Source organism: Macaca mulatta, chromosome 3 (assembly GCF_049350105.2).
Source record: "Macaca mulatta isolate MMU2019108-1 chromosome 3, T2T-MMU8v2.0, whole genome shotgun sequence".
NCBI classification, from domain to species: Eukaryota; Metazoa; Chordata; class Mammalia; order Primates; family Cercopithecidae; genus Macaca; species Macaca mulatta.
Genome location: NC_133408.1, coordinates 193,464,409 through 194,617,841, shown reverse-complemented (window position 1 = coordinate 194,617,841; position 1,153,433 = coordinate 193,464,409). Strand labels below are relative to the sequence as shown.

The 1,153,433-nt window shown below is 44.0% G+C and overlaps 3 protein-coding genes, 1 long non-coding RNA gene and 1 pseudogene across 15 annotated transcripts; 3 read left to right on the top strand and 2 right to left on the bottom strand.

The window, feature by feature from the left end:
- Positions 1 to 21,310: 21,310 nt before the first annotated feature.
- Positions 21,311 to 25,623, top strand: LOC716177 (zinc finger protein 532 pseudogene; annotated as a pseudogene).
- Positions 25,624 to 49,937: 24,314 nt separating this feature from the next.
- HTR5A (5-hydroxytryptamine receptor 5A) lies at positions 49,938 to 136,827 on the bottom strand. Of its 2 annotated transcripts, XM_077995212.1 has the most exons (4): positions 136,390 to 136,827; positions 130,594 to 130,702; positions 62,476 to 64,481; positions 49,938 to 51,604 (listed from the first exon to the last, which is right to left on the bottom strand). In XM_077995212.1, the coding sequence occupies exons 3-4, from the start codon at positions 63,214 to 63,216 to the stop codon at positions 51,272 to 51,274; spliced, it is 1,074 nt and encodes a 357-aa protein (XP_077851338.1). In that variant the 5' UTR covers positions 63,217 to 64,481; positions 130,594 to 130,702; positions 136,390 to 136,827; the 3' UTR covers positions 49,938 to 51,271.
- Positions 136,467 to 196,518, top strand: PAXIP1 (PAX interacting protein 1). Of its 7 annotated transcripts, none has more exons than XM_077997790.1 (22): positions 136,467 to 137,139; positions 141,493 to 141,627; positions 147,205 to 147,248; positions 149,871 to 149,934; positions 154,826 to 154,988; positions 157,667 to 157,780; positions 164,599 to 165,234; positions 172,094 to 172,838; positions 173,335 to 173,429; positions 177,228 to 177,323; positions 178,561 to 178,698; positions 179,280 to 179,401; positions 179,836 to 180,020; positions 180,976 to 181,019; positions 183,419 to 183,489; positions 184,983 to 185,085; positions 186,206 to 186,374; positions 192,532 to 192,632; positions 193,719 to 193,853; positions 193,945 to 194,020; positions 194,102 to 194,166; positions 196,338 to 196,518. In XM_077997790.1, the coding sequence occupies exons 4-22, from the start codon at positions 149,876 to 149,878 to the stop codon at positions 196,347 to 196,349; spliced, it is 3,129 nt and encodes a 1,042-aa protein (XP_077853916.1). In that variant the 5' UTR covers positions 136,467 to 137,139; positions 141,493 to 141,627; positions 147,205 to 147,248; positions 149,871 to 149,875; the 3' UTR covers positions 196,350 to 196,518. The 7 variants fall into 7 exon arrangements, with proteins under 7 accessions (XP_077853916.1, XP_077853914.1, XP_077853918.1 ...); XM_077997792.1 differs by having other exon boundaries at positions 136,876 to 137,139; positions 154,826 to 154,949; XM_077997791.1 differs by lacking the exon at positions 136,467 to 137,139 and adding an exon at positions 137,333 to 137,445 and having other exon boundaries at positions 154,826 to 154,949.
- Positions 196,519 to 263,438: 66,920 nt separating this feature from the next.
- DPP6 (dipeptidyl peptidase like 6) lies at positions 263,439 to 1,116,583 on the bottom strand. Of its 5 annotated transcripts, none has more exons than XM_015135213.3 (27): positions 1,115,903 to 1,116,348; positions 699,168 to 699,282; positions 670,117 to 670,215; positions 609,364 to 609,458; positions 584,096 to 584,170; positions 509,207 to 509,259; positions 485,068 to 485,149; positions 428,360 to 428,480; positions 390,460 to 390,614; positions 387,145 to 387,242; positions 364,021 to 364,144; positions 362,333 to 362,371; positions 356,621 to 356,728; positions 354,186 to 354,277; positions 352,143 to 352,190; positions 349,967 to 350,085; positions 344,939 to 344,989; positions 302,663 to 302,710; positions 288,164 to 288,262; positions 283,398 to 283,467; positions 279,979 to 280,173; positions 275,469 to 275,523; positions 271,901 to 272,012; positions 269,942 to 270,000; positions 268,344 to 268,416; positions 268,163 to 268,236; positions 263,439 to 265,375 (listed from the first exon to the last, which is right to left on the bottom strand). In XM_015135213.3, exons 1-27 carry the CDS (start codon positions 1,116,140 to 1,116,142, stop codon positions 265,229 to 265,231), a joined length of 2,646 nt encoding a protein of 881 aa, XP_014990699.3. In that variant the 5' UTR covers positions 1,116,143 to 1,116,348; the 3' UTR covers positions 263,439 to 265,228. The 5 variants fall into 5 exon arrangements, with proteins under 5 accessions (XP_014990699.3, XP_014990701.3, XP_014990700.3 ...); XM_015135215.3 differs by lacking the exon at positions 1,115,903 to 1,116,348 and adding an exon at positions 840,474 to 840,811; XM_015135214.3 differs by lacking the exon at positions 344,939 to 344,989 and having other exon boundaries at positions 1,115,903 to 1,116,583.
- LOC144340030 (uncharacterized) lies at positions 1,066,584 to 1,073,789 on the top strand. Its single transcript, XR_013415724.1, has 2 exons — positions 1,066,584 to 1,066,729; positions 1,071,764 to 1,073,789. It is a non-coding gene; the product is annotated as an uncharacterized LOC144340030 (long non-coding RNA).
- Positions 1,116,584 to 1,153,433: the final 36,850 nt, after the last annotated feature.

The window sequence follows — 1,153,433 nt, the reverse complement described above, 5'->3', positions numbered from 1 at the left end:
AGATATCCATTGTAGTTATCAGGATAAATATTTAGGATACATTTAGGGAACAAGTATCATTTTCATCTATGACGCCGAGCACTAGGCAGGCGTTAGTTAAAGCTGTGGAGGCCACCTCTCTCCTCCTTCACTCTCGCAGGAAGAACCTGAGCCATGGGGCTGTGACCTGCCCACAATGGGGTTGCAGATGGTAGTGCGGAATGAGAACCCAGCGTTCCGACTCTTCCTCTCTGTGTTGTGTTATTCCATGAGGACCACTGGTAAAATTACTGCAGTCAATCAGAAGCCCTGAGTCCTTATGGTTTAAAATTTTTATGGGTATCTTTGAGATGATTCAGGGTAAAGCTGAAAAAGCAATGAAGCATATCTCCGGATTTATTTGTTTAAATGTGTCCAAGGATATTTCTTTACCATTACAACATAAGTCTATCTCAACCCAAAACCTAGCACCATGCTTAATGTAAAATGCTCAGTTCCCATTAACATAGGAAGAAGACAAGGAAACCATGATCACTGCAATTATATACTCGTCTTCTACTGGGATTAGCCAAAATTGTTACGAAAGAGACACATATTAGAAATATAAAACTGATTTTTATTTGTAGGAGAGATGATTGTATAACTGGAAAATCTAAAACCACAACCCAAATCTAAAATCAAACAATAGGAGAATTCAGTAAGAGCCAGTAAAAAGTTATACTGTAGCAATCAATAGCTTCCATGGATCAAACGCAATAAACAATTAGTTGGAAGAAATGACCCTACTGAATAACACAAAACTTAAAATTATTAGAAATAAGCCTAACAAGAAATGTGTAAGATCTGTACAAGAAGTGCCTTAAAATATTCTTAAGGCCCAGCACTTTGGAAGGCCGAGGTGGGCAGTTCGCCTGAGGTCAGGAGTTCGAGACCAGCCTAGCCAACATGGTGAAACGCCGTCTCTACTGAAAATACAAAAATTAGCTGGGCGTGGTGATGGGTGCCTGTAATCCTAGCTACTCAGGAGGCAGGATAATCTCTTGAACCCAGGAGATGGAGGTTGCAGTGAGCTGAGATTGCACCATTACACTCCAGCCTGGGTGACAGAGTGAGACTCCATCTCTAAATAAATAAAATAAAATAAAATAAAGTAAAATAAAATACTCCCAAAGGATACAAAAGACACTTCAAGTGCAAAGTCGTATGTATTCTTGAGCAGGAAGAACTTCCATAAAATTCTGTTCATTAGTGAGTAATGAGGTCCAACCTACAGACTGAATGAATTAGCCTCTACCTTGTGAGGGAGGGAATATCAAAGAATATGTGGCAATATATTTTTAAATTTTGATGACATATTTTGTTTAATCAAAAATATTCAAAATATTGCTATTTCAATATGTAATCAATATAAAATTATTAATGTTGTAGTTTACATAATTTTTTAAAGTCTTTTTTAAGAGCAGTTTTAGATTCACAGCAAAATTTAGAGGAATGTACAGAGGTTTCCCATGTATGCCCTGCATGGTCTCCCCCAACATCAACATCCACACCAGAAGGTACATTTGCTACGACTGACAAATCTACAGTGACACATCATTGCCACCCAGAGTCCAGTTCACATTTGGGTTCCCTGCTAGTTTTGTACACCTTATGGATTTAAACAAAATAGAATGACATGTACCTATCACTACAGTGTACAGAGTGGTTTCACTGCCCTAAAACATCCTCTGTGTTCCATGTGGCGATTTTTTTTTTTTCCAGACGGAGTCTTGCTGCGTCACTCAGGCTGGAGTACAGTGATGTGATCTTGGCTCATTGCAGCCTCCGCCTCCCGGGTTCAAGTGATTCTCACTCCTCAGCTTCCCCAGGAGCTGGGATAACAAATGTGAGCCACCGCACCTGGCCCATGTGGCAATGTTTTAAAGCAACCACAGAGGGCAAATGGTAGGCATTTGTAAAACAGTTACATTGGATTTGTAGCCCATACCTGATTCTAGGATAAATTCCAAATGAATTTAAAACCTAAACGCAAAAATATTACCCTTGAGTGCTAAAAGAATTGGTGGGAGATTTATAGCCTGGAGCGTTAACATGAAACATAAAATCCAGAAGGCACAAAATTAAAGATTAATAAATGTGACTGTGTGTGGTGCTTTTGCCATGCAGAAATTTGTTTCTTTACATATAGTCGGAAGACAAAATGGGAAAAACACTGGTTACTAATACCCCAGGCAAAGGGTTAATTTTTCTGATACATACAGAGACCACAAGTTGATACAAAGATCTATAACCCAATGGAAAAATGAGAAAAGAGTAAGAAAATTTCACCAAAAGGAAATTGGAAAGGCACTTAAGATTGAAAAAGGGGTTCAACTTGATTTATAATAAGAAATGCAAATAAAACTATTTTGAGATTTTGTTTTCTACCACTCAATTTGACAGAGATTTGAAAGTTCAACAACTCTTTTATTTTATTTATTTTTATTTTATTATTATTATTATCTTGAGACAGAGTCTCACTCTGTCGCCCAGGTTGGAGTGCAGTGGCACGATCTCGGCTCACTGCAACCTCCGCCTCCTGGGTTCAAGTGATTCTCGTGCCTCCGCCTCCTGAGTAGCTGGATTACAGGCAGGCGCCACCACGCCCGGCTAATTTTCATATTTTAGTAGAGACAGGGTTTCACCATGTTGGCCAGGGTGGTTTTGAACTCCTGACTTCAGGTTATCCGCCCGCCTCAGCCTCCCAAAGTGCTGGGATTACAGGCGTGAGCCACCGCGCCCGGCCCCAACTCTTTTAAGTCTCATACCTGGTCCATTGGCTAAAGTAGAGAAAGCAGCACTCTACCTGCTGGACTATTGTATGATTGTCTGTGTGTGCAGCTCTTGGAGGACGAGCCAGCAACACTTATTACAATAATCAATCATACTCTTTGACAAAGAATGCTACTTCTGAGAGATGTAGATTATTTATTGTGTTACTGGTTGTAACTGCAACAGATGAGAAACAGTATAAATATCCAACAACAGAATGAATAAACTAACAGGACAGAATACCCCACTGATCCCCACCCCTCACATACTCACACACAAAGATGAAATTCTTATATGCTGATGCAGAAAGAGCGTCACAATATGCTGTGTAAAAAGAAAAACAAGATGCACAGCAGTGTAAACTGTGTGCTGCCTGTTCTTGTCCTAGAGTGGGTGAAGGAGGTAATATGTGACTGTTGTGAAGGTAAAATCTGAGACGTGCATATTCATCCACAAAGCTAGCTTGGCTTTCTTGAGAATGAGACGCTTCCCGGTCCACTTCAATGTCTGTAAATCACTACTCACGTCCTACGTCACATTTCTGTGAAGGTAAAACCTGAGATGTGCATATTCATTCACGAAGTTAGCTTGGCTTTCTTGAGAACGAGACGCTTCCCGGTCCACTTCAATGTCTGTAAATCATTACTCACGTCCTACGTCACATTTCCGTGAAGGTAAAACCTGAGATGTACACATTCATTCACAAAGCTAGCTTGGCTTTCTTGAGAATGAGACCCTTCCCGGTCCACTTCAATGCCTGTAAATCATTACTCACGTCCTACGTCACGTTTCTGTGAAGCTAAAACCTGAGACGTGCATATTCATTCACAAAGTTAGCTTGGCTTTCTTGAGAATGAGACGCCTCCTGGTTCACGTCAATGTTTGTAAATCACCACTCACGTCCTACCTCACGTTTCCTTCTAGACAAGTAGATTGTCATTGAAATCATTCCTCTTTAAGAGGAATTATAGCCTCCTGCTTGAGAGCCATCCAGCTTGCTCCAGAATAAAGGGCTAACTTTAAAATGTGGCTGGACACGGTGGTTCGCACCTGTAATCCCAGCACTTTGAGAAGCCAAGGGCAGATCACTTGAGGTCAAAAGTTCGAGACTAGCCTGAACATAGCGAAACCCTGTCTCTACTAAAAATACAAATAATTAGCCGGGCGTGGTGATGCATGCCTATAATCACAGGTACTTGGGAGGCTGAGGCAGGAGAATCGCTAGAACCTGGGAGGCGGAGGTTGCAGTGAGCTGAGATCGTGCCATTGCACTCCAGCCTGGGTGACAGAGTGAGACTTCGTCTCAAAAACAGTAAGTAAATAAATAAATAATAAAAGTAAAATGTGCACCTATCTATATCTCTGATGTTGTCCAGACACTACTTGCAATGCCAAATGCCTCGGGCTCAGTAAGAATGAGTAAGAGCTAGACTGTGTTTGCAGGAAGCAGATGTTCCCAGAGGAAGGGACAGAAAACTGAGAAATAATGATGCACACTGCACTTGGGGAGATCGCATCACCCCTCAGACCCCTCCCCAAATAAAGCCTTCAAAGCACTGCCATCTGCCTGGTGTGGACTTGGCGGACCTTGTATAGGTGGGCAAACTTTGCAGACTTTCGACCCTGGACTGTCGGGACAGGAGCCACAGTTCCTCTCTCTCATTTCCCTGACGGAGCTGACGGTCAGCTTCAATGTCCTTGAACCCAGATAAAACATCTGTCGACTGAGCCCTCGAGAAAGTGGGCTCAAATTCAGAACTATCAATGACGGTAGAATTGGCATTTTGCCCCCAGATCTGTAAATAGAATATGATTTTGGACTGAGGCTGAACAGCTTGGCTTAAAGATTTTCTTCCTCTCTATGCTGCGATGGAGTCTACAAACTGACACAAAGAAAGACTAATGACTCGATGTTTAAAATAGGAAAAAATTAGAGAAATTTCACAGAAAAACAAATAAAAATGTCCCTTAACACCAATGCCGGTCTTCAGGTTGTAACTTAAGCCCACTCCTTGTGCTCATTATTCTAAGCGCGTCTTTCAATACGTACTCCGTGATCAACTGTGGAATTGCTTGAGCTGTTTCTTCTTTCAACTAAGCACGATGTCAATCCAACCTTCTCAGCTGGAGGTATGTTTTGGAGGAGAAAGCTAAAAAAAAATAGTCTCGGCTAGGCGCAGTGTCTCACTCCTGTAATCTCAGCACTTTGGGATGCCAAGGCAGGCAGATCACGAGATCAGGAGTTTGAGACTAGCCTGGTCAATATGGTGAAACCCCATCTCTACTAAAAATATAAAAATCTGCCACGCATGGTGGCACACACCTGTATTCCCAGCTACTTGGAAGGTTGAGGCAGGAGAATCACTTGAAGCCGGGAGGCGGAGGTTGCAATGAGCCAAGATGAAGGCACTGCACTCCAGCCTTGGTGACAGAGAGAGACTCTGTCTCAAAAAACAAAACAAACAACAACAAAAAACAAACAAACAAAAACAGTCTCTGTATGCCACCCCCACTCTCCATCCTCCCACCTCACCTGCACCCCCACAGGGCCCGTGTGCCCTGACCCCCGCTGCACCCCATGCCCCAGTGGCTGGTGCCATGCTGCGCCCATACACAAGAGATTCAGCCACTCCTTGCCCAGAACTTCCAGACCAGATTGGGTCAGGGGCCTCAGGCAACAAGACCGCCTGTAGTTGCCCCCCAGGAGCTGTCTGGGTGGTACCCTCGAGAAACCAAGGCCCTCAGGTGCATCAAAGAATCCCACAGCCCAAGAGAGGGGCAGGGCTCAGCAGAAGTCAATGTGGAAATGTGAGTCTCTCGGAGGGCAAGAAATATGGATGGTGGCAGAGCCGACTCTCATGTTTTGACCTGAAGCCAAAAACATGAATAATAAACCATCTGTAGTAATAATAATGATAAAACTAGTAAAACAAGCATCAGATACCCCTGAGGGATTTTAGCTACCCACAGTTAATAAGTTAATATTATGCCATATTTGCTTCAGAGTTTTCATAAATATGTATGTTCTGTTAACACAGCGTATAGCTTTGTGCCCTAACAATTTATGTAAATAGTACAATGAGGCTAACTCTCTGTGATTTGTTTGTTTCTCTCTCAACATTAAGTTTAAGCCTTAGTCATGTTATCAGGCACAGAGTACTTCATTCATTTTGATAGCCATGAAGTGCTCTGTCGTAGGTATGACTATCCCACAATTTATTTGTCCATTTCCCTATTGACAGATTTTTCCAGTTTTTCACTACTTCCAAGTGAAGGAACATTCTTATATGCAAGGAAGACTCTTAGCTTCTTTCTTAGGCCGGGAGTTTCTTTAGGATGTGTGTGCGCTGGGTGCCCAGGTTGGGGTTCCTGGGAACAGATCCTGGGGTGGAGAAGAGGATATGGGCATTTGGGGTATGTACTTGGCATCAACAAGTGTAGGAGAGAAAAGGAAGTGGGTTGGGCATTAGGGGCCGGGGAGCTGCAAGGAGGTAACCACAGAGAGTCCACTGATGCCACAGGGCACTCTGGATCCCAGACGGCCCTGCAGAATTGGCCTGATTTGGGGCTAGTGTTTGGAGGCAGATGCTTCTATGCCCACTGCAGTAAACAACTTAACCTTACCCAAAGGGAGGGCTGGCCTTTGCCTCTGGGATGCAGAAGCCCTTGGATTGTCCCATCTGGTAGGATACCTTTCTTTCCCTGGGGCCCTGGGCCAGGCCAGATAGTGTGTGCTAACAATGTGATTTATGGTGGGACCTTGGGTCACACGGCATCAGTCTGACTTCTGGGGCGCTGGAGACGGAAGGCCAGCCACACCTAGAGTCAGTCAGGTCTGTGCGACAAAGCTCCAATAAAGACCCCAGACCGCAACCCCACATGCACTTCCCTGGTTAGCAACGCTCCCTGGTATTGCCCCAGGCTGCTGCTGGGGAAGTGGGTGCCACGCGCACAGCTCCACGGGGAGAGACGCAACAGTTCCACGCTTGGAGCTCTCTCGGGCCCTGGCCACACACCTCCTTTCTTGACTGATCTTCATTCGAATCCCTTCACTGTCAACCATAAGGACTAGAGCCGCTTACAGGAAGTTCTGCGAGTCCTTCTAGCAAATTATCACACCTGAAGGTGGTCTCAGAGCTCCCCAAACTTGCAGTGGGTGTCAGCAGTGAGGGCGGCCTCTGGGCTTTCCCTAACTTCATGCTCTACCTTGACCAATCCTGGCAACTGCTACCAGGAATGAGGCATGGCCATGGGTCAGGCAGCGACTCGTGAGACCCAAAGACACTCAGCCGGAGCCTTCAGCTGACAGCACGGGCAGCAGCCAGCCAGAAGGATGAGGGCTTTAGTCCTACTGGGAGGAGCAACAGGGAGTGTGGACAGTGACACAACATCCACGTGTGCGTGCTCATGCATGGGTATGTATATGTGTGTGCATTCATGCACAAGTACACGTGTGGGTGTGCATGTGTGTGTGTGCACGTGAGTGCTCCTGCACGGGTACACGTGTGCATGCATGTGTATGTGAGTGCTCATGGACAGGGATGTGTGTGTGTGTGTGTGTGTGTGAGAGTGCTCATGCACGGGTACACGTGTGCATGCATGTGTATGTGAGTGCTCATGCACAGGGAAGCTTGTGTGTATGTGTGTGTGTGTGTGTGTGAGTGCTCATGCATGGGTACATGTGTGCGTGCATGTGTATGGGAGTGCTCATGCACAGGGATGCATGTGTGTATATGCACACGTGTGTGCGTGCGCGCGTGAGTGCTCATGCACAGGTATGCGTGTGTGTATGTACGTGCGTGTGTGTGTGTGTGAGTGCTCAGGCATGGGTATACGTGTGTGCATGCGCTTGTGTGTGTGTGTGTGTGTGTGTTGCATCTGGTTGTCGAGTTGTTGACTCAGGGATCCTTTGTGTGACTCTGGGGTGTGGTTACAAGAGAATGGGGGTGGCCGAAATGACAGACGGAAGTTTCCACCACCCTTTGGGGACAGAGGCTTGGAAATGCATCTAAATTGATTTTGAAAATTAAACGTTTTTGGAGGAGGTGGGTTGGAGAAATTGTAGTTACCACCTCTGAGGCAGCTGGAGTGTGAGGGAAAAACAGCTGCTACTCAAAGGCTTAGGGGAGACAGTGGCATCAGGGAAGAGGCAGGTATCAGGTTAATGAAATAAAATACCCTATTTGCTTGAAATTAAGTGACAATTTTTGTCATTTTGAGAATCTGCATTAAATGCACATCTAATCCGATTGTTGAACTTGGGAGGAGAGAAGTCTGTCCTGTCCTACCACCCTTCTCCGTGAGAGGAGGCTCACCGGGTACCGCGCCCTCCTATTCCCACTTCCGACCTTCTCCGTGAGAGGAGGCTCACCGGGTACCGCGCCCTCCTATTCCCACTTCCGACCTTCTCCGTGAGAGGAGGCTCACCGGGTACCGCGCCCTCCTATTCCCACTTCCGACCTTCTCCGTGAGAGGAGGCTCACCGGGTACCGCGCCCTCCTATTCCCACTTCCGACCTTCTCCGTGAGAGGAGGCTCACCGGGTACCGCGCCCTCCTATTCCCACTTCCGACCTTCTCCGTGAGAGGAGGCTCACCGGGTACCGCGCCCTCCTATTCCCACTTCCAACCCTCCCTGTAGCCACGCTGGCTTTGGCCCGGGTGGCCTGCCCCATCCTTGGTGCGGTCACATCCACGCAGCCCACCTTTCCACCCCTCTCTGTTTTGTGACCTCCAGTGACCTGTCTCCCATCCCACCGTGCCCACACACTCCCAGGACCACACCCTTTCCCGTGAAGAACTGAATTGCCCCTGAAATCTTTACTTTGAGCTTTGAACCCCTTTGTTTTGAACCCCCACCTCCTGTCCTTCCAGCAGTGACACAGACGTCTCCACTGGTGATTCGGGCTCAAGAAACCTCCAAGTCACTCCCCCTGTGACCTTCACTACTGACCTCCCTTCTCTCCCAAGGGTGAGGCCATGGCCCACCATGTAGCACTTCATGCAAACTCTTCCAAAACCGAAGCTGATATTTAGAAATAAATTAAAGTTAGAAGTGAACCTGATCTTACTTTAAAAGTTGTTTATTTTTTACTATTAAATCCAACACCTGCATTTTGGTTTCTGAACACTAAAGAGCACAGCCAATCACATCGTGTGGCTCCACCACCGCTTGGGCCTTGCTGGCGGGAGTGCGTCCACTCGGCACTCTGCCCACACCCCTCACCCTTCAGTGCGTGCTGCCTTGATGTCCCCCTGCAGAATCCCAGTTCTCGCGGGAGCCTGGGGTCTTCTTAGGGCCTGATGGGCTGCTCCTATGGCAAGTCAGAAAAAGCAAGGACAGGTCCCAGGACAGGTCCCACAGGGACTGAGGTTCCTCTCTGGTGGGCTGCGTTCCACTCTGGCCCAGAGCCAGGCCTGCGTGTGAAGCTCTGTTGGCCCCATGGTGGCATCCTGATGACACCGTCTTCATTGTGTGCACCTCCACCTGTCCCACCTTCCTACTCCGCTACAGGGCTTCCCGGATCATCTCCCAGATGAAGGACACGCACCGATCCTTGTCTCACGTCTTATTTACAGTTTCTGTTCACATTCAATGTATAGACTTGTGTTGTGGATGTGAAAGAATCAGAAACAAAGGATTTCCCCAGCTTCATGTTTATTTTATTACGCTTCCGGTATATGTTTAGATCTAAGTCAAAAGAGGTTCAAGAGAAAGGTTCTTTAATGCAGTTCAGTGATACTCATCTAGTACTTGGAAACACAAGGTAGCACCAATTTTCTCTCTCTTTCTCTCTGCATACATCCTAGGCTCGTGCTATTCAGGAGTTATGTGCTGGTTAGGAAGGCACCCTGATACAGTGCTTGGTGATGTGTTCAAAGATGATAAACCAGTGAGTAGCACAAGTTTCCAAAGGATATGAGGGCCCCTAAAGCAAGGGATCTATTTTAGTTGGGAAGGTGTATCAGCCCATTCTCACACTGCTAATAAAGATATACCTAGGACTGGGTAATTTATAAAGGAAAGTGGTTTAATTGACTCACAGTTCCACAGGGCTCAGGAGGCCTCAGGAAACTTACAATCATGGCAGAAGGAGAAGCAAACACATCCTTCTTCACATGGCAGCAGCAAGGAGAAGTGCAGAGCAGAGCAAAGGAGGAAAAGCCCCACATAAAACCATCAGGTCTCATGAGAACTCACTCAGTGTCATGAAAACAGCATGAGAGTAATCACCTCCCACCGGGTCCCTCCTATGACACGTGGGGATTATGGAAACTACAGTTCAAGTTGAGATTTGGGCGAGGACACAGCCAAACCATATCACAGTGTAAACGTTTAACAAGGAAAAGGGTTTTAGGGTTGGGCACAGTGGCTCACACCTGTAATCCAAGCACTTTGGGAGGCCAAGGCAGGTGGATCACTTGAGGCCAGGAGTTCAAGACCAGCCTGGCCAACATGGTGAAATTCCCCTCTACTAAAAATAGAAAAATTAGCTGGGTGTAGTAGTGCATGCCTGTAATCCCAGCTACTCAGGAGGCTGAGACAATTGCTTGACCTTGGGAGGCAGAGGTTGCAGTGAGCCAAGATCGCACCACTGCACTTCAGCCTGGGCAACAGAATGAGATTCTGTCTCGAAAAATAATAATAATAATAATAAAAGAAAAAAAAAGAAAAGGGTTTTAGGGCACTTAAAAATTCATACAAAAATCATTTAATATTCATTGTAGAAAATACAAACTTCTAACATTTTTAAATGCCCATAGAACTAACCACTGTTAATTTTCTTGTACATATACTTTTATCCTTGTTAAAATAAAAATACTCAATATATGCGTATTTCCTACGAAAAGAGCATAATAATGTTGATTTTCTTCATTCTACATGATAGATAATGCCAATAAACCCTCATCTTCGTCTGTTGCTTTCATGTTTTGCTCCTTAGGGGCTGCCACAGAGGGAGGCAGCATAACAGGGCTCTGGGCCTCACCCCAGCCCCGCCAGAGGAGCTCCACTTTCAGCTGTTCTCTGTATTGGGATTCCACTTTGGGTTTTTTAATTCAATTTTGTTATTTGGTTTTTAAACAAAAGTTGCCATCTTAAAAATGTTAGAAATATAACTAAAAATAATGTGTTTGAAAGCTTAATAGTATTTTTAAATGTCATAATTTAATCAATCCATGGTTTGCTGAATATTTGTATTGTTTTCAACTTATTTTTACTATTTTAATAAAGCTATAAACAGGTTGAATTGCTTACTAAAGATATGCACATATTTTATGTTTGGAAGCACATTTCTAAATTGTCCTCTAAAAAATGTGTATTTTCATTGTTAGCGTGCAAAATTACCTGTCCTTGTTAAACTTTGGCAAACTCTAGGTAATCTTATCTTTAGTTTAATAAAACATGCTGATTATGTACCTATAAAGCCTAGAGAAAAAGAAAAATCATGAATCAAAATTCCAGTGCCCAATGGTAACTATCATTAATATTTTGGTGCCTTGCCTTTCAAACATCTCCAATTCTCAATCTCTTGAAGTTTTAAAAATTTCACATGATACAAAAAACTAGCCGGGCAAGCTGGCGGGTGCCTGTAGTCCCAGCCACTCGGGAGGCTGAGGCAGGAGAATGGCGTAAACCCGGGAGGCGGAGCTTGCAGTGAGCCGAGATCCGGCCACTACACTCCAGCCTGGGCAACAGAGTGAGACTCCATCTCCAAAAAAAAAAAAAAAAAAAAAAAAAATTTCACATGAATATACACAGGGTTTTGTGTATCACGGAAAACACCTTTCTCTTCTCTTCAAAGCCTTTGCCCTCCACTCCCTCCACTGCTCCTCCACTCCATGTTGGCCATGAACTCTGTCTGGGGGGTGTTGTGCAGCCCCCTACCTCAGGGTCACACAGAGATCCATGAATACTGAATTATTGCTATGCGAGTTCACATAAGGGCTGTGTACTTTGTTTTACAGAAGACTGTATGACACATTTTTCTGCACACTCTGCTATTTTTGCAGAACAATACGACATGGAAATCCCTTCCAGTTATAAATCCGTCCTCTTCTTTCCAGTGGCTGAGACTGTGTGGTACTCCACGCGATGACTGCATCATCACCCCGCCGTGTCTGTCGAGGTCTCTACGCCAGTGTGAGGTGAGGGGTTCTACTGCCAAATGGGTGAAGAGGGTTCAAAGGGATTATTTATGATCATGCGATAGTAACCAGAAAAAATTAAAACCACAAAAAGAATTGTTAACTTTCAAACTGAGAAATCAAACAAGCCCTGGAAGATATTTGTGTATGACAGAGCTCATTTTCTGACTGTATAAAGACCTCTCAGAGATCCTAAGTGGTAGCTATTCATTTTGCTTATGGTGCTCTTCAATACATAAAAATTATATGTTGTATGGTCCTATCCATTTTATAATGGGTTCTGTCCTTTGATTTCATGTTTGCAAAGTCTTCCTCATATATATATACATATATATATACACATATATATATATATATATATATATCTGAAGTTTGATGTCATGTTCTAATTTGCTTTTTTTCTAAATTGACAGGCAGTTGTCCCTGCTGATCCAAAATGCTGGATTGATCACAGATCTCAGCCCTAAGTGCCTGCATCTGCTTCTGGACTTTCATAGAGTGCCACCAACCGGCTGTGATCTGCACCACACATTGTCAGTCACTGGGGGCTGTGTGAAGCCAGGGTGATGAGTTGGGAGGCCATAGAAGATGCATAGAACCTGAGCCCAGCCCTCAAGGAAAGAAGTGCCCAATACATACTCAGTTTAGTTCAGCTCACTCGTTTCCTTGCCAGGATGGGTTGAGCCCTTGATGGGTTGAGCCGTTCGAGACCCAAGAGCCATGTGGACTGTTTCAGCACAGAGAGGTCAGGACAGGGTCAGTGATGGGGTTGCAGGGATCATAGTGACCATCCCTTCACAGAGGAGCTTCCAACCCTATTTACCTGGCCTGTTTGCTGATCAAAATCCTTGATGGATCCAACTGTGGTCTCAGAGAGCTGCAGTGAAGGCAAAGCCATCTGCATCTCCCAGTAACAAAGCTCAGATGCTCCCTCTCGCTGGAGAAGGGGTCACAAACACTGCTGGGAGCCGGGCAGGTGGAGGTCTCATGAGCTTCCCACTGTCATCGCATAACGCACAGTGACTTCAGGGCCACGTGGGAAGCACATGACCATTTAAAGGTATTTTGATTCACTTTTTCTTTTTTTTTTTTTTTTTTTTTTGAGACCGAGTCTTGCTCAGTTGCCCAGGCTGGGGTGCAGTGGCCCGATCTCGGCTCACTGCAAGCTCCGCCTCCCGGGTTCATGCCATTCTCCTGCCTCAGCCTCCCGAATAACTGGGACTACAGGCACCCACCACCACGCCCGGCTAATTCTTTTGTATTTTTAGTAGAGACGGGGTTTCACCGTGTTAGCCAGGATGGTCTCTATCTCCTGACCTCGTGATCCGCCCATCTCGGCCTCCCAAAGTGCTGGGATTACAGGCGTGAGCCACCGCGCCCGGCCGATTCACATTTTTAAAAGGCATACAACATCCCCAGGTAGTCAGTTCTCTTAAAGTGAATATGGGTCTCCATCCAGACTTTCAATAAACAGAATGAGATCTAATTAATAACATCTATGAGTTCTGGAGGAAAAAAAAGTCTTTCAATTCTTATGTGTAATCATTAGAAAGGGTATAACACTCCCATGCACCCTGTGTGTATGTTAACAAGATGAACTTCAGTCTCTCTTTCAGGGGTGAGGCTCTCTAGTTAGGAGGGCAGAGTGCTGCTGTCAAGAACATCACCCACAGCATCATTTAGAGAAAGGGGAAAAGCCACACCCGGAGTGCACCTGCAGTCAATGCCCTCAGGCCTCATAACAACCTCCGAATCCTGGGTGAACATTTTTGACAGTTTGTACCCGATTAAGAGTCAAAAGCCCCTGCCTGACAGCTGGGAGTGCTCTGTTCTTCCACGTCTGCACTTTTCTGGGACAGTGCACTTGACTTGAGGGAGATGGCTCCCCAGCCATTTCCCTGCCTCTCCCGGGGGCTGCAGTGGACTCCCTGGCCTGGTTGCCCCAGAGACAGCCAGTTATAGGGACTTGATGTCTGCCCTCCTTGGGCGCTGGGTGGCCTCCACCTCCAATCTTGTGTGTGAGACCCTCGTTGCCACCATTTCTTCCTCACACTTCACTGATGGCCACCCAGAGTTCTATCCAAAACACAGTGAGATTCGCTACCCTACGCACCACAAGAAACAAAAAAGGAAGGAAGGAAAGAAAAGTATTAGGCATAATAGGCTTGTACCATATGACTTAGTGAGTTGATCAAAATGTAACAGTTGGTCATTTGGTTTTCTGTCATTAATAAGCCACAGGGAGAAATCAGCGGGGCAGTTTGGCAGCTCCCCTTAAACATCTAGTTCTAGAAAAGAACTTTCAGCTTTTGGTAACTTATAATAATATTCATTAGCATGTTTTTCCCCTGGACTTTAAAAGTATGTGAAACATCACCCAGTGAGCAGTACAGAGATCATTAACTGCACATGAATTCCAGTTTAAACTTGTTTCTCTGCCTTCAAAACCAGTTGAGAACAGATTAAAAAGCTTAAAAAGGAAGATAGATCAAAAATATTTAAAATAAAGGCTTCATTTTCAACTGAATTATTAAGCATAAACCCACCCTGTGGGAATGCCCCCCAGGGACATTTGGAATTCCTGGAGAAAAATGTTGGGGAAACAGTTGCTTCTTTAGAATCTTAGCATAGTTTCATATTTCTGTGCTTAATTGGCTTCAAAATAAGCTGGGATAGAATTAAAGAATCAGGACACTCTGATCTACTGTTTATATTGATTCAGGACAGCCCATAGGACAGGTTTGGTCTTGTACAGCAAAGTTCTATTAACCCCTTTTTTGTTTTCTTAAGTCAAGAACATTTGTGTTTTAAAAAGTATTGGGTGAAAATAATGTTTGCAAGCAACTAGAGCTAAACATTTGTTCTCTGCTGTCTTTTCCCCCAATCATGTCCCCTGAGACTCCCCTGAGAAGTGCGTCTTTTGCGTACAGGTGCTGATTTGTGGGCTCACCTCTGTCTCAGGTCGTCCTTCTCTCCTAATCAGGATGCCTTACCTCCCCCTCACGCTGGTGCGAACATCAGTCTCACAACATCCATACAGGTCTGCAGTGACCTCATTTATGGCCTCTTCAGAAGAAGTTCGACTGAGGAGGCAGAAGGCAGAAGGAGAGACCAGCTGAGGCAAGGTTTAGAGCAGGAGAGAAAGTTAATTAAAAAGCTTTAGAGGGCCAGGTGCAGATTACACCTGTAATCCCAGCACTTTGGGAGGCTGAGGCGGGCAGATCACAAGGTCAGGAGTTCCCGACCAACCTGGCCAACATGGTGAAACCCTGTCTCTACTAAAAATACGAAAATTAACCAGGCGTGGTGGCGTGCACCTGTAATCCCAGCTACTCAGGAGGATGAGGCAAGAGAATCGCTTGGACTGGGGAGGCAGAGTTTGCAGTGAGCTGAGATCACGCCGTTGCACTCCAGCCTGGATGACAGGGAGAGACTCCATCTCAAAAAAAAGTAGCTTTAGAGCAGGAAGGAAAGTACACTTGGAAGAGGGCCAGGCAGGCGACCTGAGAAACAAGTGCACGGCTTGACCTTTTGACTTGGGGTTTTAGACACTGGCATACTTCCAGGGTCTTGTGTTACTTCTCCCCACTCACCCGACTCCTGAGACCTTATCAGGAGGCTGCTGATGAGTTCCAGGTGTTTTCTATCTGTTAGTAGACTGCCTTTTCCTGGCACTGGCTGCAACCAGTTATCAGTTTAGAAAGAGGGTTAACAACTGCCAGACCCTCACTTGATGGTGGCCCAACACCCCTGGTGTGTGGAGGGGAGCCTTCTCCTGCCCCACTCACACCCGACCAGCTACCTACTGTGAACATTCTCTTCTTCCAGTCTCTTCCACACACAGAACTCCTCCTCTTCTTCAAGCACAGTCCCTCGCCTCCCAGTTGGTTGTGTTTTGTTTTGAGGATATTGGGCATTGAGTTATGAGATCTTGTGTTCTGCAGCCCTTAATACCTGCTTAACCATTTGTTAGGTTTCCCTGGAGTTCGTTGCTAGGCCTTCTCCAAATCCTTCAGGGCTCAGAGCCTCATTCACATGTTTGGAGGTGAACTCTGCACTGCGTGCTGGTGAGATGGAGAGGGCAGGAGCTGTGTCTTTGAGAAAGCTCACGGTCCGCGGAGATGGTGCTACCATAGAAGCTTGATGACGTTTCGGAAGCGTGGAGGAGGATCCCACAGAGAAGTCTGCTGGGGAGAAGGTGATTCCCCAGTGGTCTTGGGGGAAGGAGAATTACCCACGCAGACCCTTTACACACTTCACATTAGCCTGGCATGTTCTCATCCCCTTCAGAGCTGAGTGCAAAGGCAGCGTTTCCCTACCTGTGCATTGTGGGACACCATTGAGATGTCTGAGCGGGGAGGCTCTGGGGTGGGATGGAGGTTTTGTCTTCAATACACTTAGGCCAGGGTTTCTCAGCCTCTGCACTGCTGACCTATAGGGCCGGATGGTTCTTTGCTGTGGGGGCTGTCCTGTGCACTGTATGATGGTCTTTGGTTTCCCTGGCTTCCACCCGCTAGATGTCAGTGAAGCACCTCCACCTTCCCTTCCAGTCACTGCCCTCAATTTTGACAGTAAAAAATGTCTCCAGGCATTCCAAGGTCCCCTGGGGGCATTCCGTTAGGGTTTTATTCGCGGTCCTTCAAGACTTACAAGGTAAGCTTTTGTAGGTCTTCTCAGAGATGTGCAAAGGTCTTTTTACTCTGCACCTCTTTCTGTTCACATAATATCTGTCAGCATTCTTGGAAGTTGTGGTTTTATGGAACACGCCTTGGAAAGGCTGGTTTAAGAAACGCTCCTTCTGTGGGAGTCCTGCTGGAGGGTCCCATGCCGAGAAACAGAATTGCGCGCGTTCTGTGAGCAGCACCAGAGAATTCCTGAAGCAGGTGCAGCCGGAAGCGCTTCTCTTCCGCTCTAAGTGCACTTTCCTACTCACTCTGTTTCTTTGATTATCTGCTTCTGAAGATGAGTGTTGGAAGCAGAAATACGCCCTGGAGATGGAGACATTGACATCTGCATAGGTTTTAATCTTCCCGGGGTAGAAAACATGGGAGGAACCGGTGTTGCCAAAGTCCTGGTGGGTCCCAAGCCCTCCATTCTACACCTGCTGCTCTCCTCCACCTGCAAACTCCCTTAGAGGTGCTTCTATCTCCTTTGTCCTCTTCTAAGTCTTCAAATGATGTTCTGAAATGCCGTATTCCCCTCCCCTAAGTCCCAGCAGACAGCCTCACATCTACTAAGGAAACATGGCGACATTGTCAGCTCACATGGTCTCTTCCAGGCTGAACCCTGCAGATTCCTCACACGCAGTGTGTCCCAGCTGGACTTTTATGTGCAGTGTCAGAAGATTCTTTTTTTCTCCTTGTAGTGCTTGGGTTCAGGCAAGCAAGAGATTTGGGGTTGACAAGTTGTTCTACTCGGTAAAAATGTACTTTTTCTGCCTTACACGAAGCATCAGGGAAACCAGATGTATCCCCTTGAATATTTATGGTCTCACAGCTTCTTCTATTAATAATTCATCACACACGGTAGTGTCTACCCATCAACAAGGGCTACACAGGCAAAGAGAAGGAACAGAGAAAGTCCCCCTCCTCCCTCACACTGGAAGTCCCTGAACCCTAACCGGACAGATGGGGAGCCACACGTCTTGCTGGGCTCACCCTGTGAAAGATAATAAAACACACTTTGTTGGAATTTTCCATAACAAGCCTTTATTACTTTAATAAATCACGGGGGGAAATCAACAGGAAAAGCATTGCTTTTCCAGCCAAATGCCTAAAAGGAACAGTAGACCTCTTTTGTCGCGTTGGGGCCAAACATCGTTGCTAAATTAGTCTGTTTGAAATACATAAAGAAGCTTTTAGCCTCATACAAGATAGCTTTGCCTTCAGCTCATAGAACTTTCAGGATTATAAACGCCTTTGTTTCTGATTATGTTATATTCACTGTAAGAGTGGCAGACAATATTAAAGTAAACAGATAAAGTCACCTGGAATCTTAACACATAGAGACACGCTTTGGCACCTTCATGTCTTGCTTTGTAATCTAGGACTGGCGAGCCTGCATGTATAAATATGTACTGAAAAGCAAAAGCGATCTCACACTCCAAATTCTTGTTTTATGAATTGCTTTTAGTATAAACAAATTGTAGTCCTCATTTCTTACAATGTATACACATAGGTGCACACATGCATGCACACACGCACGCACACACACGCACACACATACACACGCACGCACATACATGCACACACACGCACACACACTCATGCGCACACACACACATGCACAGACGGGTGCACACACACATGCACACACACACAACGATGACTTCTTGGCATTTCATTATACGTATTATTCTGTGACACAGTTCACCTAATTCTCTAGTGGTTAATATTAAAGTCGCTTCTACCTTTTTCCTATTATTTGAAACAAATGCTGTGATGAGTATTCTTATATTACCATGGCTTGTGGCTAATTTCCTTTTTGTCTCTCCCTCCCCTGTCCCGCCAGAAGAAGGTCTGTGCCCACAGATCTCTCCTTGTCGAACCACCTCACTCCAGTCAGTGTGGAGCAGCAGGTGACAGAGTCTCCAGCGTTCTGCCGACACTTCAAGTTTTTCCTTCTCCGCTCAGACACAGCCTCGGGAGCCATCAGTACAGACCGCAGGAGAGCCGTGCCCAGACTGATCCCTGCAGGGCGGTCTCCTGCTCAAAGAAACAATTGGGAAATTAGTCACAGAATCAACCTGCAGGGGACTTAAAGCCTCTGTGATGGGATTTATTGCACTGGAGATTTGAGAGCTCAAAAACCTAGTGCATAAACATTGGATTTTGACGTTATAATAAAATAAGCGCGGGGTTTTCCCGAGGTTAGAGGCTTCCCAGGTTGTTTTCTCGGGGACGACCTGTCACAAAGTGAGTGTTGGAGCGTTCAACAGCAGAGGCAAGCTGCACAGCAGGGTCACGCAAGTCCAAGGAAGGGCTCCGCATGCAGCTGGCTGCCCCTGCCCTCCTGCAGCACACTCCCCACTGTGGCATCTGTTGCCCCCGGGGACACTGGACATCCTTGGTTCCTCAGGTCACAGTCAACCGGCTCTAGCAAGCTCTCCGGTGTCTCTTCTTATAAGGACACTAATCATAACTCAATCATATGATGACTTCTTCTAACCCTAATCACTCCCAAAGACCCCTCTCCAACTACCATCACATGGGGGTCAGGGTGTAAATGTATTGAGGGGAGCACGGTTCCTAACGGTGGGGTTTGCACCTTACGAGAAATGTTTGAAATCAATGTTCACACAGACTAGAGGATATAGACACAGATGAGATGAAGGAAAAGCTGTATTTGGGTAAATTTTTATTCTCTTTCCTTGGAGCCAGCTCTAATGACCTCTAACACAAAACAGTTTTCAGTTTGTTGTTGAGTATCAGTAGATCTGTTTCTTTCCTTTTACTTCTTTAAACTGTCTGCTTTTATTGTCTTAAAGACCCCTGTGCAGATGTGATTAGTTCAAAAACAACAAGCCCATCATTTTACAAACAAAGATTCAATGTGTTAAATTCTCTGATTCATTAAGAGCTCCTTTAGCTCTGCAAACCCTGCGAACTAGGCTGCCGGCAAGCTGTTTGTTAGAACAACAGGTCTGTAAGGCATGTCCTAATCTCTAATTAGGGCCTCAGCCAGCAAGAATGTTCTCAGTTTCTGGAGAACATTATCTCAGCTTGGGTGCCTGGGGCATAAACAGGACCTGCCGCTACATTGGTTGTTGTCCTCGTACCTACAGGAGGGAACTCAGAAATTAAAAGGCATTTAGCTCCCAAGCAGAAACCAACCGACCAACCCGAGGAGTAGGAGTCAGCTGATTTTTCCATACCAGGAGTGAACACTGGCTTCCCATGGTCATGAGGAATATAAAATTATGGTTCTTTTAGACCAAAATGAGTTTACTGGAGTTAGGCACCCCTACGTGGGTGCGGCCTGAACACAACACTCTACGTGACCAGCAATAGCAGTAACAGCCCCCTCAGCACAGTATGGGCTCTTGCTGTTCACAGGGTCTGCTTGGATGCCCCTGACCTTATTTCCTTTGTACTTCTTAGTGTGGGGAGGAGTTACCAGGCTTCTTGGAACTTGGGAAGAGAAGTAACCATGGCGGTGAGCTGAAAAAATAATTATATTTTCAGAAAAGCAATTATTCCTGCCAGACATTCTGATAAGTCTCCTGAAGCGCATACAGGTTTTATTACAACAATTATTTTATTGTCTTGTTTTCTGAGAGGCTGCCTCAAAATCTTCCAAAGACCAAGAAGGGAACTAACAACTTTGTTGTGAACTTCTATTAGTGTGCAGGGGCACAGCTGGGGTGGAAGTGGTGAGGGAAATATGTTTATTATTTTTTGAAGTAGGCAGTTTACACCATGGAGAAGGTACCAGTTGAGCCCAGTTCTTCCCTTCCCGAAGCATTTCTATAGAAAGCTGTGTTGTGCTGTTGATCAAGAGGAGATACGCAGCTCTCAGGGCCTCCTCACCTCAGAAAAGTCCCCATGGGGATTGTGGCCACATGGAGGAGAGAGTAAATTCAATATTCATGAGGCAGTCACTCACATGAGCCAGCATGCTTTAGGGCTCCTTGTTACCCAGCAGAGGGAGGAAAAGGCAGCTCAGCCTCTGAGCCCCACACCTGTCACTGGGCTCTGCCCCGACATCCTCTAGAGAACGCATGCACTGAAGAAAGGCTCTGTCACCAAAAAGAGTCAGACTCTGTAAAATATTTGAAGGGATTTATTCTGAGCCAAATATGAGTGGCCATGGCCCATGACACAGCCCCCAGGAGGTCCTGAGAACATGTGCCCGAGGCGGTCGGGGTACAGCTTGGTTTTATAGATTTTAGGGAGGCAGGAGACATCAGTCAAATACATTTAAGAAATGCATTGGTTTGGGAGGCAGCGGCGAGGCCGCTCCACCGCACACGCACACACAGACCCCGGCAGTGGGGTCGCAGATGACAGGCCTGTCACATGGAAGCCCCCGCCGCCGCCGCCGCCGCCACCGCTGCTCCGTCGACAGCAGCAGTAGCCACAGCAGCAGCCCTGGGCAGCGCTACACTGAACAAAGGCCATCCCAGCTGCGGCCCAAACGCCCAGGCTTGACTGCCGTGAAGGCCAGCCCCGGGAAGGGGGTATGTTCTGTTTTGTGCTTTTTCTTTTAGAAGCTACTAAAGGGTGTCGGGGATGCTTCTGACTATTATGAAGGCCAAAAGGCCTGTTGACTGGGGCTGCTTTTAACCCTTTCCCGTTTGCTGATAATGCAGCTGTGTGACAGTAATCTAAGCTCTTTCCAAAAGGTCAAGTTTCACAAGAACATCTCCTCAAATTCATGACCATGGGGGATAGGAAGACCCCAGACTTTGATGACCCCCTGGCAGCATTTGACATCCCAGATATGGCTGATCCTAAAGCAGCTATTGAGAATGGACGCGATGACCACGAAAGCCACATGAAGCAGAATGCTCACGGAGAGGATGACTTCCACACACCATCGTCTTCCAACGTGGATGTCAGCATGATCTTCAAGAATGTTAGGAATGTCGGCTCCTCGGAGGGCGGGAGAAAGACGGTTACAACCACCAGCAATGGCCGACATAATGGGTTTCTCACAGCGTCCTCTCTTTACAGTTACGGTAAAGATGGAGCGAAGTCCTTGAAAGGAGACATGCCTGCCTCCCAGGTGACTCTGAAAGACGCGACGTTCAGCCAGTTTAGCCCGATCTCCAGTGCTGAAGAGTTTGATGACGATGAGAAGATGGAGGTGGATGAACCCCCTGACAAGGAGGACGTGCGATCAAGCTTCAGGCCGAAGGTGTTGACGGGGTCGGCTCCCCAGCAGGACTGCAATAAGCTGAAGGCACTTGGAGGGGAAAACTCCAGCAAAACTGGACTGTCTACGTCAGGCAATATAGAGAAAAACAAAATTGTTAAGAGAGAAGCCAAAGCCAATTCTATAAACCTGAGTGTTTATGAACCTTTTAAAGTCAGAAAAGCAGAGGATAAGTTGAAGGAAAACTCTGACAAGGTGCTGGAAAACAGAGTCCTGGATGGGAAGCCGAGCTCCGAGAAGAAGGACACTGGCCTCCATGGCATTGAGCCACAAAGACAAAGTCATCCTCCAAGCTCTCATCCTGTATTGCTGCTATCGCGGCTCTCAGTGCTAAAAAGGCGGCTTCAGACTCTTGCAAAGAACCAGTGGCCAATTCCAGGGAATCTTCCCCATTACCAAAAGAAGTAAATGACAGTCCGAGAGCCGCCAACAAGTCTCCTGAATCCCAGAATCTCATCGACGGGACCAAAAAACCATCCCCAAAGCCACCGAATAGTCCCAGAAGCATCTCAAGGGAGAACAGCAGCAAGGGATCCCCGTCCTCTCCCACAGGGTCCACATCAGCAATCCCCAAAGTCCACATAAAAACCATTAAGACATCTTCTGCAGAAATCAAGAGAACAGTGACCAGGGTATTGCCAGAAGTGGATCTTGACTCTGGGAAGAAACCTTCCGAGCAGACAGCATCCGTGATGGCCTCTGTGACATCCCTTCTGTCATCTCCAGCATCAGCCGCCATCCTTTCCTCTCTCCCCAAGGCACCTCCTCAGTCCGTGGTCATGACCAATGCAGTTTCCCCTGCAGAGCTCACCCCCAAAACAGGTCACAATCAAGCCTGTGGCTACTACTTTCCTCCCAGTGTCTTCTGTGAAGACAGCAGGATCCCAAGTCATTAATTTGAAGCTTACTAACAACACCATGGTGAAAGCCACACTCATATCTGCTGCCTCTGTCCAGAGTGCCATCAGTGCCATCATTAAAGCCAACAATGCCATCCAGCAGCAAATTGTCGTGGTGCCAGCATCCAGCCTGGCCAACGCCAAACTCCTGCCAAAGACTGTGCACCTTGCCAACCTTAACCTTTTGCCTCAGGGTGCCCAGGCCACCTCTGAACTCTGCCAAGTGCTAACCAAACCTCAGCAACAAATAAAACAGGTAATAATCAATGCAGCAGCCTCGAAAACCCCTCCCCAAAAGATGTCTCAAGTCCAGGTGGTGTCGTCCTTGCAGAATTCTGTGGTGGAAGCTTTCAACAAGGTGCCAAGCAGTGTCAATCCAGTCCCTGTTTACATCCCAAACCTCAGTCCTCCTGCCAATGCAGGGATCACGTTACCGATGCATGGGTACAGGTGCTTGGAGTGTGGGGACTCCTGTGCACAGCACTTTGGGAGACCAAGGCAGGTGGATCATGAGGTCAGGAGATTGAGATCATCCTGGTTAACATGGTGAAACCCGTCTCTACTAAAAAAAAAAAATATATATATATATATATATATATATACAAAAAATTAGCCGGGCGTGATGGTGGGCTCCTGTAGTCCCAGCTACTTGGGAGGCTGAGGCAGGAGAATGGCGTGAACCCGGGAGGCGGAGCTTGCAGTGAGCCGAGATCCCGCCACTGCACTCCAGCCCGGGTGACAAGGCAAGACTCTGTCTCAAAAAAAAAAAAAAGAAAAGAAAAGAGTCTGACCCAGAGCTGCGACAGATGGATCGTGTGCATCAAAGTAATGTGCAACCATTGTACAAACAACCTCATTTTTTACAACAAATGCAGCCTCCTTTCCTATGCCCGTGGGCATAAGGAGAAAGGGGTGGTAATGCAGTGCTCTCACTTAATTTTAAAGCCAGTCCCAGCAGATCAAATGACAGTTTCTCCATCAAGCAATACTTCCACTTCAACTTCCACTCTTCAGAGCCATGTGGGAGCCGGCACACACACTGTCGCAAAAATTCAGTCTGGCATAACTGGGACAGTCATATTGGCTCCTTCAAGCACTCCCATCATCGCAGCCATGCCCCTAGATGAAGACCCCTCCAAACTGTGTGACATAGTCTAAAACGTTTGGAGTGTAATGAAGTCTTCCCGGACGAGACGTCACTGGCTACACATTTCCAGCAGGCTGCAGATACGAGTGGACAAAAGACTTGCACCATCTGCCAGATGCTGCTTCCTAACCGGTGCAGTTATGCATCACACCGAAGAATCCATCAGCACAAATCTCCCTACACTTGCCCTGAGTGCGGGGCCATTGGCAGGTCTGTGCACTTCCAGACTCACGTCACCAAGAACTGTCTGCACTACACGAGAAGCGTTGGTTTTTGATGTGTGCATTGCAATATTGTGTACTCTGATGGGGCTGCTCTGAAGTCTCACATTCAAGGTTCTCACTGTGAAGTCTTCAATAAGTGTCATATTTGTCCAATGGCATTTAAGTCTGCCCCAAGCACACATTCCCACACCTACACACAGCATCCTGGCATCAAGATAGAAGAACCAAAAATAATATGTAAGTGTTCCATGTGCGACACCGTGTTCACCCTGCAAACCTTGCTGTATCACCACTTTTACCAACACATTGAAAACCAGAAAGTGTCTGTTTTCAAGTGTCCAGACTGTTCTCTTTTATATGCACAGAAGCAACTTATGATGGACCATATCAAGTCTGTGCACGGAACATTGAAAAGTATTGAAGGGCCTCCAAACTTGGGTATAAACTTGCCTTTGAGCATTAAGCCTGCAACTCAAAATTCAGCAAATCAGAACAAAGAGGACACCAAATCCATGTATGGGAAAGAGAAATTGGAAAAGAAATCTCCATCTCCTGTGAAAAAAAACCAATGGAAACCAAGAAAGTGTCCAGGCCTGGGTGGACGTGTTGGGAGTGTGACCGCCTGTTCATGCAGAGAGATGTGTACATATCCCACGCAAGGAAGGAGCACGGGAAGCAAGTGAAGAAACACCCCTGCCGCCAGTGTGACAAGCCTTTCAGCTCGTCCCACAGCCTGTGCCGGCACAACCGGATCAAACACAGAGTCATCAGGAAAGTGTACGCCTGCTCACACTGCCCGGACTCCAGAAGTACCTTTACCAAATGATCGATGTTGGAGAAGCATGTCCAGCTGGTGCACGGCATTAAGGACCCTGCCATGAAAGAAATGACACGCCACCAAGGAGGAGGAAGCAGAAATAAAAGAAGACACCAAGGTCCCCAGTCCCAAGCGGAAGTTGGAAGAACCAGTTCTGGAGTTCAGGCCTCCCCGAGGAGCCATCACTCAACCACTGAAAAAGCTGAAAATCAATGTTTTGCAGGTTCACAGGTGTGTCGTGTGTGGCTTCACCACCGAAAACCTGCTGCAGTTCCACGAACACATCCCTCAGCACAAATCGGATGGTTCTTCCTACCAGTGCTGGGAGTGTGGCCTCTGCTACACGTCTCACGTCTCCCTGTCCAGGCACCTCTTCATCGTACACAAGTTAAAGGAACCTCAGCCAGTGTCCAAGCAAAATGGGGCTGGGGACGATAACCAACAGGAGAACAAACCCAGCCACGAGGATGAATCCCCCAATGGCGCCGTGTCAGACAGAAATGCAAAGTGTGCACAAAAACTTTTGAAACTGAAGCTGCCTTAAATACTCACATGTGAACACATGCATGTGAGTATTTTTTGGATTCATCAAATCCAAAAGGATGAGCTCAGCCGAGAAACAGCCACAGATGCTCCATGAGGAAAATCCCTGTCCACATTGGAATAAAAAAGACATTTTTGTTACAAAAAGTTTGCAGTATAATAGAGTTAACAGTACTGTGTAGGCTGTTGCAATATATTCTCTTTCAACATACCTTCCTTCTTCACCTCATCGTATATATCCTCAATAAGTATTAATTTAAACAGTATTTGAGTTTCAAAGAGTTTGTATATATTTAAATGAATAACTTTTTATACTCTTTGCTAAACGTTTGTGTCAGTATTTAGTGGAAAACGATTTTAGTTGTTTTGGGTTAGAATTTTTCTTTTGGTACTGTTTCTTTAAAACAGAGTTCTTAGTAACAGGGGCAGTTCTGAATTCAAATAAACCATTTTGTATGTTTGGATTTTGAATGGGTTAACTAAAGACAGGCTAAAATAATGCCTTTTTTAAGTGTTTTCAATTTTTAGAATTCACTACATAAATCGTAAGTAATTGTGGGTCTCAGAAACACTAGGAACTTTTAAGTGTCTTAGCACTTCCTGGATATGCCTGCCCTGAGGGAGTGAGTTTGAGACAACGGCACTCCAGTGTGGGTGCAGCTTTGCCTTCAGGCCACCCCAAAGGGTGTTTAAAGCAGCCTTGCAGGTCGCTCCTTTCCCAGTCGTGGATAAAAACTGAAGCCAGGAATCTACTAAGGAATGCTGATTTCCTCAATTCCATTTTGAGGAATGGGGAAGGCTATTCTAAAGGAAAAAAACATGAGGCTGGTTTTCTGGGCAGATCTGCAAGGCTGGCTTTAAGAGCGCAAGGCGGGAAAGTAACGAAATGGCTGGACTACTAAGTTACAAATACGTAGTTAGACCAATAGATTTATATAGTCAGGTTTTTGTCATGCCATTTATTAACTATTACAGAAACGCAACTAAGAACAACAAGTATTTCTCTGGCTCTTGACAGAAAAAATACAATCAGTTGACTTAACCCTTTGCTGTCAAAAGAGTTGGCGTTTCCCGTTCGGTGTGCGGCTGCCAAACGTTGTGTGTCACGCGCGTCCATGTGAGGAGACCAGCAAACAGACTTTGTGTGAGCAACAAGGCTGTTGGTTTCACCTGGGTGCAGGCGGGCTGAGTCCGAAAAGAGAGTCGGCAAAGGGTGGTGGGATTATCATTAGTTCTTACAGGTTTGGGATAGGCGAACAAAGTACCTTCTCAAGGGCGGGGAGAGAATATTACAAAGTACCTTCTTAAAGGCGGGGGAGAATATATCGTATCAGTTAGGGTGGGGCAGGAACAAATCACGATGGTGGAATGTCGTCAGTTAAGGCTATTTTCACTTCTTTTGTGGATCTTCAGTTGCTTCAGGTCGTCTGGATGTGTACATGCAGGTCACAGGGGATATGATGGCTTAGCTTGGGCTCAGAGGCCTGACATTCTGGTACTTGTCTTTTGGGAGGCACAACGTCAACCACCGACTTATCGGTGCAGCCGCCTGTGTGTTGCAATTGGCGGTTCCCTTAAGCACTGAGCCACCCGGGTTTAATTCAGCCATTTCAAGAAGTATATTTAATGTCCGTAGTTCTGCTCTATTAAAATGCAGCAGAGGTACTCTTCGGCCCCTTCCGTTTACAGTCCTCTGAGACAGTTCTATTTTTTGGTTTTGTTTTGTGTTTTATTTCGCATTTTATATTTTGTATTTATCCCTGAACATGTTTTGTACTTTTTTTTTAAGAAAAGGAATTATTTTGTGTATATATAGAGACTTGCATGATATACTGTAGTCAACGTTCGGTTCCTCGAAAGGTCTTGCTGCTGTCAGGTGTTATACACTCCATCCATCATAACTATATGAAACACATTTCATATGTAAATAAATGTGGGACATTTGGCAAAAAAAAAAGAAAAGAAAAGAAAAGAAATACATTGGTTTGGTTCAGAAAGGCAAGCCAACTCAAAGCAGTGGGGAGCTTCCAGGCTATAGGTAAATTTAATTATTTTCTGGTTGACAATTGGTTGAGTTTATCTGAAGACCTGGGATCCATGGAAAGGAATGTTCAGGTTAAGATAAAGGATTGTGGAGACCAAGTTGTATTGTGCAGACGAATCTTTCAGATAGAAGACTTCAGAGAGAGCAGATTGTAAAATGTTTCTTATTGAACCTAAAAGGGTACCTGTCTCTTAGTTGATTATCTCCAGGATCCGGAAAGAAAGGAGGGAAAACAAAGGGGGAAGGGGATTCTCTACAGAATGTGGATTTTTCCCGCAAGAGAATTTGCAGGGCAATTTTAAGATATGGCAGAGAAACATGTTTTGTGGCAAAACTTTTTGATTTTTTTCCTTTGTTATGCCAGAGTCAGATTGGAAAGTAAGTCACGATACACAGGATTAAATAAAACCCATCTGATGAGAACGTACGGTTTGTAGCGCATGACTCCCCAGACCCGTTAGAATTTGGGCAAGATAAAAAAATCGGAGCTTAGTCCTCGGGTTTCATGGCTCAATGAGTTTGAAAGCAGCCCACCTGGGATATTAGTCTTCGGTCTAGTAAGTACACACTGAAATCACCCCAGGAAGAGAAGCTGGCTTCCCTGTGAATGGAGAGCCCCTTAGTTGATTGTCCCTTCACATTCGACTCAGCCTGGACTTCAGGAAAACTCTGGGCTGGGGGGTGTGAGTGGAATTCCTACACACATGCTTCACCTCCTGCCCTCTTCAAGTCCACTAATAGTTGACTTTGGGTGAAACTGCAGGGGATGTTTTAAAAACGGCTTTTATTTCTATTTGTATAAACAAGCAGAAGTCAGGCTCCTATTGCCAATCCAAGCCTTTTTGGGAAGTTTTCCTCCAGCCCCAAGTCTTCGTGTGTCCTCCAAGGTCAGAGTCACCATTCTTTGGAGCAGCCCCAGAGGAGTGAAGTCTCCGCCTACCTGGTCTTCTTCCCCCCGAGGGATAAACCTGGGCCCAGCGCCCAGCTGCTGTCAGGGCAGAGTGATTATGAGCCAAGGAGAGGAGGGTCCCTGTAACACTGCATGACCATGCCTTCGTGGGTGGGGGGCCTCTGGCCCTGCCCATCACACACAGTTGCTGGGAACGCTTTGGCCAGCATTTCCTCCCGCAGTGAATTACCTTGTCGATTTCCAAATTCAATCAGTCAGCCTTCAGGCTGACTGGTCTATGTGCCCACTAAGCCACATGTTAAGTCCCATGTTCTCACTGCGGACGCTTACCAATACAACTTTGAAACTCTGAAGTGCTTCCCAGAAGCAGTGCCAGGAGGAGACACCAATCCTAGGTGGGTTTGTTTGTCCTGAGGCTAAGCTGTCCTCTCTACCCATGTTGTAGTCAGGGAGGTCCTGGCGTCAGTGAGGTTGGTGCCCTGCCCCATGTCCTCTCAGCCACCTCGAGTCCACCCCATGCTATAGCGGACAGTCCACATGCACACTAGAAGCTTCCCTGTCTACGTCCTGCCTCTGTCTGTGGCTCTGCCTATTTTTATCACACCGGGCTGAGGTGGGGTGGGGGACAGTTTACTTAGCCTGGCCTGGAAGTGACAAGGATTAAATGCCCTTAAGGGTACAGAGTTATGGATAAATAGCCCGTATTCCATGTTTCTTGGCAGGTCAGTTCTGAGCCATATTCTACACAGTTCCTCAGAGGGTCCCCAGGGAGACACCCAGCTGCTCGCACGGGCAACGTGCTCCTGAGTGCACCCTGTAATAGGTCTGCCTCCCTCCCTCAATCTTCCTTCCTGGGATCGCTTCCCAAAAACACATAGAGGCCAGGTGCTGTGGCTCATGCCTGTAATCCCAGCACTTTGAGAGGTTGAGGCAGGCGGATCTCCTGAGGTCAGGAGTTCAAAACCAGTCTGTCCAACATGGCAAAACCCTGTCTCTACTAAAAATACAAAAAATTAGCTGGGCTTGGTGGCACATGCCTATAGTCCCAGCTACTTGGGAGGCTGAGGCAGGAGAATCACTTGAACCTGGGAGGTGGAGGTTGCAGTGAGTTGAGATTGCACCACTGCACTCCAGCCTGGGCAACAGAGCAAGACTCCATATCAAAAAAAAAAAAAAAAAAAGAAGCGTATGGCAGCCAAGCCCTTGTCTCAGGGTCTGAGACAAAGACAATTATCAAGCCAAGCATAGCAATCACATTTCTTTGACGGTGATTGGCTTAGTAATGGCCATGTGACCCCATCCGGCCAGTCAGGGGAAGTCGGCTGACCGGTGGGAAGAGAACTGGGGAGAGTTTTCTCACTTCTGAAAGAGATTGTCCCTCTTTTCTTCTTCGAGTCGCTGTTGAGGGGACTCCAGCGATGCTGCAGCCCCCTTGGCACCTCAAAGGGAAGCAGTGTCGGATTCAGCAGAGGCGGAGAATGTGTGAAAGAACAAAGCTCTCTGGGCATTCCAGGCTTCGTGAAGAACAGAGGCTTCCTAACTCCAGCGTGTGGAAGACAGCAGAACTCCCACTACTTCAAAACCCCAGAGGCCGCTGCGACTCAGCCTCAGAAGGGAAAGGTTTAGCTTGAAGAAGGGACGGAGGTGGAGGGGATGCGGAAGGCTTGGTAAATTTGTGTACAGTTCAATTACATCTGGACTGGAAGCCAGCACTCCTGGAGAATCCGAGCTTGGGCTGTGACTTTTCACAATGACCGAAAACATGTCTTACAAACCTTGATGTCCTCATGACTGAAGATGACATTTGAATGGGTAAAATGAGGCAGGCAGAATCATGGCCTCCCAAAGATGTCCAGGACCTAATCTCCAGAATTCGGGATTGTGTTACAGGTGAAGGGGAATGGAGGTTGCCAATATGCACATAGGGAGACAATCGTGGGTTATCTGGATGGGCCCAATGTAATACATGGATCCTTACAAGTGGGGCAGGACAGAGTGACTTATGCTGTCATCCTAGCACTTTGGGAGGCCGAGGCAGGTGAATTGCTTGAGTTCAGGAGTTGGGAGGCTGAGGCAGGTGAATTGCTTGAGCTCAGGAGTTCGAGACCAGCCTGGGCAATATGGTGAAACCCATGTCTACAAAAAAATACAAAAATTAGCTGAGCATGGTGGTGCATACCTCTAGTCCCAGCTACTGGGGAGGCTGAGGTAGGAGGATTGCCTGAGCCTGGGAAGTCAAGACTACAGTGAGCCATGATTGTGTCACTGCACTCCAGCTGGGGCAACAGAGTGAGATTCTGTCTCAGAAACAAACAAACAAACAGTGGACGAGGGAGGAGATGAGAGCTACACAGGGTGTGACTGTGGACAAAGGCAGAGGGAGGCAGCGCTACTGGCTTGGAAGACGGAGGAAGGGCACCAGTCAAGGAATGTGGGCAGCCTCTAGACCTAAAAATGTCATGGGGACAGATTCTCCCCTAGAGCCTCCAGAAAGGCCTGCAGCCCTGCAGAAACCTCCATTTTAATCTAATGAGGCCTGTGTTGGCCTCCAGAACTGTCAGGTAATCCAGGTGTGTTTTAAAGCCACCAAGTTTATTGCAATTTGTTATGGCAGCCATAGGAAGCTAACACAGCACTCATGTATTTTTGTCATATGGAGGATACCAGAAAAACTGTCCGTGGGACGGACTAGATCCAAAACATATCACATATGTCTCGAGTCCTCTGCTGCAGACTGAGTGGTGGGCCTGCCAAAGTTTTATTTTGTTCACTAGGTTGTGGAGTTAGCCTCTTGTGTTAGCATAAACACAAGCTCTGAATAACTGTAAGGCTGGGCGGCTTCCTTCCTTGCTTCCCCTTGACTAGAAGGTGGTTCCCTCCTTCAGGGAGGGAGTCATGTTTCTGATCCATGCTTTTTTCTCAAAGAGGGGACGGATTGTACTCTGTTTTCATGGATGGAACAAACTGAACCATGATTCTCATGTCTGAGGCCCACTTTACCTCTCAAATTTGCATTCAGAGATCCTATATTTTCCCCACTTTTTAAGTGAAAGTTTGCATGTTGATATTTGCAGTCAAAAGCATTGTTTAGTGAAGTGGCAGCTTTCATAATTCCTGATTCACAGTAGAACTCCAGATTTCTCATGTAATGATTTGTTTTCCTTTTAAAAACACATAAAAGGATTTTTTGCATGAATTCTACTTCCTTTGCCATCAATGTTTATGAAGCTACAGTAGGGTAGGCCCTATAGGAAACGTGATTTGTCACATAGAGAAAACCAAGAACACGTCCTGCATGGGCAGCAGAAGTGGAATTACACAGGGGCCCTCCAGATAGGGCTCCATCAGGAACTCAGCTGAGCAGAGAGCTTTCATAAGGGTCTCATATTTACCTATTCCTAATGGGCGTTTGATGCCTCAGTCAGCACCCAGGTTCCATAGCAGCCCAACCCCTCGCGGTGGTAGATGCAGCCGCAGAACCTGCTTCAAGAGAGGACTGACTGCCCACTGCAAGGGATGCAGGCAGCAGGCAGCCTGCACTGTCAGGAATCCCAGGGTCTTCCCAGCTGCAAGGTCCTCAGCCTCCAAGGTCATGGCTATCCCTGGGTAGCCTCTATTTGCTGACTAGGTCAGCTGGGGGGGACAATGGCTGAGCCATATTGACCCAACACTGCACACTTTCAAAGGGGCAGCTGCCATCCTTTCATGCAAAACTGAGGTGACGCTAGGGGCATGCTGGTTGTGTCTTCAAACATACCCTCCCCTTATGACCAGCAAGGACTGCTGGGCAATGCCCTTGCCAGAGACCAAGTCCAAGTTGACCCACCCATCAACATTGGCATAATGGGTACATTAGCTCGAGAGTAACAAGGATTCGTGCATCAGATGTTCAGCTTTCATAAGAGCTCAGTAGAAGGCTAATGGCTGCCCCCCTTTTAAAGAGGGGTGCACTTAGTAGCTATGTCAGGAAATCAATGAATCCAAAGTGTCAATGTGTGCCTCTGAGTGGAGACTGCCTCCCTTCCCCAGAGAATTCGATCAGCAAGACCAGCAGTCACGCAACTCGTATCTCACTAAAGAGGACATTAGAGTTGTGCAGACCCAAAGGTACGGAGGGGTGCCACAGCTCACTGGACAGCTTCCTATGCCACTCACTGGATTGGACCCCACTTAGAGGTGCTGGTTTATGAGTTAGACGATATAAAGAACCAAGTAGAATGCCCAAGAGGGCATATTTCTGTCTCCAGTTCAAAGAATCCCCCTACAGAGCACTGGGCTTCCTTTTTGGAGGTGGGTGTGAGAGGCACAGAAGTTTTTCTTAAGGGCTAGAAGGCTCAAAAGCAGTGTATATGCACACACAGTCCTGGGAAACTTCATGTGTGGGTAAGTATCAGCCACCCCTGTTGATAGAGGTATGATAACATCACAACTGGGTTCTTTTAGAAGGAGCTACTGTCTCTTGACCTGCAGGGCAGTATCTGTACAGTGGGAAGTATGGACATGAGAGGGCAGGGAGGCTTCTGCTGGATCTTAATGTATGCCCCAGCCCCCAGGGGCAAGTGGCAGTGCAGCTTGTCCCACTTGCAGCCTTCCACCTGGAGCTCCTCCCCAGCTGGGAGGATCCCCTCTGGCACTGTAGGGATTGGGATGTTCAAGCATGTACCACATTAATTATTTCCTCTTCCTCCTTCTCCTCCTCCTCCTTCTTTTTCTTCTTCTTCTTCCTTGAGACAAGGTCTCGCTCTGTTGCCCAGGCTGGTGTGCAGTGGCACCATCAAGGCTCACCGTAGCCTTGACCTCGTGGGCTCAAGCAATCCTCTGACTCTAGCCTTCCGAGGAGCTGGGACTATAGGCACACACCACCACACCCACCTAATTTCTGTGGGTTTTTTGGGTTTTGGGGTTTTTTTATAGACAGGGTTTTGTCACATTTGCCCAGCCTGGTCTGGAACTCTTGGGCTCAAGCAATCCTCCTACCTTGGCCTTACCATCTCAATTTCTAGATTTGGGTCTAGAAGCAACAAGAGTGGCACTTCAAATTGGCCCAAAAGGTACACTCACAGATCCCTTTAGCTTCCCTTCCTACAGAGGGTTTTGGCCAGGCCCATTTCCTCCTGTGGGAACACAGGCAGAGGAGTTTAACATGCACACTTGGGATGTGTCAACAGTCACAGGGGACCCGGAGCTCAGGGAGAGAAGATGCCAGCCCGTGGGGCTGCTGTGGTGAGTGGGGAGGCTGCTTTTCTTTGGCTTCTCACTCTAGGGTGGGCATCGCCCCATCTCGCATGTCTCTCCCAGTGCAAACCCAGCGTCTGGCAAGTCCATGAGCTCGGGGTGGGGACCTTCTGACTTCACAGTCACATGTCCTTTGCTTGGGACCTTGAGGCTTGCTGTTCACGGACACAATAGCATCTCTTTCTCCTCCCTCCAGAAGAGACAACAACCCTCGAGCACCATTTGGGCAGCTTATCACAATCCTAGTTCCCACTGCTCAGTCTCAGTCTCCAATAGGCAGGCAGTGGAGGACCCCCTTCAGCCCCAACCTAGTCCATCATTTGTTACCAGATCCTGGGGAGTCTTCTCACATCCCCTAACCCATGTCACAATGGCCCTTGTCCCCTCTCTTCAGAAAGTCACGTCTGTATCCTCACTGTATGCACGATATCCTCATCTCCCATCCTCACTGCCTAAACTATCAGCAACCAGAAAGGGTCTTATACCCCAGGAAGCCAGCCAGGGACCGTTTCTGGATGCTGGTAGAAGACATGAGACTTGTGTGTCACAGACAAAGGACTTTTTTTACTTTTTTTTTTTTTAAAGAAGAAATCAGTGTGGTATATGGCAAAAGTAATAGCCAGAATTTTCTGTTTCTTTTTCTGCTGTTCTAATACATTCCTAACGTAAACGTACTAGCTTAAAGAGTGAATATCTGGCAGCTCTTATATGTCCCATTAGTAGACTGATGATAATTCTCAGTGTTTTGTGGTATTTAATATAAATCACACTGGCTTATGTTGTACAACAGGGCTTGTCTAATAGTAGAGAGATATTGTCTTAAATGCGTTTTAGGTTTTCTATAATCGTCTTTGAACTATTGCTATGGTTGAATGTGTCTTCCTGTAAACTCAGGTGTTGCCAGTGTGATGGTATTAAGAGGGGATTCTTTGTGAAGGGATTAGGCCATGAGGGCTTCTTCCTTGTAAATAAGACTAAGGCCCTTGTAAGAGAGGCCTTATGCAACGTTCGTCTCAGAAGGCACCATCTTGGAAGCAGAGAGCAGACAGTAAACCCACTGGCGCCTTGATCTTGAATTTCCCAGACTCCAGACTGTGAAAAATAGATTTCTATTCTTTATAAATTAACCAGTCTGTGGTATTTTGTTATAGCAGCACAAACCAAGACAGCTACTAATGTAGCTAATTTATATAAACATTTTACAGTCAAGATTATTTAAATGTATATGTTAGGGTGTGTCTTAAAGCAGGTGTAGTATTTGCTGTTGAGATACATTTGCTTACTTAGTCTTCTATATTTTATTGGGACTCCGGAATTGTAAAGTCCTTGCTGCTCTGTAAAAACGAACATGAGCAGCATGACAAAATAAATAATTTGCATGTGTCCCATCCATAAAGTTGTATCTAATGTATACTATGATATTTTAAATTTGCATTATCTAGAAAAGTTTAAAAGTCATATTAATTTACAGATTAATATGGATTCAAATGTATAATTTATATGCATTCAGCCAAAAAGGTCAATAAAATGGGTAATAGATTGTTTTAAAGTTCCACGGGAGCAACAGGTGAGCTTGGGTGGATGATGCCCATGCAAAAGGTTGGGTTAGAGGAGAGGATTATTGAGCTTGGAGAATCAACTGCCTTTGTGGCAAGTGGAAGCAAGCCTGTTCCTTGTCCGGGGCCAGTGTTACCTTTTCTCTCAAGGATGTTCACTGCACACGCTACCTTGAGAAATGGCCCAAGTAAAGAGCATAAGAGTTCAAGAAAGAGGAAAGAAAAACTAGAAGTGGCTCAACAGTCAAAGACAGGTTTGTTTCAGAGAATAAACCCGAGAGGGACTTCTGGCCAATCTCCGTCAGGACCATTGTCTCTTACAGACTAAGGATATTTAAGGGTTTTGGAAGATGGGAGCTTATAATAGGTTCTGAATATTTATATATGAGGGATAGTCTATTGCGGGGTTGAAATGTCTCTGGTTGGCATGTTTCTGGCCAGAGAGGGGTTTATCTCAGGGTTGGAATGTTTCTGGTTATGCTGATATTAGCCATTAGGCTGATGTTTGGAAGCTAGATTTAGGCAGTTTTTTAATCAAGGGGGACTTAGAATGGTGGTGTTTGTCCAAGATGGCAGTGCTCCTGCTCTGTCAAAGAGGAGGAAGGGTCTTGCATTCCTGGTATGGTCAGCAAACTTGTGCAGGTGTGCTCAGGGACCATGGCACATTGTGCCCAACAGGCAGTAAAGTACAAGATAAAACTGGCGCAGGAGTGGCTAAGAGGATAGTGGAGGAACAGGGGCTTGTAGAGGAGGCTCCTGCAGGTGGCCTGCAGGTTGGGGGAGAGGTTGTGCCACCACCACGAGGCAAGATGGCAGCCTCTGACTCTCAGGATGGAGAAGGAAGATACCCAACCCCTGGCTCCCTGGTGAGCACACTGAAAAGGTGGCCAAGACAGGAGCAACCCCAGGCCAGGATGCTGTGCTCCAGGGGAAGCACTCTGGTGGCTCCAAATACCACTCACGGAACTAGATACCATGTTTTGGGTTAAGTTTCATTCTGTGCCTATAGTCCATGTGCAAACTTGCTATGTAGGAAGCCTACCTGCTTCAATGTAGTAAATGTTGCCAAATCGGCACTGATCTCAACCCCACCCCCACATCGGCAGAAGTTTCAAGATCACCAGGTGGCATAATAACAACATATGAATGTGCTTCCAGGATCTTAGACTCATCTTTCAGAATGTGGTCACCATGGTCTTGTAATTGAACTGAAGTTATTTGAAGTCGCAATACTTCAGATAGCTCTCGTATTCCCACAGAACCATAACTACTCACATCATTAAAAGCAGTGGGGGATGGGAGAAGAAAGTCCCTGGAGTTGGGGTAGGAGCGTGGGGACTGCGTGCTTGCACATAGTAGCAGCCAGACGGCACTGAGGCCTCAGGAGCCTCAGTCCTCTCCAAACCGCTCGGTGGGGGAACACTGCTCAGAACGCCACCGTTCCCTAATGCAAAGAGCAGCGAACCTCAGGAGGACAGAGCTAACACCTTCCCCAATTCACAAAACAATGACTGTTTGCCTTTTGACGATATGAAAGGATGCAGGATTTAACAGAAGGGCACCCGCTACCTCTATTAATGTCCTGTGGCTGCTGTGATAAACTACCACAAACAGGGCACAGAAATTCATTATCTTCCAGCTACAGAGAATTTGCGTCTCTGACTTTTTAGGGTGAAACAACAATTTCTACAGTGGGCTTTTGGAGCAAGAAGCCTTGCAGAGAGCCTGGAGTCCGTCTTATACTGTTGTGGTCCTGGGAAAGCCTGAACCAGTGTACAATTATATAATGCTCCCTAAAGCTGTAAGGGAAAATCTCAATGACACTAACCCTGTCAGGAAAGTTCCGGGTATAGCAAACCAATCTCTGAGGGAAAAGAGACAGGGTCTCACTCTGTCACCCAGGCTGGAGTGCAGTAGTGACGTCACAATTCGCTGCAGCCTCCATCTCCTGGGCTCAAGCAATCCTCCTACCTCAGCCTCCGGAGTAGCTGGGACTGCAGGCGAAAAGAGAAAACTTCCTCTAGAAATAGGTCCTATGTTGACAGCTGCCCATGATGGGGGACTTCATTGGCTCTCCGGCTTTTCTAAGCAAGGCTGGCCAGGGTGGCACCCGGTTGGGGATTCATTCGGTCTTAGATTCCATTTCTTCTTCTGCTCCTGCCAGGAAAGATTTAAGGTAAGAGAACCCAGTATGAGGTGGAAGCCTATGTTCATTAAGAAGGCTTTGTTCTTGGAAATAAATGCTTGCTGGAGGATTTGATCTGAACGCTGCGGTTAGAACTCTCTGTTCTCCTAAACCACAAGACATATGAGTAGCCTGACTGCAAGATAAGCTGGGTTAGGGAGTGATAAAGAATGAGGGTATTAAAACATAATAAAAGACAGCCCTGCTTCTTGGATAAGATGATCCAAAAGATTACAGTTTGATTTAGGCATTGAGGCATTTAATATAATCCAATAAAAATGCCAACAATGTTGTATCTGGAGCTAGACAAGTTGATGATGTTTAATTGGAAAATATTATTTAACAATATTAGAAAAGCCATGCCGTGAAGAACATGAGAATAATAACATGATATGGAGATGTTTAATTTTGTGTGTCAACCTGACTGGACCACAGGATGCCTACATATCAGGTTAGGCATTATTCTGGATGTGTCTGTGAAGATGTTTTCAGATGAAATTAACATTTTTTTTTTTTTTTTTTTTTTTGAGACGGAGTCTCGCGCTGTCACCCAGGCTGGAGTGCAGTGGCCGGATCTCAGCTCACTGCAAGCTCCGCCTCCCGGGTTCACGCCATTCTCCTGCCTCCGCCTCCCGAGTAGCTGGGACTACAGGCGTCCGCCACCTCGGCCGGCTAGTTTTTTGTATTTTTTTTTAGTAGAGACGGGGTTTCACCGTGTTAACCAGGATGGTCTCCATCTCCTGACCTCGTGATCCGCCCGTCTCGGCCTCCCAAAGTGCTGGGATTACAGGCTTGAGCCACCGCGCCCGGCCGAAATTAACATTTAAATGTGTAGATACATGAAGCAGGTCACCCTCCCCAGTGTGAGTGGGTCTCAGCCAGCCTGTTGAGGGCCTCAGTAGAACAAAAAGGTGGAATAAAGGAGAGTTCCCACCTCTGCCTGACTGTCTTCAAGCTGGGACATGGGTCTTCTCATGACTTCGGTCTCAGACTAAGATGGAACTTACAACCCTATCAGCTTTCTAAGTTCTCCAGTCTACCAACTGAACCTCTTAATCTCTCTAATTGTTTAAGTCAATCTCTTATAATAAATCTCATAGATAGATACATACATATATACATACATACATAGGTAGATAATATAGCCATGGCTATAGATAGATTAAGACAAGTATGTACTATGATATGTACAATTTTGGTTTTGTTTCTTTGGAGAACACTGAAGTCTTATCCGTTTCTGCTGCTGTAACAAAATCTCAGACTGAGTAATTTACAAGGAATAGAAGCTTATTTCTCACAGTTATAGAGGCTGAGAAGTCCGAGATCAAGGTGCCAGCAAATTCAGTGTCTGGTGAGACCTGCTCTTGGCTTCCAAGATGGTGCCTTGAATGCTCTGTTCTCACATGGCAGAAGGCAAAGGGGCAAAAGAGACAAACATGATAGTAGAAGAGATGGAAAAGCAAAAGGGCCTGGCAGTCCACTGAAGCCTGTATTTTTTTTTTTTTTTTTTTTTGAGACAGAATCTTGCTCTGTGGCCCAGGCTGGAGTGCGGTGGCGCGATCTCAGCTCACTGCAAGCTCCGCCTCCCGGGTTCACGCCATTCTCCTGCCTCAGCCTCCCGAGTAGCTGGGACCACAGGCGCCGCCACCTCGCCCGGCTAATTTTCTTGTATTTTTAGTAGAGACGGGGTTTCACCGTGTTAGCCAGGATGGTCTCGATCTCCTGACCTCGTGATCCGCCCGCCTCAGCCTCCCAAAGTGCTGGGATTACAGGCTTGAGCCACCGCGCCCGGCCTGAAGCCTGTATTAACAGGACACAAATTCCACTCATGAGAGCTGCACCCTCATGACCTTATCGCCCAAAGACCCCACTTCCTAGCAATATTGCCTGGGTTATTAACTTTGTACACTTGAATTTTGGTGGGACCCAAACATTCAAACCATAGCATATGACTAATACAAAGGCCTACTAAGTATCATAACAAACTCTAAAGCCTCTGTTGGTAATTTTTTTAAGTGGCATAGATAGTGGTGCATGAATACACAAACAGCCGAGTGGAGGGGAATACAGAAATCCAGAAAAGGAGAGAACATTATGATGTTAGTGACCATAAGCTGATGACGTAGTGTGACAGAGGCTGAAGCTACTGTGCTGTAATGAGACCTCCTGTATATTCTACCTTTTGGTTCATTTTATTTATTTATTTATATACATATTTTTTTGAGACGGAGTCTCACTCTGTCTCCCAGGCTGGAGTGCAGAGGTACGATCTCAGCTCACTGTGACCTCTGCCTCCCAGGTTCAAGCAATTCTCCTGCCTCAGCCTCCTGAGTAGCTGGGATTACAGGCACCTGCCACCACGCCCAGCTAATTTTTATATTTTTAGTAGAGACAGGGTTTCGCTATGTTGGCCAGGCTGGTCTCAAACTCATGACCTCAAGTGACCCGCCTATCTCAGCCTCCCAAAGTGCTGGGATTACAGGTGTAAGCCACAGTGCCTGGCCCTACTTTTTGGTTCATTTTAAACTCACAGAGTCTAGGGTACACACACACACACACACACACACACACACACAGAGTGATCTCCAAGCTGGTTTTTGTTTTTTTAGCATATTTTCTGTGACACTAAGAACCCATTGACCCAGTTCTCTCATATGCACCTGTTGGTCCTATTTAAATGGATCAAAGAGCTGGGCTGTTCTTCTTGTTCTATCAAAAGTGGTTTTGGTTGCACTGACAGGCACTTTCCTCCAGCTGCACTTGCGAAGCATCACAGGGCACAGCCAGAGTTATTCCTCTAGCCATTCCCCCTTCTCAGCCTCATTTAAACATTAACTTGGACCTAGAATACATAAAAAATTAAAAAAAAAAATTAAGCTCAGCAAGATAAACTGAATCCTGTCAAAAAGATTCTAAAATGCCATATTTGGTTACATCAAAAGGCAATCCCTTTTGTTGTAAAATAATAAGGGAACATACTGGTGCCAATGGTGTGGGTTATCATTGTTGCCAGGCCAGGGGAGTCATTTTACACTGTGTTTGCTTGTTTTGTCTATCTTCCTTTCCCTGCAGGCCGATTGTAGGAATAACTTTATCAAGGGGAAAAAATCCAACTCTCTTAAGGAGTGGGAAGGATGAAGAAAGCAAAGTGAGAGACAGCCCCTTTTATTTAACTCCATCCCCCCACCACCTTCATCTCATCGCCTTCACTCCTAGACCAAGGTCCCATTGCACCTTAACGGTGCCGGGACAGGACAGAGGCACCCTCAGTGAGGGGACAGGAAGCCTGTCGATGGCCAAACAGGAAGCTGGGGGCTCGTCTGTCTTTGTAAATCAGACCACCTCCTCTTTCAGCTATGTGGAAACTCTGACTTGTCCCATGTTGGGAAGGTAACAATCCAATGGGGCACCAACTGTCTTCCCTTCTAATCCCCCAAGTCCGGTTTCCAACTGAGCTGAAGGTGCACATGGGATCACTGGAGCAGCTGTTGAAGTCCATTTCCAGCTGAGCTGAAGGTGGAGATGGGATCACTGGAGCAGCTGTTTCTGTAAATGCCACAGTCTCAAAGTTTGTCCACCTGTGCACAGAGGGCTTGATATTCTTCCTTCCTGTTAACAGAAACCTTTGGGATACAGCCTGAGGTGATAGCTCTGTGCACAAAATATGACTCACTAAATCAGTTGTGGGGGAGGAGGCCTCAAATTAGGTGGCTTTCCGGGGTCTCGGCAGCCGTGGGCAGGGTTCGTCACATTAGGTGATGTGTAAAGGCCTCGTAATGAATTCTACCTCCCACTCCTGAGTCAGGAAACTCCCGCTATGCCATAGGCTGAGACACACCGGGCTGTGCCACTTAGGCCTCATTTTGATGATGACACCTGGCTGATTTGTTTGCAGCGTTGTTATTACGGCTGAATGCTTGATGGAAATCTTCTGTATGCATGCATACATATGTGTATGTGTGTGTGTATATGCATGTACACACACACACATGCACACACTCTCTCTCTTCCTGTTAACCGGAGAGAGATACCCAGGTTAGTGGCACCAAACAGGGGAGCAGAAAGGAATGAGAGAAGCAGTCTGTTTCCATGTGGCCACTAATGCTTTGTGTGTCTGTGCTCCAGGCAGCAGCCTGATCCAGGCTGGGCAGCCAAGGGCTGAGTCTTCCTCCTGCCTTGCCCTCCCATCCATCACATGTATTGGCTAAAACTCTCAGCAAATAGAGTTCCGAGTGCTCTCCAGATACATGAATTGAGTTTTTATAAACAGAAGTCTGTTTTAAATCTGCTACCTTAATCCTAAAGCGATGCCTTATAGTTTGATGAATTATATTTGTGTATTAAATTAACCCAGTTTGTGTAAATTCATATCTAGTTTGCATGAAACAGAGTATAGCAAAATGGAATTCTATATCCTTTCTTTTCTGTTGAATTTATCCTTTCTTTTCAGTATTAGATTCAAGTTCCATACTTAGTTTGTTTTAGGTTAAAACAACAATAATCCTTTGTTATCTCATAGTTTCTGTAGTTTAGAAATTTGGGAGTGGCTTAGTTGGGTTCTGCCTCGGGATCTTCCATGTAGTCAACTGTAGTCAAGACACCAGCTGGGGTTATAGTCATCTGAAGGTTTGACAGAGGCTGGAAGACCCACTTCCAAGATGGTGCACTCAATGGCTGGCAAGTTACAGACTCACTTCAATTTGCTACCAAGTTTCTCCTCAGCTCAAAATCCCTTCCTCTTTTTTTTTTTTTTTTTTTTTTTTTTTGAGATGGAGTCTCACTATCTCCTAGGCTGGAGTGCAGTGGCACGATTTTGGCTCACTGCAAGCTCCGCCTCCCAGGTTCACGCCATTCTTCTGCCTCAGCCTCCCAAGTAGCTGGGACTACAGGCACCCGCCACCATGCCCCAGCTAATTTTTTGTATTTTTAGTAGAGACGGAGTTTCACTGTGTTAGCCAGGATGGTCTCCATCTCCTGACCTCGTGATCCGCCCACCTTGGCCTCCAAAAGTGCTGGGATTACAGGTGTGAGCCACCACGCCTGGCCCTCATCCTTTTCTTCTCATGCAAAGCCCCATTCCCCTTCAACCTATTCTCACCACATGTAGATGTCATTCTAAATACCCAAGATGACCTCCAGGAAGACATTTTTTGTTGTCAAAATTCTTACTATTTTAATTTGAAGTATTTCCATTTAAGGTTCTGAGCAGAAGAACCAAGACAGATTTCTTGATTTAAATTTTCACAACTATGGGGCTTGCCAAATGTCAAATTCTGTCCCCAAATTCCAGCTCCTACCCATTCCTAGTTAATTACTAGGAATGTTAATTCTAGTTAATTCCAGCTCCCACCCATTCCCAGTTAATTACTAGGGTAATTAACTCTTGGTCACTTAAAAATTGCTTCCTTTCGGCTGGGTGCGGTGGCTCACGCCTGTAATCCCAGCAGTTTGGGAGGCTGAGGCGGGCAGATCACGAGGTCAGATCAAGACCATCCTGGCTAACATGGTGAAACCCCGTCTCTACTAAAAATACAAAAAATTAGCCGGGCGTGGTGGCAGGTGCCTGTAGTCCCAGTTGCTTGGGAGGCTGAGGCAGGAGAATGGCATGAACCCAGGAGGTGGAGTTTGCAGTGAGCCGAGATGGTGCCACTGCACTCCAACCAGGGCGACAGAGCAAGAATCTGTCTTAAAAAAAAAAAATTGCTTCCCCTCATCTTCAGAGAGTATTTCTATACTGAGAAGCATCACAAGCATCAGGGCCCAGGCACAACCCCCGCAGCCCAGGTCTCCCCTGCATACAGGGTTCTTTCCGACTTATAAAGAGCAGGAGCGTTGTCCATGCTGGGAAAATGATACGAAGAGAAATCATCAACTTGAAGACCCTGAGCACTCCTTAAATGCCTGTCTGGTACCGCAGCCTTCCCTGTCCTCGGAGTGAATCTGGGCACTTGTTATCTAAACAGCCATATCACTCTTCCTCTTGGGGCATTAGGTCGGTTGTCTATGTCGTTCTTCTGCATTGTCATTTCTGATTGCCACTGGAATCCACCGTAGAGAAGCTCCAATGGCTGCCAAAAAGTAAAACAAAACGAACCTTGAAATTGGAGAGGGAAAAAAATACCGCAGTAGTCCCTGAGGAAATCTTGGGCAGTGGCCGGTCGTCCTTCGCACCCCCTGAACCACAGCCAGAGGGAAAAACTTCCACCTATATCTGGCTGCAGAGCCCGACGCCATTAATCTCAACTGAATCTACTCTACCAAAAAACCTCAAAGGCAGTTAATTTGTTATTTTACATGCGTTTATTATTTGTGCTGGCAAACTGTTTACTCACAGGTAAGGTAGTCAGTTGACAAACTGAATAAAGAAAAAAAGGTGAAATCCTAATATATAAGAGAGGAGAGAAGGGGCAGAAAAACCTGCAGGCCGTGTAGAAACAATAGCACCACCATGGACCCCATGCCCTTCCACTGGGGGAATTCTTGAGTAGGATCAACCTCCAAACCCTCTTCCAGCTCTGGGATGAGATGGCTCCACTCTTGGTCACAGGACCGTAGATGAAGTGGTGCCGCTCTCCACAGCGAATGGTGTGGCAAACAGAACATGGTGGTTGCTGGGGCAGACCCTATGGCAGCCAGACATGGCTGGCCGTCCACAAAGGGTCTGATCCCCATCAGGGCTGTGGCACCCTCGGACAGGAGGGGCTTCTGGGAGCTGTGCAGGTGCAATCTGAGCATGAGGCATGGCGGCTGTGTCCCCTTTGGGTGTCCAGAGTCTAGCCAGGAAGTAGATTTAGTTAATGTTAACAGAGGGATTTAATACACAGATCTGTGAGTCAGCGATTAGAGAACTGAAGAGGGGAAAGTGAGGCATAGCGGCGTTATCTCAGAGACGGTCCTGAGGGAGGCAGCTGCCACCGCCAGGCCAGAGGGAAAAGAGGCGGCTTTGAGAGTTCTGAAATCTAGACGTTCAGGGGAGAGGCCCAGTCAAGGTGCTGCTGAAGCCTCCAAGAAGGGGCTGGTGCCTGTCTCCAGGAGCTGGGAGTGAGACCCATACAGGGGAGAGGCTCATCTGCCCCAAGAGCTTGGGGATGGGCGCTCTGCTGAGCTGGGTCTAAGGCCCCCCAGGTTGGTGCCGGCATCTTCGAAGAAGTCCAGACAAGGATAAACGCAAACTAGAGGCCAGGTGCGGTTGCTCACGCCTATAATCCCAGCACTTTGGGAGGCCAAGACCTCAGATCACCTGAGGTCAGGAGTTCAAGACCAGCCTGGCCAACATAGTGAAACCCCATCTCTACTAAAAATGCAAAAATTAGCCAGGCATGGTGGCCCGTGCCTGTAGTACCAGCTACTCGGGAGGCTGGGGCATGAGAATCACTTGAACCTGGGAGGCAGAGGTTGCAGTGAGCCGAGATTGCGCCACTGCACTCAAGCCTGGGTGACAGAGTGAGACTCCATCTCAAAAAAAAATAAAAGGCAAGCTAGAACAACCTGCTACTGCTGAGTGCACACTTGCTGCAGTGACAGCCGGTATTGCAGCCTCTCTCCAGGTCCCCATGGCACAGCCTGACAGGGAGGAGCTGGGAAAGCAGACATGTGTCTGCAGGGGCTCAGCTCCAGCCTTGCAAAGCAGGGCATGATCCTTCTCCCCAACAGCATGTTTGCATAGTGAATGATAATTTAAAGATGGCACCAGGGAGAATCTCAAGCCCATTGTTTTATAGATCATGGGAAGGGCAGCACAACACACTTGCCATGTACGCGTTCACTGTATGTATCGTCATGTGCTGCGAATAACGACTCTTCTGGTCAAGGACGGACTGCATATACCGCAGTGGTACCATAAGATTATAACGGAGCTGAAACCTCCCGTCCCCTAGTGATGTCGTAGCCATGGTAAAGTCATAGTGCAATGCATTTTACTCACACAAATCTAGGATGAAAATAAAGGAACAAACCAAGCAATCCACCACGGACATCTTTCTGAAAAGAGTGACATATCTTCAAGAAAAGCCTCAGGCAGGTCCTTCAGGTGTCCAAAAGAAGGCCCTGTTCTCACAGGAGATGACAGCTCCATGTGTGTTATGGCCCTGAAGACCTTCCCGTGGGACAAGGTGTGGAGGCGCAAGACAGCGACATTGATGATCCTGACCCTGTGTGGGCCTGGGCTAATGTGTGTATTTGTGTCTTCATTTTTTGTTTGTTTGTTTGTTTTTTGTTTTTTGAGACGGAGTCTCGCTCTGTCGCCCAGGCTGGAGTGCAGTGGCGCGATCTCGGCTCACTGCAAGCTCCGCCTCCTGGGTTTACGCCATTCTCCTGCCTCAGCCTCCTGAGTAGCTGGGACTACAGGCGCCCACCACCGCGCCAGGCTAGTTTTTTGTATTTTTAGTAGAGACGTGGTTTCACCGTGGTCTCGATCTCCTGACCTTGTGATCCGCCCGCCTCGGCCTCCCAAAGTGCTGGGATTACAGGCGTGAGCCACCGCGCCCGGCCTGTGTCTTCATTTTTAACAAAAAGTTTAAAATGTAAAAAAATAAAATAGGAAAAAAGCTTATAGAATAAGGATACAAAGAAAGAAAATACTTTTGTATAGCTGTATAATGTTTGTGTTTTAAGCTAAGTGTTATACAAAGAAGTCAAAAAGCTTTTTAAATTAAAAAGGATATAAAGTTAGAAAAGTTACCGTAAGCTAAGGTTAATTTACTGTTAAAAATGAAAAATATTTTTTAGAATTTTAGTGTAGGCCAGGCATGGTGGCTCACGCCTGTAATCCCAGCACTTTAGGAGGCTGAGATGGGTGGATCGCCTGAGGTCAAGAGTTCAAGACCAGCCTGACCAACACGGTGAAACCCCATCTCTACTAAAAATACGAAAATTAGCCGGGTGTGGTGGTGAGTGCCTGTAATCCTAGCTATTTGGGAGGCTGAGGCGGGAGAATCACTTGAACCCGGAAGGCAGAAGTTGCAGAGAGCTGAGATCGCACCACTGCACTCCAGCTTGGGCGACAAGGGCAAAAACTCTGTGTCAAAAAAACAAATTAAAAAAAGGCCGGATGCAGTGGCTCACACCTGTAGTCCCAGCACTTTGGGAGGCCGAGGCGGGCAGATCACGAGCTCAGGAGATCGAGACCATCCTGGCTAACACAGTGAAACCCCGTCTCTACTGAAAACACAAAAAATTAGCCGGGTGTGGTGGCGGGCACCTGTAGTCCCAGCGACTCGGGAGGCTGAGGCAGGAGAATTGCTTGAACCTGGGAGGCGGAGGTTGCAGTGAGCCAAGATAGCGCCATTGCACTCCAGCCTGGGCAACAGAGCAAGACTCTGTCTCGAAAAAAAAAAGAAAGAAAGAACAAAGACAAGAAAGAAGAAGTTGCCTAAGTGAACAGCGTTTACAAAGTCTACAGTAGTGCACAGGAGTGTCCTGGGCCCTCACACTCTCTCTCCACTCACTCCCTCACTGATCCACCTGGGGCTACTTCCACTGCAGCAAGCTCCATTCACGGCAAGTGCCCTGTACAGGTGCGCCATTCTCAGTCATTTTTTACTGTACCTTTTCTACATTTAGATACGTTTAGATACACAAACCCATTACCATCGTGTTACAATTGCCTACAGTATTCAGTACAGTAACAGGCTTCACAGGTGTGCAGCCAAGGAGTACGAGGCTACACCGTACAGCCTACGTGTATAGCGGGCTGTCCCCTCCAGGTGTGTGGAAGTGCACTCTGTGACGTCTGCACGATATTGAAATTGCCTAATGATGCATCCTCGTGGTTATGCATCCTGCAACTGTACATTAATCTCAGCCCCTCCCCTTATTAGCACCAGGGGCCAGAGATGTCATCTCGCCTGCTTCCCATCTGCCATGGCTCAACTGCTTGTTAGGTCACCTGGGATTGGTGCAGTGTAGATCACGGTTAGGTTATTCCTGATCTCTGGGGCAGATTTGGTCTGGGAACTGGCGCCACACAGAGGTTGACCTCCAGTCACCAAATATCAAAAAGGAAAAGGGCACTGTTCAAAAGGTGTCCTGTGAAAGCTGGTGCTTTTGCAGCTCTATGTGGGCTGTACTTGGTGGGGATGCCAGAGGGGAGGAAGGGGTTGTTTTAAGTCCCTGCAGTCATCTGGCTCCTGCAAATCATTTCTTATCCTTTAGGAGTTGTTTCTGTGTTAAAGTACAGAGACCAAGAGCCAGAGTTTGGAGCCGGGTTCTAGGGTTCTGATCCTGGCTCTAATTTTCTAGCTGTTTCATCTTGGATGAGTAATTTAATTTTCACAAGACCCAAATGACTTTTGTGTTAAATCTCCATAGTACCTCCAAGGGTTATTGTAGGACCAAATCGGGGTGGCTTTGAAGGGCATAGCACAGTGCGCTGTGTGGGGTCAGGGATTAATAAATGTTGACGATCATTTGCTTGGTTGTGGGGAAGCTGATTAAATTTGCTGCATGTTGTGGTGCATCTTCCTTGATTCCTTCCCCCTGTTTGCGGAGCCTTGAGCCAGACCTCAGTGAACACAGCTAGCAGCCGACCCAAGCTATTGCAAGGGAGGCCATGACAGAAGGGATAATGAGTTTGAAAGATACACCTGATGGAAAGGCAAATCCCTTTCAGGAGGAGAAAGAGGAAGACGGAAGGCCGGGTGCAGCTGGACCACAGCACCCTAGACTGCTAGAAAAGAACTACCTGGGGCTGGCAGTCCTGACAGAGCCATTTAATCAGCCAACAGTGGCCAGGCTGGACCTCCATCCTCCTGAAGCCGGCCCCTCCCTGGCACAGTGGGGACGGTGGGTGCCAACGTCCTGACGGGGTTGCCTCACGAAAGCAGGGAAGACAGCTGCAAACCACAGACAGCCCCAGTGAACCATCAGGGCCCAGCCCATGAGCAGTGCAGAATCTCTCCTTTCCTGATATGGGACAGAGGCTTTGAGAAGCCCACCTGTCCCCTCCTCTGATCCCATTTCCCAGATGCTACCCAAATCCCTGTTTGGCAATCACTTTCACTCAGCACTCGAGCTGTGGACTCAGTCTTTATCTTCTCTTTAAAAGAAACATGGCAAAGTGTTGTCCCTACAGCCTCTTTGGCTATAAGCAGGGAACTGTGAATCCAACAGACCAACATAGAAGCAAAAATGCTCCTCCTGGGAAGAAGAGACAAATAACAAGCTTTTTATCAAGAATTAATCCCTACAATATGGTCTGATATCAATACAGACTCAGGGACATCTTCCGCCTGTCTTTCACTACCATACAATAAAAATGTAAAACTGATAGTGACCCCAAGAGGTCCAAGATCACTCATCAGGAGAGAATTATCTCCTTTGTACATTGTCTTTAGGCAGGAGAGCAGAGCTGTGCGTTTTGTTCGACATATTCTACAAGAGCTGAAAGGAGAGCTTTGGATTGGTTCACCTCAGTCACCCTACAGACAGGGCTTGCAGGAAACCCTCCAGCCTTCTCTGGGTGCACCGTCTAATAAAGGTTGTTGTTGCAATCTGGCACGGAAACAGGATTAGGTATTTTGAGCAATTACTATTGTTTATGATTCATATACATTTCTAACCTGATAAAATATTAGCAGTCAAGCGTAAACAAAAGTGTTTCACAAATATTTGATTTGCATAATAGAGACTCAAAGTCAATGAATGTCTACATTTCTTACCGTGGTATAAACAACGTTTGCTATTGAAATGGAAGCAAAATAATTCATTAATTGCCACTTCTTCCTTCTCTTATATGGAATGTTTCTTGCTCTAGATAGCATAGGCAGAGTGTGTTGTATATAATGTATAATTTAAGTGACACCTGAGAGGTGTTAAATACATACTGAGTGACAAGAATAACGAGGCTTATTCATCTTATGAAAACATTAATAAAACCCTCAGCTGGAGATTAAATTAATATTATAATAACATTGTTCTCCAACTGGGGTATACAGAATCCTGGGAGAGCTGGGGAGTATTTGAAGACACCAGAAAAATGTGGCACATCTTCCTCAAGCTTCGCTTTACTGAAGACTATGAACTTTTTTAAAGAGTAAGACACTCGCGATTTATGGAGTAAAAGTTTTCACATGGATTTTCAGGTAGAATAGACTTAAACTTTTACCCTTGATTCTAGTGTCACCTCTCCAGACTCCTCTTGTCTGAATTTTTCTTCTCTGCCATGGAGTACTTAATAAAGCTTTTGAAGCACTTCCCTTATTAAAACACTAGAATACGATAGCATTTCTTGTTCTCTCTGATTTCGAGTAATAACAGGGAAAAGTAACTTGAGTAAGTGAACAGTCTGTATTTTAAAATGCTTGTGAGTTTAGCACTTCAAGTGATATATAAAGAAGTAAGAAAAATCTAAGGATGTTTCTAAATAAATTATTCAATTCTTATCACTAAATTTCTCAATGAATCTGCTTGAATGCATAAAGATCTGCATTTAGCATATTAATGGTGACTTCGCAGGTGTCTAACATTTCTTTATCTGCTCACATTCTTTTGATAAAGCTAGTTTTGCAATAAAGACAAGACTAAACTTCAAGCCAAGACCACATATAAATTATCACAAATTTCCTATGTTTGAACTCTTAATTGATATAATTTATTATATATAACATACTACATGAATCACAATAAATCAGAGATTATTATATCATTCTTTAATTCATGCATTTAAAGAGTCAGGGACATAGCAGACCACAGGCAGTTTTATTGCCTAGGATTGTTTTTAAAGTTTTGTATAATGGCACTGGTTTTACATGATCATCCAAATGCTGCATCATCACTTAACTGCCTCACCTCACAAACTATACTGTCAATTTGTAGAGGACTGGGGCTGCATTTTACCATTGTTCTATCTTTTTCATTGCCCGCTAGCCTTGGCTTCCTAGCGGGTATTCACATATCAACAAAAAAATAGCAATTAGCAAATTAATCAAGGATGCCCTTAAAGTGCCTGTGTTTGGTGAGTGTGCCTTCATACTCATTGGTCATGAGATGCCCAACTCTATAGCAGTTGTTTTACTCTAATCTCATGATTTGAGGATAAAGGTCTTTGCCTAGAAACACTCGAACATATTCCACACATGTGAAACCAGTAGCAAATTAGCAAATTTGACAGATTCTATGAAACCAGTAGACTTTTTTACTGTTTATAAACTGTTGCTTCAAAATGAAAGGAAGTAGTTGACCCTCAGTGCCTGCTTCATGTCAAGGGATTGGATTTTGGAATAAACTAGTCAGCTAGAACACCTGCCTCTTTTACAGTTGTGTGTGTGTGTGTGTGTGTGTGTGTGTGTGGTTGCCACAAACAAAACCTTAAAGTTAATATTCCCTGCTTTCATGGATAGGACTATGTACTTTAATATATTTGGAGATGGTGTTTTGTGGTCAACTATTGGGACATACCCCATCAGTATGAGGGTATATGTACTAGGACCATATAGGAGAATATTTGAAATACGGGCTGTTCCAGAAAGCCTGGAACTATGGTCTCCTATCCCCAGATGTCTACATCATGACTTGTTCATTCTTTTCTATCCATTCTCAACCTGCCCATATTGTTTTACCTCTTCCTTCTTATCTGCCTTGTTTGACTTCTTTAGGACAATGTCGACCACCATGCCGGAGTGAATCTGGGGAGGAAAGGACACTTTGTGGGCAAAGACCGTGGCTGTCAGCACAGAGAAAGGGACAGTAGGTGAGTTAGATACATCATGTCACCAAAACTCTGTGAGGAGTCATATTCTTACTGAGGAGGTGGAAAACAGGCCAGTGCAGTTCTGAAGATGACCCTGGAGAATGGTGAGGATTCATCTCGTCCACATGGCTGTTGGGTGGGGATGGAAAATGAATGAACTGGGAATTCCATTGAATTCTGGGAAGAAACTTCTTTCAATCCTGGTCCTCTCCCTCAGTGTTGCCTAGAAAAGAAGTTCTTGAAGGCGCTGTTGTAGTTCTTGTTGAAAGCCGTATAGATCAGGGGGTTAAAGAAGGAGTTGGAGTAGCCAAGCCACAGGAAGATGCTTTTCCAGATGGCGGGGATGTCACAGGAGCAAAGAGGACTGATGAGCTCCGTGAGAAAGAAGGGGATCCAGCAGAGTGCGAACACACCAATGAGGATGCCCACCATGAGGGCGGCACGCTGCTCCTTCTGCTCTCGCCACGTGTCCCCTTCTGTCTGGAAGGTGACGGTGGCATGGCGGACCGTGAACACCATCTGGGGCTGTTGGGCAGAGTCCTTCACCTGGAAAAGACAAGCAGGAGCTTTATGAGGAGACACCTCAGTCTACCTCCAGGCTGAGCCTAGACACTGACAGTCCTGGATTCCGCACATCCACTCGAGGGAAAGTCTTTGATGGATAGGTGTGGGAACCTGAAGGCCTGTGGCACTTGCTCTCAGATATAGAAACCAGGCAACAGAGCTGGGGTGTTTGCTTACATCTTAGAAATGAAAGGACCAGATGTGATGAAATTGACAGCATGAAGATGGACTCCCTGTTGCTGTCTGTTCAACAGAGGCACTGGCAGAAACGAACAGGCAACTTGGCCTGCACAACTTAGTGGCAGAGGTGCACACATCGTCAAAAGTGTCCTAGGTTCCTAGCAAAATCCTGTTCGCTTAGGACCACGTTTTCTACCATCTTTATAACCTTATAGGCTCATGTAAGTCCCCTCTATAATGTTAGGACTTTCTAGAACTTCTCCTCTGGCACAAAGCTGTGCCCCATAGCATACTCTACTGCTTGATGCAGTCTAGTAACCAGGACACCTCTCTCTGGGTCTATTCTTCTTCTACCCCTGTATGTATGTAAAACTGAGACCCCAGTCTTTTAGTCTCACATGGGTGCCCCCAAGGCCTCCACAGGGCAGGTTCCCACAGAATCAGGCTCTCCAGTTCACTTCCTTCTGTCAAGGAGTGGAATTCCTGGGAAAGGAAGCTCCTCCTCCCTTCTGGTCCTATTTTTAGCTCTTGGGAGAACTGACATAATGAGTGTCTACTGATGAGGCAGCCTTAATATGAAGCAATCATAAATTTACTGAATTAGCAAATTAATCGATCTAATCAAAATGTGGGACAGTTTCTGACTCAGTCATTCTCTGGTGGGTGAGATTGCATTGACATTAAATAGTATTCTTCCCCTCGCCAGCATACTGTGACTCTAGTACATTTAAAAAGATATACACAACTTGTTCTCAAAGAGCATATGATCTTTTAGGCAAAGAATTGTCAGGTTAATCTAACCCACTTAACTAATTCTTGGCAGCATTTATAAAGTGGACTCAAAAGGAATTGACTTACTGTCATATGGAATAACAGGTGGAAATAGGAACACTGTGGATAAGGCAATGTTAGTTGATGAATAAATTACCAAATTTGTAGAATAGCCTTGCTGACATTTATTTGCAAAACAGTATAATATCAAGTCCGTACACTAAATTAAATTTAAAAGAAGATAATAAATAATGAAACCAAAGGTCCGTGATAGTGCAACCTTTAAAAACACGTATAAAATAAGCACTGAAAAAATCCCTCTTTCTGTACCTCTAGATGAAACCAGAGTTACCTTTGGCTACTGATTTATCAATGCATATCTGGAAATGCATTTGAGGGAATTCATTCATAGAAATCCAAACCATATTTAGCTTAATTTTTCAGCATAAAGCAAAGAAGGAAAGCTACCAATTTCCTTAACAGAATTCAACCCCATAATAATATCAGGGAAGCTGTTTTCCATATTGTCCCAAGACGCCAATAAAACAAGAATTGTAGCTGGACTCTTCAACCCTCTGGAAATTCTCCTTCCCCTTGGCACATTTTTATGAGTGACAATGGGGACACTGGTAACACTGGTCATACTTGAGACATGGTCACACTGTGGAGGCTGATCACATTGGTCACATAAAGGATGCTGGTAACACTGGAGATGCCGGCTATACTGGAAACATCATGGATTTTGATCATACTAGAGAAGCTGTTCACACTGGGGATGCTGGTCACACTGGAGATGCTATTCACACTGGGGAGCTGGTCACACTGAAGATTCTGTTCACACTGTGAATGCTGGTTACCCTGATGATACCATGGATGCCGTTCACACTGTGGATGCTGGTCACACTGGTGACACCATGGATGCTGGTCACACTGGTGACACCATGGATGCCATTCACACTGTGGATGCTGGTCACACTGGTGACACCATGGATGCCATTCACACTGTGGATGCTGGTCACACTGGTGACACCATGGATGCCATTCACACTGTGAATGCTGGTCACACTGGTGACACCATGGATGCTGTTCACAGGGTGGATGCCATTCACACTGGAGATGCTGTTCACACTGGGGATGCTGGTCACACTGGAGACACCATGTAGGCTGATTACACTGGAGATGCTGGTCACACTGGAGATACTGTTCACACTGGTGATGATCACACTGGTGATATCAGTGACACTTAGGGCTTGATTTAGAATTTTTTTATAGTTTAGTCATAGAACTTTAGTTGTTCAGAAAAGCATATTTTTCTATTACCTTGTGAAATGTTGATTATTTTACTGGGCCATCTGGCCATCTTTGGGGCTGTATTCAACACCAACTCACTTGACAGAAGAAAGAGTGGCATTGATTTAAAATGGTACCCCAGGGACAATAGAGTCTCCAGCTGCTAGGAGGATCTTGGTTATCTGTGGAGTTTCAGGTTTCTAATGCCCTCAGATGGTGGATTTGTTTGCTCTCTATGGCTCTCGGACTTATGGACTCCTTAGCTCTTTGCTCTCTTCTAATCAATGATTGCAATAAAGCACTTAATTGAGTCTGGACAATAACACTCTATTTTCAACCTGGTCATTAGTAAACTCACAGAAAGAGAGCAAATAGGGTTAAAAAGTGAACAGTTAAGCCAAATTAATTTTTCCTAATAATCTCTGAAATGCACATAAAGTACATACCTCACAATTTAAGATTCATATATAAAGTTTTTTCTAAATGAACACTTAGCCTCATCTCCCCCAGCAAACAAGTTCTTTGGAGACAGGTACATATGTGTTAGAGCTTTCATCCTTCCAAAATGATTGCATGCTAAATAATTATTTACTGGTTAATCACAAATCTGGTATGTCCTTTTATTTCATCCAAACACTCTGCTTTGCCTCTCTAGTAATGTCCTAGATAATCAATGGATTACCATCAATAATGGGCATTGAAATTAAGGGATAAAGACTCTTACCCTGGAAGTGTGGTTTCAGGTGATTTGCATGTTAGACCACACCACTGTCAGAATGAGAGATGGGTCACAGGAGCCCGATGGAACAATACAAATGTTTAAGCTAAAAATGGCCTTACCCATTAAGGAAGGCTCCATGAGGGTGTGAATAAAAAACCTCCACAAACTTAAGACTGATTGTTCTGTAACTGATAACAAGCAGCTTTCTTGCTTAAACCTCTTCAATCAATCAAGCACAATGCAGTTTTGGAATATACATTTGTAAACCAATTATTCTGTGTCAGCCCTCACTTCTGAGTCAGCCAGTTAGGGTCAGACTCGCCCCAGTAAACACACCTCTGAACACTGATCACCCAAAGAAAACCCCGTTCCAGCAGAAAACCTCATTCCAACAGAAAACCCCATTCCAACAGAAAACCCCATTCCAACAGAAAACCCCATTCCAACAGAAGACCCCATTCCAACAGAAAACCCCGTTCCAGCAGAAAACCCCATTCCAACAGAAAACCCCGTTCCAACAGAAAACCCCATTCCAGCAGAAAACCTCATTCCAACAGAAAACCCCATTCCAGCAGAAAACCTCATTCCAACAGAAAACCTCATTCCAGCAGAAAACCCCATTCCAGCAGAAAACCCCGTTCCAACAGAAAACCCCATTCCAGCAGAAAACCCCGTTCCAACAGAAAACCCCATTCCAGCAGAAAACCCCATTCTGAGTAAACCCCATTCCAACAGAAAACCCCATTCCAACAGAAAACCCCATTCCAGCAGAAAACCCCATTCCAGCAGAAAACCCCATTCCAACAGAAAACCCCATTCCAACAGAAAACCCCATTCCAGCAGAAAACCTCATTCCAGCAGAAAACCTCATTCCAGCAGAAAACCCCATTCCAACAGAAAACCTCATTCCAGCAGAAAACCTCATTCTGAGAAAACCCCATTCTGCAGCTGATGTCAGCCTGCTGCTACTCTGAGTGTCCTCCAGTCTCTGAACCCCACACTGCCCCGAATCATGGATGACGGGCATTCCGCTCTGCTGTGGGAGATTGCTGACAAGCATCGCTTCCTCTCGCTATTCTGAACAAAAGATTCAGCTTTGTCTTTCTATCCCAGACTCTGAGCAGTATTGGCATCACCTCTGGACAATTCTGGAGGTTCCACTGAGCTCATTTTGAAGACCCTCCATGGGAACCTTGGGCCACAAGTGCATTCACTGGGCCCCAAACTCAGTTGCCCTTTGTGTCTGCAGTCAAGTGCATCAGTCTCAATAAGGATTTGAGTTCCACCTAGTTTCACTGGGCTCTTATTGCTCAATGTATTTTGTTATCCTGGGATTTGTGACCAACTATGTCCTTGGATAAGGTTGCAAGGTTGAGGTGTTTGTAATATGTAACTTGATCTTTGACTGACAGATCTACCATTAGGTACTTGTCTTCGATCTATGTGTAAAGCTTTAAACCTCTCGCCACGAAGGTGTATCATTTGGCAAATATTGTCATGCCATTAATCTACTTATCCTATGGCCTCTTGCTTTGCTTGTGTGTTGTTTACACGTACAAAGTCTTGTTGCATCGGTTTTTGTTTTGTCCTGGAACTCTTTCTGTTGAATACAGAAGGAACTATTCTATAAGGCATTGGCTTGGTAAGTTTCCAATCTAATTCTAATTATTAGGCCAGTGACCAATTTATGAAAAAGCAATTGATCAAACTTTGCTTGGGGTCCCCTACAAAACTTTTATGAGGGCACTCCTGACTTGTCGACTTGTGAAAACATGTCACTTTGCCCTATCATTTTCCAGCTTAATGACAGCTGTGTGGACAATCATGTGTACCCTTCTCCATCTGTTTGGTCCAGGATCCTGAGACACTATTCACAAGCACGAACTGTTGATCAACCACAGTTGCCTCTTCCTCACGTGCCATGGCTTGCTTATGTCCAAATTTCAATCCTCTTTTTAAAGAATTTCTATTTCCTATTTAAAATTGCATTATGATCCTAACTCTTGCAATTTTCTTCACAAATGCCAAACTTTTTTTTACTTAATGAAAAACATCTGATGAATGAAAAATTAATAAAATATTTAGAAGAAGCTCTAGAAAAATTAGGAGACAAACATCAAATGGCTAAAAGTCAGCCTCTTTAATTGGTATTTTGAGGCCTTAAAACAAAATCCTAACCCTAAAATAGTCTCAAAGATGTTGTAACCTTCCCAAACCTGCCCTCTTTGCAGATCTCTATCTTGCATTTTTCTATTCAGCTTTATCTGACTTCCTAAATGAATCAGGATTTTCTCAGAAAAAACACAATCACATTATAAAATTACCAGAAGAAAAATCAGATTTATAGAATTTAAATTAAAACCTTCGTCTAAAGCTAAGTTAAGAGCTATAATTAAGAAATTTTCTAGGCCAGGCATGGGGGCTCCTGCCTGTAATAACAGCACTTTGAGAGGCCAAGGTGGGAAAATCATTTGAGGTCAAGAGTTTGAGAGCAGCCTGTGCAATAGAGAGACCCCCATCTCCACAAAAATTGTAAAAATTAGCCAGGTGTGGAGGCATAGCCCTGTGGTCCCAGCTACTCGGGAGACTGAGGTGTGAGAACTGCATGAGCCCAGGGTTTCAAGGCTGCAGTGAGCTACGGTTATGTGACTGCACTCTAACCTGGGCGACAGAGCAAGACCCTGTCTCAAAAACGAAAGGAAAGAAAAGAAGAAAGGAACAGAAAGGAAAGGAAGAAAAGGAAAGAAAAATTTTCTAAACTTTTGTTATAGAATTTATAATTTTTTTAGATTATCAAACAAAATTTTTATTTTCTTGAACTACAGATGTGTACTAATTAGTTAAATTAACTAAAATCCTCTCAGATAAGAAAAAAATGGTTAAAAGAAGAAGCATAGAAAATAGAAGAGTTATATAACCCAGTTGTGAAAATTTAAATAGAAAATATATTATGTAAAGTAATTTTAGAAGGCTTTCTTTTAAGGAGAGGTTGAATAAAGATTCAAAGTAAACTAAATAAATCTGGGCATGGTGGCTCACTCTTATAATCCCAGCACTTTCGGAGGCCAAGGCAAGAGGATTATTTGAGCATGGGAGTTTGAGACCATCATGGGTAACATGGCGAGACCCCATTTCTATAAAAAATACTAAAAACAGCCAGGTGTGATGGCTCACACTTGTAGTCCCATCTACTTGGGAGGCTGAATAAAGACAGAAAGAGACATCAGAAAACCTTCAAGCAGCATATTTGTGTATACCCAACAGCTGAAGTATAGTCTTCTCATGTCTTTCTATAAATGGACTTAAACCTGAATTTGGGAATTTAATATGAAAAAATAAACTGAAATGTGAAATTGCCAATTTGCAAAATATCCAATGTAGAGCTAGACATTTCCAGATAGACTTAGAAAGTAAATGCTAGAAATCAATACAAGATATGGCTTTAGACATTTCCAGATAGACTTAGAAAGTAAATGCTAGAAATCAATACAAGATATGGCTTTCTAGATAAGGCATCCAAAAGGGCCTCTGTTCTCAAAGATTTGAGAGCTGAGATAAGGATCCCTATACACATTAGTATATTGCTAGCAGAAGGAGCCTTGAAAGAATGAACATCTCGTGTTGGCTAAAAAGCAAAATGACAACGATATACAATCTATCTAATAAAGCCACTCCAAGGAAGGTATTTTCACTCAACAATTTCTTTGTTTTTTTTAAACTTTCAAGGAGAATTTTCTATAACTAGATGTATAACTATATAATGTTTTTGTTTATGTGGGTGTCAGTATAACTACCAGTAACCCCACTATTATAGAACAAGAGATCATTCCATGTACATTTTTAAAGTTGTCTGAAAAACAGAAAAGCAAATTGACTTGTAGCAAGTTTTTAAAAATTAAAAACAAACAAAAAATTTAATAAAGCTATTGGTGGCTGGATGCAGTGGTTCACGCCTGTCATCCCAGCACTTTGGGAGGCTAAGGTGGGCAGATCACCTGGGGTCAGGAGTTCGAGACCAGCCTGGCCAACACCCTGTTTCTACTAAAAATACAAAAATTAGCCAGGCACGGTGGCACACACCTGTACTCAGGAGGCGGAGACCGGAGAATTATTTGAACCTGGGAAGCAGAGATTGCAGTGAGCTGAGATCAGGCCCCTGCACTCCAGTCTAGGCAACAGAGTGAGACTCCATTAAAAAAAAAAAACAAAAAACCTATTGGTTATAGGTGATACCAGGTAGTGAAACAAGATAATGAATGACAAATTGACAAATTTCTGGCATATAGTAAATTTTTCAAAAGCTTGAGAGAAAATCAACTTTATTTAATGAAACGATTCAAGTAGTAACAGTCTTTAACAATCCTGTATGCCAACTTATAACTGATATTTTCAGATCATTATCAAAATAATACTTCTTTAACCTATGACATACCTGCAATAGGTAGGATCTGCTTCCAAATAAAATGTGCTGCAGCCCTTGTTCATGATGAGATTATAACTGATCTAGATGTGAGAATGCCTACACCGCATGTAATTTTAAAAATTACTATATAAATTCTGATGGTCTTAGAATCTCTGTGGACAAGAGACTCCACAACTAGAAAATTTAATTGAAGTAGAATGCATAAGAGTTAAGACTGATTCTTCCTAGGTTATCATGAACATTCCTTTTCATGCAAATATGAAAATACGGGGGGGCCATGCTCTGGGTGGATTAAGGTGACAGCATAGCACCTGTTAAAGAACATTGCTTATTTTAAGCTCACCGCTTAATTCAGTAACCTGGATCAAGGGCAACTCATCTCAATCAAGATTCTTTTAAAATTTTCTTATCTTAGGATTTGTAACCAAGTGTGTTCTTGTATAAGGTTGTAAGGCTGAGGTGTTTGTATTGAGTAACTAGATCTTTGATTAAGAGATCTACCATTAGGTAATTGTCTTAGATCTGTGTAAAAGACTTCAAACCTCTTGTCATGAAGCTGTACTGTTTGGCAAATGGTGTCATGCTATTCATCTACGTAGCCTAATGATGCTTGCTTTGCTTTTGCTGTTGTTTGTCTACATGTATAGTCTTTTTATATAGGTTGCTCTTCTAGGTGTAGGTCTGCTGCAGGGATCATATAGGAATCAAATATATGCATAGTTTCAGTATCATTGGTGGCCTATAATTTTGAGAGTCAGAGGGTTATTAACTTTGTCTATTATATATAGAATGAATAAGGATAGGAGGGCAATTAGGGTTAGATTAATAGAAGGTAAAATAGTTCACACTATCTCTACCTCCCAGATGTCTACACTACCTGTGGAGATTATCGGTGTTAGCCCCTCTGTTGTGAAAGTCAGGCCACCAGAGACGGACTCACTTCAGTAAATACCCATTGGACGACAACCAATCAGCAACAGCTTCTCCTACAGAGGATGCCATCTATCCACATCTCAACAATCCACCAACCCCTGAAGCTCCATACCTCCCAAAAGCGCTGTTTTAGGTCAGCATTCTGCTCTGCTCAGGCAAACTGCCTGGACAGCACAGCCCCTACTCACTCTAGTAAGGAAGGTATTTTTCTTTGTCATTTTATTTCAGATCTCTAGCAGTGGCTTTCTTGTCCTTTGACAAGGGCAAGGCTTATCTGTCTTGTGTTGCCAGATCCCAGCTCAATGTCTGACTTAGGTTAGGATTTCATGGCATGTATTTGAATAAAACCCAGCAGATAAAGAAATGATAGAAGTGTTGTGGTGTCCCTAGGGAACAGCTAGCTGGTGGTAGAACTCATTTAGAAGCTTTGACACCCACTCCCACTATCACAGAACAATCAGGAGGCCTGGTTTGTAATTAACCCTTCAACATAACGTAAGGACAGAGGCAGTCACATATTATATTTAGAGTAGTGAATTATTTAGAGTCCTTTTGCTAAGTCAAGGGACCCATTTTCAAAACTGATCTGGGAGAGGTAGAGAGAGGAGAGAATACACACACACACACACATATATACACATATATATACACACATATATACACACACATATGTTTGTGTGTATCTATATAAAAAGCACAAAGATGTTATAATGCTTTGCTTCTGCTATCACCAAAGCAGAGAAATGAGAGTGCCCTTCATCCTTTTACAACAAGCCAGGGATGGAATTGTAATTAACTTTCTCCTTCTAAAGCTGTGTTTGAGGTTGACTGTAAATCATATTTGCCTGAATAAACATCAGGGGAGAGGAGGATTCATAAAAGGAGGACCCTTGGAGGTGACCAGTCTCCTTGTTCCTGGCCTGGAATTTGAGTGGACGCTCATATGCACGGAACATATCTTCAGGTGGTCTGATGGAAGCTTCAGTGTTCTTACCCATCAGCACTCTGTTCAGCTTAGAAATTGAATAGTTCAGAGTTTCCCAAATTCAGTACACTTGACATTTTGGTCTGAACAATTCTCTGTTGAGGTGCTGTCCTGTGCGTTGTACAGTATTTAGCAGCATTCCTGACCTCTCTACACGACATGCCATTAGCACCCCATCCTCAAGTCTTCATCATCCGAAATGCCTCCAGACAGCCTAAATGTTTCCTGGGGGGCAATATCACCATTCGCTGAGAAGTGCTGCTGTAGGTAAAAGAACAGGTAGCCTCTAACCCCTCATTTTCTTCCTTCCTCTAAGATGATGTCCTTTTTCCTCAGCTACACCTCTGGTCCCTCTGAGTTTGACTGACTGGGGATGGTTAGAATTAGCTACTGAGTCTAGAAAGCACATACAGAGCTCAGGGTGCATGTCTATTTCCCTCCCTAGACCAAACTCTTCATGGGCAAAGACAACATCTCTATCATTTTCTTACTTCTTGCACTAAGCCTGTAGTATGCGCTCCATATGCTTGTTTCAGAGCCAACAACAGAAAATGGGGACTGTGTAGACTTCTGCTCTAACTCAAATGTGTGAATTAGATTCAAGGAATCTTCCTTGGTAATGAAGGGGAGCAGTCTTCAGAATCATGAGTCATAGGGCCAGATTATTAACAGTCAACAAAAAAACAGGAGTGGGAGAAGATGAGAAAAGCTCCTCGCTGTTGCTAAAGTGGTTGTCATGCAATAAATACCTCTCATAGAGAGCTGGGGAATTCTCTTTCCTGGATTTTTAATTTCCTTCTGCAGCTTTTCTCATGTTCAGGAAGGAAGACAAGTAGTCTTCAGTTACACCTACAACCTAATAGGGCTGTGGGGGATAGACCCAGAAAGTAGCACCCCAAGGCAGTGGAAGCAGATAACAAATGCAGGCTCTGGGACCAATGCAGGCAACATCTTCAGTCTTACGTCAGGATGGGAGGTTGCCACAGAATGACAGTAACCTAGGCGATACCATATTTTTAATAAATCGGTTGCTGTAATTTGCAAAGAAAAAGAATAGACTAGGATGAAGTGCTAATCTGCATCGCCTGACACACGGCAGTCTTCTTATCAAATCGTGCTCCCATCCCTGCCTCCCCTCCTCCTGGAACACCCCCATTCTAAGTGCGGGAAGCTGCTAGTTTTTCCAGTATACTGAATCAGTGTACCCCAGATACCAGTTTATCCAGATGTTCTAAAGAGTGTTATAGATCCATAGAATTTGGGGGCCAAAGGGGACCCTGTAGAATGAGGCAGTCCGAACTTCTCGTGTTCTGTATGCTTAACAAATAACTCATTAGAGAAGGAAAATGATGTGATTAGCTCTGTGAGAGGGAACATGTCAGAGCAAAGTATATCTATGATGCTTTCTTCCAGTCTCCCAGTTTACTCCCCTAACTCCCAAACACAAAAAGTTCCATTTTCTACAAGTGTGGGGGGTGGGGCAGGTGGCCTGGGGATATAGCCTGTACAGATGCAAGTCGAATACTTTTAAGGATTGCTGAGATACCCACCTCCACAGCTTCGGATATGGGTGAGACGCTATTGGTCTTCCTGGAGCCCACGCGGAACTTGGCAGCCTTATAGATCTTCCAGTACACGAAGAGCACCACACAGAGCGGCAGGTAGAAGGCGCCTACGGTGGAGAACACTGCGTAGGAAGGCTCGCGGCTTACCTGGCACTCCTCGCTGCCCTCAGAGTACGTCTCTCCCCAGCCAAAAAGCAGCGGTGCCAGAGAGATGACAGCGGAGAGCGCCCAGGTGAGCGCAATCATGACGTTGGAGATGCACTTGCGGGTGCGGAGCGTGTATTCCAGGTGGCGCGTGATGGACCAGTAGCGGTCCAGGGCTATGGCCGTCACGTTCCAGATGCTGGCCGTGCAGCAGAGCACGTCGCACGCGATCCACAGCTGGCACAGCCGCCGACCCAGCTGCCAGCGGCGCCCAGACAGCTCGTGCACCAGGCTCAGCGGCATGACTAGCGCAGCCACCAGGACGTCCGAGATGGCCATGGACGCCACCAGGTTGTGGGGCACGCGGTGGAAGGTGCGTACACGGAGGATGGTCGCCAGCACCAGCAGGTTCCAGGCGAACGTCGCCGCCACCAGAAAGCCCAGCAAGGTGAGAATGAGCACTCCGAAGACCGAGAGCAGGGGCGAGCTGGGGCGCAGATCGTCTTTGCCGAGGCTGCGGTTGGTCTCCAAAGGGGAGGGGGTGGAGAGGGAAAAGGAGGTTAGGTTCACAGGTAAATCCATCTCTGGGTCAGGAGACCGGCCTGGGGTACTTGCAGAAGGGGTGTTCCGGAGAACTTAAGGTGGCCGCTGTGCCCAGAGCCAATCCGGATGTTTGCAAACTCTGGCCAGTGGTGGAGTTTCTGGAAAGTGCCTGTGAATTTGACCCCAGTATCCTGCTAATGAGCATCCGTTGGAGATGGTGTGGTTGCAAGCGCGGCAGGTCTGAAGCTCTCAGAGGCTAAGGAAGCAGAGGCGAGGGGCTGCGTGTTGCAGCCAGGGCCCGCCTAAGCTGTCAGGAGCCCAGGGCTCCTCGCCTTGGTGGAAAAGGCTGTCTGGCCGCCCAGAGCCAAGCATCTCCCAGATCGGGGAGAAGCTGGGCGGCCAGCCGCGTGTGGGTGCAGGAGAGGGGCTGGTGCGTCAGAGCAGTCGCTCTCACCGCGTTGCCTCCCTGCCCACCCTTCTCTCTAGGCAGCCGGCTGCAGCCTTAACTCCGTGCTAGGGAAGCCAGTTTTGGGGGGACCTGCTTTCTGGGACCTGCCTTCTGTCCCAGTTGCCCCCGCCACCCCGTCTGAGGCTGCGGCTCCGGAGAGCGAATGCTGGCGCGCCCACCGAGACCTGCCTTATCCAAGCGGAGATCTAGCCCTACGTAAGCCATCAGCTGATAAGGCCGTCTCTCCCCGCCTCCTGGCTCGGAGTGCAAGGCTTTGAGGCTGTCCGCGGTGCTGCCGCTCTCCCCTTGCCCGGAGGCTCCCAGTGCGCGCCCCCACTTGTGGTGCTGTCCGCGGTGCTGCCGCCTCTCCCCGCCCGGGCGCAGGAGGGTTGGCGCTGTCCACGGTGCTGCCGCTCTTTCCTGAAATGGGTTCGCCACGTGGAACAGGTTGACCAATGAACTTTCCTCAAAACGTTCCCCTAGCCATCCACACACGTCCCTCTAGGGGTGGTCTGGAGGCCCTAGATACTGCTTTCTCAGCTTTCCGTAAGTATTTGCTCTTCCTACAAGAGTTCCGAGTTAGGGGTCTAAGATAGTTTCACTAACTTTTGTTCTCTGGAAGATTTCAGCACATGATTACTTTCCTCTTGCCCAATTCTCAGTTGTTTCCCTTAAGGGTTGTTTTCCTTAAAGGAGGAGAAGCAAGATAGCAGTTGCTGCTGTTCCGAGAGATGGCTGTCGTGTTGGAGCTAGAATGCTTCACCTAGCTCCAACATGAATGGCTGAAGAATGTTTTCTCTGCTTAGAGTCATAAGGCAGCTGGGTAGTCTCCAGTGGTCCCTACTAAATTTGCTTCCTGAGAAGGAAAAATTGGAGCATAAGTTATTATAAGAGCTCCATCTCACTCAAAAGAAAGAGGTTCTCCCCTCACATATGCACACAAAACAACCACAGAAATTGAGAAAATATCAGAAGCTTCTAACCAGAAATTATGATTTAAAGCACTTCACAAATAGACACAGGATATAGCAATATAAAAAAGCTGAAATTTTAAAAATGATGTGATAGAAATGGCAGAAAAAAAGTAAGGTGTTAATAAACTTTGTTTTTAAGTATATAAAATGAGTGTCGTGAAATCCTGTGCATTTACAAGCAAATTTAGTCAGAAACATTTTGGCTGTTTAAAGATTAGCAACATGTGTTGATATAAGATTTTGTTTCTTGCAGAGTAAAACAAGTATCAGGCGAATGCACTGAGAAAATAGAAAGTCCTCCACTGGATCCCAGAAGATGGGACAACATCATTAAATACAGGATTATTCACAGGGCTATTTCAAACACCACTTAAAAACAGCTGACGGTGACTATCTGCGTGCAGTGCAACTGTGCATGGCCCCAATCAAGAAGCAAGCTTGTGCTTGTTTAGGGCACATCACCTTCTTGAGGCCATGGAACTAATGGGAATGGATGTAAACTATGATTCCTCTTATTTGAAAAATGTTCTGCTTCTAGTCTCAGGGCCTGTGACCTGGAGGAATGGATGAGCTGTGTTGCCCACAGGCAGGCCTCAATGGATCTCTCTCTACAAATCTCGAAAGGCATTGTGGGCTGGTGATTGTATTTCCTACTGATTCCCCAGGCCACAGCTGTCTGTATTGATAGCTAAGTGAGCAGCAGAACAGTTAATAGGAACAAAGCCAAGGATAACTGAGGATAATTTGTGAAAAATAGAGTATCATAAAGTTAGGGCCTGAATAGAATATTTCCACAAAGAGGAGATCCAATGGAGCATTTCAAGAGGGGATAAACCTTGTTCAGAAAGTCTGGTTTATCTCTTAAAACTACACAAATAAAAAATCATAATATTTCAGCTTCATCTTAAAGCATAGCCCCAATTTTATCTTGAAAAACACTGAAAAGGAAAAAATCTGAAAAGGTATAAAACTCCCATCAGCCATATGGTACCTCTGAAATGGCAGTCTTGGGAAATATAATTTCCTGGGTTGTCACCTGATATGGGTTAAATTGTGTCTCTCCCTCCCGCTCCCTTACCCCCTGCCAGATTTATATATGGAAGTCCTAACCCTGAGAACCTCACAGTGTGACTATATTTAGAAATAAGGTCTTTAAAGGGATGATTAAGTTAAAATGAGGCCATAGGATAGGGTCTCATTCAATCTGACTGATACCCTTATGAAAAGAGGAAATTTAGACATGCAAAGAGACACTAAGGATGTGTGTGCACAGGACAGACCCTGTGAGAATAAAGTGAGAATGTGGCCATCTACAAGGCAAGGAGAGAGATATTAGAAGATACCAGAATTGGAAGATTAGAAGATATCGGGATTGGATTTCCAGCTGCCAGAACTAGGAACAAATAAATTTCTAGTGTGAGCCACTCAGTCTGTGGTACCTTTTTATGGCAGCCCTAGCAAGCTAACATACCATGCGACAAAAGATACTAGCAAAAGATACAACCACATAACTGAACGAGGTGCTACACTGGGGGCAGAGGGAATTATAGACATATAAACACATCATGGGACATCTACTAAAACCTTTCCTTTACAAAATGTAGTTTGCAGCCATCTAGCAATCATTCGAGTGCAGAATCAGTTGTCTATTGAGGTTACCTATGGTTTGTAATCAAGTAATGTCATTGGCATATAGAAAAATACTTATTTTAGATGTTCTATAACGGGAAGGTATGAATCTATTTCATTCAAGTAGGAGCTCATTTTGTTGTTGTTGTTTTCGCTTCTGTTTTTGAGGCAGAGTCTCGCTCTGTCGTCCAGGCTGGAGTGCAGTGGCATGATCTCAGCTCACTGCAGCTTCCATCTTCTGGATTCAAGCGATTCCCAGCTAATTTTTTTGTAATTTTAGTAGAGATGGGGGTTTTACCATGTTGACCAGGCTGGCCTCGAGCTCTTGACCTCAAGTGATCCACCCCTGTCAGCCTCCCAAAGTGTTGGAATTATAGGCCTAAGCCACCACGCCTGGCCAAGACCAATGAATTTTAATCTAACAGCATACAAAACATGCGAGACACAATTTCAGATCCCACATCACAGCAAACCTTTAAGGTACTACCACTCATTGGGTTTTAATACAGCATCATAGAAAAAATATCCATAATTATCTGAAAAGAGTATTAAAATACTCTATTTTCAGCTGTATATCTGTATGAAAGTAGATGTTCTTCACAATCTTAAACTAAAATAACATATCCCAACAGATGGAATGTAGAAACATTTGTTCCAGATGTCTTGAAGAGATTTGCAAAAATGTTAAACAATGTCTTTCAGAAAAATTTTTTGGAAAATAATTATTTTTCATAATAAGGTGTCATTTATATAACCATGTAATGGGTTTATTATTTTATGTTTAACAAATAAATACACAAATACATTGAAAATGTCTCCGGTTTATTTTCCAGTAAATATTAATGTGTATAACCCATGTAAACAAAAGCTTTTTGGGGTACTCAATTTTAAAGAATATGAAAGGGTCCTGAGACCACAGCGTTTGAAAATTGCTGTCATCAGAACATCACACTGATCCACTGTGTTGATGTGGGATGTTAATAAGACAAGCAAGAAAAGAAGTCTCAAGTTTGTTAGAGTCCTCGGTAAAATACATATGCTCCAAAATGTGAGAAATAATTTTGTCTTTGAAGAATCGGACACCCACGACGTCATTGATGATGTTAGGACTTCAGTGGCCCGGAGTGTGACAGGGTATTCCTTTCATTATAAAAAATATACATATTGCATCTGGTACCTCCCCCTACTGGCAAGGAAACCTAATGCTTGGTCAGCACTTTGAATGCCAGAGGCAGCTGCTCTGATTCACATCCTGGTGATGTGGAAAGGCTGCCAGGTTCGGTTGGGGCTAAGAGCAGGAAATGTCTCTAGCAGAAGTCCTGGCTGCAGTGAAAGCAGTCCTACTGCTTGGGCTTTCTGATTTGCAAAGCTTATGTTACTAGGAGTACCTATAATGAGAAAAAAATTCCATGAGGATTTTATGATAAACACTAGTAAAAGAGTCACAGTATAGACCTCAAGGGTTCTGGAGGAAAGTCACCCCATCTACAACAGGAAACATTACACTGTTGGAAAAGCAGTTTGTGTAAGCCAGGGCTCTGGCAGAAATAGAGCATCTGAGTATGAGACATTAAGTGACGCTGGAGCAAAATATAACCACCAAGATGTGGGATTTTGCAGACCCACCCACAAGATTAGGTGGGCTCAGCAGCAAAACAGCATGAAAGAGAAGTGGTGCAGAGCAGAGCTGGAGGGTGCAAGCCAGCTCCACAAGAGGTGGCCCAGGCCACCCTGCTGCCTGTCATCACTGTACAAGCATCTATCCCTCAGCTCAAAGCCCTAGCTGCATGTCCAGCTGATGGGGCACCAGCAGGGCGGAGGTGGATTCACAGGTGGGTCAGCCTGCTGTGTTGGTGCAAGTCAGAAAGAAGACTGCTGCTGTCTCGTGTCTACTCTGGGTGGCCTTGGGAGACAGCAGTCAGGGGAGACCCTTCCAAGGGGCAGAGCTCTAGGTGCTGCACCTGATCTTCCATTTTGTGTGGAAAGGGGAACACCCTGAAGGAAGACTGGATACAGACTCATGAGCAGTGGCTAAAGGTCTGGAAGGTGAATGACTGGAAGGAAGGAGGTCTGTGAAAGAGGCTTGTAGATGAACCAAAGGGAATAAGGACAAAGTGTAGATTTTTTTTTTATCACTTTTAACAACCCCCAGAGAGCATCTACTGCAGAATGGAACACTGGCGACAGGATGGCTCAGTCCACCAGTGACAGTCTGTCCCTTGTCCACCCCAGTTCAGCACAATAGTTGAGTGGAGTAGCCATGGTGGCTGGGAGGGAAGCCATGCACGGCTAAAGCAGCATGGTGTCTCTCAGCAAGCATGGTCTAGTTACTGCTGCCTAACATCCAACCTGCCAGTCATGGAGACCAGTGCTGAACCCCCAAATTGGCATATCCCCTAAGGAGATCGTCAGCCACCTTGAAGGGCGGCTATTCATTGGCAGGGATGGATCTGCCTCTCCTGCCTGCAGGGTCTCAGCCAGATCACTCTCCAAGGACCTTTGTAAGTTTCCATCCTCTGATACAGGATTGCATGCAGCATCCTTGTGGACCAGTGACCCCACTTTACAGCAATGAGCACACGGCCTTGGGTCCCTTCACAGACCACTTGTTGCAAGTCGAGCTGCACTTCTCCCCAAGTGAGAAAAAAGAAGTGTTGAAGTCCTCACCCCTGGTATCCATGAATCTGACCTTCTCTGGAAATAGGGTCTTGGCTAATGTAATCAAGTTAAGATTGTACTGGATTAATGTGCACCCTAAATCCAATGACAGTGACCTCATAAGGAGAGGGAGATGTGAAGATTCAGACACAGAGAGCAAAGGTCATGTGAAGACAGAGCTGAGTGATGCTGCCACATGCCAAGGAACACCGAGGATTGCCAGCAACACCAGGCACCAGAGAGGCCAGGAAGGACCCTTCCCTGGAGCCCTCAGGGAGCACAGCCCTATCTGCTGCACCTTGATTTCAGATTTGCAGCCTCCACACTGTTGGAAAATTGATTTCTGTTGTTTTAAGCCCACAGTTTGTGGCACATTGTTACAGCCACCCTGGGAAATTAATACACTATTTTATCCAGAAACTGCCAGTCTGATGGAGTGGGGGGATGGCCTCTCAAGTATGCTAGGGAGATACTACTAGGGGACACTACTCTGCAACACCATCCCTCTACATATAGTGATACCATAAATCAGTGTCATTTTATGGAGCTGTCCTTAAGGTAGACTATACGGACAGGCCTAGAAACCACAAAATAGAAGCACATCGTCATGCTTCCCGTCACAATCAGTGACCACCTGGCAATGTTGTCCTTCTTGTCTATGCAACTTTAGGCTCTGTGGGTCTAGAGGTTCTGGTTCCTAGAGAGACAGAGCTCCCATCAGGTGCCATAGCAATAGTTCAACGCAACTTGTTCACTTTGGGCTGCTCATGCCAAGAGACTAGCAGGCAAAGATAAGAGTCATCAACCTGACAGGGATAACTGATAATGAGGTGGCAGGGTGCAGCTATGGAGGGAGTAGAGAAGGATGTTGCATTAGCCCATTCTCATGTTGCTATGAAGAAATACCCGAGACTGGATAATTTATAAAGAAAATAGGTTTAACTGATTCACAGTTCCGCATGTTTGGAGAGGCCTCAGGAAATGCATAATCACGGCAGAAGGGAAAGCAAACACACCTTCATCACAAGGCGGCAGGAGAGAGAAGTGCCAGCAGGGAAATGCCAGATGCTTATAAAACCATCAAATCTTCCGAGACTCACTCACTATCACAGGAACAGCACAGGAGAAACCTCCCCCATGATGAAATCACTTCCCACTGGGTCCCTCCCACAACATGTGGGGATTATGGGAGCTATAATTCAAGGTGAGATTTGGGTGGAGACACAGCCAAACCATGTCAGATGTGTTTGGAAGCCAAGTGATGAGTGTGGACATGTCATTCTCCAGAATATAAATACATAGATGTGGCAGTCCTGGCATGAAAAGATCTCGGTAACCAGTGGGTCAGATCCCTCAGGGATGAGGGTCTTACTTCATGGATGATTCTGACATCAAAGTCAACAGAGATGCTAGCACAGGTGCAGGAAAACACAGGCAGGTAGTAGAGAAGGGAGATGATGAGTATCTGTCAGACTTGATACCAGCTGCAACAGTGAGGGTCATGCCTTATCCCACCAACCAGAACCCTGGATGGGAAGAACTCACTGTGAGAAGCAAGTGGGCTTGGGAGTATAAGGAGTGGACTGCAGTGGACGCTATGGTATTTTGTCCAGGTTCCTCCCTCTGCACAGATTCTTCCTTCCCTAGATTCTGAGTATCAGCTATTGATGGCTCATAGCTACGTCCTTCATTGGGAGTTGAGCTCTGCTGCATAAAACAGCCTTGCCAATGTTGTCCCATCCCAGCAGGTGACCTGAAACCAGTGACTGACTGATGCAGGGATACAGATTCTCAGCTTCCTTGCCTCAATCTAGGACAGTTCCGATAAGCGACTCCTCAAAGCCCCTGAAGGATCGGTTGAGGTCTCGATTGTAAACACACTGAACATCTATTGCAGTATTCAGCAAGTTCAAATGCTTAGATAAACATAAAATACATAGCCTAGGAGAGTTCATCTTCTGAGGAAAAAAATCAAAATGCATGTGCCACAAAATGACGTTTCAGTCAACAATAGACTACATACACAATGATGGTCCCATAAGATTATGATGGAGCTAAAAAAAAAAAAAGTCCTATCACCTAATGAGTCATAATAGCACAACATATTACTCACCTGTAATGCTGATGTAAATAGTAACATTGTACACCTTCACGGCATAGGAGCAATAGGCTATCCATGCAGCCTAAGGTATAATAGGTTATCCCGTATAGATTTGTATAAATACACTCTATGATGTTTGCACAACAACAAAATCACTTAACCATGCATTTCTCAGAACATACTCCTATTGTTAAGTGACACATGACTGTACCTATTTATTGGATAAAGTTACTCACTAGCCTAAACTGAGTAAATTATTGAGATGAGATTACTTGAAGTATCTTATTCTAGAATAGAAATTATTTGTCTCTACTTTCTTATTTGTCTCAACTTAGAAATGTCCCACGATGTAAGAGGCTAAACATGAATCTTCAAAGAGTCATTATATTCATAACATTAAATTATTATCTTGGGAAGTGTCTAACAGTGGGATATGTAACATTTCTTGTTAATAGCCAAGTATCTTTTACTCATAGACTAGGTGCACAAACCACAGTTATTCTTGGTTTGCTTTTGCCCCTAGCATTCCTCAGGTATCTGAATTAAAGTGAAAGAAAACAGCAATGTGTGGGGAAAGGGCTGGGAAATAACCAAGGCCCTTTTTCCCCTGCCTCTTTTTAACCAGGCCAATAAGCTGCATCTGCAGTTTACCAGGCACATTTCAGAAAAGCTACTTTTATAATAGGCATTTCCTCCTCTTTGGCAGTGGGGTGAAAGCGAGAACGAGTCTGGCATTTTGTGAGGTCAAATCTGTCTTCAGTTACTAGAACCATCTGGCTTTTTGGAGGATGGCCCCAGTACTCAAATGGCTGACTATACTGTTGAGGGAAAGCCATACAGAGAAATACATTTTTACATAAGCTGTTTCTTGCAAAGAAAAGAATGATGGTCCTTGAGGACACCCTGAAGCCCAGAGCTTGCATAAGTTTCTCCCACCCCTTCCCTAGCTCTTCCTCCAGCCTGGGAGCTGTGGCAGGTGTCTCTACCCCACTCCACCCCCAGGCGACAGCCACTCCCTCAGGGTCTGCTCCCTCCCCTTCTCCTGGCTTCAAGACTAAAACCAGGGTTAAGGGGTAGCATTACCTGGCTAGGCCTGATAAGGGGGAAAATGTCTATAACTGAAGGATTTGCAAGGAGTGTCTACAAGATCCCAGCAAGAATGAAGGGAGGACCCCAGGGACGAGATTTCGAGGGAGATTGACAAATGTCATCTGCTGGAGCAGATATAAAACTGAATAAGGAAGAACTTGTAGATTTGGGAGCACTCTCTCAGGACATGTTTATGGCAGCACGATTCACAATTGCAAAATCGTGGAACCGATCCAAATGCACATCAATCAATGAGTGGATAAAGAAACTGTGGTGTATATATACATGATAAAACACTACTCACCCATAAAAAGGAATGAGTTAATGGCATTCTCAGTGACCTGGATGAGATTGGAGACTATTCTTTTTTCGTGTGTTTGTTTGAGATGGAGTTTTACTCCTGTTGCCCAGGCTGGAGTGCAATGGCACGATCTTGGCTCACTGCAACCTCCACCTCCTGGGTTCAAGCGATTCTTCTGCCTCAGCCTCCCAAATAGTTGGGATTACAGGCACCTGCCACCACTCCTGGCTATTTTTTGTATTTTTAGTAGAGACAGGGTTTTAGCATGTTGGCCAGGCCGGTTTCAAACTCCTGATCTCAGGTGATCCACCCACCTCAGCCTCCCAAAGTGCTGGGATTGCAGGCATGAGCCACTGCGCCTGGCCTGGAGACCATTACTCTAAGTGAATTAACTCAGGAATGGAAAACAAACATCGTATGTTCTCACTAATATGTGGGAGCTAAGCTACCAGGACACAAAGGCGTAAGAATGACACAATGGACTTCGGGGACTTGGGGGGAAGAGTGGGATGGGGTAAGGGATAAAAGACTGCAAACAGGATGCAGCATATATTGCTTGGGTAATGGGTGCACCAAAATCTCACAAATCACTACTAAAGAACATACTCATGTAACCAAATACCACCTGTACCCCAGTAACCTGCGGAAAAATAAAATAAATAAATAAACCTAAAAAAGAAAGAACTTGTAGATTTGGGGGCACTCTCTCAGGACACGGAACCAGGAAGGACACCGTGGGGTTTGGCATTTGCCACTAGTGTGGCTATCAGCAGCCTGGGGAAAGTGATGGGTAATTAGTTGTGGAAATCCTGAGCTGCCTTGGCAGATGGGAGAGGAAGGAATAAAAGGCTGAGGGAAGTGGGCTTCTGGGACAGATAGATTATGTAAGGCTGGAAGATTCAGAGGATTACATTCCTGGGGGGCCCAGAGGAAGCCCCCTTCACCGAGGTCTTCAAGAAAGAACTAGTGAAAAGCTCAGTGGTAGATCCCCTTGGAGGCCAGGAATAATGGTAAGCGGCTGATCACACACACCCTGAGATCACAAATATCCACGGATCACACACACCCTGAGTTCACAAATATCCACGCATCACACACACACTGAGTTCACAAATATCCACGGATCACACACACCCTGAGTTCACCAATATCCACGGATCACACACACACTGAGTTCACAAATATCCACGGATCACACACACCCTGAGTTCACAAATATCCACGGATCACACACACCGTGAGTTCACAAATACCCACGGATCACACACACCGTGAGTTCACAAATACCCACGGATCACACACACCGTGAGTTCACAAATATCCACGGATCACACACACTCTGAGTTCACAAATATCCACGGATCACACACACCGTGAGTTCGCAAATATCCTCGGATCACACACACCCTGAGTTCACAAATATCCACGGATCACACACACCGTGAGTTCACAAATACCCATGCAGATGTGTCAAGCGGCAGGGGCCAGGCAGAGGCACTTGGTCACCAGAAGCTAGAAGCTCACGGTGACCATAATGCCAAGGAGCTGTGGCCAAGGGGTCTTGACCCCCTGGGATATGGGGAGAGGATTAAGAGAGCATGGCACCCCCAAGGCCAAAATAAGCCGGCCAGCAGCCAGGGTGCTGCTTTGACTTCTACCACCCAAATCAGGAAAACCTAAAAGCCACAATCCCTTGCAGACTGAGACCAATTTCCAGAGCTACAACCCACTGACTAAAAAGGAGGTCGGGTCCTAGCGGGAAGGACCCGGCAATATCATGTCTCGTATATGCCATCACAATTCCCCTAGTCCTTTCCCAGAGAGACCCACAGCCATCTCCTCAAGTGGCTGAATACAACCAAAAGCAGAATGCCCACACATGTTGAGGATTAGTATACCCAGGATCACCCATTTGTTATTAAAGCTTTCTAAATTCCCCTCACCCTCAGCTCTCACCTTAGCAGGTTACCTGGTGGTGTCCGTTGAACCTCAGTTCCTGAGGGGTCTGGACTCTTGGGAATCATACCTGCCCCAGCCAGCAGCACCTGCCTGTTCTCAGGTACAATGAGGACCCAGAAGGGAAGTCCTTTTCTTTCCAGCCCCGTGACCAGAGACCACCAATCCACGCATCCTCACATCGGGCCACACTCAGTGGATTGCTAGGTACTTTGGTTGCCTCTTCTTCACCCCATTGATGAGAAAGTGATAGCCTGCCCTAAACAGTATAAGATGGCAGAACACGTGACACCTGGCCCTGGACAGACATGATCAATGGCAGTTTCTCAGTCACATAGACTCACAGCCCAGGGAGGAGGTCCCTGTGCCACATGAGGCCGCACTTGGGAGCAGAGTGCACTGGTCGGGGGAGGGGGAAGAAGGCTTTGTAGTGACAGGGGGTGGGCCGGTTGATAAGGAGGGTATTGTGGTGGCTCATTCCAGGAGGAGAATGTGAACAGCCTGTTTGAATAATTACAATAGTTGGCTGGAAGGTGGAACCCATTATGTTGAGGGCCAGGTGGGATGCAGCCCGCCCACCTGCTGGGAGAACTCCCTGGGTAGGAGTCTTTCCCACTGGGGGGTGGAGATGGTGAGTATCTGGGGAGAGAAGAGGACCTCAGGGGTTAGACCTTGGAGCCCTGGAGGCCCAAAGGTGTCAAGGCAGCATTTGAACTTATATGTCTTACAATATGCCAGGTGTCCTACTTAAATAGCTTCAACCATTGGGGAAAGTTCTTCTATCTGCAGTCTTTCAAGGGCATCCCTGAATGTGACTGTAACACAGCTGTCATGCATTTGCACCCATAAAATGAGCCAAGTGAATCATCAACCAAGCTCAGGTTTCTCCTTCCTCCTCCTTCACTGATCATATGGGAGCTCCAACAATGCCGTAGCAGGAACTGGGGCAGTGGCTGTGGTGGAACTGTGATGGGCAATGAGGGGGGTTGAGCTACCTGCTCATGCAATCAGGCCCCTGGAGCTATTGTGGGTCCATACCTCCACCTACCTTTTCTTTCAGGCAAAGCCAGCAAAGAGATTAACTTCTGGAAATTTTGTCCCATGGGAAGATGGTCATTGATTCCTGTGTTTCAGAAGCACACCTAATTGGGGCCTTAAGGCAGCAACGGTCCTCTGCCAGCGGGTGCCAACACATGTCACAGACCCTGCAGTGAAGAGGCTGCACCTTTTTTCTATTAACTGATCAATAGTGAAAACGCCATGAGGCAATGGGTGTGAGTGGAGGGAGAGGCTGTGGTGATAGGAGCAGGCAGCAGGGGGGCCTGAGTCATCTGCCCATGGCATTTGCTTAGCATTCTGATGTGCTCAGTGCCTAGTCCCCCAGGCTATTTCTGTTTAATAATTGAATGCTTCCATGCGTGCCACCTTGATGATTCTGGCGTCTGATCGATCCACCTGTTTGCAATGATTAGTTAGGTTGCTTTCACTGCAATTTGGACTTACTGAAGAGCTCTCTTTTTCTCCTTCCCTTAAAACTGGCAGCCCTATTAGTTACTTAGGGTAGATGCACCTGATAGCAATAATGTAACTTAAGCCGACCCTAAGAATGACCCCATATGGCAGACACACCTGAATGTGTGTTCAGAGTGGTGAGTGAGGACAATCTGGAGATTCATTCCTTGGCTATGAGGACTATCTGAGCACCTGACCTGTCCCACAGAACGCAGGCAAGGCAGGGGTTCAAGCCCCTTTGTTTTGGGTTAAATGGAGGTTTCTAGGTAGAAGTCGCTAGAAGGAGGTGTGAAGGGAAAGTCTGGGGGCCCAAAAATGACTAAGCTAAAGGGAAAAGTCAAGCTGGGAACTGCTCAGGGCAAACCTGCCTCCTACTCTATCCAAAGTCATCCCTCTGCTCACTGAGATGGACGCATGATGGCCTCCTTTGGAGAGGTCAATCAGAAACTCAAAAGAATGCAACCACTTGTCTCCCACCTACCTGTGACCGGGAAGCCCCCTCCCTGCTTCGGGTTGTCCCTGCTTTTCTGGACAGAACCACTGTACTTCTTACATATATTGATTGATGTCTCACGTCTCCCTAAAACGTATAAAACCAAGCTGTGCCCTGGACACATGTCATCAGGACCTCCTGAGGCTGTGTCATGGGCAGGCATACTCAACCTTGGCAAAATAAACTTTCTAAATTAACTGAGACCATCTCAGCTATTGGGGGGTTCGCAGAGGGTGTTGTGAAAATGTCCTGTAAACTGCATGCTTTCCATGGGCAGTAGCAGTTCTCCTCCCTGCCTGCAACCATGGGCCACCCTGTATGTAAGTTCCCCTCAGTAACCCCAACTCTCATTTGCTGGTTCTTGGTCTCATCTTTGGCCTCTTAAACTTGGTGCCATTCCTATTAAGTTAACAGGAGCCTGGTGCAACAGTTACCTGGAAAATGGGCTAGAGAAATGTAGCCCCAGTTCCAGGACAAGCATTGTACCACTTTCTTCAAGGTGGTGACCTTTCACTTTAGAGAGGATATTCTAATATACCCCATGCTACTAGATGTCCTTCCAGAAACATCTCTTGGGGCTCATGTCCCGTCTTCTAGCGGGCATTTTTTTTGGGATTTCTGTTGAATTTGCTAATTCCTCCTCAGCAGGTGCAGTTGGAATCGCATTATCAATATAACGACCATCTGGTATTATTTGGGATGTCAAGTTCCTTCAAGATGATATAATATGGAGGGCAGAAGAATTGACAAAGCCATGACATAACAAAATGAAGGTCAAAGTGGGTTGTTTCTGTTTGTTGTTTGTTTTTGCCCACTCGGTTACTGCATACCAGGTTCCAGGGTTTATGTTTATTTACTCCACCAAAAATAAGGCATCTGGGACGACAGCTGCTATCACCATAATCCACATTGATTACCCAAGACCCATTCACTCATCTTTTATGCCAGCCAAGCAGATGATTTAAATAGTGATACCTTAGGAACTGACCCCTTGCACTCTAATCTCCAAAATTCCCTCAGGATTACAGGGGTGCTACAGGGAGCTGTTTCACAGAATTTTACTTAGCCCTTCTTTTCCACACCAATTTTTACTTCACAGATGAGGGAGCTGATGTGGATATTCTGCAGCTGATTAAGCGTCTCTATTCTAAGCATTCAGGAATGGCGTGGGGGCAGCCACGGTTTGAGTCCGTGTGCTCACTGGGCCCACAGCAGGATAGACTTGGGCCAAGATTTTATCTCCTGACTTCCACAGTCCCCACTCTGACTGGCACAGCGTGGTGGTAGGCAGAGGCCCCAGAGAGCCACGTTAGTGCAGATACAGTTTCTTATTTGAGTCACCCTGCTCCCAGCAAATTATGAGACAGAACATTGGGTATAAGCAGTTCGTTTGGGAGGTGATCTCTGAAAGCAGGAGCAGGGAAGCAGAGAGAGTGGGTGTGAGGAAGGAGGAGCCAATAAAAAGACACTGGAGAAGGCCACGTGCGGTGGCTCATGCTTGTAATCCCAGCACTTTGGGAGGCTGAGGCGGGCGGATCACAAGGTCAGGAGTTCAGGACGAGCCTGGCCAATATAGTGAAATCCTGTCTCTACTAAAAATACAAAAATTAGCCAGGTGTTGTGGCAGGTGCCTGTAATCTCAGCTACTTGGGAGACCAATTCAGGAGAATCGCTTGAACCTGGGAGGTGGAGGTTGCAGTGAGCCAAGATCGTATCACTGCACTCCAGCCTGGGCGACAGAACGAGACTCCATCTCAGAAAAAAAGACACTGGAGAGCTGGTGTCCACTGTGGACAAGCTGGGTGTGCTCCCCCTAAAGTCCATCCCTGAAGGGCAAGAGGCCACAACGCTCGCCTACTGGCTCCTGCACCCCATTGGTTGACGTTTGCTCCCAAGGCGTCACCACCTTGCTTCTGGGAGGCTTCTGCGTGCAGGTGCAGGCTAAGTCCTCAGTCCTCATGGCTGTGGAGCAAGCCCCGAGGCAGGAGGGTGTAGAAAGTGTGGAGTGCCACGCTGTGGGGTGCATGAAACTGTCCTGCTGAGCCGCAGCTGAGGTCAGAACCGGACCCCAGAGAAAGGGAACTTCCCCACAGCCAGTGCCTAAACGTCCTGCAGGGGTGTGCATTGCCCCTGCACACTGGTAAGGGGCCAGCAGTCTCCCTGAAGACTTTTGAAGGGAGACATGTAGTTTGCAGGTATGGCCACATTGTAGGGAATTTCCCCAAAGGGGCCCAGCCTTCTATTCAATCAAGAGGCCCCAGGACCAGGAGCAGGTCCGGTGAGGGACTTTGAAACTCAGCTGTAGGCCGGGTGCAGTGGCTCACGCCTGTAATCCCAGCACTTTGGGAGGCTGAGGCGGGCAGATCACCTGAGATCAGGAGTTCGAGACCAGCCTGGCCAACATGGTGAAACTCCATCTGTTTGTACTGAAAATACAAAATTACTCCAACTTCATTTTGTACTGAAATACAAAAATTAGCCAGGTGTGGTGGTGTCTGCCTGTAGTCCCAGCTACTCAGGAGGCTGAGGCAGAAGAATCGCTTGAGCCGGGGAGGTAGAGGTTGCAGTGAGCAGAGATCGCGCCATTGCACTCCAGCCTGGGCAAGAAGAGCAAAACTCCATCAAAAGCAAAAACAAAAAACAAAGATCAGCTGTGGCAACTTGAGTCTAATTTCTGTCCACCAGACCCAGAAACATTTTTATTATTATTATTAAAGTTAACACCTTATTAGATTGCCCATATGTTCTATTCCTAAGGTTCCATAATTGACAAGCTACCTCCTGGGACCCTGGGATCAAAATGCTTTGATTGTCTCTTTCCCTAGAGCCTATTATATAAATTTTGTCAACCATGTCTCTGACAGTTGTTTCCTCTCTGGGACCCCATGATTTCCATTCAGAGCAGGAGCCCAATTCAATGTGTCATTTTTCTTTCATCCTCTCTATCCTACCTACCACAGCTTCCAACTTTTCAAGGATGGGCTGGGTGCGGTGGCTCACACCTGTAATCTCACACTTTGGGAGGTGGAGGCCAGTGGAATGCTTGATCCCAGGAGTTCAAAACTAGCCTGGGCAATGTGGTGAAACCCTGTCTCTACAAAAAATATATATGCACAAAAATTAACTAGGTGTGGTGGTGCGTGCCTGTAGACCCAGCTAGTCAGCAGGCTGAGGTGGGAGGATCATTTGAGCCTGAGAGGCAGAGGCTGTGGTGAGCCAAGATCACGCCACTGCACTCCAGTCTGGGTAACAGAGCAGGACCCTATCTCAAAAAAACAAAAACAAAAACAACAACAACAACAAAAAACTTTTCAAGGGTGTTTCTGCTCCCTTTAACAATGCATTTCTGATTTTTTTCTTTTTTAATTTTCTATTTTGGAAAATTTCAAACTTACATAAAACTAAATCGACTGGCATAACACAATTTCACATACCACCATGACACATGGTTCCCTTCAGATGACACCTATTCAGGGGCAAACTCATAACTTATTTTCACATTTGTTCTCTTATTCTTTGGAAAAATTGCTGGTTTGTGAAAGACTACAGACATTAGGAAGTGACATTTGGCCCTGGGCCCCAATGGACAGAAAGCCTCTGGTTCTTCTAAGCATAGATATTGTGATTATATCTAGAACCCATTCTATTCTAGCAATTATCTTTTCCATATCTCTTCCTTCAAAAACACTTTTTAACCAAAATATACTTTAATATATTTGGTATCAACACATGAAAACTTTTTAGATAAAAGATTCAAAGGAACAGACGCACGTAGTCTGTGGAGACTTGTTCTCATTAATTCTTGTCATCTTCTCCCTTGAACAAGGTTCAGGCATATAAAACACACAGACTGTGCCCTTGGGAAAGTGAACAGAAACAGTCCTGATGGGGACAAAGCTCCACGTGACATGACCACGAATCTGGGCAAAATTTCTCTCCTTCCACAGCCCAGAAGACAGCACTGACCTAAGACTAGACACAGTACTACCAAGACACATCACCGATTCTGAGTAATGAGAACACACAGACCCGTGGGGGGAACAACTCACACTGGACCCTCTCGCAGGGTGGGGGGTGGAGGGTGGCAGGAGGGAGAGCATCAGGAAGAAGAGCTAGTGGATGCTGGGCTTAATACCCAGGCGATGGGATGATCTGTACAGCAAAGCACCATGGCACACGTTTACCTATGTAACAAACCTGCGCATCCTGTACATGTACCCCAGAACTTAAAATAAAAGTTGAAATCAGAGTGAATCAAATATCTTTACACCCTTGAAGTTTCAAAGCACAGGCCGGGCACGGTGGCTCAAGCCTGTAATCCCAGCACTTTGGAAGGCCGAGACGGGCGGATCGTGAGGTCAGGAGACCGAGACTATCCTGGCTAACATAGTGAAACCCTGTCTCTACTAAAAAAAATACAAAAAACTAGCCGGGCGAGGTGGTGGCCGCCTGTAGTCCCAGGTACCCGGGAGGCTGAGACAGGAGAATGGCGTAAACCCGGGAGGCGGAGCTTGCAGTGAGCTGAGATCCGGCCACTGCACCTCAGCCTGGGCGACAGAGCAAGACTCCGTCTCAAAAAAAAAAAAAAAAAAAAAAAAGAAGTTTCAAAGCACAATCAACAGTTAAAAATGTAAGCCACAGAGTGCTTTGGAGTGACCTGTATTCTCTGAGATGTGTGTGTCCAGCAATCGTAGCTCAGCACGTGACTTATTCGGAAGGGGTGACACCAGAAACACCGCCGAGATCAGGAAGAAAGCTGACTCTTTGGACTCTTACTCCAAGTCTCCTTGGGCCAGATTTCCAACAGTTGCTCAACTCACTTCTCAGGTTGGAAGTAGCACCTGGCGTGGTGGCCTATGCCTATAATCCCAGCACTTTGGGAGGCTGAGATGGGCAGATCACTTCAGTGCAGGAGTTTGAGACCAGCCTGGGTAACACGGCGAAACCCCATCTCTACAAAAAATTAGCCAGGCATGGTGGCGTGCACCTGTAGTCCCAGCCACTCGAGAGGCTGAGATGGGAGGATCCCCTGAGACCCGGGGAGGCCGAGACTGCAGTGAGCCGTGATAGCACCACTGCACTGCACTCTAGCCTGGGCGACAGAGTGAGACCCTGCCTCGAAAAAACAAGAAACAAAAACAAACAAACAAAAGAAGAAGTAGCATGTTGGCAGGGAATGGGGACTGGCACCTAGGGGGAGGCAACTGATGGATGGTGTGACATGATAGTGACGGGTGTGAGGAGAGGCAGCAGGCTGGTGCAGTGCAAATATGCATGGAGTCCATGCAGGGTGAACGGCTTTAAAAATGGGTCAAGTTCAGATCCTGTAGGTTGTGAATGTGGAAAGAGTGATTAATCATAGTTCAATAAGAGCTCCAGATGAGCACAGCTTAACCCCAAAGCACACGTTACTCTTTAAGAGGCCAAGCTCTATAGGGAATGGTTAGAGGATTGCTGTACTAATGTCATGAGTCATCTCCACTCAACTGAGAGGGTGCAACTATGAGCTGAGTTTTTGAATCCCTCCCTGGATGACTCCTCTACTTCTGCTCTCTGCATTGTAGCCATGGCGCTGATTCCTCCGGAAGTCAGCACTGATGCATGGACGGAGCATCAGCCCTGCAGCCTGGATTCCAGTCCTGACCCTGACAGATTAGCTCTGTGACCACTGCTAAATGCTCTCCTCTCACTTACAAAACTGGACAACAGTGTCCGCCCTGCCTCGGAGTCACAGCGTGGGGGTAAGGATCAAATGCTTCTGCGGACAGCAATAAGCATCGCAGCCTGAATGCAGCAAAATCTCATCACAGTGTCCTAAGAAACGGACAAAAGCACAATGAGCTCTGCTACCCTGTTCCTTCTAATGAGGTTGATACTGCTCTGTTCTCAAGGTGCTGTGATTTTCCTCAATGCAAAACTCTTCAGAATACGTAATATGGCTCACCAATGGTTAGTGGTCTCTACACTTTAGCCACATTTTCCAATAGTGGGGGTGGGTTTCATGGAGTCCATTCATGCTAAGACCCCAATCATATCCTAAGGAGTTGGCCATCTGCATGCGCATATCACACATGCAAGGGGGTGATATCTGCCTAGTTCTTTAAGGCACCCTGACCTCTGACAGCACAACCTGTAGGCTCTTCTACAGGTTAAGCTTCTAACATCACAGACATAAAAGCAGTCATCCAGACTCACAAGACTCCCCAACGCTGACTGCCTCACCTGTCTCAACTGCTTCATTTTAAATCTTCCCCAGACTCAAGACTTCACTTTTGCCCTAACTGCAGTCTCTGTCTAGTAAATGTTCCTTCCCACGCTCACACGTTGGCTTTCCCATGAGAATGCCCATTTCATTCTCCCCTGCCATTCCTGGCATCCTTTGTTGCCTTGATGTCCCAGTTCAACGCTCAACCCGGGCTTCACTGGTGCACTTCCATACCCAGATGTTAGGCAGCCGGGTGTGGAAAACGTTGGAGCCAGGAGCACTGCATTGGGTGAGCCGGCTCTCTTATCCAAGAGGACCCAAGTTTAACCATCTCTACAAGTAAAGTTGGACTCCAAGAGTATGTTTCAGATTGTTTTCTGAGGGTCCCTAGTGTCCAGATGTGGAGATTCTGATCAGAATAGGCTTCAAGCAAACACGCTCACCGTCAACAAGAGCATTTTAGTTTTTGTCCGTCCATATAGGAGTTCTACATAAGATCTTGTTCTTAAACTAATTGAAAACCATTTTCCGGCCGGGCGCGGTGGCTCATGCCTGTAATCCCAGCACTTTGGGAGGCCGAGGCGGGCAGATCACGAGGTCAGGAGATCGAGACCATCCTGGCTAACATAAGGAAACCCTGTTTCTACTAAAAATACAAAAAATTAGCCAGGCGTGGTGGTGGGCACTTGTAATCCCAGCTACTTGGGAGGCTGAGGCAGGAGAATGGCGTGAACCTGGGAGGCAGAGCTTGCAGTGAGCCGAGACTGCGCCACTGTACTCCAGCCTGGGGAACAGAGCAAGACTCCATCTCAAAAAAAAAAAAAAAAAAAAAAAAAATTTCCAAAATAATCTGTTGTGTCTCTTCCATCGTCAGTGCCATGAACAAGGTTGACCTCAATATCACCAAGCTTCCCCCAGCCATGCTGACTGGCAGGAACCACAGCCCTGATGCTGACTGTGTGTGACAACCTTGAGTGGCCATCACCAACTTGGGAAGAGCTGTCTGAAGACCTGAAGACCTAGCCATAACCACAAGGCAAGAACAGCCTCCTCAGGCAGGAAAAACCTGCTACACCCGCCAAGTGCAGGCCCAACTGGTGGTTGCAGTTTGGAATTGGTTCGAAAGACTAATTAAAATAAGAAAGAAAATAAACACTGACTCGGCCCATGGCTACTATAGGTAGTGTCGCCCCACCAACATTTGGCCCCCACATAGGCAAGAGGATAGCTAAGATTTCTATCTAGTAGAGTATTTCTCAACACCTAAATCATGCCTTCCTCTGATGACTTTTACATGTTCATTTTCATTTCTTATCCTCATCCCAAATAGGAACATCACTGCCCCTTCATCAATAAATGACTGAGTTCTGACTCTTGAGCCAAAGAAAGACATTGCATCTGTATCTAACGTTCTAACCTTATTTTTGTCTCATTTAATCTTATCCCATCTTTTCACTGTCCCGCAAGACTACCATCCCCTCATTCATGACAAGTATTAGGACAATAGTAACTTTCTTATTTTTGCCCCTAACTGTCCCTTTTATCTAGATCTTCCAGGAGGAAGCAAACTACATTCTTTGAGGCCCATGAAGCAGTGACTAATGCTCATCTGAATAAAAATGGAGTGAAACCATGAGACTGGGTCAAGGTCTCATATTCTACCCCTGAGAATTATGAGATTTCTCCAAGGTTAAGCTCAGTCACTCAGGAAAATAATGTAATGGCATAGCTAAGTGAATGCTGTATATGCTCTGAATGTATGTATGCAACAACCATCTGCTGCCCTGTGTATTATTTTGCAGTCATTTTTAACCAAGAATGCAGTTGGCTGCAAGGATGGCAGGTGAGCAGTGATTCCAAAACAAGATAATCTGGCATAACAAGAAGCCTGGGGACAGAAGGCCTAGGGCTAGTGTAGGGGCTTGGTGGTACCATCGTGTGTGTGTGTGTAAAATCCATGCAAATATACATAAAATGCTTGAGAAATTGAATTGTGGAGTATTTAGGTTCAATGTCTCCAGAGTCCCCAGAACTAATGTATTTCTCATAATACTGTATTTCTCATGTATTTGAAATGATTATGTATTATCATTTCAAAAATGCACTTTTTATAGGAAAAGCATTTGAGGTTTCCATAGTTCTTTTATAGAATTTGGTGTGCTTCACCTAGAAAAATAAACCTATGTAAATGAAAGCAAGGCCAGGTTCGGTAGCTCATGCCTGTAATCCCAGCACTTTGGGAGGCCAAGGCGGGCTGATCACGAGGTCAGGAGACCGAGACCATCCTGGTTAACAGAGTGAAACCCCGTCTCTACTAAAAAAAAAAAAAATAGCCGGGTGTGGTGGCATGCACCTGTAATCCCAGCTACTCGGGAGGCTGAGGCAGGAGACTCGCTTGAACCCAGGAGGCGGCGGTAGCAGTGAGCCCAGATTGTGCCACTGCACTCCAGGCTGCAGGACAGAGTGAGACTCTGTCTCAGAAAAAAAAAAAAAAAGAAAGAAAGCAATGGCATTACTATGGAGAATATGACATCTCAAACTTTAAATTCCAAGTGCTTGATGTTTTCCCTGCTAGTTCTACCCCGGAATCAATTGTAAAAGAGAGAAAATACCATGGATCAAGGTCAAAGGCATTTGAACCAGACACAAAAATGCAATAGAGGCTCCGATGCCAGGTAGAGAAAATGTTAGGGGAAAAAAGATTCAGGTGAAAATGTGTCCTGAGTCCCTCAGAAATGTGACACCCAGAAGGTGACACGGACTGAAAACTTCAGCAGCAGTTGCTAGGCCGGAACCCCCAGGGAGAAAGTCAGGTTAATCAAGGAAAGACAGGCCCCTGTCTCCATGCCAGGAAGCTATTAGAAAAAAAGATACTTTTTTAAATGAGCAAAAATACAATAGACACTTCATGTGTGACATGTATAAACATACGGCAAAGCCCTCAACCCCATGAATCAAAGAGATGCACATCAAAATTACAGTATAATCTCACTATTCATCTGCCAGAATGGCTAACATGGAAAAGACTGGCAATACAACTCCCATGGTGGCATGAAGCAGTACAACCACTTTGGAAAACTGGCAGCATCTGTCAGAACCAGACATGTGCATATCCTACAACCCAGCAATCCCACTGCCGGATCTATATCCTATAGAAATGTATACATCCATGCACCAAATGGTACGTACGGAACTATTTAGAATCACATATTTGTAATAAGGAAAAACTGAAAACTGCCTAAAAGTGAAGAATCATGTATCTGTAATACGGAAAAACTGAAAACTGCCCATCAGTAGCAACATGGATAAACCACCGAGGTGCCGTTACTCCACGGAACGCTGTGTTACAGCAGTGTGGATGGAGAGGCCACACCTGTGCAGCAATATGGGTGGACCGCACAGATATCATTTTGATCAGAGGACGCCAGACACAAAATACGACCTAATATGTGATTCCATTTGTATTAATTCAATAACAGGGAAATGACCCTAAAGTATCAGAAATCAGGACAGTTTGTTATCCTGTTGGGGAAACGGTGACCAGAAAAGGAGGCAGGTGAGGTTCTATTTCCTGCTGGTTACACAGGTACGTTCTCCCTGTGAAAATTCTTTGAGCGGTACACATGATTTGTGCACTTTGTTATATACCATGCCTTATCATTATGTCCTGCTTTATATATTATACCTTCATAAAAACTTCAGCAATAAATGCAGCTCAGTATTGTCCAGTTTAAAATGGTTTCATTCAGATTCATGACCCCCTCCAGCAACCTTTAGCCAAATGAGGAACTCGTGATTATTTTCAACCACTTATTTTAAAATATGAAGAATACTTCGGCAGGCTGAGGCAGGTGGATCACCTGAGGTCAGGAGTTTGAGACCAGCCTGGCCAACATGGTGAAACCCCATCTCTACTAAAATTACAAAAATTAGCCGGGCGTGGGGGCATGTGCCTGTAATCCCAGCTACTAGGGAAACTGAGGCAGGAGAATCGCTTGAACCCAGGAGGTGGAGGTTGCAGTGAGCCGAGATCACACCACGGCACTCCAGCCTGAGCAACAAGAGTGAAACTCCATCTCAAAAACAAAACAAAACAAAACAAAACAAAAACAAAAACAAAACAGAAACAAAAAAAAGAAAAAATTTCAAGCTTCTCGAAACTTTGAAATAATAAAATGAGAATGTGAATATCATAACTCAAAACATTTTGCTACACTATCTTTCTCTCACTTTCACACACACTTGCGTATGTATGTATGTGTCTTAGTCCATTTGGGCTGCTATAGTAACATACCATAGACTAAGTGGCTTATAAAGACAGAAATTTATTTCTCACAGTTCTGAAGACTGTGAAGTTCAAGATTAAGGTGCCAGAACATTCAGTGTCTGGTGAGAACCTGTTTCCTTATTTATAGCTGATGCCTTCTTGCTCTGTGATTACACGGCAGAAGAGTTCTCTGGGGCCTCTCTTCCAAGGACATTAATCCCATTCCTATGAGCTCCACTGTCAGGATCTAACTACCCCCCACTACCATCACCTTGGGGGTTAGGATGGCAATGTATAAATTTTGAGGAGACACAAAGACTCAGACCATACCATTCTGCCCCTAGCACCCCAAAATTCATGTTGTTCTCACATGCAAAATACATTCATTTCATCCCAATAGCCCCAAAAGTCATAACTCATTCCAGCATCAACTTTAAGGTTTAAAGTCTAAAGTCTCATCTAATCATCACCTAAATAAAACATGGTAGTCTCAAGGTAGGATTCATAACGAGGCAAAATTCCTCTCCAGCTGTGAATCTACAAAATCAGTGTATGTGCTTCCAAAATTCCATGGTGGGACAGGCCTAGGACAGACATTTCCACTCCAAAAGGGAGAAATAGGAAAGAAGACAGGAATAACAGGAATTCTGTCTTATAGAAATAAAAGCACCCGTTCTTATGGCAGTACAAAAACAAAATGCTTATTGCAGTGTTTGTGGTGGCAAAAACTAATCAGCCCTATTGGTGAGCATTCAGGTTCTGGTTCAATTAATTATGGCAAAGCCATGTTGTGGAATTTGTAATTATTATTTGTTTGTTTGTTTATTTTTGAGACAGAGTCTTGCTCTCTCATTCAGGCTGGAGTGCAATGGCGCAATCTCAGCTCACTGCAACCTCCGCCTCCCAGGTTCAAGTGATTCTCGTGCCTCAGTCTCCCAAGTAGCTGGGACCACAGGCACCTGCCACCATCCCCAGCTAATTTTTGTATTTTTAGTAGAGGTGGGGTTTCACCATGTTGGCCAGGCTGGTCTCAAACTCCTGACCTCAAATGATCCACCCATCTCGGCCTCTCAAAGTGCTGGGATTACAGGTGTGAGCCACTGCACCCAGCCTATAATTATTTTCAAATTTAAATATATCCATATTAATTTGGTGACATGCCATGATATTATATGGAAAGAAAAAAAACAATTTTCTCTTTCACCCTTCATGTGTTCTTAGCTGAGGTTCCACATAACACAACACAAAAGAAAAACAAATGGAAGTTTTAATAACATATATCCATCCTATACACATGGGAGATACCCAAAGAAATTAGTAAACCTCTACTGATGGTCCCCAACTTATGATGGTTTGACTGAAAATTTTTTTACCTTGGCCAGGTGTGGTGGCTCATGCCTATAATCTCAGCACTTTGTAAGGCTGAGGCGGGTGGATCACCTGAGGTCAAGAGTTTGAGAGCAGCCTGTCCAACATGGTGAAACCCCGTCTCTACTAAAAACACAAAAATTAGCTGGGTGTAGTGGCAGGTGCCTGTAATCCCAGCTACTCGGGAGGCTGAGGCAGAAGAATCGGTTGAACCTGGGAGGCTGAGGTTGCAGCAAGCAGAGATCGCACCATTGCACTCCAGCCTGGGGGACAGAGTGAGACTCCATCTCAAGAAAGGAAAGAAAGAAAGACAGAAAGACAGACAGACAGACAGAAAGAAAGGAAGGAAGGAAGGAAGGAAGGAAGGAAGGAAGGAAGAAAGGAAGGAAGGAAGGAAGGAAGGAAGGAAGGAAGGAAGGAAGGAAGAAAGAAAGAAGGAAAGAAAGAAAGAAAGAAAGAAAGAAAGAAAGAAAGAAAGAAAGAAAGAAAGAAAGAAAGAAAGAAAGAAATTTCCTGACATTATGATGCTGTCGATGCTGTGAAATCATTCTGTTTTTTACTTTTAGTACAGTGTTCAATAAATTATAAAATATATCCAACACTTTAGTGTAAATAGGCTTTGTGTTAGATGCGTCTGCCCAGCTGTAGACTGATGCAAGTGTTCTGAGCAGGCTTAAGGTAGGAGAGACTGAGCTATGATGTTGGTAGGTTAGGTGTATTAGATGCATTTTGGACTTAAGATGTTTTCAGTTTACGATGGGTTTACTGGGAGGTAACTTCATTATATGTCAAGGAGCATCTACAGATTTCAAAGAAGTGGCATTGACTTCAGATTTAAATACTATTGTTCTCTGAAACAGAAAAAGAAGGTTGCAGTGGATGGGAGGGAAGCCCACTTAAAGCAATCTGGCTAGGAAATGCACCTTAAACAAGGGAAAGGTTTGTTCTGCGTATTTAAGGTGGTGCCTTTTCAATTAATAAAAAGTCCCTAGTGATTTAGTCATCCTTCTCTTCCTAGTGCAGTGAGGAAGACACCCTTACAACTGCAAGTTTCCTTTGCAGACACAGATATCTCTTACAAAAGCATCACTTCTATTCTGCTTTCCAGTGTCTCCTGGGTCCGCTGCTACTCAAAATGATCAGCTCCATATAATCTGTAGGCATAAAAGGCATATTTTGGGGTGGCACATTCTGGTCTCCTATAGTCATATTTTTGGGTGGAATATTCTGGACCTCATTGTTGTATTAACTGGGGAACTAGTTGTATATTTTTGTAAATAAAAGGGAGCCAAAATCTTTATGTTTTACATATCTGTATAAACAGAAAGAAAGGTATAAAAGATACACACACACACACACACACACACACACACACAGACAAATCGCAGTTGTTGCCTCAAACCACTAAGTTTGACAAATCAGATGATCTTTCCAGTGACTTTGAATCTTGAAAGCTTGAGTATGGAAGAAATGCTGTATTTTATTTAGGCCAGTGTCTCCAGTACTGCTTGTGTAGTTGAGTCCAAAGCTCATACCACGCCCTGCACGACAGCAAGTCAAGAGACAAGGTGCTGGGGGCAAGGAAAGGGACTTTATGTTGGAGAGTGAGCAAGCTGAGAAGATGGCGGATGAATGTCCTAAAGAACCGTCTTAAAAGGCAGGAATCTCAAGCTTCTTTTTATATTGGGGAAGGGGGAACAGGTAGGAGGTTGAGGTCAGGAGACAACTGGTGACCACACACACCTGGGTGTCAGCAGGAGTCCAAGGAAGTTGCAAAATTTGTCTTTGGTCAGGTCACAATGCACCTTACCAGCAGCGAATCCATACAGGTCTACAGCAAACTCAGTCCTTGCCTCCTTGGAGGAAAGAATTCAGCCAAGAGGCAGAAGTATGTTTAAGGCAGAGGGAGGGACCAAAGCAAGTTTTAGAGCAGAAATGAACGTTTATTAAAAAAATTATAGGGCAGGAATGAAAGAAAGTAAAGTACACTTGGAAGACGGCCAAGAGGGTGACTTGGGAGATCCAAGTGCCCTGTTCAGCCTTTGATTTGGGGTTTTATACACTGGTGTGGTTCTGAGGTTTGTGTCTCTTCTTCCATGATTCTTCCCTTCGGGTGGGCTGTCTGCATGCACATGGCCTGCCAGCACTTGGGAGGGGCCCCATGTGCAGTGTGTTTATGAAAGTCGTGCACACGCTCACTTGGGGCATTCTTCCCTTACCAGTTGAGCTTTCCTAGAGGAAGGTCATATGCGGGTTAAGCTCTGCCATTTTGCCTCAGTTCACATGCTTCAGCCTGCTCCTCTAACTCCTGAGATTATATTGGGAAGCCGCTGACCACCAGCTCCAGGTATTTGCTATCTATTGGAGACTGTCTTTCCCTGGTGCCAGCTGCTACCACTTACCATTTTAAAGAGAGGCAGCTTAATAACCAACTGACCATCACCTAATGGTCGCCTAACATTCTTGGGTGTGGGGGCCTCTCCTGCCCTGCTCTTGTCTGCCTAACTACCTGCTCTAATACACTCCTATACATTTTTAACAGAACATTGCTATTTGTATGTATAGCCTCCTTATCTCCTCGGGGGTTAGTTTTGGGAAGCGACTATAATATGGTTTGGCTGTGTCCCCACCCAAATCTCATCTTGAATTGTATCTCCTATGATCCCCACATGTCGTGGGAGGTAATTGAATCATGGGGAGGGTCTTTCCCATGCTCTTCTCATGATAGTGAGTAAGTCTCATGAGATCCTATGGTTTTAAAAAGGGCAGTTCTCCTGCACACGCTCTCGTCTGTCGCCATGCAAGACGTGCCTTTGCTCCTCCTCCACCTTCCACCCTGATTGTGAGGCCTCCCCAGCCATGTGGAACTGTGAGTCCATTAAGCCTCTTTTTCTTTATAAATTGCCCAGTCTTGGGTATTTCTTCATAGCAGTATGAAAATGGACTCATACAGCCTGTTATCATTCTTGCTTTAAACTATAAACTAAATTCCTCCCATAGTTAGCTCAGCCTACATGTGGGAATGAGGAAAGGCAGTTAGCTTGTGAGGTAAGGAGCAAGATGGAGTCAGCTACGTCAGATTTCTCTCACTGCTACTCTTGCATGCTGGCAGGATCCGCCCCTGGTTAGTTTTCCTCACCTATTGAGAGCTGGCTTTTTTCCTGTTTATTTTCATGCTTGCATCTCCAGTTTTGCATTTCGTGGTGAGATTACATTGCAGCAACAGCTTGAAATCACCGTGGCTTACAATCTCTTCTGACACACATTCCATTTCCATCACGAGCTGCTCCAGGTAGTCACTCAGGGATCCAGGCTAACAGGGGCTCTATCTTCACACATACTTCAACAGTCACACAGGCAGGGAAGGACAGCATGGCAGCTCCTGCACTGGCTCTTATGGGGCCTCCCCAGCAGTGACATGTGTCAACTTCTCTCATTTTTCATTGGCCAAAGAAAGTCAGGGGGCTACACCTGAGGTCAATAGGGTGGGGACATATTCCACAGGGAGGGACACTGATTCCTGGGAACCAGTAACAGCCGACCACATCACCCCATCCATATGATCTTCCTTGATTTGTATAACAGCCACAACATTTATTCTTGATCAATAGAGACCTGTTATGAGCTATCCTAGGAGTCATGACCAATCACTTAGTTCCCAGAAATTATTGAATTTGCCCAACCAAGAAGTATTTAAATAAAGGGGCAGTTAGGTAAACTTAAAGAGACTCTCTGTTTTAATAATGCCAGAGAACTATGACTCTTTCTCTTAAATTTCCTCCAAAGGAAGCTGTGGATATTGGTTGAGTAACTTTGTATAAGGGAAGGGGAACTAGCCACAAAGTTAGAAGGGTTCTGGGATACTGCTTCTGAGCTGACACTGATTTCTGGGGACCCCAGGAGCCAATAGTGGTTCACTAGTCAGAGTTGAGCTATATTGGTAATCAGGTGATAAGTGGAGTTTTATACAGAATCTGCCTCAAATTAGGCCCCAGCGGGCCCCTAAATCCATGCCATGGATGTTTGTCTGAACACTGACTGTTCCACTTCAGAATCCCCAACGTGAGCTCCTTGGCTGATGTCAAGCCTGTTTAGTTAGATCAAACAACAGGTTCTGGAGCCTGCCTACTTTATTTAGACAGTAAAATAGAGCAGTTCCACATCCTTGGAGAGTCACACAGTTTAATGTCACCAGCAAAGCCTTGAATAATGAACACTCATATTTTTATTAATGAAATTTAAAAAATGAAATTCAACATATATACCGAAAAACATACATCATAAGTGAATACCTCCACGTAACACCACCCAGAACAGAAAATATCACATTACCATCACTCCAGAAACCACCATAATGATCCCTCCCAGTCACTACACCCCAAGAAGTAATCACGATCCTGACATCCAACAGCAGAGATGAGTTCTGTGTCTGGCTTCCTTGTTTAATGTTATGTTAGTGAGATTCATGGATGCTGCTCCACATAGAAGTTGTTTGTTCATTTTCATCATGATATAATATTCTGTGGCACAAATGAATACTGTTTATCCATTCTGTGGCTTGTGGACATTTGAATTATTTCCAGTTTATGTCTACTAAGAAGAATGCTTTAAGAAAATTTGTGCATAAGTCCTTTTGTGGACATGTGTAGAGAGTTCTGTTGGGCACTTGGCTGGGGTGGAATTGCTGGGTCACAGAGTATAGTTACACTGCGCTTCAGGGACATGCTGTTTACAACAACTCCAGCAGGGCACAAGAGTTCCAGTTCCTCCACATCCTCATTAACACTAGGTAGTATGATTTTTTTTTAATATCAATCATTCAGGTGGAGGAAATCATATTGCATCTCTCACTGTATCTTCTTGATACCTGATGAGATTGAGCATGTTTTCCTTTGCTTATTTCAAATCTGAGTATCTTTATTTGTGAAGTGCCTGTTCAAGCCCTTTTCCATTTGCTGTCTTTTTCTTTTTAAGTGTTCTTTGTATATTCTGGGTTAAAGTGTCCTCTACTAGTTATAGGTATTATAAATATATTATCCTGCTGTGTAGCTTGTCTTTTCATTCTCTTAATAATCTTTTTCTAAGTACAAGTTCCTCATTTTAAGGTATTCCAAATTGTCTACCTTTTTCTTTACAGTTACTGTTTCTTTCTTTTTTTCTGAGATGGAGTCTTGCTTTGTCGCCAGGGTGGCGGCAGTGGTGCGATCTCGGCTCACTGCAACCTCCACCTCCTGGGTTCAAGAGACTCTCCTGCCTCAGCCTCCCAAGTAGCTGGGATCACAGGCATGTGCCACCACGCCCAGGTAAGTTTTGTATTATTAGTAGAGATGGGGTTTCGCCACATTGGTCAAGATGGTCTCAATCTCCTGACCTCATGATCCACTCGCCTCTGCCTCCCAAAGTGCTAGGATTACAGGCGTGAGCCACCATGCCCAGCCTACAGTTACTGTTTCTTGTGACTTGTTTAAGAAATCTTTGCCTGTTCTGATATCATGAAGATAGATTCTGATCTGCTAGTCGCTTTATTACTTTACCTTTTAATGTTAAGATCTAGAAATCCCCCGGAATTAATTTTGGTATATGGTAAGAAATAAGGGTCAAGATTTAATTTTTCCCAAAGGAATATTTAATTGACCTAGTACCACTTATGAAAAGACCATGAACAGCATGTAACCCAACAGGCAGCAGTGTCTCCTTCATCACAGGTTAAGTGACCTGCATAGAGAGTTGTTTCTGGAATCTCTCTCCTGTCCCACTGGTTGTTATCTATCCTTTTGACAATACCACACTGTCTTAGTAACTATAGCTTTATAATATTTCTCATTATCTAAGAGCATTAGTCCTCCAAACTTGTTTTTCTTTAAGATTGTCATGGCTATTTTTAACCCTTTGCATTTTCTTTTCTTTTTTATTATACTTCAAGTTCTAGGGTACATGTGCACAATGTGCAGGTTTGTTACATATGTATACATGTGCCATGTTGGTGTGCTGCACCCATTAACTCGTTATTTACATTAGGTATACCTCCTAATGCTATCCCTCCCCCCTCCCCACAATAGGCCCCAGTGTGTGATGTTCTCCTTCCTGTGTACAGGTAATCTCATTGTTTAATTCCTACCTATGAGTGAGAACATGCGGTGTTTGGTTTTCTGTTCTTGCGATAGTTTGCTGAGAATGATGGTTTCCAGCTGCATCCATGTCCCTACCTAGGACACGAACTCATCCTTTTTTATAACTGCATAGTATTTCATGGTGTATATGTGCCACATTTTCTTAATCCAGTCTGTCATTGATGGACATTTGGGTTGGTTCCAAGTCTTTGCTATTGTGAATAGTGCCGCAATAAACATACGTGTGTATGTGTCTTTATAGCAGCATGATTTATAATCCTTTGGGTATATCCCCAGTAATGGGATGGCTGGGTCAAATGGTATTTCTAGTACTAGATCCTTGAGGAATCGCCACACTGTCTTCCACGATGGTTGAACTAGTTTACAGTCCCATCAACACTGTAAAAGTGTTCCTATTTCTCCACATCCTCTCCAGCACCTGTTGTTTCCTGACTTTTTAATGATCGCCATTCTAACTGGTGTGAGATGGTATCTCATTGTGGTTTTGATTTGCATTTCTCTGATGACCAGTGGTGATGAGCATTTTTTCATGTGTCTGTTGGCTGCATAAATGTCTTCTTTTGAGAAGTGTCTTTTCGTATCCTTTGCCCATTTTTTGATGGAGTTGTTTGTTTTTTCTTGTAAATTTGTTTGAGTTCTTTGTAGGTTCTAGATATTAACCCTTTGTCAGATGAGTAGATTGCAAAAATTTTCTCCTATTCTGTAGGTTGCCTGTTCACTTTGATGGTAGTGTCTTTTGCTGTGCAGAAGCTCTTTAGTTTAATTAGATCCCATTTGTCAATTTTGGCTTTTGTTGCCATTGCTTTTGGTGTGAATTTAGTGTTAACTGGTCAACTGTCATCTCACCCCCCAAAAAAAAAACTTCTTCTGAAGTTTGTATTGGGAATGCATTGAATCTTAAGATTAGTTTGAGAACAATTTACATCTTTACAGTATTGTTTTCCAACATAAGCATAGTATAGTGCATATGTTTAGAGATCTTTCTACAGGTATGTGTTCACGTATTTAATAGTTTCCCTTTTTAAATTCAATTTTTGAATTATTTATTGCTGGTATAAAACATAGTTAATTTATTATGATCCTCTATCCAGTGAAATTGCTAAATTTCCTTACTGGTTCTAGTAGGTCATAGATTCCTCTTAGTCTTCTGCATAAACAACCATGTTATCTGAAGTTAATGACAATGTAATTGTTTCCATGCTAATTCTTTTGCTTGTATATATCTCTGTCTTGTGTTAATCAGTGCACTAGTGGCCGGGTGCGGTGACTCACGCCTGTAATCCCAGCACTTTGGGAGGCTGAGGTGGGCAGATTGCTTGAGCCCAGAAGTTCAGGAACAGCCTGGGCAACATGGCAAAACCCTATCTCTACAAAAAATACATAGTCTGGGTGTGGTTGTGCATGCCTGTAGTTCCAGCAACTCGAGAGGCTGAGATGAGAGAATTGCTTGAGCACAGGAGGTGGAGGACGCAGTGAGCTGAGATTGTGCTACTACACTCCAGCCTGTGGAACAGAGCCAGACCCTGTCTCAAAACAAAAAAATACATAAATTAGCTGGGTGTGGTGCTGTGCACCTGTAGTCCCAGCTACTTGGGAGGCTGAAGTGGAAGAATTGCTTAAGCCTGGGAGGTTGAGGCTGCAGTGAGCCATGATCCTGCCACTGCCATCCAGACTGGACAACAAAGTGAGATCCTATCTCAAAAAAAAAAAAATAAATTTAGTGCACTAGGACATACAGCATAATGTTAAGAACGTTCCCCTCGTCTCCACACACAGCTTGTACAGTCAAGCTACTCCCTGTCCAGTTTACTTCCTGAAGAATGTGACCCAGAAGGACTCCTGATTTGGGTGGGGACACCCTGGAAACTGAGGTAACGGGCAGGAGAGTACCAAAGTGTCTGCAAGGCCTCCTTGTTCCTTGTGTACCTCAGTTTTGTAGCCAGCAAGAATCTGTCCAAATCTGTGCTTGCAGGAAGCACCTTAAGACACTGAGAGTCAGAGGAGCCTTCGCTTTCAGGAGCCTCACTCACAGAGACTCCAAAGGCCTTTGAGTGCTCCATGGTGAAATACGGGCCGGCAGCCAAGGATCATCAGCTACCTGGACAAAGTCTCCAACCCCTAAGAGAGGAGCACAAACAGGAAAATACAATTGATGATCAAGAAAGATGATGCGGGAAAAAGAAAAATTAATGAAAACTCCATTTTGATATTTACAAATAAGAGAAAACATTGTATCCATACAAACAATAATAAAATGCCATTTTACAAAAGGAAAAAAGCTGGGTACATTGGCTCACACCTGTAATCCCCGAGGTGGAAGGATCACCTGAGGTCAGGAGTTCGAAACCAGCCTGGCCAACATGGTGAAACCCCATCTCTACTAAAAATACAAAAATTAGACAGGCATAGTGGCGCATGCCTGTAGTCCCCGCTACTCAGGAGGCTGGGGCAGGAGAATCGCTTGAACCTGGGAGGCAGAGGCTGCAGCAAGCAGAGATCGTACCATTGCACTCCAGCCTGGGTGACAGAGTAAGACTCCATCTCAAAAAAAAAAAAAAAAAAAAGGGAAAACACATGAAAATGGTATTCTGGGTTGTTTTCAGTCTTTATCTTTTACAGGTACATGCTGAAGTATTTACAGATGAAGAACTTTCAAGTCTGGCATTGGCCATGAGTTGATCATTGTTGAAGCAGGATAATGGGTACCTGGTGCTAAAGATTTTAATTATGTCATTTTCTCTACTTTTGTATATGTCTGGAAATTTCCACGATAAAATTTTAAAGGAAATTCAGTAGAAGACAAGTTTTAAATATGTCTGGAAATTTCCATGATAAAATTTTAAAGAAATTCAGTAGAAGACAAGTTTTTAAAAATTCTCCAAGAAAGTGGAATAGGGACAAAATTAGAAAACAAAAGTAGAGCCAAACACATTGGCTCACACCTGTAATTCTAGCACTTTTAAGAGGCTGAGGCAGGAGGATTATTTGAGGCCAAGAGTTAAAGACCAGCTTGGTCAATATAGTGAGACCCCGTTTCTACAAAACAAATTTTTGTAAATTAGCTGGGTGTGGTGACATGTGCCCATAGTTTCAGATATTTGGGAAGCTGAGGTGAGAAAATGGCTTGAGCCCAGGAGTTCAAGGCTACAGTGAGCTGTATCACACCACTGCACTCCAGCCTGAGAGAGAGAGAGAGAGAGAGAGAGAGAGAAAGTTAGTTCAGGAAAAAGAAAGATGGTGAAGGGAGATTCCAGAATGGCAGGTGCACATCAGGCCTAGAAGGCAGCAAGTTCAGATTGGAGCAAAAGCTCCAGGCTCTACGAGAGAGGTATCAAAAAAGATGGCCCTGGTAGAGCACTGGATATATTCACAGGAAAGCTGCACAAAAGACAAAGTCAGGCTAGCAAATTAAATCCAGGGGAAATAATGTTATACAAGAAATGGAGGCCAGGCATGGTGGCTCACATCTCTAATCCCAACACTTTGGAAGGCCGAGGCGGGCAGATCACCTGAGTTCAGGAGTTCAAGACCAGCCTGATCAACATGGTGAAACCCCATTTCTACCAAATATATACAAAAATTAACCGGGCAAAGTGGCAGGCACCTGTAATCCCAGCTACTCGGAAGGCTGAGGCAGGAGAATTACTTGAACCTGGGAGGCGGGGGTTGCAGTGAGCCAAGATCGCGCCATTGCACTCCAGCCTGGGTGACAAGAGCAAAATTCCATCTCAAAATATTTATATATATAGAGAGAGAAATGGAATGGAATATAAACCCAGTATATTTTGTGACCCAGCTAGGAATAATAATCTTCACACAGCTCTAATAATAAAACACTGAATATTTATTATATAACTATATTGAGAAGTGAATGGGGGGGCGGAGTGAGGGAGGTATAATCTGTCTTCATTTTCCATAGTTAGGAGTCAATAATAAAAGTGAAAAATTGAGAAACAACAGCATAAGCATGCTATTTAAAAATATACAAGTAGGCTGAATGTGGTGGCTCATGCCTGTAATCCCAGCACTTTGAGAGGCCAAGGTGGTATCAGAAACGTTTGAATCAGAGCAATTCCAACTTGAATAGGAGCTGGGTAAAATGAGGCTGAGACCTACTGGGCTGCATTCCCAGACAGTTAAGACATTCTAAGTCACAGGATGAGACAGGAGGTCATAAAGACCTTGCTGATAAAACAGGTTGCAGTAAAGAAGCTGGCTAAAACCCACCCAATCCAAGATGGTGACAAGTGGGACCTCTGGTCATCCTCACTGCTACACTCCCACCAGCGCCATGACAGTTTACAAATGCCAGGGCAATGTCAGGAAGTTACCCTATATGGTGTAAAACGGGCAGGCATAAGCAATCCACCCCTTGTTTAGCATATCATTAAGAAATAACCATAAAAATGGGCAACCAGCAGCCCTCGATGCTGCTCTTTCTATGGAGTAGCCATTCTTTTATTCCTTTACTTTCTTAATAAACTTGCTTTCACTTTATTCTACAGACTCGCCCTGAATTCTTTCCTGTAGGAGATCCAAGAGTCCTCTCTTGGGATCTGGATCGGGACCCTTTTCCTGTAACAGTGGGAGAATTGCTTGACGGAGTTTAAGACTAGCTTGGGCAACATGGGGAGACCACGTCTCTAAAAAAAAATTTAAAAATTAACTGAATGTGGTGTCATGCACATGTGGTGCCAGCTACTCAGGAGGCTAAGGCAGTAGGGAACACTTGGGCCCAGGAGGATGAGGCAGCAGTGAGCTGTGATTGTGCCACTGCACTGCAGCCTGGGTGACAGAGGGGGACCTTCACTCAAATATATATGTATGTGTGTGTATGGATAAGTGTGTGTGTCTGCATATAGATACCTATAAACACACATACACACACATACACTCATATGTACACTCAAAATATATATGTATACAGATACATATACACACATATACACACACATACACATAGATACATATATACATGTATATAAGTATATATACACACATACCACTATATATACCAAAAATATATATGCATATAGATATATATACGCACATACATACACACATATATATACTCGCACTCAAAAGTGTGTGTGTGTGTGTATATATATATATATATAGCCCAGCACCTGTAATCCCAGCACTTTGTGAGGTTGAGGCAAGTGGATAACCTGAAGTCAGGAGTTTGAAACCAATTTGGCCAACATGGCCAACGTGGTGAAACCCCATCTTTACTAAAAATACAAAAATTAGCTGAGCGTAGTGGAAGGCGCCTGTAATCCCAGCTACTTGGGAAGCTAAGCAGGAGAATTGCTTGAACCTGGGACGCGGAGGCTGCAATGAGTCAAGACCACGCCACTGCACTCCAGCCTGGCGACAGAGTGAGACTCCGGCTCAAAAAAAAAAAAAAAAAAAAAAAGCAAGATGGAGTTGGTTAAGTCAGATCTTTTTCATTGTCATAATTTTCTCACTTGTATGAATTTTGGTATTTACAAGTAAATGCCAAAGGAAATAACTACTGGAGTTTTTTTCTTTTTTTTAATAGATTGTCTTTCAGATCGGGTAGACTGCTGATTTTTATTGTACATCTTGTACAACTTATTAAGCTTTAATAAAACATTGATTTTCAAAAAACGTTCCAAAGTATGGATTACAAAGCCATCACCTGAAAACAAGCAAGCAATTGATTAAGAAACATTATCAGAGTCAAGAAATTGAAGGCTAGGTGCGGTGGCTCATGCCTGTAATCCCAGCACTTTGGGAGGCTGAGGTGGGCAGATTACCTGAGGTCAGGAGTTTGAGACCGGCCTGGCCAACATGGTGAAACCCCGTCTCTACTAAAAATACAATAATTAGCTGGGGGTGGTGGTGTGCACCTGTAATCCCAGCTACTCAGGAGGCCGAGGCAGAAGAATCAGTTGAATCTAGGAGGTAGAGGTTGCAGTGAGCTGAGATCCCACCACTGCACTCCATCCTGGGGAACAGAGCAAGACTCCATCTCAAAAAAAAAGAAGAAATTAAGAAATTGAAACCACCTTGGCAAAATTCATAACAGTGAGAAAATAATGGCAGTGAAAAAGATCTGATCTAACCAACTCCTTCTTGCTTTTAACCTCCAAACTGCCCTTAGTCATTCCTGAGCGTGAGCCAAGCTAGCTTTGGGAGAAATTGAGTTACAGTTTACATGCTAATAGCCATTCCCAAAAATAAACCACCTTTGTAAAACCAATGAAAAGCCACCAGGTGAGCAGTGAGAGAGGGGCCTGAATTCTGCTAAGATGTGGACATAATTAACCAATTACCAGCCATTGTTCCAGAGGTCACTAGATCTGTAACTTCTCCAACTACCCCTGTAAATAACGTCACTACTGTAGAACCTAAGATTTGCCTTTTGAGATGTCTTTTCAAGCTTTCGCATTTTTGAAGACCAGATGGTCCCACCCGGACCAGCGACTCCTCTGTGGACCCCACCCAGAAGCAGCTGGCGCAGAACAGCCGTTTTCCACACCTCTATGATTGGAACCCCAACCAGTGAGCATTGCCCCTAACCCCAGCCCCCTGCCCACCAAACTATCCTTGAAAAACCCTAGTGTCTAAATTTTCAGGGAGGCTGATCTGAGTAATAATAAAACCCCAGTCTTCATTTTAACCAGCTCTACGTGTATTAAACTTTTTCTTGATTGCAATTCCCCTGTCTTGATAAATCGGCTCTATCTAGGCAGTGGACCGGATGAACCCACTGGGCAGTTGCATAATTTTAAAATTCTAGTCTTTGCACGTAGACATAATATAAGTCTTCAGTATTAACAAGTAGAAATAGCACCAAATGAGAAGATTGGAAAGCCAAGTTACAATCCCAATCTATGGAAAAATTTATGGAAACTGAAACATACTCTGATGACTATTAGCTGGCAGAAAAGGTACAATTTCACTTTTCCACCCAGCCTAAGCTCTATGTTTAGGCGGAATTAGTGGCTGACATCAATGTGAGTTCAGAAATAGCAGTGTAGCAGGCAGCAATCTCATCTACAAATGCAGGTGCTTGAGAAATGAAGCTGTTTTAAAAATTTTTTTTTCTCTCATCAGTGGTATGGCAGAAACTTAAGAAAAATCATTCAGGTTTTGTGCCCCTTATGCCATGTCTAACCTTTAATGGTGGGTGGCAGGGTGGGAGTCAGGTAAGGAAGTTATCTTAGCGATTGTTCCCTTCTGGTTTTTTACTGTAAGTCTCAATAGTTAACTATTGCATTATGCTCTTTTCCTGCCCAAATCCACTTAGAATCTGGCACTTTTTTTTTTCTTTTATTGACGAGGTCTCGCTCTGTCACCCTGGCTGGAGTGCAGTAGCAGGATCACAACTCCCTGCAGGCTTGACCTCCTAGGCTCAAGCAATCCTCTTGCCTCAGCCTCCCAAGTAGCTGGGACTACAGGTGTGCACCACCACACCTGGCTAATTTTTTGTTTTTTGTACAGATAGGGTCTCACTATGTTTCCCAGCCTGTTCTTGAACTCCTGGACTCAAGCAATCTTCCTGCCTTGGCCTCCCAAAATGCTGGGATTACAGGTGTGCCGCACAATGCTTTTTCCTTTGCATCTTCCCTATCACTCTTGGAAACATGGCTAACATCTAACTGCCCCATGGCCTAGGGAACTCTAGGAAGGTGTTTAAGACACAATCGGGGCCAGGCGTGGTGACTCACACCTATAATCCGAGTACTTTGGGAGACCGAGGCAGGTGGATTACTTGAGGTCAGGAGTTCATGACCAGCCTGGCCAATATGGTGAAACCCCATCTCTACTAAAAACACAAAAATTAGCCAGGCATTGCAGCATGTGCTTGTAATCCCAGCTACTCAGGAGGCTGAGGCAGGAGAATCACTTGAACCCGGGAGGCAGAGGTTGCAGTGAGCTGAGATCCCACCATTGCACTCCAGCCTGGGAGACAAGAGTGAAGCTTCGTCTCAAAACAAACAAACAAACAGACAAACAAAAAAACCCACTATCGCCCTATACCTGAAATCATTGCAGGTAATAGTCACAGGGTATTATCAGGTAACATAAAAGAGGGAAGAAGGTGAGTGTTGACTGTTGTGAGCTGGAGAGAGTGTTGGCTCCACCTAGAGGGGTGACAACTGCTCAGCTCCAGACGAGCACTATACAGCAACGTCCCAGATGTCCCAGTTGTTCGAGAAAAGCCAAACATTCAGGTGTCTGTGTAAAAATCCATTCTTTTTTTCTCTTTTTTGTTTTCTAGAAACCATATCACATTTATTCATCATTAAAATAGACCATTTGAAAATACAAATCAGACAGGTGATTATACACGTGTCCAAACCCATCAAATGTACAACACCAGAAGTGCACGCTAATAAAAGCTATAAACTTCAGGTGATAATGATGTGTCAGTGTAGGTTCACTGCTTGTAACAAATGGACCATTCTGTTGGGGGATGTTGAGAACGGGGGAGGCTATGAATTTGTTGGGGTAGGAGGTATATGTGATATCTTCATACCTTCATACCCCTCTCAATTTTGCTGTGAACCTAAAACTGCTCTAAAAAATAAAATCTGTTAAATAAATACAAATCATATCATGTTACTCCTCTGCTCAATCTTTTCCGAAGAAATCCAAATCATATCTGTTATTTCTTAAAACATAAAAAACATTTATTAGTAGAAACTGCATATGGAGATTAGAAAAACAATAGCCATGTTTTTGAGGTAACTTGTTCACAGTAAAAACTGAATCTTTTATCATTTAAAAAAATCAACTTTACTGGCCAGTCGCAGTGGTTCACGCATGTAATACCAGCACTTCAGGAGGGTGAGATGGACAAATCACCTGAGGTCAGGAGTTTCAGACCAACCTGGCCAATGAAACCCTATCTCTACTAAAAATACAAAACTTAGCTGGGTATGGAGGCAGGCATTGGTAGTCCCAGCTACCCAGGAGGCTGAGGCGGGAGAATCACTTGAACCCAGGAGGCGGAGGTTGCAGTGAGCCGATATCGCGTCACTGCACTCCAGCCTAGGCGACAAGAGTGAAACTCCTTCTCAAAAAAAAAAAAAGAACTTTATTAAGATATAACTGAAACACAGCAAAATGTACCCCTTTTAAGTGTCTAGTTTAATAAGTTCAGACAAGTGTCATCATCCATTAACAGCCACATCAATTGTGATACAGAATATTTCTATCACCCCAAAAAGTTGCCCCTGAACTCAGGCAATTGCTTATCTTATTCCTATAACTACAGATTCATTTTTTGCCTATTCCAAAACTTCACATAAGTGAAGTCATACAGTTTGTAGTCTTTCCATTGTATGGATATACCACAACGTGTTTATCATTCCTCTGTTGGTGCATTTCATGCTGTTTTCATCTCGCAGCTATTAGGACTAAACAGATCATGAACATTCATGTACAAGTGATTTTGTGGGCATATGTTTTTATTTCTTTTGGGAAAATATACATAGAAGTGGAATTGATGGGTCATATGGTAAACATGTAACTTCATAAGAAACTCTCAGATCCCTTTCCAAAGTAGTTATACTATTTTCCAATGACTCCACCAATGCATGAGAGTTCCAGTTGATCCACACTTTGCCACATTTGGTGTTATCTTAATATTAGCTATTTTGTTGGACATGCTCTAGCATCTTATAACTTCAATTTGCATTTCCCTAATGAATAAAGATGTTGGATAAGTTTCCACGTGTTTACTGAGGTGTTTACATGTCTCCTCCTGTAAAATGTGTGTTCTAATGTTTTGTCCACTTTTATAGCTTCCAGTTTGTTGTCCTCTTATTGTTGAGTTTAGGAGTCCTTCATATTTTCTCACTACAAGTCCTCTGTCAGATACATGAATCACAAATATTTCCTCCCAGTTTGTGGCTCGCACAATTGGATGACGATGTGCCTTGGAGTTATCTTCTTTGGTTTATTCTTCTTGGGGTGTGCTTGCCTTCTAGTAGGTTCACATTAGACATCAGATATGGAAAATAGCCATCATTTCTTCAAATATTTTTCTCTCACTACATGTATGTGAGGCTTCTTGATTTTGCCTGACAGGAACTAAGGTTCTGAGGATCATTGTTTTTCAGTTATGTTTAAATCCATGTTTCTGTTTGGATAATTTCCACTGTTGTTTGGATAATTTCCATTGTTGTGTCTTAAAGTCCACCGACCTTTTCTTTTGCACTGTCTAATCAGTTGCTACTCCAGTGGTATTGTATTTTCCAGCTCAAAATTTTTCATTTTTTAGATATTCCATGCAAATGGAAATCAAAAGAGAGCAGGAGTAGTTATGTTGATATCAGATAAAATAGATTTCAAGAGAAAAACTATAAAAAGAGACAAAGAAGGTCATTATATAATGATAAAGGGATCAATTCGCAAGAGGATATAACAATTGTAAATGTATGCACCCCAACACTGGAGCACCTAGATATATAAAGCAAATATTATTAGGGCTAAAGAGAGAGAGTGACCCTAATACAAAAATAGCTGGAGACTTCAACACCCCACTTTCAGCATTGGACAGATCTCCCAGACAGAAACTCAACAGAGAAACATCAGACTTAATCTGCACTACAGATCACAGGGACCTACAAAATATTTAGAGAACATTTCATCCAATGGCTCCAGAATACACATTCTTCTCCTTAGCAATAGCACATGAATCATTCTCAAGACAGACCAGATGTTAGGCCACAAAACAAGTCTTAAAACATTTTTTAAAAATTAAATCAAGTATCTCTTGGACCACAACAGAAAAAAATTAGAGATCAATAACAAGAGGAATTCTGGAAACCATACAAACTTATGGAAATTAAATAATATGCTCCTGGATGACCAATGGGTCAATGAAGAAATTAAGAAGGATATTTAAAAACTTCCTGAAACAAATCGTATTAGTCCATTCTCACACTGCTATAAGGACATACCTGAGACTGGGTAACTTACAAAGGAAAGAAGTTTAATTGACTCACAATTCTGCAGGGCTAGGGAGGCTTCAGGAAACTTACAGTCATGGTGGAAGAGAAAGCAAGTACATCCTTCTTCACATGGTGGCAGGAAGGAGAAGAATGAGAGCAGAACAAAGTGGGAGAAACCATCAGATCTCATGAGAAGTTATTATCATGAGAATAGCATGGCAGAAGCTGCCCCCATGATTAAATTACCTCCCACTGGGTCCCTCCCATGACACGTGGATATTACGGGAACTATAATTCAAGATGAGGTTTGGGTGGGAACACAGCCAAACCATGTTACAAATGATAATAGAAATACAACATACCAAAACCTATGAGATATGGTAAAAGCAGCACTAAGAGAAAACTTTATAGCTATAAGCACCTACATCAAAAAATTAGAAAAACTTCAGATAAGCAATATAATGATGAAATTTAAAGAACTAGGAAATCAAGAGCAAACCAAACCCAAAAATAGTAGAAGAAAAGAAATAATGGCTGGGCGCGGTGGCTCACGCCTGTAATCCTAGCCCCTTTGGGGGGCCGAGGCGGGCAGATCATGAGGTCAGGAGATCGAGACCATCCTGGTTAACATGGTGGAATCCTGTTTCTACTAAAAATACCAAAAATTAGCTGGGCATGGTGGCAAATGCCTGTAGTCCCAGCTACTTAGGAGGCTGAGGGAGGAGAATGGCATGAACCTGGGAGGCGGAGCTTGCAGTGAGCTGAAATTGCACCACTGCACTCCAGCCTAGGCGACAGAGCGAGACTCCATCTGAAAAAAAAAAAAGAGGAAGAAAAGAAATAATTAAGATCAGAGCAGGAATAAATGAAATCGAAATGAAGAAAACAATATAAAAGATCAACAAAACGAAAGTTGTTTTTTTAAAAAGATAAAATCAATAAACCTATAGTCAGACTAAGAAAAACAAGAGAGAAGACCCAAATCAATAAAATTAAAGATGAAAAGGAAAGCATTGCAACTGATACTACTGAAATGCAAAGGATTGTTATTCAAAGCCTCATTAAAGACTGCTATGAGCAACTATATGCCAATAAACTGGAAAACCCAGAATAAGTGGATAAATTCCTAGACACCCAGAACCTACCAAGATTGAACTGTGAAGAAATCCAAAACCTGAACCATCCAATAACAAGTAACAAGATCAAAGCCATAATAAAAAGTCTCCCAGCAAAGAAAAGCCTAGGGCACGATGGCTTCACTGATGAATTTTACCAGACTTTTAAAGAAGAACTAATGCCATTCCTACTCAAACTATTCTGAAAAATAGAGAAGGGAATACTTCCAAACTCATTCTACGAGACCAGTACTACCTTCATACCAAAATGAGACAAAGGCATATCACAAAAAGAAAACTACAGGCCAATATCCCTGCTGAACATTGATGGAAAAAAAACCTCAACAAAATGTTCGCAAACCAAATTCAACAGCACTTTAAAAAGATCATTCACTGGGCATGGTGGCTCATGCCTATAATACCAGCACTTTGGAAGGGAGAGGTGGGCAGATTGCTTGAGCTCAGGAATTCAAGACCAGCCTTGGCAACATGGCAAAGCCCTGTCTCTACAAAAATAGAAAAAATTAGCCAGGTGTGCTGGCACACACCTGTGGTCCCAGCTACTTGAGGTGGGAGGATCACCTGAGCCTGGGGAGGTCAAGGCTGCAGTGATCCATGACTGTGCCACTGCACTACAGACTGATACAGGTGATAGAATGAGACCCTGTCTCGAAAAAGAAAAGAAAAAGAAAAGATCATCATGACCAAGTGGAATTCATCCCAGGGATGCAAGGATGGTTCAACACATGCAAATCAATCAGGGTGATATACTACAGACTGGGCGATAGAATGAGACCCTGTCTCGAAAAAAAGAGATCATCCTGACCAAGTGGAATTTATCCCAGGGATGCAAGGATGGTTTAACACATGCAAATCAATCAGGGTGATATATCATATCAGCTGAATGGAGGACAAAAATCATATGATCATTTCAACTGATGCTAAAAAGTATTTGACAACATTCAACATCCCTTCATGACAAAAACTCTACACAATAAAAGCTATATAATAACAGACCCATAGCTAGTATCCTACTGAATGGGTCAAAACTAAAAGCCTGTCCTCTAAGTTCTGGAACACAACAAGAATGCCTACTTTTACCACGGTTATTCATTGTAGTACTGGAATTACTGGCTAGAGCAATCAGACAAGAGAAAGAAACAAAGGGCTTCCAAATTGGAAAGGAAGAAGGCATATTATTCTTGTCTGCAGACTAAATGATCTTATATTTGGAAAAACCTAGAGACTACCAAAAAAGTATAAGAACTGATAAACTAATTCATTAAAATTGCAGGATACAAAATCAACATATGAAAATCAGTGGCATTTATATATCCCAACAGCAAACAATCTGAAAAAGAAATCAAGAAAGTAATCCCATTTATAATAGCTACACATAAAATAAAATACCTAGGAATTAACCAATGAAGTGAAAGATCTCTACAATGAAAACTATCAAACGTTGATGAAAGAAATTGAAGAGGACACAAAAAAATGGAAAGATATTCCATATTCATGGATTAGAAGAATTCGTATTGTTAAAATGTCCATACTACCTAAAGCAATCTACAGATTCAATGCAATCTTTATCAAATTATCAATGACATTGTTTACAGAAATGGAAAAGAAAATCCTAAAATTTATATGGAGCCAAAAAAGACCCAGAATAGCCAAAGCTATCCTGAGTAAAAAGAACAAAACTGGAGGAATCACATTACCTGAATTCAAATTATACTACAAAGCCATGGTAACCAAAGCAGTATGGTGCTGGCATAAAAACAGGCACATAGACCAATGGAACAGAATAGAGAACCCAGAAACAAATCCATACATCTACAATGAACTCATTTTCAACAAAGGTGCCAAGAACATACACTGAGCAAAGGACAGTCTTTTCAATAAATAGTGCTGAGAAACTCAATATATGCAGAATAATAAAACTAGACCTTTATTTTTCATCATATTTTTAAAAATCAAGTCAAAATAGATTAAAGACTTAAATCTAGACCTCAAACTAAAAAACTACTAAAGGAAAACATTGGGGAAACTCTTCAGGATATTGGACTTGGCAAAGATTTTTTGAGTAATACCCCATAAACACAGGCAACCAAGGCAAAAATAGATAAATGGGATGACATCAATTTTAAGAGCTTCTGCACAACAAAGGAAACAATCAACAAAATGGAGAGACAATCCACAGAATGGAAGAAAATATCTGCAAACTATCCATCTGACAAGGAATTAATAGCCAGAATATATAAGGAGCTCAAATAACTCAATAGGAAAAAATCTAATAATCTCATTGAAAAATAGGCAAAAGATCTAAATAGACATTTCTCAAAAGAAGACATACAAATGGTAAGCAGGTATATGAAAAGGTGCTCAACATTACTGATTATTAGAGAAATGCAAATCAAAACAATGAGATATCATCTCACCCCAGTTAAAATGGCTTTTATCCCAAAGACAGGCAATAAAGAATGCTGGCAAGAATATGGAGAAAGGGGAACCCTTGTACACTATTGGTGGAAATGTAAATTAGTACAGCTGCTACGGAGAACAGTTTGGAGTTGCTCAGAAAACTATAGAGCTACCATATGATCCAGCAATCCCACTGCTAGGTATATATCCAAAAGAAAAGAAATCAGTAGACTGAAGAGATATCTGCACTCCCATGTTTATTGCAGCATTATTCACCATAGCCAAGATTTGGAAGCAACCTAAATGTCCATCAACAAACAAATGGATAAAGAAAATGTGGTACATATACATGGTGAAGCACTATTCAGCCATAAAAAAGAATGAGATCCTGCCATTTTCAACACTATTGATGGAACTGGAGGCCCTTGTGTTAAGTGAAATAAGTCAGGCACGGAAAGACAAACTTGGCATGTTCTCACCTATTTAGGGGAGCTAGAAATTAAAACAATTGAACTCACAAAGAGAGTAGAATGATGGGGCGAGGGATGGTTAATGAGTACTGAAATAGAGATAGGAATAAGATCTAATATTTGATAGCACAACAGGGTGACTATAGGAAACAATGATTTATTGTCCATTTAAAAATAACTCTAAGAGTATTATTGGATTGTTTGTATCACAAAGAAAGGATAAATGCTTGAGGGGATGGATACTTCACTTAATCTGATGTGATTATTATGCATTGTACACTTGTATCAAAATATTCCATGTACTGCATAAAGATATAAACTTACTATGTACCCACAAAAATTAAATATTAAATTTTTTTAAATTAAGGAAATCTCAATAAAGTACAAATCAGTTGCCCAAAAATTATAATTTTTTTTTTTTTTCAGACAGAGACTCGCTCTGTTGCCCAGGCTGGAGTGCAGGGACACAATCTTGGCTTACTGCAACCTCCGCCTCCCAGGTTTAACATTCTCCTGCCTCAGCCTCCTGAGTAGCTGTGATTACAGGCATGCACCATCATGCCCAGCTAATTTTTCGGGTTTTTTAGTAGAGACAGGGTTTCACTGTGTTGGCCAGGCTGGTCTCAAACTCCTGACCTCAAGTGATCCTCCCTCCTCAGCCTCCCAAAGTGCTGGGATTACAGGGATGAGCCACCACGCCCGCCCCAAAAATCATTTTTTAATAGTTTCCATTTCTTTCTTCATTATATGTACATTTTTTAAAAAGTCATTGAATAGACATTTTTAAATGCTTATCTGTGAATTTCATAATTTGTCTGATTTACTTTTCTGTTTCAAAGGATTGATTTTCCTTCTGGTTATGGGTTACCATTTTCTGCTTCTTCACAGGCCTAGTAATTTTTATTGGATGCTGGGCATGATAAATGTCATATCTCCAAATATCTGGATTTTGTGGGGTTTTTTTAAGACAGTGTGTCTGTACCCACAAAAATCAAGAATAATAATAATAAAAAAAGACAGGGTCTTGCTTTGTCACCCAGGCTGGAGGGCAGTGGTGTGATCATAGCTCACTGTAACCTTGAACTCCTGGGCTAAAGCGATCCTTCTGCCTCAACCTCCTGAGTGGCTAGGACCACAAGCATGCACCGCCATGCCTGGCTAATTTTGTAATGTTTTTGTAGAGATGTGGTCTTGCCATGTTGCCCAGACTGGTCTTGAGCTTGTGACCTCAAGCGATCCTCTTGCCTTGGCTTCCCAAAGTACTGGGATTACAGGCATGAGCCACCATGCCAGGCTAAACTTTGTTTCTGTATTTAGAATACTGAGTTTTGTGCTGGCTGGCATTTACTTCACTTGCAGATCAGCTTGATACTTGCAAGGCTGGAAGTTTTGTTATCTGCAGAGTATTGAAACCAAAACCTCAACTTATAAAACAGGTCTAGCGTTCAGCAAAAGAGAAAAACTCTACAAATGTGTACAAGTCAAGCTATCTAAGTTCCAACTGCTTTAACAGCAATTTGTTCGATTTCATATATTCCAAAGTAAGATCACAGGCAAAGTGATTTAACAGTAACTCCTCATGAACTCATAGAGAGTTGGATGCTTCTCCAGTATTCATTTATTTTCTAATTTTTACTCCAAACCTACATAATATTAATGTTTCAATGCACTTCTAACAAACTCTAATACGAAGCAGGCGGTTTACTGTATGACACACAGTATGCTTGGACAACATAAGAAAAGAGGTGCATCTGGTAGGCAAAAAACACACACAGTAGGACACTGACCAGAGGAAGGACACAGGTGTGCTTTCTCATTCAATCATTAGTTTACCAAATGAAGTGGGTGGAAAAGTGATGCTTAAATAACATGTTTAGGAAGCTGCCTAAAAGGTGACATTCAATCATGAATGAATGAGAAAGAGGCAGTCATGGAAAGAGCTGGGATCAAAGGCTCAGACATTTACAGATCCTCTAAAAGCAGGAAGAAGGGGTTGCAGTTGTTTTTAAAGATGGCAGACACTGGGCCAGGTGCGGTGGCTCACGCCTGTAATCTCAGCACTTTGGGAGACCAAGGTGGGTGGATCATGAGGTCAGGAGATTGAGACCATCCTGGCTAACACGGTGAAACCCTGTCTCTACTAAAAATACAAAGAGTTAGCCAGGTGTGGTTGCGGGCACCTGTAGCCCCAGCTACTTGGGAGGCTGAGGCAGGAGAATGGCGTGAACTTGGGAGGCGGAGCTTACAGTGAGCTGACATTGCACCACTGTACTCCAGCCTTGGCAACAGAGCAAGACTCCATCTCAAAAAAAAAAAAAAAAAAAAGAGATAGCAGACACATGCCTGTAATCCCAGCACTTTGGGTGGCTAAGGCCAGTGGATCACTTGAGGTCAAGAGTTCAAGACCAGCCTGGAAACATGGCAAAACCCCGTCTATTAAAAATACAAAAACTAGTCAGGTAGGGTGGTGCACACCTGTAGTCCCAGCTACTTGGGAGGCTGAGGCAGGAGAAACTCTTGAACCCAGAAGGTGGAGGTTGCAGTGAGCCAAGATCACACTACTGCACTCCAGCCTGGGCAACAGAACAAGACTCCATCTCAAAAAAAAAAAGAAAGATGGCAGATACTGGAGGATATTTGCATGATGGTGGAAATGCTCTCATGAAGAACAGGAGTAATGCATGCTAGAGAGAAGGGAAGATGGAAAGAGCCAAGGCATTGAAGCATTTAGGAAATAGTAGAGTAAAAGACCCATTCAACATTCATTGTTTTGGTTGTCAACATCCCTTCCTCCTTCTTAACCGGGCTCCCCAGTTTCCTCTGGGGAAAATACCTCAATGCTCACCCCATGCGCATTGTGTGAAGCACTGGTGGGACTCTCAATTAAGGTGCCTGCAATCCTCCAGCCAGGAACATGCCTCAACTAGACCCTCTGTCCCCTGACTTTGATTCCTGCACTTACTAAATGGTTGGTGTGGGACTGTAACCCTTGGAGGATTTGACTGACTAGTTCCTGACACCTCCTTATCAAGAGCTGCGCTGGTTCCCAGATGTTTCTGGGAACCCATCCATTTAGTGAGATATCCAATATTTCTCAAACTCCCTTTTGGAATAAGTTAGCCAGCATGTGCTTCATTGATATAGAACTGACATATAAGCACCTACCATGTGCCAGACTCTGAGGCAGGAGCTGGAGGATACATTATTGCAAAAATATTAAGGCATCCTCTCTGTTTTCATGGCATGTAGATTTAGCTAGGCGAACACACATTAATTAAATCATCACACAAATACATTAAATGAGAATGGGTCAGGCGTGGTGGCTCACACCTATAATCCCAGCACTTTAAGAGGCCAAGATGGGGGGATCTTTTGAGTCCAGGAGTTCAAGACCAGCCTGGGCAACATAGAGGGATCCCGTCTCTGTTAAAACATGAGAGGGGCGGTAGGTGCTCCAGCAGAGGAGCTGAGAGAGCTCAGGGGATTTAACTAAACTGAGAAAAGTTTCCTTCAGTAAGTGCTTTGCATAATTCTTTTTTTTTTTTTTTTTTTTGAGATGGAGTCTCACTCTGTTACCCAGGCTGGAGTGCAGTGGTGCGATCTCAGCTCACTGCAAGCTCCGTCTCCTGGGTTCAAGTGATTCTCCTGCCTCAGCCTCCCAAGTAGCTGATATTACAGGTGTGTGCCAGCACACCTGGCTAATTTTTGCATTCTTAGCAGAGACGGGGTTTCCCCATGTTGGCCAGGCTAGTCTCGGACTCCTGACCTCAGGGGATCCACCCGCCTCAGCCTCCCAAAGTGCCAGGATTACAGGTGTGAGCCACCGTGCCCATTCTGAAAGACGACTAGAATTAACTAGTCATGTGAAAAGGGGAGGGAGGAGCATCTGGGGATGTGAGAAAGCATGTTCTGGCATGGGAAGTAGCACAGGAGGTATTTGGAATGACAAGGAGTGTAATACGACTAGAGTGAAAGAAATAACAGAGACAGTGGGTAGGAGATGTGGCTGGTGCAGTCTATAAGGACCGGTTCACTCATAGCCTTTGGGCCACAGAATAGAGGACATCACTGAAACAGTTTAAAGCAGGGGCAACATGATGAGATCTGTATTTTAAAAATATGGTCTGGTGGGCCAGGCACAGCGGCTCATGTCTGCAATCCCAGGACTTTAGGAGGCCGAGGCAGGCAGATCACCTGAGGTCAGGAGGTCGAGACCAGTCTCCTGTCGAGGAGGTTGAGACCCCATCTCTACAAAAAATACAAACAAATAAGCTGAGCATAGTGGTGTATGTTTGTAGTCCCAGCTACTCGGGAGGCTGAGGCAGGAGAATTGCCTGAACCTGAGAGGCAGAGGTTGCAGTGCACTGAGATTATGCCATTGCACTCCAACTTGGGTGACAAGAGCGAAAATCAGTCTCAAAAAAAAAAAAAAAAAAAAAAATGTGGTCTGGCTCTGCGTGGAAAATGTATTGGAAGGTGAGAGTGAGGTTACCTCACCTAGCCAGGTGGAACGGCTAGGAGGTCACTGTCATAGTCCAGGCTCACAGTGATGATAAGAGTTTGGACTATGAGCGCATGGACAGACAGAGATGGGTTGTAGACCACCCAAGAGATATTTAGGGCAAAATCATTAGGAACAGATGGTATAGAGTCCAGGGTGGGTGGGAGAGGTAGAGGCGTCAAGGTCTAAGTTTCTGGCCTGCATAACTGGATGGAGGGCTCCTTTCATAGATACAAAAAATACTAGAAAATAGCAAGCTTTAGCGTAAAAATTAAGTTCAGTTTGGGGCATATTAAGTTTACAGTGCTTTTGAGCAAGAGGAGATGTTAAATATCAAGTGGAATAGGACTACAGCTCAGAAAGATGTTTGAGCTGGACATGTACTTTTGAGAGTTGTGTGTGTATGGGTGGTGTCTTATTCCATCTGGGCTCTGCTATCACAAAAATTCCATAGACTGGGTGGCTTACACAGTAAACATTTATTTCTCACAGTTCTAGAGGCGGGGAAGTCCAAGATCAAGGTGCCAGCAGATTTGGCAGCCGGTGAGGGCTGCTTCCTGATTCATAGAGGGCCAGCTTCTCACTCTACCCTCACGTGAGAAATAGGGCAAGAGAGCGCTCTTGTGTCTTTTAGAAGGGCACAATTTCACTCGGAAGGGCTCCACCTTCATGACTTAGTCATCTCCCAAAGACCCTACCTTCTACTACCATCACTTTGGGTGGTTAAGATTTCAACATATGGGCCAGGCGTGGTGCCTCACACCTGTAATCCCAGCACCTTGGGAGGCCAAGGCCAGTGGATCACAAGGTCAGGAGCTCGAGACCAGCCCGGCCAATATGGTGAAACCACGTCTCTACTAAAAATATAAAAAAAACTAGCCAGGCATGGTGGCGCACGCCTGTAGTACCAGCTACTCAGGAGGCTGAGGCAGGAGAGTCGCTTGAACTCAGGAGGCGGAGGTTGCAGTGAGCCGAGATTGTACTACTGCACTCCAGCCTGGGCAACAGAGAGAGATTCTGTCTCAAAAAAAAAGATTTCAACATATGAAATTTAAGGGGATACAAACAGGTAGTAACTGATACTGCAGCATAGTAGACAGTTTTGGAGAGAATACAAAATAAGAACTGAACCTTTGCTGAGCTGCATAGGGAATGAAATATCTGCAAAGATCACAGAGGAGGTGTGGCCAGAGAGATGGCCAGGAGAGGGTCCTGTCCAGGAAGCCACAGAAGGAGAGTGTTTGAAAAAAACCAGCAAGGTCAACAGTACCATTGGCTGCTGAGGGACCAGTAGGACAAAGGCCGATGTTGTCTGTGGATTTAATAATATGGAGGTCCCTGTGCCCCTGAGAACTGTGTTAGTGGATCAACGGAAGTCAGATTAGCATGGATTGAAGAGTTGGGAGTGAGAAAATGGAAACAGTAAATATAAACAATGCTTTTGAGAAATATGACTATGAAGAAAGAGAGAGAAATTCGAAGGAGATTTGGAGTGGAGGGGAAATCTGGAATGTATAAAGTGGGGATGTTTAAAAGCAGTAGCTTATTTAAAAGCTTTTTGGGGGATTCTATTAAGAAGTGTGGTATATGTAAGGGAGAAGGAATGAGTGACAGGCTCCTGAGGATACAGGCAGATGGGGGAAGATGTAAAGCTCTAAAGTTAGAAGTGCAGTTTCCCTATTGCACCCGGAGGGAAGCCAGGAGGGAAGTTGCAGATGTGAGTGAATTTGTGTCACAGGCCCTGAATCCAAGCTCAATTAGAGAAGCAGGGCACTGAGGCGATATACCAAGAATGTATTTTGGAAACGGAGCCTTATGCAGCTGATTAAACCATCTGAGTGAGGCTGTTGAGTCTGTCTGGGACTGGCACCCGAAGTCTTCAGGGTGGGCAGCAGGAAGGAAAGATAAGAGTGAAGCGGAGGAAGCCAAGAGGGTCTGGGCTGGAACACTCATCAGGCTCTCACTGCCTCCAGTACTCCTGCTTCGGGGCAGGGGCGGCCCAATGGTGAAACTGCAGGACTTAAACACTCACCTGGCCCAGGAGGTGGAAAAGCTTCAGGAGGATCCCACAGGAGCAGGAAGAGCTGTGGGCCCAGCTGCTGCTCAGCCCAGGCCCGGGAGCCACAGAAAAGCAACAACATGTGTGTGTCGGGGCGGCGCCTGGGGTCTCCGTGCCAGCCTCCAGAACGTGAAAAGAGAATGGCTGCTGCTCCACTTCTGCCTTCCAAATCTTCAACAAATGTCTCTGTGGCCCATGCTAACCCTAAACCACGCAGAGAAGGGAACTCGGGGAAACGTAGCTCCTACTTGGCTAAATGGACACAATACAATTCCAGCACCATCCTCCCTTTGTTGACTTGGCATACAAAGCCATCACTTTCAGCCATGCTTAACTTCCAAATATAGATGGTAGCAAAACCATGCTTCTGCCACCTATCATAAAGCAATTATCCTTCATACAACTAAAAACATGCTGATTCTCTCCCCCAAAACTGGGTAGAAAGACCCTTTCTTCAAAGTTAGATGCTGCTGCTTCCACTTCTAATTGAGTTGCATTCCCCTTTGGCATCCTGTAAGCCAGACACTGAGATATGAAGTTCATTACTTTACACACCTCATGTCAGATTAGAGGAGGATGGAAGATGAGAGAGGAAGAAAATGTTGGCTATACCAACATATATATATTCATAGTGAAATAAGGAAGAAACACCCATAGCTATGACAGCCTTTGTTTCTGCAACTAGTCATGTGGTCATAATTGGAATTTATTAATTTATTTACATTTTGAGACAGGGTTTCACTCTGTCGCCCAGGCTGGAGTGCAGTGGCGCGATCTCGGCTCACTGCAACCTTCACCTCTCAGGTTCAAACAATTCTCCTGCTCAACCTCCCGAGTAGCTGGCAGTACAGGCACGTGCTGCTACATCCGGCTAATTTTTGTATTTTTAGTAGATCAGGGTTTCACCATGTTGGCCAGGTTTGTCTCGAACACCTGACCTCAAGTGATCCACCCTCCTCTGCCTCCCCAAGTGGTGGGATTACAGATTCGAGCCATCGCGCCCAGCCCCTAATTGGTTTTTATAACTACTTTCTTCTGTTACACAGTCGGTATTTCCTTTGCCCAGAGCAAGCACCTGGACTAGTTATAGGTTGTAGTTTTCTACTGGCTTCAATTACAGGGCATAGGAGTAGTGTCAGAGGTGTTGGAACCAGAGCAACTCCATTTTGAATAGAGACTGGGTAAAATGAGGCTGAGACCTACTGGGCTGCATTCCCAGATGGTTAAGACCTTCTAAGTCACAGGATGAGATAGGAGGTCGCCACAAGACACAGGTCATAAAGATCTTGCTGATAAAACGAGTTGCAATAAAGAAGCTGGCTAAAACCCACCCAATGCAAGATGGCCACAAGAGTGATCTCTGGTCATCCTCACTGCTACACTCCCGTTAGCACCATGACAGTTTGCAAATGCCATGACATAGTCGAGAAGTTACCCTATATGGTCTAAAAAGGGGAACCATGAATAATTCACCCCTTGTTTAGCTTATCATCAAGAAATAACCCTAAAAATGGGCAACCAGCAGCCCTCAGGGCTGCTCTGCCTATGGAGTAGCCATTCTTCATTCCTTTACTTTCTTAATAAATATACTTTCACTTTATGGACTCGTCCTGAATTCTTTCTTGCATGAGATCCAATAACCCTCTCTTGGGGTTTGATTCAGGACCCCCTTCCGGTAACAGCAGTAAGAAGCCCCCGGAGTTGTAGGAAGAAGGATTAGGCAAGTGAGCTCCAAGGCAGCCTAAGATTATTATTATTGGAGGGAATTCAAGAAAAACAGGTCTGGGAAATTGATGTAAGCTCATAGTGGCAATAGTGGCCCATCAAGGCACAGGAGGGGCAGTGTAGAGAAGCATTTTTTTTTTTTTTTTGCTAGTAAGAGTGAATATCCTAACAAAATGCTTAATTATTATCAGCCAAATTATTATTGCAAGATGCAGGGTGAAAACAGTCACGTATTCACATCAAATTCTCCTAATTTAACTTCCTTTAGCATGTTTTGCTTTACCAGCTAAAATGTCTGCATGTCTCCCATCTTATCACAAAGGAAATGAGAAGGAAGAAGAATATTGAGTCAAGCAAGGTAGAAGAGAGGATTCGAAAAAAGAAAGCCAAGGCCGGGCACAGTGGCTCACGCTTGTAATCCCAGCACTTGGGAGGCCGAGGCAGGCGGATCACCTGAGGTCAGGAGTTCGAGACCAGCCATGGCCAACATGGTGAAACCCCGTCTCTACTAAAAATGCAAAAAATTAGCTGGGCGTGGTGGCGGGCACCTGTAATCTCAGCTACTCAGGGAGGCTGAGGCAGGAGAATCGCTTGAACCCAGGAGGTGGAGGTTGCAGTGAGCCGAGATCATGCCACTGCACTCCAGCCTGGGCAACACAGTGAGACTCTGTCTCAAAAAAAAAAAAAAAAAAAAAGAAAAGAAAAAGAAAAGAAAAAAAGCCAAGGAAAAAACTGGGAAGCAAGTGTAGAGATAGGGAGAAAAAAAGGATGGTCTTGGCTTCAAGCAGCTCAAGTCCCTGCAAAGTTTCCTGTTTTCGTTTGCCGTTTGGAATCTTCCTTTAGCATTAAAAAGGCTGGGATTAATAATCTTATACCTGAAACGATCTGACTGAGCATATAAGTAACTATTCTTATGATAGAGCCTAAGAGGGACTGCCCAGAATATCACAGGATAGCAAACTGGCAAGCACTGGGGTACTGAGGCTCAAGCATGCTAAACGCTGATGCATCTTTTTTAAATACTAGCACTAAAAAGAATAAGTAACACTTCTTTCTCTGATTCTACTGAGTGTGTCACGGATAAATGGAATGAGATACAGAAATTATAAAACCTAAAATAAGACATAAAATTCCAGTGTTTCTTTTTTTTTTTTTTTTTTTTTTTTCTGAGACAGAGTCTCGCTCTGTCACCCAGGCTGTTGTGCAGTGGCATGATCTTGGCTCAGTGCAACCTCTGCTTCCTGGGTTCAAATGATTCTCTTGCCTCCGATACCCGAGTAGCTGGGACCGCGGTGTGCACCTCCATGCCTGGCTGATTTTTTTGTGTTTTTAGTAGAGACATGGTTTCACCATGTTGGTCAGGTTGGTCTCGAGCTCCTCACCTCAAGTGATCCACCCACCTCGGCCTCCCAAAGGGCATGAGCCACCGTGCCCGGCCCTAGTTCCAGTTTTTATGATGTTTCTCTACAGTGGTGTTCAGGACCCGCTGCCCCAAAATAGGGCACAGTGAATATTTCAAGCTGCAGGCATTAGAGAAATGGCAGGAAGGAGTCTGACCTTCCCTCTTCTCCCCTGAAGAAGGTCATTAGCTCCTCAGGAAAAGAGAAAAGCTCCTCTTTTCCGCTAGACTCCGGGGAAAAGAGTGCTTTTACTGCCAAGCTCCCTGTGCTCAGCTCAGACCCTCTGTCCTCTCACTTCTCCCCTCTGTTGCTCTTCATCAAATCTAGCATAAAAATGCTCAGATTTCACCACTTCTTTGGGTCATTTCCTTATGAAGTCCCCTGTGTCATGTAAGACTTTTCAAATGTGTATACTTTCCTCTCGTCAGTCTGTCTTTAGCTACAGGAGCCCAGCTGAAAACTTAGAAAGGGAGAAGGGGAGATAATTTTCCTCCCCTTCAACACATATCCAATACATTGAACATTTTTGCAGGAATGGAACGTTCAACTCAATTCAACACTATCTGCATATTCCCCTGATTTTTTAAATACTTCTAAAGTTCACATAGCTGCCTCATATAGGTAAATGGATTAAGTAAATTCTCTCACTTAGAAAGGTACCAAAATTATTCAAGACTCTGTTAAATCCTCACTGAATCACCGGAATGCTGCCTGGACAAAGCGTTGTAAAAGTAACTGTTTTTTATCTTTGCTTTTCGTAGTTTTATTTTCCTTTCCCTCCACAACTATGGTGCAGATGCTGTCCTCTACGCCAGCGTGAGTAACAGGAGCAAGACAACACACCAGTATTCCTGGCAGGCACCCGATGAGGGCTTCTTATATGCCAGTGGAAATAGCAGAAAGTCCAGCCTACCCAATCAATGCACTTATTTATTTATTTATTTAAGACAGAGTTTCACTCTTGTTGCCCAGGCTGGAGTGCCATGGTGCAATCTCGGCTCACCACCACAACCTCCGCCTCCCGGGTTCAAGGGATTCTCCTACTTCTGCCTCCCCAGTAGCTGGGATTACAGGCATGCGCCACTACGCTGGGCTAATTTTGTATTTTTAGTAGAGACAGAGTTTCTCCATGTTGGTCAGGCTGGTCTTGAACTCCCGATCTCAGGTGATCTGCCCGCCTCGGCCTTCCAAAGTGCTGGGATTACAGGCATGAGCCACCGGGCCTGGCCTGCGTGCTTCTTTCCTGCGAGCTTCTTTTTGATTCATCCTTTCCCCTCCATACTCTTGACTAATAATGTTCCTTTTTTTTTTTTTTTTTTTAAGATAGAGTCTCGCTCTGTCACCCAGGCTGAAGTGCAATGGCGCAATCTCAGCTCACTGCAACCTCCGCCTCCTGGGTTCAAGCAATTCTCCTGCCTCAGCCTCCGGAGTAGCTGGGATTACAGGTGCCTGCCACCACACCCGGCTAATTTTTGTATTTTTAGTAGAGACGGGGTTTCATCATGTTGGCCAGGCTGGTCTCGAACTCCTGGCCTCAAGTGATCTGCTCGCTCGGCCCCTCAAACTGCTGGGATTACAGGCGTGAGCTACCGCACCCAGCCGACTAATAATATTCTTACTATGGTCTTTGTCTTTCTAAGAAGTAGTATGATTTTAAATGAAAAAAAATGAACCAATTTACCACCGAGGAGAGAATTACTTGTGAACCCTATTAATGAAATGTAGCACAGTGTTAGAATTTCTATATGGTTGGGCTTATAACATCTTTGAAAATTTGTCTTGAGAATTAACTGGGAATAGAAAGTTCATAGCAAGAAGTGACTCACAGACGCCCTTTTAGATTTGCAGTTTCTAAATTTGCTCTAAGCTTAAAGCTCAAATACTTATTGATGTAAAAAGACTTTTAAAAATGTATATTAATTCATTTAAGGAGCCACACACCTCATTTTGTGACCATTTTTTCTTTGGTGAATATGTTGTTCATTAAAATGGTTAAAATAGGCCAGGCATGGTGGCTCACGCCCATAATCCCAGTACTTTGGGAGGCCAAGGTGGATGGATTGCTTGAGCCCCAGAGTTTCAGACCAGCTGGGCAACATGGTGAAACCCCATCTCTAAAAAAAAATACAAAAAACTAGCTGGGCATGGTGGCAAGCACCTGTAGTCCCAGCTACTTGGGAGGCTGAGGTGGGAGGATCACCTGAGCCCGGGATGTTGAGGCTGCAGTGAGCCATGATCATGCCACTGAACTGTAGCCTGGGTGACAGAGTGAGACTGTCTCAAAAAACCAAAACTGGCCCAGCGCGGTGGCTCACACCTGTAATCCCTGCACTTTGGGAGGCTGAGGCGGGTGGATCACCTGAGGTCAGGAATTCGAGACCAGCCTGGACAACATGGTGAAACCCCATCTCTACTAAAAACACAAAAATTAGCCGGGCATGGTGGTGGACGCCTGTAGCCCCAGCTACTTGGGATGTTGAGGCACGAGAATCGCTTGAACCTGGGAGGTGGAGGTTGCAGTGAGCTGAGATCATGCCACTGCACTCCAGCCTGGGCAACAGAGTGATACTCAGTCTCAAAAAAAAAAAAAAAAAGAACTTCCCCCCAAAAAATTATTATAACATGTTGAAATATCTGCTTTTTTCCTAATAAATGGTTTCTATTAATACCTGTGAAAAAGTCCCTAAAATTCCTATATTTATCTTGCTAGAGACACTGAATGAACTCCTTTTAGATTGGTGCTTTTCTTTTATTCCGTGAGCTTCACTAAACAATAAGCATTCATATTTAACATACGATGAGCACATTTCACTAAGACTTTCTTCATTTTCACCTGTGCTGTGCTAATAAGTCTCAAATTAAACAGCTCCGTCCAGTCTCCGCAGCTGGCATTGTACCCCACTGAGTATCGCAAACTGGAAAATGATTATTTGGGGAGGCTTCATAATTATACTAAGATGAAAATCTTGGCAGCTAGGAGATACTTATTTTTCAAGATTTGAGAGAAAATTTAATGAAAGTGCCACAAATATATTACTTAGGATGATAGTTTGCACTTAATATGAGGCCCCATTTCTCAGTGGATTTCAAAGTCTTGACTAATTAATTAGCCCTAATTCCCTTGTTTTCCTGATGGTCAAGCATTCAGACAGACCTCCTGAGACCACACAGTTATCACAGTGAAGCAGGGAGAGTGCTGTACGGGGGTCAAGAGGCTCATTAGTTAGTGAACACCTGTTGGGTTTTAGTCTTTCTTTGTTTCTTCCACTTGCTAGTGTGTGACCTTGGAAAACCCAATACAGGGTCAGCAAACCAAGGCCCAAAGGCTAACTCTGGCCTGCTGCCTGGTTTTGTACATAAAGTTTTATTGGAACACAGTCTTGCTCATTTTTACACAGAGCGTCTGTGGCTGCTTTCACAGTGCAACAGCAGAGTCGAGAAGTCACAAGAGAGATTGTATAAACCACAATGCCTAAAATGTTTTCTATCTGGGCCTTTACAGAAAAATGTTTGCTGACCCCTGATCTAACCTTCCCAAACATGTGTCTCCAGCTGTAAAGTATAATGAAATAGAACAAGGAAACCTTATTAGAATAAGCTTTAAATCTGTATTATGATGATTATCTTTAAAGACGTCCTAAAAGGTGAAAAATCCCTGGCAGTGATGTTAATTCATTCAAAACGCATCCATCCACTCCTTAAAATATTTACTCATCATCCAGGCCTTGATATCAGGCCTCATACTAAATATGGAAGGGATATGAGTTAAGGGAAAGTAAAACTTGTTTTAGGCCAGGTGCGGTGGCTTACGCCTGATATCCTAGCACTTTGGGAGGTCAAGGCGGGAGGATGGCTTGAGCTCAGGAGTTCGAGACCAGCCTGGGCAAAACAGTGGACCCAACTTCCTTTTTTATTTGTTTGCTTTGTTTTGAGATGGAGTCTTGCTCTGTCACCCAGACTAGAGTGTAGCGGCACCATCCTGTCTCACTGTAACCCTTGCTTCCCAGGTTCAAGCGATTCTCCTGCCTCAGCCTCCTGGAGTAGCCGGGATTACAGGCACCTGCCACCACGCCTGGCTAATTTTTGTATTTTTAGTAGAGACAGAGTTTCACTATGTTGGCCAGGCTGGTCTCAAACTCCTGACCTCAAGTGATCTGCCAGCCTCAGCCTCCCAGTGTGCTAGGATTACAGGCATGAGCCACCGTAGCCAGCCTGAGACCCCATTTCTACACAAAATTGTAAAAGTAGCCGGTGGTGTGTGCCTGTGGTCTCATCTACTTGGGAGGCTGAGGTGGGAAGGTCGCTTGGGCCCTGTGAAGTCGAGGCTGCAGTGAGCTGTGATTGCGCCACTGCACTTTCAGCCTGGGCAACACAGCAAGACCCTGTCTTAAAATCAAAAACTTGTTTTAGTACTGGACGGGTTGGGAGTGGGGTGGTGGTGGTGATGAGATGGCAAAGTATTTTAGAATACAGTCTTTTTGATACTTTAAATATAAGTATTGGGATGAAGGCAAGCTCTCACGTTTGAGGCTCCCTCCAGCCTTGTTTGTACTCCTCGCCCTGAAAATGGTTCATAGCAGCACCACATCAGCCATTATGTTGGGTGGGATGAACTCTGTCACATGTTGTTGAGTTAGTCATCCTTGATCGAAGCCAAAGAGCTGCCAGTTACATAATTTATTTATATGTATGTAAATCACAAGTCAAAGAGACCAAAGAAATTCTTTCTCAAGGCATCAGAGATATTTCATGAAATGGGACATCTAAGGTTGGCCATAGAAGAGCAGGTGCGATTTGCACAGGTGCATGTGTGCAGAGGGTTGCTGGTGATGGAACACAGCCATGGCTGTGGTGGGAAAGTTCTGGATGTGTTTGGAGAGTCAAGTACTGTAATCTATTCTGCTGAGAGTGGGAGGACATGGGCCTGGTGTGCTCGGGCTATGGCGTACAAAAGTGGGGGTGTATGATGTAAAGCGACAGCTTAGAGAGTTCTCTGAAAGGCAGGCTAAGGTGATTGAACTTCAGTCTACAAGTGGTGGGAAACTATGGGACGTTTTAGAACCAAAGCAGTGAGTCAGCATTGTCTAGCTAGTACTTTTTTGGATATTGTGGAACTAGCAGCACTACTTTGCCTGCTATTATACACTGAATAGGGGAAGGCCAGGTACGGTGGCTCATGCCTGTAATCCCAACATTTTGGGAGGCTGAGGCTGGCAGATCACTTGAGGTCAGGAGTTTGAGACCAGCCTGGCCAACATGGTGAAACCCTGTCTCTACTAAAAATACAAAAATTAGCCAGGCGTGGTGGCACGCGTCTATACTCTCAGCTACTTGGGAGGCTGAGGCAGGAGAATTGCTTGAACCCAGGAGGTAGAGATTGCAGTGAGTCGAGATTGCAGCACTGCACTCCACCCTGAGCGACAGAGTGAGACCTTGTCTCAATAAAATAAAAAATAAAATAAAATAAACAGAATAGGAGCAGATATTTTCCAAATGGAATCAAATGGAATACCAGTTTTTACTGTCTCAACTTGAGCCTGTAAAATTTTTTGATAGGAATTTAAAATAGTAGGATTCTAATCTATGACAAATATGGACAGTCATTTCCTCATATAAAGCTTTTTCCTGAAGGTGTCCAACCTGCTTCTTTGTACGTGTCTCCTGCACTCCATTCTGCGACATCTTCCTCCAGGCAGGAGCTGACTGCTAGTCCTGCCACCCCACCATGCTCACTCCCAAGCCCAGGCCTCTGCTCAGGCTTGCCTTCCAAAGGGAACAGGCATCCTCCTCTTCCTGTTGATCTTCGAAAGTCTCTCAAGACCCCTCCTCTAAAACGACCTCCCGAAACATCCCTGTCTCCGTCGCATCCCACACTTCGAATTCCATTACCCTACACAACTTATGTTGGCATTTGATACACTGCTTACAGGCTGGAACTCAGTCATTCTATGGACGGGCCTTGACTGCAACACAAAGCCTGCATGCAATGCACCTACGTGCTCAGTACAGGTTTGTTCAACTACAGTGGATTTCCTATCATCAGATCACCTTACTGGTCTACAAGCACTGGGCTTGTGTTTTTAACTATACCAGTACCCAAGCTTTACTCACGTAACTTCTTGATGGATCAGGGCCTCTCCCAGGTAGTGCTGCTGTGGATAAGGGGCAATGCAGAGACAGGGAAAAATGGGCAACAGTGTCCTATCTCTGTCCGCGTCTGCCTGCAGAGGCCTGGCTGCTCAAATCTCCGTGCAGAGGCCCTTCTAAAGTGGGAGGAGAAGGCAAAATCAGCCATTTTGTAGATGCAGCCTCATTTTTGCTCTCTGAAAACACATTGCTACATGAAAACATAGTTATCCACAAATTGTTTATATTTATAAACATGGAATAATATGACTTATTGATTTCCTCAAGCCATATAGCTGTTAGGCTTATCAATCTATTATGTCTTCCCAAAAAATGTCATCGGTTTAGTCCACTGACAAGTCTGAGGAAAATCTAAATATTTTATTATGCCATATATACCAGATGATAGTTTCAGAAACTCTCCTTTTCATTATAATTTAGTATTATTTGATGCGTCATGATTATTTTATTGTCTATAACAGAGATCATGTGACAGGGCTATTTCTTATAGAAGTCTATATTCTAGGATGTATTTTATCCTTAAACAAAGGACATATCCATTGAGTTCAAATTGGACAGAAATTATGGAGTCTCAAGTCAAGTTTTTACATACATCGTGGTTCAAAACAAGTGAGAAATACCTTTGCAAGTATCTGATATCTCACCTAAAATTCCCCTTAATCTGTCTTATTCCTGCCACTGATCATAAAACAATAAGTGTAAGACTTGGCAATATTCCCTCTCGTCAGAAGCTTTCCAATTATTGAAAATTAAGTAACTCCCCATAGAGGAGAAATCATTAAATATATAGTAAATAATAAGGTTAATTAATTTAACCCCTTCTAATTAGGAAACTAATTAAATCAGAAAATTAAAACTGACACGAGACATTAAACATAAAATTGTCTCTTCCACTTCAACCAATTCCAAAAGAGAAATATATATTAGCTACAAAACATATAAATCTGTATACTCTGTTCAACCTTAATAAAGTTAGATTTCTCCATATATAACTATTACTTTTAGAGAGTTTACCTCTTTTCTATTTCTATTGTATATGAAATTAAACTCTTTCCTTTCAATGTTTTTAAAGAATGAATTAGAATAAGTCTAAAAAGGAGAGTATAACCCAAACTCTGCCAGTAACTGTGACAATGAGAAAGTCACTTGAATTCATTGGGCCTCACCTTCTCAACCTCAGTGTAGTCTCTGAAAGAGGTGAGATTGACTCCCGTTATCTTGGAGACGGACACAAAGTTAAACAGGAGCGACAGATCAGGCAGTTAGAGTTGAAGAAGCTGTTAAAATCTTTTCAGGGTGGTATGATACAGAACCAGATCTTGGCTTAGATTTTCATTAATTAGATGGTGAATGGTGAAATGTCTGAGATAAAATTAAAGAGATACTTTGCAAACAAGCCCAACTCTCTGTTCAACCCCAAACTGTCATGCCTGTCAACATTATTTTTGGATATAAATTCCTAACCTCTGGGAAATGTCTCAGAGCAACAACCAAATAAAGAATAAGGTTGTGTTGCTTGGTGCCATTACAAATACTTTTTCTTTTTCTTTTTCTTTTCCTTTTTTCTTTTTTTCTTATTAAGATGGAGTCTCGCTCTGCTGCCCAGGCTGAAGTGCAGTGGCATGCTCTCAGTTCACTGCCACCTCCACCTCTTGGGTTTAAGTGATTATTGTGCCTCAGCCTCCCAAGTAGCTGGGATTACAGGCACTCACCACCATAACTGGCTAATTTTTGTATTTTTAGTAGAGACAGGGTTTCGCCATGTTGGCCAGGCTGGTCTCGAACTCCTGACCTCAAGCTACCCACCTGCCTCGGCCTCCCAAAGTGCTAGGATTACAGGTGTGAAAAAATGATTTCTCTAAGCTTGAAAATATCTAAGCTGATATCCTGCCAGGAATATTTTTTTACATTGTTCTCAGGCTCCATGCAACTGACAAGCACATGGGGCACTCTGCGGGGTGGGAGTGGGTGAGCGAATATGGATTCCCAAAAGCCAGCGCTGTAAAGCATTTGCCAGCAGAGAATATCTTCAATAGACACTCGGTCTTGCTGACAGGAAAGTGAGTAAGTAGCCCAATTGGTAGGGAATCTCCCAAATGTCAGGACTCTCTTTCTTCAGAATGTATTTCCTACACCTGGGACCGATGAACTCCCACAGGAATTAAGTGTAGCCCATCTAATCGAGGTGTTAGAAAGCACTAGTAGAAGCGGATGGGGCACAATTTCTTCTCCAAAACTTGAATCCTTAATTCATTCAGATTTTAATTGCTGTAAACAACTGTGCTCAGTTGGCATGTTAATGCTGCTGGGTGTTTTTAATCAAATGACCAACACAATTCGTGACAACAGTTTTATTTTCACATGCTTCAAAGGCAATAAATGAAACAACAGAAGTCTTCAATCACTCTACAGGCTGGCCACTCCTGACTTAGAAAATATTTTGTTATTTCCTAGATTTGTACTTTTGTTTTAGTCCTAGGACTTGTCCATCTCTACGCTAGACCTACAAAGGTTAGGTCTAAATCAACTGTTTTGTAAAAGCAGCAGCTCCTCTGTGTATACACACCTCTTTCTGAGAAAATGCAGGTATGAGTCCCACGCTGGGCTGTCTCCCTGCTGGTTCATGGAATCTGAACAAGTTCAGCTTCTAGACGCCGCCTAATAATGCCACTTAAGCTTGTGCTCAGCTGTGTGTGCAAAGTTCCTGGGAGTAATTTAGCTGCCCCAGACAAATGTAGATAACACAGTGTAAAGAATCATTAACTTTAAAGAACCAGCAATTGGTGAACGTATTAATACTCTCTGGAAAACTGGAGGGAATTACTTGCCGGGCAAATTAAGCAGTTCTGAATAGTGAAAATCCACTGTTACATACTAGAAACCATGGCATTATCCTAACTCTTAAGATGCTCTGAGGACTGTGAACCTTGTCGTTAGCCACAACCAAAACCCAAACAAACAAAAGAAACAAGAGTCACACCACCACTTTTCCACGGCAGTTGCTTGTTGTGTATGGTTCCCCACCATGGGTTGCTATCCTGTAGGATTATAGTTCTTGCCCTGTTCACTGCGGGCTTTGCCTTGTCACTTGCTTTGGTTCTGGCTTGGGTTCTCCAAATTGCCCCTCTCAGAGCAGGGCCTGGGCAAGGGCTTGTGTGCAAATTGTTTAACTGGGAAAGTGACCCCAGGGAGCAGGGGTGCGGGTGCAGGGGGTGAAACAGGGAGGGTAGGATGTGTGACCAAACTGACCACCCAATGGGACTCAGTGCAAGATCAATGGGGCCCTTTCTGAGGAACCTGGCGAAATGTCTCAAAAAATGGGGCAAAGAAAGGAAAGCTTTCATCCATGGGTTCTCACCATGCAGTGATCAAGTACCTTCACAGGCCAACTCCTCGAACCTCACTCTTGTGCCTGTGAGCGCAGAGTCTTCGATTTGGAAGCTGTGTGTAGCTGCAATGTAATTTACTGAAGTTTAACTGGTAGTGACAGTTGAGGTGGGGAACCCTCCCTACATCCACCCACAGGGATGCCCGTCGCGCTCTGGACCAGCGACTGGGTCGGCCTGAATTCATTCTCCCTGTTCTCAACGGAGTGATCGTTCCCAGCTCCACAGCGTGTCAGGGAAGAGGGGCGTCCATCTGTTACTAGACTGAGAGAAGACACATCGAGAGTAGATGTAGAGGCCCCCATGAGCGCCTGCACTTTGGGCCTGATGCTATCATTGAGTGGAATTTTTGCAATTTCTTCTCAAAAGACACGCATGTGGAGTACAGAAGGGACATACGTTCACGTTTGTGACTGACAGGGAACATTAGTATAACACACTGCTGTCCTCAGTTATTTGCTGTATTCCCAGGAAGAGGATGACATACCCCTGCCCACTCTGCCATGACCTAGAGTGACTCCCTGTGGGAGGAACAGATTCACCTCCACATTGACATCAGGTTCGGCAACGAGACTGACTCTCAAATGGAATGTGTATGAATTCCAAAGAGAAGTTTTATAGCTATTGCATGGTTCTGCCATTCTTCTTTCCCCTTGGTCACCAGAACTGCCTATGCCTTCTGCAGAGGTTCCAGAAAGAAGAGCAGCAGAGCCATGCCTGCCCAACACATGAGTGAGAAGTGAGCTTTGTTTAGGCCACTGAACTTTGGGAGTTAGTTCCCACAGCATAACCTAGCAGTGAAAGCTTACCACTAGACCCACCTGGGCATCAAAAGTCCACTGGTTGTGTATATATTAATAGGAAAAAAGAGAAAACATGTAAAGAAATGAAAGCAAGGAACTTAAATAAGTTTATCTTAATAGACTTATCATGCAGTTCTTGGGCACTCAAAGTCAGTTACAAATCCTGGGGTCACTCTTAGGCTGTAACAGTTTCTCATTATTATAATTTTTAGCAGGGCACACATAGTACACTGTTTGGCTTAAATCAATTCCAAACATGGTCCGACTTCTTAATTTCTAGCTTCTTCTTGACTATACTTCAGATGTGCTGAATGTTAGTTTGCTAGGACTACTGTAACAAAGTGCCATGCACTGGCAGCTTAACCAATAGACATTCATTCTCTCAGTTCTGGAGGCCAGAAATCCAAGATCCAGGTGCTGGCCAGGCCGTGCTTCCTCTGAAGGCGTTAGGGGAGGGGATGTCCTGGCCTCTTCCAGCTTCTAGTGTCTGCCACAACCTTGGTGTTCCTCAGCTTCCAGACACATCATTCCAACCCTTGACGCGGTCATCACTTGGCACTCTCCTGGGTGTCTGTGTTCAAATTTTCTTCTTCTTATATGAACACCAGTGACTGGATTTAGGTCCTATCCTCATCCAGTAGGACCTCATCTTAATGATGTGGGCAAAGACCCCATTTCCAAATAAGGTCACCCTCACAGGTACCAGGGGTTAAAATCTGAGTTAAGATTCAATATGTCTTTTTGTTTACCCACAACATGAGTAAACAGTCAATCCCATAGCCAGCTTGTCACCAAGTACTTAACTTTAAATAGCTGGTAAGCAATTTCCTTTTCTGTTTTCACAGCCCCAGAACTATGCTAAGTCAAATGCAACAACCTCCTCTGATGAGGTCCCGAGATCTTCATACGCTAGACACAGCCTATTATTTCTTATTATTCCCCATTTCTACCTTAAATCATCAGTTATTTAATATCCCAAATGTGTACCCTTTTATTTGGCAGTATCAGTATTCTGACCTCTTTTCAGTGGCTTCTCCTCTCCCTTCAAGAACTATTCCCCTCAGCCCACTCTATCCAAGAGTCTTCCCCCAGCTGTTCTGGCACACGGGAACCTCTTTTCTAAATCTCTGCTGCATTTCTACAGAATCCCACTAGTGTTAGGTTTGTGCATCCAAATATTTGTCAGTTTTTTGAGAGCAGACACAATATTTTAAGAATTTCTCATTGTCCCTGTAAGATTGTCCTGTCCATCACAACAGGGTCACCACTGGGAGCAGCACACTCAAATTACAATCATCTGAGAAGGTTTATCAAGGGACTACTTACAAAGGTGTAGGCGGGATGCATGGAGAGTGAAGGGAGCTGGGGGGAGAAGCAGGTGCGCCCTCACCACCCGTAGGTCCAAGTGATGAGATGAAGGAAAGATTCCCAGGACCTGGAAGGAGAGAGTTGTATAGAACGGGCTCCTCTGCCAGCTCAAGGCAAGCTGACGAGGAACCTGGGAAATAAACACCCTAATACCTCTTTCCTCCCTCCCCTCACTTCCCAGCCTTCAGCTGGGACTCCCCATTGACCAAATTCAACTAGAAGCCAATGTGCAAGGGATCCTACTTATATAATCTGCTCAGGTCAGCACCCAGGGGCGGAGAAAAAGGTGGAGCAGGATGGAGTACAGATCTGACATGGGGAGTGGGACAAATGGAAGATATCTAACACATCACTCACATACCTCGGAGAACTACCTTGTGTTTGCTTTTTAAAAAAGAATGCTGTTTTTGTTGTTGTTTATTTTTGAGACAGACTCTCACTCTGTTGCCCAGGCTGACGTGATCTCAGCTCACTGCAACCTCTGCCTCCCGGGTTCAAGCGATCCTTGTGCCTCAGTCTCCCGGGTAGCTGGGATTCCAGGTGTGCACCACCACGCCTGGCTAATTTTTTTGTATTTTCAGTAGAGATGGGGTTTTGCCATTGGCCAGGAGGGAAAAATAATACACTTAATCCTCTATGTAACCAAATTCAGTTACAAAGCCAGTAACCTCAAATTCAACAAATATCTGTTGAGTAGCTAAAGGGTATTTTTTTGAAATTATCTTTGAGAATTTTGTGTTATATTACACTCTCTAATCTTAATTTATATAAGAATTTTTTTGAAAACCAAAAATGGCAAAAATTGGCAAGATACCATCGATGTCATTTTCTTTTCTTAGACGTGTAAGAAGACCACATCAACCAGCAGTCTCCTTTGCAGCTTACGGAGGTATCAGGAGACCAGGTCTGGCCAGTGGAAATGGCTGGAGGAATGTGTGCCACTCTTGCTAGCTCAGGCATAGAACCTGCAGCAGGGTTCTCTATGTGCTTTGTCCTCATCTGTACAGCTGGCAAAGCCCCATGATGACAGAAGCCAAGTCCCATTTGGAAGAAAGCTGTCCGAAGCAAGCCACCAAGGCGTTATGTGCAAGCTTTTTTTTTTTTTTGAGACAGAGTCTAGATCTGTCACCCAGGATGGAGTGCAGTGGTGCAGTCTTGATTCAATGCAACCTCCACCTCACTGGTTCAAGCCATTCTCGTGCCTCCGTCTCCCGAGTAACTGGGATTACAGGCACGCACCACCATGCCCAACTAGTTTTTGTATTTTTAGTAAGAGATGAGGTTTCACCATGTTGGCCAGGCTGGTCTCGAACTCCTGACCTCAAGTGATCCACCTGCCTCGGGCTCCCAAAGTGTTGGGATTACAGGCGTGAGTCACTGTGCCCGGTCGAAACTTTCAAAGTCTATTCCACTGAAATGTAGTTACAACATGATCTTAATCCAGGTTTCTCAACAGTGGCACTATTGACATTTTGCACGGGTCCTTTGTCATGGAGGATGGTCCTGTGCGTTGCATGATGTTTAGCAGCTTCCTATCCCCTACCCCCTAGTTGTGACAACCAAAAATGTCCCCAGACATTGTCAAATGTGCCATAGGGGCTAAATTGCCCATGGTTGAGAATCACTGATCCTGCTACCGCACTGTCCTCAGAGTGATGGGAGACAGGTATGGGACATCGTTTCTAACCTTAAAGGATGGAACATTATAATACTTTATACATGTATTCATATTTTAAGATGATTGCTTCATTGGAGTACTGTAATTGTTAAATTCAAAACAACAAATGTGCAACAATACAGAATTAAATAAAATATTGTACATTCAAATAAGGGAGTATTATGTATCCATTAAACGATATAGATATTTATTGACATGGAAAGGCAGTCTTGATTTTTCTGAAGTGGCAGAGTATGGGGTGTAATTTTTTTTAGGGAAAGAAATATATTTATATGGGACAATGTCTAGAAGGATTTCAATAGTGGTTGCTTCTGGGTATCCAATTTGGGGTAATATACACTTTTTCTTAACTTGTGATTTCTAGTTTTCTGACACTGAATAGCTACATGACACTGGTGGCAACTGTGCCCTGTAGGTCCACCGATGGAATCTTTCCTACAGAGAAGCAGTGCTCTTTTGAGTTCGCAGTTTCTCCTGCAATTGAACTATGGCCTGTTTGTGCTAGAAACTTGAGTATTCTGACCCTGTCATGAGCATGTTAAATGTTGTCTATAAATCCAAACTAAAGGTTGACTAAACATTAAAAAGATCTAATTTTAAGGGATGTATGGCTAGCTGAACTGGAGAGATGAAGACTGAGGCTGCTGTATACAATACAGAAATACATTTTTAAAAAGCCAGTTGGAAATAATCTAAATAACTGCCTCGAGTGTCCACCAGTAAGTGCAATTTGAGTTAAATATCCCCAACTCTTTTGTTTTTTTTCTAATTTTTTATTTTTCCTAGGCTTAGGTTATCTAATTGTGCAAAACAGAAAATGAGAAACATATTACCATATTTACTGAACTAGGATTGGCAGTAAGCAGGCTGTTTAATTCTCCAAAGGCCAATCACCAACAAAATCAACATTCTTTCAATTTACTTGGGGGAAGTCTAAAAATATTAATGCTGTGTCATATCTGGAAGTGATATGCTTCAAATTAAACAAATGCAAAGCTTCTGGTTAATAAACTGATAGTTATCACACTAAAATGGCTCATCCTTGAAGTGTCACAAAACCAGTAATAAGAATTTTATTTAACTGTGAATAAGATACAGCACTGTCGACATGATATTTTGTTCCTATAACTTTGCATATGGCCATTTTGGGAAGATAATTTCTACGAGTTTACCACTTGTCTTTTAAAAATTGACTTGCCATCTTTACGTCCTCTGCTAGATGGGTTACTCTTCATGATGTCAGGATGCTAGTTTTTTAGACTGCCTCAGAACATACTTTATCCACATGAAATTAACCTAATATAAACATTTTTATTTTTCATTACTGGCCAAGTAGTAGTATTGGAGACTCTGAGGTACATTTTCTTTGTGTGACACTGCCTCCAGGCCTTCCTGATGCTGCTGCCATAAAATCCACTTATGTGGACCACCTTGCACAGTTCACATGTGGTATTTTACAAATTCTGACTAGTTGATGGGGTTTTAAATAGCAGATTTATTTATTTATTTAGAGTCTCACTTTGCCGCCCAAGCTGGAGTGCAGTGGTGTGATCTCGGCTCTCTGCAACCTCTGCTTCCCAGGTTCAAGTGATTCTCCTGCCTCAGCTTCCCAAGAAGCTGGATTACAGGCGCATGCCACCATGCCCAGCTAATTTTTTTATTTTCAGTAGAGACAGGCTTTCACCATGTTGGCCAGACTGGTGTTGAACTCCTGACCTCCAGTGATCTGCCTGCCTTGGCCTCCCAAAGTGCTGGGATTATAGGGGTGAGCCACCATGCTGGCCTTACATAGCAGATTTCTTAATCCCAGTTTGCATTATTGACCATCAGAACCTGAAGTAGGGTACGCTTGTTCTTTTGAACGTTATGAATTGCTTTCTTAATTAACAAAATAAAACACCTGGTTGAGGTCCACTTCAGGTCTTTTCACATAAAATCACATGCTTAGTTTGTGTTTAACCAAGAAAAACAAAAGGAGGGCCAGGCACGATGGCTCACGCCTATAATCCCAGCACTTTGGGAGGCCGAGGCAGGAGGATCACAAGGTCAGGAGTTCAAGACCAGCCTAGTCAGCACAGTGAAAGCCTGTCTCTACTAAAAATACCAAAATTAGCCAGATGTGGTGGCACGCGCCTATAGTCCCAGCTACTTAGGAGGCTGAGGCGGGAGAATCGCTTGAACCCAGGAGGCAGAAGTTGCAGTGAGCCAAGACCACGCCACTGCACTCCAGCCTGGGTGACAGAGTGAGGCTCCATCTCAAAAAATAAATGAATAAATAAATAAAAGAAAAATAAAAAAAAGGATAAATAAGTTCTTTCACACAGGTCGATAAAAAGGCATGATCTGTATTTTGGATCTAACATATTTATTACACTGATATGTTCCCAACATAGAATTATTTTTCATAATGAAAAGTGTATACCAGAATATATCAAATATATTATTAGGTATTAAAAGGTTTCCTGATTACAAAGGATGTCATAAAAATTTTAAGGATGGATGATAAATTCTGGGTTTTTCCTTCAGGCAAGCACTTAGTGTTTTTATTACTGGTTGAGTAACCTTTATCTGAAATGCTTGGGACAAAAGTATTTCAGATATTTTTGATTTGGGATATTTGCATATACATAATAAGATATCTTGGGGATGGGACCCAAGCCTAAAAGGGAAATTCATTTGTTTCACATACACCTTACCCACATAGCCTGAAGGTAAGGTTATATATTTTAAATAATTTTGTGCATGAAAGCAAAAGTTGTGGTGGCATTTTTAAAAAAATGTTTTTGTTTTGTTTTGTTTACAGACGGTCTCACTGTATTGTCCAGGCTGGACTGAAACTCCTGGACTCAAGCAATCCTCCTGCCTCAACCTCCCAAGTAGCTGGCATTACAGGTGCCCACCACACCAGGCTTGTGATTTGACTGTGACCCAGTGTCACATGAGGGCACTTCTGGAATTTTCCATTTGTGGGGTCACGTCAGCACACAAAAAATTTCTAATTTTAGAGCATTTTGGATTTCAGATTAGGAATGCTTAACCTAAGTTTGTAAAAGAAATTTTTTAGCCTTAGAATAGGGATGTTTCAGATTGTTCAACAAATGAAAAAGACTAAAAAACCCAGAAAACATTGGAATGATAAATCATTAAGTATATTTAAATGTGTTGTTTACCTCTTGCCCGTACAAAACCACTCATGACATACATACAAATGTAAAGACAAAACTGTATTCACCTGATTAACAAGAGCCAGCGTTCACTGCATGCTGATCAAGGAACCAACACAAATTTTATCATACACTAAAAAAAGGTAGAACAAAGGCCAACTTAAAGCCTGGAAAGTGATCCAATCTGTCATATTAGTGTACCACAGAGTAATTTTGAAAGCCTTTTCTTTTTCTTTATTTTTGAAAAGACGGAGTCTCGCTCTGTCGCCCAGGCTGGAGGGCAGTGGCGCGATCTCGGCTCACTGCAACCTCACCCTCCCGGGTTCACGCCATTCTCCTGCCTCAGCCTCCCGAGCAGCTGGGATTACAGGCGCGCGCCGCCACGCCCGGCTAATTTTTTGTATTTTAGTAGAGACGGGGTTTCACCGTGTCGCCCAGGCTGGCCTCGAACCCCTGAACTCAGGCAATCCGCCCACCTCGGCCTCCTAAAATGCTAGGATTACAGGCGTGAGCCACCGCGCCCGGACTTTTCTCTTTTTTAAAACCAATTTCACTAACATTTACTAAAAAATGGTTTTCTGCTTTGCAGAAGAGACTTAAGGCATGTGGAGAAGACACTGCGGGCCTGTCTCAGATTCCTTTAGAAACCAATGCTCCACAGTTTTAGGACTAAGTAATATTCCGATAATCACCCAAGAGTTCCTGGTCTCCGGTTTGTTGTGAGATTGGAAATGAACGTGAAAGGCTGCGTTCGTCATCGTGGCCTTATTTCTTCTCCCAACTTCCGGTCGTGCAGGTGTCTCGGGCAGGTGATGCCGAGGCCACTCTGCCGTGTTTTGTGAATCTTGGCAGAAGGGAGGCGAGCTGTAAATAAAAGCATGAGCATTAGAATCGCCGCTGTGTAGTATTAACCTGTTGAGCGCGGGGCTTTCCGGGGCTGGAGCTGCACCGCGGGCTCTGCCGTCTGGGACTCTCCTCCAGCGCGGACCGGACACGACCCCAGGCACCAGGCCGGGCCCGGCCGGGACAGCGGGGTCTTGGGCAGCGGCGGGGCCGGGCGCCCCTCCAGCACGTCCCCAGCTCGGGCGTCGAGGCCTGGCGGAGACCCCAGGACTCGCCACGGCGGCCTCCAGTGCGCGTCTTGCGTGACGCCGCGGTCTCTGGAATTCCGTCACGGCGGAGCCGGGTCCAGCAAGGTGTAGACCGGGGACCCGCGCCTTGCTCGGCCAGAGCGGCTCAGCCACTACTCCAGGTCCGGCCGCGGCCACTGAGAACAGCCGGGACACCCAGCTCCACTCTGCCCGGGACCAAGAAGCCCGAGGAGGCCGCTGCCCGGGTCCAGCTCTCACTAGCGGCCCCGAAGCCCCGCCCCTCCGCCGGGCGCATGCGCAGCCCCCCAGCAGCCGCGTGTGGTGACGGGAGGGGCCTGCCCGCTCCCCTCCTTCCCGGGACCGGCTCACTCCGGCCCCGCCGAGGGGGGCTCGGGTTTCACCTCGTCCCCCGGGATCCCTCGTTGCAGAGCGGCGGAGATGGAACCGCAAGATCCAGAGCGGGCCAGCGGGCTCCAGCTCTCCCGGAGCCGTGGATGGCGGCAGAGGCGCGGGGCGTTGCTGGAGGCCGGGCGGCTCCTCGGCGCTCCCCCTCGGTGGCCGGGGCGGGATGGTGCGTCCCGCAGGGCGCGCGCGGCTCCCGCGCTTCGGGCGCTCGGCGCGGGCGCGGGCGGGGGCGCGGAGGGCGGGGGAGCGGACCCCGATTCGCAGGACCCGGCCCGGGCCGCGCGGGCAGTGCCGTTGGCGGGGCGAGCGGGGGCGCCGGGCGCCGCGGGGCCGGGGGCGGGGGGTGGGCGGGGCCGGGCGCTGCCGCGGAGCCTCCCGGGCCGCCGCGATCATGTCGGACCAGGCGCTCAAAGTTCCTGAGGAGATGTTCAGGGAGGTCAAGTATTACGCGGTGGGCGACATCGACCCGCAGGTACCGCGCCCGCTCCTGCCGCGGCCTCCTCCCGCGTCCGCGTCCCCGTCCCCGTCCGTCCCCGTTCCCGTCCCCGTCCCCGCTCCTGTCGCGGGCGCGCGCCGGGCGCAGAGCGTCGGGTCCGCCGAGGCCGCCGGCCTGACTGCGCGGAGGGCAGGGGCGACCGCGGGGTGGGCGCGGGAGGCCGGGGCACGGGGGATTGCGGGAGGGAGGGCGGCCGGGGCGGCGGGAGCTCTGTGCCTCGGTCCCTAGTGCGTGCCCTGAGCCCCCGGCCTGCGGCCCTGGGGTCGCCGCCCCCCACCCAACGGGCCCCCTCGCTCTCTGCTCCTTTGCTGAGCGGGACTGGCGCCGGGTCGCGTCTCCCCCTTCCCCGCGCCAGGCGTCTCGGCTCCCGGGAGAGCAGCTCTGAGGGCGGACGAGGGTCGCCGGGATCCCTAGCCGGGGCAGCTCGCGCGGGGGCCCCAGGCTCTCTCGGCCGGCGGGGACCGTGGCCGTGCCCCGGCGTGGCCGCCTCCGCCACCCGGGCAGCTGCCGTCCTGTGCGGGGCTGAGAAGCGCTCCTTTCCAACCTGTGTTCCTGCACGTGGGGGCTGGCATTCGTCTTCCTTGATTTTCCCAGTTGGACGATTAATTTTACGGTACCCTGGTAACACCATCCCATTACACATTTAATTTTGTGTAGTTTGGGCTCACGCCAAAGGACATTGTGGGTTTTCCTTATTATTCCTATAATAATACATCTGTTTGATGTCACACAGTTATCAGTCCGTGGTGGGAATGCATCTTAGTTGAATATCCTCTTCAGGTTAATCTTCAAAATATTTCCTTCCCAAAAGTTTAATTGTACGATTATGTTGCCTTGGATGTGACATCAGTGGCTCCCACCTTGGAGGATGGGGATGCCCAGTGATCAGATTAGGCCTGGAAGGGCGGAGACTCATATTTAGCAGATAAACTTGGGTGGTGTAGAAGGAATTGTAGAAGGCTGATTGATCTTGGCCTTCTTGAGGTTCGTCCTTGTATCTTAGTAACAACTTTTTTGGATCCTTTTTGCTCTGTAACTTTAGGGTAAAGAGACTTCAAGGCCGGGGTGGTGGCTTACGCCTGTAATCCCAGCACTTTGGGAGGCCGAGGCGGGTGGATCACCTGAGGCCAGGAGTTCGAGGGCAGCCTGGCCAACATGGTGAAACCTCGTCTCTACTAAAAATACAAAAATTAGCCGGGCGTGGTGGCGGGCGTCCGTAGTCTCAGCTACTCAGGAGGCTGAGGCAGGAGAATTGCTGGAACCCGGGAGGTGGAGGTTGCAGTGAGCTGAGATTGCGCCATTGCACCCCAGCCTGGGCAACAACAGCGAGACTCCGTCCCAAAAAAGAAAAAAAAAAAAAGACTTGTATCTTTGAATTTAAAGAGTAAAATGCTTGCTGAACACGGAGTGATCAAAATGAGTGCCTGTAACACTATGAGCTTTTTCGAGTATTGATGATGATTCCGCGACTCCCTCCTTTTTTTTTTCTATCCACCATTTTTCTCTTCCGCCTCCTTCCTTGCCTTCATGTTTCATTTTAGGACTTTGGCTCTTACAGGGGAGTTGAACCAAACGTTACTGAAAACCTGGAACAAGTTGAACTGGAACCATATTTACTCGACTATGAATGAAATCTAAGTGCCTAAAAATGTCCTTGGCAAACCGCTTTCATCTGAAACAGTATATTTTCTGAAGTTTTGAGCCTGGACATCTGATTCTCTGACTCTTGTGATTGTGAATTATAAGTTCACATGTTGACCATCTAGTATGAGGCAGGCATGGATTAGGTGCCAGGTATAACACAGAGGTGAAGAGGACATGGTACCTGCCCTTGAGCGCCCCTCATTGGTGGGGAAGGGAGCACACATCACAGTACAAGGTGTAGCAGATTTCCCCACTGGGGTGCAGAGTAGACGCCACTGAAATGTCATTTCAGTTGGGTTTTGAGATAAGCAGAAGTTAAGAACACGAAGGAATATTTTCATGTGGAGCTATGTGCTGAGGAATGAGGCATTCGTGTGTTTGGGATACATCAGGATGATCACTATATCTGGAACAGAGTGACTTGAGATAAATCTATTAAGATATTCATTAGTGTGGAGATTGAGGAGAAGCTATTGGTTTTGGCATCCTCAAAGTTCGTGAAAATCAAGTAAAGTGTTTTTGGTAGAGTGTTGGTGGAAGGGGCTGGATTGCAGGGAGTTGAAGAGTGAATGGAAACTGAGAACAGAAAGGTTAGACTCTTCAGGAAATTTGTCCTGAGAAGGAAATAGAGAAGGTGCCTGGGGAACAGAGGGCTGGGGAGGGATCTGTGTTGCATCACAAGTGCGTGGAAGGATGTGGGCAATTTCACTGTTTACGGGTGGTGGGAACATAGCTATGGACAGGGAGACTCATGAAGAAGGCAGTAGGATCAGAAACAGACTGGAGGATAGGAAAAGGAGGGGTGCCTTTTCTGAAGACCAGTCGAATGAATGAGTGAAGCTGAAAATGCTTAGAGGTCAAGGGAAGGAAGAAAGGTTAAAGTGGCCCATGGCCAGCGACCGTTGTTTTTTCACTTACTAAATATTGAGCCTCTTCTCTAGTTCATATCTATTAGTGGTCAGTAAAGTATTCTGAAAAGGTTTTCTAGCTTGTGGGTCACTTTATTTTTTTTTTTCGAGGTTGGAGCAAAAGTTTAATAAGTGAAAAGAGAAAGCTCTCTGCTGCAGAGAGGGGACCTGGAAGAGGGTGTTGCCCTTGTGGCACTTGAGCTTTGTGGGCACCATGTCACTTTGACAGTTGGTGTGCACTGTCAGCTTAGACACTCCCACCTCTTCTGAAGCACTTGACCGTCGGCTGTTCCTTAACCCTCACTTCCTTGGCTTGTGCTGATGCTCGTCTCCTGTGATACTGCACTTTCCTACCTGTCCCTGAAGTATCAGTTGCTGTGTCTGTTCTCTAGGTCCCCTGCCACTCTGCACCGCGACCACCTTCATGCTCATGGCTGTGGCTCCTGTCTGTGTAATATGCTGATGACTTTATGTCAGGGAGATCCACGTCTTTTCCTAGCTGCAACTGGATGCGTCTTGCCAGATATTACACATGGCCCCTCAAAAATGGCATGCCCAAACTAAAACATGTCCTTGCGTCCCCCACCTACTGGCCTTCTAATGTGTTCCTCAGTGAGTGGTACTTACCACCATTTCAGTATGGACATTGCTCTCGTGCTTATACCCCTTCCGGACACCAAGGCTTGCCGATTCTCTCACTTCTTCCTCCTTTCTGCCCCTCATGACATCCCTTTAGTGGATGCCTCTTTTACCTGGGTTATTGCACTTGTTTCTTAACGGGCCTCTTGTCTTTAGTCACCAGCCAACCAAACCCAGCCAGCCCACCCAATCCATTCTTTTCACATGGACAGTCATCTTTGTAGGAAATCTGTGCTACTTTTCCTGTGTGAAATCCTTCAGTGGCCCTGCATATACCCCAGAATGAAGCACAGACTTTTTTGTGTGGTGTGTAAGAAAGCCCATTTATGGTCTGCTCTGTATTCACCTGTTCAGTGCCTTCAACACTACTCCCTCTTTCTTGATGTATAGATTTTTGCCTGACACCCAGACGTTCACGAGGGTTCTGCTCACATATCTCCTTTTGCAGAATCTTTCCCTAATTATGGTGAAACTCCACATGCCCCAGCCTTTAAGTTGGAAGCTCAGGAGCGCCATGTGCGTGGCCCCACCGCAGCAGTGATTGTGCTGTCTTCTGGTTTGTCCAGCCCATCTGTCTTGAGGACAGACCATGTGCAGTACTTGACTCACAATAGCCTCCATTAGTTGGTCAGTGAATCAAGATTTGCTGCTTCTGATTGTCACCAGAAGTTTCATTGGCATATTATTCAGAGTAAAAGGCTGTTAATTTTTATGTGGGGAATATGGTGTGTTTTTATTAAAAATTGCTTTATGCCCAATAATTATTTCTGTAATTCAAGAGTGCAGTACAGTATTGCCCATTTTAATTTGTGTGGGTTTTCTTGTTTTTTAGGTTATTCAGCTTCTCAAGGCTGGAAAAGCGAAGGAAGTTTCCTACAATGCACTAGCCTCACACATAATCTCAGAGGATGGGGACAATCCAGAGGTGGGAGAAGCTCGGGAAGTCTTTGACTTACCTGTGGTAAAGGTCAGTAGTAAATAGAATTTGTTTTATATCTTTTCCTCACGTATCTTGCAGGCAGTACCTTGAAGTTTCAATATAGCTCTTTTTAGTATCTTTGCTAAAGTCCTATTTTATTTTTATTTTTTATTTTTTTATTTATTTACTTTTTTGAGCTGGAATCTTGCTCTGTTGCCCAAGCTGGAGTGCAGTGGTGCAATCTTGGCTCACTGCAAGCTCCGCCTCCCGGGTTCAAGTGATTCTCGTGCCTCAGCCTCCCAAGTAGCTGGGATTACAAGTGCCTGCCACCATACCTGGCTAATTTTTGTATTCTTAGTAGAGACAGCGTTTCACCATGTTGGACCAGGCTTGTCTTGAATTCCTAACCTCAGGTGATCCACCTGCCTCAGCCTCCCAAAGTGCTGGGGTTACTGGCATTGCCACCATGCCTGGCCCTGAAGTCCTGTTTTATGTGGAAAGTTGCCAGATAACTGTGGACATCTTTAACATCTGAGTAACTTCCATTAGCTTCAGGCCCTTTCAGCTAAACCAAGGTAGAGCATGGTTTCTGTATGTCATAAGTCATCCTAGGTCATCCTTTATGCCTGCTACAGAACTCGTCCCATGTTACCACTGCCTGGAAGTTTTCTGAGCCAAGGAAACCTGTCATGGGAAACAGATCTGAGGCCTTGAATCAGATGGGTGTTTGAATTATCATGAGTGTATTTCATTCCAAAAGCAGGCTAAGGCCTGTCAGGAGGTAACTCTTAGGACAGGGTTACTTTCCATCCCCACTGTGGCAAGTTGTCCTCATTTTCAGTTAGCGGAAGGGAGTCCCCCATTAACTATGTTGTTGAACTCTTTTCTGACAAGAGTCACAATGACCTTTAGGCACATTGTCTCCCCAGCAGCCGTCTGGGGTGTGTCTAGCTTGACCTATGGGTGATTTGTCACAGGAAATGGGGGATTCAGCTGGTGGGAGGATTGTTCAGATTTTGTTTATCCACCTACTGTATTATGTTATAGCTAATAAGTTAGTTGACATCTGTTAAAATGTATGTTTTAAAAATGTGTTAAATTTTGTAATTCCAATGCTTCAATTTTATTTCAGATCTTCTCTATTAAGTATTTGTTTTAAAATAGTTCTATACCACTACCATTTTTTCCCTTTTCATGTTATTAAATGCTTTGCCTTAAAAAAAAATCTGTATGAAAGTTACCGTGGTTTAACAATAACAGTGTTAGGAATTAAGAAAGATTGCCAGCCTGGTGCGGTGGGACTCACCGGTAGCCCCAGCTACTTAGGAGGCTGAGGTGGAAGGATTGTTTGAGGCCAGGAGTTCAAGGCTGCCATGCACTGTGATCACACCTGGGAATAGCTACCGTACTCCAGTCTGGGTAACACAGTGAGACACCATCTCTTAAACAAAAAGGAAAAGGGAAAAAAAATAGAAAGATTGCCATTAAGTCAAATTGCGGGGCCAGAGAAGCCGCCTGGCTGCTGGGAAGTGGTGACCTCCCCAGTACCCAGGGTCGGAAACTGCCTTGTAGTTTTACAAACTCGAGTTTCTTTTCTTTTCCTTTCCTTTCCTTGCCTTTCCTTTTTCCTTTCCTTCCCCTTCTCCTTCCCCTTCCCTGATGGTATCTCACTCTGTCACCCAGTCTGGAGTGCCGTGGTGCGATCTCTGTTCACTGCTCACTGTTAAAGTGATTCTCGTGACACAGCCTCCTGCGTAGCTGGGATTACTGGCGTGCGACACCATGCCCGGCTAATTTTTGTATTTTTATTAAAGACGGGGTTTCACCATGTTGGCCAGGCTGTTCTTGAACTCCTGACCTTAAGTGATCTGCCTGCCTCAGCCTCCCAAAGTGCTGGGATTACAGGTGTGAGCCACCACGCCCGGCCACAAACTCGAATTTCGGAAATAAATCTGCAAGTGGATCTGTCTCAAGACAAGCTGTTTATAAACCATACTTGAGACTGCTGTAGAAGTCAGAAAGACTATGAATTTGTGGTGGTAATGGTCATGTCCACGCACTAATGGGCCCGGTTCAGTGTGGCCCACTCAGGCTCGCCGTGGGTGCAGACTCCTTTGTGGAGACTGAGTATCAGCAGGTTTCCTGGTTCGTTTACCCAATGCCCCTTTGTGTGACTTACCGCAGGGATGAGGTCCTGAGCTGGGGCACCCTCTTCTTTGGAACATGTTTTTGTCCCTGGCTTGCTTCCTTGTACTGCTGTAGGAACAGTATCTGTCCCTTCCTTCCCCTTCCTACAAACTTTCTTTCTCTCAGAAAATAGCCTGGAGCTATTGTCTCATTAAAGTGACTTTGCATATCTTATGCAGATTTTATGTGAAAGGGTAATCTTCCTAACACATCCTTGGGGCCTAGGTGATTGTTGCCAGGCCAACTACCAGAGGTAGTTCTTAAACCTGCCTGACCCCAAACCCCCTCTTTGTAATTAATACTTTGTAGCACGCCCCTCATTATCCAGAAATGAATCGATATGTATTCGATTCATTTAAATACATGTATATATAAACCTTTAAAATATGTATATATAAACTGAAATTTGTTGCCTAAACTGAAATGTGAAGGTGAAATAAAAGGAAAGTAAATAATAAATATATATTTCAATGTGTAAACACTTGGGCATGGCTTTTGCTATATGTAGAGTCACTGCCTGTAGCTGCTGCAATTGCAGAATGATCTCATACCCCACGAGTGGGGTTACCACTGTGAGGTGACATTTCGGAATGGTGATCAATTCCTGTAAAGTTCTGAGCTAAACAAAGCAGTCTTCCCTCATTTTACACAGTATTCATATTCCTGGGAAAGTCAGTATATAAGGCTAAGTAGAAATACCCATTACTTGTACAATTAACAGTTAGCTTCTAGGATTATCATCATTTTGCCAAGGTAGTTTACTGTATTCAAACCCAGCTTTTTCCCCCTCTGGCTATAGTATTTTAAAATGAGTGACAGACGTATTTCATCTGTACCCAGTAGCATTCCAGCCTGCTTGTAATTTGTGGCAGCACCTGTATTGTCCAGGGACTATTGCATTACATTACAAGGTGATAGAGTATTTCAGAGCTGATCCAACAGTTTGCCTTCACTCTAAGATATTTCAAGTAGATCCTGATATTCTTAGTTTGAACCTTATGGGCCTGTCTTATTTTGGATCCTGCTGCTAATAGTTGAGTCCGAATTCATATGACTGAAGGCTGAGACCTGGTTCCCTAGAGGCATATCCGTTGGCCTTTACCTTGATAGGAAGTTTGACAATGCATTTTAAAAATAAGGCATCTTTATACACAGTGGCAGTTTATCTATCATTTACATATTTGAATCTTATAAATGTTTAAAACTTGTTTCTTTGAGCACCAAAACTTTTTAAATTATTTTTTTTAATTGAGATATTTTTCTCAGTGGCCTTTGGGTAGCATTGGAAATGTTAATTTTGCTGACTTGCAGTGGGCTTATTTTATTTAATTTTTTTTTTTTGAGACAGAATCTCCCAGGTTGGAGTGCAATGGTGTGATCTCAACTCACTGCAACCTCTGCCTTGGGGTTCAAGCGATTCTCCTCTCTCAGCCTCTCAAGTAGCTGGGATTAGAGGCGCAAGCCACCATGCCTGGCTAATTTTTGTATTTGTAGCAGAGACGGAGTTTCACCATGTTGGCCAGGCTGGTCTCAAACCTCTCACCTCAAGTGATCTGCCCGCCTTGGCCTCCCAAAGTGCTGGGAGATTTACAGGCGTGAGCCCCTGCGCCCAACCGGCTTAGTTTTGTATATTGTTCTTTGCCTTTAGGATAAATAGTTGCTTATTACTTTGCTTTTATAGCTTTCCATTTCTGCTTTATACTGTGGCCTACATCCCAATTTTGCATTATTTTATCTAAACTTAACTAAAGTAGGGCCTCAGTGATTCTACTCTGCCTGGATGGGACTCTATGATAGCCAGCAGTCTTTAAACTGGGGCATCCTACCCAAGCTCCCTGGAGGGAGATTTTCAGCATGTGTGCCGCGTGGATGGTTGTAAGGTAATAGATAACATTTCCAGACTGGCCCTTCCTAAAGCTGCCTGAGAACACACCTGTGGTCACAGTGGCCCCTCCCACTTTACATGGAAGAATCAAACCTTCACCCATCCTAATCTTATAGTGCATTGCCTCAGGCTCTGAAAATTCTCGTGGACAGCAGACGGAAGGACAACTAGAAAGACTGGTTTTAGGGACTCTTCCCTCAGTGCTCAGTCACGGCATCATGAGCAGAGAGGGGTTTCTGGGTGTCGCTGTTGAGAGGAGAGCTTGGTCCACATGAAGGTGTTCTGAATTCAGAAGTGTCAAGGCCAATATAGATTCCTGATGCTGGCCCATTTTTTAAAATTTAACTGGAATTTTTCTAGGACTATCAAAAAATGTGAAGATATGTTGGATAAGGCACATAGATAGAAAAATTAAGTGCCTTCTTTCAGATTTCAGATAACTAATCCAATAACTTACTTAAAACCTTTGGTAAATGTCAAATCATCATGAAATAATTATCCCAGGCACAGCGGCCAATCTTTATTTTATTTTATAAAATGTTTAATATTCCTCTTCTCACAGAAAATACGCTTATTTAGAGTTATGCTGAAAAATTGTAGATGTCATCTAAAACATGATAAGGGAGGCGTTTCATTGTCGGAAATTTATTTAAGGTGTACGTGACAAAAATGGCTTGAAGATCATTAGCTTGGAATATGAGTTGCAAGAGAGCAAAGACTTCCTTTCTCTTTTTCATTGTTACATCCCCAGCACCTTGCACCATCTCTGCATAAAATAGATTCTCAATAAATATTTGATGAATGAATTGATGGGTAGGTAATGAGTATGTATGTGTGTTTCAGTTGGCTGAAGTTTCTGGAAGTCAGCTGCCTTCCAGAATGTAGTAATGGGGGCATTACTACATTTTTAGATAGTAATTTTGTGAAGTAGAGCTATCAGGATAATGATTTGTGTAATTATAAAAATTAAACATAGAAACAGGATAATTTTTCAAAAATATAAATTACCCAGAAAGGTAGTAATTAATCTGTTTTATAATTAATCTCAGTTTTTAGAATTTATAAAAAAGATTTTCGGGCAGTTAGAAATCATTTTTATGGCTTACAAACATTGTATCTACTTGACTTCACTAAAACAAACAAACACCTCATGAATTTAGACTTGATTGAATTTGGGATTCAAGAAGGGAGCATATGAGGGGCTGACTGTGCCCTGGATGAGGCGGCAGCGGTGGTGAGGCAGGATGGGTGGCAATTCCCCTGTCCTAATCGTGGGGTCAGCAGTAATAAGTGTGTAAACCTGGAACTTAAATGTTTATACATAATTTTTAAAAAAATATGGTAGTGCTTCATTCTATAATTGGATTTTTCATCTTGGGTATTAGTAACTAATCTTTGACTATAATATTTCTATTTGAATATTCATACTTGTAATCTGGATGTTTTAAAATAGGTTATAACAGACTTTTAATTTCTAAGAACAACACTAGTAAAATAGTATCATGCCACTTGTAAATTGAGAATACTTTTTGATTTAATCTTTTCTTTTTCAGCCTTCTTGGGTGATTCTGTCCGTTCAGTGTGGAGCTCTTCTGCCGTATCCTTTTTTTTTAGTGGGGGAGGAGGGAAAGGGTAACTCTGGGTTTAAGACTGAAAGAAATGATAGTTAACGGAGTGAAAAGTGGATTCATTCGTTAGGACAGATTGTTTTGTCTACATCTTATATTCCTACTATTTTCCATCCTGTTTCAAATTTTGTGTACCTGATCCTTGTCATTACTCATGTTAAAAGGGGGCTTAGCTGTGACAAGTAGCTCTAGGCCAGGAGCTGGAGGCAGGAGCTCCGGTTCTCTTCAGCTTTTGGGGTGCTAGCTAGATGAGGAATATTTCTAAAATTCTAAGTCTTATTTGAATTGTTTGAAGAGTAAATTGGGGAAGAGAAATGAGAAGAAAATTTATAACATGCATTGTTAATCCTTGTAATTGCATTGGGTAGAAGGATTATTGATTCAGTGCACATGTGCTGTGGGTTGAGTATTGAATAATAGAGTGGTGAAGAAGACCATTTCTGTCCTCAGGGAGCTTCTTTGCTTGCATTGTTCGTTCATGGAGCATTAATGGAAGTGCCCCTGCCCTGGCACTGTGTCAGGAGCCAGAAATGATGCATTCTATAGGCCTCCTGTTTATTCTCCTAGGCCTGGTGGCTCCCTTTTCATCCTAAAAGGATGATGCTTCATGGGACTGTTATTTCAAGTGTAACTTGCTTGTGGAAATCATTTCTTTTGCAAGTACCTGATACCATACAGTTGCTAAAATTTTAGACCTGGCAAGAGATTATGTCATGTGCTCTATTTTATCTTGCAGCTATGCCAGGCAGTTCCCTTGAATGCACTTATTACCCATTGAGTCAATGCAGATGGAAGGAAACTTATCATGAAATATTTATAGAGAAATAGAGAAAACATTCCTCTACAAGCAGTTCGTCTTGGAGGATGTGTAGAACTTTAGCAACTCCAACTCAGAAGTTCTAATATTTTCTTGTACGTAGCCTAAAGAGTTGGAGAAAATTAGTTCCTGTTTTTATTTTGTTGTTATTTATTACTTTTATAAGAAGTGAAAAAGACTGGGAATAGAGCTAAGAGGCTGGTTTTGCTGTTCTACGTCATTTATTCTCTATACAAGACTCCTTAAGAAGCTGAGTTATTTTTTTTCCTTTTTTTTTTTTTTTTTTTTTGAGACAATCTTACTCTGTCACCCAGGCTGGAGTCCTGTGGCACGGCCTCGGCTCACTGTAACCTCTGCCTCCTGGGTTCAAGCAATTCTCCTGCCTCAGCCTCCTGAGTAACTACAGGCATACAGGGACTACAGGCATACGCCACCATGCCCAGCTAGTTTTTGTATTTTTAGTAGAGATGGGGTTTCACCATGTTGGCCAGGATGATCTCAATCTCTAGACCTTGTGGTCCGCCCACCTTGGCCGCCCAAAGTGCTGGGATTACAGGCGTAAGCCATTGCACCCGGCCACTGGGATCTTCTTTGAGCTCTTACTTGCCCATCCATAAGAACAAAAGATTGTACCACTGTGCTGCAGCCTGGGCGACAAAAGCAAGACTCCATCTCAAAAACAAACAAGGGAGCCCGGGAGACTCACTGGTAGACAGTGTGCTCTGAGATTTGCCTTTGTTAATATTTCCCCAAGTCTTTGGAAGTAGAAAATCCATGAGCTTAGTTAGGTTGGAAGATGGAAACAGATCTTGGGTAATGGGGCTGAAGATATCATTGCAATCTAGAGTTTTTTTTACAGCCAGGGAAGTCTCAGATGTTTATAAGATTCATCTGTATAACTGTATAGGAGACTTCAAATTTGGAATAGAATTTTTAAACTGATATTTTTCTTGATTCACCTATCTCAATCAGTATATTTTTCTCCTATAGGGAAAGAGAAGCAATACTTTAACCCATTTTGAATTCTGCACACTCCAGATTATTCAAAAAAAGTCATTGTTTGCTCTGAATAGCCTGTGAATTACAGGCATGTAGAGATCATGACTGCTTTGTGTCTTGTTAAATTTGCAGTGTGTGATGTGTAGTAAGTGCTTATTAATCATTTTGAATGAATTTTCAAGATCAGCTTTAGAAATAGGAAGGATTTTTGGAATCATATATTCCAACTTTTGTTTCAAAAAAGGGGAAGTTGAAGCTCACAGTTGTCTTGCCTAAGTTCACAAAGTTAGCGGAGATAATAAAACTAGAGCTCAGTCAAGCCCTTATGAAGGATTCTTCCTACCGTGCAACAGAAGCAGTCACAACGTTTCGTTCTAAAAGAAGCAAGACATTTTAATTTTGCTTTTAAAATAACTGCTATGCCATTCGTGTGTGTGTGTGTGTATATGCATGTGTGTGTTTATATGTGTGTATATAGTTAGCTAGCTATCAGAGATCAAAGGGCTTCCCCCTGTGAGTGTATTTTGCCCATTTGATTTATGATATAAGTGGAGAGATTGGATTTCAAAATGTACTTTACGGAAAAGCACTCAGTTCTTTCTGTGCCACCCACTGCTCTCTATTCCGCTCTGCCCTGTGCTCTTCTTTGTCTATCTTAAGTCTGTCTCTTTCTTAAATGGACTGAGTGGGGACGGAGTGGGTGGGTAATGTCTTGTTAGTGAAGTACAGGTTGCACTAATCTTATTTCATTGTAATCTTAATAACTATAAAACAGAGTAAATGGTTTTTCTCCAGAATCATGTCAGATTTTTTTTGGAATCACTGCCTGCCTTTCTCAGGTAAGCATGGTTACAGTTAGTCTTGAGTTATTTATATGTGACACTTCTGAGTTTTTGTATGATTGGATTTATGACCTGTTTGTTAACCAGTTTTAGAGAAGCTGTTTCCTAAACTGACTGTATATTTAATATGAACTGATGACACTTAAAATTATTTAAATATTTGTGCTTGCTTTTAAGATACAAAGTTTTTAATGAGTGAAAATGGTCTTTATAATTAAGAAAAACAAAGATTTAAAACTTGAATATGAAAAAATATTAAAAATGAAATTAAAAGATGACAAGGAAAATTCAGTTAGAAATACAGGCAAAGAATTTTCTTAATAAATAAAGGGATCATACAGATCAATAAGAATAAAAAAGACCTTAGCAGATAAGGCAGAGAAATGAATTTAGAATCTATAAAGAGGAATTACTAATAATAAGTGTAACAAAACATTTGATGCACTTTATACTTTATAATCAAAGACATAAACATTTTAATAGCAATGAGATAAGCGTTTTTGCTCATCGAATTTGTAACAGTGTGTTCAGTGTTGGTGGAGATGCTCAGGACAGACTCCTGCTTCCTGCTGCCAGGAATGGGAGTCAGCACAGCAGCTTCCTAGGAAAGGGGAGCAGTGTTGAGCCTTAAAATACTCATTTTGTTTTCACCTGCATTTCTTTTGTGTTCAGAAACTTATCCCAAGTTGGCCGGGCGTGGTTGCTCACGCCTATAATCCCAGCACTTTGGGAGGTGGAGGCGGGTGAATCACCTGAGGTCTGGGGTTTGAAACCAGCCTGGCCAACGTGGTGAAATGCCGTCTGTACTAAAAATACAAAATTAGCTGGGTGTGGTGGCGCACACCTGTAATCCCAGCTACTTGGGAGACTGAGGCAGGAGAATTACTTGAACCTGGGAGGCGGAGATTGTGGTGAGCCGAGATTGCGCCATTGCACTCCAGCCTGGGTAACAAGAGCAAAACTCCATCTCAAAAAAAAAAAGAAAAAGAAAAAGAAACTTATCCCAAGTCGATAGAAGGAAGCACAGAAGGTGCTCACATTTATTGATAAACATTATTTATAAGATGGTAAAATTGGAAACAATCAGATCATCCACTGTTTGGGAATGTTTAAGAAACCTATTGTATATGCTTACACAGTAGTCTAGCTGCTTAGCCATTTTTGAATTCTGTTTTATGAAAACATATAAAGACATGGGAAACGTTTTAAATGACAAAAGCAGGCCATAGCCTAGGTATGTACAGTATTACACCAACCAAATATATGAGAGCTATCCGAAATGAGGAACCAAAATGTTAACAGTGGTTAGTTCTGGGTATCTGAATATTTAATTTTTTTTATTGTATTTTGTTTTTCTAACTCCCAGCTAAGAAAAATCTCAAATCGTAATAAAAACTATTTGAAAAACATCAAATTGTTATTGTTTAAAGTCGTTTTACAAATTACGTGGAGTAATTTGTTTAAAATTAGTGGTCCTTAGGAAGGTAAAAGTGCTCTGTAGGATGTCCCATCTCATTTGACCTGACAGTCCTCATCCCAGGCTGTCATTTTGGTGCTCATACATGATACTTTTGAGAAAGTGTTTAGTCATCTTTCTCTATGCACACCTTTGAGAAAGGGGCACATTCAAGTTATTAGGTGAGATGGAAAGAAATTTGGTTATAATCTTGTTTTTCCTTTTGCCTTTGTGATAGAGGATTATGGAGCTGGGTAGTATTTGGTTTAGCATTGTTAGGTTGTTGGCCAGACTCAACAGTTAATACAAAGAATATCACCTGTCTGAACTTGATCCCTCCTCTGTCCAAGTAATAAGTAAATTTATCTGTGGTTACTGTGTTTTTGTTTGTGTCTCTTATATTCTGGAAGTTCTCTAAAATCCTGTTTTTGTTTTTGTGACATTAATTTGATGGAGATCCTTCAAGTAGCAAAGTTGGCTTATTTTTTTTCTCTTTAACAGGAATTTTGTTGGTATTTATATTTTGCAATGTTTTTTCATATCTGTTATAAGTGTATGTTTACATGAATGATCTTTAAAGTTGGCTAAAATGAGAAAACCTTTTAAATGCTGGGTGCTATGGTTACATGTAATTTTTATTGTTTTCCTCTACTTCTCTGTATGTTCCAAATTTACAATCAACGTATCAGAAAAGTTTTAAAAATGAAAACATTACTACTTATGTATAAACACAATGTACTTTGGCTAAAATGTGAATTTTTCATTTAATTTTATTTGCATCGGTTGGATTTCTGGGTTTCAGAGACTCAGAGCCGACTATCCAGAAATGATTCCAATTGAATGAGAAAGGGAGAGAGGACGAAGGGCCACGCTGAGTTTGGGACAGGGACAGAGAGTCCTGTGGGCATTTTTCAGAGATGAAGGTCACAGTGACATGGGATTTTGAAGACTTGATTTGGTGAAATAAATAAGAAAATCAAAAGTATGTGAGTATAAGATGATTATAGGGTTTCAAATGAGGTAATTAGATATTGTTAAATATTAACTATGAGTTTAGCACCAGAGAATATTATTAGTCTTCCAAAGAACTAATAGTTATGTTTATCAGAGTTTATATTTGTAATAGATTGTTATATAATACATGTAATAAATTAGGTATAGTATAGACATACATACAGGATACATATATGACCACTCGGGGGGCACAGGTATGACTGTATGAGCTTAGGAAGGATGGCATCAGTCTGGATTGCGAGACGAGGGAGGCCTTGATAGAGAGGATGTAAGGTTTGAGTGGCCCTGAAGGAATGGACAGAATTGGAGGAAATGGGAAGGGAGGAGGGCATTCTGCGTAGAGCAAGGTGGAAGGAGAAGTCAGGAGTACACAGACGCTAGGTAAGAGGAGACTGGTGTCAGCCAAGCGTGTGCATTTGCACGTAGAAGAAAAAATGGTCATGCAGGTAGATGGATAGAGACGATGGGAAAACAAGGTATAGGAGTTTGAACTGGCTAAAGTAGGTAGCAGGATGCTTCATCACCCTTTTTTCCTCGTTATTTGATTTTGGGTTACAAATACTTACCTCAGAAAATTTGGGAGACAAAAAGCAAACAAAATTAGAATCACTTGTGATCATTGCAGGTAAAACTGGTCCAGGAGCTCTGAGCATGACTTGCAGGGCAGGACAGAGGCTGGAGTTTTGACAAATGGAGATTGGATTCAGGGTAGCAGATACAACATGGGACTTAGCAACAGATGGGACTCAGCAGGTATTGGGGACGTGGGATGCTGTGGTGCAAAGAGTGAGAAGCCAACCCTCACTGTATACCTCCCTGCGCCAGATCCCATGGTGGATGCCAAAGATTATGTCATTGTTTCAGTTGGGGAGCACCAGCAGAGTGGCAGCATCGCTGATGGAGCTGGGAAATAGGGAGGATCCTGATTGGCGAAGGGAGATGGCAACACTGGTTTGAAACACACTTTGGGCTGTTGATAAGATTTGGAAGTGTAGGAACTTGGAGATCCTGTGGCATGAAGGAAATTCCCACAGAGCATGATAGAGAGAGGAACAGATAACCGGGAGTAGAGCCTTGGATAGCACGCATTGGTAGAGAGATTTGGGGAGAAAAAAAAAAGAAGGAGCTTGAAAACAGATGATACTGGAGGAGTAGGATATTATTTTTAGAAGCCAAGATAAAGTCAGATTTAATCATTTTTATTTTCATTGCTGGGAAGTAACAACAACCCAGGTAAAGATTTAGAGCATAAATTGATAGAAGATAATTGTACATAGGTGTGTGTGTACATAGGTCCTATTCTGTGACCCAGGAAGCGGAGGAAAAGGATGATAGAAAGTGATACAGGAGTATCAGCTGGCTCAGTGAGCATCACACAGGCTGAGGGGTCTAAGTACATCTTGGGTTCTCAAGTGAGAAGTCACCAGTGTAGTCCCTGTGGGAACAGGAGGATGGATATCCATAAAGAAACAACTGGGTGAGCAAACTGCTCAGAGAACATGAATATCTTGATTCTTTGCAGTGGAATAGTGTCATTCGATTGTGTGGTCTGGGAAGGGGCTCTGCTGGTGACAAACTGGGCAGAGGCCCTGCTCACCCACTGTCAGATGAAAAGTCGAATTTTACCTTGGTGCTAAACTTACCAAGGGGAGTGGCTGGGTCAATGGTGGCCAAAAGTTTAATTAGTTAGCAAGATCTTTGACAGTATTTTATATCCTTTTAGCAAATTCAGTGGATAAGAAAAATTAGAATCCAGAATTAGCGTGATCTTTGTGGGCCACTTGCTTTACTTCCTGCAGTTCATCACTTAACATGAGGAACTGGAATCCCCAGTGTGTCATGGGGTAAAATAAAAACATTTCTTTTAAGTTGAGAAAGATTGTTCAAATAGGGATGGGGAAGACTTTAATAGTCACTTCTATGAAGAAACCCTGGAAATTGTAGTTTAAGAAAAGTGCATTGGGAGCACTAATATTTTGTGGTTGCTAAAAAATGTTATTTTGGTTTTAAGATATATTAACAAACATATGTACAGTGTGCAGCTAAGGGACTTTGATCCAACAAATCCTTGATGGGTACTTCCTTTGTGACAGGAGCAATGCAAAGGGGTACAAATTAATTAAGATGCGATTTCTCTCTCAGTAAACATACCGTCTGTGAGGGTCAGACCTTGGGCAAATACGGTATGTTGCAACGTATGCAAAAATGAAAGTGGGCCCCGGGTACAGAAAGAGGAGGGAGTGCTCACAGTGGTTAGTCCTCACTGATTGGAGACTGTCAGAGGGATCTGCACCTTTTCTGCACACTGGAACACCCATGCGCACACACGCTCACATGCACATGCCAGGCAGGACCCCAGCTTTACAAAAGGACTGTTTCTTGGTGGTTCTCAGTGACCTTCTGTCTTTTCCCCGTCAGGGTGTTGATACAAGCTGGAGCTCTTTGTTGGAGTCTTCCAGAGCTCTCCCAGGGAGAGGTAGGGAAGGGAGCTTGTCCAGCAGAAGTTGGGAAGCACAGAGATCATCTGCCTTCTTCTGACCCGGTATTGATGCAGGCTGAGGCCTCTGTTGTAATGTGCTGGGTAGGTTTTGGGGAATAGGTCAAGAGTGTAATGGAGAGCCTGGCCAGGTCATGATTTAAATCTAGAAGCCTAAAAAGTCTGTTCCATTCTGTATCTCAACAACAGTATTTCTTGACTGCCTACCCATGTGCCTTGCACTGTTCTAGGTACTGTGAAAGATCTCAGAGGAGTTGAGGACATCATGTAAGACTCTTTAATAAGGAGTGTTAGAGTTCATAATCAAGACTGGACAAGGAGAAAATCCTGTAAGCTAGAATCAAGGAGTGTCTTATTGGGGGTGGTGAGGCCTGAAGAAGGAAAAGGGAGAGTGTTCCTGATTGGTTTAAACAAAAGCTTTTATTCCTGGGGGGCACAGACTTGAAATTCTAGTCCTCTGCTCCTGGTTGCTTTGGAGTATAGTTGGGAGGACAGATAAGCAAGCAGATAGTTGTAGAGTGTGAGAAGTATTTAGATTTCTGTCCAGCTTGCTGTGGGAGTACAGTGGTAATGCCACCTGAGCCGAGTCTACAGGAGGAGGTCGGAGGGTGGGCACGGCTGGGCACAGGAAAGCGGAACGTGTGAGGACGGCAGGTGCACGCGGGGGCAGGGCTCATGGGCAGGAGGAGGTGGTTAGGAGCCAGCCGGACAGGAAGGGCCTGGACACCACAGGGGAGCCTTTGGATTTTAGCCTTACAGCACTGAGGAGACATTATTAGCCAACATGATAACATTGGTATTTTGGAAAGATGGTTTTTTAAAAAGAAAAGCACTTTTCCCCAATTATAAAATTAATGCTTTTGAAAATTTGGAAAATACAGAAAAGTATAAAAATGAAAATAAAAATGTCCCCATAATCCTGTCACTAAGTAACTATTGTTAACATTTTGGTGTGGAAAGAGCATTCTTAATTATGCTGATGGAGATTCATTAAATGAACTGGTATGGATGTTCAAAGTCGTTTAATCCAAACGTACATCAGTGAAGAATCTGGGTCATGGAAGTTTTCCAAGTTGACATAAGCGAGTTATTGGAGGCATCGTATTAATTCCAGGTCTCCTCCATTCCTCCCTAGCTGATGTTCTTTCCACAGCAATCTACTGCACCCTGTTGAGGTCTACGCCTGTGACACAGGCCAAATAGGGTATAGGACTAGATTTACTGCAGTCAGTAAAATAAAATAATACTTAACTGAACATATAGGCAAATCTTGGTAATAAAGGCATATCTAGATTGTTTTTAATTTCATTTTTAATAAAGATTATATAATGACTCCTTGGATTAATCTGTATTATCATATAATTAAATCTCAACTCTCCAAATGCTGTAGGATATAAATGTTTTTGTGAAAGCCTCTAATAAAAATAACCTGGTCCAGTCTTCTGAAATGTGACATTGACTTACTAAATTAACAAGATAAAAAATAATGATTTGAAAAGTGATTTTTAGAAAGCTAACATGTTCTTGTTACTAGTTATAGAGTAGTGTGTAATACAAAATAATTTCTAGAAATGTTTGTAAAATTGATGAGAATAGATGGAGAATGCTAGATTATTTGCAAGCTGCATACTGGCAGTTAAAAAGAGATTAACACGCTATTATCAGTACTTTTAAAACATTAACTTGAGACAAAGTTCAGGATTCTTCAACAACTATAATCCTCAACTTACAATAAATTTATCCAGAAAAAATTTACTTGGTTAAATGATTATCTTAGAATTAATGCTTATATTTTTATTTTTCTTAAATGTTCTTTTGCTTTTCAGACTCTAAAATTTCATTTTTTTAGAAATTGTTTTTGACTTTCCCAGCAGTAACTGCCCTTAGAGAAGCACTACAGAACAGTGGAAAGTCCAGTTTGGAGTTAGACCTGGGTGTAGACAGACCTGGGTTTTAAAAGCCAGCTTTTCCATTATTAGGTGTAATTTAGCGTGTTTCCATATCTTTAAAATGGGGCGAATGATTCCTGTTTCACATGGCGGTTGGAAGGGTTAGCTGTATAGATAAAGCACTTGGCACAGTTCCTGGCACATAGTAGGCAGGCAATAAATGGTAGCTGTTTCTATTGTTACAGTGAAAGCCTGTTTGACCGCATAAGCCATTGTATCTGGAGTCGTTACTTCATCACTGAGCAAGCATAAGAATTATTCCTTTTATGCTTGCCTTCTTTCTTTCCTTTGTTAAGTAATATTTACATTTTCCCCTGAACTTATAAGCCACCATATTTTTATCTTTATTTTTATTTTATTCATTTCATAATTAGTATTTGTTATCCATTAGCATAAAGGCATTCCTAAAATACGATTTTGATATTGCTGTTGTATTTAAACATTTTCAAAAGTGACACAAATGGAAGCTGGAATGGTGTACTAGTTCTTCCTGCTTTTTTCCCCTGACTGTTTTTGTTATAGACTGAAATAATCCTCCATTCCGCTTTTTGGAATGTGGATATAAATATTTTTAAATTCATTTGGTGACAAGGCAAAAATAAGTAATTATATATGTAAAACTATTATGATAGGAGTGAAATTTTTGTTATAATAAGCAGATAGCTAAAAGCTTCTCTATTTTTTCTACAGATATTCTTAGGTTAATTTTATTAAGGGAGAAACAGAATTGTTGCAATATATTACTAAAGTGAAAATATAGCCATGCACAGATTGAAATGTATGGTAAAAGCCTTCTTTCTAACTTCCCATCAGGTGTCATCTGAAGACAGAAGTGCCCTGTGGGCTTTGGTTACGTTCTATGGGGGGGACTGCCAGCTGACCCTCAATAAGAAATGCACGCATTTGATTGTTCCAGAGCCAAAGGGGGTAAGCATTTCTTGTGCCGCCTTCTTTTTGTATGTCATTTAAGAATTTCTAGTAATCACATGTCTTTTTTGAGCTTCTTTTAAATTAATTATTATATTTCATTTACAAAAGCTGATTATATTGGTTTATATTATTTATATCCAGCTTCATTCCACAAAAGATGTCAGACGATTGTAAATTGTAAGCCAAATATAACTTCTAAATACTATGAAATTTGGCTTCATTTTATGTGGAAAATAGGAAAATGTTATTAATCTGAAGAATTTCCTTTCAAATCCAGTAAAACTTTGGTTCATTTTTATTTGTTTAAAAAAATGTATTTTTAGTTCCCTTCACCATTTTTTTTTTTTAAACCTCATACCAGGTATAATTATAAGCATGCGTTTAATGAAATTTTTGATATATTTTCTTCTTCATAATCTGGAATATATGAAAATGACTTTTGCCTTGATAAGCATGGGGCTCTCATCCCTGAGCAGTGGTGTGGCTGTACGGATTTTGTTTCCACAAGTAGGGTTCCTGGATCAGCAGCATCTGCCCTCCTTGGGTACTTGTTAGAAATGCAGTCTGTTGGCCAGGCGCAGTGGCTCACGCCTGTAATCCCAGCACTTTGGGATGCCAAGGTGGATGGATCAGTTGAGGTCAGGAGTTCGAGACCAGCCTAACCAACATGAAGAAACCCCATCTCTACTAAAAATACAAAAATTAGCCAGGCATGGTGGCATGTGCTTGTAATCCCAGCTACTCAGGAGGCTGAGACAAGAGAATCGCTTGAACCCAGGAGGTGGAAGTTGCAGTGAGCCGAGATCACACCACTGCACTCCAGTCTGGGTGACCGAGTGAGACTGTCTCAAAAAACAAAAAGGAATGAAGTCTGTCCAGCCTCTTCCCAGACCTAATCAAATGAGCCGAACAGTCGGTGTGTGATCAGGTCCTCCGGTGGGTGATTCTGATGCACACTAAAGTTTCAGAACCACTGTTCTATAGAAAGCATCACATAAAATGTATGATGTGACTCCTAAAATTTAAGTAAAAAACATATTTTCCATGACAATTTAAGTGATAAACAGTATGCTTTGGTTAAAATAGTGGGTTCTTTTTACATTAATGTTGATTTATAGCAAAAATTTATTTGATTTTTACATAGCTAATTTGAAGGGGAGATGAAACCTTTAACTTTTTTAACTGAGTTGGGATTATAATTTAAGAGGCACTATGTGAACAGAGTGGGTTTGTCAAAGCTGTTTTGAATTGTGATTTAACGTTTTAATTCTAGTGCCTTAATTTAGGGTTTTTCCCGCTTCCAAAATATTTTGATGATAAATCCTTAGTAACTCTTTGGGCTTTAGGTATAGTATGTATTTTAAAGTATTTATTGACTTTAGACTAATTTGTACGTGTATAGCTAAAAATGGAATCTTTTAAAATTTTTATTTGGAAGGAAAAACAAATCTAAGTCATAAGGTCTATATATAAATACTTTAATTGAGCTTTATTTATCCCAACAAAGAGGCACTTAAAAGAAATCATTTTCTTTGGCTAAAACATGCTTGTGAATAAGACAACAAATATGCTACTATAATTATATTTAGATAAAGCAAATACTCCATATATTTTAAAAGTTGATACTAAACATGATATTATGTATAATGTATTATGCATATATAGAGAGATTATCTTATCTAAGTCAATAGTGGAATTGTAATATTGTCTTATGTAATGTATTTGTTCTTCATTCTTGATTTCATTTATGGACTGGAAAAGATAAGTCTTTTTTTGCTTTTCCAATTTTAATTTCCCAGTTTTACATGAACTAATTCAACATAGGTAAAAATGAACTGCTATTTTAATGCTTACTGTGTTTCTTCTGCAACAGTAAATATTTGTTAAAAGCAGATTTTGTGTTTGCCAGTAATAAAAATAACACTAATACGCAGCCATTAGTGAGCACTTACTAGTTGCCAGTACCGTGCTGCTTGCGGCGTGCAGTGAAGGAAGTCCTGCTGTCCCCTTGGGGAAACTGAAACACAGACACCCACCATTTCTTTCTCTAACCCCGTTCTGTACACATTACTGTTCCTAAGTAATTTTTTTTTTTCTTGAGACAGAGTCTCACTCTGTCGCCCAGGCTGGGGTGCACTGGTGTGATCTCAACTCACTGCATCCTCCATCTCCCAGGTTCACACAATTCTCCTGCCTCAGCTTCCCAAGTAGCTGGGATTACAGGCACGTGCCACCACACCTGACCAATTTTTGTATTTTTAGTAGAGACCAAATTTTGGCCAGTCTGGTCTTGAACTCCTGACCTCAAGTGATCTGCCCACCTCGACCTCTCAAATTGCTGGGATTACAGGCATGAGCACTGCGCTCAGCCCTTAATTCTTAAGAAGTCATAATGCCCACATGTAAAGAAAGAGAAAGAGGGCAATTAATAATGAAAAACAACCAGAATTTTTAATGCTCAAGCATAACTACCCTAGAAGACAATGAAGTAGTAAGATATTACATGGGCCAGAAGTGGTGGCTCATGCCTATAAATCCCAGCACTTTGGGAGGCCGAGGTGGGAGGTCTCTTGAGCCCAGAAGTTTGAGATCAACCTGGGCAACAAAGTGAGACCCCATCTTTACAAAAAATAAAAAATTAGCTGGACGTGGTGACTCACACCTATGGTCCTAGCTACTTGGGAAGCTGGGGACGGAAGGATTGCTTGAGCCTGGGAGGTTGAGGCTGCAGTGAGCCGTGATTGCATCATTGCACTCCAGCCTGGGCAACAGAGTGAGACCCTGCTTCAAAAAAAAAAAAAAAAAAAGATATTTGTAAATGTGTAACTTACATATATGAGCATATATTTTTATGTATTACAGTCATGAATATGGCAGCTGCAAAAAAAGATTAATCTTGTATATCTGTTGTAATGATGACATAAAGGGTATAAGTGATCATTGCCCTTAGTGACATTTTCCAGTGAAATTCGATTAAAAAAAAAACTGACCAACTTGTAGTAAATTTTGAATAAGCTAGAAATAATTCCTTTGATTTTTTTTTTTTTTTTTTTGAAAATTAAGTACATACCTCCATACATTTTTAAATATGACTGATGGTACATTACCAGAATGTTTGCAGGATAATTCCTCGACTATGCAGCATTGTCTTGATCATTCTAGGACTTAGCATTGCCTCAACCATTTCCTTCCAGCCAGCTTTTGTGACAAATAACATGGGCTCTCACAAATTTCCAAAACTTCAGGGAGTGGTAACAGCTCTTCTTTAGTGTCAGACTTACTTTCAACCAAGATCACAGGATCAGAAAGTGACAGTTGGACTTCGTGTTCATGTCTGTCTGTTGTCTTTAAGGCAATAGTGTTTCATTCCTATTGGATCCTCGTAGGCCATGTACCCTTCTATGGCGTGGTGTTCCCTGCCTCACCTCACCTCTTCCCTGGTTCTTTCTAACTCACCCCTTGAAGGCTGAGAAGCACCAGTCTATAAAATGAACTGAAGGAGCCATATAATCTGGCATAGTCTGTTTATAAAACCAAAATGGTTTTAAGTTAATGTTAATTATAATTAGCCATTATGTTCTTGATTCATGATTATGTTATGTTTGTGGCTTATGTAACTCAATAACTACAAATATTTGAAAAACTAAATCCCTTTGAAAAGACTGAATTTTTATCATTCCTTTAAATTATTGTATTTTATAATCTATTCAGATATAAATTTGTAAACCTAATAGTGGTGAATTTAAATAGTTTCTTTTAATTTATAAGTTTTATGAGTGCTAGAGACCAGCTGACTATACACAAAAATAACATTTCTTTTTAAGGTAAATGTTTGTTTTTATTTTTTTTAATGAGCACATAGCAAAAGCTTGTGCAAATGGCATAATAAAACTACCTTTTATACTCTTGAAGTTTAAAAGTTTCAAATTGAAAAGAATGAAAGAATTTATAACTTAAAACCAACAGAAACAGGGTATGGTTATTAGTTGTTGGGTAGAGGGGACATGGTTGACCCTTGAGGTCCTTAGCACTTCGTGAGTTAGAAGTTTTGAGGATACAAAATTTAGAATAATTTAGTTGATAAATTGGGTCAGGCAAAGGCATCTAAACATTGTTTTCCTCTTAAATCATCTTTGTTTAAACAGTTATTGTCTTTCAGTGATTAAAAACTACCTATCTTGTGCAAAGCGAGAGAAAACTTGAGTGAAATATAGTAAGACTGTTTACCTAAATGTTTTACTTAGATTTCCATAGGAAATAGTCAAGTTATTTCTGAAATGTGAAATGCCAGCATTCTATACAAACTAGGAACTCAAGAGCCTACTGGATCCCAGCTTTTTAAATGTGAAATTACCTTTTTCATATCCAAATTTTTCAGTGACTCCTCTTCATGGCGATAGTTTTGTTTTTTGGTATTTGCTAAAACAGAATTTAAAATAACTTTTTTTGTATTTTATTATTTCAACAAATATCTTTTTAACTTGGAAAGATAATATGTAAACCATATTACATATAGTCATATGTTATTCAAACAGATGATATTTTTGTATTAATTGGTTTGTAAATATTTTGCTGTATACCTGGACTTCATATTTTCCTAAAATAACTCAGGTTTTTCTGGGATGGGTAGTCCAGAAATTGAAAATCTCTAGTAGAAATTTATCATCTGGAGAGATTTATATAACATTTTATGCTTTTAAATATTTAAGAACAGCATGATTTTTAGGATAAAGAATAAAACATTTTATTATCAAGGGTATAGGTAAATTGATGTACTCTTACATAGCTGTTGGAAGTGTGATTGCTATAGCCTTTTTGGGAAGGGAAGTGTAGTTATAGATATGAAACCTTATATCTGTATTTCTTTTCAAACCTCAACACCAAAACCTAGGAATAAGTCATAAAATATAACTCCAGTTTTTCATCGTAGTGAAACACTGGAAACAACTACGTGGCTAACACTGGGGGATGAACTAAGTTATACAGCTGTGCAACTGAAGAGGAAACTAAAAGCCTTTGAGACTATTGGGGAGATCTGAATAGGGCCTGAGGATGAGGTGAATCATAGTTCATTGTGCTGCTATGATAATTATGGTGATTTAGAAAGTCTTTATCAATTTGAGATCCATAAACAAAGTCCAGGAGAAGCAAGATTTGTAAAAGGCCAGTTATTGAAGCTGGGTGACAGATACAAGGGATTTATTCCACTAGTCTCTAATTTGGTCTGTGTTTGAAAATGTACATAAAAAAGTTAAAAACAAAAGCATAAAAGTGTACATATTTTCATAGGAGGAGGTTGTTCACAATATATTAAGTGAAAAAGGAGCATTATAAAGTATTTGTTTACTATGACTATGTGTTTTTTCCCTTTGTCCTTTTAATATATGTACATACATATTTATAACAAATAATTTAAACTCTACCCTTAAAATGTTAATCGTGGTTCTCTCTAGTCAGTGTGATTATGATTACATTCATTTTCCTTTGCTTAGCTTCTTATTCATGGGTGTCTCCCATGACTAGGTTTTTCTTGTATTTTAAAAAGGTTTAAGAAAGAACAACCTCACAAACACAAGTTAAGTCACTGAGCCGTGTGCAGAGCTCACTGTTTGCAAGGATGTGCATCTCCCAGATGGACAATGCCTGGCGTTTGCCGCCAGGACTGACTGACAGCTGTCCTCCCTGTGCTGCTGCCCCATATCCCTATTGCGTGTGACTCTTATTCTACCCAGAAATTGCAAGTGCCGCCTTGGGGCTCCACAGCAGGACATGGAGTTGAGTTTAGGGCCCTGAATATGTGTTTGCTAGAGAATTGCTGTTATGTGTTAGGCTTTTAGAAGCACAGCCAGATTTACAAACTCATTTATTTTAAAGTTACTTTATTATCGTATTACTCTTACTTAACATTTTTAATTTATTTCTTCTTTCTTTGTTATTCCTTCCCTTGTGCCTTCCACATTCTGCACCCTTTACCACAGTAGAGGCCTCTGTTAACTTGCCGTACATACTACTCCGGACACGTCTTTTCCATTGGGCTGTATTTTCTGCTTTCGTTCTAACTGTGCAAATTGTCATCATTTGTGCCCCAGCCAAAGCTCACCTTTCAATGGGGCTTTCCTCGTGTCCTCCAGCTTACCTTGATGAGATCACCTTCCAATCTGTCACCGCATCATTCAGCACTGGTTTTATATTGTATTTGCATTCCATATTTAATTTCTCTTTAGAACCAAATTGTGAGCCTTGTTAGGTCAGAGACTTGTTGCATCCTTTGTGTCTCCATCCCTTAGTGCTGCTTGGCATATAGCATGAGCTCCATAAATACTGGATCTTGAATAGAGCTATCCTGTGCAAGTCAGCCAAGTCAGCCACACTCCATGAGTGTATGTGATGAAATGGTGGCACTCTGCCATGCCGTTACTTTACTAACTGTTGTGGAAAAGCAAGCTTCTAAATATTATCAGTCAATAAAAACTTAGGTAGCAATTATTCGCTTCCTAATTTTCCATAGGATTACTAGCTCTACTTTTGTACTTAAAATATCATTTTAAAAAGTTAATTTTAAGCGAAGTCTTTTAAGACTCCTACTGCAGGCATGAGACCTTCCTACGGTCACTGCTGTATGGTTCCTTTTAACTTTTGCCTCATGTCCTCTGTCTTAAAGATCAAACTTTCCTTATGTATAAAAGTGTAATAATAGTTGCTCAACATTTCAACTGCATTCCTCTCCTGAGTTTTTTCTAAAATGCATAATTGTAGGAAATGTGATAAAATTCACAGCTTTGTTTTGTGTGTGTGTGTTTCTGCTTTCCTCATAGGAGAAATACGAATGTGCTTTAAAGCGAGCAAGTATTAAAATTGTGACTCCTGACTGGGTTCTGGATTGCGTATCAGAGAAAACCAAAAAGGACGAAGCATTTTATCATCCTCGTTTGATTATTTATGAAGAGGAAGAAGAGGAAGAGGAAGAGGAGGAGGAAGTAGAAAATGAGGAACAAGATTCTCAGAATGAGGGTAGTACAGATGAGAAGTCAAGCCCTGCCAGCTCTCAAGAAGGGTCTCCTTCAGGTGACCAGCAGTTTTCACCCAAATCCAACACTGAAAAATCTAAAGGGGAATTAATGTTTGATGACTCTTCAGATTCATCACCGGAAAAACAAGAGAGAAATTTAAACTGGACCCCAGCCGAAGTCCCACAGTTAGCTGCTGCAAAACGCAGGCTGCCTCAGGGAAAGGAGCCTGGGTTGATTAACTTGTGTGCCAATGTCCCACCCGTTCCAGGTAACATTTTGCCCCCTGAGGTCCGGGGTAATTTAATGGCTGCTGGACAAAACCTCCAAAGTTCTGAAAGATCAGAAATGATAGCTACCTGGAGTCCAGCTGTACGGACATTGAGGAATATTACTAATAATGCTGACATTCAGCAGATTAACCGGCCATCAAATGTAGCACATGTAAGTCACTCAGAAAAAAATGTCAGTATTGGATTTTAGAATTGGATTTCACAGTCTATTTCAACGTAATTTATTGGTTTTGCTTTTTCAGACCAAATAACTTACAAGCAATATTTGTATGAGAACCTTTTTACTGTTGTGTGTGTGTGTGTGTGTGTATATATATATATTTATTTATTTCAGGGTCATTGAAAAAAAGGTAACTGTACGTTAAGTTGAAGATTTAAAGCAGGTGAGTAGAACCAGGACATCAGTGATGGCGTACTATCCCTTGAAGGGTTTCTACTCTTACTTAGTTTAAAATTAGCAATGGCACCAAAGAGAATAATGAAGTTTACCAGCTGTACCTGATTTGCTTATAATGAACTTCATGGTAGTAAGTAAATAGCACAAATTCATGCATTTGTTGAAGAAGCCTTGATTTCAGGTTACAGTTTATATAGCATGGAGCTTATTGATACAGAGTGGATCTTAAGTTTTGTTGCTGTTGTTTTTTGTTTTTTTGTTTTGTTTCGTTTTTGTTCTTGATTTTTTTGAGATGGAGTCTCACTCTGTCGCCCAGGCTGGAGTGCAGTGGTATGATCTCAGCACACTGCAACCTCTGCCTCCCGGGTTCAAATGATTCTCCTGCCTCAGCCTCCCGAGTAGCTGGGATCACAGGCATGCGCCACCATGCCTGGCTAATTTTTTTTTTTTTTTTTTTTTGTATTTTTAGTAGAGACAGGGTTTCACCATGTTGGCCAGGCTGGTCTTGAACTCTTGATTTCTAGTCATCCACCCACCTCGGCCTCCCGGAATGCTGGGATTACAGGTGTGAGCCACCATGCATGGCCTTAAAAGTTTTAAGTAGATATATTTCTATTTAAGACAGAAAGAAGGTAGTTGAGGTGGTATATTGGCCACTCTTTGCATTTTTCTGGGCACTGGAGATAAAATTGTAAATAAGAAAACCAATTTAGGTAGAGAAGACATACAGTAAGAGGAGAAATATGAACAGACGCACTGTTGATGGTGAAAGGTGTTTCGAAGAAAATAATCAGGGTCCCATAATAGCAGGTGAAGGGAAGGAGGCTGTTTTAGACGAGATGATCAAGAAGGACCTCAGGCAGGAGGTGACTCAGATCAGGGTTGAATGACAAGGAAAGGCCATGCAAAGAACTGAGGGCACAGAGTTCCCAGGCAAAAGGAAGACACAAATGTGGGCATGAATTTGCTGAGTTCTAAGAAAAGAAAGTTAATAAAATTTGAACTGCATAAGGTGAATGAGTTCTAGGAAGGATTTAAAAGGGGCCTTGCCATATAGGGCCATAGTGAGGAGTATGGACTTTCTTGGAAGGAAGCCACTGGGTTTTGAGTTGGGGTGAGATGCACTCTGATAGGTATTGTGTAAACAGTGGATCGTAGAGGGGCAAGAGTGAAGCAGAGAGGCCCCATAAGAGGATATAGAGGTGGAGTTTGAGAGAGAAAAAAAATGAATGGGAGGATCCAGCTTTCTGGCCTGAGCAAGTGAAGGAAGTTGATGCCGTTTCAGAGATAAGGGACACTGGGAAAGCTGCAGGTTTGAAGAATCCAAGTTTCTTTTCAGATGTGTTGGGTTGGAGGTATCTGATCCATGCAGGGGCTGTCTGCTACACGGTGGAACCAGAGGAAACAAGGCTGACTGAAGCTATGGAGGTAGATGTGAGGATGTATAGTAGGCGGGACAGAGCAAGAGGAGGGTCTGGGACCAGGTCCTGAGGAGCCCCACCATTGAGAGCCAGCTGGGCTGTTCCATCTGATGGTGACGCCCCATCTGCCGCTTCACCTTGTTCTGGACACTTTCATTTAATAATAACAGTTCAAAGTCCCAGAAAAATGGCTCTGCATATAGGAACAGCCTGAAGCAGGATCCAGTATTCTCCACATCCACTTTCAGTAGAAAGGCTTGATGTTGATGAAGTGGGGAAATTCAATATGGCGTAGGTGTAAGGTGATGTTGACAAACAATGACCATTTTATTGGGTGTGATAATAGCAGTGGTTTAAAAAGTGTGTAGAAATGCTGTGGGACAGACAAAATCCTTGTCTCACCTCCCCTCCACCTAAGCAGCAGGTATTAGTAGTACACGATTCTTGGGATGATGGCAGCGGTTGGCTGGCATCCAGAATAAGGTAGAGGCAAACATGCCCTTTAGATGTTGGACAGCAGACAGTTAAGATGGTGGGGGAGAAGATGAGTAGAGAGAGAAGATCATCGGGTTTGAGGAGATTAGATTTTCAAATAGTTGATTAATAGATAGGGAAGACATTCTTCGTACACATTGGGTTTCTGGCTTGAGAGGTGGGTACCTGATAAAATGCCTAGCTGGCATTCCTCAAGTCCTGGGTGGTGACAGTGCCTTGTAGCTGAGCAGCAGCTGCCTGTTAGAGAGGGGTTCTCGGGCCTGCTTCGGTGCCCACCACTCCATGCTACCTTGCTGGGTCCTGGAGGAAAACAGGCCTGCCACTGACCATAGGTCTTGGGGGTGGTTGGGAATGTGTGGCTGAGGAAATGGGGAGAAGGCCACCAAGATGAGGAGGTCCAAGAGCTTCTAGGCCAGGGATTGTCCAAATGGGTCCCCATGAGAGCGCTGGGGTCAGCCAAGTTTAGGGAAAAGGTAGATGCACAGAAGGAGCAGCTCCAGCACCGCCCAGTGCTGAGGTTTCTGGCCCTGGTCTCTGCGCATCCATGTCCAGGCAGGTGGGCGGGATAAAGCCACAGGGCACAGTCTCAGCCACAGAGCAGCAAAGTGATGATCACACAGTCGTCCTGAGAACCAGAGGATGTCGTGACAGGTAGAAAGTAAAGGCCATAAAGAATGATAGGCTAGAGACAAAGAGAATTCTAGCATTTTTGACCTCAGACATGAGAAGAGTGATGATACTGCTGAGGTGGAGGAATTGAGGTGACCAGTCCTGGCAGGAAGACTGGGACCACACAGTGGACCTGTCCTGTCAGCAGTGGGGTATGTGGGACATGGGCCATAAAGATCTCTCATAGGGTTGGTGTGAGGAATCATGGATGAAGCCTCTGGCACTTTGAGAAATGCTACTTTCTCACTTCCTTTAGGTGAGAAATTATGGACAGAAGTCATCCATTTGAAATAGGAAATGTTCTTTGCTCTTCATTTATTTGTGGTATCAAAAAGTGTTGGTCAGTTACTGCTGGTTAGTTACTACTTATTCCTAATATATATGTTTTGGTTGTTTTTTGAGACAGAGTCTCACTCTGTCGCCCAGGCTGTAGTGCAGTGGTGCGATTTCTGCTCACTGCAACCTACACCTCCCTGGCTTAGGCGATTCTCTTGCCTCAGCCTCCTGAGTAGCTGGGATTACAGGTGCCCATCACCATGCCTGGCTAATGTTTGTTTATTTTTATTAGAGATGGATTTTTGCCATGTTGGCCAGGCTGGTCTTGAACTCCTGACTTCAGGTGATCCGCCCACCTCAGCCTCCCAAAGTGCTGGGATTATAGGCCTTATGTTTTTCAAATACAATGGATGTTGGTTTAAATATAATCTTCCGGCCGGGCATGGTGTCTCAAGCCTGTAATCCCAGCACTTTGGGAGGCCGAGATGGGCGGATCACGAGGTCAGGAGATTGAGACCATCCTGGCTAACACGGGGAAACCCTGTCTCTGCTAAAAAAATACAAAAAACTAGCCTGGCGCGGTGGCGGGCGCCTGTAGTCCCAGCTACTCGGGAGGCTGAGGCAGGAGAATGGCGTAAACCCGGGAGGCGGAGCTTGCAGTGAGCTGAGATCCGGCCACGGCACTCCAGCCTGGGCGACAGAGCGAGACTCCGTCTCAAAAAAAAAAAAATATATATATATATATATATTTTTTTTTTTTAATAAATAAATATATATATATTTATTTATAAAATATATAAATAAATATATATATAAATAAATAAACTTCCTTAAGTTTGTATTTGGATATAGAGACAAAATAATTTACTTTGAAACGGAAAGAATTGACTGCAGTAGGGGTTTGAGCACATCTCTGCAGTGGAAATTGTCCTTAGGAGATAAATTTGGTATACTCAGCTGTGTGCTCTAGCGGTGGAAAACGGAGAAGGCTCCATCCATTTCTAGTGAGTGAGTGGATTTGGTCACTAGTGAGAATCGCAGAGGTTTCTGAGAGACTTTCGTCAGTGCAAGAGAACATAAGGACATTTTACTGCTAGATGTGAGGAAAATGACTTTTTGAAACTTTAGAAATATGAGACAGATTTAGTTGAACTAATGTTGGTTGGGGGGGCGTAACTTACCATCAAAATCCTGTTTAAATTGCAAATTTATAGTGGTTAGAAGCCATGTGGTGTGTATCATAATGCATTCTGTATATGGAATTCAGTAACTCAGTATTAATGTAGTATAAATGAGGATTATGACAGTTGTAATGGAAAAATTTTAACTTGACATTCATTCAGAATTGTTTGTAGCATAGCACAATTATGTAATTGAGCAATTAAGATTTGTTTTCATACGTTCTTCAGGACTAACGTGTTTCCAGCCAGAGGCAGATCAGATGGTTGAAAAAGTGATCAGATGAATGTGGTAGGGGTTTTGGGTGGCATCTCGATGGCTGGTCTTGCAGATGCCTCCTCTTCAGTCAGGCCTGCACCTCTCGCTGCCTCAAGTGGAAAAGGTTCCAGGCCAATGGCTGTCTTCATTTCTAGCCGGGACTCTCATCCTGAATCTCCATCTGTTCTTCTCCCTTAATGGGCTGGGTTAGCAGTGGACGAGGACCCATCTTAACTGAAGCCTGTAGTAGAAACAGCTCCTGTCCCACCCAGGCCTCCCTCAGCCCTCTGAGATCAGATGGAGCACTTTCTGCAGGCAGCAGACCCTGCTGAGTCCTCGTGGCCAATCTGAAAAACAGGAGCCTCTGGCCTCTGTTCTGTCCTGATGTCTGCTGCTGTGTTTGTCTAGGTCCTGAGCTCCCTTTCTCCTGGAGTTGGCAGGTGTAGAGGCGCGGGGAGCAGCATGTGGTGAATGACTGGTTCAGCCCTGTCCACCTGCAGATGGGCATTTATTTCTTTACTATCCCTCAGAGTTCCATGGGCTGTTTACATATGAGGGTAAAAAAGTAATATGTGTACAAAATTCAAAAATTCAAATGATACCAAAGGACAGAGTGAACAGTTAAACTCTCCGCCCCCTCCCACCCCTCATTGCTGTTTACCTTCTCAAGAGGCAGCTGCTATTTCCAGCAGTTTGCCGTGTAGGGCTCATGGCTGGTGCCCACCAGGCAAGCAGGTGCCCCACACATGCATGCTTCTCTAGGGGGTGTTCGCACAGCACCAAATGCTGCTGGGCTCCGGGGGATGGCATGTGATGGGGTGAATTTTCCCCTCTTCTTTTCTGGATTTTTAAAAATACTTTTAAATATGGAGATGAAACAGTTGTCTTATTATTTTGTTTAAAAGACATTTTTCTGCTTAGAGTTCCACTCAGGTGTTTCTGAAGTCTTGAATCTCATAGAGATGTTTCATACATAAGGTGATTCTAAAGATGGTTGTACCTAAGCTCTTGATTTTGACTTATTTCAATTCTAAACACAATTATTTATCACTAAACCCAAAATCTGTTACCCTTGCAGGTCATATAACCTTTGCAATTTGGAGTCTGTTTAAGTGAAAGATACATGTTAGAATATGTTTGAGATTTTGTTATAGTTCTGATATGTGTTAAAATCAAATTCCTAGAATTTTGTTTACATTTTAAATGCTTTTATTAGGGTTAAAAGTTATATGGATTGAGTTTAGTAAAATCTATTTTTACTGATTTCCATGACCATAAGAAGTTGGTTTCAAATTTTTGTTGCTTGAGCATGTGGAACAAAATTCATTGTATAACATGTATCTTTTGTTGTATTCAGTACACTACAGGATATTAAAAAAATAACTTGCTCTTCTTGGTGGGCATCTGCTGGTCACCGTCCTTCTCCTACTCCTCAGTGTACGCAGAACTCTCAGCCTATTCCCTGTCATTGTGAAGCAGAAAGAGCTAGAAAACAAAGAGTCTGGTTTGAATTCTTTTTTTCTAGCTTGAAATATTTTTGTCCCACATGAAGAACTCAGTCATTTTTGAGGAAGCATCATTTCCCAACTCTAATGATGAGTTCTTAGTTGGGAGAAACATCACCATTGAAACAGCTCTGGTGGTGTCTTAGCTGGCCTCCTTTTCTGAAGAATGCCAGTGTACATAGCAAGTTGACAGTGGAGCGAAGGGCTCTTGGAGTCACAGCTTAGGTCATGCTGCTTTCATCAGGAAGGTGATTCACTGAGAACCTTTCTTTACTAGACTCTGGGCTGTAAGACAAGAGGAAATGGGAAGTGGCAGCTGTGGCGAGAAGGTTTGAGGTGAAGCTGAACCTGATTACCAGATGCTTTCACCACCTGTCATTCCTCAGTGCATTCTTGGGCCAGGAGAGGGTCTGCGGAGCTGATGTGGGCGATGGGCAGTGGAGAGGCGCTGCGGACAGTGCAGGGAGCACCGAGGCTTAGCCTCCAGTTGTGCACAGGACTCACACGCCTTGCTCTGGCAAGCACATCAGCCGTCTGAGTCTTTGTCACTTTAATTCGTTAGTTTACTCCATTTTACTAACGTAGTTTCAAATTTTGGTGGTCTCAATATGTGAATGTACTTTATGATATTGGTGTTACAAAATAAATACAAAAGAAAATGCAGTATTATTTTGAAGTTTCCAGTCATTTGCTGTGTCTGCTTGGTTGAATATTGTTAATAAATAGGATGGTATTATTCTCATGACTAAGAAATTATCATTCGTCTGTTTCAGGAACTATTGATAATGTTTCACCTAACTTGTTTTGTAGATCTTACAGACGCTTTCAGCACCTACGAAAAATTTAGAACAGCAGGTGAATCACAGCCAGCAGGGACATACAAATGCCAATGCAGTGCTGTTTAGCCAAGTGAAAGTGACTCCAGAGACACACATGCTACAGCAGCAGCAGCAGGCCCAGCAGCAGCAGCAGCAACAGCACCCGGTTTTACACCTTCAGCCCCAGCAGATAATGCAGCTCCAGCAGCAGCAGCAGCAGCAGCAGATTTCTCAGCAACCTTACCCCCAGCAGCCACCACATCCGTTTTCACAGCAACAGCAGCAGCAGCAGCAAGCCCATCCGCATCAGTTTTCACAGCAGCAGCTACAGTTTCCACAGCAACAGTTGCATCCTCCACAGCAGCTGCATCGCCCTCAGCAGCAGCTCCAGCCCTTTCAGCAGCAGCATGCCTTGCAGCAGCAGTTCCATCAGCTGCAGCAGCACCAGCTCCAGCAGCAGCAGCTCGCCCAGCTCCAGCAGCAACACAGCCTGCTCCAGCAGCAGCAGCAGCAGCAACAGCAGATTCAGCAGCAGCAGCTCCAGCAGCAGCAGCTCCAGCGCATGCACCAGCAGCAGCAGATGCAAAGCCAGACGGCGCCACACTTGAGTCAGACGTCACAGGCGCTGCAGCATCAGGTTCCACCTCAGCAGCCCCCGCAGCAGCAGCAGCAACAGCAGCCACCACCACCACCACCTCAGCATCATCAGCTTTTTGGACATGATCCAGCAGTGGAGAGTTAGTAATGGAGATTTTTTTTTTTTCCCTCTCTCCTAAAAGTCTTGTACTCACATAAATGCTTTGAGAGTGTTTGAGTGTGGGGTAAGGATTCATGTCAACACAATTATTACAACATGGAGAGTGTGAGTCTCATACCTAACAAAGAATATCGTTACCATGGGATAATTATGCTTTCTTTTGTACTTTGGGACATCATATGCTGAAGTGAATATTGGTGTCCTGTAGAACACCTAGGCTGCCACAGGGACTCCTCAGGGTATTTAATGGCCAGGCATAAGTTACGTTGGTTTTAGTTTTTAACGATTATTTGATGTAGACAGATAACTAGTATCTTTTTAGCAATATTCCCCATGCACTCTGATTACTGGTAGATATGTCATGGTCAAGACTGATTAACATAACAGAATCACATTGCAAGGCACCACTGTTTAACTTTTGTGCAAGCATATTCATAGGGTTTTAATTTTCTTTTTCTTGTATAATTTTACCCTAGTTCCAGAAGAAGGCTTCTTATTGGGATGTGTGTTTGCAATTGCGGATTATCCAGAGCAGATGTCTGATAAGCAACTGCTGGCCACCTGGAAAAGGGTGAGATTGTGCCTGGAGGAAGGACGACTGTATCTGAAGATGCTTCTTTCTTATGTAGATGTAACTATGTTCACTGAGCTGCATTCACTGAGCTGCACCTGCATGTGTTATAAATGTGTGATGGGCATTTTGATTAACATTCCCTGTGGCCTCAGGCACAGCACTTTTCTGGGCATCAGTTTTCTCAGCTGTTAGATGAAGATGGTAGACTTCTTATTTTTTCAGCTTGGAAATTCCAAGGGGCACTAATTATATGTGTATAATGGGGACGATGGGAATAAGTTCAGGTTTTTGGTGTCCTGGGAGAGGGACCATTAATTTGTGTGGATCTCAGTCATTTCTCTTTCTCTAGAGGTAACTGTTAGAAAATCCCAGAATCTCTAGGACCTCAACTTCTTCCAGCCCAATTGTGAAACTGGAGTTAATTTAATTATTTATTATTTTGCATGGTGGCCTTTAAAGAAAAGAAATACTTTTTCTTGCATTCCCCAAAACAAAACTGAGTCAAAAAAAATTTTTTTTATAAAAACTGAGTTTAAATGTACCTCTCATATATCTTGAATGTGCTTCACTATAAACATCTCTAGTGCTTAAACCCCACCTGTGTGCCAAGCATGCTGCAAGACCTAGGGAATATGTGGGAAATCACAGACGGAGAAAACCAAAGAGCAGTGCGAGAGGCAGCCACACAGCTAAGCAGAGGCAGGGTGGCAGATGCAGGCTGTTGTGAGAGCCTGAGAAAGGACCTTCACCCATCATGTTGTGGGGTGATGTGTTAAGAAAAGACTACTGGGGCCGGGCGCGGTGGCTCAAGCCTGTAATCCCAGCACTTTGGGAGGCCGAGACGGGCGGATCACGAGGTCAGGAGATTGAGACCATCCTGGCTAACATGGTGAAACCCCGTCTCTACTAAAAATACAAAAAAAATTAGCCGGGCGAGGTGGCGGGCACCTGTACTCCCAGCTACTCGGGAGGCTGAGGCAGGAGAATGGCGTGAACCTGGGAGGCGGGGCTTGCAGTGAGCTGAGATCCGGCCACTGCACTCCAGCCTGGACAACAAAGCCAGACTCCGTCTCAAAAAAAAAAAAAAAGAAAAGAAAAGACTACTGGGAGAGGTGATTCCTGAACTGCTTATTATAGGATGAGTAGGAGTGAGAATTAGAGGGGAGGATTTTCCAAATGGTGTAGCACGGCCAAAGGCATGTGATTGGGGAAACTGACAGGAGGGTGCAAAGGACGGTGCCTCAGTGGGATCCACAAGGCAGGGGTTGGGGCAGGAGCCAGGGCTGGCATGTCTTCCAAGACCTTGTTGATGCGCCATGTGGTGGAGTTTAGATGCAGGTGAAGTGATCAGCTGTGCATTTCAAGTAGTAAAGGGTTGAATCTGAAGGTGACCAGAGAGATGACTGTGGTTGGCTGAGGAAAGAGGCGGATGGCATGTGCTAGGGGGAGGGAGGAAGGGGGCAGTTCTGAGAAGGACAGCAGCAGAGATTTTTTAAAAGTCAGAAGTGTTTGAAGGCAGCACTGAGAAACTGTCTTGAGAAGTACGACAAAACTCAAAGATACCAAAGTTAGTGGAGGAAAGTTTGGGTTTTTTGTCTTGTTTTCAAGTTAAGGATTTATCCAAGAGGTCTAACATTAAATAGGAGCTCGGGAACAGAGAAAATGAAGGCAAGAACGTTATGAAAGAAAATACCTTTGCAGCTGAAGGCCATGTGCCCTCAGATAGAAAAGAAATATAAGGAGAGCCGTGATAAGGCAACTGGGAACGTTCACAATGCTGGTAGAGAAAACTGTTTTCTCTCAAAGACAAGCTCACTGGAGGGGAAACGTGGACAGATCAGGAGTCAGGGCGATTTCGGGAGCCTCCAGTCCAGTGCGCGGGGGCCAGCAACGGAGCAGCTTCTTCCATTTTTGAGGGAAAATAATTTCCAACCTAAAATAACCTATAGAGCCTGTCAGTCCTAAGACTATGGAAGGAGGATATTTGTACACTAATGGTCGAAAATGTACCTCCGTTATATTCTTCCTTAGGAAGCCACTATGCCAGCAGAGAGTGAGACCTGGTAGCCAGGAAATGAGGCATTTGACTCAGAGATGACAAGAGAGTTCCTAGGATGGAGGTGAAGGGAAACGCTAATAGATGAGAAAGTAGGTGTAGAGAGAACTAGACCTGGGACCGGAAGAGAGACTTCCTGGAGGAGCAAGCAAACAAAAACACTGGTGGATTCAGGAGAGACATGTACGGCTGACCCCTGAACAGTGTGGAGCCTAGGGGTGCTGATCCCCATGCAGTCAGAGATCTATACATCACTTTTGACTCCCCAAAGCCAGAATTACTAATAGCCTGGTGTTAACCAGAAGCCTCAGTGATAAACAGTCAATTAATGCATATTTTGTATATGTATTACCATATTCTTACAATAAAGTAAGCTAAATAAAAGAAAATGTTATTATGTTATTAAGAAAATCATACGAAAGAGAAAATATAAGTTACAGGAGACTCGCACTGTCAATTCCACCATATTCAATGACTAAGTCTAGACCATATTTAAGACTAGGGGAGTATACAGTAATTTGCAGACATACTATAAAACCGCCACATGTACATTTTTCATAGAGTTTGGGAATGAAATAGTGAAAAGTATATAGAAAACTAAGAAAAGGGCAAATTCTGGGGGGCTGGGATAAGGAAGTGATTAGCACCAGGGAAAACCAAAGTTTATACCAGAAAGGAACTCTCATCTTAGGCTGCCATATTAAGCCATGTGGCTGGGCTGCGTTAAGTCACTGATGACTGATGTAAACAAGAGTCTGGCTATAACCAAATCAGGAAGGCTTGAAGAGTGTGTGTTACGGTGGGGAAGGGTGTGCACTGTAGGAGGTCAGTAGATGGCCACGTAAACTAGAGAAAAGGAACTAATGTAAAGTGTTAGTAGAATATATTCATACTTTCGGAAGAAACAGCTTCAAGTGCTGAACGTGCTTCCGGGGAGTGAAAAGCAGGGATTGGCGAGGAACCTGTGGTTCTGTCCTGTGCCTCATTAAACTATATTTATGCTTAGCCGGAGGAAAAATAAACATGTACATCTTAAAAGTAGGAAGTGAAGCAATCGGTTTTTTTAGGGGGCAGGTCTTTTTAAAGTTTATATTTCACCCAATAGGCTGTCAAATTCTCCTTTTTCCGTGTACAATATTTTGAGTTCTGAAGAATGCCCGAGGTCGTGCAGCCATCACAGCCCGGATGCAGAGCAGTTCCTCCTCCCAGAAAAGCAGATCTGTTTTGAGAAGCAACTGTTGGGATTTACTAATTTCATTCTGATTTGTGTTTTATTTCCCTTTTCGAGGGAGGTGGATCTGCCCACCATAGACCTTTGGCAGTATCTGAAGATCTTTAGTAGTCGCGGCTAGGGGGCTGCTGCTGGCATAGGGTGGGTAGAAGTTGGGGACACTGCCAGACATCCTCCTCTATACAGGACAGCCCCCACTTACCAGAACCCCCTGGTCCAGAGTGGCAGTTATGCTGAGCTTGAGAAACCCTGGAGTGCATTCCATTTTTCTTCTCTTGTTTCCTGGAAATTCAGATTAAATTTAGAGTACTGGAGTTCATTTTCATTATATGGTGCTGGGTAGAAAAGTCTGTAAATAGAACTGTTACATGTCCTTAATACTTTGGGGAAATACATGATATAAATGTATGATAGAGTCTTTTAATAGCTGCCTTATTTGAAATTGGAATTCTCCTCTATTCTGAGTGATCGAAATTGATGACTGCGTTGGTCGGGTCTTTGTGTGTAGATAATCCAGGCACATGGTGGCACTGTTGACCCCACGTTCACAAGTCGATGTACGCACCTTCTCTGTGAGAGTCAAGTCAGCAGCGTGTATGCACAGGTAAGGAAAATAACCTTAGCAGCGACGAGGAGCAAGGTCTGGCATTTTTTATATGCAATCTTAAATGCTGGTGATTGATTGTTATTTTTGGAAAGGGGTTTTTTCTACCTCTGAAGATAGGAAAATTGCTTCTTCCTGTGATCAGTTCTTTGGTGGGATTGATACCTTTTGTGGGCACCATTGTCTTTAAGCGATGGAGATAGAAAGGGATGTTCCTAGGTGGTGGTAAGAAAGGGCGGACAGGAGGCCGAGGTGAGCAGATCACGAGGGCAGGAGTTTGAGACCAGCCTGACCAACATGGTGAAATCCCGTCTCTACTGAAAATACAAAAATTAGCCGGGCATGGTGGTGTGCACCTCTAATCCCAACTACTCAGGAGGCTGAGGCAGGACAATGGCATGAACCCGGGAGGCAGAGGTTGCAGTGAGCCGAGATTTCACCACTGCACTCCAGCCTGAGCGACAGCGAGACTCTGTCTCAAAAAAAAAAAAAAAAAAAAAAAAAAAAAAAAAAAAGAAAGGGCGGACACTCCCTGCAGTCACCATTCCAGCTGCTCTCTGCACAGTGAAGGGAGGCAGGATTCCGTACTGGTGTGTGACTCGCACAGAAGCGTGCAAAGACAGGTCCCTTACAGAGCTTTTCTAAACCTGCCGGGATGTGGGCTTTCTCCTGATACTACCTTCCTGTGCTCTCTGAAGTTTCACTTCTTTTCAAAAAATTATGCTTATTGTAGACAGATTATGTATATGTGACAAATGACCTCCAAGACACCCCTCTTAAAGAGGATAGCCGTTCACAGGGTCTGTTTTTCCAGTAAAAATGTGGAAATACTTCTGAGACTTTTTTTGTTTTCCTGTGGTTCATCTTAGGTGGATGGTTTTTTGTATTTTTTCTTATGTGCAGCCCTCTGTGTTCTTACAGGGCACTTATAACTTTGGTGGTCCTACGTGTAATTTCACTCATCACTAACGTTATTTTTGAGATTGTCGTAGAATTTGTTGCTTTTGTCCTCAGTCGTAGACTCTTGTTTGCAGATGGATAGTAACATTTTTAGGTTGTATTTCAAATAACCAGCTACATGGTTTTAATTTGTTACTTCAATCAAGTGCTAGATGTCATGAAATTCTTTTATAGGGCTTCTAATGAAAAGGGCATTGTAGTTATACAACCATAGAATTTTCTTTAATCCTGCAGCAGAAAAACAAAAACAACACACCTATAATTTTATGTTTGACAGGCAATAAGAGAAAGAAAGAGATGTATCACTGCGCACTGGTTAAACACAGTCTTAAAGAAGAAGAAAATGGTACCACCGCACCGAGCCCTTCACTTTCCAGTGGCCTTCCCACCAGGAGGAAAGCCGTGTTCACAGCACGTAAGATAGAGTCCTCGCGTTCCATTTGTTAAGCCATCCTTCGACTTTGGCGAGTAATCACTTGCTAGCACTTACCTGAGGCTCCCGCGCTGGCTTCCGAGTCAGAGCTTCTCTGTGTACTTTTGCCCGTTTTATAAGTGCCTGCTCATAAGAAATAGCTTGCTTTCTTTTAGTTCCTTGTAACAGTCACAACGTTCTGCACATAGTAGATATTTAATGGATTCTCCCGTCTTTGACACTATTTAAAATCCAAAAATAAATCAGATGTCTTGTACCAAAGGCAGCCCCTAGTGGGTGGAACTAATCAATAGTTGTGGGTCCTCCCACCCAAATGATCTCAGCATTTCATGTTCATTCTTTTTCTTCTTCCCCGTGAGGGATGTGTGTGTAACCTTTTGACCATTAATACAGTTCTGGTCTTGAAAGTTTTAGAAATGATATTACCAAATGTGTTCCATAATGCCAAAAAAATAGTGAAAAAATATATGTCAACTAAGAAGTAGAAGAAATAGTACTTGGTTTTGTTTTTTTGTTTATTTTGTGTTTATCTTATTTTCTCTCTTTTTTTTTTTTTTTCTTAGATTATTTCTGTGACTGGATTTGTTGATAGTGACAGAGATGACCTAAAATTAATGGCTTATTTGGCGGGCGCCAAATATACGGGTTACCTATGCCGCAGCAACACAGTCCTCATCTGTAAAGAGTAAGTAAATTTTTGAAACCGTTTTTAATCATAAATTTACACACAATATAGTGGCTATTTCAATAGTTGTGCATTTTTTAGTGTGCCATAGTTTTGTGGTAGAAATTTGTGGAAATCAAAGTCTGTTAAACAAAGTATGACAATGATATAGTAATGTTAGTAGAAATACCTAGAAAACATTTGAATTAATGAAATTTGAATTAACAAAACAGGAATAGGGTAAAAGTAAGACTCCTAGGTGGTTTTGTAATTCTATTTGAGCCTTGAGGTGTATATTTCATTGTCATTCAGGGTCACCCTCAACTTTGCTAGGATATGCCTCCCACTTCTATTATGAGAAATTTTTTATTGCCTTTTGTTGGAAATAAATGTACATTTGGACAGTTGACATCTCTAACATTTAATAAATATGTTTTCTCCTCAAAAAATAAAAGACCAACTGGTTTAAAGTATGAAAAAGCCAAAGAGTGGAGGATACCCTGTGTCAACGCCCAGTGGCTTGGCGACATTCTTCTGGGAAACTTTGAGGCACTGAGGCAGATTCAGTATAGTCGCTACACGGCGTTCAGTCTGCAGGATCCATTTGCCCCTACCCAGCATTTAGTTTTAAATCTTTTAGGTAAGTGAAATTCTACATGCTGCAAATCTTACTTAAATTAAATCATTAGCATTACTTCTGCCATCTTTTTATTCATACTAATTACTAGGCCTGGCTTGAGCTTTCTAATCAGTTTTTGACTCATTTCCAATTTCCTTTCTATGCTCTTTCTTCCTTCTCCCTACTCTGCCCAGGATTTTTGTTTGTTTGTTTTTGTTTTTGTTTTTTTGAGACAAGGTCTCACTTCGTCACCCAGGTTGGAGTGCAGTGATGTGATCATGGCTCACTGCAGTGTCAATCTCCTGGGCTTGAGTGATTTCCCCACCTTACCCTCCCAAGTAGATGGGACTACAGGCATGTGCCATGGTTTAGTATTTTTGTTTGCTTTTGATGAACTCTTAGAGATGGAAGGAGCGCTTGAAAGCTTTTTGATAGTCTTGCCTCTCAGGCCAGTTAATCTTTTGTCCAAATTGCTCCCTACCTTACAGAACGTTCCCTGCTTTCCTAGAATTGACGTCTGTCCTCTTTGTCACTGTTGAGCTTTGACTGACTTGCTGTTACATCTTGAATGCCATCATGGCTCCTGTGATAGGCAAGAAGGTTTGTGCCTGCTAGAGGCCAGACTATGTGAAACCCAGACTTGGACACAGGCCTAGAAATGTCTATCCAGACAACCAAACCAGCAGTGGGAGGGTGAATGCCATGAGTTTAGACATGGCATTTGCTTTGTTGTTTGCTGCCAGTGGTCTTAGTGCTACTTCACCCGGACAGCATGTGAAACGAACGCAGCAGCATTCCCTCACCTTGCCTGGAAAGCTTTCTTTAAAACTTCATTATAGTACTTACATTTATCCTTACTAAGTATTGTCAGCTAAGCCACCTGTCTGTTGAGGATTATCAGGGAAGACTTTTACAAAAAGGCCTTTTTATTTGAACAATGTATCTATCATAAAAAATAATGTGTTTCTTTCTTTAGATGCTTGGAGAGTTCCCTTAAAAGTGTCTGCAGAGTTGTTGATGGTATGTCAAATTAATAACCTTACTTTGGCTATTACTGTACTATTAAAATGCAGTAGGAATGTATTTGTAATAAATTAAAAATTAGTAATTTGTCAACATGATAACAAATGAATTATCTACTCCAGTAAATCCTAGGATTGATTTTTCTCTTGTTAGGATGTGATTGTCATTATTTTTATATATACATGTGAGGGGCTCATTTGCTTCAGAGAGCCGTGTGATTGCTTATAGAGAACAGTAAAATCAAAGATGATGTCTTGTTTTTCGTAGGGTTAGAAAGGCAAGAACTTTAAGAACCATTGGAAGCAATGGATGTGTAACCTACTTGAGGCTACAGATCAGAACTTAAGGAGTCCCGGGTCTCGTGATGAGGGGAAATGTTTTCATAGTGTCCTGAGTTGGGAGTCACATCACAGTGCTTGAGGTCTCTGCTTTTCAGGATAGGCCATTCTTGAAGTGTGAGGGCCATTGGTTGTTAGTTACAAGACAGAGAGGTGCTTTCTGCATTCTCTCTCATCTGTCAAGTGTGATGAATGGAAAATCAGTTGTCTTTTCTCTTTTCCCCACATTCATATTTCCTAAGTTACAGACAGGACTACTTCAATATCACTTTAGACTTTGTCTGCTGTGACTTCCCACTGTTTGGCTGAACATCAGCACTTTGAGAATAGCAGATTTTTTTACTGTTGGCCAATAGTAGTGTAATTTTAAGACTTTGGTTTATGTTCATGTTGTTATATACTAACCTTTGTTTTTAAAAATGGATTTCCATGTCATGGACCCACCAAGTTTTCACCACATTTCTATTGTATACGGAGGTAATTTAGGGTTTGTGCCACTTGAACAACTAGCTGAGGAGAATAGTGTCATGAGGATTAGCAGCTAACACCCAAGCCTGTGTTTCTGGTTATTTATCTACTGACTTACTCGTTTTTCAGATCTCATCTGGAAGCTGCTGATAATCATCCCGAGTCTCTGAGGAAGCCCCCCAAGCCACAGTCTTGTTTTCTTCTTGCTAATGATAATGTGATCGTAGATGTATTTTTTTTCCTAGCTTAAACTAGTAGTTATGATTTTAATTTTAAAGACATGACCAGTTTGGACACATCAGCAAAAGCAAATATTCTCCCAGTTCATTTAGCTGAAAGGAATTTTATGGTGGCTTTTAAGCTCACACTGAGAAAGTGGTCATCAGAGTTTTCCTCCCAAACTATATGGCTTATATTCTGAAGTTGTCAGGGGCTCCAGATGCCAGCTTCTCTGGTAGCTTTGTATCAGTAATTAAAAGCTAAAAATCTTAGAGACAAAGAGGCCCAGTTTACCCTTTTTGCCTATCCCACCATTTGTTTCTACTCTTGGTACCAGTGAATGACAATTTGGAGACTTAAATGCGATCTTTGGAAATAGAGAGTTGAGAAATTGTTTTCTTATAAAGACTATAATAAGAAAAAGTGTAATAAACTTTCCTGCAAATTATTATAAAGCTTGATTCTCTGTGTATGACAGGGCTAATAGATTTTGAATGCTTTCTGTAGATATATTTATTTTGGTTGTCTAGATACGGCAGCAATATTTAGAAAAAATAAGTTTAGTTAAAGTAAATTAATAAGATTGAGAGCAATTCCTTCAAGTAATAAAACATCTGGGAAAGACATGGTTGGTCCACACAAGTCAAAGAACCTCTGAGTTGAAACTGTGAAGGAGGAGTGAACGAGGAATAGGGTAGAATGGAGATGCTGACTGTGGTGGGGACCCCACAAGGGAATCCCATCTCCTTCCTGCTCTCTTTGTGCTTAGCATGGCTTCTGCTTCAGGGTCAGGGACTGGAGCTGGTCCTAGTGGATGTGACCATGTTGCTGAGGCAGAGTGTAGGTTTTGGTACCTTGTCTGGCTGTTGGTAGCAAGCAGTGTTGATTTGATTGTCATGTAACGTCTTTTGTGAAATCTCATAGGTGAAATTTCTCTTTTAGGAACAGTCTTAGGGCAGAGGTGTAATTTCAGTCATGTTTTCCACATTCTAAATTGGGACACAGGACAAAATATTTGAAATAAAAACCATTCTGAGAAGTTCAAAGTTGAGGGCTGCATGTATGTAACATGGAGGAAAAAAAGGAACAAAGATACTTTAAGATACCAAAAGGATTCTGTGAATAAAGAGGGAAAGAAAAAAACAAAAAATGAAAACAATACAGAGGTTCGCTCTGGAATATTAGCTTCTTCTCCTGGCTTGCATTGTCCTAGTGATCTTTTGAGGTGAAGACTAGTTCTGATGTGGTGAAGAAGAACATGATTCTTATATATGTTTAAGTAGTTTGATTATTCGACACTTAAATCTTTTGGAAGCTACTGTATTACTTAGTAGATTGATTGAATTAAAGTCGACAATATTTTAATTGCAGAGTGTAAGACTACCTCCCAAACTGAAACAGAATGAAGTAGCTAATGTCCAGCCTTCTTCCAAAAGAGCCAGGTATGAGTAATAACCTTAAATATTTTATTGCTGGCTTTCACAGGTCTGCTTTGGAAAATCGGTGGCAATTGAGGAACGTTTCTAAAATGTTTTGCAGTAAATAGGATTTGAAAGAGTTTGCTTTTTGCTTTACAACTTTATTTCATTTTAATGACATAGGCCAGTATATTTTTTATTTTAAAAAAATTCATTCTTTTTCTTTAAGCGACATATTATAAGAAGCCCCTCTCCACCATGTAAAACAGAAGCTACAGTGGTGGATATGGGGTGGGAGGTCTAGAGCCCAGCTCAGAGGTACACCGCGGAGCCCCAGGCCTCCTGGGCACGGCTGAAGAACATGCTCTAGGTGCCAAGAGAGCATGTAGGCTGTGACGTCGTCTTGGGTATGCTCCTTGGATCTGCCAGTTCTCGATGAGGACAGAGCAGTGTTGGCCATGGTGGGAAGGAGGATCCAGACCCAAAGCCTTTGGAAGGACGTGTGCAGTGCACATGGCATGTTGGTTTTTGGCTTGGAGTATGTAGATTGAGATGCATATCATTTTAGTGTCATGTCGGCCAGCAGGAGTCAATAATGATGTCCTGCCAATCATTTACTTAGTAAGGCATAGCAAATGCAGGAGCAAACCAACAGAGCTTTTATTTTCTTCCTTGATTCTAGAAAACTCTTCTTTCCAAACTGTACATGGTGAAATATAACTGCTTGAATTGTTTTTTGCAGTTACCAGTTTCTTCATCTTTTCTTTCCTGCTCATCCTCTTTCCCTCCTTCCATTCCCCACTTTCAAAACACAAACTGAACTGTTGACTTTTGTAATAAAATCCTAATTATGTGATATTTTTTGAGGCTGTCATCAAATTGCCACAAATAAATTTTAAAATAAATTTTTATTGGACTGTCTCAGAAAATAATAAGCTGAAAGAAAGATCTAAAAAGTTTAAGGGTTATGTAAAAAACAAAAAGGTTTAATTTAAAATGTGTGCTTGAGCAGAGTCGCGTTTTCATAATTTGTGGTTGAAGAGGGCTAGAATGTAAAAGACACGGGAAGCTCTAGCAACACTCGGCTGACTTATAGTGATGGTGAATGTGCAAACAAGGAGTGGCCTGAGTCACACAAGGTTATCTTAAAAACTTGATAGAAAAGAATGAAGTATAAAGCTAGCAAAATCAGTGATGTTTAGAAGCAACTTTGCTTTCTTCTGAAAGCCAATTAATTAATCAGGAGGGGATTGATGAAGAAGGAAGTATTGATCTTAACCAAAAGTGAATTGGATGCCTCCCTTGGAAGCTTCAGAGGTAGTCTTTTTTGGAAGGTGACTTTATGGAAATGGTGGAAAGAAAAGGAGGACAGATAGCTCATTGTATTTTTCCTTTAATAATAAAAACCACATGCAGTTAAAACTTGTTAAACTATTGAAATCCCTTGTTTTCTAAAGAAAATTTTCATTGTAAGTAAATATGAAATCACCACTATTTTATGTGTATTTCTTCCACAGAATTGAAGACATACCACCTCCCACTAAAAAGCTAACTCCGGAATTGACCCCTTTTGTGCTTTTCACTGGATTCGAGCCTGTCCAGGTTCAACAGTATATTAAGGTGAAATTTCATCTACTTCGTACAAGGATTTTTAGCAGTGTTCCTTTTTGTATATATTTACTTCAGATCGGCAGTTTATTAACTTACATAGTTTAGATAGTCAGGAATATCTTGTTGTAGCAGTCTTTATAGTGCATATTTATGAAGTATTTTTAGTAGTATTTATAGTAACAACTAGTTAAATGTTTAGTGGCTTCTGCCATGTTCTGTGCTATTATTTCATACTTAGATACTTGCTTTCTTATTAGCATAGGCCAGGAACCGTGTTAATAGTCACATGAACATTTGCAAGTCTCCTTCTGTGTCATATTCATAAAGACATGCAGCATGAAGGAAAACTGTCTTTTCAAGTTATCTGATTGAAACACAGTCTACCCAAGATTAGTTTTCTTGGGTAGAGTGAGGCCAAAGGGAGTTTGTGTATTTGTTTAGATGATAAATGGGCACAGGTTTTAAATATACTTTTTGAAATAACAACCCAAAGGATGATGGGATTTTGTTTTGTTTTGGTGAGGGAGAGGATGGTTAAGAGTATAAGTTGACCTGTATTATGGTGGATTCATACATTTCACTCCTGGTTTCCTTTTTAAGGAAAATAAACAATTATAAATGCTACTATTGTACATTTAGAACAAATTAATTTCTCCACCTTGAAAATGTGAGGATAGTTATTAGGAGGTCGCTTTTTTATATGCTCAAATCTTAGCCAGTTTTTATGCCATCATTTCAGAAAACGAAGATAGCAGGTAAATGTTCCTCATTAACACCAGTTTCAGCCTAGCAAGTCTTGGCTGTTTACTCTTCATTGTGACGTGAGCTGCATCATTCTCATGTCATTTAATTTATTCATGGAGATATGTTATTGATGTTTGATGGAGAATTCGTATTTTAATCTTGATTTGTGTGGATTTAAACTACAGAAATATAAATGATAAATTCTCCTTTTTATTTTTCTCCTGTAGTTATAGGTTTCATCTTACCTGTCACACTGTTTTCTGTGGCTGAGAATTACAGTCATAAACCTTGTCTTTAGATAGGTATTCCTCTGTGTTACTCTTTGTCAGTGTGGCTCTATGGATGCTAAACTTTTTCATTTCTGACCTGTGCTTGTGACCTTTAGAAGCTCTACATTCTCGGTGGGGAGGTTGCAGAGTCTGCACAGAAGTGCACGCATCTCGTTGCCAGCAAAGTGACTCGCACTGTGAAGTTCCTGACGGCAATTTCTGTCGTGAAGCACATAGTGACGCCAGAGTGGCTGGAAGAATGCTTCCGGTGTCAGAAGTTCATTGGTAAGGAGCAGCACCAGTAACTTTGTTTTTACTGCCAAATAAACTTTTTTTTCCTTGAATTCATCTCTTTCATCCCAACAAATATTTATTTTTTTAACTGTGATAGTTATTCATTTAAATTTATACATTTATTTCATATCCCCAGTGATTCCTTTGATTGATGTCTTTGCATTTTACCCTAAGTATAAAAGTTTTGGTAAATTGGACAATATTAGGGGGAAAACAAGCTCTATGTCCCTCTTTTTATTTTCTTGTTAGTATATTTCGTTTGGAATCTGGCTGTAAAATGAGATTTTTCAAAGTGCAGGGAAGTATAATTTTTTTCTTTATTTGGAAAGAGAGCAGGTGTATGTAAATGTCCTACTCAAATACACTTTGGATATCAGTTTATATAAGGAGGGAAAGACATCTATGTCCTCTTGCCCATCTTCCATTGTTCAGAGCCCCAAAAGAGAAATTCTTTTACCAACAGTCACATTTAGAGATGGCACGTAAAAGATAGTTTTTTCTTAGGTTGATATACACCTAAGTGTTTTTAGAACCTTGCTAGGTATAAAATAAGTATAAATTCTAAGCGATTTTTTTCTTCATGGAGGCTGTATAGCCAGGGGAGCTGTGTGCCCTTACTGTCCTGCATAGCAGTGGTGTCACCCTGTGTCTGCAGAGTTGGTGTTTCCAGTGCATCATCTAGGCCAGGCACCTCTCAGCTTCCCCAGCTGTGTCCTGCATCCTCCCCTGGGCCCTGTCTGGGTTGAGCAGTTCAGAGGCACATGCCCCATGACAAGCTTCACCGAATTCTCAGTCTTTTTTCTCATTTGGTCTTTCTGCCCCAACCACGCTGGCACTAAAACTGAACTCCCTGGCTACTCCATCATGTAGCAGTTATATTGATTACCAGCCCCTGATTTAGAGCATCCACATGCTCATTTTTCTGTGCCAGTGTTTGCCCTGTATTGACGTGTTCTCACACTTTCTCACCTATGCCTCCCTCGCCCCCGACCCCCTAAGCAGAAAGATATAGCTGCCAAAGGGAAGAGCAGGGCGTGTGGCTGTGGAGCAAGCAAGGCCTGCAGGGGGTGCTACTAGGTCCTGTTACACTCTTGTGGCTAAACTCACCTTGTTTATCACTTAACAGACACAAGTCATCATTAAATCCGTCTTTTAAATTTAAAATATTTTAGATTCATGTCACATTTTTGGCCACAGATTTTAAATATAATTCATGTTTATGAAAATAAATTAGAAGTGTATATATCTTAAAGTTCATGTAGTCTAATTTTACAGATGAGAAAACCCAGAAAAATGAAGATACTTAAGATTGCTGTTTATAGCAAAACTAGAACTAAAGTTAAAATTTTATGATTTTGTATCTAAGGCAGTAAGACACAGGAAAGAATAAATCATTAATCTGAAGAAAAAACTAAATCCTCAAGTATGATATTCAGGCAATTCTTGTCATTCAGGTAGTTATGCTCTATAAAGTTGCACAGACACTGAGTTAGTGAATGCTCTACTGTAGCCTCTGGGTAAACATGGGGTTAGGTTCCTGAGAGCCTCTGTTCGCTACATTTTCATTAGCCATTCATATATAACCTTGTTTTATGTGTGTTTCTGTTTAAAGACACCTTATTCAATGTATATTGTTAATTCATTGACATTCAACTCATGATCAGCAGCACTGTAGCTCATGCCTGCATGAAGCTTCCCTAACACACGTGTTTTCTCCATAAGGCACATCACAGCCTTCTTGCACTTAGGGCTGGGGACATTTTAAACAGCAAAATCACCAACATAAAGCACACAGATTTGAAAACAGTAGCCCTAAATAGATCACAAAGAGGATGCTTATTCACCATTTCAGCTGGAACAGGAAGGCAAGGCATGGCTTTGTTCCTCCTGGCTAGGAACGTTCATGTGGATGACTGATTCTTTTCCAGTCCATGTATGTCCACAAATGGCCACTGCAGTGCCACAGACACTGATTGTGGGTTCATAAATTTCAGAGGGGAGGAAAATTGGCAAATACGGAATCTGTGAATAATGAGGCTCGCATGTATTAAGTGGTATTTAGAAATTTTTTTAATTGAAATTTTGAAAATTTTTCGACACTAAAATAAAAAGATATTAATGAAACATAAAACTTAACAATGAAAGCAGAAGAAAAACATGGTAGAAACAATTACTACAAACATTTTAGTTTCCAATTTCGTATAATGTTATAAAATTTAGAAGGAGATAGTCTATTGGTTAATAGAAATAGTGAGTGTAATTTCTTAGCTTCTGCTGTGGGAGCATGGCATACAGCAGCCTGGGTTGGGGGGAAGGCGGGTCTGTAATGTTCCAGCCTCTGTTGGCTCTGTCTGCTGCTTTTGGGCAACACCCAGGCTTGGAGATCTTTATTATTACTTTCTGATTTTGCTTATTCTTTTTCTTTTCCAACCAAGAACATGCTAATTCTTTGAAAATTAGTTTGCCAAGCAGCCAATTTAGTGAATGACCAATTTACTTAATTTTTCAAGTTTCAGTTTGTGAAAATCTGGTTCTTTTATCTGTATATAAAGTTTACAGTTCATATTTGATGGGAAGTTTTGGTTGACTAGCTTTTATTTCTTTATAGCACTGTTAATAAGTGTTTGCTGTGTTATATTATAAACATTTAATATTGAGAAAATATATTTCATATTTTATCTTCCATATTTTAGGATTTCCTAAGATAATTTTTCCAGTTTATAATTTTTCCAGTTTATAATTATTCTTTTTAAAAAACATACAATTTTTAGGGCAGTTTTAGGTTCATAGCAAAATTACAGAAAGTACAGAGAGTTCCCGTATACCCCACCCATACCCATGCACACACACTGCCACCCCCACTACAGTCACCATCCCACACCAGAGTGAAATGTTTATTAACTGTTAATGAAGCTACATTGATATTTGGGTCATTGTCACCCAAAGTCCATAGTTGCATTAGGGCTTACTCTTGGCCTTGAACAGTCATTGGGTTTTAACAAATGTGTAAGGATGTGATTTTGCTATTACAGCGGCATATAGGGTTGTTCCACTGCCCTAAAAATCCTGTGTGCTCCACCCACTCACTCCTTCCTGCCTTCTGACCCCTGGCAATCACTGAGCTTTTATTCTTTCTGTAGTCTTGCCCTTTCCAGAATGTTACATATTGGGAATCATACAGTATACAGGATTTTCAGATTTGCTTCCTTTGCTTAGCAATATACGTCCCAGCTTCCTCCATGTCTTTTCCTGGCTTGATAGTGCATTTCTTTTTAGCACTAAATAATATTCCATTGTCAGAATGTGTCTGTTCAGCCCCTCACCTACATAAGGACATCTTAGCTGTTTCTAAATTTTCTCAGTTATCAGTAAAGCTGCTAAAACATCCATGTGCAGGTTTTAGTGTGGACATGTTTTCAACTCCTTTTGGTAAATCAACAAGGTGTGCAATTGCTTGATCATATGGTAAGAGTATGTCTAGCTTTGTAAGAAACCACCGGGCTGTCTTCTGAAGTGCCCGTGCCATTTCACATTCCCATCGGCAGTGAGTGGGAGCTCCTGTTGCTCCACATCCTCCTCAGCATGTGCTGGTGTCAGTGCTCTGGGTTTTGGCCATTGTAATAGGTGAGGTCCAGGTTACTTATTATTTCTTTCATGGATTGTGTCTTTGGTGTTGCATCTAAAAGTCATTGCCAAACTCAAGGTCCCTTAGATTCTCTCTTGTGTTATCTTCTAAGAGTTTCATAGTTTTGCATTTTACATTTAGGTCTATGTTCCATTTTTGGGTCAGTTTTTTTTTAAAAGAGAGTAAAGTCTGTGTCCAGATTCCTTTTATTGCATATGGACGTCCAGTTGTTCCAGCATCATTTGTTGAAAGGACTGTTTTCTACACCTGTTTTGGTAGGTGCATGTTTTTGGGATTTTATATTGATGTGTAATTTAAACAAAATTTGAGACATCGATATTATAATCAATTTCTGGGATACTCATTTCTTTTGTACTTCCATGAAAAGTTTAATGTTCAGGTTGAGTCTTTACATTGCTACTACTAAGTTAACATAACCCTGTTTGAAAAAACCAAAATCTCAATGTCTCATCTGTGACAGGATCGTCTTAGCTGTATTATTTTATTTTTCAATGTTACTTTCTTTTCTTTTTAAGACAAGAGTCTCACCCAGTCTGTTGCCCAGGCTGGAGTGGAGTGCTGCCATTGGCTTACTGCAACCTCTGCCTCCCGGGTTCAAGCCATTGTCCTGCCTCAGCCTCCCTAGTAGCTGGGACTACAGGCGCCCACCACGACCACACCTGGCTAATTTTTTTTGTATTTTGTAGTAGAGACAGGGTTTCACCCTGTTGGCAAGGCTGGTCTTGAACTCCTGACCTCAAGAGATCCACCCGCCTCGGCCTCCCAAAGTGCTGGGATTACAGGTGTGAGCCACTGAGCTCAGTGGTATTTTCTCTATCATAAACATTAACTACTACTTGGTGATCTCACACAAGTTCTTCAGAAGGCATATCAGCCTTCGTTTTTCCCCTAGAAAGTAACACTTCAAATATACCATCTCATGTGTGACAGTACTTTTTTTGTTCGTTTTTTAATTCATCATTTTTTCTTTCTCCAAATTTTAGACCTTTTTTATCTTCTTTCACCTAAAAAGCCCTTCTACCCGCTGGTTGACTCAGGGATTGAATTTGTATTTCTCACCGTTGGTGAACAGATCCCTGCGTTTCTGTCATGATGTGGTTGCTCCTGCCCAGCAGTCAGCAGACTGGTCTATACGCTGAGAATGGTTTTTCCATTTTTAAAATATTGCTTAAAAAAGAGAAGAGGAATATGCAAGAGAAATAATACATAGCCCACAAATCCTAAAATATGTGTCATCTTGGCAACCCCAGTTTGCCAATCCCAAATCACTTTTCCTTGTTTTCTGCTTTTGATGTATATATTATTGGCTTTGAGCTGCCTTATTGTGCTGTTTGGTTGGTAGGAAATGGAGGAGGAGGAGAAGAAATGGTTTTCTGAATATGAGACATATTTATAGGAAGATTGAAACATTTTGTGATCTTTAACTTTTGACATATTTCTTAAAATGTTGCTATGAAAACTCTGAAAATCTGTCAATTATTAATAATTGTCAGAAGTCTTTAAAAATTGATAAAACTATCCTTTATAAATTGCTGTGTATTTTTATATACTTAAAAGGAATGTATGTTTGGTGAATCTTTAAAGTTTGGTAAATTCACAATTGATTATCAGCCAAATGACTCCAATGTCCTACAAGTCCTTGAGTTTGTATGTGTGTGTGTGTGTAACATACATATAACATATATATAACATATAAAACATATATAACATCTTTTTTAATACACACACACACACACTGATGGGATTATTTAAAGCTTGTCTTTCTAGGACTGGAAGTTTTAACCTGAGATCTGTGGGCTTGGAAAGTTTGTGAACTTCCTAAAATAGTGTATTGAAATCACAGTTGGGGGCTAAAGAGGGGGAGGAGCAGCTATGGGAAGAGGGTTCATATTTTTCAGTAATTTTTTTTCTTTTTTTATACTTTTGTTGTTAAAAAAAATTATTACTATTATTTTGAGACCGGATCTCACTTTGTTGCCCAGGCTGGAGTGCATTGGTGCAATGATGGCTCACCACAGCCTCGAACTTCCCAGACTCAAGCAATCCTCCCACTTCAGCCCCCTGAGTAGCTGGGACTATGGGCACATGCTACCATGCCAAGCTGATTTTAAAATTTTTCTGTAGAGATGAAGTCTCACTATGTTGCCCAGGCTGTTCTCAAACTCCTGGCAACAAGCAGCTTTCCTTCCTCGGCTTCCCAAAGTGCTGGAATTACAGGCATGAGCCACCACACCCAGCCCTGTTTTTTTCAAGAGTTTAGGACCCCAAATGGTTAATTACCACTGATCTAGGAGAAAAAATACCTGCCTGTCTTTTTTTGGTCTGGCTGTTTTTAGAGGGAAGTAAATGAAATATAATGGTGAGATTTAAATATCCGAAGGTCGTGCAGGTAAATGTAGCTGTAGTATTACGTACCTGAATATGGGTGAGAATTTTGTGGGTCACACCTGCCACACTTCACGTGTCCACACTTTTTAGGGTATGTGCTGTTCTGTTTTCCAGATGAGCAGAACTACATTCTCCGAGATGCTGAGGCAGAAGTACTTTTCTCTTTCAGCTTGGAAGAATCCTTAAAACGGGCACATGTTTCTCCACTCTTTAAGGTACACTTTAAGGGAAAAGTAAATCAGTCCAAGTAAGCATAACACATGGACCTGCTGAAGGGAACTACCAGGTGATTTGATGGGAAGTGCACTTCCAGGGGAGCTGGGCTCACCCTGCATCCCGTTTACCACTTGGCTTCCTTCTTGGACATTGCCACTGGAGGTCTTCCTCCTGTGAACCACAGCACATCTCTAGAGAACTTTTCTTTACTATAACGTTTAAAAATAAGTACACAAATTTAATAAATACATCTCTGAGAAATAAGTTGTTCAAGGAGTAGGTTTTTGAATAATTGTTAAGAGGCATGTTCATTTTTCTGCTTTTAATAAATCTTTAGAGGACATTGCTTACTTCATACTATTGTCAATAAATGTATATTCAGCTGGAGAAGATACTTGGGAAAATATTCAGTGTGCATAGATATAATTTAGAACTAAAGATTTTTAAATGTTAGATAAGTGTTAGAACAGTTAGGAATTTTTTTTTGTATCAAAGAACTAAGTAAATCAATAAAGATAATCTGTTCTTTAACCTTCTTAAGGAGTCAACAGGAATTAGAAATGATTTGCAGTTTAAGAGAGAATAGTATTTTGTGGTATCCTCAGGAGCAAGCTTTTTAGATAATTAAATCTTAAGCATCAATATCATTTCCTGCTCTGAGTTCAAATAATATGGAGAAAATAAAGAAAAGGGATACAAGCCAGGCAGCATGCTACGCCAGAGGCTGTTGCTGGGCAGATAAGTGTGGTGAAATATAATGCTGATTTAAAATTGTATAGAAATTGTGAAAAATATTTGCAATATTATTGCTTATTCACAAAACGACTTGTTTTAGGGACTTAAGTTCTGGTTACTTTAAATCATCTTCAGGCATACTTAACATGTGAAAATGCTTAAATTCCAAATTTACATCGCTGGATTCCTCTTCCACTTCAGACTGAGTGCTAGCAGGAGAATAGTAGCTTCATAATGTCATAAAATTAGAAATTTTGTCAAAAATCTCAGGGCAGAATCTATGAAAATTATATACTCTAAAAATTAAAGCATTTTAAGAACACAATACATATATTTTCATTTAATTTTAGGCAAAATATTTTTACATCACACCTGGCATCTGCCCAAGTCTTTCCACTATGAAGGCAATCGTAGAGTGTGCAGGAGGAAAGGTGTTATCCAAGCAGCCATCTTTCCGGAAACTCATGGAGCACAAGCAGAACTCGGTGGGTAGAGCGGAGTCCACCGGCGAGTCCGTCGTTGCCCTGTATCAGAATCCGTGTTCGGTCACTGAGACACTCGTTTTCTTTTCCTTAGAGTTTGTCGGAAATAATTTTAATATCCTGCGAAAATGACCTTCATTTATGCCGAGAATATTTTGCCAGAGGCATAGGTACGTTTTCCTGCTTACGTATGTGAGTGTGTGTGCACACAGCAGTGGATCTCTCTAACAGTCTGTTTCCACCCTGTTCAGATGTTCACAATGCAGAGTTCGTTCTGACCGGAGTACTCACACAAACGCTGGACTATGAATCATATCCTTTTCAAAAGAGAATAAAAAGTAGATGGGTTGGATATGAAATGGATTTCCCAGATTAATAAGGCAGTAGCTTTCCTGTTTTGCAAGCCATTTTTCCTTTCTTTGCTATCGTGATTTATGCAGTGAACAATTCTTTTCTCTTCAGAATATTCATTTGAGTTGCTAGTGAAAACATTCTCTTAACTTGCTGAGAGTTCAGTTTTAATAGGTGATGTTAATTAGAAAGGATCTGTGCTGTCTAGTTTATGGAGGTATTAAAGTATTTGACAATTAGATAAAATAGAAAATAATTGCAAAAATAAATACATGTTCCTTTTTATCAGCTCATTTTTGAGTTTGTAGTTTTCAAAATGAAATTTAGTTCGTATATAGCCTTTGTACTCAGGAACTTTGGGATGGGAAATAAATTCTACTAAATAGAAGTGGCAGAGTGAATACTTTATCAACGTGTCAGGAAAATGCAAAGTCAGTCTCTAGAATAATGACACGCTTAGACTTTTTTCTATTTCAGACATTCAGGAAAAAATAAAGCTCATCATCTGTTATTTGAATTCCTATTAAAAATCTCTGAATTATTATTTTAATGTATGAACAGCCCATCAGTGAAGCAAAACATGCCTTACAGGTCATTATGGGAAAATTCTGTTTCAACTGCCGTTTCCCATTGCAGAGGGCCTTCTGCCAGGGTTTTCTCAGGACTTCTCCCTGTGGCTCCTGCAATGAGGCTGGAGGGCTGAGCTCCTCCTCCCTGTGAGGGTGGGAGCCTCTGCCACCTCTGACCAGTGTCAGCCTCAGTGGACCGTTCCTTACGCAGGGGAATTTTGTGTTTGGGATAGGACTGCTTCAGTAAGGCACAGAGGTCAGAATGATACCATCCTTGCCGAGTTTTTTTCTCTTTGTGTGTGCCTGTTTCATCCAGGTAATTACATTTAAGTATATTTACATTTAAATACACTGACATTCATCCAGTTAATTACATTTATCAAACATTTTCCTCTTAACCCTAAAGAGCTTATGGTTATAATAGTAGACAGAAGACCTTGATATCACTGAGAGAAAAGCCCTTTTAAAGAAGTAAAATTTGGCTGGACGCGGTGGCTCATGCCTATAATCCCAGGATGGGAGGCCAAGGCAGGCGGATCACCTGAGATCAGGAGTTCGAGACCAACCTGGCCAACATGGTGAAACCCTGTCTCTACTAAAAATAGAAAAAAATTACTTGGGCATGGTGGCGGGCACCTGTAATCACAGCTACTTGGTGAGGCAGGAGAATCACTTGAACCCGGGAGGCAGGGGTTGCAGTGAGCCAGTATCACGCCATTGCACTATAGCCTGGGCAACGAGTGAAACTCTGTCTTTAAAAAAAAAAAAAGAAGTAAAATTTGCCTCAGTCCCAGAAGCCAATGTCATGTTTAGCCATAAATAGCCTGTCTAGTTGGAATGAGGCTTGGTGCAGAAGTGCTCTTATCATTCATATCAGAGCTTGGTGTATTCCATACCGCCATCTATTAGAAAATTATTGCAGGAGCTACTGATAGGAATGATAAGAGGCATGCTATAAGCATTTGGTTTTTATACAATATGTACTCTTGCATGTTTTCCAGACTTTTTTCTGGCATTCATATTTGTATTTGTGAAAGCCTGTTCTATACTACATTTACTTTCGGAAGAAATTGCTTTAAAAGTTATATGGGTGACTTGTAAGTATTACCTTGGGGGCCTTTTTTCATATCTGTAACTTGATTAATTTTGCCCAAAGCGGACGGTTTAGAATTGCAGAGGTCGGCACCTGCTCCTGAAGGTATAGGTAGGAATCAGCTGTTTGTATTGGGGCTTTGGGGATGTCAGCTCTTGGGGGCTGTGTGGTGTACATGTTAATTAAAGGACACTTCAGCTATTGCTGGGCCTCAGCTCTGGCCGCATGATGGATCCCCTGGGGAGCTGGCACAGGTGCTGATGTCCCTGGGCTGAGCGAGCCTGTGTGCCAGGGCTGAGGCCCTCCTGTGATGTGGGTGTGCAGCAGAGCGATTGGTTTGAATGGGTAAGAAAGAGGCTGTAGCATTCCTACAAGGGTGTCCCTGAAACTGGGTGATGAATGTTGGAACCCTTGGTTTCATGTTTTTCTTTTGCCTTGTGTTTGAAAGTCGTTTTCCTCAACAAGCCTACATATAAGTTTAACTGATGGCGTCTAGGCTGCAGTGCGTGTGGACTCCTGCGGTGCGGGGCCAGCTGTCTGGCTGGCAAGGAGCTGCTGCGCTTCCTTCACGTGCTCTTGTTTTCCAGCTGCTTTCTTGGGGGATCAGACTGTAAAGCAGGAAGACAGATATAATAAATATACTGCATCTTTTTAAGATGTGCAATTTTATTCTGAGGAAACATAAATTATGTTTTGTATTATATGACTTTAAGAGCCCACATTAGGTTTTATGATTCATTTGCCAGGTTTTTAAATGTTTTCACAAAACTGTTATGGGACTTCAACTAGAAATAAAATGGTGTAAATAAAGACCTTGCTATCTCTAAATTATGGATGTTAAAGATTTGAAATGTTTTGTACTTTGATTATTTTTATTTCTTATACTCTGTTTTCTTTTATATTGATATCTTGCCCACATTTTAAATAAATGTACTTTTGAACTTAGAATTGAGTAATCCTTTATTATTCCACATTTTTTGCATAACTTTTATAATTTACATCAAACTGGATCACATTTAAGTAATTTCAAGACAAAATATTTTCCAGTAAATTTTTACCTCAAGAAATAATTTCTAGAAGCCAGCCCCTTTTTTGTCACCGTAATAAACTCCATCCCAGGCAGGGGCGGATTCAGATTATTTTGCAATCACTAAACACAGGCGCAACCAGTGAGAGCCAGTGACGCTACGGAACTTCCATCTATCCCGCTTCTTTCCAGACCCTGTTGCAGTACACGTCTTGTTGGATCATAGGTGTAATAAAATGGTAGGAGACCGTCGGTTTATTAAAGATGAGCAGGCCGGGCGCGGTGGCTCAAGCCTGTAATCCCAGCACTTTGGGAGGCCGAGGCGGGTGGATCACGAGGTCAGGAGATCGAGACTATCCTGGCTAACATGGTGAAACCCCGTCTCTACTAAAAATACAGAAAACTAGCCGGGCGTGGTGGCGGGCACCTGTAGTCTCAGCTACTTGGGAGGCTGAGGCGGGAGAATGGCGTGAACCCGGGAGGCGGAGCTTGCAGTGAGCCGAGATCACGCCACTGCACTCCAGCCTGGGAGACACAGCGAGACTCCGTCTCAAAAAAAAAAAAAAAAAAAAAAAAAAGATGAGCAGGGCAGTAACTGCTAATATCTTTAGATCGTGCTGACCAGTGCTGTCACAGACATTCAGAGCTGTTTTTTAACAAACATTGTGCCTCAAAATATGTCTACTTTTAAGCTTGTATTTTTGTGCCTAAATAAACTTAGAGATACTGACTTCTCTCTGAGTAGATGTGGAACTGACCTTTTCCCCTCATGTACCACAGGTAGAATTGGTGTTGCTGTAAAATATTTTAGATTCTGTAGAATCCTGGAAGTACCGAAGCGTTTCATAAATCAGAATTTTCATTTGCAAGTATTCAAAGTACTTCCCTACTACCTAGAAGCTTGAAGGCAAGTGACAATCATTACAGAATAAATGGGCCTTCTGGGTAGAGTATAATGCGTCTGTTAATCTTTGGTGGAGACAGGGTGTTTATATAACCAACATACAAATATGACTGATTTGATTAACCTTTCAATTAGTGCTTTTTTTTCAAAAGCTGCCAAGAAATAATCCTTAAAAACTCCAGGAGCTGTCTAAAGCCAACTGGCTTGCACAGCTGTTAAGCATTGATTTGGTGACTAAGAGGGACTTAGATAAACATATAAAAATAAAAAGATTTCAAGTAAATACTTCTTAGAAAAAAATGATTAGATTGGACAAATTATTTCTTACATGAAAAGAAAATCTCATTTAATCCTATTTTCATCTGGCTCGGTGTCATCTAATATATAATGGGAAAAACGTGTAATTTAAACATTTTTAGTAGCTACAATAAATGTTTTAAAATTAGTTATAATATGTAGACAATACATCCAAATATTGCTTCTGCCAGAAGTAATCAATATTTTTAGAAATTACTGAGATATTTTTACTGTTTGAGGGGTGCCAAGTCTTGAAAATCCAGTGTATATTTTACACTTAGACGACATCTCATTTCTGAAATTTTCATTGGAAATACTTGATCTGTTTAGATTTCACACCACTTAGAGTTGAAAAAGTACATCGTGTATGTTTATAAACTCAAATTATTCAAAACGTAGTTAAGTGGCTTCCAATAACCGAGTTAGTGCCAGTTTTTAAGTTAACATAAAGTGCAATTAAAAATGCAGGTCCTCCCTTGGACAAGGCACTTCTCCAGTGTGCAGTGAGCAGGGGCGGCTGATCACTGAGAAGATGAACAGCTGCCCTTCACTGTGCTGCCACCTCAGTTTACCCTGAATTCTGTAACACTGGCAAGTAAGGAACGGCAGGCAATGTGTATGCCAATGATGAAGACAGAGATATTCCATCCAGATCATCCCATGATTGTTTCTTCGTGTAGGATAATTAAAGTTATCTACATGATAGGTCACAAAAAGTGTATTTTTAATCTATCTAGATGCTAGGTATTGAGAGGAAACTCGGAAGAAATAATGAGTATCCTAGCTCCAGGAGTTTAGCCTCATTAGGAAAAGTTAAACAACATAATGTCAATCCAGCAAATATTTGGTAATTTAAGAAAATATTTGAATAGTAATAGTTGCACAACTTTAAGAAATGTTTTAGCACAGAAAATAAATGAAGATAATTGTATCCTCAGCTCTTTAAACCTCAGTGCTGCTCCCCATGAAGCTCTCCCAAATTACTTTGTTGAATTTTTAAAAAGTGCATAACTACGTACTAACTTTGTAGGAAGTTTAGCTACCTCCTGAAATGGACCACGTGTGTCCCCGAGGAGTTTCTGTCGCCCACCGCCCAGCCGCTCCATCTCTAAACTTCAGTGTTGCTGGGCTCACTCCTCAGCAGTTTCCACCCTCCAGGGGTGCAACTAAACACAGATCACCCCTCCTTATCTCCAAGGTTTGTTCCTCCAACCGCAGAGCTGTTCGTATCTACCTGTCCCCTCCCACACTCGCTGAGTTCATTTCTTTTCCTCTTGTAAATGTTAGCAAGGTTTACATATGTCTCCTTTTCTCAGTCCCTTTCCTTTCAGGTTGCCCTCTGTACTGTTCAGGAGTAATTTTCCTGAAATAAGATTCTGTTTCTCATATTAATGCTAAAAAGAAAACAGAGTCCAAGATGAGATGTTCCACATCTTTTTTTTTTTCTTCTTCTTTTGTTTTTTTTTTGAGACCAAGTCTCGCTCTGTAGTGCAAGCTGGAGTGTGGTGAGATGATCTCGGCTCACTGCAACTTCCACCTCCTGGGCTCAAGCGATTCTCGTGCCTTAGCCTTCCAAGTAGCTGGGACTACAGGTGTGCGCCACAATGGCCAGCATCTTAATCTTTTGTAATGTCACCATCCCAGCCCCTGACTCCCATTACTCACGTGGAATCAGATGTGATTACCCAACCCTGCCAAACACTTCACAGGCTTCTCTCACTTTATATGCTATCTCCTCCTATTAGAAGAACTCCCATTCCTACATGGCAAGCTTTCCCCTCATTTAGACTGTAAGGCCTTCCTGATCTTTGAAAACATTCTAGTTTCCTCCTCTTTGTGTCCTCAGCCCTCTCTGATACAATGGAATAGATGTCTTAGAGCTGAGTGGTTACTTTTTTGCAATCTGTTTCTCTCTGCCTTAATAAAGCCTCAGAAACAGATTTAGGCCCTCTTCACCTACGCTATCTGTGGTAGGCAGAATTATAGACCGCCAAAGATACCCTAGACCAGCAGTCCCCTACCTTTTTGGCACCAAGGAGAGGTTTCATGGAAGACAATTTTCCCGTAGATTGGGTGGGGGTTTAGGGGAAGTTTCAGGATAAAACTGACCTCAGATCATCAGGCATTAGATTCTCATAAGAAGTACACAACCCGGATGCCTGGCAGGTGCAGTTCACAATAGAGTCATGCTCCCATGAGAATCTAATGCTGCCACTCATCTGATAAGAGGCAGAGCTCAGGCGGTAATGCTCACTCGCCCACCTCTCACCTCCTGCTGTACAGCCCGTTTCCTAACGGGCCATGGACTGGTACTGGTACGTGACCTGGGGGCTGGGGATCCCTGTCCTAGACCTAATCCCCAGAACCTGTGGCTTCTACGTTAGCTTAGTGGCAAAAGAAACTTTGCAGGTGTGATTAACGTTAAGGACCTTGAGATGGGAATATGAGCCTGCATTATCCAGGAAGGCCCGAGCAAGCCAGGAAGCCCTCAGAGCGGAAGAGAAAGGCAGGAAACTGGGTCGGAAAATAGGACCTTAGTCCTACAGATGTGAGGAACTAGAGTGATTTTATTCCAATAAGACCCCACCAGACTTCTGACCTACAGAACTGCAAAACAATAGATTTTAGTTGTTCTAATTTAAGCCACTAAATTTGTGGCAATTTGTTACAGCAGCAATGGAAAACTGACAGTATCCCAAATTTTTGTAGACTGCATGGCATTTAATAAGCATTTGCTCAAAATGTGTTGAACTAAAATTATCATGGAGGGAAAATAAGGAATAGTTTTAAGCTTTTGGGGGGGGAGGGAGGGATAGAATCAAAACTATTCCAGAAAGATTAATTTGAAAGTAGACACATTGAAGGCAGGTAAGTGAACAAAACATGTTGGATTCGTCTTTAAAAGAAGTAATAAGACCTGGAGTTAGGATAGACTTAGGGAAAAAGGGGGTGTTTGAAAGGAAAACATTGCTTTGTTCATGATTTAAACTAAAAATTTTACATTTGGAGAAAAGAAAGTAGTCATATCGATATAAACAAGGAACTTGGTAAGGCAGCCAGAGAGAATTTTATAGTGAAATTAAGGCTGCAATTTGGGTAAGAGGTGTAGGCTGAGTTCCATTACTGGGGAGTTGTCATAGTAGCATTAGGTAATTGTAGGTCAATGCTCCCTAATTACCCTTTGTACTGCCAAGGACTGGGGCTTGAAGACCACTTCTCAGTGGTCAGTGAAAGATACCAAAGGAATGGTTGGCAAGGTAAGGTGAGAATCTTGATGGTATGAGACCTCAGGTTTCAGGGAGACATTTGTATCTATGGCAATATGGTGGACACAGCTGTCTTGACTAGTACTCCTTCTGAAAATGAAAAATGCTAACCTTAGGTAGATATAGAAAATAAATTCATGAGCTGGCAAGACAGGAGTACTCAGGCCAAGAACTAAGTAAAGAAGAAAACTCAGGGACTAGCTAAGCACTGAGGCCAGTGCCTTGAGAGCATTTGTCCAAGCAGCTGAACTTGAGTTTCACAGCCTCACTGTAGAGAAGGTAAGTGTTCAGGGCCTGTCCAAAGTGAAGAGTCAAATAGAAGATCCTCCTTCCCTAAGACTGGAACCCCAAAGGGCTATACCCCAGGTATAAATATGAAATAGAAATAAACCTAAATCTGCCCCCAACAACCCTGGGAGTCACTGCCAGTCTTGAACCTTAGGGCTGCCGCACTAATTCACAATACATAGATGGTCCAAAAACCCCTCAAGCTCAGAATTTAGGCTAGTAACACCCTAAAACAATTGCATAAGGAACTACAAATCCTCCTTGGAGAAACCGCCCTCCCCGTCTTGGACTAAACACATACTTATCCCACAGAGAAAGCAGCAAGAAAGCAAGGCATCATGAACAAAAATGGACACACACCAGACATAGAAATAGGAAATAGAGCCACATAATTTGGAATTACGAGAGAACACAACAGAGTTAGTATCTCCTGAGACAGACTTAAAATGTTAGCAGGAAATAAATAGGAAGGATGACCCAGCAGATTTGAAAAAGTATCAAAAGGAACATGTGGAAATAAAATATAATTAAAATATAAAACTTAATGGAGTAGTTCATAGGTGACATGATCTTATATGTAGAAAACCCTAAAGATACCACCAAAACAAAAACACCAACCTGACAGAACTAATAAAGCAGCAAACACAAAGTCAACACAAAAATCAGTTGTATTTCTACATACTAACAATGAACAGTCTGAAAAGGTAATTTAAACAATTCCATTTACAATAGCATTACAAAGAATAAAATACTTGGCAATAAACTTAACCAAGCAGGTGAAAGATACATGTGCTGAAAACTACAAAATATTGATGAAAAAAATTAAAGAAGATAACAATAAATGGAAAGACATCTCATGTTCATGGATTGTAAGACTTGATATTGTTAAGATGTCAATACCAACCAAAGCAATCTTTGGTTTCAATGCAATCCCAATCTCAATGACATTTTTTCCAGAAATAGAAAACTTGACCATAAAATTCACATGCAATCTCAAGAGTGAACAGCAAAAGTGATCTTGAAAAAGGAGAATGAAGTTGGAAGTCTTACTTCCTGATTTCAAAATATTACAAAGCAACAGCAATCAAGACAGTATGATGTTGGCATAGAGACTTATTGACCACTGAAATAAAATAGCCTAGAAATAAACCTTTGCACATATGGCCAAATGATTTTTGGCAAGGGTGCTAAGATTTTCAATGGGAGAAAGGACAGTCATTCTAACAAATGCTACTGGAAAAACTGGAAACCCACATGCAAAAGGATGTTGCTGGAACGTTACCTTTCACCATGTGCAAATGAACTCAAAATGAATCAAATTCCTAGAGCTAAGAACTAAAACTATAAAACTCTCAGAAGACAACATAGAAAAGCTTTATGATATTGGATTTGGCAATGACTTCTTGGATACAACACCAAATGCACAGACAATGAAGGAAAATATAAATTGGGCTACACAAAAATACAAAATGTTTATATATTAAAAGACAACAGAGTGAAAAGGCAACCCATCATATGGGAAATAATGTTTGCAAATCATATATCTGATAAAGGATTAATATCTGGAATATATAAGGAACTCCTATGACTCAACAACTAAGAATTAACTTGATTAAAAAATGGGTAATTGATGTGAAATAGACATTTCTGCAAAGAAGACATATAAATGGACAATAAGCACATGGAAAAAAAAGCTCGGTGTCACCAATCATTAGAGAAATGTGAATTAAAGTCACAATAAAATACCACTCCATGTTGGGAGAAAGGTTTATGGGATGCCTGCATAAACTGGCCATAAAAATATGAGACAGTAAGTTGCTGAAAACCACAAGAGGCCTCTGAACAAGAAAGCCTTCTTATCACCATTATGTTCCCATGCTCTGAGCAAGACTTGCTCTCTTATCCATAAACACTGTGTTCAAGGAGAAAGACACTCCTTTGAAGCATTAGAATGTGGTTAGATATGCAGGCTCCTAGTTAAGCCCAGTCCCACCGCTAACTAAAGATAAACTATTTGAGCACAAAGGAGATTTACTTAAACCGCCACTGCTATAGATTACGTGTATGATACACTGTCTGCCTTCCCCCGTTTCACTCCTGAACATCTGCTTCTCAGCTCTAAGTGATTGTACTCAGTAAATAGTGTGGAGACCAGAGCTCTGAGCCTTTGCAGCCTGCACATTTTGCACTGGCCCCCTGGCTCCCCACCTTTCACTCTTAACTTGTCTCTTCTCATTCCTTTGTTGCCACCAAACTTTGGGTACCCACAGTGGTGTTGAGACTGGACCCCAACAACTCCACACTCATTAGAATAACTACTGTCAGAAAAAAGCAGGAAATGACACATGTAGGTGAGGATTTGGAGAAATTAGACATTTGTGCACTGTTGTTGGGAATGTAAAATGGAAAACAGTATGGCATGCTCTCAAAAAATTAAAAATAGTATTAACATATGATTTAGCAATTCCACTTCTGAGTATATACCCAAAAGAATTGAAAGCAGGGGCTCCTTAAGATATTTGTAAGCCTATGTTTATAGTAGCAGCATTCACAATAGACAAAAGGTGGAAGCAAATCAAGTGTTCATCATTAGATGAATGAATAAACAAATGTGTTCCGTTCACACAAGGGAATATCATTCAGCCTTAAAAAGGAAGAAAATTCTAACACACACTACAGCATGGATGAACCTTCAAAATATAATGCTAAGTGAAAGAAATCAGTCACAAAAGACAGATAATATATGATTCCACTTGCATGAGGTTCCTAGAGTGGTCAAATGTATAGACACAGAAAGTAGAATGGTGGTTTCCAGGGACTGGGAGAAGCATGGAGAGTTATTTAATGGGCATAGAGTTTCAGTTGTAAGATGAAAAGAGTAATGGAGATAGGGTGGTGATGACTGCACAACAATGTGAATGTACTTAAAAATAACAAACCTCTACATTTAAAAATATTTAAGATGTTAACTTCTGTATTGTGTATATTTCATCACAATTTAAAAACAAGGAAATGCAGAGCCCTAGTTTAGCCAGTGAACTGGTGACAAGGAGGTTGGCCAAGGGGAGATTCTGTTGTGAATTCATATTTTGCTCTTCCACAGGACTTTCTTTGTACTTCTCTTGTGTTCAAAACCTGATATGGTCTGTCTTTGTGTCCCCACCCAAATCTTATCTTGAATTGTAGTCTGAATTGTAATCCCCACGTGTTGGGGCAGGGACTTGGTGGGAGGTAATTAAATCATGTGGGCAGTTACCCCCATGCTGTTCTCATGATAGTGAGTGTGTTCTCATGAGATCTTATGATTTTATAAGGGGCTTTTCCCCTTTTGCTCAGCACTTCTCCTTTTGGGCACTATGTGAAGATGGACATGTTCGTTTCGCCTTCCACCATGATTGTAAGTTTCTTGAGGCCTCCCCAGTCCTGTGGAAGTGTGAGCCAATTAAGCCTTTTCCTTTACCCAGTCTCCAGCAGTTCATTATAGCAGTGTGAGAACAGGCTAACACAATAAATTGGTACCACAGAGAGTAAGGTGCTGCTATAAGGATACCCAAAAAATGTGGAAACAACTTTGGAACTGGTAATAGGCAGAGGTTGAAACAGTTTGGAGGGCTCAGAAGAAGACAGGAAAATGTGGAAAAGTTTGAAACTTCCTAGATACTTGAAGGGTTCAGAAGACAAGGAGATATGGGAAAGTTTGAAACTTCCTAGAGACTTATTGAATGGTTTTGACCAAAATGCTGATAGTGATGTGGACAATGAAGTCCAGGCTGAGGTGGTGTCAGATGGAGGTGAAGACTTTTTAGGAACTAGAATGTAGTTGACTCTTGCTATAGTTTACCAAAGAGGTTGGTGGCATTTTGCCCCTGCCCTAGAGATCTGTGGCACTTTGAACTTGAGAGGGATGATTTAGGGTATCTGGTGGAAGAAAGTTCTGAACTTTAGGAATTTCTTTAGAATTCTGCTTTAGAATTTTGCCTTCTAAAGTATAGCATTCAAGAGGTGACAGAGAATAAAGTTTGGAAAATTTGCAGCTTGACAATGCTGTAGAAAAGAAAAACTCATTTTCTGGGGAGAATTTTATGCCAGTTGCAGAAATTTGCATAAGTAATGAGGAGCCAAATGTTAATAGCCAAGACAGTGGGGGAAACTGTTTCTAGGGGATGTCAGAGACCTTTGCAGCAGCCCCTCCTATCACAGGTCTGGAGGCCTAAGAGGGAAAAATGGTTTCATGGGCCAGGCCCGGGGCCCCTCTGCTGTGTGCATCCTGAGGACTAGTTGCAATGCATCCCAGCTGCTTCAGCTCCAGCTGTGGCTAAAAGTGGCCAAGATACATGCTCAGGCAATTGCTTCAGAGGGTGCAAGCCCCAAGCCTTGGCAGCATCCACATGGTGATAGTCCCTTAGATGTGCATTAGACAAGAATTGAGGTTTGGGGACCTCCACCTAGATTTCAGAGGATGTGTGGAAACACCTGGATGTCCACGCAGAAGTCTGCTGCAGGGGTGGAGCCCTTATGGAGAGCCTCTGCTAGGGCAGTGCTGAAAGGAAATGTGGGATCAGAGCCCCTACATTGAGTCCCCACTGGGGCACTGCCTAGTGGAGCTGTGAGAAGAGAGTCACCATCCTCTAGACCCCAGAGTGGTAGATCCACTGGCAGCTTGTACCATGCACCTGGAAAAGCCAAAGACACTCAATACCTGCCATGAAAGCAACTGGGAGGGGGGCTCTACCCCGCAAAACCATAGAGGCAGAGCTGCCCAAGGCTGTGGGAGCCTACCTCTTGCATCAGTGTGACCTGTATGTAAGACCTGGAGTCAAAAGAGATCATTTTGGTGCATTAAGTTTTAATGACTGCCCTATTTGATTTCAGAGTTGCATGGGGCCTGTAGTCCCTTCATTCTGGCCAAGTTCTCCCATTTGGAACAGGAGTATTTACCTAATGCTTGTACCCCCATTGTATCTAGGAGGTAACTAACTTGCTTTTGATTTTACAGGCTCATAGGTGGAAGGGTCTTGCCTTGTCTCAGAAAAGACTATGGACATGGGCTTTTGGGTTAATGCTGAAATGAGTGAAGAGTTTGGGAAACCATTGGGAAGACATAAATGTGTTTTGAAATGTGAGAAAGACAAGATTTCAGAGGGGCTAGGGTGTATAATATGGTCTGGGTCTATGTCCCCACCCAAATCTCATCTTGAATTGTAATCCCCATATGTTGGGGGAGGGACCCAGTTGGAAGTAATTGAATCGTGGGAGCAGTTACCTCCATGTTGTTCTCATGATATTGAGTGAGTTCTCGTGAGATCTGATGGTTTTATAAGGGGCTTTTCCCTCTGCTTGGTGCTTCTCCTTCCTACCGCCATGTGAAGAAGGATGTATGTGCTTCACCTTCCACCATGATTGTAAGTTTCCTGAGGCTTCCCCATCCCTGTTGAACTGTCAGTCAATTAAACCTCTTTCCTTTATAAATTACCCAGTCTCTGGCAGTTCTTTACAACAGCATGAGAACAGACTAACACAAAACCCAACATCCACATACAGAATTAAATAATAAGCCAATGTACCTCTGTGTATGTGTGTTTCTCTCTCTCTCTCTCTCTCTCTCTCTGTGTGTGTGTGTGTGTGTGTGTGTGTATGTGTGTGTGTGTGTGTGTGTGTGTGTGTGTGTATGCTTTTTTTCTGTGTCTTTTTATGAAAACAATTTTGGCCTAGAAAAGATTTAAAATTTACCATGGTAGAAAATAAAAACCACCACCCATAATGCCTGGAGAAGGATATGTGAAGTAATGGAGGAGGGCCCTCCAAGAATCTGTGCCTCCATAAGAGAAGGGACACAGCATAAGCTGTCAAAATCCACTTTTTCAGAACTCTGGAAATTAACAACAGGATTGGAACAATTCAGAGTGTTTGTTCAAGAAAATGGCTGAAACTCCATAAACAGCAGGCTTTATGGAATTTTAACTTTGCCTCTTCCCCACTCCCAACCCCTCAACCACCATCACCTCTGCAGCAGCCTTGAAAAAGAGCAGCCTTGGAACCATGGTAGTGTTGAAAACCAACAGCCTAATGGACTGGACTACAGGAGCAGGACAGCTTTGGAGCCCCCAAAAACCTCATTCCCAGAGAATCATCACTCTTTGCCCTGGGCTGGCAGCTCCTATTCAAGTCCCATTCACAGGGCTCACCTTTATTTGACCTGATTCAGATCTCCCAGTGAGGAAAGCCCCATCCCAGAGTGTTTGTGAAAATCAATCAGCACTAACTGTTCAACATCCCAGCTGTCAAAAGTGGTGGTGCCACTTAGGGCAGATAAGAAATTGGACATAAAACTTACAAGGAAAGTCTCAGGACAGAAATGTTCTTAGGGGCTTTGAAAACCTCCAACTTATTCCTGGGGTATTAGAAGGCCTCCTGTGTGCATGGCTGCATGCAGGCCCAAGAGAGACCAGGAATGCCCTAAGTACTTACTCCAGTGGCTCTTGAGGATCTGCTCAAGCAGGAGGGAAGGCTAAGGTGGAGTTGTGAATTGCAGGGACATTGAAGACTTACTCTAACAAACAGCCCATGAGCAAGGGGAGGCTTACTGGTTGAAGGCATTTAGGGAATTCTCTGTCCAATCATTGGCTGACCACTAAGCTAACCAAGTAAATACTTTAGTGGCTGCACACCAAAAAGAACACAGACTTTACAAAACCAATCCAGAAATATCACTAAACAAAGAAATCACCACCACAACAGCAATCACAAAAACAGCAACAACTCTAATTTCCAGGGTTGATATATTATTTAAAGTGGCTAGTTTTCAACCAAATTATTAGGAGACACACAAAGGAACAGGCAAGTATGCCCTATAAACATAAAAAAAGTAGTCAAAAGAAATTGTCAGGGGGAGATTCCAAGAAGGCCGAATAGCAAAAGCTATTCGGTCTACAGCTCCTAGCATGAGTGAAGCAGAAGACAAGTGATTTCTGCATTTCCACCTGGGGTACCAGGTTCATCCCACTGAGGCTTGTTGGACAGTGGGTGCAGGACAGTGGGTGTAGCTCATGGACTGTGAGCCAAAGCAGGGCAAGGCATCGCGTCACCTAGGAAGCACAAGGGGTCAGGGAATTCCCTTTCCTAGGCTTCCAAGGGAAGCCGTGACAGATGGCACTTGGAAAATGGGGTCACTCCCACCCTAATACTACACTTTTCCAACAGTCTTAGCAAACAGCACAGCAGGAGATTATATCCCATGCCTGGCTCAGAGGGTCCTATGCCCATGGAGCCTTGCTCACTGCTAGCACAACAGTCTGAGATCGAACTGCAAGGCAGCAGCGAGGCTAGGGGAGGTGCCCACCATTGCTGAGGCTTGAGTAGGTAAACAAAGTGGCTGGGAAGCTCAAACTGGGTGGAGCCCACCACAGCTCAAGGAGGCCTGTCTGCCTCTGTAGACTCCACTTCTGGGGGCAGGGCATAGCTGAACAAAAGGCAGCAGAAACTTCTGCAGACTTAAACATCCCTGTCTGACAGCTTTGAAGAGAGTAGTGGTTCTAGTTTGAGATCTGAGAATGAACAGACTGCCTCCTCAAGTGGGTCCCTGACCCCCGAGTAGCCTAAATGGGAGGCACCTCCCAGTAGGGGCTGACTGACACCTCATACGGCTGGGTGCCCCTCTGAGACGAAGCTTCCAGAGGAACAATCAGGCAGCAACATTTACCATTCTGCAATATTTGTGGTTCTGCAGCCTCCACTGGTGATACCCAGGCAAACAGGGTCTGGAGTGGACCTCCAGCAAACTCCAAGAGAACTTCAGCTAAGGGTCCTGACTGTTAGAAGGAAAACTAACAAACAGAAAGGACATCCACGCCAAAACCCAATCTGTACATCACCATCATCAAAGACCAAAGGTAGATAAAACCACAAAGATGGGGAGAAACCAGAGCAGAAAAGCTGAAAATTGTAAAAATCAGAGCTCCTCTTCTCCTCCAAAGGAACGCAACTCCTTGCCAGCAATGGAACAAAGCTGGATGAAGAATGACTTTGACAAGTTGAGAGAAGAAGGCTTCAGAAGATCAGTAATATCAAACTTCTCTGAGCTAAAGGAGGATGTTCGGTCCCGCCAAAAAGAAGCTAAAAACCTTGAAAAAAGATTGGACGAATGGCTAACTGAATAAACAGCATAGAGAAGACCTTAAATGACCTGATGGAGCTGAAAACCATGGCATGAGAACTATATGACGCATGCACAAACTTCAGTAGCCGATTTGATCAACTGGAAAAAAGGGTATCAGTGATTGAAGATCAAATGAATGAAATGAAGTGAGAAGAGAAGTTTAGAGAAAAAAGAGTAAAAAGAAACGAACAAAGCCTCCAAGAAATATGGGACTATGTGAAAAGACCAAATCTACGTCTGATTGGTGTACCTGAAAGTGATGGGGAGAATGGAATGAAGTTGGAAACACTCTTCAGGATATTATCCAGGAGAACTTCCCAACCTGGCAAGGTAGGCCAATATTCAAATTCAGAAAATACAGAGAAAGCCACAAAAATGCTCCTCAAGAAGAGCAACTCCAAGACACATAATTGTCAGATTCACCAAAGTTGAAATGAAAGAAAAAATGTTAAGGGCAGCCAGAGAGAAAGGTCGGGTTACCCACAAAGAGAAGCCACCAGACTAACAGCGGATCTCTTGGCAAAAATTCTACAAGTCAGAAGAGAGTGGGGGCCAATATTCAACATTCTTAAAGAAAAGAATTTTCAACCCAGAATTTCATATCCAGCCAAACTAAGCTTCATAAGTGAAGGAGAAATAAAATCCTTTACAGATAAGCAAATGCTGAGAGATTTTGTCACCACCAGGCCTGTCTTACAAGAGCTCCTGAAGGAAGCACTAAACATGGAAAGGAACAACCAGTACCAGCCACTGCAAAAACATGTCAAAATGTAAAGTCCATCGATGCTAGGAAGAAACTGCATCAACTAATGAGCAAAATAACCAGCTAACATCATAATGACAGCAGCAAATGCACACATAACAATATTAACCTTAAATGTAAATAGGCTAAAAGACACAGATTGGCAAACTGGATAAAGAGTCAAGACCCATCAGTGTGCTGTATTGAGGAGACCCATCTCACGTGCAGAGACACACATAGGCTCAAAATAAAGGGATGGAGGAAGATCTACCAAGGAAATGGAAAACAAAAAAAGCAGGGGTTGCAATCCTAGTCTCTGATAAAACAGACTTTAAATCAACAGAGATCAGAAGAGACAAAGAAGGCCATTACATAATGGTAAAGAGATCAATTCAACAAGAAGAGCTAACCATCCTAAATACATATGCACCCAGCACAGGAGCACCCAGATTCATAAAGGAAGTACTAAAGACCTATAAAGAGACTTAGACTCCCATGCAATAATAATGGGAGACTTTAACACCCCACTGTCAACATTAGACAGATCCACAAGACGGAAAGTTAACAAGGATATCCAGGAATTGAACTCAGCTCTGCACCAAGTGGACCTAATAGACATCTACAGAACTCTCCACCCCAAATCAACAGAATATACATTCTTCTCAGCACCGCATTGCATTTATTCCAAAATTGACCACATAGTTGGAAGTAAAGCACTCCGCAGCAAATGTAAAAGAACAGAAATTATAACAAACTGTCTCTCAGACCACAGTGCAATCAAACTGGAACTCAGGATTAAGAAACTCACTCAAAACCGCACAACCACATGGAAACTGAACAACCTGCTCCTGAATGACTACTGGGTACATAACGAAATGAAGGCAGAAATAAAGATGTTCTTTGAAACCAAGGAGAACAAAGACACAATATACCAGAATCTCTGGGACACATTTAAAGCAGTGTGTAGAGGGAAATTTATGCACTAAATGCCCACAAAAGAAAGCAGGAAAGATCTAAAATTGACTCCCTAACATCACAATTAAAAGAACTAGAGAAGCAAGAGCAAACACATTCAAAAGCTAGCAGAAGGCAAGAACTAACTAAGATCAGAGCAGAACTGAAGGAGATAGAGACAAAAAACCCTTAAAAAAATCAATGAATCCAGGAGCTGGTTTTTTGAAAAGATCAACAAAATTGACAGACCACTAGCAAGACTAATAAAGAAGAAAAGAGAGAAAAATCAAATAGACACAATAAAAAATGACAAAGGGGATATCACTACCAATCCCACAGAGATACAAACTACCATCAGAGAATACTGTAAACACCTCTATGCAAATAAACTAGAATTTCTAGAAGAAATGGATACATTTCTGGACATATACACCATCCCAAGACTAAACCAGGAAGAAATTGAATCCCTGAATATACCAATAACAGGCTCTGAAATTGAGGCAATAATTAATAGCCTACCAACCAAAAAAGTCCAGGACCAGATGGATTCACAGCCGAATTCTACCAGAGGTACAAAGAGGAGCTGGTACCATTCCTTCTGAAACTATTCCAATCAATAGAAAAAGAGGGAATTCTCCCTAACTCATTTTATTGGGCCAGCATCATCCTGATACCAAAGCCTGGCAGAGACACACAAAAAAAGAATTTTAGACCAATATCCCTGATGAACATCGATGCAAAAATATTCAATAAAAAACTGGTGGCCGGGCGCGGTGGCTCAAGCCTGTAATCCCAGCACTTTGGGAGGCCGAGGCGGGCGGATCACAAGGTCAGGAGATCGAGACCACAGTGAAACCCCGTCTCTACTAAAAATACAAAAAATTAGCCGGGCGCGGTGGCAGGCGCCTGTAGTCCCAGCTACTCAGGAGGCTGAGGCAGGAGAATGGCATGAACCCAGGAGGCGGAGCTTGCAGTGAGCCGAGATCGCGCCACTGCACTCCAGCCTGGGCAACAGCATGAGACTCCGTCTCAAAAAAAAAAAAATAAATAAAAAAAATAAAAAATAAAAAAATAAAAAACTGGCAAACCAGATCCAGCAGCACATCAAAAACTTATCCACCACGATCAAGTTGGCTTCATCCCTGGGATGCAAGACTGGTTGAACGTACGCAAATCAATAAACGTAATCCAGCATATAAACAGAACCAAAGACAAAAAAACCACATGATTATCTCAATAGATGCAGAAAAGGCCTTTGACAAAATTCAACAGCCCTTTATGTTAAAAACTGTCAATAAATTAGGTATTGATTGGATGTATCTCAAAATAATAAGAGCTATTTATGACAAACCCACAGCCAATATCATACTGAATGGGCAAAAACTAGAAGCATCCCCTTTGAAAACTGGCATGAGACAAGGATGCCCTCTCTCACCACTCCTATTCAACATAGTGTTGGAAGTTCTGGCCAGTGCAATCAGGCAGGAGAAATAAATAAAGGGTATTCAATTAGGAAAAGAGGAAGCCAAATTGTCCCTGTTTGCAGACAACATGATTGTATATTTAGAAAACCCCATCGTCTCAGCCCCAAATATCCTTAAGCTGATAAACAGCTTCAGCAAAGTCACAGGATACAAAATCAATGTGCAAAAATCACAAGCATTCCTATACACCAATAACAGACACACAGAGAGCCAAATCATGAGTGAACTCCCATTCACAGTTACTTCAAAGAGAATAAAATACCTAGGAATCCAACTTACAAGGGACGTGAAGGACCTCTTCAAAGAGAACTACAAACCACTGCTCAATGAAATAAAAGAGGACACAAACAAATGGAAGAACATTCCATGCTCATGGATAGGAAGAATCAATATCGTGAAAATGGCCATACTGCCCAAGGTAATTTATAGATTCAATGCCATCTCCATCAAGCTACCAAAGACTTTCTTCACAGAATTGGAAAAAACTACTTTAAAGTTCATATGGAACCAAAATAGCACCTGCATTGCCAGGACAATCCTAAGTCAAAAGAACAAAGCTGGAGGCATCACGCTACCTGACTTCAGACTATACTACAAGGCTACAGTAACCAAAACAGCATGGTACTGGTACCAAAACAGAGATATAGACCAATGGAACAGAACAGAGCCCTCAGAAATAATACCACACATCTACAACCATCTGATCTTTGACAAACCTGACAAAAACAAGAAATGGGGAAAGGATTCCCTATTTAATAAGTGGTGCTGGGAAAACTGGCTAGCCATACGTAAAAAGCTGAAACTGGATCCCTTCCTTACACCTTACACAAAAATTAATTCAAGATGGAATAAAGACTTGAATGCTAGACTAAACCCATAAAAACCCTAGAAGAAAACCTAGGCAATACCATTCAGGACATAGGCATGGGCAAGGACTTCATGTCTAAAACACCAAAAGCAATGGCAACAAAAACCAAAATTGAGAAATGGGATCTAATTAAACTAAAGAGCTTCTGCACAGCAAAAGAAACTACTATCAGAGTGAACAGGCAACCTACAGAATGGGAGAAAATTTTTGCAATCTACTCATCTGACAAAGGGCTAATATCCAGAATCTACAAAGAACTCAAACAAATTTACAAGAAAAAAACAAACAACCCCATCAAAAAGTGGGCAAAGGATATGAACAGCCACTTCTCAAAAGAAGACATTTATGCAGCCAACAGACACATGAAAACATGCTCATCACCACTGGCCATCAGAGAAATGCAAATCAAAACCACAATGAGATACCATCTCACACCGGGTAGAATGGTGATCATTAAAAAGTCAGGAAACAACAGGTGCTGGAGAGGATGTGGAGAAATAGGAACACTTTTACACTGTTGGGACTGTAAACTAGTTCAACCATTGTGGAAGACAGTGTGGCGATTCCTCAAGGATCTAGAACTAGAAATACCATTTGACCCAGCCATCTCCACTGGATATATACCCAAAGGATTATAAATCATGCTGCTATAAACACAAAGGCACACATATGTTTATTGCGGCACTATTCACGATAGCAAAGACTTGGAACCAACCCAAATGTCCATCAATGATAGACTGGATTAAGAAAATATGGCACATATACACCATGGAATACTAGGCAGCCATAAAAAAGGATGAGTTTATGTCCTTTGTAGGTACATGGATGAAGCTGGAAACCATCATTCTGAGCAAACTATTGCAAGGACAGAAAACCAAATACTGCATGTTGTCACTCATAGGTGGGATTTGAACAATGAGAACACCTGGACACAGGGTGGGGAATATCACACACCGGGGCCTCTTGTGGCATGGGGGAAAGGGGGAGGGATAGCATTAGGAGATATACCTAATGTAAATGACGAGTTAATGGGTGCAGCACACCAACATGGCACATGTATACATCTGTAACAAACCTGCACGTTGTGCACATGTACCCTATAACTTATAATAATAATAAATATAGTATAATAATAATAAAAAACAAACAAAAAGAAATTGTCCCAGAGTAAGCCCAGATGTTGGACTTATTAGACAAAGACATTAAAACAGGTATCAAAAATATGTTCAAAGAAATAAAAGCACTACACCTAAAAAATTAATCGAAGGTATGAAAGTGATTCCACACCAAACAGACAAAAAATGTCATTTGGAAATTATAATGAACAATATAGAAAATTTTGTTATATATATTCAGTAATAAATCTGTCTGTCTGTCTATCTATCTATCTATCTATCTATCTATCTATCTATCTATCTATCTATGTTGGACCAGCAATTCTACTTCCAACAAAAATGTGTACACATACTCAACCAAAGACATACAATGTGACTTCATTTATATAAAGTCCAAAACAGGAGAAACCAGTGATATTAAAAATCAGAGTTTTAGTTACTTTTGGGGTGGAGTGTGAGATTAGTGACTAGTAAGGGTGCAAACATAGTTTCTGGGATACTGGCAGTGTTTTCTTCACTTGGTTGGTGGTTACATGGGTGTAATCATTCTGTGATAGTTCATAAAATGCTGTAATGTATATACTTTTCTGCTTGCTGTACTTCAGTAAAGAGTTAGTCAGGACAACAACAAAACCCTTCTGTTTCTAGTATCTCAGGAATTGGAAAATTACAGTCCATGGGCCAAATCTGGTCACCTGCTATTTTTGGAAATAAAATGCTAATGCGACCCAGCCAGTCATTCATTTACATATTGACTATGGCAGCTTGCACACCACTACAATGCAGAGTGGATTTCATGGCCTGCAAAGCCTACAATATCTACTACCCAGCCCTTTACAGGAAAAGTTTGTCGACCAGTGCTCTAGCCAGGCCTTGTTCCCATTCTTCAAATTGGCTCTTTCAAGCCTTCGTTCTCAAACTCAAATGCCAATCTGACTTTTTTTTTTTTTTTTTCTCTCAGCAATTTTGAAGTAGGACATGGAAACTGACTGGGTTAGGTGTTGTAGAGAGCAAAGCTGGGAGGTCACATAGAATGGAGGGCTGAGGCTGCTAAGCATCAATAAACACGATAGGATGTGTGCAGAGTGCAGAGCGTCTCATGTACAGAAAGGAGGGTGAGTCAAGCCTGCAGGGCACAGGGAGGAGACCAAGAGCTCTGCAAAAATGCTGGAAAATCGGAGCAGGGCATCCTCCCTCTGCTTTCCAGGACCTGGGAGGCTCAGTCCTCTATTCCTGCAGCTAGGGTCATGAACTTTCCCCAGCATAAACCCCAAACCCTTATCTTTGTAATTCTTTGAGTGGCACACCTTGTTACTGATGATCGCTAAGAGGAACATGGTGTTCTTCAGGCCAGGGAGAGGGCCTGATGCATAGTACGTGAGGAAGGCAGTGCTCTCTAACCAACAGTAAACAAACAAAAATCAAAATATGGATGCTTTGGTTGCCAAGAAGAAATGAAAAATTAACATTAAGATTCAAAATTTTTTGTCATATCAAGACCTTCAATAAAAACCAATTTCAGCCAGGCATGGTGGTGTGCACCTGTAGTCCAGCTACTCAGGAGGCTGAGGCAGGAGGTTCGCTTGAACCCAGGAGTCCGAGTCCAGCCTGGGCAACAGAGTAAGACCCCTTTTCTAAAATAATGAAAAATCTAACAATAAAATTTTGAATAATTTCAGAATTACTTAATCTGATTAGCCTAATCTGTATATTGAGAGTAGTAAAGGTAGGTTTTGTTTTGTTTTCCAATCAGGAATCTCCTCCCGTCTCCCTCTCCCCTGTATATACCTAGGAGTCTGAGAAGGTATTTTAGTGCTACCATGGGAGGAAGGAGAAAGAATGAGTAAATGGTTCGTAAAACCAAAGAAATCCTGAAGGTTCAGGCCATTCTGCCCAGTGGGCCCTGTGGGACTTCGTGGGGCTTGTGGTTTAGGCTTCAGAGCCCTGGGGCTTCTGGGGTTTCTGTCTATATTATTCCTGCCTGGATGACATACTGAGGTCTTCACCACTGGAGAAGGGAGGGCTGGTGGGCCGGAGGGGAGACCCTGTAGGAGTGCGGCGTCTTTCTCTGCTGTCTGTCTCAGCCTGCCATGTTAGGAAACCAGGAGGAAGCCCTATCTGGAATGAAACAGGCGCCTAGAATGAAGAGGGTAAGGACAACAAGGTTTAAGACTGTGACACCTGTTGCTTAAAGAGACACATTTAGGTGTGTAGCCTGTAGATCCCAAGTGCCCATTTTGTAAAAGTTAGTTGTTGTTATTGTTTCACTTTGTTGTTGTTGTTTGTGTGTTTTGAGACAGTCTCACTCTCTTGCCCAGGCTGGAGTGCAGTGGTGCAATCACAGATCCCCGCAGCCTCAGCCACCCTGGCTAGAGCACTCCTCCCACCTCAGCCTCCCGAGTAGGCAGGGCCACAGGTGTGCACTACCATGTCTGGCTAAGTTTTCTTTTAATTTTTTGTAGAGACAGGGTTTCCCTATGTTACCTAGGTTGGTCTTGAACTCCTGGGCTCAAGCAATCCTCACACTTCAGCCTCCTAAAGTGCTGGAATTACAGGCGTGAGCCACACGCCCAGCCTGTTGTTATTGCTTTGAAGGAGTTCAGGAAACGCCACCCCCATGGCACTTGGGAGTGCTGATCTCTGTGAGCTGAGGGCACTTGGGGATCAGCGGATGCAGGCAGAGGTTTCCTCTGAGCTCCCCTTACCTGCCTGAAGACGGACTCTCCAAAAGGAACTCAGCTGTCATGAATCCTCTCCCCATGAATCTCATCAATCTGGGAAGATTAACACAGATCACAGGAGAGGACACTGGAGGTGACATCAGCCCAGATGACTATCACCCGTTCTGGCGGGCGGCTCTGAGATGTTTACGACCTCAGAGACACTTCATCCACGGAACAGCACAACGTTTACTCACCAGACATTCCCTCCTCAGGCTCTCCCATCACTTGTGTTCTCAGCTCCCCTGGAAGCCCCAGGAACTTTGATGTAGCCTTCCACGGACTCCTGCCACTTCATCCGTAGCTGGGGCTCTGGTACCAGCACAAACTGCTTGCATCCAACTGACTTCACCAGACATGTGGGCGTCTTTGGTAAGACTGCTCTCAGGTTCTGAATCTCCCAGGTTTGGGCTGAGATTCAGATTTTATTTAAGTAAACGAATTTCATGCTCAATGGGGGTGATATTGAAGCTACCATTTAGGGCTTTAAGGGAGGAGTTTCGTGTGTTATTTCGCTAAAGATTCTGCTATTGGCAGGTTTGTGGTTTCACTTTTCTATTAGGTTTTCATTTATCTTACTTGCTTAAGTTTGTAACCTTTTCTCTCATTTGACATTTGGTTAAAGAGAAAGCAGTTTTCTTTTTAAAAGGAGAAAGTGAATGTTTGCGGCTTAAGCTAAATTTGTGGCTTTAAACCAGCCAGGCTTTGGATCTTGGTTAACATTGAGATTTAAAGCTTCTTCTTGAGTGACCAAAAATTTGTAAAAGGCTTGGAATGAGGAAGTGATAAACTGAAGACAAAACGCATTCTTCCTCCCAGCTGAAAGGCACCTTAGGCAACAGGGGTCACACAAGGGTGTGGAAGCTCACAACAAACCCCAGAGAAGAACTCACAGGGAGAGCTGCTTAACCCCCAGGGCACACAAAACGCAAGGGGCTGGTCACCCAGTGCCTTGAAGCCCCAGAAATGTCTGGGCTTCTCTGAGGTAGGTACAGGGAAGAAGCTACTTATAGGTGACACCTCCAGGAATAATCCCTACTAAGCAGCACACTGGACCCCAAACACTTTTCCCTTTGAGCCTTTGGGCATTTTAAAAGAGAATCCAAATTATGAGCAATTATCCGTCTATAACCAAGCCCTCATTAAGCAACAATGCACCTTTGGAAACTCCAGCGGGGTTTATGTACAAGACTTATGGCGCCACCTCCTGTCAATAGTTGGAGAAATGGTCTTACTTGACCTCAGGAGATCCTAAATTACGGTGATCAAAGAGGAGTATCTTTGAAATGCCTAGATTAGTTTATTCATGTGCACAATTTTAAAAAGCTAGCCATAGAATCAAATAAAATAATTAAAGTTACTTCCAATGGCACCCAGAAGCATCCAAAAGAGGTTTTGACAGAATTCTTCCCTTAGAGGAAGAAAATGAAAAGCGCTCTAAAGCCATTACTGAATTTTAAAAAACACTGACATGGCGTCTTCTCTCCCTGCTGCCCTGTCTCTCTAAGCCTCCTCATCAGAACTACCCAGCCCGGATTGGCCTTCTCCTCCTCCTCCCGCCCCTTGTCCTGCTCCCACTGGTTTGGCTCCATTTCATCCAGCATCTGGTAGAGGGGAACCTGCTTTGTTTATCAATCATGGACAAACTTACAAGCATAGTTAAAAGAATTCCTTGATCTTCACCAGGTTCCTACTGCTTTTGCTAGGAAATTTGAATTACATATCCAAGCTTATGACCCTAGCTGTTCTGACTTCTAGCAACAAATTCACACGTTAACAGCAAAAATTAAAGCTAAAGGCTGGCTAGACAAAGCTCATTGGAGAAATCTCTTAGGCATCTTCACAAATGTTCAGAAGAGGACCGTAGACAGGCCTGCAGAACAGCAAAGGCTTTGCATCGGGCCATCCCCTCAGTTTTTCAGAGTAGTCAACTGGAACAAAATACAATATCAACAAAATTCAGATGAGTCGGTAATATACTTTGAGGGCTGTGAAAAAAGTTTTAAAGAATATTTAGTTTTATCTGAAGAAAGTTGTGCTAATCATCGAAATGATACGCAACTCTGGTTTTATAAATGGGTCAGATGAATTAGCACTAACAGTGAAAAGACAAAGCCTGAGTAGGGCCACTTCCGATACTCACGATTTGGTCAGTCTCATTGACCAGCTCTCTGATACCTTAACTGAAGAAGAAAGAGAGAGGGAAGCCAGACAAAAGGCCGAGGCTAATACAATTATGACTTTACAACTAAAACAACTCTTCACACAATTTTGGCCTTCACAATATCCCTAGAAACTCCCTAAAGGACCTAACCTTCCACTTTGCAGTTATTGCAAAAACCTGATTACTTTAAAAAGAATGGCCAAAAATGAAAAAGGAAAGAGTGTCAACCAGTGGAGGCAGAAAAGAAAACAGGGGTGCTCCAAGGAACTTCAAGGGGCCTTTCATTTCCTCCTTACTAACACTGGGAGAAATAGAAATTATTATAAATGGAGAACTAACACAAGCACTTATTGACACTGGAACCACATTATCTGGAATTAATCCCATCTTGTTACAAGGTCCCATTCCTTGCAGTAAACAAACAGTTCAAATGGTGGGCATCACAAGACTCCTCTGTTGGCATACAGACCTCAGCCTGTAACCTTTCAACCGCATTCCTTACAAGGAATTCATGCCCTCCTCTTTGTTCCATCAGACCCCATCCATTCAATAGGAAGAAACTCCTTAGGATTATATGATACCCACATTTCTTTCTCCCAAAGGAAGGAAATACATTTGAAATTAGATTATAAAACTCAACTACGAGACACAACAGATATTTTAATAAATTTTTCAAAATCTAATCCAATTGCAATCTATATTGCCATGAAAGACAATGAATTATTGCTTAATGAAGAATTATAAAATGTACTAAAGACAGTACCTGATCCATTTGGCAAAGGTCCTCCCTTGATACAGAAACTATCATCTCAGCTACTCCAATAAATATTCAAATATACCCATGGAAACATCTTCAAAATATAAGACAATACCCCTTGAGAACTAAAGCTCTAGGAGGGATAAAGCTCATAATGTCAGATTATATAGAAAGATGACTGATCATTCCTTGTACAAGCCATTGTAATACCCCAATCCTCCTGATAAGAAAACCAAGTAGTAGAGAATGGAGGTTTGTAAACAACATGGCAATCCCATGGCACCCTGTACTGCACAAGCCTACGTGACTCACAGCCATTCCATCTAATGTGGAATTCCATATAGCCATAGACTTTTGTATTGCATTCTTTAGCATTCTTGTAGACAAAAATAGCCAATTTCTCTTTGCTTTCACTTGGGAAGACAGACAATACACTGGGTCACACATGCCCCCAAGGATATATTGAAAGCCTGACTTACTTTTCAAAAATATTAAAAATAGGCCTCTCGGATGTTAATTTCCTGGAAATGCATGCCTTAATCCAGTAAATAGATGACTTCCATCTTGGAGAGCAAACAGGCTTCCATGAATGATGGGCTACCTTTATTACAAAAGGCAGCCCTAAGAAAACAAAGTCTCTAAAGAGAAACTTCAATTTTGTCAAAAACAAGTGAAATACTTAGGCCACCTAATATCCAAGGAAGGATGTTTTATTAATTCAGACAGACTAGAAAGGATCTCAGCTTTTTACAACCAATAACAAAGAGACAGTTGAGTGGGTTTTTAGGACTGGCAGGATATTGTGGAAATTGGATTCCAAATTTTTATGTAAAAGCCCAATCCTTATATGCCCTCTTTTTTTTTGTTTTTGAGACAGAGTCTCAGTCGGCTAATTTTTGTATTTTTACTTGAGACGGGGTTTCACCATGTTGGCCAGGCTGGTCTTAAACTCCTGACCTTCAGTGATCCACCCATCTCGGCCTCCCAACGTGCTGGGATTATAGGCATGAGCCACTGCGCCTGGCTTCTTTATATGCCCTCTTAATAGAGACCTTTTAACCCTCTAGGCTGGATAAAAGAAAATCAACTAACATTAGAAATGATTAAAAATGACCTTGCCAATGCCTCTTCTTTGGGGCATGTAAATTATAACCGCACATTTTCATTGTTTGTACATGAAAATGATGGAAATGCTTTAGATGATCTGACTCAGAAACATGAAGGCCAAAATAGACCTGTAGGGCATTACAACCAACAACTAGGCCCAGTAGCAAGAGGATTGCCTCTTTGCATGGGATATATAACAGCAATCACTTTGTTCATTAAGGCAACCCAAGGAACTGTGTTGGGAACTCCCCTTACTATTTTTTTGAGATGGAGTCTCACTCTGTCGCCCAGGCTGGAGTACAGTGGAGCTATTGTGGCTCACTGCAACCTCCGCCTCCTGGGTTCACGCCATTCTCCTGCCTCAGCCTCCCGAGTAGCTGGGACTACAGGCATCCGCCACCACGCCTGGCTACATTTTTTGTACTTTTAGTCTACTAAAAGTACAGGATTTCACCATGTTAGCCAGGATGGTCTCGATCTCCTGATCTCGTGATCTGCCCGCCTTGGCCTCCCAAAGTGCTGGGATTAGAGGCATGAGCCACTGCACTCGGCCTCCCCTTACTATTTTAATCCCTCATTCTGTGGAAGCATCACTAAACTCACACTACACTGGACATTATTCAATTAGTAGATGAGCTTCACATGAGTTTTACTTCTTTCAGCTTCTCCTATCACCATCTCCAGGTGTAACCTAAATCCCAACACTCTTCCGCCTTCATTTTCAAACTCACACCACACTGGACATTATTCAATTAGTAGATGAGCTTCACATGAGTTTTACCTCTTTCGGCTTCTCCTATCACCATCTCCAGGTGTAACCTAAATCCCAACACTCTTCCGCCTTCATTTTCAAACTCACACCACACTGGACGTTATTCAATTAGTAGACGAGTTTCACATGAGTTTTACCTCTTTCAGCTTCTCCTATCACCATCTCTAGGTGTAACCTAAATCCCGACACTCTTCCACCTTCATTTTCAGATGAAACACCGCATGGCCACATAGCCCCGTGACTGGCTTCTCTCTCCTCGGACTGACTTGCAGGAGACTCCACTGATTAATGCTGATGTTGTTTGAGTTACAGGCAGCTCTTATTTAAAGGATGGATCGGGGACTTACCGAGCAGGTTACGCAATAATAGTATCTTCAACTGAAGAAATAGTAAGGCTTACCTTCCAGAAGCCGCCTCACGTCAACAAGCAGAATCCAATTGATCGGCGTTTGTCAAGCGGCAAAAGGAATAATTGTTGATAATACTCATTCCTAATGTTTAATAGACAGGCTTTCAAAATAGCTCATGATTTTGGAATGCTATGGAAACAGAGAAGATTTTTCACCTCTTCTGGTCAATCCATAAAAAATGGACACCTCATTTCACAATTGTTGGAAGCCATATTATTACCAAAGTTGCTGGCCATAATTAAAATTCCAGGCCATTCCAAATCAAACACTCCAGAAAGCCAAGGAAATCAGCTAGCTTATAAGGTCATAAAAAGAGTTACTCTAAATGTATCTAAACAGGAAAAATGATCTTTAGTAATTTTAAAAGAAACACCTGCATTTGTATAAAATTAGCTCAATCTGGGCTCCAAAACCAGAACATAAAAGTTGGAAAGCAAAGGGGGGAACATACTCCCCCAAAGATGAGGTATGATGTGGACCAAACAACATGCCTCTACTCCCTGCTGAATTTTGTTATCTTTTTTTTTTTTTTTTTTTTTTTTTTTTTTGAGACGGAGTCTCGCTCTATCACCCAGGCTGGAGTGCAGTGGCGCAATCTCGGCTCACTGCAAGCTCCGCCTCCCGGGTTCCCGCCATTCTCCTGCCTCAGCCTCCTGAGTAGCTGGGACTACAGGCGCCCGCCACTGCACCCGGCTAATTTTTTGTATTTTTAGTAGAGACAGGGTTTCACTGTGTTAGCCAGATGGTCTCGATTTCCTGGCCTCGTGATCTGCCTGCCTCGGCCTCCCAAAGTGCTGGGATTACAGGCGTGAGCCACCTCTCCCAGCCTGTTATCATTTTTAACCTATGCACATGACATAACTCCCCAGAGCCTGGCAGAGTGATTGCTTGAGGGAAACACTATTTTGGAAACCTTTTCTGACTGTAACGCACAGGATGTACAGTGGTTACATTTGCCCCCAGAATAATCCAGAGAGGCCTCTGTCAAAGTATGGCAATTTCATTCCATCCAGTTGCCACCCTCACAAATGTACAAATATGTTTTGGTAATGATTTGCATGTTTTCTCTTTGGGTGCAGGTGTTTCTGTGTAGAAGAGCAATGGCCTTAGGGTGAGTACAATTCTCTTAGAAAACATTGTTGCAGCCTGGGGAGTTCCTCTGCAGCTTTGTAATGACAGAGGCACTGGGCTCACTGGACAAATCATCCAACCAGTAGGTTAAATTTGGCCCATTCGCCAGCATTTCCATTGTGTTGACCACCCCCAGTCATCTGGATTAGTGGACCACACCAACAGAATAATCAAAGCTCCACTGGCAAAAATTAAGAGGTCTTTCAGATTCCTTGGCTATAAGCTCTTCCACTGTTTCTGCTTAGTCTGAGGTCGATCCCTTTTGGAAAACACCAGTTATCTCCAAAATTACAACAGGCAGATCTACAGCCTTTAATAGTAAAGGAGACATATTTAGCTATTGCAATGGCTTAATGAAGCAATTAAGTAAAAATTATGAATTGGTAGAAGAATCTTTTCACAGTGAGCTCCTGGGAGAAGAAAATTTCAAGGACTATGGGCTTGACCCATGAGATTTCATCTACTGTAAACAATATTTCTTAAATAACTCTCTTTAACCAAAATGGTATAGACCTTATTGAGTACTGTTTGCTAAACTTTGTGCTGCTAAAGTAGAAGGCATAGACTCATGGATTCACACTTCTCATCTAGGGAAGACTATTAGTTCATTCTTACATTGCTGTGAGAAAAACTTGAGACTGGGTAATTTATAAGGAAAAGAGGTTTAATTGGCTCTTGGTTCTGCAGGCTGTACAGGAAGCATGGCTAGGGAGGCCTCAGGAAACTTTCAATCACAGTGGAAGGCAAAGGGGAAGGAGGCATGTCTTACATGGCCAGCAGGAGGAAGAGAACACAGAGGAGGTGCTACACACATCTTTTTTGAGATAGAGCCTTGCTGTGTTGCCCAGGCTGGAGTGCAGTGGCGTGATCTCAGCTCACTACAGCCTCCTCCTGGGTTCAAGTGATTCTCCTGCCTCAGCTTCCCAAGTCGCTGGGATTACAGGTGTGTGCCACCATGCCCAGCTAATTTTTGCATTTTTAGTAGGGACAGGGTTTCACCATGTTGGTCAGGCTGGTCTCGAACTTCTTACCTCAGGTGATCCGCCCACCTTGGCCTCCCAAAGTGTGGGATTATAGGTGTGAGCCACCCTGCATGTCAGTGCTACACACTTTTAAACAACCAGATCTTATGAGAACTCACTCACTATCACAGAACAGCAAGGACGAACTCTGCCCCGTGATCCAGTCACCTCCCACCAAGTCCCTCCTCCAACATTGGGGATTATACTTGGACATGAGATTTAGGTGGGGACACAAATCCAAACCATATCAAATGCTGAGACTCTAGTTTGGACTCTTTCCCCAGAAGGCGACATCTGACTCAAAATAATTGACGCCAGGCAGAGAAAAAGATGGCATTTGACATAGACAGCTGAAACCCAAAATACTAGACAAACATTTAATACTAAGTTGTTAATCCATGGAGAAGATTTTCTTTTTTCTTTTTTTCTTTTTTGAGACGGAGTCTGACTCCGTTGCCCAGGCTGGAGTGCAGTGGCGCAATCTCGGCTCACTGCAACCTCCGCCTCCCGGGTTCACGCCATTCTCCTGCCTCAGCCTCCCGAGTAGCTGGGACAACCGGCACCCACCACCATGCCCAGATAATTTTTTGTATTTTTAGTAGAGACGGGGTTCCACCGTGTTAGCCAGGATGGTCTTGATCTCCTGACCTTGTGATCCACCCACCTCAGCCTCCCAAAGTGCTGGGATTCAGGCGTGAGCTACTGCACCCAGCCAAAGATTTTCTTTTATAAGCTTCTACTGAACTTCCTTCTAGTATCCTTAGTCCTTATGTGATGGCATGACTGTCAATCTCTTTTTGCAGTGGGTCCCAGACTATGCTGGTAGATTACAAAACGATGCTTGCTGGGTATGTGGTCCCTTTCCAGTGGGTCTGGCCTACCATGGTGGGCTTTTCTCTTCCAAAGGCAAGACTGGACAGAATGTCAAAAATTTATCAAAACTATCAGACGGGCCACAAAATCAGCTTGATGTCCTTCACACTAGTCTGACTAAGGATAAGGTTCACCATCGACCTATTGATGATGCTTTACAGAATGAGGGACATGAGAAAAGCTTCTTGGTAGAAGAAACCAGTTTATTGGCTTTTACTCAGGCCCCACCCCAAAAGAAAGGGAAAACAATGATACCTATTTGACAGCAGGATTTCAGGATGGTATAATACAAGTTCGGGGTGGGTTTACTTAGCTCACTTCCTTTGTTTTTTTTCAGATGGAGCCTCGCTCTGTCGTCCAGGTTGTTGTGCAGTGGTGCGATCTCGGCTCACTGCAACCTCCACCTCCCAGGTTCCAGAGATTCTCCTGCCTCAGCCTCCTGAGTAGCTGGGACTATAAGCGCGTGCCACCATGCCCAGCTAATTTTTTGTATTTTTTTTTAGTAGAGACGGGGATTCAGCATGTTGGCCTCAAACCATGGTGGTCTCAAACTCCTGACCTCAGATGATCCATCCACCTTGGCCTCCCAAAGTACTGGGGTTACAGGCATGAGCCACCTCACCTGGGCTCATCTCCTCTTATGACCAGCTGAGGCAGCATCCCCCTTTGTGTTGGGAACAAAAAAAAAAATCACACCAAAGATAATGGCCCAACTGCACTAGAAATATGGGAAAGATACCAAAAATGCAGTATGCCTGCACCCTTGTCTTACGAAGGACTGATGGGTCTGCCACCAATTAGACACAAGGACTGGTATTTATTGGTTATAGCCCCAGATGGAACATCGCGGCTGTGTGGCACTAACATATGGCCATTGTTGCCCCCAGAATGGTAAGGATGATGTTGCCTGGGTTATGCTTGGGCACAAGGCTGTGTAGTTCATACCCTGTCAAAACCAGGACATTTTCCTCATTTACAATCTTGTTGGGTGTGTTCTGTGTTCCACTGGTGTGGTCATTTGGCTTCTGTCGTCCTACAACAGCTGGGTATTGAGGTTGTCCTTTGGCACATAGAGGCCCTAACCAGTTGTGCACAAAAGACCCTAAGTGACAGCTGCATGGGTATTTTGTTATTAAATCATGAAGTGGCTGTCATGAGAAAGGCTGTATTACAGAGCCGTGTGGCCGGAGACACACTCAGCGTGGCCCGAGGAGAAGCAGGTGCCATCATAAACACTGAATGTTGTGCCTGTCCTCAGATGAATCATATAACCTCACAAATGCATGACTCACATAAACCAAATAATCAGACTTTCAGATCGAAGACCCTCCCTCTGGGACTGGCTGAGGAGTTGTTTTGGCTTTTGGGGAACTTGCCGGCAAAAGCGGCTGCTCGTCCTAGGAATCGGCATCATGGTGGGCTTCGTCCTATCAGCATCATGGTGGGCTTCGTCCTAGGAATCGGCATCATGGTGGGCTTTGTCCTGTCCTCGTTCACAGCACTGCTACAGTGTTTGTCTGCAACTGAGTCAACATGCACCTGAGAGAACTAGAACCATGATTGTTCAGAGACTTGCTGTGATTGAAGAGGCAGCTGTGCAGCCTGACTCAGGCTCCAGCACTGCTCTCCCTTTGTTCCTTTGAAATTTCACCTTGGTCCCTTCTAGTTCCCCTTCCCGGGGAAGTGACTTCGGAGGAACGAGCCCTCCTAGCAATGTGGGATTTGATAAAATACAGGGCCTGAGCATGATTCCTCTGCAATACCAATACGGTTTGGACATTTGTCCCTTGCAAATCTCAAGTCGAGATTTGATCCCCAGTGTTGGAGGTGGGGCCTACTGGAAGGTGCTTGAGTCATGGGGATGGATTCCTCAGGAAGGGTTTGGTGTCCTCTAGGTAATGAGTGAGTTCTTGCTCTACTGGTTCCCACAAGAGTTCCCCAGAGAACTGGTTTTTCAAAAGAGCCTGGCACCTCCTCCTCCCTCTCTTGCCTGCTCTCTTGCCACATGATGTGCCAGCTCCCCTTCCCTGTCTGCCACAAGGAGAAATTTCCTGAGGCCCTCAGGAAGCAGACACTGGCACCATGCTTACTGTACAGCCTGCAGAACCGTGAGCCAAATGAACCTCTTCTCTTTATTAATTACCCAGCCTCGGGTATTCCTTTATAGTAATACAAATGGACTAAGACAAATGCTTTCTCTGAACAATTTTCAGGGAAAGGGAGAAATGTGAAAATAAAATAAGTTTCAGGAGCTTCTAAATGTATTTTGCCAAGGGGTAAAGTTAAGGTCCTGGAAACCAAGTCATGTAACAGCTGTGTTTCTTCTCTGGGGCACGACTGTAGCTGTCTGACCTTGGCGTGTTGAGATGTGACACATTAGCCAGGCTCCTGTTCTTTACCAGGCAGAATGCCTGGCATTGGGAAGTGGTCGACTCATGGGTTGGTAAGAATTTACCAACAATCGTATAGGTTTGAAAAAGGAAATTTTTTTTTTTTTCTTTTTGAGACAGTCTTGCTCTGTCACCCAGGCTGGAGTGTAGCAGCATGATCTCTGCTCACTGCAACCTCCACCTCCCAGGTGCAAGTGATTCTCCTGCCTCAGCCTGAGTAGCTGGGATTACAGGCACGTGCCACCACACCCGGCTAATTTTTGTACTTTGATTAGAGACGGGGTTTCACCACGTTGGCCAGGCTGGTCTTGATCTCCTGACCTCGTGATCCACCCGCCTCGGCCTCCCAAAATGTTGGGATTACAGGCGTAAGCCACTGCACCCGGCCAAAGGAAAGTTTTGTTAGAAAGAAAGAACGCTGCTGGAGAGTGCAGTGGGTGCTTCAGCTGGACAGGACTGAGCACGCCGCGGTGGATTTTTCCTTAGGGGTATTTATGGACCTTAAAGCAGGAGCTGAAGGGTGATTTGCAGGATAAGTTATTACATTTGTAGACATTTTGGTGACTCAGTGTCAGTAAGGGTTGCACAATATGTTTTGGCATGCATGCATGCGTTCCAGAGATGTATAGAAATTCTAGTAACTCACACGTTTTAAGTTGAGAAGAGGTCTGGAACCAGGTGCCTTTAGATACTAGGGGGGAAGTCTAATTACTTCTAAATTCCTCGGATAAGGAATTTTTGTCCCTGGGGGCTGCATGATGCTCACCAGGTGATTTCTGCCCTCCTCATTCTTCATTCACACCTAGACTAAATGACGTTGGAGCCAGAGACCCTTGTGACTGTGACCTCCTTACAATGAAATGTTAAGCAGTCCCGGAGAGTGTAAGCAACAGTAGCCAACTAAATCTTAGATCTGTGCGTCAGCCTTTCCATGGTAAATGGAATTCACCTGCGTTTTCCCTCTGTACACGATCCTTCCCTTTCTCGACGCCAGGAGCACTGGTGACCCATTCTTCTGTGTCTGTATGCCCCGGACAGCTGCCCTCATGCTTTACACCTGAGTAAACTCTTCTAACTGGATCCCAAGCCTTTTGATTATTTTAGCTTGACCATTAACAGCCCCAGTTAGAGTCCTCGAGGGTGTCAGTTGAGAAAAGTGACGAGACAAATCTCAATCATTTTAGGAGGTTTATTTGCCAAAGTTAAGGATGTGTGCACGGGAGACAGGTCTATGCCTTTCTCCAAAGATGATTTTGAGGGTTCCAAATCTAAAGGGGAAAGAGCAGGACGTTGGGAAGCACACAATTCTCACGTAAGAGGAGGTAGGGAGAAAATAGTCATTCACGCCATTGTCTGGCTCAGAATCAGCATTTTTACAGAACGTAACATGGACGGATCAAGCAGGAAATCTGCCCTTTTACATGAGATAACACAGGCAAATGGGGCAGGGGAACAGTCAGCTCTACATTCACGCCAGGTGGGCAGAGGGGTGACGGCATCTGCGAAGATAAGCTATCCATTTACATTGCTACGGTGAATTTTCACAGATGTGCTTTAGCGCAAGTATCTTGAAGCTCACTAGGAATTTCCTTGTTGGCAAAATGTGGGAAAGGTGTGTAGCTTTTCATCTTGTAGCCATCTTATTTAGGAACCAAAAAGGGGAGGCAGGCTTGCGTGACCCAGTTCCCAGATGACTTTTCCCTTTGGCTTAATGAATTTGGGATCCCAAGATTTCTACCCAAGGCTGGTTTACAAATTACAGCAAATGAATGAAGTACTGTCCATTTTCTTTTCTGTTGGCTTGTTTTCTTTTCCTTATAGCTGGTTTTCATTTCCTTTCCAATTTAAGAGTGTACTTAGCATTCCATCTTAAGGCACGTGATAGGCATGAAGTCTGTGTGAGAAAGGGAAGAGGAAGTTTCATCTATAATAAAAGTCAACAGTGGAGAGGAAAGAGGGTCTTACCTGGTGCCCGTAGGCCAGTGGTCCCCAGTCTTTTTGGCAGCAGTGATGGGTTTTGTGGAAAACAATTTTTCCCAGGATAGGGTGGGGGATGGTTTGGGGATGACCAGTGTGGGTCTGTGGCCCAGGGGTTGGGGACCCCTGCCTTAGGCCACTGACAACATTCTAGAAAACAATGCAGGTGAAGGAAAAAGGCTTCTCTGTCATCAGAGAAGCAAAAGCTTATAGCTTTCTGACCGGGCGCGGTGGTTCACGCCTGTAATCCCAGCACTTTGGGAGGCCAAGGCGGGCAGATCACGAGGTCAGGAGATTGAGACCATCTTGGCTAACGTGGTGAAACCCTGTCTCTACTAAAAATACAAAAAATTAGCTGGGCGTGGTGGCGGGCACCTGTAGTCCCAGCTACTTGGGAGGCTGAGGCAGGAGAATGGCGGGAACCCAGGAGGCGGAGCTTGCAGTGAGCCGAGATTGCATCACTGCACTCCAGACTGGGCAACAGAGCCAGACTCCGTCTCAAAAAGAAAAAAAAAAAAAAAAAGCTTACAGCTTTCTAGGTTATAGCTGCCTGTCACAGAGACTCAGGCCCTATAATTTACATTCTTTTAAGGTACAAAAATAACTTCCAGCTCCAACAACTTCGATTTTGAATGACCTATTTTCACAAGACACACGGTGATTGTTCTCAGGATTGGACGTTCCAGGTGTGAATTCTGATGGCCACTTCCTGTCTGTGGCCTTGGATGACATGGCTAATTTCTTGGTGACTCGGTTTCCTCCTCTCAGTGGAGATGATAGTAGAATGATCCCGATACTCTAGACTGTAACAGGTGCTCCACAAATGTCAGCTATTGCTACAGTCATGCTCAGCAGAAGGCCCTGTGGGGGATTTCTGAGGCTCTCCGCTCCTTCAGCAAACGCCAGCAAGGTACCCAGAAGCTGGCAGTGGCTGTCAAGGTGCAAAGCTTCCAGAACACACTCTGAGCTGCAGTGAGTTTCTGGGAGTTTCTAGAGCCATGCAGCTCAAACTTGAATGTGTGTCTGTCCCCTGGGGGGCATCCTAAAGTGGACCTTGTTGGTCCGGGGTGGGGCCCCAGCAATCTCCATTCTTCAATGCTTCCACTGCTCCCTGCACAGCACTGTGGAAAGCAACCAGAGGGTCCTGGGCCCACAGCCATGGCAAGGCATGATTGCAGGGACCAAGGTGGGGAAACAGGGCACTTAGGGGAGGAGCCTCAGTCCAGCGTGGGGAAGTAGAGAGTTGTGCCACGGGCTAGGCACTATCCCTGGAGACCAGGCCTGGTGAGGACAAGCTTGTGGGGAAGAGGCTCAAGAACAACAGCTGTCACCTCTTCCCACCTGTGGGGCCTGCAGAGGGCTGGGGCAGAAATCGATGAGATTCCTTTTCTAGCCATACACATATGAAGGGCTTGCCCTCTTCCATGGGCATGGTGGCCTGAACACCAGGATATTTTTCGTATATATATTGCTAAATAGGGAACACATACTCCAAAACTCAATTCCCTAAAACAAGAACCATTTTGCTATGCTCAGGATCCTGTGGATGGGGCACAGCAGGGGCTGCCCGAGCCTGTGCCAAAACTCTCTGGCCCCAGTGAGCACAGCTTCCCTGACTGGAGGTGACTGAGATGACCCCACGGGGTCGCATGACCTGTCCAGGCCATCCTTGTCTCCTAGGCTGGAAGATGTGAGCTAGCCCTTCCCCATGTCGGCTGGGCTGCACTGAAGGGAAGGGCTGGGAGTTGACCAGCATTGCTCTGCCCACTTCTCTCATCAGCGTGGGCTGGACTGTGCGTTCCCAGACATCCAGGTGGATGCTTCAAGGCTTCTGATCTCTGAAGTGACATGGGTCACCACCGTGGTGCTATTGGTGACACAGGGACAGGCAGCTCAGTGTTGAGGGAGCTTCCCAGGCATGACACTGAAGGTGTGGTCTCTTGGGGAGCCATCTGGAGACCAGTTACTAGTCATCTGAAGACTAGTTACTAGTAATCTGGAGATTGGTTACTAGTCATCGGGAAACTGGTTATTAGCCATCTGGAGACTGGTTATTAGTCATCTGGAGACTGGTTACTAGTCATCTGGAAATTGGTTACTAGCCATCTGGAGACCGGGATACTAGTCATTTGGAGACTGGTTACTCGTCATCTGGCAATGGGTTACTCATCATGTGGCAGTGGGTTACTAGTTATTTGGAGACTGGTTAATTACTAGTCATCTGAAGACTAGTTAATAGTCATCTGGAGACTAGCTACTAGCCATCTGGAGACTGGTTACAAGTCATTCGGAGACTGGTTACTAGCCATGTGGAGACTGGTTAGTCATCTGGAGACTGGTTAGTAGTTGTCTGGAGATTGGCTACTGGTCATCATGTGGTTACTGATCATCTGAAGACTGGTTACTAGCCATCTGACAATTGGTTACAATCAGTTACTAGCCATCTGGAGACTGGTTCCTAGTCATCTGAAGATTGGTTATTAGGCTTGTGGAGACTGGTTAGTGCACAGAAGCACTATCCAGAGGCTGAATCTCAGAAACACCAATTCATGATCACACACAGAGGCCAGAGCAAGTGTGCTTCTCTTCCAATGCCTGCACCTTGTCCCTGTTCCAGCCATCACACCCCATTAGCCAAGGACAGGAATGAGAAGAAGAAGAATAAATAGTAATGATGGGAAACAGTGCAGAGTTAGGACAGGTGCTTGCACTGTGCTTGCCCCTGTGCCAGATCCTGAGCTAAGTCCTGTGCATATACACACCCACTTTATCCTCAGAATGCTGACAGGAGACAGGTGCTGTCACCTCCTCCCTTCCACAGCAGAAGAAGGCAGAGCACAGTGGTTTCAGTAGCGTGATCACGGTCTGCCCCAGGCACAGGCTCCAACGTCGTGCCCTTAGCCACTGTGAGTTATGGCAGGTAGTGCTGGGTCTCCTTTTACTTAGGCCTGTGGACAGAGCAAGGGGCTCAGGTGACACTTCCCACCCACCAGCCATCTCTCTCAGCCGGCAACATGCAGGGCCCTGAGCCAGGACCCTCCTGGGGCTCCCAGGACAGCTTTCCTCTTACGTAAGCGTCCCCTGCTCTTGCTGGGCATACCCCACCTGCCCCTGCCTGCCCCCGCCTGCCCCCGACTTGGCCCATCTGTTCCCAGGCCCTGATCCCAGCCTCCAAGCCTGTTTTGCCAGCACACACGGAGAGGAAATGACGGCACCTTTAAAGACGCAATGCTTTTGTTATGGAGTCACCTATTGAGCCAAGACATGGGGACCTGAGCGACACGTAGTGTTGTGGATTGGTGTTAGGAAGGGATGACCTGGGAAGGCTGAGGATGGAGGCGAGGAAAAGGGAAGCTGCAGGCTGCTGTGAGGGGCACCCCTGGTCAAATGGCACTTTGGGGATGAGGAGACTTGGGATCCACTTGTAACGCCAGCCGCACACTGTGGGGGATCTCTGGGGACACTTCTGTCACTTGTGTTTTATTATACTAAGAGCCTAGAAGTTTGATCTAAGAATGGCTGGGAGTCAGCAGCCGGCGCTGTGGAGCCCTAATTTGTGGTAACAATATTGAAATATGGAAATCCTCCCACACCAGTTTGTAGTAGTGCTGCATGAGCCCCTCTCTTGGGCATCCCCGCCCACCAATATCACCTCATAATCCGGCATAATCTGGCACCAGGGGAGCCAAATACCTGGCATGGGGGAGCTTGGAGGGGGCTGTTCCAGCCCAACGTGGGCAGCCCCAGCGGGTGACTGGTATCCCGAAGCTGTTAGTGCTCTGAGCATCACCTCTGCTCTGCCGTGGGGGCACTGTTGGGTGTCCTGGGCCGCAGGTGTCCTGGGCTGAGGTCATGTGGTGTCAGGTGTGCTAGGCTGAGGTTGTGTGGGTGTCAGGTGTCCTGGGCTAGGTCATGTGGATGTCAGGTGTGCTGAGCTGCAGGTGTCCTGGGCTAGGTCATGCGGATGTCAGGTGTGCTGCAGGTGTCCTGGGCTGAGGTTGTGCAGTGTCAGTCATCCTGGCACTGCCTGTCCACCCAGGCCTGGGCCTGCTTCTGGAACCCCCACGGGTTCTCTGGGGCTTGGGTGCTCACCATCCTGGCCTGGAAGTGGAATGTTGGCACGGGTTTCAGAGCAAGGGCTCTGAAGCCACGTGGCCCTGGGTTTGAATGGTAAATACACTTTTAATGTGATCTTGAGAATTTTTCTTCAATCTCTGTAGCTCTATTTTCTTACCTCTAATAGGCCTATGGCAAGGATTAGATGAAATTAGCACAAAGTGGGATCTTCCAACCCCTCCTCCTCGTCTTAGGGTACCTGGGGGCAGGCTAAAAGTAGGTTCTCCGACACCCCTAAGACCTGCTAAGTCAGACCCCCGGGGGTGGGGGGCAGTGCAGCCAGCCAGGCCTGGGAAGCCCGGGCCAGGCCGCGTGCCTCCCCAGCATTCTCCAGCACCTGCACTGCAGCTGGGCTCCCTGGCCTGGAGCCCCGGGTGTTATCCCCGACCACCACGGTGCGGTGCTGGTGCTGGGCGACTCACACTGCTAGCTGTGCCCTGAGCAAAGCCTCCGTGATGGTTGTGCGCTGAATGAATTGTGTCCTCCAGATTCATCAGTTGCAGGCTGAACTCCCAGGACCTCAGAATGTGGCTTTATGCCGAGCTGGGGGCTCCACGGCGGCCATTAAGGTATAATGAGGTCATGTGGGTGGGCCCTGATCCAGCAGGACTGGTGTCCTTACAAGAAGAGGAGGACACAGCCGTGCACGCAGGGACAGTCAGGTGAGGGCACGGGGAGAAGACGGGAGCTAAGCTGAGGAGAGAGGCCCCAGGCAGAAGCAGACCTGCCTAGATCTCGCGCTGTGGCCGCCAGGACTGGGAAACGCAGACGCCCGCTGCTGAGCCCCCGGTCCGCGGAGCTGTGTTGTGGCTGCGGAGCTGACAAGGATACGGATCCTCCCTGGCTTTGCCTGAGGCCGCCCGTGAAGTCCATTTACCCGCCTCGTCTTGCCGGTCCCCAGGCCCCCGGGCACGGGTTCCCCTTCGGCTTCTTGCAGTAGCTGCAGCCCTGGAAGCTGCTGGGAGGAGGCGGCTGGGGCTGGGCAGGGCTCGGAGCTGACTTCCTGTCACCCGAGCGAGCTGCACAAAAGTCCCAAAGGCCACCCTTTCTACGTGTGCTGATGGTCACTCGGCAATTCCCAGGCACTGATTTTGTGTCTGGGAAGATCACCGTGGCCCCCACGGACAAAAGCTGCTGCTCTCCTGGGTCCCCCTGGAACCAAAGGCCCCAGAGAACCTGTGGGGCTTCCAGAGGCAGGCCCGGCCCTGGGTGGAGAGGAGAGGAGCAGGGCACCCGACCCCTGCGCGGTGGTGGGAATGCGGGAAGCTCAGTCCCCCGGGGCGCCCCCATCCCTCGCGGTGCACCCGAGCCTGACCCCGGAGCTGCCTTCAACGCCAGCCTGCACGCGACTCTCTCCGAGCTGATTTCTGCGGCTCCCGCTGCCCTTGGCTGGCTCACTGGTTCTTTCGAAGCCTGTCCAGTGTCCCCCCAGCCCCCCGGACCCCGCTCCACCTCTCCTCTAAAGAGGAAGCCAAGAGTTGGTTCGCAGCCTCTCTCGGCGCCACAGCCCGGGAAGTGTTTTCAGCTCCCGGGGCTCCTCAGGGTGCCTTTGCAACTCACAGTCCCAGGGCGTGCAATCGTCCTCCAGGCACCAGGGCCCAGCCCAGCCCGGAGGCCTCAGACCTGGCCAGAGCTGGGCCTTTGCTGCCATCTGCTGGCGGCTCTCGGATGACAGGTTGAAGGCCTGAGGAGTGGCCTCCCCGGGCCGGTCCAGTTCAAGTTCAGCAGGGGACAAGGCCTGAACTCTGCATTCCTGAGCAGCTCCGGGGGAAGCCCAGGTGCTGGCCACGTGACAGTTCTGCTGCGCTCAGATCTCGGACTGCAGAGGCCGACCTAAGAGTTTCCGCTGCATGGGAACCTGTGGCCACGTGGCCTGGTCTGGGTTTCACAGGTGTGGCCTCTTGGGGACCCTCTGACTGACCATCTCATTTCCCTTTGGCTGAAGCCCAAGAGGTTCCTGCGACCTGTCCAGGGTCACAGAGCTGGTTCCTGAATAATTGGGAAGAGATGCACCCCTTCCACGGCCCAGAAATGTTTTCCAAAGACTGTTCAAGAAAGGTGAGTTGGCGGACAGAGAGCAATGCCGGTGGGCAGAGGCCGCTGCAGGGCTGAGAGGAGGGGCCACATGAGCCGGGAGGAGAGTCTCAGGGGTGAACAGGGCTCAGAGCCCACCCGAGGACGCCAGCCGCCTCTGTCTCTGTCCTGCTGCATAGAGGTTGTTTTTGCAGCTGTAGAAATTTGTCACATTTCTGTGTGTGCCAAAAACCAATTTGTACCAGTTGACAAATTCAAAAGCAGGTGCTTTCAATTGTCCTTGGCACTTGAAAAAACTAACTTTCCTGTGATTCAGACCCACTTGTGTCCCTGCTGATCTTATATTTCCGATGCCGAGTTCACTTCAGCTGTTCCTGAGATCTCTGTGTCTAAATAGGAGGGAAGCTGTACAGAAATGTCTCTGCTGTCAAAGACAACAGGGTCGTGTTGGAGACACAATTTTGGAAGGAGTTTTCTTGGCAAACCCACTTTCCTCCAGCTTGGGGATTTAACATTTTTTTTCTTCTACCATCTGCTCCCTTGAGGCTTGGAAAGGCCTCAGCTCAAAAGCTCAGACCCGAGGGTGCTGATGAGCCGCACCTGGTCCCTGGAGGGGGCTGCCAGCACTTCTCAGTGTCAGCTTCACTCTTTATGGTCATTGCTCCACATTCTTTTTTTTTTTTTTTCTTTTTTCTTTCTTTTTTTTTTTTTTTTTGAGATGGAGTTTCGCTCTGTTGCCCAGGCTAGAGTGCAATGGCATTATCTCGGCTCACTGCAACCTCCACCTCCCAGGTTCAAGCGATTCTCCCACCTCGGCCTCCTGAGTAGCTGGGATTACAGGCACCTGCCACCATGCCCGGCTAAGTTTTTGTATTTTTAGTAGAGACGGGGTTTCGCCATGTTGGCCAGGCTGGTCTCAAACTCTTGACCTCAGTTGATCCACCTGCCTCAGCCTCCCAACGTGCTAGGATTACAGGTGTGAGCCATCATGCCCAACCTGCTCCACATTCTTGTAGTGCGCAAGGTGGTGTCGTTAGCCAGAGATCTATAATCAGGAAACGGGTGAGTGACTGGTTGCTGCTGAATCTAGCAACTTGCTGTCACATGGCAGGTTATTTAACTGTGGTCATCATGCTCCGGTGGACAGCTGGTTAGGCACAAAACAGGGTAGAACAGAGAGGCAGCCCACCGTACACTCCTTTCTGTGTGAGACTCACAGAAAGACACTCTTTCTGGGGTCACAAGATTTCAGTCTAGCTGGGGAAATGGAAACCACTCCAAGAGCAATTAGCAAGAAAAACAAATGTCATTATGTGCTGACCATGGAGTGCTGAGCCGATGACACTGGAAGACATGGCCCAATGACAAGAACAAAACTTGACCCCGTGTTGCAGATAAAAGGTGCAGGGACCTGCAGCCTGTTTCTCTGGCCCTGCCCAGGCTGTCGGGAACAATCAGATTAACATCAGCTGCTGCTCAGATTCCATTATCTGATATCAAGCTGCTGTCCTGCTGGTCATTGGGTTGCAGTTTGCAATTTTCTAAAATTAAAAGTAAAGGCCTTTGGTTGCGTATGTGATCCCTGGGCTGGGGTTTGAAGGAGAACTGGAGCCTCAAGGATGTGCTCAGGCCTACAGGGACCTGCAGAATTGTCTCAGTTCTCCAGCCCCTGAGGGCAGCTTTCTGGGCCAGGCCAAGGGAATTCATGGGGCCAGTGAGGCTGTCCAGACAGATGGTCTCCTGTGTGTTAGGGGAGGCAGGTGACTAGCATTTGGGATTGTATTAGTTACCTATTGCTGTGTAACATACAACCCCAATACTTAGATGCTTAACACCACAAACACTTATTATCTTCCAGTGTCTGAGGGCCAGGAATCTGGCTGAGGCTTGATTGGGTGGCTCTGGCCCAGGCTGTCTTGGGAGTTTGCAGTCAGGCTCTTAGCAGGGGCTGCAGTTATCTCAGGGCTTTGCAAGACATGCTGCTCAGGGCCCTCTGCTTAAGTGGCAGCTGGGTTTCCCCAGAGTTAGTGATGAGAGAGAGACATTCAGGCAGACAGACACACACACACACACACACACACACACACACACACACACACACACACACAGGAGAGACAGAGACTGGGAGAAAGAAAAGGAAAGGAGAGATGGAGAGAAAGAGAGGAGAGCAGTGAAAGACCAAGCACCAGCCTTAGAAGCCACAGTCTCTTATTACCTCCTCTCAGTTCAGCACTGACATGTGGTCACTGCTGGTCACTCCAACCAGCCCTTGTGCATTGTGGAAGGGGCCTCCACAAGGGTGAGCACCAGGAGGGGGATCTCAGGGGACCAGCTTGGAGGCTGGACACCACAGGGATCTTGGGCCAAACTACAGGATAGGGCTGAAGTTCAGGACTGACTGTTACAAGGCCAACAGGTCATAGCCCCTCTGTGCAGTCACAAGCCAGTGCACCAAGACAGCAGGGTTTGCAGCAGAGAAAGAGTTTAGTGGCGGCAGGACTCCAAGTCCTGAGGAGATGGGAGGATACTCTCAAATCCGTCTCCCTGGGGAGTTCTGGGCTGGGGTTGTTAAGGAGGGTGAGGGACTCGAAAACTGGGGTGCTTGATTGCTCGAGGTGAGGAGGATGAAGTCATCAGGAGGTGGAAACTGCATTCTCTGCTGGGGACTCAGCTTCTCATAGAGTCCTTCAGACCAGCTGGCGTCAGTAGTTGCAGTGGTACACAGGAACTGAAAGGATATCTCGGAGAAATGTTAACAAAACTTAACATTTCATTATTTCAACTTGTTGTCTATCGAGCAGTTCAAGGCATCTGTAATCTGTGCCAGGCTTTATGTGATTCTGGGGTGAGAGGCAGCAAACGGCGATGAGGAAATGGCTGCAGAGCAGGCTGACCCAGTGATTCATGCTGAGTATGTTGCAGCTTGGTCTATTTTCCTTTCTCCTCCTCCCCTCAGCCCTGATGAATTTTATAAAGTTCACAGGGACCGTTTCTGACTGGGTGGCTAATCCAGGGTCCAGCAGTCCAAGCTCTGCAGTGGGGCCTGGGCCAAGAGGAATGTGGGTGTGGGGATGCTGGTGCTAGCATGGGCTCCTCCTGGGCTGCATGGATGGTGCATAGGTTGGAGACAGAGCCTGGCCTGTGTTGAGAAGGGGCAGAGATGTTCTGTGACCACACTGCTAGACCCGGGTCCTGCTATCTGCCTGTTGTGGGTGCCAAGCACTCATCCATCTGGGCAAGTCCACAGGGACAGGGGTGGTTCTGTGGTGGCCCCTTGAGACAACAGGAAACTGTGGTGGGTGTGCACAGAGCCAGGAGACGGTGTGGCTCTGTGGCCTCCAAGGGGCTCCCACCCAGCAGGAGGGACGGACAGGTAGAGCCTCTCCCTCTGCCCCCGCCCCACTCTGGCCACACAGGGCTCCCTGGCATTCTGGGGTTGTGCTGGGGAGGCACTCCCTTCGGGCCATGAACTTGGGGTTCCTCTGCCTGGAGCCCCCTTCCCAGGCATCTGTACCACGCATTCCCTCCCCTCAGGGCTTTGTGTAGACTCCAGTTTCTCAGCAGGGCTCCCCTGACTCCTCCATGAGAACGATGCCTCCACCCCAGCCCAGCCCCTCCACATGCTCTGCTCTCCCTCTGCGTGAGTCACCCTCTCAGGCAATAGATTTCTCATATGTGTTGTTGGTCTGTCCCCACTGGACACATCTGTGCAGGGCCCGGCTTCTCTGTGCCGAGTGTTGCCACACTGTGCTCAGTGCCCAGGGCTGCGCCGGGCACAGATGCCAGGGTGTGAACTGGTAGCAGCAGGTGGGGAGTCAGAGGGGCCCATCTGGCTCTCATGCCACCCGGCTCTTGGCATCCACGGTGCCTCAGAGACCCCATTTTTAGCATCAGAGCTGGGAATGACCATCCCTCTCAGGAAGGCAGGGCTGGCCTCCCAGCTCCAAACCACCTGACAAGCGGCTACAGGTGACATTCAGGTTAGTCAGGATTGAATGAACTCTCACAGTAGGAACCCTGCGCGTCAGGGGATGTAATTCCCACTTTCCGAATGAGGAGACTCAGGCACAAAGTCACTAAGTAGTTTCTCCAGACCCCATTATACAGGAGAAGGAGTGAGTCAGGATTTGTGCAGAGGTCTGACTTCCAAAGCCAGGATCCGGTTTGAAAAGTGGTTCTCTTCCTGCTGAATCCTAGCATGGTGACCATACACGGAGCTGTGGGAGTTTCCTCACCTGCTTCCCCTCTCCCCAACACGCTCCGGACCTCGGAGGCCCCAACACCCATTGAGAAATACCTGGGCGTTTTGCTCCTGGAAGTGCGGTGCCTCCCTGGTGCCACCTCCTGTGGTCGTCCCGCTGAGATGTGGGAGCCCGTGACACAAACCCTTCCCGTGGCTGTCCCTCTCCAGTCCCTGCAATGCCAGGGAGCAGCATCACCAGGGCGGAGGCTGTGCGTTCTGTGATGTCTTCTGGCCCTACCCCCGTGGCAGGAGCAGGGCTGACTCATGGAGGAACCTGTCCATTGGTCTTATGTGGGTACCTGCAGTTTTCATGAAAATTGTGCGTCTGTGCCCAGCATCTGAGAACTGATGGGGAGAGACGGGCATGGGCGCATGCACGGGTTCCAGGGCCTCCTGAACTAGCGTCTGGCTCCAGATCTGGCTCCAGACCCACCTTTGTTCTGAGGACTGGGTCAGAGACTTACATGAGTGGAGACAGTGGCTCACTGGGCTCCCGTGTGAAGCTGGGGGGCCCCAGGAGCACCACAGGCCAGGGGCCTTGTGCTCATGTTTAAATCCTTTGCCAAGTAATTGCAGGTGGATTGGCGAGTCGTTAAGGCCAGCGTAGTGAGAAAGGACCTCTCCAAAGAGCGTCATGAAGACTCCGCATCCAGGTGTCTCCGGAGGAAAGATGCTTACACGGGGCCACCGTCCCTCTGCAGAGCCCAAGCCCTATACACGCTGCTGACCCCAGGCACGGCCTGAGCGAGGGCCCTGGATGCCTTCCAATCCCGGAGGAAAAGGGGCTGGAGAAGCATCGCTTGACTCTTTCTTCAATTTACACAAAGCAGGAAAGATATTTAGCAAACTAGGCATCACATTCTAAACATGCTCAACAGAGAGGCCCAAATACGCTCTGCTAATGTTATGACTCTTGATTAACCCGATTTATCAGTGTCTGGTTCAGAGGAGCCCCAGAGAAAGCCCTTTCTGCAAAGAAGAGGCTTCTGCAGAGCGTGTCTTCCTTGAGGACCCTCTAGGCCAGCAGCCCCCACAGCCTCCGCGCAGCACCGCAGCCCTCCCGTTTACACGCCATTCCCCCGGGAGCATGGGTCAGCGAGGGACGGGGTCCTTTCCACAGTGACGGCAAATTCCTGCTCTGGAGGAAAAAAGCAGCTTTTTCTCCAACAGAAGTGAACCCAGGCTGTCCCACGGTGGCGGGTTGTGGGATTCTGGGTGCCCCCAGCCCCTCCGGCTCGCTGCCCCGCTGGGCCCTCGCGTGGCTGGGGTGAGCCAGCTCTCTGCCTGTGTCGCTGTCCCTGCCCGTACGGATCATTCCTGCCTATAAATCCACGGTGACTCTATTGGTGTGGATTTTCTCCACTGGCCTCTGAGCTCCTTGTGGAAAGGACGGTGTCCTCTTTACCTGTTCGTTTCTAGTTTGTGTTACAGTGCTGTGCTCCGGGCAGATGTTCAATGTATATTTGCTGAATAAACGAGTGAATGAACAGTAAGGGAAACTCTGAATTGTACCCTCAGCTCTTTCCCACAGCGGAATGAGGAGGTTGGACTGCACACGGCGAGGATGCCACGTGGCCCAGAATTCCGGCAGGGAGGTCTCCGGCTGTCGTCTACACCCGGCGACGAGTGTTCCCAGGTACACAGGGCTGCGGAGTAACTGTGAGATTCTGGGCCTCTCTTTCCTTCTGACACTGGTTAAATGCCTCAGTGACCTGACAGTTTCTGGCGATCTTCAGCTTCCCAGGTCGTGCGTACACTCGCTGTGTCAGTCAGGACAACCTAGCAAACGCTGCAGTGACAAGGGACCTGCAGGGCTTAGAGCCTTAACGAGGGCTTCCTTCTTACCTGTGCTCACTGCTCCCCAGTGCCGGCCTGGGGCTCTGCTCTGCCTCCTCTGGGAAAGACTGACCGAGTCACCATCGGGATGGCTGACAGTTTTGTGGCTGAGAGAAAGAGACACTGGAGGCTGTGGAACAACCACTGAGATGTTCCAGCTCAGGGTCTGTCCCACGACTCCCATCCCAGGGCAGTGTCTGGAAATGGTTCTTCAACCACAGTGGCCAGGGAGTGCCACCCTCCCACAGGGCCCGGAAGGCTCAGGCCAAGCAGCCCTACTCACCGTCTCTCTTGCCCCTGCCCCGTCTCCTAGCACCCAGCTGGGATGGCCGTCGAGCAATGCCCTTGGACTCTGCTCTGGATAATGACCTTCTCACTATGGTGACTTAAGCCGGCCCCTGTCCCTACACACTTTGGCGCACTCCCATCTCCGCCCTGGGCCAGGCCCCCGTCCACTCTCCTCTTCACCAGTGTGGGCCCATCCTGGCCTCACTGCTGCTGGGGTAGCGGCTTGGCTTCACACCCTCTCCAGGTGGCTTGGCTGTCTGTTTCCCTGTTTTCTTTCTTTTTTTTTTTGAGGAGTCTTGCCCTGTTGCCCAGGCTGTGCAGTGGTGTGATCTTGGCTCACTGCAATCTCCGTCTCCTGGGTTCAAACGATTCTCCTGCCTCCTCTTGAGTAGCTGGGATTACAGGCGTGCACCACCACACCCAGATAATTTTGGTATTTTTAATAGAGACGGGGTTTCACCATGGTGGCCAGGCTGGTCTCAAACTGCTGACCTCAGGTGATCCACCCGCCTTGGCCTCCTAGACTGCTGGGATTAGAGGCGTGAGCTACTGCGTCCAGCCCTCTCTTTCCCTATTCTAAGGTGAGATTGGTCCTGAGGGCAGCCCTGTGCTGGGTCTGGGATGGGATTTTGCCTGTTTTACAGACCTGCGACTGCCGCATGGATGCTGGCAGAAGACATGAGATCCCTGGTCAGAGACTGGGCACCTTGTTACTCCCCACACAGCAGGCAGCACGACCATTGCATATTTGAGTCACTTTCCCCGGCCCCCAGGTCCCCGGGGTGGTGCAAGCTGCCCGGGTGGATGCTGCTCATTTGATAGGTCGCATCACAGGACGGGGATAGCTGAGGGTAAGTCATGTTCTAGCAAGCAGAATCGGGTGGCCTTCTGGCCCAAAGAAAGGCATGATCCCATTATTCAAGGTGACTCGCTGCAAGCCGAATCGTGAGAAGTGGCCAGAGCGAGGAGTGGCCAGGGCCCCGCATTTGTGGCTCGCCCAGCCGGCTGCGTAGGCGTGTGCAGACCCATGTTGGAGGCAGTCTTCCTACACACCCCAGACCGTGATTACTCCCAGTCTGCCTGCAACTTCCCTTGAATCTCTCGGGCCTGTCTGGTTTATTACTCCAATTTTCTTTTTAGCCTTTAGGTCACAAAGTTCATAGTTGGACAAAATCATATTTATCACAATCTGATACTGATGATGGGATACATCATCACAGGATGATGGTTTCAGCCTGATTCCTGTAGCAAAACGGACTCTTAGGTTCCTCATATGCTGGCAAGGGGACGGGACGCTCAGAAGAGCCTGGAATTGGGGTGCAGCTGGGCCTCACAGGACCTGGAATGGAATTTGAGACATGCTCTGCCACCTGCTGTGTGCTGGGTGGGACCCTCCCGTGGGACCACCCTCACCCCATCGCACCCCACCCCACCCAGCCACCGCCCATCACCGGAGCAGCTTGTCCGGGGTCTGTTCAGCACCTATGAGATGGCCTGACTTGAAGATATTGCTCAGGTAAGGACAGGGGCATTGCTCCCAGGAAGGCGTCACAGGGAACTCGGTGCTCCCAGGAAGGCGTCACAGGGAACTCAGACAGTAGACTGAGGAGGGGGCAGCCCACAAGGAGAACTGAGTCTGGGGTGGCTGGGGCCATCGGAGATGAGCACCCGAGTGAAAACACCGGCCCAGGGAGACAGACTACCTGACTCTTGGAGGTCCCAGAGTTCCCAGGCACCTGAGGAGCTGGAGGCAGTGATGGCGCAGGGCCAGCGAGGTGGTGGCAGGAATGGGGAGCATGAAGGACCTCAGGGGACCAGGGCTGTGCTGTTTCCTGTCTGGTGTGGGGTACCCCAGTGTCCAGGGGCGGAGATGGGAAATAAAGCTAAATGCAGTGGCTCCCTTGGGTCTGTGCGAGGAATTGACAAGGCAGTGACCCCACAACGCTGCAAACTAAGGAGGGCTCCCAGCCAGGGATTCCCGGCTTTCCTGGGTTAGAAAGTGGAGACACGAATGTCCCCTGGGCAGTGCTCCGTGTCCTGTCCCAGTGTTGGCCCCTCGGTGCTGAGGCCATGGGGCAGTCCCTGGCAGGGACAAGCACCTGCGGCAGAGGGCAGGGCCTGGCAGGGTGGGGACAGGGCGAGGATGGGGCGGGGCGGGGCAGGGCTTCACTCCCACAGTCAGGCTTTAGGGCACAACCCAGAAGAAGTGTAGGTGCCAGAGAGAGGAGGGGCAGAGGAGGTGCAGGTGGGCCAGGGCTGCCTGCTGAGGGACTCCAGGGTCTGTATATTCAGAGGTGGGGGGTGGGCTAGCTTAGAAAGTCTGGGAAGGGGTGAGTGACAGAGAGAGAGAAGAGAGAGGGAGGGAAGGAAGCAGGCAGGGGAGACGGGGAAAAAGGAAGGAAGGGAGGAGGGAGAGACAGAGAGGGAGCTGGGGTGCAAGCGCCCCCGGTTAGAGCCTTCAGAGCAGCGGCAGACTGTGCGCCCAGTCCTGCAGGGGCACGGGCACTCTCGTTTCAGAGGCTGTGACTGGTTGGAAAGGCTGGGGTAGGGTGCGGCAGAGACAGGTGGGTCAGACCAGGCAGGAGAGAGCTCAAGGGAGGAGCTGGACCAGCTGCAGCTTCTACAAACCACACCAGCTTCTCCGCACATGGCCCTAGTGCTTGTCCCTGCCCTTCGAGTCAACAGCAGGCCTGGGGTGGTCCCCAGCACCTCCAGGATTCCTACCAAGGTGGGTGTCAGAGACCCCTGAGGAAGAGAAAGACAGAGTCGCAGAATCCGTGAGCTGAGGATGGGGCAGCCGTGGGGCATACACCCCAGGTAGAAGCCTGGAGCCCGCAGTGACCACACAGGGAGCCGGAAGGGGGCCCAGGAAGAGGGAATGGAGATGGGTGGGTGTGGGCATGGGGAGGCCCCAGGAATGGAGCCGGAGGGTCTGGAAGCCGAGGTTGGCATGGCCCCAGGGTGGGGAAGCCAGGGGTGTAGGATCTCCACTACCACTGGATTCCCACCTTTCTGAGCCATGTGCCTTCAGTGATGGATCCTGATCTGGGAGTGGTGTCCAGAATGGAGCATTCACTGTTTCTGCTCTTTCCTTCTGCCTTGTATTCCCCCAGACTGTCAGGGAGCTGAAGATCTCACAGTGATCACTTAGGTGCACCAGGAAGGTTGTTAACAAGTTCTTCCAAACCTCTGTGTGAGTCCTTTTGACTCAAGTGTGTTCCTGGTCTCTCTTCAGCCCCTCAGTCTTCAAAACAGGGAAGGCGAAAGGGCAGACTGTCCTTCTGCCTCTGCAGCCATCATGCTGCTCAGGAGAATAGCACCCGTTCCCTGGTGGCCTGCATCGACTCCTCCTTCATCCCTGACATCACGTCACTGTGATTCCTGCAATGGCAAAGGGACCCCAGATGCAGGGCTGCCCCTTGCTCCGCGTGGGGTGTGAGCTGCATGAGGACGTCTGGCATGTCCTAGAGTTTCAGGGGCGTCCCAGTCCCATCCTAGCTTTGCTGAACTTTGATCCTTGCCCAGAAAATGATAATAAAATTTAAATCTACCCCCAAGGCTGTTGTGAGGATTTAGAGCTAATGCATATAAAGAGTAAGGTGCATGTCTCACCACCCTGTGAATGCTCCAGAATGTTCTAGAATGTTCTTGAATGTTCTTACCATCACTCCTTGTCATCTGGGGCGTGTGTGGGCTAATCAGCTGTGATGGCCCATGCCTGGGGCTCTGTGCTCTTTTTCCAGGAAGAGAAACTGCAGCTGAGCAGGGCCACCGTGAATGAGGAAACCCTGTCCATCCACCCAGGGTCGACATGCCGTGAGTGGTTCCTGCATGCTGGAGAAACCAACGCACGCTCTCTCGCCTCTGGGGGTGTGCTGAAAGGCAGGTGACAGTGACGTTATAAAATTGGAGGGGTGCCCTGTCACCTCCAGACAACATACAACTCACTTGCACGTTAAGCCCAACTGGCCACAGGTCACCTGAGCCCCACCTGAGGAGGGGTCACTGGTGGGTCAAGATACTGGGTTTGAAATCACTTTTCCAGTCAAATTCTCTCTCTTGCTCCACAGAGGACTTGGAGGTTTGATGCCTGAGAATGGGCAGCATCTTTCTCACGGGAGTGAAAGAACCAGCGAGGCAGCTCCAGTAGAGCCATAGGCAGGCCCCCCCAGGCATGGGTGGGGCAGGACAGGAGGGAGGAGGGGCAGCCAAGGACCTGGGAACACAGGCCCCACGGCAGCTGCAGTGGCCCCAGGAGGGCTGGCAGGGCCACTTCCTGCAGGGTGGGTGTGAAGAGGAGAGTTTGCCAACCAGGAATGAGACCTTCCCCAGCTTCCAGGGTGTGCCCCTCCCTCTCTCCTCCATCCTCCCCGCTGTGGAAGGATGTCTGGGAGGGCAGGTGACCCTGTCGCCTGTTTGCTTCACATGCGTTCCCCTTCGTGTGGCAGATCTCCCTGCAGGAGTGGAAAGGGTGGCAGTGCTGCCTTTCAGGGCCAGGGAAAAGCGTAGGAACCCAAACAGGTAGAGTGGGAAATGGCATTTGCCACTGTCTGCCCCCAGCCTTCGTGTTGCCAAGAAGAAGAACAGGGTGGGAGGCCGAGGTGGTTGCTCAAGGTCACAAAGAGGGTGAGTGGGGGAAGGCGGACCCCCAACCCTGGCAGAGATCAGGGGTGTGAAGAGGGTCCAGATGGGGAAGGGGTGTGGAAAAGTAGGATCAAGTGTTCCTTGTGCACACTGTCGGTGGGAATGTGGACCAGGGCAGCCACCATAGGGAATGCTGTGGAGGTTCCTCAAACATTTAAAAATAGAACTACCTACCACCCAGCCATCCCAATTCTGGGTATTGACCCAAAATAATTGCAGTCAGTATTTTGAAGAGGTGTCTGCACCCCAAGTTCATTGCAGCACTATTCACAATAGCCAAGTAGTGCAAGCAACCTTCATGTCCATCAACAAATGAATGAATAAAGAGTCCAGGCCATCACCACACCACGGAGTACTACTCAGCCATGAAAAAGAGGAAACCCTGTCATTAGTGACAGCATGGATGAACCCAGAGGACATTATGTTCCATGAGGTAAGCAGAAAGGCAGACACTGCATGGTCTCCCGTCTACAAGGAATCTGAAACAGTCAAGCTCATAGAAGCAGCGAGGAGGGTGGGGGTCTCCAGGGCTGGAGGAGGGGAAGCAGGGGTAGAATACAGTTTCCATTATGCACGACGAGTAGGTTCCAGAGATCTGCTGTTCAACACAGTGCGTCTACTTAACACTAATCATGAGAAAAGATCGGCTGCACTCAGGAGCACCTGCTTCCGGGTCTGATGGGCAGTCGTGAGGCTGGTTCCCAGAATCGGACCTGAGCTGTATGGGAGGCGCTGGTGCAGTTCGGCCCCAGCTGTTGTGCCTGAAGTGGGTCCCCAGGAGGCTCAGAGCGGGAAGAGGTGGAGGGCAGGGCTGGCTCGTCCTGAGCCCAGGAGGCTCAGTATCCAGGGCCCATAACCACTGTAAGGGGCTGGGAGCATAATTTAATTTCCATTAAAATCTAAAGAAAAAAAAAATTAATGTTTACATTGAAGAAGCTTTTAACATATAATATTAATAACCATAATTACTAACATAACAGTAATAATATCTTTATATCACTGCAGTCATAAAATACAATTTTAAACCATTTTTATGGAGGAAGAAATCCAAGAAAGTGACCGGCACCCCGACCCAGGTCCAGCCTTGGATCCACTCCCGTGGTCCGTCTGGCCTGGAGCTGGCCCTTTAATCTCTCTGCCTCCTTTGCATCTTGTAGAATGAGGAGGATGACTTTGCCCTGACCTTCTTCCTTTGCTCCGGTGTGCGTGCCGCGGGTGACATTGCAGCCGGGCGATGGGGCAGGGCTGCTTTGTGTCTACACGTGACTCTCAAGTCTCCCTAAGCTGCTTTCTTTCTCTCGCAGGCCCAGGACAGGGGTTCTCACCCCACAGGTGGAGGCGTTGTGGGATACAATACAGGGTGACCTGTTATATTTGAATTTCCGATGAACACAAATAACTTTTTAGGATACACGTGTCCCCACATGACAGGAGACGGACTAAAAAATTATTTGTAATATATGCGAAATTCACACTTAACTGGGTGTCTTGTGTTTTCATTTGTTGCCTTTGGCAACCATACATTTGGAGACATTTTTGATTGTCATGACTTCGGGGTGGGGGTGCCCCTGGCACTTAGTGGGTGGAGGTCAGGGACGCTGCCACACATCCCACAGTGCCCAGGACAGAAACGTCTGCCGAGCCCGAAAACTGCTGCCTACAAGTAGAGGTGACAGGCGAATGCACCATCTGTCCTTACTTGAGTTCTTTCCTTCGGAGGCAGGGGATGAGACCGTGTGATGCTCACGGCCCCGCCAATCTCCATGAGGCCACGACGGAAGCTGGAAAGGCCTGGCATGGAAAATGCCTCACCCTGCTCCTGTCTGAGGGTTCAGCTCTGCCTGTGCAGGCCCCAGTCAAGACGTGGGGTGTTCCTGGGTTCCCGCAGGTGCCATAGGGCCTGAGCTGCCACCCGACCTTGCCCTGCCAGCACCCACAGACGTGACGGGCTTGTTCTTGAACGCCAGGGCCACAGTGTGTCCTTCATTCCCTCGCAGGGGCTGGTTCCACGCTCACCCCTTCTGGCCCACAGCGCCCCCTGCTGGTCATTTGATCGAAGCCGCTCTCGTTGACTTGCTCCTACATGCAAATCACCACCAAACTCCCTTTGGCCCTTGTGGTTTAATACATCTGGTTACTTTATTCAGTGTAGCCACATGAGCGTGCATGTCCTGATCTTAAATAAAACTATCCAAGTGGCAGCTCATTAATCCAAGAGTACCTGTTTTAGTCAGGTTCTCCGGGAAACAGAACCGTTAGGGTGGTTCTCTCACATATATGAGAGAGGGATTAATGTTAAAAAAATTGGTTTTCATGCCTGTAATCCCAGCACTTTGGGAGGCTGAGGCAGGTGGATCACCTGAGGTCAGGAGTTCGAGACCAGCCTGACCAACATGGTGAAACCCCATCTCGACTAAAAATACAAAAATTAGCCGGGTGTGGTGGTGCGTGCCTGTAATCCCAGCTACTCAGGAGGCTGAGGCAGGAGAATTGCTTGAACCCTGGAGGCAAAGATTGCAGTGAGCCAAGGTTGCATCACTGCACTCCAGCCTGGGCGACAGGGAGAGACGCCGTCTCAAAAAAAAAAAAAAGAAAAGAAAAGAAAAGAAAAAGAAAGAAGAATTTGGTTTATGTGGTTGTGGAGGCTGGTAAAAATCTGCAAGGTAGAGCAGCAGGCTGGGGACCCAAGGAAGGGCTGGTGCTGTAGCTCGGGTCCAAAGGCTGTGGACTGGCAGGACTCCCTCTTCTTTGGGGAGGTCAGTCTTTCTCTGGAGGCCTCAGCTGATTGGATGAGCTCCTCATACACTATGGAGGGTGATCTGCTTGATGCAACATCTACTGATTTCAATGTCAACCTCATCTAGAAAATATTTTCACAGTGACATCTAGAGTGATGTGTAACCAAATATCCGGGCACTGTGGCCTAGCCGAATTGTCGTGTACAATTAGCCATCACGATGCCTGTTTGTTATTCTACACTGTACTTCTGTCCACAGCAGCAGGGCCGTGTGCAAGGTGCCCACCAGCTGACTGCCGTCCCTGGAGCACGCCCTCACGGATGAGAGTAGCCGGTGGTCACTTTGGAGAGCAGTGGTCCTGCCAGAGAGAACAGGACCACAGGCGGGACGTTTCACCGAGGACAGAGCCGGGCAGTGTCTGGAGCCTGAGGGGCGTGGTGGCCGGGCGTCAGTGAGTTCTGGAAACAGGTATTCCATGAGGTGGGAGCACCCAGAGGGAGCAGCGGGGCTGCGGTGTGGAGCCTGCAGTGGCTGGAGCTCCTGTGCTGCAGAGTCAGGGATGAGGTGTCTCCCCCTCCTTCCTGGCCTCAAGCCCATCGGTGTCTCTCCAGTCCCACCACCGTCCTGGCTCCAGGTCTCGCCAACTCCTCCCCAGCAGCCTCAAGGGGCTGCTTCCGATGTCAGGGCTTTTCCAGGGCGTCGCATCACCCCCAGCTCCTGCTGAGCCCTCCCTGCTCCCACTTCCTGAGCTGTACTCCTCAGCCTGCTGTCTTAGGCCTCCAGGACCTGGGAAAGACATCCACAGTTTACAGGGCATCTCCTGAGAAACCTAATTCACAGTCTCAGATGGGGGCTTTATTTTTGTTTTCTCCAGATTGCTCATTTGGGGTGTAAACAACAAGCTGGGCGCGGTGGCTCACGCCTGTAACCCCAGCACTTTGGGAGACCGAGGCGGGCGGGTTGCCTGAGGTCAGGAGTTTGAGACCAGTCTGGCCAACATGGTGAAACCCCATCTCTAGTACAAAATACAAAAATATTAGCCGGGCTTGGTGGCATGTGCCTGGAATCCCAGCTACCCGGGAGGCTGAGGCAAGGGAATTGCTTGAACCAGGGAGGTGGAAGTTGCAGTGAGCCGAGATCACGCCACTGCACTCCAGCCTGGGTGACAGAATGAGACTCCGTCTCAAAAAAAAAAAAAAAAAAGAAACAAGCCCAAGTATGGCGGGCGTGAGTGACTGACCCTGCAGACCAGGCCGCAGCATGGCTGACACCATCGGGAAGGACAGAGCCCTGGAGAGTCCAGGAGGCCCTTCCTGGGAGGACCAGGGACACAGTAAGGCCCTATCCCAAATTCACCCACGGGGCCACCTACTCCATAGCCGCAAGCTGCCTCAGAGACACAGGCCCTCCCGCCCCAGCCGTTCCTTCCTTCTCCCACCCAGGAGGCCCTGCTGTTGTGCTGGAATGGTGCTCCTCAAAACATCTGCTGAGCCCTAACCCATGGCACCTCCAAATGGGACCTTCCTTGAAGACAGGATCTGACCAGGGGTGATCAAGTTGAAATGCGGTCAGCAGGGTGGGCGCTAACTCCCTATGACTGCTGTCCTTATGAAAAGGGGGAATTAGGACAGAGGCAGACCCACACAGAGGGAGAGTGCCACGGAGATATGACTGCTGTCCTTATGAAAAGGGGGAATTAGGACAGAGGCAGACCCGCAGAGAGGGAGAGTGCCATGGAGAGTGTGGAGAGACCCAGCCACTATCCAGGGAGCGCCCCCCACCATCCCTGGGGGGAGAGCGCAGGGTGGGGGGACAGGCCCTTCCCTAGTGCTCTCAGAGGGAGCCTGGCCCTGCCCACACCTTGATCTCCGACCTCAGTCTCCAGAAGCATAGGATGATAAAACTCTGTTGTTGAAGTCTCAGGTTTGGGGTGCTTTGTTATGGCAGGGGCACCCCTGCACTCTCCCTCCTGATCCCTGCTCCCATCTCCTTCTCCAAGTCTGTCTGGTCTGCTCAGCGCTAGGAGCTCCACCAGGCTTCCCCTCCTCTCTGGATGACCCAGCCTTAACCAAGGCCTGACCACCCACCTGGATGGGGAGGGGAGGGCACGGGGAGAGACAAGGAGGGAGAGAAGGCAGGAGCGAGGGAGAGCTGGGGAAAAGACAAAAGAAGAGAGAGAAGGAGAGGGAGAAGGGGAGAAGAGAGATGGGGACAGAGATAGAGTGGACAGAGAGAGAGAGAGAGAAGAGAAAGAAAGAGAGACGACTGGAAAGAGAGAGAGAAAGACTGGGGTGGTCAGGGTTGGGGGGTGGAGTGTCCGGGCCTGGCAGCTCAGCCCTAAACCTTGCCGTAATTGATGCTTTGTAACAATGTAACTTTGAAGTAGTGGACTAGCTGGGTGTGCCTGGTGACTGAATAATTGAAGAAATGTTTGCAGGGCTGGTGTAGAGGGCTAGCAGCTGAGGCCTGCTCTGACATGTATGAAGACTGATAATGTATGCCTGAGCCGGCAGCGTGGCAGTGTGAGACTCCTGACCCCAGAGTCTGGGGTCCCAGGATGCTCTCTTCATGGCGTTTAACTTCCACCGTGCTCCCCAGGCAGCTTTTGCCGGTTGCTGAACTCAGTAGAATTCCTTGAGGCTGCAGTCTCTGAAAGTGCTCTAGGAGTGGGGGCGTGGAGCTCAGCTTCAGGGTGGGATTCCAGGAGCATGGAAACATGGGGTGGTCCCATCCAACGTGGAGCTATGACCCCCACATCCTCTTGCAATTCATTCTGTCCACGTCCCTCCAGTTGCTCAGAACTTCGTGTGAACCAGGCGCTGTGGATGGGGGAAGAAGGGGTGAGGTACAGGGGAAATACACCGTGTCCCTGACCCCAGGACCTTGTCATTTGGGTGGGAAAAAGTCAGTTTCCACTTGTAGAAGGGCCTGCTCGATGCCACAGAAGAAACCGTGTCCGGGATGGAGGGTGTGCATTTGTCAACTCCTTGGGTGGCATTCTCTGGCCATCCTAGAACCCCTGCCCCATGGACTAATAACCGGTGTTAGCCGGAGATAACCGGTGTCAGCCCGTGCCTGATGGAGAACGTCACACCTACTCACTGGAAATGGGCGGGAAGGGGTTTGGCTCTTCGCTTCCCAACTCCATTTTCAGTGACGGCAGCTCGGGTGTTTGACGTTGGCCGTGGTGGAAACACTTACACCACAGAGATCGACAGATTCTATGGTCGGGATTTTCTTTTCTTTTGTTTTTCTCTCCTTTTGTTTTCTATTAGGAAGGCCGATGCCAGCGTGCCACTGAGAAGGTCATCTAAGTCCAGCTCAAGGTCATCAAAACCCACGGTTGCTGCAGTCATAGAAGAGGACCCCAAGCAGTGGATTAGTTCTGCCTTCTTCCGCCAAGCGAGTAAACATCTCATTCACAGAACAATTGACTTTCAGACAATATTAAGATTTCCATAAAAATGGCTATTTGGAAAAACACACATCTGGTCTGAAACATAAAACTCCAGCAGTCTTGGTGCAGTTAAAAACAGAATTTGGAGACATTTGTGGGGCCTGTTTCTCTATTAGTCAATGAATTCATCATATTTATATATTTATGAGCTGGGCTTGGGGGCTCACACCTGTAATCCCAGCACTTTGGGAGGCCGAGGTGGGAGGATCACTTGAGGTCAGGAGTTGGAGACCAGCCTGGCCAACATGGTGAAACCCCATCTCTGTTAAAAATACAAAAATTAGCCAGGTGTGGTGGTGCACACCTGTAGTCCCAGCTACTCGGGAGGCTGAGGCAGGAGAATCGCTTGAACCCGGGAGGTGGAGGTCGCAGTGAGCCAAGATCACACCACTGCATTCTAGCCTGGGTGACAGAGTGAGACTCCGTCTAAAAAAAAAATGTTGAAAATACCACTCTTACCCACAGGGAATACTGGCAGTGAAATCCAGTTGAACCAGCTACAGTGGAGAGTCTTGCTTGCTGACCTTACTGGCCTCTGGGTGAGGGTGGGACTCACCACCACGGACGACCTACATTTCACCAACTTTGCCCCCTGCCATCTCAGGCTAGGACACTGGCCTCTGAGGGCTCCTTGCCAAGTGTGCTTGGACTCAGGGACTCCCACACAGCGGGAAATTGGCTCCTTTGTGTGACTGGCTCAGGACAGACAGCTGCTTCCATGGTATCCACCAGACATATGGGACCATCCTCCACCTCGGAGCCCTCCACAGCTCCCAGGTTCCAGCTGTGGTGACTGGCAGGAGGCTGCTGCAGACCCTGGGCTGCCCAGGTGGCCCCAGATCTCAAAGCTTCTCTGGACGGACTGCATGGCGCTCCCTCTGGGCCACAGAGCGTGCCCCCTGCCTCCCAGGCCAAGCCAACGCTCCCTTTGTCTGCCAGGAAGCGAGTTCTTCAGCTCTTGCCAGAGAGCCTCTGGCAGACCAGAGACCCCTGCTCACCTCTCCAGGCACCTGGGCAGAAAGCCCTTCTTCGTTCTCTTTCAGCCTAAACAAATCAACCTGCCGAGGCCAAGCCTATATGAAACACATGGAGGTCGCACAGTTCATCCGCTGTGCCCAAATGTGGGTAGACTCGGGTTTGGGACCTGCTAAGAGCCTCCCTTTGGAGAGGTAGCTGGTGGTGTCAGGACTCCCTCCCGAGCACTGACTGGCTTTGTTATCTGGGGCCAGTGACGGCGTCTCTCTGTTCCTTTTGTTTCCTGTCCACCAGACGTAAATAATGGCAACCCAACCTCATAGGGTAGTTGTAGACTGAAATGTGTTAATTGTGCAAAGATTAAATGTGTTTATCCATGCAGAATGCTAGCACAGTGCTTGATATAGAGCAGGCTTTTCACAAATGTTAATTATTATTATTAATGTGGCTATTGTGATCTTTGGAGTGAATGGACGCAGTCATCTGCCTTGTGTCCAATGCAAATGCTTAGTTGTCCTGAATAACTGCCAACTACGCAGCATTTTGCAGTGAGAGGCTCTGGGCCCTCGGATCAAGCCGCTGGCCTGTGTAATTCAGCTCTCACAGTGCAGTGTGCTAGCTGGCATCAAATTTGACTGCAAAACAGACAAGGCCAAGATAAAGAAGATAGAGAGTTCTAGTGCGGGACACCAGGGCTGGTATAGTGTGCCCACCTGCCAGGAGCCCAGGCGGCATCTGCTTGCTCTGTCACCCTTCACTCAGAGCTTCCACCTTGTAGACCAAGGCTCTGCTGGGCCTTCAGGATCACCAGAGGGAGGAGGGAGAAGATAAGACAAAGGATGCGTCCCTGCTGCCTTTTGAGGAAGTGTCTTGGCAGCTGCCATGTGGCATGTCACCATACATCTCAGTGGCCAGAAGTTAGGCTCAGCAAAGAGGCTGGAACAGTTTTTATTCTGGACGACCATAGGCCCAGTTAAAAATTGGGGGTTCCACTTCTAAGAAAGAGGGGCGGTAGTGCTAGGGTGGACTCTGGGTAGTGTCTGCAGGAATTTTTCTACCATCTCTCTTCCTGCCATTTGTGAACCCTTCCCGATGTAGCAGGGATTTGATGCTTGGGACTAGGAACCAGTGACCTACGTCAGATGGTTCAGAGTCTGTGCCCACTCTTGAGGGTCACGTATGCCCCAGCCTATCCCATATTTACAGAAAGGGGTGTCCTGCAGAGGCACTTATGTGGGTGCTGGCAGAGTTTTGGGGGGTGGATGTGATTTGTATTAGTTATCTAATGCTGTGTGACAAATCACTCCAACACTTACTGGCTTAAAACAACAACAATCATTTACGATCGCTCACAGTTACTTTGGATTTGGAATTTGAGAGTGCCTTGGCCAAGAATTCTGTCTGAGCGTCTCTCTTGAGGTTGCAATCAGATGTCAGCTGTGGCCATAGTCACGGGTGGGACCAACAGAGGATGGAGGATTTACTGACATGGTGGTTCCCCTACATGGCTGGCGAATTGCACTGGCTGCTGGTGGGAGGCCTCAGCTCTCTCAGCATGCACCTCTCCATGGAGCTGCTTCAACATCCTTGCAACATGGTGACCAATTTCCCACAGAAGGAGCCATCTGGCCAGGAGATGAAGACAGAAGCTGCAGTACCGTTAATGATCAAGCCTTGGGAGTAACACACTGTCACCTCTGCAGTATTCTGTTGTCACAGGGGTCAGGCCTGATTCCCTGTGGGAGTGGACTACACAACAACAGGAATACTAAAAAAGCAGATAGAGTTGGCCTCCTGTTGGTGGGTGGCTCGCAAAGTGCCTGTTTAATCAGCTTACCGTGACTGGCTGTGACTCCATTCATCCCTGTGGAAATTCAGACGAGCAGAAATTAACACTGTGAATCTTCACCAGTTGACTTTAGGTCTCCTGAAGGGTCTCTTGATCTACTGGGATAATTAATTTGGGAAATGGAAAATTTCCCCTTTTCCTTTCCAATGGAAAACGCTTTGGTTGAGAGGGTTTTAGAGCTGGTTCGAGGAAAAACTAGCTACATCCTCTGGGCAAATCATTTAAATTTTGTGCACCTTCTTTTTCTTATCAGTGAAACTGGAATAGTGATGTCCTTGCCTCATGTCCTTCCCAAGGATATTTTGAGACTCCAGTGGGAACAAAGGTGAAGATGCAGTGAACGCGTTCTCCTTGGGCTGAAGTTCATGGCTGCTACTCAGCTAAGTATGAAAGTCTTCTATGAAAGTCTCAAATTTGTTACTAGCCCTTTTCTAGAGAAAGAGAAATAAAACTCAGTGAGATTCTCACATTGTCTGGAGGTGCCTTGATGACTCTGCCAGGCCGGAAGCTGTCTCACAGAGTGAGATGTTTAAGGAAGTTTAGTCCATAAGACCCAAAGCCCTTTGGCACGAATGACTTGTGTTTCCAGGTGGCAATTGTTGGTGCCACCAGCATGGTATTAGATGTGTATGGACACACAACTTTGGCATGCAATTTCAGGGACTCATAGACCCCCTGAAGCCCATCCATGAATTTTCCTAATGGTCAAAGCTTCAAATTAAAAACTCTTGCCTTGCAGGGTGGTGTGTGAGAGTTACTTAGGTCAACTGTAAGAAATTAGACCATGTGTAAAAGAAATCAGGCTACAGGCAGGCAAATAGTTTAATTAAAGTGGACATTCTGACACAGGCCTCCTGCGAGGCCTCAGCTGCCCTCTGGGAAGTTGCTTCTCATTCTAACTTTGTTAACCTCGACTTGTCCTGGAGTCAGACCTGCAGACCGGTCTCTCAAAAACAGCTTCCTGGGGACTCCAGGGCTGGGAGGACCTGTGATGAAGGCCAGCCTTCCTACAAGGGTACAGCCTCAGGATTGAGACCCATACATGTTCAAAAGACAAGTGCATGGCTCTGTTAACGCAAACTCATGTTCACTGCTAGAAAATTAATTCCTACAAGGGACTGATCTAGTTCTTTCTTAACCCCGACAGTAATGAAACTTAGAGTAATCATACTCCACACGTGTGCAGCACACAGGTTAACGAAGGACTTTGTCATACAACGTTTAATTCGTACAACACCCTAAAGAGGCAGGTAGTTGTTCCATTTTAAGGATGAGAAAGTTGGGGCTCAGAGAAATGAAATGACCTGCCCGATGTTACACAGCCGATAGGAGCGTGTGGTCCCAGACCTCACAACCACAAAGACGTTGCTGTTTCTGCCTCGTGCCACCATCTTCCTCACCAAGCGGGTCTTGTGAACCCTAGAACTGACTGTGCAGGCTGCTGAAGCTGCCAGCACATGTTCCCACCAGGCTGACACAAACCACGTTAGATGAAATGAATAACCAGGTCATGGGTGGGGCTGGCCTCTGTCTGGAGAGCCATTAGTTATGATAACCAAACTCAAAGCCAGAGAGCCCCAGACTCCTCCAACGCAGGAGCTTCCCCTGCTAGGGGCAAGGCTGGGAGGGAGGGAGCAGCTTCTTCATTCAGAGGATGCTGGCAGTGGGTCCTCAATGCTCCTGCATTAGTCACTGGGCTTTGGAGTGAAAGTCCCACCAGGCCAGCAGGCAGTGCCTGGGGTCCGTGGCAGAGGCATGGGAGGAGCTGAGCTACCCCCAAGCGAATCCCCTGCAGGTCAATGGAGGGGTTCCAGGCGGGCCGTGTCTAGTCTGGGTGGTAACAGTTCCCTGACCGACATCATGAAAGCAGGGTGCAGGCTGTCTGCTCCGGCACGCCCCTCTGCGCAGCACACGGACTGCCCACACTCAGGGTGGTCGGCCGGTCTGATCTTCTCCTCCAGGTGGAAGCCAGCATCCCCCACAGGTGAGTGCCGCTGGGCTCGCCGAGAGTCTATTGGGTTTGCACCCACAGCTGTTCTGTTTCATTTCATTTGCAGTGATACTTCTCACTCCGGTCGTAGGTTACATTAGGATCCCTAGAAACAGACTCTGAGGGACCGCTGCCTCATGCAGGTTCACTGGTAGTGCCCTAGGGAGATGCACCAGGGGGCTGAGGGGGACGTCGTCCTTGAGCCTCAGCCTCAGCCTGTCCCCCAGGACGTCGTCCTTGAGTCTCAGCCTCAGTCTGTCCCCCAGAACCTTGCCCTTGAGCCTCAGCCTGTCCCCCAGGACGTCGTCCTTGAGTCTCAGCCTCAGTCTGTCCCCCAGAACCTTGCCCTTGAGCCTCAGCCTGCCCCCAGGCTGAGGCTGAGGCCTCTGTGGCTGGGATAACCTCTGAAATTGTCCTAAACTGAGACAGAGTCTTAAGACTGGGTCTTGGTATCCGAAGTCACACAGTCCTTGGCCATGTGGCACTCCTGGGAGGGGCTGTGACCTTCAACCAGGCAGGTCCCCTGCAGGTGGGGTAGGCTAGCCCGGGGCCCAGCTGGGAGCAGCTCAGCCCACATGCTCAGGAGCTGAGCCACGGTGGGGCCTGCGCTCTGAGAGGGGCGCTGGGTGGAGCACAGTGCTACCCACGGAGCTGAATTTCATTCAATCCCACTTAAACTCTGGATGGTGAGTATAAAAACAAAACGGTGTCATTCCTAGGAAAACGAAGTCGAGTGATTTGGAAAAATTCAGTAAGGGCAATCTACTAAAAAAAGAGTTGAAATAAGTTGTGGACAAGACAACCATAAATGACTAGGCATTCAGGTGGTTTCACGAGGGTATTTCGGGCCCTGTTCCATTCATGACGTGCATGTTTTTATACTACAGTACCTAAGCTTGTGGTTTACACATGGAAGCTAACAGAACTCTACCCACTGAGCTCATGACGAGGTTGAAGATAAATGAATGTATATCAAATTTAACGTTTCAATGGATTTAATATATTTAATATATTCATAGAATTTTGAAAGTGGTTCTCCTCTTTCCCAAACATTTTATTGTCCACCTGGCTCTGCACAGAGTTGAGAGGGCTTCCAGGAGCTTCTGAGCCAGCCCGACGGATGCACAGAGCACATTCCCACCGAGGGAACCACAGACACGGCAGCTCTGGTCACCGCTGGCATCCACCCTTTTCCTGCAGACCCCCAGACTGTGATGCTGTGGCCCAGGCGGGACCCTCCTCTTTCCTCTGATTGTGAACATGGTTCTACATGTTGAGGCTTCTGCAGTGGACAAAGCAGACAAAGGCTGTGGCTTTCTGGGGCTCCCTTTACTTGGGTGGGCAGTGCAGCAGGGCGTTCATTGCTGGCACACCCACGGTGGGCCAGGCCCGTGCTGAGTGTGTGGCACACACTATCACCTGGGCGGGGGTTACAGAGTCGAGTGGCTGACCCTGCTTTTCTGTGTGTTTACGTGTCTCCTTGAACTTGTGGTCACTTCCGATTCCAGGCTGGGAATCAGCACAGAGCTACTTATGGCCGTGCGTCAGATGCTGGTAAGCCAATCAGTAAGAGGATTGCTAGAAAGGATCCCCAGCTGGGCGGGAATTGGAAGGGTCCGTAGCTCTGTGGTTTTCTCAGAGCCTGGATGTGGACGCCCACGTCCACCGAACCGGGCTCCATGTTGGCTGGAGACTGTGCTTGGGGCACCCACACGGGTAAGGACGAGCACCCCAAGGGACCCTGCTAGACCCCCCCCTCAGCCCAACTCTGCGGAGAAAGGCGGCTGGCTACTGCTACGGCCCTGAGGCCAGGACTTGTGAGTTTATCATTAAAGAAAACCCAGCAAGGAAAAAGGGGGGAAGGAATGCAGGACTGTGAACGCTTCCTGCGTGGTTTGGGGCAACTTCCTTGCCTCCTCTGGGCTTCAGATTCCCTGTGTAGTGTCACTGGCTGAGTTCAGATGGAGAATGACAATTTTGGAGCCTGTGGTTTGCAGAGGGGAAGCCAGGCCTTCAGGAGCAGCCCTGGAGGCTGCCCATCTGCCCGTCTCGACTCCTGGGGAGCCCCCGCAGGGAGGTCAGTCTCCCGAGGCTCCGTCTGCCTCCTCTGCCTCACTCTTTTCCTGGCCTCAGAGTCCCCACAGGCCCCTCAGCAACTCTTCTCTGGAATGAAAGAACACCTATTTTCTCCCTGGAATGCCAGTGTGAAAATAAACAAAAGCCACCTGTGACAGACCGAACGCTGTGTGTTTCCCCAGATTCACTGCTGAAGCCCTGACCCCTGGTGTGATGGCTAGAGATGGAGCATCTGGGAAGTGATTAGGGTTAGAAGGTTATAAGTGTGGGTGCCCCATGATGGGATTCGTGCCCTTGTAAGAAGAAACGTCAGAGAAGTCTCTTCTCTTGCTTCCTCTTGCTCCTTCTCGCTCTGCCACGTGCAGACAGAGGGAGAAAGCGGCCCACGGTAAACCGGGGAGAGAACCCTCACCAGGAACAGAGTGTGCTGGCCCCATGATCTTAGACTTCTGGCCTCTAGCACTGTGTGAAATCAAGCCCTGCTATTTAAGGCCTCAGTCTATGGGACTTCACTATGGCGGCTAAGGCTAAGACTGCACCAAAATGAGTGTGAGCAGAGGCTGCTTATCCAGAGCTTTCTCCAGCAAGCGGCTTACTGCTTTTACCTGCGTATGGACAGGGGGGTGGGCGAGCTTCCCGGTGGAGGAAAGGAGGCTCCAGGGATGCTCTGGCTGGAGGCTGCTGGCATGGGCAGCTGGAGGCGCTCAGAAGCAGGTCGTCAAAGGAGATTGGCTGTGGGTATTTGGCTTTTCCCAGTTAGTCCTCAGTTAGAAGCAGGGCTGAGAATAAGAGAAGCTGGTATTTACCGCTCAAGTCCTGACCTCTGGGACCAACCGCTGCAGAGGCCATGCCTGGCCCCGGGGCAGCGTCTGCAGGTGCGGGTCAGGGCCCTGCCCTGATTTATGGCCTGGCCCTTGTCCATGGGCACATCCAGGCTCTCACCAGGCACCTGTCTGTTCCTCCGAACGCACAGCTGTGTGCTAGGAGGGGGCGCCAAGGGAGCTTCTAAAAATGTCCTTCTGGGCTTTTCTGTGACAGGGGGGATTTTAATAGGGGCTTCCCAAAATCAATCAACCCCTTAAATCACTGCTTCTGGGACGGTCGGGTCAGGCAGGAGGGAAAGGAGCATGTTTTCAGGCCTGTGGGGATGGAGGTCCCCCCAAGTGCACGTCTTTGTGAAGCTGGTGGCCCGTGGCCTCAGAGATGCCCCAGGCAGCCCAGGAGTTGGGCTGTGGACCTGGAGCTGGGTGCTGAGAAGCCTGATGGCGCTTTGGGAATTCCATAGCTGCCTGGTTGGAAGTTCAGTATTAAAACTAATTTAGGCCAGGCGTGGTGGTTCACGCCTGTAATCCCAGCACTTTGGGAGACCGAGGTGGGTGGATCATGAGGTCAGGAGATCGAGAGCATCCTGGCCAACATGGTGAAACTCCGTCTCTACTAAAAACACAAAAAATTAGCTGGGTGTGGTGGTGCTTGCCTATAGTCCCAGCTACTCGGGAGGCTGAGGCAGGAGAATCACTTGAACCAGGGAGACAGAGGTTGCAGTGAGCTGAGATCACGCCACTGCAATCTAGTCTGGTGACAGAGCAAGATACCTTCTCAAAAAAAAAAAAAAAAAAAAAAAGAAAACTAAATTAGAAACAAAAATAGCGCTCTACTATGCCACACATGTGCAGTTTGAACACACAGAGAAGGCTGCAGTGGGGGGTTTGAGCCAGACAGGCACAGCAACCACAGCTACAGGGGCCTGAGGAGGCCACACCGGTGTCTCCCCAAAGCCATTGTAGAGCTGGGGAAAGACCAAAGCTTCTCCAAGTGGGAACCAGAGTGGTCCCTGCTGGTTGCAGCCAATGCTTGTTCTCAGGGCCAGGCCTAGCTCGTCATTCCATACTCAGTGTTTTCCAAAGTGGGAAAATGCACCTTTTGGAGCAAACCATCAACTCCTATCCACAAATCAAGCCCCGGTCCAGGGGAAGGGACACAGGGATGGAAAGCTGGGATGGGGGCGCTGGCCTCCTTCCAGGGTGAGACCTGGGAGAGGGCCAGGGTGGCTCACAGAGATACTGTTTGGGGGAAATGAGTATGTTAGACTTAGATGGCCTCTGCTGTGTCTGGTTTTTAAAAATCTCCTTTTGCATTTGATTCTTTCTTTCTTTCTCCTTTTTAACTCCTTCTCCTTACCTGCCCCATTCTTTCCATGATTCTTGATCCACAGGGTGACAAGAATCAGCTAATTCAGCGGGGATGTCAGGACTGAGCCCCTGTCTCTGAGGCAGCAGCTGCTCCATGATCGGGTGGTATTAATTAATTAATTAATTAACTCAATCCCTTGGCTTTCAGGCTGGGCCATGTTTACATCAGACATTGATAACAGCAAATGAGTGGATAAATTTCCAACAGATGGAGACATTTTTCTAAAGTTTTCTAGGCCAGGCATGGTGGCTCATGCCTATAATCCCAGCACTTTGGGAGGCCAAGGTAGGAGGATCACTTGAAGCCAGGAGTTTGAGACCAACCTGGGCAACATGGTGAAACCCCATCTCTCCAAAAAAAAAAAAAAAAAATTAAAGTTTTCTAGTGGGCAATGCTATGGCTTCCAATGAGAATCAGTTTCACTCTCGGGGTTAGGGAATAGCTCTGCGTTTCCACCTTAAGACTTCTAAGACAAAATTCAATTTCATTTTCTTGGATTGATTTGGGGCTTTGATATATTTGACTGGTTGCCTCCTTCTCTATTACCCAGACTGCTGCTACCATGGATGCAACCTTCATTTGGCACACGCCAGGCTCTTGAGGTCGCGCATCCGTCTTGGAGGGGCCCCGTGGGTACTCTGAAAGTCTCCTGAAGCCTTGCACACTTTCTAAGGTGAGATGATGGAGGATGAGCAAGAAAGGAGCAATCCGAGTGGTAAAATAATGTTTTATTCCATGGATGAACAGACGCTACCATGCCACATCCCCACGTGCCTCCGACCAGGTGTCGTGGCCAGAGCTGGCTTCCCCTTCCAGACCGAGCTGGCTTTGTAGTCGTTCAGGCCCATTGAAATAGCAAACGCACAGTCACGTAGCACTCGGATCGGTCCTTTTGTCAGCACATTGGTCCTTTCACAAATGGTGGTGACTCACCTTTAAAACACCCGGTGACAGAGATCCTCCAATCACCCCAACTATAACGGACGTTCAGAGCTCGTGTGGATAAACCCAAAACCCCAAATGCCAAAATGCAACAGGGATGCATCTCCTCTGCTGACAGGATGCCAAGGACACCCCCGCAGGGCTGGGAGCTGGAGAAGTCAGTCCTGACATTCAGCTTGTCCACAAGCTCAAAAGGAAATGACAGTAATGGATATATTTCAAACTAGCACTTCTAGAGTCCAGATCAGCCAGAGTGTCAGCATGCAGGCTCAACACGGGGTTAGCACTGGCGGGAGGAGGTGGGGTTGACCGCACAGAGGTCTGACACACGTTGCTTCCTTTATATACAACAGAACGAAATATACACTGGGAACACCGGCCGCACATTTGGTGGGAGTGTATCTTACAAGGCTAACATAGCACTTCATCAACCTCCTGCTCGTGGCAGGAAGGTCACGGAGCCTCCCCCGACGATGGGAGAGGGAAGCGCGCAGGCCCACAGAACCCTCAGGACTCCCGTGGCCCGAGCACACACAGCAGACCTGGGGGTGGAGTTGACCCTTTGTCTTTTTTCTGTTTTGTTTTTTTTTTTAACCAAATGTCATGGGAAAAAGCTTGATACCGCACCAAGGAGGACAAGGATGGTTGTAAGGACGGATGTAAATAGACAGTGCACATCTACAGCCAAGCCCTAGCACAGCTCAGTGGGAGACAGGTTTTATTTACGTATTTCTTTTAATGGGTACTATTGGCTGTCCTCCCCCTCAGTGTTTAGGAGCGTCTCCAAGACCTCTGAAGACAGCCTTGAGGAGGGAACAGTTACTTCTGATCTGCTTCTTCATCCAAACAAGCGGAAAGTTTACACGTGGACTGGAGAAAGGAGAGCGAAACAAAGCCAAACCCAAAACAGCAAAACCACCCCGTGACGGAGACACTGGAGCATCAGGTTAAAACCATAGAAAAATACGAGTTAATTCTATCAGGCTAACCATTAGCGTAGCTACAGTAAGACTTTGTACAGAAAAGGGTTTCCTTGTAGCCCCTCACCATGTTGGATGTCCTAATGACAGGACGTAGCAAGCCCATCTATGAACGCGCACTGCTAAACGATTGTGCTGTAACTGCTGTGTCCGTGGCACTGTGACATGAGACAGGGTGTGATGCTGCGAACGGGAACACAGAGGCTCGTGGGCGGGTCTCATGCTTCCGCCGGGTGGCTGGAATCTAGGGGCCGGTGTTCTGTGGGCTCGCGCGGGCTTTGGCGCCACCATCCTTTGCTCGGTTCCTTGGGGGAGGGGCCACGGCGTGCCGGTCTCTCGGGCGCCAGCAGGAGGCGCTGCTGCGGGGACAGTTGTCCCTGGTGCGATGGAGGCCGCGAGCGAGGACCCCGGGGAAGGAGCTTGTTTCCCAAGCAAAACTGCATCCGAGACACACATGCTGTGGCACACCCGGCCCCGCCCCGCCCCGCCCCGCCCCTCCCAGGGAAGAGGGAGGGCAGGGAAATCCCTCAGTTGCATCTGGTTGTAGAAAGAGCCACGTTTGTGCTTAGAGCGACCTGAGGTTAGTCGTCCTCCTCGTCCTCTTTCGCTGTGACTGTGGGCAGTTTGTCCTGGATCCTGAAGCATTCCACGAAGAAGTTGATGATGGACCGGTACAGATGCTGTTTGAGGCTGGCGCTGTGAAAGTAATGGCTTTCGTCGGGGTAAATCTGCAAGGAAGGCACGGAGAAATTACTCTCCCCGGAACACCCTCCCCGTGGGACGGGAACGCACGGGAGGTATGGAGCCCAGGGAAACCTGGGCCCCGTCCAGGGCTGGATTTTAGTGGATGAAGTGAGTTTCCTAACCACGTCACTCCTGACGGAAGTGCCCCTTCCTCCTGGGACTTTTGCCTGGCTGTCCCAGTCAGAGGGGGTCCTCCCCTAGCGTGGAAATGCAGCACCCATTCATGAAGCCAACCAGCCTTCAAACACCGCCACTCCCCCGGGTGCCTATCCCTTGCCAGGCACAGCAAATGCTCCGTGGAAACTGGGTGAAAAATTTGGGAAGTTCTTCATTCAACACTCTAGACTCTGGATCTTTTTGCTTGAATTTGCAACATGGATACAAGCTTGGGGACTACAGAGCTGCAGCCCAAGGTTTCAGGGTGTCAGGCTCTGAAAAGAAATGGAAAGAATTCCATGCCTCTAATCCCAGTGCTTTGGGAGGCCGAGGCAGGAGGATCACTTGAGGTCAGGAGTTCAAAACCAACCTGGCCAACATGGTGAAACCCCGTCTCTACTAAAAATATAAAAATTAGCTGGGCGTGGTGGGGCACACCTGTAGTCTCAGCTACTCGGGAGGCTGAGGCAGGAGAATCACTTGAACTCAGGAGGCGGAGGTTGCCCTGAGCCATTATCACGCCATTACGCTCCTGTGCTCCCTGTTACACTCTGCCGCGGAGGGGCTGCGTGCTGCCCTGGGTGCCCACAGGCCGGCCCCACGGATTTTGCATCCTGGCTGCTCACTTCCTTTGTGACTGTGGACGGGTAACTTGCCTGAACCTGGGATTCCAGGTATGTCGGGTGGGGAGGATAATCGCAGTAGACTCCAGCTCATAACACTTTGTGAGAATTAAACAATCTTACAGCCATGATGTGCTTAGAATGAGGCCTGGAATGTAGGCTTGTTCAGTCCCAGATGCCAACAGGATGGTGGCTAATATTTCTACTGCCAGTGCAGTGACACCAACATCTCCTAGGAGCACCGTGAACCATCGGTACACATGCGGGAATTCAAAGCCTGCATCTTATTTTTTTCTTTTATTTTTCAGACAGGGTCTCACTCTATCGCCCAGGCTGGAATGCCATGGTGTGACCATAGCTCACTGCAGCCTCAACCTCCTGGGCTCAAGTGGTTCTCCCACTTCAGCCTCCTGTGTAGCTGGGACCACAGGTACACACAGCTAGGTCTGGCTATTTTCTAAAAACTTTTTGTAGAGATGGGGTCTTGCTGTGTCGCCCAGGCTGGTCTCAAACTCCTGAGCTCAAGCAATCCCCATACCTCAGCCTCCGAAAGTGTTGGGGTTACAGGTGTGAGCCACTGCATCCAACCCCAAACCCACATTTTTCTGTGACACTAGACTACCTCTTTCTGCCTTCCTTGTAATTTTTTGGAGGGTAAAATTCACCTTTATTTTGAAGTATTTATTAATGCTGTCATTAGGCTATGATATATCATTAAAACATCAAGTAGTACAAGAGGTATGGGGCAGGAAGCTTTCTCCTCCTGCCTCAGGCCCCCATCTCCTGTGCTCTTACCTGGGGCTGGGCCTGGCTCCAGATGCATGGGGTGCCTGTGAAGGCCTTTGCCGTGACCACATGCCTGTCCCCGGGTGTGTCCCGCTCCCTGATACCCGTGGAGCCTGCAGAGATGCAGGCTGCTGTGTACCTGGGGGGTTCAGCTCACCCCATATCTTGGGGAGTTGCCCACATGAGCACATACAGATGGACCTTTGGCGCTTCCATGGTCAGTGTGCTTAACACTGCCATGCAACTGCCACACTATGAAAAAGTCTGAAATCTGAACGTCTTTCACAAGGAAACTCGAGGGTGCTGTAACCGCGTCCTTCTGCCCCTCTTCATCCACACTGGGGTCCAACTCCCTTCTGGTTGGAGCTCTCCCTGCCTAATCAAGCCCACATGTGGTCCCTCCCTCCCACAGGCAGGGATGCTGGAGGCCAAGGCAGTGGTCAGCCCAGGGCAAGAGCTCTCTGAGGGAGGCGGGGTGCCTGTCATTTGTCTCCAAGGAGCTCTCCCATTCATCTCAGACCTGAGGAGACCATTGGGTCATACCTGCTTCACCAAAGGAGCAGAGGGCAGGAAGGAAATGGCAGAAGTTTCCAGGGACAGCCCTGTGCATCACTGGGAAGAGCCCAGGTTTGGGGCGGCTGGGTCAGCACTTGATGCTGTTGTGGATGGGCCATGGGTTGGTTCTGGGAAAGTGGGCTCAGTTCTGGGAAGGGCACCCCTCTTTCACTACTTCCCAGCTACAGATGGCCCCAGGACATCCTGCCAGTGTGTAGTAATGTGTGGTGTTGGTCAGAGGGAAGCAGTGGGGCAAGGCTCAGGGCCCGCCAGCACCTCTCTCACCAACCCAGGACAACAGTCCCACTCCCCACACCGGGATAGCCCCAGCCACACTGCTGGGCGGGGCGGGTGCTGGCTTGGTCCTTCTCACTGCCCAGAGGAGGGGAGCGGGGCTGGGGTGGGCGTACGGGGTGGTGGTTGTCCTAAAGGGATTTAAACCTGGCTGAAGTACAGAGCGGAGCTATCATTAATTACAAGAAAACGTTGAGCATGTGCTGATTTTCCAACCTGCTGGGACCCTGCTCATCACCGACCGCCACAGCACAGGTGTGTCTGCTGCAGTGGAATGCCCTGAACACCCGTCAGGTCTTTCTCCATGAAAGGAAAGTCTTGCTCCAGGTTCAAAACAGAGTAACATGGGTACTGTACCTGTAAGCTGTAATTAGCCTTTCCCCTAATTAGTTGTGTAATGAGTTCTGCTGTGTGCTGGAAATGAATTTTTTCTGTTCAAAAAAAAAGAAAGAGAGGAAGACGTTTGTTAAAACCCATGGTGCCATCAAGGAGGAGGTTCTCACCAGATACGCAGTGAATTAACATTTTCAGTCCTTACCATCAGCAGTGGGATGAATGATCAGGAACTGCTGTTCTTCCAGCGCGGAGACTCGATGGGCTACCTTGGTCATCTGCACGTGCGGGGGCAAGGGGACAGAGTTAGGGGGCTGCTCTGTGGGAAGCCAGATGTTCTGCTTGGAAACCTGACTGAGAAGGTAGGTGAAGTGTATTGAAAACACTAAGTTCCTGGAGAACCCGGGATGCCTTACATATGCAAAGAAATGCAGGGCAGATCTCAGAAGCCCAGTGATATGGTTTGACTGTGTGTCCCCACCCAAATCTTATCTTGTAGCTCCCATAATTCCCACGAGTTGTGGGAGGGACCCAGTGGGAGATGAATGAATCATGGGGGCGGGGCTTTCCTGTGCTGTTCTCATGATAGTGAATAAATCTCACAAGAGCTGATGACTTTGTAAGGCAGAGTTGCCCTGCACACGCTTTCTCTTTGCCTGCTGCCATCCATGTAAGATGAGACCTGCTCCTCCTTGCCTTCAGCCATGATTGTGAGGCTTCCCCAGCCACGTGGAACTGTAAGTTCTCCACTAAACCTATTTCCTCTGTAAACTGCCCAGTCTCGGGTATGTGTTTATCAGCAGCATGAAAATGGACTAATACACCCAGCTTTCTCCCACATTAACTCCCTTTTTGGAAGAGGAGGGGGTGGAAGAGAAGAAGGGAAAAAGGAAGAGTTTCCTCCAACTCCAGGTAGCCTCAGAGGGCCATCATTTCACCTGGAGCCACAGGGAGCTAACTCCCTGGATGGACTCAGTTCCTTTGTCCAAGTTTCCACTCTGAAAACGCAGTGCTGCCTCGGCTGGGAGCTCTGGCCTCCCTCCCTGCACACAGCTGGAGAAACGCGGTGTCTGACAGCTGCACCAAATCAACAGGTCTGACTCAGGAGGTCGCATCAGAGAGGCTTTCTGCTCCTCAGTGAAGAGCTCACTTTCGGGCCAGGTGCGGTGGCTCACACCTATAGTCCCAGCACTTTCGGAGGCCGAGGTGGGTGGATCACCTGAGGTCAGGAGATCAAGACCAGCCTGACCAACACAGTGAAACCCCGTCTCTACTAAAAATACAAAAATTAGCTGGGCGTGGCAGCATGCGCCTATAATGCAAGCTACTCGGGAGGCTGAGACAGGAGAATTGCTTGAATCTGGGAGGCAGAGGTTGCAGTGAGCCGAGATCGTGCCACTGCACTCCAGCCTGGGTGACGGAGCAAAACTCCATCTCAAAAAGAAAAGAAAAGAAAAGAAAAAAAGCTCCCTCTCCCCGAGCAGCACAGCTCTGGCTGTGGCGAGAGCCAGGAGTCCTGTGCATGGCAGGTATCTGTGGACGCTGGAGCTGACTCCCCCATCAAATATCCTCTTACATTCTTCCTCATCCCTCAAGTCCTATAATGGGAAATCAGGCGGAACCCAGAGAGGCCATGTTAACCTCAAGCCACGGTCTGGTGGAAGGATCCTTCGGAGGTTTCTGAGTGGACTTTGGTGCTGGTGGGGCTGGGGAAGGCACAGTGGGCCATAGAGCCAGGGCGGGGTTGGAGACTGGCAGAGGCTGACTGGTCTCATCACATTCTTTAGTTGTGCCCAAACATACCTCGTATGCTCTGTTGTCAAGTCCGTGGAGGCCCAAGTACCTCTCGGAAAATGCAGAGGCTGCACGGAAGCAAAGGGAGGGAGGTTACCTCTGGCTTCCAGGCCCTGTGAGTGCAGCCCCCAAGCTCTAGGGAGGGCCCTGGGCCAGGTGTGGGGAGGGGGTTCAGGCTCATTCCCACTTGTCACTTGCATGGCAGATTGTTGGTTTTTTGAAAACACCACCTAAATCATTTGGGTCTTTACAAGGGGCCTCAGACAGTACAACGGGAACCTTAACATGTGTAAGTGCCAGTGTTGCAATTTTCATCAGTACCACAGAACCTGAATTAAGCAAAACCCAGTTAATCTGATTCCTAAATAAATAGGATAACCTCCTCCTTCAACACTTAGGAAGGGCATGGGTGGTCAAGAGAGCACGTTTCCATCAAGATTTACTTATTTTTTAAAAAGTCCAGGCACATCCCTGCTCTTGGTTCTGCATGAGGCCCTGCGGTCACAGCTGGGCGACAGGAGGAGTGTGAGGGGCTTCTCCCAGGGCCGAGGGCGGAAAGGGCTCCAGCAGTGTCCCTGGCCTGCAGGGTAAGCCTGAGGGCGCCCAGGAGACAATGAAGAGGACTGGACTGGCTGGTTTTGGGCACAGTGACCCATCAAGACACGATGGCAGCTTTTATGTGCGTTTGAATCAGACAAATCTGAAACAGCATGGTGAAAGAATTAAGAAAGTCTCACTCAACTTGAAGGTGCCACCCGCATTCCCGAGGAAAACGTCCTCTTACATGATTCACATTTTGGACCAGGAGAGTTCGTGTGTAATTATGAGTTGAAATTTGCACTGGAGCGAGCCTGTTGTGAAGGTGCCGGGAGACTTGGCTGCACCAGCCAGGAGGCTGCTGGGCCCACCGTGGTCCCTGCCTTGCTGGGCGGTGTCTACAGGACTCAGCCAGCATAGCAGGGCTGGGGCTAGGTGTGGCAATGGGGGCTGGACTCGTTCCTCTAACCCGCAGGGAATGTCAGGCTCCAGCAGGGCTGCGGTGGACCAGCAGCAGGAAGGCCCCTCCATTTCCACCTCACTTGCCAGCGCTGCTTAGGGTGGGGACAGCTGGTGTGAACAGCCTGGCTGCCACGGAGCCCTGACCTGAATGCAAGTTCTCGGAGTCACAGAAAAGACCTCTCTGTATATTCTAAGAAATGGGTTCAGGTCACAGAGCCACTCCCATTCAGAGAAAAAGGGTTAGGTGATCATAAGGAGGAGAATGCAGGGGCCTGGAGCCCCCAAACACAGCAAAACTCTTCTGTGCCTGGACAGAGGTCTGGTTCCCACACCTGGGTGGGCTCATCTCCATCTGGTCCCCACAGCAGGTCACCCGGACCCTGTCTCTGCCTTGTGCCCACGGAAAGCCACACTCTCTGAGGACAGGTGCTGGCCAGGTGCCGTTTGCATGGCCAGGGAGATAGGAAGGCAGAGCTGAGCCACGTGGACCTCTGCTGAATCGCTCTCCGGTGGCCATTCCCTCTCAACCATCCCTTCTTTATCCAGTAACACCTGCCTACCAAATACCCATGCCCAGGCATAGAACGCAGGGCAGGGCCCTATCCGGATTCTGGGAGCAGAGAAGGAAGGTGGCCCGGCAGAGCCTGCAGCACCTGCTCCTCTCCTGCACACCCCGGCTTCCTCACCCCACTGCTCCCGGCGGAGCACTAGCTGTTTTCAACTCGTGGTCTTCTTCATTGCGATGTGATTTGTAGGCATCTGGGGGTTGACCACTTTCATTGAAAACATATCACCTGAGACCCTTCCCTCTCCTTGCCCGGGTTCTTCCGTCAGCCCAAGGTGGCGACTGTGGACTGGAGGCGCCTATGGTTAGAGGGACGGTGGTGCTGAAGGGAAGGCTGTGGGGCCACGCAGGGAGGGGGCGGGGCGGGGGTGGGGTCCGGCGCTTGGTTCTGCGGGGCTATTTACCGTAGAGTTTGAAGTCTGTTATTGGAGAGAGAGCAGAGCCGCAGGTGAACGTCTGGCCTTGATTTTCTCCCTTCGCTGGGAGGATGTAGGTGCTCAGGTAGCCACCGTAATCCTAGAGAGAACGCAGAAAGAAGACAGTTTGGAGTCCTGGCGGTAACTCAGCACGAAGCAGCCTCGGGCAGGGAGACAGCCCCAGAGCAGCCAGTTCCATGCAGGTTCTCTCGTTTTACAAAATGTGTCACTTGGAAAGTTGTTTACGCGGCAGTAACAAGAGATGAAAAGCAAACTCCCTTCCAACTCAGCATTATGTGATGTGCGCCTTCTCGGCTTCTGGGCCTTGGTGTCAAGGGACGTGAGGATAAATGCGACGGCGAATTGGAAAGGCAAGTGCGGACTGCACAGGTGTAAGGTGCTGTCCTTCCTGCTCAGTGTCTCTCTAAGGCATTTCTTGCTGCCTCCCTTATCTATGGGCGAGGCCAAGCCATTGCACACGATTCTGAGGGAGGGGCCAACAAGTGGCTTAGGGCGCAAGTCCTGGTCTGCACATACTCAGCACAAGGCCGACATGAGACGGACGCTCCCAGGTATTCTGTATACAGGTAAGTCCTAGACTCCTGCCCTGCCCTGCCCTCGGTGGGGATGAGGAAGCCATACTGCAATGCAGGCCTCCCCAGAGAAAAGTGCTACGTCCTCACCTGCTCGATGCCTTCAAGGCTGGATGCTCAGACGAGCTGCAGCCCCCAAAGGGAAGACCCCGAGGGAACCATGGTACAGCAAGGAACTGTGTCAGGTATGTGTGAGAGACAGAGCATGTGGCAGCATGTGTGTGAATGTGTGAGTATATGGGTGTGTGTGTGTGTGTGTGTGTATAAACGTGTGAACATGTGCATGGGTGTATATGTATAAGCACATGTGTAAGCATGTGTGTAATATTGTGTGTGCATGTACATGTATGTGAGAGCATGTATGTGAGCATGTGTAGGAGCATATGTGTAAACTTGTGCAAGCCTATGTGTGATCACGTGTGCCTGTGTGAGCATGTGTGTGCGTATGTGAGCATGTGTATGTGAGCATGTGTGAACATGTGTGTATGTGTGAGCATGTGTATGTCATCGTGTGTATGTGTGAGCAGGTGTATGTAATTGTGTGAGTGTATGAGCATGTGAGCATGTGTATGTAATGTTTGAGCATGTATGTGTGAACATGTGTATGTAATCGTGTGTGAGCATGTATGTGCAAGCAAGTGTATGTAATTGTGTGTGTGAGTGTATGTGTGAGTATGTGTGTGTGTGCATGTGTATGGGTGAGCACATGTATGGGTGAGTGTGTGTATATGTGAACATGTGTGTGTGAACGTGTGTGTGAGCATGTGTATGGGTGAGCATGTGTATGGGTGAGCATGCATGTGTATGTGAGTCTGTGAGCATGTGTATGGGTGAGCATGTGTGTGTGAGCATGTGTATGTGTGAGCATGTGTGTGAGCATGTGTATGGGTGAGCATGCATGTGTATGTGAGTCTGTGAGCATGTGTGTTGGTGGGAGCATGGAGTGTAGAGAACCCAGGTACCTGACTGAGACCATGAAGCGCAAGTGATGCCAAACTCCCCCAGGATCAACCATTTATGGCCTGCATGATTGTTCCGGTGTGTTCCTTTAATAGGGCAGGGGCACCTTGTCTAATGACAATGAAAGAGGATTTTCATTTTCTACAAACAATATTTATTGTCAATGAATGCCACACATCCTTACTTGTCATTCTCTGTTTTCTTTAAAACTCATTTTCCTGCAGGACCACGTTGCCTGCTTTGGTTTAAATGAGAGATGGTCAATCTTCTGCAGGGGGGATTTTTGGTGTTGGGGGGAACCTGCAGAACATAATGCACAGTTGCCCCCTTGTTCCCCAGGTCACCTCTGGGTGCAGGGCAGCTGCTGCTCCCTGGGCTCTGTGTCCCAGGTCCTGTGATGCCTGACAAAGGCTGCAGCTGGATCACTGGGGCACGTGCGACAAAACAGAACGGACAGGCTGCAACATGCCAAGCTGCTAAAAGGACTGATGCTTTATTCGTCGGAGGAGAAATACCATTGTGGGGTCTACGGACCTCTATCTAAGGCTTGTTAAACCAGAAATGCTCACGCTCTGGAAAGAGGCCCAGGATCCACTGGGCAGAATGGCAAAGCAAAGATACCCAGCACGGAGCTTGGACGCATGTCCTCAGCAGAACTCAGTGCGGGGGTACAGGGTGTGGGGGTGCATCAGTTGTGCTCCGACAGGTGCATGGGGTCCCCTTTCCCTTTGGCACAAGCTGCCTGTGCTTCCGGACCAACCGCCTGTTGAGAAAGCCTCTCTGTCCAGAAGTGAACTATGAAAGGCCCTGAGAGGGTGGGCTGTATGTAAGACACAGGAAGGAGACCAGGCCCTCAGGAGTGGCATCCATGTGCATTTGGGGCAGAGTGAGGACTGGAAAAGACTGACCACGGCCCAGGCTGCCTGCCTTCCAGCTGCCAGTCTGCTGGGAAGTCACTTCCATGGGGGTGGGGAGAGGTGATGGCTAGTGACACCCAGGTCACACCCACCAATGACCCAGTGGCTTCGGGCCTCACAGGCAGTGAGTGGACGTCTAGGCGCCTGGAATGCACCTCTAGGGCTCTGTGCCTGGGCTCTGAACAAGGAGAGAAGCCACCGACCCTCCTCTTGGCTGCCCTACCTCCAGCAGGTAAGGAGGAGGTGTGGGAGGGCTCCTGCATCCCCTGCTTCTGGGAGCAGCCCACAGGGCAGGGCTGGGTCTCCAGGGCATGCTGGGCTCTGAGGTTTTGGAGGCGATGACGTAAGAGGCACTGTGCTGATTACTTGTCCAAGCCTTCACCGCGGGGGCGTCACGGCAAGGCCTCCTCGGCAGGGCCTGTGCTGAGGGTCACTCTCGGAGGGAGGGTCTGTGCTGCCCCATCTGTGTGCTGATCTTCTTGAGATCAAGAGGCCCCAGGTCTAGGCTAAGGAGAATGAGGGGCCAGGTACCAGAGCCATAGCAGGTGGCCGTGCAGGGACCTAACTCCAAACCGTGGGCCTCAGCTACAGCTGAACTGTCCCAGGCTACAGCCTTCTGACAAGGGCCACCAGTTGGGAGCGGCTCTGGTTTGAGAGTTCACTGCGCGACCCTCCCCACACCTGTCCTTCCGCCTAAGTAGACGTGGTAATTAATGTTGTTACTGCACATCAAGATATCCAGAAATAGATTCCTGCTTCCCTTCTTTCCTGGGCTACCATGCCAAGAGCTACAGCAGGCGGATGGGAGAAAAGTCATTAGGAACGTATTAGAGCTCTCCTGCGGGGACCTGGCTTCTCTTCTCTTTCCTTCCAGATAATGTAAAAAGAAACTTTGAAAAATGAGCTTATCCAGTGAAACCTCCCACGGCTGGAATCACTAAGCACTGAGGCTCTTGCTTTAAAAAAAATAATTACTTGCTCACCAGCAGACCACAGACGTTCTCAATAAATCAGGATTAGGCCTGGGTAATGGTGCAGGCCACACTGGAACCGAGGGGTGTTCAGACCAGGGCGGCTCAGACTCACCTTCCCAAACACGGCCACGCGCGTCCTGTCGATGTACTGCTCCTTCAGCATCGTCCTGCGAGGTCGAGGAGGGGAGAGAGGGTTCAGTGCACATCCTGCTGGTCCTTTGTCTCCCTGTGGTCTAGAGCCATATTTTCCATCCATTTCAAGGATGAAAATCCCTCTTCAAATAAAAAGCCACCTTAGCATTCCAATATAATTATTTATTGCTTTTATTTATTTAGTGCCAAGTCAGTATGTTCACATTAAATATTCAAAGCACCCTTGCAGTAACTCTGTAGCACTTCCAGGTGTAGAAGCTTCTCAACCGTGAGCTGTTAATCCACAACTGCAGAGCCCCTTCTGGGAGACTCAGCCCCTGCTACATGGGGTCCACCTGCTGCTATCGGGCCCTCACCCAGAGCCTGTGACTCCAAGCACGCGGGCTCTGGGATGAGCCTTAGGTGTCGGCAGGGATCTGTGGAGCTCTGGTTCCATGCTTCTGGGCTCAGAGTCAAGCCAGTGAGCCCCCATTCCACCTGCACAGCCCTCTGTTCCCAATTCCTGGGAGGAGGCCTCCGTCTTGCACCTGTTTGGCCACAGAGGGATTCTTCCCATGAGCTTCCTGCTACGGCCCAGCCTTGGCAGCACCCACTTGGTGCTCTGGGCCTCAGTGCTCTGGGCCAGTGCTGCCTGGGTCCCTGCCTCACCCTTGCTGGGACCTTGCCCCGCACCGTGGTCTTCCGCTTCCCCCACGAAGTGTCTGGGGTCCTTCCGGTTTCTGGACCTTGACCAGCAGCAGGACACCTGCAGGCTGTGGGCTTGTCAGGTGGAAATTGTTGTCTGTCTGGATTTTACCTCAAGCTAAGCCATAATATCAAGTGTGGAGTTAGAGATAGTTTTAGACATTTTCTAGTAAGGAGGAGAAAATATAATTTCTTTTCTCAACCCTTATGAGTTCCTGGTCGAGACACTCTCACTGTCCTGAAAATGAAAGTCAGATGAACAAGAGGAAAACCAGAAGAGGTTTCCTGGCGTGCACTGTGCCCTGCCCATGGCGGGGGCCTCAATTCCAGCGCCTCTCTCAAGGCAGTGGTTTAGGGGCCCTGCTCACGTAGTGTTTTAACAAAGAGCGATAACTCTCGGCATAGTGACCTGGCAAAGGAGAGAGCAGCTCCAGTCTTTTATTTATTTATTTATTTATTTGAGACAGAGTTTCTCTCGTTACCCAGGCTGGAGTCCAGTAGTGTGATCTAGGTTCACTGCAACCTTTGCCTCCCAGGTTTAAGCGATTCTCCTGCCTCAGCCTCCTGAGTAGCTAGGATTACAGGTGTGCACCACCACGCCCGGCTAATTTTTGTGTTTTTAGTAGAGATGGGGTTTCACCATGTTGGCCAGGCTGGTCTTGGTTGAACTCCTGGCCTCAGATGATCTACCTGCCTGGGCCTCCCAAAGTGCTGGGATTATAGGCGTGAGCCACCACGCCTGGCCTCCAGTCTTTTAAAAGGAGGGAACCTGTGACAAGGCAATACAATCTGCCCCCAGAGTCCCTGGCAATGGCGGGGGCCCTCTCTGGGCTGGTGAGCAGGTGCCGTCCCCAGGAAGGAAGGATGGATGTCCTGGTGTCTGATAAACACGGGCGGAGGCAGAGACTCCCTGTGTTTTCAATGTCTTTCACTTAGCAGGTCTCAATATTTTGGGGAGAACTATTTTGGCTTCCTCCACTAGCTACGTGAACAAATGAATAAATAAAAATGAGGCATTTCTGTTGTTCCTTAGCACATGGTCCAGGGTGTCTGTGTGTATACACACAAGCACGTAGGATCCAAAAGAAAAAATGGTGAAGAAAATCCCAAGTTGAGCCCAGAGACAACCTGTCTCTGGGAGACAGGAGCCCACTGGACCCAGTCGGGGGTTTACACAGCTGCCCCCCACCGTCCACAGGGGTGGGGCGAGCTCCCTGCCACAGCTCATCTCAGCTGCTTGTGGGAGGCTGGCCCCGTGGGCTCCTCGGTGAGGATATGGTGGCGGCAGACGGGGGAACTGTGGGAGGGGGAGGAGTCAGGCTAAAGCGTCAGCCTCATGATTTTAGCCTTCTGATAAAATTGGGCTGTTTCCTTCTGATGAATGAAAATGCAGACCTCATTCCTAAGGAGAGCCGAGGGAGGCTTTCTGTGGCTTAGCGCTGTTGGGCATCAGCTTCCTAGGAAAGTCTGCGCTTTGGCAGCGGCTCTAAGATTTGCCGTTGTCCACGTGCTCCCATTCTTGAGCGTTGGTGGTTTAGGAGCTGGCATTGTTGGCTCTTTTTCTGCAACAGGTTCTGCCTTGTTTTGGAGCAGATGCTTGAGCCCATTCCTTCCTTTTAGGGCACGATGTGTGTGAAACACCTTTGCCCTCTAATTCCTTTGCTCTTCGGGGAAGATGCCAGGCAGCGCCAAGTGTCGAAGGGGAGCCTGAGGGTGCTGCGACCTTCCCCTGGGCCTGCCCTTGATGGCGGAGAGGCCCCGGGCTTCCATACCTCCCTGGGAGGAGGTAGAGCAGGCAGGGAGAGGAAAGAGCAGGAGATGGCAGGGGAAGCCACGCACAAATGGAAAAGGCCCAAAGGAGGAGGTCCGGGAAGCCAGGAGAGCCCTCGAGACCCTACCCAGGAAGCCAGGCCCACTCCACTCCAGAGCACAGCCTGGGCTGGCTTCCGTGTCCTGGGAGTCCTCTGTGGCTGGCACTGCCGACTGCGGACCCAGCAGTCACCCGCCCATCCTCCTTCCACACTGAACCCCAGCGTGCCCTTGTCACCCCACGTCCTCTGCTCAGGAGCTGGCCCCACACTGGTGTCAGGTGGACCCACTTGGTCTCTGGGGAGTTGCCTGCACCTCTCTCACTCGTGGTCCATTCTGGAATGGGCAGGGGAGGGCCGGGAGATGGAAGGAGAGGTTTGCTGTCTGCTTCTAGGGAGACTTTCCTTCCTTTCTGGAAGTTTCCAAAACTGTTCCCTCCCCAACCTGCTGGAGGTAGATGAAGAAGCATGGAGCCAGGTGCTACTGAGGGCCATCCATGAGCTGGGGGCTTGGCTTAGGATGAGGCCATCATGGCTGGTTGGGCGGAGAGACGGAGAGAGCCTGGGTCTTCGGTGACATTGTTGGTGTCTGGATTCATCAACCCTGAGGCCTGGCATCCCTATGTCTTTCATAGCCAATATAGTTCCTTATTTGAGGGGTGTGTGTGTGCACGCGCGTAAGCACACATGTGTTGTTGTAGTCATTGACTTCCAGGCAAAGGCATCCTGGCAGACACTCCTTCCCTGAGTATCTGAGTCCTGACTGCTTGCCTGCTCTGTATTTCCCACCTGCAACACGGGTTTCTGAAGCAATTGCTTTGTCTGCCATCACCTAGCTCATAGCTCCCTGGAGGGGTCCATTCATTCACACACTCACTGTTTTCCACTGAAAGACCATTTACTGAGTACATACCAGGGGCCATCAATCTTTTTCAAAATGAGAAGAAATGTTTTGAAAGTCAGCTAAGTAAAAATTTTCAAACCACAAAGCACCCTGGTATAACAGGTACAGAGGTGCCAGGTTTCCTATCATCCTCCAGGCAATAAGCGTGTACTGAGCTGGGCTCTGTGCTCCACCCGCCTCCTGTGCCCGGGCCCAGCCTCACACTCCCCTGCCCATGACGGTGCTGATCATGGTCACGGCGAGGGTTCCCGGTAGATGCGCTTCTCCCTGCCTTCTTGTTATTCCCAGAACCCGAGTCCACAGTCCGTTGAGTTGTTCCTGCAGCATCTCTAAGGGGTGAAGTTAGAGTAAGTGCTGTAGTCCTCTGTGCCATCAGACTGTGAAAACTCTTCTATAAAATGAGCCTGAAGGCCAGCTGCAGCCTAGCACAGTGTCTTGATGTGTTTTCTTAGTTCCAGTGCAACAACAAGATTCAATAAGTCATTTGGAGCATCTGCCCCTTGGTGCTAAGCCTTTTTTTGTTTTCTGTGATGTTGGTTGCTCTTGCTGAGTTAAGTGATAGGGATGCACAGGAATGACAGAACAAAAGCCTGCCCTTCCTCAGAGCCGGGGCGGGCATTCTGGCCCCACCTGGATGTGCATGGAGGTCCTGCTCTCAGTAATGAGGGTGACCCATTCCACGGATCCAGCCCCATTCATATTCCTTCCCTTTTTCTGTCCTTCCTTCCTGATCTCTTCTCTCCTCCTCTTGGGATAAATGGCAAAGACATGCATGGACACTGACCCAGGTCAGTGACTACAGTGCAGAAAAGCCAAGCAGACCAAACTGGCAATTTCTAGACCCTTGTTTTAGTCAACTCAATAATCTACCCTGCAGTGGGAAAACTAGTTATAAACGTCGCTAGGAGAAGATTCCTAACAGTTTCCTTTGAAACTTGCTTTGGAATGGCCAAGAGTTTTTAGGTAAGAGCAAATTGCATGCAAAAAGCATTCCCACACTATGACTGCAGCACAGCCCCCATGAGGAGCCCTGTCCCCTTCCGGCCTCTCCTGCTTCCCGGGCGGGTGCTCACCGCACGGCCTCCATCTGGTCCTTCTCCTCCAGCAAGCCTAGCCGCCGCCTCACTTCATGCAGGAGCTTGGTCCCTTGGAAGCCGCTGCCGCGGCCGTCACACTTTACCACCACCGCGCCGTGGCTGCTCACCATCACCGTCTCCCAGCTCACCTCGAACTTCTCAGACACGCTCTGGCTCCCCGGGGTGCCATCCCTGGAAAGAGAGTCCCGGGCTCAGCAGGCCTGCTGTGTGGTGGGTGGCGGCTGGTTTAGCAGCTGCCACATCAGATGACCCCCGTAAGGGATTTTACCCGTGACCCGGCTGCCACACGCTCAACTCTATACCCCAGATTCTGCTGCTCTGGGCAGGTGAGCCAGGTGTTATCCATACCCCATAAGGCAAGGAGGAAGAGGAGACCTCCAAGAGCCTGGGGCTCCCAGGGCCATCCCTAAACACACCGGTACTGGGAGGGACAGCCACCAAAGGGCATCTATTTGGTGAGGGAAACAATAAAAATCCTCCCAACTTCTCCCTTTGCGGGGCTTTCCCTACACTGCAAGACGGTTTCTCTTTCCTGGGTTCTAGATGCCCCAGGCTGTGCCCCTCAGTACCCATCACAAGTGACAAGGCTGTGCTGACTCTAGCCACATCCCTGGCTTGAAGACGTGGTCTGTCTCTTGTTAATTTCAAAGTAACAGCAAACCCGCCATACGGGTTGCCTTTCTCCCTCCCTCTCCTCGGGAGTTGAGAGCCATTGGCCCTGGGCAGTGTGGCCTCTGACCTGGGCTGGCAGCTCCCACTGTGCTCTCCTCCCAGATCCTCATTTGCTAGCCCGGCGCTGCTGGCTGAAAGGCATCCATGGTGGGACATTTGGACCATGGGATTTGACCAGCGCCACAAACAGGGCTGTTCCCTCCCTCCCTTCTCTCCTTCCTTCCTTCTCTCTTTCTTTTTTTATTTTGGTTTGAGACAGGGTCCCACTCTGTTGGCCAGGCTGGAGTGTAGTGACACAATCTTGGTTCACTGCAGCCTTGACCTCTGGAGCTCAAGAAATCCTCCCACTTTTGCCTTCCAAATAGCTGAGACCGCGGGCATGTGCCACCTTGTCTGGCTAATTAAAAGAAAAATCTGTTACTCTGTAGAGATGGGGTCTTGCTATGTTGTCCAGGCTGGGAACAGGGCCATTTTCTACGCAGGACTAGTTGTTCCTCATTGACCAGCATACTCATGGGTGTGGGGAGGTTTTTAGGTGATTTTCCCTCTTGCTGGGAAAAGCATGCACAGGAGAGAAAGCCAGCCCCAGGCCCAGCCTGCCTCCCTGGAACAGCAACAGGGAGCAGTGCCCCTCCTGCGAGTGGATCCAGCCAGGTGACGGCTCCGACTACTGGCACTGTCCCAGCTGTCCGCCAAGGACTGAGGAGTCGGGTGCGGGGGGCGGCAGGAGGAGCGGGCCAGGAGTGGCGCGCTAGAGTGCTGCATGCTTAGGGTCCTGGTCAGTCATGGCGCTGCTCTATGTTGAGGGTGTGTTTGTTTTCTTTTGGGTTTTGTAATTTGAAGCAGGGGCTCAGGGACTCCAGATCTCCTTGTTATCACATTTGATGTCACAGTGAGAAACAAACAAAAAGACACAGCCTCCAAGGAAAGCTTGCGAGGCCAGAGTGAGTGTGCGCCCAGCGGGTGGGGTTGCCTGGCCCTGTCCCAGCTCAGCAGAGCTCAGCTGTCTCCACCTGGCACAACCACTTTTACCTCTGAAGGGAAAGTGAATCGTTTTGTAAACTGAAAAGCTTTTGGGGATTTCCTTTAAGATCACTGAAGAAACCAGTGGGCAGGGGAAGAAAGCTGGTTCGGAAGTTGTTAGCATCCTGGAGAAAGTGGGGGAAATCTGGATTCACCCCACGTGTGTGGGGTGGGTGGGTACGTGTCTGTGGGGGGGTGGGGTGTGGATGTGTGGGAGTGTGGGTGTGTATAGATGTGTACGTGTGTGCATGTGTGTATACACATACGTGTGCATATTGGTGTGCACGTGTGTGCTGCATGTGGCTACGTGTGCACACGTGTGTATGTGTGTGCATGTGTGTGTATGTCGGTGTATGTGTGCATGTGGGTGTGCATATGTGTGTTCTTATGCAGGTACGTGTGTGTGCGTGTGTGCACATGCGGGTATGTGTGTACATGTGCGTGTGTCTGTGTGTGTGCGTGTGTGCACATGTGGGTATGTGTGGGCATGTGCGTGTGCCTGTGTGTGGGTGTGTGTGCGTGCAGGTGTATGTGGGCCTATGTGTGCATGTGGGTGTGCATATGTATGTGCTTATGTATGCAGGTGCATGTGTGGGTGTGCATGCGTGTGTGCACATGTGGGTGTGTGTGCATGTGCGTGTGCCTGTGTGTGGGTGCGTGTGTCTGCATGTGGGTGTGCATGCGTGGCTGCTGGGAAAGTGTGAAAGCAGTCCAGATATTAAGGAAAGTGGGTTAATTGCAAAACGGAATCAGCTATTGGAATCTGTGCCCTGGGGCGTTTCTATAATGGAACCTTTTTGCTATTTAGGGACTCAGCCCTCAGGAAGGGAGCTGGGCAAGACACCAGGGTTAATCAGCTCCATCAGGTTCCGGCGTTTACTCAGGGGGTCGCTGCACTGGCATCCCTAACACAGCCTGGCACAGGCCTCTGCTTCCGCCGGCTCTCCCAGGCTACAAGGGCTGCGGGAGTTTCTCCTGCTCCATGGTCTTGAAAAGACAGACCAGGAGGTGCACTGGGGCGTTTGCTCAATGGTCCGGGCGGCCCCCTCTGCGCTGCCTCCCCGTGTGGTGTGAGCACGTGGGCATCACCTCGACTCAGGGCTGTCAGGCAGCATTTGAACCTATGCACAGGGCACTGGGCTGGCTCCTAGCACTGAGTTCCCTAATCAGACCCAACATCTTCAACGCATTTACAGAGCACAAAAAATTGTTCTCAAAACCCAAACCGGAGGCTTCATTAATGAACACAAGAGCTGAAAAAATTCTTTGCTGGCGAAGAAAGAGCATTCAGGGCAGTGGCCAGAAATGCCAGCCAGTGAGACCCACGGGCTCAGGGTGCAGGTCCCAGGCTCCGGCCATCTTGTGTCTCTGTGTCTTGGGACCTGTCCCCTGCCTGCCTCCGGTGAGCCTGTCATGCAAGATGCCACTATGATGATCCCAGCAGCCTCCCTTTATAGTCACAGAACCTGAGGCAGCCTGGGGAGAGGCGGTGGGTACATAGCACCCACTTTCTTTTAACCTCTGGGTGTCTCCACGAGTCCTAAAGAACCTGACATTGGGCTAAACGATCTTATGTTTTCAGTTTGCAACCATATCGTTTCTCCTGCTTATCTTTTCCTAAGAGTTCAATATTCATTTATCACGGGGGTCACGGAGCCCCAGAGCGAGCACCAGGGAAAGACAGACGTGACGATACTTACACCACCAGGAGCAGAGGGTAGTGGGTGGTGTCGGTGAAGGTTGCTGGCTTCAGGATCTGCATGGGCAGGTCTGGGGAGAAGCAGAGCACAGCATGGGTTAGGGGGGCAACGCTGGCCATGGGGTATCGGGCATGCCCTTGGGTGACCATGGGGGTGAGGGTGCTCTGGATCGGGCCTGAGGGGAAGCCCACAGGACAGAGACTGGCCCAGGGTTTCATCCTGAGGACTCTGGCCTGCTGTGGGGCCTTGGGCAAGTCACCCAACCTGTGTGAAGCTTAATTTCTCTGAAGCTTCCATTCAGTCTTGCATATGGGAGCACACTGAATGCACAGAAGACTCAGTGGCCTGGGCACTTGCCAGCAGCAGAATTTCAGGCAGGGAAATATGGTGCCCTGAGAGGGGGCAGGCTGCCTGCAGCAACAAAGCATCTCTCAGCATCTGATCGGGGATGCTGGGGATGGATATTTGGGAGCAGGGAGGCAGGGAGGGGAAGAGACGGAGTCTGGGATGAAACAGGGGGCCGCCTAGAGGGGAGAGGGTGCCGGCCCATGGCAGTGCCTCTGTGCAGAGCCAGGTGGCTCTGCGGGTCTCGCTGTTGGTAGGTTTGTGCTGGGTGGCTCTGTAGCTCTGCTGCAGCCACAGCTAGAGGACGCCAGGGAAGGATGGTACAGCCCACTGGATCCTGCGGCTACCAAGGTCACTGGATCTGGTTCTCAGCAGCGTGAAATCCAGTGGGTGAGGGAGACTGGGTAGGAACCAAACCTCAAAAACCTGCCTCACCAATTTCTTCTGCACCCCCCCCAACCTCCCAACAAACCTTCCCATCCAAGTTGGAATTTATTTATTGACGTTAACTACGACCCAGATTACCAAAGGCCCAGCAATTAAATTGGAATTAGCGGCTTTTCAATACAATTACTACACAGATACACTGCAGGCTTGGGAGGCTGGCTAGGCAGCCAGCTCTGACCTGGCGTCTCCTGACTGATTCGGGCTGAATGTTAATGGCTTGCAAATTGGCTCAATGGCCCAGGGACTAGCGGAGAGGCAGGCCTTGGACTTCATCATTTAAATTCCATAAAACATGGTCTGGGCTGCTCCCTGCCACTGATAAGCCCAAGGGCAGACCTTGGAAACCGGGTTCTGACTGGCTGAAAACATTTCAGGGGAACCGTTCTGGAAGATGTCCTACTTTTCTAAAAGAAAAAAAAAAAAAAAAAAGAAAAGCATTAGCCTCTGGTAGCACAAAATGAAAAAACAAAACCAAGCCAGGTCGGTAGGGCTGACATCTTTCAGATTTCCTGCGATCCCTAAGGGGGTCTTCCTGTTGCCGGGCTCATACAGGCGCCCCACATCCTCTCCTGGCATCTGTACCCACCTACCTTTCAAGGAAACCCCCTGCAGGACAGAGTGTGTGGCAAGGGTGGGGAAGCTGGCTTTGTGCTTTGAACGGTCTTTTCTGCATTTCCTAAGAGGAAGGGATGACAGTCACACACCAGTGCTGCAGGCTTGGGAAGCGTTACTGGGACAGCAGTGGGTAGAGGGGGCTGGAGGGGGAGGCCAGGTCTAAGCTCCGAAAGGAATCTCGCCAGGGTGAAGGCCTGGCTGCCAAAGCTGCTGAGGAGGCAGAACAGAGGAGCTTCAGAGACACGCCGGGGCAACGATGGTCTCTCCACTGGGCTGGGATAATATACACACAGTTCTTCTTTTTTTTTTTCTTTTTTTTTTTTTTGAGATGGAGTCTTGCTCTGTCGCCCAGGCTGGAGTGCAGTGGCCGGATCTCAGCTCACTGCAAGCTCCGCCTCCCGGGTTCACGCCATTCTCCTGCCTCAGCCTCCCGAGTAGCTGGGACTACAGGCGCCCGCCACCTCGCCCGGCTAGTTTTTTGTATTTTTTTTAGTAGAAACGGGGTTTCACCGTGTTAGCCAGGATGGTCTCGATCTCCTGACCTCGTGATCCGCCTGTCTCGGCCTCCCAAAGTGCTGGGATTACAGGCTTGAGCCACCGCGCCCGGCCTTTTTTTTTTTTTTTTTTTGAGATGGAGTCTCATTCTGTCACCCACGCTGGAGTACAGTGGTGCGATCTCAGCTCACTGCAACCTCCACCTCCTGGGTTCAAGTGATTCTCCTGCCTCAGCCTCCCCAATAGCTGGGATTAAAGTGTGCACCACCACACCCAGCTAACTTTTGTATTTTCAGTAGAGACAGAGTTTCAGCATGTTGGTCAGTACACACATTTCTTGGCCAAAGCAGATTGTCACAGCATCCATTTTTTGTTTGTTTGTTTGTTTTTTGTTTTTTGAGAGAGAGTCTCACTCTGTTGCCAAGGTTGGAGTGCAGTGGTGCGATCTCGGCTCACTGCAACCTCTGCCTTCCAGGTTCAAGTGATTCTCGTGCCTCAGCCTCCCAAGTAAATGGGATTACAAGCACATGCCATCACGCCTGGCTAATTTTTCTATTTTTTTGTAGAGATGGGGTTTTACCACGTTGGCCAGGCTTGTCTTGAACGCCTGACCTCAAGTGATCTGCCCTCCTCGGCTTCCCAAAGTAATGGGAATACAGGCATAAGCCACCGTGCCCGACCTTTGTTTATAGTTTTCTTGAGTTTCTCTTCTTCCTCCTCTAGGCTGGGCATGATGGCTGACACCTGTAATCTTGGGACTTTGGGGGGACTGAGGCAGGATTGCTTGAGCCCAGTAGTTCAAGACCAGTCTGGGCAATAGACCCTGTCTCTACTAAAAAAAAAAAAGAAAAAAAAAAAAGAAAGAATTAGTTGGGCATAGTGGCCTGCCTGTGGTCCCAGCTACTCAGGAGGCTGAGGTGGGAGGATCACTTGAGCTTGGGAGGTCAAGGCTACAGTAACCCAAGATTGTACCACTGCACTCTAGCCTGGGGGACAGAGTGAAGCTCTGTCTCACACACAGACACATACAAAATTATTCTCTTTCTTCTAGACCGTTCCCTACTCATTTCCTTCATGCCCCCTTCCGTGGCGTGGTCACCTTCAGGGTATTTTAAGAGAGAGAGCCTCCGGACATGTAAGTGTGTTGGGGGCGGGAGCGGATTTGAAGTGCATTAAAATTCCAGAATGTTCTGACTTTCAGAGGTGAACGCAATGTCTGGAAAAGTTCTGATAGAGCACAGCTTCCTACGGCCAAATGGCAGGGGCAGGATTTTTTGGCCCGGGCCTATGGTGGGCTGCAGGGAGGGCGTGGCGAGCACGGGGGAGCGAGGGTCCCTGTGTAGGGTCCACACCTGGGCTGTCCTGCAGGCTGGGACTCCAGGGCAGCCTCCAGACCCAGCCACAGTGAACTGCACTTGCTCTTGCCTAAGCCCCTAAGCCCCTCATGTTGCCCTCTTCTCTGGATTGCATTCTCGCCTCTTGTGAGCCCACCCGAGGTTGACTCCAGGGACCATGTTCAAGTCCCACGTTCTGTGAGCATTCCCAACACGTCCCCAGCCCAGTCTCAGGCTCTTCTCTGAACTCTCGTGCTGTTTGCTTTCTGCTCTACGCAACGCAGCTTTGCAGCACGTACTGTTTAGGGGACCTGTTTTTGTTTCATGGGGTGAGCCTTGGTTCCTGCTCTTCGGAGCTGAGTCTGTTAGGTGGTTGTGTCTCCTCTAAGCTGCTGAGCACAAGGGGGCTGCCAGCGAAGATGCCAGGCCCCAGGCGACACGCCACTGTCTAGTGTCGGGGAAGGGCAGACAAAGAGGTTCCAGAGAGTCTGGGGATGGCAAAGGCAAGGTGTGTGGCTCCTCCCCGCTGCCCTTTCGGGTCCGTGTTACTTATCAGCCTCAACACACTTTCCCCCAGAGCCCTGGAAACCTTCTCTTTCGACAAAGCGCTCCTGCAGTTACTATCAGGCAGTCAGAGTTCGCACAGGAGGGAAACCTGTTTTCAGCCTCGGAGGTGATGGGCAAGCGGTGGCTCCATTTCAAGGTTTGAAGTCTGTTATTTGACGCCAACCTACCACCAAAAGGCTGCTATGCAGAGATGTGGGGAAGTCTGGAGGGGGGACAGAGTTCTGGGGGAAGACAGTGAAATCTGCTGTGGGAATTTTACACTTGGGGTTTCCAAGAGTAACGACCTGGTGGGCAGTTAGGACACTGGGCCAGCCGGGATGACTTGGGAGCCAGCTGCGCACAGGTGGGAGTTGAGGCTCCCAGGCTCTGCCTCCCTTCTGGAGCTGTGAGTCCAGGTCCAGCTAATGCTGTGGGGCACAGAGTTAGTGCCCAGGAGAACTTACCGAATGACTGGGGGGACAGTTCAAGGAAAGAAGGGCACAGGCACAGAAAGGCAGAGTGAGAGGCGTTTCCTAGGAGGTAACAGCACTCAAACCTCCTCACGTAAACTCCGGCTGCAAGGACACCCCTCATCAGCCCACCCTCCACCAGCTGATGAGGCAGGAAGGACTTCAGATGGCACAGAAAGGGAATTTCCAGAGGGAAGAGGTTTCTCTGGACGGTGTCTTGACACGGTCACCAAAGAAGGACAGCGTTGGAGTCTGCGATCTTGCTTTGAAGCAGTTGTCAGCCTCTCAGGGAGAGAGATCCTGTGCCCTGCTTTTTTTTCATTTTGTCACCAGAGTGAGCATCTTGGTTCTGAACACAAGACGCTCCATGCCAGAGGAGCTGCAGGGCAGATACACCCCCGTGCTCAGGGAGCCTTCTGTGCATGGTGCCTGCTGCTGATGACTGCACTGTGTCCGGGCCCATGTTTTCTTTCTCTTTTTCATTCTTTTTAAAGGGGAAAAACGTAGTACTTACTATAATCATCAATCTCGATGTTCCTGTATTCCACTTTAGGCATCTGTCGGTCATTTATGGCCTTCTTGACATGTTCATTTGTTTCTAGGTCAAAAATTTCTGAAAGACAGGAAACAGGGACATGCTGAGATGCAAGGGTCACTCACGGAGGACCTCTGTGGGCCGTGGCTTTTCACGTGCGTAGACTGCTACTTTCATCAGCCTCAGAGGTGGTGGTTATTATTTCTAGTATACAGACCAAGAAACTGGGCTCAAGTTACGCACTCAAAAGCCTAGTCTCAAATCTGGGATTGGGGCGGATGAAAGATTCTCCCCACTGTCCTAGGCTCTCTCCTTCTCCCACCAGAGGTTTTTGTTCTCCGTGGTGTCACACGCACAGGTTTTGGTATGATTCTCCCCATGACTGCTGGTTTTAGGAAAACCTATATCACACATCTGTGAGGACAAATGGTTTTCCAAAAATTGTGGCCATAATAACTAGAAAAGGAAAGGAACATTAAGTGTTCCCAGAAATAAAATGGATTCTGATCTTTCTCCTAAAACAAGATAAGGTGGTCTCTGGACAGACCTTAACTTCGATGACTGTATTTGTGGACAGTGGAGTCGTGTGAGCCTCACTCCACACTGTGGTGGGACTGGCTGTCCTCCCTCCATGGTAGAGACCAAGGTCAGTTCCGCACTGCAGCGTGGATGCACTGGACCTCTGTGCCTCAGGCTGCGACAGCGCACACACGTCCTCGTTATCATCTATTTCTTCAAATGCAAAGAAGTCCCCTGAGGAGCCCACTCTGTTCATCTACTGAAATGGCCATTCTACTTCATTTCGTCGTCTGATGTGTCATCAAAACCACCCAACTTCCTTTCTCCCTTCTCACACTAAGCCTACACATGGGGACAACTTGTGCTTCACTGTGAAAGGGAATTTTTCTGCAAGGAGCTTTGCCTTTGGCTCGTCAGATCACTTTGAAGCAGCTGTAATTTGTGCATTTGTTTAGAGTAAACGAATGATCACAAACAATGCTAGAATGGATGTCCAATCACCCTCCCGTGTAACTCCCTTGGAAAGAAAAAAAATGCTGCTCTGGAGCTCTGCAGGTGGGCGCTTCTCCGGGGCAGCTGGAGGTCAAATGACTGCCCATCGCTAGGAGACTCTGGATGTGTGGCTTAGTGTGGAGAACATGGGGCTGTGGCTTTATTCAAGAACTGTGCCCAGCAGGCCTGGCAACCTTCTGTAGAGGAACAGAGGGATATGGAAGCTCCCAATGCTTGTGAGGGGTAAATAAAATGAAAATGACTTGTGAGTTGCTGGACACATGTTTGAATATTTAGCTTTGATTAAAAAATAAGGGGAGAATGGTGACACTTGTTTTCAAACAGGTAGGGTTTTAACAAATCTGACATTAGACCACCACTGGGAAAGATTCCGAACACCATGTAGCACGCAAGAAAAGTGTCCCTTGCAGACAGCAGGAAACACAGCTGTGTCTGCAAGGGCTGTCTGCAGTGGTGAAGTCCGAGGGAAGTCCAAGTAGACTTGACCTTAACTCTGAGACCCAGAGACCTGGCTGCAGAGGTGGCGTGCTCTCCCTCGCAGTCATGCACGTGAGTTAGGGGAGCGCACTCCATGCCAAGGCCTGCATGCCCCCGTGCCAGCTTCACAGCCTCAGCCCACGTTCCTAATGGATTGGGGGCAGCACTCATTGGTGTTGACTGGTGTTGGACTCATTGAGTCCAAATGCCTTCAGCCCTTAATGCAATGCTCCAGGCACACGCTTAGGTGAGAGGAGTTGGTTTATGAGACAGTGACTGCGTATCCTTCATGTTCTATTCACAGTTACAGGAAAGGAAGACTAGCAGGGAGCGCAGCTGGGTAATGAAGAGAACAGCATTTCCCAAGCTCTTTGCTGCCCCAGGGCCTTTGCGCGTGCTGCCCTGTGTTTGAAATCTTCCTTGCTAGCTCCTTCTCCTCCATCAACACAGGCGTCACCTCCTCCAAGGGAGGCCTGACCACCCTATCTCAGGCACCCGTCAAAATGAAAGTTTAGGTCATTTTCCTGGCTGCAAATCCTTCTCCCTAACCCCTGCCAAGGTATCCGTGTTCAGTCCCATCCCAGGGACAAAATGCACTAGTTTTGAGTACCCTGGGTAGATGGGTTTGTGGAAAATAAATTCATATCTTGGAAATTAAGCATCTTTAGACGGTAACGTGTCTGGGTTTCCACCCAAGTCTTTCTCCTTGTTCCCATGTGGCCCCAGGAAACTAAACAGGACTGAGAAGTCCTCCTGAGTGTCTCAGGAAGCTGCAAAAGCCTCCCCCAGGCTCAGACCTCTCGAATGGCAAGAGTTGGAAAAACTGAGGCCGGACTGTCAACCAGTGTTTCCCACACGGCACAGACCCGAGAACCCAAAGCAAACTGCATTACATTGATGGGAAAGTTTCTGACGTTTAGAAGACTAATGATGTGCCTAAGTTAATTCACTGGACTCTGGGACTATGAGGCAATCCATCCACACTCTCCAAACTCCAGCTGATTGGAGGAGACCAGTGCCTGGATCTCACGAGGTCATCTCAACGCTTCAGCTGTAACCCTTGGAGAACCTGTGATCTTTGCTGCTCTGACGGCTGACATGATCATCCCAGGTGGAAAACAGGTGAGGAACTTGGGGTGTGCAAATGTGGGTCAAATGATAGAAGTGACAACCCACGTAGGTCAGGGGAATTGGCAGGAGCAAAGGTAGAAAGACCCTCTACCAACGAGAACAGAGATGGGCTTCTGCTTCTGGGTCCCAGAAAGGGCTTCAGCTGGGGGGTCTGCTGGTGGCAAGAGCCTGTCTGGATGACTAAATCTCAAAATGAGAGAAAATGCGGACAGACCCTCTCACAGTTGGTTAAAGGTCTTGTCTCCGTACGTACGCATGTGACTTTGATGTTTCAGGTGTCACTGTGCGATCTCAAATGCTGATCACGAAGGCGAAAGTTAAACTCAGGGAGCAATGTTGTTCTGCTGCCCTCTGAGTCAAGCTGGCCTAGAGCTAACGGGAACACAGGCTGGCCACCAAACAACCATTACCAGTTTCTGGATCTGAGAGTTCTGGCTTCCTGTGGGAACACACCACGTTCTGATGGCTCACGGACTACACGGGCTGCACGTGAATACCTCGTTCCTCTCTATTGAAATCCCACCCTTCACAGGAAAGCACCAAAGCAACAGACTATTAAATTTAGTTAAATATTAGATTTCTCATTTAATGATTGCCCACACAACTGGTTTTATCAGCAGAGAGCTGACTGTCCCACAGGGGACTTGAGTTAAGCCATTTTATTTGTTCCCATAATTGCATTCAAAGAGGGCAGGAGCTCAGCAGAGAAATAAGAAAAGATTGGCATATTCCCTGAAGGACTCTTCTTTTGACTTCAGGGCAGTGGGGACCTCCAGTCTGGAGCATACAAATGGCCACTCCTTAATTAAATGTGAGCCCCCTCTAATATTTGGTGGAATTAGCTATTATCAGATCTGGACACCGTGAGACCGCAGAGACTCACGCCTGCTCACGAGGCTGCTTCCCTCGCTGCCCCGTGGGCAGGTCGTGGTGTAGCTGTGCACTGTTGCAAGACATGCTTCCAAGTGGCCCAGCAGGTTCAGGGGATTGGTGGAATCACCGCTGTGCTAAATTTTGGAAAATTGGTGATCAGATCCAATGAAAACCAATAGGCAACGGATCTAAGAGAGGAGGAGAGCAGCCCCTTCCCTTTCTCACATTTCCACAAGAAGTAAAACTGCAGGATGGCGTCTGCCACCGGAGGCTTAGGCAGACGTCTCTTTGGCATCTCCCTGTTGCCTTGGCCTGACTTCCCCTGCCTGGGTTTTCTGTGCCTTTCTAGTCCAGGCCTCTCCTGCCCTATTTCTGCGCACTCCTCACGTGCGCCTTCCCCTGCGGCCATCAGTAAGACCCCTCTCTGCCCCGCCTCGCCCCCTCCCTGTGCTCTTGCGGCTGCCAGCTGCCCACCCCAGGGCTGCGCCATCAGTCATATTCGAAGACCAGATTCAGGCCCAGAGCCCGCATGACTACTGTTTAAACTTACTCATCTTCACTGGATATCTCTTTTCTTTGAGCTCCATTTTTGATTTTTGAGATAGGGTCTTGCACCCAGGTTGGAGTGCAGTGGTAAAATCATAACTCACTGCAGCCTCGAACTCCTGGGCTCAAGCAATCCTCCCACCTTGGCCTCCCGAGTGGCTGGGACTACAGGCATACACCACCATACCCGGCTAAATTTTGTAATTTTTGCAGAGGTAGGGTCTCACTATGTTGCCCAGGCTAGTCTCAAACTCCTAGACTCAAGAGATCTTCCTCACTGGGTGCAGTGGCTCACACCTGTAATCCCAACTCCATCTCTACAAAATATAAAAATAAAAAAATCCAGGCATGGTGGCACACACCTGTGGTCCCAGTTACTCAGGAGGCTGAAGTGGGAGGACAGCTTGAGCCCTGGAGGTCGAGGCGGCAGTGGGAGGATGGCTTGAGCCACAATTGCACCACTGCCCTGGAGCCTAGGCGACAGAGCAAGATACCATCTCAAAAAAAAAAAAAAAAAAAAAATTCCCATGAAAGGATTGTAGAATCTTGGGGCCAAGATGCTAAATATTACATTTCTTAAAATCATATTGTCCTTCCTTCCACATATACATGCAGTGATCAACAGAGACATGCTTTATGAACAAAATAGAAGAGACAAAGGAAAGGGTTCGGGTGTGGTGGCTCACGTCTGTAATCCCAATGCTTTGGGAGGCCAAGGCAGGAGGATCACTTGAGTCCAGGAGTCTGAGGCCAGCCTGGGCAACATAGGGAGAACTGATCTCTCCAAAGGAAAATGTAAAAATTAGCCAGGCATGGTGATGCATGCCTGTAGTCCCAGCTACTCGTGGGACTGAGGTGGGAGGATTGCTTGAGCCCAGGAGGTCAGAAAAGAAAAAGAGGTCCTCCCACCTTGGTCTCCCAAAATGTTGGGATTACAGGTGTGAGCCACAGCACCTAGCCTCTTTTCTATGAACTCCAAATGTTGAGTTGTGAGAGTCAGTGTGACACAGTTTGGGCAACTGTTGTGCTTTTTGCCATATCTTTTTTCCTCCAGTCAGATTTTAAGCAACTTGAGGGCAGGGTCCCAGTAGGTGACATTTATTTTTGGTCCTTCTAGCATCACACTAGGCCCCTGGCAGGCATTCAATGCCAGAGGAGTCGTGCATTGAATGGACTCATGTGTGTGTCTCCCAGCCCACAGATGAGTGGGTGCAGTGGCTGGCACAGTGCCCAGCCCGGAGGTGCTCCTTGAGGCACTGAGAGCTGCTGGGTGGCAGTGAAGCCCAGCTCTCCTCCTGCATTAGGTAGTAGAGAGGAAGAAGCACCTATAGACATCATGCAGGGTGTGCAGCTCCGAGCGGGGCTTGCTTTCCACTCTGTATTAGCCAAATGCCAGCTCGCCCACCCAAGATGCTGGACTGAAGACTAACATGTTCCGACAGCAAATCTGCAAACACTCCGCTCGCCAGGACAGCTGCTCACGTGTGCACCCCTGTGGGTCCAGAAGATTTCAAGCACAGACACATGGCGGGATTCGGGAGACCAGTTCCCAGGCTCTCCGCATTCATAGGAGCCTAGTGGCAAATGTGCTGAGAATGGACATGCCTGATTCGCTCCAAGGAGCTGCTCCTTTCCTGTGCCTCCTTCATCATGGCCTTACACAGGCGTCTCGAGGGCAAGGAAGGCCTTGGAGCCCCCGTGTCTGTCCCTGGGGCATCTTGCACACAGGTGGGCCCCACATGAAGGATGAAGGACCACCGAGGCTGAGTTCACTAAGAGAATCCCACCCGGCCCAGTAATGGGTAAGAGCCCCCAGCAACGTGGTTGGCTTGTCATCCTTTGATTTTAACAAAACCGAAGGGGAATCTCACTGAGCTAAAAATCAATAGATCATTAAAAATAATCCTTAATGACAGAGAATGGATGGGCCACAATGTTTCGGCATATAGGTCAGGAGTTCAGAGAAAACGGCGCTGCTATAACAACACTCCTCTCTGTCGATTTATTTATTTACATGAACACATTTTCAGAGATTCTGTAGAAACAAAAAGAAGCAACCACCAAAAGCAGGGACAGAACCACGAGCGCACACGTTTCTGACAGGTCTTCTCTGGAAATGAGTCAGGTGCGCTCATGAGCTGAGTGAAAAACCACCATGCCCAGCTTGCTAAGAGATGCATTTCAGGGCAATCATAACGTTTTATGTCCAACAATTATCAAAGTATGTAAAGTATCCTAATTGCTTGGATGTGAACAAGTGATAATTATGATGATAATTCCATCCAACAAGCAATGATTATGGTCTTATGGTCACTGGAAATTCAAAAGAAAAAACCTTTACAAGATTTCCAAGATTAAATGACATTAGGACAGAATTCTGGGGTGATGGGCCAACAAATGGAATGTAAATATCAGCTCGCGGAGGAAAAGGAAGGATGTAAAGCTAAGAAGAACTTGTTCCAGAAACATTTAACTGGGCGGTGGTAGGTATCAAATTGCCACAATACTTAGATATCACAGGATTATGTAATTTATTTTAAAATAAAATACAATATGCTAAAAACTTATTCTGTATAGTTTTGAATTAATGAGAAAAACTTTAGGTGACAACTTAAAAATATGTATGGGATACATGATTTCTCAAAAATTCTCTTAGGGATTTCATGAGCAAAACTACTTGAGGACTGAGGGCCCAGTTTCCTCTGTCTTGGCCTGACTTGGCAAGGTCCCCTCACATAAAGGCCACTTTATAATGAGACTTTCTTTGGCAACCAAATTGCTCCTGAAAATATTTGAAAGCTGTGGGTCTTAGGTACAAACTTGTCCGATGCAGCTGTGTTAAGACATCGGGCTGAAGTTAGGCATCAGGCTGCTTTTGAAATGACAGGCTTTCTTCTTCTTCTTTTTTTTTTTTTTTAACATTTACTTTCCTTTATCTTTTTACATTTTTAGTCCTTTTGGTTCTGCCCCATATGATCTGTAGGAAAGAGCTGGCTTTTACCTCCAGGTCTGAGACGGGTTTGTGCACTTGCTGGATGGCCCCAGCCTCGGTGGTGGCTCCATGGCTGTGATGGGGCAGCTGCCCGCTGTGTCCCGGCCACTGTTTCTGAGAGCCAGAGCTCTGCCCAGCTGGCCTGCAGGGTGAGAGGCATGAGGACCTACTCTCCAGACACCCACCCAGTCACCTGCTGCTGCACCCAAGGAGGCAGCAGAGCTGTTCCTTCTTCTTCTTCTTTTTTTTTTTTTTTTTTTTTGAGACAGAGTCTCACTCGCTCTGTCGCCCAGGCTGGAGTGCTGTGGTGCGATCTCGGCTCACTGCAAGCTCTGCCTCCCGGGCTCACGCCATTCTCCTGCCTCAGCCTCCCAAGTATCTGGGACTACAGGCGCCCGCCATCACGCCCGGCTAATTTTTTTTTTTGTAGTTTTAGTAGAGATGGGGTTTCCCCGTGTTAGCCAGGATGGTCTCGATTTCCTGACCTCGTGGTCCACCCGCCTCGGCCTCCCAAAGTGCTGGAATTATACGTGTGAGCCACCGCACCCGGCCAGGGCTGTTTCTTCTTTGTTAGGACTAGACAAGACCCACGTTTTAAGGGCCACAGGCTGTAGGATTCTGCACGATGCTTCGCCACCCTTGGCAAGTGCCACACCTCCCCAGACTGGATTGAGACGGCAGCTCTTCGGGCCCTTTCCAGTTGCATCTCTCCCTGCAGGTCCTGCAGAGGCAGCCCCTCATTAGAGGCCCCCTAGCTGGTCCAGACTGTCATCCTCTCCACCACGGACCCCAGCAGCCCTCCCGTCTGCAACCTTGGGCCCTTCCATCCATTCGCTGCATGGCGACCAGAAGCTTTTAGAGAGGGACGTCTGACAGTGCTCCTCCTGGGACCTGCAGGATGGCAGGCAAACTCCTTGGCATGTAGTGTGCCAGTGACGCGTGGGCCCTCTGGAATGCCATGCTCCTGACATCTCCCCATGTGTGGGTGCCCCGTGCTTGATGGAAGGGGAACTGTGGGCACAGCCTCGACAGTCTAGGAGGGGGTCCCTCAGGGAGAAGGTGGGGCAGGGGCAGGGGTGCTCCCAGCAGCACAGGTGCAAGAACAGAGACTGGAAGCCTACTGCATCCGGCATTGCTTCATGGACCCACCTGGGCACCACCGGTGGTAGGGGCTGGTTTTGCTTTCTTATAAAAACCCAAATGAAGAGAGCAGGAGGGAGAGAAACCTAACTTTTGATGCCATAAAGGAGTGGCAACCAGGCTACCTAATGATCCCAAGCTCCCACACGCGCTTGCGGGACGCCGTGGGGTGCTGTCAGCCAGCGCAGCCAGCTTCAACCCCGCCACACGCACGCTTTCTCTGCACGGCTGTGGGGCTGCACTGCAAGCCACACGGCGATTCCGACTCCCTCACGTGGAGTTGGCATCCCCGTCTCTAAGTGGGCCTGCCTTTCATATTTACATTAAAGCCCACAACGTATTCACTATGATTTTGTTGGTTTTTTATCCCGATACCTAAGTTGTTTGAATATCCAGGCACCAAATGAGTATAGGTTGGTCCCAACCATAATTACCTTCTTAAGGAAACAGCTTTTAAATAATTCAGAGTCACATCTGTGAACAACCCGCAGGCTCTGTTTGTAGATAAGATTTTCTAAAGAGGAAAAAAGTCAGATATTCCCAGGGTGGTTTTGGGGTCAGTGGGGGAGAGGAGGAGAAAGGACAAAGAATTCTGAAACAGTAATTTCAAAATTCACAGCAGGGCTGGAAGAGGATAGTGTGATGGAGTCGGGTCCCAGCCTGCCAGAGCCCCCCTTGCCAGCTGATGCCCAGCGCCGAGGCTTTGCGCTGTAACGGAACTTGGGCCACACCTCGGCTGCCAGTCACAGCATCACACGGCGGCTCAGGAGCCCGCTCTCTGAGACCTCCTGCCTTTCCCCGCCCAGCTGTAGGCCACGGGCCCCGCTTTCCTGGCTCAGCCCCACAGGGCGGGTTGGAAGCGATGCTGCTTTGCACACTGTTCACTACAGGCGTGAGCTGCAAATGCCCGTGCTGGCATGGCCTCACCAGGGCTGATCTCAACCAGGGGTGATTTTTTTGACCAGCAGCTCAGTGGTCACAGAGGCTGCCGCTGTGAGCATGTTTCCCAGGTGGCAGCGACGTGAAGGCCAGGAGATCCTGGGTTTCGCCCTTTGTCAGACATCTGGTATCAGCCCCCAGCCCACAGTCAAGAGCGCCTGCTTGGAAGTCAGATAAGACAAGAGTCTAGGCCTTGCCCTGAAGTTTGCTGTGGATCTCGGATGAATTATTGAACCTCATAGGGTTGGTACAAGGAAGGGGCTGGTGCTGTGTGGAGAGCCCAGAATTGCTGCTATGATTACATTCAAAAGAGAATAATGAATGGCCAGCCACGGGCTGCTGCCTGGGGGGCTAAGAGGCTGGCATTAGAGGGTGAAGTTCAAGGGCTGAGCCCTCCCAGTGCGTGGAGTATGAGCCCAGCCTGTGCATGGAGGCTGAGCTGCTGCAGGAAGCAGAGCCCTTAATTCCACGGGGCCCCCCACTGGTTTAAGAGCCATCAGGGCCTGAGGAGCATCTCTTCCCTGCGACATGGAAGGCTTCTCAGAGCAGGAGACGGTGCCGTGTTGCACGCTCACCCCAGAGCTGGCTCGGATGGGCCCTGGGGGTGGTGTACAGGCGGAGAAGGTGCTGAGAACGAGCTGCAGGTGTGACTGCTTCCGCCTCCCCAGACTCATCTCAATGGGAATGCAGGCCAGGTGGATTTGCAGTTGTCCTTCAGACCGCCTGAGGGCAGGTGGCTGAGCAGCACTGTGCGATGACCATCTGTCTGGAAGAACAGGCTCTGTTGGAGCCTCACTGCTTGGGTCCGAGATGCAACTCCACCGCTTTTGCTTCCTCGCTGCGTGCATGTGGCCCAATCACCTAAGCTGCTGTGCCTCAGCTTCCTTAGCTGACAAGTGGGGATGATAGCAGTTCCCGCCTCACAGGCTGTTGTGAGGATGAAATGAGCTAAAGTATGTAAAGTATTTGCTACAGCACCCATCCCGGAGCAAGTGCTTGATAAATGCTGGCTGGGGCCACTACTCTTACCACCACGGTTCCCTGTCACCTCTAGCCTTACTCTGGCCCCCTGATCAGAACACGGTTGTCTGAGATGTTCAGGATGGAGCATCAAATGGAACAAGTACAAGTGGTGTGGGGTTCTGCAGAATCCTAATGATGCAGAACCACGAGCCGGCTGAGTGTTCAGATGAAACAGGCATCTGCAGGGACGGGTAATTTACTGCTCGCCTTTGTGTTGCTCCTGGAAGTCTTCCAGCGGCCTTTTCAGTCGTAAAAGAGGACAACTGATCTCAAGCTTACCTGAGGCCCAAAGGCTGGTGTGTGAAGTGCTGGCCTGACAATGGCTTTGCTGCCTGCCTGAGATGCACATCCACCCGCAAACCTCGTGCTGTGGACCCTGCATCTACTACAGAGACCACGAGGAGTCTCTGACGTGGTCCAACCACACCGCGAACAAGATGCTGCTGGAACTGGGGGCCTGGAAGCACCAGGCACCTGCCTCCTCACCCAGGATGCATCAGTTTGACAGACAAAATGAAAGCTCAGTGCATTTTGTTTGGGGAGGATGCAGCTGGGTTGGAGACGGGCTGGGAAGCACCGCAAGAGGACATCAGACATGTCAAAAGGTAAACACACTGAAGAAGCCCCACACGCCTCCCACGGCAAACACCTGTAGGTTAGAACTCAGGGCTGGGTTTGGCACTTTACCAGGGCCTGCCGTGCTCGGCTCTTATTTCCCAGGTGGACTCGAAGCCATTCGTGCAGCTACGATGTGCCACCCCTCAGGGACTGCCATGCAAGGATGGGATTTCAGGCAGTTTTATCCAGGCACAGGGAAAAAGCAGGTGTTCAGGAACGTGGAGCCCCTCAAACCATGAAGTCTGCATGTAACATAGACCCTGAGCAAGATGAGGCCCCTACTGTCCTCCCGGGGATGGGAATGACAATCACCTCAGCCACATTTAATCTTTCTTTTTTGTTTTCCAAGTTAAAATGGAAAGTCACCATCCTGAAATAGTTTAAGTCACCATCCTGAAAGCGTTTGAACTATTTTGACAGCCAGAAATACAGAAACAGGCTAGGATGGTATGAAATATTCCTAGAGTTTGAATTAGGCTCCAGGAAACCCAGAGTCAAATACTGCTATATAAATCGGCTTGTAAAATAAATGTGACAAAAATAATTCTAAACGCCATCCAGTTTCCAATTGGTCAGCACTTTGCTGAGATTGAGTGCAATGGTGTTACCTTCAGGTTCACTGTTAAATTTCACACAGAGAAGAAGGGAGTACAGGCATGCAACACCAGCCCCATCCTGTGTGCACAGTGCTTTTTATTTCTTAAGCCACTGGGTCCTATCTCTTTGCTTCCAGGAGTCACAGTCACCAAAGTGACAGCTCAATTGCAAACAGTGAAATGCTTCCTAAAAAATTCCCATCTATGCAGCTCTGCGATGGATGTGGATGGCAACCTAGGGCCTATGGTCTGTCAATATTGATTGGATTGATCGGTTAATGCAGTAGCCAATCCCACAGAAGAAAAGAAGTGGTTGTTTGGTTTTCCAGCAGAGTTAACAAAATTTCCCAGATCTTTGGGCACATTAGTGTGTTGTACTTGCTGGAAGACATTTGGTCAATTCTTACTGGGACTCTCTTCCAAAGAATTGCATCTCAGCCCGCCTATATATTACCTTATTCTTATAAATGGAATAAATGAAACATTTTCTCAATGATGTCACACACGTCTAAGATATAGGCCGGCTTCATTTTCATTCACACGTGAGCCTTGGAAACTGTTGACTTGATCCAGCACCGTGGGAGCTGTTAGGAGCCCCAAGGACTGACCACATCCAGGCTGGAAGTGGCTTAGAAGTCAAAATGCATTTCCCAAAAGTCGGGACTATATTAACCTTTGAACTTGAATAGATTAATAATAGCTTCCCCCAAAGAAGTAGAAAGCATTTAAGGGAATGACTTTTGTAAGAAGAGCCATATGCTATATCGTATTTTTCAAAGTCAAAAAATACTTTTGTGTTTTTTGTTAGACCACAGATTAGAAAAACCTTTTAAATTTGAAATAATTATAGATTCCTAGGAAGTTGCACAAATAGTACATAGAGTCCTGTGTCCCCACTTCCAGGGTCCCCAGTGGTGGCATCTCACAGAACCATCAGGTAATAGCCAACCCGGGAGGCTGCAATGCTGTGAGCTGCACTGGACACCTCATCTAATTTCTACCAGATCATCCATTTTTTAAGAAGGGGAAAACCTCACAAATATCAGAAAGGTGTCCATGGACTCTAAATTTTATCAAATACTCAATATGAAAGTACATATTTTCTTAAGGAAAAAAAAGATGTCATAGTTGAGGCTCTGTGCAACATCTGCATTTTTTCAGGGAAAATTCCACCTAAAGAGGTCTAGCACGGATATTTTAAACGTTCACTGTCATGCTGGAGTACGTCTGTCAGACTCCACCGACCCCAGGCCCGGTGGAAGTTCTAGCTCAGCCTCTGTGGCCTCCTGGAGGGCTCTTTACAGACACGTGCCCGTTAGAGTGGGCAGAGGGTGTGTGGATGCTGTGGGCGGGTGGGAGACCCAGGCAATCACTCCCAACATCCTTCGGGGGATACTGCCCCCATTGCACAAATGGCCCAGATTCCCAAACCTTGCAGGTGAGGCTGGAAAGGGGCCGGGGGCAGGTGAACCTCTTTGCTGGGAAAACCAGCCCCTCCTCTGGGGAGGAAGACAGGAAGGCCATCCTGATTCTTCTCAGCACTGGGTCCCTCCAACGGCCATTCTCAGTGTTTCTGTGTATACATTCTGACATCCACTTTATGGCTTTTGAGGGGGGCGGGGCTTTAAAATCTATTCATTTATTGCTGGTTTTATGATTACTTATGCTTTGGTTTTGAATTTCTAATGATGATTTGATAGCTTGGCAGACGACCATCATTATTGGCTAAGTGCTGTCTCTTTAAACAAATCTATTTTGTCCACTTTGGAACACTTGAAACCACTTCACGGTGTCTAAACATATGTTTGGAGTTCTCCTTTCCAACATGCCCCCCTCCTCCCCAGTTCTCCTGGAGCTTAAAGTACCGTCACAGAGAGAGGGATCAGGGAGCTGCTGACGCTCGATGGTCACTGGAGACGCGGAGTCACCTCTGTCTCCAGACCTAGGGGAGCTGCGGACCCTGGCCATGAGGTTTGCCCTCCTGCCAGGGAAGGGGGCTCCCGGATGTGGAAGGGAGTGGGAGGGAGTTGGGGGAAGGAGGACACAGGCTGCTTTGGGTTAGACAGAGGGAGGGCTGGAAAGGGAGGGACCGAGGGCGAGTTCTCTTTGCTTCTCAGCTGTGCTGCGTGTCTGCCTCCCACTGCACACAGCATACATCCCTCGCATAAACATGGATGTGCCCGTGGTGACCTGCGTGGGGTCCCTCCGAGTAAACACATGCCTCAAGAGACCCTGGGAGGTCTTACAAAGACTCCGTTCTTGACCAAACTTGAGTGAGGCTCCTCTGAGTCCTCTTGTTGACCAGGCTTCCACCTTGATCCTATCCTGTCTTTGGCCTGCATTGCCCAGCTTTGGCAAGAAGTCCCTGCCCCTGATATCTGATCACCCTCCGTAACTGAGCAAGTTCCTCATCCTCCACCTTTGAGCCTAAGTCCTTGTCCTGCCTTCAGCAAGGATCTTGTGAGATCAGCTTAGCAAAAATCTCCTCCCACCGATGCCTTCTCTTAGCAGTTGTCCATCCACGGACCCCTCTCTCTGCTCGTTGGCCATAATAAACCCCCACCGGATCTTGCTGTATTTGAAGTTGAGCCTGGATCTCCCTCCCCTTTCACAACAGTCCTGAAAAAGCCTTCCCTACCATTTTACAAATGGCAGAATCAGTTTTTCTCTGACATCCTGTGCAGCATGGATGCAGAGACCCTCCATGCCATGAAGCCCCCAGACCCACAAAGACAGATGAGCCCCCATGCGCCCCTCAAGTCTTGGCGCCACATGGCAGGTTCTCAGTGGGGATGGACTCATGTCAGGCTACAAAGCCTTTCGAGCTGGCTGTTCAGAGGATGTCAGGCTATGACCTGGGTGGCCCTAGAATGACCCTCCAGGCTCAGCACTTGTGAAGGGGTGTGGGGCCCTCTGATTGGGGTATGCAGACCCTGGCTTTCATCATAGTTAGCTGATATTGGTGATCAGCATGGCCTACTCTGAACTGCTAGGACAGGACTCCTCCCTCTGTCTCTGAGTAGGAGAATGTGGGCCAGCTGATCTCATAGAGTGTTTTGCTTCCTTTCTCCTGAGTCTCAGGAAAATTTAAGGGAAAAAAAGAGCACTTACTTTTCTTATCTGTTGTGTTGTGCACTGTCACCATAGGAATACCAGGACCTGTGTTGGGCAGAGAATAGCCAGGAAGAAAACAAAGAGAAGCCATTAGTTTAGCTGACAACAGAAAAAGAAAACAAGTTTTCCTTATACTATGGAGATAGATGTGCGGAGCCTGGAGAACCCGAATTCACAGAAGAGTAATCAATGATGGGATGGCAGAGGCCAGGCCGGCAGGGGGGCCAAGGCACAGCTCCCTACCTCTGCACCTGTGTTAATTACAACACACCCAACTCAAAGTCCATATTTTCAGATTATTGTAACGCCATAAAACATCATTCTATGAAGCATCACATTTGGTTTATATCCTCATAACCTCATTTTTTACCACACAGACGCACATTCCAGGATGGCTTTATGGGTTCTTATAAATTAATGAAGCCTCAGTGCTAAGTCTGCTGGCTCCCCCAGGAAGGATGTCACTCCATCCAACAGGTCTCTCATAACACCTTATAACTTATTCATGTAACAGGAACATTTTGAAAATGTCAAACTATATTTCAGTTTTCTCTTGAATCATTAGCTTGCAGCTTCCCAGCTGCAGGAATGTTGCAGCCCTGAGAAGTGAGAAGGAAGGTCCAATTCAGGACCAAGTGGCCCCTGATCCGTTTTCTCTGCAGGTGACTTCTTAATTCTTCTTAGCAAAAGGTGAGTCCAGAAAGAAAGAAAAAAAAGTATCTGAATTATTTTCTATATCTTTTTGAAAACATATTAACAGGCAGGCCTGGTGACTTTTCCAACCTTATTTCAGCCATTGTCCTCTGCACTCACCCACTCCAGCTAGCTGGCCTCCCTGTAGGGCTGGAGGCATGTCAGGCCTTTTCCCACTGAGCCGCTTGTGCTCTCTGCCTGAAAGGCTCTGCCCCTAGACACTGCTATGGCCTGTCTTTCTCTTCATTCAAATCTCTACTCAAATGCCTTCTCCGACTGTCCCATCTAAAGGAACTCCCCTCCATGACCCTCCATCCTCACGGCTTTCCTGATCTTTGTAGAACTTATTACCACACACTATGCTATCAGGGCCTTATAATATGTAATTATCAGTGTACTTGCTTGCTGTCCTTCTCTTCATCTATTGCACTAGGATGTAAGCTCTGAGAGAGTCAAGAACGGTTCAGATTCACTGCTGTTATTTTCTGCATCGAGAAGGGTGTTTTGAATAGAGTTGGTGCTTGATTGCATGTTTGTGGGGTGAATGCTGAATGAGAAAGCACAGAGCATGCAGGACAGGCAGGAGAGGCTGCCCCTTTGGCTCAGGTGGATTGTGGGAAGATGCAGGGAGAAAGAAGAAGTGGGAAGTGGGTGGTCCGAGGGAGACAGATGCACCGTGGGAACACCATGGCCAGGGCTGCCTGCAGCACCGTGACCCAGGATGCCATGAACTCACAAGGGGTGGCTATAGCAAAGCTGAAGGATGCACACTATCTTGGGCAGAGGGATGGCTGGAGTTCAGTATTCCTGCAGTCATCATCAAAACTCCCCACACACTTCTGAGGGGTCATCTGACAACTGGCTGAAAGTCAGGGAATCTGCTATGGATCCCACCATGCTGAGGGCTTCAGGGCCTCACTGCAGAGGCCCCAGAGTGGACACCCTAGTCCAGGGCCCAAAGAGCATGTAGCAGAAACGCAAGGAGTCCTCTACCCTTGAGAGGTAAGGTGGAAGGTCTGGCCGGTGCCCATCCACAGGTCCAGCTGAGCTGAGACACATAGACTGTGGGTCATGCTGGCCTTGGACATCAGAGCAGAGGCCTATCTGCTGCCCAAGGACTGGATCCAGGCTCTACCCCAGGCACAAAGTCCAGGAGTCCAGGGCCCTTTTCCCCAACATGGTGCCCTCTCTGTTCACCCACAGATGGGGCTGCCAGAGGATAGGCAGGATGCCTGGTTCCATGTGGTGCTCAGATAAAGAATAAGCATTTTCTTACCGTAAGTGTGTCCCATGCAGCATTTGGGACATACTACAAAAAAATTATTTGTGGTTTAGCTAAAATTCAAATGTAATTGAGTATCTTAAATTTTTATTTGCTAAATATGGCACCCCCTACCCAGTGAGGGAACAGTGATCTGAAAGTCCACATACTTACACCCAAAGAGGCAGCACTTAGCAAAAGAGATTGAAATACCAGTTTAAATTATTGAGTTAAACTAAGTTTCTTGGCTCTAAGATCCACTTCCCCCCCATGGGGAGTTCAAGTGGAAGAAAGATGACTGAAAAATAAAGAACCTATATCTATTTTCTCTGCACATTTCAGGGTGAGTAAATTTGCAAACAGAATATCTCCTATGTTCTTATTAATAATGTAAACAATTGTTATTTATTTAGTGCCTACTACGTAAAAGGCATGCTGTTAGGTTTTTTATGAATAATTTCTAATCAAATCCTTACAGCAGCTCTGCAAAGTAGATATTTCTAACCATATTTTACAGAGGAAAAAAACCACAGGTGTAGATAGTTTTAAGTCTTTTGTCTCATCCATGCAATAAAAAAGCTACTGAGCCTGAATTAGTCGCTTTTCATCTTTAATTCACAAACTTAATATATGTTTCTAAAAAACTTCAAACACTAAAGAAAGAAACAAAGTAACAGTGATCTGTTTTATCCCCACTTCCCAGAGGTAACCTAAATGTTGCTAAAATGTACTTAAAAATGCTTGTATGCACATACATGGTCATATTTACACATGAGCACGTATTTTAAAACATAGACAAAAATAACATGAAAATGGTTGCATGTATATCTGCAAGCTTTATAAAATCTTAACATTACACTGTATTACTCTATTTTAAGTTAGTTTTTCTAAAGTTTATTTCTTGAAAGGCTAAAAAAAAATTGACAAGAATTTAGCCAGACTAAGAAAAAAAGAGAGAAGATGCAAATAAAATCAGAAATGAAGGAGGAGATGTTACAGCTGATAACACAGGAATACAAAGGATCTTAAGAGACTACTATGAGCAGTTACATGGTAACAAATTGGATAACCAAGAAGAAATGGATAAATTCCTAAAAACATATAATCTACCAAGACCGAATCATGAAGAAATTGAAGAGATCAATAATGAGAAAGAAGATTGAATCAATAATAAAAAGTCTCCTATCAAAGAAAAGCCCAGGACCTGATGGCTTCACTGCTGAATCCTACCAACATTTAGAGAAGAACTAATACCAGTCCTTCTCAAACTATTCCAAAAAATGGGATGGGAGGGAATACTTCCAGACTCATTTTATGAGGCCAGCATTACCCTGACACCAAAGCCAGACAAAGAGACTAGCAAACTCCCCTACCCCCGCCAAAAACCCCATCTACAGTCTAATATCCCTGATGAACATAGATGCAAAAACCCTCAACAAAATACTGGCAAATCATATTCAATGGTACATTAGAAGGATCACTAATTGGAAAACCAAACATCGTATGTTCTCACTCATAAGTGGGAGCTAAGCTGTTGAGGATACAAAGGCATAAAAATGATACAATGGACTTTGGGGACTTGGAGGAAAGGGTAGGAGGGTGGTGAGGCATAAAAGACTACAAATTGGGTTCAGTGTATACTGCTTGGGTGATGAGTGCACCAAAATCTCACAAATCACCACTAAATAACTTACTCATGTAATCAAATATCACCAGTTCCTCAAAAACCTATGGAAATAAACAATTTTTTAAAAAAAGGATCATTCATCATAATCAAGTGGGATGCAGCTCTGGGATGCAAGGATGGTTCAACATACACAAATCAGTAAATGTGATTCACCATATTAACAAAATGAAGGCCATGCAATCCTTGCAATAGATGCAAAAAAGGCATTTGACAAATGCTTCAACATCCTTTCATGATAAACGCTGTCAAAAAGTAGGTATAGAAGGAATGTTCCTCAACACAATAAAGGCCATCTATGCCAAACCCATAGCTAACATCATATTCCATGGTGAAGCTGAAGCCTTTTCCTCTAAGATCAGAGCAAGACAAGGATACCTACTCTCACCACTTCTATTCAACATAATCCTGGGTGTTTTAGCAAGAGCAATTAGGCAAGAAAATGAAATAAAAGTCATCCAAATAGTAAAGGAAGAAGTGAATTTTTCTGTTTGCTGATGACGTGATCTTTTATAGAGAGAACCATAAAGATTGCACAAAGGAGTGTTACAAGTGATAAACAAATTTGGTAAAGCTACAGATTACACAATGCAACACAAAAATCAGCACTGTTTCTATATACTAAAAATGAACTACCTACAAGTAAATTAAGAAAACAATCCCATTTACAATGGCATCAAAAAAAGATACTTAGGAGTAAATTCAAGGAGGTAAAAAATATGTATACTGAATACTATAAAAATTGATGAAAGAAAATTGAAGACGACACAAATAAATAGAAAGATATCCCCTGTTCATGGATTGGAAGAATTAATATTGTTAAAATGTCCATACTACCCAAAGCGATTTGTATATTCAATGCAATCTGTATCCAAATTTCAAAGTCATTCTTGACAGAAACAGAACAAAACTGATTTTTCCACAGAAAAATCCTAAAATTCATATGGAACCACAAAGACCCCAAATAGCCAAAGCAATCTTGATCAAAAAGAATAAAACAGGAGGCATCACACCAAATAGTAATCAAAACAGCACAGTAGTAATCAAAACAGGATAGTACTAACATAAAAACAGACACATCAACCAATGGAATAGGATAGAGAGCTCAGAAATAAACCAATTCTTCTATGTTAATTTATTTTTCACAAAGATGCCAAGAACACACACTGGGGAAAGGACAGTCTCTTCAATAAGCGGTGTCGGAAAAGCTGGCTATTCATATGCAGAAGGAGGAAACTGGACTCTTATCTCACTCCTTATACAATAATCAACTCAAAATGGATTAAAGGCTTCAGTATAAGACCTGAAATTGTAAAACTACTGGAAGAAAACATAGTGAAAAAGCTCCATGACATTGGTCTGGGCAATGATTCTTGGATTGGACCCCAGAAGCACAGGCAGGCAACAAAAGCCAAGCCAGGCAAACGGGGTTGCATCATCCTAAACTTCTGCACAACAAAGAAAGCAATTAATAGAGTGAAAAGACATTTCATGAATTGTGTTGAAAATACCAGCATGTCGTATATCACATAAGGGGCTAATAACCAAAATATGTAAGGAATTCAAACTACTCAATAGCAAGAAAACATGTAACCCTATTAAAAATGGGCAAAGGTCCTGAATTTGTCAAAAGAAGACATGCAAATAGACAATAGATACAGGAAAAATGCTCAGCATCACTAATCATTGGGGAAATGCAAATTAAAACCACAATAAGATATCAACTCATACCTGTGGGATGGCTATGATTTAAATTAAAGAAAAAGCTAACAGGTGTCGGTGAAGATGTGGAGAATAGGAAACCTTCATATGCCATGGGGGGAAGGTAAGTTAGTAAAGCTATTTTGTAAAACAATATGGTGGTTCCTCAGAAAACTAAAAATAGAATTTCCCTATGATTCAGCAATCTCACTGCTGTGTAAAGATCCAAAGGAATTGAAATCAGGATGCTGAAGAGCTGTCTGCACTTCCGTGTTTACTGCAGCACTGCTCATAACAGCCCAGACATGGAGACAGCCTACACGCCCATTGACAGATGAATGGATTAAAACATGGGTACATATACACAATGGAGAACTACTCAGTCTTAGAGACGAAGAGACTTGTGTCACTTGTGACAACATGGATGAATCTAGAAGACATTATGCTAAGTGAAATAAGCCAGGCACAGAAGGAGAAATGTCACACGATCTCACTCATATGTGGAATCTAAAAATGTTGATCTCATAGAAGCAAAGAGTAGAAAGATGGTTATCAGAGGCTGACGTGAGGGGACGGCAGGTGGGGAAAAGGGAGCTGTCGGTCGAAGGGTACACAGTTTCAGTTAGACGGAAGGAATACATTTTGGTGTCTATTGTACAGCATGGTGACTCTAGGTAATAATAATGTATTGTGTATTTCAAAATTGCTAAAAGAGTGGAGTTTTAAATGTTTTCATCACAAAGAATGATAAATGCGTGAAGTGACAGATATGTTAACTAGCCTGATTTGATCATTCCACAATGTATGTATGTATATAACATCACATTGTACCCAATTAATATATGCAATTATTAATGATAAATAAAAATGAAAGAGCCTCAAACCAAACAAAATAAAAGAATATGGGGAAGACAATAATAAATAAGTAGTGTTGAGTACAAAAAAAACCAAGACATAACAAATAGCTACCATGTCATTTGCATTCCTTCCCTAATCCCAGTCCTCTCTCCTCCCAGAAGTGACCATAATTTTGAAGTTAATGTTGATCATTTCTCTGCATATTTAAAAGATATTTCTACCACATGGCTATGTATTCATAATAATACACATGCCATACATAGTATGATGTGACATGTCTCAATGTAACACATTTTGTACGGTCTTGACATCTTGTCTGGCCACTACAAGAGGGTGAAGCCATGTGTGGGGGCGTGAGTGGGCACGGCCACTCTGGAGAACAGCTTAGCGATATCCGTGACATCTGAAGATGCTCATGTGTATGACCTGTGGGCTCCACTCCTGGGAACACATCTCGGAGCATCCTCTGCATCCGTGCACAAGAAGGCCGGCAGAAGGTTGTTCCTAACAGCAGCTATGTACAGGTCACAACGGGAAATTACTCAGCTACTCATTAGCAGGAGACTAAATGAACAAAACGCAGTTACTCACATGGCAGAATATTATAGAGCATGCAGAATGAATTAGTAGATCTACACCTATCAACATGGGCCAACATGAAGAATATAAGGTTAAGTGAAAACATCAAGTAGCAGAAAGGTAAATACTATAATATACAATTATGTAAATCATTTTTAAAAGTTGTAAAACTTCATTTTTGAAGAGATGCATAGTATCCCATCATATGGAAATGTAATCATTTATTTAGTCCATTGTCTACTGATGGATATTTTGGGTTGTTTCCTTTCATTTTCTGCTACCTTAAAACAGTGTTGCTGAAAAACCTCTTACATACATCTTCGCACATGGGTAAGACTGCCTCTGTCGTTAAGCTAGTTGGTAGCACTGCAGTTGCTGTTTTAAAAAGGTTTTACAGTCAGCGTTCATGAAATAATCTTGTGGTTTCAGACACACAACTCCTGACTCTCAATGGTGTGAAACAAGGAAGCTGACTTTCCGCTAACGTTGCATCCTGGTAACCAGGACTGCAGCAGCCCGGCTGTGCTCTCCTGGGCTCTCCTCCAGGACGCGTCTTCTTTCTAGGATCCTGGCTGAAAGATCAGCCTTCATCTGGAACAGGCTGAGCTCACGACAAAAGGAAATGAGCAAGGGGTGCTTGCAGAAATGCACGATGAAAGGGGAGAAAAGAATATAAATGTGTTTGTTACTACTCCAATGGTAAAACTGGCAAATTATATATATACACACACACATATATATATAATTTATTTATATATATTTATATATACATTATATATGTATATTTTACCTCAATAAAAATAAATTAAAAAAGAAATATTACTAAAAAATATTTTGCATAATTAAAAAATGTCCGGGACATGGTGTAGTTCATGTCCACTCTTATGCTGTTGGCCAAGATGCATCCCATTGGTTCCAACAGAGCAGGGGTGAGTCTGTAACTCCACGGAGGCCCTGCAGGCCTGATGGCCACGGGGTGGAGGATGATCTTTTTACAGGGAAGGGCTGTGAAACACAGGGAACAATAAGACAGTCTACACGGAAAGTCAAAACACTTCACATTTTAGTAAATACTGTCTAGTTGCTCTCCAACGGATAATATATGGAGATCTAAGTTCTATCTTAAAAAAGTTTTTAAAACCACTCTAATGGGTAAATGTTTGAATTTTTAGAAATTTTGAGTAAAGCTGGACACCTTTTTTTTATTATTATACTTTAAGTTCTAGGGTACATGTGCACAACGTGCAGGTTTGTTACATATGTATACATGAGCCATGTTGGTGTGCTGCACCCATCAACTCGTCATTTACATTAGGTATCTCTCCTAATGCTACCCCTCCCTCCTCCCCCCTTGACATTTGCATTTCTCATGTGTTTTCCTGACTACAAACTGTCCTCTCTCATTCTTCGTCCACTTACATGGCATTGCTGCTTTTTTATGTTATTTAGAAGCTAGTTGTTTCTTACCATGTTGCTGCAGGTATTTCTCCTGCGTGCTTTCTAATTTGTGACTGAAGAAAGCGCCATAAGTACCAATAATAGCAACTGTCACACTGAATTGCAATTTTAAAGCCATAGCTGCTCGGACCATGTTCCTACCCCATCTCAGACAGACAGAAAGACAAACACATTCTGAAATCCTCGGGCCATGAAGCCGTGTCTCATCCCCTCTACCTATTCTGAACCTTGGACTCAGCATTGTATAAAAATGTTTGCTGAACAGATTAATGGTTAATGAATGAATGACCTCCTAAGCATATAATTGGCTATGACATATCAAGGTAGCAAATTTAAATTAGGCTAACTAAAGGTCTCTCAAGACCGTTCTCGGAGTCCTGCTTTTTCTTTCAGGCTGCGGTCTCTCTGTTCATACATAGGGAATCCCCTGCCCTTTTCACTAAGGGCCAAGGGTAGCAGTCTCCATGTCTAAGACCGGAATTATGTTCTGTTTGTGAAGCTGTATGACAACCAGGCCATCTTCACTATATTTTAATATAGAATACTTCTTTACACTAGTGGAATACAAAGAACGTAAATAAAATTACATTTAAGGAGGCCACTAAACAAAAGTTGAAACACAGTTTCTCTGTATCATTTTATATCTGTTGATTCCTAACCCCAGGCAGTCTAACTGAGTCTCTGCCCTGAGATCAGACCCTCTGGTGGTCTGAGGTCGGCTCCGCAGGCTGCCTTCGCATCTGCCTTCTCTGGCCAGGGTATGCACGCCCACTACTGTCTGTGTGAACTGTAGGACCACCACAGGCCTCAAGGTTTCTGTGATGGCCCCTGAAAACTGCAAATAATCCAGGAAAACATCTAAATCAAAAAACATTTTCTCCTAATAAGGAAACAGAAGGAGAATCCTAATTAGGAATCAGATACTTAAAATTTGTGCTACTTTGGCCAGACTAGACCCATGTTAGCATTTACCTAAGATTTCCAGAGAAGAGGGGACATGCCGAGCACCTGAAGAACATACACAGAATTTTGGGGGAGCTGGTACTATTCAAGAGGAACACTTTAAACCTATTTTAAACAACAGAGAATACTTTTACAAAGGAGACTTATGAGGGGCTTTTACCACTGAAGTCTTACAACGGTTTTTACTTGTTTTCCTCTTCTTGCAAATGATCTTACATAAGTCTGGTCAGTAAAACTTATTAGATGATTTGTTTCATACAATAGGAAGCTTTTGCCCTTTTGTCTCTGATGCCTGTAAGACAATCCATCTGTATTGCCTGGGCACAGATTCCTGTGTCTAAACCTTAGGACTTCACTCAGCTGCTATTCTTCTGACAATTCATATTCATAGTTTCTTTTTTACTTTGCGTGTAATTCAACAAATAGGTATTGAGATGCCACTATGTGCAAGACATGGTGCTATGTGCTGGGGAAACAGAAAGAAGCAGACAAAGGATTTGCTCTTAGGGAGCTCAGAGTCTAGTACGGAAGACAGACTTGCATGAAAATATGCTTTGATGCCACGTAGGGACTCCCATAAGTAAAGAAGGGGTCAGGAGACCAGCTATTTTGTGATTCCAGGTAAGCAGTTTTCCTTATCTGGATCTCAACTGCAGGATACAGGCTTGCTAAAATCTACTTTTAGTAAGAGCAACAGCAGCTTCAGCAAAAACAACAGCAGCCAACATTTTTTTTCCTACTATCTGCCTGTTACTGCACTGGGCTCTTAGAGACATTCTCTCAACCTTGTCACAGCTCTATGTGATGGGGATACCCTCCTCCAGAGATGAGAATTCCGTGGTCAGAGTCTGCCTTTGCAATGTCAAGGTTTTGCCATGGTCATGGGAAAGGATGGAAGGAGATGGTGTACACCTGTACTGACAAAGAGGTTCTAAGTCTGAGGGGAAGGAAAAAAGAAAGAAAAGAGGCTGAGAACACAGGATTGCTTTTCTGTTCTTTCTCAGCCAATATCTCTGGTATCTTTATGTTTATGTCTAGTCTTGGAACATAGGATATGCTTTTATTTATATATTTATTTATTTAAGACAAGGTCTCGCTCTGTTGCCCAGGCTGGAGGACAGTGGCACTATCTGGGCTCACTGCAACCTCTGCCCCCCGGGCTCAAGTGATCCTCCCATCTCAACCTTCCAAGTAGCTGGGACTCCAGGCATGCGCCACCACCCCTGGCTAGTTTATGTATTTAGGATACACTTTTAAATGAAAGCATGCAATCATATTTCATTGTGAGTTCCTTCCTGGGTCAGGTCAAATATTAGATATCTGATTCTGTATGCATTTGCCTAATGACACACTCTTATGTGCACGCTCCCAGATTCACGTGAACATAGGCGTCAGCAAAAACGTGTTCACTAGGATTCTCTCTGCCTGGTCCTCAAATTATTTCCTAAGTCCTTGGTAAATAAGCCTGCCTCGTGGCTGGTGCAGCTTTGGAGCATGCAGTAACAGCCCTGATGTTCAAACTGAAATGTGCAATGGCACGCCTGCTGACAGCCGATAATGATGGTATCTGCTCTGCCTTTGCTTACGAGGGGATAACCGCAATAAAAACAACATTTAGCCCTTTAAAAACTTTGGTTGGTGACACATACTATTTTGGCTCAAGTTCAATATCTGACTTCCAAAATTTATATTGTTCCTGGAAAGGAAAAGAAACAAATGGAAGCAAGTGAATTCACAACCCACACATAAGGTCGTTTGTCCCCCGTAAAGATCCTGTGGCCAGAGGGACGGAAAAAAAAAAAAATCAGATTACCAAAAGAAAAGCTTTGAATTACACAACAGACGTGTGAACAGAAAATATTTATCTCTGCGCCCCTGGTTTCCAGCCCCAGTCATTTTAGAGCATTAATTTGCACCTGCTCAACTGGAGAGAGAAATGTGACAATTCCAGATGAAAACGAAGTAATTAAAAAGGACACAAAACTGTAAAAGAAAAAAGTCATCAGAATAAATAAAAAAAATTCATAAAGACAGTGCTTGTCTCCCTTTCCCTCATCTGTATCCTCAGAGGATGTTTATGTGACAGATAATTTCCAACCAGTAGCTAAACTCCTAGTATGTAAACAATGGAGATTCAAACAGCCTGGCCGGTACCACGGATATCTCCTAAGCGCTGATGAATGGTTTCAAAGAACAGCTGCGAGCAGAGGCAGGCTCTGGCCGTGCGAGATAATTGGCATGGCCCGCTGCGAACAGGCTCCAGATCTCTTTATTTGCCCGTTCATGCATTATGCATGCCTGATGCATAAAGTTTGTACATTGAGGTGATATTATCATACTAATAAACAGGGAGCTAGCCAAGCTACCAGAACTACTGTGGATAATTAAAATATTTGTTCCGAGGACAGCATTTCCTAGTCAACACTGCCGACAGGTTTCCTTGCCGTTTGATTTGGAAACCTTGTTATCGCTGACATCAAACCTGGGATTGAGGCTGCCCCCACCCCCTCCACGCCGTGCCCCACAGCATTTAGTTTTGCTTCAATCCCATTTTATGTGTCCAGGGAACTTGAAAGTGATCCTATTTCCCATGCAGCAGTCCGAGGAGCGCGGCACGAGGGGGGCCGTGGAAACAGATGGGTTGTTTTACACGCTCACAAATGATGGGGAGGCAAAATGTCATGCTGGCTTTTTATAGTCACAGGGAACCTCTTGCTCTAGACATTACCAGTGACACTCAGGGCTCATGACAGGCATTTTCAGTAAGGGAAACCTTCCCAATCATAAAAAAAAAAAAAAAAGAAGAAGAAAAGAAAAGATCCTCTGCACACTCCCAAAATTCAGCTTGCACCTTTGAGTAGTTGATTCGTAAAAGCCTTAGGTTTTAGGAATTATCTGCATTGAACTCACAGCATCACTTTTATACCCCTTAGAGTGACGTTTTCAGGTGTTTCATGTGATTCACAGAATTCCAAGTATGAAAGAAGGAACTTAGTATTTCAGTTTTGTGAGCTGAGGCAAGCCTGCAGTGGGGAAAAGGCTACAGGGGGGCAAAAGCCTGCAGGGAGGCAAAAGCCTGCTGTGGGGGCAAAGCCTGCTGTGTGGGGGGGGAGGGGGCAAAAGCCTGCAGGGGAAAAGTGCAGCGCTCACTGGCTGTTTCGTCCGCCCCGACCGAGGTGCAGCTAGACTGTGGATGGAGTGTCTGGCCCCACTTCCCGGCCTTCTCAGCATACTTCTCACAGCTTCTGGTATGACCCTGGCCCTCAGATTGTCATAGCACTGAGCACAGTCTGCCATGTTGTGACTCAAAGTTCTGCAATGACTTTTGATTCAAGCAATGAAGTTCTAATTTGATTTCCAGTGATCTAGTTATGTCTTATCTCTTCAACTGTACTTGAAACTTAGGAACCTATTTTGTACCCCTTTGCGTCCCCCCTAGGAAAATGTCCACTGATTTGTTAACAGCAAGTCGCCAACTGATAGTCGCCGGTAGGACGAATGGGTGGATAATTCATGGATAGTGCACGTGCCCTGGGAAGCTGCACACTTGGTGGAGTCAGTTCCGAGTCGGTGGCGCGTTCTCTCGAATAACCTCTAAATCGCAGGCTACCTGTGTTAGAGGTTAGCTTTGCTTTTGAAAAAAGGCAAAAGCTAGTTGAAACCAAGCTTTGTAATGAAGGTGTGATAAAATTCATGATTAGGTAACACTGCCAACAGTTAAGCAGACTAAGAAGTAAAAAGTTGTATATCCCTTAGGAGTCTGGAATGTAAAAACAGTTTTCCAAGAGGAAATCTAAAAACTTCCGAGCACATCCTCATCGTGGGAATAAATGCTCAGCTTCCCGAGACAGTGCTTGCATGTACAAATTATGGTGTGTCGAGAAACTCAGGCTCCTTTTCATCAACACAGTGAGCATGGGTTACATGGGAGTCCATCTTTGCTTCCCTTCTGATCAGACCTGGACACAGGACAGGTCACTGCAGTGAGGAGGAGGCTGGAAAGGCGTCCGCTTCCTGTGGATTCCTCAGTCCGCATGGAGGCTGAGGTTGCTGCCCATCCTCCTCTTTAACCCCCGATGGCTGGTCCACCGACTGACAGCAGAGTGGAGGGATGTGGGTGGCATCTCGCCCTGACCACCTGCCTGGTGTGTGTCCTGAGGGTAGGGACTTCTGTTCTCAGCTATCTGTAAGGCGGGAGATGTCACCACCTGTAAGCAATGGGGATGACCAGGTGGGCTGAACCATAAAGCTTCGGACACTTGGTGGGCACTACCTGAGATACAAAATCAGCTGCTTTTCTTTTTGGACTCGAGGATGTAGCACAATCAAACTCCGTTTTCTGAATGGAAGTCCTTCCACACTCCGGCCTCTCTTAACCTCCACTCTTGATTCCTTACTGGTTCCTCTCACTGTGCCTGGTACCTCCCATCTCCGTGCTAACGTCCTCAGCGCTGTCCCCCACTCTCCCGCCCGAGGCTTTACACACAGTTCTGATGCGGCACTCCTCTGACTGGGACCTCCAGTTATTTCCACCGTCCAGAGACTTAGGTTTTAAACCCTTGACGTGAAATACAAGACCTCTGTAGACCTGACCGATCACACACCGTGGCCCAGCATTCTGGACTTCTCACTCCTGCCTGGGGGCTGTGCTGTTCTTCGCCTGAGCACCTGCTCTTCCCTCCCAGTCTTCCTGCTAAACCTCTACATAGTCTTCAAGATTCAGCCCCAGCGTCTTCTCTGTGATGCCTCTCTACCTCCTCCTTCCTCCGTGGCACCACTGGAATAACAGTAACGGCAACAACAACAACAGTTAACAATCCCGCCCTGCTCATCATGTCCACAGTGTCCCAGGGCATTACATGCACAAACTCATTCATTCCTTAACATAGCCCCATGGAAGAGGCACTATGTCCCCATTTCACAGATAAATAAACTGAGGCACAGAGCTGTATGCGGTAACGGCAGCACTGAAAGCCAGGCACTTTGGCCACAGACTCAGTCCTCTACCCACTGGGCTCTGTTTGCTCTCTGTGTGAGTCTATTTCTTTATCATTCAGTAAAAGTAAACCTGAGTGTTCCATGTCGGCTGCACCACTTGCTAGCTCAGTAGACTTAGGCAAGCTACTTGAATCAGCTGGTCTGTAGTTTCTTCATCTGTGAAAGGGAAATGATGTCACCACTCATCTTAAAGAGCTGTTCTGAACATCACACAGTAACACACATCAAATGCTTAGGATGTGCCATGCCCTCCTAACCCCTAAGTAGGCGTGTCTAGTATTGTTATTATTTGCATTCCTATGTATATTTCTTGTTCTTATTACTATTTCATCAAGGACCTCTTACCATCCATTCACTCTGTTGCCTGGGGCTTTGTGGACGAGTGGGCATACGGTGAGATGGTTGGTTGGTGAGGGTTAGCAGAAGACCCTTCAAGAAAGACAGATAAGAAGCCCCAACAACAGGAGTATTCTTTGACCGAAATCCTGTTCACGATGAAAACTGGTCTGTTCCTAACACTTGTTCTTAGGTATGAGCCACTGGCATTCCTGAGCACCGGTCTTCCATCCTCTTTACCCCGAGGGACCCGCCGGCCAACCAGACGCGCCATTGTCCTGAGAACTGGCTCCACATTTTGTGAGATGCTTAAAGTCCAGGGAGGTCACTTATAAGGAGGCACGTCTGTTCTCCAGGTGCACACACAAAGCCTCCTGTTATCCAGTCTTGCACGAGCGTCCTTATGGGCCAGCACCCTGGCTGCCTTCCAGAGTCTGCCCAGCTTTTCCATCCCATCTCCACTCCTGAAGGAATCCCGCTGGGGTCCTGGGTATCTTGCACAGAAGCCCCTGCAAATACCTACTTACATAAGCCACGTACACGTTCCGTGCTGTTCCACGGTGGCTCTTGCTGCAATTTGTTTTTATTCCCTTCAAGCAGACTTTTCTTATTACTTAACCTTTTTGCCCCTACATTTCTTTAATCTGCAAGATGCGGCAATGGAACTGGATCAGAGATCTTCAAAGCGAGTCCCAAGAGTCTCTAGAGAAGCTGCTATTTCCATATTGGGCTTCCCAGTAAGTTTCCTTTTGAAGAAGGGGCTCTGTGGCTTAAAACAAGTTTGAAAACATTTGGATTAGCGGATCTTGGAACTTCTTTCTGCTCTAACATTCTATGAATCTAAAAACATTCCTGACATCCTCTAGCTGGAAGCTCTTAGTTCCATGAATTATTTAAGAATTGTTTTACTGCTCTCATTATGCTTACTGTTTTCTCCTTGTATTCCTGTCCTCGTGAACATGGAGTGCCACCAACCAAACCTCAGGACCCAAGAAGCATCCTAATGTGGCTGCTGGGTCCCGGGAGTGCCCTGCAAGTGGAGACCCTGCCTACTCAGTTTTTAAACTAAACAAACAATTTTTTAAAAATGTAAGATCTCTTGGGGGAATGTGAATATGAAAGTCTTATTTTCTTAGCTTTGAAATGGAAATGACAGAAAAGGAAGTGAGAAAAAAAGAAATGAACACAGATGTTGGATCTTGGCTAATCATTGTTCTAGAAAACCTCACCAATACTGGGGAGAGAAGGGAAAGAAATGGGCAATGATACTTGTACTAATAGAGTGAACGTGGTTTAGTTTCCCCTCCATACCAGCTGTGGAAGTGAAAGAAATACAGAGATTTTGTCAGATTTAAGTTGAAAGTGGAACACAAAGTCTCATTCTTTCAGAAGATAAAGGGCCACGCTATCTGCGACCATTGGAGGAAAAAGTAACAAGGAAGAGTGCCTCGCCCACCAGAAATTGCCACAAATTCTATCACTGGCCCAGGGACAGAAAAATACTCCCATGCTGGTACCCACACTCTACCTGCCCCCACCCCCAGAGCTGGCTCAGTGGGGTGAACTGTGGCTGCTGGGCACTCAATTCCAGCCCATCCCAAATGCACATCCCACGTATGTGTGCGTGCATGCATGTAAATGTGTCTGCATGTATACATGTGTGAATGTGCATGTATGCATGTGTGCGTGCCTGATTATGCATGCATGTGTGTGTGCATGTGTATGTGTGTGCATGTGTGTGTGTGTGCATGTGTGAATGTGCGTTATGCATGCATGTGTGTGCATGCATGTGTGAATGTGCCTGCATGCATGCATGTGTGTGTGTGTGCGTGTGTGTGCATATGTGAATATGCATTATGCATGCGTGTGCGTGTGTGTTCATGTGTTTGTGTGCATGCATGTGTGAATGTGCCTATATGCATGCATGTGTGTGTGCATGTGTTTGTGTGTATGTGTGTGCATTCATGTGTGAATGTGCCTATATGCATGCATGTGTGTGTGCATGTGTTTGTATGTGTGTGCATGCATATGTGAATGTGCCTGTATGCATGCATGTGTGTGTGCATGTGTGCATGCATGTGTGAATGTGCCTTATGCACGCATGTATGTGTGTGCATGCAGGTGTGTGAATAAGCACACGTGTGAGTGCATGTGTACGTGCATGTTGGCCACAGTCATGCCCACACCAGCCCAGGACTCATTACTAAAATTCAGATTGGGCACAGTGGCTCGCTCCTGTAATCCCAGCACTTTGGGAGGCTGAGCCTGGCGGATTGCCTGAGGTCAGGAGTTCGAGACCAGCCTGGCCAACATGGTGAAACCCTGTCTCTACTAAAAATACAAAAATTAGCTGGGCATGGTGGTGGGCACTTGTAATCCCAGTTACTTGGGAGGCTGAGGCAGGAGAATCACCTGAACTGGGGAGGCAGAGGTTTCAGTGAGCTGAGATCATACCATTGCATTCCAGCCTGGGTGACAAGAGAGAAACTCATCTTAAAAAGAAGTAAAATCAAAATCAAAATAAATAAAATTCACCCTTTACAGTTTTTTTTGTTGTTAAAATAAAATCATTTCCTCCTCATTTTTTGTCATGTCAGTGAGCAATTAAGAATAATTTAAACAAAATTAATGATGTAAAACACCACAATGAAATATTTTTGTAACACCTAATGAATGCTCTGTGGAGAGGAAGTGGAAATATAATTCGAACAGCCGCACAAGTGACACTTTTAATTACTTCTCTCCTGCTTTAATAACCGTGTTGTAAAAGTGTGACAGAACAGCTGTTGGGCCTCAAACACCAGCCTCCAAACTGCACACTATTTGCATCTGGAGGCTCAACTCCCCAGGTGGGTTGGGCATGGGTGAGGCAGTGCTGTGTGCTTCAGAAGAAAATACTGGCAGAGGAGACAGAAGAAAACACGTCGACCAAATACATATTTCCCCCAGCCAGAGGCCTCCCCTCCACGCAAGGGGCTGCATCTTCGAAGTGATGCCTCCAGACCCGGAGACGCTTCTGAAAGCCGGGCGGCAGGCGGCCGGCGGGCGGGCAGGCAGCAGAAACAAAGCTCGCGGTAATTAAACAGAAGTGAGACCCGGAGATGAGGCCCCAGGCCAGCTTTGGTGCATCACAAACGAAGGGAAGGTTTGGGAGCCTCGGAGGAACATTCCTGAAGGTCACGGTGTGCCTGAGGTGCTCATTACAGTGCTCACTGCTGGGACACAAACCGCTTTAAAATCACAGGATCCTCTGCACCATCAGACGCCGCTTTCTGAAACAAAGCAGCACTCACAGGCATAGCAGGTGGAGGTTTGTAGTCCTTCTTTTTCATCGATTCTGAGACACCCCCAACTGTAAGATGAACCACTGATTTATGAATCATAAGATTTTCAGAGATTGTCTAAGATGCATTCCGATTTCAGAAGATGAAAATAGGAAGCAAAGAATGGGCATTTTGTACATGTCAGACTCTCAGTCTCTGAACTGCATCTGCATCACCCGGATGGCTGGTTAAAGTGGACACGGGTGGGCACCAGCCTCGTCTTTCTGACTCCATGGGCTTGTGATTGGGGCCTGGTAATTTGTGTCTCTAACAAAATCCAGGCACCCAAACACTTTGGGGTCCACTGCGCTGAGGGAATGATTTAAAGCAAGTTCCTTGTCAGCCTTAAGTCAGAGAGGAATTGTAGGTGGTTGAAGAAGGATTTGGAGGAGTAGGTACTCGGGGACTAGATCAGTTTCCCAGGGCTGTCCTAACAAAGTCCCACAGACCGGGCAGCTTCAAACAACAGAAACGGATTGTCTCCCAGATCTGGAGGCCAGAAGTCCGAGACGAAGGTGTGCGCAGGGCGGCAGCTCTTCCAGCTTCTGGTGGGGGCCATCAGTCCATGGCTTGTTCTTCCTGCCTCTGCCTCTGATGTCACACAGCAGCGTCTGCCTCCTGTGTCTGTCTCTTCTCCTCTTCTCGGAAAGCCACCCCTCGTATCAGATCCAGGGTCCATCCTACTCCAATACGGCCTCACCTTAATTAGTTACATCTACAATGATCCTATTTCCTAGGCATTAGGACTTTAACACAATTTTGCGGGGAATAAGTCACAAAAGGAAGCTAGAGGTAGGTCTTAGGGTCCACTGCCCTAAGGTGATGTCAGAAGAGCTCCATGTGGTGCACACTGACCCTATTCATCTGAGTCATTCCCTTTCTCCCTTTCCCGTATATATCATACTTAGGCTATATTTTCAGACACCCCTAAGCCAGCGAAATACAGCACAGAAGCAGTCACTATCAGAACAGACCTTCCCAGAGCAGGGGTGCCCTGTGGCAGTGTGTCTGCTAGAATCTTTCTCAGACCATAGACAACTGGCCCCAAATCACATCAAAGAGGAAAGGGGCTCTTCCAGTCTCTGGACCACAAATGATAGTCATTTCTGCAATGAATACATACGACTTTACTTCTTTGCCATGAACATCACGATCCCACAGCAGCAGAACAGCCAGGGTCTAGTGAGGGCCATGCCCTTCACTCTTTAGCGCTTCCGCTTACCACCGTGCAACCCTAGTCTCTGAGTCTGCTTCTGCTCACGTGTGAAATGTGGACAACAGCGTCGTTTCTAAAAGGTAAGTGACATAGATGCTCTTTGCAGTGCTTGGCCTTTATTAGAGTGAAATAAATGGGAGCTTTTTTTTTTTTTTTTTTTTTTTGAGACGGAGTTTTGCTCTTGTTGCCTAGCCTGGAGTGCAATGACACGGTCTCAGCTCACTGCAACCTCCACTTCCCAGGTTCAAGTGATTCTCCTGCCTCAGTCTCCCGAGTAGCTGGGATTACAGGTGCTCGCCACCACACTTGGCTGATTTTTTTTTTTTTTTGTATTTAGTAGAGATGGGGTTTCACCATGTTGGCCAGGCTGGTCTAGAACTCCTGACCTCAGGTGATCCACCTGCCTCGGCCTCCCAAAGTGCTGGGATTACAGGCATGAGCCACCACACCCGGCTGGGAGCTGTTGGTGATAGTGTAAATATTCCTCAGTGGCAGCTGGGATTTCTACGGAGACAGAGACAGATGCTAGCTTACGAGCTAGGGGAGGCTGAGTGTCCGCCCACCCTGGCAAGGCACAACTCATCACTGAGTTGTTTCTTCATCTTGTTTCTATTTGGAAATGGTGCTGATGGCCTCACTGGGCAATGAGTACTCGGAGGACAGGTGTCCTTATTCTTCTCTGCGTGAAGATGAGCCACATCTGTGAAGCCCTGGGACTGTCCAGGCCCAGCCTAGGCCTTCCATATCCAGTTCTGCTAAGGCCACCACTGACTCCTGTACCCAGAAAGAAAATAAAACTCCTTTCTCCACATAATTTTCCTTTGCCCTCAAATTTCCTTTGTCTATGAGAATCTTTGGTCATTTTAGCGTAATTTTTTTGCATAGAATGGAAACTCATCGGCTGCTATTAACTGGTGGCTATGTGAATTTATGTCGCCAGGTGTCGGAAACAAGAGGTGAATTTTCCCCGTACGACAGGAAATTGGTGCGAATGACCGGAGCCCCCCACCTCTGAGATACGGTGTTAGAGTTGGAGCTGCAATGACGGATGACATCACATCAATATCAGCATCCCCGCCAGCATCACCACCGTCTACCAGCAACAGGTCCTGCTCTGAGTGTTTCAGATAATATGTAATTTACACTTCGTCAGCCGTATAAGGCTGGTTACTACTATCCCAAATTTGTAGACGAGGCAGCCAAGGCACACAGAAGTCATTTCTTCTTGCTCCTTCTCAATGAGGGGCTATCTGCCTTTTCCTCCCCCCACCCCATTTTTACCAGTTACCAAACACTCCTTTTCTTGGCTTCCTGCAGCCCTTATGGCCTTTCTTAAACACCTTGCCACCCTCTGCCTCTGACTGTCCTCCTGCTGGCTGTGTGTGCCTGTCACTATGACAATATGCTGGCAAGGCACTGGGACCCCAGGACCTTCACTCTTCTGCACTGCTCCTGTGGGCATCGGAGCCCAGGCTGCTTGCATGGCATGAGTGAGATGCCTCTACTTAGCAGAGCTCTCAGCACGTGCTAGTCCCTTCCCCAAGCCCGGGTCCCTTGACTGGTTTCCCAGTGGGGTTCATTTTCCTAGACGTTGGGCTACGTGAGGGCAGGGCCTCTGTCCTCATCTCCGCAAACGCGGCATTCTGCCTGGCATCTACCAAATAGTGGGTCCCAAAGAAAGACTTCTCGAACTGAAGGGCCTGATTCCTTGTGTCCCCACAGGGTGGTCTTGACGTCGTCAGTCGCGGCAGCATGGTGTGTGGTTTATACGTTGGAGGTAACACCTTCCCCTGGGAAGTTACCAGTCACTTGCAGAACCCATCACGGGCCTGCGAGGAGAAGCACAAATGTGCAGTACTGCAGTGCCCTCTTGTGTCTAGGACGTCACTAGGGTTCAACACACTTACGTCTGTGGAAGAGATTTCTGCGACTGTGTCAGCAAAAATGTTGGTGTTTCTCTGTGCACAGGAGAGAGCAGAGCACCGCGCACAGGCAGCTGGGGTGTGTGGATGTGGGAGGAACTCCGGTTCTCGTGTGGGCTCAGCCCCTGATCAGCTGTGCGCCCTCACGCGAGACGTAATTAGTGTCTTAATATTCTCATCTGTAAAATGGGTGGTGACTTTGTTACTGGGAAGGAAGAAGGTGAGCTCCTGGGCTACTAGCAGCTTCCAGGCTCCCAGTGGTGTGGCCCCATGATTGTTTATTGGGTAGAGACTTCATGTGTGTCCGTCACTCCCCAGGTCTAGCACGATGCCTCTTCATGCAAATGTGTATTTATCGCTGGCTCCAGCAAAGTCCCTGGCACTTAGATGTGGAATTCCTTGGGTCCTCCAGGCCCCAGAGCATGGCTCTGTCCCGGCATTGTCACAGTGAAGAACAGCCCTCCTGAGTACCTGTGTCCCCCTCCAACACAAGCCCCTCAAAGGCATTGATCCCCAGCTCCCAGTTCATTGCCTGGCATAGGCAGCCACTCAGGAACTGGACTGAACACAAGACGGAGGGAAGAGTCACAGCCTGTGTTAGGGAAATGAAGCACTGGGACAGCGGCTTCCCTGACATTGTCCCGATGCTACTGAGAAGGAAATCAACCTGGCAGGATTTTGCTTTCTCAATAAGATGAACTGCATTCTGCTTTACAAAGTCTCATAATACACTATTTCCTGTGGGTTTAATTTGTGAGGAAGGAGAGGGCCACAGAAGCCTTTATATTTTTGTAAAGATTTGTCAGAATCTCAAGCTACCAGCTTACTATACACAGCTCGGCTCCTACTGTTGCTCTAACTGACAGGACAAGAGATGAACTCTCTGACAATCAGTAAGGCCAGAGGAGGCACAGATGCAGATTTGTTTCCCCCGTTACATGAATCGCAGGGAAACACTGTGGTAAATGAGTGGTTCTCAGGTCTCTGTGAGCTTTCTTGTCATGAAAAGGAAAACTTGATTATGGCTAATGAAATGCTCCCACTCATACTGAATGGGAAAATGAATCTGGATTGCTAAGTCTGATTTCAAGCGATTTTTTTTTAAAAAAAGAAATAACATTTGTAACATTCAGAAACTGTCACCTGAAATTGCTACCTGCTGGGATGAGAAAATAAATTGCAGTAGAAATTAGCACAGAAATGCAAAGATGACGTGCAGAAAGTTTTCTTAAGAAGAATCAACATCCTTTCGGCAGCCTTCCTTTCTAAAATTTTTGCAATAAAGATGTTTTTCCCCCTTTTTAGATTTCTACCCAGCTCTGCCTACATTCTAGGTTACCCTACATTAGAGGCCCCTGGAGCAGGGAGGGTTTCTACCATAGCACTGTGGCCTGTGTGGTCAAGTGATGATTGAAGATCTCATCAAAGCCTCTCCCAGCCTCGTGCGTCTGGCTCCTGGCTGCTGTTGAAAGCTCTTGGCGGCAGGCAGCCTGGAGAGCTCTCCACAGTGGACAATGGGTCGTGGATTGGTGTGGATTCATCCTTGTGGTTTCTTTGTCTTTCCAGATGGAGAGGTCTGTGGTCCTTTTCCTAAGGCAGGGCTAAGGATGGGGCAGGGTGGCTTCTGAGGGTGAAGGAGGGTACCCACTCACCATAGGGATGACACGGTCACCTGGGCCTGGACAGCGAAAGGCAGAAACAAAGTCCGCGGTAAAGATTCCTGGAGAGGGTTCACGGCTACAACCACGCCGCGAGAATCGCTTCTGTGGCCGTCCAGCAATAATGGATGTGAACATCCAGTTCATCTACCAAAAGGATCTTAAGCCTGGTCGTGGAATGAAGGAACTCATACTTGAAACACGAACTGGGCACCAGCAGTTATCTGAGGGGTGGAAATGCAGATGCCTCCTCTCCACGGGGCGTGCACGGTGCGTACTTGGAGATGTCTTTAAAATGTGGACGCATAGATAGTAGAAACAGGCTGTGAGCAGCAACCCTGCATGCCGTCTGTACGATTAAGTACGATTAAGGCCGGGACAACCCAGGAGGCCGGTTCATGCCCTGATTCTTGGTCCAGGCACTACCCTTTGCTCAGAACCAGCTGGTGCTTTCTGCGTGGCAAACTTCCTTTTCTTCAAGAAACCACCTTGCTGGTGAGGTTTCTCCACTGGACAGTCACATTGTTCTAGGGCTATACAGTGGGACATCATTTACAATGATCTGTGGTTGCAATGTTCGTACATCTCTACTTATCTCAATCTATCTTTCCAAACTGATTTTCCACTATTCTCCTTCAAGTGCCTCTTTGTTGGACCAAACTGCCCCCGGAACGGCCCCCTAGTGCCCCCTGAGTGAGCGACTCCTGTCTCCTGGCCTGGCCTCTGCTCTGCCTCTTCCTGGAACTTGTGGCAGTTAGTGGCTGAGCAGTGACCTTGTGAGAGCAATCAGTGGACAAGCCTGGGACAGAGGAAGCCGGACGGAAAGGAGGTAAGGACTGAACAAGTGGTCAGAAAAAAGACAGCAGCTAATGTGGATTTCTGAGATGAAAAAGTCAGAGACAGGAAAAACTGTTCAAAGGCGTAGCCAGAAGACTAAAAAAAAAAAAAAAAATCAAGATCATTTAACACTTGCTCAGGAAATACTTAGAAAGCTGATGCACCAGAGAATTTTCAAAGGTTAGGATTTTGACAGCCTGAAAGACTGGCAAGGAGCTATCAGGTGGTGGGAACGGCAGCAGCAAGGGCGCAGCTGAGGGTGGGCACAGGCAGTCTTGAGACTTGAACAGCAAAGAGAAAGGGCCCGGGGGTGGTCTGTGCACCAGAACCACAGGAGGCACTTCTGGAAGGCTGACTTTCAACCGTGGAGGGCCTTTGATGCCACATGAGGAGCGGAGATGGTGTTTGCTGGGGGTGAAGGGTGGGAGGGCTTTGAGCAGGACGGAGGAAGCATCTTATCTATGGCAAATAGTCTGCAGTTCCTCTTAGAATTACCAGGCTAATCATAGGAATCTCAAAGTTCCCATCTGTCTGAGCCTGATGCTCTTACGTATGATACCAGCCCCCAACTGCCGAGAACCACCCGATTGTTGTTGGCCAGTGAGCCGGTATTACTCCTGGGCTGACTCCCAATTTGCTGGAAATCCAGTCCCTTTCCTGCTAATATCTTGGTCTGTTTTTCTTTTCTTTTTCCCTCCTTTCCTCCTTTCCTCCTTCCCTCCCTTCCTCCCTTCCTTCCTCCCTTCCTTCCTTCCTCTCTCCCTTCCTTCCTTCTCTTTCTTTCCTGCTTTCCTTCCTTCCCTTCTTTCTCCCCTCCCCTCTTTTCCCCTCCCCTCTCCTCTCCTTTCCTTTTTCTTTCTTATAGGGTCTCACTTTGTTGCCTAGGCTGGCTTGCAGTGGCACAGTCACAGCTCACGGCAGCCTCGACCTCCCAAGTTCAAGCAATCCTTCTACCTCAGCCTCCCGAGTAGCTGAAACTACAGATGCATGCCACCATGCCCAGCTAATTTTTGTATTTTTTTTTTTTTGTAGAGACAGGGTTTTGCCATGTTGCCCAGGCTGGTCTCAAACTCTTGAGCTCAAGCAATTCACCTGTCTCGGCCTCCCAGAGTGTTAGGATTACAGGCATGAGCCACTGCGCCCGGCCTCTTGGTCTGTTTTACTTATCTTCTAGCATGTGGCAAATGCACTGGTGTTTTAGTAATATAAATATGCCAATTATAATCAGGCATTTACAAATACAATTAACTGCATTCTTGATGATAGCATGACTGACAAAGGTACGAGACCGAGACTGTATTTGATGTTCAGGGTACTGTAAATAATTGAAAGTAGGACTGAAAAACTAAAAAACAAATTCTGAGGTGTGTAGGCTATTGAGAATTGACTCTGAAATGAAAGTCAGTATGCCACAGTTTTAAGATTTATGGCCATCTTAAAGCTGAGCTAAGTGTAACCTGTTAACCTGGAAGATGGCCCTTGTGGCGGCGTACTGACATCTGCATGGGTCAGAGCCCAGGGGAAACACGTTTAGATTTTCTTCCTGAACTACAATGATCATATTCTAGTATAATGACCTTCATGAAATAAATATACCGATTACTAGAACATGTACACATTCTATCTGCTCAGGTGTTTAATGCAGTCCACTGGAATATGTTAAAGATGATGAGAAGGTCTCAAATAGAGAGGAATAAACTAGGCAATGCCTTTTCTATCTGGCTTCTCATTTTCTTTAGCAGCTATTTCTTTAGAAAACTTTTTAAATTTTTGAGAATAAGACTTTGTCATTTGCCGGTGGCTGCACGCTTGGTGGCAGGGAAGAGCACTTTGCAACCTGAAGCTAGTGACCTTCATGCTCAATTCCTTTGCCAGGCACACAGTTTATGCATTTTTGTAAAATTTTATCTAATAAAAAAATATTTTACCATAACTCCAAACTTAGGGAAAGCTGCAAGTACAGGGCAAAGGACTTTGCCCCCTGAAGCATTTGAGAAGGAATCCCTGAACTGATGCCCCACCTTCCCCAAATGCTCTTGGGGATGTGTCTCCTACAAACAAGGCGTTCTCCTACAGAACCCCAGCATTACCGAGACACTCAGGAAATGAACACGGGTGCGCTCCTACAAGCTAATCCTCACACCCTATTCGAGTTCTGCAAATAGTCCCAGGAAGATTCAGCTGGAAGTTCAGTGCTGCGTTTAGAAAGCCGGGGACTCACTCCACTCCCCCCAGATCCAGTCCAGCACCACGCAGGTGTGCCTCCAGTTTCCACCTGCCTATATGTGTGACTCCATCCCCACAGGGAGAAACTGGGTTTTCATGATCTTTACTGTTCTTACTTGATCTAGCTCCCGAGTCTAAGACATTTTCATCACCACCACTGCTACCTCCCCTTGCAGACACCCCCTCCTCACTCTGCTTGGGCTCTGACACCCCCACCGGGCCATCCTTTCAGGCAGACACCCCCTCCTCACTCTGCTTGGGCACCCCTACCAGGCCACCCTTTCTGGGAGACACCCCCTCCTCATTCTGCTTGAGCTCTGACACCCCCACCGGGCCACCCTTTCTAGGAGACGCCCCCTTCTCACTCTGCTTGGGCACCCCCACCAGGCTGCCCTTTCTGGAAGACACCCCCTCCTCACTCTCCTTGGGCTTGGACACCCCCACTGGGCCACCCTTTCTGAGAGATGCGCCCCTTACTCTTCTCAGGCTCTGACTTCCCACGACAGGCCGCCCCTCTGCGCCGACGCCCTCCTCTTCCTGCCCGGGGCTGACTCTACAGCCCAGGTGCTCCCAGGCGGCAGATGACCCCACCTCCTGGCTTGAGCTCAGGCAGCCCATGCAGGGCTGCTTCTCTGTGCAGATGCCCACCTGTCTTCACCCAGCTAAAGGCTCTGAGACTGAATTGGCCAGAAGAATAAAGAAGGGAGGGGAAGGAGAAGGGAGGGGAGAGGAGGAAGAAGGGAAAAAAAAGGATAAGAGATTGAGAATAGGGAAGAGCTGATTGAGATATTCAAAATCCAGTGGGTGTCTTAACGTGTGTGTGTGCATGTGCACGCGTGTGTGTGTGTGCATGTGTGCGTGTGTGTGCATGTGCGTGCATGTGCATGTGTGTGTGCCTTTGTGTGCGTGTGTGCGTGCCTATGTGTGTGGACACATGTGTCTGGGAAGGGGTGGAGTTCAATGTAGATTATATATCTCATATACCCATAACACCTGATTTAAAAATAGTATATATTACCATTCTAAGTAGAAACAAGTAATAAAAACTTCAGACACTTCTTGTCAACGTAGCTTAAACTATGTGCTAGGAAATGATGTCTACTATGATAGATGCTATGTTGTGTTTCTAGGTTCTCCATATTCATGTTCATGTTGTCTCACTCTGATGGACTTACAGCTACAAACTATGAAATAGTGGCTTTAAAAATGTGTTTAAAGTGGTGTATCATTCGACAGCTGTCTAACATTAACTAATACCTTCTTCTGGGAAAGAAAATTAATGAAAGTGAAAGCAGACGTAACATTTAGCCAGATGTCTCCGCTTATTTTTCTTTGCATGTGACTATTTTAAGCATATGGATGATCCTACTTTATCTCCATTAAGAGACAAAGCTGCAGGCCTCTTTGGTCCCACATTTCTTGAAGAAAGCACTTTGTAAGGAGTTTTTTCTAATTCATTATTCGAATCTCTCCCTTCTCTGCTCTGTTTAGGCTTTGTCGTTGCTGTTGGACAACAGTGCCAACGAGAAGGCTGTGGTTCCATGTTTGGTTAGTAGCTCTAGCACATAGAAACCCTCTCAATTTTCATCACCGGGAGGTTCTCAAGAAGCCTTTGGGTGTTGGTGGAGAAATGGACATCTTCGTCCTTGTGAATCTCCATAAGTCTGTAAAATAATAACCACTGAACAATTCAGCTAGGAGACAGTTGGGAAGATAACAGGGAAACTGGCCAGGGAATCAGGATTACAAAGCAAACTGTCACCCACACTAATATTTTCGGGGAGTACATTTTTAATATGGGATATTGACCAAGAATATACATCCAATTTAATGTCTAGAAAATAAAGAGTGGTATAGGAAGACAGAGACTTTCTCTAAAGCTAAGCCAACATTTCTTTTCTCAACAGTTACTTAAGACACATTTTGTATCCATAAAACTCCTTGTTCCCATTTGAAGGCATCAAATATTTATTAAACTCATGAACTGTGGCAAACTCAGAATGTGCAGAATTAGAACTGCTCACCATTCTTATGATTAGTTGCAGCTCCCATTCTTGTAATGATCATGGGTTTGCGTTTGTGAAATGTGGGGTGAAGCAATTCCCTTTGGACTGATTCCTCTGCAGTTACTCAATAGGATATAAGTTTCTGGGTGGTGGGATGAGTGGCTGGAATCACCATCTGCTATTTTCTCACCTAGATGTGAGTTAGCCGTGGTTTGAGAAGCTATAAAACCAGTGCTCATGAAACCAACAGGCCTTGTGAGAATCAATGTGTGACCCTGATCTTTGTTTTCTACCTTTCCCTTAGCGAATGTTGCAGGTTTATTTCCTGTTCCTTCTCCACGTGCTGTGTGCCAAGCACAGAAAGCCTCAGTGACCTGCTACTGAACTAACCAGAACGTGAACGAGAAGACCGACATTGGAGAAACAGCGGTGTGGCAGTAGGGGCACGGGGAAGCAGTCCTGACCCCTCTTAACTAGCCATGCGCAAGTCTGGGGCCCTGGTTTCCTCAACACGGAGGCAGCAAACACAGACTCAACAGTCACCACAATCCCTGTCATGACAGCATTCTCTCTTCCTCACATGGACAGATGCTCATGTCGGTGACGAAGGCACTGAGGAGGCCAAAGAGCTTCCCGGAGCATCAAGAAAAGACTGACTGACAGCTGGTAGAACAAGTGACAACTATTCCTTTTCTTGGAAGACAACTTATGCAAGCTGAAGTGGAGAAATGTATTACTACGAACACTGTCTTACTCAGCTGTGTTGCATAGCTTGGAATTCAGTACAGGTAGATTTAAAATCGTCTTACATACAGATCAGTGTAAAAAGTATTGTGGATCCCTGAGTGTCCAGGTTGGATCCCTAAGACTTAAGCGCATCCACTTCTGTTACGGCTCCCTCTGGCTACGTAAGCTTTGGTGATTTCACAATGATCCAGTGAGCAGCTTGTAAGTGAGGCTGAGAAACAGGAGGAAGTCCTCTTTGGCCATCTGGTGTATTGAACACCACTCACTGGTCACCCACGGACCAGATGTGGCCTGCAGGTGTTTCATTTGGCCAAAAGAGATATTTTTCAAATTGTAATGGGTTGTCAACATTTAAAAATCAGATTTTTATATGAAAATATGGACTTTGTACTTCTGTTGAAATACTGGAAGAACTGGAAATCTAACAGTTTCTGAATGGCAATGACTGACCGGAGCTGAGTCACAATGGCTCCTGTCACAGACCGGGGGTTCGCTCCAGTGGCCTCCATTATATGACACAAAGAGGGGCTCACTCATTTCCATTCCTTTCTGGCTGCAGTGGGCACCTGTGTTTGCCACCTTTTTCTTAAACAACAGGGAATTGCTGAAGCAAAAATGCACAGCCAGGGAAGCATCTGATTTTCTCTCATCTTTTTCCTCCTCATTAGCATCAATAATTAAGTTTGGGACTGATTCTTTTATGTCTTCATAGCTAAAGTAGAAACTTTTGTTAGGAAATGGTAAATGCTTCCTACCTCTTATAATTCATTTTACTAAGATAACATTCCTGGCCGTGTGCGGTGGCTCCCACCTGTAATCCCAGCACTTTGGGAGGCTGAGGCAGGTGGATCACCTGAGGTTAGAAGTTCGAGACCAGCCTGGCCAACATGGTGAAACCCTGTCTCTACTAAAAATACAAAATTAGCTGGGCATGGTGGCACATACCTATAATCCCAGCAACTTTGGAGGCTGAGGCAAGAGAATCGCTTGAACCTGGGAGGCAGAGGTTGCAGTGAGCTGAGGTCTCGCCACTGCACTCCAGCCTAGGCAACAAAAGCGAAACTCTGTCTCAAAAAGCAAGCAAACAAACAAAACAGCAACAACAACAAAAGTTCCTTAAAGAATAAATTATCTGAATAAGTTATCCACTTTTGAAAGATGGGTGGAAGAGATGGATAAGTATTTTACTGTTGATCAAAATGTGTCAGCAGTTTTTGTGTAAGGCGAGGAATCCTCTAGTCAAGCAGCACTGTTTCCTGATCTACAACCAAGAAACAGACTTTTCACAACAGCCACTAAGGAGAAGAATGGAACTGACTTTGTCTTGAGTGACTGACAAAGATCAACTTTTCAAAATAGGCAATTTAACAAAGTTTGCAGAATACTAAATTTTGACTTCATAGATCCAATGAATTTTGATGATTAATCAGAATGCACTTTAGTATCTCTCCATGCATTTGGTTTTTTATTATTACCGTCAGCACCATTGCATGGAGCCAGAGACACAAGATCTTTGGAGAAGGTGGCAGATCTGCCTGGGTGCTGCAATGGGCCCTGAAGCTGCTCTACTGAGTCAGTCAGAGAAGAACAATCACAGACTCTTAAACTGGCAAGGACCTTAGTCCATCTAGCCCAAAATAATCCAAACAGGGACCCTACAAAAACATGCCTATCACTGGTCACCTAGTTTCTGCCTGGAGAACTCCTGGGATGAGAGTTTGGCATGTCCACCTTCACCGTATGTCCATATATTACACCCAATGAGATCCATACGATGATGTATTAGGACTTTAGTGACTTTTTCTTTATGTTAAGTTGAAATCAAGTTCCCTAAAACTTTATCCACAGGCACCAGTACTTCCCTCTGAAGTAATGGAGAAGACACATATAAAGTTACCAAGAAGGTCTATGTGTTCACTTGGAAAATTCATTCAGACCCATTTACTGTGCATTAAGTATAGGGTTTAAAACTACATATTGCATTATTGTTATTATTATTATTTTAGAGTTAGGATCTTGCTCTGTCACCCAGGCTGGAGTACAGTGGTGCCATCATAGCTCACCACAGCATCAGACCCCTGGCTCAAACTGCATATTGCATTATTTTAATTGTTTATGATCCTCTTTCATTGTTTACAACATTTCTGTTTAAAGAAATTAAATCAGTGTTCACACTTCCAGATCTTGTGAGCATGCTTTTATAAATGAGGGCAAAAAAAAAAAAAAAAAAAAAAAAAAATGTCTCAAAGAATATTTTGGCTTCTCACAACGTGAGAAGCAGCTTTTATTGTAACCTAAAAATGGCGTGTGTATTAACCTATTTTCCAGGAAGTTCTAGAGTAATATTATGACCTTAAACTAGGTCTACATTGGCCCCAAAGTATAGTATGGCAGTGCAGCTTTCATTCACCCATTCAAAAATGCTAATTGATGGAGGACACTATGCCACAGCTCTTGCACTAGATGTTAGGATCAAAGTGGTGGGTCAGACAACTTCCTATACTCACTGAACTGACATGCCAGTTGAGAAGATGGGCATTTGAAAACATACACAGAAAAATCAATGGCAGGAGTGAAACGTGCAACAGAGAAAACAGGATGAGGAGCAGGAAACAGGATGGAGGAGCAGGATGAGGGCTAGAGAGCAATTAGGGTGGGTCTTTGAGAGGGTGCCAGGGAGGCATCCGTGAGCACAGACGTAGATGAAGTGAGGGCGGGATGGGTGACACTGTCACCAGCTTTGGTCCGTAAGGTTCCTACGAGCTTGGACTGGGTCTTCTTGCCCCCTGAACCCACAAAGTGAATATCACAGTCTGGCACGGTGTCATGACTCAATGGCTGTTCATGTATCAACTACATATATACTCAGTCTGGGCTATGGTTTGAATGTTTGTGTCCCTTCTAGATTCCTCTGTTGAAATCCTTACCCACAAGGTGATGGTGTTAGGGGGTGGGGCCTTAGGATGTGATCGAGTCACGAGGGTGGAGACCTCTGAATAGGATTAGGGCTTTAATAAAAAAGGCCCAAGAGGGCTCCCTTGCCCCTTCCACCATGCGAGGATGCAGTGAGAGAGCATGCCCTCACCAGACACCGAGTTGCCTTGGCCTTGGCCTTCCCACCCTCTGGAACTGTGAGAAATAAATTGCTGCTGTTTAGACACTGCCCAGTTTACAGTATTTTGTTACGGCTGCCCGAATGGGTGAAGACAGTCTATTATAAGGCTGCTGCACAGATGTCAGTGAAACAGTCTTGCCTCTGGGAGCTCAGCACCTGTAAGGGAGATGGACAAGATGCAACAGTGTAAAGGCAAAAAAATGCCCTCAGAGCCCCAGGTTAGGAGGAAGTGAGGATGTGACCAGGGAAAGTTTATGGGGTTGAATCTTGGAGGTTGTATCAGATATTTAAATAAGTTGCTAGTTTGACAGGTACAGAAATAACATCAGGGAAACTTGAGACAGGTATTCCACAGTGGCTTTTACCTGAAAGTGCTGCTGTGGGTCTGCAAAGGCTTGGTGTGAATTTCCTGGAGGGTGACAGGGATTAACAGGAGGCTGTAACTTTGACCTATATCTCTTAACTAGTAGTTGACATTTTGTAGTCACCAAAATGGTTTTACTGTTTCCTTTGATTGAACTGAAAAGCAAATGCTATACTTTGACTTGAGAAAACATTTTAATATTAACAAAACAGTGTATATATATAAACTGGCAAGGGCCTTAGTCCATCTAGTCCAAAATAATCCAAACAGCAATCCTACAAAAACGTGCCTATCACTGGTCATCTAGTTTCTGCCTGGAGAACTCCTGGGATGACAGTTTGGCATGTCCACCTTTACCATATGTCCATATATTACACACAGTGAGATCCATACAATGATGGTTAGGACCTCGGTGACTTTTTCTTTATGTTAAATTGAAATCTGGCTCCCTAAAACTTTATCCACAGGCACCAGTACTTCCCTCTGAAGTAATAGAGAAGACTCATATAAAGTTACCTATGCGTTCACTTGGAATAGGTAGATATATGTATCTACCTGCCAATCAATCGGTCAGTCATTTCCCTCTCATCTATTATCAGTCTATCCATGTTGGATCTAGTGGCAAAAAGAACTCAAGGCAGATAAGGACGATATGAATGCACAGATAAAAATGAAATAAGCTTAAAATGAGTAGGTAAGACTATCAGAACAATGTAAAAAGAAGAAAAAAAGAAAAGAAATCAGGAAAACAAGTAAAATATAAAATGTGTGCTATAAAGACCTACCCACATATGCCACACATTTCATGCTAAGCTCTCTAGCAGCCAACACAGGGTAGGGGAACACGATTCACAGCCCATTAGATAGGTTATGAGAAGCTCAACCATTCCTGGTGTGGAGACCAGAGGAAAATTTATTCCAAATGACCCTCTGCAGAGAACATCTTGAAGTACAGTAGCCAGAAGGGCGTCCCCAACACTGGCCTTAAGAATATGCTTTCAGTAAACATGAAGAACACGTTTCATGGGACCAGTCTACATTAAATTAGTTAGTGTAGTTAGGCGTGAGCCACCGTGCCTGGCCTGTAATCTTATGTAATTTCTAAACTTGAATTGTCAAGTTTTATTAGGAGGTATCTATCGTTAGATCTTTTCCAAAATTCTTAGAATTAACTCATTAGGTCTTTTTTTGCCTGATGACTCAAAAGTGTGGGGAAAGTTTTTCCCATCATATCTTGGTTTATTTTTTCCCCTTCCTTCTCCCCAGTCTCTCCTTCTAAAGCCTCTACCAAGAGATTACATTTGTTGGATCTATTTTTCATAGCTCTCAAGTTTTTAAATGTTCATCTTTATCCAGTTCTTGGGTCTTCTGGGAAGCCCTTCAGTTGTATTTTCTAGGGCACTTTTTGGTGTTGTTCTGTTCATAATTTAGATCAAACAAGAATACTTCAGGAAGTGAAGGGAAGAAGCACTAGAAATAATTAAGAGGCCTTATTCATTTACGTCAGCGTGATCCAGGCTTTTGGGGGCAACTACCTATTGGACTACCCTACCTATTCAGTTCTTCTTCTGAATTTAAAAATATTTGTTTTGTAAATATTGTAAGTCTTGAGCAGTCAGCTTCCTTCATTTTCACAGCAGTCTGCTCTTTACTGCTCTGTGTGGTCAAGGTGATGCCTTCTGGAATCTCTCAGAGGATATTTACAGTCGGTCTGGCTGCAGCAAATGGACGACATCTTTAAAATGCTTCTCCAGGGATTTCCTTCCCAGGTGCTCAGTCTGAGGCCTCCCTTTCGCGTGTCCTGTGTGCTGCAGTGGTACCCCATTGGCTATTCTCTCGTCCAGGTGGGGCCCAGGCTGTGGGCACGTGGCTTCAGCAGCCACAGAGCTGCTCCCTCTATGAATGCAGATTCCCATGTGGGTGGAGACAGGGCAGTGATGAGGGGTGAGGGGGCCTCTTGCAGTGCTTGGGGCCTTGGCTTTGTGGCCACCTGCAGTGCAGCTCCCCTTCCAGCCCCACTGTCCACTCTGGAAGTCTCCCTGGCCAAGTCTCCTTTTGTCTTAGAGGCAAAAATGGGAGGTGGCAGCGTCTACTCTGACAGGTGCTCCACAATTCAGAATTTTTAAAAAACAAACTTCTTTTTGGTCTTCATTTTATAATCATGTCTTTTGCCAATTGTGTTACACTCCCTTGTGTCTGGCTTTCACTTTAACAGTGAACCATTTATGTTAACTTTAGAAAAATTCTTCAACATTCTAGTCCATTGGGGCCCCTTCCTAGTGGCCCAGTGGCACTGTCTTTTTGTTTCTGTTTTTTTTTAATTTTTTTTATTTCTCCTATCATTTTACTTAGAATAAAGAGAAACGTATGTGTTCTGGAAGCCATTTTTTTTTTTTTTTTTGAGACGGAGTCTTGCTCTGTCGCCCAGGCTGGAGTGCAGTGGCTGGATCTCAGCTCACTGCAAGCTCCGCCTCCCGGGTTCTCGCCATTCTCCTGCCTCAGCCTCCCGAGTAGCTGGGACTACAGGCGGCTGCCACCGCGCCCAGCTAGTTTTTTGTATTTTTTAATAGAGACGGGGTTTCACCGTGTTAGCCAGGATGGTCTCGATCTCCTGACCTCGTGATCCACCCATCTCGGCCTCCCAAAGTGCTGGGTCTGGAAGCCATTTTGAAGAGAGATATTCTTTAGGAAATACCATCTGGTCATATTCAGGCAGAAACAAGGTGAACTGGTTAGTGGGAAATCTCACAGGAAAACTGACCAGTAACAAAACGGCTTTTATTACCCAGAGCAGGGGCAACAAGGATAAAAGAAATAGACACATTCTAGAGGCATTATTTATTGGGTTGTATTTATTTATTTATTTATTTATTTATTGAGACAGAGTTTCACTCTTGTTGCCCAGGCTGGAGGGCAATGGCACGATCTCAGCTCACTGCAACCTCTGCCTCCTGGGTTCAAGTGATTCTCCTGTCTCAGCCTCCTGAGTAGCTGGAATTAAAGGCATGTGCCACTAAGCCCGGCTAATTTTTGTATTTTTAGTATAGACAGGGTTTCACCATGTTGGCCAAGCTGGTCTTGAACTCCTGACCTCAGATGATTCGCCTGCCTCGGCCTCCCAAACTGCTGGCATTACAGGTGTGAGCCACCGCGCCTGGCCCCATTATTGATTTTTAATGGACATTTCAGGTAAAACACTGCAGTACATGACCTCCAGTGCAGAAAGTCACGCTGGTACCAGGTTGAGCATACCTGCCACTGCCCAGGAATGGGAAAGGTGTCGAGTGGGAAAGTGAGAAGCTTCTTTTCCATGGGAGATGTTTGTTTGGTTGTTACTGAGGAGGAATATGAGTGGTTTGCTTGGTGTCTGGTAGCATTTACTGAAGAGTGTGACATGTTCCAAAGTATTCATGTCACTTACACTAACAATATAACCTGCCTTGAGAACTCTTCTCCTTGTTCTTGGTTCATGCAGCCTCAAAGGAAATGGCTCCAAATGTTTGAGAGACTGAACAGATGTTCTTACAAACACACCAGCAATGCTCCAAGGAGCTTCAAACCGGTTCTAAACATTCACTTAGACAAATTCAAAATTAAAAAGGGCAGCTGAGGTTAATTTCTTGAAAATTTTGATATAAGAGATGTCTAGAGGATTAACTAGTTTGTAGAACCAAACCATTTGCTTTCAAATTTGCCGTTGGGAATTAATAGCACCCTACATGTTTGAGGCTAATAATACCGTTTTATCAATGAAGATGCACACTATATATCATTTTTCTAGCTCTGGGACTACTCATTTATGGTTAGGCATGAGTTATTAGCAAATAATTCGAGCAGCAGTAGAATATTTAATTCCTATGTTGGGATCATGCAAAGGGTACGCCTGCTTACACTGTTGATCCAGTGCTCTGAAGGCGTGTGACGCAGTATCAGCCCTGAGCCACTCTGGAAGGATCTGGAGATTTATTCTCCCTCATTCAAAAGATATATGACAGAAGAGGTGCCCTTCAGTCAGAAACCCTGGGCAACAGCCTCCCTCAGGAGAGTTTCCATGAAGCCATTTCCATCCCTTCAGGTAACCAAGTCTCAATCTCTATCTCTTCATGCATGCGCTTTTCTCTTCTCTGAAGTGATGTGCTGTCACTTATATTTTGGCTTGCCATAATGCTTCAGGAGTCTAGGCCCTTAAAAAAACAAGCTCCTTCACCTCATTCTGCAGAACAAGGTGAGTTTTAGGATAAATCTCAAACTTCCAAATGTATGTCATCTTGGATAATACGGAATCTGAAGTCTCACTGTGTGGAAGTATTCATTCATTTCAGGGGATTATACCAAACATCATAGATGAATGGCATGTGGCTGCCACCTGCTCCCCCACGACTGTGGATGGTACACATCACTAATCAATCAGGATGTTCATGACATAATCCATCAATCACTCAGGACATTCATGACATCACCCATCAATCACTCATGACATCCATGACATCAATCAATTACTCATCATGCTCATGTCATTAATCACTCCGGACACTCATGATATCATCCATCAATCACTCAGGACATTCATGACATTACCCTTCAATCACGCATGACATCCATGGAATCAATCAATTACTCATGATGCACATGTCATTAATCACTCAGGACATTCATGACATCAGTTACTTGTGATGTTTATGACATTAATCAGTCACTCATGATGTTTATGACAACATCATCAATTGATCACTCATGATATTCGTAACATCGATCACTCATGATGTGCCTGACGTTAGTCACTCGCTCATGATTCATATCATCACTCATGACCCTCATGACATCATTCATCAATTAGTCATGACATTGCTCATATTAATCACTCACTCATGATGTTCGTGACATCATCCATCAATCCCTCATAATGTTCATGACATCATAAATCGCTCTGATGTTAATGACATCAAGACTTTCGTGACATCATCCATCAATCACTCATGACTTACATGACATCATCAATCACTCATGATGTTCTTTCCTGCTGACCCTGCACTTGGCCTCAGAACCCTTCTCATCCCTAGCACTGCAGCCAGTGCCTTCCCAACAAGTGGGGCTGGTTGGCTGATTCCTATTTTTCATCCCTGCCCCACTCACTGCTCTGTTCTGACTAAAACCTTGGGAAGAGTAACAAGCACCTAAGTAAACATATTTGCACGACACGTTAATAGCACCTCCATGGACATTTCCCCTGGTTAAATATGGTTTCCAGCGAGAGGATGTAGGCAGGGCAGCTGGGAGCTCCCGGCATCTGAAGGCATGGAGGGGAAAGGGCACAGCAGGTGGAAACGGCAGGTGCTAAGAAAGCAGGAAATTTACTTCTTAACTTCTGCTAGGAACCAACTGTGAGGACCACGGTGGGCACATGCACTCTGGAAGCCACCAGGTACTCATTGCCATGCCTGATGGTTGATTTAATGTTTTGTGGCTCTGGCATCCATGGCCACTTCTGGAATTTGCTAGTGTAAGCGCAAGATCCAGGGGTTCCAACCTGAGCCTGCTGAGGTGCCGCAGTGCCCACTCACATTTGGGAACAGATGCTGCTTCATTCACTTCATGCACGTTAGCCACCCCCAGCCTTGGCCCCAACTTTTGGATACTGAGTGGGTAGCAAGTGAATGTGTAAGAAACTCAATTGATTACTAAGGTGATGACAATGATGACAACAATTATGATAGTTAACACTTATTATTAAACACTATGTATCAGATGCCATGGTAAGTATTTTACATGCACTATCTAGGTTAATCCTCAAAACAACCTCACAGGACAGGTACAGTGGTGCCCCATATCCACCAGGGACATGTTCCCAGACCCCAGTGGATGCCTGAAACCAAGGATAGTATGGAACCCCAAATATATAATGTTTTTCCTGTGAATATGTACCTATTATAAAGTTTCATTTATAAATTAGGTATAGTAAGAAAAGAATAATAACTAATAATGAAATCAAACAATTATAACAATATACTGTAATAAAAGTTATTATGAATGGGTGTCTCTCTCTCTCAAAATATCTTACTGTTTGTAATATTTTCAGAGCACAGTTAACTCTGGGTAACTGAAATCTCAAAAAGTAGAACTGTGGATAAGCGGGGACTGCCATGCTGTTATTCCTCTGATTTTCAGGATGAGGGTGTGGAGGATTGAGCAAAGTTAACCAAGATGCCCAAGGTCGCGAAACTGTAGGTGGCAGAGTCCAGGTTTGAACCCAGCACTATGATTCCATACTCCACAGACCTCCCTTATTGCCATTTCAATCTCCCGTGATTTTGATGATGATGGCAATGATGGTGACGACAGAAGATCTTGGGGAATATTTAATAGTAAGAAGAATAGTTACCAGAATTGAGTCACTTTATTTTAGGTTCGGGCAATAATATATTGATTCCATTCAACTCGGAGAAGGAGAAGCCTGTCTTCATAAACCAAACTGTTAAGTCTAAGACCAAATTTCTTAAAGTCTGGAAAGTAGCTCCTTAAGTCACAGCTCAACAATGAAAGGGGTGGGGGTGAGAGCCCAGAGCTGTAAGGGATTCATGAACACAGACTGCCTCATTCCCACTCAGAGCAGCAAGTGACTGCAATAATTCCATCTTCAGCTTCAAGAAAAGGAAGTTTATTTAGTTATTTTTAAACATACAAAAAATGTTTCAGTGGGAAGCAGCAAATGGCCAAATCATACATGAACTCATTTTCCTGTTGGCATTTGGACATTTCTTAGAAACAGGATTGATTGAGTCCTTTTCAAAAACTTGAAGGAAAATAAATCATACTCTTGAGAATCATTTTGAAGAGAAAAATCCAGTTCTCTAAACAGAGGCGAGGACTGTGAAACACAAATTATGTAAATTGGGCACTTTGACGCCATTGTTCAGTGGTTCTGAGGGTTGAATTTAGATAGGTAGGAGAAAACCCTGTAGAACTTGTTATAGCTCCATGCCACTTGACTGTGAATTTTGCATTATGTCAGGGAAGAAGTATTCCTGGAGAGAATCTATACTGGAACTGCTCTTTTCCCTCTAATATGCTAGAGTTGCTATCCAAAGACATGGTAGTATCACATTACTTCCTTCAGTGACCCCTCTTGCTGCTTCCAGAATGCGGTGAAGCCATTAAAAACAGTCTCTGGCACAGTCTAGTGTGGCTGCCCTTAATTTTATGTTCCTGAGAAAAACAAGCTGAGCACTCTTTCTTTCTTGTATAAGAAGTCAATATGGGCCTTAGAAGGGAGGTGTTGTGGGTTTGATTAATGGTGTCCCCGCAAAAGTTATGTTGAAGTGCTGACCCTTAGTTCCTGTGAATGTGACCTTATTTGGAAACAAGGTATTCGCAGGTGTAACCAAGTTAAGATGAAGCTACGCTGGATTAGGTGGGTCCTCATCCAATGATTGACATCTATATAAGAAGAGGGAAATAAGATGCAGAGACAGAGGGGGAAGACCACATGAAGACAGAGGCAAAGATGAAAGCAATACATTGGTAAGTCAAAAAACGCCAAGGACTGCTGGCAACCACCAGAAGCTCAAGAGAAAAGTGGAACAGATTCTCCCTCACAGCCTCCAAGAGAAACCACACTGGCCAACAGCTTGATTTTGGATTTCCGGCCTCCAGAACTGTGAGAGAATAAATTTCTGTTGGTATAAGTCACCCAGATTGTGGTAATTTGTTACAGCTGTCCTAGGAAGTGAGTCCAGGAGGTGAGTACTTTTTTTCTTTAAAGATGGAATTGGGTTTATCCAGGACTAGAAGGTGAGACCACCCAGCCTTTCCCTGTCCCCGGCATTCCCAGTCATCTAAGACAGCTGAAGACTGAGTTCCTTCACAGGCGTCAGTCTGGGGGTGAATACACAGCCACTTTCATGTTCTCTGATTTCTCATTCATCCCTCCTGGAAGGGGATGAAAATCAACCCTGCCCTGAAAGTCTTGGAGAATGTACAGGGGTTTATCAGGTAGCCAAAGACAAAAGCATGGAAATGTGAAAAATGATATTGAGTTTAGGGAATTCTAAGTAGATCTATTTATGCTAGAATATAATTTGCAAGGAATCAGAAATGGGAACATAGTCATCAACTATTATAATATAATTAGAAATGTACTTTTCAGGTCAGGCACGGTGGCTCACGCCTGTAATCCCAGTACTTTGGGAGGCTGAGGCGGGTGGATCACCTGTGGTCAGGAGTTCCAGACCAGCCTAGCCAACATGGCAAAACTCCGCCTCTACTAAAAATACAAAAATTAGCTGGGTGTGGTGGTGGGCGCTTGTAATCCCAGCTATTCAGGAGGCTGAGGCAGGCGAATTGCTTGAACCTGGGACGCGGAGGTTGCAGTGAACCAAGATGCATCATTGCACTCCAGCCTGGGTGACAAGAGCAAAACTCCATCTCAAAAAAAAAAAAAAAAAAAAAAAAGAAATGTGCTTTTCAAATTGTAAAGAACTTAATAAGTAGAAGATGATTTCTTTTATTACCATCTCACCAGGTCATTGAGAAGACCAATTAAATATGTACACCAAAAGCTGCTTGGTATTGTCTGAAAAATCATCATAAAAGGTTACATCGTAATACAATATTTTGAATATAGCTGGTTTCACTTCCAGACAATAGAGAGGTGGAGAGAAACTCTCTATATTACATAGATAGGTGAGTTTCCACAAGGTTCCACTGAGTCTGGCTTACAGCTGATCCCTCATACAAGTATCCAGGGGTCATCTGAAACCCATGTCCTTTAGATATAAATATTGTCATTCAGAGATGGGATCCAGTGAAGTAGTGAGTGGATATAGTGGCTATAAACATTTCTGAACCTCTATTTATATATTCTATTCAAATATATTTTTAATGTAACTGTGCAAAGTAGAAAAATAATTTATGGGTTTGTATGTACAATCAAAAATTAAGGAATTAACCTAAAATAATTATTATTAACCTAAAAATAATTTTAGGTTTGTATGTACAATCAAATATTTTAAGGAATTAAGAATTATAAACATAAAACATAAACATATAAGCATACAAATGTCAAATATTGAGAAGCTACAGAAGAAATGTTAATGAAAAATTAGAGAAAGCACATGTTGATACTGCTAGATGGAACTCTATAATGATGTTGGACAAAATACACTGTGGAAGAAAAACTGGACATCAGAAGAAGATCAGTATGCCAAAGGACTAATGAAACAGAAGTACTGCTTGCAAACAACTGATGAGCTACAATCAGCTATGATTATAATGGACAGACTGTTTATGTTGCCCCCAAATTTATACATTGAAGTCCTAACCTCCAACGTGATGATATTAAGAGGTGAGGCCTTTGAGAGGTGATTAGGTCCCAAAGGTGGAACCCTCAGGAATGGCATTAGTGTGCTTATAACAAGGCCCCAGAGAACTCTGTCATCATCTTTCCCACCATATGAGGATACAAGGAGAAACTGGTCATCTGTGACCCAAAAGAGGGCCCTTACTGGAATTGACCATGCTGCTACCCTGGTCTTGGACTGCCAGCTTCCAGAACTGTGAGAAATAAATGTCTGTTGTTTATAAGCCACACAGTGTATAGTACTTCACTACAGCAGCCCAAATGGACTAAGACGATAAAGTTATACTGCTGAATATCCGTTATAATACTGAATATAAGTTACTGGATAGGTCAATATCAGCTAAACTTACCAAAATCTGTCCTAATGGAAGGCCCGCAGAAAGGCAGGAAGAATGATGAAGTCTATATGGAGCAGTTATAATTTCACGATTTTATACCCAACCCTTATGTCCTAATGTGGTTTGATAGCCTATATCTGCTCTCAGGGACACGTCTTTTGGCTGGTTGGTATCCATCTTGTCCTAGTTGTTAAATCCTTTGACTATCATCCCTTCCTATGCCCAGACAACCTGAACTACTTGCACTTCCCTCCCTGTGTGATGGATTGAACAGCTTTGAATGTGGGCACGTTTACAGATTTTACCAAAGAGAAGCCTCTCATTGCCGGTACATTTATCCTCAACCTAAAAAAGGAAGGATTTTTTTGGTTCTGGTTGCAAGTAGAAGACTAAGTTAATTTATATAATAAAATGCTGCAGGAGGAGGGAAGGAGAAGAAAACAAGAGTGTCTAATGCTAGGAGTGGAGATGTTATTTTTGTCACATGTTTCCAAGAATCTCTCAGAATAACTTGGGGTGTGAAGGAAACAGGACAGGAAATGAGCATTGACTCAACATTGCTCTAGACTACACATCTGGGTCCATTTTAATATCTATTGAGAAATGTGGAGAAAAATAAAATTATTTTAAATTACCTTTATTTATTAAATCAGGTTGCTTGTATTCATTCGATCCTGATTCACATGCTGCAAAAGATTCCATCGTATAATCTTAGAACATTTCTTGTGCTTTTTCTCAGGCTGTACCTTCCACTTAGGCTGCTTTTTCACATTCCAAATCCTACCTACTCATTTGTTTTAAATGCCACCTCATCATTGATACCTTCCCTGAGTCTTCTCCTCCAGCAAAAAGCCCCAAGCAATCCAAATGGGTATCATCATTTCCTCCTTTAAGATTTCATAGCAATGGATCATCTCATCCCTTAGGCAATCATCGCCAAAGCCTGCTCAGCTTTCCCCATGGCAGGACGAGGCTCAGCTTCAGGGTCTGCTGAGGCAGTTATCACTGGTAACTGCTTCCAGGTTCAGAGTTGGCTGCTACTGTCGCCCTGTTTACTTTGCTGTCTTTGTAAATTTAAGCCTTTTCAGAAAATCTCTTTTTATAAGTGGGATTTTGGTTACCTCTATGGAGAGAGTTTAATTTGGGCATTCAAGTTACTTTAGCCAGAAAATAGCTTATTATGTAAACATTTTAAAGAGCAGTTTTGTAGAGAAGAGGGCTAGTTTACATCTACCTTAAGATGAGGCAATAGGCTAAATATTTAAACAGACCTTAAATGATTCAGGAAACCCTAGGGTGATAATTTCATAATGACTAAGAGTTCAGTTTCTGAATCAACAAAAGAAAGGCAGGGTGGAGACTGGATTAGATGCTCTGAGATCTATTCTTATCTTCAAATTTTAGGAATCTGTTTGATTATTATAGGGATCCAGGCATTGGCAGGAGGAGCATCCCATCCTTTCTGAAGGTGAGATGGTGGAGGTGCCAAATGGGCCAGGTCAGTTGTGTGTGTGTGACCCAGTATGGCTATACCTGGGGCCTGGGTCAGTTGTGTGTGTGTGACCCAGTATGGCTATACCTGGGGCCCGGGTCAGTCATGTGTGTGCGTGACCCAATGTGGCTATACCTGGGGTCTAGGTCAGTTGTGTGTGTGTGACCCAGTGTGGCTGTACCTGGGGCCCGGGTCAGTCATGTGTGTGCATGACCCAATGTGGCTGTACCTGGGACCCAGGTCAGTTGTGTGTGTGACCCAGTGTGGCTGTACCTGGGGCCCGGGTCAGTCATGTGTGTGCATGACCCAATGTGGCTGTACCTGGGACCCAGGTCAGTTGTGTGTGTGACCCAGTGTGGCTGTACCTGGGGCCCGGGTCAGTCATGTGTGTGCATGACCCAATGTGGCTGTACCTGGGACCCAGGTCAGTTGTGTGTGTGACCCAGTGTGGCTGTACCTGGGGCCCGGGTCAGTCATGTGTGTGCATGACCCAATGTGGCTGTACCTGGGACCCAGGTCAGTTGTGTGTGTGACCCAGTGTGGCTGTACCTGGGGCCCGGGTCAGTCATGTGTGTGCATGACCCAATGTGGCTGTACCTGGGACCCAGGTCAGTTGTGTGTGTGTGACCCAGTGTGGCTGTACCTGGGGGCTGGGTCAGTTGTGTGTCTGACCTTGTGTTGCTGTACTTGTTCTTTGCTTCTTTTTTCCTCCCAGGTATCAACTATGGAGTCATCTCTTCACAATAACTATTTGCAGACCACAACACAAGCCTTGCAAATACATAAACATACAAAGAAACATGAATCTGCCCCGGGGACAGAAGGCCAGTGGCAGACTAGAAATCTGCACAGGAGCCACCCTACGGTGCTCTCTAAACTTTAACACTTTGTCCAAACAGCCTCCCAACACGGGGCTGTGTTTCTATCTACCTCGGGTTCCATGTTTACATCCGCCATGTGGGAACTGGAACTACCCTGCCTAAATCCATGGCCATGGATCTTCTGGGAGAGCCTTTTTAACTTCAACCCAGGGCTGCAGCTTATGGAAACTGAACCATAAAAGGCTTCCAGTTGTCAGAATGAGGCATCCAGACTAAACTTGAGCTTGAACTTAGCAGGGATCTGTGACCTCCAAAGGGAAGTGGGGAAAGGGTTTGTTAACAAGGGCCAGGCGAGGTGGCTCATGCCTGTAATCCCAGGACTTTGGAAGGCCAAGGCAGGTGGATCATTTGAGACCAGGAGTGTGAGACCAGCCTGGCAACATGGCAAAACCCTGTCTTTACTAAAAATATAAAAATTATATATCCATGTAATCCCAGCTACTTGGGAGGCTGAGGCAGGAGAATCGCTTGAACCCGGGAGGTGGAGGTTGCGGTGAGCTGAGATCGCACCAGTGCACTCCAGCCTGGGCAACAGAGCGAGACTCCATCTCAAACAACACAACAAGTGAGCTGTTGGGTTCTGGAGTCTGGGAGGGTCACCATGTGGAGCAGAAGTTAGTATGTGGTAGGAATATGACCGAGCAGCTCAGCCTCAAATCATGATTTAAACTTTTTTTCTTTCTCCTCTCCTCTTCTACCTTCTCCCAGTCTCAAGATACCACCTTGAGACAAGCTGCATATGTGTTACCTTTCATCTTGAAACACAGCCTCAGAATGGGCTGTGGCCTCCACTCCCTTTCTTTTCCCATTCTATGCTCTCATGCCTTATGCACATTTATTGACCCAGATGCTTGCGGAGCACACGCTGTGCTCTCTTATCTGCTCATGTATTTCCTTAAAACCTCCAGGGGTCAGATCCCGATAGGACCCAGATACCTCCAGAATTCTTTCTTTAACAAAAGATGTACTTCAAGGCTGAAACCCACTCATGGCTGAAGAGTGACTACAAGGCCAACTGTGATTAATTGATAACCTGGTAGGATCCACGAGGTGCCAGCCCCTTCACCAAATGAGACAATAATTAAAGAGGGGCCACCACAGCCAGTCACACCCCTTGGCACCTCCTAAACCCCCAAGCTCTTCTGCATTCCAAATCCTTCTTCTTCTTCTTTTTTTTTTTTTAAAGAAGCCCTGTATTTCCTCCACAAATTGAAGAGTGGAATTGCTTTCTGCTCTTCCCCTTGCTGGCACAGATAATAAAGAAATATTGCTCCTTCATATCACAACTCATTATTATCTGACTTCTTTCCATGAATGGTGAGAAGCCAGACCCTTCTTGCTGGTTATAGTAAGAATTTGGGAAATACAAATCCACACTGTTGCTGTCTTAACCAGTGCAGACCTCAGATCCCAAAGGCTCTGCCTCCTGCTGAGGCCAGACCAAGCCCCTCTGGCAAATGACCTCTGCCCCTAATTCAGGATCTCCACCTTGGAGGCTCTGTCACCTTTCTCATTCAACCATTGTTGCTTGGGGGCACTCTTCTTGAAATCTACTTCAATTTTTCACTTCTGTGTTTGATCATGACCTCCTGTGTATTGAAGCTACCTCCTGCTTCTGAGACAGGATTCCGGTTTCTGATTATGTAGCTCCTTCTAAGACTCTCTGGCTCCAATGGGTCTGCTTGCCAGTTTTCCCAATCCCTATGCCCGTCAATCCCTATAATTTCCCAAGTTCTTATTTTACAAAGATCCCGCCCCCGGGAGACAGGAGTCACTGGGCTAGGAACCGGGAGACCTTGACGCTGGCCCTCTCTGTATTACTGGCTCATCAGGAATCAGGGAATCCACTCAACTTCTGGCTTAGGGTTTGCCATCTGATACGTGAAGTGGGTCAGTTCAATCTTAGGTTCTTTCCCCTACAGCACTCTATAATTTCAGACCCTTGGTGGCCTCCTTCTTGGGACGCACAGGAAAGAGGAATTTGGTACCATCAACTTTGAGGGAACTGGGGCACTAACGTTATATTTCAGACGCACGCCCCCTCATCCCTCCGTGGTCTCCTCGCTGTCTTAGAAGAATGTCAGGGGCTGAGCTTGCATAGAGAAAGCGGCTGAGTGTTCCTGTTCCGTGGATTTTCAAGATTTTAGATGCCACTGATAAAAAGAGAACAAAGTCATGAAGCCATGAGCTCTCCAGTAGCTAGCAAAGGCTAGCAAAGACATTTCTCTGATAAAAGTTATTCATTCTCCACCTATGGCTTATGGCATTGAAACTCTAACTGAGGAGTGAGTTGCTCCTGAACTCAGTCTCTGCCTGTAGCATATTTTCATTCTTTGAGGTCATCGCAGGAGATCATATTTTGTTAGGACCATATTTATGACTTACCTTTCCATAGATTCATATCATATCTTTCCAAGATACGGACAAGCAGCAAAAGTATCCTTTGTATCCTGTATGCAACATGGCTACTCTTTTGTGCATGCTGGTTGGTGTGATCAAACTCTTGCAATTTGGGATAAATTATCAATGAATTGGGACATAGGAAAATATTTTTCTGAGACTTCTTTAACATAACCTCAATCCTTTTTTCTTATCTGGTCATTTGAGATGGAGTCTCACTCTGTTGTCCAGGCTGGAGTGTAGTGGTGCGATCTTAGCTCACTGCAACCTCCGCCTCCCAGGTTCAAGCGATTCTTCTGCTTCAGCCTCCCAAGTAGCTGAGATTACAGGCATTCACCACCATGCCCGGCTAGTTTTCGTATTTTTAGTAGAGACCGGGTTTCACCATGTTAGCCAGGCAGGTCTCGAACTCCTGACCTCAGGTGAATCTGCCCACCTTGGCCTCACAAAGTGCTGGGATACCAGGCCTGGTGATATTTGATCATCCTTAAATATGACTGAAAAGTTAATCTTTGAAATTGTTTTACAACCTTTATTGTTGACTTAGGCTCATCACTGTGTAGGATATTTACCCTACCTAGCTCATGGGACTATTATTTTTTGTGGACGATGGAAGACAAACTGTGAGATTACCAGCACAGCATGCACAGACCACTCTGATAAGCTGCACCCCTGTATGAAACATAAAGTAGTCCCACTGCCCCAGGATTTGTGGGGGTCCAGTCATCTCGCCCCCTGACCAATGTTACCAGGTAGGCGGGATCCTCATCTGTTCTGGAATACGCTGTGCTCCCACCACAGCCGCCGCCCCCTCCCTGCAAGTGTGCCCGCCCCTCCCTGCAAATGTGCCTGCCAGGGCTCTCCGCCCTGACGGGGTGGCAGGAGCTGACCTTCGCACTTGAGCAGGAAGAAGTCCATGCTGTGGCTGAAGGAAGCGCTGAAGTAGGTGCAGTTCTCAACCAGGTCGCAGGAGAGGCACTGCCTGTTGAAGTTACCCACCGTGTTGGCACTGGAAGAGCAAAGGACACAGGGGTGAACGTGGGCGGAGAGGAGCCGCCCTCCACGTTGGGTGCCGCAAGCTGCTGGGCTCTCCCCATGAGGGTGATCTGCAGAGCCCTGCTACAGGTTCCCTTGGCCTTTCTCCCTTTGTCTCCCTGCTGGAGCCCCTGAGACCACCCAGTTCCATTTCCACCTTTCTTTGCTGGTGGGTCGCTCCCACTCTCGAGAGCTTTTAGCACCCTTGCTCGTGGGAGGGCCGGCAGGCGGTCACCTATGCTGCCTTCTCCTGGCTCGGCAGGTGGCCTGGTGCGAGGAGCATGGAGCTGTGGGCGTTATGATCTAGCACTCTATCTGCACGTATCCTGTCTCTCTGAGTGGATGGCTAGCAATTTGAGAAGAGTAAACAGGGTGACGTATCTTCAAACTCTCTGGAGTTCCAAACGCTGGCATGCGAGCAGGCAGGGGCTGCAGCAGCACCGGTGGAACCGAACTCTGGCAGCTTCCAAAAGCCACGTCCCCTGACAGAGTGAAACCGCAAGAGCTCACGCTTCCCATTCAATGGAGCTAGGCAAGTGGGAACTGGCTTGAAGATGTTACCCGGGACCACTGTGGTCAAGGGTCATTTCAAGTCAAGAAGGCCTAAAATATGCTCCCTAAAATGGAAAGATCCTGAGGTACTGGATCTACCTGGAAGAAGTTCTTATCTGAACATTTTGCCCCGGGAGGGTCCCCTCTAACCATAGGTTTCAATATGAAGACTGTTGTTCCAGGAGTAAAGACATTTCATGGGAGAGGGAAGACAACCTTCTCATTCTATAAGTTAGAGGATGGGGCCCCAGGCAGCCTCTCATGTTTATTAATTGGTGACATGCGGATTTCAATTTTCCTAGTAGACATGTGGCAACGACGGAACATCTACACAGAGAAGCACATCTGTGACTCTCCCTCCACTGGCTCCCTCATGCTGACCTCATCCTCTCCGCATAGCTGCCGATGGCTGGGAAGGGAGGCTGCGTTCACCAGGGAGGCTTTCCATGTCCCAGCAGTGGGGTGGGGGCAACAGGCACTGGCTCCATTTAGACCATGTGCCACTGGCCTCAAGCCTCAGGTCTGCCCTGAACAACATCCTCTTCAGTGGCCCAGGTGTCTTTAGGTGTGACTGGCTGTAGCCCTCCCATGCAGGGGCATGGGGAGGCAGCAGATACCCGCTCCTCACCTCTGTGGCCCTGGTAGAAAGTGCCCAGGGCTAATCTCACTTCACAACCCAAAGCCTCCTTTCGTGAGGACAGTGACTGAGCAGATGACAGGACTGAATGTAGAAGAGGGACACGCCCTAGAAAACACCCAGTCCCCCTCCAGAGTTCAGGGCACAGTGTCCCCGCCCTCTTTGAGATTTGGAAGCTTGTCCAAAGTCACACAGTTGGGCTGTTGAGATGGGAAATTGCCTTTGGGGCCTCATCATAAATATGAGTCTTCTACTTTATAGCCATAGAATATTTGTGATTAATGTGTTTTTGTTTTTTTTTTCTAATCAAATTTCATTCATTTACCCTGATCCCAAATAATTTGAGACTGTTTCCAAATTGAGGAGCTTCAAGATCATGCTTCCTGTCTTCCTCAGGGCAGAGGCCCCCAAAGCCAGCGAGCTGCAATGCCGGACAGCAGGGCCAGCTCCTCGCACTGACCCACTGGTTCATTTCCAAACCACACTCTGCTCCCTACAAAAACTCAGTGTGGGGAGGGCGCATAATTCCTCTGAGGTGACACTGAATAGAGGTGAAAGGAAAGACGGCTAAAAGTCCATCCATTAGCAGAAGAGGCAAGTGAGTGATGGGGAAAACCCAAGTCAACAACAGCAGAAAAATAAAGCTTCAAAAGTCTCAAAACGACCCCTTTGGTGGCCTCTGCAAGTGTCATGACTTCGCTCCGGACTCCACAGCTACTCCTCTATGGTGGGGTCTGTCTTTGCCGCCCCCTCTTTCTGAACGGCTGAAAAGGTGCAATTCTGCAAAGCCTGGATGCCCTCCTAAGGGGGAGAACCCTGTGTGCAGGGGGAGCCAGAGCTACCTGTAGAGCTGTCGTCTCCGAGGCAGGTCCTCCGTGCTCAGGAAGTAGCTGCAAAGATCACCAAGGTGCACAGGGTTAGTTTGCTTCAGGGCACATCTGCACTTCACATTCCTGGCACTACCTCTATGGACACTCCTCAGGGACTGCTGCCCACGGCCTGCAGAGAGCAGCTCCCCTGTTCAGGTCCAGCTACACCTGTGGCCAGAGCAAGGGGTGGGCAGACACCTAAGGGCTGAGAGGCACCAGTGCACATTCCATTGGCTTTGGGTGCTCCCTGTACTGGCCTCTGCTTCATGGCTGGAGGACACTGTGGTTGGGGATAACACACCTGAATATGGATGTGGAATTCTTTTACAAGATCACTCACCTTCTGAAGGGCAAGGAGCTGAGCACATTTAAGACAAGTTCAGACATAGAGCCTGGCACAGAAAATAGTTGTTGATTCATTTTCACCTAAGACCTCCCAATGCAGAAACCTTGGCTCTTACCCAGGGAGCAGGGAGGCAAAATTGTGTGGTGGTAAAGTCCTCTGACCCGGGCTCCCCTCATCTGAGCCAAATCCACCTGCTACCAACTGAATAACCTGGAGCAAATTACTTATTTTTGTTTTAATTTACTTATTTTTAAAATGGGGAAAGTAGTAAACCCTTCTCACCTCATGGAACTGTTGTATTCAATGAGATAATGTCTATAAAGCACTTGGCTTAGTGCCTGGACTAGTAAATACTGAATCAACATCACTGCCACCCCTACTACTGCTGCTAGAAAACTCAGTCGGCATCAGTGCTACCCCTACTACTGCTGCTAGAAAACTCAACATCAGTACTACCCCTACTACTACTGCTAGAAAACTCAATCAGCATCACTGCCACCCCTACTACTGCTGCTAGAAAACTCAGTCGGCATCAGTGCTACCCCTACTACTGCTGCTAGAAAACTCAATCAACATCAGTACTACCCCTACTACTGCTGCTAGAAAACTCAATCAGCATCACTGCCACCCCTACTACTGCTGCTAGGAAACTCAATCAACATCAGTACTACCCCTACTACTGCTGCTAGAAAACTCAATCAACATCAGTACTACCCCTACCACTGCTGCTAGAAAACTCAATCAACATCAGTACTACCCCTACTACTGCTTCTAGAAAACTCAATCAGCATCAGTACTACCCCTACTACTGCTGCTAGAAAACTCAATCAACATCAGTGCTACCCCTACCACTGCTGCTAGAAAACTCAATCAACATCAGTACTACCCCTACCACTGCTGCTAGAAAACTCAGTCAGCATCAGTACCACCCCTACTACTGCTGCTAGAAAACTCAATCAACATCAGTACTACCCCTACTACTGCTGCTGGAAAACTCAATCAACATCAGTACTACCCTTACTACTGCTGCTAGAAAACTCAATCAGCATCAGTGCTACCCCTACTACTGCTGCTGGAAAACTCAATCAACATCAGTGCTACCCCTACTACTGCTTCTAGAAAACTCAGTCAGCATCAGTACTACCCCTACTACTGCTGCTGGAAAACTCAGTCAACATCAGTGCTACCCCTACCACTGCTGCTAGAAAACTCAATCAGCATCAGTACTACCCCTACTACTGCTGCTGGAAAACTCAATCAGCATCAGTACTACCCCTACCACTGCTGCTGGAAAACTCAGTCAACATCAGTGCTACCCCTACCACTGCTGCTAGAAAACTCAATCAGCATCAGTACTACCCCTACTACTGCTGCTAGAAAACTCAATCAGCATCAGTACTACCCCTACTACTGCTGCTAGCGCGCTTCCCCTTACGGGCTGGCTGCCAGCCTGTGTCCTCAGGATGCTGCAGCTCTGGCAGCTGGACTGCTGAGACGGGAATCTACGATACATTTTCATGAAGAAACTAGGAGTTAGTGATGCTGCCTGAGGAGGAAAGAGGAGGCCTCCGAGGCCTCCGTGCTCCGTACTCCATGAGTGTAATTGACAAACAATAACAAACGTGTCCCATTGGCCAGTAAGATGGGGCAGGCCCCTGGTTGTCACTCACATCTTATTCCCCTTCTCGTCGTAGGCGAGGATCTTGGTCACGTCCCAGTCCCCGGAGGTGATGGACTGGATGTTGTCGTTGCTGCTGTTGGGCTGAAACACACAGACACGGCATCAGGAGCAGACACCGGTGTCCGGGCAAGGCTCTTCATCCTCCAGCTGTTTTGGACACCAGGCGACAGGGGCTGCCATTCTCTCTGTAGGAAGGGCTCTCTGCCCCTTCTGCCTGCTCCTCTCCTGGGAGGCAACATCCTCCGTGAAGTTTCCTGACCAACCCCAGGCCCGAAGCCTCCCCGACCCCTGAATGTCAGTGGTGGGGAACAGCGCCCTGTCCTCTTTGGTGGCGCAAATCACTTGGACCTGGCCTCCAACCACGATAGAAGCACTCTCAGGAGAATCAATGCTTTATAGACCTTTTTCATTTGTAAATCTAATTAGTGGAGCCATTACTGAAGGGGGACCAGTGAGGGAGGAAAGAGACAAATGCCGGGAGGTGGATGAATTCAGGGAGGGAAATAGAGAGAAGAATAAATGGAGGGAGAAAGGGCGCTCCCTGCTGCCGCTGACAAGGACGGCTTGGATCTGTATTGCCACACTACACGTCCTGCACGCATTGTCTTTCCCTGTGTGGCCCTTGAGCTAAGAATGGTAACGACACATGGTAATGACACGTGGTAACAGAAGAGAGGACAGGGCCGTCTAGGCAGCAGTGATGTTTCAGTGGAGATTTGAAAAGGGGCAGCTGTTCTGGATGGCAGGTGCCCTGGGAGGTGGACGCAGAGCAGGTGGAGATTAAACTAGGTGGAGGGCCCAAGTCACACACTCTGGGGGCTGCAGACGCAAACATGGAGGTTTGGGGGCAGCAGGCCCTGGGGGCGCAGAGAGCGTGCAGGAGAGGCTGGGGAGTTTGAAGCAGGTTTGGAAAGGGAAGGCTCTGCGGGACCCCCAAGGGGTGCCTCATGGGCGGTGCAGGAGACCTGCTTCCTGCTGGAACGTTTGATAGGGCTCTGGGCAAATACAGAGACTAGGGGCCAAATGAAAACACTGAAGCATTTATAAATCTTTTTTTTTTTTTTTTTTTTTTTTTTTTTGAGACAGTATCTCACTCTGTCACCCAGGCTGGAGTGCAGTGGCATGATCTCAGCCTACTGCAGCCTCTACCTCCTGGGTTCAAGCAATTCTCCTGCTTCAGCCTCCCAAGTATCTGGGACTACAGGCATGTGCCACCATGCCCAGCTAATTTTTGTTTCACCATGTTGGCCAGGCTGGTCTTGAACTCTTGACCTCAAGTAATCCACCTGCCTCGGCCTCCCAAAGTGCTGGGATTACAGGTGTGAGCCACCCCACCCGACCAGCATTTTAAAATCTTGATCTAAGTGGTGTAAAATAGTAAACAAAACAATGTAGGGTGGTAGAAAGAAGACGATAGGAAAAAGCAAAGGCAACAGCTTGCAGACATTCTATCAGTCGTGCCATGAAGTGCACTGAGAACAAATTGCACCTGAACCTCCGAGAGACGCCATTTCCATCCCAGGAGTTCCGCAGCCCCCACCTCGATTCCATCAAAGCTGCTCTTAGTCGGGATGTTCTTGGATTTTTTTCTTTTGAAATTGCCTTTGGGGCCTCATCATAAATACGAGCCTTCTACGTTATAGCCATAGAATATTTGTGATTAACCTTTTCTCTAATCAAATTTCATTCATCTACCCTGATCCCAAATAACTTTAGACTGCCTCCAAAACTAAGGAGCTCCAAGATCACGCTTCCCTTCTTCCTCAGGGCAGAGTCCCCCAAAGTCAACATCATGGCAGCCCCGTCCTGCAGGCATGAGGCTCCCTGAGGTGACCTCTGCAGGAGACGCTGACCCCAGGATGTCTACTTTTGGTCCTAAATTCATGTATATTAATCTCTGAGGTTCCCTACCCAGGGATGCTCTGTTCCTAACTCGCCACACCCCAGAACCAGTGAGTGATGACTGGTAGCGGTCACATAATAAAATAATACCTGCATCTAGCTCTGGGTGGAGATGGGGCAGCGTGGGAGGCTGGATCCCTGAGGGATGTTGAGTGCATGGAGCCATGCCTCGGGGGGAGTATGTTAAGGAGACCCCCAGCAGAAGGAGAAGGAAAGGACCTCCGGCACAGATGGTCCTCCAACGTCCTCAGCCTTACACTGAACAGGGGATCCCTGGGTCTCTGCTGACCTTGGCAGAAGCGTCATTCACATTCTCACACACGACCAGATAGAGCAAGGCTCTACCAGGCCTGATGGGAACCTCTGCACTCACCAGCACCATGCTCTGCACTGCCTTTGGGAGTCACCTTCAGTTTCCTCGAGGTCCTTGAAAATGCAGGTGTGCCCAGCCCTAGAGGCTGTCACCCCACGGCCTCTAGCAGGCTAGTTTCTAGTTCAGTTGTGGAAACTAGCAGGACTTACCTGGGACGAGGACACTGTGATGTGATAGAATTTTCCTCGTCCTCCCTGGGGGATCGCTCTGATGAAGAAAAACTTTCGGCCATCCTTGGAGAACACGGGTTCTTCATTCTGTGGACAAAGGACACGGATGAAACCACAACTAAAACATCATTTATTCTGAAGAGGTTGAACCAGGATAAAATACACCCTGAGATACATTTTCTGTGTGATTTCTAAGGAGAGGTACAGTTGAAATAATAAGTGCTCGGTGAGGCCGTCACTTTCCTTGGGAATCATGAGTCAACTGTTCTGTTTTCTAAAAGAAGAACGAGGAATTAAGAGGCTATAGCTTCAGCAGTGGCAAATAAAAAGGCATCCCTCAGTCTACACGGCGCAGAGACAAAGACCAGCCCTGTGTGCACGCCAAGCTCACCAGCGAGAACAGGAACTCGGCTCTCAAAACTCAAAAGGGGGTTCTTCCCCCTCGAATTATTGCCCATTGAAACCAGGGTGTATTGTGAGATTTCTCCAGTGGCATTTATTATATATCAGAAAAAAACATAATTCTCAACAATCACAAACGTGATTTTGCCTAAAAGCAAAATCTATTCTTTCAATCCTGTCTTTTCTCCTTATTTAATACAATTGATCTCACACTGAATAGCCCATCAAGAAGGCAAGAAAAAAAAAAAGAAAAGAAACACAAGGACAAATACCACGGATTCTAAAATGCAGGTGGGAAGGCACAGCAGTCCCAGGGATGTGCTCCACCTCGGGCCATACTGGATGACAACATTTGCTTGGATCTACTGTCACTTTTCCCTGGAAACAGAATCAGCATGCCCAGTTTTCCCTGGGGGAAGAGTTCCGGGTTGGATTTAGGGCAGGTGTCGCCACCATCTCTGCCTAATCCCCAGACAGTGAACAGCCAGGGGGCTCAGCCTTCCACCAGCCCACAGGGTGGCCGTCGCTTTGATGGGTGAAAGGGATTTTGCTGCCGCAGTACCTTGGCCTCTCTGAAGCCCAAGTTTGGAAGTTTCCATCCGTGAACACCAATTAGTTAGTTACGAGATGTATTTTCTGACTCAAGGAGCTTCACACTAACGCAGGGATGAGAACAAATGGTAAATAAACCCCAGCTGGCGCAAGGAAAACTCATTTCCCTACAGTGAAGGAACCCATGCAGATATGATATGCCCCGAGAAATAAACTAACATGTGATTAAAATGACATTTAATCTTCATGAATATTTGCAATAAAATGAAACCTTTAATCTGCAAACATTTATTTTTCTATTTAGAGTTGGAAGCATGGTATTTAAAAGCAGAGGAAATGGGAAAACCAGCGGTTAATTTGGCTTTTAAAATGCACTTCTATTTGCCAACAGTGGGATGGGTAGGGCTATATTGCCTCAGTTTTCTGGGGGAAATGTTTGCATGTTTGGTAGAGAAAAATATTCTTAATAAATGTAATAAATAATTAATTCTGGCCAGAAGCATTGTTTTCATAATGAGAAGGCCTCCACCGTTGTGATGTCATCTCCACCTTGTCTTGGAAACATTCCCTGGAACGCAGGTGAAGCCTCTGAGTCTCTCTGAGACCCGGTGTCTCACGTGGTAAATGTATTTTTAGTGACAAAGTGTAATGATTGTTGACCAGGGACCTGGATTTTATCCTGACTCTGTCTCTCATTTGATTTTGGGGGAAGCGTTTCTAGTCTCCCTGGATGACAGAGTTTATCACACACATGCCTGGTTTCCTCAACTCCACTCACGAAGGAGCCCTTCTGACTGATGAGAGCTTCTTTGGGAGCCATTTGTAGCATTTTTGCCAGTTTTTTCCCCCCATGGTTCAGATATAACAATTTCGTCCAACGCCCCCTGCCCAGCCCAAATTTTGAAATCGCAAAACCAAAATTCTGATTAAAGAAGAAAGACAGTCAGAAATTGATCCATAGAACCAGTCCTTCAACCAAAACAATAGGCTCTGGGGCTCTACGGCAAATGCAGATGGTTCTGGCAGAGGATCCTCCTGGGTCTGTATCAGGACTGACTTTGCAGGGTCAGGGCAGCAGTGACACAGTGTGTACGTGGCAGAGGGGATTGCCTGTTTCTCGACTATTCCCAGAGGAGAGGCAATTTGGTGGGTCTCCACACATGCATTTGCCTCTGCTTTTTAGCTCATGCAGAATCTCTACGGGTGACCATACTGAGGATTCCAGGAAGGAGTTGGGCAGAGAAGACAGGAAGATGAACGGCTCAGATGAACAGCTCAGATGACACAAAATTAGCAGGCTCGCTACAGCTCACCTCTGTTCTAGCATTGGGTCCTCAGAAGACCGGTGGACCTAAGTAGATCAGGTCTCCCTGAGGTCTGCAGGACTTTCCAGATGCCAGTCTCTCCTGGGCCAGCTGGGGCAAGCTTCTGTGACCCATTGGAGATGGATGGGTAGAGGGCATGCGGCCTCCGTGTGTCTCTCTCACTCGTGCCCGTAGCCTTCCCAGGGAAACCCCCTTAGGCTCCGTCTGAAGCAGCAGTCAATGGCTTCACTGGCAGCAGGTGGCAGGTCCAGCCTCAAAAAGTTACTAAGTTGTTCTCCAGGATCTCACAGTATCTTGAGGGATGCAGAAACATTATGGATTATTTTTGAAAAATAGGGTCCATGAATTCCCTTATGAAAAAACAATGCCATGAGAAACTGTTTGAAAGTAAATCTTCCTGCAGACCGTGGAGCTGTGATCTTCACAGGTGCAGACTCTCAACCTGTAGGATCTTTAGAGACATCCTGGCTTCCCAACTGCTGCCATGGGCAGGGTGCCCCTAACCCAGTGTCGCAATCACAACTGCAGCTGATGGGCCCACCTGACCCAGGGACGCTCCATCCCAGGAAAACACACCTGTCACAGAACATTGCATTTCCAACTCATGACAGCATTGCATATGTTTAACCAGCTATTTAAAAAATTTAGCTGTGTGCTTAGTAAATGCTTTAAACTTTACATTTGAAAACAGTAAGAATTATTTTAATTCATGCTACCTTTTAAGTGTTGACTGGATTCTGCTTGGAAGGATCTGGTTTCCGGAATCCCATTCAGGCTGTCTTACCCTGCACTCGGGTAGCTGTTCTCACATGGACGACGAGACACTCGGGTAGCTGTTCTCACATGGACGACGAGACACTCGGGTAGCTGTTCTCACATGGACGACGAGACACTCGGGTAGCTGTTCTCACATGGACGACGAGACACTCGGGTAGCTGTTCTCACATGGACGATGAGACACTCAAACACTAACACAGGAAAGTTCTGCTGACGACCTCGGCTCTGTAGCCACTCTGCAGAGCTGATGAAGTGAGTGCTGGAGGACAGAACCACGGCCCTCCATGGGCCTCAGGGACCACGTACTCTGCTGTCCATCCAGAGGGCAGAACCGGAGGTGACCAGCCGGGAAGCCAGCTCCCCCCATGAGAATGCCTCTTGACGGGGACAGGGAAGCAGAGTGGGCACATCCACCTTGCTTTCCCACAGCCTCCATGCCCCCAACAAAGAATCACATTAGTCTGCTCTTTTAAGCACATTCCTCACTTCCTCCTGTTCAAACACAAAGTGGGCCTGGCATAGGACCACCTGCTCCGTGCCCACCACGCTTTTCCCGGCTCCCACTCCCACCAACACCCTAATACCTCAGCCCTGCTTCTCAGTGTCTGAGGATCACCTACGTGTCCCACATGATGGGTGTGACGTGAGCGTCTCATCTCTCTGTCTAGGATGTACCATCTTTGAGAGCTCATGCTCTAGCTTATTCATTTTTTAAAAAATGGTTAAGGTAAAATTCCCGTAACACTAAAGAAAACATATTAATAGAAGTGAACAATTAGTGGCATTTAGTCTATTCACAATGCTGTGCAGCCACCACTTCTATCTAGTTCCAAAACATTTCCACCACCCCAAAATAAATCTCTGTTCATTAACCTGTTCCTCTCCATACTGCCCCCGGCCTTGGGACACCACTGATCAGCTTTCTGTTTCTATGAGTGTATTTATTCTGGATATTTTATATAGATGGAATTGCACAATAAGGTAGCCTTTTGTGTCTGTTATTAGATGTGCTATTCACAATAGCCAAAAGGTAGACACAACCCAAATGTCCATCAACAGACAAACAAACCGGTATATACTGGAATACTATTTCAGTTCTTCTTATGGCTGAATAATATTCCAGTATATGTATTATATTGTATATATGTATATATACATATAACACACACATATATATGTATAATATTCCAGGATATATACTACATACATATTCTGGAATATTATTCAGCCATAAGAAGGAATAAAATTCTGACACACACCACAACGTGGGCTCAGTGATAGTAGCCGACTTATTTTTTGAAATCCACAGCCTATCATGGTGCCTGGTAAGATCCATAAATATTGGTTGAACACGTGATATATAGATAATGGAGTTTACAAAATGATCCTTTCATTATAATCTCTCTGACAATTTGTCTGATGTGAGATGAACATCATAATACTATTTTTGATATGTATGCTTATATATTTGGTTCCGTTGGCATTCAAGAAATTTCCAGCATGCTAATGTTTGAGGGTTCCCTAAGTCTTCCCTCTTCCCGATATCTTCTTGGCTTGAACTTGACACCCAAATTGGGACATGCAAAATGAAAGTGGCCATGTGGAGCCATTCCTCTTGTGAATAAGATTGGAACAGAGCAGAAACAGGATACATTTTGGAGTAGCCCGTCCATTGATGAGGCTCTGACTTCTGAGATATTTATATTCCTGACTCCATAGGCAGAAGCAGTAGCCCAGCAGCTACAGTGCTGGAATGTTCTTGGAGAGCCATGACGATAGTTTTGTCCAGCTTCAGTTATTTTCCATAAATAGAATATACCATATCCAGGAAGAAGCATACCTGTGTCTCTACCACAATTCATGAGACTCAAGTCTGGTTTGACTTTCCCCACAGTCTTTAAGACAACTTTCATCCCCTTAGGAAGGATAAGGAGACAGGAAGCTTCCAAAGCTTTTTCACCTGTTCTTCTTAGTGTCAGAGTGTGGAATGAGACAAAAAGGCTTGAAGAAAGAAAATACGGATACTTTTTGTGCGAGTTTAATTTAGAAAAATTGTCTCAAAATGATTTGCTTAGGCTTCTCCTGATCTCTTTTGGTCTCAAGTTCCTAGAGTCTGTTTTAATGTGTGTTCCTTTACCCGAGTTAGGGATGAAGACTACCCCGGGAGGGTTTGCAGTTATGTCCCTGAGGACGGGCCTTATAGAATCACAGAGGAGGTGACTCCAAATGAGACACCAACAAAACCACCCCTGGCAATAAACAGGGATATCCACCACTTTTCCACCCTTTCACTATAGTAGATTATGTCAAGCCACCTTTGATGGACTCTTCATTTTCAATTTACCAAGGTGCTGGCATCCAACTGCAAGCTGAGGTCTCACCAAACATTGCATGCTCTGAGGAGCTGTGATTTTCACACGGCCCTCCTTAGAACTCAGATTCTCTGGGAGCTCTCTGGGCTGCCCTGGAGAACGGGAGGCACTGTGAGCAGAGCCAGCACACCGTCTGTTTCTGCCTGGGGAGCCCTGTGTGATTTACTCTGAGAAGCCATTCTACGGTTGTCGAAGCTCTGAGAGCCAGCCCTGGGGTGGATCGGGTGGAGGTGATGGTGGGGACCCGCATGTGCAGTAGTTACCTGTCTGTGGAGCCAGGCCTCACTTTCATCCTCGTGTTTCTGAAAAGAAATAAGAGCATTAGACAAGAGGGTTTTTTTTCCCCCCATGTATTGTGTCTGCAACCAACAGTGCAGAAAACAATTTGGCTTCACCTACACGGTTGCTGCACAAGCATCGCACGGCTGCCATGGCAGCTCCGGGAGGAGGCAATCCCAAGCTCTCCTGTTTGTCTCGTGTGTGGCTCAGAGCCGAACACAAGTGTCCTCGAATGAGAAAATGCCACTATCCCTAGCAACACAAACGCGTGATGGGAAAGAACCCTCTGGAAGAAGATGGCGCCTGTACCAGGGGGCGGTCATCACTGGCCGGGCATGTATCCATCTAACAGTGAACCTCAGGCTACATTGAGTCAGAATGTGTGGACATTGTGTCCAGATCCCATTCTGGAACAGTGAGTAACACTCCTGGTGGACCAGAAACCCTTTCAAAGGGGCTAAAGCATATAGGAAAAGTAGGTCTCACAGTGGTCTGTGGAAAGGTGCAAACAAAAGAAAAACAAAACCCCAGACACCAAACTCAAGCTGTGCAGCACACATATGTCATCCGGAGGCGCCGTGGGCCTGGTGCTTGCGCAGACTGGACCTCTGGGCCCCTGGAGCAGGCCTCTGTCATGGGTTATAGCAGGAAGCAGAATCTGCCGCTGACACTCAAGGCTCAGGGGCATGGAGAAGTTGCAGATTACAAGCCATTTTTAGCTGCCTGCTTTGTGTCCTCTCATTCCTTCCTTCCCCTCAAGCAAGCTCATCAGAATAGCCTGGAATCCGCCCCAGCTTAGATAAAAGGTCACGCAAGACTGACCACCTTAGAAAGGCATCACAGTGCTTAGGATCACAGTGACAGCTGCTGCGTTAGGAGCATCTCGAGAAAACATGCCTGCAAGCCTTGGCCCCCCTCAGCTGGGAGATAGAAACTTAAGATCAAAAAGGACTTTCTGAAAGATCTGCCTGAATGTATTAATCGATTTTATTTGATTTTTACAAAACTCGCCACAAGGGGACTTGCTTCTGGGGGCCCTGATGGAGCAGTGTGGGGTGGGGAGGTCCCATCCCATGGGGCGGAGGGTGAGCACAGTGGGCCACCTGCCTGCTCCACCCGGGCGGCCTCTCTTAGACTTGATTTTTCCTTTGTTTACTCTTTGAGCGTTTTAATTTTCTTTCCCCTACGTTTACCTCCTCTCATTACACATTGAATCAGCCTGAGGCTCCTAGAAACATGGCTGGCCCCACCAGGACCTGCGGAGGGACGCACGCCTGGAGCCCGCTGGGAGAGGCTGTCGGCGGGGTCTGGGGAAAGGCAGGGCCCCTCCTCTCCGAGCATCAGCTGCAACGAGGACGCTCACTTAGGTGACAGCGGTGAGCGCGGATAAAGGGAGCGACACTCAGTGAACTGCGGATGGCGTCCAGGTGCCAGGCACGGGGTGACTCTGGCAATTCACGGAGGGGTTCGGCCGGGTCTGCGGCAGCGCCTGCATCAGCCACGAGGTGGCAGCCGCGCCGGAGCCGGGACGGTGCCGCAGGCTCCCCGCAGCAGCTCGGCGGCCGGTCCCCACGTCCCAGGCCCGAGGGCTGAGACGACTCTGGCGCCACCTCGGGCGCGTCTGGCCATTGGTTCTTCACCCGTTTCCCCCCCACCCTCACAGTCCCCGTACCTTTGTGCAGACCCCCGTGGTGGCGTCGCAGAGGGTGAGGATGGACACGTTCTGCGCCCGGTTCAGCCAGGTCACGGCGACCTTGGTGCTGGTGGCCCACTTCACCATGGTGATGTAGTACTCCCTGGAAACGCCAAACACAGCATGAGTAGCTTGGCAGGACCCCCGCGCGACGGAAGCCAGGGGACCGCCGACCCCAGCCCTGGACACGGGAGCCGGGGGCCGGAGCGAGCGGTGACACAGCCAGCCTGGAGCTTCTGAAATCCGGTTTATCAAGAATCTGCACGGACGCGGGACTCGGAGGGGCCGCCCAGGCACTACCTCGTGCTAAATAAACCCAAAGGCTTTTCTTTCTATTTATATTGCCTTTATGGATTTTCCCCTAATTCTTGTTGATATAATTGTATTATTTAAAATGTATTTAATACTAATAAAGCTCCAAAAGTAAAAGCAATTAACAGAAAGTGGAAAGATCAATGAAACAAAGTAGGTGGGCCAGTAACAGATCCACACAGATGTATTCAGTGCAAGTTTGACAAAGTAAATACAATGACAAGGCATTCTAAAAAGAAAATGAAAGATTCCTCAACGAATAATATTGAACATACTGGAGAAATGTATGATAAAGCACTAAAATAAATGCTTATCACAAATTATACATAAAAATGCAGAATATTTCAAATAGGGTTAAATGAGCCAAATGTCCCAAGCTGTAGTTGCAGTGTATATTAGATCTTTAGAAAAGGTAAAATCATTCCCATTGGCTATAAGTGAGTTACAGAATTCTCATTATTTAACATTTTAAATATCAGGAAACATTTGATTTACTATTTGCTTTGTTGTTGCTCTTGTTTTTTCTTTATCTTACTGAAATGTATGGAATAAAGCGTTTGTAAATGGAAAAAAATAAAGAAATAAACCCAAAGGCACTGGGAGCTGCCTGTCACTGTGTGTGGCTGCCCTGGGGGTGAGGGGCGTGGGGGCTGCTCCGTGGGTTTTGAGGTCACATCTCTCCAGCTGATGCCTTGACTTTCACACCGCAGTACCAGACAAACGCACAACTAATCACCTGATTGGGACAGCGAGGGGTCCGGGGAGGCAGGACAGAGAAAGAACCTGAAAAGGGCTGGCGGGAGGCCCCAAAGAGTGACACAGGGTGAAAAGCATCCCTGCCTGGGCTGTTGAAGGCTCCATTCTCTAATTCCTCCTCCTTAAAGATAAAATACCCAGGGACACTCTCTAGCTAATTAGGGAAATTGGTTCATGGCTCTGGGCTTCAGGCAAACTTGGTTTGATATCTTAAGGGTCATGCGCCTGATTCTGCCCAAACCTGAAACTACCACAGGCTCTGTGCCGCTCTCTACTTAGCCCAAGGGGTACTGGGGCTTCTGGGAATTCATCCAGTCATGCAGAACCCTCCAAAAACCAGATTAAAAAAATACAATTTTACATTTAAGAAGAAGAAGAAAGTGTTCAGAAAATTAATGTCCCAAAAAGACTATTCCCAGGTGAATCCCAGAATGTTCTAGAAGCCAGCTAATGCGCGTTCAATCACTCACCCCTTCTCTATCTATAATGAGATCTACTGTTCAGAATGATTACTTTGTGGTCTTACAAGATCTTTTATCACTAAAGAGAGCAGTACATTCACTAGACAATTCCTGGCGAGTGGGAGAGGGACCTCACTACACTTAATAATTATTTTAACATAAAGGACTAAGTAGCCAGGTGCCTTGGCCGGAGCCTCAGTTAACCAGGAGATTCCAGTGCCGCATCTCCCCCATTTCCCACACCTACTTGTTAATCAAGGTTCTTAATAACTTGACCTAAATCAGGACCATGTGGCAAACAAGAGGAACAGTGGCAAGCCGGTGAGGGCCTGAGACAGGGGGCCGCTGGTGCATGGCCTGGAAGGGAGGTCTGCAGCTGCCCACTGTGGTCTTGGGGAGTCCCTGAGGACTGGGGTGGTGAGGAGGCACACAACCCAAGAACGCAAGAGGGACACTCAGCTGTAATCCAGCTGTCAGGCCTTTCAACCTGCTCCGTTTCTGTGATGCCCGAAACATGGTTGTTTTTCTTTGCACAATCTGCGCCCCACACTGGCCTGCCCTAGAGCCTGGCCTGCCCTAGGGCCTGGCCTGCATGTCCACGGGGGCCATGCCCTCCCCCTGCTCTCCATCCTGGCTCTGGCACTGAAAGGTGGCACATCCTGCCAGCAACATTCACCAAAGGTCCTGCTTTGTTGTTTCACGGCCCAAAGGTGGGGACAGGTATGTATAATGATGAGATTTGGTCATTATTTATAATCATAAGAAAAAAATGTATTTCACTTTTGTCCTTAAATATAACTCAAGGTCTGTGCCTAGCTCTTGCTTCATATGGAACACTTTTATTTTTTAATGATGTTTTAACTGGACTTTGAGTCCACACTGGAGGATGCTGAAGAGAAGCCGTGGGGACGGACGTGTGCAAGAGCCACATGGGGACTGTGGTTGCAGATTCCACGTCCACACTGGGGGCAGTGGTGAAGCCACAGGGAACCCTGCACTTACTCCCTCAGCAAACACATTTCGTCTGCATGCAATTAAGAAAGAAAAAGTAAGGTCTCCTGGAATGACTATTTCTTCCCCTTATGTCCTTCATACTAATTAGGAAGAATGCTGCTTTTATTCTCAACTGTTGGAAACATTCATTCATCCTATGCCTCTTTCTGCTTTTTATAGTGTTCTTTTGTACAAATAATCTTCATCTAGGCCAAATATGACTACACACTATTCTCAGTTTTTCTATTTCTTAATTTGGAAGTGAAATGTTATAAATGAAAAGGAGATGGATGCAAGCCTTCTCTTGATGCCTCTGGAGCAAATCATGCTGGAAATGTCACTAGGCTGAGTACGACTGGATGGAGCCAGGGGGCTGGGGTGTGCAGCATCAACAGCAGTGAGATGGCCCACGGAGCCATGGTACTGTTCCTGCTTAAAGTTCTTGGCCACAAAACGTGGACACACAGTGACAAGCCTGCTTCATGGCTTTAGAAGGAGGCAAGGATGTGTTACTCTGGTGTGGTTTGTTATTTTCTAGAAGTAGCAACCACACTGTTTCTTTACTGAGAGCCTGATATGGTTTGGCCATGCTCCCACCCAAATCTCACCTTGAATTGTAATAATCCCCATATGTCAAGGGCGGGGCCAGGTGGAGATAATTGAATAATGGGCGTGGTTTCCCCCATGCTGTTCCCATGGTAGGGAGTAAGTTCTCATGAGATCTGATTGTTTTATAAACAGCACTCTCCCTGCACATGCTCTCTTGCCTGCTGCCATGTGAGATACCCCTTTGCTCTTCCTTTGTCTTCCACCATGATTGTGAGGCCTCCCAGCCATGTGGAACTGAGTCCATGAAACCTCTTTTCTTTCTAAATTACCCAGTCTCAGGTATGTCTTTATTTTATTTATTTATTTATTTTTATTTTTATTATTTTTTGAGACAGAGTCTCACTTTATTCCCCAGGCTGGAGTGCAGTGGCACAATCTTGGCTCACTGCAACCTGTACCTCCTGGGTTCAAGCAATTCTCATGCCTCAGCCTCCCAAGTAGTTGGGATTACAGATGTGTGCCACCATGCCTAGCTAATTTTTGTGTTTTTAGTAGAGATGGGGTTTCACCATGTTGGCCAGGCTGGTCTCAAATTCCTGACCTCAAGTAATCTGCTAGCCTTGGCCTCCCAAAGTGCTGGGACTACAGGTGCCCGGCCTTGAGTATGTGTTTATTAGCAGTGTGAGAACTGACTAATACAGAGTCCCAAGTAAAATGTCCAGTTACATAAAGCGAGTGCCAGATCATCTCTTTCTTCCCTCCTTTCCTCTCCTCCCTCCCTCCCTCCTTCCTTCCCTCTCCTTCCTCCCTCCCTCCTTCCTTCCCTCTCCTTCCCTCCCTCCCTCCCTTCTTTCCTTCCTTCTCTTAGTTTGTAATATGAGACTGTTTTACTGAGGAGAAATATAATTGTACTAAAAATTAGGACAGTTAAATGTGGACCCACTCTGCCTCGTGGATCATCCGTGGGTCGAGGGGCAAAATGTGGCTCACCTCAGAGGCCTGAGAAAGCCTTGGTTCTACAACTAATTTTATACGGTGCTTCAACCCTCAGTTTCTTCATTTGTGTAATATGAATTTTTAAAGCCTGGTGGCGCCCTTAGAGATGTTATGGTGATGAAATACAATGTGAAATATTTTTAAAAACCCAAAACAATAAACACTATTTAGGGAATTTATAAAGATTATATAATAAGATTTCTTTTTACATACATGCATCCATACGGGCTCCACCTCTACATAAGGAAGCCATGATTCTCACGTTTTGGGCAGTTCTGTGCCTCTTCTAATCCTGTTGCCATTTATCAGTAAGCTTTTGGGCCCCTTCTGCTGACCTGCCCTGAGAGCTTGACGCTGCCTCATGACCCGCATAGCAGCATCTCATCTCTAGTCAACATTTCCCAAGTCCATGAGTTGTATCCATGACTACGCCTGGTGCCAAATACATTTTATTTTTTATGTTTTTTAGATGGAGTCTCGCTCTGTTGCCCAGGCTGGAGTGCAGTGGCACGATCTCAGCCCACTGCAACCTCCGCCTCCCGGGTTCAAGCGATTCTCATGCCTCAGTCTCCCAAATAGCTGGGATTACAGGCGCCCACAAACACACCCAGCTAATTTTTGTATTTTTAGTAGAGATGGGGTTTCACCATGTTGCCAGGCTGGTCTTGATCTCCTGACTTCAAGTGATCCACCCACCTCGGCCTCCCAAAGTGCTGGGATTACAGGCATGAGCCACTGCACCCGGCCCCAAATACATTTTAGTTATTTTCTAAAAATCAAATCGGTGTACAAGGGTGAAGCATCACCACCAACAGGGCAATCTGGAAGGTGTTCTAGCAGCTTTCTGGGGACAAGGTAGGCACCTCGCGAGGAAGTGACGCTTTGGAAAAAAAGGACATTCTTCTGCTCTGTAAGGTTTGTAGTCACACTTTTGCTGCTGGAAGGGGAAATAAAATATTTACTTGCTCACTGACGCCTCTCCGAAGCAGAAATCCCTAGGTAGAAGAAGTGAAGCTGTCCTCACTCCTAATACATTTTCCACTTTTCAATTTCAAAGCTGTGAGCCCGGACAGCTGCACAGAGAAGAAGTGGAACAGATCTGACTGGACGGCTGATGTCAGGACCAAGGCTGAGCCTCACTGCACGGCTGGCGTCAGGGCCAAGGCCGAGCCTCACTGCACGGCTGGGGTCAGGGCCAAGGCCGAGCCTCACTGCACGGCTGGGGTCGGGGCCAAGGCCGAGCCTCACTGCAGGGCTGGTCTCAGGACCAAGGCCGAGCCTCACTGCACGGCTGGTCTCAGGGCCAAGACCGAGCTTCACTGCACGGCTGGCGTCGGGGCCAAGGCTGAGCCTCACTGCACGGCTGGTCTCAGGACCAAGGCTGAGCCTCACTGCACGGCTGGGGTTAGGGCCAAGGCTGAGCCTCACGTCAGACGTTCTGATTCCTTATGAGGAGTGTCTGCCTGGGTGTCACAAACAGCACAACACATACCACAGGGAGTGTGGACTCTTCAGACAGAGTTCTTCAGCAGGCAGTGGGGCCTGGCCAGCAGAGGGAGACAACCTTTACTGACTTTGTGTTATCGTGTCTAAAAAGACACACAGAAATGATGAAAAGTCACAGTGCCATTAGAAATGAATGTTGAAAATCTCTAACTGCAACACAGATGGCACTGGTGAAACCAGGCAAGGTCTGGCCCAGTTTCTTCCCTGTAGGGAACAGGACAGCCCCAGCCATGAGAATGCAGAAGGAAAAGGTTTTTCTCTTCCCCACTGTATTATTCTTCCCTCAGAAAAGCTGGGTTTATTCCAGCCACAAATTTGGAAAGCCAAACTTTTGCTAAATGGGTGTTAAGGAATATTGTAATTTTTCATATGTACTAATTTACTTAGAATGTCAAAGAAAAATCCTTGTTCCTGATGCCAGCCGGGCAGTGAGGCTCGGCCTTGGTCCTGACGCCAGCCGGGCAGTGAGGCTCGGCCTTGGTCCTGACGCCAGCCATCCAGTCAGATCTGTTCCACTTCTTCTCTGTGCAGCTGTCCGGGCTCACAGCTTTGAAATTAAGAAAAGTGGAAAATGTATTAGGAGTGAGGACAGCTTCACTTCTTCTACCTAGGGATTTCTGCTTCGGAGAGGCAGAATTTTTCTTTGTCGGAAAAAAAAATGTCAACTCAGCCCAGACGATCCATGCCAGATGCATATGGGTTAGACTGTCTTCCAGATTTACACCGGAGAAGAGCTCAGTAGCACCTAGAAAGTCAGAGCACAGAGTCAAAGGTGACTCTCACCCTTTGTCTGTGGCCAGGTATCAGGTGTGGGAGGCGTTCTCCTTCCTGGGGTGCGGAACTGTGAGGGTCAAATGGTGCAGAATAAAGAAAAGGGAAGTCACACTAAAAATAAAGAGAACAGAATTCTAAAAATCCAAGAGGAGATCAAAAAGTGAGATGAGGGGGCTGCAAGGAAACTAAAACTAAAATGAGAAAAATTTGGGTCAGGAAAATTGAGGAAAATGTGGGAGGCTCTCCTAGAATGCAGAGGAAGGTGACACGGAGGCATAAGGAAGAAGATGGGCCTTTCTGCCGGCTGAGAAGAGCAGTTGCTTCTACAGAGAAACCAGAGCGGCTAGAGACACGATAACCAAAGACAAAGAGGATGAGACTTCCGTGTGGGAAAAAAGACCCGAATGTGAAGACTAAAGGGATTTCCCACATTCCAGGGAAAATAATGAAACATCTAAATATGTTGTGCTAGAACCTCCGAGTTTTAGGAAAACAGAAATTCCACAATAATCTAGTAATAAGGAAATAAGTTTTGATAAAGCATCAAAATTCAGGCTAATCTGAGGCTTCTCCTCCTTTCTGTCTATTGCTAATACTTAATGTTTAATATTTCAATGTGTTTTATAACAACAAATATATTTTTGTATTAAAGTGTATCTTCTACTTTTTTTTTTTTTTTTTTTTTTTTGAGGCAGAGTCTCACTCTATCACCCAGGCTAGAGCGCAGTGGCACGATCTCAGTTCACTGCAACCTCCGCTTCCTGGGTTCAAGTGATTCTCCTGCCTCAGTCTCCCGAGTAGCTGAGATTACAGGCGTGCGCCACCACGCCTGGCTTATTTTTGTATTTTTAGTAGAGACGGGGTTTTGCCTTGTTGGCCAGGTGGGCCTCAAACTCCTGACTTCAACTGATCCTCCAGCCTCGGCCTCCCAAAGTGCTGGGATTACAGATGTGAGCCACTGTGCCTGGCCTTATCTTTTACTTGAATATATTCTACACTGACTTAGGAAGGTAACTCAAAATTAATGGCTCAAAATTAGAAACTCAACATGTAAAAAAAAAAGTAATCTCTAAAATCAGTTCATCCTAGCTAGTTCTAAACTACTATCAATTTGATTATAAATTCAAATTAAGTGATAAAAATAATATAAAGAAATACTGGGCAAATAGTTTGTAGAATCATAAGCATTTAGTAAATTGCAAAAAGAAGGCTAAAAACAAAAGGTGGCAGAATTACACATGATGAAATAAAAGGATATTATTTAGGAAAAAGGAATAGAAACACTTACGTTTCTGGAATAAGAGAAAAGACATGGTAAAGTTTTTAAAACGGTGATCAGTTTGGAAAGAATTGAATTTATTATATTTAAGCTTCATAACAGCAGAGACCATACTCACCTTATTCATTTCTATATTTTTAGCACCATAGATAGGGCTTCACACATGGTAAATACTTAATATTGGTTAAAGAAATGAATTTAATTTTAATAGTGAACCAATGAATTTCTTTTCAGTAGAGCATCAAATAAAATAATTCTGAAGTTTGCATATAAGAAGAAATGGATAGGTGGTTTTAAAAAGGAAGCATAGGGAAAGGAGATTTATTTTTATTTATTTATTTATTTTTATTTTTATTTTTATTTTTTTCTTTTCTTTTCAGTAGAGACAGGGTTTCACCGGGTTAGCCAGGATAGTCTCGATCTCCTGAGATTTATTTTTAAAAGTTGCTAATAATAAGCATATTTCTGGAACCACCTGACATCTGACTGATGCAACCATCAGTAGTGGACGGGCATCCTTAATGCACACTGGTTTGTATGATACTTTTATACTTTATAAAGATGTCACTCCAAATCAGTAGGGAAAGGAAGACTTCCACGATCGATGGTGTTGAGAAAATTGCTTAATCATTTTTTAAAAACCCAAATAAATGAAGGATAAATATATATTTCCAGAAAAGAAATCTCAAAGGATAATTTATCAGATTTCTCACAGTAGTTACCTATGGGTAGTGTGATGTGCAATGACAAGGGATTATTATTTTCTATACTGTGTAGGTTACTTTTTAAACAAGAAGATGGTTATTAAGAAAACACTGGAAGTCTCCAATTTAAGTTAGTAGATGTATCGCGTTAGTTTGCTTTCCCTCCAGAAACCTAATTGCAATGATAATAAAGAAATAAAATATATCTACAATAATAAAGACAACAGGGGAGGGCTGAGAGATTTCATGTTTCTGGAAGACAGAAAGTAGATAGAAGGGTCATGAGGGATGAGTCAGGCTGGAGGGCATAGCAACCTGGACACCTGCAGAGCTCGAACCTCAGAGAGATTTGTGGGGAGTCAGAGCTCCAGGCAAAGCATCGTATGAGACTCAGAAATGCAGTTCAAACAGAAGGAACAACTGAAAGTCTGTGGATGAAATGGTGATAAATGAAAAGAAAACACATACATAGATATATTATTTCAAAATTCAAAAAGCTTTTGGAAAGAGAAAAGGTGATTTGCAGAGGAGCAAGTATCAGATTGTATTAGTTTATTCTCATGCTGTTATAAAGAACGGCCTGGGACTGGGTAATTTATAAAGGAAAGAGGTTTAATTGACTCATAGTTCTGCAGGGTTGGAGAAGCCTCAGGAAACTTACAATGATGGTGGAAGGGAAAGAAAATCTGTTCTTCCTATGGTGGCAGGGAGAAGAGGCCAGAAAAGGGGAAAAAGCCCCTTATAAAACCATCGGATCACATGAGAACTCATTCACTATCAAGAGAACAGCATGGGGGTAACCGCCCCCATGATTCAATTACCTCCCACAAGGTCCCTCCCACAACACTTGGAGGTTATGGGAACTACAATTCAAGATGAGATTTGGGTGGGGACATAGCCAAACCATATCACAGACCAACATCAGGTTTATCTTTAGCATCTCAAAATGCTGGAAGCAATGGACCTATACCCCCTAGCTTTGACGAATAAAGAGTTAATAAAAACACTACAATTCTACATACAGCTAAAATTTTAAACGTGTGAAAAAAGAGACAGTTTTAGGTATTCAAGAATTCAGAAAATTTACTTCCCTCACTCCTTTCTTAGTAGATCATCCGGAGAATGCACTCCAGACAAAAGAGGGAGTAAATCACGTGATCTATGAGATCTAGAACACAGTTGCCCCAACATGAGGGAGTAATGTGGGGAGGTCCCAGGATGGCCTTAGTGTAGAGGTTGGAAAGAGTAGTCCAGACAATACCAGGGCTATGCAGGGCACTCAGAGACACAGATTTGGGGAAAAGGGCAATGCAACAGAATAACTGAAAGAATTTGAAAAAAGGAGAGAGAGGAGGTAATACAATTAAATATTTCAGGTAAAAAACAAAAGCAATTTAAAACTCCAGGAAAACAAAAAGTGAAATAAAAAGAATTGCAATCACAGGGCATTCCTCAGCTCTATCATGAAAGATAATCACTTACTTATGACAAAGTAAATGCTATTTATTGATTTTAATCTTTTAGAATCGACCTATGGAAAAGTAAGGAAGGTTTAGTTATGATGACAGGACAGAGTGTAAATGCCATCAGCCTCAATGATGCAAAAGTAAAAACAAAGATGCAGAAGTTGCTGTGTGGCAGGGACAGGAAAGGGACTTATAGGAAAGGGAGGGAGACTAATCTCAGTTTACAAATTGGGGAGTTAAGAGTTCCTCTCTGTAGTTAATGTAACATGAAAAAACTTGTAATATTATTTAAGTGTAAAAAGGTAACTGACGTAGAGAATAAAATCCACAGATAAATGGAAGAGGTAGAATAGGTAGGAAAGTAAGAGTTCTGAATTCTTGTCTGCCATAAGAAGACAATAAATGAGACAAAAATTCATTTAAAAACAGAGAAATGTGCATATTGCTTAGTGATTTACCATATATGATGGTATATATCAGGAGAAAGTGTAAAAAGAGCGAAAAGTTATCTTCATCTGGGGGTGGAATGGGTTACAAGGAGAGGGAAGAGACTGTTGTTTTTCACTATAGACTCTTCCGTATTATTTTATTTTTAAGCACTAATATGCAATACTTTGATAAAAAAGAAAAGCAAAGTTAAAACTAAATAAAACTTAACAACAACAATGAATAAACCCATGGTGCCATGGAGACATATTTCAGTGCCTCTGAATGAGGCTGAACCTATTGGCTAGCTCTCACTGGTACAGGGTGGAGATGTCCTTCCCCACACACCTGATCACAGCTGCTCTAGATGCTTCCAGTCAGAACAAGTTCATAAGAATGAGATTTTTTTTTCAAGCTCCTCAGGAAATAAATTTAATTCAAAGAAAAGAAGGCAGGAAAGGGCACAGAAGCAGCAGGATATTTAATTAATAATGCCCACCCATTCATCTGATAAGGGGATGGAAATGATTAAGTCTTCATGAAGGTGGCAAGATCAGATTAGACTGGTGTATGGACTGAGGTAGGGAACTGGTGATAGGACACAGAGAATCTGCTGCAGACCTGCAGACCTGCAGACCTGCAGACCTGAGAGTTTGCTCTTTTTGTTCAGGGAGCCTGGATGGAGCTCTCCAGAGTCACCCCTGCCTGACTGTGACGGGCATGGTGGTGGCTGACCCCATGAACTTGGGACAGGTAAGGGTCTCACGTATATTCTCAACAGAGACCAAGACCTGAGTTGGCTTTCTCACCAAGCGAAAACCAGACAGCCCTCTAACTAGAATCTACATCAGCACACTGAGTGTTCATTTTTTTTCTGTCCTTTTGAAAAAAAACGAAGGAACAAGTACGTTGCTTTGATTTAACAGTGAAGTGTTTCTCAGAAAACTGCTTGAATGTTAAAGGCTCTGGTGTGCTAAGCTGTCTGTGGGCTTTGCTTGGAGAAGCTTCTGTGACTTCTGAATTTTATAGAAGGGTAGGGGCTTGGTAAGGTTTTTCTCAGGCAAGTGCCCCCACAGCTGGGGACGAGGTCTGGCTCACTCTTGTCCTAGGCCTCTCTCCTTATGAAGGCCTCTTGTCCCAGGAGAACGGTGTGTTCACAGTGCAAGTTGTAGCTCAATTCCCTCCCCAGAGGCTGCTGTCAGAGCTTGGATATGCACTGTTCGTGCCATGCAGCAGGTTCCATGTTGGGCATGAGGCTCACAGGCAATGAAACACACAGGGCCCCTTGCAGCAACCTTCTCCAAGCAGGAAAGTCCCAGTGGCTCAAGCTGGAGCCAAAAACTCCCCTTTCCTTGTGCAGTTCCCCAGGTGTCTTTGCCCCTATAGAAAATGATGAAAATAAGGCAGAGAAGAGCCGTCTCCGACCCAAAAGCCTCCAAGAAAGCCATGTTTGTCAGCCTGTCCTGTGCCCTTTTCCAGCCCTTCTGATTCCTGCTGCCTCCCTCCCATGGTCCAGGCCTTACAATTCTTCCTCATAGTTCTGGGTTGACCAGGCAGGGAGTTCCTTGAGACAAACAGCAAGAAGAAGGAAGGGCTTCTACTCATGTGTGTTCTGTCCCAAGACGTGGGACCTGCAGACGCCTGTCACATTCCCATGCCCCGAGTAAGACTGTCTGTCGAGGGGACAAAGGGAAGCACTGATCAGAGGGAGACTCTAGAGGAACGTTCTAATGCCAGAACACTCAATGTCAACAGAGGGCACAGTCATGAGAACAGGTCCGACGGCTGGGAGGCATCGATGCCTCACAAAGGGAAGTGGAGGGAGAACAGACTCCTGTGCTGCGGGAATGGCTGCCCGCTGCTGAGGGGGCCGCAATAGTGCCACACCCCACTGACCCATGCCGCTCCCTGTAAACCTATTGGTGTCTGCATGGGTGACACATCCCGTGTCGTACATGGACATCATCGGCACCACCATGACTGTTCTCAGAAGGCACTGCTGCCTGGAAGGAAGCATGGGCAGAGACGAGAGAAGACCCTGCCCTGTCCTGTGTGAGCTGTCCTGATTTTGCAGTAATCACAGGCAGTGTTGTCACCCTCGTCCAGGGAGGTCAGGCCACCCAGAGAGAGCAGGACAGCTACGAGGATGCGAGGCCTTTGTGGCAAAGTCAGGCAAAGTCCATGCCACTAGGGGAAGAAGCAGGTGGTAGAAATAGTCTTTACCTCCATCTCTAATGAGGCAAGTCAGGTTCTGATAGTGTGGTTCCTGTACCAGTAGCACCTGGGAAGGTGTTAGGAACCGCATGTCCTAGAACTTTCGGAGTCCGAGGTGGGTGGATTTCCTGAGGTCAGGAATTCGAGACCAGCCTGGCCAGCATGGTGAAACCCCATCGCTATTAAAAATGTAAAAATTAGCCTGGCATGGTGGCAGTTGCCTGTAATCCCAGCTACTCAGGAGGCTGAGGCAGGAGAATTGCTTGAACCCAGGAGGCGGAGGTTACAGTAAGCCAAGATCATGCCACTGTACTCCCACCTGGGCGACAGAGCAAGACTCCGACTCAAAAATAAATAAGTAAATAAATAAATAACAAGAAAAAGAAAGGCAAACTCCCAGGCTTCACCCTAGACCCACTGAATCTGAAACTCTGGGGGTGGGGACAAGCAGTTCCTGCCTTAACAAGGCCCCGGGTGATTCCAATGCACGCTCGAGTGGAGAACTACTGACTGGAGATGAGCGATCCCCTGTCTGGCAGTGGGCGACCACAGGAGAATAACTCTAAGCGCTATTTAACTATAGATCTCCATTCCCAAATCTGCCCTTACTAAATGTTATTTGAATGGGTAAATGTATTGATAGGCAGGTAAAGTGCTTCAGAATAAAGACAGATTTGGTAGCAGTTAAAGGAGAGGAGAAAATAGGATTTGAAGTGGAATCATTTTTTAACACGAGGCTGGAGCTGGGTGCTGAAAGACGCAATAATCTATCTGATTGTCAAGATGAAGAGAGATATTGAAGCATTTTGATAATCACAGAAAATAGATGGTCATATTTTAATAATCATCAAATTCCATTTTAAAAAGAGCATGATACCAAAATATTAACAGGAAGTGAAGATTCTGGGAAGAAATGCTACCAAATCTCTCTTTATTCTAAAGCACTATATCTGCCTACCAATGCACTGATACATCCAAGCGCATCTGGTCAGGGCTTGGCATGTGGGAGACACGGTTCCAGGTGCTGACAGTGCAGAGATGGGCAAACCACTAACTTCAGCACAGGGTGGGGACTGCCATGGATTATGTAGGGGAGCATGTGCAATGGCACAGCCTGGCTGAGAAAACGTTATTACATTCCATGAATCCCTGGCCAAAGGTGCCTTCAAATCAGAATATAGTGACTCTTCCTGGTGAGAAGCATATGAATTTTTTATTAGCCCATTTGTTTGCCATAAAATATTAATAGAGCATTGTCTCTGTCACAGGGATTAATGTGCTGTGATACTTCTTTGTGTTCCAAATCCTGGAAACTGTTCAGACAGTTGTGTGGCAGTAAAGGGCGAGGGGAACAAAGCCAGTTTATCTCATGAAATAAAGGGCCCACAGTTAACTCTGGTATTTTTAGCAAGGTTTACCCCATGGGTTGAGCAGGGGCACACAAATGTTATGAGAGAGGACATTTTAAAAGACGATGTGCTTTAATAGAGGGCACCCTTGAGCAAACTGAAATGATCCTAAATACCAAGTGCTGCTCTACTAAAGTGTACAGTTCCACATTTGAGTATGCTCTTGGGCAGACGTGCAGTCGCATGAAAACATCTGCAGGCAGAGTGCACTCTACAAAACAGAAAAGTGACAACTTAAGACAAATGACCATTTGATGTCCCTTTCCATAATTTCACCTTCCATGTAGGAGTAGACCATGCTGCCTTTCCCTTCCATCTCAAGGGCTGGCTATAATGCAGGGCCAGCTGTCAGGATGAGGGAGAAGGAAGCGAGAGGGTGTCACAGAGAACACACCTTAGGGACTGTGGCATCCTTTTTCAACAATTTAATACTTTGAACATGAAGAGATCCAGTGAATAGGAGTGGTGGGGGTAAAGCCATGTTGTCCTTTTCCCAGCCATTCATTTTCACACACTCAGCACCCATCTATCTATTTGCCCATCAGTCTGTCTGTCCATCCATCCATCCATCCATCCATCCATCCATCCATCCATCTACTGTTCATTCCTCTCACCCATCCATATATCCATCAACCATTTATCCCTTTACTCATCTATCCACCCATCCACCCATCATCCCTCTATCCATTAATTCATCCAACTATCCATCATCCATCCATCCACCCATCCGTATACTCATCATCCCTCTATTCATCCACCCACCCATCATCCATCCATCCGCGCATCCATCATCCATCTATTCATCCACCCATCCGTTCATTATCCATCGATCCACCCATTCATCTATCTATCCCTCCACCCATCCATCATGCATTTATCCATTCATAATCCATCCCTCCACCCAACCAAGCATCACCCATCCATCTATTCATCACTCACCTACCCATCCATGGACTCGACGTGTCTCTTCAATATTTGCTCATGCCTCAATGCATGTTAACACATTTAAAAACATGATGCTAGGTAAATTTTGCCAAGTCTTATTTACCTGCAGATGCCATGAAATCCATGTACTGAATTTGCTAGCAGTGGTCCATGGCAAGAAACTGCAGATGTCACTTACGCCCTTGGAGTTTACCAGCACTGGCTCACCAGCCCAGTGACTCTGCCTTGGCAAACCTTGTCCAGTGTTTCAGTGTTTTACTGACAATTTCAGATGTCAAGACTGTTTTGCTAGCTGGAAGATATGGCTAACAGAGGTGTTTTATTGATGAGGATGGAGAGGCAGAATCCCATTTTATTTTTCTGATGCCTCCTGCTCGTTGTAAGCCTGCCAAACAGTCAATCATTCCCTGCATTTACAGTGTCTTCAGAACAATCCAGCTGCCCTTTCAAACACAGGCCATGACAATGTAAAACATACTTTCTTCACCAGAAACTTATTATTCTGACAGCTGTGACTCAGATTTCCAGCCTCCTACAGCACTGGATATTTTTATTAATGATCCCATGATCAACAGGAACTTTGTGAATTTCCTTTTCAGCGCATCAGTAAAGATCTGGCATTTCTCTAGTCTGGAGCTTCTCCGTCACCCTAGTCACTGGGAATGGCTTTTCACCCTAATGAATAACAAAGACCCTGCCCTGGTCTGATGCTGTAAACATAAGGCTGTAAACAAAGCTGTCTGCTGGAGCCATTCTCCTTGAACTAGTGCCCCCTAAGATGAATCCATTTGAGTATTTAGGTACCCAGATGATTTCTTTAACACACAAGGTGGAAACAGAGATAGGACTACAGCTGAGGGGAACAGAGCACATTTATGCAATTGTAATTTACACCCAGACCACTTCCAAAAAATTGGAAGGCAAATTCGGATAAAACAATATATCTTCCCAGACAAAAGAGAGATTAGGACAATGTTTAGGTAAGATGGCAGATTCAGGGATGGGGTGGGACGGGGGGTTGGGCTTATCTATAATTTGTGAAATGCTGCTGCTGAGAAGGGCTTCTCTGCCTTGGCCACACTTAGGAATCACCTGAGGATGTCTGAACAACCCCAGCATCCAGATGGGCCACACCCTGAGGGAGGAAAGCAGGAAGAACAGAGGTTTTGCCAGCAAACCCTCCAAACGAGGTTTGTGCCACAAGAAAGTTCAAGCACAAGGGGAAATGCAGTAGGCGCGACAGCTCTTAAACAATACTGAGCAAAGGCTGTGGTGATGGGAGACTCGTGTTCAAGTTCTGGTTCTACTGCTAATTAAAAGTGCAACCACAGGCAAGTCAGGTCATTGTAAATGTGAGAGGTTATTGATATTGTAAATGTGAGGCAGGAGAGCTTGTTTATGATAGGGAAGGAGGCAGAGGAGACCTCAGAAGGGAGAGCAACTGGGACCAAGTGAGGGGTGACAGTGGTGGTGGTGGAAATAGAAGTGATGATGGTGGTGGTGGTGGAGGCGATGGTGGGGGTGGTGGTGATAGTGGTGGTGGTGGTGGTGGTGGAGGTGGTGGTGGGGGTGGTGGCAGTAGGGGTTGTGGAGATGATGGAGGTGGTGGAGTTGATGGTGGAGCTGGTGGTAGTAGAGGTTGTGGAGATGATGGAGGTGGTGGAGGTGATGGTGGACCTGGTGGTGGTAGAAGTTGTGGAGGTGATGGATGTGGCAGAGGTAGTGGAGGTGATGGTGGGGGTGGTGGTGATAGTTGTGGTGGTGCTGGAGGTGATGATGGGTTGGTGGTGATAGTGGTGATGGTGGTGGTGGTGGTGGTGGAGGTGATGGTGGGGGTGGGGGTGGGGGTGGGGTTGGTAGAGGTTGTGGAGGTGATGGAGGTGATGGTGGTAGTGGAGGTGATGGCACGAGTGGTGGTGATAGTGGTGGTGGTTGTGGAGGTGATGGTGGAGCTGGTGGTGGAAGTTGTAGAGGTTGTGGGTGGTGGTGGTGATGGAGCTGGTGGTGAAAGTTGTAGTGTTGGAAGTTGTAAAGGTTGTAGAGCTGGTGGTGGTGGAGGTTGTATAGGTGGTGAAGGTGGTGGTGTTGGAAGTTGTAGAGGTTGTGGGGGTGATAGAGGTGGTGGTGGTGATGGTGATGGAGCTCGTGGTGAAGTTTGTAGTGTTGGAAGTTGTAAATGTTGCAGAGGTGGTGGTGGTGGAGGTTGTATAGGTGGTGAAGGTGGTGGTGTTGGAAGTTGTAGAGGTTGTGGTGGTGATAGAGGTGGTGGTGGTGATGGTGATGGAGCTGGTGGTGAAGGTTGTAGTGTTGGAAGTTGTAAAGGTTGTGGAGCTGGTGGTGGTGGAGGTTGTGTAGGTGGTGAAGGTGATGGTGTTGGAAGTTGTAGAGGTTGTGGGTGGTGGTGGTGATGGAGCTGGTGGTGAAAGTTGCAGTGTTGGAAGTTGTAAAGGTTGTGGAGCTGCTGGTGGTGGAGGTTGTATAGGTGGTGAAGGTGTGGTGTCGGAAGTTGTAGAGGTTGTGGTGGTGATAGAGGTGGTGGTGGTGATGGTGATGGAGCTGGTGGTGAAGGTTGTAGTGTTGGAAGTTGTAGAGGTTGTGGAGGTGGTGGTAGTGGTGGTGGTAGTGGTGGAGGTTGTATAGGTGGTGAAGGTGGTGGTGTTGGAAGTTGTAGAGGTTGTGGAGGTGGTGGTAGTGGTGGTGGTGGTGGTGGAGGTTGTATAGGTGGTGAAGGTTGGGGAAGAGGTGGTAGTGATGATGGTGGTGGTTTTTTGGGGGGGTGGTACTCAAGCCATCAGGTATGAGAACTCTACTGTTCTGTGATGTTTTCATGGCTTTGATGACCCTCAGCTTTCCCAAGGCTTGTGCACATACCATGTTTGGTATAAATTGGAAAGAGAGAAGGCTGAGTTTTGCATCTGGGTCAGCAGGGAGGTGTCATGGGCAGTGCATGTTGGGGAGACGCCTGGAGGCAGAGGAGGCTATGAGTGTGTAAGCTGCCCTGGAGCTGGGGGCATCTGGCATCACTGTGTGCAGTTAGCAGCCATGGGCTGGTCAAATACATGTGGGTGTGCTGGGTCTTCATATGGTGCTCAGAGGAAAACAGGAGGAAACAGACATCTGTGTCTGGAGCTCTGTTTCTATCCTATAGCTTGTCTACATCTCTATCACAATGCCATTTATGTAAGTGTGCGCATACCCGAGCAACAATACAGGCTTTACAAAAACACAGAGGAACAAGGGTCCTCTAAGCATTTGGAATAGGTGCCTATGAGGTGGCGAGGGCATGGGAGTAGGGACTAACGTTGAAAAAGAGCAAATCAATAAAATGAGAGAGGCCTGCATGGACCAACCATGCTCCTGTGCCAGGAGCTGCACAGCATCTAAATCCTTGGTGCTTGGGATCAAAACAAACAACTAAAAGAAAATGAAAGTGAGAGGCCTCTGAGCCTTTCATGGGCTGTGGGTGGTGGAGGAGTGAGTCTCCGCACCTGTGCACAGGTGCATCGGGGACATGGTTGGTTTTGTGTCTTGGGTTCTGGGAGCCCTTTACCACCTCTACTTGCCAGGGAATCAGGAGAAGAGCAGCTGTGCTGCAACCGAACAGGATCTTTGGAGGCAAATAACAGTACATATCAGCACAGGGCAACATGTCTTCAGAATGATAGTGCTGGCTATCTGCCGCATCTTAATTCAACACACGGCTCAACTGCTCGGGAAAGGCCGGAGGAAACCGGCAAAAAATAAGCACATTTGTTTTATCAGTGCAGCTGGGTTTCCGTGTGAAAGCATAGGAACCACAGCACAGCGATTTGCATTTATTTTTTTCCACCCACAGGATAGACTGTGTTTACTCTTTCCTGGTCAGGTTCAGCTTAACAAGGCCTGGGTCCCTGCGTTAGCTTGAGGAAGGCTAAGCTCTACTCTGGGCCCACCGCTCTTCTCTTTAACAGAGCCGTTTCCCAAGAGGGCCTCCAATTTCGCCTGGGATCCTTCTGAGGTCTGCAAAACCATCCTGAACACTTCCCACTCACCCCACAAGGGGCACGTCTGCTCCTAGGTGCGGCTCCTGCCACACTTCATTGCAGCCCCTGGCTACAAGCTGTCCAGGCCTCTCGGAATGTGAGCTCTCGTTGGGAGAGGCCACACGTCTTCATCACCCAAGGGCCTCACACAGCATGTGTCACATGGATGATGATAAGTGCTTGCCAATGCAAAGATTTGAAAGTGCAGACTTAACTCTCCCTGCATCTAAGAACCATTGGAGAAGTCAATCTAGTTAACAAGCAAACAAGAAAAAAAAATTGAAAATGGGTGGCATAAAGGTTAGATAGCACATACATGAAATGCTTTCTGCCTTCCTCTTGGTTTGTAAGCTAGCCTGCTGAAAAAAGCTGTAGGCTTCCAGAAACCTCTGCATCTATCCCTTCCTAGGTGCTCAGGGGCATGACTTAGGGTTCATTCCTTTTGTGTCCCTCCGCAGATGAGGTGTCTTAGTTTTAGTTAGTTCCTTTAGCATCCTGTGCTTGAGAGGGCAAGATGTCATCCATGGCTAAATAACGAATAAGTTTTGGTTCTTAAAATGGTACCAGCACAACTGAAGACATCTCAAGCTTCAAGAATCCCATGCAAATGAGATTTTACTGGCTAATGCTGAAGCCAAGGCATCCATCCAGCCAAAGTTCCAGAGCCCTGTTGCAGAACTGGAGCCAGTGCCCACCCCACAGGAACTAACATCCCTGCCTCAACAACTTCCTGTTCTAGGTGGCAGGCGGGAAAATGAAAATGAAACCATTTAAAAAGTACCTAAAAATCCCATTGGGATGAATAGAAGGAAGAAAATGAAAGCAGGGGTGGGGCTGCCGTGTGAAATGTGGTTATCAGGGAAGTCACTGTGGAAGCCATGTATTTGATCAGGACCTAAGTGGGGAGGAGCTCCCTGGGCAGAGGGGAGCCTCTGGGCAGATCCTCATATGGGAGTGACCCAGCCGATGTGAGGGGAGATAGAAAGGGTGCACGTGGCCTATCTATCTATCTATCTATCTATCTATCTATCTATCTATCTATCATCTATCTATCTTTCTATTTATCTATCTATCTATCATGGGGGCTTCTGAGGCCACTGTAGGAAGTCTGGCCTTTACTTGGAGAGAAATAGAAGCCACTAGATGTCTGGGAGCAGCGGGTATGTGGCCTGATGTCATTTAAAGGGTTACTCTGGCTGCTGTGTGGGGTCAGCAGTGGGTGGGGCAGGAGGGGGCAGTGCTGGTGGGCCAGGCCAGGAGGAGTAGGGAGCGGCAAGGGGTTGCAGGCTGATGCCAGGCACCTGCCAAGAGGATCCCCAGCACAGAGGGACGTAAAGGAGGCCTGGGACCCTGGAAGGTGGAGTTGCCCTGGACCATGATGGGGAGACTGCAGGGAGCAGGTGTAGACTAGGAGAGCAGGAGCTTGGCTTTGACTGGGTTCGGCCTGAGGTGTTGTGTAGACAGTGTCAGCAAACGGATCTGAAGGTGGTAAAGAGACAGCTGGGATCACTGGGCCCTCCTCCAGGGCAATGCTGGGCTTGATTCCCAATTACAGGGGCAGTTTCAACCCTGCTGGGGTAGGCATCTCTCTCGGATGGCTGACTAACCCGGCAGACTCACCCTAGGATGTCCTTCAGTTGCCTCTATACAATTGGCTCTCGACGGTTCTGTGGCCTCTTTTCAAGAGCTTACTGGCTCCCTTATTAATTAATGAGTTAAATAAAATCTTGGACACATGTTGATTGATTTTGTCGGAGAATCACAATTTGACCATGTAAAAATTATATGGTGACCACGCCCAGTAGCGATGCTGGTTGGGTGGTTGGCTTTTTGAACCTAGAGTCCTGACCCAGGCCAGGCTGAGGTACACAAGTGAGAGTTGTCCACATAGAAGGGGCACTTATAGCCACAAGACAGAACGATCGGAGGAGCCAGCCCTATGATCCGTGCCTTATCTCATCTAACTTTCATAACTGTCCACGAGAGTAAACATGTTTATTATTAAAATTATCTCCATTTTACAGATGAGGAAACTGAATCAGGGAGGCTGAGTAACTTGACAGAGCCCACAGAGCCAGAACTCGAACCCAGGCAGTTGGCTAGTGAACCTTCAGTAGTCCTCAATCTGGGGACACTGGGCAATGGCTGGAGACATTTGTGACGGTCACAACTGGAGGGGGAAAAGGCGAATATTACAGCGTCTCACAGGTAAGGCCAGGGATGCTGCCTAATGCTCTATGGTACACAGGACTGTCCCCTACATCACAGAATTGCTGAGCCCCAAATGTCACTAGCATGGACATGCAGAAACTCTGACCTCAGCCATGACACTGCCACCCTCCAGACCAGGTGGCCTCCTCTTCCACACGTCTCCACAGCCCTTCTCACACCTGCAGGGATTTACTTGCTAGTAACAACTTCTACAGGATCCAGGGTCCCCTCCACACTGTGAACTTCGTTTGCCACCAAATTCCCAGTGCTCAGGCAAATGGCCGGCAAATACTAAACATCTGCGCTACATTGAGTCTGGGATTTCTGATATATCTGTGCTGACTTTTTAAAACTCTCAAAGATGTGTGATAGAGAAGCAGTATGAGAAGGTGTGACATTTACATGCTACGAATTTGTATTACGTATAAAACGCATTATTGCACTGAGCTTAGGAAATGAGACTAACCAGAAAACCTGAAGCCCAGCATCCAGGCTTCAAGTCCTGGCTACGCTAATTTTTCATTGTCCTTGAAGCTAATCAAGCCTGTGGAAACAGCAGCACCAAATTGACTAAACGAGATTTTCAATTAACTCAAACAGATGGCTGAAATTTTCCAGGTGACTTTCCATATTAATTCAGTGAGTTTGCTGGACCAGGCCCCAGGAGGCTTGGCAGGGATAGGGGCTGAAAGGAAAACAATAAAAAATATGGAACTTCAGGAGAAAAGCCAAAGCAATCCTCTGAACTTTAAAAAATATCTCAGCAAAAATATCACCAGCCAAATCAATTCACCTCTCCGAACCAGCGCATGTCTTGGGCTGACGCCCCAGTGGTCGGTCATCCCTGGGACCAGCTGCTGGGGGCTAGGTTCATTAACCCTCTGGAGACTCAGGTCCTCCCATGTTGGGGAGAAGACTCATGCAGGGCTGAGAGGGACAGGCAGTGCCTCACCCTTCCTAGAGCACTGGGCTTCTGGGCTTCATCCGTCCGCCTGGGGATCTTACAACATTATAAGTTTCATTGAAGAAAGACGAGGGGAAGGAACCTCAGTAGAATTCTGCAGAGGTCTCGGGCTTCTGTGCAGGAGCTCGGGGTGTAGGGCAAAGGTGGCATTGGAGCCACTGCAGGACACAAGCACATCATTCAGAGAGGTCCAGAGTCACCAGGTGCCAGAGCATTCATCCCTGAGCTAGACCCGAGACCTCAATTCCTGCCCTTCCAGAAGCTGCCAGAAGCTACTAGTAACATGGAGTTTTGAATGGAATAATAAAGGCCCAGGCTAGAGGTACAGCAAAATATGGGTTGGGTCTTTGCTGAGCCTCAGAATGAGTTATTCTTGGTTTAAATAGTGCCATTCATGAAATTTCAGAATCTGTGTATGAGTGGGTCCTAGCACTGCTAAAATCCCCTCCTCTTTTTGAGTCTCCCATCAATATTCTTGACAGACAGAAGGCTGATGATGGCATAGCTGGACTCTGGAAGTATAAGCAGTCCACAGGCTGCTTGAATTTGGGGAAAATACTAAACTGATATTTAGACCACTTCACTTCAATTCTAAATCAGTTGTTTTTAGAAAAAAATTGACCACAATCAGATGCTAATAATAATAACTCAATGACATTGTTAATACCTTCCACAGGGTTGGGACCTTACCAACTTTATGAGAATAGGATTTGCCACTGGCAAGTTGCTCCACGCTCTAAAAAATGCTCTAGAAATAGAGCACCATTTACGGAAGGTCAGATTCCATGGACTGTCTTGGGAAGACTGCATCATTTCCTCTGGTGTCCCCCTGAGGCATGCCTGGGGCCCAGTCATCCCCCTCCCAGAGGAGCCCAGCTCCCGGGAGGATAACCTGCACCTGACCTAAGATAAGAAATAATAGTACTTGGTGAATAGTATTCTTTTCCTAGAAAATGGAATCATAAAACAGTGAGGAAATCTTTAGGAAAGGTACCTTTTTCTTGGATGTTTAAATTTGTTGTAAGATAAATCTGATCCAGAAGAGACCATGTACATTGAACATTCACCTTCGTTTTCTTTTTTTTTTTTTCAGTAACATAATAGAAGGAAGCAAACCTCATCCGTGGATCATCAGGTGGCATCATCTCCAGATCATGGGTGGGTCCATTTAAGCCAATAACGTGTAGGGAAATGCTGGGGTTCTCACTTCCAGCCTGGGAATTAAAAAGGGGCAGAGATATGAACAAGCAGCCTCATGCAAGAGTGAACTTCGGCTCTGCAAAGCCTTTCCCAGGAGATTCCTCCATATTAAGAAGTAGAATTAATGTGAAGAACAGATGGTTCATGTGTGGGGTTTTCAAAAGGACAAAGGGTTAAGTGGGCTGATTCTTGCTCTTCTAGAATCCCACCCACTTCCCATTCCAACCAACTGCCTGGTTTGGCAATGTCAAGCAAGTACTGAACCCCTTGCTTAAAAGAGAAGACAAGAAGAGGAGTGGAGGAGAAAAGATGGATTGGATGCCAGGAAGGGGAAAGTTGGAGGTGAGCCATGCTCAGTGTGGGGAGAGATTAATTCCTTCAAAAAGGAACTGGGGCACTATTCTGCTTCCCTGCTCCCCACTCTCTGGGGGACAAGTATGGGTCTGGGGAGAGATGTGGAGTTTCTTCTTCAGGGGGACTTCAGGGTCTTGTCTGATGCTCTCACTTCCATCCTGCAGAAGACGTTCAGGTTTACAGAGGCTATCAGTCCCACGACAGGGCATGTCAGGCAGGCTTGCCTATTCATGCCTCTGAGGAGTGGGTGGGACTGGGGCAAGGAGCATCTGAATTCTGTCAGCCAGAATATGTTGATTTTCTATTAAAATATGAAACCCCAAATCTTGAGTAATCTGGGATTTCATAATCCCAGCTTCAGAGCACCTGTCTGAGGGTTCACTGTAAAATCAAGGGCACCCTACTGGATTCCAGGTTATCACTCCTAGATTGGGGAAACTCCCACAAAAAGACAATCATGGGAACAATTCATCTCCAGGTCAGATGAAGGTCAGACAGTCACCAGCTCTTCCGGTGGGTGGGGTGGCTGTGAACAGCTGGTAAGAAACGTAGAAGGGTTAGAAGGAACTAGCATCAGTCCAGTACACTTTTCTCTATTTAACTATGCTTCCAACTAAAATCCTGGACCCTTCCACATGCTACAGACTAAGACCAATCAAGGTTAGCTGAAAAAGGAGTGAAGGAATTCTGTCAAAGGCAAATCCACACATGTTAACGTCCAGATGCTCTCAGAATCTGAAAAGGCAGAAAGGAAGGCTATGGCCATGAGAGCCTTGTGCTTCTTCCTTCTGGGGCTCCCTTGGATGTTGGCCATGCTGATCAAAGGCTGTTGAAAAGAGCCTGTATTACCAGGTGTATGGACTGAATATGTCCCTCAATTCATACAGTGCAGCCCTAACCCCCAGTGTGATGCCATTTGGAAGTAAGGTCTTTGGGAGGTGATTGAGGTTAGATAAGGTCATGAGGGTGGCACCCTTGTGATGAGATTCGTGTCCATAAAAGGAGAGGAAGAGACACCCAGAACCCTCTCTTGCCCTTTCATGTGAAGACATGGCAAGAAGGTGGCTGTCTGCAAGCCAGCAAGAGAGCCCTCACCAGGAACCAAATCAGCTGGAACCCTAATCTTGGACTTCCAGCCTCCACAACTATGAGAAAGAAATTCCTGCTGTTTAAGCTGCTTAGGTCTGTGTTATTTCGTTGTGGCAGCTGGAGCTAAGACACCAGGTGTTTCCTTTCTCTAGGCTGTCACTCTGGGAACCTTACTGGCCTCATGTATCTGCCTTATATGTTATCAATCCTCTTGCTGTAAACTGTAAGCCAGCAGGTCTGTGGGGGTGATTATGGCAGAGCAGGCACATACCATCAGCTTTCAGAGCTCTCTGGTGGGCTAGGATGCTGAGGTTTAAATGCCCCCTGGCAGAGGCAGCTCATGGCAGGAAGTGAGCCTCCAGTCACCAGGCAGGGTGCAGGCAGGAAACTGCTCACCTCCATCCAGCCCAGGGGTCTTGGAGAAGTCTAGTGAAGCCAGAGGCCAGCATGGCAGACCCTGCGTGTCCATGGGAGCTGTGTCCACACTCGGGCACTGGCCTCTCTCCAGCTGAATGGCTGTGGAGGTTTTAGCATCAGGCCCTCCACTCACACTGGGATGCTTTGATTTGGTAACAAAGCGAGATTTGGATGTCCCTGCTTCCCCCAATATTCCCTCCCAGCCACTGGAGACTTGCTGTTCTACCAGCTCATTGGGTCAGAACATGACTGTCTTGGTCCCTCTAGGCTGCTATAAAAAAATACCATAAACTGAGTGGCTCACAAACAATAGCAATGCATCTCTCACAGCTCCGGGGACTGGAAGTCCAAGATCAAGGTGCTAGCTGGTTCAGTATCTGGTGAGAGCCCAATTTCTGGTTCACAGAGGATGCTTTCTTGCTGTATCGTCACATGGTGGAAATAGGGAGGGTCTCTCTGGGGTCTCTTTTATAAGGTGATATGGTTTGGCTGTGTCCCCACCCAAATCTCATCTTGAATTCCCATGTGTTGTGGGAGGGACCCGGTGGGAGGTAACTGAATCATGGGAGCAGGTCTTTCCCATGCTGTTCTCCTGATAGTGAGTAAGTCTCACAAGATCTGATGGTTTTAAAAAGGTGAGTTTCCCTGCACAAGCTCTCTCCTCTTGTCTGCCGCCACGTAAGACATGCCTTTCACCTTCCGACATGACCGTGAGATTTCCCCAGCCACGTGGAACTGTGAGTCCAATAAACCTTTCTTTCCTAAATTGCCTAGTCTTGGGTATGTCTTAATCAGCAGCACGAAAACAGACAAATCCGTAAGGGCACAAATCCCAATCATGAAGGCTCTGCCCTCCATGTCTTGTCACCTCCCAGTGATCTCCCTCCTAATACCATCACCTTGGGGGTTAGGATTTTAATGTATGAATTTGGCAAGAACACAAACATTTAGCCTGTAGCAGTGACCACGTGCAAAACAGCCTTGCCCAGACCCAGGGGACCAGGGGCAGATGGAAGTCTTTCTGACCTCCCAGAGGCCAAGAGCAAAGTAGAAATAAGATGCGTGAGAGAGGTCAGGTGCACTTTCATCACTGGGGAGTGGTGAGGGGAGGTACCCTATGTATTTTGGTTCAGTGAAGTTCAGTCAGGTGATGAACAGTAGTTCGATTGTCTAAAAGAAGTAAACCTGCCAATGACTCAGCTCAACAGAGGTGGGAATGTAATGCAGTGTAATGAGACATGATTAATCTTTCTTTTGTTAACTGCTTTGCTCATATACACGTCTGATGATCACGTCTGCACACTGAGTGAGCAGGGCTGGGGTGCTCATGAATAATTTAAAGAATTTGCTGTGCAGTGTCCCTTTGCCTACCTTGGGATAGTGGTAGGGCTTCACGGTGGGGTAGACGGAGCCGGTGTAAGTTGGGAGCTCCATGAGAGGGACACGGGAATCATTGATGGTGGCGTAGGCGAGTCTCGTGCCGTCCGGAGACCACCAATGTGCGATGTGTGTCTTCAAAATCTCCTCTAAGGGAAAACAGAGTAGAGAAATGTGAATAGTAACAAGTGAATGGAAATCGGAGCTGCACACGCAGGAACATGAGGTGGCCAGGAAAGAAATGAGTCCCTGCAGAGTCCCTTATCTGCTACAATCTTTGAGGAATCTTCACTGTGTCCTGCACATGCTTATATTTCTTGGGGGCTCAAGAAATGTCTGATGCTGATGACTAAGTCCAGCACAGGAAAACCTCATTAACCAAAGCTCAACCAAACAGATGCTAATCATCTGGAAATGTTTTTTTTTTTCTTTGTACACATTTGAACACTATGAGCCCAACATGTACTTTTGAGTTGAACTATGATTGGACTATTGTTGATTATTACTTTAGTATGATTAGAAAAACAGCACTGGAGAAAGTAAATTCACATGGAAGCATGTCCCATGCAGATGGAACCAAATGAGAAAGTGAGCTCTGGCAGAGGCTGAGTCACCCAAAAGCAGGCCAGGGATTAACGCACACACAGAGCTCCCTCCTCAGATAATGAGTCCAAAGGCCCAGCATGCTTCTTGCAGTACACAAAGGGTGCAAGCTCACTATGTGTGGATTCTTACAAGAAGGGTACAAGCTCACTATGCATGGTGGAAAACCAAAATGGATCCATCTTCAGAAGGACTGAAATGAAAGACTGATTCTCTTGGGCTTCAACCAGAAACACCCATTATTCTTTCCTAGCCCATCAGTGTCCTGGTTAGAGTTTTAATGACAGACGAGTTTTGTAAGGTGTGATCTCTATTCTAGAGGGGAAAATTCTACAGCATTTTTTTCAACACATTGGGAGGATACACTTCCCAAGTGTAACCAGTCAGAGAACCCATTTCATTGTGAACAGCTCTTGGGTCAAGGGGTTCTGTCTTGTACAGGGTCTATATATGGTGAAACTAATTCCCTCTAGATTTGTTTCTAAAATAATGATTAAAATAATTTATGAGTCCCATTCAACTGGTTATTATTAGGTGTGTACCACAAATCTGCTCTATGTACCCGTAGTGTAGAAAGATGATTAAGGAGCTTGAAAACACTTTGCAGAAACAAAATGAGGGCATTGAATACAACAGAACAACGTAAATTGGAAGGAAACCAAGGGCTGACTGCCCACAGGAGGGCACAGTCCCAGATAAGGAAGAAGCAGCCCACATCAGCAGCCTCCCAGGTCCCGTGGGGAGGCAGCAGGAGGAGACCAGCTGGTCAGGAGGAGGGTTCATGAAGGGAGGCTTAGCACTGGGTCGGTGTCATCCACGGTGGCGTTTCGCAGCCAAGCCCAGAGGCCTGAAGCAGGCACGCTGCCCATGCTCCTCCTGGGGTGGGAGCAGGAGCCAGGCTCTGAGGGCAGTGGGGCTGGGGGTGAGATGTGCCCGCCTGCCCCCCCCCCCACCTAGATTTCTGTGGCACCTGGTGTGGCACTGAGGGGGATGCTGCACCTCATTGAACCATGCTCCATGTCACACGAGTCTTCCTCATCTTGCCTTGGTCAGACTCCCCAGCAGAGAGCCCCCCACCAAAGGTAGTGCTGAGTCTGCCGCAGACTCCAGAACAACTCGGTGGAGTCTCCCGAAATACAAAGCCTGTGGTGGGTCTGACCTCCTGTCCCCTGGTGCATCCCGGAGTATGGAGAGCAGGGCTCTGTGAAAAATGAATTCAGGAGTCCTGGTGCCCTGGACTTGAGCCCTAGTCCTGCTGTGTGTTCTTGAGTCCTGATCTTCAAACTAGGGGCTCGACAGCTGCCTCTAGCGCCCCCTTCCCCTCTGCATCTGTCTCACAGCCTCAGAAGCTTTGGCAGTGCTGAGAAGCTCAGAAGCCTGAGGAGGTCAGTGAGGAGAAGACAAAGGAAGGAAGCCAGACCTCCAGGGTCTGTAATTTTCCAGTTGCTTTGGCAGCCAGGAGGTGGATGTTCAGGTGCGAGTTTGGGATGAGGTGACTCAGAAGTGACTTTATGCAGAGTCACCGGATCTGCCCGGTCTGCTCGCTTGGAATGGTGAGTAATTGACTCTGGCAGATGCTCTGCTGGAACAAACAGGCGCCATTTGCCATGCAATTTGTGGGTGATTGTGCTCGATCACGCCTGCACTGCAGGGCCACAAGAAAGGGGCCAATGGGGCTGGAGTACAGTCCCTGGGAGTGAGCAGAATTCACAGTGCAGAGGGAGAAGGTGCAGAGCCCACAGAAATCAGCAGAGGAGCCCTGCAGTGGTTTCCATGGGACATTAATTCACAGCCAACTCAGGAAAATCCAAAACAGAAAAACGGCTGCTGCAACAAGGGCTTTAAAAATGAAGCAGCTTTGGACAGAAACAAACAAACAACAGTAACAACAAAACCCCTGAAGAGACAACTCATTTCTTTCTTTCCTCTGAACCCAAAGCAATCTTTTCTGAGACCAGAGGATGATAAATCACTGGCCACGTGCAACATCAGGCCACTTTCATTCCTACCCCGTAGGTTCCACAAGAGGCCACCAGGCAAGACGGGCAAGGGTCACCTCTCATTTCCAACCAAGGTGGTTTGTATCTCATTTCTAGACTTGCTCTCTGAACTAAAGGAAATGCTACTGCTTGGTTCTGACCAGCACAGGCCAAAGTGGGTCATGCTTGTTGGGACAAGAAACTGAAAAAAATGTGGGTGAAGGCTGGCCATGAGGCTGGGCTGAGAATATTCTATTTCCATTGATCTCATCAACAAATGCCAGAGTGTTTCCATGAAGCTCAATTCACTCTTCAGAGAAATAGAACAAAACTATCACTACAGATTATCAAATGTAATGGTTAGAAGGAAACTTAGAGACACACCTTTAATCCCAGCCCTTTGGGAGGCCGAGGTGGGCGGATCACTTGAGGTCAGGCATTTGACACCATCCCGGTCAACATGGTGAAACCCTGTCTCTACTAAAAATACAAAAATTAGCTGGGCATGGTGGCAAACACCTGCAATCCCAGCTACTTGGGAGGCTGAGGCAGGAGAATCATCACTTGAACCTGGGAGGCAGAGGTTGCAGTGAGCCGAGATCTTGCCACTGCACTCCAGCCTGGGTGACAGCGTGAGACTCGGTCTCAAAAAAATAATAAAATAAAATAAAATAAAATAAAATAAAATAAAATAAAAGAACGGAACTTAGTGACCATCGGGTCATCGGGTTCAGGATGACAGGTATCTGGTGTGTGTGATGGCAGAGGGTAGTTCCTCTCAACGTCATCCCACATCGAGACAGTGGCACGTGTGAAGAACCTCTGCCATGCCAAAATGCTGGCCGTACAAAACTAGGGCAGCTTTAGTTTATTTTCCCTAAGTGTCCTTGAACACATCGCTCCTTGCCATTTTTATTTTCCTGTACGTTAGTTGCTCATTAACGTGATAATGAAGTATAAGAGACTAAGGGGTAAAAAAGAGCTGGGCAGAAGAAACCTTGACGTTTTAGCATTAATTCCAAATGTCCCTATTCTGCAAACATTTTTCTGCAGAATTCCAGCTTAATGAGGCAGTTGGCTTAAATGCCATGCACCAAATATAGTTTAGAAGCAGAGTTTTGCAGAAGAAGAAACCTATTTCATCAACGAAATTAATTACATGGACTCCTGACTTGGAGCAAAATGAATCACTTGGCTTTCTGAGCAAGTACAATTAACTCGGAAAAACTGGAGAATACATCTTTTCTTCACCTTCCCTGTCCTGCTGGGGGCTATTTTCGCATCAGAAAAGAAAGATACACCCGGGGACAGTCGGTGGTCAATGGCTGCCTCCCTCGAAGATACCAAAAGTTGTATCCAGAGCTTCAGCCCCAGGTAGGATCCGGGCTGTGTGTTTTTTTTTTTTTTTCATTTCTTGTCACTATACCTTGAAGAGGCCAGTGCCATTATTTGGAGTGTTACTCATTCCTGCCAAACAGCATCAAGGTCATAGCCAGTAGGACAAAATCGCTTCGCGCTCAAGGCGAGAAAGGCCAATGAAGAGGAATCTTCGCGTGGTGCATCCCGGAGTATGGAGAGCAGCGCTCAGTGAAAAATGAATTCAGGAGTCCTGGTGCCCTGGACTTGAGCCCTAGTCCTGCTGTGTGTTCTTGAGTCCTGATCTTCAAAGCTAGGGGCTTGACAGCCGCCTCTAGTGTCCCCTTCCCCTCTGCGTCTGTCTCACAGCCTCAGAAGCTTTGGCAGTGCAGAAGCTCAGAAGCCTGCGGAGGTCAGTGAGGAGAAGACAAAGGAAGGAAGCCAGACCTCCAGGGTCTGTGATTTTCCCGTCGCTGTGGCAGCCAGGAGGTGGGCGTTCAGGTGCGAGTTTGGGATGAGGTGACATTTTCCACGTTGTTTGAGAGAACCGGATGAAAAGCCGGCCACCACTATGATTTCATATTTGCCTAGTGAGATTTACGGTGGTTTGCAGGGGAGTCCACTGAGCTGTTGTGCATATGTGTGCGCTGCTGATACAGACACTGGGCCCCACTTCAGGCAGGAGAATTGGTATTTGTTGGGGACAGTGAGGAGGATATAGGCTCCTTTTCTGCAAAACCTCTTCAGGTGACTCTGGTGCACATTCTGGTTAACAATGACTGGCTAGAAAAGAGGAAATCCTAGCATTTGCAACCTAATGGATAAACCTGGAGGACTTGTGCTCAGTGAAATAAGCCAGGCAGAAAGACGAATGCTGAATGATCTCACTCACACGTGTGCTGTGGTTTGGAGTGGTTTGTTTGTCCCCACTAAAGCTCATGTTGAAATCTAATTCCCAATGTGGAGGTGTTGGGAGGTGGGGACTAGTGGGAGGTGTCTGGGTTATGGGGGTGGATCCCTCATGAACGGTTTGGTGCTGCTTTCTTAGCAGTGAGTTCTCCCTCTGCAGAGAATGTGATGCACCTCCAAGCTTATATTAAGTCCCCCTTTAGAACTGAGGAATTGGAGGTTCAGGGAAATTAACCTTATTGAACAAAGACTGAGTACTCAATACACACAATTCCCTAGGGTATAGTAAGGTAGAGACAAAGCTTGTACGTTTGTAATACACTAAACAGAAGGAGAGCTGCAACTTGCAACACAGGGAAAGTGGCAAGGTAGAAACCGGAAAGAACTGTGGGGTCTGGGAAGTCAGAGAAGCCTCTTTCTTGTTGGAGGAAATCAGAGAAGGCTCTTGTGGAAGGTGGAATGGCTGAACCTGCTCATTTTCCCCAACACCCACGCTCCCTTCTCTTTTTAGTAAAAGAACCAATGGCTTGTAGTTGGGCACACAGCCTCCCAGGATAAAGACCTTTCCCAGCCTCCCCAGATGTGAGGTTGCTGGGGTGAGAAAAGGTGATGAGTGACACCTGGCTCCCGCCTTTAAGGGGAAAATGTGTGACCACCGCCTCTCTTTCCCACTTCTTGCTGGCTGGAGTGCAGAGCTCACTGGCCACACAGGTGACAGTAACACTATCATGGACCTAAAAGGTCTAGCATAAGGTGAATTCTTGAGGTCATTAGTATAACATCAGATGAAGCTCCTCTAGCAAATCCACTGAGTGAGAGTGGTCTAGTCAACTCCATTCACAGGAGGAAGACAGAGCTGCCCATCAGGTGCCATTTTAGCCTCTACAAAGGACTCAAGCCCAGGAAACGACAGCTCTCCCCGCTGTATTCTGGCAATGCTTTAACAGGGAAGAGACTCCGCTTCCAAATGACAGCCAAGGCCTAAGACGCAGTGCCCAGGGCGCGGCAGTGAAGAGCTCCCGCAGAGCTCAGGTGTGGTGCAGATGGAGGTGGGGCATCCAAATCCATTGGTCTGCTGCAAGGTGAGTGCACAGCAGAAAGGGCACGAGGGTGTGGGTAGAGAGGGCACCAAGAGGAGTTCTAGAAAGTACAAAAAGGGAGGCCGGAAGTGAGGTAGACTTAAAAGCCCCTTGGCAGTTGTATCTAGGGGGTGCCCCATATCCTCCTGCTGCACCTGCCAATGAAGTCCAGCTAAAGAGAAATCCAAAGCCAGCTTAGGGCACACAGATGTGAGGCTGAAGGGAAACAGGAAGCTTTAGGGTTCTCTGGGGAAATTGCACTTGCCCCTGTTTCTCTAAGAGTTCTCACGTGCGCTCCTGCAGAACGGGCTCCTTAGGACCTCACTGGCATTGTTTTTCTAGGTGAGGCAAGGCCAGTACTCTGTTGAAAGAAGGAAAGAAGAAAGAAAGAAAGAAAGAAAGAAAGAGAGAGAGAGAGAGAGAGAGAGAGAGGGAGGGAGGGAGGGAGTAGGCATGGAACATTAGAAGCCTCTTGCCAAGATGCCTCCACAGATACTTCTTGCCATTATTTGTGGTTAGGGGTTATTCATGCCCTTTCTTTATGAAGTCACTGATGTCTCAGTATAATTTGCTTCACAGAGACTGACGCCTTGCTGAGTGTGGCACACCGTATTTTCCAGTACTACCTTCGGTGCTACTTCCAGGGCATGAGACTCCCCAAAGGAGAAATGATTCTTTGCTCCTTGAACGAAGAGAATGTGGCAGAAAGTGATGCTTGTGAAACTAGGTCATAAAGGGTGTGTTACGGTTGGGATGTGTGTCCCCATCCGAATCTCATGTTGAATTGTCATTCTGATACCAGAGTTGGGGCCGGGTGGGAGCCACGGAATCATGGGGCTGGATTTCTCACGAATGGTTTGGCACCATCCACTCCGTGCTGTCCTCGCGATAGTAAGCGGCTTCTGGTGAGATCTGGCTGTTTGGGACATGGATGAAGCTGGAAACCATCATTCTGAGCAAACTATCACAAGGACAGAAAACCAAACACCACATGTTCTCACTCATAGGTGGGAACTGAACAATGAGATCACTTGGACACAGGGTGGGGAACATCACACACTGGGGCCTGTCGTAGGGTGAGGGGAGAGGGGAAGGATAGCATTAGGAGATACACCTAATGTAAATGACGAGTTAATGGGTGCAGCACACCAACATGGCACATGTACACCTATGTAACAAACCTGCACGTTGTACGCATGTACCCTAGAACTTAAAGTATAATAAAAAAAATAATAAAACCATGAAAATAAATAAATAAATAAATAAATAGATAGATAGATAAATAAATAAAAGTGTGTGGCACCTCCTTCACCCCTACTCACTCCCTCTCGCTCCTGCTCCTGCCATGTGATGCACCTGCTCCCCATTGGCCTTCTGCCATGACTGGAAGCTTCCTGAGGTCTCTCCAGAAGCAGATGCCAGCACCATGCTTCCTGTACAGCCTGCAGAACCAGGAGCCAAGTAAACCTCTTTTCTTTCTAAATTACCCAGCCTCAGGGATTTCTTTATCACAAAGAGAATGGCCTCATACAGGGTGGTATGGCTTTCTCCTGGCTCTCTCTTGCTTGGGTCACTCACCCTGAACACCATCTGCTGTGTTGTGAGCAAGCCCCAGCCAAACGGAGAGGCCACATTTGGTGTCCTAGCTGACACACAGCAGGCCTCAGCTAGCAGCCGGCGTCAGCCGTGGACGCGTGAGTGGGCAAGCCCTGCCCCAGACTGCTCGGTCCCTTCTGGTCACCTCAGTTGGTGCAGAGTAGAGGAGGAAAGAGTTATGCCCAGTTTACAGATTTGCAGTTTTTTGCCATTGTATTTTGGATTGCTGAGCTCAAATTTAGTTTTAAAAAAGTTTTGAGCTGGGTGTGGTGGCTCACACCTGTAATCCCAGCACTTTGGGAGACCGAGGTGGGTGGATCACTTGAGGTCAAGAGTTTGAGACCAGCCTGGCCAACGTCGTGAAACCTCGTCTCTACTAAAAATACAAAAATTAGCCAGGCATGGTGGTCAGCGCCTGTAGTCCCAGCTACTCGGGAGGCTGAGGCAGGAGAATAGATTGAACCCAGGAGGTGGAGGTTGCAGTGAGCTGAGATCGCACCTTTGTATTCAAGCCTGGGCAACAGAGCAAGACTCTGTCTCAAAAAAAAAAAAGTTTTGAAAGAGGAAGGCTGAGCCAGTACGCCAGGTTCATTTATCCTTCTTTTTGTTTGTTTTCTCTGACTCTTTCCTCTTCATTTGTATTGTGGGCACCTGAGGGAGCCTCCAGAACTTCTGGGCCTGATGTCTCCTGCTCACCTGCCTCGTGCCCAAACAGGTCCCCGTGTGGTGAGGATGTTTCTTGTTTCTCACTCATTTGTTAATCGATTGGGTCATCCACCCACTCAGTCAGTCACTCAAGAGATAAGCAAGCATCCTAATAATGAAACAATGCCTCAAAGAGTTAAAGAAACTAATGATTAACAGAAGTTCTTGAGTTGGCAGAACGGCAGACAAGAACGGAAACAATCTGCTGAAACACTGATGCGCCCTCCGCCCTGAGATAAGAGAACTGGCTGAAGTCTGTAGGAACCAAGTTGCTCAACCGGGGTCTGTGCAGAATGAGCTTGCTGACGTCATGGCCTGAATTTCCACCCCTAAGCCCCCAGGATTTGCACACACAGCCCATGAGTTATCATGAAGAAATAATTGCACAAGCCGAAGGGCTTCCCAAACCTCCCCTTTCCTTCTACCAATCACCTGCTAATCCCAGAATCGGCCTGCTGAATCCTTTTCTTTTAAAAATAAAATTACTGTCTTGAAGCCAGCACAGGGAGGCAGAGTTGAGCTGGATGCCTGTCTCCTTGGGAATAGACTTTTATTTTTTTTTTCTTTTTTGAGACAGAATCTCACTCTGTCACCCAGGCTGGAGTGCAGTGGCATGGTTTCTGCTCACTGCAACCTCTGCCTCCCAGGTTCGAGCAATTCTTCTGCCTCAGCCTCCCAAGTAGCTGGTTCTACAGGTGCACGCCACCATGCCCAGCTAATTTTTTATATTTTCAGTAGAGATGGGGTTTCACCATATTGACCAGGCTGGTCTTGAACTCCTAACCTCGTGATCTGCCCACGTTGGCCTCCCAAGGCCATGACCTACCGCGCCCAGCTGGGAATAGACTTTTAGTAGAAAGCTTTTCTTTTCTGAAAATCCTGGTGTCACCATATTGGCATCTAGTGCACAGGCAGCAAGCCCCTTCTGCAACCCCATGGATTGAGGACACGCTGTCTGGCTGGACCCAGAGAGGGGCTTACAGGGAATTGGAGTAAAAGAATGGATGTCTGCTGGCCTGCACACTGTGGAACAATGCTGGAGGTTTGAATTCAAGCTTATTTTTGAAGTAGGGGGTCCCAGCTTGGGCCTCCCCTGGAATTCAGACAAGAGCTGGAGGTTGAGCTAACAGCTGGATTTGCATAAGGCTCAGGGCAGAGGGAAGCAGAAGGAAAGACCGCACAGTGGCCTCTGGTGTTAGCCTGGCCTGGAGAGTCCAGCAGGTGGTCCCTTTCCACCCTATTGCCACTGCCCCTCGTGCTAGGCACGAAAGATAGGCCACTCCTGGGAGGACGTCCCCGTGCTCTTGAATTGTGTGATTGAGAAGCCTCACTGCTCACCCTCCTTCTCCCTTCCCTACTGTAAATTGCCTGCTGATGTGAAGGAGGCATTTAAAGTACAAGTGGCTCCTCATCGAGGAGGATAATCAAGTGACAAGCAAACATGCGAAGACCGGGGAAGCAATGAGCCGGAGTGCACACTCCTGGGGAGTCTGTAGGAACTTGCTGTGGGACGGGTGCATCCCTGCGGGGTGGCTGCGAGGGCGGGAATTTGCACCAGGGGGCTGGAGAAGCTGGGTCTCAGGGCTTCTCCCCTTCTTGGGCCTTTGCTTCCATTCATAATCTTCTGTCCTTTTTCTAAAGAGGATCCCCCACATTTCATAGGCTCTAGGCTCCCTCAAATTGGGATCTGCCCCAGTAAAGAGAAGAGCAACTTTGAGAGGAAAATCCATTGACAAATGCCTCGGTCCCACCTGCTGCTTTCAGAGGCCGCGTGCTCTCACGGGAAGGACGCGGACAGGCAGTGGCACCCGGGCTCCAACTCTGGTCCCACCTCTCTGGGCCACTTTTCTTCTACTATAAAATGAGGGGTTGGCTTAGGTCACTTGTTTTTCAAACTCTGTAAATATGAGCATCTCTTCTTGCAAACAAAACAAAACAAACCAAAAAACCCCCTGTAGTTATCAGTATAATTCAGTTCTAAACATTCAATGTCTCTTTAAAAATAATCTATATTTTGGCCAGGTGCAGTGGCTCATGCCTGTAATCTCAGCACTTTGGGAGGCTGAGGAGAGCAGATGACTTAAGGTCAGGAGTTTGAGACCAGCCTGGTCAACATGGTGAAACCCTGTCTCTACTAAAAATACAAAAAGTAGCCAGACATGGTGTTGCACACCTGTAATCCCAGCTACTAGGAGGCTGAGGCAGGAGAACTGCTTGAACCCGGGAGATGATTTCAGTGAGTTGAGATTGAGCCACTGCATTCCAGCCTGGGCAACAGAGCGAGACTCTGTCTTTAAAAAAAAAAAAATCTGTATTTCTTTCATCACAGTCTGAAAAGATTTCAATGTAATGGGACATACAACTCATGTGGTCCTACATAGAACCGAGTGTGGCCATGGACTCGCAGGCCTCTTGAGGCAGCTCCACGGCATGTTTCCCGGCCCTGACTGACACACCGACTCAGCTTTGTTGGAGAGATTCTAGAATGCCTGCCACCTGACGGAACTCCACGCTGTTTCCTAAGCTCTTCAAAGCAACAGCCAACTACAGGTTCCCAGGACAGGGCACAGGCACGAACATGTCTGCAAGAGGCCGTGTTTGCCCACGTGAAGGGGGCGTGGATTTAGTGACGATGGAAGGTGCATGTGCCCAACAGGCAGAGCCGCCAGGAGGCCATGCGTGCGTGTGGCAGGAAGAGCACGGCGCTTGGTTGGGGCCACTCAGGCACCCCCTCCTTGGGCTGGTCTCCGACCTCCCTGAGCCACTTCCTGGTCTGCACCCGTTCCTCCTTGCAGAGTTGAGGTGACCAGCAGATGCTATTCGGACCCCCTGGCAATCTGTAAAGGCCTGAACACCACTGTGGTAACAGGGATTATCGTGAACTCTTGTTGAGCATGCCCCTCCCGTGTGCCCGAGATTTTCCATCCTAGCGCCTGTGCTCACCACAACTATTCCTGTACTGTGATGCAGACTCCAGAGGATAGACAAGAGGCCAGGACACTGTCTTCAGCCATGAGGATCTCCCCAGCTAGGGAGGAAACATCTTACTGTGGATCAGGAAGCACAGATCTCAGGAAAGATGGCTGGCCTCCCATGTCCTCAGTGCAGGCAGACACGGTACGAAGGCCCTCTTATTGAAACTGACTTATGTAAAAATCATTCAAGACCAAGATAAATAAATGACTATTGATCCCGTCTTGGTTCTGCCTTGTCTCCGAGTGAGGCAGGAGGGCTGCAGTGGGGGAGGAGAGGGAACTTTTCAGTGCACTGAGCACCCACTGAGTGGTGGACATCAGCAGGTGCAATTGCAGACACTTGCAGGGCCTCGCAGGGAGGGACCTGCACACCCAATGGAAAGGAGAAGGGAACTGTCCTCAGGGGCCATGAGAGATGGAGAAAGGACTGGTCAGTTCCTCAGCAGATGTGAAGGATGGAGAAGGGGCTGGCCTGTTCTTCAGGGGCCGTGAGGGATGGAGAAACGGCTGGTCAGTTCCTTAGCAGATGTGAAGGATGGAGAAGGGGCTGGCCTGTTCTTCAGGGGCCGTGAGGGATGGAGAAGGGAATGACAGCTTTGACTGTGGTAGGCCTAATTCGCCTTCATTTTTCTCTCATTGTTCTAGGAATATCTCGCAAATTGAATCAAGTATCACAACAAGCTATCATCAGGTGGAGGCCAGGAAGGACAATGTGGACAAGGACTATCCTAGCAGCTTTCTGGATGGGGAGGGGAGAGGGGATCGAGGATTAGGAAGTGGTGGGAACAGAGCACCTTAAGGAGGTGGGATGGGTGGCAGGCAGCAGCATGGCCTCAGGAGCTAGACTTTCGAGGCTGAAATCCAGCCCTGCCCCCCACCGGCTGTGACCTTGGGCAAGTGACCTCGTCCCTAGGTGCCTCAGTTTCCTCCTCTGTAAAAAGGGATAGAAGCAGGCTGCCCTCATTGGAGTGTTGCTGTGAGAGCTCTATTAATTATTATTCGTAAAATCACCTACTATTGCCTGTACTCTGCAGGTGCCGTAAAACATTGATTATGACCATGGGGCTGCAAGCCAGCCTCGGGGGCTTGGAGACATATAGGCACAGACCCAACTGAGGGAGCAGAGGAAGCCACAACGGAAGATGAGCCCAGGACGAGATGATCCGAGAGGCACGCATGGGGCACTGCTGAGCCTTCTGACCTGGGGCCTGGTGAGCCCAGACCTCTGGACATCTCAGGGCTTTTACTGACAGAGTTACCTCACTATCATGGGAAATCTCTTTATTGATCACCCTCGTTGTTCTGGGAAATTGGAGAAGAGAAAAAGAGCAAATGGCTCACTCTACCCCAGGCGGGTTGGAGCAGATGACCGCTGTCCCACCAGCAGCCACAGGCCTTGGGGCCAACAAGGCTTGTTGGTTTTTTTCACTGCACACTTTCTAAGGCCTCTGCAAAAAGTATATTTCCTCTGCAACACAACAACCCAACAATCCCACTCAAGTCCTCACCGCTCTTTCTTTTCATAATAAAAAGACTTGGTGAGGACAGTACCATTAGGGAGAGGACCCGAGACACACGATGAAGACAGAGGCCACCTTGCCCTAACATTCCCGACCCGGGACGCGCCCTACTCGGACCTCTTCCAACCCCAGTGCGGGGCAACATCCTGACCTTTTCCTTCTTCCTTTCAAGATTTACAGGGAAAACGTGTGTGTGGCTTTTATTTTTTGTTGGAAGTAAGTTTTCTTATTGAATTTCAGTAAGACGTGGCAGCTTTTGGGTAAGCCCTCTTAGAAGGGTGGTGATGGCGACAGTCACACCCAGCAGTCAGTGAGCACCCAACGCATGCCAAGCCGGCTCTGACTGCTTAGGTGGGTTAGCTCATTTCATCCTCAACACAATCACTCCAGGTAGATACTATTATTATCTTTATTTTTTCCCTTAAGGGAACTACGGGAAAAAAGTTAAAATAATATGCTGAAGCTCACACAGCTAGTAAGTGAGAGATAACCCATGGGAAACACTGAGAGAGACATTTCTGGACCTGCCTGTCTCCAGTCTCCTCACCTCTCTCCCATGACAACCCCAGTGTGCACCTGTGGGCTGAGCCTGTGTCTGCTGGGCTGGTGGGGATGTCCGGGTCTCAAAACATCCTATCAAGCGATACTCTCACTGAGGCCCAGGGACGGACAGGCAGGCAGCCCTGCACATAGCCTATCATTCGTGTCCTGATACTGACCAAAACATTGTTTTAAATTCAGTTTCTGACATGTGTTCAATTTCTTTTTTTTTTTTAATTTATTTGAGTTCTGGGATACATGTGCAGAGCGTGCAGCTTTGTTACATAGGTATACGTGTGCCACGGTGGTTTGCTGCACCTGTCAACCTGTCGTCTAGGTTTTAAGCCCTGCATGTATTAGGTGTTTGTCCTAATGCTCTCCCTCCTCTTCCCCCCACCTCCTGACAGGCCCCAGTGTGTGATGTTCCCCTCCCTGTGTCTATGTGTTCTCATCGTTCAACTCCCACTTATGAGTGAGAACATGCAGTGTTTGGTTTTCTCTTCCTGTGTTAGTTTGCTGAGGATGATGGTTTCCAGCTTCACCCATGTCCCTGCAAAGGACATGAACTCATTCTTTTTTATGGCTGCATAGTATTCCATGGTGTATGTGTGCCACATTTTCTTTATCCAGTCTATCATTGATGAGCATTTGAGTTGGTTCTGAGTCTTTGCTATTGTAAATAGTGCTGCAATAAACATACGGGTGCAAGTGTCTTCCTGTGTTCAATTTCAAAAGGAATGTTTCACAATTATACTCAGACTGAGTTTGTTATTAATCATCTATACAGTGACTGGTTGAGTGTTTTAGGTAATATGGATTGTCAACCCTATCATCATTTTTAATTTCCTCAGTTTATATTTTTCTTCCTAGTATTTTCCCAAAACTGATCATTCTGTTAATATTCACTAGAAAGTTAAAAATAATTGAGATTGTGAAATTAGAATCCTAATTAGACAGTGACTTAACTACCAGTTGAGATTTACCAGAGCTCGGATTTTCCAAGGGTTTTGAAAAGTGCTGATCTTATTTTGTCCTCGTCTGAAGTTAGAATTTTTCACCACAAAACAAAGTTACAGCCTTAAAATTACAGGGAACATTGTTTGCATAGTCTGGCTTTAGTTTTAAATTACATGATGGGAAGAATATTTCCTTTTATCATGTGCTGCAGAAAGGCTCATTATAACACACAGTTTTGACGAAAATCCTGAGCGATTGTCACAAAATGCAGAAGAGACTACCGCTGTCGGGGAAGCAAGAGCCCAGGAGAGCCAGGGCAACATCTTTTTAAAACCAACTCTGTCTTGAAACTAGCAAGGCCCACTCCTTGCCAGTCACAGCCCATGGTCCTAAGATTAAACATCTTAGGAACCTTAGGAACCTTCCTTAAACAGCTAAGGAAGCAGCTCAGTGATGCCTGCAAGGACAAAAACTCCTCCAAAAGAAAGCCTTGATGTCCAGTACTGGTAACATTATCACTTTCGAGATAATTATAGTTATGCTTTGATATACTTACACACTGAAAGGTCGAGGATCATTTTCTTTAAAACAATAGAATAATATACATTATGTAATGCTGTCGGTCCCTCCGCAAGCAGGCACAGCTTAGTTTAGTCTTTACATAGATAAGGCCCCTACATAAGAAAAATGAAGATGGTGCATTCCTCCCTTTGCTTTCCAAGGACGCCCTGCTCCGTAACTGAGAAACTTTCAATAAACTCTCTCTTCTCATTGTACTCTGAGACTCACCTTGAACTCCTTCCTGCACAAGACCCAAGAACCCTCTCTTGGGGTCTGGATCAGGGCCCCTTTTTCCAGTGACACTGCTACCAGGATGTGCCCTGTCTCCAGCTCCTCCTTCCCCTCCCCCAGCATCATGCACATCCCAGAGGAACCCCCCCACCCCGGGGGCCATGCGGACCTCCCAGGTTGCTTCTTCCCTCTCAGAGGACAATGAGGCTGTGGAAGTCCCATCCGCCCCCTCCTCTGGGGCGCTGCTCTAAGGCCAGCACATGGGCCCGCTTTGATGTTCTGGACATGTGTCTGTCCTATCCGCCTCGTTAGTGGTGCAGCGCTTTGGAGATGATGGAGATGACGTGACCCTTTGAGTTTCATTTTCTTTTTTTTTTTTTTTTGAGACGGAGTCTCACTCTGTCACCTAGGCTGGAGTGCAGTGGCACGATCTCAGCTCATTGCGACCTCCACTTCCTGGGTTCAAGTAATTCTTCCATCTCAGCCTCCCAAGTAGCTGGGACTACAGACACCCACCACCACGCCTGACTAATTTTTTTTTTTTTTTGGTATTTTTAGTAGAGACAGGGTTTTGCCATGTTGGCCAGGCTAGTCTCGAACTCCTGACCGCAGGTGATCGGCCCACCTTGGCCTCCCAAAGTGCTGGGATTACAGGCGTGAGCCATTGTGCCAGCCTGTTTTCCTTATCGATAGATATCGGCCTGTTTTCCTAACACGTCTCTGGGCTTAGTAGGAGAAGCCACTCACCACCTGATCCCAGGCTGATAGGCAGACCACCAGGATGGACACCCACATCTCCTTTAAAGCTGCTGACAGCAGACACCATGAGAAGCTCCCCATCTCCAGCCCAGCCCCCTAGCAAACAGGTTTCTTCCCAGCACATCCATCTGCGTAACAGCTGCATGAGTTTGGTGCTATCGTTCCACACAATTTATAGATGAGAAAGCAGAGGCACTGTGAGTACTTGCCCAACATTTTACAGCGATAAAGGATGGATCCGGGATTCTGACCCAGATAGTTTTGCTCTGAAATCTACGTGCTCTCTTGCCTTGGAGTCACCACCCAGAGCCTCATCCCCACAGTGCCTGTGCAGCCCTCACCTGAGCCGTCCTTCTCCTTACACCTGCAGCCTCCCACTGTGCCTCTTGAACCCGGGTCATCGTCGGCCCACTGCCTCGATTCCCAGTTGCTTCTCCTGCCCTCTCGCTTTAACTCAAATCAGGCTGTCTTCTGGGACCAGGCTTGCTCCGGCAGCGGCGTCTCTCCTTCCCACTCGGCACATTTGTCTCTCCGTGTTCCAAATGAAGACATTCTGTGTCTGTTACTGGAGCCTGGCTGGGTTGGATAGGAAAAGTGGCGGAAGGCAAGCGGTGGAGGTGATGAAACCGACCCCTGCCACCCTGCAGCTCTGCCCCGTGCGGGACGCCCTCCCACTCTCCGTGAGCATCGCGCAGCCAGCGCCACCGCCGTGGGAGAAGAAAAGAGGGTTTTGCTTTCCCACGCACTCAGTGCCTGGCTAAGTTTTGTTTCTGCCTTCCCTTTGTTTTCGGCACTACCCGCCACTGGGAACCTCCACACTGTGGGACGTGGTTGTTACGGAGAAGCGGCCTGTTCAGTCACAGGCGGCTCTCACGGTGCACCTGGTCTGAGCCTGGGCCTTTGCAGGACACCGGGTGGGTCTGTAAAGTGTAGACATCATGTCTACATTTCAATAGGCTGTGACTCCCGCTTCCTGTCTTCTGGAAAGTGAGGGTGTTCATCTAAGGATAGGTTCTGCCTGCTGCAGGTCCTTCGGCTTGGGCGGAGCCTTTCTCTGTAAAGACCAATGTCAGCGGCCATCCGTGTTTTTGACCATGACCCAGCGTCAGGGACACACATAGGTCAGGAGCAAAGGCGTGGGAAGCAGCTCCCCTGCGCGCCCTCTCTCCTGCAATCCGGTCCTTCCCATCCTGTGCTCTCTCACCCTCTCAGTTAAAACCTGCATCCCTTTCCTTCCCATCCTGTGCTCCCTCACCCTCTCTCAGTGAAGCCCGCACCCCTTTCCATGCCATCCAGCTTTATTCACTTGATTTTCCGACTGGGTCCAGCTCTTAAGTTTGACCTGAGCCACCTGGAAATACCCAAATGCAGCAAGCCTGCAGTACTGGGCCTCCACCCACCCCTAGACTGAGCTGTTGATGGGAACTGGACCGCTGGTGGGACAAGGCCTCAATGGGAGTCATGGTTATGAGCACGTCCGTTCCAACCAGCACATCCGCTAGTGGACACCATGGGCAAAAGGCATCAAAACCCTGCTGACACCCTCCACTGTGAAGGGAAAGAGCGAGGCCTGGCCCTGCTTACCGCCTTGTGTGACAAACTCGAGAGGCAGGCTGTGCAGGGAGGCGCTCAGGAAGCGCCAGCACCACACACCAGGTCTCCCTCCCTGCACCGCAGGCCTCGCTGGGTTCTTTTCATTATTATTAAGTTATTATCTCATTATTATTAAGCCATTCTCTTGGCATTGTCTAGTGCCGCGGGTGTTGGCCAAGAGTGCTCTGGGTTTCAGTTCGCTCTGGCTCTAGCTCACCAGGAGCACGGTGTGGTGGTGGCAGGAGAGAACAGAGGATGGGAGGGGAAGGGTAATGGCTGTGCCCAGACACGGAGACCCCTGATCTGAGCCCTTGGTCCAATCTGCTTCCCTATGTGCAAATTCTCCATGTTCCAAATGAAGACATTCTATATCTGTTACTGGAGACTGGCTGGGTCAGGGAGGAAACATGGCAGAAGGGAAGAGGTGGAGAGGAGGAAGCCGACTCCTACCACCCTGCAGCTCTGCCCGGTGTGGAGAAGATCCCCATCACCCTTTTCTGTGGCCCCTGTACACGGGCTGCCGTCCACCATGTGTACGCCTTCTGCCTCTCTCCTTGCCGGAAGCTGAAGGAGTTAAAGTGTTGAGTTCCAGGTGATTCCTCTTCATCTAAGACCCATTACATAAGCAAACCAAACTGATGTCATTCGAACATTATTGTCAGCTGACAGCTTCTACCCCTTTATTCATTTTCATTATTATTAGATCAACATATCTGAGTGACTATAAACCAATCTGCCCGGACCCACAGCACTCAATATAGCCACTATTACTGCTGATAATGTGAGGACTACCTATCATTTGTGACACACTTTACTTTTTATTATACATTTTCCCATGCATTGTACAGAAACCACTAGGGTGTCAGTGGAGAATTGGACGCCGTCTCCACATTGCTGAGGCTGGGGGAGCAGCTGTCTTCCTTACTCTGGGTGGTCCTAGCAAGAAAGAGGATTTTGGGCACTTATTCAGAGGCAGAAAAAATGTTCTGTTTTTTTTTTTTTCTAACATATGGGTGTTTTCTAAGAGCAACAACACCAGTAGTCAGCTACACTTTGTGAGTGCCTAATAAGTGACTAGCAATGCTAAACTCTAACACAGTATGGCAATTTGCACAATGACCCCACAAGGTCGATGCTGCTAGTTCCATCTTACAGAGGAGGAAACTGAGGTCTCACAGGTGAATCAATTTGCTTGAGTTCATACAACCAGTAAGTGGTGGAGGTAGAATTGTGAAGCCAGGGGTGTCAGACTTCAAAGCTCTCTCAGTTTCCACAGTACCCTGTTTCACTGGGCAAATCATTTCACTTCTCTGGGCCTCTGTACAATCGCAGGTTTGCAACCTTCTAAGAGCCTATGTTTTTAGATCCAGCTTTGAAGTAAAGCAGTACAAGGCCGACGGCCTTGGAATGCAAATGAAAATAAATTAATTGGTACAGGGCCAATTAAAAACCAGCTCTTCAATGAAACACTGTGGTGAGATGCACTCCTCCCTTAAACAGAGCAGACTGGATAGGGAGATGGTGCTGCTGAAGGGTGATTACTCAGAGTGAGCTCATGAGGTCTCCATGTTATTTTCTGAAAACGAGGATTTTCTTTCCCTTTCCTGCTGCCTTCCTCCAGTGAGTTTTTATTCCTGGATGATCCTGCATGATTGTAATCGGTATTATCAGCTATGAATGGTCCCCCTCGGCCCTGGGAATAAGCAGGAGGTAAAAGACATAATTCCAGTTATGGGGTGCTTATACTTGAGCTAGAGAAGAGCTCGAACGACTTATTTTCTATCCTGTTAGGGAGTTCATTTCCAAGATACAGACAGTATATTTTGGTCATGTGTTGTAGGATCAGATGCTTCCCCGGTTCTCTCAATGAATCTTCTGTTTGTTTTTGTGAGATAGTTGGCAGGAAATCTCAGCTTCTTTTTATAGTGAAAAGCAGCAGTCACAGTGAATACTCTTTTGCCAAAATCTAAACAGCACAGGGAAGTTGAAAATTGAGTGAACCATTGCTGTGATCTCTTTTCTCCTAATGCTTTTTGGGTAATTGTGGTCCAAAGCAAAGAGGCAGGAGTAACTCTGGCTGCCAGAATTGCTCTATGAACAAAATAATCCCAGGTAGAAATTTCTAGAAGCTTAAGAAGAGTTTGCTGGTACTTCTGGTGGGGATTTCCAAAACAGAATGGTACAATCAAGCTGGGGGTGGGAGGTGCAGACCTCACAATGGAAGGACTTTGCCAACAAGTCGCCAGTTCATCAGGTGTCAAATAAACCGAGGAAGGCAGGCATCATATCAGTGCTGTCCTAACCTCAACATGGAGCTCCCCTCTTCTCATGTAGGCAGGGCTTTCATGTCTTGGTCAAAGGATCAGAGGAGGCCCTGGGGACTATGTGGGAAATCCTAAATCTTGTAAGTAGACAGTCTTTTTGTGCTTTTTCACGGTTGTGTCTTTGGAACTCAGAGGCCCAATGACATGTCTCCCCACAAAGAGAAGACCCAGCTCAGCCATGTCCCCCTTCTGAAATCCTGGAATGTTGTCTGGCTTCTCTTGAAGAATCATGTATACCCTGAGCTTATTCTTTCTACAATCTGCTTTCTTCTTCTTTCCTTGATAAATGCTGCACGACTAACAATATTCATAACCAATCAACACCCTAGCTTTGATGCCAATGCTATACGCCCTGCTATGGCTTTTCTTCCTGTCCCCTCCAAAGTTCGTGTTGAAATTTGATACCCAGTGTTGGAGGCGGGGTCCAGTGGGAGGCATGTGGGTCATGGGGTGGACTTTTCATGAAAGGATGAATGGCCTCCCCCAAGGGTGAGTGAGTTCTCACTTGATTCACTCCTGTGAGGGCTGGCTGTTAAAAAGACCCTGGCACCTCCTAAACACCCTGTTGCTTTCCCTCTCACCATGTGATCTCCGCACAACCAGCTCCACTTCATCTTCTGCCGTGAGTAGAAGCAGCCTGAGGCCTCACCAGAAGCGGAGCAGGTGCTGGAGCGTGTGTCTTGCACAGGCTATAGAACCCTGAGGCAAATAAACCTCTTCTGTTTATAAATTGCCCAGCTTCAGGTATTCCTTTATGGCAACACAAAACAGACTAAGACACACCCTGTGTCCTTCGAGCATTCTAGCCTCTAATGAGATGGGAAGGGTAGGCCAGGTGTTACTAAGCCTGGTACATTTTTTTTTTTCTATCTAGTTAATAAATATTTACCAAATGCTAGAGACTCTGGCAATTCTATTGTAATCTTTCTAGTGACTGTGGATCTGCTTACATTCTTTGTTATAAAGGAGAATTTTGAGGCTCAGAGACGTTGACAACTTGCTCTAAGTCACTGGGACATGCGGAGCCTTGACTTGACTCCAGGTGTGATGTTGAGCCCACTCCACCATGGAGACCTCCAGGATGAGGAGACCAAGTCATTTTCCCAGGATCACAGGGCAGGAGAGGGCAGATCCTGGTGAGTCTCCTGATTCCTGCTCCTTCGCTCCTTCCACTACACTGCTGTACCTGGCAGACCGGAGACCAAGACTGCAGCTAATTTTCCATGTTAAACCTCATGCAGTCTGGCAGCCCAGGCTATAGCCCAGCATTTGAGAAATCCATCTGCCTGAGTAATATCAGTATTGTAGATTGTCATCTTTTAATGAGGCAAGATACATATCAACACAGAATGCAGGCAGCAAGGTTGCATTTCGGATCATCCTAAATAACACAGCCCCCCGGATTCTGACTGTGAGTGAGTGCCCGGCTGTGCTCCCTGGGCTCCCTGGACCCCTACTGCTGTAGATATTTGAGAAAAATCAAAGCACCCTGAGAAATCTGGGTCCCGGGAAATTGCAAAAGACATAAATAACATGCCTGATAGATCTGCGCTCCGAAATACGTGGCCTCATTCTAAATACAGAAATCTTATTTATTCCTGCTTGCATCTGTTGCCTGTTTCCTGCCACTAAATATTTTATCCAAGGTGCCGAGAGCAGAATTAAATGGGGGGTTAAAAAAAGAAATCAGCGAACATCAAGCCAGAAGGCAAACGGAGCTTTTACCTTGCAAGGCTCGCAGCCTCCTTCACTAATCAGAGCTGTGTTATTTGCATATCACACATTGCGAATCCCCTCATTATCATCAGAGATCTGCAAATTCCCACAAATCAACACCCCGGGGGGCCCAGGGACGAGGACCAGCTCCCTGAACACACCTCGGCTGGCCGCCAGGTGGCAGCGTCTCTTCCCGTTCCTTTAGTGGGGAAGAGATGAAGTTTGGGTTTTGACTTTCTATTCCATTGCCTTGATCACTCAGATTTTCATTCTAGCTTTACTGGCTGCTGACGTGTGGCTTCTCCAAGTGCTCTGAGAGATCAATTCCCCAGTCTTCCTTTTTTCTATACTGGGGCGGGGGGGCGGGTGTGGTGAGAGACAATAAATGCTGCTCTCTGTGGCTGGAGAAATTTAAGTAGGAAATCTTGGAGAAGCTGCTTTTGAGGGGTGGGAGGCCCAGGTTTAGGCAGGTCCAGTTAACCCATTACATGGGACGCACCTGGAGGATCCAGGATATGTGGACAACTGGCTGCAAATCCACCTCTCCAAATCCACCAAGGCAGTTCGGCCGCACACCATGGGACACAGGGCCCCTTGTCACTACCCCACATAAGGACGGGAGAGCAGACCCTTCAACAATATAGGTTTGAACTGTGCAGGTCGACTTATGTGCAGATTTTTTCAACCAAATACATAGGGAAAATACCGTATTTGGGGGATGTGAAACCCCTGTATATGGAGGACTGACTTTTCATATACCTGGGTCCTCAGGGCTGACTGGGACTGGAGTATGTTTGAAATTTGGTAATGCGGGGGTCCTGGAACCAATCCCCTGCATATACACCAAGGGGCACAGGACTTTGAAACTTCAGCAACAGCAAAAACAACAGCAGCACGGATGGCTAATCACCTTTAGCCCTGGCAGACTTTTGTTAAAGCAGGCATTTGAGCAGCTTAACTAAAATTCAGCCTTCTTTCTTTCTCTCACCTCCCCACACAGTCCCCTCCGACTTTCTTTCCTAACGCCCCAAATGACTAAGCATTATGTGCTTTGGGAAATCACAGTGCACAAAACTCCATTCCTTTCTCCTGTCCTTGCATCATCTGAATCAGAGGCAGCGCAGGCTCATTAGGCTGGAAAGGCGATCTCTCCGGCAGCCTGAAAGGGCCCTTTTACACAGTTTTCAATTCGTCTTTCAGCTTTATTTTCCCTTAATGATGGTTTTTCCAGACTCAGTTAAATGCTACTGTGAAACAAAAGGAAGTACTGTATCTAAAGTCCCAGCAGGTGGAAAGAGAAGCCACATCCAAAATGCACTGGAGATAAAACAGCTGAGCCTGAGAGAGGAGATCAATGGAACAAACCTCCCTGATGCCAGACTTCAGCTTCAACCTGTATTTCTGCAAATTTCCACCAAAATCCTATAACTGTTTCTTTCCCTTTCATTTCTGGCTTTAATCTTCTTTGAATGTGTATGACCATCAAAGGATGGTACGTTATGCTCCCTGAAGAGTCAAAGGACATCTTCTTTTGTCTCAGAAGTAAAGGGGAATTTCTGGCTTGCTAAACATTTTGGAGGAGGAGGGACTGGCTGTTAAGGTCTGCCCTTTGCCCCTAAGTCCCAGAGGCTCTTGAGATCCCAAATACCCTTACGGAGCCTCCTAAATGCCAAGGCAGCCAGGAGAGGCCACCGTTCCCTGACTGGAGGGACTGCCCGGTCCATGCCCGCCTTCTTTGTCCTGGTATAGAACATTCATCAGAGCTGCCAGCAGAGGCCAGAAACTCCCAGTGACATGATGAGACAAGGGGATAACCACAGATTTTCTAAGCATCAGCTTTTTCCCTGAGCTATTTTACGTCTCCTCCATATCAGGAAAGGCTCACATTAGGTCACTCCTTACAGAATCTCGACTCCGAAACGGCGTAAAGAAAAACAAAAATTGGAGAAGAGTTTGGGAGCTATGATCTGGTCATATCTCCAGATAAGGAAATTTGGATTTTAAGAATGAACTCTTGAGTTAATGGATTAATGGTTGTTTGGTTTTCTAATTTGCATGTTTCTGCAGTTTTAAACCACAAGATACCATTCTGCCCAAGTGTCTAAATGTGTGGAAGATTTGTGCCATGTAATTAGGATGTGGTTCAATATCATCTTGCAGGATACACACTTTGTGAAGGCAGGTCCAGATTTTAAAGCATCTCTGTCTCCCTTGGAGGACCTGGTAGAGGGCTTTGGTGCAGAATAAATGCATGAATCCCACCCGAATGATGGAAGGAAGTTGCTGCTTCATGCAGGTGGTATTGGCTTCTATCAGACTGACGACATATCAGTTCCTCAAGGGAAGGGTCCCTGTCTTGGACCTCCTTCATCTTCTTCCCTCCCTGCCTCCCTTCCTTCCTCTTTTTCAGGTACCCTGTTGGGTGGGACACTGCAATCCATAGTGACTCATCCAATGTTGGGCACCTAGAAGGGGCTCGAAATAGAATTCCCTAGAAAATGAGGACTGTGTGGGCCACTGTCAAGTGCTGGAATATCTTCTTGAAGAGATGAATTTTGCTACATGCAAATTTCTTCTATCTCTTCTATGTTTCTGGAGACACAGATGCGGGACACTGGGGTGTGGGAGCCACGTGGTGGTGGGGGAGGCTTCACCTCTCTCTGATGTGGAGGTGAGTTATCTTTGCATTCCCTTACACCTTCTCAAAGACACCCCATAGTAAAGAGAAAAGTTATGCCAATAATGCAAATTTTATAGAAAGAATAAAAGGGGGAGTAAAGGAGAGAGAAGGCTGATTCCTTTAGGGCAGATAGGTTTCACGTGGGGATTAGAAGGTTTTCAGAATCACCTAATAACGATTCTCCCAGTACACAGACGTCCTGTGTGTGGGGGTGATGAAGAGGGGGGAGGAAGGGGATAAAAAGGCTGAGATACCATGTACCTGGCCCCCACCACTGCAGCTGAGGAGCATTGCTCCCGTATGTTTACTAAGTAAAACCGAGAATTGTTAACTATTTCATTGTGAAGTTATCTGGCATGGACACAGACTTCACACCATCAATGCTGTGTGTTTATGGCACTCATATTTAAACTTGAAAAGTGTTAGAGATGGAAAGGAGTTTAGCATTATCTGGTCTACCCTAGTCATGCTTCCAGAACAAGAAAAAGAAACTGAGGCCCAAAAAGGTTAGAATACAGCTTTCGTGAGCAAAAGAGCTAAGGCTAGTTCCGGCTTCTGAGTCTCAAATGAAACTGTTTTAAGTACATATTGTCTTGTGGCCTATATTCCTTCGGGCATTTGCAGCTTGCATTTTAGTAGAACTGTATTAACAAAACTCTCAATAATAGGGCAAATGGTCTAATGTTCTTAGGTGACTTAAGAAGACAGAAAAAAAAAAAAAAGAAATTAGAGTTCCCAAGGGTGTCAAATATTTCAACCTCAAATACATAAGTTTCATTAGGGCGCTCTAACAAAGAGTGTGTTTGTCCTAATCTCACAATGAATGCATCATTTAAAAGATAGAAAAATACAGCCACTGAACATCCTATTTGTCAAAATCTCTCAGGAGTAGCTCATTAATTGTGAGGACATTTCTCGAGACCAGTGAGAATTCTTCCTATACCTTTAGAGAACATCTTCCCTTCAGATTTATTTCTGATTTTTCACAAACCAGGTAGATCACCTCTTCCTTGTTGAATTAAAATACTCATTAGCCTTCCTAAAATATTAACAAAGCCTCTACTGGATTTTCAAACATAGATTCAGCTTTGGTTCTGAGAACCAGAGGTTTGCAGTTAACCTGTTTCAGTGCCACACAGCCACGCTGAAGCCGCCCTCACTGTCCTCTGGGACACTGAGGTTTCTCCCATGCAGTTCGAGGGCTGTGCGTAGGGAACCACATTCATCACATTACAGGCTCCAAGGAGACGCCAAGAAGGAAGGGAGCTTATTGCAAGGTGCATGTGACAAGTACAAACCTTCTCATTGAAGAAATGATGAGGACTACTGGTTCTGATGGCTCCCCTTGGCTGTTATCATTTATAATAAAACGTTACACACCCTAACTCTGTCTTGGAATACGCTTCCCAAGCTGCCATATTGATGGTATCGTAGGGGACATGACATGGCATTTCTATTTGCAGCTCATTCAAGAACATCATGTGTGATCTGGGCAGACAATGCCTCTCCCATACTCCCACTCCCCCATAGCAGTGTCCCAACCAGATGGACCCCTGGTGTCCCCTCAGCTGCCCTGGGTGGCCACCTGCTTTCTGAACCCAACTCTATGACCTTCCCGTTGATTCTGAGAGATTCCCCAGCATCCCTCTAGACAATTCCTCTTCTGCTTTGGGTGCCAAACTTGAGGCTCATTGTTGGCAAGAAAGCTGCCCAGATGTGGGGTCTGCAGTCCTGCCTCCCAGACATGTCTGGCCTCCCCCTCTTCTGGAAAATGGCTCAGTGCTACTTCCTGGAATCCTGGTGGGACCATATGAGGTGCTCCGGACAATGAGTCATGCGTAGAAGTGCCAGGGTCATTTCCAGGCCGACCATTTATTCCCCAGCTTGTCTCCCTCCAGAACACTCCCCTGTCCACTAGTGTGGCTGCGATGCCTAAGAGGATCGATCGCCCCAGCAGCCTGGGACCTTGAGTGACCATGAGGGAAAGAGCTCCACCTCCTCCCCATCCCTGATCTAGAGTGGGCTTGAGTGATCTCCGAAGAGAAATACACTTTGCTGTTTTAAATTACAGGCAGTGTTCCGTTTTCTTTTGCTTGTTTTTTGCTCCCCACAGCAGGACCTAGCCTGTCTCCACCAGCACATCTTCCTGCTAACTATTTCATTGTGAAGTTATCTCATGGACAGATAACTTCCTTCCTTGTTCTGATCAGGCTCATGTTTGAAGTTTAGGGAAGGATGGTTTCCAGCTTTATCCATGTCCCTACAAAGGACATGAACTCATCCTTTTTTTATGGCTGCATAGTATTCCACGGTGTATATGTGCCACATCATTCTGAGCAAACTATCGCAAAGACAAAAAACCAAACACTGCATGTTCTCACTCATGGGTGGGAATTGAACAATGAGAACACTTGGACACAGGAAGGGGAACATGACACACAGGGGCCTGTCATGGGTTGGGGAAATATTACATAAAATATTACAAATAAAAAATACAGCATATCAACTATTTAGATAGCCTTTGCATGGTGTTAGGTATGTATAAGTGATCTAGAGATGATTTAAAGTATCCCGGAAGATGAGCACAGGTGATAGGCAAATGCTAAGCCATTTCTCATAAGGAACTTGAGCAGCCTCAGATTCTGGTATCTGATGGAGAGGGGTGGGTGCAGTGGGGTTCCTGGAACCAGGGATAGCATTAGGAGATATACCTAATGTAAATGACAAGTTAATGGGTGCAGCACACCAACATGGCACATGTATACATATGTAACAAACCTGCGTGTTGTGCACATGTACCCTAGAAATTAAAGTAAAATTAAAAAAAATATAGAAGTTTAGGACAGGGAATGCTGACTGCAAGGCCTAAGTTGTGGTCTCTGCTCTTAGCACTGAACTTCACAGAAACTTCTCAACCAAATTTCTAGTATTTCCTCTTTCCAAAGCTCTCTTCATCAAGCAGGACCCCTAGCTGCTGTCTGAGGCTTCTGTTTAAATATTCCAAAAGCAGAATATCATTCCTTCTTCAGTGTGTACTACTGGCTCACTCCAACTTCCGCCAGATAATTTTTCAGCCAAGAAACGTCGGAAGAATATTCCGGGATTGACTAGGATAACTCCCCCATCCCCACCGCTGAACAGTTTATTTATTTCCTAGTTTAAATTGCAACTCTTGGCTGGAGAACTCCCAGGGTACAGATGTAATCAGATATAACATTAATTAAATAGCAAACTGACTGGTCACCGTGGCAATTAGGAGGGTGGTGCGAATCAGTACCAGAAACAAGGAGCCACGAAGAGGAAGATTTGGAGCAAGGAAGTCTCTGTCAAGTTTCTCTTGGGAGAAACCCAAGGTCCAGGACAGCAGTCATCCCTTTTATCTCCTCTTTGCTGGGAGGCCCTGGAGATGCTGTACCTGGAGGTGTACAGGTCTGACCTTTCAGTCAAAAAATACCCCCTCTTTTTCCGTGGTAAATTCTCTGTACTGAGCACACAGACATCTGAGACTTTGCCATATCTGAGACCTCATCCAGCACAGCCAGCAGAACGGGAGAAGAAGGTTGACCTTCACCGGACACCTCACATGCACATGCTAATATACAATGAACGTGTTGGCAACTTCTTATGGTTCCACTGTAATATGCCTGTGCTTCCACAGAAGTGCTTTCATTTAACTTTGCAATAATTCTTTGAGAAAGGTGCCTGAAGTTTTATCTTCCAGATGAGGAAACTGAGGGTCAGACAAGGTTTGTGATTTGGTCACCAGGCAGCTGAATGGCTCACAGAGGGCTTAAATCGAGGTCTGTTGGGCTCTTAAATCTGTGCCATGAGACATGCCTTTCACAGCACAGATGGTTCAAGCCTGGGGCATTGAGCAGACACATCTAAAGGATGCTCCACTCAGAACTTGAGTATGAACCCAAGCCTAATTTCATAGGCAAGAAATTAATGCAACTCATACTCAGCAGGAAAGTGGTTAGCAGCTTCAGGCAGGCTCCCTACTGGCTGTTTGTCCACAGAAAGGCCACTTAATAGTTTCGACAGCTGTGCAATAGGATAAGGGAAGAGTTGGCCCTCTGTGTCTAAAAATTCCACATCTCTAGACCCTCTCATCAAATGCAGATCAAAAATATTAAATAAAAAAAATAACAGTATGACCATAAAAATATTACAGATAAAAAATACAGCATATCAACTATTTCAATAGCCTTTGCATGGTGTTAGGTATTTATAAGTGATCTAGAGATGATTTAAAGTATCCCAGAAGATGAGCACAGGTGATAGGCAAATGCTAAGCCATTTCACATAAGGAACTTGAGCATCCTCAGACTCTGGTATCTGATGGAGAGGGGTGGGTGCAGTGGGGTTCCTGGAACCAGTCTCCCAAGGATACCAAGGGACAACCGTAGAGCTTTCTTCATAGGGCTCTCGAGAGATTACATAAGTTTATTTGTGTAAGGCCTGGCATGGAAGAAAGACTCACTGAAAGTTAGATACTGCTATTCCTATTCTATTCATTCAGTATGGAAACTACGACTTAGCATGAATTCAGATGGTCTAGAATCTGATGAGCTATGATCCTGTGTCCCTGGGCTCCTGGTAAGAAGACCATGTCCTTCCCAACGTCACTCCAGCTTTTTCCTTTATCCTTGGGGATAAAAAGTGAAACTCATAATTAAAACGAGGTTAACAATTACTGTTGCTTTTTGTTAATCAGGTGTTTTTCTGCTGAGGGAAGTTTGTGGAAATGGAAATTCTGATAAGAGTGATCATGGAGAAACCATATGATTTCCTTGTGGAGGTTTCTAGAATATATGAGTTTCTCTCTGTGAATTAACTCATTCAATAGTATTTTCTGAACCTTTATTAAGTACTCAGAGATTCACTGGTGTTATGGGAAATATACAGTATAAAATACAGTTCTTGACTTCAAGCAGGACCCCTGCTGAAGATTTATTTGGAGAGGCAAAATTTGAAATAATTGGTTGTCATTACAAACCATCTTGATTCAGATGACAAGAGCTGGAAGAATACAGACATGAAGTCAGTAGTGAATGTGATGACCGGACACACTGGGATTGGCATGCTATGGCTTTTGGGTCAAATGTGGCATGCTGCCTCTTTTGTATGTCCTGAGAGCTAAGAATTGGTTTTGTGTTTCTTAATAGTTGGTAAAAAAAGAAGAATATTTAATGACATGTGAGAATTACATGAAATTCAAATTTCATTGTCCGCAAATAAAGTTTATTGACAGCCATGCCATTTGTTGCTTATGGTCTACGGCTGCTGTTTTGCTATGACAACAGGCTTGAAGTTTATTGGAATAAAGTTTATTGGAACACAGCCATGCCATTTGTTGCTTATGGTCTATGGCTGCTGTTTTTCTATGACAACAGGCTTGAGCAGTGGCAATGAAGACCGTATGTCCTGCAAAACCTAGACTCTATTACCCGGCCATTTACAGAAACAGTTTACAGACTGCTGGGCTCAATGACTGCTAACATCCATTTCAGCTCCAACACTCCCTCCGTGATTAGAGAATCAATAGCCATGTGATATCCTTTCAAGAAAACTCAGATGAACGTAGGTAAGTGAGGGCATACACTTTGTGTTACTACAGCAGAAAGCTGGTGGTCTGCCCATGATTGCAGACAGAGAAATGGTGCATTAGGATGTGCTGGTGTTTCCTGGTGACCCACCTGGATTTAGAGTTTGGTGCTGAGGCAGCCATAATGCTATGATTGCTATGTTGAGAGCAGGGGATGGCAGGGGAGGGTCTGGTGGGAGTCAGGGTCAAGTGAGGCACAGGTGCAGTTGGACCCAGGGGGCTAAGAGGACCTTGGCAGCCAGCTTGACTTACCTGTGGCAATCACAGTCTATGTTTTATGCTCCTGACATTCTTATTTCCTGCCTTAGAACACTGTTTTCATGTCACTCCTTGCAGAAATCTAGAAACCCAGAAATGTCTCACAGGTTCCGAGAAGCACAGAAGGAATGGACCTCTTAGGCCACCTCAGCCATTTCCTGGTCAGAGCTGACTGAGCTTCTGCCAAACAGCTTTTTGGCTTTTCCTCCTTATCTCTCAACAAGTTAAATCCACATGTTCTTCAAGTCAAGATCATTAATACTTTATGGAGCTGGAGACTAGCGCTAAACAAGGAAAATACTCATTTCAGTTACATTAAATACCCAAAGCATTCAGCCTCCTGCTCAGATGATTGCTGTTTGATTTAGCCAACGCTCCATTGCACAGTACCTCATAGGTCTGATAGCTTCGCCAGACACTGATTACATTTTAGATATTTTCATCATCACTTTTACTTTCATATCCTCCCTTAGAAATCATAGATGAAGTGGAATATAATTTTTTTAAGTACTCAATTTCTTTAAGAGATCACAAGGCATAATTTTTACCAAGTCACAAGAACTTTGGGGCTCATAAGGAAAACACCTGTCTGTCAGGCATCAGTGGCAACTAAGGGTGTGATTTCAGCTTGGAGAATCTAAATGTGGACAGAAGGTTCTTGAAGAGGTGTTCAACATGGTATCAATAGCATTTCTAGGATGATTGGGAACTCAGTGCATTTTCTATGTGAACATACTATAGACAATATTTTATGAGTGAATAGAGCTTCAGAATTTTCAACACTGATAAGTTCATCAATTCCACGTTAATGCTTCCGATTCCTGCCAATGCAGATGAAATAGTGGAGCGGGTGCCTCTTATTTTACCGAGTTTGGGAAATTACAGGGTAAAGCAACAGTAGTTGTACCACCAATATGTAGAGGTTACCAGTGCCAGGCATTATTCTAAGAGCTCTATGTGTATTAGCTTATTTTAATTTCCTCTATGACCTTATGGAGCATATACTGCTGTTATCTTTGTTTTGCAGACAAGGCAGCAGAGACACAAAGAGGTCAAATATTCATCCAAGTTCATACAGCTTTTACGTGGTGAAGCTTTTGTCTAAACACAGACACCATCACTACAAAGACTCTTCCCTGCTTTTCCACAAAGGTGCTTTGTCAAGCTAATCACAAGCTTCTGCCAATTTACTGACAGCGATGTCCTTGTCTAACCAACCATTTCCCATCATGCAAATAAGAGATGTAATCAATAAGAGGTCCAAATAACTCCAAAGCTATGGTTTACATAGTAATGTACATATTTGAACATCATTCCAATTCCCATTGTCCTGCCTGCTCCATAACTTCTTTAAAAAATATCAGTATGGTCACTATGATGTATGACGGGTGTAAAAATCCACTTTGACCTACTACCTGGGAGCAGTTTGCTAGCAGCTGAAGTGCCCTAGCCAGGTGCTTCAGAGGCAGTTAATATTTGAAGAACCCAATCAGGAATCTACACTCCAGGGGGCCTCCGTAAGCACCTCAAATATCAGTCTCCAAATGTATGTCAGGGAGTTTTAAAAACAGCATAAGAGGTTGGGCTCAGTGGCAGGCTCCTGCTGTCCCAGCTGCTCAGGAGGCTAAGCCGGGAGCCCAGAAGTTCGAGGACAGCCTGGGCAACATAGGGAGACCCTGTCTCTAAAGAAAAGTAGCATACGTGGCATTAGAAATGCTTTCTCAGATACAAAGATGGTGTGCTGATTTCCTTCATCTGCATCTGACAGTCCAAGGCTGCTGCTATTCATTGAAGACTGTACCAGTTACTGATGGTCACGACTGGCTCTGGTCCATTCACGACACGCAGGAAACAGGTACTCAGCACACTGGGTATCAACGTGACACAAGGCACACAAAGTGTACAAAATATCTAACATGTCATGAATGTAAATTAAAGCCAATGTGCGAGTTTCTCGTGAAGTGTTACGTTTGTTTTGCTTTCACGGGAATTAGAGTTTATGGGAATCTGGATGAGCAAAGAGTTCCCTTTTCTTTTGGTGAATTTGTGTCCTGTGGCAAACAGACCCTGAAAACCAGTCCACGATCCCCAGGAGTGCTTTCGTTTTCATAATGTCTTTTCTTCCATGAAAGTGTGAAAATCCACTTTGATCTACCACACTGTACTACTACTACTACACGCTCTCCACTTCCTTGAATACTCAAGACAATAAAGCATGGAATTGCGCCACCCCCAAAATTCATTAACTGAAATCTATCTGCTTGGGGCCCACCTGACCTTTTGCTGATACCTTCTGGAGCACTTCATTGGAACAGAAAAATATTAGGTCATGAGTGCTGACTCTTTAAAGATGCTTTAAGAAACGATGAAGCAGTGCAAGGCAGGCCTTGCCTCATGCTGCCCTTGTACTCCCTGGACATGAACAGGACACACAGATGGAGGGTAATGGTCACACCACCAGGGTTTGGCGCTCATCCGGCAGGACTGAGGGGCCTAGCTTAGGAACGGCTCTGACCCTTTTACAGCGGGCCTGATTACATCACAAATGAGAGCATTTTGAGTTCCAGCTCAGGAGGTGCTAAACCTCTCTCCAGCAGCAGAAGTTCTGGAAAGAGGTCCTTTCTGGCCAGACTAGTCAAATCCCTACTTTCTCCACGCTGGCCACCCAGTGAGGGCGGCAGATAGTGTGGGAGAGTGGAGACAGTCTCTCTGTGGGGCTCCCAGGTAGGTGGAACCAGGATGGGAGCACCTTGGGGACTGTGGCAAGGGCTGTGACTGGGAGGAGGGGGCTTCAGGAGTCACAGCAGGGCTGCAGAAAATGGGGAGAGTGCCATGGAGTCCAGGGGAGGATGGTGGACTGGGCAGGGTGGAGCAGAAGTGAGTATTGTTGTCAGGAGACTTCCCATCAGTTACTCCTCATCAGGGGCTGCCTGACTGCATGGGTCCTAGAACCACACAAGGGGAACTAGCACCGGGGGCAGCTTCGAGAGTCTCATCTAACATGATTCCTGCTGACGTGCATGGGGAAATGCTTCCATGCCAAACTGGGTCTCCCGATCTGATGACATTTTTCAAATACCTTTATGTTCTGGACTAGTTAAGGAAAATCCAGCCCTGGAATTTCATCCATGCCAAATCAGATATGAAATAAATACCCTTTGGGCCCTTTTCTCACTTTCTCTGCCATCTCAGGCTGATGACTCCAGGCTGAGCTCTATAAATATCTTCTCGAGTTCATCATCCCTCACTCTACCTTCACTGCCCTTTGAGGGGATAAGATCTTTTATATACATAAGGAAAGACGTTGTCCTGCAATGACCCTAACATGTTCCAGCTTTCCACAGGGCTGTGAGTCATTCCATGATAATGTCATATAACTGAATAATTATATGTATTTTGGATATGCATATGCATATGACTGCTTTGGTAATAGAAGTATGGATGATTCATTGTTTAGCTGAAACATTTAATAACTTAAAGTCATTATTAGCAAATTATTGGCCAAAAATTCTGTGCTGTCCCACTATACCTCGTGTATATGATGATAACGAAGATGATGGAGACCATCCTGGCTAACACTGTGAAACCCCACCTCTACTAAAAATACACACAAAAGAATTAGCCAGGCATGGTGGTGAGTGCCTATAGTCCCAGCTACTTGAGAGGCTGAGGCAGGAGAATGGCGTGACCCTGGGAGGCAGAGCTTGCAGTGAGCTTAGATAGCGCCACTGCACTCCAGCCTGGCTGATGAGTGATTTTTTTTTTCTCAAAAAAAAAAAAAAAAAAAAAAAAAAAGAGTAGTTTATAAACAAAGAGTAGCACTGGAAACACAATCAACCCTGTAATGGCAGTAACAAAGAACTTTCATCAAAACTTGGAGAATTCCAACTCTTTGCCCATATGCCTACATACTAGGAACTTTGCAAAATTACTGAGCCTTGCATCAAAGTGCAAATTCTTAACAGAACACTCATTCACAGGCCTCAAAATCTTCAGTAACATCTTGCGTTTAGTTTATGAATAAACAAACTTTAATAAACTTTAAAAAGTTGTAGGACTCTATTAAGCTATCTTTAGTTTTATATTAAAATCAAAATTCTATGTAATTTTATGACATTTTCCCAGAAGCATAAAATGAAGATATGCATTTTGCTTATCAAAATCAGTTTGTGGCCACCATGAGCCAAAGGTCTCTCTTTAGAGAATCAGCAAGACAGACACACTGAGTTCACAGCCAGTGCTAAGTTCACAGCCAGTGATGAGTTCACAGCCAGTGCTGAGTTCGCAGCCAGTGCTGAGCTCACATTCTAGCACATGGGCGACTGCTTCAGTAAACTGGAGCTTTTCCCACTTTGTGTGTTTAAAGCTTAGGTCAAGGGATGGAGACTCCCAGAAGCCTCTATGGCTGTCCACCTCTTCTCTTCCTCAGTCTCCAATATTTTGCAACGTCTAGTATGTTTAAGATCCTTTTTGGGAAACAAAACAAATCAATAAGGCATTTTTCTGCCAACAAGTTATGGACTGCAGTGGCTGTTTCCCACATACACAGTTTATCTTCTTAGAACTAACATCTCCAAGCGAATGAGCCCCTCTGCAAATGCTTTAGGGTATTTTCACTCTAATCTCCCCCCGATTGCTGAACTTTTTTAAAGGAAGAGTTTAGAATTGAAACAGTTAAGTCACAGAGTAGGCAAAAGCAATCGTCAAAGTTTACTTTCCCATTATTAAAAAAGGAAGCAAGATTCCCCAGGGCTCCTGTGCTCTCAGCCTCAGAAATCTAAGCATCAGCATATAAACCTTCCAGGGAACAACACTAAGTAGATTAAGCTGCCACATCAACTGTGATTGATTTAAAATATTTAGGGCTCTGTTATCACATCAACACAATTTCATGTAAATGCCTTAAAGAAAAAAGTCCTTTCAATGGATTTGCTAAAGCAAAAGCCTAACGTGAATGGCAAAGCAATGAACTTTTTATTTTATTAAGAAGATACTAAAAAAGATATTTTAAATCTCCTGGTTATGGATTTTTTAGGGAGATTAGTCCCAGACAATGCCTAGGCTCTTGCAGCCAAAATTCTAGGGGCCCTTTCTCTTAGGGGCGGGGGACACACCTTGGGGTCATTATTATTTGCAATGATCTCTCTTGAATTTTCAGGTCAGATAATTTCTGTTCTGTGGCAGAATGACCACCTGGGTAACATTGCCTTGATACCTATGTCTTCTTTTTTTTTTTTTTTTTAAACATCTTTTTTTCCTTTGTGATAAAAATAGTACTAACAAATAATTACAATAATAGTAATAACTACATAAGTATTATTTTTATTGTTATAAGAAACAATAGCAGCAACTGTCCCTTGCTGACCATGTCATATGCTGCACGCATTCCACTCAGTCTCACACAGTCCTCAGAAAGTGTAGTGTTTGGGACATTCTTCCCATCTACAGATGAGCATGTTGAGGTCCATGGAGTGGAAGACCCTTGTCATGTCCCGTGACTGGGCCAGGTCTCCACCCTGGGTCCCTGCAGCTCCACAGCCTTACTTTGAACCACTCATGTTCTGATCTCCAGCCCCTGGGTTCTCTTCCCTATCCAGATCTCGAGCTGATCTTATACCCAAGGAAAAGAGCTGTTAGTGGGATCTCAGATGTCAGGGAGCAAACAGGACCTGGTTTTCTAGTTGCTCCTAGGTATAAGGCCTTTTTCTTCACACAAGGGCAGCATTCAAGGGGCTTTAGAGTCCTCATTGTCAATAGTCTACTGAGTCCAGGGGGCAGGCAAGCCCCAGAGGCTCAGGGATTGCACCCCAGGCAGAGGTGCAGCCCCTCCAGAGTTTCCCTTTGTGCTGCTGCCTGTGCCTCTTCGGTGGAGCTGGGGACATCTTGGGACAAACCATTTCTAGGGCTGTTTCTGCACAGAAAAGGCATAACTACAGAAGACTGTGTCCCCTCTTTCATTCCAGTGGCTTTTTCAGGTGTGGCCAAGGACTCATGTGACAATAAAATCTCAGGGTTGATTCTCCTGGGGCTCAGAAGGAAACTGGACTCTTCAGCATGCTCTGAGCACGGGCAGCCACATCGGAATAAACATGGGGCTTCGAAGGTGACCACACAGGGGAGGCCAGCCTCATGTGGATGCTTGGGTTCCAGTATGTCTGTTAAAGATGAGCTGCTTAGCCCCCAGGACTGTGGCCGTCTCCGGAATACAGACTTAGGGAGAAAGCCCTCGGAAAGGGATTTGAAGGAATATTCTAGACTGATGGAAATGGTCTATGTCTTGACTGGGGCTATATAGCATATACATTCGCCAAACTCATCAAACTGTCCTTATGATGTACATTTTATTGTGTACAAATTATACCTCCATTTACACAAATTAAAAATCAAGTCATAGAACTTTATGGCTTCAGTGAAATTATGCTAGGAGGTAACACTAAGCTTGCATATCCATCTGCTTTATAATTTATGATGCGTAAAGCCACTAAAATGCAGAATACCAGCCTGAGACATGCACAGTACTGGGAGAAAGTGATACTGGCTTGAGAAAGCACGCAGAATTTCCCGGACCTTCCCTTGACCCAGCCTAGCAGGGTGAGTTATTGCTGTGACCACACGGTCTCAGGCCAGGAGGCTGAGAAGAACTTGGGTTGTTCATCAGCCCCATGCTGGAAAGCATATGCTTACTCTAGCCACATGTGGAATTCTAAAAAGGTAATTATCCTGAACTTGAACAATGACTTTCCCCAATAAATATTCCTTACCCTTGTGTAAACTTGGGCCAATTATTTAACCTCACCATGCCTCATCTGTGAAATAGAACCTTGCTATGAACTGAATGACTGTGTCCCCCGAAATTCGTATGTTGAAACCCAAATCCCCAAGGTGATGGGGTTAGGAGGTGGCACTTTTGTAAGGTGATGAGGTCATGAGGGTGTTGCCCCTATGAATGGGATTCATGCCCTTATAAAGAGATAAAGAAATAAAAAAGATTCATGCCCTTATAAAGAGATAAAACAACCAGAGCTCTCTCTACTCTGCCAGGTGAGGACATAAGAAGACAGCCATGTGCAAGTGAGGAAGAGAGCCCTCACCAGACACTGGGTCTGCCAGCACCCTGATCTTGGACTTCCCAGGCTCCAGAGCTGTGAGAAATACATATTCGTTGTTTAAGCTACCTTGTCTGTGGAATTTTGTTACATCTTATTACAGCAGCCTGAACAAACTAAGACAGAGGGTGGAACGAAGTAACAGAAAACAAAGTGCTTCCAGCAGTGCCTGGCAGCTAATAGCAATCAATACCTGGTTGTTATTGTTATGATGAAGGGTCATGAGCATGGAGACAGGTTATCAAAGTGTAAGAAGAGAGCTTCCCTCTCTGATTTCTAGTTATTTGATAATGTATACGGCATGACTCTTCTGAAACAAAAGGCAAACCAGGGGTAGAAAATGTCCAGCAAGGTGGAGGTGCTCTCAGCAGCAAGTCACTCTGATGATTTATTTGGAAAGATGTAACTCACTCTTTCTTTTCCAACTGTCCCCTTCCCACGGCAAATGAGGCACTATGTCTTGGAGTGGGGTAGACACACGTGCATTTGCAGTCCCTGAGCATTCCTGGAAGTTACCTCCTGATATAATAAATCTCCCATTAATGGGCCTCCTGCCCTTCAGGGATGAATTGCAGGGCCCTGCAAAGTCCAAAGCCAGCACACCTGCCCCAGGTGAGTGTGCAATACTGCAGGCCCCTGACAACAGCCTGATGCTATTCCCCAATGCTGATCAGAGTGATCCTAAAAGCTCCAACAAAATCTTTTAAATTTTGCAGAACCACAAGAAACTGGAGTTTACTTTACAGTTAAAGTCAAAGAAAAAAGAAAAAGAACCCAACTCCAATGTAGCAGCAGCAGCAACCACAAATCTTGCTTTTTTCTCTCCTTGCGCATCTTACCTTCATATAGCCAGTCACTGAGGCCGTTGTAAATCACACCTTCCTTCCCAGTGGAGACCACGCGGATGGCCTGTTTCCCGACATGTGCACAGTAGTAGATATTGTTTTCAAAAATAAATATCTAATTTGGAAAGAGAAAAAAAAAGCATACTATTAAGCAAGGAAGTGGTTATAAATAGGTTGTTCTTAAAAAATCTGAAATCATCAACCCGGTTTTCATTTTCCTTTTGTACTTATTAGATAGAACAAAGGCAGTCTCAAAATTCTTAGAGGTCTACACACCTCCAACAGAATATATCTGTAAGGATTAATCAGAGGCTGAAATTCCACATTCTTCACCCAATGTTATCACTTACCATGACTGGACAATTTGTAGTCTGATACTTCTAGCTACTTAAAATCTGATATGGTTTGGATTTGTGTCCCCATCCAAATCTCATGTTGAATTGTAATCCCCAATGTTGGAGGCCAAGCCTGGTAGGAGGTGACTGGATCATGGGGGCAGATTTCTCCCTTGCTGTTCTCATGATAGTGAGGGAGTTCTCATGAGATATGGTTGTTTAAAAGTGTGTAGCCCCTCCCCCTGTGCTCGTTTCCTCCTTCTCCAGTTATGTAAGTTGTGCCTGCTTCCCTTCACCTTCTGCCATGATTGAAAGTTTCCTGAGGCCTCCCCAATCATGATTTCTGTATAGCCTGCAGAATCATGAGTCAATTAAACCTCTTTTTAAAATAAATTACCCAGTCTCAGGTAGGTCTTTATAGCAATGTGACAACGAACTACTACAGAAAATTGATACTGAGAATGGGACATTCTTACAAAGATACCTGAAAATGTGGAAGTGACTCTGGAACTTGGTAATAGGCAGAGGTTGGAACAGTTTGGAGGACTCAGAAGAAGACAGAAAGATGAGGGAAAATTTGAAACTTCCTAGAGAATTATTGGGTGGTTGTGACCAAAATGCTGATAGTAATATAGACACTGAAGTCCAGGCTGAGGCAGTAAGAGGAGATAAGGAACTTACTAAGAATGGCAGCCAAGGTCACTTTTGTTATGCATGAGCAAATAGATGATTGGAAACTGGAATTTATATTTAAAAAGGGAAGCCAAGCATAAAAATTTGCAGCCTGACTATGTGGTAGAAAAGAAAAATTCGTTTTCTAGGGAGGAATTCAAGCCAGCTACAGAAATTTGCATAAATAAAAAGGAACCACGTGTTAATCACCAAGACAATAGGGAAAATGCCTCCAAGGCATTTCGGAGACCTTCGAGGCAGCCCCTCCCATCACAGGCCTGGAGGCTTAGGAGGAAACAATGGTTTCATGGGCCAGGCTCAGGGCCCCACTTCTCTGTGCAGCCTTGGTGCCCTGAATTGTGCCCACACCAGCTCCAGCCATGGCTAAAAGTGGCCAAGGTACAGCTCAGGCTGTTGCTTCAGAGGGTGCAAGCCCCAAGCCTTGGTAGCTTCCACTTGGGTTAAGCATGTGGGTGTGCAGAGTGTGAGAGTTGAGGTTCGGGAGCCTCCACCCAGATTTCAGGATGTATGAAATGCCTGGATATCCAGGCAGAAGTCTGTTGTGGGGTGAAACCCTCATGAAGATCCTCTACTGGGGCAGTGCAGAGGGGAAATGTAGGGTTGGAGTCTTCACACAAGAGACCCCACTGGGGCACTGTCTAGTGGAGCTGTGAGAAGAGGACCACTCTATTCCAGACCCTAGAATGGTAGATCCACTGACAGCTTGCAGCATGCATCTGTAAAAGCCCCAGGCACTCAATGTCACCCTGTGAAAGCAGCCAAGGAAGCTGAACCCTGCAGAGCTACAGGGCAGAGTGGCCCAAGACCATGGGAGCCCACTGTTGTATCAGTGTGCATTGGATATGAGTCATGGAGTAAACGGAGATCATTTTGGAGCTTTAAGATCTAATGACTGCCATGCTGGGTTTCAGACTTGCAAGTGGCCTGCAGCTCCTTTGTTTTGGCCAATTTCTCCCATTTGGAATGGGAGCATTTACCCAATGCCTGTGTCCCCATTGTATTTTGGAAGTAACTATCTTGCTTTTGATTTTACAGGCTTATAGGCAGAAAAAACTTGCCTTGCCTCAGATGAGACTTTGGACTTGGATTTTGGGTTAATGCTGGAATGAGTTAAGACTTTGGGGGATTGTTGGGAAGGCATGATTGTATTTTGAAATGTCAGAAGGACATGAGATCTGGGAGGGGACAGGAGTGGAATGATATGGTTTGGATGTGTGTCCCCACCCAAATCTCATGTCAAATTGTAATCCCCAATATTGGAGGTGGGGCCTGGTGGGAGGTGACTGGATCATGGGGGTAGATTTCCCCCTTGCTCTTCTCATCATAGTGAGTGAATTCTCATGAGATCTGGCTGTTTAAAAGTGTATAGCACCTCCCCCTTCACTCTCTTTCTCTTGCTCCCCCATGTAAGATGTGCCTGCTTCCCCTCTACAATGATAAATTTTTCTGAGGCCTCTCCAGCCATGCTTCCTGTAAAGCAGAACAGTGTGTCAATTAAACCTCTTTTCTTTATAAATTATCCAGTCTCGGGTAGTTCTTTACAGCAATGTAAGAATGGACTAATACAATATCAAATTGGATTACTTTTGCAATCCAATTTTTCCTACCAATTAAGATTGATGGGCTGGGACACTGTAGATCTGGGTTTTATTCATTCAACAACATTCATTAAAAATTATTCAGTGAGCATCTACTCTGCAGTCAGGGGGGATCACAGTGGTAAACAGGCAAGAACTCCAATGTGCCTTTATTCTACTTACAATCTGTAAAGAGGTCAGACTCTAAGCAGGACAATGGTCTGATAGGGAAAAATGTGGAGTTCTGCAAACACAAAACAGAGCTGCCTAACTCAGGCAAAGGGCAGGCAAAGGGCAGGCAAGGCTTTCCTCAGAATGTTATTGAAAACAATTTACTATTGTGATAAAATATACATTACATAAAATTTGCCATTTTAACCATTTTAAGTGTCCAGTTCAGTGAATTAAGTATGCTCATATTTTTGTGCAACCATCACCACCATCCATCTCCAGAACCTTTCCCTCTTCCCAGACTGAAACTCTGTCCCCGTTAAATACTATTGGAACTCCCCATCCCTCCAGCCCCTGGCACCCCTACTCTACTTCCTGTCTCTAGGAGTCTGACAACTCCAGGGACATCATACGAGTGGAATCATGCAGGAGGGGCAAGAGAGGATACTCAGGAGGCCAGGAGCCAGCTCCTGGAGGGTCTGGAAGCCACACTCCGGTGTCCCAAAGGCAATGGGAAGCCCCTGCCAGAGGTGTGAGTTGGAGGCAACATGTTTACACTCGAGTCTCCTGAAGATGAGTATGGAGGCACATGGTGTGGCGAAGAGAAGGGAGCCAGGCTCCAAATGGGAGGAGCCTGTTGCTATCATCTGAGGAGCACTAACCATGGAGATGGAGGAGGATCAGCCATTGAGACTATGAGAAGAACCCATTGACCATGGGAAGTGACCTGAGGTCTGGGGTGAAGTTTTGGGATGAGGCAAAGCTGCTCTCAAACTGATCTCTTGGGCCACTGGGTGATAGAGAACCATCTGCAGAGTTGGGGTACACTGGAAGATATTATAATTTTGACCTCGGGCGAGTCACCCCCTCTCTGGGGATGAGGGGGAGATGGTTTATGTTGGTGGTCCTCAGATTTTGATGCATATTACATGGCCTGGGGAGCGTTTGAAAAACCTAATGCACAATCCACCAGCCCAACCCAAAGTCAGAATCTCCAGGAATGGAATCCAGGCATCAGTGTTTTTAAGAAACATCCCAGGTGATTACAATATGCAGCTAAATTTGAGAACCTGTGGCCCAGGAACCACCTCATGTCTCCTGAAGCTCCTAAGCTATAAATTGCCCTACACAATGTATCCTCTGGTGCGTGGATCAATTCTGCCCTGGGTTTTCTGTCTCTAAACTCTCTGCCCACATCCCTATGGGTACCTCACAACCTGATGCAGCCCAGACTGCAAATACTCAGTGTCTACAGAATTCGGGCATGCAGACCAAGAGTGGGGATCAAACCAGCTGTTTTCTTTTAAGAAATTCTAGGAAAAATATTGCAGTGTCATTTAAGAGACTATGGAGAGAAGGTATTTTGCATAATACAGGAAATGGCACGAATATGGAATGTTTTTTACTGAGAATACGAAAAAGGCAGTTTCCCCAGATTGTTCCCACGGAGGGATGGATCTGAAAGCAGCGGCAAGTATTCGTTTTCTGCTCAGCCCTCCTGGCTCTTCAAGGATTCACTTCAGCCAGAAATGAGTTGGAAAACTTCCAGAAACAAGTATACATCCTCATTTAATTTCAGCAGCTGTTCTTATGAGTTTGCCTAAGGGTAAGATGTATTACTAAGTTTTAGCTTTTTTTTTTTTTTTAAATAAATGTGTTGTAAGCCTACAATGGATTTTTGAATCAAATCAGACCACAGCCAATTATTATTTTCAGTTAGTAAAGTTTGCTATGATGGATATTAAATCCTTTTTGGTTTTTTGCTTTGGTTTTATTTCTAATGGAAGGAAAATGAAAGAACAAGCTATAAAGAAGAGTGCATCTTGCTTTGAAGATCTTTCACATTTTCCTTTTTTTTGAGACAGAGAGAGTCTCGCTCTGTCACCCAGACTGGAGTGCAGTGGCTCAATCTCAGCTCACTGTAAACCTGTTTCCTGGGCTCAAGCAATCCTCCCATCGACCCTCCCAGGTAGCTGAGACTATAGGTGCCGGCCACCACTCCCATCTAGTTTTTGTATTTTTTGTAGATGGGGTTTTGCCATGTTGCCCAGGCTGGTCTCAAACTCACCTGAGGCATTGAGCTCAAGTGATCCACCCACCTCAGCCCCGCAAAGTGCTGGGATTACAGCGTAAGTCACTGTGCCTCACATTCTCCTTTTGATATTCAGATTAAGATATCTGAGGAAAAGATGACGGAAGGCATCAAGTTCTGCCTGTGGTTTTGCGATGCTAACCCCCAGGAGGCTGAGAAATCCTGGGTGCTGAGATCAAATACTGGGGTGAGTGCCTGAATTTTTACTTTTTATCCACCATGTGCATGGCTGGCAGAGCGCTCAGGCTCCTCTGAGTTCCTGAGATTCTTGTTCCTAAAGGGGCTTGAAGCCTCCCTAGGTGTGGCCTTTACTGTCTGGATTAGTTCACGCACCATCCCCGAGGCCTCACTCCAACCACTTGGAGCTACTCACAACCGTGGGTCGCCCTCACTCAACTACCTGCCTCCTGCTGCCGCCCCCGATTTATCTCATACGTCGCAGTCCAGATTTGTCTTTACTGAAACACGATTTTTCTCATGCATTTTTTAAAAATCTGAAATACCTTTCTGCTCACTTCAGAATAAAGTTTAAATCTCTAGTCTGCAACCCAAATCCCTCCACAATCAAGATGTGATTTTCAGTCCCACAGAAGTCATTGAGGTCCCATGATGCAGGGTTAGGGACGTCATTGGCCCTAAGGAGTTCCCATTCACAGTGAGAATCTGGATCTACCCAGCCCAGTGTGCTCCAGGCTACATGATGGTGTCTACACCACATGCTTGGAGCACAGAGGATGTGCTGCATGGCCTGGTCCAGCTGCTGGACTGTTGTCTACCTCAGTTTCTCCATTTGGCAGCAGAGATAATAACGAAACCTCATCTTTTGTCATTGTTTTTGGAAGACAGGGTCTTTCTCTGTGGCGCAGGCTGGAGTGCAGTGGTGTGATCGTAGCTCACTGCAGCCTCAACCTGCTGGGCTCAAGCAATCCTCCTGCCTCAGCCTCCCAGGTAGCTGGGACGACAGACACACACCACCACACCCAGGTATTTATTTATTTTTTTTGGCAGAGATGGGGTCTCACTATGTTGCCTAGGCTGGTCTTGAACCCCTGGCCTCAAGTGGTCCTCTAGCCTTGGTTTCACAAGTGTTGGGATTAGAGGTGTGAGCCACTGCGCATGGCCAATAGAACCTAATCTTAAGTGGATGTGAAGAGCAAGTGAGTCAACCAACTCGAAGTACATAAAACAGTGCCTGGCCTGAAAGAAATGCTCAATCACATCTTCTGTTGTTACTGTCTCCCTTATAAAAAAATCCATTCTCTCTGAAGGGGTTAGAAGAGGCTTCACAGGAGGTATCATCTGAGCTAGAATGTTAAGGATTAATGCTTTCAATTACGATCAGGTCTAGCTTATCTATTTCTTTTTCTTTTTTTCTTTTATTTTTTATGCTTTTGGTGTCACAGCTAAAAATCCATTGCCAAATCCAAGGTCATGAACATCTCCCTTATGCTTCTATGATTTTTACAGTTTTCACATGTATTTAGGTCTTTGATCTATTTCGGGTAAAGTTTTGTATATGTTGGGCAGACACTTCTAAAACGCTTTACAAGCATTAACTCACGTAATCTTTAAAAATAACCCTATGGGGCAGGTACTATCATTCCTGCTTTGTAGATGAAGACACAGGAGCATAGTGTTGTTAAGTAACTTGTCCGGCAGTTGGTGGGTCAGGGGTGCGGCTGGGATAGAAACCCGGTTGTACGAGGCAGTTACATGCCTTGCCCAAGGTCAGCAGTTAACAGAAGAAGGAGCCAGGATTGGACCTCATGCAGCAGGTTCCAGAACTTGTGGTCTCGTGACTATGGCACGTTGCATCTTGACAACAACTTGCTAAATATATGAAAGCTGTGATTTTTAAACAAAAATACACCAGACCATCAACAACTTTGATCACAATGCCACCTCTCACATTCTCTTCCTCACTCAGAAGGAACCTGATGCCAGAAGCTCACACTCATGAGACTCACACAGAAGAACCAGGTGGGGACAGAAGGATGGCTCCCTGTCATCGTCACAGCGTGTCTCCAGCAGACACGGCAGCTGTGGCAGCAGCCGGCCCCATTCTGCCCTCTTCTCAAGGCTTATTCAGGAAAAACCTCTTGCCAGGAGCTTTGTCGTCAGCTGCCCAGTGACCGTGGACCCGCACTGGCAGGAGGCCCTTCTTACTGAAAGATCCATCAGTGAAGGACCCTGTTGGCTGGCTCAGCACTTGCATTCCATTCTGGTGAAGGGGCTCCACCCCTTTTTCAAGATGGTCTTCGCCCTGTGGGCACTCAGCCAGTACCTGCATCTGCGATGGATTCTGTGGCCTCAACCCAACTGTGGCACCGGGGCCCTGCAGCTGGAGATGCTGTTGAAACACGTGAGCCCAGTGTCCACTGGAAGCCCTGTCCTGCTACAGCTGGGGGACCCTGTTATCCTGGAGCGGGGCATGTGCTCTCTGCTGTCAGACCTCGGTTCCTTCTTCCAGAAAACTTTTACAAGGTAAATGCTCAGGTTTCCAAAACAGGCTGAGATGTACATAAGGCCCAGGAGAATGATGGTGTCTGCTTTGTGGTCCTCACGTGGGACTGTCCAGCCCCCACTAGTAAGCAATGGGGACACACGCAGGCTTTTCCAGGACAGGCAAGGCCACTGTCTCCACTTCCTCCATGCTGCCCTGGCCCTGGTGCCCTGCCTGGAAGTTCTGCCTGCTGGTGCCTCCTCTCCTGGGCACGGCACAGGTGTGTTCCCTCCTCAGTCTGTCGATTCACTCTTCTCCTCACCCAAACCCTCTGTTTCCCTCGGCACCTGTCCAGATCCTACACCCCTGTAAGCCTCTGCTCAGCTCCCAACCTTCCAGCAGGAAGGCTCAACAATCTCCGTCCATCACAGACCTTCTGTGCTCATGCTGTACTCCCTCCTCACCAACAGAACAGATCCTACAGGCCGAGAGGTTGTGGGAAGCAGATGCAGGAGCTCGGGGGAAAGGATAAGAGAGGTCGGACATGGGCGCAGGATGAGGCCTGCTCTCCAGTCTGGTCCCTGGCACCCCCTGAAGCCCCCAGACAGAGACCTTCATGTTGACACTGAAGCAATGTCCACTGAAGCACAAGTGAGCTCTTTTCAGAGCGATGACAATCGGCCCAGCCTCGGAAGACTCTGTTTCCCATGTCTGCTGCACACTAGGCCACCGCAGCTGACGGGGGCAGTGACCTGCGGAGAAGCAGCAGCAACCCCAGGCCAAGGGAGGCAGGGGAACTGTGTGCCGGGTACCTGGCCTCCACAGAGGGCCCTGTCCAATGCCTGCTGGAAGCTGACTGTGCAGAGACTTGACCCTTTACAAATATTAGTAGCCTCTGCAGACCTCACCAGTAGAGTGAGGTCTGTGTCGGGGCAGTGGGCAAAGTCCTCAGCAGAGTGAGTTACATGAATCATTCCCACTGTGTATCCATACTTGACACCCCAGTTTTCTCCTGCAGGTTCATCTGGCCTTCTCCACTGACTAGATTTCAAATTTTATGAGAGTAGGGTCCACACGTCATTTTTCCTTTGTGTTCCAACCTTCCTTCCTTCCAACCCCATGGCCACATTACTTCTGTGTATCTTTAATCTCATACAAACTTGAAGGATGGAAGTTTTGCTGGCATCCCGGCCAATACAGCCCACTTTGGAGCCCCCAGATCCCAGCATAACATCATTGCTCTGGAGGGGCTGGGATGTAACCAAGACAACCCCGGCATAGATAAGACCCGTGTGTAGGAAGCCCACCAGTCACCCAAACATGCCACCATGTAGCCTCTGTACTTGAATTTGAAGAACGAGAGAGAAGGAATCTTAAGTGATGGGAGAAGGCTGTCACTCTCTAATTCACAACCAAAAAAGAAAACATATGGAAAGTAGAATATCTGGAATTTTTGAAAGAGCAATGGGGCAAAACCTAGTAAGTCCCCAGATGTTCAGACACAAGAAGAGTGGTGCTCTTGAGCAGTGAGGGGATGAATAATTTCCTGGATGTGACTCAAAGGCAGAGAGATAAAGATCTTAAAGAAAAGGAAGACTCACTTTGGGAGGCTGAGGCAGGTGGATCACCTGAGGTCAGAGGTTTGAGACCAGCCTGGCCAACATGGTAAAACCCTGTCTCTACTAAAAATACAAAAATTAGCCAGGCGTGGTGGTGGGTACCCGTAATCCCAGCTACTCAGGAGGCTGAGGCAGGAAAATCGCTTGAGTCCGGGAGGTGGAGGTTGCAGTGAGCTGAGATCATGCCATTGCACCCCAGGCTGGGTGACAAGAGCAAAACTCGGTCTCAAAAAAAAAAAAAAATTAAAAAAGGGAAGAGGAAGTCTAAAACCCAGGCGAGCCAGCTTTAAAGAGGCCCTCACTGTGGGTTCCACAGTGACTAAAGATGGTGGGGTGTGGGAGTAGAATAGAGACAAAAACTCAGAGCAAAGGGCTGAACTTTTAAGATTTTCATTTAGAAGTTTTATTCAAAAAAATCTTGATATGAAGAATGAAATTAGACCCCAATTTCTCACCACTGAAAAAAATCAACTCAAAATGGTTTAAAGACTTAGCCATAAGACCCAATGTTATAAAACAAGAAGAAGAAAGTGCAGTGGAAATACTTCGTGGCATTAGTCTGGACAAGGATTTTATAGAAAAGAACTCAAAGGCACAGGCACAAACACAAAAATAGAAAAAGGCAATTACAGTAAACTAAAAAGCTTCTGCACAGCAAAAGAAACGATCGACAGAGTGAAGAGACAGCCTGCAGAATGGGAGGAAATATCTGCAAACGATGCATCTGACAAGGGGTTAGTTTCCATAATACATCAGGAACTCAAACAACTCGATAGCAAAAACCGAATCATTTGATTAAAAAACGGGCAAAAGAACTGAATAGACACTTCCCAAAAGAAGACATACAGATGGCAAACAGGTCTAGGAGAAAATCTTCAACATCAATAATCATCAGAGAAATGCAAATGAAAATGACAATGAGAAACCATCTCACCCCCGTTAGAATGGCTGTTATCAGAAAGACAAAAATTAACAAATGCTGGTGAGGATATGGATAAGGAGGACATTTTATACACTGTTAGTGGAAATGTAAATTAGTATAACCATTATGGAACCCAGTATGGAGGTTCCTCAAAAAAGGAAAAATAGAGCTACTATATGATCCAGCAACCATATGGTTGTATACTGGGTAGACATCCAAAGCAAATGAAATCAGTATGCTGAGATACATGCACTTCCATGTTCACTGCAGCACTATTCACAGTAGGCAAGACATGGAATCAACCCAAGTGTCCATTAATGGATGAGTGAATGTAGAAAATGTGGTATACATATATACAAGGAAATAGTATTTAGCCAAAGAAAAGAATGAAATCCTGTCATTTGCAGCAACATGGATTAACCTAGAGGACACTAGGTTAAGTGAAATAAGCCAGGTACAAAAAGCCAGATATCACATAGTCTCACTCATATGTGCATCTAAAACATTGCTCTCATAGAAGTAGAGAGTAGAGTGGTACCGGGAAAGTGTGTGTGTGTGTGTGTGTGTTTGTGTGCAGGTGGGTAATGGGGAGAGACTGGTCAATGTTACAGTGAGGTAGAAGGAATAAGTCCTAGTATTCCATTACACAGTTGGGTGATAATGGTTAACAATAATGTATTGTCTATTCAAAATATCTAGAAGCAAAGATTTTGGGTATTCTCACCACAAATAAATGATAAATGTTCAAGCTGATGAATCTGATAATTACTGTAATTTGATAATTACACATTGTATACATGTATTGAAACATCACACTCATTCAGGTGTGGTGGCTCACACCTGTAATCCCAGCACTTTGGGAGGACGACACTGGCAGATCACGAGGTCAGGAGTTCAAGACCAGCCTGACCAACATGGAGAAACTCCGTCTCTACTAAAAATACAAAATGAGCCGTGCATGGTGGTGCACGCCTGTAATCCCAGTTACTTGGGAGGCTGAGGCAGAAGAATTGCTTAAACCTGGGAGGCAGAGGTTGCAGTGAGCTGAGATCTCACCACTGCACTCCAGCCTGGGCAACAGAGCAAGACTCTGTCTCAAACAACAACAACAACAACAACAAACAAACAAACAAAAATCACCCTGTACCACATTAAATAAGTACAATTATTATGTGTCATCTAAAAATAAAATAAAATTTTTAAAATGGCATAATATATTAGGCTATCTTGAAAACCAGTTTGGGCTATTTGGGAGAAAAAAAAAAAAACCATGCTGTCTTTTTGAGTAAATTCTATGTCTGGAACCAACTAACCCATGCATCTGTTTACCTGACATTTGTTGATCATTAAAGATACCACAGTTGATCAGGAATGCACCTGCTCTCCTATATCCAGGAGCAGCATATACTATAAAGGGGAAGTAAACTATAGCTGGGGGTGAAGGGGGAAGGCTTTCGAGGAGGGGCCTAGAGAACTCATTCGGTGTGCATGGGGGAGAGTTGAAGGGAGAACTCTTCAGTTGTCAGCATCCATGTGTGGAAAGGCTCACGAATCTGATGCATTTAGGGGACTACAAGTAGGTTGGAAGAGTTGTAAAACAGTAAGTGGGTAGGGATGCGGGGTGGTAAAAGATACAGCAAGACTGGGGGACAGGTCAGGCTATGGGAAGCCTTGTGTTCCAGGGGATTTGGGGCTTCATTTTCTTCGTGATAGGTAAACTTGGAAAGCAAAGTCATAGAAGACCCAGATAATCAGATTTTCATTTCAGAAATATCACCAAGACGGCTGAGGGGAGATGGGAGGCAGAAGGCTGGTGATGGGGAGGCCTAAGAAATAGTGAAAGCACAAACTACAAAAATGAGGTCTAAAAGAAGATGGATTTGAAAAAAAGTAGGAGTCAGAATCTACAGGGTGTGGGTGTGTGGCGGGAACAAGAAGGAAATATGATTTCTCATCCTCGCACCTAGGTGACAGAGTGTATGGGTTACTAAGAACTAAGATGGGAGATGAAGAAGGAAGAGAAGGTTTGGAGAAGGGAGTCAGAGTGGGGTTTGCGCAAGTTGACCGTGAGATGCCTCTGAGACTTCCAGGTAGTTGCTCCATAGGCAACTGGAAGTTAGTGTCTAAAGAGAGACAAGGGACAGAGATGGCAGGTTCATCACCTATGGATGACAGTCAAAACCACATCTTATACAACATAAAGTCCCTCAAAACAAAGCACTTCTTGAGCAAAGGGTACGGCTGAGGGTGACAGCCAGGGGAACATCAATTTTCATCAGGTGGGTGGATGAGGTTCCATTTGGTGTCAATACTCACACTGAAGTTCCTCACATTTGACGGCTGCAGGGTACCCTTTGGGCTATTACGGTTGAAAATTGTCTCATAATTCAAGTACTTAAAATAGCCTATCACAATCCCACTTCGTCTGCATCATATTAGCAAGTGTTTCAATGATAAGGTTGGAAAATTGTACGAGTTTGTGATTCCTTGTCTGAAAAATAGATTGAAATTAAAGTAGGCTTCAATGTACATTCGCTCAACAAATATTCCTTTTATAAAATGTTATCCTGTCTGGGTGCACTGGCTCACGCCTGTAATCCCAGCACTTTGGGAGGCCTAGGCAGGTGGATCATCTGAGATCAGGAGTTCGAGACCAGCCTGGCCAACATGGTGAAAACCCATCTCTACTTTAAAAATATAAAAATTAGCCAGGCATGGAGGCAGGTGCCTGTAATCCCAGGTACTTGGGAGGCTAAGGCAGGAGATTTGCTTGAACCCGGGAGGCAGAGGTTGCAGTGAGCTGAGACCACGCCATTGCACCCCAGCCTGGGCAACAAGAGTGAAACTCCATCTCAAAATAAATAAACAAATAAATAAAAATAAAATAAAATAAAATGTTATCCTATTAGCTCTTCTTCTTCTGAGCCTACCAGGTAAAAGTGTGAGGACCTCTGCTTGGGATTCAAAGCCATCACCAGCCTGTCCTAAGTTATTTCTCATCTTCTATTTCTTTCTGCCAGACTCATCTCTTTGTTATTTCCCAAGTAAGCCCACTCAGTCTACCTTGGGCAAGCCCCCTCTGGGTATTTATAAAATACATGAAATTTTCATTAGTTTCATTTTTTAAAATGAACATTTTAGCATAAATATGGCTTAGTAATATAAGTTACGGTAAATTATAGGTTATAGTAAATTCTGTGAAAGTTCAGTTAACTGGATGATATGATTTGGCTGTGTCTCCACCCAAATCTCATCTTGAATTGTAGCTCCCATAATTCTCATGTGTCTTGGGAGGGACCAGATGGAGATAATTGAATCATGGGGTGGTTTCCCTCATCCAGTTCTCATATAGTGAGTTAGTTCTCACAAGATCTGGTGGTTTTATAAAGGGCTTTTCCCTTCACTGGGCACTCATTCTCTCTCCTGTTGCCCTGCAGAGTTTCCACCATGATTGTAAGTTTCCTGAGGCCTCCCCAGCCATGCAGAACTGTGAGTCAATTAAACCTCCTTCCTTTGTAAATTACCCAGTCTCAGGTATTTCTTCACAGCAGTGTGAGAACAGACTAATACAGTAAATTGGTGCCACTGAGAGTGAGGTGCTACTATAAAGATACCCCAAATGTGGAGGCTACTTTGGAACTGGGTAACAGGCAGAGGTTGGAACGGTTTGGAGGGCTCAGAAGAAGACAGGAAAATGTGGGAAAGTTTAGAACTTCCTACAGATTAGAGGGCTCAGAAGACAGGAAGATGTGGGACAGTTTGGAACTCCCTAGAGACTTGTTGAATAGCTTTGATGAAAATGCTGATATTGAAGTCCAGGCTGAGGTAGTCTCAGATGAAGATAAGGAACTTGTTGGGAAGTGCAGTAAAGGTCACTCTTGCTATGCAGAAAGACTGGTGGCATTGTGCCCCTGCCCCAGAGATCTGTGGAACTTCAAATTTGAGAGTGATGATTTAAGGTATCTAGAGGAAGAAAATTCTAAGTAGCAAAGTGTTCAAGAAGAAGCAGAGAATAAAAGTTTAGAAAATTTGCAACCTGATGATGTGATAGAAAAGAAAATCCCATTTTCTGGGGAGAAATTCAAGTTGGCTGTAGAAATTTGCATAAGTAACAAGGAGCCCAATGTTAATCACCAAGACAACAGGGAAAATGTCCCCAGGGCATGTCAGAGACCTTCATGGTAGCTCCTCCCATCACTTGCCTGGAGGCCTAGAAGGGAAAAATACTTTCCTGGCCTGGATCCAGGGCCACTCTGCTGTGTGCAGACTTGGGACTTGGTGCCCTGTGTCACAGTCATTCCAGCCATGGCTAAAAAGGGCCAATGTACAGCTCGGGCCATTGCTTCAGAGAGTGCAGGCCCCAAATCTTGGCAAATTCCACGTGACGTTGGGCCTTCGGGAGCATAGAAGTCAAGAATTGAGGTTTGGGGACCTCCACCTAGATTTCAGAAGATGCATGGAAATGCCAGGATGTCCAGGTAGAAGTTTGCTGCAGAGGTGGGGCCCTCCTGGAAAACTTTGCCAGGGCAGTGCGGAAGGGAAATGTGGGGTCAGAGCCCCCCCAGTGTCCCCACTGGGGCACTGCGTAGTGGAGCTGTGAGAAGAGGGCCACCATCCTTCCGACCCCAGAATGGTAGATCCACCAATAGCTTGCACCATGTACCTGGAAAAGCCACAGACAATGTCAGCCTATGAAAGTGGCTGGGAGATAGGCTGTACCCTGTAAAACCACAGGGGCAGAGCTGCCCCCTGTGGGAGCTCACTTCTTGCATCAGCGTGACCTAGATGTGAGACACATTTTTGGAACTTTAAGGTTTAATGACTGCCTTATTGGATTTTGGACATGCATAGGGCCTGCAGCTTCTTTGTTTTGACTAATTTCTCCCATTTGGAATGGGTATATTTACCCAATGCCTATACCCGCATTGTATCTAGGAAATAACTAATTTGCTTTTGATTTTACAGGCTCATAGGCAGAAGGGACTTGCCTTGTCTCAGATGAGACTTTAGACTTGGACTTTTGAGTTAATGTTGGAATAAGACTTTGGGGGACTGTTGGAAGGGCATGATTTTGTTTTGACTTGTGAGGACATGAGATTTGGAGGGGCCAGGGGCAGAATGATATCCCCACCCACATCTCATCCTGAATTGTAGTTCCCATAATCCCCATATGTCTTGAGAGGGACCAGGTGGAGATAATTGAATCATGGGGTCGTTTCCCCCATCCTGTTCTCCTGATAGTGAGCTGGTTCTCATGACACCTGATGGTTTTATAAGGGGCTTCCCCCTTTGCTGGGCTCTCATTCTCTCTTCTACCACCCTGTGAAGAGGTGCTTTCTGCCATGATTGTAAGTTTCTTGAGGTCTCCCTGGCCATGCAGAACTGTGAGTCAATTAAACCTCTCTCCTTTATAAATTACCCAGTCTCCAGTATTTCTTCATAGCAGCATGAGAATGGACTAATACACTGGAATTATCTAGAGGATTGGGAACTTTCAATTAAATACACTTTCTTGGTGAATTTTCTAACTAAAGAAGAGATCTTTGCAATTTCAGTCCTTATTAGGGAAATATTTCCAGATGTTATACTTTCTTGATTTATTAGATAGAATGAGGTATACAATATGGAATTATTATTGACTAAGACAATCAGTTTTCATTGTCCAAAATTATTGGTTTGGATGTACAAAAAGGGATTAGATCAAATCTATATCAATTCCCAGAAACTGTTTTCCTTGATATTTTCTGTGTTATTGTTATTCTTTTGTTATTCTTTTGTATGTTGTTATTCTTTTCTGTATGTTGTATACAGAAAAACTATCCCAGGGTTTAGCATGTGAGTTGGCTGGGTTTTAACTAATTGAGACTTCATTTGACTTTTCCAAAAGTCAAATAAATCCAAAAGTTTCATGAATATTTACATCAGTAAGATAATTTAAAAAGAGAAATTAAAAAGTTAGTACAACTTCCAGGTAACTTACTGAGAAGAAATGTGTGTGTGAGTGTGTGTGTGTGTGTGTATTAACTGATAATTTATATTAATATTTCTTAAACCAATTCAAAGTAAATTGCAATAAAAGCACAGTCTGCATGTTCCCAGAATGGTTATGATAAAAGAGACACAAATAGCTAAAGAGTGGGCTAATTACATCAGGAACTAGGGATGGAATAATTACTATAATTAGGCACAATTTGGTTTTTAGTTCTGGAAAATCAAGGCCAAAAGGGAAACATGTTGCATTGCTCAGTATTTGACAAAATGATAGCAATACTTTTAAGGGTGAGATGATAAAAAAGAAAGAACCTTGGACTTGAAAAGGAACCCTGAATTTCAGTCTAAAACTACTAGCTGTCCAGCTGTGAGCAGGTTACTCAACACTGTTTAATGCAATTTCCTTCACTACAACATGAGAGATTGGGGTGGATGATCTCTAAGAGATTTCTTTCATCTTTCACTTTGTCAAATTCAAAAGTTACATTAATATTTACATCAGTAGAAGATATTCAGCAAATTATTTAGTTACGTTATTACCAGACTTCTATTGAAAAGGATAACTATTTATTTATTTATTTATTATTTGTTCTTAAGTTAAGATGGGGGTCTTTCTCTGTTGCCCAGGATGGTCTCAAACTCCTAGCCTCAAGCAATCCTCCTGCCTTGGCCTCCCATAGGTGTGGGCCACCATGCCCAGCCTAGGGACAACTATTTATCATGGAAAGGAAATTAAACATTCATAGTGAACCCAAGATGTTATTAATTAGGGGGAAATAGATTCTCTCTATATATCAATTAAAAATTTCAATTATAATAGTGCCTAGGTTTCTTTAATTGACACATTATAGCAGCTTTCCTAATGTCAAAGACATATCCAGATAGTAGTAACTATTTGGCAATTGCATTTCTCCCTCTATTCCATGGCTTCTCTTGAGTTACCACATTTCCTGATCAAGCTAATTATATCAGGAACAATTTACTGACATTTCTGTAGTAAATAAAAATGAAAGATCCTGTTGTGCGTGATATAGAACATAATTTATAGGGCGAAGCACAGAAGAGGTTCGCTGGCCATGGAAGGGGCTATCCCCATTGGTTTAGCAACGATCATATGAAAGTTACTGCTCCTGAAGCCCGCAGGGGAGTCTTCACTGGAGACTGTGCCAATCCTGCAGCTAACTCCTGTCACTGGAACATTCTACACACATAAAACATGTCACCAGAATACAGGAATTCTGCCTCCAAATCTGCAACCTTGTAGATGTATCTCTTAAGGAGACCCTGCGGAAAGCAGAAAGCTGACCATAGAAGCCAGCAGGTCCTCGGGCAGTGGCTGCTAGCAAGTGACATGAGGAAGGCCTCCAAGGACAACCCAAGGAGTCCTGGTGAGCTTGTTTCTCTGCACGGGTTTAATTTGTGGGTGTGCTACAAACGTCACATGTGGTCCCGAGTGGTTTCATTAATAGGCCATATAACAGACAGTTAGGATTACCAGCTGTGGCTGAAAGATTGAAGAAACACTCTGGTACTCAGAACCTAAAGTGAGTCCTCTCTGCATGGAATTTGACCATCAGCTGACTTCCTGCTTTTGTTGCCCTGGCTGATAAGGGTTGAATATTACCTCTATTCATGACAGCATTATTTATGGTAAGTTGCATGGGGATAAGGAGAACCATAAGCACTGGGAGGGAGTTACAGCTGCCACTTCTCCCAGTCTGGTGACCCTTGTGCACGTTCCTGGTGGGGCTCTGAAGACACGCCCCTGGCTCCTCAGAGGCATCAGGCAGGGAAGATTCCACTCCCTCCTGTGGACGTCCTGCTCCCTGCACAGAGCTAACATCTGGCAGCAGGGCTGGGGGAGAAGGCAGCTCCTGTGTGGTTGGGGGGACAGCAGCATTGAATACTGCAGGAGAGGTGCACACGTGTGATGTCACCCTGCTGGCTGACCGTTTCTGTCCCAGATCCTACCGAGTCCAGCTGATGCTGAATGTGGACTCAGGTGGAGCCGGAATGTTTGCTTGGTCCACACAAGGCCCCGATGGGTGTTTCAAAGCAGGTGTCAGGCCCCTGACATAGGCCAACCTTCCTGAACAATATGCCTTCCATGGGTTCATGTCAGAAACTGGATGATGGTGGGAATTCTGAGTATTTTCTGAAATAAAATTATTACGAAGTAATAAAAAGAAGCGAGAGAGCTACACCAACACCAAAGATGGGGCTGGGTAAAGGAGCACTGGGTTTTTTGAAAAGTGAACTTCTGGCTTGAGATCATAGAATCAGTCTAGCCAGCTACAAACTGGAAAACAGCACAGCAAAAGCCACCAAGCTGTGACTACAAGTATTTGTTTTTTTGTGGAATACATGGAAAAAAAAAAAAGAAAAATGTCACTGTCCCACAGATCACACTCATACATGCACAAAATACTACCTTCAAATAAACTTTGAGCTGGGCATGGTGGCTCCTGCCTGTAATCCTAGCACTTTGGGAGGCCAAAGTGGGAGGATTACTTGAGGCCAGGAGTTTGAGACCAGCCTGGGCAACACGGTAAGACTCCATCTCTACAAAAACAAATAGCAACAACAACAACAACAACACACAAAAAACATTAAAAAATTAGCTGAGTGTGGTAGCACACGCCTGTAGTCCTAGCTACTTGAGACACTGAAGCAGGAGGATTGCTTGAGTTCAGCAGGTCAAGACTGCAGTGAACTCCTGCTTGGACCACAGAGTGAGATCCTGTCTCTACAGAACATACACAAACCAACTTTGTTGTATTTTATTTCCTTCAAGATGTATGTGTGTTGGTAGGGGAGGTATAAATCTGGTTTTTAATAAAACTAAGACCATATAACATAATGGTTAATTTATATTAGGAATGATTTTCCATGTTATTTTATTTTTATGGTTTTTTTTTTTTTTTTTTTTTTTGAGACAGAATCTTGCTCTGTTGGTGAGGCTGGAGTGCAGCTGCATGATCTCAGTTCACTACAACCTCTGTCTCCCGGGCTCAAGCAATTCTCCTGCCTCAGCCTTCTGAGTAGCTGGGATTACAGGCATGTGCCACCACGCCCAGCTAAGTTTGTATTTTTAGTAGAGACAGGGTTTCACCATGTTGGCCAGGCTGGTCTCGAACTCCTGACCTCAGGTAATCCATCTGTCTCGGCCTCCTAAAGTGCTGGGATTACAGGTATGAGCCACCACACCCGGCCGCTTTTCCACGTTATTAAACATTCTTTGAGACATGCCCTTGAAGAGATATGACAGTTTATTTAATTAATCCCCTATTGTCTGACATATAGTCTTTTAGTTTTTTTATTGTAATAAAAATACTATTGTGTGCATCTTGGTATAAAAATTTTCACCCGCATCTCTGATATTTCCCTGGGATAAATTCCTACAAGTGGAATGCATGAATCATGTTCACTGAGCAATAAATATGTCTATGAGGGACACAAATAGGTTGATCAAAGAACTGTACGAATTGCTAAAAAACAACAAAAAGAAATCCTATTACAATCTTTTGTTTATTGGATTATGAAAGACTGAACACTAATGATACCCAGCACTGCTAAGAACTCAGTGTGCTCGCCTGACGGGAGCATAGGTGGGGAACATTGAAGAAAAAGTCAGCAAATCCTATCGAAAGAGACTTTTCTTGCAGAGATTACATGAAGAGACCACTGGAAATAAAGTATAACTGGCCTTCAAGCCTTGTATACAGAAACTGATGGTAGTGGAAAGCCCAGTTACCGTTGAGTTAAAAGGTTAATAGCATACGTATATATACACGTGCTTTTTCCCATGGAAGCAGTCCTAAAATTGCCAGGAGTCATTCTCAGAGTACCCAATGCTCTATTTCAGGAGCACATCATTCAATCTGTGAATGACTACATACTGACTCTATTTTGCCCTCACATTCCCTATATTTTGGGCCTTTTCCCTTTTCACTGCTCAACTGGGCGAATACACAACCTTTTATCATACTAGCTTGTAGCTCTATCTGGAAAACGGATGGATAGAGGATGACACGGTTTGGCTGTGTCCCTACCCAAATTTCATCTTGAATTGTAGTTCCCATAATTCCCACATGCTGGGAGATCTGATGGTATTATGAGGGGTTTCCCCTTTTGCTTGGCTCTCATTGTCTCCTGTCTGCTGCCATGTAGGACGTGCTTTTGTTTCTCCTTTGCCTTCTGCCGTGATTGTGAGGCCTCCTCAGCCACGAGGAACTGTGAGTCAATTAAACCTTTCTTCCTTTATAAATTACCCAGTCTTAGGTATGTCTTTATTGTCAGCGTGAAAACGGACTAATACAGAGGAGGTGCCAAGGCTGTTGATCAATGAGAGGTTTAAGATTCCTGATGATTCTCATTTAGTTCAGCACCATCATCATCAACACTACAAACACCCTTAGGGCCTGTCCGATGGGCCTGGCGAGGTGCTGAGCAGTGGACATGCAAGGCCTCATCTCATCTTTGCAATGGCTGTAACTGTTTATTCTGAGTGAGTGTTTCATATTTTAGGCTGATCCATCAGCCTAAAATCCAATCCAGAATGCTTGGTTTTTTCATTGGTTCTTGCCTAGGCAGCTCTAAGATATGGCAAAAAATCATTTAATTGCTCTGCATTTTGATTTTCTTATCCACAAAATACAGATAATTACACCTGCTGTGCTTGCCTCATGGTGTTATGGGGAGGATGAAAGGAGGTAATTTATGGGAGAAAATCCTGGAGGTTATAAAGCACTTTTAAAGGTAACATATTATTAGCATAATAAGTGTCATCAACCTATCCAATCCTTACCACGGAGGACCGCATTTTAATCACAGGATTCTTGTAGTTCCCTCACTTTACCACTTATCCCCTCTGCCCTTTCCTTCAAAAACCAGTATAATGTATTACATCATTTTCCACTCCAGCAAATTAATTCAGGATTTAATGCCAAAGGGCAGAGTGTAGTGCCAAGAAAGAGAAATGCTTGTAGATAATCTAAAATTGCTCTTCTTACCAGAAAGTACTCACATCATTCCTTCTTTCAAAACGTCAACCAAAATCAAGACAAAAAGCCCCAACACCACTATAAACACTTTCCCATCAACGCAGCTTTCAAATGCTAAAGGAAAATCTTCCTATTCAGAGTTACCCACCCAGAGAAATCTCTTGGGATCTTTCTCACCTCCTGAACCCACATTTTAACCTGAATTCTGATGTATTATTTTTCCAAAGCTGAGGAAAAGTTCTCAAAATAAAATTATGCTTTTGAGCATTTGATAGTACGTGTTCTGTGTCCACTTGAAGCTATTTAGTTTAACATAGGAGCTACAGAATTTCCTAGCTGAAGAGATGGCACCCTTCTAATGAGTCCAGGGACACGGAGAGGTGGGCACAACAGTGGCAGGAACCAGCACCAGGCCTTGCCTGAGGCTGTGGATTTTATAAACTCCTCCTCCTCACAGGGGGTCACTGAGCCTCCAGGGGCTGACCACGGGGTGGCCTGGCCAGGCATCCTGACATTCTCCAGGCTGGGAATTGCTGGGAGGAAGTGTAAAAAGTGCCAACAGGGCACCCTGAGGGTCTCGTCTGGGTGATTGTGAGGTCTGCCCTGAAAATGGTATCTGAGCAGAGATCTACGGGTGAACAGAGGCTACCCAGGGAAAGAAGGGGAATGAGAGCATTGCAGGAGAGGGAGCAGTGTTCACTGAGGCCTGGGGAAGGCAAGGAAGGACACTCCTCCGAGGAAGGGAGGCGGCCACAGCAGCTGGGCCAGGGCAGGTGGTGAGAGGATGAGCTGGAGAAGTGGCAGGGGACGCTGATGCAGGATCCTAGAGGTGACACTCTGACTCCGTGCTTTTGTGTGAGAACAATGGGAGTCACTGAAGGGCGCTGGTTGTCATCATGGTTCCAGGACATTCTAAACGAGAGAGAAGGTGAGAGTTTTGTTTTCCATGACCACCTTCACTGCTGCATAGGGGCAGAGTAGAGGTGAGACACCTGCAGGATGGGCCAGATGGGGGACAACAGTGGCCTTCACAGGCCTTTCAACCCTTCTGTGCAGGAAATTGGCTACTTTGTCTGAGTTAAAAGCATTGATCAGATGTTGCTGTAATCACTAACTTAGCTACAGTTGCTCTATTCTACCAACAAATAGAAGATCATATTCACTGGATTAATGACTTAAGATAGTATTTTCCTATGTTTTACTTTCACATGTTGTGGCTAACTGCTGTAGTGGTGACCTCCATTTTTCGTTTGCCTAGTTTGAGGCCGTCTCTCCCCTATGCCTGTGGCTCAGGGGCTGTCTCGGAGCCCTGGCCCCAACAATGAGCATACCACCCAGGCATGTTAATTTGCAGGATTCCATCCCTGCCACCCCAGCCATGGGCCCTGAGTGATGGCCTCTGACACACCCTGGGCAGGTCAGGTATTCTCAAGCCTTTCCTGGAGCTTTGGAGTATACTGCTTCTTGCCTCTGGGTCCTGGCACTGGAATGATACAGACCTCAGGGTCCCAAGGGTGATTTGTCTTCCTGGCTGTATGGAAGACGTCTTGCAGTGAAAGAGAGTGAGATGAAAGGCAGAAAGCAGTAGAGCTGAAGAGAGACCACAGAAAAGGGAAAGCAGGAAAGGAAAATAGTAGGAGATAAGGGTGGAGGCAGAGACACACCCCAGGATGCTGTCTGAGTCCCTGGATGCCAAACCCACTTCTGACCATCCCAGGAATGAAATATATTCCTTTTTTTGTTTAGTCTAGTTTAAGTTGGCATTTTGTCTTTTATCACTAAAAAGTTCTGATAAATTATCCACTTATTTGGTTATAATTGCCACATTTTCTGTGCTCTCCTTTCTCCACTCTCCTCTCCCTGAGCTTTTCCTTATACCAGGTTTCTGAATAATGATGGTCTTTGCCCTGGAGGAGCTCCTTGTCTGGTTTAGGTATGTTCTCATCTATGCTTAAACACGTACACATTGGTGGCATGTGCTTATAATCTCAGCTACTTTGGAGGCTCAGGCAGAATAATTGCTTAAGGAGTTTGAGACCCAGCCTCGACAATATAGCAAGACTCTATCTCGAAGATAAAAACAGAAAGCCATATACAGGCATGCCACAAAGATTTGGCAGGTTCAGTCCCAGACCACTAACCACCACAATAAAGTGAATACCACAATAAAGTGAGTCACAGAAACCTTTTGGTTTCTAGCTGCATATAAAAGTTATGTTTATACTCTGCAGATTAGTAACTGTGCAATAGTATTATGTCTGAAAATGTACATGAGTTATTAAAAATGTTTTATTGCTAAAACGTGCTAACAATCATCTAAGCCTTCGGTGAGTCATCATCTTTTTGCTGGTAGGTGGTGTTGCCTTGATGTTGATGGCTGCTGACTGATCAGGGGCTGGTTGCTGAAGGTTGGGATAACTGGTAATTTCTTGAAATAAGACAACAATGAAGTTTGCACATTGATTGATTCTTCCTTTCACAAAAGCTTTCCTGTAGCACCCAATCCTATTTGATTACATTTTACCCACATCAGAATTTCCTTCAAAATTGAAGTCAATCCTCTCAAATCCTGCTGCTTCTTTCTTAACTAAGTTTATGGAATATTCTAAATCCTCTGTTGTCATTTCCACAATGTTCTTAGCATCTTCACCAGGAATATATTTCATCTGAAGAAACACTTTCTTTGCTCACTCCTAAGAAGCAACTTCTCACCCATTCAAGTTTTATCCTGAGACTGTAGCAACTCAGTCACATCTTCAGGCTCCACTTCTACTTCTAGTTATCTTGCTGTTTCTACCACATCTGCAGTGACTTTCTCCACTGAAGTCTTGAATCTCTTAAAGATTATGAGGCTTAGAATCAACTTCGTTTAAACTCCTGGTAATGTTGATATTTTGGCCTCCTCTCATGAATATGAAAGTTTTTAATGGCATCTAGGATGATAAATCCTTTCCAGAAGGCTTTCAATGTACTTTGCCCAGATTCATCAGCAGAATCACTATCTATGGCAGCTATAGCTTTATGAAATGTATTTCTTTTCTTTTTCTTTCTTTCTTTTTTTTTTTTTTTGAGACAGAGTGTCCCACTGTTGTGCAGGCTGGAGTGCAGTGGCACAATCTTGGCTCACTGCAATCTCTGCCTCCTGGTTTCAAGTGATTCTCCTACCTCAGCCTCCCTACTAGCTGTGATTATAGGCACCCACCACCATGCCTGGATAATTTTTGTATTTTTAGTAGAGACGGGGTTTTGCCATGTTGGCCAGGCTGGTCTCGAACTCCTGACCTCAGGTGATCTGCCTGCTTCAGCCTCCCAAAGTGCTGGGATTACAGGCATGAGCCGCCATGCCAGCCATGAAACATATTTCTTAAATTATAAGATTTGAAAGTCTAAATGACTCCATGATCCATGTACTGCAAAATGGATTATCTCCTTGTGCATCTCCTTCAGAGTCCTTGGGTGGCCAGGTACACTGGCAATGAACAGTGATATCTTAAAGGAAATCTTTCTTTCTGAGCAGTAGGTCTCAACAGTGGGATTAAAATATTCATTACACAATGGTATAAACAGTTGTGCTATAATCCATGTCTTGTTATTCCATTTACACAGCACAGGCAGAGTAGATTTAACATCACTCTTAAGGGCCCTAGGATTTTCAGAATGGTAAATGAGCATTGGCTTCAGCTACTTCAACCCCAAAGAAGAGAGTCAGTCTGTCCTTTGAAGCTTTAAAGCCAGGCATTGACTCTTCCTCTTTAGCTATGAAAGTCCTAGATGGCATCTTCTTCCAGAAGAAGGCTGTTTTGTCTACCCTGAAAATCTGTTGTTTGGTGTAGCCACCTTCATCAATGATCTTAGCTAGATCTTCTGAAAAACTTACTGTAGCTTCTCCATCAGCACTGCTGCTTCACCTTGCACTTTTATGTTACGGAGACAACTTCTTTCCTTAGGCCTCATGAACCACCCTCTGTTCGCTTCTGACTTCTCTTCTACAGCCTCGTTACTTCCCTAGGCCTTCACAGAATTGAAGAGAGTTAGGATCTTGTTCTGGATTAGGCTTTGGCTTCAGGGAATGTTGTGTCTGGTTTGATCTTTTATCCAGTGCATGAAACCTTTCTCCATATCAGCAATCAGGGTGGTTCCCTTACCTATCACTCACATGTTCACTGGAGCAGCACTTTTAATTTCCTTCAAAGACTTTTCCTTTGCATTCACAATTTGCCTAACTGTTTGGCACAAGAGGCCTGGCTTTCAGCCTATCTTGGTGCTCTTCACATGCCTTCCTCATTAAGCTTACTCATTTCTAGCTTTTGATTTAAAGTGAGAGACCTGCAATTCTTTCATTTATGAACACTTACAGGCCATTTTATGGGTTACTACTGGCCTAATTCAATATTAAGTGTCAAGGAATAGGGAGGACCAAGAAGAGGTGAGGAAATGGCCTGTTTGTGGAGCAGTCAGAACACACACAACGTTTATTAAGTTTGTCGCCTTATATAGGCACAGTTAATGGCTCCCAAAACAATTACAAGAGTAATATCAAAGATCACTGACCCCAGATGACCATAACAGATACAATGATAATGAAAAAGTCCAAAATATTGTGAGAATTGCCAAAATGTGACAGGGATGCAAAGTGAGCACATGATGGAAAAATGGTGCCAACGGGCCTGCTCAAAGCAGGGTTGCTACAAACCTTCAATTTGTAAAAAACCCAGTGCCTGCAAAGCACAAGAGTGAAGTGCAATGAGATGAGATGTGCCTGCATCTGTATAAGGTGATGGCAGATGGATAGTGGGTGACATTTCATGTACCACATTCAACTATCAGCATGCTTGTTTCTGGAGGAGATCTCACCTCTACATTTTCCAAGGAATAACTTTCTGGCCCAGTGAAGGTAGGACCCGATGCAGTCTAGAGAGCTATGTACCTTTCACAGGTGGCAGCCATAGAAATGCGGATAAATCAACAGAAGCAATGATGGGAAGGTGCGTGGTCTGGTGAGTGAAGCAATGATATGGCAGTCAGGGACTATACCAGTAACTCCCTGCACACCAGGCTAATTCACGTGCACTCAGCCTGGCGGCTCAGCCTGGATCACCCTCACCCTAGCAAATGACAAAGCTCATGACACTCTCCAACTCTCCACATTAAAATGCCTATGGATAAGGATGTTCAGCTTGCAAAATCAAAACACATGGAGAAATCACTTGGCATTTTGGACAACTTAAACTGGGTAGTGTTGGGTTATACTTTAAAAAGGTATAGGCTTAGACCTAAACAAATCTGACCAAACCTGGGCACAGCACTGGACCACAGCCTGTGTGGTTATCAGCACAAAGGCGCCATTGATGAGAGGCAGAGGAGAAAGGCCTGGAAAGCCCACTCGGTGGTGAGTGTGCAAAGCAGGACAGGAAGACTGGAAGAGCTCTGGCTGGTTCCTCGACTCTACAGTGCAGGTTAATTCCTGTGGCCTGACCTTCACCTGGGAACTCTAGGAGGATCATAGGGAATGGGTCAACCAGATCCTCCAAAAAGCCTGCCATATCTCTGGGCTATTTTGGTGAGTGGAGACAAATCCAGGCAGATGGGGAGTGATGGGGATGAGTGATGATGATGGCAAGGGTGGAGGGTTAAGTGTTCACTGTCATATCTGAGCCGTTGGGCAAGGGCTGGACTGTAGTCTTTCTCATGGGAAGGTCTCTGGGCATCTCATTCACCTGGAGAGATGAGGTCTGTGTGTGTGATGGGGTTCGAGGGGCCACCGCTCTATCCTGGGGAAGTAGATGCACATTTTCTTCACTAGGTCAGCAGCTTTTGATGCTCATGCAAAAATGATCTCATTGAGAATTTACTTACAAGAACTGAAACTGATTTTGGAACATGGCCTTTGAGGAAGCCTGAACCAGCCCGAGAAAATCACGTGCAACAGCAGCAAACTCCCTGAAGCACTGTTCTTCTCAGTCCTTTCAGCCTAAAATGCTCCAGGCCCGACTTGAGTCTGAACATTCTGAAACCTTCTCCTGTCTCTCCAATGCCTGAGGATCTCTCCCAAAAAATGATACTGGCCCACTGCTCTGTGAACCGTGCTGGTAGCACTCTCCAGAAACTCCTATTACTGAACTCTGTTTTACGTTGTCTGCCCACAAAATTATAATCTTTAAGACAAGGGAAACCCGATCTTGTGCTTCTTTCAATGCCTACACCAGAACCTTGTAGATGCCTGATGCTAAATATTTACTGATTAATGGAACCATGTACCCATGAGTCCAAAAATAGTAACTACTCTTTGTTGAGGGCTTGTAGTGGTGTCATGTTTTGATGGATGTGTTGCACATACTTATTTTATTTTACATTCACAAAGTACTTGTTATTAACCAAACATTGTTTGAAGACTTTAAAATATTAATTTACTTAATCCCCGTTATAATTCTATGAGATAGGCATTATTATGGATTATGATTTCCATCTCAGGGCTATGTTACCTAGGGTCCTGAAAGAGCCCACTGGCCCAAGAGGATGCCGTTTTCAGGTGAGGAGCCAGGGTTTGGACCCAGGCTGTCTGACTCCAGAGCCCACACTCTGAAAACTCCCTTCACCAGAACACCTAGGAAAGGAAGGTGCTGTTCTGACTTTATGGAACTGAGATGTAGGCTTGGAGAAGCCCAGCCCTGACCCAAAGTCGCGCTGCCTATAAGGGGCAGAACTGGGCAGCCTGATGACACAAGCCATCATGCCAGGGCTTCTCCAAGGCCACTCTGGGCCCAGCCACTCGGCAGCACCCGGGGGTTCTTTAGAAATGCTGACTCTCAGGCCCCACCCCAGACGTACTGAGTCACACACTCTACACAGGGGCCTGGCTGTCTGGGGGCAGCAAGTTCCCCAGGTGACTCGGAACCACTACCACTGGGCCCAGCTGCTGCCTCTCGCAGCTGAAAGTAACAGGGCTGGGCCACGGGGCCTTTATGGGAGCAGGTCTGAACCAAAACACAAATATTGTGAACGTTTCCTCTCTAAAAGCTTTCAGAGGATTGACAAATTTATTGACTGGCAGAAAGCAGTTGGAGGCACTCTCTCACTCCACAAATCTTTTTATATTGCAGTTAGACCCGAGACTCGTCAGCTGTCAGAAGTCACCCTCTGACTGCAAAGAAGTGAAGGAATTTTCAATATCTTTCTAAGGTGATGGAAAAATCCATTTTTTTCTTGCTAAGTTTCTGGGCCTTTTTGTATACAGTCCTAATACGAGTGGCCTCTGGCTTCTAGCAAGGGTAAAATGCCACCCATGAAACATCATTCGGATGCTCCTGGCTAAGCTTCCTGGATCATCCCAGGTATTTGGAGTGGATGGGATCGGTTTGAGGGTTCAGTGAAACCACCAATCCTCTTCCTTCTCAGACAGTGTCTGCTTCCCTCCCAGGTTCCCTGGGTGGCTGATCTTGGAACCGTGCTCTTCTCCAGGGTGGTGTGACCAGCAGCCAATCTTTCTGCAGCCTACAGGGGCTCATTATCCCATCTGTAAATTACTCAGATCTTCTAAGTTTTGGTGTCTTCTAGTTCTTCGCCTTCCTCAGCTCACTGCTGCTCATTAGTGCCTCCTAGAGGATGGGCAGGGGAATCACAGAGTCCGGCTAGGAAGTCGCTGCCTCTGGCACAGTCATCAGAAGCTCTTTGCCCTGCTATGCCTGAGACTAGCTCCTGGCTGGACCGTGAAGGACTCAGAGGTGATTTCTGACTTCCACTGTCTTTCCCCTTCAGGGAGCTTTTCTGTTATTTACACACCAAGACATTAAAAGATAAATGGAGCAAGAATAAAATCACAAGAAAGATACCACTGGTATTACTTTACAGAAAAATCAATTTACTATTAAATATATGTGAATTTAATTAACTATGGAATATAATTAAATATATGCTGATTTAAATAGCTATGCAATTAAATTATATTAGCAGAGATCTTTTTAAAAAATCAGCCTTAGCAAGGTCTCTTTAAAACAAATTGCATATTCACCTGATGCTGGTGAGCGTGGAATCAGGATGAATGATGAGGCATACAGACGACAATTCGCAAATATGCATCAAGAGCCTTAAAAAAGTGTTCCTAGTTTTTGACTCAGTAATTCCACTTAAGGAACATCTTAGACCCAAAGGTGTTTCACAGCATCAATGATAACAGGGAATATTATATATGATCCAGCTGTCCAGCCGGAAAATGGTTAACTGCATTTTGGTAGATCTACTCAATGAAATACTATGTAACTACTAAAATTATGTTAATAATAAGTATTTAATTATACAAAATGCTAATTGTATCAAAAGGTTGGGATGTAAAACTAATAATTGTAACTAAAAAAATACATCTACTCTTGGAAATAGATTTAGAAAACATACTAAAATATTAATAGTAATTGTAGATACTGGGTCTATTGATGCTATTTTAAAAAGTTTTTTTTCCTATTTTTTTTCCTACATTCTTTTTTATTTTTTACTATATTTTTTACTATATTCTTTTTTACTATATTCTTTATATTATTTTTATAATGGGAAAATAAATAAATGATAACTTTTAACCAAATACCTACAATGAACCTAGCACCAGTACCGAGAATTGGTGATAAAATAATAAATATGCCGCCGTCCTAAGCTGTGTGGGATGTCACAAGTGACAGGGAAAGACCTGTAGACAAATGTTTACCGTACACCGAGTACGGACAGAGCTGCACGCGCCATTGCTGAAGGTCATGGGAATTCTAACCTGGGAGTCCGAGACAATTTTGCAGAAGAAGTGGCATCTTTTACGACTAACACTGTCCTCTTTCACCTTCACATGTATTGTTTCTTCCCTTATTGCCTCTGTCTGAAAACCAGTCTTTCCATCCACAGAGAAAACAATGGAAACCTCCAAGCCCTGGGGTACCAGAACAGCACTCCTCTCCCGACATGTCCATGTGACCTCTGCCACACAGACCTCGGAAACCTTCCCATCCTTGGCTTCCTGGAGGATGTCCGTGGGACAGCAGGGCCACCTGGAACGCCAAGGGGCCCGACGAGGGGCCACAGCAGAGCCAAGGGCTGTGCAGGATCCCCAGGCTCTTTCCTCTGCCAGAGCGCACAGGGTGCAGCAGGGGCGCCGGAGCAAGCTCCAGACAAAGCAGTCTTGGCTCTGGAGGTCTCAACTGGGAAGCCCCCAGCTGAGAGAAGCCTTGCAGGGGAGGAGGAGAACAGCAGCAGTTTCTCGTGGGCAGGTTCTGGCATTCCGGTCACGGCGGCCTGGGTTGTCCAAGCCTCCTTAAAGGGAGGCCTCTGTGGAGCCAGGCAAGCTGGATATGAAGCCAACTCTGCCGGGACACCTTGGGCAATGCACATGATACCCGATGCTGACTTTCCCATCAATGCCGTGCCCCTGTGTGACCTACAAACAGCACCTGGGAAAAACCCTTATTTCTTCATCTATGTTCACCCCTCTTTCACGCCTACCATACTGGAAGTGCGTGCCTTTAGTGGATTCAGGAATTCAACCCCCACTTTATGCAACTCAGTCACAAGAGCAGGTGTCAGGGTCTTTGCAGAATCATTGCACTCTCTCAGGGGCTAGGACAGGACCCTTTCTCACTGTCACGTTTTCCTGCCTGTGTGAGACTTAGACTTGTCTTCTGACCAGCTGAGCCACTCTGTGACCGGCCCTCCTAGGCTGGCCCCTGACTCCACTCCTGGTAGTTCTCTGTAATCGGCCTCTGGCTGCCCACCACACAGCTCCGTCCAGGAGGTTCTCATTAACAAAGGCTAACACGGCATCACACACAGTATGAGTCACATCCTCATAATCCCATGAGGTGGGTGCTATGTTGATATGCATATTGGAGGAAAATGAGGCACAGACAGCCTAGGTAATTTGCCCAACAGGAGAGAGCCCATGAGTGGCAGGGCCTAGATGGGGACCAGGCTGGCTCCAGCTCTGGGGCCTGGGCTAGGCCACTCCCTCCAACACTTGAACAACGTACTTCATCTGTAGTGGTGTCAAAGAAGTGATCTCTTTGCCTGAGACCTCAGAAGTCAGCAAACTTAGGAGGGTCCTATGACCTATTATCCAAATGAGGGGACATTTGCACATGAAAGGAAGCCCTATTTGTGACTTCCCCTGGACTCTGGGGTAAACTTGGACCGCCCTGGGCAGACCAGGGCTGAACTCACTGCGACTCCTGTCACTGGGTCCCGTGTAACCTTGCCTCTCCCTCTCCCTATCTCAGCCTCAATCCTCATCACCCCCAGGGATACGTGACTTCTTAGGTTACTCCACACCCAGGGGCCTGGGTGGCTGTGCCCTGTGTCAGTTCACAAAAGCCCAGAGCTCTCGCAGAATGCAAGCTTCCTCATTCAGACACACTGTCAGGTGGGCTCTGTCCTCCTGCCGAGGAGGCTGGGCTCTGAGGATCGCATGGGTTTTGTGGCGGTGGTTCAGCGCCCCGCGTGGAGTCCCTGGGCTGAAGCCAGAGGCACTGGGGGCTGATTTCAAGGCCAGTGCTGCCACGGGGCCTGCCTCCTCCGAGAGGCCTCTTTTGGGCCCCTTCTCAGGTGGATGACACAGGGTCACCCGTGAAGGGGCCTGAGACCTGTGGCTTTTGGAGAGGTGTCTCAGTAGGGTCCGTTTGTTTGATCAGGAAGGAAGCCTACAGCTGGCCCAGGTTGCCCCAGTGCCCATTGAGGTCTCCTGCCTGTCCAGAGTGTCTGCAGGAACTCATTTCCAGACACGCCACGTGCCGCAGGGCCAGTGACTTATAGCCAGGCCAGCATCCTCCTACCCTCAGCATCTCCCCAAGCCACACGGTGCCGGCCACCGCACAGCCTGCCTCCAGGTCTCTGCTGCTTCCGCTTCTCTGATGACCTTGCCTGCTTTGCAGAGCCTGAGTCTGCCCCATCTCCTGGAGGAAGCCTTCCAGAACCACTTTCATCTCTCCTTCTCCAAACTCACAAAACACCAAATCACCACTATGTGATTCAGAGGATTACTTCACCTCTCTGAACTATAGCAATCATTTCATACAATTATCCTGCCTTAAAAACAGGGCGGTAAGACTCTGGTTAAAATCTTGTAATAACTTTCTTAGCTTATGTCATGTATGTATGTCTCATCCAAATATTAATCTCCTTCAGGCAACAGTAACATTTTCCCTTTTTAAAAATCTCGTACAAACACTAGCACAGCTCTGGGCAAACATAGTGGCTCATAGTATTCATTTGACTCCCGTGAGTTCTTGGCTCCTGACCCAGTGCCCTCACAGCCCTTTCCGACGCCCTGCCACTGTGGTCCAGGTACCCAGGGGCCGAGGCATCAGGCTCTGCAACAGTCTTGGGCCTCATGCACCCTCACCAAATCCCCAAGTCTGGTTGCTACCCCAAAGCTGTGTCCTTGCCGCCAGCCCTGTAGTCTTCCCTTCATTTGATACCATCTCACCCCTGTCTTCCTAATATCACTTGCTGACCCACACACAGGGTCTATTTTAATGACAAAACAGAAGATAAAACCTTTCAAAATGTTATCTATGTAAATCTCATTTCTTTAGGCACTTTCAGCAGGTGGGGGACAGTGAATTAATTGACTCAGAAGATGAGATTCAGCAGTCTGGCATGGGTGGTGTGTGTGTGGCACCAGGAGAAGGTGGTGGTGCCAAGATCCCCAGAGCCTGTCAGCAGTGTGAGCAACCATCCCGCTTACCCAGGACTGTCCTGGTATCAGCATGAACATCCTGGGAAAACCCCCAAAAATGGGAAAACGGTAACCCCAGGTTCAGGAAAGGGCTTTGCCGGGTACTGAGAGATCAGCAGCTCATCTTCATTACTTACATCACGGATTGAAAGCCTGGGGGCTGTCAATGTTGAAAATTAGTACATAAACCCCAGATTCCTATGTCTTCTGTTTTTTTTTTTTTTTTTTTTTTTGAGATGGAGTCTTGTGTTGCCCAGGCTGGAGTGCAGTGGCGTGATCTCAGCTCACTGCAACCTCTGCCTCCCAGGTTCAAGCGATTCTCCTGCCTCAGCCTCCCCAGTAGCTGGGATTACAGGCACCTGCCATCACACCTGGCTAATTTTTGTATTTTTAGTAGAGACAATGTTTCCCCATGTTGGTCAGGCTGGTCTTGAACTCCTGACCTCAAGTGATCTACCCACCTTGGCCTCCCAAAGTGCTGGGATTACAGGCGTGAGTCACCGCGCCCGGCCTCCCATGTCTTCTTTGTGGTGTTACACATTGAATGTTCGTGTCCTCCCCAAGTTCACATGTTGAAATCCCACCCCCAATGGGATGGTATCAGGAAGTGAGGTCTTTGGGAAATGATCGTGTCATGAGGGGAGAACGCTCAGGAATGGGATTAGTGCCCTTATAAAAAACAACACAGAGAGGTCCCTTGTCCCTTCCACCAGGTGAGGACACAGAAGAAGGCAGTCTATGAGCCAGGACACAGGCCCTCGCCGGCACAGAATCAGCTAGCAACTTCACCTTGACTTCCAGCCTCCAGGACGATGAGAAATCAATTTGTTTTTCTAAGCCCCCGCCCCTGCCGTCTAAGATATTGATAGAGCAGCCTGAATGGGCTCAGACATAATGGATAGAGACATCTGCAAACAAGCCTTCCTGCATGTATGCATGCATCTATTACTCCGGCACCAGGAGGAGGAGGGGTGTTGTGAGTCCCTCTGTTTTTGCCTGAACTTAGACAGAAACTTCCAGGCCTTCACCAGCCATATGACTGTGGCAGGCCACATCATAGGGAGCTCTGTCTGGAGCTACAGGGTTGGGGCATGGCCAGGTGCTCTGGTTTTCTGATGTCACATGTCAGGGTTTCACACCAATAAACAGATTTCTCCTAAAGACAGATGTGGCCAGAACCCCCTCAGGAGTATGGGCCTATTGGTATTTCGGTGCTCAGCGGGTTCAGAAGATGCCCAAAGTCTGTGAGTGGCACCAGCCAGGGACCTCCCACCCACCTGGGAGGCTGGCTCGGCTGAATGAGGACCTCTTTGAGTTCAGCAGGGAGCATCTGAGGAAATAGTTTAAAATGCAGCCAACCTTCTGCTGTGAGCTTGGTAATTAGCACTTCTGGAAAATCAGTGCTCTCCAAAATGTGAGCAAAATGAAAATGTTAATTAATAAAGGAAAATTTCAAACTCCTTATACTATCAGGAGACATTCAAGCTGAAAAATATCACTTGGTGTTATGAAAATGTGACCTGGAGGAGACTTAACGGAAGCCTCATAGAAAGGGCCTTCCTTCTCGGCCATGTCAGCATTTGCTCCCCCGTGTTAGAAACTAGCACACAATTGCAACTGCAATGCAGCAGTCACACCGCTCATAGCACATTCACAGGCACCACCTTAGAAAATTCCTTTTAGGGAAGCCAAATTACCACTTTTTAATCCTTAAAAAGACCTCTGGTCAAGTGGAAGGTAATTGTCGGTAGAAAAATAAAGAGGGCCAGGCCCAGTGGCTCACACCTGCAATCCCAGCACTTTGGGAGGCTGAGGCAGGAGGATTACTTGAGCCCAGGAGTTTGAGACAAGCCTGGGCAACATAGCAAAACCTCATCTCTACAAACAATTTAAAAATTAGCCAGGTGTGGTGGTGTGCACCTGTAGTCCCAGTGACTTGGGAGGCTGAGCTGGGAGGAACACCTGCTTGAGGTTGAGGTCTGGAGTTTGAGGCTGCAGTGAGCTATGACTGTGCCACTGCACCCCAGCCTGGATGACAGAGTGAGACCCTGTCTCAAAAAATAAAAGAGAGAGATAATAATAGTTTCCAAATAAAAGTATGAAAAGGAGAAAAGGATGATGGGTAGATGGGCTTTTAGTGCCCTGAACCTCGAACTAATGAGGTGAGTGGGTCTTTATGTAGAAACTGCAGCTACATGAGCATCTCAGAAATTAGAACTGCACACCCCAAATTCTCAAGGCTCTAGAGGATGGCCCCCCAACACCTTGTTGCTTCTTGACCCCAACATTTATCAAACGAGTTCCCTCCCAACACTGAAGAATATTTTATGCACACGAGGATACAATTTAAAAGATAAAGGAGGTTCTCATATGAGGAAGGAAAGTCATGGTCCTTCCCCAGTGAGGACCATAACAAACAGCTATTATTGATTGAGGCCTCTCTGTACTTGATGTGATCACTAGGATGTGACTTAATTACATACATTACCTCAGATTTGCCCAATAATTATGCAAAATAAGTATCTTAATCTTCCTCGTTTTATGGATTAGGAAATCAAATCAGAAGGTTCAAGGTTGAAAAAGCTCATAGGCTTGTCTTGCTGCAAAGTCCATGTTTTTCCATTTTGTTGTTTTCATCACTTATGCAAATATTATGTCTTTGGCCCAGATTCAAAATAATAATAGATTTATCCTTCAACATCAGGGAGGGAATTAACATTTACTACATAAGGAATGTTACCTATATGTTATTGCCTTTAACCTTCACAGTATCCCTGGGAGGTCTTTTTACCCTATTTGTGAATGGGGAAACTGAGGCTCAGAGGGGTTAAACACATCATCAATCCAGTGAGTGTCAGGGCTGGGTTTCCACGTAATGTGGGCTGTTGCTAAAGCCTGGCTTCCCTCCCTGACAGGAGCGCTTCCCAAGGCTGGTTGAACACCAACCACCTTTGTGAGTACCTCTGGCACTATTCTTTTCTTTTCTTTTCTTTCTCTTTCTTTTTTTTTTTTTTTTGAGACAGAGTCTCCCTCTGTCACCCAGGATGGAGTGCAGTGGCGCCATCTCGGCTCACTGCAACCTCCGCCTCCCGGGCACAAGGGATTCTCCTGCCTCAGCTTCCTGAGTATCTGGGACTACAGGTGCACACCACCATGTCTGGCTAATTTTTTGTATTTTTAGTAGAGACGGGGTTTCACTGTGTTATCCAGGATAGTCTCAATCTCCTGACCTCCTGATCCGCCTACCTCGGCCTCCCAAAGTGCTGGGATTACAGGAGTGAGCCACCGTGCCTGGCCACTTCTTCTTTTCAATTAATTCCCTCTTCATGTAAACAAGTTTCATGTATCAGGGACATTTTGTGTTACTACTATAAATGGAACACCAGTATTCTTTGTAGTGAAGGGATGATAAGCATAAAATAAATACCAAAAAACCAAAGCATGATAACGAATTCTGCCCAGTCCTGCTTAAGGCTCACTCTCCATTTGTTAAAAAGAGACATCAGCAAGTATTAGGAGATGTCAAAATCATGCTCCTTATCGGAAAAGGAAGTTTGAGAGAATTGAAAACAGAGTAATGTCCTTAACTTTATGCCTCGATGTTCCTTAATCCCCGCAGCCCCTGAAATCACACCCCCGACCATCTGAATATTCACCAGTTTGTTCCTCGACATGGAAGCTCTCCCCTGCGTTGTATGGAGAAAACCAGTTCCAGCAAAGCCATGAGTTGCATCAAAACGCTTTGACGTTGCTCATCACAGGTGATCCTAAGAGGGAAACATTTTCTGCCTGACAAACATTGTGTATTTTGAAACAATAACCTGAGAAATGTTCTATGTTTTACCAGCCCTGCTTAACCATTTAGTGTCAATGAGGTAAGACAGTGGCGTCACCAGCGAACACTTAACAGCGGGTGGTCCTGAGGCAGGGGCTGCTTGGCACACGAAAGGCGCTTAAAGACTTGGGGCCTTTTACCGCCATGAGGATGAAGCGACCAGGGCAAATAAAGCCAGGGATTTTTGTGTCCTCAACATTTTTCCTATTGCAAATCAGGCTAACATGAGAATAAGGCGGCCTCGCAGTGGGGTGTTTTCAAAGGACTTTCTGTAGGGTGTGTCTAGGGGAGGACGCGGGGAAGATATGTCCGACTCTTGCCAACTCATGATGGCGGGGGGTTTGGGTTGGAGTCCTCTCTATTTCCAGCTGGTGGGATCATCCCTCTCTTGCTGTAGGCTGAGGGCACTCTGTGTGGAGAAACAGCGGAAGGTCACGAAGCCCTGTGGTCTTACGGACACAGTTCCCTTCTCTCCCCAGCTCATCATGGAAGACAGTTACTCAAAGTCAGTGTGAAGTTCTGCTTTCTACAAATCAGATCTCGGGTGAGGCCCTCCAGGGAGGAGGCCTTCTCTAAAAGACTCCTTACCACTCACCTAGGTTCTGTTTATCATCTCTGCTGGTCCTAAGGGAAGCCCGACATTGATTCAAACGCAGCCCAGCAAATTGTACTAACGATTCCTTCTGGAAAAAACTCTGGATGGATGCTTCTCAAACTTAGTGATAACAACCTGGGGATCTGAGGACATAGGTCCTTTTAAAACACTGACATTTCATATGTTCATTTTGATGAGAATCTTAGTAAAATGTATATCCCATATTGTGTACCACCTGGATGACTATTGAATAACCAAGTCCTTCTATCCTGATTTTAGGGCCTGAATTTATGTTTATAAGCACACTGGTGCCAAGTAGTACTGCTTTAGTTATTGTGGACCAGTGAAAAAAGAATAAAAGGGGACTTGACATGTCAAAGATGTATTCCTGCCAGGCAAAGCAACAATAACAGGGCTGGATTGTTCCAAAGAAGGTTTCTCCACAGGTCAAATAAAGAAAATGCATGGGAAGTTCAGTCATGACAAGGCACGTGGTAACGCAGGAGAAGAAAGGAAAATTCATGGAGCCGTCAGCACGGTCATCATATTCCAACTGTCAGAGAGTTTCAGTAAAACATCAGCACTGCAAATTGATATATGTATTTAAATTTGCTACTTTTGTAGATTTGTTGAAGTTAATTGGTAAATTATATATGACTTTATAGTTATATTAGTTTATACATAGTTTTGTGTTTGTACCTACTGAAGTACCTACCATTCCAATAAACTGATTTTAAATTCAATAATGTAATGTCCCACAGTGTAGACGAATTTCACCCATGAACACAGATGCAAAAGCCCTGAAGAAAATATGTTAACAAATCTAGCTAGGTATATATTAAAAAGTACATCCCACAATTGCATCTATCCTAGTCATGTAAGGCTGGTTTTCTACTGACAATACAATACACCTCACTGTCAGATTAAATGAAAAAACAAAAAACAAAAAACACATGATCATTTCAATAGATTCAGAAAACATACTTCATAGAATTCAAAATCCATTCAAAATAAAGAAAAACAGAACACAGACCACAAGACCACCACCACCAACAAAACGAAGAAACAAAAACCGAGTGATCGAGGTCATTTCCAGATAAATCTACAGCAACTTCACATTCCATGGCAAACACTTGGGAGCATTTCCTCTATGATGAGTTACAAGGCAAGGGCTGCATTTTCACCATGGCTGTTCCGCTCAACATAGCACAGGTGGTTCTGGAGAGTGGAGTAAGATCAGGAAATAAGGCAGAGTTGAGGATGAAAAAGGAAGAAATAAATGTGCCATTATTCGGAGAGGGTGTAATTATCTAAATACAAAATCCAAAAGAAACCACAGATCAATTATTGGAATTAAATGAGTTTAGCAAGGCTGCTGGATGCAAAATCAATAGAAAATGTCAAGTGCAATTCTATTAACCAGCTGTGATGGTTAATTCTGAGTGTGAACTTGATTGGATTGAGGGATACAAAGTATTAATTCTGAGTGTGTCTGTGTGGGTGTTGCCAAAAGAGATTAACATTTGAGTCAGTGGGCTGGGGAAGGCAGATACACCTTAATCAGGTGGGCACAATCTAATCAGCTTCCGGAGAATATAAAGCAGGCAGAAAAACGTGAAAAAGAGAGACGGGCCTGGCCTCCCAGCCTGCATCTTCCTCCCAAGCTGGGTGCTTCCTGCCCTCGAACATCAGACTCCAAGTTGTTCGGTTTTGAGACTCGGACTGGCTCTCCTTGCCCCTCAGCCTACAGCCTATTATGGGACCTTGTGATCGTGTAAGTAATATATGTATCCTATTAGTTCTGTCCTGCTAAGAGAACCCTGACTAATATGCTAGCAAACATACATTTTAAAAATTACATTTACAAAATGAAACATATACCAAAAATATTCAAAGAAGATACCTGACAATAAATTTAAACCAGGTTTGCAAGCAGTTTATGGAGAAAACTATAAACATTTACGGAGAAAGTATTTTTGAAGTAAATAAACTGGGAAGTGTACCACGTATTGAAAGGTTCAACAGCTGAAGTTTAGAAATTCTTCCTCCATTGGTGGATAAACTGAATGCAGTTCACACTAATCTCCCAAAGATGTTTTTAGAAGAACTGAACAAACTTATTCTAACTTGTGTATGTGCATGAGTGACACACATACACATACACGCAAAAGGCCAAGGACAGCCAGGACACTCTTAAGAGCAGCATGCCCAGGTGACTGGCTGTGCCAAATGTCTCATCTGTGTGGTGAAGCTGTAGTAGGTAAGAACATGTGGTGTTGTCACATCAGTGGAGAAAAGATGAGTGGAACTTAGTGGAGAGTCTGAAAGCAAATCCTCCCATACATAGAAGTGTGATAAATAGCAGAGGCTCCAAAGATCAGGAAGGAAAGGATGACTTTCTCAATAAATTGTTCTGGGACAATGGATTATTCCTATGGAAAGATAATTGTAAGTATGCTTCACACCCTTCCCAAAAATCCAGTTCAGGGGGACTAAAGACATAATCATGAAAGATGAAAGTACAAAAATGTTACAAGATAAGCTACGAGACTATGTCCTTGGGGTAGGGACAATTTCTTTAAGAAGACGTAAAAATGCAAACCATAAAGGAATAAATTGCATTGAAATCAATCTATGTTCCTGCTAAAGAATATCAAAATGAGAGTGAACAAGACAGGCTGCAAAATGAGAGAAGATCTTGGAAATAATGTAATTGACAAATAATTCGAATCTTAAATGTATAAAGAAATGATGTGCATCAATAAGAAAGGGGCAACAACCCGAAAGAAAAATAGGTTAAAAGACATGAACAGGTGTTTTACAAAAGTAGTGACATGAATAGAAATTGCACCCATGCAAAGATGTTCAGCACCCTCAGTAATGAAATATACACACAGCAAAACCTACAGAAACTTTGACCATGTGCATGGGAAACATGAGCAAAAGGCACATAGCAACACTGTAAATACATTTAAAAAATAGAAAACTACATATCCACTGACAAGAGACTGGATAAAGGCATTGTGATACATTTGTATAATGGACTATGACAGAAAATTGAAAAAGATTCAATTACAGCTAATGTTTCCACATCCACAAATATCACAATGTTGATACAAGACAAAATAGCAGACTTTATATAACTTTAACTGTTACCAGACAGTATCTACACTCAGGGTACATCGAATTCCTATACTCATGTTACAATATAGTGACAAGACAGACAGTATCTATACTCATGTTGATGTAACCTCAAGTAACATGAGTATAGATACTGTCTGGTAACAGTTATACAAAGTTCAAAATATAAATGTAAATGGTATATTGTTTAGAGATCCATAAACATGCGATAAAATGGCAGAGAAATATAAAGAAAATGCAGAGGAGTGGTTGGTCTGGTGGAGGAGGGACCAGGAACCTGGTGGATCTGGAGTCCGAGTTCTGGGCATACTTGGGAGTGCTCTGTGTTTCGTGCTGACTGGAGGGCATGTGAGTGCTCATTTCATTATTCTTTACTTATAAAATATTTCATTAACATTTAAAATGCATCTGAAATAAAAAAAAATTACGTGTAGAAAACTAGTATCAAATGCTTAGGTCACCCCTTAGAAAAGGAGACATACAAGCTTCATTTGTTTGATCCTCCTCTGAAAGGGCTCTGCACACCCCTGGGATGTGAGGAATGTTGTCCTGGACAAGTGACCCACCCTCTCCAGGAGGAACGTTTAATTCCAGTTGGGGTTCAGTGTCTGCCCTGGGGCTCTGACAGCTCATTAATGGAACCTGAAAAGATTTTAGAGGGAAATATCAGAAATTTAGAGGGAAATATCCCTCTAAAAATATTTTAGAGGGAAATATCATCAATATCTGATGAGAATCAGAATGTCTCATTCCCTTTTAGAATGCTCAGTAGCGAGATAAGGGTGTTGGATTAATTACACCAGATGCTATATCAAGAGACATCCAGCTTCTGTATATTGCCCCCCCACCAAAAAAAATCCTCATGGGTGGCCTTGAATACAAATATACAAACATCACATTCACGGTAATGACACTGTATTTAGTGCATTTAAGAGGTGTTCAAAGGCTTTTCATACACATGAGCTCATTTGGTCTTGAGAGAAGTCATTCTGAACACTGAGCCCAGACTTAAGAGTTCGGTCCAAAGGAAGAAGCTGGGGTGCAACTTCTTTGGTTTCAGTTCTGATACCATCCCTGATATGTGACCTGGGGCAAATTACTTCCATTTTCTGAATTTCTATTTTCTCACTGCTGAATAGAGATATTGTGAGCAAAACAGACAGTACACACCGAGTGCCTAGCATGGCGATGGGAACATTGTGAGCCCTATCCAAAAGGCTGCTGTTATCATTGGTTATTATGTCCCAACCTGCACAGCTGTGAGACTTGCTGTCTGAAACCCAGTGCTTTCATCATAGCAGCTTTCTTTTAGAATAGCTTAATGTTTATAGGTTTGATGTGGGGGGGAGGAATCACACTAAAGATTGTTAATATTGCATAAAACACCTAATGATTTGGACAATGACTTCTCATCCAGGATTCAAAGAAAAAGAAAACAAAATAATTTTATAACGTCCTGATCTTAACTTCGAGTTGAATTGAGTTGAATTGACCAGGAGCAAAGTAAACTACAATGTAGTTGGCAACCTCCAAGCCTTGCATTTTGATCTGAGGAAGTACAGCTGCCTTTTTGAAGCAACAATTTCCCTGGGAATGTTTTAATGACGAGCAATTTTATATACAGCACCTCCCTTGTGATAAGCCTTGTGATTAAAAATATAATTTAACAGATTCTATATCTCATATGAAGTTGGAATGTTGACCTTGAAACTTCAAAGTTTATTAAAGAGGTCATCCAGTCCCAGTCCCACCTCCCTGTAAGCATCTAAACCCAGGATGCTCAGACATGGTTGTACATCAGAAGCCCCTGGGGAGCTTTCAAATACCCTGAGGCCCAGGCCCCACGCTGGTCCAAACGAACCAGAGCCTCTGGGGATGCAGCCACGGCACTGGTAGTTACACAAGTTGAAGTGTAGCTGAGTTAAGAAACATTATTCTAAACAATCACCTGCCACCATAAACCTTTTGTTTCCCTAAATGTGTACCAGGCTGTTGAACCTTTGGCCAGTAAAAGTTTAGGGTTATTGGAAAAAAGGATTTACAGACTCTGCCACCTCACTGGGAAATTACAAATACGTTGGCACTTGCCTTTATGAGACAGGAGGGGAAAGGCCGGCTGAGCAGCTGCTTGCCAGGCTGGCTCTGATACAACACAGATTCCCTGTTCAGATAGGATTCAGCAGGGCAGTGGGAGACGGCTGACTCCGTGTAGCAGTGAGATGTTCTATTGTGGTTCATCAGCCTAGCATAGACCGCTTGCTTGTCCATTGACTGATTAATTTATTCCTTTATTATTCTGAGCCTTTTGTAAGGAGTTATTGGAATCAACTAATCTTGTCATGCAGTAACATAGGAAATTCAAAAGGCAGCATCCACTAAGCAAGCCCATCCTGCACCTTGTCCTGTGATGATTAGATTTAGAGGAAGTAGACAGCAGTGACATCTGAGGACCTTCTAAAGACTCAAGTTCCATTAAACAGTCACATCGCCCAGCTAATTTTAAAAACATGAATTTGTATGGCCATGGAGAAAAGTAGCTTAATTAAATAGATACATGTATATGCAATTATAACCTTTTTATCTGGAGGGTAACTGGAAACTGGTGAGCCTGGGTTTGAACATGGTGCCACAGTAATTAGGACCCATGTGGTGGCTGAAAAGGCTGAAATTTAAAGGAGGAAGCTGCAAAGTATGGCTAAAGGTGAAAGGTCAGCCAACTTCTCCAATAGGTGAAAATACAGAAAATAATTTCATAAAAATTCATAAACTGGGTTTATGCTTAAATTGAAAAAAGTAATTAATTTTCATCTTGGGTAAATAATATGCCTTAATTGATGGAGTCACTCATTCAACCTTTGAACACGTATTTAATGCTTACTAACAGTCTACACGAAGAGGCTGAGGACACAGCAGTGAACACGAGAGGCAGTTGTTCCTAAGGAGTTTGGATTTGGCTGGGGCAGAATAACAAGGAAATGGGTCACAACAGCAGAAGAGTGATGAGTGGGTGATAAGGCAATGGCCGAGTGTCAGGGGACAGAGCAGAGGGGTCTCAAGTCCAATCTTCAGGGATTGGAGTTAGGGGTGAGGGGTAGGGGATTGAGTGTGTCCTGGGCTGGGCACAGTGGCTCATGCCTGTAATCCCAGCACTTTGGGAGGTTGAGGCAGAAGGATTGCTTAGTGCAGCAGTTCCAGACCAGCTTGGGCAACACAGTGAGACCCCATCTCTACAAAAAATACAAAAACTAAACAGGCATGGTGGCAAGCACCTGTAGTCCCAGCTACTTAGTAGGCTGAGGTGGGAGGATCGCTTGAGTACAAAAGGTGGAGGCTGCAGTGAGCCATGCTCATACCACTGCATTCCAGGCTGGGTGATAGAGCTAAATACTGTCTTTAAAAACTTTTTTTTTTTTTTTTTTTTTTTTTTTAAAGAGTATGTTCTGGACTTTGTGAACAGCAAATACAAAGGTATTGTGGTGAGAAGTGGTCTGGGACATTTGCGGAACTGGATGTAGCTCATTATGGCTGGTCTCCAGCCTGGGAGTGCTGGGTGGCAGGACAGGTCAGGGGAGTGATGGCACCTCAGGTGGGCTTCACAAAGCACATGAAAGGGTTTGGGTTCTATCCTAAAGGCAACGGAAAACAGTGGGAGGATTTTACATGGGAAAATGGGCATGATTATATTTGCATTTTAGATCACTCAGTGACAGATGGAGAACATTCTGGAGTAGGGGTAGTTTTGGGGTAGGAAAACCAAGGAGGCAGCTGCTACAGGAACCTAGGCATGAGATGATGGTGGGAACAGAAAGAAGAAGGTGGATTTTTGTGATACCAAGAAAGCAGAATTCATAAAACGTATAGTGAATCAAGCTGGTGGGGGAGGAAGAGAAGTCAAGAATGCCAGGTGGCTGACCTGGCACTGAAGAGATGGCAGTACCACTCACATGGCAGAGCTTTGGCAGAAACAACAGTGAGTTCATATTTATGAATGAACTGAGTCTGGAGTGCACAGTTGGCCTCACGCACATGGGACAGGCACAGGCTCTAGAGCGATCTAGGCTGGAGGCACAGACGGCACACTCAGCTCACCAACATGCATACTGTACGTTAATTAAATCTGGCCTAATGGAGGGAATTAAAATATATTTCAAACTGTTCCTGGCCATAAAAGCCATTACAGTAAAAACTAAAACCATTCAGATAAATGAAGAGGTTTTCAAACTGAAGAACAAACAGAAAAATCAATTCACTAATTTGCTAACTGTTTTTTTAGAGTGGAAATAGCTGGACTAGATTTGAGCCATCACATAAAAAACAAAACAAAACAACAACAACAAAACCACGAAACAAAAAAAACAAAAGCAAAACCCACAGTCTAACAAAAACGAAAGTGGTTCTGTTGTTGAAATTGACTCATTGATTATCTGTGCTCACGTCTATCACTGTTCTAGCACGAGTAAGGTACTGTGCTCCCCACGTATCAGGGAAGTGAAATAAAACCTCGTGGGCTGTGCAAATACCCACGTCAAAGGGCAGAAGTATGTTAGTATCCAGTATTGATAATTAACTTCTAATAATCAATCAGGGCTAACAAATTTCTGCAAAGGAAGAGCCCTGTGAAGTCTACTTTGCAGAAAAGTCCAGAAGAATCATTCACAAATAACTGACTTGGATGCTGCTAAAATTTCTGCAAACGTTCCTAGAAACCTCTTGTTTTAAGTGAGCAAATTATCTTCTGCTCTGTGCCCTCTCTGTCTCCACGTTTAACAACCCAGACAATAACCTCGGAGGTCCTCACAGAGCTTTAGAATGGAGGCCGACCGGAGAGTGAGTGAGGGGCACATGCCCACAAGGCCTCACTGTTCCTTACGACACTGAGGAGACGATCACCTTGGCATCCCAGTGGACAAGAAGTGAGGTGCTCTCATTCTCTGAAATGTCCTTGGAAAGCCAAGGAGTTCAGGTCCTTTCACCTTGTTTAGTTCAGCCTGATCCTGACAGGTTTTAACCAGGAACACTCTCTACCTTCCTTTTAAGATCTTTCACAGCATAACAAACATTTCAAGACAAAATGTCTGACTCGAAAATCCAGATTTTCTTCCTTGGTATCGCTCACAATCTGAACTGAATCTGAACTGCTGAATTAATTTGCCATCAGACAAGTTGTTAAATCTTAAAAATTTTAGGTTATATCATCAAAGTTTTCCAATTTCCCTGAATTTTGGACCTTATGTCTATAAATCTGACATTTAATTTTACTTTCCCTTCTGGATGGCATTCATTTAACAAGTATTTGTGAGAACCTATACTCTGCGCAATGCTGAGCAATGGGCCGTGGAAGATAAAGGTCTAATGAAAACCATTCTTTGTCCTTGAATGGCTTACATTTGGTCTGGGAAATAAAGTTATTCAAAAGTAAAATAGTTGAATAATAAAACAAAGAGGCATAAGATTAACTGCTACAATAAGTGGGACTGACAGTATTTCAGCCGTTTAAAGGAAGAAAAGGTCGTGGTTATTCTACAAAGACCAGGAGAAGGAACCATTCCTTTGATACTTTCCAATTGTGAAACATTTTAGGAATTATTATGAAGAGGTGTTCCCTCCACCCAAACTGGAGAATTCCACAAAGTAATCTATAAGACCTGATTAGGTGCACGAAGGAGAATTCTCGGCAGCACAGAGTGCAGCCCTCCCCTGCCCTACCTGAGGCGACTGGAAAAACCTCCACATGTTCAGAAGCTGCTCCCTCCACAGGACAAGAAACAGGGTCTGCCATGGCCGCAAGTGTGGTGCGGCTCCACGCCCCGTCATCCAAAGGTCTCAAAAGGCTATGTTAATTTATAACTGCCTTGTTATATTGTCTCAAGAATCTATCACGAAGTGCACTCTTCCTTAATGCACAACTCTGGTCCTGCTTTAAATTCTATTTGATAAATGATCTTGAAATGCTCTAACCTAATATTGCCGAGGCTGATGTGGGGGGCACCCTCCTAAATTTGATTATTCCTAAGAAATGATACACTGTTTCAGGCACAATTGAATTAAGGAAGCTCTGATGAGGAAGAGAACAGGGTTTATCTTCACCGGCCAATGTGGGCAAGCAGGTCAGGCCCTGTTTTAGCCCAGCATCCACCTTTTTCCTTAATTTTGCTTTGGCTTAAAGTGAGTCTCAAGGCTCACTTACCATTCTTTGAAATGTATTCTCTTATTGTGAAATACACAAAACATTGACTATAGTCCTCTTGTATCCCATAAGTGTACACAACGATGACTTGTCAGTTAAAAACAATTTCATTTTAGATATTAAACACTCATCATCCGTGACCTTGAATTTTGTTATTCTGCTTTCTATCCTTCAAAAAAAGAGTGAGTCCCAGAAAATATCTCTGAAGGGTTTGCAACAGAGTTTTCAAACTAGTGGAATTAAAGGCACTGTGATCCTTGGAGGGTGACGGGCAGCTGATTCATGTTTGGATTCTCTGCAAAAAGTGGCTCTTTTCTACCCTCAACACTACTTGAGCACGTGTTTACTGAGTAGAGTTCCTAAATCCCACTTTTAACAATACATTTTCTTCTCTTTTTAATTTTTAAAATGTATATAATGTTGCTCTAACCAAGAAAGTTTTAGAAGGAGAAGAAAAAAGCCCACAGTCTGGCCAGTCCAAAATAATTATTTTGACTAATATATTACTTTCTAATCCCTTCCATATGCCAATATACCAAATGGCTTATTTTAGTCCTGCTATTGTTTAATAGATGATATATGCTCCATATGTTAATGCAGTCTTCCTAATCATAATCTTAAATGGTTATATGATACCTCTTCCTACGGATACTCCATAATTGAGCCAATCGCTCGCCTGTCAATACTTAGGACATTTCCAACTTTTAGAAATTCTTATTATGGATAACAGTGTTATGAATGCGTTTGTTGATATAGCTGTGGGCTTCTTTTAAAAGGGATTTCTGTGATCTTGTATAGGAATATCTTCATGACTCTTACTGCATATTTTCATATTGTTTTATAAATAAATTTTCTCTTATGCCTCCTCCATTGATACAGAGTTAAAACAAATCTCTGCCTCCTCCTGATGTCCTACTTACATTTTCCTTCTCTCACTTCCCCCACAATCCTATGATTACGAATTTCCTTTCATGTCCTGAAATCCCTGTATCCCAGGAGAAGAGCCTCTTGGTGGCAGGAAAGAGCCCCATAATTTTGTCCTAATTCTCTTCACCCTTTGACCATGACCATCAGGTAGCCCTGTCATACAACCCCACCCATTCGTATTCATTACCAAAAACTCAGCTTATTTACTTGAGTGCAAGTGAATATTAAAGTGATTTAGCCCCACAGAGCTAGGAAGTGATAACATATTGCGTTAAATTTGAAGGGTACCTTTGGTAAAGCTAACAAATCACTCACCAAACTGCCTCCATCCATTATCTGAGGATACAGAAGGCAATCTCCATCCATGCGATATTAATTTCTTGGCTACTGTCATGGACCTCAGTGCCCATGATGAATGTTTTTACAATGAATACCAAATTAACCTAAACTGATTAGAGGCTTTTGTAAGTTATTAATGGGATGTCACTTTAGTCTGGTCTTCTCCACATATAGGACATTTCATTAAAGACTCTCCTCTTGCTGGAAAGATCAATCTTCCTCCCCTCATTGGATTTGTCAACTTCAGTAAAGTGCTCCCTGCCCCCTTTGCTACGGCCGTGGGACTGGGTGGGCAGCGCTAACCCTGAGTCAGGCTGTAGCTCGGAGGAGGCCACAGGCCCATTTCTGCTCAGCTCCCTGGTGGCCGCCCAGGTGATGATGGGGAACTGTGGACTGGAGGCAGGCTTCCTGGACTGGACACAGAAAGCAGGACACACAGCTTCTTATAAGAAACATACTCTCTCCATTCAAGGGATAATTTCTGGCGTGGCATTAGCATAGGGGAAATGCTATCACCTGACAACGGCCTTTTCTAAAGCCACGGACTCTTGAATACTTACAAGGAGCTAAAGACTTCAGGAGGTAGAAACTGATGTTTTCTGAACATTCCCCCTCACTCCCTAAGAGTGGGAGAAGAGCAAGGTGTGAGTTCACACAGGTACACCTTGGATGGTGACGGACAACGTGGCTGGCCCGTCATGGAGCCCTCTGGCCACCATCCCTAGCTTCTGTCTCTATCCTGCATTTCTCTGCTTTATCAAGGGCAGCCCAACTCTCCTTCTGACACATACCAGACTTCCGTCTGATGAAATTCTTATTTTCCTTCTCATTCTCTACAGCTCGATTAAGCCAAATAATAACAGCAGCAACAATTAAAGACATGTATTGAGAACATTATTTACACAAGGCTCCACAGCCTGTACTTCGGGTAGATTAATTTAATCTTCACCATGAGCCCTACGAGGTAGGCGTTGTTACTTCAGTTAACAGGCCAAGAGACGGGAAGCTCAGGGATTAAGTCTCTTAGTCAAGGTCATGCAACTAGTAAGTGCTGCAACCACGATCTGAATCTGGCCCTTTTGACCCCAAAGCTTTTGTTATTAATAACCCTTGAAGAGCAAAACAAACAAAATAAAATATTCTTTTCCTTCTCAGGCTTAAAACTAGGGCCTTCTGATTCTGAGGCTGAGGAGGTGGCCTGGGACCCTACCACGGAGTCTGTCAGTGAAGGCTTCCACATCCCAGGCCTGGCTGGGTTCCCACTCCCAGCTGGCTCCTGGCTGCACCCAGCCTGCCCTCACGCTGGCTCTGTGCTGCTACCGCGGTGCCACCCACGTGGCCCCTGTCACACTGAAATCTGATGGTTCTCCCCACACGCTCCTCCCCGTGCGGACGCCCACACCTGAGCGATGCCTGAGGCGAAGGCCCTCCATCCCTCCGATCTGCTGTCAAGCTGCCCTTTCGTCCCTCTAACAAAGCGTTTTGGAGTTTCAAGCGCAAGCTCTTCCTCCATATCTTAGGTTGAATTACTGACATTTTGGAGGCATGGATTTTTACAACTTTAATGGGCTATAAAAAAACTCTTTTTCTTGAAGGCAGAAACCCCAATGCCATGAGGTGAGTCAGTGCGAGTGAAAAAAAAAAAAAAAAAAAAACCCTCAACTCCAATTTTCTTGAATCCTTCACTGACTCATAGAAAAAAGTGTCAAGACAGGGTTCCGGGAGGAAGCGGTACCCGCTGGATCACTGGCAGATGCTCACGCGTAGGTAAAGGAAGGCCCTTGCTCTCTCGCTGTTGACGCATTAGGAAGAAAACCAGCCAACCTTGGAATAGTTTGCTTGGAATGGGCTCCATCCACTTGAAGTGGGAAATTAAGAAAATAACAGAATAATAGCATAAGTAATAATAGTAAAAATTATAATAATAGTAAGAAAAATAACAATAGCTCATAAAATGAAATTCTGTATTAACCAAGACTGAGGAGAATTTAAGTAGCCCCTGTGAAGTTAGAAGAGAATATTAACTGTCTGTCCCAAGAAACAATAACCATATCTATCCTCCACATATTTTGTAGGCTCTATAAACTCCTGTTTCTTTCTTCCCTGCACAAACTACAAGTTCACAAGACAGATAAGCACAAGCTGCAAACCAAGTTCTCACAGAGATGTAAGACAGGTGGCAAAAGTGTCACAGCAGCCTTTTGATCTCATTTCTGTAAGCCTGCTTCGCATAGTTCCAGCCTCAAAATGCTTAAAAGGGACTTGTTTTCTTTGTTCTGGGCTCAGCCTTTAGGACACATGTCCGCTGGGCCGGTGTACACCTTAAAATAAACACTTTCCTGCACTCTGTCCAGTGTCTCTGGTTCCTTAAATCCTGCTTCACACTGAGGTGTGGCTTAGAGAGCCACAACTGCCACAGGCTTGAGAGGGTGTAGCAATCACTAAGGGGGGGCCGGTGTAGGGTACGGGTACAGTGTCTGTGTGAGTCAGTCAGGGAACACCTGTGTAGAAGGTCACATGGGGAAGGGCAGCTGGACCTCCAGACGGCACGCCCCACGGCCGTGTCCCCGACCGTGAGGAGAAGTTTGTCTCAGAGCTGGATTGACCTGACGGGCTCTGTATCAAGCAAGCAAAGAATGACCTCTTAGGCGGTGAGGCCTGTCTGGATGGCTTTGTTCTCAGAGGCATCATTTTGTTAAGACTTGAAGATCTAAGGATCTTGGTGAAAAACAAGAATATCCAACACATAGTGTGACAGCCCCTGCTATGGACAGGACAGGAAAGCTTGGGCAGTGTGAACAGATGGGGACATTTAGGAGAGTGACAGTGCTAGAGCATGGCAACGGGCAGCATCTGCAGTTGGGGAGAGCAAGTGAGTGATAATAGGTGGATTTGCCATCAGAAGCGAAGCCAGTGAGGAAAGGGACCATGTCCTCCTTCTGTATCCGGGATCTAGCAGTATCTGGAACACAGGAAGTGTTCAATAAGAGTTGATTGAATCCATAAACAAATGCATAAGAGAATGATGGGAATGTACACACATGGCAAGACCGGTCTGCAGGGTCCCGTGCATTTAGCTGGTTTGTGACCATGGCAGTCGCTGGCCACATGTGCCATTCCAGAGAGCCCCAGGACTGGCAGCATCCTTGGGAGTCCAGTCTACCTGCTCTGCTCCTAAGACCTCTCCAAGGGAGCTGCCATCCTAACCATTAAAACACAGCACAATTTTTTTTCTTTATTATACTTTAAGTTCTAAGGTACATGTGCACAATGTGCAGGTTTGATACATAGGTATACGTGTGCCACATGGGTTTGCTTCACCCATCAACTCGTCATTTACATTAGGTATTTCTCCTAATGCTATCCCTCCCCTAGCTCCCCACCCCGACAGGCCCCAGTATGTGATGTTCCCCACCCTGTGTCCATGTGTTCTCATTGTTCAATTCCCGCCTATGAGTGAGAACATGCGGCAAAACACAGCACAATTTAAGTGCAGATTTCTTGACACTCTCTGATAAACTATTCTGTGACCTTCTGTGGAAAACTATTTTGGATCTAAATCGCCAGGCGATTCCTCCTGGCTCAAATGTCCCATTTTGATAAACATGTTATTCTCCTGTTTCCAGGGAGACTCAGGACAGTTGCTCGCTGATATTCACCACCCCTCAGCCTCTCGTTGTCTGGAGATGATGAAGAAGTTGGCCTCCCCGTCTAAGCTGCAGAGCATGGCTGTGAGAATTCCTTAGTTTCCCTCCATGGTGTCTGTAATTGCACCTGCTCCTTTGGGGAACGCCGTCTCCTGAGGACAGCTCTTCCCCAGTCCCAGCAGGTTTCCCAGCTAACTACTCCATTGCGCTTCATCCGTCACATTTTGACGCTGTCTCTTCATTGAAGACTTCCCAACGGACTCATTAAATTTCCCGTTCAAAGTTCTACATTTATCACTGTCATGGTAGCAAGCCAACCCATTCACGTTGTCTCTGATCTTCCGAGTGTACCAGCAAAGATTCCGGCTTTGAATTCTTAATGTTGCCTAATGCTGCACGGTCTTCCTTGAGAAAATTTCCATGGCACTTGTTTCCGAAGGAAAACATGATGAAGCACCAAATTCACATGAGCTCCCTACCCTTGCAGATCAACCTGCAAATGCACCCCGAGGCAGCTTCAACTCCAAGTGCAAGTGATAAGAACAAGGAAGGCCACCGCAGCTGCCCTCAAAGTCCATGTGCTTCTAGGAAATGTCTCTAGTAGAAATACCGTATTGGGAAATACATGGGCATTCCTAAACCAGACAATGTAATCACATTCTGGGTCAGCAGAAACAAAACCTCCCATAAACGGACGAACACATGACATGGTAGGGGGCAGGACTTCATGAAAAGATCAAAGAAAAGAAACATGGAGGGCCAGGCCCAGTGGCTCATGCCTATAATCCTAGCACTTTGGGAGGCTGAGGTGGATGGATCACTTGAGGTCAGGAGTTCAAGACCAGCCTGGCCAAAACGGTGAAACCCCATCTCTGCTAAAAATACAAAAATTAGCCAGGTGTGGTGGCAGCACCTGTAGTCCCAACTACTTGGGAGGCTGAGGCAGGAAAATTGCTTGAACCCAGGAGGTGGAGGTTGGAGTGAGCAAAGATTGCGCCACTGTACTCCAGCCTGGGTGACAGAGGGAGATTTCAGTTAAAAAAAAAGAAAAAGAAAAAAGAAGAAACATGGAGGAAATCTCAGTTCAGGAAGATTCATCTGAAGAGGACAAAATGAGGAAAGAAGTAGTACAGAGAAATACATTGAAATGGCACATGTTTTGAACGTTTATATTTCCCGACTGACCACTCCAGTTTGGAGGAAGAGGAAGCAAAGGAGAGTCACTGTGTTAACATTTTACATAGGATTTCTTGTTTAATCCTATTTAATCTGGCCAAATCTATTTCCTAGATCACATCCTGGGCCCTCAGCAGACGGTTGGAAGCAATCTTATCATTCGTCATACACTCCAGCCCCAGACCAGCACCACCACAGAAGTGGTTTCTGGCAGCCTGGGAGCCTCCTCCCACCCACTCCGCTAACAACACACAGGCCACACTCCCTGCAGTCACTACTACTGGAGGAATGTTCAACACTCGCTCTAAAAGGTAAGAGTCACTAATTGGCAACCACATCGAGGCACTGGGAAAAGATGCCCTCACCCACCCCTAGTTCCCCAGGTCGTCTCCTGTGATAAGGGGGCTCCGGACCCAAAGGCAGCCCTGAAATCACTCAGCAAAAGGAGGCTACATGTTCCCACAGCTCATTGCAAACTTCAACCGCAGCTGTGTTCTCTGCTCCCAAAGGAGAATTACTCACTTCAATCTGACTCATTATAATTAGAGTAGGTTGACTTTAGGGAGCAATATTTACTTTTTAAAATAAAATGGCAATGAGGGGTGTGTTGCTTGGCATCACTTAATAGGTTAGGGCTTGCAAGGCCTGCTCTTGAGTTGTGAATTTTCTGTGCAGACGGAGCAGGTGTGGGGAGTACCTGTCATGAGGTGGTGGCTCTGGCATCAGGCTTTCCTCATGAGAACAACCAAGAGAGCACATGATCCCCTAAAACAGGGGTCAGCAAACTATAACCCATAGGCCAAATCACCTGTGTTGGGAAGTATAGCTTTATTGGAACACAGCCAAGCCCGTCTTGTCTATATTGTCTGCAGCTGCTTCCATGCTGCAGTAAGGGAGCTGAGTCATTGTGCTAGAAACCATCTGTCCGCAAAGACTGAAACATGTGCTATCTGACCTTCTGCAGAAGAAGGCGGCCCCTGCTCCAGCACATAGGGCACTCACTCAACAACGAGCTATATTGCCTCTTAAGCTCAGTACATGCATGTATCATAACGCTCTTAAAGGTCGAATGGATTTAAAAACTCAAACGTTCCACAAGCATATAGCACCTTTGGTACTAAACTCAAGTATTAACAGTTATTACTTACCTGAACATTCATTTCTTTGAAGCAGAAAGGAAGTCAAATCTCTGTCACCTCTAGTACTGTCCTATTCATAGATGCTGGCTATTTGCCACCATCCAATTCTTCATGCTGCAGTGGTTTGAAACCACAAAAATACATTAACTAATGAATTAATCGATCTGTTTGTGCTTTCATCTTTTACCTCAATAAACGTGTACTGGGCACCAGGCATTGTGCTGGGTGTGTTAGAATACGAAGATGAAACAGGCTCACTGTGTGGACTCAGGGTACCTGTATTAGTCCGTTCTCATGCTGCTATAAAGAAATATTTGAGACTGGGCAATTTATACAAGAAAGAGGTTTAATTGACTCACGGTTCTGCATTGCTGGGGAGGCCGCAGGAGACTTACAATCATGGCAGAGGCACCTCTTCACAGGGCAGCAGGAGACAGAATGAGTGTCGAGCGAAGGGGGAAACCGTCAGATCTCGTGAGAACTCACTATCACTAGAACAGCATGGGGAAACTGCCCCCATGATTCAATTATCTCCATCTGGTCCCACCCTTGACACATGGGGATTATCATAATTCAAGGTGAGATCTGGTGGGGGGACACAGAGCCAAACCATATCACCACCTAACCAAGGACAGAGATATGTTTACAAGCAACAAGAGATCGTGTGTGCTGGGAGATTGCACGGTGATACCTGAAGCCCCAGGATGGCTACCTACCACTGTGTGTGTGTGTCTGTGTGTGTGTATGTCTGGGGAGGTGTCAGGAAGCCTTCTCTGAGAAGTTGTCATTTACTTTGTTTTGTTGCTACTTATTCTGTAAGAGGTTAAACATGATAACTTCTATAATCATTTTCCCCTTCTCATCTCCAAGGGAGCAGGACATGAATGAAGGTCAGTTATTCAAGAGGACAATTATAGACTTAATTCTAAAGTGTCTGCACACACACACACACACACACACACACACACACACACACATATGCATGCACAGCAACTCCTTTTACAGTTGAGGGTTAGATTTCCTTTATGTTACAAGCTGTTCCCAGAGGCAGGACGACAAGTACCAACTCTACTAAGGGACCCGGTTTATTTGCATGTGCAGACAATGAGGCAGGAGTCCACACACTGAGTTACAGCCACTGGGTGATAAGGAGCGAGGCCGCAGGTATGGTGGAAAGAGACCTTGACATGTGGTCACGTTATGATGGTCTTCTCCTGACTACTATAAAAAGGCTGGACAATGATCACTCAGTAACGTTACACATTCCTATCCTTCTCCCTACAGTGGTGTGATGAGGCCAGGTGCAGAGCTGTGGGTACTGGCTTGTAATGGACCCACAGCAGGCAGGGAGAGCTCTCTACGGAGGTGTAATGGCCACTTTGACAGATGATTTGAGGGATACTGGAAATCTCTTCAATCACAGACTTTCAGAGGGTTTTAAGGTCAACTATTAGAGATTCAGTTGCACATCAGTCCTGAAAACTTAAGTCTTCTACGATCTCCTATCAAATTACATTTTTTCCCTTTTTAAGAGTTAATGCCTTTGAGAAAAGACAAATTTTATCTCTTTGTTGTGATTGAACTGATGGGTTGGTGTTCCTTGGTCAAGGGCAGCTCTCAACTTCCTCACTTCCTCCTGTCACCCTGTGATTTTGATCAGTTACATATGCTTTTCAAAACCTCTGTAATCAGTTTTAGCATTAGAGACATGATCATAATAGCTAAAATATTAATAGTTTCACGGCCTCTATGCTCTTGTTTTTTTTCAAACCAATTCAAGGCAGTGGAATTAGTACATAACCAAGAAAATGCGATTGTACTATGGGGAGAAATAAGACTATTTTCATTTGTAAGATAGATGACAGCCTATCCAATACAATTCTATGTGAGCTCTTAGATACGATCATTTTTTGTGCTATTTTAGGAAAAAGGAGCTTTGCAAATGCAGGCTTAGGTAATCAGCTTAAAGAGGCAGAAGAAAATGGTGACTTGAAAACGGCAACCATGTCATCTGACCTTCAAACCCGAGGGACTTTCTGCACGTGGCAATACGGTCTCTTAAAAAATGCTGCACAGAACGGACAAATATAATCCAGTTTTAGTCAAACGCAAGGCTAGAGGTGGAAAACCTGAGGGATCATATTATCCACATCCTTTACTACATGGCTGGGCTGCTGCCTGCAGCCTGACAGCTGGAGGTGCCGTGCAAGGCCAGCTCGACAGTGAGAAACAGGGTGGGAGCTCTCATCTTAGAAATAGTGTTCAGGGCCGTTTTCTCTGCACTGTCCTTCCCGTTCACAGAAACCCGGCAGTTTTGCCAATTTGAGAAGGAATCCATGAAGACAGCTGATAGAAACCGAGAGGGCTGCAATGGCCATGGGGGATTTTGCATGTTGATGGGATTGGCCTGGCTCCATCAGGGCCAGCAAACCTACAGCTTAAAAACCCTTCCACAGAGGCCAGGTGCGGTAGCTCATGCCTGTAATGCCAGCACTTTGGGAGGCCGAGGTGAGTGGATCGCCTGAGGTTAGGAGTTCGAGACCAGCCTGGCCAACATAGTGAAACCCTGTCTCTACTAAAAATACAAAAATTAGTCGGGTGTGGTGGCGCACGCCTGTAATCCCAGCTACCGGGGAGGCTGAGGCAGGAGAATCGCTTGAACACAGGATGTGGAGGTTGCAGTGAGATGAGATCGCACCATTGCACCCTGGCCTGGGCAATAAGAGCGAAACTCTGTCTCAAAAAAACAAACAACAACAACAAAAAACCCTCCACAGAAAGAAGTCTGAGTTCCCAGAGCATCTTTTGATGACAAAACCATTTGGATCATTCTCATTTGCAGTCCTTTTAATGAAGTTGATCTCTTTGAGCTCACGATTCATCTGGAGTCCACAGACACAGCTACAGTTAGGCACCACTTCAACCATGTCAGATGTAGGAACCAAGCACACGCTGTTCCAATTTTAGGAGAATTTGCTATCTAAAATGAAATGACCCTTTTACATATCCAGACACCCTGGTGTATTTGTCCAGATTTTAATTTACACACACACACACACATACACACACACAACACCATATACAGGCTGAGTACAGTGAGACCCATTCAGCTTAGAAAATGGAAACTTCCTCAAAACCCAAATACAGTTACCGAACTTGATTGGCTTACCAGCTGTTGGCCTTTAGGGCCCCATCCTGCATACTGAAGTTTTGCATTGCTGACTTCTGGTGGGTCCAGACTTTGAGGATCCCTGAAAATGGAACAAACAAACAAAAACAAAGCAAAATGTTGGGAACCAAGAATTTAAGCTGCTGCAATTTTATCCCCTACCTATAACTTAACCCCTTTCTCCTTCCATGCTATCCATTTCAAGAGCTTGTCTCTTGTTTTACTAAGTAATATGTCTCATTTAGTCTCTATTAGGTTTCTTCAGATGTATATAATTTATATGAAGCTCAAATAGGTCTATCATCGCTTAACCCAAATAGTAAATACTCATTAAGAGAGAACATGCAGTGAGGTCTCTGGATCAACTTCTTAACTCTCCAGAACAGTCAGAGTTAAAAATTAAAATGCAGAGCCATGCAGTGATCTGTCTCCACAATTTGTGTCTCCATCTTTGGTTCTCCTAGAAGGTAATTTTTTCTAGGTATCACGCAGGTCGTTATGACCTTACAAACCTGGTGGCATCAGGTTTTGTGTTGGTTTGTGTTGACAGATACAAGCCGAGAGAGAGAGGGAGGAAGGGGATAAATTGAAAGATGTATTTCCTTTCAAACCTCACTTACATTTTTTATCCTTAATGTACTGATTAAATACCAATACCACCACAACAAAAACCTGCCTAAGTACTTAAAGGTTATAGTGAATAAAGGTCATGGTGGCAAAAATGAAAAGAGCTAACACTTTTATAAGTATTAAATATTTCAGTATATTTTGTAGCTACTGTTGTCTCCAACATGCAGAAAAGATTCATTTTCGTGTTTCTTTTGGATGACACCCCTTCACGTGAAGAATGGTATCTGTGTTCTGCTGAGTCTGCTGGGCTCTGTCAGGTAAGCACCCCATCACTTAGCTATAATATTTCTTATGTGGGGCCGGGCACAGTGGCTCATGCCTGTAATCCCAGCACTTTGGGAGACCAAGGCAGGTGGATCACAAGGTCAGGAGATCGAGACCATCCTGGCTAACATGGTGAAACCCAGTCTCTACTACAAATACAAAAAATTAGCCAGGCATGGTGGTGGGTGCCTGTAGTCCCAGTTACTCGGGAGGCTGAGGCAGAAGAATGGCGTGAACCCGGGAGGCAGAGCTTGCAGTGAGCAGAGACTGTGCCACTGCACTGTAGCCTGGGCAACAGAGCAAAACTCTGTCTCAAAAAAAAAATTATATATATATATATATATATATTTCTTATGCGGAAGACATAGCTGGGAATACACCCACTCATCTGTAGAGGGAAATGGTTGAATGGCCTTTGGAAAGGGAGGATGCTGCATTTTAGGGGTTGCATGAACAAAGGAGATGAGGCAGGAAGGGAAGGAAGGTGAAGGGCTAAGGACATGGTGGACTGGAATCAATAGAAAATACAAAAAGCAACGGCTGAATAAAACTACCAGGAAAAACAAGGAATACATTTAGATTAAAGAGAGATGGGGGAGGCTAGAGAGTCCAGAATGCCCCAGGTAGTTTTAAATGAAGTGTCTGGGTTTGGAGAAGCCAGGAAGCCTGAGGATAGAGCGGCGATGCCAATTCAGAGAAGACATTGCTGCTTAGAAACCAGCTAGGAAGGCAGCTACCCAGCAATCAGAAGAAGCAAACAAGTCCTAATATTGCAGGTTCTGTTAATAGATGAGTTTCTAACATTTGCATGGTTTTGTTTTGCTTTGTTTTGTTTTGAGAAGGAGTCTTGCTCTAACGCTCAATCTGGAGTGCAGTGGCAGGACCTTGGCTCACTGCAACTTCTGCCTCCCAGGTTCAAGTGATTCTCCTGCCTCAGCCTCCCGAGTAGCTGGGATTACAGGCACCTGCCACAACGCCTGGCTAATTTTTGTATTTTCAGTAGAAACAGGGTTTCACCATGTTGGCCAGGCTGGAAACTCCTGACCTCAGGCAATCCATCCTCGTTGGCCTCCCAAAGTGCTAGAATTACAGGCGTGAGCCACTGCGCCCCACCAACATTTGTATGTTTTGATGTTTCAAAGTATTCTCATAAGCATAGGTTAGTTCCTCTTGAACCCTGGTGAACAGTTTGATCAACATAAAAAAATGAATGATAGTACTGGATTAACCCATAGAATAAAATAAATACCCATGAGTCTTTACTGATATAAATAAATAAATCAAATCATCAAATTTACAGTGGAAACCTGGCAGACAGCCACTTAAGCAAGTGACCAAGGCCAACATCATCGAAGCCCCCTTGGATACAATGCACTGGGAAGGACAAATAATCATTTATGTGATTTTTTTTTTTCACCCAAAATGCAGAACCTTACTCCAATCATGAGAAAACACTGGGAAAAACCCAAACTGAGGGACACTCCAACATAACTGACCAGACCTCCTCAAAAGTGCAAGGTCGTGAAAGACAAGAAGAAACTGAGGAAATGTTACAGACTGGAGGATGCTAAGAAGAAAGAACATCTCAAGGCAGCGTGGGGTCCTGGGACAGAGAAAAGACACTGGTAGAAAAATTGGTAGAATTCAAATAAGGCCTGTCGAGTTAACAATATGGCACCCATGTTGATTTCCTATTCTTGATCATTATACTAAAGTTATAAAATATGCTATCGCTAGGAGGGGTGACATGAGAAATACAGGATTGTTTTTGCACTATTTTTGCAACCTTTCTATGTCTACAATTATTCAAAATAAAAAGCTTTAAAAAAAGAATTTCATAGCTTATATCTCATTGGCTATAAAAATTGTCCTAAATAGAAATGAAAAGTCAGATAATTTCCCTTCCAACATACTGTGATCTTGATTTTAATAACTGAAAAAAAAAATTCCATACGTAGCATAGCACAGGCCCTCAATATGTGCCTATGAACAAACAAATAAATTAGTAAATAAAGGTAGGTTCTAGAGGTGGCTCTCAGCAAAGATCCTTTTGCAAGTTTAGAGACAAGCCTAACAAATTCACTTTACCTGTGTTTATTTGGAATTTTCTAAGCACAGAGGACAGAGTGGGGGATCAGAAAGACTTAAACTCCATTGCCTTACTTAATATTGAAATTCAGTTTGTTAGATTGTGATTTCCAGTAGGTGTCTAAGATATTCAGAAACAGCAGGGGATTAACTTTTCTTTGATATGACAGATGTAAATTCCCTTAAATGCTAACTGGAAATAATATGGAGTGCCTTGCAAGACTGCATGAACACTAGGGCCAATACGCCATGTGATTCACTAATTCCGATTTTATTACCTGTGCTCACCTGTGCTCAAGGAGTCCTTTACTTCTTCCATAAGCTAAGATGCATTTCCCTTCCCTCACCACCAACACTTTACAGGAGTTTCCACAGAACCACCCTAGGAATCAAAAGGTTTGCACCCTAGTCCCAACCTTACGATGTATGGATCCCACGGCCTTCAGCAACTCTCTGTGTCTTATTTTCTCCTATGGGGACAATAGCTACCCTCCTCCTACAGAATGGTCGTGAAATTCAAGAGAAACAATGGCTATTAATTTATAAACTCTAGCATAGTCCAAAGAGGTAATTATTTTCGTTTTGCTAGCTAGTGACTCTCTCAACCTCTCCATCTTTCTCAGTCTCTATAAGTTAAACAAACGACTCCAAGATACCAGAAGTGAGTGGTGGCAATCTGTCTTCAAAAACACCAGGATGCCCCTCATGGGCAGGAAGCTGTGAAGTCATGGAAAGAATTCCAAGAAGCTCTAAATTTAATTCTGAATCCTGCCACTAGGAGCAAAGGGCTTGGGGCAAGAGAGTAACTGGATCCAAGTTTGTTTCCCTGTATAAAATGAGAATAATCATGTTTGCCTCATAGGGTTGGAATCAATAATCTGTTGTATGTGAAAATAGGTAGCACAGAACTTCCTAGCAGATATTCCATAAATGCTGGTTTATTCATTGATAAACTGGTAAATAATTTGACCATGCAATATAATACACACAACACATATATGTGAATGTGTAGATGTATGTGTGTGTTCCCTTAACCCTTCACTTAATTAGAAAGGATCGATGGTTGATTATTGATAAAATGTTATTACAACAACTATGTGTAATTTCCTTTAAAGGCCCAGTAATATGTCAGATATTGGGACAAATTTACTCCATGGAACTCTGTAGCAAAAAACAAATGGGCTCAATCCCTGTGTCAGGTGGGAGACCGGGTTTAGGGTCTCAATCCTCAATCATATTCTCCACATCTGTTCCTATGAAAGGAACTTACATTTTTGCATTGGAATTCGATTTCCTGCAGGGTATCAGATACTTTTCCTTTCAAGTTAAAAGAGGATTTGAGAGTGATTTTTCCAACTTCTTCTCCACTGTGGGAATTCCCTTTTTGATGAGCCACTTGGTGGTCGTTCATCCTCTGCTCCGATCCCCTACTGAATCGCTTTCCTCACACAACTCCTTCTCTGCCCAGACTAGCAAATGCCCAACTTGGGTTTTATGCTGAATCTACCTCCTCCACATCAACACCTTGACCTTTGAGAATGACAAATGCAATGTCTCCAACCTCAGCTGGCCACTAACCATTCCCATCATTACAACCACCCAGAGGTGTGAGACACGTCTGTCCTCAATGCCAATTCCAATCTTTCCTGCTCTCCTCACATCCCCCTTGTACCTACTGCCTCCTTACCCTAAAGGGACAAGGAGGTGTGGGGCACACAGAGGGGCACTGAAGGCTCTCCCTCCCACACCCACTCCCACTCCCTCTCCCTTTTGCCTACAGGGCTTCCCTCTCCATCAGCCTCACTCTCAGCCTTTGCGTCTGGGAGGCTCCAGCTTGGCCCAGATTCCCTGTTTCCCTGCAGAAAGACGTGCTTCCTCCTGAACACACTGAAGTACCTGTTGCTCCTCCCTCCTCTCAGTCTCCAGTGACCAGGCATCCCCTTCCCGTCTCGGCCAGCACTTCCTCCTGTACCTCCTTTTTTGTTCCAGCCTAGAACTATCAAATACTTTCCTTTCCATTTACCTTCCTGGTAAACTTTTATTATTTATTACTATTTTCTAATTAATAAGCTTAATTTTTTTAAGAGCAGTTTCACGTTTAGAGAAAAACTGAACAGAACTACAGAGAACTCCCATATCCTTCTTCTTCCCCTGCCCTCGGTTTTCCAAATTACAAACATCTTGCATGAGTGTGGTGCATTTGGTACAGTTGGTAAACCAATATTGAAACGTCATTTTTAACTAAGTCCCATAGTTGACATTAGGGTTCACCCTTTGCCTGTGTGTTCTCTGGGTTGTGACAAATCCATCTGTCTTGCACCTGATCAAACAGACATCTTTTGGGTCTCTGCACCTCTGTGTGCTCTGCCTATTCATCCTTCCCCCCCTACCAAACCCTGGCAAGCACAGCTCTGCTTACGGCCCCCGTAAGTCCGCCTTTTCCTGAACGTCACATAGCCGGAATCATACAAAGTACAGCCTTTCAGGTTGGTGTTTTTCACTGAGAATCTGTGCTTTTGGCTCCTGCAAGTTTCTCCACGGAGGATAGACTTTTACGCTGCTTCAGCCTCTGGGATTTTGCTCCACCAGTCTCCTTCCTTTCCCTAAAGCTGTTCTCCCAAAGGAAATGCAGACAACCAGGACCTCCTCCCAGGCAGTTTCTCCACCCACCTCTGAGCACCTCCTCCCAGGCAGCCTCTCCACCCAGCTATGAGCACCTCCTCCCACGCAGCCTCCCCCCCCCGCCGCAGCCTCTCCACCCACCCATGAGCACCTCCCCCCCTGCAGCCTCTCCACCCACCCATGAGCACCTCCCCCCACAGCCTCTCCACCCACCCATGAGCACCTCACCCCCCTGCAGCCTCTCCACCCACCCATGAGCACCTCCCCCCACAGCCTCTCCACCCACCTCTGAGCACCTCCTCCCACGCAGCCTCTCCACCCACCCATGAGCACCTCCTCCCACGCAGCCTCTCCACCCACCCATGAGCACCTCCTCCCACGCAGCCTCTCCACCCACCCATGAGCACCTCCTCCCACGCAGCCTCTCCACCCACCCATGAGCACCTCCTCCCACGCAGCCTCTCCACCCACCCATGAGCACCGCCTCCCACGCAGCCTCTCCACCCATCATCAGTCCAACCCCTACCGGTCTTGGTCCAACCCAGTGACTGGTCCAAATCCGAGGGCCACTTTCTGACCTCCCCTGTCCCTATCCCACTGCAATATGGCTTCCATCCATTTCGAAACTGAAATTGCTTCTCTTAAGATCTTCTGTGTCCATCGAGGTGCCACAGACCGTGGCCTCCCCGTCCTGGGCCTGCCCACGGTTCCGCCGCTGCTTCTCTGTCTCGATGTTCAGGACCGCCCGTTGTCCCAGCTCTCCCCTCACCTCCCTCTCTGGTCCTCATCTCCTGTGGGATCTTCTCTGACCACCCTTTAAAAGTCAGTGTCCTGGGCATGACTGCCGCCCCGCTCCTCTCTTCCACACCCTTCTCTGTCACTGTCATTTCAACTGTGTCCACGTCTCTGGCCTCCAGAACTGCGAGGGGCAATTTCTGTTGTTTTAAGCCACGAAGTTTGTGGCGATTTCTCACCGCAGCCATAGGAAGCGAATGTCCCTTCATTTCCCGGTTCCACCAAGGCCCAAAGCGACTTGCTCAGGGCCAGCATCTGTGTGAACATTTAATCAAAGGGGGAAATATCTCCAACTGCCTGAAGGGACAAAGTGGAGACCCTCAGAGGGCAAGGCAGAGGCAAACCCTGGGGAGCTGACCTGACCTGCTGCCCTGTCCACCCCACGGGCTTCTGGCCCCAGCCAGCTTCCTGCAGAAGTGCCCGGCCCCACCTCGCACATGGAGGCCACGGCAGCACACTCGGCTTAAGCCCCAATTCCCCGCATCAAATGATTTTCCAGCATGTCCTGGATTCTTCTGAAATTCTTAGAGGTGTGTGTGAGAGAGAGGAAGACAGGCAGAGAGAAAGAGAATGCAGGAAGGTGTACAGTGATTTATTTGGGGGCTACTTAGTGGCCCTCCTTCATTTTTCTTTCTTTCTTCTTATTTATTCATTTATTTTAACGAACTCCTGCAGGCTCGGTGATGGATCATCTCCTGGGTAGAGATAGATTAAAGAAATGATGCAGGAAGAATAAAGTGATCTGGACTTAACTATATTTTAAAATAATCACACAATCCATTCCGATTTTGCTTATTTGAGCAATAAACAAAACAGGGCATAAATCATGTTGAAATTTGAAGAGTAAATTAGTGCTGCAAAGTTTACTCATTTATCTTCCTAAATGATTTTGAGGGACTGAAAAGCTTCTGAACAACAACAGCATTTGGGAGTTAAGGGGCAAAGCTAACAATTGCTTTTCTGGATCCTAACATTTTATGACCAAAGGCACCAAAACATAGCATTCTCAGTGTCTAATCATACGTGTTTTCTGAGTCTTCCTATGCACTTAGCATGGTGGGTAATATAAAAATGTATGATACACTTGCAGTTCTAAAAGGGAACCTGACACATGGTAGATGCTCAATAAATATTAATTGAATAATTAATTAATGGATGGGTGGATTAATAAGTAGGTCTAGTGTAATCTCCAATCACTGAATGGCTAGGGTCAGTAATACCTTAAACTCATGCAGCACTGAAATATTCATAGTACCATTTTTTGTGTGTATCTAAATGACACAGTTAAATTTTTGAGGGCAGGAATCCTCATGGGCATAAATGCTTCCTTAGGGGCCAATGTTTGAGCACATACCCCATTAGTAATTTTAAAATTTCTCCACACACTCTGTGGTGTATCTGAAGTTCCTTTCCTAATGAAACACTTGGGCCAGGCACGGTGCCTCACGCCTGTAATCCCAGCACTTTGGGAGGCCAAGGCAGGAGGATCAGAAGGGTCAGGAGTTTGAGACCAGCCTGACCAACATGGTGGAACCCCGTCTCTACTAAAAATACAAAAATTAGCTGGGTGTGGGCACCTGTAATCCCAACTACTCAGGAGGCTGAGGCAGGAGAATCGCTTGAACCTGGGAGGGGGAGGTCGCAGTGAGCAGAGATCGTGCCACTGCTCTCCAGCCTGGGCAACAAAAAAAAAAGATTTGCATATAGATGTTTTCAGGCAGAGATGCTCCACTCACTAAAGACTGATCAGGGTGGCCTGTTCTAAAATATTAGTGACAGCTTCCCTCTCTAATTCAGAGGGACACTTTTAACATATATGATCACAAATAAGAGCACAGTCATCCCTTGGTATCTGTGAAGATTGGTTCTGGGACACCTCTGCAGATACCAAAATCCACAGATATTCAAGTCCTTGATATAAAATGTGTGGTGTTTGCATATAAAGTAAGCACATCCTCCAGTATTCTTTAAATCACCTCTAGACTACTTATAATCCCTAATTCAATATAAGTGCGAATATAAATAGCTGTGATACTGTATCATTTAGGGAATAATGACAAGGAAAAAAGCCTGTACAAATTCAGTACAGATGCAACCATCCATTTCTTTTCTTCAAGTATTTGATCCAAGGGAGGTTGCTTGAATCCGCAGATGCAGAACCCTTGGATATGGAGGACTGACAGTAGTAAATAGTCACATGGAAATGGAATCTTTGTAATAAAAGGGAGCTTGTGTCTTCTCTGTCACCGTAAACCTAATATCAAGACCAGTGCTCAACAAACTCTGCAAAATGAAGACATGAGAGGGAAACAGAGGTGAGTTTTGGTGGGGGGTTGTTAAACACTAAAGCATAATTTGGGGGTGGGGGTGAAATGTTCTAAAATGGAATGAGATGATGCTTGTGCCACTTTGTGAATAAACTAAAAAAAAGGTTTATTTTCTATCTATCAATCGTATCTCAGCCAATCAGTCTATCTATCATCTATCAATCAATCAGTCTATTATCTATCATCTATCCATTAATGGATTGATCTGTTTATCTATCTATCTATCTATCATTTATCTATCTACCTATTTATCTATCATCCATGGATTGATCTATCTATTATCTATCTAGCTATATGTCTGTCATCTATCCATCTACCTATCTATCAATCATCTATCTATCATTTATCTATCAGTCAATCTATCAATCTGCCTACCTATTTTGAGAGGCAAGGTCTCACTATGTCGCTGGAGTAGACTGGCACAGTCATAGCTCTCTGCAGCCTCAACCTCCTGGTCTCAAGCCATCCTCCTACTTTGGCCTCCCAAGCTGCTGGGACTTCAGTCTTGTGCCACCATGCCAAGCTCTGTTTACCTTCCTAAAGCTTTCACCTTACATCATATGCATTAAAAACAAGCTTTTGGTCACCTCAAGGGCTTTTTCCTCCTGCCTTTCAGTAAAATCCCATTACAGAACAAAAAAAGTTGCCAAGAGGAAATCTGCTATTTCTTTTTGGCCTGTGGCAAGAGCAGTGAGACCCCAGCCTGTGAGACAGGGGAACACTGGAGTTTATGAAGGACAAAGAGAAGCCCTTTAAAGAATGAATAGACATGAACGAAGCCAGTTCTAACAGGTGCTCCCTCCTCTCTTCCCACTCAGAGCGTTCTTTCAGCCTCTTTCCCATGTTTTCCACTTTCTCAACCAGTTCACTGGCATCAGCTCTGACTCAGGGAGTTTCTGACTCAGGGAGTTTGCCCTCATTGGCCTCGAGAACAAATTGCCCAAACACTCAACTCAAGATGTAGTTTCAGTAAACATAAGTGGTGTGAAAAACATGCAGAAGACTGAGAACCAAGCTGCGTCTGGGTCTCAGTGAGCTGCACTCTGACGCAGCGGGTTCTCACAGCGCTCAGTACGAACAGCGGGGACACAGAAGGGACAGGCTGCACGCGCAGCAGCTTCATGCAGCCTGAGGACCTGACAACATACACATGCATGTTCTAGCATGTTCAACACACATGCAGGGAGGTGCGCCGTGGGCTCTGTCAGCGTGGTCCCTGATGAACTCTCCCTTCTCCCAGAGAGCTGCGTCTATTATCCGAGGACACTAATGAGGCTCTCCACGGAATTATTTTAAACCAATCTAAGTGTGTATATTGATCACACACACACAAAAACACAGACTTAGTGATAATGAATTAGACTAAAGAAAAACACAGAGAAGCCAGTCAACACTAAATCTCCAACAGCTCAGGTAGGAGAAAAAAAAGTAATGAATTAGAAAGCACAATAAGAATGAACAGTATAGGGAAAAAAATGCCTTTGGAGCAAAAGTGATTTAGATGCCATGTCTAATAAGCAGAGCAGGGCGCAGGCGAGGACGCGTTCCAGTGGCTCTGCCTTGCTCCGGCATCCTGGTGCCGGGCATAATCACCAGCTGATGTGTTGGGAGCCTGTGGAGGAGCTCCCTTTTTCATTGTAAGATTCTACTACTAATTCTCAGGACATTATCCTGATCATGCCATCTCCTCTTCCACGCACTACAGATTTCAACCTTTTCTGTCCTTCCTTTAAATTCCTAAGGCATATCTGAGACTTTCATGTTGATCTTATCTAATCTGGGGGCTTATGATTAGAAAAAGGCCTGAAACCATCTTGTTATTCGGAGTACGGCTTTCTATGAGGGTGCTCTGGGAAAAGGTTTCCAATTCTTGGAGAAAACCGACCAGCATGCTGGGGCTGTGGGGGTGCAGACCGCAGCTGGAGGAAGCCTCGGTGCGGGGGGGTGAGGTTGGCCCGGGATTTCCTTTGTGACTTTCAGTTTAGCCATCTCATCCTTTCCCTTTAGGCTGCCCATCTGTAAACTGGGACGGCGGAAACCAGAGTCGTGCTGAGAATGAGTAATGTTGCCGAAGCAATTTGGAGACAGGGCTCAGTCCTTCTAGACTGTGTTAGAAGCAGCAGCCGATCCTCAGCCATGCTAATTTGGGCAAAAGACCTGACACAATTAGGGCCCTGCAGCACTGCAAAGGATTCTTCTCCTGACTCAGTTGACCCTAGCTCCGGCGTGGTGCTCATATCATTCACAGCCAACACTGCTTGGGGTTTAGTTTAGCCTATGGAAGGGGAGGTCTCATCGCGGTAGGGTGCAGAGAAACTGGGGAGTGAACTGCAACTAGGAAAAAGGGGAATAGATTTTTCACAGGCTGCAGATATAGTTGATTTAAAACTATACTCATGCAACCCCAGGACATTGCATTGTACAGTTCTTATATAGTCTAATAGGAGCACAAAGGGAATTTATTCATTCTCTAATGAATGTGGTTTCTGTAACCATATAGGAAATTCCTTGACAATCAGAATGGTTTCCTTCTCCCCTGACCCCTCAAATCCACAGTACCTAGTGCAGTGCTAGTACCTAGTACAGTGCTAGTACCTAGTGCAGTACTAGAACCTAGTACTAGACTGGAACCTAGTGCAGTACTGGCACCCATGAAGTCATAAGTGCATACATTAATACTGCCTGAGAGCGCCTCTTAGCATTTCGAAAAACCAATAGAAATGTACCTTCGGGCAATGGTGTGGTGAATCAGTTAGGATGTATGCAGAGATGTAAGAAACTGACCTTCACATGAGAAACTGGGACCTTGGTTGTCTAAATTTTCTGTGCTAATGAAAAGGTTAATTGTAGACAGTTCTCATCCTTCCAACCTCCCCCTACCAGGTAGGACTGCCTTCATGCATCCAGTTGGATGTAGAAAAGACAGCTGCTACAGGCCAGGGTTGAATTAATTTCTAGTCTGGACCAGCAGAAACATGAATTTTGTGTGGTTTCTTTTTAACCCAAGTGCTGTGGCCACAGTGGCAGGCTGCATGTCAGCACTGCCCTTGGGCGTCTGATATCCTGATAACACTGTGCTATGGCTGAGCTGAGGGTCCTGGGAAGTCAGAGAGCTCGACTCAATAAACAACTGTGTCTTCTCCTCTGAGTGCTGTGCTGTTGGGTTTGCCAGCCCTCACTTGGGAATTAAGGCCTTCTCAGTAAGGACACACCACGGCTTATCTTCTTTTGTAGGACCCAAATGTCAGAAGTTAGGCCACGTCACCAGGATGTCCAAGTGCAGATGGCTCTGTGCTCTTTTTCAAAGCCTTTAGGCAACAGACAGACCCAGCCCAGAAGCAAGCTACTGGGATACGCACAGTTTTTTGTGGTTTTTTTCTTTTTTTCTTTTCTTTTTCTTTCCCCTCCCTCCCTCCCTCCCTCCCTCCCTCCCTCCCTCCCTCCCTCCCTCCCTTCCTTCCTTCCCTCCTTCCTTCCTTCCTTCCTTTGTTGCCCAGGCTGGAGTGCAATGGTACAATCAGAGCTCACTGCAACTTTGACCTCCTGGTGGGCTCACATGATTCTCCCACTTCAGCATCCCAAGTTGCTGGGATCACAGGCACGTGCCACCATTTCTGACTAATTTTTTAATTTGTATTTTTGTAGAGATGGGGGGCTTGCTATGTTGCCCAGGCTAGTCTCGAACTCCTGGGTTCAAGAGATCCTCCCACCTTGACCCCTCCAAATGCTGGGATTATAGGCATGAATGGCTGCGCAGGCCAACAGTTTTGAATCTGTTTTATTTCTTTTGTTCTTCCTTAGGAGGACTACCAAGGGGGGCAGTTATTGAAAAAAAAAAACTCCTTCTCTCCAAACTCTGTCCAAGGAGTGAGGACTTCATGGAGCAAGCAGGAACTGGGCTTTCTCAACCACTCCTGAGGTGAGTGCCCAGGGCCACGTGGAATCCGCTCCATCAGGGAGTGTCTGTCTCATCTCCTGCCTCTTATTCCCTATTTGTCTTCACTGCTGATGTGTCATTTACAAAGTGCCAGAGAGAGATCATTTGGAGGGATGAGAGATGGCACAGTCAGGCTGCTGCTCCTGCAGGTCGGACACCGTCACCCAGAGGCCCCAGGTGCCAGGTAGAGAAAGGCTGGCACGGTCTGGCATGGAGGGTGCAGATCTATGTGCAGTGAGCACCAATGCCCCTCCCCACAGCGGCAGTCGGAGCCACCCCCGGGCATGGTGGATTCCACCTGCCATGCACAGTGACCGGGTAGAGGGCAGAGGGTCAAAAAAGTCAGTCCTGGGGTAATGAGTTAAGAAAAAGGCAGAGTTCTTAATGGTGCAGCCACTTTGGAAGACAGTTGGGCAGTTTTGAATCTAATTAAAGGTGCATTTACTTATGATCTGGGAATTCTACTTCTAGGTATTCACCCAAGAGAAAGGAAAACACGTCGGATGAACATCTGTGTGCAAATGCGCACAGCACTTTTATTCATACTAGCCCCGAACTGGAAACACTCAAATATCAATGAAATGTTGAGTGAAGAAACACATTATGATATCCATGCAACAGACCACTCCTCAGCAAGGAAAAACAAATGAATGCAGACACCTGCCACAACACGGGTGAATCTCAAAGGCAATTATGCTAAGGAGGCCAGCTGTAGAAGGTAACACACTCTACAACTCCCTCAACACGACATTCCAGGAAAGGCAAAAGTGTGGGACAGATGGCATGGCAGTGCTCGCCTGGGTGGAGGGTACGGAGGATGCTCTGGGCAGGTGCAACCTCCCTGAGTCTTGTTTGTGGGGCACTTATGTCATTGCACCTATTTGTCAAAAGTTACTAAATGATGCCTTCAAAAAAATTTGTTTTCTTTTTTCTTTTTCTTTTCTTTTTTTTTTTTTTTTGAGATGGAGTCTCCCTCTGCTGCCAGGCTGGAGTGCAGTGGCGTGATCTTGGCTCACTGCAACCTCCGCCTCCTGGGTTCAAACAATCCTCCTGCCTCAGCCTCCCAAATGGCTGGGACTACAGGCGTGTCCCCCCACGCCCAGCTAATTTTTGTATTTTTAGAAGAGATGGGGTTTCACCACGTTGGCCAGGATGGTGTTGATCTCTTGACCTTGTGATCTGCCCGCCTTAGCTTCTGAAAGTGCTGGGATTACAGGTGTGAGCCACCACGCCCGGCCCAAAGGGTGATTTTTATTAGAAGTAAATTGTACCCCAATAAACTTATCATATACACACAGTTGGTGTTGGTGTGTGCTCTTCCCACCACCATCCGGACTGACCTGCTCCCTCTCTTTGAGTGATGCCCTTTCCTGGCTGAGGCTGCCCTAGATGTTTGACGTAGGCCAATGTCCCCAGTGCAGACACGGTAGGGGGATTTGTGTTCAACCCTCTGCAGGAGCACAGGGGAGAGAGGAGGTGATGTAGAAACAAAACAAAATAAACCAGACAGCAAGGGACAGGTGGGGCCTTTCCCTATCCATCCCTATGCTTCGCATCAGGCCTGGCATTTGCAAGGGGCTCAGTCATTTATTTTTTATTTATTTATTTTTTTAGATGGTTCTGCTCTTGTTGCCCGGGCTAGAGTGCAATGGCACGATCTTGACACATTGCAACCTCTGCCTCGCAGGTTCAAGAGTTCAAGCAATTCTCCTGCCTGTACCTCCCAAGTAGCTGGGATTATAGGTACTCACCACCACGCCCGGCTAATTTTTTTTTTTTTTTCAAACTTTTAGTAGAGATGGGGTTTCACTATGTTGGTCAGGCTGGTCTCAAACTCCTGCCCTCAGGTGATCCGCCTGCCTCGGCCTCCCAAAGTGCTGGGATTACAGGCGTGAGCCACTGCACCTGGCCGGGCTCAGTGATTGTGTGGGGAGAAGGAACACACAGCACAGCACACACATGAACCAGGCTTGGCCTCCCAGGGAGACACGGGCCTTTCTCTTTAACATCCATAAGCAGGAAGAGTGTCACCCTCCAGGATGTCAACAGCTCTCTCCCAGGAGATTAATGGCTGGTTCAACACGCGTGTCGATTCTTCAACACAAGAAAGTGACCAACAGCCAACATTTAAAAATAAATAAACAAACAAAACACCTTCCATTTTAGATGCGGTGACTTGTAACATGTGGCGTGTCTGTCTGAAGCACAGACTCCCCCCAGGGCAAACATCCACAGTTAAGGAGGATGTAAGACTGGACCTCACTAGAGGGAGCCCAGCGCAAACGTGAAGTTGGCCAGGCTCAGGAACAGAATAACAACCAACGTCCGGTGCCCCTTGACGTGGATAGACCCCGGAAGAGCCGGCTCTGCCACATCTCCTCCATGCTGCAAACTTTGATACTCTAACCCCTCTACTGAATATCATTAAGTAAATCCCCAAGAACACAGTTAATCTGAGATCGACCCTTATTTCTCCAAGTTTCTTGAGTGGACAAGGAGATTAATGCCTGAGGGGAAACTTTGCTGGCATATTCAGAGACAGAAGTGTTATTTCTCAGCTCCCATGACAATCCTGGGTGTCACTTATCAAGGGCAGCAACTAAAGGGGTGAGCAGGCCAGATGACCCCAGCTGGACACCAAAATCACCCAAGGAGCCTTCAAAGCCATCCTGAGGTTCCCTCCTCAGAGGTTCTAGTATAACCCATTTGGGGTGGGGCCCCAGCATACACATTCTTGCTCCTCAATATGGCTTAGTTCCTTAATTCATTTCCTCTAATGATCAACCAACATGTATGGGGTCCCCCCGTATCACGAACCAGAGACATGGGTGTAGAGTTTAAGATGAACAAGGAGCCTGACCAAATGATGACTCCTGTGCATTTTCACCTCATTTTCAAAGAGACTTGTTTGTTTGAAAATCTTTTAGACTTGCTAAGAAAGTCTCTGAGGGAGGTAAATGAGTCCACTGAAAAGAGTAGCTGCAATGACTCCCTTTGCAGGTGGCCGATGGTATTCCAGCCACTGACGACCTTCGGCTTGTTATCTGAGACCTGCACCCAGAAAGAGAATATGACCTGTTGGTGCAGCCTCTTTCTCCACTTTTGCCATTCAAAGTCACAGTGTCACCCTGCGCAACAGCCACTGGTATTACAGGCAGAGTCCACACCCTTCCCACCCAACTCCTCTCTCTGACATCTTAGAACGATGGAGAGAAAGAAGTCAAGTAATACATGGATATCGAAAGCATTCCTAAACATCCCCTTTAGAAAAATTCTATCTACAACAATGGAAGTAGCCATTTAACACAACAATAAATTCTAGTGTGAAATGAGAAGCAGTTCTGACTCTTGGCATTCAGAGATTTTTTAGAGGAGGAGGTTTTGGAGCTGTGGCTTGAAGGGTCAGAAGGAATTGAGTACAAGAGGCACAATGACCAGGACATTTCTGTAGTGCGCATGTGTGGGAAGGGGCATGTGTGGTGGGGAGTAGAATGAAGTCAATAGAGGTGTGGACAACCAGAAACACATTCCGTGTTTGGGAGCAATGACTGGACGCACTGTATGATGTGATTCATTCTTACAAGGCCGGATGGGAGAATACAAACCTCAGAGGCAAAACTCACTGATTATGGCATTGTTTCCTAAAGAGCCTGGGCATGGTTTTAGTCTGTTTTTAAATTTAGAGCTCCAGGAAGACACTGTCAATTGGCCAGAGTTAACAGTGAGTATGAGATTTATTTTCTGTCCCAAATTTAGGGAAATTTGACAAAGGGTGGCTAATTAGATTTGGCTATATTATGGAAGGTCTTGGTGCCCACCATGAATAGAGCCCTCAGTATTTTCTATGAACCAAAGCAGGCCCTTAGAGATACCACCTCATCATACAGTGTTTCATAGAAACTTCACCATAAACCCCATGCATTAGGCAATTAATATATGGATGGAGTAAGTGTGCCCAGAGGAGCAAAGTAACTTTTCCATGACTACAGAGGTAGAAAGGAAGACTGGGGATTTATGCCCAGATCTCCTTGACTCTAAAGTCCATTTTTTTTGTGATGGTTACTAGAAGTCTGGATTTCAGCAGGAAGGAGGGATGGAAGGAGGACAGGAGGGGAAGGGAGAAGGGGGAGGGAGAAATGGCTGAGACCAAGTCTTACAGGCAGATGTATGAGTTGTTCACAGTTCTGAAAATCCATAAAACCAAGTAACAGTGGAATTCTCCCCTCTTCAATACCATGGTAGAGACACATAAAATGCCATTTTATTGGGAGGCCAAGGCGGGTGGATTGCCTGAGCTCAGGAGTTCAAGACTACCCTGGGCAACACAGTGAAACCTCGTATCTACTAAAATGCAAAAGAAATTAGCCAGGCATGACGGTGTGCACCTGTAGTCACAGCTACTTAGGAGGCTGCGGTAGGAGAATTGCTTGAACGCGGGAGGTGGAGGTTGCAGTGAGCTGAGATTGCGCCACTGCACTCCAACCTGGTAACAGAGCAAGACTCTGTATCTTAAAAAAAAAAAAAAAAAAAAAAAAAAAGCCATTTTAAGAAGATCTCTCCTGCATTTTTGCTTCACACTGGTGCTTCCCCAGTTTACATACACAATCCTAGTCCTGCAGCTTCTGGCAGCCGTGAAGGTAACTTGCTCTGCAGAGGCAAAGCCTGTCTCCGTGTGTGCAGCAGCTGGGCCCTGGAGACTCACACACAGGAAGAAAGGGCTGGAAAGGAATGCGCTAACCAACACGGGTGCTGAGAATCCTCACGGCTGCCCTCCTGAACTCGCTACCTACGGACTGCTCATGGTAGAGAGACCTCTCAGGATGGCACCAGGCTCAACTCACAAGGAGCCCAGGCTGCCACAGATTTAATTAGAAGGACATGGAATATAAACACTTGAAATCTGTCTTCCTTTTCCAATAGAACGCCAGCTACTCATAATCACCATTAGTGTGGTTTCTACATTGTGTAGCCAGGTTTCTACACCGTTCCAACCTGGCTGCTGATTGAATCCACAATTCTGATCTTCTTTTTTCTTCAGTGTGTGCTGTACATAAGCACAAAACTAATTTGAGCCTACTGTTTTCATCACATTCCTCTTCTGCTCAGAAAGGTTGCTATGTTCTTATTGTAAAGACCAATACCACTGGGTTTTAAACACTGAGTGTTTCAGTTGTCTGCACTCTAGGTACCTCCTAAAACCTACCTAACCCTATGCCTGCCCACGCTGAGTCCCATGTGAACACTCCAGCAGCAGCCTGGTCGGGCACCTCATTAATTCTAGGAAGTGTTGGCTCATGCAAAGGTCAAGTTCATTTCATGTTTTACCCTGCCTGGAGTATCTCCCTCCTGTCTTCATCTATTAAAAAGTAAACAAACAAACAAACAAAAACTCAACTATGAGGCTCAGTTCAAGTCAAACTTCCTTCTTGAGATTGTTTATGACGGTGACGCCTTCAACCCTCTCCTCCTTCTTTGGTGTGCAGTGTTAAACATCCTCGCTTCACGCCTGTAATCCCAGCACTTTGGGAGGCCGAGGCGGGTGGATCACGAGGTCAGGAGATCGAGATCATGCTAGCTAACACAGTGAAACCCCGTCTCTACTGAAAATACAAAAAATTAATCAGGAGTGGTGGCACGCGCCTGTAGTCCCAGCTACTCAGGAGGCTGAGGTAGGAGAATTGCTTGAACCTGGCGGGTGGCAGTTGCAGTGAGCTGAGATCCCATCACTGCACTTCAGCCTAGGCAACAGAGCTAGATTCTGTCTCAAAAAAAAAAAAAAAAAAAAAAAAAAAAAAAAAAAAAAAAAGAAAAGAAAAGAAATTACTCATTTAAAGGACTTTATAACATTTTATTATATAAGTCTGTATCTTTCCTTTGCAACAATATTTCAATTTCTTAAGGATAGCAACCATGCTTTCATTGCTCTAGATAGTATTTCAATAAGTATTTGCTCACACAGTATCTTTTCTGCTTCCATTGGAGGCAAAACAAGAATGCTGAAAAGTTAATTGCAGAAGGTCAGAATGAGATGAAATAAAAAAAAATTATTGAGTATTGAGAATTATAGACAGTTGAGGCCATAGATACCTCTTTTAAGAGGGAAATTAAAATTACAAAGACATTATAATTACCTGAGTGTCATGAAACAAGCCTCAGCTTAGAAAAATTATTAAAGAGAATTGTTTGATTGTAGGGTTATATTATTCCTTTTCAAGATGGCTAGAAACTAAAGTCTGATAATATTTAATTATACGACTACAAATATATATTGGGTACATACTACAATACTAACTAATAACTCACTACATGCAAAATTCTTTGCTGGGTGTTTTGCATATATCATTCCACTTAATTCTTTTTTTGAGATGGGGTCTCGCTCTGCCACCCAAGCTGGAGTGCAGTGGCACAATCTCAGTTCACTGCAACCTCCGCCTCCCAGGTTTAAGCGATTCTTGTGCCTCAGCCTCACCATGCTCAGGTAATTTTCGTATTTGTAGTAGAGACGGGGTTTCACCATGTTGGCCAGGCTGGTCTCGAACTCCTTACTTCAAGTGATCCATCCGACTTGGCCTCCCAAAGTGCTGGGATTACAGGCGTGAGCTACCACACCCAGTCATTCCATTTAATTCTTCTAACAAGCCTATGAGGTGGGCACTATTTTGTTTTGTTTTGTTTTGGTTTGGTTTTTGAGATGGAGTCTTGCTCTATCTCCCAGGCTGGAGTGCAATGGTACAATCTCGGCTCACTGCAACCTCCGCCTCCTGGGTTCAAGTGATTCTCCTGCCTCAGCCTCCTGAGTAGCTAGGATTACAGGTGCCTGCCACCATGCCCAGCTAATTTTGTATTTTTAGTAGAAACGAGTTTTGCAACAGGCCAGCCTGGTCCCGAACTCCTGACCTCAGGTGATCCACCTGCCTCGGCCTCCCAAAGTGCTGGGATTACAGGTGTGAGCCACCACACCAGGCCAAAGTGGGCACTATTATGATGATCTTTTTATGTGGATCCTAAGACCTATGGAAGTAGGACAGCTCTCGAGGTCACACAGCCAGAAGTCAACAGCAGAATGGGCTCAAGTTCAGGTTTGTGTGGCTGCAGGGCCTAAGTCATTCCCTGGCATGATGCTATTAGGCTGGCACTGGGCACTGTACTTTCTCCACCTAGATATCTACTTCCTAAATAAACAGAACACTCCTCTGGATCACAGTCTATAAACTTAGAGAGCAATTCCAGGTGGAAGGAAGCGATGGCTCAGTGTCCTATTTCCACAGATACAGAATGTGGCTTTAAAAAGTCAACTACAATTCTAAAGAAACACAATTTTTTCACAATTTTGTTTGGTGCCTGAAAATTACCAGTAGGTAAGCAAAGTTAGAGCAGCAAATATCCACAGAAGACGGCCAGTCATGAAAAAAAATGCCTTTGAACACCCAGTAGTTTCTATTCTATTATGGCTCTGAGTTTGCCAGACCCCTAAAGGCCAACGTTACACAATAAAGCAATATGACCGATTTTTCTTCAAATTGATTTTGGTTATAGAAAAAGAGTCCATATGTCTCTCAGAACAATCCTAATGGATATGAGACTACATTTTAGAAATATGGTATCACTACTATTAAAAGTGTATATTATGTATATGTGTGCGTATAGAGCTAAGTAGATAGATAATAGACATAAATATAGATAATTTTGCCTTTGGCTTTAGACCCTAAGAAAATATAAAGGCAAAACTAATTCTAGAAAAAAAAGTCATGCCAGGAAAATGTCATGCAGTAGCCAAGTCTACAAAAATATTTACTGGAAACACCTAACAGACCCTTGCCTCCACCATGGAAGATTGCTTTATTTTATTACAATTCTGATATAAAAACTTTTAGTGAAACACTTTATGTTAAAAATAACTAGCTTTGGTTCTGCTAAAATATAGATTTGTGTAAAAGTCATGTGTCGTTTTAGGATACAATTTAAGAATAAAACTTTTGGAAGCTTGGTATGTCAAAGTCAAACAAACCTACCCTTAGGTCATGGATTTTTAATTATATAAAAATTCAGCTGCCTTGGGAGTCTCATCGCAACTCCTGCCTTCCATGCAGAAAGAGCTCTACCTGGCCCGAGCTATAGAGGTCACAGCCATCGAAGGAGGGAAGCTAACAGCGGGGACAGGGGACTGAAAGGGGGATGGGAAAGGTAGAGTCCCTCCTAAAACTCTTCTGCCATTTGCAAAATGGAAGGACACTAGAAATCAGAGGGCATGAGAATGTTAATTAGGCCTTTTTCTCTGGCTGGTTGGAAAGCCTGAAGCTAAGAAAAAAAAAAAATCAAGTTATAAATGACAAAACCATCCTGAAGATTGCACAGCCTCTGGCTTTAATTTAGAGGGAGGAGTGAGGAAAGAAAAGATGAGAATTAGTAAAAAAGGTACAGATTTGTGTTTTCAAAATCAAGAAAATCTCTTAGTTTTCTTGTATATGAATAATGTACATTTAAATATTTTAGTAGGGACTTTCTTATTTTTAAAAGACAATTGTGCTTTCCTCCCTATCCAAAACCCACCTAGATCCTCAGACTTAGAGCTCCGGGCTGTGTTCTTCTCCTGCCACCTGGTGGAGCACGCACACCGGTGACAGTGATGACCGAGAGGTCACGAAGCTCCAGACCCAAGGAGATACCGCTCAGAGAGTCACTGTCTCATTAAGACAAATCAGAGTCTGGCAATATTTGCCATGAATTAATTGGCTAATTTCTCATAAATGGTCTTATGACAAAGAGGAAGAATTGAGGAGGTTGAGCAACGCCGCTTCAGAGGAGCTGTGTTCAGTGACATGGTGACAGGGTGGGACACTGACTTTGGTACCCCCAGAGGTTGTTTTCCAATAAATACACTTGCTACATCTTTCAATCCTATAAGAACCCTCAGAAGAGAAACTCGTATGTCACTACAAATCTCATCTTTATAGTTATCACATTTGTTCTCTGCATTGTGAAATTTGAATGAATCTCAAGGGTTTTTTTGTTTGCTTGTTTTTGCTTTTTTGTTTTTTAGACAGAGTCTTTCTCTGTCACCCAAGCTGGAGTGCAGCGGTGCAATCTTGGTTCACTGCAACCTCTAGCCTCCCGGGTTCAAGCAACTCTCCTGCCTCAGCCTCCTAAATAGCTGGGACTAGAGGTGTGTACCACCATGCCTGGCTAATTTTTGTATTTTTAGTAGAGATGGGGTTTCACCATGTTGGCCAGACTGGTCTCAAACTCCTGACCTCAAGTGATCTGCCCTCCTCGGCCTCCCAAAGTGCTGGGATTATAGGAGTGAGCCACGAGGTTTTTTTTTACTAGCATGGGATTTCGAGTCAACCTGACTTATGCTGAGACTCCAGCCGCAGCATACACTAGCTAGGACGTGAGGGGCAGGTGATGACCTCTTGGAGCTCTCACTTAAAATGGAAATAAGAATGCTTTTCTCGCAGGTTGTTGAGCAGGGATAAAGGTATATGAAAGCCAACCAATAAACGAGGGGGATTATTCTTGCTCTGATTCTATTAAAGACACCAGAAGCAGCTCCCTCCATGTTAAGGTCATCTACAAGGGGGATCATCACCAGCCTCCGGGTATCTAAGTGCAGAAGCTGAGCCTTGGCCTGAGCTTTGCCAGCTTGTTTGGCAAACCCCTGTGCCAAGTTCCTAGAATCTGTTTCTTCCAAATTCTGACTGATGCAGTAAAATATTAACACCATACGTTAGGCATCAACCACTTTTAGAGTTTCGAGTTTTACAAATTGATATAAGATGGAATGAAATATCTATCATCTACAACAAATTCTATTGTTCCCAGAAGGCGCAGATAAATCTCAAGGCATAATTATAGTCCTGCCTGCCATGACCTCTGAAGATGTATGTCAGTTTGTGAAAGAATAGGATAATTCCTCTTTACTGAAGAATATTTGGGTTTCTATTTAAAACATACTTTTAATGAAAAATTTGTATGAATACTTTATTTTTGCAACGTGGGCCATCTTTGCTTTCTTTGGGCTTCATTTTTCTAACAATCTAACAGAAACTATCGGTCACATTTTGCTGAAGATCCACATGTGTCTTCCCTTTGTCTAAAGCCCACATGAAATTAGTTTATTCGTGTTTGTTTTCCAAGGACATGCCTCTCTTCTAAGCTGTGTCGTAAACAGACAGCAGCAGCTATAAACACTCATGCTGTGATTAATGCTTGCCTATGGAACAATGCTTTTTAGACACTCCTGCTGTTAAAATTTGCTTGGGAAATGAGGATGCCTCAACCTAGATATTCACAGGAGCCTACACGACACTGCCTGCAGCACAATTCAGTTTCTTTATCAACCTTTCCTGAGCACCTCACCTTTGCAAAGCACAACAATAGAAACCACAGAAGACAGGAAACAGAAACTTGAGGTGGGGAAGAGGAAGGCCAGGAGAAGAGAGTAAGAATAGGGGAGGGGAGGACGAGGGAAGAGGAGACAAAGGAAGAATAAAGATGAAAACAACAAAAAGGCCTCCTTTGCAGACTTTCCTAGTCCTGCAATTGTTTTCCATCTGTGTCTGACTTAACACGTGGTTTCACCATCCTGCAACTGTTTTTCATCTGTGTCTGACTCAACACGTGGTTTCACCAAACTCTAACCCGTGTCTTTCCTGCTCTGGGTTCCAAAGGTGAGGCTGATCACGCATCCGAGGGTCACGTGGGGGACGTCTGCCCAGCACTGAAAACTAAACTCGCTCCTGCTCCGGACAATACATTATTGAGAGACCAATTGAGGTTAGAAGTGCAATCTGAGATCATGAAACAGCACGGAGCTGGGCGGCCCCGTCAAAAGCAGACACTGAAACCCGGCTCCTGGGAGCACAGCCAAGCTCAGAAAAGGCCGTAAAATAAGAACACACACGCCCCTGAAACTCCCTTGGAGTGATGGGTAGAACAGCGCTAACCCCACTTGCTGAGATGGACTTGCCCACCCCATTCCCAACGCACTGCTGAATTTCTGACCAGAGTAGTTTACCTTAATCCCATAAATATGTTCCGGATTTGTTTCTGATGACACGTGGTAGGCTGAGGGGGGCTTCCATTGTACCAGCGTGGGTATAACCAGGAACACTCGTGGGAGGCCGAGGGCCACCCCACCATGCCTCAGAGGAGGCTGCAGGTGATTACAAAGCAGAGGGGAATGCCCCGCTCTGCAAAACCTCCAGGGTCAACCGCAGGAACCAGCACAGGAAGAGAGCAGAGTTGCTCTAGGAAGGGGGCTTCACAAATGGGGAAGTGCGTGGACTCGAGTGACCCCCTGACATCCTTAGTGTCATTATCTAGGGAGAGTTCCAGAGGTGCGCAATATCAGCACCCTTGGCTATGAGAACTGGAATGCCATTTCCCGCCCTAAGAGTTAAGCAGTTCGTCCATGTTCTACCCTTCACTTTGCCCTACAGATTTCTAATTAAAAGAAAGGAAAGAACACTCTTACCCATGAGGAATTTTGCTCAGGACATAATATCCACTATAGGAGTGTTGATATATCTGCAACAGACAAAAAGGAAAAAAAGCAGGCATTGAGACAAAGGCTGTGACTCTGATATTTTTCAATCACTGTGAATCCGAACAAACATCAGTGAACCCAAAGCAGTTAATCCCGACACCTGGAGGCAAAGTCTTTTATTTACATAGGAAGCCAATTTGCATATCTTGTTTATTTTAGTTTCAGCATTTGCAATGGTTTATGGGGCAGCCAGAGGCTTGATGTCATCTCCATGGCTACCTGGTGTGTGATTAAATTAGGGGCACAGATTTCAGGCTTAACTAAATATAGCACAGAACTAATGAGGACACCTTGGTCATTGGAGACCGTCAGGCACAGTCAGCTAGACCCAACAGGTCAGTAAAACCCATGTACAGCTAGAGTTCCCTGTGGGTTATGGCAAAGGGTCTACCAGAAATTCCACTGTGTGTCTTCAGTGAGTTGCAATATCGAAGTCAAGGCAGGCTTAATTGGGCACACTTTTGACCCTCTGTACAATTGGATATGCATCTTTTAGTTTCGAGAGAGTAGTCAATAAGAGCTTACTGAAAAAGGGCAGTTGGAAGTATCACGGCTTTAAAATGGAGGTAACAGAAAACCAGAAAAACAGTGCTTCCAAACTCCTGTGACCCTCAAATCTCACATGCCTTTCCTAACCTCCCGAGCCGGGAAATGACTCCACAATCCATAGATAACCACGAATAGAATTCGAGGGTTGCCCAAAAGAAGGGAGAAGATGGCAGTTTGAGAAATGTTAGCATCCTTCATCGCCAGCCTCCTGAGTAAAGACCTTGTTGAACATACAGAATGTGTGGATTACTCTGTTGTGTTGAACCATATTTCATTTCCCCCAACCTTCTCCTTTACCTGTGAAACCTCTGAGAGCTGGTGCCCTATGTGGCTAAATGTTCAGTGGCCAACATTTAAAACCACCTTTCTAAAGATAATAGGTGAGGGACGTGGAGGCAAAGGCAGACATATCCAAGGTAGAGTACTTTGAACAGGGAAATGCATTTGGGGCACCAATGATGGAAATGAGCCTGCAAAGAAAACAGGTAGGATTTGCTAATACCACCATTCCCCACCTAGCCTGGATCACTGAATTAACTTCTGGAAAATCACAATGGTCTTGGAGTTATTTGGAGAAATAGGATCCAGATATAAAAATAAACAACAGCACTTAAATCCCAACAATCTGGTGCTTTCAGAGATCTTGAGACTCCTGAACCAGAAATATGGGGCCCAGGGCCCCTAGCTTTGAGGGCGGCAGATGGGGAAGTGCTACTTTAGTCGTAAAGAAACAGCCACTAAGAGACAGGACTGTGTAGGAGAGCTTTATGGAGCTGCCATAGCAATCTAATAAGGAACACAGAACTTAACTTCTTTTGCTATTTCTGTCAGACGAGTGGTGCTGCTTGCCCAGGAGAAGGAAGAAAGGGCCTGGTGCTGGCTCCTGTGTCTGAGCAGGTCAGTGCTCAGAGAGGACACATTAAAGGAACCCACACGGCACTGTGACTAAGCCATGCCTGCGTGAGCTGGAACGGTTTCCTCAGATGCAAGAGCAGGAAGCTAGACAGAGCTGATCTCAGGTTTCCATGGTTATGGTATATAGTATGTTATATAGAATTTCTGAACTCTCCTTCCAAAACTGCCTTTTCATATGATTGATCTCACTTTGTTTTCATAGCATCCCTAGGGGACAGAAGTTACCTTTGGTCAGATAAGAAACTGAGGCACAGCAAGAGAAGAGGAAGATAAAGGAAAGAGAGAGAAGAGGAGAGGAGGAGAGAGAAGAGAAGAGATGGAACCTAATTCTGTACCCTTTAGTATTGGCTGACTTAGTGAACAGAATACAGTAACAGTGATGGTGTTAAGCTTCTGCAGCCAGGTTATAAGAGGTATCATGGCTTCCTTTTTGCTGTCTTTCATACCACTTGCTCTGAGGAAGATGGCTGCCATGTTGTGAGGACACTCAAGCAGCCCTGTGGAGAGTCTGAGACTCATCCCTGTTAGACTGCTTCTTGCCAGCAGCTATGTAAGTGGATGTGGAAATAGGTTCCTCATCTCCGGTCAAGTCTTTGGATGACTGCAGCCTTGGCTAATGCCTTGATGCCGGCCTCATGAGGGACCCGGAGCCAGAGCCACACAGCTAAGATGGTCTCGAGTCCCTGACCCACAGTGACTGTCAGATGATAAATGTTGGCTGTCTTAAGTCACTGAATTTGGGGTAATTTCTTATATAGCAACAGGTAAGTAATATAGCTAGTTTAAATCCAGATAAAACAGATACTTTTAAAATCAGATTTAGATACATTTCTTCTGAGCTACTGGGTTTCCTCTTTGTAAACTTCCAGCAACTTCTAAAGCAAACAGATAAATTCCTTGTTAAAATAGTATCAGGACAGAGGTGGTGAGGGGCTGGGAGAGGACCACTCACAGACCAAAGCACTCAGAAGAAAAGCCTTTGATATTACTGCAGTCAAGAGTCCAAAGTCCCAGAGATGGTGACAGTGGTGAGCTGAAGTGGGTGGTGGCGGTGGGGGGTATTTATGGCGCACGTACCACATATTAGGTACACTGACAGCTCCTTACCATGCAAGAACTCATTTAGTCTTTATGAGGTAGATCTTATTATCCTATTTGTACAGGTAGGAAAGTAAAATCTTAAGGAATTTAAGTTAAAGTCAAGTGGGATTTGACCTGAGGTCTGTCTCTCTCTCTAAATGATCCCTTGGAAATTGCCTGAACCAAGCTTCTATCTTGTAATTCTCAAGTCAGAAGTCCACGTTGGCTGTTGTCAGCTGAAAATTTCAGGATAGCAACAAATAGAATAAACACACAAAGTAAAAATACCTGCCATTTTCTTGGTTGAAGGCCCATTGCTTTAATCCATCTAGAAACAGTGATTTAAATTCATTCCCTGGTTATGCCATCCCCAAAAGAAACACCTAGAGTTACATCTTTACGTTCATCTTTAGATATACCACTACACACCCCTGCAGTTCAGCTCTGTGGGTATCTTTTAGGTGGTGCCCATGAGAAAGGAGGAGAGCAATTAAAATAACCCTATCAAGGCCATGGCAAGAAGAAAGAAGGAGAAGGAAGAAGAAGAAGAAGAAGGAGAAGAAGGAGAAAGAGAGGATGGAGAAGGAGAAGAGGAGGAGGGAGGGGGAGGAGGAGGGGGAGGAGGAGGGGGAGGAGGGGGAGGGGGAAGAGGAGGGGGAAGAGGAGGGGGAGGAGGAGGGGGAGGGGGAGGGGGAGGAGGAGGAGGAAGCGGAGGAGGAGGAGGGGAGGGGGGGAGGAAGATGAGGAGGAGGAGGAAGAGGAGGAGAGAACTGTTTTTAATTGTTTGTACTGTTAGGCAAGAAACCCCCAAACCAAACCAAACCAAAACCAAAATGTATGCATGGAGACTAGAATAGAGTATCTGGAAAACGGAATTGCCAATAAGAAAGGCTGAAACAAAAATGAATAAAGTCAAGAAGTAGAGACAGAGAAAACCGAGAAGCCGGGTCTGCCAAGTGCGGGAATGTGAAAGTGGGATTCCAGAACGCACTGCTGATGCAAATAGAAGGCTTCAGCATGGAAGTGCAAGTGTGACTCGAGCACTACCCTTAAAAAATGGGGAAGTGGGAGGAAAAGAAACAGTTTTCTCCCGCTCCAAGAGGAAGCAGTAAAGTATCATTGTCTTCCACAAAATCTTCCTCAAACAAGCCAAAAGAACTGCATTCACAAAGCAAACAACTGTTTAAAGGGTGAGAATTGAAGAGTTTTCGTTTGTACAATGTCTTATCTTATCTAGAAAGGCACTAAGAAAGCTGCATCTCACTGAAAGAATGTGTTCCTTAGAGAGAGATAAAGTCTTTTTCTTTTTCTGTGGTTAATGTTGTATTTATGTTTCTTTCTTTAAAATAATAGACTCTAGGACAGGAGTGGTGGCTCATGCCTGTAATCCCAGCACTTTGGGAGGCTGAGGTGGGCAGGTCACCTGAGGTCAGGAGTTTAAGACCAGTCTAGCCAACATGGTGAAACTCCATCTCTACAAAAATACAAAAATTAGCCAGGCAGGATGGCAGGTGCCTGTAATCACAGCTACTAGGGAGGCTGAGATGGAAGAATCACTTGAACCCGGGAGGCAGAGGTTGCAGTGAACTGAGATCATGCCATTGCACTCCAGCCTGGGCCACAGAGCGAGACTTCATCTCAAATAAATAAATAAATAAATAAACAAATAAAATAAAAAATAAAATAGACTAAATATTTCTGTTCATAAAAAATACAAAGATTGGAAATTAGTAAGGCTGCTTTTAGTTATTTTTCTAAGAGTCCCATTGTTTAGAAGTTCATGAATATGAGTTACTTTAGTCTCATCCTATACCATGACGTTAATATTTCTCCTGGAAAATGAATATATGAGAACTTATTTCCCAAAACACTAACCACAAGATGGAAAAACAGTTTCAGCAAATTATTTTTCTAATATATCACACACAAAATAGTTGACATTGGCATTCAATAAGTTTTTAAAAAGAAGCTGAGGGCTTGTCACAGAGTGAGTTCATATTTGGTCTGCTTCTTATCTCTCTAAAATTTCCCTCTACTCAGGAAATTTCTACCCTCTCCCCTCCTTCTCTCCGATGGACCCACACTTTAGATTTCTAAGGTCTGTTCTATCTCAGTACCATAATGCACACTGAGTTTTGTCTTTGGCCACCCATCTACTCCCTTTACATCCTCCTCCCCTAGGAAATCTTCCATTCTTGAGGTTTTAAACCATAATCAAAATTACTAAATATCAGTAACTCCCATAGGTCCAGCTACAGACCAGTATATCAGATGACTGCATGCTATGTCTCAGAGGCACCAAAACCTCAATCTGCTCCAGAATGAACTCTTCAGTAGCCCCCAAACCTTGCTCCCCTTGGATAATCCCTATCTTAGTTGGTAGTTCCATCATGTACTCAGTAACCTGAGTTGAAAATTTAGTTTTCCTTGCCTCCATTCTTTGACCCCTTGCTTCCCCTACTCCAGTTCAATCAAATGGTGCCCAATTTCTAATCAGTAACTTTCTAAGTCTCAAATCCATCTTCTACTCTTTCTACCTAGGTCAAGTGCCCTAAGTCAGGCCTCTCCTCCATCCTTCCTCTCCTACAAAGAAGCCACTGTTGAGTCATGTTTAGCCTAATGCTGTCTCCTTACATGCTTTAAGTTCAGCCTAAAGGTTTCTCTGCACATCGTGAATTATAACCAGTGGAGTATAAACAGATCATAGCGTACTCTTGTGCCAATCACCAAGTTTTGGTTAATCAAATGTAGCCAATTGTGTGAAGCATGTTCAGATAAGGTGAACATTGAGCTGTAACCAACCCAGCTGTTTCTGTCCCTCGCTTCTGCTTTCTGCACATCACTTTCCTTTTTCTGTCCATAAATCTTCTACCACCATGGGGCTGCACTGTAGTCTCAGAACCTACTGTGGCTCAGGAGGCTGCCCGATTTGCGAATTGTTCACTGCTTAATTAAACTTTAAATTGAATCCGGCTGAAGTTTTGAACACTGTCATCTTCCTTTCCAAGACTAAGCTCATACTCTCCTGCTTCTTGTTGAACTTTAACAACTTCTCCACTTTGCCTTACATTTCTAACCACTCATTCTCCCCTATTACTTCTTCTAAGTCTGTAAATATAACTCAAATCTCCCTCATTGAAAAAGAAACAAACAAGAAACCTCTGGCCATATTCCCCTGGAACTGCTCCTTCCTTTTTTTTCTTTTTTTCTTGAGAGGGAGTCTCGTTCTGTTGCCCAGACTAGAGTGCAGTGGTGCAATCTTGGTTCACTGCAACCGCTGTCTCCCATGCTCAAGCAATTTTCCTGCCTCAGCCTCCCAAGTAGCTGGAACTATAGGTGGGCACCACCATGCCCGCTTCATTATTTTTTGTATTTTTACTAGAGACGGGGTTTCACCATGTTGGTCAGGCTTGTCTCGAACTCCTGACCTCAGGTGATCCACCCACCTCGGCCTCCCAAATGCTTGGATTACAGGCGTGAGCTACTGCACCCAGCCTCCTTCTTGTAACCATCATGGTCCTTCACAAGCAAAGTCTATGCTGCTTCACTGGCTCACTTTCTATTCACTTTTAACCCACTGCTATACACTCCCAGCATCTTCAAACTGAGTTCTCCCAGCGAATCCTTATCTACTAAACATGTGGCATCTTTCCGATTTCCAGCCTGCAGCACATGATGAAGGCATCAGGAGTTGTTCTCCTTTCCTGATTCCAGGACCTGCTCTCCCTCCTCTCCTGCTCCTCCATCCAGGCTCTTCACCTTTCTCTCCTGCTGCTGCAGACCCAAATGGAAGGCAGGCACAAACCTGCCACCCCAGGCGCTCCTTCCTCACTGGTCGAAGCCTTGGTCTGGCAGGTCCCCATCATTTCTGCTTTCTGACACAGCTTCCTACTGAATTTATGACTTTATGCTTCATGTATCCTCTGAGTTCTAAATTTTTAGCTTGGGCTGGGCCTTTCTACATGGATGTTTTTATGCCAAACTTTAAATTCAATATTTTGAAAACAAAATACATTCTTTTTTTAGGTGAAATTTTTTATTATTTTATTTTTAAATTTGACTTTAAGTTCTGGGACACATGGGCAGAACGTGCAGGTTTGTTACATAGGTACACATGTGCCATGCTGGTTTGCTGCACCTGTCAGCCTGTCATCTAGGTTTTCAGCCCTGCATGCATTAGGGATTTGTCCCAATGCTCTCCCTCCCCTTGCCTCCCACCCCCCGACAGGCCCCGGTGTGTGATGTTCCCCTCTCTGTGTCCATGTGTTCTCATTGCTCAACTCCCACATATGAGTGAGAACATGTGGTGTTTGGTTTTCTGTTCTTGTGTTAGTTTGCTGAGAATGATGGCTTCCAGCTTCATTCATGTCCCTGCAAAGGACATGAACTCATTTTTTTTTATGGCTGCATAGACATTTATGCAGCAGCCAACAAACCTATGAAAAAAAGCTCACTATGAAACCTATGAAAAAAACCGATGAAAAAAAGCTCATTAAAGAAATACATTCTTTTTCTACTAAAGAATTCTCTATTTCCTTCTGTGTACCTGATTTTTCCATAGAAAAATATTGGAATTCGCATTAGCCATTCCCATTGCTTACTTTCCTTACTGTCCATGTAAAAATGATTACCAAGTTTCACTTGACTTTGGAACTTGAGAATGCCACTTAAATTCATGCCTCTTAAATTTTCTACCCTCTAGCACAGCCCTAGTTTGGGATGCTGGAGTAGCCACAGTTGCCCCTGTCTAGCCTGCCTGTGCTCCCCTCCCTCCTCCACGTCACCTCAGGTATTTCTTTCCTAACAATGCACCAGGCTGAGGCCAGGAGAAGAGGGCGGCTAGGAGTGGCTCTGGAGTAGGACGCAGCTACTGCTTTGCAGCTACTACTATTAGGCAGTTTTAGAGTAAGGCGCAGAGGTCATCTGAGCCTGTTATTCACTTGCTGGGTGAACTTGCACAAATTGCTTAACTTCTCTGAGCCTCCGTTTCCTTCCTCCGTTTCCTTCGTGTAATATAGGGTAAGGGTTTGAGGAAATTCAAACCACAAGAAAGGACTAAAAAACACTCTTGTTTAAATTCTGAGAATTGCATGATCTAGTTACAAGCATTGTGCAGAGTCCACGAAACTCTGACTTTTCTACTCCTTGGGGCTCTTGGCAAACAGGAATTCCATTAAGAATGGCAGAGTTGCAGCTGCCTTCAGTGACTGAGATTGTTACCCAGGATTTTGGACTGGGTGTCTGGTCAGCATTAGTGCAGTCCACTTAGAGCATGTATGAGGATGGGTGGTCTCCCTGAGGTGGTGAGCACCCCAGTATGGATAGCATACGAGCAGGGGCTCGAAGCACCACTGGGGTCCTCTGGAATGGGTGCATGCATTGCAAGTCGATTGCTTCAGAGGCCCTCTACAATCCTTTCCTTATTTAATCCTATAATTCCATTCAAAGAGGAAGTGAAAAATAACAGGTATAGATGAGCCCAGAGTCAGATTTTCTTAAGCTAGACTCAAGAACCCCATGGCTGGTATACACAGTTAAAGAAACACAATATAGTAGTATAATGAGAAGCAAGGCTGAAAATACTGGAAAAGTTAACACAGAGAAAAGGCAGATGAGACACAGAAGACAAAGAAAAGAAAGTGAGATTTAGAGACTGGGTGGTTAAAAAAAAAAAAAAGAAAAAAAAAAAGGAAAGTTATCTGCATGAGATGTCAGGGGTGAGTAGGGAAAAAAAAATTAAAACCTGAAGGAAAAAAATAAAAGCACCAAAAAGAAGCTAGAAAATATTCTATTTTTTGGCTCTAAAACTGAGGAAAATGAGAAAATGAAGTGTTTACTCAAAGGGTTTATTTTCTCGCAATTTTGAAGTGTTCCATTAACAGATAAAAAAGAAGTCCTGTTAGGTGCTAGATGGCACAGTCATACCCATATCTGGAAATTAACACAATAGACAGTCCCCCAGGAGACAGAAAACAATCTGCTTTCAAAATCCAAGCCGAGGTTTTGTGGACTGTGACAGACACTTCATGAAGGCAATGTCCTGTACATATTCCTTTTGTACTCTGATAACCTTGAGGAGTCCGAGAAGATCAATCTAACAGTTAAGTCTGAATTACAGGCCCCCATTCCCCACCACACCTCTCAGCTGACATGAGGAGAGGTGAGACCAGGAAACAGATGCCTCAGTTTTCAGAAATAACTGCGCAAATTGCCACATTTACATGGCGTCTTCCTTAATCGTGGTCTTGGCTGGTTTTAGTAATTAATTCCATCCCCTCTCATGCTCCTGCACGATGTAGCAGCTGCTGTGCTTCCAAGAAGGCCCCGGAGACCCGCTCTGTGGAAGGGCTAATTATCAGACGGGCATTTAGGGCAAGGGAGGCAGAAGCAGACTTTCCCCATTTTCCACCCAGATCCTTCTTTGGATAGTTAAAATAAACGAGCTCATCTCTAACAATGTGGGCGGAGACAAGAGCTAGCCAGCTCATAAGGTCTTTCTGGGAAGAAATGTTGTCCTATCTTGTCTAAAACCTTCTCCCTTAACATTTGAAGTCATAGGTCCATTTGAGGGTGTCACTTTTTTCTAGCGATGAGACCAATAAGCCAAAATACTTCAGAGAAGATGACCATGTTGGCTGAGTCTGGAAACAAAGCTACCTCAGAGACGCCTGGAGCAAGTGGAAGTATTCTGCCCAGACGAGAGAAGACCCGGGGGAGAGGGATACATGTCTTTAAGGTTTTAGAGAACTTCACGAGTAAGTGTCAGTAGGCCTGGTCTCTTTTGCTCCCATGAAAAGAATAAGGCTGACGAGTACACATTAGAAGGAAATAGAGTTCAGACCAATGAAACTGTCTGAAATACTTCAACACTTGTGTACAAACGCTCAACAGCCCCTGTTAATAGAAGGATGGAAGCCCTTTGTTGGTGCATTCAGGAGAATGCAGGAATGCAGGAATTGGTGAGATGGAACCAGCCACCACTAACATTCCTTCCTGCTCAGAAACCCCACAGCTCCCAGGCAAGCATGTGCTGACCTCTGCCTCCCCGCTATCTGCTCTTGGTGGGAACGTAACTGCTTCTTGGTGCTGGCTACAGCTGCCTGAACCATGAATAAGTGAGTTCAGGCCTTAGTATGTCACATTTGGCTGTGACAAAACTTATTTAAGTCCCTCCCACATGCAAAACCCACACTCCCTCCTTCCCAACATCCTGCAGAAGTCACATCCCTCCATGGTGCCAGACTCCTGTCGCATTTGTGCCTCTCGCTGGGCACTCACCCAAAGACCCGGCATCTTGCCAAAACTTCTGACTTCTTGTCTGGTGTCTGGGCCCACTCCTGTGGCTGATGGTCCAGTGAACTGTAAGTCCTGATGCAGAAGTTGAAGGATGATGGAAAACTTCCTGAATGAATCCGTCCTCCCTAGAGGGGTCTTCCCTCCTCTTCTCTCAAGCAGGTCATAGTCACCCTGTACTATGACCATATTTGGCAAACATTTCTGCACTCCTTGCCAATTTATTTTATACCATTTTTATGGAGTTAAACCTCTTGTTATAATGACTTAAAAGGAAAAAAAAGTGGGCGTGGTGGCTCACGTCTATAATCCCAGCACTTTGGGAGGCCAAGGCAGGCGGATCATGAGGTGGAGAGATTGAGAACAGCCTGGCCAACACAGTGAAACCCCGTCTCTACTAAAAATACAAAAAAATTAGCCAGACCTGGTGGCAGGCGCCTGTAGTCCCAGCTACTCGGGAGGCTGAGGCAGGAGAATGGCGTGAACCCAAGAGGTGGAGGTTGCAGTGAGCCGAGATCTCGCTACTGCATTCCAGCCTGGGTGACAGAGCGAGACTCTGTCTCAAAAGAAAAAGAAAAATAAATAAATAAATAAATAAATAAATAAATAAATAAATAAATAAATTAGCCGGGTGTGGTGGTGGGCACCTGTAGTTCCAGCTACTCAGGAGGCTGAGGCAGGAAAATCGCTTGAACCTGGGAGGTGAGGTTGCAGTGAGCCGAGATCACGCCACTGCACTCCAGCCTGGTGACAGAGTGAGACTCCGTCTCAGAAAAAAGGAAAAAATGTCTAATGGACAATAACTAGATAAAATTTGAAATATGTAGTAAAAAGTAAAGATGTTTAGTTGTATGATATAAAACAAATATTAGGAAATAGCTCCATATAAACTAAAGGTTCTTCATCTTTCCCTTGGCTGCACATCTTTCCTTCACTGCTCTACAGAATGTACTGCAACCATTTATACAAGGATGAAAACATAGAAGACATACAGTTGTCAGATTCCAAATACAAAAGTAATGGACAAATCCTTAGGATTCAGTATTTACATCTCAGCTCTTTCTCTCCTCCTGGAATAAACTGACTTATAGTAGTCACTGGTCTTTCACAAAGCTTACATTTAGGAGAGTAGAAATGGTGAGTTCTTCTTGAACCTGTAGCTTCTTCAAGTATGTATCTCAAACGACTTCTGCTTCCATAGCACACCCAACTCTATTATACTTTAGTTCCTTCTTTTGTGATCAATCCCTATTTGTTCAGCTCATTGATAGAGAATGTTTCTTACATCCTCTGTACCCTTCACATAGAATGCCTTCTTTTTGCAATGAGTTGTTAAGAGGAGAACATCTAAGTATAACAAAATGATTAAAACTGAGGATGCATCTCAATAAAATAAACATCTTACATTTAGGAGATGAACAGTAAAAATTTCAGTTGTGATTTCAACTGTGTTTCCAAATATGTGTTTCAAAAACATCTGTGACATCCAGAAATAGCTGAGTAATTAAAATATATATATATTTCTTTCAGTCTCCACTTGGACATTTCAATTCCAATAGCTGCTTCGATGTGTCTTAAGCTCATCTTCTGGAAACAAATGAAATCAGTCATAGCGTCGTGAGGAGGAAATTCACAGGAAGCAACCCGTGAGAATTTCCTCCTGAGTAATTTTCAAGGATGCACATGAGCGTGCCTGCTTTCTTCCCAAGCTTGTCATATCCCTGTCTTCCACTGGCAGCCACTGAGAAACAGGTATCTGAGCTTCACACCAGCCTGACAGCCGACCTCCTACTTCACTGCCTTTGTATTTTGTTTTGTCAGACTCTTCTGCTGACTCATTCCTAATTCTGCTTCAGAATACAGCATTTTCCTTTTTCTTGCTCGATTTACTGTCTTCTTTTTCTCTCCTGCATATACTGGCTCCAAATCCAAAACAGGTGCTGGGAGATGGGATGAATTGTGGGAAGGACTGAGGGCAGCTGAAAGAGGCACTGCGGTGGGGGGAAAGGCACAGGGGGCTTGCCCCACAAGCGCAGGGTGGGTCTGTCTGTACCGTGCACCTTGCACACAGCCTGCCCACACAGCTTGGGGCTTCTCTGCAGTATTTCACCTGTCACCCCTGGTGCCTCATAGCACTGAAGGTCAAGTGCATTGGGCCCACTTCCAAAAACAGACAAAGAGATGGTGCTGCACAGCTGGTTCTCTTCCTAGGTCACTAAGGGAATGGAGGACATCATTTGGTGCTTAATTACAACCATACAAAGACAAACATCTACCTGTGCTTCCTTTATAAGAAGGCACTCTAGAAATATCTCTATGCTTGCATATAGCCCGCCTGTGTCTAAACCTGTCCTTCACCGAAGGCTAGCAGTGAAAAGTCCAGTCAAGTCAGCACCTTTCTTTCCGCTTCTTTCCTCTCCTCCTCTTTCTCCTTCTATCTTAAAAAAAAACGTGTTTGTGTGTGTATCTGCATGATGCCACATAGCTGCTTAGTTTATTTTTGGCAAGTCAGCCTCACTTTGCTGACTTTCAAGCCTAAAGTTTACACCCTTAACTTTTCATCACCTGCTTATCATGTCCACTTGGATATGGACATTCTGCCCCACGTGCACGTGTGGAAGGCTGAGGGGTCTGTCCTTCCAATCTTTGCCCTGTCCTTCCTGTTTATGTGGAAAGCAGGAGCCGGCTGAGCGTCATTCCTGGAGGAGCAAGCTTTGGATTGTTTCTCTCCTGTCCCCGCAGTCGATCATCCACCAGGCGGGTCCCTCTGGCACCAAATCTTTCTCTTTCTCTTCCTTTGATCCCCTCTGAAAAGAACTCGGTACAGGCCCCTGTTGTCTCAGGAGCCTTCTAATGTGTTGCCCATTTCCCCAACGTATTCTTAGATATCACTGCCTTCTACCTTCGCATCAACTTCAGCAAGTGTCCTTTGCCTCTCACGTCCCAGTCAATCTCTCCTGTGACATTCCAGCCCTCCGGTGATTAGATCTCCACCTACTTTCATGTTCTAGCAGGTACTGCCCAGCTCCCTCTGTTCCTTCTAGAAACGGCACCACTCAGCAGTTCTCTTAATCTCCCCTCTGCTTCTTTAGGTCAAGCTCTTGTCTTTCCATTTCCTTCTGTGTCTGTCTAAATCAACCCATCCTTTAAGATCTAGCTTGAATGCTCCTCCTCTGTAAAGCATTTGCTGATACCAGAAATTCTTTTCGTCTTCTCTCTGCCTCTACAGCAATACTGTGTACTGTTCTTATTTACTTATTACATTTGTTCTCATAGCTATGTATGGACATGTCTTGCTGCACATATTGGCCAGGAATGAGTGAACCGAGAGTCGATACATATTCAAAATCTGATGAGTTCAGCTTCTCAAAAGCCCCCTTCCAGGGTCTCTGCCCCACTCACTTTGTTCATTTTTCTTCTGATAGGATGTGGAGGAGGTCACAACATCAGTTGCACAATAAATATATAGGAAAAGGAGGACAATGCAGTCTACTTTGATGACAAGCTTTTGGTGCTCAGAACAAAGTCCCTGCCAGGACTCCTCCAGCCTGGAAGGAGACAGCGAAGGGCAGTTCTAGGGCTCCTCCAGCAGCTGAGCCATGAATGGAGGGCTTAGGGTTGCCATGTTGGGCACACTTTGAGGTGCATTGTGCTCAGGTGGGCTAAGGGGCAGTGTGGGGGCCAACAAGAGCAGTGACAGAGGCTGCCGGAGGCCTGTTGAAGCTGAACTCACAGCCTTAGGGGAGCCTCTCAACACTCCAGAAGAAAAAGGCTCCTAGAGGCAAGGGATTGGTCACTTCCATGGCCAACTGGCAAAGGCAGCAATGGGTTGACAGCAGGATGAACAGCATCACCAAAGGCACTGGCTTCACAGAGATCTCATTAAAAATAAACAGCAGCACTAACTTTTCTCTAAAACAATGAGGTCTATATTTATAACATCTCCTAGTCATACAGGCTAGTCGGTAATATTGATTGATATAGTTGATAAATAGTCAGTGGGCATATACTGTGTGCATTGCACTGGAGAAAGGTGTTTGTTAGCTTTTAAGTCATGGAATCAATGGCGGGTCATTTTTTAAAAAATGGAAATAGAATAGGATTAAAAATATTAGAGTATATAATATAAAGAGCTTTTTGTAAGATTTTGTTTGCATTCTGTTATATACTAGGCCAGGTTTGTAAAATGTACTTAGTATGCTACTAGGTGTCATTAAAAAAAAAGGAATTTGAGCTATTGCTGTTTTGTAGGGGTTCTCCAAGTGCTCTGGGTTGAATGGTGTCCCTCAAAATTCATATGGTGAGGTCCTCACCCCAAGTACCTTAGAATATGACCTGATTTGAAAACTGGGTCTCTGCAGAGGTAATCAAGTAAAAACGAGGTCATTAGGGTGGGGGCTAATCCAATAGGACTGATACAAAAAGGAGACATCTGGACAAAGTGACAGACACGCATAGAGGGAAGACTATGCTGATATGTTTCTGCTGTGTCCCCACCCAAATCTCATCTTGAATTGTAGCTCCCATAATTCCCATGTGTTGTGGGAGGAACCCAGTGGGAAATAATTGAATCATGGTGGCGGGTTCCCCCATACAGTTCTCATGATAGTGAATCAGTCTCATGAGATCTGATTATTTTCTAAGGGGTTGCCCCTTTCACTTGGCTGTCATTTCTTTCTTGTCTGCTGCCAGGTAAGACATGCCTTTCACCTTCCACCATGATTGTGAGGCCTCTCCAAGCCATGTGCAACTGTGAGTCCATTAAACCTCTTTCTCTTTATAAATTACCCAGTCTCAGGTATGTCTTCATCAGCAGCGTGAAAATGGACTAATACAATGTGAAGAGACACAGGAGGTGCCAAGTGAAGACAGAGGCCTGGCAATGCATCTACAAAGCCAAGTCAAGCCCAGCACTGCTGGGAATACCAGCAGCTATGAAGAGGCCAGGAGGGAGCCTCCCCGAGTCACGGTCCTGCACACACCTCCTTTTTGGACTTTCAGTCTCCAGAATTCAGAGACAAGAAGGTTCTGTTGTTCTGAGCCACTCAGTTTCTGGTACTTTGCAATGGCACCCCTAGAAACCCAATACGTCAAGCATGATCCCTGTCAGAATCAGCATTTCCTGGGAACTTGCTGGACGTACAAATCATCCTAAGGAATCCAAGAACCTGGGAGTGAAGCCCAACAATCTCCATTTCAACAAAGTCTCCCGGCAAATAGTTCCTTCAACTCCTGAAGGTTCAGTGGGGACCACTTGAAATTTTGTGAGCAATGGTCAGAATTCAATGGATGAAAAACAACATTGTCTAGGCCACATCACTTAGCACAAGGGAGTTATGCTAACACCACACACCTACCAGGATACCTAGTCCACAGTTTTCAAAGCATCAGGCCCTGAACATGAGAAACACAAATATTTCATAGTCATTTGTCTAAGTAACATCAAAAAATGTTCCTTTTCTGTGCTTGATGAAGTAAATACAAAATGGAGTAGATGTGACTTTTCACATGTTCTTAGCTTTCTCCAAAAGAACAAGCTTGCGGGATGGAGGGGCTGTAGTGAGGGCTATTCCTCACCTTGTCTGAGGGTCTCATGGATCCCCAGCGGAGGCTTTCAGCATAATCTCTGCTCACGTATATTTCCTCATTTGAGCCAGGGAGTCTGTCAATCAGAGTGTTCTTACACTTTCACCAGAGTGGGGCCTAACTGCATCCCTTTCAGTGGCAATAAATATGCAATTAAGAAACAACTTCTGGCTGGGTGCGGTGGCTCACGCCTGTAATCCCAGCATTTTGGGAGGCTGAGGCAGTGGATCACCTGAGGTCAGGAGTTTGAGACCAGCATGACTAATATGGTGAAAGCCTGTCTCTACTAAAAATACAAAAATTAGCTGGGCATGGTGGCACACACCTGTAATCCCAGCTACTCGAGAGGCTGAGGCAGGAGAATCCCCTGAACCAGGGAGTCTGAGGTTGCAGTGAGCCAAGATCGTGCCACTGCACTCCAGCATGACGACAGAGTGAAATTCCGTCTGCAAAAAATAAAAGAACCAGGGAGTCTGAGGTTGCAGTGAGCCAAGATCGTGCCACTGCACTCCAGCATGATGATAGAGTGAAATTCCATCTCCAAAAAATAAAAAAGAAACAACTTCCTTTGAAAATCACTGGTAAGAGCATGAAGCCAGCATCCAACCTCCTAAAAACTTCAGAAATAAACTCTGGGTTCCCTTTGTCGTCTGCTTCATGATGCGCACCTCCTGTGTTTTCTAATCATCCATGGATCATAAAGGACATCATCCCCCTTCTCCCTCTCCATGCCAAAGACCTACCAGGGCCCATTCCTGGAGAGTGCTCTCAGGTGGAAGGTAATTCCTGCCTGTGCGTTCTCTGTCTTCTTGGTACTTGTGTCTCTCCACGGCCCTCTTTTCTCTGAGCCTCTGATTCTGGACGATTTCCTGTTGGCCGTTACTTATCTGGTCATCTGCCCACCTGCCATGACTTTCTCTAAGCTGCTGGCTCCAACATGGCGGCCCACTCCCGGGACACACCGCTCATATGGTTTCTGCTCCGCAGGTGCTGCTTTCTTCCTGCTTCCCTGGCCCTGATCATGATAATCAGATTATTTACGGATGCTCTGATGATTACCTGCTCAATTTCCAACTCATCGTTTTCTCCTAACTTTTAAGCTGTTGACTGGCCCTTGGTATTGCTGTATATTTACCCACTGACCATTAATCCATATAACATAAATCCCACTGGTGTCCGTGTGATGGTGATGTCACAGTTTGTGGTGGTGTCCACATTTTTGTGTGCATTAGGGTGGGAGCCATCTCTAAAATTGAAATGTTGGTCATACACTTAGCCCTGAAGCATGTTCACAGATGGGAGGAAGACGGGGCTGTTGTGTACCTGCTTCTGTTTCTCACCTATCACTGCTGGTAAGAATCCTGGGGTGGGGGGCCCTGACATGGTGCAGATTAACAGGTTTCTTCTTGGGAGACACTGTTTCCTAGGCTCCAGGCTTGGAGCTTAGAAATATGTGTTCCTAACAAGGGCTCCATTTATTCCCATTGTTTGTGCGTAGAGCAGCAAGGTACCTGCTCACCACAGGGTCATTCTCTTAGTGCCCACATGCCCTGAACAAATGTCTGGTGACAGCTTCGGAAGCAGATGCTAAGCCTGACATTTCACCCTCCCACTGTGCTCCTAAGTACTTTCTTCTCTGTTTTATTTTATTGTTTTATTTTATTTTGAGACAGAGTTTTGGTCTTGTTGCCCAGGCTGGAGGGCAGTGATGCAATCTAGGCTCATTGCAACCTCTGTCTTCTGGGTTCAAGTGATTTTCCTGCCTCAGCCTCCTGAGTAGCTGGGATTACAGGCACCCGCCACCACACCTAGCTGATTTTTTTTTGGAGATGGAGTCTTGCTCTGTCACCCAGGCTGGAGTGCAGTGACATGATCTCAGCTCACTGCAAACTCTGCCTCCCTGGTTCAAGCAATTCTCTGCCTCAGCCTCCCAAGTAGCTGGAATTATAGGTACCTGCCATCATGTCCAGCTAATTTTTGTATTTTAATAGAGACAGGGTTTCACCATCTTGGCTAGGCTGGTCTTGAACTCCTGATCTTGTGATCCACCCGCCTCAGCCTCCCAAAGTGCTGGGATTACTGGCATGAGCCACTGCACCTGGCCTAATTTTTGTAGTTTTAGTAGAGATGGGGTTTCACCATGTTGACCAGGTTGGTCTCGAATTCCTCGCCTCAAGTGATCCACCTGCCTTGGCCTCCCAAAGTGCTGGGATTATACCACGCCCAGCCCTCTATATAGTTTTGAAATAAACCTTTTTCTCCCAGATTATTTGTAAAAAAGTTTTAAAACATAAATACCTTGGGGTAAGTTTATGCTCTGTGTATTTACATCAATTAAATGCTATACATATTTATAACTTGATAAATGGTAATATTGGTGGATAAAATCCTGATTTATATTTTCAGAGCACCAAAAATGTGCTAAATTGTTTTCTGTTGTTGTTTTTTCCTGAATGACTCTGTGTGTATGTGTGTGTGTGTGTGTGTGTGTGTGTGTGTGTATGTGTGTGTATAAAATCCTCTCCCCTTTTTTGGGGAGATCCAAGGTGACACATACATTTTTTTTATTTGTAATATCATATTCAAGTTCTTTCAGCTCACCCTGGTGGGATCAAGAGGTTACTGACACAGCAAAAGGCACCGCTCCTCCCACTGCCACCACATAGGCCAGAATTAAAAGCGCACCCCTGACTGCCCAGGGAATAGTTTGTTTCCAGCACAGGGATGGACAAAGTTCCACAGATATAAAGAGAAATATTCCCTGGGCATATGTTCAGCAGCAGACATTTAGTGCAATGCACCAGCAAGAATGTACACCCTCAGGATATATCAGCAAACTTGTACCCAATACATAAGCAAAGGCTGGAAACTTTCTGCAAACTGTTAGAAGGTTCCTGAACATGAATAATTTATCTCACCAAGAAAAGGCCAGGACAGAACAGAGTGGACCCCACTGATGAGGCTCAGTGCCACCTGGATACAAGACTAGGAGACAAATCCAGACTGGTCCACAAAGTGCGTTCTCTCCATCACCCCCAACAGAGTTTTCTGCAGCGGCTGAAATGTGATTATCTGTATCAGAAACCTAGCATTCTGCATTTAAGATTGCTTTAGCTTAATCCACCAAGTCCCTTGTAACAAATCCCTTCTGGGTAAGATAGACAATCAGATTGGATGAAAGCGACCAGAGAAGGTTCTGGAATCTAACAGGCAAAAATCTGCTGACAGAGATTCCCACAGCAGGCTGCCCTAGCTGGGACTGTGGTCCATGTGTGCTGTACATTAAACCATAAGACCTCATAATCCCTGCAGTACTGCTTCCCTATAAATGAATGACCTTTCATTTAATGGCCATTCGATGGTGTTGGTCGCATTCATGCTGCTTCTTATCCACGTGTATCTCAGTAGCTTTCATGGGAGGTCGGGTTTGTGCTCTTTCCTCTCCTCTCCATCTCTGCGATGGCTCACGCTTCCTCAATGTGTTCAGCTTCTTGGGTACCCAGTTTCCCTTTGCTTATATCTTAGAGAGAGGCCTTTCCTTTAATTTGCGGTAACAAAATAGACCTTCAAAGCCTTCCACAATCAGCAGGTACTGGGTGACATCTACAATTAGGGAAGGAAGAGATGGGGATGTTTGGCAGACATAGTCTTTCTTGCTCTGATTCCAGCTTCTTTTCTGTCTCCTCAGCTACCTCTTTCTGGAAGAATCAAGTCTTCTGATCAGCAAGCCAGGACTTCTAGAGTAATTCTGAAAAGCCAGTGGGTCTTGTCCAACTAGACCCTGTACAGACTAGGAGGTCTGGGATATTCTGTGACAATTCCAGGCTGAAGCAGAAAGGCAGAGGCTACAGGTAAACAGGAGCCAGCAGGGTCAATGGGGCCTCCATCTATTTCCAGCATAATTTCCATCTATTTCCACATATACCACATATCTGGCATATGTGATTCTGTCAAAAGCAGCCTCTGTGACATCTTCTTGAGCTGCAAGTAGCAAATGTAGTGCCATTGCCACTCTGTCATTTGCCATCCAAAGCGGCAAAGTGAAAGTGGTATTATTAATCACTATGCTGGGAAAACAGGCACCACCAGACCAACTGGGCTATGTGGTCTCCCTCATTACCGTCTCTTGGTGAGTGATCCTACTGCCTGGCAGAGTAATAAATTACTTTTCCAGTTTAACTAGGAAAAGAAGAAATTCAATCAGGAACTGATAAAAGAGGGTAAAACCAGAGAAAATAAGCAATCATTGGGGGAAATACATTGAGCACATCATTAAGAAGGAATCACAAAGCTCCTGAAATTGTTGAGTGCAGCGTGTTTGCATAGTTAGCACCTCACATCACACGGCACAACAAGCCTCTTTTCCCAGACACTCTGTGGACTCACGTGCCAGTGTTGGGTGGCACAGTTTGCCAGCAGGTTTAAGTGCCACCTGACTTGAGGTGGGCAGGGAGGTCACGGAAACAGATGAACAGTAGGCATGAGTGGGGAAGAGAAACCAAGACAAGGGCATGGGAAGACTCTTCTTATCACGTTGGAAGAGATAAAATTAATCCCTAGAATTAAAACCTTAAAAATTAGAGGCCTGGCATGGCAGCTCATGCCTGGAATCTTAGCACTTTGGGAGGCCAAGGTGGGCGGATCACCTGAGGTCAGGGGTTCAAGACCAGCCTGACCAACATGGTGAAACCCCATCTCTACTGAAAATACAAAAATTAGCTGGGTGTGGTGGCATGAGCCTGTAATCCCAGCTACTCGGGAGGCTGAGGCAGGAGAATCCCTTGAACCCAGGAGGTGGAGGTTTGCAGTGAGGTGAGATTGCCCCACTGCACTCTAGCCTGAGCAACAGAGTGAGACTCTGTCTCAAAAATAAATAAGTAAATAAATAAATAAATTAGAAATCATATATTAAAACCAACGTTGAAAGGGACTCTCGGTCAACTAATTATACATAGGGTTATATCAAGTTACAAGACTGTGGAGGTTTTTAGTACATGATATAAACGTATTAAAGACTTGTTCCCAGCAGGCTTCCAAATCATGCCGTAGTTGCCAGAAGAAGCTAAAACCATCAAATAAACGAGGAAATAGGGAGGAAACAGAGAGAAGATAATTTTTAAAATTCATGTTCAGAGTTGACTAGCATTGGGAAAATGGAACTCTTTAAAACACAGGGGTAGCATTGAGGTAGGGTTTCAGCTCTGAGTTCTAAAAATAGGGTTTCTTTTCAGCTATAAATGTCCATACAGTTCTTGTAGTCTTAGAAGATTTCAAAGTGTACAGCATTCTAATGAAAAGCATCAGTGCTCCTAAAATGGCATTAATTTGAAGTTTGAGGCTATTTTGATAGGCCTCTGATTGCATGTGGTGAAAGTTTCATATTTAATGTGAGTTGTCTGCTGTTGTGGATGGGGAGGAGTCCACCAAAACAATATGGAAAAGTACTATCTGGTATTTGTTTCAATCCTCTATGTAAAAACATAACTGCAAACGAAGGTATGGAAACAAGTATAACTAATGGAAAAGCATGTGCTACTTGCTGACGGGGATAGCATTACAGCTCTTAACATCACCTCTGCTATAGAGAGGATTCCACAGGCAGTGCCAAAGGAAGGAAAAAAACTCATTCAGAGTGAACACACCCTTGAAATTATTCATGTAATGCAGAAGGAAAAAAACACGGCACACTTGTGTCATTAAGATCATTTCCGAGCCTCCCATCCTAACTGGCAATTCTGCGTGTAGTGAAATTTTGTGTTCTACACTAAAGGCCTCTAAATATATCTTCTGGTTTTGACAGTTCCAAAAACATTTGAGAAATCACAGTATGTTTTGCCTTTGAGATGAATTTTAATCCCGGGTTGGGAAGAAAAGGAGCTAACATTTTAATGCATGGCATTCGGAAGCCGCATGATTACAATGAAACTGACATTAAAAAGTGATCAGTCGATACTGACTATACAGTCACCATATGCTCAGGGTCCTCTAATGAACATTTAAGAAAGAATCTTTCCATATTTATACTGGGTGCTAAATTCTTTTTACATTTTCCCGGAGTTAAAAATACTGATGTAATTAGCTCATGTGGGTCTTCAGGCCTCACCAGATGGCAATGTGAGTCCTCAAAGGAGCTGGGGTCTTTGCAGAGCTTTCAAGGCATGGTCCTCAGACTCTTCACTTGCATCAGAATCATTCAATGTGCTTGTGAAACGTGCAGATTCCTGGGCCACCCCAGATCAACTACGTCAGAGTCTCTGGGGCTTTGAATCTGCATTTTGACAAAGCTGTGCAGATACTTCAAGTGCTTCTCTGTGAGCGCACCAAGAGTTGAAAACCTCTATCCTAGGCACCTGGTTTGCAAACCTGGCTCCACTTAGCAACCACCTGGGACTTTTAAAAAATGTACTGATGTTGAGGTCCTACCATCAGAGAATCTGATTTACTGGATTCTGTATGGTGATTCTAACATGCAGCGGCATATGCAACCCACTTCTAAGTATAATGTATAATGTGGTTGTATATCTACACAACTATGTTTCTGCACATAAGTACACAGAAAACAAAGTACTTAACCTTTGTTGCTGTGGGCTTTCTGCTATCCGTTCCATCCCTGAAGGTGACCAGAGCTCTTTCACAAATTTTTACCTGCATTGTTATGCTATAAACTTGATCCATCATCAGCCACAAATACACTAGCCTCCCTCGCTGTGTAGTTTAGGTCAGAGTTCCACAAGTGTGTTCACGTATCACTGGTGGCAGGTGAAGTCATTTTCAGTGGTTTGTGAGCAAACATTCTTTTCGTTATCACAAGTTTCCATTGTTTTTCCTATATAACTGAAAAGATATAAGTAGCTCATCCAACCTAGATGCCATTAACATGATTGCTTAGGACAAAGTAGCCATTGGTAATGCTATGAGGCTTAAGTTGATTTGAAGATACTAATAGGTAGTTAACAGGTGGTAGATGGTACACTTTGGAGTCAGGAACATGGAGTGCACATGCTATGCCAATCAAGGGTGTGTGTGTATTAGTTTGTTCTCACGCTGCTAATAAAGAGAGACCTGAGACTGGGTAATTGATAAGGAAAGGAGGTTTAATGGACTCACAGTTCCACATGGCTGGGGAGGCCTCATCATCATGGCTGAAGGCAAATGAGGAGCAAAGTCACGTCTTACACAGCAGCAGGCAAGAGAACTTGTGCAGGGGAACTGCCCTTTGTAAAACCATCAGATCTCGTAAGACTCATTTACTATCATGAGAACAGCATGGGAAAAACCCGCTCCCATGATTCAGTTACCTCCTACCAGGTCCCTCCTACAACATGTAGGGATTATGGGAGCTACAATTCAAGATGAGATTTGGGTGGGGACACAGCTAAACCATATCAGTGTGTAACCCTGGGCAAGTCACAAACATGCTCTGCATCTCAGCTCCCTCCCCTGTGACATGCAGATGATAACAGTGCTGAGAGTACATGAGTAAGTGAAGTTAAAATGAGATAAAGCCTACAGAGCATTTAGTAGGCACTGGCATGTGCTGAGTTTTCAGTACATGTAAGAGCAGCACATGGAAATGGTCCCCATCAGGAGGGTGGAAGCTGGGCTGTGGCCCTGGCTTCTAGCGATCCTGTGCATGGCTCTGAGCACATCGTAAACTCTTTGGGTTTCTGCTTTCGTATCAGGAAAATGCAGAGGTATATAAAAATTTGATGAGAGTCAAACTGGAAAATGTCTAAGGTTCCTTCCTGCACCCTGATTTTGATCTTCTAAAGGAAATCAATGGTCTAACAAGACAAAGGGGAAGCATGTCTGGGTGAGTAACACTGTGTGTGCACAGGAAGGGTTGAAATCCAGCTTGCCGAAGTTAGAGGGCTGGTCTCCCTGAGACCTCAGTTCAAACAGCTCCATTCACCTGCTCAGTGAACCTAATCTCATCCTGAAGCATCTCTGGGAAAGGACATGACCCTGGAAACCCATTAGGGGCAAAGAAACTCAGGTCTGGGCCTCTTTAATCTGTGAGAAAAGCAGTTGTGCTTTGTCACAGGATACAATTCCGGGATGATACAGCTCTTGAACCTTCCAGCAGCAATTTTAACAGCCTTATGGGGGAAACAGCGAGAATGCAACCAGCAACAGTGCAAAGGGGAAAGCCTGTGTGAGCAGACAGCATTGTGGAGAGACCAAGAGAGCAACTGAGGCCTTTGCACACGTTTGAGTCCCAGGTCTGCAGCTCCTATGGCCTAGCTCTTGACTAGTCACTTATGAAGCCCCTCTCCCTTCTTTAATGCAGCCACTCTGGGTCAAGTTTTCTTTCCCATGAAAAAAAGCATGACGCCTCCTGATGACCTGGAGAATCTTTGTCCTCCTGGGTTTTCCAGTGCTACTAAACCTTCTGTCTTTCTCTAACTTGCTTTCTATTGGCCTGGACTTTAGTATTTCTCTTTAGTCTTCTAACTGAGAATGATTTGCTGCTTTCCTGGGGGAAGGGTATGGAGCAGGTCTTTGCTTATTTCTCTAGGAATACATACTCCAGTAACCAATACTCTTACATATTTATTAATTTATTTGTTCACACATACATTTGTCCATCCATCAACCTAATGTTTATGAGCAGTCACCAACGGGCAGGGATTGGGGTGGGAGGTGAAGTTCTTTGCTCCATATCACAACTGTCAGAGAGAAAATAGAGTCTGGTGGCTGAAGATGTAGCCATTTGATTCCTTCAAATGAGACGTAATCTTTCACATTCCAGCATGTTTCCTGTCACTGTGGTTCCCTGGGGGCGAATGCTCACAGCTCCTCCTTAGGTAGGTAGAGACCTAGTTTCACTGTTTGTGCTGCTTTTCTTATTTGTATTGGCTGTTTACTTAATTGAACCCAGTTCCAGATGAAAGAACCATCTCATGTTGTACTCCCAAAGAGGCAGTGATTCTCTGGTGACCCCCTTGGGGATTCGCTCACACCTAAGAGTCACATAGAAGGAATGTTTTCTCCATGCTTATGGTCTCCCATAGCCTCCCAGCCCTCCTAAACCAGCAACTCTCTGTGTTTGCATTTTTAGACTCCTCTCAGTATTGTTTTTGATTCTACCCTCTTTCAACTCAAAAATATAGGAGGGGCGGGGGGATGTTAGAACTTCCTTAAGCTCAAAATTGCATGGACAGTTGTGAGCTGTTTGCAGCAGACAGTGTTCACTGTTGCAAAGGCACTGGGATCAATGGAATCTGTCTTCAGAATGCAGAGCCCTAAATCTTACCCAGGACCTATTGAATTACTGTTTCTAGGGGATGGAGCTGAGAATTAGCTCCAGACAGAGCCACTCCTGGGGATGGGGTCAGCTGACCGTCCTGTAAATGTGGGGCTTCCCAAGCTCATGGGTGGGTGGGCTTTTCAGTGGGGTGACTGACTCTGACAAAGCCAAGTTAGAGACCTCTGGTGGGGCTGTACCCAAATCATCCCAGGAAGCTGAGCTGGCTGCCTCCTCTTCTTGTCAAAAATCTCCTTGGGAAGAAGCTTCTCCTAAAACTGGAGGGGGAGTCATTATGCTAAGAGCAATACACCAGATGCAGAAGGATAGATGCTGTATGAGGTGCCTGGAATAGGCAAACTCCTGGGGAATGCGGGCAGAGGGAGACTGTTACCAGGGCTGGCAAGAGTGGGAAGGGGGAGTCAGTGTTTACTGGGGGCAGAGTTTCTGTTGAGAATGATGAAAAAGTTTTGTGTGTAGATAGTGGTGATGGTTACACAACATTGTGAATGGTAAGAGTGGGAAAGGGGAGTCAGTGTTTACTAGGGACAGAGTTTCCGTTGAGGATGATGAAAAAGTTTTGTGTGTAGATAGTGGTGATGGTTACACAACATTGTGAATGGTAAGAGTGGGAAGGGGGAGTCAGTGTTTACTGGGGGCAGAGTTTCCGTTGAGAATGATGAAAAAGTTTTGTGTGTAGATAGTGGTGATGGTTACACAACATTGTGAATGGTAAGAGTGGGAAAGGGGAGTCAGTGTTTACTAGGGACAGAGTTTCCGTTGAGGATGATGAAAAAGTTTTGTGTGTAGATAATGGTGATGGTTACACAACGTTATGAATGGTAAGAGGGAAGGGGGAGTCAGTGTTTACTGGGGACAGAGTTTCTGTTGCAGATGATGAAAAAGTTTTGTGTATAGATAGTGGTGATGGTTACACAACATTGTGAATGGTAAGAGTGAAGGGGGAGTCAGTGTTTACTGGGGACAGAGTTCCTGTTGAGGATGATGAAAAAGTTTTGTGTATAGATAGTGGTGATGGTTACACAACGTTGTGAATGGTAAGAGTGGGAAGGGGAGTCAGTGTTTACTGGGGACAGAGTTTCCGTTGAGGATGATGAAAAAGTTTTGTGTATAGACAGTGGTGATGGTTACACAACATTGTGAATGGTAAGAGTGGGAAGGGGGAGTCAGTGTTTACTGGGGACAGAGTTTCTGTTGAGGATGATGAAAAAGTTTTGTGTATAGATAGTGGTGATGGTTACACAACGTTGTGAATGTGCTTAATACCACTGAATCGTATACTTACTTATGGATGGTTAAAATAATAAATGTTATGTATATATATTTTTTCCACAAAAACATCAGGGAAAAATCGATTATAACACTTTTAAATTCAATATATGATTAATAGTCATTTGGAAAGAAAATGTGGATGTATTGTACGGTGAATAAAAACCCTAGGAAGAAAAACATTTTGTAATCTGCAGGGCAGGCACATGAAGCATGAGTTGATGGGCCCCAGAGTTATGTCACTGTCAGGAAGTACACATTATTGGCTTTTCACAGAATACATACAATTGCTGGGACTACAGAGCAAAGAGGCTCATTAGGACAATCTTCCATGCCTCTCATTTTGCAGGTCAGGAAGTTATTTGGCTCTGGTTCTGGCTCCAGAAATCTACTCATGATAAAGACGGGCAAGAACCACGGCCTTTTGATTTCCAGTCCAATATGCCTCCCTGCAAAACTCTCCTGTACAGGAAAATCAAAACACCCCTAGAACACACACTTTAAGTTCTGACCATCTCTTGTGAAACAGGGGCCTCCAGCTGACCACAGCACCCAAGGCAGCCTCCACTGAAAGAAACCTTCACCCATGGACTTCACATGTATTTGCCCAGTTAAACTCACAGTGGTCCCATGAGGGAAGTGAATGATTAGTTTGCACATTGAAATGGGAATTGGAAGACAACAACATTTGACATACTTGGCTTCTTTTGCAATTTTCTCATCAAAGGCCAGTTCTCAATAAATGCCTGACAGAAACGACTTACAATAGTTAGGCCTTCTCCCATCTTCCCTCTGTTTGTCTAACAAAAATGCTCTAAATGGTTAATGCTAATATCTCAGAATGCTTCAATTAAATAAAACATTAACATTTAAAGTTAGCTTTCAGGAGAACTTAAACTTGAAGTTTCTACTGATTGCCTTGCTGCTGACATTAATTTAAGCACAAGCAATCATGAAACCACCAAATAGTTCAGAGAAACATGATTTTCAAGCAAAGGTGGGACAACTTTGTCGAGAAAAGAAAACAGAGCTATAAAACCCAATAAACCATTGAGAACAACCAAGCACAGTAATCTGACTTGAGTCAGATTGAGACCTTTTTATTTGCACCTAAATTCTGCCTGGAAAAAAGCTACATCAAAGCTTGATACAGAAGAAAAAATGCAAGCAGAACGGAACACATCTTTCCTTCCTCTTTCCTTTAAAAAAAAACCTAGGCTAATTCCATAATTATTTCATTAAAATAGACTCTAACTCCTCCCATAATTAAACCAACCTCCAAAATAGGAAAATCAAAACCCAACAGAACAACCAGTTAAAAGAAGCTAACACAAGTTAACCCTATATGAGCCTGATTTATCTGAAGAGAGAAGGGAAAATAGGAGACCAGCGTACAGGAAGGAGAGCCACACTGATGTGCCGGATTGGGAAGGAAGAATAGCTGCAAAGAGAGAAGAGAAAGGGAGGACAGCTGTGGATGGGTAAGGTGGAGTGGAGAGTGGAGGCACAGAGGCTGGCCGTGCTGCAGCTGGAGAGTGGCTCTCAAGAGGCCATGTTAAAAGAAGGCACTGTATGCGGAAAGCAGCAGAAATGATTTCCCACCAAGTCCTGTCCATCTGGAGGCTTGGCGCAGCGTGTGGCTGGCCATGTGGTCGCATGCTGATGGAGGTCCTGCTGCTCAGCTGTGACTTGTGTTTGACATTCTAGAATGAAGGTAGGACGTTTGGGGAATGGGTGGCCCAATTTTAGGAATAATAGATTCTCTTATCAGTTAGAAGCTCAATTTAATCAGGACAACATAAAACAATGAGGGAGTAATGTAGGGTTCCAGACAAAGCTCTACCATTGATTACTTTGTGACTCAAACAAGTGTCTGATCATTTGAGCCACTTGCTTTATTTATTTATTTATTTTTTGAGACAGAGTTTCGCTCTTGTTGCCCGGGCTGGAGTGCAATTGCACCATCTTCGCTGACCGCAACCTCTGCCTCCTGGGTTCAAATGATTCTCCCGCCTCAGCCTCCCGAGTAGCTGGGATTACAGGCATGCGCCACCGTGCCCAGCTAATTTTGTATTTTCAGTAGACATGGGGTTTCGTCATGTTGGTCAAGCTGGTCTCAAACTCCTGACCTCATGTGATCTGTTTGCCTCAGCTGCCCAAAGTGCTGGGATTATAGGTGTGAGCCACTGTGCCCAGCTTGCTTCATCTATTACATAAGGTTTACAGCATCTGCAACCCTTAACTCCCTGGTTTATGGTTATTTAATAAATAAAATAACATTCAAATACCATTTAGAAACAAAATGTCACTACACACCTGTTATGAACAGAATGTCTGTGTACTGCAGAATTCATAAGTTGAAACCTTACCCCCTGATGGATTAGGAGCTGTGGCCTTCAGGAGGTAATGAGGATTAGATTAAGTCACAAGGGCAGAGATCTCATGAATGAGATGAGTGCCCTCATTATAGTGATCAGAGAGCTTGTTTCTCCTCTCTGCTCTTCACTACATGAGGCTACAACAAGAAGTCAGAAGTTTTGCAACCTAGAAGGTGGACCTCACCAGAACTGGACCATGCCAGTACTTAGATCTTAAACTTTCTCCAGAACTGTGGAAAATAAACTATGAAGCTGCTCAGTCTACGGTAATTTGTTACAGTAGCCCAAATGGATTAAGACAAGTCCTATTAGAATGGCTAAAATACAAGAGAATGACAACACCACATGTTGATGAGGACACAGGGAAACTGAGTCACATATTGCTGGTAGGAATGGAAAATGGCACAGTCTTTCTGGGAAACAGTGGCTGTTTCTTTAATAAACTAAACATCACCGTACAACCCAGCAGTTGATTTCATATATAAGAATCCCTTAGAAATGAAAACTTACACTCACATAAAAATTGATACATGAATGTTTATAGACGTTTCATTTGTAACAGCCCAAAACTAGAATAAACTCAGATATCCATAAATGAGTGAATGGTTAAACTGTTACTCCAATATCATGGAATATTACTCAGCAATAAAAAGGAACCAACTATGGATACATGAACAGCTTGGGTGGATCTCAGGAATTATGCTAAACGGAAAAAGCCAATCTTCAAAGGTTACATGTTTTATAACTGTTTATGTAGCAGTCTTGAAATGACATTATTAGAGATGGTCAATAGATTCATGGTTGTCAGGAGTTAGGGAAGAAGGGAGGGAAGGAGTGGCTGTGGCTGTCAGAGTATCATCGGGGTCCTCATGACAGAACTGCTCTGTATCTTGACTATGGTGATGTCTCATCCTTTTAGTACTGCTAAAACAGGATATCACAGCCTCAGTAATTTGTAATGAACAGAAATCTATTGGCTCACAGTTCTGGAGGGTGGAAAGCTTAAGATTAAGGGGCCAACATCTGTCAAGGTTCTCTGGAAGAAGGCAGAAGGGCAAGACAGCGAGCTCACAGCCTCAAGCTGCTTTTGTAATCCGTATCAATCCATGGCCTAAACACCTTTCATTGGGCTGCGCCTCCCGGCACTATTTCAGTGGAGATCAAATTTCCAACACATGTTTTTGCAGGAACACATTCAAACCATAGCAGGTGCTATTACACAAACCTACACATACAATAAGATGGCACAGAACTAAATGCACCCATACACCACACACACACACACACACACACACATACAAAAGCAAAATGGGGAGATCTGAATAAGATTAGTCGATGTCAACGTCTTGGTTTTGATATTGTACTATAGTTGTACAAGATGTTAACTTTAGAGGAAGCCGGGCAAAGAATACTGGGATCTTTGTTTATTATTTCTTAAAATTGCATGTGAGTCTCCAATTATTCCAAAATGCAAAGCTATATCTTCAAAAAATAAATAACACACATGAGATAAAGTGTTAGCACTATTAGAAGAAGTCTCATTGTTAGAAACAAGGATACCATCTATTGGTAAAGAATGGTTGGTTGCTTAATAATACACACACACGCGCACACACACACACACACGCTCCTCTAGGATGTCTATGAGAGATGAGGAAGCAAGAAAAAATTCTAGAACCAAAAGATAAAACATCTCTCTTGGATAACCAAAGAGGTCCGCTTTTTGTTGTTGTTGCTTTGGGGGCTTTTTTGGCACCCCACAGACATTTGCTGAACCACTCTTTTGTGTGAAGTGCCCCTCTCTCAGCACTGGATACAAAATGAATAAGACGCTCTGCCGGTATCCATCTCCCAAGCTAATGAGATAAAGTGATGTGTATTTCTTTGTAACAAGCAACATCATTTATCTGAACTAATATAAGTCTTCTATCAAAAAGATTCTACCTCATCTAACTGTGGTGGAGGGTAGAACTGCTCACTGTAAAAACATGTACAAGTCACATGAGTCAGAAGACACGAGGTAACAAGTCGTTTTGGCCATCACAGCTATAATTAGGCCCTTTGCACAGCTGACTGCATGAAACCATCTATAATGTAATAATGGACACAAATTCATCACAGGCAAGTTACCAGATACACTCTAGCACAGTAAATGAATTTAATAGGCAGCCAGTTTGGAGTTAAAACACCATTTAGACTGAGAGTTTGAAAGAATTGAGAAAAGATGATTCGGTATCAGTATCTTACAAAGGTGAGAGGTTAGAAGTTGGAAATTACAATCCAATAAGCAAAAGTCTAGCACCACATAAAATGCTGGGATTAAACTAAGAAAGGATATTTCAGATGGGTGAATAAGGGTGAAAATCAGTGCAAACCCTGGTAAAAGAGACCATAGAGAATTTTCCAGATGAGAAATGCAAATACAGAAATACAGGTGCACACGTGTGTGCATGCACACACACACACACAGAACAACACAGACAAAAAAAAATTAAAAAAAAAAATTGGAAGAGATTTTCCTCAAGGTTCAATATAACATTTGCTTTAATGCTAATGTAAGACCTCACTATCAAAGACAGACTGTTGGTCGTAGAAGCAATATGCCATTGCAAAACTCAAAGAGACTTTTAGCTACATAGGACAGGTGCTGCAAGAAATGACAAACTCATTGTCACAAGTTGGTACCTACAAGTGGTAGGAAATTCAATTTTCAGCCCAACTCTTCTCTACTCTGTCTGTGCTTTGAATCATCCTTTCTTTTGACCCCATGTAACACCTCAGGGTCATTCTTCATTTTCTTCTAGCACCTGAAATGTCTCCCTATCTATATTTTTGACCTAGATTTCTGCACCCTTTTCAAGACTCAATTTCAGGCTGTCAAGTGAAGCCATTTGGAACCATATCAGCCCACAAAGTCAGCTGATCTCAATACCACTCATTTTGCACTCAGAATTTGCTACTTAACATTGTCAGTTAATTAACAGAAGTCTCCTCTCTTCAGTTGGACTATGTGCCCAGAAAGGCAAGGGCAGGGATTTTCTTTCTTTCTTTCTTTCTCTTCCAGAGGTCAGAGACTATTTTGTTTCATGGAACATACCCAGCATCTAACACACCACCTACAATATGAGAGCTGCTCAACAAAAATCTATTAACCAAAGGAATACATGAATGGATTGTTTTTAGTTTTGTATGGTTATATGTGATATTGAAGACAAGGGTCAAGGCAGGTGCTTTTGTTTTTCAAAGAGAATATAAAAGGCAGTGATCATTTCTGGAAAGGAACCAATGGATCTATTGAAAGCAAAGATTTATTCCAGAAAAGGCATAAATCTTATGCTACATCTTGCATAAATCTTATGCTTATAATACATTAAGTGGAAATCCTATCAAACGAACCATAGAGGTAAAGTAGAAATAACTTGGGAAGGGCAAGTCGCAAGAACAGCAAAGAGGCCAGGTACACACATATCTTCCTACAGACAAGGAAGTTTGTTCTGTAGTGTTTGTGAACAGATTGTCCCACTGTGTGCTGTCTGTGCGCATGTGCGTAAATGTGTGTGTGTGCTCATGTACGTGTGTGCATGCATGTGTAAAAGTATATGTGTGTGCATGTGCATGTGCATGTGTGTGTGAATGAGAGAGACAGAGTGATACAGAAACATAGGAAGAGGTATTGAAATGCTTGAGAGTATAAGATAGTATATTATACCACAGGTACAAAAGAGTAAACAAATACAGTTGTAGAAACAGACAAGGGCATTAAATTTAGATCAAAACCAACAAGTCTACAAAGTAAATCCCTTAGTGAACTCGCTTGTAAGCTTGCATCTTAGATGTGATGGCTTCTTTAGAAAACACTCTGAAAAATGTGTTAAGCAAGTGTCAGCAGACACGATGGTTATATAGCAGGGCTCATTTGCATGGGCAATGCAAAGAATAAAGATAGTACTGGGTTCCTGCAACCTGCTGTTTTAAGTTAACAGAGAATACCCCCCTATTAAATACACATGGATACAACATAATGAAACTGCTTGAGAATATGTAAAGTGTGAAATAAGGGAAATATCTGGATGCCAGAAGTAAAGATAAATTCACGATGGGAACATTGAGTTTTGGTGAAAGCCTGAGCAGCTAGTGCGGCATCAGGTCTGAATATAGGCCTAGGATCTGAGGTTGTGATGGCCTCAGAGAAACAGGGTGAGTGCCTTGGGCTTTCCTGGGGTTAGGATCTAAAACTGGTGACCCTTAATAAAGCCAATATCCATACATGGATTAAACTTTCTTGGAAATGGGACTGAAACTAGAAAATTCCATCTACCTGAACTGAAACCGTTTATCAGTCACAAATATTCACAGAGATGACTACTAAAGGAGAACAAATTCAGAAGGGAGGTGTAGTTGTCAATGATTAGCAATAAATTATTGAATATGTATAAATTAAGCTGTATAAATCAGTAATGATTATTATGACTAATTGACAGAAGGTTAAAATGATGGAATCAAAATACCCGAGAAATGAGTAATAGGGACGACTGGAGAGGAAAACAGCAATAAAGAACATATGATCGGCCGGGTGCTGTGGGTCAGCCTGTAATCCCAGCACTTTGGGAGGCCAAGGCAGGTGGATCACTCAAGACCAGCCCAGCCAGCATGGTGAAACTAAAAATACGAAAAAAAAAAAAAAATTAGCCAGGTGTAGTGGTGCACTCCTGTAGTCCCAGCTGCTTGGGAGGCTGAGGCGGGAGAATCACTTGAACCTGGGAGGCGGAGGTTGCAGTGAGCTGAGATCGCACCACTGCACTGCAGCCTGGGCCACAGAGCAAGACTCTATCTCAAACAAACAAACAAAAAACAACAACACATGATCAATCCTAAAAAATGCGTTAAAGGGATAAAGGGAAGCAAAGGAAAAGCATGGTATTTAGAAAAAAGCTAAATATTATTTTAGGAATAGTTCAAGTTTACCAGTACAGTTGATCCTCGAACAACACAAAGATTAGAGATGGCAACTCTCCGTGTCGCTGAAAATCCATGTATAACTTTTGGCTCCTCCAAAACTTTACTAATAGCTTTACTAATAACACAGTCAATTAACACATATTTAGCATGTTATAGTATTATATGCTGTATTCTTGCAATAAAGCAAGCTAGAGAAAAGAAAATGTTATAAAAATCGCAAGGAAAAGAAAATACATTTACAGGACTATAATAAGTTCAGGTTTTCTGTTTACAAGATGAATCGTCTAACGTGGTGGGTAACCATTCACTCTATAGTACCCGTCAAGCAATTCAACTTTTCTTTTTCTTTTTTTTCTTTTTTTCTTTTTTTGAGATGGAGCCTCGCTCTGTCGCCCACACTGGAGTGCAGTGGTGCGATCTCAGTTCACTGCAAGCTCTGCCTCCCGGATTCACACCATTCTCCTGCCTCAGCCTCCCGAGTAGCTGGGACCACAGGCGCCCGCCACCTCACCCGGCTAATTTTTTTTGTAAGTTTTAGTAGAGACCGGGTTTCACCATGGTCTCGATCTCCTGACCTCGTGATCCGCCCTCCTCAGCCTCCCAAAGTGTTGGGATTACAGGCGTGAGCCACAGCGCCCGGCTCAACATTTTCTTGTAATGTCCTGACTTTCCTCGGCTTCTCTGGAGCACTCCCAGCATTAGTCGTGGCGCTTCGTAGGTGTCCCGTGGTTTTATTTAAGGTTTACTGTATTGCACTACCCATGAGGAAAAATATGTGAGAGATCACTTTTTCCTGCGATCCACAGTTTACTGGGGAAACGAACTGCTCATGTGGAGATGACTGGCATCGTGTGGCATTTCAAGTAGCCACTTGCAATCTACCACACTTGAGCTCACCATAATAGCAGCAGCAGGTGGCTCCAGAATTCTTACAATGGGACAGTATGCACCACAGTTAATCTTATGCAGTTGTGGCTGAATGCTGTATCTTTCCATTTGTTTACATTTTTCTGGACTGTGAATGGTGCCATGTACAGTCTGTAAGTATTTGTGTGTATAAGTTTTGATCAATTTTAACTTTTTATAATTTGTGTATGTTTTATAGAAGAAAACATCAAAAAAGACTAGTATCTACATATTATGCATTTATGACCCATCTAACTTTTCTTAATTGTTTTGATATTTTTAGGTTCATCTGTGAGTTTTCTCGAATTGTCATAAATGTCCAAAAATTATTCTAAAATATTGTAAAAAATTCACCTATAAGTGGACTTGTACAGTTCAAACCTGTTATTCAACTGTAATCATAGTTATTATAGGCAGGTTAAATTCCTTTAAGTTAGTTGTTTAAAAACATATGCAATTCAGAAAAGACATAATTAAATCATAAGGGCCAAGAGAGGTGTAAAGTAAGGGTTAGGTAAAGACATTCCAGGCAAATACCCAGAAAAAACCAAAAACTAGTGCAATTATACTCTCAGCAGACAAAAATAATTTTGAGAAAATAGAAATGGAAACAAAAAGACACACAAATTTCATTGCTAGGAATATGGAGAGTTAATTATAAAAAGAAATAATTGATCAGGAAGCGATTACAATCCTGAACTTATAGGCATTTAGCAACATGGCCTCATAATACATAAAGCAAAAGTGTATAGAATTATCAGATGTTTAATACATTGCTCTCAAAAACTGATAGGTCATAGAGACTAAAATCTAGTAAGGATAGAGAATACTGCAACAATGTAACTAATAAGCTAGTGGCCAATTGAAGGGTTCTCCTTCAATGGTTATAAATTAATCCTTGTTATGAAAATTGATCAAGTAGCAGACCTACGAAGTCTCAAATATACAGAAAGTTTATCTCAAACTGAGTAAACTCTTGATTGTATTGTAATAAATTAAGAAAATTCTGAATTTATTATAGTCAGCAACTTTTTGTGAAAAGCATAAAGCATATATTCAGAAACTAAATAATATATGAGTAAACAATTATAATGCAAACTATGAAGTATTTAGTACTGGATGTAATGAACACTCCATATCAAGACTCACAGATACAGCTAAAATAATAGAGAAAAATTCATACCCATTCTTTCATAGAAAGGATAGAAAACTGAAAAGAAATGTGCCATATTTTATCTTAAAAATTTAAAAATAGATTAAATGCAAAGATAGCAGAAAGGAATCAATACAATGAGAGTAGGTACTAATGAGAGATTAAGCAAAGATGAAAAGAGAAAATGAAAACCAAACTATAGGTCTTTGAGAATAGTACTAATATACAAAATTATATAAAAATTGATCAAGATCAAAACAGAAAAGGGACAAACACTATAAGGAAAGAAAATAAAAATGTAATTAGTAGAAAAAATCATATGAAAATATACAAAACTTTATTAAATAATTTTGAAAACTTAAATGTAATTGGTAATTTTCTAAACAAATCTTAGAATTGACTCAGGAAGAAATATACCTGAATAGAAGTATAACCATTAAAGGAAGTGAAACAGTAGTTTAAAAGGAATTAATGAATCATCAGAGGATCAAGCTCAGATGGAACAGATACCCTCTTGCTCATAAAACTGACTAAAAATGTACAAATAAAAGGAGATGAGGACCCTCAAAATTCATCTGTCAATGTAGATTTTAAAAAGAACAACATATTTAAATAAGGTATATTTTAGGAATGTAATCAAGGTTGATTTAATATTGGACATTTTATTTAGGTAAATCATTATAGTAGTAGATCAAACAAAAAGGAACAATATGATCACCTCTATATGCAAAGAAAAATAAATTATTTGAAAACACAGCACATATTTATAATTCAAAATAGAAAAATTAAAACAAGGGATAGAAGAGATCTATTAATCTTCTCAAAAAAAAAAGAGATAACACAGCATACAGAAAACACACTTAGGCATAAAAATATGGAAATATTCATTTTAAATTAAGAGGAAGAATAAAGTGCATGCTGTCATGGTTTCTGGGCTAACATTGGATGGAAAAGTGTAGCCAGTGTAGGAAGGCACGAAACAAACAAACAAACAAACAAAAGAAATACGCAAGGACAGGGAGAAATAAAACTGTCACTGTTTACAAATGTCCATATAGAATATCCAAGAGAATCCAACCATTTGAACTTAGCAAGCAAACTGGTAACTTCACTACATACAAGTTTCCTATTAATGAGTCTTTAGTATTTCCTTTCACTGGTAACACTCAATGTAAAGTGTGTGATTTAAAAAAAGCACTAATTTACCCTATTTTAAAATTATACAGAAATAATTATTCTAAAATATATTTAAGATATCTATGATGAGTATTATAAACATTTTATTAGAAGACTTAAAAGAAGTCTTTGTGCTTATGTTATCTAGCATATTCCAGGATGGGATAATTCAACATCATACAGTAGTTGATTCTCTCCAAGTTAGTATCTCAATTCAATATCATTTCAATAGGAATTTTAATAAAATTTAAAAGCTGATTCCTGATTTATATGGATGAGCAAAAGGCAAATAATAGCCAAGGCAATTTTTAAAGAAGAGAATTAGAAGGGAATGGCCATATCAGGTACAAAGATTGATCATAAAGCTATAGAAGGTCTAATGTGTGGTATTGTGTAAGGATAAATAGGACAGAAGAGAAAGATAAGAAATGGATCATGCATACATGGCTATGACTATGATAAAAACTACCAAGAAATGATGTAACATTCATGATGATGAGTTGACTATTATTGTAGGAGAAAAATAAACTTACTTTCTCTAGAATATAAATAAAAATACATTCTGAAAAGATTATGGACCCAAACAAAATGTATGACTTTTAGAAGAAAAACACACGGAAAGCTATTTTTCAGTTTTAAAATAAACTTTTAAGTAGAAGAATGACACGTCCAGAAAAAGTACACAAATCACGTGTACAGTTCCGTGAAGTTTTGCAGTGAACCCACCTGGTCGAACAACAAGACATATCAAGAAACAGAGCTTTATCAGACACTAAGAAATCCCACGTGCACCTATCAATCATTGCATTCTAACTCTACATCCGAACCTTGTATTTCCATAGATTAGTTGGGCATTTTTTGACTTTGCATATATGGTACCATCATACTTTTGTTCTTTTATGTCTGACTTCTATTTCTTAACATTATATTTATGAGAAAAGAAAAAAAAGTAAATAAGTAAATAAAAGCAGAACAGAGAGTCCTAGAAGCCTGGAATAATTTTTTTGTTTGTTTTTTTTGGGACAGAGTTTCACTCTTGTCTCCCAGGCTGGAGTCCAGTGGCATAATCTTGGCTCACTGCAACCTCTGCCTCCCGGGTTCAAGTGATCCTCCTGCCTCAGCCTCCCAAGTAGCCGGGATTATTAGCCCAGTTAATTTTTTTTGTAATTTTAGTAGAGATGGGGTTTCACCACATTGGCCAGGATGGTCTCAAACCCTTGACCTCAGGTGATCTGCCCACCTTGGCCTCCCAAAGTGCTGGGATTACAGGTGTGAGCCACCACGCCCAGCCAGCCTGGAATGATTTAAATGGCCTAACATCCATGTAAGAGTAGACCCAGAAGGAAAAACAAAAGAGGATGGGACAGAAGAAACACATGAAGAAATCATGGCTGAATGGGAGACTCCCATTCTACTTGTTTAGAGTTCACAAGAGAATGACAACTATGCACATTGTATTCAAACTGCTGAAAATCAAAGATAAAGATAAAATCTTGAATGAGTCAAGAGAGAAAAGAAACCAATACACAAAGGGAAAAAGATGAGAATGATAATAGAGTTCCCCTGAGAAACTAAGCAAGGCAGAAGACAAGGAACAATATAGTTAAGTACTGAAAGAAAAATAATGTCCACCTGAAATTCTTTACGCAGCAAAAAAAACTTTAAAAAATGAAAACGAAATAATTCCTCAGATAAACAAAAGTTGAGAGAATTCATTGCCAGTAGATCAGCATTACAATGTTAAATAAATTCTTTGGACAGAAAGAAAATAAAGCCAGAGGAAATTCGTTTCTATAAAAAACAGTTAAGATGGGAGGCAGAGGTTGCAGTGAGCTGAGATGGCACCACTGCACTCCAGGCTGGGTGACAGAGTGATATCCTGTTTCAAAAAAGAAAAAAAAGAGGATTAAGAATTAAGAAATAGGCCAGGCATGCTGACTCATGCCTGTAATCCCAGCACTTTGGGAGGCCGAGGCAGGCAGATCACCTGAGGTCAGGAGTTCGAGACCAGCCTGGCCAACATGGTGAAACCCTGTCTCTACAAAAACGCAAAAAAAAATTAGCCAGGCATGACGGTGGGTGCCTGTAATCCCAGCTACTAGAGAAATGGGAGGCTGAGGTGGGAGAATCGCTTGAATCCAGGAGGCAGATGTTACAGTGAGACAAGATCGTGCCATTTCATTCTAACCTGGGCAACAGAGCAAGACTCCATCTTAAAAAAAAAAACAACCAACCAACCAACCAACCAACCAACCAAACAAACAAAAAACCAAACAAGAATTAAGAAATAGGTAGATAAATATAAAGCTTTTTTTTTTCTTTCTTAAAGATAGTTGATTTTCTAAACTACAAATGATAACAATGTATTATGGGATTTGAACATATGTAGAAATGAACAACAAAATATCAGAAAGGATGGTATGGGGAAAAGGAAGAATACTGCTGTAGGTTTTTACACAATATACCAAAAGTGGTCCATCATTCGAAGATAAACTGTGCTAACTTAAAGATGTCCATTGTAAACATAGATCAACCATTAAAAAGTAAAACAAAGAGCTTGTTAATCCAGTAATGAAAATACATTGGAATAATAAGAAACTCAAGTAGACAAAAGAGGACAGGAAAAATTGAACCAAAAATCAGAAGAGATGCATAAAGAAACAAATATTACTTTTACTGGCAAGAACCGCAATTACTTTTGCACCAACCTAATAGCAAATGGTAGATTTCAGTTAAATCATGCTGACAATTACATCAAATGTAACATTTTAAACAGGAGTAAGCACATATTTTTCATAAAGGGACATACAATAAATGCTTTTGGTTTTTCAAGCCATACGATCTGTATTGCAACCACTTTGGAAATACAAAAACAGCCTTAGACAACACCTAAAAAATGCTCGTGGATGTTTTCCAATAAATCTTTATTTACAAAAATAGGCACTAAGCTAATTTGCTAATCAGTTCTCTAAATATTCTTCTTAAAAGATAGAGATTGTCATGCTGAAAGAGAAAAAAAGCAAGACCTAACTACATGTTATTTATAAGAAACACACTTTAAATGTAAACATATGAAGAGATTAGAAGTAAAAGGATGGAAAAAGTTCTACCAGGCAAATACGAATGAAAATAAAGCTGCAATGGCTTATTATCAAACAACTGGACCGAAGAACACAGAATATTAACGAGATAAAGGAATACTACCAGGGACATTTCATAATGATGAAAGAGTCAATTCGATGATAAGACAAGGAAATCCTAAATGTGCATGTGCTTACTGTGAGAGCTTCAATATTTACTAAGCAAAACTCGACAGATTTGAAAGGAGAACTAGACAAATCTCCAAATACAATGAGAGATGTCAATACTTCTTACTCAGTAATTCATAGCAAAAGTAATTTAACAGAAGACTGGAACAAAAATACCAACTAATTTGACCTAATTGACATACTTTACAACAGGTCACCTAAGTGCATCGGAACACACACCTTCGAGACCCTGGACGCATTCACCAAGATAGATCACACTTGTTAAATTTGAGCGTTCCGGATGTGAGTGTTTTGTTTTTGTTTTTGTTTTTTGAGACGGAGTTTTGCTCTTGTTGCCCAGGCTGGAGTCCCATGGCTCACCGCAACCTCCGCCTCCAGGGTTCAAGCGATTCTCCTGCCTCAGCCTCCCGAGTAGCTGGGATTACAGGCATGCACCACCACGCCTGGCAAATTTTGTATTTTTAGTAGAGACAAGGTTTCTCCATGTTCGTCAGGCTGGTCTCAAACTCCCAACCTCAGGTGATCCACCTGCCTCAGCCTCCCAAAGTGCTGGGATTACAGGTGTGAGCCACTGTGCCTGGCCACAAGTGGTTTGAAGTAATGCCATCTGTACTTTTCTGTACACTTGAAATATTTCATGATTAAACCATGACAACAAACCAAATATGCCATTACTTTAAAAGAAGTACAAGGTTTGAAAATGAGTAGATCTGAGTTTCCAACTTGGCTTCCCAAATTCCCAGTCGAGTGACCCTGGACATTTTGTCATATTTCCTTTAGCCTTGGTTTCATCATCTATAAAATGGTGATAAACTGTAAGAGTTACCACAATAGGTTTCTTGTGAAGATTAAAGGAGACACTGTACAGAAAGTTTTTAACATGGTGACTGGCACCTATTAAGCACTCAAAAGTGCTAGTTATTATTATTTTATAAAATTGTCTTTGGGACAGGATAAGAGATTACATAAAAGGGCTGGTCATGGTGGTTCATGCCTGTAATTCCAGCTCTTTGGGAGGCCAAGGTGGGTGGATCACCTGAGGTCAGGAGTTCGAGACCAGCCTGGCCAACATGGTGAAACTCCGTGTCTACTAAAAATACAAAAATTAGCCGGGCATGGTGGCAAGTGCCTATAATCCCAGCTACTCAGGAGGTTGAGTCAGGATAACCACTTGAACTTGGGAGGCAGAGGTTGCAGTGAGTTGAGACTGCACCACTCTACTCCAGCCTGGTCAACAGAGTGAGGCTCCATCTCAGAAAAGAAAAAAAGAAGTTACATAAAAGGAATATGACAGCATAAAGTTTACATTTCCCTAAAGAGCTAGGAAATTGGAGTAAGCCAGGAACAGGAGGATAGCTTTAGTTGGGACTGGAGCCATCCATGAGAAAGTTTTATGAAGAAAAGGATAGACCTTACGGAGAAGAGCGGAATTGAAGCGTCACAGCAGAGAGGAAAGTTCGCCAAAACACGAGGGACTGAAGAGAACATTTTGGATCCCAGATTCAGTCATTGTACTCAGTGTGTGTGTGCCTACGACAAAAGTAAGGAGTGGGCTCAGCTTGGAAGGGACATGGATGAAGCTGGAAACCATCACTCTGAGCAAACTTTCACAAGGACAGAAAACCAAACACCGCATGTCCTCACTCATAGGTGGGGATTGAACAATGAGATCACTAGGACAAAGGAAGGGGAACATCACACACCAGGACCTCTCGTGGGGTGGGGGGAGGGGGAAGGGAGAGCATTAGGAGATATACCTAATGTAAATGACAAGTTAATGGGTGCTGCACACCAACATGGCACATGTATACAGATGTAACAAACCTGCACGTTGTACACATATACCCTAGAACTTAAAGTATAATAATAATAATAAAAAAGAAGTACACTTGAGTAGAGAGAACTGGCTGAGAAAGAAAAAAAGTTCTTGCCTTACCCACAAATTTTCACCTCGTCACCTGAGCCACATTGTCTCCATATAAAAAGTGAGGATAATATGTTCTACCCTGTGTACTTTATGCAGTGATTTGGTGAAATAAAAGAGGTAAACGGTATGAGAGTACTTTGTAACTTTAAAATAGAATGGCAGTCCTTAGACCTATGTGGGGCCACCTGTCCCCATTGTGGGGACTTTGTTTTCCCTGAATTTTATGCTACAGAGAGGGGAGACTGCTGAGTTCTCTACCAAAGCATCGATATGCTCTTTTGTTGACTTTGGTTGTATTTATTTACAAGTGTGCATTGCTCTATAAAGATGCTGGCAGAAAACTCACACCACGCACACTCACAAAACGTATCACTCTTAGAAGAAGGTGCAGTTACCATCCAGCGTTGCCACTGGGAGAGCTGAACCCACTGCTGCAGGCTCTCTCCCAAAGGCCAATAGCAATCTCTCCCCAGGGCATCTATACCATTTGGCTCCTTTAACCCAAGGTCCATGGGAGCACTCATCAGCATTAAAGGTGGTGGTTTCAAGGTAAAGTCCCTAAGGGTGAACATACTATAAATAACACTGTATAAAATTAACAATGACATAAAGCACCATGAAAAACCAAACAGAACAACAACCCTATAAACTTCTCTGAGCCTCCTTGCACGCTTAACTATGCCTACGGGTGGTACTAGCCTGTTCTCAGTTACGGTGCAGCGCTGAGTTCCAGAACACAAAGGAGGAGGCACCGTATATGGTCTGTTGTTAGGTTCCTTGAATTACAAAGAGGTATTTGGCAAGACTTTTACTGGAATTGTGTGTGATTGTTTCCAGTGGATAACTGCAGCCTTTTGTCTAACAGACATGCTGTCGTCTATTTATAAGGTTGTTAATTTCATGCACCAGTGTTTTGTTCTTGGAATCAGTGACACCAACAAACTCGGGATGGCAGCTGGAAACTGAGCAATGATCTGGGAGCTCACATTTCACCACGTTTGGGATCTACACAGTGCCCAAGGGCTGTCTGCAATAAATAACATTACCCGAAAAAAAGTTTGCTTGGCATAGTTTACATCTAGAAGTTCAATGTTAGACTGTTTCAATCAGTAATTGTCTTTTTTTACCTTCCAAAATGGTTTTTCCTTTATGAAGTGATGACTTGGCCACGTTTCTTGGTATGAAAATCAGGACTGGAAATTTAAGTGCACATGCGAAATGCAAGAAGTTTCCTGTATGAATACTGGCTTGTAATTTGGTCCTGATTTTGGTAAATACACATCTCATTGTTTTAATAGAAGTCCGTACAGAAGACAATTACCAAATTTTCTCTTTTTTTTCTTAACTGTTTTCTAGGTGCTGAATTGTGTCTCCCAGAAAAGACATGTTGGAGTCATTACCCTCAAGACCTTAGAAAGTGACTTTATTTGGAGGTGAACCCTTTGCAGAGGCGATCAAGTTAAAACGAGGTCATTAAAAAAAGATCCTTATCCAAATGACTGGTGTCGGTGTAAACAGGGAAAATGTGGACACAGAGACAGACCTGCACACAAGGAGAGCACCATGTGAAGATGAAGGCAGATGCTGGAGAGGTACTGATGCACCTGGGAGCACCGAAGATTACCAGAAAACCACCAGACACAGGAAGGAGGCCTGGAGCCAGCGCTCTCTCACAGCCTCAGCAGGAGCCCACCCTGCAGACACCTCGAGCTCTCACTTCTGGCCTCCAGAACCGCGAGACAACACATTTTCACTGTTGAAGCCACCCAGTCTGTAGTACTTTGTTACGACAGCCCTAGTAAAGTAATATGCTACTCATTTTTTTCTTTTTTTCTTTTTGATATGGAGTCTCACTCTGCCACCTGGGCTGGAGTGTAGCGGTGCGATCTTGGCTCACTGCAACCTCCACCTCCCGGGTTTGAGCAATTCTCCTGCCTTAGCCTCCTGAGGAGCTGGGACTACAGGCATGTGCCACCAGGCCTGGTTAATTTTTTTTTTTTTTTTTAAGTAGAGATGGAGTTTCACTGCGTTAGCCAGGATGGTCTCGATCTCCTGACCCTGTGATCTGCCCGCCTCGAACTTCCAAAGTGCTGGGATTACAGGTATGAGCCACCATGCCCAGCCATGCTACTCAAATTCTAACTCATTAGGCATCGAGCCAGGAGATACCAACCCACAATTGTGCTTCCATTCCCCTACCAGCCCCCACTGTCTCTCTCTGTCTTCTGACCTTCTCTGTCTCCCCACCCTCTCTCCCTCTGTCTTCTCTCCCTCTCTGTCTCTCTCTCTCTCTCTCTCTGTCTCTCTCATGTTCTCTCTCTCACTGTACTGAAATCACACCAGTTTTCAGTGCCTGGAACAGGTCCAGTTTTCTTGCCCCAAGGTTTTCTTGTAGTTCTTCCCTCTGCCTCAAAATACTAAGAAGTCCTCGACTGCTTCTTCTGGACTTGTAGAATCTGATGATACTGAGACAGTTTATTATATAACCACCTGAGAGTGACATCAGCCAATCATTAACGAATAACTTTCGGAATACTTTAGACTTTTCTTTCTACCTCATATTTTAAAATTTCCTGACATAAAACAAATGGACCCACACAACAATTTCTTTCAGAAGTCAGAAGACATGGATTTTATCTCAAACAGAGCAAGGGACTATTATTTTCCCAAAGGGGTTCAGATTCGCCTCATTTGTCAAACTAAGATTCAGACTGGCATTTAAGGGCTCATTATTCTTGCAAAGGAGCACATTCTTCAGTGTGTTGATGCCATTTCTGCAGTGCTCCTCATCTCTGGTAATTCCATTCCCATCTCTGGATACCCGAGTCCTCCCTCCTTCTTAAACTACAAGGTACTCCGAGGCCTCCAGCTTTGAGGACTTCTCCGTGTCAACTTTCTTTCTGGAAGTTTCCACCACAAAACCCCATCTTTCTCTTGCTATCCGTTGTCTTAACACCGTAATATACAGAGGACATAAAGACTTGCGGAAATCCTTTCATGTTTTCTCAAAATTGTGCTCAGATGTCTTTACAATGTCTGTACGCCACCCGTGTTCCCGCGTCAGCCGGAATGTGAATTCCTGGCACACATGAGTCACCCCTCTCCTTCTGCATCCCTCAGAGCCCTCAGCTCCACACTCATCCAGCAGGAGACAGTGACTGCGTTTTTCAATGAAAGCATGAAGGAAAAAATAGGCAGTTTTACTTCAACAGTGTTTGTAATTTGGGTCAAATGCCCTTTTCTTTTTCATGACTAAAATGAATACCTAATCCCGGAAAAAGTTAAGTCCTGCACTGTTCTAAACGTGAGATAAGGGTTTTTATGTACAAAGAAAAATGTGCCAAAGTGCAAATCCCACTGGATGTCAGAACCTATGAGGCATAACCTATTATTATTATTATTATTTTTTTTTTTGAGATGGCATCTCTGTTGCCCAGGCACGAGTGCCATGGTGCATCTTGGCTCACTGCAACCTTTGCCTCCCGGGTTCAAGTGATTCTTCTGTCTCAGCCTCCCGAGTAGCTGGGACTATAGGTGCCTGCCACCATGCCCAGCTAATTTTTTTGTATTTTTAGTAGAGACAGGGTTTCACCCTGTTGGCCAGGCTGGTCTCGAACTCCTGATCTTGTGATCTGCCCGCCTTGGCCTCCCAAAGTGCTAGGATTACAGGCATGAGCCACTGCACCCAGCCATGCTACTCAAATTCTAACTCATTAGGCATCCTGTTAAAGAACAGTGAGGCACAGGCTCCTTTGCAAATAGAGGCCATTCCTGCCTCTGCCTGCCTGACTTTTCCCTCTGCTGAACGAACCGAGAAGGCAAGGGCTTTTCTACCTGGCAAATGAGTGGAACTGTTATTTCCCATCTCCTCGACAATGGTATGTGAAATGCCTCCTAATAGAGAGTTTTTAACTCAGCTCACAGTGGAGAAAGGAAACCTGGAACCAGCACCAGTGTGATGACTCACATTGATGCAAATCTTACCCAGTTTATGATCCTAGGATGGGCGGTCTTTCATCCATGGTCTAACCCACTCGCTTGAGAGATGGCAAAACAGAAGCCCAAGAGCTCATAACCTTCTCAAAGTCAGACTAGAAGGCAGCAAGGCAGAACGTGGGCACGCATTTCCCTGGCGTTGAGTCCAGGACTCTTTCTCTAAAGCACAGTTGAGTTTGGGAGTCCCAGAAAGGAAGCATACGGGGAAGAAAGGGTTAAGGCTGAATGCAGAAAAGGAAGAAGTTGGCAGGAGACAAGGGCAGGAAGATGGCAATGGAAAAGGGGAGACGGAGAGGACGCGTCAGGCAGGAAAGGAAAGCAAAGCAGCCAACGTGAGCACAGACACAGGATCTCGACAGCCTTCACCCACCTGAGCTTTAGGACCACCCCACATGGCAGGGCAATTTTACAATCCATCACCATTGAATGCAAATCTTAACTTCAATGCCAAAAAAAAAAAAATCAATGATACAATTGGGGTTTAAAATACCCATGAAGTCCATCAAAATACAAATCCCCTTACACACATATCCTGGCCCCTGGCCTGGGTCTAGGAGCTGGGTCAGAATGATCTGCCGGGCATCTTGTCTCCATTCAGACAGCCTCTCTAGAGACAGGGAAGGGCTGCCGGGCATCATGTCTCTGTTCACACAGCCTCTCTAGAGACAGAGAAGGGCTGACGTCCAGGGAGGGTCTGGGTCTGGTCTAGGTCAGATCTAGAATTCCATTTGAAAGCCACAGAGCCATTTCATCCAACTGCAACAGTCTGAAACTTGCCCTTGATTGTTTGGTGGTGTGTGCCAAGGGCAGAGGGGAAGCAAGATAAGGCATTGTGTTCCTTCAGGATCCTTAAAGATGGGAATCAGGTATGTATATTAAGAAGTGAAATAGAAATGCAAGAGTGGATATGATTAGATGGCAAAGAATTGGAGAGGCAATGAACACCATAGGAATTCAATAATCCAAATGGTATCTGGCTGTAGGTGACCTGGGGTGAGAAGGACAATTATTGTTATCTAAGGGGAATTTAACTAACTTCCTTTTATTCATCATTGATTCATTGATTCATTCATTGCTTATTTAGCTTGCACAATGGGGCAAAAAACTGAGGATACAGTAATGAGTAAGACATATTCCCTACCTTCAAGGAGCTTGAGTCTAGCAAGGAATATAGGCCCCCCAACCTCTCCACCCATGAGCTGTTGTACAGTTTTGGAAATAGCATTAAACATGGGCATAATAAGAATGGTTGACTTCTGGTGGTGTGTTTTTACAACATGAAAATTTTCATCCATAATCCACTTAGCTGCCCTTTCTAATAATGCAAGATGAGCAGATCCTCCATGAGGGTCATCTAGACCAGGGAACCCATAAGAATAACCGGACTCCTAGAGTGATCCTTTAAAGAACAACCAAAATCAATTGCCTTGGAAGGTCATGATTTCTAAAATCGCTCCCCAGGTGCCTGAATATATGGCATATTTTCTTTGAGAGCTCCTCATGGTTCTTCTGCCTATATGTAGGCTGCTTTCAGAGCACAGATTACTCATATCATATAATTAGGATGTTATTAACTATTAAATTGCTCTCAAAAGCTTTATGGCAACAATCTATAATTGCAGTACATGATCTAGCTGTGCAAATGCCATCCAGTTCACTAGCTTGATTATTTGGGAGTATGACTTCGGTCTCTGATTGAACAGCAGGAGGTTTGCTCTCTTTCTGTCTGAGCTCCCGGCAGTGCCTAGAACAGAACCACGCATATGGAAAGGGCTCAGGTTCTCCGGACTGACTGCTCAGGTGCAGCCAGGAGCTCCCCCTGCCCCAGAGCTGGTGGAAGGACTGGGGCTCTGAGGCTGAAGCCCGTTCTTCTGAACACGGGATGCATTTTTTCATCCTATTTAGACACACATTGGTGACAACCAAGTCAAAGAGAGGACGTAGGACTTGTTTTTTTTTTTTTAAATGTGCATGTCCTAAGATTCTGAATCAAGAGCTTGCCAGAGCTGATAATCAATAGTCCAACATCTAAGTGAGGCCAGTTCATAAGTTGAGCAGCACAGCGTATGAGCACAAATCTCACTCTTAAGGTAAATTCCCATCTGTCTGGTTTTTCAAAGATTCACAGAAGAGAAAGTCAGCTCTCTGTGTTCCTAGGAAGGTAGCTTTCCTGCCCTTAGAATGATTAACCATGCAAAACGCATGATTATTCAGTCAAGATGTGTGCTGTTCTGCCTTCCTCCTGCCAAGGAAATCAGAATCTAGCTGGACCGGAGATATTAATTTCTGATTCTCACGGAGTGCAGTAAACTGCATTTATGCCTGATGTAAATACGGCCATTGGTAGGGCAATGCTGATGAATGTGCAGTATGTATAACACCTGTCAGGTGCCCTCACAGGGCATCCTACCCTGCTGTGATGATATTACACAATTAACACAGGGCCAGGAAAGCTGATGGCCTGTGCTCCTTCCCATCCCAGCTCCATCCCAGCCTCCTTCTTGTCCCACGATGGCTCCGGCCTGCAGCCTGGGTGACGCCTGCGAGGATTACCAGGTGTTTCTGCTCTTTCTTCAACAGCCTTCAGTCAGCCTGCCAAACGGGTATTAGTCGTGTCCTCCCTCCTCTGTTGCTCAGTTTGCGATGCTGTATTGAGGGTGGTTTGGTAACGGAGGAAGCAAGATCAGCTGGGGAAAAAGTGGCTGTGAGCCTGCCCCTATGTGCAGTTTTCCCAGATGACATGTTCAAACATCACTCCATTTGTTCATCCTGGACATCGTGCCCTGTGGCCATGCTGGCCTGCTCGCTGTCCCTCCACCCTGAAACCCCTCCTCGGATCACAGGACCTTGTCCTGTGTCTGTTGGGCCACTGCTTCCGTGTGACTTCCTTGAAAGGCCATCCCTGCCATCCTCCCCCAGACACTCCCCTTTGCTCCCTGTCCTTTACCTTACATCACACTCCTGTAGAGCACATGTCCTGCCTGACACGTGATAAACACATTTATTTATGGGCGGTCTTTCCAGCAGGATGTAAGATTCACAAGTGCAGGGGCTTCCACGGTTCTGTCCACCACGGCATTCCTTGTGCCTGCGAGAGCGCCTGGTGCACGTTCAGGGCTGAGTAAGTCAGCACTGGATAAACGGATGCGTGCTGGCAAGGATCAGGAAGGAATCAAAAGGCTGACATTTCATGTGTTCACGGCGTTCGTTTGGTAATATGTTTTAAATGCGTCTTCTTTCTTCTTCTTCTTCCATTTCCTTCTTTCCCTGAGTCAAGACAAGCAGTGTCTTAAGCTAGAATGGACATGTGGACCAGTCAAGCCTTATCTGGCCCACACCTGCTGGCTAGCTGGGGCACTGATGATGGCGCCGTTGATCCAGAGGTGGTATAACAGCAGATCCTGTCATCAGATCTCAAAGTCCATCTGTAGCTGGGACTGAGGGGCCACCAGAGCTGGGTGCCTGCAAGAGCACGGGGAGCCTGGCCCCTGCCCATCCCCACTAGATTCCCGTCTTCCTATGCAGGTGGCACCACTGCAGTAGCCACCACTGTTCTACAATCTCACCAGGCCCTTGTCTGTACCAGCAGAGAGCACAGGCCCTTCAGGCAGGGCACCCATGTCCTCATCCTGCTCCCTTCAGCCTGGCTCTGTGACCCTGAACACAGACGCATAGTCTAGCATTCCTTGAACCTCAAATTCTATTCACAGGCTCATGCCTTTTGGAACCTGTCCATGGCGGGACGGCCTTTTCCCCTAAAGAAACCCAGCCAGGGCCTGCAGCTGGCGATGCATTTGGCAGCTGTGGTCTCCTCTGCTGGATCGGGGCCTGAGGCTGTTTATATTTAGACAGTGGAAATGCTGCTGAAACAGCATAGCCCTTAATCTTGATAGTTTCACTCCCAGCGTGCAGCTGGGCGGCACCCTTGGATCTGAGGAGCTGCACGCCCCCTGTTCCTATCTCCTTCCAGACTGTAATTATCTCACTCTCTTCCCAAAGAGAAGCCACTGAGAAATAATGACAGTAAGTCCTCCTCGGATCATGATCATTATTACTACCATAATTATCTCTGGCATCAGCACCATAATTAGCAGGTTTTCATCATCGTCCTTGTTATTGCTGTTTTCTTCTTCATCATCCTCATCCCCCTCATGACCACCAGCACTGTCACAACTCTCATCCTCACCATCAGTTGCCATCATTAGGGCTAGACCCATGATTTGACTCCGTCTCAAATCTCTAGCAAGAGCTCATTTCCGGTACCAAAAGCCTGCAATTTAAGAACTCACCATGGGCATACGTCATGGGTGAATTAAAGAATCAGAGGGGGAAATGTGTGGCTGTCCTTCTAGTTTCTAGCCATTGGGCTCTCCTCCCTCTTCTCCAATGGGCCTTGTGGCCTTGTCTTTGCACCACCGGTCTATAACCTCAATGCCAACAGCAAATGCCAAGATGCTTAAAGGAAGGCACAACTCATCGCAGGTTGATTTTGCTCCCTAGTCTAAGCTTGCTTCCCTCATGGCTGTATCCCAGAACAGTGCCATGGCCACACTTCTTGGTTCACCACACCCATCACTCTCATCCAGCGGGTAACACTGACTGTGGCCATCTCGTTCCTTGTCGAGGCCATCGTTATGGGCTGAGATACAGTAGATAGTCAATAATCACTTACTCACATAATATATTTTTTGGTTTGAGTAAAAAATAGTATCGGCTGGGCGCGGTGGCTCATGCCTGTAATTTCAACACTTTGGGAGGCCGAGGTGGGTGGATCACCTGAGGTCGGGAGTTCGAGACCAGCCTGACCAACATGGAGAAACCCTGTCTCTACTAAACATACAAAATTAGCCAGGTGTGGTGGCACATGTCTGCAATCCCAGCTACTTGGGAGGCTGAGGCGGGAGAATTGCTTGAACCCGGGAGGCGGAGGTTGTGGTGAGCCGAGATCCTGCCATTGCACTCCAGCCTGGGCAACAAGAGCTAAACTCCATATCAAACAACAACAACAACAAAATAGTATCTACCTTATTAGTAAACAAAGGCATATTTTTTAAGCTTAGCTCTTCAACTTCAAATGCACACATAACACGGACCATACCCACTGCTGAGAACGCATTAAATGCTACAATCCTGAGAGGTTCTAAAAAGACACTAGAAATTATGTGTAAGGTTGTAGGAGATGTAAAAGCATAAAAAATAAGTTTCAGAAGAAGACCAGGTTGTAATTTTTGAATAATAAAAAATAGGTTTCGATTTACAGGTTGGTTTCGCATCATCTCTACCTCAAGGTGCTTTCTTGGAATTGGAATGACTAGAGATGCTCCCCTGGGCCATTCTGCCAAACAGGTGGCCATCCCTGCTATCACAGCAGGGTCGTCTGCCTTGCTTTGTACATCTTGTTGTAATTAACCAGGGGCACCTGAGAGCAAAAAGGTTTGCACTTTTCCCAACTGGGAAACAGATGGGGATGTGATTACTAAAGAAAACATGACCTTGCTTGGTCCTATCCTCTGCATCCTCTCTTCCCACCCATGGTCATAAGATCAAAAACCTCAGCTTATAAAGAAGACAAGAGTATTAGCTAGGATGAGGTTTACGTGAAGAGTTAAAATCACATATTCATTCACTAATTTACTCAATTGACTACTTCTCTCATTACTTCAGATATCTAACGAGGTGAATGAAGGATGACCACGCTGTTACGAAGTCTGGAGACAGGAAGGAGTCTGGAGGCATGATCTGAAACACTCGGTCAGCTGGGCCAAAGAAGACTCAAGATGTGGATAGGAGAGCTGTCTCCAAATATCTGAAGGTCGTTAAGTATTCAGCATTGCTTTAGAACTGTACTGCCCAATAGAGTAGCCACTAGCTACATATGGCCTATGTAATTTTAAGTTGATTACAATTAAAGAAAACTACAAATTGAGTTCCTTTGTTAGACCAGCCACATTCCCCGTGCTCAAGAGTCATGTGTGGGTAGTGCTACCATCTTGGCCAGCGCAGCTGTAGACCATTTCCAACATTGCAGAAAGCGCAGTGGACACTGCTGCATGAAAGGTGGAATGAGATTCAGCAGAGGGGAAGTTTTAAGAAGTAGACTTAAATGAGCTGATGAGGAACTTTGCAAAAGCCAGAACTGCCCAGCCTGGGAAGAAAGTGGTCTACAAGGATGAATTCAGTGTCACCAGGACAAAGTTACGAGCACAAGGAACACTTGCTCACCAGATGGAGTGTTAGATGGTGACTAGGTATGTGTCAATATCCCTTCAATCCCTGCATTTCTTCAAACAAGATTCTCTGTTACTGTGAACCAAAGATTATGTTAAAATCAGCACATGAAGAAGCGAACATTCACACTGAGAAAGGTTGAGGAGGGCAGCGTTAGGAGGCAACTGCTCAAATGGTATTCAATCAGTATGCCTCACAAGCATACTTGTGCAGGGTGTGATCAGGTTTCTAAATGATATTTCAGACAAGAACAGAAGCTGTAAGTATACCCACTCAACTACACCTCTCAATGAAATCACAAGATAAAAATTAAGCAAATGCAGCCAACAAACCTAGGAACAAACACTCAGGGGATGGCTCAAGGAAAGATAGGGGTAAATTAATTCACATGGGCACAGTTTTTAGCATCCAGATTCTGTTTTTCCGCTGATCAATGGCCTTGAAAGAATAGTCTAATCTATCACAGTTTAATAAGCCTCCTGCTCCTTAATAGAGAAAATGTGTATCCACCAAGCTAGCAGGTAACTGCAACATCAGAATTCACAGGACAATAAGGGTGATTACTGGCTTCAGACACATGGAGAAAGACCACAAGATTATTTTAAAATTACAATGAAATTTTGATTTAATTAATAAAACTTTTTTTTTTTTTGAAACACATAAATTATTAATTCAGTGAGGCTGATGGGTATTTAGTTTCCAGGGAAAATCTACCTCTTTTATTTAGCTGAACATTTTAAAAACTTCCTGAGACTGAGGTAGACAGTTAAGTGTAACCTGTTGGAGGAAGTCCTAGAATAAATCATAAGCGAACAAAACAGGCAAGAAAAGTCTCAGTAATGAGGAACCCAGGATAAGGTTTACTTGTCACTGTAAGAGCCAGGAAAATAATGTAATTGGAGGCTCCTGGAGACCTCAAGTGTATATGATATTCTGAAGAAGACACAGTTGACTGACATCACATTGTCACTCAGAGGAATCTTGAGGGAATCCAGGAGAAACAGTCTCCTTCCCATGATTATCAGGTAAGTATTCACAAGGGTCCATCACTGCATGTCTGAGAACAGGCCGTTTGAACCAGGGTCCCTCCCTCCCTCCTCTGGGACACTCTGCGGGCACCCAGTGACCGGGGACAGGATGGGGAGGGCAGTATTTCTTGGGCCTGACGACAGCGTGTCTCTCCCCACCAGTGTTGAAGGAACAAGCCTGTGCTGGCAGCAGAGGCTGCAAGGCTCACTCAGTGGCTCTCTGGCCCGAGATCTGCCTATAGCTGCTGTGCATTATCACCGGGGTGAGCAGATGCGACGCCTGACACCTGCACACTCGTATGACAACGGACAGTGCTGCCTGAGGGCTGCAGGTGCATGGCTGCGAAGCCCAGTGCCGTTGGCAGTCCTGCCTCCTGGGACTCTGCAGCAATCCTCCAGCCAGTGTCTCCATGGAGTATCTGAAACAGATCCCCCTTGTACACGGCAAGCTGGCAATGCTGTGCTGTATCCATCAACTGCCGAGACACAGTCATGCAGGCAGTGAAGAGGAAGAGACACGGTGATGTAATGAAGGAAACAGCCCTGGTGACAAGCTGGGCTACAGGCTTGACTTACTGCTAATGAGTCACATGATTTCTTTTTTTAATTTTTATTTTAATTATCATTATACTTTAAGTTCTAGGGTACATGTGCATAATGTGCAGGTTTGTTACATATGTATACTTGTGCCATGTTGGTGTGCTGCACCCATCAACTCGTCAGCATCCATCAACTCGTCATTTACATCAGGTATAACTCCCAATGCAATCCCTCCCCCCTCCCCACTCCCCATGATAGGTCCCGGTGTGTGATGTTCCCCTTATGATGAGCATTTTTTCATGTGTCTGTTGGCTGTATGAATGTCTTCTTTTGAGAAATGTCTGTTCATATCCTTTGCCCACTTTTTGATGGGGTTGTTTGTTTTTTTCTTGTAAATTCATTTGAGTTCTTCGTAGGTTCTGGATATTAGCCCTTTGTCAGATGAGTAGATTGCAAAAATTTTCTCCTATTCTGTAGGTTGCCTGTTCACTCTGATGGTAGTTTCTTTTGCTGTGCAGAAGCTCTTTAGTTTAATTAGATCCAATTTGTCAATTTTGGCTTTTGTTGCCATTGCTTTTGGTGTTTTAGACATGAAGTCCTTGCCCATGCCTATGTCCTGAATGGTATTACCTAGGTTTTCTTCTAGGGTTTTTATGGTATTAGGTCTAACATTTAAGTCTCTAATCCATCTTGAATTAATTTTCGTATAAGGAGTAAGGAAAGGATTTTGAATGAGGTGACATCAACTTCCTGGACTTCACTTTCCTCATCTATAAAGTGGGAGATGGGCAGAATCATCTTAGAAAGGTCAATTCCATTTCTATTGTCCTAGGATGCTATTTTGGGGCATGGGAAGTTGGGGATCGAGAAACAAAAATCAATGGGCAACGTTCACACTGGGTCTTTAAGCAGAGGTACAATATTTTGCATGAAGCAGTGTCTTGCTCAGAACCATTCTTAGCTGCAGGCTGTGTGGGATGCACAGGAGGGAAGGACAGGTGGGAAGCGGCAGCACTGGTCCTCGCAAGAGGAAAGAAGAGTCGAGATCAAGGCAAAGACAGTGGGAATGGCGAGGGGAGGAATAACGTTCTAAGTCTCCAGGCAGATCATCCAATTTAGCTCAAGTCGGGATTAAAGCAGCCACCCAAGGCATTGGTCAGACAAAAGGAGTGAGCTGATAGCCTTTGACCTCTGGTCAGAGTCCACCTAAGTGCAGCAGGACTGACTGCAGAGCTGCCGTGTGCTCACTGACCCTGCAGGGATTAATGGCGAAGCTTTGATAATAAATACAACAAGAAGCACCTCTCTGCTTGTCAGACTCAAGATCCTTAACTCTCCTGCATGTCCTTTTGTGAAGGAAGAAAGCCAGTGACTTGGCAAGAATTGATGGAATCATTTCCCATTTTTCCCTTGCTTGTTTCTATGGAATTCATTTGTTCTTTCATTTATTCAACAAGTATTCGCTGATCATTTATGACCTTCCAGGTGCAAAGAGAAGTAAGGAGCAGTTCCTGCTCGTGAGGGACTCACAGCTCCGTGATAAGGCATGCAGCCCTGTAAGCAATGATTGCGTTTGATGCCTGGGGTGTCTGGGGAAGCGCTCACTCAGACTGAAGTTAAATTTCTGGATGGAAGAGATCACCAGCTGGATCTACAGTGAAATGCTGGACAAGGTAGAGAAGGAGATCCAGGTGGAGGAAACAGCACGAGCAAAACCACTCAGGACTCATTTAGTGGCAAGTAAGGGAAAACCCGATGGGCAGCCGCTTAGACAAATCAGGCTAATTTTTCTGACTTCGCAAATCTAGAGAACAGGGATTGAGAGCAACACATGGATGGTGCCCTCAGGGGCTGGGCTCCGTGTCCTGCCCTGACAGCCTGGGCAGCACAGCTTCATGAAGGCAAGGGCAGTGGGGAAGAGAAGGGTCAACTCTGTGTCCCTCTTGCAAGAGAGCCAAAGACTCCCACAGGTCCTCCAGCCAATTTCTCCCTCTATCTAGGGGGCCAAAACCATAACCCGCAGCTCCTGTTAACTACGAGACTGGACAAGCGCGTTTAGCGGGCATAAGGACAGGCGATGGCAGCTGAGGCCAGCAGGTAGGAAACGGCTATCCTGGGAAAGCTCCTTCTGTCTCAAGGCGATAAGTTCAACAGAACAATTTTTTTTTAAGGTCAAATGATTCTCCTGCCTCAGCATCCCAAAGCACTGGGATTACGGGCATGAGCCACTGTGCCTGGTCTCAACAAGGCACCTCACCTGGTCACCTGGCATCGGCCTCTACCCTGGAACCATTCAGCTCCCTCCAAGATGGTGGCACCAAGGGTCAACCCCAAACACTTCAGCCCCACCTTGGCCTGCCTGCTTGCCCTCCACTGCACATACTGTCTGCTACAGGTGGACCATCTATCCTCCCTCTCCTGCTCTCACTGTGCCATCCCACCTCCGGCCTGCACTTAGGGGGTTCTTTCATCTGGAGTGCCTTCCCCTGCCTTCCTCTCTTTTCTCCCATGCTCATTACTGACATTTTCACTTTCGAGTCCCCAGTGCCCTGCCTCCAGCTTCCTGTAGGCTCCCGCCCCAAAGACCCCTGCTTCCGAATTACAGTCGGCCTTCAGTATTGTGGGATCCACATCCATGAGTTCGACCAATTGAGGATCAAAAAGATTCAGAAAGAAAAGGATGGGTGCATCTGTACTGAACATGTACAGATTTTTTTCTTGTCATTATTTCCTAAGCAATACAGTAGAACAAATTTTTACATAGCATTTACATTGTATTTGATACTACGAGTAGCCTAGAGATGATTTCAAGTACACGGAAGGATGTGTGTAGGTTATAGGGAAATACTACACTATTTTACGCAAGGTGCTTGAGGATCTGTGGAGTTTGGTACCCGTGGGGGATCTGGTGACCAGTCCCCAGGGGTGCCGAGGACAACTGCAGTGCTCACAGGCTTCAGGCCAGGACACCGCTCACTCAGCCTATCTTTCTTGATCCTCACGAGTCATTCTTCTGTGTCTCATCAGACTTTCTGAGGGTGGAAACTTTGATCCTGTACACAAGGGATGCAGTAATGAAAGTCTGTTGGGTTTTTGACATTGAGGGTAAGAATTCGGTAAGCACATCTTCCAGAGTCTATCCTGTTATTACATATTTCACCAAAACAGCAAAACGTTCTTAGAGCAAAATTACCCTAAAGACTAAGACTGCGGGCATTAAAATGCCATAGAGGCCTAAAGTTTTCTCCACTTTGAAGCTAGTCTTTATATACTGCTTGATGGCATTTATATGACCTTCTAGAAAAGGCCAAACTACAGTGACTGAAGACAGGTCTGTGGCTGGCAGGGGGTAGGGGTGGAAGGAGGGTTTGCCCTGAAGGAAGCAGAGCCGGAGGCATTTTTTGGGGTGATGGGGCTGTTCCGTATCCCAGTTTGTGATGATGCTTACACAAGTCTATCCAGGTCTTAAAGCTCATAAAATTGCACAACAAAAAGTAGCTATACATATTTTTCGAAAGAAAAAGTTAAATTTTATATGTTATATAAAGATACACTTTTAAATTGAAATCAGGAAGACATTGAAGAGAGACCGATGAATAGTGCAGGATCGTCCACTAGAGGCAGGCTTTGTTCATGCTTTCTGAGCTGAGTAATTGTAGTGATTGGCTGCAAAGCATGTTTAAATATTTATAACATTAAAGGCCTCCTTAGTATGAAAGGCTATGGAAAATATTTCAACAGAACAGACCTCTTACATGCACCGCTTAACAGAAGTGTGTTTAAGAAGGTAAAATCCTGGAAGCTGCAGCTGCTCATTGCCAGGATGGGCGTCCTGAGCGACGTGGCAAACACTGCTTTCACAGAAACACTCACAGCCCGGGAGTGGCCCTGAAACCACATGCGGGTGAGGGACGGTCCATGTTGCGATGGGTTGGATATTTCCCAAGGTTCTACTGTGGATCAGCCATGTCCCAGGCCACCTTCAAGCATCTCAAAGTCCCTTGGAGTGGGGAAACTGATAAGCAGGAAACTGGAAAACTGTCAAAGGTGTTGTGGGACCCGTGGGCGTGCACAGGGACGGGAGCCCACTCCTGTGGAGTCCAAGGCCTGCTGCTGAAGAGGCTGGAAGGGCATGGGAGAATTGTGAGGTCAGTGGAGGAGGCAGGTGCTCCCAGCAGACGGAACAGTACCTGCAAAGGCCCAGAGGTGAGAGGGAAGGAGGAGGTGGGATGGCAAGGGGGAAGGGAAGAGGTGCAGATTGGGAATGAGTTACCTGATCGGCACTGAGAAAGGTCACCCTGAAGGCAGTGTGACCAGAGCAGATTGAAGACATGGGGGGTGGGGATGCTGAGGCAAAGAGGCCCTGGAGGCAGATGTGGTTTTTTAGGCAACAGACAAGGTGGGCTGAACTGGGCAGTGGCGATGGGGAAGTGGAAGGGGCATATCTCAAAGGCAGGGGGATGGTGATGCTGCCTGGGCTGGGGAGACACAAGGCCTCTGGCCAGGGTCCTGGTGAGGAGGGGACAACGGTGTTTTTCCTAAAGCGCTGATGTCACAGGCAGGACGTGGGGCCAATGTGGGATGAAGTGAATGAGATCAGTTGCACACACTGTGTCTGAGGGCCCTCTGCACTCCCCGGAGACAGCAGCACACAGGTCTGACGCCTGAGTCAGAACAGAGATGTGATGCGGGAGCCTCTTGTTGTTGAGATTAACGTGTCTCAGCAGCATACACATGAATCATATGCAGATCTCCTCGATACGAGGCTTCTGATTGATCAGGGTGTGGGCTGGGTCCCGAGTCAGCGTTTCTAACAGGCTTCCCGGGGAGGCTTCTGCTGCCAGTCAGTGTATCGCATTTTGGGTGGCAGCGGCTGATGCAGTAGTTGCCGTGGTAGGTTAAGCTGCCCAGGGAGAGTGTGCATGAGAAGAGAAGATGACCTTGGGTGGGACTGGGAAATCCAATCAAGTCTGAGCACCCGAGGAGCTCCTAACTGGCCAGGAGGCAGCCAGAGAGCAGCCAGGGACTGTGGAACCAAGGACTGAGGAAGAGGGAGGGGTGAGCGGCCTCAAATTCTGCCACAGGCCAAGCCACAGGAGGTCTGAGGAGGGTGGCATATGGACCGAATGTTTGTGTCCACCCAAAATGACACAGGAGGTGAGCCCTCCCCGGAAACCAACCTGCTGGCACCTTGACTTGGACTTGCAGCCTCCAGAACTCTGGGATACACACGTCTGTTGTTGAAGCTGCCCAGTCTGTGATATTTTGCTTTGGCAGCCCAGGCAGCCTAAAACAGGCACCAGTGAATTCCAGAGCGAGAAGACTGCTGGTAAGATGGGTGAGAGTTTGGCTGCGTGGTGGGGGCCAAGTACAGTTGCCAGCGGGCTCAGCGGCAGCAGAGCCCCCGTCAAGAGCAGGTGCTTGCAGAGAGGAGTGCCTGGAACCACAGTCCTCCATCCCTGGCACTGCAGAAACCATGCAATCTCCCAAAGCCAGTCTCCTAATGTACAACTTGGGGGAGACACTCATACCGTCCCCCAGGGGCTGGGTGGCTGAGCACTGAGCACTCATTCCACTCTGTGGGAGACACATGGAAGAGTGAGTGGGGAGGGAACAGAGAGGTGAGTCCAGCCACTTCTTTCTTTAGTCATTTGATTGTGAAGAACCAGAGGAGGACATGGGTATGGGTTGAGAGAGAGAGAGAACTTTTTTGTCTTTGCTTTGTTTTGTAATGGGAGAGAACGGAGCAACCTGAAATGCTTACGTTCCGGTGGCGGCTGAGATGAGAAGGTGAAGTTACAGGAGCCAGGAAACCTTGACATCTGAAGCCCAGCTGAGAAGTTTAGGAAACAGGAGGAGGAGGAAGGGACCCTGTGGGAAGCTGTCGAGGTGAGGGGCTTCTTCCCTCCTCCGTCCACTCAGCTCGGCCATCTGAGCTTCCCGTTCACTAGTTCTGCTGTCCATGGAGGAGAACCAAAGCGGCATTCTGTCCTCTTCTAGAAACCCGACGGGTCAGATAAATGGAGCCCATCGCAAGATTCTTGGAAACTAACTTATTTATGTCTCTATGTGTTCTTTGTTCACAGAAATGTTGTAAATAACTAATTATCATCTGGACATGCACACGGTTAACCAGCATATTTCCTCATCTCCAGAGACACCCCTTCAGCTGACTTTCTATTTCCAGGGTTTTGCCAGGGATCACTACACCTGCACTCAATGAAACCTTTGATTCCCAAAGCAGGCACTCGGACTGTTTCCGCCAGGACGAGGAGGGCAGGTGGTGGCTGGTCCCTTTGGGAGTAGCAGAATATGTTTTTAGAGATGTATTTGCTCACAGTGAGCAGGGCACTGAGGGGGCAGCTGCCCTTGAGGAAAAGGGGGCTGCAGTAGGCACCCGGGATCTACTCCCAGTTATGCCAAGGGCAGCCCAGGACAGGTGGCCCAAACCTGCCTCTGGGTGACACGTGGGGATGCAGGGACAATAGTCAAAAATCCTGGTTTCCAACAGCAGGAGAAGGCAGGTGGAAGGAGAACGGGGCCTTTTCGGTAACCCCGGGACATTCTGGGGACATGAGAGAGTCTGAAATGAGACGCTGCTGATGGCCACGTACAATACACAAGCCAGCACTCCCGCTCCAGGGACGATTATTCTGCTATCGATTATTCTGCACCTGCAGGGGACACTGTTGTTTTCTTTGCTGTATTAGACATGCCTGCAGAGAAGATCTGCCTGTTTCAAAAGGGCCTGAAAGGCTCCAGAAGCTCTTTGTTGTCAACTCAAGTTAGAGCTAATAAGCTTCTCATCCCTCAGGTGGGATCATGTGGACAGGGTTGAGAACCACAAGGCACCCCAGCTCCCTGGGTCCTCCTTGCTTCTCCTCCTGTGAAACCCGTGTTCTCCTCCTTTCCCTGTTCTGAAGCTGCTGAGGTGCCAGGGCAGTCACAGGTGCATCAGGTTGTGTGGGAGAAAGCGGGGCAGGACCACGGCAGGCAGGGTTCCCTGGCCCATCCAGGCTCTTTCCCCTTCTGTTCCCTCCTTCCTGTCCCGTCTGTCTCCTTTTCCCAACACAAATCTCCTCTGCCAATCCATTCCATCTCTTCACGGCCCTCTCTCCCTCCACATTCCCCAAGTGCACGATCAAACAGAGCTAACCTCTGCCTTCTTAGCTCTCTTCTCCCCACTACCCTTGCTTGTATCCATGGCTCTTTGTCACGCTCTTTTCTGCAGAATCTTTTATTCCTGCTCTCCAATTCAGTGGACACGGGTTTCTGGTTCCTTTGCTTCCCTAACGCCCTGCCCTCGTCAACCTGGGCTCTTATATACTTAAAAAACTTTCAAGAAATGAATGCAGGGCAAGCAGAAGGAACATTTGGGGAGCGGAGAGAACAGAGGCTTTTTTTTTTTTTTTTTTTTTTTGAGACCGAGTCTCGCTCTGTCGCCCAGGCTGGAGTGCAGTGGCCGGATCTCAGCTCACTGCAAGCTCCGCCTCCCGGGTTTACGCCATTCTCCTGCCTCAGCCTCCGGAGTAGCTGGGACTACAGGCGCCCGCCACCTCGCCCGGCTAGTTTTTTGTATTTTTAGTAGAGACGGGGTTTCACCGTGTTAGCCAGGATGGTCTCGATCTCCTGACCTCGTGATCCGCCCGTCTCGGCCTCCCAAAGTGCTGGGATTACAGGCTTGAGCCACCGCGCCCGGCCCAGAGGCTGTTTCTAAATTTGGATCTGAAGTCGCACTGGGAAGGTGGCCGCCATAGGCACTGGGAAGGCTTCTATCAGCAGAAGGGACCCGCGCCTAAATTTTATGTTGACTTTTCGCTCCTTTTTGCCGCTCTCTCTTTCTTCTGCCTTCTTTTGATACCTGAGTACTTTCAGCTCCTCTCTGATGCTCCCTGCTCTGTCCCCTGCAGGCGTTTCCCACGGCTGCCTCTGTTCCTCTGCAGTGATTGCACCGGGAAAGTTCTCCCAATTCCTCTCTTCTTCACCCTGGATCCTCCTCGCCTTCCAGGCTTTCTTCTCTATCAGCCTTCCCTGACTCAAGCCCCTTGTCCTCTCACATCTTTGGACAACTAGAATTCACATGCATTTTTGGGACCATGGGCCTCAGCTCATGTTGAATGTGTTTCTAACCCTGACATCATCTGCACCACATGAAGACTCACAGGGCAGACTGATTCCCATGGACCCCTCAGGCTCTAGCGGCAGCCCTGGAGAGAGGAAGGCAGGCTGCAAAATGCCATTATAGAGTGGGTGAGGGGCAGTCTCAGGCCACGTCTTTGTTGGCATTACTAACAAGGGAACAACGTGCCATTCATCATTCACAAAGACATGGATGTATCACAGGAAAGGGAGTTCTGCCTGAGTGCACTGCCTCAAGACTTTTCTTAAGAAAGAAAAAAAATGTCAGTGGTCAAAGTTAGGGAGGTAGGGAGGAAATACACTAAGAGCAATGAATGAACAGTTTTAGTGTGTATGTGCATGTGTGTGTGCGTGTGTGTGTGTGTGTGTAAGGGGCAGGGAGAGGCAGATCGTCACACATACCCACTTGATTTTGGAGTCTTACTAACTGTTATTCACCGCGACATGCTATCCCCTCCGATGCGCAGGAAACTCTGCCTGGGAACCAAGGGCGCTGTGGATTTGGGAGATGTACTGTCTGATAATGGGGCTCATTCTGGGCAAAGTGCTCTCTCTCTCTCTCTCTCTCTTTTGTTTTGTGCTCTCTCTTTTAAAGATTTTGTTCCAGGGTGTGCACGGAGATTAGCCTACATTTGCCCCAAGTATCCCTAAGGTCACATGGATAACTTGCCCTCCTTACTTTGTTTCTGCCTTGCTCTTCTCCCATCGATGCATGTGACAGAGTTCCCACAGTTCAGAAACCGTCCAGAGGGAACGACATGTAAACACCTGTGAGGACATGGGTACCTGCCAGTCCATCTCCCTGCTCCCCATCTGCCTCTGCTCCTCTCTGTCACTCCTGCATTTTGGGCCCCCCATGGGGGTCAGCAGAGGACACAGCTGGCGTTTGACTCATGACAACTCTAACCCTAACGGAAGGTGCAAGCTTGCCAATGGCAGGCCCTTACCTGGCTTCTAAGAAAAACAATTAGTTAATTCAGGGTAGGGGGTAAGGTTAAAACTGATCATTGTAATATTTTGTAGTTTAAAAATTTGCTTGATTTCACTAATTCTTATTTCTAAGAAATCATTTAATCAGAGCTAGATACCTACCAAATCTGCTCATGAATTTTCATACTTGGATATTTCTTTGTTCCAAGAGTAAGAAAACATGAGATTTTTCTTTTCCTTTTCTTTTTTCTTTGAGATGGAGTTTCGTTCTTGTTGCTCCGGCTGTAGTGCAATGGCACAATCTCAGTTCACTGCAACCTCCGCCTCCTGGGTTCAAGTGATTCTCCTGGCTCAGCCTCCTGAGTAGCTGCGATTACAGGCACCCACCACCATGCCCGGTTAATTTTTGTATTTTTAGTAGAGATGGAGTTTCACCATGCTGACCAGGACGGTCTCAAACTGCTGACCTCAGGTGATCCGCCCACCTTGGCCTCCCAAAGTGCTGGGATTACAGGTGTGAGCCACCGCACCTGGCAGATTTTTTGTCTTTGTATAATTGGTTACCTCTGGCAGCTCTCATGGCAGCCAGAAAGAATTCAGAGCCTCTTGAATCTCTGCATGTGTGGCTCAGGTGGAGAGCTAGGTTATGGAGTGACACCTAGCCATTGTTATGCTCCTTCTACTTAGAAGAATGGCTACTTTTCCAGTTTATGATTTCTGAATTATACAGCAGATTGCAGTGCCATTGGGTGTTCCTCCTCCCCTTCATCTCTCACTTTTAGTGAGAAAGTACTTACTCCTTACTCCCTTTGTGCACACATATGCACACGTACCCTCATGGACAGGCACACACACTCAAGGGAAATCACACAAATCCAGACACTCTGGTGTCTGCTAAATTGGCACCACCGTCCTGTAGAGGCAAGTCACTGAGAGACCCAAGGCGGCTCCCAATTTGGAAACTGTTCAAGCAACTCACCACTTGCGCTCATTAATTTCTACAGATTCAAAAACTGTGGTTATGGACTTGGCCCGAAGCACAGTCACGGCAGGTGCCTCACCAAAGCCTGCCAAGCCCCAACAGCCGCTGCTCACTCTTGCATGCAGCCTGCCAGGGTGGTACCCAAGGCTCTCTCAACACTCAGGCTTTCATCTATCATAAACTCTCAAGACTAAAGCAACCTGATACAGTGGGAAAAAGAACATTAGAAAACGAAAACCTATTGTTTGCGAAAACTGCAAGATTCCCAGGCACTTGCTATGCTGGGTGCACAGAGAGTGTCGCCAGGCTCGGCAATGATGATGAGTTGCCTTACTGTGAAAAACACCAAGAGAGAAGCGGGAACACCATAAACTTTTTTTTTTTTTTTTTTTTGAGATGGAGTCTCGCTCTGTTGCCCGGCTGGAGTGCAGTGGTGCGATCTCGGCTCACTGCAAGTTCCGCTTCCTGGGTGCACACCATTCTCCTGCCTCAGCCTCCCGAGTAGCTGGGACTACAGGCGCCCGCCACCACACCTGGCTAATTTTTTGTATTTTTAGTAGAGACGGGGTTTCACTGTGGTCTCCATCTCCTGACCTTGTGATCCGCCTGCCTGGGCCTCCCAAAGTGCTGGGATTACAGGCGTGAGCCACCGTGCCCGGCCCACCATAAACTTTTGACAATGACATTCTGGAAAGTCTACTTGGCATCATAAAAACAATAATCTTAGTTGAGCAGACGACAAGCAAAAGCATGTCCTAACCTGTTTCTAGAAACAGTTTTCTAATTTTAACCCTGTGCTAAAATGGCAATGGGTGTGATATTACTGGTAATGCTCTGGCTGGTGTCTTAAGTTAACATTTTGTGAAATTATTTTCTCCATAGCAGTTGGAGCCCTAAATCACAAATAGAATTGGTCCTAACACACAACAATGATTAATCTGTACAGTTTTTCGTAGTTTTAAAATGCTGTAACCATGAAATAGAGATAATGATCCACACTAAAAGTCTCTAGGCCTTAACTGTTGTTCAGAAAACCTGAGTAACTGAGTCTATATTAATCGGTTTTGAGTCTCTGAAAATAATTGCCACTAATGAGCTCCCCCACGATAATGGCCAGCTACGTCGGAATTGAAGAACCAATCCTTCCAGAAGTACTTGAGTCATTCTCCTCTGGCTACATTATGATGATGGCCATTCCTACTGAAAGCAATCGAGTGTTCTCTGTCTCACACCTCACTCTGCAAACCCACTCTCTCTTCATTTACATTTCTTCACTTCTTTTCTTACCAATTACATGCATTTCACTGGTTCATGGAGAAGAGTCAGATCCCCTTGACAAGCTGGTGGGTGGTCTTCAGGACTTGTTATTACTACATGATCACTGCAGGAGGCCGAGCGACAGTGCTCTTCACAGACACCCCACACAGCTTTGGAGGACCCAACCCTTGACCTGCCCCTGGCTGTCTAAACTTCCATGGTGTCCCCTGAAACATCTGCCCTTTATCAGTCAGCTGCTCCTGCACCTGCAGTCTCTCCCAGAGTTTGTCCCCTTCCAGCTCCCGCCTGCACAGGCCTGGCTCTCAGAGGTCTCGGCTTTCTCTCTTCCATGCAGGTTTTTTCTAATCCCACCCTCCCATGTTCTAAACACTGCAAGATGGACAGGGGATCCTTCCCCATGACCCTCCCTGAATCTTTCCTCCTCCTCCCTCTGTGAGTCCCTGGGGTCTCTGAGGCTCTCTGCCCCCTCCTACAGCACCACTGAGTATCTTCCAGGTCATCCTCCCCCAACGCATGGCTTGTTCAAACCTGCCAGCCCTTGACCCCTCCTTCATCTTTTCACTTCTCCTATGAATCCCATCATCACAAGAACCTAGCTGCACTTACCTTCTGATATCCCCACTCTATCCTTTCACTGCCTTTGCACAAGTTACCCCACCACCTTGGACTTCTGACCCAACTCAATACTGCTAATCCAGCAATGCCACCATTTTCTACCTCTGGCTCCTCTTGGCTTCACTCTTCCCAGACCCGGTGTCTCTGAGACTTGTGGCAATCACCACTCCTCTGAAAATACCTGATCTCTCTCACTTGCCAAATTCCCAGCCCCAGGGGACACCCACCAGGGTCTCTGTGCAGGCCGTGGGCACTGAATACTCGTGGGAGACAGCGAGCAGCCTCCTTTCCCAAGAGCCCGGTATTTCCCAGGCATCCATCCACAGGGGCTGTGCCCAGCCTGCTGAGACCGCTCATGCATTCTGTCTCCAGACTACACTCCCTCAAACTCGCCCGCTCCTCCACCATCACTCTCAACAAAGGACCACATCTCAAAATTTGGGGGGAATAATACAAGAATGCATTGAAAGGAACCCCGTGATTCTTTCACTAGGCCTGGAAACAAAGCTACCTACATTTTCAGCTGTTTCCTCCCTTTCTACTACAAAAGGCACATGTGTTTTCCTGTTGGTCTGAATGTTCTGGGGGAGGGGAGAGGGCATCGTGAGTTCAAAGGCCTTGAATTTGGAAGGGACTCAGGAGGCCTGAGTTATACAGGAAGGTCACTGTGGTTGGGCAGAGTGTGGAGTGTGGAGTGTGGGGTCAGGTCCCGTGGCCTCGGGCCTCTGCAGGGAGTGAGCGTCCACCACTATTATGTAGCAGGGGACGAAGACAGAGATGCAACCTGATTTACCTGTCAAAAGATCACTGTGGCCACACTGTGCAGACCAGCGGGATGGGGGCACGGGAGAAGCAGAGAGACCAATTAGAAGGCGACTCACAGCGCGGTGTCCCTGTGCGGGGTGACGGTAGGGGAGGTGTTTCCTGTGCTTCTCAAGTCACAGACACAAACTGCCACTTATGACAACCCCTCCCGCTGCAGGCCGGCCCGGAATGCATGATCTCATTAGGACGTTCCCCTGCCTGGGGCTGTGTGCAAAAGCCTCTTTTTGTAGCCCTCCATGAGACAAATAAATATTTCACACGCTCTGCAAAAACTATACACGAAAGAATCGATCCTGAAACCTCAAAACCTGTAGATCTGCTGGAATGCTGCAGGTAAGTAATATCCTCCAACTCCCCCACTAGCCAGAACCACAGATACACACACACCACACACACCACATAAATGCACACACACCCACACACATACACACATCACACACATGCACACCACACACACACACCACACATACCACACACATACACACATCACACACACATACACGCACCACACACATACACCCCCCACACATACACACATCACACACACACATACACCCCCCACACACACACCACACACACACCACACATACACAACCACACCAACACACACACCACACCGAACACACACACCACACCACACACATACACACCACACACATACACCCCCCACACACATACACACACACGTACCACATACACACCACACAAATGCACACCACACACACCACACACATACACACACAGACACCACACACACCACACACAGACACCACACACACCACACACACACACATACATACCACACCACACACGCACCACACCACACGCGCACCACACACACACATACACACATCACACACATGCACACCACACACACACACCACACATACCACACATATACACACATCACACACACATACACGCACCACACACATACACCCCCCACACATACACACATCACACACACACATACACCCCCCCCACACACACCACACACACACCACACATACACAACCACACCAACACACACACCACACCGAACACACACACCACACCACACACATACACACCACACACATACACCCCCCACACACATACACACACACGTACCACATACCACACAAATGCACACCACACACACCACACACATGCACACCACACACACCACACACATACACACACAGACACCACACACACCACACACAGACACCACACACACCACACACACACACATACATACCACACCACACACGCACCACACCACACACGCACCACACACACACACCACACACACACCACACACACGCACACACGTGCACAGCATTACCTTAACAAAGTTTGCATTTTGTTGAGAAAAGAACCATTGTTTGGGCTACATTTTTTCTATGCCTAAGTTTGTGCTTTTACATTTAGCTCCACAGCCTGAGTGAAAATATAAATAAAAATTTTTAAAAAACAAGAAAATAATTGTTAGTTTTGAGCCTGTTCTGTGTTAAAACAATACAACAACAAAACAAAACACCCTAAAAATCTATAATTTCAAAAACAGATGGGAACGAACAACAACAGCCAGTGGCCTTCCACAACCAAAAGAATCTCTTTCCTCTGAGGCTGCTGGTCAGATTCACAACAGGAGGCAACAGTCTGCGAGAGACAGGAGCCCACACTGGCATTATCTTATGCTGCTTATACAGGCTTAGCCTTTAAATAGTTTCCCAAGAACGTGGATATATTATTTGATTTTCATAGTATTGTGAAGCTGCATGCATTGTGCTAAGAGCTATGCGAAAACACACATTTCAAAAATCATTGATGACCATTTTTGATAATCTCATGTTGTAAGAGTCACAGGCAAGTTGGCCTCATATCGGCTAAGAGTAACATGTCAGGCAGGGTGCTGACAAAACAATCTGGACCATTATTTATAAATTCGCTTGCAAAGGAAAGATGGTTGGGCTTGAGACACAGGAATTCATCCTGGGATAAAAGAGCTTGGAGTGATGCTGACGGGTGTGAGATGCACTTCTAGGCAGTGCAGGGGCAGTTTCTGGTCTCGGTGGGCGGTGGGCAGGCTGTTCATCCACCACCTTCTTGGAGGGAGAACCTGCTGAAGGTGAGACTTGCCTCCTGCTGCCGCAGCTGCTACTGGGCTGAGTAGAAAGGGTAGCAGGCCTCCGTAGAAATGGCACACACAGGCCCTGCTCTTCAGTTTGCCCTCTGAGGCCACTGCAGAGGGAGACAGTGAGCTCCCTGTGATTCTGATAGCAGCCCTGATACATGAGAATGTGCAAGGCCTTCATCCAGCAGAAAACACTTGGATCAACTGGTTCCCCGAGGTGGGCCCAGGAAAGGCTCTGTAGACAGTGCAGAATGAACCAGTCCAAGAGCACAAGAATCAAGAAAGACAATTCCCTTAGCCACTCCTGGACAAAGATTTCATCCTTTCTTGTAATGAAAAAGGGATGGCAGTAAACATCAGAACCATCTTATGACAACAGCTATATTTCTTGCAACATAGAAACTCATATACTCAGAATTGGCTGGGTGTGGTGGCTCACCCCTGTAATCCCAGCATTTTGGGAGGCCAAGGCAGGTGGATCAAATGAGGTAAGGAGTTTGAGACCAGCCTGACTAACATGGTGAGACCCCATCTGTACTAAAAATACAAAAATAAGCCGGGTGTGGTGGTGCGTGCCTATAATCCCAGCTACTTGGGAGGCTGAGGCAGGAGAATCACTTGAACCTGAAAGGCAGAGGTTGCAGTGAGCATTGCACCACTGCACTCCAGCTTGGGTGACAGAGTGAGACCCCGTCTCAAAAAAAAAAAAAAAATTAGCCATGCGTGGTGGTGGGTGCCTATAATCCCAGCTACTCAGAAGGCTGAGGTGGGAGAATCTCTTGAACCTGGGAGGGGGAGGTTGCAGTGAGTCGAGATCACGCCACTGCACTCCAGCCTGGGCAACAGAGTGAGACACCACCAAAAAAAAAAAAAAAGAAAAGAAAAAAACAAAAAAGAAACTCATATACTCAGAATTACCTGACTTGATTTGCAGCAGTTATAATTTAGTCCACAATATGGGTTCAATAATTTATAGCCCAATCCCTTCTATTACGTTTATAAAGTCTCAAGTTATTTTTAAAAATTAATTAACATATAGATAAAGGTAACTCGACCAGATGGCTGCATAGAAGATTCTGGAATGTAGTTGGGGTTCACCTCACCAAACGGGTTTGATCAGGATTATCCACGTCAGGGTGTTCTTCAAGCTTTATATGAACACAGTCCCTTAGAGAGCAAAATGGGCCCTATCAACTCACCACAATGGCAGGAAAAGAGTAGCAATGTATCAAATATGAAAACTGCTTCCAATTCCTGCCATGAAAAGCTCAGCAGCAAACCATCTTCTCTCAGGACTGAGCAGAAGCCATCTCTAAAGATGGAATTTTGGCCCTGTCAACACCCACGCCGTGAGCTTGGAAGCAGACCCCTCCCCAGGTGAGCTCTCAGATGCAACTGCAGCCTGGATGTCACCTTGACCACAGTCTTCTTTATAGAAGACCCTGAGTGCAAGGATCCTGCTAACTTGAGCCCAGATTTCTGACTGGCAGAAACTGGAATGATAGGTGTTGTCTGTCTTCGGCTGCTATGTTTTGGAATAATTTGCTATGCAGTGACAAGTAACTAAAATGGATCGGTTTATCTGTTTCAGTTATATGAACAATTTATAAACAGATCAGAGTATCAACCCATTTTACTGAGTGAATGACTGTGTGATTGGGATTTTAGGGAAAAAAATCTTAAAATCTGACCAGATTTTGGACAGAATTTCATTTGGACCAAAATGATGTTCCACTGGCAATGATACAATCATCTCAACTAACTCCTTTAAATATTGCAATGAAATTCTTCACAAATCTTCAGTGACTCTTTCTGAAATGATTCTTTAAGGAAGATATTTTTCTCTTAGCTCTTTGAAATTAATATTTTTAAATGATCTAAGATATTAATACTAGGCTATTTTGAGGCTCTCAATAATACAGAGGGTTGGCATAGTTAAGATGAGCTAATTTGTGTATGTTCAAGGATGCTAGCCAAGCTATACATTTAGTAATATTAAAATAGTTTAGTAGGAAAAAGTATTAATATTTTTAAATGATCTTAGATAATGCATTTTACATTCTTTTTCTCTCTCCCCAAAGAGATCTGGAAATGTTTCTTATTTGTCAAATACATCTCAATGTAAAAAAGCATGGCTGCTCTAATTAGATACATTTGTTTTAAGGCAATTTTTCTTTATTGGTATAGTTAATACAGTTTCAAATTAAAACTAAAAAATTGCTGTTTCTCCAATGTCTAACTTAGCTTCAAGAGAATATTCAGAAACTGCATACTGAGAAATGTTATGAAATTTTATGTGTAAAATAAAATAAAACTCATTTAGCAAATGTCTCTTTGGAGCAGGAATGATCTTTTGAGATAAAATAAGATGGTGTTAATAAGCACACATTGCAAACTATGATGCTGGTGTCACAGAAATACAAACACAATACTGTTTATTATTTTCCACATTCCAGATACACTACTTATAACCTATAGGTGTCTGAGGCTTGAAAAAATGGAAAACTGGGTTTGCTGTTTCTCGATTTTACTTGATAATTGATATTTGAAATATCTTTTTAAAGGCTACTTTTGAAGCGCTCAAAAAAATATAGGGTTGGCATATTAAGATAAGCTAACTTGTGTAGGTTCAAGGATGCTAGCCAAGCTATACATTTAGTAGTATTAGAAGAATGCAATAGGAAAAAATATGCTAATTAGCATGATCCCACATTTCTAGAATAAACATGGAACGTTATTAGGATATTTCACAACTGAGATATTTTCCTTTCATTACATATTTTGTGGATTTGATAGAATTTCAAGAACTTGGATTGTATCTTGGTATAGCGCTAAGGGGTTCAGAGAAAAGATACACCACAAATATATTTGCTCAGTACTAAATGTACACAGATGACCCTGTGCTGGGTTCTCTGCGGTGGGGACAGACAGGAGATAAAAAGACCTGTCCCTGTCTTTGAGTATCTGACAATATAAAAATGGACAAATAAAATTAGTCTATACCAAACAACTGGGAAATGATATAACATTGCAATTAGTCTCTGAATAAATGAGAAGAAGAGATACCCAATGCATATTCTAAAAATTAAACTTAAAAATCTTTCCTTCAACTCTTATTCTCAGGATGTTGCTGTACTATTTGTGTCTAAACTCCTTAATGATCTGGTCTTGTTTACTCCTTTCTCTTACCACCCATGCTGTGCTGGAAAGCTCTTACTCACTCCTACTTGAGCCACTGCCAAGGCAGCTGATTTCATGTAGGCATCCATCAACTCATTCCAGTGAAAATGGATAGAGCCTTAAATCTGGTCCTGGGTGTACACACGGAACTACTCTGTGCTCAAACACATATACCCTGGAAGTGTAGGGAGCTGACACCTATTGGGTCGCCCTTCACCACTGGGAAACAGAAGCCCAGGTTCTCCCAGGAAGACGGCTCCAAGATGCAGTGCATAAGACTCAGTGCATTGCTCAAGCAAACATAGCTGGTGAGCATCGGAATGAGCCCTTGAACCTATGATTATTTGACTTCCAAGTCCAGTATCTTTGGGCAGGCAACACAGAGAAGCAGAGGTTGAAGAGATTATAATTATCCTGATGAAATATTGAAATATAGGGTATTTTTTTTGTTTGTTTTTTTAGTGTAGTGGTAACCCAGTATATCAAAATTTTATTGCAAATGAAACATATACTGAAATAAATGAAAGATATCCAATAATTGGACAGTTGGTTTACACGAAAACATTTTTATGATAGTCTTTTTAATGAAAAGTTGAGTCGGTTCACATAAACAAGTTATACTAGCTGCCTCTGAGATACACACATAAGAATATGTTGAGCTTGAATCCAAATAACAAATTATAGTTTCCTTATAATTCCTTATAATTAGATTGGAATCACATGTTGTAATACCCACTCGGTAAGTGCTATGTAACCATCATGAGAATATCAGGAACTTCAAGAAACTTACCTGTTTAACTAGAGGTCTCAAATGTATTTGAATATGGAACCTTTAGTTGTTTCTAAGGAATACCAATGGATAATATAATATTATTAATTGATTATACTATTAATACAATACTAGCAATAATAATTACTGATACTAAATACTGATTAGGAAGTCCTGGTCTATTCCACTAATTCCAGAATCACAGACCTAGACTCTTCCTTTGAAACTCACCCCTCCCTTTTCTAATATTACTTACATCTTAGTTGATCTAGTTAGGAAGATCTTCCTAATATCTAACTCCAAATTCTCATGCTGAATCCCAACCTCTTTCCCTTATAATTTTTCCTCCAGAAGAGCAGAGAATACTTGCTTGAATAGTCATGTATACAGTGACTGCTCGGTACTGAAAACTATTAAGGATTACTTATTTTATTCAAGTTGAAAGTATCTGTTTCTATAGACTTTTTAACATTTTCGGTATTTTATCATTTTTATAGTTCTCTAAATACACTTCAAACTTTCTAGGTTTTCCTTCAGTTGAGAAAACAAACTGAAGAGTCTTACTCCAAACACTGACAAATACTGCCCAGTGAGAAAGGGTTATTTCAAGGTTCCTGTTTAGAGCCACTGCTCCACATGGTGAAGACTCATCTTTAGCAAAATGATCTTCATCAAAATGGTTTCTGGTTCAATGGGATCCCAGGGAACTCTTTCAAACAGAGCGTTGGGAAGCAGAAGAAAGTGGTGGAGAATTGTATCATGCACAGAACCACAGCACCACTGAGGACAGCATGCCTCTTCCAATCACATGGGGGTGGGAACCCCTCTGTCACATTCTGGAGAACAAATACCTCACTTTGTTTTGAGGCTTCTGGGAGCAGAATACTCATTACCGCCATCCCACCGTTGGGGTGCTCCAATGATTAAAAGATTCTCTAGGAAGATAACCTGAAATCAATTTGTCTTTCTAGGCTTTTCTCACTCAGGTGTTAGCTGTGCCTCCTGGGGCAACCCAGAACACATCCATGAAAGACTTTCAAATATCTGCTAACATTTTTCTTTTATACAGGTGTGGAGATTATATTTTTGGTGGTTTTCAAGGGTGATGAAGGAAGCTGAAATGGTCTATGATCCGTGCACATTGCACCCAGGTGCCTGAGGCTGAAAGAGGCAAGTTTAAGGCTGTGTCTAGGTAATGCAGAGTCCCAAGCTTTTTAGAATGTCAAGTTCACCTACTGGTCCCAATCAAAGAGATAAAGGTGCCCAATTGTTTCAAAGAATTTGGATGGAAAAAAATGAAAAACTTTATAGAATGGACGTTTAAAAATGGAAAAATGGAAGACTGAAACAGAGTCCAAAAAATCTACAGTTGGAAGAATAAAGTTGAAATCTCCAGTAATCTAGTCGTCCAATCAACTCCTAAAAGAAAGTTTAAGAATTCAGAATTGAACTTGCATCTTCATGCAAACCAATATCCCAGCTTTCCCAGTGGATATAAACCAAAAAGCTCAACTGTCTCATGCCGAGAAGATTCTCTCAAACTCACCACTGAGCCATTCTGACCTGAATTAAAATGCAGGAGTCATTATACCTCACAGAAGCATCAAGAAACTCCAATTCAAATGGTCTCAGACATGCTAGGGAGGCAGTAGTAGATTCTATATTTTATTTGACAAAGAGGAAAGTTCTTAAAACATACATTTCTACAGTTGCTTATCTCTTATAAACTGGACATCTTCTCCACTTATACAAATAAACTTTACCTTCCAGCTTATTTAAAATTAAAGAGCCAAAATGAAATTTGAAATACCAGCATGTTCAATGAAAAAACAAGAAGAAGGAGGAAGATCCTAGCTTAGGAAGTTTTATACTGCTACTAAAGCACAGTGAGATTTTCCAGAAAATTATGGTGAAATGTTATGGTGAAATGTTTAGCACTTCCTTATATATACAGGAAGTGCTAAAAATAGGCATTTATATAATGGAAGTGATAGCTTCAACTCTTCACTAGAACACTATGATGGCCAGGAGATAATTAACAAATTATTTCAGTTTAAGGAGTTGCTTTTTGTTCTTAGGATATTATTTCAGTTTAAGCAGTTGCTTTTTGTTCTTTTTGTTCTTAGGATAAAATCTATTATTTCATTGAGAAAGCAGCCAGAAAAATAATTGCACAAAAAGGCAAGATTCGTGTCTATGAAGAAACAAATTATTACCATCTTCCTCAGAAAAGTCTATTAAAAAGCCTCTAAACTATGTGACTTTTTTCCCCGACAAGCAGATTTTTATACCTTTCCTCTCTCCTAGGTGGCAGTATGATATGCAAAAGAGACTTCCAGGATGTACAACATATTTCTGGATTCAAAGATCACTAAGTATAGAAGAGTCAAGGAAATGTACTTAATGAGATATTAGCATAAAGAAACAATTCTTTTGTAGGCAGAAAAGGATAATACTCACTGGTTCCACATTGTATGAAAAAAGTGCATACTCTCTATCCGGAGATATTTCATATTTGATGGCTCTTAATGATTCCTAAAAGAAAAAATAGACAAAGAATTTTAAAGCGTTACATATAACAAGTCAGAATCTTGTAATAAAATTATATCTGCTGGTGCCATTTTCAAAATTAATTAGCTATTAAAATGGCTATATCCTTTCTTTGTTAGTTGAATAATATTTAGCTAATGGATGTTTTTTCACATTTTATTTGTTTTTTTTTTTTTTCAAATTTCAGCAAAACTTACTTATTGGACTTACTGAGATAAGCCAATATAAATAAGCATTAAAGGCTGGGCACGGTGGCTCAAGCCTGTAATCCCAGCACTTTGGGAGGCTGAGGTGGATGGATCACCTGAGGTCAGGAGTTCAAGACCAGGCTGGCCAACATGGTGAAACTCCATCTCTACTAAAAAAAAATACAAAATTAGCCAGGTGTGGTGGCGCATGCCTGTAGTCTCAGATACTTGGGAGGCTGAGGCATAAGAATCACTTGAACCCGGGAGGCAGAGGTTGCAGTGAGCCAAGATCGCGCCATTGCCCTCCAGCCTGGGCGACAAGAGCAAGACTCTATCTCCAAAAGGAAAAAAAAAGAAGTGACATCACATTACGCTCCTCTGCACCTTAGTTTTCTCATGCAACAATGCCTTAAGGAAATGAAGGAAATGACTGCAAGGACTTGGGTTCCTTTGATTGAGTAGTGATCTTTCAAGAATTCATAATATCGCATAGTGCACACCGTGGGATATACTTTAATCTAGTCACTCAATTCTCACCAAAGGTAGACAATGCATTCCTGTTATTTATAGCTTTGTTCTATAAAGTCATCACGAACACTAGTTCATGTGGAACTAGTGGATACTGAACCATTGCCTCTAGAAGAGACTCAATGTTAGGTTCCTTTGAACCTCTGGTCACAACATTTTAGTCACATGATCAATAGATAACCTTGTTTTATGTGTCTTTCTTTTTAAAGACACCTTATCGAATATATAGTGTTGATTCATAAACATTGGACTCATGGCCAGCAACACATGACTTATGCCTAAGCAAAGCTAATCTCGAAGACGCATTTTCTCCATAAGGCGCTCACAGCCTTCTTGCATTTAGTGACACTATACAGTACTTCAGCACTATGCCTGGGACCCGCTTTCAACAGTGAGATCACCAGCATAAAGCACAAACATGCAACAAAATGAGCACCAAATGGAACAACAGAAAAGGACAGTGGTTCATAGCATGAAAGTTGAAATGAAAAAGCAGAATAGTGCTTTGTTCTGCTGTAGCTGGGAATGCCAACATTGGACAACTCAAATCTTTTGCACTATGCCGGAGAACGATGGCAAAAGTGCTATGATTATCTCCTCGGGGCTCACAGATACATTTTATCACATGGGTGAATTTGGAAATATAGAAGCTGTGAATAATGAGAATAGATTATAAGCATTTCTAGTGAGCTCTTACTATAAACAGTGTTGTAATAAAGATCCCAATCTATGTCTTTGCTGATATATGTGTGGTTTTCACATTTTCATATAGAATAGATATCCATGGGTGGACAATTTACAAGTTTTAAAATTAAATAGATATTGCCAAACTGTTTTTCAAAAATGTTTTTGGAATGTGCACTCCCACCACAGATGTATGAATGCATGTTTTCTTCCCTTCTCTGGAAGCATAAGGTGTTTTTCCTTCAATTTTGACCCTCCCATAGATGTAAAGTGGAGCCTCATTGATAGTTTAGTTTCTATTTCACTGCTTGTGGATACATTTGATCCTTACTATCCATGTTTTAGACAATGTTGATTTTATCTTTAGAAAACTGTCTATCCACTTTCCCTTGAAAATACTCTCCATGCTTCCATTTTTCTCCTCCTATTCATTTTTAAACTCCTGCCTGTCATGCTCTTATCCCCACCACGTGACCACAATCTCAAGGTTATCAGAGACTCACTTTGCTAAGTGCCATAATTTCTCAGCTGTCATCTTACTTGACACAGCTGACCAGTCTCTCTACTCCTCAAAGCCCTGACTGTACCTGGCTTCCTGGACACTCATCACCTGCTTTTCTCCTACCTCCCTCACTGGTTCTTTTCATGCTATTTTGTGCTTCTCTTTGTTTTCCTGAGCTCTGAATATTGGAGTGCTCAAGGATTGATATTTGGATCTCCTCACTTCCTAGGTGGTGTTATCCAGACTCATGGTTGTAAAAACCATGCACCGTCTGGCTGAGGATTCCAACATTCATGTCTCCAGCCCAGACCACCTGAACCTGCACTGGACCTGGCCTTGAATTTCAGACTTGTCTGGCCAACTGCCTCCCTGACATCTCTACCTGAGTGTCACATGGATACCTCAAGTCAATGGGAATAGGCCGAGCCCTTGTACTCCACTCCCACCTGCTCAGCTCCTGTAACCTTTTTCCTCTTCTCAGATAGTGGCAACCCCATTAGCTTGGTTGTTAGGTCAAACTCTTGGCTATCTTTTTTCTTTCCCTCTGTTTTACACACCTTACATCTATGTGGTTGGAAAATACCATTGGTTTACCTTCAAAATAGGTTTGGAACCATTTCTTCTCTTTCCCACCACCATTACCCTTGTCTAAGGTGTGTGCATTCTTTCCTGAGGTACTGCAGTGGCCTTCTACCTACTTTCCCAGGTGGCCAGGGGCATCTCTCAAATATGCAAATCACATTGCTCCCCCGGGAAACCCTCCCACAGCTTCCCATCTCACCTGTGGGAAAAGCCAAGTCCTGACTGACCAGGCAGCCCTGCTGGACCCAGTTCCCTCTTAGTTCTCTGCGTCCATCTCCCAGTATTCTCCCCTCAGTCCCATCCCCTTCATTCCAGCCACGTCAGTCTCTGTCCATCCTAGAGCAAGCCAGGCACATGCCATTCTCAAGGCCTTTGTACTTCCTCTTTCTTCTGCCTGAAATGTTCTTGACCTTTAATTTCTTTTGGCTTTTTTTCTCAAGTCACCTTTTAAGTGAGGCCTTCCATGTCCTTCAATGGCTAATAAATCTAGATATTAGCAGCCTTGCCTCTAACTTTTTATAACCCTTTTCTCTGATTTATTTCTCTAGGTCTAATCATATTAATACATATTATGTATTTTTTAACTTATTTATATTAAATATTGTCTGCTTTCTTCATTAGAGTATAAACACCTTGAAAGGAAGATTGCTATAATTTTTAATTTCTCTCAGCAATGTTTTGTAGCTTTCAGCATACAGAGTTTGCCCATATTTTGTTAAATTTATTCCCAAGGATGTACTATAATTGATGCTTTGTACATATAAAATACATGTATATTTTAGTTTAAATATCCAATTGTTTATTGCTAATATGTAAAATTCATTTGGGTATCTTGACCTTATTTTCTGTGGCACTGATAAATGTAATTATTTGTTCTGGTAGATATTGTCTGTATATTTCTTAGAATTTTCTACAAAATCATATTTCCTGTGTATATAGGTTTTTCCTTTCTTTTCTATCTAGACACTTTTTATTTCTTTTGGTTGCCTATTGCACTCTAGAGAACTGCCAGTATAATGCTCAGTAGAAGTAGTGAGAGTGAAGAACCTTGCTGTTTTTCCTAAGCTTAAGGAGAAAGCCTTCATTCTTCTCCATTGAGTATATTTGCAGTATTTTTAATAGATACATTTTATCACATTGAAGATATTCCTGTCTATTTCTAGTTTGCTTGGAGTTTTTATAATGAATGTGTGTTTAATTTTCTCAAATGCTTTTTCTGCATCTGTGGAGATGATTATGTTATTCTGCTTTTTCAGTCCTAGTCTGTCAATATGGTAAATTACATTGCTTGATTTCAAAGGTTAAACCAACCTTGCATGCTGGGATAAGCTACCATGATGTGTTATCCCTTTTGATATATTGTTGGACTCAATTTGCTAGTATTTTGTTGAGGATTTTTGCATCTGTGTTCATGAGGGAAAGTCATCCATGGTGTTATTTTCTTTCCACTTCTTTGTTTGGTTTTCATTTCAGGGTAATACTGGCCTAAGAAATGGACTTGTGCAATATGTCTTCCTCCTCTTCTATTTGTCTAATAAGTTTGTGCAGAATTGGTACTATTTCTTACATAAATGTTTGGTAGAATTGATCAAGTAAATCAGTTTGGTCCTTGAGTTTTAAAATATGGGGCTTTTAAACTACGAATTCAATTTATTACACTAACATCCAGTAATTCAGGTTACTTATTTCTTCACTGGTGAACTGTAATACTTGGTGTCTTTCAAGGACTTTTCTGTTTCATTTATGTTGTCCAAATTATTAATGTGTTTGCTTGGTGTCTGATATTGTTCTTTTCCATCATCTTTGCTCTTGATTGATTTTATTGTTCTTTCTGAAAAACAAGCTGGTCATTTTTTCTAACATTTTTCTGTTTTCTATGTAGTTGGTTTCTGCTCTTTTATTACTTTTCTTCTGTGTGCTTGGCATTTTAAATCTTTTTTTTTCCTAGTTTTTTTTTTTAAGTGAAAGCTTAGATCTAATATGAACAGTTAAAGATATACACTTCCCATTAAGTACTGCTTAGTTGTATACCATACATTTTGATATTATGGCTTTTATTTTCATTCACTTAAAACACATTCAGTTTCTTCTTTGGCTGATTTGTTATTTAGAAATATGTCATTCAATTTCCAATTATCAAGATATATTCCAGATATTTTTCTGGTATTGATTTCTAGTTTGTTTCTGTTAAAGAACATACTTTGTATAATTTCCATCCTTTGAAATATATTGAGATGTGTTTAATGACCCAGCATATAATCTACTCTGGTGAATGTTTCATGTGCACTCAAAAGAATGTGCATTTTTCTATTGATGAGTGGTGTGATGCACAAATGTCAATTCAATTGACTTGGTTAATAGTGTTTTCAAGACATTTATATCCTTATTAAATTTTTTTTACATGGTCTATCAATTATTCAGAGGGGATTATTGGGATCTACAACTTTAATTAAGGATTTGTCTATTTCTTCTTTTGGTTCAACCAATTATTCCTTCAAATATTGTAGCTCAATGCTAGCTGCATACATCTTTAGGATTCTTAAGTCTTTTTAATAAACTTACTACTTTATCATTATGAAATATTTCTTACTTCTGGTAATATTCCTTGGTGTCTATTTTATCTAATATTAACATAGCCATTCAAGATTTTCATTGACTAGGGTTTGGATGGTATAGCTCTTAAAATCCACCTTTTTTTTTAAAATTTTTTAGATGGAGTCTCACTCTGTCATCCAGGCTGGAGTGCAGTGGCATGATCTCAGCTCACTGCAAACTCTGCCTCCTGGGTTCAAGCGATTCTCCTGCCTCAGCTTCCCGAGCTGCTGGGATAATAGGCGCCCACCATCATACCTGGCTAAGTTTTGTATTTTTAGTAGAGACAGGGTTTCACAATGTTGGCCAGGTTGGTCTTGAACTCCTGACCTCAGGTAATCTGCCAGTCTCAGCCTTCCAAAGTGATGGCATTACAGGCATGAGCCACTGTGCCCAGCCTTAAAATTCATTTAATTTTAATCCACGTCTTTATATTAAAATTAGATAACATAGATAGCCTATAATTGGATCTTTCCTTTTAAACAAAATTTAAAATCCTCCAGGAGTATTAAGGGGAGCTTGTAGGCATAATGATATAGGAAATCTGTCCTTTAAACTGTCAGTTATATTCCACCCCATATTAGATCAGATTTCTTAATGTCACCGTTGTCCAAGAAAGTTCTAACATGTTCCAAAGGTTTTATGTGTTTGTATTTTCGCTTTCCATGTCAGTGTTTAGAGTAGGACAAAGGTTCAGACAGAAGTCTTACATGAGATTACATTCAGAGGAGCTGGGCATATTGTATTGTACTTAAAGAACCCTTTGAAGAAAAGAAGGATATTTTAAAGAACTAGTTAACTAATTCTACAAAAATTTCCACCAAGAACCTAGCCATATGTTGACAACATTGATCATTCCTGGCACACTTCCTTCTGTCACGTAGATGTAACTTTTCATCTGGTATAATTTTTCTTACTCCAAAGAACTTCCCTTAAGTTTCTCATAGTATAGGTTTATGGCCAATAAATATTGTCTGATTTTCTCTGAAAATATATATCTTTAAATATATACTTTTTTTTTTTTTTGAGAAGAAGTTCTCATTCTGTTGCCCAGGCTGGGGTGCAGTGGTATGATCATTGCTGACTGCAGCCATAAACACCTAGGCTCAAGAGATCCTTCTGCCTCAGCCTCTTGAGTAGCTGGGCCTACACAAATTCTTAATCTTTATTTTTGAGAAAGATTTCTGTGGTGTGTAGAATTCTAGAGTGACAGTGTTTTATCCCTCCCAGCACTTTAAATGATCTCATTCCAATGTCCTCTGGCTTGCAGCCCCTCTGTTGAAGAGTCAGCTGTTCTCTTAGGTTTGTTCTTCCAAACATGTCTCGCTCCTTTGGCTGCCATTAAGGTGTTCTATTTGTCAGTCATCTTAAGTAACTTGATTATCATATTCTTTGTTACTATTTTCTTTATGGAGTTTATTGAGTTCTTTACCAAATGTGGAAGAAATTCAGTCATTATTTCTTCAAAAGTTTGTTTTATCATCTTTTCTCTCTTCCCTTTCTGGAACTTTAATGACAGGTATATTAATCTACTTTATACTGTCCAACAGCTTATTGACATGCTGTTCAGGCTTTTTTTTTGTTAAGTTTCTCTTTGTTCTGGTTTTAGTTTCTATTGCTACTGCTTAAAATTTAGGGTTTTTTTTTTTCTTATTCTTCTGTGGTATCTACTCTGCTGTTCATCTAGAGAATTTTTAAATTTTTTTTTAATCTCTGGAAATTTCATCTGGGTGTCTTATAATCTTTAATTTCTCTTGTCATCATGGTCATGGTTTTCCTTATAGCCTTGAGCATTTGGAGTACATTTATCTTAGCAGTTTTAATGTGCTTTTCTGCTAATTCTCTTATCTTTGTTATCTGCAGGTCTGTTTCTATCAACTGTTATTTCTCCTCATTATGAGTCACATTTCCCTGCTCCTTTGCATATATCATGCTTTATTTTTAAATTAATACCGGATATTTTAAATTCTCTCTTGTTGAATTTAGGACTTTTTGTTTTCCTTCAAAGAATATTGGACTTTTTATGACAGGCAATTAATTATTTGTGGATTAACCTGACTTATTCAAGGTTTTTAAAAAAAGATGTTTTAAGGGTTATTCCATAGTGGCCATTAGTCACGCATCACTTCACAATATGTCTGCTATGTTCTGAGAAATGTGTCATTAGGCGATTCTACCATTGTGCAAACATCACAGAAAGTACTTCCACAAAGCTAGATGGTACAGCCTATGGTACAGCCTACTCCACACCCAGGCCACATGGCAAAGCCTGTTGCTCCCAGGCTGCAAACCTGTACAGCATGTTACTGTACTGAATACTGTAGGAAGCTGTAACACAGTGGTAATTTTTGTATATCTTAAAATATCTAAACATAGAAAAGACACAATAAAAATACGATATTATACTCTTAGGGGACCAATGTCCTACATCCACTGTTGACTTAAGATGCCATTATGTGACACATGACTATATTCTAGGGCTAATCGAGCCTCATCCTAAGGAACCACTTTCCTGGTGTCTGTGTTTAATGTCTCATGGTTAGAATAAACTTAAATAATTCCTGACAATATATGAGCTCTGGGAATATTTCATCTCATAGAGTCCTGTAATTGTTATTTCCTTGGAGTTTTATTTTGTTCAGCCTTTTGGTGTTTCATTCTTCACATATAAAGATCAATAATTAACTGAAGTCTCCAAGGGAAATATATGTATTAGGCTGGTGCAAAAGTAATTGCGGTATTTCAAACACCGCATGTTCTTACTCATAAGTGGGATTTGAACAATGAGAACACATGGACACAAGGAGGGGAACATCACACACCGGGGCCTGTTGGGGGGTGGGGGTAAGGGGAGGGATAGCATTAGGAGAAATATCTAATGTAGGTGGTTGGTTGATGGGTGCAGCAATCCACCGTGGCACATGTATACCTGTGTAACAAACCTGCACATTCTGCACATGTACCCGAAAACTTAAAGTATAATAATAATAATAATAATAAAGTAATTGTGGTTTTTACCATTAAAAGCAATTACTTAAATAGATTTTGTGAATATTTTCTAGTTAGTTTCCTCCTTTTGAGTACTGTGTCTCATAAACTGCAGCCACCTTCTTTTCTTGAACTCTGACTTCTGTCTTCTTAACTTGGCAAGACTGCAGGTCTTGAATTTTTCTCCTTGGTGCTGCAGTCCAGCATTCACGCAGAAAGCCCACAGGATGGCATGGTTCATTTATATGTTTTTCTTTTCTCAGGGATCACAGCTGTGCACTGCCTGTTGTCCAATATATGAAAACTTATTTTTTCTCCACATTTTATCCCATTTTATAGTTGTTTATGTTAGGAGGGTAATTCTAATCCTCTTATAGTCTCATGGCCAGGACCAGAAGCCAAGAAGCAAATTTTCATCTGTTTTGCCACAGCTCTATTCCCAGTGCCTAACAGTGACTGTGTTATAATAGATGCTCCCTAGAGGTTTGCTGAAGAAAGGAATGATTACATCCTCAGCTGTTACAAGGGTGGCAACAATGGGGCTGATGTGCAATAACACCAAAAGAAACCAGCAAAGAATGCAACTTTCCACACTTAGAAATTAGTCCGGGTCGCATTCCTTGATGGAGGGTCAATTGCTAATGATATCGCTGGAGACAGTAAGAATTTCAGTTTTCAATTTGAGAAACTCACCACTGCCATAGTTAGGTGTGATTCCATGCACTTCTGACCACCCCGGTCTCCATGCACCCAGCAGTTGTACACATTTTGAGCTGTAGGTCCACCTTCTCACCAAGTGCAAATAATGAATGTGAAAAACATCTAACACATTCTAGAACATTTGCTCTATGAATCAAAGATCAATTTCCCAGGCAAAGCAGGCCTTGGTTTCAGGCTTGATTGGGCTAATTCTAAAATATTTTTGTTCATTTTCGATTATTTATTTGTCTTTTTGTGCTCAATTTGGAAAAATTCCTTGTCAGTTGTAGATATGCTCCTTTTACTTGTTACCTGGATTATAAATATTGTCCATTATTTGTCTACTAATTTTGTCTTTTTTAAAATTAAAATTTAAAATGTTATATGGAAAATTAAATATGGCTATCTTTTATAACTTCAGAATTTCCAATTTTGATTAATAAGTTCTCTCTTTTTATGAAACCAAATTACAGACTTTTAAAAACATTTAAGCCTCTAATTCAATTGGAACTTAATTTTGTATATTTGTACAATGAGACTTACATCACGTCTTTGTAGATGAAGAGTTAGGTATGCCAGCACTGTGTTCTAAGTGTGTCACCCTACCCCTGGTGTTTCTCATGTCAAATACTCATTTACATTGGAAGCTTCTTTCAGATTCTCTAGTTTTTCACCACTCTCTTTGCTATTCCTATACAAAGTTTGATGGCTTTAAGCTTGGACTATGGATTCAGAAAGCCTGTGATTCATATCCTGTTTATACCATTCACTATGAGAGACGTTGAAATTTTCTCAATTTTTTGTGTCTCTGTATTGTTAATATTTATACCTACTTCGTACTTGATACACAAATTTAATAAAGTAATTACAATACCTGGTACATAATAAGTACTCAAAGTGTTAGCTATTATTGTTGTTGAGTTGAATATAATGTCATTCTTTTGTGTTTTCACTTCTGGTAAAAGAGTATACATTACTATGCATTTTGAAATGCTTTCATGGCTACACAAAGGTGTTTATTCTTATATATGACAATCAAGATCATTTTGCAAAATGTTTAACACTAAAGTTGTTTCAGAGTTCTAATTAGGGTTGTATTAAAATTTGATATCAATTTTCAAATAATTAACATTTTAAATATTGTTTTCTTATTTAATATTATATAATTTCTTTAATGTTTTCAAATTTTTAACAAGATCTTATAGTTTGCTTTATTCAGTCTTCTGGAGTTCATGTCAGATTTATTTTATGTCTTTTTATATTTTTGTTCTTTTTATGAATGGAATATGTTCTTCATTTTCACTTCAAGGTATTTATATTGGTGAAGAGAAAAGTTATTGATTTCATAATATGTTTCTTGTATTTAGCCATATTAAGATATATTCTTATTAATTTTAAAAAAACTAATGTACTTTAGGTTTTTCAGAAATAAAATTCTATTATGAGAAAAAAGATGTCTTTTTTTTTTCTTTTATTTTCTAGTTCTTAATCATTTGGTTTGGTTGCACTTTCTTCAAGAACATATTAAATATTAATGGTGATGATGAGTATTCTTGCCTGATACCTGACTATAATTGAAATGGTTTTACTGTTTGTCATTTAAATGGTTTTCACTGATGGTTGGTTTTTGGTAAACAAACTTCAGCATATTTAAGCAATTATTTATTCTTACATTAGCAAGGATTTTTATTAGGAGCTGTTGATAAACTTTATGAGATCCCTTTTTCAGCATCTAGCAACTTAATCATAACGATTTTTCTATCATTTTGTAGTTCTAATACATTTTGTTGATTGATTTCCTGGTATTTAAATGCTGTTGTAATCATTAAACCTTACTTTAGCATATTATGATTTTGGTACATAGCTGAACTCCACTTGTTAATATTTTGCTTATAACTTTTATACTTACTAAAGAGATGGGTGTTTACAGTATTTCACATTTTGCATTACCTGGGGCTACCAGTTATATCAATAACACAATTTTAAATAACATTATGCTGACTTTAAAACTACTGGTCTACATGTATGATTATCCCATTTATATAAAATTCTAAGCATGTTTCTGAGGAGATACATATCTAAAGGATTGGTTTGTTTTTCCTGTAGTAGATAAATACGTATGTGATAATAAATGCAGAGAAGAAAAGGTGGCTGTTAGTGGAAGAAAGAGATATAAAATGATAATGCCCCCAATTTGTCAAGTAATAGAAGGGAAATGAATGGTAGAAAGCATAAATATACCCAGAGGCTTTTTTGAATACAACCTCCAAATGAAACGCATAATTAAAAAAACCCTAAATATACAAGATGAATAACAATCAACAAAAGACAAATACTGCAAAGATTGTTACAGGAGGATGCTATGTGCAACTCTGTGGGCGCACACATCAAATTTAACATAAATAGATGATCGTATTCTCCCTTCCTGGTCAATGAGAAAGACAGAACACTTGGGCCTGGCGATAATGTTAATGATAGTGGCCACAGACCACCTCTGGGCCCTGAATTCACCCAAGAATAATTTAATTTTGAATCAGATAGACTCAGGTGCTGCTCCCAGCACTGCATTTACTGAGTCAGAGAAAACCTGAAAACATAGATGCTACAGAGTAGAAAGATGATTAAATATCCACATTGAAAAAGTGTCCAGATGGTTTACAGCTCAGTTCTGTCTAACCTTGAAACAGATCGTTCCCCAGGACAGCTGTGCCAGCACTTTTTTTTTTTTTTTTTTTTTTTTTGCATTAGGCTAAACTGACTCAATGTTTTGCATCTCTAGTCTTTGTTTTAGGACAAATGTAGTGGCTTCCAGGAGCAATCAGGTGATAGGTAATGATGGATTCACAGACATGAACACAGTGTTTGAAGTGGTGGCATCCTTCTCAGTAATGGAATTAATGGCCTCAGCCCCATCTTACAACTGCAGCAACCAAGGCTACAGCTGGATCCTGTATGCAGTCTAGAAATAATTTAGTTTGGAATTAGACAAAGCTGAGTTCAGCTCTCAGGACTATCTGTTATCAGCTGAGTGACTTAGAAAAAGGTTTTTTAACTTCTTTTTTTCTGATCTCTAAAATAATAATAAAGTACTGAAGCTTATAGAGTTCCTAAGGATTTCGGTTAAATAAGATAATGAAAGTAGAGTGTTTAGGATTCTTTAGTCACACCGTAAGCACTCCAAGTATCAACTATTAGTTAATGAACTCTACATATACCTTGTAGTAGCTTATTCCTCAAAGTGGCTTTGGTTTTCTGCTTCACAATCTGTTATTCTCCCCACTTCAATTTCTGAGTTTGACATCTCCCCACCCAAGAGCAAGGCTTGAAAAACCCCAGACAACATAGAATATTGTTTAATCTCATCTGCCTGTACACAAAATGAAGTCAAGTGTTATCGGTTCTACTCCTGTGACGTAACTTAAACCAACTTCTCCTCTGTGTCTTCAAAGCCATTGCCTTAATTTAAGACCTCCATCACATTCACCTGGACTTGAAGCAGCCCCTGTCGATGTTTTGTTTACAATCTTTACCTTCTATAGACCTCTTTTTTTATTGGTGACAGTTATTTTCCTAAAGCACAGTGGCTTGGTCCAGCTCAAAAATTCTAACCTGCCTTGTGCTGCATGGTGACATCTTGTCCCTGTGTAAAGAATCTCACCATGAGTTCTCCAAATTGTTGATGTGGCTGATTATTGTATGACCTACTGACCTTGAAAAAATGCTGATCGGTTTCTGAATCAAGAAGTTTTATGAATTTTCTTGCATACATACAGACATTTCAGCCTGCATGTTGCAATTGGTAGCCAATGATTGTAAGCCCTGTATCATACCCTGCAATGAAAAGGACAATTCAGATATGAGGAGTCCCCTCCCTTCTCTTAAGCTTTCTTATAAAAGCCTTTCAACTTGTAACAGACTCTGGAACACTCTCAACTTTGTTGGTGTGTCTTCCTGGGCTGATCCTCACATTTGGCTTCCGATACACCTTTTATCAAATTATTTCTGCCTCAACAGCCTTAATTTCTGTCAGCATTATGGTGTAGCCAGTAGGCTTTGGAGTGGCCTCCCTGGGCCATCCAGCACAGCTTCCAACCTTCATGCAGATCCTGGCAACAAACCCGTTGTGAGCTTGGATGCCCCTGCTGGGTGCTACAGATGAGTTCTTCCTGAAATCAACAAACTTCCCGTCTTGGTCGAAGTTGTGATTTTTTTTGAAACTGGCTTTCTCCTTGGCTAGAAAATACAATGTCTTTCTCAGAACGAGTGTCCTTGTTACAAATTCAAGGTAAGGGTTTTTGCTGAATTTTAGGGCAGGGTAAAATAGCTCTGTGAATTTTTCCCTGGAGGTTTGGGGTGAAAGCACTTTTCCTCAGTGACGGCATGAGGGGCACTTTCGCTCCACTGCATAGCTGGTCTCACCCAAAATAACCACAATGGAAAGGAGGTCTTCTGAGACTGCGAGTGCACTGCCTCTAATCAATACCAGCTGGTTTTACGCACAATACTTTTGGTCCTTTTACCTGCAAGGGCTTAGATAAGTGGGTCCACCTAACCCGGCATGGTCATAAGCAGCAACGTCCAAAATGGGGGTCTTTTGAAATGCCTGAAATGATTTACTTGGGCACACAACTGGAAAAAACTGGATTTAGAATCAGACAAATTGAATGGAAGACTTACTTCCAACAGCACCTAGAAGGTTCTATAAGAAATTTTGAAAGAAAAAAATGTCTCCATTCAAGAGGTAAACAAGAGGATATTCGCGACTATTGCTGCACTGAAAAAGACTTCAGACTCTGTCCCTTTCACCTCCAACTGCTCCTCATTCCTCATCCGTCTCTGCTTGTTCCCTCAGCTCCCGTACATTTCTTAGGCAGAGATTTTTGGAATTTCACAATGCACACATTTCCTTCTCTCTCAAAAGAGAGAAATACATGAATTTGGAACAAAAGGAGCAAATGGAAGGACTACAGCATGAGAATGAAATTACTGAGATTAAAACAATACAGATCCAACAAGTTTTTTTTCTAAACTGAAACTAATGAATGATACCAATTGATTTATTGCAAGCTTTGCCAGACCATTTATGATCCTGATCTTCCACTGGCATTGGTAAAATAGATTCAGCCACTCGTATTAAAATGGAATGCTTAAGTGAACAATTAATAATCTAAAGGAAAAAGATAGATAAATGTTTAGAAAAGTTAGGCCCTCAGGTCTAATAAGTCAGAATCTTGAGCTCAGAGCAATCCTATATCTGTGTCTAGCACAAAAATTTTGCTCTTTCTGCTACAAAGGCTGAAAGGAAAAAGCACCACCCGCCCCACCCCGCAAAAAAAAGAGAGAAACTGCTAAAAAATTTTTCCTACCTGCATTTCCTAATCAAACAAGACCAGCAAACACAAGATAGATCTGTTACTATTTCAAGACTACTTGGAGATTTTGTCTTTATTATGCAATTTGGTCAGTTTTTAGGTAAAATGTAAACACTGAAAATTTAACTCATTTGAAACTTATAAAAAATGGTAAAAGAAGTTTTTAAAAATCAAACTTACGTGGAAACTGCTTTACCCAAACTTTTGGTCCCCAGCTTTCATCAGATTACCCATAGGGGCAAAAAAATTTAGCCATATGAATAGTCCCAATTTTGTCAGAAATGTAATTTGGATCCAGCTGTCTTTTATAAATTAGTGAGTTTGTATGGTGAAACCCTGTCTCTACTAAAAATACAAAAAATTAGCCGGGCGTGGTGGCGCACGCCTGTAATCCCAGCTACTCAGGAGGCTGAGGCCGGCAAATTGCTGGAACCTGGGAGGCGGAGGTTGCAGTGAGCTGAGATCGCTCCATTGCACTCCAGCTTGGGCAGCAAGTGCAAAACTTCGTCTCAAAAAAAAAAAAAAAAAAGAAAGAAAGAAAATTCTAAAATGAAAGCTGTAAAATCTTTGTGTTTGTATATGTTTAGATGTGTTTACACATATTTAGATGTATTATTTGTTGTGTCTACCTGGTACCAAATCAACATAAATAAATGAGCACTCATAAATTAATAAACACAAATATTTCCCGAGTTCACATGACTTAAGTTAATCTTTATCTTTAATAAACAAGTTGGTTTTTAAATTATTGATAAAATAAAAGTAGAAATGTCTTCAAGATTGTCACCACTCCCTTTTGTCTCATTATACTTGGAAGACATTTTTATATTTGTCTCTGATAGGTATTTTTAAATGTCAGGGTTTGGCACAAAGGTTATAAAACTACAAGTCCAGCCAAAACCAGAATGATTTTTGTGTAATTTTTTGATAGATAAGACTAGTTGAATCTTGTTGGTTAAATGAAAAGAGCTGTATCTTCTGAGTTATTAGCAAAATACCCATATATTTAACCTAAACTCCTTCCTTAAATGAGTATCTGATATTCGCAGGCCATAAAAATGGTTAACAAGGAAGTAACTTGAAATAATGACTAACTTTGTCCAATATCTCAATTTTCACAAGCAATCCAGGTAAACTGTTAAAAATAAATAAATTAGGTAAATATAAATGGGATAAACTTTTATAAATAATTTTTATGTAATTTTCAATCTTTATGTTCAATTTAAATACTACTCATTAAATCTTTATTTCCAAATAAAATAAGAAAACTATACTATAGCAAAACATATTTCTAAAAATTATAACGGAGCTATTTGTATTTTAAAACAATCTGGTAAAGTATACTTTTGTGAATAAAATTGAAACATTTTCCTTTCTCTGTACCTGAATTCTCCAGAATTTGTAAACTATGCCTCGACAGCTAAGGCTAAAATCATGATCATCCAGAGACTGGAGGTTGATTCATCATTCAGGAGAATGGCAAGTAACCTCATGTCATGATCTATCCCATGTTGCTAGCAACCTGGCCCACATGCGATGGCAAGGTTTGTTCTCCCCACTCAGGGACGTGACTTCTTGGGAATGAGCCTTCCCAGAGCCGAGGAAGGAAAGAAGGATGTCTACCCTTCTAACCTGAGTGGAGACTGATCATCAATGCTTCCAAGGTTAGATTTTTTTTTAATCAAAAGAGGGAAATGATACCCTACAGGTCACATTAGGCAAACTTCCAAGTTAAGTCACCGGGGGAAGAAGTCTTGTGTGTCATCTTGTTGCTAAGTAAACAATCTTACTGTGGGCTCTTCAAATTGTCGACGTCCTGTGTGATTTGCTGACATTGAAAAGGATGCTGCTGATTTGCCTCTGAATCATGAAGTTTTACTGATTGTCTTGTACGTAGGCATCTTAGCCTGTGTGTTGCAATCCATCTTCAGTGATTGTAATCTCTTTATTGTACCCCTTCATGATAAAGGATAACTCTGATATGAGGTGTCCCCTTCTCCTAAACTTTCTGAAAGCCTTCCAGCTTGTAACAGATTCTGGAACACGTCCAACTTTGTTGGTGTGTTTCCCCACATCGATTCTCATATGTGGCTTCCAAGAAACCTTTATTACATTATTTCTGCTTTAGTAGCTTTAATTTTGGTTGATACCTTTCCATGTGCTACAGACTAAAGACTACACACAATAGAAGCTTCCTGAAGACCTCTCTCCATCTTTTGCCTAGACCTTCCAGCCACAACTTTTCAAGCCCCTCCCAAAACAACCTACTAACCACACTGTCTACCCCTGAAATGTGGATTTATCCACTCTTTTCCTTTTGCCTATTATGCCATTTCCGACTTTTCTCCCATATTCAAGGACTGCTGAAATGTCCCTTCTGCAAGCCTCTATCTAGAGTTCATAGCAATCCTCCTCTTGATCTTTCTTACCTTGTTCTCATTGCACATTGGATTAATACCTCTGTTGCAAAATATACTATGTTGAAACAACTACTTCTTTTATATGCAGGCTGAAAGCTACATAAGAGTAGAAATCTGTGTTTTATTAATCACTGTTTCCACCCACCACCTTGTCTAGTCAGGGCCTTGCCCAGAGAAGGCCTTCCCTGACTGTCACATGGCAGAGTATATGTGTGATGGAGGAGTGATGGTATACCACCCTCAGCCTGCAGGGAACAGTAGCTCTGGGGCCAGAAAGATTAAACCACTACTGTACTTCTTTTCAGATTTTTTTTTTTTTTAAGATGGAGTCTCACTCTATCACCCAGGCTGGAGTGCAGTGGCACCATCTCGGCTCACTGCAACCTCTGCCTCCTGGGTTCAAGCGATTCTTCTGCCTCAGCCTCCAGAGTAGCTGGGACTACAGGCGCCCGCCACCACGCCCGGCCAATTTTTGTATTTTTAGTAAAGATGGGGTGTCACCATATTGGCCAGGCTGGTCTCGAGCTCCTGACCTTGTGATCCGCCCACCTTGGTCTCCCAAAGTGCTGGGATTACAGGCATGAGCCACTGTGCCTGCCCTCTTTTCAGATCTTTTAAAGACATAAATGTAAATACTCATCTACTGTACTTATTTATTATTTTATTTTGAGATGGAGTTTCTCTCTGTTGTCCAGGCTGGAGTGCAGTGGCATGATCTCGGCTCACTGTGGCCTCCACCTCCCGGGTTCAAGCAATTCTCCTGCCTCAGCCTCCTGAGTAGCTGGGATTACAGGTACCTGCCACCACGCCTGATTAATTTTTGTATTTTTAGTAGAGATGGGGTTTCACCATGTTGGCCAGGCTGGTCTTGAACTCTTGACCTCAAGTGATCCTCCCGCCTCAGCCTCTCAAAGTGCTGGGACTACAGGTGTGAGCCACCGTGCTCGGCCTCATCCACTTCAAAAAGTAAAATCATAGTCTATGCAGTAAAAGAATAAGTAAGTAAACTATACTTGTTTTCTGTTCTATCTTGTATTAACAGAAGTAGAAAAAGAAAAGGCAGGAGAGAGAAAAGTAGGACGAGAAAGAGAAAAGGGAAAAAAAAAAGACGAGAGAGAGAGACCATCTGAGACACAGGAGAAAAATGAACTAATGACATAAGGGGACAAAGACGATCCAGGGAATTGTACAGACAGAAACGAATACAGATGATACCGAGACAGTTTGTGCTACGATTTCTCACAATGTGCAATGTTCTTGCAGAAGACATTGAGTTTTGATGCCACCCTTTTGTTCCTGAACTACAAGGGGTTTTGAACTCAGAGGTCAGTCTGGTTAGAAGTCAGCGAGTGTGGGTCACTGCAGGGCTGGTCAGCCCCTGTCCTGTCTGAGGGGCCAGCTGCCTCCTAGCTCCAGCCAAATTTTGCTCTTCGTGAGCAAATGAGGATCTTGCTGCTGCCAGATCTTTGTATTTTTCAAGAGACGCCAGAAATCTGGGTTTTAGTTTGTAAAAACCACTCTGTGGGCCAAACAAAACATGTCAGTGTGCATCGCGAGTTGCCAGTTTATGCCCTCTCAACCGTACACAAAAACATGGCTGTTTCCCCTCACGGTTTTCACTGACATGCTAAGTAAAACCCAGCCTCAGATTAGAGGTGGCCCACGGGCCATTGCTGGCCCACTGAAGTTGCAGCCACCATCCTGGTTATCAGCGGTCAGTGAACTCAGGACACCAGAAGCTGAAACTGAGGCCAAGCCCACTTCCCCGGGGCCAGCCTGTTCCTGGCTGAGATGACACCTGTCAGAGCATCCTGTGCTTCCTGTTCAATAGTTCACTGGGCTCTGTGCACAACAGAAAAGAGAAAGAGACAAGAAAGTGGGCTTCTTTTTCCTTCCAAATTTACCCTGTTTCAGGGCTGAAAGGACTAGCGCATGAAGCACGTGACAGACATTAAATGACATAGAATAAAGTGAGAATTATTGATGCAAGGGTCAAGTATCCAGTGGAGTTTATTTGAAGAAGTAAAAAGAAAGTAGTCTCGCGTTCTAATCTCAACCACATTCTGGAGTTCCTCTGGTAGCACAAACAGGCCTATTATCTGTTCTTCTTATTTTGGAATGATTCTAATAATACTTGCCTATTTATATCTCTTTCTGGGAAGAGTCAGAATTAATTAATTTTTAGAGACAGAGATAAAAATTCAAATTCTACATCTATGATTATATAAAATCAAGAGGGATATAACTTAGAAAAAATACATTTCATTTAGATGTTAATTTGGTCATTAAAATAAGCAATTAAAACAAATAAATTAGTAATTAAAACAAGACATAAAAATGGAGAAAGCCTGACATAAGCATAACAACAGAATGCTTTTTTTAAAAAAATAATCGACTTATTTTCCCTTTCAAGAATTTCCAGGAACTGTCTACAGCTCTTACATATTCATTGTGAGAAGGCAGTCTGCTGTTTTTGAAAGATGAAGCCAAACTTTTAAAATCCTGATTAAAATTATTGAATAAATGGCCTTGAATTGGCAATTATGGAAATCACCGCACTAGAAAATAATACACAAAATTTCACCACCCAGCAAGATTAAGTATTTTCACAGTTCAGTATTCACTTTCTAGCCTTTCAATATATATAGTTGTTAAACTAGTATATTGTATTCTTTTTAAAATTTAATACAATATCATAATTTTTTTTGTATCACTACATACCCTTCATAACTATTATTTTAATTAATACATCATATTTTATCTTTTTTTTAAAAAGTTATCTCATTTTCCTAGTTTCAAGTATTTTCACTATTGTATTAACAAGTAGTGCTGCAACTTTGTACATTTTAGATTATTATGAAGCATTCTCCGGAGCAAATAAAAATGCATCAATATTGTTACTGCTCCTGACATGTATTGCCAAGTTGCTTTCCAAACACCTGGAAGAATTTAAGTGATAAAATGAATGATTATATAAATCTTAACGCTTCTTGTCACCGCTAGCATTATCAATAAAAAGGGCCTAAACAGTATGAGTGACACAGGTCAATACAGTGATTCATTCTGAACTGGTGCATTAGGTCCACAGCACTATCAATGGAAGTTAAGCCAGAGAACTGTTCTTAGAAATTCTTAGTTTCCTCATCTTATAAAAGAAGAGTTTGAAAGACACAATCTCTAAAGACTATTTCAGCTTTAAATATCTAAATCTTAAGCACTGGTGAAACACTTCATCCTTCTGATAATTTTTGCTCCATTATGTTTTAAAAGAATTGGAGAGATGGTGTTAAATTTTTGTAAGAATTAAGTCCCCAAGAAATCTATTTAATTAAATTCAGCAAAATGTATTAAGGCTATTTTAAGTGTATTTCTACTGGAAAAGGAAGGAAGGAAGGAAGGAAGGAAAGAAGGAAGGAGAAAAGGAGGGAGGGAGGGAAAGCAAAAAGAAGTCAGTGTCCTGCTTAGAAGAGATAAATTCATGAGAACTTTAGGAACCAGGCAACCATTGGCCAAACATCCAAAGATCCAATTTTGGACCATGAGATATATTTGTGATGGTTCCTTTTTTTAGGAAAAAAGAAAACAAGATACATAATAGAACAAAGGTCATTTTATAAGATGTGCTAACTTGTTGAAAAGAGTCTTATGAGGAGCATAAAAAATAAAATAACATTGACATCTAAAATTGTTTTTTAAAGGGTAAAGTGTAATGTCACGGAATTTCTGCGACATCAAACACATAATTCAAGTAAAAGTGAGCTTAGGTTTGATTGTTTATTGATGTTTAGAATTCTGAGCGTGCCTCCTGCTGTAATTACCAGCTCTGGATGCCTCTGCCTCACTCTGGATGCAGGCTACCCCCAGCTTCAAGAGGGATCGCCCTCAAAACTAAAGGGGCATGGATTCCACTGTCTGCTGCTGCTGCCTGGACCCACGCAGCCACCCACATGCGGCAGCATCGTTGCCATGCTCCTCTGGACTTGGTCATCCTCTGTATCTTCCTTCATAGAACCACCCCACTCCTCCTGCCTGGGCCTTGAGCCCGACCCAGGCTCTCTGGTCTAGCCTAACGCTCTGGAATCCACATGTGGCGTATACCCACGTTCCAGCTGTTACATCTGTAATTCAGTCCTATGACACTCCTGAGGGATAAGACTGGACATTCAGACCTTGTGCACCTGGCTGGGGTCCTGCTGTTCCTGAGCAGAGCACGAGGCCAATGCCGGGAGGTAGATCTGAAGCTCAAAGTCATGACCCTAGCAGAGCACAATGCCAAGGCTGGAAGGTAGATCTCAAGTTCAAAGTCATGACCCTAGTGCTGAATGCCCCTCCACACCTCTCGCTCACGTGGATGTTTCTGGAAAACTGCTCAACTCTATTGATTTGTTACTCTAGAGCAGTCATTCATAAAACACATAGCAATGGAGCACCTACTATGTGCAGGTCATGGTGCTGAGCATTATGTGGGAGACAAAATTAAATCCCAAACAGAACCTGCTCCAGTGAGTTTAGAACTGGGCTGCGGTCTGTATAGCTGAGGAGAGCTGCTTCAGAGATGATGTGCTTGTGCTTTGGGGACAACTGTACCTTTATTTGATTCATTTTCTGTAGAAATGTAGACAAACACTTCAAAAATTTTCAAAAGAGGAAATGGATCAAGACATTTTGATAAATGTTTTCTAAAACTCAATTCTTAGCTACCATCAAATATGATATGCTATCAAATAATAAGGATTAAGAAATAGCCTACTATAGATACATATATATATCTATATATACAAATAATAAGGATTAAGAAATAGCCTACTATAGATACATATATATCTCTATATATACAAATAATAAGGATTAAGAAATAGCCTACTATAGATACATATATATATCTATATATACAAATAATAAGGATTAAGAAATAGCCTACTATAGATACATATATATATCTATATATACAAATAATAAGGATTAAGAAATAGCCTACTATAGATACATATATATATCTATATATACAAATAATAAGGATTAAGAAATAGCCTACTATAGATACATATATATATCTATATATACAAATAATAAGGATTAAGAAATAGCCTACTATAGATACATATATATATCTATATATACAAATAATAAGGATTAAGAAATAGCCTACTATAGATACATATATATATCTCTCTCTCTCAAAAGAACACCCCCCAAATTGTGAACCATAATATAATCATCATAGAATTTTAAATGTATACACATACAGAAACTCTTTTCTTTTTTTGAGATGGAGTCTCACTCTGTTGCCCAGGCTGGAGTGCAGTAGAACAATCTCGACTCACTGCAACCTCCAACTCTCAGGTTCAAGTGATTCTCTTGCCTCAGCTTCCCAAGTAGCTGGGATTACAGGCATGCTCCACCAAGCCCAGCTAACTTTTTAATTTTTAGTAGAGATAGCGTTTCACCACATTGGCCATACTGGTCTCGAACTCCTGACTTCAAGTGATCTGCCCGCCTCGGCCTCCCAAAGTGCTGGAATTACAGGCATGAACCACTGCACCTGGCCTGAACTCAACAATATAAAGTGTTTGTGGTATTGTGAAATATTTCATGATTTCTACCATTTAGAAGCACAATAAAGGATGACTGAATTAGTACATTTAGTCAAAAGAAATTGTTTGGGGGGAGGCAAGGTGAAATACCTCCATGAAAATACAGAACTTAGCACAAGTTCTGAATTTGTTTAATCACCAGCGATCTTAAAAGCTTTCTTGCTGGATTGACATAATGTTTGCAGTGATTTGCAGGCCCTTCTACCTACTTGTCCCATGTAAGAGCCAATCACAGTAAGCATAGGAGCAAAGAAGAAGCTGGAGGCAAACAGGCAGTGATCAGTTATGATGAGGGTCTGTTTTTACTGGGTGGGGAAAGAGAATGAGGTTATTAGAGGTTGTTTGTAGGGAATATTTTAAAATTCTGCTGACCATATAATTTACCAATTCCTTTCCATTTCTCAATCTGTTTAAGGCTGTTTTATAGACCAACTTAAAAATTACAGTTGGTCTCAGATTGCTTTTTATCATTTATACAAGCTCACAGCTTCTGGAATTCAAATGAGAAGAAAACACCTGATCAGTCACCAGGAAGGCAAGAGAACAGAATACGGAAGAGCTACTGCTCCCCATTCCCAGTCCAACGTCCTCCTTTGGGCTGTGGACGATCCTCCAAGCTCTGGCCCCTGTGGAACACCAGGCTTCACCTTCTCAGTACTTGCTCATGAAAACACACAGAGCATACACATATTCCATTGCTGGATCTCACAGAGTACCCACGTTCTGGGCTGGCAGAAGAAATCAGCTTTAATTTGGAGATAGAGCAATTGAGGCATGATAATTTTAAATGACTAAGTGGCTCTGTGGAAATTAAATCCAGATTAAATTAAATTAGAATGCAGACTGCTAAATGACACGTTTTTTGTTTTCTTTATTTTGAGTCTGTTGACATGAGCATTTAAATGTAGCTTTGAGAAAGGAATAATGAACCCATTAGGCTGTACACATTTGGTGCTTAATAAATGTTTATAAAATGAATGGAAAAATGACATTTTAAGGAAAAAAAAAAAGGATTGCATTACATAGAATAAGCCAGCAAATTTGTGAGATGAGGACTTTTCTTTACCCATGGTGGTTTCTGAAGTCACCTTATTAAAGGGGACTTGGCTAAAATAACTTCAGTTAAAATATATGATCTGTTACAAGCTATTGATTTTAAAACAAGAAGGCGGCTCACATTCATGTATTTCATTGCTAAGTGCTGCTGTTTTGTACAACACTGCCTTGACTAAACTGACATCCTCACAGGAAATAATAACATTCTGACATTAAAACGCACTCACGCTCAGCAACAGTCTGATCATTTTATCCTCTCTATTAATATTAGAAAACCATTTCTGCAACGTTAGTATTTCTAAATGAGTTGAATCAGATTCTCTTAAGGGAATAATTCTACCAAAGATGATTTTTTAATGCAAAAATGCAGGCACATGCATTTGTCCTAGGTCCTACTTTGCAGAATACTATTTCATTCAATCAAGTGATGGTTTTTGGAACTACGCCATCATCCAACAGCGCGAGGCCTTCCTTACACCTGCAGTCTATGTTAAGGGCAGCATCCACCTAATATTAAATCTCAGCAAACTTTTTAATAAAATGTATCTTTATGCAAAAGAAAAGAAACGGCAGTATTTAACTAGCAAGTTCCATGTTCTTTAGGAGGGAGAGGAAGGCAGCACAGTATTTCTCTGGGTCTGGGGTGGGGTGGGGTAAAGATGAAGCCATCTTCCTTCTCCCTGGAATGCAGGCTTCTGGGACCCGGCCTGAACGCTCCCTCAGCCATCAGTGAGCTGGGAGACTCATGCTCTAAGTCTGGGTTCAGTATCCTCATCTGTAAAACCAGGGAACCGATTAATTTTTTTTTTTTACAACCTCCTCTAATCCTGGATTATAGGATTCTAGGATTTCTGTGTTTCTGATTCATACCAGAGCCCTGTTATGATCGCTGTAACTCAGGATTCACAGCCTGTTTCAATTCTTGCTTTTTAACATAGATTTAACCTTAGTTCCGTCCTTTGATTTCCCCAGTGTCTCAAACAAGAAAAGAATCAACTGCTTAGAGTTGGAGATTTATTTATTCTAATAAGAGTCTGAACATTTTGTAAACAAACAAAACGTTAATTCTCTTTAAATTGATTTTGGTATATAACTTCTGTCAATGTTTCTAATACATATCTTTAACCACACATGAACATCAAATCTTAATGCCATTTAAATCTCTGGGGTCAGATACAGTGGCTCAGGCCTGTAATCCTGGCACTTTGGGAGGCCAAGACAGGAGGATTGCTTGAGTACAGGAGTTCAAGACCAGCCTGGGCAACATTGTGAGACGCTATCTCTACAAACAAAACCGAAATCAATTAGCTGGGCATGGTGGCACATGCCTGTAGTACCAGCTATTTAGGAGGCTGAGGTGGGAGGATTGCCTGAGCTTGGGAGGTCAAGGCTGCAATGAGCCATGATTGCATCACTTCACTCCAGCCTGGGCAATGAAGCGAGATCCTGTCTCAAAAAATATACATATATTTGGGAAAACAAGTTTTCCCAAATTATAAAGCAGTGGCATTCATATTGACTCAGTATTTGCTTTAACGCATAAGCATCACTTAATATAATTAGGGTAAATACAGTCACAGTACCTAAGTTAATACTTCCTATGCATGTGGAGATGAGCTTTTTTTAAACGGGATTGAGCAAATTCTCCTGAAGTATTCTACATGCATTATTGCAATTGTTCTGTAAATGTGTAAAAGCCTTAGGACTTTATCTTTTAATTATATATGATATGCAACACTTGTTCCCAACACCTGCAGAGAAATTTCCCGGACACTGAAAGAAACAGTGCTTTTATCTTATTAAATTAGTGTGGTTTCAATTTCACATTATCTTTGGTTGCTCAGCCTGTAGTGTTACAAGTTTATTGCTTCTCCTTGGCTATGCGAAAAGTTGAAACCAAAAGTCATTTTCTGCTTTATTGACTTGCAGGAAGAAAAACCGAAATTATCCTGGTCATTAAAGAGAGTACTTACAATTTTTTTGCCTTCTATTAAGACAGTAGAAGTATTTGTTTCAACATTCCACAGTCTCACTGTTCCCTTCTGTTCTCTGTAGATGAATTCTGTATCTGTAAGAGAGGAAGTAGAAAAAACCACGTGAAACATCAAAGAACTCCCCTCAGCTTTTGACGAATGCTTATGTAAAGTAAAATCGCTAGTTTTGAAAAAAAAGATAGGCTCCCACTCATCAAAGGGCCCTTTCAATATGGTGCAATACACCTAAATTTTCTTAATCCAACCTCACGTGATGCTTCTCTCCTACTTTACAAACTGACATAGAAAGCACAGGCGCACACCCAGAAAACCTTTGGAACAGCTAGAATGTTCTTGGGCAGGACACAAAGAGCAGATTAAGAAAGCAGCTATTCCAAGAGGCCAAAGACAACTGCTAGTAAAGGGACTAATTTCCTATATCCAACTTTGGAGTAAATCTGTATGCAGAATGCCTGCGGCCCATAGCCACATCCTGCAAAACGTGCTTTCCTCTGCTCCACAAGCTCCCCTAGGTGCTCTTGCTTGGAGGAGTTAGCTGCTTCGCTGCCGTGAATACCTTTGAATCTAAACATCTCATAGATGCTGAGTCTGGCCTCTTGTATATGAACAACCAAGATTTCAAATTTAGAAAATTAGGAAAAACGCTGACTCAAAATAGTATGCATATGGACACGTACTTATATATCTCCTATGAATGAAAGGGCATATTTCTGAAAGGTAGGGTTGTATTAAAAAAAAAAAAAACTCCCCAAAATCAATGAGATAAAAACACTCCAACAGAAAAAAAAATAGGCAAAATAAATACACCAAGAAATGTTATAAAACAAAAATAGTGAGTAAGCACATGAATAGACTCTTAAAGTCATGAACACTCTGATGATGCAAAATAAAAGCAGAGATAGGTACCATTTTGCAGCCACTACCTTCGAAGACAGTAAGAAAATTTCATACGGGAAAATTACTTCCTGAAATGTAGGGTTGTAGGTTGAGAGGCAGGGACCACAGTGGGGAGAAGGAAAACACTATTTTTCTGAGTGAAGGCAGTAACCTTGAGCCAGTTTGATGGTAAAGGCATTTCACATGTAATAGTTGATGACTGAAAAACATGATGCAGACTGGATTAATTCAAAAGCAGAAGTTGTTATAATTTAAGTATGTGTAGATTTTATGAGGAAAATGAAAGTCTATCACTATAATGAAAATTTCATCATCGACATGGACCTAGATCAATCTATTTTACGAATTATGTAAATTACATCCAAAGATTCAGTACTAAAGTTAACAGATGTTTAGGTGAAATTGTTTTCATTTATTTTCCTGGTAATACTTTCATGAACAAATCAAATGAGTCAATTTTTCTGTTTCTTAAGCAAACACACCAAGGTGCATCTATCGAATGAGCTATCTCCCATTACAAGTACTCACATGGAAACCTCTGCAATCATTTCAGTGAAGTTGCCCTCAAATAGCAAATTTTAGAATTTTTTTTTTTTTTTAGAAAGCACTTAAGTTTGTTAGTTATGTAAGTTGCAAAAAAGGTTACTACTTAATTATCTCCTTATCTCCCTTTGTTCACTAGCTTTTACTTTGAATGAATTTCTAAATATCAACTTTGCCTTCAGTGGATGAAGATTTATGGCCTTTGACCCCCGCTCAGGAGTTCCAAGTTCTCTGCTTTTACCCCACCCCCACATTACTGATCACAGTGAAACATAATGATTGTTTAAGAGTGTGCAGTGGGGAGCTGAACAATGAGAACACAGAGAAGGGAACAACATACACTGGGGCCTGTTGCAGGGGGGCAGGAGGAGGGAGAACATCAGGATAAATAGCTAATGCATGCAGGGCTTAATACCTAGGTAATGAGTTGATAGGTGCAGCAAACCACCATGCACACGTTTACCTATGTTACAAACCTGCATATCCCGCACATGTATCCCGGAACTTAAAGTAAATACATACATAAAAAAGATTATGCTGTACTACATTTGAGGTACATAAAACCTGCTTGTTTCAATGGAAACCAATGAGACCATTTCAGAATTGGAAGATATGATTGCTTTTCTTTCTCCTGAATTTTATCGTTCCAGTACTTTTAACAGTTCTATCACATGTTTATGTATCTTTAAATACTATGTTGTTTAGTTTTTTTTTGCATTTGAGCTTAATAAGATGATATTTACTGTGTTCCTCAGTAATTTATATTATATCATATTTCTAAGGTGAATATAATAGTCCATACTATCTTGGCTCTTAGTTCTCACTGATGTACACGACTCAAGTGTATATTACAATGGATACCAGTCATTCCTAGTTTTATTGCTATTACAAACCATTCTACTAGGAATACTCTTCTTTACCTCTTTTGGTACAAATGTACAAGGCTTTTGCTTCTCCTCTCCTCTCCTTTCCTTTCTTTTCTTTTTTCTTTTTTCTTTTTTGATGGAGTTTCACTCATGTTGCCCAGGCTGGAGTGCAATGGCACAATCTCGGCTCACTGCAACCTCTGCCTCCCGGGTTCAAGTGATTCTCTTGCCTCAGCCTTCCCAGTAGTTGGGATTACAGGCTTGCACCACCACACTGAGCTAGTTTTTGTATTTTCAGTAGAGACGGGGTTTTGCCTAGGTTATGGGAATTCTTAAACTTGCAAGTTATTTTCAAAAGTGGTTATGGCACTTTAACAGGCACCAATAGTGAATGAGTTCTCATAACTCACATCCTGTCTAAAACTTGCTATTTTCAAACTTCTTACTATCTTCCAATACAGTGGGTGCAAAAAATGGTATCTCTGATTTTATTTTGCATCATCAGAGTGTTAATCACTTTAAAAGTCTCTTCATGTGCTTATTTACTATTTTTGTCTTATTTTATAAAATTCATTGGTGTATTTATTTTGCCTACCTTTTTCTGTTGGAATGTTTTTATCTAATTGATTTATAAGAGATTTTTATACATCCCATATGAAATATTCATTAGTTTTATGTGTTGAAAGTCCATTTTATTAGTTGTGGTTTTCATTTTACATATAAAATATTTTGATAAACAGAAATTATTAATGTAGTAAAAAATGTTTACCCTTTGTGTTTGATATGACATAAATAATAAATACTTTCCCATTACAAGGTCATAGTAATATTCTCCTATATTTTTTCTGAAACATTTTTTACTTTTCCTTTAAAAAATAAAGGCTTAATTCACTGGAAGATGACATGAATGTATGGTGTGAGGTAGGAATCTAATTTTCTATGTTTATATCTATAGCTATTTGTTCCAGTACAATTTGAGAAGGTCATTATTCACTCTGTAAGATGTGATGTCATCAATAATATTTCAGCAACAATATCTGCAGTCATTGGGTCATATGGGACTTTCTTATGTGTTCACTGATGAGTTGGCTCATTCCTGCATCGATACTACACTGTGAAATTATGTACCTTTGTAGTACACCTTGCTATCTGGAAGTTTTCCCATATGATTTTCCTTCACGAAGGGTTTGGTGTTTCTTAGGATTTTGCTGTTTATTATACATGTTACATTCAGCCTGTTAAACTAGTAAAGAATTCTCCTGGGAAACTGACTGAAATTTCTTTCAGTTGAAAGCTCCATTTGGAGGAAATTGGACACCTTTACAACACTGAGTCTTCCTTCTGTGTACTTTGTCTGCCTTTCTGTTTATTTACTTTTTTCTTTTTAGCATCTTTCCATGAGTTTTTATATTTATCCATTGACAAAAATAACACAAAACATAACCTATCTAGAAATAAATCCACAAAGGATGTGAAAGACCTCTATGCCCCTTTATTGTGGATCATCTATTTCATCAGTAGCCCCAGGCAACAAGTGATCTGTTGTGTTCATTAGATAGGTTTGCCTCTCCTAGAATTTCTTACAAATAGAATCACACATTACACAGTCTTTTGTGTTTCTCTCCTTTCACTCATCATAATGATTTTGAGATTTATCCATGTTATTCCATGTATTAATGTTTCATTCCCTTATACTGCAAAAGAGTAGTCTAGTGGACTGATAGACTTCAATTTTTATGCATTCAAATTCATGCATTGGTGAGAATTTAGACTGCTACCAGATTGTAGCTATTATATTGTTGGGTCATATGGTATATGTTTGCACTTAACTTTATGGGAAACTGTCAAACTATTTTCCAAAGTAGCTATACCATTTTGCATTTCCACTATCAATTGTGTAAGAGTCACATGCACACCATTTTTTCGCTATCAGTTGGCAAAATCAGTCTTTTAAACATTAGCCACTCTAGCAGGTGTGTAGTGGTATCTCACTGATAAATAGTAATAATGAACATCTTTCCATGTGATTATGGGTCATTTGCAGGTTTTTTGCAAAGTATCTTAAAAAATTTTGTCCATTTTTTTTTTTTTTTTTTTACAATTTATTACTGAGTCCTTTAAACATTCTGGATATGAGTCTTTGTCTGAGATGTATTTTTTAAAAATTATTTACCAGGGTGTGGCTTTCCTTATTATTCTCCTAATTAATTTTTTAAACACTGGGGCCTGTCAGGGGGTGGGGGGCTAGGGGAGGGAGGATAGCATTAGGAGAAATGCCTAATGTAGGTGACGGGTTGATGGGTGCAGCAAACCATCTGCTGAGATTTTCATTCACTGAAAAACGGGCTTATGTTAATTTCTCTGCTGAGATTTTCATTCACTGAAAAACAGGCTTATGTTAATTCGTTGAGGATAGTTGTAATAGCTTTCAAAAAATCTTTGTCAGTTCCAGAAGTCTGTTCCATTTCCAGGTCAAACTATTAACTTCCTTTTATGTTGAGCATGTGTTCCATTTTCTTGGTTATTTGTATGTATATATACTAATTTCTGGACATTCTGGGTTTTGATATTATTTCCCAATAAATGTTATTTCCTTTGCTCTAGCAGGCAATTTTCTCTGCTAGGCTTATACCACCAACTTTGTTTCTTGGGTAGCAGCTTTATTGTTAGTGAAGATGTTTAACTTCTTTAGCTGACCTGCCTTGATTCCCTTCCACAGATACGATTCACAGGTCATTCAGCAATGTGGGAAGGCAGTGACTGGGGATCCCCTCTTTGAATTATTTCCTAACTTGCCCATTCTTCCTCTCGAAGCCTTCTCAAATCACCTGTCTTCTTCATTTCCAATGTTTCTGCCTTGGTTCTGATTGTCATCACCTTCACCATAGACTACTCCAGCAGTCTCCTAATGGGTCTCTCTCCTTATTTCCATTCTCTGTGCAGACAAAGCCATCTCTCTCTTTTAAAACTCCTTTTTATCCCTTTGGCAGAAACTATTTTGGTCAAGTTTCTTAGCCTGACATTTAAGGTCCTTCCAATTCTGGCCTTGGCCCCTCTTCCCATTTGAATGCCTATCACCCCAACAAAGCATCCTGAGCACCACCATGTCTCCCAGTCCTCTGCACTCCCTCATACTGCTCCCTGCACCTGTAATGTCCTTCTCCTACTATGGCCAGGTAAGATCTTCCTGGGATCTGCATAAAGGCCAACTCCCTTGTACAGTTTTCATGACTTTTCAAGGCAGGATTCATCTCTCCCTGATTTCAGTCCACACTTCATTCATCCTATTTTTTACTCATCACAGCATGATAGAGTTATTTGTCTGTTATAACTCTCTGTCTTCTGCACTAGAGTACATGATTCTCCAGAGAAGGGGCCACACCTTCCTGATTTTCTATCTCTAATACCTAGCATAATGACTGGTACCAAGTTAGAGGCTAAATATATGTATAATGAATTGAGCCAATTAATACTATCATAAGACTGATTCACCAAATATCTACCTTACATACAAAACAATGACCAGAACCACTAGTGTAAGAGTAACTGCTCTAGAATGAGGAGGGCCTGACGCAGGTGGAGTAAGGACAGAGGCATAGGCATGGTGTTTCTTTTTTGTCAAATTATACTTTTGTGTCTCTTCATGAGATTCAATTATCATTATTTTATCCTTATCATTGCAAAGCATTAAGATGTTACACAGGGGAGTGTACAGTGCATTTTAATGCTATATGGATAGGGAGATAAAGTTGAAAAGCCACGCTCAGTGGGAGTTCTAAGAAACATACAATGTCAGATTCCTAGGAGAAAATTTCCCAAAGGAAAGCTTACAGCACCACCAATTGCTACTTTTCATGTGCAATATATCTAGTGCTTTGCATTTAAAATATACCACTAATCTCATTTTTCTGTGTACTTATGCAATTCTTCAAGCTGAAAATATTACAGAAATGGAAAAAATTGCATTGGTAGCTAGGACTAGGAAGATAGTTTCTTTTTTGTTTTCAAACTGATATAAGAATAACAAATTATTTTTCTAACTCTCTCAATAATAAGATAAAATTCCAGTTATTTACTCATAGCATCATATATCAGCTGATTTTATATGTTGTTTACTTTTGCTTGACAATAATGCATTTTTAAAAAGGCTTTCAAAGGCCATGCATATGTTAAAAATTTAAATAATGTTATGGCATCTTATGGTACTGTAGATTCATTAACAATTGAGCTAACAGATCTCATTACTAAGTGTAATTTGTATATGCTGTTTGGTTTTGAAGAGTACATTAATCCCTGATTGTATAAATATCACAAAGAATCCTCACATAGTAATAGATTTTAATTTCTGAAACAAAGAGTATACACAATGAATGTAGTAAATTTTTCTCATATCATCTTTTAATTTTAAATAACTAGCAATAGAAAGTGTTCTATTGCTTATTTTATTTCTATCTATAATTTACTTGCATTTATGTATGTTCTGATAACAAAAGCATACGATAAACACATATCTTAAGACAGTCAACATCAATATTATGGTCATAAAATATTAATGTGTAATCTCTAGTACCCACATTGCAGTCTAGAAATACCATTTCCCATCAAATGAAACCCAGATTCTCTCTGTAAATGGCTAATTCCAGGTCTGTGACAGGCCATATCTGAGCCCAAAGGTCAAAATTTATTAGGACCATGCCAAAATGACTCAGAAGCCATCTTGGAGAGCCTCCCGCTGGCCAAGAATAGAACATTTGGAGCATTGATAAAACTAATAACTGCAAAAGATTAAAGCTCGTCAACTATGCATAAGTTATTGAACTTAAAATGATACTTAAAAAACAAACAGATTTGGAGGCTTATTTACTATTCTTTCTACTCTTGTTTAACATTTTCTATTTACAGTTCAAGAATTTTAAAAACATCATGCAGCTATAATGTAAATAAAGGTCTGTTGCACCGGTCTTTCATTTCATCCCTTTTGGGCTTCTGCCATAATTTGTTTATAGAATTAACCTGATATTTTGGTTGCAGGCTATTCGTGACTGTGTTTTCACCAGGTTTCTCCAATAATTACTGGGCCACAAGCTCCAATTCTGAACATTTTCCCTGCAAAGTCAGGAGCTGGGAGCCTAGGAACTCACAGCAGCCAAATGAAGGTCTTCAGTCCAGATGTAGATACACCGCCTCTCATGAACAGTGATTTTTCCTTTGGCTCTTAAACAGTAAGTTGTGTATGGCAAGTTATAAGAAGAATAAAAAATGATTAGAAAGCTGACATTAATTCCTACTGCCAGTTTCTTTTAGGAAATATGAGTGAAATGCAAATATTTTAGTTGAACCATATTTATAATCTAGAACCGTACTGCTAATATGTAGCCTCTAGCCACATGCTTCCATTAATATTAAAATTAATTAAAATTAAATAACATTAAAAATTTAGCTCCTCATTTATACTAGACACATTTCAAGTTCTCAGTAACCACATATAGCTGGTGGGTACTGTTTTGGATGCTGTGGGTATAGAATATTTCCAATACTGCCAAAAGTTCTTCTGGACAGCACTGTCTACGAGGTTATATTACGTGAGTATGTTTTATTTGGAATGTCTTAGTTTACACCACAGCCTATCTTTCACCTGGAAAAATCACCCTTCTCAGGCCATGGCTACCGAAGAGAACACCAAAGAATGTCCTTGAAGGTGGTGAGCAGAACTCCAGACCTTCCTCTTGCCAATAATGTCTTCGTTCTTAAAGATAATGAAGACAACCGTTGTGGGACAAAATAGGAAATCTTTAAATAGTTAAACACAAATTCCAGAATAACCCAAATGTCACAAGACCTTAAAAAAGAATGCAGGCTTATATTGTACCAGGAGCCTCAGTAATCGTCATCAGAATCAATGGATTGAAAAGTAGGAGTCTGAATGCCATGGAAATGCCAAAGGCACTTCTGGTTTTTAGGTTTTGTTAAAACTCACGATATTTAAAAAAAAGTACCCAACATGATAACTACATCCTTTTCTTTGGGATTATGAGAACTGCACACAGCCCTTTAGCATATCAAGGAAATACTACACATAGAGAGGGTGAGGAAATGTAAAAGAAATTATGTGCATTCTGCTTGAAGTAGATGAGTAACTCATTTGCATGAGAATATGCTTAGAAAAGGTAGGTGTTTCCAAAAAGAGAAATAATGGGTACGAGAAGCAAAACTCAGAAAAACAAAAAACAAAAGAACAACAACAAAACCAATAGACATTTTATCCATTAAAAAAATATTTACAATGTATGGGATACTCTGCTAGATATTTGGTATGCACCATGTGTTAGCCACATTCCCTGACTTTAATGAAACTTATCATCAGATGACAGTTACTGCATACTAGCTCTAGTAACATTCCGTGTTAATCACAGCACTGTGCTCTCAGACATAATTCCAAGTAAATAAATAATTCTGTTAATGTTATTAGGAACTAAGGTTTTCTGTAGAAGAGAAAAGAGATCCACATTTTTAATCATGGACATTCAGACCAGGTGCAGTGGTTCATGCCTGTCATCCCAGCACTTTGGGAGGCCAAGGCAGGAGAAGAGCTTGAGCCCAGGAGTTTGAGATCCTGAAAAATTAGATGGGCAACATAGCCAGACTCCGTCTCTTCAAAAAAAATAATTTAAAAGTTAGCTGGGCATGGTAGTATTTGCCTGTAGTCCCAGATACTCAAGAGGCTGAAGTGGAAGATTTCTTGAGCTCAGGAGTTTGAGGCTGCAGTGAGCTATGATTGCACTACTGCACTCCAGCCTGGGTAACAGAGTGAGACCCTGTCTTTAAAAAACAAAAGGAAATTCAGTTAAAATTTAAAGCTCTGTGATGTTGAATTGGCATCAGAAATATCAATAGGAACCAATGTTTCTTTATTGTTCAAAACTATATACTTGCTAGTCTAGTCCATGAAAATGGGCTAGAAGCATGATTATCCCAGACACCCAGATTTTTGTCTCTAAGTACCATTCTCCCTAAAATAAGCCAGGGATCCTTGAAAAAAATGGATGTTTCCAGGTCTGAGGTACACAGAGTATATTATAAAATCTAAAATATATTACTGGACAGAAAGCAAAGACCAGTCTGGGAGACAAGTGACTGAGAATGACATGTCAATAAGACTATGGTAGATTACAAAATGGCTCCAATTCTTCACCCCACCCTTTTCCATCTAATTTTTCAGGGCCTTTTCTCATGACTCTAGGCTCAGACACAGGACTAGATTTGGGCAATGGAATATCAGTAAATAGAAGAGGGCTGGCGCTTAAGAAGCTCTTGCACAGTATATTTGCTCTCTTGGGTTCTGCTATTGCCGTGAGACAAACATGCCTGACCTAGTGTCCTGGCCCAGGAGAAGGATCAAAGGCATGAAGAACGAACTGAGTTGCTCCAGTCATCCAAGAAGAGGCCACTCCAGATCCGCCAACATCCAGCTGGGTGTCCGGCCATGTGAGCAAATCAGCCATGAGATACGCGGAGTTCCCTAACCACCACCTGCTAACAGCCAGGTTTGTGAAAATGACTTATTCTATGTGTTCTGGAAGGTTGTTGGTTGTTTATTACACAGTACTCTGTGGCATTAGATTACTGATACAAGCACAGAAGAACCAGCTGGAGGGGCTGTCTGTGGTCAAAGTTAGGATTAAAAAGCGTGAGTCCACAGTGATACCCACAAAGCATTAAAGAAAACAAAACTGTTTATTTTCCATAGCTGAACATAACTATGATACCAACTTCTTAAACTGAAAACTAATAATTGAAAACAATTAAGGATTCAGCTGCCTGCTTTGTTGGTATTTCAGGTACACCAAATAGCCTGTTTATGAAGGAGAGTTCCACCTTTCAGAAGACTGTCAACTGGTAAGTGTAGAAGGGGTCATTAATTTGGAACATCACCACTTTGCAGCCCCTGTTGTAAAACTTGGTGCAGGTAAGGATCATCGATGGATGCTAACCTCTTTTGGAGAAAAGCTAGTGGGATATTATCCCACAGAAAATACACCATTCTCAACGGGAAAAACATGTTTATAATACAGAAATTTGGTGGTCCCCTCTTTTGCCCATTAGTCTCCCCTTCGAGTCACCAGTCGTGGGACAAGTGGACATTACAGATAGACATGTGAAATCACCTCACAAGAATGCAATCAGTCAAGTCCAGAATGGAGGAGAGCATACAATACAACTGGCCTAATCCAGGTGTATTGTGAAATAGTATATATCACAGAAAAAAGAGGAGCCATTCTACCATTAAGAGAAATTTAAAAGACATAATCAAGTACAATTATAATTTTTGATTTGATCCAAGCTTAAAGAAAACAAAAGTTATAGAAAATATTTTGAGACAGAATAAGGATATCTGAATATGGCCTGGGAATGTAATAATATTTGGGGATTATGGTCATTTTTGTCAGATATGATGATGCTCCTGTAGATGTATGGGAAGATATACTTTGGAGATGAATGTTTTAGTATTCGGGGATGAAAGAAAGTGATAGTATAATTTATGTTTACATATTTCCAGCAAAAAAAGAACTGATGGAGGACATAAAAATGGCCAAGGCATTGAAATTAATTGGTATTTGTACCAGTAATATAGGTGTTCACTGAAATATGTTTTCTACTTTTCTGTGGAGAGTACGGTACAAAGTAAGACTCTGTCTCAAAAAAGAAAGAAAGAAAGAAAAAGAAAGAAAGAAAGAAAGGAAGAAAGAAAGAAAGAAAAGAATGAGTTAGAAAGACCACAGTAATGTTTTCCTTCCTCCTTTCAAGAAAATATTTAAAATATTTCATTAAAAATGAAGCAGAAAATAAAACCACATAATCCCTGATTTCCAGGAATGTACAATAGGGTTGAAGCTCTTGTCCCTAGTACAGGCATCGATTGGGAATGACTCAGTCGGTGAGGAGCAGCCACTCAGAAGAGCCTAGCTGCTTCTCCCTGGATGATCAGGAAGGCGACCATGCCCTCCAGAGGTGGGTTATGTGGGGACGTCGGGTGGGGGTAGAATTGAGAAAGACTAAACTGTGAACAACTAACCTCGTGTTTAGGTAAAACAAGTACAGGAAATGGGAGATACCGAAGGTGGGAAGCCAGGGGTGCACACCCCCATAACACCCACTGATGGTACAGATGAAGACAGTTCAGGGAGCTCCTGAGCGGACGCTGCTGGGAAGCTCTACAGCAGGGCTGCAGTTTAGTACATAGGGTTAGGCTCGGAGGAGACAGAGTTCCAATTTTTTTGTTTTTAATTTTCCGTGTCTGGGTTTTCTTCTTTCTGGTTTACATCACAAAAATTGTCAGAGGAAGGCAATGTGGGCTCAAAAGAGGTACAATGGTTTCTTTCAAAAGAGCAAGTTTTCTAATGATATTCCTTTCCATTCTAAATACAAACAGCATTCAGCAACCCTGCCAGTAAGGGCTTAACCCAGGCGGTACAGCCTTGACATTTGTGAGACGTGCTCCCGAAACCTGGGGAATTCCCAGCTTCTCTAGGACTCTAAGTGAGATGTGAACATTAGAATTGTTGGCTGCTTAGTTAGCTCCCTCTGGCTCAAGGGCCTCTCGCAGGTCTCTTGATTCCAACTTACGCTGCAACTTTAACATACGTGGCAGGATAACCTGACTGGGAGGTTCACTACATCTGATTTTCCTGCAGGATCTTGAGAATAAGAATGAGTTAGAAAGACCACAGTAATGGCTTCCTTCCCCCTTTCAAGAATGCAACCAGGTACTGTATTTTGTAAGTCTGAGGGTATTAAGAGGCATTTGCTTTAGAAAACCTACACCTTGGAAACAAAGGTAGAGAACTGTCTGGGGCTGAAATGGGTAAGTGTATGTGGCTAGACAAAGAGGTAGGTTATTAAATTCTGTGAACTTCAAACTATGGTAAAATGATACCACAATATCTATTTTTACAACGTCAGTAATGACATAGACAAGTACTTTCAAAAAATAATAATCACAGATTGGAAATCACTTGGGAAGTAGCTACATTTCAAAGATGATTTTAGTGGCTTTCAATTTCACTTAATTTTTAATCGTAAGATCTGAGACTGCCCAATTTGTCTTTGATTAACGCACTGCCCAAATAGCTTTTAAAATCTTTTACATTTCCATTATTTTCCATTCAATTTTTATGTGCCTCAACAGAGTCCTGTTTAGACTTTTAAACAGCTGGTTACACAGAAACCCCACTAAAACAAGAAAGCCCCTCTTTCTGTATTTATTATTGTCAATCACCTGCTAAATGGTTAAGGAAAAAAAAAAAACCAATTTATTTGTAGAATTAGGATTTGTTTTTGCAAATTATTTTTTCACTTGACCCTACCATAAAAAATATATATATACAGTTAAGCAGGCTTTCAAATGTTTAGAGGGGTGAAGGCAAAAGAAAAATCAGCAAAGAATAAAAATCCCTGAAAATTTATGCAGGAATGAATATCCTCAGAAATGTGTTATCAGCCAAGCTCTTTCTTGATAACAAACAAAAGGATTTTGCACATACACGCTGTTACGGATTCCTGTGATTAGCTGTTATATAAATCTAAGATTGTTTTTCTGTTCCTATTGTCTCCGAGCTTTTTGTGACTCTGTAAGTTGTAGACACTGATAGAAATGTGAGGAGTCTTACCAGGCGCAAGTGAATTTTGGCTGTTGGAGATGCAATAGATTTTCCTGCCCCACCCCACTCCCACAGAAAACACCCATTTTGCAGTAAATTCATTTCAGCATTTCCAGTGGAGCCAAACCTCCACCTTACTTTATCTATGCATCCCTGAGAAAAATCACCTCCTACTAGCAAAGACTAATGGATAGGCAGAGAGACAGAAACTTGACCGGAAGATTACATCAGCACAACGGTGACGAAAAGCTCCAGGGGTAAGGGACAGATTGTTGGAAAGAGCTTGGTCCAAAAGTCTGGAAATTTGGCCTCTATTTTAGGCTTTGCCACAGACTGGCTCTGCCAGAAGTATGCCGTGCAACCTCTAAAGCAGTATCCTAAAAGGGATACAGCATGATATCGCTTTAGGACGCAGCATGATAGTCCCCTCTCCTTTTCCATGTCTGCTAGCAGGAAGGCTTTTATGATGGCTGGAGCTACAGCAGCCATTTTTTTCCTCTAGGTGATGTTGGAAATGGAAGGTAAAAGCAAAATAGTGTGTAGATTCCACCTCTGGACTTACATATGGAAAATAAATGAATTTGAGAGACAAATAAATTTCTATCTTTCTTAAACTACTATTATTTTAATCTTTCTGTTGCTGAGAGCTGACTTGAATCCTAATAAAGAAATATAATCATACTCTGACTGTAACTTCTGGATTTGGAATCAGGAGAATTTGGTTCTAATCCCATTGCAGTGTTTTTTGAGGCCAATTACTTCACCTTGCAAATAAAGAAATATAATCATGCTCTGACTGTAACTTCTGGATTTGGAATCAGGAGAATTTGGTTCTAATCCCCTTGCAGTGTTTTTTGAGGCCAATTACTTCACCTTGCAGTCTTTCGTTTTCAGTAATAGAATATCTTATTTTTCTGAAAAGGTTACTGTGTTGATTAATTGAGATCAGCTATGTTTAGGCATTTTGAAAGAAAGAAAAGAAAGAACACATTTTATAAATACGAGGTGCCACCTCCCCCAGTGGCACTCAGATCTCTGAAAGGGGAAAACCAACTGCATCTTTTGACCACACATTCACCCACGATTTTATTGACAAAGGAAAAAAAGGAATCATCTAGAAGCATTTTAGGTGGAATCTATGAAAAAGCTTTGCCTGTACATAACTCTTGTCCTTCTGACTTAAAAGCAAACAAAATAATCCAAAATGCAAACAGCAGGAAGGCCAGTGTCTTATACAGAGAGAAGAAAAATCCTTACACAGAACAATTCTGTCTACTCATTGGGTTGGAAAAACAGAGAAACAAACGATTAGAGGTTTCTTCACTCTCCCGGGAAAAGCAGGCGGGTCCTCTGAGAAGGAATCATCCACTCCTTCTGACTTGCCCATGTATGTCTGCAAGCCTCAAAGTGCCTGATGGCACAGTGACTGCGGTGGGCTGTTTCTTTCCGAGAAGATCTGGCACGTGTCACAAACGTGGGATGTCAAAGGCAGATGTCTCCTGGTGGCATGTGGCTGCCTGTGTCCCTCTGCTTCAGGCAGAATGTGAGTCTGAATTTGGCTGGCTCCAGGGGGCTGTCTGTGCCACCAGGGACAGAGAGACAGACTGCCTCCCAGGCTCCTCCAGCAAAACATGCTGGAAGTTTCCCAAGTGGCATCATTAGTATAAATTCACTGTGTCGTATGACTCTGGCTCTGATCACAGACTCTTTCCCTTCTGACTTTGACCCATAAAGACTTTGGCAGGATTATTAGAGAAAGTCTAGTCAATTAGAGAGGTAGAACCCATCATCTGAAAGCTGCAGGATAACCGGGTTATGACTCTAAGCTCCGAGTGGGTGGAGGTCTCATCACACACAAGTCATTAATATATTGTAGTAAGTGGAAGTAAGAATGTCCTCGCATTTGTTTCCTGGTGAAGTGAGAACCCATGTCTGATGTAGTTGCTTAACCTGGAGTCCTAGAAAATTCCTACGCTTACTAGCTATTAACTGTGGAATCTCAGACAGGTTATACGGCTTTTCTGTGCCTTGATACTCCCATCTGAAAAAAAATGGGGATATTAATAATGCCAATTAATAACTTAAATGACATTAGAACCATATCTGGGTTCACCTATTAGGTCCTACTAAGTATGAAGCATAAGGACCACTAACATTATTAGCAGAAAGCAACCAGCGACAACCCCCAGGCATCTGAGTAACTTAGGCCTTCCTGTGAAAATCCACAGGGTTTATGGGAATACTTTACCCGCAGGGCCTGATAAAAGTGTATCCTGGAGATCAAGTATGGCTACGGTCTTTCCATTTCATACACTTCTGATAAGACTGTGCAATTCATCATCTGGACTAGGATACTCGGCCGTGCAAGGGGTTGCTTTAATAATCACAGCAGGGCAAGTGATGTCACCTGGGCATGAACACTGGTTTGTTCTCAAAGTCAGCGTCGTTTTGCCAAAAAAAATTGACAAAACCAATTTTTTCTATGTACCCAAAGCTTTAAAAATTCAAAATCCTGACTTAGTTTGATGGATATAAGTTTTACTTTAATGTATTTGGAACAACTGGTTATGTAAGCTTGAATCATCAGGACTGTAAATCTGACAATTATATTCCATGCACGCCATCGATAAAGGTTCTAATTTAAGAAACAACAAATCAACTCTCTCAAAAAAGAACAAATTGATCTGCATCATAATTTAACTAACATACACTAAGACTCAGCTAATCTTTAGGGGTTGTTCTTGTAGTCATCCACGAAAACCAACGAATGGCATATCAGGTCTTCTGCAGTACATAACATTGTTTTTTACGAGTGAAGGAGCATTCATTTTAGTGGTACACATCTCAGTCAAGAGATCGTAGCAATCTTTGGTCAGTAATGAGTTGTGTCCTGCTAGCTGATGAGAATGTTCAGCTCAATTTATAGCTATCGGTGGAGCTGGTAAAGGTCATCGCTGCATCTCATTTGTTAGAGCTGCCTCTCCGGATGGTGGAGGCATAGGGTAAACGACGTTGAAAATTGTAGCTTACAGTGCAGTATCTGCTTACTCCATTAGGAAATGGATTTCTTAAGTGCCCAAGTTCTGTTGGTTTCGTTTTTTCTTGTTTTTGTTTTGCTTTTGCTTTCAGGACACAACACTGCTGTCATTTCCATGTGATCTCCATGAGTGCACCGCTGTGTGTTTAAAAGTCAACCTATTTCTTTCCCTACTTTCAACACCACAGAATTACAAAGTAAATTTTCTTCCTTTAAACAACATCATGATACTTCATTTATTCTAGGAACTAAACAATGCCAACTAGATCAACATTAGTAACTCTCACACAAGTACAGAAACAACTGCGTGTGAGTACACACATACACATGCCTACCTCACTAATGCCAAAGTATCTGACTTTACGAACCATGAGTTCACCTTCCACATCCTGTCCTAGGTTTGCTTATTCAACTCAATTCATTCATTCAAGATTTTTGTCATCCTCTGTGCAGACACTGTGCTGGGTGCTCAACTCTCACCCTGTGGAGACGCTCGCCTGTGGGATCTTCCCCTTCTCCAAGCAGAATCGCAGGACACACCTGCCCCAGATTCAAGCAAAATGCTGCAGTGAGTGCTACAACCAAGATCTGATTTTGTTTCTTTCCCTTGAGTGGAATCACACTATTATTCCGACCTAGAACACCAAATAAATACTGACTGTGGGGGTGCCTCCTACATGTCCAGTCCTGCCAGGGGAGCTACAGAGGCAGGTGATGGCCTTGATCCACACTCAGCCATTTCTTCCCCATCTCCCAGCCCTTGGATGATGTTTTTCTTTCCCCATGTGTCATTCTGCTTTGATGGGAGAGACCATGTCATGCTATGTTTTGGTGTGTTTCATATAACAAACATAATGAGGATTTCAAAAGAAAAAATTGTAACAGAAAAGACTGAAAGCCTGTGAGTGAAATCGGAAAACTGGAGATGGCATTCAGCTGCTGTGCGCTATTCCGGTGCCGTGGGCCATGTTGCCAAGACAAAGCACACCCAAGTGCTAGAATAAACTACCCCACAGAGATATCCACGCCCTGAGTCCTTTTAGTGAGGCCACTGATCACTGTTCAGAAACAAGAGCAGATTTTGTAAGTTTGACCATTTGATTTCTGCTTATGCTTCTATTCCATGTAATTGAACCATGAGCAAATAACTATTTTCATTTTGGAAATTCATGCGTCTTACATTTCTCATCCAAGTCCTGAGTCTTAAGTCCTCACTCCATGTGTTAAATCAAAGGATAGAGTCTTACTCCAGTGAATAAATATTATAATTGTGTTTCCCACATAGATTTGCCTGGTTGTTTTCCATTTTCGTAGGAATCAGCCATGGTATGTACAATATATGTCCTTCATGATTATACGTCACATTTTCTTGAGTCAGTGCATGTGAGACATTTCTCCTGGGAGACCGCAGATGCCTCCTCTGGGGCTCAGCTCTCATTCTCCTTTCAGTAGCACGGTTTCCTCGGCGCCTTCCTGCGTGGCTAAGCATGGTCTCCTGACATTCCCAGTCCTTTGCACTCCCTGCATGTTGGAATGCTGCACCTCTCTTTTTATGTTTCTGTCTGGACCAAAAAAACCAGAGTTCGGAGTAGGTATTGAGGAAGTCCTTCTGGTCGTCAGGGAAAGCAGGAAAACATCCTTCCAGGAAGTCAGGCTGTGGAGCAGTTTTGTGAAGTGAGATTAGACAGAGCTAGTGCCACAAGAGTCTGGCCCCAGGAAAGATCTTGAGGACTCTGTTTAAAGTTCACTGGACTATCGCCAGACCTGAAAAAGTGACTATTTGTAGGGAAAAGAGAGAAAAGAAAGCATAAAAGGTAGTAGATGTAAGGCATACCATGGATCGAATTTGACAAAATTTACTGAGCTCTTAAGACCTTTTCAATAGAATAGATAGTATTTTTGTTGTCACTGTTTAGGCACCATCACTCCCAGACTACAACATTGATGATGGTTTTTCCTATTCCTACAGTGATCACCTGGGCCTCCATGCACTGTGGGAACTTAGAGCTGGAAGAGACATGGGGCTGTCTTCACATGCAAGCGTATTGATTTTACTCATGAAGAAACAGGCCAGGCGCGGCGGCTCACGCCTGTAATCCCAGCACTTTGGAAGGCCGAGGAGGACAGATCACACGAGGTCAGGATTTCAAGACCATCCTGGCTAACATGGTGAAACCCCGTCTCTACTAAAAACACAAAAAATTAGCCGGGCGTGGTGGCGGCGCCTGTAGTCCCAGCTACTCGGGAGGCTGAGGGAGGAGAAGTGCTTGAACCCAGGAGATGGAGGTTGCAATGAGCTGAGATCGCGCCACTGCACTCCAGTCCAGCCTGGGCGACAGAGTGAGACTCTGTCTAAAAAAAAGAAAAAAAAAAAAAGAAAGGAAAGAAACAGACTCAGAAACAGCAAATGCCCGATGTCAGGAATCTAGTCCATGGCCCCGCACCAGGTCTTCTGGCCTCTCATGCACTGTGGATGCTGATTCTTGTAGAAAGAACACCAGGGAGGACAGGACAATTATTCCACTAGGAAGGACACGATCTGCTTCTCCAATCACATGGTATTCCAGGGAATGGTGGCTGATTTTTTGAAGTGCCACACCAGAGTCCTCAAAAGCAAATTTTACGACAGGCCATTTGAAACAGACTTTGTAAGCCAGGTAAACTCTCCAGCCACTTCCACAGAATGTAGTAACAGACCCTCACACAGAAATAACTCTATTTCCATTGAAGAGAGACAAGTGTATATTGTTTGCTCTTTTGTACATTAAGCATTTTAAGGCCTAATTTCTTGGGTGTCAAAATGGCATTGAAATGACTTTGTCATGTCCACTATTTGGGATGGTTTCTGGAAATATTAAGAGCACCGTATAAATGTTAAGACAGTTCCTCAAAAGATTAAACATAGAATTACCACTTGATCCAGCAATTCCACTGCTAGGCATAGACTTAGAAGAAGTGAAAGCAGAGACTCGAACAGATATTTGTACACTTATGTGCATAGCAGCATCATTTACAATGACCAAAAGGTAGGCGCCTCCAAGATTCCACTGACAGATAAATGGATCAACAAAATGTTGTCTGTCTATATAATGGAATATCATTCAGCTTTAAGAGAGAAGAAAGTTCTGTCACAGGCTACAACATGGATGAACCCTTAAGAAATTATGATAAGTGAAATAAGCCAGTCACAAAAGGACAAATACTGCGTGATTCCACTGACAGGAGGTCCCTACAGTAGTCAAATTCACAGAGACAGGAACTAGAACGGTGGGTGCAGGGGCTGGGGGAATGGGGAGTTAGTTTTAATGGGGACAGAGTTTCAGTTTGGAAAGTAGCAAGGGAGATGGATGGTGGAGATGGATGGTGGAGATGGGTACACAGCGATGTGAATATACCATTGAAGTATATACTCTAACATGGTTAAAATGGCGGATTTTATATTATATATATTTAACAACAATTGAAAAAAAAGGATTCCTGAGAAAGAAAAATGGGTTTGATGGAAAGTATGAGAAGGAGAGGGTCTGAAATAGTATCTAGCTGTATTTCTAACCCATTTGTTTTTTTCTTTTTGAGAGGGAGTCTTGCTCTGTCACCCAGGCTGGAGCGCAGTGGTGCTATCTCGGCTCATCACAACCTCTGCCTCCCCGGTTCAAGGAATTTTCCTGCCTCAGCCTCCCAAGAATCTAGGATTACAGCTGCCCACCACCATGCCTGGCTAATTTTTTTGGAATTTTAGTAGAGACAGGGTTTCACCATGTTTATCAGGCTGGCCTTGAACTCCTGACCTCAGGTAATCCACACCCTTGGCCTCCCAAAGTGCTGGGATTACAGGCCATGCCCGGCCGTCTAACCCTTCTTGATTTCAATCAGACCCAAAGTTTATGGCTTTGGAAATCACAGCTTTAGAAATAAAAATCAGCATGAAAGAAATTACTTATGACTAATTTAAGAAAGATTTATGGGTTTAAGTAGGTGTTCATTTCATCTCTCTCCTCAGTGCCATATTCAGAATTGCTACGGGATGGCACATGCCCAGGGTTGAACAGTTGTTCCTGGGATGACTCCAAGGTCTGGTGGGAAGGAAACTGTCCTCAAAGCTATGTTGCTGTGTTGACATATGAGGCCCAGACCCCACTGGGAGCTTGTGGTGGAATCAGTGCAGGGCTTTGGGTGGTGTGAAATGTTTTCCATGTTTCCCAGGGTGGACATCTCTAATGAATGATTAGAGCTGATGAAAAGGCAAAGCTGAGTCCTTGTTTCACCCCTAGAGTTCCTGCTTTGGGTCAATCCACACTTACATTCCCCCATGAATGAGGTAGGTAGGGTGAGAGATTGTTATGCACTCATCCAAAATCTTGTTAGTCTCAACATTTGTCCCACACCAATAAAAGATTAATTGGGCACATTAAAAAACAAACCAACAAAAACTCAACTCTAATTCCAGGAGGCAAGTTTGGGGCAATTAGCTTTTCTGGTAAAGCCTCCTCCAGCTACAGTTGAGTGACTACCCACAGTAATGCAGATGTCCAGGACTATGAGCTTGGTGGGAGTTCTGTTGGACGTTCATTAATCACAAAAAGTAGTGGTCTCAGGTTAACTAAAGTTTGGTAGGATGGAATAGAAGATGTGGAAAATAATTCCGTTCCCAGCAAAAATTCCCCTATAAGTCATTTACGAAGAAATTCTATAACTGAGTAGATTTAAGGGCTTCAGGATAAAGAGAAGGAAGAAGAAAATAATGAATGAACTAGTGTGTTTGGGGCATCACACTTTTAGAATATGGGAAGGATGCTCTTAAGACTTTTTCAATAGGATAGACTGTATTTTTGTTCTCACTGTTTAGGCACCGTCACTCCCAGACTACAAAATTGATGATGGTTTTTCCTATTCCTGTAGGCAAGAAAGCCATCATATAGTCTATGGTCTCCCACAGTTGTCCCTAGAGTATGTCTCCTTGAGTCTAATCTAATGACTGAATTCTCAATCTAGAACTACTTTCATCCTCACAAAATTTATTATCAATCAAGGGATGAAAATTTATTCATCTACAGGTCTGAAAACCACAAGAGGTCCAGCATGAAGTCATCCTTCTCAATAAGAATTTGTCATCCCTAAGATGATGATTTCACTCCCTTCCCATTACACGTGATCTCCACTTTGTAGTATGTGATTTGAGATTTTATTTATGGGACCTATTGATTGGGCACAAAAGGTCTGATAGTTCTCATCGCCTTCATTATCCTCGCCATCGAAGATGTCCCTCTTCCACAAATGAGTGTAACTCATTGCAATGTAAATGAGGATTAAGTCATTATTTTTAACTTGCCATTCTCTTTTCTTCACCCATGAGCAAAGAGCTTTAACAGTCAAAGCTTTAGTGATGTGTCATTATGCCTGGAAGCTACCAAGCGTGATGGAAAAATTACCATTAGAATTATCAATGATGCTATCATGAAAAATAATACAGCATCCTTTTAAGTACTTTATATAACATTACACGTAGAAGCACATGGGGGCACTTTGGTTCACCAGGAATAGAGAAAAATAATCATTTCTGTGACAAGATTATCTGAAAGCCATTATATATGTCATTATGCTTTTATAAAGAAACTGTTTAAGAGGTTTAAAGCTTTTACGATTAGCTGGGCAATCAAAATTGAAACATGATTACATCTAAAAGTATATACAAATTAGAAGAAAAATGAATAATGTTTATGAATTGAGTGCCATGATTTTAGAGGAAAACATAGCCTTCTGTCAATGACCTTAATGACTTTTATTTAATCTTTATCATTAGTTACTAGACCAATTTTATGTAAGTAGGCTTCAGGTCCTTAAAGAATCAAGGAACTGATTATGTGATAGTTTATGGCAAATGTTAGTCCAGCACACATCTAGAAAACTGTGCTGCACTCATAATTTAAATGTTTTAACACATTCTATTAGGATCATTTACAGCATGATAAAAAGTATCACCAACTAATGTTTGAATAAATCCATTTCATTTGAAAGTATAAAAGCTTGGTATGCTCTTCCATTTGTTTGTGTCCTCTTTTATTTCACTGAGCAGTGGTTTGTAGTTCTCCTTGAAGAGGTCCTTTACATCCCTTGGAAGTTGGATTCCTAGGTATTTTATTCTCTTTGCTGCTATTGTGAATGGGAGTTCATTCATGATTTGGCTCTCTGTTTGTCTGTTACTGGTGTATAAGAATGCTTGTGATTTTTGCACATTGATTTTGTATCCTGAGACTTTGCTGAAGTTGCTTATCAGCTTAAAGAGATTTTGGGCTGAGACGATGGGGTTTTCTAAATATACAATCATGTCATCTGCAAACAGGGACAATTTGACTTCTTCTTTTCCTAACTGAATACCGTTGATTTCTTTCTCTTGCCTGATTGCCCTAGCCAGAACTTCCAACACTATGTTGAATAGGAGTGGTGAGAGAGGGCATCCCTGTCTTGTGCCAGTTTTCAAAGGGAATGCTTCCAGTTTTTGCCCATTCAGTATGATATTGGCTGTGGGTTTGTCATAAATAGCTCTTATTATTTTGAGATACGTTCCATCAATACTGAATTTATTGAGAGTTTTTAGCATGAAGGGCTGTCGAATTTTGTCAAAGGCCTTTTCTGCATCTATTGAGATAATCATGTGGTTTTTGTCTTTGGTTCTGTTTATATGCTGGATTACATTTATTGATTTGTGTATGTTGAACCAGCCTTGAATCCTAGGGATGAAGCCCACTTGATCATGGTGGATAAGCTTTTTGATGTGCTGCTGGATTCGGTTTGCCAGTATTTTATTGAGGATTTTTGCATTGATGTTCATCAGGGATATTGGCCTAAAATTCTCTTTTTTTGTTGTGTCTCTGCCAGGCTTTGGTATCACGATGATGTTGGCCTCATAAAATGAGTTAGGGAGGATTCCCTCTTTTTCTATTGATTGGAATAGTTTCAGAAGGAATGGTACCAGCTCCTCCTTGTACCTTTGGTAGAATTCGGCTGTGAATCTGTCTGGTCCTGGACTTTTTTTTGGTTGGTAGGCTATTAATTATTGCCTCAATTTCAGAGCCTGCTATTGGTCTCTTCAGGGATTCAACTTCTTCCTGGTTTAGTCTTGGGAGAGTGTAAGTGTCCAGGAAATTATCCATTTCTTCTAGGTTTTCTAGTTTATTTGCATAGAGCTGTGAATCAATATCGTGAAAATGGCCATACTGCCCAAGGTAATTTATAGATTCAATGCCATTCCCATCAAGCTACCAATGACTTTCTTCACAGAATTGGAAAAAACTGCTTTAAAGTTCATATGGAACCAAAAAAGATCCTGCATTGCCAAGACAGTCCTAAGTCAAAAGAACAAAGCTGGAGGCATCACGCTACCTGACTTCAAACTGTACTACAAGGCTACAGTAACCAAAACAGCATGGTACTGGTACCAAAACAGAGATATAGACCAATGGAACAGAACAGAGCCCTCAGAAATAATACCACACATCTACAGCCATCTGATCTTTGACAAACCTGACAAAAACAAGAAATGGGGAAAAGATTCCCTATTTAATAAATGGTGCTGGGAAAATTGGCTAGCCATAAGTAGAAAGCTGAAACTGGATCCTTTCCTTACTCCTTATATGAAAATTAATTCAAGATGGATTAGAGACTTAAATGTTAGACCTAATACCATAAAATCCCTAGAAGAAAACCTAGGTAATACCATTCAGGACATAAGCATTGGCAAGGACTTCATGTCTAAAACACCAAAAGCAACGGCAACAAAAGCCAAAATTGACAAATGGGATCTAAGTAAACTAAAGAGCTTCTGCACAGCAAAAGAAACTACCATTAGAGTGAACAGGCAACCTACAGAATGGGAGAAAATTTTTGCAATCTACTCATCTGATAAAAGGCTAATATCCAGAACCTACAAAGAACTCAAACAAATTTACAAGAAAAAAACAAACAACCCCATCAAAAAGTGGGCAAAGGATATGAACAGACATTTCTCAAAAGAAGACATTCATACAGCCAACAGACACATGAAAAAATGCTCATCATCACTGGCCATCAGAGAAATGCAAATCAAAACCACAATGAGATACCATCTCACAGTTAGAATGGCAATCATTAAAATGTCAGGAAACAACAGGTGCTGGAGAGGATGTGGAGAAATAGGAACAATTTTACACTGTTGGTGGGATTGAAAACTAGTTCAACCATTGTGGAAAACAATATGGCGATCCCTCAAGGATCTAGAATGAGAAATACCATATGACCCAGCCATCCCATTACTGTGTATATACCCAAAGGATTATAAATCATGCTGCTATAAAGACACATGCACACGTATGTTTATTGCAGCACTATTCACAATAGCAAAGACTTGGAATCAACACAGATGTCCATCAGTGACAGACTGGATTAAGAAAATGTGGCACATATACACCATGGAATACTATGCAGCCATATAAAAGGATGAGTTCGTGTCCTAGGTAGGGACATGGATGCAGCTGGAAACCATCATTCTCAGCAAACTATCGCAAGAACAGAAAACCAAACACCGCATGTTCTCACTCATAGGTGGGAATTGAACAATGAGATCACTTGGACACAGGAAGGGGAACATCACACACCGGGGCCTATTGTGGGGAGGAGGGAGGGGGGGAGGGATTGCATTGTGAGTTATACCTGATGTAAATGACGAGTTGATGTGTGCTGACGAGTTGATGGGTGCAGCACACCAACATGGCACATGTGTAGATACGTAACAAACCTGCACGTTGTGCACATGTACCCTAGAGTTTAAAGTATAATAAAAAAAAAATAAAAAAAGAAGAAAGTATAAAAGCTGTTAAGACAATACTAAGGCAAGATTATAATCAATTCTCTAGAAATAAGTTAGGAAAATGGCGTATTTGTATGAGCTACAATTAGGTGTTACCAGGATGCAACACACTTTACAGAACATACCCGTATTTATTAATTGGTTCTAGAATTTTGCCAGTTATGAACTAGTCCTATAGATTTTACCTTTTTTGACAACTAAAACAATCATCTCGTTTTCCCAGTCTTTTAGCTCCTTTCTCGTTTGCTTGCACATTTCTACAGATTATTTACAATGGTTCTGTAATTTCATTGACAAGTCAACTAGTACGCCTTAGGAATAAAGTATTTGACTACTGAATAAAATATCACTGATGCAAAGACAAAAAACGTTTCTTTACCTGCATTGAATTCTCAAACACACGGTGTGGGCTTTCACTTTGCCTCCAGAGCCAGAGAGAGGGGTTTTCAAACTGGTGTTCATCCTGTCTAAATGCATGACTAAGAATAAGTTACTTAACCTCTCTGAATGGGTGATAATGATATTACCTACTTCACTGGCTTATGAAGCAATTAAAAGAGATAATGCATGCTAGATGTTTTGTGCTAGTACCTTAAACCTAGTTATTTTTATTGTTATCCCAGCTCAAATTTACTTTAGACTGAGATGAATCTCCCTGAGCAGCTCAGTGTTCTCTCACTATTTCCTGAACAATCTTCCCTCCCTTCCTAAGAATGTGATATCAAATTTTCGTTTTCAATTTTGAAAAGTACGCTCCTTACTGGAGAACACGCAAGAACATTTACTGCATGATTATCCTGCATACCTCCTCCACGCCAGTGTCTATCTTTTCCTTGCTCTCTCTCTCTGTGTGGGTGTGTGTGTGTAAGACAGTGGTAGAGAGAGAGCATAACAGTGAGAGCAAGAGCAAGCACATGCTTTGTCAAGATATAATTCACATACAAACAAATTCACCCAGTTAGGTATATAATTCAGTGGTTTTTAGTGTTTTCAGAGTTGTTCAACCTCCTTACCCTGTTACTTGCTCCAATATTACTTGGCAGTTCTGTTCAATGCCCTTTACACTATTTTTTTTGTTTTTTGAGTTGGAGTCTCACACTGTCGCCTGGGCTGGAGTGCAATGGCATGATCTCGGCTCCTTGTAACCTCCACCTCCCAGGTTCAAGCGATTCTCCTGCTTCATCCTCCTGAGTCGCTGGGATTACAGGCACCTGCTACCACTCCTGGCTAATTTTTTGTATTTTCAGTAGAGATGGGGTTCACTATGTTGGCCAGGCTGGTCTTGACCTCCTGACCTCATGACCCACCTGCCTCAGCCTCCCAAAGTGCTGGAATTACAGGCGTGAGCCACCGTGCCTGGTCCCTTTACACTTCTTACAAGCTTTACATCATCTTGGATCTTGGTCATCTTAGCCTGATTTTTAAGTCCTGAGCTTAGCTCCATTTTTATATACATTTTTCTTAAAGTCAAGATCATCAGAAAGCTGTCCAGGCTACTACACTGGTTGCTGGAGATGTTTGTTCTATTTCTGCCTCATTAGTATTTCTCATGGTTGTGGGGTCAGAATTTGGCTTCTAAGGGCCTGCCACGAGTGTTGCACAGTCTTTCATCTGGGTAGGCCAGTATCTTAATAACAATAATGCATCTATTACCCTTCATTTTTAACAGCTTTATTGAGATAGAATTCACATCATACAATTCATCAATTTAAAGTGCACAATTTAATGGTCTTTAACATATTCACAGACATGTGCACCCACCATCATAATTAATTTTAGAATATTCTCATAATCTCAAAAAGGAATCCCTTAACTTTGAGCTATCACTTTCCTTGCTCCCATGACCCTCATCCCTGTTCTAAGCAACCACTATCCCATTTTCTGTCTCTATAGAATTCTCTGCTCTGAAGAGCTCATATAAAAGGAATCATAAATGTTGTAGTCTTTTGTGACTCTCTTCTTTTACAGTTTTCAAAATTAATCAGTGTGTAGCAGGTATCAGCATTTTAATGTATTTTTTTATGGCCAAATAATGTTCCATTATACAAATGTACGTTTGGGTTGTTTGCACTTTTTGGCTATTATGAATAATATCGTTATAAACATTAGTGCAATTATTTTTATATGGTTATATGTTTTCATTTTTCTTGAGTATACAGCTAGGAATGGAATTGCTGGGTCAAAGGGTAACTCTATGTTTATTTGTTTGGGAAAATGCCCAGCTATTTTCCAAAGTGGTTACACCATTTTCCATTACCACCAGCAGGACGTGAAGGTTCTGTTTTTTCCACATTCTCACCAACACTTGTTATCTGACTTTTTATTGTATCCATTCTAGGAGGAGGGGAGTAGTGTTTCATTGTGGTTTTGATTTACATTTTCCTGCCGAACAATGAAGTCAAATATCTTTTCACGTACATATTGCTATTTGTAAATCTTTCTTGGAGATATGTCTCCTCAGATTTTGTGCCCATTTTTAAATTGGAATAATTGTCTTTTTATTATTGGGTTTAAGGGTTCTTATATAGTCTGGATATAAGTTCCTCAACAGGTAAATTATTTGTAAATATTTTCTCCCATTTGATAGATTGCCTTTTCCCTTTCTTCATGGTATCCTTTGAAACACAAAAGATTTAATTTTTACGAAGTTCAGTTTATCTATTTTTTCTTTTGTTGTTTTTGCTTTTTGTACTATATCTAAAAATCTTGCCAAATCCAACGTTATAAAGGTTTACCCCTCTATTTTCTTATAAAAATTATTTAGTTTTAGCTCTTACATTTAGTTTTTTGATCCCTTTTGAGTTAATTTTTATCTATGGTGTGAGGTAAGGGTCCAACTTCGTTATTTTGCATATGGCTGTCTAATTGTCCAGAATTATTAGTAAAAAAAGATACTAACATTCATTTTTATGCCACATTACCAAATTCTAAGCATTTTCACATGCATTATTATATTACACAACTTTACTCTGTGACATAGAAAATCTATGCTATTTTCTATTCTCTAAAGCTGATAAGCTTGGAAAGTGTAATTAGTGCCTTTTCTTTCTTAGCCTTCAACCAGACTACATTTTCCAAATTCCTCTGAGGTTAGTTGGCGAATGTGTGCCTGAATTCTAGCACAAGTGGTTCTACATTTGGTCTTTTTCCTCCTAGGCACTCAACTAGGCTACATTTCCCCTGCTCTCTGGCAGTTAGATGGAGGTCATGTGACTGACTGTGAATTAATGGGAAATATAGGCAAAAAAGATGCATAACTCTTTCAGGCCCAGCCCCTGAAAACTTCCTGTGACAGCCTCACCATTCTCTTCTTGAGTCTGCCATCAAGATACAGAGTATCCGTTAGAGGAATTTGAGCCCTTATAGATATACCCACAGTCACTAGCTGGAAGGAACCCCAGTCCCTGAAAGACTCCATGGAGGAATCCCTACCTCCAGGCTCATCCTCATTAATTGCAATGTGAGAAATAAATAAAACTATTCAAATTATTGTAGTGTCTGGGCAGAGATGGAGAATCCAGGTACAAGGTAACAAGATGGAACTGGATAGGAGACAGGAGTTCACTAAAGAGGGGCTATCTTGGAGAAGTATCCCAAGCTGGAAGGCAAGAGTTCGAGTTGCTTTTCATAGAGCCAAGCCCTGGATAAGGAAGGAACAGAGGGAAATAGATGCTATATATAGTTCAGACAGTTTAACTGTTCTTTGCTGACAAAGCAAATTATACATAGCAGAGTTGGGGCTAGAACCTCTTTTCTCAAATTTCTAATCAGAGACTCTTTCAGTTAAGTTGAATGGGGGAGAGAGATTAATAAGTTCTTCCTCCAAGATCTGAAAAACTGTCACTTCCCAAAAATATTACATTGATTCTGAGTTGCTCCAAAAGGAATAATTGAATGCAAGCATAGAACATTCTGGGGATAAATTTTATCTTAATATTATAGAGAGTCATGTAACAGTCATCACTGGCTTCCTCACTGAGAGCACTGAACTATTACTTGATCAATACATTCAGACACAGATTGGCTGACCACAGGCCAGGGGTTGCTGAGAGATTTCTTTATTGGGTGGATGATTGGTGAGATGACATCAAACACTGTCCAGTCCTGCTCTTGCCTGCCCCTTCCTCACATAACTGACTTATGTTCACATCAGAGCCCTGGTTGGTTTGGAATGTCCTGCTAATTTACGCTTATACACTCCTTTAACATCTGATTTTCAAATCACCTCTCCAAAGTTTTCAAAGACTAACCCTTCTCTGTATTTTCCATCTTACTATGACTTAAAATGTATTATGGTTTCTTACTGGGGAATTTCAGGGTGGGGGGAGCAAGGGGAAGGAGGGCATTAGGATAAATGCCTAATGCATGTGGGGCTTAAAATCTAGATGACAGGTTGATGGGTGCAGCAAACCACTATGGCACACGTCAACCTATGTAACAAACCTGCACATTCTGCACATGTATCCCAGAACTTAAAGTAAAAAAAAAATTATGGTTTCTTAAAACTCTTTATATGATTATGCTTTCTAAATGTTCTCTACTTGCACTAATGTTCATTTCTTCAAAACTTCTCTGTCATTCCACAAGTATCAAGAGCCTTCCATTACTCAACTTAAAGTGCTTTTTATTATGAAGGGCATACAGTTGCTGCTTAACACACTCAATGGTCATCAAAGAAAAAATGCCTTAGGAGATTGACTAATATGCTTTGTTCACTTGGAAACCAATTTGTCTATCTGCTGGAGGCCTTGGCAAACTCACAGTGGCCCAGGGCTAGAAAAGTATGATGCGAAATTTCCAGGCTCTCAGAAAACTTTCTAGGAGAATTATTCCCAACAGTGTTAATCTATTACTACTAGAAAGGGAAAATGTGTATGTACGCATTAATTATCCTCCTAACTGAAAGTGCAGAAAGAAATGTTTGATAGTGCTTCTCTATAGTTATCCCCTGATCACACCAAGCAGCTTCTAAAAGGTGGGGAGAGAAGCACCTTACTTTTGCTATCATAAATATAGCCCTTAATTTTAAGAGAGAAAGGAGAAATCATGTTTTTCTCTTTCAGATATTATGGGTCATGATCTTTTTATGCCTTTAGCATGATATCTAGAAAATAATGAAAGAGAAGTTGCTTTAAAATAGGTTATTTGGAGGAACTTAATGAAACACTGAGTATCACATTAATTTGATACTAAATAAGCCAAACAAGACAGCACTCATTTTATTATAAAGAGGACGTTCCTTCTCAAAGAATTAGCCATTTGAATAATGTAGAGTAAATATCCCAATGTGATTCTTTTTAAGATAGTTGTATTATTACAAAATATACTATTAAACACAAAAAAACTCAGGAATATGGGTTTCTATATATTTAATACTCACCCTCTAAAAACACATTGCTCCTGGTAGCACAAAAAAAATGTGAAAATTTAAGAATCTTTCCTGAAAATTCTTGAAAGCATTGAAAGGGATATGAATATCATCCAGTATCAACTGTGTCAGAGTTCAGGCCATTCTGAACACAACAGAGAAAAAATCTGTGCGTAAAATCCTACAAAATAGGAGCTACATCCATAATAGCAGAGTTAAGATCTCCAAAAATCTCTTCCAGAAAAGCAATGAGATTGCAAACATTGTCAAAGCCAACTTTTTCAAATCTTGGCAATTAAACAATGACTTACAACAGTCTTAAGATAAGTATCTATAAGTCTATACTGATATAAATAAATAATTCAATAAATAAATAAATGGGGGAGAGTAGACAAATCTCTCACATGGAAGAATTCCAAGTGATTTCGACAGATACCCTGCTCTCAGGAAGAAAGCATATAGCCTTCCACTCCAAGTGAGGGCTATGCATAGTGACTTCCTTCCAAAAAGCACAGTATAGAAAGAGGGGTAAAAACATGTTGTTACAGTAGAGAAATATGACAAGTACAACCTTAGGCAGGTGATCAAGGTCAACACCAATGGCCATAAATTATATTGATAGCATATTCCTTAGATACGTGATGAGAAAGGCATTTTACTTCTGTAGTCTTCCTTCAAAATCCCTATAAACCCAGTCTAACCAGGAGGGAAAATGAAACAAAACAAAACAAATGATGCAACTGAAGAATATTCTATAAAAGACGTGACCCATATTTCTCAAGTACCCTTTTGTTGAGGTCACCAAAAACAAGGAACAGGAACATATGAGAAGCTGTCACAGCAAGAGGAGCCTAAAGAGACGCACTGTGGTGTCCTGGTTGGGATCCTTGGGAGATAAAGGGGACATTAGGTGAAAGCTAAGGGAATCTGAATTAAGTATAAATTTTGGTTAATAGTGATGCATTATATCAATACTGCTTCATTCATTGTGTCAAATGTCGCATAATAAATAAGATAATAATAATAGGGGAAAATGGGTTTGGGGCGTATGGAAACTTTCCATACTACCTTTGCAACTTTGCTATATATGTAAATCTATTCTAAAATGTAAAAAGTTTATTTTAAAAAGTCTTTCAGAATAAAATTAAGTCAAGGATTAGTATGGGCTGAGAGGACTGTGCCAGACTACAGGGGATCCTGCCAGCTCTGGAATCCCAGGAATCTGACTTGGAAGTCTCTGAAGAGACTACAGTATTCAGACTTTCCAGATGCTGCTGTTCAGAACACAAGTGTAAATCATACATTCCTGGTAGTCAACAGACAGTCTCCTAGCTCTGATTCTGCAATTACAAAATGGAATAGCTTTTGTCAGCTTAATTCACTAAACATTTATGATCCTTACTTTCCTAAACTGCAAAATCTCTTTCAACATGGTAACTTTGACTGCATGGGCCCAGATATGCATATGCTAGGTAATGCATGATTGAGGATTTAAAACCACAAACTACAAGTTTCAAAAACATGTAATTTTAATAGCATTCCACAGCAAAAAAACAAAAACAAAAACAAAAAAACACCCGATATTGTATATTTTCCATTACTGTTTTGTCTTTCAAAAACTGCCTAAACTTGTAAAAGATAAACTTGGATATTTTTAGTTAAGAAAGGCTATTTTGAGAGGCAGTATTTAATTTGCATTTTGAGGAATATGGTATTGAGCTTTTGGGTTGTAATGATCTGTTGGACGAAAAAAGAAGAATGAGACAAGAGTAATTTTTCATAAAAATTAGGTCCCATACGTTGATCCTTGAGTTATCTATTCTTGTACTCACATCTCTTTTAAATCACACCTAACTACAGTTTAAAAATAATTATTGAGGCTCCTGGCTTTGGCAGAAGGCAGTGCCCTTGCTCAAATGATCATATGTCATATCGCTAATGTTATTATAAATGACAGGCAGCTAAATTTACACTCACGATAAGATTATATATTAATAAGTGATTTAATAGGTCAGTGATCAAGAAATCATACACCCAGTTAACAAGCCAGATAGTAGCTGTCGTCATGCTTATTTGCTACACATATACAATCTATACATCTGCCACAAGATCATAAATCTCTTTTAAATGCTGGTCTTGCCATCAATTCTCCAGCTAGCTAAAAATAGTACCTGTTATTGCAATTTAAAAGTGTATCCTTAGCCACTGGAGGGCACTGTTTCATAAAATGCTCTAAGCACTATTAAGGCTGTTAAGAAAACTAACTAAAAATAATAGTGAGGCCAGGCACGGTGGCTCACGCCTGTAATCCCAGCACTTTGGGAGGCCGAGATGGGCGGATCACGAGGTCAGTAGATGGAGACCATCCTGGCTAACACAGTGAAACCCCGTCTCTACTAAAAAATACAAAAAAACTAGCCGGGTGAGGTGGCGGGTGCCTGTAGTCCCAGCTACTGGGGAGGCTGAGGCAGGAGAATGGCGTGAACCCGGGAGGCGGAGCCTGCAGTGAGCTGAGATTCGGCCACTGCACCCCAGCCTGGGCAACACAGCGAGACTCTGTCTCAAAAAAAAAAAAAAATTAATAATAATAATAATAGTGAGTAGAGGTCAACTGAAGATGCATTTCTAAATTCATCAATGTTAGCAAGCAGGGATCATTCAGCTAAAATGATACTTTATTGTTTTTATTATTTATCCATAAATCAAGAGCATTGTGTTTTTTTTCATCAACTTTTAAGTTTCAGGGTACGTGTGCAGGACGTGCAGGTTTGTTACATGGGTAAACACGTGCCATGGTGATTTGCTGCACAGATCAACCCATCACCTGGGTATTAAGCCCAGCATTCATTAGCTATTCCTCCTGATGCAGAAGCACTGGGTTTTAATCTCAGTTTTTCACTTAGAGACTGACGTGTCAATTCTTTAAGTCTCAAAAACATCTGTAAGCCTCAGTTTCCTTACCCCAAAAAATCAAACATCTGTGGAACCTTTACACAAAATATTTGATGCTGATCTTAAATGTTGTGGCTATGAGTGTCACAGGTTTCTTGAAATGCTCCTTTATTGAGAAACTGTTGCTGTTGGATTTGACTAAATGCTTAGCTAAAGTCAAACAATAACAGCAGATTCTAAAGCAAAAGTTGTGTTCTTTAATGTATGTCATTTATGGTGGCCAAGATTGTGTGTTCTCAGAGTGCTTTCAGTCAAGAGAGGTCACCTTGCCTCCAGTAATTACAGAAGAAAAGCCTGGTCAGGTACATTGTATAGACGGAGAAACGAATGGCTGAAAGGCAGCCATCAGTTGGGTAGTAAGCATGGAACCTGGGACTGGAGTCTCTGTCTATTGGCTTCAAACCACATGCTCTTTTGATTTTACTGTGAGGCTCTGTTTCCTGATGAATCACCTGGCCTGGCAGGTGAAGATGCTCTGTGAATACTTGTTGAGTAAGCAAATATAAGAACAAACATACAAAGGGCTAAACCTGTGACTTTGTCCATTTGGCCAAGGGACTTTAATAGTATAAACAAAGGCTGTACTATATTGCAAGGTGTAGCTTCAACTCTCTGATCTCCAATTTTCCCTGCTAGAGCAGAAACAGAGAAAGCAAGGATCAGGAGAGTTCTCAGGAAATCCAGGATCACACATAGAACAGTCCATGGTAGCCACCATTCTGCTGCTGACCAGAGAGAGACCTTAAAAGACAAGGGCAAGTTTTTTGATGATAAGCATCAAAGCCATCATCAGAACTGAGTCACAGGCATGTGCAACATTTTCACTAGAGTCTTTAAAAGACTCTTTTGCATGTTGTGATTTTCCTCCCCAGCTGCTATTTACATCCTGTCAACAGAGCAGTCTCCATGAAGTACAACTTTTCCCTCCGTGAAAGCTCCCTAGGCTGGCCTTCCTACGAACTACAAAACAGAGTTCAGTCTCCTTACCCGACATTCAGTGTAAATTCACCCCAAATTCAACTCATAAGCTGTATTAGTCCATTTTCACGCTGCTGATAAAGACATACTTGAGACCGGGCAATTAAAAAAAAGAAGGAGGTTTATTGGACTTACAGTTCCATGTGGCTGGGGAGGCCTCACCATCACAGTAGAAGGTGAAAGGCACGTCTCACATGGCAGCAGACAAGAGAAGAGAGCTGGTGCAGGGAAATTCCCCTTTTAAAAATCCTCAGATCTCGTGAGACTTATTCACTACCACTAGAACAGCACAGGAAAGACCCGCCCCCATAATTCATCACCTTCCACAAGTTCCTCCTATGACACATGGGGATTGTGGGAATTATAATTCAAGATGAGATTTGGGTGGGGACACAGCCAAACCATATCATTCCACCCCTGGCCCCTCTCAAATCTCATTGGCTCACATTTCAAAATCAATCATGCCTTCCCAGCAGTCCCCCGAAGCCTTAACTCATTTCCACATTAACTCAAAAGTCCACAATCTGATGTCTCATATGAGACAAGGCAAGTCCCTTCTGCCTATTAGCCCGTAAAATCAAAAGCAAGTTAGTTACTTCCTAAATACAACGTGGGTATAGGAATTGGGTAAATACAGCCATTCCAAATGTGAGAAATTGGTCAAAACAAAGGGGCTACAGGCCCCATGCAAGTTCAAACTCCAGCAGGGCAGTAAAATCTTAAAGCTCCAAAATGATGTTTTTTGACTCCATGTCTCACATCTGGGTCACACTGATGCAAGAGGTGGGTTCTCATGGCTTTGGGCAGCTCCGCCCCTGTGGCTCTGCAGGGGACAGCCTCCCTCCAGGCTACTTTCATGGGCTGACATTGAGTGTCTGCAGCTTTTCCAGGTGTGTGGTGCAAGCTCTCAGGGGATCTACCATTCTGGGGTCTGGAGAACAGTGGCCGTCTTCTCACAGCTCCACTAGGCAGTGCCCCAGCAGGGACTTTGTGTTGGGGCTCCAACCCCACATTTCCCTTCCACACTGCCATAGCAGAGGTTCTCCATGAGGGCCTCACCCCTGCAGCAAACTTCTGCCTGGGCATTCAGGTGTTTCCATACATCTTCTGAAATCTAGGCAGAGGTTCCCAAAACCCAATTCTTGACTTCTGTGCATCCATAGGTTCAATACCATGTGGAAGCAGCCAAGACTTGGGGCTTGCACCTTCTGAAGCTACAGCCCGAACTCTAACTTGGGCCCTTTCAGCCACAGCTGGAGTCGCTGGGACACAGTGCACCAAGTCCCCAGCCTGCACACAGCACGGGAACCCTGAGCCCAGCCTACCAAACCACTTTGTCCTTCTAGGCTTCCAGGCCTGTGATGAGAGAGGCTGCTGTGAAGACTCTGACATGGCCTGGAGACATTTTCCCCAGGATCTTGGGAATTAACATTCGACTCCTCATTACTTATGCAAATTTCTGCAGCTGGCATGAATTGCACCTCAGAAAATGGGATTTTCTTTTCTTTCACATTGTCAGACTGCAAATTTCCCAAACTCATATGCTCTGCTTCCCTTATAAAACTGAATGCCTTTAATAGCACCCAAGTCACCTCTTGAATGCTTTGCTGCTTAGAAATTTCTTCAAGCAGATAACCTAAATCATCTCTCTCAAGTTCAAAGTTCCATAAATCTTTAGGGCAGAAGCAAAATGCCACCAGTCTCATTGCTAAAATATAACAAGAGTCATCTTTGCTTCAGTTCCCAACTAGTTCCTCATCTCCCTCTGAGACCACCTCAGCCTGGATTTCATTGTCCATATCACTACCAGCATTTTGGGCAAAGCCATTCAACATTCAACAAGTCTCTAGGAAGTTCCAAACTTTCCCACATTTTCCTGTCTTCTTCTGAGCTCTCTAAACTGTTCCAACCTCTGCCTGTTACCCAGTTCCAAAGTCATTTCCACATTTTCAGGGATCTTTTCAGCCGTGCCCCACTCTACTGGTACCAATTTACTGTATTAGTTCATTTTCATGCTGCTAATAAAGACATACCCAAGACTGGGCAATTTACAAAAGAAAGAGATTTATTGGACTTACAGTTCCACATGGCTGGGGAGGTCTCACAATCATGGTGGATGGTTAAAAGGCATGTCTCATATGGCAGCGGTCAAGAGAAGAGAATTGGTGCAAGGAAACTCCCCTTTTTAAAACCATCAGATCTCATGAGACTCATTCGCTATCAGGAGAACAACGCAGGAAAGATCCACCCCGTAATTCAGTCACCTCCCACTAAGTTCTTCCCATGACACATGGAAATTGTGGGAATTACAATTCAAGATGAGATTTGGGTAGGGACACAGCCAAACCATATTATAAGCTTTATCTCTCACTATTCCTATTCCTTTTTATAGAAATGGTGCCAAGTGGTATTTCTCTTAGACAAAATTCCCATAACAAAAGTCATCATTTTAACTATTTTACAATGTGCAATTCAATGTTTTTTAGAAGAGTCACACGGCTGTGCAACCATCACCACTATCTATAATAATTCCTGGACAGTTTTCTTCAAACTGATCAAAGTGGCTTTCTGTGCCTAAACTATTTTGTACACTGTGGCTTTGACTGGTCATCTGCTTTCCTTCTGCCAGTCTAGAACGTAGTGTGACCAGCCACCGACAAAATCCACAGGAACTGAGTCTCTAGTGAGGTTCCCTGGTAGATGACATTCTGCCCATGCCCATGCTATACAACTCGCCAGGGGCATTAAGCATGTATTGCATTTAGAGAGGGCCCTTAGATGTCTGTGCCTGGTTTCCTCTGGATGTCACCCATGTGCCTTTTCCTTTTGATAATTTTGTTCTGTATCCTTTCATGATAATAACTCACAGCTGTAACTGTGTCTAAATGCTGACTCTTGTGAGTCCTCCCAGTGACTCATGAAACGTGGTTGTCTTGAGGACCCCCACAAACATACTGAAATATCTGTGGATGGAATGATATAGTGTATGGGATCTGGGGGGAAGTTGGTGGGTGGTGGGGATATACAGGAAACAGAGATTCACTATGACTTGTTACTTCTTCAAGCTAAGGGTGAAGTTACGTAGGGAATTGTTTTATTATTCCCTAATTTTAAACATCGTTGAATTTTTTTTTACCAAAATATACTAAAATAAATGAAAAGGTGTGGTATCTTAAAGGACCTATAAAACATTTAAAAAAATTTAAAACCTGTGAGATGAGAAAATGAAGAGACCCTTAAGCAATGGCCAATTAACGCTGCTCCATCTCAAGACTTATTGTTGGCCTCACACTGCAGTGACATGCAACTTGGAATGACTCTGCCTGCACACCTACGGTCTAAGACTTGCCTCATGGAATGTGAATAGGAGCCCAGTTTCTTTGGGAATGGGCTGCTGCAGTGCTCACAGACACTCTGTGCTCCTAGAAGGCAGCGGGGCAGTGCTGGAATGGCCACACTTTGCACCACAGGGGGCCCTCTTTTTGTATCCATGAAATGCCTTATCATTGAGGTCATTGAAATATCTGTTTTACTCCTTTCTTCTCTAACGTCTTCTTTTAGAGCCTATCGGTCACCTGCCCCAAACCCATTCTGTCCTCCTCAGAACCCTAATGTTGGCTAGGGATTCAATATGTCCAGATAAAAATATTCTCCTCCCTGACTTCTGTGCAAGTAACAAAGGGTTAGTCACATGGCCAAGCTCAGGGTGATGAGATAGATGTGAGCTGAAAGCAACCACAAGGCTTCTGTAGAGCTGTGACCGCCAACAAACTCACCTGCCTACTTTTCTTTTGTGAATCTAAAGATAAAAGTCACATGTTACTGATGGCAGAGCAGGGATCTAGAATAGTAGTTTCTCAACGAGGGCTGATTTTACCCTCTCAGGGGACATTTGGGAATGTCTGGAGACTTTTTGGTTTTTACCACATGGGCGGTGGGTGCTGCCGGCATTGAGTGGGCAGAGGGCAGGCATGTACCCTATAGTGTATCCTACAGTGCACAGGGCAGCTGCTGCAACAAAGAATCATCTGGTCCAAATGTCAATAGTGCTGAGGTTGGAACATGCTACTCTAGGAGAAGCCTGGGTCCTTGATATTTGAGGACAGTGACACTAGCCATAATAGATGGTCTATCTGACTGGGTGTGGTGGCTCACGCCTGTAATCTCAGCACTTTGGGAGGCCGAGGCGGGTGGATCACTGGAGGTCAGGAGTTCGAGACCAGCCTCGCCAACATGGTGAAACCCCATCTCTACTAAAAATACAAAAATTAGTCAGGTGTGGTGGCATGTGCCTGGGGTCCCAGCTACTCAGGAAGCTGAGGCAGAGAATCACTTGAACCTGGGAGGCAGAGGTTGCAGTAACCCAAGATCATGCCACTGCACTCCAGCCTAGGTGACAGAGCGAGACTCCATCTCAAAAAATAAAATAAAATAATAAATAACAAAAAAGATGGTCTATCTCTGATTGCTTACATGTGAGGAAAATTAATTGTGTATTTGGTTAAGCCACTTATTTGGGATTTTATTACTTTCCACCTTGCTCAGTCCAAGTAACTCACTCTCCTTTTTTTTCTTTTGCGTTCTCAACTCCTTCTAATCTTAGACTTTTCAAAAGGCTGTATTCTGAGCTGTATCAACTGTGGCAATCTCATGTAGGCACCATGTCAGTTCGGATGTTTTTCTGTAACTACCTATGATGCAGGCAACTGCCTCTGAGATTATTCTCTCCCGTGCTCCGTTTCACCCCTTCCCTGACGACAGAATATCTTCTCCTTTTTCTGGTTGCCATGATAGAGACACAATGCATTGTCCTCCATCATCCTGCTCAACAGGAAAGATCTCGTGTGGCCTGGTAGAGTGGGCTGGTTTCTGGCATAAAGACAAAACAGGTGAGCCCAGTTGTCAGGGATGTTATAAGGAGATAAGTGATATGAAAGGAAAAATGCATACCTGATCCCAGAAGATAAATATGGATGACTTTGTTTTATTCTCTCCCAGGCTTTTTCTCCTAAGCATATGCGGGAAATGCATGCCAATTTTTAAAAGTGGGCACATATTTATGCTATTTTCAAATTTTTTCATTTGATAGTATTGTGAATATCCTATGGCAAATGATGACCTAATTTATTCTAGCTCTTTTTTCTTTCTTTTCTTTTTGGAGACGGAGTCTCACTCTCTCGCCACGGCTGGAGTGCAGTGGTGCAGTCTTGGCTCACTGCAACCTCCACCTCCCCAGTTCAAGTGATTCTCCTGCCTCAGCCTCCTGAGTAGCTGGGATTACAGGCTAATTTTTGTATTTTTAGTAGAGATGGTGTTTCACCATGTTGTCCAAGCTGGTTTCAACCTCTGACCTCAAGTGATCCACCCACCTAGGACTCCCAAAGTGCTGGTATTACAGGCGTGAGCCACCACGCCCAGCCTAGTTCTTTTTTTGAGAATGAACCAGCACTCCCTTCTTCTCACCTTCCTCCCTGTCCCTCAGTCTCAACTCCAGGTTGAAGATAGAGTACAAACTAGAAGAGATTTTAATTGGGCAGGTTACTTGAGCGATTTTAGTTTTTTAGTCTGTCGAACGCGAGGTGGAACTCCAAGTTTGTGAAGGTTACGTCCAGTTCTGTCTGGCTTTGAGCTCTGAAAAATACCACTGGGCTATTTTAACCTACAATGGTTCATGGGGGGAGGGAGGGAGTTTGCTTTCTTTACCTTTTTAACCCAGTGGCCAAACTAGTCCCTGTCACATAGTAGGTCCTCAACACAATGCTGCATGAGTGAATGGACAAGTCAGAATGTAACCTCCTTAAAGATGGGAGGAAATCTTTTGTTTAAACGATAAAAGCATATCCAAAATTCTTTAGCTGTAATCATGGAAGGTTGAGCCACATCAGTCATCTAAAGAAGCAGGTGTCACGTGCACACTTCCCCGTTACGGAGTGACACTAAGGAAGGCCTCGATCCTGTTTCCCAGCACACGTTTCCAAGTTGTTCCAAGCACAGGCGTTAGGTCGATTCTCCTTTGTTCCACAACAGGCTGGATGGTAACGATGGGGCAGATCCAAATGGACTCCCTCCCCTTTCTGTTGAACAGGCCCCTTCACAAAACCTCTTCCAGAGAGTCAAAGGCCCCAGCACACTGTGGGTTCAAAGGAGCGTGACTTTGCTACAGGGTCTAGCCACGGGCGCATGCCATTCATTGTGCTCAGGGAGCATTTGCCATTGAGGAGAAAACCCCCAGTAAAACATGCTGAAAATTATGGGATAAATATATGACACTTGGTAATGGAATATTCTCACACAGTAAAAACAATCGTTAAGTCTCTGGACTCACATAGCTCCCCTTTGGGTCAAGTTAATTATATTACGTGAATTCTTAGAGCTTTCATGTCATAATATCTTCACTCCGCTTTTCAAAAATTAATTCATTCCTTTTAGACAGGAGATTTGCAGTCTCAGATTCTGAGACTATGGAGTGTATGTCGTATGTTTAAGAGGTGCATCAGTATTCTTCTTGAAATAAATTCAGTTCACTAGTATTTATTCCAGAGAGGAAAAAAAGATCTTAGAAACATATCATAAGCATCTCATTCAAAATTAAGATACACAATATGTGTGAAATCTCTAACTCTTAAGAGATTCCTTTTTATGAAAATTTAAGATTTTGCCTACTAAATTGTCTATTACAACTAGGTAGGCTGGATGGGGTATTGCCTATTGTTGAATTCCGGTGGAGGAGAGGTTTTTTCCTGGCAGGTATTTGTTTAATGGTCATTACCAGAGGCCCACAGCGCTCAGCTCTGACGGTCCCTGGCTCAATGCACTGCTGTGCCAAATGTTTAGGGTGCCTTTTTCCTCCTGTGTCCCTTCCTGCATTTGGGTACACACACAGCTGTTGGTGTTTGTGACTCACCCACTTGTTGTTGGACTCCAAGCTTATTAAAAGAAGGAGACTTGTCTAAGTCATTCTTATCTCCCCCGATTGCTTCCTGCAAATAACTTTTTATGTAGAAAGTGATTCATTAAAATATATACACAGTCCAGTCACAGTGGCTAATGCCTGTAATCCCAGCACTTCGGAAGGCCAAGGCAGATGGATCACTTGAGGTCAGGAGTTCGAGACCAGCCTGGCCAACATGGTGAAATCCAGTCTCTACTAAAAATACAAAAATTAGCCGGGTGTGGTGGCGCACGCCTGTAGTCCCAGCTACTCAGGAGGCTGAGGCACGAGAATCATTTGAACTCGGGAAGCGGAGGTTGCAGTGAGCCACCGCACTTTAGCCTGGGTGACTGAGCGAGACTCTGTCTCAAAAAACACAACAAAAAACCCCACAACAAACCCCCCAAAACCAAACATATATACGTGTCTTTTTCCTAGTCCACTGTCTATACTCCAACCTCATCCTCTAAGAAATAAAAAGCTCTCACCACTCAGAGCCCACCATGGCCCCAGCTGCTAGAGAGGGGCCTGCAGAAATGCCCTGAAGGTCGGTCCTCTCTCCACACACATGGCCCTGTTTCCTACCAGATGCCAAATGTTGCAGGCTGAAGCCAAACCCGTATTCTGATCAGTTTCTGGATATACCACTTTTCTCCTAACCCTTTTCACCTCCAATATTCAGAGAAATTCCCTGCTCCCTTCTCATACCAGTCGCCTCTACTTGGCAATGTCCTAGTTACGTGCAAATGTTGTTTTGGTTCAAACGTCACCTCCACGGGACCCTCTCTCAGCTCCCAAAGCTAGATGCTGCCATTTCTTTGTATTCTCCCTCCTCTGTCTGTATCTCGGGAAAGCACCCATGCTTCATTATGTCTTTAACCATTTACCTGAATCCCCCCCCTTAATCTGCAAGTACCTGAAGACAAGGTCTATATCTGCCTGATTTATTTTTATACCATTTTTTCAATTATTAACTGAATGAATTTGATTGACTTAGAGGAGGCAAAGTGATGGGAAAACAGTGGGTTGGGGATCAGTGGGCCTGACGTGAAACTTGGATAAAGTATTCAGTGTCTTTTCTCTCGCAGAAAAGTCTTGGTAATGAGGTATCAGGGAAATCAATAATGTGGTGCTTGCAATAAGAAGAGAATATAATTTCCTAGGGAGAAAGCTATCATGAAATTTAGGTATCTGAGTTTTATCTGAAATATAGAAAGAAAAAAATTATAAAAACATATTCATCCTAGATTTTAAGTTCTAGGGTGCCGAGATCATTTGTATAATGTGTCACTGTAAGTTTGTTAGTAATATTAAGCTACTGAGGTTTACAAGTGATATATATATATTTTTACACACACACACACACACACACACACACACACACACATATATGTTTTTTGAGACAGGGTCCTTCTCTGTTGCTTAGGATGAAGTGCAGTGGTGTGATCTCAGTTCACCACAGCCTGTGCCTCACAGGCTCAAGTGATCCTCCCGCCTCAGCCTCCTGAGTAGCTGGGACTACATGTGTCCACCACCAGGCTTGGCTAATTTTTACAATTTTTTTGTAGAAATGATGTCTCACTCTATTGCCCGGGCTGGTCTCAAACTCCTGAGTTTAAGCGATGTTTCTGCTTCGGCCTCCCAAAGGACTGGGATTACAGGTATAAGCCATAATACCCATCAATATATCTTTTAATAAATAAGAACCAACATACACAAAAATTTCTAGTTTCCTTGAGCCTTACACTTTCCACCTAAGTAATATAGGAACTATCAGATGGTCCTCTTACTTCTTGGCTTATCTGGCTTATCTTACATGCTACAATTCCTAGGAGAAGTCTGGCAACTCCACATTTGAAAGGATCTATAAAATTGGATAGTTTCTGCAGATCTGTGACACATTTTGCCCATGCATAAACCAAACCAAATGCAAACAAAACCCCCTGCTTGCATCCATATATAAAGGTTTCGCAACCACAGTGTGGCCGATACGGAATTCCAGAAACGGACTCCTGCCCTTGAATTCTTTAAAAAATCAGAACTTCTTACACAGTTCACAAAAGCCAAATAACACGGCAACAGCATAAATGAATGATTACAGGCATTTTAATTTCTTAGAATGAATAAGATTCATATCATTAAATGGTATTTTCATTTATGTCAGATGACCATCGTCATACAATAACTATGTTATCTCTTTAGGCATTCAAAACATAAAGATAAATCTTTTTTGGAACAAAAGAAATCCAAATATTTTAGTTTTGCTGTCTACATCTTCAAATAAAACAATGGGCCACCAATCCTCGATTCTTTGTGTCAATTTAAATAAAATCTCCCTGTGAGGCCTGTGATGGGTGCACCTACCCAGGGTCTCAGTCTCACTGAACCATGGAAAGTTGCAGGTCTGTGCTTAGAGATGATACCATAAGTATGGGCAGAGAATTACTTTCCTATCATCATTTGGTTCACTTCCAAAATGACCCTTATCCAACGTATAATTCATTTACTAAAGTCAGGCTTGACCCAAAAGCACCGAGGGGGCTGAAAGAAGTTATTGAAGCATAAACTTCAAGAAGATCTGGCTCTAGCTCAAACATGGCTCCTGTAGCAGTCTTAGGGGGTCATTATCCTCAGGCCGAATGACATCTTTGATGGGTCCCATATCAAACTGTGACTCATTTCCAGGCTGCTTTCATTAGTCCTAGTTATATAAGAAGCACGATCTTCTAAAGGAATCTCAAGTTTAACCTGCACACTGGGGTCACTGAGCCATGTTTCAGAAGATGGATGTGCGAGCTTCATGGATTTTTCCTGACTGTTTTCTATTTGGGTCACATCTTAGTTCTGGACTAGTTTAAAATAAGCCTCAACCCTTAAGTAAGATTTTACTGCTGATCTTCAGAACAAATCCTCATATGTTGAGGAAAAGGGAAAACGAGAAGAACAAGAGCTTCATCCCGGATTAGAGAACCATCTCCTTGAAGCATGGTGTAGGGTCCACATCAAAGGCTTTTGGAGACAGACAAGCCTCAAGTCATATCTGCACTCCTATGATACGAGCCATGAGACTTGTGATCCACATTGGCTTTTCTAAGCTTCAGTTTCCTCATATGTAAAATGGAGACACCACCAGCCACCAGGAATAGTTGTGAACATCAAATGAGCTAATGTACGTATAACACCTGGTGCAGTATCACGCCAGAATAGGGAATGGGTGGAAGGAAGGAAGGACAAGGGGAACGAGTGTGAGCTCCAGAAACCAGCAGAGGTGAGAAGAGAAGGGGAAAGCAGGCTTTGGATATATTCCTGGCCACGGATGTCCTTTTTTCTTTTGAAATTCCTATTAAATCAACATGCACTGTGGGCACAAATCTCATCTTTTCTCCTATTTTCTTTTTGTTGTAGTTGTTGGGATTTGGGATATTGCTACCTGATATTTGCACTGAGTTGCCCAAAATCCTTTCTGGAACCACGTGGTTTGCGTCTTTATGCATTCACTTGACTAATATTTCCTGGGTGCTATATGAGCTGTTACAGATTCAGCCCCCAGCAAAATCAAGCAAATAAAAATAAAGTGATGCCTTTTAAGATTTAAAATATACTTTATGTTCTATATATAAGGTACAAACCTTGTTTTGTTTGCCTCTGTGATCCCAAGTCATCTAACCAATCAGAGCTTTAGGCACCTAGCAGCCCCTTTATCATATTTATAAAGTGAATAAAAGACGCTCCACGGATGCTGCTTTACCTGTTTACGTTGTCGGATGCAGCCAGAACCATGGAGATCTTAGTCTTTTTTGGTAACATGACGGGATCCTTGAGCTACTGAGTTTGGACAGAAATCACTTAAAGAGGTTCAGTTCCTGGAACCTAACGCTGGAAGGGAAGTCATGAAAAGACACATTAGTGGATGATTTCTAAAGGTCGTGGCAGGCAGAGAAGAGGAACTTGTCAAAATCTGCCTGGAGCCCAAAGGAAAATCCTTCATATGCTTGGGGCATGATCACAGTCAGTGGTGTCGGTTTCAAATTCGAGTCCCTCCATAAAAATTAGAAAATGACCGTGCTGGCCCATCTTATTTATCTTCTCCTGTTCTTCAAGTACGTAAGACAGGTGGATGGGGATGGGATAAGGTGGAGCTTTTGTTCTTCTTTTAAGCTCTCTCCAGGGCTGATTCAAAAGAGAGAGGAGGAAAGGACTCTGAAAGAATTCTAGGCTCCAGTGGCAAAGGAAGATGATGGGAAGAGAAAAAGGGGGACGGGTTTACTTGAACCTCAAAGTGAAATAGAAACATCTTTTTTAGCCTTGAATATGTGTCTTTTCTTAGACATTTAATAATTTCTTCTAGGCTTATCTCTGGGACCTGAGCAATCAGGGAGGAAGGATTTTGTGAGCTTCATGAAGAATCTCGGGGAGCGCTAACAGGGCCATTGTTGCTAATGCCCATCAGCTGGTAAATTGGCACTCTCTAATTTTTATTTCCAACCCCCTTATTTGTTTGTTTAACCTTGATTATTAGGAGATCTTAATCCAACATTAAGTTTTTAAAACCCAACAATCTGGGTTTTAATGAGGAACATAAGTACTTTATATTCAGTAAAAACCTATTTTAATGTCAGAAGCCGTTGAGAAGAAAGTTGGAAAAGATAACATCCCATGAGAGATTGGGATGACATTTTGTTGCCATGCACCCCTCCAATGTCAGCCAGAGGCGGGCATTCTCAGCCGCTGACCATCGCACATGCATTCTCTCCCTTGTACATTGCACGTGCGTGTTCACTGGTGTGTTGCAGATAGGCACCTACAGTATAGTCAGACAGGGATCTCCTTCCTTAGGCAATTTACAAGTGATATCAAATAATTAGAGTGACTTATAAAGCTTCATTCCTGGTCTCTGGTTGTCACTCTGTAAACTGTGTTATCACCGGTGAGAACTAAGCAGCGGAGGGGCAGGGTCTGAATAAGTTTGCCCATTAAAATTCCTGACACAGAACTCGGCAATTCCCAAGCAGCTAGCACGGACGTATGGGAATCACCGGCAACACGTTAGATACAGCACACAACACTTCTAAATCTCCCAAATAATTCCCTAGCAACATTATTTTATTTTCAGACTTTTCTTAGGAATTTGTCTTTGCGGATCACAAACTACATTAAAGTACTTGGTGCCCAGAGGTGTTTGAGATGGGAGTGAGAAGCTAACAGAAAAATAAATCAACAGCAAAAATAAGTAAATAACATCTGGTGGGAAAAGCAAAGCTCGCACTCCATCTGGCTGCCCTTCAGAGCCCCAGGAAGCCACGGGGGGCTGCTGACAAACTCATCCTTTACCCCTCAGCACTTCTGCTGTGACCTTCAGGATGCCTGGCTTGCAAAAGACTGCAGCAAGGTGGGCTGTGTGCTTTGGATGTGGCCACGGGCTCCACTAATGAGCTGGGCTGATCTTGAGAGGGCACGAGGGAGCAGGTGGAAGAGACACCTGGGGGTGTTGTCTCAGCCTTCACAGATACTTCCAGATTCCCATTGTAGATTCAAGTTCAACCCCATGAAGATGTAATTGGTGCCCTTGTATTTCGTGAACATAACTTTCCCCTGAACTTTGGGCATGTTTTTAGAATCCTCAGAAGCATTTCCAGAGTAAAGACTAGCTCTGTCACCTATTAGCTGCATGGCCTAAGGCAAGTGACTTAACTTTGCTGACTCTAGGGCCCCCAATCTGTAACACTGGTGTAAATAAGAAATATTCTGCTACTTTTAACTTCGGAGGTTTATTCTATCTTTCCCTTCTTTTGGTAGTCCTGTGTAAGAATGTGATCTGGGAGAAGCTAAGAAAATTAATGCGCGTGTTGGTTCCTTGCCTGGGAAAGGGTAGAAATTCCAGAAATGCATCTTTGGTTAGGGGAAATTCCTACATTTGGATTTTTGTTTATCCTTGAGAAAGGTACCTGAGGCAGAAGCATAGGAGAGAGGCCTGACCAGCACACTAGATTAATCTGCTTCATAAATTGCTGGAATCTGAGAGCTATCACCTGTTTTTTTCTGGAGGGAGGACATTTCATAGAAGCCCAAAATATTCAGAAAAGAGGGGGAATGAACAAAGGGCCTTGAGAGAGAACAGAAGATCCTGACCCCAGAGACGGTCTAGGCCGGGTTCCAGGGAGCGTTGGGCAGAAGCATCAGAGGCGAGGCTGGCACTTATTTTGGAAATTTGGGTTTAAAAGCCCAGAACCTGCTCAGCATCACAAAATCCAGATGCTATATCTATTTCTATACATTTCTACCACTTTTACACTAAAGAGATATGAGCAAAGACACCAAAAAGCACGAATTCCATTTCAACTGCAAACCGCCGGATACGAGAAAGGTCTACACCGATCTCAGAACAGCCTCCTGCGAGTACTCAGCTTGTGAAGGGAGCGTAGGATACAGGTGTCAGCCCTGCCCAAAAGGGCCCCTAACGCATTGTAAACGTGAACATCAGATTCACACTAAGTTCGAAGAGAACTCTGATTCACTTCTATATCCCTGAACCTTAACTATGTCCTTATTGGCAACAGTTTAGGGCAATGGGGGCTACGGAAAATTCCGTGATAGAAGCAACTGCAGCGCAACCATGCAGTTGTTGGAAGACCCCATAAACAAGAGAAAAAGGGGCAGTCAAGGAAAGGTTCTCTGAAGCAAGGATGTCTAGGGGCTTTAAGAAGAGCAAGCCGTGCTGTTCATATCGATGTTGCTTCATCTTCTGTGGCGCCCACGTTCTGCTTTGTCATCCTGTCACTTTTTGTAAATGTCTGTTATGAAGCCTGTTTGTGTTAGTGTATTTTGGAAAACAGGGAGCATGCAGTACTAGTAGCAAAGTAGAGCTGAGAGATAAACATGTCATGGGGTCCCAGTGATGCACAGGATGGAGGCTGGAGGAGGGACAGGGGTTTAGGTGGAAAAGAGACCAGGATGATATCACACCCCAAATATTTAAAAGGCCACCGTACCTTCCATAGGACATAGCTTCATGCCTGTGTTTCTGGATGACCCCATCCAGTTGGAAGATTTGTAAATATGTGGGCTGTGTAGAGATGATGGCATCACCTGTCTTTCATAGGAGAGTTGTAAGTGATTAAGAACTTAGCGTCTCGTCTGGCACATTCTGCACGTGATCAGTAAGTGGCAAGTATCAAACTTATGATGGAGAACACATCTAGTATGAGTAGTAGTAGGAGCTATCTCTTTCATCTGTTAGAGAGTCCCAGTTAAAGCGAGAAAATAGAATCAGACGTGCATTTCTCATTACAAAGGTGTGTCTACTTTTTTTTTTTTTTTTTTTTTGAGACAGATCGCTCTGCCTCCCAGGCTGGAGTGCAGTGACGCAATCTCGGCTCACTGTCTCCTGAGTAGCTGGGACTTACAGGCACCTGCCACCACGCCCAGCTAACTTTTTTTTGTATTTTTAGTAGAGATGGGGTTTCACCGTGTTAGTCAGGATGGTCTCGATCTTCTGACCTCATGATCCGCCCACCTCGGCCTCCCAAAGTGCTGGGATTACAGGTGTGAGCCACTGCGCCCGGCCTAGGTGTGTCTACTTTCTTAAAATGGAAGCGTTACGATAAAGAGCCTGGCCAGCCCTCAATCAACCAGAAATTCAGTTCCCAGAGTCCTCTTCTGTGGAGACTCAATTTGCCCATTTGCTGAATGATTCATTCAATCAGTTAATATTTATTGAGACTTTTTCGCACCCCAGACACTGTGGGAACTATGATATGAGGGAACTATGAGGGAACTATGATAATTACTACAACACACCTGTGGCCCCCAAGATGTTTGCTGTCAGGAGCCAGAGGTACAGTCACCTGAATGTGAAGTGAGACATGCTGTGGGCTAAAGATTGATGAGTCACAGGGGACGGTGCTCAGTTACCGCAGAGATCAAGTGAGTCCTTTTGATTAATTAAGCAGGTGATTGACGTTTGAAAAGATGTCAATGATAATTAATTAGGCCCTAGCAGGTTGCCATGGTTAAGGACTCTGTGAAGTAATTTAGCTGAGACAATAAATGGTGGTGTCAGTGCTCACGTGAGGATCATCATGTTGAAGGATGAATAGCCTCTAATTAACGGGTCTTCCGAATGCGCTTCACTCTGGAAGGAAGATGCGGCAGAATCTCACCCTTGGGCCAAACAGCTACAGTGCATTAGGATTCACCTGAGCTCTCAGACACTTTTAATTGGAACGGAACTGAAATAAAACAAACTCGCGCGTCCTGGTCTGTGGGCTGCTGGGGCGGAGCTATGTTGCCAGGCGGAAAACCGTCTGCCGCAGGCTTTGATCTGGCCTTGAAGAAAGACCAGGCTGGCCACAAGGCATGCTTCACGGCGTGTCCTGCCATCTGCTCTGCTAGGTAGGAGGATGGAGGGGCTGAGTACGGTGGGGTCCTCAGGATTATTTCTTGAAGATCCTTGGAGCCCTGGAAACAACCATATAATGACCTGGAGAATATCTGTCTACTTAATGGAGTAGGAAAAAACCATGAAAATCTCACGTGAGATCTCCTAAGAGAAAAAGAAATGTGCATACATGTATATACACACAAAATCAAATATTTATTTCTCTAAATCAAAAAAGCAAAAACTAAAAAAGAAGAGTCTGTCCCTCCGTGTACTGCACATAAATAAACGAAGTTGAAATGCGATTTCAGTCTTGGCCAGGGTCTAGACTGGAGTCAACAAAGATGGAAGTTGTATTTAAATTTCCCAGAGATGCAACATTGGCCAAGGAAAAGTAATTAGAAGAGTCTGAACATGTGTCTCTGCGGGAAGCATGTTGGCCCAGTGGAGCCTGCAGAGACTTGAGTCCCCAAATTATGAATTAAGCAGCATCAGCAGCAGGGCCCAGCACCATCCATCATTTAGGAACTAGAGTCCCCCCAGAGGACCTACAGCACCTCTGGAAGGGACCAGCGTGGTGTGGAAGAAATCAGCTTCCCTGGCCCAAGACACCTCTTGCTGCTTTCAGACTGAGGAAGTGCATCCAGCCTCTGCCAAGTGGGCTGCATCCCCAAGGTGGTCCAACCCTAGCTGGTTCACAAGCTGATGCTCTGACTGAAGTTTTGTAAAGTTCTATTGCAACATCGTGGAGTAAACAACTAATTCTAATTTGGAAAAGTCAGAGAGAATGTATTTTGGGTCAAGCCATGAGGATTAATGAGAATTTCTGAAGCAGAGAAGTGATGAGCAAAGGTACTTGCAGAAAAAGAGGACAGCAATAAAGTCACAAAGCTGCCAAAGAACCTGATATGGCCAGGAATGTGGTAATAGAGGCCATGAGTAGTCAGGCATGGTAGCTCATGCCTGTAATCCCAGCACTTTGGGTGGTTGAGGTAGGCAGATCACGAGGTCAGGAGTTTGAGACCAGCCTGACCAACATGGTGAAACCCTGTCTCTTCTAAAAATACAAAAATTAACCAGGCATGGTGGCACACACCTGTAGTCCCAGATACTCAGGAAGCTGAAGCAGAAGAATCGCTTCAATCTGGGAGGCAGAGGTTGCAGTGAGCTGAGATTGTGCCACCATACTCTAGCCTGGGCAATAGAGTGAGACTCCATCTCAAAAAAAAAAAAAAAAAAAAAAAAAAAAATAGAGGCCATGAGTAGGGGTGGTGAGGAGACCGGGGAGGCAAGGCACACTGAGGCAGGAACACCCTGGATTCTCTAAAGCCATCTTGGTAACTTTGAAAAAGTGATTTAATGTCTTTGACTCATAGTTTTCTTATTTCTAAAGTAAAGGTACAAATTCCTGGCTGTATGGGTTTCAGTGAAGACTGAAACGAAGTAACTGAGCTATTTCATACAGCTACTGTTATCCTTTCAGTTACTGTTGCAATTATTGCTTCGGCTGCCACTGGCACTAAATGATACTGTCTTTTGAGTTCTTCCTGTAGGTACTATAGAGAACTCCAATAGGAAACTTTTGCAGAAGTTTAAGCAAATAATTGTCTTAGCTCAGAGACCAGAAATGGGAAGATGCATTAAGGATGAGCCCAGCCACGCAGACAGGATGCTGTTGAAACTGTGTTCGGCAGAAAAAATGGGAGTGACGGCACGGACAGATTTTACTGCACAAAAATAGTCAGAGACATGGTTGGACTCCTAATGCCAGACAGTGGAGGCTCTCTTCTCTTAAGGAAAGGTGCGACCTTGAGCATGACAACAAAAGAGAGAAAAAATAAACTGGTGGTTTACACCAATGTAAACCGTAATTACATTTTGTTTATTTCTTAAGGACTCCATTAAGGCACAATGATGTGCCTCAATGTGTATTTTATGTAATGACTTCAAATGATCACTGTTATGCTCTCCAGACACTCTCAGAGCCATGGGAGAACACTGTCCCTCTTATGAAGCCTGTCCTTCGTGGGTACTTCCCTGAATTCCCTGCTGGCCATGGGATACAGGCTGCTGCACCAAATGACCTCGAGTGGACTTTATTACTCTCTGCAATTCTAAGGCTTAATGGTTTTGATTGAAAAATGTGGCCTCCGAAAAGCAGTGGAAATACCCAAACCATTTTAAACTTGAATTCTCCCTCTACCTAACCCCATAAGCTTTATAAAAAAAAAAAATCCATCTGGTTTTTCAGCATAACAAAAGAGAAGAGGATAAAGCACGTATGGAAATCAAGTTGCTTTGAGCCCTGTGCACTAACTCCAATTTTATCTTCTAAAACATATACTTTTCCAGTATCAACCAGCCAGCTGATATTTTCCTCCATTCAAAGGAAGCAATTTTCTTCAATTTTACAGTCTCTCTAGCACCGCATCCTAGAGACACAGAGGGCTCTCTGCTAACAAGTGGCTGGATTAATGAAAATGAGCGTAAACAAACACAGACAGCGGAGAGATTCTGGTGCCAGCCACATGGTCTATCACCATATTCAGACTAAAGTTGAACATGCTGCAGGGAGGAGGGAGGAGGCAGGAGCCGCATGGGCTGTGAGGCCAAGCTCTGCCTGGAGCTAGCAGACAAGCTAACCAGGCCCAGCGAGCAGCTTCTGTCAATCAGCTCCAGGCCTGCCTGCATCCTAGAGATACTGGGAGGAGACGGGAGGAGAGGAGACCGCTTGAAGGAGGCAGGAGGCTTCGGTTTGCTCAGAGCACAGGGCATGAGGCTTATCAAACCATTTCCAAGGGTTAGCCTGGGCTGCCTTCATAAAAGGCAGATCTGTAAAAGCAAATATGTTTGGTGAGTTAGGTGGCTCACCAGGTGCAGTGGCATCAGCTACCTGAGTGACGAATTCTGTTAAGCCAGAGGAGACACTTCCTGTTGGTCACACATGCGATGAAGAGAGGGTAGAAAGCTGTCCACATGTAAGCGTCTTTCACCCTGCTTCTGGAATCCACCTTTCCCCACTAGCATCTGAAACAGTGTCAGTAAGAAGGTACTTGCCACATAAATTAGTGTGGTTAGGGGTGTTAAAAGTAAGTTAAAACGCCTGAAAATTCCTCAAAGAGACAAAGCCAGTTGGCCTCGTAAGTGTGACCTTGACCTTGTGTGATTTGCAAACATAAATAACACTTAACCTGGGCCAGGCATAGTGGCTCATGTCTGTAATCCCAGCACTTTGGGAGGCTGAGGTGGACGGATCAGGCAGATCATGAGGTCAGGAGTCCAAGACCAGCCTGGGCAATATGGTGAAACCTCGTCTCTACTAAAAATACAAAAATTGGCAGGCTGTGGTGGTGTATGCCTGTAATTCCAGCTGCTTGGGAGGCTGAGGCAGGAGAATTGCTTGAGCCTGGGAGGCAGAGGTTGCAGTGAGCTGAGATTGTGCCACTACAATCCAGCCTGGGCAACAGAGCTAAATTCCGTCTCGAAAACAAAACAAAACAAAACAAAACTTGACCTGAGCTTTTTCTCATAAATGCCTGTATTAAAGAAAAGTGAAACTTAAAGACTAACCAGTCAGAAGCTCCCAACTAACTTATGTAACTAAGAACTTTCCAACAGGACTCACCAAATAAGGCCACTCCATAACTGTAACCAATCAAATAGTTGCTTTCCTTTGCTTCTGTGTTTGTTCTATAAAATCTTTCCTCCTTGTTCCCTTGGTGGAACCCCAGAACCACTTCTGTTTTGGAGCTGCCCAATTCATGAGTCACTGTGTGCTCAAATAAATTCTTTAAAAAAAAAAAATTGTATTGTGCCTCAGTTTACCTTTTAACAGAAAGAAATACAACTCAAATGATTAAATATGACTCAAATGATCACTATTATTGTTTACAAAAACATGTCCCTGGGGCTGTGAGCCAGGAAGAGGTGTGTGACCACTGTAGGGTGGTTTTTCATTTACATCTGCGGTTACAAAATCGGCAGCACACTAACTCGCCTAGAGCATTTTCTCCTGCCATGCCTTTGATGTGGTGTGGTAGAAGTTCTCCTCCTGCCTCCCTGACCACACTTCCTCAGACACCTCCGTATCTCCGAGACTCCATCTCAAATAAATAAATAAATATATATAAACCTAGGCTGCCTAAGTATCAAATGAGAAAATGCCCAAGAAGTCTTCGTGGATGGCCACAAATTGGGGGCTTTGCTGGTGCTGGGGATACAGCAGGAAATAGAGAGATGCGAGTCCCATCCTTGCAGAGTTTACATTCATAAATAATTATACTTAACGTATGTAACAAAAGGGTCAGTGCAGGATATAGGAGACACAAAACTAGAAGAGTCAATGTGGGGCAGAGCGAGAATTAGGGAGCAACCTAAATGAACAAGATAACACGTAGGGTGGTGACTAGGAGTGATGACAAGTGGACGCGGAGAGGAGAGGGAGTGTGCTGGGCAGGAAGAACAGCCTATATAAGAGCCACTCTGGGGGGAAAGAAGATGGACTTTTGAAGCAATTCAAAGAAGTTCATGTAGGCAAAGTTTAAGAGAAAACTGGGGAGACGGCCAATGATGAGTCAGGAGAAGTAAACAGATCACGAAGAGTCCAAGACGTGGAGGGTCTGGGGGGGGCCAGGGCTGTGCTCAGTGGGCACAGTGGGCAGCAGGGGGTCTGTGAAGAGGCTGGGGGAGGATGATGTGGTGCTGGGCATGAAGACTTGAGGTGAATGTAAGACCCTGCAGTGGACATGGACATTAGCCAGTGACTGACATGCACGTGCACACGCGCGCACACACACACACACCCCTCTCTCTCTCTCTCCAAGTGTAGAGCTCGGAAGAGCATTTGAGCTAGAGAATCGAAACTCATCATCATATAGACAATACCTAACATTATAGGGGTGAATTATTTCCCCTTGGGGAGTACAAAATGAGGATAAGTGAGAAACTTGAGGAATTCAGACTTTTAAAGTTAGAAACATTAAAATTCCACCCCAGTCACTCAAGCAACCCCTTCTCCTTGCACCTGAGCAACTACCCGAGGTGCCAGAGCAGAGCCTTGGTCCTGTCCTGCTGCTGCTGGGCTTGTGTCCAGCCCTCCGAGCCTCCGAGTGGACCGATGCCAAGTCTGCCATGGTATTCATGCACCCAAACATCACGTGGAGGCTAGGATGGGCACGCATTTTCTGAAGGCAGAGCTGGCAGGATTTCATGATGGATCAGATGTGGAATGTTAGAGAAAAAGTAGAATAAAAGATGACTTGAAGGTTCTTAGCTTGTTCTACAAATTTTTCCATCAACTGACATCAGAAAGGCTGTGGATAAGGTGGATTTTTTTTTCTTTTGTATTTTTGGTTTTGGGGGGAAATCAAGGACTGGGACCTGGAGAGATTAAGGTTAAAATTGAAATGTCTCTCAGACATCTGAGAGATTTGGGAGAAGGTTAGTCTGATGACATATGTTTAGGAATCATCAGCAAATGGAGGATATTTAAAACCGTAAGACTGGAGGGAGACACTGAGGTAGGGCGTGCAGCCATGAAAAGGAGAGGAACAAGTACTGAGTCTTGCAGCAATATTAAACGTCAGGGAGAAGAGGGAGAACCGGCCAAGGCTCCTGCAAAGGAGATACCCATGAGGTGACAAGAAAGAAAAACGTGTATCCAGGGCAGAGGAGGAATCAATTGTGTCCAGTGCTGCTGACAGGTAAAATCAGACGGTCTGAGAAATGCCCGTTGCATTTAGCAACCTGGAGGTCATCCCTGACCTTGACAAGAGGAGTTTTGGAGAGTGTGTCTAACAAGAGTGGGTTTAGGGAGAGTGGGAAAAGAGTAACTGGAGATGTTATAGATAAAAGACTGCTTCAAGCTGCAAAGGGGAGCAGGGAAGCCAGGCTGGGCCTGGCAGGGCGTGTGGAGTCGAGATAAGGTGTTTGCGTTAAGGTGAGAGAAAGAAGAGGACGTTTGGTTCACGATGGGAATCAGCCAATACAGGACAAAAATTTAGGGAAGAAAGGAGGGACCTGCTGTAATGATTCCCCAGGTAAGTGAAGCGAGTGCATCTGTGCTTCCCTTAGATTGAGTGCAGACAGCGGACAGGTCAGCTGCAGGGGCCGGGCAGGGGCGGGCTGGGGGTGGTGCGTGAAGAGCCAGCGGCAGTGTTGACGCCAGTTGAGGTGACAGTGGGAGTGTTCCTAAGCTCCCTTCTGGCAGTTCCAGCTGGGAAGGAGGATGGGGAGGGAGTTTGCAGGGTTGGGCGGAGAAGGTGAGATTTGCAATTATCATCTTGTAGGAATAGGAAAGAGGGAATGGGCCAGGAGAGCCCAGGATGGTTGGTCCATGTAAACAAAGAGTAACCAAAATACCTCATCACAGCCCCTAGTGTGGAGTCGCAGAATGGCACAAAGGAGAGCCTAAAGCTTGAGAAGTGCAATGTGGTTGTTATAACAGGTAAAAGAATTTACTCAACGGAGCAAATACTTGGAGAGGTATGCTGTGACCACTTCCGGGAGTATGCGCCTCTTTGAGAGGGAGCCCAGAGGGAGCCTTTTCTTTCTCTCTCTTTTTTTTTTTTTTTGAGACAGAGTCTTGCTCTGTTGCCCAGGCTGGAGTGCAGTGGCGCGATCTTGGCTCACCACAACCTCCACCTCCCAGGTTTGAGCGATTCTCCTGCCTCAGCCTCCCGAGTAGCTGAGACTACAGGCACCCACCACCACGCCCGGTTAATTTTTGTATTTTTAGTAGAGACAGGGTTTCATCGTGTTGGCTAGGCTGGTCTCGAACTCCTTACCTCAAATGATCCACCCACCTTGGCCTCCCAAAGTGCTGGGACTACAGGCATGAACCACCACACCTGGCCCAGAGTGGGCCTTTTCATGGCTTTACACACCGCATTTGGCTCGCCCCAGTAGTTGTAACAAACAAGTAGGGAAGTCTACAAGGGCTTCAGGATATTAGAGAATGTGAGGCTGTTGTACCAAGCATTTTCAGACAAGGTAGATTTAAAAAATTAAGCATACAGTATAAAACTGAGGGAAGGGAAATTCAATTCTAACCCAACACATTTCCTCCTGATAAATAAAGTATATTAGTTCCAGATTGCTAACTCCAATATTAAACCCAAGGTACATTTGTTAACTTCAGTGGTTAATGTGTACTAAAAAAAATAAAAATAAAATAAATCAAGTCTCTTCCACTGTAGAGAATTACACCATTGTTCTTTATCTCTTGGGCATTTTGTAACTTCAACATGGGCACTATGGGAATAAGGAAGCTAGAATAGAGACTTCAAAGGGAGGGCAATAATTCTGAACCAGTCAGAACCTATAATTTTGGTTAAAATACACAATGTAACTACTAAGGTTGCAAAAGAAATTGGCAGGAGACCTGAATTTTATCCAGTACAGCATAGTTTATAAAAACCAGACAGACCTAGGTTCAAATCAGAATTTTGCTATGTAACTAACTTTGTGATATTGATCAAGTTATTTCAATACCCTGAGACTCAGTTTCTTTATCTGTAAAATGGGAATCAGTGTAGTTGTGATAATTGTCTCTCTCTCTCTCTATATATAGAATATATATTACATATCTCAGATGTTATATAATGTATTATATAAAATATATATTATATAGCGATATTATATATTATATATAATTAATATATAATATATATTATATACTATAATATATATTATATATAATATATACTATATATTATAATATATATTTTATATATAAAGCATTTAGCCTAGAGCTTAAGACACAGTAAACACCCAGAAGTTAATGATGATGATACGATCTTGATGATGATGTTATGATATGATGGTGATGTGAAGGAGGAGGAGGAGGCTGTGATGGTGGTAGTGGTGATAGACGGTGGTGGGTAATAATTCCTTTGTCTATCACTAAGAAACAGTTCCATGGACAAATCACTCACCCCTTTTGGGCCCAGCAATTTGTCTGCTACACTGTGGGCACTCACAAAACTCTTACTGAATGAATGAATGTTCTCATCATTTCTAAGGCTCATCCCAGCTCTACAACATGAGATAATCCTATGGATTTGTAGTAATCTTTTCCCAGATCTTAACACTTAGACTGGTGGTATTAGGAAATGGGCCAACTCTATAGTATTTGTCAAAAACCAATTATAAAGACTCAGTTCATCATTGCCAAGTTACTTCATTCACTTCAAGCTATTGCCTCTTTAGGGAGCGGGGAGAGAGAATGATTAGGAAGAGGAACAAGTCAAAAAAAAAAAAAAAAAAGGTAAGGGGAAGCTGAGAGTCATGTGTGAATGGAATTATTAAATTCCAAAACACTCCAGACGAAACCTGTCTTTGGGGACCCGACCACCTGGTTACTTCAGGGCAAAACTTCACCTTCAGTGTGTGCATTTACAGACGGAGAATCATCCTAAGAATTCTCCTCAACACCAAAGCAGGTCCATTTAGAACCACAGGTGGTCTTTATGAACAGACGTGACCTGCTGAGACACACAGGCTGGGCATTTTCCGCTGGGCACATAGCCGCTTCTCAATTGCACGTGTTAACTCCCAGCTTTGCGGATATAAAGAAAATCTGGCTGGTCTCCTCTGGCCAGAAAGCCAGCGCATCTCTGAGCAGGCTCCATTCATTTGCTCCTAAAAATCAAACTCCTCATACCATAAACTGGCATAGATTCCTCCAGAAACATCTGTGTTCTGGTGTCTCCACATCTCTGCATATCTTTTTTTTTTTTTTTTTTTTTTTTTGGCACGTGGAATGCTGCTTTAGGCCAAGTCTGATGCCACGGGTTTTCTAATAAAAATATGTATCTTATAGGTGTGAATACACTTTATTTCAGCATCTCATGGCGTCTTCCCAGGCCCTCCTCCAACCTACTCTGAACCTTAGAGCTCAGGTTTGGTGTCTCTCGTTTCTGGCCTCTTGATTCATCCCTGGATTCTGCGTCTCCACAAGAAGGAGAAGGAGAAGCAGAGAAGCAGCAGAAAGAGGGGCCTGTGGCGCTGGTGCTGGTGCTTGTGCTGGTGCTGGTGGTGGTGGTGGGTGGTGTGATTCCCATGTACACCACTGAGAAACAGTTGTGCGGACAAACCTGCTCCCTAAAGACATAATAGCTTAAAGTGAAGGAAGTAACTCTGCCATGATTAACGGAGCCTTTATAATTGGTTTTTGACAAATACCAAAGAGTTCACTCTTTTATTTTTTTTTTTTTTGACAGGGCCTCGCTCTGTCACCGAAGTTGGAGTGCAGTGGCATGATGACAGTTAACTGCAGCCTGGGAGGTCCAGGCTCAAGCCTCCTCTCACCTCCCAGGCTGAAGCCTCCTCTCACCCCAGCCTCCCGAGTAGCTGGGACCACAGGTGCATACCACCATGGCTGACTAATTTTGTATAGAGGTGAGGTTTCAACATGTTTCTCAGGCTGGTCTCAAAGTCCTGGGCTCAAGCGATCTGCCTGCCTCGGCGTCCCAAAGTGTGAGCCACTGTGCCCTACCTCACTCATTTTTTTTAAAATACCACAAGTCTAAGTGTTTTGTTTTGTTTTCGTAACTGCTGGGCATTGTTTCTCAGCTCGGTTTTGGTTCCCCCAACCAGGGTTTAGCAAGACTAACATTCTAGACCCAACATTCTTCCAGGGCTCTATTCTCAGCCTTCTCTAACAAGCTCCTAGCCATCGCTTTAAGACTGAGTTTGTGCACTGTTGCTGGGATGTCCTTTGAGAAGAAAGAACTTCAGATCCTCCTCTCTGCATCTGGTGTGTTAAGATTCCCATTGGCTGCTCAGATTTGTCTCCAACACAGCTTTGAGCTCCTCACGGAGAGTAGTCATGTTTTTCTCCGAAGGTCTACCTGCAGCATGCCACAAGTGCTTGCCTTTGCTGATGCAGCGGGTGAACACAAGCATACAGCAGACACCAGGTCAGCCGAAAACAAAACGCAAAATCAATTCCTCCGCCAAACAAAAAGGCCTCTGTGCTTTTTTTTTTTTTAATTTCTGTGTGCCCTTGGTATTCATGATATACTGCTCTCATTTCTCCCCATTTTTCTAAAATGAATTCCTTCTGAGATCCATCTACTTTTTTCATTTTTAAGAAATGAAAAAAGTAGATGGATCTCAGAAGGAATGCATTTTAGAAATCTGACCCTTAGATTAGCAACAGTAGAGGACAAAAGAGAAGTGGTTGCCCTAAGCAGGAGACTAATAGCCAAGAGTCATTGTTAATTGATTTCTGAGAGTTTGTGAAGCATGAAAAGGCATTTCAGAAGCAGTTTGACAGAAAAAAAAAATACAACGACACTTGATCGCTCAGCAAAACAGGACGGTGGGCAGAGCACTGAATTGGAAGTCAGGGGACAGGCTGTTAGCCACAGCTTGCACTCATCAGCTCTGTGACCTCAGAAAAGTCACTTGATCTCTCTGGACCTCGTTTATTATAAAAGCAAGGATCTGAACTAGACTTTGATCACTATAAAGGTTCTCTGACCTGAGGATAAACCTTCAAGTGTATTCCACTGAAGCAAAGACTAAATGTAAGCAACAGCAATGCAGACAACAGGGAGATGCTGTCAACTTGGCCTGCGGAGGGATGGGTGCATCTTCCATGAATGCACTTGAATTATTTCAGATGCAATTAGAAGAAATAGATTATGTTCTGAACCAACACAGGCATTATGAACATATGCCTTCTGCCCCCATCTGTATTTTGTTCTGTTGTTTTTTTTTTAAAAAATCCCCCACACAAGGAAAGTAGATTTAATCCAAATTAAAGTTCAACAGGGAAAATAAATGAATCTGCATCTGCATACGGCACTCCATGGTTCATTTGGAAGCTATTCTACAAGAACCCCGTGAGCCGCTTTTGGTCCTTCTGCCTAACGGAAAGAGGGCAAGAGAACAAAAGGGAATGAAGATTGTGGAGAAGGAAGGAAAGCTCACCGTGCCCTGCACTGTTTCTGCTGCTGAGCAACACCCCACAGCTCCCCCAGGGAAATGATGTCTCTGGGAGGTGGCACACGGAGGACACGTCTTCAGCAGACCCATTTCTCATTGAGTGAAGGCTGTGCGGATGCTTGGGAGGCAACACCATTACAAAAACCTGATTTCACCAGATACACACTTTCATAGAATGATAATCTGACGGTGATCACAGCAAAAGCTCTGTAGATCCCCTTTTGTGGCCAAAGGGGGAAATCTGAGAGGCAAATTACTAGACCCAACCTATTGAAAGTGGGGGTGAGGCGTGGGGAAGCGATGTCCCGTGCATGAAGGACCTGGACTTACCACTTATCCACTTAGCCTCAGGGTCATGAATTTTGAAGTCTTCACTGAAGAGATCTTCCACAGTGACCTTCTTCTTTTGAGACAGACTGTTATCCTCCGCTAGAAAAAAAAAAAAAGAAAGAGTTAAACTTGTTTCATAATTAGTAAAATGCGAGGACCATAAACATTGATTGCCTTTCATAAACAGTATGGATGGGAACACACATCATGTCCATCAGTGAATGAGGATAAAAGCCAGTCTCGCATTCCGTTTTTAATTAAACTATCAAAATCTATGCTAAGGAGATCACGGTTCAGTAGAATAGCATCGTGCCTCCTCACCCACACCTGCAGCATGTAAGTGATCATATTTCTTAGTAGAGAGGTAAATAATTCTTTCAAGATTGGTTTATGAACAATAGGGTGGGAATAGTTGAGAGGAAGGCACGGATATCCAGAATGGATCTCAGTCATATGATGTAATTGATCATTCATGAAACATTCATTAAGTGCAACATTTTGGCTGCTGGGAATTCAAAGACACAGAAAATATTCCTTAGGTCTTCATTCTCCACAAGCATCACTTGTCCCTGGCTCTCTCTGGATTGTGGGTTAGTTCTTGTTCAGACAGGATAAAACCCCAATTATCTTTACACAAACCACCAGATTCTGACTTGCCACATCTCAGTTACAAGGCTTAGGAGTAAGCACTTGGGATAAGCCTGTGAACACACTCAGCTAATATTCATCCCAGGAGGAGATGTTTAGTTAATGGCACCAGTGGGTGAGACTTTAAAAATCTGAGAGCTTTTATCCTGTATTTCCAGGGGTCAAAGCTTCTAGAGTTTTTGCTCCTCCTCAGAAGAGGCTCTCTCCATTAGAGGCACAAAAATCCACTTACTGACTTTGAAATGACACAGGGCTGTCAGCTTGCCTGACCTGTGAGCCTACAGGCCAGGCCATTCCACCACCTTCACTTCTGTGATACTAATAAGAAACTCCTCTGTATATTAACTTGACCATATCTGATGGGTATTATCTGCCTGGGAGGCTTATTTACTTCCCTGCCCTCTTAAATAGAAGATGCTAAATACCATTGCACATTTTTTTTCAAAGACTTCCAGTTCTCATTTCAAGTTTCCTGTTGTGCTGCTATGTGGGGTGATCTTGATGCTAATCGAGGTGCATTATGTCTGTGTGCATTGCACATTCAGGGTCTGGGTGCATTCCACATTCAGTGGCTCTAGATCTGTGTGCTTTTGTATTTCAATGTCTGGTGGGTATGTCTGTTTCTTTTTCAATTTCTGGCTGTTACACTTTTTTGACTGTTGTTCTTGACCTTGACAGAACCATTTGCCTTTTTTTTTTTTTTTTTTTTTTTTTTTGAGCAGCAGCAAGATTTATTGCAAAGAATGAAAGAATAAAGCTTCCACAGTGTGGAAGGGGACCCGAGCAGGTTGCCCCCATTTGCCTCTTTTAATTTTCTGTTTTGAACTCTCTGGCAGGTTAGAAAAACAGAAAGAAATTTTGTTAGGATTACATAAACATATAGGAATAAATAATCTCTAAATAAAATATTCAAAGCTTCTAGGACCCTAGTACATTGCAGAGGTGTTATTATGACACTTTTGCTTTCTTCCTTTTGGGTCTGGATGTTGGCAAATTATTGAAGTTGTCAGAAAAGTCATATATTCCTTTGTGCATTGATTGATCTCTTGAATATCAAATAGGGTTACTGTGGTTAGCAGTCTTTTGAAAATTACAGAATGCTGCGACTCAAGGCGGCCTTATTGTGAGACTTGACTGTATATGGAGCTATCCTGGGTGCTGAACATAGCACATTAAACCAAACCAAGTTCTTTCTTCGCTCTAGGAGCTTTCTAGGTGTGGATGAAGCAGCCCCACGAAAAGGCACAGGGCTTCAAACATGACGCACTTCCATATACACGACAATAAATGAGAATTTTAAAAATTACTAGACATTGATCTAATAAAGTTACACTGTGATCTTAAGAAATCTAAAACTTTCTGAGACATTCTTAAATACATAGTCAGAAAATAAATAATCACGATAAAATTTACATTTTATCTGATTAAACTTCACTATTCAAGAATGATTCTAGCCACACAACTTAAGGTATCTATGTGTCTCGTAAGAAAAAACATGTAAGACTGCCATTTAAACAGACTTTGGAAATAAAAGATGAAAAGGCAATGTATTCACTTTCTGAAAATCTTTCTTTTTATACATGTATTTTATTTTTAAAACTGTAATTTTATTTGTTTTTTAAAGATATTTTTAAAACACCTAAGACTTCTATATAGGGAAAGTATGTGGTGGAGGCATTATGTTATATGCTATTAAAAGTGCTCCATTCAAGCCAGGACATGACTCTGTCCTTAATTAGCTCTGTCTCCTTAAGAGACTCACTGCTGGCCTCTCTGGACCTAGATGGCTCATTTGCACATTCAACTGATATCTAATTCATTGGTTTGTGGTTTGATTCATTCCCAAAATCATCTGAGATAATGACAGGCACAGGTGACTGCCACATTCCACAAACCACGCTGAGCCCTGAAGAAGAGAAAGGCCTTATACAAGCTCACAGAGCAGGGAGCCAAAGTGGAATGAATGACCAGAACACAGCAGGGATGGTACCGAGAGGAACAGGGCATGTCCTGCTAATATGGAAGCAGACTATTAAATAAGAAAGTGGGAGGGATTCCAGGAGAACTTGCTGAAGGAAAGAGGCTACTAGCCAAAATAAAGGAGAGAGAAAAACATTCAAGCTAGGAAGGATCATAGGGCAGGAAGATGTTGGTGGATGCAGTATTTTCAGGAGATTGTGTGTGTTGGCATTGGCGTGGCAGACAGTGTGAACAGGAAATACCTAGAGGGGAAGGGAGATTCTCTCATGGTATTTGATATTCTGAAATTCCATTAGAAAATGTCCACTTGTGGATTTTCTTTAAATATCCTACTTAACAGTCAGTAATATTTTCAGCTGAAAGACTACCTTTCTTCACATCAGGAATACTACCAATAATTATCTCATAAAATATGACTCCTCCAGCATTTGATCCCCTCCTTCCAGAATCCCATCTGGGCTGTGCCAGAGCTTCTAGGTCAACCCCCACACCTTGGACTTTTTCTTAAGTTTTTCTACCTTTTTATGGCTCTGGGAGTATTTGGATGATTTCTTCAGTGCAGCCTCCTATTTGTCAATATTGTAATACACCTTGACTATTCTATTACCCAACTAAGGATTTAAATTTAAAATAATTACATGTTAATATCTAATATGTCTAAATAACCTTTTCAAGATCATCTACTCATATTTTATAGTTTCATGCTTCTTTAGTAGAGTCATAGTTCTTTGAAAAATCTAAAATGCCATTTTCTGTTTTCCCTATTGATTTAAATTTCTTTGGATTTTGGTTTTCAGGTGTGTTGGGTTGGATTCTGCTTCACAGGGGGATGTTTTCTGAAGAGGCCTTGTGGTTCTTGGTTGTAAGCTTTTGTCTTACAAGTGTTCTGGGTCTTGAGAGGCCCCTGGTTGGGTGGTCCTCAGGCAGTTTTGAGACTCTGTCTAGGTAACAGCTCTAAACTCAGTCTTGGGTGGCCATTTGGGCTAGAGCCTTTTCCCCCAAATGGGTGACGTGATCTGAGGCCTTCTGACCACAAACCCAGTTTTCAGGCAGGGGCTCCATGTACCCCTGGTCTCTCATGAAAACCAACCTTCCAAGCCCCCCTGTTGTACCTGACTTCAGTCTCTATGACTTGAGGATGATGGAAATTTGGCCTTCCCTCCTGCTGTAGGTTTTTACCTGTTCCTTCTTGTGAGGATGCCTTCCCTTTCAATCCAGGTATGTGAAGAACTCCTGCTCTTGTTTTTGAGAAAGAAGCAGCTATGCTTTTGTTTGCTTTTTTATTATCATTATACTTTATGTTCTAGGGTACATGTGTACAACGTGCAGGTTTCTTACATATGTTTGTTTGCTTTTTGAGATGGAGTCATGCTCTGTCACCCAGGCTGGAGTGCAGTGGCACAATCTTGGCTCACTGCACCCTCCGCCTCCCACATTCAAACGATTCTCCTGCCTCAGCCTCCTGAGTAGCTGGGATTAAAGGCACCTACCACCAAGCCCGGCTAATTTTTGTATTTTTAGTAGAGATGGGGTTTCACTATATTAGCCAGGCTGGTCTCGAACTCTTGACCTTAGGTGATCTGCCCACCGCGGCCTCCCAAAGTGCTGGGATTACAGGTGTGAGCCACCATGCCCGGCTGTAGCTATGTTTTTTGTTATTTATTTTGCTGTCACTTCTACATTCTTGCCATCAAAACAAGGAACATTTCTGTGCTCAACCTTCCTTCTTAAACTGGAAGGCAACATAAAGTTGGCGATGCAAGAGGGGGCAGCGGCTTTCACTGCTTGGATTTCGTCCCGAAGGCAATTCAGGGATCACTGAAAAATAAAGTTCCTCCCAGCCCTTTAGCTTGATACATTATAGAAAACTCCGTGGCACTGCAAACTGACTTGGCCTGGTTAGCTCACCAGCATGGAAAGGCATGCTGAAATCTGCAGTGATGTAGTTATGCTTTACGGAGGCCAATGTGTAATGCAAATTTCTCAGCCTCCTTTCCCTTCCTCAGATATTTGTTAAATAGTAAAATTCCTGGAGAACGCTTTGGAACTCCTTCTCTAAATATTTTTAATACCAGAAAACTAGAAATAAATCCCATCACCCGAGCATAGCTGCTGGCGGGACATGCAATCCCTGCAAGTGGAGGTGAGCTACCGACAAACTCAGCTTGACAACAAAGAAAACCTACCCGAAGAGTCCAAGACTTTCTGTAAGGTTCTGCTTTTGTGAGCAATTTGGAATAACTGACAACTCTAAAGTGCTTTATAGTCTTCCAAGTGCAATGATATTTATGACTTCTCCTGATACCCACCATAACGAAGAGGAAGGAAAGTTACACTGAGCTACTGAGAGGATAAATGACTCTTCCAAAGATGTGAGAGGAATCGGTTGGCAGATGTCAAGCATTAGGTATTTTCAAAACTCAAAGGAGACAAGGGCTTGGTGGGCTAGCTTTACAGGGGAGACAGACCCCCAAGCTGAGGCTCAGAGTAAAGCACTCTTTGCATTTAGAACAATTTGTATGTTATTCCTACAAAATGGATACGATTTGCTTGCTTCCTTACCAACACTTCACAAAAACAGGAGGAAATCAAAGAAGCTGTCTGTTTTCCAATGTCTGTACCATTAATTCACAAATTCCAATGAGATCACTTTTGCTTAAAAATAAACCACTGCATCCTGTTCCATCAGCGATGGACCTAACACAGATGCTGCTAAGTAACAAGGAAAAAGCTCAATGAGAACACAGGAAACACATCATTTCGTTCTGCCAGCATATTTATTGATTGAGTACCCTGTGTCAGGCCCTGTGGATGCTGGAACAAGACTTCCAATTATATTTCTTTCTTTTTTCTTAAAGTAAAAGAGATAGAATCCATACTATGTGTTGCCGGTGCTACTTCTATTTCCTTGGTAGATTCTTATCATAATGAAAGAATACATTCATATCATGCTATGCCATCAAGAGATTAGAAACAATGAAATTTAAAACCAGGTAGCATGTCTGCAAATCACCATATGAACCTTGGGGATTTCGACTGAATCCTGAATTAAACTGTCCCACTGGCAGATTGTTCACCATATGAATCCATAGGTCAGAGCTGAAATGGTAACATCTCATCCATACACAAAAACCCTAGAGATGGAAGGAAGCCACGGCAGCAGCTGTGAGTCAGGGGAACACTCTCTCTCCTTACGAAGAGTGAGATTTACTCCAAAATACATAAAAATATATTTCTCTGAAGAAATCTCTCTAGAACCTTCCAACCCCAAATGTAAGAAATGAAATAACTATTGTTGGGATAAGAATTGCATTAAATAATCTTACCTGAGTGATGCTAGAGAAGCTACAAGAAAATGTACAGTCAATACCTCTTTACAATGTGTGTGGGTGTTTTACTTTCTGAAAGTTGATCAGGTTTTCTTTTGTGCTACCAGGAGCTACTATCAATGAACTAGTTATTTGCTTTCAAGTCTATTTCCCATACTAGCTTGATATTTTCCTTTCCTGTTTTAGTTAGGAATTGCGACTTCATCTCTCCAAGGGGCCTGGCAAACAGTCCATTTCTTTTGAATGAAGAAAGCATTTGTTTTAAAAATCTGTGCCTTTGCTTGTGTTTCTGCTTACTTTTTTGTAATGCAGGCTTTGTGTTACTAAAGTATATTATTTATGGTTATACTCCAGACTTATGTCTATAAAAAGTCTCACAGAGATACTAATTTATCTTAAAAGCTTTTCCTTACAAGTTCACATGTCTTCAAATCATCTAAGAAAACTAGTAGCATAATACCAAAATTAGTCACATAATACTTTTTATTGAAATCATAGAAACTAAGTCATCAGCATTATTCAGCACATCTTATGAACTAAGAAATTGTGGTTATGCTTTATTTTAAGCTTCTAAATCAAATACATCAAAGGTATTCATTCCCTCTTCATGTCCTTACCTCCATTCTTTTAGATCTAGGAAATAAACTGAAGCCTTAAAATATATTCTGCAGCCTGTTTGCTTTAGTGAGTAACAGCCATTAGGCACCTGTGACTTCACATATGTGGATAGGTTGATATGTTTCCCTACCTAGTTTATTCCTTTCTTGACACCTTTATTAGAGATAAAATTTACATACCATAAAACTTAGCCATTTAAAATCTACAATACAATGGTTTTAGTATGTTCACAGAGTTGTGTACCATTACTGACCTAAATTTGGAACATTTTCATTACCCCCAAAAGATTAGCATAACAATTAGCAGCACTCCCCATTCCTTCACATCTCTCTTCAGCTCTTCGCAACCAAAAATCTTCTTTCTCTCTAACATTTGGCTATTCTGGACATTTAATATAGATGGAATCATACAATATGCATTTTGTCATGACTGGCTTATTTCACTTAGCATTGTGTTTTCAAAGTTCATCTATGTTGTAATATGTACAGAATGTACCAGTACTTCATTCCTTTTTATAGATGAATAATATTACAAGCTAATGATGTTGAGCATCTTTTCATGCACTTACTGGTTATTTTTATATCTTCTTTGGAGAAATGTGTCACTTTATTCAGATTATAAAAAATGCTGAAATTAAGAGATTCACTGTCAAGAAAGATACTGCCATCCTGACAGCATGGGTGAAAAACCTTTGCTAATACCTTGAAAGATCAAAAGGTAAGTATTCAGTCACACAAAAGGCCCTTTGAAGAGCTTAAATGTGTGATTCACAGACCCCAAAGCTCTCTCAGCGGAAGCCAAACATAGAGATGAAAGTATCTAGAAGAATCCTAGGGAAGAGCCACTTGTCTAATGGAATGAATTCCCATGACATACATAGAAGATGCACAGATTCTTAAGAATTTATATCTGTAGAAACATTGCCAGCTTGGACTGAAAAGGAGAGAGGGAGCATGAAACAAATAAAGGCTGTTGGACTCTGTATTAGCCCGTTCTCACACTGCTGTAAGGAACTACCTGAGACTGGGTAATTTATAATGAAATGACGTTTAATTGGCTCACAGTTCTGCATGGCTGGGGAGGCCTCAGGAAACTTACAATTGTGTTAGAAGGAAAAGGGGAAGCAAGCACCTTGTGACGTGGTGACAGGAGAGAAAGAAAGCAAAGAGGGAGGTGCCACACACTTTTAAACAAGCAGATCTCGTGAGAACTCTATCACAATACAACACTAGGGGGATGGTGCTAAACCATTAGAAACCACCCCCATGATCCAATCACCTCCCACCAGCCTCTCATTCAACACGTTAGGATTACAATTTGACATGAGATTTGGGTGGGAACACAGAACCAAACCATATCAGACCCCCAGAATTATCAGGCAGAAAACATGCTTATAAAACTACTCAGCTACAAGCTCAAGCTGCCATTCATGAAGAAGAAGGATGACTCCCAGAGGGCAGACCTGAGAGCCCTAGGATACTATTCCCAAGCCTGTAAACCTAATGCAGTTTCCCCAACTGAATTTGGAAGTTGTTTGGAACTAGTGACTCCTTTTTTTTCCCTTTTTGAACAAGAATGTCTATAACTGTCATCCTATACTTGTCCCACTACTGTGTTTTCCTCTCCAGTTTCTCAGACCCACTGTAGAGATGAATTGTGCTTTGGATAGAGTATGCCCAGAGGACTACTCAAAACTCATTCAGATGATTTCAATATTAAAATCTGGGAACTCTGAACTGATGAGATCACAGACTTTGAGTTGATACTATAATAGGTTGAGATTTCTGGGGATCTTGGGGTAGAGTGAATGAATGTGCTTTATAGATGAGAAGGATGTGAATCTTTGTGGGTCAGAGAACAGAAATGTTAGGTAAGACAGGGCCATCCCAAAGATGCCCATGTGCATGGGTATTATGTACTGAATTGTACCTACCAACACATCCATATGTTGATGCCCTAACCCCCAATATGATTCTATTTGGAGATAGAGCCTTTAAGGAAGAAACTGAAGTTAAATGAGATAAGAGGGTGAAGCTCTAATCTGGTAGGACTAGTGTACTTAAAAAAAGAGGAAGAGAAACAAGAACTCTCTTTTCCTCTCTTCATGCACACATATGTGCACTCACAGAGAAAAATCAGGGAGAGGATACAGCAAGAAGGTGAGGTCTGCAGGCCAGGAAGGGAGAATTCACCAGAAACTAACCCTGCTGGCACCTTGATCTTGGACTTCCAGCCTCCAGAAGTGTGAGAAATGACATTCTGTATTTATTTATTTATATTATACTTTAAGTTCTGGGATACATGTGCAGAATGTGCAGGTGTGTTATATAGGTATACATGTGCCATGGTGGTTTTCTGCACCCATCAACCCATCATCTACATTAGGTATTTCTCCTAATGTTATCCCTCCCCTTGTCCCCTACCCCCGACAGTCAGTCAGAAGAGACCAAAAAAAGAATAAAGAAGGATGTAGTATGCCTACAAGATCTAGAAAAGAGCCTCAATAGGGCAAATATAAGAGTTGTTGGCTGAATCAGGAGGTTGAGAAAGAGAGAGATAGAAAGTTTATTCAAAGGGATAATAACAGAGAACTTCCCAAATCTACAAAAAGATATCAATCTTCAAGTACAAGAAGGTTATAGAACACAAGCAGATTTAACCCAAAGAAGACTACCTCAAGACATTTAATAATCAAACTCTCAAAGGTCAAGGATAAAGAAAGGATCTTAAAAGTGGCAAGAGAAAAATAACATATAATAGAGCTCCAGAACCTCTGGCAGCAGACTTTTCTGTAGAAACCTTACAAGCCAGGAGAGAGTGGCATGGCATATTTAAAGCCCTGAAAGGAAAAAACATTTATCCTAGAATAGTATATTCTGTGAAAATATCCTTCAAACACGAAGGAGAAATAAAGACTTTACCAGACAAACAAAAGCTGAATGATTTCATCAATCCCAGACCTCTCCTACAATAAATGCTAAAGGGAATTTTTCAATTTGAAAGAAAAGGATGTAAATGAGCAATAAGAAGTCATCTGAAGGTGCAAAATTCCATATAGTGACTACACAGAAAAACACAGAATATTATAACAGTATAGCTTGGATGTGTTAACTCATATCTTGAGTAGAAAGACTAAAAGATGAACTGATCAAAAATAATAACTACAAAAACTTTTCAAGACATAGACAGTACAAGAAGATGCAAATAGAAACAACAAAAAGTTAAAAAATAGATAAAGTGTATACTTTTTGTTGGTTTTCTCTATGCTTGTTAGTTTTTTTGTTTATTCAATCAGTATTAACTTGTCATCAGTTCAAAATAATGGGTTATATTATTTGCAAACTTCATGGTAACCTGAAATCAAAAAAACAAACAACATATGCACAAAAAGTAAAAAGCAAGAAATTAAAACATACCACCAGATAAAATCACCTTCATGAAATGGAATACAGGAAAAAGGGTAAGAAGAAAGAGAAGACTGCAAAACAATCAGAAAACAACAAAATGGCAGGAGTTAGTTTTTACTTATCAATAATAACCTTGAATGTAAACAAACATACATCAAAAGCCATAGAGTGGCTGAATGGATAACAAAAGACCCAATGATTTGTTTGTTGCCTACACGAAACACACTTTACCTATAAAGACACACAGACTTAAAATAAAGGGATGGAAAAACACATTCCATGCCAATGGAAACCAAAAAAGAGCAAGAGTAGCTATTTTATATCCAACAAAATAGATGTCATGACAAAAACTATAAAAAGAGACAAAGAAGGTCATAATACAATGATAAAGTGGTCAATTCAGCATGCGGTTATAACAGTTGTAAATATATATGCACCCAACACTGAAGTACTCAGATATATAAAGCAAATATTATTAAAGCTAAAGAGAGCTATGGACTCCCATACCATAATAGCTAGAGACTTCAAAAACCCCACTTTCATCAGTGGACAAATCATCCAGACAGAAAATCAACAAAGAAACATTGAACTTACTCTGCACTGTAGACCAAACCGAACTAATACATATTTACAGAAGATTTAATCCAATGGCTACAGAAAATACATTCTTCTTCTGAGCACATGGATCATTCTCAAGGACAGACCATATGTTAGGTCACAAAATAAGTCTTAGAACATTCAAAAAGTGAAACTGTATCAAGTATCTTCCCTGACCATGATAGAATAAAACTAGAAATCAATAACAGGAGGAATTTTGGAAACTACACAAACACATGGAAATTTAAAATGTGCTTCTGAATGATCAGGGTGTCAATGAATAAATTAAAAAGAAAATGAAAAAATGTCTTCAAAGGATAATGGAAACATGACATACCAAGACCTATAGGATACAGTGGGAGCAGTAGTAAGAGGAAAGTTTGCAGCTATAAATGCTGACTCAAAAGGCAGAAAAACTTGAAAAACTTCAAATAAAGAACCTAATGATGCATTTTTTATAAACAAGAAAAGCAAGGCAAAGTAAAATTAGTAGAAGAAAATAAATAGTAAAGATTAGAGCAGAAACAAATGCAGTTGAAAGGAAGAAAATAATGTAAAACATTGACAAAACAAAGTCATTTCTTTGAAAAGATTAAAAAAATTGACAAACCTTCAACCAGACTAAGAAAAAAAGCAAGAAGACTCAAATAGATAAAATCGGAGATGAAAAAGGAGACATTACAATCAATACCATAGAAATTCAAAGGATCATTAGAGGCTACTATGAGCAACTATATGCCAATAAATTGGAAAAACTAGAAGAAATGAACAAATTCCTAGATACATACAACCTACCAAGACTGAACCATGAAGAAATCCAAAACCTGAACAAGCCAGTAACAAGTAACAAGACCAAAGTCATGATAAAAAGTCTCCTCACAAAGAAAAGCCTAGGACTTGATGAATTTCACCAAACATTTAAAGAAACACGAATACCAGTCCTACTCAACCTATTCCAAAATACAGAAGAGGAAGAAATACTTCCACAACACATTCTACAAGGCCAGTAATACCCTGGTACCAAAACCAACAAAGACACATTTTAAAAAGAAAACTACAGGCCAATATCCCTGATGAACATTGATGCAAAAATCCTCAGGAAAATGCTAGCAAATCCAATTCAACAACACGTTAAAAAGATCATCCACCATGACCAACTGGGATTTGTCCCAGGGATGCAAGGAGTTCAACATATACAAAATAATCAATGTGATATTTAATACATCATATCAACAGAATGAAGGACAAAAACCATTTGATCATTTTGATTGATGCTGAAAAAGCATTTAATAAAATTCAACATACCTTCATGATTTAAAAACCCTAAAAAAACTGTGTATATAAAGAACACACTTCAACACAATAAAAGCCATATATGACAGACCCACAGCTAGTATTATACTGAATGGGGAAACACTGAAAGCATTTTCTCTAAGATCTGGAACATGACAAAGATGCCCACTTTCACCACTATTATTTGATACATTATTGGAAGTCCTAGCTAGGACAATCAGAGAAGAGAAAGAAATAAAGGGCATCCAAACTGGAAGAGAAGTCATATTATCCTTGTTTGTAGATAATGTGATCTTATATTTGGAAAAACCTAAAGATTTCACTAAAAAAAATTAGAACTGATAAACAAATTCGGCAAAGTTGCAAGATATAAACTCAACATACAAAAATCAGTAGTATTTCTATATGCCAGCGGTGAACAATCTGAAAAATAAGTTAAGAAAGTAATTCAATGTATAATCACTGCAAATAAAATAAAATACCCAGGAATTAACCTTACTAAAGAAGAGAAATATCTCTACAATAAAAATGATAAAAGATTGATGAAAGAAATGGAAACAGACATAAAAAATAAAAATATTTTCCATGTTAATGGATTATAAGAATCAATATTGTTAAAATTTCCATACTATCTAAAGCAGTCTACAAGTTCATTGAAATCTCTATCAAAATACTAATGACATTCTTCACAAAAATAGAAATAACTATCCTAAAATTTACATGGAATCACAAAAGACCCAGAATAACCAAAGTTATTCTAAGTAAAATGAAGAAAACCAGATGAATCATATTATCTGACTTATACTGAAATTATACTACAGAGCTATAGTAATCCAAACAGCATGGTACTGGCATGAAAACAGACACAAAGAGCAATGGAACAGAATAGAAAACCTAGAAACAAATCCATATACCTATAGTGAACTCATCTTCAACAAAGTTGCCAAGAACATATATTGGGGAAAGCACAGTCTCTTCAATAAATTATGAAGGAAAAACTGGATATCCATATGCAGAAGAATAAAACTAGACCCTTCCCTCTGACCATATACAAAAATCCAATCAAAATGGATGAAAGGCCTAAATGTAAGACCTCAAACTAGGAAACTACTAAAAAAAATTTGGGGAAACTCTCCAGGACACTGTATTGGGTAAAAATTTCTTGAGTAAGACCCCATTAGGAAAGGCAACCAAAGCAAAAATGGACACTTGGAATCACATCCAATTAAAATGCTTCTGCGCAGCAAAGGAAACAATCAACAAAGTTAAAAGACAACCCACAGAATGGAGAAAATATTTGCAAACTGTCCATCTGACAAGCAATTCATAAGCAGAATATATAAAGAGGTCAAACAACTCTATAGGAAAACATCTAATAATCCAATTAAAAATGGGCAAAAGATCTGAATAGACATTTCTCAAAAGAAGACATATAAATGGTAAACAAGTATATGATCATCACAGATCATCAGAGAAATGCAAATCAAAGCTATAATGAGATACCATCTTATCCCAGTTTAAATGGCTTACATCCAAAAGACATTCAATAACAAATGCTGACAATGATATGCAGAAAAGGAAACGCTCATACACTCTTGATGAAAATGTAAATTAGTACAACTGCTATGGAGAACAGTTTGGAAGTTCCTCAAAAAACTAAAAACAGAGCTACCATATGATCCAGCAATCCCACTGCTAGGTATGTACCCAAAAGAAAGGAAATCAGTGTATTAAACAGACACTTGCACTCCCATGTTTGTTGCAGACCTGTTTACAATAGCCAAGATTTGGAAGCAACCCAAGTGTCCATCAACAGATGAATGGATCAAGAAAATAAGGTATGTATACACAATGGAGTACTATTCAGCCACAAAAAAATGAATGAGATCTTGTCATTTGCAACAACATGAATGAAACTGGAGGTCATTATGTTAAGTAAAGTAATCTAAGAAAGACAAACTTGGCACAGAAAGACAGACTTGGCATGTTCTCACTTATTTGTGGGAGCCAAAAATTAAACAATTGAACTAATGGAGCTAGGGAGTAGAACAATGGTTATCAGAGGTTGGGAAGGGTAGTGGTGGATGGTGGGGGTGGGCAGAGGGGGATGGTTAAAGGGTACAAAAATAGAGTTAAAAAGAATAAGATTGACTATTTGATAGCACAACAAGGTGACTACAGTCAACAATACTTTACTGTACATTTTAAAATAACTAAAGGGAGAGTATAATTGGATTGTTCATAATACAAAGAAAGGACAAATACTTGAGGGGACAGATACTCTATTTACCCTAGTGTGTTTATTATTTAATGTATGCCTGTATCAAAATACCTCGTGTCCCATAAATATACATACCTACTATGTACCCACAGAAATGAAAAATTAAAAAATGAAATAGTGAATGTTGTAAATGTGTTTTTGATTTTAAAAACCAACTTATTATTTGATGAGAGAGTTTATTAAAGTGAAAAAAACATTGCAAATATTATAGGCATGCACCATGACACCTGGCTAATTTTTGTACTTTTAGCAGAGATGGTGTTTCACCATGTCGACCAGGCTGGTCTCAAACTCCTGACCTCAGGTGATCTGCCTGCCTCAGCCTCCCAAAGTGCTGGGATTACAGGATGAGCCACCATGCCCAGCCAATTTAATATATGTCTACTGTCTACTTTTTTCTATTTATACATATCATTGTGCAATAAAATTAATAAAGTCATGTTCTGATCATAAACATATACTCATACCTGAATTGAGAGCCTAAACCAGTATGTGTCTTCATCATGTACCAACACCAAGGTCAGTTATTAATAATTTAACCTTCCCAAACGACTAGATTGCTGTATAAACACAGGTGTAGTGCGCTCCCATTAGAGAAATAGCGGGTGGGACAATTCTTCACCTGATGCCTATGAGAATAGGCATGCTAAACCTAAAATACTTGTGACACGTAGCAAATACCTTTATACATTGTAAGGGGTGACTTAGTCTCAGAAATCATTATTATTTATCATATACAATGTATATTATTAATTTGAATTTCATTGGCTTCTTTTATCGATCTTCATTTAATCTCCCATCTCCATTAATTTAATAACATAGACTGTAAGTGGAGCTTAAATCTGTTTAGTTGAATGTATGTAAAATAAAAAGAATTAAGTCAATGCTGGAGATTCCTCTTCCTCTCCTCTTCCTTCCTCTTTCTTTCAAATTTTGAAAAACATCAAAATGTATCTTATTGTGAGTGAATTTCATTTCCTTTCTTGGTGGTGAAGATGGTAAAGAACCACCTTTTGAAACTCAGGGGTGTCCCCTAGAGAGCTGAGCTAGGAGCCCTGCATGGACTTCCACTGTGAATGGTGGGAAGGAGCAGACAGGGCAGTGCACAGCACAGTTGTTGTCCAGTTCATGGTCTTCCAAGGGCTAGCACATGGCTTCTAAGCACTCTAGTTCTGATCTCTCCTTGGGTGCATTCTTTTGCCTGCCTGTAAGATATGGCCACTGCAAAAGTGGCAATGCCATTTATTTCCCTTTGTTTTAGCCTCCTGTGGCTGCTGTAACAAATGACCACAAACTTGATGGCTTAAAACAACAGAAGAGCACGCTTTCCCAGTTCTGGAGTCTGGAAGTCTAAAATCAGTTTCACTGGGCCCAAATACAAGTGTCAGCAGGGCTGCATGCTCTCAGAGGTTCTGGGGAAGCATCTTGTAGTAGTCCATTTTCATACTGCTCTGAAGAAATACCGGAGACTGGGTAATTTATAAAGAAAAAGAGGTTTAATGAACTCACAGTTCCACATGGCTGGGGAGACCTCACAATCATGGCAGAAGGCAAAGGAGGAGCAAAGGCACATCTTACATGGCAGCAGGCAAGACAGCGTGTACAGGGGAACTGCCTTTTATAAAACCATCAGGCCTCATGAGACTTATTCACTATCATGAGACTAGCTCAAACAACCCACCACCATGGTTCAATTACCTCCCACCAGGTCCCTCCCATGACATGTGGGGATTATGGGAGCTACAATTTAAGATGAGATTTGGGTGAGGACACAGCCAAACCATATCACATTTGTTCTTTGTCTCTTCCAGCCTCTGGGGGCTGCCGGTATTCCTGGGCTTGTGGCCACATCCCTCCCATTTCTGCCTGTGTGGTCACATTGCCGTTTCCTCTTTCATCTGTGTCAAATCTCCCTCTATTTCCTTCTTATAAGAACACATGTGATTGCATTGAGGTTCCATTGGATAACTAAGGGTAATCCTCCATTTCAGATGCATAATGTAGCCACAAAAGACCTCCTTTCGGCCATAAAAGGAAAAATTAACAGGATCCAAGGATTAGAACATGTACTTTTTTGGGGGGTGGGGAGGCATTTTTTAGCCTACCACACCCTTCAAGGCCTTTCTCTCATTTCCAACGAACCCACCACTTTAGAAGGCATCCTCTGAGGATGCAATGATCATACATTTACTGAATGAAAAAGAAAAACATTAAGAATCCGAGCAGGGGAAAAGCAAGAAAGAGATTGATTAAATAGGAGGTCCTGCAAATTATCACTTAACTGAACTTCTGGTGATTTTAATGCCATACCTAAAAGCTCAGAGTCAATTTAGAATATCTGGGATTTGAGGATTATGAAGCAGCAATCTGAGAAACTGCATCTACATATTGTTTCTGCAGATGTGATCAATGGTTGTCCAAGTAGGACCTAAGGTGAAGAGTTCAGAGAAGTTGGAACCATTTCAATCTGGAACTTCATCTTCCTAGTTCCCCGACCTGCCTAGTTCATTTTATAGAATTGCTCTCCATTTCTCTGATTTTATTATATCACAGCTTTCTGTGTTCCTGACCATGACGTAGTATGGTAACTCTGCTCAAACTGAAATGCTGCCTTTGGTTCTGAACTGCCCGAGTCTTCACTAAACTAGCAACTAATATAGGAGCCAACTGCTTGTAAAAATAGGGCCCTTAAGGTCCCTAAAGTTCATTTGAAGCTGACCAGGAGGCACTCATCTACAGCAGGCAAGAGACTCCAGAGGAAACCAGGGTCCCAGCATAAGATTTACTCATTTTCATGGTTGCCTTTAAAATAGGATGCAAAATGTAGCAACACTTGAAAAGTGCCCATTTATAGATAAATATGTAGACCCATTTGCCTTAGCTTATAGTCTTAATGCGAGCATGAATAACAAGCATCTACTGCCATCCTTTAGAAAAATGACTCTTTAGTGTAAGGATTCCATAAATAAGCGAGATGCACCTAGCGGTCCTTCTAGAATTAATGATGGGAAGTCAAAAGAGAGACTGTTAAGATGCTCCCAGGGACCCACTTTTCAGTAGTTTGCAAGTTTGCAATTCACTATAGGGTTAGTAGCAATGTAACCTAATCCTTTCTTCTATGAGAATCTGTCAGAACTCCCTCCTTTTGGATTTGTTTCAATTTAAAGAATGATTCAAATTCACTGGTCACATTCAAGAAATGTAGACCACATTCCTCAAGGACTTCACAAATCAAGGGGTCTTGCTTGTGGTGGTGGACACTGAAGGCTGCTTCCCCAAGAGCCAGGGCCTCTCTGCCTTCTTCCGACTCAGCAGAGCCTGACTTCTGCAAATGGTGGGCTTTCCCAACCCCTCCAGAGAAGGTAGCCAACATGGTTACAGCAAATAAACTGTCTCCTCGCAGCTCCAGGAAACTGAAAGGAACTACTCAGAAAACTATTTCCTCCATGACGGAGGAAGTGAGATGCACAAGCTAAGTTCTATGCGTCCATCCCTTCCTGCCCGTGTGGGCGAGTGATGCGCGAAGCCCTCAGAACCATGTTGTCAACATACCGATGATGGCAGCAGAGAGATGGAGACTGCCTGACCCTTGACAATATCCATGAGCACTGAATCTGCCTTGGACTGGCTATGTCTAAACTTGTCTTGTGAAACAATAGACACCTGCAACCGGAACAGTTTTAGTTGGCTGCTCTGTTACTCACAGACAAAAATATTTTGGCCGACAAACATTAACACCTGGACCTCAGATAGATGCTCAAGCAGATCCCTGAGATGGCCCTGGGATGGACTGACTAGGTTCACAAACCTTCTATTAATACAACATATCCAAGTGTCTATGCACACACAATGCCCTTTCTTTCCTTCCAACTATAAGATGACTTAGAGTTTTCATCAGATTCTGAAACTGGTTATGACATTGGTGTAAACAGTAGGAGAAATTTAGAGTTCAATCTCAAATCCAGGCTCTGTGCATTCCAGGCTCTCCCCATTGGCTACCACCCCTTTCATTCTCCCTTAACTTCTGACCACGCCTGGCCCCTCCACAACTTCCTAGCCAGATTGTCCTGTGTCTCCCGAGCCTTCATGGCCTTCCCTCTCAGTTTTCTTCCATCTCTACTGGATCTATCTTTTTAAAGTCTCTAATTGCTCATTCTCCATGAAGCCTTCCAGGAATGCATCCTGTTCTCAATGGCCTCTCCCATATTTTGGACCATCATAATGAATATCATCTACAGCCTCTATTTATAGCACTCAGTCTCGATTAGTATTAACAAGTTAACTTTGGGCAGAAATATTATCAGTGGTCGCATCAGCAGGAGCCAAAACAACTCTCTGTTTCATGATCAGAGTAGACACCATCCCCAGTCCAGTCAGTCCACTGCAGATGGCTGTGAGCAGGCATGGAGGAGCCCAGGACTCACAGAGCAGATGCCCCAGGGCAAATGAACAATCCCAAAGACTCACTCAAGCCACCTGTGCTTCCCATGATGAAACAGTTGGGGCATGGTCAGTGGTAGTAGATGGAATATAACGAGATTGAATTTGTGGAATGAATTTAATATAGGAGCCATAACAGAGAGAAAGTGCCCAAAAGATATGGAGCAAACCACCTATTTCTACAAGACAAAAAGTAGGAGGTATGCGTTACCTTTTATGATATACACAAAGGCTATTAAATGACTAGTGAACTATTTTGCAATTTTCATTGAGATTATGTGGGACTTTATGATAAGATAATCCAATATAGGTTAAAAATTGGGTAGCGGTATAACCTAAAACATAACAATGAATCTCACAAACATATAGAACAAAAGCAGGCATAAAAGTAGACATACCAGATGATTACATTTATGCCATAAATGCAAAGAATATAAAAACTCATAATACTACTCTGTGATGTCAGAAATGAGGTTGTTCTTGAGGGGATTCATGATGGGAAGGGTCTGTGGGGCTTTTGGGATGCTGGCTATATTCTGCTTTTTTGGCCTGGATGCTGATTATAGAATCATGTTTGGTTTTAAAATTCATCAGAATTCAGAAATAGCTTACTCACATGTGTTTATATGTATATATTTAATTTCTATATAATATTTATATTAAATATATACTATATATCCTATATGTATATCCTTCAATAAAATGTTTTGAAATTATTTGTTCAAGAATTTTAAAAAGATAAGGTGAGGGTTGGCAATGTGGTCACAGACATTAAACAGTGACAACATTTTAATTCCATAAAAATAATCTCTATGTTACATTACTACCCAAAAGACTGACGAGTCTTGCGTTCTGATAACCTGTGCTTGCCCTTAACCCAGAACCTCCCTTCACTATGACTTTGAATTATCCAAGGCTTTTCACTGACGGACCACCTAAAAGTGTTCTAGTGTTTCCGTCACAAACCACCGTCCACCTGCTCTAACGTGAGTTTCATAAAAGCCAAGTGTCAGGGATGTTTTCATGCAAATCTGATCCTGCTGGAGCTTCCGACTCCCACATAAGTGATTGTGGCACTGGAGAAGGTCACAGCGTTTCCATCAGAACGCGAGAACTGTAGCTGCTAACAAAAGGCATACACTGTGCATGGCCTACTGTAGACAGACACATATTTAATATCTGAAAATAAAAAATGTAACGTTGAGCCTATTATTCCAAAGAGAAGAAACTTAGAAAAGAACATAGACCAGCAAGGGAGACATGAATGACAAAATTGAAAAGGACACATTCTCATTTGGTAAATCCCTTTGGAACCAAGATCGCCTTAAACACTTTAATTTGATTTCTAAAACATAAATTGTGCATAACTGGTGATAATTAGACTGCACTTCAGGACAAGATGCCTTGTTCAGAGTGATTACCATGGGGCCCTTCCAGGTCTGCGTCATCAAAAGGACACTCCACCACGTGCGTGAGATTCTTCTCACCAGGGTGACAAGGGGGCCCCTGGGTACCAGGAACCACTTTCACAAAATGACTGAATCAGGCGGGTTCAGAATGGATTTTCTAATTAAGTAGAAAGCAGGTACTCTACTCTGAGTCTCAATAAACCAGAATATAAGACTGGTAATACTTGAAAAATACTATTTTTTTTTTTAAAAAAGCACATATTACAATTTCTAACTAAAGCTACCAAAATGGAAGCAATGTTGGGTACGAATGCACTCAACACTGTGTGCAAACATATCCAAAGTGTGACTGTTACGACTTGGATTCTCCACTGTTGAAGACTGATTCTCATCTGTCACTTTGACTGGTGGAAGCCGCTACTGCCTTGGTGCGGATCTCAGTCTTCTAGGTCAGCATTTCCGCTATCTACTCAACTCAACAGGCCTCCACCACACCCTGCCTTTGACTTTTATTTTCGCTTAATGATAACACTACTGTGGAATTCTCCTTGCACATGTATTGTCTTTACGTGGACTCAGCTTCATGGGGAACACTGGCATCTTCTCTTTCCACATTCTGTCTGGCACTTAGCACGGAGTTCTCAGCTCCTAGCTGGGATCATTCATGCTGGCTCTGTTGGCAGGCATTCTCAGTCGAGGTGACACTGCTCTGCACATTAGTGAATTCGAGACTGCTCTGGAGCTAGTGGCAGGTTGAATGATTTGATACCTCCTCTGCCCGATGGAATTTGATGCCAAAACACAAGCCATTGCTGTATTGCAGGAGAGTGGATGCAGTCAGGCCTCGATGTGGGAGCAGCGGTGCAACATTCACTGTGCAGCCCTGTGGGAGAGGCCTACACCTTGGACACCCAGTCCCAGGGCAGCACAGCCCAGAGAAACAAACAGAACCCACGAAAGCCCAGCAGAACCAAAAGGTGAGGCAAGGCTCAGCTGCATGTATATTGTGATGGAAAAAGAAAAGCAAAGTCCTCTCTTCAAAGCCTTCTCTGGAATCCAGCCATTCACTAGAGACCCTCCAGGAGCAGTTGCCCCTGACAACTGGCCCTCAGCGTGGAGGGAGAAGGGTTCCGAGCGACTGCATCCTCTGTTTACTGTGGAGGAGAGGCTGCTGTGGTTGTATCGGCTGCAAAAGAACCAAATGCAGATGCTGGCAGGGTCGGCTGCTGCACTGGAGGGAGGAGACCTGACACTACTCCCTGTGAGTGGAGAAGACACAGGGCTACTGCTTGCCAGGCCTGGAGTTGAGCTTGGAGGACAGGGTCCCAGGACCCGGTTCTCAACCCACTTTGCTGCTGTGGACATTTCTGTGTGAGAAGCTCCAGGCAGCCATTTAATTCCACTCTATTTATTTATTTATTTAGTGAGACAGAGTCTTGCTCTGTCACCAGGCTGGAGTGCAGTGGCATGATCTTGGCTCACTGCAACCTCTGCCTCCCGGGTTTAAGACATTCTCCTGCCTCAGCCTCCTGAGTAGTTGGGATTACAGGCACCTGCCACCAAGCCCAGCTAATTTTTGTATTTTTAGTATAGGTGGGGTTTTACTATGTTGGCCAGGCTGGTCTTGATCTCCTGACCTCGTGATCTGCCCACCTCGCCTTCCCAAAGTGTTGGGATTACAGGCGTGAGCCACTGCACCCAGTCTTATTCCACTCTTGAGTGACACTCGTGACAGCCCTCGGACCTGGGTGACATGAATGTTCACATGCACCTTGGAAGGTGGGAGTAACTGCAAACCACTAGACACCACTGCTTTCTAAGTCCCAAAGGGAGTGCCAGACAACCATGAGACCGAATCTGCAGTAATCACATTCTTACACAAAGCGCAATTCTGCTCAAAGAAAAGCAGAGGCAGAAACACACGCTCCACAGACCCTGAGGAAAACTTGAGTTCCTCTATATTAATTAGAAATAGGTAGTGGTTAAAGTCCCCAGCGATGTCAGATCATCAGCACCACCACCATAAAACAAAATGAGGATTGGCTTTGCAGTTCCTCCCCCAACCCCTCTAAACCCCGGTCATCTGATTTCAACAGGTGAAAGGATCTGTTTCCTGGGCACTGAAGCACTGGATTGAATCCTCAGCCTGAGTGTTCCAGGCAACTGTGGTCCATTCACGAAGCTCGCTCACGCAGGAGACTGCAACACTGTCTCTCCCAGAACTGCTACTGAAGCCTCTTTGGGGTTAGACAAGTTTTTAAGGCAATTTAGTATGTCTGGCACTTTTGTGGCCAGGTTACACTTTTCTTCCCCCAACAGCTTTCTCATCTTTTTATTAAACTCACAGCTTAATGGAGATGAATTTCACATGTCATAAAGTTCATCTTTTTAATGTATACAATTCAGTGTTTTTAAAATATATAATATTAACAGAGTCATACATCTATCACCACTATCAAATTCCAGAATAATTTCTTCATCCCCCTTCAAAGAAATTTCATACCTGTTAGCAATCATTTCATTTTCTCCCCGCCTCTGGCTTCTGGCAGCTACAAATCTATTTTCTATCTCTAGGGATCTGCCTATTCTGAAATCATACAGTATGTGGCCTTTTATGCCAGCCTTCCTTCACTTAGCATGACGTTTCCAGGGTTACTTCATGTTACAGCATGGATCAGTTCTTCATTCCTTTTTACAGCGGAGGAGTATTCTGTTGTATGGTTACATCACAAGTATTTATTTGTTTATTTATTTAGAGATGGAGTCTAGCTCTGCCACCCAGGCTGGAGTGCAGTGGCACCATCTCGACTCACTGCAACCTCTACCTCCCAGGTTCAAGCTATTCTCTCTTTTTTTGGGGGGGGGCGGGGAGAATATGAGCAAGAAAGGAAAAGTAATGACTTACTACATAGCTCAGCTATGCAAAGCATTTACACAGTCATGATAAATACTGATTTATTTATTATTTACTCAGTGGTTCTCAAACCTGGCTGCACATTAGAAGCAACTGAAAACTTTTTTAAAAACACAGATACCCAGGATCCTCCCCAAAACACATAAAGCAGAATCTGTGAGGGTGAGTCTCAGGTATCTAGATTTGTTCACTTAAGTTTGCTAGTGATTCTAATGTACAGCCAGAAGTGAGAAGCACTCATCTAACCAAAATTACAATGAAACTACAGTGGGCAGCTAGGGGATCAGAAATACATATGTAGGTGTTAGAGACAAGAGGTATGAGTTAAATCTTAAACTTCAGTAACTAAAAATCAATAGATAACTGCTAAAACTGAAAAATCAGTAACATTATAATTAGAACAAGCTACAAGAGTTGAAACACGTTTGCTTCTGGGAGGAGTGAGGAATAGGGCTGAGGATGGCTGCTTTTTTAAATTTTTATATTTTAAATTCTAGGGTACATGGGCACAATGTGCAGGTTTGTTACATATGTATACGTGTGCTGTGTTGATGTGCTGCACCCATTAACTCGTCATTTACATTAGGTATATCTCCTAATGCTATCCTTCCCCCTTACCCCCTCCCCACAATAGGACCCGGTGTGTGATGTTCCCCCTCCTGTGTCCAAGTGATCTCATTGTTCAATTCCCACCTATGAGTGAGACCATGGGTGTTTGGTTTTCTGTTCTTGCGATAGTTTGCTGAGAATGATGGTTTCCAGCTGCATCCATGTTCCTACAAAGGACACAAACTCATCCTTTTTTATGGCTGCATAGTATTCCATGGTGTATATGTGCCACATTTTCTTAATCCAGTCTGTCACTGATGGACATTTGGGTTGATTCCAAGTCTTTGCTATTGTGAATAGTGCTGCAATAAACATACGTGTGCATGTGTCTTTATAGCAGCATGACTACGGTCAAATGGTATTTCTAGTTCTAGATCCTTGAGGAATCGCCACACTGTTTTTCCACAATGGTTGAACTAGTTTACAGTCCCACCAATAGTGTAAAAGTGTTCCTATTTCTCCACATCCTCTCCAGCACCTGTTGTTTCCTGATTTTTTAATGATTGCCATTCTGACTGGTGTGAGATGGTATCTCATTGTGGTTTTGATTTGCATTTCTCTGATGGCCAGTGATGATGAGCATTTTTTATGAATGTCTTCTTTTGAGAAATGTCTGTTCATATCCTTTGCCCACTTTTTGATGGGGTTGTTTGTTTTTTTCTTGTAAATTTGATTGAGTTCTTTATAGGTTCTGGATATTAGCCCTTTGTCAGATAGCTTCAAAGAGAGTAAAATACCTAGGAATCCAACTTACAAGGGATGTAAAGGACCTCTTCAAGGAGAACTACAAACCACTGTTTAGTGAAATAAAAGAGGACACAAACAAATGGAAGAACATACCATGCTCATAGATAGGAAGAACCAATATTGTGAAAATGGCCATACTGCCCAAGGTAATTTATAGATTCAATGCCATCCACATTAAGCTACAATGACTTTCTTCACAGAATTGGAAAAAACTCCTTTAAAGTTCATATGGAACCAAAAAAGACCCCACATTGCCAAGACAATCCTAAGTCAAAAGAACAAAGCTGGCGGCATCACACTACCTGACTTCAAACTATACTACAAGGCTACAGTAACCAAAAAAGCATGGTACTGGTACCAAAACAGAGATATAGACCAATGGAACAGAACAGAGCCCTCAGAAATAATACCACACATCTACAACCATCTGGTCTTTGACAAACCTAACAAAAACAAGAAATGCGGAAAGGATTCCCTATTTAATAAATGGTGCTGGGAAAATTGGCTAACCATAAGTAGAAAGCTGAAACTGGATCCTTTCCTTACTCCTTATATGAAAATTAATTCAAAATGGATTAGAGACTTAAATGTTAGACCTAAAACCATAAAAACCCTAGAAGAAAACCTAGGTAATACCATTCAGGACATAGGCATGGGCAAGGACTTCACATCTAAAACATCAAAAGCAATGGCAACAAAAGCTAAAATTTACAAATGGGATCTAATGAAAGTAAAGAGCTTCTGCACAGCAAAAGAAACTACCATCAGAGTGAACAGGCAACCTACAGAGTGGGAGAAAAATTTTGCAATCTACTCATCTGACAAAGGGCAAGCTATTCTCTTGCCTCTGCCTCCCGAGTAGCTGGGACTACAGGCACCTGTTACCATGCCTGGCTAGTTTTTTTTTTGTTTTGCTTTTTTTTTTTTTTTTTTAGTAGAGATGGGGTTTCACTGTGTTAGCCAGTATGGTCTCAATCTCCTGACCTTGTGATCCACCCGCCTCAGCCTCCCAAAGTGCTGGGATTACAGGTGTGAGCCACTGCACCCAGCCACATCACATTTATTTATCCATTCTCTGGGAGATGAATATTTGGCTTGTTTTCACTTTTTTGGCTATTATGAATAATGCTGTTATGAACTTCATATACTAGTTTCTATATTAACATATGTTTCCAGTTTTCCTGAGTCTATACCTAGGAGTAGAATTACTAGGTAAGATGGTAACTCTGTGTTTAACTTTTAGGAGAACTACTGAACTATTTTCCACAGAGGCCACACAATTTATCTTTCTACTAGTAATGTAAGAAGGTTCCCATTTCTCTATATCCTGGGAATACTTGTTATTTTCCACTTTTTGTTTGTGTTTGGTTCTTATAATCATCCTAGTTGGTGTGAAGTGGTATTTCACTGTGATTTGATTTTCATTCATCCTGAGGCTGAATGATGTTGAGCATCTTTTCATATGCTTTTTGGCCATTTGTCTTTCTTTGGAGAAATGTCTCTTTAAATCCTTTGCCTATTTTTAAATTGAATTATTTGTTTTTTTGTGTGTTTGTTTTGAGTAGTAAGAGTTGTTTATATATTCTGGATACTAGACCTTTACTAGATACATGATTTGCAAATACTTTCTCCTATTCTGTGGGTTGTCTTTCACTTTCTTGATAGCGTTTTTGATACACAAAATGTTTTAAGTTTGATGAGGTCCAATTTATCTATTTTTATTTGATTGCTTGCACTTTTGTTGTCACATGTAAGAAACCATTGCCTAATTCAAAGTCACAAAGATTTATCCCTATGTTTTCTTCTAAAAGTTTTATAGCTTTAGCTCTTATATTTGGGTCTTTGGTCCACATTGAGTTCATCATTGTATATCATATGAGTTGGGGGTCCAGCCTCACTCTTTTGCATGTGAATATCTAGTTGTACCACCACAATTTGGTGGAAAGACTATTCTTTCCTCACTGAATGGTCTTGGTTCCCTTGTCAAAAAGTAATTGACTATAGATGTATGGGTTTATTTTTGAACTCTCAATTCTATTCCATTGATCTATATGTCTATACCTATCCTAGTACCATATTGTTTTGATTTCTGTAGCTTTACAGTAAGTTTTAAGATCAGGAGGTGTAAGTCTTTGAATTATTCTTTTTTGAGATTGTTCTGACTATTCTGAGTCATTTACATTTTCATATGGATTTCAGAATCAACTCGTAGTTTCTTTAAGAAAGAAAGAGGGATTTTGATAGAGATTGGGTTGAATCTGAACATCAATTTAGGGAGTATTGTCATGTTAATGATATGAAGTCTTTCAATCAATTTATATAAGATATCCTTCCATTTACTTAGGTCTCAATTTCTTTCCATTTTTTTTGTAGTTTTAGTACACAAGTCTTATACTTCTTTATTTATTTTGTTAAATTTATTCTTAAGTATCTTATTCCATTTTAAACTATTTTAAGTGGAATCACTTTCTTAATTTTATTTTGGGATTGTTCATAGTTCATGGCTAAAAATACAAATGGTTTTTGCATTTTGGTCTGAAATCTTCCTTCCTGCTGAACTCATTTATTATTACAATAGGTTTTTTGTGGATTCCTTAAGATTTTCTATATACAACATTATGTCTTCTATGAATAGAGACAGGTTTACTTCTTTCTTTCCTATCTGGACGTCCTGGGGTGTTTTTTCCCTACCTAATAGCTCTGGCTAGACCCTCCAATATAATGTTAAATAGCCATGCTGGGAATGAACATCCTTTTCTACCATCTCCTGGTCTTAGGGAGAATGATTTCAGTCTTCTGCTGCTCAGTATGATGTTAGCTATTGGGTTTTTCATAGACTCTTGTCAAGTTGAAGATGTTTTTTTCTTTTCCTAGCTTATTGAGTCTTTTGTCAGGAAAGGGTTTTTGGATTTTGTCACATGCTTATTATGTGTCTGTTCAGACGATCATGTGCTTTTTGCCCTTTATTCTATTCATGCAGGTATAATATATTGGTTGATTTTCATAGAAGTCAATTTGTTTTTCCTGGAATAAATCCCATTTGGTCATGATATATAATCTTTCTACATGTAGTTAGATTCAGTTTGCTACTATTTTGTTGAAGGGTTTTACATCTATTTTCACAAGGGTTATTGGTCTGGAGTTTTCTTGTGATATCTTTATCTAGTTTGGTATCAGGGTACAGACCACCCTTTTCTCATTTAGGTTTTGGGGTAATAGTTTAAGCCTGGATTATAATTTGCCCACATTTGTTGTATCTGTGGAAAAAGGTTTTACCTTATAATATCTACTTTTTCTTCATCTTAGGGTCTAATGCTTGTCTATCTCTTTACTGAGGACTGAAACTTTTTTGCCCACACAAATAGGCATCTAATATGATAAAAAGAATGGATGAAACAGTTGCATACTGTTTTATCTATGGCCACAATGTTTTCCTATGATAACTCCTGTAATATTATTATTATTATTATTATTATTATTATTATTATTATTAGATGGAGTCTCGCTCTGTTGCCCAGGCTGGAGTGCAAAGGGGCAATCTTGGCTCACTGCGACCTCTGCCTCCCGGGTTCAAGTGATTCTCCTGCCTCAGCCTCCTGAGTAGCTGGGATTACAGGCACCTGCCACCACACCTGGCTAATTGTTGTATTTTTAGTAGAGATGGGGTTTCACCATGTTGGCCAGGATGGTCTCAAACTCCTGATGTCAGGCAATCCACCCTCCTCAGCCTCCCAAAGTACTGGGATTACAGCTATGAGCCACCACGTCCGACCCTATATTACTATTTTATAGGCAAAGGCTTTCTTCTGTCCCTAAACCTACCACTCTCTGGCTACTAAATTCCTACCATTACTCCATTAAGACCACTTTACATATTCCTTCTCCATGAACTTTCTTTTGAAAGATTTCTCTTTCTCCTCTCAACTCCAATAGCACTTTTCTTTGGCTTACTCAATAGTGCATGTATATATCTGTATTTGTTGTAGGTTTCTTCTGTTGGTTTTAGTGTCTTTTCTCCCCTGAGAGATTTATGACACTGGTTTATACTTTATGTAATCTTCAGTAGTACCTATTTTGCACCTTCTCCTGAGTTCACACTCAACATATGTTGTTTTAATAATTTTCTTAATTCACCCTTGATATAATGTCCAGAAATTCTATGAAATATATAAAATCATTATATTTATGCCACTGTCTTTAAGTTGATCAAGCATGAATAAGTAATTGTATATGTAATTTTAATATATGCCAAGCATTTCCATGTAGTAAACACCTTTATAAACAAATCCAAAACATATAAAATGAATTTTTTTTTTTTTTTTTTTTGAGACGGAGTCTCACTCTGTCCCCCTTGCTGGAGTGCAGTGGCCGGATCTCAGCTCACTGCAAGCTCCACCTCCCGGGTTCACGCCATTCTCCTGCCTCAGCCTCCCGAGTAGCTGGGACTACAGGCGCCCGCCACCTCGCCCGGCTAGTTTTTTTGTATTTTTTAGTAGAGACGGGGTTTCACTGTGTTAGCCAGGATGGTCTCGATCTCCTGACCTCGTGATCCACCCGTCTCGGCCTCCCAAAGTGCTGGGATTACAGGCTTGAGCCACCGCGCCCGGCCTAAAATGAATTTTTAAAATTGAAACCATATTATATCATATGGCATAGCGAGAATTAGAACTTGGGAAAAATAAATTATGTAATAGGTGGTTACTTAGATAAAAATTGCAAGGTAAAATTATGCTCTTTTTCTCTGACAGCGACTTGCTTTTCCAAGAATGAATACAGTACCTGGTGTCAGAAGTATGACCGAGGTGACGATCAAGGAGCAGATGACCAGAATGACAAGCAGTGCAATCGCTATTCCTTTCCAATTCCTCTGTGGAGGGTTACTCCCCACCAGCTCCTAAAAAGAGCAACAACAAAGAAAATCCCAGTGAGTGAAATAAGGAAATAAAATACACCAAATAGACATATTTCATTTAAATCAATAACCAAGACACAAAACAGTGAGAGAGGTATCTTCCCATCCTTGAAGCTACTATTAGTTCCCTTCTGTACCCTTCTGCCTTCAGTGCCCCAGAGCCTTGGGCTGTCATTTTCCTGTACGATGGCCAAATGTTACCTCAAGAAAGAATCTGATATTATTATGTTTACAGCTTTTGTGCAAACCTAATGCTCCTCCTCCTGATAAACCAGATTCTATAGTAGAGGGTCATCTTGGAACTTTCCTTCTCCACAGCTAAACTCCATACCCTCATTGAATCCAATCCAACTAGGATTAAACTTGTCAGTCCAAGTCCTCTGTCATCTTTCCCTTTTTTTACATCCATGTGATCAACTTCTATTTCAGAGTACCAAATTTAAATATTTATTTAGCACATGCTATGTGCCAATTTTCACCAACTTCTGCCCATCGCACTGCTTCAGGCTTTTATTTTTTCTATATAAACTCCTCATTCAAGGTTTCAAGATTTTCCTGGTCTCTCTTCACTGGGCAACTCACCTATCCTTATTCTAGGTTTCAGTCCATTCCAGAGAACCTCTTGCAGTGCAGCAAGAGTGGCAGGTGAGAGAGGGACTCTGGAGACACTGCTGAGGGGTACTAAGGACTACATAAGTCTAGGAAATTCATCATGCATATTGGCTGCAGCGACCAAGTTTTCAGATCGCTGCAAATTAGAGGAATCATATAAATTTTAGTCGAAACTGTGACTCTTTGAGAGACAAAAAGGATCATATGAAAGCTTAATAATAATAAACATAATAGTTACATATAGATGATTATTATTAATTATACAGGAGTAAATAAGGACAGGTGGTCACACTGCAAAGGGACCACTTCTACCCATGCATAGTCTGGAGAATACCCTCTTATAGTGTACATAATTGCAACTCAGTAACCAAGCCAAAATGAGGTAGAATGAAGACGGTCTCAAAAAGTAGACAATGCAATGTATAAATATATTTTCATCAGAAATTAAAAGTTCATTAGAATGTATCAAATTGCTACAAACTAAAATAGACAATATGCAATATCATCCAAATATTTAATATTGGCTATATTGGCTATTAAATTAAGAAAAATTCACAGGGCCATTATAGGCTTAGTAGGAAAGAGTTCTACAGTAGTTTAGAATTTCTACAAGTCTTCATATTTGCCATCTATAACTTAATTCATCTATCAGAGAGTAGCTTTTTAGAACTTAAAAAGTAAGACTATCCAAGAGCAACAAAATAGCTACAGAAAGTTACACTGATTCAATCTCATTTCCTAGTAGGTAGTATTTTCTTTGGGAGAAAATCACTGGCCAGGGCCAAGGATAAGTAATTAGATCTTGCTAATTCAGCAGCTTTTCATTTCACCTGAATTCAGAAAGAAAATAAGCCCTTTTTGTCAAGTCTGTGACTAGCAAGAATCTTTCAGTGGTACTATTCATACAAGCAACCTAGTGCACGCAATTTTTCACAGCCCAGTTGACATTCCTCAAACACGGTTAAGATGAAATTCCAAGGAAACCATTAAAAACAGAATGTCAAGATCAAATCTGATTCATGAACCAGAATGATAAAATTAATGTTGTCTTCATTAACTCAAATAATTGATATCTTTTGAGTATTGTTTCTATTTCATTTTTAATTTTTTTAAATTTTTTCCAGCCCAGGCTGGAGTGCAGTGGTGTGATTGTTGCTCACTGCACTCTCGACCTCCTGGGCTCACATGATCTTTCTGCCTCAGCCTCCCAAGCAGCTGGGACTACAGGGGTGTGCCACCAAGGCTGGCTAATTTTTATTTATTTTATTTTTTGTAGAGGTAGGGTCTCACTATGTTGCCTAGGCTGGTCAAACTCCTGGGCTCAAGCAATCCTCTGGCCTCAGCCTCCCAAAGAGCTGGGATTACAGGCATGAGCCACGGAGCCTGACCTGAATATTGTTTCTCATAAGAGTAATCTAGACTTCTAAATTCTGTTTTAAACACATTTATTATATAATAGATGCATTGGTCAAAGTCCATATGCAAATAAAACAAAACAAAAAAAACCCTAGGACTTTGGATTTGCATCAATTACTTGACCAGCCAATAATGTGACTGATTTACTTACAAAAGTTCATTTGAACGAATGTTGCAGTGATAAGCCCCTCCCTGGCCCAAACACACTCATGATCTGACAGTGGCTGGATATTGTTACAGATCATGACATAGAGAATATTATTTAGAAAGATGTTTTAGAAATAAGTTAAGATATTTGCAAGACATATGACATGAAGTAAAGTTGAAGGAAGTGTTAAGCCTCAAATACCAAATACTTAAAAGTCCTCACTCATTTGAAGGCATATCACGTGGACTGGGGAGCATGTTCCAGAAAGCAGAGTTAGAACCAAAAGGAAATTTAACACAGGCTAATTGTGCAACAGAGAAACTTCAGGATGTCTAACCATTGGTTCTGCCTGATAATAGAAAGGGCTGCTTCACCCAGAAATGAGCAGGGTAAATGGCCATCTCATGGAAATCCTGGGGGACTGATCCTTCAGGGAGGAAGTCAGAAATAGATGACATTAATAAGGAGGAACACAGCAGAAGTTCTATGGACATATATAAGATAGAGATGAAAGATACAAAACTGTGGAAGCTGGTACTGTGGGTAAAGAAATGAATGAGAGTAAGGACACTTCATGAAAGGGGGGCAAAGACTATGCTTCTTCCATGCCCACTGGACTAAGATAAGATTTTGCACAGAAAACCAATCTGGTATATATTATTGAATGAAAAAATGCACAGTAAGATGACCCAGAGGCATCGATGCATATCCTACTCGACTGGAGTGATTCTGGATCATATGCATCGTTTCTTAGGTACAGATGCATCACATTGTCTTTCAGGCAGCATTGTTGCATTAAAACCCACAGGGATAAAGATATTCTTTACTAAATTCCATTTTTATTTGCCAAATTTTGTTTTTCAGGGTGCAGGAAATTTTCTTTTACTACACAAGCAACATTGTAACAACAATAACGGGAAACAAATTAAAGAGGAAAAAAGTGATGAAAAACCTTGTTAATCACCTTGCTCTCTCCAAAAAGTTGACTTTTTAAGGCTTTTTCATATTCATTTCTATTTCTGGGCTATATACACATTTAACTTTTAAATAGGTACAACCACAGCATAGATATAATTTTCAAGTTAGAATGCAGGCTAATACGTGTTTCTTTGAATATCTAATTTGGCTTCCCAAATTCAGACTTCCTCCCAACTTGCAGGTGTTGAACTGTTAAAACTTTGAGTCGGATTGACTCTGCTTTCTGTGAAAGTCAAGAGAACTCCCTAGGTTATCCCCTGGCACACTGAGTTTCAGTAGGTGCGTTTCTCAGTAGAATTAGGTATGTTTTGACTAGCATGGTGAAAGCGAGGCTATAACATATTCCCTATTCTGTGACAACCTGCATACTTTGGAGGTCCATTAAAATGGAAAAGTATGTTCACAATTAACCATTTTCTTTAAGAAGAATAAGTCTCCTAACCAGTGATCCATATCCATCCATCCATCCATCCATCCACCCACACCATCCATCCATCCACATTCATCCACCTATCCATCCATCCATTAACCCATTCATCCACTCATCCATCCATCCATCCATCCATCTATTCATCCACATCCATTCACCCATCCATCCATTCATCCATCCATCCATCCACTCATCCATCCATCCATCTATTCATCCACATCCATCACCCATCCATCCATTCATCCATCCATCCATCCACATTCATCCACCTATCCATCCATCCATTCACCCATCCATCCACTCATCCATCCATCCGTCCATCTATTCATCCACATCCATTCACCCATCCATCCATTCATCCATCCATCCATCCACATTCATCCACCTATCCATCCATCCATTCACCCATCCATCCACTCATCCATCCATCCGTCCATCTATTCATCCACATCCATTCACCCATCCATCCATCCATCCATCCATCCACATTCATCCACCTATCCATCCATCCATTCACCCATCCATCCACTCATCTATCCATCCGTCCATCTATCCACATTCATCCACCTATCCATCCATCCATTCACCCATCCATCCACTCATCCATCCGTCTGTCGATCTATTCATCCACATCCATTCACCCATCCATCCATTCATCCATCCATCCATCCATATTCATCCACCTATCCATCCATCCATTTACCCATCCACCCACTCATCCATCCATCCATCCATCTATTCATCCACATTCATTCACCCATTCATCCATTCATCCATCCATCCATCTATTCATCAACCTATCCATCCATCCATTCACCCGTGCATCCACTCATCCATCCATCCGTCCATCTATTCATCCACATCCATCCATTCATCCATCCATCTATTCATCCACATCCATCCATCCATTCCCCCATTCATCTATTCATCCATATGCATTCACCCATTCACTCATCATCCATCCATCCATATATCTGTCAATCCACATCCATCCATCCAACATATGTTTATCTTACTATGCCAGGTTAGGTTTTGAGAACCTTGAATACAGGAATGAATAAAACAGACACTGACACTCTTATCAACTGAAATTGAATGGCTTTCATTTTTTTCATATTTTTTTTTCTTGTAATCAAGTGCAGGAATGGGGGAAGGGTCAAACAATAAGCAGATCAGCTCATGAAGAGAAGAGAAAAGCAGGACAATGGGGCTCTGAGAGCTGTTTGCATCAGAGAGATCTCTAGCAAAGTGACATCAGAATAGAACTGAAGGAATCTGCAGAGCTGACATCTGAGAAGACAATCCAGATAGAGGGAGTGGCAGGTGCCTGGCCTGTGAGACAGCATAGGCTTCAGTGGAGACAGCAAGGAGGCAGTGGCCAGGGTGGGAGAGAAACGTGACTGTTCTGAGAGAGGAGTTTGGGGGCAGTAAGGGGCCAGGGAGTGCAGAGCCTGAGGGCCAGGTGCAGGCTTCCACTTACCTCTGAGTGAAAGGGGTGTGAGCACAGCAGTGTGTAAATGAGGCTCCCACTAAGGAAGGTGGCCAGGGTTGCTGCTTAGAAGAAACACCTGCAGAAGTCAGGGTGGGAACAGGAGTGGCCAACAAGTCACAGGGCTAATGGGGGTCTGTCCTGGGTGGCAGTGGTGGGTGTGGTGGGAAGTAGCTGAATTCTGGGCATACAATAGAAAGATATTAGCCAACAGCGTTATTTTGAGAAGGTCATATAGACCTAGGTGTCAGGATATATTTATGTATCCCTTTTGCATGTAAAGCCCTCTCTGAGGCTCTAGCCTTCTGTTTCCAAGGAAAAAACACCCTTTGCACCTGTGACATGGCAAGTCTGTCCTCTTTCTACCTCTAAGCCAAATCTAGATTCTACCCCACTCCGCTCATACCTTATTGTTCCTGGAGCAAGTCATTCCCTTCCATGCCCCCTTTCCTCAACACACCCTACAACTTTTCTGTTTCCTGGAATTTCCCTTCATCTTCATTTTGCCAGGCAAATCCCCTTGCAGTCTTTACTTATCAGCTAAAATATCACCTGTGACACTGTAGGAAGTCTTGCCTGGTTTCATCGGCATTATTCTTCCCCCTGGACACGATCACAACACTCTGTGAGTGCCTTTCTGTAACACTGTTCCACTGTTAATTTATCCATTTAATATATATTACCTTAATACATGTATTCATATATTATCATCACGCATGTGTCATTGCTAGGGGGTGAACTACTTAAGGGCACAGTTATCTTCCTGTGTTCAATGTCTTTGTTTTTTGTTTTTTTTTTTTTTTTTGAGACGGAGTCTCGCTCTGTCCCCCAGGCTGGAGTGCAGTGGCCGGATCTCAGCTCACTGCAAGCCCCGCCTCCCGGGTTCACGCCATTCTCCTGCCTCAGCCTCCTGAGTAGCTGGGACTACAGGCGCCCGCCACCTCGCCCGGCTAATTTTTTTTGTATTTTAGTAGAGACGGGGTTTCACCGTGTTAGCCAGGATGGTCTCGATCTCCTGAACTCGTGATCCGCCCGTCTCGGCCTCCCAAAGTGCTGGGATTACAGGCTTGAGCCACCGCGCCCGGCCCTGTGTTCAACGTCTCAATGCCTGGTACGAGACCCGGGACAACACAGTACACAGAGACTGTGTGCGGGGTGGATGAACGGACGGATAAACGCCTTTACAAGTAACGAAGGCGATCACTGATGGATGCAGAAAGCAAAGGGTTAATGCAAGTCCAGGTGCATGAATGAGGCCATAAGCAGCAATGGGTCCTGCAAGATGTAATGCAAACTGACACGCGTCGGTGGCAAACCTGTCCTTCGTGACATCACTGCTGCTCACACTTATTTTTAACTCAGGCAAAAATAAAACAAACAATGAACTAAAACCAAGCTATACGTTTTCATTTGACACATCAAATTCACCTTTATCCAATGTTATTATCTTCGTAACCTGTGATTACAGCTGATTTTTGTGTGTGCTAATTGTATATCTGAAGTGCAAGAAACACAGATGAAGATAATAATTACAGACACCGCAATGTCCATAAACTGATTCAGGGAGGGCCCGAATGCAGGCTGCTTTAATTTTCTCCCCAGTGACAGCCGATAGAACCCATGCTTCTCCATCAGGGAATGCATTCCTGTTCTCTCCTCTCTGTGTCAAAATCTGACACATCTCATCTTGGCCTGAGCTTCATATCTCTCATGAATTTGCCTTGCTACCTTTATCAGACTTTGTGCCTTATGAAGAAGAGAAGATTCAAATGAGAACTCTAAGGTGGAGATGATTTTTGAATGCTGCAAGGAGGAAAGGAGTGGGAGACAAAAGGAACTGATTGCTTAGGTGTTATGATGATGAAATGTAAATGTATTTGAAAGCACACTATAATTTATCAAAATTATAGAAACATAAGATACTAATTTACTATTTATTGCTATCACCACTAAGTAATGTTTTAGTAACATACGATACGTAATAGAGAAGGAACTCGAAAGTGCATTAAATTTCCTACTCTTGATAAAGAAAGTGAAGGGGCTAGAGTGGTCACATTCCAAAACCTGTGATCCTCCAAATTCTTGTTGCATCCTGAGCTTTAATGAGGGGAAATCAGAAATTCAACTTGTGTTGGGTCCTCAAAGCAGACTGATCCAGGCTATTGGATCCATAATTGTGACTCCACAATAAAGTGAGGCATTCCTCAAGCAGCCAGTAACCACCGTGGATGTTCCAGGCACACATCCCACGACATGCTTGTTTCATGTAATGTAAGTCTTGCCTTATGCAGCAAAAGGGACAGAAGAAGTCACCTCCAGCAGAAGTGAGATTGGAGGATGATTTCACGATCAACCAAAGCCTCTTCCTAAAGACACACCCCTGCAGGAGAAGACTGGAGCAATCAGGGGCAGCACGGCAGGGACCCCGGGGGACAGCTGAGGTCCAGCCTTGCCAGCCACAGTGGGGACAGCTGGCAATTGTGCATTCTATGTCCCTTAGCTAAAGGCAGAGGGGTCAACCAGATGGCCTTCTCACTAGGGAAGGAGGAAGTGAAGTAAATTATTTCTCTCATAATAATCTATCTTTAAACCAATCAATCTCTTCTGCTATCAGGCAGCCTGCAGAAGTATATTAAGACTAGAAGACAATGTCTCACTCCCAAAATGGAAAGGGGCCTTTTCTAGGATATAGAGACCCAAGGTTAAGTCATTGACAGCTTTAAATAATTCCAGAGGATATGTATAAATCAGCGGCTGCTTTGGATTCACAATGCTGGCTAGAGATGGAAACACGAGCCAGTCTTGTTGGAGCAAGAGGACCCTCACTCATTGTCCAATAAAGCATTGCATGCTCTTAGCAGGGGAAGCTCTCCCACTCCCTGAGATGCTCCTTTCCTTATGACTGTCACTTTGTTTCTTGTGAGTACTTCTGAGGTGCTTTTGCTGGTTGTAGGGGTGAGAATGGGATAACGGATATGGCCACAAGGTATGAATTAATAACTGCAGAGGCTGCAGGCGTGGGCGGCTGAGCAGCCCTTTCAGAAATACCGAAGCAACCAATGCAGGAATGGGAGGCGGTGGGGGAGGAAGACGATGTCATCCTACCTTCCCCAATACTTCCGTTTATTTCATTAATTAGAAGTTAATTTTGGTTGATCTGCCCAACTTTTGAGGACTGGCAATTAATTACGCATCATCATCATCATCTTAGTGGAAGCAGAGGAGATAATGCTTCCGGTACATCCAGACACAAACCTGCAGGTGCCCCTCTTCCGCTGGGCAGTGTCCACCACGTCCTCCGTGTGGAGAAGGGACGTCTCACTGCTCAGGTTCTCCCAGGGCTCTCCCACACCCTTTCCATACGTGCCTCACAGACTCATCTGTGATCCACTCTACTTTTCTCAAATACATTTGGGAACTTCTAAAGTTGCCTGTTTTACATAACATGACTTGATGTTGCTGTGTGAGGGCACAGAACTTAGAAATCCTATCCACCACCCTTACTGAGGCAGCTGTCAGCCCTTTACTTGAAGGTCAGCAAACCTGTGTTTGCAGAATTAACTTCTGCTCTGTCAATCCTTCTAGAAAACAAACAAACAGGCAAATTATTGATGCAATAGCTATCTGTTAACATTTCTTCTTGATTATTTTTACCTGCAGATTCCGAGTTCAAATTATTTTAGGCTCTTCAGTTGAATTGACAGGGCCTGATAGATTCTTTTATGAAATTGATTCAAAATGTAAGTTAGTCTTGCTTTCAGGGCTCAGTCTACTTTGGTTCTATTTTGACATAATGTTTTAAAGGTATCAAGTTGTTTTATATATTTCCAAATGCAGCAGCACTGTGACCCAATCATCCACAGAAAAACATGTCCCAACACATCAGGCCCAAGACAAATCCCTTTCAGTGAAAAGATGGCTATGAAGTAAGCCGCAGAATTTAAAATTGAGCATTTGTATCTTTCACCTTGCTGTGTATGATAACAGTGTCTGAAGGCATCTTTAGATAATGGCTGTTTTTGCATAGACTCACTGAAACCCACAGGCGATTTTGAGATGAGTTTTCTATACTGGGTAGCTTTTTGGCATGCTCAACACATCACTTCCCAAAGTCAAAAATCCCTGCAGGCACTCAGTAAATATTAAGTAACTAACAAACGAGTCTCAAAGGCAAGAACCACCAGCAATTGAATGGCAGAGACTAAAATAATTTGAGCTCACTTTTTAAAAAGGGCTTGGCACCCTGGTACAATGTTCCAGCATGGTACAGAGGCATTGCGAAGAGTACCCCAGTCAGATGATCTCAGCTGCCCTCCTCCTCCACCCATGGGCCCCGGAAGCCACATTTCTAGTCTGTGAGCCCTCTCCTCTCCTCCTCAGCCAAAGACAATTAATTGGCCTAACCTAGGTCAAAAGTCTGCTTCAGGATTTGCGGTGTGGGATTAAAATATTCCAAGTCGTTCTTGGCTGCTGTCACGAACCATGAGAACGGAAGGTGGGGAGGGAAGTTAAGTGCCGGCTGCCATATGGTGTAAGGATTCCAAAGGAAATAAAGCAGATTTACAGAATGAGAGGAATGAAGAAGACAGGCTCAGAATCAAAGAGAATGAAAAGCAAAGGACAAAGGCAAAAAGGTAAGAAGCTCAAAGAGACAGAATGAGTTCCTCTTGGCTTTCCATTTCTGGATGGACTTTTCCTCCTGAGGCCTGGATGCATTTTTCCCTTGGATTTAATAATACACTCCTGCTACTTTAGGAGATATTTCTTCCTTTTCTTTTCTTTCTTTTTTTCCTTTTTTTTTTTTTTTTTTTTTTTTTTTTTTTTTTTAGATGGAGCCTTGCTGTGTTGCCCAGGCTGGAGTGCAGTGGTGCAATCTCGGCTCCCTGCAAGCTCCACCTCCCAGGTTCACGCCATTCTCCTGCCTCAGCCTCCCGAGTAGCTGGGACTACAGGCGCCCGCCACCGCGCCAGGCTAGTTTTTTGTATTTTCTTAGCAGAGACGGGGTTTCCCCGTGTTAGCCCGGATGGTCTCAATCTCCTGACCTTGTGATCCGCCCACCTTGGCCTCCCAAAGTGCTGGGATTACAGGTGTGAGCCACGGCGCCCGACCTTTAGGAGATATTTCATTTTCCTTGCTTAAACTAGTTTGAGTGGATTTCTGAAATCGAAAACAAAGAAGCCGAATGCACAAAGAAGCAAGCATTGATGCTTCGTCCAGCCACCTGCTCCCCAGCCCTGCGCCATTTCTGAGAAGGCATTTCCTGAGGGGCGTGCTCCTATGTTTTCCGGCATGTGCCACCTACACTTACACTTGAAAACTAGGTGGAAATTCCAACCACATTCTTGGTTTACAATTGAATTTAGTTTTGTTTTATTTTTTGAGATGGAGTCTCACTCTGTCACCCAGGCTGGAGTGTAAGTGGTATGATCTTGGCTCACTGCAACCTCTGCCTCCTGGGTTCAAGCATTTCTCCCTGCCTCAGCCTCCCAAGTAGCTGGGATTACAGGCACGAGCCACCATGCCTGGCTAATTTTTGTATTTTTTGTAGAGACTGGGTTTTGCCATGTTGGCCAGGCTGGTCTTGAACTACTGGACTCAAGGGATCTGCCCACCTCAACCTCCAAAAGTGTTAGGATTACAGGCATGAGCCACCACACTAGGCCTTTGATTTACAATTTTAAAATAACTAATTTGCTAATTTGATGTATACATTTTCTTTGAAAAGGCTGGTGATTCTACTAGTAGGTATAGTTATTTTCCCAGGGAAACTGAGTGAAATTTTGCAATTACCTTAACAGATTTTCAAGAATCAAATTTGTCATCATCCACCAGCCTTGTAGTATGGGTCCCTCTGTGACAGGAGGAAGCTAATTTAAGTGGAAGCAAATGCCAGCCAAGACAGTTGGCACGGCAGAATGTTCACGGGTCTCAAAGAGGATGGGCTGTTCCTGAGGTCTTCGCTATTTTAAGTATCAAATTACTCAAAAAGAAAGCTGTAGTATTTTTAAACTATAGCTGGCCTAGAATGGAATCTATTCATCACATCCATGTTAAACAACTATTAGCCTAGTATCAGCATTTTCACATAGTCCAGTATAATGGAAAAACAAATAGCATCAGAGAAATGATAGGCTGCAGAGAGGCAATTGATGAGTAATCGCACTATCTTAATTCACCTGCAACCTTAGTCTCCTTTGTCAGGGAAGCTAACATAGTCGTAGGTACCAGGAAATGGGATACGGACATCTTCATGAGGTGTCACTGGTCTGTCTACGAGAGTGGTGTATTCCGTGTAACAGAATGCCATATAGCCATGCAAATCACAACCTCTGACGACATGCACAGCACGAATGAACCTCACAAATATAATTTTAAGTGACATAGATCAGACACTAAAGAATATAAGAGGAATGTTTCTATTTGTAAAAAGTTCCACACAGTGGGTAAACCACACTCAGTAAGTGGTTCACATGTAAGTCCATGAAGACAAGCCAGAAAGACATTTCCATGAAACCCAAGATGCCACATAACTCAGCGGGGAGAGAGAAGTTGCCACTGGAAAGAGGAAGTCCAGGTACAAGAGCTGCGGGGTATTGGCTGTCCTCTGTTTCTAGACCTGGATGGGTTATTTCACATTAGGAAATTCAGGTCACACTCACCTGGTAAGCTGTGAGTTTACAGGTTCCACAGTTTTTGCATTGTAATATTTCACAATAGCAGTGGTTAACCACATGTACTGGATCCCAATGCTGTGACAGTGAGCATTGGCCTAACATGGTGAACTGAAGAGACACCCCCTACACTTGCACTCGGTGGGAGAGAGAGACCTCAGGCAAATCCAGTGACACTGTGAGGTGGGACAATGGACAGGAATTCCAGGTGCCATGAGGGATTATAATGATGGGGCATGTGCTGACTTTTACGGAGGTGTTGGGGCAGGCAAGGGCGCTCTGAGCAAGAGAATTTGAGTTGAGAGTTGAAGAGTATACAGGAAGGAGGTGGTGAGCAGCCAGGGCAGGTCTCCTGTGCGATGGAGCAGTTGTAACCTAGTGCATGTGTGGCTACATGTCAGGAGTGAGGTGTGAAGCATCTGAGATGAAGCTGGACAGGCACAAACAAAACCAGGCCCAGCCTCGTGGACTGTGCCACTGGTCTTGCATTTTATCCAAACCACAATAGGAAGCCAGGGGAGGATTCTGTAAGCCACCTCAAATAAGTTCTAGAAGAAGTCAGATATTAATTATTCAGTTTGTCTACTGACATCAGTGCCTAGAGAAAGGCCAGGATTGGTTCCTTCTCCCACTATGCCTTAAAATGTGTGAAATATCAGGCCAATGTGGAATTGAGCACCTTAAAAAGTAAGATATTCACACAGCAACTATAAAAAATATTGGGAGAAAATAAACGACACATACCTGACTGCAGGATCTCCCATTACACCGCTTCCTTCTATTGTCTAAATGTATTTTCTTCCTAATATTTATTCACTGTGAAAAGCTCTGACATAAATTTCTTTTATGTATCATGGACCATTTCCTATAAGTAGAAGGTAGCAACAAATTACAAAATCAATGGTGCACATATCTCAGGATGGTAAAACAGCCTTCTAATCATTGTATTTCCATATTCAGGAGGACAACAAATGACTTTAGGATGGAAAGAACAAGTTTTAAATAACATTTAGCAGCTGACACGTGTCCGTCAATAATCATCCAGGAGCCTGTTGGGCGCACATCCCCATCTCTGTTTCACTGGCTCATTTACTCAGTCTTCATTACTGGTGGCTCTTATCTTTCCACAAAGGTGCTAACAGCCAACACAGACCATAATAAACCCAAGGACCTAGGGGTAGATGGAGGAAAATGCAGGACTTTGCATGGCTTCAGCCTCACAGAAGACAGCAAAGAGGCTCCGATGAGGTCAACTCCACTAGTGAAACTGATGGGAAAGTGTTGGCCCAGGGCAGCCTGTGGCAGCGACTCACATGAAAGTGCAATTAGTTTGGTGTGATCTCTCTCAGTACCTCCCTCCCTTCTTCCCTCTCCCTCTCTCTCTCGTCCTCCTTCTCCTTCTCCTCTCTCTGTCTCTGTTGCTCTGTCAATGTCCCTCTACCACTCTCTCTCACACAAACATAATTAATGCCCAGTAATCCACAATTTAAATGAAATTCTCGGCCAGGCATGGTGGCTCACGCCTGTAATTCCAGCACTTTGGGAGGCTGAGACAGATAGATTACCTGAGGTCAGGAGTTCGAGACCAGCCTGGCCAACATGGTGAAACCCCATCACTACTAAAAATACAAAAATTAATGGGGCATAGTAGCGTGTGCCTGTAATCCCAGCTACTCTGGAGGCTGAGGCAGAATTGCTTGCACCTGGCAGGCGGAGGTTGCAGTGAGCCGAGATTGCACCACTGTGCTTTAGCCTGGGTGACCAGAGTGAGACTCCATCTCAAAAAAATAAAAACAAAAATAAAATAAAATAAATTCTCTCTGCTCAGAAACAGCCACGAACATAAAAGCAGCAACAACAAACAAGAAATGTCTGAGTATAAGCAGGCCCTGATCGAAAATGCGGAAGAGACTCAGCTATCTGGAGGGTCATTAATTCAGTCGTTTCTGTGATGGGTTATTTTGCTGATCCGAAGATAAGAGCACCTTGATTCGAAAATGCTGATGATCCCAGTCGCACTCCCCACAGCTCAGGGGAGCAGCTCAGAAGCAAAGGTGGGAGAAGGGAAGAAATGTGAAGACAAGAATTGACCATGCACTGAGAGAAAAATGGAAGAGCGAGTCAGACGCAGGGAGAGTGGGAAGCAGATCACAACCCCAAAGCCAGCAGCAGCCGGAGAGGGAAGGGGGAAGCGGTGGCTGAAGATTCCACCAGTCTGGACCTTTAGGGTGAAAGCCAGCAGCCACATGCATCTAAAGGCCCTACAAGCACGTCATCTGTGTGGAAATTGTAACTCCGCAGTGTTATAAAAGGAGAAAATATGGGTTAATGGTGGCTTTTTTTTTTACAGTAGCATGGTACATTTCCAAATAATTTCTACCTGAAACTATAAAAACATAGTCTGAACTTTAAGTAGCAAAATTTAGGTTTTCATGAAGTCGTACATACTCGGAACAAGAGGGCTAAGTTTCTATCTTAAACTAAATGCAGACTGTTAATGTTGTACTTTAATTCTATCAATCCAGGTTAAACATTATTTTATAACCCAATGTCTTTAAATTGTTATAGGTTTAAAAAGCCTAATGACGCCTTTATTGTTCTTATAGGTAAAATGGATTTTAAAAAAATAAACACAGTTTACGACAGACCGAGACCTGAGGCATGCATTTTAGTCATGACACGTACAACACGAAAGGAAAGACAGAAATCTTTGTTTTACTTCGAACATTGTGTAACAGAGGAAAAGAACATGTAGGCCTAAAGGAAAGCAAACAGTGATGATTTTGTTGGAAAGCTGGACCTGTAAGGAAAGGCCAGCGTAATCAGTATGCTAATCTGGAGGAAAGTGGGCCAGGCCAGAGCTTAATTACTGCCTCCAGATATAATGCATCTGTATAATCCAAAGGATTTTGGACAAAAGAAATAATAATTATCTAGTTCCTACGACAGAAGGAGAAGACTAATTGACATTATGAGAAGCATTGTTTGAAATAGCTTCAGGTATTTCTCAAAATGATGGGACAAAAATAGCCTTAGCACCCCCTGAGTGTGCAGGTCAAATGCAGATTTCTGGACCCTCTGAACTGGAGTCTCTGGGGACAGGACCAGGGAACGTTCGTGTTTCGCAATGTGTCCAGTACACACTTATAAACAATGAAGTATGAGGCCGGGCGCGGGGGGGTTCACACCTGTAATCCCAGCACTTTGGGAAGTTGAGGCGGCCGGATCACCTGAGGTCAGGAGTTCAAGACCAGCCTGGCCAATAGGTTGAAACCCCATCTCTACCAAACAGAAAAATACAAAAATTAGTCGGGCATGATGGCACGCACCTGTAGGCCCTGTCTCAGCTACTTGGGAGGCTGAGACAGGAGAATTGCTTGAACCTGGGAGGCGGAGGTTGCAGTGAGCTGAGATTGTTGCCACTGCACTCCAGCCTGGGCAACAGAGTGAGACTCTATCTCAAAAAAAAAAAAAAAAATGCAGAGCCATTAGCTACAGGAACTTGTTACATCTGTAACCCGGATAAGTCAGTTTGGTAAAGCCCCTCGCAACTGGTTTGCGAATGGAAGGCTCAAGAGTTTGTGATGGCAATTTTTCAAATGCAAAATTCTGTCCATCAGCACGTCATAGACCAGTTTAGAAACATGTCCATTTAGAAACAAAATTCTGATTGGCTGTCTTACAGCCCTTGACTGGCCTTATTTAACTACCGTATAAATACACGTTATATGAGGGCAGCTTTTCCTAAGTACAATTTTTCTTTTACCAAGTCAGAAGCAACATGGGTGATCAGTGGCATCATTGTCAAACAGAACTCACGACCTGTGATGCCCACGTCTGTGTCTTGAATGTTTCAGCAAAACTCAAAACTTGAAACGCACGCTCAGCATGCATAAGCTTTGTGGCCAGCACCATAATGAATAAATAAACTGGTAAAAGCAATAATGATGATAACCAAACTCAATGCCTTATAAAATCCAGTGCCGGTGCTGAAAGCCTGTTCATCTGCTTGTGACAGAACACACGGACAAGAGCATTTTCAGTCCCCATGGAGAAGGGGGTGTGTGTTTCCCCCCAAAAACCCCTAGATCATTGTTAAGAAAAAAAAAATCTCTCTATTAAAAGGCCATCTCATTGTCCCAAACTGGCCTCTTTTTGTCCAAAATGTTCAGACATGTATCAAGCAACAGATCTCAGGGTACTTAGGGCCATAAATATTTGTACTGATTGATTGTGACTATGATTATTAAATAAGTGACAGCAACATACACATTCCATACCAGAATGCATGAAAACTATGTTCTTGTAACATAGCAGCATGATACAAGCAATTTTCAAGAGAATCTTCAAATAATATGTATTAAAAAACAGCCAGCCAACTTAGTACATGGAATTCATTAGAGCTTAAATACTTAAAACTAGCTTTATTTAATATTATTGCAGATTAACTGAGAAAAAGCTAAACTACTTGTACTGTGATTTTTGCTCTTCATTTCTCTGAATTATTTTGGACCTGGAAACTGCTTTACTCAGAGCACCTCCTTACTGTTACCCCCATTTTTTTCTTCCAAGGGAAGTGGAGGGTGGAGAGGCCATAGAACTGGGCCAGGCTGAGATCAGGGTACTGGAACAGATGAGCCCAGCCTGAAACCATAGAGCCCAGGGCTACCAGGAGCTGTGCGCTGTCCTGGATCACAGGGCAGACACCGGGAGGAAAGGAAGGTGCTGAATACCAATTCCAATGAAGTGGGGTAAGAAAGGGAGAAGGAAAGGCCGGGCGCAGTGGCTCTCGCCTATAATCCCAGCACTTTGGGAGGCTGAGGTGGGTGGATCATGAGGTCAGGAGTTTCAGACCAGCCTGACCAACATGGTGAAACCACATCTCTACTAAACATACAAAAATTAGCCATGGTGGCGCATGCCTGTAATCCCAGCTACTCAGGAAGCTAAGGCAGGAGAATCGCTTGAACTCAGGAGGCAGAGGTTGTAGTGAGCCGAGATCACGCCACTGCACTCCAGCCTGGGCACCAAGAGTGAGATTCTGTCTTGGAAAAAAAAAAAGAAGAAGAAAAAAAAAAAAGAAAGGGAGAAGGAAAACAGAACCTGACATGAGGTTTTGACAACAGCCACTATCTGAACCCTTGGAGCTGGGGGTCTGGAGTATTCCACCATCCGCCTGCCTTTTGTGGGCGGTGTGCAGCAGGCCCTGGGGAGTGGCACAGAAAAGCAGGGTGGGCCTAGGCTTGCTGGAGCAGCCCTGAGCTGGTGCTGCTCAGTAATGACGTAACTGCATCTTAAAGGATGGCCTTGGCGCTTCCCCCTGGTGGCCTGTGGCTCCCAACAAGTGACCCTACCAGCTGCTCTCAGGGCATCATGGTGTTCTGAACACAGGCCTTCGCTTTCCTCCTTCCTCTGAGGACTTCACCAACACTTCCCTTGAGGTGCACTGTCTTTCATCTGAACACAACCAGTGTTGCTCTTGTCTTCTCTCTGGGTGCTAATCAAAGTAAGCGCCGTGAGCACAGGACATCATTAGGATCCACCTCTCTAGCACCGTGGAGCCTAGTGACATTTTCACACATTGAACTCACAATATTGGTTTCCTGAATGGAAGACTTAACTTAATGAAAGAAACATTCCAACGAGTCAGACATCCCTGGGTTTGCCTCCACCATGTGCCAGCTGAGCTTCCATCCATTAAACTCCTGGAAGCTCAGATGTCATCTGGGAATAACACAGCCCTTGCAGCACTGAAGTGAGAATTAAAGACAACATAAAGAGCCTCTACCAGAGTTCCAAGCACCAAGCAGGCAGTCAACACACGGTGGCTATCAGCAGACATGACCTATGCAAACAACACCAAAGGGCACCTGTGTTGCACAGCTGGGGAAGTGCTATGGGCTGAACGTTTGTGTCTCCCCAAATTCATACAATGAAATCCTAACTCCCCAGTGTGACAGCACTAGGAGGGGGGCCTTCAGGAGGTAATTAGGTCATGAGGGTGAATGGGGTTAGGGCCCTTCCAAGGAGACTCAAGAGCCTGCTCTCCGCTCTCTGCCATGTGAGGACACAACAAGAAAATAGCCATCTACTAACCAGACCTGACTACGCCAGCACGCTGACTTCAGACTCCCCAGCCTCCAGAATCATAAGGAATACATTGCTGCTGCTTAAGCTGCGCAGTCTGTGGTATTCTGTTACAACAGCCTGAACTGACTGATGCAAGAAGTTAAAGTAAACATACAAAGGGCATCTCTATAACACCAAGCCTCCTCAATTGACTTGCATCATTAAACTAACCCAGTGCCTGAAAACGAAAGCATTGGTCCAGAGATGAGATGCAGCAGCCTGTTTAAGCATCTAAGGCTGTCGAGGAGCCTGGGGACTGAAGGCGAGTGCAGCAGTGCAGAACGCTGAGATTCTGACAGCAGCCCCAAGAAGAGGAGCTTCTCACCTTCAAAGGCTGAGAACTGGGAGGGTGGATGGAAACTTGCTGTCTGACTCTTTGGGGGTGGGCGGCAGGCTTTAGAATGTCAGGAAGGATGGCCTGTATTCCAGAAACCAGACAGCACCAGGTCAGGAGCCCTCTGTGTTGGAGGTGACCATAATAAATGCCAGGACTGTGACATAATACCCAGCTCCAGCTCCATCTGAAAGGTCTGTGACGGGCTCGACCTGCATTGCTGATGTGACTCAAGACATGTGGTACTGCTGTGTTTCATCAGCCTCACTGCACCTCGTCTAGCCCCTGCCTAACCCCGGCACTCCAGGGAGGAATGTGGTCTCCACATTAGCCTTGGGTCCACCTTGACTTGGGTAGCCATTCTGAGGCTGGCACCTGTTTCTCCATATTCAACCACGACAGTTACACATCTTCCTGATAATGCTCAAATGAACAGCGTTTGTGCTGTCACACAGCTGTAAGCCTGCCCAGATTGCCTCCTGAGTTCAGGAAGCCTCTTGAACGTGTTACCCAAGGGGGTTGTTTTATGTGGCTGTGCCTTAAAAGCGATGCTCTGTAGTAGTGAAGCACAATGTTGAGAGTCCCAACTCCAACAATCAAGAAAGAGAGGCACTATGCTTTCCAATACATGTGATGTTTTCTTCCCTTGAAACGTGAATGGAAAGGCTGGGCCTTGGCAGAGGTGGGTTGGGTTGTAGGTCTGGCTGCCCACCTAGCTGTGTAGCTAGGTGGTCAGAAAAGCATCAGCAAATTCGTTAGGCCCTGCTGTGCTCAAACCTGGATTCCACTGACCAGCTGGATGGATTTCCCAGAACTCATTTCATTTGATCAAAACAAGGATAAGACAAATTATGCTTTTTTTTTTTTTTTTTTTTTTTTTTACAGATTAAGAAGCAGAAACTCAGAGAGGTTAAGGGACTTGCCCAAGGTCACACGGATGTAAAGTAGCAGAATCAGACCTGAGGCCTGGCCTTTTAGATTCTAAATCAGAGGTTCTTTGACTACAAAACCTAAGGAAGTAGGCTACATGTTCTTTTCATTTTGTTTTATGTTTTATTTTATTTTAGTAGCTTTTGAGGTACAAGTGGTTTTTGGTTACATGGATGAACTGTACAGTGCTGAAGTCTGAGCATTTAGTGCACCCATCATCTTAATAATGTACGTTGTACCCAATATGTGTCTGTTTATCCCTCATACCCCTCCCACTCTCCCCACTTGTGAGTCTTCAAATCTATTATACCACTCTGTACACCTTGCATATCCATAGCTTAGCTCCCACTTGTAAGTGAGAACATAACAATATTAGGTTTTCCATTCCTGAGTTACATCACTTAGGACAATGGCCTCCAGCTCCATCCAAGTTGCTGCAAAAGCCATTATTTCATTCTTTTTATGGCTGTATAGATTCCACATCTTCCTGACCCACTCATTGGTTGATTCCATATCTTTGTGGTTGTGAATTTTTCTGCAGTAAGCATACGCATGCAGATGTATTTTTGATATAATGACTTCTTTTTCTCTGGGTAGACACCAAATACTGGGATTGCTGGATCAAATGGCAATCCAGCTCTTTTTAGTTCTTTTAAGAAATCTGCATGCTGTTTCCCACATTTATTCTTACAAGTTCTTTATAGCTTTAAAATGCAATCTCCCTCTGAATACTTCATCACTCTATGCTAGTGGAATATGTGTTTTAGGTGTATTATGCTAAAAAAGAAGACATCCGGGATAAATAAAAATTTAAACCGATTTTTCTATGTCTAGAAGTCAATGATTCTAACTGATTTCTGACTTTTCAAGGTTTTTTTTAAAAAATAAGAGTGTTGAAATATTTTATGAAAGTCTGTGAGGAATTTTCAACAAAAATCTTTCAACAGAAGTTACGTCACATTCTGAACTGCCTTTTTCATCCAGCAGATCACTGTTTTCTTATTCAGAAAAATTTGGAACATAGAGCTATCAATTTACCTAGGACTCTTTTAAATAAAGTTCCTCAGTCAGTGTATTAATATAAAGCTGAAAATGCTGATAATTTAGATTAAAAGATACAGCAACTGATTCAGTGCTTCCATGCCACTCACACAAAAGGCTTGCTTAATAAAACGCTCTGCTGGTTTGATTTTGGGCAAGGCAATGCAAATTAACTCTTTAGGAATTAACCTGAAAATAATTAGCTACCCTTGGCTATCCTATTTATTCCAGTGCTGAATGCACGCGTAGTGTCTGAAGGCTGCTATTGAAGGCCCTGCAATGGTTACAGAGGCAACAGAAAAGTGGCTTCCCTCCATGAACAGCTTGCACATGAAGACACTAGGCATTCATCTGTGAATCACCCAGAAGAAACAACAAACAAACTGAACTGATATTCATGTGGGCTAAAGAAGAAAAATGGGCTTTATATCTATTCAGTCATTGGTGAAAATCAATGTCTAAATACCAAGTGCAAATATTTAAATGTTTATGATAACTTCTGCTAAGATGAATGTGCAATATTCAGTTAGGAGTGCATATTTCAGTCAAGTTCAGCCTCTTCTGACAGTTGAAGCTTATTTTAAAATCACTGTACTTTTGAGTAAAGTATTATTTAACTACTGAATGTGACTTTATTTCTAAGGAAAAAAGAAGGCCTACAGAATAAAGAGAATACATGCATCAATATGTCAACCACATATAAACCCAAGAGATAAAGCTTAAATTTGTCCCACAACAACTATGGTTAAAAACATACAAATTTCACTTAATCTCAAGCTTTTTCAAAACTATTTTGTGAATACAAAACAATACAGAATGCACATATTCCTAATTTTTAAGATATTAGAGACAAAAAATACTTGTCTCTCTCAACACCATGCATTTATGTGAGAAGCAGAAAACTAAAAACATCAAATGAAAATGTGATTATAAAATAAAATTGCTTCCAACAATAAAATATTAATGATCTTAGTTGCTATTTCTATGTGCATAGACACCCTCACCAAAATTATTTCTGATGAAAAGAAAGCTACTAGCACTGATGCACTAATAAAGGGCATTGTTAGAAGAATTGGTAATCCTCAGGGAGGGTCAGAAAGTCTTACACATCACTCTAAACAAACACATTTGACTCCTAGGGTAGGAAACAAATAATTCCCTGGGAATTTTGTGTTCTATGTATACAAACGTTTTTGAATATTTATGGCTCAGTTTTGTTTTTTTTTTTTTTTTTTTTTTTTGGGGGGGGAGAGAACCAAATAACCTACTCGGCTGATGTTTTTCCAAAACCATCATCTCATGGTTTTATATGTCATTCCAACACATCCTCTCAACAGTGACCAAGTAGCCAGAGCAGCAAGTCCTTAATTCTAAAATAGTCTTGGATGGTTTGCCCCTCTGGAGAACAATACAGTAAGGCTGTGTCTCACCTATGTAGAAACCAGACATTAAAGAAACCTTCCACTCGTATGTCCCAGCCATAACATTCTAATGAGATACACCCCACAAAAGCACTACGGTCAACAAGGAATAAAACCAATACAGGATTTTCTACACGTGTCTGTCTCTACTACGGAACCGTAAACTCCTCCAAAGTCATCTCACGTCATATTCATTACCATAGCTCACCAAATTCTCACATGATTATTTATAGTTAGTAGATCCTCAACCAAATACGTTACCAAAAGATTGTGCTATGAAAGTTCTTTTGAATGTAGACCCTAGTAGTCCTATATTGGCTAATTTCCCATTCCCTATTCAATACTACAATAAAAGCCAAAATGTTAAATTCTTAAATATATTTTTATGGTACCAAAGTGTTTTGCCAAGCTTCTGGCATGAATAGCATTCAACTGGCAAACAGTATGCTGGGTAAAGAGCTGGAGTAACAAGACAACTGCAGCGGCCGTGTGGGCAAGATGACATGAAGAATCAAATCTCGCATCATAAACCAAGCAATCTATAGTCCCTATAGCAGGAAGAAAGTTGAATCCAATTCTAAAAGAGCCTCCAGGTTTTTTTTGTAGCAAAATCTCATCTTTTGTTTCAGCCCTGTAACTCTCAAACTTACTGCCAACCAGTGCTTAAAAATACGCACAATATTTTTGGCTGGGCACAGTGGCTCACACCTGTAATTCCAGGACTTTGGGAGGTTGAGGCAGGAGGATCACTTGAGATCAAGAGTTCAAAATCAGCCTGGGCAACATAGTGAGACCCCATTTCTACAAAACACTTAAAAATTAGCCAGGTATAGTGCTGTGTGCCTGTAGTCCCAGCTACTTGGGGGGCTCAGGTAGGAGGATCGCTTGAGCCCAGAAGGTCAAGGCTGCAGTAAGCTATGATCATGCCACTGCAGTCCAGCCTGGGATACAGAATGAGACTCCATCTCAGTACATAAACACACACATACACACACACACACACTTTTTTTTTTTTTTTCCCCAAACTAACCTATAAACAGAAGAAAGAAATTCCATTCCCCTGAGGCCACCACACTCCTGGATGTATCAACTAACTAGCAAGCCCAGATAGGGACAAAGCCAATGTTTTCAAAACATGAGTGAGGACCCACTGAGCAGAAACCACAGTAGTGATTAGAATTGTATAGCTAAGCTCCAGGGGGGAGAAATGTTTAGGGCTGCACCTATTGCCTACAAAGAGAAGACACTAAACCTTCGTTATGCTTCAGTATTTACAGCTAATTTTACTGGTTCAAATCCACGTTAGGAGTATCTAATTTCTATGCAGTGTTGTTGGGTGTTTCATATGAAAAATAAAAACAGTTTATAATCAATTTCTAGAAGGCATCCAAAGTGACTGTAATCTGTTAAAATCCATACCCAATCCTGTAAGTAAGACCATGAGTTAATCTAAGACGACTCAATACCTGGTTTCCAGAGAGAGCAGAAAAGCTGCTGCTGAGTGAGTCTGTTCTTCTTTTGGAAAGAATAAGTTATCCATCTGACACTTTACGCTGGGACTCATCTACATTTAATTATATAATAAAGAAATAATTAACTTTAAATGTGCATAAGACTTCACGGGTATCCAAGACAAAAAATAAATCAACGAGATTGCAATAACCACACCAAAGTAAATTACACTTCATGACCTTCACCTTTGATCAAAAGGATTCCTCAAACTTGGAGGACTCTGAAACAGAGGTACCTAACACAATGCCTTCAACTTGCAAATGAGAAGAGCGAAGGAAGCATTTGTTTTAAGTGTGAGGAGATTTACATAAGGTCACTCAGTTGTCAAGTGGCAACTGCTAGATCTAGAATCTGCAGCAGATGGAAATTGCTTCATTGTAATGAACAAGGCCACCGAAAGACATCTAAATTCTAATTCCTAGAACCTGTGGCCACGTTACACGAACAGGGCAGCAGATGGAGTTAGTATTCCTAATCGGTTGGCTTTAAAACACGAGATTATCCTGAATTATCCACGTGGGCCCAATTTTAATTATAAGGGTACTTAAATGTGGAAGAGGGAGGGAGAAGAGTTGGTGTTGAGTAATATGATATTAGAAAAACACAGGCAGCCATTGCTGGCTCTGAAGGTGGAGGAAGGAGCTGCGAGCCAAGATATGTAGAAGCCTCTAGAAGCAGGAAACAGATTCCCCACTGGAGCCTCCAGAAGGAATTAGCCCTGCAGACACTTTGATTTGAGCTACAGGAAGCCTATTTCAGACTTTGGAGCTCATATGATAATAAATTTGTGTTGTTTTAAGTCACTAAGTTTGTGGTAATTTGTAACAGCAATCAGCGAAAGCAAATACATCACCTAGCAGGTTTTCTTTGAACACCTTCTTTTTTTTATAGACAACACCCTAATCTATCTGTGTATGTGAGTTGAGATAAACAGCGTGTAGCTGACGTTGCAAGGTTTCTAGGTCTATGGTACACTTGCACCTCATCTCTCCAATGGCGTGCAAAAACAGGAGAGGATAGTATCATTTTTACACTCTGGTTGGGGAGAGTCAAAAAATGTTCATATATGTGTCCACATTGGTGGGAAAACAGGCAATGATTATTTTCGAAAGGAGGAACATTGAAAATAAAGGCCATGAAACAAGCTCTTTATAGAGTCTATGGCAGTAGGAGAATAGACCATCCTCTATGTTTCTTTGCCTCTGTGAGTTTCCGGCTTTAACTTGCACTCAATCATTCTTTCCAAAATTGGCTTTAAACAATGAAATCAAAATTTTCAGCTGTGCTGCAAAACTCAACTCATTTAGAAAAGTGATTAATAGAGGCATCTTATAACTTTCCAACTCATTACTCATCATTGAGATACATTTTGACAATAAAACTGTTCCTTGACAATGTAGTTTGCTTATTCGTTTTTGTCTGTATTTTCGGTTTTGGTATTCGGAGATACCTAAAAGCCTAAAGAAAAAACAATTGACAAGGACTCTCTCCTCGACCAAACTTGCATCAGATTTCTCTGAATCCTTTCTTAACTAGGCCTTACCCTCGGTCTATAAAGACTTGAACAAACACTAACACTAACAGAACAAGGTCACATTCCTAGGATGACCCTGGCTGTCCCCCAACCAAAAGTGCCTGCCAGAGAAAAGTCACACCTGCCAAAAGGGCTTATCACTTGTTCCAGCTGACACCTGAGGACAGAGCCTCTGTGTCCGGTCTCTGTGGGAGGATGGAATCCTAACTTCCATAATTGCCAATTCACAGGCGCCACTGACATTATCGCATGTACAATGACTAACCCTCGGAGGTTTTCACCTCCCTGACTCTACTAAATCCTGCTTAACTCTCTCCACTCCTTCCTTCTCCTTTTATAAATGTCCAGTCACTGCTGTAGAAATGGAAGTTGAATTTAGTTCACGTTATATTCTTTTCCCTATTGCAATAGTTGTTACTGATTAAAATCTGTTCTTACCACCTTGTGTCATGCTTTGTTTGTCTTTGACACAGGTTAGAAAGAGGGCACAGATTTTCTGTAATCACACTAACAACAACATACAATCTTAGGATGGGACCTTTCAACAAACTGAGAACCATCAGCAGGTAATACCTCCCCCTGAGATGGTGGAGTTCAACACAGCTAGATATTTCCTGGTCATTCAAACCAAGCACATTGGACGTTTTTGACAAAATTATGAAGAAGTAATTTATTTATTGCAAGCCAGCTGGGAGACCCTGCTCTGGATCTGTCTTTTCTGGCTAAATGTTGTTGCCTTGACAATACTCTATGTTACCATTGCTATGCTTCTAAAGGTAGCAATCCTAACTTAGCCGAAGCCTACCCACCTGCTACCCACCCATCCACTCAACCATTCATCCACTCACCCATCCATCCGCCCACCCATCCATCTACCCACCCACTCACCATCCACCCATCCATCTATCCACCTACCCATTCACCCATCCATCTACCACTTCCTCATCATCCATCCATCCATCCAACCATCCATCTACCCATTCACCCATCCATCTACCACCTCCTCATCATCCATCCATCCATCCAACCATCCATCTACCCATTGACCCATCCATCTACCACCTCCTCGTCATCCATCCATCCATCCAACCATCCACCTACCCATTCACCCATCCATCTACCACCTCCTCATCATTCATCCATCCATCCAACTATCCACCTACCCATTCACCCATCCATCTACCACCTCCTCATCATCCATCCATCCATCCATCCATCCATCCAACCATCCACCTACCCATTCACCCATCCATCTACCACCTCCTCATCATCCATCCATCCATCTACCCATTGACCCATCCATCCATCCATCCATCCATCTAAAATGTGCTGATCAGACCTGGCATTAACTAGTGAAAAGTGTGTGTTTTCTGAAGGTGATCATTGCCCTTATTAGCCTATTAACTTTATTTGTAGAAAAAAATACATCTCAGACCAAAATATGCAGTTATTGCTCTTACCTGTAATAAAAGGATCCTCAAACAAATAAAATATCCTAGTTCCCACCCACATACACAAATTTGCTTCTACAGGAAGCTTCTCTAGTGTGCTATATGTTCTTCACTTGTCCCTTCAGATCCTTTTTGCTCCCTTTTTCATCTGCTCTTTGTCTAAGAAGAGTGACCTCTACAGACCAGCCTCATCCTGATTTCCTTGTGCTCTATCTTTTAGTTAGATTTGGCCAATAAATTTGAGGCTTGACCAAGAGATCAAAAAGTCAGGAGAGAATTCAGGTACTTATTCCCACAGATCCTGTCCTTGGTCTTTCTCTATAACTACAGAAATTTGCTGAGTTTCAGTAACTGCTCCCTTGGGCCAAGGGGTGGTAGCAATTTCTTGCCATTCTAGTACCAGAATGTTTCACCATGTTTTCCTGCTTTCCTGACCCTGTCCATTCTTTACTAAGTTGTCACTTCATTACATCTTTTCAACTGTTTCAAATGTGCTTTCTATGTTCTATAGCTGTGACTGATGCTTTTCAATCATTAAATAAATTTCTCCTCAGTGCCTACAACATGCTGGGCACTGGGACCACTGTAATAAACCAGACACATGCCAGTGTTTAATTTAAATAGCTGGTTTCATTCCTCCACTAATGACTTGTTTGACTAAACTGACTGGGTTCACCAAAAGCTTTTGGTATCATTTGGATGCATTATATTACTTTACAACTCATACACATCAAAGTCTTAGACCACCCTCTAAACAGATCATCCAGGCCAATACCCACTTTCTAAGGTATAGAAACTGACACTCAAGGGCCAGGCACTGTGGCTCATGCCCATAATCCCAGCATTTTGGGAGGCCAAAGCAGGCAGATACTTGAGGTCAGGAGTTCAAGACCAGCCTGGCCAACACGGTGAAACCCTGACTCTACTGAAAATACAAAACATTAGCTAGGTGTGGTGGTGTACGTCTGTAATCCCAGCTACTGGGGAGCATGAGGCAGGACAATCTCTTGAACCCGGGAGGCACAGGTTGCAGTAAGCCGAGATCACACCATTGCATTCCAACCTGGGTAACAAGAGTGAAACCCTGTCTCAAAAAAAAAAAAAAGAAAAAAGAAAGAAAAAAAAAAAAGAAAATGACATTCAAATTATTTGTCTAAAATCAGATAGCTTACAAGGGCCAAAGATAGTATGGCAGTCACATAACAGTAGCTACAAGTTTCTAGTTACTGCCCCATGCAAGACCCTAAAGCAGGATCTATACTTCTTGTAATGATGCTGAAAATTAGGCATTGTTATATTCACTTACAGATATAGAACTAAGTGTCAAACGTGACGTGGGTGCCCAAAGTCACACTCTTAGTAATTGGGAGACTCAGACTTCGAATCCTGGTGTACTTAGTTCCAGAGCCTAGGAACATTTTTTTTAACTTTGCCTTATTTTCTTTATTATTTTTATTTTTAAAAGTTTTATTGTGGTAAGAACACTTCACATAAGATCATCTCTCTTGACAGATTTAAGTGCAAAATACCAGCATTGTTACCTATAGGCACAACGTTGTACAGCAGATCTGTAGAACTTACTCATTTCGCATATTGATTTTTTTTTAACAAAATTGGCAGATAGTAAATGAATATGCTTATGGGGTACATTGGAATGTTTTGATGGATGCAGACATTGTGGAATTATTAAACCAAGCTGATTAACATATTCATCATCTCATATACTTATTTTTTGTTGTGAGAACATTTAAAATCTACTCTTTTAGCAATTTTGAAATGTACATTATTATTAACTACAGTTACCATGCCGTGCAATAGATATCCAAAACTTATTCCTCCTGTCGAATGGAAACTTTGCATTTTTTGACCAGTATTTCCCCATTTCCTACCCACCCCCATAGCTGAAATTGTATACCTGTTCATTAGTAACACCTCAATTCCCTCCTCCCAGTGCCTGGTAACCACAATTCTATTCTCTCCTTCCATGAGTCTGACTACTTTAGATACCTCCTATGAGTGGAATCACACGGTATTTGTCCCTCCGTGACTGGCTTATTTCACTTAGCATTACATCTTCCAGATTCATCCATGTTGTCACAAGTGGCAGGATCTCCTTCTGTCTTCTAGCTCTTGTCACCCAGACTGGAGTGCAGAGGCTCAATCTCGGCTCACTGCAACCTCCACCTCCCGGGTTCAAGCAATTCTCTGCCTCAGCCTCCCGAGTAGCTGAGATTACAGGTACCTGCCACCAAGCCCGGCTAATTCTTGTGCTTTTAGCAGAGACAGGGTTTCACCATGTTGGCCAGGCTGGTCTCGAACTCCTGACCTCAGGTGGTCCGCTCGCCTCAGCCTCCCAAAGTGTTGGGATTACAGGCATGAGCCACTGTGCCCGGGCTTCTTCTTCTCTTGTAAGGCTAAATAATATTCCATTGTATGTACATAACACATTTGCTTTATCCAACCATCCCTCAAAGGCATTTACATTGTTTCCACACCTCAGCTGCTGTGAATGGTGCTACAGATGGCATGGGGGTGCTGGTGTCTCCTTGACACCTTGATTTCACTTATTTGGAAATGCTGTGGAGCACACTGTTGGTGGGAATTATTATTATTATTATTATTTTTGAGATGAAGTCTGGTTCTGTCGCCCAGGCTGGAGTGCAGTGGCGCCATCTCGGCTCACTGCAAGCTCCGCCTCCCAGGTTCACGCCATTCTCCTGCCTCAGCCTCCCGAGTAGCTGGGACTACACAGGTGTCCGCCACCCCACCTGGCTAATTTTTTTTGTATTTTTAGTGGAGATGGGGTTTCACCATGTTAGCCAGGATGGTCTCCATCTCCTGACCATGATCAACCTGCCTCAGCCTCCCAAAGTGCTGGGGTTACAGGTGTGAGCCACCGCTCCTGGCGTGTTGGTGGGAATTCAAAACGGTGCTGCTTTTATGAAAAAAAGAGTATAGAGGTTCCTCATAAAACTACAAATAGAACTCTCAGATGATCCAGAGCCCATGAACTCTTACACAAACTGTGCTTCAAAATTCGAGGGCTCTTCTCTCTCTCAAGACAGCATTCACCAGTTCTATATACTGTGGTTTCCTTCAGGCTTCTGGCTCTAACCGCTTCAGGAGAAGGAAAGAAAAAGGAAGACAAGCCCAGAGCAGAACCAAGGGTGTGGGAGGTTGCTGGCGAAGTGCACATCAGCAGGCACGCCTCTCCCCGATAATGCAACTGTGGGAGAAAGGAGAATGTTCTCTGCACAAGACTTGTTCTTTCCTAAGGACGCTGTGTTCTCAAGCAGCCAAGAGAGATGGAAAATGCAAAGATATCCAGAACTAAGCTGTGAGCACTATTTTAAAAAAATAGTCAATGTGAATTTAAATCCTGGAAGGATGACTATCTGTAAATAAAGCATATCCATCGTGTCTAAAATGATAAGCCTCAACTCTTCATTTAATACCAGTGTATGATCACTCTCACACGAATAACGAGCTGGCATTTTAAGAAGGTAACCTTCCAACGTGTTGAAACGTGCAAACGCCCATTCAAGGAAGGAGGAATGAGCCACAGTCTCTCCATTGTTTTGCGTTTAATACTAACATGACAAAAGCCTGTGGATGAAGCCATAAGCTTTTCTGAAGAACATTATTAATTCCTGGAACATTAATTCTTGTATTCCATTTCCAGCAGTCACTGATACAATTCCCTAAATGCTCGGTAAATGTTAGTCATTGCCTATGATCGCTAATATCATTTCCATTAACTCACAATCGCCTAAAACACAGGTCACGTGCCTGACGCCGTAGCCCTGGAGGTTCTGGAATGCACCGCCTTGCCCTGGTTGACCTTCCTGGCTGGTGGTACTTGAACATGCTTGTCCTCAAACAAGAGACCCTCACTTCTTAAGAAAGGCCCATGGTGCTTATTTTAGTTGATGGTAGAGATACCTGTTTGATGGGTTCTCAATCTCATGTTTCAATAGGAACTGTCTTTCAGGTATACAGGTCATTACAAATTACAGAAAAATAACATTTAACATAGCATTTCCCAAAGAGGGCAGAAGTAACATAATCTGGTTGTAAAGTAGGGAGCAGGGAGAGGAATGGTTTCTTGTGAAGTCACTGTTATTTCCTACCCTCTAGGACTCTCAGAGCTGTGTTTCAGGTACATTTGACATTGGCTATTCCAGCCGCCCCTCTCTCCACTCTCTTTTATTATTTCATTATGTGATTTCCTTTCATCTTTCTTACTTTCCTTTCGCACAGTCTAAGAAAAAAATCCAAGAAACCCTTGCATTCAATGGATAAATGGATTAAATATTTATTAAGCACCTACTGTAAACAAGGTTCTTTGCTGGCTGATTTAGGAGACACAAAGATTAATAAAACATCGTTTTTGTAATTCGAAATTTACAATCCTGTAAGAAGAACTTAAGTGAACCACACTAACAGAACAAAAGGATGCTATAAAAGCTAGAGCTAGTGGCAGGCAAGGCGGGGCAGGTTTTTCTGATTTGGAACGGGGCTGGTGGGATTGAGGTTGACTTCCTGCAGAAAGCGAAATTGACACAGACGTTCAGAAGGGGAGCAGAATTTTTAGGTTCTGCTACTGCGTGCTGGAGGAGGAAATGCTTTCTGACTGAAGGAAAATTAGGAGTCAAGGACTCCTGCAAATGCATGTCCTATCTACTAAAGGATACATTTCTCAGTGTCGTTGGATTATAGGCTATGAGCAGGTGGTAATTGTTTATCAAACTGATCTCTTGTGCAAGGGTTTTGGCCATGGAGAGACATAAATGATTTTGAGGAAGGGTAACAATATTCTGTCAACGAATTAATCATGGCTCTTTCGCAGAAGAGTGAAGAATGAATGACAAAAGCAAAGAAGAGGTAGCTTTTGCACTGGTTTGAAGAGTTTAGGCAAGAGGCGATGAGGGTGGCACAGAGTAGCCGTGAAGATGGGGAGGACCAAACACAGATGGGATACCTGGCGCAGTCATCATGTACATGAGCACCACCCAAAGGACACCCAACTGACTTGTGGTGGGACTGAGGAAATAAGATGAATGAACTGTCCAACTTGAGAGAGTGTAAAGATGTTGGAGCCACTGCCCGAGGCAGGGAGGAAAGAAGGTGAAGCCATCTTTTCTTTTTTGCTTCTGGGGGTGGGGTGGGAGGTGGGAAGGGACAAACCCAAGGGAGAAATCATGAAGTCAGGTCAGGGCCTAGCCCACATCAGGTGCCTAGGGAGCCTTCACGGGCTGGGACTTATGGGAATGGCCCGAGCTACAGATAGGACTTCCATTTAGAAAGTCTCAGGCATTAATTTTCTAGGGGCTTATGCATTTAAATACTTCCAGTGCTTGGTACATGGACTAGCAGCATGGGGGGCCATCACCCCAAACCTACTGCAACAAAACCTACATTTTAAGATTTCCAGGAGTGTTTCATGTAGATGAAAGTTGGAAAAGCATTGCAGCCACAGACAGAAACCATTCCAAATAAGGAATTTCTACGTCAGCGAGTCAGTTTTGAAAGTAATTGGTGGGGAGTTGTTCCTTGAGATCACCCTAAAGTAAAGTAGCCCAGACACCTCAGACTGCTTCATTCACCTCCTCAGCAATAGACTGAGTATCCTGAAGCTATACATAGAAAATGATCATTGAAATCAGGCTCCAATGATTTGAATAATATCACAGCTTGACATGGGTTGTAACAGACTTTTTGTCTAGAACCAAAAAGACCTTGGTACGCAAGGTGAAACTGTAAACATGATTTCACGGAGCCTATGAGCCCCTTTGAGACATGAATTGCTCAAGAGATTTCACACGTGAGTGGTTTGCATACAGAGGGAGCCAGCTAGCCACAGGCCTCCTAGAAGCTGGATCTGGAAACGTTTCCTGAGTTGTCCACTGAGGTCATTGTTTGCACTTGAAAGCAGGAAAACAGCATTTCTATAATTCATTTTAACTCATATTTATTCAAATTTGTAAACACTAAGTATCCTGATAGGCTAGAATTTATCAGAGAATTACAATCGCTCCCCCAATCCTTGGTGGGGCAGAATACATGCCAAGTGAATGCCCCCAGCGGATGCCTGAAACTGCAGGTGATAGGTGATCCACTGAACCTGACAGGTGCTGTTTTTCCTACACATACATAGCTATGACACAGTGTCATTTATAAGTGAGGCACAGTAACAGATTTCATTTTTAGAATTAATAATAAAATAGAATATGTATACCAGTGTACTGCAATGCAAGTTGTGTGGCTGTGGTTTCTCTCTCTCTCACCGTCACAAAGTATCTTCCTGTACTGTACTCACCCTTCTTGTGATGATCTGAGATGATACAATGCCTACATGAGATGAAGTCCGGGGAATGACACAGGCGTTGTGATGTGTTAGCTTACTACTGACCTTCTGACAATCGGTTAGAAGCAGGATCATCGGCCAGGCGCGGTGGCTCACGCCTGTAATCCCAGCACTTTGGGAGGCCGAGGCGGGCGGATCACAAGGTCAGGAGATCGAGACCACGGTGAAACCACGTCTCTACTAAAAATACAAAAAATTAGCCGGGCGCGGTGGCGGGCGCCTGTAGTCCCAGCTACTCAGGAGGCTGAGGCAGGAGAATGGCGTAAACCCGGGAGGCGGAGCTTGCAGTGAGCCGAGATCGCGCCACTGCACTCCAGCCTGGGCGACAGAGCGAGACTCCGTCTCAAAAAACAAACAAACAAAAAAAAACAAAACAAAACAAAAAAAAAAAAAAAGAAGAAGCAGGATCATCTGCTTGGGTGATCCTGAATCATCGGCATGATGACGTCCATGGTTGGCTGTCAGGAGAAGAGGATGTTGCTGACTAATGGGAGGGTGGTGTACACAGCCTGAGATGCTGGACACAGGACTGATTCAAGTCCCAGAACAGGACGGAGCAGGATGGAGCAGGAGGGTGTGAGATTTCATAATGCTACTCAAAACGGTGTGCAATTTCAAACCTATGAATTGTTTATCTCTGGAATTTTCTATTTAATACTTTTGGACCTCAGTTGACCACAAGTAATTGAGACTGCAGAAAGTGAAACCGAGGATAAGGGGGGACAACTGTAACTCTCTGGCATGGTTCTCCCAGAAGTTATGCAACTCCAGCACGAGGGTGTAGCATGGAGGGTGAGAAGCTGCAGGTTCAAGTTCAAGTTCAAGTCCATCGAGTACAATTCTAGCCTTGCTTCATCCAAAATCCCTGCCATTTTTGGATGTCTCAAAGGTGGTGCCCAGCTCAATCTAAAAGGCAAATATCTGTAATGGGGAAAATGACTCAGCATTTCCAATACTAAAAATGCACTTCTCCAGCCTGACCAGGAAATGGGGCATTCTAGATGACAGAGTGCTGCCCAACGCTACTATCAATAGACTTATTCTTCTAAAAGAGTTCAACTGCTGGGTCAAAATTTAACCTACATCATACTGAGTCCAAGTTAATCCCTTTTGCTTACTCAGAAGGGAGCCCAAGATAGCTCAGGGACCCGCAGGCACTTTTAAACAGGATCTTAATGTCACATTAGTCTCGCATAGCCACTTGTACCTCAGAGCTCACAACCTAGAGAATGTGTAATATGAAATTCTCCACAAAACTCAGCGAAGTTGCAACAGACCTACTACTCACACCAAATTTAAGCATGCTTGAGGAAGGCAAGTTAACTTTAGCCAAAGTCACACAGTGTTGAAGGAATTGAATATATTATATATAGCATATTTTACCTTCTTAATTCTGAGTAGTGGTAATTAGGGAATCTCTATTCATACCTACCATATGGAAGGTAATCTTTTAAGAGCTGGAACCTTGAGTGATTTATCTAGAGTGTCACTCAACCAGGGATGAGTCTTCTACATGTGAATATAACATATGCCACCTGCTTGGTCTAGATACTATGTGCTAAAGGGTTTCAGGTGTGTGGTGAGTCGCTTCAATCTAGAGTGAGTCAGGAAGGCTCACAGAGGAAGAGGGATCTATCAGGGTGTGGAAGGAAGCATGCAGAAATGGGCCAGGGTGAGCTTTGTTGATATGGACAAAGGCCTTGCAATGGCCAGCCTTCAAGATGGCCCTTGGGACCCAGACCTCTTGCTACTCACTCCCTTCCAAATTCCATCAGGGCTGGCTACAGGTGGCCTGCAGAATATACTGGAAGTGACAGTGTGTGACTTCGGAGGCTGGATTACAACAGCCACCAGAGCTCCCACTTTGGACTTGTGGATCTCTATGGAAGACACCAGGCACCATGCTGTGAGCACCCTTCAGCAACCTGTGTGAGGCCAGCACTAACTTGACAGCCATGCAAGGGAGACAGTTAGGTGGAGGCTCCTTCAGCCCCATCCAGCCTTCGGAAGACACAGCCCCAGCCGCCACCTGATGGCAACCTCACAGAAAGGTCAAGTCAGAATTGATCTGATATCAGATCTGTTTTGCAACCACAGATAAAAAACGCAGCTCTGAGGAATGACTGAGTAAGGCTTGGGGTATAACATGTAGGTTATTTGGAATAGAATATGTGTAAAGGAAAGAGAGAGAGAGGTGATAAAAAGAAGTGATAAGGGAGACGGGATTCAGCTTAAGAAGCATTAGATATCAAGATGGCGAATTTTGATTGTATCCTATAAGAAATCAAGAACCACTAAAAGATTTATAAAGGTGATTAATTTAAGTAAAAGAAGGCTGCATGATCAACTGATTGATTCGCACTATGTATCTTGAAAGAATGTTTCCTTTTTAATTTAAATCAAACCCCATAATTGAGATGGAAGAGGAAACTCAAAAGCTGAAAGATCTTTGTGCTAGACAGGCTCTCCTCTTTTTGTGGAGCATTTGAATTTTATTGGTCTGAGTAGTAACATTCACGGGCCAAATTCATATTAGTATACAAGAATTGGAAGCCAGTATCCTCTAATGATGGCCGATTGGAGAGCAAAATTTTAGAATGGCCCTTTGGCAAGTTGTGGGAAGTTATAACACAAGGGAGTCTAAGATGTCAAGTGGAGATATCAGAACACTATTCTCTCCCTAAAAATGATGGATACGATGGCTTCAAAAACAGGCAATTTACAGGTTCTATGCTTCACTAATTCTCAATGATATCTTTTTTTCAAGTTCAATACTACAGAGATGATGAAAGAACATGTTCAGCAAAGCATTTTGTGATTGTTAAAATCATCTTCATTACTTTTCATGAGAAAGCAAGTTGCTTTTATTTGACTCATGATCATTCATTATTGGTAGAAAGGAAATAACACACTTGCCATATACTCACTGGGAACTTTGATTCTCATTTAATTTTCAATTATTATAAATAATTGGTTATTGAATTTTTCAAGCAGTTACAAAGAAAGAATTTGAGTCGCACATCTTATTTAGCCTTCTAAAAGTCCAACGATAAACAATGAAAAAATACCAAACAGGGGAGGGGTTGCTATTTGAAGCCCTTATTTAGCAAACCTTTTTGTGTGTTTAATATGAAATAAATGTCCCAAACTAAATGTCGTTAAAATGTAGCTTTGAGAAAATGGATTCAGATAATATCCTATATATTCACTCTAGAAAAATCAAAATGGCATATGAATAAAAGATGGTGAAATTGAACAAAAATTACCATAAAGCCTTTAGTACACACGACCCTACTGTCTTTGAATTTCAGCCTTTTGATTCAGCACAAATTACCTCACTATCAAAAAGATTCCTGCAATATGCAAAGATCCACAGAAACAGCCTGTGATCTCTGCATAACTGCAGAAAAACCCAGTAGGTGCAGAAACATCAGACAGTGTTTGAGGGAAATGAGTCCCTGGAGGAAAAGTATGACTAGATTTACTTAAACTAAGTAGAAGAGACTGGAAAAGAATTCAGGATAGCCCAAGGAATTGGATGACTGAGGTGGGCAGCTGCCTTGAATGTATACCGAGGACCATTTTAGGGCAGCGCGTCTCTCACTTTCCTAAGCCTGGAGGTCAGTGAGGGATCTCATGGAGGGCAGGTTCTCCCTCAGGAGGCCTGGGAAGGGGGTCTGACCTGCATTTCTCAAGAATTCCCAGAGGATGCTGATGCCTCTTGGACCACATGTGGAATCTTCTAAAAGAGCAACCCAAGGAATTTCCCTAAGAAAAGCATTTCTCATGGGGAGGCTTTGTGAGACACCAGACCAGGTCATGGAAGATCTCAGGTGAAAAGCACGCCCAGAACACCCAGGCATCTGCCTTGTGTGCACATGCACAAGCGCTCACCTGCCACAGTGTGTGCCCTGGGCAGGGTAGAGGCCAGGGAATAGTCAGGTGAGGTCGTCGAGTGAGATGAAGTCACTCGGATTGGGCGGCATTGAATAAGTGCTGTATATCATTGCAAAATTTTAAAAGATTTCTAAAGTTTAAAAAAAAAAGATATTGCTTCTCTGGATTGTGGGAAATTAGAAAATAAAGGATTTCTAGAGATAACCAAAAACCTACTGTTATGGACAGAATTGTGTCCCCAAAATTCATATGCTGAAACTCCAGCCCCCACCGTCATTGTGATTGCATTAGAGATGGGGCCTCTGAAAAGGCAATTAAGTTTAAATGAGTTGGGAGGCCTGATCCAATAGGACAGTGTTCTTAAAAGAAGAGGAAGAGACCCCAAAAGAGTACGTGCATTCAGAAAGGCCAGGTGAGGACCCAGACAGAAGCTGGCCTCTGCAAGCCAAGCAGAGAGGCCTCGCTGGAGATTAGCCCTGATGGGTTCGTTTGCCTTTTGACTTTGACTGCTAGCACCTGACTGTGGACTCGCAGGCCCTGAACTGTATTCTGTCACAGCAGCCTGCTGTGGGCAAATGTTTGTGTTTCCTATGTGTCAAAATCCTAACCCCCAAGATTAGGAGGTGGGGCCTTTAGGAGGTGATGAGGGCATGAAGGCACAGCCCTCCTGAATGGGAGTAGTATCCTGATGAAAGAGACCCCGCAGAACTCTCTCACCCTTTCCACTATGCGAGGACTTGGCAAGGAGGTGCTACTGAAGCTGGAGAGTGACCCCTCAGCAGACACCAAATACATTTTCATCTTGGACTTCTTAGCCTCCAGAATGGTGAGAAGTCAAATTCTGTTGTTTCTAAGCCACACCCTGCTTAGGCTATTTTGTGATAGCTGCTTGAATAGGCTAGGAAACCCACTTGTCTGAAGTAAAGAGGATGAACTAGATGAACTACCTAGCCCGAAACTACTTCAGGATGCTCTGGCAATAAGTATTATTAGCGCCCAAATCATAGGGTTAAAATTACTCGAATGCAGATTTATTTCCACACAAGCAATATCAGGTACTTCAAAATTAATAAAGGCCTATGAACAAAAGTAAAAAATATGCCAAGAAGTATCGTTCAGCCTAGAGGAAAACAGAGTTCATAAATGTCTTCATGTATACAGTTGACTTTGCCTTGTGGGGTAGAATTTCTGGAAGATTAGTTATCATATAGATTTAGGTTTGCAACTGATATTCAGAAAGAATCATAAACATCCTAGGGAGATAAAAATTGAGGCCAAGTGCCGTGGCTCATGCCTGTAATCTCAGCACTTAGAGAGGCCAAGGCGGGCAGATTGCTTAAACCTAGGAGTTTGAGACCAGCCTTGGCAACATAGTGAGATCCCTTCTCTACTAAAAATATTTTAAAAATTAGCTGGGCATAGTGGTGTACGCCTGTGGCCCCAGGAACTTGGGAGGGTGAGGTGGGAGGGTCACCGGAACCCAGGAGGTCAAGTGCCATGATCATGACACTGTACTCCAGCCTGGGCAATGGGAGAGAGACCCTGTCTTGATATTTTAAAAACTGACTATAATTTTTAACAATTGAAGAGGAGAATGAATGCAATGAGAGTTATGAAAAATCTGAGCAGACATTTAAAGATGCTAATATATGTCTACTTCTGTGGCATCTCTACTAAACATTAAAGAGTCTTTTCTTTATAAAGATCACTTAGGTTTTAAGCAAAGGTAGAGACGGATGTCCTCTGTGATCTTCCAGGGGAATATACAATCCTAGAAGTATCTGATGTAATGGAAATTTTTCATGGAGTTGGGGTAGGGAACATTCTTGGCCCAAACCTACTTGTAGATACATGTGTCTTAATTTCTAAGAGACAGCTAAAATAATTCATGTATTTTTCAGGGAACCAAACTGTACTTATTTCTTTATAAAGAACTGCAACAATCAATATGTTTTTCCATGTGTTAAACAATGATTTTAAATGCTTCTTAATCAAGCAAATCAATCAAGCTCTAAGGGAAAACACCAAATTTAATTTTTTAAAAGGAAAGAAACAAAATATTGCCTGCTATGGGACTTTAATGCCTATTAACAGTAAAATTAAAAATCTGCTGCAGCAATAATGCAGAATCCATTTTGCTCTTAACATCCTTTGATGAAAGATCCTTAAGTGAAAACTAATGTGTGATTATTTCATTAGAACCAGCACTGCCTCCTCCACCTACCTCCACAGATCAGCATGTTAGAAAAATGTAGAAAAAAAGTATAGCATATCATAATATTGGTTATCCAAGGAGATGTACTATCAAATGGATGCACAGAATCAAAAGAATCTCAATGTTTCATCTGCCTCATAAATGAAATGTGGATGAAAAACCACATTGATATCTGATGAAATACTGAATCTGAAATATTTTAATCCCAGTAGAGTTTAAGCCAGTTTGCATTTGTTTATTAGCAGAATTAGAAGAAAATTCTGTAAACCTTTTTATTGCTTTTTCCAGAATCCACTAATCTCACCTGTCGGGAAACGCACATATCTAAATAAACCCTTCAAGTCACAGCTTTCGTATCTTTTCTCTTGAACTGCCATCCCTAAGACACAGTGTTAGGAAAATCTGAAGTTATGTGAGCTCTGTTTCCACGTAACATTTTGGACAGTGTCTCAATGAATTTTCTCTTTAAAGAGGCTCACTTGTCCTCTTCAAGAAACGGATTTGCAAAGAGACAGACACTACTTCTTAAATTCTAAGATTTCTTTTTTTTTTTTTTTTTTTGAGGCGGAGTCTCGCTCTGTCGCCCAGGCTGGAGTGCGGTGGCCGGATCTCAGCTCACTGCAAGCTCCGCCTCCCGGGTTCACGCCATTCTCCTGCCTCAGCCTCCCGAGGAGCTGGGACTACAGGCGCCGCCACCACGCCCGGCTAATTTTTTTGTATTTTTAGTGGAGACGGGGTTTCATTGTGTTAGCCAGGATGGTCTCGATCTCCTGACCTCGTGATCCGCCCGTCTCGGCCTCCCAAAGTGCTGGGATTACAGGCTTGAGCCACCGCGCCCGGCCAAATTCTAAGATTTCTAAATTTCTTTAACCGACGTAATATATCTTCCTTCTTTTGTTAGCATCATCAACGTGAAAAGAACAGAGAATGACTGTACCTGTGCTTAAATGTTATATTCTTGTCTATTTTTTCCTCTGTCTTTCCTGACACACAATAAAGAAACCCTTTCACAATCAGGACCTTGGAGAGCGACTGGGCATCCAAACTGGAGGCGATGCTCAACAGGCAAGAATTAAGCCTTCCAGCCCACACTGTTACAGAACCAGGGTATGTTGAAAGTGGTGCCACAGGTCAGGGATCAAAACCTGGTGCCATAGGTTTTGGTTTTTTAATTGCCATTCACAAGTAAAAGGAACCTCACTGTTTAGAGAAATAACTGATTTTAGCACCAGGGCAAGGAAAAAAACAAAACAAACCTGGAACATTTTGTAGTATCAGAAAAGTGCCCAAAAATCACAAGTGTGGGTACATGCTAAGAGGACAGAGGAACCAACATGAGAGAGAGTCCACGCCAAAGCTGGAATCATTTGAGCCACAATATAAACAACATAGAATTGGGTTATAATGAAAAGGTCAAAGATGACTTACATGAGTCCATACTTGAATTAGTTTCTAAGGCTACCATCAAAAATTCCACAGATGTGGGGGCTTACACAACAGTAATTTACCTCCTCACAGTTCTAGGGACTAGAAGTCCAAGATGAAGGTGTCAGCAGTATTGGTTTCATCTGTGGCCTCTGCCCTTGGTTTATAGACAGTGGCCTCTCCCTGTATACTTGCATGGTCTTTTCTCTGTGCTTGGCTGTGTCCTAATCTCTTCCTATAAGGACACCAGTCATATTGAATTAGGGTCCATCCATATGACTTCATTTTAATTTAATTATCTCTTTAAAGGACCAATCTTTAAATACAGTCACATTCTGAGGTGACTGGGAATTTTAACATATAAATTGGCAGGGTCTCACTCTGTCACCCAGACTGGAGTGCAGTGGTGCAATGTCAGCTTACCACAACCTCCGCCTCCCAGGCTCAAGTGATTCTATTGCCTCAGCCTTCCCAGTAGCTGGGATTACGGTGCACACCACTACCACCTGGCTAATTTTTGTACTTTTTAAGTAGAGATGTGGTTTCATCATGTTGGTCAGGCTGGTCTTAAACTCCTGACCTCAAGTAATCCACCAGCCTTGGCCTCCCAAAATGCTAGGATTACAGGCGTCAGCCGCCACACCCAGCCTTAACATATAAATTTAAGTTGGGGGGAATACAATTCAATCCATAAAAATATTGATATAAATAAATGATTCAAGCTCAGAGAAAAAAAACAGGGGAAGACTGAGAAACCGTCATAGACCAGAGGATACTGGAAAGATAGGACACGCAAATGCAATGGGGCACTCAGCATTAGGGTCTGGAACAGAGAGAAAACATTCATGGAAAAACTGGTGAAATCCAAAGAAAGCCTACAGTTGAGTTAATAGCCATGTATCAATGTCAGTTTCTTAGTTTTGACTAATGTGCCACAGAAAAGTAAAATGTTAATAACAAGAGAGAAATTGCGTGAGGGGTATATAAGAACTGTCTGTACTATCATTGAAACTTTTCTGTAAATCTAACATTACTCCAATATAAAAATATATATATTAAAAAGATTTTAAAAAACAGTAACCATATAAACCTGATAGTAGGATTTGGATCAAAGAAATCAAGAACAGACTCACTTTTCTAACTTGAATTCAATGAAGCAACATAAACCAAGCAGGTAATCAGTGACCTTAGCTGACATCTTAAGTTACAGTCTCCTTGAGACCAAAACACTGTATTTACACATTGAATACAGGAACATTCTTTATTTTTGAAAACCAAACACCGCATGTTCTCACTCATAGGTGCTCATAGGTGAGAACTGAACAATGAGATCACTTGGACTCGGGAAGGGGAACATCATACACCGGGGCCTATCATGGGGAGGGGGGAGGGGGGAGGGATTGCATTGGGAGTTTACCTGATGTAAATGACGAAGTGATGGGTGCTGACGAGTTGATGGGTGCAGCACACCAACATGGCACAAGTATACATATGTAACAAACCTGCACGTTATGCACATGTACCCTAGAACTTAAAGTATAATAATAATAATAAAAAAATACATGTGTCCCATTTTTCTTGGAACATGTCACTTTCTTAATCCATATTTCATTTTTCTACTTTGAAACGTTAGTAAATACTATTGCTACAACTGCCAACCTTCCCCTCCAACTAGAATTACTCCTCACATTTGAATTTCCTACTATCACTACTATTTCTAACAACATTTATGACAACAATAGCAAATACCTCTTGCACACTCAGTAAGAGCGAGGTTGGTTTTAAGGGCTTTATTAACTCATCATAACAACATTATGAGTTAGGTACCATTACTGTTCCCAAGGTTAAATATCTTGCACAAGGGTGCTTAGATAAAGCTAGTAAGTTGCAAAGCCAATGCTAGAAACATGGCAGTCCTGATGGAGAATCATCTCCAATCTAAGAAAATCAGTAGTACAGGGCGGGTGATCATCCAGAACTCAGTCTCCATATTGGATACAGTATGTATTAGGAAGTGCTGAGAACTATGGCAGCCTGGAATTCATATGCTCCTCAAAGGGGCATAATCATTCATCAACTCCTATAAAAATGCAGACTTTGGGTCTAAGTCTTCTTTTATTTTAAAGAAAGTCATAAGTTTTATTTCTGCATTTTAAAAATCCAAAATTTTAAATTGGGATTAAAAAGGAAAATGAACCGTAAGGGCCAACCAAACCAAACACATCTTTCATGATCCAAGGAACTGCAGAAAGGGAACCAAGGCTGAATACCTTTAAACACATCCTGTTGGGGGCGGAGCAAGATGGCCGAATAGGAACAGCTCCAGTCTCCAACTCCCAGCATGAGCGACACAGAAGACCGGTGATTTCTGCATTTTCAACTGAGTGACTGGGTTCATCTCACTAGGGAGTGCCGGACAATCGGTGCTGGTCAGCTGCTGCAGCCCGACCAGCGAGAGCTGAAGCAGGGCAAGGCATCACCTCACCTGGGAAGCGCAAGGGGGAAGGGAATCCCTTTTCCTAGCCAGGGGAACTGAGACACACAACACCTGGAAAATCGGGTAACTCCCACCCCAATACTGCGCTTTAAGCTAACGGGCACACCAGGAGATTATATCCCACACCTGGCCGGGAGGGTCCCATGCCCACGGAGCCTCCCTTTGCTAGCACAGCAGTCTGCGATCTAACCGCAAGGCAGCAGCGAGGCTGGGGGAGGGGCGCCTGCCATTGCTGAGGCTTAAGTAGGTAAACAAAGCTGCTGGGAAGCTCGAACTGGGTGGAGCTCACAGCAGCTCAAGGAAACCTGCCTGTCTCTGTAGACTCCACCTCTGGGGACAGGGCACAGCTAAACAACAACAAAAGCAGCCGAAACCTCTACAGATGCAAACGACTCTGTCTGACAGCTTTGAAGAGAGCAGTGGATCTCCCAACACGGAAGTTGAGATCTGAGAAGGGACAGACTGCCTGCTCAAGTGGGTCCCTGACCCCTGAGTAGCCTAACTGGGAGACATCCCCCACTAGGGGCAGTCTGACACCCCACACCTCACAGGGTGGAGTACACCCCTGAGAGGAAGCTACCAAAGCAAGAATCAGACAGGTACACTCGCTGTTCAGCAATATTCTATCTTCTGCAGCCTCTGCTGCTGATACCTGGCAAACAGGGTCTGGAGTGGACCTCAAGCAATCTCCAACAGACCTACAGCTGAGGGTCCTGACTGTTAGAAGGAAAACTACCAAACAGGAAGGACACCTACACCAAAATCCCATCAGTACATCACCATCATCTTCAAAGACCAGAGGCAGATAAAACCACAAAGATGGGGAAAAAGCAGGGCAGAAAAGCTGGAAATTCAAAAAATAAGAGCGCATCTCCCCCAGCAAAGGAGTGCAACTCATCGCCAGCAACGGATCAAAGCTGGACGGAGAATGACTTTGACGACATGAGAGAAGAGGGCTTCAGTCCATCAAACTTCTCAGAGCTAAAGGAGGAATTACGTACCCAGCGCAAAGAAACTAAAAATCTTGAAAAAAAAGTGGAAGAATTGATAGCTAGAGTAATTAATGCAGAGAAGGTCATAAACGAAATGAAAGAGATGAAAACCATGACACGAGAAATACGTGACAAATGCACAAGCTTCAGTAACTGACTCGATCAACTGGAAGAAAGAGTATCAGTGATTGAGGATCAAATGAACGAAATGAAGCGAGAAGAGAAACCAAAAGAAAAAAGAAGAAAAAGAAATGAACAAAGCCTGCAAGAAGTATGGGATTATGTAAGAAGACCAAATCTACATCTGATTGGGGTGCCTGAAAGTGAGGGGGAAAATGGAACCAAGTTGGAAAACACTTTTCAGGATATCATCCAGGAGAACTTCCCCAACCTAGTAGGGCAGACCAACATTCAAATCCAGGAAATACAGAGAACGCCACAAAGATACTCCTCGAGAAGAGCAACTCCAAGACACATAATTGCCAGATTCACCAAAGTTGAAATGAAGGAAAAAATCTTAAGGGCAGCCAGAGAGAAAGGTCGGGCTACCCACAAAGGGAAGCCCATCAGACTAACAGCAGATCTCTCGGCAGGAACTCTACAAGCCAGAAGAGAGTGGGGGCCAATATTCAACATTCTTAAAGAAAAGAATTTTAAACCCAAAATTTCATATCCAGCCAAACTAAGTTTCATAAGCGAAGGAGAAATAAAATCCTTTACAGATAAGCAAATGCTTAGAGATTTTGTCACCACTAGGCCTGCCTTACAAGAGACCTTGAAGGAAGCACTAAACATGAAAAGGAACAACTGGTACCAGCCATTGCAAAAACATGCCAAAATGTAAAGACCATCGAGGCTAGGAAGAAACTGCATCAACTAACGAGCAAAATAACCAGTTAATATCATAATGGCAGGATCAAGTTCACACATAACAATATTAACCTTAAATGTAAATGGACTAAATGCTCCAATTAAAAGACACAGACTGGCAAACTGGATAAAGAGTCAAGACCCATCAGTCTGCTGTATTCAGGAGACCCATCTCACATGCAGAGACATACATAGGCTCAAAATAAAGGGATGGAGGAAGATTTACCAAGCAAATGGAGAACAAAAAAAAGCAGGGGTTGCAATACTAGTCTCTGATAAAATAGACTTTAAACCATCAAAGATCAAAAGAGACAAAGAAGGCCATTACATAATGGTAAAGGGATCAATTCAACAGGAAGAGATAACTATCCTAAATATATATGCACCCAATACAGGAGCACCCAGATTCACAAAGCAAGTCCTTAGAGACTTACAAAGAGACTTAGACTCCCATTCAATAATAATGGGAGACTTTAACACTCCACTGTCAACATTAGACAGATCAATGAGACAGAAAGTTAACAACGATATCGAGGAATTGAACTCATCCCTGCAGCAAGCAGACCTAATAGACATCTATAGAACTCTCCACCCCAAATCAACAGAATATACATTCTTCTCAGCACCACATCGCACTTATTCCAAAATTGGCCACATAATTGGAAGTAAAGCACTCCTCAGCAAATGTACAAGAACAGAAATTATAACAAACTGTCTCTCAGACCACAGTGCAATCAAACTAGAACTCAGGACTAAGAAACTCAATAAAACTGCTCAACTACATGGAAACTGAACAACTTGCTCCTGAATGACTACTGGGTACATAACGAAATGAAGGCAGAAATAAAGATGTTCTATGAAACCAATGAGAGCAAAGATACAACATACCAGAATCTCTGGGACACATTTAAAGCAGTGTGTAGAGGGAAATGTATAGCACTAAATGCCCACAAGAGAAAGCAGGAAAGATCTAAAATTGACACTCTAACATCGCAATTAAAAGAACTAGAGAAGCAAGAGCAAACACATTCAAAAGCTAGCAGAAGGCAAGAAATAACTAAGATCAGAGCAGAATTGAAGGAGATAGAGACACAAAAAACCCTCCAAAAAATCAATGAATCCAGGAGTTGGTTTTTTGAAAAGATCAACAAAATTGACAGACCACTAGCAAGACTAATAAAGAAGAAAAGAGTGAAGAATCAAATAGATGCAATAAAAAACGATAAAGGGGATATCACCACCGACCCCACAGAAATACAAACTACCATCACAGAATACTATAAACACCTCTACGCAAATAAACTAGAAAATCTAGAAGAAATGGATAATTTCCTGGACACTTACACTCTTCCAATACTAAACCAGGAAGAAGTTGAATCCCTGAATAGACCAATAGCAGGCTCTGAAATTGAGGCATTAATTAATAGCCTACCAACCAAAAAAAGTCCAGGACCAGATGGATTCACAGCTGAATTCTACCAGAGGTACAAGGAGGAGCTGGTACCATTCCTTCTGAAACTATTCCAATCAATAGAAAAAGAGGGAATCCTCCCTAACTCATTTTATGAGGCCAACATCATCCTGATACCAAAGCCTGGCAGAGACACAACAAAAAAAGTGAATTTTAGACCAATATCCCTGATGAACATCGATGCAAAAATCCTTAATAAAATACTGGCAAACTGGATTCAGCAGCACATCAAAAAGCTTATCCACCATGATCAAGTGGGCTTCATCCCTGGGATGTAAGGCTGGTTCAACATTCGCAAATCAATAAACATAATCCAGCATATAAACAGAACCAAAGACAAGAACCACATGATTATCTCAATAGATGCAGAAAAGGCTTTTGACAAAATTCAACAGCCCTTCATGCTAAAAACTCTCAATAAATTCGGTATTGATGGAACGTACCTCAAAATAATAAGAGCTATTTATGACAAACCCACAGCCAATATCATACTGAATGGGCAAAAACTGGAAAAATTCCCTTTGAAAACTGGCACAAGACAGGGATGCCCTCTCTCACCACTCCTATTCAACACAGTGTTGGAAGTTCTGGCTAGGGCAATCAGGCAAGAGAAAGAAATCAAGGGTATTCAGTAAGGAAAAGAAGAAGTCAAATTGTCCCTGTTTGCAGATGACATGATTGTATATTTAGAAAACCCCATCGTCTCAGCCCAAAATCTCCTTAAGCTGATAAACAACTTCAGCAAAGTCTCAGGATACAAAATTAATGTGCAAAAATCACAAGCATTCTTATACACCAGTAACAGACAAACAGAGAGCCAAATCATGAATGAACTTCCATTCACAATTGCTTCAAAGAGAATAAAATACCTAGGAATCCAACTTCCAAGGGATGTAAAGGACCTCTTCAGAGAACTACAAACCACTGCTCAGTGAAATAAAAGAGGACACAAACAAATGGAAGAACATACCATGCTCATGGATAGGAAGAATCAATATCGTGAAAATGGCCATACTGCCCAAGGTTATTTATAGATTCAATGCCATCCCCATCAAGCTACCAATGACTTTCTTCACAGAATTGGAAAAAACTGCTTTAAAGTTCATATGGAACCAAAAAAGAGCCCGCATCTCCAAGACAATCCTAAGTCAAAAGAACAAAGCTGGAGGCATCACACTACCTGACTTCAAACTATACTACAAGGCTACAGTAACCAAAACAGCATGGTACTGGTACCAAAACAGAGATATAGACCAATGGAACAGAACAGAGTCCTCAGAAATAACACCACACATCTACAGCCATCTGATCTTTGACAAACCTGAGAGAAACAAGAAATGGGGAAAGGATTCCCTATTTAATAAATGGTGCTGGGAAAATTGGCTAGCCATAAGTAGAAAGCTGAAACTGGATCCTTTCCTTACTCCTTATATGAAAATTAATTCAAGATGGATTAGAGACTTAAATGTTAGACCTAATTCCATAAAAATCCTAGAAGAAAACCTAGGTAGTACCATTCAGGACATAGGCATGGGCAAAGACTTCATGTCTAAAACACCAAAAGCAACGGCAACAAAAGCCAAAATTGACAAATGGGATCTAATGAAACTAAAGAGCTTCTGCACAGCAAAAGAAACTACCATCATAGTGAACAGGCAACCTACGGAATGGGAGAAAATTTTTGCAATCTACTCATCTGACAAAGGGCTAATATCCAGAACCTACAAAGAACTCAAACAAATTTACAAGAAAAAAAACAAACAACCCCATCAAAAAGTGGGCAAAGGATATGAACAGACATTTCTCAAAAGAAGACATTCATACAGCCAACAGACACATGAAAAAATGCTCATCATCACTGGCCATCAGAGAAATGCAAATCAAAAGCACAATGAGATATCATCTCACACCAGTTAGAATGGTGATCATTAAAAAGTCAGGAAACAACAGGTGCTAGAGAGGATGTGGAGAAATAGGAACACTTTTACACTGTTGGTGGGATTGTAAACTAGTTCAACCATTATGGAAAACAGTATGGCGATTCCTCAAGGATCTAGAACTAGATGACCCAGCCATCCCATTACTGGGTATATACCCAAAGGATTATAAATCATGCTGCTATAAAGACACATGCACACGTATGTTTATTGCGGCACTATTCACAATAGCAAAGACCTGGAATCAACCCAAATGTCCATCAGTGACAGACTGGATTAAGAAAATGTGGCACATATACACCATGGAATACTATGCAGCCATAAAAAAGGATGAGTTTGTGTCCTTTGTAGGGACATGGATGCAGCTGGAAACCATCATTCTTAGCAAACTATCACAAGAACAGAAAACCAAACACCGCATGTTCTCACTCATAGGTGGGAACTGAACAGTGAGATCACTTGGACTCGGGAAGGGGAACATCACACACCGGGGCCTATCACGGGGAGGGGGGAGGGGGGAGGGATTGCACTGGGAGTTATACCTGATGTAAATGACGAAGTGATGGGTGCTGACGAGTTGATGGGTGCAGCACACCAACATGGCACAAGTATACATATGTAACAAACCTGCACGTTATGCACATGTACCCTACAACTTAAAGTATAATAATAAATAAATAAATAAATAAAAACACATCCTGTCAAAATCATCATAGCAAAAATCCACATCTACATTAAGGGCATCAAAGAAAACACTATAACTTCTTGTGGTGAGGCAGTGGCTAGGCATTGAAAAGACACAAATGATTGTGAGATGTGGTTCTTCCTCTCAAAACTTTTTCAATAACATTTGGGCAGTTAAGATATTACATGCATAAAATGATTTTCATGAAGTGAACCATGGTGAACCAAATGATTGCTGCAGAAGAGTTACACATGGTTCAGAACAGGGAAGACTTGGAAGAACCTTCTCAAAGAATCTCAAAATTAAATTGGAAATTTAAACATGGGGAGGAATTCTAGTTGGAAGAGGAGGTTGGCAGCACAATTATAAATATCGGAGGTATGAGATGGGGTCTGATACCCAGAGATTCTATCATCTCCCTGGAGTGTGTAGAGAAAATTAACAGGACAATGGATTTGACAAGTAGGCTGGGGCAATGAAGTACTGTCACTAAGATGAGAGGCAAGAATAATGACTGATTTCTGTACTGATGGAAAGGCTGACGTTTGCCTGAGTTATTAGTGGATGATCAGGTGACACTGATTAAGAGTGCATTGATGCATCATGTTTGCACAATTCCTTTTTGCCAGGAACAAATGTGTGGTCAAGATCCAAAGAGACCACATCAGGTGTTCTATATACTCTATCTTGACATTCATCCTGCTCTTTCTTTGATCACCATGAGCTAAAACAGAATGGTGTTATGTGAAGGTAGTAAGGAATAACTGACCTATTAAGAGTTTTTGACTCAGTCTGGAATGGGTCCTCAGAATTTGCCTAAGAAGGTCCAGGAGAAGGCTGATGGTGCTAGTCTGAAGACTGCACTTTGAGAACCATTGACCTAAGAGTCTACTGATGATTCATTATATTTATGAAATCACTGTGGTTGAACTGTTAGCATTTGATGTCAAGTCAGCATGCAAACCCATGTGTGTGTACGGGTGCATGTGTGTGTGCGTGTGTGTGTGCAAGTGTGTGTGCATTTGTGCGTGGACGTGTGGGTGTGTGTGCATGTGTGTGTGCGTGTGTGTGTGTGTGTGCATGCATGTGTGCATCCCCTGGCTACTCCTAATGTTCCCCAAAGGTTGGTTTCATAGCCAGTTCTCAGTGTTGTAAAATTATTTTGAAATAATTTAAGAAAAGATCTGTCCACAAACCATGACTAAATTGAGAAGTGTGTTTAATAAAAGAGAATGTTTATCTGCTTTTGAAAACCTTATGAAAACCACACCATAGACTTATCTTTTCAAAATTTAAAGGTTGGCTGGCAAACTTCTGGTTTCCTTTTTTAGAAGGGTGAGACTACCTATACTAATAATACATGACATTTGACAAAAATCTTCTCCAAGAGCTTCCAGATTTTGCATAGACTTTACAGCATGCCTCCTGGTTTGCCTTTAGCTAGCATTAATATAAGATTTGTTCACTTTTATTTCTTAGAAAACTTAATGTACCAGTATCTAAGTTAACTTCAGTTGAAAGGTCATTTATATTACGCATCGCATTTCAAATAATTCTTCCTTCTGTATCAGAGTATTCACAATAGGATTCCTTAAACTTCTGCATTCTTTTGTACACATAAATGTAAGTCCATTCACAAAGTACAAATCTTCACGTTAGTTTCCTGAAATGTATTTAGCAGGTAAAAGGAAAACCTTTACATATTCATTTTGCAAAGGAGGAGGATGAACAGAGTTGTGGGAAGCCAGTGGTGCAGATCTGAGGACCACAGTCTGACAGCCTCCAAGTCCTGCTTGCTGGGGTGCTTCCCAGGTTCCCTTCTCTGTCCACCGCCTGAGTAGAGTGCCCAGCTCCAGTCCCCTCACACTGCCTGGCTCTGTTCAGCCACCGCACTGGGGAGCTGAGCCTCCAGACTTCCAGTGGGAAATACCACTCCCTACCCTTCACCTTACTCACAAATGCAATTTGCATGTTAATAGATTCCTTTCTCAGTCTGCTTAGAAAATGCTTTTTTTAAAAGAGATGACAAACCAGGGGGGAAAGTAGCTCCTAAAGGAATATGTAATACTTTTATAGTAACAAGGAAAATATCCTTATTTTCATGTGTAGCTAGAAGGAAAAACAAGCAAAACACCAGTACATGTGCGTCACAAAACATTATTTAAAACTGAACATCTTTACCTAGTATTGGGAAACTTTTATCCAAAAACAAACCACAGGGATTTCTACCTAGTATCATTTCCTTTTCACTGGATCTGGACCAGAAGATCTGGAGGAAGCACTACGTAACTTAATGGGTGTATGATTGTTGCTGAGCTAATAAACTCTCCACGTCATAGTTTCTTCATTTACAAACTGGGATGAAAATGGGTCCTACTTTATAGGGTTGGTGAAAAATCAAATGAAAAAAATGTACATATATAGAAATGTACACATACATATAAATATATGCATTTGCATATGTATATGTGTACGCACACATATTTATGTAGGTACAATGCTTGGCACACATAGGCACAAAACACATTTGTTATTATTGCTAAACTTATTCTAAGTACAATTTTTAATGGACATCTTTTTGTATTTTTACAACTTAAAAAATTGCAATCATAAACATACTGGTGCATTTTTTTTTGTAATTGGGTCTGTACGTAATACTACTTAGAATAAATTTCTAGACGTGGAATTTCTGCATCAGATTATATCAACGTTTTTACTGCTCTTGCAACATAAGGTTGACTTCCTCTCCAGAACACTTTTAACCAATTACAGCCGTGCCAAGTATTGAGAGGTGTCCATTTTATTGAATCCCAACTATTGAAAATAGGCACTGATTTTATAAGCAAACTATCTCCTTTTAGCCTTAATTTGAATTTCCATCATTACTGGTTAAGTTGAGTGTTTCTGATCGACCTGGTCATCATTCCTATTTTCTCTTTCTTCCATTCATCTCTCTTCATGTCCTTGGCTCTTTATGCATTTGGCTTTTGTAATTTTCTTCTTATTGATTCATATGGGCACTCCTGTAGCTCAGAGATGGTAATCCTTCTTATCTGTTGTAAATATTTTCTCTAGGCTCTTTTCTGATTTTCTGTGTGGTACTTTATAAAGTTCAACGTTGTTGTCTTCATGGAACATTTATGGATCTTTCTTTTATGATTTCTTCCACTGCTTTGGAGCACAATAGTCCCTCCTGTGTCTCTATAGCTTCTGATCATTATTCTTATTTACATGATACATGCTGCTAATATTTGCCTTATTAGATCTTTGACTTAGTGCTCTCCTTGAGTACCAATTACAGTCCTGTGCAGAGGGAGGAGTGAAATGTGATTAGACGGTGGCTTTGTTTTCTGTTTCTATCTGGAGTCCAAGGAGAGGGATCACCCATCACTTCCAAGTCCATCACTAAAAGCTTAACTTCCTCTCTGCAATAATTACTTTGTTGAATAAAACCTATAATGAGCTAATCTCTGGGGTGTGTTTGTGAAGGACAATAAATAACATCCATATAATATCCACGTGTGGCCCTTTGGAAAACAAGATTTTTTTCAACAAAACACAAAGGGGATGTAAGTTTAATGAGCTTAAAGTCAGTGGCCTTCTGAGAACTTCAGCTCCAAATTTTCTAGAAAAGGAAATGAAATGCTTCCAAAGAAAGAGAAGTAGGAAGACAGTGGTGGATATTCACAGTGAAATAAAGAGCTGTCCTTTTACCCCGAGGTATTGAGAAACCAAAAGGCCAGAAGTGTAAAACAGGAAGGGGAACTCAGCTACCGGCTCCTGCACCCCTGAATGGACTGTCTGTGGCAGGGACGCAACCTGCAAATTGCTGCCTCCCTGGCACTCTGGCCCACTCTTCATGTGCCCCAAACAGGTTCCATGAAATGCTTTCATTTTCGCCACCTGCAGGCAGCAGAGAGAGGTGTGATTTTCCGGTGCTCTTTGCCTTCCCAGCCCAGGGTTGGATGCACAGGAGCTTCCGCAGCAGGTGGAGATGAGAGGCTCCGTGAGAGAAAGCTGCATTGGCGCCCCTCACCCTGTCTTCATGCATGGCTGCCCCCATTCCCCCTCTCTGCCACTCTGGATCCTTCAGACTCTTCAACAGCCAGGACATATCTACAGCAACTCCAGTCCTCACCATGTCCCCTCTCCTCCTAAGGTACCCAAATTGCCACTTGGCATTTGGACAGTGGTGGGCAGCGTCCTGATTCCCCCTGCACTCTGTCGCACGGCCACCTCCCGCATAGTCAGAGGCAGGCATGCTGCAGGCCAGCAGCGCAGTCCCAGTGATGGACCCAAACACCGGGGCCTTACGGTGACAACCTGTTGACAGCCCAGGAAACTACGTTTTGGGTGACACATTAGAACAACAAACAAAAGAGACAGTCATTCTCTGGTGCTCTTACTTACTGATGCACAGTATTGAGCATTTTCTGGTAGGTACCTGACACAGTCCTATAAATAACTGATAATTAGCTATTAGCATCTCTGTTTTACACATCATAATCTTGGACAAATGCCTAAATCCCTCTGAGACTAAGAACTGTAGTTGTTCCTTGAACAAAATTTATGTGCTTTTAAAGTTTCTCTTCTTCCACTTATGTCACATCTAAATCTTTCCTACTTCATTTAAGGGTCTTTCCTTTTATTCAGCCTTATTCCTTTTCCAGTAACAGTATTGGGAAACTATCATTGAGTCTGTCTTTTGGATCCCAGAGTTTTAAAGATGACTATTGGCTCAGCAGAAAGGATCTCTACAACTCTCATACCCTATGTGGCTCTCAGGAGGAGAGCGGAAGGGAAGGGATTTCCGCATCTTTTCTCTGCATCTGCATCTTTTCTCAGGGTCAAAAAAATCATAAATTAATAATTTGGGGCTGTAGTGAACAAAGTTAAGCAATGGAATTCTGGGTGTTATTTTCCAAAGTTGTCCTTATTTTAAAATGCCTCTATTTCTTCTCTAAGGCATCCTTCAATTTTTCTATTCTTAGAATCAGGCACAGCAAATTTGGTATACTGTTTCCAAAGGGGACAATTGGTAATACCTGTTTTTTGTTTGTTTGTTTGTTTGTTTTTTTAAGATGGAGTCTCACCCCATCCCCCAGGCTGGAGTGTGTTCTCCCATGCATCCACCTCTCTGCAGTAACTCTCATGCCCTATCCGGTAATTTACATGCAGAGACAGATTTCTTTTCCATGGCAAGATGTACACAGTTCTTTTCTCAGAATATGTTCTCAATATAACTGCTTAAAACAATTACCCAGATTTTTTTGACTACAGGAAAGATGTAAATAAACTAACACCTGGCATTGGAGTTTAGGTGGTTCCAATGTCTCATCCATATATAATGGCCTCATTTCATCTTTCCAACAATTCTGTGAAGTTAACCATGTAGGTAAGATTATCTTCATTTTGTAGAAATAACAGAGTCTTTGAAAAATGGCATGAGTTATCCAATATAAATATAAAAATTAAGAAAAGTGTTATAGGCATGATCCAGATGTCTGGATTCTGGAGTCATTTTATCACAGAGTTACATTTGAACATGAAGGCTCTGTTTAAACAAAATCAGTAACAGTCACATAGATGATGGTTACCTGGGAAGCGAACTTCCCTTTGGAGAGGGGAACCTTCCCTCTTCCTTTAAAAAAGGAAGGTGGTGACTCTAGACATAGTGTGGCTTCTCCTGAGTTTCCAGAATCTAAAGATTCATTGTCATCGTTGCTTTGTTCTCTCTCACCTCAGATATGGTCGAAAGTATCAACAATGGGTTGACGTTTTAAACATGCTATTCATTGTGAATTATTAGCACAGCTGCTTATCAATTAAGAGCCTACTCCAACAGCTTCCATAAAGGCATCATTGGAAACAGTCAAGCCCTCTGAAATATTGCACCCTGGAGAAACAATATCTTTCCTTCTGAAGAAAGTATTTTTCAAATTTGTTTTTCTAAGCAATCAGGTGTGTCCCATGGAAATGACCTTCAGTGTGCCTGAGTCTTGCTGCTTTCAAGAAAAGAACATCTGAGACAGACAGAAGTGATAAATGAACCACGTCTGCAAAACATAATTTCCCCCCTCAAGAGAATCACGCCTCTGAGACACCAGAGTTTGATACTCTGGGAGACAAGCGATATGTGAATGCACCTGGCACACCTCATTTTCTGCTAGTTGTGTGTGTTTCACCGTGCAAAATGAAAACAGCATAACCAGGAGATAGAGAGAGAAAATATGAAGGATGTCCCTCTACTTGAAATGGAGAAAAAAATACGACCGTAAAATAGAAAGGAAAAAGAAATAGGATGATGGCAGATATTTTTTTTCTTCTTATGATCACTTTGGTGCCCAAATACAAGGGTATTCAGATTGGTCATGAAGTCTTTGAAGTGCAAATGAATAAAGGCGATACTATCACTGCATATGACTTACAAATGAAACTCAAAGGTAAATCTGTCAGAGTGATGGTGTAGCATGCTAATGTTTAGAGTTAAGATCATCTTGGATTGAATCCAGATTCTGTTACTAATTAGTTGAGAGATCTTAGGCAAATTATTTAAATTATCTGCCCCTCAGTTTCCTCATTTTTAGGGATGGGCTTAAAAATGAGTACCTCACAGAGGTATTGGCAAAACTAATAAGCTACATATGCACAACATCTGGTGACCGCCTGTGCATCACAGATGCTCAATATACTGTCTCAGTATAGTGTCATTAGCACCCTCGACCTCATACCCTGACACATTATGTACATCCAGGGGTGGTGCTCTGATTTTTCCTAACAGTTTTTACCATGCCCAGCATTCTGCCACATTTTATACTATCACAGTGGTTGGGTATAAATCTAGAAAGGTAGTTTTAGGGAAAATTAAATTGACATGAATAAACACCTGAAACCACTTTAATTAAAAGATTGACTGAAAGGCCCAAAGGCACCAAAACCTAGAAAGATTTGGAGATCTAGCAGGGGAAAGAGTGGTGTTTATTAGAGAAGACACCTGTGCTGCTTTCTTTCCTCCCAGCACAGCACAACGCAAACAAATGTATCACACACCTGCTGGTCAGCTTCCTCATCTGCATCTCAGGAGTGTTTAAAAGTGAACAAACATATTAGAACTAATCCAAAATGCTGCCACATCCACATTTCCATCAGAATTTGAGTAGCTTTCCCATCAGAAGGGAATTAATCTTGGTGTTAACAGCATTAAGCGGAGGCATATAATCTATTGTAGGGCTTTCACTGATAATTTCTTCCGCGGAAGTCACGTCACACACAACATGGTTCATCATTTATTCAACAGTGCAGATGTGACTTCATCACAAAGACACTACATTTGGGGGAATACATTATTTTCTATCAATTTGATGAGTCTAGAATTCTCTCTCCTTTCTAAAGGAGGTTTATGAATGAGAAATTAAAACTAAAATGTCATTCTTTTATTCCTTTCTCAGGCAGATTGTCTCTTCCATTACCATTTTCATAAGATATACACTAAAATTGAACATGTGCAGTCTTTTTATAATTCTGGTAAGCCACTTGATACTAGAGTTCAATTGGTGCTCATTGCTTAATGCTCATAAAAAAAAAAATCAGCGTGCCTTCATTTTGATCTTATTTTAGATTATTTAAAATAATCTTATTATTTATCTTACAAATCTAATTTATATCGTAAATTTATCTTGTAATTTTACATTTATCTTCTAAATTTATCTTATAAATCTAATTTATCTTACTGCATTATTTAAAATAATCTATTTTATTAGATTATTCCAAAAGCAGGTCCCATTTCATTCCGTTTCATAGATTTCATCATTTATTATAATGTTCTTCCTCTGCAAAAAGAGAATACTTTTTTTTTTTTTTTTTAGATGGAGTGTTCTGTCGCCCAGGCTGGAGTGCAATGGCGTGATCTCAGCTCACTGCAATCTCTGCCTCCCTGGTTCAAGCGATTCTCCTACCTCAGCCTCTTGAGTAGCTGGGATTATAGGTGCATGCCACCACACCCAGCTAATTTTTCGTGGTTTTAGTAGAGACAAGGTGTCAGCATGTTGGCCAGACTGGTCTTGAACTCCTGACTTCAGGTGATTCACCAGCCTTGGCCTCCCAAAGTGCTGGGATTACAGGCATGAGCCACTGTGCCTGGCCGAGAGTACACTTTGTGTGTGCTCTACTAACAAATAATAACTCTGTGTAATGAAAAATATCAGGGAAATCAAAGTTGTGCTCCAGGCTCCTTTAATCTTCACTACAATCCTTCATGGATTGCATTTTTATCCTTCTTTCAATATGAGCACGAGATAGCATTCCCTTTGTTCAGGAGGGTGCTAGCTGGACAATTATTCTCTCTGAAGTTATAGGAAAAGAGGATCATTATACTTATTTCCCTCCCTTCCTTTCTTCCTTCCTTTCCACTCCACAGCGTTAGAATAAGGGTCATGTCTACACATGTAGCACAGCTACAGGCCGGTGCAGGCACAGGAGTCAAATAGAGTTTAAATCTCAGTTCTACTATTTCCTGGCCTGGTGGCTTGGACATGTTACTGAACATCTCCAAGCCCTTGTTTCTCATCTGTAGAGTGGAAAAAATAGCAATACCTGTCTAGGAGGTGTCTTGAGTAGTAGCTACGTAATGAACATGAATTGTTTTGCACAGTGGCATGCACATAGTAAGCACACAATCATAGTTACAATTTTTATTTATGCCATTATTTCACTGACTGGAGAGTTAAATCAGGTCAGTTCAAAAATAACAATTCGTAAGTATATTATCTTCCAAAGTCATGAAGACTTTTAAAAAACAATGTAATAATCTCAATTGATGCAGAAAAAGCATTTGACAGAATTCAACAGCCTTTTATGATAAAAAATACTCAACAAATTAGGAATAAAAGAGAACTACCTCAAAATAAATAAAATCCATATAAAAACCCAGAGTAAACATCATACTCAATGACAAAAGACTGAAATATTTTCCTTTAAAATAGAGAACAAGGTAAGGATGCCAACTTCTACCACTTGTTTGATTCAACAGAATATTAGAAGTTCTAGCCAGAACAATTAGAGCAAAAAAAAAAAAAAAAAAAAGAAAAAAAAAGAAAGAAAGAAAAGTAATTTAAATTGGGAAAAAAGTAAAATGATCTGTTCACACATGATACAACTTTATATATAAAAACCTTAAGATCCCATTTTTTTAAATCCTGTTAAAACTAATCAATATGTTCCACAAAATTTCAAAGTCCATGCCCAATATTCAGTTGAATTTCTCTATGCTAACAATGAACAATCTGAAAAGGAAATTATAAAAACAACTCCATTTACAATAGCATCAAAAAGAATAAAATATTTAGGAATTAACTTAGCCAAGGAGGTGAATGACCTGTAAAATGAAAACTACAAAGCATTGCTGAAAGAAATTAAAGAACACATAATTAAATGGAAACACATCCCATGTTCATGGATTGGAAGACTTAATGTTGTTGTCAATACTACCTGCTGCAATCTGAAAGTTTGCTACCTCCCCAAATTTGTATGTTGAAACCTAACCTCCAACCTGATGGTATTAAGAGGTGAGGGACTTTGGAAGGTGATTAGCTCAAGAAGGCAGAATGTTCACAAATAAGATTAGAGACCTTATAAAAGGTCCTCCATTTGGGGCCATTAAAGCTTCATTTTAAGTCCAAAAATGATCTAAATTCCTCGGCCATTTAGACTCTTAGCCCCTCAAGAGTCTAGATTGTCTTCCACTCTGTAAATTTTTAAATAAGTCTAGTCCAAATACTTAAAAGGACTACAGAAAATGGCAAATATTTGGAAGAAGAAAAAGTTTAAGATTTTAAATGCAAATTAAAAGCATCAAACCAGTCTAATTTCGGGGTTTAAATCTAGATGTATTTTCTTCTGATGAATGGTGGAAGACAATACTTTGATCTCCTGAATTCTGTTTTAAGTAGCTCTTGACCCACAGCTGATGTCTCCTGAGTAGCAAGCCTCTGGTCTGGCCCCGCGTGCTCACCAAGCAATGCCTTTGCCATGGGACTTTGGGGAGGGCCCCCTGTCTTGAAACTTTGCAAATTACCTGCCATTCCTTCTTCCCTAGATTTCTAATTCTACACAGTTATAACCTTGTGCCTCCTGGGGCCTTCTCTAATCCAAATACAGTAAGACATCAATTAACCAGAAAGCTCTGGGAATGAGGGTTGTGGTTAATTTAATTTTCTAATTAACTGAGGACTAACAAGAAATGCTGCTTTCCTTCAACTTCCGATTAAAAAATCTTCCTACAAGGTATTGGTCCAACATCTACCCTAAGTCAAATAAATAAAATCCATCTTGGATGAATGAAGACCTCACAGACTCAAAGCCCACAACCACCTCTCACTGAACACTGGTCTCAGAGCTGGAGGATGCGGTGAATTCACTCTCCATCTGCATGAAATAACCTCCAGGGGCTGCGCTACTGTCACATGCTTCTTCTTAACGTGGGTTTATAAAGAAAAGAAAAGGTTCATCAATTGAGGTTTCTGCTCAGATGGGTTCAGGTTAAATCACTCATACCCACCCATTTCTTAGTTGAATATCTATTAAAATAGCATAGTTGTTTGTTTGTTTGTTTGTTTGAGTCAGAGTCTCTCTTTTATCACCCAGACTGCAGTGCAGTGGTGCAATCTCAGCTCACTACAACCTCCGCCTCCCAGGTTCAAGTGATTCTGCTGTCTCAGCCTTCCGAGTAGCTGGAATTACAGGCGTGTGCCACCATACCCAGCTAATTTTTGTATTTGTAGTAGAGACAAAGTTTCACCATGTTGGCCAGGCTGGTCTCCTGACCTCAAGTGATCTGCCTGCCTCAGCCTCCCAAAATGCTGGGATTACAGGCATGAGCTGCCATGCTTGGCCAGAATAGCACATTTTCTGACACGGAATCTCCAGTGCTTTAAAAAACAACCTCTCTTCTTTCTTCTGTTAATATGGTCATACCAGTAGCACCACTGTCATTAGGAGAGGTCACTGCTGGTTGCTGTTCTCTTGGTTCACTGATCTCCAAGACCCAAAGCAACCTCTGTGCTAGAGGGGAATCCTAAACTTTGTGTTTTACCCAGAAAACCCTACATCAGGTCACTATCCTGCCTTCATCAGCACCCACACTATCCTCACCATTAGGAAGAAACAACATCTTTGCTGATATGTATCTACAGCCAAGATGAACAAGAGGAGCTGGCAAGAGGCTGGAAGCAGGGGCTTCATCAGGAGAGGGGATGAAAGTCTGAGAGAAGAGAACCACAGGGAGGGTTATTGACGGATGCTGCCCAAAGGATGGATGAAGGGAGGCAGTGCTCCCTGCAATCTGAATTGATGGATGAAGGAAGGCAGTGCTCCCTGCAATCTGAATTGATGGACGAAGGAAGGCAGTGCTCCCTGTAATCTGAATTGATGGACGAAGGAAGGCAGTGCTCCCTGCAATCTGAATTGATGGACGAAGGAAGGCAGTGCTCCCTGCAATCTGAATTGATGGACGAAGGGAGGCAGTGCTCCCTGCAATCTGAATTAAGGAGTAATAGGTTTTAAGACGAATATGGTTTAAGAGCAGCTGAATTTGAGTCTGGAAAGATGCACATTCAGAAATATGCCCACCGATAATGAGGAATGCCAAGTAGGGAATTAGAAGAGTCTAAAACTATGGACATAAATTTAGCAGGCATGGACCCAGAAGTGACACCTGAAGCCAGGCAGAGTGGGAAGTCTGGGGATGGAGGAGGTACAGGGGCACTGGTGGGAATTACTGATCAACTGCCAACGCACAGAAAACCAAATGCTGACACCCCAAAAGTGGTGAGTTAAACACAGCAAATTCTAAGATGCGGCGGCTGCTCTTGGTATTTTCTGACTGAGCACCACCCACACGCATGACACTGTGTATGAATCAAGGGCATACGGATGCCGCGGCGGGCAGAGATGGTGATCTGTGATATTTACAGAACGCCCGCTGCAGCCCAGGGATGGCACTGACAGCTTTACGACATCACCTCATTTAATCCCATGGGGTAGGTGGACTGATCCACCCCGTTTTGCAGACAAGGACATTGGGGTGCAGAGACATAAAGCAACCGCCGAAGTCACGTGGTTATAAATGGTGGACCCTTCTTACGATTGCACGATCTGATGATAAATTGTGTGTTCGAGACCCGGGGCCTGCAAGAGACCCAACAAATGGCATGGCAACAGAAGCAGGAGTAGTCGGGGAGGGTCTCTCAGAAGAGGACCATGTGGAAACTGGATGATATGGGATAGGGGGTCATGAATGCGAGGAAAAGCTTTTCTCCGAATGGAAAACACAGGGGCAGTGCCAGAGAAGATGGTGGCAATGGCCCAGCTAAGCCCGGTTCCTCCTCGCTGCTTCTCTGCCCTACGTCTTTGAAGGGTCCAGGTTCCACACTCTGCCCGGCATTTGCTCATGTGATGTCCTACAAGCAGTCTCACTCCTGAACATGGTTCCCTCTTACCCATGTCGTATGGTTTTACAATTTACTGAGACATCTATTTAAAACATCTGCAGATCTTACGACTTTTCTGCTTGAAACTCTCCAACACCTTCCAATCTCACTCAATACCTCCAATCTCACAGAATAAAACCCAGCACCTGCCAGTCTCACAGAATAAAACCCAAACTCTCCAACACCTTCCAATTTCACTCAGAATAAAACTCAAAGCCTCCCTTTGGCCTGCAGGTGCTACGTGAGCACACTCTGCCCCCAGGTAACCCATGGTCAACCTCCTTCATTTCAGTGAAAGCCTTCCCTGATCCCCAGTGGAATACTGCACCTGTCTTGCTTTAACCCTCCACCCTACCTTCCTTTATTTCTCTACATGACAGATATTTCCTTGTTGATTATTACCTTCCCCTACACGCACCTGAGCCCCTAATAAGCTAATTGGTATACAGTAGATGTCCAAGCAATTGTTTGTTCAATTAATTAATAGATAAACGGGAAAAATACCAACTCCTTTCCACAGTAACATCATTGTACTACCAATTAAAGCTGTCATGGAGGACACTCGCTTGAATGTATATATTCTGGCATGTAGTAAGAGCAAATTAGACCACTTTAGAACTGTACATGGTAAACCTACATATTTATAGTAATAGCTATTCTTACAAGGCTGCTTATAATGTCACTGACTAGAAATTAGGTCAATTGTATTAATCTGGCTTTTGTAATAATCACCCATCCAACTTCAAAGCTTAGGTATTTAATCCTTTTAGGAATAATTCAATTGCTATGTACGAAAGTTACCGTGTGAGTTTTAATTAAATGGGCTTTTGTCTAAGAATAAACTTGCCTATTACATTTTGAGGACTGCCAGAATGCAAGGATAATCAATGTACTAAGTTGTACATCTTCAAGACATTATCTAGCTCATCAATTTGAAAATAAAAAACCCTGCCTTCGTTTTATAAATATTTAGGCACTAAAATAAATCATAAAATGCTATCAAATATATTATTGTTTGACATGAATTCAAAACACAAATAGTTCTCAAATGCAAAGCCATAGTGAAATAATTAAAGGCTATTTCGTAAAATTATCAGGACACTGATCTTTGCAGCAGTGGAGAAGAATTCAAGGAAAACTCCTTGAAATCAGAAGCACTTGTTGAGTTGATGAAATTATCTCATTTTTATTAATTTTTAATTTACTGTTTTCATCCTGAAATGAAAATATCTAAATTTCAAGGCACGATTAATCTTTCAGAAGGCAGCACCATCCATTAACCCTCCTTATCTTATCATTGTGTGAGGTCCCTGGGCCACGCAGGAGAGTGGCCGACATTGCCTGTGACTTTCAAAGTCTTCACTCTGTTTTCCTCCCAGGTGCTCTAGGATTGCTGATATCAGCAAGAATGCCCTCCTAAATAATTTATCAACATTTCTTCATAAATCAGATACATAAGGTGAGGGAGTAGTGAACTTTGTGGAGACTTAGTGTTCACTGCGGGGACAGTAATCCATCAAGGTGAACGACAGCTTTTCCAACCAGCTTAAACCACAGCAGGTCTACTGCTCAAAAGAAAAATCAAACATTCGGGGGACTGAAATGGGCTCTTGGAATGTCATCTGCAGTAGCAAGTATATTTGAGAAGGAAACAATCACCAGGAAATAAGACACACATCTTTGACAAATGGAAAAGTGTATTAAATTATCTCAGTCCTGTGATTCCAACTTTACTTAAACGGCAATGGATATGTTTTCTGCACCTGAAATCTACTTTCCTTTATCATTACCAGTCATAAACCCACAGTTCTCTTAAAAGCCTGGTCAATGCTCCACCCCAACCCCCACCTCATTCACGTCTTCCCTGTGATGTGAACAGTAGCGTTCCAACCTCAGGCCCTCCAGCACCTGTTAGACACAAGCCAGGCAGCCAAAGCACGCTGGCCTGGGCGTCAGGGCAGGTCTCCTCAGCAGACCCTAGCAGAGATAATGCACTCATTCTCTGTCTCTGGGCCTACTCTCTCCTTTGCAAAAATGGTTCTAATGCCTGGATTATCATCTGCATCAAAACCAAAATCTCAGAGTCCCATATCCTGAAGTAACTACTCCAAGAGTTTTGGGGGGAAGACTTGAGCATTTTTTTAAAGTGCTCCAAGTAATTCTGATGATTAAATTTGGAAACTACTGGATTTGAAAGTCAGTGTCTTCAAAGTCTCCAAAGAACATAAACAATGTTTAGGCAATTGTTTAAACAATTTAGCAGTATAACTCATTCATTCAATCACTATGTATTTTTTGACAGGGTCTCTCCCTCTGTGGCCCAGGCTGGCGTGGTGTGATTACAGCTCGACCTTTCAGTCTCAAGCAATACTCCTACTTCGGGCTCCCAAGTAGCTGGGACTACAGGTGTGCACTGCCACACCCCACTAGTTTTTCGTATTTTTAGTAGAGATGGGGTTTCATCATGTTGCCCAGGCTGGTCTTGAACTCCCGGGCTCAAGTGAAACTCCCTCCTTGGCCTCCCAAAGTGCTGGGATTACAGGCTGAGCCTTTGCACTCAGCACAATCACTATGTTTTGAGCACCCACTGCATGCCACGTACTCTTCTAGGTGCTGAGTGTACAACAGTTAAAAAAAAAAGTAGGCAATTGCTGACCTCATGGAGCTGACCTTCCAGACACATGAGATGTCAGATGGTGAAACAAGAAATAGAAAAAATAAGCAGAAGAGAAAGTCGGGGGAGGTATGGTTCACAAAGAGCCACCACGTGTGGTTAGCCACGAGCTTCTCCTGGCGACTGATGTCAAAGGGGGTGAAGAATGTGGGATTCGTCCAGAATGTCCCAAAGCCCACAGTAGTCCCTTTGGCAGCAGGGGCTGTGGGGCTCGGTTGGAGGGAGGCGGTAGAGGACTGGATGAAAGCAGCACATGATAATGTGGGGACTGGTGAAGGAGACAGCTTCACTCATATGAGAAAATAAATGGTAGGGACCCTACATGGTAAAAGCGAGCAACATAGAACAGAGTCCGGGTGGATCACATGATCCTCCTGGAGACGCTGTGTCCGTGGCCTGGGCCCACCCACCTGCTGGGTTCCTGCTTTTTCAGCTTTGGCTTGGATGTCTCCTCTTCCAGGAAGCCTTCCTGTATCCTCCCAAGACTTGGCTAGAAAACCCCCGTATATTCTCCTAGCATCTCATTGCCATCTTGCAGCAGCTGTGGCCTGTGAATTCACGGACGTGACTCCCTCCCCTCCTAGTCTCTCAGTTCCCTGAGGGCAAGGACTGTGTGTTACTCTGTTCCAGGCTTGGCCTGGGACCAGCACATGTCAAGAAAACCTTCCCCGCTTGGTGGAATGAATGGTGGCCTCCTTCTGCCTCTGTGAGTGATGTAGGTCACTTTCAGAATTTGTCTGGAGTTCAGAGACCAAGAATGACCTAGTTCTACAGCAATGACGCTGTTGCTTGAAGTCTGTATGGCTTCATTTTCTCTTCTTTCCACGCTCTTTCGCCCCCTGCCTATGTTCTCTTCCAGGTCCACGTGCTGTCCTGCCTCACTTGATCTTTCTGTCACCTCACTCTGGCAAAGCCCCTTCTCACAGGTGTGGTTTCTGCACCCTGCATGCTTGCTCACCTGCCCATACGCCCATGCTCAAGCCCTCCTCTGCTTCGCCATTTACTATTTCTGTCATCCACAGCCTGGCTCCATGCACTTTTATTTCCAGGCTCACCCATGGGGTGCTTCTTCTCTGTGAGAAGTGGCTTCAACCAGTATTGCACGAGCTCAGTGGACACTCCAACAAATGGCATATGTCTCCAGCTAATGTTACTTTTGTTCTCCTCTGCTTTCTCTAACTAGATGGGGCTTTTGCATCTCCTGTTCTGAGTTAACCTACCTTTTATGTATTAAACAGGGTAATCCAGTAGAGAGCTAGAATCCCTTTGCTTAAAAAAAGTTGCCTTCCTGTTGGCTCCTGCTGGTGAACTGGTCTTCATGATATTCATGAAGTGAGCTGACACGGCAGTAGTCCGATTTCCAGATCTCATTCTCATCAACCTGTGAGCCAGTCTTAGTGTCTCCTCAAGACACCACCCTGAGCCTCTTCTTTCTCTGTATCTCAGCACCCCACGGCAAGGAATGCCCCCTCTTGTCCACCCCCCAAATCCTTTCCATCCAAGTTTAGTCTCCTCCTGTGAATCTTTTCTGAATGTTCTCCATCCAAGTGACCTCCTCCTGCTCATGGAGAAGACAGGCAGAACAAGCAAGGTGAGCGTGGGGCGCAGGAGGAACACAAACAGATGCCCAGATGGTGCTCCTGGTCAATACGGGGGCACTGGAAACACGAGGGCATGGAAACAGTTGCAACAAGATAAAAACTACATGGATACCTATAAAACCTCATAATATCCCTTTCAGAGTTTAGATATGTGATGTGATCCTGTTTGTCACTTTAGGGAAAATAGGGCAGTGATGTTCACACCCGAGGGCCACAGAAGTGGAGAAAGGATTCTTGGCACTAGCAGCATTTTTCATGAGCACACCCTGTACTTTTGCAAGAAGGGGTTGGCTTTCTGGAAGAATGATATCATGAAGACCAGATGACCAGCAGGGAAAAAAAATAACAAAAACTGTGATTCCACAGCGCTTCTTGCTTTCTGCAGGAAAGCACCTGTTCATCGGTCAAAGCTCTGGCTGTTCAAAGGCTGGGAGGGGCTGCAGAGACCACCCCTCAGCCTGCCTAGCAATGACCCTCAGGGCTCACTTATTGAGTAATCCAGTACCATCCTTCTTGCTTTCTCTGTGAATACTCGCTGAGACCAGTGAGTACATAAGATTCTGATACTGTTTCGAGGAATTCATTTGTACACAGGTGAGAAAATAAATAGTAAGGACCCTACATGGTAAAAGCAAGCAACATAGAACAGAGTCCGGGTGGATCACATGAGCCTCCTGGAGACGCTGTGTCCATGGCCTGGGCCCACCCACCTGCTGGGAGCTAAACGTCATTGATTAATCCCAGCTGGGCAGGTACATTGCTGGCGGTGTCATGGCCTGTGCCAGCAAGGGTTGCAGCTGAACTTCATGACAACCCACGAGGGAATATTTAGTATCTCATATGATCACACCACTCTGGGTAAGAGAACAAGGGCCAGTCTCTAAATAAATAAATAAATAATAAAATTTAGCATCTTGATTGACAGATGTGGGACTTCAGTCTCCCAGAGATGAATGGGCTTTCTCCCACCAGCCAGCACGGTGGCAGCAGAATCTGATCACAGATGCACAGAACTCAAGTCCCACCCCATCAGCTTGTCTCCTTTCCCTGCAGAACTTGATTCACAACCCCAGGGGTGGCGGAGTGACCCGAGTGCAGGTGTCACTGCGAAGCGGGGTCTTCCTGGTAGAAGGCATAAAGCCAAGCGTTTGATGGAAAATGCATAATGCAAAAAAGAAAAAAAATCTTAGACACGAGCCAAAGTGTTACTGCAGAATGTTACTAGAGCTTTCCATTTTTTTTTTTTTTTTTTGGAAATAAAATTCAATGAACTCACTTATCTCACTGTGTTTTTCACTAAAAAAAAAAAAAGTTAGTATAGAGAGCCAGTGTGACAATAGACAGATTTCGAGATCTCACCCTCATTGTCTGTGAGCTGGTCTTAGCGCCTCATCAAGACACCACCCTGGGCCTCTTCTTTCTCTGAATCTCGGCACTCCACTGTAGGGAATGCCTCCTCCTTCCACCCCCCACATCCTTTTCATTCAAGTGTCTGCCCAAGTTCAGCCTCCTCCCACAAATCTTTTCTGAATGTTCTCAATCCCAGTGACCTCCTTCTCCCAGAGGCATTTGAGGTACCATTGGATGCCACAATGCCTTGACTTCTCCTGTCTTGATTCAGGTCTTTACATCTCATTTCCTGAAATAAACGATAATCTTCCTGAGGGACAGGGGATGCCACCTTCCTCATCACTGGAGGGCAGAGTCCTTGTCTCACAGACACCTGAACTTGGGTCCCACCAGTGCACATCAACGCTCTTAGTACTCCAGTCTCGACCATCAAATGAGGACGATGGCGCACCTGCCAGGGAGCACCCGGGAGACTGAATGGGATGAGTGTGCAGAGTCCCAAGGGCAAAGCAGCTGCTCCATGCTCCCTGAGCAAGAGGGACCATGGAGGCCGTGACTGTGATGCCGGGCAGACTCAGGCTCTTGCAGAGGAGTTTAAAGAATCCTTTCATGGATCGAAGAGATGGGTATTATTTTAAATATTTCACTAACACTTTTTTTTTTTTTTTTGAGACAGAGTCTCACCCTGTCACCCAGGCTGGAGTGTAGTGGCACAATCTTGGCTCACTGCAACCTCCGCCTCCCAGGTTCAAGTGATTCTCATGCCTCAGCCTCCCGAGTAGCTGGGATTACAGGCACACACCACCATGCCTGGCTAATTTTTGTATTTTTTGTAGAGACAGGATTTCGCTATGTTGGCTAGGCTGGTCTTGAACTCCTGACCTCAGGGGATCTGCCCACCTCAGCCTCCCAAAATACTGGGATTACAGGTATGAGCCACTGTGCCCAGCCCACTAACACGTGTTTAAAACTGTTGAGTCATTAATCAGAGGAAACAATCTTCCACCATATTTTTTCATATAATTATTGACAATGCATGTTACTTTCTTATATGAAAATTGACTAGAAGTCATATGTTTTACACTTAGGAATAATCAACATGCCTCAGACGGTGAGGCACAGAAAATATTCTCATATTAAATAATGTTTTACAAATCAATGTGAACTAAAATGCAAGTGCTTCCATTAATTAGAGGAGCCAGAAGAAATGGGAGATGTGAAGAGGCTGCAAAGTGGAAGACAGGAAATTATATTTTACGAGTTGCGAAGTACTCAGTTCAGAAGGGCAGAGGAACAGTTAGAGTAAATACTATAGGAATTCCAAGTATTTGCCCATTCACCTTTTCCACTTCAGCCTGTTATAGACTAATAGTTTTCTGATTGTGCACCCTGGGCCTTGCCAGAAACAGTCACACATTAATAACAGCTGTAGTCTGTGAATTATGTTCCACCTTGTCAGCAGGTTCATTTTGATATACTGAATCTGATGAGCTAATAATTATCCCTCCTATATGTTTTGGCAGTTTTGATATTTTAAAAGGAATATTGGCTGGACACAGTGGCTCAAGCCTGTAATCCCAGCTTTTTGGGAGGCTGAGACGGGCGGACCACCTGAGGTCAGGAGTTCGAGACCAGCCTAGTTAACATGGTGAAACCTTATTTCTGCTAAAAATACAAAAAATTAGCCGGGCGTGGTGGTGCATGCCTGTAATCCCAGCTACTCGGGAGGCTGAGGCAGGAGAATCGCTTGAACCCGGCAGGCAGAGGTTGCAGTGAGCCGAAACTGTGCCATTGCACTCCAGCTTGAGTAACAAGAGCAGAACTCCATCTCAAAAACAAACAAAAAGGAATACTAAAATATATGTCACCATCCACATGTGAACAAGGAAGGAAAATTACGACAGAAGAAGGCATCTAGAGAGCTTATTCCCTAACAAATAAAGGAGAAAAACACACGAAGAGCGCTGAGCACTGAGCTGAGCACACAGTAAACATTTGTTAGCTATTAGCTATTTTTATTGTTACAATCCCATGGATTGGAAAATGATGAAGGACAAATCCTTGAACTTGAAAGAATAAAAATTCCTACCAGAATAGGCATATCTGCTAGGCAGCCTCAATGGTTAATAAGATTCAACTGACATCTTGACAACACATTCTAAAGCTTGCACACCATCCTTCAGTAATCCTCATTTCAAAAGGGAGAAGCCTGAAACATAGGATGCCCTGTGGTGGCTCCAACTTGTGGTCCCAGCTACTCGGGAGGCTGAAGCAGGAGAATTCCTTGAACCCAGGAGGTGGAGGCTGCAGTGAGCCGAGATTGCGCCACTGCATTCCAGCCTGGGTGACAGAGCAATACTCTGTCTCAGAAGAAAAAACAAAACAAAACAAAACTGACGACTTTGAGCAGAAGGAGCCACTTGCAAGCAAACCTGCATCTGCGGCTCACTTCAAATTCGTGCCCCATGCTGCTGCTTCTGCAAAGATCATTGAAAAAAAAGAGGGCTTCCAAAAGAAAAACCTCCTCCAGATTTTCCCGCAGCACAGGGCCTCTCTGTGTCATCCCATGACCCCTCTGGAGAAATAGCACAGAAGCTCAGGCACCAACGACAAATGGCCTTCCACACTTTTTGAAGGGCCTGGCCCAGGAGAGGAGTCACAATGGCAGCAGACCCACAGCTGCCCTGCACCATTGCAAAGATAAATGGAAATACGCACATGTGCAGACACATGCATGTGAACACATGGATACACAAATCCTCTCATGTAATAATACACACACATCACACAGAATTGGTTTCCTAATCCTGTTCCATAATTATCTTTTCATGCTTTCCGTGTTGCTTAAACCAGTACTTTTTGAATCATAAGTGGCCTCAACCAGTAACGAGTAGCACATTAGGAAATACTCCGTTTTACTGATGTTAGTAAATGTCAAAGTGTGAGTGTAACGATGGTCTGATGAAACTTTTGTCATCCATTATATATGTGTATGCACACATAGACACATGTCTATAGATCCTCTCACACAGCTATACATACTGATATGTACACACAGATCCATATAGATGCATTCTATGTGTAGGTGTATATGAGTTGATCAAACAGACTTCTTATTATGGGATATTGCCAAAATTCTGCGAACACTGACAATACTGTTAGTTCCTTCTCTTCCTTTGAAATGCTTATGCACACAACGGAATAAAAGGCACCCCCGGAGGTGAGTCAGACGGGGCCAGGAGGCTGCCTGACATGGAGCGGCAAGGGTCCTTGGGCTGGCTTCATGGCATTTAAGACCAAAGAGTAAAGCAGTGACATGTATGAAAGTATGATGAAATCCCACTGGAAATGTTCATATCTGGTGCCCACGCCCATCCTTGCCACATCACCTGCGACACACACACAGTACCAGGATCCCCCTCATGGCAGAGAAGCTCCACGCCCAGGGCAGGATGTTCCTGTCCCTAGAGGCCTGCACACTGAGAGGAGATAGTCCACATGGCATCTGCCATCCACTCTGGACAGCAGTGTCATTTCTGGAAGCCTCCAGCTTTGACAGATGCTGGTGACACCATCTCTCCTCACCCACTCACCCCGTGAGGAAGCTCAGATGAGTCATGCGTTCCTGGAAAACACAGGCAAGTTGTGCCCAGAACTGAGGAAACAGGGACAAACCAAGGAGACAGCCTCTGGCACTCACCTCACAGGACTCAGCAAACAGCCTCCCACTTCTCACCAAACCCCTCTTCTGACCACTGGGGATCTACAGCCCAGACACTGGACTGTGTTCCCTGCCAGCAAAAAGGTACCAGGGGAATGTGAGAAAAAGGAAAAGCATGAATGGATATCCCCCCTCTGCACCCCATAGCATTAGAGCAAAGAGAAGGATGCTTTAGAGGAGACGCATATGTCCCCAGGACTCATCTGCCATTTCCCAACTGGGATTCACCTGGTATGCACAGGTATGACGTCCTCCCACCTGCCCTGTGCTACCTGTGCTAAAGAATTGCAAAGCCCAGGAGAAGCTGAATGGAGAACACAATGAACACCTGTCTGCACTTCATGTAGACGTCGCCAACGTTAGCATTGACTACATTTATGCCTCCACTCTCTCCTTCTATACACACACATATGTACACGTGTGTGTACACACACATACTTTTTGCTAAGCCATTTGAAAATAATTTGCAAACACCACCCCAAAATACTTCAGCATGTGTTTCCCAACATGGACCTTCTTGTATTCTATCAGAACCCTACTCTTACCGCTCTTTTACCACACCTAATACATTCAACACGGATGTTCAGCCCCAATTCAAATTCCCCAATTTTTTCAAAATGTCTTTGGTATCTATTTTTTAAATCAAGGAAACAATCAAGGTTAATGTTGTGTGTGTTTTTTTCAATTTAGTATATTCTCCCCTCAACCTCATTACTTTTTAGTTGGTTTCTTTTTGCTTATATGACATTGTTTATTTTATTTTTATGTTAAGAATCAGGCCAGTTATCTTGTAGAACGGCCCACATCTGGATTTCTCTGCTTGTTTCCTCACGATTAGATTCACTTAACCATTTTGGGCAGTAATAGTATGTAAGTGGCATTTTGGGTGGCAGATGTGCTTCATATCAGGAAGCACATATTTTGACCCAATATTGGCAATGCTTAGTTTGGCTATTTGCTTAAGTTGTGTCCACTAGACCTCTCCATTAGAAAGGTAATTTTATTTTTTTCATTTTAAGCTAATAAGAATCTGTGAAATTAAAAAAAAAAAATCTGTGAAATTACACATGAACATTCTATGGATATCTTATCCCCAATAACCTATGACAATAATTTTTAGCATTCACTGATCTTTGGTTTAATCAATTATGATATTGGGAATTGCATAATCACGCTTTTCTATATCCGAAATGCTTTCTATATTTATTAGGGAGCATTCTTCTGTAAAGACAAGCTTTCTATTCTTTTTACACTTCCCACATTTTTGTGGGGTAATTTTTTAAAAATTTATTTGTTATACTTTAAGTTCTAGGCTACATGTGCACAGTGTGCAGGTTTGATACATAAGTATACATGTGCCATGTTGGTTTGCTGCATCCATCAACTCGTCATTTACATTAGGTATTTCTCCTAATGCTACCCCTCCCCCAGCCCTCCACACCCTGACAGGCCCCAGTGTGTGATGCTCCCCACCCTGTATCCAAGTGATCTCATTGTTCAATTCTTGAGCGATAAATTCTTAAAGCAAAATTTTAGATGTAAAATTCATTGCTGCAGCCCAGGCAGCTCTTTTCCTGGGGTCTCTGTGACCTTTTACAGAGGCACTTCTTGGAGCCGAGTTGTAATTATCAACACATGTGTATGTGTTATGGACTGAATGTTGTGTCCTCCAACAAAATTCATATGTTGAAATCCTAACACCCAGTGTGATGTTAGTAGGAGGTGGAGCCTTTGAGAGGTGAATTGGTTTAGCTCTGTGTTCCCATCCAAATCTCATCTGGAACTGTAATCCCCACATGTTGAGGGAGGGACTTGGTCGGAGGTGATTGGAACATGGAGGCGGTTTCCCCCACGCTGTTCTCGTGATAGTGAGTGAGTTCTCACAAGATCTGATGGTTTAAAAGTGTTTGGCAGTTCCCCCTCACTCGCTCTCTCTTTCCTGCCTCCTTGCAAAGAAGTTGCCTGCTTTCCCTTTGCCTTCTGCCTTGATCGTAAGTTTCCTGAGGCTTCCCCAGCCATGCAGAACTGTGAGTCAATTAAACCTCTTTTCTTTAAAAATTAGCCAGTCTCAGGTAGTTCTTTATGGCAGTGTGAAAACAGACTAATACCAAAGGTAATTGGGTCATGAGGGTAGAGGCTTCATGAATGAGATTAGTGTCCTTATGAGAGAGGATAGTTTTCTCTTCTCTCTCTCTTTCTGCCATGTGAGGCTACAACAAGAAGGCAGCCATCTGCAAACCAGGAAGGGAGCCCTTCTCACCAGCACCAGGTCTGTGGGCACCTTGATCTTGAACTTCCCATCCACCAGAATTGTGTGAAATAAATTTTCTCAACTTTTTGTTTTTTAAGCTATCCAGTCTACGGTCATTTGTCATAGCAGCCAAAGCTAAGACAATGTGTTTTTAAGAGGGCCTTAAATTAATTACTTTTTACGGTAGTTGATATCTAATTTTACACAGCTACCTCCCATTTCCTGACTTCTCCCTCTGAAATCATACAATGGCTTATTCTACTTCCTGCTTTCATATATAGAGTAAGATATGGAGATAGCAAATGTCTGGCAACAGGTGAAAAATGATGTATAAACTCTCACAGCTTCCAAAAAAAATGGCATTTATTCATTCAAAAATATATGAGTGGCCCCGCTATTGTGCTGAGTCCTGAGAATGAAAGAGAAGACCTAGCATCTATCCTCAAAAAGAGGTCACCAGACTCTGTTTCTATGTGCCAGTAAGTTTATTTACAATTACGGACGCAGGACACACTTCTATTATGTCCAGCAGAGACAGTCCCTAAGATTCCAACCTAGGATGAAGACAAGGCTCCCCTTTGTATAACAACTGACAGTGGGGTTGACATCTGCCCTGGCTCACCCGAATCCATACAATGCCCAAGTGGCTCACGTGGCCTGGTCTAGCATGCTGTAACTCAGATGTATGTTTTAGAAGTTATATTGAATAGTGATTGTATTAGTCCATTTTTATACTGCTATAAAGAGCTACCTGAGACTGAGTAACTTATTTAAAAAAAAAAAGATTTTATCAAGTCACAGTTCCATATGGCTGGGGAGGCCTCAGGAAACTTACAATCGTGGTGGAAGGTGAAGGGGAAGCAAGGCACATCTTACCACAGTGAAGCAGGAGGGTGAGAGAGAGCAAAGGGGGAAACATCACACTTTAAAACCACCAGACCTCATGAGAACTCATTCACTATCAGGAGAACAGCAAGAAGGAAACTGCTCTCATGATCCAATTACCTCCAACCTGGTCCTTCCTGGAATACTAGGGATTACAATTCAACATGAGATTTGGATGGAGATACAGAGCCAAATCATATCAATGATTAAGAGTCTGGACTCCAAATTTAACTGCTTGGGCTTTTATCTTAGCACTGGTACAATACCCGTCCTGCCTCACTCCATTTCCTACTGCTCTGTCTGGGCCAACATCCTCTGGCCACTGTGGTCAACTTCCTGCCCTGGGGATGTGCCAGGCTTATTGCCACTCGAGGGTTCTGGAATTTGCTCTTCCCTCTTCTTGGAATATTTCCCCCGGGACTCTTCATGATTCTCTTTCCCATTTCACGCTTTTTAAATGAAGCTTAATCACTCTGGGCCTCAGTTTCTTCATATGCAACATATGGATAAGAATACCTGCCTTATAGAGTTGTTGTGGGAATTCTGAGTTCATGCAAGAAAATGGCCCAGAACTATTCTTAAGCACACAGTAGTCAACAACTATTAAGTTCATTATTATTAATAATTTGACTTGTCTGTCGCTAAAAGTGTTTGTTGTAAGACACCCAAAACAACTTAGGAATCCCTCCAGAGGTAAGGAACATGATATAGAATCCCTGACTTTCTCCAAGAGCCAAATGCGGAGAAACTATATGATTTCTACTGTACCACACAATAAGAGGAGAAAAATTCCCCAGTTAGGAGCCAAATTACCTCACACTAATACAGAGGATTACAGCCTATTGTATGGGCAGAAGTTCTTTGGCCTAATGAGGCCCACGCTGCAAGCTATTAACTGGAGAGATTAGCTTTAGAGGCAGTGGGTAGACAGACCTGCTCCGGTCAGAACTACTGCTGGATCCCTGAAACTACCATTGCAAGTCAATTAACCAGGAAGGCTCATTGTGTGTATAAAGAGCTGAATCTAAGTTTCTGCTCTAGGACACAAATGTCTTTCTCATTTGGTTCACATATTCACAGGCATTGCTATATGCAATTTTAGCAGAGCTTCTAGATTTTAAATCTCATAAGACTAGTCTTGATCCACTGAGAAAAAAAAAAACCCTTCTCACTTTTACCCACATGATGACTAATGAGAGACTATGTATTTCTAAATACTAGGAATAGTTGTTAAAACACAAGGGTAGGAAAATCGCACTTACGGAGAGTCTGATATTTCTTTGCTAACGCTGCCTTGTATAGTGAATTATTTCCTGCTAAAAGTATTTTTTAAGTAGAACCAAAGTATGGAACAACCACCAATGGCCTCAGTCCTTCCAGCACAATTAAGGCTGGTCACATGTTGGTGCTATTAATGACCACCATCTGCTCAGGTCCTCAGCCCAGCAGCTCTTCACCGCACATCAGAATCTCCACATGGCCAACAAATTACCCAATGCCGCAGATTCTTGAAAGTACCATATGAGCAAAGAAGCCTCCCACCGTGTGCTGTCTGGCTAAGCGCAAATGCACATGGTTTCTGGGAAGGCTGGTGGGGCCCAGGCAGCTACGAGTGGTGGGGTCAGTGGGTGCATGTGAATTGCACCAACCTTGCCTCTCCTGGCACTTGACCTGGCTGGGCTCCTCGAGGTGGGCCAGCAGGTGAGTACATGTGCCCTGAGTGTGAAGGTATTGACTCTTCCTCACTCTGCGTCCATTCATGAAAGGGTAGGATTTATTTACAAAGTTGGTGGGAGTCATAGAGAAAGGTCTTAAGAGGTCACCAGAATCATTTGAGGAAAGAAAGGCTTGCATTGGTCTGCTCCAGCTGCCATAACGAAATACCAACGACTGAGTAGTTTAAACAACAGACATTTCACAGTTCTGAGGCTGGAAGTCCAAGCCAGGTGCCAGCAGCTTCTGTTCCTGCAGAGAGCTCGCTTCCTAGCTTGTGGATTGGCCCCCTTTTCACTGAGTCTGTACATTGGACGGAGACAGAGGAAAAGCTCTAGCTCTGGTGTCTCTTCCTCTCTCCTCTTCTTTTTTTTTTTTTTTTTTTTTTTTTGAGATGGAGTCTCACTCTGTCGCCCAGGCTGGAGTGTAGTGGCTGGATCTCAGCTCACTGCAAGCTCCACCTCCTGGGTTTACGCCATTCTCCTGCCTCAGCCTCCCACGTAGCTGAGACTGCAGGTGCCGCCACCACGCCCGACTAATTTTTTGTATTTTTTTAAGTAGAGATGGGGTTTCACCATGTTAGCCAGGATGGTCTCAATCTCCCGACCTCGTGATCCGCCCACCTGGGCCTCCCAAAGTGCTGGGATTACAGACGTGAGCCACCACGCCCGGCCTTTTCCTCTTCTTATAAGGACACTAATCCCATCATGGGGCCACACCTTTGTGACCTCATCTGACCCTAATCACCCCCCAGATAACTTACCACCAAAGGCTACCACAATGGAGGTTAGGAGCTCCACAACATTTTGTCTGTAACAAGGCTCATACTAAAACCGTAGTGAATAAAAGTCAGTTGATACAAATCCGCAGCCATGGTGCCTTCCTGGGTCCTGCCTTGCTCCATTTCCTACTGCTCCACCCGGGCCAACATCCTCTCGCCACTGTGGTCGACCTCCTGCCCTTGGGATGTGCCAGGCTTATTTTGCCACTCAAGGGTTCTAGAATTTGCTCTTCCCTCTGCTTGGAACACTTCCCCCCGGCACTCTTCCTGATTCACTCCCCCATTTCACGCCAGCCTCTGCTCAAATGTCACCTCCTTAAGAAAACGTTTCTTGACCCTCCATCCACAAGTGTCTACCCTCTTCTTCCCCAGACTCACACTTCTCTTCTGTCAGAGTCTTCCAGTCCCAAAGACGGGTTCTCAGTTTGCAAGTCCATGTGTTCTCATTAAGTCCCTCACTTGCTCAGGACCAAGTTCCTATGGTTCAATACGGTGCCTTCAAACTATCTGTCACATAATGAGTACTTAGAGATATTTGTTGAAAGAATTAAAACTATTAAGTCAACCAGGTGCAGTGGCTCACGCCTGTAATCCCAGCATTTTGGGATGCTGAGGTGGGCAGATCACCTGAGGTCAGGAGTTCGAGACCAGCCTGGCCAACATGGTGAAACCCCGACTCTACTAAAAATACAAAAATTAGCTGGACCTGGTGGCGGGCACCTGTAGTCTCAGCTACTTGGGAGGCTGAGGCAGGAGAATTGCTTGAACCCAGGAGTTGGAAGTTGCAGTGAGCTGAGATAGCACCATTGCACTCCAGCCAGGGCAGCAAGAGCGAAACTCTGTCTCAAAACAAACAAACAAACAAACAAAAACACAGAAAAGAAAAGAAAAGAAAAAAACCCAAAAACTATAATGTCGGCCCCTTCTCTCAAAGTGTGGAGAGGAAAGACAGAAGCATGAGTTAACAAGGTTGCCATCAGGGAAAGCACAGTCCTTGTGTCAATGCATTCATACGGTCCTTGGCATAGGAAAGATAACCTGAAAAATACACCTTTTCCTTAAAATGGCTCGTGTGCAAGAGTGACAATGACGATATCCCATCCCATGGGAGGGCAGACACTTAGAAAGCTCACCTCTCTCCCTTTCTAGCTAAGCACTTTTTAAACCTTAGCTCATTTGATCCACAAAACACTATGAGGTATTTACTATCCCTGTCCTAATCTCATAAACATGAAATAATGTCCCCAAGGTCACCCAGCAGGTGGTCATGGAGCTAGGATTCCAAGTAGAGTCTGTCTAACTCGAAAACCTGTGGTTTCTTCATGTGTTCTCATTAAAAGCCTGACGGTGTGACAGAGCAACGTGACAGGGTTAGGCAGATTTCTGAAGGCACAGCCTCCTGTGTGAAAATAGGCTGGTTTCTAACATTTTGGCTTATAAGGCAATCAGTTAAAAACTTAGCACTCACCACCTTAAAAGGGTAGGGAATTCTGACACAGGCTACAACAAGGATGAACCTATGGATAAAACTGGAGGACATTATGCTACATGGAATAATCCAGGCACAAAGGACAAATACCATCAGCTTCCAGTGAGATGAGGTTCCTAGAGTTGTCAAACTCAGAGACTGAAAGTTGAATGGTGGGTGCCAGGGGCTGGGGGAGAAGGGAATAGGCAGCGCGCATTTAATTAGTGCAGTTTCAGTTCAGGATAAGGAAAAAGCCCTGGAGATGGATGGCGGTAATGGCTGCACAGCAGTGTAAATGCCCTCATGCCACTGAACTGGTCTCTGACAAATGGCTAAGATGGTCCATTTTATTATGCATGCTCTACTACAATGACAACATTTTTAAATGAGCACATGCAGAAATAAATGCAAAAATTGTTCAGAAAAACTAGAATCTACCTGCAAAATCCACATGGTTCCACATTTAGCGCAAATCGTGCCCATGTGCAAGGCCAAGCCCACATGGAGGGAGACAGCACCAGCATCTGTGAAATGTACCTCAGCGGCCAGGCGCCCATTCATAGCCATGGCTCCTCACAACCGCCTCACGAAGCAAGCACCATGGCCTCTCCTTCCATAAAGTCATGGGATCTAATTGAGTAGGAATTAATCAAATAAAACAGAATAAAATAGAATTAAATGGTTATTTCTACATTTTCTTGTAGGCTGGCCCTTACAGAAAAATGAATTAATTAGGAAGAGGTGGTGCACAGGTTGTGAACTTTCTCTTCTGGCTCTTCGTGTTGTAAGTTTACTCCCTTTAAGCACACAACTAAGACCATAATTCAGTGTATTCATCCCATTAAAATTATTTTTTGCTCATACGTGGAATTATTTTAAATGAAAGAATGGGAGGAAGAAAGAAAACGGGAGAGGAAGCGGATGGTGCAGGGCAAGACAGCAGGAAGGAGATGCCGAGAGGCACTAACTGAGCTGTGAGTGATAAAGACGGGCAAAAAGGGGAAGAGACGTGAACTCCATTTCCAGGGTCAGTCCCCAGGGCTGTGCTAGTCCAGGCAGGTTTGATTTCTGTCTGCAAAGGCCTGAGCCTGGGGGGCGGGGAAGCCGGTCTGTAACCAAGCACACCTACATGTGATGCATTCCCAGGATGGTGCACCGTAACCCCCGTGCGCCGACTGACACTGATGCAGGGGGTCCTGGACGTGCCTCACAGAGCAGAACCTGCACTGGCAAACTATCAACTGTTCAGTCCCGTTGCTCTCCTATTTTAATTGCTTCCAATGAAAAGGTTTAGCTGTCTCTTTTGGCTTCTGTTTGCAAATTAAATTTTGACCATGTCAACTAATGTGTTAATGGCCATTCCCCAGGAAGCAATTTTTTAAAAAGCATCTCTGGACATCCACAGTATCTTGACTTCATATCTGAATAGGTAAATGAACAAGGCACAAGGGTGATGCTGTCATCCAGGGCGACCCCAGTCTGGGAGATGGGCTAGGAAGGGACTGCCCACGCATGGCCAGGCACGGTGTGTTCAGCACACGCACTGCACGTTGGGGGTGGCTCACGGTGGGGCAGTGGAGGGAGTGGTGAGTGCTGGCCAGATGGCTGTGTGCTTGCCTTGTCTTTCAGAAAACCCATGCTCTGCAATAACCTCATTCCTAATAAGGCATTCTAGGTTCCTCTCAAAACTCCCCGAGGAAGATGTCTCAAACCGCCCTGCGTTACGCTTCACGCGCAGCCATGATCAGCAGGTACCAGCCTTCAAATTCCAGGATCCTCCAAACCATTTCCGCCTGGAGAATGTGATCCAGCAACATGAAAGCAGGCAGCAGCCTCCACGGGGGCTGCCCCAAAGCAAACCTCTGGTAAGGGACTCTGATTGAGGCTCTCCCTGCCCCCGGGGGGTGGTCTCATCTCTGCTAGGGCATCTATTCTCTCTGGGGTCTGCCCGTCTTTCTCCTCTTTACATCCCTCACCCTGTCCAATTAAAGCCTGTTTTCAGGGACAGCGCTTGATAAATTCCTCTTCCCTGCATCATAAAACCAGGATGACAGCCCCTCTGGCTTCCCGCTATGTCTATGCATTTTCCCTATTTCAAAGCACAAGATGAAAGCAATCAGGAGAGTTACAGGGAAAGGTCTTGTTTGTGTAGATTTGGTTTTGGTTCGTTTGCTTGGTGTCTGGAAAAGAGGCATTCTCTGTCACTCTTGAAATCATGGGTCACAGGTACCTGCCTGGGTGTACACCTGGCCAGCTCATCCCTGGCTCCTGAAATCCCGCTCTGCCTGGACTCAGAGGTGTCTGTTCCAGGGACTCAGAGAGGAATCGCTCCACAGGCCATTCCACAGCACACAGACCTGAACATTCAGGATGGCTGGATGCAGGACCAGTCTGCAAGTGGGCCTTCACCAGTGAGAGTCATGAAATATTCAACCACTCCCACTTTCTCTCCTTTCAGAAGCCCGAGCCTACTCAGGAGAATGGGCAGAAATACCACCCTCAGAGTAGGAGGAAGAGGTGATTTTTTTTCACTGCAACATGTTTTGTTTTGTTTTGTTGATTTGTTTTTGTTTTTGAGACAGAGTTTCACTCTATCACCCAGGCTGGAGTGCAGTGGCGCAATCTCGGCTCACTGCAACCTCTGCCTCCCACGTTCAAGCAATTCTCCTGCCTCAGCCTCCCGAGTAGCTGGGATTACAGGTGCCCGCCACCACGCCTGGCTAATTTTGGTATTTTTCAGTAGAGACGGGGTTTCGCCATGTTGGCCAGGCTGGTCTTGAACTCCTAACCTCAGGTGATCCACCCCCTTGGCCTCCCAAAGTGCTGGGATTACAGGTGTGAGCCACCATGCCCGGCCCACTTCAACATTTGATTTGAAGAAGAAAGAGCATTTCTTTTGACAGAGAGCTAAAACCTCCCTGGTATTAGGAACAGACATTTGAATCTAACAGAGGGTTCCAAAACTGCACAGGGAGGTGCCTCAGAACGCTCAGGTGAGCTCGTGCAAGCCTCTGCAGGCTTTCAGTGTGGAAGCTGTTTCCACACCTGTCAGGCTAGAAACTAGCTGTGCCTAAGTAATTAGACATCCACGCTCACTTTCTTAGAGTGACTTCCCGTGGAGTGTGTTTACTTATTACATTAAGTGTAGGTGAAACTTCTTCAGAAAAAATTTCCAAGTACTCTGTGAGGTTCTGAGGTAGAGAATGTAAAAGAATCTAGGTTGAGTATTTCTGCAAAGAAATCGAAGAGCTCTGAGTGACATTCAAAAATTCAAATGCTTTTTTTTCTGGGTGAGCCACTACCCAAGTTTAATGGATCAGCTAATTAAACTGAACTATTAGTTGCTGAACTAACATTTTTCAAAAGAGATGAAGGTTATACAAAGAGGACAAAGATCAACAAAGAGTTTGAATTGAGAAAAGAATTGTAGTATCATTTATCAACTACTCAAGAATCTACTGCTGGCTTTTTACCTTGTCGCAAAATCTGACTGAGGCAGAGAAAGCAATCATCTACCTGGGCTGATTTGATGAGCACGAGACCACCCCCAACTCCCATCCAGCTGCCCATCCCCCATCGCCCCAAAAACAAACACCCCTCCCATAGGCCTGTTCTGTGTTCACAATTGATAACATGAGCCCTCAGGCATCAAGGAGTCCCTATTAAATGCATATATTTGGCCGGGCGCAGTGGCTCACGCTTGTAATCCTGGCACTTTGGGAGGCCAAGGCAGGCAGATCACCTGAGGTCAGGGGTTCGAGACCAGCCTGGCCAACATGGTGAAACCCTGTCTTTACTAAAAATACAAAAATTAACCGGGGATGGTGGTGGGTGCCTGTAATCCCAGCTACTCGGGAGGATGAGTCAGGAGAACGGCTTGAACCCGAGAGGCGGAGGTTGCAGTGAGCTAAGATCATGCTATTGCACTCCAGCCTGGGTGACAGGGTGAGACTCTGTCTCAAAAAATAAATTAAATAAATAAATAAATAAATGTATATATCTGCTACATCATTAGTATGATGTGTTTATTTATCAGAGTATAACAATGAGACACCTGAATAAACACCAGGTGGACATTTTTCTGAGAAATCAGGGAAGCTAAGAATTATGTTTAGCAAGAAAATTTAGCAAGAAAAGTCAGGCCAGAATGTGGAGTCTTTGAAAGGCAGGGGCATGTGGCAGCTTGGAGTTGGGCTGGGCACAGAGAGGCCAGCGGGGAAATAGCAAGCCAAGGGCAGTGTCAGCAATTCACTAACTTCCACATTCTGTTGAGGGTTGATCAAGTAACATTTGAAGCCGGGCGCAGTGGTTCACGCCTGTAATCCCAGCACTTTGGGAGGCCGAGGCGGGTGGATCACCGGAGGTCAGGAGTTTGAGACCAACCTGGCCAACATGGTGAAACTCTGTCTCTCCTAAAAATACAAAAATTAGCCGGGCAGGGTGGTGGGTGCCTGTAATCCCAGTTACTCAGGAGGCTGAGGCTGGAGAATCGCTTGAACCCAGGAGGCGGAGGTTGCAATGAGCTGAGATCGTGCCATTGCATTCCAGCCTGGGTGACAATAGCAAAACTCTGTCTCAAAATAAATAAATAAAATAAATAGCTGACACAAAGTTAGTTACAAACTTTAGCAACAGAAGTAAAGAAAAAAACACTGCTAGCCTGATCAATATGGGGAAACCTCATCTCTACTAAAACTACAAAAATTAGCTGGGCGTGGTGATGTGTGCCTTTAATCCCAGCTATTCAGGAGGCTGAGGCAGGAGAATCACTTGAACCCAGAGGCGGAGGTTTCAGTGAGCTGAGATTGGGCCAATGCACTCCATCCTGGGTGGCAGAGCGAGACTCCGTCTCAAAAACAAACGAGTGAACGAACAAATCAACAAGCAAAAAAACACGGCACCATGATTAGCTTCTAGGCCTAAACGCCTATGGGATTGATGGATATTGTGCAGGTATGGAGCTGAGATAGGGAGGTCATGGTCCACCTTCATACCTGGCTGGCCAGGTATTCTTTCAGAGGCCACATATCGGAAGAGAGCTACCTGCGAGGCTCAACCCTTTTCCTGTTTTAAAAAAAAAAAAAAATGCAGCCTGCTGTCAATGCTCATTTAATTGTATATTAACATGCTCTTTGAGGCTGAAGCAAATCTGATTTTCAATGTGAAAGTGAAATATAAAAACTGTTCTTGTTACTAACATCAGAATCATCTATTTCGGGAAAATCGAATTCATCTAATGAATCTTTGGCCAACAACTGTTGAGAACGATGTTAACATCACGCATAGGAACACGATGTTTTGATATTTTCAGCGATCAAGAATTACTATGTTTTGTAAATGGAAATACAACTACTAAAACCAGAATGCTGTCAATAGAATGATGGCTTTTGTTTCCAAAGATGATATGCTAGAACTGTGCAAAAACAGTAACAAAAGTGAGATGTTTCGTGGCAAAGTCATCTCAGAGTAAACACTGCAGCCACAGGCGCTGCCAGAGAATATTGTAGGGGCAAAAAGGAAAAGCGTTAAAACATAGATTGCTGAGCCTCACCCCCAGCGATATTGATTCAGTGGACTTGGGATAGGATGCCTGAGAATCTGCATTTCTAGGAATTTCCCAAGTGAGGCTGATTCTGCTGCCCTGGGGAGCACACTTTGAGAACCACTGGTCTAGCGCCCCAATAAAACGTCCCAGTGGGGAGCCAGAAGGCTCACACTTCTCCAGATTCCTGTGCTTGGCATACGTCACAGTAGTTGGCTGACTTCATGTTTGTGGTTTAGGCTATAGGGTTATTACTGTGAACAATGCCATTATCTAATAGCTTTCAGAATTTCACTCACATTCCACAGTATAAAGTAAATTTCACAACTGGGTGTGGTGGCTCATGCCTGTAAGTCCAACACTTTGGGAAGCCGAGGCAGGTGAATCACAAGTTCAGGAGTTCGAAACCAGCCTGGCCAACATGGTAAAACCCCGTCTCTACTAAAAATACAAAAAATTAGTTGGGCGTGGTCACAGGTGCCTGTAATCACAGCTACTCAGGAGGCTGACGCAGGAGAATCGCTTGAACCCGTCAGGCAGAGGTTGCAGTGAGCCGAGATCGTGCCACTGCACTCCGGTCTGGGTGACATTGCGAGACTCTGTCTCAAAAATAAATAACAAATAAATTTTACAATCTAATTACATACACACACAATTGAAATAAAGATTTCCGGAAATGATATTTATCCTCACTCATGCTACACACTCTGATTTCTAATTGTTTCCTCTTCTGCTTTATTACTTAAAAAAATATGTTGGGTATGTTCCTATCAGACTTTTAAAACATGAGATTCTAGTAATCATTTTGGAGAAAAGTCAAGAAAACAAAGCTATATCATAAAAATGGACTTTTGACTTTTCAATTCAGTGAGATTAATATTCACAAAGCACATGAACATACAACAAGTGTTGGCGGAGATTTTCTTATAAGGCCAAGGTTTTCAAATTGTCATAGAAATGCCAGATCTCTGAACGCAGAAATATTTTGTCAGAGTCACTTGCAAAAGCCAAACTAGTAAAAATAAATTTTTTTTAAAATGTTTAAATTTGGTAAACTGTACACTTCAAAATCACACTAACTCCAGACATGGCCTAGCTCTTGTTTTCATAACAATGTGGCTCCAGGTCAACCAGGGCCAATAGAAATGTCTCCTATGACTGGCAAAGGGATCATGACATGCAACGAGTTCCCTTTTAGTCAGGATCCTTCTGGGTCTCTGTCCACATCTACCCCCACCTGTCACCTTAGCATGACCCTGGGAAGCTGCTGATGTGCCCCATTGTTTGGAAACAATTATTGATCTTGTCAGTCCGTTTCTCAACAACTCTAATGGGAAAGCTCTTTGTCTCAGGGGTTGTGTCCTCCCCTAAGAAAGGAAGAGAGCCATCTCTTGACAAGGACACCGACACTGATCATGCATTTCCTTCTGTGACATCGAAGAGCATCTCAAAGACAACAAAATCAGAAAATTTTCCATGCATGCTCCAACTCCTCCCTGTACATTAATCTGCCAATCATATTGCATGACTCTACTACTAAAGACAATTCTGAGGAATTTCTAAGGCTTCACAGGGAGGAAATTGTATTGGGACTTGGGTAAATCTAAATGTCCTGATGATCACAAAGTCACTCCAGATGTGAGCCATCACGGCAGACAAACTGCAGACTCAAAACTCAGCGGTGCATTCGGTACCCTCTATGACTTTGGGCGAGTTACCTACTACGTCTTCCATTCCAATTCCTCATCTGTAAGGCAGGGATAATAATGCTTCCTTCATAATGCTATGTGTGGGTTAAATAAGTTTATAAGTGTAAGTGGATGCCCAAGGGCTTACCAATGATGGGCAATACGTGAACAACGATTAAATTACTTCCTTTTATTTGGACAAAATACCTATTCATTGCAGCTTCAGCAGCAATGTCTCAGGGTCGGTCCCTATGAAGCTAAAACCCCAAGTCTCTCTCTCTCTCGCTCTTTTTTTTTTTTGCTATCAATTATTCTCAAGATTTCCTTGCTCAGGTGTTTTTCAAAACTTTCACTTTTCTAACTGACATAAAGCATTGTCTTTGTCTCTGGTAAGTTATGCCTTGCTGATGTTGACCTGTCATCTCACATGCATTTTCTAATGCAAACAAAAGACCGTGGTTTCACAAGTTTCCTGATGTCCTCACCAATGCAGGCAGGAAGAAACCTCAAACGTCCTTTCACTGTCATGGTCTATCTCACTGCGACCTTCAGGTGGAGACTTTTCAGAGAAAATGAGGAACAAATACACTTTATTGGGTATCTTGAGCAGATGGTGGGCAGTGTGCTGTTAGTTGGCGTCTGCTTGTTATTGTCACTAGAAATGAATCTTGCAATGACAACTTGCATTCCAACAGGTAACTATCAAGTAGGCACGTGCAGATCTTCTCAGAGGCCACTGGCCCATGGAATCCAGCATCTGATTATACAGAATCTCAACACTGAAATCTTCTCGTAGCCCCAGCATCTGATTATACAGAATCTCAACACTCCAATCTTCTCATAGGCCACTGGCCCGCAGAACCCAGCATCTTATTATATGGATCTTCTCATAGGCCACTGGCCCACGGAATCCAGCATCTTACTATACAGAATCTCAACATTCAAGTCTTCTCGTAGGCCATTAGCCCGCGGAATCCAGCATCTTATTACACAGAATCTCATCAAGCTCAATAAAAATTCTGCGCACAGCAGAAGGCAGGTCCAGAGCAGGCTGTCAGTGATGGATTCTGGAGGGTGAGGGCAATATTTATACTGCTTCCTGTAATTCTGAAGCCCCATACTAACTCTGTACTTATTTATGTCACATAATTGAATTTTTCTGGAATACAGTCATAAATCACCCATGCCGGTCACTTAGAAAACAACTCGTTGTTAACGCCTTTCTAACCTAACACAAGGCCACCATCTTCTACTGTGCTTTCAGATTCTTTATATAGAGCTGAGCCAACTAACATACGATGTTAAGCCTTTTGCTGGACAGCACTAAATCAGGGAGTTTTCAGAGGCAGCAACACACGCATTTGCAATTCTATGTTGGCACATTCTAAGTAAGTTTTCAGGCCCTGAGAATTTTGTCTGTCTGGAATGATCATCTTGTACAGGTTTGGGGTCAAGCTGGCCCCAGAAAGAGGGTGATACCCTGGGCCTGAAATTGTTGCTGTGAAAAGAAGAAATTGAAGGAAGTCACTCAAGAGGTTAAATCAAAGTGTAGAGTCTTAGGAGTTGAAAGAGGTTTGGAATTCAGGGTCTAGAGATGGCTGAATTTTCTCGCAAATCCCACAGGGAGTGGCTCCTTGCTAGCTTCTCAGGCAGAGTGTCATCCTGGGCACCAAGATGATATTTTAAGAATAAGTAAAGTTAATATAACACACTATTCCAACTACTAAATGGCAGCTTGAAAACAGATTCATGACAGCTTCAATTCTTAAAGACATAAGAAAGAGAGGATCACTATCGGCATAGTAAAATGAGCTAGAAAGTGTCTAACATCTAAATCTTACATCTCAAAGCCAAGCAGCATTCAGAAAAGCGAATTTCCCCTGCACGCGGTCCTCTGGCGGCCTGCAGCTCGATCATTTCTGCCTGCCCAAGGAAATTGTTCACATGCCCAAGGAAATTGTTCCTGTCCTCTGTACCTTCCTATGGCATTCTAGACTTTCCGGTTTTAATGCGGACATTTATACTTCCCAGAAAGGCTTCCTTGATGAGTCAAAACGTTTCGCTAACTCAAGTACTGTAGTGTTGGACTATCTGAGTGTCTCTCATTAAGTCCTGTGTTTGGGAAAGTGCCTTATCACAGAGTTCCGTGCTCACCCATCTATTAGTACTTCGTACATTCATTTATTCATGAGGTCATTCATTCCCTCCATAAATACTTCTGAGGGCTCACCATGCCAGACATTGTTCTAAGTACTTAGAGTATCTTGGTGGAAACAAGTGAACAAAAAATGGCAAAATCCCCTGCTCTCTGGGAGCTTGTGTGTTAGTGAGGGGGAGTGAAAATGAACAAGCCACTGAAACTAAGCTGGAAAGGCAAAGGTGCCATAAAGGATAAGGCAGGGGAAGAGGGGCCAGGAGCGTAGATGAGGAGCAGGACACAGCAGAAGGCAGGAGCCGGGGACTCCTGCAGAAGGAACCTTTGATCAAGGACATGCAGGGGGTGAGTAGAAGCCCATCCTGGTTTTGTCACCAGGCGGTTATCTCCTCCGGGGCAGGGGTGCTTCTCTGTATCTCTAACCCTTATCCCAACGCCAACAGGGTTGGCAAATCTGAAATGCTAACTAAATGAATGCCTTGTGAAGGCTTCACACGACTGATACTGCACAGGGAGACAGACCACCCGAAACACCCAGCACGCAGGGGGCTTGTCCCAGAGCGCACCAAGGACTCCCTCCGCCACCCTCGATGCCAGCCTTCTGTGCTGTCCTTCTGTGCTGTCTGCAGTCTTCTTTGTTATGTCCACCAGCACATGCATCATATTTCCCGAATTCAGCTAGCTACTAATAGTATTTCTGCTTATTCTGTGCTAAAAGAAAAATATTGTTTCTTGGCCAGGCACAGTATCTCACGCCTGTAATCCCAGCACTTTGGGAGGCCCAGGCAGGTGGATCACCCGAGGTTAGGAGTTCAAGACCAGCCTGGCCAACATGGTGAAACCTCATCTCTACTAAAAATCCAAAAATTAGCCGGGCATGGTGGTGGCTGCCTGTAATCCCAGCCACTTGGGAGGCTGAGGTGGGAGAATTGCTTGAACCTGGGAGGCAGAGGTTGCAGTAAGCCAAGATCGTGTCATTGCACTCCAGCCTGGGTGACAGAGCTAGACTCCATCTCAAAAAAAAAAAAGAAAAAAGAAAAAAGAAGAAGAAATATTGTTTCTTGAACTGTTAAGTCAATATTAGTAATGAGTATATCAAACAGACTCTAAGAGTGATTGTGACCTTATGTGAAGGCAAAAACAATAGGATAAGTGCAACTCTCCCAGAGGTCTGAGGGAACAGCCCCCACATGTCGAGTGCCATCCCCTTGCCACAGTCTCTCTCCGCCTCCAGTCACTGCTCTTACTTCCTCCTGTATCTCTCACTTGTGTTTCTGGGGTTTCTTTGCAATACGGCTCACATGACCTTTCAGACCCATCTCCACCCTTTCAGAAACCACGGAGTGTTCACAGTGTACAAATCGAGATGGTCAGAAAAGTGTATCTTAAAGCATAAAGCTTGTAGAGATGCAATCAAGTCCTAAAGACTGGGTCAGGTCTGCGGCAGGAATAAGGTCATAGCAAGGTCCGAACCCTCCATGGGTCCAGGTAACATGTCCCTTTCTTACACTGACCTAGGCTGCACGGCTGAGCAGGTGAGCCAGCCAGTATACCTCATACTAGAACTATGGCTGGGCTGACATACAAACATTTACTGCTTGTTGTAAGACAGGTTAAAGGAGAACAGACGACCATTGACATAATTCAAGAGTAACAAGGGAGCACTTCTGAGAAGATGCCTTTTCTTTTCCTTTTTTCTTTTTTGATGAAGTTTCACCTTGTCACCCAGGCTGGAGTACAATGGTACAATCTCAGCTCACTGCAACCTCTGCTTCCCAGGTTCAAGTGATTCTCCTGCCTCAGCCTCCCGAGCAGCTGCGATTACAGGCATGTGCCATCAGGCCTGGCTAATTTTTGTATTTTTTGTAGAGATGGGGTTTCATCATGTTGACCAGGCTGGTCTCGAATTCCTGACCTCAGGTGATCCACCCGCCTCAGCCTCCCAAAGTGTTGGGATTACAGGCGTGAGCCACCAGGCCCAGCCAAAAGATGCCTTTTCTAAAAGTGCTTTGGTGACTCCAATACCTCCCACAATTCTTTAGAAATGGAACATTTTCAAATCAGGTAATGAAAGTCGAATAGTCCACCTGCTATGAGTTGCCTCGAGCCTGAATACATTACAGAGAAAAGGCGTTTACTTTCTGCCATTTTCAGGAGAGGATATAAAAAGGCAACATTTATTGACCTTACCAAAGCCGTTGATGCAATTAACAGCAATTTGGTTAGAATAAAATTGCATGCAATTGACCTTACTTCATTAGTTTGAAGATTATTTTACAAAATGGACAGCAAAGTGCTGTAATTTAACAGAGGAACTATGATAGCTGATTAAATGAATCTTATTTCAGTTGCAAAAAAAAAAAAAAAAAAAGAAAGCCCACATTACTTTCTAAAGATAATGCATTAATGAAACAGGCACATACATGTTTGGTTTAAAATCAAAGAAGAACTACTGTGTACGTTTTTTAATTTTAGATACATTTCTTTTTACTGTAACCTCTTGCTTTTACTATAGGTCAGCTATTCATTGTTCATGGTTCACTTAAAATATATTATGAGGATAATAAAATACAGTAGCTTAATTTCATTTTATCAGTAATGTTGTCTATGATGTTTTAGGTGTGGGTAAAACTTTTGCCCAACAAACTTTTAATTATATTTTTAAACTCCTAAAATTCAGTGTAATATTGTCTAGATGGTACAGGCTCAAGCTTCAGGAAATTTGAGCTACTAATTAAGTAGTGTCAAATTTCAACAAAATTTACTAATCACCTTCCCATGTTTTCTTAATTCTTTCTATTTGCTATTATTTTGTTCTTTTTATTCTTTATTTCATGCAGTCTGCATTTTACATTAATTCAACCAAAATGACCTTCAGTAAGATGTGATATAGTATAGAAACATTTGCAGGAAAACGTGTATATCTACTTCAGGAATTATTTTGTTTTAAAAGTTGTAATTTTTGAAATGATTGAGAAGCCCATGGAATTCAGTTACATTTAACTTCTTAGAATTGTCTGACTATTGAAAAGATTAATCTAATTAAGTTCGTTTTTTTTTTTTTTTTTTTTGGTGAGGGGGATGGGGGAAGAGGTTTTGCTATGTTGTCCAGGATGAAGTACAGTGGTATGATCACAGCTCACTACAACCTCAAACTCCTGGCCTCAAGCCATCCTCCCACCTCAGCCTCCCAAAGTGCTGCGATTACAGGCAAGAGCCACTGTGCTAGACCAAGTTAGAACTTTTAAAGTAACCCAGCTATGACTAAAGTTCTTTAAATAAATCATTAATCAACAAATCCACAAGTTCTTAAGCATTTATTTGGTCAACATTGGGCTAAGTACTGTGAGAAGAGGAAAAAGAAACATCCAAATAAAACTACAAAATGGTATAAAATAAAATGCCAAGTTTTAAGTAAGGACTAAGAAAATGCAAAGTCAATATAAAATTAGTGCTAATTGTATTTCCATTTCACTCATATAAACACATAGAAAATGAACAGAATAGAAATTAAATAGAAAAAACAGAAAATGGAAATAAAATAATAAAAACATTTATATTAGCTTCACCAACCCCCAAACACTTAGGAATTAACCTCATAAAAATAAACAAGACCTTACATTAAAATGAGGTTAAGAGAAATTAAAGATGATCTAAACAAATGGAGGAGTACATCACATTCATGAATTGGAAAATTTTATAATGTAAATATATAAATTCTTACTAATTTAATCTTTTATAGAATGCAATCTCAATTACTATGTGAGTATGTGTGTATAATTTGACAAGCCAATTCTAAAATTTTAACGAAAATGTAAAGGGCAAAGAATAATAAAGACAATCTTAAAGATGATATCTAAACCACTTAAACTACCAGTTAACAAGACTTAGTTTAAAATATTGTAATTTAAATATTGTGATTTCAGTCCAGGGATAAACAAACCAGGGGAACAGATAGAAAGTCCAAAACTAGATCCACCTGTCACCTGACTTCTCACAAATGTTTCACAGTAGTAATGTGGGGAAAGCATGGTGTCTTCACTGTATGGGGCTGGAATAACTCAATCTTCATATAAAAATAAATGAATCATGACCCCTACCTCACACCATACTCAAAAAGATATTCTGGATCAATCATAGATCTAACTGTTGAAGGTAAAATAATAAAGCTTCTAGCAAAAAACAGAAACATTTTCAAAATCTTGAATAATACTAAATATTTCATTAAAACACTAAAAAAGCAAAGATGAACAAATTAGACTTCATCAAAATTTTAAAATTCTGTTCCTCAAAAGATACCATTGTGAAAAATATTATATGAAAAGGCAAGCTACAGAGAAAGGATATTTGCAATAATATATCTGATGAAGGTCTCATATCTAGAATATATAAATAACTTTTGTAGATCAAGTATAAGGGAGTCATACAACAACAACATAACACAAAATGAGGGAATAAAATACAATTTTAAAATGAGCAAAAAACTTGAAGAGGTACTTGACTAAGGAGGCTACCCCAAATGGCCATTAGCATCTAAAAAGGTGTTCAAGCCACCTAAGAAATGGAAATCAAAATGACAATGGGATCCTACCAGAATGGTAAACACACCACACCACCACAACATCCTCACCTCTCCCAGTGCAGGTGAGGAGAGAATGTAAAGAAAATGGCATTCTGGTCCACTGCTGATGGGAGTATAAATTGGTGCAACTACTCTGGAAATCTCTGGCAGAATCAACCAAAGCTGTACATGTTCATAGCTCACAACCATCAATATAAACGCATACATTTATGCACTGAACATACAAGAGTGTCCTCAGCATTACGCATAATGATCAAGTCTGGAAACAACATGAACATCCATCAACAGCAGAAGGAATAAATGGTGCTACATTCCTAAAACAAAACACTTTACAGAAATGTGAAGAGTAAACCAGTGCTACATGTGAGGTGACTTTCAGACATAATCTTAGGCAAATTAAGCTTGACACAAAAGGATATGTATTGCATGATTCTATTTATACAAAGTTCCAAAGCAAGTCAACCCGAATGGATGGTGAAAGGTGTCAAAATAGTGTTTACCTTTGGGAAGAGAAAAGACACCCAGCAAAATCATCATTTGGGAATATTAATAGGGAAGCCATTTGCAGGATATACTGGAAAGGAGTAGCTTGGAATTAGGAGGGAAAGTTTACAAGCTGTTGCAGTGGCTTAGGCTCAGGATGAGGAGTGTCTGTCCCAATCCCTAATGTCTCATCAATAAAACAGGGTAAAGATAGTGCCTCCTATAGGGCCATTGTATTAAATGGTAAAATGCATATAAAATACCAAACAGTGCTTATCACATGACACATGACAATATTCAAGAAATGATGGCTATTATTACTAGACTAAGAATTGTGGAACTAATAAAAAGAGAGCAAGTTGAGACGACTAGAAACACCAGTGTGTCTAGTGGTTGGATAGGGAAGATAGCTGAGAAAAAGGGCTTAGGTGGGGTGATACTTCCCCAGACGTGCACTTGGCTTGAGTTCTTTCCTCCTGCTTTCCTGATTTCACGGAGCCAGGGTTAGTGCACAGAGGGAGACTGTGGTTTGCCTGTTGTCTTAATCCCCTGGGCCCAGCACAGTGCTTGACACATGGTGAAGGCTTCACAAATCTATGATGTGCTGAACAAGCCCCATCCTCACGGACTTCCAGGAGAATTCACCTTGGACACTAAGGGGCAGAGTAGAATGGGAAACAAAACTTGGCAACAATTTATTTTCTAAAAGAAGATGATTTTCTATGCAAAGGCCTTGCAACGAAAGTATATCATATTTGTTCTGTGAGCCACAGACACTTGCCTGCCATTTTCATATAAAGCTAGCATCCTCCAACTTAATTGAAACTGCAGGCTTCCTGGCCATAAGTCAGAGTTAGTGTCAGAGTCGTCTTCCATGTGTAGGAGGTCTTTTGCTGATTTGCAGCAGGAAATCATCTCTTATTTGACTGAAGTTCAATTTTAATAGGCTAGATGTCTAGTGTGTTTTTGTCTTTTACATGAAAGACCCTGGTAATCAGACCTAGGGTTCATCACAAGGCCTGTCCACTTGCCAGAAGAAACACACATGGAAAGATTTAAAATGCCTCCTTCCATCACTCAATTGTCAGGAAGAATTCCCTCATCAGATTAGAAAAACGGGCTGGCTCCTTGATGCTGGGGATGAACTCAGCAGGCTCGCTCTCGCCAAATGCCCTCCCACTTTGCAGGGGTTCATTACTCTGGTTCTCGATATACTGGGCACCTCTGCTTGCATGTACATGTATCTCCCCTTCTATACCTACTCAAAAGATTCAGAACAACTGTAGTCCAGACTCTTGCTACAAGAAAATAACTGCACTTCACAGAGGAAGAGAAAAGAAACTTGATTGAAAGTTTCACCGAATAGTAAGCAAATCCCAGGCCTGCTTCTTTAAACAGGACTTCACAAACCGGAATGTGGTTACAGGTCACGCAGGGGACCTGTTAAAATATGGGTCTGATTCAGTGCGTCTGGGCTGGGCCCTACGATTCTGCAGATCTGAAGCCTGCGGGTAGCACTGACACTGCCGGCCCAGGGGCCACGGCTACAGAGCATGTTCGGAGCATCTCTTTCCTGGCCTCATATTGCTGAGATATACTTGTAGTTTATATCTCTAAAAACAAAATGTGTGGAGGCAGAAGCTAACTAGTCAGGCCTCTGGCTTTTAAAACAATAAGTAAAAACAAACAAATTAAAGCATGCCTTATTAAATCTTTAAGTCAGTGCATAAACATCTGCATTTTTAAAAAAATTTTACTTAAGTTCTGGGATCCATATGCAGAACGTGCAGGTTTGTTACATAGGTATACACGTGCCATGGTGGTTTGCTGCACTCATCAACCTGTTATCTAGGTTGTAAGCCCTGCATGCGTTAGGTACGTGTCCTAACGCTCTCCCTCCCCTTACCCCCCTACCCGCCAATAGGCCCCAGTATATGACGTTCCCCTCCCTGTGTCCATGTGATCTCACTGTTCAACACTCTCTTATGAGTGAGAACATGCAGTCTTTGGTTTTCTGTTTCTGTTTTAGTTTGCTGAGAATGATGGCTTCCAGCTTCATCCATGTCCCTGCATTTTTAAGTACAAATTTTTAATTTGTCTTTAATTTTTAAGGAGGTAGCTCAAGACAGCCACTCCAAAAGGTTTGCTTCCCCTCCACCTGAGCTCTGACCAGGTCCACCTATGGAAGCAGTTCTGTAGCAGGGAGAGACCAGCATTGGCCTCCAGCAGTGCCCAGAGGGGCAGTGGGCAAGAGGGCAGGAAGCCATTGCTATAGGAGCAGGCTGGTCTGCCAGTGCCCTGCTGGGATGTCATCATCCTCACTTCCACCTTCCAGCAGGCCTGGGAGCAGATGCCCCAGACCAGGGAACCTTTCCAGGACCCCAGGGGAGGGGAGGTGCCATGCAGCAGCCTATTCTTGAGACAAGCTGGTGCTCAGCTCTAGCAAAGATGACACACCCAGAGGTCCAGCATGCAGGCTCTGGAGTCCTATCTTGGCTCCAGTTCCAAGGCTGCTTGTTAACATCCTCACGGGCACATTAATTGGCCTCTTCCTTACTTAAATTTCCCATCCTTAAAACAGCTTTGACTGTGGTTACCCTTGTAGGTCAGCTGAGAACTGACAGAGAGCACATTCCAGGCTCTCCTGCCACCTGGCACAGGGTGCACCCTGCTATATGCAGGTTGTGGCCACCACTGAGTGTGGGCAGGAAGGGTCCCTCCGGGTGCGGGTGCAGGCGGGGGGGCTGACTCAGGGAGGGGCTGGGGTCTGGAGAGTCGGAGGCCACCCCTTTTGATCTCTATTCCCCTGTCTTAATGCAAATTTACACTCAGCTGCTATGTTTGGCTCCTGGGATCTGAGCTGGAGGCCAGGGCCTCCCCACTGTTACAGGAAAAGAGAAGAGATGGTGGTGGGGCCACAGGAAGATGGAGTGATCAGTGAAGCTGTGGGATCCTGCCTCTGCCGCAGACTCTCAGCTGTTGGATCCCCCTCTGTGGAGCCAAATGCTCACCAGGGAAACCGTCCTCATACAATTAATAAAACCAAATTGCTAAATTTTTAACAAAAGCATAAGCTTTAAGTAGAAGCACAGCGATGTTAACCAGCTTGTCCTTTAGCCCACTTTCTGATAGCTGCTTGCTGCTTAGAAGTCATGTGACCCCTGCCACATGCTCCTTACTTCTCTAGGTAACATCTTTAATGTTAAGAAACCTCAAATCTTCCATTTGGAGCTATTTTCCAGATCCTACAGTGCAATGGGCCCACTGACTCCAGCCCACCTGAAAACACCCTCTGAGAAACGGCCTCAGCACAGGAGTACAATTTCTGCATCCTCATGATTCCATTTCCCACACTCTCTCCAATCAGTGATCCCCAGCTCCTAAGCCCCCTAACCAAAATTCCCTTAAAAACATCCACGTAAAGCTCCTCAGAGAGGCAGATTTGAGGTTTCCTCCTGTCTCCTTGTTCAGCTGCCCTGTGATTATTAAACACATTGTCTGCTCCATGTCCTACTGTTTTGGTGCATTGGTGCATTTCATGCAACAGGCAATCAAACCTGATAGTCCTATAACACCAGGGTGCACCTGTTCAAGGCACAGCAGTGACACCCAACTCACTCTGAACTACACATCCTCCTGGCCTGGGTCAAACCACAGGCCCCCAGCCCATCTTGAAACGTCTTTAGTGGACACCGCTGATCTAGACCACAGTAGTCCCCCATCATGAACATCTCCATGATACTCGGTTGACATTTCACAACACAGCCATTTTAAGTGATGGGTCTACGACTTAGCACGCCATACCACACGCAAGCTCCATAAAGGCTGGGTTTGTGTGTGATCCAGGACAGAATCCTCTGTGGATCCCACCTCATCACACATAGGACAGCTGAGTGAGTCATGAATGGAAGACCACTCTCCCACCCTTCAAGGCCATGTTCCTCCCCATATCACTGACAGTTCTCCCAACCTCACACCAGTGTCTCAGATCAAACTGTTTCCCCTGATCCTGCCTCCTTCTCCCCTTCCTAAAATCCCACTGAACCTTCCAGCCCCAGATCACATGTCCATCACCCATAGGGTAAAGCCTTCTCCACAGTCTCCAGGGGAGGTGACCGGGGTCTCATCTCCATTCCCACAGCCCTCGGTGGTGGTTTTGTCCTAGGGTTCATCTGTCTGACTCACATTTTACTTAAAGCTCAGCCCCCAGGTCTGCCTCCTCCTGAGTTAAGAGACAAGGTCATGCCCATCTTGGCATCATCATCATCAAACTATTTTATTTACGGAATGTAACTCTAGCCAGTTTCCTGACTCAAAGGATTGCCCGTATGAAAAATACATAAGTGAGTCTGAAAACTTGTTTTTTACTCTACTTCCAGAATAACTGACTAAAATGCTAATTCTGACCTATACTAATACATGTTTTTGTCAGCACTTGGGTAAGAATCTTTACACAGGTCTTCAGAAGTATTAAAGCCATAAGGTCTGGTTTGGATGTGCTGCACACTTCCTCTAGCTGACATGGCGTGAAGTCACACAGGCAAACATATTACAAGTTTATTATTTCCTAAAATCCATATCATTCACAACAATCTCCAGGACACAACCTACAAACACAAGTCCATTTTTACTATGGCACTGACAATTCACAGCTTAACATACCCAGTCATATTAAAGCAATTGTGTCCTTGGGGCAAGTCCGTGTTTAAATGAAAATGTCAAGTTCTCTGTACCTGGACATCAAAAAAGAAATTGGCCGGGTGCAGTGGCTCACACCCATAATCCCAGCATTTTGGGAGGCTGAGGTAGGTGGATCACCTGAGGTCAGGAGTTCGAAACCAGCCTGGCCAACATGGTGAAACCCCATCTCTACTAAAAATACAAAAACTAGCCAGGTGTGGTGGCATGCACCTGTAATCCCAGTTACTTGGGAGGCTGAGGCAGAAGAATCACTTGAACCTGGGAGGCAGAGGTTGCAGTGAGCCAAGATCACACCACTGCACTCCAGCCTGGGTGACAGAGCGAGACTGCATCTCAAAAAACAAAACAACAACAACAAAAAAAACCAAAATAAAAAATTAACCATTAAAACCCACATGTCACCCCCTTCCTCACTGGGCTGGGTTTCATGGCATATGTTTGCCTCCACTTACAGCTGTGGACCCCTCTGTGCTCCCATCCTCTGCCCACTTAGCAGGTGTATTAATGAGGTATAGTCTTTTATATGGAGCTTATTTCTTCATTGAAACAGGCAACCTGTGTTGCACATTTGTTCACCTTGTCATAGTCCCTTTACTTTGTGTCACCTTAAGGGTCATTCAGCCAAATGGCAGAATAAAGAAGGAAGACGGTTCTAGAAAATGACTGATCAGGCTGCCAGAGAAGAAGGTGAACGTCTGCGAAGTAGGCAAAAAGTAACCCTTCCTAAAACTGCAATGTTAATCTTTACCAAATCATTAAGGATATTGGTCCTTTTTAAAGCCTCCACTCTGCAACTTTTAGAAATTTTGTCACAAGTAGTTATTTTAGAGAACTTCCAATTATGCAACTGAGAAGAGTGAGGGTAATGAAATGAACAGAACCTGACCCTAAAGTCTTCCTGAGATGAAGATGCTGTGCAAGCCTCTTTCATCTTCCACCTTTCATGAGTCTAAAATGACTTTTACGTGCTTTGGGTTTGTTTCTATGATGCTATCCTTTACATAATCAGTGATTTCACCACCTATGTTCTATTTTTAATCATAGAGGATGTTGGGTGAGAAGAAAAAATAATATTGGAAACTTCAGGTCTGGGAAGTAGAATTTCATTTTTAATTAAGACTTCCATTTCTGTAGGGATTTTGATTAAAACCTACAATGCTTTATAAAAATCATAGTTTAGTCCAATTATTTATAAGCATATAACTGAACTAGCAGTAGGTCTGCCATTTAAGTAATGAAAACCTCTCTATTTCAAGAATAGAATCATGAGACTTTCAGATCACTTTAAAAAATTAATATAAGTATGTTTGACTTTCAGAAGCTCAGAAAAGAGGATGATTTCATTACACCACCTGAGGTGTGTTACATATGTCTCCTGTTTAAATTGCATCTAGCGGGAGAACTTTGCAGCATCAGAAGGTGTGGGTGGGAGCTCAGAGTTCCATAAAACCTCCTCCGCCTTTGGCTGTACTTACTGCACAGTTCCTCAAACTCTCAAAAGGCAACACTGCCAAATACTCTTGCTAACAAACAAATGATTTCAAGGTTTTCAAAGCCACCTCTTGTCTATCAAAGTCCACTTGCCTCAAGTGGCTTAATTATATGCAGATTTTTCCACCACCGTGCCAGGATTCATTGGCAGGGCTGGTTCACTCCACCAGTTGGCTCTCTTCTTGTTCACAGTTAAAGGAGGAGCCATTGGGGGAAAAAGAAAACTACTTTGTGGTAAGCACCCCATTCTTGTGTTACCTCACTCTGCTCCTCTAACTGGATCACAGTCTACAAACACCTGCTCTCATTGTTGCTAAAATACCCATTCTTCTAATGCTGCCCTCAGCTTGGCAGCCTCTGAAAGGGACAAAATAAAAATGGTAATTTATTTCTAGAAATGTTCATGTAGGAGAGGAGATAGGCATATTTATATGTATACAGATTAAACACCAAAACACTAATTAAGTAAATTTAGTTTTCCCTTTAATCAGACTTTCAGGTAATTAGCTGTCAGCAAAGATAAATTACAGTTTATTCCATTTTTATATCATGCTTTGGTCAAATAAAGATTATGCTTTAATGGCCAGATTTAGTTGCTAAATTTTCATGCAGATGAAAGGATTTGCAAATATTATCACTGGAATCTTTTAATGTTCTGAAAACTCACTTCTGCCTAAAACATCATTTTGTAAACAAACAGTTTCATCCAAGGCTAGGGAATATTGGTCCGATCTTTTTCATTTAATACACAACCATTCAGACTTTCAAAACCCTGGATCGAGAGTTGCTAGTCTCTGTGAATGTGCACTCAACCCTAGTCAAGATTGGAAGGATCAGGGTAAACACTAAGAACAGGTCTCCTGTACATTCCATGACCTAAGCAGGAGATGTCATTCACAATCACTGAGTCTGGCCAAAGGCAACAATCTGACATAAGTAACATTACAGGCATAATTTGCACACGTGTGTGTGTGCGCGTGGCCAAAGGCACACAATCCGACATGGAGTAACATTACACAGATAATTTGCGCGTGCGTGTGTGTGCGCACACGCACATGCATGATACCTACTGATTTCAGTGGGGTTTGCTGAGATACAGGCTGGTTCTTGTATTATCTTTCTTAGATCAATCTCTAGAGTGGAGCTACATAGAAGGAAAAATAGAAAGTGGAGAACATTATACTCTGGGTGAAAGTTCACTGAGATTAGATTTTCAGTCACTTGAAACTCCAGAGTCAATATTAAATACGTGGTAGCTTTAGTGTATCCCCAAAAACATTTGTTATTTCGCAGTAAAATAAATGACCATGGAAGGCACAGGAAAGCTCAGGAAGCCTTGCTATAGATGCTCAGCCTACCTGGGCATGAACACCTGCTCAGTGCTCTCAGCGATATGATTAATGGCAAAGTGACTCCACTGTAATGCCACTCAGACTCCCTCAAGACACAGGGGGGTCCCAATTAAAAGTGTGAAGGAGGGCCTGGGCGCTGTGGCTCACGCCTGTAATCCCAGCTCTTTGGGAGGCTTAGGTGGGTGGATTACCTGAGGTCAGGAGTTCAAGAGCAGCCTGGCCAACATGGTGAAACCTTGTCTCTAATAAAAATACAAAAATTAGCCAGGCATGGTGGTGAGTGCCTGTAATCCCAGACACTTGGGAGGCTGAGGCAGGAGAATCGCTCCAACCTGGGAGGCAGAGGTTTGCGGTGAGCCGAGATCGCGCCATTGCACTCCAGCCTGGGAGACAGAGCAAAACTCCATTTCGAAAAAACAAAAAAAAGGATGAAAGAGAGAATCGCTGTAAAGTAGGTTTGAGAGGCTTGAAGTGTCTTCAGTTTTGTCTCCTCCCAGCGGGTGAAGACCCAAATGATCTTTCCTTTATCCTGGGAGTCTGGGCCAACCTCTGAGAGAGAGTGAGATATACTTGCAAATAATTTCACCACTGGAAAATTCAGAGAGGCTGGTAAACAGGAAGTGCTTGCCTTTTTAATTGCAGCCCATTTTCTCATGGAGTGGAAAGTGGGGAGGAAGGCTTCTACCCCTCTGGGAAGATCCATTTGCTGATATGTAACAAAGAATCAGCTCTCCTTGCTCCCTTATCAAAGTATGTTTCAGTTCAAAAACATGTCTGTCTGACTCACAGAAAGTTCTGGTGGCATTTAGAAGGTACTTTGCATGTGAAGAAATGATGGATGGAAAGAGGGAGCAGCAGGGCTTGTTCTGGAATGAGAACGTCCCCTCCTTCGCCAGTTGGAAAAGGCAGGAGAAGGAAGCAAGGGGTAGCACAGACAGGGTCCCAGTTCCAGGGACCATAAATGAGGGATGCAGAGTGTGGCTGGCAGTGGCCTTTATGGATACATATGGCAGACTCCACACAGAATGGGAAGCACAGCTGACCAGGACGGCGCCTCTGGACTCTCAGCCAATGTGGGGCAGGAGGAACAGCAAAGCCCGAGGTGGGGGCGTGGACCGCGACAGGTTCCAGGACTAAGCACACCCTTGGGAAATCCACCTCTATCTGCTTACCTGTATCAGCAAATGGATCTTCCCAGAGAAGTAGGATGCCTTCCTCCCCGCTTTCCAACCCATGGGAAGACGGACTGCAATTAAGAATCGGAATGACATGTACTTCCTATTGACCAGCCCCTCTGAATTTTCCAATGGTGAAATTATTTGTAAGTAGCACAATATAAAATATAGAGTGAATGTGTGCCCCCGATTCCATGCTGAAATCATCCCCCTAGTGGGATGGTATCAGGTGGGAGGACCTTGGAAGCGGTGAGTCATGAGGGTGGGGCCCTCACCATGGGATTAGTGCCTTTGCAAGAAGAGACAGGTGAGAGACTCTTTCCACTCTCTCTCCCCGCCTGCCCAGTGTGGAGACCAGGAAGAGAGCCCTCAACAGACAAATCTACCCGCACCCTCATCCTCGACTTTCAGCCTCCAGAACTTCAGGAAACTTCAGGAAATAAATGTCTGTTGTTTGAGCCACTTAGTCTATGATACCTTGGTATAGCAGCCCAAACCAACTAACGGCACCAGTGATATTTGCCAAGGGGCCACCCGGTCACTTTTCCCACTTATGTTTCTTTAAGTGCCAGCTATCAAGCATGTATACATATTCTCATATTTAATCCCAACAATAGCACTTTGAGGTTATTATTCATCTTTTCTTTTTTGTTGAGATGGAGTCTCACTCTGTCACTCAGGCTGGAGTGCAGTGACACAGTCTCAGCTCACTCCAACCTCCGCCTCCCGGGTTCAAGCAATTCTCCTGCCTCAGCCTCCCAAGTAGTTTGGACTGTAGGCACACATCAAGATGCCCAGCTAATTTTTGTATTTTTAGTAGAGATGGGGGTCTCACCGGAAAATGTGAATCAGAGTTGCCAAGAAACTTGTACCAGTTTCCACAGCCCCTAAATCTTGAAGCTGAGGTTTTAACTGGATCTTTCTCATGTAGCACCTGAGTCCACAGCGTGTACACCACGCTGGTACGGCTGGTAGCAGTACTCATTTTAAAACCTTTCCCTGGTAGCTCAATTTTTAGTTGGTTGAGGAACTTCCATACTGTTCTCCATAGTGGCTGTACTAATTTACCTTCCCACCAACAGTGTACGAGGGCTTTTCCTCCACATCCTCGCCGGCATTTGTTATTGCCTGTCTTTTGGATATAAGCCATTTTAGCTAGGGTGAAATGATATCTCCTTATAGTTTTGATTTGCATTTCTCTGATGAGCAACGATGTTTAGCACCTTTTCATATGCCTGTCTGCCATTTAGGAAATTTACTTCGTACCTTATTTTTATTGAGAGAAAGTAGGTAAAAAGTGGGTGTTAGAACACAGACATGGGGGTGTGCTTGGGAACAGACAATTGTGGGTGTGGAATTTTCTCAAGGAAAGTAACCTTAACAGAAATGACTGCAGAAAAGAGAGAAAAAAGCCTGGGACCAAAGACAGGGCAGTGCCCCTCCTGCCTATCTTTCTTCAGTCTCTTCTTCTGCCATGTCATGGTTCTTTTAAAAGAACTTAGAGTAGAAAAGTGAAGCAGAGGGTGGGACACAGTGGCTTATGCCTGTAATTCAAGCACTTTCGGAGGCTGAGGCTGGCAGATCACTTGAGGTCAGGAGTTCGAGACCAGCCTGGCCAACATGGTGAAACCCCTTCTCTACTAATAATACAAAAATTAGCCAGGTATGGTGGCCCATGCCTGTAATCCCAGTGCTATAGGAGGTCGAGGTGGGTGGATCACATGAGGTCAGGATTTCGATACCAGCCTGGCCAACATGGTGAAACCCCATCTCTACTAATAATACAAAAATTAGCCGGGCATGGTGGCACATGCCTGTAATCCCAGCTGCTTGGGAGGCTGAGGCAGGAGAATCGCCTGAACCTGGGAGGCGGAGGGTGCAGTAAGCTGAGATCGCACCATTGCACTCCAGCCTGAATGATAGAGACTCTGTTTCAAAAACAAAACCAAAACAAGAAAAGTGAAGCAGAGTGATGGATTTATCAACCCGTCCCTGCAGGGGACAGGTCCACTGATACGTGAGACAACAATCCTACATGTGCAAGGGTGTGATTTCGGACTTCAAGCCACTGAATAGCACTGGCTGAGACTCAAACTGTCTCAAAATCAAGACCTCAGCAGCTGTCAGTTTCAGTGCCTGGACTGATGCTGCCTGTGCACTCCAGAAGATGCAGTGAGATGCCCCTTGGAGACACGCAGTCTTTGGAACTGTTTGGAATCTGGCTTCACTGTTGATTAGCTGTGTGCCTTTGGGGAATCTGCATACTCCAGAATCTTGGTTTCCTCATCTGTAAAATCAGGAAGCCACAAAGTGTGTGGCCTTGCAGTGACTAAATGAAGTAATGAGACAAGGCACTCAGGAAACACGGAAGCAGCAGTTCCCTTCCTCTTTTCAGGCCATTCAAATAGGGGTCATTTTAGCAATTTACAGCCCATTTGCCCCAGAAGCAAATCCATGGTCAAGTCATTTTCAGCAAAGCTGAACAATCTTGCTGTACCTTGGTTAGTGGCGAGATGGTTTGAAATGCCTTTGAGTGAAGGACAACAATATTGGCCACGGGATGCTCCTGGTCTCATCTTAGTTTCTTTAATAAATAAATTTTGATTGTCCTATTATAATCACATTGATCACTTCAGTGTACCAGTTTACCTTGAGAGCTTCAGCCATGATTGGCTTGCCCGTTCAGCACTGGTAGCCTCACTCAAGCAGTTCTACCTTTAACTTCTAAGAAGTGGATGGAAATTCTGCTGTCATTTGGGATCTCGCGTTTGGAAGGAAAAAAGTGATTGAATTCATTTATGGTTTCCTTAAATCACAAAATTCACCATGCAGTCCTTGAAGATTGAAAGGTACAGAAGCTGTCAGATGCTCCATCAGTTCCTGGATAAGAGGCATTGACTGTTCTGTTAATGCACCGGATCTTCTAGTTCACCTCCAGGAAGTTTATCCTTAAGATGATGAATCTTTTAGGTAGTCTCAAAGCCTGTCCTCTGAAAGCTGCCCCAGGACTTACAGCCCACTTCACCCCCAACTCAGCAGCTAAGGAAGGATACTCCAATGTTGCTTCTGCAACCTGATTACTTGGCCAAAGTTTAATGCATTGAGAAAAGGTAGGCTGGACAGAATCTGTCCCTCCTAGAACCCCCAAACATGTGAAGGCCTCAGTTCTGTCTCTGCACCTGCCCACACCCTATCCCCGGCTCAGATCCTGGTGTGTCTGCCCGTTCTGCCTCAGCTTAGTAGGTCAATTCAGAGGCATTCCTTTCCACGCTTTGCCCACGTGATCAGATATCCTGAGGCTACTGACCCTAATAACCTGGTATCAGACCCTGCTGGCTAATCATTCGTTCCTTTCCTTGACGGCCTAGACATTCTTTCCCTCCCAACCATCTCAGCTGTAATGTCTTCTCTTCTCAGTCTTAACAATTAACCAATTATTAATGATATCTTTCTCTAGAGGGAACCTGTGCCAACATTTTCACCCTCTGATAACAAGAAAATAATCACAGGTGATGAGATGATTTCCTCCCCAAAGGACCCATCGTTGACGCAAATCCATAGTTTCTTGTGTAGGTGAATGGCGACTCATTCCCAGCAACTTTGGTTTTTATGAACTCTTGTAAGCACCACACCCTGCACTAAAAATGTTTTCTTTAATTGGTTCTAAACGTATTGCCTTCTTAATTCAGCAACTGTTCTTGTATCATTATATTATAGGAGAAGGTAACCAAGGAACAGACAGTCATTTTGACAAGATCTACAATACCTGGAATATAAAAATGGATGCAGTCTTCAATGTCATCAAGGAGAAAAGTTAAACACAAACACACATACACACATGCATACACACCCCCAAGAGTAAACATAAGGGACGAGAAATTGAATAGGATTATTATTATATGTTATTATTATTATATAATCCTATTATTCAATTTCTTGAACAATAAAGCCAAGTCATAATGCAGCTTCCAAGAAAGAATCAAAATCTTACATCTTCCTTTTTTTGGACAGTCAAGAAATAAAGCCTGACCCAGGAGTGAGGGTATTCTCTGTTCTGTCTCTCGCTTTTCTCATCAGATCTGTGACTACAGAGTATGAGAAAGGCACCTGCAATTGTAGCTTTCATTTTTAAAACCTGAACAAATGGAATGCTCACAATTATTTATTTCCCCGAGTCCTACATAACCACCTCCTCCAGGTGGACCACAGCCACTGCAGACGTCAGGAGGACAGAGCCAGACAGCGCAGCCTGCACTGACGCTGACATCCCCCCACACAGGGAAAGAGCTGCAAGAATCCTCGCTGTACTTGACACCTTCACCTTTCGTCCCATTCTTAAAAGCCCTATTTGGCATCATAAGCATGTTTTTGATGTTTTCTAAATGCCAAATGGGGACAGAGTAATTTTTTTAGCATTTGGATTGCATGATATTTAAGTGTGATTGATTACAAGCATAAAAACTAGTATCTCTGCCAGGAGCCTTGAACTCATTCATTAGAGAATGTAATTTATAGGTTTATGTTACAATAGTTTAATTTATATATTTATCTATATGCTGAAAGAACTACAAATACTATAAGAAAAGGATGCCTCAAGGGAAGTGTTTTTCAAAAAACTGTGAGCGCACTCAGAGCCAAAAAGAGCAGTGCCATGATTCTGTAATGGACGTGGGTTTCATAGTACTCCCTGCCTGGGAGACCTCAAGCAAGTGGTTTAAGCTGCTCAAGCCTCACTATTCTGGGGCAAGGTAAGTATAATAATAGTGACTAAAGTGGTGGCTGTATTAACTGCAATAATGTATGTAAAGCATTTTTTGCAATAATTGGCACCTATTCATGAAAAACACATGTTAGCTATTGCTGCTATCACTAATGCTTCCGGATTCAATACCTAAAAAGTTAATGGAAATATTTTTTCAAATATAGTTTTAAACAGATAGCATGAAGATCAGTTTGGGTCCCTAATTTTTTAAAACACAATAAAATACACTCATTAAAATCAGGGGGATAAGTTATTCACCATAGTCAGTGAGCCAGGAAACCTGAGTAAAGGTGAAGAGAATGAAGGGCTTTCCCACAAGACGGCCACACAGCAATGTGCCGAAAGCTGGGGATGGTGAGGAAGCAAAGAACTAAGGACCCAATGGACACCTGTGAGGCTGAGCTGACAGGAAAGTGTTTGGGGATTTTGGAATTATTTCATTGTTAAGCTGCTTGTATATTGCAATGTGTTCACATAATACAAATAACATTCGTGATTATAAATATGTTTCATTAAAGCATTCAGATTTTTTTGCTACTCTCTATATAAAAGAGATTAATTAAAATCGGTGGTATGCCCTTTTATAACTGCCAAATATTTGATTTTTTTGCATATCAATCTTAACAAACTAAGATGGTCCAAAAAAATTTGATGTTTTGCTTCTAATGATCAACCACATTAATTTTTTTTTTTTTCCGAGACAGAGTCTCGAGACAGAGTCTTGCTCTGTCACCCAGGCTGGGGTGCAGTGGCACAATCTCAGCTCACGGCAACCTCCACCTCCTGGGTTCAAGCAATTCTCCTGCCTTAGCCTCCTGAGTAGCTGGGATTACAGCTGGGATTACAAGCGTGCACACCCATGCCCCACTATTTTGTATTTTTAGTAGAGACGGGGTTTCACCATGTTGGCCAGGCTGGTCTTGAACTCCCAACCTTGTGATCTGCCTGTCTCAGGCTCTCATAGTGTTGGGATTACAGGCATGAGCCACCAGGCCTGGCCAACCACATTAGACTGCTGATCACATAACAGTAGGGCACTCGTAACAGGTGCATTCCAAGTCACTTAAAATATGCCACTTTTTTTTTTTTTTTACCAAAGACTGCCTCCTATTTTAATTTACCAGCTGCAAAGTTTCTAACCTAATGCAATGAAAAAAAAATAGAATTGTGTGTTTAAGCAGCCATTCATTAGATGGGGACTGAATATGAGATGATTGATTCCTATGAATTGCTAGACAAATTATTGCGGAGTTCAGATGAGCTTTTATGCAGAACATGCTTGCTGACTGCAGGAAGCTTCTCGGGAGCCTATGGGAAGTAGATGTTTTCTATTCGGTGGGCTCTTTAGGAAAGACCTTTTAGTAAACATCAGCTCTGCTGAGAGGACTGCAAAGCCCCCTCCCCACTGGGAAGAGCAGGCAGCCACAGCCTCCTCCCGCTCCGCGGTCCCACTGGCCAAACTACTGTGTGAAAGGTAAATCAGCCTGAAGCCCTGTCCCACCACCTCACATCCCTGTCCTCTGTGGTTCCTCACTGTCCTTCCTTTCCTTGTAAACTCTGAATTACTTGCATTCGCAAGGCACTGCACGTGCTGCTTAACGCATGCCAAAGAAGAAAAAGTGGCAGAATATTTCATTAAATCACATTTTCCTACAGTCTATGTATGTTGATTACATGCAGTGACCACCAAAGACCGGCCCCACACAACGCAACAATCAAGTGCTTATTTTAAGAGAAAACAAATATTCTGGCCTGTTCACAGCCAGTCTGCTGCAAGTTTAGAAATCTGGAGTTTCAATAGCAACTTTAGATGCTGAATAACCTCGGGGAGACAGATTGGCACCGGCACATCCATAGAGCACCCAGGCTGCTCACAGAGAAAGAGAAACGGACGAACAGGCAGATGAATGGGGCAGGGCAATGCCACCCACTGCCATGCAGGTGGGGGTTCCAACATCTTCTTTCAGGTCATGTTCAGAAGGGAAAACAGGCGCAGGAAGAGAGGTGCTAAATGACTGAATAAGCGTTTAGTGTTAAGGAGGGCATTCTGTGTGAGAATGGTTGTTTTCCTCTATTCAATGGGGGTTCTGTTTAGAAAAGGCCCAGACATTTGTAAAGAAGCTGACAATGCAGGAAAATTACTTTCTTCCTTTCTGAGGCTAACAGAAGAAATAAGATGGATGAACCCGAGCACACTCTTTCAAAACGATGTGCTTAAAGACAGCGATGGAAATTAACACTGGCCCTGGGGAAGGATGCAGACTCTCACAGTTAATTGATTCTTCTTCTCTTCTTTCTTTGTTTTTTGGCTTCAGTCATTTGCATGCTGTAAGTACCTGACATTTTTACTTCACTGTGTATCTCCATTTTTAAAAGTCCCTGGATCATGAGTTACTTTTAGGTTTTCCTGAGATCATTTCTTTTCTTGATGCTTTACAAGGTTTTATTGTGCTTCAGGTATTTGCTTTCATATTAAGATATCTCTCAGATAACAGCATTCCAAACATTCACAAAAGGCCTTTCAGATGCTGTATCAGAGGGACTCTGGGACATCAAGATTCTTGGAAAGCCTCCCATGACCAGCTGGAGAGTCCAGTTTGGAGTGACAGTCCGGCTGGAGTACAACTGCTCACGGAGCCCCTTGAAGAAATTTAAGCAACTTTGAACTTTGCCCAAACTGTGACATCTTGGTGAAGAAGAATCTCACCTTCTGGGAAAAAAATGTGAACCTGGACTAAAATTAAGTGAAATGCCGCGTGGAAACAATCTGCGAGAAGGCAAGACAGATACACGCTCAGTGAGAAACGCAGTCAACAGAAGAGCGGTCGGAATCACCTTCTCCTGTGGCCTGCATGCCGCAGGGGCCAAGAGCAGAACACGCTTACGCTCAAGAAGGTACAGCCTTGGGAACACCAGGCAAGAGTCCCCAGACAACAAATCCTTCAGGGGCACCCAAATCAGCCCAGCAAACTGCAACTACCTTAGAGCTGGTGCTTAAACGTCTCTCCTACCTGCCTTCTCCCTGGGTGTGAGCCTTCATTCTCATCAAAGTGCAAACTCTGCTAAAAGAGGTGACTTCCTCCATCTTTTACCCCTTGTGGCCTGGTCCTGGAATGCCTCCCTGAGCCCAGGATGGCTGAGACCCACCTGGGAAGAACTCTGGGAGTTTAGGCTGCCTGCCTGGGTTAAGGAGGCACACGGAGGGCGTCTCTGAGCTCTTTGAAGACTCGGAAATGACAGACGGTGCTGGGACAGACCTTGGCCTGTGTCATAATTTGCCACTGAGTCTGGTAGGGATGTATCTACTGTGTGGATATCACCCTGCTGATGACTTGAAATTTTAGATGTTTTCTAAAAAATCAGATTGTGGGCGAAAGCTGCTCTTCTAAAAGAGCCTATTGCAATATTGAAAACTACTCCATGTTTTGCAACACAAGCTTCTACCTGGGTTAATTTTATGTTTTCAAAAAGAATAAGAATAATTTAGGAGGAGATTGAGAAAGTCATGTGCAGACGTGTACGAGTACCATCCTGGCCAGGGGCATTTGCAAAAACAAGAGTTCTATTTGGGAGGAGGTACGGCCAGTGCCTCAGCCTCACAGCTTGGCATCACTGAAAATCACTTGTCCCTAGTCTGCCTCCCAACAGGAGTTAGCTTAGGTTCAACTTTGCAATGAGGACAATTGATGAACCAGATAGCACGAGTGATGTAACTTTCTATACCTGGGATGTTTGGAAGGGAGATTTGAGGCACTGACATCTAAATGCTTCTCCTTTTCTACTCTAGCTCCTCGGGCCCCAGTTAACATCATCAGATGCTCACTGAGAAAGACACGGTTGTCCCTGCCAGGTCTCAGCTGCCACTTCCAGCTGGTGACTCGCCTAACCAAGGGAACTACAAAGACCCCTTCTTCCATGCCCCTCAGTTCAGGTGGGCAAGCCTGTGCGGCCTCCACAGGGGGTCCTGCTCTGCATGGTGCCAGCCCACCCCCTGGGAATCAGACGGGTCCTCTTCCCCACTCCGACCACTTTCCGCATCGTTAATCACGGTCCGCCCACCTCCCTTCCAGTTGCCACAATCCTACCCGACCCGCTTCCATGCTACTTCCCTGACTCAAGGGCCCACAGTGGGGTTTGCTCCCCACAGCTCGCCCACAGTGGGGTTTTCTCCCCACAACTTTGCATGGTCTTGGGAGTTAGCTTGAATCACATGCCTTTTGGAATTCACTACAAACTCTATTTTGAATCACACTCCAAGGCGTGAAGTGGGTGTTACGTTCCAGCTCTGGCAAATCCTGTGATACCACGAAGGCCTGTGCTATGGTACCAGTATTTTGGGACCCGGTGCCTCCATAGCAGGAGTGGCGGCCATGTGGCTGCGTCCTCCATACCCCGCCTGCCCAATGGCCATGGCACCTGCTGCCATCACCACTCCTCTCATGCTAGCCACTGAAGCAAGATGGACCAAGAGCCCTCCAGGGAGAATGGAGAGCACATTCTATCTCAGCGCCACCACTGAGTGTCTGAGATGAGACACTGTACATCTTCTGCCTGCAATTCCACGGTCTATCAAGAGAAAGGGCTGAGTCACAGATCATTGAGACTTCCTTCTAGTTTGGTAGGTCTGTATTATGACTATATGGGCATGCTGATTGCAGGGACCTGCGTGTTGTGTGCCATGCTGCATTTCAGAGGTTGCAAGATGTCCTGGAATGTGGGCTCAGGAAAGTGACTGACGTGCTGTTTTCTAATATGGAATTCTACAGGTGTTTGTGGAAAAACATCAATACATGAGTAAAACATGGACCGTTTCTGGTGATGGATGAGACCTGCCTGGGAAGACATCTGGGGGTACAGAACACAGCAGGAACCACCTTCATGGAGCCCACATTCTGGGATGTCTTGCAACCCCTAGAATGCAATGTGGCAAATAGCATGCTGTGTCTCCACCCTCGCCATGTGAGACAAAAGAATACCTCTTTAAATACATCCCACAGAGCGCCCCACAGACTCACCCCATAGAGCACCAGCAACACCAGAAACGGTCCATGTTTTGCTAATGGACTGACGTTTTTCCACCAATACCTGGAGAATTCCATATTAGAACACGGCGCGTCAGTCACTTTCCTAAGCCTGCATTCCAGGACATCTTGCAACCTCTGAAATGCAGCAAGGCACACAGCACTCAGGTTCCTGCAATCTTGTGCTACAGTATCTAACTCTACGTTATTGGCTTCTTGGATTAATTCCATATTCTTAATCTACTATGGTAATTGTTTATTAACATGTGAAACTTTTCCCACCGGGCCACTACTTGGATTTTGAGGGTTACAGTTTATGACCTACGTCTGCACATTGTTTATAGGTTAGCTGTGTGTACTGTGCCTGACAAATCATCTTAATAGTCATTTATACAACCTATAAGTGGCAAAATACCGATATTTGTTAGGTATTTGTTAGGTGAAATATCGATATTTGTTAGGTATTTGTTAGGTGAAATATCGATATTTGTTAGGTATTTGTTAAGTGAAATATCGATATTTGTTAGGTATTTGTTAGGAGAAATAAGTACTCACAATTCAGGTATATGTGGCATTGAGAGTTTTTTTTTATGTTAAGAAATACTCTCACTTGAGATGGAAGAGATGTGAGAAGCTTGTTCTAGTATCCTGCATTCACTGCAATAAGCCATAACAAAAATATGGCAATTACCCATTGCTTCCTATAACTGGCATTAACATTAACGTGGCAATGTTAAGTCGACGGTACGCGACATCAGCTGCTCCTTTCCACCACCTTCACCTTCATGTGGTTCTCACCCCTCCTTTATGGGTCACAAATTACCCGCCTGTTTTCCATGCTTAAGTATTGAAAAAAATGAAATCACCATGTCAGTCCCCGGAAGAGGACCTGCTGGCTTATGAAACCTGAAGTAACATACAAACTTGGCACAATGCTTTGAGGCAGAAATAAGCTTGGCTTGAATACAAGGACCACACGTTGTTGTATTTTTTTGTTTTCTTGTTTGTTTGTTTGTTTGTTTTGTTTTGGAGACAGAGTCTTGCTCTGTTGCTCAGGTCTGAGTGCAGTGGCACAATCTTGGCTCCCTGTAACCTCTGCCTACCAGCTTCAAGTGATTCGCTCACTTCAGCCTCCTGAGTAGCTGGGGATACAGGTGTGTGCCACCATGCCCGGCTATTTTTTGTATTTTTAGTAGAGATGGGGTTTCACTACGATAGCCAGGCTGGTCTCGAACTTCTGACCTCAGGTGATCTGCCACCTTGGCTTCCCAAAGTGCTGGGATTATAGGCGTACACCATGCCCAGGCTTGTATTTTTAAATTCTGGATAATGTTACTGAATCTCGAGAGTGGTCGCCACCAGGGTTTATTGAGCAGCAACCAGACTCCAGACACGGTACGGTGAAAGGCCTCTTGGCTTTTCCACACAGCCAGTGAGCCCTGCCGCTGATGGCAGAGGTGAGGGTGGTCCTGGGGACCTCCAAACCCTGCAGTCAGGAAAGAGGCCTTTGTTCCAGCATCGCAACTGGTAAGAGGAGAGACAGCTATTACTGTGAGTATGAACATCATCTGTCCTTCTTGCTTTTGCATCTTACTACTTTCCCTTCCAAACATTCATTCTAGAAGATATGATATGAAGGGCAAATTCCTGGCAGAGCAGCCGGTATACTTAGGGATCAGAAAAAGCTAGCACTCAAAAAGGAATCTTTGCAAAGGTTTTTTTTCCCCCTTTTCCTTATGTTTTTAAACAAATAACAAAATACGAATTCCACATACATTTGGTCAGCCCATATTTAAAATCCTCGCTGAAGATAAGGTGCTGATGATATACCTATAACCAGAATAATTTAAACTAGCACAGCACATAACAGAATAACAAAGCTGAAATAATTTTGTATTTATACTATTAAGTTATAAAAATAATTGTGAAATGTATTATGGAAACTGTCTACTAAAATCTAATTTCTTTTTTTTTTTTTTTTTTGAGACGGAGTCTTGCTCTGTGCCCCAGGCTGGAGTGCAGTGGCGCGATCTCGGCTCACTGCAAGCTCCGCCTCCCGGGTTCACGCCATTCTCCTGCCTCAGCCTCCCGAGTAGCTGGGACTACAGGCGCCTGGCACCTCGCCTGGCTAATTTTCTTGTATTTTTAGTAGAGACGGGGTTTCACCGTGTTAGCCAGGATGGTCTCGATCTCCTGACCTCGTGATCCGCCCGTCTCGGCCTCCCAAAGTGCTAGGATTACAGGCTTGAGCCACCGCGCCCGGCCCTAAAATCTAATTTCTAATTACAACAGATGATATTAAGTAATTTGGATTGGGGTACTTCCTCGTTTTTTCCAGTTTTTTCCATGACTGTGAGCATTTTTAAAAGGCTGATATAAATCATTACAAATTATAATGTAATACCAATGGCTGACCCCAATAATTAAAATTACATAAGGTCAGATACTGGTTAAATTGCCAGATACCAAACTGAATTTTGTTTTGGATCCTAAATTCTTGAATTGAATGAGGAGATTGTTTTTCTGATTCCAATTTTCACAATGATTCAAATCAATCTTCACATCCCTAGTGCACCTTACAACGAAGAAAAACGATGCTTCACCAATATTCTCTACAGCACGCAGCATATGAGCCATGGAGATTAACCAACCTTTCCTCATTTTTTTGGCAGCCAATAACTTAAGAGTTGTCAGAGAGAGAAATCAATGCTTTAAACCATCTAAATGCAGCCTGGGAGTACAGCTTTGAAACTGTATAAAGCATTAATCGATAGTGCTAGCTGTTCATGATTTAAGTACAGAATTACAGACGAGTAACTGTCACTATGTTGCTATGTTGGCAAGACCAGTCTAGAGCTTCTAAAATTGGGAACATTTTCAGGAACTGATAGAAAATGAATGTGTTTGCCTTTCACATTAAAGACTGCCTGGAAATCAAACATCAAAGTCCAATAACACTCAATAAAAAAAAAAAAACAACCCTGAGAAATATGTATATTTCCTCACATAGTCAAACATGTCATATCTCTCCAAACTGGGCTACAGAGTATAAAACAGATCTTTCTCAAAGATGCTAGAAAATGAGGAAAACCAAATACGCTCTAAGCAGAACTATTAAAACAGCCAAAAGGGAACATTTGCTCTCACGATGTGGAGGCATGGGGCTCTCTTCTCTGAGACAGGAGCTGGCTCGAGCAGCCTCCATCACAGGCTCTGGGCTGCAGGCATTTCCTTCTGCAGGAACACAGCAGCTGTTCCCCGGACCCATCACGAGCCTCCCGCTCTTGGGTCCAGTGCCCAAGACCCAGATAAGCATCTCACTTCCAAGGCAAGAGCTTTCTACTCTTTCCCAATTATGGTGCTTCCAAAGTACTGCAGGGATACTTGGCGGGCACGCTGAGTGGGAAACGGCCAAACGCACCTTCCCAAAAATGCATCTGACACAGAAAAATTACTCCTAGAGCTTGACAATGAAAGACTACATTTTGCTAATATTGGCGGGGGGGGCGGGGGGGGCGGCAGAATCCCAGCATATGTACACACTTTCTAAACCTGGATCCATGAACAAACAACTGTACTTCAGTTACCAGATTTCCTTGGTCCCGGAGCTTCAAACTCTAACAGGCTGCTGTCTAAACGCTTTGGCAAACGCTCTAGCACTTTCATCCCAACGGACAGACACACCATGTGTGGACACACGAAGACCCCCAAACGTTGCTACCCAGAGGGTCATCCGCGGACCCGCATCAGGGATCTGAGGACCTACACCCAACCAGCTGAAGCAGCATCTGTACTTTAACAAACTCCTCAGGTAATTTCCATGCACATTAAAGTTTAAAAACTATGGCTGGGCGCGGTGGCTCACGCTTGTAATCCCAGCACTTTGGGAGGCCGAGGCGGGTGGATCACCTGAGGTCAGGAGTTTGAGACCAGCCTGGTCAACATGGTGAAACCCTGTCTCGACTAAAAACACAAAAATTAGCGGGGCGTGGTGGCACGTGCCTGTAGTCCCAACTACTCGGGAAGTTGAGGCAGGAGAATCAGTTGAACTCGGGAGGCGGAGGTTACAGTGAGCTGAGATTTCGCCACTGCACTCCAGCCTGGGTGACAGAGTGAGACTCTGTCTCAAAAAAAAAAAAAAAAAAAAAAAAAAAAAAAAAAAAAAAAAGTTCAAAAAGCACAAGGTGAAGATATAATGAAGAACACATTTTTGAGTCCTGTATTTCTTACTTTCTATGATCTTTGACCACAGACCCCATCACCCAAATTGGTGAAAATACGAAAGTCCTAATAGGATTAGCTCATTCCCAAATAAACGTATACCACAGGTGGGTATTTAGCTATGTGGACCATAAAAAATAACATTCTGGGATTTGCTAGTACATGTATAGTAACTATATTTTGGGAAAGTCAAAGCGTGTTTTTATGACCCTGAAAAAGTGGCTGTATTCTTTGGCAGGCTATTAGTTTTACACTCGATCTCTATATTAGGCCACCCCTGCTGTGCGGATGATCACATAGCCTGGGATACCTCGTCTACCTCGAAAGCAGGCACAGCACAGCACGCTCCGATGTGCTGCGGGATGGTCGAGCTCGCACACATGGCAAATTGATGGCTATTCCCCTGTGGATACCTTCCAAAGCTGCATCTTCTTGATCCAACAGCAACCCCCTCTTGTTTCATTTCTTGTAAAATTAGCTTCCCCACAGATTAGTGTGACCGTCAGCTGAAGTGGGAATTCAAGGGCCACAAAATCAAAAGCCTGAGTGGCTCATTGACAAAGGTGAGTTCTTTCTTCCCGTCTACACTCTTCGGGTCTACCAGTTATCCCTCCGCCTATTAGTGCAGCTCAAGTGAGGTCCCTCAGAGCTCGGCAGAGACCTGTTGTACCTTGCCAGCAGGTAGGTCATAGAGAAAAATAAATCTTACATCCCTCTCACAAAAAGCCACACAGAGACAGTCCCTGCATACTGAGAACACTGCCAATTGAGGTAATGATAGATGAATGAATTGCCAACGTTGTCTGCCTGTCAGTTCCAAATACTACCCAGTCTTTATACAGGCTCCCCAGAGTACCCACGTATCTTCGGGGTCTAAAATACCAGAGGGGGAGAAAAAAATGCAGAAACAGCAAAGGCACTCAGAGCACAAAACTGTTGTCAGCTGGGGGAGATGACCGCCACCAGCAATCGTGGTAACTGGGAGGATCTCGAGGTGACTTCATTAAATAGCACCCAGTGTTAAAGAGGAGGCCAAGAAGCATCTCATTGTCTTGGAGGAAGGCCACTGCAGGAGGTGGTGAAGGCAACAGAAGCTTGTAAGGACTAAACCCAGATCTGGGAAGGAGTCATACAGCTGCTCTGCCCTGTCTTTGGGGAGTGGAGAGGAGACTGAAGTCCAGAAAGGTAGATGCATTTCTCCAACTTCACACAGAGCGCTATGGTGAACAATGGCTGAGATGCAGAACACCGCAGGCAACTTCTTGCCAAGCTGCCTGCTAGTTCACCTCCCCAGAGGGTGTGTGCACCAAATCGCACGCAGGGTGTCACCAGAAGTGCACATTTGGCTCTGGTCCTCTGCTCTTTACACTGCTGAGAATTTGTATGTTTGCCCCATTGTTGAAAATTCCTTTCTCTTCATGTTCATCTCAGATGTCTGGGGCGGTCTCAGCCCATTCGTAAAGACAGGAACATCTGCTCTTTGTCAAATTGCCCTGATGCTTGACCGCCCCAAAGAGGAATCATGCTCATCTCTTCCGCACTCTCACAGGACCTTATTCCCACAGTGACATAGCTGGCCACACTCCAGTGTGACAACTGGTTACCTGTCTCTCCTTGTCCCTGCCACCCTCGGCTGTGAGAGCCTTGTCCTCAGAGATCATGACCTGTCTTTTGTCTTTTCTCCCTCGACCCAATACCAGAGTCTGAAACTGACATGAAAGCCTCTGCCATCTGTAGTGATCTCAATTTCAGTTAATTAGAACTAACTACAATTAAGAATTGCATCTCTCAGTCACCAGCCACATTTAAAAAATTTTTTAAGTTCTGGGATACATGTGCACAACGTGCAGGTTTGTTACATAGGTATGCATGTGCCATGGTGGTTTGCTGAATCCATCAACCCACTATCTAGGTTTTAAGCCCTGTATGCATTAGGTATTTGTGCTAATGCTCTCCCTCCCCTTCCCCTCCACCGCCCGACAGGCCCCAGTGTGTGATGCTGCCCTCCCTGTGTCTATGTGTTCTCATTGTACAACTCCCACTTGTGAGTGAGAACATGCAGTGTTTGGTTTTCTGTCCTGTGTCAGTTTGCTGAGAATGATGGTTTCCAGCTTCATCCATGTCCCTGCAAAGGACATGAACTCATTCTTTTTTTATGGCTGCATAGTATTCCATGGTGTATATGTGCCACATTTTCTTTATTCAGTCTATCATTGATGGGCATTTGGGTTGGTTCCAAGTCTTTGTTATTGTAAATAGTGCCACAAGAAACATACGTATGCAGGTGTCTTTATAGTAGAATGACTTATAATCCTTTGGGTATATACCCAGTAATGGGATTGCTGGGTCAAATGGTATTTTTGGTTCTAGGCCCTTGAGGAATCACCGCACTGTCTTCCACAATGATTAAACTAATTTACACTCCCACCAACAGGGTGAAAGCGTTCCTATTTCTCCACATCCTCTCCAGCATCTGTTGTGTCCTGACTTTTTAATGATCGTCATTCTAACTGGCGTGAGACAGTATCTCCTTGCCGTTTTGATTTGCATTTCTCTAATAACAAACAACCCAATCAAAAAGTGGGTGAAGGATATGAACGGACACTTCTCAAAAGAAGATATTTATGCAGCCAACAAACATGAAAAAAGCTCGTCATCACTGGTCACCAGCCACATTTTAAGACTGTGACAGCAACATGTGGCTAGTGGCTGCAACGCTGCTCAGTGCAGGTGCAGCACAAATCCACCATTGCCGAAAGCTCCATGGGACCATGCTGGACTGTATGTGGTACACAGTAAAGGTTTGTTGAAATCATGAATAAAATAAATGTGTACACCAGAGCTTTAATGGGGAATATTTAAGTAAATCCACAAACTTAAGCAAAACACCTGTACCGTTCCAATCTGTTCCTGAAGAGATAAGTAGGGCTAAAACCATGGTTTCCACTTCTCATTCAATATCGTTCCAGGAATAAAAAATGTGGTGTTAGAAAGATGGAAAACTCTATTTACAGAGCTATCCACAGTCAGCAACATTTTTCAGTGTCTAAACAACCCTGGTTGATGAGAACTGGGAAGACAGTAACCCAGTGGATGACTGTGGATCTGGTCATGTCCATGAAGCCGCACAGTTCCCTTCCCAAGGTTTTGGGTCTGGCATCACCCACACTGTGTCTGTCAAAGTGTGACCACCGGATTCCCTTCTCCTCTCCAGGGAAATGGGGTTAATGACAAGGGAGCAGTGGGTGTGTTCTAGACCTGGTTCCTGCCCCTAACACCACATAAACTTGGGAATTAAGTAAACCCTCCATTTCTGTGGGTTTGATTTCTCTCATTTCAGAATGAACTTAATGATCACTGAGTCTCCTTTCTGCTTTAATATTTTATAGTTCCTGGATAGTAACTCAAAATCAATAGGATTCTCAAAGCTTTCCCTGCTATTTTGGACAATACCATGCAAGCCAGCAAAGATTATTTTCAGACCCACATCTATGCCAAATTAATTGCTTCCCTATCCCTGTCTGTCCCTTCATTCTATCTCACTTTACATGTATATCATCCATTAAATTCATCTTCAAAACAACACTTCGGTAAATATTCCACTAATTGAACAGGAATCCCTTCCAGGCTCCTCGTTACTTCCCTGCTTCAGGATACAGCTTCGTGTTGATTCCAGATTTCAGTTCTTCAAGAGCCTGGGAATGCCTGTCCTCCCCTCTCTGCACCTCCAACGCTGGGCTATTTCTCTAGGAGGCCATGCCCGCAGAAGCAAGACCTGCTCCCACCACTTGCTTTCTAACCCTGATGAGGTATTACACTCAGGGTGTGGGCCAAGCAACCCAGGGATCTGAGCAAACCATTTTTCCCTTTTCTTTTAGTCTCTGGCTATTGGAGTTCTGTGGTTCTGAGGCCATGACCTGCTTTAGCTCATAGACGTGGAGAGAACTGTTCCAGCAAGCATGAATAACAACCGCCTCCACCAGAGGGGTCTCAGAAAACAAACTCCAATTGCACTCCTGTTAAAAGCATTAAAGTGTATGGAATTACTCATAGTAATGCATATTTCTTTTCCATTCTATGCGTATTTCCACTGAAGGCAGAACAGAAATGTAATAGCCTGGGCAAATGAGATTTCTTTGCAAATTATCACAGGGCTTATAATATCTGTGTTTTTCCTTTACCATTCTGGCAACCCAAATCACACGTCCAGTATAAATGGTGGTAATTAAGAGACAAGTTCATAATAGAGGAAAGAACGTGTCCCATACATTTTTATATCCCATTATTTCTTTTGCTTTTTCCATTTTCCCTGCCATGTAGGGTGGGGGTTAGTATAGACAATGAGGTTTTTGAGTTCTAAATTCTAGTTCCACTTTTGAAAGGAAGTTTCACAACAGCCTAAGCAAAATTTTAGTATTTTTTACCTTCATTTTTCTCTTCTAAGACATGAGGTCAACATTACTCCTCAAATAAAAATAGCGATTGATATAGATATCAAATTACGGTATAGTAAACGGCGACTTCAAAATTGATTTTACCTTTATCTTCACTCCCAATCTGTTGCTATATTAAGATCCTAATTCTTCATCAATATATACGTCGACCATATGACTTATTGCCCAAACTGGGACACTATTGAGAATAAAAGGGAATGCTACTAAAACTCAAGTCAGGACAATTGACATAAACCAGGACTGGCCTAAGCAAATTGGGATATACGGTCCTCCTACCTACGCAGCACTTAACACTGCTTTTTACCCTAATCATTCTAATAACTAATGATTCTTCTATTTTATCCTGCCACCCATCATTCCAAGTGTTTACTCTTCATTCTCCACTTTGCCTGGAAGCCTCAAACTGTTTTTCTCCGAGAGGTATCCATCACCATTCAGACCCCCCAAACGACCTGTGGGAACCAGACACCAAGCAAGACATTAGGATTGAACCAAGGACACCTAGACACAAGTGTCTCTCTTATCTAACGATCCTATGACCTCCCTGGAGACAGGAACTCTGATACATGCCTTTTTGTGTCCCTCTCTGCCCACCCTCCAGAGACCCAGTGAATACTATTTGCAGACCAACAAGACCAATCACCTCGCTTTCCTATTCTTTCCTTGTAGGAAATCAAGAGGAAATCTTGTAAATGTTGCAATAATTGAACAGGAATCCCTTCCAGGACCCAAGGAAATCAATTTTACTTGCCATACCTTAAGGAAGGATATGAATTAGCATTGAACAGCTAGCTCTCTAGAGAAAATTATTGTGGGGAAAGCAACTGGTATTATTTCTATGTGACAACTATACAAATTGTATGACGATGATTGCAGTAGCCTGCAAATGTTTTAAAGTGTTTCTATACATACAAGCTAAAATTAGAAATACAACAGAATGGCAGAATTATGCATTCTTGACAAACATACAACACTGTGTAAATTAGGATGATGATGAGGTCTCCCCTGGCAACAAGGGAAATTAGTACACTGGCGGCAGGTAGAATTGTCATATCATATCCATATCGCATTTCTGAAATCATAGGTTCAATTTTATCATCATTATATCTGCATCCTTGTTTCGTCACAGTATATATAGGCTGTGGGCTCTGACTTTTATCTTCCAGGGATGAATTAATACAAAAGACTAGACCACATAAATTAGGAACCACCAAGACATGGCCACATCATGCTTCTAGACAGGGACCTGAGTCATAGAAGGTGACATCCCCATAAACAGAACCCAAGACTTGTATCCCACAGAACTTAGGCACAGGGTCATGCATATTTTGATTTGCTGGTAATTTGGACATATGTCAGTATGTTTTATTCCCTGTACTTATTTCATCATAAGTCTTTGAAGAGTTAATTGACCAATGTTTGCCAAATCTTAAGGATCTCAGACAGTGAGGTTTAATTTTTCCTAAAGGCATGGAGGTAAGGTCACACATATCTGAGATAGCCTTCACTAAAGAAGTACAGGCTTTATGCAGGCTTTATGCATGAAAAATAACTTGAAATCCTTTTTTTGGTCAATAAAAGTGTCAGGTTTAAGGTTCAATTAAAATGATGCATGCCTGTTATATGGCAGTTCCTAACAACAAAACCTCCAAAAAGTAAGACATTCAGGTAACAGAGAGGCCCAATTTATATTTGCTATTTGAATCAATTAAAAACGTGCCCTTGGCCTAAACATTTAGGTGTGTGTGACAGAAGATGTAAGTGTCTTCCCTCTGATTATTAATCATATTTATTGAATACTGGCAGTCCCGGTGCAGTTCTCAATAGATTATGAAAACACCATCCAAATCTTTAGTTTCTAATGAAAATAAAGCAAAAATAAAGAATCAACTTTCTGAATCATTAGAGTAAATGCCTAACTAAGAAAGACTGCTCTATTTCTTAGGGAATGAAATTTCCATCACAGAAGAGATTCCAGCTAGACTCTTGCTAATTTGTGGTTCTGAGGGCAGCATGTAAAGAGATCCATTGCAATGAAGAATAATGAAGACCCAGTTTGTATTTGAAATACAGGTTTAAAGTCAGTCCCAGTAGGAATTGTGGGCACTTGAGGCTCAAGGTTATCAAGGTCTGCCACGAATACTCTGGAGAGCAAGTATTTTTTGTCATTAAGGGGTTCCCAGAAAACTTCCATTTGCAATAAAGGCCCTACATCCCTCTTGGGCAGAATGGCTGGCAAGACACTGGGTGCCGCAAGGGGGATGGAGTGAGGAGACCCATCAGGGCCCAACTCTGCCGATTTCCAGCCAGTGGGGGTCCGGGCACCTTCTCTCACTAAGCTTTCACTTCTGATAGAAAATGGAGACAACAGGCCGGGCACGGTGGCTCATGCCTGTAATCCCAGCATTTTGGGAGTCCAAGGTGGGAGAATCACTTGGGGTCAGGAGTTCAAGACCAGCCTGGCCAATATGGTGAAGCCCTGTCTCTACTAAAAATACAACAAAATTAGCTAGGCATGTTGGTGCACACCTGTAGTCCCAGCTACTCGGGAGGCCGAGGCAGGAGAATCGTTTGAACCCAGGAGGCGGAGGTTGCAGTGAGCCAAGATCACGCCATTGCACTGCAGCCAGGGGCAACAAAGCAAGAATCTGCCAGAAAGAAAGAGAGAAAGAGAGAAAGAGAGAAAAAGAGAAAGAGAGAAAAAGAGAAAGAAAGAGAGAAAGAGAGAAAGAGAGAAAGAGAGAAAGAGAGAAAGAAAGAAAGAAAGAGAGAAAGAAAGAAAGAAAGAAAGAAAGAAAGAAAGAAAGAAAGAAAGAAAGAAGGAAGGAAGGAAGGAAGGAAGGAAGGAAGGAAGGAAGGAAGGAAGGAAAGAGAGAGAAAGAAAGAAAGAAGGGAAGGAAGGAAGGAAGGAAGGAAAGAAGGAAGGAAGGAAGGAAAGAAAAAATGGAGACGATAAATCCTATCCTAAGACTTTGTGAGGACCACATAAACATCAGGCCATGAAAGGGCCGAGAGACGCCTGAGGCTGCAGGTCAGGTCAGCTAGCATCACGGTTTCCACGTCAGGTTAAGATTCAGGATGTTGAAACAAGACATGACTTCCTGCCTGGGTGAACAAGGTGCCCCATCAGGCCAGGAAACACCCCCAACCCAAACATAGAGCCTGGTGGCCGGATTGGTAACAAAAGGTGGGTACAATCAAGTAGCACAGAGGGAGACCTGGCGGTCATGCTGGATGGAACCTGGGAGGGAAGATCACACCGGGGTCACTCCGTGGGAAGAGGAAGAAGTCAAGCTGAGTCTGGGTTTTGGGTTCTGATACAGGCCACAGAGAAGTCAAGAGACGAGGCCAGTGGAAACCCATCCAGCATCAGCCTACGTCTGCCTGGGAGGGCAGAAGTGCAGTGAGAATGATTCAAAGCGGGAGTGCACGAGCAAACACAACTTTGATTAAATTATCTGAAACATAATGGAACAGAACAAAGGGTACTGGAGCGGAAAGGCTAGGAGCAGACATCAGCTCCCCAAGCAAACTGCTGTGCATGTAGAAGGCAACCGTGAACAGGAAGTACTAGGCAAGTTATTGTCATAATCATAATTAAATCAATCCGTAGGCCATCATCAAACAGAAAACTAGATATATATTCCATTTCTTCCACGAACCCCACCCGCTTTGTCCTCTGCTCATGGGTCTGCCCTGATTGAAGAAATGGTTCATGGACTTGGTGTTTCCTCTTGGTATCACTCCTTTTAAGTGTCAATGGAAAATATGGGTCTGCGTATGTGTGTATCTTGCGATAGAGATTTTGTAGTTTTCACCTGTACTGTCTCACTTGTACCTCTCATTAGCTTTCATCCACATCAAACCCATCGGGCGTTGGCTAGAATGAAATCAAATTGCTTTTATTTATTTCAAACTGCAACCAGTGCAGATCAAAATATTACAAATTCATGGGAATCAGCTAAAAAGGAGACTCAGAACCTCTATGGAAATTTTATGAAACGGCATGGCTCCCCCTTGTCCCAGTGTTCTGAGGGTGACAGAGGACGAGAGAAGGAACTAAGGCTGAAATCTGTAGAAACAGCAAAGCTCAAACAGCTCCAAGACAAGTGTCATATTATTCTTGGAGTTCTCCTCTCAAGAAACATGATTCCATCCACTTACACCAGAGACGGTAAATGGGTCAATAAAACCTCATGGCTGGGGGACCAACAGCAGCAAGTGCTCCATAGAAGTTAGTTGACGATGCAAATAGACATGCACCTTCTGTGGAGAGCTTGACGAAATCATCTGTCATCAAGGTCAGAGCTTGCCCCATAAAAGTGCCTAAAGCCAAAAGGATCTCACACTCACACAGTCAACAGAACCCTCGCTTCATATGCGGCCCTCATTTCTTCCAGCCTTTTGGGCAAAAGCACTTACTTTTTTCTTTTTTAATGCAAACTACAGTGTTTTAGCTTTAAGCCAACTGTGCCAGTTTAAAGAACTATACATAAACTCCAAAAGAGACTTGCACGATCGAGCTATCTTGGAAAAGCGAATCTCGGAAATGAACAATATCCTCACAGTTTTATTGTCAAGCTCACAATAGCCCTTCATGTTTAAATGCGTTATAAACTTTTCCAAGATGTGTATAGAATGGCATTTCATTTGGTTTTGAAGTTTCTCTATTATTCCATTTAATTTTTTTTTGAACAGGGCTAATGAGCCCATTCTCTTCTGCCACCAGGCCAGCTTCTGGAACACACTATAAAACAGAAGGTCTGATCGCAGTAATACCATCTCGGTTTGTGTGGTGCTACAGTTCCTAACGAACTTTTACACACATTACCTGATTTGATTTTTGCTCATGGCTTTTGAAACCAGGTTGATAACGTCAGTTGTACGATATAAGCTCAGGCATTGAAGCAGGCATATTTAGCTAATGTGAGCGTGTTTTATGTTTCAAACACCTTGAAGGCAAAGACTACAATGTTTACTGCCTATAAACCCCCTCTCAGGATATGATACTTCTCTCTTCATAGTATATACCCAATAAATGCTACTGTCTTCCCGAGTACACCTGGAATTAAGAGATTTGCTAGAGTCTAGGAAATGTTCTGTTCTATCGGATGCTGCTATGGTTTCAGGAATCTAGTCTTACTTCCCCTGCCACTGAAAACTGTTAAGTTCCCCGAAGGAGGAGGTCAGGGTCTCACGCTATTTGTAATCTTCTACATTGCCTAAGACCATTGGAAAATGAATTATTCAGCACGAGTCTCTTCATGGCACCGAGTATCACAGGCGCAAAGTTTTAGACCAAACGAAAATTGTCTTCATTCTGTAGTTAACTCTTTGCTCATCCAGTGTGCTGTCAAAGTGTCAGAGTATGATGGGGTCTGGGTTAGAAATGGCAGAGTTAGTCAAACTGAGCTTATTTTGCCCAAATAAGAAGAAATGGAGAACAAGCTTCTACAAACAAAAATGCACATTGCATCCTAATGTGATGGGAGCACTTTAAGTCTATTTCCTAATTGTGGGGTTTTACAACTCAGAATGTGGGCTCCTACTGCTTGGTCCCAGGCCGGGTGGCTGGTCTAGAGGTGGACCCGTGACTTTAGCCAGGGCTGGCAGAGTCCTTCCATGGGCCTTTCCAGGCTGGGCTGAGGAGGCAGGGGAGGGTGAGGTCTGCTCTTCCAGAGAACTAAGCTGGGGGTTGGGGGTTGGGGGAGCGGTGGTGGAAAGTGCTGGGAGAAGCCTTCTCTATATGAGGGCAATAGAGTGCCCACAGGAGGGGAGCAGCTGCCACCCTTTCCAGGCGTGGGTTTTCAGCCCTTTGCAATTCTGTGTCAGCTACTACAATATCTTTCCCTAAATCTCACTTTTGCCTCAGACAAGAGTCCAAGGCCACTGTCTGTGGGGAGGAGAAGCTCCTCTGTAATTTCTTCCTTTTTTTTTTTTTTTTTTTTGAGACAGAGTCTTGCTCTGTCACCCAGGCTGGAATGCAGTGGTGCAATCTCAGCTCACTACAACCTCTGCCTCCTGGGTTCAAGCGATTCTCCCGCCTCAGCCTCCCACGCAGCTGGGATTACAGGCGTGTGCCACCACGCCCGGCTAATTTTTTTGTATTTTTAGTAGAGATGGGGTTTCACCATATTGGCCAGGCTGGTCTTGAACTCCTGACCTTGTGATCCGCCCGCCTCGGCCTCCCAAAGGTGCTGGGATTACAGGCGTGAGCCACCGCGCCTGGCTACCATCTCCAATTTCTAATCCTCACCGATCCCCAACAAGCAACAGTGAAGTAACCAGGGGGAATGGCTCCTAGCCCTCTCCTAACTTCCTCTTCAACTCCAGCTGTGGGCCCCCCGCACCCAAGACCCAGTGTTCATTTTAAGGAGGGTAGAGAGGGTTACAAGGAGAGCAGGTTTTGTAAAATTATGGCATTTTTTCTTTTCTTTCTTTCTTTTTTTTTTTTTGTTTTTTAAGACAGGGTCTCGCTCTATCACCTAGGCTAGAGCACAGTGGCTCAATCACAGCTCACTGCAGTCTCGATCTTTTGGGCTTAAGCGATCCTCCCACCTCAGCCTCTCGAGTAGCTGGGACTACAGGCATGCACCTCCTGCTAATTTTGGTATTTTTTTTTTTAGAGATGGATTTTTGCCATGTTGCCCAAACTGTGGAACATTTTCTTTCGTGAAAGCTGCAAGTGTGAATTCTATCAATGCAGACAATAATGAATGCCTAGAGCACAACAGAAGCTGTTAAATATGAATATTCTTATTTTTTCCATTGGATCCTTTGTGCCTAGAAGTCTGCTAAATAACTAGCAGATGCTCAGTACATATTTATGTAGAATAAATACTACCCTTTGCTCAGAAAGTTGTCAGCAAATATTTATAATAATAAACACTACCTTTTCTAAAACTCTAGAAAATTACTACATTTGCCAATATAAGTTCAAACAGAAGTACAATTGGGGCCTGGCACAGTGGCTCATGCCTGTAATCCCAGCACTTTAGGAGGTCCAGGCGGGTGGATCACCTGAGGCCAGGAGTTCGAGACCAGCCTGGCCAACGTGGTGAAATCCTGTCTCTACTAAAAGTACAAAACATTAGCTGGCCATGGTGGCACATGCCTGTGGTCCCAGCTACTAGGGAGGCTGAGGCAGGAGAATCACTTAAACCTTGGAGGCGGGTGTTGCAGGGAGCTGCGATCGCACCACTGCACTCTGACCTGGGTGACAGAGGAAAACTGTCTCAAAAAAAAAAAAAAAGAAGTACAATTGGCTATTTTTTCTCTTCATCATATGGATTATGGATTATGGATATGGGTACAGTTTCTACTGTCTGGAGATGGTTCTCATTTTCCTGTAAAACTGAGGACGTTAGAAGGTATGAGATAGTTTTTATGAAAACCAAGTACAGAATGGAGTGGCCATGGGAACTTCTGGACACCAGAGTCCCTTATGGAAACCACATGGACACGGGGCCAGCCTGAAGTGAGAGGCACCACCCGTGTAAAGCACACATGCCATTCCAAAGACTTGGAGTGGAAAAAACTAACATAAAATGTTTAATTAACAATTTTTATGTTGCTTGCATGTTGGAATAATAGATTTTTGATATATTAGATTAAATAATATACATGGTAAAATCATTTCCATCTGTTTCTTCTTAATTTTTTAAGATGGCTAGTAAAATTTTTAAATTACATAATAGTTCATGTTGCATATATATATTTACACATATATAAATATATATATATTTATGTACATATTTGAGACAGAGTCTCGCTGTGTCGACCAGGCTGGAGTGCAGTGGTGCGATCTCGGCTCACTGCAACCTCCACCTCCTGGGTTCAAGCAATTCTCCTGCCTCAGCTTCCCAAGTAGCTGGGACTGCAGGCACTCACCACCACACCTGGCTAATTTTTGTACTTTTAGTAGAGACGGGGTTTCGCCGTGTTGGCCAGGATGGTCTCAATCTCCTGACCTCGTGATCTGCCCACCTCGGCATCCCGAAGTGCAGGATTACAGGCATGAGCCACCGCGCCCAGCATGTGGCATATTTTTTGAGACAAAGTCTCACTCCTATTGCCCAGGCTGGAGTGCAGTGGTCTGATCTCGGCTCACTGCAACCTCTGTCTCCTAGGTTCAAGCGATTCTCCCACATCAGCCTCCTGAGTATCTGGGATTACAGGCACCCACCATCACGCCCAGGTAACTTTTTGTATTTTTAGTACAGATGAGGTTTCACCATGTTGACCAGGCTGGTCTTGAACTCCTGACCTCAGGTAATCCACCCGCCTCAGCTTCCCAAAGTGCTGGGATTACAGGCATGAGTCACCATGCCCAGTCTCATGTTGCATTTTTGTTAGTACTGGTGCTAAGCGTTATACAAATATGAAGCAGGATTGTTACTCTATTCTAGATGTTAAAATTATGCAGAGAAAAAGAGTTTTAACCTCGTCTTTAAAAATAAAAATCTCGTCTGTGTTAGAGCAAAACAATTTGAAGACAAAAAAGTGTTTTATTACAATCCTAACAATAAGATGGTATTTGTGTTTTTACATGAAATAATCATTAGGTATAATTTTTGTTGTAAATAAATCAGTAAGACTGTTGGAGAAGTTCATGAGGACAAGCTCAGAGAGACGGCACACAGGCATTCCGTGGTGTTCAGACTTCATTCTCTCTCCCGACATGGCAGACACCTCGTCCTGCTGGCCCTGGGGGCCACGTAAAGATCATCACAGAGCCCCAAATCAACACACTCTAAACCAGAACTGCAGAGGAGGGTAGGCTGGATGAAGAACACACATGCCTGTGCATGAGCCCATCACCCACATCAATCATCCTCACTGCCAACACAGTAGCTACCAGACAGCATGGCTCTCAAATGGCCAGGCTCTCCAAAGCTGTTTCTTTTTTCTCTAACATATAAGCTCATGCCATGGTTTGGGGGGATGGGGAGTGGGGCGGGGACACGCATGCTATCACACTGTTACTACACTTCACATACTGAACCCAAGAAAGAAAGAAAGAAAGAAATACATCCTGAATAACAGAGGACAGAAACCCAGCTCTCCATTCCAAACTTACAGGTACAACTTAGCCTCTTTCAGTGATTTCTGGTTCTGTTGCAATAGGTGTGAACTGGGGTATCTTTAACTGGCTCAGCAAGTATCAGCCAAGGGATTTATGTTTTCAAGAAGTTTTGTCAGTGTACAGATCGCTTTCAAGGGACCTTCCATGAAGTGATTCCAACCTTTTGGTCTTGGTGTTTGGAGGCTGGAAGAGAGGTGGGGAGTGCAAGTGAGCGTGTGGCTGATAAGGGTGTAATTGATTTGTGGCTTAATAATTTTTTCCCCAGGTCACTCTCATTATCTTTAAATTGATTATACCTCTTCACAGGATAATGTGAGAAAGTAATTGGCATTCCTAAGTATATAAAGAGCGAGAAAGGGAGAGACGAATATTGAGTCTTAGGTCATGAACAATTCTCATATACATTTCTAAGTACAACTATATAATTAATACATAATCTCTGTGAATATTTTTAATGCCCAATGCTAGGTGATTTGAGACCAGAAATGAGGATTCCCGCACAGGGCAAAGCCTACACAAAATTTTATTTTTTGAAAATTTCCAAATTTCCAGTGTTATTAGGAATTCTCTGTATATTGTTAAAATTTAAAACACTGGATCAACACATAAACTACCATATTATTAAAAGTTATTCAGAGTTTCATGAAATGAAGATTTGAATCAAAAACATAAAGTTAGTATTTCCTTTACTTGGCATGCATTTGTTGAGAATATGTCATTCAAGCCATGAGGTTCACAAAATATACAAGCCAGACTCCACTCACAGCAATCCTGATCTTCTTTGGTATTTTTATTAGATTCAATTACTGTCTGTTCCTTTAAGTATAATTTTCTCAATTACTGTCTGTTACTTTAAGTATAATTTGTGTTTCAAGCCAAGCCAAAACAATTATATAAATCTGAAATTTTCAACAGATATTACAGAATAAAAAATGATAAAAATTTTAATTACACATCCATTCATTACTGGGGCCATAATTCTTCAGAATCTACGTTCAGTAATCTAAAACCAAGTATCACTATGAGAATCATCTCCAAACAGTAGACACTATGTCCATAATCCATAATCCATAAGTACAAAATACGGTCTATTTTACATGCAATTGTATACATCAGCTGCTTGACAACTTCAGGTTCACAACAGTATCACTATAGAACAAAGTAAAAGAAGTATCTATGTCACAAACACATTTTTGACAATGAATACACCACAACAGAGTTTCAGGTACCTTAGCGTAATGGTTCAGCCACATGTCTAAGTGAATTTAATAAAGTCCAAAACTGCAGACTAACTGCTACAACAGTATCTTATTTTCTGTCCAATTTCAAGCACAGCAGCAGTGAAGGAAAAGTAAACTACTTTATTCAGTGCAGCAAACCCACTTCATAGGAAGTAAATCTGTGTCCGTTTAGCAAGGTCTCTCCTGTAGCCAGATTGATGGGGGGCAGGAAGACAGCCAAAACTTTGACCCAACTGATAGAATCATGCTTCTGCTTCTTTATACCTTGGGATACTGTAATTACCATACTAGTAACAGTCGCAGCTGTTATTAGTCAAGCACTTGCTCAGTGTGGAAACTGAGGTTACCCAACTTGTCCAACGCTGGCTACCTAGCAAGTGCTAGAGCTGGAATTTAAACTCAGACCTGTCTGAATCCCAGGCTGGTGCTCCTTCTCCTGTACGACAATCTCCCCATTGCCCCCATTCTCCCAAACTGTACAAGCTACAGTTTCGCTAACTAATTCATTTCTTTGTAAGAAAGCATTTCACCCTGTCACCCGCACCTGAAATCTCTCCTGAACCTACATTGACTCATTAAAAAGTTCTACAAACTTCCCCAAGCCAGACCCAGTAGAGGGCAACTGAGGCAAACATTCCAGAACTTTGCATTCCTCTGATCTTCATCCCCCATCTTTATTCCCTCAAAGCACTTCTCCAACCTGAGAAATAGAGGATCAACCTAAATGTTCAAATCAGCTTTTTCTCTGCATCAGAGAAGGTAGTTCAATTAGAACTTATCTTTCCACTTCAACAACTCATTTCAGTGTATGGAGAAGACTTGAAGCTTCTGTTTCAACAACAAAAAAGGGCTTTGGTGATGTACAATGCCCATTTTTCAACAGTTCTTTGATTCCTGATGGTTCTCTTGTTTTTCTATACAGTTGGTAAATGAGAGAATATTCACTTATCTTACAGAGATGACTCACAGCAAGACTGAATGTTGATGCATGACTGGTGGCTGGGGTGAACAGCTGATGCTTCTGTGGTAGAGAAATGTTTCTGGGTAGGAAAGGTGAGGGTAGAGTGTTGGCAAAGAAGAGTGGCACACTTTAAACAACAGGGAAAGCAAGGTGAGTTAGCAATTCAGAGGAAGATTTGATGTCTCTACAGGGCTCTGAAAATTTGATTCCTTTGTTCAATGGTTCATTTGATGAATAAATAGTAAAACCACAGACCTTCAACTTTGTGGATAACTCGACAGAGGAGGTTTAGAGAGGAGGACACAATTCATTCACTCACTGATTCATTCAGCACACATATAAGTGGGTCACCATTGTGCTTGGTGTCAGAGATACAAGTAATATGGCATGTTTTGTGTCCTTCAGAAGTTTATATATGTGTGTCAAGGGAAGGTACAGGAAGTACCACATTAAAGTCTTGAGGTCTTCAGTACTTGGGGTTCTTAGTCAAACTGCCCCGTATAGAGGAAGAACACAGTCATGCATCCCAGGCTGAGGCCACCATGTGGTTGAGGACAGAACCATATTCCTTTAGCCTTTAATCACCCGACATTGATCACAGGTCAATTACCTACCACTTACGGGATCTCCTACCTATTGCTCCCTGACCACTCTCCCCGGCCCACTCTAGCCTCTTCTATGTGCTGTGCCTCCCTAGCACAGCCCCTAGAGGTTATGGCTGCTGGTCAATATCTATGTAAGCTTTGAGCACGGAGTACATTCCGACTGATGTGTCTTAAGACTGTGCTAACTTGCTGGGGACTACAGTGACAACAGAGACACTCAACCTGGAGTCCACAGACAGAAATGAAGGGAATGTGAACCTTAGGAAATCAAAAAACTGTGGAGATTTTTCTGGCAAGCAGGCCTATGGCTTTCATCAGATCCTCAAAACTGCTAATAAGCAACATACTTTTGGTTCATTTTAAGCTTGTGAGCAAATGAAAGTTCCAGATGTTTCAACATCTGAAGCCCTGCTGGGCCAAACCCCCAACGTGTACAGGTGATGTCCTGGGATTCCTCTCCCTCACACTCGCATATTCCCACACCTGTTGTATAACTACTACCTTTGAGGTTATTCAGCTGTAAGATGAGATTGAAAATTAACTACTGCATACTCCAAAGCATGCATAATTTATTAACTGTTGTTCACTTTTAAAAATTGGGGAGATAAACAATGGTAACATCCTCATTATTTTCCTTGTTTCAAAAGCAACTCATTAAATAATGAATTACTCAAATATGACAGATTGCTATGAACAACCTCACGCACCCAGCCCTGGTGCAATAAAAAGAATTGGCTATGTTTGTCCATGAGATGTGAAAAGGGAAAACTGCAGTAGGTTTGATTTACCTGGAGTACACAAACGTTTTCTTAACTGACCTCCAGGCGAGAATTTGTTAACCCATTCATACTATCTAATTCCTTTATTTCCTTTGCAGTTTCCAGTTAACAGTTTTTGTGTTAATCTTCTTGGCATATCATATTTCCCATGTTTCACTCAGGATTGCTTGACTTGGAGAAAAAAAGGAGGGGGGTTGTGTTCTCAATTTGCAGCTTGCCAGCTGTATGATTTTTGTAATGTACTCAACCTCTCTGAGCTTGATTTTTCTCCTGTGCAAATTAGATGTGTGGTTTGTGAGCTGGGTTCCCCATGCTCTGGGGCTCTGCTGACATGTCTCAGGGGCACTAGGCCAGCATGTTCACCACCTTCACATGCCAGTCTTGGCTTGCTTCCTTTGGAAAAGGGGTTTACGCTACTAAAACCAAGTCCAAACATCACTGGGCAAGAGAGGCTATAAGATGCTTTAAAAGTCAGACATTCTATGATTTTGTAGAACAAACCATCTTAAAAATGGAACACAAGCTCTGACCAGATGCTGAAAATAAGAAGATTCAAGTAGCATTGGTATGTCAGCATACACAGTAAGTGTTCACTGAACAATAGTTTGAAATCTCCATGCCAAGAACGGCTTTCCGTGTTCCTATATGTTGTTTTTCACAGCAACAGTGTGACAGGAATGATCCCCATTTCATAGATACAGAATCAGCCCAGAACTGTCCAATATCCCTCAGCTAGTAGGTGGAAGAGCTCGGATCAGAAGTCAGGGGCATCTATGCCGAAGCACAGCAATTCTCCCAACTCCCCCATAAGTTGGCTATTGGCAAGGCAAGGGTCAAGTCTTCATCACCCGAAGCCTAGTAATGAGCAGAAAGAATTAATAAAATACATTAAGGGAGCTTTGGCGACATTACAGCTTCATGGTTTTTAATGGCAAAATAGTTCTTACCTGCCAAAGTTCTCTTATTGGTTAATCTCTTCTTTAACCAAGTCATATGTACCATATGACCTGGTGTTCGAGACATGGCGGACTGCATCAAAATGAACATCAAAATAGCCGGCTCATCAAAATCAGAGCCAGAAAGTGTATTAATAATTATCTTGAGTCTTCCTAAATATTTCTTTCTCAAGCTACTCCAAGAAGTACTACATATATATATATATAATATATATAATATATAATATATATAATATATATAATATATGTGTATTATATATATATGCATGTGTGTGTATATATATATGTGTGTGTATATATATATACACACACCCCCCATGTCTTAAAACATCTTGTTGCTTTGAGGTAAACTTGAATTTATTTGTGAAATAACAAACTCTTTTTGCTCTTTGAAAGCCAGAAGTTTCTAGTCCCTTTTTTCACCTATCAGAACACGCCTACATTAAATAATCACATTCACAAAATGAAATCTTGCTGTCCAAGTCACTCCTCTGGTTTTACCTATTTCACAAACACCTGTTCTCTTAAGCAGGAGCCTCTCGTGCCAAGTTCAGACTTCCTCCCTCCCTTCTAGAACTTTACGAGCCTCCTGCTGTTTTCCATTGTATGCTTTCAAAACGCTTTCATATCACAGTTCCTGTTTCTGTTTTCCCAAGTCATCTCTGTGTGTCCCTGCAGCCACATTCCACCTTTCTCCAGCAGACCCCTGGCTGCCCCTGGGTCCAGGCACCCTGGCTGGGGACTCTTCTGCTCTCTCCTGACCTTGAGCTGTTCCCATCCAGCTCTCCTTTCCCCCTACCTTGGCTCTCCCATAACTATTTATCAAAATAAAAATCTTCCTTGGATCCAACATCTGTCTGATAAGTGGATGGGGTATTAGGCAGACTATTAAAATTAAAAATATATTTCCTTCCCTCTCCCACTCAGAGGCCTGATTTGAGATACATACTTAGTGTCATAATTTTGGAATTCCCAGAGTGAATGTTACAACAACTTCAAATATTCTAAGAAGAATGAAGAATTTCAAGAATCACTGCTAGAGAATAAAGAAATACATTATTTTCATTAACTTGAAAACATGCATCACTACTATTCAAGACCACCTCTGTCGCATATTATTTCCAAAAGACAAAACATGGAATATGCTTTGAATATATTTGGTTGCGATGTTACATCTTGCTGTGGGTAGCCTATTCAAGGGGTTGAACCAATCCTTTAAGAGAATGAGTTACCATTATCTCCAAGAGAAATCTTATGAGCATGTCCAGAAGACGGACTTCGACCTTTCAAAGTGTTTTGAGAGAGCCTCACCATCACCACAGTGTTCCCATTTTAATCAGCAGATTTGGCTTGTCTCCCATCCCCCTCCACACCCACACACACATGTGCGCACATACAGATATTTTTTAAAAGCCTGTGTTCCAAATTAATAACTTAGCAGCTTGAGATGATGCTTGAGTCTCGTGCAGTTTCACTCTGGGGAAAGCAGTTTTTCTTGAATTCTGGCAGGGGAAGTTAAATCTCTTAAAAAAATGATCAGGTACTAGTAAAGGAATAATCTATAAATTGTCACTACAAATTTGAGGAGCAAGATTTTATCATATCAGCAACGTGCTTTGTAAAGCCATTGGTGGATCCCAGCCACCAGGATCCCAGCCACCAGGATCCATTCAGGATCCCAGTCACCGGGATCAAAGGGGACCCAGAGCACTGACTCCATGCCTGTGCATATTATGGCAGTGTTTCCTAAGAAGGAATCGCTGCACATTTCAACACTATTACTATGAAATCCTCCAGGATTTGAGAGCAGAAAGCAGCAACAGGATCTGTAATTTGGTACTCGCCTGCTACAAGACCAACTCTAACGTGAACACAGAATGAGCAGATACCCCCAGGACGTGCATAGCCTGTCAGTGATTTAAAGGGTGCCAAGACTGTCCCCGCTGTGACCTCACCTTCATTATTCCTTAAAGATGTGACTAAATATTTTTTCTTCCATCAAGTCTTACCACAACTTTGTTCCTGAAATTTCCACCATTAATAATTGCATTGGGTTTTATCACCAATAGCTACTGTTGAAATTGCAAACGCTCTCAGGAACGTAATGCATGACACCCACCTTACACTTTTTGTTTAGTGATTGGATTTGTCTCAGTCATTTAGCAAGGCCCAGGTGGAACAGCGCACGGGGCAGTTTTGATAGAAAGAGTCAAGTATGAGAAAATGGTGCTAAACCATGGGTACCAGTGGAGATTAAAGGCCTACCTGGGATGTGGCAGTAAAGAGTCCTGAAAGGTCAACAACAAATGGGGCATGGGAGTAGGACAGAGAATAAACTTTCTGGATCTGATCACTCTACCTGGGCTGTGTGTGTTGAGACCTCTACACTCCCCACTTCAAGAAACACATGCTATCAAAGCCAGGAAGGACTTTAGGGTATCGGCCACATGCAGAATTGCACCAACAAACAGGATTGCGATTTACATCCCACCCAGATTTTCTTTTTTCTTTTTCTTTTTTCTTTTTTCTTTTTTTTTTTTTAAGACAGGGTATCACTCCATTGCCTAGGCTGGAGTTCAGTGGTGCGATCACGGCTCACTGCAACCTTGACCTCCCTGGGCTCAAGTGATCCTCCTACCTTAGCCTCCTGTGTAGCTGGGGAAACAGACATGCACCACCACCACGCCTGGATAATTTTTCTATTTTTTCTAGACATGGGGCTTTGCCATGTTGCCCAGGCTGGTCTCAAACTCCTAAGCTCAAACAATCCTCTCTCCTCGGCCTCCTAAAGATTGCAGGCATGAGCCTCCGCACCCGGCCCCCCATGCAAGTTGACATGGTTACCTACTTCCATGATTTAAGGCTATGGGGTAACCAAGCCTACCTACATCTTCAAATAAAACCACTTTAGTTTATTTTGTTTTTCCAAACAGTGTCTGAAACAAGATGATACACCCCCCACCTGCCTGATCTTTTACAAGCAAGGACGTCAACCATTGACCTCTCAGAGCTTATAGAGAATCACTTTCTCCCCAAATTATATACTCTTCCCAGTTGTTAGAACTCTGAATTCACAGACTCGCTCTGACCTCTCTTTCTCAATGACAGAGGGTGCATGATGCCCACTGCAAAACCAGATCAGTGAGTGCCCAACACAGGCACAGCTCATCTCCATAAAAGATAATAATGCTACAATTCTCGATGAGGCAGAGATGGTGACTGTTCATTGCTCTAAGTGATTAGCATCTTAATACTTTCCACGTGCACACCGGAGCTAAGATGTTTTGGTGTAGGTTAATGAAAAGCACCCTCCAGCCCTCACGTGTTCTCCATGGAGCATTTGAAGGTCTCGACTACACCTGCCCTGGTAACCACAGTATCGAGAATGAGGGGCAGGATTTGGTTTAATGGAATGTCAGAATAAACTAACAAAATGCATGTAATGCACAGAGAAAGCATTTCAAAACAAAACAAAACAAAAACACAGTTTCCATTGTTTTGAGTTTGGGTTGCACCAAAAGTCAATCTGGGTATGATTTGTCCTTGCCCACCTCCAGGTATGGCCTTTGCTCTCAGTTGTCTGGGCTTTCACTTGATGTGCTAAATGGCACTTGCTGATTTGCACCTTTTGGTAGGTTGGTGACATGGATCCCAAAAGATTGTGAACTACCTGTCGGTTCTCAGAGCACAGCTCATGCTGCCTCCAAGCTAGTTGCTTGCTTGCTTCCTCATCATGTTGTTCTCTTCGGTGACAAACGAGGCCCTCCTCTGAGTATAGCACTGCACCAGCTAAGCTGTTTCCCTTCCCCGAAGACTCCATGCTTCTCCCATCAGCTCAAGCACTGCACGAGCTAAGCTGTTTCCCTTCCCTGAAGACTGCATGCTTCTCCCCATCAGCTCAAGGACCCAGTCTGGTGCTCCCAGCAGGGAGCTCTGCTTCTGGACCTGCTCTCTCTAGGATATCCAAGACTTCTGAGTTCTCCCCTCAAATCCTTCACACATCAGCCCATTTTGCAGCCGAACTCCATCCTTCTTTCTCCTGGCTGTGGAAGTCCATGAGTCCTAGATGTATTTCTACACAATCCTAAGAATCTGGTATTCCTATTCTTTAGCAGTTCCTTCAAGTTTTCTTTTTATCTGCAGAGTCTTAGATCATTTAGACCACGCACAGATGGAATTTAATTTACATGAGCATGGCTGCTGCCTCCAATGTCCCTGTGAACTGTGAAAGGGCCACCAACCCCACCCCATGCCCTTTTTGAACTGCAAAAGGACCACCTACCCTATTGGGACTCCTCAATAGTGCACGTCCTAATATTAAATCTTGTTTTTCTGTGTTTCTTTTCACTTCTTTTTTTCCTGTTACCACATTTATCTTAAATATGGATGTCTCACATTGCCTTTTCCTCTTAATATGGTTACATAAAAAATTTAACTCTCATAATGGTCAAAGCTAGATCCTCTCTTTCAGTATCTACTGCAAAAAGCAACAAGATCAAATTCAGAGAGCAGTGGAGAGGAACACCAGAAATCCTCTTACCAGGACAGTACCTATGTGCCCTTCTGGGAGGCCACCTAACCACTCTCAAAATTCACATGCATTTTAATGTCCACTCTATGGAATCTGTTGTTTACAAAATTCTATTCGTTTCAAAAAGTTCTTCTGTAATGCTATTATTACATATGTTCAGACACATAATTTAACTTATCAGTTAATACTGGGTCCTGGGGCTCATAATTTAATAGAAGAACAGATACATTGGGGTTATCTATTAGGATTTGTGCAACTTGCAGAAAACTGAGAAGCAACAAAACCCAGCAGCCACGTATACAAGGTGTGATGAGAACAGCTGGTTTTCAGGTCTAAGGAAGTTAAAGATGTGACTGAACATATAACCAAAGATCCAAGTTAGCCAGTGGAATATAGGCTATTTCCATGTGAGAGGAGGTTTTTCTGGAGATCTTTTGAGGAAGGACATAATCTCACACATTTGTGAGATTCCTGAGCACAAGAGCATGAACTAGGACCAACGGGTGCATTTGTGGGGTCCTTTCCAACTCTGATTTCGTGACACACGAGGTGTGCTTGTGTGTGTTCATGTGTGTGCATGTATTTGTGTGTGCATGCGCATGCACACACATACATACACATCCACAGAATATGCTAGGAAAAACTTATCCCTGCTCAATATTTGAGCAAAAATGTGTCCTGGCTCATTGCAAGCAGAGGGAATTAGTTTTTGTGTCCTCTCTTAATAGCTTTACTGATCGCTGCTTTTCAGTTTTAAATCATTTGAAATGGAGATAGTATGTATTAAAATAAATGTGTACTTTTATTTATTTTAAGGGGAAAAAAATCTCTTAATCTGGTTTTCTAAGGAAGAGTTTCGTTTGCTTGTGAGAATATGGTAAATTTAAGCCAAACTCGCCTCTGTGTTTTTTCTGGGTCTCACCAGGTTTCCCTCTGTGCAGGGGCAGAGGTCAGGTGCAGCCAATGCTAAGCCATTTTCACCAAGGAGTCTCAGTATCACCTGACTGGCTTCAGAGCCAAAGGACCAACTCAGTTCATTCAGATTAAAGTATATATTGCTTCCAAATATCTCTGGGTTCACAAGACTTCATTTAAAAATAAACTTTAGCATCTCCAAAGAGAAAGAGAAAGGGTCTCCTAGAAGACAATTCTTCTTGTTACTCTGGCTTCTTTATTTAGTATCCTTTAAAAAACAAACCCAAAATCCCAAAATACTCCTTTTACGTATTTATCTATCTTTAGCACTTTTTTTTTTTTAGCAAATTAAGGTAGAAAAAAAAAACGCAACAATCTCTAACTAATAGTAAAATCTTTTTTTCCTAATTTCTGGCCATCCTCGGCACACAAAATTTATTTCCACCCATCACCCACATGTCTGGCTTCCAACTACCAAGGCTGGTAAAGAAACTCACTTTTCTCTGCTCACTTGCTAAGAAGTAATGGGTAGTCTGTTGCAGTAACCAAACAGCTGTGAGGATGTCAGAGATGGCATCAGGCTCCATTCAATCCCAGTTCTCTGGTTAATGCCTCACAAGATGAGGATGTGAGGTGCCACTGAGTTTCTCATTAGAATCAACTCTTGGTGATTTGGAGGCAGTTACTGAGTTAGCAGAGTTTAATGATCCCCTTCTTCAAAACCAAACCACAAAGCAGCAATCCTCTCTCTTTCTCACTCAAAAAAAAAAAATTAAAAAATAAAGAAACATATTCATCTTTCCTGGTCTCCCTACACATTCCCACCAGCCTGGGAATAGAGGTATCTCAAAAGTTTCGTTAGCAACAAGGAAAATAAAATACAATAAAATAAAAAAGAATGGAGAACTCATTAAGAGTTCTGCAGTCTAAACACACAGAATAGTTTTAATGCCTTTCAAAATTATATATAATGCAGGAATAAGAGACCGTCTTCAGGGATTTTATTGTAGGAGGTTATTTACCTCTTTATGTTCTAAGCAGTTTCTCAAGACCCCAGGTAAGGTCTCCTCAAGGTATATACATTTGAAATGTGGGGTCTTTGCCCCCTGTCCCATCTGGCTTATCTTATCCTTGCTGCTCCCCTCTTCATTGTACTTCATGAGGGGGGTCTGTTCATTTTTCAGGGTCCAGGTGACACCCCTCTGAGGAGGGAGAAAAAGGAGCTTCCCAATTGCATGGGATGAGGACAGCTGCTTCTTCTTCTGGGTGTCCCACCTGCTCGCTATAGCCATGGCTGCCTCTGCTCTTCAGTTTTATACCAGTTTACGCCTTCTCCAGTTGAACAGGTTCAAGGACACGGGATTTCCAATGATAAAAAGGTATAAAATCAAACCAAGAGCTCATAGGTCCTCCAAAACCCACAGCCAAATAACGACTCCCACTCTCCTGGCATGCTGAGGTCTCAGGCAAAATAAGAGCAAATTTGTACAGGAAACAAGGGATGTCTTTTACATAACACAGATTGGGCTTCTGCTCCCAATCCTTGGGTGTCGACCTATGAACAACAATGCCCTCTTTCAGAATTATTTCTTCTCTCCCATGGTCAGGGATGCTACCTGAGTCCTAGTTCAAGCCTGAAAGCCCAGCACACACTTATTTCATAACTAAAGAGGGAGGAGAACTGTGATAAAAAGAAACTCAGTTAATTACAGAATGCTAATTTAGTGTGGAAATATTTCTTTATTGAGCAAATAGTCTGTGGAATTTTTGAAAGGAGGAGGGTTTGGTTTGTCTGTTTTGAACCTGTCAAACTATACTGAGCATTAACCCTTATGCACGCTGTCACACTGAATATGAAAATTTTTAATGTCCATATTTACAGAATCTTCTTCCCAGATGAAACAAAACTTCATTTAAGTTCCTCAGATGATGATAATGATAGTACTAATAAAATGGCCCCCTTTTATCAATAAATGGGCTTTGAGAAACGACCCCACTAAATACAAATCCAAAGTCATCTTCATGTATGTCTCTGAAGAGTTGGAGTGGAATTCTATCACACAATGTCCTCAAGGAGGCTCTTCACCTTCCTGAACTCTAAAGAGGTCGCCTATCTTTGCCCTAATCCCAGCAAATGAGATCCAACAGCAGCCCTAAAATAAATAGGAGAAGTGAGCTTATGCTGTTGATTTACCACGCTTGAGCAAACTGCTTTGTGAATCTATTGGTGTCTCCCAGGATGTATTTTAATGATCTGCCTGAGGTGAACTGAGCAATGATTAAAAGACAAGAACCCTCAAGATCTTCTAAGAAGGGAATTACGATGTCTACACGCATGGTGAAGCGGCTGTCTGATTCACCTTTCCTCCCTCACCCCTCAAGCCTCTGCAGACCATGGCCTTCTCAGGACAAGGCGAGCGGCCGCCCTGTGCCATGTGGGACCCATGCAGCCTTCCTTGTCCGCGGCCAGCCCTCTAAACCTGCACCTTCTCGGCCGAGTCCTCCTTCATCCCGACCATCCATCCTTCGGCTTCTCTAGCAGGGACAGTTTGCTCTTGAGGGAAACAGGAGGAAGGGGCCACGAGGTATCCAAAGAAAAGTCTTTTCAACATAGCTCATTTTCTTTTAACTTGTCTTAGAACCAAAGCAAAGTCCTGTTGGAGGGTCAGAACACGCTGATTTTTTTTTTTTTGGCTACACTCCTCTTCCCCCAAGTTACAAAGTACTAGCTGGGAACCTTCCCGGGGAACACGTTCGATCGGGCGGCTTTGTAGAGACAGGCCTTTGTCCAGAGGTGCTTCACATCAAGTTTACCTTGACAGAGGCTCCCTGTGCCTGTACCTTAATCATCAAGCCAGGGCGCCCTTTAGAGAGAGAAGCCAGGGAGAGGAGAGCGGCAGACTCCAGCAGCACCCAGCACTTTATGTCTCCTCCCAGCTTAGTGGCTCAGGGGGCTACAGCGATAAACCAATCGAAAATACAAAATTCTTCAATAAATACATATCCTCCCTCTCTGTCCCTCTCATGCACACACATATGCATGCATGCACACGCGCGCGCACACACACACGGACCCCCAAAAGCAGCATTACCTGTTCCTGCTGCTGCACGGATTTCCCCGAAGCGCTTGGCTCCTTGGCTGTGGTCATGGTCTGTCCAGGCGCTTCCCACCACTGGGGCAGGTGGGGTCTGACGGCGAGTTGGGAGCCACCAGAGTCCAAGCGGTAAGGTGAGGAGGAGTGTGATTTTAGTCCATACTTCCGAAATCACAAGGCTATTTTGGGGAGGGTGGGGGAGGGAGGGTGGGCAGACAAGCCGAGTTTGCTCTTTAAATGCAAACAGCAGAGAGAGGATCCGAAGGAGGAAGCTGCCGCTGCTAAGCGGGGCTTCTCCAATTAGCAACAGCCTCTGCAATCGCCACAGAAACAATGATAACTGCTTAGCAACCGGCAAGTGGCGGCTGGGTGCAGGAAGGGGACCCGAGCGATGCGCGCTGCCTCCTCGCCCGCCTCCCGGCCCGGTGCGCACGGCGCATGCTCCAGGCCCCCCCCCCGCTCCACCGGGCTGGGGCTGGGGCTGGGGCTGGGGCTGGGGCTGGGGCTGGGGCTGGGGCTGGGGCTGGGGAGCGGGCCGCAGAGGCAGCGACTGCCGAGGAGACGCAGCGCCCGTAGCCACAGCCTGGGTCACCGCATCCATCAGGGCCCCGCGCCGCGCCCGGGTGTCTGAACCTGCGGTCCCCGCGCAGGGCGCGCCAGACAGCACATACCTGGACAGGGGGCAGGGGTGGCCCCAGGAGGGATGCCCTTTGTTTTTTCTTGGTGCAAAGTGTCTGATGCGTGTTTGAGAAGGAAGGGGGTCTGGGAGCACCGGAGGCAGACAGCTTTTCTGTTTGCCCAGTGGATTTGGCAGGAACACGGGTTGTTGAAATCTTGGCCTTTATTTTCCTTAAAATTCAGAAAACTTATGTTCCATCGTTAGAATCAAAGAATCTACATTTCCCTAAGAAAATCAACCAGGACCTCAAGGGTGTTTGTCCGTTAAAAGAAAGACAGGGAGAAAAAAAAAAAAAAATCCCAGCCTGTGTGATGACCTTACAGAAACATGAGGGCTCCCCGACTGTGTCCTGAGCTCAAGGAGAAAGAGACAAAGCAGGACACGAGATGGCCTGTCTAGCACTCCCTGCCTGAGGGCAGAGGCCGCTGTCCTGTCCTGACCCAGGTACCGCTGCCCCTGCCTGGCTCCCTGTAGCTGAACAGTTAAGTGGGTGGAGTGGAAATGCAGGTGGCAGACTCTAAGGAAAGTGCAATCAGCCAGTCATTTGCAGGTGGGAGTATCTCCTGGCCCTCCAGAAGCTCAGAACTCAGGGCCCAGAGGCCTGGCACTGCTCTTCTGCACTCCGGGCCAGTGTGTGGCCAAGCTCTGTGTTGATGCATTTCCCACTCCTGGTCTGGAACCTGTACTTTCACCCATTGGCACTTGGTCACAGGCATTCACTGGTCTGAGAGTTTAGCCGTTTATATATACGGGGAACTCTCAATAATAAAGTCCTTCAGGCCAGGGCCTGAATTGATTGCTCTAGTCTTTGCACCTCTGTGACGCCCAATATAGTTCCTTACAGAAAAGACGCCAAATAGACCTGTTTCCATTTAAAAGGTATTGACGATTTCCCCTTGTTCAGCCCCTTTCCAATGCCCAGCACTGCTTCCCGCCCCGTCATTTTACAAAAACAAACCAGCCAGCAAAATGCCGGGCACTGTGTGCTTCTTTGGAATTGATGGCTGAATCCAAATCATGGCAGAGTGGCTGGTCACCTCTACCACGGCCTGAACTTAATTCTGGTCTGAGTATTTATTTGGCACAGACTCTAAGAAGTCTGGGTGGATGGCTGGTAGCTTGCATGATTCGGCCCCAGGGGTAAAGAAATGAAAACCCCGTGTGAAACCCTTGCCGTGTGGTATGGGTGTGCTCAGCCTTGGTTGCACTGGCTTAGACTCCTGCCCGGGACAGGGAGGTCCAGGGGTGGGTACAGCAGTGGTATCAATTCCCAGCTTGTCTTTGTGACCCTGCCTACTGGGATGCTAGAAACCTAAGTTCTTATCAGCGTTGGTAGGAGGGACTGGGCCAAGGCCAAGCAAGAGTCGGCCTCAGAGGGTCTTCCTACAGTCACAGGTTCCTCAGTGCAAGGTCCCTCCTTGGTCACATCTCTGGCCCCGGGAGCCACTGCGGTGTGAAGTCACCAAGCCAATCTGTCACGGAGGCCCCAGCAGCCGAGTAAATAGGGGTTCACAAAGAAGGGCTGGGTAGCCCTCTCCCAGCAGTCACTCTCCCCTCACACTTGAAATGCAGTTGACCCCTGGAGGACCTGAGTCACAGGGAAAATCACAGCCCCTGCCTTAAAGTAGGCCTGCGCAGTTTCAGCCTGAGTTGCTCAGGACCTCAGATCACCCTGTCCTTCTGAGACTCCTCTTAAACCTAAAACCCCAATGGTGGCGGGTGCCTGTAATTCCAGCTACTTGGGAGGCTGAGGCAGGAGAATCGCTTGAACCCGGGAGGCAGAGGTTGCAGTGAGCTCTGATCATGCCATTGCACTCCAGTTTGGGTGACAGGGCGAGACTCCGTTTCAAAACAAACAAAACTAAAACCCCAGGGCTGGGTCAAATGTTGAGCCCTCATCTGTTCACATCTTAGGAAGGATTCATCGCTCACCCACTGAGGCCGTGGGCTTGACCCAGGAGTGAAGACAGCAGACAGGAGGAAGACAGGTCTCCTTCATTGATTCTAGGACCCCTGACCTAAACCCTAAACTGAGGAGTGGTACCTCGGGGGTGCTCAGCAGTGCATGCTGGGGAATCCATGTGGGTGCGTCCCATTTTACTTCTCAGTAAAGAGCTTAAAATATTTTTTTACACCTGAACAAATACGGATAGAGTGCAAAGTCTGTGGGTATTTGTAAAGTGATACATGATCCTTCAAAGGAATGTCCTGCTGGGATCAGATTGCTTGGACTTTGACCAGCCAGGCCCTACCAGGGCTCCCCACCTCGCTCACTCATCTACTCTGTCATTCACCCATCTGTCATCAGGAGCCTCCAGGTGGGGAAGTTTAGGAATTACTGGTGGAGAACCAAGCCAGGTTGTGCCACTCAGTACCTTTGATTGGAACACTCTGGTACCAGGTTCTCAGCTGCCCACCTTTTTACATACTTGACTTTGTCTGTTTTTAAAAACAACAGAGCGAGATATCCTGCCATTGGTGACAGCATGAATGAACCTGGAGGGAAGATGCCAAGAGAAATGAGCCAGGCACAGAAGAACAAATGCTTTGTGGTTCCACTTCTATGAGGCATCACAAGTAGCCAGACTCATGGAGGCAAAAGGAACAGGGTAGTGGTTGCCTGGGACTGCTGGGAGGGGGAGGTGGGGAGTTGCTAATTACAAGGCATAAAGTCTCAATTATGTGAGATGAATAAGCTTGAAAGATCTGCTGTACAACCTTGTACCTACAGATAACTTGCACACTAAAAATTCATTAAGAGGGTAGATCATGAGGTCAGGAGATTGAGACCATCCTGGATAACATGGGGAAACCCTGTCTCTGCTAAAAATGCAAAAAATTAGCCGGGCGTGGTGGTGGCAAGCTCCTGTAGTTCCAGCTACTCGGGAGGCTGAGGCAGGAGAATCACTTGAACCTGGGAGGTGGAGGTTGCAGTGAGTCGAGACTGAGACACTGCACTCCGGCCTGGGTGAAAGAGCAAGACTCTGTCTCAAATAAAATAAAGAGGGCAGATCTCGTATTAAGTGTTCTTACCACAATGAAATAGACTGCCTTTTATTCATATTTCAAAATTAATCAGTATTCCTCCAGAGAGCAAACATTGTACTTAAGTTTATCCTCTCAAGCTAAAAGTGTTTGCTTATTACTGCAAATACAGAAAGGCCTATCTCTCATTGGAGATCAAAACTAAATCTACCTGGGCATTATTAGTGCCATCATTTAGAGCTCCGTGGTCAAAGAGAAGGTTAACAACTGACAAATACAGGACGTGTTACCCCCTAAAGTTGTGCAGACCAAGAGAAAATACAAGACTTTACAGGCTCACTTCTAGAAAGCAGCATCTATAAGTATTATAGTTTTCAGTAACTACAGACTGCAGTGAAAGCAATTCAGAGAAGACGTGAGGATGAATCTAGTAGGGGCAAGAGGGGGGAAAAAGAGCCAGACTTCACTCCTTTCCAGGGCCTTGCACAGAAGAGGTGCTCAGTGAGTACTGACTTGGCGTCAGACATACTTAGCAAAGAAAGACATGACGTGCTTACCTGCCCTTAATCATAACAATAACAATGGCCAAGCTACCTGCAGCAGTGTAAGTGCTAGATGGCTAATATCTGACCTCACACCTCCAGCAACTCTACGAGGCAGACTGTTATTTCCCGTATTTTACAGGTGAGGAAATTGATATTCAGAAAAATTAATATGAAACCCAAGGTCACTCAGAGCAAGTAACTCACAGCAGAACAGGAACCTTGGCAGTCTAGACCCTAAACCACCATATAACATCGTCTGTGTGTGTCTGTGTCCTAATCTGTCTTCTTATAGGGACATCAGTCATATTAAATTAGGGCCCACCCATAGGACCTCATTTTAACTTGATTTACCTCTTTAAAGACCGTATCTCCAAATATCATCGCATTCTGAAGCGCTGGGTGTTAAGACTTCAACACATGGATTTTTGGAGGACCCAACAGCCCGTAATAATGATTACTATCCCCATTTCACTTATGAGGGAAGTGAGACTTGAACTGATAAGAAACTCTTCCAAGTTCATGGTCAGCAGAAAATGGCAGAGTTGGCATTCATATCCAGAGGTTTGATCGAAACCCTTGCCCCAACCCCACACACACATACACACATCCTGTGTCTCTTCAGATCCTTCCAAAGTGCTTGGGCAGGAGATCCAGCCCCAGATTCTCCAAAGAAGTTTAAGACATCTCAAGTCATGTCTGTCTACTCCAGCTTCTGCTAAGAAACAGCCAGCTCAAGGGGTCTTGCTATGACCTTGACTCTGGGCCAGTGCCTCCCTTTGTGTCTGGGAAGAGTTCCAATTTGGTGGAGCACAAGTACCTTGCAAGGGGCGTCTTGGAAGAAGTGCTGATCTCAGTGCTTCCCTAGTGAAGGCTCCTTGTGTCTGCAAGTAAAAGCACTTCCATTTTGCAGCTAAGTACTCTCATGGCAGCCAATAAACACACTTCGCAAAGACTGTACCAGGGCCTGATGCTCAGCCAACACAGCTCTTCTCTGTGCTCGCTGGGCACAGGTACCCCATGGTGCCTATGGGGAGCATGGAGGCAGGCCCACCTGCCGACCGGGGACTCCAGCAGCCACTTGTCTTGCCATGCTATTCACCTCCCACTCCCATGGGCACTTTTGCCCAGTTCTATTAGCAATCTCTCAGACACCTGCAACCAGCCTGACAAATGGATTTGAGGCGCAATCAGTCCTATGCAGGTGCAACTAAGGAGAAGCTTTTTCACCTGGGAAAGCCAATCTAGCCTTAGCCGTTCTCTCCCCTCCAGATGTGTGTGAGTAGGGCTGCTGGCAGAGGCACAGCTAATTAGGTTTGTCTGTAGCCGTGCAGGCCTGCATCCCTCTGCAGCCTGATGCAATTTCTCCCTCTTCTGATTGACGCTCACCTTGCCCTAAGTAGGCAATCAGCTGTAGTCGCTTTGCTTCAAATATCGTTTAATCAGCAAGTGTTGACCCAGGACCTACTATGTGCAGACGAAACCCCTACAAAAAGCAGGCTGACCTGCTGCAGGAAGATCGAGATCAGAATGTCTTTAAATTGTGAGTTGTGATGATTTTGGATTGTAAGTCTTTGCCATCTGCAAGAGAAGTCACTTCTTCTAACTTACAATTCCCCAAAAATAAAAATGAATGTGGGGCAGCAGGGCACGATTCTTCTGGAGTCATGCCAGGATCCAAAGAAACTAGTTGGAAAGAAATAAAACAAACAAACAAACAAAAAAAACCCATACTTTTTCTTCAACTCGTACAAACACTGAACAAGATCAAGGTGGGATGGAACTGTGGATGAGGTTTCTGGCCTGAGGACCAGCTTCCCAACAATCGGCCACTGCGTGCCCACTGTCACCTCAGACATTTCAATGGAAATCTCCATCTCCCAATGAGGCGTTCTCGCTGCACTCGGAGGCTTGTTTGGGTTTGGTTTTGGTTTTCTCTTGCATGCCCATTACTTAAATGCTGAGGTTCCTGGAAGCTGCTGGGTCTATGTGGTCAGTGCTCACCGGGGTAAGGAGTCGTGGGCAATCCAAAAGCCAGCAGCCCTTTGAGGGAAGGGTCTGGGAAGACAAAGGAAAGGATCTAGGAAGAGAAAGAAAGTGCACCAAAAATGGACCCAAATCACCTGTGAGAGCCTTACAGCCTGGTAAGCCTCACCTGGGGAGGAGGAAGTCTCTGAAGCCAAATTCAGTTCTCAGCTGGCAGAACACGCCTCTTATGTCCACTAATCTAACCCTGGGGAATTATTTCTCGTTCAGTAAGAATGTCTGAAAGAAGAACCAAGGCGATTTGGTGTGGGCAGGGAGGCCGAGGGTCTCACGGATGAGAACACAGACCAGAACCAGGCCTAACAAGCAAGACTGAATATCTGGGCCCATTTTGTCCACACTTTAAATTATAGCTGGGAGAGTTAACTTGGCCCAAAGGCTGTCCCTCCCCCAGGCTTCGAGAAGAAGAGCTTCCTCTTGGTAGGATCAACCAAGAGAGCTGCAGGGGCCACGGCTTTCTCTCCCAGCAGGGTATGGACGGTGAGGGTTGGCTGGGACAGAGTTCCCAAAGGCCCTAACCCACTCATCGCCTTCCCCCCATGCTTCAGGCACTACTGCTAGAGAAAAGGATACAATGCTTTTTCTTTGGTTAAAAGAAAACGGGTACATCTCTTGAACTAGAAGTGGGAAAAGGCTAGAGTCACACCCGGATGATGTGGGGCTTTCTTCGTTTTAAATTGTTTCTTTATTTGTAAGAAAAATAAGAACGTGGAGGTGCAATAAGAACACAGGCACAAATGGGTAGTTTAATGTCTGCCTGCCCTTCCATGTCCCTTCTCTTGTGTTTCCATAATATTAGAATGCTGTGGATAAGGAGTACATCCCCCCACTGCCCCGGAATGAATGGGCTAGATGAATGGGCTGCACATGCAGCAGGGGTTTCCAGAGACACAGAACCAATAGCGTGTGTGTGTGTGTGTGTGTGTGTGTGTGTGTGTGTGTGTGTGTAGAGAGAGAGAGAGACAGATTTTTAAGGATGGTGGATTGTGGGGACTGGCAGATGTGAAGTCTGCAGGGTAGGGCAGCTGGCTAGAAACGCTGGGAAGAGTTGGGATGGTGGCTCAAGCCTGAAGGCTGTCTGGAGGCAGACTCCTTTCCTCCCTGGGAGACTTCACTATTTTCTCCTAAAGCCTTCAACTAATCAGATGAGGCCCACCCACCTGGTAGAGGGGGACCTGCTCTACTCCATGTCCGCTAACTGAATTATTAATCACATCTTCAAAACAAAACTCCACAGCAACATGTCACCTGGCGTTTGAGAAAACGCTGGGTACTGTGGCCTAGCCAAGCTGACCCCTAAAACTCACCATGACAGGCAGCAACTAGCAGAGCTGGTCGCAGTATCTGTCAGGGTGCATGCTCTTCATTTACCCTCTCCTTCTCCTACCTGCCTTTTCCATCTTCCTACTGGAAATGCTTGCTACAATCTGGAACCACAAGACCAAGCCCTTCATGTGAGAAAATACAATAGAATGAGCGGAGGCTTTTGTGAGAAGAGCAGTCATAGCATCCCTGGACTGCTTGTCTCCAAACTGTGTTTACAAGAAAGAGAAATAGACTTCTCCTGTGTACAGGGCACTGTTATTTTAGGTTTTCTGGCATGTACAACCAAGCCAAAGTTGATACAGTACAAGTCCTTCTTCTGTTTCCTGTTCATATTACTCCCATCCATTGTGTTCAGAGTGTCCTGAAGAGATAGCAGAGAATACTGGCAAGAAACAGTACCTGGTTTGCCTTATTGGACCTCCTATATTTATGTTGATTTCCAGATGTAGCAAGTGCATGAGCATCTAAACAAGGGTAGGAAAACCAGGGCTCATGGGCCAAACCTGGCCCCCTTCTTATTTTGTAAATAAAGTTTTATTGGGATGCAGCTATGCCCATTTACTTATATACTGTCTAATGGCTGCCTATGTACTACAACAGCAGAGGTAACAGGTGTGGCAAAGGCCATGTGGCTGTAAAGTGTAAAATATGTAGTACCTGGTTCTTTGCAGAAAGAATTTGCCCACCCCGGTCTACAGCAACTCTGTTACACATCAAGTAATGGTAGGTCATTTTACTCAGCATCACAACTCAATAAAAAAAAAAATCTTCTGATATTGAAGTAGGCTATCCCTCACCCTCCAAAAAGAAAAACAAGAGAAAAAAATAAAACCGAATACATTTCTCAATCAACCTAGCAGATATGCCATTCAGGAATAAAGATGTTTACACTGCTTAAGGCAGTACACTTCCTACATGGCTTGTCAGCATGTATCTCCTTTCTTGTCTACCGTGAACTGAGACTGACTGATGGATCCATCCATGGTTAAACGTGTGGATCCTGCATCCTCTCCAAATGCCACAGCAAGTTTCATCAAACAGGGCTCAGTGCCCAATTCTAAGGAACTAGAATCTCCTACAGATTGGGGAAATGCTGAAAGCATTCAAAGAGTTCACCAAATCCATACCCACTATCACTTAGAGTTAGCACTCACTCAAATGTATGTGTTTGAATAAACAAATGTGTCATGGGGGGTCTTCAGGTTTCAAGGAATTCTAGTACACATCACATGGGAAGGCTTTTCATCTTTTCTCTTCCTAAACTTCCCTTACTCATCATAAACCTTCACGACAAGATAACGGTAATCACAGTGCTGCCGCTAAGGCTGTCACTTTGCCTGGGAACTAAGGACACAGGAGGCTGGGCCTGAGCCCATGTGTCCAGCTGCCTGGGAAGCCAATGGCTTTGTGTTTACTGAGAAACTGCTGTGTGCTAGCTGCTTTGTATATAAAGTCAGGAAATCTTCTCTCACTGTCTCACCGTCTAATAGAAGAGGGAAACTTGTAAATAAATGTCTTTTGGTCCTATCTTAAGAATTACAAGAAGATAGCCTATGGGGACAGTGTGGAGGCAACCTGGGTGTCCATCCTTGTGGAACAGATTGGATGCACACCGTGCAATGCTAAGCAGCAATTAGAAGCAACGGCTTATGTGTACACAGAGCAATAAGCAATGGATTATGCGTACACAGAGCAACATGGAGGGACCATAAACACAGTACTTAAGGATAAAAAGAAGAATCTAAATATAAATGTAAATATACACAAAACACATAAGGCATCCATGTATAAACTCAAACCATTTAACAAATTTAAAAAATACACTTATACAAAAATGTGTTTTGCAAAAATACATACAAACCAAAAGCTACCCATCAAACATAATATCATGTGTGCTGAGGGTAGGGAGGGGAAGGGGAGTGGATTATGAGGGAAATAAGGAAAAAGGAAGTGAAGGAAGGAGGAAGAAAGGATGGTGGTTCTTGCTAGGATCATTGATGCTGATGTGCTATGAACTTCCCCTCTCGAAATCTGTTCCCTTGCCTGTAAGTGAGGGTAGAGAAAGCCAACATAAAATGTACTGAGGGCCCTCTGCAGCCCTGTGTTATCAGGCACACTATCTTATCTAACCTTCACAATGATCCTAGGAAGGAATTTACAGATATGAAAATTGATGCTTAGAGGAAATGGATAATTTGCCCAAGGTCACATAGATAGTGGTTTGATTGACAGCTCGGGTGTAAATCCCATCTCTAACTCTCAGTCTGTGCAATTTGTATGAACAACACACTCCCTAAATTCCGTGTTCAGGTTACCCGCCAGCTCATGTCTTCACCCCAGCTTTGGGCTGGTGGCCTCTGGGCAATCATGAGAGGAGACCAGATGCGATACTAACAGTTTGAAAATCTTGTTTCACAATTCTCGTGTTTCACTCCAAAGTGGCTGGATTTCATTCCAGTTGTTTTGCCTCTCATGTCTGGCCCTGCACAATTTCACACCTTTGAATGCAGCTGCAGAGCAAGGGAGCGCTGGCACAGGCGGGTCTGCCCACAGGCTGGCCCTCGATGGCATGGCACCGCCGTGCTCCTCCTCAGGCACCTCCTACCACCAGATGACCTTGGTGACGGCAGCGTGACAGATGCCTTGTTTATGTTTTTTTAACGGCTCCAGGTGACATTTTTGGGGCTGTCTGCTCAGCTGGAATTTGGTACCAGCTGTGGAACGAGCCCACAGATTGTTTGGGGAACACAAGCCAGGGTGGGTGATGCAGATGTTTCCACTACTGTGCTGTCTTCAGTGGCCTGTAGGGAAAGGTATCCCAAAGAAGTCCTCTGGAGTTGCCCCCTGGCTGGGGTTCGACGTCCTCTTCTTGTTTCCCAGAAACTCTGCTCCCCTCCGTGCGTTCTGGGCTAGACCTCACTGTTTAGCAACAGGATTGGAGTCAGGAAAGATTTTCACACCTACCTAGGAGAATGTCTTATGTAAAATATCCCCCAAACCTTCATGTGCCCATACTTTATTTTCAACATGAAATACATGAATTAACAGACCCATGCAGAAAATTCCCAGAGAAGGATCAGTTCATACAATCCCCACTGGCCAACTTTGCAACACATATATCATTTGGCCTTGGGGAATTGTGTAAATGACAATATAGATGACATTCAAGTAGGCCACTAAAAACTGGAAATATGTAAAAGCAAGAGAAATCTAAAACACTTGGCATCTTCCCCTAGAAGCCGTCATCAAAGACACCAGCCCCAGTCCCACTCTCAACTCCTTCCACTTGATGAGCTCCTAATCATCCTTTAGTGCCCTGTGCAAATGTCACCTCCTACCCCAGGCTTGTGTGAAGCACTTGTTACCTTAGAGCATCACTGACCACTTCTCTGCCTGGCCCTGCCTGTGAGTTTCTCCGTGGCAGAAGCCAGGTAAGATAAAGCGTTGCCCATCAGTGAAAGGAATTAGCTTTGAAGCCAGAAGAATTTCTTGTTTGCAAATCCCAGGTCATTTCACTTGCTGGCTACGTTCACCAGAGTTAATGAGATAAAAAGTCTGTAAAGCAATGGACACAGAGTAGAGACTCCAAAACTGGCTCTTGTCATGGCTAGGCTGAGGTCTCCGTAAGGGCAGGTCTTATTCATCTTTGCATCCTGTGTGCACCTAGCACACAGGAAACAATGAAATAATGTGTGTATCAGAGAGAGGACTTTTGGAAAACCTGACTGTCACCTAGACCGAAATCAAGAGACAAGAGCATCTCTACGTGATATGCTCTATCACAACCAGTTCATTCATTTTAGGTAACTCATCATCTGCAAAGTAGTGCAGACAGAATCGCAATGTACAGAGCTTCTCATAGAACCTCACAGGGTAGTATGGTCACAGTTCATGAATAACTGAAAGATGTCAACATGAACTAGAAAACATTTACATAGGCCGCCCTGAGAGAATGGAAATGAATTCAGCAGAAAGAAAATGTGGGCCAAAATGACTCAGCCAGATGTTTCCAAATTGTGCTAGAGAAACCTTTCCTAGGCTGCCAGGATGAAGGAGTTGATAGGGGGAGGCTTGCCTAGAACTTGGGGCTCCATTTCCACCCTCTCCCCTTCTCATCCTTCAGCCCACACAGCTCCACTTTTATCTCCTTTATGTGAATTACAATCATCGGAACAAAGAGCTCCGCAGCTTAAAACACTTGGGGATCACTGAATCCTACGCTACAGATGAACACTTCTGAAAGGAGAAAGGATGAAAAAGGAGGAGTGATGACCACTAAAGCAAAGGCTTCTTACATGTTAGAAGTCAAAGATGAAATATCAGCGGAAGCTAGATTCCATCATTCATCAGACAGGCATAAGTATTACCTATGACTTATATCTTAAGTGTTTCTTTTGCTGACAATTAAAACTAGGTGAAAGTCATTAGGAAACAGAGCCCAGCCTATCAACTTAAAAAAAGAGGATTTCCTAAATGAAGTAATAAATGAGATACGGAATGGGACATCAGAATTGCTATCAACCCCCACAAGAAACAACAAAGATAACTACTTAGGGAACATAAAAACACCAAATGAAGACAATTACCTTTCTAAGATAATTTTTAAAGCCCAAGAGTTCTATTATGAAATTAATTTAATCTGTCTCTTATTTGTGTTAATCAGTGTCGAAAGAGAGAAGGTAGAATAAAATAAAAAACGTAAGTGGATAAATATATTTTAGGTATTTCCTATTAAAACATAAACTCTTCAGAAAGGTATTGTTTTGTGTAACTTTTGTGAAACGCGATCTCCTGTGAACTATTGGAACTCCACAGTGCTAAGTTCCCTAGGAAATCAAAAACGAGACTGCCTGCCCGTGGACCCAGGATTCCTTTTATTCTAAAGCATTTCTTTCCCTTTTAAGAACATTCGGATCCTCAGCTTCTCCAGATGACCTTCTGAAGTTGACACCAGAGCCAACTCCTTCAGAAACCTCAGGTTCCAACACTTGTTAACTTCCCATTTTCAACATATGTATTTGTATAATATGACAAACTGCCAAATCAACCCGGGGGTTTGTGCAATGGGAAAAAGCACATCTGAAATGAATTGGTTTCATAGCGAATTATGTGTCTTTACAAACAGGCTCAGACGAATGCTGACAGATTGCCCTTGAACTGAACATAGTACACTGGGAAATTAGCCACATTTGAGCCAGATCCCAGAAAAGATGCAAGACTGAAACCCACAAGAGGATTGATGAGTTCTCAAAGCCCACCCTGCGTGGGATGACAGAGAACAGTCGCTAGGGTAAAAGTTGTGGGGGACCAGAAAAGCTGGTATATGTATTTTTTCCTTGTCTAGACTTCAAAATCGCAATTAGGTTTTTATCCTTTGTCGGTGGTGCCATTCATAAAACTATTGATAACAGATACAGCTGACATAAGACATAAGAGTGCCATATCTCTGTATTGACCTGGTTTTGAGAATCTGTCAATGGATCAAGTTGACAAAGAGTAAGGAGTAACCTGACGAGATCCAGGAACATAGTTCTGAAGTTCGGGGCTACCTTCTTCCTTTTCTCTCCTCATCTGCTTTCAGATGCCCCCCTCATCCTTCAGATTAACTGGCCCCAGATGTATATAGATTCCTGCTGTACCTCTGAAAGGGCATGAAGCTGATATGCTCCTTTATTCTGAGGTATTAAGATGGAATATGCTTTTCTTCTCTGAAGTGTTTATGTTCTAACAGGAAATTCCAAAAATGTCCATGCCTATTCTGGTCGGTAACTCACCTCTGTGCATCCTTCTTAGGACAAGATGAGAATATGGTAAAATGTGGTCGATTGGACCAGGGTTTGTGACCTGACCCGACAACAGCCGATCTGTAGCCAAAAACTCCCCATGAAGAAATGAGTCAGGTCAATCTAATTGTCCACTGTAGGAACCTGAACTTAGAAATTCAGGAGTCTGTTAGTGGCTAGCAGGGCAGACTGAAGCTTGAAAGTGCAGGAGTGAGTGTCTAGGCTATGAGGATGCAGCCGTTACAAAGCAGCTCTGATGGCAATGCACATTCCAGAGGGAGAGAGAGGAGAAGCCATGAGCGAGCATGGAAACCAGTCAGTAAGAAGCAAGAAGGAAGCAAAGCCTCTTTGTGAGAGCTGGACCCTGGAGCGGTCTTGGTTCCTGGAGACTCGCCAGTTTTCACTTCTAGGGGTAAGGGGCGTGTCCTTACCATCACAAGTTTTATTCAGAGATAACTGGAATGCAGCTTCCCTTTTTGCAATGAAATCAATCCAACTAAAGCAGCCCGAGCCTGCATTCTGGGGTTCATGCAAACTCAGAGGCCTCCGCTTCAAGCTCGAGTTGGTTTCTAATGTAATGTTGGGGTGGTGGTGAGGGGCAAGTAAAAGGTCCTAATAGGGATTTCCAAGGCCAGGATCCACCTCAGTGACCCTCCCATCTCAGGAGTCAGAAGGAATTCATACGGGATTGTTTTTGGAGGGGAGTGGTGGCTGCAAACTAGGTCAGGTTCTGAAGCCCGGTATTTTCGACTTCCTGAGAGTTTCCACTTCACCTGAAATGAGAGATAGTTATTGGATTCCAGATTGGTCCCTACTTTTCTTTTGTCTCTTGTTTAATTTTTATTGAGCATCTATCATGTCCCAGTTCCTATTTAGACACTGGGGAAGGTCTATCCATACAGGATAGCCCCTGGCTTTGAAGGGCTCCAAGCCTGGTAAGAAGGCAAACAAACAGGGAAGCAAACAGACTCTCTCCAGATTAACACAGGCATGTGCAGAGGAAGAGCAAGGGACCTGCGATTCTAGAATGGCTCATATAAGAAGCCCTGCAGGAACACCAGGGGCCAGTGGACTAGAGGAAAATGGCTGCCAAGTGGGAACATCACATACAAATGCGTCATGAGCAAGAAGGATTTTTTTTTTTTTTGAGACAGAGTTTTGCTCTTGTCACCCAGGCTGGAGTCCATTCAATGGTGCATCCTCGGCTCACTGCAACTTCTACCTCCCGGGTTCAAGGGATTCTCTTGCCTCAGCCTCCCTAAGATTTTGAGGAAATTTCAGGAATGTGCATGCCTGGAGTGCAAGGCAGGGGGGTGACAGGGAGCAAGGTGAAGGCTCAGATGGCCAAGGAGCCCATCCACTAAGGGAAAAAATCTACTCTGCAAAAATAAAATCAAAGATACTTTTTCAGAGTGTAGAAGATGGACTGGGGCAGAGATACCAGTTTAGGATATTTTTGGAATGGTCCAAGAAAGAAATAAGAAGTGCCTGAAGTAAAACTTTAGAGATGAATAAAAACTTAAAATTAAAATAATGCATCCAGGTATCATTGAGAGAACATGTCGACTAATTACAATTTTATCATTTTCTTTGGAGACGTTTGGCTGCAGCAACATACATAATTCTCTTCAAGACTCAGAACAAGGTGCTGGCAACGTAAGCAACATTTGTCCCTTGTTTTTACCTTTCATCTGTACTTTTCCTTGGCACTGCACTGTGTCCGTGTGTAACTTAATAATAAATGATTTTGTAATGATGGGAATGAATTGCAATGATCACACCTCATTTATTTTTCAACATCCTCGCCCATCTGGTCATTCCAGCAAGCATCACATTTTCTCCCAAACCTTGTATTTCAACCTACGGGCTCCTTAGTTCCTTGTTTGATTAGCCTCATCACCCTGGCTCAAGGGATGACACTTGGTCAGGATTCAGGGAATCTAGCCTCAGTACCCTACACACGGCATAACGCCAGGGCTCCCATCCCCATCAGATGCTGGGGTGGGGATGTTAGGCAAAGACAAATAAATACATCAAAATTCAATGTGTAAAAATTAAGGTATGCTCTCTGAAGTTGTGCAAAGAAGGTGGTCTGCCTAGGTGTTACCACAAGGCCTGCTACTGGTACACACAGTTTATTTATAAGTTGCAGAATCACCCTCACCTTCCAGGCTCACATTTTGTCCCACACTGGGTTTCACTGGGGAAGGGACATGTCATCCCAGTTCACTGCTACATTCCTGACACCTTACTTAGGGCTTAGCATATAGGAGGTGCTCCCTAAATATCTCCAGCCATTGAAGGCATGAGAGGATTGAATTAGCTGAGTGGGTCCTGGTCCCTCTGACTTTCACCCTGGATTCAATGTTGCTGGGGCCTCACAAGCCATAGGTCAAAGTCAGGCTCAGATGGGAAGGACTCTTCATAGTGAGATTAGTTACCCTGAGCCTGCTGTGTTACACATCCCACACTGACGGCCTCTGCTCATCCTGCAAAGGATCCTACGCAGCCCTGGGAGTGAGCAGCCAGGGTCTAGATGACTTATCAAGTCTCAGAAATATTTTTCCACCTTAGTTGATGACTGCTTTTTTATTTTCAACCTAGGCGATTCTATTTGAAATCTACCGCTCTACTAACATTTTACCTTCACCACCATCCCCCTTCTCTCACGGTATTTTTTTCTCTTTCTTTCATCAGCTTCTGTTTGGTATTATCGTCTGTCCAGAAATGCCTTTTGCTGCAACTCTGCAAGACTTCCCTTTCAAACAGGGCTGCACTCTGGGCACATTGTATTCTCTGAACTTAACCAGGACAAAGAGATGGTGAGACAATAGTTAGTCAGTCTCAGGGTGGCAGAGTCTGGCATTTTAAAAATAAACCATTTTGAAATTGGTATTTGTGCCAGACTCTTCCTCATGATTCTCATGTTTGTATATAACTTTCCCTTTCATTTCGCTCTATCCACGTGGAACTAGATCTCTTTAAATGTCCTCTAGAATGTCAACGTAACAAAGGCAGGTATTTGCATCTGTTTTTTTTTCACCAGTACATCAGAAGTGCTTCAAACAGCACGATTATTTATAGTAGGTGCTCCACAAATACGGGTTTGAACATTTATTGACACAGCCTTGCAAGGAGCAAAACATGGAGAGATTCATTGTATAAATCAAATTGCTTTATATGAATCATGGCCTCCATGTAGACAACAACTTATTTCAAAAAATGATTTTACACATGATGACATGGTTCAACGCTGCCTTAAGAGGTGGGTGAGGCATAAATCATCTCTCCTCTCCTAAGGAAGAATTGACACAGATGTCAGATGCACAGAGAGGTTGCACTCCTGGTCTGAGGTCACATAGCCCATCAGTAGCAGAACGTGGGACCTGAGTTTTTCTTGGAGTCCTCTGGACACTGGTGGCTTCCTTACAGTGGGAACCCTGGGTAGCTGAGGCATCTCAGTGGACTCTGCCTCTCCCACATATCTTCCCTCGGTCCTGATGCACAGGTCTTATCTTCCAGTGTCTTGTCTTCTGCTCACCTGCTGCCTCCTCTTATCCCTGTCCTTGTCTCTGGGCAGTAGGCTCATACAGCAGAGCTCAGCAGGCTCCCCTGCCAGGCTGCACTGGAGGATGGACCGGGAGTGACCCTTTCTCCAATGGTAACTCTGAGAGAAGCAAACTCCTGAAGCCAGAGTAAGTTTTCGGAGGCTCTAAGGACTTAAATTCAGGGAGGTATGTGCCCGTGGAGAACAACCAAATCTTCTAGGTGCCCAGTCTCTGGGGCACCCCTCTGTAGGGGGACACATAGGTCTCATTCCTCTGGGTGGGAGTAACTTTCACCCCATTTTTAGCAGACTTATTTTCTGTAGAAGAAAGACTATTGCAGCGATGGTCAAATCCTCCAAAACTCTTCAGACACATTCAGGATGGATCCTACCCCATTGCCCCTAGTATCATCCCTCATGTGGGGACAAAAATGGCAGGAACATCTCAGGACAATCTTCCCTCCAGGATGCAGGCCTCATCTCTCCTCCCCGGGTTTTCAGTTGACTGCGTTTTCTACTCTGCCAGACACTCCTGTTCCTGTTTAATCAGGGAAAGTGGGATTTGACAAGAGACCCTTCTGCTGGCCCTTCAGGGAGTCCTGATCTCAGAAGTGTGGCTGAGCTGGCCGTCTCCACGAGCCAAGCAGATGGCCGCTGCGGGGAACACACCGAGCCCTGGCCCTCTCGGGCTCGCAGCTCCCATCTATTCCTCAGCTCCCCTGTTGATCTGTTTTTCTTCTCATTGCGACAGAATTCTTGGAGAATAGATGGCAATGGCAGAGAACAGATCCCACATGGGATCTGTCCAGCAGCATAACAAGCTGACATTTACCTAAAGCAACCAGCGGGGACTGTTACCTTGGGAGATGCTTTGCACTGAGCATGATTTGTCCAAACCCCAGCAACCTGCCCAGCATGAAGAATGAAACCCGTTGTATCTAGAAAGGCAGGGTCATCCACTTGGAAACAGAAAACACTCGTGTGTCGGCAAAGTTTGCTTTTTTGTTCTCCTTCCCTCTGTGGTCATTTTAAACATTGTCACATGTGAACCCTGGCACTAACTAAGCAGGTTTCCCCTTCTAAGTGAGCTTGTGTCTCTCCTGTGTTTGCCAGATATGTCTTCCTGTTGGGAACCACAGCCTTGCTCAGAAGACAGATACTGCATGTTTTCTTTTCTGAAGTAAAGCAATCACAGCCCTAGGCCGGGCGCGGTGGCTCACACTTGTAATCCCAGCACTTTAAGGCCGAGGTGGGTGGATCACTTGAGGTCAGGAGTTTAAGACCAGCCTGGCCAACATGGTGAAACCCTGTCTCTACTAAACATACAAAAATTAGCCGGGCGTGGTAGTGCACGCCTGTGATGCCAGCTGCTCAGGAGGCTGAGGCAGAATTGCTTGAACCCAGGAGGTGGAGGTTGCAATGAGCCAAGATAGCTCCACTGCACTTCAGCCTGGGTGACAGAGTGAGACTGTCTCAAAAGGAAAAAAAAAAAAAAAGAAGAAATCACAGGCATGGGACTGGTGCTGGTGTTAACAATGGGATACTGGCCCTAGTGAGGCCAGGAAGAGTGAGGAGAGAAGAGCTGCTCCCTCAACACTGTGGGGAGGGCTGGACAGTCCCCCAAGGTCACAGTGAAGCTCCATGGCCCTGGAGAGGAATGGAACCATCTGATGTCTGGACTCAATGGTCAACTGGTTACAAACAACCATTTGGAAAGCTTTGCATTAAAATTCAGGTCTTCTCAATAAATACGCGTGCCTACAGGGGAATGTGCAATGAACATTTCAAAGTCCCCTGATGAAGGCTGGCTATGGAGTGGACAAACGCTCCTGCTTGCCTACCTAAGCAAGCTCTTGGTTGCTGCATTCTCTGGTCTGCATGTCCCATGATGGCTGGTGCCGCCTGCAGCCTTACCCTAAGCCTCAGTGTCTGTCCTGAAAGCACATGAGTTGCAGACCATAAGTTCAGTGCCACAAAATGATTTGCTCGTGGCTACACCGAGGTACATGAACCTGAGGAAATTGCCCAGGGCTGTTGGCTAAGTTGCACGTTGACTTCAGACCGGGATCTCAGGGTCAATTTTTCTTTTCCTCAGTTCTTGACAAAACTATGTCCCTTCTCAGGGCGCCCACATCCCATTCCTTAAAATCTCAGTGTGCTGCTCAGTTCCACAGTTTGGGAAAATGGAATCTCTTCTTTTGTAATGAACAACACACAAACTATGAAATATTTAGCAGACTGATCAAGAGAATCTATGTTTTTAAAATACTGAGAAATTACCAATATTTTCTTAGAGGTATATTTCAGTATGACAGAGAAAAATGGATGACAAATGGTTCTTGAGAGTGTAAGGATAAACAAGTTTACAAAAGTAGTCCCTCATCTTTCTTATCACCAGTCAAGTTGTCAGAATGAAAAACACACCGGAGTTTTCTTGCAGAAAGTTAAATTGCTATCTCTTTTCAGATTCTGTCCCTCCCACATTCAAAACACATCAGTACTCTGCATGATTGTAATAAATACACAGTGGTAATAGTCAGTGCTGAAATTAAAATAAGATCACCTCTGCATTGTGATATCAATACCTTTTCTCAGGGAAATAGAAGAAGCTTTCATGCTTCTCAAAATATATAACTTTCCTTAAGTGGCCATGTGGCCAGCTCTCACATTTTCAAACCGTTTTCTCACAGGAAGTTACTACGGCTGTGATTTCATAATATCCTAAAATGATATAATAAAACTAGCAGGAGGGTGGGCGCAGTGGCTCATGCCCGTAATCCTAGCTTTTCATGAGGCCAAGGCGGGCAGATCACCTGAAGTCAGGAGTTTGAGACCAGCCTGGCCAACATGGTGAAACCCCAGCTCTACTAATAATACAAACATTAGCCAGGCATGGTGGCACGTGCCTGTTGTCCAAGCTACTTGGGAGGCTGAGGCAGAAGAATCACTTGAACCCGGGAGGTGGAGGTTGCAATGAGCCAAGATTGTGCCACTGCACTCCAGCCTGGGTGACAAGAGCAAAACTCCATCTCAAAATAACAACAACAATAACAAAATTGTATATGATATGATAAAACTAGTTAAAAGCAGTTTTAATTCAGTGTATAATTAAAATAAACTAGTTAAAAGACATTTTATTTCACTGTATAATTAAAATATAAAAGCAGTTTTAATTCAGTGTATAATTCAGTGGCAATAAGTACATTCACAATATTGTGCAATGATCGCCAATATCCATGTTCAAAACTTTTCATCACACCAAACAGCAATTCTGTAGTCATGAAGCAACACATCTCTATTTCCCCTCCCTCTAGCCTCTGGTAACCTCTAATCTATTTTCTGTCTCTATGAGGTTAGCTAACCTAGATATTTTCACATAAATGGATTCATACAGTATTTGTCCTTTTTGTCCAGTTTATGTCACTTGGCATAATGTTTTTTTGTTTGTTTATTTTTGAGACAGAGTCTCTCTCACTTTGTCACATAGGCTGGAGTGCAGTGGCCCAATCTTGGCTCACTGCAACCTCCACCTCCTGGGTTCAAGCAATTCTCCTGCCTCAGCTTCCCAAGTAGCTGGGATTATAGGTGCCCGCCACCATGCCTGGCTAATTTTTGTATTTTATTAGAGACAGGGTTTCACCATGTTGGTCAGACTGGTCTTGAACTCCTGACCTCAAGTGATCAGCCTGTCTCGGCCTCCCAAAGTGCTGGGATTACAGGTGAGAGCCACCGCGCCCGGCCTCTGGCATAGTGTTCTCAAGATTCATCCATGTTGTGACATGTATCAGAACTTCCTTTCTTTTTAAGGCTGAATAATATTCCATTGTACGGATATACCACATTTTATTTATCCATCCCTCAGCTGATAGACACTTGGGTTCTTTCCCCCTTTTGGTTATTGTTAATGCTGCCAAGAACACTGGCATATAAGTATCTGAGTCCTTGTTTCCAATTCTTTTGGGTTCTTTACCTACTTTTAATTTCAGAAACATAACTCATTAGTTAAAATTCGTGTGACTCATCTGCTTTTTTGTCTGGCAAACTGTTTCATAGTTCTGGTAGAATCCAGCAACGGTTACTCCATTGAGTCTATAAATCAGCAAAGACTCACCTACACAGGCATCTCACAGTCCCCCGGACCAAGAGCTCACCCAGAAGACTGAAGACCCAGTGGGGCTCCAGATCTCACTTGCCTCTCTCTAGTGACCATAATGAGGCAGCTCCCCCCGACTCAGCTTCCCCGTTTATCAAACAGGGAAGTAATTCTCACCATGCTTATCTAACATGGATGTCATGAGGCCAAAATGAGGCAGTGTTTGAAAGCAACTTGTAAAGCAAAAAGCCATATATAGCATGATGTATAATTTTCGAATTCTGCAACAGCTGCTTTCATGCCATGCATCTGCAAAGAGGCCTGAAATGATTAGGGTCCAGAAGCAACTGGTTTTCTGTTCTTACGGTGTCAGAATAAGGAGCAAATATCCCACAGAGAGTGCGACATCCAATACTGTGTATGGATGGCAGGCTATTATCTGCCCATCATGCTTTCATATGCTTGGAATTGCATGGAGTAAAGTCTGAGTCTTTCTTACTTGCCCATCCAAGCTTCAATTTAGCAAGATCGTCGAGATCATCAATGATGCACAAGTTCTGTCTACATAGGATGACTCCTTGTTACTGGAATTCCTACAGTGCCTTGTGCTAAAAGAGCTCTATTTATTCTTTGTCTCAAATAAAGAGTAAGTTTCTCAAAGAACAGAGCCATGCCTAGTTTATCGCTGTGTACCCCATGAGCCTCGGATATTGCTTAGCCTTTATAGGTACTCATCAAATTCTTGTTGATGATGATGATGACTATGGTGATGACAATGAATAACTCTTACTAACAAGTGCTAGGTTCTGGGCATTCTAATAGTTACTTATGTGTTAACTATTTTAAAAATAGCCCTATGAAGTAGATCATTTGTATTCTCATTTTACAGATAGGTAAACTGAGGCAGAGAAAGTTGAAATAATTTGCTCAGGTTTACGCAGCTGTGTCAAGTCCAGGATTCAAAGCAACCCTGTGGCTGCAGAGTTCATGCTTACAGCCTCTACTTGCTTCTGTCTCTCAAAAGCGTGACCTAGGACAAGACAACGGGGGGTCCCAGTGTTCAGAAGGTGAACAGATTGCATTACTTGGGCCCACGGGTAATAAGCTGAGATGAGACTGGTCCCGATTCAGAGAGGGCTCACTCAACACCACTTTGAGCTTCACAATGGGGTAGGAACCGGAGACAGGAGGTAAGGTATCCTGACTCCACAGATACGTACGGGTATTGCCCGAGTCCAGAGAGAGACGTGTTCTGATGTCTGATGCCCTTGAGTCCAGAGCTAGGCATCAAACATGTTGTGACCCTTGGACTGAGCAGGATGTCAAGGGAACTTCTGGCATTCGGATGTGGCTCCAAAGAGTGGCAATCTCTCCTTCAACCTCTTGTTATCAATGGGCCTATTCGTGGTTATTTCTAAACCTTTTAGGAATCGACTCTATACTTATCTACCCAAATATACATACATGTTTTTTTATTTGTTTGTTTTTTATAGTGAAAGTCTGGGAGAACGATGGTCTTTTTGATGCCTAACTAGCATAAACAAACCACTCTGTGCAAATTCCTTTCAAGTAAGCATGCAACATATGCGATTTGACAGCAACTCAAAGGAGACAGCTCCTGAGAAAATACCATGGGCAGGGAGGCCCTGGGCTGCATCCCATCCCGTTCCCGCCATTGAGTCTAACTGAGGACCTGTGCCCAGGATACAGCGTGTCTTTCTTCCACTGTGCCATGCTGTCCTGAGGGGCGTAGGGAACAAAAGGAGGTCCTAAAAATGACACAGTACCAATCAGTACATTACACAGTGCCAGTCAGTACCCCAGGTACGGCTGCCTCTGCTCAGTTACCAGTACACTGTGTAAGACAGTCTTATGTAGGCCACGAAGGACACATGTACCCAGAGGCCACCTGAGAAGTATGTCCCTGAATGCAGGCTATTGAATTGCACAACAGGGAAACCACTGACTGGCTAAAGCTGCCACCATCAATAAAAACCACAGATTGGAGCCTTCTCTATGGGGCCACAGAGAGAATGGAATAGAGAGGGGAAGATGAATAAAATTATAGATGGTTAGAACATGCCAGGCACTGTGCCAGTCCTGTCCCCACCCCCCGACACACATCATTACACTTGGTTCTCAGGATACTCTCTCAGGTGGGGTCAATCTTCCCATTTGACAGGGGAGGAAACAGAGGTGTTGACAGGTTGTCACTAAGTTACAGTCACAAAGACCCAGGTCTCAAATCAATTTTTGGCTCCAAATCCCTACACCGTATCATCTTCTTCCCTGTACTGGATGCTGAGCATCTGGGAGAGGCTCTTTTCACGCCAAGATGAGGGTGGTTTGTATTTTTCTCAGGTAGCAAGATGTAGTCTACTGCATCAGAGAAAGTTTAAATTCTAAATATGTGGTGTGACCATAAAAAAGAGGCTACTGGTATAAATAAGTTCTGAGGCTAAAATCCATCTGCGCAGCCCCTTGCAAAGTAGGTCCTATTCAAATCACACAAAATTGCACACCAGAGATCTTATACTAAGACGCAAAATGCGTTTGAAATACTACTTAGCATAATATCCTAAGACCTCCTAGTGCCTCCTCTTACATAGTCAATGGTGGTAAATCTTTGTACTTTGTTGCTATATTTGATTTTTTAAAAATTAGTCACAAGTTATGTAAATTTACAACAAACAGTGGTGGTGTTAAGTTTTGCAATACTGTTTGTGTTTATAAATCAGTTGTGACAATGGAGATAGGAAATAGAGGCATGGGACTCATCAGTGATTCTGAAGACGATTTCAAGGAAGACACAGTCACAGCCAAGGGAGAGCCCACCACATCCTGGGCCTTCGAGAGGATGCACTCATCTTATTTAGAGGTACAAATCCTGGCATTTAAAATTGCATTCTTAGGCCGGGCGCGATGGCTTATGCCTGTAATCCTGGCATTATGGGAGGCCGAGACAGGCGGATCACTTAAGGTCAGTAGTTTGAGACCAGCCTGGCAACATGATGAAACCCCGTCTGTACTAAAAATACAAAAATTAGCCAGGCGTGGTGGTGCATGCCTGTAATCCCAGCTACTTGGGAAGCTGAGGTAGGAGAATTGCTTGAACCTGGGAGGCAGAGGTTGCAGTGAGCCAAGATTGTGCCACTGCATGCCAGCCTGAGTGACAGAGCAAGGCTCTGTCTCCAAAAAAAAAAAAAAAAAAAAATAGAATAAGACATAAAATTGTGTTCTTGTTACTTAACAGTTATATGTCTCTACCATTTACCAGCTTTCGTCGTTTCTTAGTCTACCTCAGTGTCCTCATGTGGAAAAATGGGATAACAATGGTTACCTCGTGGAATGGCTATGATAATGGCATATGTTAATATCTTCAGAGTGCTTAGAACAGAGCTTGGCACAAAGTGAGTGATCTATTAAGACTGATTCTTATGTTGCGTTATTGGTAGAAGAATTTGTAAGAAAAGAGAAATCTGTCAACACTGTGATTTTCCTAGGAGTGATGTTTTAGCCTGCAAATACGTTCTTATTAGAGTGATAATAAACCCACTTATTACTATTATTAATTAAATCCAAGTGTAAATTGAATTAGTAGCTAATTAATTATTAATAGTCATATTCGTGACCATCGTTTATTAAACAGCTCTAATAAAACCAAGCTCTGTGCTGCATATGTTGTCCCCAACCCTACAGCCACCAGCATTATTGTGGCTGTTCCCCAAATAAAGAAGTTGAAGATGGAAGGGGGAGGCTGCAGGTTCAGGGAGTGAGGAGTTTGGGTATGAGCTGAGATTTGCTGCCTGCAAAGTCATGTGCTCCTGCACTCCTGCTACCAACAGGCTTTGGGGTCAGAGTGTATCCTAAGAGAGGAGTTTCCCGGGGAGATTCACTCCCTGAGAACCTACCTCAAATCTTCGTGAAGCCCAAAGGAATAGATTTACAATTGACATTTGCATTTGAGTCCAATACTCAAGAACTCTGTAATAGAAACCTTTTTTAAAAAAAAAAACAGTAAAAATATTAAATATATTGCTTGCAGTAATAACAGTCCTGTTAGTTACATTTTCACGAATTTCAGAGTGACTTCTTCTTCTGCTATTGGCCCATCTGAATGCAGTTATGGGGGATAAAGAATTGTTTAACTGTCATCTAGGTTAATTGTCACTTTTCTGCCAATATGTCCTGCTGATTACTCTCAATGTTTACTTCAAGTTATATCCTTATAAGCTCTGAATAGGATATCAGCATTGTAATTCTAAACTATGGTGTAATATGCTTCTTTATCTCAATGGGTAAAAAACCCAATCTACTCCAGAGGTTTCGGAATTTTTCTGAGAAGGGTCATCCCCTGTGCAGTAATTGTGTGTGGGTTTTTGATTTAGAGCTAAATACGGCAAGGAAAAAATAGCCAGAGAGTTAGACAAAATCATGGGAACTGCCAAGACATTCTTTAAAAAGACAACGCATTCAATCCCCAGTATGATTAAGTTAGGTTTCCATTCAGCACCTTCCCCACTTTTGGGGGACACATCAACATTCTTTTCCAAGAGTTGGATTCAAAAATCAAACTAACGAGACTTTGCAACGTGAACCTAATGATCGTCAGTACCACAGGACGAAAGGCTCACGTTCACATGAGGACTTTTGAAAGGCCCACAGGCATGGCGTGCTACTCTACATATTGCTGTACTGAAATGCCTGTGTCCCAGCAAGTGACATGCTTCCAAGGCATTGTCTCAGAAAGCCACATTCTTATTCCCATGATACTGCCAACAAGGGTAGTCCTAGAATACACTGGCCAGAATCAGTCTTTGGACCACATGAGAAAATCAATCACAAAATTTTATAATAATTTTTTAACCCTACATCAAACTACCTAGATGGATTCACCACACTTGTCTCCAAATGATTTGTTCTTCATACACACCACAAACCCCAACATGCACTCACATGCATGCCACACACACATATGTGCACACAATTATGCACTTACACCATATACACACATACTCGCACATGTGTGTGTATGTACTCGCCCATGTACATACACACACCACACACACGCATCCCCACACACACAACTGCACACACACACATATACACACATGCGCCCTTACACATATACACAATGCACACACATGCATCCCTCCAGACGCATCAACTGCACATACACATATATACACACACGCCCATACACATACCACACAACAAGCACACACATGCATCCACATACACATGCAACTGCACACACATATATACACACATACTCACACATGCCCATATACACACACCAAACACACACATGCATCCCCACTCCCACACATGCAACTACACACACACATACAACCACTCATACACACGCAAGAGTGCACACACATCATTCCTTAAAGGTCTGTGATTTAATGGGGCTAAAGATATTAAACAATGTGGTTAATATGTTAAAATACTTCCAAAATATTTTCTGCTACAGCAACATTACTAGAGCAAGCATAAAATTCCATAGGCCACCCCGTGCAAAGTGAAAACACATATTGGGATGCATAAGTTCTAGAACAACTGTTAAAAAGTTGCACCACCTACAGCCAAATGTTTTTATTTGCATGTATTTTTCATTCTAGGGAACAGACCCGTGTGCTCGATTCATGATGGATATGGTGTACATGCTTCTATATTTCTGTCAACAAGATGCAGTTACAGCAGTAGGAGTTCCATGGTTCCCACCTGAGTTTCCTTCAAGCTGCTTATGAAAACAAAACAGCAAGCAACGTTTTCCAAGAGGGCATCTGAACCAACAGCAAATGAAAGTCATTTAGAATTTTCTGGAGTGTGTAAACTGTTCCTCAGTCAAAGGGTTCCACGTTAGATTTTTTTGATTTAGCAGCAAGTTGGTCGCTGGCCATGGTATGTCAGTACTGTACTTCATACAGCATGGAGTTGGGACTCCTCTCAACTTACCCCAGAGTTGTAAGTTGTTGGTGAAAAATGCTGCCTGTCTCTCCCTCCCAGGTCCACAGAACAGGCTGCCTCTTAATGAAACAAAGTGGTCATTGAATTTCGTTATACAGAGGGCCTGGCTTTTTATTTTGCAGTGGCTGAGCCCCTGCAGAGGGACATCTGTCCCCCTCATGATGGGAAGAATCCCATAGTCCTTCCTCACTTGAGTGTGAGGAGGAGCTGTGCACCTGCCTTGTTATTCAGCATAGCTCAGAATGTGTGGAAGAACGCTCGCTGGGGAGAGTTTCAGCACAGTACGCACTGCTAAGGTCGCTACCCATTTGCACAGGAAAAGCAAGCCGTCAAGAAACTACACCAAGGCGATTCAGAACTGCTGGACAAAGAGAGAGGACTACTTTCCTCTTCTCCTTCTTGTAGTTTTTTATTTTTGGAGATAGAATCTCACTCTATGGCCCAAGCTGGAGCATAGTGGTGCGATCCTGGCTCACTGCAACCTCTGCCTCCCAGGCTCAAGCAATTCTCCTTTCTCAGCCTCCCAAGTAGCTGGGATTACAGGCATAAGCCACCATGCCTGGCTAATCTTTTGGATGTTTAGTAGAGATGGGGGTTTCACCATGTTGGCCAGGCTGGTCTCAAACTCCTGACCTGAAGTGATGCACCCACCTCAGCCTCCCAAAGTGCTGGGATTACAGGCGTGAGCCTCCAAGCCCATCTTTTAAATTTTATTTTTAATTAAATAAACAAGCAGATCTTCCCAAGCTAATTGCTCCTTCTATTTGTGTATGAATAGAGATTACCTTAGGTCTGATTGACTACTGTGTGTTTGTTGTTGTTGTTGTTGTTTTCACCAGCTCAGATGAATCCAGTAGACTTGTCAATGGGCTGTGTGCTAATGCTAACAGAGGTGATCCTCGTTATTCATGGATGCCATATTTGCAGATCTGCCTACTGCTAAAATTTCTGTGTAACTTGCAAATCAATACTCATGATGCTTTCCAGGTCTTTTGCAGACATGTACCCAGTGGGGAAAAAAGTGAGTTGCCTAACACACATGTTCCTAGCTGAGTCTGAACATACTGGCACTCTGCCTTCTTGCTTTAGCTCATACTATAAACAGTGTCCTCTTCATGGTCTATGTAGTTCCATATTTTTGTGTTTTTTGTTGGTGATTTTGCTGTTCAAAAGGGCCCCCAAGTGCAGTACTGAAGTGCTGTCTAGGATTCCCAAGCACAAGAATACTGCCATGTGCCTTATGGAGAAAATTATGTGTGTTGGAAAAGCTTCATGCAAGCATGTGTTATGGTGTTATTGGCTGTGAAATCAGTGTTAATTAATCAACACTATATATGTAATACAATGTCTTTAAACAGAAATGCTCACTTATAAAAACGTATGTGTGGATCTCTGGATGAAAATGTTGTGACCCAAGCTCGAAGGAACCTAACCTTACACTGCCACTAGGAGCAACAGCTCAGCATGAGCCAATTCTGCCTTTGTGGCAACTTTACAGAGCGTGACTGCTGTGAACAGCAAGAACTGACGGCATCTCCAGGGCTCACCTTCACTATTCTGTCTTCCTCCTCACTTACAGTGGAGCAGACGTCCCATTCTCCATCCTAGAGGTCAGAATAATATTCTAATTTCCCATTTGAATTCTTGACCTGATCATTGCCATTTCCTAATCAATTCTATCCTGAGGTCAGAATAATACTCTAGTTTCTCATTTGAATTATTCACCTTATCAATGCCATTTGCTAAACAATTCTATTCTGGCTATCAAAAGGGAAATGCTCTTTCCTCAACTTCACGTACGTCACACCCACTGTGACCCTAAGGCATTTTATTAGTGAGAGGCCTATGGGGCATTAACATCAAATAGCACAGAATCTGATTTCTGAATCTGACACTTTTATTGGGGTGACCTTGGGAAAAATCAGTCAGCAATTCAATGTCAGAGTAGCTTTTTTTCTAAAATGGGATTATTAACTATGTAGGGGGTTTCAACGGGTATTTGTAAGATAATATCCATAAGCTTAAAACAAAATAGACATACCCTCAGAAAAGCAGCATTGTACTGTTATAGCAAAACTGTCCTCATTCTCATGCACAGTGTAGCCTGGAGTGCTGGCCTTACTCTTCCAAAGTGACCACGATGCTAGATTAAATAGAGAGTTTCAAGGCACTGGCAAGGTCTTACTATCTCAAATACAAGATCCACAGAGAAGAGCCTTGATTCCCAAGTTTTCAAATTGTGTCCTGAATTCAGAGCTATTCGATTTGGAGCCGGAGGGGCTGGTGCAGTGGGGAAGAAGGGGTGGGGTGAGAATGGCCATGGATGTCTCCATGTCTGGCTTCTTGGCCATTAAGGTCTTGGCCTTTAAGGCCATTAAGGTTGGACCACTCTCTCCCCATGCTGAGGGATCCAGTACTTTTATTTGTAGATTTAAATGCTGTCTTTCCCACAACGTCTCACAGAGCATGGAGCACGGAGGAGGGAGCTGATTAAACTGTTCTCACACCTGCGGGGGACAATCCCGGCAGCAGACGTCCAGGCTCCTGGTATACCAGGGGTGAATTTCTTCAATTTTTAAAGAGCGAGCCATTGTAAATCCGGTCTGAAATCATTTGGAAAACCTGCAAAATAATTTGCTTTTTGTCTTCTCAATGTGGAACAAGGACATCTTTAAACTCCGTTTGGAAAAAGAGATATCCTTAAAGGAGAGGCCCCGAGGTCTGGTGTCCAGAGGTTACAACTCCCCAGTGTTCTCGCTCTTTGTTCCACTGTTTGGGCCGAGGTATTGGGTTATGAGAAGCAGGCTGAAGTGTGTATTCTGGGTAAGTGATTTTGTAAGATGTGTTTCACGGGAAACCCATGCTGAGGGGACACAGAGGGAAGGAGGTCACACAGGTGGCACTGTACCTCAGCCCTGCAGAGGAGCAGACAGGCCACCCTTCAGAGCTGCTGCTGGGGAAAGGCGGCTGGACTGTATCTCCCCACATCTGGCAGTCCTTGGCTGAGGCTGCCCCAATGGGGCAAAATCCCCAGGCATTTCCAGCCACCAGGCCAGGCGGGCAGTAAGAGCTCTGGCAGCATCCAGGAAGCGCCAATGAAGGGACACAGGTGCTGCCCTGGGCATGACAGCGCACCTGCAGCAGATGTGCACGGACAGCCGAGGGTCCGGAGGCATGTGGTAGAGCCTGTGCCAGCTGCACAAGGATCCCATCAGCCGGAAATGTAGCTCCCGGCCTGTGATTATGACAGAGCCTCGGAGGAGTGACGGAGATGAAGGGCTCGCATTTAAAAGAAGGTTCCACTTCATTTTCAAAAAATTATTCCTGACATTTGATTGTGAAATACAAGAGAAACAGTGACTTCAGAACTTGCTAGGTCTAAAATTATACTCATGACCTCCCAGAGCCAGGTTTGGAGCCTAATATACACATAGGCACTGCAGTGCTTGTAAAAGAAGGTACATTAAAAATAGACAGACTTGCAGATTTTGGTAACTAGTGCCAAATAACAAGAAAAAAAAACTTATTTTGCATATCTAACTTACAGAAGAATTAAATCTTTTAAAGTGTATGGAAGCATCTCCATTCAGCAAATGCTAAAATTCAGGGTGTAACACTTCCGGTTGCCAAGAGGTGAAGGACTCCCCTCGTCAGCGTGCTAGCACGGTCAGTGGCCACGTTGACAGGCAGGGGCGAGTGTACGGATCCGAGCTCTTAGAATCCGCTGACTTTATGTAGATTGGCTCCGGTTTGAAATGGCTCACATATTTTATTGTAAGAAAACTGGGGGTTGTATTTGCATTTGTAATAATTGTATTGGTATCACCATGATGAGAAAGTTGATACGACTGAGGAACTACAGAATCCCAATCAAAATGCTGCTCAGAACTTAGAACTGGGCAATATGGTTTCCATTTTACAATGAGAAGGCTTGGATAAAAGAAGGAATGGAGACAGGACTACAGAATTCCACAGCAGCAAATGTCACTGGAGATGAATTAACAATGACCCACGTGTTTTCTGTTGAGGACCTCAATTTCTCAGGACTCCTCTAAATCAGTGAGAGAGCAAATAACAGAAGCACCACCTGATGCTGGTGCAGGGCTCACAGATCCTGTACGGTACAGCCAACCCTCAACAAGACACTGTTGTCTGGCTTCCTGGTTTTATGAAAAGGTGTGGCAGATGCAGTCCAGGCAGGGACACGCATTTGATACAGTGATTATCTGTACGAACGATTGCTTTCACACTCTGCATTTGTCTCACACAAAGTATTGATAGCATTTATAGTGAGACGCCTAGAATTGTTTCACTTGGAGTCCAATTTTTCTCCTAATTATTGGTGCCGCTATAACTGTTTCTTTGCTTGTGCCAATCTGACTATAATGTCCTGGCTACATCTCAAGGAAACACATTCTAAGGAATAAACTCTTTTTTTCTGATCTCTTTACACTTAAAGAAATAACCAATGCAGACACTTGACTTTGAAATTGTAGTTTAAAATACACTGCCTATTAACAAAACTGGGCACAATCAAGTAATCTACAGAACGTGAATTGTTTTCTCTCCTGTTTGGTCATCTCGCAGAATGATGTACATTGTTATACAGATAATAATCCATCCATAAGACTGTGTTTTGCTTCAGTATAAAAAGTGCATCACTGCAATATATGGGTAATTGTCACTTGACAATTTTAAAGCTAATGATGATCCCAATGGTGAGACTAAGCGTGTCTTGTTGCACAAAATAAATGCCTTCCTAATGGAGCTCGCTGTAACGCAAGATGTATTTTGTCATTATTTCCATGATCTTTAGGGGATGTGTGCCTCTGGTCTTGATCCTCCATCTGAAGCTCTTTCTGTCTCTCATGCCAGAAGCTCTTCCTTTCCTGTTCTGCCTCCTTCACCGTAGTGTCGGGCCTCACAGTTATGGCAAGACAGATGCTGAGACAAAGAGGCTGCTCTCCACATTATTGGGAATTGCAAATTGATTGCACTCAAATCAATTCCTGGGGACAAAAGCGAGTATGGGCACCGAGCAGCAGCTGTATTCATGGTGTCCACACATCCATTAAATGCTTCTACACTCTAAAAAATGAGTTTAAATATTCCCAGAATCATTTGTGAGGGAAGTGATGAAAGAGACTCCGGTGGGAACAAAATGAAATGGGTGACTCTTCTTGATAATGATGAAATGGGTGACTTCTTGATAATGTGTGCATCTCGCTGTCATTCTGGGTTGGGGAAAGCTGTCTTGGAAAGTAGACTTTTGTGGGGAGCTCCATGCAATGAGATACTCCACAGATGCGGAGACAGGATGGATTTCAGGATTGGCTGTGGGGGTGAGCAGAAGATGGAGATGCAAGGAGGTTGGACGCAGCATGAGAACATGCACCAGCTCATCGTTCTCTGGGCTGGGGGTCAGTCCTTACCATGACCATGTGTCCACCTCCTTAGCAGCCATCTCTGGCTCTGTCGAGGCCCCCGTGGTCTAAAGACTTGAATGGCCTCACTCATCTACATTTCCCCTCAACACTCCTAAGGCTAATGGAGTCCCCTACACTGCCCTCTCACAACGGGATTTTAAAAATGAACCTCATTCAGTGAAATTCTTGATATCCCCCAATTTTTAAAATTGAATTCCAAATGAGAAAAGGAAAATTTGCCCAAGTGCTTTGCAATGACTCTTTAGGTGAAATTTTAGTAGCAAGTACACTACTGATAATGCCACCTTTATATAATTTCCACCCAGGCGGTGCACAAAATGCTTCCCCTCGGATTAATGTCTTTTTCAATTATGCTAATAAAGTCTATGAAACTAAATTCACAGCTGTCCCAAAAGGACCATAAAAAGTAACAGAGGTGTGTTCCCTGTAGTCTGAGGTAATGTACTAAGTGAAGCATGTTTTTCACTTTGACGAATATTCCATTTAGTTAAAAGCAAATATTAGGAAAGAGTCCTGCTAAAAATGGATGGAGTAGGCAGGCCTCTTTTAGCAGAAGATACAGACGCTTAGGTGGAAGCTCAGCTCAGTTCAAGGCACTGTGCTGGCAGCCAGGGAATTGAAAGGGAACAAGTTAGGGTAGTTGTTCTCAAGAAGCTAATTATCTATCCAGGGAAGCAGACATATAGATTATTTCAGGATGCAAAATGTAGAGAGAGTTTTGAGAACTTTTTCCTTGAAACCAGGAAGCTGGCTATAGTTATCCATCCACATAGCTAAGAGTTTTGGTTACAGATTTTCCCCAAAGCATCTCATTCATAAATCAATCTTTCTGTAAGGCAACATCTTCCCGCAAGGCAGGAAACCCTGGAGATAAAGACATTGCAAGGCCTCCCTGAATAATACTGTCCTCCTTCATTGGGTCCTTTTACTTCAGGATATGTTTTTACTTTCAGATCCAACATTGGAGACAAGAATGTTTGTGTCCCTGGATGAGAGTGGCAGCCTGATGCCTTGTATCTAGCTTTGACCCCCAGGCTTTCTCTCTGACCCCCTTATCATTGCAAAGGAAGAGGCACTCTTTCTTTTGATGACTGTCACAGTACGGCTACGTGGTGCTTGCTGATCCCACTGAGCAGGTGCACTCTCTGCAAACAGAGCAGCCTATTTCATTTATCTCCAGTGCCAAAGGTAAGATGGAGGGAATTGTGCTGTTTAAAAATGATAAGGGCCTCCTGTCCATGCCAGGACTTCTCTTCAATCCTCCTTACCACTCCTCTGTCTTTGCAGTTCTGGTTGTCCTTGCTCTGTAGGATGGAAAATAGCAAATCACAGTAGAACTGAACACCCGCCTACCTCTGATTTCAATAGGCTCTTCCTCTTTGCAACGATATATCTGTTTGCAACCACAACCAGTAGTAGAGTTGTCATTTTTGTCCCCTCTGGGTTTGCTGCCTCAGAGAGAGACACTCCTGGTACCTGTCTGATTGGATTGACACATAAATGGGGTGTCACTGAATCTTCAAACTCAGTAGAGACAAAATAAGTGGACGATAGTCAATTTACATAGACTATTTCTAGAGCTCAAAATTTTGCATTGTCTTCTCTCTGATTAATGAAGACACAGAGTCTTCTGAGTGGGATTAACAGAAACAGACATCCTGGAATCCTAGAAACTTCCAACGAAAGTGCTTGTGATGTGGAACATAAACCCAGTCTTTGATCACAGCTTACTATTGTGGCAGTATCTCTTTTTCACTTAATAAACACCCTTGCTTTTAGAAGTGAAGGCTTTTGAGAAAAAGGAGAGTTGACCCACAGGGACTAGGGCAGTGTTGTAGGAGGTGAAGGGGGCAGACACAGGGGCTGAGAGTTGGGAAGCCCCATTCTTAGGACTGCGTGCTTTGGAATCAGACTGAGCCTCAGAATCGGGGCAGAATTTCCCCATAGGCACACCGAGAGACCAGGCGCTTGTACTCTTGTTTTCAGAGGAAAAGTCATCCTCTCTTCTGCAGGAACTACTGGTATTGAGTCTGGTAGTAAGTGACCTACTCACTACCTGACTTGCCCTTTTGATGCCTTAGTATACACTTTGCCCCCTTAAGGGTGGATTTTAGATACTTCCTTTATTAGGGAAAAAGACCCGTGTGCTTCTGAACATGAACAGATTGGCCATTTCAGCCTTAAATCTGAGCATCCTCTGGAGGACACAGCACCTGGACACATCACTTCACATTCTGGTACTTGGTGAGCTGGAGCCCATGGTTTCTCAGACCCTTACGAGCTTCTAGATTCTAGGATTCGAAGTTGTTACTCTGCCAACGACACTTTCTGTTTTGCTTTTCTTTAGAAAAATGATTATTTTTCCTTCTATCCATTCCAAATGGATTTTTCTATATTATCAGTTCATAAACAGTAATGATCATATTTTCTAAGTTGATGTGAGACATTGTTTATGCATAGCAACCTGGCATAACCAGATGAACAATTATAGCACATGCTGCAAAACTGGATGGCAACACTTCATTTTTAACTCAATAACCACATGATTAAATACGCTTAATGATTATACAACATAGTGAATATGGAAAACTAACAGTGTAAGAACCAAGGCATGTTACTCTTTCCACATGTTAAACTTAATCCTCCCCCTTTAACTTAATGGGAAAACGAGAATTAGAATCATGAGAAGCATGAAATGAAGGTCTTAGTTTAAATATACCCTCATTATGGCTGCTGGGTCAGTCATTCTTTCTGTTGTCTAACAGGAAATATATTTCCTTTGCATTATTTCCCATTATTTAGGGTTTGACACTAGATGAAGAAAGTCATTTTATAGTATGAATTTTATATCTAAGAATTACGGTACAGAGCAGCTATACTTTACTGTTTTTCTTATACATCGCATTTCCTTAATGACAATGTAGATTTCCAAATTCGTATCTCTGGGATTCAGAGAAAATGTTCAAATAGTACAGTTTCATTATTTTGGGGAACTCCTAAGCCTGTCACAAAAATCTGAGCGATAGTACAGATCTATAAGGTAGAAAATCTATAGATCTTATGGTAATCTTATCCAAATTCGTACTTTTACAGAAAAGAAAATCAAAGCCCAGAGAAGCTAAGGAACTTGTCCATAACCAGGAAGATAGGTAATAGCAAAGCCAGGACAGCTAATCAATTGTCCAATACATGGACAGAACATCTAAGTGCAAAGCTTGTTCTCATGGGCTCTGTGTGGCTAAACCTACTGGGATGGTACAATACAGCTCTACGAAGCACTGTGACCCAGGAGAAGGGCAGGACAAGGGGAACTAAGGCTGAGTAACCGCTGACTACGTACCTGACATTGCCCTAGGCTATCACAGGCTTCACTTTATTCAGTTATTGCAAGAACTCTTAAGAGCTGACCTTTGAAATAATAGGAAAATAATCACTAGCTTTAGAATCAGACAGCTTAGATCGAAGTTCCAACTACAATTTAAGTGGAAGTCCTTTCCACTTACCAATTGTGTGGTTTTAGCCATTATTCAATTCTTTGATCTTCAGTTTCCCCATTTGTAGAGAATGAAAATTATGTTATCTCAGCATGTTGTTTTGAGAACTGATGAATTATATAAAGTGTCTTTTAGATCACATGGGATATCACAGGGGCTTAAAAAATGACAGCTAACATCCTGATATTACAGATTGAAAAAGAAAAGACTCCTATACTTAGGAGACTTACTCAGAGTCCTTTAATCAGTAGATCGAAGTGGTTGAGTCCATTTTCACCCCCGGTCTGACCAATCTAAGATGTGCATTTTTATCTGCAAATTTATATAGTCTAGCGAGATGACAGGATCTTGTGTTAAAACAATCAGCAAACAAGGCAATTTACAAGGTTCTAATATAGTAATTCAAAGTCACCAAGTCCAGTTTTGTGGGATTAAAAATCAGGGTATTGAGATAAAAATTGGTTTCAATAGAAAGTTTCTGAATAAAGTACAGCAGCATTTTGTGGAACAAACACAGTTCAGAGCAGGCCATGTGTCATCGCAGGGAAAATCATTGAGGCAAATGCAAAAGCCACTTTGCCTGAACCCATCTCCTCACAGTTCTCCTAGTTTGAGCTACACAATTTAGAGCTTGATTGTAGGCTGTCGCTGTGGTCTGAATGCATGCATCCATCCAAAATCCCTACGTCAGAATCCTAACCTTCAATGTGATGGTGTTAGGAAGCAGGGCCTTCAGAAGGTGGTTAGATCATGAGTGTTACCTCCTGAATGGGATTAATGCCCTTATAAAGGAAACCCTAGAGTGAGACCTCTGGTCCCAACCACCATGTGAGAATACAGCAAGATGACCGTCAATGAGGAACGGGCCCTCACCAGATGCTGAATCTGTTGGCACTTTGATGTTGGACTTCCAAGCTCCAGAGCCATGAGAAATACATTTCTCTTGTTTATAAGCCACCCAGTTTATGGTATTTTGTTGTGGCAGCCAGAAAGAACTAAGAAAAGTAGTCATCTTGATGCAGACAAGCTTTGTCGCCCTAACAGTGTTGTAGACAGTGTTGATGGTGAGGACAATCACTTTTATTTCTCATAGAAATAGCAAGTGCTGGGCATTTTTTAGAACCATAAACTTTCAGACCTAAGAGCTGTCAAGGTAATTCAGTGGTTTTCAGACATGTTGGTCTTAGAAATGCTTTGCACCTTTAGAAGCTATTGAGAACCCCAAAGAGCTTTTGTTCATAAGGGATAAATATATACACGCACATATATATGTATGTGCGCATATATGTGTGCATGTATCTGTGTGTATATGTGTATAAGGGATAAATACATACATGCACATATATATGTATGTGCACATATGTGTGCATGTATGTGTTTATAAGAGATAAATATATACATGTACTATATATGTATGTGCATGTATATGTATAAGGGATAAATATATAATATATATAAGGGGTAAATATATATAATATATAATTTGTTATAGTAAATATATATAATTTATTATAAATATATATTATATATTGTAATATATTATTGTGAATTATTGTATATTTACAATAAAATGAAAATGAAAAAATTTTTGAATATTTAAGTATTTAAAATGAAAATCTATTATATCTTACTATAATTAGCACATTTTATGCAAAAAAGTATTTTCAAAAAAATTTAGTGAGCAGAGTGGCATTGTTTTAGATTTCTACAAATCTTAGTAATCTTGACTTTAATAGAAGAAGGAAAACAATAGAAAACAGCCAGATTCCAACATCTGATTTTGCTTTCAATTTGTTGCAATATATTATTCTTGGTTTAAGAATATAAAAGAAATCTAGCCTCACAAAAATATGCAGTTGGAAAAGGGGGATGTTTTAATTGCTTTATTAGATAACTGCAGATATTTTTATTTGATACTATATCAAAACCTGACAAGGTTAGTTGTAATGTGCACTCTGAAACCAAATTGATTAATTTTTCATACTCATGAGAGAATGAAAGTACAAAAGTCAAATAACATCTTGATATTATTATGAAAACAGTTTTGACTTTCTAGATGTCCTAAGAAATGTGCTAGGTATCCCCAGGGTCCTCAGATACACTTTGAGAACCTCTGGTGGAATCATTTCATTGAACAGATATGTAATCATGTTGAGTGACTTATATGAACTTATGTGAGGTATTACAATAAAACCCAGTAAGCACTGTTAGTTAACCAATGAATTTCAGTCAAAAACATCTCTGGCCAAGTGTACAGAATGAACAAATATTCTTCTTTGTCCTCTTGTTTTTTTTTTTGAGACAGATTCTTGCTCTGTCGCTCAGGCTGAAGTGCAGTGGCACAATCTCTGCTCACTGCAATCTCCGCCTTCCAGGTTCAAGCAATTCTCATGCCTCAGCCTCCAGAGTAGCTGGGATTACAGGCGTGCACCACCACACCTGGCTACTTTTTGTATTTTTAGTAGAGATGGGGTCACTTTGGGAGGCCGAGGCAGGCAGATCACCTGAGGTCAGGTGTCCCTTCTTTCAAAGCCTGAGCCAGATCTTGGTGAATAAGACTGTGACTCTTCCAAGTTCCTTCATAAGACAGATTGATTTCAAGCATCTCTCCAAATTGAGGACACCCCTGAGATGGTTTCATTTGTTCTTTTATGTGTTCATTCATTTATTCAACCAGTGTACACTGTGTAGTACTGGAGGAGTTTCCAGTTAGATCTGTTTTAATCACCTGTAGATACTCAGAAGGAAATGACAATATTATCTCTCCTGAAATCTCATCATAGACCAGATCTTCAGGAACATGGGATGGGAGGTCAAGTCCATAATGGGAGGGGGACGAGTCTATAATGTCTCACTATGGTTTACTAGTTCCAGATGCTTACCTTACATGTGGACACCCAAGTTATTTCTAGACTGTGCAATTGTACATGTTGCATTTTTAGATAATTGTCTTTTCTTCCCTTTATTTTGTCTGATCTTTTGCTAGTTAAAAATAGGACCAAAGTAAGAGCCAATCAAGTAACAATGAAAGGCCAGAGTGAAAAAGTCTAAGGTTTGAGAGAATACTCACTTATACATTTTAAAAAAAATAAATACAATAAAACCTATTTAATATAGTACAATAGAATAAAATATTTTTCTTTTCCTCATCTCCCTCTCCTGATCCAAGAAAATTATTTGACCAAAACAGTAATCTTAAGCTTATTTTGTATAAGTTGGTTACATTATCATTTAAGGATTTTTTTTTGATGCTTGCTAATACAATCAATGTGCAGCAGCATTGAATATTATGATTGAACAATTTATTAAAAGTTACAACATGATTGTCTACTTCTATATCACCTGATCCTGCATTATGTGAGGGACTATTAAAGGGTGCATTTCTGTAAAACACATTCAACTAACTTACGTTTCTTATTAGAAAGCATCCCAAGGACTTGAGAGGCACAAGCCAGAGCAGAAATATATCCCAAGAGGTTGCCTTCTTGCCCAATGATCTAAGAAGGCAGCACCAAATTTCATTTCAGAGAGAATTGGTTCAGTTTAACATCATCAGCATTAGAAGCATCACCATCACCATCATCATCATGACCATCACCATCACCATCATCACCATTAACACCATCAGCATCATCACTGTCACTGTCATTATCATCATCACCATCATCACCATCACCATTAACACATCATCACTTTCACTATCATTATCATCACCATTATCACCATCTAACCCTATCATCATGATCACCACTATTATCACCATCACTATTAACACCATCATGACCAACATCATTATCATCATCACCATTAACACCATCATCATGATCACCACCATTATCACCATCACTATTAACACCATCATCACTATCACCACCATCATCACAGATACCAATGTGGGCCCTTTTGACTCTATACCAAGCACTATACTCAGCTTTTGATAATACAATTTTCATCTTTACAGTAACCCTACAGGACAGACATTGTTATTACCCATTCTTTCAAGTGGAAATACACTTAAGAGAAAGAGAACTTGTCCAAAGTAACAGCCAATTAAAGGTTGAGCAAGGATTAAACCCAAGCCTTTGTGACTGAAGCCATCATTCTTAATCATTATGTGACACCAAATAATTCTGCTACAAAGAACTCAGAGTGTGCTTCTCTGTCCTACCATAAAATATTTCATAGCTTGAAAACTTTGTTATGAATTGTATGCATGTCATGTTGTGGTTTGAATATTCTACGGTCTTTTCATAGTAAATGCATTATACCTAATGAGAATTAGGGATACTTGAACTCAGTGCAAATATATGTGAATAAAATGCACCTCTCATGGTCTTTGAAAAGGCCACTTTGAAGCACAACATTACTTTAATGAGTCTTAGTTGTGTTAAAGAAGAGGGTTTTGGGGGAACTCTAGTTGGCCATGTAAGTTATTTTCTTTATAGTGTACTACCTTCATACCAGTTCCCACAGACCTCCAAGAAAAGAACATAACAAGGTTGGGCATGGTGGCTCACGCCCGTAATTTCAGCACTTTGGGAGACCAAGGTGGGTGGATCACCTGAGGTCGGGAGTTCAAGACCAGCCTGGCCAACATGGTGAAACCTCATCCCTACTAAAAATGCAAAAATTAGCCGGGCATGGTGGTGGGCACCTATAATCCCAGCTACTTGGGAGGCTGAGCAGGAGAATCACTTGAACCTGGTAGGTTGCGGAGCTTACAGGGAGCCAAGATCGTGCCATTGCACTCCAGCCTGGGTGACAGAGTGAGACTTCATCTCAAAAATAGTAATAATAATAAAAATTAAAAAAGAACATAACAGAGGATTGTTTGGAATGCATTCGTGTTTGGTCAGCCTCTTTCGAGGCTGGCTCAAAAGAGATATTGTAGGAAGAAGTGCAGAAAGAGGTGTGTAGACACGAATGACTGAAGCACCCACGTCTCATGGAAACCTATTAGTGAAAATATTGTGGGATCTCACATCTCAGGATCAATTTCCTTCCATCCAATACTCTAAAGCTGCAGCTTGTGGGAGGTTGATCTAGCTTCTGTCATTGAGGTGATGATTACTCCGATTTTTCTTCTAAATGGCTATGGAATTAAAAAGTGCTCATATATAAATAGAAGGTAACCTATTCTAATCCGCTCCCTAATCTTGATCTTGAAAGTGAAGAATTTGTCCTGGCAAGAGAAGAAAGATTGCAATTTACTCTTGAGCTGATTTTCTTTGCTCCTTTCAGGGAGACTAACCTGTGTCACGTTACAGTTTCTGTTGAATCTTTCCCCTTTGTTTTTCCAATCTATTTTCTCCTGTAATAGGCAATCACTGCTAGAAAGGGAGTGGGGTAGGTTTCTTACTCTAGACTTCCTGTTGGTTATCAATATCATGGTTATTTTCCTTAAGCAAGTTCCCGTGTTTGCCCGACTCCTTCTCAAACTGGAAACAGAGATTTTATTGAAGTATTATGGAGTCAATAACACTATAATTCCTAGCTATATTTCCTTTTCATTGGTGAGCAGATTCGTGGACTAGACTAAGGATAAATTTTCCCCATTGTTGTAACCTAATAAATCAGAAACTTGCATAAGCCACTATGTCTCTTGGCTCCACTGACCTCAGCCAGTGTCAGTGGGTGAAAAATACAGTTAAACCATAGGGATATCTTGAGAAGCTATCCTCAGCTGGGCCACAAGAAAATTACTAAAATGTATTTAGTGCTAAATTGGAAAAGCTGCATTATTACCTACAAATATCACTTTTATCCCCAACAAAATGATTTGTTGTCCTTGGGTCTCCTATGTAAGCTTAATCTATAGTCTTTAGTCTTTTTTTTTTTTTCTTTTGAGCTTCATTTGACACTTTAAAACGTGTTTAAAATAAAGCCCTTGAGTTCTCTCTTTCCACAAACTGAGTGGCTTAACAGGAGTTTATTTTCTCACAGTTCTGGAGGCTGAAAGTCAGAGATCAAGGTGCCGGCCGGGCTGGATTCCTCTGAGGCCTCCCTCCCTGGCTTGCAGACGGCACCTTCTCACTGTGTCCTCATATGATCCTTTCTCTGTGGCAGTGCATTCCTGGTGTCTCACTGTGGGTCCAAATGTCCTCTTCTCATAAGGACACCAGTCATATTGGAGTAAGTTCCAACTCCATGGCCTCATTTTAACCTAATTACCTCTTTAAAGGCTCGATTTGCAGAGACAGTCACCTTCTGAGGTCCTCGCAATCAATTAGCTCTTCAACACATGAATCTGGGGTGGGGAGTCCACACAACACTCTGCCCTCCTAGTCATCCACATCTCAGTAAATTAGACCTCCATCTACTCAGCTCTGGGGAAGGGGGCAGAGCTGAAGTTATCCTCAATTTTCACTTTCCTTCATATTTCACAAACAGCCTATTAGTGCATCCTGTGGGCTTTAACTTCAAAACACTGAATCCAGCTCTCTTCTTTCTCCTTCCCTGCTCTCTCCCTCTGTCCCTCCCTTCCTTCCTTCCCTGTTTACATCCACCATCCAGGTCCAAGCCACCATCAACTCTCCCATACCTCCTCTTTGCGTTTCCAATTTTATGCCCTAGAGCATCTCCAAGTATAAGCAAAAATATCTTTCAAAAAATGTGAATCATTATTGCAGGAGTAAGATGGTATCTCATTGTAGTTTTGATTTGCATTTCCCTGATCATTAGTGATGTTGAGCATTTTTTCATATGTTTGTTGGCTATTTGTATAACTTCTTTTGGGAATTGTCTATTCATGTCCTTAGCTCACTTTTTGATGGAATTGGTTTTTTTTTCCTGCTAATTTGTTTGAGTTCATTGTAGATTCTGGATATTAGTCCTTTGTCAGATGTATAGATTGTGAAGATTTTCTCCCACTTTGTGGGTTGTCTGTTTACTCTGCTGACCGTACCTTTTGCCACGCAAAAGCTCTTTAGTTTAATTAAGTCCCAGCTGTTAATCTTTGTTTTTATTGCATTGGCCTTTGGGTTCTTAGCCATGAAATTCTTGCCTAAACCAATGTCTAGAAGGATTTTTACAATGTTATCTTCTAGAATTTTTATAGTTTCAAGTCTTAGATTTAAGTCCTTGATCCATCTTGAGTTGATTTCTCTATAAGGTGAGAGATGAGAATCCAGTTTCATTCTCCTACGTGTAGCTTCCCAATTATCCCAGCAAATAAATGTTGGCATGCATGCAGTGAACAAGGAATACTTCTACACTGCTGGTGAAAATGTAAACTAGTACAACCACTATGGAAAACAGTGTGGAGATTCCTTAAAAGACTAAAAGAACTGGCTGGGTGTAGTGGCTCATGCCTGTAATCCCAGCACTTTGGGAGGCTGAGGCAGGCAGATCACAAGGTCAGGAGTTCAAGACCAGCCTGGCCAATATGGTGAAACCCTGTCTCTCCTAAAAATACAAAAATTACCCAGGTGTGGTGGTGTGCACCTGCAGTCCCAGCTGTTTGGGAGGCTGAGGCAGGAGAATCACTTGAACCCAGAAGGTGGAGGTTACAGTGAGCTGAGGTTGTGCCACTGCACTCCAGCCTGGGCAACAGAGCAAGACTCCATCTAAACAAACAAACAAACAACAACAACAACAAAAAACACTAAAAGAACTACCCTTTGATCTAGCAATCCCACTACTAGGTATTTACCAAGAGAAAAATAAGTCATTATATGAAAAAAGATACCTACACATGCATGTTTACAGCAGCACAATTCACAATTGCAAAAATGTGGAGCCAGCCCAAATGCTCATCAATCAACGAGTGGGTAAAGAAACTGTGAGATAGATAGATATATATATATACACATATATATATGAAGGAATACTACTTAGCCATTAAAAAAAGAGAATGAATTAATGGCATTTATAGCATCCTAAGTGAGATTGGAGGCTATTATTCTAAGTGAAGTAACTCAGGAATGGAAAACCAAACATCATATGTTCTCATTCATAAATGGGAGCTAAGCTATGAGGATGCAAAGGCATAAGAATGACACAATGGACTTTGAGTACTCAGGGGGAAAGGATGGAAGAGGGTGAGGAATAAAAGATTAGAAATTGAGTGCAGTGTATACTGCTTGGGTGACGGGTACACCAAAATCCCACAAATAACCACTAAAGAACTTACTTGTGTAACCAACCACTACCTGTTCCCCAATAACCTATGGAAATAAAATACTTTTTTAAAAAGTGAATCAGATCACAACACACTCCTGCTCAACATGACCTAGCTGCTTTCCATGGAACTGAGGATAAAGCCCCAACTCCTCCCCATGGACTCCAGCCCACATCCTCTCCTCCTGCTCCCACCCCACTCCACCCCCACCTCCTCTCCTACGCTCCCACCCCACTCCACCCCCACCTCCTCTCCTACTGCTCCCACTCCACTCCACCCCCACCTCCTCTCCTACAGCTCCCACCCCACTCCACCCCCACCTCCTCTACTGCTTCCACCCCACTCCATCCCCACAGCCTCTCCTACCACTCCTACCCCACTCCACCCCTACAGACTAGCGGCTGCCTCTCAACATCTCAGATCTTTCCATCCATTGCTTCCTCTGCCTGAGACCAACTTTTTGAGACCTGCTCCCACTCCTTTTGAGCACCTCGGGATTCAGATGTTGACTCCTTAGAGAGGACCTCTCTGACCACCCTCTCTGAGACAGCTGGCTTCCTCCACAGCTCATCCTTCCCTGCCTCCTGATTCTGCCTGATGCCCCCAGCCCTGGCTGCTTTTTTAGCTCGCTGGGTGCCCGTCTCCTTAGCTGGCGGCCACGTGTCTCCTCTGCTAGGATGTCTACTGCTTATGGTAGATGCTTCACCCTTTGTGTTCACAGCTGAATCCGCAGCTGTGAACGTGTTTGGCATACAGCAGAAACTCAATAAATATTGTTGAATGAGAAATGAACAGAATGGACTGTAAGATACAGAATGATGACAGCAATTCTGTAAAATATTCATTCCCTAAGCCTGTGCTACAGACTTGATTTACACTCAAACATTAAAAAACACCTCCTTTGCGGTGACATTCCTCAGTGTTTATCACAGCCAGCCCAGCTTCTGCTCAAACCTGTTTCTCACTCACCCCTGGGCAGGTGTCCCCTCTGTCCTCTACCTCTTCCTCTCTCTTCTCCCATCACAATTATTTTCACTTCTCTGACTTTGCTTATGTCATTTCTTCTGGAATTGCCTCCTGCAAGAAAACTTCTTTGACTGCCCCAGTGACCCCCTCCCTCTCCAAAACACCTGTGTATTCAGTTTGGCACTTACAAATCCAGTATTTCCTGTTTATCCATATTTTATTCTGAAGGAGACTGTAAGCTCCTTAGAGGGTGGACCTAGGTGCAATCACTTCTGTTAAAATGCTTGCTTTCAAAATGTGACTTTGTTTCAATGTAATTGATAGATTAGAGAACAATTTGAGCCTCAGGTTGATTTCCCGTTTGCATATGTGTGATTTAGTCTGGGAGAGGCACTAAGTAAATGAAGAAAAACTGCTTGCAGCCCAGGAATTGAGTCTGTAGAAATTCATAACACACATGCATGCACACCCTCGAGCTGCCACTGCCTGGGTTCTCCGTGTGTTGACAGGCCACACGCATCCATATCTGGTGTTATTTCTGTCTGATTTCAACACCTCTGCTTCTACCTCTTCCCAAACACTCACAACTATACCCTTCTCAGTTCTTACTCCTCAAAGTGAACTCTGGGGCTTTTTCAAGGTAAAGTGCCATGTATCTTGTAGTTTTAACGTGTTTCTTAACCATATAACTTGTGTGAAACTATCCTACCAATTTCTACTATGTTCCTATCTTTTATTTCTCACTGACAACATGTTTAAATGTTGTGTCCATAACCCCATTTCCCTCATAACTGTTGTGTTTTTATTTGTGTGCTTTTATATAACATGGTGGTTTTTAAGGAATGCACATGTTTCCTTAGAGCAGAACTCTGTATACTTCTTAACTTTGCACCCCTGTTCCAGGGGCTCTGAGGGAACCAGCACTCCCAGATACATTTTTATTGATTGTTTACTTATTTTCTTAAAACACACTTGGGAATGATCCTATTCATTTGCACTGTCCTATGCCATTTATTTGTTGCTTTTGCTTTTTGTTGTGGAGCGTGTGATAAAACACCAACAAAACCCCTTGAACTAATAGGTAAAATGCACACATTCCTGTAATAAAGTCAGCCTCCCTGGCCTGCTCTCCCTCCACTGGATCTCAATTACTGTTCAGGGTCTGTGATGAATTTACTTTGTGATTTTTGAGGGGGAGCATAAATTTCACTGAGTCTCAGTTTTTCATCTCTCAAACAGGTATGATAAAGCCAGAAACCGAATTGTTATGGGGATAAAACAAGATATGCATTAAAGCAATTTAACATCTGTTTGTTTTACCGCATTTCACTAAAACACAATCTGAATGTACTTCGAAGTTGGAAGAGTCACTTGGATAGGTGTGAAAAGTGGGGCAGCATCTGGCTGCAATTCATCCTCCCCCACTTCTCTCCTCTCCCCTCCCTACTTCCCTCTCCCTTCCCCTCTCCCCATCTCTCCTTTCCTCTCCTCTCCTTTCCTCTCCTCTCCTCCTTGTGCTCACTTTAAGTTCCATGTGTTGCCCCACAATATATGTAATTTCTAGTGGTGCCTTGGGCTTTTCAGCCTTTAAAACTACTGCATTGGGAAATGGCAGCTAGAAATTATGTCAAGTGGTTTGCCCTTTGATATTTGGGGACTAAGGAGAGGAAAAGCTAAGATTTAAGAAACCAAATGGATCTGGCTGATGCCAAGGACCTCTTCTAACCGGCAGTAGCCAAACAAGGTCATGTGGCCATTTACTCCCCTAACTTGCACAAGCCATTTGTCCACATGTGGCTGTCTTACTCAAATAGTGGGAATCATCACCTTCTGTCTTATTTGATGGCCTTCCTCATTAGGGTGTGGTGTTGAATTTGAGTATTCTGTTTATTATTTATTTATTTGTTTATTTTTGAAACGGAGTTTTCACTCTCATCGCCCAGGCTGGAATGCAGTGGTGTCATCTTGGTTCACCGCAACCTCTGCCTCCCAGGTTCAGAAGATTCTTCTGCCTCAGCCTCCCAAGTAGCTGGGATTACAGGTACATGCCACTATGCCCACTGATTTTTTTGTATTTTCTAGTAGAGACGGAGTTTTGCCATGTTGGTCAGACTGGTCTTGAACTCCTGACCTCAGGTGATCCACCTGCCTCAGCCTCCCAAAGTGCTGTGATTACAGGTATGAGCCACCACACCCGGCCACATTTGAGTATTCTAAATGGGAGACCAGCCTTCACAGGACCAGGTAAATCCACATCTCCAGAGGGCAGATGAGAAGATGCTGATGCAAAGGGTGCGCTTGGAGAAGAGAGCAAATCGAGAAGTTTCATTACAACAGGTTGGAATAGCCTCAGGAATTCTGCTAAAGAACCCAGGCAGGAAGATCCCTTGAGGGCAGGTGAGAAGATGCTGACGGGGAGGGTGTGGTTGGAGAGGAGAGCAAATCGAGAAGTTTCATTACCACAGGTAGGAATAGCCTCAGGAATTCTGCTAGAGAACCCAGGCAGGAAGATCCCTTGAGGGCAGGAGCTCTAGACCAGCCTAGGCAACACAGCAAGACCTCATCTCTACAAAAAAATGTTTTAAAAAAATTAACTGGGCATAGTGGGACATGCTTTAGTCATAGTTACTCAGGAGGCTGAGGTGGGAGGATCGTTTGAGCCCAGGAGATTGAGGCTGCAGTGAGCTATGATCACACCACTGCTTTCCAACCTGGGCAACAGAGTGACACACTGTTTCCAAAAAGAAAAAAAAAAAAAAAAGAACCCAAGAGGGTATTTCATACTCTCACTCTAAAGCCTGGCATTTTCTAGATGCACTTGACCTCTCTAAAGTGAGGCTGAGAAGGAAATATGGTGGCACTTCCTGGCTGGAGCACTTCCTAGCATCTTACCAGAATCTCAGGCTGACATTTGACATGCACCATTAAATGAATGCCTTGGGGTTAGCAAGTGTTCATCAAGAATAACCTATTGAGAATCAAGATTCTAAGTTTCTCTCCTTTCCATAATGACAATCCTCAAAGGGGACTTACCACAGTGTAGCAGCATCACAGCTGCTTTCTTTGTTATTTGGTTATAGTCTGCGCATTTGGAAAAAATATTTAAGAGCAAAAGAAGGCAGAGCCACCGGGAAACAAACCCAAATTCTGCAATGATTGTTTATAATTTAGAGGCTACAGATAGGTGGGTGAGCTCTGGTTCAGAAATCTTTAAAGATATTTGGAAGAAGTGTATTTTCAAATGCCATGCTTCCTTTCCGTGCGCCTGTCATGCAGACTGATCGTTTTCCATGACAGCGTCTAGTTTCCATTTTGTTCCACAGCTGTGATAAAAGGCAGTGGGTGACTGTGCTGCCCTCTGCAGAGCTGGGGGTGCCTGCCTTCTGCAGGGGCCCCTGCACAGTGTGCTTACTAAATGGATCAATATTTTGCACACTATAGTTTATGAAACCTTTCCACTAATCAAGATAAATTATGGCCACTATTGGACTTTTTTTAAAGCCAATCCAATAATTTATTCCATAAATTGGGTCTCATAATTCATCAGGAAGTGATTTCTCCTCTTGTAGTCAGACTTTAATCAAACCATGTTTGAGTTTACAGCAGAATATATCTTCCCTCTATCCATTCTTAGATTTCAGACACAATTACAGTTTTGCTTCATTCTTACAAAAATAATGCTGTAGGTTATAAAGCATTTTGTGCTTTTCATAGTGTGTTTTCGCATATTTATCTCATGTGGTCTTCAGGAAAACTGGTGAAGAGTACAGATTTACTCTTCTTATTTTATAGGTGTTGAAACATGGAGAAGTTAAGAGGGGTGAGTAAAATAAAACACCAAGCATTTATTGGACATAGTAACCAGGTCTTCTAAGTCATTTGACAATCAATTTTTCATATTATTTTAAGTGTTTACTATGTAATATTGTCTTCTAAGTGTAAAAGCATCATAAAACAATAGAATATTCAAGTGCTGTGGCATAAAAATTCTGGAAACATCTAGTTTCTGTTCTATGACAGGACTGACGAACCATGTACTAGTCAGGCGGGAGGACCGAAGACAAAAGGAAAGAAAAAGGCAGAGGGGGACTATGCTCTTCCCACAGGGCAGGAGGAGAGGAGAGATGAGATACCTGGGCCTCCCCAGCGTCTCCTGGTTCAAGGGTAACACCTGCTCCCTCCTGGCTTCCAGGCATGCTCTGCCATTCCTGCACCGCAGAATTCAGAAGAACCATCTCCTTTCCCCCAGCGCTGGGAGTGGCTCAGCCTCTCCAAATTCATATTTCACTGGTGCTTCCTCTCCACACTGCTGGGGTGTAATTCATCTAAGCCTGCTGCCTTGTCAACCTTCAAATAACTCTAATTGTCTAAGTGTCCTCTCTGGCATAACATAAAACCTTTTAACATTTCACACTGCCCCTAGGAAAGTGGATTTCTGTTTCCAGAATGTGACCTTCAGTTCTTCTTTCTTGACGCGGAGGCAAGCAGCTCACCGGACCTCAGCTCCAGCACCCCTCCACCACTGCCGCCTGTGCCTCCACTCCTCTGACAGACCCTGTAACTCTCTGTCTGAACAGACTAGCTGCCCTAAGCAAACTACTGGCACACGCCTTTATTCATTTGTTAACATCCAGAATTTTCTACATCTTTATTTTTTTGCCCATGTGGTTCTCTTCATCACTCTCCTTTTCTTTAGTTTTGCAATTCTCTTTAGTTTTGCAAAAGAAATGCAATTTGTGTTTCCTTTTCCCTAATAATGTATTCCTCCTACACTTACTCCTCTCCTTAGCTTTCAACATGTTCATTGTCCTACCTTTGAATCTTGCGATGGAACCTCACTTCAGACTCTCTTGCTCTCATGATCATTAAAATAGGCCATGTATGTTCTTTCTCTCATTGAAGCTCATGTTTTTGTTTTAAAATTCCTAACCCACTGAAAATGTGACAATTTCCTCTAACCTCCCTGTTCTTAAGTCTTCTAGTCATCTGCTGGGTACCCATATACATCAAATCAAGACCTGTCTCCCTCTTTGGTGAAATCACTCATTACATTAAGAACCAACCCCACTGCCTACCCCCCTACATACACAAAATGGCCCAAGGAGGCAGCTAATGTAATTAAGATTGTGCGTCTGCATCTCAGAAATCCTGCTTACCCTCTTGGATTTTTCTTAGAAGTTCAGTACAGTCACAGTATTTTCCATCGAAATTCATGATGGGCTGTGACACATGCTATCACTTCATGGATTTTAAATTGCAAACTAAATCTATAAATAAATAAAGTAAGCCTACCTCTAATTACACCTACTATGCATATTATTACAATGAAATTCCTTAGATTTGTCTTTGTAATACAACAAAATCAAACAACAGTATAAAAGAAATTTTCAACTTCAAGCAAAATAAGGGCAAAGTGATGGCCTTGATGGTACATGGATAGACTGGCCTAAACTCTATCTTCTTGGGCAATTTGTTAACCTCTCTAACCCCCATTTCTTCATCTATATACAACAGAGATAATAATAACTGCTGTGATAAATAAATGTGGTTGATACGATTTGGCCGTGTGTCCCAACCCAAATCTCATCAAATTGTGTTAGAAGAGGGGCCGTGTGGGAGGTGATTGAATCATCAAGACAGACTTCCTTCTTGCTGTTCTTGTGATAGTGAGTTTTCATGAGACCTGGTTGCGTTAAACTTTGCAGCACCTCCTGCTTTGTGCTTGCTCTCTCTCGCTCTCGTTCTCGCCTGCCACCATGTGAAGACACAATTGTTTCCACTTTACCTTCCACCGTAATTGTAAGTTTCCTAAGGTCCCCTGGCCATGCTTCCTGTTAAGCCTGTGGATCTGTGACTCAATTACACCTCTTTTCTTCATAAATTACGCAGTCTCAGGTAGTTATCGCAGTGTGAGAATGGACTAATACAGTAGTAGCATGTTAAAATATCTGGAATATTGTTCCTTTTTCTAGAGAGCACGTTATCACTATCATCATTGTCATCATCAATCATCATCTTCATCATCATCATCATCATGTTTATCACTATAGTTTATAGCATATACGTTTAGTCATACATATTCTTAGAAAATTGCAAAAATTTTTAAAAATTGTGATACATGAAATCATTTCTAGTCAAGTCATTTCTAACTCACAAACAGTATGCAAAGGTGAGACTTTTAAAAAATACTAATCCATAAGGTTAGGGTGTAGGTAGGACTCATCGAGTATTTGAGTTACCTTTTTGCTGCAAGGGCTTTCTTTACAGGCTTTCCCCTGTAGGTAGGGAAGACTGCTCCCCCACCCCCTCAACACACACACCTATATCACCTGCATTCACTTTTGTTTATTTCAGCCTGCTCCAGGTACCTACCAGGGAAGGTGTGAAGTGTCTCATTAACACATGTCCTGCCCCCTAACAACCTCTCTAAGGGAAGCTGACTTGTTGCCCTCTTTTCTTTTCACAGTCAACTAGTCTAGAGAAGAATATGAGACTATTGCCTTTCTTCTTGGCAGAGAATGGTTCCTCAGACAATGATGTGATCGCTTTATGTCATTCACTCCCTTCGACCTTGGAATTAATTTTATCTACATGTGTTTACTTTGCACAGAATGTTTAAGATTATTTTACCTCTTATTCCAGGCAGCCCCTTCTTCCCATGTTTACCCACTTTTCCTTGCATTATCTTCTAATTTGTCTTCTCAGTAGAGGTTTTTAAATTTTTATTTTTATTCTGGCAGACTAGACTTCTCTTAAACAGCAAGGAAAGCTTTCAAAGGAGCTGCCACATAGCCTCTTCCCATGAGTTAAGGATTTTATCGTTATGTCTAGGGACAGATGGATCTCAAGAACAATGTTGACTCTGCCCATGGGGCAGTGAAATTGGCAAAGACCATTCACTTTTGTTCTAGATTTGTTAGTCTTACCTTTACAACTCATTTGGACATTCTCCAAGCATAAATCTAAGTCTGTCATGTAGTTTTTGTTTTTTAAGCTGCCATAATCCATACATCCTAATGAATCTCCTGATTTGTTGACACAGCCACAACTGATCAGGAATTAACAATGACATTTGTTCATATGCTGTTCCCAGGGGCAGTGTGGGGTGGAGGTAGAACAGGGTTTGTGGTGGGATCAGTCTGTCCAGGGGTGGGAAATAACATAGTACATTATCTATAAAGAATTTAAAACAATAATAGATCTGACTAAGGGTCAGTCTGCTTTGTGTTCATATCATAGCTGGCAGTTCTAAACAATCTGAGTGACCGAATGCCCTTCTTTGCCTGGGAAGGCAGCTCCCCTGGTCTCTGTCTCCAGCCCTGGATCACCACTGAACAGAAGGAATTTTATTAAAGATTAGCTTTATTTCAAATATTCTTCCTCCATTTCATCACAACCACCACCACCACACACACACACACACACACACACACACACGTGACATTGTGAGGCCTTGATTTTCAATTTAGCTGAAGTAAGTCAATGTGCTCACCCTGTTATAGAATACAACCAATAGGATGCGTTAATTGAATATCTTCATTTTTACACAAGAATGAGTCTCTCTACCATGAAAGGCCACTGCTAGACTGTACATTGCAAGCCTTGGCTTCTACATATGTTATTTCATAAGGTGCTCTTGTTCTTATTTGAACCACACTATCTTCATCTGTAAATGGTTAATATTAACTGTCAGGTTGATTGGAATGAAGGATGCAAAGTATTGTTTCTAGGTGTGTCTGTGAGGGTGTTGCCAAAGGAGATGAACATTTGAGTCAGTGGACTGGGAGGCAGACCCACCCTCAGTGTGGGTGGGCATCATTGGATGTAATCAGCTGCCAGCACAGCTAGAATAAGGCAGGCAGAAGAAGGTAGGAGAAGCCGACTTGCTGAGTCTTCCAGACTTCATCTTTCTCCCATGCCGGATGCTTCCTGTCCTCGAACATCAGACTCCAAGTTATTTGGCTTTTGAACTCTTAGACTTACACCAGTGGCTCTCGGGCCTTCAGCCACAGACCGAAGGCTGCATTGTCGGCTTCCCTACTTTGGAGGTTTTGGGACTCGGACTGAGCCACTACTGGCTTCCTTGCTCCTCACCTTACGGATGGCCTATCATGGGACTTTACCTTGTGTGAGTCAATTCTCCTTAATAAATTCCCTTATATATATACATATATCCATTAGTTCTGTCCCTCTAGAGAACCCTGACTAATATACCATCTTATCTCCCTAGGAGACCTGCACAGCCTTCTTGACTCTGCCTCTTAAGTGATCAGTTCCTTAATGGCTTCACAGCTTTGCTAGTTTCTCCCATATCTGTTTTTCCATCATTCTCAGAGCATAGCATTCACCAAAGCTCATCATCTTCCAAACCATCTGTAACTTTTCCTCTGAAATCAGTAGCTCTCGTGAAACATACAAATGTTACTTTGGGCAGATACAGTACACCTTTCTTTGACAACTTTCTCCCAGACTGCTATAAGGCTCTAATTATTCTTGATCGCTAAGGGAAGAGCAACTCAAAAATAACAGCATTCCCGCAGTCAGCCAGCCTCTCACGAAGATTTTCTCATTTGCTCTGCAAAATACCTTGTGTGATTATTCCCATCCACAAATGGAGAAACTGAGGCTCAGACAGGTACCATAATTTCTGGAAGTCCACTCACTTGGGTGGGGCTTCCCTTTGGGACTAGGGACGCCCCTTTTGAATCTCAGCACTGCCCACATTGCTTCTCAATACTCCTAGATGTTGTCCTTTACGCAGCCAAGCTTTGGAATTTTGGAACTGATGGACTAGCCTATGTGCCTCCAGGCAACGATTACCCTCAGCACGCACCGCACTCCCGGCACGGTGCCTTCCATCCTGGCTCTTCTGGCCTCTTTTCTCACTTCTCTCTTTTCCTTCGTCTTGACGGGGACTTTGTTCAGTCAAGAGACTAATTTTTCTCTTTGCCAGGTATAAGCCACCAGGGAAGAATGCATTTAGAAACAGGCAAGACATTTTTTCCATTAAATAAAGCTGTCTGAATTCATCTTTGCGAAAAGCATTTCTTTCCAACTAGGTAGAAACACCCGTTTTTCTATACTTCCCACACAGGATCAGAAAAAGGAAGGAAATCCATTTGTCTCCTACTTGAATTCACAGGCAGAAAATGAAGCCAACCGTGCCTTTGTCAAAAGTTTCTGAGATAAACTCTCTGGACAATGCACACCAGTAGCCAGCCCCAGCACACACACCCCCACACCCTCCCAAATGCAGGCCCACACTGCAGGTGTCGACACAGGGAGACCATTCCTGTTTTCATTAGAGGAGATGGCATGAAAAATGAGAACCAAGGCTGCCCATCTGTAGCAAGACGAGCTGCCGACAAAACCCCTCAGACACCGAATTGAGGAAGGAAGGGCTTTATTTGGCCGGGAGCATCGGCAAGACTCACGTCTCAAAAACCAAGCTCCCCGAGTGAGCAATTCCTGTCCCTCTTAAGGGCTCACAACTCTCAGGGGGTCCACGTGAGAGGGTCGTGATCGATTGAGCAAGCAGGTGGTATGTGACTGGGGGATGCATGCACCAGTAATCAGAACGCAACGGAGCAGGACAGGGATTTTCACAGTGCATTTTCACAATGTCTGTAATCTATAGATAACATAACCGATTAGGTCGGGGGTCGATCTTTAACTAACAGACTCAGGGTGTGGTGCTGGGCTGTCTGCCTGTGGATTTCATTTCTGCCTTTTAGTTTTTACGTCTTCCTTCTTTGGAGGCAGAAATTGGACATAAGACAATATGGGGGGTGGTCTCCTACCTTACATCCAGCCTCCACCATCTAGACTCCAGAGGATCTGAGACAAAATTCTAGCAGCCTGCCAAGCTTCTGAAATCATATGCAAGACTGTGTGGATATGTGTGTAGTCATATGGGAATGTATCTGAGGACAGGCTCTGTGGCACTGTACACATTCTGAAGAAGCCATGACCTACAAAAGGCTGTGAGTAGCATACTTTTACCTGGAATCACACAAAAGCTCCCCTCCTCCCCACTACCTAGACAAGCACGAAACAAAATCCCTGAAACACTGAAGCATGATTTTTATAACAGCTGAAGAAAATACTCACGAAAGAATCAGGATTCTTTGATATTTAAACTCTCTCAAGTATCTTAGAGAGAAAGACAGAACACTGGATGTCTGCAAAAGTAATTATTCGTGCAGTTGTCAGGTAATCTTTTCAAAAGCAATTTTATTATCTCGCAGGCTAATAGTTTCTCTGGGTTAATTAATAGGTTAATTGATCTTTTTCACTTGCTCTAAAATTAAAGCTCCTTTCCTAAAGAAAGTTAGATTTGATTTCTAAAAACAAATAGGGTGCTTGTCTTTGACACACAAAACCAGAAAATCACCTCCTGCTAATATGTTGAAAGAGAAAGCCGCATTTTTGACTAAGCTATTTACTGTTTACTCCCATTAGTTTCCTGATGAACACCAGTGCTTTGTCATAATCTGAAATGGTAACAAAAAAAAGCAGATTATAATCATTGTCAGCCCTACTGTGAGTTTTCAACACTTGTAGGTCCCCAGATTCTTATCTATGGCTTTTAGAGGTACCCTATTCACAACTATATTCTAGGATCTGGGTAACCCAGTTTTATAATTAATAGGCTTAAAGAAAGGAGGCACATGCCAAGACATGTTCCCTTTTTCTTCCCTTGAAGTCAAATTTACATACAGTGAAATGCACAGATTTTAAATGTACAATTCAATGCTTTTTTTTTTTTTGAGACGGAGTCTCCCTCTGCCACCAAGGCTAGAGTGCAGTGGTGCAATCTCAGCTCACTGCAACCTTCGTCTCCTGGGTTCAAGTCATTCTCCTGCTGCAGCCTCATAAGTAGCTGGAATTACAGGTGCACACCACCACATCTGGATAGTTTTTGTACTTTTAGTAGAGATGGGGTTTCACCATCTTGGCCAGATTGGTCTCAGACTCCTGACCTCAAGTGATCCACCTGCCTCAGCCTCCCAAAGTGCTAGGATTACAGGTGTGAGCCACAGCACCCAGCCTAATTCAATGACTTTTGACAAACGTACATGATCATTTGGGTGGATACTCTCAAATGTATATATTCCAGTTAAGACATAAGACATTTTCTCACTTCCCCAATTGATGTGATTTCCCCTGACAAGACGGTTCCACTCCCACCCTCCCGTAGTAATCACTGTTCTGACTTCTCTCCCTGTTCTAGGACTTCTTACTGAATTACAGAGCACATCCTTTTTTGCCTGGCTTCCTTCATGTCAGATGTGAAATTCATGTCTAAGACTCATCCCTATTGTGATACGTGTTAGAAGCGCAGCCTTCTTTCTTGTTCACTTTAATGGTCTGAATGTTTGCCCCCCACCAAAATTCCTAGGTTGAACTCCTAACCCTCATTGTGATAGTATTTGGAGGTGGGGCCTTTGGAAGCTGATTAGGTCAAGGAGGGGGAGCCTTTGTGAATGGGGTGAGTGCACTTCCAAAGGGGCCCCAGAGAGCTCTCTTGCCCTCTTTCTCCCAAGTGAGAACACCGTGAGAAGAAGGCAGCCTGTAACCTGGTAGAGGCCCCTCACCAGAACCCAACCATGCTGACACCCTAGTCTCAAACTTCCAGCCTACAGAATGGTGAGAAAGACATTTCTTTTGTTTATAAAACACCCAGTCTATGCTACTTTGTTATATAGCAGCCCAAACCGACTAAGACAGTAACAGTTCATTGTATGAATAGATCACAATTATTTATTATCTGGTTGAAAGATACCTGGGTTCTTTCTAGTTTGAAGGTATTATGAATAGGGCTGCTATAAACTTTCCTGTACAAGTCTTTTTATGGACATGTTTTCATGGCTGTTGGGCAAATACCTAAGAGTGCATTACACTGCAGTAGGGCACTGTATACTCGGCTTTATAAGAAACTTCCAAACAATTATCCAAGTAGTTGTACTTATTGTAGACCTCTCTCCCACCAAGAATGTATGAGCATTTGTGTTGTTTCACATTGTGCCAATATTTACTGTTGTCAACCTTCTTGATTATAACCATTCCAGTGGGTTTTACAATGTTCCCTCAGTATGGTTTCAGCTGGCATTTCCTGGTGATTAATAATTTTAGGCACCATTTCATATGCTTATTGACCATTTAGCTATCTTCTTTGGTAAAGTGCCTGTTCAAGTCTTTTGTCCATTATAAATTATTGATTTGTAGGAATATTTATATATTGTAGATACAAGTCCTTTGTCACACAATTGAATATAATTTTTCTAATATGTTACTTGATGATTCTTTTTTTTTTTTTTTTTTTTGAGACAGAGTCTCACTCTGTCTCCCAGACTGGAGTGCAGTGGTGCAATCTCAGCTCACTGCAACCTCCACTTCCGAGATTTAAGGGATTCTTCTGCCTCAGCCTCCTGTGTAGCTGGGACTACAGGCACACCCCACCACACCTGGCTAATTTTTGTATTTTTAGTAGAGACAGGGTTTCACCATGTTGGCCAGGCTGGTCTCAAACTCCTGACCTCAAATGATCCGTCGACCTCGGCCTCCCGAAAATGCTGGGATTACAGGCGTGAGCCACTGCGCCTGGCCCTTGATGATTCATTTTAGCAATGTCTTTTGATGAGCAGAAATTTTTATTTTGATAAAATTCAATTGATCATTTTTTTTATGGTAGAAACTTTTTGGGTTCTACCTGAGAAGTCTTTACCAGCCCAAAAGTTGTAACATTTTCCATTCTTTTCTTCCACATGCTTCATAATTTCAGCTTTTATATTTAGATATATGATCCATCTAAAATTAATTATTGTGAGGTAGAGGTTAAAGTTCATTTTTCCCCATAATTTCATCTTAGGCCTTCCTACTTTATCAAAAATCAATGGTTGTATATGTGTATGTCTAATTCTGGACTCTTCAGAAATGAGTTCCATTGATTATTTGTCTTTCTTATGCTAATACCACACTTTATTGCTGTAACTTTATAGTAAATCTTGAAAATAGGTTGTGGAAGTTCTTGAAATTTGTTCTTTTTTTCAAGACTGTTTCAGCTATTCTAGGATCATTTAATTCCCATGCAAATTTTAGAATCTGCTTGTCAATTTCTACTACCTTGTTGGAATTTTCACTGACCGTGTACTAAACCCATAAATCAATTTCAGGAGAACTGACATCTTGACAATATCGATTCTCCTCATTTATGTAAGTTGTCACCATTATTTGTCAGTTTTCTATTTCATTTTTTCTGTCACATTTTCTTCTCTCTACTTTCTAGAGGTTTGTTTTCTATTTATTTTTCTAACTTCTTGAAGAAAAAGTTTAGATAATTGATTTTATCCTTTTTTTCCCTATTTAAACAATGAAAGCTATAATTTCTCAACAAGCACTACTTTAACTGTATCCAGAAAGCCTTGACATATTTTCTTTTATTACAGTTTAGCTTAAAATATGTAATAATTTACCCCTATACTTTCTTTAACCCATGGGTTAGGAGAATATTGTTTATTTCCTAAACATGTTGGGCTTTTTCTAAATATCTTATTGTTTTGGATTTCTAACCTAATTTTCTTGTGGTTAAAGAACATAATCTTTAAGATTTAATACTTATTGTTGTTATATTATGTATCAAGATAATGTGAGTTCTACCTGCACTTTAAAAATACATATTCTGCAATTATTGGAATAATCTGTAAATGTCAAGTCAAGACGACTATGTACTTTAAATATTCTATACTTACTGAAATTATGCCTAATTGTTCTAACAGTTACTGAGTGAGAATGTTAAAATATCCAAATATCTGTGAATTTATCAAGTTCCATCAGTTTTTTACTTCAGGTATTTCAAAGCTCAGCTATGGTATACATAGATGTTTTTATTTGTGTATCTTTCTAATAAGTTAACCATTTTATTATTGTTGGATATCTCTCTTTTCCTCTGATAGCATTCCTTATCTCGAAGTCTATATTTTTTTTATATTAACTTAGCCATAGCTTTTTCTGTTCATTTGTTTTGTTTTTGTTTTTGAGACAGAGTCTCACTCTTGTTGCCCACACCTGGAGTGCAATGGCACGATGTCAGCTCACTGCAACCTCCACCTCCCAAGTTTAAGCAATTCTCCTGCCTCAGCCTCCCAAGTAGCTGGGATTATAGGCACCCGCCACCATGCCTGTCTAATTTTTGTATTTTTAGTAGAGATGGGGTTTCACCATGTTGGACAGGCTGGTCGCAAACTCCTTACCTTAAGTGATCCACCCATCTTGGTCTCCCAAAGTGCTGGGATTACAGGAGTGAGCCACCATGCCTGGCCAGCCATAGCTTTTTTATGCTTACTGCTTTATGGTTTATCTTTTACTATTCTTTCTTTTTCAACCTATCTGCATCTCGGTATTTAAAGTGAGTCCCTCAAAGGCTGGGTGCAGTGGCTCACACTTGTAATCCCGGCACTTTGGGAGGCCGAGGTGGGAGGATCACTTGAGGTCAGGAGTTCAAGACTAGCCTGGCCAACATGTTGAAATCCCATCTCCACCAAAAAAATACAAAAATTAGCTGGGCATGGTGATGCATGCCTGTAAGCACAGCTACTCAGGAGGCTGAGGCAGGAGAATCACTTGAACTTAGAAGGCAGAGATTGCAGTGAGCCAAGATTATACCATTGCACTCCAGCCTGGGTGACAGAGCAAGACTCCATCTCAAAAAAAAAAAAGTGAGTTACTTTAGATATACAGTTAAGTCTTGATTTTTAAATCTAAAACTGATTATCTTTATTCACTGGGGATGTTTAATTAATTTGCATCTAGTGAAATTATTGAAAAGTTTAAAGTTTCCTATACTCATATATTTCTATGTGTCCTATTTAATCTCTATATCTCTATTCTTCTTGTTCTAATTTCTCTGGGGATAATCAAAGAATTTTATCATTGCATTTTCAATACCCTTATTAGCTTTTTAGATACACCTCTTTGCATTATTTTTTAATTTGTTCCTCTAGGGATTACAACGTGCATCCTTACCTACTCATAGCTTATATACAGTCAGTATTATGTGAATGTACATAAACTTAAAACATTTATAACAGTTTAATTCCAGTTACCTGTATCCTCTATGTTCTTATTGTCATACAGTTTACAGTCAGGTGTCTTCAAGAAAATTAAGAAACAAATGCACATAGATTTTCTAATTGTTAGCATACTTACTATTTTTGGTATCCTTCATGTCATCCTGTAATTATCATTTTCTGGTTTCATTTTCTTTCCTCTGAAAGCTTCTTTTGAATATGTCTTGCAGTATAGGTCTGTTGATTCTTAATTTTATTGTTTTTCACTTATCTGAAAATGTCTCTTTTACCCAGAGTAGAGGATATTTTTGCTTTATATAAAATTTGGGGTCAATAGATTCGTATTTTTTTTCTTCTTTCAATGCCCTAAAATATTATACTGCATCTTGTTACAAGAAATCAAATGTTAATTAGAACTCTTTCCTTGTAACATGTCTTTTCTCTCTAGCTGCTTTGACAATTTTCTCTTTGTGTTAGATTTTCAGTAATTTGGTTATATTGGGGCATAGGAGTGGGTTCTCTTTGTTTTTATACCACTGGGGTTTCTTAAACTTTTAAAATAAGTATTTTAATTTTTTTCACTAAATATTAGAAAAGTTTTATTATTTTACAATTTTTTTCTCTCCTCTGTCCTGTTGAGAATCAACTTACATGTATTTTGACCACGTGGATACTGTCCTGCTAGTTCACTGACATACAGTTTGTTTGATTCTTTTTTAATCTCTGTTTTTCAGGTCAAATAATTATCTTGATCTGCCTTCAGTTTGGCTAGCATTTCTTCTGCCATTCCTAACTATTATTATCCCCATCTACTACATATTCTCAGTTCTAAAATTTTATTTTTTATAGTTATAATTCTCTACTGCAACTTTCCCTCTGGTTACTCATTATGACCATGTTTTCCTTTAATTCCTTGGCTATATTTATAATAATTGCCTTAAAATCCTTGCCTGAAAATTTCAACATCAAGGGTATTTAATCTCAGGGCTTGTTTCTATTGACTATTGTTTTCCTTGATCATGGGAAACATATTCATGTTTCTTTGAAACTCTAGCAATTTTTAAAAATTTTATTCTGAAAACTATAGACAAAATGTTTTCATGATTCTAGATAATCTCTTTGTAACTTAAAAGTGCCTTGAGTTTTGTTTTGGCAGCAGGGAGATTACTAATTGGTCTTTTTGGTCATATCAGGCTTCATGTCTTTTCTTTCACAGACATGAACTTATTCTAGTTATGGACTAAGGTGTGGCCCTTATTCAAGGGCATAGATTTTACTGCTACAGTATGTACTTTCTGAGGTTTCAACTGAATGTCTAACTGAGATGCTCAATGAGGTCTCTCCATTCTGGCTGAGCTGGAGCTCTAGCGTTTCCTGGTGGTGCATAGCAATAATGCCTTCACTCATTCCCAGTCCTGCAGAAGGCGACCACTGCTAGGTCCTGTTTACTGCTGCCATGGCATGGGCAGTCTTCAGCCAAAAACCAGCAATGAGTCTTCATCAAGACTTCTGGAAACCCTTGTCCTCAGCTTCTGCTCTGGCACTCGGCTCCCCAAATTCCAGCTGTTTCTGAGACCACAGCTCCAATCTCCTCCTCAGGTCCGTGAGGCCACAGTTCTGCTGGAGATGTGCAGGAAAGTGTCCCAGGCAGAGCACTGGGGCAAACTGAGCCTCACCTCTCATGTTTCCTTTCTCTCAAGGATTACAGTTCTGTGCTGCCTGTTGTTTAATGCCTTAAAACATTTGTCACGCACATTTTATCAGCTTTAGAGTTGTTTATGCCAGGAGGAAATGCCCAATGCCAGTTACTCTGTCAGAGCTAGAGGAAAAGTTCACTGTCAGTTTTCATTTGCTAGCCTATGTGAATACACACACACGTATCGCCTCTTAAAGTCAGTGTTACCGGACATTACATTCTACAAAGTCTGTCAGTCGATCTGGTCTTTGCTTCACACTATTTGTTATTTATGGAGTACTGTGGATGTAGGTGATACTCCACGAGCCTGAGTGAAGTCAACAGGCCTGCTCCAGGGTGTGTACGTGTCAATGTCAGACAAATCAGAAATGGTAGGTAGCAAGACTGGATAAGATTTCAAAGGTGCCTGTCTGGGGTATGCACAAATGACAAGTCCCTTTGTTGTTTCAGAGAGCTCCTCAAAAAGGGAATTGACAGCACTTCCTAAGGAATGAAACACAAATACTGGAAATCCAAGAATGACTTCTGAACCTGTGAACAGCTCCTTTCTGTGTTCTATTACACTGCCTTCCCCTTTTCAAGTTAAAAGAGACCAAGTAATCACATGCAAAGAATTTAATTAACATCTGCTAGAAACTCAGCCCTCTGTGAATGCCAGAGGAAGATAAGTAGGATGAGTGTTGGGGTGGGGGTGGGTGGAAAAGCAAGAGTGACACCTTTAGAGAAATGGAAGAAATGGCTCTTTTCTGTAGTTTTGACATAAACTTTTTTGGTCAGCAGACAATCTTTTTAAACTTAAAACATAATATGGGAAACAGGTTAGACATGTGTTACCTTCAGGGGAAATTTCAAGATGTCATAAGTGCTGGGTTGTATGATATTAAGTTAGAAAGTAATGTAATTTTGAGGAATAATACATTAATCAATATAATAATAAACAGAGGGGCATTTTGGAGTAGATGGGGATGGAATTGGGTCTCTTTTTTTGTTTTGTTTTGAGACAGGGTCTCACTTTGTTTGCCCAGGCTGGAGTGCAGTGGAGTGATCACAACTCACTGCAACCTCCTTCTCCTGGGTTCAAGCGATTTTCCTGCCTCAACCTCCTAAATAGCCAGGACTACAGGTGCTCACCACCACACCACATGGTGTGAGTCACCATGACCTGCCAGAATTGAATCTTTGAAAACACTGAGAATTTGGAAAAAAACAGGGAAACACAGGAAGGTACTCTACTATTTAGTACATTTTAATGGAAAACATAATTATGAATATGTTTGTCTTCCTAAATGGATAAAAGTCTCTCTCTCTCTCTCTATATATATATATATGTGTGTGTGTGTGTGTGTGTGTGTATGTATGTGTATATATGTGTATATGTATGTGTATATATACACACACACATGCATACTGATATTGAATTACCTACTGTGTGGTAATATGTTTATATTTGTGCCCAATCATTGGTGCAAAGCAGTATGTGGTTACACAGTAAGAAAAAAGGTTTTAATCAGTATCTTTATCAATGGAACTTCACAATATTCTAATGAAAAGTCACATAATGACTGAGAATGAGCTGGCCTCCTATTCTTAGGTTTAAGTCCTTAAATCACACCTTTTGACCCAGAGTATATTGGTCCAGGCCACCAATAAATCATGAAAATATCAAGTATATGATATCATGTCAAGGTGGAAGTATTGCCCATTTCAAATGAATCAAGTGGTCAAACCTCACTGTCCGTCCTACATAAAATCCACTGAAAGCAATTAAGGAACTGTCATTGTTGATATCCTGAGAAAGGAATACTGGAATTACCACCATATACATTAGCAGGACTTGAAGAAATGGAGTCAATCCCTAAAGAAATCAGGTGGAAAACTGAATATGAATATCAGGTTACATCCTTTCCCTCTGCAGCTTGGACTGTATCACCAAACTGGGAATACTCAGGGAACATTTGTAGGAAACACCATTAAACATTAAGGATGCAGGATCCCAACATCTCTGACATACACTCTATGTTCATGATTTCACAGGAGATAGTTCTTTATAATATCCTAGCAGTTATTTCACCCTTTCTTGCTTTGGCTGAGGCATGGGATGGAAGATGGAGAACTTAGTGGTCATTTTCTATTCCTATTCTTATTATAGAAGGAAAAGCTCATAGAAAGACAAAAGTCTGTGGACTGTATTGAGATGAAATCAGTGTGCACGGTCAGGCAAGGCTGGTCAGTTAAGGAAAGAGTAGATTATTTCATCCTTACTACTTGATTTTGATGCATGTGGCATTCTCAAGAGGCATCCATTGGTAACAGAGACAGTCTATGTTGGCAGTATCTTAAAATATGGCTAGAATTACCCCATTGGACATACACTTGGCTAAATACAGAGATGAAAATAACAAAGAGTTGATCCTTTTCCTTTTAAAGCCTACAACAAAAATAATAATTACAATTCTGAACAATTTTACACCATGCATACACAATTAGTTCTTGAACAATGCAAAAGTTTAAGTTGTTGAACCTTGAGACTCTGAGCAGTCGAAAATTCTTGTATCACCTTTTTTTTTTTTTTTTTTTTTAGACAGAGTCTTATTCTGTCTCCCAGGCTGGAGTGCAGTGGCGTGATCTTGGCTCACTGCAACCTCCGCCTCCTGTGTTCAAGTGATTCTCCGGCCTCAGCCACCTGAGTAGCTGGCATTACAGGTGTGAACCACCATGCCTGGCTAATTTCTTCTTCTTCTTCTTCTTCTCTTTTTTTTTTTTTTTTTTTTTGTATTTTTAGTAGACACAGGATTTTACTACGTTGGCCAGGCTGGTCTCAAACTACTGACTTCAAGTGATCCACCTGTCTTGGCCTCCCAAACTGTTGGGATTACAGGCATAAGCCACTGAGCCCAGCCCTTGTATAACTTTTGATTCACCCAAAATATAACTGCTAATAGCCCACTGTTGATGGGAAGCCTAATCAATGACATAAACAGTCGATGAACACACATTTTCTATGTATGTATACTGTGATCTTACAATAAAGAAAGCTAGAGGAAAGAAAATGTCATTAAGAAAATCCTAAGGAAGAGAAAATATTATTCATTAAGTGGAAGTGCATCACCATAAAGATCTTTATCCTCATCATCTTCATGTTGAGTAGGATGAGGAGGATGAGGAGGAGGAAGAGGAAGGGCTGGTCTTGCTGTTACAGGGGTGGCAGAGGCAGAAGAAAATCCACATATAAGTGGAACCGCTCAGTTCAAACCTGCGTTGTTCAAGGGTCAACTGTATAAGGAAGACACTAAGAGCTATGACACTAAAAAGACATGTTTTGGGGATTGTTTTGCCATTTTTCTTGAAAATGCAAGACCTCAATTCCATATGGGAAATCAGAGGGAGCACAAATGGTGGATGAGAAAGTGTCTGAAGCTCAGTACCATGAAAGAATTGACCCTGACCATTTTCCTCTTCCCCTAAGAACTCAGGTAAAACATTCTTGTGGAGCTTGCTAGCAAAATGCTGGCTAGGCCTCCAGCATGCATTTTCTTTACCATCCCAGCCACCCAGAAGCACACACAGTGTAGCTTATCTTTCAAATGGATCAACTGTTTCTTTCAATAATGACAATAATGGTAATCATTTTGTGTTGCTCAAATCAAAGAGATACATGTATTTGAGTGAGGTGATTTATATCTGAAGCCCGATCTATTGTTAACTTCCAAAATGGCATTGGGGAATATCCTTTAATGTCTCTGGGCCTTGAGTTTTTAACTTGTAAAATGGGGATGGTAGTATTTGTCCTGTGTATCTCAAATAATTTTCATGAGGATCAAGAGAGAATAGTTTTAAATGTAGAAAGAAATATTGAAGTTATCTATGGCATAATAATAAGACAATCTATTCCCATGAAGGTGCAAATAAAGCATAATGAGTCACAGCACGGACTGTGGAACTAGTGTGCTTGGATTCAAATCCCAGCTCTGCTACTTCCTAGATCCATGGCAGTGGCTACCTTCGTTTGCTGGCCTGAATCATGGGAACAATGGAGCTGCTGTGCTTCCTTGTTAGGCTATCGTGATACTTAAATCAGATAGTCTAATCCGACTCTGACTTAGCCTGTTAATCAACGCTAGCCAGTTATTGCTATTATCACCTCGTACGGTCCTCTATTTCATTTTAAAGGAGAACAATTTTACACCCCTTCTGAATTGTTAAGGTTTCAGATTAAATCTTACTCTTTAATATGTGTCAATATTATTTCAAAAACCAGAATTCAGACCTCAGGAAAAGTATGTATCTTTATATTTGATAAGAAAATAATATTCTTGGGCTCAGCCATCAAACACTGCCTGAGCACGATAGCAGAGCAAATGAAAATGTTATTTATAATCCCAAATATCAAACTGTTCCCCAAAGTGACAAGATCAATATTGCAACTCAGAGCTTTCCTCTCACTGGCAGATGGTGTTATTAAAAATACCAAATGACACCTCTCTTTGGTGAGGAAAAGGATCCCTTAGACATCTTCAATGTCCTCCTGGAATCTGAAGTTTTACCTTCTGCTTAGAGGGGAAACTCAGTGCCAGCACATCCCTGGGATCCTCTCTCAGACATGAGCTGGTAGAGTGTGTCCTCAGACATCTCATTCTCTCTGCATGTCAACAGCTGCATTTCTGGTCAGCTTCCCTGCCCAGAGATGGACTTACAGGCTCCCAGGGCTCCCCTCAGCCGGGATATGACCTTCTTTAACAAGGTATTATTTCAAGATGTACTGAGGGATCATCCACTGTGGACCCAACACTTCTATTTCTCTTATGATGACTTTAGTGAATGTCTGAGCATTTAGGAGCAGAACGCAGATCCCTGAAGCATCTGCTGGGCCAGGACTACATTAATTTCTATTTTAGGAGCTGGAAGGAGGAGAAGGAAAAGAGAAAAAAAGAAGAAGGAAAAGGAAGGTTTCTGGATGAAATGGTGTGACTCTTTGATAAGTGGACAGTGGAGGGGGAAGCCTAGTCCAGGGAAGGTGGGACAGCAAATAAGACCCCAGGTGAGGTCATTAGGGGGCCAGGCACCTGACTGGGGATCTGCTGGTCACTTAGTTGTTTTCTAAGCTCATTGGGGCCCAGATGAATGGCCCACAGCACACTGTAAACCTAACACTGGGTGTCAGACCCATGAAGGTGAAAATGGGGCACTCCATATTTTAGAATTTAGTTGTAAAGACTTTTGAACTGACCCCCTAAAACTGTTAAAAGTAGCTACCTTAAAGTGGTTTGGCTCATTTCCCCCTTCATTTCCACATAATTTGTTTGTGTCATCACCTGTAAACAAGATACTAAGGGCTTATTCAAGATGTCAGAATCAGCCACATCCAAGGTAGGTTTAAGGACTATAGGACAAAACACTGCCCCTAAACTCTGCCCCTCGTCCTCTGGCTGCTGTCTGAAATCCTGCCACTAGCTTCAGAATAGATTTCTTTCAAGGTATGGGCCTTCCCTCACACCCAGTTGTAATATTTTAAACCATCACTAGTTGTATAGACCTCAATGGGAAGGACTCTGAGAATGTCTAAGTGTGGGTTTGGATGGAGAGGAAAGTGGATGAGACACAGGGCGTGAGTACAGGGATCAGAAATTTTGATGGGGTGGGGCTGTGTGGAGGGAGGATGTACAATGGAGAGACCCATATTAGGCTGGGGAGTGCTGGGGAACCCCTCCAGGATACACAATGTCCTGTTTCCTTACTTTTTTACTGGTCTTTCCAATGTCTCTGCCATGGAGCTTTTGTGTAAGTGCAACAGCATAGAGAACAATAGAAAGCAAGGTTATCAGGGATGTAAAGCAATTTAATAAGGCCCAGCAATACCGACGTCAGGGAAATACACATGGCTACAGATTTCTTTACATCTGGTTATAGGCTGAGGCTTTCCATGAGTCCACATAAGGAATGGATTGGTCAAACATGCAGGCTCACTGTGGGCTGCCTCACCCATGCACAGGTCATGGTTTAGTGAGAAATAAATGGCTGTATCTTCCCTTGCAGTACAATTACACTGATCATTCATAAGAATGAAGAGAATCTTTCATCAGGGACTAAGAAATTATCCTAATAATTTAAACTACTTTGAGATCATTGTTATAAATCCCAATTTTTGTTGCATAAAATTATAGGGGAAATTGTTTACCTGAGCTTTCTGGCCATTTAGGTTCATAATAAATTGAAGTGTTAAGTAACATTAAGGATGAAATGCCTGTATGTGCATGCTGATATATTGTGTGACCTATTTATATTAAAAAGCAGAATATGATATATAATATTTAGCTTTTAAGGGTGTTTAAAATGTACCAGGTATAGCTTCATGTGATTTAATGGCTTATTAAATTATTAAATTTAACATTCCTATTAGGTTTGTTATTATTATTAATCTCATTTCAAGGTAAGAAAACTGGCTGGGCACGGTGGCTCACATCTGTAATCCCAGCACTTTGGGAGGCCAAGGCAGGCAGATCACCTGAGGTCAGGAGTTCCAGACCAGCCTGGCCAACATGGTGAAATCCCCGTCTTTACTAAAAATACAAAAATTATCCAGGAGTGGTGGCGTACGCATGTAATCCCAGCTACTCAGGAGACTGAGGCAAGAGAATCTCTTAAACTTGGTAGGCGGAGGCTTCAGTGAGCCAAGATTGCACCACCACACTCCAGCCTGGGCGACAGGGTGAGACTCTGTCTCAAAATAAATAAATAAATAAAATAAAGATAAGAAAACTGAAGTAAGGAGGTGTTAGTAGTTGCCCAGGTAATACACCTAAGAAATGGCACGGCAAAGTTTGAATCTAGGCAGTTTAAATTCAAAGCTCACACTTTTAATTATCACTTAGAGTTGGTTTGTATAGTAAGGGGAAAAAAAGGAAAAAAGGAATTCTCTAGCTTTTGGAACAGCAAACTGGGCAAATCGCAATCCATCCAAGCACACTGGTGATACTAACCTAGGTGGAAAGGGGCTGTAAAACACTGTGTAGTTATTTGACAATAGAAAGGAACAAAGCACTGACACAGGCTACCATCTGGATGAGCCTTGAAAACATGATGCTCAGGGAAGAAGCCAGATGAAGAAAACACACACGATATGATACCGTGTGGATGAGCTGACCAGAACAGGTGCATCCACAGAGTGATCGCAGATGCCTGGGTGCCAGGGGTTGGGGACAGGGGATGTGGAGTGACTGCTAAGGGGCACAGTTTCCTTCAGGGGTGATAAAAATGTCCTAAAATCGATTGTGGTGATGGTTGCACAACTCTGTGGATAGACTAAACAACGTTTAATTGTATGCTTTCGATGGGTAAATTGTATGGTAAAAACTACATCTCAATAAAGCTGTCACCAAAACAAAACAGAACAAAACCCATCATGCAGTGGCCCCTGTCATATCCTTTGTGTGTCCACTAGCAAGGTTTTGGAAGAGAGGCTGAAGGGAGGCATGGGGACCCCAGGCCTCCCAGGGCTGACTCTGTTCCATGCAGGGGTTGTGTGAGGTGGGAAGAGCAGAGTCCCAGCCCAAGGGAACCAGGCCTGGAAGGGAAAGGAGATGGCCACCTCCACCCAGCCTGTTGTGACTGCAGACACGATGCCACGGCACCTGTTGGACCCTCACGGCAAGTCCAGATGAGCTCATTTCATAAATGAGAAAACTCATCTTCAGAAAGTGAGTGTGCGTGTGTGTGTTGGGTGTTCACGTGTGAGTGCTGAGTTGTGTCTGTCTGTGTGTGTTGGGTGTGTGTGTGTTTAATTGGAAGGTTTGTCCATCTAAGTGATAATATCTAAGCCTCTCAAGTCCAAAAGGAGGATCCAAACCCAGAAATAAGAGGCTTGGAGCAAAGCCTACTGAAAAAATGCCTGGCTGTTGGGGTCCTGAAGGAGATGTTGGTGCTGGCTATTTCTGGATAATGTTTAGCAAGTTAACCATAGAAAGAGATGTTAAAGGCCAATTGTCCTTGGAATTTTCTGGGAAACACCCAGCTCAGAGATGGGAGTGTTTTATCATCACTGAAATCTGATCACCTCCCACATCCCAAGATATCAAATGCTACTCATAGGTTGTTTCCCAGGATTCTCTTATACAGCCAGTGGGCAAAGCACCAAAGCTACCTGAATGCAGAAGAGACTCATTTTCAAGTTGTCACCTTTTTCCTGCTGTTTCCTGTATCTGAACCTGCCTTCCTGTTGAAAGACTACATAGGCCACACTGTCCTAACTTAATTCACTGCTTCATCACCCAGCGGTATACTTGGCATCTTCTAGTCACCCCAAATATGCTTTCCATAGCTGACTAAATAGTAAGGGTAAGAAATATGATTCTCCTTTTCTACCCTTTCTCTTCCCAGACCAGTCGCACACTCCGTTAAACATTCACCTCAATTTCTCTATGAGGCTGAGCCAGAGTAATCCAATCCACAGCCTTTCTCACTGTCTGTAGTCATGAGCATCATCATACCTGTTGTGCATGCAAGTTCTGCTTTGCCTCATTTTTTACTTTTCCTAAAGTGTTTGCTTACTAAGGCTGCTGTAACAAAGTCCTACAGATCGGGTGCCTTAAACAACAGAAAAGTTATCATCTCATGGTTCTAGAGATAAGATGTCTGAGATCAATGTGTCATTGGGGTTGGTTTCTTCTGAGGCTGTGGAAGAGAATCTGTCTCATGCCCTTCTCCAAGCTTTTGGTGGCTGTGCTGGTAATCTTTGATGCCCCTTGGCTTGTCAGAACAGCACTCTGATCTCTGCCTCCATCTCACATGGCATTCTCCCTGTGGGTGGCTGTGTCCAATTTCCTCTTTCCATAAGGACACCAGTCATGTTAGATTGGGCCCACCCTAATGACCTCCTTTGAACTTGATTACCTTGGTAAAGACCCCTAGTCAAATACAGTCACTGGGGGTTAGGACTTCAACATATGAATTTCGGGTGAGCACCATTTAACCCACACAAAGCACACCTAACATTTCATTTGCTTATAAGCTCCTTAGCCACTGGTGCTGTGTTCTCTAAATATTTTGTGTCACTGCACTGATGAATAGATTATTATTGAATGAGCAAATGCATGAAAGCTTGCAGAAGTCCCTTCCCTCACAGCTACATCGACTTTACAACGACACCCTACTGTTAACCTTGGCAGCAGAAGTGCTTCCCTTTCTATTCCAGCTTTTCTCAAAAAAGAAAATGTCTGAATTCGACTCTCACAGACTACTCTAATTCACAGCTGGTAAGGCTTACTATCTACACAGTTTCTTCCTTAGAGTCAACAGTTTCACTCGTGAGCTTCTAAGTGAAATAATTTTAAGCACGATTCTTTCTTCAAAACACAGCAACTGGCAATGACTTCTGTTTGACACGAGCAGGAAATTTAGTAATCTGTGATATAAATAGTAAGACGAGCTTGAGAGCCCCCTTGCAGACTTTAGCACTTCATGGCTCCTTGCTTCTTCAGATTCCCATGCCATCTATTTCCATCTGCATTCTTCCCGCACCGTATGTCATTTATCTCGGCTGTTTTCTGCTGACTTTTGGCTTCTCTCTGCCTTCCCTATGCTTGGCAGCATCAAGATACAAACACAGATATAGCTAGAGGAACAGATACAGATACCCTGATGCGAGCTCTGCAGGTAGGATGTGTGAAGTCCATTAAATGCCTGGCAGGACAAAAGGTATTCTCAAAATAGAACAGAACATGCTAACATGGAGACCTGCTGCAAAGGGTCTGAATGTGGGATGATTGCCCAGTGGCCACCCTTCCTAACAGGGCCATTTGTTCTCCACACACAGCCTCCAGGATTCACAACCAACCTCATGGAATGTAAGAGTCACTTAAGCAGGAATAACATATCAAGATGCCCTTAACACCATTCCAATCCAGACAGAGTCTCTCATTCTGATGGTATATATCTACTTTCCAGGGACTGGGACCCTGACACCAAAGCCCTCCCTGGTGACTGGGATTTTGCTATCAGTAGATGATCACTCCAGAGGAGACGTCCACCTGCCTGAGCTTCCAAGTGTGCCTATCTGCAGAGTCCCTGTTTCTGGGCTCTTGTGTTTGCTGGGACACCCTGTTTCTGGGCCAAGGAATCTTGATTGCTGTTTCTTGGTCTACACTTGACTGGATAGTACCCTACTCATTGAAGAGCATGCCTGCCTGTTAGATAGCCTGATTTTGTTCAGTACCTGCCCCTTTGCCATCTCACCTCACCCCACTCACCCCATCAGCCTGTCCTATCTTCTTAGGTTCCCTCCCAAGTCCTGATTGCTCTCCACTGGCCCAAAGGTAACTATTTGTCCCTGTAGTGCTGTACCATGAAGCACGAAGCTGTCTGAGGGTAAGTCCCTGCCCAGGTGGCTCCTATCACATGGCAACCCTGTATCCTCTGGATGCGAAGCAGCACCATGGACAGTTCCTTCCTGGCCGGTAGAGTAGAATGGCCATCTCCAAGGAAGCCGGTTGACCTCAAAGGCCATGAGTATGCTCAAATACTTGAAAATCATCAATACACTGCTAACAACCTTTCAGAGAAGCACGTGGGGGAAGTCTGCAGTGGTGGCTGTTTCCTGGAGCCTTTAGGCTGTAATCAGTCACTGAAAGGTCCTCTCTCACCTGTGGCTGGGAAGTGCTCTAGGAGAGAGGGCAACAGGCAGTCTTCACTGCAGGCATAGAGACACAGACAGGAGTTAGAAGCTGCCTGCCTGTCTGATTTGAATTCTGCTAGCTTCTGGGTTCCCAGTTATGATGTTAAGCCCACTCCTTGCACCAGTACTATTATTCCATGCCGACAGCTCCCAGTGCTTATACTTGCTGTGACCACCTCCTGTTTTATGCTATAAGACCCAGCAACAGACTCCCATGCCTGATGTTATTCTGACACCTACATTGTGGTTCTAATCATCCTGCCTGATGCACTGAAGGAAGTACTTGTATTCCTAGGGAGGCTCTTGATGTCCTCACACACGACTTGGACTGAGTGCCCAAAACTGTGATGCTCAGCGTCCCTGGAAGAACTCTCATTTCCCATTCACAATAGCCCAGTATTACTCAGCCTCCTCTTATGCCACAAGGAAAGGCAGAGACAACACACCAAGGTCATGCTGGCCATCTCTATCCATGTCAAAGACATCGTTTCCATGATACGAGTCAGGGTGATCCAGATCAAACCTGCGATCCTAAGATCAGGAGTGAAGAGGACCCTGTCAAGAATGTGGGAGGGTTCTATCCTGATTCAAGTTTAAAACACAGTAGAAAATAATGAAACAGCTTAATATGCAAGAAGAATCAATCACTAGATGCAGCATTCAAATTCTATCTTTCAAGAAGTCTTACAAATGTCAAAAATAAGTAATTGCCAATTACAGTGATCTGAATGGAATGGGTGACATGAAATACTTTTCTTTACAGTAATGCAAAAATACTTATTATCATTTTATGTACTCACAGGTAGAATAGTCTGGATTGATTTTATGTTATAATTGGCTTTGTTTTACTTTAATTCTACTCTTCATACAGTAGTGTATAGGTTAGAGCAGTACCTGGTGCTCAGGGCTCATTCAGTCAATGTTTTTGAGTGGCAAAATGACATGAATCAGAAAATCTGCAAAGCCACCTTTGGATAAACCACTGCATTTGTCTTTTGGTGAGGAGATGAGAGAAGTACCAGGAATGAGTGAGGCTCAGACAACTTTTGGGCTAGCCCCACTCCTTACATCTAACTCAGGGGGACACTGGGCAAGTCCCTTCACCAGTCCCTCAACTGTAAAATGAGGTGGTTGTACCAGAAGACACTCAAGTCCCTTGTGGCTCTCATGGGCTATGACCCAGGTTCACAGCTTGGGAGGAGCTTTTAGCTGGAATCCAATGGCACAAGACCCAGGTGGAAACGAAGCTGCATCAGTCCCTTAAAGATGAGGAAGTCAGAGCAACAGGGTGAAAGAAGGCAAGAGAAACTCATCTCTAATGACAATTCTCTGCATCTAATCAAGGTCTAGCTTATCTCTTCTTTTTAAGAACTGAGAAATAGTTTGTTGATTATCATTATTTGCAGAGCAAATCTTTACCTGTTTCCTATTAAGGGTGGGGGCCATAGCTTATTCCTCTTGTCTTCGCACAGAACTTTGCATGTGCTTGGTGCATACCATCACATCCACATCTGTGTGGGAGGATGGGGAGAGGATAGGAGGGAGGGGCTGGAGGAGGATCCGGAGGAGGGTGCAGAGGAAGAAATGTGGATACTGTAGTTGGTTTTTAGGTGGCCAGTTCAGATCTTGCAAACTCTAACTTTCCTTTATGATGTTCAATTCCTAAACCAGAAATACTTTTTCCTCTAATCTTTTTATAAGGCTAGAACATTTAAAAATATATATAAACCACTATTGAAATACGTGTAGGTTCTTCAAAAAGTTCATGAAAAAATGCATTAAAAAATGCATATTATAAAAACCAACTATGCATGGGTTTCACAAAATATTTTGCACCAAATAAGGTTGTACTAATTTGTTATAGCATGTCTGAACAGGATCTAGCTTGATGCATTAAAAAAGATAAGACGTCAGTTTGGAAAAAGCCTCCATCAGAGCAACCCGAATTCTGATAAAATTGAAGCAAGAACAAACATCAAATTTATGATGAAGCTTGGATGGAAGAATGGTGAAATCATTGATGCTTTATAAAAAGTTTATGGAAGAAATGCCCCTCAAAATCAGCAGTTTACAAATAAATAATTTGTTTTAATAAGGGACAAGATGACGCTGAAAATGAAGCCCTCAGTGGCAATCCATTCACATCAATTTGTGAGGGAAAAAATCATCTTGTTCATGCTCTAATTGAAGAGGACCAACAATTAACAGCAGAAACAAGAGCCAACACCATAGATATCTCAATTGGTTCAACTTACACAATTGTGATGGAAAAATTAAAGTTGAATAAACATTCCACTCAATGGGTACCAAAACCCTTGCACTCAGATTAGCTGCAGACAAGAGCAGAGCTTTCAATGGAAATTTTCAACAAATGGGATCAAGATCCTGAAGCATTTCTCAAAGAATTGTAATAGGAGAGGAAATATGTCTTTACCAGTACCATCCTGAACACAAAGCACAACCATAGCAATGGCTACCAAGAGGTGGAAGTGGTCCAGTCAGAGCAAAAGGGGACCAATCAAGGGCAAGTTTTTTGGGATGCTCAAGGCATTTTGCTTATTGACTTTCTGGAGGCCCAAAGAACTATAATGTCTTCTTATGAGAGTGTATTGAGAGTTAGCCAAAGCTTTAGCAGAAAAAAACACCCAAGAAGTCTTTACCTCAGAGTCCTTCTCCACCAGGACAACGCTCCTACTCACTCCTCTCATCAAACAAGGGCAATTTTGTGAGTATTTTACTGGAAAAGCATTGGGCATTCACCTTACAGTACTGATTTGGCTCCTTTTGACCTCTTTTTGTTTCCTAATCTTAAAAAATCTGTAAAGGGCACCTATTTTTCTTCAGTTAATAATGTAAAAAAGACTGCATTGACATAGCTAAATTCCAAGGACCCTCAGTTCTTTAGGGATGGACTAAATGACTGACATCATTGCTTTAAAAAGTGTTTTGAACTTGATGGAGCTTACACTGAGAAATAAAGTTTTTGTTTTTAATTTTATCTTTTAAGTCCATTTTTCCAGGAACTCTTAAAATTCCCTCATATACATTATTAAAAAATCATTTTTAATGCTAATTCAAATTCTTCTTCTGTCCCTGCAATTATAAGCTTAGGATAATATCTTAGGTTCTTACTAAAATGAAGAGAAATAGATTCTTTCCCAATTCCCATTTCTCTCTGTCAGCCTGCCCATTTGTCTGTCTTCTGGCACCATTTGAACCCATGAGGTATCTTTGACATTTATGTATCAAAATAAAATAATGACCTATTTGAAATAAAATTTGTGTCAGCTACTTCTATTCCTATTTTAAAATGAAGGACAGAGTACTGGTCTATTTTGTGGCTGGGGTAAAATAAATCATAGATCAAGTAATAAAATTAGTTAAATGAGGACTTTGAGATGGTTTGATGAGCCAAGGACCCTTGCAGAAGGGAAGAATGGACTGATTATTTGCAGTCTCTTCATTGTTGGGTTAAACCCATCAATTTTTAAACTATCAATTTGGCATCTTTCATAGGGACAAAAGTCACTCCAAATTGTTTTTAAAATGAAGTGTCAGATTCACTTTGAAGTACACACTGGGAATTCCTGGAGTACAAAAAACAATGTGAGAATTATTGATCTTAAGATCCCATTTGATTACTAATTCTATTAAGCTTGGGCTATGGAGTTTATAACAATATCTTTTAAATTTGCTGTTACCAGTGGAATAAAGAAAAATAATCTCTAATGGTATTTCTGAATGGGAGACTGTTCATTATTATTGATTTCTCATCACTGATTTTCCTCCTGAAATTTCTAAGCAGGTTAAATAAGTTGTAGCTTTAATGAATGAGAGTTCTGAAACACAGGATAAAAGGCAGGCATACAGCAATTCCTGACACTTTCTCATTTTGCCTAATGATCCACTCAAATAGTACAAATAGTAGGGGTTTCCACCCTCTGATCATGACAGGGTCTGGTATTCAGTACTCCTTCAGTTTTGAATGACAATCCCCCCAAATAAGCCTTACCCACTCTGAACCTGTCCTTGTGAAGCAGGCTGAGAAAAGTCCAGAAGGATGTCAACAGTTTAGGGGAGAGGAGCAGAGGGATGGGCAGGGTGAAAGGAGGAAGTCCTCTTAGGTACATCTGCCAGGGTACTTGAAACTTTGGTTATTATTATTATTGTGATATAAACAGGTAATACGAGACCTACTATCTTAAAATTTGCAGTGGACTGTTCAATATTAACTATATTCACAATATTATACAACAGATTTCTAGAATTTATTCATTTTGCAATAATTGAAACTTTATAACCATGGCGAACTGAAGAGCAACTCCCCACTTCCCCTTCTCCCAACCCCCTGGCAACCACCATTTCACTCTCATCTAAGTGGAATCATGTCATATCTGTCCTTCTGTGATTGGCTTATTTCACTTAGTATAATGTCCTCTAGGTTCATCCATGTTGTAGCATATGGCGGTATTTCCTTCTTTGTTAACACCCATTAATATTCCTGGGGGTATGTGTGTGTGTGTGTGTCCCTCATTTTCTTTATCCACTCATCTGTCAATGGACATTTAGGTGGTCTCCACATATCAGCTATTGTGAATAGCGCTACAGCAAACCTAGGAGTACAGATATCTGTTTGACATCATGATTTCACTTCTCTTGGAGAAATACCCAGAAGTGGAATTATTGGAACATATGGTAATTCTATTTTTGATTTTTTGATGAAACTCTGAACAGTTTTCTGTAGCAGCTGCACCATTTTACATTGCCACCAAGAGCACAGGGCTCACTTTACCAGTTATTATCTGACTGGATCCTTGAAACTGGTTGAAGGAAACTGTTATCCCATTCACTAGGTATAAAAGAGAGACTCAAGGAGATAAGAAACTTCCTGAAAGTCAAGGGCACGTTACTGATAATTGACACCTGACTCTAAGTCCCATCTTTCTCTGACCCTGAAGATCACATACCACTAAAAATAAGCAAATAATTATTCATCTCTACAAGTGGCCACACTTGCCTTGACACATGTTAAAACAGCACTAATTATGGATTTTTGATAGCAGAGACTACTGAGGATGCCCATGTCGAGTCGATCCTGAAAAAGTTGGTAATAGGAACACACGTCCACTGTTACATATTCTGGAGTTTGATAAAGTTCCCATACTGCATGGATTGCAATACTGTATGAAGAAAGATGCTTCAATTCTATTAAATGTTAAGACATTAGAAAGGCCCCCTGAAGAATCCCTGTGTGTCTTGGAGTAATCACTCGACAGTGATGGGCACTGATGTTCCCCACTTACTGATGCCTTTCATATTTTATGAGCTGAAGGGCTCCTTCCCTTCTCTGCTCTTCTGCTGTGGTCAGGAACCCTGCTATTTACATCTGAAACTATCCTTTCACATTCATCAACTCACATCCTACATAAGACAAAAATTGTCCAGTTTGAATGTATCAAATGGTTTCTAGTTTCATTGGCAAGATGTTTTTGGGTCTTACTAGAATTTCCGAAAAAGCACCTTGCAGACATGATGCCATTTGGTGAGGATTCTTTACCTTCCCTCTTGCCTTCCTTCAGCCCCAGAACTCTGGCCATGGTTTCTCCTCCCTGTTCCTCTTCCTCCCACTTCTCAATGGGCCTAATCTCCTGTGACTCTCAAGGTTCAGCATCGTGTCATTGGAAAATGCATTCAATAGGGAGACAAGGCTCTCGTTGTGTCTCAGCCACTTGATGGCTGCTGCTGAATTGCCTTCAGTTGCTCATTCATAAAAAGTGGGTAATAAGAATTGCCTTCCAGGCTGGGCGTGGTGGCTCATGCCTGTAATCCCAGCACTTTGGGAGGCCAAGGTGGGCAGATCATGAGGTCAGGAGATCGAGACCATCCTGCCTAACATGGTGAAACCCTGTTTCTACTAAAGAAACAAAAAATTAGCCGGACGTGGTGGGACGCACCTGTAGTCCCAGCTACTCATGAGGCTGAGGCAGGAGAATCGCTTCAACCTAGGAGGCAGAGGTTGCAGTGAGACCAGATACTACTCCAGCCTGGGCGACAGAGCAGACTCCACTTAAAAAAAAAAAAAAAGAAAAAGAGCTTCATCAAAACTTAATTAGACGTAAAGGTCCAAAGATGTCAAAATCCTTAATGAAGAAAAAATCTCAAAACAAAACAAGAATTGCCTTCCAATTTTAAGAGGTAGTGGGACTCAAATTGTGAGGCTGCTTTAAAGCATGGCTTGCTATACAAAGTTAAAGTATATACCGACTCTGCAAAGAGAGGGTGGGCACTAGAGTATTGGTAGATGGGGGATTCCAATGACCCAGGAAAATAATTTTGGTTTTGAAGCCAGACATTCCTATGTTTAAATCCTGCCTCCAGTAACTTTAGAGAAGTTAGTAAATATCTCTGTTCTTTAAATATCAGGCTATTTATCGATAGAATAGGTAAGACGAAACACTCCCTACACAAGTGTTAACAGGTGCTGAGATTGCTAATAAGATATACACACATGCTCAGGGCCTGTCACAGAGTAGACTCCAAAACCAATGAGATTTTCTTTTTTTCTTATTTTTTTTCTTACGATTAAGGAGAAAACACCAATTAAAATTATCGCTGGGTAAAGAAAGTGGCATTAAAATAGTAGAATTAAACAATCGTAAAAGCCAAAGAGAACTCGGATAACATGTAATCAGAGTATCCATTAAGCAAGGTCAAGAGAGGTAACGTGATTTGCTCAAAATCGTGTACCTGTGCTATAGATATATATTCTATTTTAAAATATATAGACTGTATAATGCCTTCTGAAAGAAAATTTTTATCCTCTTAAATTTTTGCGGACTATTCTAAGAAAAGTGCATATTCTCTGAGCATATTTTTCTAAAAATCAAAAGGGATTAAATGGATAAAGGTAATTTATTGTGTATGATATGCTTACTCTGAAATCCGTATGTTTTTATTTTTTCATTTTTATCTACTTATTTATTTATTTTGAGACAGAGTCTCACTCCGTCGCCCAGGCTGGAGTGCAGTGGCACGATCTTGGCTCACTGCAACCTTCACCTCTCAGGTTCAAGCAATTCTCCTGCCTCAGCCTCCTGTGTAGCTGAAATCATAGGCATGTGCCACCACGCCTGGCTAATTTTTTGTATTTTCAGTGGAGACGGGGTTTCACCATGTTGGCCAGGTTGGTCTCAAACTCCTGGCCTCAAGTGATCTGCCCGCCTCTGCCTCCCAAAGTGCTGGGATTACAGGCACGAGCCACCATGCCCAGCCCTGATATCAGAATGTTTTTAAAATGTTAACAATGAAGTAACTGATCATATGTTGCAAAAGATCTCTTACATCATCAAATTGTGTCGCTGATGTTAATTTCCTGTGGACATAACTAGAAATCTTTTGTGTAGTTGCTTAATTTTGGTAAATTTTAAAATCTAACTATACGTTGGGGACAGTTGTGATTTCCATTTGGAAACCAAAAACAGATGAAGTGTCACAGTTAAGGAATTTGTAAACGTTCACTTTTTGATTACTGATTATGGTATTGAATGTAGACAGCAAACTTTAGAATATAGTTAGGCCTTCATTTAAGGTCATGTTTTATGAAAGATGAAGCTTTGTCATCGATTGGAGTGACCTGGGGGACCAATGCAGAAACATTCGGAGTACACAGTTCCCTCAAAGTTGAGTTTCATTTTTATCCAGAGCACAGAACTGAGCAGACATCCTTGATACCTCTCTTTTCCTAACAACCCAAAATCACTGAGTCATCTTGCCACATGAATTTTATTTGATTATTTTATTTTTCATATTTTTGAGACAGAGTCTCACTCTGTTGCCCAGGCTGGAGTGCAGTGGCACAATCTCAGCTCACTGCAAGCTCTGCCTCCAAGTTGAAGTTATTCTCCTGGCTTGCACATGGATTTTACATCATAGTATCTCTTAACATTGTCCATTTCTGTCTACTCAACCATCACCATCATGGTCCAGGCTGCCTGTGACCCTGCCTGGGCCACAGTGTCCTCCCAGGGACAGTCAGGCCGTGTGTCTCCTCCTGGGCCACAGTGTCCTCCCAGGGACAGTCAGGCCGTGTGTCTCCTCCTGGGCCACAGTGTCCTCCCGGGGACAGTCAGGCCGTGTGTCCCTGCCTGGGCCACAGTGTCCTCCCGGGGACAGTCAGACCATGTGTCCCTGCCTGGGCCACAGTGTCCTCCCAGGGACAGTCAGGCCGTGTGTCCCCTCCTGGACCGCAGTGTCCTCCCAGGGACAGTCAGACCATGTGTCCCTGCCTAGGCCACAGTGTCCTCACAGGGAATGGTCAGGCCGTGTGTCCCCTCCTAGGCAACAGTATCCTCACAGGGACAGTCAGGCCGTGTGTCCCCTCCTGGGCCACAGTGTCCTCCCAGGGACAGTCACGCCATGTGTCCCTGCCTGGGCCACAGTGTCCTCCCAGGGACAGTCAGGCCATGTGTCCCTGCCTGGGCCACAGTGTCCTCACCAGGGACAGTCAGGCCGTGTGTCCCCTCCTGGGCGCAGGGGCCTCTGAGTGTTGTATTAACCTCCATGCTCACTCCCCTCCTGTCTATTCTCCACTCTGAAGAAAAGGAGATTTTTCCTGTGTGCAACTGTGATGTTGCCCTCACTCAACCCTTACCCCGAGAGCCTCTCCATGGGTTCCCATTGCTCTTAGGAAGATGTGACCCACCACACCCTGCAGGACTAGGGACATCTCCCACCTCTTCCTTCCTCTCATCTGCCCCCTCCCAACGGGACTTGGCCACATGTTTCTGCCTAGAATATTCTAACAGTCTTCTCACCATTCTTCATCTTCTACTCATCCTTTAGATTTCAATTTGATCTCAGAGCCTCAGAGGGCTTGGCTGACCTTGCTGGCTTACACCCCACTGTCAGAGGCTGTTACCAGCATCTCCCACCTACCTACCCCTAGGTTTCAGAGAGTATGCCCCCATTACATTTTTACATTTGCTTATGTAGTTACAGTTGATTCTTATCTCGCTGTCTGACTAGGTATCATTAGTTCCATATTTGCCCATCATCAAATCCCTGGTGCCTAGCACACAGTGGATGCTTAAGGAATATTTGTGAAATGTGCTAATGGATGAATGAAGACATGAATGAATGGGTAGTGAGCACACGTGTTTATCTACAATCTATCATGTGAGTTGCACCCTGGTGCTGAGCTTCTGCTAGTAGAAACAGTCTGCAATATATTGCGCTTATCCTTGGCCATATCATTTCTTTGTCCAGTGATTCCCCTGGGGTTTGTCATGGGATGGGGAACAGACTTTGTACATGCAAAATGCCAAATGCCGACAGGAGTGGAAACCAAGACTCTCTTGTCTGTAGCAATCTGTTCTACCTCAACAATTATCAGTGCAGTCTCCACAGCCTCCCTGGGTTGCTTTCAATTTTCTCAAGGATTATCATTTTAACAATAATTACATTTATGGAAGGGGTGTCAGGGTCCCTCATGATGAACAACAACCACCAAAAAGTCTTCCCATGACCTGCAAGGCTGTGGCATCTCTGCTCCTGCCAACCACACCGTCAGAATTCCCAACTGAGCACTGGCCGTTCCACCCCATGCCTTGAAGACTGATCACCAGAGACACAGGTACCTGAGGAGGGGCTCATCAGGCAGACCAAATATGCAGGAAATGAGCTTCTGGATCTGGAGATTTTACTGAAAGAGTTCCGTCTGTTACAAAGCAGATTATTTTATTTTATGTATTTTCGAGACGGAGTTTCACTCTTGTTGCCCAGGCTGGAGTGCAATGGCGTGATCTTGGCTCACTGCAACCTCCGCCTCCCAGGTTCAATTGATTCTCCTGCCTCCTGCCTCAGCCTCTTCAGTAGCTGGGATTATAGGCACCTGCCACCATGCCCGGTTAATTTTGTATTTTTAGTAGAGATGGGGTTTCTCCATGCTGGTCAGGCTGGTCTCAAACTCCCGACCTCAGGTAATCCTCCCACCTCGGCCTCACAAAGTGCTGGGATTACAGGTGTGAGCCACTGCGCCTGGCCACAAAGCCGATTATTTTCATCTGCTCATTTCTTTTATGTCCACCTCAACTGTTAGGAGCTGAGGAAGGCCAGAGGACAGGCTGTGTGTGGCTGTGGAGTTAGAGAAAGCGCAGAGGCATTGGGACTTGAATTGTGCATTGGAAGATATGCTCCATTTGGGTGGCTGGGAGGACAGGGGTCAAAGGTAACAGATTAGGAGAAAAGGGTCAAAGGTGAAAATGGGGTACAGAACATTCGTGGGTTTGTGCTATTTGGATGCTGGGGCAGATTCATCAGGAAGAGCAAGTGGGCAAAAAAACTGGGCATGTGAAGCAGAGGGCGAGGGCTCAGGTGCCGTGTCACAGTGGCTCTCCCGAAAAGATGTTCTATCCCCATGGTAACCGAATTAAGCAGAGTAAGGAGTCTTCATTTTTTTTTTCCTAACTGATCTAGAGAAAATTAAATTTTCAATTTACCATGAATTAATATGCCTTTTTTATAATGCAAAAGTGTTATATTTAAACTGGGGGTGCTATCATACAACCATTATCTCTGAAAAGCGCTCGGCCCGCTTCCAACATTGTTCATCCGCTCCTGTTTTTAATTCAGTGGAGGTTAATAGCAATTCTCAGATGCCTTCACATGGCCGGCTTCCCTGGAACGAAGAGAAGATCTGGAAGGCTCAGAGAGTAATGAAGTCATTATTATAACCATTTTAATAAAATTTTCAATAGTTAAGCCACCTTCCTGTGATTTATTGTTAAAAAACTAAGCCACTGAGTTATAGGACTGAAAAGGTCAACCAATGAATAGGCTGCACTTAACAGAAGTAATAAAGGAAGAAGAGAGGCTGGGTGGGGAGGAGAGGAGCTATGTGAGAAGTTGTACTAGGGTCTGATGCCCCCCAAATTCATATATTGAAACCTAATGGCAGTCGGGCACAGTGGTAGGCTGGGTGCGGTGGCTTGTGCCTATAATCCTAGCACTTTGGGAGGCCGAGGTGGGTGGATCATTTGAGGTCAGGAGTTTGAGAACAGCCTGGCCAACATGATGAAAACCCACCTCTACTAAAAATACAAAATTTAGCTAGGCAAGGTGGCAGGCACCTATAGTTCCAGCTACTTGGGAGGCTGAGGCAGAAGAATGGCTTGAACCCGGGAGGTGGAAGTTGCAGTGAGCTGAGAGCTCACCACTGGACTCCAGCCTGGGTGACAGAATGAGACTCTGTCTCAAAACAACAATAAAAGGAAACCTAATGACCGGTGTGACTTTGTTAAGAGGTGAGGACTTTAGTGGGTAATTAAGTAACGAGGGTGAGGCCTAATACAAGCAGGAACTCCGTTTTCATACCTGGCACCCAGAAAATGCTCTTCAAACTTGAGTTTCAATCGAGACCTGTACATGCTCTCCACACATATGGTCAAACTCTGTTTATCATTAATTCAAGACTACCATGAGATAAGGAAGAAAGCAGGCCCCCAAAACCCACTCACAGAAGAGCCCCTGGAACTCTAGAAGAGCCACGGAAAACCTTGTTCGTGAAAGCTCTGACCTGTACTGTGCCCGAAGAGCATACAGGTATTTCTGCAGGACTCTGCAGCCCAGCTTAGCATACGAGTTGTCTCAGTCCATTCATGCTGCTATAACAAAATACCTGAAACTGGGTACTTTAGAAAAAACAGGAAGGTATTTTTTCACAGTTCTGGAGGATGGAATTCCAAGATCCAGGTGCTAACAGTCTCCATGTCTTATAAGATATAGCATCTGGTGAGGGCTGCTTTCTGCTTCTCAGTGGCATTTTATTTAACTTTTAATTTAGGCTCGGGGCATATGTGCAGGTTTGTTGTAAAGGTAAATCCATGTCATAGGGAGGTTGTGGTGCAGATTATTTCATCACCCAGGTACTAAGCCTAGTGCCCAATAGTTGCTTTCTCTGCTCCTCTCTCTCCTCCCACCTTCCCCACTCAGCTAGGTCTCAGGGTCTGTTGTTCCTTTTTTTGTGTCCTGAGTTCACATCACTTATCTCCCACTTGTAAGTGAGGTGTTTGGTTTTCTGTTCCTACGTTCATTAGCTAAGGTGTTTTCTGACTGTGTCCTCACATGGAAGAAGGAATGGCAGAGCAGAAGGGGCCAGGCAGCTCTCCGAAGCCCCTTTTATAAGGGCCTTAATCCCATTCATGCTAGCAGAGCCCTCAGGACTTAATTACTTCCCCAAAGGACCCATCTCTTGATACTATCACATTAGGGTTTAAGTGCCAACCGGGGAAACATAAATTTAAACCATAGCACAAGTCTAGCAAACCAGATTTTGGAACTCTAGTTCTTGAAATGCACAAGAATATAAAGCACAGGGGGAAGGCTGTGAGCTCCAAGGCAAGGCAACCGGTGGTCTACAGGGACAGACAGCCACCACAATCCTCGACAGAATCACAGAATCACAGAATGGAATGAAATGGTTTGGCAGCCTTTGCTTAAGAAAGTAGGCAAGCAGGCCGGGCGTGGTGGCTCACACTTGCAATCCCAGCACTTTGGGAGACCGAGGCTGGCAGATCACTTGAGGTCAGAAGTTCGAGATCAGCCTGGCCAACATGGTGAAACCATGTCTCTACTAAAATTCCAAAAAATTAGCCAGGTGTGGTGGCAGGTGCATGTAATCCCAGATACTCTGGAGGCTGAGGCAGGAGAATCGCTTGAACCCAGGAGGTGGAGGTTGCAGGAGCCAAGATCACGCTACTGCACACCAGCCCAGGCAACAGTGTGACAGTGCGAGACTCTGTCTCAAAGAAAAAAAAAAAAGTAGGCAAGCAAATAATACAGTTCAAAAGGATTCCATTAAGACAATTGCAATATTAAACAAAAAGCTCTTCAGTGGGTAAGCTTCAGTTACCCGGAAAGTTCTTCCTTCCTCAACAATGCCAGATGTTCATGTGCATGTGTGTGAAAATGGTTATCCACTATCACGGCTGAATCAGGTTCAGGGAGTAGAGAACCATGATGATGTGTACTGTTGGGCAAAGAAACAGTGACTGCTACAAACCTTTCTGAAATGTCTGACTCCCACTACTGCCTGAGTAAGTAGATATGCTGGGTGGAATCTTATCTTTGGAGATGAAAAGCACTCACTACTGAGTCTAGATGTCCATCATCCTGAGCAAACGACTTCATTGTTCTGGCCTGGGGATGAAGGTCAAGAGGATGGCAGACAAGGGCTTCATATCATGCTAAACTGAGAATTTATGCAGACCTTTTTTCCCCACCATCAAGTCTGTCTTATGACTCTGCATGAGTGAATAATCTTAGGAAGCAAAATTTCAGAATAATTGAGATTTAGTGTACCCAAAAATCTGCAGAATACACAGTTCCCAAAGACAGGCCCAGTCTGGGAAACCTGTGTAAGTATATTTCTGCAATATGTGTATAGAAATGCAAATTTCTGATCTCCTCAAGCCAAATCATTCATTCATTAAATTCTAGCACTGGCTTTTTTGACAATCCTTTAATTTTGGCTCATCTTCTGGGAATTGGAGATGGCTACATATATTTAAAGTACATATGTTTGCATTTTTAGCCCTGCTGTTTAATAGAAAAGTGATTTACAATTCTGGACTGGCAGAGATAGACTCTGTGCTGGTGCAGTGGAGCACTTCCAGAGAAACTGAAAGATGGTTTCTGAGCATGAATGATATGTCCGCATGTAAACAGGAAGACAAGGAAAATGATGAATCATCTCTTACCATCTCTTAGTACAAAGCTGCAGACTATATAATTTAAAATTTACTGTACTGCCAGCAATACCCATATAATGTGATCACACACAAAGAGGCTATCAAATACATTAAGAAACTAAAGCAATATGAAGGTTTCCTGCAACCTGAAGAAAGCCTATGAATAATTCACATTTCCATGCATGAGGCCATCTAAAGGTGACAACGACGTGTGCAGGGCACCTAGCTCTGAGGAAACCGATGAATTAGCCAAGTAATCTGATTTAATATCAAGATGATATTTTGGTTACCTTGAAAGATAAAGCTGCCCCTTCACATCTTTGAGGTACTCTGTAAGCCTGGGCAGTTCAGGGTGACAGGAACTGTAAGGCTGGGCGAGGTTGTGTGGATTAGGGACCCCGGATTCTGGTGATTCTGGCGCTTCCTGCATCTCTCCCACTGCCTTTAATGGGCAAAGGGCTGCTTTACCAGGATCCCAACTCACCCTCTCTTCAAAGACAATGTCAGTGCATAATCCATCTCAGCACATGGACAGCTGATAAAATGGGGGAAACGATGGTAGATGAATTGTAAATGCGAAGGGCTTCAGCCTCTCTTGATTTATTTGGCTTCTTTTTTGGTATATTAATTATAGTCAGGATGCTGAGAGAAATAAGGTTTCAGAGACAGGAAACCACAGCAGAGGGAGGAAGCAGAACCACAGGTCATTCACTCCTGCCAGCTGCTCCAGATCTGACCCCACAGGCGCTCTGGTCCTCAGCCCTGCCCTCAGAGACCAGGCTTGGGCAGCGTGGAGGGACCACGCCCTTCCCTCTCCCACTCCTGGGTGGTCACAGCAGGGCTCTTTGGCTCCTCTACCCTGAGTTGGGCAGAAGGACATGGAATGGACTAGGAACTTCACTGTGCCCCTGTCAGAGTAAGAAAGGGATGAGGTGGGACTACAGCCTTGTGGAAGGTTTGAGCATTACCTGTACATTTCCTTAATAGACATCTTATTTGCACTAGCCTGAATGAGTGAAAGCTGGCTAAAGATGTACTCTTTATGTTTTTACAACAATATGTCTGTTGATAGCTCATAGGCTTTCATTTAATTTTAGAAAATATAATTTTGTAAGAAGAGGTCCACCCTACCTCCTAAATAATTAAGTTTATGTCTAATACACATGGAATCTTACTGTCCAATGTACACACTAACATCCCAGAGACACGTTATTTGCAGTTAACAAAAGCACTTAATACTTTAAATTTGAGTTTCTATTCCATCCCATTTCATTCTTTTCATGTGGGTCAAATGATCTGTGCTTCCATGCAAACCAACATCTGAAATTTCCAAGGACCACTCTTACTTAACATGTGCTAGACATAGCTTCAGAGCCCAAACTCTCTTTCAGATGAAGTAACCCTGCATCAATACTCCCATGAAAACAGGTGCAAACCCTCAAACTGTCCTTGTCATGGGGTGACCACTCCCTTCTTTATCTGTTTACCTTTGTGCCTTTGCCAAAAAGTATTTGAGTGCTGTATTTATCAGTGGGGAATTTGAGTTCTTTTTTTTTTTTTTTTAAATCTGTTTCCTTAAAGTGGAGGCTTGTGTGTAAAATTGGACAAGGTAAGCATTTCTTTCACCTTTTGTTGGAAGGGAAATTGTCTAAACATGAAACACCCAATTAGGATTAGAATAAATCTCATATTTCTAATTGCTTCCTTAGATATTTTTTTCCAGAGAGGTTTCACTTCCACAGTTAAATTTCTACAGCAGATTGAATTTAAGCTTTAACACATATATGAGGTTTACAATTTGAAAATTAAAAAAAAAATTAACACAAAAAACATGAACTCTGCTCAAACAACAGCAACAAAGAAGTTGTAAAGTCCACTTTACCCAAGGACACAACCTCATGTAGGACAGATTCTCATGAATGAAGATGAGCTGTCTTCCTCCTGAAACTCAGTGCCTGGGAGAGCTGGCACTGATTCCCTGGGTAATACATTAATTATCCCAATGGTTCTGTAATTTGAAAGGGAGTCCTTTAGAAAAGAGGATCATCATATACCCTCCAACCTCCTTATGGATAAAGGTGGATTTGTGAGAATCTCTGGGCCATTTGCTACCAATCCCTCTCCTTTATCCCTCCCTAAAGCCATGAGATCCTGAAGACCCTGCCCTAGTCCTCAGACCAAGCGTGAGCTCTATTCCTGGAAATGGCCTTTCCGCATACCTCAATCTGCCAAATCCCTACCTTATGATGGCTACATGGCCACACCCTTGATTCTGTATCCTTAAGTAAGAGTCATTGTTCAGTGCTTTTCCAGGGGACATTTAGTAGGATCCCTATGGTAAGATCTGTTATTGCCAAAAGCTGTGGCAGACAGTCTCTGGGCACGTCCACAGGGGATGAATCCCAAGAGGCTTGCCCATCCCTGATTTCCCAGAGTGTGTATTGGTTGTATTCTCCTTCCTGAGTTAGCTGAGCACTCAATGGGTCCTGTGGGGTCCCTGGAGCCAGGCTGCTCTGGGCTTCTCCTCTGTTCAGATGCTCAGAGATAAGCTGACTGCCAACTGGGCATGTGCTCACAGAATCTCAACACTGCTGTGGTTCCTGGCAGAGGAAGGGAAAAAGAGGACTGACCAGAATGCAGCTGTTCACTGGGCCCAGGACTGCCCCCTTTACAGCCTCTTAGAAGAAGCAGTAGGTATCTACTATAAGACAGATTCACACTGTTGTTTGGTTGGCTGGTTGAATAATTCAGCCTACTATTCAGAAAATTCCTCAAAAGTACCCTTGCCCTCCATATCACTCAGCTACAGAGACTTAATAAATCAAAGAACCCAGCGACCCAGAGAGGGGAAGGTGCTGTAGGCCAGTGTTTCTTTTCAAAGTGCAAATAAACTATTTGGGGATTTCCTCACCATGTTGATTCTGGGCCAGCCTGCTTAGGTGGAAGCTGAGATGCTGCATTTCCAAAAGACTCTCTGGTAACACCCAGACGCTCTTCCAGATGAAAGGATAGGAAAGGCCCTTTCTCCCCCTGCCATTATCAATCTACTGGGAGAGACAAGACAAAGTCTATCTCTTCCCTTCAAGTGTGACGATCTTAACTGGCTTCAAGAAAAGAACTCTGGTATTAATATTCTTTGTTTTGTTTAACCTCCCAAACGATTCACACACAATAGAGCCTCTCAACTGTCTCTCAGTTCTATAAATCCACTTGATATAACTCAAGTCTCCCCATGATATGGTGTGGCTCTGTGTCCCCACCCAAATCTCATCTTGAATTGTAATCCCCACCTGTCGAGGAAGGGACCTGGTGGGAGGTGACTGTATCATGGGGGAGGTTTCCCCCGTGCTGTTCTCATGATAGGAAGTTCTCATGAGATCTGATAGCTTAAAAGTGGCTGTTTCCCCTGCATGCTCTGTCTCCTGCTGCCATGTAAAACATGCCTTGCTTCCCCTTCGCCTTCCACCTACCACCATCAATGTAAGTTTCCTGAGGCCTCCCCAGCCATGCAGAACTGTGAGTCAATTAAACCTGTTTTCTCCATCAATTACCCAGGCTCAGGTAGTATATTTACACACTGTGAAAACAGGCTAATACACCCCATCTCTCTTTAAATGGAAAGGCCACTGGGGGGCTAACATTTATTAGGCTGCCTCTGTACAGCAGGAAAGAGTACGTCAAGGCTTACAACAACACTACAAGACACATACTTTGTTTTGAGACTGGATCCCACTGTGTCACCGAGGCTGGAGTGCAGCAGCAGCATCATGACTCACTGCATCCTTGACTTCCCGGGCTCAAGCCATCCTTCCACCTGAGCCTCCTAAATAGCTGGCTAATTTCTTTCTATTTTTTGTAGAGACGAGTCTCACTATGTTGCCCAGGCTGGTCTCAAACTCCTAGACTCAAGCAATCCACCCACCTCAGCCTCCCAAAGTGTTACAGGTTACACCTGTAACGTAACAGAGACTTAATAAATCAAAGAACCTGGCGACCCAGAGAGGGGAAGGTGCTGTAGGCCAGTGTTTCTTTTCAAAGTGCAAATAAACTATTTGGGGATCTCCTCACCATGTTGATTCTGGGCCAGCCTGCTAAGGTGGAAGCTGAGATGCTGCATTTCCAAAAGACTCTCTGGTGACACCCAGACGCTGTTCCAGAAAGGATAGGACCTTTCCTATCCTTTCTACTCAAAAGTAACCTGTCATGTTACAGGTGTGAGCCACCATGCCTGGCCAAGATACATATTTTTATCCCTAGTTTACTGATAAGGAAACAGAAACTTGGAGTGTTTAAGCAATTTGCTAACAGTGTCAATCAGAAGTATGCAAGGTGGCATTTGGAGGTGGTGCCGTTTGAACCCAAGTGTGCCCAACTCTTTCCTCTCCACATCACAGTGGCCATTTGTTTATTTAATCATTCCTCATTCTTTCAGTTAACGCAGCACCTGTGATGTGCCAGGCACTGGGCTGGTGAATTCTCTGCAGCAAAGACCTCAGAGGTCATGAGAACCCATGAGCGCATCAAGTCCTTTTCTGGAGGCTCCACATCAAGAGCACATTTCTTACATCGCTATTTCAAACAATCTGATGTAAAATAGATGCTGGCTTCATGCTTTGGTGAATAAATTGGGTTGCTGAAATTTTCAGAGAGCCTTTGGTCTTGAAATCCCCGTCGTTCTGAACCTGAACACATATCTGAAATGTGTGAAGTGTGCTGATAGTGTCTGTCACCGTCTCAAATAAACAGCGACTTCGCTCCTCATCAGTGGTTATGCCTGCAAAGCCTTGAGTGTTTCCAGCCAGCTGTCCTTGGGGGCTTCATGTTTTCTGCTACTTAGAGGCATGATGTTGTTACTGGAAAAGGAGGAAGTCGATAACTCTCAAAGACCATCTTCCCATTTGCTCACCCCTCGTGTTGCTGGTGAGCAGGGAGGAGAGTGGATTCTGTCTTGAAGCGAAGGCTGCTGGCTGGGAAGTTGCCTTCCTTCTGTCCCTGCTTTTCCAGGGTCTCCTCCCTGGCCTGTGTTCAGGTTGTCATGTATCATCTACCGAATGCATTTGTCTCGAGGGACTGCATGACGGGCACAAGTAAGACTGCTCCTTGATTTCAATTAATTCACCCAGGCTAAAGGAGAGGCTGTGGGGATCAGTCACGGTGGGGGGGGGGGGGGTTCAAACCTTAATATGTGAAAGTGCCACAGGGCACACACAACTGTGGAGACAAACAGAATGCTCATCTTCTGGTAGGCACGGTGGTCAGACTTCAGATGGCCTCCCAGCTCTGTGTGTGCAGCTTCTTGGATGTGCATTGCCAAGGGCACCAATGAAACTGAGTGGTTGGATTCTTTTGTATCCACATTGCATTGGGAACTCTTTGTCTTTGCGGCAATTCCTCACTGAACACTCAGGGTTGTGGCAAGGAATAAAAGGAACAGGCATCAACTTGAAAACACGTGCTTTAACTCAGGGCAGAGAAACAATGAGTTGCAGGCTTCATGGCCTGGACTACCTCTAGGAAACTGGTTATATGATTTTTGTTTATATACATATGTCAAATAATTTCTACACATTCTGAAATAAAAGTACTGAATTCCTACTTGCAAACTCTCTTCCCCTGGCCCTCTGTCAGCCCTGACCCTGACCAGGGTGGCTCCTTTTTTGAAGCTGCAGGTCTGGATTATGTCTACACTTGGAATCATGTTCCCTGGTGGCAAGTGAGCTGGCTGAACCCACACTGCCTGGACCATCAGAGCAGGTGCCATCTCCCACCTGTGGAGGGCACAGCCCTTCGAGAGCAGCAGAGGTTTCTGAGCAAGTGCTGATGTCTGGTCTTTGGCTGTTCCCCTGCCAACATTGTGTTTTCCGATGCCCTTGCTCCTTGAGCGTTTTTGTAGAATGTCTTCTGGATCTCCTCTTTGTCCTGGGGCTAAACTTGTCCTTGGGAAGTGAACTCAGAGATGTCTCTGGGATGAGGTCCCCCTGCCTGCTCTGAGGCCCGAGCTAGTACCCGGCCTGTGTGCTCCTCAGCATGCATCCTGCTCTTCCATCATGGCACCTGCCACCTTGCATTCTAACAATGATTCTGTGTTCTCTCCCAGCTGATTGTGGTTTTCAAGGTCAAGGATTTTATCCTAGATGAGATTACATATTAGGTCCTCAATAATTGATGGTTTCAATAAATAAATAGGGCATTCATTTCCACTTACACGATAGGTGACCAAGAAGCACTTGCTGATTGATTGAACTCTGAGACCTTGATCATCCTCATGCCCCCCAGCTCTCCCAGGCCCTGGGTGCTATAGCATCATATGTCCTTGCACTTAGGGCTAAAGGGATCCCCGGCACTGGAATCATCTTCCATTTCCCTGGATTGCTTTAATCACAGAGGAAAAGTTGGTCAAGTTGGAATTCTCAATACTAATTATTTAAGGCAAACAGAGTCCTTGTTTTGTGAGCATTTTGAAGCCTCATTTATTTTTCATTTATCTTTCTGGAATTCCTATGAGCTAGATGTCTTTATTTTCTTAAGGAATATTGCAAGGACATGAGTAATGCATTTGGTATTTCTTTTAAGGTATAAGAAGTTGAAAGCGCCTGGGGAAACTGTCCTGAAATGAGAAAATCAGCGTGTTTTGGAACATGAGGCTGTAGGAATATGATAAGACTTACTAACGTTTTCTGAAGTTGAAGTTGTCTCCACAGAGAAGAGGCAGGCATAGGAGTGGTGGCAGTTTCATACTCGAATGTCCAGCACTGACAAGCCATGTGGTGGGGGCAAGGTACCCACCCTGTCTGGGCCTGCCTTTCTCATGTATAAGGTGAGGAATACCCGCCTGCCCCCGATGCCCAGTGAGGGGCAGCTGAGATGAGGGAGGAAGGTACAGGGCGCTGTGGCAAGCCTATAGAAGGAGTTTGAGAAATATCATCCCTTCCCAACTAACACCACGTCAATTCATAATGGGGAGGTTTAGCTTCAGCGTGAAAGGCCTCAAGACAAGGCTGTCCCTTCCCTGTGTGGACCCTGATGAGGGCAGGTGGAAGCCTGGGGTTTCATCACCTCCAGCACAGACACAGAGGAGAGCCAGCTGAAAGCTGCAGCACGGATAGCGACTTGGTGACTGCGGCTGCGCGAGGGCCACCGGTCCTCGGGGTAAACGGTTTCCACAGACCAATGCCTCCTTATGTGTATGGAGGTGGAGAAGAGGGCAAAGATCGGGCCCTGGGATTATCTGTTCTGAAGCCAAAAAGAGAGCTATAAATGTGCGTTTCTTCCCCGGTACGGGTGAAAAGGTCATCAAACGCCCTTACAAACCAACAATTCATTTTGAAAGAGCAGGATTTTCACTCTTTCGCTGATCCTAGCATTACATAAACGACATCAACTGATAACCCTTCCGTCTCCTGACTTCCAGAGCGAAGGGGTCAGGGAAGAAACATGGAGATGAATGTGAGGGGTGCTCGCTGGAAAGACCCAGTGACTCCCTGACTCGAGTATGGAATCCTCCTGGCAGATTCCCTCGTCATGTACCTACACCCAGGTGGGGGCTGTCTGCTGGCTTATTCCCTCCGCCAGTCATCCCGTATTGGCCACATCTGGATGCTAAATAATGCTGACGCTGGTTCTGTACCAGGAAGAGAGGAAGGAGCTGGGCTTCTCTGTGCTCTTGCTTTCCTAAGACAACCAGGTTCAAGTAAGAGGAGGCACTAACAGAAGCATCTGGGAAGTGCTGAGAGCCCAGGGTTCCTGTGGCCTGTGCCAGCGGGATGGATCCAGTTCGGGCAACAGTTTAGCTCCCAACTCCCCTATCAACTAACTGAGCGGGCACTCCAGGCCTGTTTCTTTTTCCATGAAATGAGAAAGATTATAAGATTATAAGATTGCTTTAGGATCAAATTGGATGATAGAAATAAAGTGGTGGGCACTGTCCCTGGCATCTAACAATTACAGCTGACTTTTTCCTTTGTCTTTTTTTCCTTTATGCACAATTACCACTATAATGGTTCTCTTCTCCCTCATAGATAAGTTGCTCTTTCTAGGAACTCAGGGTGTCTCCAGCTCGGCCTCCCTTGACAGACTCCAATTTTCAGGCCTCTCTTACCCCTTCTTCTACCAGCATGTCTTTGCCTGTACCCTCAGGGCTCGTCCAGGTGCCTGGAGGTCGCTTCATTAACTAATTCCCATAAGCTGTGTTTTGCTGACTGTGTCTTCTATTTGCCAGACAACACACTGAGGTTAAATAATAAAAATAACTAATGTTATTGTATCGAATACACCAGACACTCTCAAGTTTTTCCCAGGTATTAATCATAGAATCCTTCCAACACTATTATGAGATAGGTACTACAATTATTGCTATTTTAAATTGCGCCAGAAGTCTTCCAGTTAGTAAGAAGAAAAGCTGGCACTCAATTCTGCAGCTAACCCCAGAGTTCAAGCAACTTACTAACACAGTGTCGGATGAGAGAATTGTAGGCACTGGAAAGGTTTGTTCAAGGAAGACCCCACACACCTCGGGACATCCTGACCCCTGCCGTTGACGGCAGGCCTGTCCTAATGACAACGTGGACTTCTGAGGGCCTGAAGGAGAGCAGGCTTGGGAGAGCCACACAGGTTCCCCTTGGCTGGACAATAAGGCAGCAATGGTATTGATCCTTTTCAAGACCTATTTCCCCATAATGAATCCCTTTCTTTCAACAAATGACTCCTCTTCACCATCATTTGGTGGAAAATTGAGAGTAATGAGGTTTTCTCAACCAAGCCAGAGAGGGTGGAGTTTGAAGATAGAGGTGTCTCCAGGCAGCACTTGCAGCTTCCTCACTTGGATGTCCCTCCTGGAAGTCCTGTTGCACTGGGGTCTAACTGCATGCATATCTGTTAGTGCTTTCAGTCAAGGGCCAGGCATCCGCGCCCTTTGACTGTCTGGTCCCTCCCTTTGGCAAGGAAGAATGAAGAAATGCAATCTTAATATTCCTATTCTTGAACCGATGGCAAGCATTAGCATCACAATGATGACTAATGCACATTGTGGATTCCTGACCTGGCTTTTCACAGTATCCAGAAGTAAAAAGCAATTTCTGAACTCACTGTAGGAAACGATCATGATTCATGGTGGTTTGCAGCTGGGCTTCTTTACACTTAAGAGATTGTTTCATGAGGATGGAAAACTAGGTACCTTTGGATCTTATTCAGTCAGAGCTGAAGAAAGGTTTTTTTTTTTAACTTCGACTTGTTCACAATAGCTGAGAGTTACCAGATTTTAATCTAGAGTTACTAGATTTTAATCTCTACAGCTACTAGATTTTAAACTAGAGTTACCACCGCCCACTAAACCCTCAGGTGATAATGGGAGGCACAAAGGAACGCTGCAGAAAGACACACCTGAATGGAGGCTGAGTTTTGCAAATAAAACCTGCTTCAACACGGAACCCTCCGAGTTTTGCAAATAAAACCTGCTTCAACACGGAACCCTCCGGTAGCCTTTATGTAAATGTAGGACTTAAGTGGAAAGAAAAGGAGGATAAATGTTCTAGCAGGTGCTATAGAATGCACTGAATAGGCTGAAATGACACACATGTTTTCGCTATTGAGACAACCTTTGCATGTAAGGGAAGTCTAATAGTCTATAACAATTCTCCTCGGGACCACAGGTATCTCTCACCTCTTTTTGTTACCTGAATCAAGATGGCGAACTCTCCACCCAGATCCTCACTGAAACAAATACAACACATTTCTTCAAGTTTCCACTGGAGGGGACTTGACAACTGTAACTTCCTGCTGAGCACTTTCTTAAATTTTTTGGGGGGGTGGAAATCATTGTTATAAAATGCTCTGAGTGTGTGTGCCCGTGTGCGTGTGTTTCTTTGATATTTAACAGTTTGCAAGACGTGTATGAATTATTTAGGCAAGGAAAGAATCTTTAAAGCCTACATATTTAATATGTTCTAAATTCTGATTTAGGAGGCAGAGTGTAGGAGGAAGAAAGTTATATTCTAGTGAGACAGAGATCCAGACTGAGGCTGCCTCGTTTTTTTTTTGTTTTGTTTTGTTTTTTTCTTACTTCAATTCCAAGACCTGATTGTTTAATGCCAAAGATGAAAACTTATTTCCCTGACTGTGCTATCTGGAGCGTCCCCTCAAAACTGTGATCGTTTTACAATAGGTTTCTAATGCACAATTGCCAATTAAACTGTGCATTTAACATTTGCACAAAGCACTCCATTTTCTTTTGTTGGGGATTCAAGCTTTTAAGTCAGCCGATCAATTCTGCAAATTATGTAAGTACATAGCACTTACTTAATATTTATTCTGTGGGGCAGAGTGGAATATGACTAGGCAGTGACAAACAGCACTTCGCACGCTGCAGATGGGATGAGTCAGCGGGGCGTCTGGACCTTGCGAAGCCCTGGCTGTCTTTGGTTGCGAAGGGCTCTTCATATACTGGGGGAAATGTATGTGGTGTAATGCTGGCAACAGCAAGGAGAGTTCAGCTCTATTTTTGGCCAAGGAAATGCTTCCTTTTCTCTAGCCAACTCTTACCTAGTAATAATTTTTGCAGCCTCCATTTCTGGATCTCTGTAAATACTATGAGGCATTCCAGTAATGAAAGTTTTTGATATTATGGGGTCCGGAGTTCCAGGGCCTCTTTCCTCCCTAAGTGACTGCCGGAAATCAAGGCTTGCTTTGACAAGTTAGTAAACACTTATAGAGGTTGTTTATTTTTCTTTATTTTATTAAATAACGAGGAACCAGTAACCAATGCCTGTTTTCTGTGTCATATCACAGGAATAAAAAACAAGTGATATGTAATTAGAAGTATCCAATTATATGTAAAAACCTTGAATACACATATTCTTAAAAATAGAGGCTACTTTTTTTTTTTTTTTTTTAGGCAGAGTCTCGCTCTGTTGCCCAGGCTGGAGTGCAGTGGCACGATCTTGGCTCACTGCAACCTCTGCCTCCCAGGTTCAAGTGATTCTCCTGCCTCAGCCTCCCGAGTAGCTGGGATTACAGGCCTGAGCCACCATATCCTTCTACTTTAAAAAAAGTATTTCTTCTTCAAATTCCTTTCAAAAAAAGATTCTCTGGGTTCTGTTTCTTCATTTATAAAAAGATAGTATGTATTGGAAGATATCTTCCGGATATACTCTGTATCTTGCTTTAGAGTTTGTTTAAAATCAAGCTTGTTTTGTAGTTAGAGTGAAAAGCATCTTACTTCTAGCTGTAACTGATTTATTGCAAATTGAAAACTACCATACAAAGTTTCGAGGCCCTAAGCAACAATGCAGCCTTAGTAGACAATGCCTCTTGATCTACAGAGGTGTTCGTGAAAGATAAGCTATATTTGTCAAAAGCCTTTGGAGAGCCAAACAGGTGAAGTAGTCTGATTGGCCTGACTTAGGTGCGCTGACATGAAATACAACACTTGTATATGTCTGGTGTTAATGCTAGATGTTTTTTTAAGGTCATGCCAATTGATAAATATATAAAATCTAAAAGAAAAATATGCATCCTCCAAATATTGCACTCTTTTACTACATAGAAACAAATGGCATTACAATTACAAATTCAAAATGTCAGGAAATGCATACGACTGGGTTTTCACAGTTAAATTGATCACCTTGAGTTGCTTGTATTAAGCCCTGGATTTTAAAGCACCAGTCATTAGAACTTTTACATGTGTGCTATGTGGGTGTATTAATGTGGCTTTGCCAACAACATGCTATACATTTTCATCTTGATAATGCCCTCATAAAATTCTTCAAATCTGGATATGCAAAGGCCCCACTTTTGTGTCTCCAGCTATCTAAGGGGCTGGCGTGGAGCACGGGAGCGCCTCGGCGCCCTTTCCTTTCCTCACCTTACTGCTCTTCTCAGCCCTTCCTTGCGTATCTTCATGAATGCTCTAGCTACACCTCATGTCTGAAAGAAGACTAGGCACTTCACCTTCGAGGTGACCCCATGTGCATTTAAAAATAATGCATGCAGGTGAAATTCACATCACATAGCATTAACCGTTTCAAAGTGAACAATTCCATGTCATTGATTTAGTACGTTCCCAGCATTGTGCAGCCACCACTTCCATCCAGTTCCAAAACATTTCCATCGCTCTACAGTAAAACCCCTTATCACATGCATTTTTTTCTAGGGCATGTCAAAGATTTCTGATATATTGATGAGAAAAGAGAATGCATTGAGAAAGTGGTCAACTTTATACAATCTTATGATTATCTGAATGGATTCGTGAGGGCCCAGGTAGGTGAGGTCATAGTGAAGAAAGGTCAAGTGACTGAGCTCTACGGGCTTGGACACGTTGGGAGGGTTTCTCAGGTACGTGAAAAGGTTGCTTTGTGAGCTGTTATGTCCCCTGATTAGCAACGTGCCTGGGGCGAGAGCATATTCAAGGACAGGAATTTAAGGCTTCTACCTTCTTTGCTTCCTCTGGCAGGCCATGCCTCTGTGCTGCCTGTGCTATGGGACAAGGGGAATGGGTGGTACACAGGCTTAGAGATGCCAGAGGAGGTTGCTAATTTATGTAAGAGAGCACAGAGGTTCAGAGAACAAGGGCCAAGGACCTGCAGAAATCTTGATGAGATCCACGGTGCTGGTCGATACAGGCTGGGATATTCTTTGAGGGGAACGAAGAGAAGAAGAGAGGGAAGGGCCGGCTGTGTGAGCCTGAGGACTTTGGTCAGAGAGAGCATAAGGAAGATGTCTTATTTTGTGCTGTGGACATCCTGCCCTCTGGCTGCTTCTTTAGAGACCTTCATTCAAAAATGTTTACAAATGGAACTCTCAGAGGCATTAAGGAGATGCCTTTCCTTGGATGGCATCATGGTGTGGAGGCCGGCCTCAGGCAAGGGTCAGAGGCTGAGGGTGGTCTGGGGGCATCAGCCTGAGCCCACCTGTGCCTGCTCCTGCACACACAGGCAAGAGCAAGAGAGGCCACAGCTGCTCCAGTGCCCACGAAGGCTGGGATGGCTCAGAATACCCTTTGTGGCTGGCAGTAAGAGGGCATCTCGAGAGTTTTTAGTAATTAATTTTTTTTTAACAATTCTAGGTTTGTTGGAATTAAAAAGAGCTTTGCCCTGTCTCTATTGTAAAAGACCTCATGGTAGAGGAGTGCTCCGGGCCTGGAGGCCGGGTCTCTGCTGTGAGCTCAGGCTGTGCCACAGATGATCCCTGGGCATGGCACCTCACGTCTCTCAGCCTTCAGGTCCTTGTCACTCAAAGAAGGGAACTGTCCAGCTTTGAAATCATCAGACTCTGACTCTAGGATTTCAGACTCAGGATTCCTCCAAGATTGAAACCATGTCAGTGTATATAGATAATCCTCAGAGAAATATGCCAAGAGGAAGAAAAGCCAGTCCCAAAAGGTTACACACGTATGGCTCCATTTATTTAACTACATGAAATGACAAGATGATAGAAATGAGAACGGATTAGTGGTTGCCAGGGTTCAGGAAGGGTAGGGCTGGGCGGGAGTGGGTGTGACCGTAAAGACAACAGGAGAGGACCTGTGAGGACAAAAATGTCCTGTATCGTGACTACATCCATGTCAATGTCCTGGGTTTTACCTCTGGGGGAAACTGGGGAAAGGGTACAAGGGCTTTCTCTGAATTACCTCCTACAAGTGCATGTGATTCTGCAATTATCTCAAAATACAAAGCTTAATTAAAAAAGCAGGAAATAAAAATCGCATTGGAGTTGTTATTTAAAATGGAGGAATAAGCACTTAGAGAGAAATAATATCAGCAATGACTAATGAAGGACCAGTGGGTGTATCAGAGTGGCATTGAGAAAAGGTGCTTATTAAAATGTAAAGATTGGAGCAGGCTATGATCTAAGCCATCATCTAATGCCTGTGACAGACAAAACAGAGTTCAGCGCAGGAAAGAGTGACTCATGCATATTCAGCTTATGATTAAACAATGGTTATAACTGTATATACTATGAGTTCCAGAGTATACATATATCCATATATATGGTATAAACATATGAACACACACACACGCACATAGAGACACATACACACATGGTCATCAAGCTAGTTAAGAGCAGTCCTGGGTTATTCCTGCTTCCAGACAAAGTATGAGCTCTCCTATAGAATAAATCTTGCCACAGAAAAGAAACACACTTTTCCCCTACTTAACCTTGCCCACGACCTGCCGCAAGGGTGTCGGCAGTCGTGTGGCATTTCACCTGCCCATGGAAATGGGGCTCGCAGGTCTGAGCAGCGTCCCTTCCAATGAGCCTCAGGTTTGCCATGTGTTCACGCTGGGGAGGGGAGGCCGATGATGAGAATGGGTTCTTCTGATATCAGAAGCACCCTTAAGTCATTGAATAATTAATTCTTCCCAGCATCACTCCACACAAAGGTGAATGGCTTCTCATTCTGTGTTATAAGCTGGAAATAAGCAGGGATCTTGAGTGGCGTGCCCAGTGCCACAAAAAGGATGAGATTAAAACTCCATGACTCCCTCCCCACTTCCCATCCAGGAGACACAGGAGCTGTCAAAGCAGTTTAGTTCCCCACTAATGCATACTTGGCCCATTTGAAGCAATCTCTATTCAACTTTCCAGGGGGCATTTTGTCCACAGATGCGACTGGAGATAGAATGGTGAGGATGCCCAAGCCACTGTTTGCCTGACACCGATCATGTGGACATTGTTCCTGGATGCCACACACTGCTACACAGGTGGCACTGCCCTGCAGGATGACCAGGCAGGTAAATGCACATAAGAGGAAGCAACTGTAAAGCAGAAACAGGATTGCTACGGAAAATCGGAAAATCGGCGCCTTCCCAGGGCTCACTTTCTGGGATATATTGTAACAGCTCCTCTGACATCCACTTACAATCGCAACTATATATTAAGCACTTCTATTTTTAATAGATCCTTTCTCTATAATGTATCATTTTCACAAACACACACAAAAGTAGTGGTTACTGCCTCTATCTTCTTATAGGAAACCAGGGCAAAGTAAATGTAGATGACTTGAGGAGGGAAACGGGGTTACCGGTGTGAGCTGCAGTTTGGACAAATATCCGCCAACCTGTCTCTAGAGCAGGGACTTCCACAGCACTACGGCCTCTCTTCCAGCAGTCTTATTATTTCTTCGCTTTTGGTCGCAGCTATTTCCTCCAATTCTCCCCTGCTCTCCTGCCCTTACACGCACACATCGCACATATGTATTAGGATTTGTCGCTTGCTTGGTCCTCAGTTGGGTGTGTCTGTCCTTCATTACGCCTCATCTCTGCTGTGGTCTTTGACTGCAAACCTGGAGGGGCAGCGATAGGATGTGACAGCTGTGCAGAGCCCAGTCCATAAGCACAGACAGGCTTCTGAGCAGAGGTCAGGAGGCTGAAGAATGACCTGCAAGGACAAGGCTGCAGCATGTCACCTTCAGATGGCTTCAACTCTGGGTGGTGGCTCTGCCTGTGGCATGTAGAGGACACTGGAAAATTCAGGCCAAGGTAAGCATTCCTTCAGTAACGGGGCTTTGAGCCTGGGTTATGGGATCCCTGTCTCCGTATTCCACTGCCCACCTGTATTTGTACAACTTCATGCATCAACGCATCAGCAGCCACATGCACTCTAGATGCTATAGCTGCAAACTTCATATGCCGGGCATGAGCCAACTTTATCTCATTTCCATATCCAGTACTCTCCAAAGTGTATTATTATGATTTTTATTATCCCCATTTTCAAGTAAGGGGGAAAATCTTAATTTAAGTAATTTATTCAAGGTCACTGCTTAGTAAGTGGCAAAATCAGAACTTGAACCCACAGTTATCTGCCTTAATGTCCTGATTGTCAATCCTTATGGTGTACTCCTAAGTCAAACCCTGGCCTGTGTCCCCATCAGATTAAAAAAAAAAATGCTTCGTGTATGTGTATGCCTGCCCGTGCCTGTTAGCTGATATTTGGAAAAAAAATTAAAGGCCTAATATAGTCCAGGTTCTGTGCTCAGCTCTGGGGACTCAGACAAAATGCCTTTATTATTTGCCTGAAAGAGGCTCAAGTCATGGAAGGAAAGAAGCATGTTAAAAACCCCTGTGTGTGGAAGAAGATTCCGGGGAATGGAGGGGCCATGAACTAACAGGGCCCAGTGGCCCTGGCCTGTGGTAGGAGGGGGCAATGGGTTCACAGGAGCCGACATGCAGATGTAATAACCGGCGATGAACTCCAGGTGTGGGTGAGCCCTGAAGGAAGCTGCCTGGAAAGGTGCAGGGGGATGGAGGAGTGGAATCCATCCGGTTTGGGGGAAACTAACAGGGTTTTGGTGAACGTGAAGTGCAGAGTAGCAGGAAATTGGGGGAGGGAAGTCTTGCCCAAAAATGTGATTATTACTAACCAAAATGAAATGGAAGGGCTGGCATTTTCACAGAAATGTATGAATGTGTTCGGCATCCTTACCACTGTTCTGGTAGGAGCTGGCTGTGGTTGTCTGTTTTCCTCTCTGTCCCCTTATTGTTACTGTATTTTTACCCCTCCAGTGGATCTATTTCAATACATGCATTTGCATGTGGCGCTGTTAACTGACTGTAAACTCTATGAGGAGAGACCCAGTGTCCGGCCAGTCTTGCATTCCCAGAACACACCAGGCGTCTGGAACGCAGGACTCACGCCATGGACATTTGGGAAATGCATGAACATTTTATATAGTGCTTTATCACTTCCAAACTCCATCACACCATTCACTTATTTAAATTCCCAAAACTCACTCCAAGAAAACTAGTCCTAGCTCCACTTTTAGGTACTACTAACTATAGTGGCTGAAAAAGGTCCTAATTTAACAAAAATTGGTAAATGTTTGAGATGTGCTGCCTTATTTAATCTCTGGAGTGACTCTGTGATACAAGAATTATTGCAACCATTTAACAACAACAACAAAAAACAGATCTAGGAAGTTTAGGTAATTGGATCAAGATTTCAGAGTTCTTAAGTGATGCTGTCAGGACATGCATTTAGGTTTTTGATTGAGAAGCTCTTTTCAATGGTATGCAGTCCCGCTGATGTGGTTACACTTTCCTTTCAATAGAACCATGACACACGGATCACGGATTTACTAATTGCTATTCTTGGAGTCTCTGTTTCCTACGGATCCATCTGCAGCCGTACCTTACGCATACACTAGAGGGAACAGAAATGACTGATTCACTGCACGCAGCCAGCCTCCACCGTCCCGCATGGGACCTGCTGCCCCAATATCTTCTTATTTAGGAGCGAAGGGTTTTCAGAATCCGGAATTTAAATGTGGATGAGGCCCTAATTGGAATGAATGTTTTAGGTAGGCGTAAGCCTTAACCTGCTTTTAACAATCTTCAATTGCCTAGAAAAATTCACTTTTAAAGGGCAATTCCGGTCGGGCGGGGTGACTCACACCTGTAATCTCAGCACTTTGGGAGGCCAAGGCGGGTGGATCACCTGAGGCCAGGAGTTCAAGGCCGGCTTGGCCAACATGGTGAAACCCTGTCTCTACTAAAAATACAAAAAATAAGCTGGGTGTGGTGGCGGGCGCCTGTAATCCCAGCTACTTGGGAGGCTGAGGCAGGAGAATCGCTTGAACCCAGGAGGCGGAGGTTGCAGTTAGCTGAGATTGTACCATTGTACTCCAGCCTGGGGGACAAGAGGGAAACTCCATCTCAAAAAAAAAAAAAAAAAGGCAATCCGTTCCCCACCACCTGCAACTACAATGCAAGTTTGGATCTCTGCTGTTGGTTATGAAACTTGACCATGTCAGAAGATTCAGAGAGACAAGTTCCACCATGCACTCTGCTTCCTGCATTAATCTCAAAGGGATGCCATTTTTGGGGGGGTGGGGAAGAGAAGACCACTTTTTTTTTTTTTTAAGGAAACCAATTCTAAGAAGATTCTATACCGATCTTACATTGAGGACCATTAGAACAGATTAGGAAGTTTTGCTTTCTTGGACAGCATTTGTTCAATTAATACAGAGCTTCACAGCTGGTGTCTAGGTGGGGCGAACATTCTGTGTCAGACATTCTGCTACCTTGCATTTCCATGTTCTAAAATAATGTACTGCTTTGTTTTTCTTTTAATCATTCACTATCCTTCCAAAGAAAACTCAAGAGAAAAAAAAGCACAATATATACAACCTAATTCAGGAGCACTAACGTATTCTTCAGAGTCCTCACATGAGACAGAAATCACGAGGTCATGGCTGTTTGACATTTTCTAAGACAAAAATGCCCAAGAATGGCCTGGGTAGTTTTTAGTACTGGCCTTTAGCATTTGTGTTAGCAAATGCCCCTCAAACCTTTTCCCTAGCAGCTCAGTGGTTATTAAAGACCCAGGTCTTCCAATTTCTACCCAACGGTTCTCACCCTCAGTTGTACACTAGCGTTCGATAGATCAGTAGGTTGGCTGCAGCATACAATCATCTACTGTGCATTTCAAAATAGCTGGAAGGGAATCATTTGAATGTTCCTAGCATAAGACAAATATTTAAGGCAATGAAGATCCTAAGTACTCTGAATTGCTCTTTACAAATTATATGAATGTATTTAATTATCACATGTACCCCCAAACTATATGCATCGATTATGCATCAGTAAAAATTGTTTAAAAAAAAAGAGCCAGAAAGAAAAAACCTTCCAAAGCCAAGCCACACCCTGGACTGATTAAAGAAGAATCTACGATATGTGACTGGTGTGTGTGTGAGTGTTTGATTTTGAATTGGTATTATTATGTTTTCTTTCTTTCTTAAAAGCTCTAAGTTATTCCATTGTGCAGCTGGGGTTCAGGAAACTGCTAAGCCCAGCAGCCTGAGTTCAGGCATTACGGGCAGGGCTCTGCACTGACAATCAGGAGTTTTTTGTTGTTATTTGTTTTAAAGTAGCTGAGAAAGCAGGGCATGGTGACTCAAGCCTGTAATCTTAGCACTTTAGGAGGCTGAGGCAGGCGGATCACTTGAGGTCAGGAGTTAGAGACTAGCCTGACCAACATGGTGAAAACCTGTCTTTACTAAAAGCACAAAAAATCTGGGCATGGTGGCTGGCACCTGCAATCCCAGCTACTCAGAAGGCTGAGGCAGGAGAATCACTTCAACCTAGGAGGTAGACATTGCAGTGAGCCAGGATCGCACCACCGCACCCTGGCCTGGGTGACTGAGCAAGACTCCATCTCAAAAAAAAAAAAAAAAAAAGTGGCTGAGAGTACAGATGCCATGAGATTAATTTTTCTTATTAACTCAGTGCTAGGCTCCTATGCAAATTATTCATGAATATCTAAAGGATGGGCAAATAAATGAACAAAATGTATACTTCTAACTCAGCTACCAATGAAGTTTGCCCGAAGTCCCTTAAGCAAATCAATTGTCCAAAATAATGAGTCCTACCTAGTTAATAGGGAATAGTGGAAACCAGGTGAGACAACGTACAAAGGAAAATAACTTGGATGAAACAGCATCAATATTCATGTGCATTTTAGGAGCGGTGCCTACTGAAAATGGATGAGTGACAACATGAGGCGGAGCAGGGACGCTCGGGATAACCCACACCTATCTCCATACAGCCTTTGGAGCTGAATAGCCTGAAAACAGCCCACAAGCCTTCTCCAAAAGTTGGTGAGCATTTGAAACTCCTGACAACTTGCAATTAGGGGAGAAGGAAATAAAAGGGAACGTGAGGACTTGACTCAGGGGCCTCAGGGGCAGGGCACTAAGCGGCCTCAAGGAACCCCAGCTGCTGTCTCCTGCCAGGTGTCCCCACATTTGGGCAAATCCTCCAAAAACAAAGAAAACACCCTAGTAAACCAATAGCCCAGGTGAATAGACGTATGAAGAAAGGATTTGGGAGGACTGTCATGATGATCAACAGAAACTGTGATTGCATTCAAGGGCTATACCAGGGAAAGGCAGGAAACGGGGCTGTGGGCTCAGACGGACTGGCAACTAAAATAAACAGCCGGGTTTTACCAACTCAACCCATCCTCATCAGGCCCTCATCCAAGGCCAAGACTCATTCCTGAGAGCCTGAAGGTCAATTTACAAAACAGAGGAGAGAGGTTCTGAATCCTCTGATGTCCACATGCACATACGTCTGTATAACAATGGTTGATCTAGTTGAAATCTGTAACCTTCTAGATGTATCATGACCTTCATTATCTAACCAGAGTTGTATAATGCTTAGACTGCTGGAATAAATTTGAAATATATGAAGTGAGGCTGGGCATGGTGGCTCACACCTGTAATCCTAGCACTTTGGGAGGTCGAGGCAGGCAGATCATTTGAAGTCAGGAGTTCAAGACCAGCCTGGCCAACAGGGTGAAACCCCATCTCTACTAAGAATACAAAAAAATGAGCCAGATGTGGTGGCACACACCTGTAATTTCAGTTACTTGGGAGGCTGAAGCACGAGAATCACTTGCACCCAGGAGGCGGAGGTTTCAGTGAGTAGAGATCACGCCACTGCACTCCAGCCTGGGCAACAGAGTGAGACCCCGTCTCAAAAATAATAAAATAAAATATGTGAAGTGAAAATTACACTGAGGGCCCCTTTGTCCAGTCTCTCACCCCTCTGTACTAGTAAGACAGAATGGGCGAAGGGTGACTAAGCCTCAAGGCAACCGTGTCTACGTACCCAGAAAAGGAAAGAGCTCAAGTAGGAAAATAATGCACTATCTACACATCAAGCAGGATCCATATGACACAGGGCCGTGTGCTCCAGGATGATCGTAAGTTTGCACATCTACAGCCATCTGGGCCATACTCCAAGACCTCAGTGGGAGCACTGAATGGATAGGAAAACCCAAAATGGTTCTGCTCCCTGCCCAGATGACAATGATGTCATCAGAGAGAGTGATTCCCAGCAGCTGCTATGGGAGGGAGGCCCTCTGCTGAATGGGCCGCTCCTGCTGGAATGAAATTCGAGGTCTTCCAGGTGGACCAGTTAGGTTCTCTGCTCTTCTCCTTCCTAACGATCTAGACTCCTAGGTGGATGCTGTTAGGATCAGGTGGGTTAGGATATGAACTGCAAAGCAACGACATTCTAAATTAACTACTAGTGGATAATCTATATTAATTGAACATTATTGATGCTTATTAAGAACAAATGAGCATCTTGGCAAGGAAATATTAATATGTCAAAAGGCCTTCATTCTACTACCTTATTGCCCATAGATAAAGCTGACTGAGTTGGGTCAGTGGGCACCACCTACAACTGTCCTTTGTTATGACAGTCAAGAGCGGGAAGTGGAGAACAGAAGAATTTCAGGGAAGCTGTTGGATGTTCTTCCAAGCTGGACTACCTCTTGTTTGCAAAAGCAAAATCAGGAGCACTCTCTGATGACCAGTGTTCGAGGGAAGGTCTTCCACCTGAATATACATGAGGAGATGGAAGGCATCTCTGTAGTGTCTGCATCTACGCATGGTATCGAGGCACCAAGCTAGGGCAAGGGTAGGGATCTAGTTAGGGGGAGGGAGCACAGAGCACACAGAGGCACATGAATGCTTCTTGTCCACAAGGAAGCTACAGTCTGGTATTCCCCATGGATTCTCTTATTTCTCTGAATAAATCATCACTCTCTGTAGTTAGAGCTTTACATATCTTCTGCTTGACTTTCAATAAACGTTCCCCATACGCAAGTTCACTGCTTACAATATCAATGAATGAAGACTGCAATTCGCCAGACTGTGCCGTGGGTTGCAGAAATATGCACCATCTAGTTACACCATCAAACTCAATACACAAAGCAGTGTCTGGTCACACGTTCAATGGGCAGTGAGGCAGGAAATTCAGAACGGGAGACTTTATGAGAGAAAAGACTCAGAACCCCAAACATAGAAACTTGGAGACTAAAGAGGAGAAGGGAGATTTTACTTGAATCTGAGAGCATTTCATTGTGCAGTCACGGAAGTAGGAATATATAGGCTTATTAGGGGGTACACATGAATTTTAATTAAGGAGAGTATCCCATGGGGAAGAGTCGATTAAGTGGAAACGGGATAGGGCCAGTTTCTGTTACAGGATGTATAAAGCCAGCCTGGGGAGCTTGGCCTGGGTCCTGAAAGGGTGAAGGCTCCCTGCAGCTTTCTGAGCAGGGCTGAGGGATGATGACAGCGATGTTCTCAGGTTAATCTAAGTCAAATGCCTTTGGGGGAACTGGCTCAGGACCAGGGACCCCAGGTGGTCCTTGAAAGGAGGCAGTGTGATGCTCCCCATGGCTGAAGGTCATCATCCTTTTCATAAAAACTCCATGAAATTAAGATGAGTATGAATAACACACAAATTCACTGAATTCCTTTACTCATTCACTAAATGAACATTTGTGAGTTTTGTTTTGCTTTTTTTGAGACGGAGTCTCGCTCTATCACCCAGGCTGGAGTGCAGTGGCAAAATCTCGGCTCACTGCAACCTCCACCTCCTGGGTTCAAGTGATTCTTCTGTTGCAGCCTCCTGAATAACTTGGATTACAGGTGTGAACCACCGTGCCCAGCTAATTTTTGTATTTTTAGTAGAGACGGGGTTTCACCATGTTGGCCAGACTGGTCTCCAACTCCCGACCTCAAGTGATCCACTCGCCTCGGCCTCCCAAAGTACTGGGATTACAGGCGTGAGCCACCGTGCCCGGCCCATTTGTAAGTTCTTATTTCATGCAAGATTACATTCCAGCTGTAGCAGATCTAACAGCATCCATCACAGCTCTGTGGGAAAACACAGACCAGAGAGGAGAGGAAGAACAGTTATTCTATCTGATGGAACGAAAGTGATATTTAGAGATAGAAACTGATCTGGTGGCACAAAGTGAGAGGGGCTAATACCAACAGGAGCACATGAGATGTTTTCAGAGAGGGTCTTGTAAAGGAAGAAGGTGTTTGCCAAACTGAAAAAGGGAAAGGCTGCATCCCTCACATAAGGCATGTAAGAAAGAGGCACAGGTGGAAAGCAGGGCTGAACACAGGGTCCCAGTGGAACATGGCAGGGAGTGCAAGGACACACTGCTGTCCTCTAGAACTCTGAAGAAGAAGGACCTACCTGAGGTTCCTAGGAAATTTTCAAAGGAGTGGCATAATAGAATTTGTTTTTTGGAAACATCACCTAACAACAACGTGGACAACAAATGTGGGTGAATTTGGGTTAGTAGAGGCAGGGAAATCATCTCAACTGTAATTACTTGGCACCTGGATGGAGGTCATGCGGTCCCTCCTCCGGTGTCTAGTGCCACCTTCCTCCACATTTCGTGGTGCTTCCACGTAGACTTCCTGGAGTCATCCCATCAGCGCCACAGAAGAGCATCCCTGAATGCAGCCTGACATGGTTTACCCAACAGGCTGCCGGCCAACGGCAGTTTCTTTTCTCCTCCAGGTGGGCTCCTGGAGCGGCCCTTGTAACTGTCCATTCCTAATGCAGGTTGAAAGTGTGGCTTTGCAAGTCATTTATATCACATGCGCTTTATTTGTTACTGCCATATTTCAAGGAGGAAGGATCATCTCTTTGAGAAATGGTATTGGAACAACTGGATATGCATATGCAGAAAAAATGAACTTCAACCGTACTTCATACAGTATATAATTATCTCAAAATGAACCACAGACCTAAATGTTAAAACTTCTAGAAGATAGAAGAAAGCCTTGTGACCCTGTTAGGCAGACTTCCTAGGCAGTCACCAAGAGCATAATCTATAAGAGAACCAATTGGCAAACCGGACATCATCAAAATGAGGGATTTTATTTACCAAAAGATACTGTGAAGAGAACGAAAGAAAAGAAGAGCTACAGTGTAAGAGAAAATATTTGCCAATGATTTATTTGTCAAAGGACTTATATCCAGAATATAGTTCTTAAAACTCTCAACATTCAATGGTAACAAAATAAAACAAAACAAAATCCAATTATACAGCCGACAAAGGATTTGACCAGGTATTTCACCAAAGAAGATAGAGGATAGACAAATAAGTCCATGAAAAACTTTTCAACGGCGTTTCTCATTAGGGAAGTGCAAACAAAACCACAATGAGATATTGCTACACACCTATTAGAAGGGATAAAGAAGGAAGCCTGACAAAAAAAGAATTCGTCCTATATGGTTCCATTTATGTATCGTTCTAGGAAACGCACACATTCAGTGGCAGAAAGGGCATCTCTGGCTGTCTGGGAGAAGCGAGGGGGAGGTGCCACAGAGGGTATGGAGGAAACTCTCAGGAGAGACACACACATTCAGCATCTTGATTGAAGGGTGGGTTTCTGGATGTATACACACACCAAAGCTTATTAATGTGTGCACTTTAAAATATGTGCAATCTGTTGTATGCCATTAATATCTCAATAAAGCGGGTCAAAAAGATAAAAAGAATTATATGCATATGATTCATTACCATTTCATCTTGATTTTTATAATTCCCTTCTATTTCACCCTCCGGTTATATTTTCTTTCTGACATCTAGATTTTTGTGTCTCTTTGCTTTCACCTGCAAACACACATAAGCTGCCCTTACCACAGGAAATGTGTTGCTTTTTCAAACTACACCAACAGTGATGGTACCTGGAAATGGGATGGGTTTCATAGTGACAAACACTTAAGGAAAAATAAGAATTTTGTCAAAGTAAGGAATATCTTGGGGGCTATAGGCAGTTTTTCTCTGAAGTTTAACAGCTTCTCTGATGAGTCACCCATTTTCCTAGACTTCATCAGAGCTAATTAAAATTGGGTACAATATGTTCCTTTAGGAAAAGAGTTGCTATTTTGCCAATGTGGCACCAACTGCACTTCCAATCCAAAAAGGCCTGATTCTGTCTTGCCCTTGAGACGAGTGCCCACCCCTCTGTAGTGAGCACATCCCAGGGTGTGCAAGGATGCTGGGATTCTCACAATCTGCTTAGCCGGGAAGAACACACACTTTAGCTTTCCTCCTATTTCCATACTGGTGCTTGAACTTGATAGTGCTACTAAAGTGAGGAATCTCTTTCCCCGTCCTTCACAGGCAGTCTACCTGTCACCCAGGCTTCCAAACACAGGGAGACATCACATACGCGAGCCCACTACGAGAAGAAGAGCACTCTAAGCCCCCATGCCCCTGCCTCACCTGCACTCCAAACATGCTGCCATTCTCTGCAGACCCCTCACCTGCAGGCACTGTTCTGGCCCCACGGTTCTGAGACTCAGCCTCCCTGGCTGCCCCTCCATTCAACCTCCTCCCTCGTATCCCTGCAACCAAATTTCTCTCCTTATTAAAATGTAATCCATCATTCCAGCCTTCCATCAAAACTGTGCCCCTCTACTTACTCTTTGCCCAAATGGGGCTCCAACAGATATCCCACTCTTGCTTCCTCAAAAATATGAGTAGAAGATCATATGACAGATATCTAGAGAAGGGTGTGAAGACAGGAAGCTATCTACTGCACCCAGGAATGCTGTTTTCTCCTGTCACTTCCAAGATGTCCTGCACAGGTCTGCACGCACAGGTAATGCTCACTAACAGATCCCAAAGAGAATCTAAAAGTCTAATGTACTTTTTATTTAGAGCAAAACCACTCTGACATTTTCAATCTGGTGTTGACATTTGCATGACAATAGCCATGAACCAGGACTGCTGGAACTGAGAGAGAGTTTGTTGGCTCTTCCACGGCAATAGCAAGCGAAAAGGCCCAAGAAACTTAGGCTTTGCTTACCTAAGTCTACATGTATACAGGAAGCATTCACTCCACATGTTATTTACTGAGCCTTCTGAACAGCACATGCCTTAATTTCCACCTTTATTATTTGAAATGATGCATGAGCATCAGCTCACTAGCTCTGGACTTCCCTACAACAGGGACATGTCCCATCTAGCCTGAGGTCTTCTCTGACCTCATTGACGACCACCCTCACACCAACTCCCCACCACCTGCTTCAAACACCTGCTTTACTAGCTGGAGTAAAATAATTCTTGTTTGCAAGAGATTCTATAAAATTCCATATTTCTATTCCACAGACCACACTGTTTTCTTCGCTTAGAATTCATTTGATCCATATGGGGATTTTAAAAGCTCATTTATAAAAGCATCTAGTTGAAATATCTCCTTCTTGTAGGCTTCCTCAAGCTCCCACCTTTTGGGAAAAAGTAATTGCTCTGTTTGGATATTTCAAGAGTACTTTATCCCTGTCTTCATCTGGCAATTCTCACACCTTACTATGCTTTCTTACACGAATTCCCTATGCCTGGCTTTCAGTTCAGTGGAAGCCTTCTTACTGAGGCCTCTGCACTCACTGCCTCCGCAGTGCTGGTGTGATGCCTGGAACCAAGAGGCAGTGAAGGAACTGGAAGGTCTATCAGATTAACTAGTGACTAGGTGTTAGCTAATTGTAGTAGGGGTCACGTTTGTGGGATTTGGAGGATGGGAAAAGTTATATGTAGGTGGCTCTATCAAGTAGAAAATATGTATTTTCATGAGGAATCAGTGATGCCATCAAGACGTTGGACAATTGGGAAAAAAAATGGAAATCCAATGGGAAAAAGAAATTTAATGATAACTGCCTGCTCAGCTGGAGACCTTGTTTCATCTTAAAATCTTTGCCAAGACAAGGCACCTTGAACTAAAAGGTGCCTTTAAATTAGCCTTCACCTCACTTTCATCACTTGTGCAGCTAAAACAGGAAGATACTCAAGCATTAAGAGACAGAAATCCACCAGCACTGGTCCTCTGAAAGCTTTAGGTTAAATGTTTGTCTTGTGTGTGGTTTTTTTTTCCTGCCTCCTTTCCTTAGTCGATAAATTATAGAGTGGAAATACTCTACTTTCTTAGTCAAAGAGCAATCTTACAATCAAAGGAGAAAAACAAACAATGCATATGCAATGTCTATGTACAGTGGCTAATAGCCAGAACTACCTGAAGTTCATGTTCCTAAAGAGGGCCAGGTAAGAACAGAAACAACATGGGAAAGAATCTTTTCCTGATGCTTTCAGGGAATATAATAATGTTAATACCAGCAATGAGGCAGCCTGGTTAGAAACAGACTCAATGCCTTCCTAACTGATTCAGGGTTCACTCTTAAATGCTAACATAGACATTAATTGAACATAAGCTAGCTTCATTCATTCATTCAATCAATCGTCTACCCATTCCTCACTCAATAGCTATGCACTGAGCACACACATCCTTGGCCTAGATGCTCCAGCTAACGGGTAAATGCAGGCTGGTGTGCACAGAGGGGAAAAGGGAAGCTAACGTTTTTTGAGGAGTGACAGGCCCTGTGTGTGCACTTTGCATTTATGATCTCATTTATTTCTCACAAAATTTTAACAGGATAAGTAATCTTATCACTATTTTATAGATAAGGCAACGGAGACAGGGTGATTAAATAACTACTCAAGATACCTTAATAAGTCTATCTGCCTACAAAAGAAGTGTTCTCTACATCGTCAGTGTCAATAATTAGCAGTCTTCTTTCCATTAAGATGTCTGTGACCATGTAACCATTCATAAACCTTACAAGTATGTTTGTATTTCACATATACAAGCCCCGCTAGTCAGTGACTTGGCTCAGGCAGCATTTCTAGAAAATGGCATCAGCAGTCAGAGCATAGGATCTCAACCTCGCAAATTACTCCCCTAATAATAAGCTATCAACAGACCCCTGATACACAAAGTTGTTCACTGACTTTCTCTGCAATCGACAGCAGTTGCTCTTTTATTATTGGCTGTTAAGCACATAATAGCCAATCTGAGAACTGATTTATATTTCATGAATTAACTTTTCCTTTTATAAAATAAAAAGAAAATAAATATTTTCTTTGAAAATAGCTGATAATAGAAATTTTCTAGGTTTCTACAAGAGCACATGGCAAAGCAAGCTTCTAAAATATTTTGTTGGCTAGGAGTAGTTATTTGAAGGGCTGTCCTATGAAAAACCTATTCAATGCTCTTTTTTCTTTAAGAAGGAACAGCTCTTGCCAGAATACAAGGTGAATTCATGTGCTTTTCAGGCTTTTGGGGAAAAAAAAATAGACTCTATTTATCCTAGTTCTCTTCTCCTAGCTCAGAAAGACCCATCCATCTGCGTAATCAATAGCAAGCTCCAAGACTCTGTTCTGGTTCACTAGGGGGAAGGGAAAAAAAGCTTTAAAGAAAACCAACACTGCAGCTGAGTTTCTGAACATATTTGCAGAAAAAAATTACATAATACGAATTAAATCATGTACTTAAGTACCTTTTAACGGACAGAAAGACTTGCCTGCTTATTATTCAAGATGGAGATCTGATTTTTCAAAAATACATTGTAGCCCAGGAACCCATCACCTTTTGAGAAGGAAGAGCTGCTAGATACTTCTCTCAAATCTTGACATCACTAGAGGGGCTGGTAGTGTTATATAAACGCTCTCTCTTCCTCCCCTGGGTATTCCAGCCAACCTCCTCTGGAAGACTAGGGAAAGAGGCATTGCTCGAAGTCACCTGGAGACCTCCCGGGGGCAGCATCAGGGTTTCCTGGCAGCGCCATCCCATCAGAGAGCACCTGCTCTAGCCAGTGTTAGTCATGCACCTAGTATTTCAGTGAAAGCCCAAGTTACATTGATTTTGCAAATTCTGGAAAGAGGAGAACTCTCTTGCTTTCAATTCTTTATCCCTCAATATCAATCACATACACATTGGAGCTTTACAATCATAAAATATTTATTAACCTCCAGCTTTTAATGTTCATGAATAAAGAGCCAAATTAATAATTTTTGAGCGTTGGTTAAAAAGAAACTAAGAATGTTCTCTAAAAGGACGGTATTCAAGGCCAAAGAAGAAGTCATGGGTGGTTTTACTGGACACCAAAATGACTCACTGTAAAATGTCGTTTGTTGGTTATTTGAATCATAAAGCTTTGAGAAATTAAACTGTTTGACTGCATCACATTTTGTTTCTTTGTTTTCTTCCCAGAGCTGAAAGCAGTTGATCTGGTTTGTGTGGAAAGATATACACTGAAACACAAGCCAGACCACAAAGAGAGATTCAAATACAGAGATAGCCTTGCTGGTCTCATCCCCAGAGACATGGCATGAGAGCGAAGGGAAAACTGGATGATGTGAGTCTATGCAATGACACCATTTACTCTATTAAGAGGCTAAGAGGTAGTATTTTTCCTTCTTCCAAATGTACCACTGCAAACCCACAACCTCTCCCACATCACACAGAGCCACTTCAGAGACTGAGTTGGAGGAGCAAACACCTTACTAAGTGGTGCACTCAGCCTCCCGTGACAGTGATCAGCCATGTTGGACACCACCAACTGAATACCTACTATGTGCTAGTTATTTTAATAGCTGCTGTATAAACAGTATTAATATTAAATTTAACCTTCACCCCTAAACACTATGTACTGGTATTACCAGCTTCACCTTAAATTGGAGGAAATTTTATTCAGGTAGGTTGAAATTTGGCTAAGCAAACATAGCTAGGTTGTGGAAAGATACAAATTCAAATTCTGATTTGTAGCACTGTTGATGCTTCTTCTACTAAACTATCCTGGTTGGTTGGTTGTGTGGTTAGTCCTTTGGGGGAAAAGGTATCACGATCTCGTCTTACCTCCTCTTTGGATTAGCAATTTTAAAATAGTCTTCCCTACCTCCTAACAGCCTGCAGAAAATGGTTTCAGGGATTCCCACAGGACGCAAAAAGGAGACCTACAGAAAACTAGTCTCACCTGGTCAGAGCTGCAAAGGGCACAAACACCCTGGCTATTGTTTCTCTCCCTGGTCAGAAGAAGTCTTGGATGAGGATAGATTCTGACACAAATCCGGGTTGCGGAGGCTCAATAATTTTAATACACGAGCTGCCTCCAACTGCTTAAGGATAGAATAAGAGGTTCACAAGTAGTTTACATTGGTTTTCACCTTTGCGTCATGACTGATGAAGTATCCTGTTGTATTTTGTTCTTTTACAAAAATATGTAAATATAGGTTTGCATATTTAAGTACACAGAGGCTTGTTGAACATCAGTGTAAACACTTCGCATACCAGAGTCTCTATGTGTGCAGGTGCGGGGTTGTGTGGGTTTATTAGATACCTTTGTGCTTCAAAGAAATATAGAAAGCATAATGAAAAGCTCACTCACAAAGCTCAACTACCTTAACTGGGCAAATAATGGGGTTAGGGGTCCTCCTTCCAGTTTTGAATTCATTAGCCAAGTTTCTGAGACTAGAAAACTGCATAGCTTAGCAATATTAGACTTAGAGACCTCCAAATTACACAGTTACTATTTGTCTCTCACCCCTGCGAGATTGTAAATTAATTTAAGATAAGGACTGTGTCTTATTAAGATAAGGACTGTGTCTTATTAATCTTTGTATACCTAACATCTGATTAGACCTCGGTATAGCCAAGACAAATATATTTGGGGGGAAAAGTATTATTTTCACTTGTTTCATCCCCTTGAAACTAGAGTTCACTGCTCTTAAGAATAAAAATATCCCATGAAGGACTTAACAAGTCAGTGGTTCCCGAACGCCTTGTCCACAGCAGGTGCACTCACAGTTTCTAACTTGGGAAGTCATTCTGGGGCGTTCATGGCCTTTGGATCTGCTGTGGTGCTGCCTTCCACTCCTGGTCTTTTCACGGGACCAGAAGAGTCCAGAGAACCACCACAACCACAAGACAATCTGCATCCTGCTCTGACATTGAGAAAGAGCCATTAGCATCTTCATGTACAGAATGTTGGAGCCAGATAAGACCTTCAGATGGTTCTGCTGTTCTCAACTTCAGATGCCCATTAGAACGACCTGGCGAGCTTTACTGACCATGTATGGATATCCCGGGCCTCACCCACTGTGACTCTGACTGAATCAGAGTGGGTTAGAGTCTCGACATCAAAAGCTTTTTTTAAAGCTTTCTAGGAGATAATAATGTACTACTGACATGCAGAATCATGCTGATTTCATCTACAACCTCTTCCCCCATTTTATAGGTGAGAAAACTGAAGCTTAGGGAGGAGAAGTGACCACTTTGGGCAAAACCATAGGAAAGTCGGGATCAAACCAGGATTTCTTACATCCTGTTCATAGCTCTGTCGGATCACGCTGCCTTTCATGATCGTGGCTACCCTTAAATATTCAAACTTGGGTTGTTTCATGTCGTTGTAACTAACAATAGAGAGTATATAGAAAAGCAAACCTATTTTTCCTCCTGTTGTAAATTTAAAGGAGCTCTTCCAGCGCACAGATTTCTGTGGGCTAACATTTGCGGAATTAAATGCCTTTATACAGTATCCAATAACCAGATTTACAGATTTTTCTAGTGAAATCAAACAGTCATTTGGCTCTTGTGTACATTCAGTCTAAACAGCAAAGCCACTTAAAACAGTGATTCCAACACTCTTCAGTTTCCAGCCACAGCAAGTGGAATAGTCTTGGGTTTGTTTAAACAACTGTCCTCTTATTCCCACTTGCTTCCAATAAAAATATATAAATAAATAGAGACTACCAAAACCATGAGAAGACTGTCGCTGTTTTTTAAGGAGAACAAATTAGTGGTATAATAATGTTACATTTCATACGAGTACCCAAAGTCCAGTTCTTGAAATTCTATGCTCATCATCTTCAAAGCCACCTTGGCTGCAGGTCATTAGAAGTGCTTCCTTCAAAGTCAGCCTGAACACACACAGGCTTTTTCACCAGACTGAGCCATGGCACTGCCAGGAGCTCCCTCCAGCCCAAACTGCAAACAGGAAGTGGCTCAGGAAGGAGGACAGCCTGGAGGAAGCCCAGTCAGGCTTCAGCTGTGGCTCTTTGAATGCAATGCCGCATAGCCACTCCTCCATTAAGAGGCTTTTCAATCCTTTCTCTGAAATTGTTTTCTAATCTACTTCTGATTTTAAAAAAAAAATTATTAATAATAGACTGGAGTTACTAGCATCAAACTACCATTAGAAAGAGAATGAATAATTCAGAATTGAGACAACAGAGTAATTATATCACCCATTTACATTTCCTAAATAATTAAGGAATTCTTCGGAGTATTTAGGATTTGCTTCATCATCTGGACTGTGTTGGTGACGAGTGAAACCCTGGGTGTCTGTTCATATCCACTGGAGTCCTCCTCTGAGGGTTCAGGCCATGTCTGGGTGCTACTAGCTTGGGACCCCAAGTCAGTTGCCTCTGTGCACTTGTGTGCATTGTACATCTGTAGGGACATCTCTCCCAGGATGCCAAGGGGCCCCTGGGGCCTCCCTTCCAAATACAGCTTAGGGAGTGTCCATCTGAAACTCTGAGGTGTTGTAAGCAATACGTTTTCAGATCATTCAGAGACGTCAGTGGCTCAAATAAAGCTCCGTCTGTGAAAGAGAAAATAAAAGCTGGTCTTTCGTTCATCATCCTATCTACAAGTGACTCTGATCCATCACAACTGATGGCATTAAGGAAGACCTTTTTAAGAGTCCAGAGCCAGACCCACGTATGATTTCTACAAGACATTGTCAGAGTCCTCTAACATCTAGAAAGTGTCACACTCAACACATTTAATCAGACGTTCCCAGTCCCTGTCTACACAGATACGACTGTTTTCCACGCTGCTCAGATTAAATCTCAGAACTGGGAGGGACCACTCACTTTACTGATGGGAAATACAGGGCACTAAGCAACTTGCCCAAGACCAAGAGGCTAATTTCAAACCCAAACACGGCTGGCTGTCCCAGTGCAGCCTCGAGTTGTGCACGCGTCACACGGTTCTTCTGCAGAGTTCCATCATTTCAATGCTTTTAATATCCTCTTGCTTACTCAGAAGAAATACCCACTTATATACTATACACATGCTTTAATTTGGAAAGGCGTTATTTTGGTTCTACCCAGTGAAGGCAGACCCTTGCTTAAGAAGTAATTTCAAAATTACTCGCATACTCACATTATCTCATCTTTAAAAGCCTAAAAGAGTAGATATGGGGATTCCAGAAGTAGTTGACAAAGCATATCTGTAACCCCAGGCTTTTCTTAAATGACTTAGACCATCAGACAGAAAGAAAAGCTGTGGATCTATTGTCAGAAATGTATAGATGTATAGAGATGTAGAGAGATGCGCTCATTGCTTGCTGTTTATTCATCTACTAAAGTGACTTCTAACCATCAGGGTGACAATCCTGGCATTCAAAGAAAACCACAGAATCATAAAACGTTGAAGCAAGATGGAAACCTACCCATCCTGTTATTCCAGCCCTGCATTACAAGTGTAAGGGATCACTGAACATCGGTTTCAGGGTCATCCATTCCTTCCTAGACCCTAAGCACTGATGGAATGGACTCTGATATTGACACGCAGCACGGACATTTACCATCTTCCTGAATCCCAAGTAGAATAACTATTCAGGAAAGAATTCTTTACTTGTTGCACAGAGCCTAGCTTCTGACAACAGAGGAAAAAAAAAAAAAAGGCAATGAATTCCCAAGAGATTTTACTATTCTGTGGAGACAGGCAAAAGTTGAAATCTCAGAAGCTGTCTGCCTTTAGGCTAGCTTGGTGCTGATCTTCTCATTACGCAGGATTATGGTAATAGCCTACAGTGTGTATCATACATTTGAATGCTCTGTGATTACAATTGCCTTAGTACATTCTAATGCTTTAACAGTGCAATACAAAGACTGAGATTTTCTTAGCTTTTGTCCTTCTAGTTAGATAGGGCTTCTGAGAGACTAGAGAGTCTGAAGGAAAACACATATACACATAGTTTCAGAATTCTATTAGCCATCGCATTCAACACTTAAATCGGCTCCCAGAGGCTAAGATCAGACTATGCTGGTTGATGTATGAGTGGTCATAAATATGGCTAACCGTCGCACCGTGGCTCAGATGCTAAACTGCCTTTCCCAGAAAACTTTTGCTCTGAGTAAACACCCAGCACGGAGCTGGCTGCTGATTGCTTCTACTGCAGATCAGTTAAAATTAAATTCCCAACCTTTGGTAAGGCATCAAACAGGCATGACTGAATCTCCCAGCAGAAATTTTGTAAGATCATGTGAGTATCTCTCAGCACATCTCACACTGCAGGTCAGCTACTTTTTTTTTTTTCCCAGAAATTAAACTTTTTCTTTTTGCTCAGTAAGTTGATTTGTATCCTTTTACTCACCCTCCAAAATTTCTTTAATCTGTTCACTCTGGGCACTTTAGAAGCATCCATCCCTGCCGGTTGGAGGTCTGAGGTGTGTGCCCCTTGCAGCTGCCAGGACGTCTGTGGGACTCACACAGACCAGTGTCGGAAGCAACGTGATGCCCAGGGATTCTTGCAGCAGAGACACTCCCTGGCTTTTACGCTGCTTTACCAACAACCACAGACTTCGCCGTGCAGCACAGAGTAACCAATGGCTGAACACGACCTTCTCGGCCTCTGGGGATCAGAGGGGAGTAGAGAGGACCCCCTGCCAGCAGATCCCCCTGACCTACTCAGCCTCCCAGGGGAAAAAATGGGTGTTTTCCGAATGATTCTACATTCTTTCTCTTACCTCACATCAGCTTTGCATCCTAGATCAAAGATCATATCCTGCTCTGAGAAACACACACACTAACCATTATCTCGGCTCAAAATCAACGCCTGATACTGAGGGTCCTCGCTGTGCCTGGGCTGGTCCTTGCTTCTTGGTTGGTCCTGCTCGTCTGCCATGCCTGGGGGCAGGGCTTTCTATCCATGTTTCTGGATAAAGGCTAAATGCTGACCGCTAAGTTTGGCTGCTCAGAGAAATAGAGATTTGGCCATGATCCACTTAATCTTATGCTAAGGGAACGGACAGGTATTTCAGAGTGGTTTAGGCAATTAAGAAAGAAATCTACAGATGCCTCCGCAAATAGCACAGGGCCCCTGTCAGAGAAATGCACAATGGGGAGGGAACGACCCACAGTTCTTTATACTCACTTCTGTGACAGTCCTGGTGCTGAGAGATTCATTTGACACATGGTTTTGGAGTCCTGGCTCTAAGGTATGAAAGTGCGAGCCAGGCAGTCACTGACGGTGCACCTGTGGGGTTTCTATCCGGCGTTGTGGTGACCTAATTGTCCATCGTTCTCTCCATGAGGCTGTGGGTTCCTCGAAGGCAGATCTTAGAACCTGACCAGTGCCCAGCAGGGTGTGGGAACCACACAAGCCTTCAGTCACAGAGGAAGGAAAGGAGGAGGGGAGGAAGGAAGACACCCTAGTGAATGCTGAGGCTCTCTGCACAGCACTTTGCGTGTCGCATCACCACTCTGGAAGAACCACTCCCCGAGGTGATTCTGCCCTTACAGGAATTTGACAGGAGGGATTGGACGTATTTAGAGTGCTTAGTTCACATGCAGACCTTTTAACAAAATCAGGGGCCACATTTAAACAATGACTTCAGCTCACCCAGGCACCTGCTGTTTTTCATTGTCATGAATTATAATAATATGCTGGCATTAAAAGAATTTCTAATTGTCACGCAGAAGCAGTGAATGAACACTGTTCTTTTGGGATTTTCTTGCTAGAGGTTGTTTTAGGGGAGTGAAAGTCGGGCACTGAAAAGGTGGCTCAGTGGCAAGAGTCAAAACTTGAGAAAATCAGCTTCATAAAACCAAAGGGGGCAAGAAAGGAGGAAGAGAAAAGTGATGGAGGCCAAGAGCGGTAGCCGGCTGGGGACTCAACAACAGCAAAATCTTCACACAGCTCTGAAGAATTCTTATCCGGGAAGTGAATTCAGAAACGGGTGACATTAGCCCCTTAGCCAGTCTCGTCTCAATCACGAAGAGAAAGCCCCCAAAAGAACACCAGCTCTGAATTACAGGAAGGCACTCCAGGGCGCAGAGTGGGAAGACAAGTGAGAAAGCGGGGCTCAGGAAAGGAGAGTGAGAACCGAGAACCTGTTTCTGGGAGAATACCAAAAGGCCAGGCTTCAAGGGCAAGGGAAAGCAGTGCCTCCTCAGGAAGGCGCTGGTGGTCTCCACCCCACAGCAGGTGGTTATGCATTTTCTCCTGATGGGGAAGCAGGATGGAGTTGATGGTTAGGGCAATGCACTGGCTCACATATTACTAACACAGAGAGACACAGCATAAAGTCTCTTCCTAGTCATGAAGATGGAGGATGCTTCACCTCCGCAAAGAGTCTGCTGGCTTTTCTGTCCAGTGAAAATCATCTCTTGACATTCGTGTGTGAGCAGTGCTGGCTGCCAAACGTTTCCGGCCCACCTCCCCCGGGCACATGTTACATCATCCTTCCTGGTTGCTATGGCCAGAAGGAACTGGGTGACCTGTCAACGGGTTCTAGAAGGAAGAAGCATCCCTTTGGCATCAGCAGCTTGAATGATCCCGACATAAAACCTCCCAGAGCTCTCTTTCCTCTGGCATGGCAACAAGCATGAGGAGGGGCACAGCAGAGCCGCCTGGCAGGCCAGCAATGGGCATGTGGCAAGACTGAGAAATAAAGCCTTCTTCTTGGAGCCCTGGAGATCATGGAGCCTACCTAGGTGATCCTGGTGGTTACAATTTGTAGACTTATGGCCTTAATTTGTGTCCCCCTTAGCAATCCATAATTAACCCAGGATGAATTTGCAGGTTTCAGTGTGCAATGGCATTTTGCAGTTTCCTAAGTGAGAAGTTCAGCTCATTCATCCTCCTAAACCCAAGCAGGATCACACATCCACAGCCCAGACTGCCAGCCATAGGGCTCAGTCCTCAAGACCATTAAGAATGCATTTTCGGCCAGGCGCGGTGGCTCACGCCTATAATCCCAGCACTTCGGGTTGCCGAGGCAGGCAGATCATGAGGTCAGGAGTTCAAGACCAGCCTGACCAACATGGTAAAACCTCGCCTCTACTAAAAATACAAAAATTAGCTGGGTGTAGTGGCACACACGTGTAATCCCAGCTACTCAGGAGGCTGTGGCAGGAGAATCACTTGAACCTGGGAGGCGGAGGTTGCAGTGAGCCGAGATTGTGCCACTGCACCACTCCAGCCTGGGTGACAGAGTGAGACTTTGTCTCAAAAAAAAAAAAAAAAAAAAAGAGAGAGAGAGACAGACGCATTTTCATGAACGCACCACACCTCAAGTGTTTTTAAAATGGCGAAAGACACAAATTGAACCCACACAGAGAGATAAGGGGTCCAAAGGAGTGTTTATAAACTAATATTATGCTGCCTTACATATTAAACATGTAAAATGGGCTATATGCTTTCTGCCATTGGCATAAATTAGTTGTTTAGGCCTGCGAGCTCAGCTCCTCTTTGGCTGAATGAACAGGACAGGAGTTTCAGGATGTTTATTTAAGGCCATCAACGGTTGGCCGTCTCTACAGAGGCATTCACACCGGAGAGGGTCATGTCTTACACAAACCAGCAGAACAGTGCGGAATTTCTGACACCAGAGCCGGCTCTTGCAAGGAAGTATGATGGGGCCGTTGGGAAGACTTTTAAGTGCCTCTCCCATGATGCCTTGTCACCACTCTCTGGACAGCAGTGTTCCTCTCTTATCTTAAAGACAGTTTCTACGAGTGGAAAACCAAAATAAAGAAAAGGTCTTGATCTCAGGAGCTTAAAGCTTTACTGGAACTCAGAACCAGCAGTTTTCCAGGGGCATGCTCTTGTGTTTGGCATTGAAATGCATCAGATCTGTGGGTAGCCTGTTGATCATGTCAATATGGAAACAAAGCAAGTTAATACTCTTAGAGCTCTTCAACTTTCCACTTAAGAGAAGTCGCAAGTTAAGCAACACAGATAGCTACAGGAATCAGTACTGCTGACAAAATTATTCCAAGCCAGGGGATTGAACTGGCAGGGTTTCTAGTATTTCCTCTTTAAAGAGTCTTGTAAGTAAGACCTATAGGCTAAGGACCAAGAAAAGCTGATTAATATTTAATTGATGGCTGATAAAAATAATGTGAACTTGAATTTATATGATTTTGAAAAGGTAGGCATGATGGATTTGTAACCTTGGAAACAAACTGTGGAGAAACCTTACATCACAAAAAAACTGTTCATCACTGAAAATATGGGTGAAAACATGTAGGTTTCTGATACTTCTTCCTGAGCAAGCATTTTTTAAAAAAAGATTGTCATTCCTAGAATATCTTTTCCCAAGTCATTTGAAGTTTCATCACCCACATTATTAAAAATGGGAAATTCATGGATCTAAGTGTTTAAGGAAAGGGCAAAGCTTTTGAAATCTTAAAAATAATAATATAAACTCAAATATATATACATATATATTATCTCTCTAAATATATATAAACATATATATACTATCTGTATATATAATATATGTATGTATATATAGAGAGAATATATATATATAGAGAGAGAGCCCAGGTTGTTGCCCAGGCTGGAGTGCAGTGGTACAATCTCGGCTCACTGCAGCCTCCACCTCCTGGGTTCAAGCAATTCTCATGCCTTAGCCTCCCGAGTAGCTGAGATTACAGGTGTACACTACCATGCCTGGCTAATTTTTGTATTTTTTGTAGAGACAGGGTTTCACCATGTTGGTCAGGCTGATCTTGAACTCCTGGCCTCATGTGATCCACTTGCCTCAGCTTCTCAAAATGCTTGGATCACAGGCATGAGCCACCACAAATATTTTGCTAATTAGTCACATTTTAAATATATCCTGTACTTCCTTCTGTTTCGGCACAAAAAGGCCTTTTCAACATTTTTAAACCAAAATCCTCTTATGAGAGTCTCAATTTTGAAAAGAGGTTTTTGGTAAACCAAGAATTGTCAGGTCATTTTTAGCTTAAATTATATTAAAAGAACACTAATGATGTGTTGATTTTTTAAATAAATGGAGGCAGCTGTTTTCACTGAATGTTGGGCTTACTACAGCGGTGGAAAGTATATATACTCAATGTTATTTACAAAGTGGAACACCATAGAATGGGGCAGTGCACTGAAAATTAACAACCTCACATGTTGTGTTTATACTTTACAAAGATGAAAGTGACACAAACTCAGGCCAACTTCTGATAGCAAGTTAGTGATTCCTAAGATGACCAAGGCCATAAACCTGAAGTAAACCTAAGGTTTTGATGTAGAGAAAAGGAAGTGACAGCCATTATTGGTGCCAGCTTGGTGGTCCAGACATGGGGAGCTCATGCCAGACACTTGTTTTTCAGGGACAACATTCATGAAATCACAATCACAAAGTGCAGTGCTTTGTATGAGGGCTGAATTTTAGGTTATCAAGAATTTATCCCTAGAATATCAATATTCAACCCGATGGCTTCTAATGTAAAAGAAATTCTAAGACCCACACTTTCTAATCTGATGCCAATAGCCCGTTAAGTACCCTTCAGTCTCCATTCACTCAACCCTTAAAGCACTGCACTTCCTTCTTGAACTCTCATTTCGTCCTTTGTTCTGCATGTAACCTACAAATTCAGGTGTGCAAGAAATATCACATTTCCTTATTTTCTTTAGAGCAACCAGAATTTGAATGCAATGCTCAGTTCTAACAGGCTGGCAGGACACTCAGTCTTCCTCTTCTCTGGGGTCATCTCCTCCAGGCCTGGTCTGCAGTCCTGTGAGTTTACACAGAGCCATAGCCCAGGAAAAGGGGACTTCTGATGATGTGTCACCTGTGGCAGGGATTTCTTCAGTCTGCATTGCTCCTTAAGGCATGTCAGCCCTGCTGCTTCTGGGCCAGCCTGGGACACAGAACCATTTGGAGGGGTTGGGGGCCAGGAATCTGGGACCTCCCCCAGTGACAGCCTCACTCAACATTCCCCTTGGGACCCTGCCACTTCCCTTGAGTTCTATCTTGAAGCAGCACGCAGATCTTTGCTAGTGGTGGAGACGCCAACTTTTCCTCTTTCCCCCATCTGAGGCTGTTCCTCCTCCTGCTGCCTCTAGTCTAAAGGTTCTTCAACCTCTCCCTCCTAATCTGAATCCTTCTATGTAAACTGCAAAAGGCCGTTGCAGAATGAGGCAGGATCATCTCTGAGTAGGGATGTTTTCAAATGTTAATATCCTATCTAAACATGATCTGTGTATTTCAGGATAAAGCCATAGTCAGTGACTTCCTTCCAACAGACAGATGTCTGTGTCTGAAGTTCCGGGTTCAATGGAACGTGTTTTTACTGCTCTCACCTGTCTTGCAGAGTACTCAAAGAGAGTACTCAACTAGAATTGGTGTTTTTCAGGGTTTTTTTTTTTCAAGAATCCCCAACTTAATAAAACTGTGAAATGATTCTTGGGGATGGATAGAGAAACCCATATATTGTACTTTTCTGCCTTTTGGTGGTTTTTGGCTTTGTGGTTAGGGGCTAAAGATAGAAGTTAAAAAAAAAAAAAAAAAGGTGGTCAGCATGAAAGCACTTTTAAAGAGGTGTGGGGCCTGGAGGCCTTGGCTATTTCAGAGTTTGTTCAACAGTGACTTCTTTGCTTCCTGAGCAAATGGCGGATGCTAAGTTTTCTGTAGTAATTGGATGATGTTGTCGGTATAAAGGTTTTACCTTCAAATTAGCAGTGACCTTTTGTTCTTCAAAGCTCATTGAACACAAATGAGTAACTTCAACCTTCTGTAAGAATGAAGTATCATGACAACTTACAACTTACTCCCCTGATCTGGACCCAGCTTTGGGTCACCCCAAGAGCTTTCTGAAGTACCCTGGTTGGTGAAAGGAGTGGAACCACTCAGTCACCAGTGGGTTGGCTTCAAGGGAAGAGCCCTGAATCTCAGGGACTCAGGACCACAACGTTCCTGCCTCACCCAACACTGACTGACCATTAGGGAGTGCTCACCTTACTTCTCTGGGCCTCGTGTTTCTCCTCGGTCCACGACAAAGACAGCAACATTGCCTATGGGTTATATGAAGCGTTTAATTTCACATCCACCGTGAGCCTTCTGCCAATGCTGTGCATTAGTGCTCTATCAAAGTACTGTATTACTCCTAGTACTTGAGTACCATTCTTATTACCATCGTTGCCTGACATCACAAAGAAACCTGGGTAAGGAGAGGATTCATTTCTTCAAGACCCATCTGAATTTTCATATCACAGATGATTATTTTAAAAAGTGTGTAAAGGAACAAAATACTCTTCTGAAGTATATCATTAGCATCACATATTCCAATGAGCCCAAACTATGCTGACTTAAGCACAGATCCCAGGTCAGGGCCTCAGGCCCTTCTGCAAATATCCAGCAACTTGGTGACCGACAACGGTCACCCCTCTTTGGCTTTCCTCAGCATACTTCTATCCTTTCATTTGATTTATTATGACTCTCATCTTTTAAAATTAGAGATGCAGTTTGGCTTTTATTATTTCCTTCAAGTCTTACACTTACAGTCATATGTCTCTTTAATTTTCATCATTTATACTTCCTTTTTTACCATATCTCATTAGTAAAGCTAATTTTGAAGGGGCTTCTTTATCGATGCAGCAATATTGTTCCACATCAACCAAAAACCTTGTATTGAAGCCATCCATTTCTACGCATCCGTAGCCAGCACCTGCCTATATTTCAGGTGTATATCTGTGTGGGAGATGCAAAGACAACTTTACTCCTCAGTGAATAGAAAATTATTTCGGCTGGGTGTGGTGACTCATGCTTGTAAACCCAGCACTTTGGGAGGGCAAGTTGAGAGACTCGCTTGAGTCCAGGAGTTTGAGACCAGCCTGGGCAACATGGCAAGACTTCATCTCTACTAAAAATACAAAAGTTAGCCAGGTGTGGTGACAGGCACCTATAATTCCAGCTACCCCGGAGGCTGAGGTTGTAGTGAGCCGAGATCGTGCCACTGCACTCCAGCCTGGGCGACAGACTGAGACTCCGACAAAAAAAAAAAAAAAGAAAAAAAGAAAAGCCAGCCTCCTGTAAGAATAAATAACCTTGGTTCTAAGCTCTCATCTGCCAATGAATGGTAGATGTAGGAGTGCTCTGTTGCAGCCAAAACAAATTGCTACAAGCTGAGCATCTTAAGGCAACACCCACTGTAGTTCTATAGGTTCCAGGTCCAGCATAGTGTGGCTATATTTTCTGTCCAGGGTCTAGGGGGTGCGGTGGAGATCAACGTGTCAGCCACACTGTACTTATTCCTGGAGGTTCTAGGGGTGGGGTGGGGGGAAAACCTGCTTCCAAGCTCATGCTGGTGCCAGGGTCCAGCCCCTTCTCAGGCCTTCTCCTCCCTTAAGCCACCAACTGCACACTGAGTCTTTCCCTTGCTTTGACCTCCTCTGTTGCTTTGAAGGGCTCATATCATGACATTGGTTCCACCTAGAGAATCCAAGATTATTTCCCAACCTTAATTCTCTCTGCAAAGTCTCCTTTGCCAGGTACTGTAATATATCCATGGATCTGATACCAGGGGACAGAGATCATAGGAGCCAAAATTCTGCCAACGACAGTGGGTTTGTGGCAACGTCTTTTATGTGATGGGCAGTATTAAGCACAGAGAATAATTCAAGCATAAGACATGTTAGCTGGGAAACGACTCCATATAATGTAATATTAAAAATAAATAAAAAGTAAATTAGTGAGGTTTTGCCCTATTGAACATCAATTCATCCAGGAGTCCTTACACAGGCCAATGAATGACTCCAACATAGTGTCTGGTTATAATTTCAGAGGTTGGGAGCCAGGAGGAATCCTCCTAAACTTTGTTGAATAATTTATTTTCATAGCTGATTTTGCCAAAAGGAAGCTGGGAGATGTCATTATGCAGACACAAACACTCTTTAGCCAGGGAGTCAATGCCCTTTGTTCCTCAACTCCCTCTGCAGTGCCACCCCTGGGGTTTTTCATGGCTCACTCCTGCTTTTTTATGAGAATCAAACTGCATGCATGTATGATCGGTCAAATCACCACCAATGTCAGCCTCATTGAATTAGACATGAAGCAGTAGACTGAAGAACAGACTCTGGAAAAGATGAGAGGAGAGGGGAAGAGAGAGAAGAAAAAAAATACTTAAAAGAAATTGGGGCCGGGCGTGGTCCCTCACATCTGTAATCCCAGCACTTTGGGAGGCCAAGGCAGATGGATCACTTGAGGTCAGGAGTTTGAGACCAGCCCGGCCAACATGGTGAAACCCCATCTCTAACAAAAATACAAAAATTAGACCAGGACAGGGGGTGCGGGTTGCAGGTGCCTGTAATCCCAGCTACTTGGGAGGCTGAGACAGGAGAATTGCTTGAACCTGGGAGATGGAAGTTGCAGTGATCTGAGATCATGCCACTGCACTCCAGCCTGGGTGACAGAGTGAGACTCCATCACAAAACAAAACAAAACAAAACAATGAACGAACGAACGAACGAACGAACGAAAGAAAGAGAAAGAAAAGAAAGAAAGAGAAAAGAAAGAAAAAAAGAGAGAGAGAAAGAAAAAAAGAGAAAGAAAAAAGAAAGAAAGAAAAGAAAGAAAGAAAAGAAAGAAAGAAAGAAAGAAAGAAAGAAAGAAAGAAAAGAAAAGAAAAGAAAAGAAAAGAAAAGAAAAGAAAAGAAAAGAAAAGAAAAGAAAAGAAATTGGGCTGTGAAGAAATTATGAGATAACAAAGAGGGTGAGAGAAGAGAGGAGAGAGGAGAAAGGAGAGAGGCAGGAGAAGGTGGGAAAAGGAAGACAGAACGGGAGAAGCAGGAAATGAGCAACTTGCTTGCATTACAGGGACTCGATGTCTCCTGAAAAACATACAAAAATAAGTTGTTTAACCTTGGAGATATCGATTTGCCTGCAAAGAGCCAGGCTTGCAGTAATGAAGAAATGGTGATAAAAAGAAAATTCTAAACAAAACAAAACGTTTCCAGGCAGGTCTGTGAGCATGGGCAGGCTGACTCTTAGACACCAATAGGCCTTGGCCTTCTAGTTCCCTCATTTGTGATGAGACAGCTTTGTAGCATGTATCAGTTCCAAGGATTTGTTTCTAACAAATTTGTTTCTAACAAAAGAGGTGTTTCCCGGATAAAAATGTGCCATGCCCTGGAGATCTGGTTTCCAGCAATGTGGATCTACTTCACAGTGCTGAACTGAACATTTGAAAACAGTTAACATGGTAAATTCTATGCTATGATTTTTTTAACCAAAATAAAAATAAAATGTGTCATACACTGTAATGAATCCGTGTATCTACTTCTCCCCAACCACGTAAGGTTGTTGTTTTTATTATTTCAGTTTTCCAATGGGTAAACAAAACTTCAAGAAAGTAAGAAATTTCACTTTGGGAGGCCGAGACGGGCAGATCACAAGGTCAGGAGATCGAGACCAAACTGACTAACACGGTGAAACCCGTCTCTACTAAAAATACGAAAAACTAGCCAGGCGCGTGGGGGGCGCCTGCAGTCCCAGCTACTCGGGAGGCTGAGGCAGGAGAATGGCGTGAACCCGGGAGGCGGAGCTTGCAGTGAGCCGAGATCGAGATCGCGCCACTGCACTCCAGTCTGGGCGACAGAGCGAGACCCCACCTCAAAAAAAAAAAAAAAAAAAGTAAGAAATTTGTCCAAAGTCATGCAGCTAGTGTGTGGTGGAGCGGGCATTAATCAAAGTGGTGTGACTCAGTCCCCCGGTCATAACCACCTCACTCCGTTCTCACCCAAAGGAAACTGTAAATAGAAAAGGAAAATAAATATGTATGTTTAAAACACCCTATAGCCAAACGATGGTAGAGAGGCACGTGGGGGAAACTGGTCCCCTGACACAAGACACCCATGTCTCAAAGAAGGCAAAGGGCAGAAGGTCCTCCTGCGGAAGGAAGTGCCCAGGTGCCCAGGCACTAACTGCGGGGAGCAAATGTCACAGCCAAGGTGGGTGTCAGGGTCCCACCCCTCAGAGGCAGCCCAGCCACAGTCAAAGGCCCCAGACGTCCCACTGGTGTGGGGAAGTCACGGTGCTTCTCAGGATGTCAGACCTGCTCTCCCTGAGTGGTCGTTCCTTGGTGAGTCTGCATTAGCCATAATAAGAATCCCGTGTCTGTCCCCTTCAACAATACAGATGTGGCAGCTGACGTCCAGAGGAGTCCCTCCTCACATGCTCAGAGTCGCACAGCTGGTCAGCAGCAAAGAGCAAGAAGGGATGCGGGTGGAGCACAGGGAGAGCAGGGAGCAGGGGAGGGCGGAAGAAGACACAGAGAAGGGGGAGGACACAGACAGAGAAGGCAGAGAGACAGGAGTCCAGGCAGTGGAGAGATACGAGCAGGAGAGCACCGCCTTGTTACGATGAAAGGGAAAACAAATAAAAATCCGAGAAGACATTCATACAGCCAACAGACACATGAAAAAATGCTCATCATCACTGGCCATCAGAGAAATGCAAATCAAAACCACAATGAGATACCATCTCACACCAGTTAGAATGGCGATCATTAAAAAGTCAGGAAACAACAGGTGCTGGAGAGGATGTGGAGAAATAGGAACACTTTTACACTGTTGGTGGGATTGTAAACTAGTTCAACCATTATGGAAAACGGTATGGCGATTCCTCAAGGATCTAGAACTAGATGTACCACATGACCCAGCCATCCCATTACTGGGCATATACCCAAAGGATTATAAATCATGCTGCTATAAAGACACATGCACACGTATGTTTATTGCAGCACTATTCACAATAGCAAAGACTTGGAATCAACCCAAATGTCCATCAGTGACAGATTGGATTAAGAAAATGTGGCACATATACACCATGGAATACTATGCAGCCATAAAAAAGGATGAGTTTGAGTCTTTTGTAGGGACTTGGATGCAGCTGGAATCCATCATTCTTAGCAAACTATCACAAGAACAGAAAACCAAACACCGCATGTTCTCACTCATAGGTGGGAACTGAACAATGAGATCACTCGGACTCAGGAAGGGGAACATCACACACCGGGGCCTATCATGGGGAGGGGGGAGGGGGGAGGGATTGCATTGGGAGTTATACCTGATGTAAATGACGAGTTGATGGGTGCAGCACAGCAACATGGCACAAGTATACACATGTAACAAACCTGCACGTTATGCACATGTACCCTACAACTTAAAGTATAATAATAATAAATAAATTAAAAAAAAAAAAATCCGGGGCCGGGCGCGGTGGCTCAAGCCTGTAATCCCAGCACTTTGGGAGGCCGAGACGGGCGGATCACGAGATCAGGAGATCGAGACCATCCTGGCTAACACGGTGAAACCCCGTCTCTACTAAAAAAATACGAAAAACTAGCCGGGCGAGGTGGCGGCGCCTGTAGTCCCAGCTACTCGGGAGGCTGAGGCAGGAGAATGGCGTAAACCCGGGAGGCTGAGCTTGCAGTGAGCTGAGATCCGGCCAGTGCACTCCAGCCTGGGCGACAGAACGAGACTCCGTCTCAAAAAATAAATAAATAAAAATCTGGGGCTGCCTTTTACTTCCAGGGTCTGCTCAAGTTATCCAGCTGCCCCCGAGGGAGGAAACAGGGCTTACACGAAACTGTTTCCTTTATGTCACTTCTTCAAAATTCACTAAGAATGAAAACCCTGTCCATAGATTCCATTTAGAATGTTCTCCACCCATTCTTCTAAATCTCTGTCCCTAAAACAAATGGTGATGAGTCTTATTCGTCCCATGCTGGCACAGTCAGAAACCATTTTTGTTATACAAATACTGGTAATGTTATTGTTATTGGGATAAATTAACCAAGACTTCAATTAGGCCAAGAAACAATTGCTATTTGCCAAAATTCCTCTGAAAGAAATGAGAATTTGAGATTCATTCTAACATAACCCACCAGAAAAGCGATCCACTCCTAACACTGTTTTAAATGCAAAAGCAGCCTACTCTTTCCTACTGTTCCCTTCATGTTACAGATTTTTAACAAAATACATTTCCTGAAGAAGACACACATGTAGATAATGTTTTCTGTTAAAGCTTCCAACCACAGTGGTCTCAAGACTTTGGGAGAGGGCCAGGCGCAGTGGCTCACACTTGCAATCCCAGCAATTTGGGAGGCTGAAGCGGTCAGATGGCTTGAACTCATGAATTTGAGACCAGCCTGGCCAACATGGCGAAATCCCCTTCCACAAAAAATAAAAAATTTAGCCAAGTGTGTGGTGGGCACCTGTTGTCCCAGCTACTTGGGAGGCTGAGGCAGGAGAATCACTTGAACCCGGAGTTGGAGGTTGCAGTGAGTAGAGATCGCACCACTGCACTCCAGCCTGGGCGAGAGAGTGAGACTCCATCTCAAAAAAATAAATAAATAAATAAATAAATAAATAAATAATAAAATAAAATAAAATAAAATAAAAATAATACAGGGCTGCCTTTTACTTCCAGGGTCTGCTCAAGTTATCCAGCCGCCCCCAAGGGAGGAAACAGGGCTTACACGAAACTGTTTCCTTTATGTCACTTCTTCAAAATTCACTAAGAATAAAAACCCTGTCCATAGATTCCATTTAGAATGTTCTCCACCCATTCTTCTAAATCTCTGTCCCTAAAACAAATGGTGATGAGTCTTATTCGTCCCATGCTGGCACAGTCAGAAACCATTTTTGTTATACAAACACTGGTAATGTTATTGTTATTGGGATAAATTAACCAAGACTTCAATTAGGCCAAGAAACAATTGCTATTTGCCAAAATTCCTCTGAAAGAAATTAGTTAGGATTTGAGATTTATTCTAACATAACCCACCAGAAAAACGATTCACTCCTAATATTGTTTTAAATGCAAAAGCAGCCTACTCTTTCCTACCGTTCCCTTCATGTTACAGATTTTTAACAAAATACATTTCCTGAAGAAGACACACATGTAGATAATGTCCTCTGTTAAAGCTTCCAACCACAGTGGTCTCAGGACTTTGGGAGAGGGCCAGGCGCAGTGGCTCACACTTGTAATCCCAGCAATTTGGGAGGCTGAGGCAGTTGGATGGCTTGAACTCACGAGTTTGAGACCAGCCTGGCCAACATGGCGAAACCCCCTTTCTACGAAAAATGCAAAATTTAGCCAAGTGTGTGGTGGGCACCTGTTGTCCCAGCTACTCAGGAGGCTGAAGTGGGAGGGTCACTTGACCCCAGAAGGCGGAGGTTGCAGTGAGCTGTGATGGCACCACTGCAATCCATCCTGGGAGATAGAGCAAGACCCTGTCTCAAAAAAAGAAGAAAAAAAAAAAAAAGACTTTAGGAGAGACAATGCATTTGCCTCTGCTCATTTCCCAAGCTGTGGTCCAAGACTCAGAAATGCACTTTATCCACGGCAAGCCAACCAAGATGGAAAGTTTCCGTTCATGTTTCAACAAGCAGATCTACGAAGCTAATGACGACATGCAGAGATTCTAACAGTGGGGATTCTCTCTGCCTGGAATGTTTTCCTGCCTTTCTTTACATGGGAGGCGGGGCAGGCTGCTCAAGTCACATTTGCCTTCTGAGTCTCATCTTAAATAATTTTCAGGGCTCTTATCCCTCCTTGATATTTTCTTGTTAATGTATTCGTTTATTCACCCTTTCCTTCTCAGCAACATAAAAGCTCAGAGCAGGAAACTTGTTCATTTCTAGAACACTCCACAGCCCTTGGCACATAGTTGATGTTCATTAAATACCTGTGGCAGGCAGGCAGCAAGCAGGGAAGAAGGAAGGGAGGGAGGCAGGGAGGGGCACAGAATCTACACAAATATTGCAGTGAGGCTCAGTGAGAGGGAGGCACATCCTTTTCAATGGGAGACAGAAGTCAAAGGGGCTTGACCATGGGCTCTCTTTGAGTCAGATCACCTCTCTGCATCCCAGTGTGTACATCTGTAACATGAGATAATACTGTTTCATAATGTCAGGAAAACAAAAAAAATTACCAGTGTAAAATACACTAAGACAGAAATTACCATCTTGGAGGCTCTGCAACCAGGAAGGATATTCGGTTTCAATTATATATATATAATCGTACATATGGAATGGTGGTTATATATATCATATATATATAGGAATGGTGGGATTGTTCAGTTGTCACAGGGTTTGTGGGGATTCTTGGACTTTTCCGCAAACTAGAGAACTCGACAGTGTTCCCGGAGAACGCGCCAGCACCCTGTCCCTGTGGCCCTGGGCTGCAGCACAGCTCTCAGCGGAGGGCAGGCATTGTTCTACTTGTGCATCCTGGCCTCTAAGGCCTGGGCTGCAGGTGGGAGATGGTAATGGCTGCCAGCAGTGCCTGATTTGCACGTGAGCCCTTGAAATGGATTTGTAGACAAGTTCTTGAAACTCAAGCTTAGTTAGCCCCCTACCTATCCAGCAGGGGCTTATGAAGGAGGCAGCGCTGAGAGGTGCAGCGAACAGAGCAGATTTGCTCAGGGCTTTTCCAGACAGTGACAGTAACATCCTCCTCTGTCCTCTCAGCCCAGGGAGTGAAAGGGCATGGCTATGCAGTTGTTGAGACATGTATTAAATGACCCCCATGCGCCAGACACAGAACAGACAATCCCTGCTCCCAGAGTTCCCAAGCCTAGGAGATTATGCAAACCACTCCCAGCGTAGTTGAAGCATATGTTAGCTAGTGACCTTGGAACACACCGGATGTTTACAGCTATGAAAGATCATCTGTCCCAATCCTTTATCGATAGAGCAGAAATGGAAGCCCAAAGAAGTCAGGCAGCTAGCCCAAGATCACCAAATCCAAGGTCTCACAACAACATTTAAGGTGGATGCTTACCTACAAACTCAGAAAACATCGTTTTTGCTGACGGGGTTTTCTAAGCATGCACCAGTGAGCAGCAGGAAGAGAAGGCAGTGTGAGGTGCCCAGGGCAGCACCGCAATCCCAAAGGTGGCTCCACCTTTCATTCCAGCCTAACTCACCCACCCACGGAGTGCTAAGAAGTGAGTCCAGTCACACTGGGAAGACCCATCTCCTAATGTGAACATGGCTCTACGCAATGCAAATCCAGGCTTTGGGAAAAATGATATCAACTCTATAGAGGATGAACTAGTCCACAGAGGCTAGTCTAGAAGAAAATTTAGCATGTTCCCTGTCTGTGGATATCTCACTTGTAAATGCAAGCTTCTCCTCTTTCCCCTCCCATACTGTGGGCATGGTCCTTGCATCCTGTTTCATTGTGGAAATGGTGAGGTTTCAGACAGGCCAGGGCAAGCGGTGGGCAGCCAGGTTCTGTCAAAACCCCAGGCAGATTCTGAGGATAATAAATTGTAATAAATAAGGAACCTCTATTCAGGCCTGAGGTCAAAGGCCATGTCTGCCCCTCTGATGAGCAGGAGGCTGAGCCTCGGCCCAGGCTTGGGCGAGGTCAGGAAGATTATCCTCAGCACAAAGAACAAAACAGACCTGACAGGGGAGCTGATTTTGAGAAGCAAGCGACAGCGTCAATCATTGTGTCCAAGGTACAGGCGGAGAGGGAATTCAGGACTGGAAACTTAGGAAAGTTAGAAAGGGTAAGGGATATTAGACTAGGCTCGAGAGGAGTTTCAGGAGGTAGAGTCTGGAAAGACCTCCTCGGGCAATGGTCTATAAGGAGAGGACCTTTTCAGGATGGGCTAACAGCCCTGGATGGAGCTCGGCAGGCTGCTGCGTCAGTCGCGGCAAGGGTGGCTTTGATTAGAGCCTGTTGACTGTGCCCCACTGAGCAAATCAGGACAACCTACAAAATGCAGGCAAGGTAGGTGCCAGAATTCAGGGTCTAGGTGTCCTTAGAAGGAGAGCTCATGGTGTGATATCTCCCACTGTAATTCTGATAAGAATTTTGGGGCCAAGCGCAGTGGCTCACGCCTGTAATCTCAGCACTTTGGGAGGCCAAGGCGGGTGGATCACCTGAGGTCAGGAGTTCGAGACCAGCCTGGTCAACACAGTGAAACCCCATCTCTACTAAAAAATACAAAAATTAGCCAGGTGTGATAGTGCACACTTGTAGTCCCAGCTACTTGGGAGGCTGAGGCAGGAAAATCACTTGAACCCGGGAGGCAGAAGTTGGGGTAAGCCAAGATCTCACCACTGCACTCCAGCCTGGGTGACAGAGTGAGACTCCGTCTCAAATAATAATAATAATAATAATAATAATAATTTTGGCCCTAACTTTTACTTACTAGCTATTACAGGACCTTGGACAAGATACACAGCTCCTTATAATAACAGTAAGAGTAATGGTAAAAATAACAATATTAGCTAACATTAATGAAGCATCGACCTTGTATTAGGTACTCCTCTAATGCATTAATTCATATAACACACCCAATTATCACACGAATTAGACATGATTGTCCTCAGTTTAAATGAAGGAAATCAAGACATAGAGAAAATACCCTCTCTAAAGTTCCATAGCTGGTACATATCGGTGCTGGGACTTGAGCCCAGGTGCTGTGAATCAGGCTTAGTGATGCCTGCTGCCATCTCGTGTGGAAGTGGAGTCGACTGCTTGCCTCATTCATACCAGCTCCCTCTGTGCCCCATTTTGGTGATGGACCCCACCCCACCCACCACCAGATGGCACCCAGTGACTTAGGACCCTGAGGACTGTATCCTCCCGCTTCAGGGATTGCATCAAAGGTGGGCATAAGACTCTACCAGGCCAACCAGGTTCTTGCCAGAGACTCTTCAAACTGGAGCTGGTCTCCTCTTTACTCAGAGAGCCAGGAAATGACTCAGAATAGCAAGTGATGGTCTCCTCTCATTCCCTAAGTGGAGAAGCCAGCAGGGCGATCAGGACGGGTATGGGTAGGGTCTTAGCTGCACCTGGGCCCCCATCCCACTGTCCTTAAGGCCAGCCTTGCTCTTGCCATTCCACAGCTTTGCTTTTTTCTTTTTTTTTTTTTTGGCTAAGGTTAGTTCAAGTTGAGTCTTACTATTTGCTGCACAGATATGCCTGATCAACTTGCCTCCCTAAACATTAATTCTCTTATCTAAAAATGGAGACGATAATACGTATTTCATTGAGCCATGTTGAGATTTTAATAGAAATGCTTGTACAGTGCTTAGCACGGATCCTAGCTCAACGAATCTTGACTATTGCAAATGTCATTATCATTTGAGTAAATGCATTTCCCATCCCTTTGACAAGCTGCTGTAAATCCCTGTCACCTCACCAGTTCTGATGTTGGTGGAACAGGGGTCAAGATAAATTCCATGATGAAGAGACCGTCGACTTTAAAGACCTCAAAGAGGCCCATGGAGCCTCTTACTTGGAAGATTCATGCCTCACTCTCGGCTCTGAGATCTGCTGTGTGCTGGCAACACATCAGCCTTGGTTATCATCACTGCCTTAGCCAATGTTTTGAAAGATCACATGTGACTGCCCTTCCACAGAGGAAAGAAAGCGACCTACAATCAGAGCCGTGGCTCAGAACTACAAATAGTGTATTTTCCCTGCCTTCTTTCCATTCACATTTTCCATGGAGGGTAGGCCAGCAGGCCCTAGCAGGGTGATCAATGTGTTTATGTGTCTGTCTGTCTCTGTGGCTCTGGAGCTGTGTGGCCAGCTTGGATGAAACAGCTCATTTACTTTATTGATCCCGTGCATCTTTCTAGAGTGGAAATAATAAGGCAAGGTCTTCCAGGCTGTTTTCTCTCTCATCTGGCTGGGCTTCCAAGGTCTCGGGGTCTTGAGACATGGATCTGCTTTTCTGTTGACTCCACAACCTCTGGAGAGAGAGTGGAAGTCTTAATTGCAGTGACTCTGCTTCTCGGAGGCTGGTTTTCCTGGTGTTATCTTCTGCCACCCATCTGTCCTCAGGGTCTGCCTCTGCCCCAACTGAATCTAATAGAAACAGATCTGCTCACTGACGAAACCTCCAAATGAGATTGGATGGCGTCCCAGAAAGCAGCGTCAGGAGTAAAGTTGCCTGACAGGTGCGAGACAGGCCAGTCTGTCCTGGATAAGACAAGCAGCGTTCGCCCTGCATACGCTCTGAGCCTGCAGGCCTGGGAGCCTCACATTTTGTAGGGATGAAAGGAAATCATTTGTGCTGAGCAGTCTGTAGAGTTTAGCAAAATTATAAAGTCAGTGAATTAACTAAAAATTAAAATGAACAAAGTCACTAAATTAATGGAAAAGGCTAGATTCTTCTTGCCAGCCCCCACACAGCTAACGTTATAAAACATGAATGTCGGGCTCACAATGCCCCATGAAAACAGCTACCAAACCCTCTGCAGGTCACAGTCCTCAGAAGGGTCTGCATATACTGGGAAGCAGTGGATCCCAAGCAACCGAGAGAGCCGTGCTGGGAAGCAGCAGGTGGGAGGATCTGGTGACAGCACAGTTACCTTCACAAGCTGTAAAATGCTTATGCAAAGACTTTAGCTCCTCAAATCTCAAGATCTGGCCTAAAAGATGAAAGCTGATCTAAACGATCATTTGCCTCAGGCAAAATGCATTACCTCAGCAAATAAGCTCACTTAAAAAAATGGAAACTTAACATATTCTGAACATGGCTTTGCTCACAACTCACCCAGCACCTATAGCTCTGTATTTCTGCACAAGGTTGGCACTAATCTGAGTGGCTTCCTAGAAAATGCCACTTGCTAAGCTACTTGCTAAGCTCTGAAGCCTAGAATGATTTCTGTTAGGGTGCTTAACTTCTATTTGCCTACCCACACCCTCCTCAATGCATCACATACCACGCCTGGTCGCTCTAAACCACCATATGGCTTCCATTTGTTAATCATCTGACAGGTCAGCAGCCTGAGACCAAGATAAAATGTGGCAACAGGGAAAGATGGATGGTCTGTTCACTGGTGTTTTCTTGAAGATTGTTTTCATATTGTAGACAGACGTGCGGGTGCATGGAAAGATTTCCCCCACCAAAATCAGCACATGAGCCCCACATATACTTATAATTTTTGTTTTGTTTTGTTTTGTTTCTTGAGACAGAGTCTCACTCTGTCACCCAGGCTGGAGTGCAGTGGCATAATATCGGTTCACTGCAGCCTCTGCCTCTCAGGTTCAATCTATTCTCCCACCTCAGCCTCCCAAGTAGCTGGGATTACAGGCGTGTGCCACCACACCTGGCTAATTTTTTGTATTTTTAGTAGAGGCGGGGTTTCACCATGTTGGCCAGGCTGGTCTCAAACTCCTGACCGCAGGTCACCCACTGGCCTCAGCCTCCCAACGTGCTGGGATGACAGGCATGAGCCACTGTGCTCGGGCCACAGTTTAATTGTAAACTCTGGGATAAAAAGTGCGGCCGGGCGCGGTGGCTCAAGCCTGTAATCCCAGCACTTTGGGAGGCCGAGACGGGCGGATCACGAGGTCAGGAGATCGAGACCATCCTGGCTAATACGGTGAAACCCCGTCTCTACTAAAAAATACAAAAAACTAGCCGGGCGAGGTGGCGGGCGCCTGTAGTCCCAGCTACTCGGGAGGCTGAGGCAGGAGAATGGCGTAAACCCGGGAGGCGGAGCTTGCAGTGAGCCGAGATCGCGCCACTGCACTCCAGCCTGGGTGACAGAGCCAGACTCCGTCTCAAAAAAAAAAAAAAAAAAAAAAAAAAGTGCCCCTGTCTTTGCACCTCTGTCTCACATGCCCAGGAGGGGTTGGAGTTTGAACAGTTTCTCAACAGACCCTTGCTGAGTGCTTGGAATGGGCAGACCACCTTCAAAGACAAACAGGTTAGCCACTGACTTTCAAGTATTCAGTAAAGTAGTGCCTTCATTTTAGGCAACTTTTGGGATCTGAGAGTAGAAAAGCGTTTGCATGTATTTGCATCTGCACGTGGGCAGTGCTCATCTGACCCTGTGTGGGTGGATCCTGAGAAACACCACAGGGTCCTTTCTCAGGAGCACAGCCCCTTTCCCCTTTAAGCCACTGGGTCAAAGCCTAGGGCAGAACAGGCTGGTGGTGCTCCAGGTCAGGGGGACAGTAGTGAGAGACAGTCTCGGATTTCTCTGGCTGTTAGCAGGGGAAGAGGCAATGGTGAGAAGAAACGGCAGGTCGTTCCCGCTTTTCAGAAGACTGGAAACTATTTTGCTATATTTACAGTGACCAGAGGCATACAAGTGCCTGTGGAATATCTTGCAGCTTCCCTTTGCGCCAAACATAATGACACTCAGATTGCTTCACGGTTACAGTTTTCCTGTTGAAGTCATCCATGACTAGCTCTATTCATATTACAGTTAGAAACAAGGAAGAAAAGAGAATAAACATCAGATGGATAAGAGTTGACATAAGAAAGGACTAGAGAGGCAGAGGGACCAGGAAGAAAGCAATAAAGAACAGTATGCAACAGAAAACAAAATAAAGAGAAAAATAAGAAAGGTGAGGCTGCTGGTGATCTGGAAAACCCCTGCCCTTTGTTCAAATCTGCACCCAAGCTAGGAAGCCTTCTAGGGAAATCTGGAGGTGATCCTCTCCCCGTGCACACATTGCAACCTGTTGTGATGTCTCTGATAGCAAAGAATAGGAGGAAAACACAGATGTGCTTGATCCCACCCCCGTGAGACTGCATGAGCATTGAGGAGCCAGAGTACGTCTGGGTCTTGGCACAATGCCTGGCAAATAGGGCCTCATATATTTTTGCTTGTTGAGTAAATGACTAAGTGAATTGAGCAAGAAGAAGAAAGATACAGAAGAAGAAGTAGGATGGTACCCAGGGTCTTCACCAGTGATAACAGCTCAGTGCCAACCTCTCACCCCAGGACTTCTGGACCATTGACCTCCAGACAGCCCTATCATTCCTCGAGGTACCTGAATGAATGTCGATGCTTTCATTTGACACCTTGTGTGTCTAATAGGTATGTCCCCTGTCTGCTGAATAAGATTGTATGTACTATGAGGGCAGGTACTTACTGCCAAAATACGTTCTCTTTTTCAAATAAAGCCTCCCTCTGGACCTCTAGCCTTGTAAGGCCTACCAAAGCTTGCAAAACACAGCAGATGTCCAATCTGAACAGACATGACCCTCAGCAATTCCCGTTGTCAAGACTAGGGGCTCTCAATCAAACTTGGCAACCTGTAAAAACTTTTCTTTTCTTTTCTTTCTTTTAATTTTTTTTCAGATGGAATCTCGCTCTGTCACCCAGGCTAGAGGGCAGTGGTGCGATCTTGGATCACTGCAACCTCTGCCTCCTGGATTCAAACAGTTCTTCTGCCTCAGCCTCCCGAGCAGCTGGGATTACAGGCACCCACCACCATGCCTGGCTAATTTTAGTATTTTTAGTAGAGACAAGGTTTCACCATGCTGGCCAGGCTGGTCTTGAACTCCTGACCTCAGGTGATCTGCCTGCCTCGGCCTCCCAAATTGCTGGGATTATAGGAGTGAGCCACTGCGCCCGGCCATATGAAAATTTTTCTAAACGTACATACTGTGCTCCCACACTGGGGTTTTGGCTTCTGTAGGTCATGGAGGGTGCCCTAGGTCTATATGATATTCTCAAAAGTTCTTCGGGGGAGGATTGTTTCTGTAGTCCATGCCTTGGTTTACTAGAACTCCCTGCCAGTTGCCCATCTTTGTCGGTTTCATCCGCCCCTCTTATGATGGGTAGTGCTCCGGCAGTGCTCCCTGGCACTCCTGAGCTCTGATCCACTCTCTCGTCCTCTGAGAAGGATGGCTCACATGGTGAGATGCAGGGGTGGCCCCTCCAAGATGACCCCTCACGGCGCTCCCTCCCCAAGCACATCACAGCTCCAGCAGCAGGTCTGCACCCGCAGTGACACACCACGGCTTTGCGTTTCCCCTGCGCTGAGGAGCTGCTTCATGGAGCACCTCTGATTGACACATCTAGAATGGAGAATGAAAGAAAGTGTCAACCTGGAGGAGTTTAATAACGCTGTAGGCTTCAACTGTAATTAAAAGAAGGAAGAAGGGGCCGCATCCCAGCGAGGAAGCAGCTCCTTTAAACTATTGAAGAATATATTGTTCTGGGGGTACCAACAGCAGAAGAAATTTTAATAACAAAAACAAACATAAATTGACAAAAAAAGAAAAAGACAAGAGAGGTATTAGTTGGAACAAAACCAAGTATCTTGAAGCTGCTCATTTTAAACTGAGTGTTTTATGGTAGGAAAAGGAAGCTCCAATATTTTCAAATACAATTTATGTTTAGAAGTTCGAGTCTCCTCTTTCTTTCTGAGGAATAAAATACCCAGTTTCCTTTGAAAGTACAAAATGGCTAATTAGAACTATTATAAATCTAATGATTATATCCACATAAAAACTTGAGCATAACAGTTCATAGCAGCCTCATTCATACAAGCTGAATAGTGAAAACCAGCCAGGAAGTGTCCAGCAACTGATGGATGGATGAACAGTGTGACAGGTGCATACAGTGGAATATTATGGGCTATAAAAAGGAATGGAGTCTAGATACATTCTATAACACAGATGAATCTTGAAAACAGTATCCTCCATGAAAGAAGCCATTCACAAAAGTCCAAATGACTCCATTTATATGACACGGCAAGAGTAGGCAAATCCACAGAGACAGAAAGCAGAGCAGAGGCTGCTGAAGGCTACGGGAAGGATGAATGGGAAGTGACTGCAAATGGATATGCAGTTTCTATTTTGGATGATGAAAATATTCTAAAATTAGACTGGGGTGATGGTTGCACAATTCTCTGAAAATACTAAAAACCATCTAATCATACCCTTTAAAAGGGTAGATTTTATGGTACGTAAATTATACATCAAGGAAGCAGTAAAACAAATGTCATGGTCAAGATGAAGTACCACATCAAGTCAAACACAATGATGATGTTTTAAACAGGATGGTGGAGATAATCAGGCAGTCATTTGTTGGCTCTTTTGACAATGTTTGAAAAATCATGGAAATGAGACAGAATGTTCAACGTCTTAATTCCTGGAAGGGGGAGGGAGGGAGCAGGGAGAGAGAGAGAGAAAGGCGAGGGGAGATAGAGGGAGGGGAGGGGAGGGGAGGGGAGGGGAGGGGAGGGGAGGGGAGGGGAGGGAAGGGAAGGGAAGGGAAGGGAAGGGAAGGGAAGGGAAGGGAAGGGAAGGGAAGGGAAGGGAAGGGAAGGGAAGGGAAGACTCTTAGACCATAGTCAGAACAACCCAGGCACCTATTCTGGGAAAGAAAATACACGATGGCCCAAGACCTGAACCCGAGCAGAGGCCAGACCTTGGGTGCCCAGAAGAGGTTGGCGGGGCCAGGCAGAACCCCACACTTAGGGGTGGTAGCCAAGCCAGGCATCGAGTGGAGGAAAAGAATGAGAACCTTTGGGGTGATTCCACTTGGAAGTCCAGGTAGAAGGCTCAGTAGAGAGCAGGGCCTGAGCTGTAGCTGAGTGAGACTCTTGTCTCTGAGGACACCTGGCAGGAAGAAGGAGTACCCTGTAGTGAGAGAGGCCAAGCACAGGGAGCTGTCCTCACTGCACACACCTGCACAGTAGTGGCCCAGGTGCTTCCCACCCCTACAACTCCACCAAGCCCCAGAGATCCTGGGACCTTCTCCAGAGGCTGATTAACTTTCCCAACCTGCTCTTATGGGATAAATCACCTCCAAATTCATCTCCCCACCATTCCCATTGGAAAAATAATTTGCTGGTATAAGGAAGCATCATTGCACTAGCAAATCTGGCAATCTTATTGACACCTCTGCCTCAGTAATCAGGACATTGATGATTTACATTTGAACTACAACGCATATACATCTTGCAAATTAGTTTTGAAAAGATTTGAGGGCTAAAAATATTTTTCAGAACAGATGTGTCTCTCTAACACATAATTGTGGTCTATCTGGTTAAGCCAGTGAATGAAATTGAAGATACTAAAGATAATTAAAGGATGATTTTAAATAAAAAAGAAACAAAAAAAAAATACAACAAAAAGCCATGAGTAAGTAAAATAACTGAAGGACAAACCCCAAACATGAGGAACACACAGATTCCAGGTGTCAACTGTCACACAACATTAGCAACGCACAGATTCCAGGTGCTGAGTTCCACTCAACACTAGCAATGCATAAATTCTGGGTGTCAAGTTCCATGCAACACTAGCAAGTTCCATTCAATGCTAGTCAGACTCCAGGTGTAGAGCTCCACTCAACACTAGCAATGATGAGATTCCAGGTACCAAGTTTGACTCAATGCTAGCAATGCAGATTCCGGGTGTGGAGTTCCACTCGACCCTAGCAATGCACAGATTCCAGGTGTTAAATTCTACTCAATGCTAGCAATGCAGATTCCAGGTGTAGAGTCCCACTGAACACTAACAACACACAGATTCCAGGTGTCAAGTTCCACTCAACACCAGCAACACACAGATTCCAGGTGTCGGGTTTGACTCCATACCTGCTGGGTGAGGCAGAAGCTCCCGAGTGTGCCAGGCTGTTGGTGCAAGACGGACTCCAGGGAATATGGAATGGATCCTGGGAAAACTGTAGCTGCACTCTAATTTTATATATTCAAGAGGTTATTCACATTTAATAACTCCTTTTGTAACCCTGAAGTGTATAGAAAAATGAATGTCTATGGAATTGTGGGTTATGCACTTCATAAGAACCAAAGAGTTGCACTTCATCTTTGGATTAGTTTGGTTCCCATTCCCAAGACACTCCTGGCCCACAAGCAGACTGGGGAGCTCATATGGTGAATCTCAGTTCTAGGCCTTGGTCTAGACGAGGCCCTGGCCACAGGCTGGTCAGGGCGGGTTCCCAGGCTGACACCAGGCCTCCCAAGTCCCATGTTAGTCCTCTGCGCCACACCACGCTGCCTCTGAGTTTTGAGATGAACCCCAGTGCGTTTTCCTACTTTATTCTACCTTTTTGCAAGAGGTGAAAAACAAAATATAGATATTTATAATTAAATAAAACCTTCTTTAGAATACATTTTTAACCAGAGTATGTTTGCTAAAATAATTGTTTAGAGATACACCACACTTTTAATTTTCAGATTATTTTGTCACTTGAGTATTTCAACTCAATTGAGACTTAAATGGTTCAACTTGGTTTTCTCTTCCTTCTTCTCCTCATGAAGAAACCAGTATTTTCTTATTCTAAGCCTTACCTTATTCTATGGCTTTCCAGGTGACTAAGAAAACAGACTATTTCCCTTTCAGATGACTTCTCTGAGAAGATCTATGATCAACTCAAGCGCTTGTCTTTGACCTGGAAAATTAAATATGATGTTCCTCTCTTAGGAAAAAAAAAGGTAAATATGAAGCCTAAAGATTTGGCTTCTGTTTCTATCCCAGTAGCAAAATAAGACTTGAAGTTTCTGAGCCTCCATCTTCTGAAATGTCACACAGCAGAAGAGGGCTGTTCTCTTTGCAAACTCACAGAAGTGTGTTTTCTGCACGTGCTATGAAAAGGTGAACTTGCTCTACACAGGTTGTGTGTTTATTTGTTTGTTTTGTTTGAGACGGAGTTTCACTCTTATACCTCAGGCTGGAATGCAATGGCACAATCTTGGTTCACGGCAACCTCTGCCTCCTGGGTTCAAGTGATTCTCCCACCTCAGCCTCCCGAGTAGCTGGGATTACAGGCATGTGCCACCATGCCCAGCTGATTTTTGTATTTTTAATAGAGACAGGGGTTCACCATCTTGGCCAGGCTGGTCTCGAACACCTGACCTCAGGTGATCCACCTGCCTCAGCCTCCCAAAGTGCTTGGATTACAAAGGTGTTGTGTTCTTATCAGCAGCAGTCATGTTACCCTAAACATAACGCCAAAAGCAAAGGAATAAAACCAACAAGGATGCAGCTTTATCTGCTGTTGTTTTTATGACCTCTACATTTTTCGGATGTATCTATAATAATAAAACCATTTCTTTTGGAGTAAAGAGAAAGGTGTGGTGCAGTGCTGGGCAGTGGCATTTGTGGGAGCCTCCCGACTGCCCCTAAGTAGACCTGCCACCACTGGTTATAAAGGAACTGGTATTTTTAATTTAGGAAGTGCAGCCTCTTAATTATGCACAGTCATCCCCAAAAGAATGGAAACTTCTCGATGTCAGCGGTCTTACATGTTTCTGGCATTCCCTCCCCGCACCTGCCTGGCTGATTATTAAGTCCTCTTCTGACTGTATTAGGATAGTCATTTTCATCTCCAAGGTGACAGAACGAGGTAGATTTAGGATTAAGTAACTGTCTGCTAAGCTAGTTTCCAAGTCCCCCATCTCTGCCTTCTGGAAGTGAGTTGAATGTACGTGTTAGAAACACCAAAGCTTCAATCTAAGCCAAACTTTTGGGTGCCCCTGGCTTGGCTAATGGTCTCTATAACTTGTCCCACCTCCTCCTCACCATGCATGAATGAGGGCCAACCAAATAATGAAAGGAGCATCTAAGCGCCACGTGCTCTCACGGCTACGTGTCCTCCAGATAACCCAAGTGTCCCGTGAGTTGAACTTTCCATGATAGTTGTATACAATGTAGACCACACAGGCACTTCCTGCCCATCCTGCACATTTTAGCATAGTTTGTTAGGGAAAAATAATTTACTTTTCATGATGACTTTAGAAAGCCTGCGTTGGGGAAGCACTTGTGGAAACAGGTGACTTTCAGCACAATAAAAGACTCTACTGGATGGACTGCAGTGGCCTAAAAGCAGTCAGCGTTTATCTTTGAGGACTGTGCCTCCATTTATAGACGATATTTGACTATTGATTCAGGATAGAGGAACTCAAAGTACACCCAGAAACACCTGGAGGTCCTGGGTTCAAGTCCTATTTTTGCTACTTAGTGCTCTGGATTGGGTAGCCAATTAACCACTCTACATCTGATGTATTTTATTTATTTTTATTTTTATTAAAATTTTTTTTGAGACAGGATCTTGCTGTGTTGTCCAGGCTGGAGTGCAGTGGTATGATCATATGATTAGGGCTCACTGCAGCCTTGACCCTGCTGGGATCACGGGATCCTCCACCTCACCCTCCCAAGTAGGGGGTACTAAAGGCATGTGCCACCATACCCAGCTAACTTTCTGATTTTTGGTAGAGACAAGATCTCCCTATGTTGCCCAGGCTGGGCTGGAATGCCTGGGCTCAAGAAATCCTCCTGCTTTGGCCTTCCAAAGTGCTGGGATTACAGGTGTGAGACACTGCAACTGGACATCTCATGTTTTTTCATCTGCAAAATAGACATATTACCGACTAATAGTGCTGTTGGGAAGATCAGTGTGAATAACCTGTAGAGAAGGACTCTGTGTTTGTAGCGCTTTGCTCATTCTCTATGCCGCGTGGGCTTTTTAGGCAGTGCCGGGCCGGATGGCTCCCTGACATCTTTGTGTGCAAGTTCCATGTCTGGCAGGCAGATTGGATGATAGGAGAGGCGGAGGCTTTATTTTTTTTTGAGAGGAGAGAGTAAGTCTTTGTAACACATAAATATTACCTTTTGATTTAAGTCATCTTATCCATTTGATCTGAATAAAAGCAGACAGGATCAAAAACTTCCATTTAAACATTCTGGATATTTCTGAATTTAATACATATTTATTTCCTCTTTACTGCTGAAAATCCACCAAAATAACACTAAATGAATAAAAAGTTAAAAATCCACAGGAAGAGGAGAGTGAGAAGAGAGAACAGCAGACCAGACCTAACATTTCAACACCTGTAATCAAAGACAGACCGAGGGTGGGAGAACACTAGCTGGTTTGGTGGAACTGAAGAAACAGGAACCAAAGTACCTGGTGAGGATGAACACCAAGGAGAGGCCAAGAGAGGTACCAGGAGCCACGGAGCAGGAACTCTGGGATGGAGGGCCCGGGTGCTGAGGAAGGGTGGAAACCAGGTGAGCAAGTAAATATGCAGGAAGGTTGAAAGCCTGAATAAGGTGTATTCTGATCCCTTCTCTCAGCCCAGACACCTGGGCAAAAACCCTCGCCCAGTAACACACGAGATGGGAGGTTGATTCTCTGGAGAAACGGAACCTAAGGCATTCAGGTCTCAGAGACTCCAGTCTCAGCCGGGAATGGAAGGAGGCCCTGGATTGAAGGTGGGATCACATGCAAGTGTTTGCATGGAAGAGTGAGACACCCTCCCAGCCTCCTCCTCCTGACCTGTGTCCTAGAACAACAGAAGCCAGACTATCTTCCCTGGGCAAGAGGTTGGGGGATTCCACCCTGGGAAAATGACGGGGCTCCAGAGAAAAGTCCATCAAATAGGAGAGTCCTCAATTTAGAAGTTGACTCACTGCTTAATCACAGTAACACCTACTAGTGGACAAGCTCCACTCTTAGCTCCCAAAATTCTATTCAGCTTTTATTATTCTAATAAGATGGACAAATACCACCAGATGTTTGTTTGAGGAATGTTGTTTCACAAAGACAGAGACTAAATGAATAAACATTTAAATTTACAAAATAGAGACAATGCAGAGAGAAAAAGAATTCAAAAAGAACAAAATCTGTTTCTTAGGCATAGCCTCAAAATATAGTAATGTTTTGCATTAAGAAATTTAGGAGTTTTTTTTTAAAAAAGGAAGAAATAGAAGACAAGAGACCTTAGCAATTCAATGAATGCTAGCCAAATTTAGATCCAATAGACAGGCTGAAAAATAAAGGCGAGGAAATCCTCCAGAAAGCAGAATTAAAAGAATATTTAAAAATTAGAATATCCATCCAGATTATTCGATTCCATGAACTCTGAGAAAAGAAAATGGGGGTTGGGTAGTTATTGAGATATAAGAACCCCTCCCGGATCTGAAAACTCTAGGTCTCTAAATTAATAGTCTTTGTATACAAAAAGAGAATGTAATATTGTACCTCTTGTTCAGCAACAGTGCAATCATCTCATGTTGGTTTAACCAAGATTGAAACATAATTATATGGAAATGGGGGAAGGTAAAATTGGATGAAAAGTAATACAGAAGAGTATTCATCTATTACAGTAGGAAAGCAATGGATAATATCTAAGTAAATATAAATATGTATATGTATATGTATAGTACATATATATTATATATGTGTGTATATATATATTTTTTGAGACAGAGTTTTGCTCTTGTTGCCCAGGCTGGAGTGCAATGGCATGACCTTGGCTCACCGCAACCTCTGCCTCCTGGATTCAAGCAATTCTCCTGCCTCAGCCTCCTGAGTAGCTGGGATTACAGGCATGTGCCACCATGCCCAGCTAATTTTGTGTTTTTAGTAGAGACAGAGTTTCTCCATGTAGGTCAGGCTGGTCTTGAACTCCCGACCTCAGGTGATTCACCTGCCTCGGTTTCCCAAAGTGCTGGGATTACAGGCCTGAGCCACCGCACCCGGCCCAAAGAAGTACAAATATTTAAGCATGATATTGAGAAATATTAAAGTAGCTGTTGGTAAGAAATAGCAAAAATCATTGAACATATTAGCAATTGGGGAGCAAGGCCAGAGTTCCGGAGGAGAGAGGCAGGGGACTATTGTTTTTGTCAATATGAGCCAACAAAAGTGAGTGTTACTCATGCTGTACATATATTACTTCGAAAAAGACAATGAAAAACAAACGCGAAGCACAAAACAACTAGATAATGACTTCCCGTTCTCAGGGAGTTCCTCCTTTTAAGTCTCTGTGAGGCTAAGAGACAGAAGCTGGGAAGAGAACTGTGCAGGGCTCCTGGCTTTCCGTACGTTCGAGTTTCCTCTGCAAAGTTGGAGAGGCAGACTGTGCAGTGGATACCTCACTGTGTTATCACTATCTGATTCCCTCTTTTCTCTTGGCTCTGAAATTTTAGATGAGGATGTATCATATATGTGAGATACAAAAAGATGTGTGCCCTTAAGTATCGTGACTCCGCAATACAGCAAGCAAAAATGTTCAGAATAACCAAAATGTGAATACCTTAAGCAAATCTTCCATTTGAAAGAAGCTCACACATCAGGATTTAATTATCCCAGTGAGGGTATATCTTTTAAATTAAATTGCTCTCCCCAAATTATAAAGCTAACCTGTTCTTCCCCACCAGACAAACAATGTAATGCTGTACAAAAAAATAGCACCAATATATACCTCCCCACCCACCAATGGGTCACACGTTTGCTTAAAGTGCTTTTCTCATGGGAACAAATTTATTATATTACTCTGGTCTCCTTTGGCTAAATTTTAATATAGATAACATTCTTCAACATTCATGGGTTACCTACCTACCTACCTACCCACCTATCTACCTACCTACCTACCTATCTACCTACCTATCTATACCTCCATTAAATTCAAGGTCTAAATCTGATCAGGAAGCTAAACTATACCTGGTTTGGTCAACTTGTTAAGAGGTATTGATCAGGAAAGACATTTTATTAAACAAGGAAGCAATTAAGCAATTATACGTATTTGTCTGTGAATTTTGTGTGATGTATTTGAAATTTACTTTCTGTGAAGATTATGTAGCCAGGTGCCTGAATTTTTCTTCTGATCACATCTGACCAAAGAGGGCCAGCTATAACCAATAAAGACCAACTCCACTTGGTTACTGGTCCCTCTAGTCTCAGCCACTAAAATTGATCATTCCTGAGACTGCTGGGAACAGTGTAAAAGAGATTTATCTTTTGGGAGAGGGTATATTAATGTTTCCCTGGTCAGGGTTGCCTCTATAGTATTCTGGGCCTGGCCAAATACTTTTTTCAGGACTCCTGTTTAAAAAGCAATTTGAGTCATTCAAAATGAACAGGCCATCACTGTTCTGGGACCCAGTCTCACAGCATCCTGTCAAAGAAATACCATGTTGGCCTGCAGAAGGGACGAGCTCACCTCCCCACTCTCCTGAGATTGGTGCCTATCTGGCCACAGGGCCTTGGGATGACCCTGTAGGTGCAAGTCCCAGAGCTTCTCAGGGCTTCTGGTCGACTCATGCATGCGGCAGGTGGGTAGAGGGTTGGAGAACATTCAAGATGGGAAGACAGGCTGGACTCAGGGGTCCTGCTCAGATGGCTCTGTGAGCCAGGCCAGACACAGGTATTGGAACTTAGAACTCTGGAGGAAGGCACTGCCAGGCCGGGGGCCCCTTAGATCTAAGGATGACACCATCCCTGGTTTACTAAGACAACCATTGGGAGTACACAATAAACATACTACCTTGCCAATGTTTAAGTGAACATTTAAAGCCACGACCTTCTGTCCCCTGGGCTCAGAGGCTGACAGCTGAGGTTGACTGGACAGACAGAGCATACACAACCCAGCAACGGTGGGGCAAGAGCCAGCCTTCTGAGAGAAGGGACGTCTTCAGGGGTTAGACACATTCTGAAACTTGCAGGTTCTTGGCATATACATGGAAGTTTATACTCATTGCAGTGATTATTATGTTTTCAGAAGAAAATGCTGACCAGTTTCTACAGAGGGACTGTTCCCCTGGCACAAGGCTACTAGACCATCAGACCAATTTCTCAGCAGTTCTGTAACTCGAGTGCTTATGCCTTCTATCTCTGGACACACAGCTACTCACTCCCAGAACTGGAGTGTAGTATTGGAAGGCTAACAGTGGTAGGTATTACCTCTGTGGCCTGGACCCTGATTTAACAGATGCAGCCTCTGACCTGCCTGTCTCTGCAGGGAGGGATGCTTGTTTAACCCCTTAGCTCCTGACTATTCCTCTGAAGAACCTCACCCACATGATAGAGTTCAGGAAAGACACCTGCAGGCTCTACCTAGCAACCTCCTGATCCTGTCCCTCCGCATGTCTATCATATGCAGGTGGGGACAAGGTTCTAAACCCTTACCCGATGCCCAGGACATGCTTTGGATCCCCACTGGGACAGGAAACACAGGCACCTAGGGGAAGGGCTGATGAGATGGGAGGACACCCAAGACCTTCCCTGTTCTATGGTGTCTCTCAAGAGGAATCTTCTAATGAGGATGGTATTGCGACCCTAGGAACTTGGACGAAGCCCTGCCTATGGAAAGCCAATGAGGCAAGGATCGAGGGATTGTAAATACCCAAGGACACTGTGCCCACAGCCCAGGGCTGCCCAGTCCACCTCCTGAGCACTTTGGTTCAGCTGTTGGCAGTTCAGAGGGAGCAGCTGTGCAGCCTAAATTGTCCCCAAAATGGGATCTGTCTCTCTGCCCTGGCTCTGCAGAGGGCCTGAGCCACATGTGCTCTCACCATTCGTGAGCTTGACACTCCTTCAAAGGAAATCCTGAGCTTCGGTATGTGTGCAGGTATGTGTGCGTGCATGTGTGTGTGTACATGCATGTATGCAGTATGAGTAAAGTTCTTTTAAAAAGAAATCTCACACATTCTATGGCTATTTCTTAGGAGATATTTGTAAGTGGGCAAATCACATAAATCACATCACCTTAGACCTCAGTCAGTCTAGCTCTAAAATGGGCTTGAACTAGAAGAATTATTGGGTTCCATCTATGGTTTTGTTCTCTAAATTTCAGTAACAATGTGGTAATACTGTGAACAGGCTTCAGGGATTCAAATGGGAGTAACTTGGTGGCCTGTTTTTTCTGTTTCTTGGATTGCATCAGTAATATTTTACTGAAAGCATCAGTTTGCTTTGTAGAAGATCTGACGTGGGAAAGGTGGGAAGGAGTGGATGGGTTTCATCAAGATCCCAGGTAGTTTAATTATCATTACTATTGTCCAGAGATCCCTTAAGCCCAAACATCACACAAACACACACAAAAGGTTAGCGCCCATCAGTAACATGCAGAATTGAATACATTCTACAAAGCTTTACAGTCAGAGGAATGGCCCCGGTTCTCATTTCAAAATGATTTCAGTGAAAATATCCAAGCGAAATACGGAATAGTTCCACAATATAAGGAATAGTTCCCCTAGACCTTTTCTTCTTGGTCATGGTTACCACCCTTCTCATGGATCGCCAACCAATATGGCAATGGCAGTAGGCAAGTTTGGATTTTTCCTGCTGCTTGCAGTCTGCTAATAGGTCATTTCCCTGTCACCTCCTGGCTGATGGGAATTGAAGGAACAATTATGTTTCACATGGTTGGGCTGACCGATGAACAAATCATCAGGTGCTAATTTAATTATGGCTAACACTCTAAATGCCCTAACCAAAGATACTGTTGGTATCATTGGATTTGAGAGTTTGCCGCCCACGGCTGGAGTCTCCCTGGAGGACTCCAGTGGAGCTTCTGAGCTCCACTTAAGGCTACACAATGGTGGGAGCCAGCAAACTATGGCCCAGGGGGCCTGCTGTTGTTTTGTAAATAAAGTTTTATTGGTACACAGTCACACGCATTCATCTATGTGTTGACTATTGCTTCAGGTAAAAGGACAGTTGAGTAGTTGATACAAAGATTGTATGTCCTGTAAAGCCTAAAATATTTACTATTTCACCCTTGATGTAGAATTTTGCTGACCCCAGCAGCCTGGGGATGGCTGCTGAGCACTTACTGTGGTCAGAAAATGACCAGCAGAGGGTGGACCTACAGGTGTATTAGCTGTCAGCTGTGGCCACTTCAGAAGCACCTGTCTCTATCAATGGATGTGAAATGCCTGATTCAGCAAGTGCCTTCTATCTAAAAGTAATAAGGCCAGGCTCGGTGACTAACGCCTGCAATCCCAGTACTTTGGGAGGCCGAGGCTGGCAGATCACCTGAGATCAGTAGTTTGAGAGCAGCCTGACCAACATGGTGAAACACGGTCTCCACTACAAATACAAAAAATTAGCTGGGCGTGGTGGTGGGCGCCTGTAATCCGAGCTACTTAGGAGGCCGAGGCAGGACACTCAGTTGAACCTGGGAAGCAGAGGTTGCAGTGAGCCAAGATCCCGCCATTGTACTCCAGCCTGGGCAAGCAAAACTCCATCTTAAAATAAAATAAAATAAAAGTAATAACTCTCTTCTTCTATAAGCGGCAGGGAGTTGAGATCACTTACTTTGCTTTCTATAATCCCACAGAGTAAAAGTTCACTTGACCCGGAAGGCACACTCGTTCAAAGACTAACATCAGGACCACAAAAGCTGCAATTGCAGCCATCACATTAATTTTTAGGCAGGCCACTGCATCAGGTTTTATGCTTTTTATGTATACTGAAAAATTATCTTGGCTTGTCCAGCCATGGGACTGTCAGGGAAAGAAGGCTTGTAATTACGTATGTAACAGGGAGTTTCTCTGTGGGGTGGACATTTGGGCAGGTACTTGCAGTCTTTCAATTCCGGCAAGTCAAAGGCTTGTTTCTTACTGGAAAGCCGACTCAGCCAGTGCGTGCGGCTTACTGGCTTTCTTGTGTGTTCAGGGAAATGCTGTAGCTACAGAATCCCCCATCCTCTAGCTGTGGATCAGGTCCCACACTCCTGGGTTTCTGGCCCTGGGTGTCTGGTCCTGCGTCACCTGAGCTATGTGATCACAAACGAATCCCTTATTCTTATAGATGAGGGAATTGAAGTTAAGAGGTTTTGCCTGAACTAAGTGAACTCTAAGGTTACCTCCTGATAACGTTCTAATCCCAAAATGGATTGACCTGAAATATCAGCCAACAACATAAATTCGCTAAACTCCTAAGAAATATTTTCTGTATAAGAGGCATCTCAGTCTAGCATTGCAGCGGCCATAAAACTCAACACAAAAATACCAAGGTTATAGACCGAGGCCTGCTCTCCAGGTGCTCACAGTCTTGGGGAGAGTCAGGCTGGGAGACAGAGGGTCCCGAGAGCACCTGCTCTCTCCATCCTGCTAGTAATATATGATGTGAAGATATACTGGATACATTAGCCGCTGGTCACACCCCATCCCTGTACCCCTGGTTCATGTGCTGGACAGGGAGCGGCTGCCTCCTGTGAAAAAAATTATGTCTCCTCCTTCCCCTCCTCTCTTCTACGTGGCAAGCCTATCCCGCTGCTTTCTCTGTCACTGCCCTATAGCCAGCACCTCCAGCAATCCCTTTCTCTCAAGTACACCTAAGAAAAATCTCTCCAGACCGCTGTAATGTGGCATCCAGGATGTACTAAGGCACAAAAGAGTCCACCAGTCTGGTTTCTGTGAAGAACCCCAGGCAAAGCCCAAAGCACAGGGAATAGGTGGAGAGGCAAAAGATAACGGCAGGAAAGAAAGGACGTGCCAGGCCGTGCAATGTGTCGTGTGCCAAACTGAAATGTGTGGGGTTGGATCTCGTGGGCAGGTGATCCTCAAAGGTGATGGAAAAGGCTTCTTAAAAGCATGCCTGCCTCCTCCGCCCCAGTGAAATGTTGCTGTTGCCTTAGGTCAGGTTCCCCAGAAGCAGAGGCTGAGGGGGCGCTGTGGGAATTATGGGGGGGCATGATGTTAGTAGGAGGAGGGAAGGAAGCGGCCTGGGGCAGGAGAGACAGGAGGCACTGATGTGGCTGGTCCCAGCTGGGGATCAGCTGCGGTTGGATGCCATCTGGAAGTGTGAGCACGCACTGCACTTCACAGCTGGTCCCTGAGGGAGGGCAGGGGGATGTCTGTGTGTGTACCTGCTGACGTCAGTGACAGGCTGCAGGGTCTTGGGGCAACCTCCCAGCAAGGGAGGTCTGGGTGGGCACCAAGAGCCGTCACTGCTACTGTCTGTTTCCCGTTGAACACAATTGGAAGCAATGATGGTGGGGGAAGCCTGTGTGAACCGTGTCGAGACCAAAATGTTTTCTAAGAAGTGACAGTATTGCCGGTGATAGGCTTACAAGCACAATAATGCAGTGACAAAATCAGATTAGTGCTGAGGAGGCTCTGGGGACAGGGCGAAGGGCAGTCCAGGGACAGAAACCCACAGCTCAGAGACCAGCCAGGGGCTACTGTGAAGGTCTAGGGAGGAGGTGACCTGGATGGATGGGGGAGGCCTGGGGCAACCATCCTAGGGCAGGCAGAAGCAATCGGGTGCCCCGGGTCTAATGCCAGCAGGTGGGACACATGTTGGCGCTGGAAGGAGCCTCTATGTAAACCACATCGGGTTCCGGGGAAGCATTGGGGAGGTTGTCGTCTGAGTTTTAGGGATAAGCTTGCTACGCGCGGACAGAGGTAGTCACTCTGCTGTAGGAATCCGGGGTTTAGATGACAGTCTACATTATCTGGACCAGTCTCAGACAAGATCATGGAGTCCTGGTGGGAAGCAGCTATCTAGGAACAGGTGTGGAGGAGGGAGAGAGGCAACCTTGCCAGCTTCTCTTCTGGCCTTTAAGAGGAGAGTGGGGAGGAAGAGCTTGCAAAGAGGCCCAAGCAAGGGAATCCCGGGGGTGGGGGAAAGCACTTTGGTGGATTCTCCCAACTTGATTCACCAGGTTCCTGATGCTTATGCTCAGAGTCTGCATCTGCATGAATCAACATAGATATCAAAGGGGGTGATGTGGAGGATCTGGCCTGGGCCAGCACTCCAGGAATCAGGATGGTGCAGCCGCCCTCAGGCCTGGGAATGGAGAGAATTCAGACATCGCAGGTGCTTACTGGAAGCCATCCTGGGTGAAATTCTCTCTTCTCCCTCGTGCTGAGATCATAAGATGCCCATTCTTTGGAGACTCGGCAAACGTGAGTTCAGACTGACCCTGCAGTCCTTCTGCAGATGTGCCCTCGGGCCTTTCTTTCCTAGAGCCGACTTTGCAATCTCACACAGCAAACGATTCCCCTTTTGCTCTGTTTTTCAGTACATCCTCCCAGAAAAAGCCACATCTCCAAGGAGCCCTGGTACTTGGTCCCAGAGGTCAGCAGTTGGCAGACGATCCCCTGTACTCTCAGGATTGTTTTCCCCCATGCTTGGCTGCTTTCAGGGCCTCCTCTCTAAGTCCAGGCAGGTGCCCAAGTGCCGAGGGGAAGTGGGGGGCCTCACCAAAAGAGAGACGGAGCTCAGAAAAGTTCTGTGTATTTCCTGTTTATAGACTAAAGTTTTAAGTTCCAAATTGAAGGTGAAATGTTCAAATGGCATATTCTTTCTTTTTCTTAGAACAGCAAAACCCAAAACGTCCCCGTGAAGGTGACGTCATCATAAGGCATCAGAATCCCACTGTGATCCCTTCTCTGGACAGTTTGCTGTAGATTCAAGCAATGCAGGGAAAGAAACCACGTTGGTTCTGCTTGCTAATCATTACAACACCACGAATCAACAATCACATTGTAACAACGATTAAAAAAGGAGCCGCCTTCCCCCAATGAGCTTGCATAGGAAGCAATGTCTGCCTGCTGGAACTTCCCTGGTGGTCTGAGCTGCCCATGCCAGAGGCGGGGGAGGGTACCACTGGAGGGGGGTGGTGCCACATCACTGAGTCAGTGGCAGCCATTGCTCCGTCTTCTCTTCATCCCAGAACTTCCCCTATAACATTTGGGATTAATATCCTAGCAGTTAAATTGTTTTCCAGTTCTCTATAATCTTTTCTGTTTCTTCTTCATCCATCCATTTCCTCCCAAATGCCAGAAGCATGATCAAGTCTTAAATATGACTTTTTTATAATCCTGCTGTGCACAAGGCCTGAAATGCTGTCAGTGGGGAGCCCTCTGAGAAGAGCAGTTCAGAATCCCCGGAGCTATTTAAGTTGTGCAATCGTGTTGGTAAACAGGTGAGTCCTCCCCAACAGTACACTTCTGAGGTGTCATTCATCATCCCACTCACATCCTCCCATGCTGGGGGACCAGTTCCAGATGTTGCACCAGATGGAGCTTCGGAGGGAAGGAGTCTCACTGCAATTCCCCATCCAGCAGCCAGAAGGCAGGGCAGGGCTTGAAACAACAGGCCCAGAGCCAGGCATCCTGGAGGGCTTTGCGAGGTGCTTGGGCAGCCTCTGCGGCATGGGGCTGGGGCAGTGTGTGCAGGATGAGTGGGGTGTGTAGGTTTTCAGATGGAGCTCACAGCTGGAGTCTGTGTTCCTTCACTGCAAAGGTGCTGCAATTGTTCTGCTGATGCGGTGCAGCTATCCTGGGGGTTCATGGACTGTAGGGGAATGGCCATGGGAGGGATGAAGCTGCCTTTGGACAGAACTGTGAGGTTTCTGCCTGGCATGGGTCTGCTGGAGATACTGCACCATACTCATTGTGCAATGTGCACTGTGCAATGCCTCCTGCTTTCTAGCTAAACCCCCATCTGCTATAGGCATCTATTTCCTCGTGTCAGTGTTATACACACGTAACCATGCAGAGCAGCTAGGATGATGGTACAAACCCACATCACTTGTATCATCCTGATTTCCTTATACTGACCCACATGGTGGCTGCAGTGTCCCCCAGAAGCAGCCCCTGCCTCAGTCACAGGGCATTCTCAGCAGGCATGAGAACAGCTAATACATGCTTGCAATAAGGGCGATGGGGGTGAGGCATTTTGGAAGCATTTTAAATTCTTAGCCTAAAAATAGCACGTCTCCTTTAATGACATTTGAAATTTCAAATAAATTAAATATCACTGCTTCAAAAAATTAAAGCCTTCTAGTAGTGAGCAGGCTGTGAGCATCACGGGCGACAGACGTGGCCATGCCGGAACAGTGCCCACTGCAGCATGGGCACAGGGCGAGCTCTGGGGGTCTCTAGCTCCCCGAATTCTCGTGGTGACCTCTGTGGCTGCTCACATCATCGCTCCACTTTCCAGATGAGGCAGGAGGGACGTGGGACAAATCCTATGCACACGGCCACACGACAGAAAGAAGCAGAGCCTACCCTGAACACCTCCAGGTTCCCTCAGGGCAGGCTCTGCCTTCCTGCCCCACCCTCTCCATCCCAGCCCTCCAGTCCAGGCCTGCTGGCTGGAACGTTGGCCAGCAAATGTGTGCAGAGAGTCTGGAGTTGGCCCCATGGTCCCTCACCATCCCCGGGCGGTCGCTGGTGCCAGTGATGGGACAGGCCCGACTGTCAGGTGTGAGTCAGACGGGAGACCTCCCATTGCTCCCCAGGGCTTGCTCAGTGGATTTGAAAGAGGTGACTCCTTTCAGGCTTTGCAGGTCAGAGCCTTGGGCAAGCCATGGCTCACTGAAATTTCATGAGTGGCCATAGGACCTCAGCAACCAGGACACCTTCACGGTCTGCTCTGGCTCCTAAAAGTCATGGAGTGCTGGTCTCAGATGTGATCCACCCGGGACAAGTGTGATTGAGGGTGGGAGGTAAAGGGAATAACTGTGAGGTAAGATAAACTTGGGCTATTGAAAGCAGTGCTTTCATTTTCTTCTTTTAAAAATCAAAAGTATTTCATGGGCTGTAAAAAAATCAAATACAGAAATTAATAGGTTAGGCGCTGTGGCTCACACCTGTAATCCCAGCACTTTGGGAGGCCAAGGCAGGCAGATCACCTGATCAGGAGCTCAAGACCAGCCTGGCCAACAGGGTGAAACCCTGTCTCTACTATATATATGTGTGTGTGTGTGTGTGTGTGTGTGTGTGTGTGTATGCATGTATATATATGCATATATATACACACATATGTGTGTGTGTATATATGTGTATATATATGCATATATGTGTGTGTATATATATATGTATGTATGTGTGTGTATGTGTGTGCGTGTGTGTGTACAGAGGTTGGAGTGAGCTGAGCTCATGCCATTGCACCCCAGCCTGAGCAAGAGTAAGACTCTGACTCAGAAAAGAAAGAGAGAAAGAGAGAAAGAAAAAGTAAAAGCTCACCCACCCAACCTACAGGAAAGTGGTTAACAATGAACAGTTTGATAGATTCCATTGAGACTTTTGCCTTTATTCCCATGTTCACGCACATATTCATCCACAGAAAGAAAAAGAAAAGACTGGACGAGACAGTGAGAACAGAGCAGTAAGGAACTGGGCTAGCGAAAGTCGCAGAGAGACGAGTGAGAACCATGGAGACCTTTCTGATCTCTCACTTTTGCCTGGGACCCCAGGACCAATCCTCCATTATTTTGGACGCAACCTACAAAGAACAGGCAAGATTTCATGAGGATGGAAGCAGAGTACCATGTTCTGGCTGTTTTTTTTTTTTTTTTTTTTTGAGACGGAGTCTCGCTCTGTCACCCAGGCTGGAGTGCAGTGGCCGGATCTCAGCTCACTGCAAGCTCCGCCTCCCGGGTTCACGCCATTCTCCGGCCTCAGCCTCCCGAGTAGCTGGGACTACAGGCGCCCGCCACCTCGCCCGGCTAGTTTTTTTTTTTGTATTTCTTAATAGAGACGGGGTTTCACCGTGTTAGCCAGGATGGTCTCGATCTCCTGACCTCGTGATCCGCCCGTCTCGGCCTCCCAAAGTGCTGGGATTACAGGCTTGAGCCACCGCGCCCGGCCATGTTCTGGCTGTTTTTTCGACAGGATAAATGGCAAACAAAGGCAAGGAAATGAAACGATTCCACAATCTGTGCAGGAGGGTTTTCTTTTCTCCCACTTGAATCACCCCAGCTATGTGGAGACAAGACAAGTCTGCCCGAGCACAATCAGACAGACATGGCCTCTGCAAAGCAGACCCCAGTCGCACAGGGCAGTGAAGGGAGTGTACTCCCTGGACAGGGAGGAAGTGCACCCAGGGGAGCAGGACCCTGCCTGGCAGCTGCACGGCTTGTTTCCTGCACCCCACTCCCCACTCCCTGTGTTTTATAGTGTGTTAGGTTGTTGCCCTTTAACCTGTCTTTCTCTGACACAAGTGCCTTCTGCCCCTTGTCTACCTGGCATATTTATATGAATAATGCAGGCCAAATACAGAGGTGGCATGACATTCTTAAACATGGTCATTTGCTGATGGCAACACGAGTCTGAGCCAGACAATTGCCCTCCAGTGTATTTCCACAAGCCTGCAGGGAGCATCTGCTGGAGAAGGGGCAGTTCGCCAGCTGCTGCCACAGGGGAGGAAGGGAGGGGCAGGGTGGTTGCTGGACGCACTGTCCCAGGAGGACACACATACGTAAGAATCTCCAGTTAAAGCAATTTTTAAAACCTTTTGTTAGGTATTAGGGTACACAGGAAGGGCTGTGGGATCTATTTTGGTTCCAGGAAATCGGGGATGGCTTCCCGAAAAACCAAAGGACATGGTGTTTCAGTTGGCCCTTGAACCACACGTCCTCCTGATACATCACGAGAGGCAATCCCACAGAGATGCAGGGTCAGGAGAACCCTTGGCAGTTTGAGAGAGGGTGCTTGTAGAAGAAGTGGAGAGACGGGCGGCAGGAGGCTGGGAGGAGGGACGGGGTGGGCCCCTGGAAAGATGTGAAGGCCCCAGATCGGAGGTGGAGGCTCGCTCAGAGTGTGACGTTCAGAAGTTCGCTGCTGGGTGATACCCGGTAGTTACTTCATGGCTGTAAATACTGGGTCCTCAATATTCACATGGAAGACAGAGGCCACGTTCCTTGCGTCCCTCTTGTCACCTAGCCTAGCTCCAAATAGCTACATACTTGACTTCTCTGAAAGAAAAAATGTTCAAGGAGGCTTTTGTAACCTATTGTTTCCCTAATAGTTTGCTTTTGTATGGATGTTCCAACAGATTTCACCCAGTGGCATTTCCACTCATCTACACAGGGGGGCCCTCTGTATATGTGGGACTCCCCTTCCTCCTCCTCAAATTCTCTATTTTCAATATGCGTTTGGTGGACCCTTGCAGTTCAAACCCACAGTGTTCGAGGCGCAACTGTGGTTCACGAGGAGCAGGGTGGGGACACTGCTGAAGGTCAGCTGCACCGTTAGCCAAACCGCTGTACCTGTACGCAATGCCCCAGCTGCAGAGCCAGGCCCCCAACTCCACCTCTAGAGCTGTCCCCCTCCTTGCTCTGCAAATGCAAGGGCATTATCTTCCAGTTTCAGTGGGTCAGAAGTCCAGGCTCAGCTTAAATGGACTCAACAGCTCAGGGTCCTGTGAGGTTCGCTGGGCTATATTTTTCTTGGGCTTAGAGTCCTCTTCCAAGCTCACTGGCTGTTAGAACTCAGGGCCCTGTGGTGGCAGGACTCAGGTCTTTCTTTCCTTTTAGCTGTCAGCTAGAGGCACCGGCAGTTCTTTACCATGTGGCCCCCAGGCGTTCATGACAAGGATGTCTGCTTTCCTCGAGGCCATCCAAAGTCTCTCTAGCCTCCTCCTCTGTGACTGGCTGGAGGGATCTTTCTAAAAGCAAGGCTCATGTGTTTAAACAGGCCCACCCAGATTATCTCCCCATTTGAATGGAATGGCAACTGATCTGGGACCTTAATTATAGCCAAATCCCATTGCAGCAGCACCGAAATCAGTGCTGAGTAAACAACTGGGAGATAGGCACCAGGGCCCAGCGAGCATTTTGGGAGGCATCTTAGAATTGTGCTCACCACAATTGGTGACTGCATCAGCCTGAGTGGATTAGTCTGCTTGGCTGCCATAACTGGGAGTCTTAACAGAAACTTCACTTCTCACAGTTCTGGGGCCCGGAAATCCAAGGTCAAGGTGCTGGAGGGGTTGTTTTCTGGTGAGGCCTCTCTTCCTGGTTTGAAGACAGCCTTCTCCTCACTATGTCTTCACAGGGCAGAGAGAGCAAACTCTGCTCTCTCTTCCTCTTCTTATAAGGGTGCCAGTTTTGTTGGATTAGGGCCCCATCCTTATGACATCATTTAAAAGGCCTTATCTTCAAATACAGTCAGGTTGGAGGTGAAGGCTGAAACATAAGGATTTTGAGGAGGACACAATTCACTCCATAATGCTATGATGCTCAACTTTGCCATTCTTCGAAATCTTTCTATTCTGAACACTGAATAACTCTACCCCCATTTCATTGACTCTTACTGTAAATGGCATTGTCATAGTTTTAGGAGAGATGGTTTCTAAGCCACTGCTCTATTTTAGCTTGAATATGCAGATGCATACTGAACTCACAGAGATCCCAAATTGTTAAGGTCTAAAATTATAATTGAAAAGATTGGTAAATTTGGCTACATAACAATGAAAGATTTTTATATGCCACAAAATACCATAAATCAAATTAAAGCTCAGAGTATGGGCGGGAAGATGAGATTGCAACACACAGAAAAAAAAGAGCAGTAGATAAGTAAATGAACAAATGAGTAAATTAATGAATAAGTAAATAACTTGCAAAGCATTAAGAGAAATCATGCCAAATACCAGGGCTAAATGAACATAAAGAGGCAAGAGAAAAAGGTCAATAAACATGAACAAAATTCAACCTTACTAAGTAATCAAAAAATGCAAATTAGTAGAGTCTGCCATCTATTAGGCGGGCAACAATTCAAAAGAATGATAGAGCCTTGCGTTGAGAATGTCTGATTAGAACAGATTCCCTCATATACTGCTGATGAGAATATAAACTGATATACATTTTCTAAAAGATAATTCTGTAACACACCTCAAATATATTAAAATATATCATTCTGAGCTATCCATTTGTGAAAAATCTTATCCTAAGGAAATTATTTAATGAATGTACAAAGATCAAAAAATGGCACAAAGGTTTATGTGCTTATAATTGGAGACTATCGAGTAGTTAAATCTGTCTAGGTATAGCCCAAGAAATGAATGCCAAGCAGCCATTAAGAAATGACAAATGTGTAGTTAGAGATGTAAAACATGCTCATCATTTATTTCTATGCAAAGCAGCAGGTTACAGAATAAAGTCACACCATTTTGTGAAGAAAAGTATTTGTATGCATAAATGTAGTTAGATAAACGTAGAGGTAAGTTGGACTACAAATGCATAGGAAATCCCAGAAAGAATATTTGCCAGCCTGCTAACAGTGATTCTGTTTGGGTGATTAGAGTATAGGTCGCTTTTGTATTTCTCTTTTGTTTGTTTACCTGTAATTTACATGATAACCTGAATTTCATATTTTCTTCATTGCTCATTTTAAAATGATATGCTGAACTGTTCTGAAACTTATCTGAAAGTTAAGGTTGCATGCCCCAGTTATATTTACTCAAAGACTTTCAAGTCTACCAAAGATGATAATTCGTGATTTGTTTACTGCAATTCACCTCCCTCAAAGACCAAGCAGTCGCTATGTTAGAACTTTCAGGATTGGGATCGGTCAGAAAAGACTTATCTATCAATCCACACAACACTCTGTCTTCATTGCCTTTTTATTCTGAAAATGGCAGACTGTGTTCCTCTCTCTCCTTTCAGGACTCATAACACAACCTCTGCACACAGGAAGCAGCCCTTGAATAACCTGTAATCCTAATAACCTACTGATATCACACTAGGAGTGATCTCTACATCCTAGGTAACTTCTCCTCAGATTTCTAACATTCTTCGGTATCTTATTACTATTTAGCATAGGAAACTAACAAGGAATACATGGTAAGGAGTCATTTGACATTGGAGCAATCCGCTTTGGCATACAGAAGACTGTGAAGGTGCGTCCAATTCCGAACTTCATTTACGGCTGACAATTTAACAGATGCTCTGATGCTGCTATGCTGAGAGCAGATCATTTGTAGAGCTATCTCTGTTTTTCCCCATACACTGAAGTGTTTATGTAATTTTTGTTTTCCCATCTTGTTCCTTTTTTTTGGTAAAAGTGAGTAGAAAAATGCAAAAATAAAAGTAGTGATTACAATGATAAGGTCATATTAATTTAATTGTCATGGTTTTATTAATAATGTGAATAGAGCTAAAAGAAGAATCACAATGAAAGTCCATGTGATATTAATAAACTGTATAATCACTTGATTGGAAAAAGAACAGAACTAAGTAATACGTATAAACATTGAAAATATATTGATGAATACTGTATCTTAAAGATGGGATGCAATGAATAAATGGTTTAATCCTTGGTAGCTTTCAGAATCTCCTGCCCCCAACCTAAGAAAGTTGTTTACTGTCTTCACATTCCACTTCTGCACATATTTGGGGGGACATATTATAAACAGTAAACATGGAACTGTATTTATTTATATTTGTGTTCACTGTATATCTGCCCATTGATTTATATATTCAGTTTGGAAACCCAAATCTCAAACCAAGTAAATTATCCAATGTGAACTAAATTCCAGTTTCTTATTCAATATTTGGCATGTTGTGTTAATTTTACTTAAATTCAAATATCTGCCCACTTATATTCTCGTATTTAAATTAAAATCTCTATCACTTATTTAAGCCACTTAACTGAGTATGTGTGGAATGAATTAAGGATGAGGTCATTATCAATTTATCTCGTGGTCCTCTTTGTACTTTTCCTGGGAGTATGGTATCTTTCAATTCTAAGCCACAAATAGAAAGTGTCTTCTGAATAGGGGATGCCTAATTAATTGCATAAACTTTAGCTAGACTCCTTCAACATCTCTATCTGGGTTTTAAGGTTTAGCTCCTTTTGATTGGTTCTGCTGCAAGCAAGAAACTAGCATTAAATAACTGAAGGGCAGTAAATCATATTCAAATGTATTTTTAACATAAGCAAATTGGTAATTAAATCAAGATATATACTAATTTATCTGGTTCCTCAGTGATCTTCAGCTACTCTTCCTTCCTGACTGTACTGAAAAAGATTGCCACAAATGTGGGCCCCTTTGCTGTGGACATAAAGTATAAGTCATTTACTTTAAATGAGCTCCAACAGAAATGCATACTAGGTAAAAATGTAACTGCTTCTCCAGTTAGTAGCACCATCTGCATGAGCTGTGTGGGGGCCTCTGTCCTTCAGGTTTAAAAAGGTCCCTTCTAACAGAAGCAGAAGAAATGGAAATGTTGCAAAGTACCTACTGGGACCAAAAGAATTTAGGAACAGGCATCACCTGCATTGACTGGCTGATTAATTGATGATCAATTGATTAATTAATTCATTCAAATGGTATGTACTGAGCAGCCACTACATGCCAAGCACAATGCAAGGTGATTGGGATATAGCAGTAAACGAGACAGAACTGAAACCCTGATGTTTTCAGAAGCTCAGAAATCAAGGCATCCCCTTCGCTGCCTCCACCTGTGCATCGATGGGACTCGCACTGAGGGGGGGCAGGGGAAAGAGTCACAAGGTGCATAAGGTGTTTTTGCAACAAGCTGTATTTTCTAAACTGAAAGGTTTAGTGAAATTGTAATTTGCCAGAAGGCAACAAGCTGACTTCTTCAATGTGGTAAGAAGAGAAACTATTAATTATGGCTTTCTAAAATTGAATATCCTTGTATACAGGTGCTGAAGCCAACAGTAGTCCACACACCCACGCTCCTCCAAATGTGAGAGTTTATCTCTGGGTGACTCTTCAATGTCCATACACAATGCCTTCATACCCGCTCACTGAACCCAGCAGGTAAGCAGACTCAGCTTCTCACAAAGACAGTCGACAAGGACAAAAGACAAAATGGCCCCCAACTCACCCTGGGATTAACAGAAAATTTATAGACTTCTACATAGAAAAGACTTTAGAGATTACTTAGTGGGGTCAATCCATAATTTGATATATGGAAACCTGAGAACCAGAAGGTCGCTGAGCTGCAAGCATTTTATTTATGTATTAACTGATTTATTTATACCCTGTCTACTTCCAAAAAGGTTTGGAGGCAATTCGCCAAGCATTGTGGTTAATCACTGTGTTATTATTAGAAATGAGGCTTTTCTTAAAAAATTTTTTTGAGTGTTTCTAAAACTCTAAGGATTTAGAGCATGTTAGGTATATAATTCAGGTTATTGTTTATAGACTGGCTCTATAATAAGCTGAATCCTCCTTGTACTTTAAGGATTCCTGGTTGGGTGTGGTGTTTCACACCTGTAATCCCAGCACTTTGGGAAGCTGAGGTGGGAGGATGACTTGATCCCAGGAGTTCAAGACCAACCTGGGCAACACAGTGAGACCTCATCTCTTTCTTTTTAATATAAAAAAAGGAAAGAAACCCAAAACCAAAAAGGATTCCTAAGAGAAGCTCCATGGTTTTGTACAAGGCAAGTGGCACGAACCATAATAGAGTGAAGTGCTATTCATGTTTACGTGTTTATTTCTGCTAATCCTTCAGAGTAAACTTGGTATGAATAAAATCAATTATTTGGGGACATTTGGTGTGTCTTTCATAATGTGTGGATTGGTGTTTGCAAACAGAATCATGGTGGTTTAATCGATATGGCCCTTTTCTTCACATAAATATGGAGCTCTCTGGTTGGAGTAGGTTAGGCGTACATGTGGGCTTGGATTTGGAGCGAGCTCCTTGAGTGCACATTTAAAATCATGAAAGAGCGATGTAGGGGCAGGTTAGAAGCGGGAGTCCCAAGATATCACGACCAGTGAGCAGCTACCCCCATCAGACCTAATTCCTATATTGGAGGATATAGGATGGATGGATATATATCCATGGAGGATATAGGACTGATGGATATCTTCCCATGGGCTACTTCTTGATGCTTTAAATTTTGTGGAGGCACTTTGTTGCTGCCTGCCGCTAGAACTTAAGAGAAGCAATCTTAATCTTTCTCCTTTCCCAAGGGCAATGCCATTATTTCTGTCTCTCATACAGACTGGCTGTGAGAGCTGCATAAAGGGACATGTGTGGCTGGAAGGAAGAAAGAAATGCAAAAGCGACTTCTTAGTGGTTGTGGTCCAGCATAAACAGTACATGGAATTGTGGGCATGAAGTGGGAAGATAGCTGGAAGGTGGATAGTGCAACTGATGGAGTAAAAAGTAGTCAACAGGTCAAATGCATTTCACCGGACTCCTTAGGCTATAAGGGACCAAGAAGTCATTCAGAAGGAGTGGTGCCCTCCGCACAGGAAGCAGACACTCTGCCACCTTCTCCCTGCCCCACTGCAATGGCTAATTTTATTAACCAATGTCAACTTGCCAGGATTAAGGGATTCCCAGATAGCTGGTAAAGCATTATTTCTGGTGTGTCTTTGAGGATGTTTCCAGAAGAGACTGGCATTAGAATCACTTTAAGGGCCTGGATAGAATAAAAAGGCAGAGGACAGGTGAATTTGCCCTCTCCTTCCTGTTCTTCTAGAGTTAGGGTACCCTTCTTCTCTTGCTCTTGGACATCAGAACTCCAGGCTCTCTGGCTTTTGAACTCTGAGACTTGCACCAGTGACACCCCAGGTTCTTAGGACTTTGGCCTTGGACTGAAAGTTACACCTTCAGGTTCCCTGGTTCTGAGGCTTCCAGAGTTGAAATGAGCCACACTGCCAGCTTCCCCAGTTCCAAAGCTTGCAGATGGTCTGCACGGGACTCAGCCTCCATAATCATATGAGACAACTCCTCTGATAAATCCCTTCTTATATATCTGTATTTGTCTATCTCTACCTTCTATTGGTTCTGTTTCTCTGGAGAACCCTGACTTGTACACCTCCTGCTTGAGGACCTCTTCTGAGTCTGACCACACCTACTTCCTCTGCTCTTAGAGAAGAGAGCCGCATAAATGGATTCACAATAATTCAGGTTGCCACTGTGTGACAGGAGGTGTTTAGGGCTTGGGTGTTTCTCCAGCAACTGACATGTTTCCTTGTCAGGCCTGAGTTGATAAGGCAGTTGCTAAGTGGTATTGTCCATTCACTTCCCATTAGTACCAGGAGGCTTCACTTTGGTCATCTGATGGCCTGAATGTTCTTTGTGTTGAATTAGGTTCACATTGATGGTTGTCTTGTCCAATTAATATTTGTTTAATAAACCAATCAATTTAGAAAAATAATTGCTCAAGCTCACTGTTGGGCAAGAGAAGTCTTCCCCAAAGCCCACGGGGACACCCCTTTCCAACCTTTGTTACTTCATCTAGGAGGTCACAAGTCTAGCCTATGACAGTACCAGTTTCATGGTGGGTCCAATATGCTCCTGCCTACACAGAATCAGTATTGAGTCTCACAACCAAAGAGTTCCAGTGACGATCTTGATCCATATTCATATTCAGGTTAAAGGGACTGGGTTTGCTCCTTCCCTGTGGATCTGAGCTTTCCATTTGAGCTGTTCTTGAGCAGAATTAGTCTCTAACCAAGTCTATTACAGAGAGTTACCTGCCTGATCCCAGCATTCCTCAAGTTTTGAGCATCTGGAGATTTTCCAAATAATGTCTTCACCCCAGAAAGCATCTTCAATGCCATAATCAAGCATTCTCTAATTTGCTATTTCCATTCAGTTGAATTAAGTGTCTACTTTACATAAATAGTACTGGTTCCTTCTGGAGAAGTGTGTTTATTGGCACCATACACATAAAACATCTTGCCTGTGTCTCATAAAAAGCCTTGATTGGTGTGTATGTAAGCTTTTAATGAACTTCTGAGAGAGTAAATGAAGCAGTCAAGTCCACATATTTTCTGTTCATAAAAACACCTCGTTTGCAAAGAAGAGGTATGATTCAGAGGAAGCAGACTTGGAGCAGAAGCCAGGTTAGCAGCTTAGGAACACTGGTCTGTTTTTCTTGAGAAACACCCTAGGGTTGGATAGACCCATCCCTGACCCCAGGAATTGTGTCAGCTAAGGCCTCTGGGGCAACACCAGAACATCAGTGTATTCTTATGAGTTAAGGCAAGGGTGGCCCCATACTTTTGGAGGAAGAAGCCACATTGATTTTGCATCCCTGCATACCACAGTCATTTCCGATGTAAATTACCAACAGCCATCCATGTGATGCATGTTGGCTCAGTGCCCTGTGAGAGGAGAAGTGGAGGTCATGGCAGCTGGTCATGATCATTCCCTGAGCACTTTCTTCAGCGGGGAAGGTGTTTGTTAATCCAAGGGGCTTGGGCCCTTTCCAGTTTGGGTAATTAGTTCCCCCCTCATCTCCTTCTGCTGCTTCGCCCCCTCAGCATTGTTCTCTTTTGTCAGAGGCACGACAGACCCTTCGCACAGAACCTGACACCAGTCTGCTCTGCAATGTGTGTATTAATATTTCTCACTGTAACCCTGTCTTCACAGCTTCCAATTCTGCATAGAAATACCATTTTTCAACCCCATACATGGTGTGTGGTGGGGGGAGACATTTACTGGAAGACTGCACATGTCTGTGATTCTGCTTTTGTGTTATCTCTCTAGAGAAGGTGACTCAAACAGTCTAACTCTATTGTAAAGGGGAAGGCATGTACAGGCAGTGGAGAGACGGAAGGATTTGGACTAGGAAGAGGGCTGGTTTCCAGCAGGGACTTCACTCATAAAATAATTATACAGGGGGATGCAGAGAAGTGGCCCCAAACTAGACAGGCCAGAGACGGATGTGGCTGAGTTTAGATGGTTGTCATAAAAGAAGTCCTAAGAAACATCCTCAATGGGGTAGAAACAATGTTTATCTACATTGTTTATGAGTGGTCGTTTATCTACACTAACAGAAAATTTAGGGGATTATAAGGAACTATCCAAAAGGTATAGGGAAGGGCTTCATAAGAACGTCCCCCTAAAATTCTCTTCCCAGGTCATGGCAGTGTCTTGAGCGGACATACACTGTAGTAAGACAGGGTGGTTCTCCCAACCCTGTCTATAGGTAAAGTGCATTTTCACTGAGCACACAGTCCTACAATTGGACTATACTACAATTTTTAAAGACTGAATTTTTATGGACCACACTCACCAGCTAAAACAATATTGCATTTGCAGTCATTTCTGTAAATATCCTTCTACTAGGCATATGTTTGTAGATTAATGTTTTCCAGAACTCTGCCTAAATTATCAATCTGACATGAATCTTCTTTTCAGAAGGTCTCAAGTTTCTATTATTAACATGTTAGTGTTCTTTACCTTCCTAAAGAAAACTTTCTTTGAGGAATTATGATCAAGATCTCTAAAAGCAGTTCTCTAGGTCTGAAGTGCCTGAGTAATAAGGAAGAAGAGATGTGTTTATGTACTTGTGAGAGCATTCTGAAAAGATTTTAGGAGTTTCGCAAGTGATGTGTGTCTGAAAATGTATTGACAACAGATCACAAAAATACTGCTTACCAGACTAAATGAAATGCACTGCACACCTTTTCAAAAATCTGGAATAAAGATTCTGTGGTTCCCTGTAAAAAAAACATGCACACTACAAACACCCCAAGCCCACTTTTAAATTTAATTATGGCTCCTAGGAAGAAGAAGCCAAACTGTAATACATCCTTTCAGTTAGGGAACATTTGAGAACACTAGGGAAGGCTGACCCTGGAGATACTACAAAGAACAAGGTTGACTTGGTTCTGCCATTTTGGAAGCCACCATCTACCAATAACAGTGTTGGAGATATCGACTGTCATTAAACAATAATCCTATGTAAGTGCCTCCAAGAAAAAACACAGGTCCCAGTGAAAGCACCGCACAGGCAGGTCAGTGGTATTTAGGAATAAATCTATTGATGAACTGGCATTGGAGAAACACAAGAGAGGTAGGTCTCAGAAAGCAACACCTTCCAAAGTTCTGGGGTGGTAAAGAATTGTGTGCAAGAATCCCAAGAGCAAGACTGATTGTGCAGGTGAGAATGCACACAGCAAGTGTGGACTTAGAGAAAGTGCGCAGAGAGGAAGTGTGTGCTCACAGGAAGTACATAGAGAGGAAGTGTGGGCTCACAGGAAGTGTATACGCATAGGAAGTGTACACTCACAGAAAGTATGGGCTCACAGGAAGTGCACAGAGAGAAAGTGGTAGTCACAGGAAGTGCACAGAGAGGAAGCGTAGGCTCAGAGAAAGTGTATACTCACAGGAAGTGTACAGTCACAGGAAGTGCACAGATAGGAAGTGTGTGCTCAGAGGAAGTGCACAGAGAGAAAGTGGTGCTACAGGAAGTGCACAGAGAGGAAGTGTTCAATCACAGGAATTGCACACAGGAAGGGAGTCTCACAGGAAGTGTACATCATAGTAAGTGTGGGCTCACAGGAATTGCACAGAGAGGAAATATGTGCTTACAGGAAGTGCACAGAAAGTGTATGCTCACAGGAAGTGCACAGATAGGAAGTGTATGCTCACAGGAAGTGCACAGATAGGAAGTGTATGCTCACAGGAAGTGCACAGATAAGAAGTGTGGGCTCACAGGAAGCATGGGCTCATAGGAAGTGCACAGATAGGAAATGTGTGCTCATAGGAATTGTGAGCTCACAGGAAGTGTGGGCTTACAGGAAGTGCATAGATAAGAAGTGTGTGCTTACAGGAAGTGTACCCTCAGAGGAAATGTGGGCTCACAGGAAGTATACACATAGGAAGTGTGGGCTCACAGGAAGTATATACATAGGATGTATAGGCTCATAGGAAGTATAAATTCACAAGAAGTGTAGGCTTACAGGAAGTGCACAGATAGGAAATGTGCACTCACAGGAAGTGTACACTCACAATGTGGGCTCAAAGGAAGTGTACACATAGGAAATGTGGGCTCACAGGAGGTATACACATAGGAAATATGGGTTCATAGGAAGTATACACTCACAGGAAGTATACACACAGGAAGTATGGGCTCACAGGAAGTGTAAGCTCATAGGAAGGGTATGCTCACAGGAACTGTGAGTTCACAGGAAGTGTTCACTCACAGGAAATGTACACTCACAGGAAGTGTGGGCTCACAGGAAGTAAGAGCTCACAGGAAGTATAAATTCACAGGAAGTATACACTCACAGGAAGTGTAAGCTCACAGGAAGTGTATGCTAACAGGAAGTATATGATCACAGGATGTATACACTTATAGGAAGTGTACACTCACAAGAAGTGTGGGCTCACAGGCAATATGGGCTCACAGGAAGTGTAAGCTCACAGGAAGTGTACACTCACAGGAAGTATACACTTACAGGAAGTGTATGCTCACAGGAAGTGTGGGCTCAGAGGAAACATGCAGGGCCAGATTGTGCAAGGCTTCTTGAGGAAGAAAATTAGATCCACATACCACTTAGATCTACACAGATGTGACCTTGTGAAGTTCAAGGGAGCCCAGCCATGTGGAAGACCCTAGAAGGAGCACATCTGGAGTTAGGCCATGTCTTCACCATGTCTTCTTCCTTCCCCGTGGGCAGCCCTGTACCACAGGCTGATGCTCTCTCCACTCCACACCTCCCTGTACAAGGAACTGTGAAAGCATCAGATAATGTCAGGGCAATGGGATCAGAGGGAATGAGCACTAGATCATAGTTCTGGAGACTTCTAGCACTAAAATTCCAATTCCTCATCCTAGTGTTTGTGCTGGAAAGATGAGTCTCAGCACAAAAATGTGAAAGAGTAGACAAACAGCAAGGGTAGAGTCAGCCTTGCTTTGTGTGCACACCCTTGGCTTTCCCCTGGGTGCTATCCAGAAACTACATATCTCACTCATTCACAGCCAAACTGCCCATAGTGGGAGGAAGTTCTCTCAGTCTGAAGACTGCACTGAGTGGCAGCCCTGTGCACAGTGGAAAACCAAATTAGCCTTTTGAACTTGCAGGCACGAGTTTCCACAAACTCTGGTTTGGGAGCTCTTCCAGCGTGGGATGTGTCCCATCACATTGGCAGGCTGCTGAGCAGAGGTGTGGACCTCATTAGCAGAGGCCATGGGTGGCGTGGATGGAGCCTGCAGGAGACTGGCTCGGTCCTGTGGGTACCACTGAGTTGGCCTCTCTGCCTCCCTGGGATGACGCCAAGTCTATGCCAGGAGAATGAGTCACTGAGCTGATGGGAGTAAAAGATTGAGTGGGCCTCCCAGATTCAAAAGCCACTACTGAAATTAAATGACTCTGTCCCAGATATAGTGGGGAACCTGCTGCCCCAGGTTTAGAACGGCCCCACCCTGCCATTTTTCTTGTTGAACACACATTTTTCTCAGTTTATCTATTCTTCGATTAACTCCAAATTGTACGAAAACTATAAAGTGAGGAAGTCAAAGGAGAATGACTTTCCTGTATTATCCCAGCAGTATTATGCCTCATGCCTAATTAATGTCATCCTGTGTCCACTTTCAAAGCACTTCCTCATTTATCCCCTGTCTCCAGCTTGTGAGCCCCGAGGATGGGCAGCCTATCTTCCACTCCCTCAGAATGTCTTCACATCTCCTAACAAAGGATGAACAAAGAACAGAGCCCCTCAGAGCAACAGAAACACAGTATTGGAGCCACCCTCACATTGACTCATCCCTGGGAAGGCACACATGCTCAGGTGGGATTACAGTGGAGAAGTAACAGGAAGCAATGGAAAGGGTGACATGGAGCAGCCAGGTTGAATCCCAGCTCTGCTGACCAGCTGTGTGACCTGGGGCATTCAATTTCCCCTCTCTGAACCTGTTTCTATGAGGTATATAATAAAATGACTTATTTTAAAGACTAAATAAAATACCATTTTTAAGGTAGCTTATACAGTCTTGTCCCAGAGCTACCTTTTTTGGGTATGTTTATGTATATCACTGCCAGTGACAAAAGAGACATGCATGAGTCCAATGGACAATGACATAAACAATACAGGGCAGAACACAAAGGAAGGAGTGGTCATTTAATGCATAGTAGGATAGCATTACAGAGGAGCAACATGATCCAGGCTTGAATGAATGAGCAATGTTTTGCTAGAAGAAAACTGTGGGAAAGGCATTCTTGGAAAGAGAATACCATTGACCAAAGGACAGAGACACAACAATGTGCTGTATATACTGGGAGGGGGAGCTGTGCCATGTGGTTTCACGTGTGGCATCTACTGGTAGCCCAGTGAGGGATGAAGCCAGACACTCAGGGTCACCCAATGGAAGGTTCTTTGATGAATAAGCAATAGGAATGTTATCCTTTAGGCAGTGGTATCCCACTGAAGACAAGAAAGATCTTTTTTCTGAGGAGGACAAGATGCATTGGAAGAAAGAATGGGAAGAGAGATCTTTTGAGACTACTGAACCGAAATGAGAACCTGAAGCAGAGGCGTTGTCATGGGAAGTGAGGAGGAAGAAGAGAGGGATAAAAAATATAGTGGGAGGGGAGGTGATGGTAATTTCAGATTAGAGACAATGGGGTAAATGAGATGAAGGGGTAAGAAGGGCATGGGCGGCTTGCAGTGTGAGCAGTGGTCGATGGTGTCCTCATTAAGTGGCCCATGGCTGGTGCCCTGTCGGTTAAGCCGAATTGCATATTGGGTCTTAGGCAATAACTCTAGTCAGTTACTCATTTCCTTTTAAGACATCAAAAACCTCACTTGATTTATATACAATATATTTAGCAAGCCAAGGGAAATACATAGTCACATGGATATTAAGCCAGCAGTAAAACCAGCAAATCAATCAGCTGTCCAGCCAAAGTTTTCTGATAATGAGGGCTGATGAAGATTTCAGTTCACTGACTTCTGTCTCAATACAAATTGTGACCAGGTAGAACACTAAGATGTAGAATTCAACAAATAGTGACTGAAAATATTCTTAACCTAGGTTAAATTTAGGAGGAAGTGAATAAGGTCTCATCCTCATCTGCAAAACTTGCCAAATTTGTCCCTCAAAAATTATTTACTGGGAGGAATAAATGTGTGTATGTAAAAGTGTAAAAATGAAATATCCAAGTCTTTTTTGTATTTTCAGGCTAATATTTAACTTTTCAGAGGAGTATACAATTTATGAATTGAACTCATTCCTGTCATAATTAGAATTTATGTTGAGTTTCATGAAACTGTTTATTCATTTCTCCTTGAGCATCTCTATTTGACATTTACAAGTCAGAGTTGAAAGGGTACCTTTTCCAGATATTTTTTTCCTTAGGCTATCTTCATTTATATGAGAAACATAGCTTCGTAGTCTATCCCTACAGACAACATTAGTTCCTCCAGATGCAATTAGTAAGAGAAAAACCTCTTAGAAAAACCCACTTATCAATTTAATCAAACATTCTGCTAATCCAATATTCTCCAAATAGGATTCTGATAACTTCCTGGATGCACATTGTAATTACAGAGCAGTGGTTGGGAAGCGGCTGAAGGGGATGACCTAGTTCCACGTGGGCCTTCCCAATCACACTGAGCCTCTACTTGCTTTAGCAATGAGGGCCTCTGACATGAAACTCTTAATACTTGGCCTCCTTCAAGCAGTCATAGTCAGAGAATATCTGAAGGGAAAAGGCCTTTGAGGTCATCCAGTTCAGTCCTCCCGACACGGGTCCAGCGTGTCATCAGTCACAACTGATGTTCCTGGAAAAAAGATATCATGGCAAGACAAGTTTGGGCTACACTGTGTATCACACCCCTTCTGGGAACTGTGGAGAATTTCACATCAGTTTAAAAATTGCTTCTAAATCTTATGATAAATAAGTAAATTGCCATGAATCCAGAATTTTCCAAACTTATTAGATCATCTTTCCCCTACTTAATGCCTTTGAACATTTTTTAGAACTTGTGGAAAGCACAGATCTAACCCACCCTCTCCCCAACTTAAAGCTAAGACCCAGAGAGTAAAGGTGTGTGCCTGAGTTCCCTCAGTCAGGACCCTTGGCTCTGGCTTCTGTATCGGTCACTGGCGAACTGCCTGGTTTATGTTCATGTTGACTCTCACTACACCTGCAAAAACTTATTTCTCTATGAGCAATATGTTTCAGAAGGACCTGGACATGTCTGGCTGAGGCATTTTCCATGGTGATCCGCTCCGTGGCTGTTTTGGCGTCTTGCAGGGGCTACTCTTGCTTTATTTTTTTTTGTACTGTGGAGCTGCTGGCTCAAGTCTGACTGTCAGGTTGGTCTATCCTGCAGGCTCTTGAGACGGGAGCTCATTCTGTTGACTGCATTGGAGAAACAGAGGTTGGAAGGCTTTGTTCTCCCCACTTGCCCCCATCTGATGTGAGATCTGAGGCAGGGCCACTGTCAGGCCTGAGATTAAACATCGGGTAAAACACAATGATGTGCAAAGTCCCCTGAGCCCTAGATCAGTGCCATGAGAAACATGAGTGCTTTGGATACGCTTTCCCTCATGGCATCCAGCACTCAAGAAAGTCTTTAAAAGAGAAGTGAGGAAAATAACATCATCCTGCTTTGACCTTCTTCCAGGTTAAGTGAGAGCCTTCTCCCATAGCATTACCTTATGAAACTGGAGTGGATAGTGTGACATAATCCTACAGATGAGAAACTGACCTACAGTTTTAAAGAAACACCCCAGATCTTATAGCTGGCAAGTTTTAGCAACTCACTAGATGCCAGGTCTGTTTTCTTCAATCAAAGTCCCATCAAGACCTCTTTTTCAGTGGCAACGACTGTGGAATTTCCTTGGGGAAGCTGAAAGTTCTGCCTTCTAGGACACATCGCTGCCAGCAGCTTTGGCTGATGTCACACACCCCTCATTGGTTCCTGTTTGTCTTCTAGCTTAAGCTTCCATGTCCTCCTCTCTGAATGTGTCTATGTTTTCTTTTCTTTTTTTCTTTTTTTTGTTTTTTTGGGTTGGGGGGACAGAGTCTTACTCTGTCACCCAGAGTGAAGTGCAGTGGCGCGATCTCGGCTCACTGCAACCTCCGCCTCCCAGGCTCAAGTGATTCTCCAACCTCAGCCTCCTGAGTAGCTGGGATTACAGGCCTGTGCCACCACGCCGATCTAATTTTTTATTTTTAGTGGAGACGGGGTTTTGCCATGTTGGCCAGGCTGGTCTCAAACTCCTGGGTTGAAGCAATCTGCCTGTCTCGGCCTCCCAAAGTGCTGGGATTACAGGTGTGTGCCACCATGCCTGGCCCATGTCTATGTTTTCCAAAGGTAAAGTCACCAGAGAAGGAGCTAGGAGGGTGAGGTTGGGTCACCTGTCACTTTCTGCTTAGTAGCTCTGTCCTCGAAAAATGAACTCTGGTCCATAGTTTTGATATGAACCATTCCTGGCTATAAGCAAAATGGTACTAGAAATAGCTTTCACACTGAGGCACAAAACTGACTCTGACTAGCTAGATAAGCCTCTTGTTAATGTCACTTGTTAAAGTTAGTGACACTAGCCCCAATGAGTGGATTGCAGGAAATGTTCATTAAGTTTCCTGACCAGCTTCTGTCATCTTCCTCTCTGATATTTCCGGGATGGAATGACCTCTACCGCAAAGTTGGAGAAATTCTAAAGATGGCACATGGGTAGAAAGAACTTCCCAGGCTTTTCTTCTTGGGGCTGTGTCAGGGGGTGGCGGGTTTTTAGCAGTCTCTGATGAAGATGTTATGTCCTCAACAAGGTAAAGAAGATGCCAAGCTCAACTGACAGTAGTCACCATTCCCTTTTCTACCCAGGACGGCATATTCTACAGCTCTGGTTGCTAAGCTAATGCTGGGAACTGTGGAAAGTTACCCTTTGGTAAGTTGCATAATGCTGCACGAATGATTCTGTAGTTATACTCCCCAGGGTCAGGGAGAAGGCCCAGCAGTAAAAATCAGATTTAAGTCCCTGCTAAGATTGCCTTTGGAGCAGTGTTCCAGGCATGGCTGCTGTCAGATGAGACAACTTACTTTTAAATTTATCTTATTTTTTAAATGTATTTTTTTAAAATAGAGACAGTCTCACTATGTTGCCCAGCCTGGTTTTGAATTCCTGGGCTCAAGTGATCCTCCTGCCTCAGCTGCCCAAGGTACTGGGATTACAGATGTGAGCCACCATGCCTGGCCTTTTTATTTTTTAAAAATTTATTTTTGTTTTAGATTTATTTTCAAACTTAATTTTAATTGTACATTCCAATAGCCATGGTCCACAGGTCTGCAAACACTCTGCAGCTTGTTCCAGAGTAAAATTCGTGCAATTCATATTTCAGGGATGTGGCAAGTCATGCATGGGGCAGAGAGGCCAGCTGAGCCTGTTGGGGTAAGGTACATCTCAGAGATGCTGGCCACGTGGGCCTGTTCCTATGTTGCCGGGCATCCCTCTGTAGAGACATTCTTGGGCTTTCTTCCACCGTCATTGCTACTGTCAGTCCCATTTGCTCAGGCACACTTCTGAGCCCCTTATCTTTGTGTTAATAGGAACAAAGATTTCAGCTTCTCTCTGTGAGGTAGAACCAACCTCGTGTCCTTCTGTGGGTCAGGTGTGGCTTAGCCTGCTGCTACCGTACCTGTAGACACCAGAGCTGGAAAGCAGCTTGTGAAATGAGGGACCAGCTGAGAACAGCTTCAGAAAGGGAACATTGTCTTCATTCTTGGACAGAAACAGATCACAGTCTGGCCAACACTGGGCAACAACGCCACTGGAAAGAATGATTCCTTCTCAACCTCAGAAAGAGTTGGGGTTTTTTTTGTTTGTTTGTTTGTTTTTTTTGTGATGTTGCCCTGTTTTCCCCAACTCCCCCAGCATGACCAGAAAGCTGGAGGCAATGGCAGATAGCAGTCCTTTCAAACAGGGCTGGACTACAGAGGCTCACTTGAGTGCACAGCTCATGTACAGCAAGCAGCTCAGCTTCAAGCTAGTGAGGGCCGTGAATGAGGAAAGGTCTTCTCCAGTGCAAGTAAAGCCCTTTTTTGACTACATTTCCTCACCACAGACTTTAATCTATACCTAAAATGCCTTTTATCTGTACCTAAAACAAATGCAATGTAGTCTTAGCAAAAGAAAAATGGTGATATTTTGATATCCCTTTTCTCTTGGAAAACATTTTCTTAAAATGTCTACAGCAATCATTGGAATTAGCTTTTTGACTTTGAGATATCAATTTGATTGCTTAAAATGACATAACTTAATATCAAATGCCCAAACCATATCAATTATGGCTAATATGATTGTAAAGTTAGCATTATGTTTAATTGTTCAGCAACAGAGAATACTTTTTTAAAGTAGTGAAATCCCAAAGGCAAAGAAGAAGAGGGGATACAGCTGACTGAAGGTAATTACGGTGGATTTAACTATGCTCCATGATCCCATCTTGAAATCCCCCAAGGAGCTGGAAGGGGTGGGAAGAGCAAAAGAGACTTTGAAAAAAGTGTTATGGTGGCTTGGGGTTTAGAAGTGAAGAAAATTGGTATAACTAGAAAATAGGGATATTTGAACTCAAATTACACAGGAAGTCTTTAACAGCAGCAAAATGAGTATATTCAGAAGGCAAACTGGGGCTGGCTTCATGAGCTAGGGGACTCCTTCTTGGCGTACAAATCCTTTTTAACATCTGCAAACTTTAGACAGGTTTGAAACGCTATTGTTCTGCAGCAAATATATTTCAACCCCATGTCCGGGTGCAAATTCAAGCAGAGACTGAAGCATGCAGCAAAGGAAGGTGATAAGACAGAGAAGCCCCTAAAAATGCAGGTTTCGAATCGTGATGCTCGATGGAAACTCCTGAAAGCTACACCCATGTTCATCTTGGAAGTAAAATCCTGAGGACGTGTTTAGCTGATCTATCAAGAGGGCAGGCTCCTGGTCTCTCCTTGTTGTGTAAGGAAAAACAACCACCAAATTGTTCCTAGCAAATGAGAAGCCCCCATAAGACGACAGCACGTCCAGGTTTCCCTCAGTCTCAACGTGAATGTTTTCACCTGTTTCGATGTGAATGTTAATAGCACCTCTCTTCCCTCTCTCATGAGCCCATTTGGATAAAAAATTATATGGTCACCCTACTTAAAGGTCAATTTCCCTTTATGTCAACTCATGATAGCCCTATTTCACAATCACATATTTAACCAACCAACCAAAATGCTAAATCCTATTCACATATATGATTGTAAATGGACCATTTCTAGACAGTTTTCTTACCTCTCCCAGAACCAAAATGAATATCGAAGATGTTGGGAATTTCACCTTCAAGTCCAATGATCCTACACCATGTGTCCACCTTTAGCATGAATGGCCCTTTCTCTAATATCTTTCTGATTCAGTTTCTCAAGGAGGTACCACTTCTTACAGTGAGCACGCAATGAATGGAATCGAGAACTGAAGAGCCTGAATTCCACCCAGTTAGGAACTGCAATTTGGTTCTTCCAGATGACAATTTTTACTGAATTCCTGGAGCAGTCACAGAACTAACAGGACCCTAATAATCAGGTACCAAAAAGCCAGCAAACACTTGCGTCAAAGTGGAAATGGACTGTGTCCAGAGGCAACCGATGGCTCTGCTAGGGAGTCCAGAAGATGATCTGTTTGTGGCCCATTAACTCTAGGTTCTTCTGAACCCAGTAGAGTCTCTGCTTTAATCGTGTAATGTGAACCCATTATCTTCACCCTCGCCTCTAGCCACGGGGTCATCGGTCAACCCAAGGAGCCATCACACCTAATGTGCACCAGCAAAAGAAAGCCAGTAACAGTGTGAACTCATTTTTGTGCCCTGATAAAATAACCAAAGTCTGTGCCCTACCAATGGGGTGTTAGAACGATGACTTCATTGTAAGAGGCCATGGCATGTAGATTGACTGCCAGCCCTGGAAGCGTTCGATGCATTCACACTCAGGTGCATTGCTCTTTGGCGGTCCTGTTAGGATCCTTACACATCATTTCATTATGTTTCTTAGCTTTGCTCTTCTCTAATGCAACTACTTTTCATTTAATAAAAGTAAAAGGAACCTAATTTAATATATACACGTTTGTTTTACACTAGAATTTTCAGAAATGTAGGCAGTATATAAACAGAAGCAGGTAGGATTCTGAAAGGACTTCGGAGAATGAGTTTTCACATCTTAGTTTGCATCCTGCTGTGTTCCTGGCTTCTCTTTGCAGAAAGGTTTCTGAGTCCACACAGCAGAGTATCATGTCTCTCTCGTCTCCCATTTACCCTTTCGTGTGCTCTGATCTGGCTTCTACGGCCACTGCTCTTAGTGACGTTTTAGTAAACGGTTCCTAGTGATGTCTCCAAAGACCTCCACACTGCACACCAATGGGCTGTGCTGTGACCGCATCTCAGCTGTTGGAACATCATGTTTTCTTCTGGCTGTCCTCCAGCTCACCATATACACACACCTCAGCCCCCTGTGTTGGGATCTATAAGGGCCCTCTCCTCTCTTTTCCTGCTTTTTCTTCCTAGGTGTGGTCGTTCGTTTCCAGGTTCGGAACATTATCTGTGTGCTAACTACTCCCACATTTTATTTCTAGTTCAGGTCTTTTCTCTGAGTGTCATTTCCTCAGAGTTAATGTTGCCACTTGGGCATCTCACGGGTCTCCCAGCTTCACAGGCCCCTCCCACTTACCTCCATCCACCTGCCCTTCCCTGAGTCTTCTCAGTGACAGAAAATGGTATCAATATTCAAGCAATTGCTCAAAAAGTGCAAAGCATAGATGCCATCATACTTCATTCTTCCACTCTGTTTGCAAGTCAAATCCATCAGGCAATTCCACATATTATGTTATTTGGGATATTTTTGAAAGCATTTACTGCTTTCTATCTGCACTGTTTAAAACAGGTCAATGTCTTCCGTGGAATTTAGAAGAAGACACTAACTCCCTGTCCACATTCCCATCTGCCTGCTCCCACAGTGCAGGTGCCGGCTCTTTCCTGCCCTTCTCTGCATCAGTCCCTGGCCCTCTGACCTGTCCCATGACCAGCCGCACCCCTGCCCCTCTCCAGCCTCTGGAGGTGCCTTTGTCTGAAGCCTCAGTGTCCCTCTCAGGCTCTCACCCTCCTCCCCTGCTCCCGCTCTCCACACATTTGGCTTATCATCCCTCACACTCTGCTTCAGCCAAGGGATTCTTCCTTAACTACCAGCTCTGTCAAAGATCGTTTTCTCCCAGCTCATCACTGCACAGCCAGCACCCTGCATATTTCTTCATGATGATAGCAAAGACTTGAAATGAGGGAAGAGACAAATAAACAAGAACTAAGCAAGTGGAGGAATGGAACTTCATTCCCAGGTAAGCCCCGTGAGCGGAAGGCACATCAGTCCCCAGGTAATCATAGACAGCGGACGGCACATCAATCCCAGGTAATTATAGAGAGCGGGCAGCACATCAGTCCCCAGGTAATCATAGAGAGTGGGCGGCAGGTCTATCCCAGGTAAGCCCCGTGCCTGGACGGCACGTCTGTCCCCGTACAATCATAGCGAGCAGGCAGCACATCTGTCCCAGGTAATCATAGTGAGTATCCCAGGTAAGCCCCGTGAGCGGGCAGCACAACTCTCCCCAGGTAAGCCCCGTGCGTGGACGGCACGTCTGTCCCCACGTAATCATAGCAAGCAGGTGGCACATCTGCCCCAGGTAAGCCCCCTGAGCAGGCAGCACATCTGTCCCAGGTAATGATAGTGAGTGTCCCAGGTAAGCCCATGAGCGGGCAGCACAACTGTCCCCAGGAAATCATAGAGAGTGGGCGGCACGTCTATCCCAGGTAAGCCCCACGTGTGGGTGGCACGTCTGTCCCCACATAATCATAGCAAGCAGGTGGCACATCTGTCCCAGGTAATCATAGAGAGTGTCCCCAGGTAAGCCCCGTAAGCGAACGGCACGTTTATCCCAGGTGAGCCCTGTGAGCCAGTGGCACCTCTGTCTCCTGGGCCTGGTGCTAGCCCACTGATAAGCACGGAGGCCCCAGCCGGAGATGAAGGAGCACACGGGTCACTCTCCAGTCTAACCCTGATGTTTGCAGCCCTGGTAATGGCACCAACAGCCCTCAAGGAAGAATAGAATTAGATCTGGGAGAAGCAAGCTATTAGGAAGTAAATGATCATGTATCCTGGTTTATGAAATACCACTCATTCTTACTAGAAATGAGCTATATTTCTAATAATTTTAAGAGCAAATACCTTCATGTAAATGTGGATCGAATGCTTCAGAAAGAGCTTTCAGATTGAGCTTTAATTGAATTTAAACTAAATATAACAACTTTACAAGACTGCTTCAAAGAAAGCCCTGAAATTCATTTTGAAGGCAGAAGTCATTCCAGCCTTGGGAGGACAGAAGTACAGGGTGCAGGCAGCTATTTACTGATGTAATTAATTGATATTAGTCAAATGCCAAAGTCTTTGGGGATCATTGAAGGCAATTAGGTCTGCAGGAGTTCATATTCTTTGTTATGGTTTGTTTCCCTGGAGATCACATTTTCCCCTGTTATAAATAACCCCAATGTGTCTCGCCAGTCCAGGTGTCAGACCCTTTGATACAGTTCTGATTTTTTGGACAGAAAAACAGTGCCCAAGGATCTGTCCCTGGCTGCTGTTGGTTGCTTGTTGAAGACCCATTCCATGGCTGCAGGTATGAGAAAGTAAGGCGGGCCTGACGGTCAGAGGGAGGAGGAGGATGGCCAGAGGGAGGAGAGTCTGATGGCCGGAGGAAGAGGATGATGGTCAGAGGGAGCACAGTGATGATCAGAAGGAGGAGGAGGAGGATGGCCAGAGGGGGAAGGGTCTGATAATTAGAGGGAGGCAGCTCTGAGGGTCCATGTGAAGTAGGTCTGATGACCAGGGCTCAAAGTTCATGAGTAAGTCTAATAACCTAAAGAACTACAGACAGTAGTAAGAATACAGCTACATACAAGAGGGCTATTACACACTGGACATTGTAATCTGTGCTTCAAGATAATGTTGCCAATTATTACAGCAAATTGTCAAAGTGAGTATTATGACTTCTATTACCCACATGAAGAAACACAAGCTCACAGAGACTAGGAAACAGGCTCAAAGTCACTCAGCTAGTAAGTGACAGGGAATTTAACCCCCATCTCTTTCTAATAACTTAGGTTTATTTTACATAATATATGGGAGGCATGTTTGTTCAAATAAGTCATTTCAAGATCATATCACAGGTTTATAGGCCACCTCTTCTTTCCTTGACTATATTTGGTTCTCTTTCCAGTTTGATTATTAACTGGATCCTCAGTACACGAAATTCTTTACTTTTCCACATCACAACCGCCGCCCCTCCACACTACACCACCTCTGATCAGTACACAACATGCAAATGCACAAGGGATGATGTGGTGACATGTCTGTGGTGGGAAAAATCATTCCTCATCCTTATTTTATATGTTTGGGCTCCCATAATGTAATTACCATCAAGCCAACTTTCACATAAGTCTGGAGAGAAATGAGTTCATTGTTTCTAAAGCTGTGTCCTTCCTTAGCTTTACCTGCAAATTTCTAAATTGTACTACATGTAAAATAAGATGATATTTTAGTTGAAGAGAGTAGTCTCATGTGTTTATTTTCAATAATTACTCTAATTGTGAGAAATACAGGTAGTGCGTTGAAAGGTCCCTAGGATGATGTGACACATTAAATAAATAGCTAAAATAAAATATATTATAGTTGAACTGGGAATCTACAATATGGCTTTAGAAAAAGAAAAAAAATAAATTTTTGTGTGTCATTGTTGACATGACACTGGCATGCTCTAGCGGGAACACCTACATTAGAAATGAGGTACATTAGGGATTATTAGACTCCCCCAACCCTAGCAGAATACACATTTCCCCCCAATGCATCTGAAACATTCTCTAAAATAGACCATATGTGAGGTCACAAAACAAGTCTTCATTATTTGTAAAACATTGAAATCAACTCACACAAAGTGTCTTTTTTGATCACAACAGAATTAATTTAGAAATCAATAACAGATGAAAAACTGGAAAACTTACATGAATATTTGGAAATTAAACACCCTGATAAATTACCAAAGTATTAAGGAGGAAACCACAAGGGAAACACAAAAATACTTTGAGCTTAATAAAAACAAAAACAACACAGAACATACCAGAACTTATGAAATGCAATAAAAAGAGTAACTGGAAGGAAAATTATAGCTATAAACATTTATATTGAGAAGAAAGATCTCGAATCCATAACCTACACTCTACCCTATGAAACTAGCAAAAGAAGAGCAAGCTAAACCCAAAGCAAGCAGAAGGAAGGAAACAATAAATAATAGAGCAGAACTAAATAATGTAGAGAATAGAAAAACAGTGGAGATTATTACTGTATTAGTCTGTTCTCATGCTGCTATGAAGAAATACCTGAGACTGGTTAATTTATAAAGAAAAGAGGTTTAATAGACTCACCAGTTCCACATGGCTGGGAGGGACTCAGGAAACTTACAGTTGTGGATGAAGGCACCCCTTCAGAGGGCAGCAGGAGAAAGAATGAGAGTTGAGCAAAGGGGGAAGCCCCATCAGCTCTTATGAGAACTCATTATCACAAGAACAGCATGGGGAAACCAGACCCAGGATTCAATTATCTCCACCTGGTCCCGCCCCACATGTGGGGATTATTATAATTCAAGGTGAGATATGGATGGGGAAACAGAGCCAAACCATTTCATTCACCAAAACCAAAAATTGATTCTTTGACAAGATGGAAATCAAACAGAGTTTAAAGCCCTTTCATTGGACTAGACTTCATGAATTGTTCTGGGTGCTTTTTTAATTTCACGAGAATTTCCTTCAACTTTGCCTGAAACCAGAGTTCCTCATGTGTACTGTTTCGAATCAACTGTATTTTTGTGTTTACAAAGCTATTTTCTAAGGAGCAATTTCCATAGTTCTTATTAATCATGAAACTTGTATAGATGACCATTTTCTGCTACTATAATCAACTCTTTAATTTTTGGTTCAAGGGCACTATCATTAAGGAAGACTCCTTTGAAAATGAACATGGACGGCCTGCCGTGGTGACTCAAGCCTGTAATCCCAGCACTTTGGGAGGCCGAGGCGGGTGGATCACAAGGTCAGGAGATCGAGACCATCCTGGCTAACATGGTGAAACCCCATCTCTACTAAAAATACAAAAAATTAGCCAGGCATGGTGGCAGACACCTGTAGTCCCAGCTACTCAGGAGGCTGAGGAGGGAGAATGGTGTGAACCCGTGAGGCGGAGCTTGCAGTGAGCTGAGATTGTGCCACCGCACTCCAGCCTGGGCGACAGAGTAAGACTCCGTCTCCAAAAAAAAAAAAAAAAAAAAAAAAAGATGATGCAGGAAGAATGACAAATATAGAAATCATAACACAGTCAAGTATAGTGAGTGATAAAAATAAAATAAAATTATAAAGTATAAAAAGCACAGCAACTCCCACCTGGAGACCATAGGTAATGTGTCAGTCAAAGTTCAAACTTGAGAGTGAAACTCTCAAATTTGGAATGTTATAGAGTAACAACCTTTTACAGGAATGGTGTGAGGTGCTATAGAAGTAAAAGTTTGTCGAGTAGGGTGCAGCATTGTATGGTGGCCCTGGGCTCACTGCAAGTCAGCAGGGCTGGAAATCGGGAAATAAAGACAGGGGCAAGGAAGAGTGAAGACAAACTTGCACCCTATGTCAGCTCCACCGTGTCGCTCACCACTTCTGACCAATTGTAACTGTGCAGCTTAACTGCAAAATGCATTTTAAACTTTTTATTTATTTCTTGTGCGTTTCAAGAAATAACCTTGCAGAAATTGTGGAAGCCTTTCCCTGTTTGTCTTAAAATGAACTCCACGTTCCTCCCTTTCTCACTATCTATACTCCCTTCACATTCATCTACCTGTGTGCTAGCATCTAATTATGTCCCTTCTTACAAGTTCCTGGGGGTAATTTTGAGACAGATGAACCAAGTCTGGAGACCCACCTGCAAAGTTCCAGAGATGACTTCAAGGTGGAGAGTCAACAGCCTCACCATTGTTGAGATGACACCAGCCCGAGATCCAGGTAAACTGGGACCCGAGATAACCACCAGAACAAGGTACGCAGACACTGTATTCAGCACAATTCTCTTTATTAGTTTTAGTGAGTAAAGTCACTTTCTTTCTACCAGACCTCATTCTTGTTAACTGGATTCTGCAGGCAGTGAGCATCTGGACCTGTGTTCAAGTTACACAATGAAAACCTCCAGAGCATAATGGCCCATCCTTCATTCACCTCCCAGGTCTCCTGACTTCACTGTGGCCAGCTCTAGCTCAGATATATATATATATTTCCATATATATATAAATATATATATATTTCCATATATATAAATATATATATTTCCATATATAAATATATATATTTCCATATATATAAATATATATATATTTCCATATATATATAAATATATATATTTCCATATATATAAATATATATATTTCCATATATAAATATATATATATCCATATATATAAATATATATATATATTTCCATATATATATATATGGAAAGAGATTCTGAGAAACTCCCACATCACAAGTTGATTACAGCCCAATCCATCACAGTTACATTTCCTAATATTTCTGAGTTTGCATCTCATCTGTTAAAGGGTATGGTGACATGACCGCATCATAGCCTGATTGTATCACCTGAGATGAGGTAAAACTATAAAATGTCAAGTGGTATATGTATTATTATTCCAACCAGTCAGTCAGCTTTTATTTTAGAGAAGTAGAATCAGAGGTAATAGGGAAGAAGAAACAGTGTATGCATCAATGGATGTGTTCTAAGATGAGGACCTGACACAGACAGCCAATTCTGGTTGGCAGGGGTAGGGGGTGGCATGAACACTTCTAGTTTGATGTTGTGATATTTGTCTGGAAAGCATGGGCTGCCTTTGTGGAAGTTTTGCCTTCTTTCCACTTCTGCCGTAGCCCTTCAGATGCGCTTCTCTTATATCCCATCTGTGATGTACACATGTTGAGTTTGGTTTGTATGAGCAGTGGCAATGGGGGCCGGGTCTTGGCTTCCCAGCTGCCACTGGCCCTGGTTACCATGGACATAAGTATTTCCCTTTCATTCAGGGCAGGGGTTCATGGCCCCTCCTTCGAACAACACTGTGCATCCACGTGACTATTAAACTGTCAAATTCACAAGACCCACTCCAAAACAACCCTTATGGTCTCCACAAGTCTATTTCTCCTCACTATTATCTGCGAACCACAGATTTTAGGAAGGGCTTCATGTTTTACAAAAATGCCAGTGATTATCTGGAAAAAATGACACCCAATTTTCCACCACATCCTGAGACCTACCAGTGTCTACCTAAAAGCCAATATGTTTTCATGTTCCTGCCATCTCAGATATGAAGCTGAAGATATTTCATATGTCTGTCCCAGACATGAATGGAGAAGAGCGTTACAGTTGCTTGAACACATGCCATGCAGTTCTCTGTTACTTATTCTGAAAGTGCCCCAGCGTCTAGGAAGAGCTGTAGATCTGTAACACTAGACCCACTCGCCTTATCGTCACACACAGCTTTCATGCTTTCTTCCTCCCTCAGCTTCCACACCACACCCCTGATGTTTACCAGCAGGCATCTCCTGTTTAGTCTCATTGTCTTTGGCAAGTTCAATCTCAACCAGATTGCAGTTCTTCTCAAGAGGACTGATCCCAGCAGGCTCCAGCCCTAAAGCAGACTGTTTAGGAGATCTACGTTAACTTTGTGTCTCAGTCCTCAGTCTCATGGTACTGGCTCCTACTGTGAGGGGAAAATCAGAACAGCCTTCTGGCCATGCTACAGTCCTCACTCAGAAACACGGTATGTGTCTCTGCTACCTGTCTGCTCACCCGCATCTCCTACATCCTATCCAGCATTCTCCCATCCACACCACTGGGCACATCAGATTTAGCAAATGATCAGTTAATTTACACTCATTAAGCAGCAGTCTCTACGATGAATCTCTTCTAAGCTCAGAACATTTGACACACATTTTGCAAAAATCATTATGTTTCATTGTGGTGAGCTGACAGGTTCCCAGTTATGCTGAACAATGAAAAAGTGATAAAGCTCTGCAAGAGAAGATAGAGTGGGGAGAGAAAGAAATCTGCCTCTCATTGTCAGGACTAAACATTCTTTAAAGAAAACTACAGTGAGGTAAGAATGGCATCTGCGCTACTCTAGTCCAAAACATGGATTCCCTTCCCCCTAAAAGACAGACAAAGACACCAAGGTACTGAGCACATCAATATAAAATAGGAGAAGAACAAGACAGGACTGCAGTAACTTGGTCTTTAAAAGAATCTCTGATTAAAAAGACATAAAATCATATTTGCTCAGACTTTGAAGGTAAAGGCAGAGTGTCTTGTATCTTGATCTCTCCAATCAATTATTTTGAGTTACTAATTTGTAACCATCCTTTAACACTTGTATTTAAAATTTAAATAATAAAATTTAAAAATTTAAATGATAAAATAACAGTGTCTTAATTAGCTCTAGTAAATGAAATGCTGGGGGAAATATGTGCACTAGATCAAGTTTCCGAGAGTTGAAGCAAGAAATTCTTTTAATTTATATTTTTAGTTGAGAATGTATTCATTCGCAGGGGTTTCAGCTTGGTGCCATAGAAAGTAAAGACTGGAGAAGAGAGGCCTTTTGGATGCTGGAGGATCTTGGGGAGTCCTAGGGTCAGCATTTTGGGGGTGCCCCTCCCCTGACCAGAAATGAAGAAGAATTAAGAATGAGGAGTGAATTTGCCCTGGGACCAATCTGAGCTTAGAATCTGGTTATTTTTCTTTTAAAAATGTTGTTACCCTATGTTTCAGAATTGTTTTCTAAATTCACCTTCTGATAGAAGAGGCAGGTCTTGAATAATTGAGGTATCTGATTAAACAAACATTTGGTTTGATTAAAAACTAAGCAAAGAAAAATTCAAGAGAGATAGATCAGAAATGACATAAGGAGAAACGACTACTCTATAAAAGTAAATTGGTCAAATATTTAAAGGAGGGTTGAGATGAAGAGATATTTGTATCTTGAACACATACTGAGAAAATAATTTTTGAACATTCATTAAAGACCAAATACTTTAGGTTTTGTTTTGTTGGGGAAAGTAAACTGTTTGCTTGTTCAATGACTTTCTGGGAAAATGAGAAAATGTAATCACAAATGAACTGCTGCAAATCAAATGTAGTAAAAGCCATTGTGAAGTAATCAAGGCCAGAACATAAATGGTTCCTGTTCCTTCAGCAAGGGATGTATTCAAAAGAGGGATCCTGATTTCTAAAGATCAATTAAAAAAATGAGTTCAAAGCTAGTGTTTTATTCTTTTGTAAAACAAGCTAAGTCATATAAAAAGGTTTTATTCAAGACAGTAAATGTCCATTCATTCATTCAACCACTCTTTATGAAATTTTTCCTTGGATGAGATAACTTCAACAAAGCGGAAAACATAGTCCTAGACTTAATTTTATGATCTATGCAAGTAACTAACTACAGTGTGTATGTCTTACCGAACAGGCACACCATATATAAATATGATGGATGAGCAGTGGGTGTGTAAAGACCTTGTGACTATTGAATGTTTTGTAAGAGGTAAGAATTTAAACATTTTCCACAGAAACACATATTTGATTTTACATTTGACTTTATAACTAAGCTGTTCATAACTGGAATGAGATCCTTGTCTTCTGTTCAGAACTTGAACTCTCAATTGAGGTTACCTTATGCATTGATCATTTGTCTATGATTGGCAAGAGTTTTACCAGACAGCAATCAAGAAAGTAAACCAGTCAGCTCTGCAGGTGTAATTACTTGGATGGTTGTGTATTCACAATAACTTCTGTAGGTTTGTATTGTCCCCACCTTACCATGGAAAGTGCTGAGACTCAAAGTCAACCAACCAAATGTGAAGAATCCAAACTCTATAGGTTGTTTAACACTCTAAGACCAGAGCTCTTCCCACCACAATGGACACACCTCAACAAGTACAAGTGTCATCGGTAGCAATGGCAGGATCTACAGTTTGTGTGAACTTCTTCAATCCCAAGACCTCGGGAGTAGACCCCACCCACGGACAATCAAGATGCAGCAGCAGGTGAGCCAATCTGCACTGGGCTTTTTGCATCAGGGCCCTATAACACTATCACCTTAGACCAAATCTCTGATAAGAGCCATGAGAATGAAGATCTGGAAACTCATGAAGGTCACTCACAAATGGCTTCCGAGTCTGATGATTCTGTTCAACTAAAGCCAGGAGGAGTCCTTTGACAAAATTCATCATTGGTCGGCTTTGAGGTTTATAATGGCTATAAGTAGGACCCTATAATTAGGACTCAGACTGGTAAATGCCTTGAGTGGTGCCTAAGTGGCCTCTGTTTACCATGAGCTGATGAGTGGCAGAAGGGGGGACAGCTCCTCTCATATATACTGGTTGCCTTTGAGGGCACAGAGGCATTTATCTTTCACACTATCTGATGACTGCAGCACTGTTCCAATGGCAGCCAGGAACCTGCCCTCAGTAGGCCATATTACAGGGGCAGCCCGAGAGAGCTGGTCCTTGAGTTTCTTCTGCGCTCTATGAAGTACCCTCACCTGGAGAAGAAAACAGGACGTGAACCCGGGTTTACGCCTCATATCCCTTCCCATCAGCATGCCCATGAGGCAGCAGCACAGAGCCACGGCTGATGAATAGTTTCTCACCTCTCCTTCTGCCACTCCTGCCGCATGCCTGTATTTGAAGGCAAGGATGTTTTAGAATGAGACTCATGGCTACAGCCAGCATGTAGCACAGATTTGAATGCTCAGATGTTGCCGAAGTCAGGTGTAAATCAGGACGGACATTCTGGCAGCAAAAAAGACTCAGAAGTCTCCTGGGTGCAGGTTGGAACACTTCCAAACATGGAACTCTATGATCGGTTGACTGAGGTAGATTAATTATAACATCAGTATGGAGAGTGCAGCTCCCGACACTCTACACCTGCTGCTGGGCACCTGGGAGTTGAGCAGTGGAGCTGGATGTGCCTTAGCTCTCTCTGACTCTCACTGGCTGAAGGCATGAGACAATGTGGTTAAGGCCCTCCTGCTTAAGATGAGAAAACTCATGAATTTTTTAAGTTCACTGGGAAATAACTTCTGTTCTTTGGTCTTGTTCTTTATCCTCCTTCCCCCACCTCAATAATTGAATAAAGGTTAGTTTTTATTATTGCATCAAGTGCAGGACCTGGATAGACTGCTTTATAGGATCTCATTTAGCCTTCGTAATATCCCTGTGATATAGGCACTGCTATTCCCGTTTTGCAGATAACAAAACCAAGAGTCAGAAAGCTTAAGCAACTTCCTCAAGGAAACTCAGCCAGTACATGATAGGGCCATGATTCTGCCATGGATAACTGAGAATCTTCCATTGAACGGGAAATTGTCTGAGGCTTGCTGAGTGCCTGGTGCTATGTCCGGGGCTGTGCTAAATGAAGCTCAGTGCAGGAGCATCTTGTTAATGGCCAGAGGGGAGAAATGATCTGAGCTCATTTTCTAGGAGCTCAACTCTTGCAAAATATTCTGCGAAGATAAGAAAGTTTGGGTTGTCTGCACATAAGATCATGTCATCTGCAAACAGAGATAATTTTATCTTTCTCATTTAGATGCCTTTAGTTTGTTTCTCTTGCCTAATTGCCCTGGCAAGGACTTCCACTACTATGCTGAATAGAAGCAGTGAGTGTGGGCGTCCTTGTCTTGTTCCTGATATTAAACAAAAAGCGTTTAACTTTTCACCATTATAGTTAGTGCCAAGAATACACGATGGGAAAATAACAGTCTCTTCCAAAAATGGTGCTGGGAAAACTGGATATCCATACAAGAGAACGGAACTCTTATCTTACGCTGTACATAAAAAACAACTCAAAATGTATTAAATACTTAAACATAACACCTGACACTGTAAAACTCCCAAAAGAAGGCATGAGGGAAACACTTCATGACATTGGCCAAGGCAATGATTTATTGGATATGACACCAAAAGCACAAGAAACAAGAGCAAAATACTTGAAAAGGCATTTCTTCAAAGAAAACATGCAAATGGTCAACACGCATATAAAAAGATGTTCAACATCATCAACCATCAGGGAAATGAAATCAAAACCACAAAGAGGTATCACCTCACACCTGTTAGGGTTGCTATTATATATCCATATGTATGTATGTATGTATGTTTGTGTGTGTGTATATGTATGTATGTATGTATGAAAACAAACGTTGACAAGGATGTGGAGAAATTGGAATCCTTGTACATTGTTGGGGGAATGCAAAATGGTGTAGCCACTTTGGAATAGAGTATGAAGCTTCCTGAAAATGCTAAAAATAGAACTACCATGTAATCCAACAATCTCATTTCCAGGTATGTATCCAAAATAATTAAAATCAGGACCTCCAAGAAATATCTGCACTTCCACGTTTATTGCAGCATTATTCATAATAGCCCAAATGTGGAAACCACCTAAATGTTCATTGACAGATGAATGGATAAAGAAAATGTGGCACATATATACTATCAAATATTATCTAGCCTTAATAAAGCAGAAAATCCTGCCATATGCAAAAACATGATTGATGTTTTGGTAAGTGAATGTTATGTTAGGATGTTATGGTAAGTGAAATGAACAGGATGTTACGGTAAGTGAAATGAACCAATCACAGAAGGACAAACCCTGCATGGTTCCACTTCCTAAAGCAGGCAGACTTGTACAGAGAGAGTAGAGAGGTGCTTGCCAGGGGCTTGGGAGAAGGGGAAATGGGAGGCGTTCCATGGGTATAAAGTTTCAGTTGTGCAAAATGAGTAAGTTCTAGATATTTGCTGTATCCTACTATGCTTACAGTTAACAAGACCTAAACATTTATTGAGAGGGTAGATCTCATGGTAAGTGTTATCACAAAAAGAAAGAAAGAAAGACAAGTTTGTAGTTATGTTTAGTTATTTTTTTTTCACCATTTTATTCAGTACCTACTCAGGGATTCTTTTCTGTTTTTTCTTTTTTTAAGACGGAGTCTCACTCTGTTGCCCAGGCAGGAGTACAGCAGCATGATCTCAGCTCACTGCAACCTCTGCCTCCCAGATTGAAGAAAGTGTCCTGCCTCAGCCTCCTGAGGAGCTGGGATTACAGGCACGTGCCACCACGCCCGGCTAATATTTGTATTTTTAGTAGAGACAGGGTTTCACCATGTTGGCCAGGCTGGTGTCAAACTTCTGGCCTCAAATCATCCACCCACCTCAGCCTCCCAAAGTACTGGGATTAAAGGCCTGAGCCACCACGCCTGGCCACCTTTTATCTATTGTTGATGCATTTCTTGCTACTAAAAGCATCCTGGATTTCCTTATTCCTCCATTGTTGATAATGTAATAGTTGATCTAAATGCAGTAGGTATCTGATATCTCTTTAACAGAAAGTCACTGGGATGTGTGATGGGAATTGTAAAGTAAGTATTGGTGATGGCTTCACCAGAACACGTGATATGATATCCACTGTACACATCATCCAAAACCTAAGTTTGTTTGGCTTCAGAGTTGCAGGACATTCCAATTATTCCACCTTTCTCAGCTTCCTACCCTTCGTGATCCACTCCAGCCAACATGCAGGGAGAATCTGGGGGAGTAAAGGAGGGCAAATTGGAAAATGTGGCTTCTGTTACCCAGTCTCTGCCCATTTTGGCCTTAATAAAATTTCAATCAAAATTTTAAAATTAGGAATATGTGTGTTTCACCATTGATCTGTGAAAGAAAGAATCCTACCTTATGCCTAAAAATATTTTAATAATGTGGAAAAATTACCCCTAATAATAGAACCTGCCTACGCACCAACACAATCCCAATCTAAGAGTTAGTCATATCCTCTCATCAAGACACTGTGTGCAGATTTTCTTCAGTCACATTCAGATGGGATTTCAGGTTCCAGTCTGAAGACAAAGAGATTATAGATCAGAAGAGACATCTAATTTCATCAACTAAACCGTGCTTGCAAACAAAACAACACACATATACACACACACACACACACACACTCACATACGAAACCCTGCCTGTTTTCATTTTTGTTATCCCATCTGGCACTACCCAGATAAGAAAACAACTAAAATAAATATTTTCCATTAGCCACTGGCATAAATCATGATTTACTCTGACAGGTATCTTAACAGTACCCACACCTTCATGATAATAAGACTGATAATGTTTATTGAGTGTTTACTATGTGCCAGGCACTTCTAGAAGAATGTGACTTGGGTTTTCTCATGTGTTTATCAAAACATTCTTAAGAGACAGACACCATTATTATCTCCACAAATGAGGATACCAAGGCACCGCAGAGCTAAGTGGTCGAGCCGTGAGTGATTCTATCAGCACCACCCAATCCAGCTTGTACTACTGAAAATCTGCTCTCTGGTCACTGGTATCCTGGCAGTTTGATGGGAGAGACCTACTTCAAAAAATGCACAGCACCATCAATGACGGAGCTGACAACAGTCACAAACAACAACTGAATGTGTCTGTCCTTTCAATCAAGCACAGCCCATGGTACCTGTCAAAGCCCTTCTTTCTGTACCCATTTGAAAGGATGTATTTTTAGGCGTGAGCTTGAAGCCCCCATTCAGAATGAACTGAACCTCCCTATGTTCCATAAACATAGCAGATACATTCAGGTCTTTCTCTTTGGTTTGTCCTGCCTCATTTGCACCCTCCTCTCCATCTGCCATCCTTTCCTAACAACCCTTTATCCTAAAAGTGCTCATTCTAAGCCCTTCAGCCCACATTAACCTCTTGCTTTCTCTTGTATTTTCTCTTCTATCCAGATACTGATCCCCAGACCCTGGAAGGTTTTCTAACTTTGAATAAAACAGTAAGTTCTAGATCTTGTCCTGGGCCATGGTCTGTCTGCTCTGTGACCTCCAGATGATGGAGAACTCCTGACCCATTTCCTCTTGGTGGGATGAGGTTTGCAATCTTCCTAGGAAATCGCTACACATCAGTTGAGCCTGGCTGTTCTGTGGAAAACCCACTCAACATTGCCAAAGCCTCCACCCGCCTTTCTAGCTCATAGATGATGGAAGTCTGTGGTCTCCCTTCTGCTCTACTGTTTGTACCTTATGATAAGGGGTCTGAGGCATCTTTGTGTGTTTCTCCATGATTTCTGTCCTTCTTGTCTATTTTACCAAACTCTAGATGTTATTGTGTATTCACCGTAAGGTAAATACCAGATTCCAGGGGAAATCAAGATCTTCCCTGACTACTCAAGCAGAGTGATGAGATTGGCCTTCTTTTTGATTCAGTCATAGTGTTTTCTGTTTCATGTAACACAACTCCCCAGTAAAGGGTAAGCACCATGTTTCCTACCTAGTACAAGACTGATCAAAGGGCAGGCACTAATAGCACAAACACAATTTTTAGTTGGATGGAACTGAACAAACTCATTGCATTGAACGTTTCTGCATCTGTACCATCATTTGGAGAACACCAAGATGCAAATCCGGTCCATTTTGTCACACAAAACTCCCCACCCACTGGTAGCCTGAAAGTCATAGTTGACAAATATTAGGAAGCACCAGCAAAAACCAGTTTCCACCCCTCTTACCTTGACTTGTGTGACTGCCCACACTTCTATCCAGAGCCAAATGAAAGTTTCCATTCAATGAAAAAAATCTAACAACCAATATTTAGGTAAGGTACTAAGAACTGTTTTTCATTGCATTGCTCCCTAACCCTGCATCCCAATTAGGGTTTCCTGCGTGGGCCCTGCAGGTATCTGAGGCTACTGCCTTGAAGCCCCCTGACCCACTATAGACACTGAGCGCTGGAGGGTCCCCTCTCCTTGTTCTACCATCATAATATGCCCATGCAGGGGCCTGCTTCTTCAGGGGTTTAGTGCCCTCCACCGGGGGCGGGGGGTGGGGACAAGGGTAATCAATGGACTATTATGCAATTCACAAAGTTCTTACTGTCTTTCCCCTTCTCAGGGAGAATTATGTCCTACCAGAGGAAAAAAAAATGCACATATCATCAATAAAATCTTTGTGAGCAGCTTTTTAAAAAACTATTATTATTTTTAAACATTAGAAACGTAACAGCGGCCAGGCGCGGTGGCTCACACCTGTAGTCCCAGAACTTTGGAGGCCGAGGCAGGTGGATCACTTGAGGTCAGGAGTTCCAGAGCAGCTTGGCCAACACTGTGAAACCCCATCTCTACTAAAAATACAAAAATTAGCTGGGCATGGTGGTGGGTGCCCCGTAATCCCAGCTACTCAGGAGGCTGAGGCAGGAGAATTGCTTGAACCTGGGAGGTGGAGGTTGCAATGAACCGAGATTGTGCCACTGCAGTCCAACCTGGGTGACAGAGCAAGACTGTCTCAAAAAAGAAAAAAAAAGTAAAAAAAGAAAAGAAAAGTAATAGCATACTAGAGTATGATTTTCATAGGCTCCTCCTTAAAATTTTGAAAATTGTTAGTTATTTTTCATATTTACTCCATATCTATTTTAAAAAATCATTTCAGTTGCATACAGGTACTAAAACATCGTGCCTCTAAATCATTCAGGATACGTCTTTTTAAAAAATCTTGGTGAGCAACGCTAAAGAAAAGAGACTGCAAGCTCTACACGTTTTCCTGTATAATTAAAAATCTGTTCAACAAACCCCCATGACATAAGCTTATCTACATAACAAACCTGCACATGTGCCCCTGAACCCAAAAGCTTTTATAAAAAAGAACATTTTCATACTTAAAAAATGAACACAATTTTCTAATCTCATGTAATAACTTCCCCAATTACTCAAAAATGACTGGTATAGCTGGTTTGTATAGATAAGGATTTAGCCAAGGCCCAGGAATTGCCCTTGGTTGGTGGTAACATATATTTCAACTTAGAAATACATGTCTTAGAAATATGTGTCTGCCCCAGCGGCTCCCCAGCCCACTGCGCATCGCTGGCTTGCTGGAAGGAATGGGTGAGTTGTTGCCTCCACGTATCCACCTTCTGGATTTGTCTGGCTGTTTCCTCCTGGTGTGCATTAACCGGACGCTCTGCAGCCTGTATTTGCTACGCACTGAAAGTTAGACCTAAGAGCTTGATTAAGCTCAGCTCACACATTTCTGGCATTACTTCACAGGTGATGCTGGGCACCACATGGGGCATAGAAGGATGCCTGCTTGTCCCAGTGTTAGGGATCCAGAAATTGAAAAGTTAAGGCGGAGAGAGTCGGTGTTCTCCAGGATAAAGTACATTTCTCCCCTTGCAATGAGCAGATGATCCCTGGAGTGATACTTCAGCACCATGTAAATTCCCTGAGCTGACTGTATATCCATTCATGACATTTGCCTACATCAATTGGTTTACTAAAATTTCTGCATTTTACAAGCAAGGAAACCAGGCTCAGAGATGACCGTTGGGCCACTTAGCGAATTGGTGACTGAGAGGCTGGCCTGCCAGAGGTGGGATACTTGCCCACCTCTTGCCCAGTCCCTGACCCACAGAAGTCTCATGATGGGAGAACCCTCAGCGCCCTGAGACAGTTAATGCATTATCCTTTGGCCCCATGAATCTGCCCAGAAGCCAGCTGAGAAAAGAAGGTAGAGAACAGGGCTGAGGGACTAGGTGCCCTTTTATATATTTGGGTGAATACATTTTTTCACTTTCCTTTCATTGTCCAGGCCCCATGAATTATTTATTTGTTATTAAATTCAACCGAATGAGATTTCAAAGGCAATGAAAACTAAGTTCAAATGAAACCAAATTACTACTTTGAGCTCTAGGTGGCCCTCACAGCCCAGTTTTGTGAAGGACCCCAGAGGCTGTTCACCGAGTCTGAGATGTCACCGGGCATGGAGGGTCCCTGATCAGCATCCAGAGTTCCAGAGGAGAGAGCAACCCCTCACCAGCATTTCTGGGCCCCATGCAAGGCAGAGACCGAAAGAACCCTGGTAAGGGTTCCCAACCTCCATGTTCATTTAAAAAAAAAATGTTTAAAACTGACAAATAATAATTGCATATATTCACGGCATCCATTATGATGTTTTAACATACATACACACATATGGAATGATTATATCAAGCTAGTTAACGTATCTATCACCTCACAGACTTATCTTTGTGTGTGTGTCGTACAAATATTTAAAATCTACTCTCTCAGCAATTTTTGAAACATACATTACATTATTAAATATAGTCACCATGTTGTGCAATTGATCTAAAAAACTTATTCCTCCTGTCTAACTGAAATTTTACATCCTTGTGCCAACATCTCCTCAACCCACCCCCAACCATCCCTGAGGTAGTCTCTGCCACTGTAAGTTTGACTTTTTAAGATTCTACACAAGTGACATCATGCGGTATTTGTCTTTCTGTGCCTGGTTTATTTAATTTAACACAATGTCCTCCAGGTTCATCCGTGTTGTCACAATTGACAGATTCTCCTGCTTTTTTAAGGCTGCATAGTATTCCGCTGTGTACACACACCACACATTTCTTATCCATTCATCTGTGGATGAGCACTGGGACTGTTTCCGTATCCTGGCCATCCAGAGCAGTTCTGCAGTGAGCGTGGGAGTGCAGACGTCTCTTCAACAAGCTGATTTCAGTTCCTTTGTTTCTGAACTCAGAAGTGGGATTGCTGGATCATACAATAATTCTATTTTGGATTTTTTTTTTTAAGGAACCTCCACAGTGTTTTCTATATGGCTGCAAAATTCACATTCCCACTAACACTGTGTGAGGGTTCCCTTCTCTCCACATCCTCGCCAACACTTGTTATGGTTCCACATTCACTTTTCAAGGTGAAATCCATTCTCAGCACTGCCCTGCATCAAAGCACTCAGTGGCAGTGTGTTGCTCCTTCCCTCACTTCTGGAGGTCCCTGATCTGAACCTTCATCCATCCCTCCCCACACGGGTCTCAGTTTTTCCTCCAGCCTTTCAGTCTCTTTTCTCTCCAGGGACTTTGTACCTGCTCTCACCTGTGCCTGGGTTGTGAGTTCAATTGCACCCTTCGTTCCCAGCCCAGCTGCTGCCTTCTCAGGGGAGACACCTTCCCAGACCTCCTTCACCCACGTGCACTCCCACCCATCAGCCCCTCTCCCATTTCCTAGAAAGTCAGGAGCATTCACATATCACCTGTTCCTCCTCTACCCACTGCCTCTTACCTCCACAAGAACACAGTAGCAGCATGAGCGGCCACTGAATCTCCAGCACGCAGCCCAGTACGGGGACAGAGCAGTGGGTCCCGTGTTCACTCAGCCTTTTCACCAGAATGTCAATCACATCTGCTCTGCTTACCCCACCACACTCCATGTCTACCATCACATTCTGTAAACACACACCAGGATATAATGCCTGGCCTAGTGGTTGGAGATGCAGAGACCAGACCTAGCCTTTCTGTTCCTCCTCTTCAGGAACTGAGCCCCTCATGGAGAAGTGAGGCAGACACATGAACATAATTTTTGCAACAGAAGCACTTTTCACCAAGTAATGCTATGGGAGCAAAGAAGGAAGTAACGGAGGCCAGGGGAACTCAAGATGTTTTCTGAATGAAGTTTTATCTCTGAGTAAGAAACAACGGTGCATAAGCAGAGTCTGCCACCCCTTTCTCTCCTCTCCATGGGGGCTGTGGAGATGGAGTGGGCAGGCAGGCACATAATCTGTGGCAGCACAGTGTATTCAGGGAAGTTACATAGTTCTGTAGGTCACACATGAGGGAGAGGTCAAAGGTGAGACTGGAAAGTGAGTCGGGGCCATACCCTGAAGTGCCTGCAATGAGGACTTATCCTGATGTATTAATCTGTTCTCACGCTGCTAATAAAGACATACCCAAGACTGGGTAATTTATAAAGGAAAGGGGTTTAATGGACTCACAGTTCCACATGGCTGGGGAAGCCTCACAATCATGGCAGAAGACAAAGGGGAAGTAAAGGCATGTCTTACATGGCAGCAGGCAAAGACAGCATGTGCAGGGGAACTCCCCTTTATAAACCATCAGCTTTTGTGAGGCCTATTCATTCTCATGAGAACAGCATGGGAAAGGCCCACCCCCATGAATCAATTACCTTCCACTGCATCCCTCCCAGGACACTTCAGAATTATGGGAGCTACAATTCAAGGTGAGATTTGGGTGGGGACACAGCCAAACCATATCACCTGACCACTGAACTTTTTAACACTGTGAGTTCAAAGGACCTCAGACTGGACTATGGTGGGTGCCTGCTGGCAGGTGATGAGGAAAGGCTGGTCAGTATTTGCAGCCAAGGCTCTGGTCACACAGAATCAGACACAGGCTCAGCAGTGAACACCCTTGGCAGGCCTGGAACCCCAGACCAGTTGTGCCTGTGATTGGTTCTGTTATCAGCACACTTTTCATTTTGGATTCTTTTGGCCATCCCTTTCCCTATTAATGATGTCATCAAAGAAGGAACACAGCATCACCTCAGGCCCAGTCCCTCCCATTTGCCTTCTTTGACACAAATACTTCTGACATCTTAGATTACGTGTCAGAGGGACCAAGGGTAGAGTTAAATTCAATCCTATGTTTTTGGGGGTCTTTTTTTAGACAGGGTCTCACTCTGTCACCCAGGCTGGAGTGCCGTGGTGCAATCATGGCTCATTGCAGCCTTGACCTCCTGAGCTTAAGCATCCTCCTACCTCAGCCTCTGGAGTAGCTGGGACCACAGGCGTGTGCCACCACTTCCAGCCTCAAATCTGATCTTACATTGAGTGTTGGTTATGCACAGGTTAAGAGCTGCAATGTGTACAGACAGATGCCTGCACAGCACAGGTCCAGAAGTCGAAGAGTTCCTGAGAAAATACCATGTGTCCTATCTCCATGCCACCAAATAAATACACGGTAGCAGACTGTTTTGAGATGTCACGGGATCTTTGAAATACAAATGCCGTGCCTTGTTAATCATGAAAACACCTTCTCTCATCTTACTAAAGCACGTTCCATCATGCGCACTGGCCTGACTTTGACAGAGTGTTGAAGGAAGAGCCCATTAGTCCTCCCCAGTCATATATCATACATGTCCAATTTTCTAGCCACTGACAAATGATCTTCATAAAATATGACTAAGTTGTCCAGGAAGCAAAATTTCTCAAGGTCTAGCCAAAAACAATATGAGAAACGCACAACCCCTTCCCGTCCGGGGCAGCTGCATTTCCGAGTGATTATCCATCAGCTGCAGGTGACGCATCTCCATGTGGAAGAGACTGTGATTCCAGAAAGGCAAGGCCGTGTGGGTTCCGTGGGGTCACGTGGAAGTGAACGTGGCAAAGCAGGGACAAAGAAGGGTGAGCATCCATGGGTGGGCAACCGTATTGGTCAGGAATCTCCAGAGGGACAGATCTACAGGATGTATGTGTGCACGAAAGGGAGCTTATTAGGGAGAACTGTCTCACATGGTCACAAGGTGAAGTCCAACCATAGGCCATCTGCAAGCTGGGGAAGAGAGAAGCCGATAGTGGCTCAGTCCAAGTCTAAAAGCCTCAAAATCAGGGAAGCTGACAATGCAGCTTTCAGACTGTGGCCAAAGGCCAGAGATCCCCCGGGCAAACCACCGGTATAAGTGCCAGAGTCCAAAGGTAGAGGAACTGGGAGTCTGATGCCCAAGGGCAGGAGAAGCTGAAAGAAGCATCCAGCACAGGAAAAAGGAGAGAGCCAGAAGAGCCAGCAAGTAAGCTTATCTTACCTTCTTCTGCCTGCTTTGTTCTGGCTGCTCTGGCAGCCGATGGGATGGTGCCCACCCACACTGAGGATGGGTCTTCCTGTCCCAGTCCACTGACTCAAATGTCCGTTTCCTCTGGCAGCACCCTCACGACACACCCAGAAACCATACTCTACCAGCTATCTAGGCATCCTTCAATCCAATCAAGCTGACAACTAATATTCACCATCATGGCAACAGAGGGAAAATCGGAGAGGGAGGAGCTGGCCAGTGGTGCCCTGCAAGGCCCAACAGGGATGCAATTGTATAATTTGCACACTTGTAATTTGACATTTATAATTTCCCCTCCTATACTCAATGAGGTCCTCGCTTAGAGGACCACCAACATCTAAATTCACTGCAGGATTTTCTCCCACAAGGAAAACGCAGATGTTTTAGGAGAACCTGATGCCATCAGTATGGCTGATGGAATGCAGTTGTTTCCTGTGACGAGCAGGTGGTTTTAGGAACAGGATACAAGGAAGAGGCTTGCTGAGTTGACTGCGCTTCTGTTGGAATCAGTTTTCTCCGGAGATGCTCCCCTTGAGCTAAGCACGGCAACCTTCCCCTCTGCAATCCCCACTCATAGACTCCATTGGGGCAATTGTGATCAGGGTACTGCTTGGGGTCAGTAATTAAATGTCTGCTTGGAGAATGCAGGCTCCACAAGGCTAACCAGGCCAACCCACTGAAACCCATGGGGCTGGCCTTAGTGATTCTGAATGGGAGTATTACCCCAGGCCCTCAGAGGACACCTTGTTTACTGCTCTCAGAATCTGATCGCATGTTGACTAGAACATGACGCTGATTAGTATTTCATAAAATTCTGTGGATGGCTTAAAGTGGCCTGATTTTAGAGAACGACAATGTGCACGATGAACATTAAGAGAGGAACAGCAATGATTAAAGCATCAGGAAAAAGCAGCTGGAAGCAAAGCTAAGGGAGCTAGGGTTGTCTGAAATGAAATAGAGAAAGAGGAGGTTTTATAGTCATCCACTCAGTTATCCTCTTGTGATTTTTTTTTATCAATATGACAGTGCACGGATACAAGATTTATCCTAAGGAAGATACTAAAAGGTATGAAATGTTTTCACACTCAAGCTGAGGAGACAACTTGAGAACAAGGAAAAATGCACATGGAAGAATGAAGTGGCCATCGAAGGGGCGAGTCTGTGGCTGAATGAGGAGTCCTCACAGAAACTAAGGAGGGGCTTGGCCGGGTACAGTGGCTCACGCCTGCAATCCCAGCACTTTAGGAGGCCAAGGAGGGTGGATCACCTGAGGTCAGGAGTTCGAGACCAACCTGGCCAACATGGTGAAACCCCATCTCTACAAAAAGATAAAAATTAGCTGGGTGTGTTGGTATGTGCCTGTAATCCCAGCTACTCGGGAGGCTGAGGCAAGAGGATCGCTTGAACCTGGGAGGTGGAGGTTGCAGTGAGCCGAGATTGCGCCACTGCACTCCAGCCTGGGCAACAAGAGTGAAACTCTGTCTCAAAAAAAAAAAAAAAAAAAAAAAGGAAACTAGGGAGGGGCTTTATGGAGACAGTACAATGTGTGAGGGCCCCATCACCCAGCCAGGGAGCCTCAAAGTCCTGACAACCTGCCAGTGTAAGAATAGCTTCCTCTTTGAGGTCCAAGTACCTAGAAAATCATGGAGGAGACAGGAAATAGGAATCCAATGTTTACTGAATGAATGAGTGACAAAGGAAGAAATGAATAAGACGGTGGGAGCAAGAAGTGTTAATATTCTCTCTTTTTTTTTTTTAGATGGAGTTTCGCTCTTGTTGCCCAGGCTGGAGTGCAGTGGTGCAATCTTGGCTCACTGCAACCTCCACCTCCTGGGTTCACCTGCTGGGTTCAAGTGATTCTCTTGCCTCAGCCTCTTGAGTAGCTGGGATTACAGGGGCCCGCCATGGTACCCCGCTAATTGTTTGTATTTTTAGTAGAGATGGGTTTCACCATGCTGGCCAGGCTTTTCTGGAACTCCTGACCTCGGGTGATCCACCCACCTTGGCCTCCCAAAGTGCTGAAATTACAGGCATGAGCCACTGCGCCCAGCCCAACATTCTTTGTATAAAGCTCCATGCAACGTCCTAGTTACAGAATGTAAAGGAATTTTTTGCCTGCATATTTCTTGCCTGTGACAACATTAAACATTGTTGATCATCCCTTTTCTGATAAGATTTCCTCACTTTGCTCCTCCACTTTCCCTTCTAAATGTCCTGCTTTGTTTACTGTTCTCTTTCCATTGTGTGGAATTATACTGATGTGTGCTGAAAGAAAGAAGAAAGGGAGAGGAGAGGGGAAGGGAGGGAGGGGGAAAGAGAAGGAGTGAAATCACAAATATTTACTGAGCTCTGGGCTCTAGCTGGGTACTCGCACAGTAAATAAGGCATGTCTGTTCTCTTTGGGGTCTTTCCAGACTGCAAAGAAAGCCGCACAGACCATTTTAGTACCGCGTGGTTTGTCATGGTAGAATTAAGCACGGGATGAGGCTGCAGTGCACAGGACGAACAACTGATCCGAACTGGAAATTACAGAAGGAGCTTTTCAGAACACCACATGGCATGCAGGTCGGTGAGTGTCCGACTGGGCAGTTAGATAAAGACCTGGAGACAAGAGGTGGACTTCTGGAGGGGTGGAGAGGCCGAAGAGGTAAACACAGGCCCACTCACAGCTCCACGAGGGGCACCGTTGGCAGGACCAGCAGCACGCTGCACGGTCACGGTCACGGGGAGGAGAGCCTCGTTTGGGATCTTGACGAGGAAGGGCTGGGACAAGCTTCACAGCAGAGGGGGTTTGATGCCTGTCTTAAAGGCCCAGCAGGCTTTTTGTCGATCAGCGCGTGCAGGGAAAGTCCATTTTAGAGAAAGCAATCATCACCAGCAGGCCACACTTGTGAGGTGTGTGCAGTCCGTGTGGGAAACCTCCTGGGTGGGTGCGTGGGTTAACTGCTGGCTGTGGAGAGGGAGGAGGCTGGAAAGGTATGTTGGGACCAGACAGAGAAAGATCACAAACCATTCTAGGGGACATGGGGAGCATCTGCCAGCAGCGCGGAACCCCTGGGCAGGTCAGGGCAGATGGTCTTGCTCCGAGTGTGGCTCCATGGAAAGGGCTGGAAGAAAGGTGAGAAGGGAGGAGAGGAAGGGGTAGGTTTGAGAGGGTCCAGGCAACAATAGATCTGGGAGATGGCGGAGGCCCCACTCACCGAATGAGACACGAAGCTTGGCCTGAGGCTTGGCCTGATGGGAGATGGGGCGAATCATCCAGAAAAGTCTGTTGTGTGAGGCAGAGAGAAAAATAAAATTGCTATTCAGGAGGTGGGGAGGAGTTAAGAACAGAAGAAAAGGAAACAGGCAGGTGGTCTTCATTTCTATGTAAGGACTTAGAGAATAACTGGGATTTTTTTTTTTTTTTTTTTTTGGTGCATGTTCTAAGGGACTTTAAGTTTGTAAAAATAGCAGTTCTGGTAAAAATAAAAATAAAAAATAAAAACCCCACTTCTACTCTGGAAGTTTATTTTGCTCTATTATAATCTAATTGAAACCTCTTCTGTGAACTACAGATTCACACATTCATTTCAGTATCCAATGGTATCTCAAACTTTACAAGCCAAAACATAACCCGAAACCCGTTCCTCTCAGCATTCCCAATAGAAAAACAATGGCACTCTATACTTTCAGGGACTGGACCAGAAACCTGACTGTCATGCTCCCTAATATCCCACATCTGGTCTGTGGGTCAATCTTGGTGAGTCTCCTCACAGAATATACTCTCAGTGCTTTCAGCCACCACTGCCACCTGGGGCCACACCAGCACCATTTCTTGACTCAATTACTGCAATAGCTTCTCAAATATCAACAACTACTCATCCCAGAGATCCATCTCAAATCAGAAGCCTCTTCCTTCACACCTCCAGCATCCACCCAGCTCACTTCAGTTAAAATCAAAATCCTTAAATAACCAACAGGCACGCATGGTCATGTTCTTCCAACCGCTCCTCAGCCACGATGGACTTCGTCATGCTCTTGCACAGACCGCCCCCCGCCGCCACCACCCCAGGGCCTTTGCACTTATTCTCTATTCTCAAAACGCTCTTCCTCCAGCTGGCCATGGTGGTTCACTCCCTTGCTTCATCTAGCTATTTGGGCAAATGTGAACTTTCCAATGTTACTTCTTGGCCACACTTTAAATCATTTTAAGCCATTTGCCTGGCCCTCTATATTCATTCCCTGATTTTTTTCTTTTATAATTTATCACCATAGAACATGCAGTAATTTTTACTGATTAATTTCCTTTTGTTCCCTATGCATTGGAATATAAAGCCAAGGACGGCAAGGTTTTTTGTTGCTCACGGCTGTATCCAAGTGCTTAAGACAGTGTCTGGTGCCTGGAATATATTTGGCATTCAATCAATATTTATTTGTGAATGAGTGTATTATTAGGAAAGTCTTCAATTTTATTTTTAATATAAATTGACATTATTGCAATTCCATATAAAGGCAGGGTAATAGAGTCGATCATCCTCTATTTTCCACTGAGTCAAATGAGCCCCTATCCTTAAATGGAGCAAACCTCCATTTTCTATCACTGAATTTACATTTTTACTCTCTGCAAAATATGTGCCTATCTTCCTAAAAATCATAAATCTTTCCACTGCATCAGTATATTAGAACAAATCCTGATGTGATTGTTTGCAAAACAAATTTAAAGGCTGTTTAGTTTCTGCCTGTATGACCAGATTGCCATGATTTACTTTTAGAGTGTAGACATTTTATGGGTCAAGAATGAGTTTAGATACTTGTTTTATTTATACAGACATTTAGAAGTGGACATTTACTAGTGCAAGTATCATTATCAATTTCTTTGCAGAGGAAAGGTTAAGGGAGTATCTATCACTGCCAAATGCAGTAGTGATCATGGAGGCTCCCGCAACAGGGCCATTCCTCTCTTTCTTCTCCTTCTTGAGTTGGATCCTGAAATGCGAACTAGAGATATCCACCCTTCTTCTTCCCTCAGCAACATAAAGAGAGGGGGCACGTCACCCTGTGGCAAGCTGAGCCAACCCCTGGAACCCAATGCTCTAAACAAGAAGCTGAGCAAGTCCCTAGGAGATCCATCTCCAGACCATAGTGTGTTAAAGAAAGTCTTTGTCAACCTTTCCTCCTTGGAGGCCCCTCTAATTACCTGCCTAGACTTGAGTCTCACTTTATTAATTGAATCTCCTGAAACTTTGTGGTAATTTTAAAAAAGATGACTGCAAATTCTTTGATACCTGTATTAGTCCATTCTCACAAAGCTAATAAAGACATACCCAATATTGGGTAATTTATAAAGGAAAGAGGTTTAATTGACTCACACAGTTCAGCATGGCTGGGGAGGCCTCAGAAAACTTACAATCATGGCAGAAGAGGAAGCAAACATGTCCTCCTTCACACAGCAGCGGGAAGGAGAAGTGCTGAGCAAAAGGGGAAAAGCCCCTTATAAAATCATCAGATCTCCTGAGAACTCACTATCATGAGAACAGCATGAGGGTAACCGTCTTTGTGATTAAATTACCTCCCACAGGGTCCCTCCTACAACACATGAGGATTATGGGAGCTACAATTCAAGATGAGATTTGGGTGGGGACACAGCAGAACCATATCAATACCTCTTCCTTCAAGAGGTGGAGCCTTGTGTCTGGGCTGGACTTTATGAATTGCTCCTAATGAAAATGGCAGAAGTGAGCGGACACAACCCGGAAGACTAGATCACAGGAAGGGGCTGCACTGCTGTCTCCATCAACCTCCCTCCCACCACTCCCTCAGTCACTTGTTCTGGGAGAATCCAGATGCCACATCATGAGGAAGGGCCCACGTGGCTAGCACCCGAGGCCTCCTGCCAGCCGCCACATGAGAGAGCCTGGATGTTGCCCTGCTGCCTCCACAAGCCCTCAGGTGACAGCCGCCTCAGCCCAGCACTGGCTACGTGTTCCTAGAAGGCCTGAGCCAGAGCACCAGCCAGTCTGCTCCCAAATCCCTGCTACCCAGACCCTGCGGGTAACAAATGTGTATAGTTTTAAGCCACTAAGTGTTGGGGTAATTTATTATATAGCAATAAGTGACTAATTTCATCTTCAAATAGTTATAATCCTGTATTTTAAGTACATAATAATTCTGCTTAGTAAATCATCTGGAGTACAGAGGAATTCGATAATCTGTTTTACGTTCCCAAGTTTACTGAGCATGTCCAGTGTGTGAATCCTTGTCCAGGCATGTTGGAGCTATTGCGTTGAATCAGACAGGTAGGTCCTGCCCTCAAAGGGCTCACAGCACAGCAGGAGAGTGGAGGTGTGCCCTGCACATAGAGGCCTTGGAATAAGTGATCATTGCTGCTGCTTCTGATTCAGATTCAGCCTCTTCTTTCATGGGATGGGCCAAAATAAGCCCACTTATGAGGATGTTGGCTTTGTAAACTGGTGGGAGACTGAGTGGCCACCTGACTATGGATATGCAATTGGCTGGTTCCAGGTACACCCAGGCTACAGCAAAGGGAGTGACTCACATTGCAGGAAAAACTGACGAGACTGCTAGGAGGCCAGCAAGGGGAGGCTGGGCGTCCTCCAAAGCAGGCTGTGCAATGTGGAGATAGGCAGCTGCAGTGAACGCCAGGCCTGTCCCATCACCTCCACCTATGAGGGGAGTACATGGTGAATACCCAACAAAACCATGGGTCTCTCCTCTCAGAGTCTGATCCATTTCTTGAGCCAGCCTTGCTACAAAACCATAACTACTAACACTTGGTTTTGTAAAAATATAAATCATGTTGACCTTTGTTGTTGTCGTTATAAATAAAATTAATAGTGAAACATCTGGAATAATATAGAAAGGATAAACTAGAAATTATTTAATCATAATTTCACACACAGAGACAGCCAATCTAGTATAGTCACTATATTATTTTTACTACTATTTTTAATCTATTGTTTATAAGATTTGGTCTCTATATGTAGTTTTAGATTTTATTCTCCCATTGTTTTCACTTACTGCTGTAATACAGAGATTTTCTTATATAATAAAAAAATCTTCCAAAGTATGACTTTAATTATGAAATATTTTATTATGCAGACATAGCACAAATACCAAGATTTAAAATGTTTTACTTTATAACCCAAAAGCATAAAAGTATTGCCTCAATAGCATCTTATGCACACTAGTGATTTCCTTTTACTGACTTGCTTAACTGATCCATAATCATTCTTTTTTTTTTTTTGAGATGGAGTCTCACTCTGTCGCCCAGGCTGGAGTGGAGTGGCACGATCTGGGCTCACTGCAAGCTCCGCCTCCCGGGTTCATGCCATTCTCCTGCCTCAGCCTCCTGAGTAGCTGGGACTACAGGCACTTGCCACCATGCCTGGCTAATTTTTGTGTATTGTTTTAGTAGAGACGGGGTTTCACCATGATAGCCAGGATGGTCTCAATCTCCTGACCTTGTGATCTGCCCACCTCGGCCTCCCAAAGTGCTGGGATTACAGGCGTGAGCCACCGCGCCTGGCCCATAATCATTCTTATATAAATACCCACTGTTGGCATTTACCTCTTACCATTTTCTAGAACTGGAATTACCAGGTTGATAACTGGAGAACTTTATCAAGTCCACTCAATGTCCCTGAAAAATTTTTCTTATCTGTATAAAGGGGATATGAGATTATTTAATGTATTTCACTATAATACACACCACTAAGTTGATAGCATGGTAGATAAATCTTTGTGGGCATAAAAAGGCACAGTGAGGACATAACCCAGATCCCACTTGCTTTCCATGACACCCAGCTGCCTTCTTGTTCTAATTCATGTAAGTCATTAAGGGTATTTTAAAAGGTTCTAATGTTGCCTCTGAAGTCAGCACCACACAAGCTATAACCTGGGCAACAGCGGAAACCAGGGGCGATGTCATACATCAGCTCTGTTCCTTCCCCTTCCCAGCCTGCAGCTCCTAGGAGACAAGCAGAAACCAGTCCCCTTGTCTCCTCTCACCTGGGACTCTCACCTCGTCAGCTCTCACCTGGGACTCAGCTTCCAGAGTGAAAGGGATTGTCCTGTAGTGTGAACTATGAGTGACACCCACACCCTCGCTTGTAAATCGCTGCAACAAGCTCCCCTCCAGGACGCTCTCCTTTCTGTGCTATCGAGCACAGCCCTGACATTGCAGCTGGCCTTGCAGACACAGACGACGCCCGAGAAAAATGGCAGTGCCAGAGCCGTGAGCATCATAGGGGGTCTCAGGGACACGCCAAGGCCGCCTCCCAAGAAAAAGAAGAACACCGGAAAATACCGTGTGAAGGCTTCTTATTTTCCCCTCCAAATGGTGTCTCTTGCTTTGGCTCATGTGGAGTCGGGGCTTGTTGGAAGAGCAGGTGAAGGCTCAGACGCTAGGGCTTCCCCTTTCTACTTCTTGTTATTCTATTACTCAATTAGGACTGGCGCTGATTTAGGGGAAAAACATTATTTGAAAACACAGAGGTTCCCTTTGCTTTGATCCCACACAGGCAGAGATATTTCCAAGTAGAGAGATCCAAATTCCACAGGCTGGTGAGCACCCCCTCCGGGAAACGTTCTTTTAATTTAGACTTTGCCGTTCCTCCTGTGGAGATATTGTCACCAAGTTATAGTAGTGGATGGTACATCCCCAAATCTCTGCCATGTGCTCAGAGATCTAAGGCATATCCCACACCCACAACAAGTTTACAGGTGTGAACTTGGGTCCGGGCAGGTGCCCTGTACCTAACTCTGGTCTTGGATGTGTGATTTAAGCCAGGCCTCAGTTTCCTTGCTCACAGATGTGGATCCCAGGAGCTGCCTCAAATACTTGGAGGCATGAATGGTTCTAAATCAGGTATGACATGCCTGACACATTAACCCCCCCATTCTCTTCACTGTGGAGGGTGAAACAATAGACAGTGACCCAGCCTGGGCAGCACACGTCCTGCACCTGGGCTGGGCAGATACCGAGAGCTCCCTCCCTGGAGTGGAAATTCCCACAGTATGCATACAGAAAGGAGATGGCCAGGAAGTCCCAGGAAGATGTAGAAAGTAGAAAGGGAGGCAAGATTGAGGAGTTTCCATTTGGGAGAAAGGCTCACCACTGAAGCAGGAAGGGGCCTTTGGGCACGTGTTGTGAGAAGTAATGTGCATGGGTCCCCACCAACTTACTCTCAGCAGCGAGGCCTGCCAAGAAGAAGGCACAGGCTCACCGGCCGCACACAGCTAATGCTCATACAGCACCACCCTGCCTGTCCGTGCATCTACTGTGCACATCAGAGGTTAACTACATGTCCCAATGATAGCTATATGGGGACAGTGCTGGCCCCAGAGGACAACACTGATATAAGACCCAGAGACTGGAAATCTGCCACTCCACTCTCCTTCCCTCAGAGAAGGTAAGAAATAAGAATTTTACACCCTCTCCAGCTCTGAACAGGCCTCCCAGCTGTGCCTCTTCTTCACGACCGTGAGATCACCGGAAACATAATTCAGAACACAGAGCTCGAAACCTTACTTCCAGATAACATAAGCAGAAACACGCAGCTCTCTCTGTGCTGAACCAAGTCGAGTGACTACATCACACCTCACCAAATCACACCACACCAAATCACACCTCACCAAATCACACCACACCAAATCACACCACACCAAATCACACCTCACCAAATCACACCACACCAAATCACACCACACCAAATCACACCTCACCAAATCACACCACACCAAATCACACCACACCAAATCACACCTCACCAAATCACACCACACCAAATCACACCTCACCAAATCACACCTCACCAAATCACACCACACCAAATCACACCACACCAAATCACACCACACCAAATCACACCTCACCAAATCACACCACACCAAATCACACCTCACCAAATCACACCACACCAAATCACACCACACCAAATCACACCTCACCAAATCACACCACACCAAATCACACCACACCAAATCACACCTCACCAAATCACACCACACCAAATCACACCACACCAAATCACACCTCACCAAATCACACCACACCAAATCACACCACACCAAATCACACCACACCAAATCACACCACACCAAATCACACCTCACCAAATCACACCACACCAAATCACACCTCACCAAATCACACCACACCAAATCACACCACACAAAATCACAACACACCAAATCACACAACACCAAATCACACAGACATGGAAAACTCCACCAGGGCCAGCACTCTTCCCTAAGAACTCAACTGCCTGCATGCAACAGTACTAACTTTCCCTCGAACAGTCCGACAGAACCGCGTGTTGATGGGAACGTCCCCCGCCCTTTCAATCATTGTTTATGAATTTATATCACAAAGCATCCCAGGAAACTGTGCACGCTAATTGGCCTGAGGATGATCTTGCATCTGTTATGAAGCAAATGGCCCGATCCTCAAGGAGAAGTTCTCCCGGGGATACCGTCTATCTAGCAAGGATCCAATATACATATTTTGTATACATGTATTTTATACAGATAATTTCTAATCATTTTAATTGTTCAACATTCTTATTCCAGAGCCTCCCTTTTCAGACTTAGAAATTGCTGCAGAAAACCTCATTGTTTTATGCCAGCAGGGATTAAAGGAAACACCCTTGGCCCAAACATGAAAGGAACTTTAATAGGAAACACAGTGTAAGGTATACACATGGGACCCAGGGTGGGAAGGACACGTGGCGGGATCCCCACACCTGCACCTGCACCTGCACCCATGCCACAGGTGCCGCAGAGCCAGGCCGTGGCTGATCCCAGGATTCTGCCAACCAGCCCAAGCACCTCCCTGCCTCATGCCTGCATTTACTAACTTCAGAAGAGAGGACCACCAAGTGGAAAGAAGCTGGGGTAGGGAGATATAGTGGCTCCAAGTAGCAGGGGCACAGCCTCAACAGAAGTGTGTGTGGGGGGTGTGTGTGTGTTTGTGTGGTGTGTGTGTGCGTGTGATGTGTACAGTGTGGTGTATGGTATACAGTGTGTGTTTAGGTATCTATGGTATGTGTGTGATGTTTGCATTTGTGTGTGTGGTTTGCGTGTGGTGTATATGATATGGTATGTGGGACGCAGTGGTATAACATGTGCAGTGCATGTGGTGTGTATGATGTCATATGTGGAACGTGTGGCATGTGGTGTGGTATGTGGTGTATGCTGTGTGTGTGATGTGTGTGGTGAGTATGATGCAGTATGGAAGATGTATGGCATGTAGTGTGTTATGTGGTGTGTGTGGTACTGTGGAGTGTGTAGTATGTGCTGTGTGTGGTGTATATGATGTGGTATGTAGGATGTGTGGCATGTGGTGTGTTATGTGGTGTGTGCTGTGTGATGTGTGTGGTATGTAGGATGTGTGTTATGTTGTGTGTGTGGTACATGTGGTATGTAGTATGTGGTATGCTATTTGGTGTGTGTGGTGCGATGTGTAATTGTGTGGTTTGGTGTGTGTAGTATATAGTGCAGTGTGTGCGGTGTGTTTGTGTGTGTGGTGTATGTGTGGTGTCTGTTGTGGTGTGTGTGTGGTGTGTACAGTGTGGTGTATGGTGTACAGTGTCTGTGGGTGTAGGTGTGTGTGGTGTGCTGTGCGTGGTGTTTGTGTTTGTGTGTGTGTGGTTTGTGTGTGATGTATATGATGTGATATATGGCATGTGTGGTATGGTATGTTATGGGGTGTGCGGGGTGTGTGTGTGTGGTGTGTAGGATGTGGTATGTAGGTTGTGTGGCATGTGGTGTGGTATTTGATGTGTGTGTATGGTGTGTATGATGTTGTATGTAGGATGTGTGACATGTGGTGTGTTATGTGCTGTGTGTCGTGTGTGCATATGGTGTGTATGATGTGTAGGTTGTGTGGCATGTGGTGTATTTGGTGTGCGTGTGGTGTGTATGATGTATGATATCATATGTAGGATGTTATGTGGTGTGTTGTGTGTGTGGTACGTGGGGTGTGTAGTACGTGGTGTGTGTGTGGTGTGTATGTGTGGTGTGTGTGTGGTGTGTGTGTGTGTGTGGTGTGGTATTATGTGGTGTGTGTGTCTGGTGTGTGTGTGTTTGTGATGTATGTGTGGTGTGTGTGTGGTATGTGTGTGGTGTGTGTGTGTGTATGGTGTGTGTCATGTGTATTATGTGGTGTGTGTGTGTGGTGTGTGTCGTATTATGTGGTGTGTGTGTGTGGTGTGTGTGTGTGGTGTGTGTGTGTGTGTGTGGTGTGTGTCGTGTGTATTATGTGGTGTGTGTGTGTGTGGTGTTCAAAGGTAAGAGTGGTGTTGCCTCACCTGCCCATGTACTAAAGTCGGAATATGTGGAGAAGATCGGCATAGCCATAGCTCTTGCACACAGTGACGCAAGCTCACGACGGCGCCATATCTCTGTAGAACACCAGCTGATGGGCGCAGACAGAGAAACGAAGTTAGGAGACAGCCATCTGACAACCACTGTAATAACACTGGACTCAGGTAAGAATCATCAATGCATGCCAAAACTAGGAGGTGAAAATCTGATGAGTCAAAAGATAAGAATACAGTCCGAAAAAGTCTCCACACAAATTACTTGTTCATTTCAAAGGAAATAGAGCAACCTACAGTGGGAAAACCTTACAGATACCACCTTAAACAAGAGATCAAAATGACCGTCCCCAGCAGGACACACTGATATCGCATGCCTCTTGATATGATGCATGGCAAGGACACAACCTCACTTCTCTAGGATTCTGGCCAAAATTCTAATTATGAGGAAACATCAAACAAATCATAGTGACGGGCAGAAAATCTGTTTTGTTCTAAAAAATGTAAAGGCCATAAAAGGCAAAGAAAGAGGGAGGAAATATTCCAGTTGAAAGGAGATTAAAGAGACAGAGCGACAACACACACTGGAGGCCTGGGTGGATCCCAGACCGACGTGGCGGTGGTCCACAGTGTGCCAGGGAGCAGGTGGAACTGGAATGTTGATGCCAGCTTAGACACCGATACTGTGCCAACTGCAAATATCCTGATTCTGGTCACTGACCTGTGCCTCTGTAAGAAAATGCTCTTTTTATTGGTAAATACAGAAAGAGAGATAAAACAATAAAGTAAATGGAGCAAAATGTAAACAATTGGTCATCTGAGTGAAGGATATAAATAGGTCGTAGTATTTTTGCAACTGTTCTGTAGATTTAAAATTCCACCTAAATAGATACAATACACAGTTGGGAGAGCAGGTAAGCAGATGGTCCAGTCTGTGAGAACCCCTTTCTGCATAAGCACAGCTCCCATCCCCGATGTCATGTCATGGATAAATAAATGCAACGCCCCGGAAATGGTTGAGAACCACCAAGGGTGAGCCAGCCCGTCATCCCAATCACTGTGACGTCCACACGTCCTAGATGGAACTGACATGAGATTTTTGCAAAACCCTCCCTCTTCTGAACCTTGCTTTGGACAATTTATAAAGTTGCACAATGAACAAAACGCTGGGCAGTGGATGTCTATATTGCCTCCTTGCATTGCTGATGCAGTCTCTTCATCTGCTACATCGGGAGGGTCAGAGCTGATCACCCAAGAAACAGAGGCAGTGACACCACTCCATCTCCTGAGGCCACGTGGTGAGTGGGAGAAGAGGAGGTGAGGAAGGGAGGGCACGGCGCCCTTTCCTTTCTCTTAGGGACCCCTGCTTTCTGCCTGCATTCCTCCCCGTCAGGCTTGCCAGCTTCCGCTCTCTCTCTGTCCCTCAAGCAAAAAACTGCCATTGTTACACTGCGAGGGACTTTCTCCAATGTTTCTGACGGGACACATCTAACACAGCAGGCTCTCTGCTGCCTACTAACTAGGGAACACGTTTTCCTCCCACAAGGAGGGCTAATAGAAACTTTTCTTCTGCCAGGGTTACAAGAAATGCATTCAGATAACCCAGGAAATAGAAATATGCCCAGCTCTGAGAAACTACACGTTTACCCAACAGAAAGCCTTAGACCGCTCAAAATATGTCAGCCCTTGGCTGCCGGATTGAGATTCCATCTGCACCCCTGAGGAATTCCCAGAGGTTTCTAAGCAGGGGAGGCGGAGGGTTCCTGTTTGCTGTGAGTGCACACTGACCACAGGCTCTGTTTCTTTCCTGTTCCCTTTTAAGTTTGGCTCGGTTCTTCTGGGAACCTAAAGGTTTCCTAATAAATACGATCGAATTGCACAGGATTGAATTTTTTTTCTTTTCTTTGTTTTTTTTTTTTTTTTTTTTTAAGATGGAGTCTCGCTCTGTCGCCCAGGCTGGAGTGCAGTGGCTGGATCTCGGCTCACTGCAAGCTCCGCCTCCCGGGTTCACGCCATTCTCCTGCCTCAGCCTCCCGAGTAGCTGGGACTACAGGCGCCCGCCACTACGCCCAGCTAATTTTTTTGTATTTTTAGTAGAGATGGGGTTTCACCGTGTTCGCCAGGATGGTCTCGATCTCCTGACTTCATGATCCGCCCACCTCGGCCTCCCAAAGTGCTGGGATTATAGGTGTGAGCCACTGCGCCCGGCCCAGAATTAAATTTTGAAAGTAGCTGCACAAACTATTTACGGCTCCAGGCTAATGTGGAACAAGTTTAAGGATAGTAATATAAACAAGGTGACTAAAAGCCAAGAATTGGATTCAGCTTTTCTTACCAGTTCCACCTGGAGTCCCTGGTGCGCTCAACAACCCACTGAACCTCTGTACTTCTCAGCTCAACAGACCGGAAGCAGCAAGTCCAGCCTCTGTGGGCAACGGTGGTGGTGGCTTTGTATTCCTGAAAAAATATGCTTTTTGATACACAAGGGGTCTGTATTTAAAATGAAACATTTTTCAAGTTTTTATCCTTCCTGTTGTGGACGGGAATACAAACCTTAGATTTCATAACATACTTCTCAATAGGCATATCCGCATATTAAACTAAATGCAAGAGGATTTAAATGCTTGAAGCCAATTAGCAACCAGATCCTAAGCTACACAGAGCCTGAACTTCTGTTTGTGGACCAACAGCATCTTAGCTCCTCGGAGCATGTGACCAGTTGCCTCACTGTAGGAATTTGCAGGTCGAGGGATAGGGTTAGCACAGCCGAGAGCAGAAACCCCCTCCCCACCAACAATGAGGGTCCTCGAAGCTTGAAGACCGGGAAAGGTGAAGGCTACTTTGCTGCTCACCACCCACCAGATGGCTCCAGAGACAGAGATCCACACAACATCTGCTTTTGCCAAGTTCCATGGCCCCATGCCTGGAAGAGTCTGAGGAACTGAGGTTTCCAAGCCTTGCTCGTCACATCTTCACAGGCATAGAAATGCAGGGGAGGAAAGGATGTTGTCTTTCTTATGGTATTTATGACAAAACAGTCTGGTCTCACTTGAATTCCTCATAATGAAACATATGGCCTTGAACCTTATACAAGCATTGGAACCTCTAAAGGTGGACAGGGCTTAGGACCCTCCAAGAAGATTCTCAACTGGGGTTTTGACACTTGATAATTGTCCTAATGAAATCTGCTGCTAATAATGATTAAAGTCTCATTCTGTAACTAATTTATTTAAAAAATAGACCAGAGAAGATTAAAGTTGATACCTCAGATAACTTCATTCTGATTTTCTTGCATTTCGCGTTGATTTCATGAGTGGGGTAGAGTGTCAGTGCCTGCATGAGGGCTGCCCTGGGAATGAGCCGTGCACATGGATGTTGTTGGTCACGGATGTTGTCAGTCAGTCGTGCGTGTGGAGCAGCAAGGCAGGGTGAGCCTCTGATTAGTGCAAGTCACCTGCTCTGGGACAGGCACTGCCTTTGCTACGTCACATTTGTGGTCTCATTTAACACCCAACACAGTATTGTGAGACAATTAGTGTTGTCCTCCCTTTACTGGGGAGAATGGAGGGGTGTGGTGAGTTGAGGAAAGCCATTAAGTTAGAAAATGATAGAACCAGGACTTGGATTAAATCTACCTTGTTCTGAAATCCACATTATTTGCTGACCCCTCACTACCTCCATCTGAGGCAGAAGTCCCCTCACCAGCATTGGCAATAATTCGACAGCAGTCCCTATTTGAATGTCTTAAATGAAAGAAAAAAATCACAATTCCTGGAGACTGCATTTCATGTTTTAAACACTTTTGATGGAAATATTGGACTTGCATTGAACTAAAACCCTCTCTTTACATCCCTGCAGTTAGTCCAAGTAACGCTGTCTTGAGTCGCTCTTGAGAAATCCAATTCCGCTTCTGTGACATAGATCCTGAATTGTCTGAGGACAATTTTGCACAACTTTAGTGTTTTCAACCACTCCGTACTCCATGAGGTCCTGGCTCTGCGTGGTCTGGGCTGGACGTGCTCTGAGCCACATCCTTCCGCAGGGCAGGGCATGCTCTCCACTGTGCTGCCTGACACTCCAGCCGGAGCCACACGTGGCTCCAGTGCATCTGAAATGTGGCCAGTGCCAGAGCAACTGTTTTAAATTTTCATTAATTTTAATTGTATAAAATTTAAATATCCACATGCGGTTAGACGCTACTGTATCAGAGAGCACAGATCTGGACCTCCTCAGGAAAGCACAAGTTTCTCTTAAAAATGTGTCTCCTGGAACTGAGCACAGTGCTCCAGATGTAACTGGTCATCACTGTACCTCTATCCTACAGACTCTATAGCACTAGCTGCCCAGGGGCCACATCCCCCAGTGACTCATCTCGCACTGAGACTCAACTGTAACCTGTAAGACCTTTGCACATCTGCTGTTATCAAGTCCCATCTCTCCCATTTTTACTTGACTTCCCCAGGCAGGATCTTCAGGGCTTCCAAACAGGGCTTAGATGAAGGAAGTAACTAGCATAGCTGGCAAGAGTTGCCTGAGTTGCATGGACATTGCTGAGCAGGGAACAGGGCTCCCGCAAGTCAAGGTGTTTGGAAGTCAATAACCCTTGAAGATGGAGTTCACCAAGCAGCAGTTCTCAGAGAGCCAGCAGTGTCTCAGCAGAGAGGGCACGGAACATCTCAGGGAAGATGGCAGGCATCATGGCTGGGGTTACCACATGATGGGCCAGAATGGAATGTAGCTACAGCAGCCCAAGCCCCACTGGGCCAGAAGTGGGGATATTAGGCAGGTAGAGAGCACAGCCCCTCCCAGAGCAAAGCCCTAAAAGACAGTCAAGGACTCTGCTTAGGACAACTGGACGGTTGTTTCAGTTTCAGCCAATGGTGCTGGGGCAGGTGCTGTGCCACGAGGGGCTTCCCATCAATCCATCACTCCATCCCTCCAAAAGTATGGTTACAAGACTGTCTGAGAGGGTAGATTCCGAAGAGGGACATATGAATCTGTCCTCCACCCCAACACATCCAGGAAGACAAGAAGCGGCACAAGAACCAGGCTCTGCAGCAGGTCTGTGCATTCAGTGGACGCCCGCTGAATTTCCCAACACTGCGCTAAGTACATTTTGGAGACCTGGCATTTGTAGAAGGAGGCCCCTGTTCTCAGGATGGGACGCCACTCCAATGACCTTGCATATCTGTGTGTCTATATGTCTGTATTTAATAATCCCCAAATGCAGTAGCTTTGGATAATAAATACCTCTGAGTTTCTTCAAGTACCACCCCATGTTTACTCGACCACTGGGCTGTAAAATTTAACAAATTATGTTCAGAGAACCAAATCTGGCTAGAAAAGCAAGAACAGGGCAGCAAAGGACCAGAGGACCTTTTAAACTAAAAGCCTTCATTCTCTCCTGGCTTGCATTAGGGACGGACAGAGAGAAACACCAGAGAAGAATGATCATTCACTGTTAAAAAGGCTCTCCAGCTGAGTGTGGCTTTTAGTGAGAAGTGTCCCTCCAAGGTCCCTGGCCTGTGGCTAGTTCTACCCTCTGCTCTTACACTCCATGTTCGCTCCCAGCTACGCTTGCTCTCACTCTCTTCCTCCAACCCATACTCAGTCCTTCTTCAGCTGTAGATAGCAGACAGAGTAGTCTTTGAAAACCACAGTTCAGCTCCCATTACTTGCCAGTTTACTCTTCAGTGCCTTCCTGCTACTCTTATAATGAAGCTAAAATCTGTGCCACACTCTGCAAAGTCTCGAGAGGTTGGTGCTGCCACCTGCTAGGCTTCATCTCACACCACTCCTTTCCCTTCTTTGTGTTCCAGCCACGTGGGCATTCTGTCAGCCCTGTGACACTCCCTCCCGTCCCACAGCCTCATTCGGGCTATTCCTTTGCATGGACAATGTCCTCTTCTGTTCCAAACTAGCAAGCACCTACTCACATTTTAGCTGTCAGCCTATACATCCCTTTCTTGGGAAAAAAAAAAAAAAGTGACATCACTCCGCACCTTATTCCCAGCAGCCACACTCCACTCATTGGTCTCCCTGAACCACATCATTTCGTTTGATAACAGTCATCAGATGTGTAATGTTACATGTATGGGTGAGATATTTAACAGATCCCTGCCTCCTTCACTGGGCCCTTAGCAATATAAAAGTAGGTTCTACTTTGGGAGGCCAAGCTGGGTGGATCATTAGGTCAAGAGATCGAGACCATCCTGGCCAACATGGTGAAACCCTGTCTCTACTAAAAATATAAAAATTAGCTGGGCGTGGTGACGTGCCCCTGTAGTCTCAGCTACTCTGGTGGCTGAGACAGGAGAATCGCTTGAACCTGGGAGGCAGAGGTTGCAGTGAGCCGAGATTGCACCAGTGCACTCCTGCCTGGCGACAGAGCGACACTCCATTTAAAAAAAAAAAAAAAAGTAGGCTCTGTGGTTGTTTTTGCTCACTGTGTAACTGCAGAACTGTACCTAGTGACTGGTCCATGCTCAGAAACGAGCCCTGAAATGGAACATCCCAGGATTCACATAGGGCACCGGATGGAACAGAATGAGAAAGGGGTTGCGTCTGAGGGGTTGGTCCAAGTGCCATGTAGATTCACCAGGGCTCACCACGGTGCCCTTCCTGCTGCTACCCCTTTCTTTATGGGTAAAGTCAGTCCTGTGTCAGGGCCAGCAGAGCATTAAAGCCAAGGAAAAACACATCTGCAGCCTCTACACCCTGCTTGCCGTGCCGTGTTTTCCTCCTTCTTTAGTTACAGTGCTATGGCTCCTGTGTCTAGAAGGTTTCTCCAAGTTGCCTAACCCCCCTCACCTGGAGTCTCTGAATTTCTGATGAGCTATGCCCTTCCCATATTTGTATTCATTCATCTTGACCTGTCTCAGATCCATTGGATTACAAGGTCTTTGGGAAAAGTAATCATAGAGAATTTATGTCTCTATTTCTAAATAACCAGGACAATGCAATGCTCTCTTAACACCTTCATCAAAGGTCTCTATCTTGATTTGGCTTAGAAATAAATGCTGGCCGGGTGTGGTGGCTCACGCCTGTAATCTCAGCACTTTGGGAGGCCGAGGTGGGCGGATCACGAGGTCAGGAGTTTGAGATGAGCCTGGCCAACATGGTGAAACCCTGTCTCACTAAAAACACAAAAAATTAGCCAGGCATGATGGTGGCACCTGTAATCCCAGCTACTTGGGAGGCTGAGGCAGAAGAACCGCTTGAACCCGGGAAGTAGAGGTTGCAGTGAGCCAAGATCGTGCCATTGCACTCCAGCCTGGGTGACAGTATGAGACTCTATAAAGGAAGGGAAGGGAAGGGAGGGAAGGGAAGGGAGGGCAGGGGAGGGGAGGGGAGGGGAGGGGAGGGGGAGGGAGGGGGAGGGAGGGGAAGGAAAGGGAAGGGCAAAAAGAAGAAAGAAAAGAAAAGGAAATGAAAAGAAAAGAAAGGAAAGAAAGAAATACTAAGCATACTAGGAAAGTTAAAGTTGCAATAGAAAGCCATGGCTTCTTTTTTAACTCTCAATTTTTTATGACATTGTTTCAGGGTCAGTTTCTCAATTCCCCTCTGCCTTAACTTCTGGGGCTACATAAACAACAACAACATCACAATTCCAGAAAACAAGGAGCACAACAAAGAACTTACTATGTTCGTTCAGCAAACTTTAAAAACGTATTAGGTATCATATATTTTCTGAAAATAATAGACGTTAAAAAGAAGTGTAAAATGCTAACTATCTAGTTGGCAAGATGCAGTAATGACTAATCACTATTTAAGAGATGTCGGGAGTCAGTGAATGGTAAAGGCCCATTGAGTACAAGAGGTGACAGTTTTCAGTTCAGACGAGGTAGATATTGCTGCAGAATGTCCGGAAAAGCTTGAGAGTGGAGATGGAGTATTCTTTGGGATGGCAAAGAAGTTGAGAATTAGATAAAATGAAATATAAAAGAACATTCCAGATGGAGAAACTGTACCACCCAGCGTGTGAACTAAGTCAGTGACTGCTAAATGCCTGTCCACGGATTGCTGGTCTTTAATGAAGCTCACATGTATTAGGCAGGCAGAGAGCACAGCCCTTCCCAGAGTTTTTTGTTTTTTGTTTTAATTTTTTATTCTTTCCCTTTCTTACTCTAGGGATAATGAAGCTCTTCTGAATCTGTGGCAAAATTAAAACAAAAGAAAAAGAGATACAGTAAGGTTTTGTAAAGGCATCTTTTCAAAATTAAAGAACCATGATATTTGTTCTGAAAATGTTTTTCCCACTTTTTGATGTTCAAATGTCCTTCTGCTTATGAAATTACGGTGACAGAAATGGCAGTTGGTATTTTTTTCAAGCTACATCATAAATTGGTATTAGGTTAGATCACCTCTCTCCATGTCCCATTAAAAAAGAAATGCTGGCATCTCCTCACTACCAGCGGGCCTGCAGTCAGGGAGTGTGTGTTTGCGCGATGAGGCTGGAAAGGTGGCTTGGTTCCGCCCATGAACATTTAGACCAAGGCTTCCCTTCTCGTGCTAGAATTATAGAAATGCCTTTGAGAAAAATGTGACATGATGAAAACAGAGTCTGGGAGACACACACAGTCTCCTTAGAAAATATCACTTGCAGATAAATCTTCTTGAGAAGCCTTGTAAGTCAAACAAGTGGCGTATATTTGTTCTTTTCAATGTTATTTTTACCAATCTCCTCCTGCTAAATAGAAACCAGCATCCCTCTTCATTCTTCTCAGTGGGCAGAAAACAAGCTCGGGTGCCAACTTTGGCACCCTCTGGTGCTTCAAAAAGCCCTGAGCTGTGTTCTAAGGCCTGAGTTAAAGTCTCACCTCCAGTATGTTTTCTAGCTGAAGGACAAATTCGGTTTCTCCAGCTTCAAATGGGAGAGAATCAGATGGTAGACTCTGCACAGAAAAGTATATTTAAACTCCAAGCACCTTATGAATTATACTAGGTTTCCTGGTACCCCTCAGAACACTGCTCCTTCTCACTTCTAGCCCCCAAGGCTTAGGTGAACCTCACAATTCATAAGGCAGCTGTTCTCCCATTTCCCACATATCCTCTCAATACCTGTGATTGAAGAAGAACATGGAAATATCCATGCCTATCTTAATGGATGAAGCTAACTGCACCAAGAGATTGGAGCCTGTCCCAGGAACACGCTGGAGGCACTGCATGGAACCTGGGATTGGCTGTTCCCTCCTCAGGACTCTTATAGGAAGATGCCTTGGGCATGCATGGCTGGTGAGAAAACAAGAGATCCGTATTCTCTTCTTTTTCCTTTATTTGAAACAGCTGAAGCTAAGTCCCTGGTGCTGTCCCCATACCCATCTATACCTAGACCTCAGTCATGCTGAAGATAAGTGGTGCTCAGCATTTTGAGCTGTGGCTTAGGGTATTAAAAAATAAAAGGAAGAGAAGGGAAGAGGGCATGATAGAGGCTTGGGTGACCAGGAACCAGAGACTAAGAGGTGGGTAGAGGGGATGGTAACGCTATTCTCCTCCAGAACTTCCATGTCTATAGGCCTCTTTCATTTCCTGGTACCTGAAGAGAGATAAGCAAGAGGAGGAAAGACGCTGGGTATGCTGTGCAGAGTCTGACAGCCTGAGTGGCTGGGCTATTTCTTCTGCAAGGAGGGCTTCCATGGCCTCATCCCTTAGAACAGGTAGTCAAAATCAGGCCCATGTAGCAGCCCAGTGCACTGGAAAGAAGCATGAGAACCAACTCCTCACTGATCAAACTAATCAGTTAAAAGATAGGCACAGTCTGGGCATGGTGGCTCACGCCTGTAATCCCAGCACTTTGGGAGGTCGAGGTGGGCAGATCATGAGGTCAGGAGATCGAGACCATTCTGGTTAACATGGTGAAATCCCGTCTCCACTAAAAATATACAAAAAAATTAGCCGGGTGTGGTGGCGGGCACCTGTAGTCCCAGCTACACTGGCGGCTGAGGCAGGACAATGGCGTGAACCCAGGAGGCAGTGCAGGGGCCTTTGAAAACAGTATGCTGAGAATAGATAGGGCTCAAGGACAGTATCTCCAATTGAACTTTTAATGAACTCCCGTAGGCGCCAAGAAGGCGGGCAGATAAGGAAGAGCATAGAAACAAGGAATTGAGTAGAAGGTTACATGTGGGAAAAGAAAGTTTGTTTTGCATTGCATTCTTTCTGCTGACGTGGGGTTTATGGAGTATAAATAAAGTGAGGCGGAGGCTCTGAGTGCAGCCGCCATGTTCTCTGTCTTTGTCTTTTGCGTGTTCTTTCATTCTCCACCACCCCCGGCACGGACCCCAACAAGTGGTGCAGCGAGCAGGGTCAGCACGGGTGAGTAGGGGAGAACAAGAAGGGGAACCCCCTAGGGGCGGGTAAGGCCCAGATATTGTTAAGGGGAACCTTCTTAAGCTTTCATTATGGGGAATTCCATCTCTCTGGCCTCAGAATATTTATGGCTGTTTCAAGGACTGTTGCTGTCTATAGGAGTAGAAGTGAAAGAAAAAGACTTTGAAGTGATTGTTTGCCCATGTTGAACAACATTGTTACTGGTTTCAGTATCAGACTAAAGTGCAGCTGAATCGCAGAGAATGGTTACAGGTAGTAAAAACTCTGCTTAGAGCTCTCCAGTTAGGGGATATTATGCCTCTAAAATTGTGGACCTTGTGTGACTCTATCACTCAGACATTAGAGTTACTTGAGACTGATTCAGAGTGTGGTAATGTAGCCACAGGAGGAAAGGTATCTGAGGATTTGGGGAAAAAAAAAAATCTGAAATGGAGCCCATTTGTGCCAGGATAACAGAGGATGGTGGGGGGGGGGGGTAGCAAAAGGGGGAGAAGAGAAAAAGCCAGCTCTTCCTTCTTCTAAGGGAAATTCTGACATGCAGTGTATAATGGAAATGCTTCAACAAATATTACAGATATATTCTTCTAATTCACGTTTGCGAGCTTTCCCTGTTTCTTTTCCTTCTGCCCTGTTAAAAGAGGATTTTCCAGAGCCTCCAACCCCCCGGCTTCCTTATCTTTACCTTTGTTTGGCAAAGTTGAAGCCCTGTTCACATCAGACATACCTTAAATTTATACTAAACACCTGTTTAATATGTCAAAACCAGTGTATATGTATATCTTGTTGTTTGTTAAAATATTATGAGTATTTCAATAGTCAATAAATAAGCACATTAATATTAACTATTAATATTAATATAGTATTAATAACCCCAGCTAGGAAATTGTTATGTTATAGGGGTGCATCTGTTCCACCAATTTACACTCCAAACAGAAGTTGAGTATTCGAGCTGCTTAACACATTAACTACCTCTTGATATTTTCTGTGTTTTTAAATTTTAACCATTGTATTGTGTATGTAATGATTCTCAATTTGGTATTAATATATATATATTTCCTAGTGAGTAATGATGTTAGACATATAGGTTTATTGTCATTTCTTTGTTCTGCTACTTTTGGTTGGGTTATTTGCCTTTTCTTATTAATATGTTGAGATTCTTTATATTTGGGGATATGAGTATTATTATATATTATATATACTTTTAATTAAAAAAAAATTTTAAGGAGCTGGATCTGTTTCCAATTATTTGTGCTTCTTTTGCTCCTAATGCTCAGTTTTCAAATGGTGGCAATAATGTCCAATTTAATGCCTTACAAATTAAATTTTTAAAAAGAAATGAAAGCTGCCATTTCTAACTATGGACCTCAATCTCCTTTTATCCTTGGTCTTCTTGATATTTTTTCATCAGAAAATTTGATAATTCCTATAGACTGGAAGACTTTGGGGAAGGCTTTTCTTGATCGTTCTCAGTGGTTACAATTGCACAGCTGGTAAATGAACAAGGCACATGTACAGGCTAGGAAAAATGTTATGTGTTATCCCCCTGGACCCACTGAGGAACAACTCACAGGCATGGGCCAGTATGCAACTCTTAATGCTCAGGCTGGTCTAGATGATGTTGCCCTTACTCAAATCAAGACTTTGTTTTTAAGGGCCGGAAATAAGGTAGAGATAACAGGAAAATGTTTCCTTTCCTCTGTGAAGATTTTACAGGGCACAAATGAACTATTTCCAGATTTCGTAGCCCGTCTTCAGGATGCTGTCTTCAAAATTGTGGGTGCTGGCCTTGCTTCAAAAATTTTGTTACAAACATTGTCTTTTAAAAATGCTTATGCTGACTTAAAAATTGTTAAAATCGTTAAAGGCCAATGGGGCCAATTTAGATAAATATATTAAAACTTGTGTTAGTGTTGGAGGGGCTATTTATAATGCTCAATTATTCGCTGGAGCTTTGTCTAAAGCCTTAAAAGGAAATAACAAACAAGGTGTTTGCTTTCAGTGTGATAAACCTAGACATTTCAAAAAAGAATGTCATAAAAATTGAACACTTTTATCCCTCAAGGCAGAAAGCTGCCTTCAGAGGTGTACAAATGTTGTGGTAAAGGTCGACATTGGACAAATAAATGTCGTTCCAAAACTGATAAAAGTGGAAATTTACTGTCTTCTCTCCTGGGAAACGGGAGCCGGGGCCCACAGGCTTGGGGCCTCAACAATTACAATACAAGTCTACTACAATATTCAGTGAGCAATGGCCTACAACATTAAGGAATAAATTCAAGTCCTCCTTAAGGATCCCACACCTTACCCCAGTTTCTCAGCTTTATGCGGCAACTAAGCAGAGCGCCACTGCTGACTTAGCTATTACTCAGCCTTATACTTTGTCTCCTAATAGAGGAGTATATAAATTAGCTATTAGAGTGTGTGGCCCTTTGCCAAAAGGACATGATATTACTAATAAAATTCTTATTTTGGTACAAGTTTCACAATTTATACGCCTAGAGGCAGGGGAACGTATTCTCAATAGAGAGGGTTTGGTAGCACAGAAAAAACTGTTTTTTGGGAAACTTTAGTTTCTAATCAAAAGCCTTATGTTCATTGCACATTAATGGAATAGTTTTAAAAGAGTTAATTGATACGGGGGTAAATATGTCTATCATTTGTTTAAATTATTGGCCTATACAATGGGAAAAAAGACAAGTTTCAGTTATACTCACTGGCTTGGGTCCTGCTTCTGTGGTTTATCAAAACATAGAACCTTTAACCTGTGTCGGTCCTAAAGGTCAAGTGTTTTTTTATATTATTCCTATTAATATTAATCTTTGGGGACAAAATCTTTCATAACAATTTGGTGCTTTTTTAAACATTTTTCATATTTCCTCAGCTGTCAAAAATATGATGTTCAAAATGGGCTACAATCCTTTAAACTCATAGCCACTGTTCACCAGCCTCAAGTTTTATAATTAAAGTGTAAAACGACCACTCCTCTTTAGGTGAAACAGTGGCCATTATCTAAAGAAATACTTAGGATTTTAAAAGAGTAAGTCAAAAAACAAATGGCCGAGAGGAATCTAAAGCCACGTACTTCTGCATGGAATTCCCGTCTTTGTCTTGTTCTTAAAGCTATAAATGTTTACATTCAACCTAGGGAAAGTTTACAGCCCGGTCTTCCTAATCCTGCCCTTATCCCACAAAGTTAAAACCAGAGAAAAGCAGCAAGATGCTTTTGTATCATTACAAACTCAGCTTTCTTTCTACTCACTTAATATTGCCACAGAAAAAATTTAACTGGATTTTCTTATTCAATATTTAGGTTATACCTTGGGGACACAAAATATTCGACCCCAAAAAATTCAAATTCGACGTGATCATTTAAAAACATTAAATGATTTTCAAAAGCTTCTAGGAGACACTAATTGGATGCGTCCGGTTTTAGGAATACCAACATATCAGTTATAACATCTTTTTTCTATTCTAGAAGGAGACAGTCACTTGGACAACTCACGCCATTTAACTCCTTTGGCTTTACAGGAACTCCAGCTTGTTGAAGAGCAACTTCAAAAGGCCCTTCCTTTTGTTTATTTTATACTTTACCTTCTCCCACAGGAATGATTCATCAAACTAGTCGACCACTAAAATGGATCTTTTTGTCCAATAAAATATCTAAACGCTTGGCTACTTATATCGATCGTTTAGCTGAACTGATCATCAAAGGACGGCATCACTGTTGACAACATTGGGGAGGAGATCCTTCCTTAATTATCTCTCAATTCACTCATAATCAGATCACTTATCTTCTTGCAACTTCTGATTCTTGGTAAGTTGCTTGCGCTTCTTTTGTTGGACAATTTTCTACCCAATATCCTAAGTCTCCGATCTTTTCATTTTTTAGGCAACATTCTGTGTTGCCTTTCTCACCAATTTCTGTATTTCCTGTTCAAGGTCCTACCTTTTTTACTGATGCTAGTAGCAATGATAAGGTTGGATATTGGAGTGTTCATCAATCTCGAGTTACGGTTTATCCTTATCCCTCGGTGCAACAGGGAAAACTGTTTGCTATTCTCATGGTCTTACTTGATTTCCCTACTACTGGTTGTAACATTGTTAGTGATTCTCAATACGCCGTTTATGTTACTTCTTACATTTCTCAGGCCACTTTACCTCTTTGTGCTACTTCTTCTCTTCAAAAACTCTTTTCCTTGTTATCTTCTACTTTGAGCCAACGTCGAGCTCCTTTATTCATCACTCATCTTCGTTCTCATTCTCAACTTCCTGGACCATTAGTTCATGGTAATACTCAGATTGATTCACTTTTAATAGGCCACCTACATGCTGCAGAACAAAAATATACTCTACATCACACTAATAGTTCTGGCCTTCAACGACGGTTTCAACGACGGTTTCATTTAACTTATAAACGAGCTCGTTCTCTTATTCAAGCTTGTCCTTCCTGTGCTCCTTTGAGCATTCCATCCTTCCATCCTGGGGTTAATCCACGAGGTGTCCCTTCCTTTGGACGATTAAAATGTTCATCATACCATTGATACCTTTTCTCATTTCTGTTTTTACTCATCTCTTAACTTGTTTCGCCATCATGGGCATTCCTCTTATACTTAAAACTAATCATGCCCCTGCCTATGTCTCTTGTAAATTACAAGTTTTCTTACAGCAATACAATATTCAACATATCATCGGTATCCCGGGCAACAGTCAAAGTCAAGCCATCATTGAGCGCACAAATTTAACTTTAAAAACTTAACTATTAAAACAAAACAAAAAGGGGGAAAATGAGCCCCCCAGAAACCAGATTTTGAAACCAGATTTTGAAGGTTCTTTTTACCTTAATTTTTTTGAATCAATGGAGACAATTGCAAGATTCCGCTGCCGTAACCCATCTTTCCTCACCTCCCTCGGTGATAGTCCCCGCTGACAGTTTAAAGCTTTGTTATCCTAATGAAGAAGGTAAGTATGTTCAAGGGCAAGTTCTAAAACAGGGACGGGGCTATGCTCTTGTCCTTACAGGGAGCGGACCTGAGTGGTTTCCTACAAGATGATTGAAACCCTGTTGAAAAGAAAACTGGATTCAGCATGCATTTCTTCCTTTGTTGGATGTGCCTCGGCGGGGGACTTATTTCTCTTAGTGAGGCTTTGTATGAATATTGGACTTATATTCCCTTTCCGCCATTGTATCAGGGAGTCGCCTGGGAGGAGGCGGAAATTAAGGTTTTCACCAATGACACTACTTGGATGCCATCCCCCTATATAGACAAGGACAATATAGAACGGGAAATGGGAATTATAAACAACACATATCAATTTGGAGTGGAAGGACTTCCAATATGTATGGGAAATAGTTCTCATTGTCTCCGAAAATCGCATGAAGCCTGGGCTGTTTGTTATAATCATAGTCATGTGGTTGCTAATACTGTTATTATTGTAACTAGAAGTTTTTAATATAATCATACTGTATATAGTAATGAAACTATTCCTAGTTCTTTACTTTTTTTGTCCTATTCTAGAGGTTTCTCCTAATATTGAGGTGCTGGAGTGACAACAATGTCGGGGAACTAAACCCCGGATTTTATTAGAATGCAATGGAATGTAAATAACTGATTGGAGTGTGCACGGTGATTTTCAAATAAAATTTAGTCACATACCTTTGAATTGACACTGGGTAAATAAAAGTATTGCTGCTAACAGTAATGAAACCTTGGTATGGCGTGAAGGAGGCCTGAAGTACAGAGTCATCTTTGGAAGTTGTTAGCTGCAGGCGATGCCATTAGCACTTTTGTGGGGAATATGTCCCTTAATCTTTCTAACCCAACTAACTCCTTTCATACTCAGTTATATCGAAATACCTCCTGATATATTATTGCTTGTGTCCGTAAGCCCTACCTATTATTAGCAGGGAATTTGACATGGGATAATGATACGGGGATTGTTAATTGTACAGATATGTGTACATTTTTGTCTTGCCTCAATCATTCCTGGTGGCACAACTTTACTGGGGATATTAATATCCTCAGGGCTCGTAAGGAAATTTGGCTACCTGTTAACCTTACGTGACCATGGGGGGCATCACCTCTTGAAACTTATATTTGGACTTCTCTCCAGCGAACCCGCCGTGCCTTGGGACTTATAATTGCCTCGGTGATGAGTCTTGTTGCCATCGCCTCCACTGCAACCGTAGCAGGACTCGTTCTTCATCAAAGCATACAAAATGCTGAATTTGTGCAGCAATGGCACGAGCAATCTCACCGGTTATGGCTTCAACAACAAAACATTTATTCTCAACTTGCTGAAAGATTGGACAACATGGAGCAAGCATTGACATGGCTTGGAGATCAGCTCACTGTACTCAGTACTCGGATAACACTACAATGTGATTGGAACTCCACTCAATTTTGTGTAACGCCTGTACCTTTTAACATCTCTCAAAATTGGACCATAATCTGAAAATTATTAGTAGGCCATAAAAATATTAGTTTGGACATCCCAGAGCTCACTCAGAACATTTCCGAAGCATTTCTACAACAATTACATGTGTTGTCCAGAACCGTAACCCTGCAAGAGCTAGGTCAGCGCCTTGCTGCCTTTAACCCATGAACCCAGATGAAAACATGGATTTCTACAATCTCCGGAAGTATATTGTTTTGGGCACTTGAATTGGGTCTACTTCTTTTGGTGATCCGATGCTCCCTCCATCGCCTCCAAAAACAAAAGAAAACACAGGAACAAATATAGGCTACCTTTTTAGGATTGAGGCAAAACAAAACAAAAAGGGGGAAATGCAGGGGCCTTTGAAAACAGTATGCTGAGAATAGATAGGGCTCAAGGACAGTATCTCCAATTGAACTTTTAATGAACTCCCGTAGGCGCCAAGAAGGCGGGCAGATAAGGAAGAGCATAGAAACAAGGAATTGAGTAGAAGGTTACATGTGGGAAAAGAAAGTTTGTTTTGCATTGCATTCTTTCTGCTGACGTGGGGTTTATGGAGTATAAATAAAGTGAGGCGGAGGCTCTGAGTGCGGCCGCCATGTTCTCTGTGTGTCTTTGTCTTTTGTGTGTTCTTTCATTCTACACCACCCCTGGCATGGACCCCAACAAGGCAGAGCTTGCAGTGAGCTGAGATTACACCACTGCACTCCAGCCTGGGTGACAGAGCAAGACTTCATCTCAAAAAAAAAAAAAAAAAAAAAAGAAAAGAAAAAGAAAAAGAAAAGATAGGCACACACAGCACCATCCTTTAATACTCCTCAAGGTTTGTGGAGGCTGACTTTCATTAGGGGACTTCTAGGTGGCAGCAGGACCAGCATTAGCAAACTTGATTCTATCAGCCTTGAAATGGAAACTAAGCCGTTATGCTGCCTCTGAGAGTGGAGGAAGGGGTGAGGGTCCACAGGTGGTGGTTACCTAAGAAGGGAATGGCAATTAATGCTTAGTGGCCCCTCCTGTGAGCCAGGACTTTCTGTACTTCATGTCATTTAATGGAACTGGGGGTGTTCTTTCCATTCCTGAAATGATTGTGTTGTTGAAATTAGGTGACTTCTTGCTATTCCTCACTGGAATAACTGGGATTTGACCCTCAGAGGTATTACTCCAGAAGCCACGCTTTCCTCACCATCACATAAGCTCCGTGTTTGACACTGGATCAATTTTCCAGTCTTCCCTGGATTTCGTTTTCTCCTCTATAAATTTGGATGTAGGGAGAATATCAAAACAACCCCTAGGATAAAATGGCTCTGAAGATGAATGTAGAAGAGATATAAAAGGACTTCTGCAGAGTTCTACAACTCAGACAGGTGAAAGTATACATTGAATAAGGTTTATTTATTCATTTATTTATTCAGCCGTGGTCAAGGGCCAAATGCTATGTGACTCTTTAGGGGGATTGGCTCCAACCCTTGAGCACTATCTCCCACAGACAATGAACCCCACCGTTCCTGTGCTGTTGTGTTCACACGCAGAGTAAGGTTCTAAGAGGGCTGAATTCCTCCAACCAGACCACCCAGTCCGAGACAGTCTCTGATGTTTTGCGGAGAAAGGTCACTCAAGTTGATTTCTAATATTAAGCAGTAGGGAGATGTCCCCAAGAAAAAGATGGCCCCAGGAAGCCTTCAGTAATGACCTTAAAGTAAACATCTATTTTCCATCACATACACTCAATTGCCACAGGATCCATAACATACAACCTTATTTGCTAACATCAGGAGCTGTCACTTTCTATAACAAACTAGAACTGCAGAAAGACACATTCTCATTTACAATTAGCACTTGGCATTGAAACACACTTTCTGGAGGTTTTGACATGTCTTTAAATGGCAGCTCTAGCAGATATGTTTCTCCCCAGGTAGTAACAAGCTATTACCATGCTCTTGACGTCCCTTGATTTTCTCTCCTACCCACATGAATCCCACCACGGATCATGAATCAACGCTTGCCCTTCCTAGAAGCCTTCACTGCCCAGCCTACTCCACGCCACAGTGACCGCTCCCTCCTGCATCTTCTAATGGCACAGGTGGCAGGGAGGGAGCAGAGGTAAGGGTGACTACATGTCCTTATTTTGTTAGGAGCATTCTGGTAGTGTATGTCTGTTGTTTTAGTGTTATTATTAATAGCACATCTACTCTCAAAAGTATGTCAATACTCAGGAAAATGTTACATGGTTTTCCATGGCACAGTGAATCCACCCTGTAGGCATCAGAGTCTAAGGTGTTGCAAAGGCTTGGCCCTTTCTACATTCTTGTGCACTGATCATAGTATACAGGGAAGAGAGACACAATGCTTCAAACTGCTACCAAGCACACTCATCCCCCACAGTGGGCCTCACTACAGGGCCTTTGCCACTCCATCCTGCTCTCTGCCCTGGCATACTGGCTCATTTGGACTAACTTCAGCTGATCAGGGGCTAGGTCATGCTAAGTGGCTCAAGCCTCCATCAACACCCTCTTTCCTTTTCTTTCTTTTTTTAATACCCTAAGCCATAGCTCAAAATTCTGACAACTGCTTATTTGCAACATTTCCAAGATCTAGGTATAGATGGATGTAGAAACATCTCAAGGGATTTAGCTTCAACTGTTTTATATACAGAGAGCAGAAGGGAATATACATCTCACGTTTTCTCAGCAGCCAGGCACGCCCAAGGCATCATCTTCCCATTAGAGCCCTAATGAGGGGATGGCCAATCCCAGGTTCCATGCAGACCTCGTAGTCTGTTCCTGGAACTGGCTTCAACCAGTTAGCTTCATCCATCAAGACGGGCATGGATATTTCCACTGCATGTTTCAATTGCAGGTATTGAGAAGACATGCAGGAAATGGGAAAGAGCTGCCTTATACTTTGCGAGGTTTACCTTGTGTTCCATGAAAGGGGAACTTACAGACGGAGGTATGGTCTTGGGTGGCACCAAGACAGGTAGATCTCTGCACTCTTACTCCCAGACCCAAAGCTTATATACCATAGGAAAAAGCATATGTGCTCCAGCAAGACCATTAAAGGCAATCCTCTAGCACAGGCAGGAATGGTATATGTGTCATAGCCTGTAATTTGTGCAATAACATCAAGGTCGCTTTGGTCTAAGGGCAGGATGCATGGCGAGTACACATTCTTACATAAGAGAAGTAAATAAAGTAGAATTCTTGGAGGGATTCCCAGGACTGGGGTTAATCAGAAGTCAACATGGTGAATTAGTGTCCGAGATGTCACTGTCAACCCCACACCTAGATCTTGGATGCTGATTAAGTAGGAACCTGGGAGCAGGATTAGAGTCAACGGCCAATCTTCTCCCAAGTTCCTACTTCACTTAGACCAAGGGATGCGCTGGAGGCAAATGAGATAGGGTCAGAGTATTCACAGCCCACTTCCTGCTTTGGGTCCTCTTGACTTGCCCGTATGTTCCTTCTTCATGCAAGGTGGCCTTTTTCATAAAATGTTCCACTCCTGGCTTCCGATGACAGCTCCTGCACATCCCCCAGCCTGCACTATCTCGTGTGGCTTCCCAGCTCCCAACTTTCAAATTGTATTTGGTGCCTTTCTTAAACTTCCTTGAAGTCTCCTTATTTGGGAGTCCCTTCCATTTCTCTAGGACCCTGACTGACGCACTGTATCACACACCGGATTCATTCTCCAGGTCTTATGCTTGCAACACAATTTCTAAGTCCCAGAGACCGACTGTGTAATTATGCAATTGTAAAGACTAGAGCAGAGCAGGGCAAGAATAGGCAGCGTAGGTGGGCCAGGAACATCAAAGGATCCATCTGGGCATGAGGGATCCTGCAGAGGAGCAAGGAAGTCCAGACTCTGATTGTCAGAACAGTCTGCCATGGTCACCTGTCTCCTGACCCCAGCCCACTCTCGTTTTCCAGCCTCTGCCCACCACACTTCCCCAGCACACCCTCCCCGCCCTGGCCCACTAGTCTCTTACCTACCTCACAGAGGCCATCCTTGTTCCTTCCACCCATTATCACCCATCTCTACATCCCCAGAATCACTCACTCTAGAATCCTTCCAGTGAGAACCGCAGGCTCCACCTGGCCTCTCGTTTTGACCATTCTTGGGTTTTCCAGGTGAACCTCCTCCCTTCAATATCTCCCACCCTTCATTTGTGCAGTATTTAATTTTTCTCCACAGGTCCCAAAGGCTGATTTCCTGCGAGCGAAGGTCACCTGATGTGTCTTTTTCACAAATCCCTGCTGAACAGGTAGCAGGTGCCCAATAGAACTTTGTGAGTTGGCAGTCTAAGGGCAACTACCCTCAAAACAGCTAATGTAGCAATTTTACGGGAGTGGAAATGGAGTCGTGTGGAAAGAGGGCCAGGTACATTTTTTTGAGATGGAGTCTAGCTCTGTCCCCCAGGCTGGAGTGCAGTGGTGCGATCTTGGCTCACTGCAACCTCTGACTCCCTGGTTCAAGCAATTCTCCTGCCTCAGCCTCCCAAGTAGCTGGGATTATGGGCACACACCACAATGCCCGGCTAATTTTTTTTATTTTTAGTAGAAACTGAGTTTCACCATGTTGTCCAGGATGGTCTCCATCTCCTTATCTCGTGATCCACCTGCTTTGGCCTCCCAAAGTGCGAGGATTACAGGCATGAGCCACCACACCTGGCCCAGGCACTTTTTTTTTTTTTTAAAGGAAAAGAATGTATTTTCACTTCTGTTGAGATACCCTCAATGTTTTGAATTTAAAAAGAAAATCTACAATCATTTTGGAAGGAAAATAGAATACAGTATGTTTTATAAATCATTTTTGATGAATTTGTTTCTCCAAAATTAAAGTCTAAAACCAGGTGGCTTTCCTTGATTCCAATGCTTTTCATATTCTTTCGTGTGTCAAGTGAAAACACAGTTGCTATGGCAACCACTCATTATTTTTCAGGAGCTGGCTAGATATTTTAACAACAACAACAAAAAATCCCCAAACCTTTCTACTCTACAAATAGTCTTAATTTATATCCTACAGTGATTTCCAATTTTTACAATTCCTTCACTAAGTGCTTTTCTGAGCTCTAACAAGCCTAACTAACACACAACTTTGTTATTAAATGAGCTTGGAAATAACTCCATTGCTGGCTCTCTCCCCATATTGCTCATCATCTAAGAGACTTTCAAAATTTTCTGACATTTTGGAATCTTGCTTCATCCTCACAGGGAAAGATATATGTGAGTTTAGCAGTGCCTTAAAATGGTTGTGTGTGTGTGTGTGTGTGTGTGAACATATGCACTGAAGTTTGAAAGTTGTAATATAAATTAAGAAAACAAATATTCTTTAAACATTCTATATTAAGCCCTTTTTCTGTGCATTTTTCAGAATCTCACTGTGGTGCTAGAATTTCTGAAGGATTCAAGGAAAACAGATGACAACACAACTACCTTCAGCACACTTAATATCTGCTCGGAAAAAACAAATTAAAACATGAAAGAGATGATATATAAAATACAGTCCTGAATGCATCCACACGGAACTTACAGAAAGAGTTGAGATTATGAAGGAAGTAGACACTGTCAGAAATACCTAAGTTTAGAGAGGATACTTCTACAACCAGGGTTTTGTGAAAGAATAAATAACAGAAGAATTATATCTATAATCTATCGGCCGGGAGCAGTAGCTCATGCCTGTAATCCCGACACTTTGGGAGGCCAAGGAGGGTGGATCATGAGGTCAAGAGATCGAAACCATCCTGGCCAACAAGGTGAAACCCCGTCTCTACTAAAAATACAAAAATTAGCTGGGCATGGTGATGCGTGCCTGTAGTCCAGCTACTTGGGAGGCTGTGGCAGGAGAATTGCTTGAACCCAGGAGGTGGATGTTGCAGTGAGCCGAGATCGTGCCAAGGCACTCTAGCCTGGTAACAGAGTGAGACTCTGTCTCAATAATAATAATAATAATAATAATAATAATAATAATAAAATCTATAATCTATTTAAGGTTCTCAACAGAGCCATTCTACCTCCTAGGAAGCATTTTTGAAATGAGGAGAGTTTTTCAGTTGTCACAATGAATCCCAGACTTCACTGACATTTGAGGTAGAGGCCAGGGGGCTGGACACCCTGCAATGGGTGGAGATCCTGCACGGTGAGAAGTGTAGGTGCCCCACACCCTAGTTTTCAACAGACTCACTGGAATAAATCCACAGAATTATAAATCAGGAGTACTTCAGTACATAAAGATACTAAAAGTTTTTATGGGATGAAAAATCAAGGGTGCAGGGATTCAGGACAAGCTAGTTCCAGAGATGGACGCTGGCTTCTTCATTCTACACGTTGTGTCTATTATTGAGTATTCTGTCTATAGAGTATTGTGTCTAGTGAGTATTTTATAACTCACAATCACTACACAACAGTGCAACAATGCAAAGGCATTTTAAACCACCTTAGTCAAATAGGAACATTCTTAGAAGCAAACACTATTTTTAGTGCAAACACATGAAACACAGAGGTCTTAATAAAGTTTATCAAAAGCATTGTTTTAAAACATTTTATAGTGTTTCCTATATGCTTAACAATTATCGCACCATAAGAAGCAATCTACATGGTAAAAGTTAAGTATTGAAATTATTTCCTGGAGGGAGGAATCTGTGGTTTTTCGGTCCTTTTCTGACACTGCCCCCGGGATCTTATCATACAACTTCTCTAAAGACCTATTTCGGTTTCTGTTTCAAAGAGCTGTATTCCTCATTAAGTATCAGAGGTTACAGTGTCCAAGGCATTATTAAGCACTGGAGACTGAAGGTACACCTTGCCAGGTGATAGAATCCCAGGGACACTTCATGTCCCCATCCATGTCATAATGGAGGAAATTTGTCTCACACCAAGCTTAAAAAGAAGACCTCGGTCAATCTGTGACCCACCTTGGTACGCATCCTGTACCTCAAATGGAGTTGACTCCATTTTCTTTTCATTCACAAAATAAAGCTAATCTATTATTACTTAATCTCAGGCTTTATTCTAAGGTTCTTCTGTATTATCTGCTCTTCCCTTTTCCTATCTTTTTTATATGGAACTATTTCTGGTCTGTTTTTTTTTTTTTTTTTTTTTTTTTTTTTTTTTTGAGACGGAGTCTCGCTGTGTCGCCCAGGCTGGAGTGCAGTGGCCGGATCTCAGCTCACTGCAAGCTCCGCCTCCTGGGTTTACACCATTCTCCTGCCTCAGCCTCCCGAGTAGCTGGGACTACAGGCGCCCGCCACCTCACCTGGCTAGTTTTTTGTATTTTTTAGTAGAGACGGGGTTTCACCGTGTTAGCCAGGATGGTCTCGAACTCCTGACCTCGTGATCCGCCCGTCTCGGCCTCCCAAAGTGCTGGGATTACAGGCTTGAGCCACCGCGCCCAGCCTCTGGTCTGTTTTTAAAAAATTATTTATTTATTTTTGTGATGGAGTTTCACCCTTGTCGCCCAGGCTGGAGTGCAATGCCGCAATCTCGGCTCACTGCAACCTCTGCCTCCCGGGTTCAAGAGATTCTCCTGCCTCAGCCTCCCAAATAGCTGGGATTACAGGCACCCACCACCGTGCATGGTTAATGTTTGTATTTTTAGTAGAGAAAGTGTTTCACCATATTGGAGAGGCTTGTCTTGAACTCCTGACCTCAGGCAATCCACCTGCCTTGGCCTCCCAAAGTGCTGGGATTACAGGTGTGAGGCACCGCACCTGGCCTCTAAAAAAAAAAAAAAGTTTTAAACCCAGTTTTAGTCTTTACACATAGGAAGAAGCTTCTGAATTCATCACAGATGTTAGTGCCCTAGCTGCAGATCACCTGGCAAGCAGGACCTGAGCAGTGACAAGCTGAAGGACATATAACTTAATTATAAATTCACTCCTTTATTTAGCCTATATATTGAAACTTTTTAAGTGGTATATGCACATAAGTTTTATCACCTATGAATTGAACTTAAATTAGGAAAGGAGCATTAAAATAATTTGCCAAAATAAGGAGGTGTGGGTTCTGGTACAGCTAAGAGCTACTGTCTATTTCAACACATGTATCTCTTTTTTAAAAATTTATTTTATGGCCGGGCGCGGTGGCTCACACCTGTAATCCCAGCACTTTGGGAGGCCGAGGCAGGTGGATCACCTGAGGTCAGGAGTTTGAGACCAGCCTGGCCAACATGGCGAAACCCCATCTCTCCTAAAAATACAAAAATCAGCCGGGCGTGGTGGCAAGCGCCTATAATCCCAGCTACTTGGGAGGCTGAGGCGAGAGAATCGCTTGAACCTGGAAGGTGATGGTTGCAGTGAGCCGAGATCGCGCCACTGCACTCCAGCCTGGGTGACAGAGTGAGACTCCATCTCAAAAAAAAAAAAAAATTATTTTATATAATTTCAATAGTTTTTGAGAAACAGGTGGTTTGGGGTTACACAGGTAAGTTCTTTAGTGGTGATTTCTGAGCTATTGGTTCACCCATCACCTGTGCAGTATACACTGTATCCAATGTGTAATCTTTTATCCTTCATCCCCCTCCCACCCTTGCCCCCGAGTCCCCAAAGTCTATTATATCATCTTATGCCTTTGCACCCTCATGGCTTAGCTTCCACTTAAAAGTGAGAATACATGCTATTTGATTTTCCATTCCTGAGTTACTTCACTTAGAATAATGGTCTCCGACTCTATCCAGGTTGCTGTGAATGTCACCATTTCATTCATTTTCTATGGCTGAGTAGTATTCCATGGTGTATATACACCACATTTTCTTTCTCTTCTCCCTGGTTGATGAACATTTAGGCTGGTTCCACATTTTTGCAATTGTGAGTTATGCTGCTGTAAACGTGTGTGCACGTGTCTTTTTCATATAATAACTTATTTTCTGCCGGATAGATACCGAGTAGTGGGGTTGCTGGATCAAATGGTATTTCTACTTTGAGTGCTTTAAGGAATCTCCACACTATTTTACATAGTGGTTGTACCAGTTTACATTCCCGCCAGCAGTGTAGAGTGTTCCCTGTTCACCACATCCATGCCAACATCTATTTTTTTATTTTTATTTATTTATTTTTTTGAGACAGAGTCTCGCTTTGTCGCCCAGGCTGGAGTGCAGTGGCGTGATCTCGGCTCACTGCAAGCTCCGCCTCCCGGGTTCACGCCATTCTCCTGCCTCAGCCTCCTGAGTAGCTGGGACTACAGGCGCCCACCAACACACCCAGCTAATTTTTTGTATTTTTAATAGAAACGGGGTTTCACTGTGTTAACCAGGATGGTCTCGATCTCCTGACCTCGTGATCCGCTTGCCTCAGCCTCCCAAAGTGCTGGGATTACAGGTGTGAGCCACCGAGCCTGGCTTGAATTTTTAATTATGGTCATTTGTGCAGGAGTGAAGTGGTATCATATTGTGGTTTTAATTTGCATTTCCCTAATCATTAGTGATGTTAAGCATTTTTTCATAGGTTTGTTGGCCATTTGTATATCTTCTTTTTAAAATTGTCTATTCATGTCCTTAGACCACTTTTTGATGGGATTATTTGCTTTTTTCTTGCTGATCTCTTTGAGTTCCTTGTACATTCTGGATAGTAGTCCTTTGTCAGACGCCTAGTTTGCAAATATTTTCTCCCACTTTGACAACACATGCATCTCTTGACTTCCATTTCTTTTCAAGAAAATAGTGACTTATGAAAGGCATGTACCAATCATAAACTGAGCTGGAACTCTCAGCCAGGCCTTCATCCTCCCTGCCCTGGTTCTTGACCCTCCCCCCACTGCTGTGGCTGTAAAGCTTCAGGCCCAGGGAGCAGCCAGTGTGTCTCCTATGCCAGTTTCTCTTATGTGATTCTTTCAGCCATTTAACTTTTCTTTTTCTATTTTCCTAAAGCATTAAATGGAGACCTATAAATGTTACTTCATGGATAGTTGCAAAGATTAAATGAATTTATGTTGGAAAGTTGTTTAAAACAGCCCGGCTGGTAGCAAGAACTATGTAAGTGTGACCAATTGTTTCTATGTGATCCATTGGTCTACTTTCTCTCTGCACCCATGTGGGGTATAGTCATCAGAATTACTAAGGCTTTATAATGTTGCCATCTAGTTAGACAGAAATGTTCCTCTTCATGATTGTCTTGGTTAGTCTTGGTGTTTTAATGCTTTCATAATATTTGCCCCTACCTATTTTACTAATTAATATACGCAAAAAACTCACAACTCACACAGTACAGATCACATAAAATATCATCTTCATGCTTCCCATCCTATTTCCCCAAAGGTTATGACATGCACCTGTTGAGTATATATGTTCTCCAGGTCTCTTTCTCTCGAGAGAGAGAGAGATGGAGTTTCACTCTTGTTGCCCAGGCTGGAGTGCAGTGGCACGATCTCAGCTCACTGCAACCTCCTCCTCCCACGTTCAAGCAATTCTCCTGCCTCAGGCTCCTGAGTAGCTGGGATTACAGGCACCTGTCACCAGGCCCAGCAAATTTTTTGTATTTTTAGTGGAGATGGGGTTTCATATTTATTTAAAAATAACTTACCTTTAAATAAATTAATTAACAGTAAGTTTTTCCAGACAGGAATACCAATTTCTCCTTAGGATCATTAATGCCAAGGACATAAAACTAATGGATGTGGGGAGGCTTTTAGCCAAGAAATGAAAGGCTTTATTCTGGATCTTGGCCTTTACATATTGCAATTCTTTTGCTGAAGTTCATTCATGTATTAGTTGCGATGAATACTAAGGCCCTATTTTGGGCAAAGTTAAGTATGGAAAAATACTTGTCCTCGAGTCTCCTGGGCTGGTGGGCACGGCCGATACTGAAGCGAATAACTGATGTATAAAACACAAAGTGTGATCACAGACACAGGTCCAGGGGCTGTGGAACAGGAGCAGGAGCCATGGAGAGGAGCAAAGGAGATGACAGGAGGAAGTGTAGGCTTGGAAAATCCTTGGTAGAGAGCACAGATTTAGAGAAGAGGGTGGACCAGCAGGAGTTCCCCCACTAAAGAGCATTCTAGACAGAAGGAAGGAGACAGAAGCAGACAGAGAACCATGGAAGGCCATGACAGTGCCTGAAAGCAGCCATGATCCCAGCGTCACAGACCAGAGTCAGCGCTGTCAGAGAGGCCACCCAGGCCACGAAGGAACATGCTCATCACACAGAGCAACTTTACATTTAAATTCTTTCTTTTGGGCAATTAAGGGACCACAGAGGACATAAGGCTGAGGTGCAGCTACTCCAAGGTCTCTGCACCTGCAGATATGGGCCTGAGGTGGCAGTAAAATGGGGAGCAGGAGGACTCACAGGAGGGCGGATGAACCCTGGATTCTGCACGGTCATGTCTCACTGTTGCTGGCAGGGCCTGCATTAAAGTGTGGGTCCCCCAGCTCTCTCTGTGGCAGACAACCATCCCCACGGGAAGAGCCATCACCAACCACTCTGCAGACCACGTTCAGCGTGGACCTGCGGCTTCTGACAGTAGATTTCCTTCATGTGGCTCTGATGGAACCACCAGGGACATCAAGCCCACGCCCCTGGGCTCCTTAGCATGGTGCTGGGACAAGTCTGCCAAGCAAGTGGGCACAGGTTCCAGGGTATTTTTATTTACATCTGACTCAGCACAGCCTAATAACCCTCGGTGTGCAATGAAAAACACCGCACTTGCATGCAAGAGTCTATTGACGTCTCATAATATCAGGGTAGGCAGCTACCTGCTCTCTTCCAATGCTTACTGTTGGGCTGGAAGAATGACACCGGAAAGAGTGACCCAACTCTGTGATGTAACCCTCTCAGCAGGGAGATCTGAGAAATTCATGCACCGCAAATGCACAATCAGGGAGCTTTCTCATAACCAAAAGGAATCAAATCCTGCCTGTTATTGATAAGTCCTCCTTTAGATGGGCAGCAAAGCACAGGCAGCTCTGCAAACCAGCAGCATGCTGTTAGCAAGGTCTGGAAGGCCACACCTCTGGATAGGATGTTTGTCGTGATATACACATGTAAACAAACACCACTGATAAGCAATTGATTCTTCAAAGAAGAGCCCTTCTCATGAAAATCCTGAAATAATATATGGAATTTAAGGGGAACGAACATAACGGCAAGCAGATGTAAGCCCTTCCATCTTGCCAGTTTTCCCTTATGTAATAATTTCCTTCTATTAACATAAGGAATAACGTTTCATAGGCTACTGCTTTTCTTCCAGAAGCCTCACCGCACTTTTGCAATGCCAGGAAACAGACTCTAATCAGTACACTCTGCCCTCTGGTGTCCACACTCAAGAAGTACATCACCCTGTTTTTTTCTCTCCAACGTTAGCATGCGTACCAGGCATGTGGATGAAAATTATTAGCTACTGGGGGGACTGTATTTGTTTGCTTAAAACTGTTGATTTTTCTGTTTTCAGGGAATTGAGATTTTAGACTAATTTAACTAGCTGCATTTTTCCCTTGTAACACACAGGGAAGTTGAAAAAAGGAACCCCCATCTCTTTTCCCAGCAGTAAGAGAGCGGGGTCCTCTTTTACTCTCATTTGAAGACATCCTAGAACATAACTTACATGAAGGCTCAGATAAAACACGGGCACAAACAGGATCCAACATAATAAAATGTTTTTAGTGGGAAGAAAATGATATCTGGCATTTGTTTCAAATCATAGTGGTAGTGAAATGGATGAAATGAGATTGCCGAAGCCTTGATAATTACACAGCTGGGTCATGGGTATAACCGGCTCATTGCATAATTCTCTCCACTTTTCCGTTTGTTTGGAAATTTCCAGGAATCAAGTTCTTCCCCATCTTAGTTAGATGCAGACTGAGCTACTACGTCTGAAGAATAAAAACGTGACAATTCTAACGTGGGAACCAGGGCAGTGGAAGAAATACGGCTTTAGAAATCAGAAACACGTGAATTCTCACCCCGCTTCAAACTCACGCTGACTGCAAGGCCTTGGGAGGGTCACTCCATTTCTCTTCATCTAAGCTAGTTTCCATATTTGTAAAATGAGAATAATGAAACCTCCCACACAGGGTTATTCTGGGGATAAAGAAAGAGAAAATGCCTGGCACACAGAAGGCAAATGACGTAGCTTCGCTTTCTCCTTTTTTCCAGCAGCCCTCAGATAAATAAATCCCAAGGGTCAAAAAAATACAACCGGTATGAATAACTCATTAGGTATAACCATGGCAAACCCTGATTCAGATTTTTTTTGCTCTATTTCAGTCTCTCATGCTGAAATTCATCATAACATCATTCCACCTTTATCAGCAAAAAAATAAAATAGCATGCATGCTTATATATGATAAGCTACTATTTTATACTATACGTTGTCTTGATTGGTTTTATATTCAAGCATTCCTGTTCAATAACACTTATGCATCTCAGACCTCTATTATTTCAAAGAGGACGGATTAAAGGCAATATGAAAGAACAGCTTTTAATGCTATACTACCTTTACATAATACAGTTCATCTGGCAATATCCAGAGTTTGGCCCAGGGGTAATTCACTTATTAGGAATGGTTTGAGTGAATGCTACAAATACAGTTTCCCATACCTTCAATTAACCAAACGATTTGAAGAATTATCTGTGCTGCTAATTTAAATTTTCTGTTAAACTAAGCATTAAGCAGAGGGCCATTCTTGTTTGAAATGGATTTTAATGAAGAAAACTGACTTAGCTATTTTCTTTAAGAATTTTGCATGACCTCATTAATTAATTATGTCATTCAGGAAAAAAAATTGTAGAGAAGCAAATATAGAAGTTGACAGAAAATTTAACAGCATGTACATTACATGCAAGCCTTCTGCCTATTAGCATGTCATCCAACTGATCACATAAAACACTTAAAATTTTTCTAGGACCTTTTAAAAAATGAATAAAATTTTCATAAAATAATAGATGTATCACAGCTATCTTCTGAGAAATAAATGCATTTATTGTCTCACTTTATAAAGGAGAAAATCAAACCGAGTCTTAAGGTTTTCTTCCACATAATTAATTTGTGACCGAGCCAGGATTCAGAGTCAGGTGGTCTGACTGCCTAAAAAGTTTTTTCTGCCACCCACACCCCGCCAATCTCTGTACACAGTGAACAGCACAGTCCACAATTTCGTGATACCTCGGTATGGGGCTCTAGGGAAACTTTTTCTTCTCTTTTGTTGCGTTACCTAAATTCCTGATATCCACTCATTGCATATGAGGAACATTGTTTTGTTTTGTTTTGTTTCGAGACAGAGTCTCGCTCTGTCGCCCAGCCTGGAGTGCAGTGGCCGGATCTCGGCTCACTGCAAGCTCCGGCTCCCGGGTTCACGCCATTCTCCTGCCTCAACCTCCCAAGTAGCTGGGACTACAGGCGCCCGCCACCACGCCCGGCTAATTTTTTGTATTTTTACTAGAGACGGGGTTTCACCGTGTTAGCCAGGATGGTCTTGATCTCCTGACCTCGTGATCCGCCCGCCTCGGCCTCCCAAAGTGCTGGGATTACAGGTGTGAGCCACAGCATCCGGCCCCATAGTTTTTTTTTTTTAAGTCGTCCAAATAATTGGCATTTTGCAAAGCTATGTTTAAGAAGATGCCACTTGAAGGAGGAATAAACATTGACCTGATTAATTCATCTAACTCTATCACACATAGGAATACTGATTTATTATTAAATGAAGTATCATTAAAAGAAAATAAAGAACCAATGATCCATGACAACCTAGCTCTCATCAGGTTTAAATTTTTGAAAACACAAAATACGGCGCTTAATTCCAAATAAGAACACAAAATATAAATAATGGGTCAAAGACTTTTAAAACTATAATTTGAACACTCTCAAAAATTATACTTTATTTTCAGACTCTGGAGTCCAGAGTTTAACTCTTGAAAAGTAGCCACTAGAGCGTGCTGGTATCAAAACATCTTATGTACCCCATAAATATATACTATGTACCCAAACATTTTTTAAAAATTAAAAACCTTAATACAAAGAAAAATAGCCACCAGAAAACACTCTTCGTTGAATTAGTCCTCTTAATTGATTTTTTGACTTTCATATTTTATTTCTAAGTCGATACATTTTAAAAATAATGATTATGCAGGCTTTCCATTCAGAATATGGAAATCATCTAGAATTTGGTTTTAGGGGACTCTCTCTTGACCCAGCCTTGCCCTTCACTATTTTACAGTCCAATTATCTTCCTCCCGTGGGGGCTGGAGCCCTGTGGATTACTCACGGGACAGGTTCTTAGATGTGTGGCATTGACATCTTTGTGGCTGGGTTTTTATCTGTCTCATAAAAGAGGTGTGTGCATGCCTGTGTCTGTGTCTGTGTGCATTTGTGTAAGTGCAGGGGAGATCAAACCTCAATGTAATTTAACAATTCTCATAGGTTAATTTCCAGTCATCAGACTTTAGAGCAGTGAATTAAGCCTCTGGTGGCCCAATTTACTAAATTTCCAACAGTCAACATCTAGTCTCCAAGTGCCCTTCAGACCTAAGACCCGCCCGGCGCTGAGGCTGATCCTGTGGGCAGCTGTTTGTGGGCTTAGCGGCATCTCTGCTTCTGGCCTTTATTCCCCCACCTGTCACTCAGCAGCTGCTGTCTGGGAAAAGGAGGGCCTGTGTAGCAGCCCGGAAGAAACCCCACACCCGTCCCCCTCTGCTCCGTGCCTCGGGTTTGTGTTAATCCCCAAACGTCCTTTCAGGGATGTGTCCTCTGACTTTGGTCACCTCAGCCTCACCCACACCTGTGCTCCTGCCAAAGCCACCCTCCCTGCAGACACCAGCCGCCCTCCAACACTGGGGCCACTGGGCCCTTTCCCAATTCAGGCTACTTGTCTGCTATAAGCCTGCCTTGTTTGCTTTCTTAGAGGTAGCTTTCCCCTGGATTCTGACAGCATCTTCTGCCCATCCCTTTTTCCAGGCTTTCCCTGAGTCCAGAAGCGTATAAACTTGGGAGTCACCCAACTTGTTCTCCAGCCCTCTCCTCTTATTACACTGCCTATTGGGTCTGGGTAATCTCTCAATTCTTATTGCCCCAAGAATCAACAATAGAACAATAACATAAAAATACAAATACAAACCCCTCTGCCGGGCCACGGGATCACAGGATGCTGTGTCAGAGGCCTCCTCCCACAATGGCCTGTGTTCAGCACAAATGTTGACACCCCCAAGGGCACCCTGGAGCTGTCCCTTCCCTGCTAACCTCTCCTTTCCCATCTAAGTCATCGCCAAATTCTGTTTGTTTCATTCAACTTGAAAAGAGTCTCTTGCCAGGCACAGTGGCTCATGCCTATAATCCCAGTGCTTTGGGAGACCGAGGTGGGAGGATTGCTTGACCCCAGGAGTTTCAGACTAGGCTGGGCAACATAGGAAGACTCAATGTTTATTAAAAAAAAAAAAAAAAAAAAAAAACAAAAAACTGAGTGGCATGGTGGCATGCACTTGACAGGCTGAGGCAGGAAGATCGCTTGAGCCCAGGAGTTCGAGGTTGCAGTGAGCTACGACCACACCACTACACTACAGCCTGGGAGACAGAGCCAGACCCCACTGCAACCAACAAAACAAACAAAAACTCTTACACTTGCTCTCCTTCTTTCCAGCAACATTACTGCTTTTTGGAAAATACTGAAATGAAAGCAGAAAAACGGAAATCCACCAAGTGGCACACTCAGAGGTCATGTCTGTTTGTATTTTTTTGTCTTTTCTTCCAATTACTGTTCCACTTCATTGTTTTCGTGAGGAGACCATCACAGCCAAGATCTGGCCTTGCTCTTCATCAGGGTCTCTTGGTCTGTTCTCCTCAGACATCCCCTCTTCCCCAGTCAGACCCCTCTAGTCCAGTCTCTAGGATTAAATAAAAATAAACAATGGCAGTCTTGCAATGAGTCTCAGGTGTCTGCTTCCAATTTTCCAATGACTTCCCATGACCCTAAAAAGTCATCTAAGGCCTGAGCCCCATGCAAAAGCCCCATTGTGCCCTGCCCATCTCCAAGGGTCATTCTGAATGGCTTTGCCCCACATGCACGAGCCTCCAGGCCTGCTTACCTCCCTGAATGTTCTGAGCTCTCCCTGATGCTGCTGCTTCTCTGATAACATGGGGTTGTTGCCTCCACCTGAGATAGCTTTCTCCTCGTTTTCAAGGTTATCTCCCATTAACTCTTCAAGAATCATCATAATCATTGAGTCTCCCAGAAAACTCTCCCTGACACCCTTGAAACTGAATGCAGTGTCCTTCCTCTCGCGCCCATGGGCTCCTCCGCATTTTCTCAGATAACAATAAGGTAAGGTGATGCGTTTGACTTGGAGGCAAGGACTGCTTTATTTATGGAGTACCATGTTTTGAAGCCCTAGTACTTGTGAAATGATTAATATATAGGTTTAAAAAAACTAATCAATGTATCTTCCTATTAGTCACTTGGATATAAATTTCTTACCATGTGCCTCCAGCCCTGTGCTGCCCAATATGGTAGCCACTAGCTCCATGTGGCCGGCTATTTAAATTTAAAGTAGATGAAGATTAAATAAAATTTAAAATTGAGTTCCTCAATCTCACAGGAATGCCTCATTCCAAGTATTCAACAGCCATATGGGGCAAGCGGCTACTGGATTGGATGGTATAGATAGAGAGGCTTTCTGCCACCAGACAGTGCTATCCAACCGTGCTATTCTAGACTCATGGGACACACCCAGCTCATTTATTTGCTCACATGCCTGTCTCTCCCCAGACTGACACTCAAAAGCATTTCTGTATCCCAAGGTGTCAGCCTTGCATCAGGCCATGGTTGGTATTGAGTAAAAGTTTGTTATAGATGAATGAAAAAATCTTTATTGCACAATATCCATTATGAATTATCTGCCCTGTTCAGGAAGATGACCTTGCCCTTCTACATGAGACTCTCATTTTCTTCGATCCTACTCTTATCTCTGCCAAACTCTAGCACCCTTGAAGGTCCTGCTCAGGAGCCCCTTCCCACACACCCCTCCCACCTCTTAAGCTCCCTCACCCACTCCGTTCGCAATGGCAGTTTCCCATGTGAATGCCTGCAGGGCTGACCACTGCATGCCCCTCAGCTTGGTGGGTGTTCTTCGTGGCATGAAGCATGTGTGTGTTAACCTGGATCCAGGGCACAACAGCAGAGGGCCCTGTTCAGTAAGGACAAGTCCATTTGATTGCACTGTGGCATCACTGTAAAAAAATTTGAGGCTGGGCACAGTGACTCACGCCTGTAATCCCAACACTTTGGGATGCCGAGGCAGGCAGATCACCTGAGGCCAGGAGTTCGAGACCAGCCTGGCCAATATGGTGAAACCTAGATATCTCTAAGAATACAAAAATTAGCCAGGCGTGGTGGTGTGTGCCTGTAATCCCAGCTACTCAGGGGGCTAAGGCAGGAGAATCACTTGAACCTGGGAGGCAGAGGTTACAGTGAGCTGAGATTGTATCACTGCACTCCAGCCTGGGTAACAGAGAGAAACTCTGTCCCAAATAAAAAAATAAAATGAATAAAAGTAAAAAAAAAAATCGGAACCTAGCAGTGGCTGATATTTCAGTTGTCACAGAAGTGTGAAGGTAGGCTTAGAAGAATGTGAGGGTCTCCAACAGGAAAAATATGGGTGTTCTGGGCCTGCTTAAGGCCAGTGGGCTACCAAGGCGGCTTCTTAGGAGGATAAAACAACACACCTCCTGAAGCCCTCATGCAGGCCACTCAGAAGATATCCTGGCCCCCAGGAACTTTCCCCATTCCCTGAGCAAAACCCAGTCCAACTCAGGGCCTCTATGCCACTGATGTCCATGGAACACAGGGCTCAGGCCCCTCCGAGGAGCTCTGGGGGCTGGGCGAGAGGCAGGTGTATTTCTGCCATTGGCCTGGTCCAAATTTGTGCCCTTTGCCATTATGCCTTGAGGGACAATTTGCTTACAAATATTGGTCTGGGGCAGGGGTAGTAGGGCCATGGTGTAACTGTATAGTAGTGGTATTCAGTAGGGCCTGGCCTGTGCACCCTGTCAGTGAGGACAGCAAAGAGGACAGAGAGCTGCAATCACTGCTGGTTGTGTTTTCCTTGGGCCCTTCCTGTTTTGTTCTTACTGGGGGGAATGTTGGAATGGAATGTGGGCACTTGGGCTGTGTTGTTTTCACTCTGTATGGCAGCCAGTGATGGGAGGTGTCCCTGCTTGCTCCCAGGGCCCTCGTAGCCTTGCCCCTTCTTCCATTCTATTTCATCTCTGCCTTGTTGGAGCTGGTTTAAGTGGCAGTGATGTCTGCCCTTGCAGCTGCTGCTCAGCACAAGCAATTATGATTGCAGCAAGATAGTGAGGATGGTGAGGGTGGTGTGTCATGATAGTGCAATGGGAATTCAGATGCAGGAACAGTCACCCATTTGGGGAGTCGAGACAGGCACATGAGGTTGCTGCTTTGGAGGTGACAGCATGAGAATGGGACCTGAAGGGAGGGGTGGATTTTGAGAGGAAGCTCTTGTAAGGAAAAGACATTTGAGGAGGAGACGCTGCAAGGTCTGCAGAACCACTTTGTCCTAATGGAGCTGCCCTCCCTGGCTAGTCCTGTTCCTGTCTGTGCAAGGGGCTCGTGGTGCAGGCCCTGACAACACAACTAACTCCAACTGGCTGGGCCATGTGACCAGTGCTGGATCGACCAGAAACCCTGAATGGGATTTCACATGTAGACCCTGGGAGAGAACATGCCCCTCTCTTCCTCTCTCATTAAAAACTTTAAAACTGTGTGAGCTTACAGCAGAAACTACCTTTGCTATCTGCTCGAGATTAACACCCACAGAGGAGACAGATAGAAAGAGTTTTGGGAATATTATGTCAGCACCTTGTTCCAGATAGGACTGAAGTCCCACAGCCTCTGATCTTCAGTTCTAAAAAACAATAGGTTGTTTTAGTAGAGGTAGTAGTTTGCCATAAAATTTGTGTCCTTTTTTTTCTCCGTAGGTCGTTTTGGAATGTGTCTGTCACTGAGAGCTGAAAGAAAACTGACCAAGACAAGTTCAATGGCCATGAAATGAACAATGAGCAAATGTCCAGAGGTGGGAAGGCGTGGGGGGGATTCAGGGCACTGGACACTGCCCAACTTGCTGATGTGCAAGGTCCCTCTGGAGACACACAGAAGAGTGTAGCAGGGAAGAGCTGTGGTCAGACAGCAGGACGGGCCAGTGCAATGGCTGTGAGGGCCCCAAGCATCAAGACCAGGAGGCACTGCTGTGTGGTGAGCACACTGTCAGCCTGAACGGGGAGGGGGGCAGAGGTGTACGGGGGTACAGGGTGGACGAGGGTCCCCTCCCTGCAGCAGGGCTCTGTCTATCCTGCCACTGAACAACTCAGCGAGTGTTTCCCACTCTGATCAGCCCAGGACCCTGCCTGCTAGCTGGGTTGCAATAGCTCCTGAACCCTTTTCTTCTCAAACCAAGTATCTCTTCCTGGGCTTTGCATTTGCTCTAGGGTGCTTCTGACTCTTGGACAGTCTAGCTGTGCTCTGTCCCTGGAGGTTTCCCGAGACTCATGAGTGTCAGCTCATGACATGATTTTCCTTCACTGTCTTTTTTATTAGGGTTTCATGCAGACTGTCATGCAGCATCAGAGCCAAACAGCACCTTTCTGTAGCTGCCCTGGAGAGGCAGCATCCGGGCTGATCAGCCTCATTGATTACATATCCACCACGAGTCCTTCATTTCCTGGGTTGCCATTTTTGACCCATGAATCACTCCCAGCCCTTTGCCTTATTTTCCCAATGCGTGGGCGGTTTAACTTAGCTTTGGTCTGTAGACCAATGCACTTCCCTGATGCTCCATTCCACAATTCTCATTCCTCAGACTCAGGGGTCTGCGGGACTACATCCCATGGGCCAAATCTGACCTGCTGCCTGCTTTTGTCTGTGAAGTTTTATTGGAACACAACCACGCCTCTTACTTTACTTGCTGTCTATGGTTGCTTTTGTGCAACAACCGTAGAGTAGAGTCATTGTGACGGAGACTGTGTGTCCCACCAAGCCAAAATAGTCACTATCTGCTCTTCCCAGGAAATGTGGTCAGCCCCTAGACCAGACCAGTGCTTTGGAAGTCAGTTCTATGTCACTGCTAGTTTTATTGATGATTTCCTATGACACAAAGCAGAGAGGTGCATTTTAGAAATAATCCAAAGAAACACATATCTTTCACCAATTCTTCCTCTACCCCAAACATATATCTGATGTATGCTCTGTCTCAAGGACTAGGAATTCCAAATGAATAATAGGCACCCTTGCCTTTAAAGAGCTCTGGCCTGGTAGAAATACACATATGCAAAGAAATCATTTCAAAGGAATCCACCCATTGTGTCAGACTTCCTGCATGGGGAGGTACTCTAGGAACAAGAGGCAGGATGCATCCTACCCCCAGCTCCAAAACTCACTTCACAGAGAATGTGACCTTTGAGCTGGTCTTCAAGGATGATTAGGTGTTTTCCAGAAATAGAAAGGAGCAGTGAATAAGTGTGTATGGCAGGCATGGAGATGAGAGAGAGTTTGGTATGCTGGAGAAAAGGCCCAGGAATTCTGGAAAGAGGCTGTAGAGGAAGTATCTGGACCTCTAAGGCACCTCAATGCATGCTGGGCCATGAGGCCCAACTGAACGTAGAAATGGGTCATTTTGGAAAGCAACCTTGTGGCAGCAGACAGTCCCCCGAGGTGTACGCTTAGTCACGTGACAAACTGGACAAAAAGAGCAGCAAAAGGCAAGGCTGCTTTAGTGGCTTGTGACAGTTTATATTTCTTTCTTTCCCAACTAAGCTCTTCCCTTTTATTGTTCATCCCCAAACACGAATTTTATCCACTGCCTGGGAACTAACTAGAAACCCCGAGAGGGAGGTAGCTGTTGCTTTATGAAAGGACACATCTTAAAAATAACCTCATTTCTTTTAAATTGGACACAGTATGAAATGAGGTGTCTGGGAAGGAAATAATGAATAATGGAGAAATGTCAGCAGCATTGTGGGTGCCTTTTGAGGATGCGGTTGCAGAGTTTCCTTCTTCATCTTCTTCTTCATTTTTGGCCTTGGGAATTTATTATTTATGCTCTCCTTCCCCATTCCTGTTTGTTAGGTGAACTAATGAGTAAACAGTATCACACGCAGAGCCTGGCAGCACACGTTCTGTGCCACACCACACAACAGGCACAGGTGGCATCCTGGAGACCCCTGAGGATGAGCTGCAGCCTCTGCCCTCCAGAAGCTCAGATTCCAGCAGAGAAGAAAGAGGAGAGACAGACGGTCTCCGCCGAGATGTGCTAAGCACTTCCAGCATGCACCCAGGGGTTCTGGGAGCATGCTAGCGTGACATTCAACCTAGACTGGGTGATTAGGGTGACTCTCAGGAAAAGGGGCCATAAAATGAAGTTCCTTCCTCTAAAAGATTCTATCAAAATCGCAGAGTCGAAGCTGTACCCCAATAAGCAAGGGAAGAGGGGCAAAGTGTTGTTGAACAAAGAAATATTCATTGCCAGGCATTTGCAGCCCTAAAACACTCTGATGGGAACTCTAGTTAGGGGCTGGCCATTGCTAGCATAGGAACAAAAATAGCATTCGGCCAGGACCATGGAGAGTGGCATGGGCGGTGCTGGGGGAGGGGAGGTAAACAGTCTCCCTGCAGCCCTAAGACCTTTGGCTTGCCACTGGGTCTCACTTCCGTCAGTGCACATGTACTTCACCACCACAGCAAGCCAAGGCCAGAGGTGGCATCTGGCACTACCCCGGCCACCCCTCCGAATATAGGCTTGGAATAGACAGGTTAGGACTGGCTTGCTGAGAGCCCCCATCCCCTACATGAGGACTGAGGTCACTTGATTCCATTCTAGTGACTAGGGACCTGTGAGTAAAACCAGCTCAGATTGTGAGTCGAGTGCCCATTGCCATTACTGGGTCTCCAGGTTACACCCAGTGCACATCTGTTCCTGGGAAGTGAATGGTCAACAGACGAATCTATGGCTCTGCTTCTCAGGATCCCAGACCTCACCTTTAGGGGCAAACAGAGAAGTAACGAGGCCCACTAATGATGCCAACACTGGTTCTCAGCATCAGTATGGTGTCATTTGATACTTTCATAGATTCTAGACACCTCCATGTCATGACAGCAAGAATACTCAGGTTTTTTCTATACAGTCTGACAGCTATCTAACTTTATTTCATTTTCTAATTTCCCCAACACTCATGTCTGCAATCTATTTTGGATAGGAAGAAGGAAGTAAGAATTATGAGTAAAACCATGCTTCCTCTGTCAACATGGCCCTGCCAGAGGCTTGCTTATCTGCACACAGAACAGTGTGGGATGTGTGTTCCTGGTTTCACTGCCAGGCAGTTAGCTAAGCCTTGATTCCCAAATCAACATGGCATCCAGCATCTCAAAACAGAACCAATTAGAAGTCCTTGGGGAATGAAGGGAGGCGCCTACAGAAAAGAATGGTTAGACGCCCCTGCGTCTAGAGCCTTTTGCTGTCATTCCTTGGAGCCACATGGTGGTAACTTATTTGTGGACATCTATTTCCTGTTTAAAGAGTAATAATGATCAATAACTGATCCACTGTGCAGATTAGGTGCATCAAAGTTATAAAAGATTGATGATCAATCAAGGCAATGAAGATCAAGGTCCAATGAATGGACATCCATTTCCTGTTTAAAGAGCAATAATGATCAAATGCTTGATCCACTGTGCAGATTCGATGAATCAAAGTTAGAGATGAACATATTGTTCCCTGAAATTCCAACAGGATAGGTGATGACCCTCCAAAACAGTCTAAAATAACCAAAAAATTAGATGCTTAAAGAAAAAAGTCAGGATGTCAGTGTGACAAGCCAAATTGTTTCCCCTAAAAAAGATGCTGTCTTGACCCCTGGTACTCCAGAATGTGACCTTTTTTGGAAGTACGGTTCTTGCAGTTGTAATTAGTTAAAGTGAGGTCATACTGGAATAGGATGTTCCCATAATCCAGTTTGGCTGGTGTCCTTCTAAGGAGGGAAGAGGCTTACAGGGAGAAGGTAACCATGAGAAGATGATGGGAAGAGATTAGACTGATACTGCTACCAGCCAAAGAAGGCCTGGGGCTACCAGAAGCCGGAAGGGATCAGGAAGGATCGCCCCTACAGGTTTCAAGGGGAGCACGGCTCTGCTGACACCCTGATTTTGACCTTCCAGCCTCCGTAACTGTGATACAATAAACCTGTGAGACAACAAACCACTGGCTTGTGATATTTTATCACAGCAGCCTTGGAAAAATAATACAGTGAGAGAGAGCCGGACTTATTATTAATCAGATATGATGTAAAGTAACCAGAATAGTCATGAGTCAGGAATGAAGATCTGCTTTCCTGCTGAGTGGGGTGTGGTACAGAGTATCTGCTCCCAAAATATGTCACCATGACAAAGTGACACAGGTAAGTGAGAAATCTTGCCGTAAATACATCTACTTAATGCTCTGATATTCATTGTGAAACTCTCATTTAAAGCCAGTAAGACAAGCTTTAAGAATTCAATGTTTCCCAAACTTTTTGACCATATAATCCTTTCTGTACAAGTCGCAATTTTAAAAGGACAACTTGGACAATGGCCCTCCAGTTTCCTCTAAGCTCTGCGTTAACTAGGACCCAATCTTATTTCAAAGGAACTGTAAAGCGGACAGCAAAGTATATATACACATTACCGATGTTAAAGAATTGGATTAAATTAGGTTCTTCATAATTGTATTTTTAAGTGAAGTTTTATATTCCACTAGTCAACAAATTTTATTTGAAGTCTATGAATGTGAGAATAGGCCAGTCCTGGAGCCATAAAGACTAGGAAAAATGCCAGGAGCTACTGATTACTCAGAACAATCAGATGTGCTCTGCCTTTTCAACGTTGAGCTAGAATGGCATCATAAAAGGAAATATGGGAAATGTTCATACCTAAAAGCAAGGTTCTAAGAGCTATTAGGAGCTTTTCCAAACATGGGCAGATTCTCCCTTGTCGCTGTGGCCTGGCTTCACTGAAATTTGCACCTTACCGTTTAGTTGAGCTGGGTTAATTAGAGAAGCATTTTCTTCAGCATGTCTAGATGTGTTCCTCCTCTCAAAGTACTTTGGTGCACGCCTCTTTGGGAATGCCCTTCTGTGTGAATATTCATGCTTTGAATGCACTGAGCTGTGGGTAAAACCACCTCAGGCAGGGCACGGTGGCTCACACCTATAATCACAGTTCTTTGGGAGGCCGAGATAGGTGGATCACCTGAGGTCAGGAGTTTGAGACCAGCCTGGCCAACATGGTGAACCCCATCCCTACTAAAAATATGAAAATTAGCTGGACATGATGGCAGGCACCTGTAGTCCCAGCTACTCAGGAGGTTGAGGCGGGAGAATTGCTTGAACCCGGGTGGCAGAGGTTGCAGTGAGGCAAGATGGCACCACTGCACTCCAGCCTGGGCGACAGAGTGAGACTCCATCTCAAAGATAAACAAACAAACAAAGAAACCACCTCAGACAGGAAGCTGAGTGCCCACTGCTGCTACAGGGTCTCCAGGTGACATCCACTGCACATCTGCTCCTGGGAAGTGAACAGCCAACGGGCAAACCTAGAACCCCCGGAGACAGCAGCAAGACCCCAAGATGCCTCAGGTCATGTGGGTATTCCACCAGACAGGATGCATTTCCTAGGCTTTCACTGACCCATTGGGTCAATTTTCATAGTTTTCTGATCCAGATAATTTTTGAGTTTGTAGAAAATTTTCAAAGGACTCCTTGAATACAATTCTGATTCTGTTTGTTGCATTTTGAGAAAGCCTTACGTTGCCACCTTTTTATTTCTGTGTCTACCGGTTTGCATGTCCTGGTACACTAGCTGATGAATCGCTCTGAGGTTAGCGATCTCAGAGGACCGCTGCCCTTGGCCACTGAGAGATCAGCTCCCTGGCATTTGTCTGTTCTGTCCCCACAAGACATATGCATCCTGGGAAGCTGCCCCAGCTGTGCACCCTGGGTTCTAGCAGAGACCAGAGCAGAGTGGCCTGTAGAGTCCAGCTGTCCTCACCCCAAAGAAAGCACCTCCGGTGAAGGCCTCAACGACCTCTGGTCACCAGCAACACTTTCAATTTAAAGGGTGGCCCGTCACCTTGCTTCAGGGTCCTCAATCTGCTAGACATCTATCTGTGTGTGTGCCTGCAATGACTCTGGAACTCATGGTGTTATGTGTATGTGTGGCAGGAGGGGTGTGGCAGATAAGGGTGTGTGTGGTGTGTGACGGGATGTGTGTGCTGTGGGGGGGATTTGTAAGTTTGTGTGTGTCATGTATGTGTAGGTGTGTGTGTCTGTGGTAGGTGTCTGAGAAATGTGTGTAGGGGATTTTTGTGACATGTGTGGTGTGGGTGTGTGGAGGTGTGAGGATTTGTGTGATATGTGGTGTGTGGGGGGTATGTATAGGTGTGAGTGTGTTTGTGGTGGGGGATTTGTAGGTGTGTGTGCATGTGGTGTGACGTGTGTGAAGGTGTGGGAATTTGCATGGTGTGTTTGTGAAGTGTGGTGCATATGTGTGAGTGTGTGGGTGTGGAAATTTGCATAGTGTGTGTGATGTGTAGTACGCATGGTGCGTGACGCATGTGTAGGTGTGTGTATGTGGTGTGTGGCAGTGTGGGAATTTGCTTGGTGTGTGTGATGTGTGGCATGTGTGTAGGTGTGAGTGTGTGAATGGTGTGTGTGTGAGGAGCGTCATGGAAAAGCTGGATATCACTAGACAAGCCTGAGTTGAGTAGAAGAAATATACTATTAGCTTCCTCAACTGTTCTGTGAGAAGAACCACAGCCAGAATTCTGTGTAATCTGCAACTACCCACCTGCCTCCCTTTGATCTGTGAAGCCACAACGCTCTCCCTTGCCCCATTTGAGTGAACCATCCCCAGCCTCATGAGGGGCAGAAACACACATTAGCATTCCCAAGGATCCCACACTCCATCAGGTCTCCATTTACCTGGGTTTTGGAGACTGAAGGAAGAGATTTCTGGAATATTTTAAACCAAAAGAGAAGTTGCCAATGAAATTGTTAATAGAGACATAGGTAATTAAGAGTCAGGGATTATGTTAAAGTGAAATCTTATGAGAAACATAATGAAAAGTAGGTTCAAGATTTTTAATTGGAGTTACAGCACTCTCTGCTTCTTTGTAACTATTGTAATCAAATCCATATCTGGGCAAGTTTTCACTGTTTCCCTAAATAGCTCCATGGACTCCTCACTTTTTTCATCCTGTGTTTTGTCAGACTGTACTTGTTAAGGTGTCCTGTTATAACAAATTCGCAAGCTGGATCACCTGTATTTGTGTTTTCTCTTCACCTAAAATTGAGATCCTTGATAATATTTCCAGTGAGTTTTAGTTGGGCCTCTTCTGACCACTTCTGCGGAAAAGCTATTTATTGAGTACTATGCAATGTTATACAGTATTTCAAACTGTCAATCATAAAATGAACTAAAAAACTTGCATTTTTAGCAACAGTTTTCTAGTTTAATTCTAAAGCATCCGGCTCAGGAAGATCTCTGTGAGCAGCCCTGGGGGTGGCTTGGGTCCTCTGTTGATGTGACAGATTCCCAGGATGGCACTGGGGCCTGTGGAGCTTCCTCATCTGCCCGACCCAGGCCTCTGGTTTCAAATCTCCAGGTCCAGGTGCCAGCCTGGTGAGGTTCTCATGAGGGACAGACCTCTTCTGGGTTGCAGACCAGCTGCCTTCTAATTATGTTCTCTCAGGGCAGGAAAAGAGCTGGAGAGCTCTCTGGGTTTTGTTTGGTCTGTTTTTGAGACAGTTTCCCTCTGTTGCCCAGGCTGGAGTGCAATTGCACAATCTCAGCTCACTGCAATCTCCAACTCCCAGGCTCAAGCAATCCTCCCACCTCAGTCCCCCAAAGGGATGACAGGTGTGAGCCACTGCACCCGGCCCTTCTACATTCTTTTAAAAGGACACTAATTCCATTCATGAAGGCTTCACCCTCATGAACTCCCAAATGTCTTGCCTCCAACTACCACCACATTGGGCGTTACGATTTCAGTCTACCAGTGGCAGGGCACATTTCGTCCACTGCATTCTGCATGTTTCCTGGAGGAGTCCTCAGCAGGGCTGGGGTCTGGGGCCCAAAGCCCCACCAAGGAGCTCTTGACTGAAAGGCACTGTGGCTCCTTGGGAATCCATGTTATCCAAATTCCCACTTGCTCATAACTGAATTATTCAATCTACCTGTCAAGATCACAGTTCAATTATAAATACATGGGGTTACGGTAACATTATCAGTGCACACGTGACCACTGGGCGTGATGGCATTTCCTTCCGCTCCTCACTGCCAGCCCCAGGCCAGCTCTGCCCCGAGGGCACACCAATCTCCCATCCTTGTCAGCAAATACAGCTGGATCCAGTCATCACACTGCCATTGGTTTGTGGCATAGTAGGTGCTGTTCTGATTGTTTTATATGAACCAATTACCCGCCTACCTCCCTTTCATCTGTGAAGCCAAATAAGCCAAAATATCAAAAATACTACAATTCTTTTCCCTGTTTTATAAATGAAGAAGGTGAAACCCAAACTCAGTTATTTTATTTTTATTTTTTGTTAGTTTTTTGAGATGGAGTCTCACTGTATCACCAGGCTGTAGTGCAGTGGCATGATCTTGGCTCACTGCAATCTCTGCCTCCTGAGTTCAAGCCATCCTCCTGCCTCAGCCTCCCAAGTAGCTGGGACTATATGCATGTACCACCACACCCAGCTAATTTTTCATATTTTTAGTAGAGATGGGGTTTTACCATGTTGGCCAGGATGGTCTCGATCTCCTGACCTCATGATCCACCCGCCTCAGCCTCCCAAAGTGCTGGGATTATAGGTGTGAGCCACTGCGCCTGGCCCTCAGTTATGCTTTAAGGTTAAGCAACTGGTAAATGATAGACAGACTCAGTATTCAGGCTCAGGGGGCTGAGTATGGAGCCAGCAGCCCAACCACTGTGCTCTCTCGGTTTCCGACACGGAGTACCTCGGAAGGGCCCTTCGTTCAGCCTCCAACAATAATGCGGTTCTTGTTTGCCGTAATCAGGGCATTAGGTGCAGGTTTGATGGAATTCTAAGGGCAAGACCTTTATAAATTGTAACAAGAACATCTCATTACACAACCCTGCTGGATATCTGTGAGCTTACTGAGTAATTTGGCTGTTACTCCAATAGACCTCATTTAATACCAAAATCATCTTTTTCATTTGAAGTTATATATACAGGTAAATTATTTAGAAAGCACAGGTTTTTAATTTAAGGAGACTTTGGAGTTCTGTTGGTGCCATCTCCTGCTTCCTTCCTTTGGCGGCTCCCATCAGGAACACCATGACTCTGAGAAGCACAGTTCCAAGGTCATGGCTCCAACAACCACAGCCTGGGATCTGGCTGTGATGAGCCAGTTAGAGTAGGTGTTCCCTGGTTTGCACCACACTAAATGGATCTGTCCTATCCGGGCTGCCCCAGGAAAAATTCGAATAGTGCTGAATTCCACTGGTTCCCCAGATTTTCCCACACCCCATTTCCATCTGCTCTGCTCTCTCCTCTATGGTTTCTCCCTTTAGACCCCTGCCCAAATGTCCAGTGTCCTCATTCCTCAAGCACAGCCTCCCTCAACCCCATTAAAGCCTCCTTTCAGGTCATCTGTCTGTTCTGAGTCACCGTGATCCACAGAGTGAGAAGGTGAAGGCAGTGGCCTAGAATGACCCTGAAATCACCCTACTGTGATCACTTTCAGCCACTGCTGAGGACTTTATGGGCCTACTGGATACACAAAGCGAGGGATGGCAGAGAATCAGCCATGTGGACTCCTTGCCTGGGCTGCTTTGCTGATAGCTGGCAGCTCTGCAGGTGCCCCTCGGCTCCATTATTCCTCCAGGGGTAGAGAGCTGGCCCACAACGTCTGACCAGTTTTGTGTGTGGTGGCTTTTCATACGCACCATTGGCCCTCTCTTTTCCCTGGACTCAGACCGGATACTAAGTTTTGGAGCTTTGACACATTAACTTGCATTCATACTGCTGACGTGATGGCAGCAGAAAATGTATTTCTCTAAGTCTTGTGGTCTTAAGTATTCTGAGGCACTTTGGCTACATAAACCCAGGGGTCAGAGAGCTAATCACCCATGGCTACGCATCTGCTTATCATCTGCTGCATTATCTTTATCTGACTGCACGCACTTTGGTACCATTGGACAGCTCCAGCACTGCACATGCTTATCACTGTGTCTTTAGATGAATGACGCAGCCTGCCTGTGGCTCTCTGACTACCTGCTCAACACGTTGCCTGACACCCCCATATGCAAACTGGAGGGTGTGGTTCAACTCTTCCATGGTTGTTAAACAGTTCAGCACACTTTGCCGTGGCTATAAAAGCACTTGAAACATAGATTTGTTTCCCAACGCTATCTGGCAACAGAAAACAGAAATGGCAAATCTTTATTTTGCATATTTCAGTGACTTGACTGGAAGTGCTGCTGCAGTCTTGATATAGCCCAAAGAGGTGAGTTCTCCAGGTCATCTTGCACATAGGTAGCCCTAAGATAAAGATTTCAGTCCCTGTTCTAGCACCATCCTGAGTGCCAGAGAGTGCTGATCATATTATCATGAAAATGTATGCTGTAGAAAGCTAAAGAGCCTCAGGCAATTTCAAATAGATTACAGAATCCAGGAACACTTTTTCTGGCAAAAACTGTACCTTATGGTCTGGGAACATTAGTTTTTCTCTAATGATATACGGTTCAAAACCACTCTTTTTTGACTTCCTACCTGCCAGATAAAGAAATGATCACAGTATCATGAAAAAAGAAGCTATGGTGTTTTTCTTTGTGTTATATTGAGAATTAGGTAATGCAAATATCTAATCAAAACCAACTTGTCACGTCGCTGTATTTATAGCAATGTGTCTCTTCTCAAAGACTTGCATTTTTCCTTACGAGACCTTTCCGTCTACTACTTTCTTTGATAACTACAAAAAAATCAATGAAGTAGTCATACATAGAAAATTTGCATGTATACTTGTTTTCGTTCAGAAAAGAAATACAAAATATTGCAAATACCAAATATTAGATCATTTAAGCAGGTCCTACAGAAATGAATTCTACTGTTTCTCTAGTAATTACTTTGTCTGCTCAGCTGTACTTTTAAGTCAGACAGGCAGCAAGAGCCTGCCCAGAATCATGCAATAACAAAATCCTGACACGAGGAGAATCCATGTGTAGACACATGTAAGTACCCACATGGAAGGGTCAAAGTTCTAATTTCAGAACTCTTTCAGTTTCAGCAAATGTCTGGAAAACAGGTTTAAGAGAATGGTGATTATTTAGATAGAAGTGATCAAAGATTTTTCAGGTAGGATTCCATTCATTCATTCACTCATTCAACAAATATTTCTTGAGAACTTTGATGCATCAGGCACTGTGCTAGGCACCGAGACATGTCAGAGAGAAAATGGCCAAAGAGCCTTACAACTGGCTCAGCCAATCAGGGGCAAGACAGAAATAAAAGGAGGTATAATAAGTACATTGTATAAAATATGAGGAGGTGATAAATGCTGTGGTGACAGAAAAACAAAGGAGGGCAGGGTGAGGAGTATCAGGAACTACCATTTTACACAGGTGGTCAGCAGAGATGTCACTGAGAAAGTGACCTTGGAGCTAAGGCTTCAGTGGAGGGCATGAAGGAGCCAGGCAGGTGGACGCAGGGTAGGAAGGTTGAGTAGATGGAGTAGCCACTGTGTGAGCAGCTCAGGTGAGAGCCTGCTGTGCCTGGCGTGATCAGGGCACAGAGAGGCAGCCATGAGCTCGGAGTAGGAGGAGGTGCAGTCAGACAGATGGCAGGGGCAGGAGGAGTGGCTGCGAGGTGGATGATGTCGCGCCTTTACATTATTACAGAAACTGTGGCTTTTGCTCTGAAACCAGGGCCCCTGCATGGTTTATAACCTGGGGAGTGATGGAGGCAGATCCTGTCAGTGGCAAGGGTACCCTAAAAAGTGAAGGTCCCAGCCTGGGCAACGTGGCAAAACCTCATCTCTACTAAAAGTACAAAAATTAGCCTGGCATGGCAGTGCATGCCTGTGGCCCCAGATACTCAGGAGGCTTAGGTGGGAGGATCACCTGAGCCTAGGAAGTTGAGGCTGCAGGAAGCCGAGACTGTGCCACTGCACTCCAGCCTGGGTGACCCTGTTGGGAAAAAAAAAAAAAAAAGTGCATGTCTGAAGTAAGGTTAGAACCCAAGGAAATGAACTGAGGCTGCAACAAGTTTGATTGGACTTGGGCGAGAGGGAAGCAGCTCGTGGATAATAATGGGGCAAGTTTTTCTGGGTGTCCTGTTAAAGTGGGAACATGACCCTCAGGTGTGGGATACATAATGGGGTGGTGGACACACAGGGCCAGAAATGACCACTCAAGATCCTCCCCTGCTTTGGAGACACTGGGATTAGCCAAAGTGCAGGCTATACAAACAGGACTGTATTTTTCCTGTGGACCAGAGGCAGCAGGATTAAAAAGATCATCCAGCAGCAGGTGCAGAAGGAACGTTAAGATTCTGCTCAGGTGCTCTCTTGTACCTGCGGAAAAAAGCAGCCTTGCCAATTGATATGATCTCACTGGAGCCTGAGGACAATGAGGAAGCGTATTGATGATTTCACATTCAGCAAGGCCAGTCGCCCAACAAGGAGCCCAGCGGCCCCTGCCTATCACAGCAGCTCCTGTTTCCATAGAAACAATGCCCCCTCTCCTTTTGACAGATATCCAGACGTAGGGAAATTTAGGGGTTGAATTTCCTATCCATTCAGAGGAACTAAAAACCTGGAAAGAAGGAAGAGAAATCCATGACACCCTTTCCACATACAAAATGGAGATTCAATGGCAACCATCAGGACACTAATTGGGGGAGAAAGAATTTTATGCTGAAGCTATATGTTTCTGCTAATGTTTCCTACTATTTAGATGACATGTAACCTTTGGTTTCTAAATTGGAAATAATCTTGTCATAAATCCACATAAAATGGAAGAGCACAGCCTGTACCACGGATTAGGGTATATAGAATTTTTTTTTTTTCCACACTGGGGACCTTTCACCCTGGAAAGCCTCCCTGTGGGATCCTTGACTTCTCTGCCTTGCAGGGTCTCTAGGCCAAGGCCCAGAAGCCTCATTTCTGACCCTTAGAAACATTCCAAAGGCCGCGACGCTTGCTTTCATCATCACTATCTAGCAATCTGCATACACCATCCTTCTCCTGCTGCCCCTTCCTGCACTCCGATCCCAAACTCTACAAACCCAGTGAACGCAAGCACCTGCCTTCCAGGAAATCAGCACCTTCTTGTTCTGTTCCCTCCCACCTAACAAGACATGCCCTCTAAAGAAAGGAGCTCCTGAGACCCACACACTCCAAGGTCGGGTGCCTTCCTCGGGCCAACTTGCATTTCAGTCTCTTTGGGAAGAGAAAAGCTTTAAGCAAAATGCAGGAAGGAAGAATGCACTCTCCACAGAAATTTAGAGATCATTGATCTTGCCCATAGAGGAGGATGCACTTGAGGCCCAAAAAGGAATGGACACTCATCTGCATTAATATTTATCCTACGCAGCAGTCGGCACAGGCTAGGCTCTTCCATACTGATACAATTTCAACAATTTACTAGCTAAAGTTTCTATCTGGCTTGTGCAGCAGCGACTCTCTGGAATATTGCTGGTTTCCATGACAGATAGAAATCACACGCTGGCTTTTAAAGCCTGTACTTAGAAGGGCTACTATCACTTCCATTCCCATCTCATCAGCCAAAAGGAATCATACAGCCACACCCACGTGAGGGGGTGGGGGAGCACCAGCTCCCGGGTGCCACAGACCTGGAGATGTTTGCAGAGCCACATTCACAACCCCCACACCCAGGTGAGAAGTCAATCCTCTCCAAACACTTAGCTTGAATTCAACCTTGGAAAAGCCTGAACCAAACTTGATGCGCTGCTCTGTTTCTGTATTTGCAGCCCTCTGGCATCTCCTCCCCAACCCTCCACCTAACAGTTATCCTCAGATGAGTCTCAGCTGGGCCTGCTTCCCCGGAAAGGATGCTCTAGCTGGCAGTGTGCGCTGAGTGCGAGGAAGCATGGAGCAGGCGCCCCAGCAGAGGGATTCCCCGGAATCAGCGATGAGCTGAGGCACATTTTACCCAAACCTGGCGACGAGGGTGTGCTTTTGCAAACTGGAAAAGATAGAACGAGTCTGAGGACGAAGGCCTCACAGCTCACCTGGGAAAGTAGCTAATAGGTGCTATTTAACCTAACTCAGGTGTCCTAAAAACCACCTCCATTCCCTCCATGAATGTTCCTGCAGAGGCTGCTCAGGGTGCTGAGGGGACTCTGTGGTTCTTTGGCAGCAGGAGGACAAGGAGAAGGGAGGACACAGGACTATGTGGCTTTGTCTGCTTCGGGCAGGAGGATGCCGCTGCCCTTCCTCGGAAGCCACGGAGAAATGAGAGTCCACGCGCAGGAGCTACAGAGAGGCTGGGAAGAAGACAGGTACCTCCAATAAGTCTCTAATAATCAGAGCTACTTATGTCAGGGGTGGGCTATCTCCAGAGGCTGTAAATACCCGACAACTCTGAAAACCTTCAAAAATAGAAAATAACTTCACCTCTCAAGACTTTTATAGAAATTTCTCATGTTTAGGTTTTTAATGGTTAAGAATTATTAGATAGGATTTGGCATAAGGCATATCCAGAGTTTGAATACAGTTTAGAAAGAGGAGTGTTGTAGACAAAGTGGTTAGGGAGACGGAGGCCAGTGCCTGTCGCTGGTGCCCCTCCACCTTCAATGCCTTGCTCTCTCAATGCTCCCACTGTATCCCATCCATGCTCTCCTTCTAGCTGATGTCATTTAAAATATAGTATGTGTATCACATATAGTGGATACATACAATTAGATCAATATATTATGGAGAATCTAACAAAGATCCCATTGCTGCATGCAAGCTGCTGCCTCAATTCCAGTAGTTCCACCTTTACAAGAAATCTCCCAACAATAGTGAACACCAGGAGAGAGAAAGGATTCAATGGTTTTCTCATTTCCAAGGTGGGAAGATGCCTATATCCCCATTCCATCTTCTTTTAATGCCATAACCCATAACATAGGCATTGTTAAATTTGACCCCAAATTATCTAAAAGCTGATGCCAGAATGAAATCTAAACACGATAGACAATTTAAAATTGGATTTTACAATGACTTTGATAGGAAAATCCTTAAGTTTCTTTTGAATCAAACAAATGTGTATGCGTGTGTCTGTGTGTCTATATATTTCTCATTTTCATCAGGCATATTGCTAGGATGATTTTATTACATTCTAAATGTCTTCAAGTGGTTTATATATGCACAGCTGAATGAGTAAAGTAGTAAAATTGGCCCTTTGTTTTTAAAGATAAAGCCTGTTTCAGGACCTGAGAACCATCTCATTGAACCTGTAGGACCCTCCGTCTTTCCTCCATTTCTGCAAGGATTCTTACATCCTCGGCTTGTGTTCCTCTTTAGCTCCCCTCCCCCAATGCCTGCTATTAATACATATTCTCCACTGTCAACTCAGATGCCCCAACTCTGGGAAGCAGGATATTCCTCAATGTCTTGCCACCACCGGGAATTCTACCATCTGGACCTCATGGGCCTATGTGCTTCTGATCTTCCTATAAAATATGTGTGTGTGTGCATGTTTATATATGTATACATGTCTATACATATGCATGACATATGTATATGTATATACACACATATAAGTATCATGATATACATATATATCAACCATGGGACAAAACTAAACATGTACTGTGCTTCAGATAGATGTGGGTGCTGCTGGAAAACACATGAAGTAATTTATAAGGGGAAAAAAGTAAAACTATTGAGGAAACCAAGTCAGAGCAAAATCTTATACTATTCTGGCAAAATTGTGGTTTATTTTCTGCTTCGGCAATTAGCACACCCATTTAGAACCAAAATATTTTAGACTGTTACATTTTAAAATGTTCATACGTTTTTTAAACTCAGTGATATAATTCCCCAACTCAATTACGATAAAGCAAAATATGCTAAGAAGAACGCAGGTGTGAGAAGAGATGCTGAAGTGTCCTGAAGTCCAAAAAACACAAACTATATCCTTAAAACCATTCACACAATTACCTGTAGTCTTCTCATTTATAAATTTAGATGTCAGTTTTAAAATTTTTCGATGTCAGGTATTTTCACAATGTTAGATCATTTTAGAGATAAATGTTCCAGAAGTTGTTCATGAGAAAGGCTGATTTTTTTTTTTACATGTGTATAAAATCAAACCAATGTGCTTGAAATTGAAGCAAATCATAACCTGGCATGTGGATACTTGTGCCCTTAACACTAGATTTATTAACCAGAATTTAATTTTAAAAAGATTATAGTGACTATTATTTTTATAGGCAATGCTCTATGAAAGGGACCAATATTGTATATTGCAGAGAAGCATTTCTCATGTGCTTGATTAATGCATTGTTATCATCAGAGTAATTAAAAGGAACAGGGTTATATACAATCAGCATGTATATCTTACTCAGCAACTCCTGCCAGTTGCTTGTAAAAATTAAACTCACTAATCATTCTGACCCTAAAGGAGAAAAAGCTTTGGGTAAGAAATATAAAAGCTCTATTTTATGATGGAAATCATGTCCAAAACCCAACATCTAGAAGAATTCCTGTCTACCTAGTGATATTAGAATATTAATTTTATGTGGGAAAATGAGTTAATTCCACTATCAAAAATATGCATTAATATGATGTTATTCTAATGCTCTAGCTCTCATTAAATCTAGAGGTAACATATACAAGTAAATGATGGAAAAGTGCACTGGCAGCAATGAAACGAGGCATTCCATGGAAAACAGACACACGTGCTACCTGGAAATCCTGTCCTGTGAACACAGAACTCAAATCCGCTGGAAAGATACATTGTTGCTTTCTCACAAACATACTTTCTTGTCTGGCTCCAGAGAGCAAAGGCTTGTGAACACATTGAAATGTGTTTGCTCTCATTCACAAGTGACAACTGACCCATCCAAACGAAAAGAAACTGGGCTTACCCTTACTGATATTTCGAGCTAAAAGACCAGCTCTAGGTTATAGTTATCCTCCCTAGCCCAGGTAACTGTGAAGGTGAAACGAGACACATGTGGCAGGGCTTGGAAAGTCACCAGGTGCAATGCAAAGGTAAGGTATTTCTGATGCTGTATTTGCCTGCAGCCATCATTCAGCCAGCACAGCCTCTTTGTGTGCGTCAATATGTTACTTGTCACACAGACAACTTCCTTATTATGATTGCATTTTCTGGGCTGGAATGGTAATCAGAATCGTGTATAATTCTGTTATAGATACAATTTCAGCAAATTCTTTACTGAGATGGAGTTACATTTAGTAAGTTAACTGATGATTCACTTTACCAAAGCATTCACTGTGACGCTGTTTTGGTTTATGGTTTCTATGTGTTCACTTTATTCTGAAGTGACTGAACACTTTCTATGTGTTCACTTTATTTTGAAATACAATAAAAAACTTTTCAGGAAGACAGCATCCAGCAGGGTGCTATTATGCAGCATTATGGGACCACAAGGGGGCTGTAAAGTTCATCTAGTGAAATACTTAATGTGACAAGAAAGAAACCAAGACATTAGGAGAACGCAACTTGTGCATGCTTACAAACATTGGGTGTCATGCAAAGATGTGGAGGAAATGGAAATGCTAGTAGCAGAAATAAAGGGATTAGGCTGGAAAGTTACTTGCCATAAGCAGATATAAAAGAGGGGAAATGATCAATAAAGTCAGGGATGTATTCTGTGTGAATATCTTGTCACCACCACAAAAATGATCTTGTAGCTGCTTGACCTGTGGTAGAAAAGCTTGGAAGAGAGATCAAGATGGGGATCCCCAAGGTCCCTGCAATCCCAGAATCCTCCAATTCTGTAAAACAGAAAAGCAACTTACCTTCAGAAGAAATGCTAGATGTACATCGGGGCAGCAAAGCTATTTTAACCATCTTCTAATGTAGACACTGCAGAATGTGTTTGACTCCTTTCTATAAAGGGAGACCATTTACCTTCAGAAGAAAGCAAGAAAGGTAAGAAATAAAATACTGGAGACCAAACCTTAGGAAGGTAGCAGGTTCTTCGGTCTTCCTACATAAAGGATAGGAAGAGAAACTGATCCACCAAAGAATTCAAAGATTAAGTTCATGTAACATTGAGAGAAACACAAGATACAAAAGTGGAACAAGCAGGTGACAGTTGTCAAGAGCAAGAGCTGGAACAACAGCAAGAGCAAGGAGGAATCAGACAGGTCATTATATCGGGTAACTAAGAGGACATCAATGACATTCTGTGTGCAGTTTCTGTAGTCAAGATGGTACAGAATGGATGTTTGCATCCAAGCAAGATGAGGAAAAGAGAATTGTTAACAAGGAAGTAGACTCCTTGCTTGAGAAGTTGGATAATAAAATAAGAAAGAAAAACAGGATAGTAGCCAGAGCTGGTGGTAGAGGCCAATGAAGCCAATCTTTTTTTTCTACCTTCAGGTAAAGAAGAAGGAACTGAAGGAGGAGAGATGAAGGAGTAATATTATTAGTAACAGCAGCATGTATTCACTGAGCACTTCTCAGTACCTGGCCTCACAGCACCCACTTTGTAGATGCCACTGGGATGAGGAGAGGACAACATTCCAACTCTCCACGTCCCTGAAATATCCATGGCTATTCTGTAGGCGAGTACACCAAGCCCTGGTCCTATTAGTGATGAGAATAATGAGATCAAGTAGACAGTTTAGGCTTTTTCTCATTTATCAGGAAAATCATGTGAAATTAAAAATTTTTTAAATTACAGTTGAAACAGAAGAAAAGTAATAGAGTATATAAACATAGAGTATATAAACATATTTGTGGAGGGAAGCTACTTAAGAAATCGTAAAGTTGATAGATCCCAAGGACACGTTAAGAGAATGTTGACATTATACCAATGAAAAACCAAGGTGGAGAAAAAAAGATGGGTTGGTTGCCGAAGACATACAGGATGTTGAAATTGGCCCTGCCAAGGCTGGTGGGCATCATGTGCAGTGATTTGTCCATCTATCCCAGTTTTAACCAATTTGCTGTTTTAAAATCCTGTCGTCATCACATTTGTATTGTTAAGAAGCCATGTGTCACTGAAAATGAAGGATACAGGAACACACTGTATAACCTTAACAAAACTACTGCTCTAATGGCACAGAAGGCCTCCAAAGCCCTTTAAAAAACTAAAAAGAAATGTTCAAGCGGGCGGATGACAAAGTTCAGTATTTTAAAATTAGCCACAGCTAATTCAAATGAAAGTTAATAAATTCCACTAAAAGTCACTTCCGCAACAATTCCTTTAAGAGTCAACTTATTTTTAAACCTACACAATGAATTTTAAATCAGAACGGCTATTGATTCCTCAGAGGAGTTGCCCAAGTAATTGACTATATTTAAATAAATCTAAGATTTACAAAGAAGTGGATAGAAAAGACCCTCTGGTTTTATTTCTACTTTGAAGTCAGACTTTGCATGTTAGTACTGACCCACCCAAAACAGGCTGTCCTGTGGAGCCACACAGGTGGGAAGTTCCTTTGTTGCCTGTGTAGTTTGTGCATTTAGACCATGCATTATTAATGCCAGCCATTCTACCTCCGCATTTTATTTTTCTGTGTTAGCCTTGTTAAACTACCGTAAATTTTATTTGGGGTGTGGCTGGGTAATTGCCCAGCTCAGTCATACTCAGGCATGTAAGTGTACACACATGCACAGAAGTCAAGCACTATATTCTCGATTTCCAGAAAAGAGGTACAAAGCCCTAAGGATTATAAAGGTGTGCTGATTACCATCATCTTAGTGACCAAGGCAGCAAAGCTGTTTCTGTACCTTGAAACAGTCTTCCCTTGGGATCAGGACTGCAAACACAAGAGTGATGGAGATTTCTCCTGCGCTAAGCCAAGAAAAGGTTTCAGCACCTCAGACAGCTCCCACCGAAGGCGCGCTCCCAATTGCTTCTCGATGTTGTCAAGGAAAGCCCCGGTTTGTCTTGAGGTTGTCAGCAGTTGCAAGACACGTAATAAAATAAAATGCAATGTGTTCCTAATTCATTGCATATCCTCAGCTTTAAATTTGGGTAGCAAAATGATTACTCAAGATTCTTCAGTCTTGGCAAGTATTTGTATCTAAAAAGCAGTTTTTGTACCTAATGTCTTCTTCTTTTTTTTTTTTTAAATACACTTTAAGCAAATTGAAGTTTTTGTTCCTGGAGGAAATGTGGTTTGCTATGTTCATCTATCTTTTAGTAAATTTGCGGGCATAACTTCTCCTATTCTGAGTAAGTTTTTTAAGAGGAGTGCATAAAAGTTTGCTGTTGTTTTTAAAGGATGCAATATTCAGCCTGTGTTATGAGTTTAAGTATACAATTTAAACTTAAAGGACATACGTGCAATGCATTTTGCAGATGTGTGCCGGATATATATGTATGGATAATGGGCAAGTATATATGTGTGTGTGTGTATATGTGTGTGTGTATATGTGTGTGTGTGTGTATATATATATATAGGAAATATACTATATAAACACACAATACACACCCACCCACACACATTGCGTATTTTCCAGAAAAAAGAAGCATGATGTCAGGACTTACATCTAAGTTAGAGATGCTGTTTAGAGCCCCATTAACAAAAATGTACATGTTATATCCTTGATTTCTCAGGACACCTGTGTTTATCTGAGAATCATTTCTAGACACATGTCACAATGAAAAGAAGGAAATGTCTACTCCAAGTTAAGATTTTTTTAAAAAAAAAACATGGAGACCATCTGAAATAAAATTCAGAGCTCTTGCCTTTCCTTTCTCTTAGCGACACCTAGAGCCTGTTGAGAAAAAAAACAAAACAAAACGGCACATTGGTCTCATTCCAAACATCCACAATTCAACAATTTTAAGTCAGATTTAAGGCAAAAAAGTACATTTTTCCTGTTTGCATTGCAACTTAACTGTCTTCCCCAAGACTCTCAGTAGTTTAATCCTCCAGAACTCTTCACCCTCCCCCAATTAAACCATTCGCCAAAGACTCCTAGTTCCTTGAACCAGACAACTGAAGAATCTGTCTATTTCCCTCAGGACTTGGCCCACCAAAGTGAGGGACATGCCTTGGAGATCCCTCTATTGAACTGGGGAGTCTGGAAATGATGCAGGAGAAAATCAGAAAACTTCACACAAGATCTGACGCAGGGCTGTAGAGGGTGTGTACCTGTGTGTGTGCAAACCACATCTCCCGCAAAGTTCTATGATTTCCATTAAAGTTTCCCCATCCTTCATTCATAAAACAAAAACTACCAGTAACAACAGCAAAACATCACTGATTTCATAATATCTGGCAATTAGGAATTGTCCCTGGGAAGTTACTCAATGTCTCGCCTCCCGCCCGCCGACCCAAACACAACTCTTGCACTAAAGAAATACCAAACAGGGAAATAGCGTGGCTGGAGGCTGCAGAGAGGTAACGACCAAAACCTCCTGTTCAGTGCAGGGCAATGTACTGCCCTGGGTATGTCAGGGTAGACTAAGTGAGAGGCCAGTGGGAACCTTAGGACTGCACAGCCTTGCTTAAAAGATGCAGTTGTGAAACTCCTCAAAGGCACACACCATGATTTCTATGACCCAACACAGCCTAACTGTTCTAAGAGCTGTACCAGCCAAGCCAGACCTGTTTGTCTGAAAGTCTGTTGGGGATTTTTCTCTTCTCCCTGGGAAAAGAAGGCCGCAAAGAAAAAGCACAGTTTCCTCCCTTCTAAGTCCTAGCAGCCTTCTGCATCCTTGAAAGGGATCCACAGGAGGTAAAACTCATCCATCTAAGGTCCGGCTCCTGTCCTGCATGAGTCATTGGTTACTAGGGCGATGTACAAATCCAATCTTTGAAACCCCAGCTTCCAGCCCCATGAAGAGTAGGAAATGTGCTCTTGGAGAAGTTTTCACTGAACGCGGTCTAAGGCAGAGGTGCTAGTCTAAGGCTGGGAGGGGAGACAGACACGGCCTGAGGTCTCTCAGCAACTGGGACAGAGGGTTGGGGCTCAGATGCCAGTATTTTGGTATATATATATATTTTTTCTTCCGGAAAGGATAATCACCACCACCACCGCTGGGGGAGAAAGTGTCTAGGAGAAGTAAGAGGAAGGAACGAGATGCATTTGAGTCAAAGGACAGAGTGGGTAGGCGAGGAGGTGCACGATGAAGAGATTCCAAACACAAGTGGGAGGGAGAGAAGGTGCCTGAGACTGTGTTCCCGGAGCACGAAATAAATATAAACCAACTCGTAATCACAGGCCGATCGAATTCTCTCCTTAGGAACCATAGCAGCATGCTGTTAAAAACAGACATCCGCGCTTCCAGGGAACGCACAGCGAATTCCAGATCCCAGCAGGCGCAGTACCCAAACCCCACTCTCACCAGCCACCAACTCCCGGCCGCCACGGCTGCAGACACAGACCCGCTCCCTCCGGGACGGCGGTGACCGCGATCTGGCGCCACGGAGCGTGTCTGGGGGCGCCCGCGGAGTCGTGGACAGGGGGAGGACGCCCGATCCCCCCCCCCCGCCCCTGATGCCCCTGGCCGACGCGTCTCGCTGCGCGCTCGGTCCGGAGCCCCCGCCGCCGCCCGCCGCCCGCCGCCCCTGAGAAGCTCTTACGTCCTCCTCGTCACCATCGCTCCGCGCCTGGTACTGGAACCGGGGCCGGCCACCCGCGCCGCCGCCGCAGCCGCGCTCCCGGGGCGCCGCCGCCTGCGCCCGCGGGCCGAGGGGCTTGGCTCCTGCGCCGCCGTCCTCCTCCGGCCCCTGTCCGCCCAGGAGGTGACTCGCCTCCGGGGGCGCGGGGAAGGACCGCGAGGTGTTGATCTTGCCGGTGAACCTCTGGTACAGCGAAGCCATCGGGCACCGCGCGCTCCTGCTGGCTGTCTTTGGGGCTTTTTAATGTTTTGCTTTCTCTCTCTCGGGTTCCCGCTCCCCACCCTGCTCCAAAAAAAAAAAAAAGGCGGTGGGGAGGCAGCAGCAGCAGCAGCAGCAGCAAGGCAAGCCCAGCGCCGGCGGCAGCCGCTCCTCCCGCGCGCCACTCGCGAGTCTCCGCTGGCGACTCTGCCTGGCTCAGCCTCCTCCGCCCCCTCCCCGGCGGCTCGCGAAGTCCAGGGTCTGGCTGTGCTTTCTCTCTTTCCTGTTTTTATTCTTTTTTCCCCCAACTCCTTGCCACAGCCACGTACGGCCTAATCAAAGAGATTGAAGGAAGGGAAAAAAACCAAAAACATAAAGCGAGGGAAATGCCTAGGCCCCAGAATTTGGCACCACCTAGAGACCGGCACACATTCCGAGCGCTCTAGTCGCTCCCCGCCCCCAGGCCCCTTGCGCGGCTCCTCCCCCTCCCGGGCCCCTCCGCCCCCTCCCCACGGGCCTCCTCCCTCCGCCCAGGACTGGCGCCTGGGTGGCAGGGGCTGGCAGCCCGGAGGGGTCACGGGGTCACACCAAAAGGGGGCGGGGCGCGTGAAGAGGGTGGAGGGGCGGGGACCGCGCAGATCGTGAGTGTGGGGGCTGTAGGGGAGTCCGGGGAGCTCAGGGTACTCTGGCCCCGCCGAAGGTCATGCCGCGCGTGCTCCGTATCACGCGAGCGGACTGTGCGAGGGGACGCGGAGGTCGAGGCAGGCAGGCCAGGGGGCGACTGAAGGTGCGACCGGCCCCGGGGAGCCCCAGCCACGCGTGCACTGCAGCGGTGGGCTCCCCGCGCCCCCAGCTCCTTTTGCCTAACTTGAAGCAACAACAGAGAGACCCCGAGGACCTGGGGTACGAATGGGGCGAGGGAGAGCCACCAGGAGGGCGCGGGGTGGTCGGTCGGGCGATGCTGGTGCCGAGAGGCCGCCCTCGCTCCAGAACCCAGCTCCCTCCGAAACCGCCCGGTCCCTTCGCCCCTCTCCAGTGGAGGAAAGGTCGCGGGGCGGCGGTGGAGGCCCAGAGGCCCAGGCGCCCCTCGCGGGCGCTGCGCCCCGCAGCCAGCCCGGCTGTGACCGCGACTCCATTCTCATTATCATGAACGCAGGCAGAGGCTCCGCTCTCCGGCTGCCCGCAACTTTTCCAAAGCCTGCGCCTCACTATGCCCGCCGAGAGCGAGGGAGGGCGACATGGCTCCACTCGCCGCGCGCTCTCGGGCTCGCAGCCCGCCCCGCCGCAGGAAGGCGCACTCCAGCGCCGCTGTGTGGACACCCGCGCCAGCCGGCTCCGCTCCTCTGCTCCAGGCCCGGCCTCGCCTCTCTTGCCCTCCCGACCCTCCTGCGCCCTCTCCCGCTCCCTCCTGCACTCCTCTCTGTCCTTCTGGAGTTGCTGGGCGCGAGACTCTCGTCCCCACTTCCTCCTTGTGCGCCCCTTCCCTGCCAGGAGGGACCTGTCCCATCCTGAGTTCCAACAAAGGCCGGGAACCTCAACCTCCAGAGGGGGGACCAGTGAGACCCCGCCCCTGCCCAATCCACCGCCCCCTTCCACATCGAGGTAGGGTGTTGGCTTCATCTCCCAGGACTGCGTGGGGCTCCCTGCTCTTCCCGGGTTTCCACGCCTATTTCCACTTAGGGTTTCAAAATAACAGGTTAGGCCGCCATGCGCGAGGCCGACTGCAGGCTGGCCCCCAGCCCTGGCATGGCCCCAAGCCCAGAGAGAGGCCTGCCTGGGCCTGAAACTGCAAGCTCCCTCTGTTTCCCTAACTGCGGGGGAGAAACTGAATGCTGGTGAACCAGTCTCCTGGGAAGAGACCTCCTTCAGTCCCTTCCACCTGCCTCCCTTCCCCAAGCTCTCAATCCAGTGTGTAGTTTTCGGTTTTAACCAAAATTTGTACCACACTCATCTTCTGTTTACTCCACAGTAGCTTCCCTTTACTATGAAGAAACATGAGTTTAAAAACACTTTTTTTTTTTAACAGCAAATACAAAACCAAGTAAAACCAGGATTGGAACAGCTAAGCAAGACTTGCTGCATGGGAGAGGCCACGCAGGTAGGTCTGGGGTGGGGAGAGCTTCAGCTGCTCCACTTTGAAGACAGAGGCAACAGAGCCATCAAACTAAACTTTAAAAGTCACCACAATTAGATCGATAGAAAACCTTGCTCTCAACCCCCTCCTCTGCCCCAGCTGTGCTTTTGATGGGAGAAAGCCGCCTCTCCTAACATGGACATGAAAGAAAGCTCATGCTGTTCACCGCAGCATCGCGATCCTGACATTTCACTAAATATAGATGCAGTTAGGGTCCCACTTAGGTAATATACACACGCTCTCTATGAAATATACATGCATATTTTTACACAAACTAAATGTCATGCTAATATAGTTTATACAAAATACAATCATACAGAATAGTTTATGTATCATACATGATATTTCATAGATGTGTGCATATTAATCATAGAATACTATTGTGGGATAAAGAAAGCATATGTGCCACTTTTAAAAATTATATTCTCAAGGCATTGTAGGTAACTATAATCTAGCTAAAGTTTAAAATCCCAATTAAATTATTTAAGAAAATATGATAAGCGATTTCTGCTTAAAATTATAAAATGAAATCACCATAAAACTCATAAGCAACAGGGGAAAGAGTTGAAGTAAAAATTTGTGCTGGGAAGCAAATCTCACAATTAAGCATAAGAAATGGAGGGCAGGGGAGGAGGGCAGGAAAGAGGGAGCATCTAAAAGATGCAGGTGTGAAAGGAGCCAGAATGCTGGGGAGGACTGAAAACAGCATGGATGAACACGAGGATGTTCCTCAAGGATGATCCAGATGGAGCGCCCTTTACCCAACTTGAAAAGCGCTTGGCTATACTCTTGCACCTTGCAGACTGAACGCGGTGCTTCTAGGGACATTTTAAAGAAAGTTCTGGCGGGGCGCGGTGGCTCACGCCTGTAATCCCAGCACTTCCGGAAGCAGAAGCAGGCGGATCACAAGGTCAGGAGATCGAGACAATCCTGGCCAACATGGTAAAACCCCGTCTCTACTAAAAATACAAAAATTTGCTGGGCACGATGGCTGGCGCCTGTAGTCCCAGCTACTCGGGAGGCTGAGACAGGAGAATCGCTTGAACCTGGGAGGCAGAGGTTGCAGTGAGCCGACATTGTGCCACTGCACTCCAGCCTGGCTACAGAGCACGACTCCATCTCTAAATAAATAAATAAATAAATAAATAAATATTTATTCTATACCTCCTGTGTATGTGCATGCATGTGTGTGCACCCACACATCCAAATTTGTTTTAAGCACGGATACACACATTGCAGTCGAGGGTGTGAGGACGCCGTGGTCCCACAATAAAAGAGTAAAGTGGTTAGTATTTTAGAATGAGTGAAGTGATACAATTTTAAAGACTGGAAAGCTATGGCATGTTATGTTTATGATGTATAATTAATTCAATTCTTGTCTCTAATCACCTTTCACCTCCTCTTATCCACATACATACACAAACAAGGAAAAAGGTACCCTGAAGAGGAGCAAAAGTACCCAACGGGCATGAAGGAAACATGTCAGTATTTCCCTCTATTCAATTTCTCCTTGAATGTCTGAAATGCACTATGGTGATGAAGCAGATTTTTATTCCTACTTATTGGGTAAGTGTGAGAAAATATTTTTGAAAATATTTTGCAAATTATTTATGTCGAGTTTAATTCCTCCATGCTGCTCCAAACCAAATGCCCCCAACCCATTTTTCTATCTAGTTTCATATGATTACTGCTTCCCTATTTATGACAAAGGTGTGGGTGTGTGTTTATTTTCCTTAGAACAAATTTACAAAACAAATATAATTCACTGGGATTAGGCAGATGCTGCAAAATATGTTGGATAATCATTTTTAAAATGACAATGAAGGCAAATTTTTGGTCTACCTGCAAGCTAAGCATTGTAGGAATAACAAAAGTGCATCCATTGAGTTTAGCAGCCTAAGCATGATTTTTATTAGCTAAGAGGTTTTCTTATTTCTGAGAGAATTATATCCTGTAGTTTACTTCCCTTTTCTCTGGGTGCTAAGGGAGAAGGACAGAACCATATTTAAGACTGTTTTGCTTTTCCAAATACTAATATTTGAAGAAATGAAATGGCTAAGTTAGCATAGTCTGAAGGAAGGTCTTCCCTAAAACAGTGGGCATCACTGTCTTTTACATATTATCTCCTTGAACTCATAAATGGGGAGAACATTTTAAAAATCTCAGTAGCTGGAGAAAACACAATTCTAAATGCATACATTAAAGGCATATTCTCCACTCTGAAAATCTGTTTCTCACTTTCTATCTCTCAAAACATGTTTGGTTTCTTGTTTCCGTTTTTGTTTTTTGCAAGGTAACTCTCAACTAGGGGCTGGGTAGTAAGACCTTTTACACTTTCAAACAGGAAATATCCAGCACACACACACATACACACACACACACAAGAATTGCTATTTCAGGCTTTTGGAAAAAAGAGTTCAAGTATGAATTGGGTTAATTTGGGGTTTTTCAACTTAATACTTAAAAATTATGTTTTATGTAAATTATTTGTTTTAACCCAATAAATAGCCTTTCTCTAACGTCAGTAAAGTTAAGCTTCAATCTCCCAATAGCACATTTCTCTGCATTTTAGCCCTACCATTGTGTAACTGCTTGGATTTTAAACACAGTTCAAAGTGTACATACAACTAACTACACTGGCATCATGTACACAAACACAGTGGTTGATCAACACGAGTGTTAAGGTTTACTGCCAGGTGAGCTGCACAAGCTTTGATCCTACTCAATGGCTGGTGCCAACCTCACCCCATGTTTTCTCTGTGGCCCCCTGGAGGACTGCTCACAACCTTACCACCTTCCTCTTGGATTCTCCCGTAGTTCTTCATCTTGCCTTGCTACATTTAACCATAATCGACTCCTCTTCTCCCACTTTCTAACTACCTTTCTTCACTTCTGCTGTCTTGCCTTCATTCATGTCCCTTCTCCGGATCAACATCTGTAGGCTATATATACAGTATATAAAAATTTCTCTAAAACTTCCTTGCTGCCCTCTGAATATTTATCAAATCTTGCCTTGTACTACCCAACATTGCCTCAGAAATTAACCAAATAATCACTTTTCCCCCTAGAGGAGGCGCAAACTCCTGTCATTTCCCATTTTCTGGTGACACAATGATCGTTTCCACAATGCTTCCCAAGGCTCTTAGGTTTTTGGAGCATGGGGTATAGAAGATTGTCTTCTGTTTCTGTTTGTCCCTGGTGATCATTTGACCGTAACCATGTTGTTCGCCAAAACATCTTAGTTCATAGATGAAGCTTTATTAGGTTAAAAGAAATATGACATCTGCTCCAAAGTGCCCCTAGAGTGCCTTGCCCTTTTCAAACCACACACTTCTTAGGGTCAGGTGAATTAAGTTAAATATGTTTCCCTTCAGTGTTAAAGTGGCAGGAATGAGTCTCTGCACTTCAGGGCTTTAATTTTGTAAACAGGAGAGGTGATGGCTGCATTCAGAAAGAAGCGAAAGCTTGTATCTGTTCTCTCTGCTGACCACTGGCATGCCTTGTGAAGGACCAAGTCCTGCTTGCCGTATGGTCAGCCTTAGAACTGAGTGTGAGCCCCAGGGAACAAGGGCTTACACTGTCTTCTGGGTGCATTGGCATCAGGTCGCCCAGAGGCATTTTCAGGCTTTGACTTCAAAGCAACAGTGAAACCAAAATGGATAGATAAAGATAGGGTCAGTCAAATGCAATGTCTTTTCCTGACCGCCAAAAAAAAAAAAAAAAAAAAAACAGAGCCAGTGCCAACTCATCAAATCCTGCCACATAAATTGGTACTCTCCTGTAGGCTAGTAGAAACAGTTACAGAAAGCGGAAAACTTGGCTTCACTAAAAATGACTGCAGTTACAAATAAAGGAAGGGGATAGCGTGTGCTTCTCAAATGTGCATCTGGACTAAGATTCAGGGAGGGTTGAGTGTGAGCACAACCTAATTCACCCCCGAAAGAGAAGGCTTGTCTGCCAGAAATAACAAAGTAAGAAAAGCCCAGCAAGTTGGCCCCCAGGTCCAAGTACTACAGATTCCAGTGTATCTTCCCATCTCTTCTTCCAACAACACAATGACTTGAGACATAAGGAGGGAAGAGGGAAGGGTCTTCCTTTACTTGACAAACCACCTTTTCAGATGTTCAGTGGGGCAGTCTGAGTAGCAGCCCCTTCTTTCAAGAGCATAATATAGTGGAGAAATGTGATTGCATTTCCAGTCTATAAATAACCAGTTCCTGAACACTCATCTTTGAGTCCTAAATGGAATAAGCCTTTATTTCCATATTCAAAACTGTAACAGCCTGGAATGTTGTTCAGCAAATACTACTCTCCAGCCCATGCCCCCTGCAGGGAAGCATGTTAACCTGTCCCCTGACACCTACTCCCACCCTAACTTTGAGACTGGCCATGTGACTTGCTTGGACTAATGGGACATGCATGCAGGCAGAGGCTTTGCAGTTGCTTCTGTACTGCACTGGCTGGCTTCTGTACTCTGATGATCCACAGTACAAAAACATGTCCCTATTAACAGCTGATGCTTTGGCCTGGCCCAGAGAACAAACATACTTGGAGAAGACCTCAATACAACCTATAGCCTGGGGCTAAGCCAGATAATTGGGGAGCACAAAGCAGAGTCTCTTCACTAAGCCCAGTGTAGACCAGCTGAATCACAGTTAACCAGCAGAAATATGGGTCTTGGAATAAATACTTGTTGGGTAAGTCACTGAGGATAATTGGTTAAACAGCATGCTTCTGTCATTCAAGCCAAATCAATGCATGAAAAATGGCATGGTGAAGTCAATGCTTCTTGAAGGCATTTCACTTATTCAGTTAATACCTGAGCGCTGACTATGTGCCATTCATTGTGCTACGTCCTAAGGATGAAATGATGAACTAAAGTGAACTTGCTTTCATGCAGATAATAGTCAATACTTCTCAAAGTGAAGCAAGACTGATACTAAAAATTATCAGACTGATAATGCTTTTCTGAATAGATGCCGTTTTCTCAATTTCTTGTTCCTTTTGGTACATTTGGAGCACTGCTGGTGTTACTACAAAAGGACTGTTAGAAACCACTAGCTTGCAAATGTGTTCACAATAAAGCTGTAATTTATTTATTGTAGGAGCACTGAGTAGCATTTTTAATCTACTCATACAGTGGCTTTCAAAGACTTGTTTCTAGACCAACAGCAAAAGCATCATTCAGGGACTTGTTGGAAATGCAGATTTGTGGGCCCTATCTCAGACCAAGTGAAACAGAAACTCAGGGCTGGGGCCGGGCAAGCTGCATTTAAAAAGCTCTCCAGATGATTCTGATGCATGCACAAGTCTGAAAACCACTGCACTAGGAGCGATGTACTAGACTGATTTTCTTCATGGCACCAAGGTGACCTGAAAGATGTCCCAAATGTTTGCTTAGGTCTCAGGTAACAGCTTACACATTTAAAGGATTGAACAAGGATTCTCCTAAGGCTAAGGATTTTTCATTTAAAAGAAACCATTTAAATGAGGAAGGGAGGGTTTTTTTGTTTTTGTTTTTGTTTTTCCTAAATCTTTGCTAAGACTTTATTCAGAATCAAAAAAGAATGCCGTTCAGTTAGTCTTTGCAGGACATTTTCAGATGCTGTTTTGCCCTTGAATTGATGTTTAAGGCTCATGTCAGGAAGAAGGTAGAAGTCAAAAGGGAATTGTCAAAGCAAAGGCAAAGATATGGTCAAACTAAGATACCACAACTGTGTGGCTGAACTGAGATACTCTGAATTTGTACCTTAGCAGAGAGCCTTTCCCGTCTTGCCAGAACATATGCAATTTGGCAGAAGAACTCTGCAGAATTGCAAAGAAAAAAAAGACTTATTTTCAAAAACTGATTTCATAAAAAATCTTCAGTGCCTCTGGTTTGGACTCATTGCTTTTTTTAATGCAATAAAAAAAAAACTGTCCTTAATTAAAAATCAATAAAGTCAATAAACATTTTAAGTTGAAACCTGACTTTTATGAACTTAATTTTCCTGAATCCACTCCTTTAAAGCATGGTAAAGGGTTCATTATAAAATCCATTTATTTTTCTTTTTCACCATCACTTAAGATTACCTCTAAATTTCCATGTACAAATGGAAATATCTACAAATTTTAAAAATGGGTTGATGCTACTTTAGGTAGATCAGTAGTTTTTCTTGAATTTTAACATATTCTCTGGACCACATGTGTGTGTTTAATATTTACAGGCAAATATCAGTATACACACAATAGATCTTAAATATGGAGAATGAAACCTATCCTGGAAAGAGAAATACCCTACACAGGAGAAGTCAGTGCAAAACCCTGATTCATGCATATATGTGGGCTCTCATTAATGAAAACAAATTGCATTAGGAGCAATAAAACTGAAATGAAGTCATGTATCTGCTTCTCGTGGGTAATTTAATTCACTGTGGACTGTAACTTTATCAGCACCACTATACCCATTTCCGAACAATTTCCTTCTCATAAAGGGGAAAAATAGGTTTGTCTATACTACTAATTGCATTTCAAATCATAGTAATTTGGTAATCAAAAAAGTAATTCAACAATTACTTATATTTATATTTTGCTTGAGAGGTACACTGAAATTGCCCATTGCCTAAATAAATCCATGAGTCACATGAGCCTGCAATTTGATCAGCCTTTTTCCTCACTCACACAGCAACAGCATTGACTCTCAGCTGCAGCCGGACGAGGCGGGTCCTGTTTGTTCCCTGAATTTGTGCTCTGAGTCCCTGATGGGATTCCATCAACTCAGTCCTCTGCAGCGCACCCATAATCACCACCATTGTGCTTCTTTATAACCCAGCAATACCCAAATTACATTACTGATGCAGACCCATTTCAGTCTTTGTGGGAAAAGTTGGATAAATTCATGCTTTCAAAGGACTTTGAAGGCTTTCTTAGCCATCTTGGGGTAAAAGAAGAAGCAGTGTAAGGCGATATTTACATCTGCCTTTCAGGATTCCTTTTTAAATTTCTCTCTCTCAGGGCTCTGATATCATCCACAACTTCAAGTCCAACTCAAAATGAGATGTAAATGGTTGATTGTGGTCTCAGTGAATGCCGAGTTTCCCAATTGAGATATTCAAATCTCTAAGATAACTATCTTCCTTGAGTAGGCAATTTTATCAAATAACATAAAATTATCCAATCCAAATATACCAGGAGATGGAATACTGAACTCATGCATATTCCAAGATAAAACATAAGACTTCCAATAAGATACCTGGTTATAATACTGATCCTCAGGTGGTATACTTATCTGGGTGCTTTAATGAAAATCTTGGAATAGGTCCTTTGTTTGTTTGTTTGTTTGTTTTTGAGATAGAGTTTCGTTCTTTTTGCCCAGGCTGGAGTGCAATGGCATGATCTCAGCTCACTGCAACCTCCACCTCCCGGGTTCAAGTGATTCTCCTGCCTCAGACTCCTGAGTAGCTGGGATTACAGGCATGCACCACCACGGCCGGCTAATTTTGTATTTTTAGCTGGGGTAGAGACGGGGTTTTATCATGTTGACCAGGTTGGCCTCAAAATCCTGACCTCAGATGATTCGCCCACCTTGGCCTCCCAAAGTGCTGGGATTACAGACGTGAGCCACTGTGCCCGGCCAGTACTCACTTTGGACCCTCTGGTTACATCTACATTTTATTAAGTCCACGAATCAAAAAACTTCAAGCCCAGAAGTTCATAGGTAGCTCCTGATTTCCTGGGAAGGCAGCCTGCTTGGATTTGTCCATATGATTAAAAGCACTCTCTGTTATGTTTTTAAAATGATAGCATCTCCAATGCATAGAGCATCTCAATGGATAAACCACACCCAACTCTTGGTTTCCACCCTGATTAAAGTGGAAAGTTGGCAATTTCTTGAATCAATTTTCACAGCTATAGGAAGAGAATAAAAGCAAGTGATCCACAGACTATTCCATCTCCCATTGAAGTCATTGGTCTTTGAGGAAAAATAATCATTAAATTTAATGCAATTCTAGTTTGCCTTAAAATCTTCATTGAGAAGGGGGCTGGAGAGCCTCACAAGTTGACTAGCCCTTACCTTGTCCCAGATTCGGTGACTTTTAGCTCAGGGATAATGTCACCTTATCACCCTTCATCGTATTGGTCATATCTAACTTCTCTTGGCATGATGGAAGAGTTCTACAATGCTATCTTCTATTTCTCCTCCACTTAGAAATAAACCATAGGTTTGTACTGCACCGAACACTGAGAAAAGCTTGACATTTTTCATCCAATTAGTGTTTTGGATAAGATCAGAAGGTTTTTGTTGTTGTTGTTGTTTTCCAAGAGGAAACTATATAAATTTTCCTGTTTTATATATGGTTCACGTATTCTTCCCTCTTAACGAAACACCTGCTGGTAAGACCAACCTTTCATTGGTTGCCCCAGGGCTGCACCCATATCCCTTCTCACTTATTTACCTACCAATATAGAATATCCACAAGGGTGTCCGCTTGATGAATAAAAAGTTTTCTGGGAGGCTGTGGCAAAGATTATTTTTCTCTCTGGTAAAAGAGGAGGGACCTCTCCCCTGGCCTGCCAACATCACTTCCTCCTGTTTTCTGTCTTTGAACATAGTTGTGTGAGGATTTGATACTCAAAGCTGCTGTAGCCTTTTTGAAACCATGAGAAGAAGGGACCAGTGTTTGCAAGGATGCACACCCTGAGCCCTGCTGATAGCATGCAGTTACTGAACTAAAACCAGAATCCTCTTCCTACCCAGATAAAATCCCCCAGGCTTACCCCTTTCAGCCAGGAATTGTTTCACAGCCAAAAGCGTTCCTGTAGAACACACTGCACTCCTGGTTCTTCCACTGCCAGACTCTTGCACCAGGATAAGTCGCTGAGCATCAGACGCTCATCTATTGGCACGAGCATGCTAAGAGAGGCCAATCCTATCAGATTTACTTAAGCACAGAGCTCCTGAGAGGGCCATTCGATTGTTATAGAGGGGAAACCCCAAAACTTCTTTTATGTAACCTTCGAAACACATACGGCTGACTGCAGCTCCCAATCTAAAAAGAAAATCATCAAGTTTTCCTACCTGATGTTTGTTGTTGTCCATGACTCTGGGGAAAAATACCACTGTATTTGGGCTTTTTATTGATTTTTGCACATTTCTTTAACTAGAAAATCTGGAGGAAAATGTGTGTCAATGCTCAAAGGCCTCTTAAATATGTGAAGAGAAGAGAACACGTTCTGTGAGATGTTTTCTATCCAGGATTGATAAAGCCACAGAAGAGGAGTATGAGTTTGAAAGAGGAGGGCAGAGGAAGGACAGAAGAGAAGGGAGAGGGGAAGAGGAATCAATGCTTTAGCGAATTTCTTTTAAAATAGCACTGTTATGTTTATCTGCACTTCATACTTAAATTGTGTTGAAATGCAAAACCCCATCGCCCTAAAGAGACTCCTAAGAGACTGACTTTGAGCTGGTATCCTAAGAGTCAGTTTGGAACCCACTCCACCGAGGCTGCTATGAGTTGAAGATGACAGGCTTGAAATCTTCTTCGCAGGGGCAGCAGGGAGTAGCTGCACGGACCACACAGCACGCGGGCTAAGTGTGCATTCAGAAAACTAGTAATTGGAATAAGAATCACAGTTAAAGGAAAAATGTTCCAGCCCCTACAAACATACATAGAATTTTGTACCCAGAATATGTGGGAGAAAATACTTTCAGCACACATGATATGCTTTTATTCGTTAACAAAATAAATTTTCATTCTGGAATTGCCTATGGGAGAGGCAACATGATTTGATGAGTGTTTAGGGACTTTGAGTCTTAATCCAGCCCATAGAATTGTTGGTTGAATGTGAGTCTCACTCCATATTTACCAGCCTTGTTTATATAAGGCAGGGGTCAGCCACTAACAGATTCTACATGCAGAGTCTATGTGGCAGGTCATCTTACACAGAACTAGTGCTGAGAACAGAAAGCAAGGGAAACAGGCTCATGAAGCGTGCTGCCTTATCTTGCAACCTATTTTGATGACTTAGACCTCGTGTGTTTTTCCTGATTTTGATCCAGGTGAATAAATCAGCACGAGAAGAGTGACAAAAAGCACTTCTTACTGCTTCATGGATTTCTCTTTTATTCTCCTTTCTTCTTACTGCTTCTCTTTCCCACCCATACCACACCCACAGCATCCCCCGTGATAGCACCCGTATCTTTGCAAAACAACTTGGTAGACCTTCTTCACTTGCAGTTTTTGATTTGTATAACCCTCTGATGAATTCAGTCAACTCCAAAAATAAAAGCAGCCAAACAAACAACAGAAAAGCCAAAGCAGAACAGAACAAAAAGAACCTTGGAACAGCGCTGCTGTTGAGCACACTGAGAGCAACCTGGAGCTTGACATCGCCACTTGGGGGCGCACTGGGAGTTCAGAAATCCAAGCTCCGTCCAGCCCCGGGAGCCCTGGGCTGACTCAGGGCAGCCCCTTCCTTCTGACCACACGGTTTCTGTATCCAATAATCACATGGGAAATGAGACTGCCTTTATAAGACTTTTGTTTCCTATGAAAAGGAAGACTGCTGCGCTACAAATGTTTTAAATGCTCTCCGAAATACTAAAACCAAGTCAGTAAATGAACCACAACTCTGACTTCTCATTTATTGAAGAGTCAGATATTCCAGGAGGAAGGGGAGGGCAGATAATGAACCTAATTTCCGTTTGTCATGGAGGATGGACAGATCAGATAGATGAGTTTGTGTGCAAATAATTCAGTGATTCAGAAGGGATCTTGGATCACCTTTCACTGGGCCATTGGTGGGTGGAACACAACGCTGGGTGAGAGATAGTGATGACACTGAATTAAAAACAAGCACTACTGGGCTCAGATTGCCTTAGTCCACCTATCATGGAATAAAAAAGAAATCCAGAAAAAAGAAAGAGGCTATGTTGTGATGGCTGACAGACTCTGAGGGCCTTGGAGAGTAGCCTTAGTTGGTCACTTCTGCACCCGTCTTCATGGAGAACAGAAATTTTCTGATCTTTGAAAAGTTATAGATTCATCTGTCAAAAAAACCCAGCTAATTTGTTTTCAATCAGAGTTTTTAAAAGGCACGTTTTCCTGTAAACTGGCAATGTATCTGGGAAGCTAACACATCAAGAGATCCACCGGGTACCTCCAGATGAACTCTGAATTTATTCGTAAACTCTCATCCCATGAAGGGATTTACTGAAGAATAACAAAAGATTCAACTTTGGGGTAGCTTTATAACCATGTGTTTCACATGCATTGTCTTATAGTGGAAAAGTCCTGGGGTGAAAGTAGGAGAGAGTTTGGGTTCAAACCCAGGTCTGAGTGCTGCATCTTGCAGGAAAATTCCCAGTAATCTTTGTCCACTGATTTCTGTTATTTCAATGACTCATTCACTGGAAACACATTCCAGGATGTTGTGAAATTAAATTTCCAGATGGTACAACCATAGGCTTAAAGTCCAACTCACATGCCACCTCATGGCTTTTGAGTCCTTCCATGATTCTTTAAGGAGTTACTACTAGCCTGGCCGAGTCCTCATAACATCTGCATGTGCCTGCATTATACAACACAACACTCTTTACCTTGTGCTATTCATCCATCTATTCATATGACACACGTCGCTGAACATCCACCATTACTGGCCAAGTCTTATTTTCCCCATTATATATTCCCTAAGATGATCTATGTCTGATTATGGTTCATGCAAAAACTGTCATCTACAGGGTAGAAGTTCATTAGAATAAAGTTCATTTAAGCCACACTTATCTACAAACAGTCTTCAGAGAGGTGATCGGATGGCAGATATTAATACGATTCTGGAGTCTGCGAGGAGCTGCTCTGACTGGTGACTACTGAGATACCAGTGATGGGAAGGTGCTACATTGTTAACAACAGTGCCTTTCAAAAACGATGAACTGTAATGTACTGGTAGGTCATATTTAAAATCTGTTATAAAATCAGCACATGATTTTTTAAAAAAAATTGAAAAATCTGCCATGCTGTGTTTTTCTCCTGCATGCAGGGGGGGCTCCTCCCAGACAGACAGGCTGTACTGCTGGATGCCTCCCTGTATCTCCCCAGCAGAGGACAAATTCCTTGAGAGGAGGAACTACTTCCCTCTCCTTTGCTGTTCATAACCAGTGTTTGTCACGGCGCCGGGAACACTGGAGATGGGAAACAAGTATTTGTCAGATGAATGAAGGAGGCTATGACAACAACAATAACAAAATCATGGTAGGCAAGTCTGGGTTTCTATTATATGTAAGAACTGCTGAAGTCAGTTTAGGGAATCTTTCTCTGAATTTATCATTATGTATTTTATATGGGGGGAATTTACTAGCTTCTAACATCTTGGATTCAGAAGGTGAGTATAAAAAGAGAAATCACTGTCATAACAATGAAGCAAGACATCTAGGTATATGTGTTATCAAGTTAGGTGGTTGCGATAGGACTCCAATAGTGATTTATCAAGGAAAGGTACTCAGTGCTCCAGGGCTGGGTGGCCACAGTGCCCTCCATTACCCCCTAGCAGCTTTCAAGGCTGAAGAGATGTTCTATCCAGAGGAAGCTTAACAGGGTGAATAAGGAAAGGGTTTTCATTTGGGATTTTTCCTACATTTTAGTGGTATAGCCATTTATATCGAAGAGGCTAATGAAAACACATCCTTGAGAAACTAATACTGCAAAATGACACTTGGGATAGATAGGCAATCCTCTTAGAGTGGTTTATGTATCAAAAATAGATTAATACCACTGATAAGAAGCCAACATAATTTTTCCACACTTTGAAATTAATTCATTTCTTATATATACTAGTGGTATTAAATGTTTTGATTATTCACTCATTTATTCATCTAGTAAGTAATTTAGATTAAGTGTTCTTTTTAATTACAGCATCAGTAATTCTTAAAAAACAACTCCATAAATATTTGCTCAAAGGGCTAACCGTGAACCCCTGAAAACTGCATGTGGCTCCAGGCTGGAGACTGTGGATAAGGCTGCCATGAGGTCCTGGGAAATGTCTATTAGAGCACCAGGAGCAGCTATGTTTCAGTGAACACTTCAGAATACCAATAGAGAAATGTCAATTCAGAGAATATAAACCAACTGAACTCTTTTCTCCAATGGGCCTCCCAGGGTCAAAGCTGGCTGTCTCCTCTCTGGTTCCTGGGAAGGCCGTCTTCCTACCAAGCTCAAAGCTGCTCTTGTGTAGTGTACCCTCTGATTTTACAATTAATATGACTTTCACTGAGTCTAGAGATTTTCAAATGTCTGGATCAGAGACTCATGGGCCACAAACCAGCCTTGAACTGAAGAAACTAAGAAAGATCTAACAAAATATTGTAGTTGTGAATATTATTCACAAATAGATGTCTTAATTTCCTTTTGCCTTGGGATAGAGTTTCTACTGTGGTTGCAGGTGACCAAGCCCACTCATCCACCATGTGCCTGTTGTGTCTGTAGATGTCAGGGAATATCACCGTCCCCACTGGGACATGCATTATGGACGAGTGGTGCAGACATCAGAGTTAGAGCTGGCACTCCGTGTCCCCCTTCCATCTTCCTATATGCATGGACACTGAAGTATGGCAAGTGACTACTGAAGCAGCAGTTTTGCTTGGAAATCCCACTTTCTAGAAGAAAAATACCCCTTGCTTGAATGTGTAAAATGTTAAGTGGTCCATCTGCTGCCCATTTCCAATCATACTTCCAGAAAAAGGGCAAAAATAGTGCCCAGGGTATGATGTGCCTGTGCATCACCTGAGCTGGGGCTCCTTCTATATCTCAGTTGCCCAGGAATGATTAGGCCCAGCACCTGGATGACTTCACAAATGGTACAATAAAAGTCTCAACTCAGAGCCCCAAAATAGCTGTAAGCAAGACATTTGAAGCTCAGTTTCTTCCACTTTCTAACTGGAGAAAGTAGAGGCCGGATGAGGTGGCTCATGCCTGTAATCCCAGCACTTTGGGAGGCTGAGGTGGGTGGATCACCTGAGGTCAGGAGTTCGAGACCAGCCTGGCCAACATGGTAAAACCCCACCTCTACTAAAAATACAAATATTAGCCAGGCGTGGTGGCGGCCACCTGTAATCCCAGCTACTGGCAAGGCTGAGGCAGGAGAATCACTTGAACCTGTGAGGCAGAGGTTGCAGTACACTGAGATCGCCCCCAGTGGGTAACAGAGTGAGACTGGGTCTCAAAAAAAGTAGAGAAAAGCAGGCAATTTGTGGATCGTTAAAAAGAATAAACACTAATCATATTGTTTATTTTCTCACACACACACACACACACACACACTCCTGGCCATTCGTCAATCTCTGGTTTCATGCCATTATTCTCCTTTCACTGGGCTTAGTCAGTGAGTTCACATTCGGAAGGCAGTCTATTCATTTTTTAAGTACTTTACATTTGCCAAGGTCTCTAACATCAAGGAGAGTTGCTCTCCTATTTTCATCAATAGAGCTAATAAATACATGGTACTGACTATGTAAAAAGGGCAAACAGCATTACTATGTCCTTGATCTATGGAAATGATCTACGGAAATAATCTTTGTGGATTTCTGTTGATGAGACAAGATTTTAAAGCATTCAGTCTGTGCCTTGGCTGTAACTTTGAGTTTCTTGATGCTTTTACATTTTCCACATAGCTTTTCTAGGTGTGATTAGATGGATAAATGCCTCTCTAGATAAAAGCATGATGCTGGGCCATCAATACAGAGAGATGGATTTCCTGCATCAGAAGCTGGATATCTTGATTCCCTGGTTCCACCACTGCCATTACAAGTAATTCCTGCAAGGAAAAAAAATTGCATTCTGAAGTGAGGCAGGAAGGAAATAAAGTAAATCAGTAGCATAAGGGAGATATCACTTCATGTTTGGGTTACTTTTTCATTATCTCTAATGAATAGAATGATTTATATAATTTAACATTGAAAACCAAAGTAATTATTGTATTACTGCATTACTGCTATATATGAGAGATGAATCTTAGAGTGCAACTTATTCACTGTACTTATTTTCAAGTCTTAAAGTGAACCCATTACATGACGACATCATGATTCTTTACTAATGGAGCCTTCACGCCCTCATTAAGAGATGGCACGTAAGGACACCTTGTCCATGGAACCCCAATGACCAGCTAGTGAGCAATTTATCCACAAAGAAAAGTTAAAGGCTTTACCGTCAGACAGCAGACCCCAGGAAAGACCCTTAAGGTGGAAAGTCTGAGTGCATAAAGAGGTGGCTGGGTCCAGGTGCCTCAGGGTTGGAGGGGGAGAATGCTCTGTCAGGACACCATGACCCAGAAACAGGTCAGTTCAAGCCATGGGCTTTGTTCATTTTGCGTATGTTTTAGCTTCAGAAAAGGTCAGTTCTTTCCATCTGGGTTGAATAGACGAGGTTCTTTGAATTCAACCAATGACAAAAATTGGCCAAATTAACAGATTGACTTTCTCAATTTTCTGTTGGTTGAGCCTTTATGAAACAAAAGCAACCTTGGAGTGAGTCAATGATAGATGGGAAGCAGATGGAAACACAAACGCAATTGAAATGAACCTCACATACTCCCATGCAGTGAAGGAAGTCTTGCACAGTGCCCAGATATCATCAAGGATAACTTAGTTGTCTTTGGCTGGTTTCATAACTGGGGATCATTTGAAGGTGGCATTATGTTGTGTTGATGATTGGTATAAGAATGGATTAGTAGTCGGGCATGGTGGTTCATGCCTGTAATCCCAGCACTTTGGGAGGCCGAGGTGGGTGGATCACGAGGCCAGGGGATCGAGACCATCCTGGCTAACACGGTGAAACCTCGTATCTACTAAAAACACAAAAAATTAGCCAGGCGTTGTAGCGGGCACCTGTAGTCTCAGCTACTTGGGAGACTGAGGCAGGAGAATGGCGTGAACCCGGGAGGCGGAGCTTGCAGTGGGCCCAGACCGTGCCACTGCCCTCCAGCCTGGGTGACAGAGTGAGACTCTATCTCAAAAAAAAAAAAAAGGATTAGATGGATTAGTAATTTGTACAAATAAAAGGGGAAGGGATGTTAAGGTGGTAAATTGTAATGTAGATTTTGCCACAATAATCACAAAATAATAATTAAAATTAAGGGGAGCGTTGCACTGCTGTGTCATGCTTGTCGAGCTCCAAAACAATTGATATCTTAAGTCAAAAGCAGGCAAAGGAGAAACCATTGATCTCAAACACACACACACACACACACACACACACACACACACAAAGGAAGGAAAAGACAGGGGAAGGGAGACCCATACATTTTTTTCAGGGGACCACAACTCTAGAACAGGAACTCATGACACTATTTGAGGTGTGCAGAGCGGGGATAAAGGCATGGGAAGGATCCACAGTGATGAGCATTACTGGGGCTCCACTGTCTTGTGTGAACTTGAACAGGCCTCATGCCCTTCCGATGGACTTCCGTTCCCTCAGGTATAAATTCAAAGGATTGGAACAACTGAACATTTGAGCTTCTTTCATATTCTAAGTCACGATTCGTACTAGCAGTAGTATCTTTCTTGCTATGAAGGATTTGACCAGGTATATCTCTATCTTTAGATGAAAAATTAGATTATACTATTTCCTAGAAGGAACAAATTCAGCTTGACAACAGTTGTGTAGGAAAATCTGCGTTAGTTGGCTCTACACTTAATAAGCCATTAATTGATACAGCTGCAAACACGATTACTGGAATAGTGGCATTCACGTCGTTCACAGTAAAATCATCTCAATGAGCCGACCACCAATATCGCCAGGGCAGAGATATTCTGTTAATCTCTATAAATATGTGCTGTGTGATGCCTATCAATGAACTGTAGTTTAGTTCCACTCAAATTGCAAAGAGGTCTAGAAACCATGTGATACTAGAATGAATTGAAAAGTGGTTATTTGTAAGAAAAAACACTTGTTCTTGTGCGCAGAGGAGTGGGCACTAAGTAAGAAGAGGCATTTGGTGCCAGCACTTTGAATGCATGTTAAGGTCCTGTTGGGTTTCCAAACAAGAACTGTGATTACGAAGGGTCCTCTTCTTTTCTAGAAAACTAATCAACCATGGAATATGTGCAACTGCTGGTCTAGCTTATGGGATCATTCACAATAAGAAATATAACTGCACCAAAGACAGAGATGAAGGGACTCTAGATACAAGGTCACCTCTTCAGGAGGAAGATGCAGAGCCTTGCAGCAAATTCAGTGACACTGCAGTCAATACAAAGAATGAACACTCCTTGACCAGGTTATGAAGGCATCGTCGCCAGGAGTTCCTTCTTACATTGAATTTAAATGCTGGATGGGGCCTTAGAAATGATTCAGTTTGACTGTCTTCCTTTAGAGACATAGAAACAGCCTGACATAGAAACAGCCTTAGAATGCAAGTATCTTCTCCCCAAAGTTCAATGCCAGTGCAGAGGGGCAAAGAAAGGAAGAGAGAGAGAAAGAAAGAACACATGTCTTAACCACAGATATGTGTGCAGTCTAGGGACAATGCAGACGTAAGCCAAGTACGTATATATTTATGTAGAAGGACATAGTAACACATCGAAAGCAAAATCTCAGGCCCTGGAGCCCTGGTGGCAGAACCTCTGGACTCAGATTCTATCACTTGTGGGATATTGGGCAAATGCTTTTATGGTTTTGTGAAATAACACAGGGAAATCACTTGCCACCCAGGAACTCTGTAGACTTAACTGTTGAGCAGTACTGCTGCTTAGCTTGGACGGCCCCAGAGCTACAGGTGCATAAAGCCACCTTCAAAGGCGGCCACAGGTGTATAAACCACCTGAAAAGGCTGAATTGTTCCACACAACAAAGTAACTGGTTGTGGGGGGAGGGGGGACACATTTCAAAGAGAGAGGGGATTCAGGCCCTAAAATTTAGAAGAGATTCTAGATCTTTGTTGTCTCTTTAGACAAAAATGAGACAAAAAAAAAAATGAACTTCTAGAACAATCTGGTGATGCCAGCATTTCATTTGTCAGAATCTTCTGTTTAAATATGTAAGATAAAATATGTCAGATTGCAGAGAAAATGCATTGTTTTGAAACATAGTTATCAATATACAAATAAAATATATTTATATTGCTTTATTAATGATTCACAATGTATTTAAAACACAGGCAAGTGAAATTTTTATTTTTATATATATATATACTTTTTTTTTTTTTTTTTTTTTGAGACGGAGTCTTGCTCTGTCGCCCAGGCTGGAGTGCAGTGGCATGATCTTGGCTCACTGCAAGCTCCGCCTCACGGGTTCACACCATTCTCCTGCCTCAGCCTCCCTAGTAGCTGGGACTTCAGGCACCCGCCACCTCGCCCAGCTAATTTTTTGTATTTTTAGTAGAGACGGGGTTTCACCAAGCTAGCCAGGACGGTCTCGATCTCCTGACCTTATGATCTGCCCGCCTCGGCCTCCCAAAGTGCTGGGATTACAGGCGTGAGCCACTGCGCCCGGCCAAATTTTTATTTTTAAAGATATATCAGTGAAATGGCTTTATGGGCTTAGATAAACCAGTAACATTTTACTGTGGGATTGTCTTGGACAAGGAGGCATGCCTTAAATAAAATAAAATCAGTGCTCCCAAAGGTACACAAGGTTAAATATGCTTTGCTACCTCTCTAAGCTAATTTCCTTCCCGTTCCTTCATTCAGGCCCCAGCCACACAGGCTTCCTTCCTTGCTGTTTCTCAGCAACACTCGGTGCTTCAGGCTGTTTACGCCAGCTGACCTCCACCTGCAATGTCCTTGTCCCAGATATCTGCCTAGCTCACTCCTTTGACTCACCTGTCAAATTGGATATCCAGTTTTGAATTTTTAATTCTGATGCTTATAAGAATGGGACTCCTGCTCATGCCTGTGATCCCAGCACTTGGGGAGGCTGAGGCAGGAGGATCCTAAGGTCAGGAGATCAAGACCATCCTGGCTAACATGGTGAAACCCCGTCTCTACTAAAAACACACACAAAAATTAGCCGGGCGTGGTGGCGGGTGCCTGTAGTCTCAGCTATTTGGGAGGCTGAGGCAGGAGAATGGCGTGAATCCAGGAAGTGGAGCTTGCAGTAAGCCGAGATTACGCCACTGCACTCCAACCTGGATGACAGAGCGAGACTCTGTCCCCCCCACCCCCCAAAAATAATAAAGAATGGGACTCTTGTTTAGCAAGGATACCCGATGATAATAAACAATGCAAATTTGATAACTTACTTTGTAAGGAAAGGACAGCCTGGACTCCAGAAATGCTAGATTTTCCAAAGGCTTTTGAGTTAAAACTGCACTCCAAAGCTTGTTCCTTTAGGTCGTGCCCCTGAATGATTCTTGAGCAGGAATCCCCAGAGACTGACCAGCTCTGTTGCCTGAGTGTCCGCCTGGAGTCCCAAAGCTTATCAAATAGGGGTATGGCTAAAACCTACAATGACTTTGAAATAACAGTGAGAGTATGCTGTATTTCAAGATATCTGCAACAGACACTGTGATATGGAAATATCTGTGATTTCTTTTGGTCACAGGTAATGCCAAAACTACGGTGTATTTTGCCTACAGACATGCTGAAGGGAAACTGTTTTTTAGTTAGACATTAGTAAAAATAATTACGACCTTTTTGTTTCTTTACGTTCACAGGCCCCTGGGACCCCATGTTAAGAAATCTTGCTTTAGAGTCTGAGATGGGAGAAGAGGTCTGGGGCCAAGGTGTTCGGGAGGGCCCCTTGGCATGAGGAAGACCCAGAAACTCAAGGAACGCAGAAGCCTTGTTTGCAAGTTTAGAATTAAAAAATGGTTTATCTAAAACTTCAGCGGGTGAAACTCATTAAACACACATCACCATGGTGTTAGTGGTGCCTTTCAGTGTGAAGAAGAAGGGATTGTATTTGCCCTGGGGGATAATGGACAGCAAGAGATAACAGCCAGGGAGGGTAAAGCAGCCAGGGAGAGCTTTGGCATGTGAGGTCTTGGTAGGCTGAGCTAGTAACCAACGTTTAGAGCTAAAAGTAGCCAGATGGATGCTTACTAGGCATTCTCAGACACACTGGGGAGTCCAGAAGAGGGGGCTTACGTGATTTTGTTTGTGTATTAATAGCTCAGAGGCATGCAGACACTGAAATATTTCAGGCTGGCACGTTGGAAACAGGGACAGCTGCTTCCAGAAGGGAAGATGTTGGCAGCAGATCAGGCTGTGTGAGTGGTCACCAGGGACTTCTGGGAGGAAGGTTCTTCTATGGCTGGATGTGGGGAAGTCCAGATGCTGAATCTCCCGGCAATTCAGGTAAAGGTATCCCAAGGGGAGAGCGTCAGATCCAATGGGGAAGCTGGGAAAGGAACGTGGATGCCTTCCCAAGAACTGAGGTCCAGGTTTGTCACGTGGAAGGCAAGCAAAGATGCACTCGCCTCAGCCAGAGCTGTTCCCAGACCACACATTCCACAGCTTTGGAGCAGCAGGAAGCATCGTTAGGATGCAGGAGCTCCCAAAGCCTCACCCAGGCCCATGCTCCAGATGGTGTAAGCCTGTCTGGGGGCTCTGAGAGGGCCTCCTAATCATCAGCATCACGGGCTGTAAGAACCAGGACCAGGTCTCAGGTCCCAACTCACAGCTGGTGCCCTCACTACCCCACAGAAGCCTCCTCTGGGGCCTCCCGCGGCACTGGACAAAGGAACCATGATGAGCGATTTCTGATATTTAGGTGAAGTCAGTTTGGAAGATGTCTATAACATTTCAGAAAAACATGGGTCGGGGCAGAGAAATAGCCAGGGGCCAACATTGCTACTTATTTAATTTCTTTTAGACAGGGTCTTTGCTGTCCATTATGCCCCAGGGCAAATACAATCCCCTCTTCTTCCCACTGAAAGGCACCACTAACACAATGGTGATGTCTGTTTAATGAGTTTCACCCGCTGAAGTTTTAGATAAACCATTTTTTAATTCTAAACTTCAGAGAGATCCCTCAGTCAGGCTGGAGTACAGTGGTGCTAACATGGCTCACTTTAGCCTTAAACTCCTGGGCTCAAGTGATCCTCCCTCCTCAGTCTCCTGATTAGTTGGAACTACAGGTGTGTGCCACCATGCCTGGCTAATTCTTGTATTTTTAGTAGAGACAGGGCTTTGCCATGTTGCCCAGGCTGGTCTCAAACTCCTGACCTCAAGTGATCTGCCCACCTTGGCCTCCCAAAGTGCTGGGATTACAGGCATAAGCCACTGCGCCCAGCCTTAAATTGCTAATTTTTGACATAAGGCAATTTCTTTTTTTTTTTTTTTTTTTTTTTTTTTGAGATGGAGTCTTGCTCTGTCGCCCAGGCTGGAGTGCAGTGGCGTGATCTTGGCTCACTGCAAGCTCCGCCTCCCAGGTTCATGCCATTCTCCTGCCTCAGCCTCCTGAGTAACTGGGACTACAGGCGCCCACCACCACACTCGCCTAATTTTTTGTATTTTTAGTAGAGACGGGTTTCACCATGTTCGCCAGGATGGTCTCGATCTCCTGACCTTGTGATCCTCCTACCTCGGCCTCCCAAAGTGCTGGGGTTACAGGCGTGAGCCACTGTGCCCGGCCAACAGAAGGCAATTTCTAATCCACCACTGCACTGTCTCAAGGAAGACATGGACATAGAGCCAGATAGAAATGGTCATGTCTCTCATTTAAATCAGGAACAGGGAACATGGGAGAAAATAAGTATGTGGGAGTGTTTCAGAGACAGGCTTCCTAGGTTAGTATGGGCGTGACAGCACCGCTGTGGACTTCCCCCCGTGCCGGACTCTCGGAGACACCTGCAGGGCTGTGGGCCTCGAGGACAGAGGGGAGGTGGCAGCGTGAGGATGGTGTGGTCGGAGCTGCTCAGAGCTTGGAGGAGGAAGAAAAGGGCCTCCTGTAAGTAAGGCCAGAGTTGTGGGCATTTGAGGTCTGCAGAACTCAGAACATGGTTTCCTCTGGCTGCGGGCAGCACATAGCGTCAGGAGTCAGAGTCATCTGGAATTGGATGCAGATGAGGGACTTAACAAGGGAAGAGACAGACAAAGCCATAGCATGGAGTGGGCAGAAGTAAAAGATCAAAGCAGGCAGAGCAGGGCCTGCCAGAAGCAGTATCTGCTTCTCTCAACTTCTTCAGGGCAGATATCCAAAGGAGAGGGGAAAGGACGAATGCAGCTTTGTGAAGAAGGGAAGAGGGCTGGCCACAGGGATCCTTTCTATCAAGATGAGAAAATGGGGGCAAGACCCTGCTGTCAGTTCCACCGAGGAGAATGCAGTGGGGAGCATGTGCGGAGGCACCAGTGTGCACACGGATGACAGTCCCAGGAAAGGAGGGACCCACAGGCGTGTCACGAAGGAGGAGAAAATGGGGCTACCTGGGAAGGAAAGCATTACTTGGAAAAGAACTGGGAGCTCCAGTAGGACTGGGCTGGGATCCCATGGAGCAGGCCAAGAGTAAACAGGGCCCCATCTACTCAGGGGTCCGGTGGCTAATGCAAACACTGTTGTGGCCTTGTCCAGACGAGGAAGCTGATGCATCCAGTTTCCAGAAATGAAACAAGCACATTAGGGTTTATTCGGGGGGATTGTGTTTAAAATTAAATTCTATCAGAGAGGATGAGTGTAACAACAACCTATTAGGAGCTTCTCACATTTTTAAGAACCCCACACAAATGTCATAGCTGGCCCGGCTCCACAGCCATGCGAGGGTGGGAACCCAGGATGCCTGGGCACCTGGGCAGCCCACAGGAGCACCGGCCAGCAGATGAGGAAGCACCATGCAGCGGTCTGTCCTATTTTCTAAAATTAAAGCTTACAAACTACTAAGACTGAGAAATAAATTGAGGCAGGCAGGCAGCCACCCATGCTTCCAGGATCCAGGATGAACTGTGGAAAAACATTTGGGCTCATGTCGTCAATGTGATAGGTGCAGACAGATTTCCTGAGCTCCTAAGAGGAGGAAGTGAAGGAAGATACTGGAAGAGGGGAGGAGAGGAAGGAGAGGAATTTATCATTTGGGTAAGGGGAAGAAGGGACAAGCCACCTGCCCAGGTGAGCGAGAACCAGTAGGGAGAACAAATAAGATAGCAAATCGACTTCAGAAGTCTCTGTTTGTCTAAAAACCACAGCAGAGGAAAGGAAGCATGGGGAGTGGCATCAACTGAATATTTGATGCTGCCCCCTCCCCAAATTCATACTTTGAATTCTTTCCCTTGAAGCGGTGGTGTTAGGAGATGGGGACTCTGGGAGTGATAAGGTTGTGAGAATAAAGCCAACAAGAACGGGATTACTGCCCTTAGCAAAGACACTTCAGAGACCCCTCACCCCTTCCACTATGTGAGGACACAGCGAGAAGCCATCCTCTGTGGGTCAGGAAGCTGCATGTTCCCAGAAGGCAGAAGATGGGAAGGTGCTTTTCAAACTATGTACTCTTAGAAAGTGATAGCTATAATAAGCAAACTCTGAAGAATCAAGTAAATGAACATGACAAAAAAAGTTCAGAAACAGTGAAGGTGTCAGAGAAATTCAGAAATTATTATTAGTGAAGAGTTCTCAGAAATTCTTTTCTATTTCCTGGTGGGAAGTGAGCTAGCCATGTGGGATGAATTATTTGATAAGATGCTATATTAAATTTATATATTTTAAAAGTACTCATGCTATGTTTAATTTCCTTTAGAACTCCCTGATCATAATTAAATTTCAAAGCTTTTACAACAAATCTCTTTTGCATTATTTTCCCAAACAAAACAAGAAAACACAAGGATAAACCCTACTGTGAAGCAGTGGAGACTGGAGTCCTTCATTTGCTGAACTTGCTTTTTATGTGTTGGATTCTGATTTTATATTCATTTCCATTCATGTGGACTCTGAAGAGGTATCTCATTTGTTTATATCGTAATTAAAATAATTTTAAAAATAGAATATTACTGAATTCATTAATCAGAACAATAAGCTCACATGAAAGATTACAGAAAGGCTAGAATCACTTCTGGAGACAAAGTTTATAATAAGCTTTGTTATTTTATACCAGTTTTATGCTATTGATGTCCTTGATGGGGGACTGAGAAAGGAATAAAATTTTTTGTTTCTTTTGCTCTTACCCAGTTAAACTCACCAAGGACACTTGAAGAAGTCATGTCCAGGGATAACTGTCATCACAAATGGAGAAAAGGCCAACGTCTTTCCATGCCGCCTCACCAGAAAAGGACTCACTTGGTGGAGACCCTCCATTCCAGCTTAATATCCATGACCTAGTCAAACTCCAGGCCCAGGTTTGAGCTACGTGTTCTAGCAAGCCCCTAACTTCTCTAGGTCTCAAGCCTAATCTCTGCACCTGTGCCAGGTTCCCTGCGACTACTCTAAAGCTTGATGATTCACTAGGATTCACACGACTCAGAAAAGCTTACTTTTCTGAATTAGACATACTGCTCTCTGCTATATTACAGCAAAAGGATATGAGTTAAAATCAGAACAAAATAAAAGGTACATGGGGCAGAGTCCAGGAGAAACCAGGTGAAAGCCTCCAGGTGTTCTTTGCTAGTGGAGTCTCATTGGCTCTATTAATTTTCCCAGAAACCACGTTACCAACCACGGAAACTCACCCATGGCTTGGTGTCCAGGGTTTTCACTGAGGGTTAGTCATGCAGGCATGTAGCACCTGCATACCTGACCTCAGATACTCACACCACCCCAAAGCAAAAGCAGGCATTCACCATACATAAATCACCGTGTTAGGATAATCAAACTGGTTTCATGTGGGCTGACGCCTAAGGCATCCAAAAAAAATTATTATTGGGCACACTATTCCAAAGGTTGATGGCTCATTTCCCAGGACCATCCAAGGGCCAGTCACAAAGAAGGTCTTTCTGAGAATGTGCAGGGTTTGAGTAACCCAGGCCTGCTGAAATTAACCATTTCCTCTATAGCATCCCTCTTCCTTTCCATGGTCAAAGGGGGTTCAAAGGCTTTCAAACTTTTGTGACTGCAATCTACTATGAGAAATATATTTTATATAGCAACACAGTAAACATATACTACATACATAGATAATGGACAAAGTTTCATATTAGTTCATTCTACTAGTTATTAGGCACTAGGTATATTTCTATTGCATTTTATTTTCTTAAGCTGATCATGGTCCATTAATTAATTCCATAACCTTCTATTGTGTTACAACCTATATTATGAAAAACCAAATATGCAAGAGAGTTGAAATGTTTAAAGTGCTAAGGAGCTCAAGGACATTATTTTAAGAAAGGCCAGCCATGTTCATAACTGTGCTAGACTTGGGATTGTTAATTGTGATAGTTGACAGGAAGAGTATTGCATAAATAAACAAAAACACAGCACTACAGGATGAAGGGAGAGTCTGACTAAGCTATGTAAACACAGTGTACACTGGTGAACTTTTAACCAAAGGCAGCATTTTCTCTATCACCCTTCAGATCCTTCCTCTCCGTACTCCCCCTACCCTATTTCTCTTCATCTACCTTCTCCTCTTTCCAATTCAACATACAAACCCACTCATCATGGCCTTTGCCCCCAAAATAGTGTCTTCTGAGCTGAACTGACTCCACACCTCAAGACTCTCATTGGTTCATATCCCTCTAGAAAGCACAAAGGAGGGAAATAATCAGGTGATGTAATTACCCCAAAGCGTTAAATACTGGTGATGCCAATAGGTACTCCACCTGGGACATTTGAAAAAGGAGTTTTAGAATTGACACTATTTTAGAGCTGCCTCCTCCCCCCAAAATCATGCCTTTTGGACACTGGCAAGCCTGTGGGGATGGAGTTTTGGAGAATATAAGACATGCAGGGTCCCTTAAGTTCTCCCATGTGGCTGAATCCATAAAGAGCTCCTAGTTGACGATTTGACCCTGGCAGATTCCAGCTGGTGCCACATAAATGAAAGATGAAGACCTAGATTTTACAGAATATTAGCCTGGTGCCTTTTACACAGACTTTGGTGCCTGGTGAGGAAAGTCAAGGAGAAAGGTGGCAGCATGCAGATCTTACACTCACGGGGAGACAAGACTCACTGCTCGGACTTCATTTATGACAGTATAGTTACTTAGCGAAGAGTCACACAATAAACCCTAAACAACAATTACATTATGCAATCATAACATACGCATGCTAAAAGGATTTTAGAAATTATCTCAATCAGGGAGTGCCATCAAAGGAATCTGCACATGGACATCTGACTTCCAATTCAACGTTCTTCCTGATACTACACCACCTTTCAAAGGCATCCCTTGAAACCTCTGCGTGTTTTTCTAGATCTAGTTAGCTTGGTTTTCCTACATTTGAAAAGAAGTGTTCCAATGAGCATTGACATAACAGGGAAAAAAAAAAAACTGATCATCTAATAAATCTATTGTGTCTCCAATGAGCCCAGTCTTTAAGTACACACAGCAATTTATTCAATTACTATCAATCTTTGCAACATGATTTGTAGGTGACAAGAAAAATAATACACATAAAAGTGGCTTTGATGCTTATGATGCTCACACATAAATATATCTACTCATCAGATTATCTGAATCAGGCTGCTAACCACAGACACCATTTGTGGATTGATAGCTGGACTATTTGCCAGGTTTAGTCTTTTAATTCAAGTGATAAATACTGTATTTGCTCCCATAATTCCTTCTCGCCCACACTTCTTATAAAGAGATATTTTACAGCTGAGAAGGAAATTATGCAGCCTGTAGTATAAATTCCTCTCCTGGCAGATTGAGTGGATGTAGCACCAGAAGCTCCCAGAGTAATCAGAACTTCAAAGGTCATAGGTAAGCATTTGAAGGTAGTAGAACTCAACCTAATTTTGCTGCAGGTAAGCTGTTGGACACTCCTAACTTCTAATAATTGAATTTATTTTTAACAGAGACAGATATATCTTTTATAACTATTTTCTCAATTTTTGCATAATTAAACATTCCAAAATATTTTTGGAGGCATGTAGGTCTTTATAATACAATCTGTTATATAAAATATCTAAAGGCAGGCCAGAGGCAGTGGCTCACACCTGTAATCCCAGCACTCTGGGAGGCCAAGGCGAGCGGGTCACCTGAGATCAGGAGTTCTAGACTAGCCTGGCCAACATGGTGAAACCCTGTCTCTACTAAAAATACAAAACATTAGCCGAGCATGGTGGTGGTCACCTGTAATCCCAGCTACTAGGGAGGCTGAGGCAGGAGAATCATTTGAACCCAGGAAGGGAAGGTTGCAATGAGCTGAGATCACACCACTGCACTCCAGCCTGGGCAACAAGAGTGAAACTCTGTCAAAAACAAAACAAAACAAAACAAAATTTCAAAGGTAGTACTTCAAATGTACCAATTCCATTAAACCGAATGGCGAAGTCCCGTAGGCTTTAGTGATGCTGATGGTTGTAGAGCAACATGCCCCTTATTATTATTTGGGGAAAGCAGACTTAACAAGTGTGTCTCTGTGTGTGCGTGCACACCAAGAAACATTTCCAGAGCCTGCTGTAGGAGGTATTATTCTCCTCCTATTAGGTTACATGAGCTGGGGTCACAAGTCCATGTGAACTCTGTGGTTAAAGGTACAAAAGATGCCAAGGGTAAATCTGCACCTTTGCCACTTCCCAGGCAGCGTTCGTGCAGTCTTCACAAGGTATCCTGGACTCGCTAAAGGTCCATTCATGGAGTCCTGAGTGTTAGGTGAAACGCAGAGACTAGATATAGCATGATGGATCCAGAGATCATCCTAGCTTACATTCAGGACAAGTACTGGGTACCTCAGGTTGTAGAAGGTTCTTCCTCCTGGAGGAGAAGGGGAACTGGCTTTGCACTGACCCTTGGGTTAGAAGTTAAGAAAGAGTCAGCTGTCAAACCACAAGCCACATGCAAACCAGATGGCAGTTGGGTTCCCCCTGCTCTTTGAGGTCTGAGGAAGACAAGTTCCAACCTCTGTCTCATCCTAATGCAAGACCACAATCTGCACTAGGATTTCTTTGAATTGCCAAGAAAGATTTCTTCTTCTGGCCACCTCTGCTGGTGAGTTCGTTTGTCTATGCCTGTCCTTTTTCCAGCCTATGCAATGAGATATGAAGTCATGATGAACTGGACATGCTACGTCCTCAACTTCATGCTCCACACATACACACAAGACAACCCTCGCACAAAGCAACTGTTAGTCTATAAAATTGGCCTTAAAATTTCAGGAAGGAGCATTCATGGCAGGAAGGGTGACATACAACTTTCAATCACATATTAGGCATTACCTAAAGCTCTTTTCTTCTACCTTTATCACGAGGATGTTTTTCCTGGTCTCTACTTTCCATGATGTGCCACATCTTTCCCATTCTCCTGTTGCTTCCCATTTTTTTCTATTTCTTCCTCTCTCCGTCCCTTCCAAAGGCAAATGCAAGTGTTCCCTACTCTCCACTCAGCATGACATAAACCATCTCTCTGTTGCTTGGATCCTCAATGTCTCACTTGCCATGGTCAAGCAGCTTTTCAAAATATTTTTCCAAAGAAAGAGCATTCTCTTGCTAAGAAAGAGTCTGGTAACAATTCATAATAATTTATTACCTTTTCCATCATAAAATAATTACAAATGAAATTAGCATCTTTGTAGAGTCTCTTGCTCTACCTCTTCCATCACCTTCTGTAGCCAAGTGTAAAGTTTATTCTTATTTTACTTTACTTAGTAAGAATGTTGGTTGGCAGGAAACTCTAGCAGCTCTAGGATTCCTCCCATTGAGAGGGGGAGTTGAATTCCCCTCCCCTTAGATCTGAGTTGGCCTTAACGACTGAGATAGCTAATTCTGGATATCAACTTGACCAGTCAATGGGATGCCCAGATAGCTGGTAGGACATTATTTCTGGATTGTGTCTATGAGGGTGTTTCAAGATGAGCATTTGAATTGGTAGATAAAGAAGATCCACTCTCACCAACATGGGTGGGTGTCATCCAATCTCTTGATAAATGTAACAGGGAGGCTTAGAGTCCATGACCTGGGACAGCAGAGGAGACTGAGGCTGAATGCACACAGCACTTCACATATCCACGTGCCAAGCTCACTTGTCTCTATTGAAGGATGAGTGAGCTGATGGAACTGGAACACCCAGATGTCTTCTCATTACGCTGGAAGGAGGGAAATGGTGGTCCTTCACTGCATCATGAGCCTTCAGCCCCACATACACAGGGGTTAACTGGCCCTGATTTGGGATATGGTTTCCTCTGTCTCCATTGTTCCCATTTTTATGTGGAAATGGTTGTAGTATGGAAAGGAGTCTGGAAGCACCAGGTCTCTTCCCTGACTTCTGGAGGTGCTGCTGTAAAAAGCATGGTATAAAGGCCTCTTCTCCTGGGCTACAGCACCAGGAGGAGCAGATGCTGAAGTAGCACAGCACCCCCGAGTACTGGGAAACTTAAATATAGCTGCAGGACTCCCCAAACTCTAAGATCTTAGGCCCATGTTGTGACTTCCTGCTCTCGTCTACTAAATGGAGAAAATGGTGACAGCCCAATCAGTCGTGCAGGGCTATTGTGAGGTGTATGGGTGATCAATGAGTAACAGCAGCAAACATTTGCGGAGTGCTGAAGCCTTCCTCTGAGTGATAAGGTGCTGCGACGTGAGTGTTGGCACTGCTGATAATGGGACGGGTCCTCGTCTTACTCTGTGTGTGTGTGTGTTACACCAAGCCCTGTGGTCCTCTGTTAGTGGAATGATGCTATTCCCTGGCAGCTCTCTTCCTCTCTGCCTGGCATTTCCCACATCTCCCTGTCATCTTCCATGTGGACCACAGCTTCTTGGGGAGAGGCTCACAGCTCTTTCCACATTGTGTCACCCACAGTGAGGGCAGTGATTTGTCACATGTCTACCCATTTGGTCACCACGGAGTCTTGCTCTTTTCTCAGCTCTGCCTTCCCCCTTCCCCCACTTGCACCCCTTTCTTAATGCCTTATATTTCTCCTGCCACTTTCCCCTAGACCTTCCTAGATCCCCAAATCCTCCTTTCACTCTTACACTTGCCCCATGTGCTACAGAGCAGGTCTCTGATCTGTTTTGGGGCTAGAGGTCATCTCCACAGTGAGAATTTGAGCTCGCTGAGGTCAGAGGCTATTTAAATTCACTTGTTATTTTCAGAGTTTGAATATCATGCTAGAGAAAAGTCAGCACTGCAAGAATGCTTGCTGAACTGCTTAAAACATGACATGAATGGCATGGGAACGGCTGCTAAGTAGGAGAATAAGCTCTGGATCAGAACCAGAAGACCTGGTCCCAACTCTGACTCTTGAACTGCCTGAGACTCCAGGCTAATCTTTTAATGTTCTCTAACACTTCCTGCACAACAAGAGGTTTGGACACGCTGATCTACAAAAGCTCAAAGTCATCGGGCAGCTTCTCCATCCATTTATTCTTCCTCTTCTTTCTACCTCCCTGTCCCTGAGCTTTCCCCTTCCTTCTCTCATCCACATCTTCACTTTGTACCACATCCCACAATGGGACTTCTTCACAGCAGTTCCCCACGGAAATGCTCTACCACACTTTTTTTTTTTTTTTTTTTTTTTTTTTTTTTTGAGACGGGGTCTCGCTCTGTCACCCAGGCTGGAGTGCAGTGGCGCGATCTCGGCTCACTGCAAGCTCCGCCTCCCGGGTTCACGCCATTCTCCTGCCTCAGCCTCCCGAGTAGCTGGGACTACAGGCGCCCACAACCGCACCCGGCTAATTTTTTTTTGTATTTTTACTAGAGACGGGGTTTCACCGTGGTCTCGATCTCCTGACCTTGTGATCCGCCCGCCTCGGCCTCCCAAAGTGCTGGGATTACAGGCGTGAGCCACCGCGCCCGGCCTCTACCACACTTTTATCTAAAGGAAAATTTAAAACACATGGACACAGAATTCAGAATGTAAACAAATCAAACCCCAAACTACATCTTGACATCTTAGACAGCAGAGCTGTTGTATGAGAGTGTGTGTGTGTGTGTGTGTGTGTGTGTGTGTGTGTGTGTGTGTATGTGTAAAATTTTGGAAAGTTTTATTTGAAACCTGGGCTGTCAGCTCTTCTATACACCCAGAGTCTGGTCAGCAAGAGACACCTCTATGGACAGTTCTATGGGTAGCCTGGGGTGAGATTCCACGTGATCACCCAGACTCCACAGGAAAAGAGTTTCCTGCAGACACCAAAGTGAATGAAGGTTCCATGGACTCTTATATGCGATCTAAGAAAAAGACTTTGTACAACCCATGGAAAACTGACCTTAATAGGGCATCATCTGTTATGGTTGTTGGTCATGGTTGCTCAATAAAAATTTTACAAAGGTTGGGGCATAAGTGCAGAACAACTAATTTTGGATCATAATTTGTAAGCTATTACCAAATCAATAAGATCACCAGCTTTAGAATCTGGAGACAGCCACATTATAAAAGTGTTTCTTCTTGATACAATTCTTTAACGACTATGTTCACTGAAGAGGGAATCTGAAAAGCAATGCAACTGCTTGATATGTGCTCCTTGCTTCTCAATAAGACATCTCTGGAGAGAGAATGATCAGCTATTGAAGCTAGTTACATTTTGTGTATTAACTATGGAGCCTGGTGTTGAAAACTAAGAAAAGAAAGAAGGGAGAGGGATAGAGAGAGAGGGAGGGAGGGAAGGAAAAGAGAGAGAGATGAAGAAATAGAGAGAGAGGAAGAAAAAAGGGAAGGAAAGGGAGAAAGAAAGAGAGGGAGAAAGAAACAAAAAAAGAAAAAGAAAAAGAAGAGAAGAGAGACAAGAAAAGAAAGGAAGAAGGTAGAGGCAGATAAATATTTGACAGAGGTGGGAGGGAGTAAGGAGAAGCTGGCTTTAGACAGGATATTTATTTTCCTCTCATAAACATTTCATTATTCACAAAATTAAATTTAAAGAAGATAACAGACTCTTAATAAGAAGGGCCCTGTTAGGAATAGCCAGTCATCTAAGGTTTGTAGCCAGAATAGACTAGGCTTGTTAAAAATGGTGACAGTCACTTTTCTTCACAAGTTATTAATATTAAATAGATGCATCACAGATAACAAACATGATGGAGGATTAAATTATTCATTTGTGTGTAGAATCATTTTAAATTGTTTTCTCTGTTTATTGTATTTGTTTTGCATTTTTCCGTATTTCCCCTACAAGCCTGCACTAAGGGCTGTACTTAAAACTGAAGATATGGGGGAAGGAGATATTTGAGAAGCTGTACATCGTGGTAGAAATGCCATTACGAACTCACTCTCATCCCAAAAGGATCTCTCTTAATTAAGAACAAACAGGCTCAGGAGGCCCTGGGTCTCTTCTTCTGCAAGAGAGAAGCACATCTGCAAGAAGCCGCCTGTATTTACATTCTGCTCATGCAAATGTGCTCAGCCTTGCTTTTAATGAGTTTATGTTCACCTTGATTTCCTCTGAGTATAAAGAGCAACAAATGCTTCTTTTAATATCACAGTCACCCTTTGCCCTTAGCAATGGGAATGGCCTGGAAGGCTCTCGTATGTAATGTCATGGCAACCACTCTGTTGAAAAGCCCAGACAAGCGGGGTTGTGAGCTTGGAAAGCTTGTGAAGTGTTCCTTCCTTTCCATACACAGGGACAGCGGCCTGTTCCTAGGCCCCACAAAGAGTTGTCCTCAACTCATACAGGGGAAAAATACGGGCATGACTCGGAGACGAGTTGTGGGGTGGATGAAATACTGACAAATGGGCAAAAACAAAAATGGTTTCTGGCAGCCACTCTCATCCCCTTTTGGTGCCCTTCTCCCGCTTTTTACACCAGCAGCTAGTTTTCACCCCCTTATTGATCTCATGATCATTGAGCAACTAGTATGTTCCAAGCGCTGTGTTGGCCTCTGTGGGTTCTGCAAACAACCAGACAGATGTTCACGATCAGGGCCAAAGAAAGCAACGTCTAAGGGAACAGTGTATTTTCAGGTCATCCACAGCTGGATAGGGGACCTCGTGGTGGCATTGTCTTGATGGATATAGGAGTGAGGGGTTGCGAATCACCCTGCTCTGGCTACCACATATAACCCTGAGTGCCCAGCTGGTTCCATGGGTATGCATAATAATGCCAGGGCCATAAAGATCAAGTATTCCTCATTCATGTGCATTTCATCCTGCACTCTGCCTGAGGAAGTTTTTCAGGTGGACATTTCAATACAAAATAAACATAACATTTATGTGATGATTTATGACTCTCTTTGTATTTACGAATTCCTTATTTCATCTTCTCACTTATGAAGAAGAGAAGGAAGATATTAGGAGTATCTACGGATTAGCAAATGGAAGCACAGGATCACCCTGGGTAAGGACAAGGTTTTGGCTAGGTTTCAAGTATTCTAATTATTTGATTCTTTTTTTTTTAAGACAAGGGCTCTCTCTGTCACCCAGGCAGGAGTGCAGTGGTGCCGTCATAGCTCACTGCAACCTTGAAATCCCGGGCTCAAGCAATCTTCGTGCCTCAGCCTCCTGACTAGCTGGGACTACAGGCATGTACCACCATGCCCAACTAAGTTTTTGAATTTTTTTTTTTTTTTTTTTTTGTAGAGACAGGCCCTTACTATGTTGTCCAGGCTGGTCTCAAACTCCTGGCCTCAAACAATCCTCAGCCTCCCAAAGTGCTGGGATTATAAGTGTGAGCCACCACGCCCAGTCTCTTCGAGATATTTTGAAATATATAGTGAATTATTGTTGACTGGGCACGGTCACTCGTGCCTGTAATCCCAGCACTTTGGGAGGTCGAGGAGGGACGATCACTTAGAGCCCAGGAGTTCAAGCTCAGCCAGGGCAACACAGTGAAACTCCATCTCTACAAAAACTCAAAAAATTAGCTGGGCTTTGTGGCACATGCTGTGGTCCCAGTTACTCGGGAGGCTGAGGCAGGAGGAACTTGTGTTTAGGAGGTTGAGGCTGCAGTGAGACATGATTGAACCACGTCAGTCCCACACAGGTGACAGAGTGAGACCCCATCTCAAAAAAATATATACTGTTAACTGTAGTCACCCTACTGTGCTGTGTAACACTATTACTTATTCCTTCTCTCTAACTGCACGTTTGTTAACCAACCTCTTGATGGTTCAGTCTCTCCTCTGATGCTCTTGGCTTCACATCCTCCAGGTATTTGCTTTGGTATTATCTTTCTTTCATTGCTCCTTGCCCACCTAACTTTTGGAAACAATCCACTTTCTCCCTCCATACTGTTGTTTTCTATCAGTTCACTAATGTCTCAAAATGAAGTGGCCTTTACTGAAGAGGATGTGGAGAAAGGGAAACACCTGTGAACAGCTGGTGGGAATTAGATTAGTATAGTCACTGTGGAAAGCAGTATGAAAGTTCCCCCCAAATCTAACACTACCAAATGATCAATCTCACAGCTGGGTGTATATCCAAAATAGAGGAAATCAGTATGCTGAAGAGATATCTGCACGCTCAGTTAACTTTTTTCCAAAAACTTTTGTAGACATGGGGTCTTGTTATATTTCCCAAGCTGGTCTCAAACTCCTGGGCTCAAGCAATCCTCCCACCTCAGCCTCACAAAGTGCTGGGATTACAGGTGTGAGCCACCACGCCCAGATCCTCAAGTCTTCTAATTCTTTATTGAGATGGTTTATTATTATGCATACCAGTTACTTGGCTTCTCCGAAAAAAAAATAAACCTACTTTAAAAACTGAATGTTTCCATTTTTAAATTGTTATATAATGACTTACTAACTACCAAGCACATTGCAGATATAGCAAAGAACAATAGACAATGTCTTTCTCTATGGGGGAAACTGAAATGAGACTCTGTCATTATTTTCTTGTTCAATGTCTTGATAGTGATACGTGTTGAGAAGAAGAGAAGACAAGGAGGTTGTGTGGCAGAGGGGGAGTGAGATTTTAGGTAGAGTGGTCAAGGAACGCCTCACTGCGGAGGAATCATGGGGCTGACTTGAATGGCGGGAAGATCTATGAGAGCGCCTTCGGGGCAGAGGGGCAGAGGAGCAAAGGCACCGATGCAGAAGGAATGTGATACGTTTGAGGCATAGAACATGGGCCAATATGGCCAGAGCGTGGAGTGTGCAGGGAAAGGGGGTCTTATAAGGGCCGAGGAACAGGGCGTGCACACCATTAGTGGTCAGTAAGGAGCTTCGGTCTGAGATATGCAAAGGAGGCCAGGTACTCCAGGCGGTGATGGATCTGACTTATGTTTTAACAGGATCCC

Bases quoted from the DNA above. Each gene is read 5' to 3' on its own strand.
- HTR5A (XM_077995212.1), bottom strand. From the start codon at position 63,216: ATGGATTTACCTGTGAACCTAACCTCCTTTTCCCTCTCCACCCCCTCC. The intron at 51,605-62,475 runs GTGGGTATCTCA...TGTCTTTTCCAG, and splicing joins CCATATCCGAAGCTGTGGAG to GTGAAGGACTCTGCCCAACA.
- PAXIP1 (XM_077997787.1), top strand. From the start codon at position 137,365: ATGTCGGACCAGGCGCTCAAAGTTCCTGAGGAGATGTTCAGGGAGGTC. The intron at 141,628-147,204 runs GTCAGTAGTAAA...TTTCTTTTTCAG, and splicing joins TTGACTTACCTGTGGTAAAG to CCTTCTTGGGTGATTCTGTC. The intron at 194,021-194,101 runs GTACGTTTTCCT...CACCCTGTTCAG, and splicing joins ATATTTTGCCAGAGGCATAG to ATGTTCACAATGCAGAGTTC.
- DPP6 (XM_015135213.3), bottom strand. From the start codon at position 1,116,142: ATGGCTTCGCTGTACCAGAGGTTCACCGGCAAGATCAACACCTCGCGG. The intron at 354,278-356,620 runs GTAAGTCCTGCT...TGTGTGTTTCAG, and splicing joins TCACAGTGTCCTCGTCCCAG to CCCAACAGCAGCAACGACAA. The intron at 283,468-288,163 runs GTAAGTACTACG...GCTTCTCCCCAG, and splicing joins CATCGAGATTGATGATTATA to ACCTGCCCATGCAGATCCTG.